Here is an 889610-nt window from a genome sequence, read left to right on the forward strand (position 1 = left end):
ATTTTTGTATTTTCAGTACAGACGGGGTTTCACCATGTTGGCCAGGCTGGTCTCAAACTCTTGACCTCATGTGATCCGCCTGCCTCGGCCTCCCAAAGTGCTGGGATTATAGGTGTGAGCCACCGCGCCTGGCCTTCTCTGTAATTCTTGAGTTGTCTTTGTTAATTAGCAGGAGAGGGAGGCAGGAACGGAGGGAGGAGAGACAGATTTTAACAGCTGTTCTGCGTGAGCCCATTTTGGCCCCCAGATTCCCTCCATCCCCTAGTCTGTTCTCCTTTATGGAGTTCACTCCCCTCTAATCCCGTTTCTACCTAGGCTAACCCACCCAGGAGAGCTTTGAAATTTCAGTGGAGTCAACCACAATTCTACAGCCTTTGAGGAAAAGGCCTAATAATGACGATAGCCTACAGATGCAAAGCTCCTCCTGGGAGCACAAGGTCTTGCACCTCTTCGTGTCCCTTGAGGTCCCATTCACAGGGACCGGCTGCAGGCCCAGGAGTGATTTGCCCGAGGGACTGGGCTGGGAGTCAAACCAACATGTGTGGACTCCAGAACTTTTGACTCTTCAGCTAGCTTTGTCTTTGGCACCTTCCATCTGTGTCCTGGGCCACATCTTCCTGGCTTCAGTTGTTTCTTTCTCTATCTGGCACTCAGGGCTCCCAAGCTGAAGGTCCTGATGCTTCAGCATGAGCCAAAGCATTCCCACCTGAGAGAGACCAGGAAGGAAGGACAAAACGAGGACCCATGGAGGACACCAGGCAGTGTGGCCCCTGCACCCACCCCACTAGCTGGACAGGCTACTCAGCATTGGTGACCCCTGCCTGCCTCCAGGTCCCTTTCCATTCTTGGTGACCCCAGGCAGAGCCCCCAAAGCCAGTATGCTCGCCAAAGCCCCATGCAGTTGGCTAGAGCCCAAGCCCTCCTTTTCTGCAGCGACTCCACCGGGCTGGGCTGGGGCTCGAGCTTGGCCACTTTCCTGGGCCGCTGCTGTATCGATTATTTTGGCTCCCTTTTTGCTGGGGATATCAATTTAGTGGGTTCCCAGGATGGCTGTGTTTTAACCTCTCACCCTGGTCTAGACTCTGTCGGCTCCCGCTGTCCCTGGGCCAGGAGGAGATGGAGGGCCCCGGGTCTCTCGGGCAAGCTCTGGAGCCGGAGGATTTCCAGGAACAGAGGCTGGGATCGCCTGGCGGCTCCACAGCCCCGCCAACCTGCCTCCCTTCAAACCGGCCGGTGAATTATTAAAGATGCAATTTCCTTTCATCTTTCCAGTAAAATCGCTCCCTGTGCCATGATCCACTGCTTTCCTGTCACTGGCCAGGCAGGGGCCTTGGCAGGACCCTCATCCACTCTATTCCCTCCCGGTGCCTGAGCCCTCCTAGGAGTCTGGACAGGACTGGCCCCTTCCTAAAAGGGTCCAGGAGTCTTAAGGTATCTGGGTGGGGCAGAGGAGACTTGGAATTGTAGAATATCGGAGCCCACCATTTCACAGCTGAAGGAAGACGAGCCCAGAGTGGGCGAACAACCAGCCCAGAGTAGCACAGCAAGCAGTTGGCAGAGCTGGACTGGAACTCAGGCCCAGTCTCCCGGGGTGGGGATACCCCTACTCCTGCACCGGAGCAACCCTGGGACTCCCAGCGCTGTCCCCTATGATGGCCCCCGAGACCCAGGCACCGGGGCGAGGACGTTGGGTCAATCTGCTGCTGGATCGATCAGTTTTCGGGGTGATTTACAGTCTTTGCCCGTTATTTACCATCTAGTCTCCATCTCTGCAGCAGCGAGTTAGCCGAATGTAAAATCACAGTGATTACTGCCCTCTTGTCAGTATTCATTGTTTCAGGTTTATCAGTTACTACTGGTGATCATCACAGAGAGGCTAGCGAGAGGGAGCCCAGTGTCATCCTGGCCAAATCGCTGGTCATGGTGCCTGAAGTTCTCCCTCTCAAAGCCTTGCTCCAAACCGGCCTTCTCCAGAAACCCCTTCCTTGAGTGGCCCCTAGAAGAGTTCAGATGCTCCACTTCCTCTTTTGCTCATCCAAGCTCCGCTGTGGCAGGGGCATTTGGAAAGCATCTGGGGTCTTCTGCAGATGTTTTGGCAGCCTTGGAGACATCGTGCCCTGTGCCCAGCCCTGGCCAGCTGCTCTGGAGGCACCACATGACCACGGTGTCTCGGTCCAGGGCTCGAGGTCTGCCCAGGGTTCCCAGCCAGAGGGAACCCAGAGGGATCCTCAGACTGCAGCTCCTTCCCAGGTTGGCTGCAGCCCCCAGGCCAGGCTGCAGGGGAAGAGCCGGCCATCAGTGCTTTTCTCCATAACAGGACAGAAAGCCGCTGCGGAGCAAAGGTGCCTCCAGGGACAGACAGGGAAAAGCTTGCGGGAGACAGCCACCCTCACTGGCCCCTCCTGTGGCGGGAACAAGCTCCACAGGCCTGCTAAGATCACCAGACCCTGACTCGAGCTGTGAGCCAGTTCATTGCCTACTGCCCACAGCTCACCGCAGCCAAGCCCAGCCTGGCCGTGACCCCTAACGCTACCCACACCAGCTTCACATCCTGACGTTTTCTGACCCCTCTCCCAAAAACCTCCTTGCTTCCCTCTGGCCTCTGAAACAGAGAACCTCCTTGCTTCTCTCTGGCCTCTGAAACAGGGTACCTCCTTGCTTCCCTCTGGCCTCTGAAACAGGAGACCTCCTTGCTTCCCTCTGGCCTCTGACACCCCCCTGTGCTTGGGTCCTTCCACCCGAGTGAGGGGCAGTACGGTATTGTGGTCAGTAGGCCAGGCTCCAAAGCCACACACCTGGCCTCCACCCCTCCCAGGCCATGTGGTGTGACTGCAGACAAGTCATTTAACCTCCCTGTGCCTCTATTTTCTCATCTGTAAAATGGGGGTGATGGCAAGAAAAGTAGTAGCCACTTCAGAGGGTCGTTGTAAATATTAAATGAGCTACTTCTGTAAACAGTTATAGAAAACGAAAACTACTCTGTAACATCAGAAAGCAGGTCAGTGGTTGCCTGAGGACAAAAGGAAGGGTCCGGATGGAGAAATTACCAAGGGTTCCGAGGAAACGTTGAGGGGCAATGGGTTTGTTCGTTATCTTATTTGTAGTGATGATTTCGTGGGTACATACATGTATCAAAACATAGCACATTGTACACTTTGGCTTTAAATATATCTCAACAGCACTGTTTATTTATTTATTTATTTTGAGATGGAGTCTTGCTCTGTTGCCTAGACTGGAGTGCAATGGCGCGATCTCTGCTCATTGCAACCTCCACCCGCTGGGTTCAAGTGATTCTCCTGCCTCAGCCTCCCGAGCAGCTGGGACTACAGGCGTCTGCCACCACGCCCAGCTAATTTTTGTATTTTTAGTAGAGACGCCATGTTGACCAGGCTGGTCTCGAACTCCTCCTGATCTCAAATGATCCACCCACCTCAGACTCCCAAAGTGCTAGGCCAACAGCACTGTTTAAATTATCGTGTGAGGTAATATGCGGAAGTCACTCAGTAGGCATCAGGCACACAGTGAGAGCTACATCAATATTAAATGCTGGTGTTACTCTCTCATGTCCCCTGCCACCAACCCCCACCCCTGCTCTCTTCATCATTAGCCCCTCAGGGTTTCAAAAGCTCATATGGGCTCAAGGCAGCCCACTCCGTGTCTTGCTAACCGTGTGTGTACATGTTATCAAAATCTGGAAACTGCCGAAATTATACCCCTGATGGCAGGAACTCAGCTAGAATCTCAACATATGTCCCCACAGCTGCTTCTTCAGGAGCAACTGCTGAATAGCCACTGTCCCATCCCTGCCCCTCTTACCCCCCAGGACCAACCTCACCACAACTGCCCACATCTAGGAACTACAGGGTTAAAGGCGGGCACAGCTTGGCAGGGGTGGCCTCTGGGGTCCTGTTCCAGCTCAGTTCTCATAGTTGGTGCTGAGTGCTAATTTTTTGTTTGTTTGTTTGTTTGTTGGAGAGGCGAGGGCTCCCTATGTTGCCCAGGCTTGTCTTGGACTCCTGGCCTCAAGCAATCCTCTCACCTCAGCCTCCCAAAGCGCTGGCATTATGGGTTTGAGCCACTGTGCCCAGACCTAAATATTTTAAATATCATCCTGTCTTAGGCCACCTTTGCCCATGACCCAGCTACATTGATGGGGCAACCATGGCAGCATCATGTCAGGACCTTCTCCAAGTCCAGACACCCGGCAATGTGGCTTTCCCTGAGCCCAGCCACAGCAGGGAATACTCAGCCCCAGAGGACATTAGAGTCTCTCAGGGACTACCCTGGCCAAGGACCTTCCAGGAACACAATCCCTCCCACTCCTGTCACCCCTACCTCCCCCCGGAGCCATGGTGGGCTCAGGGGAGGCTTCTGGTCTGGGGGTTGGAGGATGTGCACTAAGTGAGTCATGTCACAGCTGGACATAAAATTACAATTTGGTTTTCTTGACTTTTCTTAAACATTTTCTCCCTCTTAAACTCCTCTAAGTTCTGAGACAGAATTATTGAACTCAACTGGGGTTGGGTGACAAGGAGGGTCTGGCCCCTGACTCCCTGTCAAAGGCTGTGCCCAGGGCCAGGCTAGGTCAGAGGACCTGTGGGATGAAGGGGCAGGACGGTGGCTCACAGCGCAGCGGGGTGGGCGAGGCCAGCAAGGTCTGCTACACTCTGTGTAGGAAGTGACCTTGTCAGGGCTGACCAGTGGGGAACAATACTGAGAAAGGCGGAGCCAGGAAGCCACCCGGTCACCTCAGGAACCCTGAGGTGGACGCAGAGGCCAAGGTCAGACTCCAGGTCTGCAGGAGCACCCCCGAACCTGGTCATGAACGGGTGTGAGCCTGTGTGTGAGAGAAAGAGAAAACAAATGTGCACACGACAGGGAATTTGGTGTGTGAGACAAGAGAGTGCTCGTGTTTTTGAGAGTGTGCGTCTAAGAAAAAAAAAATTGTAAGGATTTTGTGTGTGGGGTAGAATATGTACACGGAGAGACCTTTCTGATTCTGAGAGGATGTTCTTGTAGGTGGACTTGCTGATTCCGAAACTAAACAAGAATCTCCTCATCCTCAGGCCGGGGGCACCCAGGGCAGCCTGAGCAGGGAGAAGTTGCCCCGGCAGCCTCCTGTCTCCTTTCGAGGGACTGGTGGCGCCTTCCTGCCCCCTCCAACATGGACTCAGGGTCTTCGCTTCAAAGTGCTGAGCCGGGGCCTGGGAATTCCCACACACCCACCCCCGCCACCCCTGCCTCACCTGGCGGTTGCCTCAGAACCAGAAGCCACACAAATATGCCGCCGAGCCGGTGGGGCGGCTTTCCTGTCAGCGGCTGCCCTGAGAGGGCCAGATCTCCATTATTCATGGTCCTTCGGTGAGTGACACCCACCCCCTAACCTTGAGGGATTTTCGAGAATGCTGGCTGGAGGGCTCTGGGTACCCTGCTCAGGCTGGAAAAGGCTTCCCCTTCACACACTGGCTGGTTTCTCCAGTCGGCCCCCAACAAGCTGTGGGTGGCTTCAGGAAGCCCCTCCCTGGCCAGGCGAGGTAATGTTGGGAGACCGACAAGGCAACCAAACCCTATGCCCAAGATTCTTGACCTTTTGGGGAGGTCCCAGACCTCTCTGAGAGTCTGAGAAATTGAATAGATCCTTTCTCTAGAAAAATTCTCTACAAATTTTTACTGTAATGTCAGAAGCTTTTGAGTCCATTCCTCAGTTCCATATGGGTCCTCAGACCTTGGTTAAGGGCAATGGAACCCCCAACACCAAAGCGCTGAAATTGCCAAAATTATAGCCCTGGCAGCAGGAAACTCCACTAGAATCTCAACACATAGAAGATACTGGGAACATTCTGGTGAATGAACGTGTTCCCCACCAGCTGTGATGTGAGTGGTGAGCAGGCAGGACTCCCTGGAGTCTGGCCTCCACCACAAACAACTTTGGGACTTGAAGCTTTATTTATTCACTCAATGCTTCTTTTTGGTTTTGATTTTGGTTGGGTTGTTTTTGTTTTTGTGTTTTGTTTTTCTGGGATGGGAATCTCACGATGTTGCCCAGGCTGGAGTGCAGTGGCTATTCACAGATGTGACCACAGCACACTACAGCCTCGAACTCCTGGGCTTCAGCCATCCTCCCGGCTTAGCCTCCTGAGTGGCTGGGATTACAGGCTGCACTACCACACCTGGCTTCAGTGGTTGTTACTGCCTACAGACTTTGTGCCAGGCATGGCCATATGATGAGGATATAAAATAGATGTATAGACACATTTTCTGCCTTCATGTTGCTTATAGTCTAGGGTGAACGAGAAAATTAATTGAACACCTAAGTACATATGTAATTCTATGAAGTGGCCAGGGATTATGACTAAACCCCTAGGGCTTCAGTTTCCTCATCTATAAAATGAAGATAACTATAGTTACTTGCTAGTCTTTCTATGAGGATGAAATGAGACCACTTATGTTAAGCACTGAGCGTGGAGCCTGCACAAGAGGGAGCTACAGAAGGCATGGCGTGTGAGTGAGGCTGGTCAGCAGACAGAAGTGAGCCTGGCCACTCTGTGATGGCAGAGCCTTGGCAAAAACCAGGCCACTACCATCTTGACCAGCCTGGATGCTGGGGCTGGAAGGGTAGCCATTTTAGAGGCAGCCTCCAGGCCATGAACATCACTAGGCAGCAGCCAAGCCCTGTATGAATGGGGAGCAAGTGGTCAGAGTAGGAGGAGGCCAAAGCTGACCCTTTGAATGGCCAAGTTGAAGCAGGGGACTGGAATGACTTCTCAGCAGGGGTGGGTTTTAAGATCTGTGCCAATTTCTACTTCTGGCTACAGTAGACTAGCTTATATATCACACCAACTTTGCCACCAACCGAAAAAAGAGATAAAATACATTTTTAAAATTTGAATCTAGAAAGATGAGCTTAACATTTGGCCCTACTTTTCCCCTAAGCAGTAGCATGAAGTTCAGAATGTGAGCAGGAAGTGGAGACTGAGGTTTTTGCAACCTCCTGGAGTTAGAGAAAGAGGAAAGGGGAGAACTCAAGCATCTCCAAGTGGAGAGATGGCTTGTTTAGAAAAAAAAAAAACTGTCAGTTAGGACCCTTGAAGCACAAATCAGAAATAGGTCAGCCCTCACAAAGGTTGAAGTGCAGCTTCAAACAAACTTAATCCCACATGGGATTAAAGTGCGCTGCCTCTACTCTATCTCCCTTCCAGAGTCAAGAGTAAATCCTCTCTGGATTATTCAGAGCCTCAAATTATCTCTACAATCCTTCCATATACCATGTCTGGAAGTCAATAACATTTACCAGGCATGACAGGAGATAAGATCATATGACTGAAACTAAGAGGTGGAAAAAAAACACAGCTAATAGGAATAAACCTGAAGGAGATCCAGATATTATTATTTAAAATAGCAGACTTTAAAATAATTGTGATTGATATGTTCAAAAAAATTGGAGAGATAAATAATTTAAGGAGAACTGGAAACTCCTAAAGGTTATCAAATGGAAGTTCTAGGCAAATACAAAATACTACAAAAAATAATCATCATCATAATTAACAAGCAATGAATGGGTTTAACAGCAGATTAGATGTCACTAATAGAAGATTAGTGAACTGGAAAACAGGTCAGTATAAAATATTGAGCAATGAAGCACAATGAGAAAATCTGATAAAAAATAAAATCAGGGGCCAGGCACGGTGGCTCACACGTGTGGTCCCAATAGTTTGGGAGGCCGAGGCGGGTGGATCACCTGAGGTCAGGAGTTCGAGACCAGCCTGGCCAACATAGTGAAACCCCATCTCTACTAAAAATACAAAAATTAGCCAGGTGTGGAGGCAGGTGCCTGTAATCCCAACTACTCAGCAGGCTGAGGCAGGAGAATCACTTGAACCTGGGAGGTGGAGGTTACAGTGAGCCAAGATCGTGCCATTGCACTCCAGCCTAGGTGACACAGCAAAATTCTGTGTTAATAAATAAATAAATTAATTAATTAATTAAATCCGGGCACAAAAAGAGAATAACATTTTTAAATCCCTTAATTTACCCCCATAAAACACGGTATAAATGGTTTTGTATGGGGTGGGTGCGATGGCTTACACCTGTAATCCCAGCATTTTGGGAGGCTGAGGCAGGCTGATCACTTGAGCCCAGGGGTTCAAGACTAGTCTGGGCTCACTTGTCTCTACAAAAAACATAAAAATTAGCCAAGCATGGTGGTGTATGCCTGTAGTCCAGCTACTTGGAAGGCTAAGGTGGAAGGATCACCTAAGCCTAGGAGGTCAAGGCTGCAGTGAGCATGACTGTGCCACTGCACTCTAGCCTGGGCAACAGAGTAAGACCCTATCCAAAAATAAAATAAAGTAAAGTAAAAGGTTTCATATGTACAATATAGTATAGTGTTTGTATGTGAGCATAATATGGGATAATGGACAGTATGTAATAAAGACTACATATGCAAATTTACTTATGGCATTATTACATTAAAAATAAGGAGCTGGAAGTTTCATGCATTAAATGTAAATTTGATGAGACTCCATGGTGTATGAGACTCAGGGAGAGAATGGGCTTTGGAGGCCACTGCCCTGATCTGAAACGTGAGTAGGAGCCTCTGAGTAGTGGATTCTTCCTCATGCTCCTTGATCCACGGCACATGGGTGATCTCCCATTCCCCGCTGTGGCTCTCACCCCACTGACTGCTATGATCAGGCCCTGGCCTTCTTTCCATTCCTTAACCTGCTAATCTCTTTCCTGCTTCAAGGCCTTTTTACACACTGTTCCATGTGCCTGGATGCACTTGTCCATGCCCTTCTCACACCTACTTCTGCTCAGCCCTCAGGTCTCAGTTTATGTATCGCACCCTGTGTTTAGTGTATCCCCCCTTCACAGCAATGACTACATTAAGCAGTAATTTTATTTGTTTGTTTCCTTATCTCTCTTCTATGAATTGCCTCTGCTACTTAAAACAGCTCCTATAGAGCCCCGAATATTATCATCACCATTAGTTTGAGACTAGAAGTGCCAACACTCAGTCATTCACTCGCAAAATGCTTGTTGAGCATGTACTCTGTGCCAGGCGAGGTGAAGACACTGGGGCTACAGGAGGAACAAAACAGACAAACATTCTACTCTCATAGATCTGGAAGAGACAGACATAAACAAACATTAGACTTGTCAGGGGGTGCTGAGTGCAGCTAGGCAACTGCAAAAAGGATGTAGAGGATGAAAAAGAAGGAGAGGCCAGGTGTGGTGGCTCACGCCTGTAATCCCAGCACTCTGGGAGGCCAAGGTGGGTGGATCACCTGAAGTCAGGAGTTCGAGACCAGCCTGGCCAACATGGTGAAACCCCATATCTACTAAAAATGCAAAAAACTAGCCAGGTGTGGTGGCGGGCGCCTATAGTCCCAGCTACTCAGGAGGCCGATACAGGAGAATCGCTTGAACCCAGGAGGCGGAGGTTGCAAGTGAGCCGAGATCATGCCACTGCACTCCAGCCTGGGTGACAGAGCAAAACTCCATCTCAAAAAAAAAAAAAAAAAAAAAGGAGAGGTGCCACTTTATATGGAAGAGCCATCAAGACCTTGCCTATAAGGGGGCATTTAAGCAAAATGTTGATGGAAAGGATAATCCTAGCCATGAGGATTTCTGAGGGAGGAGCCTTCTGGAGCTTCAGAAGGGGATTTGTTATGCTTGGAAAAGTAGGAGATTGTGTTTGTGTTGATTTGGTTTCCAAAACAAATTGTCTCTTGTGATTTAATAATATAAATCAAAAGCCTTAAAATATGTGTACTCTTTGACCTACAAGTCCACTTAGGAATTCAGCCACAGGGAAAACAATGTACACATATATTTATGTATAAGGATATTGACTAAATAGGGAAGATAAAAAATATGGAAAGAATACAGATGTCCAACATTAAGGAAGTGGTTAAGTAAATTAAGATCATCCATACAATGGAACACTGTGCAATTATTAAAAAGATTTAGAAGAATATCTGAAGATGTAGGAAAATGTTCATCACCAATTGTTAGATAGTGATCTGTATCTATCCAAGTATCATTTCGAGAAGAAAAAATATATGTGTAGGAAACTTCAAATGCATACACATCAAAAGTTGACAGCAGTTATTAACAAGTGATAGAATTATGGTTAATTTCTGCCTTTTCTTTCTTTATGCTTTTCCATTGTCAGAAGTTTTTGTATTGAGTGCATACCTTGTTAACGTTGTAATTTTAAAATATTACTTAGTAAAGCTAACTGTCCCTAATATATATTCATTTATGCACGAAGAGGTATGTATTGAGTGCCTATTTGGTGCCAGGTGCCAGGATAATAATTTTCTAGTGATAATGAACAAGTAAATAAACCCACTAAGCCACTCTCATCCTTTGATAAGTGCCAGGAATGGGCCTGGGGGAAGGGGTGAAGGTCTGCAGGCTTCCACTTGGATGGTGGAAAGACAGAGGCTCCAGGGAGTTGTGAGGGTATTCTGGAGGCCAGAGAAGGAAGCTGTGCTTCCCTTTCCTGGGTGAAGTCAGAGGCCTGGCCAACAGTGAGTGGCAGGGGGTGAGAGGTTTCAGGAAAGTGTGAAGCCTTGAGGGACAGCAGATCCCTGCCACGCACACCAGCCTTGCCAGGCAGCAAGGACCCCACTTCGAGGTTGTGATCATGCACAGAAGGGGACCCGATCAGCCCGGCCACAGGGGTTTCTCCAGCAAAGTTCAGCTCTTGGGGGAAATAGCTGAGTTCAACTAAGGTTGAGATTCCCCAAATAGACACAGGAGAAGGAGGAAAGAGGAGCCAAAAATGGTGAGGCTGGAAAACTGTCACGACTGAAAGTCAATGTCTAGAGTTAGAGACCTGGGAAGGAAGGAGGGGTGGTCAGAGAAAGAGAAGCTTGACATCAGGGTTCAGAGGTGGTGCAGTTTCTGGTGGTGATGAGGGTACGGTATGACCCTGGGACTGTGTGACAGGATGAGGTGGCCAGAAGTGAGGTCGCCAAGGGACTGAGACATGGACAGTAGTCCCCTATGTGGAAAGTCCCAAGATGCTAGTGACAGAGCCAGCCTCCCAAGAGATGGAGGAGAGTGGCCAGGAAGTTAGGAAGTAACAGCAAGGAGGGGACAGAGAGAGTGTGTGGCCTGGGGCAGGGTGGTGGGTGAGCTTCGGAAAGAGCTGGGGGTTCCAAAAAAAGAGGGAGGAGAGATGCTGGAAGTACCAGTGGGAGCAGAAATGGCACCCAACCACGTGTTGGTTCTGAGATAGATGCAGAGTAGAGAAAACCAACCTCCACTGGGAAGGTTTCAGGGAAAGCACTGTCCTCGAGGGAGCGCCTCGGGTGAACACCCAGCACCATGGAGGCGAGCCACAGGGCCTTGGGGGCCACCGAGACCAAAGAAGAACTTAAGTTCTGCAACAGACTCAGAGAGATCCGCCCCAGGGCACAGCACCCAGGCCTCCTGCCTTCCAGTAGGGGCTCTCAGCCCTGCCTCCCAGGAGGAGAAGAGGCATGGCGGAGCGGGGGGGCCTTCTGCCTGACTCCAGAGGCACTGCTGGACCCCACAGAGGCTGAGCATGGCCTCCTGACTCACTGGCCCTAGATGACAGAACATTCCCTTTCCCAAACATTCCATTGTGTTTTAATGCAGTGCTGGACTTGTTAAAAGAGTAAATTTAGCTTTTATGGGAAGAGGCAGCCGGGCTTGGTCAGGGAGGCTAAGGCGGGCCAGGGGTGCCATGGCAACCCCCAGCCTCCCAAGATGGGCCTGAGAAGACGCCTCCTGGCCCCGGCACCTCCCCACTTTCCTTACCTGCCACCACCTTCCCTTGCCACCTCTCATCGTCCCTGTGAGAGGTGAAGGCAGGATGGGGTGAGGGAGAGGGGCTGGCAGGGAGAACAGGAACCCCAGGTCCCACCAGCAGTGAGACTGCATGAGGACAGCCCACTGCTCCTCCCTGGGCCTCATCTGTGAAGCGGGTAAAATTCAGGGAAGAATACTTTGCTCAGAGGGTGTTGTGAGGCCTTCAAGAAATGCTCACCCCCTTCACATACCCTAAAGGGCAGACCAGACAAAAGCAGGGCTGAGACTCCCAACAGAGCAGGGAGAAGAGGACCCGATGAAGTCCCAGGCCCCGGGCAGCCGCGGGGGAGCGTGGGTAGGTAGGATGCTCTTTTGTCCATGGTGAGTGTCCTCCTGACTCCAGCACTCCTTGGTTTGCTCAGTCCTGATTCTAGGGCCAGTCAGGGCTCAGCATGAGGGGCCCAAGAGTCCTAGGATTCCAGAGCCTCAGAGGGAGCTCAGAGGAGTGTTACGTGTTAGCCAGGGTGCCCAGATGCCCCCACAAGATGGGATCATGCATGCAAGGATTTTGTTAGGGGAAACTAGGTAAAAGAATATGGGGAAGGAGATGGCAAAGTCTGGGTGAGCCCTTACAGCTGGGGGCACATGGGGCCTGAAAGTTAAAGACTGGGCCAGGCACGGTGGCTCACACCTGTAATCTCAGAACTTTGGGAGGCTGAGGTGGGCAGATCACTTGAGGTCAGGAGTTTGAGACCGGCCTGGCCAACATGGTGAAACCTCATCTCTACTAAAATACAAAAAATTAGCAGGTGTGGTGGCACGCGCCTGTAATCCCAGCTGCTCCAGAGGCTGAGGCAGGAGAATTGGTTGAACCCAGGAGGTGGAGGAGGCAGTGAGTCGAGACTGTGCCACTGCACTCCAGCCAGGGTAACAGAGCAAGACTCTGTCTCAAAAAAAAAAAAAGAAAGAAAGAAAGAAAGAAAGAAAGAAGAAAAGAAAGAAAGTGAAAGACCAAGGAGGAAAGGCCAGGTGAAAGTATCCTAGACCGCTGAGATCTAAGGAAGGTGGGCAAGTCCACCTAGAGTCATTGAGCCAAAGCCAGCCCCTGGGAGTCTGGTGTTTTCCAGCAACCAGCCTGCCTCAGTGTCCCTGCCAGGCTGAACAGCAGCCTGTGGGCTGGGATCAGCCTGCAGGACACACAGCCAGGGGGCCCCTCAATCAGTTCTGTTCCCGTGCTTAGTCAGAAGATGCCCATCCAACATCTCCTCCTTTTCCTGCAGGGCCACAGGCAGCAAGATCAGCCTCTCTGTGCCTCCCTTTCCTTGGCAACAAGGCACCCACCTCAGAGGGAAGGAGTGAGGAGTCTGTCACTACTAGCGGAGAGCAACTCACAGGGCCTAGTTAGTAGGTTTGCACGTGGGGGGTCCCCCTTACTCCTGAGGTTGACACACACAGGAGTTCTCAACTAGGGAAAGAAACGAGCCCCTGCATCTGCTGCTGCTGGCAGGGGGACACACAGACCTCTCCCCTTCTCCCATCTCTTCTCCTCCTTTCTTACTACCCCTCTTCACCATTTCCTATCAGAGCATCTCCCAGACTGGCAGCCACCTCCTCTGGGAAGCCTTCCTGGCCTTCAGCCACACAGCCCTCTCCCTCCTTGGAATCCCACCACCCAGGAAGGTACCTCAGTGGTTTCAATGCCTCATCCCTGCTCAGCGTTGAGCTCCTGAGAGGCCTGTCCTGCCTTCTACCTCCCTGAGCACTGGCAGAGCACACAGAAGTCCCTGGATTGATGGGCAAGTCCTCGGAATGCCAAGCCAGCCATTGGGCACAGCCTGCTGCGGTGGGGGCAGGGAGAGATTATTTATAGGCCCTGATTCTATTAATTAAGTTCATTGCCTGCCTCGTCTGCTTCCTGAGCCTGTGTAAGTGTTCCAGTCTGCCCTTTGTACGCACATGACCTCAGAGCAGGTGAGCAGGACTGGAAGGTGAACTGAGGGCCAGGCGCTTAACCCAACTAGCGGCATCTCCAGGCCGCGACATCAGGCGTAGGGACTCGACTCTCCCACCTGAGGTCATGAGGCCTGGGGAGACAGGCCCCACCTCTCTAAAACATCTGCCCTTGCCGGAATGAGATGAGGGTTAGGCTGCTGGACAGTGGGCCCTACTTTCAGGATGAGGTGAGAACCCCACCTCTCCCATCCTCTTCCTGTGGGAATAGGGCCAGGGCACACGCATGGTGCTCCTGGAGCAGAGGGCCCCAGGGGAGCCCTTCCTCCCCCACAAGGAGCCGCAGGCCTGGGCTACAGGGACAGCACCTCATGCTTTGTAGTTCCTTTTCACATCTGTCACCATGCAGGCCCTGAGACACTCCTGGGAGAAGGAGACAATACTATTGTTCCCACAGTGCAGAAAAGGAAGCCGGAGCGCAGAGAGGGGAAGTGTTTAATCCAAAGGCACAGTTACTAGGAGATTTGCACCAAGCTTGGAATCCTAGGCTCCTTCTGCTGCCCGCCACCTGCCGGGAGAGGCAGGACGGGGCTGCTCGCCGGCACCCCTTTCCCTCCCGGCAGCCCCGCACGCACGGCTTTCCTCTGGGCCTGTTTCCTCAGGTGTGAAATGCTGGTGGCAGCACCTACCTTACAGGCATGCTGTGAGGCTGGCACAGAGGGGGCTGTCATAGAGAGGGACATCCGCACCTTCCCAGTAAGAAGACCTCTCTCCGCCCCCCTTCTCCTGAGAAGCTCTGTCCTCCCCTCAGCCTGTCCAGCCCCCCAGCAAGGGGTCAAGTCCTGGGCTGCAGGGTGGAAGTAGAGCTGTTCTTCCAGCAACCCCATCACCCAGCTAGGAACCCCCAGCACACACACAGGCGTGTTTGAGCACACTAGCTGCATTCAGGGCTGCTGAACAGGTGTGGCCCACAATTGAACGTGTGCTGAGCCCTTTGTTCCATGTTCTGGGGAGAATCAGGTTCACAACTGTCTTAGCCCCTTGTGTGCTGCTGTCACAGAACACCTGGGAGTAGGGGATTTATAAGGAACAGAAACGTGTCCTCACAGTTCTGGAGACTGGGAAGTCCAAGATCAAGGTGCTGGCGGGTTAGGGCCTGGTTTCTCTGCTCCCAAGACGGTGCCTTGAACACTGCATCATCTGGAGGGGAGGAATGCCGTGTCCTCACATGGCAGAAGAGCAGAAGAGAGGGGGAGCCCACTCCCACAAGCCCTTTTTATAGCGGCATTAATAACACATGAGTTTTGGAGGCGGCAAAAACATTCAAACCATGGCAACAACCAACCCATTGACCTGCTGTGCCCTCAAGCAGGGCCTCTGCTCCACTCCCAAGGCCCCCAGCATCCCTGCCATGCCCCCTCACCTTTCCCCACAACCTGGGTTCTCTGACCTAGCCAGGTACAAATGGCTTGGTCTTTTCCCAAGGCCACAGCCGTCGGATAAATGCACCTCTATGGAAACAGAAGTATGTTTTTCAGGGAGGCCTGACCTGAAGACAAACTAAGTCTTTTCCTCCTTTCTTCTCCAGGGAGAGTCTGCCTCTCCCTGCCTGTGTGACCTTGGGCAAATCACTTCCCCTCTCTGGGCACAAGGAGTGCTGTCCACAAGCTCCCTGCCCCTGTAAAGAAAAGCTGGGGGCTTGGTTTGGGAGTCCTGGAGGGGGTTGGGAGGGCCTTTCCAGGTCTCTGAAAGCCAATTTCTTCCTTCTGTCAAGGGAGGGGGTGTGAGCCCTCTCCAAGGCCCTAGGGGCCCCTGCATTCCAAGCCATCTCAGCCCTAAGATCCGTGTGGACCAGAGGCAGTGGGAGAGGGGAGGATGGGCGGCCTGGCCTGAGAACTGCATGGCTTGCCAGCTCCCTCCTGCTTTAGCAGGGCCGGCCTCCCGGGGGAGGGGCTGCCATCTGACCCGCTGGCTCTCTCCAGCTGGCGGGAGGCGTCTCGGGCGTTGGTTCCCAGGCAAGGTCAGCAGGGCCCATCCATCACCGTGGCCTCCCTGCTCCCCATCAACCCACCTGCCGCGCACTCTGCACCCTGCTCCTGCTGCCTTCCTGGGGCCCGACCTCCCCAACTCCATCCGAGCCTCCCCACATGAGGCCCAGCCTGGGAACAGTCCCAGAGGGCCCCCCGAACTGTGACATCTACAGGTTGGGTCACCCCTCGTGCCTATTTCCTGGACCACCTGGACCACTGCCACCCACTCCACCCAGAGAATGTGGGCCTCAAACAGCCACAGTGGTTTGGCTCTCCTGGACCCTCCTTGGCTCTCCCTGTAGTAACAAAGTCCCCAAAGAGGACTTTGTTTGCCTCAAAGCATCCACCCAGCCTGGCTGGGTCCTTCTGCCATGCACTGAGCTGCTCCAGCGGCATTAACATAGAATCAATGAAGCCCAATTACGCCTGGTTTCAGCGCAGCCGCCCCTCCTGCTTGCCCCTTTTTCCTGGCCACTTCTTATTCCTGCAGGGTCTCAGGCACCCTAACTGCCGGCCTCCCCCTCTCTGCCCTGCCAGCAGCTCCAGATCCCAGAAAGCCCTGCTGGGGCCCTGCTGTGTCTCAGTTTCCCCAGTGTCTGCCACTCATTGCTTGTTGAATGAATGTGTGAGTGAGTGCATGAATAAGTAAACCAATGAAGGGGGACATTTGCATCTCAACAGTTTTGGCACAAGGCCTAGGCCCTAATAGAAAGAGACTGCAGTAAGCCTCAAGTCAAAGTAATGAAACACCAGGGAACTGAGTGGACCAGGACTGGCAGGGCACTGAGACATTTGTGGGGCGTGGGGTGGTGAACAGTGGCCTTGGGTCTGGGTGGGGGGCACGCCACAGGGTTGAGACACTTAGTTTCCAGACCCAAAACTACTTGTAGTTAGGCATCGGGTATGTGCCGCAGAAGTTCCGAGTCTGCGTAGAATGTAGCCTTGGGAACCATCGGGGCAGCGTGCCTCTCCTCACAGGGGGCTAGGAACCATGTTTTCATTTTTTCCCACCAGTAACCCTGTAAGGCAGACCTGCCTATCTCCATTTTACAAATGAAAGAATTGAGGCTCAGAAAAGTTACTCTACCCAGGAGCACTCGGTGAGAATGTGGTTGAGTCAGGATTTGAACCCCAGGTCTCACCTCACTCCAAAGCCATTCCTCTTTCTCCTGAGCCTCATTGCCTTCTGCCTCAAATACAGTCCTCCTACTTCTGGCTTCTCCCAGTGACCCTGAGGGCAGTGAGAAGTGGCTGAATGTGGCCACCGAGTCTGTGGTCACCCTCCAGAGGAGATCTGAAAGGGCCAAGCTCTCTGACCAGCCCCCTGAAGCTGTCTCTACCTTGGCCAGCCCAGGGCCCTGTGACCTTCCCAGTCAGATGCATAGAAGATCCCCAGCTGGCAGTCAGGAGGCCCAGGTCCTCATCTCAGCTTGGCTGCCTGCTAGCTCTGAGCCCTTCCAGCTCTGCTGTCTCTTGAAACCATGACAACACATTTGCAGGTACAGACAGAAGACAGACAGACAAGGCCAGGCGTAGTGGCTCATGCCTGTAATCCCAGCACTTTGGGAGGCTGAGGTGGGCTGATCACTTGAGGTCAGGAGTTCAAGGCCAGCCTGGCCAATATGGTGAAACCCTATCTCTACTAAAAATATAAAAATTAGCTGGGCGTGGCGGCAGGTGCCTGTAATCCCAGCTACTTGGGAAGCTGAGGCAGGAAAATTGCTTGAACCTAGGAGGCAGAGGTTGCAGTGAGCCGAGATCACACCACTGCACTCCAGCCTGGGGGACAAGAGCAAACTATCTCAATAAAATAAAATAAAATAAAATAAAATAAAATAAAATAAAATAAAATAAAATAAAATAAAATAAAATAAAATAAAATAAAATAAGACAGACACACACACACACACATACACACTTTCCTTCTGGGCCAGTTAGGGTTGCCATTTTCTTAGCTACCCAAACTCAGCCCAATTATGTGGCAAAAAAAAGTGGTCTCTGGGCACCAAAGGACACCTTCCCAACCCAGAAGTCTCAGCCTGGCACACCCTCAGGTAGTGACCCCAGGTCACCATGAATTCTGGAAAGCTCATGTCTCTCAAGCCAATTCTAAACTTTTGAATTTCACCTCATTCCTTCATTCATTGACCATCTCCTGAGCATCTTCTATACCCAAGACTCCAGGCAGGGAGGCAGAGGACCTAAAGCCAGGACTCTGCCTTCCCAAGCTCCCCGCATGGGAGGAGGGGGCAGGAGGCCGGCAGTCTGGAGTCAGATCGCCTGGCTTCAAACCCCGGCTCTGTGAGACCTGGGGAGTCCACCTAACCTCACTGGGCTACAGCATCCTCATTTGCAGAGCTAACACTTACATTTTACTTCATTTCAATATAAATGGTTTTAAAATTTTTAATGAGATCATGAACATAAAGTATCTTCCCCCAGACCTAGCGTGTCATGAGTGGTCAATACAGGTTGGTCATCAGCAGGTGAACACGGCAGGGGAATGGGCCCCAGGGCGGCCACCCATCAGGGCCCAGCAGAGCAGGGACAGGGCTGGAAGGACCCTGGCACTGTGTCTATGAAGGGTGCTGAAGAAGGCCCCATCGTGGAGGGCAGGCTGGGACAATGACCACTCAGAAAGGCACAGCTGGGAGTGTCCTGCACCTGGGCCCTGACTCCCTCGTGCACACTCTGACGTTCAATCCCCGCTGGATCCACTGACTGAGGCTCTGGAGCTCCCTGGGGCTCTCTGAGGGCTGCTCTCCCATCAGGAACATGCATTGACCTCACCTCCTCCAGCCAGACTCTCACGGGTAAGAGAGGCACAAAGCCATGTGCACACACACAGGGCTGGGCGCCCGTGAGGAGGTGGGCCCTGATTTGGCAGGTGTGCATGAGGCCCCCTCCACACATGCATGCTGGTGCGGGTGCCAGCACGGCCACAGTGGAGGGTAAGAACACACTTCCAGGCGGCACTGCCAGCCCTCGCCGTGTTCCAGCTTGTTGACACCGTGATGGCATAATTACAGTTTCAATCGCAGATTAATAATAAGTCATTTTTGCAAACGAGGAGGCAGGTCTGCACTGGAAAGGGCCCCAAAGGGCCTGTCGCCTCTGCTATCTGAGGCTGCTGGCCGCCGTTTGATGTTTTCTGCCGAGTAGAGACTTTTCTAAGGACTATCATAATAACAACAACCACCCAGGTAATAATATCCTTTCATATCCCTGCCTGCCCCTTTCCTATCCATGGCCTTCTGATGGATGGAGGTGATGATGGAGTTTGCTTCAGAGATGGTATCTGGCGTGTGTGTATGTGTGTGTGTGTGTAAGAGGTGCCTGTGTTAAGATCTAAGTGCAAATGCTCAGTCACGCTGATGTGTGTCTGAGATGTCTGGGTGTGAGCATTGTGTATGTTTGGAAGTATGTGTGTGTTTCCACGTGTCTTTAGCAGTGCCAGGAGGGTCCCATCCCCGACAGAGACCGAAGCCCCTCGCCTCTCCCTTCTTCACCCTTAGGGGGACTGTGCTGGAAGATGGGGGTGGGGGACAGAGGTGCTCCCAAAGAGAGCTTTGGGGTGCAGCAGGGATCCTGGCAGGGACCAGGACAGCCCGGCTCCCTCTGGGGCTCCCAGGTAGGGCTGAGAACCTGCCCTCATGGCTCTGTTCCGAGAGGGGTTGGCGAGGAGCTAATAATAACAACAGTGACAATAACAACCACGTCCGTGTGTTCTGAGCTTTCTTTTCTTCTATTCTCTTTTATCTTTGTGATCTCTTTTGATCCCCAGTACCTCCCTGAAGGGAGGGCGGGCAGGCCTCTTGACTCCCACTGGCCCCAGTGGAAACCGGGGCTCAAGAGGAGGGGACCTGCTCAAGGGGACGCACAGTGGGTGAGAGACGTCTCCTTGGTCAGATCCCAGACGCCCTGTGTGCTGGCCTGGAGTTCTAGCCCTCCTCCAGCCTCCTACAGGGCTCCACCTGACCCTTCACGCTCTCTATAGCTGCCTGGGCCCCAGGCCAAGGGGCAAGCAGGGTTCAAAAGACCAATTCATGTTTTCCAAATTCCCTTTGAAGCCGAAAGGATGCCTGCGCCCATGGGATTACAGTGTGGCTCTGCAGGCTGGACTCCGGAGAGCTGCACAACCTCGGGCCAGCCTCTCTAGGCCTGGCCCCGCACCCCTGCTTCAAGGCAGACCAGTCACGCTCATGCAGCTGGGACCTGGCTCCCTCATAGGACGGCGACTCAGTGAGCTCATTCCCCATGGCCAAGCCTGCTGCAGGTGGTTTTAACAGCCCTGTGGGTGTGGTCCCGCCCAGGCCGGCTGCCCGCCTGGCACCCTGGGCAAGAGCAAAGGGCCCCAGAGGAGGCGAGTGGCCAAGATGAAGGCCAGGAGAAGGTGCTCACACACACTTGGCCTCCTGCTGTCCAGCCCCGCCCCATCCCCGTTGAGCCCCTGGCTCTGTCTTGGGTCCCAGTTACCTTGCATCTGACAGTCAGGCCTGGTGTTTGCTTCACTAGCAAAGGGGCCGCCATGCTTTCCTCCTGTTGAGCTGCCTGACTGCCGCAGGCAGTTAAAGCAATTGGAGGCAGCGTCTAATTACGCCCAGGTGGAGGGCCCTGGGAGGCAGGTGGGAACCATCGCTGATAGAACAAATAGAACAGGCCCATTTCTCAGCTAGGGAGACTGAGGCGGAGCATCCCTCAGTGATGGAGGATGAGTCAGGACCAGTGCTTGCCCTGAGCAGCCCCTCTGCTTGGCCCCTGCCCTGGGGCTGGGAGGCGGGAGTAGGAACCCAAGCCCAAGCCCTGCTTAAAGGGCCCACCAGGCTGGGCGTGGTGGCTCACACCTGTAATCCCAGCTTTTTGGGAGACCGAGGCAGGCAAATCACCTGAGGTCAGGAGTTCAAGACCAGCCTGGCCAACATGGTAAAACTCCGTCACTACTAAAAATACAAAAATTAGCCAGGCATGGTGGCGCCCGCCTGTAATCCCAGCTACTCGGGGGGCTGAGACAGGAGATGTACTTGAACCTGGAAGACAGAGGTTGCAGTGAACCAAGATCATGCCATTGTACTCCAGCCTGGGCGACAGAGCAAGACTCCATCTCAAAAAAATAAAATAAAATAACAAATAAAGGGCCACCCCAGAGCCCCTTCCTGGGGAGGCCTGCAAGGCCTTGGCATTGTGTCTCTAAGCCAATACTCAAGGCCCTCCCCAAGCTGACCCCAATCTACCCCTCCAATCACACCACACTTCTTAGGGCCTTGGCCTGATCAGTTTCGCCTCCTCCCACCTCCTGCCAACCCCCAGCTCCCACCCTCGATGCCATTATTTCTCCTCCTCTCCATCTAGCTGAAGCTTGGCCAGCCATTAAATCACTGCTCAAATTCCGTCTTTTTATGATGCAACCAGCACTGCGTCTGGCACATAGCAGACTCTCAATGAGCAAGGCACGAATGAATGAGTGGCTGAGTGCCTGGCCAATTGGCCCTGGCTTTAGCTGGTCACTCTGTCCCCTGACCTTTTGAGAAGTAATGTAAAGTGTATAAGCTTTTCTTTGAGTCAAGATTAATACCCTGGAAGCCAGGGGTGGCTGGGTCTCCCCTTCCTTTGTGTCTTTGGGGGCCCCAGCACATCCTAGTGCACTGACTGTGAGCCCCAGTTCACATTGTGGTTAACAGACCCAATCATGGGGAGGGAGGAACTGGGCAAGCCAATGATGGAATTTTTTTTTTTTTTTTTAGACAGGGTCTAGCTCTGACACCCAGGCTGGAGTGCAGTGGCACAATCAGGGCTCACTGCTGCCTTGACCTTCTGGGGTCAAGCGACCACCCTGCCTCAGCCTCCCATGTAGCTAGGACCACAGGTGTGCACCACCATGCCCAGCTAATTTTTTTAATTTTTGTAGCGACAGGGTCTCACCATCTCTCCCAGGCTGGTCTTGAACTCTTGGACTCAAGTGATCCTCCCATCCCAGCCACCTGAATTGCTGAGATTACAGACATGAGCCACTGTGCTCACCCTCAAAAATGGAATTTTTCTTTTTTCTTTTTCTCTTTTTTTTTTGAGATGGAGTTTTGCTCTTATCGCCCAGGCTGGAGTGCAATGGCATGGTCTCGGCTCACTGCAACTTCCGCCTCCTGGGTTCGCCTGGCTAATTTTTGTATTTTTAGTAGAGACAGGGTTTCACCACATTGGCCAGGCTGGTCTCAAACTCCTGACCTCAGGTGATTTGCCCACCTCAGCCTCCCAAAGTGCCAGGATTACAGGAGTGAGCCACCGCACCTGGCCCCAGCGATGGAATTTTTAAAAACACAGTCTTTTCTCCTCTTCATCCCGGACCCTACTCTCTAGTAACCAAGAACATTAGACATGTTCTTCTGTCTTTGTCTCATGTTTTTGTTTTGTTTTTGCCTCTGTCACCTGCTTGTAACAATAACACTAAGAACTATTGAGTGTTTCCTCTGAATCAGGTACTGTTCTAAGTGCATTGAATATAGTAACTCAGTTAAGTACTACACAATCCCAGTAGTTCTCAATTCAGGCTCAATTTTGCCCCCAGGGGACACTTGGCAATGTCTGGAGACATTTTGGTTGTCACAACTGGGGACAGGGAGTTGCTACTGGGATCTAATGAGTAGAGTCCAGAGATGCTGCTTAACACTCTACAATGCATCAGACAGGCCCCATAACAAAGAATCATCAGCCCCAAATGTCAATAATGTCTAGGCTGAAAACCCCTGCGTTAAGCCTTAGAGTCTAAGGTAAGGTCATCATCCCATTTTACTGCTGAGAAAACTGAGGCCCAGGGAAGCAAAGTCACTTTCTCGAGGTCACACAGGCAGCAGGTTGTTGTAGCCCAAGAATTCTGGGCCACAGTCCATGCTCTGGCCACTCCACTCTTCAGCCTCACCTTGTAGCAGTCTTACCTCATCTTGTTGGCCAGGACCCCCCTCCTTGGGGGAGCTGTTGGCCTACCCACAGCTTCCAGGCAGAGGGAGGACTGTCTCCCTCAGGGCCTTGATGAGGATCCCTGAGTGCCTAGCTACACTGCTTGACCTCGAGGACCCAGACGTCCTGCCCCGAACCTACCACAGCCCGGCTTCCCACGCTCACCTCCCTTCTCTGACCTGGGTCACACCCCATGTGTGGTGCCGGGCCCTGTATGGAGAACAGAAAAGGGCCAGAACAAGGGCCACACCTCCTCCTGTGTCCCCACCCCTCCAGACCCAGGGTGCTGAACACACAGTTGAGCCTTAGTCAGCCCTCTGTGGTTTGGCCTATGACATGAGGGCAGTGGGCGTGGTGTTTTTGGTGTAGACAAAGATGGAGGTGGCTTGTGGACAGATGTGAGGCTTGGGGCCATCAGACTGCCCCCAGGCGCCACAGGGCCTGGGCTAGAGAGGAAGCCACTATTGAAATGAGGAACCTGTTGGGGCCTTCCAGACAGTGGGGAGGAGGAAGAGGCCCTGTGTAGAGGGAGGGAGATGCCCGGACTGGCGCTGGCCGTCTCAGACCCCAGGCCCCTGCTTGGCCAGGCCAACAGACACTCTCCCCCTTGTGGCCAGGGTAAGGGGTCCAGGCCGGAGCCAGATGCAGGAAAGAGCCAGCTGCTGTGGTGAGAAATCTCCCCACCTGCTGGCCCAGTGTTTCTAGGGGGTTGGTAGCAAGGAGGAGGCACCGCTCCCTCTCCCAACTTAATCCGATGGGCAGGGTCTTGCACAATCCAGGATCCCAAGACTTCCTGCTGCCCAGCTCCTGGGTGCTAGAGAGGCATGCGGGGAAGGAGAGAAGGATGGCAGGAGGAGATCCTCAAAGGGATGTGAAATTGAGAAGAAGCCACAGATGAAAGATGAAAGCCTGTGGAGGAGGTAGCCAAGCCTGGGCCTAGGGAGCAATGCTGCTCCCTCCAGGAACCTCTTAGCAGGAGGCACAGGGCCTCCACTAGGCCCTTCCTTCAGCTTGGCCTTCCCAGGCTTCTGAAGGATGCCCATTTCCCGGGAGCAGCTCCCTCAGCCTTCCTGCAGTCTTGTCCTCACAGTCACACAAAGCAGGCAAGTATGCTTCCCTGGTAAACAGTCAGCTCCTCCCGCTGCTTCAGGAACCATCGCCAACTGGCAAGTCTTCTCTTCCTGAAGGAAAAGAGCTCCCTCCTGCCTCTGCAGGATGCTTTCTTAGGACCTGCTTAAAGAAAAGGGGAGGCCAGGCGCGGTGGCTCACACCTGTAATCCCAGCACTTTGGGAGGCCGAGGCAGGCAGATCATGAGATCAGGAGTTTGAGACCAGCCTGGCCAACATTGTGAAACACCATCTCTACTAAAAATACAAAAATTAGCAGGGCACGGTGGCAGGCGCCTGTAATCTCAGCTATTCGGGAGGCTGAGGCAAGAGAATTGCTTGAACCTGGGAGGCAGAGGTTGCAGTGAGCTGAGATCGCACCACTGTAGTCCAGCCTGGGTGACAGAGCAAGACTCTATCTCAGAAAAAAAAAAAAAAAAAAAAAAAAAAAAAGATGAAAAGGGGAAAGACAGGAAGAACAATAATACAAAATACATTATCACCCTTTGCAGAGATTATCTCATTCATCCTCACAACATACTCATTGCGATATCCCTGGCACCTCTAACGGTGCTGAGCACAATAAGCATTTGTGGAGAATTAAATGGGATTAGAGAACAATTCCATTACAACAGCATCAAAAAGAATGAATAACTTAGAAATAAATACAACAAAAAAGGGTAAAACTGATACTCTGAAAAATAAAAAGCCTTGAAAGTAATTAAAGAAGGTCTAAATAACTGGAAAAACAGTCCTTTATTCATAGATAGGAAGACTTTACATCACCGAGATGTCAGTACTCTCCAAGTTCACCTGCCGATTCAATGCAATCCCTGTCAGAATCCCAGCTGACTTCTTTGTAGAAAATGACGAGCTGATTCTAAAATTTGGATGAAATTGCAAGGGACCCAAAATAAGCAAAACAATCCTGAAAAAGAAGAACAAAGTAGGAGGACTCACACTTCCCAATTTCAAAACTTGCCAGAAAGCAACAGTAGTAAAGGCAATGTGGTAACAGCACAAGGAGAGACATACAGATCAATGGAATAGAATTGAGAGTTCAGACATAAATCCATGCATCTACTGATTTTTAACAAGGGTGTCAAGACCATCCAATGGGGAAAGAATAGTCTTTTCAACAGATGGTGTTGGGACGACTGGATTTCTGCATACAAAAGAACAAAGTTGGATCCCCATCACGTACTATATATAAAAATTAACTTCAATCAAATACTTAAATGTAAGAGTTAAAAACTATAAACCTGTTAGAAGAAATATAGGAATAAACCTTCATGACCTTGGATTTGACAAAGGATTCTTAGATATAATGCCAAAAACATAAGCAACACAAGAAAAAAATAGAACATCAGGTTTCATGAAAATTTAAAACTTTTGTGCTTCAAATGACACAAAAAAAATGAAAAGATAACCCACAGAGTGGGAGAAAAAAATTGCAATTGTATTCATAATACATAAGAACTCTTAGGCCAGGTGCGGTGGCTCACTCCTGTAATCCCAGCACTTTGGGAAGCCTAGGCGGGTGGATCACAAGGCCAAGAGATCGAGACCAGCCTGGCCAACATGGTGAAACCCTGTCTCTACTAAAAATACAAAAATTAGCTGGGCGTGGTGGCACGCACCTGTAGTCCCAGCTACTCGGGAGGCTGAGGCAGGAGAATCGCTTGAACCTGGCGGGGCGGAGGTTGCAATGGGCGGAGGTTGCAATGAGCCGAGATCGCACCACTGCCCTCCAACCTGGTGACAGAGCAAATCTCAAAAAAAAAAAAGACCACTTACAACTCAATAATTAAAAGACAAATAGATCAATTTTTAAATGGGCAAAGGCTATGAATAGACATTTCCACAAGGAAGATATACAAATGGCCAATAGGCACATGCACGTGAAGAGAAACTTAACACCATTAGTCATCAGTAAAATGCAAATCAAAGCTACAATGAATGAGATAACCACTTTACATCCACTCGGATGGCTAAACTCAAAAAGTCAGATAATAGCAAGTGTTGACAAGGATGTGGAGAAATCAGAACTTTTATACACTGCTGGTGGGGATGTAAAATGGTGCAGCCACATTGGAAAATAGTCCGGCAGTTCTTCAAAAGATTAAACATAGAGTTACCCTATGACCCAGCAATTCCACTCCTAGTTATATGCCCAAGAGAAATGAAAACACATGGTCATATAGAAACTTGTACACAAACGTTTATATCAGCATTATTCATAATAGACAAAAGATGGAGACAACCCAAATGCCTATCAACTGATGAATAGGTAAACACAATGTTGTACATCCATATGCAATGGAATATTTACTCAACCAAAATGAGTGAACCCTAATGTAAACTATGAACTTGGATTGATAATTATGGGTCTGTGTTGGTTCATTGATTGTAATAAGTGTACCACATTGATATGGGATTGTTGGTGGCTGGAAAGGCTGAGAGGGAGAGGAAGTGGTATATGCAAACCCTTTGTACTTTCCACTCAATTTTGCTACAAACCTAAAATTGTTCTAAAAATCTTAAAACTTTTTTTAAAGTCAAAAAAAAAAAGGAATGAAGTATTTATACATTCTATAACACAAGTGAACCTTGAGAACATTATTTTCAGCCAGTAACAAAATACCACATATTGTAGGATTTCATGTATATAAAATATCCAGAACAGGGCAATCTATAGAGATGAGAAGCATATTAGTGGCTTTCTAGGGCTGGTGCAGGGGAGAGGGTGGAGAGAAGAAAGTGGGTGGTAGCTAAAGCATGCAGGATTTCTTTTTGGAGTGGTGAAAATATTCTAAAGTTGACAGTGGTGAGTGGTAATGGTTGCCCATACCTATGATTGTACTAAAAAACCCTTGAATTGTATACTTTAAGTGAGCAAATTGTATGGTATGTGAACTATATCTCAATAAAGCTAGTAAGAAAAAGACATTATTGGGACAACTGAAACTAAATGTGCATGGTGGACTAGAAAGTTGTGTTAATATTAAAGCTTTCTGATTTTGATAATTGCAAAAAACTTAATGGACGTCCCTATAAGGTACTATCATTATTCCCATTATATAGATGCAGAAAGTGAGGAAGAACAAGGTCAAGTTACTTGTCCAGGATCACACAGCAGCCTAAGAGCCCTTAGTTTTTACCTCCTCCTTGCTTCTCTTAGCACCCTGGTCTTTCCCTTCATAGCACTTATCACAATTGATAATTTTACATGTTTTGTTCTGCAAGATGATAAGTTCACTGACGATAGTGACAGGTCACCTCTGATCATCACTTCTCCATATATTTAAACAAATATTTATTGAGCCTACTGTGAGCCAGGCCTGCATGCACAAAGGTCGGTGAGAATATTCTAGTACAGGGCTTGGCTCATAAGTGGATGCTCAACAGATATTTGTAGCTAGGATGGAAGGGTAGATGAGTGTATGGATAGGTAAATGGATGAATGGATGGGCAGATGGCTGTGTGGATAGGTAGATAATTGGATGAGTGGATGGATGGATGAATGGATGGATGGATGAGTGGATAGATGGATGGATGGATGGATGGATGGATGGATGGATGGATGATGTGGGGATGGGTAGATGGATGGATAGGTGGATGTGTATGTGGATGGACAGATGAACAGATGGGTGGGTTGAATGGGTAGGTGCATAAGTGGAAAGGGAGCTTCTGGGAAAAGGCTGATTGGGCTTGCCCAGGCACAGTACCTGGTGTCATCCTCCTCACCTAGCTATCTTCCCCTTCCTACCTCAGCCTCTACCCAGGTCCCCATCTTCAGACCCATCACATCCTGAGAAACACACCCACTGTACAGACCCTCCTGTCTTCCTCCACCAAGGCTGTCTAAATCATCCTTCAAGGCCTTGCCAGGCCCCACTCCTCCAGGAAGCCTTCCTAGCTCATGTGGTCTGCTTCTCTTCTGCACTCCTAATTCACAATATTGATGGACAACCCATATCATCACATCGGTCATCCTGAATAGATGCTCCTGAGATGCAGACCTGGAGCCTGGGAAGGGCCGGGCTTCCTCCTCCTCTGCTGTCCTAGGGGCTGGTTAGTGACAGGCAGGGGGTGAAGCCACTGCATTGGCTACAAGGCAGGAGTCACAATCTCTCCCTTGATGGAGAAGGAGGACCCGGGTGAAGCCCTTGCTAGGGGCACAGGCAGGAGGAAGATCTCAGCCATGCCAGCTTCAGAGGAACTGCCAGGCCAACCCTGGGGGAGGCTGGGACCAAGCCCGACCCTCAACCAGGCTGGGGCTGGGCTGAGCTGGCAGGAGGACGCAGGCAGGCAGGAGGCTGTGCGGGTGCCTCCCTCCCCTCCTCAGCCCGGCCCGACCAGCCCCCAGGCAGGCTGGAGGCCTGTTTGCCTTGGCCCCGGGCCAGGGCCGCCCCGCCAGTGAGTAATGCGTGAGGACCGCCTGGCTCCGGTTCAAGGGAAACGGGCTGGAGACGAGACGGGGCCTTCTAGGCCTTCATGGGGCTAGGTTCCGGGGGCGGCTTCCCAGAAAGTGCCTGCCGAGGCTGCGTTGGGGCCACTGCCAGGCCAGCCGCCCTCCTTCCCCTTTCTCCATCCCCTTTTCTCCCCTTCTTCCTCTGTAGAGACCGAGGAAAGGCAGATCTTGAGCTCCCAGAAAAAGATCATTAGGCATGGCCCAGGACCCAAGGAGAAGGAGCTTGTCAGGACCCCAGCCATCTACCCCACACACCTAACAGAGCCAGCCAGTCCCTGGTCCATTAACCCACACTTTCTGAGCACCCAGTCTCTGAAAGGCAAGGACTTGCTGTCAGGGAGAGCACGCGAGTTCAGGGCATGGGGCATGGGCAGCTCAGAAGCTCTCAGTGCTGGTCCTGGAAGCTGTGGCGCCGGACAAGGCCTCCCTATTTATCTGCCCACATTCCAGGGCTCCTGATGAGGACGCTGCAGCCCAGAGAAAAGGATGGACTTGCCCACGCTGCCCAGCGAGTTAATTGCAGCAAGGTAAGAGCCCATGCCTCCTGCCCATGGGACTCTAGGCCCTGCTGCTCTGAACAGTGGCCTTCTCCTTCAGCTTGCGTGGCTGTCATGATGAAGGGCCACTGCCTAGGATGGTTCTATTTTTCAGTTGCATCCTCCTGGAGCATTTCCGGGGCTTCTGTAACTTTGCGACTCTGCCCTTGGTGAGTGGTATCTTTCTGCTTAGGACCTAAGTGACCACCTGGGTGGAGAAGACACCATGGTCATCAACACCTTTTGGAGGCACAGAGATTCCCAGCCCTCTGGGAGATTTTGCAGCCAACCATGTCCCTATGCCTCTCCAGGCCTCTATCCATGGTCAGTCTTCCTAGTTGCAAAATACAGAACATTATTCTGGCTGAGTTAAGCACAAAAGAAAAGTCATGAGGGGATCCTGGGTAGGTCACAGAATCAACAACATGCCAGAGAACTTCTCCACAGCAGGGGTGGCTGCCAAACCACACCACAGTGCTGGCCTCCTGAGACCCGCACTGGCCCTGCCACAGAGCCCCAGAAGGCTCCTCTCTTTCCACTGACATCAGCACTAGACACCAAACGCTGGACGCTGCTGTTGGCCTAGCCGTCCCTGCTGCCCCCTAGAAACAGGATGTGACCACTGTCCACCTCCGGAATGATTCTCCTACATCCCTGCTTCTCTATTCCCAGACCCTGATCCCAGGACCAGGATGAGGGCATCTGATTGGCCAATCCCAGGTCACATGACTGTACTTGGTCACTAGGGAAGCTGGGAAAGCAAGTATCTTGCTCATTATCCTCTCAATAAGACTCAAGTAAGGGCCGGGCATAGTGGCTCATGCCTGTAATCCCAGCACTGTGGGAAGCCGAGGCAGTGGACCACCTGAGGTCCAGAGTTCGAGACCAGCCAGATCAACATGGTGAAACCCTGTCTCTACTAAAACTACAAAAATTAGCTGGGCATGGTGGCGCATGCCTGAAATCCCAGTTACTCAGGAGGCAGAGGCAGGAGAATGGCTTGAAGCCAGGAGGCAGAGGTTGCAGTGAGCCCGAGATTGCACCACCGCACTCCAGCCTGGGTGACAGAGTGAGACGCAGTCTCAGATTTAAAAAATAAAAATAAAAAACAAACAAAAACAAAACAAAAAAAGACTCAAGTAAGAATTCCCCTAAACCAGATAGAGAGCCAGATGACAGTAGGCTAATCTACAAAAACAAATGTCCTCTCTGTTTCATTCCCCCACCTCCAATTCTTTGTCTATCTCATTATCTGCCCAGACTCTCAAAGTGGACATATGCAGAGAAGTTTGTTGCTGAAAGAGCTTTGGGGTTCAGCATGTAATTGCACTATGTCAGTGAAATTCTTAGCCTAGGACATGGCACTTAATAGGTATTGAACAAAGTCAAGCTCTCCTCCCTGACAAGTACGCAGATGGGCCAGCTGAGGTGGCCTGTGGCTCTGCTAGTTGGCCACAGGATCTGTCCTGGGTTACTTGACTCCTCTCTCTGCTTTCCCATGGCAGACAAGGACAGGGATTAGAAGAAAATGTCATATAAAGTGCTGCAGGATGTGATTCATTCCGACAGAAGAGACTGGAAGCCTTCTTGAAGGAGTAGATGTTTGAGCTGGACATTGAAAGAAGAGATGGGTTTCATCAGCTAGAGAGCAGGGAAATGCATTTCAGGCCAAGGGGCCTGTGTGGAGATGTGGAGATGTGGTTTTTTACAAACAAAATAACTCAATGTTGGATGTTACAACATACTCTCTGCCCTAACTAGAAGTATGGATTAGCAGGGGGCAGCATGCGAATCGAGACAGTGCCCAGGAGGCCCCTGAATTGTTCAAGCCAGAAGCCAGGAGTGCCTAAGCTGAGGCAGTGCCAGCAAAACAAAAACAACTTGACATCCAAAAATTTCCAGTCCAGGGAGAGAGGAAAAACACATGGGGAAGAGCAGAGGGGAATGGAAAGAATGCGACTGCCTTTTTAGGCAGGTGGCTTTTGAGGTGCTGGATTCAGTCCTCAGGGTCCCTTTACACAGTGGAACCAAAAGTAATCAAGAAAGCAACAGGATAGAGTATTCCCCTGCAGGGGGTTCTCCATATAGTTTGAGGCATGAATGGGCAGGGAGTGAATCCCTAACAGGCAAGCTCTGGTAACACCTGGTGGCCCCTAAAAAACCCTCACCTTGTGAACAGGGTGGGTGTAGTCATTTGCAGGGCTTTAGTTTTGCTAAGTGCAAGTCCAGGGCCAGAGTGGAATTGCTGAGACAACAGACCAGAGGCTGAAGCTGCCAGTGGGTCCTTCTTCCCTTGTCTCTTGCTGTGAAGCCCTTGGTTATGCTTAGAAGAAGAAGAAAGAGAAGGAGGAGAAAGGGAGATGGAAAGAAGGAAGGAAGGAGGGAAGGAAAGAAGGCAGCAAGGAAGGAGGGAAGGAGAGAGGGAGGAAGGGAAGGAAGGAAGGAAGGAAGGGAGGAAGGGAAGGAACGAAGGAAGGAAGGAAGGAAGGAAGGAAGGAAGGAAGGAAGGAAGGAAGGAAGGAACGAAGGAAGGAAGGAAGGAATGCAGGCAGGCAGGCAGGCAGGCTACTTAAAGACAATTGGCACCAAAATGAGGGACTAAACCAAGAAAGGTAAAGTCATGGGATGCCGGTAACGAGGGATCCCACCCAATAGAAGGTGGAGGGATGCTTCAGGGTGACTGCTGTGCATCAGGCCTATGAGGCAACCTGTCCAGACTAGGGCAGAGGGCTGGAGACTCCAGAAGGGGAAAAAATTGAACTGACAAACTATCTGGTAGGTTTAACATTGAGAAAAACTATATTGAGAAGTAATTGAAGAGTGTGGAAACCAATGGCAAAAAATACAATGGACTTGAAGCAAATGAAAAGAACCTAGACAACTCAACTTCAGAAATACCAACACATTGTGTAAAAATAATAGATGCAATCATAGTATACTATATGACTCAGGGTGTACAATACGGGCATAGTCATAATAATGTAAGTGTTGGCCACTGGAAAGGGAAGCAATGTGATGCTGCAAGAGAGCTAATCCCCAGCTAGGAGGTTATTAGATGATATCTAAAATTGATGTATCAAGAAACATAAGAATAAGAATATTATTTTGGAATATGGTGATATACAGTAGTACCCCACTACCCTTGAGGGATATGTTCCAAGACGCCCAGGAAGCCTGAAACTACAGATAGTACAGAACCCTACATATTTTTTCCTGTGCATATATACCTATGACGAAGTTGAATTTATAAATTAGATGTAGTAAAAGATTAACAACAATAATAAAATAGAATACCTAAGACAACGTGTCAGCATCACTACTCTTGGGCTTCGAGGCCATCATTAAGTAAAATAAGGGTTACTTGAACACAAGCTCTGCAATACGATGACAGTTGCTCTGCTAACAGACACTACTAAGTGACCAATGGGTGGGAAGTGCCTACAGCATGGACACACTGGACAAAGAGATGATTCACGTCCCGGATAAGACAGAGCAGAACAACACGAGATTTTTATCCGCTACTCAGAATGGCACACAATTTAAAACTTATATATAAATTGCTTCTTTCTGGAATTTTCCACTTAATATTTTCAGACCATGGCTGGGCACACTGGCTCACGCATGTAATCCCAGCACTTTGGGAGGCCAAGGTGGGCAGATGGCTTGAGCCCAGGAGTTTGCGACCAGCCTGGGCAACGTGGCAAAACCTCATCTCTAGGCTGGGCGCAGTGGCTCACGCCTGTAATCCCAGCACTGTGGGAGGCCAGGGTGGGTGGATCACTTGAGGTCAGGAGTTCAACATGGTGAAATCCAATCCCTACTAAAAATACAAAAAAATTAGCAGGAAATGGTGGCACATGCCTGTAATCCCAGCTACTTGGGAGGCTGAGGTGGGAGAATCATTTCAACCTAGGAGGCAGAGGTTGCAGTGAGCCAAGATTGCGCCACTGCACTCCAGCTTGGAAGACAGAACAAGACTCTGTCTCAAAAAACAAAAAACAAAAAACAAAAACAAAAACATCTCTACAAAAGATACAAAAATTAGTTGGGTGTGGTGGCACACACCTGTAGTTCTAGCTACTCAAGAGGCTAAGGTGGGAAGATGCATTGAGCCCAGGAGGTCGAGGCAGCAGTGAGCCAAGATCACACCACTGCGCTCCAACCTGGGTGACAGAGCAAGATGCTGTCTCGAAAAAAAAAAATACATATATATATATATCTCACACATATATCTATCATATATGATATATATCACATATATATAAAAAATGATATATATATATATCACAGGTAACTGAAACAGTGGAAAACAAAACTGCAGATAAGGAGGGACTATTGTAATCCATTCTAATGAAATTTACCCCTGAAAAGTAGCATTGGAGAAATTAAGAAGGGCTTTAACATTTTATTTAATGCATTATTGTGTCTTTTGAATATTTGATGATGAATATATACTATTTTTACATTTTTAATGAATATTTTATATATCCCTAAAAAGTTATAGTGATAAATACTGAAAGAAACAGCTTGAAAAGTTGAAAGGGTTACTTCTGGGGAATAAACCTAGGGTGGGAGAGAAACAACAGTGGACTGCAATTTTTTATTATAAGACTTTCAATACTACTCGACTTTTAAAATTTTGTGTATGAATTACTTTGAAAAAAATTTTTAAGACAAATGACCACAAAGAGTAACAAACCCAGAGAAAAAAATAGGCAGAGGACATAAACAAGAAATCCACAAAAGAAACAGAAATGTCTCCCAAACACATGGAAAAAAAAAATCATCCCTACTAATGATGAACGAAAGCATCAGAAGTAGCTGCGTGTTCATGAACCTGGAAATATGTTCTCATTACAGCATTAAGTGTGTTTGTGTCAGGGAATGAGCAGTTTAAAAAATCATACAATAGTGTCATTTTGTAACAATTTAAGCATTCATTCAGCAAATTTTCTGTGAGCACCTATTATATAGTGAGCACATAAAAATGTATTTTTTTAAAGTCTGAAATGAGTTGTGTTCAGATGTCAAGAAGTTCTCTGTAAAAAACACAAGAGGTGATTTTCACAAAATTCTTCTCCCTTTGTATTTGGTGGTTTTTGTTTTGTTTTGTTTTGTTTTTTGAGACAGAGTTTTGCTCTTGTTGCCCAGGCTGGAATGCAATGGCGCTATCTCGGCTCACCACAACCTCTGCCTCCTGGTTTCAAGCGATTCTCCTGCCTCAGCCTCCCGAGTAGCTGGGATTACAGGCATGCACCACCATGCCCTGCTAATTTTGTATTTTTTAGTAGAAATGGGGTTTCTCCATGTTGGTCAGGCTGGTCTCGAACTCCCGACCTCAGGTGATCCACCCGCCTCGGCCTCCCAAAGTGCTGGGATTACAGGCGTGAGCCACTGAGCCCAGCCCTCCCTTTGTATTTGTTAATTTAGTCTCTAATATTTAAAGAGGGAACATATCTTGCTAAGGAGATAAAAGTAAATAGCAAAAGAAATGAATCACCTATTTTGAGCACTCCCAAAATAAGAAATAAAGCACTGACAATTGGTTTGGATAAGCACCCAATTATTAACCTGCTCAGACACTATAGAGACTGTATCACATACTTTTTTTTTTTTTTTTTTTTTTGAGATGAAGTCCCACTCTGTTGCCCAGGCTGTGCAGTGGTGTGATCTTGGCTTACTGCAACCTCCGCCTCCTGGGTTCAAGTGATCCTCTTGCCTCAGCCTCCTGAGGAGCTGGGACTACAGGCACACACCACCATGCCCAGCTAAATTTTTTTGTATTTTTAGTAGAGATGGGGTTTCACCATGTTGACCAGGCTGGTCTCGAACTCCTGACCTCAGGTGATCCGTCTACCTCAGCCTGCCGAAGTGGTGGGATTACAGGTGTGAGCCACCATGCTTGGCACACATCCATTTTTATACCTCAATCCTCGACAGCATCATGCACATAATAGGTCTCCAGATAAACAACTGAATAATCAAAACAAGCAGGGGCTTGTGTGGTGTGGTGGTCAGGGGCTTACTGTATGTATGTGAGCCTCCAACATGCAAATGGGTACTGATAAAAACTACACAGTGTTAAAAGGATCCACATGAGTGATGCATATAAAGCACTCAGCTCCGTGTTTGGCAATAGGTAAGAATTCAAGAAAAGTTGGATGCTATTAATAATAGTAGTAGTTGTTGTTATTGTCATTGCTGTAATAGTAGCTAGGACCCCAGAAATTCCACCACTCATGCAAGTGCCCATGTGCAAGACAGTCCCCTCAGCAGTCCTGAGAACAGCAACCTTTCCCTCTTTCTCCTCTTCCTCTTCCTCCTCTTCTTCCTCCTCTTCTTCCTCCTTTTTTTCCTCCTCCTCCCACCCCCTCCCGCTGACATTCTCTCTACCCCATTGCTCACTGACTACCTGAGAGCAAATACGTGGGGACAGCACAGGCTCAGTCATCACCTGAGGCTGACCACCTGGTCCCAGGGATTAAAAACCACAACGTGCAACTCCCATTCCCTCCCTGGGTCACATCATACATAAGGCACTGTCCTACATGCAGCTCATTAGGTGCTGGAAGAAAAGGAAGAAGGGGACAAACTTAGGGTAAACAAGACTGAATTTTTGGAGGGGATGCCTGCCATTGACACTTCTTTAAAAATATAGACTTTGGCCAGGCGCGGTGGCTCAAGCCTGTAATCCCAGCACTTTGGGAGGCTGAGGCGGGCAGATCACAAGGTCAGGAGATCGAGACCATCCTGGCTAACACAGTGAAACCCCGTCTCTACTAAAAATACAAAAAATTAGCCGGGTATGGTGGCGGGTGCCTGTAGTCCCAGCTACTCGGGAGGCTGAGGCAGGAAAATGGCGTGAACCCGGGAGGCGGAGCTTGCAGTGAGCCGAGATCATGCCACCGCACTCCAGCCTGGGCGACAGAGCAAGACTCTGTCTCAAAAAAAAAAAAAAAAAATATATATATATATATATATATATAGACTTTAACTGATGTATAACACATGTAGAAAAGTGCACAATTTTCACAAACTGTACACCCCGTGTAACCAGCCCTAAGATCAAGAAACAGGACATCATCAGCCCCTAGAAGTTCTTCTCGTGCCCACTTCCTGACATCTAACACCACAAATTGGTTTCGCCTGATTTTGAACTTTATATAAAGGGAATCATACAGTGTAGACTTTTCTGTGTGTGCCTTCTTTGGCCCAGCGTTATAACTGTGCAGATCATCCTGCTGCCGTGTAGAGTTGGAGTTCTTTCATGCCCATTGTTGCATGATGTGCACTGTGTAAATAACCATCGACTTTTGACAGATATTTGAGTTGTTTCAGTTTAGAGCTATTATCAATAGTGCTGCTATTAATATACTTTATTTTTTTATTTTGAGACAGAGTCTCACTGTGTCACCCAGGCTGGAGTGCAGTGGTGTCATCTCACCTCACTGCAACTTTCGCCTCCCAGGTTCAAGCGATTCTCCTGCCTCAGTCTCCCAAATAGCTGGGATTGCAGGCATGTGCCAACATGCCAGACTAATGTTTGCATTTTCTTTAGTAGAGGTGGGGTTTCACCATATTGGCCAGGCTGGTCTCAAACTCCCGAACTCAAGTGATCTGCCTGCCTAGGCCCCCCAAAGTGCTGCGATTACAGGTGTGAGCCACTGTACCCGGCCTGCTGTGAGTATTCTTGTACATGTTCAAGAATATATTCACTAAAAGACACATATATTTTAGTGAATATATGTGTGCATTTCTGATGCAGGTATGATTCTCTTTAGCTTTGGTAGATACTGCCAAAAAGTTAACCAGTTTATACCCCCAGCATCATCACACAAGAGTTCCTGTTGCACCACGTCCTCACTCCCATTCAGTACTAAGTAGCATATCTTTAAATGAACACTAGCATCTTTTAAATTCTGCTCCACTACTAGACAACCATGAAAATGAATAATCTCCAAAAATGTCTGTGATGTATCATTAAGTGACATAAGCAGGGCGCAGGCTGATATGTAGAATGTGACTCCATTGGTGAGAATTGTATATGTGCATATGTAGAGGCAGAAGCCAATTCAGAAAGGGGACATATCTGAGTCTCCAGCATGCTCACCTCTGGGGAGTGAAGTTGGAGGGCATAATTTAAATGATGAGGTTAGCGCTAATTTTTACTTTTGATACCATTTTTCAATATTTTTAAAATTCAAGAAAAAGATCTGTATAAGTAAAATAAAATCACTCACCATTCCATTATCTAAGGCTGGCAGCCAGACTCTGTCATTCTTGTTATTTCCCAGCATGCGCTCCTGCTCTGGAATTACCTCGGGCAGGGCCTCTGGGACAAGTCTCCCGGGCACTGTAATTTCCCTGGCTGCAGTGTGTCATTAGAAGATTTGGTGCTGATGACACGACGCCCATACACAGTGAACATTACAGCCCCGGTTGGGACAGGACAGCTTGGCCAAGGAGCAAGCCCTTCCTGCAGAGAGACCCCCAGAGTCTCGAGCTGCCTCAGTGGGATCAGGCCTTAGCGTGTTTCTGTCTCGACCTTAAGGAACAGAAGCTGGGAAAACTACTCTTTCAAGGCTGCTGGTGTCTCTAGGCTCCCCTGGAGACCCAGGGCTCAGAGCAAGGGCTGTGGAGTTAGGCAGACCTGGGCTTCGGTTCTACCACGCTTTTGCTGTGAGTCTCTCGCTGGGCCTGCAAGTCTTCACCTGTAAAATGAGCTAATGAGAGCGCTTACCTTAAAGACAACACAACGTAGGCCAGGCGCGGTGGCTCACGCCTGTAATCCCAGCTACTCGGGAGGCTGAGGCACGAGAATTGCTTGAGTCTGGGAGGCGGAGGTTGCAGTGAGCAGAGATCATGCCATCATGCCACTGTACTTCAGCCTGGGTGACAAGAGTGAAACTGTCTCAAAAAAAAAAACAAAAAAAAAAAGTACCTTGCAGAGAGTGCCTGGCACATACTTAGCCCTAAGTAAACGCAGGTTTTTGTTATTATTATTGTGGGTGTAGTTGTCGCTATTACCACCACCCTAAGAGGTAAAGTTTTGCATTCACCTTTTGGGAGAAAAGAATATAATAATGTGCTTTTTATTTTCACTAGTGTTATAAAGTAAGTACATACCCACTTTTCTTTTCTTTTTTTTTTTTGGAGATGGAGTCTCGCTCTGTCCCCTAAGCTGGAGTGCAGTGGTGCAATCTCGCTCACTGAAGCCTCTGCCTCCCAGGTTCAAGCAATTCTCCTGCCTCAGCTTCCCGAGTATTTGGGACTACAGGTGCACACCAGCTAATTTTTAATAGAGGCTGGGTTTCACCATGTTGCCTAGGCTGGTTTCAAACTCCTGAGCTCAGGCAAGCCGCCCACCTCGGCTTCCCAAAGTGCTAGGATTACAGGCGTGAGCCACTGCACCTGGTCCCATACCCACTTTTCTTGGGGAAAAGGGAATTTGGCTGAGCACAGTGGCTCATTCCTATAATCCCAGCAAGGCAGGAGGATCACTAGAGACCAGCAGTTGGAAACCAGCCTGGGCAATGTAGCGAGTCTCCGTCTCAACAAAAAAATTAAAAAATTAGCCAGGCAGGGTGGTGCTCACCTTTAGTTCCAGCTATTTGGGAGGCTGAGGGCAGGAAGATCATTTGAGCCCAGGAGTTCAAGGCTATGATCATGCCACTGCACTACAGCCTGAGCAACAGAGACCCTGTCTCTAAAAAAAAAGAAAAAAGATAAAAAAAAGGAATTCACCTGGAACTTAAATTCATATATTTTAGTTGAAAAGTTAAATAGTCATTCAACATTGATCCATCCAATATCGGTTGAGTGCCTTCTATCCCTTCTATGTGCTGGGCATTGTTCTAGATTCTGGGGTTATGGCAGTGACCAGAGCAAAGTCCCTGCTGTCACAGAGCTCACACTCTACTAGGGGCCTCTGATAATAGTCAAGCCAACAAACAGATATATAATAAAATGTCAAACATAGGCCAGGCACGGTGGCTCACACCTGTAATCCCAGCACTTTGGGAGGCCAAGGCAGGCGGATCATGAGGTCAAGAGATCGAGACCAGCCTGGCCAACCTGGTGAAACCCCATCTCTACTAAAAATACAAAATTAGCCAGGCATGGTGGTGTGCGCCTGTAGTCCCGGCTACTCCGGAGGCTGAGACAGGAGAATCACTTGAACCTGGGAGGCGGAGGTTGCAGTAAGCTGAGATCATGCCATTGCACTCCAGCCTGGGCAACAAGAGCAAAACTCTGTCTCAAAAAAAAAAAAAAAGGCAAATGTGTATATAATACAGTAAGTATAATGTCAACCACCAATATGAAGAAAAATCAAGCAGGATAGGCAAGAGGAGCTGGGAACGTGGTCTGATGACTCTAATCAATGTGTTCACTGGAGCCGGAGCTCTGCTCTGAGCCTCTCTCTCCTTGCCCAGAGGGTACTGGCTTTGGCCAGGTTAAAGTGGCCCCTGGCCTCAACCAGATGAGGTTGAGGAGAAGGTGAAGAGCCGTTTCAAAGACTACGTAGCTGAGGAGCAGGCAAGGGCAGGGTTTCATCAGAGAGGAGCCCTGGACCAGGTGGGAGACTGTGCCCTTGGAGGACACCTGGTGGCAGTCCCTCATGGGGCACCACTGGAGAGGCACTTCATGCCAATTACAGCAGGTATTTACTCATCACCTACTACGAGCCCAGTGCTGGGCTTTGTACTGTGACTGTGAAAGGATTCAAGTAAGCATGAGGGCTGGGCTCGTGCCTGACCTCAAGGAGCTCCCAGACGCTGGAGATACAAGACCCACCTCCATAAAAGAAAGAAGCAAGCCAGATTCTGCAAGGGACTGAGTGTGGGGCACAGGTCACATAATCATCTGGATAGGCAAACCTCCAAATCTCAGCCACAAAGAAAAAGTTCCACATTCAAACAAAGTCTGCAGCGGGCCCAGGGGCTCTCCAGAGCAGCCATTCAGGATCCGAACGCTTTTCCATCTTCTGTCTCCATCATCCTAAAACATATCTTCCAGGTCCCTGTGGCAGAGAGAGAGAGAGAGAGAGAGAGAGAGCTGGGTCACCCTGCACCAATTTTTCAATGCTTTAGCTTGGAAGTGACACATGGCACTTCTCACAGCCCATTGGCCAGAACTGGTCACATGGTCCCAAACAAACTGCAAGGGAGGCTGGGAAATGAGGGAAATGCATAAGTATTCCCTGGGAATGAAATGTCTCGACCCCAGGTCACTCATTACTGCTGGGATCTGGGCAGGCAGAGTGCAAGACCTGGAGTTTGAAATGGGCATGGGACAGAGTGGTGAGCACCAGGCTTTGGACAAAAGAGCCCTGGGTTAGGCTTAAGGAAAACTGCTCGGCCACCTCTTGGCTGGGTGACTTGTGTAAGTCGCTCATCTCTTTTAGCCTCAGTTTCTTCTAAAATGGGGGTAGTCAGAGCTCCCATCCAGAATCATTAGAGGAACGTGTATCAAAGGGCAGTCTACACTGCGGAGAATGGATTCAATACAGTTGTCTATGACACATCTCTATTTTCTTTAAGGTTCAAAGCAGTCCTAATATACACACTCTATTTCTGTCCCCAGCGCTTCTGTGTCCCACTGATCTTACACTTTTCCACTAAAATGCCCACTGCAGAAGAGAAACTGCCAGGGCCTGGGGCCACCACCTAAAGCAACATCAAGGGCAACCACGTGTCCTTGAAGTGTCTTGTTTTTTCTCAACAATTCAGGTCAAGTTTGCATTCTACTACGTAAGATATAAGGGCTTATGGTAGAAACAATTGTATTCCTTCTCCCCCTAAGCTTCCACTAAAATGGCAGCTCCAGGCAGCTCCAGGCTTAGCAAGAGCTTCCCCTGGCACCTGGGCACATGTCCATGGCAGACTCTGCCTCTCAAATCCCCAGGAAGGCGGGCACAGGCTCCCTAGGAAGAGGCTCCCAGCTCTCCCAGGTCTCCGTGGCTCTCATAGCTGTTTAAATGGACCCTGCAGTGGGCCACCCCCGACCCAGGCAGCGCGTCCCTGCCCAGCCTCTCACCCCCAGCCCAGCCAGGAAATTGTCCCTGAATTAATCAAAGCACTTGCACTAGTCCCAACTCACCAGAGTCCTCCTCCAGCGGCCACTTTGTGTTGGGTAGATTAATTGCAGCTGGGGGAGGGGAGGGAATCCATTTTTAGAAAATCATTACTTTCAGAAAGAGAGCGGGGTTCTTCTGGCTGAGGGAAAACTGCTGAGCTAGCAGCTCGGGCCTCCTGCTTGAGAGCCGCCAGGAAACCAGGGACTGTGCGGGCTGCTCCTGGCTCCAAGGGTGGCAGCCTGGGCCCACGCACCCCTCCTCCTGAGGCCAGGACACCCCAACCCTGCAGCCCTGGCTGCTGGTGGTCTTTGCTTCCTGCCCTGGCCTGGACTCAGCAGTTGGATGACATTTTGAGCAGGAAGGAATCGCCTCAATATTGGCCACCCCCCTACTATCCATGGACTGGCTTTCCAACTGTCTTCTCTCACTTGCTGCAAAATCCACCACCCAGAGGGCACCACCAGCCTCTGACTGCAGCTGCGGGATGAAAAGAAGGGTGGGGACCCCTGATTACGGCTGGCTGCCTTGGATTAAGTATCTCATAAAGTATCTGAAATTGCCATTATTGTGGGTCAACATGATCAGATATTAGCAATCCCACGTGGTTCAACCTAATTAGCATATGGTCAGCTCTTCACATGAATTTTCTCCCCAGTCCCGATTTTAGCCTCATGAAAGTATAATACACACTTTGTGCTTTGGAAATTGAGGTTCAGAGAGGTTGTGACTTGCCCAAGTGAGTGCTCAAACCCAGATCTGTCTGACCCCCAAACCGGTGACTGTGAGCCACATCCTATTTCACATCAGGCCCCCACCTTGCCTGCCCCCAGCACACCCTCAGGGACAATCAGGAGTTGCTCATTGAGGGCACACCGGCTGAGCTGACAAACAGGTCCTTTGCAGGCTGCTGAGTGTTGGGAGCTTAATAGACCCAGCGAGAAGTCATCGCTTGCTATAGGTTTGGGTGCAAATCCAGCTTCCATCACAGGCTGTGCATAGGTGGTCCCGGGCAAATCACTCACCCATTGGAGGGTCAGGCCCTTCCTGAATCAGGGAAGGCCTGCCCACGTCCTCTGCGGCGTGGGGGCACAGGCAGCATGACCCTTGGTATGCACTGACAAGTACAAATGGCAGGTGTTGTTTCTGTTGCTCAGCAGTCAGATCAGCTTGGTCCTTCCAAACCAGAACTTGTTTTAGAAAAAACATATACCCAACTCCTTGAGCCAGGCCTGCCCAGAGAGATTAGATAACACAGAAGTGATGAAATCTGATGCTATCGCTTAACAGCTGGGAGACTGTGGGCAATTCTTTGAACCTATTTATCTGTAGAATGGGAGTGATGATCATGGTATCCACTCGCAGAGTGGCTGTGAGGATCATATGGGACAATCCCAGTGTAAAGTGCTTAGAACACTGCCTAGCACAGAGTCAGGACATACTCAGTGTTGCCTCTTGATGATGAAGATGATGACAATTATTCCCAGCCCAAGCTAAGCCCACAAATATGCCTCGTTCATGAGACAAGTCCTGTCTGAGTACCACACCAGGAATTGTCAGGGCAGTGAATCCTAACTGAGACTCCAGTTGAGACCCCAGGGTGCCAAGAGCTTATAGTTCAGCAGAAGAGAGAATCTTACACTATTGAACATTCTTCAGGACAAATTTTTTTTTTTTTTTGAGACAAAGTTTCACTCTTGTCGCCCAGGCTGGAGTGCAATTGCGTAATCTTGGCTCACCACAACCTCCGCCTCCCGGGTTCAAGTGATTCTCCTGCCTCAGCCTCCCAAGTAGCTGGGATTACAGACGCCGACCACCATGCCAGGCTAATTTTGTATTTTTAGTAGACACGGGGGTTTCACCGTGTTGGCCAGGATGGTCTCGAACTCCTGACCTCAGGTGATCCGCCCGCCTCAGCCACCCAAAGTGCTGGGATTACAGACGTGAGCCACCGCGCCCGCCCAGACAGAAATTTTTTAAAGGGAGGAGGCTTCTTGGAGGAAGTGTTGCCTGCATCACATCCCAAAGGATAAGGAGGAGATAGCTAATTGAAGTGGCTGCAAAGCACTTGCTGCAGAAGCGCATGAGCACGGCGGGCCTGCAGCACAGTGCATCCCCCTGCATGCCTGGAACAAAAGGTTTCTGTGCGTGGAGGGCTGGGGACTCAGGGGAGAGGTTGGCAGAGGTGGATGCTGAAGGGCTACTTTCACCAGAGGTAAGGGAGACCCAGGGAAAACTTACAGGCCCTGAAATAAGTCATGCTAGTGGGGGTAGAGAAAACAGAACTCTGAGAGAGATATTTGCATTTTATAATTATTGATCGGGTGAAACAGGATGGAGGGAATTTGTTTTTTTTCATTATGGGGGACAGGGGCAAGGATGGGGAATCCAGGTTTCTGGTTGGGACAGCTGAGGCATCTACAGGTCTGAGGGAGACAGAACCACCAGAGTGATGCTGTCATCCAGGGAGAGGGTGTAGCCTGAGCAGAGCCTGAGATCGAATTATATAAGATACCCTGAAATTTAAGGGGCAAACTGAAAGGAAGGAGTACCAAGAGGCAGGAAAACTTCCTTCCAATGGGGTACCTTCTCCCCCTACTCTGCTAATCTCAATGCCATCTGAGCTGAAAGTCCCACCTCCTCTGCAAGCACCTGTGGCCCCAAGACCAGGCCTCCTCCTGGGTCCTCGCCTTTTCTTCTGCCTGCTCTGTTGCTGATCATCTCAGGTGTGGCGTCTTGTCCCCCAGCATCACTCACAGGCACCGTCCAGGTCCACGTTACCTCCGTGCCCGCTGCGGCACATTGAAGGTGCTCAGGAGATGACTGTGGGTGACGGGCTTGCCGGCAAAAAGAGGGAAGTGTCAGAAACCAGCAAATGCCAGACTCCTCCTAAGCACTCCTCTTTCCCCACCACCCGGAATCAGCCATGCTGCCAGAACCCACACACCTCCACCCCTGTTCCAGCCTCTCCTTCCTCCAGAAGCCACAGCTTCTGCCTCCCAAATCCAGAGGCCTTGCGCAAGTGGTCAGGAGGAAACGTGGCGGACCACCCTCCCACCTTCTCTCCATTTCAGGGAGTTGTGGGACTGGAGCCACACAGGATCCTACCAAATAAACATCTCAACAGGGCGTGGACCAAGCAGGAAGAACCACTCAGCCCGGAGTCAGATCCTGATCTCCCTAACCACTTACTATCTCACTGTGTGACCTTGAGCCAGTCATTTCACCTCTCAAAGCCTCCATTTTTGCAGCGTGTCCTAATGAAGATGAAATGAGAATTCCCTCAAACGCCTGAACATTATGCCTGGCACCTAGTGAAGCATTCAGTAAATGGTAGCTACAATTATTAAAGAGCTTCCGGGCATGCCGACGCAATTTAGAGCAAACTAAAATAACTTTGACAGCCCCCAGTGAAACACCTTCCCTCCCTGCCCCTCCTCCGCCGCTACCACCCTAGAGTTAATTAGAACCCTCCTTGGGTGTTTTCTAGAGATGAGATTTTGCACTTATTCTGGGTTACAGAACTACGATGTAAGCAAGTTTCAGTTCAATGATAAAAAGCAAAAAGCGACCAGGCGTGGTGGCTCACACCTGTAATCCCAACACTTTGGGAAAGGCCGAGGCGGGTGGATCACCTAAGGTCAGGAGTTCAAGACCAGCCTGGCCAACGTGATGAAACCCCATCTCTGTTAAAAATACAAAAAATTAGCCGGGTGTGGTAGTGTGTTCCTGTAATCCCAGTTACTCAGGAGGCTGAGGCAGCAAAATTGCCTGAACCCGGGAGGCAGAGGCTGCAGTGAGCCGAGATCACTGCACTCTAGCCTGGGCGACAAAGCGAGATTCCATCTCAAAAAAAACAAAAAAAAGCAAAAGCTACTTTTAGAGGTAGTAAGCTCCCTATCACATGTAAACAAGTTGGCCAGGATGACCACTTGGCATTAATGCCCTGGAGCATAAATCAGCAATCAACATGTATTAATATTTCTTGCTAACCAATTGTACTGTCATTCCCTTTAATGAAGTGGTGGCGCCAGTAGGCTGTAGCGCTTTTGGTCATTTTTTGGCAAAATAGAAAGTTGGCTGTCCTACATTGGCCTTCCAAAAAGCTTTCATGAAATTGTACAGGCTTATGATATTCAAATCTTAACCCCCACTTCAAAAGGACCCCCTTCCTGGATATAAGGTTCAAAACCCCTTACATAGACACCTGCACAGCCGTTTGTTTGGTACCCAATTTAGACCATCTCTTGTGCAAGATTTCCCAAATCTAAAACATGGCTCAGATCACGGTTCAGCAGCGAACCAAGGCAGGCTGATGCAAAGACAGCACTGAAGAGGCATTTTGACTGCAAGTGCCACCAGAGCTAGGCTGGGGAAGGGGACTAGTGAACTGTCACTTAAGTCCCAGCAGACAAGGGACGATATTGCAGAGTGGAACTTGTACTCTGTGACTTCTGTGGCCCAGGACAGTATTTGGGAGGGCGCCAGGAGGTGGCCTAGTCCCTCTGAACACCACTGACATTCAACCCCCACCTTCATCACCCTTCCAGGGTCTCAGCCCCCAGGAAACTTCTCCTGGAATCCAGTCTAGCAGGGGTACAGTAGGCTTAGGATTTAATACCAAGTGAGGAGTTGGCAAGAACCAGATGGACCCAGGTTCTTGGGGCTAAACTTCTCCATCCATCCATCCTCTAATCCTGTCTCCTTCCCATTACCCTAGATGTAATTCCCTGTCCTCAATTCTACAAGCTTTGAATTATCACCCACAGAGCTCCTGTAGGTTGTCTCCCATTACAAATTCAAGACACAAGAAGGAGGGATGTCTGGGTGGCTGCAGGTCTTTCCAGCACTCTTGAAGACCAGGGCTGTTCTAGATGTCTCTTTTGTGGCCCACGTCTCCCATCCTCCAAGCACTGGGCTGGGAAGACGCCAACTCAACTGAATTTGGATGAATACTCACTCCTCCCCACTCCCTCCAAGCAGCAGAAGAAAAAGGAGTTGGAGGACAACATGAAATCAAGTGTACATTTTAAAAATCGTTTAATGGAACATAAACTCCTTTAGAAAAACATTCAGCTAGGTGATAACACCCATAGAAAAAAACACCAATCTTGTGTTTATCTTTTTTAATTTGGCATTTGTTATTTGCATTTATATTAAAGCAAAGTGCATCTTTTCTTTATTTTTCTTGTTTATACACATTGCACAATACATAAATAATGATGCTTATAAAACGTCTTTATATTTACAAGTAATAATATATTTATATATAACATAAAATACATTTTTTTCTTTAATAAATCTCAGGTTTTTTTTCAGGAGTCCTTTCTCTCTCAAAGCACTACAATGCTAAATTTCCAATGAGAATGCTTCTCTTGTTCATTTAAACCTTTGTAGTTAGAAAAATAGCTTATGTTAAAGTCTAAACATGCTCATTGAGCTAAGAACAGTGTCGAAGTATCATACGAGTGTATGAGTTGTAGAAGAAATGAAAGAAGAGTTAGGTGTCAGCCTAGGATGGTACCTTGGGTTATGACGGACCAAATCCTTCTTGGAGGGAAGGGGACTGCTAAGCATGTCCCTCCCAGGGACATCCCCGCTTGCTGGCCTAATAGCAGAGCTTAACACACAGGATGGGAGCAGGCAGTGCTGAGCTGGTTTTCTAAGTCCGGGAAAAACCTGATGTCACCAGGGCAGGCAGGGGAGAGGCTGAGGGGAGAGGGCACTGGGTGAGCAATACTGTGAGGGGGCTGCCCCGGCAGCCCTTGGGAAGCCCATCTCAGGGAGATCCAGGAGCAGATGGCCAAAAAAGAAAGACGCTACAATGGCAGGGGCTGGCAGGAAGGGAATAAGACAAGGATGAAAATAATTGGTTCTGGTTCGGCCACTAGCAGGCTCGCTGCTCAGAAGCCTGTGGACAGGCCCGTGTCCTTGATGAGGGAGAGGAGGGGCAGGGGCTTTCCCAGGCTGGGGACAGAGCCGTGCTCCTGGCAGCTGCTGGGACCCCAGCCGCCAGCTTGCCCAGGTACTGCCTCTGCCCCACTGAGCGTGTCCAAGGGGCAGGAGAGACACCGCTTGGGACTGCAAACCTCTCTGCTGGGGACATCCATAAGAGACACAAAACAAAGAGCACGTTGTCTCCCCATCTGCCGCTCCTGCACACGCGTGCACACACAGCCGCACACTCACACTCACACACACTCCTGACAAGTGAAATGATGACCGCCCCCCTTCATACACTGTGTTTGGTGGTGCTTGGATTTCTGCTTCCCCTCTTCCTATCAGGGTGTCCTGCCGATCATACCTGCCCCTTCTTCCAAAAAAACCCCCAACAATTCTTTTCATAAGCTATTTCTCAAAGAGCGAAACAAAACAGAACACAAACGAGGACGAGAAGAAGAAAACCAACCAACAAACAAAAAAAAAACGACCAAAGAGTTTGCATGAAAAGCAAGCACTCAGGAGGAAAATATTAGCAGCAAAGTAGTTTGAAGTGTGGCCTGCTCAGCTCACGCTCTGTCCCCTCCGCACGCGGCTACCGGCTGTTGAAGATGACCTCTAGCCAGCACGGGCAGCTGCTGATGAACTGGCGGGTGTAGCACTGGCCCCAGCCCTTCACAAAGCTGATCTGCACGGTAAAGCCCGTCCACGGCTGCTGCATAAACTCGTGGTCATTGGGCCGCTGCAGGCTGTACGCCTTCTCGTAGTCGAAAGCCTTGATGGAGAAACCGGGGAACACCTTGTGTACCAACAGCGTCCTGGAGTCCGGGTTGTCCAGTGTGGCGGACTTGATGAAGATGGGGTAACTGCTGCGGTTGTACACCCACACACCATCCACCTCCCGCGTCAGCTGGATGCCGCAGCCGATTTTGCTCCGCACCTTCTGCACCAGCTGACTCTTGTTGTCCGAATTGAGCTGTCCGAGGCAAAAGCCATTCCCCTGAGGTAGATCATAGAAGATATCCAGAGAGGGCTCCTGGACACAGTAGAGCCTCCCCACTCTCGTCTTCTCCTCCCAGTATGCCACCACGCACCAGTGTGACCGATCCCCAGGCTCCAGAAGAAGTTGGGAATCTAGAAAACACATTGGCAGAGAGGGTTAGTGGGGACAGGCATTGGTGACTCCTAGAATGAAGACACCCGCCCCCCCACTGCACCCAGTCACCAGCTCATCTCTCAGGACGAGACAGAAAGAAGGAGGCGGTGAGGCTAGTCCTGGACTTGCCCAGGCTCTTACAGCCCTTTGACCAGGACCCTGCCTTTCTTTAAGCATAGGAAGCGCTGGGTGCTGCTTCTCTCCAGGCCCCTGCCCATCAGGAGTCCAGTACACCAGCATCTGTGCCCACCTGGCCAACAAAGCCTCTTCTCTGCAGAGCACAGATGCAAAGGGACCCTTAATAGCTTGGGTAGTCTGCTTTTAGGGCCTCAAAAAGCCTCAGCAACGTCCTGGAGTTACAGATCTTTCAACTGGATGGAACCTTGAAGGCCAGCTCCTCCAGCCCCTTGTCATCCTGATGAGAAAACCAGGACCCAGAAAGCCTGCTGCTGGAGTACCAGGGGATGACACAGCCAGAGCTAGAACCCAGGTGTCTAGACTCTGGGACCACCTATGCGATGGTCTCTGGGTGCCTGTCACCCAGCTCTCAAATCAGTGCCGTGGTCATGAGGAACCTATCTGGTAAAAATAAAAATGAGGGTGGCTTGGGACAAAAACATCTATATTCCTAATAGGAAAACAGTCTCAGTGTGTCAGCAGCAGCCCTGTACACAAAGGGTGAATTCATGTCAAAATGCCAAATCACAACATGCAGACCGGTATTAACCCGGGCTACCTTAACAAAGCTTCCTCCAGCCCAGACAGAAGATTATGTGTCTCAAATAGATGCGTCCCCCTTCTCCCCTTCTCTGCCGGCACCCCCATCCCCAGGGGTGCCCCCTCTCTCCCCTCCTTCCACAGAAGCATCTGGAGCCTGCAGGGCGCCCTGCTCCGCCCTCATCCCTCCCCTGCAGGCCCCGCCCCGCTTCCCTACACAGTCTTCCCACAGGCAGCCTGGGGGCCGGGGTGATTCTGGTAAGGTAATTTTCCTCAACAGGCACTTGGAGGACTTTAAAAGGGGGGTCACACGGAGGGAAAGGGAGCCCCGGCGGCGGGCATTCTGACTCCTCCTTAAGTAGGAGCCAGCGGGCAGGCCTCAGACTTGGGACCATAAATCTCCCCAGCCCAGCCAGACTGCAGGAACGCTGTGGTTTGTGGCAGCAGGGTGGAGACCGGAAGTCTTGTATTTGTTAACAAAAATGGGGACAGCAGAGGGGGAAAAGCAGAGGGGAAGGGCCCCACGTCGGTCAGGGCCTTGCCCTCGCTCCCTGCAGCCCCAGCTCCTCCTCTTGGGGACCTGGGGGGCACAAAGCAGGGGTTGAGTGTGAGATGTGTTTTGGTGTGGCCTTTGTGTTTCTGGAGTAACTGGGTTCAGAGTCAATGATGATGGGTTGCACCCTGCAGGGGGTCCATGGCGGAAGATGGGGCCGCATCCTGCTGCCCCAGCAGGCTGGGTAACTGGGGCAGCCCAGGACACTAACTGGCTCCAACTTTTACAGGCGTGTTAGGACCTGGGAACCCACTGGCTCCACTCAGTTGTTGTTGTTGTTGTTGTTGTTTTAAGTAGCAGCCAGTGTTGGATGGAGGTGCCCGTCAGTAAGGCCATACAAATGTGCACACTGCGGCCTGCTGGGGCAGCCACAGACACACACACCCAGAGCAGCGGTTCCCTACAGACACCCCAAGCTGGCCTTCCCAAATGCCTGCCCCAAAAGCTCCACAAAAAGGGGACACTGAGGTCTCATTCCTTTCCCTCAACCCCCAACCCCCACTAAAAATCAACACCAGAAAACTGGCCGGTCACCACCCCCCATGTAGCTTGGAAGTCCAGTGCTTGTGCATGTGCGTGTGCAAGACTGTGTCCATGATGTCAGTGTGTACGAGTGTGTGTTATGTGTGTTTCTGTGTGCACATACGTACTGGAACATATGGAAAACAAGACAGGGACAGGGAGAAGGTGACTCATCAGGCATTCACTTGTTTCTGCAAAGTATCCATCAACTGCTAATAAACTTGTGAGCGCTGGCAATCTTTGAACTTTCTTGCTGAGGGAACTCAGCTCTGAAGGCTACACCAAAGACCTGAACGCCCAGGGAAGGAAGGACACATTGGCATCAAGTGTGAAGCGGGGGAGAAAGCCCTCTTCCGGGAGGCACAGCACATCCACCCTTTTGGTGTGGAGGAGGGTGTTCTGAAACACAAGAAGCTTTTGCTTATTTTCCCAATTCGGGACAACAAACCTGGCCTGGAAAGGAAGACTCGAGGAGCTGCTGGGAAGGAGGCGGGAGGGAGGGTGGGTGGGAGACCCTCAGCAGAGCCTCACAATGCTTTGTTTCATGCAGCCAGGACCCACTGAAACCTGGCACCGGCCAACAGGAGGAGGAGGAGGAGGAGCAAGGGAGTGAGTGGAGTATGGACCTGAGATCGAGGTGCCCCCATGCCAGGCCTGTCAGCCACCTAGGCAAGGGGTGGAAGCCTTGTCTGCCAAGGGTGGGGGCCTCTGGGGGCAGAGGAAGCTGGGTGGGGACTGGAGCCTGAGATCTGTAGCAGGACGGGGAAGTGTCAGGTGGGTTTCTGTTTCATCTGTGCAGCCCGCCAGCAATGTGCTGCCAGACACCCCCTGGAAAAAGCATTTTTCTGCTGAGGTTAATGGCCCAGCCCAGAAAAACTGCAATGCATGGATGTCGTGAATGCTGCTGTGTGTGAACAAGGGCCCTGAAGTCCATTTGGTGCCCTAACCCACCGCAGGGAGACTCCTGCCTGCTCCTCCCTCGCTGTCCCCTCCAGCTCCCCCACCAGCAGCCTCTGTCCTCCCGTTAGGACAGCTCCAGTCTCCTCCTGCCGGGACTATCTCTAAGCACACACAAAAAACAAGCTTTCCAGCAAAACCATTCGGCAACAGCAAAGGCCCCTCGAACACACACCCTTGTGTGGACATCACACCTTCTGGGGACCCCGCACGACATCCCCCATTGCCACTACAGAGATTCCCCTTTGCCCTGAATTCCCCGCCATTTGGGCTCATTTCTGGGAAATGCTCAGCTTCATCTTCACAGAAACACAGTTCCCTGAATCGGGCCCACAGCCCACACGAGTCTCCCCACAAAGGTCTGTGTGGACGCTTTGCTCCCAGGGACTTCCCGGGCCACGTGTCGAGGGGCTGGGAAGTTCAGTCAGTACAAGGACTAAGGAAGAGCCTTGGCCTCTCGCTGATAGTTAACCTCTGAAGGCAAAACTCACAGTCCTTTGTTAATTTCCCTCAGCTTTATAACCTTTTCCGGTATTTTCCACAAACTTCTCCCCCTCCCCAGAAAACTGTACAGGGGCTTGTTTTAAAACAGTATGTGTTCATTTTAAAGCATCCAAAAGAAAAGCTGTGTTGTAAAAAGCTCACTAATCAGATGCCTGCTCACAGTTGTATCTTTTTATTACAGTGTGGGGAATTTTTGGAGCAACACCAGAAAAATGCTGAATCTGCCTAAAATTCCTTTAAGGTGTTGCCCCCCCCCAACCTTCCCCATTTCCCTTAAAGCATAAAATCCTCCCTTTAAAGGGAAGGGGGAGGTGGGTGTTGAGAAAGGAGAGGACTTCAGCCTGTGTTTGCGCTCCAACTGGGGAAGACCACTTAGCAAGGAGCTCCCTGACTCTTACAAAGAGTTATTTAATTACCCTGCTCATGAATGAACAGACCAGACCCTTCCAGGAGACCAGAGGCTCGTGAATGAACCTCACACCCCAGGTCTCAATGGCACAGGGTGACCAGGCCTCAAGGCCACATTTTAGGTTAAGCAAGGAATTTTCCCCTTCTTAAATGTTTTTCTTTTTTTTTTTTGAGATGGAGTCTCGCTCTGTCGCCCAGGCTGGAGTGCAGTGGCACAATCTCGGCTCACTGCAAGCTCCGCCTCCCGGGTTCACGCCATTCTCCTGCCTCAGCCTCCCGAGTAGCTGGGACTACAGGCACCCGCCACCACGCCTGGCTAATTTTTTGTATTTTTAGTAGAGACAGGGTTTCACCGTGTTAGCCAGGATGGTCTCGATCTCCTGACCTCGTGATCCGCCAGCCTCAGCCTCCCAAAGTGCTGGGATTATAGGCGTGAGCCGCCGCACCCAGACCCCTTCTTAAATTTTTAATTTGAAGGCGTCAGGAGATGAGAAAGAAGAAAAATGGGAGGAGGGGGGAAAGGCCTTGCTCAGTGCCTCAACAATACCATTCTCCACCTGAAGGCAGAGGGCAGAGAGGCAGAGCAGCTCCAAGAACAGCCATGGGGTTATGAGAACACGGGCACGCGTGGAAGAGAAGCTATCTGGGCCTGACTGGGCCCAGACACACAAAGAACGTACTTGTGGGGAGGGGGTCCCCCAAGATTCCATTTAGGAACAAGGGCAAGCTTGGGGAAAAAAGCCAGTAAAGACATGAGCTCCATCAGCTGATGACCCACGGTTAAATGTGCCCAATTGCTAGGGTACCGGGAGCTGGGGTCAAAGGCGAGTGAGGACGGGTCTCCACCGGCTCTCATCTCTGTGAGGCACTTGGATAATGAAGTGATATTCCTCTGCCAAAGTCCAACAGGGCCACGGGCCTATCAGCCCCCTCCTCCATGGTCCAGCAGAGCAGAAGGCTGAGGACGGAGAAGTTGGGGAGGAAGGGCGCCTGGGCAGGCACGGCCGCCTCCTGCAGGCTCCCTGTGCCAATCAGGGGCAAATGAAGGGCAGAAATGTGGACACAGACAGCTTGCACCTGGCAACCTGGGAGCGCAAACATCACCACGCCTCGCTAACGCCAGGTCCAGGGTCCTCCCTCCTCAGGACCCAGGCGCCACCAACGGTTGCCTCATCCTGTCTCTCCCTCCACAACGGACATCTCAAAGGTTAACAGCACCCATCCCCTGCTCCCAACCCTGTCAGGAAATTGGCTGTTCTGATATCAACAAGCCCTCTTCAGGGACAAGCCTAAGATAAAAGGGGACTCCAGTGCCAATCCATCCCATCTATTCTCACGCCAAACCATCATAATTCACAAGGACCCTTGCTGGTCTCTTGTTTTCAATAGGCGAATCCCTCCCCCAAATAGAGACGCGTAAAACTTGCTGAGATATCTGGGCTAACTTTAAGGGGCTGTCTCTAATCCACCATGCTCACAGCCTCATCCAAAAGAGGAAATAGGACCCCAGAGCTCCCTCAGACTCCTCAGGAAACACAGACAATGCTGGGGTTTAGAGTGAGTTCCTCATGGAGGAAACAAACCAAAATGTTTCAGGTAAACTGCGAGTTAATCAGAAAACACTGGGGCCCAACCCATCTCCACCACCCCATGCTCTCTCCCCAAACAGATCAGACGATGAATCCTGGCTGGTGGAAGGCTGACCTGAGAACACTGGATTTTTTTTTTTTCATGCTTTGCAGCATCTCCAGTGAAGTGAGATGGCTGGACTTGGGGGTGGGCAGGGGGTGCCACAGGGTCTCCTTCAAAGGCCAGGCTGCTCTCTGGTTCCCGGGCCCAGCAGGCTTCGTTTCCACCCCTTAGCGCATTCTAGCCATGGCAGAACCCCCGCCCCTGTGCCAACCCCAGAGGTGAGCCGACCAGCTACAAAGCCAGATATGCATTTCACACCAACCTCGCATGCAGCCTCCCGGTAAGTTCAGCTCATCCCTAAAACAGGGTTCCCCCAAGGCCAGCCTCATAAGGTTGCTGTACCAATTTGATGCAAAAGTGATTGGGGCCAGCTTGTGGAGAGTGCTGCACACACGTTGGTCTCATCTCTGAGGCTCCTGGGTTCTCCAGCCGCTCAGAAAATGCCCACCAGTCTTCCTGATTGTCTCCACATCCCCACACCCCATGGTAGAACAGTTCTGGGCCAATGCCTACACTTAATAAGCATTTACTTTGCATAGGCTGTGTTCTCTAAGTGGCTCATGACAACCCTCTGAGGCTGCATACTATCACCAGCCTATCTTAAAAAAAGGGAGTAGTAGGGGTGAGGCACAAGTCACTGGCCGAAGTGCAGAGCTGCAATTCAAGCCCAGAATATTGCCTGGTGTGAGCTGTGGACACAGGCCTCTAAAGCCACCAAGCCCACTGTTCCTCTCCAAAGTGTCCTTCAGAACACACTTTGGAAATGCTGCACCAGCTTTTAGAGCTGCGCATGGGGTGCAACTCCCCTGCAGCAAGAAGTGGGGGGTGATACGGCTTTTTTGCCAGCAAGCTGCTCTGTGACCTTGGCCAAGTGGCTTGCCCTCTCAGGGTCTCAGTTTGACCTGTCCATAAATAATGTAAAGGGGACAAGGGAAGATGGCCCCATGGGCCCCCTTCTGCCTTCATGGTCTCTGGCTGGACTCTGATTCTCAGTATTAAACAACACTGGTTCCATTTATTTTTACTACCTTCCAGAGAGTAAGAAAACCACTTTGAGGAGCAGGGTACATTTTTGCATTTAATTTGCAACAATAAAACAAAATAAAATCAAAAGGGAAAGGAGGTTTGAGTCAGGTTTTGCTGTGTCCATCTCTAAACCAACTTTTTTTTTTCTTTAATTTCAGAGTCAGAAATGACTTTTTACTCTGTCTTACTATTCATCACCCTCAAGAGACGGTGAGCCCCCAAGAGAGGATCTCTTTTATCACTGTCATCCGTCCACTGTCTGCCCAGGCTTGGTTCCCTGAAGTTTCTCCTCCCATCACCGCCCTCCTTGCCACCTCTCCCAAGCCTACATATTTCGCAGATCCTGCTGGTCTAGAACACTAATTAGTGACTGTGTCCTTACAAATTATGTTAAATAATCAATTCCTAGAACTAAAATGTACTCCCTGGCTCCCCAAACTGGTCCCACACCACCTCCCAAAACCCCCCAAGCATCTGAGTCTGAAGCCCCCAACCTGGGGATGAATGCTCCTAAGAGCATTTATCTCGCCATGGAGAATGTAATTGAGGGTGGCACGGGGCAGGGGAGGAAAGCCACACAAATCAAAAGCTCTTGTCTGTCTCGCCAGTCAGGCTGACGCGGCTTCCTGTGCCCCAGCATTCAGCCATGCAAATTACAGCGTGTACCCAGCTGCCTGCAGCCACTGCTGTCTGAGGAGGCCCACTCTGCCCAGGCTCCTCTGAGAGAGGCCTCAGAGGAAGGGTGGGGACTCCCGACCCAGCCAACTCCATTCATAATATTGACAGTAAAGGGCCTCTCTGGCTGCTGTTTAGTGTGCATGCAGTCGAATCATTTCTCGAGTTCAAATTTCCAGATACTTCCCCTCCATGGTACACCAACCAGGTTCCCACTGTTACCCCCCAAGTAACTCAGAGCAGCTCTCTTCAGAAAGGGGGTTCACATATTAGCAGGCACAGAAGCCCTCAGCCCTGCATGGCATTGTCTGCTCAGCTGCCTTCCCTCTGGGCATGACCCTGGCACCCCCAGGAAGACACAAGGGCTGGGACAAGCATGGAACAGAAAGTCTGTCGTGTCCAAGAGAAACTACCAAGTCAAGTCTCTTACCTCACCCACCTACCCACCTGCCACCCTGAGAGTGTAGGAGATTCCCCAAATTCCCTATCTGGATTCCCAACTGGGCAGCTGGCACTGAATGCTGATTCATTCTCTCTCTCTCTCTCTCAATCTCTTTCTCTCTTTCTCTCTCTCTCTCTCTCTCACTCACACACACACACACACACACACACGTTAAAGCATCATGAAAATCTTAATACAAACCACTGCATCATTAAGCCAATTTTCCAAAAGGACAAAACCCCTAGAAGGACAGGACAGTTTTTCCCTGGTTTTGCAGGTGGTGGGGGGGCTCTGTGTGTGCAAGAAACCAAGCTACTTTTGCTGTGGGCCTCGTTTTAATAAAGCCCCAGGCTACCAGGACCCCTAGTCCTTGGAAGGCATCACAGGACCCAAAGGCAGACCCTTCTCCCACCCTATCCCCCACAGATCCAACTCCACTCCAGTTTCTAGAGGGTAGGAAAACTGTCCGAAGACATGGAAAAATACAGTGAGAAACAAAAGTCCTTTTCATTCCTCCCCTCCCCCGGCTCCCCTTGTTCCATAACAATTATGAAAACTGTTGGATGGGATGGCATTTTGAACATTTACTGCATTCCGGCCAATAAATTCCAATGCAGGATCCGATGGAAAAGCTCCTTCTTCTCCTGCGAGCTCCCTCCCTGGCCCCCCTCCCCGTGCACTCCCAGCCCTCATTCCATCTCTCACTTTACAACCCAATACCAGGGCCTGGCCAGGCCAGGGCCGCACTGTACTTAGAGGGAAAAACAACAGTACGACAGCCTGGAGACAGCGTGCAGACTGGAAAAGTTAATCATTACTTCTGTCTGCCTCCGTAATCTAATCTCTCCCGCTTGGACACACTCACTGTTCAGCCATCCCAGCCCTTTCACCCCTAAAGCACCCAGGACCTCCCAGACCCAAGCCCCCACTCCCTCTGGCGGGTCCTCCCACTCCTAACCTCCAGTTAGGAGGTCAAGGGAATAAAAGAAGAATGAAAGGGTCCCCCACCCAGAAGCTGCTGTCACAAGGCCCTGGAGTCCAACATACACGGCCAGCTGCTCTGTGCTGGGTGCCCCACCTTTCAGAGCCTCCAGGCCTCCCATAAACATGGGCTCCCATAAATGTGAGCTCCAATCTGGCTGGTGACTGCAGCAGCCCAGCACTGCCCCTCCCCCACCGCGCAGGGACAGACTGTCCCCTCCCCGCTTTCTCACTCCCTCTGCCCCAGGATTCGCCCTCAAGCCCACCCCGGTGGGTAGGGCTCCCCCACCGCATGCGATCGGTGTGTGCCGACACATGAGGCACAAGTCAAGGAGGCCCTACCGTTGGCGATGCCTTAAAAAATTAAACACAGAATGACAGTGTAATTTAGCAATTCCACCTCTGGGTATATACCCAGAAGAACTGAAAGCGGCGACTCCAGTGGTATTTGCACATCCATGTTCACAGCAGCATTATTCACAATAGCCAAAAGGTAGAAGCAAGCCAAGTGTCCATCAAGCAATAAATCAACCAGACATGGAATATTCATACAATAAAATATTATTCAGCCTTAAAAAAGAAGGAAATTCTGACATACGCTAGAGTATGGATGAACCCTGAGGGCATTATGTTAAGTGAAATAAGCCGATCACAAAAGGACAAACACTGTCTGATTCCACTATTCTATGAAGTACCTAGAGGAGGAGGCAAATTCATAGACAGAAAGAATGGTGGGTGCCAAGTGCTGGGGGAGGGGAGAAGGGAAGTTAGTGTTTCATGGGAACAAAGTTTCAGCTAGGGAAGATGAAAAAGTTCTGGATGTGGACGGTGGGGATAATAGCACAATATGAATGTACTTAATGCCACAGAACTATACACTTAAAAATTGTTAATATGGTATATTTTATGTATATTTTACCACAATAAAAGAAAAAGGCCTCAGCTCTCTTAAGGCTCTCCTTTGCACCCCCATAACTAGTCCTCATAAGCATAGATTTCCTGAACTGGGGATTCCACGGGTGGGACTGGGCTTCAGCAAAGATATCGGCCCCCTGCAGATGTATACAAATTGTGGTATAGCATGCATTTTTCTGAACAGAGTCCTCAGCTTTCACCCATACTTGGAAGAGTTTGCGAGCCAAGAGACAGAAAGAACTACAACCTTTTTATTTTAAAATGGAAGCAGTCTTTGGCTTCCATAGGGATATCTCATCAATAGGGGGATCATTCCCACACCCCTCAAATCCAAGAGACAAAGATCACAGATCACCGAAGGGACTTGGCAGCCAAGCCCAAGCCCTTATTTTGCAGATGAGAAAACTGAGGCCCAGAACACAGAAATGGCTCCTGCAAGGCCATGTGGCCAGCCAGGGGCTGAGACACTCGGCCTCAACCCAGGAGAGCAGGCCAGCCTCTAGTGACAGGAAAGTGGAGGATGCTGGCCCCGACATTGTAATTCTCTCCCAGCCCCCTCCTGGGACTAGGGCATCCTGGACACCCTGGGGGGAAGGTGGGGGGGCTTCTGAGTTTTTGCAGGCCCCACGATCCTGGGCTCTTCCCCAGAAAACAGCCCCCCCAGCAGGGTTTTGATTGTGCCCCCACTGAGCAGGAGATGGGGCCCATCTATTTGTAAGAACGGTATGGTGCACTCAGATCACACTGATAACTAACTTTTTAATTTTCCCTCTTGGTTACTGATTCATGAGGGGGTGGGGCAGGGCTGGCTCAGAGGCTGCAGTGAGGCTGACAAGGTCCCCAGGCCCAGCTCTTGATGATCCTCACTTAGCCTGCAGGGGAAGGAGACACTTAACAGCTTCATGAGGTGACTGGAAGGTGGGACAGGGGACAGGGACAATCATTTAACCTCCGAGTGAGCCACCCCAGAAAATGCAGACAGCTAATCTGCCAACGGCACAGTCATATCTTGGCGTCTTATTGTTTTTGTTCCTGTTGAGTGACAGTCGCAGATCAAAACGTAAGAAAGCAATACTGAAATGAGCACACAGTCGCTGGCCTGGTTATCTGAGTTGTCTTCTGGCTGAAAGAAAGTCCCGACTTTGCAAGATGAAATTGGAATTGAGACCAGATCTTCCCTTTCTGCTCTGATCAAACCCCCCAGCAAAAGCAGCTCTCCCCGCCTTTTCTTCCTGGTGGGGCTTCACGGAGGAGCGAGAAGAGTAATTCAATTAGTGAACTCCACAGAGCTTGGAAGCCATCGGTTGGCCCCGGGGGAACAGACAGAGAAGGATGAATGTGAAAAGGAAACACCCTGGTAACTGCATCTTAGATTATTTCATCCAAACCCAACCCCAGACAGGCCAGGGCCTCACACACAGGGCTGACACCTCAGAAACGGGCTTAACCCTCAGATTTAAAATTAAAAAGCAAGAATTTCCTTCATCCCCCAGATGGTCTTCGTTGCGAATCAAGTCCTCTGGAGTTACAAAGGGAAAGTCACTCCTGGGCTTTGAAAACATCCCACTTCTCCTCTGGCTGTCAAGACATTAGATACTGTCTTTCCAGATGTTTCCCCACCCCTTGGCCGTGGTCCACTGAGGAGCCTGGCGCTAGGCTGGTCACTTCCACTCTGTGCTGTGCCCCAGGTACTACCAGGGTCTGGAGGGTGGATTATAACCACAGCTCCTGTTCTTCCTGCTGTCATCTTACAATCAGCAAGAAGCGGGGTGGGGAGGCGGGCTGGAACCAAAACCCGGGAGACCTACCTCTGTTTATCCACAAGCTTTGCTTTATCTCAATTCTCAACAGACCACACAACCAAAGCAGAAGTAGAAGTGGATGACTCAAGAGCTAGGCCCATCCCAGGGGGCCCACCCTGCACCTCCCCCACCTATGGCCTGGCTTCATGGAGGGACCAGGCTCCTCTGTCCTACAGAAGCTGCCCCTGCCTGCCTCCAGGTAGAGGCAACTCCTAGTCAATCCCCCCTCCCGCCGGCTCCATCCCCATGGATTCAACATCACCTTCGGACAAGCCATTCCAACTGCCAATTCTTAATTCTAACCCAGCCCAGGAACTGGTCCTCTGCACAGCACACAGCCTGGCACATAATAGGTGTCAATACATATTTGCTCCATAAACAAACCACAGGGACACACTGGCTTCTTCCAAAGCAGCGGGCCCACCTAGCTTCACACCCGGCAGAGGGAGGCACATGTGAACCCACCTGAGAGGGGAGCACACCTTCCAAGCACGGAGTCAGCCAGAAGGACCAAGTCCCTCTCCTGGACTCCCCACGGAGGACACAAGAGGGAAGCCCTGTTCTGCGCTAGGTCACACTCAGCCGCCGCGGCATATGCCACTGAGAGGTGTTTCCAAGGCCGGCGCCGGCCCACCAACCTCTGTGGGCACACCACCTGCCCACAGCATTCTGCTTTGGCGTCCTGCTCTGTTTGGACAAGTTGCCCTCACCAAGTGTTCAACAATGCTTTTACACACCCCAGGGCCCTTGTTGTGTTATGAAAACAAAACAAAGCACGCTAAGGAAAAAGCTGGGAGGGTGGGGGTGAGCGTGAGTGGAGAGCGGGCCAGCCACACACACAGGTCTCTTTCTTTCTGGTCTCTGTCCTAAAGACGGCTCCTTGGCAGCACGGGCCGGGGCACTGTCCCATGCCCTGTGTCATTAGAACAATGACATCAACAAAGAGGGGATTTAGAAACCCAGAGACAAAAAATGGAACTGGACCTTATCTGCACCACTGTAGGGCTGTGATAAGCCCCCTCTCTGGGAGATGCTTCTAGGTGAACCATATCACTCCTTCCTCCAAAGCACAGCACCGTTACTGGACACAGCTGTACCAGGGCAGCTCCGAGACCCATTTCCCCTCCACTCCTCACTAGCACCCTAGAAATAGTCTCAGGAAAGTTACAGAACTCCTGCAGGATGAGGGGGACACGGTGGCTTGAAAACACGAAGGCAGCCCTGAGTTCCCGGCGGCTAAGTGCCAGGTGCCTCTGTTAGGGGAAGGCAGTACCGGGGGTGGGTAAAAAGGCTAAAGGCGTGAGTAAATTCTTACGTACCCCCCATCAAAAAAAAAAATACAATCTTTTTTTTGCAAGTTAAAACTGAGCTAATGACACTGGGTGGGGCTCAGTGTTGAGGACTCCCCAGCCAAACCAAAATTAGCTTCCAGCCAAGAGCTGCTTGGCCTTACCATTTGGGGAAGGAAGCTGAAAAAGTCATGAAAGATTCTTTAGTAAAATGGGAAATAAGGCGGCAGTTAACATTTCAACTGAAGGTGACCCTTCTGGTAAAATATTTTTTTAAATAATAAAAATAACATAAAGTTCTCAAACAGCCTCTTTCTTAAAGAAAATGGCCTACATGTTCTCGTGGGAGTGGAAGGGAAGAAAAAAAAAACACAAAACAGAAAACAGGCTAGCCGTTTCTCAGCCACTACCTTTCACGAACCACTTTTCTCTGGAGTTATTCTCAAAAAAAAAGATGATGCAATTTCCTGTCTTGTCCCAATATTTCCTGTTAACTTACAAGGTGAAAGTTATCACCCTGTTTTAAATAACTGTCCTCAACACCGCTGAAAGTCCCTTTTCCCAGCCAGTGCCCACCCCTATCAAAAAATGTCCCCATCTTAGAGTATAAATACGATCATTTTCTACACCTTTTAAGAGTTGGCTTCGTAAGAAGCCTGGTTCTCTCTCTAGCAGATACTGAATCCACGGGGCACCTTCCACGGGAGTGGAAGCCCACATCTCCCAGGTGAACCCACAGAGAGAAACAGAGAGGCTGGGGGGCAGCCGAGTCCCCCAAGTGAGCCAACAGGTTTAGGTAGAGTGGCCGGGATCAGGTGAGTGTTGCTTTCTTGGTGTGTTAACCACTAAATTGAGAACTGTGCCTCAGCAGTTAATAATATCTTCCCGCTGAAAATAGCCCGGAGAGGAAGCCTCTGTGTGACAGTAGGCAGGCAGCCAGGCTTGGGGCTAGCCATTCAATACCGAGCGAGAGGTGGTAGGGCCAGTGGTGACCTCCCTGTGGCTGTGCTTACAGTATCCTTTCACGAGGCTCCCGCAAAGGGAGGGTGCCCGGGCCAGTCACCTACGGCCACTGCAGCCCTAGAACTTGGGCAAGGACATCACAGGGACTGGGGTCTCCAGGGGCCCAGGAAGGGTCTGGATCACCAGCTTTTGGAGCCAACCCTGGCACCATCCTGGTTCGCAGTCACTGGGATGGGCAGGCCAGGGGGACCCCGCAGAGTGAGAACAAGCATATTCACTTCCCCCAGCAGAAAAGTCAGGCCGGGAATCAAACCAGAGGGAACTTTCCTGTCTCTCATTTCTGGAACCCACGAAGAAAAAAGGAAGGTCGAAGGATCAGCACAGATGTGTCTGCTTGCTCAGGTAACACACAGCAGAAGGCCAGGCGTGGTGGTACACGCCTATAATCCCAGCACTTTGGGAGGCTAAGTCGGGAGGATCACTTGAGGTTAGGAGTTCGAGACCAGTCTGGCCAACATGGTGAAACGCCCTTTCTACTAGAAAAAAATTAGCCAGGCATGGTGTGGCACGCCTGTAATCCCAGCTGCTAGGGATACTGACGCATGAGAATGGCTTGAACCCAGGAGGTGGAGGTTGTAGTGAGCCGAGATCACGCCACTGCCCTCCAGCCAGGGTGACAGAGTGAGACTCCATCTCAAAACACACACACACACACACACACACACACACACACACACACCACACACACACACACGAGATCCCAGGCAGGCTACCAGCCTTGCTCCCTGGTCCATCAATGTACTTCCCATGTGACCTCAGGGCTGCCACCAAAACAAGTGTCTACCATCATCAGGTCCTAGGCAACTAACAGAAGTCTCTCCAATTTTACTCTCCACAATCACTGTTCCTTATAGATTATCCAAGTATCTACATGTATTTAAAACCTACCGCTGGCCATTTTTTGGTCAAACTTGTGGTAAAATACACATAACTTAAAATGTGCCACCAATGGCATTGAATACATTCGGTGAACTGTGCAACCATCACCACTCTACAGTTCCAGAACATTTTCATCGTCCCAAAAGGAAACCCGGTCCCATGGGTCCCTTTTACAATCCCATTCATGACAGCAAAGCAAAACAGTGGACCATGTATAGTTAATAATAGTTTTCTCTCAAATGTCTCTACAAAGAAGCAAGAAAGTTATCTGGGAAGCTGAATCCCGAGGGATTTTAGTGTGCGAGCAAGTCCAGGAACCAGCACTTTACACCTTTTTTTTCTTCTGCCAGGTGAAGACAACTGCTTTGAGAGTGCTGCTCCGAGTTCAAGGCCTGGACCGAAGGAAGTAAAGACCAGCCTGGCCATCATAATTCTGCAAGGAATTATGACACAGTAACAACAATAATAAAGGAGCAAAGAGGCCGGGCGCAGTGGCTCATGCCTGGAATCCCAGCACTTTGGGAGGCCAAGGCGGGCGGATCACCTGAGGTCAGGAGTTCAAGACCAGCCTGACCAACATGGCAAAACCCTCTCTCTACAAAAAAGTACACAAATTAGCCGGGCGTGGTGGTGCACGCCTGCAATCCAACTACTCAGAGGCTGAGGCAGGAGAGTCCCTTGAATCCAGGAGGCAGAGGTTGCAGTGACTCGAGATCCTGCCATTGCACTCCAGCCTGGGCGACAGAGCAAAACTCCATCTCGAATTAAAAAAAAAAAAAATTAAAACATTAAAAAATTTTAAAAAGAAGCAAAGGAAGCCAAACTTGATCATGAATTCTTCGGCATTTCCTCCCTTTTCACTGCTCCACCGGCTCTGAGCTTGCCACGGAGGTCCCATAGGTGTACAAGTCTACGCAGCTACAGTCAGGCTTTGCTAAGTAAAGGCATGTGTGTGTGTGTGTGTGTGTGTGTGTGTGTGTGTGTGTGTGTAGGAAGTGAGGGGCAATCAGCATGCTACAGTGTCACCAAAAGTGACACCACCCAAAGCCTGGCCTTCACCTGGCCCTCTCCCTTTGCTGGCCCAGTTCAGCCTGGGGACAGGATGCGTGAGGCGGCAGCAGACCATCTTGTCTGGCCGGCAGAGCAGCCCAAATTTGCTCCAGAGATTTTAAATGCTGTCACCCTGTATTTAACCCCTGCCGGACTGCCTCATTCTTTCCAGGACAAAAGGGGTTTTATCAGTAAGCCCTTCTCCAGGGGGAAGTGCATGACCTGGGGCACTGCAGAAGAGGCGGGGTCCAGGACTGGTCTTCACCAGGGTGTGGGTGTGCACCAGGTGAGCCCGCCCCAGCCCTGACTCATCCTGTTGGCAGGTGTTTAAGGAGAGGCAGAAGGTGTCCCCTGAGTTCTAGGCCGTCATTTCTCACAGTGGCCTGCAGGGTACTAAGGGGATGGGAAGGAAGGAGCTTGCTCATGGTCACAAGCACCTGTCCACCTGAGTCCCCCAAAGTCCACGCTCATGAGCATTTGGATGAAAGGCCCACATGCCTGTGAGCTCAACCTGTGCCCCCTGCCCTCACTCCACAATGGCATTAGAGACCTCAGTGAAACCATGAGCTGTTTTGTAGCCAGGCAGGGGGAGGTGACTTAATTTAAAAGCAGAGCAACAGGCGCCCAGGCCCAGGTTCCCAGTTCATGATCACAATTCCAAGCCAGACAATGAATAATTGTTCACGTGCAGCTGATTAACTTTCCTTAAAACAGGATGGAGCAATGTTTCCTAAGCTACTTGGTTTGAGCCCAAGTCAACTGTGGACTGAGCCAGGGGTGCATTTTCAGATTATATAGGTATTTTTGAAGGCTCTCCTCTGAGACTATGACAGATGCCAGCAAGGATCAAAGAGAAGGAGACAGAAACATCCTTGGATGCTGAATGGATACTGACTCAAGGACGCTCCCATCCCCCAGACTTGGGGACTAGTAGCCACATATGAATCTCAAGCAAAGAGTTGGCCACCCTTGGGTTGGAGGCATGGTGCCGGGTCTCTCCAACAAGCATGACTTCGCACAGCCAAGAGATGGAGTTTCCCAGGACACGTGAGCACTTCTGTCTCCACTGCCTCCTACCTCCCTCCTTGAGATCCATGGGAGCACTTCTTTTGAAGTTTAAATAACTACAAGTGGTTGCTGGCTTCCAATCCCTACCCTAACTGGGCAGGTCCATATGGCTGAGGCCCAGCCAGCTCCAGACATTCATATATAAAGGAGGAGGCTAGAAGATGAGTCTGCAGCTGAATAACCTACAACTCACAAGGGAGATGCTGCTCCCTCAACCCACTCAAACCAGGACAGCAGACAGGCAAAATGAAAGCCCCCAGACAGAAACTCCAGATGGAGGCTGCAAAGATGATAGCTTCCAACACATGCTCTGCATTCCCAGTGATCCCCGGAAAGCTCTGGGAGCAAATCCTTTCCATCTCCACGACGGAGCTGAGCCTAGAGGCTTCCCAGCTACATCAGACCTCTCCCAGGTGATCTTCCTGAGCCATGACACATCCATGTCCAAGCAGCAGCAAGGACCTGTTCTGGAGTTGCATGCCTTTCAAAAGACACCCATCCCAGAGAGTCAGGCACAGACTGCCAAATCACAAAGCAGAATCAATCCACAAACTCCACCCCACAAGTCCACAACCTCTTGGAGAGGCCGCCCTGACATCAACCCACCCCAGCGACAGGGACCCACCCTATCCCAGAGCCTGCCTGTGGGCATCCGCACGCTCTCATGTGTTTGCGCACGGGATTGTCTATCTGTACGTCTGCGGCAAAACCCACCCACCCACACACCCACCCCCACAACACACACACACGCATACACACACAAGCTTGCACCCAGCAATCCATCTGTCTCAGAGAGCCAGCTGTCAAAAATGAAAGTACAATCTCCTGGAAGCAAGTCACTGCCTTCTAAAAATGTCCCATTTTCCCAGACCGAGGAAACTTGCAAGGGTGGGGTGTGTTTCACTGCAAGTCCCTAACGACCAGGCCTGTCGTCTACCCACCCCCCCACACCCCCCCAAAACAAAGCTGCAATGCTGGAATTCCAACCTGCAGCCAGCAGCCCCGCCCCCGGGCTCCTACCCGCCCACTCCCCTTCCTCCCGGGCAGTTTGCAAGGGCGCAGGAAAGGGAAGGGCCAGCCTTGGAGTCACCCCTGCATTTCAGGAGAGGACCGGCCTTTGAGCACACCCCACCCCCACCTCCGAGGCACCACATTTTCACATTCGGCTGTTTTTTCTTTCCCTTCTTCCCTTGCCAAGAGAATCAAGCCCTGGCTCCTGCTGCCGACCTTCCTCCCACCCTAAACTGAGCCCCATTCATTAAGCCCGCTCTCAGCCAGGGCAGGACAGGAAGGAAAACAGCACACAGGGCCTGTGAAAGAGGCTCAGAGAGGTTATTTCAAGGAGGAGGAGGGAGAAACTCCTCAGTTTTCACTGCTCCCCACCTTGCTGCCAGGCTCCCACCCCCCAACCTCAGTGTCTGCTATGCCCCTTCCCCCATCCAGCCCTGCCACATCCAGTCACTGGCCTCATCCACAGCAAGGCAGACACACCCAGGCCACCCCCCATGGAACGATCAACTTCTTGAAAAGGAGGAGGTTTGGGCTTTCTCCATTTACAAAACTCTCTGCCCTGGACAGGGGCCAATAAAGTTCCCTTTTGGAAGGCATTCTCGCTACAAAGAGGACAGCCCTAGGTTTTCTCCGTGCCCATCACCTCCCCTCCAGACGCCCCCAAGCCGGTGACATCAACCCCCAAAACAGTGTACCCTCCCCACCATGGCCCATTATGAATACACTGCACCAACTCTGAACGGAAAGAAGAAGGAGCTCAAACTTTGAAGCCTTTGGAATTAGTAAATCAAGAGCTGAAATTCAAAACAAATGCTCTTGCCATGTGGAAGGCCCCCTCTTCTCTCTGCAGTCTTCTGAAGCCACACTGCCCTTCAGAGAGTCACTGCTTCTTCCTGGCAGCTCCTTATTAATATCTGTGTCTACAATTACCTGGAGGGGTGAGGGGAAGGAGTTAATGATTGTTTTACCCCCAGTTTCTTTCTAGGACTGGAAGAGCTTTGGGGAAAAAAAGCCCACCCATCGGCCAGGCGCAGTGGCTCACACCTGTAATCTCAGCACTTGGGGAGGAAAGGGTGGGTGGATCATCCGAGGTCAGGAGTTCAAGACCAGCCTGGCCAACATGGCGAAACCCCATCTCTACTAAAAATACAAAAAATTAGCTGGGCACAGTGGTGGATGCCTGTAATCCCAGCTACTTGGGAGGCTGAGGCAGGAGAATTGCTTGAACCTGGGAGGTGGAGGTTGCAGTGAGCCGAAATCGGGCCACTGCACTCCAGCCTGGTGACAGAGCGAGACTCCGTCTGTGTGAGCCGAAATCGCGCCACTGCACTCCAGCCTGGGCGACAGAGCGAGACTTTGTCAAAAAAGAAAAAAAAAAAAAAGCCCACCCATCTCCTGAGGGCTTCACAGGTCACATGGCACGGGCGGGTGAGGAGGCACTCAGGCTGGTATCTCAGCCTGGTGTCGTCATTTCCTCCGGCAGGGGAGACAGACAAGATGTTATCAAGAAGACAAACCTTCCGAAAGGACCCTTTCAAAAGCTGCCACTTCCCTTGCTTATTTCATGTGGTTTGGAGGGGCCGGGGCTCCTCCCTGCACATTCAGGGTTTAAAAAATAAAACCATCTAACAACATCCTGAGCGTGTTATTCTGCTGAGACCCTTTCCTCTCATTGGCCTTCTTTCTTTCAAGAACTCTCTCAGCCTTAGAAAGCAGAAAAGATGCAGTTCACACACTGCTGCCTTTTCTCCCTCCTCAACTCCTCTGTCCACTCCCACCGTACTGCCTGAAGCCCCCTCCCTTCTCTAGGTCCCTCTTTTTCCTGCTCAATTCTCATTAGAAGCTTTGAGTAAACAATACCCTCAGTCTCAGATAACAGAGTATATATTGCATTGAAATGAAAACAAACAAGGGTCTCCCTAAAGACGTTCTCAGCAAGCTCAGTTCCTGAAGAGGAGAGCCGGGGAGGGAGCCGTCCGGGAATGAACTTTGCCTGAGCCAGCCATGGAAGACACACCACCAAGTAGTCAGAGCAGGTACCCCACAAAAAAGGGTGCCCCTCACACAAGAGGATACACCACAACAGGGCACAGCTTCTATTCGAGCTGCTACCACGTGATCCTACAGGCAAGGAAATGCCAAATGCCCAAAACTCTGCTGGAATTTCTGTTTTTAAGGTCGTTTTCCCTCTTGCTTCAGCCAGTTCTTAGAAAATCTAGTGATGACATGGTGGGGATGGAAAAACAGGTAGAAATAGGATTTCTTCAGAACAACATGAAATGCGTCCCATGTACATAACCAGTGAGTTTCTCTAAGTACTGCCCTCTTTTCGCATCCTCAGGAACAACAATGCTCTGGCTACCCCGTGCCTGTCAGCCAGCCCCGTGACCCCCCAGCACTGGCATTCCAGGCCTTCACGCATACCTGTGAGCCCTGAGGAAAACCTGCCCCGCTAGGGAACAATTACAGCTCCTACTGTTGGCAGTGCTCCCACCCTGGTGCTCCCAGCCCCAGACATGTGCTGCAAAATCCTGCAGCAGGCTGGGCTGGGAATCAGAACTTGGGAGGGAAGCCTCAGATCTACTCTGAAATCCCATCGTATGCTTGGGATCTGTCTTCAACAAGTTCCCTAAAGGTGGGTCCATTCCCTTTACATCCCCCATGCGCAAAGAGCAAAAGCAAAAAAAGAGCTCAAATGCATGAGTTAATGACACCAAAGTCACCAAGCTGAAGCCCCCCAAGCCAGGAGCTGCTTAAAAATAACCGGGCAACACTTCACACACCAAAGCAATCCCCAGCTCGCTCTTGTCTCCCCGTCCACGGAACGGATCCAGTGTCCAGAGCGTAAAGGACTGCAGGATGAGGAGCTGAAGGGCACCACAATGTCACCACCGATGCATCCAACTTAAGGCATATAAAAATGAGAATGAAGTCCAGACCAGCTGGGGTGGCAGAAGGCCACCCCCATTCCTCCAGTCTTTAGCAATTTCAAAAAAGGTTGGAATTGCCAGGAAAATAAGAGAAAGCATCTTACCTGAAAGCCCCCCAGGGGCCAGATAATTCGTTCCCCCTGTTTCAGCGGAGGAAGGCACAGCATCTGGACAGTCTGCTGTGGATTTGAAAAGGGGAGAGAAAGAAATAAATACACAAATAAAAACACCAAGATCCATCTTTAAGCACGCTCTAAACAGCATGAAAGACAAACCACACATTCCAAAAGGCTGACTCGCGGCCTTGATGCTGATTATTAATGGTCTGCTCAGGCTTCACTGCCCATCGTAAGACAGACCACAGCACCTTGTCACCCGTCTGGGCTCCGGGCAGCCAGTTAATCATTACTCGAGTCAGGCTCAATGAGACTGGCTGGAATTTCTCTTGCATTACCAGTCCCCCATTACGGATACCAGGTGGTTCCCAAGGTCAAAGGAGGTTTGGGTTGGACTTTCTCAACCCTGGTTGCTCTGTCATCCCTCATCAAGGGCAGAAGGCTCTCTCCTTGGAGCCCATGTCCTCTCTGCCTTCATCCTTTTAAAGACAGGTTTCCCAGTTCTTGAAAACATTCTCAAGATTGATGTTGGGCTGCCGGGACTTCTTTCCCCTTTTTTAATTGAGGACTAACTTAAGTAGAGCAAAGTATACAAAATCCCAAGTAGACGCAATGAATGTTACTCATGTATACATCTGTGTAACCACCACCAGATCAAGACAGAGAACATTCTCAGCAAGGCTCCGAGCCGGAGGGGAAATGTTCTACCTCTCCCAGGCTAGTCCAAACCCCTCATCTCTGGAAACCTTCCCAGGCAACCCCAGACCTGCTAAGGCTCTCTGCCCTCAGTTCCTATAAAACATTTGGCACCCAACACTCGGAGTTTCCTCACTGATTTTTACCTTTAGATTGCATCTGCCCTTAACTAGACTTCTCTTCAACTTCTGTCACCCTCAGGTACTCTGCACAGTGACCTCACCGTTAATGAGGATAATGACAATTCCAGCTGAGAAACAGTCTCCACAACCGCCCTCCAAGCAATTAAAGCAAAACCTAATGTCCATGAACCACAACTCATTAGTCCCATGAAACACAAATACACAAGACCCTGTAAGCTTGTCATGCACCACTGGCAGCGCCAAACTCCCTGAAGTCCTAGCGGAGAGCCCGGCTAAGGAAAGGTGCTGCCCAGGTCCGCAGCAAACACAACAGGTTGGATCGTGCAGACACCAGGCCTCCTACCCCAGGCCACCAGGACAATGTCCCTGTGGGTTTCCAGTTGGAACCACTTGGCCATGCTGGCAAATAGGAAAGCCAAAAAAAAAGAGCAGACGGGCAAGTAGCCCATGGGAATCCTTTAGTGGCCTACACATAGCCCCAAACCATCTCTGGGTTTCTGCTGTCTGCCCTCTTAATGCTAAGTTTCTCTCTCTAACTCAGGGTCACTCCCTCTCCCACATTCTCAAGGCTGGAAGGACAACTTTTCAAGAACTCTCCTAAGCGGGCGAGGGGCAGAAGTGGAGGCAGGCGTGGGGGTGAGGTGGCTGCGGTGGGTAGGGGGAAAGAAGACTGTGTGTGTAATCTCATTTTATCAGGGTAAAGTCTAATTCCTAACAGGAATATACAGTTTTACAGGATACACTTAATCAAACAGAAAACAATAGAGGCAGGCAGGAAATGGAGTTACTTGTTAAATGGTGTATACCCTGCACTTTCTAAACCATTTTGATGGCCTTCATCATTTTCTAGAGATAGGCTTCTCAACCCTCTCCTCCACCCACTCCTCCCAGATGGAAGACACCCCCACATTAAACATAATGACTTATCCACAGCCACTCCCCGCCACCTTTGGCTGGCAGAATCCCAGGGGCAAGGTGTGTTTCAAAGGAAAAGCCGGGCATCTCAGAGCAGAGCTGAGACCACATTCAGGGTGTCAGCCCATCTCAGATCAAAGGTAAGCCAGCTCCACACAGGCAACCACAAGCATTTTTGTGAAATGGTGCTCTGCCCTTCTGCAGTGGCTTTGATCTCAAGAGGGATTTACAAACGTTAATTAAGCCTCCCTACCACCCCTGTGAAGAAGCAAAGTATACCTGTTCCATAGGCAGCCAGGTAAACTGAGGCGTCACTGACTAGCTCAAAGGGCCACCCAGTGAGCTGGGCTATTCCCAAGAGTCCAGCCCTATCCCATGGCTCTCACTCCCCAGGCAGGCTATGGAGTCCCTACCCTCTTTCCTGGAGGTGGCCAGGCCATCCAGACTGGCCTCAAGGTTAAAGGAGCCATACCTCCATCTCTCACCCACAGAAAAGCTCCGCATAGACAGATCTCTGAAGTCAGGGTCTCACCTTAGGCCTGTGTCGCCTGTTCCCCAGAGCCCAGGCTGGCTGGCAGACAGAAGCTCTAGGCCACTCCTGACTCACGCAACACTAAGTGTTATCAAGCACTTGGTAAGCACTAGGTTCTGCGAGAGAAAAAGACTCATTCCTTTCTCCGAGCAGCTCCAACAGAGTCTTTGAAAACCCAACCCTGGGGAGCAGCCAAGGAGCGAACTATTGAGAATGAGTACAAGGTAAAGGAGCTGGGAGTCCCACGATAGTCTCAGCAACTGCGTTCTGAGCTTCCTAAGTACTGTTAAAGACAGAGGAGCCCCTACTCACCACTGTACCCCAAGGGTCCCAGCTCTGCCCCAGGTAGTTCAACCAACCCAGAACTCAAATGAACCCTGGTTATAAAAGAACACAGCACTGCCAGGTGCAGTGGCTCACGCCTGTAATCCCAGCACTTTGGGAAGCAGAGGTGGGCAGATCACACGAGGTCAGGAGATCGAGACCATCCTGGCTAACTCGGTGAAACCCCGTCTCTACTAAAAATACAAAAAATTAGCTGGGCATGGTGACGGGCACCTGTAGTCCCAGCTGCTCGGGAGGCTGAGGCAGGACAATGGTGTGAACCCAGGAGGTGGAGCTTGCAGTGAGCCGAGATCGGGCCACTGCACTCCAGCCTGGGCACAGAATGAGACTGTCTCGGAAAAAAAAAGAACACAGCACTGCATCGGAATCCTCAAATTTCTAGGTAGGCACATCATCATGCCTGTAAAATGAATGACTGAACCAATGAATGAATAAATGAATGAATGACCTAATCTCTTTCATCATGCTGATTTTAAAAGAGGCCTAGAAAAGTTAAGAGGGACCTCGGTTAAGAGAGAAACGCAGTGCCAGATCTCAGGTCAAGACACCAGACTTCCGATCTGGATTTGCAGGCTGGATCTGCCCATGGATACTGGCCACCTGGGTCCCTCAAGAGCTCACCCAGCAACCCCCCAAGGCCAGCCATTCCTCAAACCTTTCAGACCATCAGATACAATGAAACACGGGAAGCAGAGCCCACACAGCTATCCCCGAGATCCAGCTTTAAACAGCAAATTCTGACTTCTTGTGGGATGTGGAGGTGGGGGTGTCTTTCTGACTTCTGACAGCCACAAGTCACAACTGGCCTCCCCTAGGTTCAGTCATGTGAACACTCTTTCAAAGAAGGCTCTCCTGGTTGGACCACACAGTACCTAGGTGTCTAAAGTCCAGGCCTCCCAGATGCTGAGTGGAGTGGCTTAAATTATAGCAAAATGGAGTTCCTAGCTTTGAGCCCTCTGTGTCTCCAAAGGCTGCAGGGTACCAGGCCCCAGCCCCATTCCCACCACCTTTTCCTAAGATGGAGACTTCACAGGATGTATTCCTTTAGTTGTGCAACTGGTTAAGATTTTAACAGTTGTCCACTGTAAAACTTTGTGCCTGTTTCATCTAGTAACCCAAGACCAAAAATTCAACCTAAGGGACATAGAAACTGAAGAATGTAAATGGTCCATGTAGATTCCCGGGCCAAACATTCTCCCATACGCAAAATGGGGATGAAGACCTGGGTCAGCGCCCATCTGTGGTCTGACCTCAATGCCCCCGGCCACAGCAGCTGGCAAAACCAGCCCCAGACCTGTGAGGGGGGCGGGGGGGGTGTGCTCCAGCTCCAGACCTGGCTGTCCTCCAATGTGGCAGGACAATTCCCTTCGTGGGGGCTTTGTCTATTACTGATGCTAAATTCTTACACAGCAGCGCCTTTTCTCATTTCTTTTTTTGTTCTATTTTCAACAAAACGTTTTGGGTGAGTAACCAGCTGTCTTAGTTTCCGATTGGCAGGTTAATCACTTCCTATTGGCTGATCTGGAGAACTTTTCTCCCCCTTGGAAATGGCACATTCCTGTCTTTGTGGCTTCTCTGTTTACACACATTTTGCTACCTAATGTCAACACTTGCTAATGAATAAATATATCACTCCACTCACCGAAAATGAGGCCCTGGCCTGGCAGAATGACTGCTTAAATCCTGAGAACAGATTTATCCCAGTGTCTCTGCAGGAAACCCAAGGGAACATGGCCTTTCTTTTCTATGGTTTTTGGAGGTTTCTGGGAACATTTACCCCTGCTGGTCTTTATCCCTGGGGCTAAGGTCACTGTTCTCTCTCTTTTAAGGAAAACCTCCAAATTTGAAGAATATGGAAGGACAAAAAAAACAGGTCAGAGGTGGCCCCTTGGAAAATGAACTTCATAAAAGAATTCTTGATTCTTTAAGCCAAAACCCAGTCAAGTTACAGTCTTTAGGAAAACAGAGCTTGGTAATTCCAGTTAACGTTTGTTACAAATACAGAGAGCTGGGTATCTCCTTATTAATAACCATTTATCTGGTGTTTTGTAAATCGAAAGCAAAATATCACATGCTTTGCGGGCCACTTATTAGACCGGCACCAGGCAAGCAGGAACGCCTTCCCAACTTGAGGGAGCTGGTAGAGTCCCAGGAGGACTGGCTGCAGAGTATGGGCTTCGGTTACACGTTCATTAAAGTATTTAATTTATGACAACGCCCCAGCAAAACTTTTAATTAGTGGGGGGAAAGGCCCAACAGCCAAAACGCAGGAGGCGGAAGGACTTGCAGAATTCCAGGAGCTAAATGGTGCCCAACCCTTCACTTTTCCTTCTCCCAGAACCTTGGCAAAATAAAAATGTCCCAAGTATTAATGTTTTTTTCAGGCACCAGTATACAGGCACAAAAACCAAGGTTACATACAACCTGTACTTTTAGCAAACAGATCTATCTCCTACTGTAAGAGGGAGCTCCAGGAATTTGGGTTTGTCCTTGTTGTCACCCCCAAGTTCATTTTGCTGACCCTGTCCCCAGCACTGTGATGTCCAGAGGATGGACCCCTGTGCTGCTGCCGGCCAGAAGTTGAATGCAGACAACCACAACAGGGCTGGTGCCAGTCTCAAATGGGCTTCTGCCATGGCTTCATGCCAGCCAGTGACAAAGCAGCAGACAGGCAGAGCTATGCTTCAAACTTTGATAGTCCCTATGGCGAATACTGAGAAAACCCCGGGAGAGGACTGACTTGCAGGTGACTGGAGCAGGAGGAACCTACCCCCCCCCCCCTTTTACTGGCTGTTGCCTATACTTCTGAAAAGTTCTAGTGTCTACTCCAGACCAAAGTCTTCTTTGCACCTTTTTAAACCGTCTTCCCATCTATCGAATCACCCTTTCCATTATTCCCACTGATGCTCCTGGCACTCACTAAGTCTCCGAGTTATCCCCATCAACCAGTCCTATTTGGTTCCCAAGACACTTCTCTCTGGACTAAAGCTTCCACGTGTTAAAGCTGAGCCCACCGGCTACACAGCACAAATACATGAAAAAGGAACAAAATGTAAAGCATATCAAGGGAACGTCTTTGCAAAAACAGCAAAAAACCCAGCCACAACAGAAAAATTCACCAAACTTCCAACAGAGGAAACCTAGAACCAACGTGAAGCCCAGCACCTCCCCAAGCCTTTGCCTACACACAAAAAGCCACGTTCTAGAGGCTCTATTTCTAACTTAAGATAAGCAGGATATTTTAAAAATCATCTACTCACCAGTTGGTTTGAGAAAATCCATCGGGTATCTGGAGTAAGGAGGGGGGGGAGACTCTGAAATTAAAAAAGCAAGAGAAAATAAAGGCCCAGCCATGAGAAGAGAGATAGAAACTTATGATAACAGAGGCATTCTTTTAGCCCAACTGTTTGTCTTAGCTGTGGGGGTTGGAGGCAGGGCCGCGAGGCGGTGATTGCCTTGATATTTAGCTGTCAGATAAACAAAAGAGGCCGCCTGGCGCCAGCCTCGGCGCTCCGCTCCTCCACGTCTGCGGCCGCAGCCGCCGCGCTCGGCTGGCCCGGCTGGAAACCACCGGCTCGGCCGGAGCCGCGCACTTCACAGTTCACAGGGCGGGGGGCGACCATGCCCCCTCCCCGTCCTCGGACTCCAGACCCAGCTCCCAGCAACCTCGGCTCCCCGCCCCGGCCCGCCCCCCAGGCGTGCAATTCACCTCTGCCCCCGCCGGTCCGCTCGGCACTCGCGCGGGGGACACGGGGCTGCCCATTCCTAGCGCACTCGGGAGATGCATCCCAAGCGTGCTGGGGAACGTGGGGGATCTGCGGGCGCCCGGGGTGAACCCTCACATCACACTCTGTGTACAGAGACGTAGAGTAAAGGAAGGAATGGAGAAAGCTGAGAGGATAAAAGGAAAGGAGTTTCAGGGTCTCAGCCGAGAAGCCCAGGCCCCAGCGCAGTAAGAGGCGACAACGTCACTGAGGCGCCGGGGCCCCACTAATCTACAGACTTATCTGTGCGGAAGGAAGGAAAAAGTAGGGGACACCCAACTTCTCCTGCCTGTTTGTTCCTCTGCACCCTGGGGCTGGCAGAGTTGAAAGGAGACAGATACCCAGTTCGGCCTTCCATCCAACTCTCTTTGCCCCAAAACTCCAAAGGTGCGCGGCCACGACAGTATCTGGGCCACTGGTGTTCGACGTGATTCTCCGTATTTACTAAAGGAGTAAATACGGAGACCTTCCAGCCTTTATAGCACGCCTCTCCCAGCCTTCCTTGGCGGGCCTGGACCAAATCCAACTCGGCCACACACCTCAACGTCTTTCCGGGTGCGGGGAGGCGTGACCCCCCCACCTCCCTCTGCACCCCCTTGTTGATCCGGAAATGAAGGCGTCTAATTTTTAACCGCAGACTGCAGGAGCAGTGCCCGTAGACCCCTTCGGGGCAACACAGGAGAAAACCTGGAAGGGAACCCCCAGGGAATGCCCTTTGAGTTTCCCCTTGTCCCTTCTCTACTTTCAGCCCCCAGTCTCTTCCCAGGAGGGTATGCACACTCTCCCAGGAGGGTATGCACACTCTCCCAGGAGGGTATGCACACTCCCCCTGGAGGGATGGCTGCACAAACGCACTGCCCTAGGGGCTTTTCTTCCAGCACTGGCGCTCCGGAAAATGTTGGGGGTAGGGGGACAACTTCTCACCTAGTTCGCAGAGTCGGCTAAGGTGATGGGGGTTGCAGCACACCAGCTCGGGGTTGATCTTCCCGTAAGATTCACAGCAACACAGCCTCTTGACTTCCGAGGAATGCCTGAGATCCGGCCACCTGAACACTTTGCACAGCAGGAGGGGGAGCGAGTAGGACGAGGGCGGCTGCGCAGGCTGCGCGCCGGCGGGCGCCCCCGGGCCCAGCCTGCAGTCCAGGCGGCCGGGCAGCAGGAGGCACGCGGTGCGCGTCCCGCCGCGGGACTCCACGGCCTGGAGCAGCAGCTCCAGCTGCCGCTCCTTCAGTTTCTTGAGCACCGAGTGCGTGAGCGCCTTCAGATCCGCCTCGGCGCCCCCGGCCGCGCCGGCGCCCGCGGCTGGCGGGTGGGGATGGTGGTGACCTTTGGCACCTCGCACCGCCTTGCCCAGGCAGCATCCAGCCCTGCCCGGGCCGCCGCCACCGGCCCCATGCGCTCGGCTGTCCGTCGCCCCTTCTCCCCGCAGCTCGCCTCCTCCTCCACCTCCCCCTGCGCCCTCCTCCTCGTCCTCGCCGCCGGGCGCACGGCTCCTCCAGAGACGCCGGACGAGCGCAGATCGTTTGGTCCTGAACATGCGGGGCGAGGAGGCGAGGAGAAAAGTCGTTTGCCTGCTAAGGAGCGAACATGACCTCCGCACACCATGAAGAAGTCGGGCGCCGAGTTGGGGCAGCAGGCGCAGGCGACAGCAGCAGCAGCAGGGGCCCGGGCAGGAGCGGCGGCGGCCCGAGGGGCGCTCCGTGGCATGCGCCAGTCTCCCGGAGGCCGGGGCGCGCGCGGGGGCCCGGGGGCGCCCGCCGGGGATCGGGGGCCTGCGCTCCGGCTGCCCCACCCCGCGCGGCCCGCGCCCTGCGCGGCTCTCCGGCCCCGGCGCGCCCCGGAGGAACCCGGCCGCCGCTTCCCTGGGGACGGCCGAGCCTGCCCCCGTCGGCGCCTCCCCAAAAAGAGGCCCCCCCGCAGTGGCTCCCGAATGTCGGGCTCGCCAGCCTCGGCTTCCTACATGGAAGGTCCGCGGGGGCAAAAAACGAAAGGCGTTCGGCTGGGCTGTTGGAAGAAGGAAAAAGCCTCTTTCCCCCTTGCTAAGCAACTTAATTTGGGGGTGGGGAGAAGCAGGCAATTAAAAAAAAAAAAGCAAGCGATTTATTTTTTTCCTCTATATCCTTAGTAACCGGATCTCCTCGAATTCCGCGCACACGAAGACTCAGGGGAGGGGGCCGAGTGGACTTCACCCCGCATGAGACGTCTGGCAAAATAAGAAGGCTCTCGCAAAACCTAACAACCAAATATGCAAAGCCCCAAATGAAAACCACCACCTCCTCGAACCTCAGAGGTCTGGGGGCGTCCGGCTGGAACTGGGGTTTAAAAAAAGAAAATGTTTACAAAGTATAACAAGATGTTTGATGGGTGGAAAAATGTATCCACGAGTTACATCCCCCCGTTTCCTTGCAAAGCCCCGCTGGTCTTCCTCTCCTTTTCTTCTGCCAAAAAAAAAAAAAAAAATCGTGTATTTTTTTAATCCACAGAAAGCTTTGGCTAGACCGCTTCAATCCTGCGCATCTGGGTGGTTTAGGGGAGTCTCTGGTCTTTCCCCCTGCGCTCCTGGGGGCCCAGGTCCTCGGCGGGGACTTCCTCGAGGCTGGCGCGGGCGCAGGGGCAGAAGATGCTGCGGCGGCGGCTGAGCCCGGCGGGGCTGACAGCGCGGGGGAGGGTGGCGCGGCGGCGGCGGAGGGCCCCAGACGGGTCGCGCGTTCTCGCCCCCCCCGGGCACAAGCTGCTTGCTAGTGCAGGGGCCGCCGATGTCCCTTCCCCTGGCCGCGGCTGGCCGCCGAGGCTCCCCGCATGGGCTGCTCGCCTCGACCCAGCTGCGGCGGCAGGAGGCCCCGGTGTCCTCTCGGCGCCTCCTCCTCCGAGACTCTCCTCGTCGCGCCCGGGAGCCTCCTTGTCCCCGGTCCGCCCTCTCCTGGCGCTCCGGTCCTTCTGCCGCCGCCAGGGGCTCGCCGCGCCGCACTCAGGGGCTCAGGGGCCGGGCGCTCGGCGGCTCGGCGCCGACGGACTGGCTCTGTCTCGGGCAGCTCTCTCCCGCGCGGCGAGCGGACCGAGCACGGCGCCCGGCTGGCTCGGCTGGCGCGGCTCGGGGACAGGATCTTCCGTGCGCCGAGCAGCAAGCGAGTGTGCCCGGGGCTCACCGCCTCCCGCAAGGCCTCCCGCCCCCGCCCCCTTCCCTCCCCCTTCCTCCCCCTTCCCTCCCCCGCCCCCAGCCGCCGCAGCCGCGCCGCCTCCTCCCCGCCCCCCCGCACCCCCCCTCCGGCCCTCTGCTCGGCTGGTTCCACTGCGCAGTGGCGCGCCCGGCTCCGGCCTCGTCACGTGGCCGTCTAGACACCCTGTCGCTTTAAAAAAAAAAAAAAAGCGATTGTGTTTCGCAAACAACAGATCGGGTTTCTAAAAGCTATTTCTCCCCCCAACCCCCCGCCACCGCCACCCCCTCCCGGGTCTGTAGAGGGGGTACCGATGGAGGGGAGAGAGATAGGTGGGGGGCAGAGAAGCTCCCAGAATGGATTGAGCCCCGGCCGGAGCCATGGAGAAATTGGAAAAGCAGGGAGCACCGAGCGGGCTTCGCCGCGAGTTTTGGAGCTGAGCGAGCGGGTCGGTGGCCCGATTTCGACCCGGCTGGGTTTCGCGGTGGCCATCTCGCGCGCGCTCGCCCTAGCGCTTCATTCATTGGTTTTGTTTTAAAGGCCCTGGCGGTGGATCCCTTGGCCGCGCCCGAGGGCAAGGGGAGGAGAGCGCTGTCTCGGTTTAAAAGACATTTATACCGGACTGGACCGAGGCCCTGGGAAGTGTGCGCTGAGGGGAACAGCCGCCGAGGGCGGGGAGGCGGCGTGAATATGACCTCAGCGGCGGCCGCGCGCTCCCTCCCGCCCTCTCAGCTCCGGGCTCCGGTTTCTAGGACTGCCTGGAGAAGTGTGTCTTGTGCACAGCTCTGGAATGCATTTGGCCGGCTGACGAGCTGTGAGGGGCAGCATCCCGGCGGGAGAAGGGGAGCGGGGGTGGGGGCTCGCCTGCGCGCCGCGGGCAGGTTTCCTCCCGGGCCCGGAAGACCTCCGCCACCCGCCACCCTGCCTCCCGGCGCGGGAAGGTTACCCAGCGAGCAGACCTGCCTAGGGCATTCATTTGCATGCAGGCCCTGTTTCTGGGCCTCGTAGCTTTCAAGGTGCTTAGAGTCAGAGAGTTTATTCCTTGACCCCAGGTCCCGAAGAAACATATACCCAAGCTGGCGGGTTACTGCATAGAAACGGGCATGGCATTGCTAGGGCATAAACGCATTTACAGCGTGAAAGCTGATGGCTCCGAGAAACGTAATGATTTAAATACACACACATCAGTATTGATGAGGCCACTAGTTGGCATGGTGATCTAACCTCACTTCATATTCAGTGAAATACGATTTTTTTAAAAAGCCATTGAGAATTGTGAGATCAGGCCAGCAGTGAAACTCGTTGGGGGCTTTAAAGAATCTTTTTTTCTTTCTTTCTTTCTTTTTTTTTTTTTTTTTAGAGTCTCACTCTTCACCCGGGCTAGAGTCCAGTGGCTCGATTTCGGCTCACTGCAGCCTCTGCCTCCCCAGATCAAACGATTCTCCCACCTCAGCCTCCGGAGTAGCTGGGACTACAGGCGCGCGCCACCACATCTGGCTAATTTTTGTATTTTTTGGTAGTGACGCGGTTTAACCATGTTGGCCAGGCTGATGTGGAACTCCTGACCTCAAGTGATCTACCTGCCTCAGCCTCTCAAAGTACTGGGAGTACAGGCGTGAGCCACTGCACCTGGCCTTAAAATAATCTTTAGAAAAGGTGAAATGTGCCCAGGTGCGATGGCTCACGCTTGTAATCCCAGCACTTTGGGAGGCTGAGGCAGGTGGATCACCTGAGGTCAAGAGTTTGAGACCAGCCTGGCCAACATGGTGAAACCCGTCTCTACTAAAAATACAAAAATTAGCCAGGCGGGTGGCGCGCGCCAGTAATCCCAGCTGAGACAGGAGAATTGCTTGAACCCGGGAGACGGAGGTTGCAGTGAGCTGAGATCGCGCCACTGCACTCCATCCTGGGCAACAGAGTGAGACTCTGTCTCAAAAAAAGAAAAGAAAAAAAGAAAAGTAAAGATGAAATGTACATCTTGCCGGCTAAATTATATGTTCTTAAAAGGAAAAGGCAGGAATGAATCTTAGCCGCCTTTAGAGCTCAAGTCCTCTCCCCCTCTAGCAATTAAAAAGATTTCTAACATATTAGTACAATAGTAGATGCTTAATAAATATTTAGAAATCAACACTTAGGGCTTAAGGGGCATTTGGACCCTTCCTCCACCCCACCAAAAGTACCTTTGGTAATATAAATTCAAGAGGAAATCAGCAACATTGCTTACATGATCATTTCCAGGCAAGGAGATCCTAACACTTATTGACTTGGAAGATAGTAGGATGCCAAGCAGTGCAGAACCCTACTGGACGGACAGAAGCTGCCATTCTGAACATTTACTGTGTAAGGCCACATAAGCTGCAGTTGTATAACATCATAATTTTGTTGTAAATTAAAATATGGCTTGTATAAAAGGGCATTGAAACCTTGTGTGTGTATTAAAAAAACATTCTAAGAAGCAACCTGTGAAGACAGCAGCTGAGAAAGCACAGGAGAGAATGGAGAAGGAGTGTAATCCCAGCACTTTGGGAGGCCTATCATGATAGGCAAGGGAAGACGAAAGAGACAGAAGTGGGATTTTTTTTTTTTTTTTTTTTTTTGAGATGGAGCCTTGCTTTGTCACCCAGCCTAGAGGGCAGTGGCATGATCTCAGCTCACTGCAACCTCCGCCTCCTGGGTTCAAGCAATTCTCCTGCCTCAGCCTCCCTAGTAGCTGGAACTACACGTGCACTCCACACCTCGCTAATTTTTTTGTATTTTAGCAGAGACAAGGTTTCACCGTGTTGCCCAGGCTAGTCTCGAACTCCTGAGCTCAGGCGATCCACCCGCCTCAGCCTCCCAAAGTGTGGGATAACAGGCATGAGCCACAGCGCCCGGCCCAGAAATGGGATTTTTAAGGTGTCTGGGAAATGTATCATATTTTCACCTTAGAAAGGCTTAGAAAGAGTACCAGACTAGAGGTCAGAAAACCTGATTCCAGGCTGGGGCGTTGCCGCTCACTGGTTAAGCAACTAGGGCCAACAGCAATCCCCACGTTAGGCGAGCACTTGGCAGAGTTTATAAGATTTTCTGGGCAAGTTTCCGCTCTCTAGGGTCCCATTCCCTCTCTGTTCTGGATCTCCCTAAAAGATCTTCACTTATTGAGAGTGGTCAGACCAGGCTTCATAGCAACAGAAAGGACTTAAATAAGCAGAGAAAGTAGAGGTCATAATTCTAATTCAGTTTCTTGGCTAAATGGAGAATCTGAAGAATCTTTTGGAGATCTGGCCAGTAGTGCTAAGGCTCTGTAATGAGAGGCCGGAGCACACACAGGGCAGGTAGGTTTCATGGGTGTTTCAAGAGTGGAGTCTGACGTCACGGTTTGTCTGGGTGGAACATGCATGTACTTGCAGAGATATGTTCCCGTATAGTGTAATTGTAGGTGTATTAATTCAGGTGTCACCCCTCTCTACACGGCTTTCCTCTTCCATTTTGCTACCCTAGGTAGAAGCTGGGTGCGGTGCTGAGCAAGTAGCTACAATGATTGGTGCTGCTTTATAGCTCCCTGGCATCCCCTGAATCAGTTAACATCCCAGCTTTCCTGATAGCCCCACCCCATCACATTCTTATCCCTCTCCTCTCCAAGAAAGAAGCCAGAAGCCTGGCAGTAGAGGAATTCCCAGCAGGCTGGTGTGCCTAGAAAGGTAGTTTCTTTCTTTCCCTTCCACAGGCACAAAGGAGGCCAACAAACACGCAGTTTCAGACTATTCTGACCCTTAAGAAAAAAGTTTAAGAGTTCACCAAACTATTGTGAATGAGTTTGATTCTAATCATTTGCTGGCAGGGAATATGGAATAAAATAGCTCATTTGCAGTTGTTTATTTCCTGTTGTGGCTTCTATTTTCATCTTTTAGTCGCTTTGGTGATAGTAATCAAACCCTAATCATGGTGCCGCCACAAGTCACAGAGACCAAAATAACTTGCAGCAGAGTTATGACAAACAAGGATGGAATCAGCTAAAGACCTGGCTACTTAATCACCGGCCACTGCCGCCCAGAGGACTGTGGGGCTGCCTCTTGACCGGCTGCTGGCTAGGAATCTAGAGGAGAGAGGAAGTCGAGGGAAGTTGCTCCAAGGCCCATGTTTTCTGAGCAGCCAGGGAAGGCAGTAGAGTGCACAGGAAGTGACCGAAAAAGCAGGTGAATTCTCCACACCTGCCAAGGGGAGAGGCAGGCTTCTGGAGGGGCCTGACTTGAGAGAGAAAGAGGAGGGGAAAAAAATCTCCAAAACTCTTGACACCTCAAAACAATGATAAGTAAAAGCTGAAAAGTGCCTGTCTAGAGAAGACAGGATTCTGCCTTTCAGTTCTTTGCTCATTGTCAGTGGATTCCAGAAGAGAAGGGCAGAGAGAGGCCCCAAAGCATGTATGGATGTGTGTTGATGGGAGTGAGGACAGGGGTAAAGATTTTTTTCTTGCACAAGCCAAAAGAAGAAACCATTGAGGAGACCAAAAAAGTACTGGAAAACATCAACATTTCTTGCACAATCATCCCCTGAAAAATGTGTGAGTGAGCCCTAAACCATGCACAACTGGCAACAATACAAATGGAAGTGATGGCTTATGAAAAGAAGACAGTACAAGGAAGGCTGATGGGACAATCAACGCTTCTTGGCTTCTCTTGGAAGAACAGGAACATAAGTGAATGAAAATGCATCTAATTCACTATCAAACAAAAATACTATAAGCCCGGACTCCACAAATATTCTTGGATTACAGACAAGCTGTCAGCTGATCCCCAACATTTGCCAGGTGCCTATCCAGAGCATGCAACTAGGTATCAGGGATTGGAATGGGGGCAGGATGAAATGAATGTTGCTATGGAGGAGATGAGAAACATCCAGAAAAGGTAAAGAGTGAGGACAATAGAGACATTCAAATCTACAGTCACATTTAGATGCCGTTTCCTCCAAGGAGGGCCCCTGGACAGCTGAAGAACAGAACTGGGAGGGGAATTTTACTCTGTATAATTTTGTACCTTTTGAATTGTGAACCGTGTGAATGTGTTACTTATTCAAAAATAAACAGATTTAAATTGTTTTCAAATCTCTGCTTGCTTTTCTCATTTCCTGAAATTCGTTGTTCTGATGTCCTTGTAGAAAAGGACAAGTTGGCAAGGTCCCACGTGGAAATGATGCTATAGACAGCTTCTCTCTCTGTGAGGCAGTTGCTACAGGAAGAGGCTGGTAACAACAGAGGCCAATGTCTCATCCCAGACAGCAAGGGTGGAGGCTGCTTCGTCATGAGCCTGGCCAGAGTCAGCGAGGAAACATGCCCATCCTAATCAAAAGTCATTCCAGATATCAGTCAGGTGCAAGTCCTAACCTGGGATGGACAGCCTAATAAATACTGCTGTCAGGGCCGGGCGCAGTGGCTCACGCCTGTAATCCCAGGACTTTGGGAGGCCAAGGCGGGCAGATCACTTGAGGTCAGGAGTTTGAGACCAGCCTGGCCAACATGGTGAAACTCCATTTCTACTAAAAATACAAAAAAATTAGCCAGGCGTGGTGGCATGCTCCTGTAATCCCAGCTACTTGGGAGGCTGAGGCAGGAGAATCACTTGAACCCAGGAGGCCGAGGGTGCAGTGAGCTGAGATCACCACACTGCACTCTAGCCTGGGCGACAGAGTGAGACTCCATCTCAAAAAAAAAAAGATAAATACGGCTGTCAGGATGACACAGGCACAGGAAGGAGCCTGCCCAATCTGAGAAAATGAGAGCTTTGCTTTTTGGAACAGAAACGTGTTCACATGATTTTCAATTCATTTAGCCAGCACTGATTCAGAGCTGATTGGAGTCAGGATCCAGGAGAGACCTCTGAGGGTTATAAATGTGAGGATTAATCAGCCTTTGCCCTCAAGAAGTCCACAGTCTAGGAGAGCCACAAACTCTCATGAAATGGGATCAGTGTTACCCCAGCAGCAAGAATGGAGGCACTGGCTCTAAGAACAGAAAGTCAAGGGACTCATTCTGTCTGGGAGAGGCCTCAAAAGGTTTCCCAAAGGAAGAAATATTTTAGACTAGATTAGCTGAGTTGACTAGCCAGGCAAAGGTGATCAGAGTCCTAATTGTCCTATCAAAAAGAAAAAAAAAAAAGAAAGGATTACAAATATGAGCCACCACACCTGGAACAATGCCTGGTGTGATGGCTCACGCCTGTAATCCCAGCACTTTGGACAGCTGAGGTGGGAGGACTGCCTGAGCCCAGGAGTTGGAGACCAGCCTGGGCAACATAGTGGGAACTCGTCCCTACAAAAAATACAAAAATTATGGCCAAGCGTGGTGGCTCACGCCTGTAATCCCAGCACTTTGGGAGGCTGAGGCAGGTGGATCACCTGAGGTCAAGAGTTCGAGACCAGCCTGACCAACATGGTGAAACCCTGTCTCTACTAAATATACAAAAATTAGCTGGGCGTGGTGGCTGGCACCTGTAATTCCAGCTACTCAGGAGGCTGAGGCAGGAGAATCGCTTGAACCCGGGAGGCAGAGGTTGCAGTGAGCCCAGACTGCGCCACTGCACTCCAGCCTGGGTGACAGAGAGAGATTCTATCTCAATAATAATAATAATAATAATAATAATAATAATACAAAAATTAGCTGGGGGTGGTGGTGCGTGCCTGTAGTCCCAGCTACTCTGGAGGCTGAGGTGGGAGGATCACTTGAGACCCTGAGGTAGAGGCTGCAGTGAGCTAAGACTGCACCACTGCTCTCCAGCCTAAGTGACAGAAAAAAAAGGAACGAAATTTTGTTTTCTTTGAGCTAACTTTTCAATACCCAAGCCACACTTATCACTTAAGTGTATAACTTTATAAACACTCCCAAGCCATAGGAAGTCAGTGATGAAAGTGAGGTCCCTGCAGTGGGTGGTCTGGGAGGGCATCTCCCTCAGAAGGCAGTTTTCTCTGTAGAAAACATTGGAGGAAAAACACTAGATCGTCTACGGTTACAGAGAAGTTTCTCCTCAAATAACTATAGAGATCGCCACGATCTCCACCCCTCAGATCAAGAGCAGGCCTTACTTGAGTCAAACTGGTTCATGTTAGGAAGTTGTGCCAGTTTTAAGACAAGTGGAAGGGAAGTACCCTCAGCAGGGAAGTTGGCTGAGATGCCTCAGTAATGGGGGTACTTAAATAATGCTCTCAAATGCCAACAACAAAAAATTATTATTTGCCATTATCGTATAGACGGTGAGACATACAGTTGGCTGATCCCTACAGGTACTAAAAAATTGATTTTAAAGACAGCAAAGCAAGGAAATCAGTGTTGAGCCTAACCCAGATGGACCCTGATGGGTCCTGGTGTTATTTCTCACTGGCCATGTTGCAGACAAGTTCTTCATTCCAGCTTCCAGCCACTCAACTGGGCAGCTCCAAGTTCCTGGTCACATTGGGCTACCAAATTATCCTTTTCTGTTTTCTGATTTTTTTCCTATTTTTATCTTTCCCATTCCTCTGCCAAAAGTCCTTAATGGGTCACTTAAGTGCTGAATTCTGCCTAGTAAGTGCTGGTTAGGATCTGAGCTATGAGACATGCTGGTAATCGTGATTCAGAACAGAAAGCCTGCGGAGGGGTGAATGATGTTTTATCTGTAGTAGGGAATTGGGACTAGAGCAAAGGGGTCATACAGGTGACCGCACATGCTGCCCCTGGCACGTGCTGGGACCCACCGAAGGAGTGAGGGCCAAGGCATCTTGCTCATTCTCCCAACGCAGACCTAGGAGAATAGAAAGGCCCTCAGCTCGGCTTTAGGATTCAATAGACTTTTCTGCCATTGCTAGCTATAAGACCTTAGGGAAGTCTGTTTCCAGTCTGTCTACCTTCCTCATACAACAAACACTGAATTAACAATGTCTTGTGTCTTCTGTGTGCCAGACTCAGCGTGAGGCTCCAAGAACAAAGTCCTCACGGTGGGGTTGCTGGGAGGAGACGTTCACACCACAAGAGCCCCAGTGCTATGTAAACCAAGTGGTATACAGATGCTAATTATCATATTATCATGGATTCTGAGGTCCTAGCTGCCCAATAAGCACATTTTGCCTAATCTTCCGTGCCTAGGAAATGAATTTTTAGAGGAGATAATTGTCCAAGTGATAGGGTAATGAAGAAGGAAGCTACTTTTTCTAGTGGCTGGGATTTTGTTTGTGTGGGGGTTTTTTGTTTTCAGTTTTTTGAGACAGAGTCTCGCTCTGTCACGCAGGCTGGAGTGCTGTGGCAGGATCGTGACTCACCGCAACCTCCGCCTCCCAGATTCAAGCGATTCTCCTGCCTCAGCCTCCTGAGTGGCTGGGATTACAGTGTGCACCACCACACTTGGCTAATTTTTGTATTTTTAGTAGAAACGGGGTTTCACCATGCTGGTCAAGTTGGTCTCGAACCTCAAGTGACCTCAAGTGATCCGCCCGCCTCGGTCTCCCAAAGTGATGGGATTACAGCCATGAGCCACCATGCCCGGCCCCTTGTGTGGGTTTTATAAGGACCAGTTAGAACTCTGTCAAAGAGGTAAGGCTAGCGTCTGAGTTTAAAAACAAACAAATAAACCTAGGGAAATCTTTTCCCTGTTGGAATAAGAGAGGGATAAGTGAGGAAACAATGTAAGTGTTTTTAGTTCTTTTCTAGTACTACTATGAGTCATACATATTTTCCTGTGTCCTGGAGATATCTCCCCTGGTAATTATGAGATACAAGGAGGAAGTGAAGAGGGATTCATTTTCATGGAGAGGAGTTACCCAGTGGGCAGGATTCTGCTGTGCCCAATTTAGTTTTGATCCCCCTCTATCCCATAAACATTTCTTTTGAAGGCTTTCAAAGTTGGGGGAAGATGATGTTATTTAGCATTGTTAGAGTCTGGTAGACCATAAAGGAAAAATCTGGAGAAATGCAGTAAAATGAGGTTCAAGCCAGAAGGGATTATAAACGTTACATAGCCCAGAGAGTCTCCATCTTCAGTCCATCTTATTTGGTACTTTTTCTTTGCTTTTTCTATTTTATTGATTTTTGAATAGGCAATGCATGCACAATGGTACACAATTCCAAGAATACAAAAGGGGAGGAAGAAAAAGATAAGGCTTCCTTCTACCTGGGCTGCCAGCCACCCATGCCTCTCATAGGCAGCCACCATTACAGCCAAAGAGGCAGAACATGAACAGGCCTCGGCTCGGCGCGATGGCTCACGCCTGTAATCCCAGCACTTTGGGAGGCCGAGGCAGGAGCATCACAGGGTCAGGAGATCGAGACCATCCTGGCCAACATGGTGAAACGCCATCTCTACTAAAAATACAACAAATTAGCTGGGTGTGGTAGCACGTGCCTGTAGTCCCAGCTACTTGGGAGGCTGAGGCAGGAGAATCGCTTGAACCTGGGAGGCGGAGGTTGCAGTGAGCCGAGATCGCGCCACTGCACTCCAGCCTGGGTGACAGAGTGAGACTCCATCTCAAAAAAAAAAAAAAAAAATTAGGTCTCTGCTTTGCTCTCCAGTCCCACTTGCCTGGTCAATATCTCAAAGGCACCCTGAGCTCATTAGGTCCCAGATAGGCCATCTTCCTCCTGTTACAAGAAAGTGGTCCCGAGCCAGACCACAAGAGAGAGTTCTTTGGATCTCGCATAAGAAAGAATTCAGGGCAAGTCCACAGTGCAAAGTGAAAGCAAGTTTATTAAGAAAGTAAAGAAATGGCAGGGCACGATGACTCACGTCTGTTATCCCAGCACTTTGGGAGGCGGAGGCGGGCGGATCACCAGGTCAGGAGATGGAGACCATCCTAGCTAACACGGTGACACCCTGTCTCTACTAAAAAGAAAATGAAAAACTAGGCGGGCATGGTGGCACACGCCTGCAGTCCCAGCTACTCGGGAGGCTGAGGCAGGAGAATCGCTTGAACCTGGGTGGCAGAGGTTGCAGTGAGCTGAGATCGCGCCACTGCACTCCAGCCTGGGTGACAGAGCAAGACTCCATCTCAAAAAAAAAAAAAAAAAAAAGTAAGTAAAGGAATAAAAGAACAGCTACTCCATAGACAGAGCAGCCCCAAGGGCTGCTGGTTGCCCATTTTTATGGTTATTTCTTAATGACATGCTAAACAAGGCGTGGATTATTCATGTGTCCCCTTTTTTTAGACCATATAGGGTAATTTCCTGACATTACCTGGAATCTGCAAACTGTCATGGCGCTGGTGGGAGTGTAACAGTGAGGATGACCAGAGGTCACTCTTGTCGCCATCTTGGTGGATTTTGGCCAGCTTCTCTACTGCAACCTGTTTTATCAGCAAGGTATTTTTGACCTGTATCTTGTGCCGACCTCCTATCTCATCCTGTGACTTAGAATGCCTTAACCCTCTGGGAATGCAGCCAGTAGGTCTCAGCCTCATTTTACCCAGCCCCTATTCAAGATGGAGTTGCTCTGGTTCAAACTCCTCTAACACTCCCAAACAGGCTTTTCCTCCAGAGCTCCACGCTCAGAAAGCTCACTCCTCACCATCCAGTGATCACAACCAGAAACCAAGGACAACAAACCTCTCCCTTACCCCTTATCCTACCAGCCCCAAAGCCTATCCATTTTATCTCCAAAATGCCTCTCCACTTATCTGCTTTTCTCCAGTCTCACCCACCACAACCACCCAGCATCTGTCCGGGACTGGTCCACACCTTAGCCTCTGCTGTCTTCCTCAGACCCACCCAGTCCCTCTCCCCTGCCAGGTGGTCGGGCTCAGTGCTGATTTGAGTCCTCAGACCCACCCAGTCCCTCTCCCCTGCCAGGCGGTCGGGCTCAGTGCTGATTTGAGTGCACAACCACCCAGCGGGGCTTCTGCACGCCCTTGGATCAAAGACAAATTCCCTTCCTGGCCATACAAAACCCTGAGTGACCTGGAGCCCTCTCCCTCCCTCCCGCGTCCCCTCAGTACTCTTCCTTCCATCCCACTGAGCGCGTTCACTTACACAGGGTGCTTACCAGTCAGCTTCCCAGCTGTGGAATCTCTGCCGGCTGCATTTTTTGAGTAAATGGCTGTATGTACAAAAAGAGTTCACATTCATTCCTCTTTTTTTCTTGGAATGGGCAGAGCATGTTAAGTAGAATTTGATGATGGAGACGATGAAGAAATTCCTTGACGTTAATCTGAAATTGATCACTTGTTTAAAATTACACAAACACATCTTGCTTTTGAAAGAACCAAAGGGAAATACCATTCAATGCCAAAAGAGGCCTAGGAAAGCAGGGATGAGCTCATTTGAAAAAGCCCCAGGAGCCTGATCAATGTCTAGGTTCTGGCTTTCCCAGAGGAGCCTCACTTGCCTTGCTTATGCTTTCTGCATGCAATACCTCCCAGTGCAAAGAGAGGGTAGTCACAGGCTCTGGGTGGAATGGGAGATCCCCATTTGCCCCCACATCCTTCCTCCTCCTGGCACATTGGTCTACTGGGTAGCAGCCCTCAGGCTGGGGGGAGCTCCCCAAGGGTTCCCTACCCAGGCCTCTGCCTCACTCTCCACTTCCAGCTTAGTTTTCCCCTCTTCCGAGTCCCTGGATTCCAGGGGACACCAGCTCTGTGAGCATGAACACTCAGACTAGGGGAGAGGCCCCGACAGTTGGCTGTGCGTGCCCAGAACTGCCTATCCAAGTAGACTTCTGCTGTCAAGCCAGAGACACTAAGGAACACCTACTCAATGAGCAGTAAATCCCTCATGACGCTAGGAGAGGGTGGGCACACCCATTCCATCTCCCGCCCACCCCACTCCACACCCCACCAATCGCACTCACCCTTGATCTCAGCCAGCTGTCCCCTGGTGTCCTCCACTGGCCTTGGAGATGCAGGAGTACGGGAGAAGCGGAATAAATCCCACCCCAGCAAGAAAAATACAGGTCCCAGAGGCACTCAACAGACATATGTTCCCTTCCTCCTTCTCTCCTGGTGACAGTGACAGATAGGGGCCCCCTGGGGCGGGTGGATATTTTCATCTTCCAAGAGAATGCACTCCATTACTCCAGGACTTTTCTGTCCTCTCCGCCTCCACACAGCCTTCCAGCCTAACACTCAGTCTCTCAAGGAATATTCTTGACACTTTAAAGGATCTGGCCAGCACATAAGCCAATGTGGCTGCATTCTTTAATTAATATTTATTGAGTGTCCCTATTAGGTGCCTGGCAAGCTCAGAGTGTTGTATGTGGCTAAAATATCTATTCCCCTTCCTCTCCAAGAATGTGCGTTCCTGGACAACCCAGGAATGTGGACATGCCAAGTAAAGGAGCAGCACACTCTAGCAACAGCAAGAGCTGGGAGTCCACAGACAGAGGCAGGACTCAGGGCCAGAGGGCAGGGGCTTGAGCCCTGGGGTCCCAGATGGGCTGTGTGACATCTAGCAGGTAATGTCACTTCTCTGAGCCTGTGTCTACAAAAATGTGATTGGCAATATCACTCTGCCTGCCTCCTGGGGCTGGGAATGTTGTAGAAACCAAGTAAGATCACATAAGTGATGTCTCTGGAAAAGTTTAAAAAGAATACCACATATTTCCTCCTAAATAAAATCTTTGGTGTCTGTCTTGATAGGCACAAAAATTGAATCAGGTTTAAAAGAATAGGATCCTAGGAAGTCAACATCTGAAAAACGCTATTCGTGGCATGAATTTAGATTTTGAGGCTCTGATCCAAACTGCGGATGAGCGCCTTTACCCTTTGATAAATATTAAATATACTCATCTTCAATTCTGTATCTTCAATTATATATATATCCTTCCCAATGTGTATGTATGTATATATAATACATATACATATAATTGAAGATTATATAAATGTATTATATACGTATACAATTATATATGTATATAATACAATTATACATGTATGTAATCTTCATTATATGTACATGTATTACATGTACATACACACATACACATTGGGAGGAAGGACAGTCCTTTCCAGAGGTCCCTTTGCAACAATTTGATGCTGCATAGTTGCAAATGCAATAAACTCTATGCATGTGGCTATGAATTAATTAGACTGTGAGATACCGTAAGTGAACAGTTAGGTATGCAAACTTCAGAATTTTAATTTCTTTTCTTTTCTTTTCTTTTTTTTTTTTTTTGAGACCAAGTCTCGCTCTGTCACCCAGGCTGGAGTGCAGTGGCACAATCTCGGCTCACTGCAAGCTCCGCCTCCCGGGTTCATGCCATTCTCCTGCCTCAGCCTCCCAAGTAGCTGGGACTACAGGCGCCCGCCACCATGCCCATCTAATTTTTTGTATTTTTAGTAGAGACGGGGTTTCACCGCATTAGCCAGGATGGTCTCGATCTCCTGACCTCGTGATCCGCCCGCCTTGGCCTCCCAAAGTGCTGGGATTACAGGCGTGAGCCACCGCGTCCGGCCCAGAATTTTAATTTCATCCATTCTTATCGGATGTGTAAGTTGGTGTCATCTTTCTGGACAGCAGCAGACGATTTGAATCAAGAGCCTTAAAAATGTTCCTGTGGATACACAAAATGTGGTAAATTATACATATATATAGTTTCCATCTATAATAGTCCACTACACACACACACACACACACACACACACACACACACACACACATATACACATATATATGATGGAATATTATTCAACCTTAAAAAAGAAAGAAATTCTGACACATGCTTCAGTACGGATAAACCTTGAAGACATACTAAGTGAAATAAGCCAGTCACAAAAGGACAAATACTGCATAATTCTACTTATATGAGGTAGTCAAATTCAGAGTATAGAAAGTAGAATCAGCCGGGCACGGTAGCTCATGCCTGTAATCCCAGCACTTTGGGAGGCCAAGGCGGGCGGATCACGAGGTCAGGAGATCAAGACCATCCTGGCCAACATGGCAAAACCCCGTCTCTACTAAAAATACAAAAAAATTAGCCGGGCGTGGTGGCGGGCGCCTGTAGTCCTAGCTACTCGGGAGGCTGAGGCAGGAGAATGGCGTGAACCCGGGAGGCGGAGCTTGCGGTGAGCCGAGATCGCACCACTGCACTCCAGCCTGGGCAACAGGGCGAGACTCCGTCTCAAAAAAAAAAAAGTAGAATCAAGGTTACCAGGGGCCGGGCAGAGAGGACAGGGAATTATTGTTTAGTGGATATGGAGTTTCAATTATGGAAGATGAAAAAGTTCTAGAGATGGATAGTAGTGATGTTTGCACAGCAATGTGAATATACCTAATACCACTGAACTATATGCTTTAAGATGGCTAAAATGGTAAATTCTTTCTTTTTTTTTTCGAGGCAGAGTCTGGCTCTGTCACCCAGGCTGGAGTGCAATAGCGCGATATTGGCTGACTGCAACATTTGCCTCCCAGGTTCAAGCATAAAATGGTAAATTATATGCATTTTACCACAATTTTTAAAAACGTTCCAATTCTCTGACCCAGTAATCCATCTAGATATCTGCTCAAAGGACAAGAACAGAAGATTAGGTGGCTCACAACTGTAATACCAGCACTTTGGGTCACAGGTGATAAAAGTCTTTGATACTGACCACATTGGGTAGCCAGCAGATGAGGTTCCATCCACACCAAGTGTCATCACTCAACTAACCTTGTGACCTTGGACACATCACTAAACCTCACTGGGTACCACCAAAAGAGGCATCAAGAAAGGCAGTGGTTAGAAGCACAAACTCTAAACTCTAGAACTAGGCTACCCCAATTCAAACATTGGCTCTGCCCCTTACACTCATTATGACTCAATATTCACATCTGTAAAATGGGGGGATAATAATAGCACTTTCGTTGTAGGGTTGTTCTGAGAATTAAATTAATAATTGTATTAAAATACATAAAAGTTCTCAGAAAAGTACCTGACACATAGTAGTGTTCTATAAGTGTTAGCTGTAAAAATAACAACCATCAGCTGGGCGCTGTGGCTTGCACCTGTAATCCCAGCCATTTGGGAGGCCGAGGCAGGTGGATCACCTGAAGTTAGGAGTTCAAAACCAGCCTGGCCAACATGGTGAAACCCCGTCTCTACTAAAAATACAAAAATTAGGCCAGGTGTGGTGGCTCACGCCTGTCACCCCAGCACTTTGGGAGGCCAAGGTGGGCGGATCACAAGGTCAGGAGATTGAGACCATCCTGGCTAACACAGTGAAACCCTGTCTCTACTAAAAAGAAATACATAAAAAATTAGCCAGGCTTGGTGGCGGGCACCTGTAATCCCAGCTACTCGGGAGGCTGAGGCAGGAGAATGGCATGAACCCGGAAGGCAGGGCTTGCAGTGAGCCGAGATTGCACCACTGCACTCCAGCCTGGGCGACAGAGCAAGACTCCGTCTTAAAAAAAAAAAAAAAATTAGCTGGGCGTGGTGGTGGACGCCTGTAATCTCAGCTACTCGGGAGGCTGAGGCAGGAGAATCACTTGAACCCAGGAGGCGGAGGTTGCAGTAAGCCAAGATTGTGCCATTGCACTCCAGCCTGGGTGACAAGAGCAAAACTCTGTCTCAAAAAAAAATCAATATTATTATTAATAAAATTTAGCTGTACATGGAAAAAAACAACTCTTAGGCTAGAAGGTAGATGACCTCATTTAAAGATGAAATTTTAGATCCTGAAATAAGAGATTCTGTAGAGTCTCTTTTCTTGGGAATTGTGGACTCAGAGTTGGGAATAACATTAGAAATAATCGATAAGAAAGGTCATTCAACCTGTCTGAAGACTTTCAGGAACTGTGAGTTCCCTGCTTTCAAGGAAACCCATTCTTCCTTGCTGAACTTTCTAGTTAAAAGGCTGACTCCAATCTGAGTTGAAATTTACCGCTTATAACTTCCAGCTATTTTTTTTTTTCTTTGAGACAGGGTCTGGCTCTGTTGCCCAAGCTGGAGTGCAGTGATGACACTGCAGCCTCTTCCTCCAGGGCTCAAGCAATCCTACACACCTCAGCCTCCCAAGTAGCTAGGAGTACAAGTGTGCACCACCACACCTGGCTAATTTTCTAAAAATTTTTTGCAGGGACGGTGCCTCCCTATGTTGCTCAAGCTAGTTTTGAACTGGCCTCAAGTCATCCTCCTGTCTCCTGTTCCCAAAGTGCTGGGATTACAGGCATGAGCCACTGTGCCTGTCCTAATGTCTACCTATTGATCCTACTCTTACCTTCAGCAGCTGCATAACAAATGTAATCTAATTCCACCTGCCAGCCCTCCTTGAACACCTTCCTGCATCCTCCTTCACCCTCTCTCCTATCAACTGAACATTCTCTCTTCTGTCAGGTGATCATCCCAGGACAGGACGTCCAGCTCATGGTCACCCTCCTTTGGGAGCCTCAATTGGTCTACATTTCTGTTAAAAATTGCCACCCAGACTGCAGTGTTTGGGTCTGGAATGTTCTAGCTATGAATGAGGAAGGGAAGGGAAGGGAAGGGAGAGGGAAGGGAAGGAGGGAGGGAGGAAATGAGGAAGGAAGGAACGAAGGAAGGGAAGGGAAGAGGGAGGGAGGGAGGGAGGAAAAAAGGAAGGAAGGAAGGAAGGAGGGGGAAAGAAGGGACGGAGGGAGGAAGGAGTCTAATCAGCATCACAATATACAAGAACCATTCTCTCCCTTGTGTTTTTAATGACAGTCCCTTCCTTCCTTCTTTCCTACCTCAATAATTAGCTTTTCCAGGAGGAGCTTCCGGAGCTCATTGGCTTGGGGATGGGGGCATGCCTCCCCAGATCTTCTCCCTCCCTGGGGAGATAGGGCCGCAAGCCCCACTGACCAATGCCCATTCACTCTGGGAGCCTGCCAAAAAAAAAGGCAGCACAACAGAAAAGCCGAAATCAGAAAGAAGCCCTCTTATCATGCAAATAAAGAAGCTTGCCAGTGACTGACTCAAAGCATCCCATCTCTCCTGATAGATGTAGGATATCGGAATGTTCATTAGTGCTGCTTAACAGATATTTCCGTTTCCATTCCCAGGTGAAAGGTAGAACTGCATATCCCCGGCCCGGCCCCCCTTGGAGTGAGGGTAGCAATGCGTCTTGGTTTAGCCAGTGAAATGTGAGTGGCAGAGCCACACACTATTGCCCTGCTCTTCTAGCCTGCCACTGGCAATCGTGCCCACCTAGAGATGGGATGTCCCTCAGTGGAGATGACCAGAGCAGAGCCCTCCAGGCAACCCAGGGTGGACACAGAGCATGAGTGGAAAATGGACCTTTGTTGCTGGACCACTGGAAAAAAGGGTTGTCGGGGGGTATAATATGTCTATGTCTACTTGCCAACTTGACCTGACCTCAGGGATCCTGGGGAACAGAAAATGGAATCTCATATAGATGGAGCCACAGGGACCTAGAGAGAGGCCCAGACCCTGTCATTCCCAGGTGTGATCTTGAGAAAGTCACTTGGACAATGCAGGCCTTCATTTTATTTATATTTTATTTTATCTAATTTTTGAGACGGGTCTCACTCTGTCAGACAGTCTAGAGTGCAGTGGCACTATCACGGCTTACTGCAGCCTCGACTTCCCAGGCTCAAGTGACCCAACCACCTCAGCCTGTACGTGGGATTACAGGCGCACATCACCATGCCCAGCTAATTGTTGTGGTTTTTTGTAGAGACAGGGGTCTTGCTACGCTGTTCAGGGTGGTCTCCAACTCCTAGGCTCAAGCAATCCACCTGCCTTGGCCTCCCAAAGTGTTGGTATTAAAGGCATGAGCCACCACAACTCTAACAAGAGTTTTCTTAACTCTACAAGAAGAGATTCTGGTTAGGTGATCTTCCCTCAGCTCACACAAAAGACAAGACAATCTTAGTGCAAGATTAACATCTTTGGGGGAATCTAGGTGAAGGTTACACAGGATATTTCCATAGTATTTCTTACAAATGCATGTGAATTTAAAATGCTCTAAAAAAAAAACTTTTAAAAAATTGAAATAAAAAAAATACCCTTAGAGTTGAACCCAGTTCTCAAAGCACTGGTTTGTGGGTTTTATGGTAAAATTCTTCGGGACAGAAACTCCTCCAAAACCCTCAATGGGGTTTCCTGAGTGTGGGGAATTTGGCTGTGACCCTCATTCCTTCTCCCTCAGCTGGACTCAACCCCACCCATCCCCAGACCTCTGGAGAAGTTGCTGGCAACCTAGTCAACTCTCAACAATGGCAAACGAAGAGTTGCCATTTTCTTCCTTAGTTACAAAAATGAAATATTGAAAAAATGTTTATGTATACTATCACAATAGGTGTTCTTTCACAATGTAAAAACTTTCAGGGCCAGGTGCGGTGGCTCACGCCTGTAATCCCAGCACTTTGGGAGGTAGGGGCGGGCGGATCACCTGAGGTCAGGAGATTGAGACCATCCTGGCTAACACGGTGAAACTCCATCTCTACTAAAAATACAAAAAATTAGCCGGGTGTGGCGGTGTGCGCCTGTAGTCCCAGCTGCTGGGGAAGCTGAGGCAGGAGAATGGCGTGAACCCGAGAGGCAGAGCTTGCAGTGAGCCGAGATCACGCCACTGCACTCCAGCCTGGGCGTCAGAGTGAGACTCTGTCTCAAAAAAAAAAAAAAAAGAAAAAAGAAAAAGAAAGGGGTTTTACTGCTCCCTAGAGAGGCCCAGTGGGACAGCCCTTGTTTTAGACAGGGAGCAAGGACCCCAGGCTGATGGCCTCATGCCCCCAGGTAAACTGTTTGAACTCTCTAAATTTATTTGCCTGGGGGAGCGTTGGGGGAGGGAAGAGAGGAGTGTTGGTCTCTCCCAGCTCTAAAGTTTTAATGCTAGAAATCAACTTAATTAATTAATTAATTTTTATTTTTATTTTTATTTTTTATTTTTGAGACAGAGTCTCATTCTGTCGCTTAGGCTGGAGTGCAGTGGTGCGATCTCGGCTCACTGCAACCTCCGCCTCCTGGGTTCAAGCAATTATCTGCCTCAGCACCCCAAGTATCTGGGATTACAGGTGTCTACCACCACGCCCGGCAAATTTTTTTTGTATTTTTAGTAGAGACGGGGTTTTACCATCTTGGCCAGGCTGATCTTGAACTCCTGACCTAATGATCCACCCGCCTTGGCCTCCCAAAGTGCTGGGATTACAGGCGTCAGCGCCCGCGCCTGGTGAAATGAACCTATTTTATATAATTTCTTTTCTTTACCTTCTTTTTTTTTTTTGAGACAGAGTCTTGTTCTGTCACCCAGGCTGGAGTGCAGTGGGCGATCTCGGCTCACTGCAACCTTCACCTCCTGGGTTCCAGCAATTCTCCTGCCTCAGCCTTCTGGGTAGCTGGGACTACAGGCGCACGCCACCATGCCCGGCTAATTTTGTATTTTTAGTAGAGACAGGGTTTCACCATGTTGGCCAGGCTGGTCTCTAACTCCTTACCTCAGGCGATCCGCCCACCTTGGCCTCCCAAAGTGCTGGGATTACAGGCGTGATCCACCTCGCCCGGACTATTTTATATAATTTCTAAACTTTTTATTGATACAACTTATTAATACATATAGAAAAATGCATATGGATCTTAAGCATACACCTTGCTGAATTTTTCAAACTGAAAACACCTAGCTAGCCAGCTCCCAGCTCAAAAGGCAGAACATCACCAACCTAGACTCTCCTTCCCTTCACCCTCCCACTCACTCCCCAAGAGTAACTACTAGTCTGGCTCCTCACACCTGAGGTTACTTTTGCCTGCTTTGAACTGTATATGAACAAGATCACATTTTTTTTTTTTTTTGAAACGGCGTCTCGCTCTGTCACCCAGGCTGGAGTGCAGTGGCACTATCTCGGCTCACTGCAAACTGTGCCTCCCGGGTTCAAGCAATTCTCTGCCTCACCCTCCAAGTAGCTGGTATTACAGGCATCTGCCACTATGCCCTGCTCAATTTTTTTGTATTTTTAGTAGTGACAGAGTTTCGCCATCTTGGCCAAACTGGTCTTGAACTCCTGACCTCATGATCCACCCGCCTCGGCCTCCCAAAGTGCTGGGATTACAGGCGTGAACCACCCCACCCAGCCAAAGATCATATTTTTTAAAATGCACTTTTTTTTAAATTTCAGTTTACACCTAGAGGAATTCAGGATGGAGTTCTTTTTGGTTTGGACAACTGCAAGCTACTTTAAAATCACAATACATGGGCTAGGATGTGATTTAAAAACCAAATTATTTTACTCTGCCTGATCAACTCGCCAACCGGTCTCGGCAGTTTCTTTCTAAGGGTCCCCTGGGCGCCATTGCTAACCCTTCCCCTTCTTAGAATGCCTAAATCCTGTGAATCCTGTGATTCTAAGGCCCAATCTAGACCAGCTAAATTGGGTCTTTTTATTTTTTTTAACCTTTTCTTTTAGAATATTTTTAGGTTTACAGGAAGGTTGCAAAGAGAGTTCCAGTATTACCCCATATTCAATTTCCATCTTAAATTATTCTGTCAATATTCGTCACAACCCTGAAACTAGCGTTGGTATATTACTATTAACGAAATTCCATACTTTACTCCAATTCATTTTTCCCTAACGTCCTTTTTCTCTTCCAGAACCCATCCAGGATTCCACACAGGTCAAGTATTTTGTAGAATGTCCTTCAACAGGATTTGTCTGATGTTTTTCTCATCGTTAGACTGGAATTATGGGTTAGGGAAAAGAAGTCCACATCATATTGCGGTGCATGCTGTCAACATGACTTAGCACTGGTGATGCTGACCTTCAGCACTGGTCAGGTAGTGTTTGCAGGTTTCCCCACTATAAAGTTCTTCTCTCCCACAACCTCCTTCCATACTGTGTGTAGCCTTTGGAAGCAAATCACTAAGGGCAGTGCACCCTCAACGGGAGAGGGAATTAGGCTCCACTTCCTTCAGGGGAGTTTACCTACATACACAGATACGTAGTGTTTTGTCTACATGAATTATTTGAAATTATCTGCATGCGAGATTGTCTCTTCTTCTCCATGCACTTATCCAACCATGCCTTTGTATTAGCATGGGTTCATTCACAAGTATTTTATTTATTTATTTATTTATTTATTTATTTATTGAGACAGAGTTTCGCTCTTGTTGCCCAGGCCGGAGTGCAGTGGTGCAATCTTGGCTCACTGCAACCTCTGCTTTCAAGTGATTCTCCTGCCTCAGCCTCCCGAGTAGCTGGGGTTACAGGTGCCCGCCACCACGCCCAGCTAATTTTTGTATTTTTAGTAGAAATGGGGTTTCACCGTGTTGGCCAGGCTGGTCTCAAAACTCCTGACCTCAAGTGATCCGCCTGCCTCAGCCTCCCGAAGTGCTGGGATTACAGGCGTGAACCACCGCACCCGGCCCCTATTTTATATTTTATATTTGAATCTAATACTACATTATTGATTTTGTTGTTCCAGTTGTTCCAGGTTTGAGGCTGGGCCCTCTTTCAGGTTGGTCCCTGTGTCCTTCTGACATACCCACATCCCTTTCATCTTGAGCACTTTCTTACTTCCCAGAACCACAAGGTGTTCCGGACTCATCTTCAGCATTTCCAGCCCCAGTCCTAGGATCCGCCATTTTTGAACATTTTGAACAGAGCAGACTGGCCACTTTTGACCCCTTTTTCCATTAAGATGTAGGTAGTTCTCTTGCGGGAAAGAACCCAGCCTTATTATCTGGTGCAAGCCAGTCAATTGCAAGTAACTTGAAAGGGAGTTCAGTGTTTTACAGGGTGTTTGTTTCCATGGCTGGCATAGCTAGGACCTCACCTTCAGGCCCATCGCCCTTTCTCTCAAAAGGTTTTCAGTTTGCTAGAAGCCACTTTCCTCCCTCACTTTACTTAGATTGCAATGTAGACCCGCCCCAAGTGAGTCAGGCTAAGGAGTTGAGAGAATAATTTAGAGAGGCCCTCTTCTCCTCCTGCAAGTCCTTTGACCTGCCAGCCTGCAAATCTGCTATATAAAGATAGATAAGTAGCCAGCTAGCTACACACACACACAAACACACACACACACACACACACACACACACACACCCATATACCAAAACCGAGAAGGCTACGGAGAGAGGGCAGTGGAGGCATTCACTCTGAGAATTACTGTTCAAAGGGGAAAAACAGGGAGGCACTTGGGCAATCCAGAAATGCAGGTCTGAGCTGGCCTAGGGTTTTAGCAAAGGAGGAGTGAGTTCTTCAGAACAGGACCAATTAAAACCTTTTAAAGTAATTGTTCCCCTGCCTTCTTTCAAAGTTGAGCTCTAATCGTGGCCTTTCATTCTTCCCACCACTCCATCATTTTAAATTAACCTTGCGATTCCCTGCAGCTGCCTCTCACCCATCACAGACATGCTAATGCACGTGTGTGCTGCTGGGGGGCGGTGGGAGGGGACCCTGACACTAGCTTTGTGAAACAGCATCCCTGTGGGCTCTGTTCCACTCACCCCCCTACCCACCCTGGCAGAGCAGAGGGGAGGGAGGAAGGAAGCAGGCAGGTTAGCAGAGCGCAGGACCAGGCAGTAAAGTCTCCTAGCTGCGCTACCTCGCTACCTCGGGGTGTCCACATTACTCAGCCCCTCGGAGCCATGGGGGTGGGGAGGGCAGGGCCTCCTGGGACAGGACCATAAACCGTTTATGAATCCCTAAATGTCACACATCAAGTCGACATCACCTGTTCACCTTCATTCTTCTCTCCCTTTGTGAAAAGTCTCTCTTCGCATTCCCTCCGGGCCTCTCCCCTCCTGACCCTTTGGAGTAGGAGCCTTCAAAGCCCTGAAGGTTCCCGAGTGATGTGGGAAGTAAAGTTCTCAATGGAGGTCTCCTCCTAGTGAAAGGGCACTCTGTACTTAATGGAACTGGCCAGACCGTGAAGGTTACCTTGACCTTGTCTGCATGATAAATACAACTGGAGCGGGGCGGAAGGCACACCATTCAGAAAAGCAAACTGCTTGCATCTTCTTTATTTTTAATCTCACTCCATTTTGCTTCTCTGCAGGATCAAAGCAAGTTAAGGAGAGACAGCCTCTGTCTTTCAATCCTAGGGGCAGCTCGTGCAGTCGCCCCGCCGCGGCCACTCTCCTAACACGGGCAGAGGGGGCAGCGACGTGCCCCGGTCGCTCAGCCAGCTGGTGGCAGGGCTGTGACGGCAACCCAGGCCCCCAGACGCCTCTCCGCGTCTAGGCGCTTCCCATAATGGAAGGCTTCGCTCCATTAAAAGTTATTTTAGGGAATCCACAAGCCCACCGCCATCCCCCCCAAAGTGGAAATTTTATGTAAACGAGTCAAAATAAAGCAACAGTTTCTTAATAAGTATGTTTGGAGTTACACTCTGGACTAAGACGAGCCGAATCGGGCGAGGGGATGCGGACTTAAAGGTTCCAGTGTTCTTCTCCATACGGCAAGACTATTTTTAAAAATTTAAGGACGTCTTCCAGTCCACAGTCCACACCGCCTACACCCCCGCAGGTCAGACAGGCGCGAGTTCAGCCCGGTGACCCCGCCATCCTCGCGGCCCCCACCCTGGGGCCAGGGAAGAGGGCGTGGCCGACCCCAGCCCCCTCACCGAAACCGGGCCTGTCCCCTCCCCCATCGCGGTCCCGCACGGCGGCGGAGGGGCCGAGGGGTGGCGGCACCGGGATCCCGCCGCCACCCCGGCGCGCACGGAGGCAGGGTTGGGGGAAACACGATTCCTGGGGAGATTGGAGGAGGCGATGCCGCCGAGGCTGCGGGGGAGTTCTCCCGGAGAACTCGGGGGCCGGGTGGGAATGCGACCTCCAGGGCAGCTATCGCTGCTCCCCCGTAACTGCCGCAGGGACCCTCCCGGGGTGGGGGTGGGGACGCGGGGCTTCCGTCCCTTCCGGGCCGCGGAGGTGCAGGCCCGAGGGGCCCGTGCAGTCAGACGTGCAGTGTGCGCGGCCCGTGACTCAGCCGGGTGGCGACGCGAGGCCGGGGAGGCAGGGGGAAGGGGCGGGCGGGCCGGGCGCGCAACCGGGACCCCGCGGCCTCGGGAGAAGCGAGGTGCGCGCGCCCAGGAGTGGGGGGCGGGGCGGCGGGCGCGCGCGCAGCGGAGGCGCCGGGCGGCGGCGAGGGCCGGGCCGTATGCCGTCTTCCCGGCGCCGCGCTCCCAGAGCTCGCGCCGCCTCCCGGGGCGCCGCGCGGGTGGCGCAGGTAGAGGCCGGGCGGGGGTGGCAGCCACCCCGGGGCTCAGGTTCCAGCCGCCAGGCTTGGCCCTCAGCGGGCGCTGTCAGAGGGCGGGCCCGCGGGAGCGGGGCGGCGGCGGCGGCGGCAGAGGAGCGCAGGGCGGGCGGAGACCGTCGGGGTCACCTCTCCAGCCCCCCGCGGTGGCCGAGCCACCCGCAGTTGCGCTCGAGGCGCCGAGGCGGGGTGGCCGAGCGAGACCCGGGCCGGGCGCGGCTCGGGCCGCACAGCCGCGGCGGCGGCTGCAGACCTGTAAACCTTAATGACAGCAATCTTGCCCGTCTGCGCCTCTGACTCACGTGGTGACCCAGCCTCCAGTCACCCGGCGGCCGCCCTCCGGCCTCAGTTTCCCCCGCCGCCGAACAATGAAGCCACTGTGTCGCCGTTCATTTCTGAGCGCCGTTTCACACGCGGAGCGCCGCCGCCTCCCTGGGGAAGGGACCGAGGCGTCCGGCTTTTAATTATCCCCGGTGGGCGGGCGTGGGGAGGCCGCGCTCTGCTGGATAATTGAACCCTGGGACTATTCCCTCGTCAGCCCAAGCTCTTTATCTTAAGCCGTCCTTTCCTCTTCATCGTATTTAAATTTTACCCCTTCCTCTCCACGCTGGTGGGACTGCTTGAAAAACAATGAAATGGGCCGGTTAGGTGGCTCACGCCTGTAATCGCAGCACTTTGGGAGGCCCAGGCTGGGGGATCACCTGAGGTTAGGAGTTCAAGACCAGCCTGGCAAACATGGTGAAACCCTGTCTCTATTAAAAATACAAAAAAAAAAGGGGGGGGGGGAAAGAAATTGGCCGTGCATGTGGCGCATGCCTGTAATCCCAGCTACTTGAGAGGCTGAGGCACGAGAATCAGTAGAACCCGGGAGAAGGAGGTTGTAGTGAGCCGAGATGGCGCCATTGCACTCCAGCCTGGGCGACAAAGCGAGACTCCGTCTCAAAAAAAAAAAAGAAAAGAAAAGAAAAGAAAAGCAATGAAATGACTCCCCGCCTAGTTTAGGCAATTTGTGTTTTCCCGAATATCAAGGGTTCAGTCAATTTGCTCGCAACGAACTTGAGCCCTTCCTGTGGGCCAGGCCCAGTGTGCCCAGCACTGAAGCCACCGCTGCTCAGAAGCCACAGCAGGTTCTGAGGAGGCACAGCGGCGGAGAGGCCACCTCTTCCTGGTTCTGTTCTGCAGGCATAAAAGGGATCAGACTACTGACGGGCGAAGCTGAGTAAACCCCACATACATTATTATGCTGAGTGAAGAAGCCAAACACAAAAGGATACATATGGTGTGGCCCCCATTTATGGAAAACCCTAGAAGAGACAAATGTAGTCCCTAGTCCACCAAAAGTATTGGTTGTCTTGCGGTGGGGGTGGGGGCAGTGACTGGGATGAGGACAAGGGAATTCTGGGGGTGATGGAACTGTCCCATATCTTGATTCAGTCTCTGGCACCTGCGACCGCAGAGCACTCCCCACCCACCTACCGGCCTCTCTGGACCCTGAGACTTCAGGTTACTGAGGAGTCAGTAACCTTCCCCACTGGAAGGCCTTTCCCCCATGGCCCCTCACCCCCCATTCCTCCCTGGCCCTGGGTGCCCCATTTCCGGGAGCGGTTATGTGGATGGAAGTATACAGTTGTCCCAACTCATCCAACACTGAATGCAAAATGGGTGCATCATACTGTATGTAGGTGGTACCCCAAGAAAGCTGGCCGAAGCCCTAAGGGTGTGGGAAGCCAGGAGGCTAGGAGGCTTGGTGAGGGTAGCACTTTGGTCATGGAAGGGGATGGAGAGGAGAAACGTTGCTTGTTGAGGTCTCCAAAGAGAAGGCGTCACATGTTTTATGGAAATCTTACAAGCCCCAAATGTTACTATTATTATCCCCGTTTGACTACTGGGGAAACAAACTTAGGCTGAGTGAGCTGCCCAGCCTCCCTAACCCTGTCCCTGGCAGATGGTACTGAGAGGATCTGTCTTCCTCTCTCAGTGGACACGACAGATTCATCGCTGTGTGGGGGACACCGAGTGTGAGCGTCAGGGTCAGCAGCAGGGCCTTGGAGGCAGAGGGGACCCTGTGAGAATCCTGCCCTCTTTCTAGTGCTGTGACCTGGGCCATATTGGCTTCTCTCAACCCCAGGCCAAGTCCTCCCCTGTGTAAGATGGAGAAGGTCCCACCTCGGGCCTGGCGTGAGGAGATGAGGGCGCTTAGGTGGGTGCCTGGTTCGAGGCGTGCCCGTGGTGTTAGCTGTACCTCTGTGACCTTGGGCGAGTCCCTTCCCTGTAAGGGCCGCAGTGTCCTCATCTGTAAAATGAGAGGGTGGCTTTAAAGTGCCTTCCACATCCTGGTATCCTGGAGTATTTGGAGGGGCCACGGGGGAAAAGCAATGGAGGAACTTCCGGGGAGGGGCAGCAGGTGCAATTGAAGGAAGGAGGTGTCCCGGGCATCCCCATTGCTTCTGTGGAACCCAGGAGGGTGAGGGGTCTGTGGGGTCGTGTTCTGACCCATGTCCTGCACCATGAAGGGGAGATTCCTCCAACACCATGGCTGAGGGGGCCGCAGCATTGCTGGAACTCATCAAGGGCATAGGGGGTGGGGCTTTGCTCCCTTAGGAAGCGGCCTCCTCCACCGTTGGGCAGTTCCGGTTTCCAGAACATCATCCTTGTGTGGACCCAGCATCTCCCCCAGATCTCTTCTGAGCCTCCGACCAGGCACCTCAAGCTGAGGGCATCCCTTGACCAGGAATATTTTCCTCGGCTCAGTCTGTCCAGACCGTTCCCTCCCTAACTAAGGGATAGTCCAGAGTTCTGGAAGGAAGGGCCTTCCTGAGGGGAGGCCAGCTGTGCCTGCCCACTGAGGACCTTCAGCCCGTTCTCTGCCATTGCAGACCCCGTGTCGGCCCCACTCCCAGGGGCAGGCGAAGGCTTGGCCACTGAGACACCTGAGTTTCTGGCTCTAGGACGTGGCACCCTCACAGCTAGGCCTCCCAGCTCTCCCTGCACAGAGGCCACCCAGCCTGGGAGGCTTGCAAAGTGCAGCACAAATTCACACACCCCACATCACACACACCCACACACAGCACACACACATACACCACACGCATACCACACTAATTCTCCATTCTCACACCATGTACACACAACGCAACCCTCTCCAACCACACATACCTCGCTCCCTGCGTGTGTGCGTATATACCACATCCCCCACCCCCACACAACACACAACACAACCCTCTCCAACCACACATACCCCGCTCCCTGCACGTGTGCGTATATACCACATCCCGCACCCCCACACAACACAGTCACACTCTATACCCAGAGAGTCTCACATGTAGCACCCAGGTTGTGTCCTACACAAGGGTGCCCAGCTGAGGGTCTGAGGCAGCTCCCAGGGTCCTGGGGCAGGGCTGGGCACCTGGAGGGAGGAAGGGTGCCTCCTAACTGGCATGAAGGTGCCCTGTGCACTGGCTGAGACTCTGGCACCCATGACCACAGAGCACTCCCCACCCAACTCCAGTCCTCTCTGGACGGTGAGACATCAGGCCCCTGAGGACCCCCAGCCCTCCCTACTGGAAGGGCCTGCCCCATGCCCCACTCCACCATTCCTCCCTGGCCCTGGGTACCCCACTAGTGAGTACCTGGCTCCAGGCACAACTGGCTCTTCTCTCTCCAAGCCCCTCAGTCTCTTAGTACCTGGACCATTCCCTTCATCCCCCACATGCTTATGGGGCACCTGCTGGTGCCAGGCCCTGGCTCAGTGCTGGGGAGCCAGAGGGGACAAAGTCACACTCATCCTCAGCAGGCATCTGCCATCTACACACCAATGGCCATGCCCAGGGAGCAGGACTGTGGCAGAACATCCCTGGCAGCTGTGGGAGCCCCCTGACTAGGGAGCAGTCAGGGAGAGCTTCCTGAAACAGGTGGCAGTAGACAAAGGCACACGCCTTCTAACTGCTGTGACTCACTGCACGCTGATCTCTGCCCCCTCTCACCACAAAGGGAGGCCGTGGTGTGGAATAGAGACTGGGCTTTAGTCGCAACCTTGGGAAAGTGTATCAGCCTCGGCCTTAATGTCCTTGTCTGTGGGATGAGAATTTCAACACTGCCCTTGCAGGAGAATAGTTGAGGTGGCATAAGGTGGGTGCTGAAGCCAGACAGACTACCTTCAGTCTCAGCGTCGTCACTATGAGCCATGCAACCTTGGGGAAGCTAGCTTCCCTTTCTGGCGCAGTGTCTTGTCTGTAACATGGGAGTCCTAACAGGAAGTCTCTCATAGAGTTATTTTGAGTATTTAAAGCATTTTGATTTGGAAAGGGTTTAGAATAGTGTTTGGCCCACAGTGAGCACTATGTGTACAGAATATATGGACATGCTGAGCAGTCCTGTAGGTCATGGGGGCTCACCAGATACGCCATGATGAACATGACCTTGGATATGTTTCTTCCCTCTGGAATTTGAACTCTTTAACTGTCTCTGAAGGGAGAGATGGCAGGCTGGGGCAGAGACATGTTTGCTGTGCTCCATGGAGACTCACAGCCAGCCTGGGCCTTGGTTTGTGGAGGGGTGGGGCAGTGACAAGGAGGTGCCCTCGGTCCATAGGTGAGTGGCCAAGGGTGCTGACCTTGTGCCCATCTCCTCCCAGCTGGCACTGTCTCTGGGAAGATGTAATGCCACCCATGGTGATTTCATTGCGGCCCTAACCTCTCCTTTCCCTGAACATAGGCTGCCCCTTGGCTTCAAGCAGATTTCCATTATTACTCCTGTCTTCTCATTCATTTCCTTCTTTTCTTTTTTTTCTTTATTCTTTTTTTTTTTTTTTTTTTTTTTTTTGAGAGACGGTCTCCCTCTGTCGCCCAGGCTGGAGTGCAGTGGTGTGATCTCGGCTCACTGCAACCTCCTCCTCCTGGGTTCAAGCAATTCTCCTGCCTCAGCCTCCTGAGTAGCTGGAACTACAGGCACCCACCACCACACCCGGCTAATTTTTTGTATTTTTAGTAGAGACGGGGTTTCACCGTGTTAGCCAGGATGGTCTTGATCTCCTGACCTCGTGATCCACCTGCCTCGGCCTCCCAAAGTGCTGGGATTACAGATGTGAGCCACTGCACCCAGCATTTCCTTCTTTTCAAAGTAAATATGTAAATACAAAAGAGCCTGGCCGTTCCTTGCAGAGTTGAATATAGATTTCCTCTGTGACCCAACGGTTCCACTCCTCAGTGGAATGAAAACATGCACCCTCATCTGTGACATGGGAGTTATGACAGTAATGACTTACACAGGAACGCATCCGTGAATGTTCACACAGCATTGTTCATGATAGCCGAGAGGTGGAAACAACCCAAACGTCCGTCCACAGATGAGTGGATAAATAAAATGTGGTCTATCCATACCATAAAATATTATTTGGTCATAAAAAGGGGTGACAGACCGATACGTGTTCCCACATAGATGGGCCTTAACATGGATGAAGACTTCATGCTATGTGAAAGAAGCCAGATGTTGAAAGCAACATATTGTAAGACTCAATTCATTTGTTTTTGTTTTTGTTTGAGATGGAGTCTCACTCTGTTGTCCAAGCTGGAGTGCAGTGGTGCGATCTCGGCTCACTGCAATCTCCGCCACCCAGGTTCAAGCGATTCTCCTGCCTCAGCCTCCTGAGTAGCTGGGATTACAGGCACCTGCCGCTGTGCCTGGCTAATTTTTGTATTTTTAGTAGAGACAGGGTTTCACCATATTGGCCAGGCTGGTCTCAAACTCCTGACTTCAGGTGATCCGCCCTCCTCAGCCTCCCAAAGTGCTGGGATTACAGGCATGAGCACCATGCCCAGCCAACTCCGTTTATTTGTAATGTGCGGAATAGAAAAATCTATACAGACAGAAAGTAGATTCGTGGTTGCTTCAGGCTGGGGAGGAGGTGAGGGTGATGGGGGTTGGGTGGGAGGAAGATAGCTAGCAGATATGGGATTTCTTGCAGTGATGAAAATGTTCTAAAATTGACTGTGGTGATAGTGGCATGTATCTGACTGTCCTAAAAATCATTCAGTTATACACTTTGAATGAATGATTGTGTGATATATGAATTATATCTCAATAAAACTACTGAAACAAATAAATACACAAGGAAATACAAATATGGTTCTTTCCAGCCAGGAAAAGTGGTCCTCTTTTTGGGGTGGGGACAGAGTAGCAAGTCCGGGGCAGAGCTTGGTGTCTTCATGATCTCCCGCAAGCACCTCTCCAAGCCCATGGGCCACCCACAGTCTAGACTATCCTTCCCCTTCTTCTGTGACTGCGTGCACAGTACAGCTTATCTCACCTTCCTGCTTCCCTTCCTCCCCACCGCTAACTGCCCAGGAAATCCCTCTCACTCACTGTTCGGCACCCAGCTCACACATCACCCCTCCTCTGTGTGTCTGCTGGCCACCCTCCCCCAGAACCTTTTGCTCCCTAGTGGGCGTCCCTAGGATTTTGCTTGTTTGGTCGTTAAGGGGATTATGATTCTTTAGTTGTCTCTTTCCACAGGTGAGCAGAAATTCCTTGCAACTGTCTCATACCTGGTTTATTCTTGGAACAAAACTAGGTGCTAAATAAATGCTTGTACAGTTAATTTGTAAACAGGTACTTGAACTGAACCAAAGAATCACAACTTTCCAACTGAAAAGTTCAACCCTGAACTCAGATATGATGATGATGATTTTTTTTTTTACCGATTCCTTATTTGTCAATTTTCTTTAACCCAAGAAGTACCCAATGAACCAGTTTGAATTGGAACCAGATCTATGCATGTTCTAAATGTATTCCAGTTGGACTGGAATAAAATTAGAACAATATTTTCCAAGCTGAAAACATCCCAAACTAAAGCCTTAAGGGTCTAAGTGCCCTTTGTTCAAGGGACTCTTGAAGGGCTGGGTCCCTCCTGGCCTTGAGGTACCTGAGACCCTAAGGTTCTCAGCTTTCTGAAACTTGTCCTGATCTCCCCGTGATCCACTCTCATAATGAACTGTTGTGACATGGAAGCCAGAGACGATTATCTCTGTTTTACAGATAGGGATCAGCCCTGTCAAGGTCACACAGGCAGGACCTGAGGCCAGATCTGCCCCTGCAGGCCTGGTTCCTAACCACTCTGCTATTTGACTCCATGGCAGGAAAAACATCTGCCAAAGACATTCCCTTAAGATGTCACCATAAAAAGGCTTAAGGTATTAGTTCTCTCTAGGGCATTTTCAGACAGTTCTTGGGGAATAGCTGTTTGTAAAAAGAGCTCACCATTTACTGGCCTTTTTTTTTTTTTTTTTTGATCACACCTTCTAAAGTATAAGCTGTTGGTAGAAAAGCATCTGCCATTGGTTTAGTATTCCCTGTGGGAATAGATTCTCCTGTGGGAGGCTCTGATGCTGGGCCTGCCCTGGAGATTCTGGCTCAGTAGATCTAATGGGTGGGGGTGGGAAAGGGGGTTCTGCTTTTTTTTTTTTTTTTGAGACAGAGTCTCGCTCTGTCGCCAGGCTGGAGTACAGTGGCGCAATCTCGGCTCACTGCAACCTCCACTTCCCTGGTTCAAGCAATTCTCCTGCCTCAGCCTCCCGAGTAGCTGGGATTACAGGCGCATGCCATCATGCCCAGCTAGTTTTTGTGTTTTTAGTACAGCCAGGGTTTCACCATGTTGGCCAAGATGGTCTCGATCTCCTAACCTCATGATCTGCCCGCCTCAGCCTCCGAAAGTGCTAGGATTACAGGTGTGAGCCACCGCACACTGCCAGTTCTGCATTTTTTAAACAGGTCCCTGAAGTGATCCTGAGGCTCACTGCAGTTCATGCACCATTGTCATACAGCACTGAGCGCTTGGCAGGCAGCCAGGATTTGCTGATGAAAGGAAGGAAAAACAGAGAAGGAAGGGACTGAGAGCTCACTGAAGTATTTCACAAGATAATCTTTTTCTGCTTGGTACACAGTAGGTGCTTAATAACAGTTGCATGTACAATAAATGAATGCCTGTGGTCATCCAGACCAACAGGCCAGTGAGCAGCCTGGGGACCCATTGGAGCTCCTCCAGGGTCACTGTGCTCTCCAGAAGCGGTAACTGCTAGCCACATGTAGCTATTTAAATGAAAATGAAGCTGGTCACAGTGGCTCACGTCTACAATCCCAGCACTTTGTGAGGCAGAGGTGGGAGGATCACTTAAACCCAGGAGTTTGGAACCAGCCTGGGCAACACAGTGAGACCCCATCTCTACAAAAAATTTTCAAAAATTAGTTGGGTGGGTGGTGCATGCCTGTAGTCCCAGCTACTTGGAAGGCTGAGGCAGGAGGTTTGCTTGAGCCGAGAGAGGTCGAGGCTGTAGTGAGCTGTGATCATGCCACTTCACTCCAGCCTGGGCAACAGAGAAAAACCCTGTCTCAAAAAATAAATAGGCCAGGTGCAGTGGCTCACACCTGTTATCCCAGCATTCTGGGAGGCCAAGGCGGGCGAATCACCTGAGGTCAGAAGTTCAAGATCAGCCCAGCCATGGTGAAACCCCATTTCTACTAAAAATACAAAAAATCAGCCAGGTGTGGTGGTGCACACCTGTAATCCCAGCTACTTGGGAGGCTGAGGCAGGAGAATCGCTTGAACCTGAGAGGCGGAGGTTGCAGTGAGCCGAGACTGCGCCATTGCACTCCAGCCTCGGCAGCAAGAGCGAAACTCCATCTCAAAATAAATAAAATAAATAAAATAAAATAAAATAATTAAATAATTAAAACAAATGAAAGTCAAAGATGAAGTTCCTCGGTTGCCCTAGCTACATTTCAGGTGCTCCATAGCCACATGGCTCATTACTACTGTATTGGGCAGCATAAATGCAGAACATCTCCATCATTGCACAAAGTCCTACAGGATGGCAGTGGGTGGGTGGGGTGGCTGTGGGTAGAATGGAGAGGAGAAATAGGAGAGGTGGAGAGAGAATGAGAAGGCAGAATAAAGAGAAAAGAGAGAAGGGGCACAGGTGCTGAGGTTGAACAGTGAAGGTACAAGGGCTCCCGGGGCTTGATGGGTCACTAGCCTGGACTGGTCACTGATGCAGGCTTCAGGTCAGGGCCCAATTCTCTTCTCTCCTCTAACAGTGCTTCAGGAGAGCTGAGGAACTTGTTGGATATGGAGCTGGGCACAGCAAAATCTCCACCCCCAGCTCAGATGGAGGAGAAACCTGGTGCTCCAATAAAGGAGTGTTTATCCCTTTAAGAGTCACAGCCCTGTCCAATTTTGAATATAAATTTTCCTTGAATCTATCACATATTGCCCTGAGCAGAGTTGAGTGCTTTCTTGGTGACTCGCGATCCCCTCTATGAATCTTATCATTTCCTTGGGCTTTGAGAGCCCACGACTTCAGAGCACTATGGCAGCCAGCACCCCACCACCCCATCCCTATACCAAATACTCCAGACAGCCAAGTTTTGATCATTTTTTCCCATAACAGTTCTTTTCCCTCCTTGCACCTTTTTCTCCTGCATGGATTTGGATATCTGTTCACACAGGCAGTTGCAACTGTACGTAACATATGAATTCAAAGGTTTTGACTGAAGGCTCACGAATAAACAAAGAGCTTGTGTTTTAGAGCAGGGGTTTTTAATGTCTATTTGGGCTGCTCAGAAGTCTTTTCTATTTTAATTCTGGTCCTATGGGGGTTTTAGATACATGGATTTGTGACTAGTTGACATGTCACCACTCATTGTAAATAAATACAGTTTCTTTTTTTCTTTTTCTTTTTTTTTTTTTTTTGAGACAGAGTTTTGCTCTTGTTGCCCAGGCTGGAGTGCAATGGCACAATCTCGGCTCACTGCAACCTCCACCTCCCGGGTTCAAGCGATTCTCCTGCCTCAGCCTCCTGAGTAGCTGAGATTACAGGCATGTGCCACCACACCCAGCTAATTTTGTATTTTTAGTAGAGACGGGGTTTCTCCATGTTGGTCAGGCTGGTCTCGAACTCCCGACCTCAGGTGATCCGCCAGCCTCAGCCTCCCAAAGTGCTGGGATTACAGGCATGAGCCACCGTGCCCAGCCTGTAAATACGGTTTCTAAAGAGATCAAGTCCTTGCCCCAAGATGCTTCTTTTAAATTACCCATGACTATCCACCGTGTCTTCGAAAGTGGGGATCAGAGCTAAGACTGTCAGCAGCACTTTCTCGTCCTCTTCTTCCATTCTTTCTCCCTCCCCAAAAATAGAGGCTTTGGGATTCTCCTTGTGTACAAGGAACCACCAAGTCTGACTTTTTTTTTTTTTTTTTGAGATGGAGTCTCACTCTGTGGCCCAGGCTGGAGTGCAGTGGTGTGATCTCAGCTCACTGCAACCTCTGCCTCCGGGGTTCGAGCGATTCTCCAGCCTCAGCCTCCTGAGTAGCTGAGACTACAGGTGCCTGCTACCACGCCTGGCTCATTTTTGTATTTTTTAGTAGAGACGGGATTTCGCCATGTTGGCCAGGCTGGTCTCGAACTCCCGACCTCACGTGATCCACCCGCCTCAGCCTCCCTAAGTGCTGGGATTACACACGTGAGCCACCTCATCCAGCCCACCAAGGCTAACTTTTGAGGCCTTGGAGAGAGCTTTGGGGAACTGTTGGCTCTACCAGAGAGACCAACCCCCTATAAGATTTGGGCCATGATGACATTTCCATCCTCCAGTTCCCTGAGGAGGTCAGCCAGATAGACACCTGCTCAGAATCAGCCCTCTCAAGAGTGTCTTCATTTTAAAATAAGAACTTTTGGGGGAATAATGCTGAACTGAATAGCGTGGCTCTTGAGGGTGGAATGTCATGCCCAGGGACTGAGTGGGGACCACACAAGCCGAGCCTGTGGCCCTCAGCTGCCCAGTCAGGCCCTCCGAGGTGGCGGTGGCTAAAAGAGGGAGACACAGCTTCTCCAGGCTGCAGCCCTGCAGCCCTGTGCTCTGTCCGGACCTTGGAAGGCAAGAGCCAACCATTGTGTTTCCATCCTGGACATGCGGTGGGAGAAGGAAAGAAGCATTAGCTCACCCCCCGCCCTCCCACAGCCTCTGGAGGCTCCTGGACCCCCAGTGAGAGGGAGGGTCTGGACAATGAATAGGAAGGGAAAATGGGTCACATTCTTGTGGCCTACCCTTGGTGTTAGGACTTTCCACACCCCAAGATGGCTGCTCAAATGCTTTGACCTGTAACACTGTAAAAAGTGGGGGGGTTTCCAGTTCCTAGGCCCCAGTGGGGGTTCGCGTGCTCTCCTGCCATCCTCCCATTTCTGTTTGGACCACCCACCCGCTCATCCGGTGGTGCCTCACCCTTTCTTTCCTCCTGGGTTTCTAGAACCGCCCCCCCATCCCCCAGTATCAAATGCAATCCTTTCTCCTTCTGCTCCCAGATACAGATACCCGGTTTGTAAAGTCTGCTCTGCTCTGACTGGCGTGGTGGAGTGTGGCTCTCTGCTGCTTGCCTGTGACCCTGAGCGTTTTCCTCCCCTGGTTTCCTGCACATTTTTTTCCAGTCATCCCCCAGCCGGGCCTGCAGAGCTGCCACTGTCCCTGCAGCCTGCACGTTCCCCAGCCCTGGCAGCAACCACTGGGGCAGGAGGTCCTGGGCTCCTCAGCCCCTGGAAGACCCTGCGCCAGCCCCGACTCTAGACATCTGAGCTTTCGTGCTGCAGGCCTGGAGTTTAAGAAGACATGAGGTGAAAGTGTGAGAGCTAAGGGAAGGTCCTAACCCCTAAGATTATTTTCCACGAACGGGACAATCCAACAGCTCTGATTGAAAGTAAATTGGCCTTTCTGCAATTCTTTTTTTCTTCCTTCGACCAAATATGCTCTCTTCTGTTTTTCCCCCTCCACACCGGAAACTCTACTTACGATTTTTAAATGGTCCTAACTGGGGAGAGGAAGTTGATTGGCTGGGGAGAGAATTCCACCCTCGGTCCATATCCCACTGGGCCCAAAGTCAATAGAAGGGCCCTCCAGGCTCCAGGCGGCAGAAGACCGGACAAGCCACAAAGTATTTATTTTCAGCGGCTTTGCCCAGGCCCCAGCAGACAGAGATTTTATTGAATCTTGCCCCAAAACTGCTGGGATTAGGACTTGCTTGGCTACTCAGAGAGAAATAAGTTTCTTAGGGAAAAAAAAAAAAAAGTTGGCCTCTCCTGCCCTCCTCTTCTTTGCCCCTGTTCACCCTCCCCATGTGGCTTCCTTGTTTAAAAGTTTTCCAGGCCTGACGCGGTGGTTCACGCCTGTAATCCCAGCACTTTGGGAGGCCAATGCAGGCGGATCACTTGAGGTCAGGAGTTTGGGAACAGCTTGGCCAACATGGTAAAACCCCGTCTCTACTAAAAATACAAAAATTAGCTGGGCATGGTGGCAGGAGTCTATAGTCCCAGCTACTCAGGAGGCTGGGGCTGGAGAGTCACTTGAACCTGGGAGGTGGAGGTTGCAGCGCGCCAAGATTGCACCATTGCACTCCAGCTTCGGTGACAGAGCTAGATTCCGTCTCAAAAAAAAAAAAAGTTTCCCCAAATTTTCTTGTACTGAGGAAGAGGCTCATGTTTTTCTGAAAAGCCCAACACGCCTATCTCGACCCCTCTGGTCCTGTGGTGGGCATCGGTCTTGGGAGATCTCTGCTAACCCAGCCTGAGCTGGGGGAGGAGGGCCAGCTTCATACAGGGTGCACCCCCAGGAAGGTCTGGCCTCCCTGCAGCCTGCCCAGCCTTCAGGCCCGGAGATCAGGCAGCAGGGTCACTGTCAGGCCTTCAGCTCAGGAACTCAGAGCAGGCCCAAGGCTGGGGGCTCAGACGGAGTGAAGGTGGTCTCCTGGAGCCTGATAGGTGAGGGAGGCACTGGGGGCCTTCCCAGGGCACAGGTCTCGCCAAGCAAGGCCAAGGTCAAGGTCAGAATCAGGCAGAGCCGAGCTCCTCCGCTGGAGTTCTGAGTGTTCCTGTGGGACCCTAGGAAGCTGGCTACTTAGTGGCTTAGGGGGCTCCTGAGCTGACCCCAAAATCAGGTTCTCTGGCTGCACCCCACGCTCAGGCCTGACCCAGGTGGCAGTATCCGGAGGGAATGTCTCATAGCCCCTCTGGGGCTGCCCGGGGGCTGTGGGTTGGGGAGAGTCCCAGCCATAGAACACTGAGGAACATTTTGTCCTCTGTCAACCTGCAGCCAGCAGAGGATGCCAGACCCTGATCCCAGGTACCCTGGAGCCAGGGCAGGTGCCACCCTAGCTGCTGACTGTGCCCCAGCCCATTTCTCTCTGCTTTCACAAGCTTGTTGTTTGCTGTGTGATTGCTCTTATGACCCTATCTAAGCCAGATGTGGTGGCATGTGCCTGTAATCCCAGCTGTTCAGCAGAGTGAGGCAAGAGAATCATTGGAGCATAGGAATTCAAGGCTGCGATGAGCCATAATCACACCACTGCACTTCAGCCTGGGTGACAGGTGAGCCCCTGTCTCAAAAAAAAAAAGACCTCCAGCTAGGAACCTGGGCTTTTCCAAACTGGAGACAGGACGCACTCAGGGGAAGGAATTAGCCCACCACCCAACGGTGCACCTCTGACCCTGCTTTGGCAGAAAACTCAGACTGTGGGGCTATAGGGGAGGCCTTATTGGAACTGGCTGCCAGGCCTGGGTTAGCTTTCAGCTGGCAGGGAGAGGGACAGCTGAACAGAGGAGCCGAGGTGAGGTTGCATGGGCGCTTCTTCTGTACAGCAAAGAGAATCCCCTGGCAGGTCAGGCAGACCAAGATGTGAGACCTCTTTGGCCGTGCGCTGTGGCATCAACCCAGAGATTTGTTCTATGGACAAAACCCCTCCACGAAACCTGGCTGTTTGTTCTCTGTTTCTTTGTTCTGAACTGGAAGAACTATCTGCGTGGTGGGAAGAGGAGAGCCTTATCGCTGGGGTTTATTGTGGGGCTATTAATAATGAGCGCGCCCCCTGCTCCAGGGTGGGGGAGATAGGCTGGGGTGTCCAGCCCAGTCCGTGGAGCCCCTTCCTCCTGGCCCTGCCAAATTCCTCAGAGCCCAGTGGATAAGATTGGCGGTTTCTACTTCCCAAAGGTCCTGGCCTGGAATTCTTATCCAACTCCAGGCTCGTTTAACTTGGATGAGGGAGGAGGTGGCTGGCGAGGGCTGGGAGCTTAAGACCCCAGTGAGGGGCTGGGGCCAGAGAGAAGCCACATTTCTCCCAGTGACTTGATTCCTGAATTCTTGACACTGCTGTGCAGAGCCTCCTGCCCCCATCCTTCCTACCAGGCCCTGATTTCTCTCCATTTCCACAACCCTAAAGACAACTCTAAAAGCGAATGCCTGGGTGCCCTCTCATACAGCAATGGGCAGGAAGGAGGGAGGGGTAGGGAGGGAGAAAACCCAGCCTGGACACAGCCTGAGAGACCCTCCACTGTCCTGGGCCCCTCCCTGTCCCTGCTCCATCCAGCCCCACAGCTGGAGAGAGAGAGTGAGCTTCCCTCCTGCACAGTGAGGCTCGGCCTCGTGACTGGGAGCCTCCCCGCCTGTCCACATATGTGTTCAGCTGGTCTCCTACTCACCCTCCTGCACCCTCTGCCTGCCACACTGCTCACCCAGACCCTACCTGTCCCCATCCCAGGTCCAGTCTGAGCCACGAGGCTTAGCAGAGACACTGCTGCCTTGAGGCTTTTGGGGTTTTTGTGTGTGTGCGAGAAGGGGTGTCCACACCCATGCTGTGGGCTCCCTGGTAGCAAAGGGCTGCACACCCACACTCTCCCCTCAGTGAGCTTCCAAGAGGGGGCAGGGCACACAGGCCATGCTCGGTATGTGTCACCATTAGTGAGTCATGGCAGTGTTTGGAAAGTCCACAGGAGCAGGCCTCTGGAGTCCGGGATTCTAGAACTGACCAGACCACCAGGTGCTGCGCGACCCTGTGAAGGTCGCCTCACCTCTGGTCTGTGGCATCCTCAGTCCTACCCCAGGAGGAGATTAGGTCAGTCTGTCCCTGCAGAACCTGTTATGAAGGAGGCCAGGGAGAGCTCGGCATGTCACATCAGGGTCACGCCACTCCGGGAGTTCATCCCAGGAATGATGGGAGGGGTGCTGGGGCCACCCTGCCCTGAGGCTGGATGGGATTCTGACCTGGTCTCCAGACAGGACCTCTTCATTCCTAATTCCCAGAAGCAGAACTCTCGCCTGGCCTCCAAGAGCTCTCCTCCAGGAAGGAGGGACCACACTGACTCGGGCCCTCCCCCAATTCCTCCTGAGCCCCAACCCTGCCAAGCCTGGGACCCTCCCCAGCTCAGAGCAAAAGTCTGGGCTCTGAGGTCAGTGACCCTGGTGGGCTGCCCTCTCTCCATGCTCTGGGTCCAAGGACAGATGTAGGTTGAGGGGCCTCAGGCAGTCCTCCACCTCCCTGACACTGGAGAGGGGCCTCAGTTTGGGGCGTGGGCTGGCACTGGGCTGTGAGCTTCACCAATGCAGAGAGTCCGGGGATGACCACTCAGGAGCCTGCCCGGGGCAGTTTCCCAGAAACGGTGGGGTAGGGTGGCAGGGGAGGGAGGAGCTCCAGAGGATCTTGCTGGGTTAAGACGGGGGCTAAAGGTGGGGTGGGGATGACCCTTCCTGGAGGAAAACAACACCAGGGCCTCGAGGACCGGAGGGAGAAGGAAGGAGCCCCTTGGAAGGGAGGCTGACCTTGCTGTGCAGCCGGCCCTGCCCATCTGAGTTCAGCCTCTTCCTGGGTTCTGTTGCTTCAGTGCTGCTGCTTTGCTCCGATCTAAAGCGCTCACAGAGCCCTACACCTGGGTTTTCTCTCCCTAGACTGGCGGTTTTCAGCCCTGGAGGGGTTGAATCACCTGGGGAGCTTTCACAAACACTGGGGCCGAGACTCGCAGCAGAGGCTCGGATTTAATTGGTCTGGGGTGTAGGCTGCTCAGGACTCTGCCTCAGGGCCTAACCTGTCTCCAGGGAAGGCACCTTCTCCAACGCCTTTTCCCCACACTGCTAACACCCAGCTCACCCAGGAAGATGACTGTCACAGCTGGTCTGTCCTGCAGGCGAGGGCCAGCCGCCTTACCCGGGCACCTCATGCTGGCCACCCAGTGCAGACCCACAGTAAGGTGGCAGCTTCTGCTCCGGCAGGAATAGAGGCTCACCTCATACCTGCCCCACAGCCTCAAGCTCGGGTCAGACATGGAGGAGGGCATGGGTCTGGCTCCTCCCCTCTCCTTGTCCAGCACTGGCCGGATGGTGTCCCCCGCCTGGCACTATCGCGGCAACCATGTTCCTGGCAGGAGGAAGTGTGGCAATTGCTGGAAGGGCCAGTCTGCAGGCCAGGCCAGCTGGGGTGTCCCCTTCTTCACTGAACAGGCCTCTTCATGGCCTCCAGCCTCATTTGCTGTCATCCAGTGGCCGCTTTTCAGGCCCTCTCTGGGTGATGTTGATGCCATGGACCGTCCCCTCCTCTGCCTCCTGCCTCATCTTCTAGAACACTCCCCACTCCCCCAACTGTCCTCTCAGTGGACTCCTCAGTCTCCCCTGCCACTTGCCCCAAATGTGGGTCCCCTGGGGACTGGCCTCAGTACTGTCCTCGCTCCACATTCTCCAAGGAGTGACTTCACCCAAACCACGGTTTCAAATGCTATCTGTGCCCAAGGCCTCTCGAGCCCGGACCTCCTTTCTGAATTCCGGACCCCTCACCCAGCTGCGTGTAGACCCTCTCTCCAGGCACAGCCCCAGCCTGGCCACACTCAGTCTGCTCCTGCTCTGGTTTTCCCAATGCACAAATGACAGCGTCATCCGACAGATTTCCTCAACCTTGTCCTTGACTCCTTCCTGCCCCCACCCCTACTAACTTCATGGCTGATTTCAGCACTTACTTCCCCATTCTGTCTACTGCTCTCCACCTCCCTCCACCAGCCTGGGCCAGGCATTGTCATTTGTCACCAAACCACTGCAGCCATCTGTTAACTTAATGTCACACTGCCACGCTCATCCACCTTCAAGCCTTCATACCCCGCCTTGGGAAGTCTGAAACAGGGGAGCCTGGGTGTGCCACATTCCTGCCTAACTCCTCCCATCGCTTCCCACTGCTCTAGGACAGAGTCCTCTGGAAGGAGGCTGACCTTCCTTCGTCCTCGCTCCCATCTGCCCTCATCTTTTCCCTCCTCCACCCACATTCCAGCCATTATTCCCTGTCTGCTCAGAGTTTCCCAACATGTTGGGATTGATCCCTCTGAGATGTCCACCTGCTCTAGAATGCCCTGCCTCCTTCCTCCAGCAAACTCCTATTCATTCCTCAAAACATCATTCGTGTGCTACCTCCCCTGGGAAGCCTTCCAGGACTTCTCAGTCTTTGTGTGGTAGGGACTTAGAACGGGTCTTGGTGTTTCACAGTGCAGAACACAGTTTCTGCTTGAGCTTTCAAGGCAACGACTTTTTCAGTTGCCGTGACCATGGGGAATTCACAGCCCTGCGGGGGACCAGAGAATGTTCAGACAAGGGGAGAGAGATCATTGCACAGCCCTCATGTTCACAGAATAGAGTGGGCAGCTCGCACTAGGTGGGGCTTCTCCATGGGGACTGGTCAGACTTGTGAGAGGCCTTCTGTCTCCCCAGACCAGGATAACAATCATCTTCCACTCATCCATTGCTCATTGGCCTTTCTGACTCGCCTAGCACCAACCGACAGTATCACGAACTAGTTACTACGCGTTACCAAGGGCTCCTCTCGGTTTGCAGTGATCTCCCGAGCTCCACCTGTTCCCCACACTCCATCCCTCCTCCAAGGCTCAGCACAGTGACCAATGGGACAGAGCCCTGGTGAGCTGGCGGACAAGAGTGAGTCTTCAGGGCCAGGGTTTAAGCCCAGGCCCAGAACAGAAGCCATTTTTATAAATGAAGCATCCGAAATTGAAGCCTGCCAAGATGAAGGCAGAAACAACTTGGCACATTGCTTCCAGGCACGGAAGAAGGAGAAGCGTGTCTGTTTCATACCAGAAACCCTCCGGTTCTGGTTTCTCCAAGCTCGGCCTTTACCTTCTCCTTGACTTGGAAGGGTCGCCTGTGGCCCCGCTCCCCCATCTCTTCTGGAGCTGCCTTCTGTAAAGTGATCTTTCTATATTTACTTAAACTTCTATTTAAAGAGGAATTCCTCATAATTACTCAGCCGCAGAGAGCTGACACTGTTTGGCTCTGTTTATTTAGTTTCTCCTAGTGATTGGCAAAATGTCCTCAGTGGCTTTCAAGAGCAGATATAGACGAATGACCTCTTGGTCATAAAATAAAGTATGATGCTCTTTTCTGTCCTCATGGGAGACGGCATGTGGGGGGGATGTGCCTCACCATCCCACCCCATAAAAACGCTAAATCCAGTCATTTCTGAGGTTGGATTTGTGAAGCAGTTTCATAATTGGTGAAGGGTGCCGTCTCATCCGGGTGTGAGTACATGTGTGGATACAGCACGTGTCCAGCACACGCAGCCTTTCATGTGCACACACAGACGTTCACACCCACACACGGCCTCACAAATGGCAAAGAGCAGACCCGCCAACAAAAGGAGGAAGCAAGAATTAATACATCTGTTTTTTTCTTCAAAAAATTTTAATTGATACTTGGCATTTAGTCCAGTAGGGAAACTAAAATAGCTAGTTATTTGTGTAGAAATAGTTCCCAGGGTGCTTCCCTCCCTTCCTCCCCGCAACCCCTTTACTCCTCCCCCACCCCTGCCCCCGACACAACGACCCTACAGAACATCCAGGGACAACCCTGCTCTGACAAACCCAAAGGGAAAAATGCTGAACATCATTTGTTAAAATGTGGCCAGTAGCAAGACGCAGAGATGGCGGGCAATTTAAAATGTGGCCAGTAGCAGGACGCAGAGATGGTGGGCGATTTGGGGGTTTTGAGGGGAGGGCCTTTGTGCCCTCCAGTTTCGTGCCATTGAGTTTGAAGGCGTGCGGAAAGCAGAGACAACTGTCACGCCTCCCAAACAGTGACCCAACCCACCTAACCCACACCAGTCCCCTGCTTCCCAGGACCCCTTCTCTGTACCGTCCTGCCATAAGCCCTGCAAGACCTGCCTTCCCAGGAGAACTCCCATCTCCACATCCTGCTCCCCAGGTCCCAGCGCCTCTCCCACCCATCAGCCCTTGAGTGGATGCCTCGGCACGGGGGTCACACTCAGAGCTCCCCACTGCCTTCCCACTCAATGCTTTTCAGTTGGCTTTGTGGAGTGTTTGCCCTCTGCAGTCAGACTCTGTCTTTTGAGGGGTACAGGGCCTGTAACTTGAGCCCCAGCAGTGTCCTCACACCTCCAGTACACAGAGGAGGGACCCACATGGAGCAGGTGGTGGTGATAGCCTGTGCCTGTGGCTGGATTCTATGGTCTGCCCTAACAAGGCACAGCTCAGGAACCCAAGAGCTGTCTGTGATATTGACCAAGGGCCCTTCTTGGAAACCTCCTTGTGGCCAGGCCCAGAAATAGGATGGCAGGAGAAGCCGCCAGACCTCCTAGGCATGGGCTCCCTTTCAGAATCCTCCAAGCTGGTGAGGACGGCGGGAAGGCAGAGTACAGGGCAGACAGTGATGCCCGCCTGGAGCCAGGCCGGGGATCAGCCTAGGCGCAAGCCACGCATCCACATGGGTTCCTCTGCATTGAGAACTGCCGACAGGACGTCCTCGGAGTCCCAAGCAATTGTCTGGTTTGTGATGGACCCATCTTTCATTTCTTGATTATTCAGTAGCTTCGTGTCCTAGAAACCAAGAGGACCATTTCTATAAAAGAGGTTGGTTGAATAAAGACAGCGTGAGAATAGAGGAGCTCCTATTCCCGAAGTCAGCTGCCTGTTCTGCTTTCAGGCCCAGCAAACACCCCAGCCAGAGGAACTGGGGCCCTTTGCCCCTTCATGGTGTTCGCAGCCCCTCATCACCCGCTCCCCTGGAAGGCCTGCTGAAATGCAGATGTCCATAAGGTCTCCCACACACCCAGTTTCAGCAGCTCTAGCTTGGGTCTAGGATAGTCACTCAACAAACACGTATTGAGCAGCCACCATCTTCCAGGAGCCCTGCTGAAGTGGCAGCGGATAAGGCAGGTGGCTCCCTGCTTTCATAGAGCTTCTGTCTAGAGAAAGGTGCCCAAGCTGTAGGTGCCTCAGAATCGCCTGAGGTGCTTGTTAACACAGAAGGCTGGTCACAGCCCCGGAGTTCCCAACCAGCAGGTGTCTGGGGTGGGACCTGAGAATTTGCTTGTTTCAGAAGTTTCCAGACAAGGCTGAGGCTGCTGGTCTAGGAGCCACATTTTGAAAACCACTGGCCCAGCCAATCCCCACAGGAACAGGACCTAGGGCAGTGATATTTCAGGAGAAAAGACTGGTGATTCAGAAAAACACAAGGGTGGCCAGGCACGGTGGCTCACACCTGTAATCCCAGTACTTTGGGAGGCCGAGGCGGGTGGATCACCTGAGGTCAGGAGTTTGAGACCAGCCTGGCCAACATGGTGAAACCCCGTCTCTACTAAAAGTACAAAAATTAGCCGGGCGCGGTGGCAGGCGCCTGTAATCCCAGCTACTCAGGAGGCTAAGGCAAGAGAATCACTTGAACCCAGAAGGCGGAGGTTGCAGTGAGCTGAGATCACACCACTGCACTCCAGCCTGGGTGACAGAGTGAGACCCTGACTCAGAAAAAAAAAAAAACCAACAACAAAAACCCAAAAAACCCCCAAGCATGCATGAGAGGTCAGCAGCCCATGGTCCGCAGACCCCGAGCACATCAGAGCCTCAAGGCTCCACCTGAAAAGCTGCTACAATGGAATGACCTCTGCAATTCTTTCCAGGTCTCACTTCTGGAGGACGGGTGAATTGGGAGCAAAGGCAGGGAGGCTGGCAGAGGTTTCTGGAAGTCAGTGGGGCAGGGCCAGCGCTAGAGAAGAGGAGGCTTTGAGGCTTGTCTTGGCTTAGGCCTTCTCCTCCTCCTGGGCACCACCCTGAACTGACCCTACCCCCCCAGACACTGCTGCGGCCTGGCTGCCCTGGGGAGGGCAGGCCAGGGCCAGCAAGACCTGGGAGCCTCTGCGGCCCACGACACCTACAGTTTTAGAATCTGGAGAGCAGATGCCTCTGGCTTGCTAAGCAACTCATGAAACAAACAGCTTGCTTCAGGGCTTTCTTTTTTGAAGCTGACTTTGTTGTTTGGGTGGGGAGATGTGTGTATAGATAAGCTTCTCAAAGTGATGACATCACAAGAATAATAAAAATGCCACATTGCACCCTGTGTCTTTCACCTCCCAGGCACGTTTTCAAAACTAATCATAGGTCAATTCCCCTTCTTGCCAGCTCCAGGGACCTGCAGAGATGGGAGGCGCTGCTGAAAACCCTCTAAGGGGGGCAGCGCCGCCTTACCTCTCAGAGCTGCATTTCCCTCTCTTAGAAAAGGGACGAGCTAGGTGGATTTTAAAGTTCCTGCCAGTTCCCAATTATTTACCCAGAACTGATTTTAACTGAGTGTTTGACCAAAGCTTTGGTCCATGAGCCTTCCATTGCCGGGGTGTTTATTTTACATAAAATTTATCTGGATACTCACACGTAGAAGTTTTTCTTTTGGTATGGAAAGGGGTCAGAAGATTCTCCAGGTTTTGAGGGGCCCTGAAGCTTACACAATTTGCAAGAGTGTCTCCTTCAGGAAAATAATACAGAATTACTGATCATAATTCGGTGCTGGGTCCTGGTAGAGGCCCAGGCTGTAATGTGTCCAGAGGCACAAGGCTCAGCTCCACACTCTACCCTCTTTCGTTGTGATTAAAGGTCCACAGGCGTCCTGGGCAAATATCAGTTTCTTGAGTCTCAGAGACCCTTGAGACTGTCACAGGCTTGAGTTGGCACTTTGCAAACCTGAGTGTCTCCCGCGCCCATCCTGCCCTGGCCCATGTTTTGGCCGTGACACTGTGTTGCCAGGCAACCATCTATCCTATAGGAATTCACACTCATTCTTCCAGCAGACACATTTAATTTCAGGCCCAGAGTGCTTGGTGACGCGGGGTGACACCAGCCTGCGCCCTCACAGAAATAGCCTGAAGGACTGAGTCAAAAGTAGCTGGGGGAACTGATCCCCACATTTGATCTTCTTCCCCTAAAATAGCTTGGTCCTGTTTATGGGGCTGCTCTGAGAGGGGACGTGGGCGTGGGGCTGTGCTCACAGCTTCCTCCCTCCTGCTGGGTGCTTGCTTTTCTGTGGCCATCAGGAGAGACATCCGTAGTGACTCAGGGCCCTGGACATGATGTAACACCCCTGGCTCCCAGGGTGGTGGGGAATGCGTGACTGCCTTGGAATTCCAGGCGGGACCCTTGGTGCCTGCCTGCCAGTTCTTGACTAAGGTCAGGTGCGGCTGAGAGCTGCGCTCACCAGCCTTGGGGTGGAGGCTGGGAGGGTGTCCTGGCCCCGAGCCAGACCTCCCACTGACAACAGGCCCAGTCCTGAGCCCCGTGGGGACACCCTTCCATCCCATTCTCTAGAGCAGTGGTTCTCAGCCTCGGCTCCATGCTGGAACCACCTAGGGTGCTTTAAAATATCCTGATTCTGATGTAACCGTGAGATTCTAGTGTGCAGCCAAGGTTGAGAGCCAAGGGACTCCTGCCCAGCGTCCCCTCCCTGACCAGCTGCTGAGCTTTTCCCTTTTGGCAAGCGTCTCAGGGGCCCTGGGCACCCTCTGGGCTCTGACATTCCTCTCCTGGCTTGAGCAGAGCTGCCTGTCCTGCAGGAGCCAACAGTCCTCAGGCTCCAAGACCCTCGGCCAGGCATCAGGTCTTAGCCCTGTGCTCTGCCCAGGGCCCTTCCAGGGTGCTGGGGAAGACGTAAGATCTCGAGAGGCCGTGGGATGCTAGAACAGGGCTGCGGTGGGAGAAGGTGCTGGCCGATGAGAATGGAGGTGACCTGCTTGTTGGGTTTTGAAAATATAATGAAGTCAGTGTGTGTATCAGTAAAAATAGAGCTCTAAGCCCCTAAACAAGCAAACACAGGCTATCCACTAAAATAAGATTTTATAATTTGTTCATTGGTCAGTTTATATTTATTTTTGTTTTTAATTGCGGTAAAAAGCACATAATATAAAATTTACCTTCATAACCATTTTTAAGTGTTCAGTTCAGTGGTGTTAACTTTGTTCACCTTGCCATGTGACAAATCTCCAGAACTTTCTCATCTCACCAGAACTTTCTCATCTCACCAAACTGAAACTCTGTTCCCATTAAACAACTCCTCTTCCCTACCCCCCGGTCCCTGGCAACCACCATTTGACTTTCTGGTTTCATGACTTTTTTTTTTTGAGACAGAGTCTTGCTCTGTCGCCCTGGCTGGAGTGCAGTGGCTCGATCTCCGCTCACTGCAACCTCCACCTACCAGGTTCAAGCGATTCTTGTGCCTCAGCCTCCCGAGTAGTTGGGACTACAAGTATGTGCCAGCCCACCCAGCTAATTTTTGTATTTTTCGTAGAGACAGGGTTTTACCATGTTGGCCAAGCTGGTCTCGAACTCCTGACCTCAAGTGATCCACCCGTCTGGGCCTCCCAAAGTGTTGGAATTACGGGCGTGAGCCACTGCGCCCAGCCTGTTTCCATGATTTCGACTTCTCTAGATACATCGTAAAAGTGGGATCATACAGTATTTATCCTTTTGTGACTGACTTATTTTACTCAGCATAATGTCCTCAAGGTTCATCCATGTTGTAGCTCATGAAAGGATTTCCTTCTCTTTTTTAAGGCTGAATAGTATTCCATCGTGTAGATAGGCCGCATTTTTTTTACCCGTTCATTTGCGGAGGGTCATTTGGTTGCTTCCACCCCTTGGCTGTGGTGGACAGTGCAGCTGTCAACACTGGTGTGCAGAAATGTCGTCAAGACCCTGCTTTCAGTTCTTTTGAGCACATACCCACAAATGGGATTGCTGGATCATATGGTAATTCTATGTGGAGGTTTTTGAGGCACCACCGTACTATGTTCCACAGCGGCTGCACCATTTTACCTACCCCCAGCAGTGCACAGGGGTTCCAATTTCTCCGTCCTCATCAACATTTTTTATTTTCTCTATTTTAAAAAAATAGTAGCCAGCCTAATAGGTGTGAGGTGCTAGCTCATTGTCATTTTGATTTGCATTCCTTAATGATTAGTGACATCAAGCATCTCTGTTCTTTTTTTCTGAGACAGGGTATTACTCTGTTGCCCAAGCTGGAGTGCAGTGGCTCGATTTCAGCTCACTGCAGCCTCCGCCTCCTGGGTTCAAGCAATTCTACCGCCTCAGCCTCCTGAGTAGCTGAGACTACAGGCGCCCGCCACCACACCCAGCTAATTGTATTTTTAATAAAGACGGGGTTTTGCCACGTTGGCCAGGCTGGTCTCAAACTCCTGTCCTCAAGCGACCTGCCTGGCTCAGCCTCCCACAGTGCTGGGATTATAGGAGTGAGCCACCACATCCTGCCTTTTTTCTTTTCTTTTCTTTCTTTCTTTCTTTTTTTTTTTTTAAGACAAGGTCTTGCTCTGTCACCCAGGCTGGAGTACAGTGGTGTGATGATGGCTCACTGCAGCCTTGACCTCTTGGGTTCAAGCGAACCTCCCACCCCAGCCTCCCAACTAGCTGGGACTACAAGCACATACCACCATGCCCGGCTAATTTTTGTATTTTTAATAGAGACAGCGTTTTGCCATGTTGCCCAGGCTGGTCTTGAGCTCCTGGGCTCAAGCAATCTGCCATTCTCAGCCTCCCAAGGTGCTGGGATTATAGGCGTGAGCCACAGTGCCTAGCCTTAAATTTACTTTTTAGTTTTTAGAGATGAGGTCTCACTATGTTGCACAGGCTAGACTCGAACTCCTGGACTCAACTGATACTCCTGCTTCAGCCTCCCAAGTAGCTGAGACTATAGGTCTGAGCCACCGTGCCAGGCTCATTAGTCTCTTTTTGATGGAAAAGTATCCTGGAAAAATGAGGTTCTCAAGAAGCACAAGAGGCCCTGGGATGGGAGAGCAGGGAAGGTGGAGGTGGCAGGGAGGAGATGGGGGAGCAGTTTGAGCCTTTCTGTGAAATCTCGTTAAGGCCGTTGGTAGAAATAATTAGGTCTCTGTTCTCCTGAATCTGCTGGGTGAATTGGGCTGTGGGGTGGGGCGGAGGCAGCTGGGGTCTGGTGGAGCAAGGGGTGCCTTGTGGCTCCCTCCACAGCCTTCGGAGCCCCCAGATCCAGGACCCAGCCTGGAGTTTTCGCCCTCATACCCGCAGGCTCAACCCCTCTGATGAGGCCAGCTGGCATCGTGCCCTTTGCCTCAACCCGAGGCTCTAGGCAGACCTGGACTCCATGCCCTTCCTGGGCAGAGCACAGGACCTTCAGGGGAGTGGGGAGTAGAAGGAGGGAATGTGCTCAGGGCCGAGCTTGCTCAGGGCCGAGGCCCCAGGAGGAGACAGGCTCTGGGCTGCCTCTCCTCCAGGGCCTGCCACGTGTGTGTCTTCCTTGAATCTGAGCCTTCCTCCACTGAGGCCTCAGGCCTGCGCCACTACACTGGCCTCCAGAGCAGCTACTCTTGAGGGCTGGATGGCTTGAGAGGGAGGCAGGAAAGGAAGGAAGAGAAGGAAGGTGGGCAATTAGGGGAAGCTATCCCGTGTCCACACCCAGCACACTCCCGGCTTCAAATGCCCCAAAGGTCACATGTAGAAAGCATGAGACACCATTCCATCCTAGGGGCCCAGCTAATACACCTGCAGGGTGAGTGAGATCAAGGTGCTTCACCTCACTGGACCTTGGTGTTTCACCTGCAAAATGGGGCTGACAATTCCTATCTTGAGGGCTGGTGTGAGGACTGCATGAGTTAATGCTTGAAAAGGACCCCGAGCTGTGCCTGGACCTAGAAAGTGCTTGCCTGGGGCATGGTCCCCACAGGGAGTCCTAGAGGGGCCTCGAAGGGGTGACAGACAAGGGGGTGGAGGGACAACTTACAAAGGTGCGGGGCAGGTTAGGAGAGACAAGGCACCACCTGCCCAGCTTGAAGGCTTAGGAGGAAGACAGTTCCCGTTGCAGGGTGGGTGACAGAGCAGGGAGAGAGCTGCTTTTTGAGGACTGACCTGCGGGACTCGGTGGGGGAAGAACACAGCCTTGACCAAGCCTCAGCCTCGGAGGGGAGCGGGCAGGAGTTTCTCACCGCCTCATTTTGCCTCTGACCTCCTGGCTGGGAGCCTCCCTGGCCCAGCTGAGCAGGGAGGTGGGGAGTCCCAAGGGGCTGGGGGCCGGGCAGCATTCAGGCCACCAGAGTCTATGAAAATGGATTTTTGGTTCTGACAAGAAAGGGTCTTCAAGACACAGTGAGAACAAGAAGCAAATTGCAGGAGCACACGCACCATGAGACCCGCGTATATAATGGGAGAAGCCTCCCTGCTGCCTCTGTTTCTGCTGTCAGCATGGACCCTGGAGGGCACACAGCAAGCCTGGGACGGCTGTGACTCCGGAAGGTCAGGAGGGAGAAAGACGCCCACTCCACGCTGTATGTTTTGGTATCATCTAAATCATGCGCAGTTGACACAAATTCATGATTACTTATTTAATTAAAAAGTAGAAAACCCAAGAAAAACACAGGAACAGACTGCTCAAGTGTCCTCCAACTACCCAGAGGCTTTCTGCCAGGCAGCCTTGACACATGGAAAGGCCTGAAAACTTAGATTCTCATCAAAACTTCAGCACCTAACCCCTTCGGAGCCACATTGGGCTACAGGGCCCTCAGATAACAATATTTCCCCTTCTTCCCACATGCCTTTGTGAAGAATGAGAATAAAGAATTTCTGCAGAAACCCCTTGCAATGGCTAAAGTGCTTTGTACACACCAGGGTGCCCCTGAACCTGCCTCAAGGGTAGGAAGGGGCTGCCATTTCTCCATGGCCCTGACACTGCCTGGAACATAGCCTGGCCCGGAGCTGGTGCTCAGCAGATGCCCGAATGAATGCACGACTGAGTCAGTCACGAACCTGAAGGAATGACAGGAACCCAAATAACCCATGATATCGAGCCCAGCGGTGGCGTCTGAGTCGTCACCTGGCCTGATGTGTCTGATCTATCAGCAGCATTCGCAGGGATGTCCTCCCCCTTGACTCACTTTCTTCATTTCCAGGCATAACCCTCCTGCCTTTCCCTCCTCACACAGGCTCCTTCCCCTCCTCCCCCTCTTCCTCCCCTTCTACCTGTCCCCTTCCTTTTTCCCTTCCCCCTCCTCCATTTTCCCTTCCACCTCCTCCCTTCTTCCTCGTCCTCCTCCTTCCCTTCTCTCCATCCTCCTCCCTTTTCCCCTCCCCCTTCCTCCCCCCTCCTCCCCCACCTCCTCTCCCTCCTCCCCTGCCTCCTCCTAGACTCCTTCCTCTCCTCCCTGCCCTCTTGGGTTAGATGCCCGGAACTTGGTCCTTGAACTCCACCCTGCCCCTTTGGCTCCCTGTCTCCTTGATGGTCTCATCCAATCTTACCTGTTGGCTGACAACATCCACATTCACTCTCCCGCCCAGACCTCTCTCCTGAACTCAACAAAGCCGACCTCCTGAGCTTCTCCTCCCCAAACTGTTCTTCCTGAAGGATTCCCCAGTTGGGCTCATGGCAGCTTCGTATTACTCAGGCCAAAAACTTTGCAGTCACCCTTGGCCTCTCTCTTTCTCCTACCGAGTGTCCAATCCATCAGGAAATACTATTGGCTCTGCCTTCAAAATATGGCCAGAATCCACCACCTCTCCCCACCGGCGTTACCACGGCAATCTCATCTGGAAATTTCAATTCCTCACTCTCCTTCCTGTGTCCACCCTCGTTCCCCTGCAGCCTCACATCAACATGGCAACCAGAGAATCCTTTCAAAATGCAGGCCATATCACTGAGTCTCTGCTCAAAATGCTGACCCCTTCAAGGGCTGCCATTCACCCAGGGTAAAACCAAAGACCTGGCAGTGATCTTTACAGCGGTTCTCAAAGTAGGGCCCCCAGACCACCCATACCTGCACCTGGGAGCTTGTTAGAAATGCAGTCTCTCAGGCCCTGGCCTGGACCTACTGAACCAGAGACTCTGGGTGGGGCTGGGGGAGTAGCAAGCTGGGATTCCCAAATCCTCCAGGTGGTCCTGACAGTCCTGGCTCAAGTTTGAGGACTACTGGTCTGTAAGGACCTACCTGATGGGCCCCGCGCCCCTACACCCCAATCAATCACTTCATTCCAGCCACAGAGCCCTCCTTGCCGACCAGCGGACACCAAAACACGCCCTGCCCTCAGCCTGTGTCCTGGCTGTGCTCTCTGTACCTGTATCACCCACTCTCTCACCTCCTTCAAGTCTCAGCTCAGTGTCCCCTTCTCTATTTAAAATTTCAACTCTTGGCCTAGGTGCGGTGGCTCACGCCTGTAATCTCAGCACTTCGGGAGGTTGAGGTGGGCGGATCACCTGAGGTCAGGAGTTTGAGACCAGCCTGGCCAACGTGACCAAATTCCATCTGTACTAAAAATACAAAAATATTAGCCAGGTGCGGTGGCTCACGCTTGTAATCCCAGCACTTTGGGAGGCTGAGGCAGTTGGATCACTTGAGGCCAGGAGTTTGAGACCAGCCTGGCAAACATGATGAAACCCTGTCTCTACTAAAAATACAATAGTGTAGCTGGGCATGGTGGCAGGTGCCTGTAGTCCCAGCTACTCAGGAGGCTGAGGCAGGAGAATCACTTGAACCTGGGAGGTTGCAGTGAGCCAAGATAGCGCCACTGCATTCCAGCCTGGGTGACAGAGTGAGACTCTGTGTCAAAAAAAAATAAAATAAAATTTCAACTCCCTTTGTCACTATTTATTATCTTCTTCTATTTCATGTAATTTTCTTATGATGTTATTGCTTAGAGGCTAACTTCTCCCACTAGAATGTCAACTCCATTTGGACAGGAATCTTTGCCCCTTTTGTTCACTGAGGCATCCTGAGTGCCGATAAATCTGCCTGACTCTGGCTGGGGAAGCACAGAATAAGTCTTTGTTGAATGAATGAATGAAAAATCCACATAACCCCAAACAGCAATAACTACTATTTCTTTTTTTTTTAATTATACTTTAAGTTTTAGGGTACATGTGCACAACGTGCAGGTTAGTTACATATGTATACATGTGCCATGTTTGTGTGCTGCACCCATTAACTCGTCATTTAACATTAGGTATATCTCCTAATGCTGTCCCTCCCCCTCCCCCCACCCCACAACAGTCCCCGGTGTGTGATGTTCCCCTTCCCGTGTCCAAGTGTTTTCATTGTTCAATTCCCACCAACCACTAGTTCTTGAGCATGTTTTATTCTGACTTCTTTTCAAACATTAGCTCTAATTCTCTCAGAATTTCTACAAACTCAAGGCACCATCTCCATTTTTTCTCTTAAAAATAATTGCTTTTGCTTTTTATCTTTTTAATTAATGTATTTTTTACTGTTAGAGTACTTGATTTTATTTGGTGTAAGTTTGGTTATTTGACTTTTTTTGATACATGATAATTGTACGTTATTTGGGGCTGCATGTGATATCTTTTGATATATGCATACAATGTGTAATGATCAAATCAGGGCAATGAGCATATCTAGTGCCTTGAACATTTGTCATTTCTTTGTGTTGGGAACGTTTCAAATCTTCTCTTTTAGCTATTTTAAAATATACAATAAATTATTGTTAACCAAAGTCACCATACTCTGCTATCAAACACTAGAGCTTATTCCTTCTATCTAACTACATGTTTGTACCCATGAACCAACCTTTCTTTCTGTTTTTTTTTTGTTTGTTTGTTTTTTGTTTTCTTTTGAGACGGAGTCTCGCTCTGTTGTCCAGGCTGGAGTGCAGTGGTGTGATCTTGGCTCACTGCAACCTCTGCCTCCTGGGTTCAAGCGATTCTCCTGTCTCAGCCTCCGAAGTAGCTGGGATTACAGGTGTCCACCACCACGTCTGGCTAATTTTTTGTATTTTTAGTAGATACAAGGTTTCACCATGTTGGCCAGGCTGGTTTTGAATTCCTGGCCTCAAGTGATCTGCCCGCCTCGGCCTCCCAAACTGCTGGGATTACAGGCGTGAGCCACCGTGCCCGGCTGTTGTTTGTCTGTTGTTTGTTTTGAGACAGAGTCTTGCTCTGTTGCCCAGGCTGGAGTGCAGTGGCATGATCTCAGCTCACTGCAACCTCCGCCTCCCAGGTTCAAGGAATTCTCCTGCCTCAGCCTCCTGAATAGCTGGGATTACAGGTGCCTGCCACCATGCCAGGCTAATTTTTGCATTTTTATAGAGATAGGGTTTCATCATGTTGGCCAGGCTGGTCTCAAGCTCCTGACCTCGTGATCTGCTTCCCTCAGCCTCCCAAAGTGCTGGGATTACAGGCGTGAGCCACCGCGCCCGGCCCATTAACCTTTCCACACCCACCCCTCCACCCTTACCATCTCCATTTTATGGACAGAGAACTGAATTCAGAGAGGATAAGCAGTTTGTCAAAACTGGGCAAAAAGAGTTTGCCCAGATAAAGGAGCTGGTGTTTGGTGTTTCTACCAGTCCTCTCAAAAGGTCACTGAATCCCACTAGCAGGAGGTGACACACAGCCTCACGCTACTGCAGTGTGGACACAGCCACCGTTGGAGAAACATGCAGTACAAGGTAACCCGGGGCCTAGTGGCCTGGGACCAATCCATCCTGGAAAAAGGCACAAAGAAAGCTCCAGAATTTCTCATTCCCCCAGTGCTGGGCAGGGAATGCTTGGCTCCTGGGAGTCTGCTGTGGTGAGGAGGGGGCTGGGGAGCAGGGTGGGCTGATGTGGCGGCTGGGCCACCATCCAGCTTCCTCTAGATTCTCATGCACATTTAGAGAATGTGCCCCTTCACCCAGTCTCTCAGCAACCGCCTTCTGCAGCAGGCGGGAAACGATCCATTAATGATACGTTAGGAAACCCTTACTGAAAATAATTACACCCTCCTCGGAGCGAGACGTGTCAAAACACGCTGGGAGGATTCGTCAGCGCAGGCAGAGCCCAGGGGCCGCCCCCTCCTTCCACCCACTCCTCTCTCAGCCTGGCATTTCTTCCATGCACAGACCTTTTCTCTCCCCTTCATGAGGTGGGAAAAGTGGGGGGCACCCACAAAATCCACACTCCATGTTTTTTTCTAAACCACACTACTCAGCTAGCACAAGGCTCAGGGGATGAACAACACGTTTTCAGAACAAAACTCTATATGCGCTGGGGAGAAGGACTGAAGCCAGGGCTGCCCTAGGCAATCAGGGATGGCTGTCATGGGGGCTACAGGACCGAGACATGATTCCTGCAGTGGAGTTTGCAGAACCTTCCTGGGCTTGGGGCTCAGGCTGACCCGGGCTTCAACCCTATGTGACCTTGAGTCAGTCTTTTTGTTTCTCTGTGCCTCAGTTTCCTCATATGTAAAACGGCCATAACAAATTTGTAGGGTTGTGACCTTTAATCAACGGGCCTCACTCTGTAGCACGGAACCTGGCACATCCTAGGTGATTAACATAGGTGCCTAACACTCTCACAGGACAAATGTCACTTCATAGTGAAAACTGAAATACATAGCACCACTTACTAAGTAGTGACGAAGTTTGGAGGAGGAGAGAGATCCCAGCAGGCTGGGTAATTAGGAAGAGATGCGTTTTAGAGAATGGGGAGGAATTGCAACGTCAGTGGGACAGTGAAGGTCTTCCAGGCGAGGAGACAGTGACGAGGGGTCTGGAGCGACAAACACTTAGCGACATCTAAGAGTATCTCCTTGGTTTACTTGCTGTCTCCTTCACCAGAGCGCAGGCTCCACGCGGACTGAGTCTGTCTGTCTGGTTCTCTATAGCAGATGCTTAGATAATTGTTGAATGGATACAGGAATAAAATGAGATGTGCCAGGGAGGACGGGTGATGCAGGATCCCAGGCCCCAAGCTGGGGAGCTGACTTTGGAGGCAGTAGGAGAATGGGAAGCATTTTGGTTACAATGTGCATGTGTACAAGAAACGCTTCTCTATACTGCGGGAGGTCTGGAAGGATTCACTCTCAACTATTAAGAGGAGTAAGCTCTGGAGAGTGGGAGGGGAGTGGAGGTTTTTCAACATTTACTGTATATACGTCCCTACTGTTCGGATTTTTAAAATAACAAGTGTGTTTTGTAACTTTTTTTTAAGTTTAATTTTAAGAAAATTGGGAAGCGCAGGAGCAGGGGAGGGGGGTGAATTGGTCTGTGAGGAGTGTCAGCCCGTGGCTGCTTGACGGTCTTGCATTGCTCCTCCCACTTCCGCAGTAATGGGGAGACCTGGGGGGCGCTGGGGGACATCACGATCTGAGTGAGGGGTTGCTGGTGTCTCTCCTCCCAACTACCACTGCCAATTGAACAGTCCAGGTCCAGGAGGACTCGTGTGGCTCCCAAAAATGGCTGGTGGCCCTGAGGGGAGAGAATGGCTGCTGTCCCTCTCCCTGCCCCACCTGGGTCCCCTGCAGCAGGACTCTCTGCCCATTGAGGGAGAACCACCCATCCATCAACTGGTTTGGGACCCTGGTTGAGACTGCAGAGGACCCAGGAGCCTCTGAGATTACCACCCCTCAAGGCTACACAGACACACACACACATACACACACACACACACACACACACAGACACACACACACAGATACATCCCTTTCCTTTTAAGTGAGGCTGGTTTCCAGCCTTCTGAGACCATGACAAAATGGTGGGCCAAGGGCATTGTCAGAAGCAGGGCCAAGGCCAGAAGGCAGCGGGGCAGTTTCAGGGTGAGTGGGCTTTGCCTGGCAGAGAGGGAAGGGGGCAGAGCCGAGGCCTAGGCCTGGCACAGTGGTGGGTTTCAGCAGGAGGCTCAGGCCTCGTGGGGAAGGAGGGCTGGAGGGAGCCATCTCAGAGGCTTCAGCCTTAGGGCCCTGGGGTGGAAACAGGGGCGCCGGTGGTCTCTGCACTTCAGAAAGACCAACCTAGAAGGGCCACAGAGGGAGACAGGCAGTGGTTCCCACTGAGCACTGGGCGGGTGGGGTGGTTCTGAGGGAAGCTGTCCTGTCAAAGAGGCCAGAGGCAGCTGAAAAAGATGAAGGGCTCAAGGATGAGCCAATCTATGCATAACCCAGAGCACACTCCGGTCCCCACCCTCACCCCCAGACGCCAACAGTCACCTTCAGTTGAGAGCTTTTGCTGGATCTCTCAAGATCATCCCTTTTATTTTCTAACTTTTCTTTATATGTTTGCTGAAAAAATATTAAAACAACACAAAAGATCTAAAGGAGAAGTGAATGTTGGCCGGGCGCAATGGCTCGCGTCTGTAATCCCAGCACTTTGGGAGGCCAAGGCAGGAGGATTCCTTGAGCCCCAGACTTTGAGACCAGGCTGGCAACATGGCAATACCTCGTCTCTATAAAAGATTTAAAAAATTAGCCAGGCTTTGATTCCAGCTACTCAGGAGGCTGAGGTGGGGGGATGGCTTGAGCCAGGGAGACTGAGGCTACAGTGAACTGTGATCTAGCCACTGCATTCCAGCCTGGGTGATGGAACAAGACCCTTTCTCAAAAAAAAAAAAAAAAGGGGGGGAGGTGCTGCATTTCCAGCACTTAGAATAGCATTTGTTCATACTAGTTTCTCAATAAATATTCACAGAATACTTGAAAGAAAAATAAATGAATGTCTACCCCATCCCTAGCCACCTCCTTCTAGTTCCACTCTCTGCATTTGACAGTCTCTCCCTCTCTCTGTGTGTGTTTATTCTCTCTTATTATCAACATTGATTTGTTTTGTTTCCGCAAACTTGAGGTCATCTTCTACATGTTCCTCCATGACTTGCTTCTTCTCTTAAAGATACACTATCATAAAAGTTATTTCTAAGTCATGCCATGCCTGGGATTCATAGTAGAGGCGCCAGAATTTATTGGAGCAACCTGTTCTTGGTGGGCATTCAGCTGCCTCTAATATTTTGCTAATTCATTGTTCTTGGTGGGCATTCAGCTGCCTCTAATATTTTGCTAATTCATGGTTCCTGGTGGGCATTCAGCTGCCTCTAATATTTTGCTAATTCATTGTTCTTGGTGGGCATTCAGCTGCCTCTAATATTTTGCTAATTCATTGTTCTTGGTGGGCATTCAGCTGCCTCTAATATTTTGCTAATTCATTGTTCTTGGTGGGCATTCAGCTGCCTCTAATATTTTGCTAATTCATGGTTCCTGGTGGGCATTCAGCTGCCTCTAATATTTTGCTAATTCAGACAAAGGTGCATGGACATCTGTCCAAACTATTTTCATGAGCCTGTGCAGGGGCTTTTATGAGGCTGGGCGCAGTAGCTCACGCCTGTAATCCCAGCACTTTGAGAGGCCGAGGCAGGCGGGTCACGAGGTCAGAAGATCAAGACCGGCCTGGCCAACATGGTGAAACCCCATCTCTACTAAAAATACAAAAATTAGCCGGGCGTGGTGGTGGGCGCCTGTGGTCCCAGCTACTCGGGAGGCTGAGGCAGGAGAATTGCTTGAACCCCGGAGGCGGAGGTTGCAGTGAGCCAAGATTGCGCCACTGCACTCCAGCCTGGGCGACAGAGCGAGACTTTGTCTCAAAAATAAAAAAGAAAGTGCTTTTATGCAATGTTTTCTTAGACATAGAATTGCTGGGTTGAAAGCAATATGTACTTATATGTTGAACAGCTGTTGCTGAATTAACCCCAAAAAGGCTGCATCCATTTTCATTCAAACCGACAGTAAATGAGCTATTCAGCCACATCCTTCCCAGCACTGCATATTATCAATATTTTATTTTTTTCCAGTCTGGTAGAGAAAAAAAATCTCATTATTGTCTATTTGCACTGAAGCAAATAAGCCTCTTTTTATAAGTTTATGAACCATTTTATTTTCTTCTGGGAATTTCTTCTCCCCATCTTTTGCTTATTTTTCTATTGTGTTACCTTTTTCTTATGTGCGATTCAGGATACTAACACTTTATATTTTACATATATTGCAAATTATTTATTTTCTCATGGTGTGTCAGCTTTGAACTTTGTAAATGATGCCTATTCACCCCTTTCCTTTTCCAAGTAGCCAAAGGATTTCCTTTTGTTTTCTGGCTGTTCCTCACCTCCCTGAATCCCAGGGTAAACATGATGGAGACTCAGACCCTCAGACCTTGTTGGTATAAGAGCCAAGCTTGGAGGGGCTTAACCAGGAGGGGCATTATGTCAGGCAGGGACCCCGGGCCAGGTGGACCCCAGCCTCTTAGCCTCCCCCAGGGCTGCAGCCACATTCCCTGGCCCACTAGTTTGATCCAGGCCCCAAACTTCCCCAGGAAAGGAGGTGAGCGGGAGCTGCGGGTGATTTGCTCCTACCAGATGCTATCCTGCTGGCCTCCAGGGGAGAGGTGAGGGCAGACCCAGCCAGCAGGGCCTTCTCTGCAGCACCGCCTCCAAGGCACCCAGATAGGGGAGATATGCTGATAGACTTTTCCTGAAGAAGGGGTCTCTGGCTCCAGTGGGGAGACTGCCTGACTGACTGCATTACAAGTCCAGGGGAGACGCCAGCCTTATCACTCAGGCCTCTGGAGGACGCCTCTGGAAAATGCGCCAGTGGAGGGGCGGCCTCTGGAGCACAGCCTCACCACCGCCCGACCAGCCCTGCTCAGCAGCCATGAGCATAGCTGCCCTTTGTTAAGCATGTGGGTTGTTCTCTATTGTAAGAGCATTATATGCTACATACAAAAACTGCAGCCATCGCAGAAGCAAGCCCTATGTGTGCGGGCTGCCTGGACCCTGTTCCAGACCTGGGGTCTGTACTGGAGCTGATCAGACCCCTTCTTTTTTTTTTTTTTTTTTTTGAGACAGAGTCTTGCTTTGTGGCCCAGGCTGGAGTGCAGTGGCGCGATCTTGGCTCACTGCAAGCTCCGCCTCCCGCGTTCACGCCATTCTCCTGCCTCAGCCTCCCGAGTAGCTGGGACTACAGGCGCCCGCCACCACGCCCAGCTAATTTTTTTTTTGTATTTTTAGTAGAGACGGGTTTCACTGTGTTAGCCAGGATGGTGTCCACCTCCTGACCTGGTGATCCGCTCGCCTAGGCCTCCCAAAGTGCTGGGATTGCAGGCGTGAGCCACCGCGCCCAGCCAATCAGACCCCTTCTACCACTTCTCATTTTCTCCCGCGTTCCCAAAAATGCATCCATATCATCCCGACTTTCAAGGCGCAGCAATACTTTACTTTTTTTTTTTGAAACAGAGTCTTGCCCTGTCGCCCAGGCTGGAGTGCAGTGGTGTGATCTCGACTCACTGCAACCTCTGCCTCCCGGATTTGCACGATTCTTCTCCCTCAGCCTCCTGAGTAGCTGGGATTACAGGCGCACTACCACGCCCAGTTAATTTTGTATTTTTCGTAGAGATGGGGTTTCACGATGTTGGCTAGGCTGGTCTCAAACTCCTGACCTCAGGTGGTCCACCCACCTCAGCCTCCCAAAGTGCTGGGATTACAGGTGTGAACCACCGGCCTGGCCTGTATACAATACTTCCTAGAGATGTAAAAGTCTCACTCTTACCTGTGACTGTGCTCCCTTTCTTGGCCCTATTATTGTGGGGTTTTTGTTTTTTCTTCTCAAAAACTTTTCTTTTTCTTTTTTTTTTTTTTTGTGATGGAGTCTCACTCTGTTGCCCAGGCTGGAGTGAAGTGGTACAATCTTGGCTCACTGCAACCTCCACCTCCCTGGTTCAAGCAATTCCCCTGCCTCAGCCTCCCGAGTAGCTGGGATTACAGGCGCATGCCACCATGCCTGGCTAATTTTTTTTGTATTTTTAGTAGAGACGGGGTTTCACCATGTTGGCCAGACTGGTCTCAAACTCCTGACCTCGTGATCTGCCCGCCTCACCCTCCCAAAATGTTGGGATTACAGGCCTGAGCCGCCATGCCTGGCCTCGAAAACTTTTCTTATCATGAAATAGGCATCAACTAAAGTGCATTCAAGACAAATGTGCAGTGGAATAAATGATTTAAAAGGAAATGCCTGCAGCCACGCAGATCATGGGAATATTTCCAGCATCCCAGAAGCCATCCTCGTCCTGGGGGGCCCCCTCCTAGTAGTCCCAAGCTTCTCCTCCTCCTTCCCCCTAATAAGTAGCCACCGTTCTGATTTGATGACAATCACTTCTTGCTGGACTTCACATGTTTTTCCACTATGGTTTGACTTTGCCGGTGTGTCTCTCTATTTTTCACCCTGGGTCAATTTCCTGGAGTTTTCAAGGCTGGACTATTGGGTGCGTGATCCAGGCCACCCGTTCCCTCTGTGCCCCACTCCTCCTCCCAGGCGCCCAGCCCACAGCCCACAGCCCACACTTCACCCTATAGAGAGTCAGGCTGGGGAGGCCGCAGGCTGGCCGTTCACAGAGGGGAATTCCTTCTCCACCCCTCGCTGCTGCACAGCCTCGGGGAAGGTTATTCAGTGCTTTAGGCTCCAGTGTCTCCTCTATGAAGTGAGCTCTCGGGAAGGCTGAATGTTGTAATGCTTGGAGAGGGTCTGACTTTCCTTCTCGAACCTTCCCACCTCCCTGCTTGGCTATTTCTATTCCTGGCACCTGGCATGCTTTTTCCTTCCCTTTGCACAGATTCTTGGATTTCTCCATCACAGCCCAATCCAAATGCATTTATGACCCTCTGCCCGATGACTTACTCTTCCAGATTTATTTCTCATGCTGCATCCCTACATTCTAAAAGGCTAACAAAAGCCTCTGCTATTCATTGGGCCTGCAGGCTCTTTCGAAGTATTATCCACCATCAACTAGAAGTGGATTATAGCTCTGTTTTATAGATGAGCAAATTGAGGCTTGCAGAGGGTAAGTGATTTTGCCCAAGGTCACAGAGTTGGTGAAGGACAAAACTGGGAATCCAACTCTGTCTCTCCAGTTGGGGCCATGTTAGCCCATGTGACACCTTTCTTCACCCAGTTCACAGTGGCTGTGGCCATTTCCAAGGCAGCTGCCTCACGCTTCTGACCGAGGAACTACACAGAAGTGGCAAAGAGCACCAGAGCCAGAGAGCCCAGGCCTCAGCCCCAGCACAACCACTTTCTGCCCGCTACCTTCAGCTTCCTCCTCTGTAAACGTGGGATGAAAGATAGCACTTACCGCCTCTGCAAACCTGCTGGCGAAGAGACCGCTTCCCCCATCGCGTTGTTATCAGCATTAAATGAGTTTATACACGCTCATTCCTGTGCCTGCTATGCTCCACAGATGTTACTTGTTACGCACATTCCTCACTCGGGGCTCCCAGAGGCTCAGCTTTCGTGCGGGGAAACTCCAGCCTCAGCCTCAGGTCTAGCCACATGGTTGAGGCCCCTCCACAAGCCTCCCAGAAGCCACGCTGTGTGTCTCCCACTCACCCACAAACCATCTCTTTGTGGAGCCTTGAAGCTGGGGGTTGGGGGAACCTTGCCCTTACACTGATGATGAAGGATCCCGAGGGCTCTGGGAGCCTCCAGTGGGTCCCAGCTCTGTGGCAGGAGGTTGGGCCACCGGGCAACGTCCATGAGTGCACATCACCCTGGGTCCCAACCCTTCCCTAGGCCTGGGCCTGTCCCGAAGTGGGTGCATCCATCTGACCCGGGAGCACTGGGGGTGCTGGAGGTGAGAGAAGGCACATGCAGGAGCTGACCTTAGTTGGGTGCCCTGAGTATGCTGGACCACATGAGAGGTGCTTCACAAATATTCTGTATTTTTCACTACCCTGTGAGATAGGTGACGTCAATTCCCATCTTATACTTGTGAAAAAGAAGCTCAGAGAGATTAAGCAATACACTCAAGGTCACATAGTTTTGGAATTCATACCAGGTCTGTCTGGCCCCAGAATCCAGGTTTTCCTTCCACAACAAACTTACTGCCCTAAGGTGGACAGTCCTCTGGTGTTAGCTGCGGGCAGTCCTGAGGGAATGATAAAGGTGAGACCCTCAACTCTCCCAAATAAGGGCCCCATCTCTGCTTCACAGAAATAGACATTTCAGAGACTTAAGAGAGGGGGATTGTGTTGAGTCTCTAGATAGATTTGGGAAGTATTGCCATCTTAACAAGACCAATTCGTGAATATGGGATTCATGAACATGGGATTCATGAACATGGGATGTCTTTCTATTTGTTGTAATTTTTAAAAATTTCCTTCAACAAGGTTTTATAGTTTTTAGAGTATAAAAAGATCTACTTTTTTTTTTTTTTTTTTTGAGAGAGGGTCTCACTTCCATCACCTAGCCTGGAGTGCAGTGGTGAGATTATGGCTCCCAGCAGCCTTGACCTCCCAGGTTTAGGTGATCCTCCCACCTCAGCCTCCCAAGTAGCTGAGAGCATAGCCTGGCTATTTTTTATTTTTTGTAGAGATGGGGTCTTGCCACGTTGCCCAGGCTGGTCTTGAACCCCTGGGCTCAGGTGATCTGCCTGCCTCACGCTCTCAAATGCTACATTTCTTTTGTTAAAGTTATTCCTAAGTATTTTATTCTTTTTTATGCTATTATGAATAGAATTGTTCTTTAAATTTCATTTTAGGTTCCTCATTTCTAGTGTATAAAGTCAGTTTCTGTGTATTGATTTTATATCCTGAAAATTTTGCTGAACTTATTAGTTCTAATTGTCTCTTAATGGATTCTTCAGGATTTTCTATACTTAAGATCTTGTCATCTGCAAACAGAGATCGTTTTACATCTTCCTTTTTATTTTATTTATTTATTTATTTATTTTTTGAGACAGAGTTTCGCTCTTGTTGCCCAGGCTGGAGTGCAATGGCACAATCTCGGCTCACCACAACCTCTGCCTCCTGGGTTCAAGCAATTCTCCTGCCTCAGCCTCCTGAGTAGCTGGGACTATAGGCGCCAGCCACCATGCCCGGCTAATTTTTGTAGTTTTAGTAGAGACGGGGTTTCTCCATGTTGGTCAGGCTGGTCTCGAACTCCCAACCTCAGGTGATCTGCCCACCTTGGCCTCCCAAAGTGGTGGGATTACAGGCGTGAGCCACCGCGCCCAGACTTACTTATTCCTTTTTAATCTGGAGGCCTTTTACTTCTTTTCTTGCCTGATCACCCTGGCTGGAACCTCCAGCACCGCGCTGAGCAGAAGTTGTGATGGGGACACCCTGCCTTGTTCCTGCTCTTAAGGGAGAAGCATCCAGTCTTGCACCACTAAGTACCGTGTTAGTGATGTGTTTTCATAGAAATCTTTTATGGGATTGAGGAAGTTCCCGTCTGTTCATAGTTTCTTGAGTGGTTTTATCACAAAAGGTTTTAAGCTATCATCATCTCATAAGAATATTTAAGAGATGGCAGGAGGGCACACGGCCCCTCCCCTGCTCAGGCTTGTCTGATCCCTGCACGAGGCACTCAGTGCTACCCCCACACCCCTTGCCTCCTCCCCAGAGGTGACCTGTCTTGTCTTCCGATTCCCATTCAAGTCTCAGAAGGGGAGAGCTTTGTCTCCGTGAATGTATACCCTCCCACACCAAAAATAAAAATAAAAACCCATCACAGCCCTGAGGCTGTTGGGACTGGGTCAGGGCCCAGTCCCCTGGCCTGTGAGTGGACACAGCCTGGAAGGGGGCAGGGTGGGGGAAGACTGAGGAGGGCTGAGAGGGGAGTCAACAATGGAGGGAGGGAAAGCTGTCAGCTCATAGCCCTCAGATACACGGGGTCTGAGGAGGGAAAAGGGGCTGGCAGGGCCAAGCTGGGGTGGCTGTGGGTCTCCTGTCACCAGCTCAGAACGTGCTGATGGGCTGGGCCTACGCCTGCCCAGACAGGGAGCCGTGGGGGAACAGAGAAGGGACTGTCCCCCTGCTGTTGTCACTCCCAGCACTTCGGCCAGCTCTCTCACCCTGCCCACCTCTAGGCACCCCTTCCAGGCACAGCACCCCTTCTTACCTCTGCCCATTCCTTCTCCCTGTCTCCTAGTTCCTCCTCAGGAGGCACCTGCACCCGGAGAGCCCTCTCTCCCACCAGGCCACCCCTGGCCCCTCAGCACTCTTGGCAGCATTGTCACAGCTGGCTGTGGCACACAGTGGATGCTCCTCCCCTGGGTTTACAGGCAGAGGTGAGAGGTGTGTGTGTGTGTGTGTGTGTGTGTGTGTCTGTGTGTGTGTTCAGGGAGGAGAGGGATAAAAGATAAGCGAGAGGGGCTGGTGGAGCAGGAGAGACCTCAGGGTCAACGGCTGGGGGACTCGGGGGAGCCCTCTCCAGCGCTGGAAGCCCATTCTCCCACATCCAGGGTGTGTGTGTGTGGAGGGGGGCATTCTTTTAAGGTGACTCATGCACCCTGCCTGCTCAGCTCTGCACGCCTGGGCTCCCGGGCTCTAATGAAGGTAATGAGGCCAACGAGGTATTTATGGCGCGTCCTCCTGGGGGAGCCTCGTGGCCTCCCAGCCATGACCTCAGTGCTCATGGGGACGGCCCCAGGCGTCCCAGGTCGGTGTCAAACTTGCAGGAGGAGGAAACTGAGGCGCAGGAGGAGGAAACTGAGGCCCAGGAGGGAGAGGGTCCACCCACAGATGCCGCCCTGTGGGCAGAGGATCTCAAGAAGCAGGAGGCCCCCTGCTCCCTCCACCAAACCTGTGGAAATCAGGGCTGTTAGCACAAAAAGGCCCAGTTAGGCCGGCTCCTTTCTTTTTCTTTTCTTTTTTTTTTTTTTGAGACAGAGTCTCGCTCTGTCACCAGGCTGGAGTGCAGTTGCATGATCTCACTCACTGCAACCTCTGCCTCCCAGGTTCAAGCGATTCTCCTGCCTCAGGCTCCCAAGTAGCTGGGACTAGAGGTGTGTGCCACCACGCCCAGCCAATTTTTGTATTTTTAGTAGAGACGGGGTTTCAGCACGTTGGCCAGGATAGTCTCGATCTCTTGACCTCGTGATCCGCCTGCCTCGGTCTCCCAGAGTCCTGGGATTACAGGCGTGAGCCACCGCCCCTGGCCTGGCCGGCTCCTTTCTAAGGTGGATCCGGGTGCAGGGTCCACCCTGCCTCCATGGTCCCCGCCTGCACCACCCCAACTCCTACTCATGGGGGTCACGATGCTGCCCTCCCAGGGGATTCCCCTGCTGCAGACCTGCCCCACCTGGCCAGGCACTATTGGGGAAACCAAGGCAGGGGCTTTGCCCCCACTCTGGGGAGTCTGAGGAGTGGCATGAACCCAGGAAGACACAGGAGAAGGAAGGGACAGGCGGGCCTGCAGGAGCAGCCGAGCTGAGCTCCTGATGCCTAAGGGGCCTGGGTCTGGGCCTGAGTCTGCGCCTTTCCAGGAGGGGCTGGGCTTCGTGCAACCGTGAACTCCTAGGGCCCCTTCAGCAGGCCTTGGCTGGCCCAGAGGCCCTGAGGCAGTTCTGCCAGTCCTTACGAAGCAATGGCCCTGCTCAGGGTGAGGGAAGAGAGGCCCAGGCAGCCTCGCTTCATTTCCAAGGCCGCCATCTTCATTTCCAGGGCCGCCATGTCCCCAGCTCTGGGGTGGCTTTGCCCTTGGAGGCTGGTAACCCCAGGAAACCTCTGCATCTCCCTAGCTGTGGTCAGCAGGCCCCTTCTCCGGCAGACCCTGCCCCTCGCACCCTACAAGGATAAGCAGGGTTCCCTGGTGGCAAAGCCTTGGGCCAGGCCTCTATCCCTGGCCTGGGGGTGCCCTGGCCTCGCTTATTCTCATCCCCGACCTGAGCTCAGCCTGCATGGCTGAGGGACAGAGGCCACTGTACCCTGGGCCTGGGGTTAACGGTGTCATCTGCTAAGCCTCCACTACCGAGAGCGCCACCAAGTCCTCTCCACGCATGTTCACATCTAACCTCCACAGCAGCAGCCTGAGGAGGATTCTATTAAACCGCGCCGAAACAGAGTGAGGTCTAGAGAGGGCGTGTCCTCGTCCTGGGAAAGGACAGAGCAGGGACTTGAAGTGTCCCGGGAACTGATCCTCAGCCCGGGGATTGCTGTGCCCCAGGATCTGCCGGCTCCTCCGACACCTCAGACCCCCGCAGCCAGGCGTGAGCAGGGGGCCGCCAGCTGGGGCGTTCGGGGCAGGCCTTCTGCAGAGGGCTGTCTGGTTCATCTCCTCACCGCCCAGGACATGGCTGGGGAACCGCTCAGGCCACGGCAGGGGTGGGAGGGACTCCTGCCCGCCAAGGGACTGGAGTTCTGGGTGCAGGTTGGGGAACCAGTCTCTAGGGTAGGGTCCTCAGGCGGGGCCGCCCCAGAGCGCCCTTGGCATTGGGCACACACCTGCAAGGGGCCCCTCCAGGCCTGGGCTCTGGGGCACCAGTGTCCCAGGCCTGGCGGTGCCATCCTGAAGGGAAGCAGAGGCGGGAGAACAGCGGGTAAATGAGCTGGGAGCCCGGGGTTATGGGGGGCACAGCTCTGCCATCCAGCCCTGGCCCACCCGACAGGCTGAATGACCTTCCACAGTCTTTGTCCTCTCTGGCTGCAGGCCACAGCTGTGAAGTGCAACTTTCCCTCAAGGACACCCAGCCAGGGAACCCCCCTCCCACCTGGAGTCCCCCTGGTCCTATGACATAAGCCCTATCTTGGCTGCAAGTGTGTGCAAGCATGTGAGTACGAGTGAGTGAGTCAGTGTGTGTAAGCAAGTGTGTGCGTGTGAATGTGAGTGAATGTGTGTGATGTGTGGTGATGAGAGTGAATGTGACTGAGCATGTGTGATGTGTCTGGTGTGTGGTGAGTGTGAGTGAATGTGACTGAATTAGCATGTGTGATATGTGGTGAGTGTGAGTGAACGAGCATGTGTGATGTGTGTGGTGTGTGTGGTATGTGAGTGTGAGTGAATGAGAGTGTGTGATGTGGCGTGCGTGTGTGAATGAGCATGTGTGTGGTGTGTACAAGTGTGAATGTGAGTGAATGTGTGTGTGTACTGTGTGTGTGTGATGTGTGGTGTGTGTGTATGAGTGAATGAGCGTGTGTGTGGTGTGTACGAGTGTGAATGTGAATGAATGTGTGTGATGTGTGTGTGTGAATGAGTGTGTGTGTGTGAATGAGTGTGTGTGATGTGTGGTGTGTGTGTATGTGTGTGTGTGCACGTACATGCGCGGATCCCTGTGAGTCTGGGACTGAGTGAGGAAAAGTGCTCCAAGGTCCCCCAGGCCACACATCCACTGTTTCCCAGCAGCCTGGCTCCTGCTGTAACTGCTGAGCGTGAAGAGCTGGTCCCCAGGCAGCACCGGGGTGACAACCATGAATGTGCTCCACACAGGAGCGGGGTGTCAGGCAGGAGGGGATGGTCTCTCTTGCCATCAGGCTGCCCTGGCTGTAACCCTCGCTCCAGCTTCCTGCCCCGGCATCCCCCAGCAGCTCTGGGGCAGGAGGAATCGTGGCCAGCCCTAGGGACAGGGGACTTGGGTGGATATGCAGACTCCCCCACCCCCGGCCTTCTTCTCCACCCAGGGAGGCTGCCCTTTGCCCCTCACCCTGTGCCCCATGCCTCTTCCACCCTCACCCCTTCTATAGATCGTCACAGACCCCAAACCAGGCTCCCTGGTGGTGGCTTGCTGTGGTTTGGGGTGGAAGTCTGGCAACCCAGACCCTACCCCCATTCCCCCATCCTGGCACCTCTGCTCTCTGAATCCCCTGAAGGCTCAGGTGGCCTGAAGTTGTCTTTCTTGCCTCTGGGGAGCTGACATTGGAAGCCCCAGTCATGGCCTCTCCCGAGTCCAGACCTATGTCTCCGGTGGTTTCTGCATGTCCACAGGGATGTGTCATCCCCACTACAGACTCGGCATGCCTGAAAACAGCCTCCTCACCTCCCCTCGGCCCCAAAACGCACCACCCCCTCCACTGACATCCTCCCAGGCGCCCAGCCTGAGGCCATCACCTGGAATCAAATCCCACCAGCACGGACAGAGGCGGCCGCGTGGCGGGCAAGGGGAAAGAGGCGCTGGCTCTGGAGCTGGGGAAGCTGGGTCCAAGCCCCTGCAGTCCCTGTGTGAGCTGGGGCCCAGAGCTACCTCCTGAGGCCTCAGTTTCCCCTCTGTTTCGGAGCTGGTGGGAGAGTGACTGAGACTGGGTGAAGTGTGTGGAGAGTGGCAGGGGGCTCGTCCAGTGTGGGTCCCGGATCCCGCATGGGAACCCTTGCAGTCGTCAGGGCCTGGCTGCAATTGCCTGTGAGGGCCCTGCCTACCCTGGCCTCCCCTCCGCTCCCACACAGCTGTCCAGTTCCACCATGACCTTTGCCAAGCCATGCCCCGGCTCAGACCCCTCCAGGGCCGGCATGGTCACCACACTGGAGTCCAGTGCCACTGCCCCCACTGCCACAGCTGGGCCCTGGCTACCCCTCTAGCCCTTCACCAGGACATCCCATCCCCACCTCTCCAGGCAAAGCGCACAGCTAGTGTGGTCCCCCACCTCCATCTGCAGCACGCAGCCCCCAGGGGCCCTAACTCACCCCCTCTTCCCTCACAGGGCTTCCCTGCCGTCCAGTGTTGGGTGAGAAAGGTGGAGGGGACATGTAGCCCCGGATGGAGGTGCAGCACCAACGAGAGAGCTCCGGCCTGTGGGAGGGACGCTCAGGCTTAGGTCAAAGCCAGGAGCTCCGGGAAACCTGGGTTCAGCCGCCACGCCCCACGGAGGGGACACACCCTTCCCTGCCTGATGGCAGGGCCCATGGTAGACAAAACCCATGACCTCACCTCTCCTGGCTCCAGGGCTCAGCCCTGCCCACTTCTGGAGAATTCCATGACTCAGGTAACAGAGGAGGGGCCTAGCCAGTCTCAGAGCCAAGGTCACACCGCCCTACACCTTGCTGTCCCCACAGCATCTGCAGGAGGAGCATGCCAGGACCAGAGACCCAGGGAGCAGCCTCACCAGAGGGAAAAGAGCCTGTAGAGTGGTGAGCTCAGGTTTGTAGCTCCCGCAGGCAGGGCATGAGGGGCTGGGAGGCGGGGCCTGGGCCTGGCGTCAGGGAGGTTACCTAGCAGACGGTCCCACAGTCCACACTCAGGGCTGCCAGGTACAGCTGCATGGGTTGTGCACTGCTTAACTGCAGAGGGCGCCCCACACACAGACTTGACATGCTGGCTGGACCACAACGTGATGGCCCTGATTGTTACACACAGACACATACACACGCACGTGCACACACATGCAGACACACACATACATGCACACGCATGCATACTTGGGTCCACACAGCCTTTTTTTTTTTTTTTTTTTAAAAGAGGTGGGTCTTGCTCTGTCACCTAGCCTGGAGTACAATGGTATGATCATAGCCCACTGTAGCCTCGACATCCTGGGCTCAAGCAATCCTCCCGCCTCAGCCTCCTGGAAATATAGGTGTGTGCCACCACACCCAGCTAGATTTTAAAATGCTTTTTAGTGGCAAGATCTCACTATGTTGCTTAGGTTGGTCTTGAACTCCTGGGCTCAAGTGATCCTCCCGCCATGGTCTCCCAAAGTACTGGGATTACACACAGCCTCTTGGGGAGTTATTTCACACCTGTGTCCTAATGGGCTCACACGGCCTCTGCCCTGTTTAAGGATGGCAACAGTGAAGTAAAGGAGTGACTGTTGGGCAGGGGAATGGGCTTGGAATGGAAGAGCTGACCTGAAACCACTTTGCTGGGCCTGCCACATGTTCTCAAATATCAAAATCATCATCACAGCCCTAACTAGGACCCACTGGGCCAGGGCTGGGGCCACCCTCTCCACTGGCCATGGCCTCAGCTGAGTGGAGCCACTTCCCATTCTCTGAACCTGCCTTGATTTGGGGCTGACCAAGCCCTTGCTCATGGTGTCCCCAAGCTGGATCTCCCCCATATGGACTTTGAGGCACAGATGAAATGTGACGTTGCACGTGGAGGCTGCCCTGGCCCCTGGAAGGCCTGCACCACCCACCCCCGAGGCTGCAGGCTCTCCCTTCCCTGGGCTCCCGCCTCCCCTCCCACAGGCGTGCCCATGCCTTGCCTCTTAGGAGCTCCCCTCGGGATAACACTTCCAGCAACACACACCTGTGAGGCATGGACCATGGATGCATCAGGCTCTGCTCTGAGGGCGCCACCTTGCAGCACGGGCTTAATCTTCGTAACAGCTTTGCGTGAACATCAATTATTACCTCCATTTTATAGATAAGGAAATGGAGGCCCTGAGAGGTCCCACAGCCAGTACGTGCTGGAGTGTGATTGGAACCCAGGTGGTCTGTCTCCGGGGTCCATGTTCTTCAGCCCCTCTATGATGCTGCCTTCCCTCTTTTCAGGCTCTGGAGTGAATGGTGATGGAGCCTTGGCTTGGTGTGCTGGACACTTGCTTGGTGCCCTGAGCCACCACGTCCAAGTCCAGCTACTGTGAGGTCCCATGCTGGGAGGAATCCCAGGCCCTAGGCCAGGTTCCAGCTGACAGCCCCGGCTGAAGTCCCAGACCACAGCCAGCGTCGCCCCCCAAGACCTGAGGGAAGACATTCACGTCCAGGTCATTTTGGCTCCAGCTTTGGAGACCTGCCAGTGAGCCCTAGACATCATGGACGGGGCAAGCTGCCCCTTCTGCGCCCTGTCCGATCTCCTAACCACAGAATCTGGGTGCATAAGAAAACGGTTGTTTGAAGCAGCTGAGTTCTGGCGTTACTTGTCATGCAGTAACTGATAAACAAAACAGCTGCCACCTGCTTCCTGCCCACCCTGTACAAAGACTCCTGTCACCACGGAGCCTGGCACCTCTGGGTGGCTGAATTCATTGTGCTCATTTCTGCGTGACCTTTCTTCACCTCTCAGCCCCATTCCAGCCTTCTCGGTGATACCCTGGCCCTTGGCTTCTATGACCCCTTCTCCCTTCTGTTCCTTCCTCCTCCTCCATGCCTGGGCCTCAGTTCCCCCCAAGGAGCTCCCTTCTGTCCAGCACCCCTAAATGTGGGTGTACCCCAGGATCTCCACCTTAGCTTATGCTTATCTCCCATGCACAGGACCCCAAATCCATGTCCCCGGGGCAGACCACATCCTGGGTGGCCTGTGGGACGTCTCCTCGGCAGCCCAAAGCACCCTGGCCCTGGCCTGCCTCTCCTCCCGAACCTCCTGCGGCCCTTGTCCTGGTCACCTGGTCTACTGAGCCGCCTCTGGGGTGCCGCAGAGAGATGGTCCAGGGAGGGGCTGTACAAATCAGGCCAGGCTGGAGGGCTGATGGGGAACCCTGGGGCCTTCATCCCCAGGAGGAGGCAGAATCAGAGTTCACAGGGAGAGAGCTGCCTGGGAGCAGTGGACCCCACGTTTCTGCTTCAGGGATGGACAGCTCTGCTGGGTGAGAAGAAAGCTCAGGCTGGCGGGGATGGCAAAGGAGCTGCTCTCGGACCCCCAATCCTGTGTATGGGTGGGTGTATGTTGGGCAGGGAGTGTGGAGTGGGGAGGGCCCCTGACAGAAGAGGAAAGCAAAGAAACGTGGTTAAACAGGGAAGCACTGAGGGTCAGACCAAAGTAATGAGAGGCGTCTGGTGTTGTGGCTAAATTATGTCCCCCCAGTTCCTCCACTGAAGTCCTAACCCCTGGTACCTCAGAATGGGATTGTGTTGGAGATGGGTTTGTTTTGTTTTTGTTTTTTTGAGACAGGGCCTCACTCTGTCCCCCAGGCCGGAGTGCAGTGACATGATACGGCCCTCCCCAGCCTCTACCTCCTGGGCTCAAGAGATCCTCCTGCCGCGGACTTCCTGGTAGCTGGGATGAGGGGTAGGTACCACCATGCCTGGCTAATTTTTGTATTTTTTTGTAGATATGGGGTTTCACCATGTCGCCCAGGCTCGTCTCAAGCTCCTGGCCTCAGCCTCCCAAAGCAATGGGGTTACAGGCATGAGTCACTGTGCCTGGCCCAGAGATGGGGTTTTTAAAGAGAGGTAGTGAAGTTAAAGTGAGGCCATATCGGTGGGCCCTGATCCAACATGACAGATGTCCTTAAAAGAAGAGGAGATTAGGGCACAGATAAGACACAGACCAGGGGCAACCGTGCGAGGCCGCGGCAGGAAGGTGGCCGTCTGCAAGCCCCACCACTAAGGGCAGCTGCTCCAAGAGCCAGGCAAGGCCTCTCCAAGAGGCCTCAGGGGCAGCCAGCCCTGCCCATGCCCTGATTATGGACATCCAGCTTCCAGAATGGTCAGAAAATACACATCTGTTGTTTCAGCCGCCCTGTTTGTGGCACTTTGTCGTGGTGGCCTCAGCGCGTGAATACACCCGGATTCCGTGTGGAGCTGGGAGAAGGGGGTGTGTGAAGGGTGGTTTCAGACGAAACTGTGCCTTCCACCCCCACCCCCCCAGACAGGGGGTCCTCAGGGCTGCCCACACCCCCTCGCCAGCTGGCTCTGTAGCCCCTCCCCCAGTTCCTGAAGGTTCAGTCCTTTGCAACATGCAGTGAACCTAAAAGGAAATCTGGAGGTCCTTTAAGAAACACCTCCCCACCCCACCTCCCAAGATGCTGTATCAGCAACAGCCTCCGAAGGTGCCCAGACACAGATACCTGCATGAACACAGCATGACTGTCATCCATTAGCATCCCAGTGTTACAAATTTGTTCTAAAATTGTCCAAAGGACATGGAAAATAGCCCCGCTTTGAAGATGTGTGCATTTTGAGATGGCCGTCTCACCACATCTGGTTTCCTGGTCTCTACGCCCAGGAGGAGGCTGAGTTGGGGCTTCCTGCTCTCTATGGGGTGGGGAGTGGCTGGTTTGAGGATGTTTCTCTGCCCTGGACACCCCTGCTCTGCCAGCTCTGTCCTGGTGGGGCTTTAACTGGTGCAGCCAGTGGCTGGGCAGGACCGACCCTGAGCAGGACTCACCTCCCTGAGTGCCCCCTCTCCACACACCCTGGCACCAGCCTCTCCCAATGACAATAGATCCTTCAGCCCCTACATCCCTCAGCCAACAGCCCCCTGCCAAGTGGAAGCCTCCTCCTAGCCTCAGGGCGGGCCAACCTCCCCTCTGGCCTCCACGGCCTCTGAGGTCTGTAGGGAAGAATGTCATCCCCATTATGCAGACTGGTGACCTGGCACAGGAAGGGCCAGCTCCTCATCGCTGATGCTGGTGTTTTGTTTGTCCTGTGCGCTTGGCAGGTAACGGGAATGGCAGGACTGTGGTTGAGCTTTGGGAGCCCGGGAAGGAAGGATACTGGAGCTGGGCTGATCCAGGACAGCTTCCTGGAGGAGGCGGGATTTAAACTGGTCAATGAGGTGAGTCCTCCTCAGAGGTGGCTAAGACCCAGGCTCTGGCCCCAGGCAGTTTCTTCTGCTCCCTCTACACTCACCCAAAAGACAGACAGCCCCACCACAAGGCCCCCCATGCCAGGCTCTGGGCAGAGCTCTTGGGGCTTAGGTGCTGCTCCGCCCCACTGCCTGGTCTTTGCATCTCTTCAACACACACCCAGGGAAATTCCCTCCATGAGGTTGTCATCCAGGTGAATTCAGGTCGGGACCAATATTGCTGGCAGCCTGCAGTGACAGTCGCCACCACTGAGCCCCTGCCATTTCTCCATCCCCTGCTTCCTGGGCACTCTGCATCTGTCATCTTGTGCTCCACAGTCCTGCTTCTACAGGCTTGGCATTCCAGGTACAGATGGGGAAACTGAGGCTCAGAGAGTCCAGTGACAGCCCAGGCACACAGGTGCCCCTGGGTAGCCAGGCAGCTGCTGCAGGGCCAGGTTCTGTCCAGGGTAGCCAGGTGGGGAGGTGGGGAGCACCCTGGTCTCTGCCCCAGCAGTAGTGGCCAGGAGGGAGCCAAGTGTGTGGGTATCAGCTTCCGTGGTTTGGAACTCAGTGTGGCCCCAACCCTGTGCCATAGCTCCTTGGTCTCAGGAGCATCTGGTCACCTCTCCTGTCCGGATGTTCCTGGGGACCTTACAGATGCCAACATGGCGATGGGGCTCCTGTGTGAAGCGCATGGCATGACGCTGCCCCGAGGGGCTTCCTAACATCGTGGAGTCAGGGTCCCGACCGGGACACTGTGGGCCCAGGGAGGGGCATCTGACCAGCTGGGTTGGCTGCAAGGACAGCTGCTGAGTCTGGCCTTGAAGGGGGACAGTGACTGACCAGGGAGATGGGACAGAAAGGGTGGTCCGGACAGAGCAGAGGCAGGGGGACGAGTGAGGGTCTTGGGGCGGGGGGCTAAGGCTACACCCCTCCCCTGAGACATCTCTCTGCTCAGCCCTGGCCCCCAGTGGGGTGGGTAAATAAAGTCTAGCTCAGGGCTTCCTTGGGACCATCAGCCCTGAGTCGGCACTGGGGTCCAGAGCTGGGAGCCTGCAGACCTCTCCCAGGCTGGGGACTCCACTCTTATCCCTGGAAGGTTTTTGAGTCCCCCAGGCCAGGCGGGTGGGCCCCTTCAGGAGCTGGGCTGGGGCTGGATTGGGGAGGGTGAGCTATGGCAAGGACAGATGTTTCCAGTTTGAGGTCTCGGGCTGCCATCAATTGTTCCACTAAACCCTGTTTCCTATTAAGCAGACTCCGGGAGGTGGAGAAGTTGCCTTCCATCATGCAGTCTCTGTGTGTGTGTGTGTGTGTGTGTGTGTGTGTGTGTGTGTGTGTAGTGGGTGCTGAGGACTGGCTGGGGAGGCCATGAAGGGCTATGGACATGTCTGTTCTCCATGCCTCCTGGCCAACCATGGGCAGAGCTGGACTTTGTCCTGGGAACTGTCCCTTGGCTCCGGAGCAGCTTCATCTGACTGAAGGGCTGAGAGCCGGGACTTGGGAGGGCTCTGGTTGGGGATTCTCACTACACACCTGGCCATGACCTTCTCCTCTGCCCGTGGGCAAACTATGGTTGGTCACCTGCCCATCCCTGCGTTCCCTGTCCTTCTTCCTGAAAGAGTCTGTGTTAGTCTGTTTCATGTTGCTATAAAGGAATGCCTGAGGCTGGGTAATTTATAGAGGTTCGATTGGCTTATGGTTCTGCAGGCTGTACAGGAAGCATGGCACCAGCATCGGCTCAGCTTCTGGTGAGGCCAAAAGAAGCTTACTGTCATGGCTGAAGGCGAAGTGGGAGCCAGTGTATCACGTGGCGAGAGAGGGAGCAAGAGAGCCAAGGGGGAGGCCCCAGACTCTTAAATGACCAGATCTAACTGAGTAAGAACTCACTCATCCCCAAGGGAATGGCACTAAGCCACCCATGAGGGATCCGCCCCCATGATCCAATATCTGCCACCAGGCCCCACCTCCAACATTGGGGATCACATTTCAACATGAGATTTGGAGGGGACCAACATCCCAACCATATCAGAGCCTGATTAATATCCTGGGACTCACTCTCCTCTCCGCAGCTAAGTGGGCTGGCCCCCGACCCTGATTCGGTGCCATGATGGGGACTCCTGTCCTTGCCAATAATGGTTTAGGAATGGGTGTGGGAAACAGGCCTGGGCATGGAAATGTGAAGGGGCCTCTGGGAGAGGAGCCCCACTCCTGAGCTGTACTCCAGATGAGATCACGCTCTGATGTAACACCAGGAGCTGTGGCAGCCCTCTTGTGAGTATGAGGGAAGCCAGCCAGAGGGTGTCAAGTACAGAGGGACACAGCATAGGACCTTAGGATGGCACTGAGCTGCTGTCTTCGCCCTCACTGGGGCTTCCTAACCTGTGAGATGACACCAGCTCTGGTTTCCTTAGGGCTTACCATTTCTAGACACAGTGCTAAATGCTCACATTATTCAACCATTATTTCTTGTAATCAGGTAGATTACAAGGTGTGGGATGCAGATGTGCAGAAATCACACATAAATCCCTGCTCCCTGAGAAGGTACATTCTCCATTTAAAAAAATATAGTCTTGCTCTGTCATCCAGGCTGGAATACAAGGGCACAGTCATGGCTCACTGCAGCCTTGACCTCCTGGGCTCGAGGAATCCTCCCACCTCAGCCTCCTGAGTAGCTGGCACCACAAGCACACACCACCATATGTGGCTATTTTTTTTTTTTTTTTTTGTAGAGACAGGGTCTCACTATGTTGCCCAGCCTGGTCTCAAACTCCTGACTTCAAGTGACCCTTCTGTCTTGGCCTTCCAATGTGCTGGAATTACAGGTCCAGCCACATTCTCCATTCTTTGAATGCTATTTCACTTAAGCCTCAAACCATAGCCTAAGCTGAAGTGCACACATCATGGTCTGTCTTCGAGACACAATCTCCCCACATAGAGAGGGCTCTCCAGACAGTAGAGGCTGGAAAGCAAAAGGCTTCATTCTCCAGGCACTTCTGAGGCTGGGGTTCTGCATTCAGCCCAGCTTTCTCCAAGAAGGGCCACCCAGCTGGGACTTGGAAAGTGGAGTGAGCATTGGGTACGGCAAGTACGTGGGCATGCAGGCAAAGTAGTGGCCCTTGGCTTCTCCGGGGTCATTGTGGGCAGAGTCTCACGACTGGTCTCTAGCTGCATGGCAGGATGCCGAGTGTTGGGCAGGGCAGCAGCCACGTTGCCTCTCAGTCCTGGGGAGCAGTTGGGAGTTTACCCTGGCTGGGTGTCATCCAAGCTTAGGTCCCTGGCTCACCCTGGAATTGGGCAGCTATCTAATATTCAGAAATAAACGCTTTTTTCCCCAAATTAGCTCAAGTAGATTACATGTTTACTGCAAATAACATCACCTAAAATGCACTTACGGGAGATGGCTGGTGGTAGATGGTGGGAATTCACCCAGCATGGGTAGAAAGCTGGTGTCTCTTGTTATGCAGTGGAAAAAGGTTAGGTCAAACTCTTGCCTCCTGTATGTAGGAAGGAAGGCCACAGCCAGACATGAGGCCGGTGCAGTCACAACATGGAACTGTCTTCGGGCTCCTGTTCTTTGGGGAGGGTGTGTGGTGCTCTCTGCAGGGGAAGGCGGCTGTGCGTGGATGTTGGATAGGGAAAGGGAGACATCATTAAGTAACATCCTCCTTCACCTGCATTTCCCCACGGCCCTTCCGGTGCACCAGGACCCAGGAAATAGAGCCGAAGCAAAGTCACAGTCTTCCTGGGCTTGCGAGTCAGAGGGTGCAGGTTGGGGTAGCCAGTGTGGCTGGAAGAAGAGGGACAATATACTAGAGAGGAAGGAGCCCCAAATTTGCCAGTAATTCCTCTTAAGTCACTGGCTAAGCTGAGCCTGTGCAGAGCAAGACTCCAACCTAGAATTTTGAAAACATCTTCAAAAATGAAGATAAAAGAAAGGCATTTATAGATAGACAAAAGCTGAATTTGTCATCAGCATGGTGACCACCCTGTCCTGGGTACCCGTTATATCTACCAATGAGGAATAATCACATCATCATTTTTGGCAGCCACTACACACAACTGGAACTCCTAAATACTGTCCTGAGTGAAGCCACCGAGTGGGACTCGTTTTCCTAAACCCAAACCACCAGATGCAAGGGCTGAGCTCCACGATGGTTCCTGCCACATCTCATCCCTGGGACTCAGCCCATTCCTCTCTCTGGATCCTCTCTATCATGTGCTGTATTGAGTAGCCCCGTCACCTCATCATTCACAGATGTGGAGAACATTCTTTCTATATCTTCCTCCACACGCTGATAAAACTGTTGTACAGGGCTGGGCTGAGAAGCAGAGACCAGAACCATCCCTCTAGAAACCATCCTCAGATCAGTTCTCAAAGTCTCTGGGATTGGCACAACTTTGCATTCTTAAAAACTACTGAGGACTCCTAAAAACTTTTGTTTATGTGGGTTATATCTGTCCATATTTATTAAAAAATTAAACAGAAATTTAAAAATAGTAACTCACTAAAGAGTAACAATACTAAACCCATGACATGCTAACATAAATAACTTTTATGAAGAATACTATGTTTCAAAAGAAAAAAAGATTTGTGAAAAGAGTGGCATCGTTTTGCATTTTTGCAAATCTCTAGTGTCTGCCTTAATAGAAGACAGCTGGATTCTCATATCAGTTTCCACATTCAATCTGTTGCAATATCACACACATGCAGCTTCTGGAAAACTCCACCGAACATTCATGAAGGAATGAAAGAGAAAAGGCAAATAACATGATGATGATGATGATGATGATGATGATGATGATGATGATGATGATGAAAGCACCTTAGGGATCCCCAGGTCTCCTGATCCCACTTTGAGAACTGTTGCTTAGGTCACCACCTCTCCATTGGCGGGTGCCCTAACCCTCTAGTAACCCTGCCCAAAGAAGCAAATGGCCTGTTTTCGATGACTCTAACCTTGTTCCACCACACCTTGGTATAGGAAGATGTAGAAACTGAGCCCCCAAGAGACTGTGTCAGCCTGAGCTTTCACAGTTGGCACATGGAACTGAAACTCAGGCTCTGGAGTCATGGAAGATGATCACGGATGGGTGCCCACCCCCAAGCCTCCGTGATGGTTTGGCTGAATTACGTCCCTGGCTCACACGCTAATCTGTCTCATCTCCCCAAGTGCAGTGAAGGACCCTGGAGGCCAGGGAGGAGGTCTCTTCTCTGACAAGCTCTTCCTGGGCCCCCTTCAGGGACAGTGGACCCACTCTATCAGCTGCAATAGCAACATTTTCAAGGAAGCAATCCATGTCCCCATCCACATAGTGGGAGCTGGGTGCAAGGGGCTTCTCGATGTTCCAAAAAAATAAGGATTTTGAGGACAGTGGTGGGGTGTGGGAGAATGATGAGATCTGAGGTGCGGTGTGACTTCTCAGCCTCTTTCTCTGTCTTTCCTCTATCACGGGTGGGGCCGGGGCCCAGATGAGTACAGGCATGTGAGAAGATGGAAACGTGAACTGTAATGTCATGAGGATGTCACCCCCTTACACAGTGTCTCATGTAAACGTCCCGTTTCACAAGGAAGACGGTGACGTCAGGAAGTGTGGGGGACTTGCCAAGGCCACGCGGCCAGTGAATGCCAGAGTAGGGTGAAGAGTGGAGTTGCTTCCCCAAAGCCCAGGGTGGCCACGAGGGCTTTACATTTAAGTGTCTCTCCATGGCCTTGGCTCAGAGCTGGGGGCCCAAAGCCCAGACAGCAGCTGCCACACGTGTAGAGAAATTCCGTCTTGGGTTGGAGGCCCCTCCTCTGCCTCAGGAAGTGGTAAGAACACAGACCAGGAATCCCCATGCTTAGGGGGAGGGGGCCCTTCTCATGGCAGGCAGTGTTCCTGGCTGGGTGCGGAGGGTCGCCCTGCTCATGCTCAGGTGTGAGGCCCGACAGCACTGAGCGGGGGAAAGGGGCTGGGGGTAGAGACTGGGCTCATCAGGGCTTACTGACACCTACTGTGGGGTGTCAGTAAGTGTCTGTGGGGAGGGGCGATTTTGGCATTCATTTCAATGAACAGCCATTTCACTGGGCTCCATGCATCAGTCGGTAGAAATTCATTTAACAGTAATCGAATATCCAAGAGGAAAGCTTGAGAACTTAAGAAAAACAACCAACTCAACCTCCCAGAAGCCAGATCTTCTCTGTTTCATTCATTGTTTTAGGACTAGTTACAATACTGTTCCTCTAGCAAGACCCATCTAGAATTTAGTGGGTGAGGAAACATTTAAGAGAAATGACTAACTTATTCTGTGGTAAATTTCTATCAGTCTTGTTTAAAATGCAAATTAGCTTTAGATTAGCTTTAACAGTTTTAATTGTAAAATCTAATAAACATACAGAAAATACATAAGATGAAAATGAACAGTTCACTGATTTATTGCCAATGAAACACTTACATGACCACTGGCCATGAGGAAATAGAACGCTGCCAGCTTCCCGAGTCCCTCCTATGCCTCTCCCAATCACGGTCGCTTCTGTTTTCCCAAAAGTAACCCGTATCCTGGCTTTCACATTAGGCATGTACTTGTCCTTCTTCAAAGTTTTACTACTTAAGTGTACATCCCCAAACTATAGGTTTATTTTGGCCTTGTTTTCTGTATGTAAATGAGCTCATACAGTATGTATTCTTTTGTATCAGTCTTCTTTTAGATGCTATAATATTTGAGTTTCATCTGTGTAACTGAATGCAGCTGGTTATTTATTTTTCACTGCTGTATAGTATTACATTGCATAGATATATTGCTATTTATTTACACGTTCTACTGTTGATATTCCTGGTGTTTCCAGTTTTTAGGTATTATGAATAATTGCACTATCAACAGTCTTGAACCTGTTGCTAGGTCTTAGGGGATGAGTATCTTCAACTTTGGTAGATATTACTAAACAGTTTTTCAAAGTGCTATCAATTTATAGTCCTACATGGACTACATGTAGGGTATCAGATTTCCTGTTCTTCCACATCCTCACAAACACTTGATGTTGTTGACCTTTTTAACTTAGCCATTCTGGTGAGTGAGTAGGGGGTATCTCATTGTGGGTTCAATTTGAATTTTTCCTTGATTTCAGCACTTTTCTATGTTATTGGTGAACTGAAAACATTTTTGAGAAATGCCTGTCTTTTGCCAATTTTATTTTTCCTCATTGAATCCTTTATATAGTCTTTATTTGACTCCTTTGTGGTTCTATACATTACAAAGATCTGCTTTCACTCTGTAGCTTACCTTCTCACTCTCTTATTGATGTCTCTTGTTAAACAGAAGTTCCTAATTTGACCGTAATCTGATTTATCTGACCTTTTCTTTATGGTTGGTATTTTTTGTTTTCTATCTAAAGGACATGAAGATAGTCTCCTATGCTTTCTTCTAGAATATTATGGTTTAACATTTCACATTTAGCTCTATAGTCCCCTGGGAACTGATTTTGCAGACAGAGTGAAGTAGGGGTCAAGATTCATTTTCCCTTCACTGTGCCAACGCCATTTATTGGGGAAAAAAATCATTTCCCCATTACCCAGCAGTGTCCCTTTTGTCAAATCAATTGTCCTTATATATGTGGACCTTTAAGTTCTATTTCATCAATATGTTTTGTCTACCCTTATAACAATACTAAACTTAGAGTAAATTTGTAAGTCTTTGTTTTCGTTTTGAGATAGGATTTCGCTCTGTCACCTAGGTTGGAGTCCAGTGGTGCAGTCTCAGCTCACTGAAACCTCTGCCTCTGGGCTCAAGCAATCCTTCTGCCTCAGCCTCTCCAGCTGCTGGGACTACAGGTGTGCACCACCACACTTGGCTAATTTTTAAAATTTTCTGTAGAGACAGAGTTTCACCATGTTGCCCAGGCTGGTCTCAAGCAATCCTCCCACCTCAGCCTCTCAAGTGCTGGGATTATAGGTGTGAGCCACTGCACCTGGCCTATAGGTTTTAATTAGAGTACATCTGTAAGTTGTAGACATCTAGCAATGTAAGTATGGGCTTTATTCTTTTTCAAGGTTTTCTGTGCAATTCTAGGCGTTTTGCATTTCCATGTAGATTTTAGGCAAAACCAATTTGTCAAGTTTTCCCATTCCCCCAAAATACTGGGATTTGGATTGAGATTGCATTGAATCCGTAGATCAATTCTGAGATATCGAGCCTTCCAACTTATGAATCTAATGACCCTGGAGTGGTCCCTTATTTAGGGAACCCTTATTTAGATCTTTAGTTTCAATCACACTTTATTTTAGATTGATCTCTGAGTATTTGTTTTATTATTTATTTTTTTATTATACTTTAAGTTCTAGGGTACATGTGCACAACGTGCAGATTTGTTACATATGTATACATGTGACATGTTGGTGTGCTGCACCCGTTAACTCATCATTTACATTAGGTATATCTCCTAATGCTATCCCTCCCCCCTCCCCCCACCCCACGACAGGCCCCAGTGTGTGATGTTCCTGACCCTGTGACCAAGTGTTCTCATTGTTCAATTCCCACCTATGAGTGAGAACATGTGGTGTTTGGTTTTCTGTCCTTGGGATAGTTTGCTCAGAATGATGGTTTCTAGCTTCATCCATGTCCCTACAAAGGACATGAACTCATCCTTTTTTATGGCTGCATAGTATTCCATGGTGTATATGTGCCACATTTTCTTAATCCAGTCTATCATTGATGGACATTTGGGTTGGTTCCAAGTCTTTGCTATTGTGAATAGTGCCACAATAAACATACATGTTCATGTGTCTTTATAGTAGCATGATTTATAATCCTTTGGGTATATACCCAGTAATGGGATGGCTGGGTCAAATGGTATTTCTAGTTCTAGATCCTTGAGGAATCACCACACTGTCTTCCACAATGGTTGAACTAGTTTACAGTCCCACCAACAGTGTAAAAGTGTTCCTATTTCTCCACACCCTCTCCAGCACCTGTTGTTTCCTGACTTTTTAATGATCGCCATTCTAACTGGTATGAGATGGTATCTCATTGTGGTTTTGATTTGCATTTCTCTGATGGCCAGTGATGATGAGCATTTTTTCATGTGTCTTTGGCTGCATAAATGTCTTCTTTTGAGAAGTATCTGTTCATATCCTTTGCAATTTCATTGTCTAATTGTTTATTGCTAGCATCAGAAATACACGTTATTTTTGTCTGTGACCTTGTGTCCAGAAGCCTTGTTAATTTTACTAGTTTATTGGCTAATTCTTTAAATTATCTATATCCTCAATCATGTCATTTACAAATAATGATAGTTCATTTTCTTCTGACCCTACCCAATTAATTTAAAAGGAAATCTTGCCATACTAGGCCAGGAACTCAGGTGATAGTTTCCTCAACGTATAGCAAAATTGAATATTGTACAGTGTACATTTGTATACCCACCATCTGGATTCTACCATTCTAGATTTTACCAAGTTTACTATATCTGCTTTATCACATATATATCTATCCATCAAGCCATCCTTTTTTCCCTTTTCATGATGCATTTCAAAGTAATTTAAGGTACCAGTACACTCCCCACTAAATACTTAGGCATGCATAGCATCACCTAGCGACATTTTGAATAGAAGTGATAATAGACATCCTTTTTTTTGCTTCTGATCTCAGAATGAAAGCTTTTGATATTTTAAGTATGATGCGTTTGCTGTAGTTTTAAAATAATATTTATAAGATTAAGATAGCTTCCGTTTTTCCTAGTTCGCTAAACATTTCTAGCACTTGACTGCTGAATTTTATCACATTTTCCCCTGCATTTATTGAGATCATTTACTTTTCCTTCTGTATTCTTTGAATAACTCTAATTGATTTGTGAATGACAAATCCAATTTGATCATGATGTATTTTTACACATTGTTTTTGTAGATTGCTAGTTTCTGTTTGCATCTATACCATGAGGACTGGCCTATAATTTTCCTTTCTTGTATTGTTCTTGGCAAATTCTTTATATCTAAGGTTAAGCTGTTTTCATAAAACAAATTAGAAGGTTTTTCTATTTTCTGGGAGACTGTCTAAAACTGGCATTATTTCACTCTTAAATGTTTGGTTAAATTCACTACTGAAGCCATCTTGGTCTGTAAATTTCCTGTGGCAGATTGTAATTATGGACTCAATGTATGCGCTAGATATAGGATGATTCCAATGTTCAGGATCGTTTCATGTCAGTTTTGGAGAGTTTTTTTTTTTTTTTAAAGAATTTGTTCATTTTATGCAAAATCTAAAAACAACTTTAATGAGGCATACTTAATATATAAAACTGCACATATGTAATAAAGTGTACAATTTGATTAGACATATGTATACACCTATCACTGCAATAAAGATCATTTCAACTAGATTTAAAATTTATTGGTATTCATAATATTCTCTTAAATATGTATACATATTTTTGAGACACGGTCTCTCACTCCATTGCCCAGGCTGGAGTGTGGTGCCATGACCACAGCTCACTGCAGCCTCTACCTCCTGGGCTCAGGTAATCCTCCTACCTTAGCCTCTCCAGTAGCTGGGACTACAGGCACACACCACCATGCTCAGCTAATTTGTGTGTGTGTGTGTGTAGAGACAGGAGGGTTTCACCATGTTATCCAGGCTGGCTCTTAAATATTTTAAATGTCTGCATAATCTGAAGTAACTTACCTGTTTTCCTTTCTGATATTGGCTATTCCTCTCTCCTGCCCTTTCTCCTTCCTTCTTTGATCAGTCTTTTAAGGGGTTATGAATTCTTTTATTTATTTATTTTGGGACGGAGTCTCGCTCTGTTGCCCAGGCTGGAGTGCAGTGGCACAATCTCTGCCCACTGAACCCTCCACCTCCCAGGTTCAAGCAATTCTCTTGCCTCAGCCTCCTGCGTAGCTGGGACTACAGATGCCCACCACCACGCCCAGCTAATTTTTGTATTTTTAGTAGAGACGGGGTTTCATCATGTTGGCCAGGCTGGTCTTGAACTCCTGACCTCAGGTGACTCCCAAAGTGCTGGGATTACACATGTGAGCCAACATGCCCAGCCAATGAGTCCTCTTAATCCTTTTAAATAACCAACTTTTGACTTTGATTCCCTTTATTGTATATTTGTGTTCTATATCAGTAATTTGGCTTATTTTTGGGTTTCATGTGCTGTTTTTAAAATTTTTGAGGTAATTGCTTAATTGATTTTTAACCTTTCTTCTTTTCTAACATAAACATTTAAATATATATGTGTGTGTATATATATATATGAACAATAGACACTAGGGACTCCAAAACGAGGGAGGAAGGGAAGGAGAGAGGGAAGCAAGTGCTGAAAAACTTTCTATTGGGTACTATGTTCACTATCTGGGTGACAGGATCATTAGGAGCCCAAACCTCAGCATCATCAATATATTCTTGTAACAAACCTGAACAGGTACTCTTTAAATTTAAAATAAAATTAAAAGGTCTTCTAAGCATAGTTTTATTTGCATCCCACAAGTTTTTTCTCTGTTTTGATATGTAGTATTTTCATGATCAGTTCAAAATATTTCAAATTTCCATTAAGATTCTGACAGATGGGTTACCTGGAAATCTATTTCCAAAAATATGAGGATTATAAAATTATCTTTTTGTAAATAATTAGTCTTGATTCTATTATGGTCAGAGAACATATTTCATTTGAAGTATTTTCAGGTTTGTTGAGACTTTTTTTCTGAGACAGGGTCTTGCTCTGTCACCCAAGCTGGAGTGCAGTAGTGCAATTATAGCTCACTGCAGCCTCGACCTCCTGGGCACAAGTGATTCTCCTGCCTCAGCTTCCCAAGTAGCTGGGGCTATAGGCACATGCCACCATGCCCAGTTAATTTTTTTATTTTTTGTAAAGGTGGGGCCTCATTATGTTGCCCAAGCTGGTCTCAAACTCCTGGGCTCAAGTGATCTTCCTGACTTGGCCTCTCAAAGTGCTAGTATTACAGATGTGAGCCACTGTGCCTAGCCTGTTGAAACCTTTATAGCCCAGTATTTTGGAGTGTGTGCCATTTGTGTTTGAAAAGTATGTTATTGAGTTTGGTGTCCTACATACATCCGTTTGGTTTGCTCATTTCATTGCTTAAATCTTTTATAACTTGATTTTTGTATGCTAGTTTTTCTACCAATTAACAAAATAGGCATGTTAAAATATCACTCTGGTTGCATATTTGTCTAAATTTCCTATCAAATTTTCTTTTACATATTTTGAGTTTATATTTTAAGTGCATATAAATTTAGATTATCTTTCTAGTAATTGAATTGACCCTTTTATTTCTTAAAAAAATTATTGCCTTAAAGTTTACTTAAATATATCTACACCAGTTTCCTCATGGTTACTGTTTGCTGGGTATGTATTTCTCCATCTTTTTCTTCCAAAATTTCTAAATTCATGTTCTAAAAATGTCTCTTGTAAATAGCATATGGTTTAAAACAAGGCTGACAATATTTGTCAACATTTGAGCATTAGTCCATTTACATTTAGTGTAATAATGGATTTATCACAAATATCTTGCTTTCTATTTGTTCCACCTGTTCTGCTTTTTCTTCTTTCTTAGACTCTTTTGCAATTCTTAAATCTTCCACTGAATTGATTATTCGAATTCTCTCTTATTATGTGGAAAGCTATACACTTTTATTGATATCTCAAATATTATCATGCATACATGAGTTATCAAAGACTAATATTAAATGAATTTTTACTCTCTTCTTGGATGATGCCAAGTGTCTTAGAACACTTAAAATTCCCACATAAATCCTTTCATTTTCATACATTTTATTTCTCTATATATTTAAAACTCCATAAGACATAATTATTGTTTTATGTAGTCAATATTTATGTGTCATTTTCATTGCTCTTCAATCTTTCCTAGGGCTCTGTCCTTACGTTTGGGATTATTTTCCTTCTGCCTGTAAAACACCTTTTAAATTTTCCTTTAGGGTAGGCGTGCTGATTAATTCTTCTAGCTGTTTCTCTAAAAATGTCTTCATATCCTCTTCATTTTTGCAGGATATTTTCCCTGATTAGAAATTTTTAGGTTGGCAGTCATTTTCTTTCAGAACCATAAAAGGCAGTATTTCACTGTCTTCCATTGTTTCTGCTGAGAAGGAGCTGTCAGTCTAATATTATTGCTCCTTTAATGGTTATATTCCCTCTCCCACCCCAGCAGGTCTAAAATATTATTTTTCTTTGGTCTTCAACAGTTTTACTATGATGTTTCTAGGTGTGGGTTGTTTTTATTTATCCCACTTGGAGTTTGTGGGAGGGATTCTTGAATTTTTGGTGTGATATCTTTCATGAGTTTTGGAAAAGTTCTCAGCCATTTGTTTAAATATTCCTTTCTTCTACTCTTTTGAGATGCCAACTACCCTGCATGTCTGAGCAGGTCAGACATGCTCACTGTACCCTTTAAGTCTCTTACCCTCTATTCTCCATGTTCTGTTTTTTTTACTATATAATTCCTGCTCCCACCCCTCACCCTCAATTTTTCATCTTACTCATTCTCTTTTCAGTTATTTCTAATCTGCTCTTAAACCTGTTCACTGTTCTTCTCATTACAGTACTTTAGTTATAGAATTTCCAATGCGCCTTTTACAGTTTCTAACTCTCTGTTGAAATTCTTGACCATGCGTCTCATTTTTTTGAACACAGTAACCATAGCTGTTTTAAATTCTGCGACAACTTTATCTGGAGTCTGTTTGGATATTTCTATTGTCTGTGTTTTCCTCTAATGGTTTTAATTCAAGTAATTAATGTTGTCTGGTCTTCTCCCATACCTGGGTATTTCTGATTGCAACACTGCAGAAATAATTTGAGGCCTTGGGTTATGTTTACTTCCTCCACAGAATTTGCCATTTGCTTCAATTGGGCACCTGAAGGCATCAGTAATCTGGTTTCACCTCGGACCACATTCAGGTACTGAGGTGGTTTAGAAGTTGAACTGCACTACCCATGAGGGATAGTCCAATGACAGTAATGGAGGACCAACCCTCAAGCTAAGGACAACTTGGAAATCTGGTAAAAATATTTTTAAAATTTGCTTGAAGGACCCCAGAGTCAACAAGATAGTTAAGTATTACTTGTCCAGTTCTATGGGGCTGCTTTTCCTCTGGGGGATTTTGCTAATGCCAGAGGCTGTGTCTGAGTAGCTGACATTTAGACAGCCTTGTGAAGTTAGATTAGGGGTTGAGTATGACCTGGCCAAGGGTCTTGGGGCTACTGGTGAGTCTCCCTTGCTTTGAGTGGGAACTCTGAATAGCTATACGCTAATGAGATTAAATTTTATGCTTTAATTCATACAAAATAAATATGCATTATTTGCTGTGGATTGTGTGTTATAATCTACTTCTCAGTTCTTCATATGCATAGCTAGCTTAGCTCTTCATCACTGAATAGAAACTGACCTCTTTGACTCCAGGAGGTGATGTAGGACACTGGAATTGTTCTGAATTTGGAGTCAGAAGGCCTAATAATCAGTCCCTAAAATCAAGTGGCAACTACTGATATTGCAGGATAGTGCCTAGGAAAGAATTAAGAGACCCAAAGGGTTGACCTTGCAGAGACTCCAGCCTATGAAGTATCAGCAAGTGCCAAAAATTTATGGCTCTGCAAAAAAGCACAGGGTGACTCAATTATGCAGAGAGCTCTACCACCCAATGCAAAACCCTGGCTCCCGGAATCTAAAGGACGAAATGTTGCTTAAAGTATGATATATTAACAATTCCAGTGCTTAAAAGTTTCCCTCACTAAATATTTCTCTTGGATGTACCTTAGCAAGCTCTTAGGAAGTTGCTGAGTGTTCTGATGCTGGTCCTGTGTCCTTTCCACTTTCTATCGTCTACTTCCCAGCTCCTGTGCTTTCCTTCCAGAGAGAACTGTGTGTGCAGTGTACTTTCTATGCTTCACCTTCAGGGACCTTCTCTTCTTTCCTTTCTCTGTCTTTGTCCTTGAGCTGTGTTGTCTGCACTGCTGAATGGTGGCAGTCCTGCTGCAAGGTTGTTGTTCATAGATTGTATGACACCAGCCTCAACGGGTGACTGTGGGAACTAGAGTTAGAAATCTGAAGCTCTTCTGCAAAGTGCCTTGAACTCTTGATAGGGAAGATGCTATTGAAAGGGACAAATTCTTTTAAAAGTAAATATTGTGGCAGAAGTCTTTGTTGATAAAATGACACAATGCAGTAACAGCTTCAGATCTGGGGTAAAATCAGATGCCAATTTCCATCTGAACACACGATGATCCTGTGTTGCATCATTACACATTTTTACTTCGTGTAAAAATTTCTAAGCAAACTAATACTCAAAATTAATGCAAGTATAATGAAAGTTTATCATTCAGATTTATTGCCATATAATAAATCTTTCACAAAAATCAGGAAGAAGCCTCTGGTGACTTTGCAGAGCTGAGGCAGTGATGCACGTGGTGGGGCCTCCCTCCTGAGCGGGAACCAGGACTGGGAGCATCACTTGCAGGCCTCCATGGAGGCTGCTGCCCCAGCTGAGCTGTTAGCTAGTGAGTGCTTCTACTGTGTGATGAATGAGAAAAGGGAAAGAGGGGAGGGCAATCAGGGTTCTGGGGGCACCTCAGTGAGCCCAGAGGCCTGGAGGAGAGGCTGTATGATTCCCCAGTCAGGCCTTCCTTGGGAGTGTGCCCTCTGTCAAGATGACTGGGTTTTTGAAGGGCCTCATTTCCTCACACAACAAGCACTGACAGTCCTGCAGCCCAGGGACTGTCCTGTGGCACTGCCCAGCCCTCAGACTCAGAGGACAGTTCTGTGGTCCTGCCAGAAGCTCAGCTGTTCCACATGACCCTTAAACATTTAAACAATTTTTTGGTTTAAAGGAAAAGGAAGCCAATCAAAATGCTTTGGAAACAAATTAAAGTTGCAAATTATTTCCCCACATAGTAAATACATATCCTTGCTACCTGAAATGATAATCATCACTCCCCCTGCTGGCTGAGAGCGCTTCTCCTCCTTCAGACTGGCTCTGCCACAAAGCTAAGTATTAGTAGAAGTTGTTGCCAAGCCTCACCTCTAGCCTGTACATGGGCTCTGAGGTGAACACAGGAGTCAGAGTCCCCACTCCAGCAGTGACTGGAGGAGGCCTGACAGAACAAGCCCCTTGGGGACAGGAGGCAAGCTGCACTCACCTCTGGGACCCCACCCGGGATGGGCGCTCCACGAGTCCCTTGGCCTTAGGGAACCTCTGTTTCATTCCATCCAGACGAGGATAGGGAAGCTTCCTGCCCTACCTCGACAGCCTCTAAGAGCACAGCTTGGCCAGGCCTTCCCGTGTGGAGCCCACACAGTGGTGCACTGAGAGGCTGCCAGTGTTTTGACCTTTTACAGAGCTTGGGGTGACTGAGAATGGTTCCTCCGAGGCCCTCGGAAGATTTGATGGACTCAAATAACACGGGCCTGCAGCCCTGGGACACAGGACAGGAGAAGCCAGCCCTGACACAGATGAGCTGGCAGTGGATTCGAACAGTGTGCTCAGTCTCGTCTGGGCTTTTGTGCTTTCTATGTTGAAGACCAAATACTTTTTCTTTGAGAATGAAACTAGGCTCCTTATCTAGACTGTGAAGGGGCCCGTGAGGACACAGAGTGTGACTGGAAAGGAAGGTCCCAACTGGCCCTCAATGTGGCCCCAGTGGCTGTTTCCCTGCAAGAAGCTCCTTCCTCCAGCTCAGGCACCAACACACGGATCACACCGGCCCAGAAACAAAGAGCAAAACATGCTTTTCATCCCACGTGGAATACAGTATGAACAAATTACTCTCCTTTTTCTATTAGTGTGGGTGAAGGAAAAAGACTGTTTTCAAATGAAGCTTTTCTTTTTCCCAATGATTAATACAGAGTAGATTAACTTAATTTGTGCTAGACTCCAATTTAATTCCAGCAACAGTTCACAGGCCATATTCACAGAAAAGTTAATCTGGGCTTCATGAGAAGTAGCCATTTTCTTTTTCTTTTCTTTCTTTTTTTTTTTTTGCGAGACAGGGTCTCACTTTGTGGCTCAGGCTGGAGTGTACTGGCACGTTCTTAGCTCACTGCAGCCTTGAACTCCTGGGCTCAGGCAATCCTCCTACCTTAGCCTCCTGAGTAGCTAGGACTACAGGAATGTGCCATCATGCCTGGCTAATTTTTAAGTTTTTTGTAGAGATGGGATCTCACTATGTTGCCCAAGCTGGTTTCAGATTCCTGTGCTCAAGGGATTCTGCTAACTTGGCTCCCCAAAGTGCTGGGATTACAAATGTGAGCCACTGTATCTGGCCCATATTCTTTTTTAAGAAAAGATGCAGAGGTGTTAAATATTAATATCAAATTGTCCAGGCATGGTGTTTATGAAATTGTGTGCCCTCTGACAGGCAACCAAACACACACGACTTCATTTCTTTATTAATTCCTGCCTCATCATCTTTTCTCATTGATGCTCCTTAATGTCAAAGGAATCTCTCTCTCTCACACACACATAAGACCAAAACAAATATCTTGAACATGCAAAAAAATAGTCTACGCTTTTGAATAGTGTGCACTGTTGAATAGTGTGCACTGTTGGATAGTGTGCACTGTTGAAGTGTGATGTGCCTAAGGCAACAGGATCTTGGGAAAGCTCTAGATTTTTGGCTTCGAAATAAAACTGCATGTTGAATAGCAGGTTTTTACATTTATTATTGTTGTGTATTTCCTCCCCTTTTTGCAATACTATCTACGCTGAGTTATCTATTGCCAACTAGCACCAATTCTCCAAATCAAAGTGTGTGAGGAAAACACACTCGTGCAATCCTCTTTAACAGAAGATACACCAAGTAACCTGTCTGTCTACTTCTGTTACCCAGAAATAAAAGAACTTGAAGGGCTGCTTGGCTGGAGGGGTCCGGGTGGGAGAGCATCCTGCCCTCAGTCGGAATCCATGGTGAACAGCTGGATGTCCTGTGGATTCCAGTACAGGCCGACTGCTGAGTTGTAGACAAGAGACCAGACATAGGGGATAAAAAACTCCTCGGGCTGCTCCTCTTCCACATATTTGAATTTCAATTCTGGAAATTTCTGCAATGAAAATAAGATGATTTTATAATCCCACAGTTCCATGCACAAGCAAAAGTGGTGAGAGTTTGCAGGTGGTGCTGTGGTGTGCGGGGAGCCCACCCACCCCTGCCAACTGGTCACAGGGCATGAAAGCTCTGGGGCTTTAAAATATTTCAGCTATCAAATGGCTCCTGAGAAAATGTGAATTACCGATGGAGAGAGCAAGTAACACAATGGGTCCTGGTTGGCTAATGTCAGTTTGGCTGATAGTTCCCTGCTAGGGACCCCAACAGTGGTTAAGGTATGATGAGAAATATCCTAGCTGAGACATGGACCCTGCCTGGGAGGCAGACAAGGCTCAGGCTGATATTCCCCAGAGTGCAATGCTAGGGACTGGCTTTTGAGAGGCACTGTCCTCAGGGTTCCACCATTCTGGAGGTGAGGACCTTCCCCTTCACAATCCTGAGCCCTGACCTGAAGGGGTAGGCATGTGCCACCGGTGGAGGGGGGCTACTCTGGAGGAGCGGGGGTCTGGGGTGGCCAGCTTTCTTGGCCATAGCTTGGCCTCAGTCTCTTCCTCCCTGGAGGCAGGAGCAATGGCTTTGGCTTTGCGGAGAGGGAGCCCGAGGCTGCTCCTCATGGAGTCTGGGAAAAGGCCTAGGCCTGGCTCTACAAACACATCGCAGGTGCCCTGGTCTGCAAACTCCAGTCCTCTGTTATGTAAGGAGTCGTGCAGCTCAGTGGCCTAAGGCAGCACTTGCGTTTTAGCACATCACTGGGATTTGGGCTTTTGATTTTCTACTTTTATTCCTGGCCTATTTATTCCAGCCAGGGCAGAGGAAGTGATTCCACTTTCAGCAGCTTGAGGAGTGGCTAGAGTCTACCCAAGGCCCCTGGGCCTCTCCTTTGCCAAGGCGTCGCTGGCAGGAGTGGCTGCAGCTTGGTGACCCTTGTCCCAGGTTGGGTGGGGAGAGAGGGGACAGGGTCCTGGGAGGAGGAGGACGGTGGAAGGCTGAGGAAGAGGGGGCTGAAAGAGAGGAAACCACACACTTCCCCACATGCATCCACAGCCACACTTATTATACTATACTGGAAGACATGGCCCATAGGGCAGAGAGGTTTTTATCTGTTTTGTCAGGTGCTGCATCCCCAAGGATATTAGCCAGGCACTTAATAAACTGATGAGTGAATGAATCAATGAAGCAATCAACCAAGTATTGAGGGCCAACTATGTCCCAGACACACTGTAGATGCTTTGTATGTATTATCTAATTTAGTCCTTCTTATGGGAGTCCATTCATTTGTTCATTCACTCATTCTTCATTCTACTGACTATCTGCTGGCAGGTGCCAGGCAGGCACTGTGTGGGCCAGGGCCTAGAGATACGGGGGTGCGGCAGCCAAACCCAGCTCCTGTTCTCATGGAAGGTAAATCTTCATGGAGGAGAGAGACAGAAACAGCAGCAGCAGCAACAAAAAACCAATAATAACAGGGCAGCAAGGCAGGGAAGGACAAGGAGCCAGAAGGGAGGAGGTGGCAGCCAGACGAAGGGGAGGTGAGCTCCCCTGGAGGGCCCCGCACAGGAAAGGCCTGGGTGTGAGGCTGGAGGCTAAGGAGGGGGTGGGGGAAGAGCACACACCGGGGAGCAGAGGCCAGACTGGGGAGCTGCACATAAGGTCCCGGAAGCCTCTGAAGGGCCTGAAGGCTAAGGCATGAGAATGGCACTGTGCAGTGGCTGCTCCCATCACAGCGGGGAGAACTGGAGGGCACAGTGCAGCAGGCAGAGGCAGGAGCCTAGTCCAGGGAAGGGGGAAACAGGCCTGAACTAGGATGATGCTAGCTGGGTGGATTTAAAAGATATTTAGGAAAGGGGAGGAGCAGGTAGAGGAGCTGCATGCGCGCACACACACACACACACCCACACCCACATCCCCAAATACACACCACTCACATAGACACACACACAGACACACCGAGGCACGCACACACAGATAAAACACACAGACACGCACACATAGACACACACACCACAGACTCACACACATAACACAAACACAACACAAACATCCATACCCACAACATATACACAGACACAGACAACACACCCAGACATGCGCGCGCACACACACACACACACCAGACACACACAATACACACACACCCAGACATGCACATACAGACAACACAGACATGCACACACACACACACCACAGACAAAACACACAAGACACATACACACACAATACATACAAAACAGATACCCACACACTCACATGCAGACACACCCACACACACACAGACACACACACAGACATACACAGACATGCACATACAGACACACACACACCAGACACACAGACACAACACACACAGACACACACAGTAACAAGAATTTTAAAATAACATTTACAGTGATTAAGACTAAAAGCATCTGGACCAGGTATAGTAGCTCACGCCTGTAATCCCAGCACTGTGAGAGGCCAAGGCAGGAGGATCACTTGAACCCAGGAGTTAAAGACCAGCCTGAGCAACCTAGCAAGACCCTATCTTTACAAAAAATTTAAAAATTAGCCAGATGTGATGGCGCATGTCTGTAGCTACTCAAGAGGCTGAGATGGGAGGATTGCTTGAGCCCAGGAGTTCGAGGCTTCAGTGAGCTAGAATCATGCCAGTCCACTCTAGCCTGGGCCTAAGAGTGATATCCTGTCTCTAAAAATAATTAAACCAAAAAATTAAATTTGAAAAATAAATTTAAGAAAACCAACTAAAAACATCTAAGTGCTGGATCTTCAGAGTTCCAGAATGATCAGAGAGGAGCAGAGTGAAGCAGCAAAGACTTTGTGGCAAGAGTTACATCTTGAACAAGTGTGTAAGAATTCCTAAAACGGAGGGTGTTCTGGCCATTGATGTAACTTCAACACACAGCCCCCATCTGCTATGGCTTCAGTGATCAGCAGCTCCCCACTTTGTGGCTACCAGACTGTTATATAAATAGACGCCAAGCTCTAGCACTACCTAGGCCTAGATCTCCCCACACCCTGCACCCCCACACTGCAGTCCCCTTTTCAAAAACTACTAGTTCTAGTTCAATGAAACCTGTGCCTTTTCAGACCATCAGTGTTTCCTTCCAGCTCTTTGCCATCATCAGCGCAGGCTGGAAGTCTCAGTGTCTGCTGATGATGTTGCTCATGACTGCAATGGAGGGGACAACTTCTTTAGCTGGGCTCTTTGGCCCAGTCTGGCTGACAAAGTTTGATCAGCTCAGGATGTGGCACCACTTCCAGCACTTGCTGACACGAGTCAGAGTTCAATGAGGCCCCAGCTTTATTTTTCTTTCTTTATTCTTTCCCTCCTCTCAGCTGACACCTAAGGCCCCCAGCTTTCTACTCCCTCCTCGTCCACTCCTGAAGTCCCCTTGCACCCCACCTGCCCTGCACAGTGCTCTCTGGGTGTTCCCTAACTGCTGGTGGGGCGGTATCCTAGGGCCTGGAGAGTTTGGGAGCCTCCTCATACACTGTGTTGATTCCAGCCCGACATGGGGTTCTCAGGTATGTGGGTGCTTAGAGGGAAGTCTTTGTCATGGAATCAGGTGTCTAAGAGGTACCAACACGATGATGTTCTTTTCTGTGAAAAATCTGCATTTGTAGCAAGAGGGGGGCAACAAGTAGCTCCCACCGACCCGCGCTCCCCATACATCATGCCGTCTGAAGCTCCCACGGCATCCTGGTCAGTCACCAAATGTCCCGCTGAGGCCAGTGCCAACCCCATGAAGAGAAGGTAACTCGGAGCTCAGAGAGGCTAAGTGCTCGGTTGCAAGGTCATGCAGCCTGCTGGAGTGGAGTCAGGTTTAAAGCCTGGGTCTGACTGTGTGCAAAGTTAGTTTGAAAAGTGACATCAGAGTTCTGGCCACCCTAATGCTTTATCCTTAAATTTGATTCTCTTAGGCTCCACGAAACCCTTCTGGGTGTGAGGTACAGAGCTCAGCACGCTGCTGGTCCTTAAAAAAAGAACCACATGAGGGCAATAATCACGAGAGGACTGTGGTGCTATGTGAAGAAGAAATGAAACTCATCCATGATAATGGAGATGAAAATCCTAGTTCTTAGGACGGCCTCAAACTTTAGAAAACCTCACACGGACTCAGGGAGAAGAGAGGGGCTAGGTGGGTGTGCAGAGTCCCCCAGTGGCTTGTTTTCATTGGAATAATAACATCTTACATTTCGATGTGGTAATGTCGCTGTTAAAACGCACTTCTCATTGTTAGAAATAAAAATGACTCAAAGATGTGAAAGCTTTTCTCCATTCAGTGACTTACATGGGGGTTTTCCCATGAAGGCCTTAGGAGAGGCTGTGAGGCAGCTTATGCAAGGCTGCTTTCCGCATCTCTAAGGAGGGTGGAATGGGAAATAAAACCAATAAACTGTAAACTGCTCTCAGAAGAATTCCTTCCAGCTGAATTACAGAAACTTAGGCAAGGCTGCTACTAAGTTTATGGGCTAGCAGTAAGTTTTCCTGCCCTCATGGCTTTGGGGAAACTCTGATGACTATTCCGCTAGAAGGAGTAATGAGTCAAAGACTGCCCTTAAATCCTGCAAAAGAGGATCTGGAAAAAATACCTGGCACCCCCATGACTATCCTTCCCACCACCTGGTACAACCAGAAGTGAAAATGCCTCAAGTTGATGTTGAAACAATAACTCATCTCACCCTCCACAAAGGCACAGGACATCTCTCAGCAACAGAGATCTTTCCTCTAATCGGAAAGTACACTCTTTGGCTGGTAGTAACTATGGCTTTCAAATGTTGCAAACAAAATCTCAGGAACATCCAGTATATAGCATATGATAGTACACAAAAATGGTATAAAATAGTATAAACTTTATCTGTCAAGAGAAGACGTGTAGATTTTATTATGAAGTTATTCTTCAAGCTGATCATTATTTCCATAGAAGTTCTCCATAAAAATAATAAATTCTGAGATTATACCTAGCATTTATAGCTAATACAATTGATTACCTATTATATGGCAGGCATATTCAAAGAATTTACATATAGTTACTCATTTCATCTTTGAAACAACTACAAAAAGCAACTCCAAAGGCAGGCAGATAATTTGAGTTTCAGTCCCATCTTTTCCCATTCATTCACTCAGTAAATACTTACTGAGGGCCTAGTGTATAGTAAGCACAGGACTAAAAATACAGCCACTAGGACACATGGGGTCCCAGCCTTCAAGAGCTAAAAGGCCAGTCCTTATTAGCTGAGTGACCTTGGACTAGTCTCACATCCTTGCTCAGATCAGGCTCTTAAGGTTTACTATACTCTGAGGCTTGGAATGTAACCATCCTTCCTACTTCACAGAGTTGTACTGACAATCGGATGAGATAAGCCACGTGAAGGGCTTGGTATAGTACCCACCACAGAGTAAGTACTTAATGAATGTTGGCTATTATTACTGACATTAAAATGACATGCAAGTATAAGGGATGCTCTTATAATGTTCTGTAATCAAACCTAAAGACTAGACATACTATGATGTTTACTATGGCCTGGTCATAGCGAAGTCTAGTCTTTAGATGTGATTACAGAGCCCATTTCTCTTACAAGCCCATTTCTCTTATGCACCCAAATGGATACTTCTCACTTGGCAACTGACTCTTAATAATAGAAATAAGCCTCCCTGCATGAAAACCAGACACAAGTGCTGACAAATGGCTTAAAGGCACTGAGCTCATCTTCATCAACATTTTTAAAGAACAAAGCTGTTTCAGTAAGAGAAGGCAGGTGCTGAAGAACTGCCTTCTTTCTCTGTCTCAGAGTCAGGCTCAACTGGAGGGGAGAAGATTGGCCCTGGAGTGGGTTTATGGTTATGATAAGGTGGACAGAGAGGTAACTTCCTTTTTTTTTTTTTTTTTTTTTTTAAGATGGAGTTTCACTCTTGTTGCCCAGGCTGGAGTGCAATGGCGCGATCTCGGCTCACTGCAACCTCCGCCTCCCGGGTTCAAGCAATTGTCCTGCCTCGGCCTCCCTAGTAGCTGGGATTACAGGCATGTGCCACCATGCCCGGCTAGTTTTTTTTTGTATTTTTAGTAGAGACGGGGTTTCTCCATGTTGGTCAGGATGGTCTTGAACTCCCGACCTCAGGTGATCTGCCTGCCTCGGCCTCCCAAAGTGCTAGGATTACAGGCATGAGCCACCGCACCCAGTCCAGAGGGGTAACTTCTACAGTGTATGTGACATTAGGCTTTTGCAATCTAATGGGGTAACTAAGAAGGGTTTACCATCTATGAAGGGGTAACTTCTGCAATGTATGTGACCTAGGTGTTTACCATCTTCCTGTAAGATCGTGCAGCACGTTCAACAACATCCAGCATGGCAGCTAACTCCCTGAGCCACACGGGGCTGCGGGGGCTGTGGTTGACCAGGAATGAAGCCTTCTGCTTGAAGTTCACAGACAGCCCAGTAGGAAGCTCAGTGGAAATGACTCTGACTAGAGCTGCCATGTACCAGGCACTTCCTGCTTCACTAATGACCACCCTATAAAAAACAAAAGTGGCCTCTCTCGGCTCACTGGCTTATTGCCTTCACAACACTCAGTGCAATTGGTGCTTCTCTTATTTGTTGACTTGTGCACCATTTGTTTCCCCAACTAGAACAAACATCGGTTCTAAGAAGGCAGGGACCTTATGAGCATCTGGCATGTCACTGACATCTTAAGGCACGTTTGCTGAATGAGGAATTAAATAAATGAACGAATGACGTAAAATCTGCACAAAAATCCTGTGACACAGGTATTATTCACTCCATTATAGAGATTTAAAAAACCAAGACCCCAAAAGAATAAGTCACATGAAAAAGAGGCCACAGCAGTGAGTGGTAGAGCCAGAAGCTGAAAGAAGCTCAGGCCTTTCCTCTGGAGCCTCCCCAGGGTCAAAAGGGACCTGAGTGTGCCCTTAGAATGTCTGTGGCCAACGTGGACACTAGGTTTTCATGTCTTTCAAGTAATAATAATGAGCTTCAGATGTTTCTTCAATATCCTCCTAACCAACAACTCACTTAACCTTTTGTGGCCGTGTTTCCTCACTGTGAGTGATGGGGTTGATCACCAGGTGAGCCCAGGCTGGGGACAGGAGGCCTTGGCTCTGTCTTGGCTCAGCAGGTGGCAAGCTGGGCAGTTTGGGGCAAGTCATAGCATTTCTCAGGACTCAGTTTTCTAGCCTTGTGAAAAATGAAGGACCTTTGAGCTCCTTCCAATTCTGACTAGGTGTGGTTTTATGTTTAGACCAGTAAGGTCTAAAGGTGTATTCCCTGCCATGCCTCTAGGCTCTGCAGGGTTCACTTGAAGAAAGGGTTGAATGGGTTGGGCCTGGGTTCAGCTGCAACCCTGAAGTTAAGCATTTGTTGATTTCTACTTAGACAGACTTTGCATTGGAGATGGTATCTGAATGTCCTGGAGGTTGACAATAGACATTTTTAAAGGCTAAGGCTCCCAACTGCTGAAAACAAAGACAAGCTTGAAGCTGCTGTTGAGCTGCTCTGTGGCCTGGGAGCTCCCAGCTAAGTGGGCTGAGGTTCCAGGCGCTGCCCCCGTCCGTGCTGGCTAGTGAAGGCCTGGTCCCCTCCACAGACTGGGTTCCCAAACTGCTGTCTCCCAAGTGTGCACTACTGGTCATGGGGGGACTGAAAGAGCGGGTAGAGAGAGCAGCGTGAACACACAGCCGTTATTGGAAAACCTGAACATGCAGACAGCACTGCGCATTCCCCGAACCATAGCGCCAGCTCCTCTCCCACAGTGAGCAAGGGAGCAGAGAGATTGTTCCTTAGGGTTGTTTGCCTGTAACTTTTCACCAGCACCTAAAAGATTCAGAAAGGGTAATCGCACTCTGTTTGTTATTTATGCATGTTCTCCAGGACTGGCTACACAGAGTAAACACCTGGAAGCACATGGTAAGGAGCTTCCTTTTTCCTGAAGGGAGCTGTTTGTAAGGGCAGTGCCTGGGAACACTTTAAAAGGGTGAACACTAGGCATAAATCATAAAAGAATTTTGAGAATGTTATTCAGTCAACCTGGGTAGGCCCGAGCTGAATTTAATTTGACCCCCTCTCCGAATCTACCTGTCCATCTACCTCCCTATAGAGAAAGCCAGCATGGTTTGAGACTTAAATAGCAATTCTTAAAAATATGTGCTTCTCCCTCTAAGATGTCTTAGAAGTCTAAAGTACTAAGGAAAAGAAAGACAAAAGGTTTAATTTAGCACTAAGGACACTGGGGACACATTTTGTCAGGACTGAGTCCAAGAAATGTCAGTCTGAATGTCAAATCAACAACCTAGAAAAGGTCACTCTTTCCTTTATGTCCCTTTGTAGAGAACAATGATGCCATCCTGTGAGGCTAAGGGAAGTCCAACTTCTTCACTTGAGAGTGTCTTCATCTCTGCCATGGCCAACAAACCCTCTTGGTGGCCCAGGGCCCCGGCTGCTCAGGTATCGCCAGGCCCTCTTAACTCCGACATCCGTCTGGCTCTTCTCTGCCCACATCTTCCCTCCCTTGGGCTTCTAAGAACCCCTTTGGGCTCTAGCTAGTGACTCTCAGGTCAACGTGCTTTGAGGACTTAGACTAAAGCTCTGGGAAGGCAGAGGAGGTGCCTGGGAAGGATCGGGGGCTTGGATCTCATAGTCATGGCAGGAATTCAGCTAGAACTGGCTGGCACAGGGCAGGGCACTGGTTATCTCAAGCTCAGGCTACTTTGGTGAGGAGCCCCTGGCTTTCACGCTTCTCTTTCCGAGATACTTGTCCTGTGACACAGCTCAACAAAGAGAGAAAACTCATCCCTCAAGCTTGTAGCTTGGTCTCAATCCAAAGCTACTTACAGCAATCCTGTTGTTTTGATTTTTGGAGCCAGAGGTAATGCTAGACTCTCAAGTTTGGCTGGAATGTTTTTATCAGCTCCAGTGAGTCAACCTACCACAGTGGGACATCCGGACGCCCAGCTCAGAGACAAAGCAAGGGTCTGGTTTGGTGGTTGAGACTTGGGTGCAACAAGCAGACCAAAAGCCTGAAAGCCATCTCTGCTGTCAGTCATGTGATCTGGTGAAAACCCACAGGAAGTTCAGTGAACAGATGGAGGGCACAACTGCAATAATTTTATTACCACGAAAGTTGAATGGCGTTTTCCCCCTTCCACCTAAAGATGATATAAGATAGCATCAGAAACTCTAGCAAGCACCTGGCACAGGTCCAGAGTCTAATACAATTTAAAATCCAATAGCTACATAGCAGATTGAAAAAAAAAATTCAAGACCATATTAAGCCTCTGAATAGACAAGGAAATGGGAGATTGCTGGTCGCAAGGCAGACCAGTAACTGTTGGCAGATGGCGCAGGTCGGGAGTGATGGGTTAGTGACTACAGACAGCACGTGCAGGGCTTGTGGTGGGCAGTCCTGCTCAGATGAAAACTACACAGGTTTGGAGATCCTGTCGTAAAATAGCAGAGGACGCATTTACATTCTTTTTTTAATTCTGGGGGTGAAGGATAAATTTGGGGATTACGTAGCCTCACTATCATTCCTCCTCCATATCCTATTGCTGTGTAACTTTAGTTCATCAATGATAAGTCCTTAAACCAAATGTTGGTGGGCTTCAGCTAAACAGGAGGCATTTGCTTGGCTGTAGAGGAAAGAGAGGAATAACTTCTGCTCCTTGAACAGGGTGCGTCAGTTAGCGGGAGGAAACAAGAACAAGCGGGGAGCATGACCCAGGATGGGAGGTGGGTGGTGCTCCCGGACGATGCTCTCCCAGGTAGTTCTGGCGAATACTGGGGCCAGGAGGTTTTACGTGGGCTTGGACAGCAAACTCTGGGAGAAATAATGAATCATCAGTTCAGCTAAATTGTTGATCAAGACTGAAGTGCAGGCTCTTCCAAGTGTAATGGAGGGAGTGACAAATCTATGAAATATTATAATTTAACAAAAAGAAGATAAGCACTGGTCTATGAATAACATCAGCAATGAATGTGGAAAAGTTTCATTTTATGTTAATTTTACAATTAATGAAGAACTTTATTTGTTTCTTTATTGAGACGGAGTCTTGCTGTGTCACCCAAGCTGGAGTGCAGTGGTGCGATCTCGGCTCACTGCAACCTCTGCCTCCCGGGTTTAAGTGATTCTCCTGCCTCAGCCTCTCAAGTAGCTGGGATTAGAGGGGCATGCCACTACGCCCGGCTAATTTGTTGTATTTTTAGTAGAGATAGGGTTTCACCATGTTGGCCAGGCTGGTCTTGAACTCCTGACCTCAGGTGATCTGCCCGCCTTGGCCTCCCAAAGTGCAGGAATTACAGGCGTGAGCCACTGTGCTGGGCCAGAACTAAATTTAAAATATAGGAAATTATAAAGGACCACTTATTAGAAGTTACAAGTTAAGAAACACAAAGTTAAAATTAAGAAGCCCATCATGAGAGTGGCTCAAAAGACAGTTGCAACACATGGCATATCTAGGAACACCATGGCTGGCGACACAGAGGGACTTGGGCAGGGGGTCTCTGGGCACTAAGTTACCACCCAAGAGGGGCACTTACAAGGTTGGCAGACACGGATCCTGAGCTCAGGAAATGGTTTCACCACTGTGGAGTGTCCACAAGTGACACTAACAGTTTTTGTAAGTAAGGGCGAAAAGACTCTTCGGGAAAACATGGAGGATATAAAGTGGAGCCCCATGCTCGGGACAAGCTCTCCACAAACCATCGTATCATTGGCTAGAACTGGAAGCCCCCTTGAGTCTGAATCTTGAGCAAATGTCCCTGGTAGGACCTCTGTCACAGACCCAGGCTAAGGGGATTCACAGAAAGGAGAGAAACTTAATCTTCGGTTTTCAATTTCTCTCTCTTTTCTGGGGGCTGGTGGGAAGGTACAGACTCTCCTGCTGCCTTGGTGTGTGGGCAGGGTTGTGACTTGTGGAGACAGGGCTGGGGTGGGGGTTGCTGGAACTGCATGTGGAGGGACCCTCTGGAGCAGACAGAGGCTGACAGCACCCTTCTGGGGCCGATCTGCAGTGAGGTGTGGCTAGAGGTAAGTTTGGAGAGGTGGGTGGAGGCACGGAGGCAGCCTTGAGGGAAGCCTGTTCACCTGGGAAGCCTAGAGTCGAGGGGACAGATGGAGGACAGAGACTCGTGATCTAAAAGCCATCAGCTGCGGGGCACCAGGTGAAGTTGCCTACGCGTCAACTCCTCAGGAAGGCTGACTGCATTACTGAGTCAAACTGCCTGATGCAAATCAATTCCTACTTAGGAGGCTGGGAGAAGGAGAATATTTTGATTCCAAGGTAGGAGATGGGGGCAAAAGTGGAGAATTCTGCTGTCTGTCTTCAAAGATGATGATACTAATGAGAGACAGAATCTGAATACGAGGTGCCAAGAGTCCTTCCTAACCCACAGCAGTGATGCTGTCTTTGAGGTTCTCAACAGATTGGGTGGGATCCTGCCCATTAGTAGCCCCAGGCCAAGCTGCAGAGCTTCCCAAAATGCCGAGGGCCAAATGGGCAGAATGCTAAACGAAAGCACAGCAGCATGCTGTGGGTGAGTAACCTGAATTCCCTTTCTTGGACAAAGGTCTCCCCGCCTTCGTGAGAATGGGAAGGCAAAGACTACGATGAGCTGAAGCCTGGAAAGGCTGGGTGAAGAAATGTTTCCCTCCAGCGTTCCAGGAAATATCCTGGGAGGGCTCACACCAAAAGATGAACAAGCAACCAGCGGCTGACTCTAATGGAACAACGGCTTCCCGCTGCTGGCCAGTGAGGATGGAGGTGGTGACACTGCCACGGCAGCTGAGGCGACTCAGCCCAGCAGCCACGTGAGCCTGGCTAGGGGAAGTGAGTAATGAGGGGGCTGGGGGAGGTGCAGGCTGAAGGAAACTTTGGGGTTTCTCAAGTCGTTCCTGTCTCTTCAGCTGTCACCCTCTGCTCCCACTTTCCTGAAATGGAGGCAGGACTCTTCAGACAACTCAGAGACTCAAGAGCCACCAAATGGGCTCAGGCCCTGCTTTCTGCTAGCATTGCCACAGAGCCCCTAAAAGCCACTGAAGACAGGCCATTTTCATTGACACTGTCAGAGTAGAAAAGAAAGAGAATACTTGAAACTCTGTTTTCCAAAACCAAAGTAGAGAAAGCTAATAAGCAAGGGACAGGTGATGTGATCAGAAATCAAACAGGATTTGGCTCTCAGGCTACATGCCACTGAGGAGAGGAGAATCTTCACAGAGGGCTAATGAGTGTAAAAATATTCGTATTTGTAAGCTGAAACAAAGATTGAATCTCCATTAATAAAAGCCTATTCTTTTTCATTCATGATTCCTGCTTTATTTATTTTATTATTATTTTTAAAGACAGAGTCTCACTCTGTTGGCCAGGCTGGAGTGCATTGGTGTGATCTCGGCTCACTGTAGCCTCAACCTCCCAGGCTCAAGCGATCCTCCCACTTTAGACTCCCTAGTAGCAGGGACTACAGGCGCATGCCACCACAACTGGGTAATTTTTTTTTTTTTTTTGTATTTTTAGTAGAGACGGGGTTTCACCATGTTAGCCAGGATGGTCTCGATCTCCTGACCTCATGATCCGCCCACCTTGGCCTCCCAAAGTGCTGCGATTACAGGCGTGAGCCACCGCGCCCGGCCACACCTGGGTCATTTTTGTATTTTTTGTAAAGACATGTTTTTGCCACATTGTCCAGGCTGGTCTTGAATTCTGGGGCTCAAGAGATCTGTTGCCCATCTCAGCCTCCCAAAGTGCTGGGACTACAGGTATGAGCCATGGCCTGGGCCAATTCCTGCTTTTACCCTTTCCTGTACAAAAAGGCATAGGTCGTAAGTTTCATATCTCAGTGTGTTAGCAATGTAAAACCTGGCTCACCATATCCAAAATAGGGTCTTGATCTGGCCTTGGGCAGGCTAGAAATTTAACTGCACTGGTATAAATCCATGTGATCTGAACTTTTTTTTTGGTAATTTTCTTATGAAGGGAGCAGTTTCACAGTTTACAACTTTATGAACTAGCAATAACACCATGGGCAGGATAGAGGGAAAGTACATTCAGAGGTGGCAAAGCAGTGATGCTGACCAATCAGACAAAGAGACCGCAGAGAGGAAGGACTTCACCTCTGCAGACTGCTGCTCCTTGAGCCCAGGTCTCTCGTGGACACTGCTCAGGGGCTGGCTCAGGCAGGGCCACAGACGAGCATGCACAGTGTTTCCCAGGCAGGCCTGTGGCACGATGGGGCCAGAAAGAGCCAGGGCAAGGGAGCTGGGAGTCATGCTCATTCCCACTTGCCCCATATGTTAACTGGGGCGGGGGGTTTGGTAGTGGCCCAGGAGTCGCCCTGCCCCATTGTTCCTAGTCTGACAGCTGAAGCTGCACCAGGCACACCACCATGACATCTGCTGTCTTCCTCTCCTCAGCCTAGACAGGCTGGAAGGCAGAAGAGCAGTAGGCAGCTGGCATTTCATGCTCCCCATGGCAACTGTCGCACTGATCAATTACTTGAAATTTCAATAAATACCATGAAAACGAAGTGTAAACTTTTAAGACTACCATGTACCTCTCCCATTTAGGCTATGAATGGTATCATGGAGGGAAAATTCAAGACGTCTGGATTTTAGAGGTGGCTCTGACACTAATAAACTTGGACAAACCATGTCCCTCTTTGACACTTAGTTACTTCATCTATAAACCATTACGGCTGATGAGGTCTGCTCTGACTGGTGGAGACTGGAGCTGAAGACTGACTGTGATGTTGAGGTGGTGCAGGCAGGGCTGAGAGGCCCAGTGAGGGCCAGGCACAACTGCTGGCTAGACTCTGTTAGCACCTTGCTCTGACTTCTCCAAGCAGTCCCAGAGAAGGGCCTCAAAGGAGTCCATCTTCTGCCTTGGAACAAGGTTCAAAGCCAAAGGACAACTGGAAAATACAAGACCTTTCCCTTCTCTATCATGATTTTTTTCAAATCAATGCCCCAGAAGGCAAGTAAAACATCTGTAGATGAAGCATTTGGAGATCTCTAGTCATTTTCAAAACAAGGAATTAAGAGCAAGCACTCATATTTTATAACACAGGCTCCAATTTTGCTAAATTTACATTTTTTTCTTTTTCTTCTTTTTTTTTTTTTTCCTCAGAGGCAGGGTCTTGCTCTGTTGCTCAGGCTAGAGTGTAGTGATATGATCATAGTTCATTGCAGCCTCAAACTTCTGGGCTCAAGTGATCCTCCCACCTCAGCTTCCTGAGTAGCTAGGACCACAGGTCTGCACCACCATGCCTGGCAAATTTTTAAATTTTTTATAGAGATGGGGTCTCACTATGTTGCCCAGGCTGGTTTTGTGGTCAAGTGATCCTCCTGACTTGACCTCCACAAAGTGCTTGGGTTACAGGTGTGAGCCACACTGCCTGACACAAATTTACATATTTCAATAAAGAAAGACACACTGCTTATCTCTTAAGGGACCAATGATAGATAATTCAATTTGTTATACACTGTAAGCATGAAAATTAAACAACATTGAGAGTTACCTTGGAAACACCCATAAAACATTTTAAAGGATCTTTCAAAAGGAAATTCCAAATTTAAATAATCAACATACTATAATAAGACACTTATATTTGGGGTTATTTAGAGCAAGAGGATGTAGAACATACCTTTTTTTTTAAATCAAAATTTGTTATACATAAGAAAAAGTGAAAACTCTAAATTTCCCCTAGAGAGAACTAATGTATGCTCAGCACAAAAGGGGTGACAACATCTGAGTTTTGGAACTTGTACAATGAAAAAGCAGATTTAAGGAAGACAGAATGATGTGCTTATTTAAAGAGAAACTTATACTGTAAATACATCTTCTATGGTTTCTACCTCTAAGTGCATACGAAACACTTTCTGATGAAGAAAGATGTTTCAAGATAAAACTTCTGATTAAATCCCTCTTGCAAGGATTATTAGTGTCCTTATAGAAAAGACCACAGCCAGCCAGCTAGTCCCGTCCACCATGTAAGGACACAGCTAGAGGGTGCTGTCTACGAACCACAAAGTGGGCCCTCAGCAGACACCAAATCTGCTGGTGCTTTGATCTTAGACTTCTCAGCCTCCAGGACAGTGAAAAGTAAGTTCTGTTGTTTATAAGCCTCCCATTCCACAGTATTTGGTTATAGCAGCCCCAGCGAACTAAGACAAAAGGTGACCTGCTCACCCATGCATCCTTCTTTCCTTTTTATTAATATTTACATTATAACTGTAATCACTAGTGCTTTAACAAATACAATGGTGATACAAAATAATGGTCATCTTTGCCACCTGGTTGATGGGTCTGCATCACTGAGCTGTGACTGTACCAGGACCCTAACACAATGGTTGATCCTTAGCTGTTTTCCTGGCTGTTCCGGAAGTCAGGCCTGTAGCAAGGGGCTCAGCTGGCAGTTAGGGGCCCAGGTGGCTGCTACACAGTGTGGTGGTATGAGGGAGGGGGCTGTGCTGGGAGTCCTGCAAGCTGAAGGCTTACTCAGTACCACCGGAGACCCAACATCTTATTATGGAAAATTACCCATGCACACCAAAGTGGGGAAAATAATACAGTGAACACTGTGTGCCCATCAACCAGCTACAAGCCATTAACTCATGGGCACTCATTTAAGCTACCCCAACTTCCCTCCTCTGAATTAGTTTGATGTTAATTCTGGACATTATATATTTTCACTCTTAAATATTAACCTAATTAAACAGGTAAGAACATTTTACCCTGCTTTAAGAAAACCCAATATGAGAATAAAATAAATTATAGGGTGACGTTTTGTACCATAAAAGCATTTAATAAAAATATGAAATATGGTCCCTGCCCTTAAGGATCTTAACATTTACTTGGAGAGCTAAGATAAATGCAAATGAAAAAAAATCACTAAAAAGCAATCCTCTAACATAACCTAATGTTAGAAAGTACAATGCAATAATTGCCAGTTCTGATTTGTATGGACTCTGGAGTCTCCACAAACTGGGTGCCCAGGACCTCTGAGCTTCATTTGCTTCCTCTCCTTTAAGCAAACCATCAGCCTCTGCCAGGTGAGCTCCCTGGGGTCCCCTGCACACTTCAGGCAAATGCCCGCCTCCATGCCTTTTCTGACAGGTCTCTTTATAGCTAGGATGTCCTTCCCACCACACTTCCATTTCCTACAGTGCTGGTGCGGATGCTTCCCTCCCTCCAGAGTCTTAAGTGGTCCTCTCCAGTGCCCAGTATCTGCCTGCTTACAGCATTACCTGTATATTTCCTACAAAGTGCCTGGCTGGACATGGGTTTGGATAGTTTCCATTCACTACTGGACATAAATGATTTGAAGGTAGGCTCTCTGTGTGCCATGCAGCCCCAGGTCAGGCATTGCTGAGTGAGGAACAGTACCCTCTGCCACAGGGTGGCTTAGAGAAGGGAGGGGGGAGAGAGGGGGAGAGGGGGAGAGGGGGAGAGGAGGAGAGGGGAAGGGAGGGGGGAGGGGGGAGAGACGGAGGGGGAGAGAGGGAGGTGGGGGGAGAGAGGGAGAGGGAGAAGGAGGGAGAGAGAGAGAGAGAGGGGGAGAGAGGGAGAGGGAGAAGGAGGGAGAGAGAGAGAGACCGTGAAAAGTACAGTCAGGGGATGCTGGCAAGATAGTTCACCTGGGGTGGTCCTGATGGAGAGGAGAGAAGTGTAAGGCACTGCCTAGTCAGGGAAATTGTTCAGAAGCCTGGCTGAGAAAAAGATTTGAACCATCCCTTTCTGAGCAGTTCCTGGGTAGTGAGGGGGGCATGAACAAAAAAGTCCATAATAAAAACCTGATCATGTTACTCTGTGCTTAAAAAAATCTCAATGGCTTCTCAATGGAAACCACTGCCACAGAAGATACCAAAAAGTAGAGGCAGCGCCTCCGAACCATGGTGTTCATAATCTAGACATGGAGATAAAACATGTACAAAAATAACTATCAGACAAGATAGGAGGTGATAATATCATCTGAAGTGTGCAAATAAGTGTAATCTGTGGGGATCCAGGGAAGGGAGAAATTAAACTGGAAGCATCAAGAAAGGCTTCAAGGAGGAGAAGGCACCTAGGTGGTCTGTAAACAAAGGGTAGGATTTGGGCATGTGGAGGTGGGGGGAAGGGCATCCCAGGCAGAGGAATAATAGAAGCACAGACAGGGAGACAGAAAAGCACAAGGGTGCCCACGGACCAGCCGGTGTGTTTGAGAATAAGAGGGGGAATGTGAAAATAGCTTGGAAGGCAGGTTTATGGAGATCTGCTGAGACTGAGCCTAGACTTTTCTGCATACAAAGTGGGGCCACTCCACGCACCTGAGCAAAGCTGTGCCCAGGACCTCAGCGTGCTCTTGGGAGACTACTTGGGAAACAATGTGGTCCCTCTGGATGGGAGGGAAGCAGCCCTTGGAGGGGAGCAGCTGGGGGACTAGTGCAGGGTCTAGGCGATGGGGGCTGAGGGCCAGGACCCAAAGATGACAGTGGGAACAGAGGAGAGCTGGCAGTGCCACCAGGGTGAGTGGGCAGAGAGACTTGGCAGCTCTTCACAGCTGCCTCTCCCCAGAAAGGGAAGGAAATCAGGGCTGGGAAGGAAGAGATCTAGAAATGAATCCAAGAGCTTCCTCTGTAAATAGTCAAACTTCATATGTTTAGAGTCCAGTGACCTGTGTTGCTTTTGTTTTTCCCTAGAAACAAAAGAGCACACAAATAAAATTCTGTTTCCATCCTCCATCTGGCTCCATCCTAATAAGTCTTTATTTTTCTGATACGGTCTCTCTTTGAGCCAGTTTGCCTCTGGGAAAGGGTCTCTGTGCAGCTGACCTCATGGTGCCTGGATGTTCAGTTTAGCAGTAGCTGCAGAGACAAGCCTCCAGGCCTGATAGCCTCATAGCCCAGATTAAGCAAGCTGTCTGGAAGGCTTGTCAGAATTATAATTCTCCTGCCTTTATCTTCAAAGGTTAGAAAACGGGGAGAGAGAGACTGGGAGAAAGTCCCAATACACATTTCTGAAGGAAGGAGGTTTTACTTATTCTATACATTTTAATCTGATTGTCAGCCCTATAAATCTTACAAAACTAAAACAATGGCTTAGGAACAAGGGCAGACTCACTGTCACCAACGATTAACTTTCTGATCACAGTCTAGGAAGCACACTCTTATCTAGCCCAGCTCAGGACCTGCTGACTATGACCTAGTCAGTCCCCAGGCCTTGACTGTGGGATCTCCGAGGCCTGCAAATACAGCCACTGATGGACTCTTCTGGTCCTCCTGCCATAAATGTGAAGCCAGCAAGCTTCCTCCCACAGGTTTCAGGGAAAACCACGAGCCCTTAAGATTCCCGAGACAAGAGTTAAAGTGGACTAGACTCCAGGTGCTTTGCACCAACGGCACAGTGCCCAGCCCTGACTGCCATGCACAGAACACACACGGGTGGCCATGCTGTTTGCCATTTGTTCTCCTCCACCTGACTCCTGAATTATTTGGAAAGGAAATAGGAGTCTTTGGAACACACTAGGGCTAACGGTTCCAGCTTAGAAAAACTGACTTCAGTGAGGGGTCACCCTCTTTACAAAGTTTAGAAAAAGTCGCTCCCCTTCAGAAGTGTGCATTCAAATTTCACCCCAGGGATTCTTCCTCATCCTGTTTCCTTTCCACCTTTGAAAATGAGGGTGGAAATGGATGTCGTGATGGGAAGGAGATTATAATCCACCTGGAAAGCCAATGAGGCAATACCCCTTAATCTGTGGGCAGAAGGCAACCAACTCCCTGTGCAGGAGCTTTCTGTGTCTGGAATATTTTGCCATGATCGGTTTTTAGCCACCTCTCACTTCCAGTGTAGCAAAATCTACAGGAAATGGAACCCTACTAATTGGAACTTTCACTAAAGCACACCTATTTTTAGGACAAAGGAACAAATAAGAGAAAAAGCACATATTCAGCAAGTTAAAAAACAACTGCTACAGAACCCTCCACTGAGATTATTACATTCTCTGCCCAATTTCCCACACCTGACACAGGTCTGTCCAGGGAGAAACCACATGAGAAGGATGAGTGAAACCGCAAGATTAGGAATTAATCAAAAGAGAAAAGCCAGATTTCTTTTCTTTTTTTTTTTTTTTTTAAATCCATGCCTAAAGAATTTCCCTCTTACTAAAAACCTTGGGAAATAAGTTATATTTTGTAAATAGATATATGAACAGAACTAAAGAAATATATACATGAAAAACACTGTTACAGGACTAAGAAACTAAATGTGGTTTAGGACAGTCACTGTTGGGGGGACCATGTTCTCTAATGGGACAGCCACAACCATACAACAAGGTGATAATTCAAAATATGAAGTGCTCTAATAGCTGGGCTGCTAAGTGGTTGGAAAGGCTTTGCTGAGAAGGTAGTAATTTCTTTCTTTCTCTCTCTTTTTTTTTTTTTTTTTTTTTTTTTAGACAGAGTTTAGCTCTTGTCGCCCAGGATGGAGTGCAGTGGTGCCATCTTGGCTCACTGCAGCCTCCGCTTCCTGGGTTGAAGCGATTCTCCCATCTCAGCCTCCCAAGTAGCTGGGATTACAGGCACCTGCCACTATGCCTGGTTAACTTTTTTGTATTTTTTGTAGAGACACGGTTCTGCCATGTTGACCAGGCTGGTCTTGAACGCCTGGCCTCAAGTGATCCACCTGACTTGGCCTTCCAAAGTGCTGGAATTACAGGTGTGAGCCACGGTGCCTGGCTGAAGGTAATAATTTCTAAACCCTAAGAGAAAGGGGTGAGTTTGGGTAGGGAAGAAGCACTTTAGACATTGGGAAAAAATCTGAATACAGTCATGTATGCAAAAACAATGAAAATAACTTTACTTTTAGAAGGGAGACAGTAGAACCAGTCACTCCCAAAAGGACTAGCCTTCTTATTTTTAATTTATTATATACTGAGAGTTTACAATTTATAAACCTATATAGAATCCTACATGAAACTGATAGTCTAATCATGTACATTATACAAAATCTAATCAGAACAACTGCCATGCCTGGAAAAGTAGCATTTTTAGGCAGATTCGAGTTTGGAAATATAAATTTTCTGATTTCAAAATGGGATGCTTCATAAACCTATTCGTTGGTCAACAAAATTAACTTCTCAGATTTCAATTATTTTAAGCTAATCTTTTTATTCTATCCTCCTCAGAAGTCATTTGTCACTTATAATGAAAATGCCTTTGAAGTAAACGTGCAAAAATTCACATCAAACATAATTCTGAAAATAGATCCACTTCTGTGAAGCTCTCCACACCAGGGTCTATGACTTCATACTCCCTAAAGAAACTGTTAACAGTAAGAAATTTCCCATTCACTTTCTGAGGGCCGCTCTATGATCTATTTGATTAAATTCTACTTGAAAACTAAAAATAACACAAAACTAGCTAGACTGATGCAAGGGAAGTTTTAGCCTTTGCACTTATATGTGGAGAGGCTAGCAGGCATTTGAAATCTCCAGCAAGAGTGTATTAAGCTCTATTAATAAATCACTGGGATAGCATGTTCAAAATACGTATATATTTTTCCTTTTCACACTTCTAAATCTGCAACTAAAATAAATTTAGGTTTAATTTTTACCATGTTCAAAATTGTAGTTTCTCTCTTTACTTTCAAATACTGTTTTGGAATTCAACCTCTTTGTTGTTCATAATGTATCTAGTATGAATTTATAGTCACTTCATGACTAAACATTGTCTCTTAAAAACACAGATGTTCTATCCCCAAGGGTTGCTAAGCTATTAACAAATTGTTTTCTCAAAGTTTTTACTTACTTACATGATTTAAATTAGCTACACTCATTTCTGAAAGCATTGAACTGTTTAAGTTATGCTTAAAAGTTACTTGTTTAGCCACTTCATTAGTAGATCAGAGAGAGTAACTAAAAAATACAAATTGGCTGCAAGTGCTCACAGACAAATCACAAGCTTGGCTTGGGCTTCTTTGCACTGCACGTCACTAAAATACCCACAGAAGGCTTGGGTCTTGATTTTAGAGAAATCAGGGATATAAACTATTTTCCCATTCCTATTTGCTTTAAAACCAGTAACTCTGCTAACTCCAAGTCCATACATTCATGACAACAACTTCCTCTAACTCATATTGCCTAGGCCATGTTTTCCTTTTTCTAGTGAAACAGTTAATTTTTTTCTTTTTGAGACGGAATTTCGCTCTTGTTGCCCAGGCTGAAGTGCAATGGTGCGATCTTGGCTCACCGCAACCTCCGCCTCCTGTGTTCAAGCAATTCTCCTGCCTCACCCTCCCGAGTAGCTGGGATTACAGGGATGCACCACCATGCCTGGCTAATTTTGTATTTTTAGTAGAGACAGGGTTTCTCCATATTGGTCAAGCTGGTCTCAAACTCCTGACCTCAGGTGATCTGCCCACCTTGGCCTCCCAAAATGCTGGGATTACAGGCATGAGCCACTGCACCCGGCCTCAATTTTTTTTTTTAACTACATGCTTGTAGTAAAATCAAATATATTATTCACTGAAAAAAAATTAAAAACAGGGCTTATAAAATTATCACTAAAATTAGTTCCACAATCCAAACATATAACAACTATGAAATACTTTGATGTATCTCTTTCTAGTCCTTTTAGTGAGGGGCATAGATCACATCTTAGGAGAGCAAAAACGGGTGAAATCATTTGATTTTTATATGCAAATGGAAAGAGGGAGAATAATTTTCCATAGGTGATTTTTACCTTCATTGGAATCCCTTTAACATTTCTATCACTTACCATAGTTTGTTCACTTTTTAAGTAAAGGAGCCTTCATGGACCGCTCCTCCCCACTTTATAAAAACAACTTTTATTTTGTGAAATATAATATGCATACCGAAAAGTTCCCAAGTGTAAAAGTGTAACAACTAAATAGGTTGGTGCAAAAGTAATCGCGTTTTTTGCCATATAGCAAAAACCACGATTACTTTTGCACCAACCTATAGCAGAAGGTGAACACTTATGGAATTACTGCTCCAGCCTGATCAGGGAACTCTCTCCCATCTCCCTGGCCATCACCACCCTGATTTTTGTGGTAGGCGCTCCCTGCTCTTTCTTATACTTACTTTTACCACCTATACCTGCATTCCATAGCCCTCTCGGCGAGTTCTATCTGTGAATTTTATGTTAATGGAATTACACAGTGTATAACCTTCTGTATTTGGATTCTTTCACTTACCATTATGCATGTGAGATTGAAACATGTTGGGTTTGGCTGTGATTCATTCACGGTCATTGCTGTATTCTGTTGCCTGAATGTACCACAACTTATTAATTAATTCTACCACTGATGGACACTGGGTTGTTTCCAGGGTTGGACTGTTATGAACAATTGTGCTATGAACATTCTTACACATCTCCTCGTGTGCAAGGGCAGGCATTTAGGTTAGATGCTTACCTAGGAGTGGGAGAGAGTATGCATATACATCTGTTCGACTTTAGCAGATAAGCCAAACTGGTTTCCAAAGTATCTGTACAATTTGGATTCTTTTTTTTTTTAAGGTTTTCATGACCACATCATACCTTCTTTACTGCTTTTCTTATCCCTGATCTTGCCCTATATCAAACCTTCCCTGGATATTGTTACAGCTTACAAGGTGGCTATCATACTTGCATCTTGGCCAACATAGCCTCCTGTACTTTGGCCACTCATACCTCTTCATCCCATCACAATGAAGATACATGCAGTGTGTGTCTATTGTATACAGGGTCCCAGGCTGATTACTGGGGATATAAAAAGGCAGATAGCAGGTCCTTGACATCAGGTGTTACAACCGAGTTTGGAAAAAGGAAATATAGTTAAGATCTTACCAGAAGCAGCATATACTAAACAGCTAATAAATGGTGTAGATAATGAGCACTATGGAAGTTCAGTAGAGGAAGGAGTGGGGTGATGTGAGTGTTATGGAGGTTCAGTAGGGGAAGGAGTGGGGTGATGTGAGCACTATGGAGGTTCAGTAGAGGAAGGAGTGGGGTGATGTGAGCACTATGCAGGTTCAGTAGAGGAAGGAGTGGGGTGACATGTTATGGAGGTTCAGTAGGGGAAGGAATGGGGTGATGTGAGCACTATGGAGGTTCAGTAGAGGAAGGAGTGGGGTGATGTGTTATGGAGATTCAGTAGGGGAAGGAGTGGGGTGATGTGTTATGGAGGTTCAGTAGGGGAAGGAGTAGGGTGATGTGAGTGTTATGGAGGTTCAGTAGAGGAAGGAGTAGGGTGATGTGAGCACTATGGAAGTTTGGTAGGAGAAGGAGTGGGGTGATGTGAGTGTTACGGAAGTTTAGTAGGGAAGGAGTGGGGTGATGTGTGAAAATCTTGGGGAGAATCTCTGGCCTTCGCTGGCCCTCGTGGGAAACAAGCACAGGCTGAGGCTGGGAGCGTGCATGCCATGTTCAGAGAACTGGGAGGGATCAACGTTATCCTGAAACAATTGTCCATGCCACATGCAGGGGCAGAGCAGAAGAATCTGCCTCTCAAATGGCCAGTTAAAGATCAACTTGCAGTTAAATAACACACAACAAAATAAAGTATGCCAGTTAAAAATATTAAATTTAGTCACAAATGTGCATGAAAGTAGAACTCAAAAAGACAGTTCTAAAAATATTTATGGTACTAGAATACTGAGCCCCCGAGATCTAGCCTGAGGACATGGTCCCTCCAAGGCATAAACAGATCTGAGATGTTACTGCTGACAGAACACCCACCCCTCCAAAACTGGCCCTTTTGCAAAGGCGTTTCATTAGTCACAAAGAGGATAGGTCAATGAAAGAGAATTTGAGTTAACATAAATACATCATAAACATCAAGCCAAAACTCATGGCATCATCCTTCTACACAAAGAATAGCACAGGGGCAATGACTAGTAATAGTTGGACTTTCAAGCTTTTTTGAGGCTGCTTTGAGAGGGGACTGTGGACTGATATTAACAGTTACAGTGTCCCTTGAATGCAGAGAAAAGCCATGTGTAGTACAAAGGGACATGACCAGGTGCAGTCAGGAAGTCCAGGATAGGAGCCTGGATCTGCCCCCACCAGCCTGGTGACCTTGGATGAGGCAATTCTCATTTCCCCAAAATAAGGGGGTTGAAAAGAGGGTTTCTCAAGTATCTCTTCTTTCTCCATTCTAACAACTAATGCTGAGAGAAAGGATATTTTTTGGTCCACTTCCTTAGGAACAGAAGATTCATGACTGGTTCCTTCATACCTTTCTTTAAACAAAAGCATTTCCCACAAATCCTAAGGCTTACAATGGAGAAGGGGCACAGTTTGATGCTGCTCCTTAGAAATGAAAGGAGCTCCAGAGAATATTGTTTTTAAGTCATTGTAACAGCTTTTGTTAGGCTGGACTGCTGGAGGTGAGGAGTATATGACAAGCCAGAACAACTCCAAAAATGAACTGGGTACCCTGACACTTGGCTGCTTTTTTAAAAACTTAAAAAGCCACATACAGCTCTCATATGCTGAGGATGAGGAGAAATTCCTTTTTTTCCCTTTTTCTATGCCCTCTCTCAGCAGAATAAAAGAGTGGAAATCTAAAAGAAGGAAACAGCTTCTCCTATTTCCTCTCCAGAAGTGATTACATTCCAAGCCATCTTTTTTATTCTACTGGAAAGTGTCACTTATGGGATTCGGAATCAGGGTCAATTCTAAATAGTTCACATGAACACATCTGCATGGAATTGATGTTTTTTCATAAATACAAACACTGGAACCAGGAGAAAGTTTACAATGTCAAGTTTTCAGTTTTTGCTTATTGTGAGAATAGAATGTATATTGAGGAGACACAGGCAAAACAAAAGAAGTATAATAAATTGATTATGGAAGAAGGGATCTTTGGAGTTAGCCTAGTTTACCCTCATTTGACAACACATTAGTAAAATAATTACCTACATAGATGGGATGATGCGTGAGTTAAATTAGACAACTTAGTCTTGACAGAGATACTAACGTGTTCATGGAAAATAGTGAATAAACTAAATTGTTATACACCAAATCATACATTAAAGTCAGCATTTACAAGAATCTTGCTATGATCCCTCCCAAAGTAAAATAAAAAGAAAACTAACCTGCTAAAGAAAATCATTCAGCAATTTATCTATTCTGAAAGTTCAGACTGGCACCTTGAGCCTTCTTTGGGCTTAGGTCACCCACTCGCTATTCTCAAAGACAGGGCTTTGTGTTTCTCAAGGGTAGAGATGATACCAGCTCTATGTCCTGTATCATCCCAACTTTTCTTCAGGGTCATGACTGCCACAGACTCACAACTCTTTTTGGTATATTTTCATGAGTAGCATGTAAAAGTTCTTATAAGATACTGAAAAGTAAGGCTTGTGTGTTGTTTAGTTTATAAAACAACACATATACTTATAAAAGTAAGACTCATGTGTGTTGTTTTGCTCCCTTGCTAATCAGAACAAGTGGCCCTTGATTTTCATAACTGTTAGTGTACTAACCTGTAGCAGTTCTTTTAAGTTGTGGCTTCTAGTCTATTATGGACTTGGGAACCAGATGGCTAAGCTTATTAAAACTGTGTATTGGGCCAGGCATGGTGGCTCACGCCTGTAATCCCAGCACTTTGGGAGGCCAAGGCAGGTGGATCATGAGGTCAGGAGTTTGAGACCGGCCTGACCAACATGGTGAAACCCCATCTCTACTAAAAATACAAAAATTAGCTGGGTGTGGTGGCGCATGCCCGTAATCCCAGCTACTCGGGAGGCTGAGGCAGGAGAATTGCCTGAACCCGGGGGGTGCAGGTTGTGGTGAGCCAAGATCGCGCCACAGCACTCCCGCCTGGGCAACAGAGCGAGACTCTGTCTCAAAAACAGACAAATAAACAAACAAAACTTGTATCAAGCAAAGAGTATGGCTGTGAGCAAGAGGCTCCCTGATTAATAAAGTACAAGACAAGAGCTCCGAGCCATCCATTTTGATTGTTCAGAATCTACAACTCTAGTTTTTGGCTTTGTTCTGGAAAAGTGAGGTTGATAGATATGTGAGAAACTAACATTGGCTAACAGTTACTGAGAGCTTGCTTTGTGCTAGGGAGTTTACGTGCATTGTTTCTTTTGATTTCTCCAACTATTCCAGGATGTAGGTAAGGTGATGAGTTAGACCTGTCCTTGAGGTGAGAAACTGATGCACAGTGAAGGTGAAATAACTTGCCCCAGACTGCAGGACTGGGGACTCACTCTCAGCCCTCCAGCATCCCACCTGCCTCTCCACTTATGTGCTTCAGAATCTGCATTCTGTCCACGGCCATTCTTCATTTCACACTCAAGGAAACCACTGCAGCTCAAAGTCCTCTGAGTGTGAACAGTCTTCTTTTGCCTCCCAAGCCCCCTTTGCCCATTTGTGTTCTCTAATTTTCTTAAGTTCCTCACATTTGAAAAGGAAGGGAGTAGAGAAGCCGTTTCTTTGAATGCTACTTTAGAAACTGTGCCCCCCTAAACAGTAAGGTTCTTTAAGGGACAACCACTAGCAGAGTGCTGTGCAGGCAGGAGTTGCTCAATCAATACTAGTTGAACAAATAAATGAAAGACAAGAAAATCTCTATTGCAAATAGTAGCTTTGTAGGAAAAGGAATGTTAGCCGCTGGATGTTGGAGATATTTATTCAAAGACTCAGAGGCCTAAAGACTGTGAGAACACCATAAATAAATATAATGATCAAGAGTCCACATGGTTCCTTATACCCCATTGTGCCCTGATTTGAAAAACTCTCAATATTGGGTTTGGTGTTTTCTCTTCAATAGGGACTGTTAGCAATGAGAGGCTGTATGGTGGAATGTGCAGACCATTTATAAAGGACAAAAATAATCACTGATTTTTCATTTTCAGTTCCTGTAGGTTAGGGCTGGGATACAGATCACCAAAGATGAAGGCAAATCTTTTATAGTGCCTACCTGCTTTTATTTTTCATGCCTGTATCAACAGGAAAAATGTTGAATGCATGAATTTGATAAGACTGATATTTATTTAATGGCAGAGGCTGCTAGAAACAAGAACTAGGCACATGATTTGAATGCTTTCATTAGTGAAATCCCTCTGATGCATGTTTAAATGAAAGACTATGCCTTCATTTCCAAAAATACTGTCTTTTGCAGTACACATGTTAAACTGAATGGAGAAAAATAAGATAACCCCTGACAAAAAGTAACCACTTAACTTCAGTCTGTGTAACATTCTGTGATACAATTGAAACCACGGACACAATGCTCTAAAGGCAATTCAAGTTCACAAAAGCTTATCTCCCCGTGATGAACAGAGAAGACGATTCATTCATTTTCCCTTTATGGAACCAGTGTGTCTCTTTGGGGTTCAGATTATGAGCAAAACCACCAGCCAGCATAGGCTAAGAGGTGGCTTTGTGACCACAAGTACATTTTTAGCAAATCGGAGCTACAACAGTCAAGGGTAACAGGCTCACTGATAGTAAATCACTACTTACTTGGGGGCCTAAAATAATCAGGGTTAGAAGTCAAATGTGAAGCCGCTCCAAAGGGGGAAAAAAGAGTAAAAGGAATTCATTTCTTAATATCATCAAGTGTATATATTAACTACCATATATTTAATGGCAGGGAGAGAAAGGACAATAATGGTAAGACTACAAAGGATCCCATGTATAGCGTCTTGTCATAGGGACTATTGAAAATTAAATAAGGTTGTTTCTACTGCTACTGCTATCAATTAGCTAGCAACCACTTCCACAGCCATAATAACTGCCACATGCACGCTGCGCCTTACCCCTGGGCCTGCTAATTCCAAACACAGGAGGTTGCACACTGCACTCAACAGACTGGCCTACAACAGAATGCCCTGCTAGTCAGATTTTGTTTTACAAAATGAAATGATTCAGTACGTCAGAATATTTTAGATAATTTAGCCTAGTTCCATTCCTTAAACATATGAACTAGATTACATACTTTGTAATAATTTAACCTTCACTTATCCAAACATTCTCTGTGCCATACAACTACATGTTTCTCTTTATTTTTGTTCCTTCTAGTTTCACGAAGTTTAAACAATGATCTCTGGTCTAAGTTACAAAGCTATGCTGCCAATAAGGTGATTCGTGTCATGTTTAAAGGATTTCATTTTTGAAGTGGAAAAAATCACTCCTGTGAAACTGACACTGTAGTTTGAAAGACGAAAATGCCAACATAAAAAAAAAATCCCATTCAAAAGGGATGGGATTTGATATCTATGAAAGTAGCCCCCAGACTCACTCCCTGGCCACCTCCCACTCCAACCTTTCCCCTGTGGAGTTCTCAAACCCTTGTATTGACTGTGGTTCCCACAAAGACAAGAAGTAGTGAACAGCAAAATAGAGTAAATGCTTTTCCTGAACTTTGGAAGAAACCAGATTTCGTCAGTGAGGTTTGGCAACGTGAGAAACCCTGTAACCAATTTCATTTCCTGATAAATGAATGGTCCACAGGGGAAAGTCCACCAGTGAGTTTCGGAACGTTTGAGAGCTGAGACTTTATGAAAGGCTCCTTGAAGGAGTCAGCCTGTCTTTGCTTATCATTGCTGAGACAGACAGCGCCGTGCAAATAGGAGAGCTGCCAGACTCCATTTAGAGCCCTTGCTGAAGCACAACTGATAGGGCTTCACAAACATGTGATATCCCTTTAAGAAAGGACATTGCTATCGTGTGCCCCTTCCATTAGACTAGGCTCTTAAACCTGCAGGGCTGGAAACATATGCCTATTAAAATTATTTCAGAAGAGCAGGTTTAATAGTCTTCTCATTTAAATGTAACTCCCCTCGTCCAACCAAAAACAAAATATCCTTGGCATTCAGTTTTGATTTAGAGTTGGGAAAATGTAATGTATAAAAATGAACACATACGTGGATAAATAAGAGTAAAACATAGTGACTCAATCTCAGGGAAGTTATGACAAATAGAAAGTGCCTCAAAGTATTGAAACAAGTTCATCTGAAATGTGAATAGCCTCATTCGTCACAAGATCATTTACATTTTAAACTTGAAATGAGTATCTTTATGTTTAAGTAAACTAAAAGGCAATTCTCATAACTCTATATGTGCTATATTTATGCCTAAAAATTTAAAAATATCTTAACACTTTTCAAGTTAATTCAGAATTGGCCAAAGTACAAATATGTTTACTGAATTAAGGTAAACTTTTGTCAAAGGTTAACTTGACAGATTAAAAAATATGTAATTTTGGTTTGCTTAGAAAACACAAACAATACCACCTCCCCCCACCCCCATAAAATAGTCAAATGAACACTTGAAGGCAAGAGAAGTTTGGAAAAGTCTTAAATAATGGCTTCAGGCCCTCAATTAGAAAAAATTAGAAAACCCAAAAAAACAAAATCTGAAACGAGTGAGCTTTCAAGAGGCTGGCAGCCTTGGCCTGGCAGTAAGGAAGCCTGGAGTTGATTAAATTCACCCTGCAAACCCACGTCACAGCAGCAACAAGGACATGCTGGAGGTCTACAGAGAGGCTGAGGCTAATTTCACCCACCGATAATAACCACGTCTAAAACAAGGAATGGGGGAATGCCAATGAGCCCTAAGCTTCCTCTTTAACCATTTAATCCATTTTTTCTTCTTCCATGGTTTTGGAACCACAAGACACATTCTTTTTTTGACTTCAATTTTGGATTCTTGGTGACACTGAGTTGGGTTGTGTCCAGGCCCAGGATAAGTAGAGAAGTCTGTGCATTCACTATAGGGAGGCAGTGTTACACTCGCTTTATTAAGGTAAAATAATTTGGTATCAAAACGTTAAGATGGAAGGGAAAGGGAGTCTCCCAGCTTATTTTAAAACTATCCGAGTTGTGATTCTGATCAGTCATATGAATTGAAAAAGATGACCACTTTAACAGCTAGGTTCTTTTGGCCTCCACAGCTTATAAATAAAAAGCAAAACTAAATTTACACAGTTGGCTCTCTGTATCCATAGGTTTCGCATCCCTGGATTCAACCAACCATGGATTTAAAATATTCTGAGGAAAAAACAAGGATAGTTGCATCTGCACTGAACATTACAGACTGTTTTTTCTTGCCATTATCCCTAAATGATACAGTATAACAACTACTTATATGGCATTTACATTATATTAGGTATTGTAAGTAATCTAGAGATGATTTAAAGTATACAGGAGGATGTACACAGGTTATATACAAATACACTATTTTATATTATGGACTTGAGCATCTGTGGATTTTGGTATCTATGGCGGGTGTTTTGGGGGTGGGGTCCTGGAACCAATCTCCCATGGATACAGAGAGATAACTGTATTGTGCTTAGGAACCATTTCAAACTTTAATTGTCTACATATAATTGTGCATGGTACTTTTAAATTCAGAAAATAAGCCAAACTGGAAAAATCAAAACGTTTGATTCAAAACTAGGGCTCATTACCTGTGGTATGAGAATTAGTCTGCTTCATAACATGAAAGCTGAGTTATTTAGAGGATACTCATCTGTGCTTTGTAGAACAGAGCTACAAATGACTACCGAGTTTAACGGCCAAAAGCAAAGCTGAGACCTCTACTTAATCTGAAGAACCGTTACTTGTAAATATTCCGCAAAGCACATGAGTTTCTTATACAGTAAGTTCCAAGAGAACTAAAATGTTTTTCTGTTTTCTTTTGAATGTGGTTGCTTTCAGATCGTCTCAAATTCAGAAGCCAGATGTGGGTAGGAGTTGCACAGAAGACAGAGAAGGCTTAAAAGTTCACTAATGTTGAGACTACTATGGAAAAGGCTGGATGCAATGGACTCACAGAGTCCTGAGGAAGGGGCTGCTGATAAGCAATGGGGGAGACAGACAGGCTGGGTGTCTCCTCTGATGCTCATCAACCCCAGAATCAGGAGGCCAGGAAACCTAGCTTTCACCTGTGTCTCCTTGCTGAACAGAGACGAACAGCATAGATTTTACAGCTAGACAATCAGTAAGGACCCATAACCCTAAGGACCTCAAGTACTTATGATGATGAGAAGCCAGGGACATTCCCTCTTTCAGTTGCTTTCTCTTCCTTCTTGGTTTCTGTCCATCAACATGAGTCTCAATACCATCCCATTTGAGGGCCGAGTGTGCAGCCCCTGAGGAGGAGGTTGTGCTGGCTTGGTTGGGGACAGACAAAGCCTGAATGCTGAAGGTTTGTTTCCTGAATACTGCTGTGGGATACTCCCCTACTCCCATCCCATTACTCCTTATCCCTCTCTTCAGATTTTCATCCAAGGATCAGGGTCACTCAGGAATCTTTAATTAAAGTGAGCCAATATGTCCATTATGGAGCCAAGGAAATGTAGGGAAAGAAGGATTCAGTGAAGGATAAACAGGGAATCGATGGCAGAGTCAAGAGGAAAATACACATTTCTGGATCCTTGCTTGGGAAAATGGCCACTGGTACGAGGAAAACTATAGACACATAGTCCCATCTTCATTTTGATGGTGGGGGTAGTAGATAATGCCATGTCAGAATTTTTCCAACACGGAAAATTCAAAACATTTACTACTGTGAGTCTTGGAAACAAGGAATGGCAGTTTAACTTTTGAGGTGGGGAAAAAGAAGGGATCAAAAGACTGTTTACTCTGTTTTGTAGTGAAACGAGTTTTATGAAGTGCTCTTTGCAGTTGAAGACACACTTACTATTTTCTGCTGGGAAATATTCTGGCTAGTTTACAGTAAAGATCTGATGTAACATGAGAAGAGTTTAAACCCCATACACTTAAAAGCTTGATAACACATTTTTTCTTTCATTGGGGCTGTGGCAATGTTTATCCTCCATTTTGATAGGGCAATGTCAGAAATGTGTTAGCAGGGGCACCCTGTTACTGTACAGGCAGTATAACAACATTAAAGTAAATTTCAAAAAAGCAAAGCAAAACGGATCAACCAACCAACTCACCCTTAATTTTATTGCTCAAAGTAAATATTTTCATTTGGGGAATAATCTTTCTCTGTATGTATCTGTGTGTCTCTGTATGTGTATGTGTGTGTAGAGATATATGAATATAAAAATAGTAGCAATCACAGGAAAAATATTATGATGTTTTAAACTTTGAGTCTGAAAGACACATTAAGAAAAATGCCATGCCTTTCTACTTTGAGATGACACTTATTCTCCATGCTGCAGATATTATGCCAAAAGTAAACTACTGAAATATGTTTTAGTGAAACATGCTATCGTAATAGTTCAAGTAATTCACAACACCAATGTAATAACAAGCACCATTTTGTTTAGGTTTTCAGAGTAGGTACCATATAAAATCATTTTTCTGGAGCCATTTTATGTTTTATATAAAGAGTTATCATGTAAAATGTAATAACAGTATAAAGTGCTGCATGTTCACATCCTGATGACACCTGGGAAGAGGTGAATTGTACATTCTGCTTTAAAACAACCCTTGAAGGTACTGCAAAAATATGGTATCTGTTATTACCAGAATTCTCCGTGGGAACACCATAGAGAGGCTGTGGATGCCACAGAACAGACTGCTGCTGTCAGCCCTGATCACTTTTTAACAGATAATATATTTAGATGAAAAATCTTCTCATTGCACATAAAGAAGCCTGGTTTTTCAGGGTGATTCTTTCATAGCTTTTCTTCTGTTACAAGACTAGTTCTGGGCTGTGCGAGAAGGAATGTGGAGAAAGAATGCTCTTAAGTCTTCCTCAGAAGCTTAACTCGTATATAGTTCCTTTTTCCAAAAAACCTGGACTCTTTAAACGCTCTAACCATAAATTAGCTCTTGTCTCAGGTGGTGAAACATATGGTGCCCTGCACAACACGGGAGCTTCACAGGAGGACTTTTTTCCCTTTTGGCAATGTTTTTCTGGTCTCCAATTACAATTTAAAATTGAACTCTGGCATTTGTTAGATGAAAATGACCAAACTGACTGTTCCCCTATTTTTTGCTTCTTGAGATGATCACAAGATAAAATTTACTAATTTTAAGTGTTCAATTTCATAAATTTCGTCGTTTGTATACAATTGTGTGACCACACCACAATTAAGATGCAGAGTAGAAAGCCCCTTCCTGTGCCTTTGCACATGATTTTCTGTGCTGTCCCCCTGGGCCCAAGGAAGCCACAGATCTGCTTTCTCTCTCAGTTTTGCCTTTTCTAGCTTTTATTGATTTCATCAATTTAACTTTGACAATTCTAATTTTTTAAACTTATTGAGATCTGTTCTATGGCTCAAAATAGGATTTATCTTGGTAAGGGTGTTATATACATTCGAAAATAATGTGAATTTCTGCCACTGTCCAGTGAAATGTTCTGGGAATATCAATCAAGGTGAGGTAGTTGATAGTCTTTTTCAGATTTTCTATGTCTTCAGTGAATTTTTCTGGTCTAGACGTTCTACCAGTTGCTGAGGGAGGGTTAAGTCTCCAACACAGTGGAGTTGTCTGTCAGCTTTTTGTTTCATGATATTGAAGCTTTGCTATTGGCACATGCACATTTGTGCCTGTTATGTCTTCCTCTTGAATTGTCCCTGTGATCATTATGAAGTATCCTCATTCACCTTTGGTTTTGTTTTGAAATCTGTATTATGTGACATTAGTAAAGCCATGTTATGCTTACTGTTTGCATGGTACCTCTTTTTCTGATTTGCTTTCAACCTGTATTTTTATAGTTAAAGCATATCCTTTGCAGACAGTATATAGTTGGGTCTTATTTTATCCATTCTGACAATTCTTGCTTTTTAATGAGTGTTTGGTCCATTAACATTCCATGTAATTATTGATATGGTTAGGTTTGCATCTGCCAATATCATATTTTGCTTTCTACTCAAATCCTCTCTTGTTTTGTTCCTCCTTTCCTGCTTTGGGGAAAAAATTATTTGAATGTTTTTAAGAATTCTAATTTTTCTGTTGGCTTTTGAGCTATTCATTTTTTTATTACTTTTACAGTGGTTGCCCTAGAGATGACAATATACACTCTTAACTTTTCTCAGTCAACTTACAGATAATAATATATTACTTAGGGTGACCATAGTCAGTAAAAACTGAATTGCATATTTTAAAATAACTTAGAGAATAACTGGATTGTCTGTAACTCAAAGGATAAATGCTTGAGGGGATGGATACCCCATTCTCCATGATGTGCTTATTTCACGTTGCATGCCTGTATCAAAACATCTCATGTACCCCATAAATATACCTATGCACCCACAAAAATTAAAATATATATATATATATACTACTTCATGTAAACTATACAACTGTCACAACCATACAGGGCCATATCCCTCCTCTCCTCTCCTATATACTATAGTTGTTATATATACATCTACATAGATTATAAATCCTAAAAACCAATGTGATAATTTTGGTTATTCCCTTCCGGCTCTTTCCCTTCTGGGATTCTTCTACTCTCTTCAGCATTTATGCTTTCCCAGCTTCTCTCCTGTGCTTTTCTAGGTCAGAAATATCAAGAGTTTCCCATGTGAGGTGCTTGCCACCATGTCATTTAGGAATTTTAGTTTATTTAAAAATTAAAGAGAAAGAAGGGAGGAAAGGGAGGAAGGGAAGAAGGCAAAGAGAATGGAAAATATAAATATGAATGTTATATATTTACTTAGATATTTACTACTTCTTGTAAATATTTTTCCTTCCTCTCTGAAAGCCTGAGTTTCCATCCGGCATCATTTTTGCTCAGCCTGAAGAACTTCCTTTAGCACTGTTCCATTCTCTTTGAGACTCTCTGACTTCTAATGAGAAGTGCAAGGTTAATTGAGTTGTTCCCGCATAAGGGAATTTGGTACTATGTTATACTTTGTTGTTTTTCTCTTGGTTTTTGTCATTGGCTTTCAACAGCTTTGATGCTACAATGCCTTGACATGAGATTCTTTGTGTTTATTCTGTTTGGTGTCAGCATCTCATATCTGCAACTGTCTGTCTTTTTTCCATTTGGCCCTTTTTAATTGTTTCTATTTCTCGGCTGAGACATCTCCTTTCTCTGCTGGAATGTTCATGCATTAAAAACATGTTTCATGCAAAGAAAAAAAATGAGGAAAGCCATAGTAGTTACTTCAAAATCTTTGTTGGTTCTAACATCTGGTTCGTCTTGGGGTAGAAAACTTGATTGCTGTGTGCAGAAAATGTGTTCCATTTTCTTGATTCTGTGGATGTCGGGACATTTTGGGTTGTATCCTGAATAATATTAATGTTACATTGTAGAGATTCTTTTTTTTTTTTTTTATTTTTATTTTTTTTATTGATCATTCTTGGGAGTTTCTCGCAGAGGGGGATTTGGCAGGGTCATAGGACAATAGTGGAGGGAAGGTGGGCAGATAAACAAGTGAACAAAGGTCTCTGGTTTTCCTAGGCAGAGGACCCTGCGGCCTTCCGCAGTGTTTGTGTCCCTGGGTACTTGAGATTAGGGAGTGGTGATGACTCTTAACGAGCATGCTGCCTTCAAGCATCTGTTTAACAAAGCACATCTTGCACCGCCCTTAATCCATTTAACCCTGAGTGGACACAGCACATGTTTCAGAGAGCACAGGGTTGGGGGTAAGGTCACCGATCAACAGGATCCCAAGGCAGAAGAATTTATCTTAGTACAGAACAAAATGAAAAGTCTCCCATGTCTACTTCTTTCTACACAAACACGGCAACCATCCGATTTCTCAATCTTTTCCCCACCTTCCCCCCCTTTCTATTCCACAAAACCGCCATTGTCATCCCGGCCCGTTCTCAATGAGCTGTTGGGTACACCTCCCAGACGGGGTGGTGGCCGGGCAGAGGGGCTCCTCACTTCCCAGTAGGGGCGGCCGGGCAGAGGCGCCCCTCACCTCCCGGACGGGGCGGCTGGCTGGGCAGAGGGGTGCCTCACTTCCTAGTAGGGGTGGCCGGGCAGAGGCGCCCCTCACCTCCCGGACGGGGCGGCTGGCCGGGCGGGGGGCTGACCCCCCCACCTCCCTCCCGGACGGGGCGGCTGGCCGGGGGGGGGCTGACCCCCCCACCTCCCTCCCGGACGGGGCGTCTGGCCGGGTGGGGGGCTGACCCCCCAACCTCCCTCTCGGACGGGGCGGCTGGCCGGGCAGAGGGGCTCCTCACTTCCCAGTAGGGGCGGCGGGGCAGAGGCGCCCCTCACCTCCCGGACGGGGTGGCTGGCCGGGCGGGGGGCTGACCCCCCCCAACTCCCTCCCGGACGGGGTGGCTGGCCGGGCGAGGGGCTGAGCCCCCCACCTCCCTCCCGGACGGGGTGGCTGGCCCGGCAGAGGGGCTCCTCACTTCCCAGTAGGGGCGGCTGGGCAGAGGCGCCCCTCACCTCCCGGACGGGGCGGCTGGCCGGGCAGAGGGGCTCCTCACTTCCCAGTAGGGGCGGCCGGGCAGAGGCGCCCCTCACCTCCCGGACGGGGCGGCTGGCCGGGCGGGGGCTGACCCCCCCACCTCCCTCCTGGACGGGGCGGCTGGCCGGGCGGGGGGCTGACCCCCCCCACCTCCCTCCCGGACGGGGCGGCTGCCGGGCAGAGACGCTCCTCACTTCCCAGACGGGGTGGCTGCCGGGCAGAGGGGCTCCTCACTTCTCAGACGGGGCAGCTCCGGGCGGAGGGGCTCCTCACTTCTCAGACGGGGCGGATGCCGGGCGGAGGGTCTCCTCACTTCTCAGACGGGGCGGCTGGGCAGAGACGCTCCTCACCTCCCAGACGGGGTGGCGGCCGGGCAGAGGCGCTCCCCACATCTCAGACGATGGGCGGCCGAGCAGAGACGCTCCTCACTTCCCAGATGGGATGGCTGCGGGGAAGAGGTGCTCCTCACTTCCTAGATGGGATGGCGGCCGGGCAGAGACGCTCCTCACTTTCCAGACTGGGCAGCCAGGCAGAGGGGCTCCTCACGTCCCAGACGATGGGCGGCCAGGCAGAGACGCTCCTCACTTCCCAGACGGGGTGGCGGCCGGGCAGAGGCTGCAATCTCGGCACTTTGGGAGGCCAAGGCAGGCGGCTGGGAGATGGAGGTTGTAGCGAGCTGAGATCACGCCAGTGCACTCCAGCCTGGGCACCATTGAGCACTGAGTGAACCAGACTCCGTCTGCAATCCCGGCACCTCGGGAGGCCGAGGCTGGCGGATCACTCATGGTTAGGAGCTGGAGACCAGCCCGGCCAACACAGCGAAACCCCGTCTCCACCAAAAAAGTACGAAAACCAGTCAGGCGTGGTGGCGCGTGCCTGCAATCGCAGGCACTCAGCAGGCTGAGGCAGGAGAATCAGGCAGGGAGGTCGCCGTGAGCCGAGATGGCAGCAGTACAGTCCAGCTTTGGCTCGGCATCAGAGGGAGACCGTGGAAAGAGAGGGAGAGGGAGACCGAGAGGGAGAGGGGAGAGGGGAGAGGGGAGAGGGGAGAGGGGAGAGGGGAGAGGGGAGCTGTAGAGATTCTTGTCTGGGCTAGAACTGAAAACTCTGTATTTTGATCTTTTGTTTTTAGCCAGGCTGTTTAAAGTTTGTTCTGCAGATGTGTGGTTCAAGGTTTAGTCAAAGATGTGGACTGGCAGAGTTTAAGGATTCCTTTCTCTGACTCTTTCTCTTCTGGGATTCCTCCACTATTTTCAGAGTTTATGGATTCTCAACTTCTCTTTTCTGGTTTTCAGGCCAGAAAGGCTCTGCTACTTTTCCACATGTGCCCCACCTCTGCTCTGTGTGCAGTGTGATGCTGTCACTGCAGTCAGCCCAAGGCTGAAAGTGTCAGGAAGTAGGTTTGTTATTTTCCATCCTCCAAGTGAAGAATGCACCCTCTTCATGAGAGTCTCTGCATCTGCTCACTCTTCGGTATCTTCAGAGCTGGTCTTAGTTCAGAGTTTTGGTTTCTAGCTGAGCTGCTATGATTCAGAGATGTAGACAGGCAGTTTGGGAATTCCCTTCCAGCTCTTTCCCTTCTAGGATTCTTCTACTCTCTTCAGCATTCATGCTTTCCCAGTTTCTCTTCTGTGATTTCCCAGGCCAGAAATATCAAGAGTCTTCCATGTGAGGTGCTTGCCACCATGCCACGAACTACATGGACTGTACTTGGTCCCAGGCTAAAAGCCATGGAAATAGAAATGTATGTATATAGCTTCCTGTTTCCTCTCCTCTAAATGAGCATAAACAGCCTGAAATGGTTTGCTTCTATTCATTCTCCAGTATCTTCAAGTAGTTGTGTTTCATATTATATGTTCAGACTTTCTAGTTGTTTTCTGTAGGGTGTATTATCTGGTAGGGTCTTGATACCTAGAAGCAAAAACTTAATTCCCAAGCCAACTTTCAACCACACTGCATTATTTTATTCAGAAATATTTAACAAGTAGCTATTCTGTGCAAGGTAGTGTATTATGTCAATATGCTATAGGGTGACATAAACATAGAAAACACAACAATTAACTTAAAAATGAAATGAGATTAAAGTATACACATACATATTAATACACAAGGTAGCAGGAGATAAAAACAGTACAGAATGGTAAAGAAGAACTTGGAGAGAGGGTTTTGGCAATGCTTTTGGAAACATGGGTAGAATTTCAAAGAAAGACAGGAAGTGGCATGATTGGCCAAATACAGACAGTTTTACTTATTCATTTTTTAATGTGTATACATTTGATTTCTTTATCTTGTTGTATGCTCTTCTAGGGCCTCAAGCACAATGCTGAATACATGTGCTGGGAGCCGACATTCTTGCTTTGTCCCTGATCAGTGGAAAAAGAATTTAGTCTTTCATCATTATGTGTGACGTTAGCCGTAGGTTTTTTCCAAGTGCCCATTGTCAGGTGAGGAATTTACCTTATATTCCTAGTTGTGTGAGAATTTTTATCATGAACAGATGTTAGGTTTTGTCTGTGTGTATTGTGGGGGTCAGCAAACATTTTCTATAAAGGGCCCAGTAATAAACATTTTAGGCTTTGTGAGCCAATATGATCTTTGTCACAACTACTTGACTCTGCTACTGTCGTGTGAAAGGAGACACAGACAATACATAAATAAGTGGGTGTAGCTGTGTTCCAAGAAAACTGTACTTACAAACATAGGTGGCAGGCAGGATTTGGCCTGTGGGTTGTGGTTTGTTGATTCTTGGTCTATTAAAATGATCATGTGGTTTGTCCTTTAGTCTACTAATATGGCATATTATACTATTTCAGTTTTGGATATTAAACTAATTTTGTATTCCTGGGATAAATCTGACTTGGTTATGGTGTACAATCCTTTCTGTACACTGCTGGTGTCAGTTTGCTAATATTTTGTAAAGGATTTTTTTGTGTCTCTGTTCATGAGAGATACTGGTCTGTTCTTTTCCTGTGATGTCTCTGTCTGATTTTGTTATCAAGGTCATACTGGCCTCCCTGAATGAGCTGGGTAGCATTCCTTTTTCTTACTCTAGTTTCTGAAAGAGTCTGTGTAGGATTCACATTATTTCTTTGCAAAAACTATTTACCAGTGAAGACATATGAGCCTGTGTTCTTCTTTATGGGAAGATTTTAATTACTAATTCATTTAAAAAATAGTGATAGGTCTATTCAGTTTTTAATATTTCTTTTTAAGTCAGTTTTGATAATTTGTATATTTCTAAGAATTGCTCATTTCATCTACAATGTTTAATTTGTTCATTTCAATTTGTTTCTAATATTGTATTCCTTTATATTTAATTTCTACAGGGTCAATAACGGTGCTCTTTTTTCATTCTTCACTTTGGTAATCTGTGTCTCTTCTTTTTTTCTTGCTCATTCTAGGTAAAGTCTTATCCATTTTATTGATCTTTTCAAAGAATCAGCTTTTAGTTTCACTGATATTATCTATTGTTTTCTCTTCATTGATTTGTGCTCTGATCTTTATGATTTCTGCCCTTTTGCTTATTTGAGGTTTAATTTGCTTTTCTTTTTAGTTTCTTAAGGTAGAAGCTTAGATTATCTGATGTTTTCTTTTATTCTAATGTAGGATTTAAAGTTATAAATTTTCCTGTAAGCACCACTTGAGCCGCATCTCACAAATTTTGATATGCTGTATTTATATTTTCATTTAGTTCAAACTGTCTTTAAATTTTCCTTATGACCTATTAAAAGTATGCTGCTTAATTTCCAAATATTAGAAGCTTTTCCAAATACCTTTCTTTTGTTTATTTCTAATTTAATTATGTTGTGGTCAATAAACATATCTGTTTGATTTCAATCCTTTCAAATCTGAGACTTGTTTTGTGACCCAGCACATGGTCTATCCTGGAGAGTGTTCCATGTGTACTTGAAAAGAATATGTATTCTGCTGCCATTGGGTAGAATGCTCTATAGATGTTAGTTAGATCATGTTGGTTGATAGTGCTGTTTAAACCTATATTCTTGCTGTCTTTCTATCTAGTTGTTCTACTACTGGGGCATTAGTCTCCAACTATTATTTTTGAATTGTCTCTACTTCTTTTCAGTTCTGTCAAGTTTTGTTTCATTTATTTTGGGGAATTTTTTTAGTAGCTCAAAATTTGAAATAATCTAGATGTCCACCAATAGAATGGAGAAACTGTGAACTATTTATGTAATGTAATACTAATACATCAGTGGACAGGAACAAATGTTGTCTAACAACATAAATGGCTCTCATCAACAAAATGTTGACTGGAAGAAGAAAGTTGCAAAGGAAAATATAGTGCATGGTTTCATTTATGAAAAGGTCAGAATTGGAAACCACATTGTTTAGAAATATACACGCAGATGGTAAAATTATGAAGACGATGACAGTTATACCCAAAGTCAGGACAGTTTTTAGTTCCAGAGGGTATATTGGGACTTCTGGGCTGTTGGCAATGACCATTTCTTGATATGAAAAGCCATTATATGGATACTCACTTTCTAACTATTATTTTACAGTATACATCTATAGTTTATTTGTATATATGATCTCTCAATTTACACTGAAAAAGAAGAAGGGGTGTAGCTTTATTAGTAGATGAGACCTTGACTATGTTCTAGATACAATGTATGACCAAAAACAGGGATTACTCTTATGACTCAATAAACTTCCGAAATTGGGTATAAAATATGTTCCCTCCAATCTCACTGTGAGACTAGTGAGCAACAATATAATTTAATACCAAACCCATCTCAAGTTTAACTTATCTAATGCTAAAGAAAAGGTGACTTTAAGTGAACTATTTCATATTTTAAATCTAATAGGGTAATTTCTATTTGAAAGAACATGCTTTGATGTGCAAAGATCATTTCTAGACACAAATCGTCTCCAACTTACCATTTTTAATGTTAGGGTTTTTAAAAATAGTGGATATTCTTCAAGTGGGGCAAGTAGAACATGCTGGGAGTGATTTTCACAATCCAGTAACTGACATTATATTAGTCAGAGATTAGGAAGTTCCCTGAAATACTGGTCCAACATTTGGACAAATCTAACAGAAGAGTCAAAATTGAGGCAGATGAATAAGGACAACTGGTCCTTTTTTTTTTTTTTTTTTTTTGATGGAGTCTCACTCTGTCACCCAGGCTGGAGTGCAGTGGTGTGATCTCAGCTCACTGCAACCTCTGCTGCCCGGGTTCAAGTGATTCTCCTGCCTCGGCCTCCCAAGTAGCTGGGATTATAGGCACCTGCCACCGCGCCTGGCTAATTTTTGTATTTTTAGTAGAGACGGGGTTTCACCATCTTGGCCAGGCTGCTCTTGAACGTCTGACTGGTGATCCACCCGCCTTGGCCTCCCAAAGTGCTGGGATTACAGGCATGAGCCACTGCTCCTGGCAACTGGTTCTATTTTTTTAAGCACCACAGTTATCTTTTTAGGAAATTTTAGTTTGTGAATGACACATTTCTGACCAAAGAAAATTCTATCAAAACTAATAGCGGGGATTTCAAGGTAAAATCACACAGCTTAATGTTTCCTTTCCTACTGAAGAATGCCAGCCTTTTCCAGAACTGCCCTTGCATTGTGAACTTGGGTCCTGCAGTCATTGGAAATCATGTGTCCTAGTCCATTTTCTGCTGCTTATAAGAGAATACCTGAAACTGGGTAATTATTTTAAGAAAGGAATTTCTTCCAGATATGGAGGCTTAGAAGTCCCAGGTTGGGCTGCATCTGGTGAGGGTGTTCTTGCTGGTGGAGACCCTCTGCAGAGTCCCAAGGCAGTGCAGGGCATCACATGGGGAGGGGGCTAAATGTGCTAGCTCAGGCCTCTCTTTCTCCTCTTATAAAGCCACAAGTCCCCCTCCCATGATACCCATTAATCCATTAGCCGTTACTCCATGAATGGATTAATCTAGTCACAAGAGCAGAGCCCTCATGATCCAATCACACTTTAAAGGCCCCACCTCTCAATACGGCTGCACTGGGGAATTAAGTCTCAACATACGTTTGGAGGGGACATTCAAACCACAGCACCATGGTCTGGAGAACTAGGTGCCATAGATTGAATGTGTTCCCCTAAAGTTAATATGTGGAATCCTAATCTCCAGTGTGATAGTATTTGGAGGTGAGGCTTTGGGGAAATAATTAGGGCATGAAGGTGGAGCCTCATGAAGGGGATTAGTGCCCTCAAAAGAGAGACTGCAGGGCTGGGCGCGGTGGCTCTGTAATCCCAGCACTTTGGGAGGCTAAGGTGGGTGGATCACCTGAGGTCAGGAGTTCGAGATCAGCCTGGCCAACATAGGAAAACCCCATCACTACTAAAAATACAAAAATTAGCCAGGCATGGTGGTGCGTAGCTGTAATCCCAGCGACTCGGGAGACTGAGGTAGGAGAATTGCTTGAACCCAGGAGGTGGAGGTTGCAGTGAGCTGAGATCATGCCACCGCACTCTAGCCCGGGTAACAGAGTGAAGCTCATGTCAAAAAATAAAAATAAAAAAAAAATACATAAAAATAAAAGAGACTCCAGAAAGCTCCCTTACCCCTTCTGCCATGTGGAAGATAAAGCAGGAAGATGGCCATCTATAAACCAGGAAGCAGTCCCTTACCAGACACTAAATCTGCTGACATGTTGATCTTAGACTTCCCAGTCTCCAGAACTCTGAGAAACAAATTTCTGTTATTTACACACTACCCAGTTTAAAGTATTTTGTTATAGCAGCCTGAACAAACTAAAATACTGGGCAAGATTTATTTTGCTACCAAAAAAATTAGATATTTATCACTTTTCAATTAAGTGTTTTAGTTTATGACTACATTCAAGATGCAATAATAATAAAGACTAAATTTTTCTACTCTAGGATTACAAAGTAAAAACTATGCTTAATTTGCTTATCCATTGCAAAGAATAAAACTGCTTAAAAATTGCTTACACATCTACCACATATTTAATTAAACAAAAATAATGTAAGACATTATAATGAATATCATGGGCTAGCCTGTTTATCAAGAATGATTAGCCAAAAGTAAATATGACATTAAGCCATTGTATGTTTACTGCAATTTCAATATTATGTACAAGAAAGGCCTTTATAGCAGCATGATTTATAATGCTTTGGGTATATACCCAGTAATGGGATTGCTGGGTCAAATGGTATTTCTAGTTCTAGATCCTTGAGGAATCGCCACACTGACTTCCACAATGGTTGAACTAGTTTACAGTCCCACCAACAGTGTAAAAGTGTTCCTATTTCTCCACATCCTCTCCAGCACCTGTTGTTTCCTGACTTTTTAATGATTGCCATTCTAACTGGTGTGAGATGGTATCTCATTGTGGTTTTGATTTGCATTTCTCTGATGGCCAGTGATGATGAGCATTTTTTCATGTGTCTTTTGGCTGCATAAATGTCTTCTTTTGAGAAATATCTGTTCATATCCTGTGCCTGCTTTTTGATGGGGTTGTTTTTTTCTTGTAAATTTGTTTGAGTTCTTTGTAGATTCTGTATATTAGCCCTTTGTCAGATGAGTAGATTGCAAAAATTTTCTCCCATTCTGTAGGTTGCCTGTTCACTCTGATGGTAGTTTCTTTTGCTGTGCAGAAGCTCTTTAGTTTAATTAGATCCCATTTGTCAATTTTGGCTTTTGTTGCCATTGCTTTTGGTGTTTAGATGTGAAGTCCTTGCCCATGCCTATGTCCTGAATGGTATTGCCTAGGTTTTCTTCTAGGGTTTTTATGGTTTTAGGTCTAACACCTAAGTCTTTAATCCATCTTGAATTAATTTTTGTATAAGGTGTAAGGAAGGGATCCAGTTTCAGTTTTCTACATAAGGCTAGCCAGTTTTCCCAGCACCATTTATTAAATAGGGAATCCTTTCCCCATTTCACATCACACACCAGGGCCTGTTGTGGGGTAGGGGGAGGGGGAAGGGATAGCATTAGGAGATATGCCTAATGTAAATGACAAGTTAATGGGTGCAGCACACCAACATGGTGCATGTATACATATGTAACAAACCTGCACATTGTGCACATGTACCCTAGAACTTAAAAAAAAAAAAAAAAAGGCCTAACAGCCTTTTTTAAACAGTACTCCATAAAGCAGCAATGGACATAACTTTCAAACATTTCAAAGGTTACTCTACAACACTGAGTACAAATATTGTCAAACTCAAGGACTTAATTTGGTGTATTATGTATGCTTTCAGTTACACAAATTGGTCTAATAAGCAAATGGGTTAAGAGGAAGCAAAAATTTAGGATCTGAAAGAAGGAATAGCTGAAATTCATGGCTCAAAGATAAGAGGGACTAAAATAATCTTGTCTGTCACCCAGGGTGGAGTACAGTGGTAGGATCAGGGCTCACTGCAGCCTCAATTTCCAGGGCACAAGCGATCCTCCTGCCTTAGCCCCCTGAATAGTTGGGACTACAGGTGTGCACCACCACACCTGGCTAATATTTTAGGGGGGCGTTTTAGTAGAGATGAGGTCTTGTTATGTTTTCCAGGCTGGTCTCAAACTCCTGAGATCAAGTGATCCTCCTGCCTCAGCCTCTCAAACTGCTGGGATTACAGGTATGAGTCACTGCACCTGGCTCCAAAGAACTCCTTAGCCTCAGTTTCCTCACTTGCAGAATGGAAATTATGCTTACACCTCATAGAATTGCTAGGGAGACTAAATGAGATCACCTATATAAAAATACCTACCAGAGCACCTGGTATAGAGCAAGTGCTCAATTAATGTTAACTGAATAGTAAACAACAAAGAAAAAGGAAGTTGAGTCAAAAGAGGGATACTTATGTCAGACTGAAAAGCATATGCAACATTTAAAAGGCCACAGACTTTATTAATGGAATTTTACTACTCTGTCTCATTTTAAAGTAATTCTCATCTTATATTTGGGTTACATGTAAAATATTTTCTACTTTAAAGGAATCTACTTTAAGGATCACAAAGTGAAAGTTCTCTGTCTTTTGTAGGGAAGTTGGAGAAAACAGCTCCAACCTTATCAAGGCCAACTGTTAATCCTAGCCATCATCTCCTTAGTTTTTGTGAGGGCAGGGAATTGAAGAAAACTGGTCCATACAGTAGTGGTTCCCAAATCTGGCAGGTTATCAGCACTGCTCAAAGAACTGTTTAACCAGACAGATTCCTGAGTTCATCACCAGTCTACTAGGTTAGAATCTCAGGTGGGATCCGGAACCTGCATATGAAAAGAGTGCTCCAGGTGACTGTTCATTAATTAAGAGAATTCTCTTGAAATCCTCATTTTGATGGAGGGAGAATCAATGTGACCAGATTCCTTCTTAGATAACCCCAATACAGAAGAGATTCTAGTATCAACATTATGGGTGTTCTATTATGCCTTTCTACAGTCCTTGTCCTGCAAAATGACTCTGGAGGGATTCAACTGAGGGACTGGCCTTGGCTAAGATTTCCCATTTGCTTCCTTCTCAATATGTAGAACTGGTGACTTGGAAAGCTGTACCAACATCCTGCAAATGTGTGTGTGTGTGCACGTGTGCATGTCAGACCATGGAGTTCATAACATAAAATTTCTCATATGAGGACTAAATGGTTCTAAGAATCAGGTATTACATTATTCTAGCAGTTTCCGGATCCATTTATAAGCCTGTGTTTACTATTCCATGGGAGGCAGAAGTAACTTATAAGACTTGATCTTTGTCTTTATTGGACAAGAAACTCAAGGAGAGTCAGAATGGGAGGGAGAGCCACTGTGATTGTTGAATTCTGCAGAGAACATTTTGGGCCCGGTGAAATGGCAGAAATGTCATCTCTCCTTTGAGGATAGAAGCCCAGCACAGAGCTATCTCCTTTATGCTGAATGCTTCCTAGCTCTCATCCCCCAGCAAAAAGGTAACAATATTTCAGGAAAGAGAGAAAACAATTTTTTAAAAGTCTAAAGTGATAAAAATAAAAACAGGAGAAAAAAGTCAAATGACGTCATTTGTACAATTAAAGTAGCTATAAGCTAGAAGCAGATTTAGTCTGAAGAAGAGGTTTTGCTGTTGGGCTGGTGGACGGTGTCAGGCACTCGGTCTCCTCGACTTTCTGTCAGGCCCTGAACATACACATGCTCTACATGGATCAGGGAAAGTAGAGAGAATGAACCAGAAAAAGCAAACAGTGGCTCTTTATTGGACTCTCATAGAGCCTGACAGGCCCTCCATGCTCTTCACCCTCTGAGAAAGGTTCAGAAATAGGAAAAAATGAGATCACTGGAAAAATTTATCCTAATACCATAAATCAGAATATTTTACTCTGCTTGAACTATGAAATCACTGCAGGTGACAGTCAAGAAGAGAACCACTGAGAAACTATTGAAAATTTAGTTAGGCCAATTTACATAGGAATTAGCTTATTGATGAGAACTACTAAAGTGGAGGTCTTCACAGTAGGGTTTTGTAGCTATAAGAATGCATAAATGTGGAATAATGTAGACTTTTAAAAAGCAACTATTCCAACAAAGTGACCAAGACCTCCAGTCTTAACTGAGCTTCTTTATAATATTTTGGAATAAAAGCTGACCTTTTAAGAGTCTATGGAGAGCTGTTCTTCAAAGAATGTTTTCTTGAAGCAGCACTTTATGGTCAACAGGCCCATTGTTCGTTGGTATCCCTCTCTTTCTCATTTCCTCCCTCCCTCCCATTCAGCAAATATTAAAGTGCCCAGTATGTACCAGGTACACTTCAGATACCCCAGTAAACAAAATATGAAGACCCCTGGCCTCCTGGAGCTTACATTATCTAGGAGGATAATAATAAATAATTATACAGTATGCTAGATGACAATGCTGCGGAACAAGAAAACATACAGTAGGATTGGGGGGCTGGGAGTGCAGAAATGTTACCTGGAAGGTCGGGCAGGCATGATGGAGAGAGAGATTTCATTTGCTCATGAGAGTAAAGACTTGAAGGACATGCAGGAATGAGGCCAGCAGATATCTGGAGCAGGGAGAGTGAGCCAGGCAAGGCTCTACGAGTGGAGAGGGCTGGTGTGTTTGGAGCAATTACCTAGTACTGTGCTTCTCAAACTGGAGCAGGCATCAGTTCACACAGCGGCTGATGTTAAAGCGCTGACTGCCCCAGCCCCATAGATTCTAATTCCATGGGTCTGGGGTAGGGCCTGAGAACCTCCATTTCTAGCAAGTTCCTAGGGGATGCTGATGATGCTATGAGGATCACACTTTGAAAAACAGTGATTTAATATTTATTTATTTATTTATTTATTTTGAGATGGAGTCTCGCTCTGTCCCCTAGGCTGGAGTGCAGTGGCATGATCTCGGTTTCATCACATTGGTCAGGCTGGTCTCAAACTCCTGTCCTCGTGATCTGCCCGCCTCCAGCTCCCAAAGTGCTGGGATTACAGGTGTGAGCCACTGCGCCCAGCCTTGACACATTATTTTTAAAACTCTCTGAGTTACTAAATAATACTGGATCATTAAATCAATTTAATGGGTCTGACTAGCAATTTTAAAAAAAGAAAACAGAATAGGCAATATCGGAGCCCATCACATTTAATGATGGTAAGTACTGTTTTATCAAACTTTCATTTCAGTTGTATATAAATGTGTGAATTGTATCATGATGTAAAATGTATTTTTTGCTGTGGGTGGCAGTCTAAAGAGTTTGAAAACCACTAATTACTTTACTGTACCATTAAATAATACAAGCCACATTAATACAGCAGAGAGAAATAGGGGAGTCCTATTGTTCCAGTTGGACACTAAGCTGAACTTGCCTTGGGCCTTCTCTTGTACTCACACACAGATTTCCCCATCTGGATTTCTCTTTCATCCCAGCTTTATGGAAACCTTACCATCCCTTTAAGACAGAGAAGGTCAAGTCCAGGTTTCTCTTCAGTGTTCCCTGACTAGTTCTTCCCAGCAGTGTCTCCACTCCTTCTTCCAGAACTTAACTTCTACACCATTCATTTTACACGCAGCGTAAAGTGCCCTGCTCTACTCAGCTCTGCAACGCAAGGGGGTGCCTTTCTCTCCTGAAAGATGATACATTTTTCTGAGGGCAGAGGTGGTGTCTTACACACTTCTGTTTCCCCAACGTCCTAGCAATGTTGTGGTCAAAGTGGGGGTAAAATAACGAGCTGCAGTAGGAAGAAACAAACCACATTTGTAAGAGATGCTTTGCTTGTATATTATAGGTGATATCGGTGATGATGATGATGATGCAAATTAATGTAAAGGGACAGGTGGGTGCATACATCCTGAGAAGCAAATCTGGGGACAGAAGGAGAAGGGTGGTAGAAGGAGAAGGGCCAAATACAGGAAAACCAACTAGCAGGGAAAGCTTAGCGGTAAGAGACCCTTAGTCTTCCACCAGAGAGCCTGGGCTGAGAGGTCCTTGGGACAGCAAGCCATGGAGAAAAGCCTCACTCCTCACTGGGAGTCCCTCCTTTAATGTTCTGCACTAATGCTGTGCAGTGAATAAGGAGAGTTGAAGGACCAAAGGAGAAATCAAGATTTTGGCTGAGAAGAAGGAGAGAAATAGGAATCCAGAGGCAGGGTGAAGTTAATTTACCCCACGAATATGTATTGAATGAGATGGGTGTGCTGGGGGATGGTTTTGCTATAATGGAGGGACATACGTGTGCCATAGGAATGTGGAGAAAACCACCGAGTGTGCGTGGGTGAATCAGAGTGGGCTTCATAGAAAGCGGGGAGCATGATCGGCTCACCTGACAGACAAGCCATGAAACTGTGAGAACCCAGAAGCTGCATACACAAAGGCCTGGCATGCAAGGACTCTGTCCACCTGACGATCGGCCAGCGGCTGACAGCGTTGGAGCACAGGATCCGTAGGAGGAAAAAGAACACAACTTAAGTCAGGAGTTAGGCCATGAAGTGCCTTGTGTGCTGGATCAGAGCAGGGTGTAAGGGTGGCAACAGGGCTAAGAACACCTGGGGAGGAAGAAGGATGTGGAAGTGGAGACCCCAATTAGGAGTTTATAGCAATAGACTGTGGGAGAAATGTGGAGCAGCCACATGGGAGGGCGGCAACGTGGAGGGAAAGGAATGACTTGAGAAATGAGAATTTCTAGGGTTTGGGATCTAACAGTACTTTTGAGTTAGAGGGAGGATGCTGGCTATTCATATTTCCACAGGTAGAGATACACGAGGAGTGTGGATGTGTGGGGAGGCAGAAGAGAGTGACTGTGGACACATGGGGGTTGTTCCTGTGGGACCCCAAGGGGCCCTCCCAGTACAGCACTCAGGAATCTGCTCTGGGGATAGAGAACTGACAAAGAAACGAAAGATGCTTAGGGTGAGATAGGGAAGAGACCCCTGAATAGGAGCAAAGTGAAAGGTTTTAAGCAAGTTAGTTGATATGATTTTTTATATTTTTCTTTATGCAACTAAAAACAACCATGAAAGTATTCTAAAAAGTGGATATAAAATAAAGGCTTTAAAAATCATTTAGTGTGAAACTGGTAATTACTTTTAATTCCTATGACTTATCAAGTGTCTTGAGTAAATGAAGTTTGGTTAATGTCAATAACATATTATTCCACACTTTCTTATTTACACTAAAAGATAAGTTATCTTCTGGTTAATTCCCCTTGAAAAGCACTACCTAGTTTTCAAACACTAAATACAGTAAAATTCTTAATCCTCAAATGACATAGATAATTCACTAAACTGAAGAAAAGAGGGGACTTGAGAGCCCAACATAATAAAATCTGAGGTGGTAGTGGTATGAGAACACGCACGGATCTGGAAGAATTCTGACCCATCACCATGACATTCAAATTGCTCCACAGTAAGCAAAATGCGAGCCAGGAACATGCCCTGTTGTGGATACAGACAGTGAGAGCTTTGAGCTGCGGCTTCTAAGTCGGCTCCCAGAGGACATACTAACTTTATTTATTTCCTTCCAAATCCTAAAGGAGAAATAAGTGACTCAGGATTTCAGAGCCTGTTCTTTAGGTCTCTGTTTAAGCAGGAGGCTCCGGAAAAAATAATTACCTGGTATTGCCTTTCCCAGACTTCACAGAATACCAGTAAGAAGAGAATGTTTAGAATGATATTAATACTATTTACTCTGAACAGCCAAGTTGTTTAACTATATAGACAGATTTATCCAAATAGTATGCATTCCCACATAGGATATTACACAAATATTTTAGAAGGCTATGTCAAATAATATTTGATTGAAAAATATTTTATTTGGTTGGAAGTCAATTACTCTTCCATGGGCTTCCAGATCTTACTGTTTACTTGCCCAAAATTGGAAGAATACTACTTCTACAAAGTTGGCTTCAATTCTACAATGCAAGGGAAAGTTCTAAAACTTTTGGCTCATCGGCTTCAGCTGACATTAGCTGGTGAATTTTTCATGAGTAAGGGGCGCTGTGATCCTCTTAACAACCCAGAAGGTAGTAGTAAAGAATTCTGAGTTTCTAAGTGTTTAATTTATATATTTTAAGAAACAACAAATCAATTAGTATATATTATTCCACATTTTCATAGAGGGCTTATTAAGACAGCATTTCCAATTTGAAACCAACTCTTTTACATCAATATCATGTATGAAACTATTATTACACACCCGACAATTATTTTATCAGTATATATTAGTAAACTACTCCAAAGACTATAATGTGCTGTCATGTAGTATCATGTAAACATTACTCAACACAGCTTGAATTTTGAATCAACTTTAGATACCGTGGTATTCTGTGAATTAAACTCTAGAGATTTTAAGTGACTCATTTTATTATAAACACTCAATCCAAAAAGATGATTAAAATAATTGAGATAAGGCTTGATTGTAAGGATAAACAGCCTTTTATTTCTAGTAACATCTGTGGTAATAATATGCTATCATTTAAACCAACTAGGATGACTCACCATCTGTGGGTAAATGTAATTTTAGTAAATGTAATCTTTTCTAGTACTGGTGATAGTGTTTTTTTTTTTTTGTTTTGTTTTTAAACTGAATCATCCATCTTCTATCCTTTTGCAACCATGAAGTGAGTTGGCAAGCTGAGGTCAGGAGTACAACTTCTTGCTATGTTCCAGAACCAAATTAACTGGCCCTCTTAAGAAATTTACCCATGACCTTGGCCTCAATAGGATCTTGCTCTAAATCAGAGTCAACTTGCCTGGGACCCACCATAGATCAATTATTTTCTCTATTTAGCCATAATTCTGAAAAACGAAAAGAGTTACATTTTTGTTTATATGTCACTGTCTCAAATATAAATGACATTTTATTTTTGAATATAGTATAATAAATGAACAAATATTAACATTCCAGCACTTAGCCTGCACACTGTAATTCATTTTGCTTTAAGGTAAGTATTACAGTGAACTACAAGATTAACCTTCCCCAGACTCCATTGCAGTGTCCTTTTTTGGCAGCCTCGATATTTCTACTTTGTTCTTGACTGAGCTTACACACCAAGATCCATCACTTCCTGGGAGTAGCCACTTTAATCTTCATAGATTTTTTTGTACTGGTTCACATGGTATAGTTTACATAAATTTGAAATAGTTCAAAAAAATCCCACAAAAATACCCCCAAACCAACCAACAAACCAAGGTCTTACTTTATGTAAAAATGGAAACAATATGAATTCTCTATATTTAAAAAAATTATCTGGAATAGGAACACATCCAAGCTGGAGGGCCCAGTGAACTCTAACCTGTTTTTATGCTATTACCACATGGTGGTGCCACTTTGGCTGATAAACAGAACATTTGCCATCTTTGCACAGTACCGTGTGAATCTCCCTGTTGTTTATGTACAGTGGAACTTCAGTAAATGATTATGATGACTAATGTGCTGTTATTTTACAAACTCTGTTATTATAATTGAAAATATTTTTATATCCTACAACAATATCTCTCAAGCATTCATTAAGCAGTGGTTCTAGTGATAGTGCTGAAAAACATAGCCCCCAAAAACAGTAACAACACTGGAACAGACGTGAACTGTGACAAAACACTATGAAGGCCAAATATCCACTATGACCTCCTGTGTTGGTAATTTAGGTGAAAGCACTCTAAAAAATTAGAGCTAATGAAGAAAAAACTAAAAAGAACAGTAAAGTAAAAGTAAGCTGCAATGCTGTACATTCATGCATTCCCCAAAGGATCTTCTTTACATCTTTTTCTTATGGGATAATTAGTCTTGAAGTATGAGTTTTATATTGTGAGACTGCTTCAGGAATACATCTATCAAACAGATGTAAATGCCTTCTTCAAATACAGCACTTCCCCCACCTTCTCCACGAAGTGCATCTCTTTCCACTATTACATCCCAGGCACACAGTAAACAGTGCAGCAATTATGAATGTGGGCACTGGAGATAGACTTCCTGGGTTTCAATCTGCAGGCTCCATCATTTTCCAGTTGTATGGCTTTGGCTAAGTTTCTTAACCTCACTGTACATCAGTTTCCTCATCTGAAAAATTAGGATGATACCACTACCCACCGCAAAGGGCTGTGGTAGGGACTGAATGAGCTTGATATAACACATTTAGAACCTGTGTGGCACTGAGTCACACTATGGAAATATTAGCTACTCTTGTGATCATCTTCATCATCACCTTCCCATTAACTCTTGATGATACTCTTAAGGCCGAATTTGTTTCACTGGGTTAAAAAAATAAGGTGTCCTTTTATTAACAGTATATGAATTATAGTGCATGCCATGGCTACTTGTAGGATATGCAGTGGCATGAAAGTATTAATGCTTCTTTTGAAAAGCTGTCAGAAACCTTTGTCACAGTTCTGAGGAGCCCTTCTAGTCTATGTACTGGATAAGCAGCATGATTCTGGATAGGGTCTGCTAAGACACTAACATTTACATCAAGGGACACGGCAGTGTCAAGTGGACATTTCTTTAGCCTTCTTACCTTCAGTCTGTCTTTGGGCAGCGCAACGACGCCTTGCTTAATGATTTCCAGGACCCGTTCCACTGACAGCTCAGCTCCAGCTTGCAGCAACCTTGAGCTAAAGAAGGAGATCACCTGTAATGTAAAGTGTTATTTTTTAAACAAGAAGAGGTATGAAATGTATTTTTAGTAGCCGCCTTTCTCACATGGTAGTCAAACTATCATGATTCCATTCCTACAGTGACCCGGCTTTTAATTCACTAGCCCTCCTAAACGCAGTTTGCTCTCCGTTGGGTTTGATAGCCGAATCAGAGGCAACCCCTCAATATCCAGGGCTGATTATTCATTCTGTGAATTAAGTAGCCTCCTGAATTCTACTCTTTCTTGTGCTGCCTGACCTTGCATTTATATTTCGTTTATAGAGCAGTATCCAACAGAAAGTCGGGAGAGAAAGCTAAACCCTAAAGCCTATCACTTTTGAAGCTTAATATTAGCTCTCTCTCTCTCTCTCTCTCTCTCTCTCTCTCTCTCTCAAAAGGGCTTAACAGGAAAGAATTTGAAACTAATGGCTAAAATGATGTTTTGGGGATTATCTATGAATTTAGCCACATTTCCCTTATCATGATCACCAGGGATAACAAATAGCAACCTATAATTACTTTTGCTTCATGTTATAGCACAGCCCAAAGTATGCAGCAAGATATTAACACAGTAGCATTCTGGAAATACACGGTCCCTAAATATTTGTCACTAAAAAATGAAAACAAAACATCATTTTTCAGCAAATTATTTTTAAAACCACAATGTTCATAAATCAAGAAGACTGCAGATCCCTTTTAAATTCAAGAGAATAACATTTAGGTGTTTATAGTCAGACATGCAAAAATATAAAAAATTATTGTGTTTTTGTAAAGTTGAGCATTACCTTTTATGTCTTCTATTTTATAGGTAAAATATATTAAGTTACAAACAATCCTTCACAAACGTTTTTATGCATTTTCTTTCAGAATTACTCTCCTAAATGCTAATTGTTTAAGAGTACAATAACTTTTGTCTTATCCATTCTAGTGGAAAGTACACTATATTACATAAATGCCACTAAATGCATTTGTTCTGGAAGGTAAAGAGACTTAGCTGGCGCCACAGCCATTAACAAGCATGTGCCTCACAATTCTGTGGCAATGAGTGAGAACAAAGGCAGCTCATGGCTGGTGACACTGCTTGTGATTCCAGATAAACCATTTCTTTCTCAAGCAGTTTGCTGGCACCACCAGCTACTTTGCAAGCTGCTTATTTTGTCCACAAGTGGGCTTTTCGCTACGTGCCTGTGGGCCTTGTTCTTCCCCATGTCGGATTTTAAGTTCTTTTTGAGTTTCTGGGATTAATATTTTGTTCACAGAGTTTAGACACAGCAGGTCCAAAAATTGATTTTTATAATATAGTGAATAAATATCTGAAAAAAGACACAACACAGATAGCAAAACATATTGTAATAGATTAAAATCCTATTTTTAAAATATGCAACAATGAATACACAAAATAAATGCTTTCCTTTTGTGTAAATATCTTCACAGGTTGTAAACTGAGCATAGTTTTTCTGAGAAAAGAATTGGTTAACCATATGAAATGCCAATTTTGTTGGTAAAAAAATGGTTTAATGTTAGAAATTTCATATGGGTCAATCTAACACCTATGCATATTATCTTCTTTGACCAAAAAATATTTAAAAAGTAGGAGCATATCTGTTAAAAACACATTCTAAAAAATAAAAAAATGGTAATTAAAAAGTAGATAGATGTTACATATGCTTTAGGCTTACTGAATTTTTTTTTTCTTTCTAACATGCTGAAAGCTGATATTTCACTACTGGATTTTTGTTTTGTTTATAGCAGTAGATCATACAGACAAGGAGTAGTTCTCAAGCATGGCTGATCATCAGAAGTAGCTGAGAAGCCTTGTGAAATTCTGATCCCAGGGCCTAGTCAGGGACCTTCTATTATACATCAGGCTCTCCAGGTGATTTTGATGATCAGTCAGAATCCAGACCAGAGGTTTCCAAACTTTTCAAGTTGTACACATCTACAAGTAAAAAAATGAGGATGTGCTTGCAATATATGTTCTAGTTCTTTATAAATCATGCAATATACTACAGCACTGATGTTTTACATATTATAAAATGTTCATAAAATAAATTTAAAAGAATGAGATAAAGATAAAATCAATTAGATTAAAAAAACCAATGATACAAAACATGTTTTTTGTACTCATTAAAATGTCATTGAAAATAATCTGGGTAATTACAGATTACTAATCACAGCAATTTCACATGACCATCAGCAAGCACAGTATTCACCCACGGTAAGATGCATCGTTTATTACAGTGAATATTAAATCCATAGTGCCTAAAAGTCTTCCTGATAACTTTTATGGATCCATTTTCTGTGAGATTAGACTGGTTCATCACTGTTTTTCCCTTGTAATGTGGCACTTGTTCCAGGAGGAGGGGGATGCCAGCTCTGCCATTATCTTTTGTCATATGTGCTTATATTTTTCTATCACCTTCAGTGTGTGGGGAAACACGCTATTTCGTGAGGGTTTAACTAAATCTAGATACTGTAACCAGGAACACATATACTACACTAAGCTTTACGTGAATGAACAGGTGAGCGCATGTATGCCAAGCCCTACAAGTTGAGGAACTCCTATCTCCTCCCTCGGGATATCTGGAGTACTGAGGCTGACACAGACCCTGGAAGGTTGTAAAGGCCAATACTATTAGTAAAACTAAATCTCCTTATTTTTAGATGAATAAATAACAGCTCTAATATTTTCTTTCCATGCTTCTACGGATGAACTGTTAGTGCAATCTCTGGGGCATGTGGAGCCATCCGCTTTGATAATCACTAATCGAGATAACAAAAGGCACATAATCAGAGTTAAAGGGAACTCACAGTATTCACTTACTACTCAAAGACACGACAAACCAACAAAAGGGAGTGTACTTATGTGTCACACCACCAAGAACAAAGTAATGCAATGACAGTTTTGCTTTGTTGACTCTGCGGCCTATACTGGCTTTCCTCTAAGCCACAAGGAATTTCCATTTCCACTGGGAGAGCTGCAGAGGAGGCATGAAGCTGGGTTTCCAACTAAATTCCTTTTTCAAACTGGTTCTCATTTGTATGTTTTAAAGCTGACATTCTCATGTTTTTGCATTCAAACTCACATGATTTTAGAAAATGATAAAACAACCACTTGCAGAAGGGAAGTATAATTTATGTGTCAAAACCGAAGGAAACAAATCTATCCTGAATGTTTATCATGGACTGTGTGCTGTACATATACTATTTGTTTAATTCTCATGACAATCCCATGAGGCTGATAAAAATCTCTGTCCTACAGAATTGTAAAAAGGATCAGAGACAAACTAGACTGGGGTGGCCCAGGCAAGTGGGAGGAGTAGGACTCCAGCTCAGGTATTTCTTCCTACTTTATCATGTCTCCGGCAATTCCTATGTAGCAAAATGGAGCATTAGCTTAGTTTTTCAAATAGGAGATATCTAAGTGAAAGGTGTAAGTTGTTCAGCCAAACCTTTCAGATGTTGTCTGACTGCAACACCAGCAAAGAACGTGAAACAATTCATTCAAAGATAAGAGCTTCTATTTCCTACTCCCAGGTTATAATTTTGCATATAATAGTACTTTTAGTGATGATGACTACAACAGATGTGTGGCTTTTATCCATTTGTATAGCAACCATTAAAACTATTAAAATAGATGAACTTTTATTCCTCTGAAAATCTCTGCATGAGACACAGCCAATAACAGAAAACATTCAAGTAAAACCTTTAGTGAAAGTGGGGATGAATGCTTTGTCAGTGTAATTCAAAGACAACCTTTCAAAGGAAGGTACTTTTCCAAAGCGCATGTTTTACAACCCTCCTCTACCTACAATATTTGGCTGTAACTCATGAAATCCAAGTACAGCATATTACCTTCCATTATGCTATTAGCTTTGAACAGTGATTGCCCACTGTCATATACTGATTAATCAGTTGTTTACTTTGAGTAATGTCAAATCACATTTAACCACCTGTCATGAAACAAGTGAATGATTATTATTAATAGATCACAGATTAATAGAAATGAGAAGCTTTTCTGGAGTAGAGGAGAATAAAAAGGAGCTAGTATGTGCTCCTCAGGCAAAATGCTTGCTTGCTAAAAATGGCCACTCTCCTAAGAGGTAGAAGTAGACAGCTAAGTTTTATTTTATTTTATTTTTATTTTTTAAGACAACGATAAACATGTAAAATACATATATATTTCCTCATTGACTTGAGTTTCCCCTCAAGTTACTGTATTTTAATCAATACATATATTGACAATCCATTCAGCAGAGGAGCTCTCCCGAGGATTTACCAGGGAAATAAATAGATGATACCATTTTCTCTCTTGAAGAAAGACACAGTGTAATTTGTGAGATAAGACAGATCAAACCTGTATAATTAGAATAGACATCATGGTAAAGTGGATAATGAACTACTCAAAGAAGGCTTACATTTGAGTCTTGCCTCTGATACTAGCAATGTGACTTGTAAAACACTCAACATCTAGATGTAGCATGATGCAGTGGTTTAGAGAACTTACCTGGTGTCGGACTGCTTGGGTTTAAATCCCACCTCTTCTTATAATATCTTCAAAGTGACAAAGTTGCAGCATCTACTGCATAGGAACCAATAATGATAATGTGGCAACTTTGTCATTTTGTAAATGAGGGTACTGATACACACCTAATAACAGTAAGAGCTAACGCTCTGTGAGCACTTACCATGCGCAAAGCACTTTGCGCTGTGCAGACATTAACTTATTTAAGGCTGTAAATTTCTCTCTGGGCTTTTGCTGGGTCCCACAAATTTTGACATGTTACAGTTTCATTTATGTTCACCTTAAATTTGTTCTATTTCCCTTGTAAACTTCTTTTTGACACATGGGTGTATTGTTCAATTTCCAAGTATTTGGAGATTTTCCAGATATCTTATTTCTTTTTTTTAATACTTTCAGTTTTAGGGTACACGTGCACAATGTGCAGGTTAGTTACATATGTATACATGTGCCATGTTTGTGTGCTGCACCCACTAACTCGTCATTTAACATTAGGTATATCTCCAAATGCTATCCGTCCCCTCTCCCCCAACCCCACAACAGGCCCCAGTGTGTGACGTTCCCCTTCCTGTGTCCATGTGTTCTCATTGTTCAATTCCCACCTGAGTGAGAACTTGTGGTGTTTGGTTTTTTTGTCCTTGCGATAGTTTGCTGAAAATGATGGTTTCCAGCTTCATCCATGTCCCTACAAAGGACATGAACTCATCCTTTTTTATGGCTGCATAGTATTCCATGGTGTATATGTGCCACATTTTCTTAATCCAGTCTATCATTGATGGACATTTGGCTTGGTTCCAAGTCTTTGCTATTGTGAATAGTGCTGCAATAAACACACGTGTGCATGTGTCTTTATAGCAGCATCATTTATAATCCTTTGGGTATATATCCAGTAATGGGATTGCTGGGTCAAATGGTATTTCTAGTTCTAGATCCTTGAGGAATCGCCACACTGACTTCCACAATGGTTGAACTAGTTTACAGTCCCACCAACAGTGTAAGAGTGTTCCTATTTCTCCACACCCTCCCCAGCACCTGTTGTTTCCTGACTTTTTAATGATTGCCATTCTAACTGGTGTGAGATGGTATCTCATTGTGGTTTTGATTTGCATTTCTCTGATGGCCAGTGATGATGAGCATTTTTTCATGTGTCTTTTGGCTGCATAAATGTCTTCTTTTGAGAAGTGTCTGTTCATATCCTTCACTCACTTTTTGGTGGGGTTGTTTTTTTCTTGTAAATTTGTTTGAGTTCATTGTAGATTCTGGATATTAGCCCCTTGTCAGATGGGTAGATGGCAAAAATTTTCTCCCATTCTGTAGGTTGCCTGTTCACTCTGATGGTAGTTTCTTTTGCTGTGCAGAAGCTCTTTAGTTTAATTACATCCCATTTGTCAATTTTAGCTTTTGTTGCCATTGCTTTTGGTGTTTTAGACATGAAGTCCTTGCCTATGTCTATGTCCTGAATGGTATTGCCTAGGTTTTCTTCTAGGGTTTTTATGGTTTTAGGTCTAACATGTAAGTCTTTAATCCATCTTGAATTAATTTTTGTATAAGGTGTAAGGAAGGGATCCAGTTTCAGCTTTCTACATATGGCTAGCCAGTTTCCCAGCACCATTTATTAAATAGGGAATCCTTTCCCCATTTCTTGTTTTTGTCAGGTTTGTCAAAGATCAGATGGTTGTAGATATGCGGCGTTATTTCTGAGGGCTCTGTTCTGTTCCATTGGTCTATGTCTCTGTTTTGGTACCAGTACCATGCTGTTTTGGTTACTGTAGCCTTGTAGTATAGTTTGAAGTCAGGTAGCGTGATGCCTCCAGCTTTGTTCTTTTGGCTTAGGATTGACTTGGCGATGCGGGCTCTTTTTTGGTTCCATATGAACTTCAAAGTAGTTTTTTCCAATTCTGTGAAGAAGGTCATTGGTAGCTTGATGGGGATGGCATTGAATCTCTAAATTACCTTGGGCAGTATGGCCATTATCACGATATTGATTCTTCCTACCCATGAGCATGGAATGTTCTTCCATTTGTTTGTATCCTCTTTTATTTCATTAAGCAGTGGTTTGTAGTTCTCCTTGAAGAGATCCTTCACATCCCTTGTAAGTTGGATTCCTAGGTATTTTATTCTCTTTGAAGCAATTGTGAATGGGAGTTCACTCATGATTTGGCTCTCTGTTTGTCTGTTATTGGTGTATAAGAATGCTTGTGATTTTTGCACATTGATTTTGTAACCTGAGACTTTGCTGAAGTTGCCTATCAGCTTGAGGAGATTTTGGGCTGAGATGACGGGGTTTTCTAGATATACAATCATGTCATCTGCAAAAAGGGACAATTTGACTTCCTCTTTTCCTAATTGAATATCCTTTATTTCCTTCCCCTGCCTGATTGCCCTGGCCTGAACTTCCAATACTATGTTGAATAGGAGTGGTGAGAGAAGGCATCCCTGTCGTGTGCCAGTTTTCAAAGGGAATGCTTCCAGTTTTTGCCCATTCAGTATGATACTGGCTGTGGGTCTTTCATAGATAGCTCTTATTATTTTGAGATACGTCCCATCAATACTGAATTTATTGAGTTTTTAGCATGAAGTGTTGTTGAATTTTGTCAAAGGCCTTTTATGCATCTATTGAGATAATCATATGGTTTTTGTCATTGGTTCTGTTTATATGCTGGATTATGTTTATTGATTTGGTATGTTGAACCAGCCTTGCATCCTAGGGATGAAGCCCACTTGATCATGGTGGATAAGGTTTTTGATGTGCTGCTGGATTTGGTTTGCCAGTATTTTATCAGGATTTTTGCACCAATGTTCATCAGGGATATTGGTCTAAAATTCTCTTTTTTTGTTGTGTCTCCGCCAGGCTTTGGTATCAGGATGATGCTGGCCTCATAAAATGAGTTAGGGAGGATTCCCTCTTTTTCTATTGATTGGAATAGTTTCAGAAGGAATAGTACCAGCTCCTCTTTGTACCTCTGGTAGAATTCAGCTGTGAATCCATCTGGTCCTGGACTTTTTTTGGTTGGTAAGCTATTAATTATTGCCTCAATTTCAGAGCCTGTTATTGGTCTATTCAGAGATTCAACTTCTTCCTGGTTTAGTCTTGGGAGGGTGTGTGTCCAGGAATTTATCCATTTCTTCTAGATTTTCTAGTTTATTTGCGTAGAGGTGCTTATAGCATTCTCTGATGGCAGTTTGTATTTCTGTGGGATCGGTGGTAATATCTCCCTTATCATTTTTTATTGCGTCTATTTGATTCTTGTCTCTTTTCTTCTTTATTAGTCTTGCTAGCAGTCTATCAATTTTGTTGATCTTTTCAAAAAACCAGCTCCTGGATTCATTGATTTTTTGAAGGGTTTTTTGTGTCTCTATCTCCTTCAGTTCTGCTCTGCTCTTAGTTATTTCTTGCCTTCTGCTAGCTTTTGAATGTGTTTGCTCTTGCTTCTCTAGTTCTTTTAATTGTGATGTTAGGGTGTCAATTTTAGATCTGTCCTGCTTTCTCTTGTGGGCATTTAGTGCCATAAATTTCCCTCTACACACTGCTTTGAATGTGTCCCAGAGATTCTGGTATGTTGTGTCTTTGTTCTCTTTGGTTTCAAAGAATATCTTTATTTCTGCCTTCATTTCGTTATGTATCCAGTAGTTATTCAGGAGCAGGTTGTTCAGTTTCCATGTAGTTGAGCGGTTTTGAGTGAGTTTCTTAATCCTGAGTTCTAGTTTGACTGCACTGTGGTCTGAGAGACAGTTTGTTATAATTTCTGTTCTTTTACATTTGCTGAGGAGAGCTTTACTTCCAAGTAAGTGGTCAATTTTGGAATAAGTGTGGTGTGGTGCTGAGAAGAATGTATATTCTGCTGATTTGGGGTGGAGAGTTCTGTAGATGTCAATTAGGTCTGCTTGGTTAAGAGCTGAGCTCAGTTCCTGGATATCCTTGTTAACTTTCTGTCTTGTTGATCTGTCTAATGTTGACAGTGGGGTGTTAGAGTCTCCCATTATTATTGTGTGGGAGTCTAAGTCTCTTTGTAGGTCTCTAAGGACTTGCTTTATGAATCTGGGTGCTCCTGTATTGGGTGCATATATATTTAGGATAGTTAGCTCTTCTTGTTGAATTGAACCCTTTACCATTATGTAATGGCCTTCTTTCTCTCTTTTGACCTTTGTTGGTTTAAAGTCTGTTTTATCAGAGACTAGGATTGCAACCCCTGCCTTTTGTTTTCCATTTGCTTGGTAGATCTTCCTCCATCCCTTTATTCTGAGCCTATTTGTGTCTCTGCATGTGAGATGGGTTTCCTGAACACAGCACACTGATGGGTCTTGACTCTTTATCCAATTTGCCAGTCTGTGTCTTTTAATTGGAGCATTTAGCCCATTTACATTTAAGGTTAATATTGTTATGTGTGAATTTGATCCTGTCATTATGATGTTAGTTGGTTATTTTGCTTGTTAGTCGATGCAGTTTCTTCCCAGCCTCAATGGTCTTTACAATTTGGCAAGTTTTTGCAGTGGCTGGTACCGGTTGTTCCTTTCTATGTTTAGTGCTTCCTTCAGGAGCTCTTTTAGGGCAGGCCTGGTGGTGAGAAAATCTCTCAGCATTTGCTTGTCTGTAAAGGATTTTATTTCTCCTTCACTTACGAAGCTTAGTTTGGCTGGATATGAAATTCTGGGTTGAAAATTCTTTTCTTTAAGAATGTTGAATATTGGCCCCCACTCTCTTCTGGCTTGGAGAGTTTCTGCCGAGAGATCAGCTGTTAGTCTGATGGGCTTCCCTTTGTGGGTAACCCGACCTTTGTCTCTGGCTGCCCTTAACATTTTTTCCTTCATTGCAACTTTAGTGAATCTGACAATTACGTGTCTTGGAGTTGCTCTTCTCGAGGAGTATCTTTGTGGCGTTCTCTGTATTTCCTGAATTTGAATGTTGGCCTGCCTTGCTAGATTGGGGAAGTTCTCCTGGATAATATCCTGCAGAATGTTTTCCAACTTGGTTCCATTCTCCCCGTCACTTTCAGGTACACCAATCAGACGTAGATTCGGTCTTTTCACATAGTCCCATATTTCTTGGAGGCTTTGTTCATTTCTTTTTATTCTTTTTTCTCTAAACTTCTCTTCTCGCTTCATTTCATTCATTTGATCTTCCATCACTGATACTCTTTCTTCCAGTTGATCGAAGTGGCTACTGAGGCTTGTGCATTCGTCACGTAGTTCTCGTTCCTTGGTTTTCAGCTCCATTAGGTCCTTTAAGGACTTCTGTGCATTGGTTATTCTAGTTAGCCATTCGTCTAATTTTTTTTCACGATTTTTAACTTCTTTGCCATGGGTTCAAACTTCCTCCTTTAGCTAGGAGTAATTTGATCATCTGAAGCCTTCTTCTCTCAACTCTTCAAAGTCATTCTCCGTCCAGCTTTGTTCCGTTGCTGGTGAGGAGCTGCGTTCCTTTGGAGGAGGAGAGGCACTCTGATTTTTAGAGTTTCCAGGTTTTCTGCTCTGTTTTTTCCCCATCTTTGTGATTTTATCTACCTTTGGTCTTTGATGATGGTCATGTACAGATGGGGTTTTGGTGTGGATGTCCTTTCTGTTTGTTAGTTTTCCTTCTAACAGTCAGGACCCTCAGCTGCAGGTCTGTTGGAGTTTGCTGGAGGTCCACTCCAGACGCTGTTTGCCTGGGTATCAGCAGCGGAGGCTACAGAACAGCGGATATTGGTGAGCAGCAAATGTTGCTGCCTGATTGTTCCTCTAGAAGTTTTGTCTGAGACGAGTACCCGGCCGTGTGAAGTGTCAGTCTGCCCCTACTGGGGGGTGCCTCCCAGTTAGGCTACTCAGGGGTCAGGGACCCACTTGAGAAGGCAGTCTGTCCATTCTCAGATCTCCAGCTGCATGCTGGGAGAACCACTACTCTCTTCAAAGCTGTCAGACAGGGACATTTAAGTCTGCAGAGGATTCTGCTGCCTTTTGTTTGGCAATGCCCTGCCCCAAGACGTGGAGTCTACAGAGGCAGGCAGGCCTCCTTGAGCTGTGGTGGGCTCCACCCAGTTCGAGCTTCCTGGCCACTTTGTTTACCTACTCAAGCCTTGGCAATGGCGGATGCCCCTCCCCCAGCCTCACTGCCACCTTGCAGTTTGATCTCAGACTACTGTGCTAGCAATGAGCGAGGCTCCATGGGTGTAGGACCCTCCGAGCCAGGCACGGGATATAATCTCCTGGTGTGCCATTTGCTAAGACCGTTGGAAAAGCACAGTATTAGGGTGGGAGTGACCCGATTTTCCAGGTGCCGTCTGTCACCCCTTTCTTTGACTAGGAAAGGGAATTCACTGACCCCTTGTGCTTCCCGGGTGAGGCAATGCCTCGCCCTGCTTCGGCTCACGCGCAGTGCGCTGCACCTACTGTCCTACACCCACTTTCCGGCACTCCCCAATGAGATGAACCCGGTATCTCAGTTGGAAATGCAGAAATCACCCGTCTTCTGCATCGCTCACACTGGGAGCTGTAGACTGGAGCTGTTCCTATTCGGCCATCTTGGCTCTTCTTACTGATTTCTATTCAATAGTTTAATTTCACTGTGGTCAAAGAATATACTCTAGGTGATCTCATCTCATTTAAATTTGCTGAGGTTTGTTTTACGGCCCCATACATGGTCTCTCTTAGAGAATGGTTCACGTGCACTGATGTTGTTGGGTGGTATGTTCTATAAATGTGAACTCATCAAGTTGGTGGTTAGTATTGTTTGGGTCTTCTGTATCATCACAAATTTTCTGTTTATTTGCTGTATCAATTACTGAGAAAGAAGTGTTGACTTCTCCAATTATGGGTTTGTTTGTGTCTTCTTGCCATTCTATCAGTTTTTATTTCATGCATTTCGAAGCTCTGTTGTATACACATTTATGGTTGTTACGTCTCCTTGGTGAATTGACTTCTTTATCATTACATGGAGTCCCTCTTTATCCCTGGTAATGCTCCCTGTGTTGAAGTCTACTTTGTCTGCTATTAATATAGTCATCCTACCCCTTTTTTTTTTTATTAATGCTTACGTAGTAAAAGTTATTTTATCCTTTTGCTTTTAACCAATCTATTTCTTTATGTTTAAGGTGGGTTTCTTATAGACAGCACATAGTTAGGTCTTGCTTTTTATCCAATCTGAAAATTTCTGTCTTTTAATTGAGGCATCAGGATTATTTGCATTTGATTTAATTATTGGCATGTAGGATTTAAATACATGGATGGATTTTTGTTGTTGTTGTTCCACTATTTTGTTGTTGTTGTTCCACTATTATTTATTCTGCTTTTCCTGCCTGCCTTTGGACTGGGTATAATTTTATGATTTCTATTTTATCTTCATCTTTTACTTACTACTTATATTTCTATTTTAATGTTTTCTTTAGTGGTTGCCCTAGAGTTTATACTATACACCTTTAATTATCACAGTCTATCTTCAAATAATATTATACTACTTGACACTGTGAAGAACTGTGAAAAGTGATATGGTACCCTACTTGTGAGTTAACAAGTTATCCAGTCTATAGTTCATGGATCCTGGAAGAAGAGATATTTCTGGGTCAGAGACGGAGGGAAGTTTGTTAGTCACAGCAATAGCAGTGATCAGAGCATCTGCATTACCACACTGGCTCCCCAAGCCCCAGTTTGCTTAGGGTTATGTGACAAGGGTCAGACAACACCTGCACATGCAGTAAATTATGTTAAAGGACAGAACCCTGAGCTTAGGGAACCCGAATCTCTTAGAGTGGTCAGTAACCATGCCTATCTTTTACTCCAGAAGGAGATACAAATATCTTTGAAAAGATAATCTAGAGCAAAGGACAGTCAGTGCCTTTGCTCACAAGATGAAATCTGTGGAAAATTATCTCCCAACACACATGTGTCAACTTCCAATTCTTCCCTCTCATCCTTTGTGCTACTGCTGACACACATCTTACTTTTATATGTTATAAACCCCACAATACATTGTTACTATCTTTATTTTAGACAAAATGGGTTGGCAACCTATAGCCTGTGGGCCAAATCTGGCCTGTTGTCTGTTTTTGTAAATAAAGTTTTATTGGAACATAGCCATACCCACTTGTTTACACATAGTCTATGGCTGCCATTGAATTACAATTGTTGAGTAGAATAATTGTGATAGGGACTATGTGGCCTGTGAAGACTAAAATATTTACAATCTGCTCACTTACAGAAAAAGTTTGAGGACCTCTTCTTCCAACAGTCAATTATTTTATACAGTGAATCAACATAAGAAAAAGCTTTTTATGTTTACCTTTATTTTTGCTATTTTTGGAGCTCTTAATTTCTTTTTGTAGATCCAAGTTTCTATCAGATATGATAGTTCTTCTGTTTGAATAACTTCCATTAACTAGTCTATAGTACACACTAGCAGTAAGTTCTCTCAGTTTTGTTTGAAATGTCATTATTTTGTATTCAGTTTTTAAAGACATTTTTGAGGGTAAGATTTTGTTTTTTTTTCATTTTAGCCTTATAAAGATGTCACTTCATTATCTGACTTGCCTAGCTAGGTTCTGCCAAGTAAACTGCTGTTACTATCTTTGTTCCTCTGTATATAATGTTTCTTTTTTCTCTGGCTGAATTCAAGACTGTGTTTTTTCTTTTATCTTTGATTTTCAGATGTTTAAATATAATGTCTTTTAAAAAAATGGATTTATCCTGATTGGGGTTCTCTGGGCTTCCTGGATCTGTGGTTTGATGTCAGTATTTTTGGAAAATTCTCAGCTATTATCTCTTTAAATATTTCTTCTGACCTGTTCTTTCTCTCTTCTCCTTGTGAGACTCCAATTATATGTATATTGAATCATCTGATATCGTCCTATAGCTCTTGGATGATAGGTTCTCATTTTTCACATGTTTTTCTTATTGTATTTATTTGCATAATTTCTACTGACCTATCTTCAAGATCACAGATTTTTTTCACAAGCCCACTAATGAGCCAGTCATAGCAATTCTTTGTCTGTCACATGTTTTTTACTTCTAGCATTCCCATTTTATTTTTTCTTACAGTTCCCATCTCTCTCTGGAACTGTTTATATATGTTGTCACCTTTTCCCCCAGGACAAAGGTTGGTATATGTCTTCTATAAAGAACCAGGTAGTAAATATTTTAAGTTTTGTGGGTCCCAATATAGTTTCTGTAACATATTCTTCTTTTTTTTTTTTAAACAACCCTTTAAAAATGTAAAAAACATACGTATTTCACAGGCTGTACAAAGGCAAGCTGTGGGCTGCATTTGCCTGATGGGTCCCACTTAGTTGACCTTCACACCAGATCTTTGAAACTGATAAATCATAATTACAGTCCCAGCCTGACAGTTCCAACATCTGAGTCATCACTGAGTCTGGGTCTGTTGCCACCATTACATTTTTCTTGCCTTTTTATGTCTCATAATGCTTGGCTGAATGTTAGACATCATGTGTAGAACTGTAGAGACTGACAGAAATACTATTTATGATAAATTAGGGCACATCTCTTCTTAGGTCAGGCTTGGAGGTTGAGCTGATTCACTCAGAAGGTGAGCTAAATTTGAGTTTTGCTGTTGCTGTGGCTACCTTCAGTGTACCACATCCTCTAATGATGCCTTGTGCTTTGCTGGGATCTGAAGTGCCACAGGTTTTTCAACGTTCATGCTCCACGTTCTGCTTTCAGTGAGTTCTGCATACCTGGGTCCCAGAGCAGGGTGTGTATCCATGCCCTTGATCTTTCCCAGCAGCAGATGCTGCTGCTTGTTACTCAGTACTTGCTAGGCTGGTGGCAGAAGGTAGGGGATTCTCTACGTGCTGTCCTAAGACCTCAGTCTTAAATGGGGCTCTCTATGCCTGGGCCTAGGGCATAAGGCTTTCTTAGCTTTCTCTTCCCTTTCTTCCGATGGCAGCCAGACTTTGCCCTGTATCTGTGATGAGTTGTTGGTAGGATACCTCTAATGGTACTCTTATAGAACCCTGGGGCTGCGACAGTTTCCTGCCCTTTACCCAGAAGTAGAGAGTTTTTTTGTTTTATCTTTTACGTGCAATAATGGGTCTCTACCTATGCCCCGAGGGCAACAAGGTTTGGTGCCTGCCTCTGCACCCGCCTCCTCTCCGCACCCCCCTCCCCTCCGCACCCCCACCCCTGCCAGCAATCTAAGGCTTTTGCACCATATGAAAGAAAGGTCTGGCAGGGGAATGATGCTACGCATTTTTCTATTGGTACATCACCTTGGGAGGCTCTCTGGCTTCCTGCTGTGCCCCCAGTCTCAGTGGAAAACAGCCTGTGAGTGCAAATTCCTCTGGTGCTTGGGTCTCCTGGGTGTTCTGTAATGTCATGCTACTCCACACTCAACCTTTAGCAAGTTATTAAAATTGCATCTGATTTCTTTTTACCCACTTGTATGGTGGCTACCTACCCCTGTGCTCTGCCACAGGTGATCCAGTCCTGGTGTCTCACCTCAACTTGAGGGGTGGGTGGGCCGATGACCCCTCCTTGGGATCTAGACTATTTGGTTGTCCTGTGACCTCAGCTCATTGATAGGTTCAAGAAAAGTTATGATTTTGTAGTTTACCTCTTTTTCTCTTTGTTAGGGTAGAACTCTTCCTAGCTTTCTATATCCTAAGCAGAAGTCCACTGTAGGGAATTTATTTTTTAGTAGTAAATTTACTGAGGTACAATTTCATACAATAAAATAAACATACTCATTTTAATGGTACAGTTCAACCAGTTTTGACAAATATGCATACCCTGTAACCATCTGCCCCTCATTATCACAGAATGTTCACTCCACCTTCCCAGCCAGTTCCCCATAACTCCGTCCCACCCACTATTCTCTGTGCCTAGAGTGCTCTGTCCCCAGATAGCTGCATAGCTCACTCTCTACCTGCTTCAAGTTTTGGCTCAAACGCACCTGATTACATTCTTTAAATCTGCAATCTCCTACCGGTATTCTAACGAGCTCTCATTATTCTCCTTTCTTACTCTTTTTTTTTTCCTTAAGCAACTGGGTAGATATTGATGTCATATATTGGGATAAGAAAGACTATAGAAGAAAATATTTTATATTGCATTGGTTTTTGCAGAAAATCAAGAATTATGATTTAACCTTGTTTAACAATTGTGGGACTGTCAAGTCAGTAGCCTAAAGTGCTAGTTTAGAGCTTGATAAGGATGGTCAGGTCTGGAAATACACAAGATCTAATGTCCAGAGATAACAAGATTTCTTGCCTGTACCTTACTATACAATGGTTATAGTTCATTGCATCTGTCCTCTACTCATATTCAGCCATTTCTTAGGTAACCAGACAATTTATTTTATGTTCTCTCTTGTTTGGTGTTATATTCTACCTTGTCTTGCTGCTTAATTCAGCCTGATCATATCACCTTATGTTTTAGATGGGCGAGATAGGCACCAGTGTGTAATAAAAATGTAGGCACTTGAAAAACATCTATCTAATTCCTTCTGCAGACGTTAAAAGTGCTCCAAGGTTAGCCACTTCTGTCTTCTGAGATACTGAGTGCTGCTAAATGTCTTAACCAAAAATAATCAACTCTCAACTCCCTGCCCACTAAAAATAACAGTAGATTCGTCTCCTCCACCAACTTTTTTCTTCTACAGTCTTTCACAGAGTTAACTTCTGAAGGTTAACTCTATGAAAGAAGAAAGTAGCAAAAGCTTGTTTAAGCCAAAATTTCAGGGATCTTTGGGGGATAGATGGGGAAGGTAAAGTACTGAAAAAGGCACACAGTAGAGATGTTATTTATATCTTTATCACAGCATCTTTTCAAAATATGTAAAAGGAGTTTAAAATGTTTTTTAAATGAATTTCCAGTGTGCCCAGCACTATTTTGGATGATAGTATTCAACAAAAAGTTGTTGGAAAACCTGCTCATTTGGAATCTTAATTAGGTTTATCCAAGTGAATGCTGAAAACACGGGATTTAATAGAATGAGAACCTGGATTCAGGGCCTGGTTGACTGACTTGCTAGCTAAGTGATCTCAAGCCTACTATTTCCCTTCTCTAGCCCTGCTCTCCCTTCCTCCTAGGGATGGCGAAAGGGCCAATGACATAAAGCCCCCTGCAATAACATGTGATAACTATCCAAGACAATGATCCTTAGGCAGGAATGTATATTAATAGCATCTGAGAAACCTCTCAGCATCTTTATTTTCTTATCTGTAAAGTGGGATAATAATCCTAGCTCACATGGATTAAGAATGGTAAAAGAGGTCATATACATGAGGCACTCAAGCTTCATTCCCATCATTTAGAAGGTGTACTTAAAAATGTTTAGGCATTTGTTTATGTGGTTTTAAGAACTGCATAACAGCATATAGTCAAATGTTTAGCCTGAGAATGCAGTTTTCACTGCATACAGGTGAAGTGTAAATAAGTGGCCCATTATTCCGACAATGACAGAAAAGTGAGCACTGGGTATAAGTCCAACTTAACATCCTGCTTTTACTTCTATATGGTTCTATACTGTGTACTTACAGTGAGGTCCTTTCTACTTCCTCACCTCCACTCTGCTTTTCACTTCTTCCAAAGGAGAATGTGTTTCAAATGGATGTAGTTTAAATTCTTTGCATGGTTCTGTGTGTCCTGATTAAAAAAAATTAATATGGTCTTTCAGAGACTTTTTTTTTCTTTTTCTTTCGTGTGTGTGTGTGTGTGTGTTTAAGAGATGGTCTTGAATTTCTGGGCTCAAGAGATTCTCCTGACTCAGTCTCCTGAGCAGCTGGGATAACAGTGTACCACCACGCCTGGCTCTCAGAGACATTTTTAAGGATATCAATTGCCTGGTTACTAAGAACGTTCCTCATTGCACCACTGATGGAATAAAGACTGATTTGACATTATTAGAACTGATTTTGAAAGAGAAAGTAATTAGGTTTGTGGATATGATCAGATGGTTTCATAGGCAACTGTGGGAGCATTTAGTGAATGTGTATAGTGGTTAGGCAGAATTATTACAAACAAAGGCCTTATCATCAAACTCTGGGTTTAAGTTCTCGCTGTATCACTTGCTGAATGTGTGACAGTAAACAAGTTAATTAATCTTTCTAACTTGGTTTCTTTATCTGTAAATTGAGGGCTAAAATGAAATATACCTCATGGTTTATTTTTTAATGAGGATTAAGTAAGTTATTGCACGTAAGTGCTTAGCAAGTATGCAATAAAAGCTAGTGATGATTAGAAAAGAAGCAAATGGCTTTTGATGTGGTTTAAATAAAATGTTAAAGCTAAATACTCCAAATGATGTGTAATATTGCAGCTACTGCAGCTATGACCACAGGGAAAAAAAAAAATCTCTGGTTTAGTCTTTTGTCAGGAATACAAAGAAAATATTGCCTATCACAATGAAAGGTACTGGGAATTAGAGATTATTTCTCTCCCATTTACTGCAGGTGTATATTAGCAGACATACATAGTCCATAGTTCAGGTGACTATCTTTAAACATTTTTTTAAAGGAAAAAAGAAAGATAGGAAGGAATGAAAAAAGAAATTGGAATGAGGGAGGTCCAGAGAAAGGTAAAAGTTAGAACAGATGGGATAGAGGACTGCCACAAGGGCAGACTGAAATGAATGGGATGACACAGTTTAGAAACATGAAGACTGAAAATGGACATGTTGGATATTTCTAGAATGTAAAGATCTGAATAAATCTTGGAAAACCAGGAATATCTCCTGGAGCTTGAAAGAGATACATTAATAAACAAATGTAAGAAAATACTATTTTAATATTACAGTGCCCATTCTTGGGTGATATTCTTAGACGAAATATTAGACATCAAGAGTCTCAAGACTATAAAAGGCCACACTTTGCATCAGATTAATTTTAAAAAGATAGAAGGATAGGAAAAGCAGCATGCCAACAGCATAGTCTCACAGGTTTTTGTTTTCCTTGGGAATCCTTATAGCAGTTTTTGGGCTAGTCTTTGACCCTTCAAATGACAGCTCAGATGCAAGAGAATGAGACTACTGTAGGTAGATGCAATAGCCACCCTACCTTAGAAACCATGTCTCAAATAGAAACCAATATCCTTGTGACAGTCTCAGCTTCTACGTCCTTGTAAAGGACATGCCCAGTTATAAGAATTCTCTCATTCGGAGAAGCCCAAAGTGATGGCTTCTCATCAAGTATTTGTAGTTCATTCGTAGTCCTCCAAGTAATGACTCAGCTTACCAATCAAATGTCATTTTATCACATCATCATTTTATCATAGCAGTGTTGCTTGGTAACACAACTGACATTCTACCTCCATTAGATTTCTAGAGAACTGAGCTAGAAGCATCTTAACCCAAGGCCAATTTCTCATGTAAAAGGGGAAAGAGTTTTGTGAAACCTTTACCCACAAGCATAATGAGTCTTAAACTCAGTATTTTACCTCCAAAAATACTACTGGGAAGAAATAGAAATGAATTTGGACAAATTCATGAATAACATGGTTAGAAAAAGCTTTTCAGAAGTAAGTAAACAGCTAGCCTATAAAGTTGCCTTCATACAGAGAACGATTTCTACTGAATGTTATAATCCTTAAGACTGCTTGCAGGAATAACTGTTAAGAGGAATGGATAAAGGCCCTGCTTGAGTTCCAGATAGTTTCTTTGAGAGCTGAGATGACAGCAGGGATGGCATTCTCCCATGAGATACCCCTCAGCCCCCATGGACTCTTTACTTTCCTTAATAACTGGTACTTTTGCATTATCATCTTCTATCAAAGCATAAAACTAACAGGAATTCTTAGACTATAAACCACAATTTACCATGTTGTCAAAAATAATCTATCCCATAAAAGAAGACGGAGTTAACTCGTGATAGGTGTTCCTTAGGCAAAACTTTGTTTCATAATCTTATTAACACTGACACTTCTCAATTTTAAAGAGATCTTATTAACACCAATACTTCTTAATTAAAACTCAGAGTTAACAAGAAGGACATGTGGCCAGAGATGAAATAATCGAGAAGTTGCTAAGGATGCTCTCACACACATCCTAAATATCAGTGAAGCTACATGGAGTCCTGGTTCATAAAGATTTCCCTTAAAATGTCAAAGTTTGATTCTTAAAATAAACATCCTTGTGTGAAATGGTGTTTCTGCTTTATCTTGATTGCACTGATGGCAACTATACCCAAATTCCCCGATTCTGTTAATGATACCTAAATGATGTCGATATAAGTTTAGGAAAGTGACAAGAGTGTCCATGGCAAAATATTTTGCTATAGCTGCAACCGTTAGGTATATAGTTGAAGCAGCTTAACGAAAGCCAATGAAATTAAGCTGACAGAAGAGTTTTAATATTAATTTCTGTTTACCAGCAATCATGAAAAAGCCATGAAAATCAATGAATGGATTTGCAACAGTATACTCAACTGTAGGTTAAACTCACATTTAATTGTGTAGATTCCAGAGTATCCAGCAGTTAATACATCCTATGTGTTTCATATCTTTATTAGCCATTTAGAGTTCCTCTTTTGGGAGTGCCTGTTCGATTCTTGTTAGTTTTTCTATTGAGTTATTTATCTATTATTAATATATATTTTATTGTTATATTCTAGATTCTAGACTTTTCTTGGTTGTATGTTGCAAATATCCAATCTCTAACACAGCTACAAACTTTTTAACAGAACTCTAAAACTCCTCTCTAAATAGTCAAACAGATCAAGTAACATTCTCAAATCTGCTCTTTCTATGGAGACCTGCTACCTGCCACACCCACTGTGCACTGGTTCTACACACTACAGTGTATTCTTGGGAACTGCCTTCAGTGCTCTCCTTTGGTTAAGCCTGGCTCCTTTGTCTTCGTCTTTCTTTGTTTACTACTTTGTGTTGATGGAACATATATTATAGTAGCTTTAGCAGAGATGGGGTTGGTTTCACTGTGTTAGCCAGGATGGTCTCGATCTCCCGACCTCGTGATCTGCCCATCTCGGCCTCCCAAAGTGCTGGGATTACAGGCATAAGCCACTGTGCCCAGCCTTTTTTTTTTTTTTTTTTTTTTTTGTGTGTGAGACGGAGTTTTACTCTCGTTGCTCAGGCCAGAGTACAATGGTGTGATCTCGGCTCACTGCAACCTCTATTTCCTGGGTTCAAGCGATTCTCCTGCCTCAGCCTCTCAAGTAGCTGGGATTATAGGCATCAGCCACCACACCCGGCCCACAGGCATAAATTCTACAGTTTTTCTGGAAAGCAATTTGGCAACCTGTGTTGAATCTTGAAAATAAAGATATCTTTTGACAGTAAAAACTAGTAAAATTCCAGCTTTAAAACCATATCAAAAATATAATTTTAAAATTTGAGATAAGACTTATTTATAAACTTTTCATTCATTATGAATTGATATAAAATACTGGAAATAAATGAGCAAAAATGGGATAATAGTTATATATATTTTAGGACACAAACATGGGCTAGATAGAAATTAAAATGTGAGACTTTCAAAGAATTGATAATACCACAGAAAAATGCTCATGGTCTAAGTGTAAAGTAAAAAAGTCAGAATAAAAAACTGTATGAAGTATGACTTCAATTGTATTAAATATGTATGTGTGTGTATATACAACACACACACAGATTACCACAACTATTATAGTAAAATAGACTGCAAATACAGTTAATGTTGAAAGAAGAAACTCTTACTATTATAGTTCTTACCAAGGCTTATTAAACATTCTCTGCTTTAATACTTAAAAAAGAATCATAATAAATGTCTTCATTTACACTCACCAGATCAATATTTTGCATTATATCCTGAAATGAAGGATGAGTTCGAAATTGTTCAAAGAGATCGCGTTTGTAAAGCAGGGCGTATACCAAGTTTGGGTTGTGGTGAAGGGAATTTGTCAGGCAGGAGTTGATGATCTCTAACATCATTCGAATCACTTCTTCAATGACATTTAGGTCTTGTGCCTTATAGAGAAAAGAAACCCCAACACAGAGTCAGTCTTTTCCTCCTTGCAACAGAATTAATGAAAATAAGAGTAATTCCCTCAAAATTATAACAGCATTGGAAAGATCATGAAGAGAAGAAGCTCATCAAGATTATTTCTGTCAAGAATCTTAAGAATGAGGTTTATCAGTTACTAAAGGATTTGGGTTAAAATCTTTTGAACTTAGTATGGTAATAATTAGGAATTTCATATAATAAATTATAGACTTACCAATCTAGAGGGAAATTTGGAGCTTACTCAGCTCCTCATTTAATAGATCCATATTGGTATTCTCATTATCGTATTACCCTAAATCGTTAAGACTTCCATGATGTAGAGTAGTGGTAGGGTTGTACCCATTCCAAGAAAAATGCCTAATTCAGAAGATGACTTCATTTCTCTACACTGTCATTTCAGTCTTTATATTTCAGATAAACAGACTATGATTTTGTCACTGTTTCCTCATAATGAATAGTCTTTGGGAATCTGAACATAAAATAGTTGCCAAACAGTAAAGCTCAAAGTAAGCAATCAGCAAACCTCTTGGAAGAAAAGGGCAATGGAAAGAGCAAGCACATGGGTATATACAACAGACTTTCCTCTCCTCTTCAGTTTTCCATAATATATTTGACAGTTGAAGCAAAAATTATAACATTGATGTGGTTCTCAATGTATGTAAAGGAATATCTAAAACAATTATCAACAAAGGTGGTTAAGGGATTTAAAAGGACAAAGGTTTCTACAACTCACTTGAACTGGTAAAATATCAACACTACTAGACTGCGATAAGCTATGTACATATAATGTAATGTCTAGAGCAAATCTGCCTGAGGAAAAAAAAATACTATAGATATATCAAGGCTGGCTGTGGTGGCTCATGCCTGTAATCCCAGCACTTTGGGAGGCCAAGGTGGGCAGATCACTTGAGCTCAGGAGTTCGAGACCAGCCTGGGCAACATGACGAAACCCCATGTACACAAAAATTAGCCAGGCGTGGTGGCACACATCTGTAGCCTCAGCTACTTGGGAGGCTGAGGGGGGAGGATGGCTTAAGCCTGAGAGGTGGAGGTTGCAGTGAGTTGAGATTGCTCCACTGCATTCCAGCCTGAGTGACAGAGCCAGATCCTGTCTCAAAAAAAAAAAAAAAAAGAAAAAAAAGAAAAGAAAAAGAAAAAAAGAACCAGAGATATATCAAAATGGGATTCTAAAAAAATTTCCATACAGGAAGGCAGAAAAAATGCAAATGAAAAAGGGAAACCAACTAAAAACAGAAAGTAAAATGGTAGTTACACATTAATAACTACATTAATTGCAAATAGTCCACAATAGTTAAAATCTGAGGATTGGCAGAGTGGATTAAAAGCACACCACCCAACTATATGCTATCTATGAGAAACTTCTAATATAGTTAGGTTGAAAGTAAAAGGATGGAAAAAGATACCTACACAAACGTAAGTCAAAAGAAAGCAGGAGTGGCTATACAGTATACCATACCTTTAAGGGATTGGTTCCAGGACATCCCCCTGCCTCGGAAATACCAAAAATCTGCAGATGCTCAAGTCCCTTATACAAAGTGGCATACTACAGTTGCTCACTCCATCCACAGATTTTTTAAATCTGTGGATGTGGAATCTGAGGATATGAAGGGCCAACTGTATGTACTTTCAATCTGCGTTGGTTGAATCTGTGCATGTGTCACTCAAAATATGGAGGACTGACTTATATTAGTATCAGGTAAAGTAGACTTCAGAGACTATCTGGCCTACAAAATAAAAAATATTGACTATCTGGCTCTTTACAGAAAAAGTTTACTTCCCCTGCTTAAGAGATGAAAAGGTATGCCTATTTCCATACAATTTACCTCTGTCTTTCTTAATTTTTTTTTGACTCAGGGTCTCACTCTGTCACCTAGGCTGGAGTGCAGTGGTGCAACCCTAGCTCACTGCAGCCTTGAATTCCTGGATTCAAGCAATTCTCCCATCTAAGCCTCCCAAAGTGCTGGGATTTTATAGGTGAGCCACTGAACCCAGCCTCTGCCTCTGTTTTCTTAAATACAATGTCTAACATTCAACTGAAATGTATGAAACACACAAAAAAGTAAGTAAAAGAATCCATGTTGAACAAAGTCATCAGCAGAATATGACACAGAGATAAAACATTCTGAAAATATCAAAGAGGGAATATAAAAGAACTGTGATCTACAAAATTTGTTTGAATTGATTGGGAATTTCAGCAGAGTTAAAAACTATAAGAAAGAGACAAATGGTAATGCTAGAAATTTTGTAAAATGTGGTGACTGCAGTGAAGAATGCCTTAAATAGGTTTCAATAATAGACTGGACAGAGCTTGGGAATGAATTGCAAACTTGAAGGCAGGTTAACAGAAATTGCACAAACTAACCCTACAAAGAGAAAAAAAGAGTAAGAAAACAAGACAGAGAATCCAACAAGGGCTGTAAAATAATAAGAAATGCATTAATATACATCTAATTGACTCCCAGAAGGAAAAGAGAGAAAGAATGGGACAAAAGAGATATTCAAAGAGATAATGACTGAGCATTTCCTATAAATAATGAAAAAAAATCAAACAGATTCAAGCACGTCAGAAAATACCCATGGTCACTCCACCCCCAAACAAAAACCAAAAGAACCCATGTACTTAGATCCATCAAATTCAAATTATTAAAGACCAAGACAAAGAGAAAATCTTGAGGACAGCTAAAACCAAAACAAAACAAAAAAACCCACACACATTAAATACAGAGGCACAAAGATAAGAATCACAGCTGACTTAGGAGAACCGATGCAGTCCAACCTAAATGTAGTGGCATCATTAAAGCACTGAAATAACAGCCAAGTATCCTATACACAGCAAAAATATCTTTCAAATATGAAGGTCAAAAAAAGACTTTTTCAGATAAAAATAAGTTGAGATAATTTATTACCTGCACTATACAAAATATTAAAGGTATTTCTTCAGGCAGAAGAAATATGAAGCCAGACAGAAATGTAGATGTCCACAAGGGAAGCGAGATATTTTTATTTTTAATCATTCTAAAAGAGAGCTGACTTATAAAGTAAAAATAGTAGAGATGTATTATAGGTTTATAGCATATATATGTAAAACATGTAAAATATATCATAACATTCTGCTGATGGACATCCAATATATATCTAGTTTCCTTGTTTCTATGAATAAGGCTGATAAGTCTCCTGGTAGATGTGTTATATATGGGTACTTTTACGTCTCTGGGATAGATTCCAGGAGAGGGATTGCTGAAAAGGCTGTATTTGTAAAGTTAATAGATGCCATCAGATTGTTTACGGTGATGACAATACACTTAAACTAGCAATGTAGGAAGGCCTTCTACCATTTTCTCACCAACAGCAGGTATACTTGTTCTTTTTAAAACTCACTACCTGAAAGATACAGAGAAATACACTGTTACTACCTTAGTGACCATCTCCCTGAATGGGAGTGCAAACCCTCTTGTGAACTGCACGTGTGAGGGATCTGGGTTGCACACTCCTTACAGGAATCTAATGCCTGATGATCTGAGGTGGAACTGAGGAGGTGATGCTAATGCTGGGGAGCAGCTGCAAATACAGATTAACAAGCTCAGTGCTCCCCTCGTTTCTACATTATAGTGAGTTGTATAATTATTTCATTATATATTACAATGTAATAATAATAGAAACAAAGTGCACAATAAATGTTATGCACTTGAATCATCCTGAAACCACCAACCAGTCCATGGAAAAACTGTCTTCCACAAAACCGGGTCCCTGGTGCCAAAAAGGCTGGGGACCGCTGCTTTATATTCTTCAGCATCACAACCACAAGTCTAGGTATTGGCTTATTTTTATTCATCTTGCTCAGTATATTCGGAGTGCATTTTGACCTGACAACCTAGTCTCTTCCATAAAGATAACTTGGATAATCTTTTCTAATTATTATCTTCCAATTTATTAACTCTCTTTGATAGTGTCCAGTATAGATCACTGTTGCTTACTGAGCTTTGAATTTTAATGACTATATTTTTCATTTTAAGCTTTCTAGTTAACTAGTTCTCTCTCACAGTCATGTTCTTACTTATTTCTGTTTTTATTTCCTATTTATTCTTTTTTATGAATATTGTTCCTTCATTTATCTTTGAGGCTACTCAAAGTATTTTCAAAATTATTCTATTAGTTTTTAATTTTATTTGGATAAATTTACCTTAATTATGATCATGACTGCTATCTTTCTATTGTTAATTTCCGCATGTATTTTGTTATGCAAGCTTATCTAATATGGCTTAATACTTCCAAATCTATAGGTTATGTGGTGGCTTCCTAGAGTCTCAGACTGAAACCAGGTCTCATAATTGGTGCCTCGGTGCTCCTGCCCTGCAATCATACTAAAGACAGTACTGGCCGGGTTTATCACCATACCAGTATCAGTTTGTTTCAAGATCCCATGGTGAGGCTGTTTCTGTGTACTCTTGCCTCCCTAGACATATAATTTAACTGTTATTATTAGCACATTCATTCAGGCTCTTTATTTCAATAAAGCATCTATTCCAGCTCCTAATTTCTAGCAGGGAATCTGGCACTAGTGTCTGGCCTACAGTAGCTGAGCTCCCAACCACTTCTCCTCCTTCCAGCTCAGCAGGCTCACTGTTCTGACTGCTTTTTCTGCTTCTGTTCCATCAAGAAATAGCTGTCTCATTTTGGGATTTGGCTATGTGTTTAAAATGTTTTCTTTTTATGATTCATCTATTATTGTTATGTTTTTGAAGCAAAGGGGAGGAGATGAGACTTCAAATTTGGAACTAACAAGATAATCTTGACCAGAAGTCCTCTGAATTATATTTGCTTCTCATTTTGGTATTTGAATTAGTATAGAAGGAAGAGACTTCAAGCTTCAGAATTCTCTCTCACGGTCATTTAAGGGCAACCCAATGAAATGGTATGACTACTTTAGAAATATAATCAAGTCAAAATATTAGCTTTCTGTAGAATTTTATGTTCATGTATATTTTATACACTCACTTATGCTAAGTATAAGTGCTGATATATGAAACTTATACTTCAAAAATTATCTGCAGATAGCTTACAATTTCTGCTTTCAAACACATTGAGAGTTTGTTCTCAATGTTTAAATAAGTAATTTGCTGAAACAAACAGGGTGATACACCCAACTCCTAACTAGGCACCTGCTACTTTAAACCCAGGCTAAAATACTGACTATTTATTTTATTCCCAAGTCAGGGAAAGTATAAAATAGAAACTTGAGGCTGGGTACAGCAGCTCACATCTGTAATTCTAGCATTTGGGGAGACTGAGGCAGGAGGATCACTTGAGGCCAGGAGTCAAAAGCAGTTTGGGCAACTGAGCAAGACCCCATCTCTATAAAAAACTTAAAAATTAGCTAGGAGTGATGTGGTGGTGCATGCCTGTAGTCCCAGTTACTCAAGAGGCTGAGGCAGGAGGATTGCCTGAGTTCAGGGGTTTGAGGCTGCAGTGAGCTATGATCATGCCACTGCACTCCAGCCTGGGCAACAGAGTGAGACCCTGTCTCAAAAAAAAAAAAAAAAGAAACTTTATATTAATAAGCATGTTCTACATTAGTTTTTACTTTGCATGACTCTGACTAAAGGCTCTTTAAGAGTTACACTAACCCTCTTATTTTTAGAGTTATTGGGTATTTTACCAAACTTCTCTTACATTGTTTCTGTGACAAATTCTAATGTGATCTTTTATAGATTATATTCAGTTGCAGATTTATAAATTAAATGACAAGAACATATCATTTCTAGCATTACTCAAATTGGCTAACAATATACTGTGGGAGGTTACAGCAAACACATTTTACATGATATTGTATTTGGCTGGACTGCCATGCTAGAAAGAATCTTCTGTATTTTAATGTACAACTATTTTGAAAAACAAAAATGAATAACATAATTCAGAAATAAGTTTGAAGAGTGGCTAATTATAATTTTCTGTCAATATTTACTTTAATATGTAACACTCTAAATAAGTTATTAGGCCAGGCACGGTGGCTCACGCCTGTAATCCCAGCACTTTGGGAGGCTGAGGCAGGCGGATCACGAGGTCAAGAGATCGAGACCATCCTGGCTCACATGGTGAAACCTCGCCTCTACTAAATATACAAAAAAAGTAGCTGGGTGTGGTGGCACACACCTGTAATCCCAGCTACTCAGGAGGCTGAGGCAGGAGAATCACTTGAACCCAGCAGGCGGAGGTTGCAGTGAGCCGAGATTGCCTACTGCACTCCAGCCTGGGTGACAGAGTGAGACTCTGTCTCAAAGGTAAATAAATAAATAAAGTTATTAAAATTTCAATATAAAGAATCCCTATACAGAAAGAATAGTTTCCTTTCTGGTTATACCCAGGCGTGAAATTCCAAATATTTAACAACTAGTTGGCACTGCTAGTCCTAGTAGATGCAGGTTGAGCACAACCAGGGCAGCCCTACTAGCTTGCATTGGCTGGATGTCAGTGGTAGTAGTGACATAAATACTCTCTTTCAAGAAAGAAAAATAAAATGAAGTTTCCTTGAAGTCAGGTCTACGTTAATTGGTTTTATTATAGTCCAAAAACTATACCAAGAATTTCTACGTGCATTACTTTATTCAATTCAGCAATTCTTTAATTTACTACTAATTCAGTTACTATCTATCCAATTAGAAAGCTTAGAATTTGGTCAAAGAATCGTAAAATTATAAAACACCCTCAGAAGATACAAAAGACACTAAAGTGACTCCCCTTAATGCTAGAATCCCTTCTATAACATTCATCCCAAGTGGTCAACCAGCCCATCCTTGAATACAGAACACTTTTGAAAGGCTCCTCATTCTTTCTATGCAGTACAGAAAGCTGTTGCAGTTTGGCAGAAGTCTGTCGCCCTACTCCTACTCGCCAGTCTTCAGTCTATTCCACTGTTATAGCTATCATCTTCTTCTCAAGCCCATCAGCAACCTCAAGTGTCCCTCAATACAACCTGGCTTAAAGCCTTCTCATCATTTTATTTGCACTTTGCTAGATGTCTAGCATTTGGATTGTTTTGATCATAGATGTAATGCTGTGTATTCCATTATCTCCATTAAGATACATAAGTATTTATACATTTGTAATCCTTGCAACTAATTCATTTCCATTTTTAAGTGACAACAGTTCTCTGCTAACCACTACTTTAATTATCCTTTAGGGAACAGCCAGAATTCCTACCGTGTAAGTCGTTTCCTGGAAACCATGCTCTGGATCCTCCCATTGGTGTTGGAAGATCAACTACAGCTTCAAGGCACCAAGCAGATCATGAAATAATCAGGAGCCAGAGGGGTAAATTATGTACCCTGAGATTCTGATTTACTAAAAACAAAGTATCAAATTTTTGACTAATTCTAATTTCTAAGGAAAACTATCTCAACAACTATAATTTCCCAGTTACTTGAATCTTCAACTTGCTACTATGATTAGATGTCTGGTTCAGACATCCTTGGTAATAAATGAAATTCTTTATGTTTCATTTTTTAAAAGCATTATTGGGTTATAATCACCACTTGTAAAAAGAAGAAAAATCATGAATTTGGAGAGTTTCTTTAAAATTACAAAACCATCCAAATTTCAGTACTTAAACAGACCTAAAATGTTATCTAATCTCATGATTTGGGTGTCAGAATTTCAAATGGTATTTAATATTATTTGATTTTTTTTCATAAATTTTAAATGAGGCAGCATTTGTAAAGTCCTTAAAACTGTGTGTAACACATGGTAAGCACTATGTGAGTGTTATCCAAAACATCCACAAACATATTTTCGAAGTATTTTGAAGGAGAAAAATCATTTTAGCTTTAGACATTATCATAAAAAATATAAATGGCTTTCCAAAGTTGAAATTACTATAAGTGCAAAGAACTCAGAACTCATGTTTCTTAGTTTTAAATGTAAGTCCAAAATCCCACTCTTATTAATTTATAAAAGTAGTCAATGTATAGAAAAACTGACTTGCATTTATGAAATAAGATTTTATGGAAGACACGCTTTTGAAAACTAACCGTATTTCCTCAGTATTGTGTCAAAATTAGCTTTGTCAGAGGTAGAATCTGCTGGCTCCTCAATGGAGCAGCCATAATAGAATCTGCTAGCTCATCAATGGAGCAGCCATGGTATTTTCCTCTTAGTCCTTACAGCTTCTGTAACAGGAACAGATCTCATATCAGACAGGCTTTCTCCTCCAAAAAATGGGCATACTTATTTTACTGCAGACAATTTCAAACGTAAAAACAAGAAAATGATCCCATTTTCAGATGTTTCTGATACATCAAATATGTTGGGAATGAAAGCTCAACAAATTCTATGCGAAGTAGTAATTTCATATCAAATAGAGAAGTTGGCCATTGTGGGAATATTTTACCTTGTTAACAGCAGTCAGAGTTGCCTCTCATTCTATAAACTTCCTTTTCCTTTTAAGAGGGAATTTATACAGTTAAATAGTTTCAAATCTTTATTTTTAGTTTCCTTAAGAGAAGCATATGTATCTTGTTTGTATTAGTTTTGGGGGGATTCCAAGAGAGTTGTCTAAATTTCCTGCATTTTCAGCAGAAAATAAAACCTTCAACAAAATTAATGGGATTTTGCCAAAAGTGGGGAGTAGGGGGAGGAAATGCACAAGCAAAGTTCTCTTTAAAGTTAATGCGCCAATGGCCTTCAAAGGCAATCACTTGGTGACAGACTCTTGTTATCTTTACGTTGCTAATTCACTGGTGCACACACTGGAAAGCTTTGTGGCCATGTTATTTCTAGCCAGAACTGGATTTGTCCAAAATACTGAGCTTCTGATAGAAAGAACAGGTTTTATATTACACATAAAATCAGAGCTGAAGAATAAATCCTGTGACCTAAAAAGACAATGGGTAACCTTAATAAAGCAGTGGGAGGGGGAGGCGGTGAGCAGACAGCAGTCACCGCACCACTGGTCTCATGCGGGGATGTAAAACCATGTGGTCTTTTTCTACACTCCTTGGATGTGGTTTGAATGTGACCCACAAGCCTCAACCACAACACTCTGGAAAGTCGTTCTTTAACATACACTACTGCAAAGGCACTGGAGGCAGTGACAAGAGAACTGTGGCTGCTAGGGTACACTGGCTAAAGCCACGTTTTTCCACATCCGGAGAAGAGCCAGAGAACTCATACAAAGAGTGTTCTGATTGAAATCCAGCAAAGGTGCAGCCTCTGACAATCAGATTATGTTAGCAGGCCACTTGCAGTGGACAGAACTTGGGGTGCAGAATAGAGTTTCTCACCCTTCCTCAGGCCCACTGCCAGCAGAAGAGACAAGTGCGTACCAGAGCTTGGTGTTCTGTTTTTAAAAGTTCAATGTTTTACCTTAAGTATTAGTGTTCATTTTTATTCTTCTTAGACTATATTGGTGTTTTATTAGAAAAAGAAATCCCTTTCCACAGCCTACGAAAAGTAAAATCTAAGTAAAGCAATACTTTAGGAAGATGTGTCTTTTTTAAAAAAAGTCTTTGACTTTCTACTGAGTGCCTTGTCTCATCCCAAATCTGAGATCCAGGAGTCCCAGCACTGCCAATAATTAGCTGTGACCTTTGCTACATCACCTGAGTTACAGTTTTTATTTGCAAAAATAAGTACTTACATAATTTTTTAAAACCCCTTCCTAGTCTCAAGTCTCAGCTTCATAAAGTATTTAGACAATACTGAATTTGGAAAGTAAATTTTATTAATATAACCAAAAAATGTAATTAAAATAGAAACGTATTCAGGGTAACTTCAAACTTCAGGAAAATTCAGAATTTAGATTACCCTGCCACCATGAATAGAGTCATTATTGGTTTTTAGAAGAAGAAGAAAATCCAAAAACCTTTGTAAGTAAAAATGCACAAAGTTAAGTTTCAAAATAATCATTCTCCAACCCAAGGAACCTATTGATTCTTCTGTTTTCAATATATGCTATTTATCTTTGATACTCTTAATAAACAGAAGGGAAATAATCTGTAAACCTGTGTGTCATGGATTACACATTGACTTCAGAGACCTATGACGCTTGATGCCCTTTTTTCATTCTTTCTTGGGAAGAAGAGTCAGTGATGCCAAAAAAGGCAGTAAAGGGTCACAAATAGGGGTGTAATAAGCTCAAGTTAAAAAAAAAAAAAAAGAAAAACAGAGTAGCTCCAAGTCCATGGAGAGAAGCTCCAGATTGGGTTCTAGTCCCAGTTTTGCCATGGACAGGGCACGTCACTTTCACAGGCCTCATTTCCTTCAAATGTAGGATAAATAGGCTCTCTAGGTCACGTGTGTACACATTGTAAGGAACCTGGACTTCAGTTTCCGTGTAGGATGTGCAAAGTAACAAAGAACGACCCTCCTTAGTGAGGAGAAAAAAACCAGGTAACTTAATAAATCTTAAATCTTCTTAAGTTCATCAGAATATGATTTCACAAGGCAACCAGATAAATGAATTCCAAAGAGGGTCAAGTACCTCTTCTAAGGAAAGAAGGAACACAAACATTCACCTTTGGCTGAGCATGCAAGGAAGAAGTGGTGTCCACAGAAGTGGCAAAGAAGAAAGCAGCTAAAATGTTGATGAATTATTAAAGGCTAATGTGTCAGTCTTGAAACCTGAAACCCAGATGCAAGAGATTTTATGTTCACTTAAGAGTTCTTTCTCACTATCCTCTACTAGGTGCTCATGAGAAAGGCTGGTATGGAGCAGGCGACTGAAGAGGGCCCCTCTACCACTGCTCAAGCTTGCAGGAGGTGATAACTGCTGCTGGGGGCAGGCTCCAAGACTCATTTTCTTCCCTGACTCTTCTCTCATGCTAAGAAAAAGCCGTAAGCTACAGGGCAGCAAACCCTCTTGGCCTGTAGCACAGGCAAATTTTCATTGTCTCTAGGGGGATGGTAGAAACATGTCTGCCCCTGAACAAGAGGTAGGAAGCTCTCTCACCTCCAGGACATAGATAAAGATCCAATCCTGATGATAGAGGAATAAAAGCAAAAAACTTTCTAGTTCTGGGATTTGAGGCAGGAAACCAAGTTGGGTTCAGGATCCTATACGCATACCAATATCAAGCACAGGTCTGCTACCACTGGAGAAGGGACAGGAATGCAGAGAAAGGTCTACTTCTGAGATCCAGGTGCACACAGGGACTCTCCAGGATTGAGGCTGGACTAGGACAACAGAGAGGTCTCTTCTCCAGCCCTACTGCTGGGACTGCTGAAAACGGAGTAGTAAAGAAACACTGAAAAAAGCCCTCTGACACTGCAGACTCCACCCTTTAAGCATAAAATAAAGAGCTGCTAGGGGAATCTGAAGCTGGTGGTGCACTGAAGACACAAAACCCAACTCTGCTCAAGAAGGAACCAACTCCCATTAATAGTCTAAAAGCAAAGGTCTCCCCATTTACAGGCATAAATGCTTTTAACCTCGGATTCGAATGTCCTAGCACAATGTCCGGCATTCAGTAGAAAATGAGACACCTGAGTCCATAAGTCCATATTTTATCTTTGGTAAATTGTCTGTTTGTGTCTATTGTGCATTATTCTTTTGAGTTGTTTGTCAGGAAGCCCCTTTCTCCTACTTTACTAAAACAATTTTTTTTTTATATGAGAAGTGCCTATTGGCTTTTCCCTAATTCCTTTTCAAATCTATTAAGATGATCATGACTTTTTTCTCCTTTGAATATTTACTATGAGTACATCAATAGATTTCCTAGAATTATACAATGGACTGTATGACTTGGTAGGTGCTATGGCAGATGCTGGGTTGGAGTGGGGATCCAGACATGTTCCTGCCCTCACACAGGTTACCATTTAGGGGAGAGGCACCCTGTGAAAGTACAAGGCGCTATGGGAGCACTTGGAATAGGGTTGGGGGTTTTGTGGGGAGGAGGACATAGACAAATAGTAGGAACATAGGCCCTGGAGTCAGCCTTGAATCCCAGCTTTACCATATGTTAGCTGTGTGCCCTTGGGCAATTCACTGAACCTTTTTGAGCCTCAGCTTTCCCGTGAGAAAAATGAGAGAACTACTTACTTTAGAGGATGTGAGGATTAAATAACGTATTTAAAACTATTTATGGTCTTGCGTAGCAGATAAAGAGTGTTCCTTACTTGGTGGTTATTATAATACTTACCACAAACAACAGACAAAATGCTAACCCGAAACAAGAAGGAAGAAAAAAGGAGGAAAAACACAAATATCCAACTTTAAGGTGACAAAGAGAATGTGACTACAGACATGGAGGACATTTCAATCTTCCTGCCTTGCAGATGCCACCTTCTCCCTGTGTCCTCACAGGGCCTTCTGTAAGCAGCAAGCAAGCGAGCAAGTGAGCTCTGGTGTCTCTGCCTCTTCTTTGTTTTTTGAGGCACAGTCTTGCTCCACCACGCCTGACTGATTTTTTTTAATGTTTTTGTATGTTTAGTAGTGACAGGGTTTTGCCATGTTAGCCAGGCTGGTCTTGAACTCCTGAGCTCAGGCAATCCACTCGCTTTGGCCTCCCAAAGTGCTAGGATTACAGGCCTAAGCCACCACGCCCAGTCTCTGCCTCTTCTTATAAGAGCACCACCCCTACTGGATAAGGGGCACATCTTTGTGTAACCTTAATTACTTCATTAAAGGTCCTGTCTCCAAACACAGTCTTATTGGGGGTTAGGGCTTCAACATATTAATTTGGAGAAAACAGTTTAGTATATAACACTTAACCATCACTAAAGTGAGACAATCATACCTTCTCATTTGTGAACCAAATAGTACCCAGCTATGCAGTATTCTTAACAAGAAAGGAGAATCTGAATCTATTTAAGACTTTAGAGCTAACTTTAATTATAGTAAATATGAGGGACAGAGAACAAGGTAAATGACACCAAAAGGAAACAAAAGGACATACCAGAATGTGAAAGATTCTACAGGACAAATGGTTCAATTTCTGCCGTATAATTGGATGGGAGAAAAAAGAAAGACAGGATTGCTCTAGATTAAAAGAGACAGGAGACACAACAACCAAATGTGTGAATTTTATTTGGATTCTGATTTTAACACATTGCCAACAGCCATTTTTGAGACTTCCGGAGAAATGTTAATATGCTGTGCATTAGATTATACCTAGGAAATATTTCTAATTTTGTTAGATGTGATAATGATATGTGATTATGAAAGAAAATGTTATTATTTTTAGAGATGCATACCAAAATATAAAGGAGTAAAATCTCAAGATTTATTTAAAGATACTTCAGCACAAGAAAAATAAAAAGCTCAGATAAAGGATATATGACAAAATCTAATTGCAGAAACAAGGTAATGAGATATGGGGGTTCATTAAACTACTTTTGTGTATGTTTGAACTTTTTCATAATAAAATTTTTTACATTGACAACTTAAATAAAGGAAAAATTGTGTAGGAAACTATAAATTCCTCAACTTGACCTAAGATCAAATAAAAAATGTGAAGAGAATAACCATGAAAAAAGGGAAAAATCTGTCAGAGACACACTGTTAAAAAAGGAGGTTGGGTTCATATGGTTTTATGAGTAAACTCCTTTATATCTTCAAGGAATATATAATTACTATGCCATTTAAGCTTTCTAAATCAGAGAAAAAGAACGTTTCTCATTTTGTTCTTCCTTAAACAGGGGTAACATAACTATAATTTCAAAAATTGGTAAAGTTAGTTGAAAAATAAAAATAAAAACAAAAACCGTCATTAAAATACTCAAACATATGAACATTAAATTCAACATTGTGCTAAAAGGGTTACAATCCAAGTAATTTCAAGAATTCTGGAAGAGTACAATTCTAGGAAATCTATTGATGTACTCATAGTAAATATTCAAAGGAGAAAAAAGTCATGATCATCTTAATAGATTTTGAAAAGGAATTAGGGAAAAGTCAATAGGCACTTCTCATATAAAAAATTGTTTTAGTAAAGTAGGAGAAAGGGGCTTCCTGACAAACAACTCGCAAGAATAATGTACAATAGACACAAACACACAATTTACCAAAGATAAAATATTAAAATATGTTCAACTTTGCTGGTAGTTAAACAATGTCTGTTAAATTATAATGCTATACATTCTTTGCCATTTGTTTTTGTTATAAAAATAACAAATGATTATAATTCTGTGTTGTCAAGAAGAAAGGAGATGGCATTCTCAACAGAGCACTGATGAAAGTATAATCTGAAACTACTTTTCCAGGGACCCATTTATAAATACGTACTTAAGAGTCTTAAAAAATGTGAAGACTCTTTGTCCCTACAATTCTAATATTAGAAATTTATCCTAAGGAAATAAGACCATGCCCACGGATTTACTTTGTGGATGTCTATTGCACAATAACAAAAAATTTTCAAAATTTTCATCATCCCTGAATTTGTTTTCTGTTACTGTCATAACAAACTACCACAAATTTAGCCGCTTAAAACAACACAAAATTTGTCGTCTCACAGTTCTGCAGACATTCAGATAGGTTTGGTTCCTCCGCATCTAATGAGGCCAAAAGCAAGGTGTCAGCTGAGCAGGGTTCTTTTCTGGGAGCTCAGGGAGAGAATCTCTTCTGAGTTCATTCAGGTTAGAGGCATTCATTTCCTTGTAGCTGCAGAGCTATTCTCCTGCTGGTATAAGCTTGGAGTCTGTGCCTGCATTCCCCATCACATTGCCTCCTTCATCTTCAAACCAGCAATGGCAAGTCAAATGCCACTCAGCTTTGAAGCTCTCTGAGATCTCCATCTGGTACATCTCTCCTGCTTTGGCTGGACAAAAAGTTCTCTGCTTTTGAGGGCCTGTGTGTTTAGGTTAGACCCATCTGGAATAACCAGTCTAATGTCCCTCTTTTAAGGTCCATAACCTTAGTTATATCTGCAAAGTCCTTTTTGCTATGTAACTTAACATACCTACAGGTTCTGGGGATAGGATGTGGACACTTTTCAGGGGCTATTATTATACCTACCACAATTCCAAATGTCCGATAGTAGATGATTGACTAAATTATAGTACATCTGGACAAAGCAATACCATGAAGCTATTAAAATGAGATATCATGTAACTAACTTTGAAATGCATAAAACAGGATGGATTGATTGATTGATAGAAGAACAGAGAGATAAATAGAGGGTAATAAAGCAAGTCCAGTAAAGTGTTAATTTACTGAAGAATCTGGGTGGTAGGTATATGGGCATTTACTGCAACATTTTTCAACTTTTTTGTATATTTGAAAATTTTAATAATAAAATGTTGGAGAAAAAAACCAATTAGCCCCAATGATCCAACTTCACTGGGTGAAAATCTAGACATTTATGAAGATATTTCTAGCGAAGCAGCAGGAGTAAGCTTTTGCATAATGGTTTATAAGGAGATTACGTTTCAAACAGCATTAAATATCACCTCACTTTATTTTTCAAGTAATTAGCAAATTAAAATAGAAAAGCAATAGTACAGGATGCATTTTTTGAACTGTTAGTGAAAAGCCAAATAATATGCTTGAGGAATTTTTATTTTCAAAAGGAAAGTTCCCTCTAGAATAATTAATACATAAAACGAATGCTGTCTTGATTTAATTATTTCTACATGGAAATAAGTGAATCTACCTCACAGTTTAACAAAATTTGACAAAACAGATCCTCAGTTTATTGAAACAGACAAACAATAAAATGAATAGAAAATAACCACGATGATTTCACAAACATTAGCTGAGTGCCAACATCATGACATGTAGCATTGTCTTAAGCACTGAGAATAGATACCAAGGACATAAAATAAGATGTAGTCCTTGTCATTTATTTCACCTTGGAGTTATAAAATCTTGTCTAGTTTTGTACGGCAGAAATCTATCAAAAACACTTTTCTCAGCCGGGCATGGTGGCTCACGCCAGTAATTCCAGGACTTTGGGAGGCTGAGGCGGTGGATCACCTAAGGTCAGGAGTTCGAGACCAGCCTGGTCAACATGGTGAAACCCCATCTCTACTAAAAATACAACAAATTAGCTGGGCGTGGTGGCAGACACCTGTAATCCCAGCTACTCGGGAGGCTGAGGCAGGAGAATCACTTGAATCCGGGAGGCGGAGGTTGCAGTGAGCTGATATCGTGTCACTGCGATCCAGCCTGGGCAACAAGAGCAAAACTCCATCTCGGAAAAAAACAAAACATAAAAAAACCACTTCTCTCCAGATACGTAAATAAACAACATTTTAAAAAAGAGAAAAAATGACTATTTCCACTTGGAAATAATACTGCAAATACAATTGAAGAATGCTGAACTTTACTGAAGACACAAAAAACTACTGTCATAGATTCAAATCAGGAGCTACTACTCTGTGTATTAAAGACTCCCCAGTTGTATGAAAAATTGGCCAGATATACAAGAGGAAACACTGTGGCACAAGAGTTAACAGGCCAGGCTCCTTATGACTTGCCTTTGAATCCTTGTTCTACTATTTACTGCTTATATGACCGTGGGCGAGGGTCTGAACCTTGATTTCATTATCAACAAAACTATTACAGAAGAGTGGAAATGAGACAATGAACATGCAAAACACCTATCCCAATGCCTAATACAGAGGAGCAGCTCAAGAAATTGTTGCTCTTACTAGTAAAAGCAATGGTAATAACAAATGTTTCTTATTAGGTACAGATGTATTTAGGAGGTATAAGAAGGCTATCAGGCACTAAGAGAAACTAACGTTTTCTGACTTGTACTTTAATGTCTTCTTACAGAGAAGTGTTTCCAACAGGCTGAAATTTGAATTTTAGAACATTTAAGTACATTACAATGAAATGCTCTAAGCTGTGAATCTGAGATCTTTAAGAACCTAAATGCTATTGTTATACTAAACTCTGGTTAATCTCCTGAGAAAATATTATGTATATGTTTAAAAAATATTTTAAGTCTAGTGCTGAAATACAGGTAACCCTGACTGGAGACAGCCTGCTTTGAAACCTCACTGCATTATAACTATAGTTCACAATCATGACCAAAAGTTGTATTTATGGTTGTCTAATGAATGGCATCAATGCCTACATTTTGTCCAAACAACTGCTAATGCTCATGAGTCAGTCAAGGTCAACAGCAGTGAAGCTAACTCAGTCTGCTGGTACAATTAGAGCAAGGGATCACTGAGGTTGCCATGGAAACTCCCTGTGGCCCAGCCACTGCCATTCAAGAACTTTAGGAGGCAATCCTGTATTAAATTTGCAATTTATTTCCTGTGGCAGAAACTAATTTTAAAAACAGTTTGAAAGTCCTTAGAGTGTAATGAAGAATCCTTACTACAGCAAGTGTTACTATAACAAGATGTCTTCAGTCCAAATAGCACTGGACTTACATTTTCAAAGCCCCAAAGGAACCCAAAAGCATACATATATGTTATATATATATCCCAATTTTTAGCTACTTTTATGATTACATGGTTTTAAAACACAAACTTTTCATTTGTTGTAACCTATTTTTGTGTTTTTATAATGAATTTAGTCTGGGGGGATAGGACTTAATATGTATAATATTTATAAGGGTCTGACTTAAAACGGCTCCACTTGGGAATCGTATTCTAGCAATCAATTACACCATGAGTTGGGAGCTGCCTGTCATTTTGCTATATGGTGTCAATTTCTTTGGAAGAGACAAATGCTTAATTTTATTTTCCTGAGAGTCTTCTTGGGAAGAAGTGTGTAGAAACAACTCTCAATATGTAAAATATAAAACCAGAAATAAAAATACTCTTAATCAGGCATGAAGGAAATCCTCTTCTTTTGAGGCAAAGAAAAGTTGATATTAATGTAGAAATGCAGGAAAATGCTATTAAAGGGTGTTCTCAGTCAAAGTTTACTTGGCAAGAAGGAATGTGATCCCTACCCAACTCCCTCCTTTCTTCTATTGCATTTCTTTAATCCACTCATAATGGTTTGGGTATAAGGAAAAGATTTTGTTAAGAGGAAGACACAGAATGCAAGTAAAAGACATTTTATGGTAATGAATACACTATAACAAGAAAACATTGAGTACTCATACTAGTATCAATGGCAACAAAGCTAAAATTTACTTGGTAGCATTTCTTATCAAAGTATAGTGACAGTACAGAATGAAGATGCAGCTGATTCTACAATGTGTGGACCTTGTAACATTTGCATAGGACAATCCTATCACCAGAACACACTGAACTGACCACCACAGCATATCTTCTGCTATGACCAACGTGACAAGTAGACATTTCCTTCCTGCACCGACCTACTTCATCATGGTGGTGCCATGAGAACTGAATGAGTTAAATAACACACCCAGTACAGGCCTCACACTTGGCAAGTAGTAACAGAACACTTTCTCAGTCCTGTCCTGGTGACATGGAAAGAATACTGGCAGGGAGTCAAAAGACCTCAGTTCTAGACCTGACTCTGCTAAATAATCACCTCAGAGTTTGAGCAACTCATTTAATCTGAGAATTTCTTTTCTTTTGTTAAGTAGAAATATAATGCTTGCCTGCCTTTATGAGAACTAATTTGAAAATGACTTGTTAACTGTAAATGCTACAGAAATGTATAATCAACCATGTTGATTAAGACTGAATTTTTGCCTTTGACTCTAGAAACCCTGCCATCCCCTAATTTAGTAGGAATATTAAGAAAGAACAATAAGGGTAGATAATTTAGCATTGGATAAAGGGTGGCCATAATTCTCTTTGGTCAGCTGTCCTCTAAGTTTATAAATAACAGATAGTTTTTCTTTAGTTAAAAGCAAACCATACTTTCCCTAAGATCCAAAGTCAGAGATGTCATGAGACAGGCACCAGTTCCAGTGGGACAGACTGTACACACCACCTTAGCACCAATCACAGAGATAGGGAGCAACAGAAAGTGTTTTGTAGTGAACACAACTCATTTAACCTTGGGAAGCGCCTAAATGTGCACAGAAGCAACTAGAAAATCTCTGCCACATTTCATCAATAAAGCCAATGATCAGTTAAAATAGTTCTAAAAACCCCTTGGTTTTACACTGGGAGTTAGGTGAACAAGAAATCTCTATGCCCAAAGAATAGGAAAATGGTAGTATAAAACCAATGTGTGTAATCTAATTGCCTTCTTAATAAAATTGCCTCATCAAGCAAAATGTTTAGGAAGGGGTTTTTCTTTTTTTATGTATGTGATTTATATATAAGAAACATGCCGTGCCATGATCTGAACTAATTTACTGGTTATTATTCAATAGTCACTGCTAACTCTAACCCTTTGGTATGTCAACAAGACAAATAAAAGAATGATTATAACCTTCTAAATGGCTTCAGCTTTATGTCAATTAAATTTTGAGTAAATTGGATGAGGAATCAGACATGCTGAACAACAAGAATAAGAAAACTGAAAGGCAAAGACACAGAGGGAGAAATTAAAAAGGCATTAACTGCACACACAAAAAACCACAGTTGCAAATTGCCTTTTACAAAAGATCCCAGAACAGTTGCTATCGGAATATTCCCTCCACCTCCTAGGGGCCTTGATAACATGGATACTTAATACCTGCCCAGCAGTCTCTGTTTCACTGTAATTTACTGGTTTTGGTAGGTTTGGTTCAATGTAATCTAGGCAGGTGGGGAGGTTTTATTAACGTCTTCAGATTAACAGGCTAATTGATGCAATTTAATCAGTTCTCCCAATAGCTATCAGTTATACACCACAATATTCCCAGATGAAATGTGTCATTTATTTAACAAATACTAAACAGTGGCATTATGAACAGGTACTGTACTAACTGGAATTTAGAGTCCAGTAGGGGAGAACTGAAAATTGTGAAAAATGCTATGAAAGCAGAGAAAAGGGAGGATAGGTAAGTATTAATACGATTTAGACTGAGACCTGAATACAGAAGTACAGGAAGTGTCCGATTTAAGTCTTCATGTTATAATACTTTCAAGAGTTTCAGTCAAGCGTCATTAGAAATTCCAATTAAATGAGGAGTAATACCAGAAATAGGAGAAAAGGCCTAATTGTGGAATGCATAATTTATTAGCAGTTATAGCCAATCTCTCCGAGAGTTAGACTATGCTTTAGAGAGGGAGGGTGCTGATGAACCTATTAACTGTACAGACTAATACTTAGAAAATAATATATTAAGCTCAGTTTTGAAAACGATTTCAAAAATTTATTGTACATGAGGAATAGCTTTCCTGTTCTCATTTTTCTTTTTCCTAAACTTTTGTTGTAATTTTAATTTTTATCAGAGTGATAAGAGAGCAGTTGAAATTCAAGATTACTAGACTTAAAACAGAAAAAGAGCAGCCCTCTGATCCATCCTTTCCCTTCCCCAAATCCATGACCTAGAGGCAAATACTTTGAACCATTTTTTCTATTTCCTCCAACATTTGCTTTCTTATTCTGAAATAATGTGTACTATTATTTTAAATTTTATAATTTTCAATTATCTATTGACTTCTTACTCTTAAAAAACGAGGCATTCCCTCTTCTAAATTAATTTTAGAAGGAGCTTACTAAGTTTTACTGATATGCTAAACTGTGAAAATATCCATTTTTAAAACTACTGTTTGAGGGAGACAACTAAAATGTAATGGATATTCCTCTAAAATAAATGACTGAAAGAAACAAAACCAAGAATTAACTGGGAATCTGAGAATAAGATCATGCTTCAAATTTACGATACTGCTTTGAGACAATGGCAGTTAAGCAAATCCCCTTATATCTGAATGTCTATCATTAAAATGAAGAAAACAGAACAATAGTTTATCAGGCTTAGTTTTTAGAGGAAAATCTGGGTCTGTGAGTGCTGGAGCATTTTCAGAGTGCCCTGCAAATCCAATTAGGACTCTCTTAACTGCACCCCATGGTCATTCCCTTTGACTGACAAATTTGTTTTTTAACTCTCAGAACACGATGAATCCTAGGTTGTTGGTTTTTTCCTTTTCTTATTCTCTTTTGCTTCTCTTCTTTTCTTTCTTTTTAAGAGTGTGGCATTCCCAATAGGCACAGCGGTAATCCTGCTGGCTTTCTCTCTTACTCCTGTGCCATTACATTTAATTTGCGTGCTTTTATAACTCTGTACTTACGCCCACAGGCTTTTGAACAATGGGCACCCATTCAATAAATTCAAAAAATAAATGACTTGATGATTCTAAGTGCTCTGAACTCAATGGACAGAGGGCTCTACATAAGTAACATAATAGTAAAAAGGCTAGGATAAAACATTAAAAAGAAAAAAAGTCTAAAGCTTTTTCAGAAGACACACACACACATACACACACACAGTTGTCATCCTTTGCCACATAGCATTCATTTTCCTCATTTGTACTCAGTTCTCAAAACCTCTTCCTCTATAGTTTTTGATAGGAAAATGACAAACATTTGTAAAGCAGAAACACATTTATACATACTTGCAAGGAGTATTTCCTTGAAATGGGCTGATCACTGCAAGGCTTATTATATAATGTAAGAGATACTTAAATACATCCTGCAATCTCATGGAAATAATTCCAGTGTTATGATGAGGCCATGTGGAGCTTCCTATAACCTAAGATATAGTAATACACTTTGACTTTAGTATTTTTCACTTGGTTTATTAAGCATAACTTAATTTAAAATCTGATACGAATTTTAAAAAGTCAAGACATTTAGCAACTATAAGGTTTATTATGAGCTGTTATTAATTAATGTAGTGATATAAAACTTGTATTTTAAACAAGTTTATCTATTATCATTAGACTCCACAAGAACTTCATAAAGTTGGGTTGGCTAAAAAACAGGAACAGGGGTATGGACATATCCTAAGATGAGACAGGCTAAATAGGAGAATGAGAATAATAAATTTCATGCCCTTTCTTAGACTTCAACTAAAAAACCTATTCCCTAAGAGAATCCTCTCATGATTAATTAATCTAGCTACTTGTCAGTTTATACTATTCAAAATAATCCCCACTTTTCCATGCCCAGACACCACCTCTGTTTTGCCAAATCCAATGTATGTGTTTTAATCCTCATCTTACCCTCAATCTTCCATGTATAGTTGTTCACTATTTCTTCCACTTTAAGACATACCTACCTGACACCACGCTCTTGTGGTTTTTCTGATTCCTTTTGTTAGCATTTTCTCTTCCACCCAGCTTCTGAAGGTTGGAGGTCTCTCAGAGCTCTGGATTATCCCTCTTTCCTTCCCATTGTTCATTCATCAATTGCCATGACTCCGAACATTTTATTTATGCTGATGTCACCTATGTTTCCATCTGCAGCCTAGCCTTTTCCTCTTGAGTTCCAAGCCACTGTAATCTCTCAGCATGTTGACAACTGGACTCCCAGCCTCAACACTTAGCCCTTTAAGTCACTTCTCCACAGTGCTTTTTTCAAAGGTACATCAGGCCAGGTTACTCTAGTGCCCAAAATCCTTCAATGACTTTATGCTGAACTATGGCTAACCTCCAAACTCTTTACCGTAAATGGGCTCATCAGGCCTTGAACATAGCCCTACAATGACCTATTCCTTCATACTCATTTAATGCTACTCTCCCCCACTATCCACACTCCAAACTATACTGGCCTGCTAACAGTTTCTTGAATAAACAGAGCTCCGTCCTGCTTCAGGCCTTCACACATGCTGTTAAAAACACTCTATCCTCATTTTTTCTCTGGCAACTCTTATTCATCATCAGGTCTCAGTTAAATATCACTTTCTCAGAGAGCAAACCCCTGAATCCTAAGCCTCTAAATCTAAAACAGGATTCTTGCGATTCTCTTGCATTATGTCCCTGTTATTTTAGCTCCATTTTTAATTGCTAAATGATGTTTATTTTCCCTCCACTAGCTTCTTGAGGCAAGGTCCATGACTGCCTATTCATCGCTATGGACTCAATGTCTGGGACAAAATATGACATGAATAAAATCAATAAATATGTTTTCTTTTTTTTGTTGAGATGGAGTCTCACTCTGTCACTCAGGCTGGAGTGCAGTGGCGCAATCTCCGCTCACTGCAAGCTCTGCCCCCCGGGTTCATGCCATTCTCCTGCCTCAGCCTCCTGAGTAGCTGGGACTACAGGCGCCCACCACCACGCCCGGCTAATTTTTTTTTTTTTTTGTATCTTTAGTAGACAGGGGTTTCACCATGTTTGCCAGGATGGTCTCGATCTCCTGACCTTGTGATCCGCCCACCTCGGTCTCCCAAAGTGCTGGGATTACAGGTGTGAGCCACCGCGCCTGGCCAATATGTTTTAAACATATTTATGGATGATGTTTTCCTTGTATTTATTCCATATTTTGCTTCTGCATCTACTATATCTACTCTATTTAAAAGATAATTAATTATAGCAAATTAATTACAGTGTTGTGTTTATTTTCAGATGTAGAATTGAAACTCAAAAGGATTAAGTAACTTCCTCACTGTCACATGGCTATTAAGAGACAGAACTAGGATTCAAATCCAGATATTTCTAATCTAGAGTCTTTGCTCTTGGGTGGGGAAACTGAAGCTTGGACATATGAAGTGATTTACCAATGACTTAAGAAATGAGAATTTGAAGGGTTTGCTTTCATTCTGAAAAAGAGGATGCATGTTATTACATTACTCATGTATTGAGAATACAGATTTTCTACAATCAATTCTTTTTTTGTCTCTTTCCAGACAAAAAATTTCCAGAGTCTGTTTTAAAAACATTTCTGTTAGATGCAGACTTCATCTCTGTTGGACTTGAATCTCCAGTAGAGAAAGGGAAAGGCAGAGTACTTTGTCTATTTGCATCTGGTAAACAACAAGTCCTTTTTGGTATAAAATTTTCAAGTTACTTACCAAAGAATAGGTTAACCCTGGGCATCACTTACCAGTTATTTTTAATCTGCTGCAATCACCAACACAGTAGCAACTTATCATCCCCCTAATAGGAAAGATGATAAGGTGCTATTGATAAAACCCCAGTTAAATAAAGTTATAAATGTTTAAAATTGAGAAAATAGATACCATTTAATAATATATTCTAAAGCCCGTAATTAAATCAGAAAGATTGTTCTGATGTTCAGATCAATTTCGTTCAGGAAGAATATATGGAAAAGACCTTTTCTTACTTTCCATTCCTGAACAATGATAATCATATTTGAATACAATCATATGATCATACCTATCATTTACTGAAAACCTACTATGATCATGGCATTATGCCAAGAACATTACACATATAATTATTAATATTCAATCCAATTCTGGAAAGTAGATACTAGTATTCTCACTTTATACATGAGAGCACAGTAACTTCTCTAAGGTAACTACTAACCAACACAGCATAGCTAGTAAATCCTAAAATGGGGAGTGAAGTCTGTCTGACTTGCAGTGTAAGTTTATTCCTTTATGCCACAGTGCAATGAAAAGAGAATTTTAAACAGCCTTCCTCAGTAATAAGCTTTGGTTTTAGGTGATAAGAGAATAAAGGGCATATCTTCCTATCTTTCAGGTGGTAGAAGCTGTAGTGGTAGTAATTAAGGTCACTAATATTTACACAGTACTTGTTATATGCCAAATATTTTGCTAAGTACTTTCGATGCAGTATTTAATTTAATTCTCATAAAATTTGGCAAGCCGGATATTGGTCTTATTTAACTGTTGAGAAAACCAAATATCAGAGAGGTTAAGTAAGGTCAAGGTCACATAAAGGTTAAATATAGTTCTTTCTGATTCCAATACTCATATTATTTAACTTAAAAAAATTGTGGTGAAATAAACATAAAATTTACCATTGTAACCACTGTTGAGTATACAGTTCAGTGACGCCAAGCATATTCATACGCTGTATAACCTCTGTAACTTTCTTTATCGAGAAATTTCAAATATATACAAAGACAGACAGGATAGTATAATGAACCTCCATGTACCTATCACCCAGCCCATCAACTCATGGCTAATCTTGTTTCCTTATACTCATTCATTTCCTCTTCTCCAGGGTTATTCTGAAGCAAAGTCCAAACAAATCTTTCAACCATAAATATATTGGTTAAGTATCTCTAAAATATAAAGATTCTTTAAAAAATATACACAATGCAATTTTCACACATAAAAAATTAATAGTAATCCCTGAAAATTACCACATATCCAGCCAGTGCTCAACTTTCTAATTAGGTTTTAAAAAAAGTTTCTTACAGGCAGAATGAGAATTCAAATAAAATCTCTATGGTGTAATTGGTCTTCATTAATGTGTTTTTCTCTCTCTCCTTTCTTATTGCAATTTGTTAGTTGAAGAAACCAGGTTATTTGTCCTATATAGATTCTTGCATCCTGGATTTTGGTGATGTTTAATTTTTCTCTGTTCTGGGTTTCCCCAGAAAATTGGTAGCTAAATTTAGAGGCTTGGTCTGATTAGTTTTTGGGTTTTTTTTTTGCAAGACTACTTCATAGATGGTGGTGTGTTCTACATCAGGAGAAACATAATCTATGGTTCCCTCTTTACGTAAGTTTGCAGTCACTAATGCTCAATGCTCGAATCTACTAATTAGGGTTTGCAAAATAGTGATATTCTAATTCTATCATTTCTTTTTCAATTATGAATATTTCTCTAAAGTGGAACTTCTCCATATCTACTATTTTGACATCTAGTGTTACTATCTTATTTGAAAGGCAGGACAAATCCCCAGTTCCTTTTAGTAGAAATCTGGTTGTTACAGATGCTCAAAGCTGTTATTGGGTTGGTCACTGTTACAATGAGTTCAAAGGACAGAAGTAGAATGACTAGACATAACTATAAATATTAAAACAACAAAAGCATAAGTCCATGCAGGTACTTCCTATTCAAATTCAAGATCAAAGGGTTCTTAGTTAATCTCTTCTATTTTAAATCTGCATATAATGTTTCCATGTCAAAACCTAGGTTCCTGGGCCAGGCACATCAGGGCTCATTCCTGTAATCTCAGCATTTTGGGAGGCTAGAGCAGGAGGACTGCTTGAGGGCACGAGTTTCAGACCAGCCTGGGCAACACAGTGGGACCCTGCTGCATTTACAAAAAATAAAAAACTTAGTTGAGCGTGGTGATGCGTGCCTATAGTCCCAGCTACTCGAAAGGCTGAGGCGGGAGTATTGCTTGAGCTCAGGGGTTCAAGGCTGCAGTGAACTATGATCACACACTGAGCTCCAGCCTGGGCAACAGTGCAAGATCCCGTCTCAAAAAAATTCATATATATATATATATATATATATATAATTTATATATATAATATACAAATATAGGTCCCCAATGGGAAAACAAAATTAGAATATTTCACAATTACTAATGTGTTTTATTAAACTCACATTACACCCGTCTTGAAGTAACAATATAAAGGTTTCTATACAAATGTCATTAGTAAAAACTATTTTTTCAATTGTGTCTTTAAGGTATAGCCTACTAGGAATAGTCACTTAGATGTTCAGTTATGCCACCAAATGGATATATATTTAGGTTCACTGATTTCAATTTATTTAAATTTTAGACACTGCTCCTTTAAACTTTTGTTTCATAATCATGTAAAACATTTATGGAGTTCTTAAGTTACATCAAAGAACAAAAAATATTCAAAGAAGTCGAGTTTCATTCCTCTTTCACTTTTACCCAATTTCTTCACTTTCTTTATAGGTAACTGTTTAACAATTTTTTCTATAGTTTGTCCTTCCCCTATTTGTTTCCAAAATATAAACAGATACAAATGAGTATCAACCTGTCCCGAGGATGCCTATGTGGTGGCATATAGAGCTTCATATGGAGATGTTTTCATTCATTTTTATAGCTGCATGGTATAATACTTTCTTGTGTGAATGTACCAAAGCTTATTCAACAAATTCTTACTGATGGAGCTGTAGGTAGAAGATTTATCTGTTTGTTTTTAATGTCCTTATATATATGTCTATGTATTCAAGTCTTTTATGCAAGTAGTCTTTCAATATGTGGTCTATTTTACTTGTTTTCTTTTTATATTTTAGTTTTTACCTTTTTTTTTGGTATTTAGGAAGGTTTATATATTTGTTCTAATAGTTCCCTTTACATGAATAACTTTATATAACTCCCTAGTCCCCTTAGTTTAATTGTCATTTTCTATTGATTCCCTACCATATGTAATATTCAAATTAGCTAATTGCCTCCTTTTCTTCCTCCTCCTTCTCTCCCAGCATCTGACTTGAAGTAATATCCTAAATCCCTTTCTTTATATCCAGGGTAACCTCAAGGAAATGATGAAATGAGAGAATGCTGAAGCTAAAAACAACCACACACACAAAAAACCACATTAGAAAATAGAAAGCTATTTATGACAAACCCACAGCTGATATCATACTGAATGGGCAAAAACTGGAAGCATTCCCTTTGAAAACTGCCACAAGACAGGGATGCCTTCTCTCACCACTCCTATTCAACACAGTGTTGGAAGTTCTGGCCAGGGCAATTAGGCAGGAGAAGGAAATAAAGGGTATTCAATTCGGAAAAGAGGAAGTCAAATTGTCCCTGTTTGCAGATGACATGATTGTATATCTAGAAAACCCCATTGTCTCAGCACAAAATCTCCTTAAACTGATAGGCAACTTCAGCAAAGTCTCAGGTTACAAAATCAATGTGCAAAAATCACAAGCATTCTTATACACCAATAACAGACAAACAGAGAGCCAAATCATGAGTGAACTCCCATTCACAATTGCTTCAAAGAGAATAAAATATCTAGGAATCCAACTTACAAGGGACGTGAAGGACCTCTTCAAGGAGAACTGCAAACCACTGCTCAATGAAATAAAAGAGGATACAAACAAATGGAAGAACATTCTATGATCATGGGTAGGAAGAATCAATATTGTGATAATGGCCATACTGCCCAAGGTAATTTATAGATTCAATGCCATCCCCATCAAGCTACCAATGACCTTCTTCACAGAATTGGAAAAAACTACTTTAAAGTTCATATGGAACCAAAAAAGAGCCCGCATCGCCAAGTCAATCCTAAGCCAAAAGAACAAAGCTGGAGGCATCACCCTACCTGACTTCAAACTACACTACAAGGCTACAGTAACCAAAACAGCATGGTACTGGTACCAAAACAGAGACATAGACCAATGGAACAGAACAGAGCCCTCAGAAATAATGCCGCATATCTACAACTATCTGATCTTTGACAAACCTGACAAAAACAAGAAATGGGGAAAGGATTCCCTATTTAATAAATGGTGCTGGGAAAACTGGCTAGCCATATGTAGAAAGCTGAAACTGGATCTCTTCCTTACACCTTACACAAAAATTAATTCAAGATGGATTAAAGACTTAGATGTTAGACCTAAAACCATAAAAACCCTAGAAGAAAACCTAGGCAATACCATTCAGGACATAGGCATGGGCAAGGACTTCATGTCTAAAACACCAAAAGCAATGGCAACAAAAGCCAAAATTGACAAATGGGATGTAATTAAACTAAAGAGCTTCTGCACAGCAAAAGAAACTACCATCAGAGTGAACAGGCAACCTAGAGAATGGGAGAAAATTTTTGCAGTCTACTCATCTGACAAAGGGCTAATATACAGAATCTACAAAGAACTCAAACAAATTTACAAGAAAAAAACATCCCCATGAAAAAGTGGGCGAAGGATATGAACAGACACTTCTCAAAAGAAGACATTTATGCAGCCAAAAGACACATGAAAAAATGCTCATCATCACTGGCCATCAGAGAAATGCAAATCAAAACCACAATGAGATACCATCTCACACCAGTTAGAATGGCAATCATTAAAAAGTCAGGAAACAACAGGTGCTGGAGAGGATGTGGAGAAATAGGAACACTTTTACACTGTTGGTGGGACTGTAAACTAGTTCAACCATTGTGGAAGTCAGTGTGGCGATTCCTCAGGGATCTAGAACTACAAATACCATTTGACCCGGCCATCCCATTACTGGGTATATACCCAAAGGAGTATAAAACATGCTGCTATAAAGACACATGCACGTGTATGTTTATTGCGGCACTATTCACGATAGCAAAGACTTGGAACCAAGCCAAATGTCCAACAATGATAGACCGGATTAAGAAAATGTGGCACATATACACCATGGAATACTCTGCAGCCATAAAAAAGGATGAGTTCATGTCTTTTGTAGGGACATGGATGAAGCTGGAAACCATCATTCTCAGCAAACTATCGCAAGGACAAAAAACCAAACACCGCATGTTCTCACTCACAGGTGGGAATTGAACAATGAGAACACATGGACACAGGAAGGGGAACATCACACACCGGGGCCTGTTGTTGGGTGGGAGGAGAGGGGAGGGACAGCATTAGGGATATACCTAATGTTAAATGAAGAGTTAATGGGTGCAGCACACCAACATGGCACATGTATACATATGTAACAAACCTGCATGTTGTGCACATGTAGCCTAAAACTTAAAGTATAATTTTAAAAAAAGAACAAAAAAAAAAAGAAAATAGAAAATGTACTTTAAGATACATTTTAAAAATATATTTAACATTTTTTAAATTAATTAATTTTTTGTAGACACAGGGTCTCCCTATATTGCTCAGGCTGGTCTCGAACTCCCAGGCTCAAGATATTCTCCTGCCTCAGCCTCCCAAATTGCTAGATTACAGGTGCAAGCCCCGGCACCAAGCCTTTAAGATACATGTTAAATACAAGAAAATCAAGGGTCAAAATGGCAAAATAAGTTGCCCAAGCTCATAGTAAATTAAAGTTAGCTTAAAAACAGAACTCAGGTCTTCTAATTCTCAGTCTGTCACTCTATCCAAAACTTTTCTGGATCATTCCTCAATTAGCATTTGTTTAAGATGATTATAAACAAGATTCAGATAAACTCCTTTCCAGCCCCATTACCTTGTTAGGGGTCTGTGAGGCTCCTGCCTCAAAGCCTTTGCACTCCCTGCTCTATTTTATTAGAGTAGCACCAGGGACCGTTTCATGGAAGACGATTTTTCCACGGATGCAGGGTGGTGCTTTTGGGATGACTCAAGCACATTACATTTATTGTGCACTTTATTTCTATTATTATTACATTGTAATATTTAATGAAATAATTATACAACTTACCATGATGTAGAATCAGTGGGAGCCCTGAGCTTGTTATTCTGCAACTAGACAGACCTATCTGCGGGTGACGGGAGACTGTGACAGATCATCAGGTATTAGATTCTCATAAGGCATGTGTAACCTAGATCCTTTGCGTGTACAGTTCACAATAGGGTTGGCGCTCCTATGAGAATCTAATGCTGCTGCTGATCTGGCAGGTGGTGGAGCTCAGGAGGTAATGGAGTGACGGGGAGAAGCTGCCAACACAGATGAAGCTTTGCTCACTTGCCCGCCGCTCACCTCCTGCTGTGTGGCTCAGTTCCAACAGCCCATGGACCATACTGGTCCATGAGAACACACTTCCCTTAGATATCTACAAAGCTCATTCCCTCTCCTGCTTTAGGTCTTTGCTCAACTATCACCTTCTAAATGAGATATATGCTCCACTGATCACCCATATGCACTGCTACCTTCCAATTCCCAACACTCCCAATCTCTTCATCCTGCTTTATTTTCCCATGGAACTTGTTATCTTCTAACATTTTATTAATTTTTTCATTCATTCACCTATGTATGAAATTATTATATATCCCTCCTTACATTAGAACAGAGGCTTCATGAGAGCAGAGATTTTTTATTGTCACTGGGCAGAGGACAGTGCCCAGAACATAGAAGCTGCTCACTAAATATTTGTTGGATGAAAGAGTAAGAAATTTCAAGCACCATTACAAAGTGTTTTTTTTTTTTTTTTTTTTTTTGAGATGGAATCTCGCTCTGTCACCAGGCTAGAGTCCAGTGGCACAATCTCGGCTCACTGCAACCTCCACCTCCTGGGTTCAAGCGATTCTCCTGCCTCAGCCTCCCGAGTAGCTGGGACTACAGGCGCGCACCACCATGCCTAGCTAATTTTTGTATTTTTTTAGTAGAGACGGGGTTTCACCGTGTTGGCCAGGATGGTCTCGATCTCTTGACTTCGTGATCTGCCTGCCTTGGTCTCCCAAAGTGCTGGGATTACAGGCATGAGCCACCACACCCAGCCTCACAAAGTGTTTTTATACTTGCATTAGTCTTTCACAATTGCTATTTAAAACTGGTAACCTGGAGAATGTTTATAACTTATAGCGCATTCATAATGGGTATGGGAAATTTAGGACTTGGAATTGGTTAATGAGTTACTTCACATAGAGGTTTAAAGCACTACTACTAATGGAACAAAAGTTAGTCTAACTGGAATTCATTAACTAGTATGAAACTTAAGAGAGATCATATCTGATTATTAAAGGCTCAGTACTGTTTAGGCTTTGTTATGGACTGAATGTGTTCCCACTCAAATTCATATGCTGAAGGCCTAACCCCCCAGTGTAATGATATTTGGAGAGGGGGTGTTTGGGAGGAGATTAGGTGATAAGGGCAGAGCTTAGTCTGATGACATTAGTACCCTTATAGTAAAAGACACCAGAGAGCTTGCTCTTGGTCTCTCTGCTAACATAGATGCTAACAAAAGGCCATGTGAGCACACATTGAGAAGGTGGCTGTCTGGAAGCCAAGAAGAGGGGCCTCACCAGAACCCAACTGTGCTGACACTCCATCTTGGGCTTTCTGCCTCAAGGACTGTGAGGAAATAGATTTCTGTTGTTCAAACCACCCAGTCTACATTTTGTTACGGCATCTTGAGCTGACTAACACAGGCTTAAAACATGGCCCTACAGAAGATGGATCATTCATTCAGCAACCAGACTGATTAGCTAGCACTGCCTATTAAAGGACAAAGGATATGTTTCTGAGCAACAATGTTCCTCATGATGTCAAGCATGATGCAAATTTAAGATCATAGAAGAGATTAGGGGAGAGATTACAGGTGACTCAAATGTGTGAAAATAATTAAACAGGACTGCCCTGTTGATTATTAAACAAACGTGCCAAGTAATTCCATTTCTGTAATTCCAAGTATATTTAAGGATTGTTTAGTTCTGAAATGTCAACTGTCCAAGAATAACTGCTTTGTTGTAATAACAAATAAATCAAGAAAATCAACACATTCCAATCATGGAATGACCTCCAACAACCATCAAAGCACAAATCAACTGGCCTTCCTACTTCCCAAAGTATACCACTGCCCATTACCAAGATCTCCAAATTTCTATCTCAGAAACTCAAAGAATTCATGAATAAATTAAGAAACAATTTAGGACTTAACTTTATCTAGTGTTCAGTGAATTTTCTAATAATATCTTAAGTCTAGATAAAGTCTGATGCTTTTCATGTTCATTCTCTGCATTTATAAGGTAATTCTCAAATACTCCTGTTAAGGATTCTTCTCATGAATTTGTCAGAAATCCGTGAAATTTCCAGAAAAACAAGCAGAGCTGAATTCTCGAATACAATTTGTTTTCAGAAATTAAATCAACCAAGGAAAGGGTTGAATTTCCACTCATACAATGAATAAAATTACTGGTTTTGGGGGTCTTATTTAGAGAAACTCAAATAAAGTGGCATTTATAAAACATTTGTAGCTTTGACTATAATCAACTGTAATAATAAGATACCAGCTTAAAAAATTCTTTTCATTTAAGCCTCTTTTGTAATACTGCTTTTTAATAACCCTCATAATAGCCGAATTAAAGGACCCCAACAGAAATCATTCATCCCACATAAAACAAACATTGCCTTTTCTTCTTAGCTTTGTTTTACAAGCTACATTATTTCCAGATGACGCTTGAGGGGACTATGGTTTCAAGAATTAGATGCTTAAATAGACAGCTGCTTTCTATTTGCCATGTAAATCAAGGATAAATCAAAGAAAATTCCAAATAGGAGACTTCTTTTCTTCCTATTGGGAACTATGAACAGGCAGAAGGGGAGAAACAGAATGAAAAACAATCAAGATCTGAGCAAACAGAAAATTAAAGATTTCTCAAATAAGTAAAAGGAAATTTAAAATATTTCAGGAAAAGGTGTTTTTATATTAGCTCTATGCAGCAGGAAGTAAAAACTTTTTCACTAGAATGGAAAGAGGGGGAAAGAAACTGTGATCACTGGTTTTTAGAAATCTATCACACGTTACTACTGAATATGCATGGGTTATTTTTTCTGTATTCTTTAAACTTCACTTAGAAAGTTAATTAATCATTGCCAGATTTCAATGCAAACACATCCTATTTCTTTTTATAAGCCAGAGAGACGAAGGAACATAAAAGTTTTTTAATAATTTTTTTAAAAGTCCTTAAAAATAATATTCTACCATATTCCATAAGAAGGGACAGAACGATCTTCCTCTTCAGAAGTAAGAAAAGGCAATAGTGTTTCATTCGATCCTTCAGTTTAAAAATGAAGGAATGTTTTGTTTTTGTTTTAAAAAAGAGGGGAGCCCTCCAACTCAATATTGTCCTTAGAATCACTCTCAGAACATTTTTGGAACTCTCAGGTCCTAGCCAAGTTAGAACACAAGCACGAAAATTGGTTGTCTTATGTCAAAGTCAGGCCTGGCTTTTCATAAGGAAAAAAGTGGTAGGGTCAGGGGGGATGAGGAGTTTGCTTACTCGCTACAGACTTTGCTTGAATTTTAAAATCAATTGTATTGGTACAACCATTATGAAAAGCAGCAGGAGGTTCCTCAAATAATTAAAAATAGAATGACCATATGATCCAACAATTCCACTTCTGGGTATATACCCAAAGGAAATGAGGTATCTATATTTGCACTTGCATATTCATTTCAGCATTATTAACTACAGCTAAGATATGAAGACAACCTAAGTACTCGCTGACAGATACATGGAGAAAGAAAACGTGGTGCATATCCACAATGGAATATCATTTAGCCATAAATAAGGAGATCCTATCATTTGCGACAACATGGATAAACCTGGAGAACATTATGCTAAGTAAATGAGACAGAGACAAAAAGGGAAATACTGCATGATCTCACTTAGATGTGAAATCCAAAAAAGTCAAAATCATAGAATCAGAGCCGTACAGTGGTTGCCAGGGGGTGGGGGAAAGGAGATGTTGGTCACAGGGAACAAACTTTCAGTTATGTAAGATGAGTAAGTTCTGTGGACCCAGTGTATAGCATGGTGACTGTAGTTAATAATACTGTATTGTACACGTGATATTTGCTAAGAGAGTAGATCATAAGTGTTCTCATCACACAAAATGGTAACTATGTGAGGTGATGGTGATGGATGTGTTAATTGACTTAATTGTGGTAACTGTTTCACAATGAATACATATAGCAAATCATGTCATATACTCCAAAATATACAATTTTTTATTTATTATGACTCATAAACCTGGGAAAAAAATCGATTGCACTAAAGAAGAAACTCACTGGGACCTAATCAATGTGGGGCTTGGAATCTATTTAAGTTCAAAGCAGTTGTGCTAGGGATGTTCACCAATTTTATTCACAGGGTTTGGCTCTGTTTTACACAGTTTCTTCAATATGAAAGTAAATATAAAGATCTTGATCCAAATTTCATGATCCTCCTGGAGAAATGGTTGATTCCAGGGCTGGGGCAGAGAAAATACCCGATGAACTGGAGCATCTTGATGGTCTCAAAAAAAGATAAGAGTAAACTGAGAGGGCAGAGGACACAACATGAAAGAGCTCCCAATGGCCAAAGCTGGAACAATGTGAGCAACAGAATAATAACAGTATTGGTTATAACACACAGAATAAAACAAGGATCCATGTGTCCAAACTGATAGAAATAAATAATTGAATAAGTAAATACACGAGGGAGAAGTGACAACTCTTCCTTATAGAATTCTATTAATAATGGCAGAAGGAATGAGAAAAAAAGAAAATCACTAGTAAATCAGTGATATATGCTGCAGGCAAGATCCATCAGTGGATTTCAAAATTTGTGGGAAAATTTGTAAGCAGAAACAGGATATTGGCATAGTCTTAAAGTATCTCCCCAAAATATATAGTCATTACAAAGAGAAAAATAACAAATTTACAGTAAAAAACCCTGGCATACCTCACCTTAGCAAAATGGTCAAGGTAAACCTCACCAGTAATACATATCAATATCATGTATTTCCCAGTATGATGCACTGAGAAGGGCTCACCTCTTCCCAATCCTTGTCAATAATGCATGACCTCAATCTAATCATGAGAAAACACCAGCCAAATCCAAATTGGGGGATATTCCACAAAATAACTGACTAGTAGTCTTTAGAAGTGTTGAGGTCATGAAAGACAAGAAAGACTTAGGAGACATGACAAGGAAATTTAATATGGGATCCTGGGTTGGGTCCCAGAAAAGAATAGGCATTAATGTTAAAATTGTAAAATCTGAATGAGATTGTTATTAAAGTTAACAGTAATGTACCAGTATTAATTCCTTTATTTTGATAAATGTTACATGATCATGTAAGATATTAGCAAAAGGGAGAATTGGGTGAAGTATATATGAAAATTCATTTTTGTTTTTTTTGAGACAGAGTTTCGCTTTTGTCGCCCAGATTGGAGTGCAATGGCGCAATCTCAGCTCACTGCAACCTCCGCCTCCTGGGTTCAAGCAGTTCTCCGGCCTCAGTCTCCCGAATATCTGGGATTACAGTCGTGTGCCACCATGCTCAGCTAATTTTTGTATTTTTAGTAGAGACACGGTTTCACCACGTTGTTCAGGCTGATGTCCAACTCCTGACTTCAGGTGATCCACCTGCCTCTGCCTCCCAAAATGCTGGGATTACAGGTGTGAGCCAATGCGCCCAGCTGGAAATTCTTTAAAACATCTCTATAAGTCTAAAATTATCTTAATGGAGGAATGGAGGGAAAGCAAGTTGCATGTATACTTGACAGAAATTCAAGATCTACACCTACAAAGAAGAATATAAAGTAAAAAGTATGTTATTCTTTTTTCTTTGAGATCTTTCAGTCTGACTCCCCAGAAGTAACCATTATTTAATAGTTGTGCATTATTGAAAAATTTAATGCATAATTTTCAAGCATACATGTATGTATAAACTACATGCTATAAAGTATTTTTCTTACTGGTTTATATATCATGGGTATCTTTTCATATAAACCCATGTAGATTGATTTCATTTAAAAAATAGCTGTAGAATACTGCATTGGATGAATTTATACTTTATTTAATAAGTCCCTTATTGAGGGATATTTTGCTTATTTCTATTTTTTGTTCTTAAACAAGGTTGAAGAATATACACACCTTTGTGGAACTGCATATCTAGCTGACTTTCGCAGTTTCTAAAGTCAAATCACTCAAACATATTTTGCCTCCTTAAAATATTAATTATTTCAAAGTACAAGATTTATTTTCCTACATTCACCTTTGTGCCATAATGCTAGCCATGCTGATCTTTATCTACTAGTACACACACCCAACAAATAGCTCTCTTTTTCCCCCCGTGCTCAAAGCACTACTTTTTTTTCAATGGCTTCATCAAGATACAATTCATATACCATATACTTCACCAATCTAAAGTATGATTGAATGGTTTTTGGTATATTCACAGAGTTGTGCAAATATCACCACAGCCTAATTTTGAAACATTTCATCACCTCCCAAAATAAACTCTGTGCCCATTAGTAGTCACACCTCATTCTGCTTCACACTCCAGCCCTAAGGCATCTACTATCTACCTCTATAAGATTTGCCTATTCTGGACATTCCATATACATGAGATCAAACAATAAGTGGCCTTGTTACTGGCTCCTTTCACTTAGCATAATGTTTTCAAGGTTCATCCATGATTAAGAATGTATCAGCATTTAATTCCTTTTTATCGTATGATGCACTGAGAAGGGCTAGTAGTATCTCACATGGTATCTCACATGGTATGGATACACCACATTTTATTTATTCATTTGTCTTCTGATGGACACTTCAGTTGTTTCCATTTTTGGCTATTGCAAATAATGGTTCTATGAACATGTGCATTTTCAGGTAGACATATGTTTTCAATTCATTTGTATGTAAACCCAGAAATGAAATTTCTCTATCATGTGACAACTCTGTGTTTAATTACTGATGAACTAAAATGGCTGCACCATATAACATTCCCATGAGCAGTACATGAGGATTCTAATTTCTCCACATCTTCACCAACACTTGTTATTATCTGCCTTTTTATTCTGGCCATCAAAATAGATGTGTGAAGTGGTATCTCATGGTTTTGATCTGCATTTCCTTAATAGCCAATGATGTTGAGTATATTTTGATGTGCTAATTGGCCACTTTTTATATCTTCTTTGGAAAAATGTCTATTAAGATTTTTCCCATTTAAAAAATGCAGTAAAAATTTTATTGCTAACTTGCATCACAGTCCAACAAGATGCTCAGTTGGCCTTCCGTGAGAGGATCCAGGGATCCAGAAAATGTTATCCTGTGGGAACTTGGAATCTCCCACTGGGTCTCCTGCAACCAGCCAGCAAATGATGAGAAAAGAGAAGTGTGGAAGACACACTCAAACCACGCCCCCCCCTCAAAAAAAACAACAACAAAAAATGGCCAGGCGTGGTGGCTCACGCCTGTAATCCCAGCACTTCAGGGGTTTGAGGTGGGTGGATCACCTGAGGTCAGGAGTTCGAGACCAGCCTGGCCAACATGATGAGACCCTGTCTCTACTAAAAATACAAATATGAGTAGGGCGTGGTGGTGCATGCCTATAGTCCCAGCTACTTGGGAGGCTGAGGCAGGAGAATTGCTTGAACCCAGGAGGCAGAGGCTGCAGTGAGCTGACATCATGCCACTGTGCTCCAGCCTGGGCGACAGAGTGAAAACGCTGTCTCAAAAAAAAAAAAAAAAAAAAAAAGTGTGGAAGACAGCATTTCTACCTACATTCCACTGACTTAGAGCTAGTCATATGCCCCCCTCCTAGATGCAAGGGAGCTGGAAAATGTTGCTTTGCTGTGTAATCAGGGAGAGGAAATGGGTTTTGTGGAGCATCTGGCCAGTCTCTGCCTCACCTAAAGTCTTTGCCTCACCTAAAGTGGGGTGCCTGGCACATGCCTGGCATTCAGGAAAAGCAGCTGGTTGACAGGAAGCCTGCCAACATGGCCCCCATTTCTTTGTTCTTGGTGGTCACTCTGGTTTGGCTTATTTCTGGGGCTCCTGGACATGCCTGACCTTGGGAATTCCAAGGTCAGGAAGCACCCTGGGAAGAGGGAGTCCATCTTTGGGGTTCAGGTACACGCTGTGATGTCAAGTAACTACCCAGATGTTCCCAGACAGATTAGAAAATCCTCCGGATGTTGCTGCTCACCTGTAGTTAGTGACTGCTGGCTGTTGTGATCTCTACCTCTCCATCTAATATCACACCACTCCTCCTCCTGCAGAAGCTCTTTCTGCACTAAAGAGCTCAGAGACAGTTCCATCTTCTGAACTAACACCTGTGGTCCCAGACTGTCTCTCCCACACATAGGCAGCATGGCATAACTGTAATAGCTAACCTTATCAAGCACTTGCTTCATGCCAAGGATCCTACCTCATTCATTTAATCCTCAAAAGAACCCCAGGTGTTCAATTCTCATTATTATTTGTCTTTTTGGTTCTGGCCATCATAGTACAGAAAAGGTAATTGAGGCCCAGTGAGGCAAAATGACATACTTAAGGCCACACAGGTCACAAGCCACAGAACCAGTTCACAAAATATAATATTTGCCCATTTTAAAATTCCATTATCTTTTTATTATTGATCTCTTCACATATTATAGATACTAGTCCCTTATCAGATGGATTATTTGCAAATATCCTCTCCCATTCTGTAGATTGTCTTTTTGCTTTCTTAATTGCATCCTTTGAAACACAAAGTTTTAAATTTTGATGAAGTCTAATTTATCTATTTTTCTTTTGTCACTTGAGTTTTTGGCATCACCTAAGAAGTCTTTGCCTAACCCAAAGTCATGAAGGTTTAATCATATTTTATTCTAAAAGTTGTATAATGTTGGCTCTGACATTTAGGTCTATGGTCCATTTTGAGTTAATTCTTGTGTATAGAATGAGTGAGGGGTGACAAATAATTACTGAACACCTATTATACACCAGACACTGTGCTGGATACAAACAACTCAGTGACAATGACACAAGACCATTTTTCACTTTCATGCCCTCTTTGAAGAAGCATAACACCTGGAATGTTTTCCTGCCTGAATCTCTCCTTTGAAAAATATTACCCAGCTCAAATTTCAACTCCTTTCAATGAAGACTGCCACAGTACCTCCCCTTCTTCCTAAAAGTTTTTCTCTCTCACTTTCTCTTCTGACAACCCACAAGTTTGGTTCTGTAGCTTTTATAAAATTGGTTATATGTTGAATTGTATTTTAGTTGTGTATCTGTTTTAACTATCCTGTAAGTAGGTACTATGCCTTCTTCATTTTTACCTCTTATACCATGGTAAAGTAATGTAAAACAAAAGTTTTAATAATATTCTGATTGCTGTTATCATCACTAGAATAAATGCATGAAAAGTTGACCCCCAAAAGCAATTGTCAAAAGTGACAACATGTGAAAGGAGCTGTTTTAAGAGTAACAAATTTCAGCTTTTCAAACTTCTTGGATATGACAGCATACCTACTAAGATAACTGTTCCCATGTTATATAAGTGTTAAATTACCTACCCCAGCCTTTAAATCTTCCAGAAAAATCTTTAAGGGACATTTCCATCAAGAACTAATACCATTATTCTACTCTCTGTCTTCATGAGTTCAGTTGTATTAATTTTTAGCTCCCATAAATAAGTAAGAACGTGTGATGTTTGTTTGTTTGTGCCTGGCTTGTTTCACTTAACAAGAAGGATGGTTACCAGAGGCTGCGAAGGGTAGTTGGGGCAGGGAGGGGATGATTAAGGAGTAAAAAAATATAGTTGGATAGAATCAAGAAGATCTAGTATTTGATAATAGCACAACAGGGTGATTACAGCTAACAATAATTTATTGTACATTTTGAAATAACTAAAAGAGCATAATTGGATTGTTTGTAACACAAAGAAAGGATAAATGGTTACCCCATTCATCCTGATATTACTCATTGTACGTGGGTATTAAAATATCTCATGTACCCTATAAATATATACATCTACTATCTACCCATAAAAATTTAAAAAAGAATACTCTAATACCATTATATACAAACAATATGTATGTATATCTTTGTATTATTTATGTACGTGTGTGTACAAAGGGGCATTTTAACACTAGCTCAGTAAAGGCACAAACATTGTACAAAACAATTGACTGAAGATAGTTTTCAATATTATTTATCCATCAACTATTGAGTCAAATGAATTTGAGATCTAAGTTAAAGAGTAAACACCACACAGAATCTTAATAATAGAACAACCTAAAAAGGATGGGGTGGAAAATAGAAACATCTCTGAATTTAAATTTTGTCATATGAAAATCAGATCAGAATATCCTATAATACATTTCTGAAGAAACTAAATGTCTGAAAGCAGATTTAAAAGTTTGTAAACAAGGTCTAAAAGATTATTAATAAAAGCTATGAAGTCAAAAGGTCAGCCAGTGATATAGTCCAGAGTTAACGGTATCTTAGAATTCCATATAGAATGATAATAATAAGTGATCATGACTTGATGAAAATAAATTTCATATGGATGGCTTTTACTCTTTAGAAAGTTACAGTTTAGAAGCAAGCTATCTGTAGGGCACAGTGGCTCATGCCTGTAATCCTAGCACCTTGGGAAGACAAGGCAGGACAATCACTTGAGGCCAGGAGTTCAAGAGCAGCCTGGGCAATATAGTGAGACCCAATCTCTACATTTTGGAGTTAGGTGGTAGAGTCAGTCCTACAGAAAGATTCAAAGTTATTTGATGACCACAGGGCAATATAATTTGGTTCCTTATGGTTGCAACTAGAATAAAAGTTAAATTGTTAGGAACTAGGGAAACAAAGCTTATATGGTACAGTAACAATATTCCTCATTGGTTATAAATATTCATATGGTTATAGCTTAAAAAGCATTCATAACTGATTTATTATCTTTGTTTCATTTTCTATATTCAGGTTCCATATTTGGTTATATATGACCAAACTTCTCTGAAAGTTCAGTTCATTTTTATTAAAAAAAAATCTGTTGAAAGATTCTCCTTTAACAATTCTCTCCTGTCCCTGTTAGTCACTGAATTAAATTGTATGTAATCCTGATCATACAAACACCAAAGCAAAGCCAAGTCAATGGAACTTTATTTGCTTTCTTAAACTCCCTTACTGCCCCTGTAGTGGCATTCTCTCCCCCCACAGGCTTGAGTACAATTTTTGTTTTATTTCCCCTTAAACAGCCAGGGCAGTTTCCTCATTATCTGGAACTCAGTTGAAGGTTTCAGGTTTCCCTAGAGATGTTCAGACCAACATAGTTGCACTAAAGTACTAATACTAATGTTTTTGGAACTTGCGATTAGCTTTCTATGTTGTTACTCAACTGATTTGTGAATTATACAGTATAATGAGGATAAACATTTTCTTAATAAACTTAGAAATCTCTAGGTAGACTGAAAGTACTCTATGTACTACAGTGAGAAGAAAAACATGTCCTTATTTTTAAGTACTTATTCAAACTCTGCTAATACAGTACATTCAGTCTTGGTGTAGAAAGTACACGTCGTGAGACTCTGTCTCAAAAAAAAAAAAAAAAAGTACACATCTAGGAATCCACTGCTGCATTAAGACCTTCTCATTTTCCTTTTTCATCTTTTACCAACAAGTGGTTTAAAGCATTAGTCCAGGACACAGAATTTTATGTGGTTACTGGCAAAGGTACTTAAGTAAAACTTCTGTGAAAGAAAAGGAAGGAACATGTTCATTTTCCCAGTTAATGACTAATGTAAAAGAGAAAATGGTTTCAAATGTGTAAATCACTTATACAACAGTGTTTTGAGCAATGGGAATGACCAACAAAACATTGAAGTATCATGAAAGAACATACAACGGTGCTTATTTTTAAGGTTACTGCTGTTTGTTTAATCACCTTTCAGGTCTCTATCAGGAGTGATTCACAGTCATCTCTCCTACTGAATCAGTGCTAACCATTCTCTTCAATTAAATCTGAGAAAAGGCAGCAAAATTCAAGTTCATAAACCCATTTGGAAAATGTTGTGATTTACAAAGTCTCATACACATAAATGTTAAGAAAAAAAAAAAAAAGGATTGTCAATGACAGATTCCAAATGGAATTTTCCCACTATTTCTAGAAGCAGATGCTTTAAGAAATTCATTTTTACTTAGTGAAAATTTTATACAAGAAGAAAATATTCAATCAGTGACTCTAAAATCTGTAAACTTCAGTAGCAGAATTCACAGGACTGTTACAAATTCAAATTGTCCTATCATGGCATAATTACCTCCATGGTTGGCAAATACCAGTAAATATGACCTATTTCCTCAAATATTAATTTTATAGATCTCTGATTAAAGAAGAATGCTACTAAGGCAACATCAGAACTTCAGAACTATACATATTCAACACATTTTTGTGGAGTAAATGGCACAGGAATACTACATAAATCAAATAATAATTGCTTATAAATAACAAAACATTTGCAGATGACCCAAATTCAAGTTTTTGGTAAACCCAACTCCCCATTGCCACCCTGGCCCCGATAGGGTTTCTAAACAGTTACTAGATATATTTTTCTTATCACAGGTATGGCAAGTGTAGAATTAAGCGAGCTGTTATGCTAATTAAAAAATTAGAACATTCAACTTAACAGGAAAATCTTAAAAGATACATTTTGGAATTATAAACTTAATACCTTAAGGGGATGACAGATTGTGACATCACATACCCACACACACACGAGAAAAAACTAGCACCAGTCAGGCTGTGGCTGCACACAGCTATCTTTGTTTATCATTGACTGATATCTGGACTGGGTACTGTTCCCACAGTCTCATATCAGGACAACCATTTAGAAATGAAACAAACCACAGGAAAGAAGCAAGGCAACTCTACAGCTGTCTGGTATGCATCATCACTGCAAACTCAGAACTAAAGAGTTCTCTAATAAAGTTTCTAAATACCAATCCACTATGTTGTTGTCTGGAGATTTAGAGCTGTCCTTATTAGAACTTGATGAACTTCTCCTGTGGTTAATGGCAAGATAATTTTTAGCATCTTCATCAAAGCCATATTCCAAAATATAAGAAATGTCACAGGTAGTCACACTACTTTAAGAAAATTTATAACACATTCTCTTTCCTATTATTATATTATGCTCACCCCTGTGCTGTTTCTATTCTATTCCATCAGCATCCTCTAAGGTCAGGTGATGTCTTAGTGCATTTTCTGTCGGTTAGAACAGAATACCTGAAACTAGGTAATTTATAAAGAAAAAGGAATTTATACAGTTATGGAGGCTGGGAAGGCCATGGTCAAGGAGATGCAGCTGGTGAGAACCTTCTTGCTAGTGGTGACTCTCTGTGGCATCCCAAGATGATGCAGGGTATCACACAGTGCATGCTAACATGCTAGCTCAAGTCTCTCTTCCTCTTCTTATAAAGCTACTAGTTCCCCTCCTATGCTAACCTATTAATCCATTAACTCACTAATCTATTGATCCATGAATTCATTAATCCATTTATAAGGGATCCAATCACCTATTCAAGGTCCCACTTCTCAATACTGCCACACTGGGGATTAAGTTTCAACATGAGTTTTGGATGGCACATTCAACCGTAGCAGTTGGTAATAAACTCTTCGTCATTAAGGTGGATGGAACAAAGGCCACATGTTACTGCTGCTCTCTTCTGACCATGTCTGGTAAGACTGGAGTCACACCCTGATGAGAGCAGAGCCAATTAGATTCTCTTTCTCAGGAATTGAGAATGAGGACTTTAAGACTTTAAGACAGCTAAAGGCACTGCACTCACAAGGTTGGAGGGAAGAAGAGGAAGGGCTGGGGTTGCTATTTTAGGTCCAAGTAAGCAAACAGATAAACCTGGATGGTAGAAAGCAGCAGCAGAATAAAGCAGAAGCAAAAGGAAGCAGAGACCAGAAACGAAATGACCCCCAAAACAGGACCCAATGGCTTTTCAATTTTAGGTTCCAGATCTCTGGGAAATCCAGGTGTACTTGCTCCCCTTAAGTTCAATAAGGAATCTTTGCATACTTCCTATAAAATCATCCCTGCTTTTGTTTTTGTGTTATTAGCTTGAGTGGGTTTCTCAACTCAGATATAAAGATTCTTAATTATGTACAAATTATTGGTTTAAGGTTGATTTTCTTCAACCACTTGTTAACAATCATTTACAACTTGTTCCCTTGATTTGAGACATCATTCTTCTATTTGCATATTAGAGGTTTCTTGGGCAGCAAAGATTTTCAGCACAGTAAAATCTTGAGAAGAGAGGGGTAATGCTATTATAAATTTTACAATGAAATAATTTATTTATTTATTATTTTTTTGAGATGCAGAGTCTTACTGTGTCACCCAGGCTACAGTGCAGGGGCATGATCTCAGCTCACTGCAACCTCTGCCTCCCGGATTCAAGTGATTCTCCTGCCTCGGCCTCCCAAATAGCTGGGACTACAGGTGTGCACCACCACACCCGGCTAATTTTTGCATTTTTAGTAGAGATGGGGTTTCACCATGTTGGCCAGGCTGGTCTTGAACTCCCGACCAAGTGATCCATCTGCCTCGGCCTCCCAAAGTGCTGGGATTACAGGCAGGAGTTACTGTGCCTGGCTGAAAGGAAAATTTTTTATTGATGAATAAGGTAACTACTTACATAATCTGGTAGAGGAACATCATTAGAACTCAGCGAACCTCTCAAGGACTGTGTGGCTTGTTCCAGAACTTTGTTGTGTTTTTTAGACAGCAAAGAAAATAAACTGGAAAAACAAACAAAAAACCAATTATATTAAAGGAACTGTTTTCTTTTCTGTCTTCTGTGGAAATATATAGTTCCACAGCATGTCAATTATTCTAAAATATACTTGTAAATGATTCTTTCTTCATGCCTGTGTTAACAGCAAGATTAATAATAGTATTTATGTAAGAAAAAAGGAGTGGGGAGGATGTTTAAATCATAAGAATTCTAAAAAATTTTTTAATGACAGTTTAAAATTATGTTTCAAACACAGGAGCATTTTTCATAAGATTACTATAGGGAAAAGAATAGTGGCAAAAACCTGAGATGTAGACTATGACTAACTCATAGTGCAATCTACTACAAGTCACTTGAGCTTGTGTATTTTCTCATCTTCTGAAAAAGTGTGTTGGACAAGATTATTTCTCTACTGTCATACAGAGTCTATGGTTCTGTATTATAGCTTTATTTCTCAAAAATAATGATTCAAAATGTTTTATAAGATTTCTGCTTCTGGCCATGACAGATTAACTGATACTGGACTAACTCTCCTGCTATCACTAACTGAAAACTAAAAAAAAAAAATGACACAACTGTTTTCAGATGTAACACAACATGTGAAGTAAAGGATTATAATCCCTAACAAAAGGGAGATGAAGATGAGCCCCATAATGGTGAGCTTCTGTCTCGAGGAACATTGCAGACTATGGTCCAGGAAGGTGGGACCCAAAGAGTACACAGCAGTGTTGTGCTGAGCTAAGGCAGAGAGAGGAATTTAACACTGCTGTGGCAACTGCATTTTGCAAGGTGGAATACTAGAGAGGAGAGAATTTCCAGAAAGCAGGTCCAGAAATCCAAGTGTCTTCTTGAATGTTTGTATAAATGTTAAGCTGTAATGTGCAGAGCAAGACTCCACAAGGTGTGGCAGTAAACAACTACCCAGGAGCTGTAAATTAAACAGAGATTTTGGGGACCATAACAGACTGAGGGATATTGGAGCTCCAACCAGCCAGAAGATAAAAATCAATGAACATGAACATTTAGTTGAATGCTTAGAAAGGCCATGCTTTAGGAGTCAGACTATTCTATTCTAGAGTGCAAATTACTTTATTCTAAGAGGCACCCTAATAGAGCAAAACAAACAATCTTCAAAGAATACAGTTGATTTACATTAAATATAAATGCACTAAACACTCCAGTTAAATGTCAGAGATTTTCAGACTGGATAAAAAAGCGAGACCCAACCATGTGCAGTTTAAAAGAGACACATTTGTAAATTTAAAGATACAGACAAGTTAACAAAAGGATACAAAAAAGACATACTATAAAAACATTAATCATAAGGAAGTTGGAATGGCCATGTTAATTTCCGACAAAGTAGGCTTAAGAACAATATTATTATTACTAGAGATAAAGAGGGAGATTTTATAATGATGAAAGCCAGTTTACCATGAAAACATAACAATCCTAAATACTTATGTGCCTAATAAAAGAACTTCAGAGGTATGTATTATAATTATATGATCCCAATATTAAATTTATTGTATCAAATAAAGAAAGGATTCTTCTTTGGGATAGATGGCAGCTTAAAAACAAAGGCAATTCTGATTCCATGTACTTCCCATAAAAATCTGAAGTATGGCCTTTAGTATTTTTTTATGCCAAAACTTCACTGTAGTATTTAGTAATCCCCTTACAAATAAAATATTTAAATATCAATTTAGGAAAATCTGTAATTATTTCAGATGGTTTAAAAAGGATATCCATTGAAGACAGGGCCACTAAGTAGTCTTTGTAGATTAAGTTTCAACTCATATCATCAAGGAAAAAAATTCCTTAACATTTATTGGTAATGTTAGATGTTGTACAAAACAAACATAACAGAGGCAATGAATATTATTTACATTTATACTTAAATAAAGTGGGAAGAAAAATAATTACATGAAGTAATTACTGAATGAATAAGTATGAAATTTTATGATACTGGTTACATGCTGAGGATATATCTGAACGAACGATTTCTTTGAAATGAAACACTTCTGAAATGAAATACTCCAGTGAAGTTTCATGAAGGTCACCTTAGGCCCTACCCAATGTCTTGAAAAAGAAGAAAGAGTTATCTGTGCAAGAGAGAATAAAAGCCACTTCCAAATAGAAGGCAAAGCACAGAGGCAAAAGTAGGAGAGAGCAAGAAAATTGGAATGGAGGTACTATACAAGAAGTAGAAAACAGAATTCAGTACATAAGAGCACACACTTTTTTCCAATCATTTTATTTTTCTGGGTCTTCTCCATTTGAGGTTTAGTTTTGCTTTATCTTTCCTTTTTAAGGTTAACCGTAAACACCATACTTTCCACTCATCGTTATTCTCATGACCCACTGATAACTAATATTAAGTTTATTGTGTATGATTCCAGAAACCTTATATGCATTAATGCATGTAAACAAATGCATACTGTATACATATATATCCATCTTTGTTATTCCATGAAATATATACTATGCTGTACCTTTCACTTTGTCTATCTAACAATATATTCCTTCATTCATTCAACAAACACATGAGTGTTTACTGTTACTTGATATCAAAGGATATGGATATACCGTAATTTATTTAGTCCATTATTAATCACTCACTGCAATTGTTTCCAAATTTTTATATTATAAACAGCATTGAAATGAACACCCTTGTAAATAAGTTTTAGCATGCCTGAGTGAGACTATCTTTTGGATAAATTGCCTGAAGCAAAACTGCTGAGTAAGAGTAACTGAACATAATACTGAACTGCATTAGGGGGTCCATATTTTCGAGTATGTAAATTATTTTGCAGGAGATGCAAAAAAAAAAAGGTAAAAAAATTGGGATTGTTTATAAGACATGTTTACATGGAAATGCATACAGAAGGAAATCAGTAATACGCTTCTAATTAGTTGCAGTATATTTTCTGGAATAAATGGAATTTCAGAAATTTTTTGAGGCTAAAAGAACTTTGGGTAGTCAATTCTTGCACAAGGTGTGGCAAGACTCAAAAACATAAATTGGCTACCCAAACAAAAAAAGAAAAGCAATAAATATGCCTGAAAGAAGTGAGCTTCTTGGTGTTAGGAAGAAGAAATGGAACAAGTGAAGCACAGCAGCATACTTTGCTTAGTTGAAGAAAAAATAAGAACTCAGGAGGTGCTTCCTGAGTTTAGCAAACCTGGGATGTTCATTCTCACATTCCGTGTGTGTGTGTGTGTGTGTGTGTGTGTGTGTGTGTGTGTGTGTGCGCGCCTGTGTCCCCTATTAGTGCACTATCAGAGAACAATAGAGGTGATCTATAGTAACTCTCATTATCAATTTAAGAAAATTATTAAACAGTCCTAGGGACCAGAGCAAAAAACACTTGAAACTGTTTCTTTTAGAGAAGAAAGGCTAGTTTGTTTGTTTACTGATTTTAAAAGAGAGTATGAACACTCTGTTTTGCTTGCTAGTAGGACACCAAACAAGGAAGTGAGCTTCAATTCAAACATGAGATATTTTGGTTGAGCATAATGGAAAATTTTACTACTAAGGACACAAATGTTGAAATGGTATACCCCAAGAAGCTGTGGATACTGCTTCTAGCTATCTTTAAGAAATTCTCTGTAAGAATAGATCATTTGAGGTCACATTCAGCTCTCCATCGAAGAGAAACAGAGAATTCACACTTCCTTTGTTACTATCATACAATTTAACAGGCATTTTACTAAAATCTTATAGCAAGTACTTTCAAAGTTTTATTTAAACATTATAATTTTGGCTTTTATTTAACATTTTTAAGGCAAAATGTATACGAGACATGACTTGCAAACTGCTTAGTGAAAAGAGTAACTTTTGCTTAAAGCTTTGCATTCAACGTACTTACCCCCAGCTTAATGCTAATCAGAATAAGGAATAAAGATATATGATGTTTGTATGTAAATGGATAAATTTGATTTTAAAAATCAGTCTTAAAAATAAAAATGATCTTTAAGTTAGCTTAATATTCACTTAGCTGGGATCTATTTGCTAGAATACTTTTTTAAAATTTGAAAAAGACTAGTTTTTCTTTTTGCATAAGAATGTTCATTACAAATTTAAAAAATGAAAACAGCCAAAACACTAATCAAGAACAGAATGGGTAAATAAACTGTGGGATAGTTATACAAGGAAATATTATACAGCAATTTAAAATTATCTAATGCTACATGTATGAATATGAATAAATCTCAAAAACAATGTTGAGTAAAAAAATAAGCAGGAATCCTTAGAAAATATGAACAAGCTGATTTTATGTTTTTAAAATGAAAAACAATATTACACATCATTTACAGATAAAATATATTAATAACATCAAATATATATGGAAATGATAAATCCTACACTTAGGATAGCCACTGTTCTCTGAGGAAGGAGGAAAAAGGGAGTCCAGCTCTCACATGAGTACTCCCTCTCTCTCTATATATATATATATGGACACATATACAGTATATATAAAATGTTCTTAGGTAACACTGGATACATACATGAGAGAGTGGTATATTGCTCTATTTTTTGTGTATGCAGGAAGTATTATATAACGTTTTAAAAATCTGATAAAAAGAACATGCTATCTTGAAGAAAACAGAGCCCCTGCCAATGACAGCATTTCACAAAAGAAAGCAGCATGTAAACAGAATAAGTGTGGTCAGTCCAAACGGGAACACGCTGAGAAAATCACAAGCTGGTGGAAATGGCTGTAGTGTAGGGTACACAGATGGTGGCAGGAGATGACACCAGAATGAAGACAGTTTGAAGCCAGACTGTGAAGGGCCGCTTTATGGCACATCAAAAGCCCTGGACTTTTATTCTATTCGGAGTGAGAAGCTAATTCTTACAAAATAATGAAAGAGACATGGCTCCCCGCCCCCAAGGAACTCAAGTCTACTGGGATGAGAAAAAAAAAATTTTTACAATACTGAAATCAGAGAATTCCATGGGTCTGAAGAGAGCACTGTGGGAGAACAGGGGGAAGATTAGGTGCATTCCACAGAGGAAATCTATCTTGACTGTGGCCTTGAAGGTTAGAGGACTTGCTATTTGGAAAAGCAAACGGGGAGGAAGAGTAATTCAGAAGGGGGAAAGTGTTTAGAAAGGCACTGGGAGATTTCAAGGAAATACCCATAACTTATAAGGCAAGAATAGAGAAAACTCACAGGGGTGAGAAGTGGCAAGAAATGAAGCCGGTAAGACAAGAGGGGCCAAATAAGAAGGCCACATGGACCATGCTAAGAGGTCTGCATTTCATCTTGCTCAGCCATTGAGACAGACAGTGAGTCAAATATTTACCCAGCGCCTAGTATGTGCCAGGCAATGTGAAAGCAAAAGCAACACAGTTTCTGTCCTGCCTCCCCAGAGGGCGCAGTCAGGTGAAAAAGGACGTGCCTAAATAGACTGGAGGTGAACATGGAATGTTAGGGGAACACAGGTGAGGACTGCTCAACTGCACCTGAAGGGAGAAAGAGGCAATCACTTTGGGAGATGATGCCTGCACTGCTTCTTAAGAAACAATTAGGAGTCAGCTGAGCAAATCAGGCAATCACAAAGGTGAGTTGGGCAGAGAAATACGAGTCCTGTGGGTGGGGGAAACAGCACTGCACGTGCATCAAGTGTTGAGTACACAGCAGAGCACAGCAATGAGGCTGGGTAGCAGTGAGGATGGCTTATCAACTGCCTCATGTCTCTCTCAGACCTTGGACTTCATCCTGAAAGCCAGACGTGTTCTATGAAAGCAGGACTACAATATGAGAAAGTGATCAACGCAAAACTGCTGTGTTTGGTATTGAGGTGTGAGGTGGGAGGCAGGGCTCAGCAGTAAGGATGGCAGATTACTCCTTGTGCCTCTATGTCCTAAGCCTCCTCCCTATGCCCTGCCATCTATGGTGGCCACAGAGTCTCTACCATGGAACTTCAGGGCTCCTAGAACCGAAGGTTGAAAACCACTGACCTGAGCAATGTGGGCCAAGTGTATAAAATTCTACTTGTTTTAGAAAGACTCCTCTGCTCCTGGAGAAAAGGATGGACAGGAGATGACAAGTGAACAAGACTAGAAACAGAACCTTTAGGAAACGTCCATATTATCCAAATAAAGAGATGAGGATGCCTTAAAGCAAATGGGAGCTATGTGGAAGGCAGAGACAGCATGGAGCGGGAAAGAAGGGAATCAGGGCTGACTGAGGTCTCTAACTTGGGAAACACAGTGGCTAGCTGATAAGGTGACTGACATGCTAGGAATACAACAAGTTGAAAGGGAGGGAGAGCGCTCAGGAAGAAAAAGAAATTAATAACAGTAGCAGCAGTTATGAGTTATATATCAGGTGCTGTCCATCTAACAACCATGTGAGGTAGGTCCTACCATTATCCATTCTCCCTCCCCCTTTTATAAATAGATGATGGAATTGAACCAGAGAGAGTAATTTGCCCAGGCACACAGCTAAGTGGTGGAGTCAGGAGTCAATGCTAGCATTGCTGGCTCTAGAATCTGTGCTCTTAACAAATCTTCTAGGAAACCTACAGGTGCTCAGGAACAACAGGTGGAGATGGTCAGAAAGAAGCAGATGGGCAGTTTAGAAATACTAATTTGGTGCTCAGAAGAGAGGGGAGGAGAAATTTTAGGCTATTTGCATCAGCTGCAATCACAAAAGTGGAGGTGATCACCCAAGGATATTGTGTAATGTAAGAAAGAACTGTATGAGGTCGGGTGTGCTGGCTCACACCTGTAATCCCAGCGCTTTGGGAGGCTGAGGCGGGTGGATCATGAGGTCAGGAATTTCAGACCAGCCTGACCAACATGGTGAAACCCCATCTCTAATAAAAATACAAAAACTAGCTGGGCGTGGTGGCACGTGCCTGTAATCCCAGCTACTCAGGAGGCTGAGGCAGGAGAATTCTTGAACCTGGGAGGCAGAGGTTGCAGTGAGCTGAGATTCTCAAGTGCTGCACTCCAGCCTGGGCAACAAAGTGAGACTCCGTCTCAAAAAAAAAAAAAAAAAAAAAAAAAAAAGCAACTGTGGGAAACACCAAGACCGAAAGGGTGAACAGAGGCCAGAAAGGGTCACTTAAATAAGAAGTAGGAGAAGAACTAGGAAAGAAAGACATTCTGGAAGCCAAGAGAACAATTTTAAGGAGGAAATAATCATCACTGTTAAAAGCTGTCAAATAGTAAAGTAGGATTTACCAAAAACAAACGTACAAACAAAAACAAAACCCAACAACAACAAAAAAACAAAAAACGAAGTCACTGGATTTGGCACAAGGAAACAAATCAGTGGTGACTTTATCCACTGTCAGAGGGGAGGAGGAGGCGGAAGCTGGACTGCAGCGCTTGAGAAATAAGCAGGATGTGAGGAAGTACAGAAAATAGGTGTAGATTTTTAAGAAGTTGAACATTGCTGGGGAGCAGAGTGCTAGAGTAATGCTCCGAAGGTAAAGGGAACGCATCACAGAAAGGTCACTTACTGGGAGGGGGTGTGGAGGTTCTGTCTTTGAAAGTTTCAGACATTTCCTATGAGAGCCCTGCCAATCCTCACAACTCTCAGCCAACTTCTCTCTCCATGCCTCAGTCCTTCCTCTAACACACTAGTAACAGCAGTCATAGGGGAAAAGAGAAGTAACTGAACTCCACAAAAGACCTGGGAGCAGATGATTTACAGATAAAGAAACCTAGGTGTAGAGAGTTAGGTGCTTGACCCGTGATCAAATTTACATTATGTAGTGAATACAAAAGTTCTTTATAAATCCTAAAGAGCTACTAAAATGTAAAACAATAAAAAATTAAAAAAACCAAAAAACTATTAAAATTATTAGAGGTGGAGTGGGAGCTACAAACCAAATCTCACACCAAGTGTCATGCTCTCATCTGTAGACACTGATTCCCTCTACGTGTAGACACCCCTCCTTCCTCCTCTCCTACAAGTCCTTACAGCCCCCATACCACCGATTCCACACCCTCTGGGAAAGATTTCTCAAACCTGTGCTCTCCCTGCTTCTGAACCACTGGTGGTCCTTAATGACAGCCCTATGCTACTGGTTACCTTAGTTTTAATCAGCTTTATTGAGAAATAATCTTTATATAATAAAACTCACAAATTTTAAGTAGACAGTGCAATGAAAAATGTTTTTGAAAAATGTAAACATTCATGTAATCCATCACTACAATAATGATACAGACCATTTCCATTACCCCAAAAAGTTTCCTTGGGCTCTTTTACACTCAATCTCCTGCTCCAATACCCTTCCCCTCACCCTTCCAGGCAACCACTGATCTGCTTCCTGTCACTGTAGTTGCCTTTTCTAAAATTTTCTGCAAATAGAATTATACCTTAGGTACTCTTTTGTGTCTGCCATCTATCACTCAGCATAATGCTTTTCAAATGCATCCATGCTGTTTTGTATATCAGTAATTCATTCCTTTTTATTGCTGAGTAGTTTTCCATTGCACAGACGTGCCTCGATTTCTTTATTTATCAGTGTTGGTCTATTAAGAAGGCTGCTGTAAACAGTTGTACAGGTTTTTGTGTGAACATATGTTTTCATTTCTCTTGAATACATACCTATGAGTAAGATTGCTGGATTGTATGTTATTTGTTTCACTCTATAAGAAACTGCTAAACCGTTGCACATTCTTGCTAACACTTGGCATTTCAGTCTTTTTCACTTTAGCCATTTTAGTGGGTGTGAAGTAATTTTCTTTGTGGTTTTAATTTGCATTTTCCAAATGAGTTTTCTAGTGCTCATATGTTGTCTTTGGTGAAGTGTCTATTCAAATCTTTGCCCATTTAAAACAATGGGTTGTTTTTCTTCTCCCTGAGTTGTAAGAGTTCTTTATATATTCTGGATACAAGTTCTTTATCAGGTATAAGTTTTGTAAACATTTTCTCCCAGTCTATGGCCTGTGGGTGGTGGTAGTGGGGCAGTTTGTCTTTTTCATTTTCTTCAAAAAACAGTGTCTTTTGAAGAGCAAAAATTTTAAATTTGATGAAATTCATCAGTTCATCACATTTTTAAAAAATTGTTTGTTTTTTATGTCCTATCTAAGAAATCTTTGCCTAATCCAAGATCCCAAAGATTTTCTATGATTTCTTCTATAGTTTTACAGTTAAGTTTTAAGTTTTATAGTTTTAGTTCTTATATTTATGTCTATGATCCATTTTGCATTAATATGTGTATATGGCATGAAGAGTCACAATTTATTTAATTGGTTTGGGTGTTTTTTTTTTAATTTGTGCATATAGCTATTTAATTGTTCCAGTACCATTTGTTGAAAAGATTATCCTTTCCCCCTTAAATTACCTTGGCACCCTTGTTGAAATTTCATTGAGCATATATGCACTGGTCTATTTCTTGATTCTATTCAATTCCATTGGTCCATAAATCTGTCATACACTATTATCCCACTGTCTTGATTACACCAGCTTTATAGTAAATCTTGAAATCAGGTAGTGTGAGTCTTCCAACTTAGGCTTTGTCAAAATTGCTTTTGGCTATTCTAGGTCCTTTGTATAATATTGAATCAACTTGTCATTTTCTACCAAATCACCTGGTAAGGTTTTGATTAGGATTGTGTTCAACGTATAGATCAATTTCAGGATCTTAACAATACTAAGTCTCTAATCCATGAGGATAAAATCACCCTGTTTACTTAGGTCTTCCTTAATTTCTTTCAGCAATGTTTTATAGTTTTCAGTGTACCAGGTCTTGAATGTATTTTAAGTCTATTCTTAAGTTATTTCATATTTTTGATGCTGCCGTAAATGGCATTATTTTTCAATTACTGATTGTTCATAGCAAGAATGTAGAAATAAATTTGCTATATGCTGACAATAACAAATTTAACAGTAAATTCAACAATAAAATTATTATATACTGACCTTTTTGTGTCCTATGATCCTGCTAAACTCATTTAGCAATCCTAGTAGGTTTCTTGTAGATTCATTAGGACTTTTAAAACACATATTCATGTCTTGTGCAAATAGCTAAATAGTTAATAAAATTTAAAAGATAGTTCTAAATCTTCTTTTCTAATCTGGATATTAAAAATTTCTGTTTCTTGACTTATGGCACTGGCTAGGACCTATAGTACAATACTGAATAAAGGTCAGAGTACATATTCTTGCCATTTTCCTGATCTTAGGGGAAAAGTATCATTTTTCACTAAGTATGATTTTAGCTGTAAGGTTTTCATTGATGCTCTTTGTCAGGTTGAAGAAATTCCCTCTATTCCTTGTTATGTGAAAGCTGGTTTCATTTCTTTTCATAAATGGCCATTGAATTTTGTCAAATGCTTTTTCTGTACCTACTGAGATGATCATATAGTTTTCTTTTTAAGTCTAATAAAATAGTGGATGGTACTGATTGATTATGGCATGTTAAACCAGACTTACAATTCCTAGGATGGGTCCCAATGGTATCTTTTTCTATGATGATGATGTAGATAAGAATGATGGCAGCTAGCACTTACTGAGAATGTGCTCTATGCCACACATCTCTCTAACCTTTTACATTTGTTAACTAAATATACAGCTCCTTAATGAAGACAGTATTATTATTAACATCACATTATAAGTGATGACATACAGAAGTAAATTAACTTGCCAAGGACTATACTATTCATAAATGGAAGAGCTAGAATTCACAGCCTGGTAATCCGAGTCTAGACCATGGACTCATTACACTACTTCATTATCTCTTATATGGAGATTTATTAATTATGATGGCTATTTTTCTTGTCCAATATGATTCACTCTCACCCCCTACTTTCAGAAACAGAAACTACTTTCCTGAAAAAAGTGAGATTATGACACAGGCTCATTCCCTGAGTCACAAAGATTGGTCAATGAATATAAGCTCTAGTTGAGCCAGCTGGAAATATTCCCTAGGATTTTACTAACTAGAAAGGGTGAGAAAGCTGCTTTTTCTCTCTGGTTAGAAGATTGTAAAGACGTAATCCCGGAGTTGGCTATGGTCACGCTTAGCTTCACAGAGAAAACCCATGTGCAAGAAGAGAGAATGAAGTGAACTTAAGCTGAGACAGAGAGAGAGCGAGAACTGAGGGAAAAGGCTGAAGAAGAAAGGGACAGATAACGATGGTTCTAACAAATACGGAAAACATGTGAGGATTAATACACCATAACAGAAAAAAACATCAAAGCCGACGAAGACAGAACAAATTCATGTTATGAAACTTGTCTCTTTTTACTTGCAGATTATAATAGAAATAGTAACTTCCCAAGCTTTTTTTCTCTATCAAATTATGTCATCTTAATTATTTGTTTGCTTCAATATGCGGCTTCATAGTTGCTCTTAAACTGCTACACACAAGTGTAATGCATATTTGTACTGTAAACATGTATTTTTCCAAATGCCAAGTTCATTTAAGGCCTTGATTGTAGATCCTTGGACAGTGTTCTGCGCACAACATGGTCTAAAATATGCTTACTACTAATTGATGATTTATCTTCTTTTCTATCGTTCTTACTCCAATAAAAGAAACTGCAATGACGTCGGTATTCTTGCCTTACAAAATCAGAAACAAGCAGTCTTAGTTGATTTTAGTTTAAAAATCTTATCTTTAAGGACCAAAAGTTAAAATGAAGGAAAGACTAATTACGTAACAATCTTTACTAAGAACACTGACATTTATACAAAGAAGCAAGGTTAGGGCAGGGTAAACTGCCCGTTCATTCACATTTAATTGCCTTACTAACCATAAACATTATTTTAGGTTTATAATAACTAGCTTAAAATTCATTTCCATCCAGGACAAGAGCTAAAATGATGTTGATTTTATGGAATAAAAGGTGGAGAACAAAATAACAAAACTCAGCACCACCAGCTTGCTGACTGTCAAGTAATGCTTGTTAAAATGCAAATGTCTTGTGACTAGCAGTACACAGCATAATGCATGGACAACAGATGTGTCCATCAGTACACTAAGCACCACACATGTTCTAGTAGAACCTACTGCTCCATATTTCAACACTATAAAGAAAACACAATAACTCATCTTCTTCAAAAACTCTATATATAGTAAAAGCAAAAGACAAAGAAATATATGTGTGATATTTAGTGAAAGAGGTTCCCACCAAAAGGGCACACCCTGCATTGTAACTGGAGAAGCCAATCCTAGAATCCTAAAAACACATAATGTATCTTAGCAAGAACTCAAAATTATAGTACAACATTCAGTATGACCTTCATGGTATGACTGCATAATCAAAAATTATATGTAAACCCAATAATAACTAGTCATACAACATGGCAAAGTATTGGACTAAACAATGTTTCTTTAAAAAAATGCTGAAACTCAGGAATTGAATTTCCCCTAGCTAAGGTAACTAAAGTCAAAATGTGGAAGACATAGAAAGAAAACTGAAAGATGGCTAACAACTTAAAAAATGATGTTACAAAAATTATTACTGATAAAATATGTTGAAAATAATAGGTAAAATACACAATCTGTCAATATACACTCTGGTAACTATACTACCAAATTTATAAGAGACTGAAATAAGAGAATCTAACATTAGCTTAAAGACAATTATTTTCATTTTCCACAAAAACATTCATGCAAATTTCATTTGTGTTTTTAACATAAGCACATTTTTTTTCAATTTTTTTTTTAAGAAACAGGGTCTCATTCTGTTGACCAGGCTAGAGTACAGTGGTGCAATCATAGCTCATGACAGCCTCAAGCTTCTGGACCCAAGTGATTCTCCAGCTTCAGCCTCCTGAATAGCTGGGACAACAGGCACGTGTCACCAAGCCTGGCTTTTTTTTTTTTTTTTTTTTTGCAGAGATGAGGTCTTGCCTTGTTGCCCGCACTGGTCTTGAACTTCTGGCCTCAAATGATCCTCCCACTTCAGCCTCCCAAAGTGCTGGGATTATAGGTGTGAGCCACTGTGCTTGGCTTCTTTCCAATTTTGACTAGATTTGGTCAGAAATGTTATTTAGCAAAAATTACAAAATTAAAAATTGGTAATTTATCTAAAAAGCACTTTACTCCTTTTATACATATTTCATGGACAATGGATTTTAAAAATGTATATATCCTTTATAAACTAAACTACGATGAAAGTCTAATTTTTTATAATTAGTATGCAATTCTAAAGATATCGATCTTATTAGAAGTTTTATGGTATTTTCTCTATTAGAAAATTATGTTCTGTAAAGAAAGAGATTTTCTGACTTGAAAGAAGTTTGGTTGTCTTTTTCGGTGACCCTTTCTTAGTCTCTTGAGAAAATTGCACACCAAGGAAATAGCAAATCTGTCCAGTTTTTTAAAAATCCTATGGCACAGTGTCACTAATTTATGGGAATAATTGGGATCGAAATAACATTGAAAGAGAAAATTCATTTGGAAAGTGGAATGACCTCACAGTGAGTGCAAGAGGAGCCAGGATGGCAGGGTAGAAGTTATTATTATCACAGGTCATAAGGCACTTCCTAAGTGTAAAGAAATTTCCTCTCAGGGGAAACCTACCAAATAAAGCATGTTTACTATATGTCAGATTTTACAAAGATAGTCACAGGAAACATGATACTGCTAACTTTGGGGAAATGCTGCAGAGTACCTATAACTACGTTATAACACAATTGATAGCCAAAATATTTCCCAGGTGTTGGACCCTTAATTTGAGAATCTCAACTGGAACTTTGAAATTTCTTTTTTGCTTAGCCCTTAATCTTAATTTAGTGAATATAATTAGTCTTTGGGATGGCCATAGGAACAGGAAGCCTTAACTGGAATTATAGGTCTTTACTGGTAAATGCCTTTTTTCAACACCTATTAGCTTCATCACTATAAAAAAATCTTATGTCTGTAAAAACTTTATCCATTTATTTCAACTTCCTTTTGATCTTTGTGTACCTAATTATTAATTTATACTTGTCCTACACATTTTTCCCATGTCTTCCTTTATCTTTTGTTTGTAGGTTTGTCTCATTTCTTATGTGAATACAAGTTCAAGGGCACAGATGTCCATTCCTCTTTTCTTCTTTTAACACTTCCACAATGCCTCCTGTATATACCAATGGTTTCAGTGGGTTAATGATCCCTCATTTTCCTTTTAAATAAACTATCTACTGACTGGTGGATAAGATATTCTTTGAGTTAAAGTTCTAAAACTACTTTTTAGAAAAACCACAAAACCAATCATATATTTACAGTAACTTCATAAGAAACCCATCTCTACTGTGACTCATCCTGAATAAAGAAGTAGCTCCCTTTCCAACCTCTTAATACATAAACCGAAACCACAAAGAGAGAACAATTTCCATGAATGAAGTTGTTATCAATGCCTATAGGAAAGCCATGGATTTAACTCCTTAGGCCTTAAATTAGAATCTTAATTTAACACAGTTCTCAGAAAGCTCAGTTACTGGCTTCCTCAGTGAAAGCTTCTAAATAATAAAAGCAACAAAGAAGAAAGGAAAACCAGAATGGGAATATGTGGAAATGGGAAAAATCTAAGAGTAGTGTGACCAAAAAGAGAAAAATGGGCCTCAACATCAAAGAAGGAGCAAACTCAGAATTCCACTATGGTTTAGTACATCAGTACATGCTCAAATCAACAACCCTGCAGCAATGAGAAAAAGATTCAAATGTGTGTAAGGTCTTTACTTCAAACTCCTAAAAGTCTGCAATAGCAAGATCTCTATCCCAAATACTTTCTAACATTTTTAAGGTGGCGCTTTAGTGAAACATACTTTTGTTATTTGGAAAATATGTGGAACTGCACAATTCCCAAGAATGCTAGATAAATGATGTATCACTTAAAGATTCTTATGGTTTCAAATAGCCCAGTTATTTCAATATCAACAGAATATTTCCAAAATGATAAAATTATAATTCTTTCTAATAAAAATACACTAACAATAGAGAAAATAAACGATAGTAATCCTCAGAAATAACCATGGATTAAATGTACTTTTGGAATATAGTCCTTTATTATAACTACCGATAATTACAGAGGTAGAATTCTATCAGTAGTTTTAAGAATGCCACCATCTCCAGATAATATTATAGATCAAATCAAGTTGGGTATAACCTGATAGGAAATAATCTATTTTAAGAACTGTAATTAATGTTTAACCATGTAACCCCCCCACCACGCCCCCATTTTCCTAAAACCCAGACATAAATTCATGCTTCGTGCTCCCTCTGCTGGCTCAAAAGCTACAGTTAATTCCCATTACAGCACACTGAAGGGCATTGATACATTATATTTGGGATCTTCACAATGTAATCCAGCTCCCTTCTTTGAGTGTTGATGAAAAACAAGAGAGGTGACAACTAGACCACAGTCACAAAGCTTTCTGAGAGCCAGAACAACTCTGGTCTTTTGACTCCCAATCCAGTGCTCTTTCCATTCCATAATGATCTCACTGCCTTCATGTATGAGACTATTACTGAACTTTATTTTGCTATGAGTTATTTAAAATCTGAAGCTCAGTAGCTTTGGGTTACACAGACTTTTCACTGTACTGTAATTACAACTGATAAGGAGATTTGACCAATATTCAGTAAAGATCTATTAGGCTTAAAGAGTGTCTCCATTTCTAATTTGTTTGAACAGTGTCCAATTTAAGACACCTACTGTAAAGTTTCTTGATATACTGAGTACTTAAAATGTCACCTAATGTGATTCTACCATTTGCTTACAAACCATGTCACAACTTTTGACTTGGAATATATAGTTACCACACAATATATCTTCAGGTCTGTCAAAACCATAAAGTTATTTTGTTGTGATGATGATGATGATGATGACAACAACGATGAATAGGCTTATAGTTACCATCTATAGAGTATCTATTACACAACAAATACAGGATTGGGTCTTTAGAGAAATCATTGTCAACATAAGGTAGATATTACTATCCCTATTTTACAGAGAAGGGAGCTGAGGGAAAGTAAATTGCCCAAGGTCTGTTTAACACGAAGTATCTACTGCTTCCTCTGTATGTAAATGCTTTGATATTTTGTTCATTCTTAATCAGCAGAGATAGCAACAGTAAAATAATCTCTTACTACCAGCACCATCATTTCCACTTAAGGCAAAAAAAGAAAGCAAAAGATACTTTATTCAAAGCATGAATCTGTTGAACTTCTTTAAAGTTTATACTAAAGTGGAGAGGGTTAATATTTTCCTTACTTTTGGTAGAGGAAATTACATGACCTAGACTATAAATGTTAGTATTTAATTCCAGTTTACTTTTGTATAATAGATGTATTTAATTATTTGTCAAGTGATCTGTTGTATGGAAAAACCTAACTCTAGTCTGATAACAATGCTAGTTAGATAGAAACAAACAGTCCCAGATTAAAGAATCTAATCTGTTCAGTCAAAAAGTAAATATTTATTAAGCTAGAATATACAAGTCTATCTTTGTAAGGAAGACTTTTTTCTTGATAAGAGATATAAATTATTATCTAAATCATGGACAGCTTTTATTCAAAATGAAGTTTAATTTCTGTGTTCCTTTTGAAACCAGAAAACTATAGATGTCAGTGCCCATCCTCGTTCTCTGGTAGTGATTAGTTGTTATTTTCATAAATGGGAATCATATTAAATAAAGAATTTAAATAGGAAAACAATGTTAAAGTGAACACCTTTCTCAATTATTTATCAGTAACCTATATGGACAGTACAGGCAACAAATGTCAATATTCTAGAAATGAGAAAGTAGCCTATGGTAAACTCCACATTAAGGAACTTAAAGAAAATTGATAAATGATTGTAAATTTTAACCTTGCACAATTTAACATGATAAACTTGATACCTGGGGCACTACAGCTAGCATCATATAATATTTATGGATACCAATGATTTTTCAACTGAAAGATAAAATAACCTCATTTTTGATGTTATGCAGAAAGGAATATAGGCTAATTCAGACACATTTGTATTTAAACACCCACTCCTCCATTTAATAGCTCATGGGATTTCTGACACTTAATTTTTCTGAGACTCAGTTTCCTTATACTTGGTGATAATGATGGTGGCAGTTAAGAGTTGCTGTGATGGTTAAATTGAGGGAATTAATGTAAAAACCCTTAAGAGAGAACCTATGGAAAAAGTCACCATTCAGTTCCAATTGATTTCTGGCATGGAGGACTGTGGGCTCTGCATTGCCAGCTATTCCAACTTGTTATATGTTAGCAACAAATTCTAACTTCAAAAAACCAAAACCAAACAAACAAAAAAAACTGTGCAAACCAAACACAGCACCTCTCTAGCCTGAGTCCAGGCTGCAGGCCGTTAGTATGCAGTTTCTGATTTGGAGAATCACTGGAAATACCACGTCATGAAATGCAGCAAACCATCTAGAGTCAAGGTCGTGTTGGAGTTAGATGGGTATTTTAAACAAAAGAGATGTGCTCTGGTAAGAAAAAGTCAAGGATAAAAGTTAAGATGATTTATGAGAGAAACCCAAAGCAAAATGAATGTTTCCGTGGAACAGCATGATTTTGAGATCACTCAGAACTATATTTATATGCCAATGAAAAAATCTTTAATTTTTACATAAATGCATTTTAATTTAATCCTTGATCCCCCAGTAAAGAGAACATGTTATTCTGTTTTACGAGACACAAACCAGCTGGTTTATAATAGAATTGTCCAGAGTCCCCACAATACAGGTTGAATTTCCTTCATCTGAAATGCTTGGAACCAGAAGTGTTTTTAATTTTGAATTCCTGCAAATTTTGGAATATTGGCATGATACTTACCAGGTGAACATACCAAATCCAAAAATTTGAAATCCAAAATGCTCCAGTGAATGTTTCCTTTGAGTATTATGTCGGTGCTCAAAACGTTCTGAATTTTGGAGCATTTTGGATTTTTAGATTAGGGATACCTAATCTGTGTAACCATCATATGTTCAAGATACAGCCCAAAATTACTCCACATACAATCTTGGCCAAAGGTTTATCATTTTTGTTGATCTTCTCAAGGAATGAGCTTTTGGTTTTAATTTTATCTACTGCATTTGTTTTCTATATCAGTGATTCCTGCTTTTTATTATTTTTATTTTATTTTGGGCTTAATTTGTTGTTCTTTTTCTAGTTTCTTAAGGTGAAAGCTGAAGTCACTGATTTGAGATCTTTCTTTCTTTCCAATATAGGCATTTCAGGCTATACCTTCCCCTTAAAATACTGCTTTAGTGGCAGCCATCCCACAACATTTGATATGTTCCATTTTCATTTTCACTTAGTTTAAAAATCGCTTTTGGTTTCTTCTTTGATTCATGGATTATTTAGAAGTATGTTATTTAATTTCCAAATATATGGGGATTTTCCAGAAAGTTATCCATTATTGATATCTATTATAATTCCATTGTTGTCAGAAAACAAACTTTCCATGACTTGAATCTTATAACCTGAATCTTACTGAGACTTGTTTGATGGCATAGAATATGGTCTTTGTTGGCAAATGTTCCTATGCAAATGTTTTGGCTGGAGCTGTTATTGGTTGGAGTGTTCTATAAATGTCAACGAGGTGAAGTTGTTTGATAGCATTAAGTCTTCCACACTCTTACTCATTTTCTGTCTACTTTTTCTATTAGTTAATAACAAAGATATATTGAAAGCTCCAACTATAACTGTAATTTGTTTCTCCTTGCAATTTTATTAGTTTTTGCTTCAAATGTGTATGTTATAAAGTACACATTTAGGATTATAATAGTCCTCTTGATACACTGATTCCTTCATTGTTATGAAATAATTTTCTTTATTCTGGTGATGTTTCCTCTCTGAAGTCACTTTGCCTGATAAGTCCCTCCTGCTTTCTTTTGCTGGTGTTAGTGATATGGTTGCATTTATATCTATCCTTTTGCTATAGTTTTCCATTTGTCCTATTGATTCTTTTTTTCCCCTTTTTCCATTTTTCTGCCTTCTTTTGGGTTGAGTATTTTTATGATTCTATTTGTTGGCTTATTAGCTATAATTCTGAACAGTGGTCTGGGAACTCTCAATACTCACAGGGCTCCCCTCAATTGCTAACATCTCTCAGGGATTTGTTTCTTTTGTTGCCTGATGCCCAGTGTCTCCAAAGTCCCTGTTCTATATACTGTGTCTGTTTTGGTTGTTGTTTCAGGCAGAAGGGTAAATCCAGTCTCTGTTACTCTATCTTGGTTGGAAGTGAATAGTGATTTTTGAACATCTGTGTGAAGAAAACCCCACAGTTTTAGATATTTTACGTAGAAACTTAAGGAACACTGGAGAAAACCAAAGATTTTTAATGTAATGTTTTTCCTTACTTGAAGTGGTGATTGCACATTTTTTTTCCATCTCTGATAACCACAGTATTTTAAATTTCACTGTGATTTTTTAAATACAACACTACGTATTTGAGGGGAAATTTTATTCACCTAATCCCACTAATTAAGTGATTTGTATCACTGTATTTTATTTGCACAACTAGTCTCTTATTGTAGATTGTAAATGCCAGTCATTGATAGTCTTTTAAAACTTATCCTTCATTGTGAAAATCAACATATTAGGTACTTGCTACTTTTCCAGAAAACGTTGTGGCACCATCAGGAAGGACAAACACCACAAGGCAGTCCTGCACTTCTAAATTTGTGCCCATCACTCTTTACTTCACTCCACATCAGTCCGCTCATCATTCCTGCACACTCCATTCTGTTCCTCCGTTAACTGCTTGGCCTACACTCACTTCCCTCCCCTATACAAACCTGCCTGGCAATTTTCGATTCACCCTTCAAAATGTAGCTTAGAAAAATATTTACCACATTTTCAAGTTAATTATATACATTTTATTTCACTAAATATTAAGTTCTTGAGCCTGGGATAGTTCACTTCTGCCTCTTTGATGCCTAGCGTAGTGCCTGTACATTTAACAGGGTCTCAAAAAATGTTTATTTAATTGAACTGAACTCAGAAATAATTTGGGATGCACAGTGTTAGGGACTGAATGTATGTGTCTCCCCCAAATTTCCTATGTTGAAGCCCTAACCTCTAGTATCGCTGTATTTGGAATAAGGAAATAATTAAGGTTAATGAGGTCATAAGGGTGAGGCTCTGACCCAAAAGGATTAGTGTCTCCATACAAAGAGACACCACAGATCTCTCTCTCTGTGCACGTACTAAGAAGAGGCCTTGTGAACACGCAGTGAGAAGGCAGCCATCTGCAGCCCAAGGGGAGGGCCCTCACCAGACCCCACTAGACCCCACCCTACTGGCACTTTGATCTTGGACTTCCAGTTTCTACAACAGTGAGAAAATAAACTTCTGTTGTTTAAGCCACTCAGTCTATGGTATTTTGTTATGAGCCTGAGCTGACTAATATACATAGGGATGTGTTTAAGATGAGGCAGTTCCTCTCTTCCCACTAAAAAGCAAGTTAGGGCTCTTGGGTCTCCAGTAGTAAAAACTCTTCTGTTGGGAAAAACAAAAAAACAAAAAACAAAATTTTTTTTTTTTTGGCGGGGGAAGGGAAGTGGCCTTTTCTCCAGAGGGCTATGCTTGAAAGAGTATTGTCACTTCATCCTTAGCCAAGGCCACAACTCACTCCCAACTAAGATTAGACATTCCATAAGTTCTCTTACAAGCAAACTAATTATAAAAGAAAGCTCAATTCCCTAAGGACTGGGTTACTGAGGTAGTAGAGAAGTGCAAACCCTTATTCCATCACAGAGTCAGAGTTCAGAGATACTGCAGCAATACAGTATTCCCCCCTTATCCACGGGGGATACATTCTAAGACCCCCAGTGGATTCCCAAAACCATGGATAGTAGCAAACCCAATATATACTATGGTTTTTTGATCTGATAACTGAGATGGCTGCTAAGTAATGGCTGTTAAGTGACTAATGGGCAGGTCGCATATACAACAGGGATACACTACACAAAGGGATGATTCGCATTCCAGGTGGGACACGGCAAAATTTAATTACACTATGCAGCACAGTGCACAATTAAAAACTTACGAATTTTCTATTTCTGAAACTTTCCATTTAATATTTTTAGACTACATTTGATTGTGGGTAACTGAAACCCCAGAAAACAAAACGAGGATAATGGGGGACCACCGCATATATCTCAGAGGTAAGAAGAACTATTACAGGGCTTCTAAAATAACCATCATTTATGACATTATAAAATAAAGCTACAGAAGGAATGAGGAGTGCTAGAAGGAGGCTTTAGTTTTTGGAAGGGGTGGTCAGGGAAGGCTTCACTGAGGAGGTGTCATTTAAGCAAAGACCTGAAGATGCTGTGTGTGTGTGAGTTGTGCACAATCTTGAGAAAGAGTATTTCAATAAAAAGGAACAATAAATACAAGAAGGACATGTTCAAGTTGAATTACAAGTAATCTCATGAATTTCTATAAAAGACCTAAATCACATCATTTTTGTTTGCCAAGAACCATCCCCCATCCCCAAGAAAAGTTTCATCTTTCTTAAAAGAGAAAATTAAATGATTACTATTCAGCTATCATTTATAGCAACAACAGAACCTATCTGCTACAGAGCAGGAATTGGATTTGAAAAACACAATGCTGCTAAAAATTACATCTTTAAGACTTACTTGAATGTAAAATGAGAATTACTGTATTCAATAATTCTATTATATGACTGTGGAAACTTGTCTACTTATGAAAAGTAAGAACAGTCTAGACAGGTAGAAGTTGTAATGTGAGCTTCATAATATTAAAGCTGGAATGAAAAACAGTTTTTCGAATTTATTTCATCAATTACTGAAATATTGCTAGAAATAAAAGGCAGAAAGCTCACAACAACATCAGAAAGCTTAAAGTATTTATCTTTAAATTGAAAATATGCTAACTGCTAATGTATAAAAAGTAGTTGTTATTGTAGTAATAGTAGAAAAAAATAATAGCCACATGTGAGTGCTTAGCATGTGACATGTACTGTGCAAAGTATTTTGCGTGTACACATGGCCTCGTTTAATCCTGGCCTCAACCCAGAGGGGCAGGTTTCCCTGTTATTCCCAACTTGCTTGCTGAAGATTACCAGCTGGTCAGTGGCAGAACTAGAACTCAAGCCTAGGCAGCCTGACTCATAGCCTAAGCACCATATGCACAATGCTATGAAAACACCAACATTTGTCTATCAACCTCAGCAACTGTTTCTGCTTGTCCTGACCAAAATCTGACACCTTCCTGTTTAGTTTTTAAAGGATTATTACGATGTGTCACTTTCAAAACTCAGGATTTTAATTTTTCCTGTCTTTGTGATCTATTAATGAATTCCAAGTCATTATTTAATAATAATGGGATAACCACATCTTGATTTGTCCAGTCCCAGTTTACACATTTTGTCTCACTAAATAGTATCCCTTTCACTCTCTTAAAGTGACCAGGTTTGGATCATAAATTATATAATCACTCACTTAATAATCACTTTATTTTTTGCTCTGCCCACTGTCTTTTTTTATTAAACAATGAAACTTACTGAACTGCTAGCATTCTCTCTTTTAGAGGGAGTATATGTTCAAACACACTTCTAATCAGTGTTGGCTCTCAACATTTAAAGCACAACTTTTTTTCTTGTCTTTAAATGGTCCACAACTCTTTTCCAATTCTTATGTCTGATCTCATCTCCTCCCACATCCTGTCCCATTCCCTGTTGTCTTCTCCTAAATGAATCCTTTGTCTCTCTCGCCCACTATTGCCTATATCTTCTTTTATGCCACCCCCTACGCTTGGAACAAACCTATTAATCCACCAAAGGTCTGTCCTCCAAAAACTTCTTTAAAAGTCACTTTAGTCAGTAAGCCTACCTAAGATCATCCATCCACCCACCTGTCCTATTTATGGACTGAATCCATCAGGCCAACCTCTTTGAGGCTCAGATTTGAAACATTTTTTATTATTTTTACACTACTATGAGGTTCACCATCTTCACTCACACCGAAGAGAATGTGAATTCTAACAAACTTTACAATGTAAAAGTAGGGCTTTCAGGTATATCTGTATCTAGTAACCAAAAATGCACGCATAATCCAGAGGGATCTTGCTAAAAAATTATAAATCCAACCATCACTTTCAGAGGACATAGGGACAAACGCTCAGTTGTGAATATCCGATTGTCAAAAGGGAGATCATATATTCACTGCCGGTACACAATCTTCTTTTTTTTTTTTTTTTTTTTTGAGATGGAGTCTCTGTCACCCAGGCTGGAGTGCAGTGGTGCGATCTCGGCTCACTGCAAGCTCCGCTTCCTGGGTTCACGCCATTCTCCTGCCTCAGCCGTCCGAGTAGCTGGGACTATAGGCGCCTGCCACCACACCCAGCTAATTTTTTGTATGTTTAGTAGAGGCGGGGTTTCACTGTGTTAGCCAGGATAGTCTCAATCTCCTGACCTCATGATCGCCCGCCTCGGCCTCCCAAAGTGCTGGCATTACAGGTGTGAGCCACTGCGCCCGGCCGCTGCTGGTACACAGTCTAAGAAAAGTTACTCTTGCAATCTCATGGGGAAAATGGGTGAAGTGAAGATCTGGTCTTGTCCTGCTCCTAACACCTACAACTTGCCCAATTCTGAGTATCAACTCTGTGCTCATTTGTTCACATTGACAGTAAGGACAGTAATAAATAAACAAAATAGCACACATGGAAAGCTGTCACTTTTGGGCCAAACACTATACATTTAGTGAGCTAGTATAATGAGCTAAGGCATTAGAAATCCCATTAACATATTTTTCAGCAGAATTGTACATTAAACAAGACAATTAATTCTAGGTAACACTGATTTTTGAACATCACAGTTTAAGACAAATACAAGGAATTAAAATTCAAAGCTGAAATAGGACATCAGAAAGATATTTTTAATGGGATGATAATATATCTAAAAATAACAGAATGAGAATGAAACTCTCCCCAAATATTTGAGTAACAAATATTAATAGGCCAGAAAATAACTATTGTATTTATATAAATATAGACCACCAGAAGAAATGTCATTTGGTTATGTAAGAGGGAAAAATTCACTTTTCTAAATGTACAAAATCAGAGACTATCACCTACAGAACCATGTTAGGAAAAATAACATGATAATACATATGGCTTCTTTATGCTAAAAAACACAATAGGTATTGAGAAAGTGAGTTCTGTGGTTTTGATTATGGAGAGAGATATCAAACTTCCACACGTTATAAATCAATAAGGCCACCTCATCCTCTGAAAAAAACAACTTATTGATTCTTTTTCATTCTTGAAGTTAAAAAGCACTACTCAAATAAGGATATACATTCCCCAATACGTAAAAAGCAGTGATTTAAGTTGTGTGCCAACAAACTGAAATCCAAGAATACAAATATCCCAGAGCTGAGTTAACTATAAAGCAATCATTTTAAGCGTTCATTTGGCTGTTTGGGGGGTAGCATTATCACTATGGCAGAACAAAACCACCACCAGTTTGACTGTGGAGAAGGCATTTCAAATTAACACAAACTGACTTGGTTTCATTTAAAGAAAAGATTCATATGAGGTGGGAAGTAGAAGTACTTCATCCAGGGGGTCCTGGTTCTGTCCATTTTGTTTTATGAGGCCCATCACAGCTAGACAATGTAGCACAGAAGGAGCATATTCTTAATATACCTTGTCAGGGGCAGTCTGTGACACACAGACAATGGAAAAGGAAAATGGGCCTCTAAGATCTGGCTGTTCATAAATGAAAAGTTCCTCTTAAGAATATGGGTACACATGGAATACTATGCAGCCATGAAAAATGATGAGTTCATGTCCTTTGTAGGGACATGGATGAAGCTGGAAACCATCATTCTCAGCAAACTATCGCAAGGACAAAAAACCAAACATCGCGTGTCCTCACTCATAGGTGGGAATTGAACAATGAGAACACATGGACACAGGAAGGGGAACATCACACACTGGGGCCTGTTGTGGCGTGGGGGGAAGGGGGAGGGATAGCATTTGGAGATATACCTAATGTTAAATGACGAGTTACTGGGTGCAGCACACCAATGTGGCACATGTATACGTATGTAACTAACCTGCACATTGTGCACATGTACCCTAAAACTTAAAGTATAATAATAAAAAAAAGAATATGGGTACAAAGACAACTGCACTTGCATGTTTATCACAGCACTATTTATAATAGCAAAGGCATGGAATCAACCTAGACGCTCATCAATGGTGGAGTGGATGAAGAAAATGTGGTACACATACACCATGAAATACTAAGCAGCCATAAACAAGAACAAAATCATGTATTTTGCAGTGATTCCTAGGTGAATTAACACAGAAAAAAAACTAGATATCACATATTCTCATTTATAAGTGGGAGCCAAACACTGGGTACACATGGACATAAAGATGGGAATAACAGAAACTGAGGACTCCAAAAGTGGGGACAGAGGAAGGGGACAAGGGCTGAAAAACTTCCTATCAGGTACTACTATGTTCACTATATGGGTGACGGGATCAACAGAAGTCCAAACCTCAGCATCATGCAATATATCCTTGTAACAAACCTGAATGTATTCCCTGAATCGAAAATTTTTTTAAAAGGGGTTGAGGTGGGGAAAAGAATATGAGTTCAACTGCTTCTTCTTTTCCAGGGCAAAAGAACTTTGCTTTCATAGTTCTGGCCAAACTTCTAAATGGCATATGGAGCACTGGGAAGCATTAGATAATATGCTGTTATCATATTTTATCTCCAGAGTAGTTAAAAAAACAAGTAATCTACATTTACTATCTGCCAAACAATGACCCAAGCCCAGAAATGACCAAATAACAAGCATGTGGGCAAAAAAGTAACAGAAAAATAAATCCAAATAACCCAAAAGTCACAGGCATAAGTGAGTTACATTTACACTTTGTAACCAGTGCCTCTTAGTTTATACCATGATTCCAGCTCAAATGGATCATCTTTCTGTAGAACCACAAATTATTACTGTATATAGAGTCAATGCACAGGTTATTAATATCAGTAATAAAGCCACAGGGAAAAGGAGAGACTAGAAAACTAGATGGTGAGGGTGAAATAAAATTTCTCTAAACAACCATGATAACAGGAAATACCACAAACTCTTGCAATAGTCACATCAACTGTTACATAAAATTTGGCAGTCTGCATACCTCTTGCATTTGCTGCTTAGTGCCAGGCACCAAAATTAAATGACAGTGATTCTTCAAAAGGAATATTAAAAAACTAATGAAAACAAAAGCTCTTTTCCTTCCGTTAAACTAGACAATCACAACACTGTTTCAATAGCTGCCTGCTACAGTACTATAGTGTTATGCAAGACAAGAAAACAGCAAGATAATCACAGAACAGATAACTGTCCATTGTGTTTTACTGACCAGTATTTAAACCATAATGATGCTCTCTGACTTGACCATTTAGGGATAGTAAGAAAAATTCAGAGGCTATTGTACAATCAGCTAAACTGTGAAAAGTATTTCCCAAACACACTTTTCTAACTGAACACACAGAAATAAATTTTCCTGCAGCTTTTTATTCACTGATACTACATTGGTTTTTCTTTTACTTTTAACATTTTACAGAAAAGACTGAAATATCATTGTATATGGTTACATTGCTATCTTTAAAAGTGATTTTGGAGGTTTAGGACTGAAGGATATCACATGAAACTTAATGAAACCACCCTAACCAGACATACATTGCTCTCTCTGCCCAGACTCTCAATGCCACAACCATTGCATGCTAGGATGCAGAGACAATACATTGAATTCTTAAGACTTCTACTGTTATAATTAATAGGGTCTTGAACTTCCTATTGGCATATAGTATGTGCTACCTGAAAATAAATGCACATATGAAAATAATGGTATCAACATGAGATACAAGAACGAACTTAAAAGTGAACATTTTTAAGTCTCTGTATAAATGTTACCTGTATAAAAGTGTACATACAGTGCCTTGAACAACACAGGGTTGAACTGTGCAGATCCACTTATACATGCATTTTCTTCCACGTCTGCCACCCCTGAGACAGCAGACCACCTCCCCCTACTCGTCCTCCCTCCTCGGCCTATTCAGTGTGAAGACAGGGAAGACCTTTATGATGATCCATTTCTACGTAATAAATAGTGATTTTCTTAATAGCATTTTCTTTTCCCAGCTTACTTTATAGTAGAAATACAGTATATAAAACATAAAACATACAAAATATATGTTAATCAACTGTATATTTTTTAGGTAAGGCTTCTGGTCAACAGTAGGCTATTAGTAGTTAAGTTTTGGGGAAGTTCAAAGTCATATGCAAAGTTATTTGTCAAAGTTCTATTGTGATTGTGCTGGGGGGAGTGCAGGGGGGTTTGGGGGTTGGCATCTTGCCCCACATCGTTCAAGGGTCGACTATATTTTGATAGTAACTATACTTCAGAATCCCCAGAAAAGCTTCTGCTTGTTTACTTAAAGTTAGCAGAATAATAAATACAATTGTTAGTAACTAAACAGAAGAATGACAAGGAAGCTATGAGACTATTAATCACCATTGTAAATTATACTCAGTTGGTAATTACTCTTAATTTTTCCTCTTCCAGTACTAAGTAAAACCTAAAACTTAACCTTTTGGGTTACCTTGAAAATCTGCCTATAAATGCTTACTTTGTGAAATCTAGTTGAAAATACCCTATATCCACTATTACTTTGAGAAGAAAAAAAAATCAAACCTGTATAAAAAATCAAAACCGAACTTAGATATTTTGGATACAACACCATGAAATTTTTATAAGGATTAGTAGCTTTGGAAAACAAGGACATTATTATATATTTAGAGAACAGAGACCAGACTAAATGGAAAATAAAGAATTTAAATGACCAAGAAAAATGGTTTTGAGTTTCTTCTGTTTCTACAGTTTACACATCAATTTTAAATTTTAGCCAGTTTTATAAATTATCTCCTAGTGAAATTGTGAGTAGGTAAAGAACAGAAGTTCAATAATTTAGACACAAATATAATTTAGAATGTATAGACATCAAATAATATTAAATTTGTAATGGCTCTACGATGAGTCAAAATGATTTCAAGGGCAAAGCTAATGAAATCATACTATTATTAAAAGGATTATTAAGAGGCAAAGAATAAGGTCAAAAGTGTGGCTTTGGGGGCCAGAATGTTTGGATTGCAATACTGCTTTAATAGCTTTCTAAACAAGTCATTCATTCACTCATTTTGGAGACGGGGTCTCACTATGTCACCCAGGCTGGAGTGTAATAGTGCAATCATAGCTCACTGCAGCCTCAAACACCTGGGCTCAAGCGATCCTCCTGCCTCAGCCTCCTGGGACTATACATATGTGCCACCATGCCTGGCTAATTTTTTTTTTTTTTTTTTTTTTTTTTTGAGACAGAGTCTTGCCTAAGCTGGTCTTGAACTCCTGGCCTCAAGCGATCCTTCCACCCAGAGTGCTGGGATTACAGGCATGGGCCACTGCACCTAGCCTCTAGCAAGTCATTTAATCACTCTGTACATCAGTTTCCTTATCCATAAAATGGGAATAATAATATCTCATAGAGTTGTTTTGAGGATTTAAATAAAAATATTTAATAACTATAAATATCATTGTCCAGACACAATGTCATTTAGCTTTTCTCCTATGTTTTCTTCCAGTAGTTTAACAGTTTCAGGTCTTATGCTGAAGATGTTAATCCAATTTGATTTGATTTTGTAGGTGGTGTGAGGTAAGGGTTCGATTTCCCTCTTTTGCATATGGATATCCAATTTTCCAAACACCATTTATTGAAGACACTGTCCTTTCCTACTGTATATTCTTGATACATTTGTTGAAGATCAATTGACCACAGTTGCATGGGTTCTCTTCTGGGCTCTCTACCCTGTTCCACTGGTCAATGTGTCTTTTTTTATACTGTACAATGTGTTCTAATTACTATCATTTTATAGAATACAGTAGTTTGAAATCTAGTAGTGTAATGCTCCAGCTTTGTTCTTTTTTGCTTACAATTGCCTTGGCTACTTGGGTTTCTCTGTGGTTTTATATAAATTTTAGGATTATTTTTCTATATGTATGAGAAATGGCATTGGAATTTTTATGGAGATTGCATTGAAAAACGACTAAACTCATAGAAGTAGACAGTAGAATGGTGGTTACCAGCGGCCAAGGGGGTAGCGGGGAAAAGGAGATTACAGTCAAAGGGTACAAAGCCCCAGTTAGGCAGGAAGAATAAGTTTGATCCTTTTTTAGATCAATTGCACAGCATGGTGAATATAATTGTTATATACATTTCAATATCACTAACAGTAAATCTCTAATGTTCTCGTCACAAAAAATGTTAAATATCGAGGTGATGGATATGCTAACTAGCTTAACTTAATCTTTCCACATTGTATTAAAAAATCTTAACACCACTTTGCACCCCATAAATATGTAACTGTAATTTGTCAATATATAATAAAAATAAAATTAAAAAAAATTAAAATAAAGAGTTAATCACTGGAACAGTGGCTATTACAGAGTAAGAGTTCAATAAATGTTAGCTATTATCACCACTACTGGGCAAAAAAAAAAATATTTTGTATGCATGCTTTCTCTAATATGTAGTCTTTAAAAAATTCTATACATCTAAAGATCATTTAAAAACATTAAATTTTAATGAACTGCCTCTTATAGACAGCTAGTTTGTAAAACTGTTGTGCAAAACAAGTGCCCTCCTGGAACACGTGTGATGCCAGTTTAAGATCAATACAAGAATAGTCATGGAAAAATGCCAAAGTCACTCTTCGATTCCCATTTTAGCTCAAATCTGTGAACACGGTTTTAAAACATAAGAGAATAGAATTGAAATTTTAAAATCTCAGAACAAAATGTTTAAAAATAGAAGAAGCTATCTACTGAGAATAATTCACTAAGCACATGTGTGGTGAGATACATTTATCTCACTTTATAATGCTGTGACATTCAATAAGATGAAACTTTGATCAGAGAAGGGACTCCAGAGAGACTTGGATTCTACTTTCGGCTTGTTGTGTGATCACTGCCAAACCATTTAACTTCTCTGTATTCTCCTCTCCTTCTTCATCTTTTATAACATAGAAATAAATCATTCTGTTGTCAATATAACTTAGATCATATTGTAATAAATGTTATTTCCATTCTGTAGCCAAACTGAAAAGGATTTACCTTCCTCATCACCAATGTGATGATTTAGTTACTTAGTGCCAGTAGGTGAAACACTAACTTCTGATTTACATCACTGTCTATTTAAATTCTGGAAGCCAAATAAATCTAAGGGCTGGCATCATGACGTGCCAGGGCATGGAGTGGGTGGAATCACTTTTCTCCATATACGGAAACCCTGTATGTTTAAGTCTGTTAGACACTTAGTAACAAAGAATATTTCTATAATAAGCAGTTGTGCAAGTCTGCATGTCTGAATATGTACATGAAATTCCCTGCAAATGGCAGCCCAGAGGAAGAGCATCCAACTTGAGGAATTTTGTATCCAATCCAAATCCTCCATACACATAGTTTAAACTGCACGAGAAATTTTAATTTGTTATTTAGCATGTCCATATTCAGGAATTCTGGTCACACCTACACACCCACACCTACACACTCGACATCAACTGAGACTAGAGTGCCTCCTTCACCAACGCAATCTACACCTAGGAGCATCTGGTGGGAAAAAAGGATCTACTACCATTTTTTGGATCAAATATGAATTTCATATCGTTCTTTCCTAAGGTCCTATTCTTACATTGTTTCCATATGCCAAAATTCTCATGACATCCTTCTTACAGATTAAAAATCCAGTTAGTTAATAAGTATTTTTGTTATATTTTTAGTCACTGACTTAATTTCTTCCATTTTTGAATGATACTACAATTTGGTGACATTTTAGTGTAGATCACTGTGGCAGGCTAGTAATCTAAAATTTATTCTGGGTGGGGTTTTAATGTTACTGTTAGTCTTCAATAAATCTTAACAATACTCTCATAAGTAACACAAAAAAATATTTTAAAAATATTTCCAGTTATAGTACAAATTTATTTGATTTTCTGCTAAGTCATTTTGAATTAAAAAGTTAAATGGTATTTTTAATATACACAAATATGTATTTTCTTATGTTTTACCTATATTCCTGAAACTTCACTCTGTTACTACTATTGCAGTCATTAGCCTCCATAATTTACTTATGCCAAAGGAAAACTTTTTGGGGGAGTGAGTGGTGATGGTAAAGCTTGCTAGGACTACTCTATTTTCAAATTTTTCCAATTTTGTGTTTAAATGTCAAGTGGCAAAATTTAATGTAAAATAATTTTGCTTTCCCTTCTGTGCTCTTCTGCTTAGCTGAAGCTAGCAGAGTAAATGTTACTTTATGATTTTTTTCATGCTTTTATTTAATTAATGGTCATATATGTATATATTTTCCCAACACTTTATTCTTACCTAACAAGATGTAATTGTTAGTTCAGTTCACTGTCTACTCAAAGTATCGTGTTACTTTAAAATTAAGTTTTCTCCTTTTTAGTTGATGCATTATAACTGTACATATTTATGCGATTCAGAGTGATACCTCTATGTGTGTATACAACAGGTAATGATCAAATCAAAGTAATTAGGATAGCCATCACCTCAAATATTCATCATTTCCTTGTGTTGTGAACATTCAAAATTCTCTCTTCTAGTTTTTTGAGAATATACAATAAATTATAGTTAACCATATTTACCCTTCAGTACCACAGAACAACAGAACTCACTCTTTCTAGCTAGCTATAATTTTGTATTCATTAACCAGCCTCTCCCTATCCTCCCCTCCTAGCTGAGGAAATCATAACAGAATCTACACTACTGCTTCTACCCAGAATTGAAGCCAAAGCACCCTACCCACTCAACACTATAGATACAACCACAAGAAAAAGTTTTGTGTTTTTAGGAGGGATGTTTCAAAGCATGTTGATACTGCCTTGATGGTCATGGTTATCAGATAATTTCAACAAGTGGAAAATTTGTAAATTCTTTCACTGGGAGGAAAAGCAATGCAATTCCACAAATTCAAGAAGACTTAGGGAGCCTTCGTTTAGTCAGGTAGTTTTACTGTACGTGGGTAGAAACTAAAACCAGAGAACTACAACCAAATACTTCATTATCTAATTATGCTCTCTTGAATGCTACCATCTTTTTTTTTTTTTTTTTTTTTTTTTGAGACGGAGCCTCGCTCTGTTGCCCAACTTGGAGTGCAGTGGTGCGATCTCGGCTCACTGCAACCTTCACCTCCCGGGTTCAAGCGAATTCTCCTGCCTCAGCCTCCCGAGTAGCTGGGATCACAGGCACCCACCACCACACCCGGCTAATGTTTTGTATTTTTAGTAGAGATGGGGTTTCGCCATGTTGGCCAGGCTGGTCTGGAACTCCTAACCTCAGGTGATCCACCCGCCTTGGCCTTCCAAAGTGCTGGGATTACAGGTGTGAGCCACTGCACTGCACCCGGCCTTGAATGCTACTTTTAAGACACAGTAGCTTTATAACAGGATCACACTTTACTGCTTCTCTAAGTCTATTGAAAAGTGGTCATTAGTAGACTGAGCAAGTCTGCAAAAAGTTAAGTTCATTTCAGCAAAACAAAATTACCCATTCTCAGCAAATATGAAGCACCTATTGAATACCCAAGTATCATATTAAGTGCTAGGGATCAGTGGTTACACACACACACACACACACACACACACATTTTCTGCCCTTATGGAACTAATGATCTACTCTTAGAGTGAGAGTGACAGCAAAAGTGAGAGAGTGCGAGGGGTGGTGTGTGAGAGGAACCATAATATTAACATAACAATGTTTTGGATAAAGGAAAACTTGTCTGAGGAAGTGAAAAATGTAAGAAAATATGGAGAAGGAAAAAGACAGGAAAGAACATGCAAAAAGTCCTGAGATAGAAAAGGGGTGAGCAACTCCTGGAAGAGAAAGCACAATTGATATGGCTAGAGAATGTAGCATCCTAAGGGCAAAGAAAAGTCACTAAAGGGTTGAGCAAGGAAGATACATGTAACTTAGAATCTATGAAGATGCTTGCTGGATCGGGAATTAGGGGTGAGGGTGGGGTGACAGAACTTGAGGAAAAGGACTAGGTAGGAGTCCAGGTGTGTGATAAGGACTGTCTGAGCTAGGGTGACTGGCAGTGGTAACAGAGAAAAAAAAGTAGAGATTTGATTTATATTTTGGATAGAGAACTGAAATGGATGTAGTGAGGATGAATACAGCAGGTGAGGGGAAAATGCTGATGACTCTTAGATGGTGGGCAGAAGCAACTTGACGGATACAGGCACCATTCATGGAGATGAAAAGGTTTATGGAGAAAGCTTAAGAGTTCTCTTGGGAGATGGGACATGTGAGGTATGAGTGTTGATGTTAACAGTAAGGCAGCTCTCAGGACAGGACAAGGGCTCAGAGTTTCAGCTGGACTATCAATTTGGAACATATTGGCATGTGGATGTCATGTAAAGTCATAGAAATTGATGAAAATGGCTAAGGTAAGAGTTTAAGTACAGAAAAGGGCTTTAGGAACAAGCTTTTTAAAAGTTCTAATGTTTAAAACCAAAAAGCATAAAAAAAATGGCAAAAGGGGGGGAAGAAAGCCAGGAGTATGCTGTCACAGAAGCCAAAAGAGGGTGGGGCTGTACTACCTAGTTCATCTGTTGAGGTCAAGTAAAGAAGGCGGTGAAGTTTCTCAAAATGTGCCTTCTACTCTCCCCTAGAATGCATGTAAACAATTCACTCCCATGGTTCTTGAAAAAAAGAAAAACCCCAAACCAGAAACATACTAAGTTAGAAGAACAATTTTTAAAAATTTATCTATTATAGCCAAATCATGAGTGAACTCCCATTCACAATTGCTTCAAAGAGAGTAAAATACCTAGGAATCCAACTTACAAGGGACGTGAAGGACCTCTTCAAGGAGAACTACAAACCACTGCTCAATGAAATAAAAGAGGATACAAACAAATGGGAGAATATTCCATGCTCATGGGTAGGAAGAATCAATATCATGAAACTGGCCATACTGCCCAAGGTAATTTAAAGATTCAATGCCATCCCCATCAAGCTACCAATGACCTTCTTCACAGAATTGGAAAAAACTACTTTAAAGTTCATATGGAACCAAAAAAGAGCCCGCATCGCCAAGTCAATCCTAAGCCAAGAGAACAAAGCTGGAGGCATCACGCTACTTGACTTCAAACTGTACTACAAGGCTACAGTAACCAAAACAGCATGGTACTGGTACCAAAACAGAGATATAGACCAATGGAACAGAACAGAGCCCTCAGAAATAGTGCCACACATCTACAACCATCTGATCTTTGACAAACCTGACAAAAACAAGAAATGGGGAAAGGATTCCCTATTTAATAAATGGTGCTGGGAAAACTGGCTAGCCATATGGAGAAAACTGAAACTGGATCCCTTCCTTACACCTTATACAAAAATTAATTCAAGATGGATTAAAGACTTAGATGTTAGACCTAAAACCATAAAAACCCTAGAAGAAAACCTAGGCAATACCATTCAGGACATAGGCATGGGCAAGGACTTCATGTCTAAAACACCAAAAACAATGGCAACAAAAGCCAAAATTGACAAATGGGATCTAATTCAACTAAAGAGCTTCTGCACAGCAAAAGAAACTACCATCAGAGTGAACAGGCAACCTACAGAATGGGAGAAAATTTTTGCCATCTACCCATCTGACAAGGGGCTAATATCCAAAATCTACAAAGAACTCAAACAAATTTACAAGAAAAAAACAACCCCATCAAAAAGTGGGTGAAGAACATGAACAGACACTTCTCAAAAGAAGACATTTATGCAGCCAAAAGACACATGAAAAAATGCTCATCATCACTGGCCATCAGAGAAATGCAAATCAAAACCACAATGAGATACCATCTCACACCAGTTAGAATGGCAATCATTAAAAAGTCAGGAAACAACAGGTGCTGGAGAGGATGTGGAGAAATAGGAACACTTTTACACTGTTGGTGGGACTGTAAACTAGTTTAACCATTGTGGAAGTCGGTGTGGCGATTCCTCAGGGATCTAGAACTAGAAATACCATTTGACCCAGCCATCCCATTACTGGGTATATACCCAAAGGATTATAAATGATGCTGCTATAAAGACACATGCACACGTATGTTTATTGCAGCACTATTCACAATAGCAAAGACTTGGAACCAAGCCAAATGTCCAACAATGATAGACTGGATTAAGAAAATGTGGCACATATACACCATGGAATACTATGTGGCCATAAAAAAGGATGAGTTAATGTCCTTTGTAGGGACATGGATGAAGCTGGAAACCATCACTCTCAGCAAACTATCACAAGGACAAAAAACCAAACACCACATGTTCTCACTCATAGGTGGGAAATGAACAATGAGAACACTTGGACACAGGAAGGGGAACATCACACACCAGGGCCTGTTGTGGGGTGGGGGGAGAAAGGAGGGATAGCATTAGGAGATATACCTAATGTAAATGACAAGTTAATGGGTGCAGCACACCAACATGGCACATGTATACATATGTAACAAACCTGCACGTTGTGCCCATGTACCCTAAAACTTAAAGTATAATTAAATAAAAAAATTTATCTATTACATTTTCTTACCAACTTTTCTGATCTGAATTTACTTGTCCTATTTTGACTTATACTGCACTGACTAACGCTGTAAATCTTTAAGACTGAATACCACATTATGGAAAATAGAATAGGCTTGATGACAGGATCAAGTAATGAATATGTAATTCAAAAGGAAACCATAATGGTTTAAGTGGGATAATACATTTCATTTCATGCCACAGAAGTGGCACAGAAATCAATAAAGCACAGCCACAACAGAATTATTACGACAGTATCATATGCATGAAAAATTATTACTATAGCTTCAAGTATTTATTCATTACAGATTAAGTGAATAGCATATTATATGACAAGACCATTCCAGCAATTTTTAAAACTTGTTTTGAGGAAACTCATTAGAGCTTTGTCTTAGATTTAGACTGAAGATGCAATCCTTTGAAAGTAATAAAATGGCACCAGATGTGATTTTTTTTAAAGCACAGTATAAAAGACATGACAAATGGGTAAAAGTATTCCTAAATTTGAAAGTGCTACAGTTGAGATATAAAAATGATTTCATATTACACGTACTTAGAATTATAAATCCATTCAGTTAAAAAGAAAAGAAAAAAAAAGAAGAAAAAAAGCAAATCTATGAAAGTTCTAAAATAAACCATGGGAGAAATTCTCTGTGATCATACTGAGGAACTCCTATCTAATCCTGTAAACCACCGCAGTTCTTTGCCAATTAATAAAGTGGCATTGCATTATGTTAGTAGAGGGAAAAAAGGAAAGAAAATCCAAAGACATACATGTAACTTAGGGGTGGTTGGGAGGAGGGTAGAGAAAAGTGAGAGAAAAAATTTATTTAAATTTGCATAATTTTTTTAATTTGTAAAAGATAAATTTTAAATAATTTTAAAAAGAAATGTCATGTACATTTTACTATTGTTCCACAGCTATTTTTATACATTATCTGGTTTTTGGACACATACATAATTTTTATGTAGTTGTTTTAATAGCAGTATATAATTTTATATTTTTTTCATTAAACATTATATCAAATATAACTACTAAAAATAGAAAATAGCAGTATAGAAGCTTATATTCTTTTTTCATAAACATTATGTCAAATGTTTTCCATATTTCTACTTATTTTTCTTTATAATATTTTAATGGCTGTATGATATTCCATTGAGTTGATAGGATATAGTTTATTTGACCATTCTTCTATTTTGTTCCTAAATATAACCCTTTCTTTAGGTTAAGTTCTTCCCTTAAGATAAATTCCAATATATTAACATTTTAATGACTTTTGGTAAATACTTCTAGCATATTTCTTTATAGAATCCACTATCTTCATTACTAAATTTTTTAATTGACAAAAATTATATATATTTATGATGTAAATGATGTTTTGATATATGTATACATTGTGGAAATGATTAAATCAGGCAAATTAACATATTAATTGCTTCACATACTTCTTTGTGGTAAGAACACTTAAAGATCTACTCTCCTAGCAATTTTCATGTATACAATACATTGTTATTAACAATAATCACCATGTTGTGAAACAGATCTCTTGAATCGCCATTCTTTGTATTGCATTGTATGGCTGGAAAATAATCCAGAATCACGTATTATGCTATATCTTTAGTATAACAAATTTTTAAATGGTTGGACAGTTCAAAAAATCTTCACTCTTAAAAAATCATTCTTTTACCAACTGATTACACAAAGCTTTTAATATGAGTATCGGTAATAAGAATACCCCTAGCACACTCCTCTTACAGTATAAAATATAAACCACACAAATGATACATACTAAATATTTGCCATGTTGATAGGAACTAACTACATGCACAGAAGTAATAACACAGTTCCTACTAATATTTCATACTACACCATTTCAATGTTGAATTATGTTCTCTCAATATCATACTTCAATTCCTTTTTTTTTCAAAGTTCACCTCCATTAAGTCCTTCTTTTTCCATCTCTACTGCCACAATCAGGTAGTCTATGTGTTGGTCTATTACCTAAATTCAGATTCTTTCACCTCAGGTTCATTTAAATGCATGACAGTCATCAGACGCAGCATGCTTCGACCACATCAGTCAGGCTCAAAAGCACCAAGTAAAACTCAATGGGCTACCAAAATCATACACAAAAAAAGCCAGAACAAATAAAATACATGAAATGGCCTGGCCTAGCATTCAAGGCCCTCGAGAGTCTGGCCCTGGAGAATGTAACTCGTTGCAATACTGATTAATATCACAGATAAATCTGTTTTTGCCAAACATCCTATTACTGCCTTAGCATATGTCATGTGCTCTTCTATATGTGAACTTCTGGACTTGAGTTTTCCATGCCTACTCTGCTAATAGCACATTATCTATTCTTAGTTACTGCGCAGATAATCCTGTTTCAGACTACTTCAGATTCTCCTGTCAGAAGAGATCGCTTTTTATATGTTACTAATTTTATATTTAACTAACAGTACAAGGTAATGATTTTTTCCCAATGGTATTATTTTTCTGTCTTCACCATGAACCCCATTTGCTGTTTGGCACAGGACTAATCACACGGTAATCACTGAATAAGCATTTGTTAATTAGTCAGGACAGGAACTCTCTATTGTATGGCAGAGACTGTTAGTTGTCCCCATAACCATCTTCCCTTCTTACCCAACAGCAGAATACTTAGCAGGCCACAGGGTCACTTAGCCGAAAACTTTCTTTCCAGCTCACCACGCACGTTGGGTAGTCCTATGACAAACTTTTGGCCAAAGGGATGTGTGATGCCCTTAAAATGGAAATGTACATCCAACCCTAGTCCCTTTCACTCTTCTACTATCTGAAATGCAGAGCTTGTGGTGAGCCATTCGCGACCTTTTGGTCAGAGCAACACACAGGGGGTGGTGGAACACAACAGAAAAGAACTCTAGGGGAGTGCAGTGGCGTGATCTCGGCTCACTACAACCTACACCTCCCAGCCGCCTGCCTTGGCCTCCCAAAGTGCCGAGATTGCAGCCTCTGCCCGGCCGCCACCCCGTCTGGGAAGTGAGGAGTGTCTCTGCCTGGCCGCCCATCGTCTGGGATGTGAGGAGCCCCTCTGCCTGGCTGCCCAGTCTGGAAAGTGAGGAGCGTCTCCGCCCGGCCGCCATCCCATCTAGGAAGTGAGGAGCGCCTCTTCCCAGCCGCCATCACATCTAGGAAGTGAGGAGCGTCTCTGCCCGGCCGCCCATTGTCTGAGATGTGGGGAGCGCCTCTGCCCCGCCGCCCCATCTGGGATGTGAGGAGCGCCTCTGCCCGGCCGAGACCCCGTCTGGGAGGTGAGGAGCGTCTATGCCTGGCCGCCCCGTCTGAGAAGTGAGGAGACCCTCTGCCTGGCAACCACCCCGTCTGAGAAGTGAGGAGCCCCTCCGCCCGGCAGCTGCCCCGTCTGAGAAGTGAGGAGCCTCTCCGCCCGGCAGCCACCCCATCTGGGAAGTGAGGAGCGTCTCCGCCCGGCAGCCACCCCGTCCGGGAGGGAGGTTGGGGGGGGTCAGCCCCCCGCCTGGCCAGCCGCCCCATCCGGGAGGGAGGTGAGGGGTCAGCCCCCCCGCCCGGCCAGCCGTGCCATCCGGGAGGGAGGTGGGGGGGTCAGCCCCCCGCCTGGCCGGCCGTGCCGTCCGGGAGGGAGGTTGGGGGGTCAGCCCTCCGCCCGGCCAGCCGCCCCGTCCGGGAGGTGAGGGGCGCCTCTGCCCGGCTGCCCCTACTGGGATGTGAGGAGCCCCTCTGCCCGGCCAGCCGCCCCGTCCGGGAGGGAGGTTGGGGGGTCAGCCCCCCGCCCGGCCAGCCACCCCGTCTGGGAGGGAGGTGGGGGGGGTCAGCCCCCCCTGCCCGGCCAGCCGCCCCGTCCAGGAGGTGAGGGGCGCCTCTGCCCGGCCGCCCCTACTGGGAAGTGAGGAGCCCCTCTGCCCGGCCACCACCCCGTCTGGGAGGTGTGCCCAACAGCTCATTGAGAACGGGCCAGGATGACAATGGCGGCTTTGTGGAATAGAAAGGCGGGAAAGGTGGGGAAAAGATTGAGAAATCGGATGGTTGCCGTGTCTGTGTGAAAGAAGTAGACATGGGAGACTTTTCATTTTGTTCTGCACTAAGAAAAATTCCTCTGCCTTGGGATCCTGTTGATCTGTGACCTTACCCCCAACCCTGTGCTCTCTGAAACATGTGCTGTGTCCACTCAGGGTTAAATGGTTTAAGGGCGGTGCAAGATGTGCTTTGTTAAACAGATGCTTGAAGGCAGCATGCTCGTTAAGAGTCATCACCAATCCCTAATCTCAAGTAATCAGGGACACAAACACTGCGGAAGGCCGCAGGGTCCTCTGCCTAGGAAAACCAGAGACCTTTGTTCACTTGTTTATCTGCTGACCTTCCCTCCACTATTGTCCCATGACCCTGCCAAATCCCCCTCTGTGAGAAACACCCAAGAATTATCAATAAAAAAATAAATTTAAAAAAGTAAAAAAAAAAAAAAAAAAAAAAAAAAACAACTCTGGGTCTTGAAAATTCTATGGGGCAGAGCTGCCACATTAGCTCTACTTTTACTTGAGAAGTAAACTTCCATTTGCTTCTTTAAGCCACTATTATTTGGGCAGGGGAGTCTCTCTTTTACACAGCACCTATATCTAAAACTCTACCTAAATCAGGTCCATGTAAGCCTAAATCAGGTCCACTCCTACTTCTGGTTTTTGAAGAGAGGGTCTATAATTTTTAATAGATTGTAGAAGAGTTATATGAACCCCAAAAGGTCAGGAACCACTGATCCTGGCAAAGTATTAACTAGTCAAGGACTTCAGTGTTAACATGCTTTACTTTATAAAAAGAGAATATAATGTTTTTAACTCAATGTGTGTTAGAAAATAATTTTTAAACATTTCTGATGCTCTTTTCAGCTTTCTCTCATCAAGCAGCAACAATCTGAAGAGCCGAGTTAATAGTAACTCAAAATAAACTGTGCCACTGCAACAGAATTAACTCAACACTAAACTTAGCCCTTCATTTTTCCTTGCCTCAGGCCTAATTAAAACAATAGTAGCAGCTATATTTTTGACATCAGCAAAGTATGTGAAGTAAAAATAAAGACAAATAGGTACTTTCTTACTTCACAGATTTCTCACCAAACTTATTCACTACTCCACCCTGAAACCTAAGAAATTAGAACTTAAAATTGGACGTGGAACTCTAAGCAGTATTGGTCTGTTACCTAAAGTCAGATTCTTTCCTCTCAGATTCACTTAAATGCATGACAGTCATCAGAAGCAGCATGCTTTGACCATATCACAATCATTGTCAAAAGCACTAAGTAAACCTCAACTCGCTACTGAAGTGCACACACAAACTAAAAAAGCCTAGCAATGAATTGAAATTCTCAAGCGCTTACTCAAAATTCTAAATTTGATTTCTAGAGAAGTCAAATCCAAGGTTGGTAGTTTGAGAGCTGATTTCAATGCTTCTGGGGGTAAAATGGAGGAGCTAACAGGTCTGAAAGGCTTATGGCTTCATAAAATGTGACTCAGAACAAGATAAATTCAATACATTACATATATTTATTTGTTTATTTATTTCTTGAGACAGAGTCTCACTCTGTTGCTCAGGCTGGAGTGCAGTGGCGTGATCTCGGCTTACTGCAACCTCTGCCTCCTGGGTTCAAGCGATTCTCCTGCCTCAGCCTCCCAAGTAGCTGGGACTACAGGCATGTACCACTACACCCAGCTAATTTTTTGTATTTTTAGTAGAGACAGGGTTTCACCATGTTGGCCAGGCTGGTCTTGAAATCCTGTCCTCAGGTGATCCACCTGCCTCAGCCTCCCAAACTGCTAAGATTACAGGCGTGAGTCACTGTGACTGGCCTCAATACATTACATTTAAATAAGAACAAATGTAAAGCCCTGCAATCACATTCAAATAATTAAATATACAAATCTAGAGAAATGTGTTTTTGTGTGAAAAAGATCTGGTAATTCTATATGAGTCAAGGTGTGCCTGCTTTTAAAAATCACTCCAGTCTTAGGACAAATTAAGAGTATAATTTATTACAGATTGCCATAGTAGATGAGAAAAAAATACATATAACATAACTATAATTTTATAATTCATATTTTTAAATTATAAAATATACTGAAATATTATATCAAATTCTGGATATCAAATTTTATGATGGGTACTATCAATCATCCAAGAAGATAATAAAAAGACTGCATAATCTAAAAATCATCGGCTGTCAGGAATGGTTTAAGTGGCCAAGGTATTTAAGCTGAAGAGAACAAAAATTAAGGGGAGTCAATGACAGGTGTTTTCAAAAACCCAAGGGGACCTCATAGACAGCACAGTTTACACATTTATGTGTTTCTCTAAAGCACAGAGCTATAGCCAATATACAAAAATTATTGGTAGGCAGGCTTAACATATTCTAATCTTTCTAAAAATGAAACAGCAAGAGCTTTACTGCCTTCTGAGGTAAGCAGCACACAGAAGTGCTCTCTTTCAGGGTTGCTGTGAAACGAATTCTTACATTTGGAAGAAGTTTGCAGTGGAGTAAGACTTCTATCTATAGCAGTAAGTCATGTTTGACTAAGGTAGAGTTTTTTTTTTGTTTTTTTGTTTTTTGCGGAGTCTTGCTCTGTGTCACCCAGGCTGGAGTGCAGTGGCACAATCTCGGCTCACTGCAACCTCCGTCTCCCAGGCTCAAGCGATTCTCCTGCCTCAGACTCCTGAGTAGCTGGGACTACAAGCGTGTGCCACCACTCCTGGCTAATTTTTTGTATTTTTAGTAGAGACAGGGTTTCACTGTGTTAGCCAGGATGGTCTCGATCTCCTGACCTTATGATCTGCCCATCTTGGCCTCCCAAAGTGCTGGTATTACAGGCATTAGCCACCGCGCCCAGCTGGTAAAGTTCTTTTTTAAGAAATAAGCTTATATTTCTCTCTAGAAACTGAGTTACATTTTTAAATTCCGCATAACAGAAAGCTATTTGATTTTGTTAAGTAAGTCCATGATTGCTCCATTCAGATATTTGGCTTGGTTTGTCTCTCTATATAATGTAGTTCTGTTGAAGAAAATCTCTCACCTGCAGGGACTACACTCCACCTGGCCATGTGTCACTGTGTATGCAAAATGTTTGTCACCTGCAAAGGAACACGGCAAGAGAAGATGGCGAGGTAATTCCTTTTATGCAAATCTATTCAGGTCTGTCCTGAATAGAACAGTGTCCTCTGTCCTGTCCCAGACTGCAAGTGGTAAGGCAAGGAGTGAAAGTTGGTTGGGGGTATGGGGAGGAAGCCTTAACTCCAGAGCCCATGCCCCTAGCCACTACACTATATTAACACTGTATTTCTTCTCTGTTGTTCAGAAAAAAATGGGCAGGGCCTCAGGAGGGCTTGATATTGAAAAAATACCCCCTGGAGGCTTCATACTGTAAACCCCAGCTGAGAGTACTGAGAAACCCAAGTGGGTAAGGAAGGAGGGGGTTCCAGGAAAGGTGTTGAAAGAGGAAACAGAAAATGCAGAATAAATTCTACACTGACTCAGAAACTGAGTGTTGGCTGAACTCTGCTGGGCATCAGGGGAAGGAGGCTCAGGAATTGGACACTGCTTTCACCACATGGTGTCTCCATCTTTCTCCTCATTTTTAAACTTTTGTTTTTCCCTACTTTGTCTTCCTTCTCCTTTTTCTTTCATTTTCTTTTATTTTCCCAGCTGAACATGTATTTCTGTCTCCTGTCTGCTCCTGCTAGGTGAGGAGTGTGACTCCAGGAGAAAAAAGACAGGGGCCTCTGGCACACATGACGAATGCTAAAATCTGCTGCCAGCTGTATTAATGAGGGTTAACAATGCGCCAGGCATGATATGCTATACGATGTATAACAATGAACAAGATATAGTGTTTACCCCCAGAAGGCTTATAGTTTCCACAAAACCATAGGAGAGATATGACAGGATAGGATATATACAAAGAAAAACACATGGAACAGATACGTGGTAACAAAGAACACAGAAGAGAAGCATAGTGTGATGATGTTTTATGTGTAAACCTGGCTAAACTATTGTGCCCAGTTGTTGGGTCAAACACTAGTCTAGATGTTGCTGTGAAGGTATTTGCAGATGTGATTAACATTTATGGAATGTTAAGGAAAGCAGAGTACCTTTTATAACATGAATAGGACTCACCCAATCAGCTGAAGCTATTATAAAGACTGAGGTTTCCTGAGGAAGAAGGAATTCTGTCTGAAGACCACAGCATAAAAATCCTGCCTGAGTCACTTGTCTGACGGCCTGCCCTGTGCATTTAGAATTTGAGACTGCAATATCAAGGCTTACCTGAATTTCCAGGCTGCCAACCTGCCCTACAGATTTCAGACTTGCAAGCCCCTGCAATAGCCAAAGCCCAAAATAGCTCTGTCTCCATCTCTCTCTCTCTCCACTTACATATAAAATCTCCTATTGGTTTTGTGGAGAGTCCGATGATACACTAGTAAATAAGAGTAAGGTCGACCGGGTGTAGTGGCTCACACCTGTAATTCCAACACTTTGGGAGGCCGAGGAGGGCAGATCACTTGAGGTCAGGAGTTCAAGACTAGCCTGGCCAACATGGTGAAACACTGTCTCTTCTAAAAATATAAAAATTAGCCAGGCGTGGTGGTGCACACCTGTAATCCCAGCTACTCGGGAGGCTGAGGTGGGAGAACTGCTTGGGCCAGGGAGGCAGAGGTTGCAGTGAGCAGAGATTGAGTCACTGCAGCCTAGCCTGGGTGACAGAGCAAGACTCCATCTCAAAAAAAAAAAAAAAAAAAAAATTAAAAAGAAAAAGACGTCAATTATCCTGCACATTTCAGAAGTTCAATGATCAGCAGCAGTTCTCCTCATTCCTTGAAACCAGACACACTCTGTCTCCAATTCCTGAGAGTATCATGCAACTTACCTGATATTCCCTCACTTTCCATAAGCCAGTGGAAAGTCACTGGGTTTAGTCTGCTAAATTTGATAAATTCTTCTAACATTACATACGTAACAGTTAATTCTATTATTTTCACCTACTTTTCTAACCCTCAGTTTTTTATTTCTCAAAAGTATCTACAATGACTCGATGTGAGGCTGATCAACATCATCACGAGTCTATAAAATCTTTCTGCTTCCAAGAAAAGTCTCTGTCAACTTACACACCAGACTGCTTTCCTTTCCTAGCAATCAAGTATTTTCACTTAGATATTATGTATAGTCTCAAGTTTTATATGTTTCATCATCTGAAAAGGTCTATTTTAAATTCTAAATGTTTGCTAATTTCTGGTTAAGGTTGTCATGGAGTTTTCTCCTTCTTCATCTAAATCATCTGGCAGTGAAGTTATTGCCTTAAATCACCATATCTAGCTAACAGTATAGTGCTGGTATAAGTCATCTCTTACTTAGAAAAAAAAAAACGTGTTAAAAATGTTAACTGCAAAGCACAAAGTGGTAATGTCATACTGCCCCTCTATTTTGGTGCACGATAAACACAAAACAGCAGGTGTTGATTTTCTCTGATATTCGAGATTGACAGCTTGTCTCTTTCTTACTCCACTGACCCCCATTATGTTTAATCTACATTCATCCATGACACATTGCAACCTGCTGATTTTATATGATTTTATAGCCACTCTGTATGTAAATAAAATGAGTACAAAATACAAAACCCCAATAGTATAATTTCTGCCTTCCTATAAAATCAACCTGCTCAACTGAATGCACCTCTATCGGAACATAGGTGAAATCCTACAGCTAGCTCTCAGGTGTGCTTGCATGAAGGAGAACTCAAAGGTCATAGTAACTGTAGAGTCTATTTCATATAAAACATCAGAGCACTCCAACTACTATAAATCAAAAGATTCCCAAATGGAATGCGGTATAGAATAGTTCTGGCAAGTTTATATAGACAACTCTGTGGTTGAAAGCTTTCCTCTCTCCCGTGAAACATAATATAAATTACTTAAGAAGACATTTGTAAGGAAACAAAATCCAGCTATTATTTTAAAAAAATTATTTAGTACCATTTCAAATATAAATGTTCTCTTTAATAATTTAATTGACACATGTCTTATTAAAACATGCAATTGTCAGTCATATACAACATGCAGCATGCAGTAAATGGACAGCAGAGGTTAATAACCTGGAAGCATAGGATCTGAGAATGTGAGAGCAAGTTAAAGACAAGAGTTCCTCTCCATTGTCACTGAGGGTCGAGAAGCAATGCTGAAGCGTAGAACAGTGAGAGTGGGGGAAATACAGTTTGTCCAACACATAAACATATCTCCGCAAGTGGCGGCAGGTATAACTGAAAGACAAAGGTAAAAGGAGAGAAACAGAAAGAGAGGAGTTTTCCTTTGAAAAAATAAATCATTTTTTATGTCCTCAAAGCTTTCTGTGTATCTTCACTAGATGGTGCCCAAGAAAAAAAAAAACTGTCAGAATAAAAAGTTAAAAAAGAAAATGAACAATCAGAATAAAAAATGGGCAAAAGATCTAAACAGACACTTCATCAGAGAAGATATACAGATGGCAAATAAGCATATGAAGAGATGTTTAACATCATACATCACTAGGAAAATGCAAATTCAAACAATGAGACACCACCACAGACTATTTGAATGGCCCAAATCCAGAGCATGGATTACACCAAATGCAGGCGAGGATGTGGAGCAACAGGAACTCTCATTCACTGCTGGTGGAAATGCACAATGGTAAAGCTACTTTGGAATGCAGTTCGGCAGTTTCTTATAAAACTAAATATACTCTTACCATACAATCCAGAAATTGTGCTCTTTAGAATTTATCCAAAAGAGTTGAAAACTTATATCCACACAAAAATCTGCACACAGGTGTTTATGGCAGCTTTATTCATAACTGCCCAAACTTGAAAGCAACCAAGGTATTCTTTAGTAGATGAATAAATAAATAAACGGTGGTACATCTAGACGATGGATTATTATTTAGGGCTAAAAAAATGAGCTATGAAGTCATGAAAAGACATGGAGGAACCTAAATTACTAAGTGAAAGCCACCAATCTGCAAAGGCTACATATTGTGTGATTCCATTTATATGACATTCTGGAAAAGGAAAAACTATGGAGACAGCAAAAAGATTAGGGGTTGCCAGGAGTTAGAGGGGAGAGAGGGATGAATATACAAAGCATAGAGGATTTTTAGGACAGTGAAGCTACTGTATTACTACTATAATGGTGGATACATACATTTGTCAAAAACCAAAGAATATACAACACCAAGAGTGAACCCTAATGTAAACTATGTAGTTTGGATGATTATGTGTCAATGCAGTTTCATCAACTATAACAAATACGTCACTCTGGCACAGGATGTTGATAGTGGGGGAGGTTGGAGGCCAGGGGATATATGGCAACTCTATACTTTCTGATCACTTTTGCTGTGAACCTAAAACTGCTCTTTAAAAAGTCTATTTAGGGGAGAAAAGGCATACTCACTGGGAGAAAAGTCTCAAAATATGAGGCTGTCATTAGTGAACCACATAAAATACGCCTTGGTAGAACAAAGTGATACAAAATACTTTTTCTTCACGGTATTAGGAATATGTTCCTGGCAAGTAGGCAATAATACTACTACAATATGGAAGAGATTATGGTAGAGAGAACACTGAATTAGGAGTCAGAAAACTTAGAAATCCTTTGGAAAAGTGCTTGCAAAAATAAAATTTTTTAAAGAAAGACAAAACTTAGAAATCTAAATCCTGCTCACCCATTGGCAGCTTTATAATAGTGGGTGTATGATCTCTCTAAGCCTCAAACCCATAAGCGAACAACATAGTAAAAAATTTTAAACCGCTCCAAGATTTTAAAGTGATATTACAAAAAATAAAGTAATAAGAGGACCAATAAGAATTATTACTATTATTGTCAGAGTAATTTCACTGACGCCACATTTCAGGCCATTTAAAAATAGCAAGCTAGAGAGAAGAGAATGTAAAATCAATCTGACAAGGTGAATCAACACAATAGTGAACATATCTGATATGTCTTGGCTATTATTAGTCCTTGAGAATCATGTCTGAAGAACTACATCAAAACTATATCAAAGTATTAATACCAAGAGGGTGATAGGTAATTTTTAAAGTATGTTGAACTCAAAACTAGTAAGTTAGAAGATTTGAAATGGGCAAATTTCCACAAACGAACAATCCATTCATCCATTCAACCACCAGCCTATCAAACAACCAATCAGTCAAGCAGTAACTACTATCTACTGCATGTGGGAATAGTGCTGGGCATTGAAGACAGGGTGGGGAATGATGTACACACAATCTCTACCCTTAGGGAGCTTACAACCTAGAGCAGGAGACAGATTATTAGACAAAACAAAATTCCTCTGAAATAGAGAAAGTCTTAAGAAGCTGTTAATCTCCAAAACAGAGTAGTTAAAAATCTTTTAAAGTAGGCTTATATTTAAAGAGATATTTCTATTGAGTCTTGGAAAGGATTCTAGGACTCCATCTACCAAAAGAGAGCAAAAACTTAAAATACAAGAAACATATTCTTGAAAAATGTGTATCACCAGCACTTTAAACAAGGGATCACAGTTAACATTAACATCAGTAATGGAACAAGTAGATGTCATGTGGCTCCTGATATGATCACAGCATAGCCAAAATCTAATTCCCAAAAAATCAAGCAAACCAAAATTGAGGGACATTCTACAAATAAACAAAAAACTGTTCTGTATTCTCCAAATTTTAAAGGCCATAAAAGACAAAGAAAGACTGAGGGACCATTCCAGATTAAAAAAGATGAAAGAAGACAACTATATGTAACATGATTTTGGTATTAGATTCCTGACTTGGAGGAGAAAAAAGGCATTTTTTACTTAAAATAGTTTTTATCAATGTTAATTTCCTGATTTTGAAAAATATCCTTATTTTTAAGAAATACACCATGTAGTACTTAGCAATGGGACATCATGTCTGTAAACTTATTCTCAACCATTTCAAAAAAAAGAGACAAACACAATAGTAAAGCAAATGTGGTAAAATTTTAACATTTGGGAATGTGAGTTAAAGGTAAATGAAAATTATTTGCACTATTTTTGGTAAAACTAATTTTTTTTTTTTGAGACAGTCTCATTCTGTCACCCAGGCTGGAGTACAGTGCCACAATCATAGCTCACTGCAGCCTAAACTACCTAGGCAAGTGATCCTCTTACCTCAGCCTCCCAAATAGCTGGAACCACAAGTGTGTGCCACCACACTCAGCTAATTTTTAAAATTTTTACTAGAGGCAGGGTCTCACTATATTGCCCAGTCTGGTCTTAAATTCTTGGGCTCAAGTGATCCATCCACCCTGGCCTTCCAAAGTGTTGAGATTACAGAAATAAGCCACCATGTCCGGCCTAATTTATTTTTAATCTGAAAAAAAAAATAGAACTGATCTTTTTGATAAACTGAATAATATCCATTTTAAGATTATGAGATTCAAACCTAGAGCCCTAAAATGTCATTCTGACCTCTATACTTACAGCTTGGGACATCAGAAAAACAAGATCATGGGAAGGAGGCAAATGTGGTCTGGAGCTAGCCCATAAAAAACAGTCACTGTTACTTAAGAATTACTTTCACAAAAATAAAATTTCCTTAGTGCCTTCTTACAAGAAAATGTCCAAGATTGTGCAATGTATAGTTCTGAAATGTTATTTGATATGGTTATGCTTCACTAAAATAAAGTACAACAATATTCTGTCCTAGAACAACATTCAAGTCTGTAAAAGATGACAAAAACCACAAGCAAAAGAGTAATGCTTAAAAAAGATTCCAAGGTGAAGTTTTCTAATAATGTATTTTTCAGTACTTTAATAATAAAATTATAACACATTTCCATAGGAACTTTTTCTAACTTTTTTTTTTTTTTTTTGGAGATGGAGTTTTGCCCTGTTGCCTAGACTGGAGTGCAATGGCATGATCTCGGCTCACTGCAACCTCCGCCTCCCGGGTTCAAGCAATTCTACCGGGTTCAAGCAATTCTCCTGTCTCAGCCTCCTGAATAGCTGGGACTACAGGCGCATGCCACCATGCCCAGCTAACTTTTGTATTTTTAGTAGAGATGGGGTTTCCCCATATTGGTCAAGCTGGTCTTGAAATCCTGACCTCAGGCAATCCACCCACTTCAGCCTCCCAAAGTGATGGGATTACAGGCACGAGCCACAGTGCCTAGCCAATTTATTTTCTTAATTATCTATATGCTTAAAGAACTTAAAAAAATGAGATTACCAGAGGCAAGTTAACCTTTACCTAGACTGATAAAAATATTCTGTATATCCTTTTCCAATGTCCCTTCTTCTTCCCTCCTCTCCTTCCTTTGAGAAAGCTCATTAGTAGACCCATTAGTAGATTAAAAAATACCAAGAAATTAAATTAATAATACATGTTTATGGCCTATATAAAGAAAATTACCAAAATTTACTATTTGGCATAAAAGAAATCTTGAATAAATGAAGAAATACTAACTAGCATGATTTTGGAAGGGAAGACAAAATATTAAGAATGCAATTATCCTTCACAGATTCAAAATCTCAACAGTGGTATTTGATTTTGACAACATTACTCTTATAGTAGTTCCTAAATTTTTTTAGGTGGCCATTTTAAAAGCCAACAAAAGACACGGATTCCCTTACAGAAAAATGTACCAACACGAAATGCTTGGGATTCAGTGGTACAAAAAGATACATGGATTCTGCTCTCATAGAACCAGGGTTCCCATCCCCCATTCTGAAGCCTGTTAGGAACTGGGCTACATAGCAGTAGGTGAGTGGCAGTTGAATGAGCAAAGCTTCATCTGTATTCAGAGCCACTCCCCACTGCTTGCATTACCACCTGAGCTCCGCCTCCTGTCAGATCAGTGGTGGCATTAGATTCTCATAGGAAGACGAACCCTATTATGAACTGCACATGCGAGGAATTGAGGTTGTATGCTCCTCATGAGAATCTAATGCCTGATGATCTGATCTGAAGTGGAACGGTTTCATCCCAAAACCATCCCCTGTTCTGCCCCTGTCCGTGGAAAAACTGACTTCCACAAAACTGGTCCTTGGTGCAACAAAGGTTGAGGACTGCTGTCACAGAATATACATTTAAATAGAGGGAGATTCAGAATCAATGAGTAAAAAAAAAAAAAAAGATAAATTTGTTAAGCAAATAAATATGATAAAGGTGGAAGAGGGGCTGAAGGGGCTAATTGTTAATTTTGGTGGTTATGAACAATTTCACTGATGGTATGATATTTGACATGAGAAACAAATACCCAGCAGAACTACAACCTCAACTTCTCAAGCATTTGACATTATGAGCTAATTACATTAGCATAACTGAATAAAATATTTCGCATTTCCACTGAAAGGGATGATACTAATAAACTTGTAATGGGGCTTAGATGTGAATAAGATGATGATTCATTTTAGTGGATGGGTCTAGACAGTGAGGATTCCTGAAATGGGCACTGTGATCTCAGAATCACAGGGCTGGGAGAGCCCAGGAGGTCATCATGTGCAAGATCTATCCACAGAAGAATATCTAACATCCCTTGTGAGATGTTCGCACTGCTCTTACTATACATCTTTAAGGGAAAAAGAACTCTCTAGTTTGACAAATAGCCTCATTCCACAGATATGTAAATTCTAACAATTAGAAAACTTCTCCTTATAATAAGCTAAATCCATTTGTTCTGTAACTTCTACCCAGTAATGAAACATGGAATTCAGTACACAAAGTCTAACTTATTTCCTTACACTACAGTCTTTAAATAGATGAGGAAATTGTGAATTTCTTCATCTTTTCTTCTCTGATTGATATTAAAATCTGTTCATCTCTCATGGGCTATGGTTTTCAGATTCCTCGTCAGTCTTATTACTCTCCTTTGGATACTCAAACTGCTTAATAAGCTTCTTAGCAACACACTCAGTGGAGGGAGAAGTACTTTCTCACTGGTAGTATTGAGAATTGCTGGTGCATGGTGAGAATAAAAACCCAGACAAAATCTTGTTAGTTTTATTATAGTTTTGAAATTCTTTACAGACATAGACAATATATCCCCTTATTGCCATCCAGATCCAGGATAAACCACTCGTATCATCCCACCCTTGATACTGGGCTGGCCATTCCTAAAATATGGCAAAAAGAAGTAAACAGATTATTCTAGATGTGTCATGTTTTGGGCAGTGTTGAAAAGATTATACTCTATTAATGCTGCTTAAAATTATACATACTCAAAAACTAAAGTTGAACTAAAAAGAAAAACAAATTCCCTCAAACTGAAAACTAAAACAAATTTAATTGCATCTCAAGTGGTAATGAAACTACACAAAGAAGCTGGCAGCCAAGATGGCCGAATAGGAACAGCTCCGGTCTACAGCTCCCAGAGTAAGCAATGCAGAAGACGGGTGATTTCTGCATTTCCATCTGAGGTACTGGGTTCATCTCACTAGGGAGTGCCAGACAGTGGGTGCAGGACAGTGGGTGCAGCGCACCGTGCGGGAGCCGAAGCAGGGCGAGGCATTGCCTCACTCGGGAAGCGCAAGGGGTCAGGGAGTTCCCTTTCCTAGTCAAAGAAAGGGGTGACAGATGGCACCTGGAAAATCGGGTCAATCTCACCCTAATACTGCGCTTTTCCGATGGGCTTAAAAAACGGTGCACCACGAGATTATATCCCGCACCTGGCTCGGAGGGTCCTACACCCACGGAGTCTCACTGACTGCTAGCACAGCAGTCTGAGATCAAACTGCAAGGTGGCAGCGAGGCTGGGGGAGGGGCGCCCGCCATTGCCCAGGCTTTCTTAGGTAAATAAAGCAGCCGGGAAGCTCGAACTGGGTAGAGCCCACCACAACTCAAGGAGGCCTGCCTGCCTTTGTAGGCTCCACCTCTGGGGGCAAGGCACAGACAAACAAAAAGACAGCAGTAACCTCTGCAGACTTAAATGTCCCTGTTTGACAGCTTTGAAGAGAGTAGTGGTTCTCCAAGCACACAGCTGGAGATCTGAGAATGGGCAGACTGCTTCCTTAAGTGGGTCCCTGACCCCTGACCCCCGAGCAGCCTAACTGGGAGGCACCCCCCAGTAGGGGCAGACTGACATCTCACACGGCCGGGTACTCCTTTCAGACAAAACTTCCAGAGGAACGATCAGACAGCAGCATTCGTGGTTCATGAAAATCCGCAGTTCTGAAGCTACCGCTGCTGATACCCAGGCAAACAGGGTCTGGAGTGGACCTCTAGCAAACTCCAACAGACCTGCAGCTGAGGGTCCTGTCTGTTAGAAGGAAAACTAACAAACAGAAAGGACATCCACACCAAAAACCCATCTGTACATCACCATCATCAAAGACCAAAAGTAGATAAAACCACAAAGATGGGGAAAAAACAGAGCAAAAAAACTGGAAACTCTAAAAAGCAGAGTGCCTCTCCTCCTCCAAAGGAACGCAGTTCCTCACCAGCAATGGAACAAAGCTGGACGGAGAATGACTTTGACGAGTGGAGAGAAGAAGACTTCAGACAATCAAAGTACTCCGAGCTACAGGAGGAAATTCAAACCGAAGGCAAAGAAGTTAAATACTTCGAAAAAAATTTAGACGAATGTATAACTAGAATAATCAATAGAGAGAAGTGCTTAAAGGAGCTGATGGAGCTGAAAGCCAAGGATCGAGAACTACATGAAGAATGCAGAAGCCTCAGGAGCCAATGCGATCAACTGGAAGAAAGGGTATCAGTGATGCAAGATGAAATGAATGAAATGAAGTGAGAAGGGAAGTTTAGAGAAAAAAGAATAAAAAGAAACGAACAAAGCCTTCAAGAAATATGGGACTATGTGAAAAGACCAAATCTACGTCTGATTGGTGTACCTGAAAGTGACGGGGAGGATGGAACCAAGTTGGAAAACACTCTGCAGGATATTATCCAGGAGAACTTCCCCAATCTAGCAAGGCAGGCCAACGTTCAGATTCAGGAAATACAGAGAACGCCACAAAGATACTCCTCGAGAAGAGCAACTCCAAGACACATAATTGTCAGATTCACCAAAGTTGAAATGAAGGAAAAAATGTTAAGGGCAGCCAGAGAGAAAGGCCGGGTTACCCACAAAGGGAAGCCCATCAGACTAACAGCGGATCTCTCGGCAGAAACTCCACAAGCCAGAAGAGAGTGGGGGACAATAGTCAACATTCTTAAAGAAAAGAATTTTCAACCCAGAATTTCATATCCAGCCAAACTAAGCTTCATAAGTGAAGGAGAAATAAAATCCTTTACAGACAAGCAAATGCTGAGAGATTTTCTCACCACCAGGCCTGCCCTAAAAGAGCTCCTGAAGGAAGCACTAAACATGGAAAGGAACAAACCGTACCACCCACTGCAAAAACATGCCAAATTGTAAAGACCGTCGAGGCTGGGAAGAACCTGCATCAACTAACGAGCAAGATAACCAGCTAACATCATAACCACAGGATCAAATTCACACATAACAATATTAACTTTAAATGTAAATGGACTAAATGCTCCAATTAAAAGACACAGACTGGCAAATTGGATAAACGGTCAAGACCCATCAGTGTGCTGTATTCAGGAAACCCATCTCACGTGCAGAGACACAAATAGGCTCAAAATAAAAGGATGGAGGAAGATCTACCAAGCAAATGGAAAACAAAAAAAGGCAGGGGTTGCAATCCTAGTGTCTGATAAAACAGACTTTAAACCAACAAAGGTCAAAAGAGAGAAAGAAGGCCATTACATAATGGTAAAGGGATCAATTCAACAAGAAGAGCTAACTATCCTAAATATATATGCACCCAATACAGGAGCACCCAGATTCATAAAGCAAGTCCTGAGGGACCTACAAAGAGACTTAGACTCCCACACAATAATAATGGGAGACTTTAACACCCCACTGTCAACATTAGACAGATCAACGAAACAGAAAGTTAACAAGGATATCCAGGAATTGAACTCAGCTCTGCACCAAGCGGACCTAATAGACATCTACAGAACTCTGCACCCCAAATCAACAGAATATACATTTTTTTCAGCACCACACCACACCTATTCCAAAATTGACCACATAGTTGGAAGTAGAGCTCTCCTCAGCAAATGTAAAAGAACAGAAATTATAACAAACTGTCTCTCAGACCACAGTGCAATGAAACTAGAACTCAGGATTAAGAAACTCACTCAAAACCACTCAACTACATGGAAACTGAACAACCTGCTCCTGAATGACTACTGGGTATATAATGAAATGAAGGCAGAAAAAAAGATGTTCTTTGAAACCAATGAGAACAAAGACACAACATACCAGAATCTCTGGGACACATTCAAAGCAGTGTGTAGAGGGAAATTTATAGCACTAAATGCCCACAAGAGAAAGCAGGACAGATCCAAAATTGACACCCTAACATCACAATTAAAAGAACTAGAGAAGCAAGAGCAAACACATTCAAAAGCTAGCAGAAGGCAAGAAATAACTAAAATCAGAGCAGAACTGAAGGAAATAGAGACACAAAAAACCCTTCAAAAAATTAATGAATTCAGGAGCTGGTTTTTTGAAAGGATCAACAAAATTGATAGACCGCTAGCAAGACTAATAAAGACGAAAACAGAGAAGAATCAAATAGATGCAATAAAAAATGATAAAGGGAACATCACCACCGATCCCACAGAAATACAAACTACCATCAGAGAATACTACAAACACCTCTACGCAAATAAACTAGAAAATCTAGAAGAAATGGATAAATTCCTCGACACATACACCCTCCCAAGACTAAACCAGGAAGAAGCTGAATCTCTGAATAGACCAATAACAGGATCTGAAATTGTGGCAATAATCAATAGCTTACCAACCAAAAAGAGTCCAGGACCAGATGGATTCACAGCCAAATTCTACCAGAGGTACAAGGAGGAACTGGTACCATTCCTTCAGAAACTATTCCAATCAATAGAAAAAGAGGGAACCCTCCCTAACTCATTTTATGAGGCCAGCATCATCCTGATACCAAAGCCTGGCAGAGACACAACCAAAAAAGAGAATTTTAGACCAATATCCTTGATGAACATTGATGCAAAAATCCTCAATAAAATACTGGCAAACTGAATCCAGCAGCACATCAAAAAGCTTATCCACCATGATCAAGTGGGCTTCATCCCTAGGATGCAAGGCTGGTTCAATATATGCAAATCAATAAATGTAATCCAGCATATAAACAGAGCCAAAGACAAAAACCACATGATTATCTCAATAGATGCAGAAAAGGCCTTTGACAAAATTTAACAACACTTCATGCTAAAAACTCTCAATAAATTAGGTATTGATGGGACGTATCTCAAAATAATAAGAGCTATCTATGACAAACCCACAGCCAATATCATACTGAATGGGCAAAAACTGGAAGCATTTCCTTTGAAAACTGCCACAAGACAGGGATGCCCTCTCTCACCACTCCTATTCAACATAGTGTTGGAAGTTCTGGCCAGGGCAATTAGGCAGAAGGAAATAAAGGGTATTCAATTAGAAAAAGAGGAAGTCAAATTGTCCCTGTTTGCAGATGACATGATTGTATATCTAGAAAACCCCATTGTCTCAGCCCAAAATCTCCTTAAGCTGATAAGCAACTTCAGCAAAGTCCCAGGATACAAAATCAATGTACAAAAATCACAAGCTTTCTTATACACCAATAACAGACAAACAGAGAGCCAAATCATGAGTGAACTCCCATTCACAATTGCTTCAAAGAGAATAAAATATCTAGGAATCCAACTTACAAGGGACATGAAGGACCTCTTCAAGGAGAACTACAAACCACTGCTCAATGAAATAAAAGAGGATACAAACAAATGGAAGAACATTCCATGCTCATGGGTAGGAAGAATCAATATCGTGAAAATGGCCATACTGCCCAAGGTAATTTACAGATTCAATGCCATCCCCATCAAGCTACCAATGACTTTCTTCACAGAATTGGAAAAAACTACTTTAAAGTTCATATGGAACCAAAAAAGAGCCCACATTGCCAAGTCAATCCTAAGCCAAAAGAACAAAGCTGGAGGCATCACGCTACCTGACTTCAAACTATACTACAAGGCTACAGTAACCAAAACAGCATGGTACTGGTACCAAAACAGAGATATAGATCAATGGAACAGAACAGAGCCCTCAGAAATAATGCCGCATATCTACAACTATCTGATCGTTGACAAACCTGAGAAAAACAATCAATGGGGAAAGGATTCCCTATTTAATAAATGGTGCTGGGAAAACTGGCTAGCCATATGGAGAAAGCTGAAACTGGATCTCTTCCTTACATCTTATACAAAAATTAATTCAAGATGGATTAAAGACTTAAACGTTTGACCTAAAACCATAAAAACCCTAGAAGAAAACCTAGGCAATACCATTCAGGACATAGGCATGGGCAAGGACTTCATGTCTAAAACACCAAAAGCAATGGCAACAAAAGCCAAAGTTGACAAATGGGATCTAATTCAACTAAAGAGCTTCTGCACAGCAAAAGAAACTACCATCAGAGTGAACAGGCAACCTAGAGAATGGGAGAAAATTTTCGCAACCTACTCATCTGACAAAGGGCTAATATCCGGAATCTACAAAGAACTCAAACAAATTTACAAGAAAAAAACAAACAACCCCATCAAAAAGTGGGTGAAGAACATGAACAGACACTTCTCAAAAGAAGACATTTATGCAGCCAAAAAACACATGAAAAAATGCTCACCATCACTGGCCATCAGAGAAATGCAAATCAAAACCACAATGAGATACCATCTCACACCAGTTAGAATGGCAATCATTCAAAAGTCAGGAAACAACAGGTGCTGGAGAGGATGTGGAGAAATAGGAACACTTTTACACTGTTGGTGGGAGTGTAAACTAGTTCAACCATTGTGGAAGTCGGTGTGGCGATTCCTCAGGGATCTAGAACTAGAAATACCATTTGACCCAGTCATCACATTACTGGGTATATACCCAAAGGATTATAAATCATGCTGCTATAAAGACACATGCACACGTATGTTTATTGCAGCACTATTCACAATAGCAAAGACTTGGAACCAAGCCAAATGTCCAACAATGATAGACTGGATTAAGAAAATGTGGCACATATACACCATGGAATACTATGCAGCCATAAAAGATGATGAGTTCATGTCCTTTGTAGGGACACGGATGAAACTGGAAATCATCATTCTCAGTAAACTATCACAAGGACAAAAAACCAAACACCGCATGTTCTCACTCATAGGTGGGAATTGAACAATGAGAACACATGGACACAGGAAGGGGAACATCACACTCTGGGGACTGTTGTGGGGTGGGGGAAGGAGGGAGGGATAGCATTAGGAGATATACCTAATGCTAAATGACGAGTTAATGGGTGGAGCACACCAGCATGGCACATGTATACATATGTAACTAAGCTGCACATTGTGCACATGTACCCTAAAACTTAAACTGTAATAATAATAAAATTTAAAAAAAAATTGAGAATCAGGCAGCAACCTTTATTTGGTCATTTGGATAAAAGTACTGTTATTTTATAAAAAAAAAAGAAAGAAAAAAGAAACTAGACAAAGTATTATTTTGAATAACTTTAAAATGTAGAAATGACATTATATACTCAGTGGGTTATATTCTAAGGACAAATAGAAACACACACAAAAAAATCCTAAACTTCATTCACTTACTTAAAATTAGTTATAATATTGTGAAACAACTATATACACATACACGGAACAGAATAAAGAGAAAAACATTATATTTATGTTATTCAAAAAAGCAAATCAGAATTTCTGTTAAATAATCTAAAATTTGAATTAGAACTAAGAGTATAATCTTTTTTCTTTACAAGAATTTATATCTTTTCAGCTTTGTCCATTGAAGAGACCTAAAAAAAATTACAGACTCCTCAATAATGAGCATCCTATCACCTACCAACAACGTTGTGGCTTCTAGGTCCGAGACAAGAAATGTATTTAATACAAATGAGTTTGAGACATCTTGTTGGCCTAAAAGCAAGGAAGGAAGCAAGGAAACTGTCAAAGATAAATGCAGTCCTGTCAAAAAGACATAAGAGGCAACATAAGGGATCTCCCAATGGCCAAAAATGAAACAATCAGAAACCAAAAAGAATAACTGCTCTGCGACTGATCAAAAACATACAATCTATATGGACAATATGAACAGAGGTTCATAATAAAATAAATAAACAAAAAATGAAAATGTATCAATTACTACTAGAGGTACCAAAGGCATGAAACTCTAGTTTTGAAAATTAAATATTAAAAGGAAGAAGTTAAGCATTACTCCCCTCTTTCCAACTATGATTACACAGTGGATAAAGGAAAATTCTTCTTTACAGAAAAACTCTATGTCACAAATATGCACATAATATGGTAACTAGAAATTTGCCGTTTGGCAATATATAATAAAACCGTTTAGTCAAATGAAAGTCACATGAAAGAATGATGGTGACATTTAGAATGAAAGGATTAGCTATCACCATCTGAACCTACCAATCAATCTTAGTATCTCCAGGATAACTAGACATTATGTATCTCCTGATATGATAGAATATGAAATAAACAGGAACACGTATTAAGTATTTTTGCCAAAAAATTCCATCTAAATGATCTATCATCTAGAGTTAATTTTCAGTTTACAATAGAAATTGATGAGAGGGAACAAATTGAAGGACACAGGAAGATGCAAACAAACAAATCTGAAATGTGAGATATTCTGTAAGACTGCTTACCTGTTGACCAACTAGTCAAAGATGTGAGTTGAATAGTTAAAAAAGAAAAGCAAGCAAGGGGTACTGCACAACTTTTTTCTTAAACTTAGGTCGGGTAGCAAATAGTTGCAGTCTGTGTTGTCTCACTTAAAATCACTTAACTCTGCAACTGATGTGAGAAAGCAGCCATAGGATGCACACAAATGGGCATGGCTGTGTTCTAACAAAACTTCATTTACAAAAACCTGCCTCTGCTCGACTGAAAAAAACTAAGACACATGACTAATCAAATGTGGTGTGGGATCCTGTATGAATCCTGATTTGAACTAATCAAAATAAACATATTTTTTTCAAAGATAATCAGGCATAATGTGAATATGGGTTTTGAATCAGCTAATATTAAGGGAAGTGTTGTTAATATTCTTGAGTGGACAAACTAAATAATCAAATTGATGTAAATGAGTAACAAAGTACTACAGATGAAACTTGAAATAGATGAGATTTTGCCTGAATAGATAGGTAAGGGAAAGTTTCCTCATAAAAGTAACGATTCAGCCAAGATCTGCAAGATGACTAAAGATAAGCAGGAAAATAATTACAAGCAAAGGAAAAAGGCAGACATAGGACTGAGACTGGAAGGAAACATGTCTCCTATGCAAAAGTAAAGGACAATGTGTAAGGAGCTGACCTTGGGGAAGAACAGAGGTAGGTAAAATCACCAAGGAATTATGCCTTCATTCTAGGAACAATGGGAAGTATCTGAAGAGTATATAGCAGAGGAGTCACAGGATGAGATCTGCATTTTGAAATGATTGGCTGGTTGGAGACTGATGAAGCAAGAGTTGACATCAGACCTGTTAAAGAGTTACTGCAGGAGAGTAGGCACTAAGGCGATGATAAAGGAGAATGAATGGATTTGAGGGGTGGTTGCTGACAAGACTTGGTAATGAATTGAATATGGCAGGTGACAGGGAGTGTCAAAATTGACTCTCAGGTTTCTGGCATGCATAAATGGTGGTGTCATTCAATGAGGCGGCAACAGAGGAAGAGGATCAAAAGACTCTGGGAAAGGGCAAGATTTCCATTTTCGACATGCTGAGTTTGAGATGTCTCTGATAAACCCAAAAGATGACATTAGTCATCTGATTGGACATGCAGGTCTGAAGCCAGAGGATAGGGCTAGCTAAATGTATGTTTGTGAGTCATCGGTGTAAGGATGGGAGTGGCTACAATCACCTAGGAAAAGAGTAGAGAGAGAAAAGAGAAGGGGTTGCTACAGTCTGAATGTTTGTGTCCCCCACAAATGTATATGTTGAAATCCTAGCCCCCAAGGTGATGGTATTAGGAGGTGGGGTCTTCGGGAAGGCATTAGGATTAGGTGAGGTCATGAGGGTACAGCCTTCATGTATGGGATTAGTGTCCTTACAAGAGTCCGAGAGAGCTTGCTTCCACTCTCCACCATGGGAAGACAAGAGAAAAAACTGCCCTCTTTGGGTCAGTAAGCAGGTCCTCACTAGACACCAAATCAGTCGGCGCCTTGATCTAGGACTTCCCAGATTCCAGATCTGTGGGAAGTAAATGTCTGTTGTTTATAAGCTACCCAGTATATGCTATTTTGTTATAGCAACCCGAACTAAGACAGGGTGACTTTGAGAAATGCCAACATTTAAAGTATCACAAGATCACTTCAAATCTAGATAAACTTTTACAGAATTTTGAAGAGTGGCCAAAAAAACCATAAAGAAGATGAGGAAACCAAGAAGAGGTTATCTTGATGAAGGAGTGGTTACCAGTGTCAAATACAACTGAAAGGACAAACGAGACAGAAAATGTCCACTGGATTTGGCAATATGGAGGTCACTGGTGACCAACAATTCTTTTCATTAGTAACATTAAAAATACCATTGATTAAAACATAATCTGAATGTAAGACTTCCTGAGATATCGTTAATCCCATTGATTAGCTCATTCACATGCATTAAATATGCATTAAGTTTCCAGGGGAAATTTTTGCAAACTAAAAATTTATAAAATAGCATGCGTGCACACACACAATTTTACACAGTATAAAACTTACATATCCAAGAAAATAAGCAAAGGAAAATCTGGAATGAATGTCAGGAAACTATACAACAGTGGTGCAAGCACAACCCTTGAATCATTTCATTCCTTGGCAGCAGAAGCCATTTTTCCTGGAGCTGAATCTACTGCCAGCAACGAACATCCTGGGAATCTCTAGTATGAAGGATTAACAGACTGGCTGAAACACTGGAAAATATATTGAAGGGAACAATCTAGTACTAGCTCAAAGGGGATGAAATGACCTAACATCCCACTGCCAGATTTATAAAATAATAGAGACTATAATAATAATAATGAACCTCTTTACAATATAACATAACAATATTAGCATCTTTTCTGTGAGTTGTTTTATTAATTGCCGAAGAAATTCAGAATAAGAAATTCCTACATCTGTAGTAAAATACAATTTTTAATCAATTAAAATGTATACCATCACTGGTACTTGAGATTTAATCATATTCTCTGCTGATTTCAAAACCTTCCAATAAGTGCTTTCATCCTAAATTAGCCACTCATTCTGGTATATAAGTGCATCAATAAAGATCTAAAACCTGAACATTTGTAGAAACATAAATAACAGCCAAATATCTTAAATAGCAATTTTATAATATCTTTGTCAAATTACTTGCTTTCTGATTTTAAAATATTGTAAATATTATTAGGTTCAGATATAAATTTGGCAATAGCTACAGGAAAAATCATATTATCTCTTAGGGACAAATTTTATTTCCAACAATATTTTTGAGAACTTTAACTTGTCTTTGAAGACTTGATCACAGTTTACAGAATCTCATTCTCTTCCACATAGAAAACAAAGTAAATGCACAGATTATCATATACCACCAAAGCAAAGGGGACAAGGCACCTGAAAATAGTTTTTAAAGGTTTTGTAAACAGTAAGTCATATGCACCAGGTATCTAAAATTCCGAGACTGAACAGATGAAAATGTACAGGGAACTCATTAAGTATACCACTGTCCCTTGTTTTACAGATGTACCATCTATATTTACAGGTGTAGATAAACAGATCAATTTATTACCAGCATTCCTTCCTACATGGTATGTGGATGAAAAACGTCTTCTGACTTCGGACAAAGCAACTATTTAAAAAGAATGTTGTCATGGCTCTCCACTACAGACATTTGCTCTGCAAATGCCCAATATGGCCATGCAGCAATGTGAAGCTGGCTTGGTTCCCAGCAATGCACAGTTTGCTATATGGCTTGAAGTTGTATTTCAATGTGTTAATAGCATGTTGCTGTCTACTCTACTTGTGGTCTAATAAGCAAGGTCTAAAACTCCACAAATGCAGACATTCATTTGAAATTTCCTTCTGGCACTTTCTTGTGATGAATATAGAGTTAGGGTGAAGGGAACTCTAATGGAGATTTCATAAGAACAAAATTTACTTGAAAATAATTTATTGATTAGATTTGTTTACAACTTACATTTTGAAAGAAGCATTTCAATGTCATTATGTTCCTCTTTGTACCAAAGGAAATGGTGGATGGACAGAGCACACATTAAAACTATGACTCCCACAGATGCCAAATTGGTTCCAGTGGGAATGCAGTTGACTAAAGGAAAAAAAGACCTAAAGCACATGCTCATTACAAAAATAGCCATCAAAGACATATAATTCAGCCTGAAAATATTACAATTTACCTTTTAATGTCATCCAGAGAAATTAAGATACTTGTTTTAAAAAAATCTAGACTTTGGGGGACATGAATGATGACTATATGCTAAAATCAAAACTGTTCTTCAGTCCACACCCATCTGTCTGCACTGAATAATCTGAGGCATAAACACTAAGAATGTAATGGAAAAATTGAGTTCACAAATAAACAGGTATAAAATAGCACATTCAGCACATTTTATGATCATCAAAAAGCTTGCTCATTTTTAAAGTCATTATTTTGTACAAACTGCCTCTTGGCAAAACGATTTATAGCCATTATAAAATTCTTCCTAAAAAACTGAGCTCTAAGTTATGATTCTTCAACATCCATGCCACAAATATTAGATCAGTGAAGTTAGATAATCTGGAGCCATGAAATAAGGCCAATTCTGCTGAGAGTGATTAAATATTTATGTCATATCCTTTCTATAGCAGAGCAGTAAAAATACACACAAGATAAAATGCTACATAACGGTAAGAGTTTAAAGTCTATTGGAGTCATTAAAATAAGAACAAGTTTTCATATATATACACAGAAATTATGCCATTAAGTCATTATCAGAAGACCATCTCAGAGTCATTTTTCAGTTGTGGTCATGGATATACACGGAAACATCCACAGTCTCTCACCCTTGTACTCAGAAGGGTGTGGTGATACACACTAAACCCACATCTGTGAGCTGGCAGGTGAGGATTGTGGGAGCTGTCTGTCACAGGAATGTAGTCATCAGAAATTGAAGCTTGCTGAGGTGGATGGGTGGAGATGAAAAGACTGATCTTGGTCTCACCAGTCCAATGTTCTAACCACTCTAATTGAAGTATCAGCCTGACTGCCATAGTGACTGAGGCATATACCTCAGCATCTTCTCCAAGCAAAAAAGACAAGCTATGCAGTCTTTTGCCTCTGGTCTTTGCACCTGCTGCTGACTATCTGGAGATACTTCTTCAATCTCCGTATCCTCTGGAAAACTCCTACTCTTCACTAAGTGTGACTCTTCTATGAGGCCCTCCCCGATTGCTACATGCACATTTTGGTGCTCTCCCTTCTAGGTTCCCACTGTGCCTTATGCTTCCTACCAACATGCAACTTCACAAAATGAATTTGTAAATGGCTTTATTGTCTATCTCCCCTCTCAATAATCATAGAATCTTTGAGGGCAGATGTTGAGTTTTTATTTTAGTTTCTCTATACCCACTATAGTGCTTGGCATAAGAAACCACCATATTTATTAACTGGAGTAAATGGACAAAAACTAATGTTCCATATTCAATGATCCACAAGTCATCTTATGTATGGGAGTTCTATGCATCATCATTACCTTTATATTAGACTGACAAGCACAATTTAGGCTGGGCTGGGATTCAGAGTCATAACCATAAACATAAAATTACTTCCTTCCTTAGGAGTAAGCAAAGGCCTATAAATCACTGGCAACAGGAACTTACACAATAATTCCCAAGGTCTTAACTGCTCATTTCTTAAAATCTTAAGAAAACCCCACAATTTGGACATTTTGCAGACGGAAGTGAGAAAAATTCAATCATTATAATCATCCCTGGTCCCCAGCCAAAAGGAAAGCTTTCTATTTTCTTCCAGCAGAATAGAGAACTAGAATAACATGATTAATCTCACAGTTGGCCAAACTGAAATAGTTCTGAAGACTTTATAGTTATCACTTTATTCATTCTATGAATTATTTCAGATTATTTTAAATCAAAATCCGCAATACTTCTACCAACCTCTAGAACTAGGGTCCCTTATGAAGGCTACCTATCCTTTTTCAGGTAAAAGTTGTAACTGTTGGATATAGGAAATGGGTGAGGTGCAATGAAAGAGATCATGATGGGGGTTGGGAGGAAGTTTACTGTGGATAGGAAGACAAGCTAAAGTGCATTTTTGGTGGCCATTCCTAGAAGGTGAAAACTGGGTCCAAAGAAGACCTAAATTCTGATGAAAAGGACACAGGTTCTTATTTATCTCACATCTGAATAAACAGTTATTAGTTATTCAACTGTTCCCTTTATCTCTATTTTGTACATAATTTTTAAGAAAATTAACCAATGGTTACTCATCAGTTTATAATCTAGTTGAAGATGTAAAGTATACACATACTTACTAAAAGTTAAACACGAAAACAAGACATAAAATGATTCTATATTATTTATTATTTGACAAATAATAAAACTAATTTTAGATTTATTAACCTAATAATCTAATAATTCCAAATTACTTGACAAATAATAAATCTATTAGACAAAATAATAAATCTATAACAATAAGAGGTATAAGAACAGGGACAAAATAAAGTACTGTGGTCTATAAACAAGTATCAGGGGAAAAATGATAAATGGGAATTATAGATTATTTGAAATGTTGAGAAAAAACAAGCCACAGCCTGGAAGAAATAAATGTTTGCAAAACAACATACTTGCAAAGTACTTGTATCCAAAATAATATATAAAGAAAACTCAAACACTCAAAACTCAAAAACCCAAACAACCCAATATTAAAAAGGATAAAGATCTAAATAGACATTTCACCAAAGAAGATACATGGATGGCAAAAGAACACATGAAAAGATGCTCAACATTATTTGTCATTAGGGAAATGCAAATTAAAACCATGAGTGAGCACCACAGAACTATTAAAATGGCTTTTACAAAAAGCAAACACTAATTTCTGGTGAAGATGTGGAGCAACTAGAACTGTCATATATTGTTGGCAAGAATGCAAAATGGTATGGCCACTTTGGAAAATACTTTGACACCTTCTTATAAAGTTAAACATACAATTACATATGCCCAAGAAACTCTACTCCTAGGTATTTACCCAAGAGAAATGAAAATGTTAGGTTCCCACAAAATTCTCTACACAAATATTTATGGCAGCTTCATACATAATTGCCCCAAAATGAAAACATCCAAATGTCCTTCAATCAGTGAATGGATAAACTGTGGTATCCATAGAATAAAATACTTGCTCAGTAATAAAAACGAATGATACACACAAGAACATGGATAAATCTCCAGTCTCAAAAGACTAAATACCATATGATAAGATTTATGACAAAGTGGCAAAGGAAAACTAAATAACAGAAGGGGGCTTGGGTAGTAAGAATGGTTTGACTACAGAGCAGCACAGCGGAATCTTTAGGGAGATGAACATATTATCTTCACTATGGTGGTAAATACATGACTATATGTGTTTGTCAACTCAAAGAACTATTTACTAAAAGGGAAATTTTCTACATGTAATACATTTTTTAGTGTCCTAACAAATTAAAAACAACAGTCACTAAGGTGAAGCAGTAGCCTATGCTGGTCGAATATACCAACTGTATTCAAGGGAAGAAGAAAATTAGGTTATAGATTTTAAGCTCAATTCTAATGTCCTGTTCAAGCACAGACCATTTGTCTTTAAAAACCTTTGATATCAAGCCCCTTATAATCTCTCTACACTTTTCACATGTCTTTCCCATGCTAGCATCCAAAAAAATCTTACTACCTCAAAAAAGAACTACTATCAGACATCTGGGAACAAAACCAAGTGTTTCCTGCCATGACAGAGACTTGTTAATATCCTACCAAAAATGAGCTATACTGAAATGAGATAAGTTCCTGAGAAAAGCTTACCACACCCTAAATACTACAGCAATGGTTCATTCCACATCAATCTGTATATTGGCCCCAAACAAACAAAAGGCTTATTAGAGAAGAGTTATTTCTCAAGGTCTTAATGGAAGTCAGAGGAAATAGTCAATGAAGCACTAAATATTTAATTCAAAACACTCAGTATACTTGGTTTGGTAGTCTGAGACATACGCCTTATAATTAATAAAACAGATTTTCTCCTTAAGAATCCACATTCTATCTACTATCAGATAAAATTCTGCAGAGGGCAGAGAACAAAAGAGATACAGAACCATGCAGAAAAACTCAATAACCTATATGTAGAAATAAGTAAAAGGCAAAAAAGAGTATTTCTACACGATGAATATACTTTAAAATGCACATAGAGCTTAAATAATCAAATGGGTCCATTATTTATTTAAAAAATGACTTCATGAATGTCACTAAAAGAATACTATTTTTCTAATGCACAATATTCATCTTTTAGATAGATATATTAGCTTAGACTACTACACTGCCTTTTGAGAAGTTCAAAGAACCTTAAGATCAACCTCATTACTCCATCCTTTAAAAAGGGTTTTCTAATTTTCAACTTATTTATTCATATATGTATGCGCTTATGTATGCATATATTTAAAGCAATGGAACCCTTTCTTCCAATGAAAGCTGATGTGAAATGGCAACGTGTAAACAGATCAAAGCAGAGGGGAGCTGCTCTGGGAGGAGTAGAGTGGGTATCCCAGAGCAGCTGGTGGCTGCTCATGTTGACACCAGCAAAGAAAGCACGAGATCTAGAGTACGAGAACAAAACACAGAACCTGAAAATGATTGCTTTAAAGTAAAAGGTATCAGAATCACAGAATCTTGGATTTGGGGGTAGACCTCCCTTTACCCAATTTTCCATCCATCTCTCTGATGGTGCCTCCAAAGGTATGCAGCCACTGCTGAACAGCTTAAGTTCTCTTAGGTCTTTCCCAGGACTCTTTCCCAAGTGAAAATGCAGGTCACAGTTACACTGTCCTATGTGAAAGATACTGAAATACATGAACGAGTTGCCACATTCCTTTTGGTTATTAGGATCAGCATGTTTCCTTTGTCAAATAAAGTGGAGTGGATCTACTTGTATCTGGTTCCTCTGAGGTAGTGGCAGTCTAGATCCAACTCTAATGAAATAAACAGCTGTTACAATGCTTCGTAGTGTACTAGCACATCTGGAGCTAAAAAGTCACCAGAGGAATCTTAGTCAAAGATTCCTCTAAATACAAACTGTAAGTACTAACTAGCCTTGAAGAGGGTCACATCAACATGACTCTTAAAACTGCAACGTCTGTATCTGATTTTACTTCTGCAGGCAAGAAAAGGAACACAGGTTGGAGACAAGAAAACTTAGTATTCATAGATAAAAAATTTTAAAACATGTAATTCCTTTATAATAATATTCAGTTATATATACCTTCCAAAATTCTTTTTCTTGCCATCTGTTGATGTTTCTAAATTACACATGTGATTTTCATGTTCCCCTGCCTTTTACCTACTGAAATACTATTCATCCGATAAGATCTTGTTTGAAAGACAGGTACGTTATGAAGTATTCTGCTTTATCCTAGTTTGGAACTATTTGCTCCCCCCACTTTCCATATTCATATACTTTGCACAATTTATCACTTTCTGTATTAGCTGGCCATACGGAAATTCTACTTGATTGAAACAGAATTTCTTCTTTTTTGATTTTTTCTTTTTTTTTTTTCTTTTTGAGAAGGGGTCTCACTCTGTCACCCAGGCTGGAGTGCAGTGGCGCGATCTCGGCTCACTGCAAGATCCACGTGGGTTCATGCCATTCTCCTGCCTCAGCCTCCCGAGTAGCTAGGACTACAGGCACCCACCACCACACCTGGCTAATTTTTTGTATTTTTAGTAGAGATGGGGTTTCACCGTGTTAGCCAGGATGGTTTCAATCTCCTGACCTCGTGATCTGCTCGCCTCGGCCTCCAAAGTGCTGGGATTACAGGCGTGAGCCACTGTGCCCGGCCTCTTTTTTTTTTTTTTTTTTTTTTTTGGAAACAGACTTGCTCTGTCGCCCAGGATGGAGTGCAGTGGCGAGATCTCGGCTCACTGCAACCTCTGCGTCCCGGGTTCAAGCGATTCTCCTGCCTCAGCCTCTCAAGTAGCTGGGATTACAGATGCGCGCCACCACGCCTGGCTAATTTTGGCATTTTTAGTAGAGACCGGGTTTCACCACGTTGGCTAGGTTGGTCTTGAACTCCTGACCTCAGGTGATCCGCCCACCTCAGCCTCCCAAAAGTGCTGGGATTACGGGAGTGACCACCATGCCCAGCCTGAAACGGAATTTCTTATACTTAAAGTGTACTTTCACACTCCCTTTCAGTAGATAAGGTATTTAGATGTTGTAAGAATTAAAGATCCATATAATACAAAAATACATGGATTGGTTACAAACTGTGGGGGTGTCTAGCAGAGATTTAATACAATATCTAAAAATGTACCTTTCGGCCAGTGCAGTGGCTCACGCCTGTAATCCCAGCACTTTGGGAGGCCAAGGCGGGTGGATCACCTGAGGTCAGGAGTTGAGACCAGCCTGGCCAACATGGTGAAACCCCATCTCTACTAAAAATACTAAAATTAGCTGGACTTGGTGTTGCACCTGTAATCCCAGCTACCCGGGAGGCTGAGGCAGGAGAATTGCTGGAACCCAGGAGGGAGAGGCTTCAGTGAGCCGAGATCAAGCTACTGCACTCCATCCTGGGTGACAGGGCAAGATTCCATCAAAAAAAAAAAAAAGAAAAAAAACACCTTTCGCAGAACAGTCAGATGAAAAAAAAAGCATCCATTTTTTCAGTCAGATGAAATAGCTTCTAGATGCTCTTTCAGGTATAAAATCTTTGTGTTCAGATGTAGTTACATGACAGATTTCTCTTCAATCTAACCCTATGTCCCTCTAACTTGCCTATGATGGTGCTGTTGCTCCACTCCCACAATGTAGTAGTTGTGCTATCACTCCCTCCAGTTTGCTGGTTTCCAATGATTAGATAAATGCACTTGGTGGGGCAGAGGCTGTTGACTGTTCCCCAATGATCCATTTCTCCCTTTCTTCTACACTAACAGATTTTTTTTAGTAGAGCACATGGCTGCAATTAATAAAGACTATATTTCTCAGCTTCCACTGCTGTTAAGTATGATCCCATGGTGAATTCTGGATTGCTAGATTGAAGGTCTCCTGGCAGCTTCTGAGAACCTTCATTAAGAGTTAGTGCTGGCCGGGCGCGGTGGCTCACACCTGTAATCCCAGCACTTTGGGAGGCCGAGGCGGGTGGATCACGAGGTCAAGAGATCGAGACCATCCTGGCCAACATGGTGAAATCCCGTCTCTACTAAAAAAAATACAAAAAATTAGCCGGGCATGGTAGCGGGCGCCTGTAGTCCCAGCTACTCGGGAGGCTGAGGCAGGAGAATGGCATGAACCTGGGAGGCGGAGCTTGCAGTGAGCCGTGATCGCACCACTGCACTCCAGCCTGGGTAACAGAGCAAGACTCCACCTCAAAACAACAACAACAACAACAAAACTGAAGAGTTACTCAGTGCTGGCCATGCATGGTGGCTCATGCCTGTAATCTCAACACTTTGGGAGGTCGAGGTAGGAGGATTGCTTGAGTCCAGGAGTTCGAGAACAGCCTGGACAACATGGCAAAACCCTGTGTCTACAAAAAATAGAAAAAAATTAGTTGGGCATGGTGATGTATGCCTGTAGTCCTGGCTACTTGGGAAGCTGAGGTGGGAGGATTGCTTGAGCCCGGGAAGGGGAGATTGCGGTGAGCCAAGATTGTGCCACCACACTCCAGCCTGGGTAACAGAGACCCTGTCTCAAAAAAAAGAAAAGTCACCCAGTGTCTCACTTCACTTTTTATTGTTTGCCTCCTCCCCTATCCTGTGGCTTGAACTAAGATGCTTCCTGGACCTAAGAAGGAGGATGAAACCCTAGGGGATGGTTAGGGGATGGTGCATCTGAAAAGAGTGTGAGTCTCCGAGGACTGTGTGATAGGCAGAATTTCCCCTGCTCAAAGATGTCTATGCCCTAATGCCTGGAACCTGTGAACATGTTACATTACAGGTCAAAAGGTAATTTGCAGACATAATTAAGATTATTGTCCTTAAAACCGGGAGACTATCCTGGATTATCCAAATATGCACAATCTAATCATATGATCCCTTAAAAGCAGAGAACTTTATCTGTCTGGAGTCAGAGACATGTGGCAGAAGTCAGAGGGATTTCAAGCATGAGAAGCATCATTTGATGTGCCAGTTAGATGCAGGGGCCCACATGTAAGGACCAGAGAGAGGTTTCCAGGAGCTAAGCAGCCCTCAGGAAGGCAAGGGGGAACTCAGTTCTACAATCACAAGGAACTAGATTCTGCCAACAACCTTAATGAGCCTAGTGGTAGATTCTTCCCAGAGCCTCCCAATATGAACCCAGCAGGCCTACAACTTGATTTCAACCTTGTGAAACCTGGAACAGAGAAACCAGCAGAGCCAAGTCAGATTTCTGATCTACAGAATTGTGGGATAACAAATCTGTGTTGATTAAGCAGTTAAGTTTGCAGTAACTTGTTACAGCAGCAAATGGAAGCTAATACAGACTTTCTGGAGCAGAGCCTCCTTATCAGTCTCAGAAGGACTGCTCTGGACTTTACCTGGAGATAGAGGAAATTATTTCTTCTTTAAGATACTCAGATTTTAGGTTTTTCTCTTATTCACAGTTGAACCTAAATCTGACTGATACACCTGATGAAATCCTTTCAACACATAGCAATATCATGATCAAAAGCTAAAGAATAACAGAAGCTAAAGTGAAATACTATTCAAGTTGTGAAAAAAATTTAAAAATAGATGTAATGATATAAGTTAAACAGACTTTAATAAGGCCTATTTTCACTTTCTTAGTTGCAACAAAGATATGGTGTGATACTTCAAACTTAATAACATTTAGTCTGTGGCCCAATTTTAAGAAAGTCCTTTTTTAAGTGGCCTGACATTACACTGCTACCAGTCAGTGTCTAGACCAGTCAGGGTCAGTAATTACTTACGAGATAGAATAAGACCAATCAACACACACCAGCAAAACAGGTGCAAATGATATGGTAGGAAATAAAAGTAAAATTTCCAGTAAGTACCATATATCACTGTGAAAGAAAAAAAAAAACTGTGGCTTGAAAAAATGCCTAAAATCTTTCGATCATCACACAATATTCACTCAATTTTGTAAGTGCAATATAAAAACATAATACTATAAAATTTTCATATTCTTTTCCTCTTCATAAGGAATCAGAGACTTCTGCAAACAAAACTTGTTTAAACTAATTCAATTCTCATTTTAATATGAAACGTTTGATTTCTAGCTACACAAGGAGTACAAAATTTGTATAAAACACTGATAATTTTGTTTCAACTTTTTTGTTCTGGAATGTCCTATTCACATTACAGGTGTCACTTTGGATAACTTAAAAATTAAAACCTTTTTAAAAAACATATTTCAAAGGACTTCCAATTCTCCCTCTTATATGAGAATGGCCTGCGAAATGCCCATTTACAAATTTTTAAAAAATATGTAAATAGGCCAGGCACAGTGGCTCACACCTGTAATCCCAGCACCTTGAGAGGCTGAGATGGGCGGATCACCAGATCAGGAGATTGAGACCATCCTGGCTAACACGGTGAAACCCTGTCTCTATTAAAAATACAAAAAATTAGCAGGGTGTGGTGGCAGGCGCCTGTAGTCCTAGCTACTCGAGAGGCTGAGGCAGGAGAACGGTGTGAACCCAGGAGGCGGAGCTTGCAGTGAGCTGAGATCGTGCCAATGCACTCCAGCCTGGGCGACAGAGCGAGACTCTGTCTCAAAAAAAAAAATAAATAAATAAATAAATAGCCATTCTCAGTCATGTTACTGGTACTTCAGAACTATTTGAATTTGATCAAATATACCCCACTTTAGGAAAACTAATATATGGAAAGAAGAAATTGCTTTATAAATGGCAAGATTCAGGAAGGGAAATAGGCAGGGGTAAATTCCAAGAGCCAATTAACAATGGGAAATGAAAACAAAGTCTTTTAAAAATAACAACGTAAGTAAATAGGAAAATGTGAACTTGCTCCCAAAAGGCCACTCCGTAGGAGCCGGGCCTGCAGAACTCCCAGCCTCTGAGGTAGAGGATGAAAACAACATGCACGCGAGAGTCAGATTAGTCCAAACCATCTGCTCTTTGCAAATATAACTTAGCAAGGTGAACCAAGGAATCAGTGGTCCCTCATCTTGAACTTGCTCCTGCTAGACTTTCAGTCTTTTTCCTTGTTGCTTAACGAAGCTCAAGACACACATCAGATCTGGGAGCAGTTCACCTAGCCCTACCCTCTTGAAGAGAGAAACTCTCCTGCAGTTGCTTATCCAGGTATCTTCATGCTCAATTTTATTAAGCAAATTATCCATAAGGGTCTCCTGCTTGGAACCCGGGAATCAATCACTTTATGGGACAAGTACTAAAGGACTGTACACACTGAAAGGTTAGGTAACTTCCCAAGATCACACGGCTGGCAAGAAATGGAGGTGGGTCTCCCATTCCAGTGTTCACACTGTCATACACTGTCTCTGATGCATGAGTGAATATTTTCTTTCCAGAGCTGTTTGTATGTGTCTAGACATGCATTTATATAAACAACTTAAATGTCGTAATATATGGCATTAGCAATATTCACTGGATAAATTCAATGATATTTTGAGGCCATATATCTTTCAACATAGATTATATTATGGAAAATGCCTATAAAACTTTTTTTTTAAATTGCATATACGCAAGTAGAAAATCATCTAGAGTGTTATACAACAAGACATCAATTTAAGGATTACTTGGAAGCAGACATTATATTAACAGTTGGCTTCAAGTTTGTCTCTATTTTTTGTAATCAGCTTATGTTACTTTTGTTCTTTGAGTTATTTTTGAATCATTTATTCTAAAAATATTTATGTGCCATGTATTGTTATAAGGATACCATTAGTGAAAAAAATAAAGATCACTGCCCCTTTGGTGCTTACATGGTAAGAGATGAGAGGAAAAACATACACAGTGAAAAGGCTAGCTCTCCTCCCACCCCATAACCACTTTTATCAGTTTCTTGTGTGTCCTTCCAGAGTTTCTGCATGTAAACAAAGATAAATGCAAACAAATATTATTTTCCCCTGCACTAATCACATACTACATGTATTATTTCATATCTTGTATTTTTCACGTAATATATCTGAAAGAGCCTTCCATCAGTACCTTACTCTTTTTTTTTTTTTACAGCTGCACACTACTAGATCAATGTACCATATTTAAGTAGGTCTCTGTTGGTGGATATTTGAGTTGTTCCTAATCTTTTGCTATTATAAAAAATACTCCCAAAATAAACTAGTACATTGTCATTTTGCACAAATGCACGTAGGATTGCTGGGTCAAAGGGTGATGTTATTTGAAATTTGGATGGATATTACCACATTCTTCATAGGAGTTGTACCAATTTACACTTCAACCAGAAAATTTTGAGACGGTCTGTTTCCACATAACCTGGAAAATGGATTTTTCTAATCTGATAGGTAAGAAATAGCATGTCAGTGAAGTTTTAAACTGCAATTTTCTTATTAGACTTAAACTGTGCATTTTAAGCTATATTTAAGAGCTATGTGATACCCTTTTAAGTAACCTTTAAAATTGTGAAATTTGTGAATGCATCATCTTTAGGCAAATTGGTTACTGCCTCCATAGTGTCTACATGCAGCAATGGATCTGGCTTGAATTAATTAGCTATGTATTAATATTATTATTTAATATAATAGTATATAATAATATTATTTCTTCACTCTTGATGTTAAGAAAGTTAATAGCCAGGATTAGACTATAAGGATATTAACTGTTGTATTAGTTCCCCTAAGCCTAGCACAGAGCCTGGTGCACCTTAGTGTCCAATAAAATGTTTGCTTAAAAAAATGAGCAACAAAAAAGATGTTTTCTTTGGAAGTTATAGTGCAACAGCACCACCAAGGGGGAGCTTTAGCTAAAGCATCTCCCTATCAAATTTCCTCCAGCTGAATCGCTTGAACCCAGGAGGCAGAGGTTGCAGTGAGCTGAGACCATGCCATTGCACTCCAGCCTGGGTGACAGAGTAAGACTCCGTCTCAAAAAAAAAAAAAAAGAAACACTCCTCCAGCCAGATTTCCAAGCCACTGTGAATACATAATCAAATTGGAGACACTGTGAATGCTGTTTAAATGGCACTTGCAAACAACCCTCAAACTCCACCCTCCAAATGCTGCCCCTCAGCCTCTCTTGTATAGAACTTGAGCTGTTATTGTCAGAGTGAACATCCAGCCTGCCACACTGCCACAAGATAACACAGCCCTACATTTTCTCAGACTAAAGACAAGATTTGGTCAATATCAACAACTCAGTGGCCAGCAAGTGCAGCCACATGAACATGCATCTTACAGGAACTCTGTGCACTTGCTCCTCTTCCATTTTGACTATAAGTGAAGACACCTGTACTAGATAGTGGACATTTCCTGCTCATCAGAAGAAACTATGGGAAAAAGTCAGGGAGAGAATGTTAATGTCAAATGTAAATTAAAGGAAAAAAATGCAAAGAATAGCATTTGAATGGATTCAGCTTAAATTTTCTATTTTGAACAGAAGCCTGGATATTGATCTTAAGAATGAAAGTATTCATTTTCCCAGCTACAATAAGCAATAATTTATAAAACTTAATTCAACAGTCTCCTAGCAGTCTTGTGGCAGCTAGCATCCAAAGATGGCCACAAATGAACCACATCTCCCAGCACTTATGCCCTTCTGTGGTTCTTTCCTCTTGAATCTGGGCTGGTCTCGTGACCTGCTTTTGACCAATAAAATGTAACATTCAGGGATAGCTGAGCTAGGCCATAAGAAACCTTATAGTTTCTGCCACTCTTGGGATGTCCCCTCTTGGGAACCTGCCTGCGTTGCGGTGAGGAGGCCAAGCTTCATAGCAAGGTCACAAGAAGAAGAACTGAGGTGTTCCAGGCAACACCTCAACAGATCTCCCAGCTAGCATCAACTGCCAGCCTTGAGATGGGAGCACACTGGACACCCAGCCCAGCTGCTCTACGATGGCAAACAAGAGACCACAAGTAGAGAATCAGTTAGCTAAGCAATCAACCCAAAGCCCTGTGGAGGTCATTACAAATTGTTGTTTTAAGCCACTAAGTTTTGGGGTAGTTTGTTACACAGAAATAGACAACAGCAACAAATTTATTTCATAACCACACCCAGGCAAGATAAGCAATAAACTTAAAAGGCAATTTAGTACAGTAACATTGTTTTTTTATGACTTTTTAGAATAGAGACCATGAGCTCTTACAGAGAATAAACATGATTTATATATTCTGTATACCCCTTCTCTTTCAACCTCTGATAACTATGTTCTCAATAAATATTTATTAAATGGAAGCATGAATAATACAAATATAGTTAAATATTGATTATACTGATGGAAGGAAGGTATAATTCAGAAATAGTAGATATTTAAAAGTATATACACTGAACTCTGTAATACAGACATGCTCACATCCACTCTACCTATCTCATCCTGAAAGGGCATTAGAGTGCTGGTTCTTATACTTTTCTCAGGGCCCCTTTCAACTCTTAAAAATATTAATGAGAACCCCAAAGAATTTTTTCATATGTCAGTTATACTGACAGATATTAAAACTGAGAAAATATTAAATATTTACTAATTCATTTAAATTTAATAATAAACACATTACATGTTAACATTAATACAGTTAATGAAAAAGCCCCTTTAGTCATTTGAGAGATATTGGTTCACTGAATTATGCAGATCTTCCAAATGTTGACACATTTCATCAAATAATAGTTTTTAAAATCCATATTTACTAACATCATTGATGTTATAACAAAAGTCTAAATTATTAGGAAGTTGTCAAACTCATGATGCCAAATATAAGTTTTTCGAAATTTTAATTTTGACTTGAAAATTTTTTTTATTGGCAACCAACACTGGCAGTTTCCTCTCTGCCAAGACTGTCTCATGTTCTTTCGTGTAAAAATGCTATTCCATCAGAAAAGTGGCTAGTTCAGCTCACAACTCTATCACACACCTGCTTTTCCTCAAGACAATCATTGGAACCCAGTATGGAGTAGAAGTGCATTATGTGAGCTTCTAGTTTTACAACAGAAAATATCAAAAAGATGTACTCAAGGGTCAAGATTTATAACAACTAATCATTTTTACTATTTCGCCAAGGACATTTTTCAGTGAAGATGGTTTTTATTTTACCACAAATGTGTGTGTGGTTGTGGAAAATATAGTGAGTACTAGTACAGTTAGGCACCACTTGATTTATGCTAAGGTCTCAGCAGTTTTACCCCAACTTTGCTATTGTACCCTTGATGCAAATGTCAGCACAGTGGAAATGGCAAATGATGTCTTATTATAAAAGGCTTAGACTCCATGGACTCTCTGTGGCCCACAGAACACACTTCGAGAATCAATGCACAGAAGTGATCCAAGACTGCACAGAAACTTTATATAGTGGACATTCTACTCACTCACAACTGAGAATCTGAGTGCAGGTATAAGGTAGATGATGTCTGCCTATCCTTTTCAGCTTTATCAATGTCAGGTCTGCCAAAAAGAACATTTCTACGCTAGGGTCAAACTTGGATTTCAATTTCAGCTCCACACTATTAGCTACATGACCTTGGCTAAGTTTCAGTCTGAGTCTCAGTTTCCTCACCTATTAAACAGAAATTCTGTACCTTATAGATGGCTAGACTTATAATTAAATAAGACAGCATCCATATAACACTGACTAGCAATATGAGTGATAGAGTAAGCCCCGAACTCAATCAGATTCTAAATGACTAAGGACCAAAACTATGGCTAATTTCCATGTTTTGGAAGATGGTGGTAACCTGATTTTATTTTTCTCTCCACCACTTGTAGAGGGACCAAATAATAAATGGATATTCATAAAAATGTACCTCTTTACATAATGCAATTCTGATAGATGAAATGATGTCAGGAATTGCTTCCAAATAATCCAGGGTAGGGAGAAAAAGGAGGGGAAATAAATGAAATAGTTTGTCAAGAACTGATATCTGCCGAAGGTAGGGGCTGACAATCTAAAGTTTCATTATATAATTCTCTTCAAACATATTTCGAATTTTTCAAATTAAAAAGGAAAAAGCTGATCACTCATTTGAGGCTTCTATAATAATTATGCTTCGACTGTCGTTAAGTTAATAATGTACAAATTCAGTTTCTACGATAAGTCACCTTCTACGCTGCGAGTTATCAACCATTTTCCCAGCACTACAACATGCACCACACATGTTCTTCAGGCGTCTTTCTGCAAAGATGAGTCAGACAGGCTGCCTGGAGTTACACTCCACTTGCTCTCACCCCACCCCACCATTCCACTGTGGCTGAGAACTGCTGATCTAATTTAAAGTAATCTGGGCTGGGTGCAGTGGCTCACGGGTGTAATCCCAGCACTTTGGGAGGCCGAAGCAGGCAGATCACCTGAAGTCAGGAATTTGAGACCAGCCTGGCCAACATGGCGAAACCCCATCTCTACTAAAAATACAAAAAAATTAGCTGAGCATGGTGGTGTGTGCCTGTAGTCCCAGCTACTTGGGAGGCTGAGGCATGAAGATCGCTTGAAACTGGGAGGCGGAGGTTGCACTGAGTGGGAAGTGCCACTACACTCCAGCCTGTGTGACAGAGTAAGACTCCGTCTCAAAAAATAATAATAACAATAAAAATGCATAAAGTAATCTGAGTATTTCAACCATCTTATAACTGTAATATACATTGAAAAATAAAGTTTCCTGAGTAAGAAAACAAATTAAAATTGGATGAAGGTCAGCTTGACACACAGCCTCTAGATGGGTTGTATTTTAATACATGGTTTATTTTCATCACCTTGTGGGAGTCAAGTTCGATGAAGGAAGTTTTGCGTCTTCTGTAGGTCACTGAAAGGGAAGTACACCCAAAAACGTCAAGTTATAACTAGCGTTATTTTTGTTTGTTTGTTTTTGTTTTTTGAGACGGAGTCTAGCTCAGTTGCTCAGGCTGGAGTGCAGTGGCGCCATCTTGGCTCACTGCAAGCTCCGCCTCTGGGGTTCACGCCATTCTCCTGCCTCAGCCTCCCGAGTAGCTGGGACTACAGGCGCCCGCCACCACGCCCGGCTAATTTTTTTGTATTTTTAGTAGAGACGGGGTTTCACCGTATTAGCCAGGATGGTCTCGATCTCCTGACCTCGTGATCCACCCGTCTCGGCCTCCCAAAGTGCTGGGATTACAGGCGTGAGCCACCGCACCCGGCCTATACCTAGGGTTTCTAAAGGAAGCTTAGGGAACGGCCAAGAGCCAGATGGACAGAGAAAAGAGCTGCCTCCTCGCTACTTTAAAAGAGGAGACCTGCTCCTCTTCCCAGATATAACTCAAGCATCAATCATCTCACTGGTAAGGCTTCCGTGACACTCAGGTGAGCGGGCTGCCTTCTCCTGGGTCCCACTTTCATCACAGTAAAACACAGAGCCTGCTAGACAATAAGCTCTCTGAAGACAGCATGAGTCTATGGTGTGAATTGCCAATGCCTGGAGATGTCTGACACATGGTAGCCACACAGAAAATATCTGATAAATGATTATATGTCCCCTAAATACCTACTCTTGTTTAAAATACTCCACGAAGAAATCATTGTTAGGGCTGGGCGTGGTGGCTCACGCTTGTAATATGAGCACTTTGGGAGGCCAAGGATGGTGGATCACTTGAGGCCAGGAGTTCGAGACCAGCCTGGCCAACATTGTAAATCCCTGTCTCTACTAAAAATGCAAAAGTTATCAAGGTGTGGTGGTATGTGCCTGCAATCCCAGCTACTTGTGAAGCTGAGGCATGAGAACTGCTTGAACCTGGGAGGTGGAGGTTGCAGTGAGCTGAGAGATCATGCCACTGCATTCCAGTCTGGGTGACAAAGCAAGGCTCTGTCTCAAAAAAAAAAAAAAAGAAAAAAGAAAAAAAAAATCATTGCTAGAACCAGTCTCTTTAGTTTCTCAGAGAACATACTTAGAATCTCAGTGATTCATTTAATACTGAGTGATCCTAAATTGGAAGTTCATAATGCTATGAAGGTCTCTGATTGGCTTATGTACTCAGATACCATTATTATGTCGATATCAGGCAGTAAGTTATGACAGAGTTGTATATACTTCTGAATTTCCAGGACTAATGGGTCCATGAAAGTTTATTCAGTAAAGAATAGACAAATACTCTTACGCTTCAATATAATCTTCATGTTTGACTAATGAAGAAAGCAGGCACATTTTAGATTTTTTTTTAAAAAAGTCATTAACAGGAGGAGTGTCACATTGAGTTCCTATAGTAATTTTTCTTAACCAGTGGACCTCAAACCCCGAAGTCCTCACAGATCTTTTAAACCAGGATTCCTAAGAAGGCAAAAGTTTTGTCATCAACTAACTTCTCTCCTACTCATTTAGAGGGTATTTGCTACGTATGACTATCTCCTTGGGAGAACTGAGGAAATCCTCACTTAACTGGTTCTCCGCTGGACTTGATTTTCTCATGAACTCCGATTGGGAAAAGCTGCTTAGACCATCTGTCACAGGGTGTCTGGGACCCCCACTATTCACCCTCAAATCTTTTCAGTCAGTAACTACTGAAAGATAGTCAATGAGTTTTTAAAAACATGTCAACAGGGGGATCACATGTTTAGAAAGACTGGCAACAACTGCCCCTAAGTAAAGTGTTATATTAAACGACCAAGTACACAAATTACTTGTTTTTAATTTAAAACTTCACTTATAAGAAGCACTGGCAAAGGAAGGTGTTGTAGACAGAGCACAGGTGTAGGTTTAAATACCAATGTTGTCACTGTCCATAGACAAGCTACTTCTCTGACATTTAGTTTCTTCATTATAAAATATAAATAATACTCATATTATTGGATAACACAAATAACCGATTGCATAGGATCCAGTATGTGTGTGACGGATACCAGCTTCACAGAAGAAGAAGAAGAAAAAAACCCAAAAACAAGGTAGTCTATAGGCACACTGGTTCCTCCTTACCTATAGAGCCAGTAGATTTTAACCATTTGTTTTAGCTCAATTCAAGTATCAGAATTTCATCATTCATTCAAATACCTACTGCACCATCAAGAACAAGACATGGTGCTGTGAGCCCTCTAACAAGGAAGATCTTTTTCCTTTGATAATTACTGGGTAACTGTTGCGGGAAATCAGGGACCCGGAACAGAGGGACTGGCTGAAGCCATAGCAGAAGAACATAAATTGTGAAGATTTCATGGACATTTATTACTTCCCCAAATTAATACTTTTATAATTTCTTATGCCTGTCTTTACTGCAGTCTCTGAACATAAATTGTGAAGATTTCATGGACATTTATCACTTCCCCAATCAATACTTTTATAATTTCTTATGCCTGTCTTACTTTAATCTCTTAATCCTGTCATCTTCGTAAGCTGAGGATGTATGTCACTTCGGGATTCTGTGATGATTGTGTTAACTGTACAAAATGTTTGTAAAACATGTATTTGAACAGTATGAAATCAGTGCACCCTGAAAAAGAACAGAATAACAGCGATTTTCAGGGAACAAGGAAAGATAACCATAAGGTCTGACTGCCTGTGGGGTCAGGCAGAATAGAGCCATATTTTTCTTCTTGCAGAAAGCGAGTAGGAGAAATATTGCTGAATTCTTTTCCCAGCAAGGAACAACCCTGGGGAAGGAATGCATTCCTGGGGGTAGGTATATAGATGGCCACTCTGGGAATGTCTGTCTTATGCCGTTGAGATAAGGACTGAAATACGCCCTGGTTTCCTGCAGTACCCTCAGGCTTACTAGCATTGGGAAATTCCAGCCTGGTAAATTCTAATCAGACTGGTTCTCTGCTCTCGAACCCTATTTCCTGTTAAGATGTTTATCAAGACAATGTGTGCACAGTGGGACACAGACCCTCATCAGTAATTCTAATTTTGCCTTTGCCTTGTGATCTTTTATTGCCCTTTGAAGCATGTGATCTTTGTGACTTACTCCCTGTTCGTACACCCCCTCCCCTTTTAGAATCCCTAATAAAAACTTGCTGGTTTTGCAGCTCAGGTGGGTATCACAGAACCTGCCGATATGTGATGTCAACCCCGGCGGCCCAGCTGTAAAATTCTTCTCTTTGTGCTCTTTCTCTTTATTTCTCAGACCAGCCGACACTTAGGAAAAATAGAAAAGAACCTACATTGAAATATTGGGGGCTGGTTCCCCCGATAGGTGACTGCTATTCAGCAGATGCCATTCTAAGCACTTTAAATGTATTAACTCATTTAGTCTTCACAGTGGCCCTAGGACAGTAGTCCCAGTTTGTAAAGGAGGAAACTGAAGGACATTGAACAAATGAACAAATTGTAAATGCTCGGAAAACTCACAATACTTGTGATAGGGAGTTATCTACCTACCTTTTTAAAGCTAGCTTTTCCAAACTATCCTTGTCTCTCCTAAGGAAGCATTCTCTCTTCCCTTGTTTGTCCTATCTCTGCAACATCTGATTCAGTATGTATTTACATTGGACACGTGAGCCACTTTAAATCTTTTTACCTTTGTTTATTCCCATTTCTCCTGTTAACACAACACTGTTTCTTTGTCTTGGAAAAGGTACTTTTTAAAAGTCCATGAAACACATGCAATTCATCAAGAAGGAAAATGCTTTATTAAGTCACTCTATTTTTCTTATCTGGCCTTAGCATTTTATAACATATCAAATATCACAATTTTGTAAAAGACAGAGAGAAAGCGTGCCTCTTTTCTCTCTGTTCTGGGAAAAATACTAGGCTATGAACCTAGATGACTTGGTTTTTTGTCTGCTTCTGCAACAGTGTTCACTTGGACTGGTCACATAACTCGAGATTTTAATATTCCCATATGTAAAATGTGGAAATTTGCCTTAGATGATCTTTAAAGGTCCTTCTAAGTCTATAATTTTATGACTTGTAAATAAGGCTTTAGAGGTGGAGTTAATGACACTGACATCTGAGTTGGAGGTTCATTATGACACATGTACAAAGCAAAGAGGAATGAGGCCATTCCATCCTTTGCTTCTTCTAAGATATTTAAATACAATGCATTAGCAACTGAGAGATAAAACCTAGAGCAGTATCAACTGGCTACCTTACTGAAACAGTGACAGGTTTTTCCAATGGCAACAGAAATTCATAACTAGGTAAGGAGTGTTGGGAGACAATTCCCCACTCTCTCATGTTTTGCACATCTTAAAAGCAGAGGCATTAGCAGCCTTGTGCTCCGGGCTATCTCTGCGTGGATGCTTGTAGAGTGAACAGACTTGGAAGACAGAGATGGTGTCTCTCTCTAGAGCAGAGAGTAGTTTACTATCAAATACATTAAAGATGTCTCCCTTCAAAGCAAAGGTTGGGCAGGTGTGCTTGAAGGCTATCATAAAAGACTGGGGATTCCCAAGCTCTGGGTTCCGCTCCTGTATTGCAACCCACTGCACTTACAGGTGTCACCTGGCCCTTGTCATGTTGCCCTGTGGGTATGGGAACCACACAAGAAATGAATATTCTGGCTCCTACTACTGCTGCGAGTAATAATTTATGATAAAAAATATAAAAAAAGGACAATAACAAACTGTCCTTTGTCCTTGACCCAGGAGTCTTGGGTGTCCTACCAGAATCTACAAAACTGTAGCAGGTAAACTTGTTAGCTTGAAAGTAGGTAAAAATCTTACAACCTTCATAAAAATAAACAGGAATGGAGGCTTAATAATTCATGGCTAAGAGGACAAAGTTGAACCACACCAAGTTACCTCTGTAACATGATGGTGACATTCAATAAAGCTCTATGGAAGTTATTTTAAAGTTTAATTTGCTGTGTGGCAATTTTGTCCACAAAGGTCTTTACTTATAAGAAATAAACAATCTGATAAACATATGACATGTTTCTTTAAAGCTGACATTTTGAATGTGCCAGCAGTCTAAACTGAAATTAAACCAATTATGAAGTTTTCTTGTGTCCCATCAAGTCTGCCAAGACACCCTGTTGTACAATACTAGCAATTTTTTGAATAGGTAACCATTTTCTACTGGAAACTTATAAATTTTCAGAGAGGAGCTGTCTAAATGTTCTCAATGTAACTCCTTAAGAAAGGACTAAACTAAAAAAGCAAACCAAGCCAGATTTCCCTGAAAAACTTAGCTGCCTTCAAAGTACCACTGGCTGTAGGAAATACAGGAAGCCAGATTTTCAAGACAAACATTCCTCCTTCCTTTCCTGGTTACTGCTATGCCAAGATCAAACAAGGATCAGCAAAGACCAAAGGAATGAAGAAACTGGAACCTTTTTATTGCCTGGGCATTGGGCAAGAGCAAGCTAATTCTATCTTTTAAAAAATGAAATCATATACATTTAAGAGAAGTATTTATACTGCAAGCCATTGCTCAGATCTCCTACCAATCTACAATAAAACAATTATTAAAAACTTCTATCTATGTTCAGTGAGATCTTCATTTTCTTTGTTAGAAAAATATTTGGGGAATATAGGCAATTCAAAAATCCATTGGGCAGGGAATCAGAATCTTGCAATATTAGCAGAGACCAATACATTCTTTTGTAGAGATGTTATCCAGATTTATTTTTAGATTCAAAATATCTCAAAAATGTTATAATACTATAATAGAGAAAATAGAGATGCAAGACTTTACAAGCCATCATTAACTCTTACACCACTCAAATGAAGTAGGTATGATATCTCATTCAAGAGATGAAAAATAAGTTAAATAACTCAGCAAGGTTTTGGAAACAGAACTGAACCATTCATTACAATTCTTACCATCAGATAATTCCTTCCCTAAAGAAATAATTTCCTGACTACAGTGCTAACAATAATATGAGGTTGAAATAAAATCGAAGTTTAAAAAAAAAAACCAACTATAACACTTAATTTCTAGATACAACAAATGGCATTCGTCTGCAATAAAAACATATCTTAAAGAGGACTTCAGCAGTGGTAGGCATTCATAAGTATTAAATTAAAAATAAAGTTTAATATCAAGGATTAGATATAAAAAATATTATTGTCTCAGGCTAAAAGACACACAGTTCTTATCACTCTTTTCCAGGATAATTTCCACATACCATGTATTGTAATACCTGAACACATCCATACCTGTCTCAAACATGTCAGTTCTAAAAAAGTGGAAAAGACCTTCCTGTCTTTGCTACTATAACTTTAGGTACTTAGATAGATTGGGAGGCAGGTGGAATCAGGGCTAGGGGAAAGCAAACTGAATGACCACCAAGGGCACGGCTACCTTAGATTGTAGAGAACTGTCTGTTCCAGATCAATCCCAGGAGTTTGGATCCATGGTCCCATGGTGAGCGAGTCACTCTCAGAAAGAGTATTCTGCCATTCTTGGAGTGAGCCAGGCTTTTGATCTGGACAAACCTGGGATAGCCACTTACCAGCTGTGAAGAGTCAATACCCTCGACTGTCTAAACCTCCAGACTTCAACTAGCCTTAAATGTAACACAAGAGAGATAAGTGGTGAGACACTGAGGATGGCAGGTATAAATTTATCATTAAATGGACTTTTTAAAAAATAAGGCAATATTTCTAAAATTATCATAATCATATATTATGTTATTACATATTTGAATTGTGCATGTGTGTGTGTGTAATATAAATTCATCCCAACAAATAGGTCAATTTGCTTATTAATATTCCCTTTCATGTTTGAGAAAAAAACCCATGAAAACTTAATTCAGTGGGAACAGAAGTGAGGAAGCCTGTTGGGGTAAGTTACTATTAAAGAATTATTTAAATGAAGGCTGGGGGCAAATTGTCTTTCTTTCTTTAATTCCATGAGCCTGAATGGTCTAAAAGATCTTATTTGCCCAAAATAGAGGAGCTGACCACGTAGTTCAACAACCAACTTCTGTTTTGTAGTCTTCAAAAAAATGCTGGGTGATTAAAATATGTGTCATCATGAGTGCAGGGCAGGAAAAGGCAACTCATATAAAATGCCAGCTTGAGACTACTACACGGAAGTTGCACAACCATACACTTAAAATCTGAAGTGTATATACTCACTCCTGATGGCTGTGAGAAAAAGTGAAAGCATAAGTCATGGATTTGAGAATTTTAAAGTTCTTAAATTGCATGATTAAATTTTATCAGAAATAACTGTATTGCTCTCATAAAATTGTTTTAATTAAAACCTAATCTATACTTTGTATTACTTTATTCTCAAGAGGTGTGAAAACCCAGAAAGCTTTCAATAGAGTCTGGCACTGTCTAAAGCATCTTATGGACACCAGATCATCAACTTCACTAGTTTCAAGCGGCAGCAGACATCTGCAAAATATAGCCAGATGCTAATCAACTTGCATGAAGTCTCAGAATAGTGGGTGCCAGAACTAAGTTTAAATTCCAGATGCCAGCCCATCTTCTAAGAATCAGTCACTAACTATTTATTAAAAGTCTATTGTGTGCCTAGAGAGAGCAACTCTCTGTAAAGTAATGCAAAGAAATATAAAATAAGTCTTTTATCTCCAGTAATTATTACTCTGCTTAAGCAACAGGACTTGCAACTCCAGGCCAGGCCAGTATGTTGTAAGTACCTACACTGGACAGGTAAGACTTGGAAGTTCTATCTTTCCCACACCTACTTCTGAAAGAAGCCAGGTAACCATATCCAGATCTTCTAACATGTAGCTTTCTCCTTTCCTGGGTCTTTCCTTCCTGTTCTAGCCCCAGTAACTAGCCCCTAGGCCAGAAACTGACAGTGATCCATGGGCTGCTACGAAGAGATGAAGAGGGCCAAATGGGTTCTTTCTCTTTGTAATCTGAAGAATGGGGAATATGAAACAACTATGTTAGCAGCAGCTTGGTCCAAACAAAAGGCCTAGGAGCTGAACTGGGGAGACCTCAGCAAGTTGAAGAAGCCACTGCAGGTTCAAGATAAAAGACATGGAATAAAGGGGTGGGAAGCTGGTTGAAAAAGAAAAACCTACAGAAAAAAAGAGGTGACACAAAGAACTGCCTCAACTTTTTTCTAGTTCCAGACCACATTTATCTAGATTCAGCGATATAGCTGTGAAAGAGCAAGGAACTGTAATGATTCAGTAAAGCAGAAGCAGTGGGTATATGGCAAATGGCAATTGAAGACGAAGGGCAAAGGGCAGGGCCCAGACTATGTCACTTTAAGAAAGGGATCCTCAGCCTTGACACTACTGCCATTCTGCGTTGGGTAATGCTTTCTTGTGGGGTCTGTAGTGTGCATTGTAGAATGTTTAGCAACATCTCTGGCCTCTACCCACTAGATGTCAGTAGCAACCTCTTTCCCACTTCTGGCAATAACAATAAAATCTCCACGTATTGTCAAATGTCCCCTGGGGGGCAAAATCACAGTGAAGAGCACAGGTCAGATTTTTAACCTGATAGCAATAGGAAGCCATTTAATATTTTTAAGCAAAAGAAGCAATGAGATTTGCTTTTCCAGTGAATACAGCAGTGTGCAGGGGTGAGTAGGGAGGCAAAAAGACCCAGTCAGACTACTGGCATAGTGTGGGTGAAGACGACACACATGTGAACCAAGACAGCAGCCATGGAGAAAGAGAAGAGCATATACATGCAAATTACAATGGCAGTTAGGTACAACTTCAGGGTCCAGTAAGATAGAATTTGAGAGAAAGGGAGAAAAGTTACAGAACTGGCTTGGCAATTTAGGTGACTGTGGTGAGGGCCATTACCTAGGACAGGGGATTTAAAAGGAAGAGTAGGTTTGAAAACGAGTTCAGTTTTAAACATAATGAAAGTCTGAAGTAAGCATGAGATACCCAGGTGGTGAACCTAGTGGGGTTGGTGCTCAGCCAGCTAATGCTTACTCAGGGCAAATTATGTGCGAGGCCGTTACAAATGTCAACGCACTTCATCCTCACCATAATCCTTTGAGATAGCAGCTGCTGCCGCTCCCGTCTTACAGATGGGAAACTGCTGCATAGAGAAGGTAAAGAACATCATCACCAAGATTCCATAGGTAGTAAAGTTCTGGAGCTGAGATCTCAAACCCTGGCAGTCTGGCTTCAGAGGCTATGTGCTTATCCTCTACATTGTACTGTCTGCCAGTACAGTGAAGGAGAAAGATCTAGATTATGAATTTAGATTTGGGTGGTGTTATAGTCAGTTCTCACGCTGCTATAAAGAACTGCCCGAGGCTTGCACAGTGGCTCACACCTGTAATCCCAGCACTTTGGGAGGCTAAGGTGGGCAGATCACTTGAGGCCAGGAGTTCAAGACCAGCTTTGCCAACATGTTGAAACCCCATCTCTAGTAAAAATACAAAAATTAGCCAGGCATGGTGGCATGCACCTACCTGTAATCCCAGCTACTTGGGAGGCTGAGGCAGGAGAGTTGCTTGAACCTGGGAGGTGGAGGTTGCAGTAAGCTGAGATTGTGCCACTGCACTCCAGCCTGGCCAACAGAGTGAGACTTGCCTCAAAAAAAAAAAAAAAAAAAAAAAAAAGAACTGCCTGAGACTGGGTAATTTATAAAGTTAAGAGGTTTCATTGACTCACAGTCCAGCACAGCTGGGGAGGCCTCGGGAAACTTACATCATGGTGGAAGGTGAAGGAGAAGCACGGCACCTTCTTCACAAAGTGGCAGGGAGAAGAGTGGCACAGCCAAGGGAGAAGAGCCCCTTGTAAAACCATCAGGTCTTTTGAGACTCACTATCATGAATGAGAACAGCATGAGGGAAACTGCCCCCATGATTTAATTACTTCCACCTGTTCTCTCCCTTCACATGTGGGGATTATGAGGATTACAATTCAAGATGAGATTTTGGGTGGGGACACAAAGCCTAACCATTATCAGGTGATTTTCAGTATACAAATGACAGTAGATAAAGTCATAGACATATATGTGATCTCCCAGAGAAAATGTGTAAAGACAGAAGAAAACAAGACAGAATGAGATACTAGAGAAAACTACCTGTTAATCAAAGGGTGAAGGAGAAGCCAGAGGAAACAGCCAGTGGAGGGACATGAGAGACAATAAGGGACAGTCTTAAGGGCTGGAAGTAAATGGTATCTTTCTAATCTAAAGCAATGCCTTGCATATAATCTACTCTTTATAAATGTCTTGAAATTCAATAACCTCATAATCCCAAATAAAGAACGCAGCAAATATGCACACTTATGGCATATCCAAAAGACTTACAAAGTTAAGCAAAACTCAAATTAGATCTGTGATTCTCCTAGAACACCAAGAGTCTGTAGAAGGCACATGGTCATTAAGTATGAGCAACAGCCTAGGTACTGTAAGGAATCATTCCTTACATTTATGTCCAGCTAAGGAGGCTTTTCAAAGATTTATCCACATCCTTTCATAGCAATGTAACATGTTATCTGTTTTGCATTTTGTTGAAGATCATGTGAAATACTGACTCTTCTAAGTTTTGCAACTGACAAATATAAAATTGTGTAGTCTCTTTCTAAAAGAGGATTTAGGAATCATGTATATGAAAACTGCTTACTTCTCACTTGAAGTGGTTACTAGAGCATCTGGTGAATTCTGAGTTGTACTGCTGTAATAACCCTTCTGGGTATCTAAACAGTTTTTGTCATGCATCCCTTATCATACTTTACATTTCTATACCCTAAACACAAATATTTAGTAGGAAATGAGTTTCCTCAAAGTACAAAAAAGCTGGCCCCCATTTCCAGCTCAAGACAAATATTTTCTCAGGAAATACATAATGATTTCCAGGCCAAAACTCAAAAGTGTTTTCTAAACTTTAATGTGGATACAAATCATCTGGGGATCTTGTTAGAAAGAAGACTCTGATCCAGTAGGTCAAAAGCCACACCTACACTCCGCACTTCCAACAAGCTCCCTCCTGCATGACACGATGCTCTGGTCCGCACCGGCTACTCAAATGTGGTCCTTGAACAAGAAAAGTGCTGGCAGCATGTGGGAGCTGGGTAGAACTACACTTCCCTCAGTGCGACAAACAGACCATGATACTATCATCTGCTCAAACAGGTGACTCAAGAAATTTACCTTAAATTCTTTTCTTCAAAATCCACTTAAAAACTCATTCAATCACACTTTCTTTTTTGTTGTTATTAAGAAAAGACCTTCTTTTCTCTCCATTCCTTTCGATTATTCTAAACTGTGAGTCCAACCCTTAAGCCCCTCCACAGTAATAGCCCCAGCTGTTTCTTTCAGGCCTCTCACCTGTGATCCCCATAGAGGTCCACAGCATGCCAGTTCCATGAAACTGGTTATTTTCTACATATAAATCATGCTCTCTCACCATAGTCCCTCTCTTGTTTTGCTTTGGTTTGTTGTAGTTGATGATTGCTGTATCAGGCCAGTTTCTCTTATCTATCATGTCATCTTTCTGTAGCCACCCTGCTTAATCTTTCAATGAGAAGCCTTCTTGCCATTCTTGGAACCAGCCATTCACCCCCTCCATAGCAATTTTTCTTTCATTGTAATATTAAGATATAATAATATATATTTCATATAACATTCTGCTGTATAAAAGATCCTTGTATCATATATATATATATATATATATATATATATATATATATATATATACACACATAGATGGGTCCTGGTCTTATTCCTGCTACTGAAATGCAAGCTGCTTGAGGTCAGGAAACTTTATTATTTATTTTGATACTTCTTGCATTGCTTAACATAGTTCGTTATTCATATTATGCTAACTAACAATCTATTAAAATGAAGTAAAGCACTACTCATTATTGATGATAAACAATCTAAATGCTCTCAAATCACAAATCTAAACTATGTTTCTTATTTCTTCAAATATGATTGGTTTATTTTCTACTTTTGCCATCACAGATTAAAACTTGGACACAGTGTTTTTATATGCATTTTTCCCAACTAAAAAATTGTTTGCATCTCAAAAACATTTAATCGTGCTAAATGTATTTTATCAGAACTTAAATTATCAACCAGCTAATTTGGCATTTTCATATCAAACAAGCTAAATGTTCATTTATCATTTGAGAAAAGTTAATTGTGTAATGAAATCTTCATGAAACCATTATAAAACTGCACATAAACAGAAAAACAGCCTACAAAGCAGCACAGAAATCATTAACTCTGTTATGGTGAAATAAAGCATGGTGACAAAGGTTAACTCCTGGAAACTAAAGGCTCTTCAGAATACCTGAAAAACTCCAAGGTAGGAGGAGACTGCTATGTTTATTTTAAATCGTGAAGTTCACATTATTCCAATGTCAGTCAACTAGATGATCTCTCAAGTACAAACCCAAAAAACAATCTAATAGAATGTATTAAGACCAGACATAAATTAAATAGTGAGTCAATGCAAAATATCCTGTACTAAATTCTGAAGATAAACAGACAACTTAATTTTGAGTAAGTTAAAAATGAGCCCAGGTCAATCAATGGCTAACCAATGAAGAGAATGTGAGATCAGCATTTAAAAGTGATACGGAGTTGTTATCACCACCAATGACTGCTAAACAAAACTGAATGGTCAAAACCACATGCCCAGACTGAGGCAGGAGGATCCCTTGAGCCCAGGAGTTTGAGCTTTCAGTGAGCTGTGGTTGCTCCACTGCACTCCAGCCTGGTTGACAGAGTGAAACCCTGTCTTTAAAAAAACAAGAAAAGCCTGGGCGCAGTGGCTCATGCCTGTAATCCCAGCACTTTGGGAGGCAAGGTGGGCGGATCATGAGGTTAGGAGTTTGAGACCAACCTGACCAACATGGTGAAACCCTGTCTCTACTAAAAATACAAAAATTAGCCAGGCGTGGTGGCGTGTGCCTGTAATTCCAGTTACCCAGGAGGCTGAGGCAGGAGAATCACTTGAACCCAGGAGGTGGAGGTTGCAGCGAGCCAAGATCACACCACTGCACTCCAGCCTGGGTGACAGAGTGAGACTCTGTCTCAAAAAAAAAAAAAAAAGAAGAAGAGAAACCCTGCATTGCCCCAAAAGTAAGAATTAAAGGAAACAATATGACTTCACTGGGGTTCTATTTGAGACCTACTTGGACAACACTGAACATCCTACAGGAAGTCAAAAAAGTACCCCCATATGCTAAAAAGCCCTGCAATGATATTCACTTATGACTGGTTAGTTAGCTTTCCTATCCTTCAAAGTCATGTCTTTACAGGGTGAAACCCCATCTCTACTAAAAATACAAAAAAAAATTAGCCGGGTGTGGTGGCGGGCACCTGTAGTCCCAGCTACTCGGGAGGCTGAGGCAGGAGAATGACGTGAACCCAGGAGGTGGAGCTTGCAGTGAGCTGAGATCGCACCACGGCACTCCATCCTGGGTGACAGAGCGAGACTCCATCTCAAAAAAAAAAAAAAAAAAAAAGTCATGTCTTTGGCAATGGGTGGGGAAGAGACAAGGGTTTCTGGCAGACAGAATAATGGCTCCCTCAAAAATGTCCATGTCCTAATCCCCTGGACTTATGAATGTTACCTTACATGGCAAAAGCGACCTTGTGATTATGATTCTGACTTTGAGATGGAAGATAATCCTGGATCAGGAAGGGTCCAGGAAATCACAAGAGTCCTCAACATGGAAGAGGGAACCACAAGAGGAGGTCAGAGTGATGAGGTATGAGAAGGACTCAACAATCTACTGTTGCTGGCTTTGATAACAGAGGAAGGGGCCATGAGCCAAGGAATGCAGGCAGCCTCCAACACCTAGAAGAGGCATGGAAACAGATTCTCCTTTACAGCCTCCAGACAGAAATGCAGCTCTGTTTCAATTTTAGCCTAGTGAGACCCACAGTGGACTTCTAAACTAGAGAATTTTAAAATGACCAGTTTGCGCTTTCAGCCACTAATTTTTGGTAATTTGTTATGGCAACAATAGGAAACTAATACACGGGTGAACTGCTATAAAAATTCTCTAAAACGCACACAGATAAATCCTTAAAAGTGTAGTGTGATGCTCTATAAAATGCGCATCAAATACATTCATATTTAATTTGCATTACTAAGAAATATACCTGCTCCTCTAAAAAACTAACATTACACTTAAAATTACATTTTATAAAAAGATTGAATGTAAATACAATTAACTTTGATCAAAAAGTTAGGTTAGAAAACAAAATGGAACGAGCTATTTTCAACCAAACAAGAAGGTGATAAAAATTAAGTAGGAAAATTTGATAGTCCTCACAGGTAACATTTAAAAAGGAACCACCATAGTATCCATCTTAATAGCTCAGCCAGAGGCAAATCAGTATTTCTTTTAAAGTTCATATTTACCTGATGATCCTCTGGGCAGCATACTGATGGAGAGAACGAAACTGTGCCGACATATTTGCTAAAGCTGCCAAACAATTTGTGTGAAGGTACTTGTCCTGTGAGGAAACAGCGGGTGTAAAACATACAATCAAGTCTTCTCTATATTTTAACCAAGGTTAACTATTAATAGAAGCAAATGTAAACTCAGTTGTCACTGATTTTAGAAAGTTCAGATCCACTATCTCTTTTTTCTAATTCCTAAATCCATAAAGCACTGAAAATTCAAAGTTTTTTCCACAACACAAAAAATGATGATGTTCCTGACAGTCTTCATTATTCCCTCCATGGTGAATATTGAAATATTTTGCTACAGAAATATAACGTTTAATTACAGCATGCTACTTAAGGCCCTAATGGTTACACATAGTAGAGTATATAAACTATAATTATCTTTCTAAAATCCAAAAACTTCTGCTTTCTAAAACATAGCTGGCTCCTAGGGTTTCAGATAAAAAACATGAATGTGTATCTGCAATAGCCCCACGGAGGAAAATAACTGAAAATGGGCTGGGAGTAGGGGCTCACGCCTGTAATCCCAACACTTTGGGAGGCCAAAGTGGGAGGATCACTTCAGGACAAGAGTTCAAAACCAATTCAAGACCAGCCTGGGCAACATAGCGAGACTTTGGCTATTTAAAAAAAAAAAAAAATTAGTCAGGTGTAGTGGCACATGCCTGTGGTCCTAGCTGCTCAGGAGACTGAGGCAAGAGGATCACTTAAGCCCAGGGGTTGGAGGTTACAGTGAGCTATGATTGTGCCACTGCACTCCTGTGCAGCCTAGGCTGAAGGGCAGTGGCACAATCGTAGCTCAAAAAAAAAAAAATGCCATTTCTCTTAGCTATGAATTCTGTACACTGCTTCTCTTTAATAATACATTTCTATTAACCAGAACTGAAATTTGCTCCCAGGTACTGTGAAGAGAATCCAGCAGAAATTTTTCTTTTACTCTTTAAAATATTCTCTCTTCTACCTTTCTTTTTCATTTTAATTCATATTTTCTTGTGCTCATATCCTCTTGTACTTTGTTATTTGCTGCTATTAAAAAAGGCAAATCAGTGTTACTGGCCAAATAAAGACATACAATAGCTTTTATCTAAATGTTTTGCATTGCTTGTTTTCTATTTCATGTAAAATATCTCCAATCATACAAGCCATTAAATATTAAGACCTTATGTTACATTAGGATCATGTAATACAGTGACTATACAGTGACCGGTATTTTCTACCATATGTCACGAGAATTTTAGCATCCTAAAAATTGGGATTGCTTTAAACTATCGTCTTAATTGTACTGTATGCAAAAAAGATAGAATAGCAGCTGGAATACTTACTCGTGTCCTAGTCATGTTGTATTGAATGGTTCTTATTACCACCAGGATCAGGAGACTCCCCAAGGAGATTTCAGTTAAAACTCGTTCTGAATACCAAGTAATATTTTTTAGTATCTGTAATGGGGAAGAAAAGTTTAAGTAAAAAATGATTGCTTTACAGACAAAAGAATTACTCCATGTCCACAATTTTTGATAAACGATGACTTTGCTCTGAAGGTGAGTTAAGCAGCACAGACAGAGGCCACGCAAATGAGTCCAGATCTTCAAGGAGAGATGCTCCAGTGCTCTGCCATGGCTGTGGAGAGTAGGCAGCTCTGGCGCACACCTCCGGGCCTAAGTAAGCAAGAACTGTTTTCTAAGTTAAGACATTTCCACTGTAGATTTGTAACCTAGGGATCATAGACACACACACACACACACACACACACACACACACACACACAGAGACACACACACACACAGAGAGAGAGAGAGAGAGAGAGAGAGAGAGAGAGAGAGAGAGAGAGATAGGCAGGCAGGCCGGCAGACAGGTGCGAATACTGGGCAGCATAGCAGCCAAATCTGGGCTGCCCCAAAGAAAGAGGTAAAATGGGGGAAAAAACAAAAAAAAAAACAAACCAACAGGCTCAGCCGAGCACTAGAACTCCCTAATGTTCTCTTTCGTTAAGGTTACTCCTGCAACCTTTCTCCGTGACTCAAGGAGAGTCACTGTGCCACATTATTCTCTACCTATGCATGAAAAAGGAAGAGACTGCTGGGCTGATTCTTGCCCTCTCTCTTAAGAAGAGGCACACATCCACAGAGTACAGCAGACTCCCCACCACTCACAAATGCAGAGGGGGGAACCCACCACCTTGCAAAACAAGTTAGTTAGACTTGTGTTTATAACTACAGATGAATAACAAAACCACCAAGTGAAGACATTCAACCTAAGAAAGTGATAATGCTGAACCAAATCAAGACTCTCTTCTAATTACCAGTGCACATGAAATACAGAGGACAGAACACGTTAAATACCGTGATGATACATAATCAGCTAAAGACAAATTCGGGGAATCCTACTAAACAGATAACCCAGTTTCTTCAACAAATAAGGGGTAAAATAAGCTGGGATAGGGAGAGAGTGCTATAGATTTGTGAGTCTTAAGAACTAAATGCAGTAGACGTTGGAATCTGATTCAAACAAATCAACTCTAGAAGATATTTTAAAGATAACTGGAAATAATAAATTGTTAGGAAGAATTTAAACATTATTGTTGATTTTATTGAATGTACTAATGGTATGATATATTTTTTAAAGTCCATACTCACTGAAAGAACACACTAAAATGTTTACACATGAAATTATACGGAAGATTTGTTTTAAAAAATAGAAATCAAAACGTAAAAGGTGCTGAGGGTAAAGTGGGTAGATGAAATAAGAACAGCACAGTGTTAATAACGACTACATGAAGATCCATGCTACTATTTTCTCCAATTATGTTTAAGTTTCATAGTGTTCATAATAAAAACTTTATAAAGTAAATAAATAAATAATAAACTGTGAAACTGAACAGGGAGAGCAAACAGACCTCTAATTAAAGAGAGAGGATTTAGGAAGCTGGAATTTTTTAAAAAAATTCTGATTAGTATATCTAGTGAGATTTGACAGAATATTGCATCCATAAAATAAGAAGAGACTGCTATGAAAAGGGAAAATCACAGAACAAAAGCAAAGTCGCTTAAGATTATAAAAGTATCATGGCAGCTGGGCACAGTGGCTGATGTCTGTATTCCCAGCACTTTGGGAGTCCAAGGCCAGGAGTTCAAGACCAGCCTGGCCCAATGATGACTCTCTAAGAATACAAAAAATTAGCCGGGTGTAGTAGTGTACGCCTATATAGTCCCAGCTACTCTGGAGGCAGAGGCATGAGAATCGCTTGAAGCCAGGAGGCGAAGGTTGTAGTGAAACGAGATGTTGCCACTGCACTCCAGCCTGGGCGTAGCAGAGTGAGCACTATGGAAAATTAAATTTGTGATGTGAAGGACCAAACTGAGAAGTTCTCCACAGAAACTATAAGAGAAAAGTGCAGACGTCATAGCCACTTAAAAATTCCAGAAGAAATAAACTAGAAGAAAAACAGAACAATTAGTAATATGAGAAAATTTCTTTGAGAGGAAAAGAAAAACATTCAACATTCCAAGAAAAAAATCATGAAAAACAATCAAAACATTCTCGCAAGATTAATGAATTTGCAGTATATGAGAAAGTTCCATTGGCTTCCAGACAGAAGAACATGTTACCACCAACGGAAAAAGAAGCAGACTAATGTTAGAGTTCCCATCTTGAACACTACACATCTGAAGGACAGCAGAACAATGTCTCAAGATTTTTGAGGGAAGGCATTATGATTCTAGAATTCTGCATCTTGAGAAACTACCACATAAGCATGATGCAAAATAAACTCAGCATGAACCACCCATGTACCATCTCCGGGAGAAAAAAAAAAAACAAAACACCACAACACATGTAAGTATTTAGCTGCCCCTCCTCAACACAGTAACAGCAGGACAAATCCAGAAGAATTCAAGAGAAGGAGAATATGGAATACAAACAACAACAAACACAACAGTCATCCATGAAATCAGGAAAACAGAATTAAATCTAAATAATATACTAAAAGAGGATTAAAATAGATCATTCTCTAGCAAGTCTAACAACAGCAAAAAAATTCCAAACAATATTAGGAATGAGAAGGGAGTACAGAAACAGATTAAAAGAATAAAAACACAAAGGAATACCACACTCAATTTCATGTCAATATGTTTGAAAGTACAAGTATATACAGGTGGCTTCCGTACACATATTTTCACTCGTTTAACTCTCTGGCCCCACATCACCCAGCATCCCCCATTACAAATAAGCCCACCCTGACTGCATTCTCCACTCAGAGGCTGGCATATAACAAATACTCACTACATGGTGGTTAAATATTATTTAGAATTGAAAAGTAAAAAATATAAAAGTTTGGCTGGGCATGGAGGCTCACGCCTGTAATCCCAGCACTTTGGGAGGCCAAGGTGGATGGATCACCTGAGGTCAGGAGTTTGAGACCAGCCTGGCCAACATGGTGAAACCCCGTCTCTACTAAAAATTAGCCAGGCGAGGTGGCGTGCACCTGTAATCCCAGCTACTTGGGAGGCTGAGGCAGGAGAATCGCTTGAACTAGGGAGGCAGAGGTTGCAGTGACTGCACTCCAGCCTGGACGACAGAGAAGACTCTCTCAAAAATAAATTCCATAAGTTATATATGATAGAGTATTATACAGTAACATTATATAATATCAACTCTTTTAAAAAAATTAAATATGTTTGGGAAAGTACAAAAAACAATTGACATCTATATGCCCACAATTCACATTACCAACTGTTAATATTTTTTAATATATATATCTCACTTTATTCCCCCATGGAGGAACAAACACTATCTTGAGTTTAGTGTGTATACTCTAGACCATTTCAATTACTTTATCTGCATATATACATATATGTACCTACATATATATGTAAAAAACCAAAAACCAGCATTCCTTTGTGTGTTTTCTAGTACACATAAATAGTACCATACATAATGTATTAGAATGAATGGTTTCCCCCCAAATCTATGTCATTCAAAACTTGTGAATGTGACCTTACATGGATAGAGGGTCTTTGAAATATAATCAAGATGAGACTGCATTAGATTAATGTGGACTCTAGGTCAGTATGACTGCTGGTGACTGTAAGATGAGGAAGACAGACACAGAGACAGACACCTCCTGAGAGAAGGATGTGATGACAGTAGCAGAGACTGGAGTGATGTAGATAGATGGCAAGCCAAGGGACACCAAGTATTGCCTGCGACCACCAGAAGCTAGGATGACACAAGAAAGGGTCTTCCCCTAGAGCCTTCAGAGAGAGCATGGCCCCGCTGACACCTTGACTTTGGACTTTCAGGCTACAGAAGACAATAAATTTCTATTGTTAGGAGTCACCTAGCTGTGGTACTCAGACAACTCTAGAAGACACTAAGTATCTTTCATTTATATCAGCAGTACTCAGTAACTGTGGTGGTCAGTTACAGTAGCTCTAAGAAACTAACACACATCTGGTTTGTTCGCATCTTACTTTTTTCACTCAGCATGTTTCTGTAACCCTCCTATATTGATACATATAAGAAGAATATTCACCAGGTATGCCTGTCTGATAGTACTAGTTCTTTTTTTAAAATGGAATACTCAATACTAGTTAGTAAATAGCTTTTGTTGTAAGCCACTCCCCCAGGTAATATACAGCAGAGAACAAAGAACTGTGGTCCACATCCATTCTTACTGGCTGGTGTTGGTGCCATACATACTACTTAAGTCATTTGAATGTCACCTCTATATCCAAGTCTACTTCATTCCTTGTAACCACTCTAGAGTACTATATTAGCAGGCTACATTTTAAAAAAAATCCATTCCTCTATTAATGGAAATTTAGGCTATTTACAGTTGTTTTCCTATTTAAAACAATGTTACAATTCAGATCACTATCCTAAATCTCACTACATGAAAGTCAGAAAAAAAGAAAGAATTCCTGACTCTCCATATTCTTACTATCCAGACTTTTACCTCAGTTCAGGAATCACACAGATTTTGAAAACAAAAATACCTGCACATGACTTCATAAGTACATCTGCGAGAATTTACTAGGAAGCAGAATTGCCAAATCATTGAATATCTTCTTTTTTTTTTTTGAGTTGGAGCCTCACTCTTATCATCCAGGCTGGAGTGCAATGGCACGATCTCGGCTCACTGCAACCTCCGCCTCCTGGGTTCAAGTAATTCTCCTGCCTCGGCCTCCTGAGTAGCTGGGATTACAGGCACCCACCAGCACACTCGGCTAATTTTTGTATTTTTAGTAGAGATGGGGTTTCCCCATGTTCGCCAGGCTAGTCTCAAACTCCTGACCTCACGTGATCTGCCCACCTCAGCCTCCCAAAGTGCTGGGATTACAGGCGTGAGCCACCACGCCTGGCTTGAATATCTTCTTTTAAAAATAAATGTATAGGCTGGGCGTGGTGGCTCATGCCTGTAATCCCAGCACTTTGGGAGGCTGAGGTGGGTGGATCACGAGGTCAGGAGTTCAAGACCAGCCTGGCCAAGATGGTGAAACCCTGTCTCTACTAAAAATAAAAAAAACTAACCAGGCTTGGTGGCAGGCACTTGTAATCCCAGCTACTCCAGAGGCAGAGGCAGAGAATTGCTTGAACCTGGGAGGTGGAGGTTGCACCAAGCCAAGATCGTGCCACTGCACTCCAGCGTGGGCAACAGAGTGAGATTCTGTCTCAAAAAAGAAAAAAAAAGTAGTTACTATTAACTGTGTTAACACACTAAAAAGCACAGAGCAGCAGTGTCCAACACAGTGGCACTAGCCACAAGTGGATATTTAAATTAAAATTTAATAAAAGTAAAATAGATTCCTCAGCCATACTAGCTACATTTCAGGTGTGAGCATACTTACAGTGCAGTCATAGAAGACTTCTATGAGGATAGAAAGTTTGATTGATTAGCCTGGTATAGAGACCACCACTGTATCCATCACCTAGATTTATTAAATGTTAGTATTCTTGCTTCTAAAGTACCTGAAGCCTCCTCATTGTTCTACACTGATAACCTGCCTCCCCAGAGGCAGCCACTATCCTGAAATTGGATGGGCGTTGTTTTTTTTTTTTTTTTGAGTTTTATTATCAATACACGTAGCTCTACGCATTCATTCTAGCTGCTTTACAATATTTCATTTACGTAATCTGCTCTCCCATTAATGGAGCTGTATTCAATTTCTGAATACAACTAACAATGCTACAGTGAAAATTCTTTCAAATATGTTCTCATGAGAACATATTTGAAGAAGTTCTCCCTAAAACGTAAACCCTGAAATGGAACTTCTGAGAGGTGGAGTATTTATTTCTGTATACAATTTGAGGAATTTGAGAGGACAAATTCCTCTCTAAAGTGGTTCTACCAATTTATACTCCCACTACCAGCATATGAGAGTCCTTTTTCTCTATATCCTCACCAATTCTTTTTTCTTTCATCAACCCCATAGTAATAAAAACATCACCAACTCTTGATATATCAGATTTTGTCACTTTTGCTACTCTGATAGGCACAGAATATTTCAGTTGCTTTAATTGGCATGATCCTGATGAAGCATCGGGTTGAACGATGATTACTGTTCCGGGTCTCTATTCTGTTTTTCTATTACTTTGCCCATTTTTCTATCGAATACTTTGTGTTACGTATAAGCACATCTACATCTGACAAGAAGAGGGCTAGGAAAGAGAAAGAAATATCAAAAGGAATAAATGTGTCACATCTCTAGACATGGTAATAGGTAGAAATTGTGAAATCACAATTTTAAAGTTTTGCCTTAGAAGAGTAGTACATTGAACAAATAGACTAGAGCCCAAACTTAATATCCTCAAAGTCTACCATACCTCTATAATCTGGAGAACAGAATAAAAGCACATGACTTACCTGGCAAGTTAAAACTAGGAGCTATACTACAAAAGTGACTGTGTCTTAAAATTCATTTAACCGTTACCACAGGTATGAGAGGTGGTTCATGCTCATTAAATGCTTACCAAATTAGTAATACCAAATATACTAGTCTCAAGCCTATGTGGGAGTGGACAAAGTATATACAGTCCTTTAAACAATCTCACTAAACAATATATGTGCTATAAATCGCAGGCTGTCCCATGGTAACATGTGGTAAAAAAAATGCTTCTATGAGCCCAAGCCCACAGTCATAGGTGTACTGGGGTCAATGATGGATGATAAAGGAGAAAACCCGAGAGCAGGCTCAAGAAGTACATGTGTGACTGAATCCTGCCTTACCTGGCAGCAGCCCCTTGGAAAAATTGACAAAATCCTGAAAATTCTGATGAAAATCCCCAAATCTAGAGAGAGAAACAAGTTTGGTAGGTTTATTTATTTGTTTCTTCTTCTGACTAAATAGTGGAAGGAGGTGTGGGAGAGAAAATGAGAACCTTCAGACAGTTTCAAATATGAGAAGGTGAATAAAATATGCCACAGAAATATTCTGTGAAGAAGGCCAGGCACAGTGGCTCACGCCTGTAATCCCAGCACTTTGGGAGGCTGAGGCCAGTGAATCACCTGAGGTCGCGAGTTCGAGACTAGCCTGACCAACATGGAGAAACCCTGTCTCTACTTAAAATACAAAATTAGCCGGGTGTGGTGGCGGGCGCCTGTAATCCCAGCTACTCGGGAGGCTGAGGCAGGAGAATCGCTTGAACTTGGGAGGCAGAGGTTGTGGTGAGCCGAGATTGCGCCATTGCACTCCAGCCTGGGCAACAGGAGCAAAACTCCATCTCAAAAAAAAAAAAAAAAAGAAATATTCTGTGAAGAAAATACTGAAAACAAAAGCCAGATATATAGAAGATGATGAATAAAAATAACAAACTCAGGGATACAGAAACTAAACTATGGTAAAAGGGCTGATGGTAGACAACACATCCAATGAAACCAGTATTAGGCAATTTTGGCAATTTGAGTTACAAAACAGAATGGAAATGTTATAAGTTTTGAATAATCTAAAAAAAATAATTAGCCAGGTGTGGTGGTACTTGCTTGTAATCCCAGCTACTTGGGAGGCTGAGGCACGAGAATTGCGTAAAACAGAGTGAGACTCTGTCTCAAAAAAATTTTTACAAAATTAAATAATTAAACTAACAAAAAATTGGAAGAAAGAGATGAAAAGAAGTGTGGAATTAATAATGTTCTCATGCTTCTCACTAAGAAATACACTGGTTCTCTCTACAGCTGCAACATGGATTTAAAATAACTAAACAATGATTCTAACATCTTAGCTTTCCAAAATCTCTTTTCTTCACCATATAATAATATTAAAAAATATATTGCATAATGAAGGTCTGGTATGGTGGCTCACACCTGTAATCACAGCACTTTGGGAGGCTGAGATAGGCAAATCATTTGAGACCAGGAGTTTGAGACCAGCCTGGGCAACATGGCGAAACCCATCTCCACAGAACAAAAATTAGCTGGGCATGGTGGCATGCACCTGCAGTCCCAGCTACTCAGGAAGCTGAGGTAGGAGGATCACCTGAGACCAGGAAGTCAAGGCTACAGTGAGCAGCGATTGTGCCACTGCACTCCAGCATGGGTGGCAAGAGTGAGACCCTGTCTCAACTTAAATAAAAAGAAGAAAATTTTCTGAAAATGATGTTCACCTAATGTTAATAGTTCTAATTCTAGTTAATGAATGAGTATGATCATTTACACTAAAACAGTAGAATAATTTGTCTTACGTCAAGGTATTCACATCTTAGGTGGTAGTGATAAAGTTTGACTTTAATGTATTTTCAAATTCTTAAAAATAATTACTGTTAAATACATTTTTTTCTTTCTAGCATTACTCTCCTGTGCTGCCTATTGTCCAAAGTCTGAAAACCATTTTCATATATTTTGCTTACAGTGGAAAAGCAGAAGGATGTAAAATCAAAGGTCTAAGCTTCTACCTTAAGAAACGTTGGGGAAAAAAAAGGCAAATTGAGGCTCAAGTAAGCAGGAGAAAAGAAATAATAAAGAGCACAAATAATTAAAATAGAAAACAAAAAATGGAGGAAAAACAATCAATAGACTCAAAAGCTAGTTCTTTAAAGTTTTAACTTTTTTAAAAAGTTAGAAAGATAAAGAAGAGAATAGACACATTATCAGCATGAAGAATGAAGGGTAATCTCTCTATGGCTAGTACAGACATTAAAAGGTAACTTTTTAAAAAAAAAAAAGAAGAGGTAATAAGAGTATATTATGAACAATTTTATTGTAATAGATTCTTTACCTTAAAAGAAATGTACAAATTCCTCAGAAAACACAAAGTTCAAAACTCAACCATACTGTATATGAAAATACATTTAAAAACATATCATGTCCAAGTGCACTTTACCCCAGGATGCAAAGTTGATTTAATATTCAATAAATAATCACTATAATTCTCAATAACCAGTATAATTCACATTAACAAACTAGAATATAAAAAAGCAAAAGATCCAGAATAAAAAATTCTTACATCTCAATAATAAGATAAGCCAAGTTTTTAAAAGGGGGTATGGCTATTCAAGAGCAAGATGAGCGATATAATTCTGTGGTGATAGAAATATTCTATACCTTAAAAAGTATCAATGTCAGGCTGTGCATGGTGGCTCACACCTGTAATCTTGGCACTTTGGGAGGCCAAGGCGGCTGGATCACTCGAGGTCAGGAGTTCAAGACCAGCCTGGCCAACATGGTGAAACATTCCTATCTCTAATAAAAAATACAAAAATTAGCCAGGCCTGGTGGCGTGTGCCTGTAGTCCCAGCTACTCGGGAGGCTGAGGCATGAGAATCACTTGAACCCACGAGGCGGAGGTTGCAGTGAGCTGGATCCTGCCACTGCACTCTGGCCTGGGAGACAAAGCGAGACTGTGTCTCAAACAAACAAACAAACAAACAAACAAAAGTATCAAATATCTTGACTGTGATATTGAACTACAGTTTTACAACTACAGTTGCCATTGGGGAAAACTGTATTAAGGGTATATGAGGTCTCTCTTACTTTTCTTAAAACTGCATGTGAATCTACAATTATTTCAAAATAAAAAAGATAATTTAAAAAATGGCAAAAAGATATATATGCACACAAAAAGCACATTAAAAATAAATTCTCTGTATCATTGGGTATTAAGAAATGCAAATTCAAATCAAAATGAGATAACAATATATATATCATAGGCAATTAGGTTCACACTAATGATTCCATGTAGAGAAACTTGGTAAAACATTTGAATTTACTCTTTTCTACTATTACATATGGAAAGGGAAGGGACCAAAATAAATCGAGATCAACAAGAAAGTCAGATTCTAGAGAAAAAGAACAAGTGTTTCAATATTTGAATTTGAAATGTCATCTAAAATATCCTGAAATCCAATGGAACTGAACTCAATGTGAACTGAACTTTCCCTATCTTACCAACCCTGTTTTGGCAGTCAGCGAAGTTTAATTTTAATGCAAAATTCTCTGCTAACTTGAAAGTGTTTTAATTATAGAATGAGGATACAGAAAAGTATAGAAAATAGCACAATAAAAAGTATAACCACATATGAATTATGCCAAAAACTAACATTTTGTCATGTTTGCTTCAAAGTTTTTTGTGTGGTTACAGTTACTTTTTCTTGTTCTGATTATTTTGTTATTGCTGCTGCTGAAGCAAATAATTATCTGGGTGGTAATGACACAAATATAGAATGTAATTTTCATTAGTTTTCCTTTAAAATTTGTGTGTTTTATATGCATGTTATACTTCAATTTTAAGATGTTTTTAAAAATCATATTTGTTTTTAATTCCTTATTAAAAGAAAAGTCATGTTTAAAAAGTTGATTACATCAGTGAAAATATTACTTCTCATAGTATTTTACTGAAAACAAGAACCAAGAAATTTCTATGTTCACATCAAAAGGTCAAGCTACAAAAGCAAAAATAAATTAATGGGGCTATATTAAACTAAAAAGCTTCTACACACCAAAGGAAATAATCAACAAAATGAAAAAGCAGCCTCTGAATTGATATAAAATATTTTCAAACCATATATCTGATAAAGGGCTAGTATCTAAAATATATAAAGAACTCACACAACTCAATAACAGAAAAACAATCCCATTAAAAAATGGGCAAAGGACCTGAATAGACATTTCTCCAAAAGAGACATAAATATGGTCAACAAGTATATGAAAATGTGCTCAAAATCACATTTTGAGCTCAAAATTTCCCTGATAATTAATCAGGGAAATGCAAATCAAAACCATCACACCAGTGTGGATAGTCATTATGAAAAAGACAAGAGATAACAAGTACGGGAGGGGATGCAGGAAACAGAACCCTTACACACTGTTGGTGGAAATGTAGATTGGAGCCACCAAGGTGAGAAACAGTATATAGATTCTTAAAGAAATTAAAAATAGAACTAGTGTATCATCTCACAATTCCTCTTCTGGGCATAAGGAAAATGAAATCACCACCTATAAAGATAGCTGCACTCCCACATTCACTGCAGCACTATTCAGAATAGCCAAGACAGACACAGCCAGAGAGTCCGTCGACAGACAAATGGATAAAGAAAATGTAATACATACAGTCATTTGCCACATAACAATGTTTTGGTCAATGCCAGACAGCATATACAAAGAAGGTCCCAGATGATTATTACAAAATTCCTATCACCTAGATGTTGTAGCCATTGTAGCACAACACATTATTCATGTGTTTGTGGTGACTTTATAAAGTAAAAAAGTTCCAGTAAGCTAAGGGTAATTGATTATTAAAGAAAAATATTTTTATAAATTTAGTGTAGCCTAAGTGTCTAGTGTTTATAAAGTCTACGATAGCATACAGTAATGTCTTGGTCCTTCACATTTACTCACCACTCACTCATTGATTCAGTCAGTGCCACTTCCAGTCCTGCAAGTTCCATTCATGGTACCCTATACAGGTGTGCCTTTTAAAATCTTTTATACTGTATTTTTATGGTAGCTTTTCTATGTTTAGATAAACAAATACTTACCATTGTGTTACAACTGCTTACAGTATACAGTAACAACGCTGTACTGGTTTGTGGCCAGCAGCAACAGGCTATACCTCACAGCCTAGGCGTGTAGTAGGCTACACTATCTTGGCTGTGTAAGCACACTCTACGATGTTCACAGAATGATAAAATCGCCTAAGGACACATTTCTCACAATGCTTCCCAATTGTTAAGTAGTGCATGGTTGTATAAACAAAGGAATATTATTCAGCCTTAAAAAAGAAGACCCTGACATTTGGCACAACATAGGTAAACCTAGAGGAGATTATTCTAAGTGAAATAAACCAGAGAAAGAAAAATACTTCATGATCTCACATATATGTGGATTATCTTTTTAAAAAGTCAAATACACAGATAGAGGATATTACAATGGGTACCAGGGGGTGGATGTGAGAAAATGAGGAGATATAGGTCAAAGTTACAGGTATATGGCATGAAGTCTAGAGATCTAATGTATAATATGAGGACTATAGTTAATGATACTGTATTGTATTCAGGATTTTTGCCAAAGGAGAGTATCATTGCTCTTGCCACAAAAAATAAAGGAGGTAACTATGTGAGATGATGGATATGCTAATTTACCTGACTATAGTAGCCATTTCTCTATGTACATGTATTAATATATCAAAACATCAAGTTGTATAACTTAAATATACACACAAAAAATAAATTTGTATGTTTTATACTCCTTCCACAATGGTCAAGATTCCTTAAATCTTAGTTGAAATTATGGTCATACTATGTAAGAGGCAAAAACATGACTTAAGGGAACATTAGAGAGGAGTAAATATAATATAAAAGCCCTACTGAAAATGAGGAGAAAACAAAGTGTCTGTACCCTTATAAAGAGTGAAAGCCCTGCCCCCTTCTCCTATAGAACCCCTAGCAAGGAGACTGGAAGAATCAAAAACAATCCACCCAAAAAATGGCCTGCAGGGACACAGTCCCAGAGAAAGAGACTATGTACAACAAGGTACAGTAAGTAAGACCTGCCCACACACAGGACTTCCAATCGACTTCTTAGTGCTTACTCCTACAGATGAACAGATCAACCAGGGCCACCAGATGCTCCAGGAAAGACAGGAGTCCAAAAAGAAAATTCGGTAAGTTTGAATATATTTTGAGCAAATTTTCAGTTCTGTTGAAGTATTGGGGGTAGAATCAGTGTATTAGTACACAAATAAAAAACAGGGCAATGATGTGCTACAGAAATGGTAAAACATGTTCAAGAAAGGAAACGCAATTATCCTACAGTACACAGCTGAACTAAAAATAACATCAAAAATAATAATGTAAAAGCTGAGTTAACCAAAAATGGTAATAAGATGGAAAAAGGAAAAAGTCTGTGTGCCGACAAGCGTGCTGGGAACCCAGAGGGAACACTTGTGGAATGCAGGAAGAACCAATGACTATCTTCCATCTTAGGGCGATAATAGTTAATGTCTGCAACTGAAAAATCAAGAAATCACAATATAAGTATGTTACTTCGAAACATGGACAGAACTGAAAGCATTTGCCTTACAGGAGTGGGAATCAGAAATAGGGTGAACATGGGTCTGTTATTTTTCATTAAAACCTTGTACTTCTATACAAGTTTTAAAACTACATATGTGTATTACTTTGATGCAAAAAATAAAATAAAAAAATGCCAAAGAGAAACATAAGACCAGTTTGGGAATAAAACTCTCCAACAGGACCAAAATTTAAAAAGTTAAATTATGTTATGTTCTTTAAAAATATATATATAAAACAATGGATTTCTCAAACTTCTTCCATTTTGGTCCCTTTTTCTTCTCTAATTCTGTATGCATGAAGCAAACCTGTTTGACAATTTCTGCCACAATGAAAAAGTGGAAATGAAATGCTGAAGAAAAATGAACCCAGTAGCAGCAAAAGCATTTGTATCAATTACCAAAGAACCATTTTGAGAGAGTTTTTAATAGTGGTTAATAGTCATTCTGGAAAAAAAAAAAAAAAAAGCACCGCTTCATAAATCTGAAGAAAGACATAACATTTCTAATACAGGTTCTCACAGGAACATCTACCAGAAAGAAATGTAAAGACTAGTAAATCTTACGTAGGGACATGTCTGTTCTGTTAACTCTAACTCTAATCCAAGTAATGGTAACTTACCACTTCATGAATGGATCTGTTGAAGCCATCATCTTCCGTAAGGATCAACAATATTATAAGGGCCATATACACATGGTGTGAATTCCTTTCTTCAACATGATACAGAATCTCAAGAATTGGTAAAACCTAGAGAATAAAAATTATAATTGACTATTTCAATACTTCATTATAAATCCAAATGTTTTAAATCTTTACACTTTCATTTTGTGCTCTTTGCTTTAATATCAGTTATATTTTTCATTAGAGAAAAAACCATATAAACCCACTTCTGACTGAATGTATTTTCCAAATGTATAGCTAAGATGCCAGTGGAGAAAATCACCACTAACTCTGTGAAGGTCTCTTAAGGTCTAACCAACATAAAGGTTGGATCTGCAAGGACCATTTAGGCTCGTTGTTTGTTTTGAAGATTTTAAGAAGTCACATTGCCTTCTCCCAACTTAACCAAAAAGTGGGAGTAGCGGGGAGAGCACAGCTGCTCAGAAGTTAACTTTTTAATTTATGTGCTTAGCACCACCTTTTTAAAGCTAGTAAGTAAAAAATATATTTCAAGAAATATATTTTAAATAAATATGTAATTAGACTCTTGGAACCCAAGGTGCATTTTCTCAACATGTGTATTAAGATCTGCTCTTCAGTATATCTATCAAACATTTCATTTCATAATGCTGTTTACCATTGTGCTTATTTCAAATCATTGACACCTTCAATTTGTTCCTTCTTCACTAAAGTAAGGAGGTTACTGAAATTATTTATTAAAGATGGGCAGACTATCTACATAGCATGTCTTGTTGGAAACAACCATGAACACTATCCACTGAATGCTAGAAAACAGGCAAAAAAAAAAATCTATCATCTAAATCAGACAACACATGTAATGAGCAAATTGTTTACACATACAAGTCCTTAAAGCACAGGCTGGTATGCAAAGCCCACCAAAACAAGCTGGTATGCCTGGGGCATACGTGTTTTGACAGGCACACCTATTGCAGGAAGCTTTTAAAATGTGGCACTGGTATGTTTTGTTCTTTTACAAGTTGTAGCTAAAACTTCCTCTAAATTATGAAGTTCAGTGCATGAGCACTATTAACTTCCAGGAACGAAGTATACCAGTTACCAAGCAGTCATTGCTCTGTCTCTTTTCCCAGGCATTCTTGTCTTCGGAGTTCCTTCTGACATTTTGTCAAACATAATACATTGTACTCACATTCCACATTACCTAGTAAGCATAGTTACATTTTTTAGTCATTTAACTCAACATTTGTTAATTCTGATTCTGGAGTTTTCAATATGCCACATAACATTTCCATTAACAACAGACCACATATATAACAGTCTGTGGTTGTATTGTCTCATAAGATTACAACATCATATTTTTACTGTACCCTTTCTATGTTTAGATACACAAACGCCATTGTGTTACAAGTGCCTGCAGTATTTAGTACGGTAACATGATGTACAGGTTTATGGCCTAGGAGCCATAGGCTACACCATAAAGCTTAGGTGTGTAGTTAGGCTCTACGATCTAGGTTTGTGTAAGTACATGCTATGATATTTGCACAATGACAAAATCACCTAATAAAACATTTCTCAGAACGCCTCCCCACATTAAGCAACATGTGACTGTATATTTTATGCCTTTTTTTTTTTTTTTGGCTACGCCTGTAGAAAGCACATCTTACCTATAGTACATAATACCAATAGAGTACTGAAAATATTGACAAGACACACAAGCAAATGGTATATTCAAAGAAATAATAATGTAAGAGTAAGTAACGGGTCCAATGAGACTATGTCAGAATAGTACTTCATTCTTTTAAATATTTGTATTCAGATACAATTTACAGACCATACAATCCATTCAAAGTGCACAATTCAATGGTTTACCATATACTCAGAAATATGTGTAACCATCACCACAGGCAACTTGAAAAATTTCATTATCTCAAAAACAAACCCCATACCCTTTAACTATCACCTCCCCCAGACCCCTATCTACCCTGCCCAAAGGAACCACTTTCTGTCTCTATAATTTCCCTATTCTGGACTTCCGTATGAATAGAATCATACACTACGTAGATTTTTGTGACTTTCTTTCACTGAACATGTTACCAAAGTTCATCCATGCTGCAGTATGTATCAGGATCTCATTCCTTTTTATGTCAAATAATATCTCATTGCATAAACATACCACATTTCATTTATCCATTCTTCTGTTGACTAGCATTTGAACTGTTTCCACTTTTTTGCTATTATGAACAATGCTTCTATAAACATTCATTTACAAGTTTTCCTGCAGACATATACTCATTTCTCTTGGGTATATATCTAGCCTTGGAATTGCTGGATCATATGGTAACTGTTTCATTGTTTCAGGAACTACCAGACTGTTTCAAAGCCATTGCATCATATTACATTTCCACCAACAGTGTATGAGAGATTAGATTTCTCCACATCCTCACTTCTTATTATCTAACATTTTATTCTAGGCATCACAGTGGGAGTAAAGTGGTATTTCGCTGTGATTTTGATTTACACTTACCTGATGACTAATAATGTCAAGTTGTTTTTTTCATGGGTGTATTACTAGCTATTTGTATATCTTCCTTGCAGAAATGTTTACTCAGATCTTTCATCCATTTTTTAATTGGGTTGTCCTTCTACTATTGGGTTTAAAAAGTTCTTTACATACTATAGATACAGTTCCTTACCAGAAAAGTGATTTGCAAATATCTTCTCACATTTTGTGGGCTGTTTTTTCACTTTCTTGATGGTCCTTTGAAGCACAAACGTTTTTATTTTGATGCAGTTCAATTTACCTGTTTTTTCTTTCATTGCTCATGCTTTTGTTGTTATATCTAACAGTCATTTGCCAAATTCAAGGTCATGAAGATTTACCCCCATTTCTTCTAAGAGGTTTATAGTTTTAGCTCTTTTTAGGTCTTTGACCCATTTTGAATTAACTTTGTATATGGGGTGAAGCAAAAGCCCAACTTTATTCCTTTGCAAGTGACTACACAGTGGCACCAGTACCATTTGTTGAAAAAACCTATTCTTTCCACATTGGTCTTGGCACCCTGGCTAAAAATCAGTTGATGATAGGTATATGGGTTTATTTCTAGACTCTCAATTCAACTCCATTGATGTATTATGTCTATCCTTGTGCCAGTACCACACTGTATTGATTAGTGTTGCTTTATAGTAAGTTTTGAAATTAGAAAGTATGAGTCCTCCAAATTTGTTCTTTTTCAGGATTGTTTTGGCTATTCTTGGACCTTTGTAATTTTACATGAATTTTTTAATCATCTTGTCAATCTCTATAAAGAAGTCAACTAGGATTCTAATAGGTATTGTGCTCAATGTGTATGTCAGTCTGGGGAATACTGCCATCTTAACAATGTGAAGTACTGTGATCAGGGCTGGGTATGGTGGCTCATGCCTGTAATCCCAGCACTTTAGGAGGCCAATGTGGGAGGATTGCTTGAGGCCAGAAGTTTAAGACCAGCCTGGGCAACATAGCAAGACCCTATCTCTATCTCTATTTTTTTTATGTTGCAATCAATGAATATGTGTTTCCCCATTTCTTTCAATAATATTTTGTAGTTTTCACAGTGTAAGTTTTGTACTTCTTTTGTTAAATTTCTGATGCTATTATGAACAGAACTATTTTCTTAACTTCATTTTGGGATTTCTCATATATAAAAATACTATTTTTTGCATATTGACTTTTTATACTGATCCAGTATCCTGCAACTTTGCTGAACTCATCTATTAATTCTAAGAGTTTTTTAGTGGATTCCTTAGGATTATCTATATATAAGATAATGTCATCTGCAAATACAGATAATTTTACACCTTGCTTTCCAATCTAGATATGTTTAATTTCTTTCTCTTAATCAAATGCCCAGGCTAGAATCTCCAGTAAAATGTTGAATGAAATGGCAAAAGCAGACATCCTTGTTTTGTGGCTGATCTCGGGGAGAAAGAAAACAGTGTTTTACCATTAAATATGATGTGAGCTGTGGGGTTTTCATAGAAGCCCTTTACTCATCTAAGGAAGTTCCCTTCTATTCCTAGTTTGTTAAATATTTTTATTTCATAAAAAAGTGATTACTTTGTCAAATGCTTTTTTCTGTATCTATTTAAATAATCATATGATTTTTGTTTTTTGCTCTGTTGATATGATGTATCACAATAACTGACTTTCAGATGTCCAATCAAGCTTACATTTCTGGGATAAATCCCACTTGGATATGGTATATAATTACTTTTATAATAGCACTTTAATTCTGAAAGAACTATCTAAACTGAGATCTGAAAAACTACTAGGAGTTATCTGAGAAGAGGAAAAAGGAGAAAATTTCAAGGAGAAGTATTCTAGAGAGAAAAACCAAGTCTAAAGTTAGGAGATAGGTCAGATTGAGAGACATTAAATTAATTCATTATGATTAAATAAAGAATAAAAAGAACATAATGGCAAAGAGATGAGACCCAAAATGGAAGCTGTGGCAAAATTATAAAGTGTCTTGTTAGCCACGTTAAGAGTAAGAGCTTTAACCTGAGGGCACTGTGGAGACATGAAAGGGCTTTAAAAGTAGGGAAGTGACATGATCAGATTTGACTCTAATATACTCACTCTGGAAACAGGATAAAAAATATTAAAGAATAGCAAGTCAGAAAGCAGGAAAACCAGTTAAAGATGTTGCAATAATTTTAGTAAGAGATGAAGGCAGCTTAGACCAAAGGAATCGCAATGAGGAAAAAGAACACTAATACATTCCAAAGATAATAAGGAGAGAAAATAAAAAATATTTGGTTGGATATGGGGGAATGAGACAGAGGAGTCAAAGCTTTTGCCAACTCTATGGATGGCTCCCTGTGACAGAGAATACAGGAGTAAGAGAAGGAAGAGCAGGGAAAATAATGAACCCAATTTTTACATGTTTGGTTTAAGGTGTCTATGAGACGGCCACTGGGAAATGTCTGGGGCAGCTGGATACATGGATATGAGATACAGGTAATCAGGACTGCAAATACAGAACTGAACATATATGGCACATATAAATGGGAACATATACACTGGCAACATATAAATGGCAACTGAATTTGCTTAGATGTTTTAGGGAGAAGTACAGGGAAAAAACAAAAAGGACAGAATCCTGCAGCAGGACACATTTAAGGACAAGGAAAAATAACACATAAAAGAGAGAGAAAAGCAGTAGGCATAGAGGTGGAAAAACCAGCAGAGTACAATGATTGGAAAGCCAAGGTATATGTTTGTAGATATACGAACTGCACGTTTGGGCCCCCAAAATTAGTATGTTAAAACCCTAACCCACAATGGGACACTATTAAGAGGTGGGGCCCTTGGGAGGAGATTAGGTAACAGGGGTGGAGCCCTCATGACGGGATTAGTACCCTTATAAGAGATAGGAGACAGCTTGCTTCTTCTCTGCCTCTGCTCACTGCCATGTGAGAACACAGCAAGTATATGACTATTGACAAACCAGTAAGCAGGTCTGCACCAGACTCCAAGGGGGCTGACATCTCTATCTTAGAAATCCCAGCCTACAGAACTACGAGAAATAACTTTCTGTTGTTTAAGCACCAGTCTATGGTATGTTTGTTAAAGCAGTCAGGCCAGACTAAATTCTGAACTGACTAAGCCAGAACTGACTAAGACATAGGTATTTGGCGGTTTAAAGAATAAAGAGATGAACAGTGTCATGCAGCAATGCAGTCAAATAAGAAAATTATGAAACATGCCCAGAGATTTACTAATAATCAGGAGCTGCTGATGAGGAAGTTGTAGGAACAGATGTTAGATCACAACAGGTAGAAAAGTGCATAAGAAGTAAAGGCAAAGAATGTAGCTTTCAAGAAACTTAGCATGAAAACAAAAGAGCTAAAAAAAAATTTTCCTTTTTGATGTTTATATAAAAACCACATTCAGAAAATAAAGGACTATTAGTCCATCTAAAACAAGATATAAAGATCCTATGTCATTTCTTTTATAATTAATGATAAATCATAGACTGCATATCACTGTAAATATTAATCTCATTTTCTAAGTGTCTCTTCAGTGAAGTTTCAAATGAGTACGATATCAAAATGACAGGGGTTGCATATCTGCGATATTGTGCAGGCTCAAGGCTTGACCCAAAAGCAGAAGACTGCTGGAGGCCTAAGGGAAATACCAGCCGAATCTCTGTTGGACTAATACAAACAGAAATTAAAAGAGTGACTAACTCACAATGCCCTGATTAAGAAAGTTACAAGCAATATAGTGTTGAAGTGACTATATATTATTTGTCCAAGATCCCTTCCTTAAGGAACTTCCCTTTACCTTTGTGGCTATGGTGGCTTAGCATTAAGTGTGCCTCCTCCCATAGTCATTGGTCAAATAAGTGGATACACAACCCAAGAAGAGACTATTGGAGCCCTTCATGAAATATTTCTGAAGTAGCTGTGTTTCCTCCTTTTAGCTTATGATATGTTGAGAGCTGCTGGTGGCCACCTGCCTCCCCACTTGGAAAGTGTGTGCCTGAGAATAAGGCCAAAGCTATAAAAGGCAGAGGCAAAAGATGGAGAGGCCAAGCCTGGATAACATCATTCAGCCCCTAGAACCAGCTATGACTGAAGCCAAAAAAAAAGCACAAATTTTTCATTTGTACAGATATATTTCTTTTCTCTTATGCTAGGCATAAGCAATGGGTCTGTTACAACTAAAAGAATCATGACCATCTCAAATGTCTAGCTGCTTTTCTTGGTAAACATTTAATTGTGATAAAATATAAAAATTGTGTTCATGTCCCTAATGGGTTTTTCTAAAAAGTATGCCCTCTTATGCCCTGTTCTTAATATTTAGGCACTTGGATTCGCCCTAGACACTATTCAGAGACACAAAAAGAAAATGTAAGAGTCACTGTATTGTTATTCTAATAGATACCAACTAAAAATGTACTATAAGAAGTTATACCAGATTAATTAACTTGTTTTGAGTTAAAACAAGTCAAACAGTAGTGAGTCAGACCATCAATAGAAAGAATCCAAGTTAGCCAACACCTGTCGCTGAATACAGGCAGGTCTGCCTCCAGCCTTATGGGATTTACACACAATAAGGTATTTCTTAGAAACACTGTAATCTGTTAAACATTACCTTCTTAATGTCAAAGACTGCAGAATAAAAGAATTGATAACTACAACAAAATCAGATCAGCACAGTAAATTTCCTACTGATAACATATTTTCTAATCAGAGCCTCAACATATTTATTATAGAAGAAAGGTAAAAGGACAGATGGAGCATAAATTAAGAAATTATCCAACAAAACCAGAACAAATAAACAAACACCACCCTCCAAAAAAACTACAACACAAAACCTTTTAACCTTTCACCGGGTATGTCATCAAACGCAGACAGCTGCTCTCTGCACCATCTTATATACCTGCATCCTTACCATACAACTTTCTGAAACAGGTGATGTCACAGGTTTCCTGCTTATTGCCAACGTTTCCCTTAGAATACAACATACTCAGAATTGTCTCTATGCCTATCCACACCCATCAGGAAACAAGCCTTCTCTTTATAGGATTTTACTCATATAAGCAGCATACTTTCATACTCAATTTGCTATTTAAGCAGTGTTTCCCACCTAGACCTGATGTGGAGACACTTTCACCACACTTTTTGTTCTTAGTGTCAATCTGATGTAGAATACATTCAATGAATTCTAGTATTCCATGTTTCTTCACTATTTATGCAGTATTTTATATTTAACACTGAAAAAATGGTAACCAAATACTGGGAGAATCCTGCTATCAACCTGTAAAAACTGGTACAGAGGGAACATTTCATTGCTGTCAGCCAGCTACTGGCTATTTCGGGAATGTTCACATTTTTATGAATGTATTAAGGGTCCATAGTTATCTACATACTATGTATTTCAAACAACATTAACACCTTGGTGAGGTAGCTTACTTTGCCCCTTATAGAAACACTGATGTTTGCACATTAGTCATAAAGGAAATCAATTATTGCTTACAGGAGTTTTTGTCTATGAACAAAAATTTGAGAACTAATTTCACTCATGTAGTGATGGATAGTGTAATTTAAGTGATATCTGACAAAGGTACCTTAAAATGACTATGAGACTCCAGGGAGTGAGTTCAGACAGTCCTAAAGCCTAAGCCTGCCAGAGTGGGTGGGATATTTGGGCAGCTGAGTTGAAACATCATTTTCCTTTCAGCATTCTCATCAGGAATATTCTGCAACTGTGACGAGTAACATGAACTTGGTGGGCGGGTACTTAGCAGATGGCAGCGACCGAGATGATTTAAAAATCTCCTTGAGATTTTTGGAAGACCTGAACAGGCTGAATCCTGGGCAACGTGTGGCTGTTAAAGACTATAAGGACAGGGAGGGATGCTGTCAAGCCAGCCAGGGACGCTGCGGTGTCCTGCTCTGGGAGGCCACCTCCACATGAGCTGTGTCTTATGCTGGAGAAGCTCCTACCCTCCGTCTGTGTCTGGTGACATCTCCCTATCAATTCTTGACCATCACCTTTGTGGCAACCAGGCAAATAAATTTGCCCTCTTGGGAAAAGAAGTTTTTCTCCAAAATATTATAAAATACAAACACATGGAATGTTAGACCTAAAACCATAAAAACCCTAGAAGAAAACCTAGGCAATACCATTCAGGACATAGGCATAGGCAAGGACTTCATGTCTAAAACACCAAAAGCAATGGCAACAAAAGCCAAAATTGACAAATGGGATCTAATTAAACTAAAGAGCTTCTGCACAGCAAAAGAAACTACCATCGGAGTGAACAGGCAACCTACAGAATGGGAGAAAATTTTTGCAATCTACTCATCTGACAAAGGGCTAATATCCAGAATCTGCAATGAACTCCAACAAAGTTACAAGAAAAAAACAAACAACCCCATCAAAAAGTGGGAGAAGGATATGAACAGACACTTCTCAAAAGAAGACATTTATGCAGCCAAAAGACACATGAAAAAATGCTCATCATCACTGGCCATCAGAGAAATGCAAATCAAAACCTCAATGAGATACCATCTCACACCAGTTAGAGTGGTGATCATTAAACAGTCAGGAAACAACAGGTGCTGGAGAGGATGTGGAGAAATAGGAACACTTTTACACTGTTGGTGGGACTGTAAACTAGTTCAACCATTGTGGAAGTCAGTGTGGCAATTCCTCAGGGATCTAGAACTAGAAATACCATTTGACCCAGCCATCCCATTACTGGGTATAGACCCAAAGGATTATAAATCATGCTGCTATAAAGACACATGCACACGCATGTTTATGGCAGTACTATTCACAACAGCAAAGACTTGGAACCAAGCCAAATGTCCAACAATGATAGACTGGATTAAGAAAATGTGGCACATATACACCATGGAATACTATGCAGCCATAAAAAAGGATGGGTTCGTGTCCTTTGTAGGGACATGGATGAAGCTGGAAACCATCATTCTCAGCGAACTATCCCAAGGACAAAAAACCAGACACTGCATGTTCTCACTCATAGGTGGGAACTGAACAATGAGAATACATGGACACAGGAAGGGGAACATCACACACTGGGGCCTGTTGTGGAGTGGGGGCAGGGGGAAGGGATAGCATTTGGCGATATACCTAATGTTAAATGACGAGTTCCTGGGTGCAGCACACCAACATGGCACATGTATACATATGTAACTAACCTGCACGCTGTGCCATGTACCCTAAAACTTAAAGTATAATTAAAAAAAAATACAAACGCATGGAATGTTTAGTATGATACTTACAAGATTTTCCATATCTGTGCGAGCCAACATGTATGTTCTAATATTACTATTTTGATGGAGCAAGGTATACAAGAGGAGAGTTGCTTGATCAGATGTCTGCTGTTCACAAAGAGCTGTGTACAAACTATTAAAGTTGATCTGGAAGGCATGTGGAATTGATGAGGGGAAAGGACTGCTATCTGGAATACAGAAAACAGCACATCAGTAATTTCTAGCTGTGCTTTATATAAATAAAAATATTGTTAAAGTAATGTGTACAACTCAATTCCCATTAATTTTATGGAAAGTCACTACATTTCAGATTCAAAATTTTAATTTATGTAAAATTTACTTTAGGGCCAGGCATGGCGGCTCACGCCTGTAATCCCAGCACTTTGGGAGGCCGAGACAGGTGGATCATGAGGTCAGAAGTTTGAGACCAGGCTGACCAACATGGTGAAACCCCATCTCTACTAAAAATACAGAAATTAGCCAGGCATGGTGGCGTGGGCCTGTAATCCCAGCTACTCAGGAGGCTATAGCAGGAGAATCGCTTGAACCTGGGAGGTGGAGGTTGCAGTGAGCCGAGCTCACGCCACTGCACTTCAGCCTGGGCGAGAGTGAGACTCTGTCTAAAACAAAACAAAACAAAAATTTTACTTTAAAAAGAACTAAACAAAGTCATATACTTTGACTTTGTTACTATTTTCCCATTAACATAGCTGAAATAAATCAGCTATAAGAACATGAACTTAAATAAACAGAATTATGAGCTAGGCAAAAGGCCCACCAATCAATACAACTTAACCAGGACGTTGAGATAAAATACTTTGTTACCAAAACTAAATAACCATGAGTCCTAAATAAAAAATATCTACAGAAAAAGATATAATTTCTACACAAAATAGAAAATTCTCTTTTAAGATAGAATTAAAAAGAAAAAAACTGCCTTTAAATAAATTGTGGCTGAAGCATCCACTTATATCAAAATCAGTATAGACGTTCCTCAACTTAACAATGGAGTCATATTCCCATAAATTAATCATAAGTTGAAAATATTCTAAGTTGAAAATGCATTTAATACACCTAACTTACCAAACAACATAGTGTAGTCTAGCCTAGCCTAAGCTATTATATTTGTGTACAGTTCTAAATTGTATCAATCCAACTGTAACAGTAGGCCTATTTTACAACAAAGTGTTGAATATCTCATGTAATTTATCAAATACAGTACTGAATTTATATTGTTTTTGCACATCATAAAGTCAAAAAATCCTAAGTCCAGCCATTGCAGGTTGGGGGCCATCTGCGTATATTCAACATTAGGTTCTATAATCAAAAGAGCACACCAAGCTTGAGACAACTACCAGAAAACTTCTATAACTTTTTTTAAAATAAAATAAAATATAATCTCCAATGCAAACCTAATTGACTATAACTGTTAAGAAACTTTTTTTTTTTTTAAAGTACAGTCACTGGAACAATGAAAAGAACAAATCACAGCCTGTATTAGGAAAAGTTCTTGATATTCCAATCTGACACAGCCCCTTTCCAACAGTTAACTGGATTTGCTGAGAAACTGAAGCAACCAAGGTTAGGAAGCAACAAAGAAGATAAAGATAAGTTCAATGGACTCAGAGAAAGTCATCATCCAATCAAATAAAACTCTGAACATGGTAGCACAAAGAGCTAATATTTTTACGTTCTAAAAAGCACCAAATTATTTTTAAGCCTTTAAAACACAGAAGCACTACCAAAACAAAACAACTTGCTTTAACATTTCTAAAAGCTGTGCTCTTATGGAAAAAGAGATGTGTTCCAACACAATCCTTGCCTCTCAGATTCTCCTTCCTAAGCTTTACATTTGTGAGGGGAATGCACCAAAATGCCTTCAGGTTTACTATCCAGTGCCCTCACTTTTCCTTCCACATTTGAAATATAGACTATTTTTTCAATACTAACACTGTATTTTTGACACTTACAAAAATAATTCCTTTTTTTTGTGGTTGGCTTTATATTTTTGCAAGGGATGGCAAAAGGAAGTGTTGCCATGTGCTGTGAGTATGCAGATATTATGGAATCTACAGAATGTTCACTGGAGGAAGATTCTAGACACACTACACTTCTTTAAAATTGAAGGAAAGTAACAAATTCACCAACCTGTATTATACCTGACTGCAAAGGGAATATGTGGGTTGTGTATATGTATCCACAACATATATACATTACTAGCTAATAAATGCTATGAACCAGCTGTTATACTAAACACTTTGTTTGTGTTATCCCTTATTTAACCCATACATCAAACATGTCATTATTCTGATCAGCTTTACATGGAATGTAATAAATGTTTAAAGGGATTAAGTAACTTTGCCAAGATCAGCCCTGATGGATATGAATACCCTTAAGCCAACATTTTGCTTCATTGTACTACATGGTCTCCCAAACCATGACCATCCCAAGCAAAGTTCAGCCCTAAATACCAACATTTGGCCTGAGCAACAAGAGTAACATAGTAGATACCATATACTGAATACCTGCTTTGTTGCAAAATCTGGGCTAATCATTTTAAAGACTTACCTTGCTTGGTCTTTATACAAATACTATTAGGTGATATTATCTCTATTTTATAGGCCAAGCTTTTGAAGCTAATTGAGATTAAGCAAACTGTCAAAGGTCTCACACTCTGAAGCGATAGAGGTATGGTGTGAAGCCAGGTATGCTTGACTCTGAAACTTGCTTTCTTAACCATTAAGCCATACTGTCACCAAGAAGAGTAAGTAATGGGAACAGAAAAATACTAACAGATACACCAGTTTTCGTTTTTTAATTTGTAAAATTGTTATTAATTCCCTATTGTCCTGTGTTATAGTTTGCCTGTATCCTCTCCAAAATTCATGTTGAAATTTAATCTCCAATGAAATAAAGTTGAGAGGTAGGGCCTTTACAGTGTGATTAGGTCCTAAGGGCCCATCTCTCATCAATAGGATGAAGGCCTTCATAAAAGAGGGCCCACATAGCATTCAGCCCTTTTAGCCCTTGACTCCCTTCTGCCATGTGAAGACACAGCTAGAAGGATCCATCTTGGAAGCAGAGACTGAGCCCTCACCAGACACCAAACCTGCCGGTGCCTGCATCTTAGATTGACTTCCCAGCCTTCAGAACTGTGAGAAATAGATTTCTGTTCTTTATAAGTTATTGAGTCTCAGGTATTTTGTTAGAGCAGCACAAATGGACAAAGACACACTGCAAATAATACCAGAATTGGCAGAGGCGCAATTAATGGGCACATTTAGCCACGTCTATAAGAAATGTGTATCAGAATAACCCGGAAGAATCATGGCACAGCCCATCAGAAGGCTTACAAATGCTCCCATCCAATCACTGTACTTCCCACCCATCTTCATTACATTAGTGTTCAAAATGTCTTGAGCATCTGGTCATGCACTGCATAATAACGTTTCAGTCAGTGATAAACCACATATTCAAAGTGATTCCATGTGATTATAATACCACGTTTTTATTGTACCTTTTCTAGGTTTAGACTGCTTAGATACACAAATACTTACCACTGTGTTACAACTGACTACAGCATTCAGTACATCATCATGTTGAATAGGTCTGTTGGCTAGGAGCAATAGGCTACACCACATAGCCTAGTTGTGTAGTAGCTACGCCATCTAGGTTTGTCTAAGTACACTATGATATTCACACAGCGACAAAATTGCCTAATGGAACACAGCCCTGCTGTTGAGCAGCACTTGACTATACTACAGGAATCTTGCTTTTAGAATGTAACCTTTTGAGAAGAGATAATACTGGTTCAACATGAAGCCATATGCTCACCTTCTACTTTAGGAGTTATTAATACCAAGTTACACAGCTCATGGGCAGCCTGCCCCTTGTCTGGAAGTAAAGATTTACTGGAGCACAGCCATCTAACTTGTTTACATAGTACCTATGGCTGCTTTGATGGAAAAACGGCAAGGCTAACAGACTGCAGGAGAGACCATGTGACTCCACAAAGCCACTACCCTCTACAGAAAAAGGTTTTCTGATTTGTGTTCTAATCTTTTTTTTTTGTTTTTGAGACCTAATTTTTAGTTCTATAAAACTCTAGAACACAGACTTTAACTGAAAATTTAAAACAACCTAGCATTTGGGTTTTCCAGGTTAATTCCTATCCCTAACAGGTAGTACAGACTGACCCAAATTAAACACATGCTGGTTGGTTGTCCATGAAAGAAATATGGATTTAAACAGATATAAAGGATCAGATATAAAGGATGCTTGACCTTCCTGATAATATTGACAGGAAAAGCTAAAGTTTTTCTCATGTTTGACCAATATGAAAACATACAATGGACACTCATCTCCAAAACTATAAGACAATAAACAATATAGAACAAGCAATACTCTCCCCATTACAAAGAATATTAGAGAAAAAATACCACAAACCTTGTGTGTTCTTGAAGGACATAATGGCTTGTCTGTAGGGGTTTGGCGCATCTGAGGCATCTGTCAGATTGGCCAACACCAGCAGAAGCAGGAGACTCTGGTTGGCCAGAGGGGAAGAAAGCTCTGGAGAGGCAGCCGCTTTGCTGCCCACACCACCTAGTGTGAAGACAGTCCAGAGTCCTGCTGGGGAGGAAAACACCCTGTTAGGATGTGCTGCCACCAATGAGATGAATGTATTTCTGTAAAGTATTCTGTGTAATATAATACAATATGGTAATGAGCAGTTCCAAAGTGTAGAACAAGAATCATGTCTATACATTTCACAAGGCCAGAAAATCCTTGCTATAAAAACTGGACAAAGATTGACTGTATTTACAACAAAATAGAGAAATAGAGATTTTTATGATTAGGTAACCTAAATTTTGTAAAAAAGTGAATGAAATTTAGTAGAAAAATTTGCTAAAAAAAATTAATGCAAGCCGGGTGCAGTGGCACACACCTGTAATCCCAGCACTTTGAGAGGCCAAGGCAGGTGGACCAAGAGGTCAGGACTTCGAGACCAGCCTAACCAACATGGTGAAACCCCATCTCTACTAAAAATATAAAAAATAGCCAGGTGTGATGGCAGGCGCCTGTAGTCCCAGCTACTTGGCTGAGGCAAAAGAATAGCTTGAACCTGGGAAGCAGAGGTTGCAGTGAGCTGAGATCATGCCACTCCACTCCAGGCTGGGCAACAGAGTGAGACTCATCTCAAAAAATAATAATAATAATAAATGCATTATGATCAAGAGGCTTTGTTTCTAAAGTACAAGAATTGTTCACCATTTTAAAAGTATTATTTCTATTTTTTAAAATAAAAAATATGGTCATCTCGAGAGTTTCCACATTTTCATATATATATTTAAATATATATATATTTTAAACTTAAAATTAGTTTCTGATTTAAAGAAAAATTCTTACAAACTAGAAAGGGAAGGAAACCTCTAGCCAAAAATTCATAGTGGTCAAACATTGTAAGTATTCCCATTAATATCATCAACATCAGCATGGTACTACTAATGCCCAAGCAAAAACATTAAGACAAAAGAAAAAAAGACCAAAAAAATTTTAGAGAAAAAATTTCATTATTTGCAAGCAATATTCTGGTCCACTTAGAAATGCGCTGTCCAGGCCTGGCACGGTGGCTCACGCCTGTAATCCCAACACTTTGGGAGGCCTGACCAACATGGAGAAACCCTGTCTCTACTAAAAATACAAAAAAATTAGCCAGGCGTGGTGGCGGGCACCTGTAATCCCAGCTACTCGGGAGGCTGAGGCAGGAGAATTGCTTGAACCCAGGAAGCAGAGGTTGCGGTGAGCTGAGATCGCGCCACAACAAGAGCGAAACTCCGTCTCAAAAAAAAAAAAAAAAAAAAAAAATGCACTGTCCAGTACAGTGGCCACTAGCCACTTGTGGTTACTGAGCATTTAAAGTGAGTCTACTGTAGCTCAAATTACACTGTGCTATAAGTGTAAAATACACATGAAAATTTGAAGACTTAATACCAAAAAAAGAATGTAAATTATCTCACTAATATTTTATGCTAAATACATGTTGAAATAATATTTTAGATACACTAGTATTAAAATTACTTTCACCTGTTTCTTTTTACTTTTTGAACATGACCACTAGAAAATTTAAAATTACATACATGGCTTCTATTATATTTCTATTGGACAGAGTTAATTGTTCTAGAATATCAAAGAGAGCCACCTGATACTCCATTACTGACACACTATAACTAATAGAAGATTTTGGTGCAGTACTATGGCTATATGGTCAACACCACCAACAACAATAAAAATTAAAAGCTTTACATACAATCAATAAATAATTAGAAAATATATTTAATTCCAATCAAAATAGCAACAAATCCAATAAAATATTCAGGAATAAACCTAAAATAGAGATGATCTTTAGGCTGACAACCATAGAATTTGAAGACCATATGAGATCTGAATTAATGTAAAGGCATAACATGTTTCTGGACAAAAAGAGTCAATACTATAAAATGTCAAATCTAGGCTGGGTATAGGGGCTCATGCCTGTAATCCCAGCACTTTGGGAGGCTAAGGCAGATGGATCAACTGAGGTCAGGAGTTCGAGACCAGCCTGGACAACATGGTGAAACCCCGTCTCTACTAAAAATACAAAAATTAGCCAGGTGTGGTGGTACATGCCTGATACTCCCAGCTACTTGGGAGGCTGAGGCGGGAGAATCTCTTGAACCCGAGAGGCAGAGGTTGCAGTGAGCCGAGATCATGCCACTGCACTCCAGCCTGGGCGACAGAGTAAGACTCTGTCTCAAAAAAAAACAAAAAACAAAACAAAAACAAAAAAAAGTCAAATGTCTCTAAGTAAATCTAAAATTCAGTATAATAACCATCAAAATACCAACAAGACTTTATGTGATATTTTGTAATACAGTGTAAATAAAACATTTCTACATGAAAAAAATACATAAGAAAACAATTCTGAGACCGACCTAGGGAAGTATACAACCATTCACATAGTACAATTTGTATAAAGCTATAGTCATGTAAAAGTGTGATTTGGCAGCAGAGGAGACAAATAGGTCAACAGAAGAGAAATTAGGTCAGCACAGAGCTACATGTATTTGATAATTAAGATTATGATAAAGGTAGTGTGCCAGATCAGTAAGAAAAGGATAAAATTCTGTTAAGTGTTCTTGGGACAGTGAAATTTTGTTAGTATTTAATTATAGAAGCATATGTATAAACCTTGAGTCAGGGAAGCCCTTTTCTTATGTAAGAAACAACATTCAAGAATACATGAAGAATATTCATTTGACCATTTAAAAATTAAATACTTTTACATGATAAAACACATCACAAAGACAAGTAACATATGAAGAAGCAACATTCGTAACATGCATAACAAAAGGATTTTTTTAAAAATCTACAAATCAGTAAAAAAAAAAAAAAAAAAAAAAAAAAAAGTAATCCAAAATTAAAATGGGCAATAAAGGAGGCTGAGGCAGGAGGACTGCTTCAGCCCAGAAGTTGAAGACCAGCCTGGGCAACACAGTGAGACCTTGTCTCTACAAATAATAATAATTAAAAAAGAAATAGCCGGGCATGGTGGTTCATGCTTGTAGTCCCAGCTACTCATGAGGCTGAAGCAGGAGGATCACTTGAGCCCAGGAGGTTGAGGCTACAGTAAGCTGTGACTGTGCCACTGCACTCCAACCCAGGCAACAGAATAAGCCCCTATCTCAAATATATATATATGTGTATATATATATATATATATATATATATATATATATATATATATATACACATATATATATATACACACATATATATATATATACACATATATATTTATTTATATATTTTAAACGGACAACGGAAGTCTAAACAATAATTTTTAAAAATGTAATGATGATGAGATGACCCATGAGACTAGAACATTTTTAAAAGACTGATAACACTGATAAGACTCAGTAGTATCAGTAAAGGTATAGGAAATTATCAGTAGTAAGAGATCCAAGTGTTACAGGACTTTTTAAAGTACATTTGGCAGTTTTCATTGAAAATAAAATGCACATACTCATGAGCCCAGCAATTCTTTTTTTTTTTCTATACCAAGGAATACTTGAATAGGCACACAAAAGAGCATGTATAGGAATGTTTACTGTAATATTGTTTATAATGGTCCAATAATGTAAACAACATATAAATGCTCACCAGTAACAATGGTGACATAAACTATGGTTAAACTATACCATGGAATACAATATAAGGATGTAGATGTCTATGTACCAACAAGGAAATACCGTTAAGTGAAAAAAACAAGTTGCAGAAAAACTGATGTAACAATTTAAAAAATCACTTACCAAACCATATATGTATCCATATGTACATATTTAAAAAAAAAACAAGAAGGACAAAGTATACATCACACTGCAAACAGAGATTATCTCTAGAGGATGAAGTGGGATTGCATGGAATTCAAGGAATTCAAGGAAGACTTTTGTTTTACTTGTATAGTTTAATTTTTCCCCAGTAATAATATATTTATTTCTTTAAAAATAAATGTAAAAGAATAAAATTAAAATAACAGAAAAATATAGATCCCATTAGTATGTAGAATATGGGAAAATCTCATCAGAAATCACTAAGTGAAAAAGGCCATTCACAAACTACATATATATAGATATATATGTATATATATGCATGCTCCATTTGTTTTAAGAACTTGCAAATACACATATCTATGCATGTAAGTCCATCTACAGGTCCCTGGCAGGGTCCACTGTAGACAGTGGTCATTCGTCATGGAGCAGAGTGGGAGTGAAGGTGGCTTCAGGAGAGTCTCAGACTTTGTTCAGTGTAGTATTACTCTATTGCTTGACTCTTCTACAACAGAGACGTATTCAAGCATAATAAGCAATTAAAAATAATAAGGAAGGGAAGGAGGAAAATTCCTGGTCACCAACTCCCCCAAAAATGTGATGCAAATACTTTGGAACTAGGACAAAGCCCTGTAATTTTTACTTTAACAACAAAACAGAAAACCTCCTGATAATTTTGGAGGGAAAAATCATCAACATGTTAGCTCTGATTATATCGAGGACCATGGCAATAGATGTGATATTTAACTTTAATCTTTGCATATACATATTTTTTATTACTTATTATAATGGGCAGGTGTCCTTTTTACAAAAACACTTATTAAATGAATTAAGTGCTTCTGTAAATAAATTATAAGCAATGTATAACAAAACAAGCAACTGAAACGTTTTGTTTCTGCCGAACTAACACAGGCAGATACTTTTTATTTCTACTTTACATTGTAAACAGTTCAGTGTGAACATCTGTTCATTTCTAATATTTTGTACTTTTTACTGAACACACAAAATAAAGTATCTTATGAATAGCCTAAATATGTAATTTCCTACACAATTGTGAGCCTACAAATATCAAGCTTTTTAAATGATTACTGAAATGGTTTTACTACTAACTTTTAAGGAGCTGTTATGGGGGAAGGGGGGAAATAGTCCCCATCCCTAAATTTCGAGGTCCTCAAAAAAGAGTATACTGGGAACCTCAAACTGCAAATCTGGTATAAATTTTCAGTATAGGTATAAGCAAACTCGAGGATCAGCAAGAAGAGGTTTTTCTGTTTTGTTTTTTAATACAGGAAGGATTTTAAGATGACTGGGGAACACAGGAAAGTTTCTGTTAAATAATGTGCTCCCTCCATTTCATAAGGAAAATCTGAATTAAAATTGTCAATAATTGGTAATTATAGACCACAAATTTAAGTTTATTCAAAACAATCCTCATGACATAGTTGAAGAACTTGAGACATTTAATAAGAAAATCAAAATTATTAAGAAGGTACAGCCAGTAGCCAAGTATTAATTATTTGCTTTGGGATTGATTTGTGTTGTTTATTTGTATCATTTTAAAACATTTAAAGCCATTTTCTTCCACTCAGAGTATGCTCCATGACAGTCAGCTCCAATATCCATCACTGTGTGTTCCAGGATTCAGAGCAATGAGAAACACAATTACAAAGTTCAATCTGCAACAAAAATAATCACAACATGGTCCCCAAGGTCAAATAGAAGTGTTTTTTGGATCCTCTTCACAGTTGCTCATCTTTATTGCTAGTAGAAATGAGTTGACTACTACTGAATAAATTGCACAAACAAAATTCTGATTCCCTTTCAACACAGATTCACTCTCCTTTCTTCAAGATTTTCCAAGAGGGCTGAGAAGCTGCTTCTAATGTCAGATAAACTAACATTTTATTGGGAAGCTTCTCCATCTTTCCCTGAATCCACCAACACAGACAGACAGACAGACAGGCAGGCAGGCAGGCAGGCAGGCAGACAGACAGACAGACAGACACACACACACACACACACACACACACACACACACACACACACACAGAGCCCTCCTTCCTTTTTCTGGTAAACAGTACTGCAGGGAGAGATGAAGCAGCCTGTCACTGCCTACATTACAGTTTAAACTGGCCCATAATACTGGACAAAGATTCTTCCAAAAGTTCCTTTCTCTTTGCTGGTCCAAGCCTCTGATCTATGACCTAAGAATCTTAGTGGAATTGCATTTTCCTGTTGGAAAAAAAAAAAAAAAAAAAAAAAAAAAAAAAAACCCCCACAAAAACCTGTCCACCAGAAAAATAAGGAAAGTTACAAAATATTTCCTTGTGTTCCAAAAACCAAATTCAGGATGGTTCCCAAAGTTTCTTAATTGTATCCCTTGGGTCTTCCAAACTAACTCCTAAAATCCATCTAACTAAAAACTAAAAACTAAAATTAACTAAAAGAACAAATCTGGTGTTGACAAGTTTTTTGTCTTATTATTATTATACTTTAAGTTATGGGATACATGTACAGAAGGTACAGGTTTGTTACATAGGTATACACGTGCCATGGTGGTTTGCTGCACCCATCAACCTGCCATCTACATTAGGTATTTCTCCTAATGCTATCCCCTCCTCTAGCCCCTTACCCACCGACAGGCCCTAATGTGTGATGTTCCCTGCCCTGTGTCCATGTGTTCTCATTGCTCAGCTCCCACTTATTAGTGAGATCATGAAGTGTTTGGTTTTCTGTTCCTGTGTTAATTTGCTGAGAATGATGGTTTCCAGCTTCATCCATGTCCCTGCAAAGGACATGAATTCATCTTTTTTATGGCTGCATAGTATTCCATGGTATATATGTGCCACAATTTGTTTATCCAGTCTATCACTGATGGGCATTTGGGTTGGTTCCAAGTCTTTTCTATGTGAATAGTGCTGCAGTAAACATATGTGTGCATGTGTCTTTATAGTAGAATAATTTATAATCCTTTGGGTGTGTATACCCAGTAATGGGATTGCTGCGTCAAATGGTATTTCTGGTTCTAGATCCTTGAGGAATCACCACACTGTCTTCCACAATGGCTGAACTAATTTACACTCCCACCAACAGTATAAAAGCATTCCTATTTCTCCACATCCTCTCCAGCATCTGTTGTTTCCTGACTTTTTAATGATCACCATTCTAAGTGGCATGAGATGGTATCTCATTGTGGTTTTGATTTGCATTTCTCTAATGACCAGTGATGATGAGCTTTCATATGTTTGTTGGCTGCATAAATATCTTCTTTTGAGAAGTGTCTGTTCATATCCTCCCACTTTTTGATGGGGTTGTTTGCTTTTTTTCTTGTAAATTTAAGTTCTTGTAGATTCTGGATATTAGCCTTCTGTCAGTGGATAGATTGCAAAAATTTTCTCCCATTCTGTAGGTTGCCTGTTCACTTTGATGATAGTTTCTTTTGCTGTGCAGAAGCTCTTTAGTGTAATTAGATCCCATTTGTCAATTTTGGCTTTTGTTGTCATTGCTTTTGATGTTTTAGTCATGGAATCTTTGCCCATGCCTATGTCCTGAATGGTATTGCCTAGGTTTTCTTCTAGGGTTTTTATGATTTTAGGTCTTACATTTAGCTCTTTAATCCATCTTGAGTTAATTTTTGTATAAGGTGTAAGGAAGGGGTCCAGTTTCAGTTTTCTGCACATGGTTAGCCAGTTTTCCCAACACCACTGATTAAATAGGGAATCCTTTCCCTGTTGCTTGTTTGTGTCAGGTTTGTCAAAGATCAGATGGCTGTAAATGTGTGGTGTTATTTCTGAGGCCTCTGTTCTGTTCCATTGGTCCATGTATCTGTTTTGGTACCAGTACCATGCTGTTTTGGTTACTGTAGTCTTATAGTATAGTTTGAAGTCAGGTAGCATGATGCCTCCAGCTTTGTTCTTTTTGCTCAGGATTGTCTTGGCTATACAGGCTCTTTTTTGGTTCCATATGAAATTTAAAGCAGTTTTTTCTAATTCTGTGAAGAAAGTCAATGGTAGCTTGATGGGGATGGCATTGAAACTATAAATTACTTTGGGCAGTACAGCCATTTTCACAATATTGATTCTTTCTATCCATGAGCATGGAATGTTTTTCCATTTGTTCATGTCTTCTCTTATTTCCTTGATCAGTGGTTGACAATTCAAGTTTTTTAAAGAAGTACTGACTGAAGACTACTTATCCTTAACATTCAAAATGTGAAGAGGACATAAAGTATGAAACATCAATAAAAATAATAATCAAGGAAAAAATAAACCTCATTTTTAAAAAATGAACTCAAATGCTTGATAAATTTATCAAGATTGAATGAAATAGAGGTAAGTTACTGCTTTTTCATATTAAACATGCTACTTGCTAAACTATAAATGATTTCTTACATCTAACAAACATATTACAAAACACTATTCAATCAGAACTATACCAAAAAAAAAGATACTATGCACTGTCAGCCACAGTTACAAAAATCTCCTAAAAGGGGCATATCATATATTTTAAAACTGTAATACTGATACAAACCATATACCATGAAAGAATTAAGGAGAAGGCAGGTCAGATAGCAGAGATGTATAAAAATTCTGCTAGAGATGTTCAGTCAACATCTATAAAAGGCTAACGGTCAATAGACACGTAATGAGTTCCTGTTAGGGTCAGGTCCCATGCTAGGAACCAAAAATACAAAGAAGAAACACTCTTCCTTTGGGGAAAGTAATGAGGATACAAGCATTAAAACGACTGCATATAAACTGATTTTTACTTCCATCATGACCCAACAAATACATCTAAATCTTAAAACACCCATGCTTTTCCTACATAAGTATAGTAAAATAATAAGGAAAGAAAGTTTCACCAAAAAAGTTATTGAACATGCATTTCAGGACAAACACTGTGGCAGAGCTACTTGACCTCCATACCATGCTCCCTTTCTTCTTTTTGATAAAAATAAAATTTTAAAACTTTAGATTTAGCTGGGTAGGACTACATTTCCCAGTCTTTCTTGAAGCAACAAAATATGTCTGCATGACTAAATTCCAACAAATGGGATATGAACGGGAGCAGCACATGCAACTTTCAGGTCATATCCTTAAAAGGAAGCTATTTTCTCCTCACATCCTTATCCTTGCCATTGGCTAGAACCCAGGCATAGTGTTGGGAGCCAAACCATGTATGAGGACACTGCAGGAGGAATGGTAAAACAAGATTGGAGGAACTTTGGTCCCTGGATAACCTCAGAAAGCAAGCCTGCCTCTAGACTAGTTTAGACTTCCATGTGAGAGAAATATAAGCCTTCTCTCTTGTTTAAACTACTGGTGTCTGGTCTCTACTAAAAGCCAAACCGATATCCTAACTAATGCAGGTATGTATTATAAAATTCCAGAATATTATTGCTTTTTAAAAAAATTCTTGGCTCATCACAATTTTTTAAGCTTGTTATTTCAAGATAATTGTAGATTTACATGCTTTGCTAAAAAAAAAAATACACAGGTATTCCATGTGCACTTTACCCAGCTTCCTCTAATGGTAGTATCTTTTAAAACCAAAACCGTTCTTATTTATTTATTTATTTATTTATTTTGAGACAGAGTTTCACTCTGTTTCCCAGGCTGGAGTGCAGTGGCGTGATCTCGCTAACTGCAACTTCCACCTCCTGGATTCAAGCAATTCTCCTGCCTCAGCCTTCTGAGTAGCTGGGATTAGTAGTGGGTGGCAGGTGCCACCACACCCAGCTAATTTTTGTATTTTTAGTAGAGACAGGGTTTTGCCATGGTGGCCAGGATGGTCTCAAACTCCTGGCCTCAGGTGATCTGCCCACCTCAGCCTCCCAACGTGCTAGGATTACAGGCACGAGCCACCCAAAACCATACTATTTCTAGCTAGAAGCATTCATATGGAAAAAAATATTTGTCTGATGATCAGTTAATTTCTTCAAAGTTGATTTCTTTCAAGGGTCCTGACCAATCTATACTTTACCACAGAGGAAGCTTGCTGTGCCCAAATGTGTATTTGCTGCCTATGTACTTGTATACATTCATTTCATCATTTATTAAGGGCCTGCTATGGATTGAGCAAAGTACAAAAAACTGGATTAGACATGATGTACCAAAAAGACACTAATGCCCTACCCACGCAGCTTCAGTCTAAAGGAGAAACTAACATGAAACAGAGACAGATAAATAAACTGCAGTCAGTTTGTCGGGGGGAATAAGAAAAGTTACCTAAATGTCATGACTATTGGTGGGGGGAAATAGTTCAGAGATCTATCAATGACTAGAACTGACCATTGGTTGATGGACTTTTTACTAAATGTTTAGATTCAACCAAGAATGCCATTCTATTTCCTACCTTTTTAAAATTTTCTCTCATTTCTCTCTTTTTTCCTTGCTTAGAAAATTCTTCAAGGTCCAAGTCACAGTCATTTGTTCTAATACAAAGCAAAAAATAACTATTCTTTCCTCTCTTCTCTCATAGCACACTGGCTATATCTCCTATGATCATCTGCACCACTGTCTGACTTGGATTATACTTATGTGTATTATATATACACAAGTCTTCCTGTAGACTCCTTGAAGAGAAAGAGCTGTCTCTTTTTCACATTCTATAAATCTTGGAGGGCTCCAACTTATAAACTTAATTTATTCCTTCACAAAGTACTTACTGAAGGATGTTTTTAAAGTGTACAAGTAATAAGAATTTTATATTTGCTATTTAAAGGAAAAGGATGTTATCTTCAAAGTTCTAAATATAGGTGTCAATTGGCTTTAATCCTATATTTTAAGTTGTAATACTTTAACACTGATGAGGGCACTAGGAGATGGGTACTTTCAGACACTAGTGGTAGGATGAAGTATAAATATATACTGTACTTAAATTATTTAATAGAATGAAATTAGTTGTCATAAAAATGAACAAACTATGCTTCATGCAGAAATGTGGATGAATTTCACAAATAAACGAAGTAAAACACAAAAGAATACATCAATATAAAGTTCAAAACCATGCAAGACTAACCTAGCGTATTAGAAGTTGGGATAGTGATATCCTCAGTGGTTGGGAAGGCAGAGTGAAGATGAGAGTATTGGAGAGAGGGTTCTGGAGTGCTGGAATTATTTCACCTGACTGAACACATTCACTTTATAATAATTACTTGAGCCACATGCTAATTATGCACTTTTCTATATGTTACACTTAAATAAAAAGTTTACCATTAAGAAAAAGAAAAACACTGTATGTATCCCTTTTTGTAAAATGATTATGATAATAATGATAATGGGTATATATCATGCTTCAAGTGCTTATGTTTTTATGTTGGGTGATTTTTTTTCCTCATCAAAATACTTTGATTTCTAAAATGAACACACAACAAAAGAAACAATAAAATTTAATTAGAAAAAAATTAATAGAATAGCCTTAGAACAACAATGTTTCCTAAAACAAACAGTGTTGGTGTAATCAGAAAAAAAAAAGCATACTTGATGTTGCATCTTTATTAAAGGGCATAATCCTCAAGTATCACTTTTTCTATTTAATCAACATATATATTAAGAAAACACAGTCTCCAACACCTATTTTTGCCAGCCTAAAAATGCATGTAAAACAGTAACATACACAACCTTGAATGACAGCCAATCATGTTATAATGCTAGGAAAGGGGAAAAAAGGGTCACTAATAGTTTCACCTTTTTACATGTATTTACACTTAAAGCACTCTTGAAATATCTGGTGACTGCTAGTTCCTAAAACAGATTTGAGTCAAATTCAATTTTCCTAACACAAAACACGATATTACTAACCCATCCTGTCTCCCAAAAGGAATGCTTTGACCATCTCAAGAAAGAAAAAAAACACATGGGCGAACAAAGAAAAATGTTTTTTAAAACTCATAGCACAGTAAAACTTTTTATCCACCTTTGTAGTTTCAAATTTGTCAGAAGTGGCTGGGTGCGGTGGCTCATACTTGTAATCCCAGTACCTTGGGAGGCCAAGGCAGGTGGATTACCTGAGGTCAGGAGTTCAGGACCAGCCTGGCCAACATGGTGAAACCCCGTCTCTACTAAAAAATACAAAAATTAGCCAGGCCTGGTGGCGGGCACCTGTAATCCCAGCTACTCAGGAGGCTGAGACAGGAGAATTGCTTGAACCTGGGAGGCAAAGGTTGCAGTAAGCTGAGATTGCACCATTGCACTCCAGCCTGGGTGACAAGAGCGAAACTCCGTCTCAAAAAAAAAAAAAAAATTCTGTCAGAATCTCTCTGACTTATAATCTGGCATAATATATGTCATATGGAAGTTTTTTTTAAGTTTAATTCCTTGAAGAATAGAAAATAGAACTGTTTCCAAAAAGTTGAAAAAAATCCACTGAAATATTTCAGTAATTATGAAGATCGATTCCTGTTTACTTGTTTTCTAAAATGAACAACCATGAAAGGTACTAGAATTCAACTGTCTCAGTAAAACTCTTGGTTCACATATCCCTACAATAAACATTTATGAGAAACTTAGATGACGCAGGTAGTATTTTAAAATGTGAAGCATAAAAGGAAACAAAATAAATGTAAAAGCCTTGTGCCCTCAGAGATAAATCCTATCTCACCCACATATGCAAAAAGAATAAACAAATTAACTATGATCCATGAAACAGGAAAGGGTGCTGTGAGCTCAGAGGGGCAGACAACCCTTCCTTTAAACAAGTCTGAGTCCGGTTCCCAGAAACTTCATTCCATATGTCCCAATGTCATCCCCTAAAGCAGTGTTTCCCAAAATGGTACACGGATCAATGATGATGGTGTAAGCAGAGGAAAACTTTTTAAAAAAATCTTTAATAGTTATGTATATTAGACATATATAACTAGCACATCAATCTCAGAAGATCAAGGACTTTCCCACATAGTACAAGAATAAAGTAAATAATAAGCTTACAATTTTGAAAAAGTAAGTCATTCTAAAGTGAACTAAGTAAACTGGAATTCAAGTTGTACTCATATAAGACAAAATCGTGGCAGTGGCATGGATGTGGCTAAAGTTTTGGAAATATTACCCTTTAGGAAAACAGACAAGTCTTTAAGCATCTGATAGTGTATACCACCACCAGAGACTCCTTCTTCAAACAAAACAAGCCCTGTTCCTAAAACAGTTCCTTTACGATATACAGACTTTAACCTTGCAACACCCTGTCCACCCTCCACTACTAAACAACCCTGACATGCATACCCATCTTTCCTGCTAAACTGTGGGTTCCCTGAGAGAGGGCCTTCCCTCCTTCACCATGGTTTGATTCCTTTGTACTCCTAGGATCTAGCACAATCTTTTGTATTACATTAAATAGGAAAACAATGAGAATTATTTAAATTTTGCATTTTTACAGATGATTTTTTACATTTTATATAAAAATATTCATATGGTCCGGACACGGTGGCTCACGCCTGTAATCCCAGCACTTTGGGAGGCTGAGGAGGGCAGGTCATGAGGTCAGGAGATCAACACCATCCTGGCTAACACGGTGAAACCCCGTCTCTACTGAAAATACAAAAAATTAGCTGGGCGTGGTGGCAGGCACCTGTAGTCCCAGCTACTCGGGAGGCTGAAGCAGGAGAATGGCATAAACCCGGGAGATGGAGCTTGCAGTGAGCCGAGATCGTGCCACTGCACTCCAGCCTGGTGATAGAGTGAGACTCCGTCTCGAGAAAAAAAAAAAAAGCTATATATATAAATATATATATATATAAATATATATATAAATATATAAATACATAAATATATACATATTTGTATGAAATTCTTTCTCCATATAAAAATCAAGATTGAAGCCTGAATTATGTATGAGATTTTATCAGAAACAATCAACAATAATATATATTTTGACATACTCAAAAACATAAATAATAAACTTAACGTTAACAATATAGTAACCAAAAAGAATCAATTTGGAAACTACAAATAAAAGTTTTTACATAGTAGGCCGGGTGCCATGGCTCACTCCTGTAATCCTAGCACTCTGGGAGGCTGAGGTGGGCCGGTTCCCTGAGCTCAGGAGTTTGAGACCAGCCTGGGCAACATAGTGAAACCTCATCTCTACTAAAACACTAAAAATTAGCCAGGCATGGTGGCGCATGCCTGTAGTCCCAGCTACTTGAGAGGCTGACACAGGAGAACTGCTTGAACCTGGGAAGCGGAAATTAGAGTAAGTTGATGTTCGTGCCACTGCACTCAAGCCTGGACAATAGAGCAAGACTCAGTCTCCAAAAAAAAAAAGGTTTCTACATAGTAAAATCTTAGGCTAACTGCTTATATTGCAAAAACTCAAGTGAACTTGAGTTCTACTTGTGAAGCAGTAAATATAAACCGAATTACAGCAGATGTAATAAAGTACATTGTATAGATATATTCCTACCTGTGGTGAGTCATGTTTTCCATATAGGTCTCTGGCTGTTAGTTTTTCTGGGAATTAAGGATTGGTTCTGTGCAATATCATCATGGGCCAAAAGTAAAGGAATCCTTGAGTAACTACTACTCCCTAGTTGAAAGTAATATTCAAGGAAAGATAGAAAGAGTTTCTTCCCCAAACTCTTATTTTGATTTTACTGATAATACCAAGAAGAAAGCCTGAGTTATGGAGCACGGTGCCTCAAACCTTAAAGTTAGCAATAGTAAAGTCATCAACCTAAGGAGAGGAATAAGATGGGAGTTCTGGAAGCACTGGAAAACTAAAATCTTTGAAAGAAAGGGACACATGTAAGTATTTGAAAAAGAAGATTTCAAATTAATAAATCAAGGGGTCTTCATTCTAATATGGGGTCTTTATTATGGGGGTTTCCATGTATGCATGTTAAATAAATGTGTATGCCTTTACTCCTTAAAAAGAATTAAGAAGGTTCCTGGGCCGGGCGTGGTGGCTCACGCCTGTAATCCCAGCATTTTGGGAGGCCGAGGCTGGCAGATCACGAGCTCAGGAGATCGAGACCATCCTGGCCAACATGGTGAAACCCCGTCTCTACTAAAAATACAAAAAAATTAGCCAGGGATGGTGGTGGGCGCCTACAGTCCCAGCTACTCGGGAGGCTGAGACAGGAGAATGGCATGAACCCGGGAGGCGGAGCTAGCAGCAAGCTGAGATTGCACCACTGCGCTCCAGCCTGGGTGACAGAGTGAGACTCCGTCTCAGAAAAAAAAAAAAAAAAAAGGTTCCCAAGACATAAGTAATCCAGAAAAGAAAGTTACATGTAGTAAATGTGAAATATGCAAATAGGAGTGATAGGAATGATCTGAAAGTATTTATGAAATTGAAAAACTATCCCCAAAGCATTCAATTCATTTCAACAAGCAGTTAATAAGCATACACTAACACTAGTAGTCTCCAAAGCTGGTGAGGAAAGAAAATATTAGAGCTTTGTTTTTCATCTCAGAAATATGCAGCAGCTAAGCTTCAGCAGTATGCATAATCCAGCCTGATAGTGGCACCTGCACTTGGTCTATCTGTCAGGAAGTCACAGTCATGTGTGGTGCCCTAGGTATTCTGAGAGAAGAGTGCAGCCCTGCCATGCAACAGGAGTGACAGGCACCCTCTCCTTCCTTCTCTCTCACAAAATAAGACACATGGTGGTTCAGTGTGCATAATCCTACCACTTAGGTTTAACTAAACTGATTCTCATAAAATTCCATTTAAAAATAATGGAATCATAAAACTATTTTAAAACTTGCGTGCAAAGAAATTCCAGATGAAATCATTAATGATCCGAGTACAAGCCAATGACAATGATACAAAAAAAGCTCTGTTAGCCATTTTTTGTGAGCTAAGAACAAAGACAATATTAATCAGATCTCTGAAGAAAACTGCTCTTCTATCCATTACCAAGACTCTCTGAAATACAGATTTACATCCACCATTATTAACAATGAACATGGCTCTAAATAGATACTGTTCCTTGCAACATTAAACAATGATACCATTAAGCCATCATGATTAGCAAAGCATTTTATAAAACTTATTCAGATGATTATTAATATTTTTCCAATATAAAAGATTTTCTTACTGTGAAAACACAATTTTAAAATGCTTTAAAAATTTTACTTAATTTTATCCTTGGAAAAATGTCAATCTGTAGATGTCATAATTAATATAACTATGCATTATATAATTTCTAAATCAATTAACCTAAATCAGGGGTGCTGCTTTAAAAGGTTATATTGATGAGATATGTGATCCATAAAGTTTAAAGTCCATCATACTCAAGGAACTGTTGAAGGCGGAGGTGGGGGGACGAGTGAAAGAAGAGAAGTAAGGGGGAAGGAAAACAGTAGCTTCTGCTATTTAATGATGATCCACACAAATTACTACATTGAAATCTCACTAGCATTTTTATTCACCCAATTTTACCCATAAAGAATTAAAGCTCAAAGGAGTTAAGTCCCTTACTCACATAACAGAATGCTACGCAGATTTGCATCCATGCTGTTCCAACTCTAAAACTGATGCTCTCAACCACCAGGCCATGCCTCTCCTACTCCAAAACCATAAAGGGAGCCCCTCATCCTGGCTGAAAATAATACAAGTTTAGAATCTGCCATAGAACAGAACTTCAGCACCTGGGATTTAACAGGCCTAAATTCAATCTATTTGTTCTAGAGAATAGCATTTTGTGGTTTTCAGTGAGTCTAGCTCCAAATTATCTTCCCAGACTTCTCTCCCACTCCTTCATCCTCATCCACAGAACCCCATATCCAAAAGGAAACAGTTGCTAGTCCAAAAAGATGCAATTCTGTGGTTTTTGTGTTTGCTTGTTTTGATTTGTTGCCTCTTCTGCCATCTGTTCATCTTGGTATCACATCTGCATTTCCTGATTTCTCCTGAGGGACAATCTCTCTTAGGCATTTTGCCCCTTTCTTTATGGTTCATTCCTTCAACAAGCATTCACTAAACTGTCTCTTTGCAGGCCTGCTCAAATTCCTCAAAGAATAAATTGTTGTCACTACATTTAAGGTGCCCATGATTTTAAAGAAGAAAACGAGCAGGAATGTCATTCTAATACTGTATAATGAGAGGTTTACAAAGTCCTGTGGGAACACAGATGATGAAGTCTGCTAGGGAACTCCAGGAGAGCTTTCAAAAGAAGGCTGCCTATGACCTGGAGTGTGCTGGAGAGAGACAGATCTGCAAGTGGAGAGGAGGAAGGCATTTCAGTGTATGGAATGATTAAAAGCTGGTCAGGTGTGACCCTTTGGTGCACGTGGCCCTTTGGCTGGAGCTGTGCAGTGAGGTAAGGCTGAAAAGAGAGGGCAGGCTCTGAGGTACCCACATGACAGTGCTTCCCACAGGATGTTCCACTGCCCAATTCTGAAGGACCACAGACAGGCCAAAAGTTCAAGTGCTTTCCTATATTCATACAAATGAATGGCATAAAGTATGTATCTTTCATTTTCATTTTTACTACTATGATTAATACCAACTTAATATTAATTTACTAAATGAATTATGGGATATTGCATTTGGTTTTCATATACATGGGGGGAAAATTACTAGCATTTACAGGACATCCTAACTAAGTCTCCTACAAAACAGTCTGGCTGCTATGCATGCAGTGCTTGTTTGTGCTGCAGAGCTCCTCATGCACATACATGCACACACAGACACACCACAGGTGTCTGGAATTCCTGCAGTTTGGAAGAAAGATGTTCTGTTACTGATGCATTTGGCTTTATATTGGTCATAGTCTTCAACTGATGCACGCTAGCTTTTTCAATTATAAGTTTCTATTAACTTCAAAATGGTCAAAGATGGTTTTAGGTTCCCTGGTTAACCCTACACAATACAGAGATGCATGGACTGTTAAGACCATAGTCTGCCAACATCCTTCCCCTGCCAGGATATAAGGAACCAGCAGGATATAAAAGAGGCTCCCACAGCTCTCAACCCTTCAAGTAGGACACCCACTTCCCTGGCCAGGAGGCCAACAGCCTTAACCCAACAAATTGTCAACGGCTAGAATCAGAACTCATTACCTACCTTCCCCTAAAACACCAACATTATCATATTATGCTTTATATCCCTGTTCATTGCCCACAGCTCTCTTCATCCCAGCCCTTCCACTGAGCCTTCTGGAGCACACATTTTCATTAGGAAAAAACCTTCTATATTGTCAACCTCAGCCTCCTTGAATACCCTTGATCTAACAGAAACCTGGGTGTCCCCTGAGGACAGCTCTTTCTCAGAAGGCTTTTCAAATGGTGACCTCTTAGTTCTCTCTCCACAAGCCACGTACCATGGAGATGACTCTTCATTACTGCTTCCAAGTCATTTCTCCTCAAACATCCCAGCTACCTTGAAATAGCCCATCAGACTACTCCATCCATCAACGTTTCTTGCTCGAGTCATCTGCAGACATCACCATCACTCCTGCTCATTTTCTGATAATCTGAGCACCTAGCTCACTGTCTTTCCCTCCACACTACTCCCGTGCTCATTTTGTAAATTTCTACGTCCCTGCAGACAAGGCACCCAACAACACAGCCTCTAAGTCCTTGATCTGCTTGCACTTCCTCTATTCTACCTCAGCTACCCAGCCCCTTAGTCTCATCCTGCCTAGACATTCTCTCCACTGGTGACTGCACTGCCACTACAATTCTGAATTCATGCATTCCACTCCCTGACTACCACTTCCCAGCATTCAGGTCACTTCCTCTAGTCCTGACTCAAATAGTTTTTGACCCGCTCTGTTATCTCTACTACTTTTCTCATTGTCCATCGCCATCTCCATGTCCTCACTTCCCTCCTCACCCAACTAGGATTCTGAAGTTCAGTACTGAAATCACTTTCTTGCTGATGCCTTCCCAATTCCCTCACTTCTCTTTTCCTCCATATTTGCCTGGCAAAACCCTAATCTTGATTAAATCCAACTCTCCACCTACTCCATGTCCCAGGGCAGTTACATATAGCTGAAGAACAATATAACCATTCCACTTGCTCTTACTTTAAGTTCATCACCACAAATCTCAAGTGCACCCCCAGCTCTGCCCAGCAATCCTACTACATTGACCTAGTCCCTGGGGAAACCTATTGTTCTCTTTAAACTTCTAACAACAATCCCTAATCTTCATGCTTAGCTGACTCTTACCTCTTTGTAACTGAAAGACAGAATCTATCAGAAGAGAACTACCTTGTCTTTCCACCTTAAAATCTACACATTCACCTGTATCAACATGTACATTCTGCCTTCAGATGAAATATACTTCCTCCTATATTTAGGAATATCAATCTCTCTGTTTTGAATAAAATGTAAGCTCAATGAAATGTAGGCATTTAATAAATATTTGTGGAAATAAGCTGAATTATTCCTATCACAGTGTACAAATATGTAAAAATTTCCGATCAAAAACAAAAATAAAAAACCTCCCTAGAATCCATGCACCCTTCCATTTGTTGCCTTATTTTTCTGCCTATACTCTGACTTCCTTTCTCCCTTAAACCCATCCTAATTAGCTTCCTAAACACCATTCCAAATAAATGATTCATGACAAAGTAACCACCAAGCTCCATTGTACCAGCTCCATTCATTTACCAACAGTCCATTCTAAGTCCTCACCTTACTTAATCACTTACTTAGATCTGCAACAAGTTGTACAATTAAGATGTGTACTTCATTGCACACACATTATAACTCACACATTAGAAAATGTCACTGAAAGTATTTCATAGTAGATCAGATACAGCTGAAAAGAAGATTAGTGGACTGAAAGATAAATCCAAGGAAATTACCCAAAATGCAGATGGAAGAGAAATGGAAATTCTAGGAGACCAAGATACATGAAGAATAGAATAAGAAGGTCCAACAAGCCTGACAGGTCATTTTAAGAAGAAAGGTGAATAGCAGAGACATAACACAACAAATTAAAACTTCAGATCACAAAGGTTACCCAGAAGTAGAGAGTTAATTATTTTTTCCCCTTCTAAGGTCAGAAAACTAGCAGGCTTAAGTCTAGGTTTTATGTTTTTTGTAATATACCACATCACTCAGAAAAGAAAGACAGAAAAATCCAGTTGGCTCAGAAACTCCTTTAGGCACAAATCACATATTATCCCGCTTCTTGAACTGGGATGTGTGAATTCTTGGAGACAGCCCATGGTGCACTAGGAATAAGCAAAACCACAGAATGACATTTTCCTGGAACATTAATTTTCTAAAAGGAATTCAAGGAAGTTAATTAAGTAATTGAACAGGCATGTGATTACACCTTTTCAGTAATAAACATGGATATATTTACCAAAGTAGAACTTCAAATGTGCATATATTTATAAGATAAACTATGAAACCTGAGCATGTGGTAACAGGCTTCTAACTTCTCGATTCATAAGTGAGTTATGCATTTATTTTCTTCCACTCTAAAGACTAAGCTTAAAGAGCACTCTAATGGCTTTCTCAACAACCTGTGAATTACTATGATTTTCAGGATTCAAGGTCTATTTAACAAAGAAGATTCTTCGTGTAATTCACTGTGTTTTTGTTTCTTCTACTCTGGATTTAAATGTTTTATTTTGTGAAGAGTATGACGAAAATATCTGGAGACTGAGGACACAAACTGGTACCCAGAAAGGGAGAAGTATAATACATGGTTCTCTCTCACCCCACTCTCATCTGCTTGTTATGAAGTTCTGATAATCACTGGTACGCAGAAAGGGAGAAGTATAATATATGGTTCTCTCTTATCCCACTCTCTTCTGCTTGTTATGAAGTTCTGATAATCACTTCTGCAAATAATTCAATCTAGAAAGCTAGTTTATTATGTCATGGTCTTGCCTTCATCTACTATATGTTATATCGTAGTATGAGTCAGGATTAAGGAGAGTTACAACAGAACTGTATAATAATGGCTTCAACAAAAGTCCAAAAGTAAAGGCAGCAGAGCTTGCACATTGCCTCATCATGGTCAAAAGCCAGGATCCTTTTCTTTTGTTGCTTCACTGTGGATTGTCTCCATTCTTAAGGTTACCCATGGTCCAGGATGGCTAAACCAGCTCCAGCCATCACATCTTCATTCAAGTCAGCAGGAAAAAGATGAGCATATGTACTCCCTTTAAGAATTCTACCTGCAAATTTGCCCATACTATTTCTACTTACATTCCATTGGCTAAAATATGGACCATACCTGGTTACAAAGAAGAATGAGAAATATGGTCTATTCTTGGTGTGCATGTGGTCAGCTAAAATGAGGAAGGGGTACAACTAGCAGTCACTGCCACACCTCATCTGAGTAAAACCTTTGCAGTGCCCCAAGAATACTCCTTTTCACTTGATATGGCAGAAAAGATAGTTTACCTTCCATACCCTGTCCTTCATGTCCTTTCTTTAACTTAGATCAGAACAAACAACTGTGCCCAGATAAACCAGTGAGCTTCATTAACAACATGAAAACTGGCAGAAGTACCCTAACATCCTTCCTTTGAATAAAAGCAACAAGGTGCCTCAAAACATGTGCTATGAATCATGGAACCAAAAGAAGGAGGAAAATGACTTCAGCTGCTTGACAGCAAGAATTTGCCTGCTTTCTTGATGTGACCAAGTCAGGAACTGAAATTAATAAAAGTGACAGCTTGGATTCAAACTGCACCTTTCTCTAGTAGACTCCAGCTTTTCAAAAATACTGCAATATGCAATTTTGCTTTCATAATGTACCCTTAATATTCTCTAATGACAAAATAAAATGACATTACTTAACATTTTAAACAATAAATACTATAATACTTAATTTGCTGAAATATAATCTATACATATATCTAGGAACAAAAACTGAAAAAGAATGAGAAAGACCAAAAACAGCTATTTTTTTTACAGAGACAGAATTATAGCTAAACTTACTTTTTAATTTTCAGAACTCTGAATGCTCTTTATGCAACATTTTAAAATTTTATAAACAGACATTTCATACACACTTGTGTGTGTATATATATATATATATATGTATATCTTACACATTCAAGTCCTGCTGACTTGAATGAAGATGTGATGGCTGGAGCTGGTTTAGCCATCCTGGACCATGGGTAACCTTAAGAATGGAGACAATCCACAGTGAATCAACAAAAGAAAAGATAGAGACAGATGGTATCATGAAAACATCCCGGCTTTGAAGCCACACATGATTTTAAAGTCCAGTCCTACCGTCTACTAGTTGTGCACCTTCGTGAGAATTATATAATTTCTCTACAATAAAGACCACATTATCAGCTATTTCATGTCTGTTGCTTTCATTTCCACCCCTCCCATCTATGATCTGTACTGCAGGGAGCTACAAACTTGCAAGCTATATTCCCAAAACTACTTTGCCTGCTGGCTTCAGGTTAGGGTCTGACAATGGGAGACACTGGCGGGAGACGGGAAGGGGAAAAGAACAGGGGAACCATTTTTCTTTTTGCTCACTGTGGGGTCTCTGGCAGATGCAACTATGGGTCCAATGGCTTCCTGCTCAGGTAGTAAGGCTTCCTGAGGTTCTACTGCAGTGTAATGTAGAAAGATGTTCATTAAAGTGTTATCTGGAATGGCAAAATACTGAAAACCACCAAAATGACCAACCATAGGCTGAAGGCTAAATAAACTTGGGTAGATCCATATAATACACCATTAAAATTACATTCATGAAGAAATATTAATGGCATAGAAAACACACCACAACGGTACATAAACAAGATAGGATTTTAAAAGCTATATTGTCATTAGCATTACGTTAGTATTGTTATCGCAGAGCTAGACAAGAGCATAAAAAAATTCAGATTCAAATCCAGTATAATTTAAATATCTATGAAAGTTATCTCCAAGCCTGACAGACAGATATGAAAAGAACAGAAAATGCAATCCAGCAGTAAAAAGCATACTTAGAGAAAACTGGGTCAACCTAAGTAGAAGGCTGCAGATTTATGCTTACGCTATGGATTTTCTCTCAAAGGTGGCAAACTTGAAAGTTTGATTGAAAGGTTTTTTGTTTGTTTGTTTTTTTAACTAACTTTTCAGGCTGGATGCAGTGGCTCATGTCCATAATCCCAGCATTTTGAGAGGCTGAGGCAGGAGGCTGACTAGAGGCCAGGAGTTTGAGACCAGCCTGGGCAACACAGCAAGATGCAGTCTCTATAAATAAATAAATAATCAGTTGGGTGTTGTGGTGTATGTTTGTAGTTCCAGCTACTCAGCAGGCTGAAGCAAGAAGATAGCTTGAGCCCAGGAAGCTGAGGCTGCAGTGAGCCATGATCGCACCACTGTGCTCCAGCCTGGGCGACAAAGCAAGATCCTGTCTCTAAAAAAAACAAATGTTTTTAAATCTAACTTTGTAATGTATAAACCATAGATATATAAAGTACATAATCAATACATAGTATATCTGTGGTCTTAAAATTTCCTGCCATTGCAGGAGAAATGACAATTAGGAAAAAATGACCCAAAAAGGATCCTTAGGGGAATAATAATGGAAAAAAAGGTTAAGAAACACTGGCCAACATAAATCTCCCTGAAGGATAAAGTGCTAATGTAACTTGAACCCATGGGTGCACAGAAGGGTCGAAATCAACCCTATCCAGACGGCATGGACCCAGAATTCTTAGCTATCACAGGGACAACATAATGGTTCAGTGTATAGCCAGCCATCCCTGTGTTAAGGTAAAACAGCATGGACGCGTGCAGCACCAAGACATACAAAACTCAAAGCTTGTAAATAATACCAAAATATTTAAAAGAATTAGAAATTCACTATATTGGATATACTATGATTGTTTAAGAATAGGAAGTGCTTTGGGTAGACACGTCAAGTGATTAAAAAGAAAATCTAATGTATCAAATTTGTAATGGCAGTTTTATTATTTTAATGGATTTAATTAGCTAAGTTTATAAATGACATTAATTACATGGGATTCAGTCTGTTTAACCTGAGTTCAGTGAATATTAATCAAAGGTCTTTTTGAAAGCTACTGCTAAAATTTATTCAATTTAAGTTACCCTGAACTTAAAAGCTGAAGGAAAGGGTAAACTTGAAAATGTTACTTTAATAAAGTATAAAAATCTTGGTATAAAACATGAGTAACTGCCAGTATTACTTTCTGAGCACAAAAGATGCCCCCGCATGTGTAAAATTACATACCTGAAGTATGACCTCAGTTATGCATATACATGTGAAAGAGTGTATATGTATGTATATTTGCCACACATACATAGAAGATATATCAAACTATTAACCATAATTATGTGTGGCCAAAAGAATTATTAGATATTTTAAGTTTTCTTTACAGTTCTCTATATTTTCCAAATACAGAGTATATACTCATATCTGTATTTTCCAGGCCATTTCACTTTGTTGCTAAAATGTTCCTCTATATTAGTACCTTGTTAATTCAATACACTATAGAAAATGTTGCCTTTACATTAAAAAACATATATGCTTAAGAGGATTACAGTTGAGCTTGGTAAGCCAAAAAGAAGGTAAAGCATTCTAGCCAAATGTTGTTCAATTGAAACAATAAGGGCCACATTTATAATGTTAAATTTTCTAGTAGCCAACTAAAAAATTACAAAGAAATGGGTAAAAATAATTACATTAATATATTTTATTTAATCCAATATAGGCAAAATATTAGCATTTCAATGCAATCAATATAAAAATGATGAATTAAGTATTTTGCATTTTTTAAGAATCTTTGGAATTTGTTGTGTATTTTCCACTTGGAACACATAAATTCAAGCAGCTGCATTTCAATGCTCAAAAGTCACATGTGGCTAGAGGCTTCCTTAGAGACAGCACAGGTCTAAGCAGAGGGACAACAGGACCGAAGCCACAGAGGCAGAGAAGCACAAGGCACAGCTGGAGAAGGGAAGGATCATGTAAGTGGAACTGAGGATCAACAGGCAGGCAAACTGCCAGTTACGATGGTCACTGTGTGCCACTGAGGGCTTTACAATCTTATTATCAGTGAGATCCACACCAAGAGTATAAATAAGAGAGCCAACACAATAAAGTTTTAGCTGTTTTAGAAAGTTCTCTCCAAAAGAAAAGTGTGGAAAAAACTGTAACAAAAGGTAGGTCTGTAAGAATTCACATAAAAGATGTTTATTGCAGCATTATTCACAATAGCAAAGACTTGGAACCAACCTAAATGTCCATCAATGATAGGCTGAATTAAGAAAATGTGGCACATATACACTATGGAATACTATGCAGCCATAAAAAAGGATGAGTTCATGTCCTTTGTAGGGACATCGATGAAGCTGGAAACCATCATTCTGAACAAACCATCACAAGGACAGAAAACCAAACACCACATGTTCTCACTCATAGGTGGGAACTGAACAAGGAGAACACTTGGACACAGGGTGGGGAACATCACACACCAGGGCCTGTTGTGGGGTGGGGGGAGGGGGAGGTATAGCATTAGGAGATATACCTAATGTAAATGATGGGTTAACGGGTGCAGCACACCAACATGGCACATGTATACATATGTAACAAACCTTCACGTTATGCACATGTACCCTAGAACTTAAAGTATAATAATTAAAAAAAAAAAAAGAATTCACATGAGAGATGATGAAGTTTAAGGTTATGAGAGGAAGGGGCAGACAGATGATCTGGAGGTAAAATTGAGAAGTACCTACAAACTTAAGACATTTATATTTTCCTGGTAACTTTTTTTCTTTTCTCATACACTGGCCATCTTTATCTCTAGGAAAGCTACAGACACTGGTATAGCTGATAAACTTCACTATTGCTTATGTTGATGCACTGTGTGTGACTGTATAACTGAGGGTATATTGGGATTGGGGGACGTAAAGGATGAAATCAAGAACAGAGGCTGTGAGAGCAGCAGGAGGCAGCCAAATGTCTAGGCAGACAGGGGCAGGTCCCCAGTGAAACTTCACCTCTAAGCCAAAGAGAGTTTAAAGCCTGAAAGCCAAGCTGCAAGTTAAATCCTCAGACCGGATTGAGAACTTGTCTTCCTGTTTGGCGTGCTTTCCCCTGACTGGTCCCCACCCTTCACCTATTTTACATATACTGACCCTTTCCTAATTGGTTTTCTACACTGTCGTGTCCACCTTTGAGTGGTGTCTTCACTTTAACCTTTTTTGCATACTCACAAACCAATCAGCACACACTCCCCAGTCTGAGTCCATAAGAGACCCTGGACCCAGCCACACAGGGAGAACTTTCCCACCTTCAGGTAAAGGAAGCATCCCCTATGCATCCCCTCTCTGCTGAAAGCCATTTTCATAGCTCAATAAAATTCTTCTCTGCCCTCCGCACCCTTCAATGTCCTGCATATCCTCATTCTTCTTGGGCATGGTACGAGAACTTGGGAACCGCTGAACATGGGTACAAGCTATAACACAGGTGACCGGGGGCATGTCAGCATGGCCAAGCAAGACCCAGGCGGGGCATCACCACCAGGGGTCCCCAACTTGCAGAGTGACTAAGAAGAAAAATCCTGCATCAGTTGGGTTAGCTCTTGGCTTTGAGAGCTAAATGGAAGGTAGGTTTTCTGAGACAGCAAAGGTAGAATAGAAGCACAGATTTAGGTACCTCTAAGACTAACAGAGTCCTAATCACATGTGCCACAAAGTTAGAAGAGAGGTGGGTGCCAGAGATAAGGCGTTATGTACATGCACTTGTAATTAATCCTTGAAGCTATCAGAAGCATTTAAACCATAGCAACTCCATCTTGAATAGGAGCTAGGTTAAATAAGTCCGAGACCTGCTGGACTGCATTCCTAGGAGGTTAAGGCATTCTGAGTCACAGGATGAGACCGGAGGTCAACACAGGATACAGGTCATAAAGACCTTGCTGATAAAACAGGTTGCAGTAGGCCGGGCATGGTGGCTCATGCCTGTAATCCCAGCACTTTGGGAGGCCGAGGCAGGCGGATCACGAGATCAGGAGTTCAAGACCAGCCTGACCAACATGGTGAAACCCCATCTCTACTAAAAATACAAAATTAACTGGGCGTGGTGGCGCACACCTGTAATCCCAGTTACTCAGGAGGTTGAGGCAGAAGAATCACTTGAACCAGGGGGGCGGAGGTTCCAGTTAGCCAAGGTCGCACCACTGAACTCCAGTCTCGGCAACAGAGCAAGACTCTGTCACAAAAAAAAAAAAAAAAAAAAAAAAAAAAAAAAAAAGGGCTGCAGTAAAAAACCTGGCCAAAACCTGTCAAGACATCACCCTATATGGTCTAAAAAGAGGCATGAATAATCCACCCCTTGTTTAGCATATCATCAAGAAATAACCATAAAAATGGGCAACCGGCAGCCCTCAGGACTGCTCTGTCTACGGAGTCGCCATTCTTTTATTCATTTACTTTCTTAATAAACTTGCTTTCACTTTACTGTATGGATTCACCTAGAATTCTTTCTTGTGCAAAATCCAAGAACCCTCTCTTGGGATCTGGATCGGGACCCCTTTCTGGTAACATCTTTTTGGTGACCCACAGAAGAGACAATGATGAGGAAACCCCTGACCCAGGGCTAACTTTGGGTAAGTGGTGGGGTCTGGTAACAAAGCCACTGGTATAAATAAAATTACCAATAAAGATGACATTTGTCTTGCACCACTTACCTCCAAGGGCTATTGTAAACATCACATGAAAAAAACACAAGTGGCCAGGCGCGGTGGCTCACACCCGTAATCCCAGCATTTTGGGAGGCCAAGGCATGCAGATCACCTGAGGTCAGGAGTTCAAGACCAGCCAGGCCAACTAGGGATAGGTAGTTTCTTCCCTATCAAATATTATTTTACAAGTTTATGATAATCATTCCCTCCCTTTTCTTTACACACAGAACCACCTGTAAATAAAACCCTAAATGACATAGTTTAATTTTGCCAGTTTTCAAAAAATACAGTTTTGCCTATTGAACTTTCACACTATATGTGTTCTTTTTCAAGCTGCTTTTCACTCAACATTGTGCTGTAAGAGTCATCCAGGTTTATATGAGTAGCTGTAGGTCCTTCAGCTGTGTACATTGAACATAATACTTTTTATCCATGCCACTGTTGATGGTCTTCTGACTTGCTTCAAGCCTGAGACCATTACAAAGAATGCTGCTAGGAATGTTTCTATATGGGCTTCCTGGTACACACGTGCGAATTCCTATGGAGTACATCTAAGAATGGAGACAGTGTGTTAAAGAGTAGATACATATTCAGTTTTACTAAATAAAGACCAAAGCAGCTGAACCTAACTACATTCTTAACAAAGTAATATTTCCTATTGGCACACTGCCTTCTTTCATAATTTAAATGTAACATTCATTTCCAGTTTGGCAATTGTACTGTTTACAATATTTGCCTAATTTTGAAAGAGATTTAATTCATTTTCGCTTTATGCAAAATAAGAGTAAAATTACATCTCCAGTCCAATAAGCAACATCTAGCTCCACACAGAACCAGCAGGGGGAATTCAGACATTCATATCGTATGATTGGCTTCTGTACATCTCTGGAAGTTATACCAAGAATCCCAAGGTCATTAGAGCTCTTCATTCTCTTTTCTGTTTGGCTCACTCTTTTTGTGTGTTGCAATCATGTTTACTAAGATTGCTTAAAGGCCAGGCCGGTGTCTGAGGGGTGGTGGCTCAGGCCTATAATCTCAGAACTTTGGGAGGCCGAGGCAGGTGGATGGCTTGAGCTCAGGAGTTCGAGACCAGCCTGGGCAACATGGCAAAACCCAGTCTCTACAACAGATACAAAAATTAGCTGGGTATAGTGGCATATGCCTGTAGTCTCAGCTACTCAGAAGGCTGAGGTGGGAGGATCGCTTAAGCCCGAGAGGCGGAGGTTGCAGTGAACTGAGATCACATTACTGCACTCCAGCCTGGGTGACAGAGCAAGACCCTGTGTTAAAAAAAAAAAAAGAAGAAAGAAAGATTGCTTATTTCTTTAACCATTTAACATACATGTTAGGTTCCATAAATTTAAATTCCCATGCACAAAAAATTGTATGGTATTTTTATCATTCAATATCAGAACTACATCTAACCTGCCTACCGGGTATGGGAGGAAAAATAGGCATGGCAACATCCGTAGTAAGAAAATGTAATATATTTCTTAAATATTGAGTTTTATGTACTATGAAGATGTATGTGATGTTACAAACTTCAGACGCAAGAACAAAGATGTTTTTTCCAGAGAAGTCACCTCTTTCCACCTATCTTTGCCCATCATAAAAAACTATCAACATTTATGGTCTGATTACTTAAATTACGCTGCTCTGCACTGACTACATGAAAGACTAAAAGACGTGATTTTAAAAAATCTTTCAAAATAAATACATTTCAAATAATTAGCACAATTATTTTCTAATTCTGCCAGAATCTTAAATAAAACATACAAATAAAAATTTAAAACACAAAAACATAACTTAAAAGCAAATGAATCATAGTATATCATTTTGTTGTACCAAAATACTCATATAATCATTGACAATCTGAAAACATCTCAGTGATAACCATATAATTGGAACCCTGTGTCAACACTTTGTTACTGAATTAGAGAAAACCAGTCTATTGAAGAAAAATATGAAACAAGTGTTTTCTTTTAGAAATATAATGGAAGTGCCAGGACAATAAAATACCCAAGTTTGCTAAAAATATACATGTATTTTATAAAATAAAATATTCATGAATAGGCCGTGTGCAGTGGCTCACGCCTGTAATCCCAGTGCTTTGGGAGGCCAAGGTGAGCAGATTGCTTGAGGTCAGGAGTTCAAGACCAGCCTGGCCAACACAGTGAAATCCCATCTCTACTAAAAATACTAAAATTAGCCGGGCGTGGCGGCGCATGCCTGTAATCCCAGCTACTCGGGAGGCTGTGACAGGAGAATCGCTTGAACCTGGGAGGCGGAGGTTGCAGTGAGCCAAGATCGCGCCATTATACTCCAGGCTGGGTGACAGAGTGAGACGCAGTCACACACACACAAAAAAAAATCATGAATACTTTTCAAGTTAAATATAGAGAAATATTTTACAAAAATCAAAAAGAAAGGGAATGTAAGTTTTCACTGGCTTATTTTGTAAAACTGAAGGCCTCCATCAAAATGCCCCAGAACTAATATATCTGAAAAAACTTCCAAATTATAGAAGAAAAACATCACGTAAAAAGATGTTTTACTGCAATGATACTTACGCAAGCATTTATAAACCATCTAAATGCACATAAGATGCAATTTAAATAAATGATAGTAAATCCACACAGAAGAGATAATAAAAACAACGTTTACTGAAGTTTATAACAATAGGAGAAATGTGATCAAGTTTACAGCTAAACAGCAGGATATATCATCACATCATACAGAATAGTGTTGCTGCCCCAAAATGCTCTGTGCTCTACCTACTTATGTATCTTCTCCTCCCCCTGAACCCCTGGCTATCACTGATCTTTTTACTATCTCTCTTTTTTTTTTGCACTTTCCAGAATGTCATATAATTTGAATCATACAGTATAGACAGCCTCTTCAGACTGGCTTCCTTCCTTTAGCTATAGGCATTTAAGGTTCTTCCATGTCTTTTCCTGGCTTAACAGCTCTTTTCTTCTTATTGCTGAATAAAATTCCACTTTATGAATGTACCACAGTTTGACTCATCTGTAGAAGGACATCTTGGTTGCTTCCAATTTGGGGAAATTATGCATTTGTCTAAACCCTGAGTACTGTACAACACAAAGAATAAACCCTAAACTATGGACTTTAGTCCAAAATAATGTATCAATATTGGCTTGTCAACTGTCACAAATGTAGTACACTAATGGAAGATGCTAACAGCGGAAACTTGAAGAGGAAATTTGTATATGAGGACTGTATGTATTTTCCACTCATTTTTCTGTAAACCTAGAACTGCTCCAAAAAATAAAGTCTATTAATTTTTAAAGTAAAATGTAAAGAATTAAAAGGATAAAGATACAACCATAAAGAGAATGATAGTGGAGCCTTAAGTGGTTGATGGATTTTAACAATTTTTGGTAGAAAGTTAGCAGTGAATGTGGTGAGACACAGTCAAATTCTCAGAGAAGAGGATGAAAGAAATTCCTGACAGAATCTTTGGCAGGGGTGCAGAAGTAGAGAAGGCATCTGAAATGGGGCAACAGTGAGAAGTGGGCCTGGAAATGAAGGTTTGCCAAAAGTCTTTAACTAAAACAATCAACTCATATAATGGTACTGCCCTAGTCCTTAGCCATCTAGATTTCTCTCTCTCTCTCTCTCTCTCTCTCTCTCTCTCTCTCTCTCTCTCCCCCCTCCCCCCTCCCTCCCTCCCTCCCTCCCTCTCCTATCCTCTCCTCTCCTTCCTTCCTTCCTTCCTTCCTTCCTTCCTTCCTTCCTTCCTTTCTTTCTTTCTTTCAAGCAATTCTCGTGCCTCATCCTCCCAAGTAGCTGGGACTGTAGGTGCCTGCCACCATGCCCGGCTAAGCCATCCAGATTTTCAAGACTGCTCATATCATTCTAACAAAGGCTTGATGGCATTCATCCTTTTAACAAATATTTAGTATCTTCCATAACCCAGGCTCTCTGCTAATGCACTGAGGGTGCAGGTACAATAAGCAACTCCTGCTTATAACACATTCTTCATATTCTAGAGGGGATAGTAGTTAGGTAACAGAGAAGCCTAGGGCAGTTTAAGAACCAATGGCTACCCAGGAAAACAGATGATTCTACATAGACCCTACCATCTCTCCACTCTAATTCTCTACTCCATTTCACTCTGCTCCATGCCTACACCTGATACCCCACACCCTTGCCCCAAGGTCCACAAACTCATGACCACAATGTTTCTCCTGGAGCCACCATTGCTTACAGCATCATGGCAACCCAGAGATGCAAGCAGTTGTTCAGGATACACAGAAGCAAACTAAGGCAGGAAATGCAGGGGCTATTAAGCCAAGAGCAATGAAGAAGGATCCGAACAATATGGGAAACTGAGAGAAGACAAGAATAGGAGACTTGAGAACAAACCAGGTCTAGAAATTATCTTTAAGCTGGGCATGGTGGCTCACGCCTGTAATCCCAGCACTTTGGGAGGCCAAGGCAGGCAGCTCGAGAGGTCAGGAGATCAAGATAATCCTGGCCAAAATGATGAAACACCATCTCTACTAAAAAAAATTACAAAAATTAATTGGGCATGGTGGCGTGTGCCTGTAATCCCAGCTACTTGGGAGGCTGAGGCAGGAGAATCACTTGAACCAGGGAGTCAGAGGTTGTAGTGAGCCGAGATGGCGCCGCTGCACTCCAGCCTGGTGACACAGCAAGACTCTGTCCCCCCACAAAAAAGAGAGAGAGAGAGAGAAAGAAATTATCTTTAAAAATAAGGGTCCCACAATTTTTTATTTAAGAAATTATCTTGAAAAGTAAGTGATAACCCCACAATTTTTTAGTTACTCAAATAGCATCTCTCTTGATAAACATGTATATGAACAGGTAACATTATTTCTTTTTCTTTTTTTTTTTTTTTTTTTTTGAGACAGAGTCTCACTCTGTCGCCCAGGCTGGAGTGCAGTGGCACGATCTCGGCTCACTGTAACCTCCGCCCTCTGAGTTCAAGCAATTCTCCTGCCTCAGCCTCCCGAGTAGCTAGGATTACAGGCACCTGCCACCACGCCCAACTAATTTTTTTTTTTGTATTTGTAGTAGAGACGGGGTTTCACCATCTTGGCCAGGCTGGTCTTGAACTCCTGATCTTGTGATCCACCCACCTCGGCCTCCCAAAGTGCTGGGATTACAGGCGTGAGCCACGCAACCGGCCATAAATAGGTAACATTATTTCTACTTTTAGAAACATTGTTGCAAAGCTTTACACTTTCAAACAGTTACTATTGAAGACAACTGCTCTCTTAAAGCTAATATCTGCTAGTCTACACTTTCTAAAATAAACAAACTAGATCTAAAGTACAGCACAAGGACTAGAGTTAATTGTCCTGAAAAATGTTAATAGGCCTGAAAAATGATACTGATAGCTAGCAAGGCTTCCAATTTGATGAAGTTATGGTGAAGGGTGCTACTGGGGTTAATCTGCACTTATTATCCTTTTTAATAATCTAAAAAAGGGGAAATTACATTAATTTTGCAGGTAATTTTGCAAGCTGAAAGGCTAAAGGACCATGAAACAAGAAAGATAAAAACATTTAAGGTTGTTTGGAAAACTAAAGAAATTGACATAGATGAGAGGGAGAAAAAAAGATGAAGTAGGTGAATGGTAAACGAGTATTTGTTTTCAGCTCGCATTTTGTTCTGGACACTTATCACACGTTATTTAAATGTGACAAAAGCCCACAGACAAAGATACTCTAAGTTCCATTTTTAAATGAGGAAACTGGGGCTCAGCAAAGTTAAATAACTTGCTCAAGGTGACTCAACTTGCAAAAGGCAGGGCCTGGTTTCCAGCTGAGACCTTTCTGATGCCAAAAGTCGTATCCTCTTCCAATCCACCACCCTGCTAGTGAAGAGGGACAGCTGCTTCTCTCCCTCTCTTCCTTTTGTCAAGTATGGGACCCCTGTGTCCTGCAGAAGTGAGATGAAGGCTGCTAAGCACCATGATGAATGGCACTCTGCTCTCTCTCCACCACTTGTCCAATTGTGTTTGACAGGACTTTAAGGACCATGGTATCACAAAGATTATGAACAAGTACAAGAGGGGAAAAATGAAGAGCCATGTGCCATAATCCTATAAAGCATCATCATTCCGTTTTTAAAGATAGGGAAAAGCTTGGAGAAATTACATAACTTTCCCAAGTATAGAGCTTATTAGCGTGCAGTCAGGTCTGATCAGACCCCACATTCTTCATATACTGTCTTACCTAGCACTTCTGGAAGGACTAAAGATTAAGATATACATTTTTAATAGACAAACTGAAATTTACAACAGTAATTCATCCTCACAGTGATTCTATTTTCCTCCAACACTTATTATGAAAATAGTCAAACATATAGAAAAGTCAAAAAACTCTATAATGAATACCCATAAACTCAGCTCCAAGATTTTACATTAACATTTTGCTGTATTTGTGATAATATCTCTATCCATCTATCAATCCCTCTATTCATCCATAAATGTAACTTATTTTATTAATGTATGTCAAAGTTAAGTTGCAGAAACACAGTGATTCTATTTATTTATTATTATTATTTTTTAATCAAGACAGAGTCTCGCGCTGACACCCAGGCTGAAGTGCAATGTCACAATCTTGGCTCACTGCAACTTTCATCTCCCGGGTTCAAGTAATCCTCTCATCTCAGCCTACAGAATAGCTGGGATTACAGGTGCAACACCAAGTCCAGATAATTTTAGTATTTTTAGTAGAGATGGGGTTTCACCATGTTGGCCAGGCTGGTCTCGAACCCCTGACCTCAGGTGATCCGCCTGCCTGGGCCTCCTAAAGTGCTGGGATTACAGGTGTGAGCCACCGTGGCTGGCCTGATTCTATTTTAAAAGGGAAAGTTTTGAATAACTCTTACCGTTAGTCTTCGAAAAAAATATTTATGTAATTATAAATATTAAGAATTATTCATGTAAAAGGTAGTCTCAAAACTACACAAGCTATAGTTTGAGGATTTTTCCTACCATACACAAATTCTGTCAGTGAGTAACCTTGAATAAATTTAATCTTTAAATTTACTCCAAGCATCCATTCTGAAATAAACATAAATTAAAACAGCTGCTTAATAAAAGTTTACACTCACTTGACTGGGATATAATTTAACAGTTTCAAAGCAAATAAGTTTTAACCACTTCATTTTTCAAAGAATAAGATTTATAGTCTCAAAAAATAGAATTCCATAATTTCAATTTTAATATTCTCACTTTTAAATATTTTTAAATTCTACAATTTACAACTCAGTCTCAAAAATAGATTAAATCATTAGCACCAAATAAATGGCACTTGTAGCAAGTCTCAGAAACTTATCCCAGGATTTCATCTGCAATTGATTGCTTTATTCTATATTCCTCCTTGTAAATACAAACTAATTCATTCTTCAACTATTTGTAGCATGAAAGAGGCCATCAGTCTTCCCTTCAAATCTGTTAACAAGAAAATGAGAGTAGAAGGTGGGCTTAATGATTCCCAAAGCCAATCCTGGGAACTGGTTTAAAAGTGGTTGTCAGCAAATTACAAGAAAAAAAGATAACAAAGCTGTATTTTGACATTAGATTATTTCCAATGAATATCATTTTTAAAACACCTTTTAAGAAGTCTAAAATCTGAAACCATACTTTTGTCAAAGAGCAATTAAAAATAAAATAATTTTTATTACTACTCTACAACTAAATATAGTTCTTTTGCATCATAAACACTATTCCAAATCATCAATGTATCCCTGCAAGGAACCACTGCACAGAAACAGTAAACAGAAATTAACTATATTTTATAAGTCACAAAATGAGTTCAATCCTGAAAAGGGGGGGAAAAAAGTCATTCTTTCTGTGAGCACGTAAAATCTCTCAAATTATTCCAAATAGAGATGAAATGAGAATATAATTATTGTTTATTAAGCAGTTTCTTTTTTGAAAGTTAGAAGTGTTTTAATTAGAAATCTGTTATTTTCACAACTATGCCTGTTTCTGATTGCCACATACTTTTTCTCTTACTGTAGTTTTTCTCTCTCAATGAGTCACCCTAGAAAAAGCCAAAACTGAAGAGAAAAATAACAATCAAGTAAAATACATTATAATTACTGCATACCATACCCATCACAATGAATTCAACAGCTTTCTCAAAAACAGAAATTAGGAATATGAGTTTTAATCTTCAAGTTCTACTGTATGAATTTCTCTATCATAGCATTTGCCTAAAGAAATAAACACTCCTTTGGCCTTATAATTTGGCTTGGACACCCACCATTGCAAGCAAAGGAAAAAAAAAATTTTTTTGGATGGCTCATTCAAATGGAAAAACCATATATCAGAAGTTATTGTGTAAAACCTCAGTACTTGTGGTGGAAAGTGAAGTTTGGCAGAACACATTTAATTAGATTTGACTCTTCAAAATATGAAATAATTATAATGACATTACAGCTTTGTCTTATAACTTAAAACACAGAAGAAATTTCAAAGTCAACACTTCCTTGCTTCACCCCTTTTTTAGACATTGGAGAAAAATATATTAAAAGAAAAGTCCAAAGTGGTAAGGACAGAATCAAATGAAAAAAAATAAAATAAAATAAATGTTACAACTTATTTCACCTCATGGTATCAAATTTTCAACATATTTCTTTCATCATCTACCTGAATCTCTATTATATATTTATTGTATACATTATTATATGTATGTTATATTACAATATATAAACAGTGTATATACCAAACATCTGATAATTTTCATAATTTATTTACATTAAAAATCTGAATAAACTTGGAAATCATAAGGCCTTTATTTTTCAGTATTTTTAAAACAAAAGTTATATTTTAAATATTACCAGGTAATAATATCTGATACTAATAGTGACCATTTATTGTATACTTCCAAGATACCAGTCTTTTTCCTACACATTTGCTCATTTGATCTCAGCAGCCCCACAAAGGAAGGTATTATTCTCATTTTATTGTGAGGAATTTAAGTTATTGAAAGGTTAATAGCCCAAGAACACTCAGTTAATAAATAGCAGGTCTGGCATTCAATTCCAGGTCTACCTAACACAAACATCTACAGTCCAGTACGTCCCTCTTCTGTAATACCAAATTATTGTAACCCATAGCTAGATCCTCCAAAGGACAATGTAAGTGGTGGCCCTCAAAATTAGAAAAGAGAATAACGTGTTTCAATCACAGAATTGTTTTCTGAGGGGCTCCTTACACATTTTGGCCTGTTTTGTTTTGTTTTTTGTTTTTTAAAAAACAAAAACAAAACATAACAAAAAAACAAGTTAGCAGGGTTAGAATGGGTAGTGAGTGATCCACTTTGGCCACAGTCCTCACCAACACCACTAAGCAGAGCTGTGGTTTAAGATAATGACTAGAGCTGAAAGGTACCTTAGATGCCAACATGCAGAAGAGATCAGTAGCCTTCCAAATTGAGAATTTCAGTGAGGAGCATTCCAGCACAAGCTACTTAATACCTGGTATGGACTGAATTTTTGTGTCACCCTCAAAATTCCTATCTTGAAGCCACAGGTCTCAATGTGAAGGGATTAGAAGGTGGAGCTTTGGAAGGTGATTAGGCTTAGATGAGATCGTGAGAGTGGAGCCCCCATGATGGGCTTAGTGCCCTCAAAAGAAAAGACCAGAGCTTCCTTTCTCTGCCCTGTGAGGACACAGCAAGAAGGTGGACATCTGCAAGTCAGGAATAGGGTTCTACACCAAGAAGTGAATCTCCTGGCACCTGGATCTCTGACTTCCCAGCCTCCAGAACTGTGAGAAATACATTTCTGTTGTTCAAGACACCCAGCCTACGGTATTTTGTTACATTAGCCCAAGCTAAGACAATACTTTACCATCTAACATCCTGTCCCATAACATAACAAATTATGGAAGTAAGGGTCTTCAGTCATTTGCTTTATAAAACATCTTTAACGGATGGGCATGATGGCTGATGCCTGTAATTCCAGCTCCAAGGCGGGCAGATCACTTGAGGTCAGGAGTTCAAGACCAGCCTGGCCAACATGGTGAAATCATGTCTCAAGTAAAAACATAAAAAATTAGGAATGGTGGCAGGTGCCTATAATCCCAGCTACTCAGGCAGCTGAGGCACGACAATCGCTTGAGCCTGGGAGGCGGAGGTTGCAGTGAGCTTACATCATGTCACTGCACTCCAGCCTGAGTGACAGAGCCAGATAGGCTCTGTCTCAAAAAAAAAAAAAAAAAAAAAAAAAAAAAAATCTTTAACACGGCAGGGTGATGTGCTCGTAGATTAAAGAAAGAATTAACTATTAACTGCCGTACTGACTATACTTAAGGCTACCCATAATACTGATATCATTGATTAGTTTGAAACATTTGAAATATTTATTGTAATTCCAGTTGAGTCTGCATCAAATATTTTCTTTATGAAAATCTTTAATTGGCAAATTTTATAAACAAACTGTCAAGGCAAATATAATAACCTTTTAGATAAATTAGTCAATAAGAAATGGTACCATAGTGATTGTTGTCAAGGCAAGTTCACTTAGGAAGCAAGGAGAAATCTCTTGTGGGCAATATCTGTTTAACAATCAAATTTTCCTTTTTTAACTGTTATTGGCCAAATTTTGCACCACATAAAATGAAAAGCCAGTTGGAGAAAACATGGCTGGCATATTCACTTTTGTCAGTTTTTCAAAAATATTTTTAACATAAATTTCAAATTTGAGCAGACCAAAAAGATTCAAAGTTCTTAAATTTTTAAATTGTCTTATATAAATTTGTCCAGGATTTTCTGATCATTAGCTGTTGTTCTAATTAAATTTATTTTCTTTCTTTCTATTTTAACTAATAAGCACCAGCACAGCTTCAGGGCAGAAAACAAAAACAGTTATTTACATGGGAATAGATGTTGTATAATTTTCTATTTTGTATATAATATCTCACTTATTCCTCACAATAACTCTGTTCAAATGGTCTCATATTTATCAGCATTACACATAAGGTAATGAGATTTTAAATGCTGGAGAACTTGGTAAGGTCATGCTGAGCTATGACTCTATCCCAAATCTTCTGATTCTGATTATCAGGCTCTAGAACCCACCCTTAGCCACCAGGATGTCCAGGAGTGGGAGATGAGAAAAGGCATCTGAGAGGTCCCGGGATAATAATAATCCAGGGTGAGATATTGGGGGGATTTGAACCCCTAAGAGGCTCCCAGGCACCTCCCACCACCAGGTGTACTACTAGCTCCAGTTTTGCAAAGATTCCTGTGGGTAAGTCCTAAAACACAGGGGAAACTATAGGAATCCTTGTTCCTTATTAACTCTAAAGTCTGCTGCCTGGAAAACCCAGGCTACTGACCTCACAGCAAATCCTTACCAGGCTTCCAGCAAATGAAATCTATTCTATAAAAAACAGTCAAAAAATCCCTAGTTACATTCACTTTTGTTGTTATTTTACACGTGACAGCTACAGAAACACTCTGCTCTCCACACAAGAATTAAAATGTGCTACTCCTCTCTCAATATGGTACCAAGGACACAATCCTGAAGAAAAGCAAAAAGCCCCAAAATATAGGTTTAATGATCATCTGCAGCTGAAAATAAGAGCAAATCTTGGCTGTAATTATGGGCCACACACCTAACAAAATTGAATCTCACTGAGCTACACAGAGAGCCATACCTTTATATATAAAGTTTGAAAAAGGAAGATAGCACATAAAAACTACAGATCTGGAAAAGGCTTAGATGATAAAATAGGCAAAAAATTTATTAATAACTGATATTAGCACCAAAAGAGTTAGTGTGCATTTAGATTTATTTTTTTAAACGTAGAGTCCAGAATCAGGGAAGTTAGAGTTCCAATTTATTTATTCCATGTTAGAGTACTGCACTCATTGTCAGATTTATCCTGAAAACTGGACCTCATCAGCAACAGAGCACACTAAGAACAGAAACCAAGGGAATACACGAGGAGGGGTCCATTAAATCCACCATAAGCTGCCTCGAAACAACACATTTCCTCAGTAGTTAGTAGTACTGGCTCAACCACATGCCATGAAAGGCCCACAGCAGAAGAGATTCAGGAACTGGAAAGGAGGATGCATTCATCAGCGGTGCTGAAATGACTCGGATACATCAGAATCACCTAGAATAATTACTGAAGGTGCGAATTACCAGGTCCCACCTCATGTCTAATGAATCAGAAACTCCAAGTTCTAACTACAACACATATTTTTTTTTAAGTATGCCAGGTGGTTCTGGAATTCTATGATTCAGTAAAAAGTTCATTTAAAAATACCAAATTAATTAAAACTGCAACACCCTCTTCTAATTAGTAAAGTAATATATCAATTAATTCTTTTTCCATTTTGTCAGCATATTAGAAGAATAGTTAAACTAAACAGAAAGGAAACAATTTTTTCTTGTACTGGAAAATTACTAATACAGCTTTGCTTGCACCTAGCATAGATATAACACAAGATAAATATATTAATATATAATTCATTCTAACCACTTCCAGTGACTGAAGTAAACCACACTTGACACATTTGAAAAGCTTAAAAAAAAAAAACCTAAAATCTATAAGTTAATTTCTATTACACTAATTTTAAAAACTTACTAGTGGTAATTAAAAGGTATTAGTAATTCTTCCAGTTATTTATTACATTCTGATTGAATGCCAACCAAGCACTCACTGAGTACTGCAGTGCCAATAATAAACAGAAGGAAGAGAGGTGGATCCTGCCTCATGGGGCTTTTAGTGTAAGATAGATAAATTGATAGCAGAGTGGTTACAAGAATACCTAATTGTAAAAATTCAACTTAAGTGAAATACAAATAACGCTATACTCAATAAAGGAGACTTTAAAATACAGAGGAAAATATCCATTTTCTTATTTTTATTGACGTAGAAGCAAATGGCTTTTAAGGACAGTTGGATGCTAAATTTACTGAAGCTGGTAAGTATACTGTGGTAGCATAAGCGATATCCTCTTTCAGGAAATACACATTAAAGTATTTAGGAGTAAAGGGATATTACGATGCATGTAACTTATCCTCAAATGATTTTAAAAAACCGTGTGTGTGTGTGTGTGTGTGTGTGTGTGTGTGTGTGTGTGTGTGGTGGGGGGAGAGAAAGAGAAAGGGGGAGAGAGAGAGAAGAAAGTACAGAATGAGACAGAAGAGGAGAAAAAACACAACAAATGGGATAAAATGTTAACAATAAATCAATCTGGATAAAGTTACATATAGTTTTTTGTGATATTTTTATTTTGGGGACTTTTCTATATGTGTGAACTTATTTCAAAATAAAATTTTTTTTTAAGTAGGAGAATGCAGATAAATGGGAAAAAAAGATTGTTGATCATTCTTGAGCAGGGGTTGTGGGTAGATGGGAGTTCATTCTACCATTCTCTCTACTGTGTATATCTTTAGGGTTTTGTTTTGTTTTTGTTTTTTTGTTGTTGAGACAAAGTCTGTCACTCAGGCTGGAGTGCGGTGGCGTGATCACAGCACACTGCAGCCTCGACCTTCCAGGCTCAAGCGAACTACCCACTTCAGACTCCTAAGTAGCGGGGTCTGCAGGCGCGCACCACCACGTCCAGCTAATTTTTGTGTTTTTTATAGAGGTGGTGTCTCACTATGCTGCCCAGGCTGTTCTCAAACTCCTGAGCTCAAGCGATCCACCCACGTCAGCCTCCCAAAGCACTGGGATTACGGACATGAGCCACTGCACCTGGCATCTACTCTATACATCTTTGAAATTTTCTGTAATAAAATGTTAGAAAAGAAAAATAAAGAATAAATGAAATCAGGTATGTAAAGTAGCTACCACAGTGCCTGGCAAACAGAAGGCATTCAGCAAATGACAGACATCATTCTTACAACTGAGTTCACATCTATCTTGAGTATGAGCTTTTGGCATTTAATTGCACACCAGTATTCACTACAGTCCACAGATGTTGGATGGCGCTCTGCTGGATACTGCAGGGGACACCCACACAAGTCAAGGAGCTTATGCCCTCAGGACTTGGGTGATCACAAGAACAAAAGGCAGAAACAGCAAAGGCTCAGGGGTCTGATGAACTGAGCTTAAATTAACGAGCCAACATCATCTATTTCCTATGTAATCTTAGACAAAATAACATACTAACCAGGAAAATCTCTTCATCCATCATTAAAAAATTAAAACCAACTATTTCTGATAGATGAGCCTATTATGAGAATAAATGAGATGCTCAAAACGTGGCACTGTAAACTCATATTATATAAACATTAGTTCTCATTTTATTGTATGTGGAGCCAACACAGGGAGAATGATGCATGTACATAAGTTACTACAAAGCAGAGTGGTATAGTGGTAAAGCGTTAGAGGAAAAGATCGCATCTAGCCAGGAGAGCAAAGGAAGTTCTTCATGGAGAAGGTGGAACTCAAGACGGTCCTTAATGGATGAATGGGCAGAAAATAAAGAGCCAGAGAGAGAAGTAAGGAGGACTCCAAGCAACTGTTCTATCCTAGTGAAGGCATGAAAAAAGAGAGCATCTGCACAGCAAAAGAAACTACCATCAAAGTGAACAGACAACCTACAGAATGGGAGAAAATTTTTGTAGTCTACTCATCTGACAAAGGGCTAATATCCACAATCTACAAAGAACTTAAACAAATTTACAAGAAAAAAAATCAAACAACCCCATCAAAAAGTGGGCAAAGGATATGAATAGACACTTCTCAAAAGACATTTATGCAGCCAACAGACACATGAAAAAATGCTTATCATCACTGGTCAGCAGAGAAATGCAAATCAAAACCACAATGAGATACCATCTCATACCAGTTAGAATGGCAATCATTGAAAAGTCAGGAAACAACAGGTGCTGGAGAGGATGTGGAGAAATAGGAACACTTTTACACTGTTGGTGGGACTGTAAACTAGTTCAACCATTGTGGAAGACAGTGTGGCGATTCCTCAGGGTTCTAGAACTAGAAACAACATTTGACCCAGCCATCCCATTACTGGATATATACCCAAAGGATTATAAATCATGCTACTATAAAGACACACACACACATATGTTTATTGTGGCAACTATTCACAATAGCAAAGACTTGGAACTAACCCAAATGTCCATCAGTGATAGACTGGATTAAGAAAATGTGGCACATATACACCATGGAATACTCTGCAGCCATAAAAAAGGATGAGTTCATGTCCTTTGCAGGGACATGGATGAAGCTGGAAACCATCATTCTGAGCAAACTATTGCAAGGACAGAAAACCAAACACCGCATGTTCTCACTCATAGCTGGGAACTGAATAATGAGAACTCTTGGACACAGGGCAGGGAACATCACACACTGGGGCCTGTTGTGGGGTGGGGGGGAGGGGGGAGGGATAGCATTAGGAGAAATACCTAATGTAAATGACGAGTTAACAGGTGCAGCAAACCAACATGGCACATATATACATATGTAACAAACCTGCACGTTGTGCACATGTACCCTAGAAAAAGTATAATTTAAAAAAAGAAGAAAGCAAAAGGAGAGTATCAGGGTGCAACAAAGTAACAGACTCTTTCACAGAGTCTCAGAAACAAACAAAAGGATAACCAAAAACACATCTGTAAAAGTAAATGAGAAGAAACTGCAGAAGGCCTTGCCTGACTCATAGGAGGGTCCAAGCAAGTGGTTCACTACTCATCCAGCCGCAGTTCCAGTACAAGGATTCTCCTCCTGCCCTGTCAGTGACAACAAATTTCACTCCGGAACTGTAAGGTTTTCTACAACAAGGCACTCTGTTTCAAAGGAAATAATGTAAGCAACACATACAATGCACACACTGCTATGAAAAGAAATGCTTGCTATATCCAGGAAAACTTCAATCCCAACAAAAATGAATATAATCCAAATGAGTTTATAATTTACATTTGGCTTTGGAATATAATTTTTTTCAGTGAGGAACTTCCAAATCATATTTTCTCAAGCCAATAGTAAAGTAAGAGAATTCTTTAACTACCAACCAAAAGATCATCAGAAGTGATCACACAACTTAAGTCAAATCCTGGCAACTTGATTGACTTTCCTGGAATGTGGATTAACTTAAAATTACATGACTGTGATCGTTTTTACATTTCATTTTGCCCAGAGAACGTAGCTGTGCTTTTTAGGAGAATGTCCTTTTGTTGTTTTTTTATAATCCTTTGAGTCACACATATCATGAAATAATGAATCCATAATTACTCCATCTTGATTTATACTTTTACATGAATAGTTTTATAAAGATTTAGGAAGAAAGCTGTGTAAAATGTCTTGTGACTATATAGCACACTAAAAACCATAAATCTATTTTAATGCACTTAACTGAATATTAAATTTTAAAACCGTGAGAAAAAAAAGACCATAGAAAATTATGTAGTAATAATCTCAGAAATCACCATCTCAACCCACCTTCTAATTAGATAGACAAGGAAACTGAGAGCTAGGAAAATTAAGGGGCTTCCTTCCTGCTATCTAGTTAGGAAAAGATCTAAAGTTAAATTCATGTTTTTTGGCACCTGGCACACTAATGATACCACATGCAATACTGGGTTCCCTTTGATATGATACATAACTGAAAGAAAACCCAAAAACCATACACAAATCCATGTTTACTTTTTTAAAAAACTGCCAAGTATTGCCATTGTTTTGAAGAAAGCACTTACAGGCTTATACTATCTCTGCCACCCCAAAAAAACCTCTAACCATATTGGAATATTGGGAAATATTCAGCTTTTAAATACTTATACCAGTTTAATGATTTTTAAAAAAGAAAACAGTAATAGATCAATTAAGCCTTCCAATGGGACACAAAAAGCCCCTGAAATAATGAGGAAACTGGATAGGAGTAACTCAAAGAATCTATGCAGGTGTGGCACTCTTGGCAGGCTGCTCAGCACCAAAGGCAGAAGTGATCACAAGTGTGACTCAATTCATAATATTAAAAGAAATCAAAGGAAGGCAAATCTAAGAAAGTCTGGTTCACTGATTTCTGTCAATTAACAGACCAAGTCTACTGCTTTTTGAAGAGGTCTCTGAATCCAAAGAAGCTCCCAACACTAGTAAGTTATCACAGTGCTACCTTTTCATATCAAACTGATGTCCAGCTGGAGTGTAGAGCACGCCACAGCCATAATGCAGCTGTGGAAATGTGTTCCATTTGACTCTGTCCTGCGTGATTAAGGAGAGGACATGCTGCAGGTTTGGGAGGAGTAAGGAACTCCCAGGCCGACCTCACAAGTACCAAAGTGTCGCTCTAGGAAGTTTCATTTATATAACTTCACATGACCCAGGCCCTCCACCAGAACTACTCTCTTACTTCTAGTGTCTGTAGTCTGAATACTGTGAAGTGAAGCAGAAATGAGGACTTATTGTAAGGTAGGGAAGAGCTTTCTTCACTTAAGAAATCTGCACCCAATCAAACAAAACTCAAGTTTGTGCCATTTCACAGCTTATTACAAAATTCTGCAAAATATTCAGTTGTCACTGAAGAAAGCACTTAGTGTAATAGGAAAACTGCACCTAATTAGTCACATGAAATCCTAACCAAAATATACCCTAAAATAACCTAAAATAGATTTCCTCTTATAATACAAGTAGTGTTATAAGTTTTCAAATGCTTAATTTTATTTTTACTATACAGCTACAATTCATGCAATACGCATATTTATGTGTAAACATTCTTCCTGAAAAACGATGTTTTGTAGGTAATCCATTCATTATTTGCATACATTTTACATAAATCACCGCACAAAACAGAAAGATTAATATTTTAATTACTTTGTTTTCACATTGAACCAGCTGCACAAATTCAATGTAACTATTAATGGTGGCAGCCAAGCAAACAGAATTTCTTATGCCTAAATAGATAAAATTTATGTGCACCAAAGAATTGAAAAAATCTGATAAAACTTACTTGCTACTCCTGATGCAAGTCCATAAAGCAGTCCTCCCCCATCCGACTGCTGAGGGAAAACATGGGCCCCTGGAGGAGGTGGCTTTTCTTGTCTGATAAAGTTATATAATAAGGTCTTCACAAGTTTGCTGGTGTATGGAAGACTATACAAAAAGGAAAAAAAAATCAAACTCATATTTATGGGAGTCATCTAATTCTGAATAACAATACAGAAATAATTCTGCCATTAACACTATCTGTTAATACAAAAGGGCTATTGGCACAACTCACAGAAATTGAGCACTGCACACAACAGTGAAGACCATGGGCTTTGAGAGCAATTTTGAGGCTTAATCCTTGCTTTTCCTCTTATCACATCATAAGATATTGATCAAATTACTTAAATACTTTTTTTCTGCAGTGGGGAGAAACAAGGTCTGGTAGAGACAAGGTCTCACTATGTTGCCCAGGCTGGTCTCAAACTCCTAAACTCAAGCGATCCTCCCGCTTCAGCCTCCCAAAGTGCTGAGATTACAGGCGTGAGCCACCGTGCCCAGCCCACTTGAACTCTTGAACTCCAGTTACTTTATCTACATTCGGTATAACACTGTGAGCTATTATAAATTTAGTGCATAACACATTATCTGGCAATTGAAGGGAAGTAGTAATAAAGAATCAGTAGAAAAAAGCAAGAATTTAAAAATAACAATAGGACTACACTTTTTAAGTATGAAATTATTCAATTATTCAATTGGTATTAAACTAATTCCTGCAATATAGAGTAAACTTTTTAACAGATTCTTTAATGTACTATTGAGCTTTTTAAATATGGTTTCCAAGATGAACCCCAAAAATAAGTAAAGAACATATTACGGTTTAAATATGTGGCACCATAATGATACTATAAAAACCTTACTTAGAAAATAAGAACACTAACACCCTCTATGTCTATTTTTAAAAAGCAACTTGAATACTCTGGCACTATAAGGGATGAAGTTCACAATCTTGTTTCAGCAAAGATGCACACAGTCCCACGATGCCAGCACTACTTCAAACCACGGTCATTCTGAGTGTCATTCTGAGTGTCTCTGTCAGAGAGGGTTCCAATGCAAACCTCTGACTCCAAAGCCCAGATCCTTTCCCTCAGTGATTTTCAAATATGTTCAAAGAACATACATGCCACAGGAATAATCAGGGTAGCAAAAAGAATATGAAGAAGACAAAGCTCCCCACTATCTGAGAACTTTCCTCAAAGGTACTTTATTTGGATTTGTTTTACATTTTTAAAGTTTTGTGAAGATTATGTTAATAAAAGGTCAGGTATGTGCATATGTGTTGGTCATTTGCATCCACACCCTCTAGGAGATCGTAAGCTTCTGCTCAAGAGCATAGCCCCACAGTCTAACATGCCTGGCACATGGATAGCACACAGCAAATATTTGCAGGCTCAAAGAAGTAGGAATAGTCAGCGAAGAGGCTGCTGGAGAAGTCCAAAGAGAGTAAGGGGGCATAGATCACAGGTGTTTCAAAGGGACTGCTGAGAAGAGGAAGATACAAAAATAATCTGAATAACAAATATGACTTGACTGCTTAAACATAGACAGAATGAAGGAGATGGAAGAAAAAGATGATTTCAAAGTTTCAATTCTACGAAGCAACCACTGGAGAAGGTAATGAAGCTACGGGACAGGAAGAACAGGGAGGATGGGTAGATGGCACAGGAAAGTAGAATGCGGTTCCCTATGCACTGGGTTTAAAGAGACAATAGAACAACTAGAGGAAATACCTGGTTGGAGATATGGGACGATACTCAGGTAAAAGGACAAGACTAGAAATATAGATTTATACAATGAAAAAACTAGACATACTTAAAGTAGAAACATACCATGGACCTCGCATCAAATACTTGTGGCTGATGCTCTGTCGCAAAACTTCTTTGTGGAAGAGTTGGCAGGAAAGGAAAACAACCATTGTTGATATAGCTTCTACTGATATTTCATATGTAATATCTCTAAAATGGAAGAAAAACAGAGTAACAGTCACTTTGGAAGATTAAGACACTATTCTTTTCTAAATGAACTATACATTTAAAAACTCAAATCTAAATATTCAGTATTTTCAGGTTACTGAAAAATGTTAATACGTTTAATACAAAAATTAAGTCAAGCAAAAATATTAAACTCCTTCCCTGTCATTAGCTGGTGTATTTGGGTTAGTTATCCCTTTATTTCCCTATTTTCCAGTTTCCATCTCCTATTAAATGACAAGTCTATTTATGTATAATGGAAATAGTTACTAGCAGTGTTCTGTTTTGAAGATTCACTCTAGACATCTATGTTCATTTCTGTTTAGTGATAATACAGAGACAAATACTCAGATTGTAAAGCTGAAGAGAAGGTACAGTGTAGGGAAGAAAACAATGCCTTTTCATGTTGATGATCACTTTACAATCAGAACAATAATACACCCTAGATCTTGTGTCTCTAGTGCCTACCTTTCTCAAGGTCAACTTTGCATGTTCAGCAAAATATTAACAGTAAACAAGTTATTCCTGTTTTATTAAGCATATTTTGATTATGAAGGGTTACTCTGTCCTCTCAAGATCATAAACCCCTTTGGGAAACAAGTCTTAGATCAAATAAAAAGAAAAAGATTCAGCTGAACAGAAAGCACACAGAGGAATAAAGGCATCCAGAAATTTCCAGTTACTGCAAAAGTTTAAACAGGATTATAATGGGGAACATGTTAAGACCAAGGAAGTAGAAACCTCAACAACGCAGTAAAAAGAGCAATAGCACCAAAAGAATACTAAAATATTTTTATAAAAATGAAATAATTATGAAAAACAAAGAAAAATACTTAACACCTACTTAAATGAAAGCTCATTAAACAAATTAATGATGACTTGATTCTAGAACTAGAAAAATTTAAATTCTACCAGATATCTTAAGGAGTTATTACTGATAGAAATATGTTTAAAAGGCCAGGCTCAGTGGCTCACGCCTGTAATCCCAGCACTTTGGGAGGCCAAAGCGGGTGGATCACCTGAGGTCAGGAGTTTGAGACCAGCCTGGCCAACATGGTAAAACCCCATCTCTGCTAAAAATACAAAAAATTAGCTGGGCATGGTGGCGGGCACCTGTAATGCCAGCTACTAGGGAGGCTGAGGCAGGAGAATGGCTTGAACCTGGGAGGCGGAAGTTGCAGTGAGCCAAGATCGTGCCATTGCACTCCAGCCTTGGCGATAAGAGCGAAACTCCATCTCAAAAACAAAAAATAAAGAAAGAAAAAGAAATATATTTAAAAATGACATATAAAAAAAGAAAAACACAAGAGACCCACGCAATTAGCCTTATTACGTGGTTGAATAAAGCTCAGCTCTACTCAGAAATCTGACTTTTAAAGTATTGTAGAACAATCTCTTTCCTGAAATTTCCATAATCACTGTTGTAAAAATTAACCTGTAAAAAGCAATTCTTGGGCATAGTGGCACATGCCTGTAATCCCAGCTACTCAGGAGGCTGAGGCACTAGAACCCAGAAGGTGGAGGTTGCAGTGAGCTGAGATTACACCACTGCACTCCAGCCTGGGCAACAGAGTGAGACTCTTGTCTCAAAAAATAAAAATAAAAAATTTAAAAAATAAAATAAAGCAATTCTTGTATTTGTTCTTCTTTCATGAATTGAATGAAAGACAAACTTGATGTTTCATGTCATGTTATGATTTACTAATGATGATTTGATTTGGGTGCTCAGAACCCCCAAAAATTTTGTATCACAATAATCATTCATTCAAAACATAGCCCACGCCTGTCTGGAATCCATACACAATAGTCTCCTGGCTAGGCTTTTCACCTGGGTCAGAGTTTAAAGCCAAATCCTGACATAACAAATACTTGGCTGTGAGTTAGAGCCTATTTAGATAGGCAGATGGATGACTATGTCCAATACATTTGCAAACGTTTTCTGTCTTTTTTTTTTTTCTTTTTGGAGACAGGGTCTGTGTCTGTCACCTAGGCTGACACCTAGTGGCGCGATCTTGGCTCACTGCAACCTCCACCTCCCAGGCTCAAGTGATCCTCCTGCCTTAGCCTCTCAAGTAGCTGGGACTACAGGCAGACGCCATCATGCCCAGCTAATTTTTGTCTTTTTTACAAAGAGGGGGTTTTACCATGTTGCCCAGGCTGATCTGGAACTCCTGTGCTCAAGTGATCTGCCTGCCTGGGGCTCCCAAACTGCTGGGATTACAGGCATGAGCCATCGTGCCAGACTGCAAATGTATTTTGTCATTGCATCAATAATAAAGAATCAGCTGTGGTGGTTTACAATTTAACATCTTACTGTATGCCTCAGATCTAGAAACAAATTGTTTTACTAAATTGTTTTAGTTTTGCTTAAACCAAAATCTATGACTATTAATAATTACTAGGTCTAATAACCTTAGGGAAAGAATACGTATTTAGAAAAAAGTGTTCTTCTCCTTCAAAATTAATTGGGCCAAACACAATCAGAAGTGAGAGAACAAAAAAAGTGTTAACCTTGGATCATCCTCTCTTACCGTGGAATCCTATAAATGTAGAAGAATGAAGAGTAGAGGGTTTGATGCTGGGAGGTAAGGAAAGCTTCCAGCACATAAGAATACTGAAGCAATACAACATGACAATAAGAGTCACTGCAAGCTAAAAACCCATTTCCCCAAATTCCTAAACAGAACCATGTGTGTCTTCCGTAGGCCCAGAGAAACAAATTATATCAAATTGCTTATCACACAGTATTTTTGCTCATATGATGTTCAACAAATATTGATTAAAAATTTATTCTTACTATCTCTAGACAGGCATTATGCTACATATTGGGGACATATCCATCAACAAATAGACAAGGCTCCTGCCTTTATGAAGCTTACAATTTAGTGGAAAAAAGAAAAATCAAATAATAATCACTCCAAAAAGGACTATAAAGGAAAAAAACAAGTAATAACAGGAGAGGATTACAGGACACTCTGATAGTAACTATGGGATCAAAAGAAAGCGTCTCTTAAAAAGTGGCATTTAAAACCTGGAGTATGAGTGGCAATTACTTACAAATCTTTCTTACTATAATATATGAGACTCTAGCTAGAGAACCTTTCATTTTTGCTGTTGTTTATATTCTCAACTCTAGTATATAATAGGTACTCAATGGATAAATAAATGGAAAGATGGAGGGATCTTTACTGTTTTCATTTTGACTGGAAACTTATTGAATACCTTCCTTAATAGATCCATCAGCAAAGCGTACAAGGCATATATAACTTAGGATAGCAAAGAGGAAGAAGAATGCTGAGGTCAGGTAATATGTATTCATAAGCACAAATGGAATACTCATTGCAACAAAAATGTAAAGGGAATTTCATGAAAGAAGGATCCAGAATGTTGTTGACTGGCTTACAGCTGTCCTCTGTTGATTTTGCCTGACCAACATCCACCTCCTGTTCTTCTGGCAAAAGCAGCCCTTTTGTCCTCCTGAGAACCTCCCTCCCCTCCATACATGTGGATTGGATGGGGCACGACTCTGCCTTCTGGTGATCCACGTTTGGCCAATAAAAATGGTCTTTGTCAAAATCCTTCCCAGCACTTCTGGAACTATCAGAAAAGAGGCACTCTCTCCTTCTGAGATTGTGAGTGCTAAGAACTATGTATGGATAGAGCTGCTACTGGTTTTCTCTGTCGATGGATCCTGCCTGAGAACATAGCCAATCACAGCAGTGACAAGAGATTGAGAACATCACAGCAGTGACAAGAGATTGAGGGGGAAGGAGCAAAAAGGAGAGAAGAAAGAGAGGAGTCCTAGTGAAGAGTCAGCGGAATAATCAAACATAGAAAAAGAAATTACTATGAAATCCGGCAAATCCCATGAAAGAATATGAACTATCTGTATTAGGAACACAGAGATAACAGCAACCAATTCTGCCTGGGTCAGAAGGGAAATTCTTCACAAAGATGATGATATTTGAGCAGACGAAGAACAAGAAGAAGGGGAAGGGCATTAAAGTGAAGAAACCATACAAAGGCAGCCACAAAAAGGTCTGGTAGTTTTGAAGGAAAATAAGAAATTCAATATCGATCAAACAGATTAAAAGAAGGTGGGGGAAAGGGGTGGGAGCAAAGGGACTCGAACTGGGAGTTGAGAAATTAATAAAATGGAAAAAGTATGTATATATTGGAGAAGTTAGATTAAAACAGTTATTAAAAAATCAAGAAACTATTCAAATAAATTTAAAAATCCAACTAGGCCAGATACAAGATCAACTTTGAAAGATAAATAGCATTTCTCCTTAGCAGCACTAACCAACAATAGTAGGTTATCAAAAACAAAACAGCATTTTGCAAGACTGCCAGAATAACTAAAATGTTTGGAATAAAATGTTTTGGTCCTTCATAGGACATCTATGAAGAAAAACATTTAAAAAGGACACAGTGGATGATCTGAACAGAATGACAATACTATGAAGATAATAATTCTACCCAGATTAATACAGAAAGTCAACGAATCACAACCAAAATTCTCACTCGACTTTTTTGAGGAACTGCATAAATTGACTCACTTTTATGAAATAATAAACAAATAGCCAAGTCAACCTTGACAATAAAGAATGAAGAGGGGCACTTTCCCTACTGGATATCAAGCCACTCTATACAGCTGTAGTAAGAAAAACAGCATGGTATTTGTATAAAAAGTAAACAAACCAAAGGACCCCAATTGATAATTCAAAGACAGACCTGTGTATATATGGAAATAATATACAATAAAGATTACGATTACTCCACAAATCAATGAAGAAAAACACATTGTACAGAAGATGGTAATGGGAAACACCTCTTTTATTTCATAATGACAGATCCCTACACCTTACAACATACTCAAGACCTACTACAGAAGACTTAATGACTTAGATGTGAATAAAACTAAAGTTGATAGAAGGAAGAGTACAATAAGTTTGTAACATAAGCACAAGAAAGGACTTATTAAATAAAAGCCTAAGAACACAAACCACAAAGGCAAAAATTACACATTAAATTACATCAGAATTAAAGATTACTGCTCAGCAAATGAATCCCTGGACAAAGTTAACAGGCAGATAATAGACTGAAAGAAGAACACGAAACTAATATCAAGGCTATTACAAATAACTCCTGCCAACAACCAATAAAAAGGCAGGAACTCTGCTAGAAAAAAAAAATCAAAAGATATAAACAGGCAATCTGAAACAAGGTGATATGCCCCTATGCCCTAGAGAATGTAATGTGTTGCCAGGCATGTGGTGATATAAAAACCCTCATGCTCTGCTGATGGGAATACTAACCAGCATAGTCAGTTTTAGAGAACCTATGTCCATTCACACAGACACACAGACACACACGCGTGCATGCGCACGTGCCAAAGAAAAATCCACAGAGATATGTCTGAGAAATATAGTAGGCATCCTCTAAAATGACCCCAATCATGCCTGCTTCCTGCTATTCATGCCCTTGTGTAATCCCCTCCCCTCACAGAATACAACAAAAGTGAGAGTTATGTCACTTTTGAGAGATCAGCTTACAACATAACTACGATGTGTGTTGAGTAGCCCCTCTTGCTCTTCCATTTGCCGGCCAGTTGCCTTGCTGTAGGCTAACATACTGAGAGGTCTACACGGCAAAGAACTAAGGGAGGCCTCCAATCAACAGCCAGTGAGGAACTGAGGTCCTCAGTCCAACCCTTGAGGAGCTGACTCTTGCCAATAGCCAAGAGACCTAGGAAGCAAGGCGTCCCCCAGCTGAGGCTTCAAGTGAGACCAGAGCCCCAGCTTGACTACAACTTCATGTGACACCTTGAGTCAGAGTCTTAAAGCTACGGTATACTCAGATCTCTGACCCTAAAAAACTATGTAATAATATTTGTTGTTCTAAACAGCTAAGTTTTGGGTAATTTTTATGCAGCAATAGATGAACAACACGAAACATCCATTATTTGTGGGCATGCAAAGTTGGAGGCAATCCGGGTATAACCGATGAATTAAATAAGTAAAATGAGGCGGAGCCACACATGGAGCAGGTTTTGGGTTTTTTTGGGGTTTTTTGTTTGTTTGTTTGTTTGTTTGTTTTTGAGACAGAGTCTCGCTCTGTCGCCCAGGCTGGAGTGCAGTGGCGCCATCTCGGCTCACTGCAAGCTCCGCCTCCTGGATTCACGCCGTTCTCCTGCCTCAGCCTCTCGAGTAGCTGTGAACTACAGGCACCCGCCACCACGCCCAGCTAATTTTTCTGTATTTTTAGTAGAGACGGGGTTTCACTGTGTTAGCCAGGATGGTCTCGATCTCCTGATCTCGTGATCCGCCCGCCTCGGCCTACCAAAGTGCTGGGATTACAAGCGTGAGCCACTGCACCCGGCCCACGTGGAGAAGTTTTAAAAGCCACAGACTAAATGTTCACTTTGCATCACAAGTAACTCTTAAAAACAGTTTTGAGAGGAAAAAAGTAAAAAAAAACAGAATGAGTTCTATAACACAATTCTATTTACATACATTAAAAATACATGTACACATACGAATAACATTTTGTACCTGAACATACATATGTAGAAGTAAACATATTAAACACATCAGAATGGCTATCTATGGGAAAGAAAAGGAAATAGGGAATGGAGATAAAAGAGAATAAATGAATGGATGAATACTAAATGGAGGAAAGGACAGGCCTTACAGGAGCTGATGATAATAGTGCTAAAGAATGTGACACATAGCCAAATTCAACCCTATGTCTGATGAGTCTAAAACCAGGGCTTGTGGGATGAAAGGACACATAAGAGGTTGGGGAACATACTGATGTGAGAAAATGTTTAAACTAATCCAGGAAACAAAAGACATGTGCAATAAATCATTTGGGGGGACATAATGAGGACATCCACTAAAACAGTGACAACATGAATGAAAAAGCAATCAGATTTGAATAACATTTAATAAAATAAAACTACTACCACTCAGTGACAGATCAGACACTTAAAATGGGTAAGAAAAACAGATTAATCAAGAAACACTAAGCTTTCTAAATGTAGCACCCAGAGATGGTGATGCCATTAACTAAATCAAGGACACAGGAAATGGAAAATTGCCATATATACAGTCAACACTCATTATTCACAGATTCTGTATTTGTAAAATCACCTATTCACTAAAATTTATTTGTAACCCCCAAATCACTATTGCAGCACTTCTGCTAACTGAACTAATCTACATTAATTTTCTAACTTGCACCAAAAAAATCCTAGACCAAATTTCATGACAAAAAATAGAAAGTAAAAAATTCCAAATGAATTCACAGATAAATTATACTATGACAAAGATGATAAAGGCTGGATGTGGTGGCTCATGCCTGTAATCCCAGCACTTTGGGAGGCCGAGGCGGGTGGATCACGAGGTCAGGAGATCGAGACCATCCTGGCTAACACGGTGAAACCCCGTGAAACTACTAAAAATACAAAAAATTAGCCGGGCATGGTGGCAGGCACCTGTAGTCCCAGCTACTCAGGAAGCTGAGGCAGGGGAATCGCTTGAACCTGGGAGGTGGAGGTTGCAGTAAGCTGAGATCGCACCACTGCATTCTAGCCTGGGCTACAGAGTGAGACTCCATCGCAAAAAAAAAAAAAAAAAAAAAAAAAATGATAAAATGATAAAATAAAAAGCAAGGTCTGTATTTCCTTTGTGTCACTGAGGGTGGATGTGGATGGGGTATTCATGAAAGAAGAGTGGCCATGAGTTGATAGTTACTGAAGCTGAGTGACAAGCACATGGAGTTTCATTCTTCTCTCTATATTTATATGCTTGAAATTTTCCATAAATTCAAAAATATAAATTAAAAAATTGACTATTTATGAAGTGACTGTAGACCATGAGTTTGGGGAAGTCAGGAGCCTTTCTTATTCCTAGCTCCTCCCACAGTTCCCAGAAAATAGTAGGTATTTAACAAATATTAGAATGAATGAACCATTGAAAATACTGTACTTAAATCTAATTTGCTAAAGGTGTCTGCTTTGAGAAGCTGAATATGTTCTATCAGCACTGTATTAGTTTTACATTGCTGCCATTAACAAATCATCACAAATGTAGCAGCTTTAAACAGCACCATTTGTTATCATACAGTCCTGGGAGTCAGAAGTCCAGTACAGGTCTCACGAGCCTAAAATCCAGGTGTCGGCAAGCTGCATTCCATTCTGGAGGCTCTAAAGAAGAATTCATTTCCTGTTCATTTGGGTTTTTGGCAGGACTCATTTCCTCGTGGTTGTAGGACCCAGGTCCCTGTTTTCTTGCTGGGTGTAAACTGAGGGCAATTCTTGGCTTCTAGGGGTCACCACATCCCTTGGCCCATGGATCTCTTGTTCCATCTTCGAAGGAAGCAAGGACTTTGAGTGACTCCTTATATCACATCTCTCTGACCCACTCTGCTTTGCTCATTTAAGGACTCATGTGATTAGACTGGGCCCGACAGGATAATGAATGACAGTCTCTCCATTAAAAGGTCTTTAACTTTAAACACATCTACAACATCACTTTTGACATATAAGTTATGTTACTCACAGGTTCCAGGGATTAGAGCATGTACATCTTTGGGGTTTGGAATGGCATTAGTCTGCCTATCACTAGCACTCAGTAAGAATCAGATTATGTGCTAATTTCAGTAAGAACCAAAAATTTGCCTACCAGCCAGCATAAAAATATTACTCATTGTTATACTATCTGCCAGATTAGGAGGGGAGGTGAGGATAATAAAAATATAGTCATGGGTCCCATAACAGTATGTCAGTCAACAATGGACCACATATATGATAATGCTTCCATATTATAATGCCATATTTTAATGTACCCTTTCTATGTTTAGATATGTGTAGATACATACTTACACTGTGTTACAACTGCCTATAGTATTTAGTGCAGTAACATGCTATACAGGTTTGTAGCCTAGGAGCAACAGGTTATACTATTCAGGGTAGGTGTGTAGCAGGCTATAACATCTAGGTTTATGTAAGTACACTCTATGATGTTTGCACAATGATGAAATCACCCAACAATGTATTTCTCACAATATCCCCATCATTAAGCAATGCATAACTGTATACACAATGAAGCACAGCTTCAAATGGTAGCAAAGGTATAAATATTAAAAATAGCGAGAACAGAATGATTTTGTGGGGAGAAGGTGGGCAAAGATGTCAAGAACCTAATTTCCAATTTTTGTTGTCTGAGGATAGTTCTTATAACCACAAAGCAAGGGAAAATTTAAATACACAGGGCAAAAATATTCAGACAAGGATAATCACCATCCCACAGCTGCCCACCCCACTAAGAATAAAACTCGGAGTCCTTAACTCAGCCTCTAAGACCCTGTATGACTTCTGCATCCATACTAACTTATCTTCTACCACATACCCTCCCCATCCTTGCTCATTCTGCTCAGCTCTACTGGCTTGCTTAGTGTCCTTGGATATACCAAGCATGTGACCGCCTCAAGGCCTTGAAGCTGCTGTTCCCTCTGTTAGAATACTCTCCCATCAAACAGTAACAGGACTCTGTCTTTGACTTTATTATAAGGTCCACTTCACAAGAAGCCCTCCCTTATGATCTTGGCTAAAATACCATCACATTACTATTTCTTTCATTGCCCTTATCACATCCTAACATTACATATTAATGTGTTTATTGTCTGTCCTATCCCACTCGCAACTAGAATTTATATCTTATTCAGTATTGTATCCCTAGCACCTAAAACAAGGACTGACAACCAGTGAATACTCACATATTTTTGAATAGTCTCTTCAACTATGCTCACAGGCACAGTGAGAAATTAATACTATTTTACCAAAACCAAGAAAAATACATCCATTCGTGTACAAATTTTAAATGATGAAAAATATCTGAAACTCCCAGCTTCTAAACACTTTTTTATGATTTAACACTCTGCAGAAAAATTTATGCCTGGGCATACTGGTTCATGCCTGTAATCCCAGCACATTAGGAGACTGAGGCAGGAGGATCACTTGAGGCCAGGAGTTCAGGACAGGCTTGGGCAACATACAAGACCCCACCTCTACACCACATTAAAAAAAAAAAAAAAATCACTAGACTCCTGGAGCCACAGTAACAGAACTAGTAGTAACAACAAAAATAATTACTCAACATTCATTTGAAACAAGACTTACTCAAAGTAGCCCATGCCTTCATTTAATCCATTTTCTGTAATAAATGGTATTGAAGATGACTGATGTTTTTCAAAAGTCAGTTTAAAAATAAGGAACCCAAATTTGGGTTCTACATATCTGGGGAAAAAATGATGTAAACAGAAAAACCCTGGAACAGCCATTTAAGAAATACATTTTAAAGAAACATGTGGGCAAAATGCAACTATCCATCAACTACTGCTTCCTCGTTACCACGTTCCCTCACATCTCCTAAGTCTCTGTGATGGCTTCAACTTCCCCTTCTGCCTCCAAACTGCTTGGCTAACTCATATTCATAACTCAAGACTTTGGACTTTGTTATTCTTGATTGTTTACAAAATAGCCTGTAACTACAAGCCAAAGAACAAGAGATGTCACATGTCAACACACCACTTAATACGAATAAAAATACAAGATTTAGAGAAAACAAGAATTAATGCCTTAAAAAAAATCTCCTTTTGATCTGATGATGATTGAGTCTGCAGTTATCTCTCCCGTGAGAAATCTATCAGGAAGAAGAGTAGACATTTCTTATTTTTAAATCATTTTTATGTAAGTTAGTAATAGGACTTCATTAGTAACATTCTAAAAGGACATTAATACATATAGTAGGACAACTGTATAACCTTTTGGGGAAAAAAAAAAAGACCTGAATCCATACCACAGACTCTATACAAAAATAAATCCCAAATATATCAAAGGTTTAAATCTAAAAAGAAATGGAAGAATTCCTTTATAACATGCTTTAGTGAAGGTCTTTCCAATCATTCATTGGGTATCTACTATAAGACAAACTTCACAGAGCTTAAATCTAGAGGGGCAGATAAATAAATATGTTATACATTAAATTAAAAGATAAGTGCTATGAAAAAAGTAAGGGTATAAAGGTAGGACCAAGAGTGCCAGGTTAGGGTAGAAGGTTAAGTAACAGGCTAAGCTGCTGTGACAAAGAGGTCTAAAGTTCAAGTATTTAAAACAGGATCAAAGTTAATTTCTCTGCCATATCATAATCCAGAAAATAATCCAGATCAGGTAGGCTCCACTTGATAAGAATACACAAGGCCCATGCTGGGAGGGAAGCTCTACTACCCTTTGCATGTGCTTCAAAGTTTGTGCCAGTTGTTATAATTTCCCACCAAAGAGAAGGGGGAAAAAATGCACTCCAAGGCAAGTCATTTCTTTTTTTTTAATGTAAAAGCATATATCTCTTCTTCTGGTACATCCATATCTAGCTGCAGGGAATCCTGATAAATGGCATCTCTACCTGGACAGCCGTTGTCCAGCTAAACTCTAAATAAAGAAGATAAATTTGGGGGACTACTGACAACCTATCACAGGTGTGTTACAATTTTAAATAAGAAGACCTCAACAAGGACTTGACATTTAAGCAAAGACTTGAAAGAAGCAAGGTGGCAAGGGAAGTGTCTTCCAAGTAGAGGGCCCAGCACACGCAGTCCCTAAGGTAGGAATACACCTAGTACCACATGCAGTCCCTAAGGTAGGAATACACCTAGTACCTTTAAGGAACAACAAAGAGGCCAGTAGGGCTAGAATAGAATCTGCAAGAAGAAGAGTAGTAAGAGATGAGGTTTGAAAAGGTAAAACTAAATCAGCTTATAGATCCTTAAGCCTAAAAGCTATAAAAGATGGATAAATTTAAATTATTCAAAATTGTTAAAAAGTCATCATGATAAAAACAAAAATATCCTATAAGCAAGTAAGTCAACAGGCAAACTGAAAAAAATATTTACATTCTAACACAGAAAGGGTTTTAGAAAGATACAACAGAGGCGGCAATACAACCTGAGCAAAGGATATGAGCAAAAACAAATTAACAATGTCCATCAATAAGGGCATGATTAAATATATTTTGACACTGATCTACAACAGAACATTATATAGCTTTTGAAGAAGAGTGAGAAAGGCTGTGGAGAAACTGAAACCCTCTTTCATGGCTGGCAGGAAGGTAAAGTGGTGAAACTGCTGTGGAAAAGTTTGGCAGTTAACTCAAAAAGTTAAATACAGAGTTACCATATCACTTAGCAATTCCATTCCTAGATGCATAGCCAGAAGAACTGAAAACGTTTCTACACAAAATCTTGTACATTGATGCTCAAAGCAGCATTACTCATAATGGCCAAAAAGTAAAAATAAACCCAATGCATATCAACTGGTGAATAAGCAAAATGTGGTATATACAGACAATGGGATACTTTTCAGCATAAAAAAGAATGAAATACTGGTACATATTATATAACATGAATGAACTCTGAACACATTATACAAAGTAAATGCCAGATACAAAAGCCATATATTGTATGATTTCACTTGCATAAAATATCCAGAATAGGGAAATGCATAGACAGAAGGCAGATGAGTGGTTACTAGGGGCAGAAGAGAGGGATAAATGAGGCCTGAAGTAGTCAGGCCCATTAGCAAATGGGTGCACAGTTTCTCTTTGGATAATGAAAATGTTCTAGAATTAGATAGTGGTGTTGGTTTCACAACTTTGTGAACATACTGCAAACCACTGAACTGTATATTTTTAAAGGGTGAAAATTTTAGTATTTAAAATATACCTCAATGAAGTTGTTATTTAAAAAATAAAAATGAGAAAGTTCTATATAGTGTACAACAACTGCCAGGATAGAATGTTAACTAGAAAAAGAATAAAGTTCAAAACAATATGTAGAATTTCCTGCCTTTTATGTGGAAGCAAGGTGAAATAAGAATCTATATTCATAACTGAATATACAGATGCTCTTTGACTAATAATGGAGTTATGTCCCAATAAATCTACTGTAAGTTGAAAGTATCAAAAGCCAAAAATGCATTTAAATACCCTAACCTATTATATTATAACTTAGCTTAGCTTACCTTAAACATGCATGAATACTTAAATAAGCCTACAGTTGGGCAAAGTCATCTAACACAAAGCCTACTTTATAATAAAGTGTTGAATATTTCATGTAATTTATTGAACACTGTACTGAAAGTGAAAAATAAAATAGTTGTATAGGTACTTGAAGTACAGTTTCTACTGAATGCCTATCGCTTTCACATAATCGTAAATTCAAAAAATCATAAGTCAAATTATCATTAAGTTGTAGGTCATCCCTATATTTGTGAAAAATTATAAGGGCAAGTAAGAAACTAAGAATAGCAGTTAACTATGGAGGCCAATGGAAGGACTAGGGAGATGGGAGACAAGGATGAGAGGGAGATTGTTCATGCATACTTTTATGTGTTGGATTTTTGAATAATATAAATGCATCATCTATATAAAAATTAAGTTAATAACTAAAAACAGAAGACTGCCATAAATATTAAAAACTGAACTTCTATTCATTAAAATATAACATATTGAAATAAAAGCAAAGAAAAAAACGAAGTTACCCTAATCACAAGCAGTATATGCTGCAGGAGTCGCCGATTCGAAATGAAGAAAGTCAGGGCCTGCTTCTAAGCATCTATTAACTCGCTCTGTTAACCTCAACAAATAACTTCTCTGCGTCTCAGTTTTCTTATTTGTAAATAAGTACACTGTGCAAGAGGACCTCTAATGGCATTTCCTCCCGTAACTTTCTATAATGCTCTTAAAAAGGAATTCAAAAGCAATGTTACATTTCTGTGAAGACAAAATTAAAAATATATTAATTTGGCTATCTTAAGTGCCAAATAATCAGGAAAAAGAGCCAGAGAGGCCAATACTTGAAAGAAACCAAAATTCTACCATGCTGAGTGTGGTGGTTTTTAGAAGATGAAAAATGTTTTAATTCAACAGATCTTTCTTGTTTTAATGTCAGAAGATTTTCATTACACAATCACCAAAACAAAGTCAACCTTAAAAAGCCAAAATACTGCTTTGGCTGCCATATTATCCCAAGAACTTTCCACCATCTGCTCTGGAAATGTCCTAGAACAAACCACTGCTGGAGCAAGTTATTAATTTCATGTGAAGAAAAAGAGACAGGCGCCATGACCCTGCACTGCACTGCTAGGGCACAGTGGAACACTTGGATAAAGACAAAAGACTTCATGAAATGGGTGTTAGTGTTGGCTAAGAGCAGTCAACGAATACAGAGGAAAAAAACATCCTCCTTTTACTTACTATTGGATAAGAAACCTGATGGTACTGTAAATGGAACATAAGTTTAATAAAAACAACTGACAAGTTCAAAGGATTGAGACCAAAATTTAGAAATATCAATGCATGCCAACATGGAGATTCTAGGAGTCAAATATGGGGAAAGACTAAAAAATAATATGCTATAGTACAGATATTATCAACAAAAGTATGTTAGTATAATGGCCAGTTTTAAAAATTAACAAATCAAAGACATGGTAATACTCCTCATTTATAAAAGTCTTAACACTAGAAGAAACAGTGCTTGGCATTTGGGATTCAAGAAATGTGGATTTTAGTCTCAGAACTGCCACTCAGTACCGTTATCGACCACATTACCTATCAACTTCATCATATATAAACTAAAGGGATGGATCACACAAATTAAAATATCCATTACTTTTTTTATGATTTATAAAAAAAAAAAAATGGGCCGAGTGCGGTGGCTCACGCCTGTAATCCCAGCACTTTGGGAGGCCAAGGCGAGTGGATTACCTGAGGTCAAGACATAGAGGCCATCCTGGCCAACATGGTGAAACCCCGTCTCTACTAAAAATACAAAAATTAGCTGGGCATGGTGGTGCACACCTGTAATCCCAGCTACTCGGGAGGCTGAGGCAGGAGAATCACTCGAACCCGGGAGGTGGAGATTGCAGTGAGCCATGATCGCGCCATTGCACTCCAGCCGGGTAACAGAGTGAGACTCCTCACCAAAAAAAAAAAAAAACCACACCAGATGCAGTGGCTCACGCCTATAATCTCAGCACTTTGGGAGGCCGAAGTGGGCAGATGACTTGAGCACAGCAGTTCAAGACCAGGCTGGCCAACATGGTGAAAACCCGTCTCTACTAAAAATATAAAAACTAGCCGAGCATGGTGGTGGGCGCCTGTAATCCCAGCTACTGGTGAGGCTGAGGCATGAGAATCGCTTGAACCTGGGAGGCGGAGGTTGCAGTGAGCCAAGATCGTGCCAGTGCACTCCCGCCTGGGTGACAGAGTGAGACTGTCTCAAAAAACAAACAAACAAACAAAACATAAAACCATAAATATTAAAAACTGAACTTTTATTAACTTAAATACTATACTGTATATGCAAAAAATGCATCAAATATTTAAAATATAGCCATAAATTTTCTTGAAATAAATTAAAGTTCAACACAAAAAAAGTTATTAAAAATATTCTTAAAAACAAAAATTAAGATAGACTGACAGATTGAAAAGATGGACATATAATGATAAAGCAAATATTCCAAAATTGTAACAAGTATAGAATTTATGGTGGGTAAGTACATGTCCAAAGTGCAATTAGGTCAACTCAAAATGTTGCATTCATAAAACATGGAATAATCAGAGAAAAAGAACTCTCCGGAACTAAAAATAATTGTAAAATTTCATCAAATGTTAGAAATGGCTTTTAAAAATATTAAGAGATATTCAACTTCACTTACAATGAGCAAATGCACATAAGAATCACAATATAACTAGGCGCCGTGACTCAATCTGTCATCCCAAAACTTTGGGAGGCAAAGGCAGAAAGATTGCTTGAGGCCAGAAGTTTGAGACCAGCCTGGGTAACATAGCAAGACCTCATCTCTACTAAAAATTTTAAAAATTAGCTGGGCATGGTGGCACACACCTGTAGTCCCAGCTACTAGGGAAGTGGAGGAGGAAGGCTTGCTTGAGCCCAGGAATTCGAGCTTGCAGTGAGCCGTGATCGCACCACTGTACTCCAACCTGGGTGACAGAGACCCTGTCTCAAAAAAATTTAAAAAAGGATCACAGTATGACTTCAATCTTTAACTTACAAAAAATTTTATAATGTACAATGTTTGCAAGGCTCTACTAGAGGCTTTTGGTGGGACTATAATTGGTATAATCTTTTTAGGGAATAAATTTTTACCAAATTTATCACATCTTTATCAAAACTTAAAATGTGCACAATTAATGCCAACTCTAAAATACATATGATGGCTATATCTGTATATATGAAGTGAATTTATGTACATGAATATTCATTGGAGTGTTGTTTATAATAGTAAAAGACTGGAAATGAACTAAATTTTCATAAGATACTGATTAAATTATGATATATTCAGACAATCCATACATAGCTATAAAAAATCAAAGTTGATCTATAGCTACTGATTGGGAAAAATCAAGTTAAAAGTGATAAAAGCAACTTACAGAATAGTCTGTCTGGCTGGTATCATTTTTATTTAAAAACACTTTTGGCTGAGCGCAGTGGCTTACGTCTGTAATCCCAGCACTTTGGGAGGCCAAGGTGGGCGGATCACGAGGTCAGGAGTTTGAGACCAGCCTGGCCAACTTGGTGAAACCCCATCTCTACTAAAAATACAAAACTAAACTGAGCATGGTGGCGGGCGCCTGTAATTCCAGCTACCTGGGAGGCTGAGGCAGGAGAATCATTTAAACCTGGGAGGCGGAGGTTGCAGTGAGCCAAGATCTCACCATTGCACTCCACCCTGGGTGACAGGGTGAGACTCCATCTCAAGAAAAAAAGAAAAAAAAAGAAAAAAAAAAAAAAAACAAGAAACACTTTTTATGCGGTATGCTATGAATGGGAGAGGGAATAGAAGATTAGACAGTAAGGGTCCAAAGTGAGAAGATGACTTATTATATTCCCTTTCATACCGTCTGATTTTTTCCATGCACACATATTACCTATTAAAAATAAGTATTTTAGTACAGAAATTTTGATGAGGGAGGTCAAAAACTAAAAATCAAACAAATTTCCAACAAGTTAGAATTTTTTTAAAAGATGTAAAAAGTTGAGATAAGAGAGGTTAAATCTACAAAGTCCAGTATCTGACTTGAACATGAGTTTTAGAGAGACTTAAAAAGTTGAGATAAGAGAGGTTAAATCTACAAAGTCCAGTATCTGACTTGAACATGAGTTTTAGAGAGACTTAAAAAAAGAGGGAAGGGCCGGGTACGGTGGCTCTCGCCTGTAATCCTAGCACTTTGGGAGGCTGAAGAGGGCAGAACACTTGAGGTCAGGAGCTCAAGACCAGCCTGGCCAACATGGTGAAACCCTGGCTCTACTAAAAATATAAAAATTAGCCGGAAATCGCTTGAACCCGGGAGGTGGAGGTTGCAATGAGTCAAGATTGTGCCACTGCACTCCAGTCTGGGCAACAGAGCGAGACTCTGTCTCTAAATAAATAAACAAATAAAAATACATTTAAAAAGAGGGAAGAAATGCACAAAGAAATATTGAATAACACAAAAAACTGCCCATAGTTGAAGAACAAATATTTACTGACTAATAAGCAGTTCCATCAATGAAAAAATATCAGCCACACTAACACATCACCATATTTCAGAATTCTAAAGACAAACCCAAGATTCTAAAATCTTCCACCGAGGAAAAGAAAAAAAAAAACCATACAGAGCAATGATAATCAGATGGCATCAGAATTCCCTCTAACAACACTAATAATATTATTAGACAATAATGGAATATCTTCAAAACTCTAGGGAATACTGATTATCAGAAACTCATAACTAGCCTACCTATCATTCAAAGGTAGACATACAAGACAAATACATACAAATATAGACAAGTAAGGACTAATACTTTCTTCAAAAGCTACATGAGAATGTGCTACATGAAAACTGAGGAAATAAACCAAAAATGGCTTTAAAGAATATCAGGCAACTATGGAGGCCACCCAAGAAAATAGTGAAGAGGAATCCCAGATGACACAGCTATGTGATAGCCCTAGAAAGCAACCAGTCTAGATTGAAGCTAGAGGACTGATGGTGTCAATGAGGGTAGTCCCAAGACTACACGTAGAACTTTCAAAAATGAGGCTAAAATAATAAAAAAAGAATGAAGTACTGATCCATGCTATAACTAGAATGAACCTTGAAAACATACTAAGTAAAACAATGCAAACACAAAAGACCATATGTGATACGATACAATTTGTATGAAATGTCCAGAATAGCCAAATCCCATAGAAACACAAAGTAGGTCGGTTTTGCTAGGGGCTGAGAAATGAAGAGTGACTGCTAATGGGCACATGGCTTCTGCCTGGGGTGCTGAAAATGTTCCGGTATTAGATAATGGTGATGGTTGTACAATTTTGTGAATATACTAAAATCAATTAATTGTAGAAGTTAGAAAGCTGAATTTTGTAGCATATGAATGCTATCTCAATAAAGCTTTATTTTTAAAAGTGAAGCTAAAATAAAGGAAAAAACACAAAAAGCTAAGAAATGCCATTAAATTCCAAGAAAAACAAAAACTTACATGGGAAAGTAGATCACGCTGTACTTCTTGCCAAGTGGTTGCCAGGGACGAGGAGTTGGGATACAGACTGACTACAAGGGAAACTAGGGAACTTGAGAGGGATGTAATTGAATTGTTCTACATTATAATTTCAGTGTGTGTAACTGTATGCATTTGTCAAAACTCATAGAACTGAACAATAGAAAAGATGAATTTTGCTAAATGTAAATTATACATCAATAAACCTAACTTTTAAAATAAAATAAAACCTCCCGTGATACTGGAGTGGATTTTTGTAGTTGAAGCTGACTCTTAAGGAATCAACTATGGATTATTTAGCAAAGTTTGATGCCCAAATAACTGACAGTATCTAGTGATTTACTTTATTAAACTCTCCCTGTGCCTAAGTACATTACTGGGAGGGTCTGATTTTTTTTTAAAGCTTTTCAATACTCTTTATTGAAATACAATATATCTACTGCAAATTACAAGTACACATATTGCTTTCTCTGTAAATTCTGATACTCTGTCATCCTGACAGATTTTTGGGAGGGAGTAAAATAGGTCCAAAATGTAGAAACAAAAAAGTTTCCAAATTCCTCCCTAGTCAGGTCTTCATAGAGTAGTTTCATTAGCCGATTTAAAGTAAATTCTCAAAACAATAAATATACTCAAAGAAAATATACACATTTCCAAGTCACTTCTCCCATTTAGATTATCTATCCCCTAACTTAGCTCCAATCATGTTACAAGATTTACCTAGATGTCTTCTGATCTAGAAATTAGTAATATTTTAAAACAATTAAAATACATCGTAAAACTTTAAGAGACGGAGAGTTCTGTCTTCTCATTATTTTTATTGAACCCAACTAATCCCTGCTCTTTGGCTTCCTTTTGTGTACTTCCTACAAAGAATATACTTAAGTAAACTTGTCATCCTGGGGTAAAATAAGTAGATATTAAAGTACAGATAATACAAGTAAGAAGAGAAAAGAAAGAGAACTGAATGAAGGGTGTGGGAAGTAGTATCTTTAATTTACAAAGGGAAAGTCAAGTGTTACTGCCTATATTTGAAGGAATAAAGACATATATTACACAGAAAAACTAAAAATGATAATTTAAATATAATAGAATATAGCAAGGGAAAAGGTGCAAGTAGAAGGAGATAATCATCTGAGCAGACGTCAATAAATAATTTAATGAATCAAAAAAGTGGTATACATTTACATTAAGAACCAAGAAAATAAAACACTTGGATATAAATCTAACAAAATATGTATAAAAGCTGTATGAGCAAAACCATAAAACTTTGATGAAAGAAATCAAATAACTAAATAAATAGAAAGATATTCTATATTCATGGATAGAAAGACTCAATATTGTCAAGATTCCTCTTAATGTGATCTACAGATGCAACACAATTCAAATCACAACACCTGCAAGTTACTTGGTAGTAACTTGTAGTAACACAACAAACTGGTTCTAAAGTTATACAGAAAAGCAAAAGGCCTATAAATATCAACACAAAATTGAAACAGCAGAACAAACTAAAAGGACTGGAATTATCCTTCAAGACCTACTACAAGGCTACAGTAATCAAGACAGCATGACACTGGCAAAAGAATAAATAGATCAACAGAACAGAACTGAGCACTCAGAAACAGACCCACATATAGTTAATTGGTCTTTGACAAAGAAGCAAAGACAGTATAATGGGGAAAGGTAGTCTCTTCAACCAGATGCTGAAACAACTGGATATCCACATGCAAAAAAAAGACAGATCTAAATATGAAATGCAAAACTATAAAACTCTAAAACGATAAAATAGGAGAAAATCCAAATGACCTTGGGTATGGTGATGACTTTTTGGATACAACACCAAAGGCACAATCCATGAAAGAAATTATTGATAGGAAGATTAAAATTTTAAAATTTAAAGTTTCCTACTCTGTGAAAGACATGATCCATCAAAAAAATAACTGAGAGCAAGGGCCTCATTAAAATTAAAAATTTCTATTCTGTGAAAGACACTGTGAAGAGAATGAGAATAAATGCCACAGGCTGGGAGAAAACACTTGCAGAAGACATATCTGATAATGGATTGTTATCTAAAATATACAAAGAACTCTCAAAACTCAGCAAGAACACAACCCAATTAAAAAGTGGACCAAAGACTAACAGATATATCATCAAAAAAGATACACAGATGGCACAAGCATATGAAGAGATGCTCAACATCATATGTCATTAGGGAACTGCAAATTAAAACAATGAGATACCACTACACATCTATTCAAATGCCAAAATTTAAAACACTAACACCACCAAACGCTGACAAGGATGTGGAGCAATAGGAACTCTCATTCATTACTGGTGGGAATGGCAAAACTGGTACAGGCATTTTGGAAGACAGTTAAGCAGTTTCTTACAAAATTAAACATACTTTAACCATCATTCATTCATCTACTCTGTATGATATGACAATGATAGATACATTTCATCATGCATTTGTCTAATCCCATAGAATATAAATTTCTTACAAAATTAAACATATTTTAACCATCATCCTTTGATCTACTCTGTATGATATGACAATGATAGATACATTTCATCATGCATTTGTCTAATCCCATAGAATATAAATTTCTTACAAAATTAAACATACTTTAACCATCATCCTTTGATCTACTCTGTACATGACAATGATAGATACATTGATCAACACATTGATACATTGATAGATACAATTGATACACTGATCAATAAACTTATAGATACATTGATAGATGTATCTATCAATGTATAGATATCAATAGATATAGATATCAATAGATATGCATTGATATCTATCATAGATATCATAGATAGACATCAATGTATAGACAGATGTATCTATCAATAATTGATAGGTACATTGATAGATAGATGATACATAGATAGATGATACATTGATACACTGATAGATACAATTGACAGATACAATTGATACACTGATCAACACATTGACAGATACAATAGATATATTGATCAATATGATACACTGATAGATACATTTCATCATGCATTTGTCTAATCCCATAGAAGATAAACACCTACACCTACAGGGAACACTGAAGTAAACTATATTTGGGTGATAATCCAGTGCCAATGCAGGTTTATTAATTATAACAAATGTATTCCTCTGCTGAGGGACACTGACGGTGCAGAAGGCTATATGTGTGTGGGGGTGGCTTGACATTAATAACTGCAAATTTTAATTCTCCCAACAAACAACTAATTTTTTTTCTTTTTAATTCTGTACTTTCTGCTCAATTTTGTGGTGAACCTAAAATTACTCTCAAAACTAAATGTAAAAAAATAAATATAAAGACTTATTTTTTCAAAATAATGGTATATTATTTAGAAATATAAAAGGTTAAATGAAGGTAAAGGTTTATATAAACCACTAGAACAGGTGAGAATTTAGAAAGTTTGTCTCTCAGGAGGAAACATTTAAAAAGGGATGAGACAAATAACATTTGTTCTCATTATAAGCCTCTGTGCAATGTGATTTTGTCTCCAAACCATGTGCATACATATATGACCACTTAAAATTCAGCATCAATGACTACCAGAAAATATTCAAATGTAATATAATCTGGATTATGTCTGAAAAGAAATTACTCTGTAAAGAAGTAAGTTATAAGTCAGAAAAAATTAAAAAGAAAAAAATCAATTGTTTGTTGGGAGAATTAAAATTTGCAGTTATTAATGTCAAATCACTTTATTCCTATTTTGCTATACATGTATTAATAACAGTAAACAAAATTAACAGCAGCATTCAGTAACAATCTTGGTTTTTTACCAGGAAAAATTCTCTGAAGGCACCAGACATCAATTTTCAAGCTAAAAAGCTACTGTAAACTTAATACGTAATACTGTCTTGGTATCTGAAAATACTACAATCTTTGATTCTTTGATTCAATCGATGCCTTAAATGCCTAATTCATTCAGAAAGCTATACTGGATGTTTGCCTTGCAACACCTAAAACTTAAAATACTGACTTGCTGTAGTCACCCCCCAACCCTACCCTCACTCCTCCACCCACCTTACGGCTAGATTCAAAGAAGTATTTTAGCATCAACATGCAGGGCTGTAGAAAGGCATTTTCCCAATAGCTAGGCCCTTCGTTGCCAACCATGGGTCTCTCCTGTACCTTCACTCTCTTCCAACGACTTGGAGACTCCATAAAGAAACCATTTATGACTCTTTAGGTTCTTGAACCATCTACTCACTGTTACTACCAAATGTTTTCAGTACTCAAATTTCCACAGTAGAACATCTAACCCAGTACTATTAGTCTATGGATCCAATAAATGTGCATCTTATATAATGTTATTACATTTTTAAAATGCTATAAGCTGAATTTTATAAATAAGATTCTCAGTTTCACACTCAAATATTTCCAAAATGGATTTTAGAAAAATATTTCTAATAATTATATTCTTTTTTATATCTCAATAAACAGAGAACCCTAAAAATAATCAAATCTTTAGTCCTCTAACATTTGAGTCTTTGCTACATCAACATTGCTTCTTTATCCCTAATATTCCACAAACCCTCTGCTCAACCTAATGTGCTTGTGATTTTCCAAATACATTATTCATACCTAAGAAGTCCCTATCCAGTTCTTTTCTGCCTCTTTAATGATTTAGCCAGTGCTAATCTGTTCAACTCCAAATGACTGTGGCATCTACCAATGTTCTTCTCATCGGGGTATCTTTTTGTCTATCTACCTCTAAGCTCTTCAAGAGTCACACCTTTTTATGTTCAGGGTCTACTCCACTGTACACACATAGTATATTCACAATATGTTTTTGAGGATGACCTGAATTAAAAAGAAATTATTATACTAAGAATAATCTAGGGACTACTGAGATATAAAGCCCATCGTCCCTAAACTAAACGGCCCCAGAATACTCAGCATTTATAACTAATTAATCTACTAGTCCCTTAAACATTCTCAGGTGTTATTTCTCAGTGTTTCAGCTTCCAGTAGCCCCTTTCTACTACCAATGTCAGTAAGACACCCTGTTGTTACAATGTGCCAACTACAAATGAGCCATTACACTTGCAGTGGAATATGCCTTAGCACAATACTGTTTCCATATAGACTAGATGCTGAGAAACAAACAAAATGCTTTAAGCACAGTGAACAGGTTAGACCCTTACTAATTTACTCAGTAAAGAAATATTTGAGTCTACCATGTGCCAAGCTAACCTGAATATCATGGATGCAGCAGCAGTGAGCAAACCAAATGCTGCCACAAGAGCCCTTGTTTTCATGGAGGTTTCATTCTAGTTTTATTGGGAAAATATGAGCAAGAGAGGTAACAGGTAATATGAAGAGTAGTGAAAAGTGTTAAGACAAAAAACAGGCCAGGTGTGGTGGCTCTTGCCTGTAATCCCAGCACTTTAGGAGGCCAAGGCAGGAGGGTTGCTTGAGCCCAGAATTCAAGGCCAGCCTGGGCAACACAGCAAGACCTCATCTCTAAAAATAATTTTAAAAATTAGCCAGGCATGGTGGCACACACCTGTGGCCCCAGATACTCAAGAGTCTGAGATGGGAGAATTGCTTGAGCCTGGGCAGTTGAGGCTATACTGAGCCATGATTGTGCCACTGCCCTCCAGGCTGGGTGACAGAGTGGGAATCCCATCTCAAAAAAATAAATAAATAAGTAAATAAATAACACATGAAAAAAGACACAGAATGAGAGGGCAGCTATTTTCAGGTGGTCAAAGCTACTCTATAGGGTAGTCAGGGTGGCCATTTCTAAAGAAACAAAACCTGAAGCAGATGAAAGCTTGAAGGTGGTCAGAACGTGAGCCATGCAAATATCTAAAGGAAGACAAACTGTAGAAGGAAAGAAGGCAAAGGCCCTAGACACAGCATGGACTGGCATGCTCCACATTAGCAAGACCACCAGTGAGGGTTAGCAGATGACATCAGATATCCCCTGTACTCGACAAGTCACAGTACACAAATAGATACACACTCCCTGAAAAAGGCAGTGAAAGCAATTAATTATGAAACTCTCATCTTTATCAATCTATACCTTACGAAAAAAACTACAAAAAGTTTTCTTAGATTAAATTATAATTGACAAATCTGCAAATCAGGGCCAGACTAAAAATTAAACAGTCCTCAATGAGTTCACAGGTTCATAAGAAAGACCACAGAAATGGATCCCAGAGAAAGAGGCTGTATTTTGGGTCTGAGGCCAATAGAAAGAGGCCTACTCTGAGCAGACCTGCCCAGAGTGGTGGCACTAGTGAGAAGGAGTGGGGCCTGTGCTTGACACTGACATCCTCATGTACAACTAACAGCCACAGATTTGCTGAAAAATGACAGCAACAAAAACAGATACAAAGACAAGGGAAAAAAATCTAATTTGCGTCCTCAAAATAACTTCCATTTCTTAACAAAACAGCATCACAAGCAGCCCCAAAATACAAGGATGGGTCTATACGGCATCACTGCTTCTGCGGCTATGGCCACACCTGACTCCACCACTCGGTTGGTTCCCACAAGTCTCATTCAGCCCTTATAGTAACACTACAAGAACCCAGACAGTGTCACAAATTCCGAGCGCTGGGCTTTTACCTCTGGCTTACCTACCCACGTTCTTTCTGTTAGAACACTCCATATTAGTGTCTTGAGGAAAATACCTTTATCTTTATTACTTTCCTGTTTACTTCACTGAGACACAGGGAAGGTATAAAAATCAAAGGCAAGGATTTGCTTTTGGCCGATTTATTTAAATTCTAGTGGGATCGATCCAATACACACTGAAAAATGTCAAGCCCGTGCATAACTTAATCTTTATTTTAAATATATAAATGCTGAGAGCTATGGAGTTAAGGAAGGACTCCTGAAAGATGAACAATTTTAATGAAGATTAGTACCTCCGTGAATTAATATTTTATCAAGAAATCCAAAGTGTCTGAGAAACAGTAGCCACTAACTACTTAAAAGTGAATCTTCATTACAAATGAACTCCTACAAAGATCACTGTAATGAACTTCTGGGAGTTTATTTCAAGTATGCCACTGATCCTATTCTCTTTATAATAAGGTATCATTTACATTTTAGTTTACAGATCTCTAAATAAATATATAGCATACACATGTATGTGTCCGTGGTAAACCCTTTGCTCTCAATATTAACAGAATGATTTTAAAAGTCTCATAAGAAACATTTACGCTAGTTTGAATTACCCTCAGTGGCCATTAAAATTCATTTCATCTTGTTATTTACCTGCTAATGCAGCACAGGATGAATTACCAATGTGAAATGTGAAACGTTTATAGCACTTCTGATGATGTTCAGGTGTGAGAGCATTCGTGGTTTGCATATATTCCTATTTCCTCTTAAATTATACACTGATCCATAAATACTGCACTACAGTTAGAGGAAATGAAACATTTAAAGAGTAGTTTGGTTTCACATGGAAACTGTTACCAAGACAAACCTTCTTGTAGGATGGAGTTCCAAGAACATTAAATCATCAGAAATTGTTTCAGCAGCTGGTTAAAGCTGAGTGTACATAATAGGAGACAACTGGCTAGCTGTGCATTTTCAGCTAATTTAAAAGGTATAAACACATTAAAACACTGAAATGTTTGATATATTACAACACAATCGGCTTGCTCCTCAAGAGTGTTTAAATGGCTGCTCTATTCATTGTGTTTGGAGCCAATTTACTATCTAAAGGTATTTACTGTTTCCATCACCCTGAATGTCACCAAAACATTTTATCAATAAAGGCAAAAAAAAAAAAAAAGCGTGTACTCATTTAAGATATATACTAAATTCCTGGTATTGTGTTATATAAAAAAAAAAAATATTTAGGGCTGAGCGTGGTGGCTCATGCCTGTAATCCCAGAACTTTGGGAGGCCGAGGCGGGCAGATCACAGGTCAGGAGTTCAAGACCAGCCTAACCAACATGGTGAAACCCTATCTCTACTAAAAATACAAAAATTAGCCGGGTGTGGTGGCGCTCGTCTGTAATCCCAGCTACTCAGGAGGCTGAGGCAGGAGAATCGCTTCAACCCAGGAGGCGGAGGTTGCAGTGAGCTGAGATCACGCCACTGCACTCTAGCCTGGGTGACAGAGTAAGATCCATCTCAAAAAAAAAAAGAAAAAAAATTGCAGGTGGTGCTACTTTTAAAATTACATCAGGAACACATGAAGCACTCCACATACCATGACAAAGAAACAGTACACAGTATATGTGTTTCCCTTCCCTGATCTGACCACATGTAAAAGAAACCTAACCACAGTGGCCTAAGCAAGATAGGTATCTATTTTTCTCATGTAAGAGGAAACCCAAAGATATGGGATCCAGGGCCAATGTAATAGTTTCATATTGTCACCAATGTCCCATGCTCCCAGGACACTAGTCTTTGCATGCAATGCTCATTAACATAGTTTCAAGACAGCCCAAGCATTGCCTCCACATTCCAGGAAGGAAGAGAAGGCAATGAGCAAAAGGCTAGAGTGGATATGCTCTGCAAGTTCATGACTTCTGCTCACATATACTTGACCCAAACTATGTCACATGGTCACATGGAACCGCCAAAGTGTCTGAAAAACTAATCTGGGCACACAGCACCACTCTAAACAATACTGGAGTTCTGTTAGAATGGAAGGGGAGAAAGGATGTCATGCAAGTGTCTGCTGCAGGAGCTCCGGTTGAATGGGAAATTGTCCCATTTCCTTCCCTAGGCAATGACTCTTCAGCTGCCTCAGCCCTACTTTCCTGGGTGCATACCACCAGGCCATATCACGACAGGGGTTGGTGGTTCTCACTTCGAAATCTATATTAAAATTCTAGATGCTGCATTCATGTACGACAGCAGCCTGGAGCCTATTTTCTCACAAATACCTGTCTTTCCTTTTGGGGCCATAGACAAATAGCACATTTCCAATTATATCTCCATGTAGACTGAGATTCTGTGATGAGAAACATTAAAATCTACTTTTTTATTTCAAAAATAATTCCTTGTACATATGCATTTTCAACAGGAGATGTAAATTGGTTCCACAGAGGTAAGTAAAAATCTTCATAGATACAATAATAATGGTTTGCGGTCCTCCAAAGGGCTGCAGGACATAAACAGATATTCAGTGTGTCTGGGGATTCAAATTTCATTAAGTGGGAGAGGCAATTATCAAAGAAATGTCAAACAAGGCTTCTCAGGGGGACAATATATTTTTTTAATTTTTTAATTTTTTATTTTTTTTGTGACGTAGTCTCGCTCTGTAGCCCAGGCTGGAGTGCAGTGGCGTGATCTCGGCTCACTGCAACCTCTGCCTCCCGACCTTGGTCCAAACGATTCTCCTGCATCAGCCTCCTGAGTAGCTGGGATTACAGGCATGCGCCACCACGCCCAGCTAGTTTTTGTATTTTTAGTAGAAACGGGGTTTCACCATGTTGGCCAGGCTGGTCGTGAACTCCTGACCTCATGAACTGCCCACCTTGGCCTTCCAAAATGCTGAGATTACAGGCATAAGCCACTGCATCCGGCCTAATTTTTTTTTTTTTTTTTTAAGTAGAGACAGGGTCTCACTATATTGCCCAGGCTGGTCTCCAACTCCTGCATCCAAACAATACACCTGCCTCAGGCTCCCAAAGTGCTGGGATTACAGGCGTGAGACACTGCACCTGGCCAATACTTTTTTTTAAAGGTGGAGAATCACTGCTTTAAAAGTAACAAATGAGGCCAGGCACGGTGGCTCACACCTGTAATCCAGGCACTTTAGGAGGCTGAGGTGGGAGGATCACTTGAAGCTGGGAGTTCGAGACCAACCTGGCCAACATAGTGAGGCCCTGTCTCTACTTTAAATTTTTAAAAGCAACAAATGAGATGAACATTTCGAATCACAAAGGAATTGCATTGAGCTGCAGTGACAGAAGCCCAGTTACAGCAGTGTTAACAAATAAGGGTCTATTTCTGTCACATGAGAAGTCCAGGATGAAAAAAGGTGGTACTGGTAGTTGTTGGCTTTGGTTCAGCAGCTCAATGACATCAAAACAGAATTTTCTGTAAGTCTCTTGGTTCATGGTGCCAAGAAGGCTATGCAACTCAAAAGACTATCCACATTCCAGACAGCAGGAGAAAGGGCTGTTAAGATCAAAAAGATGTGCCTCCTAGCTGACTCAATCAGTTCCTTTTAGAGAGCTTTACCCAGAGGTTTCATTGGAGGACCTTCCCCTACATCTCACTGACTATGCCTAGCTTCAAAGAAGGCTGGAAACGAAAACCTGGCTTCAAAAGAGGCTGGAAATACAATCAGGAAGTCAGGAAGATAAGGAGAACTCAACTCACTGTGTCTACCACAATATGAAGTAGATTCAAACTGCTTCTCTCTTAAAATCTTGTTTCCAAAGATCTATAAGATCTCTTAATACAGAGATTAATTCTGTGCCTACCATATTCTTAATATAGTTTCACTGTTTTCCCCTTAACAACGTAACATTTTTGTTTTGACAATGAATAGTCAGTCTAAATATTAGGTAGAGAGAAAAGAACTCTGTGGATATAGAATCCTTAAAAGGCACACATATAAGTTCTATACAAGGACCCACAAACTTCTCAACATGATCAATGATTATCTGCCATATACAAAGAAGATAAAACAAATCCTGGCCTAGCCAGAACTTACAAGAGTGGAATATCAGTGATCAACTGCATCAAACAGCACAGCAATTCTTCCAAAAGATCTTCTGAGTCAGAACCTGGTAAGACACATAAAAAGATTTTTTTTTAACAAAGTACACAGTAGAATACAGTTGTTCAGAAGTTACATTTTCATTCCTAATGAGAATACAAACAGTTATCATTATATAAACTCAGATATTAATGTTGACCTCTGAATAAAATCCAAATCATGAATAGGTTAGCATCTATGATGATCTTCATCTAGCATAGGACCTTTCAACACCTGCTGTTAATAATACAGCTTTTAAAGCTTGAAGGTACTTTAGGCTCCTGTACGCCAGTAGTTGTCAGATTTCTTATACTGCACTGTGTTTCTTTCAATGAAATCTTACATTAAAGCCAAATATATGAAACAGATAAAAATCAAGCTGCTCTCACTGCTTTGTTTGAAGCAGGGGTAGAGGACTTTTATCCCTCCCTCCCCAACAAATATCTGGCCTTACCCTTGATTTCTTGATGGGAGGGCCTGAAGGTACCTTTTATGAACCTCTGGCACTCCACGGATCATAGACTGAACCCCATTAAAGAGGCCAACCTCCTCTTTACAGACAATGAGTCAAAGGTAAAAGGGCTTTCCCAAGTCACAGAATAAATAAGTGGCAACGGCAGGATGCAAATTACCATTCCAATGGAAATGTTCCCCTATCCCAAACTACTACAGGTAAGTGACCTCCAAATTCCCAAAGTCAGTCAGTATCTCATGTGACTTCTGGTCTTGGACATTACTGACACCTACTCCTTCATGAAATTCTTTCTTTTCTCAGTTCTTATAATACTTTATTTTTAACCAACTTCTTTTTCTATTTCTTCCCAGTGTCTGCTTCCTCAAAATACGTTTCAACTATTGGCATGTTCCCCAGAGTTCCACCATTGTCATGCTTTTTTGTTCATTATCTCATCACCACAGTGCAGCTAAACAAGTTTACTAAATTAAAACTCACTCCTGGGCTGGGTGTGGTGGCTCACACCTATAATCCCAGCATTTTGTGAGGCCAAGGCAGGCAGATCACCTGAGGTCAGGAGTTCGAGACCAGCCTGGCCAACATGGTGAAACCCCACCTCTAATAAAAATACAAAAATTAGTCCAGCATGGTGGCGCACGCCTGTGGTCCCAGCTACTCAGGAGGCAGAGACAGGAGAATTGCTTGAACCCGGGAGGAAGAGGTTGCAGTGAACTGAGGTCGCGCCACAGCACTCCAGCCTGGGTGACAAAACAAGACTGTGTCTCAAAAAAAAAAAAGAAAGAAAGAAAGAAAACTGACTCCTGGACTCCTTTAACCTTCATAACTAGTTAGTATTGTAGTTCCAATTTTACTCCTCTGCAATCCAAACTCCAGATTGCAATCAGACAGAGCTAACTAAACTCCATCCTTTCACTCTCCTGGCTTAGATCTTTTCAATTACTTTAAGCTGATTAATATATATCAGAAAAATTCCATGCTCCAAAGTACAGCATGCCAGACTCTTGGAGATATAGGTCCTGCATCCCTTTCTACATTTATCTTCCTCCAGTACTGCAGTGTATATTCCAGCAATGCCAAGCTATCCACTACATGCCATTTCACACCTCAGTAACATTCCCTCTGCCTGGAATAGCCTCCAACAATAAAAACCTAGTTTTTAAAAAGCCCATCTGTATCCATCTGAACCATCCTCAGTTTCATATCCTCCATGAAACCCACTCCCTTGTCTCACCCTGAATAATCTATAAAGTATCTATGCCTTGTGCATGCCTCTTGCGTTGCATATGTTGGTTACATTATGCCATCATTTTTTGTCTACAAGCAGGCAGGCCCCTACTGGACTCTATACTTCTAGAGGATGATGACTCACAAAGAGCTTGCACATAGTATGTACTCAATACAATTTGCTGAACTGAGCCCAAGCATCTCAGAAAAAATCCAGCAGTTAATTGCAAAGCATCAAAGCACTTGGAGTCTCAAAAAAAAAAAGTTTAGCAATTTCTTTTCTAGGCTACAATATCACCTAGCATTCAGAAATTATAAAGAAATTTCATCCTGCTTTGCCACAAAGAACTGGCACAGTAACCCCGTGAGAGGTAAGTACAAATCTTAAAAAGAATATTAAATCATGCTGAACACAGCAATCGATGCTAAAAAGGATACACAGCAAGACTCAAGTTCAACAACCAAATTAAATCTCACTCCAAGAAACATCGGGCTTGGCTCTATTATTAGTGAAGAAAAAAAAATAAAAGAGTAAGTCACACTTGTCTCTGGGACTGCATGATTAGTTACCAGATCTAACTAAAATCCCTCTCATTGCCAAGGCTGTCCAACATAACTCAAGTTAACAACCTACTCCAACAAGTTGATTTGTTGGTATGTAATATATACTCAATGTACGTTTGCTAAATGGTCACTCCTTAACTCATTCTACAGGATGCAATGTCCCAGGCCCAAGAAAGAACACTTAAAATCACTCAGTGATTCCCTAAGAAACATTTCAGACCAAATGCCAGTTTAATAACATCCCTGTTCAGCCAAGCAGCCAGCACAGTTTTTTAATTACGGAAGGTGAGAGACCAAGCACTCAGGAACCACAGATGGTGCCTGATTTGATTTTTTAACTTCCAGGGGTATAAAAACACCTAATTTTTACATCTTAAAATGATGACAAGGATTCTCTATTCAATTCCATGTGCCACTCAAATCACAACCTCGGCCAAATTTACAGTTGGGTCAATTAAGGAGTATACACACAGCTTTGTTACCAATCTAATAAAATAATGAAGATGATGATAAACATATTTCATAGAAGTAAAATGTAATATTTCAAGGCCAAAGCTCTAACAAAAGACAATAAGCAATTTCCAGCTGAAATATCTTAAGACTTCCATTCACTAAAAAAAAAATTCCTCAGAATTCTAAATTCTTGTTTCTCAGCTAATCTAGAAGTAAATAATTGTATTTTAAGTGAAGATTGACAAGATTTGACTGCTTACTAGGTTTGACATCAAGCAAGCCATTCATATTGCATTATTTCCCAACTAGCACTTATATCACCTTAGCTTTCTTATAAGGCCAAATATCTTCCTTAGTTCCAAAAAATAAATATAAACTCACCTACAAAAAGTATAGTAACACATTCAAGCATTTCATACAGTAAAAAGAATCTTAAAAGTTCTTGAAATTTGCAGGTCAATGACAAAATAAACTGAGGTTCTTTGAGCAAAGGTCTTTGCAAAGATTCAGTGTGTTTACTGTATTGTAAAGTTTTATAACTTAGAGTTCTCTAAGAAAGAACATTTCTCTCCTAAGAGTTCTCTCTCAATGCTTGGTGCAGTGGCACCTGCTATAGCACCAGCTACTCAGGAGGCTGAGGCAGGAGGATCTCTTGAGCCCAGGAGTTGGAGGCCAGCTTGGGCAACATACCAAGACCCTATCTCTTAAAACAAACAAACAAACAAGAGTTCTCCCTTAAAGAGTTTTAAATTACCACAATAGGTCCAGACAAATATTTTAATATTTTAAGTCTTAGTTTCTATAAGATCATATTAACAGCAAACATTTACCAAGTACTCTACCCTTTGACAGGCATTGTGATGAGCACTTTATACTCAATGTCATGTTAACGTTAATCCTGACAGTAACTCTTGATGAATAGTTAATGATTATGATCATCATTTTACAGATGAAGACATCAAGGCTCAGATAGGTTAGTTTAATTAGAGTAAGGGGCAGAAACCAGATTGGAACTCAAATCTATACTCTCAAGGAAAAAAATTAAAAGGAAAATATCCTTTAAATTATTTTTAAAGATATGTTTCTACACAAAGTTGGGGGAAAATATTCAACCAATTCATGTTTTACTGAACACTGTAAACACAAAACCCCAAGTACTATGGGCCCGGTTAGGAGGGAGACATCTGAAGTACTACATATTAGTTTATACATAAAGATGACACACTATGTATTCATCAACACATACTAGAAGTTCTTGACTCCTTCAAAATCCAATGTACAAATAATCTAAAACAATGAATAAATATAAGCTATTATCATCCGTATTGTGCAGAACAAGGTCACTAAAATCCCAGCCCTATCCCTGGAGTTTTCTCACTCTAAAGCCCCACTGCTCTAGTCCCTAAGAACTTCACCAGGGGAAGAAGTAGACAAGCGAGATGATATCTAGGGTCCCTTAAGGTTCTAATAATCTATACCCAAAATTAAGCTGCAGTCCCTGTTAGTTCATTCTATTCAGCATCCATTCAGCACCATGTGCTGAGTGAGACAGCACTGTTGTTTTGTCCTTAGGGAGAGAAGCAGAGAACAGTACAATACTGTCCTAATCAAATGCCTTCCAACACAGTAGGAGGGGAAGGGAAGACAGTAAAAAAATTATTTTTAAAAAGCACTCACTGATCATTAGAAAACAAAGCAACCAGAAAAATGAAACATATGGATTTAAATCAGAATACATACAGTCATTAAAAGAAATGTTAAAAGACAGAGTTTTTGTCTTTGTTTTCTTTGCGTTCAGAAGGTTGAACTGCCAGTTTTTTAATGCTGCCCAAAATTACACTGTGCCAAATACAAGTACTAAAAACTTAATCGAACAGGGCTGTACTCCAAAAATAGGTTAAAAGAGTACCTTAGAAGTTCAGAATAAAATTGGCTTCTTTAAAATGGAAGACACATAATTAAATTATATTTATTAAAAACTTATATTCAGAAAATAAAAGACTCACGGTAGAGTCTATGTTTTTGCCACTTTAATAGTGAAACTAACATTGAAGTTATTCTAAAATATTAGATTTAAACTTCTAATTAGCAAAACCAAAAATGTCTCTTGTAGGTTAATCATAAAGAGGAAAGGCAAAAGGACTCTTCTAAAAAGAAAAGTGATCTGCATTTCAGTGCACTACAGTATTTATAAGCTTGTGTCCTGTACCATTCCAATCAGATCAGTAATAATTCTGGTTGACTGCTATTATTTTGGTCAAACAGAAATGTTTCTAATTACCCTAAAAGATAATATACTCTACCAGGTTTGATTATAAAATGTGCCTATAGAAAAGTTTAATTGATTTTGTTCCACTGATAACATAAGGGAAAGAAAGGGAGAGAAGAGACAGAAATATGACAAAACAATCACACCTATTATATGACCAAAGAACAGTTCAGGAATTCCTAGAGGCACTTTTGTTTTTCTGCAGATACAGATTACAAGTCTTATATATTACAAGTCAATATTTTAAAGGAATAAGTCCATGCTTTCTTTTTTCTCTGGGCCACATTTTTCCATATGGGTTTGTTTTTTGCATTGCTTACCTATAACTAATAAGGTTAAATTATTAAATTTGGTATTTAAACAAATAAAGCAAAAACCACCCAACCACATACTATACAATTTTGGGTTTACCTCCTGAGCTACCTACCGCCTGCCCCAGTCTCTAGGGCCCAGTTCCAGCAGAGAAAAGAGAGCAGAGAACCTGCTGCCGTGGCAGCCGAAGCACCTGAGCCATCTGGAAAAACAAAGCTGGTTTCACAGGACTCACCGCCACCGAGTTTGGCAAAACAAACATGCCACAGGTTTTGAAGGTGATTCCAAAGAAAGAGTTTCAAAAATGTTTTAAGTCTGGGGAGAATGGAAAGGAAACTGCTTGTGTTAGACAGGGGGTAATTAACAAATTTTAAATATACTTCCACAAATTTCCTATCTTGTATCACTTTTTTGTTTCGTTTTGATCTCTCACAAGTCAGCCACTGCCTTCACTGTTTGGAATCCTTGGCTCTCCACTGACCTGCCAGCGTGAGGCCAATGCTGACTGAAAGCGCGGTGTGCACAGGCAGAGCCTGCCAAACGGCGGTTCCCACTGGAGGGTTTCGGGCTGCTTCACTAGGGGACGCTGAAATGTAAGCCTTTTCCCCGTTTTGGTTCATTTTCTCTATAAGAGTATCCACTAATCTGGCAGGAAAGGGAATAGGGTGGGTAAAATCCTGGTGCCAGCATTCTAGCAGCCTAGTCAAGATACCTTACCCTTCCATATGTGGCCTTTCCACTGAGCCCTCGTCTCAGTAGGCCACCCTCCTTCCCCATTGCCTGAGAGTTCATTCAGGAGACTCTCTGGGTTCAGCCTCTATGGATAACAGATCTCTAGTATTAAACTGGGAAGGGGGGTGGCCTCCTAACACATGGGAAGGGACAGAACCTTGGACAGAACTGCTTCTTCCAACCAAGCCTGAATGCCTTCAGAGACCCCTGGCACTTCTGATTCCTAAGACTTTCCAGGGTTCTGGAGTAAGAACTGGCTTTTTTTCTGGAGTTCTCCAACCTTGAAGCCATTTAGCTTTCAGCTTTCACAGATCAGTGAAGCTCATCATTACTCCATTTTCCAACTTTCAAAATGTTATTAACATTGTGTTCCCCTCTCTTCTTCAATCTAATAAATTCATGACTTTTTAGAAGTCCCTTTGCTGATATTTTATTGGAGTTCCAGGAGAAAGCAAACATGCATGTTTAATCTACTATGCTTGAGAATAAGTCCCACAAAATAATTTTTTAAAAATAAGTTTATATTGAAACTGTTTTGTGCCATGGAAGTGCCATTAAAGCCAGGCTTCCGCTTGGCTTTGTCGAGTCCCTGTCCCTTTTCTACTCTCCACAAAGCTGTACTCACAGGTCATACAGTGTCTTGGGCCTAGCACCTTGCTCGCCCCAGGTCTGGGCAGCTGATCTGCTGCCTCCCTCCCCTCAGTGCTCACAGAGCTGCCCACTGGGCCACAGGTGGTAATCTCTTTCAAAACAGGAATAACGCTGGGCGCAGTGGCTCACGCCTATAATCCCAGTACTTTGGGAGGCCGAGATGGGCGGACCACTTGAGGTCGGGAGTTCAAGACCAGCCTGGCCAACACGGTGAAACCCCCGTCTCTACTAAAAATACAAAAATCAGCTGGGCATGGTGGCCCACGCCTGTAATCCTAGCTACTTGGGAGGCTGAGGCAGGAGAATTGCATGAACCTGGGAGGCGGAGGTTGCAGTGAGCCAAGGTCGCACCACTGCACTTCAGCCTCGGAAACAAGAGCGAAACTCCATCTCAGAAAAAAAAAAAAAAAAAAACAAAACAGGACTAACTCCCTCTCTGGGCTCTTCATCCTAGCACCTCCTACTTCCCTGGACCTTCCTTTCAGCTTTATTTCCCACCACCCCCACTTTGTTGCTTTTATCTTCAGCCTCTCAATCTCCAAAGGCTTCTTCCCTCATTTAAAAAATAAATAAACAAAAAATAATTGTAAAGAAACTATAGGCGGGTTCAGTGGCTCACACCTGTAATCCCAGCACTTTGGAAGGCCAAGGAGGGCAGATCACTTGAGGTCAGGGTTTGGGACCAGCCTGGCCAACATGGTGAAACCCCATCTCTACTAGAAATATAAAAATCAGCTGGACATGGTGGCATGCGCCTGTGATTCCCAGCTACTCGGGAGGCTAAGGCAGGAGAACCACTTGAACCCAGGAGGTGGAGGTTGCAGTGAGCCAAAATCGTGCCACTGCACTCCAGCCTGGGAAAGAGAGCAAGACTCTGTCTCCAAAATAAAAGAAAAAGAAACTATCATTGCAGCATGGTGGAGTAGTTACTCCAATAAGCCCTCCTGTACAAAACATCTAGTTCTTGGCTAAAATAACACTTTTTAGTGCATTGATGGGCTTCCCAGAATGTAAAGCAAATTTCTAAGGACTCCAACCCTATAACCAAAAGAACAACCTACGAGCAAATAAATGGACTTGAATCCAGAGTAAAACACTGAGAAGTAAGCAAACGCTAAGATAGGTAACCCTGAGGATGAATGCCAGTTAGAATGAAGCCCACTGACTAAGCCTCAGTCAGTGGCAAGGAATGGGGCCTGAACCTGAGACTCCACATTAAGTCAAGAATTGCTGCAGGATGCTAACATGGCATCAGGTGTTACAGGCCCTGGATCCCTTTAGAAGCAAATGCAAATCTCTCCCTTATTTGGAGCCTCAAATAAGATCAAACAAGGCTAAGTGTGGTGGCTCATGCCTATAATCCCAGTGCTTTGGAAGGCCAAGGCAGGAGGATTGCTTGAGGCCAGGAATTTGAGACCAGCCTGGGCAACATAGTGAGACCCCATCTCTACCAAAAATAATCTTTAAAAATTAGCCAGGCTTAATGGTATGTGCCTGTAGCCCTAGCTATTCAGGAGGCTGAGGCTTCAGTGAGCTGTGACTGTGCCACTGCACTCTAGCCTGAGTGACAGAAACTCTGTCTCAAAATAATAATAATAATAATACAATCAATGACATCAAATACACAAGGAAACAAGCCATGAGAAGCGTTTCCAAAAACAAACAGCAGATTTAGGCCCCTAAGGATTTAAAATATTGGATTTATAAGACGCCAAATGTGAAATAAATATCAGTATTACCTTGGCAAGAATGGGGTATAATACCAAGCCAGAGGAAAGAAAAACTCACATTGAAGGCAAAAGGAAAATGGAAACAATTTTGTATTACTTCATAGTTTTGCCTAGGGCTGGCTTTGTCCCCTTTGACTGATTCTCAAACGCATGGACTAATGGAAGAGCTATCCTCATATAATAATACAAATTCTCCCTAACAATCTGCTACCACATCATACATAGCCTATGGGAAAATGTTCAAATACAAAATCCTCACAAATTTAGATTACAAACTAAGAGCTTACTGACAGTCACATTACTCTCATAAAGACTGCTTCACTGAAAATGCCAGCAATATCCATGTGATCACAGCAGTATTACAATGGATTGGAATAAAGAAAAAAATGCTGTATGTGGAATAAGCCAACATACCTAAGATGCCTCAGTTGACTTTGCTCAATTGTTTGCAGATGGCCCTCTACTTTTGTAAATTCGACCTTCAAACAACCTGTACCACTGTATATTATCGACCCCACTCTTTCATATACCTAAATCAGATATCATATATCAGCTGATAAATGGATGTCTTCAGCTACTGCATGGTGATGCTCCATTTTTCCCCCTTTCAACAGTATCTCTGTAATCATTTAATTTTATTGCTCTTTTATCAACTGTAAAAAGAAATTGGCAGAAAATATAAAAAGGGCTAAAGTAGAAATCTCAAACTAACAACATGGAAGACTAAGGTAAAAATAATTACATATGCCAAAAACAGAAAGTTTTTAGTCTTAAAAGATATTCATTGGACTTAAGCTGGTGGACCAAGAGTAGGCTCAATTATAAACACTAAAGAACATGTATAGGGCCGGGTGAGGTGGCACATGCCTGTAATCCCAGCACTTTGGGAGGCCGAGGCAGGCAGATCACCTGAGGTCAGGAGTTCGTGACCAGCCTGGCCAACATGGCAAAACTCCGTCTCTACTAAAAAAATACAAAAATTAGCCAGGCATGGTGGCAGGCACCTGTAATCCCAGCTACTCAGGAGGCTGATACAGGAGAATTGCTTGAACCTGGGAGGTGGAAGCTGCAGTGAGCCGAGATTGCACCACCGCACTCCAGCCCAGGTGACAGGGCAAGACTCTGCCTGAAAAAGAAAAAACCATGTATAAAATCCTGAACTGTCAACTCTGTATAAAGGAAGCATATATTCACAATGATAGGTTCAAATTAAAAAAAAAGAAAGAAAAGGTCTGTCAGTATGCAGACAGAATCACAGAGATTACCACAGAGATGGCTCTTTCAGTGAGATAACCATCTTGATAAAGTGGCCTATGGTTGAAAAAGTGTCATTCTCCCACTACCCTTACATTAGGTTACCTAGGATGCACAACAAAAAACCTTGCTTCTCAAGCTTGGACAAGGGTGGGGGGTGCAGGGATACTCTGAGATTTGGACCCCAAAATAAATACAGTATATCTCTAAAATGCATCAATTCACTTAATGGTATATAATGAAAAATAATTTTATATTACAATAAAAATGATATTGTTACAGGACAGAGAAATATGTTACAGGAAAGGGGTCCCAATCCAGACCCCAAGACAGGGTTCTTGGATCTCGTGCAAGAAAGAATTCAGGACTAGTCCGCAATGCAAAGTGAAAGCAAGTTTATTAAGAAAGTATAGGAATGAAAGAACGGCTACTCCAGAGACAGAGCAGTCCCCAGGGCTGCCAGTTGCCCATTTTTATGGTTATTTCTTGACTATATGCTAAACAAGGGGTAGATTATTTATGCCTCCCCTTTTTAGACCATATAGGGTAACTTCTTAAGATTGCCATGGCATTTGTAAACTGTCATGGCGCTGGTGGGAGTGTAGCAGTAAGGATGACCAGAGGTCACTCTCGTGGCCATTTTGGTTTTGGTGGGTTTTGGCTGGCTCCTTCACTGCAACTTGTTTTATCAGCAAGGTCTTCATGACTGGTATTTTGTGCCAACTTCCTATCTCATTCTGTGACTTAGAATGTCTTAACTGTCTGGGAATATAGCCTGGTAGGTTTCAACTTAATTTACCCAGCTCCTATTCAAGATGGAGTTGTTCTGGTTCCCATGCCTCTGACAATATCACGTTAAATAAAGTAAAAATATGCACATTTTGTAGGACATAATACAAAACAAAGTGCTGGGTTTGCAGGTATTGAGTGGGCTATGCTCTTGGGCCCTGTGAGGATAAACATTCACTCCATTCTTGCTGCTAGCACTTCATGGGAAGGTTTGCAACTTACCAAGCAGAACTATGTTTTTGGTACTACTGGCATCACAAACATGAAGGCCAGCATTAACAAAACTAACACACGCAAGACACAATTCTAATTAAAAGCTCTAACTTCAGACATCAGTATATATTTAAAAAATATAGAAGGCTAATGATCAAAATAGTAAATTAAACATATCCATCTCTTGAAACTCAAACTCAATGTATAAAGCACAAGCTCTGAAAATCATGCTAAATGATAAACAATAACTGTGAAAGATGATGGGGTGGTTTGGGAATAGTTAAATTAATTAGATTCTACATAATTCTCACAAATATTCTCTCCTAGAAAAAAATAAAGTATATAACATTCAAAATACCAAAATTCTGCAGTATCTCTCACACACCAACTTAGTTAACTTCCTCAAAATCCTTGATTAAGTCTATACTATAACATACAGTTATATGGTAGTCAGAGAACATAATGGTCAATCCCAAAAGAAGATCAAGACCAGCAAAAAATCTAGCTATATTCAGAAACAACTTAGAAGGTCTTATGTTCCTTTCCTACTTAGTGACTGAGAAAGAGACAGAAAATGTATTTTGCCTGTGAAAGTTTAGGGGGAAGAGGAAGCAGTACCTGTTTTTCCAGTACCACTAATCAAATGTGGAGTCAAAGGGACTTTTATTATTGAAATAAATTTTGGTGAAATGACAAATGCTCAATCTCTAAAAATATTAGGATGGTTCAGTTTGCTTCCTGTGCCTCAGCTCCCTTTTCCAAGGTAGCTTAATGAAAGGTAGCTTCAATAAAATTTGGCTGCCTAGGCCAGGCCCAGTGGCTCACACCTGTAATCCCAGCACTTTGGGAGGCCGAGGTGGGCAGATCACATGAGGTCAGGAGTTCAAGACCAGCCTGACCAACATGGTGAAACCCCTGTCTCTACTAAAAATACAAAAGTAACCGGGCATGGTGGCACATGCCTCTAATCCCAGATACTTGGGAGGCTGAGGTAGGAGAATCACCTGAACCCAGGAGGCGGAGGTTGCAGTGAGCCGAGATCGTTCCATTGCACTCCAACCAGGGCAACAAAAGTGAAACTGTCTCAAAAAAAAAAAAATTGGCTGCCTATCTTTTTTAGAGCAGAATCTCAAAAGTTCAACAGGAATTACTTCAGAGTAGAAAGCACAGAATCCAAGAAAGGAATGGCTGATCTACAGTGAAACTGGAGAGTTGTTTCCCCTGAGAAGACAAGGTAAACATTTTTATCCAAGGGAAATACTCGTGGGGCAGCCCCTAAACACCTGGGGCTCTCACAGTTACAAAGCGGGAAAGGGGAAAAGACACACACACACACACACACACACACACACACACACATCTATACCTACCTTGGGCTTTAGAAGAAAAAAATATATATATATAAACATATATACACATATATATATGTATATATACACACACACATATTCATTGTCATTTTATTCACCCTTTATAGGAAACTATTCTTAATAAATTATAACTTGGTACAGTATCTGAAATTTAACATTTTTTTAACAGCATCAAAGAGAATTTCAGTACCTATCCCCTTCCCCCTATCCCCCAAAGTTAATGAGGTAGTAATTCATACTAACTCAAAACTGGACAAAACAATAAGTGACCTTCCATGAAATGGTCTTCTGGGACAGAAGGGAAAATAAAAGATGACAGCAAATAAAACTGCTAAAATTGATATGCTTGCTTTATTCAAGAATAATAAAGTTATCCACATTTTAACTATGAAATGTAGAATAATACCTGAGATACTGTGATGGTTAATATCGAGTGTCAACTTGATCGGATTGAAAGATGCAAAGTACTGTTCCTGGATGTGTCTGTGAGGGTGTTGCCAAAGGAGATCAACGTTTGAGTCAGTGGACTGGGAGAGGCATACCCACCCTCAATCTGGGTGGGCACCATCTAATCAGCTGCCAGGACAAATAGAATAAAGCAGGCAGAAGAACATGGAAGGAACAGACTTGCTGAGTCTCCTGGCCTTCATCTTTCTCCCATGCTGGATGCTTCTTGCCCTCAAACACTGGACTCCAGATTCTTCTGTTTTTGGACCCTTGGACTTACACCAGTGGTTTGCCAGGGACTCTTGGGCCTTCAGACACAGACTGAAGGCTGCACTGTCAGCCCTACTTTTGAGGTTTTGGGACTCAAACTGGCTTCCTTGCTCCTCAGCTTGCACAGGGCCTATTGTGGCACTTCACGTTGTGATCATGTGAGTCACTACTCCTTAATAAACTCCCCTTCATATATACATCTATGCTATTTGTCCTGTCCCTCCAGAGAACCCTAATACAATAACTTTCAAAGAAAAGTAGAACATATGATTTCCCTTCCCTGCAACCAGCCAACTATGTCATCTGTTGGAAAGAAACTTTAGAACACTTACGAAACAAACTTAATTGTGATATTTTTAATTCAGTATGCTCTCAAGGATGAAACTTGAATTTAAATACACTCAACCATATTTGTCCAGTATCAGTAGAGGAAAACAAAAATGTTTCCACATAAACAGAAAACAAAAGATTGCTGATATCTTGCTCAAGCACAAACTAGAGTCTGCTCATCTATCTGCCTATTTGGGGACAGGGCATATGTAAACTGCAGCAAATTCCATTTAGTCTACAAACTTCTGACCAAAGAAAATGAAGAGCTCTTGCCTGCTAAATGTTCTGCATGCCTTGCACACAGCATTGCTATGAGGCAGTAGTTTCCTGCCCTGTGATGTTTGCCACCTTTCAGTTTTCTCAAAACCTGCAGAACTTAGTGAGATTCGGACCTTACAGAAATGAAAGGCGATAGACTCCTTGGACATGAACCTGCCAAATGGCTATCAAGGTGGCCAGTCACAGAAAAGCTGTTAAAATGTTAGAAGATGGTAAAATCGTATTTTCAAAGTGTGAGTCAAGAAGAATGTCCTTTTCTAATTTGGAAATACACTGAGGATAAGAATGAAGAAAAAGATTGCAGTAAAACAGAAATTCATATTCTATTTCTCCAAAACCGTTTCCTGATCTTGAAAGAGGCCATAAGGAGCCTAAAGAAGGATGAAATGACTGTCCTAAGTTGCTCAACAGTATGTGTAGAAAATTGCTCTACCATCAGGTAATGGGGTCTCAGAGGGAGAAGAGATAAATACACATGGTCACTCTGCTACTTGAGTTGAAAGTATTGTAAACTATTGTTTTCTTGTACCATGTCATTTCATTTGCTCAAAATGTAACATAATACCTTAATACATTTAAATGATATAACCAGAATTTCCATAAGATTTTTGCCATCTAAAAATAGTTTTAAGAAATGCTTGAATGCACAAAAGGTTAACTTTCCACAGAATCTTTTCTACTTCCCCATAATATTGTTTTTAAAAATTCTAGGCCGGGCACGGTGGCTCATGCCTGTAATCCCAGCACTTTGGAAGGCCAAGGTGGGTGGATCACTTGAGGTCAGGAGTTCAAGATCAGCCTGGCCAACATGCTGAAACCCCATCTCTACTAAAAATACAAAAATTAGCTGGGCTTGGTGGAATGCACCTGTAGTCCCAGCTACTCAGGAGGCTGAGACAGGAGAATTGCTTGAACTCAGGAGGCAGAGGCTGCAGTGAGCCAAGATCGCACCACTGCATTCCAGCCTGGGCAACAGAGCGAGACTCCATCTCAAAAAAAATAAAAATAAAAATATAAATAAAAATTCTATAATAGAATTTAAGAAATATTCCCCATAGACATGGATATACTGAAAAATCAGTACATTGTGATGTTGACCTGGATGAACAGTAACTCTTTTATACGTTTGTTTCCCTTTGTCAATATTTGACTTTGACATTTAAAAACACGTATTTAGCAACACAGTTGAAACCACAGTGAAAAATTACTCCTAGGTATATGAAAGTGTTATTATACATATGCATGAAATCCACATAGCACACAGACCTCCATTAAAAGTATACACATCTCAAAGTTCTCTCCCAATACCTGTTCCCACAAGAGATGTTAACATATGACCTTGAATCACACAGGTGACGCTGTCAGCCTGATGAGGGCAGAGATCTATTTTGAAAACAGAACTCGGAAAACTATGGGGCAACACTGCCTTGCCCTCAGAAAGGAAAGATTGTGTGAAGGGTAATCTTTCCCTGTATCTTCAGAAAAAGATGAGACACTTTGGCATCATAAAACTGTCCTTGAAAATGTTACTTCTGATAAAGTGTCGTAGTCCCAAAGACACTCAGACCCAGAAGCTATTGCTGCACGCTATGAAAGTAACCTTTACCATAAAATCTGACTAGTTGGCTCCCTTAATAATATATTGACTTGGCAATGATATTTAAAACTGACACCTCTGTTTTCTGAAAGAAATACATATTTGTGTGAGTTTTATTTTTTATATTACTTTCTTCTTCATCCACATGCATGAAAGTCAAAATAAATGAAAGCTTCAACCCCACCAGCTTTCTTATTTAAAACGAAAAACAAAAACAAAAAACGCTTGAGTCTTGACTCATTTAAATTAACACAGAAAAAGAAAAAATGACAGTATAAGTTCATTTTAAAATGAAAATTATAAGGATAACTGGAATTTTCAAAATCATACTTTTATTCCTGAAATTTTATCCTTAAATGTTACACATGATATATCCAGAACATCTTTAAAAACAATACTTACTGTAATTGCCAGGAGATTTTTCTTCATAAGTAAAATGAAGTTGTAATTCCTCCTCTGACATCTGACAGATGAACACTTTCAGCAAACAGCAAATAATAAACAAAGCATTGTGTGTCTGCCAAATGAAGATGTGGCTAGAAAGACCAAAATCATACAAGAATCAATATTTAAACATAAGCACCATAGTTTATTTCTAGTTCATGATTTCTTCCTGATTTGACAACCGTTTTGTCCATCCTATTGGTAATATTAGGATAATGTCCATATCTTTTAATGGCTCATGATTTATTTCATTGTACCAGTGATATTATGTTTTACTTCATAGTTCATTCCATGTACTTTACATAGTGAATCTACTTAATAAAAATCTTTACTGATGACTGTAGGAATGACTGTTCTTTGTTCTTAATAGGTATACCACGTACATGCGATTAAAAGAGAAGAAAGCTACCAAAAAATTTAAAAAATTGTGGTAACATAAAAAGAATATATGCAAATATGTAACCAAAATTTTCGACGAGGCATTGCCAGCAGCACGGTAAAATACTTTTTATTTGTATTAATGACCATGAACTCCCAAGAAAAACTTTATTGGATTCAATGTAATTTGTTTATAAGCAAGACAATGCAAAATATTTTAATCTTTTCAGAGACTGACATCCAAACATGGTTTTGAAAAATGCTTCAGTGCATAAAAAGTTAACCTTCCATTGATGTAAAGAATATAACGGAAATAACTGCAACAGATGTAGAATGAAATAAAACTCAGACTAAGTCATCATTTAAACTAGATAGCAGCAGCAGTGATAATGGGGGGGAGGGGAATTACCTTCTTAACGATAATTACATCATTATTCACCTTCTTAAAGAATATAATCTAAAGATTGTCTAAAAAGCTGAAATCAGATTCCCGAATCTATAATCTCACCCCAGTGACTTAGACACTAACCTAAAACCTCTCTACCTTTTTTTCTTAATAATGAGAATAATTCCTTCACAGAGATTTTCAAAAGACCACAGTCCATTTCCATCAATAAATGAAAACTAAAATTCACATTGTTAAATATAAAGCAAACATGGTTTAATTAGCCAGCTTACTTCTGACATTCTGCTGAAAGTTTTAGTTCTTTGGTTCTAGAAAGGAAGACCTTAATTAGTGCACCAAGATTTCCTGTTCGAGGATTGTTTTCAACTGCAAGAGAAGAAAAGGTTTTAAAAAGTTAAATTTAAGAACTAAAATCAAAGTGAGCTTATCATAACATTTATAAAACCAAATGTCATATTAAAATTGCTCAGTGACCAACTTTACTGTTAATTTCATACCTAATTAGAGAACTAAGCAATGAGAGAAACTGCTGCTCTTGGTCTTAATTCTGAACATCAAAAACTGATTTGCAAAATGAAAATGATAGAAACAGTACAAGTAGCCATCTTATCTCAGAATCCAAAATCATAAAGGAAAAAATAGTTAATAGACACATTCAACTTACACACTAAATCTTTCTCTAGAAAGGAGATTTTTAAAAACTCAAAAATTGATTATCTATGTCTCCAGTATATAGAATATAATAAACTATAAAAGTTTATTAAATCTAAAACACTCTTCAGATTACAAATCATTTGAATGAAAAATTAAGAAAACATATCAACAAAGCAGTGTGGCTAGAAGGGGAGCTATTTGACCAGACAAAACTTTAAAGAATTTTTTTTTAACTTTAAACGATGGGCATTTCAGCAACTGTATCAGGAATCAGAAGATTTAGTTTCTAGATCCAGGTCTATAATTAACTGAATACTGAATCTCAGACAAATCACTGTACTTCTCCAACCTCAGTTTTCTCATCTGTAAAAGAAACAACAGCTAACATATGCTGAACAACATAGAGTAGGTGCTTTACATGCATTAACTCATTTAATCCTCACACCAACCCTCCAGGAAAAGCACTAGTATCACTTGCATTTCACCGATCCTCACCTGGAGGTTGTTACTTGCTCAAGGAAACATCCTTATCAACTGGCTCAAATCTTTGACTTTAAACTGCTAGGTTGAAGCAACCTCTATAATCAAGAAATTGGACTTAAGGAAACTATAAAGCTCTATTGGGCTGCACAGCAAGTCACAGAAGCTAAGAATTCATCAGAAGGGAGAGACTATTTTGTAGAACCTTCCATTTGACTGATGAAGAGACAGGCTCAGAAAGGCTAAGCGCTGAGCTTAAAGTCAACAATATGTTAGTAGCAAACACAGTCTTTTTCCTTGACCAATGGTTTTCAAAATGTGAGATTCCAGAGTCCTGGATAATTGTTTCTCTTCTGAAGTATTTTTAACTAGTTTGAAAACTGGAAATGCAAACACTCAAACACACTGACTTAGGCTGCCAGGAAAGTTCATTCTTATGCAGATCTGGGAATTTCGCATATATTTGAACTTCTTTTTTTTTTAACATAGAAACAGGGTCTCGGTCTACCACCCAGGCTGGACAGCAGTGGTGCAATCATAGCTCTCTGCAACCTTGAGCTCCTGGGTTCAAGTGATCCTTCTGCCTCAGCCTCCCAAGTAGTTAGTGCTACAGGCATGCACCACCATGCCCAGCTAATTGTATTTTTTGTAGAGATGGTTTTGCCCTATGTTGCCCAAGCTGGTATATTTGAACTTACTGAAATGTGTCAAGATTTGAAAAAAATGAAGTTTTCCAGAATATTTTTTTAAAATTCAGGCCCATACATATATATTTTAAAATATTATACATGGGAATAAGTACAGCATTACAGCATACCTGCATTGTGCTTACTAACTGCCAAGCTCACTCCCTGCTGCATATATATTTTTGTCATGACTTAAGAGTCTATTCAAGTAACTGCCTAACTTTCTAACTGTGATAAAATGTCAAGCACTTTGCTATTCCAAGCGTGGCTCATGGACCGGCCACAACAGCATTATCTGAGAGCTTGGTGGAAGTTCAGAATCCCAGGTCCACCATACTCCTAACTGAAGCTGACAGTACTTCTCAAAGTTTAATGTGCATTTAAATCACAAGTCATTCTTATTTAAATGCAAATGGACTGCACATGTGTGAAATGTGCACTGAGATTCTGCATCTCTACCGTTCCCCAGTGACATCCACTACTGCTGCTGCTGGCTGGAGAATCCCACTGTGAGTAGCAAGGTGCAACATTTGTTGTCAATCAGCGGAGTTTTTATCCAGCCTTCACAATCAAGAATAGATATGTGATCAGATAGTAGATAATGTTAAGAGTTTCACTTTGAAACAAAAATGTCCTATTCCTCTTTAAAGCTTTAGGGTTAATGAAAGAATACCCAGAGACCTCAGGGTAAACTTTTTAAGAAAAAAAAAAAAAGAATAGTTAAGGTTTGCAAACGCATCTCTGTGGGACTTAATATTATCTAGCTATTGTAAATCCAAACAAAATGCTGAAACAAACTAAGCTGAGGGTAACATGACTACAATCACCACTCAGAATCCCAACTTTGAAATCTTTGTTCATTCAACAGCCCCCTTTATTACTGAATGGCCTTGTAATTGTTGAATGTATAAATGATTAGCTATTTAAAAAAACAAAACAAAACATCTTGTGTTTTTGGAAAGAGTAACCCGACTACTTGATTGATGTAATTAAAGCGCCGTGTACCTTCTTCACTGATTCACTCAATCAGCGTGTATTTATTGAGCTACTCATATGTGCCCACACTGTTTCAGATACTAAGGAGATACTTGTAAAGAGAACTCCCTGTCTTCATGGAGCTTACCTACCAAGACAGTTAAAAAGTTTCCATGATACTCTTTTGGATAAGATGAAGATTAGGGCAATAAGTTAATAAAATTAAATACACTCAATGATTTTAAACAATACTCCATGGTAGATTCAAGATTCCAAAATATCTCAATGGTAGAAGAAAAGAAATTTTACATGATCACAGTTAATTGGTGCAAATAAAATGCTATGTTGAAGCTGAATGAGCTTCGGGAGCCAGAGTAACAACACAGGAGGTCCGACAGGAAAGCAGAAAAGTGTAATGGGACTAGATTATAGACTCTGACGAAGTTCAAATCTCAGTTCCACCACTGACCAGCTGTAGAACACTTGGCAACTTACCTAACTGGCCCCTGCCTCAGTTTCCTCATCTGTAAAATTAAGATAACAAGAATGCTTAATAAAGAGCTAACTTACCTGATGCTAGAGCTTGAACTTGTAGCAGTCTGTTAACTAGTGATGCTTGTGTAAAGAAGGGAATGCCCCCATCCCTACAAGAATTCAAGCAAAGTTTGGGTAACATTCAGATAAGGGTATTGTAGACAGGATTTCTGTTTGAGATGAGAGATTAAATTTGCTTCTAGACCCTGAAACAAACTTTTCTAAGATCTCACCGAAAGACTCATGAGCTCTAAAATCCAACAACCAATGTAGAGAAAATACAGAGGAGAGAGGACAAGATGACCCCACGCAAGGATACAATGAACAAAATCTACGTTGTGGGAAACTCCACCACCCATTTTCTTCAATAAATACACTGAGAGAGGGAAAAGAAGAAAAAGACAGATGAAAAGGGAAACTTGCTTTGAAAAGAAATGTAAAGACATAACCAAAAATAATGTGTGAACTTATTTGGCCCCCAATTCAAACAAAATGAGACAATTACAAATTTGAACACTGAATATTTTGTGATATTAAAAGTTGTTTTTTTAATAAGATAGTGGTATTTTTTTTTAAGAATCCTTATTTAGAGATACATATTCGGCCTGGACAACACAGCAGCATACGGTGGAGGGAGAGGTAGAAAGACACTGATACAGATGTTCAATCTGGGAACTTCCAAATTCCCTCATACCCCAAAGCCAAGAAGTGAGGATAATGAAGGTCCCATTTAAACTAAGAAACTTGGACAAATAAAACCTTCTTGGGCTCTATAAATTAGGTTGGGAAACTATATCAACTTGCTCTCAAACTAAAATAACAGCAGATTCAACAAGCATCTATAGGATCTATATAAGCAACAGAGGAAATAAACACAGCCTCTCTGGGAGCAAACAATGCAGCTTCATGGGTTACACCCCATCCCCTTACTCTGCTTTATTTTTCTGAACAGCCAACATTGTATAAACCAGATATATTTATTTATTCTCTGGTTCCTCAATGAAATAGACAGCTCCATGAGGTCAGAGACCCGGGTCAGTGTTTTTTGCAGTCACAGCCCAAGCTTATAGGATAATGCCTGTAATATAGTAGGTGCTCCATAAATATGTGTTAGTTTAATGAAAAGGAGAAAATAACAACAACAGCAACCAGAGGATAAGAAATGAGTTACGCTGAAACCTCAGAAGAAAAGCTAAATCAAAATTGCCAAAAGAATTTTAATACACAGCAATCAACAGTAGACAACAGGAAAATTAATCACCTATTTTTTAAAAAAGAACAGAAATCCACTGGGGGAAATGCATGAATGAAAAGAGAGCAAGCCAGGCACAGTAGCACACGCCTGTAATCCCAGCACTTTCAGAGGCCAAGGTGAGAGAATTGCTTGTGGCCAGAAGTTCAAGATAGCCTAGGCAACATCACAAAACCCCATCTCTACACAAAATACAAAAATTAGCCAGGTGTGGTTGCGCATGCCTATGGTCCCAGCTACCCAGGAGGCCAGGCAGGAGGATTGCTTGAGCCCAGGAGGTTGAAGCTGCAGTGAGCCATGATCACACCACTGCACTCCAGCATGAGCGACAGAGTGAGACCATGTCTCCAAAAAAAAAAAAAAAAAAAAAGGCTGGGTGCAGTGAGTCACACCTGTAATCCCAGCACTTTGGGAGGCCAAGGCAGGAAGATCACTTGAGGTCAGAAGTTCAAGACCAGCCTGGCCAATATGGTGAAACCCCATCTCTACTAAAAATACAAAAATCAGCCAGGCATGGTGGCGCATGCTTGTAATCCCAACTATTTGGGAGGCTGAGGTGGGACAATGGCTTGAACCCAGGAAGTGAAGGTTGCAGTGAGCAAGATTGCGCCACTGCACTCCAGCCTGGGAGACACAGCAACACTCCATCTCAAAAAAAAAAAAAAAGAAGAGAGCAGCCTGACATTAAAAGATCTACAAACGACTAGAAATGATTAAGAAATAAACTAAAAATGCAATAACAGCTAAAACATACACTACAATAGTAAAAGAGGAGAACTGGCAGTGTAGAAAACATTGAAATCAATCATACAAAGGAAGAAATATGAGAAAAGAACAGAGACAAAAAGATAACAGAAAGTAAAGAACAGAGATCCAACCTGAACATTACAGGTGATCAAGAGGTAGGGAGAAGAAACTAAAACACAAAATCAGAGCCATAATGAAAAAAAGAAAAAAAAAAACCTTCTGAACTGAAAAAGATCTTCGTACACCAATCAAAACACCTCATCAAATTATAGGAAAAACCATAAAGAGAAAAAGCATAATGAGAAATATTTATCACCAAGGGTTAAAGGAAAAAGTCTCATGAACAAAAAGAAAAAAGAAAAAAAAAAAGGACAAATGAGGCCACAGAACTTGGAGATATCCATAGGTTAAAATGCCAAAACAAGAAGTGAGGATACCCGGCTCCTGAAAAGATTGTATTTATATGCCAAAGGGCTAAAGAGCACACTCTTTCAGGAGAGGATGGTACAGCTGCTTTTTTACCCTTTATAAAGCTGGCAAACGTTTTTCCTCATCCCTCACCTACAGGGAGTCTGACTATCATAAAAAACAACTGACCTGGCTCTCACCACATCATCCTAGTGGGTTAAGAACTAGGACAAAGAAGGACCAATGGACGTCTTATTTACTGTGAAGTATTTAATAAGAAATCTGGGCTGGGCACAGTGGCTCAAGCCTGTAATCCCAGCACTTCGAAGGCCAAGGCGGGTGGATCACCTGAGGTCAGGAGTTCTGAGACCAGTCTCACTGACATGGTGAAACTCCAACTCTACTAAAAATACAAAATTAGCTGGGTGTGGTGGTGCATGCCTGTAATCCCAGCTACTTGGGAGGCTGAGACAGGAGAATTGCTTGAACCCAGGAGGTGGAGGTTGCAGTGAGTGGAGATCACACCATTGCACTCCAGCCTGGGCAACAAGAGCAAAACTCTGTCTCAAAAAAAAAAAGAAATCTGATCCAGAAAACCTTATGTGTACATTCAGGAAAAAAGTAATAAAGCTAAACACAAAAAGCCTAACAAAAATAATGGCCAGTGCTTTGGGAGGCTGAGGTGGGAGGCATGCTTGGGGTCAGGAGTTCAAGACAAGACTGGATAAGAGTGTGAGACCCTATTCCTTAAAAAAAGAAAAAAAAAGGCAATGAATTTCCCAAAATTGTTGAAAAACATTAATCTACACATCTAAGAGATGCATGCCACCATGCCAGGTTAATTTTTATTTTTCTTCTTATTTTGTAGAGACAGGGTCTTGCTATGTTGCCCAGGCTGGCATCTAACTCTCGGCCTCAAGCAATCTTCCTGCCGTGGCCTCCCAAAGAGCTGGAATTACAGGTGTGAGTCACCATGCCTGGCCAAAAAACTCTTTTAAAAGGCAAAGAGAGCACCTTACAAGCAGCAGGAAAAAATTTCTCATGATTTTCAGGGGAACAATAATACAATTAACGTCAGATTTATCTGAAAAAAATAGAGACCAGAAGGCAGTAGAATAATATGTTCAAAGTGCTGAAAGAGAAAAAAAATGTTAACCAAGAATTCTATATCTAGAAAAACTATCCTTTGAAAATGAAGGGATCAGGAGAGAAAGAAACAACTTTACACTGAAGAAACTTGATAAATAGTACCTCAGCCAAGTGATCAACATCAACACCATCAGTGATAAGTCATATTAATAGCATGTCCCCTTGATACGGTGTGTTGAGAACAGCACTTCACCTCCATGGTCTTCCTTCCACAAACCTATAACCCCAGTCTAAGCATGAGAAAGCCATCAGACAACTCAAATTGAGGAACGTTTTGGAAAATACCCTACTAATACTCCCCAAAATCATCAAAAGGCATAAAAAATGTGGGAAATCTGAGAAACTGTTGCAGACCAGAGAAATACATGATGACTAGATGTCATGTGGCACCCTAGGTGGGATCCTGGAACAGTGAAGGCAGATTAGGAGAAAGTTAGTGAAAGTCTGAGTGAAGGGTGTAGTTTAGTCAATAAAATTAACATAAACTCATTTTACTGTGCTTTGCTTTATTGTGCTTCAAAGACATGGCATTTTTTACAAATTGAAGGTTTGTGGCAACCTTGCAGTGAGCAAGTCTATCAGCACCATTTTTCCAACAATACGTGCTCACTTCATGTCTCTGCATCACGTTTTGGTAGTTCTTGCAAAATTTCTTCGTATTTATTTACTTTTTTTTTTTTTTTTGAAACAGAGTCTCACTCTGTCACCTAGGCTGAATGTCGTAGTGTGATCACAGCTCACTGCAGCCTCAACCTCCCAGGCTCAAGAGATCTTCCCATCTCAGCCTCCTGAGTAGCTACTCAGGAGTCACCATGTCTGGCTAATTTTCTTTTAGTTTTTTGTAGAGACAGGGTCTTGCTATGTTGCTCCTGGACTCAAGAATCCTCCCGCCTTGGCCTCCCAAAGTGCTGGGATTACAGGCCACCATGCCCAGCCAATTCTTGCAATATTTCAAGCATTTTACTGTTATATCTGTTATAGTGATCTCTAATCAGTGATCTCGTTTGTTTGTTTTTTGTGACGGAGTCTCACTCTGTCGCCCAGGCTGGAGTGCAAAGTTGTGATCTCGGCTCACCGCAACCTCTGCCTTCCGGGTTCAAGTGATTCTCCCACCTCAGCCTCCCGAGTAGCTGAGATTACAGGCAACTGCCATCATGCCCAGTTAATTTTTGTATTTTTGTAGAGATAGGGTTTCACTGTGTTGGCCAGGCTGGTCTTGAACTCCTCAGGTGATACACCCACCTCAGCCTCCCAAAGTGCTGGGATTACAAGAGTGAGCCACTGTGCCTGGTCGAATCCGTGATCTTTGATGTCATGTTGTCACCAGCAAGAAGATTATGACTCATTAAAGTCTCAGATGATGTGTTAGCATTTTTTTGCAACACAGTTATAAAATTAAGATACATACATTTAACACGTTATTGCACATTTGATAGACCATAGTATAATGTAAACATAACATTTATAAGCATGGGGAAACCAAAAAATTCATGCAACTCACTTTATTGCAATACTGGCTTTATCTCAGTGGTCTGGAACTGACCCACAATATCTCTGGGGTATACCTGTACCAATGTTGATTCCTTAGTTGAAATAAATGTACCATACTAAAATAAGATAATAAAATAGGGGAAATAGCTGAAGAGTATACAAGAATGCTCTATACTAGCTTTGAAACAGTTCCATAAATCTACAGCTATTCTAAAATTAAAAGCTTGTTTTAAAAATCTCAGTAGATAGTTTTAACAGCAAATGGGACATATCAAAAGGAAAGATTAGTACCAGGCACAGTAGCTCACACTTGTAATCCCAGCACTTTGTGGGGGCCAAGGTGGGAGGATCACTTGAGCCCAGAAGTTCAACATAACATGGCAAGATCCCACCTCTACAGAAAACTTAAAAATTATCCAGGCATGGTGACATATGCCTGTAATCCCAGCTACTCAGGAGGCTGAAGTGGTAGGACCTCTTGAGCCCAGGAAGCTGAGGTTGCAGTGAGCGGTGATAGTGCCACTGCACTCTAGCTGGGAAACAGAGTGAGACCCTGTCTCAAAATAAAAATAAAAATAAAAAAAAGGAAAACATTAGAAACTAAAGATGAATTAACAGAAAATATCTCATTGAAGGTCAGAGAGAAAAAGAATGTAAACTACAAAAGAAAAAAGGCCTAACAAGTATATGGGACACAATGGAAACAAAACATTGAACAGAAGTGTAACAAGCGTCCCAGGAGGAGAGGAGAGACAGAATAGAACAAAAATTTTATATATAAACACATAATGGCTAAGAATTTTCCAATACTGATAAAAGACACCAACTCACAGATTTAAGAATCTCTACAAACCTCAGGCGACAAAAAAACAAAGAAAACCTCTCCTCAGCACATCACTCTAAGGCTACTGAAAATCAAAAGATAAAAAGAAAAACTTAAAAGCAGCCGAAGTTAAAAATTCCATTATTTTCAAAGAAGCAACAATAAGGTTGACTGCTTTCTTCACAACAAAAACAAGAAAAGCTAGAAAATAACGAAATGACACCTTTAAAGTACGGAAAATAAATTAACGTCTATCTAAAATTCTATATCCAGCAAAACATATGCTTCAAAAGCCAAGAAAAAAAATAGCACATTTTCAGACAAAAAAAAAAAAAAAGAAAAAAGAGAAGGAAAATTGTTGCCAGTAGACCAGCACTTAAAAAAATTTTTTTTTCAAAAAGGAAACTAAGTACACTCACATAGCCCTTAAAGTTGATATGCACTTATACTTATTGATGTGAAGAGGTTCCTGACATGTTGCTGCGTGTAAACAAAATATAAATAATACCATTTATATGAAATTGTCACAAAAGATTAGCAGTGATTACACATGTACTGTTTAATATGAGATGATTTTTATTTTAGCCATACCATCACATTACTGGAATTTGGGGCAATAAATGTATATCTTGTTTTGCTGTTCCCAAAAGTATTTTTAAACATGTAACACATTCCTGATACAATGTCAAGTGAAAAACACAGATTAAAATGTGTGTGTGTGTCTGTGTGTGTGTGTGTGTGGTGGATGATATATATATAAATTTATATCTATTGAATAAGTAGTAGAAGAAAAAATACAAAAATATCAACAATGCCTATGTCAGGGTTTTCAAATTATGAGCAATTACTACCTCATTTACATTTTAGTATGCTTTCCACATTATGTATAATGAGTAAATATTACTTGCTTTTTTTCGCCCCTAGATTTGGAGTCTTGCTGTATTGTCCAGACTGGAGTCCAGTGGCGCCATCATGGTTCCCTGCAGCCTCAAATTCCTGGGCTCGATCAATCCTCCTACCTCAATCTCGCAAGCAGCTGAGACTACAGGCACATGCCACCATGCCTGGTTAAGTTTTTTCAATTTTTTTGCGTGTAGATGGGTAAGATGTAGATTTTGTAAGAGATGGGGTCTTATTATGTTGCCCAAGCTGGTCTTGAACTCTGACCTCAAGCAACCCTCCTGCCTCAGCCTCCTAAAGTTACCAGTATTACAGGCATGAGCCACCACTCCCAGCTACTTTCAGTTTTCTTAATGTAATTTTTTCTTTGTTTTCTCATTGCTTTGTTATATTTTTGTTTTTTCATCTTTTAATTTTATAATTTTTTTAAAAACCCAAAGTCACCTTAAAAGCCATTATCACAGTAACTACACTAATATTGTTACATAAAACTCCTTAATTTTCAGCACTGAATTGCGACATGGCTTTTGAAAGCCAGCTCTATTTAGCAAAAAATTCCCTAAGCTATGGTTGTAAGGCAAGACAACTACTACAATAACACCTTTTCATTATCAACATAGTTTGTTTTTAAAAACAAAAATATTTGGGCCCAGGCACGGTGGCTAACACCTGTAATATCCCAACACTTTGGGGGTCCAAGGTAGGAGGAGGAAGGCTTGCGGCCAGGAGCCTGAGACTAGCCTCGGCAACACAGGAGACCCCCATCTATACAAAAATAAAATAAAATCATTAGGCAGGTGTGGTGCCATGCACCTATAGCCCCAGCTTCTGAGGAGGCTGAGGTGGAAGGATCACTGAAGCCCAGGAGATCAAGGCTGCAGTGAGCCACAATGGCACCAGTGCACTCCAGCCTGGGCAGCAAAGCAAGACTCTATCTCTTTAAAAAAAAAAATAAATCATCAAAAACTGTTTTTAGCAAAATAGTTTATATGGGAGTTATCCATACAGCTCGATTTTTTTTTTTAATGTTTTTTGAGACAGAGTCTCGCTCTGTCGCCCAGGCTGGAGTGCAGTGGCGCGATCTCGGCTCACTGCAACCTCTGCCTCCCGGGTTCAAGCAATTCTCTGCCTCAGCCTCCCAAGTAGCTGGGATTACAGGCGCCCACCACCATGCCTTGCTAATTTTTGGATTTTTAGTAGTGACGGGGTTTCACCATCTTGGCCAAGCTGGTCTTGAACTCCTGACTTCGTGATCCACTCGCATCAGCCTCTCAAAATGCTGGGATTATAGGCGTGAGCCACTGTGTCCGGCCTAGACAGCCTGATTTTAAAACAGAATATTGTTCTCACTTATTACATTCCTGTACCCTAGGTATTTCACAGACACATTGTCTTACTTTTCAAAGCACCAATGCAATCTAAGTAAAACTGCCTGCATTTTAAAAATATATACAATTTCCTTCCAATTGCTATGAACTTGAAAGTTAAGCATTTGAGAAACAAGACCTGAAAAGGGTAACATTTGCTGACATAAATGGTTTGCAATGACTACATGACACACATTGTACTGAATATTTCATATTACCTAATTTTTCCTTATAAGAATCCTGTAAATAGTTGTCCTTATCCTCAATCTATATGAGGAAATTAAGGCTCAGCTAATAGGTAGCACAGCTGAAATTAAAATCATAAAATGATTCTGGATTCCATGCTCTTTGCCATAATATCAAGTTGTTATGGAAACTTCCTAATATACATTCTTAATAGATTTTAATATTGTTCTGGTGAACATAGTCAATAACAGCACTTGGTAAATCACATTATTTTCAGTATTTCAAAATTCACAAAAAGAACAAGACGAAAGAGTGTCTATGGCTTAGCAGAGTCCATTACCACTACTGCAGATATAGCCAAGCATGTGTCATATTGCTATTGACTGAAGGGTACCTTCTAGCAGCATCTGTGAATGCCACAAATAGAAAAAATTATTACTATTGCTATCAAAGAAGAGTAATTACTTCATTAATTCAGTTCATATTATACTATCAAAATCTAAAACAAAATTTGAAAACAACACCCCACACACATTTTTCCCACTTACCTAATGACCTGCAGACTGAAATGGTTGCTTCCTCCAAGAGTTTCAACTCACTACTGGAGAGACAGAAGAATAAAGGTAATTAATGACTATAATACTAAATATGTACATGCTAATCAGTTAAAGAAATATATAAAGATAAGAAAAATAATTTAGAAGAAAAATATGGTGCACAGTAGTGAACAATAAGATCAGCAAAAAAAAAAGTTAGGCTTCAATTTTCAATATAATTAGGAAATTTACTGTATTTCTAAATATGAGACTCCTAAAGAGAAGAGCTTGGGGCACCCTGCCTTTCAGGCATTAAGGCAGCAGGGAGACTTAGAAAAATTCAAGAAAGGCACTCCAAAGTAGAGAGCTCAAGGCAAGGGCCCTGTGTGCCCAATTCTAAAGGCAGTACTAATTATAGTTTAGAAATATGCTATTATTTTTAGGAAATACATGGAGTGTCATGATTGCTACAATACTTTCAAAAAGTTCTAGAAAAAAAGGAAAAGGAAGAAATAAAGCAAGAAAAGAGAGACGATACATATATGTTTTGGTGGTTTATAAATATATAGAAAAAAGATACAAAGATACAAACATACAGAAACAGATACAGAGACAGACTCAAGATGACACAGAGAAAAGAGGCACAGATAGACAGAGACAGAAATAAAGCTTAGAAGAAAATATGTTTCTTGAGATTGCATTTGACAACAATTTCTTGGATGTGACACCAAAAAGCACAGGTATCAACAGAAAAAAACAGACATGCTGGACTTTACCAAAATTAAAAACTTCTGTGGATCAAAGGATACTATCTACAGAGTGAAAAGTCAACCCACAGAATGGAAAACAGTACTTGTAAATCACATATCTGATAAGAGATTGATATCCAGAATATACTTTTAAAACTCCTACAACTCAACAACAACAAAAACCAAACAACCCAATTTTAAAATGGACCAACGACTTAAATAGCCATTTTCCAAAGAGGATATAGAAATGGCCAATAAGTACATGAAAACATGCTCAACATCACTAGTCATTAGTGAAACACTAAAACCAGAGCGAGATACTACTCCACACCCATTGGGATGGCTTTTATTTAAAAAAAAAAAAAAAAAAAAAAAAAAAAAGAGGCCAGGCGAGGTGGGCTCACACCTGTAATCCCAGCACTTTGGGAGGCTGAGGAGGGCAGATAACTTGAGGTCAGGAGTTCAAGACCAGCCTGGCCAATATGGTGAAACCCATCTCTACTAAAAATACAAAAATTAGCCAGGCATGGTGGTACACGCCTGTGATCCCAGCTACTTGGGAGGATGCAGCAGGAGAATTGCTTGAACCCAGGAGGCAGAGGTTACAGTGAGCCAAGATCGTGCCACTGCACTCCAACCTGGGAGACAGAGTCAGACTCCATCTCAAAAAAAAAAAAAGAAGAAGAAGAAGAGGAAGAAGGAGGAGGAGGAGGAGGAGGAGGGGAGGAGGGGAGGAGGAGGAGGAGGAAAGAAGGGAGGGAGGGAAGGAAGGAAGGAAGGAAGGAAGGAAGGAAGGAAGGAAGGAAGGAAGGAAGGAAGGAAGGAAGGAAGGAAGGAAAAAAGAAAGTAACAAGTGTTAGCAAGGATGCAGAGAAATTAGGACCCTTGTGCACTGATGGTATGTAAAATGATGCAGCCACTATGGCAAAAATATGGCAGTTCCTCAAAAAATTAAACATAAAATTACCATCCGGGTAGATACCCAAAAGAAGTGAAAGCAGGGTCTTGAAGAGATAGTTGTACACTCGTGTCCATGGCAGCTCCACTAACAGTAGCCAAGAGGTAGAAGTAACCCACATGTGTACCAACAGATAGATGGATAAATGAAATGTACATACACACAATGGAATATTATTTAGTCTTAAGAAATAGGGAATTTTGACAGGCGCGGTGGCTCATGCCTGTAATCCCAGCACTTTGGGAGGCCAAGGCGGGCAGATCACCTGAAGTCGGGAGTTCAAGACCAGCCTGACCAACATGGAGAAACCCCATCTCTACTAAAAATACAAAATTAGCCGGGTGTGGTGGTGCATGCCTGTAATTTCAGCTACTCGGGAGGCTGAGGCAGGAGAATCACTTGAATGCAGGAGGCAGAGATTGCGGTGAGCTGAGATGGCACCATTGCACTCCAGCCTAAGCAACAAGAGAGAAACTTCATCTCAAAAGAAAATAATAATAAAAATAAATAAATAAAAATAAAATAGGGAATTTCAATATATGCTACAACATGAATGAACCCTGAAGACATTATGCTAAGTGAAATAAGCCAGCCACAAAAAGATAAATATTGTATGATTCCTCTTATATGAGGCTCCTAGAGGAGTTAAACTCAAAGAGAAAAAGTAAAAAGGTGATTGCCAGGGGCTGGGGATGGGAGAATAGGGAACTAGTGTTTAGTCAGTATAGAGTTTCAGTTTGCCAAGATTAAAAAGTTTTAGAGATGGATGGTGTTAATGATTGCATGATAATGTGAATATACTTAATGCCACAGAACTATATACTTTAAAATGGTTAAAATGATTATTTTACATTGTGTATATTTCACCACAATTTTTTTAAGTGCATTTCAACTCCAGTTCAACTACTTACTAGATAGTTGAGCTTGGGCTGGTTTGTTAAATCTTTATGTCTTAATTTCCTCATATATAAAACAGAAATAGTAACAGTACCTTCATAAGGTTATTATGATTAAATTAATTATATGATATCGATAAAGCACTTAGAACAGTGCCTGGCACAAAGTAAGTCCTCAACAAATGATAGATTCTGTTTCATTTGTCTGTTTTTTTTTATACCAGTACCATGCTGTTTTGGTTACTATTGCTTTGTAGTATATTTTGAAATCAGGTAACGTAATGTCTCCAGATTTGCTCTTTTTGCTCAAGATTGCTTTGGCTATTCTGGGTCTTCTGTGTTGCCATAGAAATTTTAGAATTTTTTTTCTATTTCTGTGAAAAATATCACTGGTATTTTGATAGGGATTGCATTGAATCTGTAGATCACTTGAGATAGCATAGACATTTTAACAATATTTATTCTTCCGATACGTAACAAGGGATATTCTTTGCATTTATTTATGTCTTCTTCAATTTTTTTCATCAATATCTTATAGTTTTCATTGCAGAGATCTTTACCTCCTCAGTTAAATTTATTGCTAGGTTTTTTTAATAGCTACTGTAAATGTATTACCTTATTTCTTTTCCAGATAGTTCAACAGAATAAAGAACCCAGAAATAAATCCACACATGATTTTTGACAAAGGCATCAAGAACACACAATGGGGAAAGAACAATCTCTTCAACAAATGGTACTGTGTAAACTGAATATTCACATGCAGAAAAATGAAACTAGACCCCTATCTCTAACCACTTACAAAAATCAACTTAAAATACAGACTTAAATGTACTACCTGAAACTATGAAAACTACTAGAAGACACTTAAGTAAAATGCTTCAGCACATTGGTCTGGGCAAGGACTTGTTGGATAAGACCTCAAAAGCACAGAGAACAAAAGCAAAAATAGACAAATAGGATTATATCAAACTAAAAAGCTTCTGCACAGCAAAGGAAAGAACAAAGTGAAGAGACAATCCACAGAAAAGGAGAAAATATTCACAAACTATGCATCTGACAAGGGACTCATCCAGGATACATAAGGAACTCAATGGCAAAAAAAAAAATCCAATTTAAAAATGAACAAAATACCTAAATAGACACCTCTCAAAAGAAGAAACACAAGGCCAGGCGCAGTGGCTCATGCCTATAATCCCAGCACTTTGGGAGGCTGAGGCAGGAGGATCACCTGACGTTGGGAGTTCAAGACCAGCCTGACCAACATGGAGAAACCCTATCTCTACTAAAAATACAAAATAAGCCAGGTGTGGTGGCTCATGCCTGTAATTACAGCTACTCAGGAGGCTGAGGCAGGAGAATCGCTTGAAACTGGGAGGCAGAGGTTGTGGTGAGCCAAGATTGTGCCATTACACTCCAGCCTAGGCAACAAGAGCAAAACTCTGTCTAAAAAAAAAAAAAGAAGACATACAAATGGCAATAGGTATATGAAAAATATACCTCACCACTAATCACCAGGGAAAAGCAAATCAAAACCACAATGAGATATCACATCACCCAGTTAGAATGGCTATTATTAAAAAGACAAAAAATTACAAATGTTGGCAAGGATGCAGAGAAAGGGAAACTCTCATACAATGTTAGTAGGTGCTATAATTTGGATGTTTGATCCCTACAAACCTCATATTGAAATCTGATCCCCAATGTTAGAGGTGGGGCCTAATGGGAGGTGTCTGGGTCATGGGGGCAGATCCCTTATGAACAGACTGATACCCTCCCTCAGAAGTGGGTAACTTCTCACTCTATTAGTTCCCATTAGTACTGGTTGTGAAAAAGAGCCTGGCACCTCCCCGCCCCATTGCACCCTTTCTCATCATATGTTCTCTGTACACACCAGCTCCCCTTCACCTTCTGCCATGAGTGGAAGCAGCCTGAGGCCCTCATCAGATGCAGATGCTGGTACCAGCCTGCAGAAGTGTGAGCCAAATAAACCTCTTTTCTTTATAAATTACCCAGCTTCAGGTATTTCTTTATAGCAACACAAAACAGACCAAGACGTTAGGAAAGTAAATTAGTACAGCCATTAAGGACAACAGTAGGGAGGTTTTTCAACAAATTAAAAATAGAACTACCATATAATCCAATAATCCGACTGTTGGGTATAAACATTGAGCATCCCTTACCCAAAATGCTTGAGACCAGGAGCATTTCTGATTTCAGATTTTTTTTTCCGATTTTGAAATATTTGCATTATAGCTGAGCATCCCTAATCCAAAAATCCAAAATCCAAAATAGTACAGTGAGCATTATCCTCTAAGCATCACGTCAGTGCTCAAAAAGTTTTGGATTTTAGAGCATTCTGGATTTCAGATTTTTGGATTAGGGATACTCAACCTCTATATCCAAAGAAAACAAAATCAGTATGTCAAAGAGATATCTGCACTCTCATGTTTACTGCAGCACTATTCACAATGGCCAAGATATGGAATCAACCTAAGTATCCATCAATGGATGAATTTTTTTAATGAGGTACATATACACAATGGAATACTATTCAGGCATAAAAATAAATGAAATCCCGTCATTTGCGGCACCTGGATGAACCCACAAGACATTAAGTGAAATAAGTCAAGCACAAAAGACGAATAACACATGATCTCACTCATCTGTGAAAACTTAAAAAGTTGATCCCATAGAGATAAACAGTAGAATAGTGGTACTGAAGGCTGGGTAGGACAGGCAGGGAGAGGGAGAGAGGTCAACAGGTATAAAGTTACATTAGATAAAAGGGATAAGTTCTAATGTTCTATTATACAGTAAGGTGACTAGAGTTAACAATAATGTACTTTACATTTCAAAATGGCTAAAATAATTTTGAATGTTCTCACCACAAAGAAATAACAAGTGTTTGAGGTGATGGATATGCTAATTGCCCTGATTTAATCATTACACAATGTATAATGCATCGAAACATCATATGGTACCCCATAAATATGTACAATTATGTGTCAATTAACAAAATAAAACTTTTTAAAAATGATAACTATTATTGATTCCAAAATGTAGTAATTTACCCATAGATGATAAATTAAAATAATGCTTCACATTTGTTTAACCCTTTAAATATCTTTCAAAACACTTTCAAATATATTGGTGCAATTAAATTCCATGAAAATCTCTTCTGTGGGACAGGACCATTATAAATCTTATTTTTACAGATAAGCAAACTGAGGCATCCAAGGAGTTTAAAGTAAAATTCCAGGAATCAGAAGTCTGAGAAGAACAAGAACTGGCTTTAGAGCCTGGTGACTTGGTTAAAAATTATGTTTTCTTTTTTACCAATACACATGGTGCAGTAAATCCTCCAAATGGGCAACTCTTTTGTACCAGCTTTAAAACCCATACCCCTCCAGGGTTCTTTTCTGTTGCTGGTGAAGTGCACTTTTTAAAAGAGTAATTCATACCATCAAGATTTTTGACAAGAAAATTTTAGAAAAACTGTGGAAGAAAACTGATTGCTCTTAGTTCTAGCCATGTGTAATTGCTGACCACCTGAAATGGTCCAAACTGAGATTTGCTAAAGCATAAAATACACACCATATTTCAAAGGTTTTTAAAAGAATGTAAAACATTTCATTAATTTTATATTCATATAACGATTATATCTGGGAAACTGGGGTTAAATAAAATACATTAAAATTAAATTCACCTTTTTCATTTTACTTTTTCAATGTGGCTACTAGAAAACCTTAAATTACAAATGTGGCTTATCTTGTATTTCTGCTGGACAGAGCTGCTAGAACCTCCCAGCAATTAAAGAGTGTCATGCATAAAAATCATATATACACACAAAGCTAAGACTTACTAACTATAGTGAATATCCCGTTACCTTAAGAGTCTCAAATTATATGCATATTTTAAAAGATATCGTCTTTTTAAAGTTAAATTTTTTAAGTTTCACCTAGGACTGACTTTTTTTAACAAAATAACCTAGAAGTGATCCTATGATATAGTTTAAGGGTAGTAGTTTATGGAGACTCACCATATTAGATATTTATAAGGTGTCTGCCAGCCTTACAATGTCTCTCTGCTGTCTGTCTCTCTGTCTGCTGCCTCCCTACCCCTTTTTCTATCTTCCCACCTACTTTTCGGAGGTGAGCAGAGGCAGACAGATATGTGCAGCATGTCTCCGCTCCTGGCCACAGCTGACTAGTCCAGGGATAGACATCTAACCCAAGCCTAGCCCAAGTCTTAGAGAATTTAGAATTGAGATGGAAAGACAGGCTTTCCATTTGGCTAGAACTTGGCTGCATAGTTTAGGGCTGTGGGAGGCCACCCTCTACCGACAGAGTGGCAGAGAAAGCCAGTTAGTAAGAAAGATGAGTAAAAGCTTTGCAGAAAGAAAGACATAAACAGAAAGGACCCTCAGGATTGCTGATGGCTTTCCAATTCCTGGGACCAGTTCTTCCAGAAGCCTGAGTGTGTTCCTGATCTTGGATTCTATGAGACACTCCAGTGTCTTCATCACATCTTCCCCTTTTTCTGGCATATAGTAAGTAAAACTGATTTTTGTTGACAACCAGAAGACTTCTAATTAATAAATCACTGTGGTCAGATTTAATGATACACATTAGTAGTTGGCAAGAAATGGGAACTATGAATTACTCGGTTTATTGGTTACTCAGACAAAAAGTAAAAGAGGTATAAAATGCAAAGGATTGTAAAAAGCTTTATGAAATTAATAACTAGACCACATGCATAAAATCTATTTCACTTTCTTCAGTCAATGGCACTCTCTTTTAAAGCTGACTGGAACCAAGAGTTTCAATTATACACATATGGCTGTAATCTTCGAAGCTGCTAAATTTGTTCATCAGCAAATAGTGCTTGGGTGCCTAGGACATGCTAGGCTTCGTGAAAGATGCTGCCTCTGCCTCCAGGCTACATGGAGGAATGAAAAAGCAGACAGACAGTTCAGTACAGGGGAAGTATGAATTATGAAACCAGCCCTGTGTGTGAGCTCACAGGATGTGCACTCAACGTACCATAGAAGGAATCAAAGAGGCTATCCTGGAGGAAGTAACTATTCTTCCTGAAGGGCCAAGAGACATCAGGCAGGCAGAACAAAGAGAATAGTGCATGCAGAGGCATCGCAGTCACAGAGAGCCTGGCATGCCCTGGGAAGGGGTGGTTAATCAACACAGGGGAATGGCAAACTACAAAGCTGGAAAAGTATTCTAGACGGCTGGAATACCAAGTTCAGTCTCTCCATTTTTGTTTTGGGTATAAACAAAAACCAAAACAGGGCTCTGGTTTATTTTTACAACAGTATTAGCCTGAAAAGGGGATTAATTCCAACGTATATTAGTGAGGTTGGTTTGGACATCACTCCTTCCAGGAAGCCTTCTTTGATCAGGTCTCACCTAAGACAAGGTAAGAAGTCCATTCTCCACCCCAACACCCAACAGCTCTCAATCATAAAACTGAGCACGCAGCAGTAAGATTGCCCAGTTGCTTGTCTATGGCCCCCACTAGATTGTGGGCTCCTTGTTCATCACAGTATTCCAGCCTGGTACAGAGCAGGCAGTTAGGCACTGTCAGACACCACTCAGACCTTCATTACCAGGAGACAGAATTATTTCCCCTGGCTCCTTAGGAAACACTTCCCAGTCTCCAGCCCTCAAGGCAAGGTCTGCCGCTCAAGTTTAAATTTCTGTTAAAATATTTTTTAAAAGACATTTATTTTTATTTTTCTTTTTTTTTTTTTTTTTTTTTTTTTGAGACGGAGTCTTCCTTTATCACCCAGGCTGGAGTGCAGTGAGTGATCTTGGCTCACTGCAACCTCTGCCTCCCAGGCTCAAGCAATCCTCCTGCCTCAGCCTCCCAAGTAGCTGGGATTACAAGCACTTGCCACCACGCCTGGCTAATTTTTGAATTTTTAGTAGAGACGACGTTTCACCATGTTGGCCAGACTGGTCTTGAACTCCTGACCTCAGGTGATCCACCCACCTTGGCCTCCCAAAGTGCTGAGATTACAGGTGTGAGCCATAGCACCCAGACTAAAAGACATTTCTTTCTTTCCAAATATAAAAGAGCATATCCTTTTGAAGCAGTCTGATTTGTCAGAATTATCTGGAAAGCTCCCCACTGTGGTGAGCCAGCCAGCACCTGCCATTCTGTGACTATGTCCCCCAGGCCTGGATCCCCCAACACACAGCCACAATCTGAAACAGCACCACTGCCACTGCCTCGTTCAACAATCAACACTTTAGAGCAGAAGCATCTTCAGAGCCCACATTATAAGCTCCAAGAGAACAGGAAGATCTCATTCACTTATACATCCCCCACTGTGTCTGATACAGTGGCTCAGCCAGAAAAAAACCACTTGGTAATTATTTATTAACTAAAGGAGTCATAGAGCTCTGTTTGTTGCAGGATGCCTGCAATTTCTGCACTCTGAAGTGTTAGTTATTTCTACAGAAGAAATCAGCCAGGCACACCCCTGCCAAAAGCAACACACCAATTATTTGTTACATTAGAATTCCTTTCCTTTCATCCTTCCATCCCTCAATTTTCTAAACTTCTTGGAACATTTTAAGAATAATCTGCTTTCCTATTTGCTTGATTTAGAGCTATAATGAGGTAGTAAGGAACTGGGGTGGTTGGTAACTGTTGCTGCCTGTTACAGGCATCTATGCACAATGCTGTTTTAGTTAAACAAATGAGCTCAGATGTGCTGGCAGCAGGCAACTAACAAACCATCATTTGCAGTAAATAAAAGTAAAATGGTACTGTAAAAATATGCCAGTGTTTCCAAGAATATTACAATTAGAAACCAAATGTTGTTTCTGAAGGCAGATTTGGGCAGTAAAAACACACAAAAGGGGGCAAAAAGGCAGTGTCAAATATTCATACTAATTCAGACTAAATAAGTATCACACAGTATACTTCAAGTTTAATGCATACATAAATTCCATACCTCCAGGTCAATTTGAAAACTGTCAATAGTGGGAAATTAGGGATAAATACTTAAAACTAGTAATCTCTTAGTCAAAGTAGCTAAACAAACTAAACTCTCAACAACCATACTGATCCAATGACCAGGTGTGACTCTCCCTGAAGCAATCCATATATTAGAAGCCTTCTTCTCAGAGGATGGCCACACTATCACTTTGGCAGCAACATAAACAGATGGGAGTCACAAAACTGGAATCTCAGTTTTATTTTGTTTTTTACTGATACATAATAATTGTAAATATTTGTGGGATACATGTGGTATTTTGATACATGTACACACTGTGAAAGATCAAATCAGGGTAATTGGGGCATCCTCATCTCAAACATCTGTCATTTCTTTGTGTCAGTTTTGCTGGTGACATCACAATAAACAATTACTAAGGGATTGGAGAACTATGCCCAAGAATCAATCAATCAACCTTTCTCTCTCTCTCTCTCTCACACACACGCACACACACACAAAATCTGAAACACGGTTAAGAAACTTCATTGGGCTACCCGGAAGATAATTCAGTAAGGAAGTGGTTATGAAAATTTTCACAACTAGGCTGGGTGCTGTGGCTCATGCCTGTAATACCAGCACTCTGGGAGGCTGAAGCGGGTGGATCACCTGAAATCAGGAGTTCAAGACCAGCCTGGCCAACGTGGCAAAACCCCATCTCTACTAAAAATACAAAAATTAGCTGAGTGTGGTGATGCGCACCTGTAATCCCAGCTACTTGGGAGACTGAGGCAGGAGAATCACTTGAACCCGGAAGGTGGAGGTTGCAGTGAGCCGAGATGACACCACTGCACTCCAGCCTGGGCAACAAGAGCGAAACTCTGTCTCAAAAAAAAAAAAAAAGAAAAAAGAAAATGTTCACAACTATAGAGGAAGCTCTTAAACATTACCATTGCCACTTCTGGGCCATATTCTGTTTGCTTCCTTGGATTTCATGAAGAGAATCTCCCTAGGGAGACAACTGTCATCAACCTCAACCTCACACCCTCTACATGAAGTGTAGGTTGCAGAGAAGACTGGTAAGGTAAATCAGAGCAAAAGAATGGAGTATCCTTATGTCATGCTAAGGAGTTTGGATTCCATCCTACATCTAATGGGGAGTCATTAAGCACAAAATAAAACACAAACATTAACAAAACTCTTAGAGCAGCAGCAAGATGGTCAGGGCATATAATGGTTAAATATCTGACCCTGGCTACAACCATCCTGAGATTTTTAGGGGGGAAGAAAAAGATAATGAGAACGACAGCAATAATCAGGTCTCCACTAGAGTATATGATAAAGTCTAACCATGTGCTCACAACAATCCCTATATAATTAACCACTGCTGCCAAGTGTCTGGCTAGCAGATTTTGATGAACCACTAACTGTTACTAAATCACAACACAATCAGGTACATAATCTTTAAAAATTCTTGTTTAATTCCACTAAAATTATAGACCAAATTAAAATACTAGGAAGGATTTCCAACAGCAAGAATATGGAACGTCTCTGCACCCACTGGATTCATAGGCGGATCATGTTTAAAACATATACACCAAGTGCACTCTACCTCTCAGTTTAACCACTGCCATCAATTAGCAAAACTCCTGCACACTGCTCACATAGATTTCCAATCTTGTGCTTGTTACTGAAAAGCAGATATGCCCCTGGTATAATGGAAAGCGATCGATTTTTGAAGCTGCATATTTAAGTTCCAACTTCTTCATTAACTACTGGTATGACCTAGCCAAATTACTTAATTTGAGAATCGCAGTTCTCATCTGTAAAATGGAGGTAAAAATGCCACCAACTCATAGGACAGCTATGAAGATGATATGGCAATGTGTGGAAAGTGCCCAGCACACAGCTCAATAAATATGAGTTCCCTAACTCCCCAAAACCAACAAGAAAACCCATAAGTATTGAACTGTCAAATATTTATTTATTTATCCCTTAATACACACTTAAATTACTAATTTATCAGCCTTCCCTTATCTTCCCCTGCACTGAGCAGGAGGGGAGTATAAAACATCATTTAGTAATTTTGAAGTGGTTATACGTTTTGAAATAGTACCAAAGCAGCTCTATTAAACAACTGTAAGTGATCTGCTTTGATTTTATTTACATTAATGTTTCATTACAATAGAAGTATAAACCTAGTAGATGACAAAGAAAATCAACATCCTTGTTCACACCTAGGACATCTCTCAGTATTAAGCAACTTACATTTGTATGATGTTTTATAGTTTACAAGGTGGTTTTGAATATATGATTTCATTTGATACAGCCATCTTGTGAAAAAGGAATAGCAGGTAGTATTTCTATTATAGATGAGATATTCACACTGATAAAGAAAATACTAAGTGGCAGAACAAAGACTTTTTTAAGTCTAGGTTTTTTATTTTTTTTAAATTTCAACTTTTATTTTGAATTCAGAGTGTACGTGTGCAGGTTTGTTACATGGGTATATTGCATGATGCTGAGATTTGGGATATGAATGATTCCATCACTCAGGTAATGAGCAAAGTACCCAACAGTTTTTTAACCCTTGTCCCCCTCCTTCTTCCCCCCATAGTAGTACCCAGTGTCTATTGTTCTCCTTTATATACATAAGTAATCAATGTTTAGTTTCCACCTGTATGTAAGAACATGCAGTATTTGGTTTTCTGTTCCTATGTTAATTTCCTTAGGATAACGGCCTCTAGCTGCATCCATGTTGCTTGCAAAGGATATGAATTCATTCCTTTTATGGCTGCATAATAGTCTATGGCATATATATAGCACATTTTATTTATCCAATTTACTGTTGTTTTTTCTGTTTTTTTTTTGTTTGTTTGTTTGTTTTGAGATGGAGTCTCTTTCTGTCACCCAGGCTGGAGTGCAATGGCACAATCTCGGCTCACTGCAACCTCCGCCTCCCGGATTCAAGCAATTCCCCTGCCTCAGCCTCCTGAGTAGCTGGGATTACAGGTGTATGCCACCACACCTGGCTAATTTTTGTACTTCTAGTAGAAATGGGGTTTCACCATGTTGGCCAGGCTGGTCTCGAACTCCTGACCTCAAGTGATCCTCCCGCCTAGGCCTCCCAAAGTGCTAGGATTAAAGGTGTGAGCCACCATGCCCAGCCTCCAATCCACTGTTGATGGGCACCTAGGTTGATGTGATGTCTTTGCTATTGCAAATACTGCTGTGATAAATATACAAGTGCATGTGTCTTTTTGGTAGAATTATTTATTTTCTTTTGAATATATACCCAGTAATAGGATTGCTGGGTGAAATGGTAATCCTGTTTTAAGTTCTTTGAGAAATCTCCAGACTGCTTTCCATGGTGGCTGAACTAATTTACATTCCCACCAACGATGTATAAGCACTCCCTTTTCTCTGCAGCCTCACCAGCATCTGTTATTTTTTGACCTTTTAATAACACCATTCTGACTGGTGTGAGATGGCAAATCACTGCGGTTTTGATTTGCGTTTCTCTAATGATTAATGATGTGGAGCACTTTTTCATGTTTGTTGGCTTCTTATATGTCTCCCTTTGAAAACTGTCCATTCACGGCTGGGCATGGTGGCTCACGCCTGTAATCCCAGCATTTTGGGAGGCCAAGGCAGGTGAATCACGAGGTCAGGAGTTCGAGACCAGCCTGACCAATGTGGTGAAACTTCTACTAAAAATACAAAAATTAGCCAGGCATGGTGGTGGGCACCTGTAATCCCAGCTACTCGGGAGGCTGAAGCAGGAGAACTGCTTGAACCTGGGAGGCAGAGGTTGCAGTGCGCCAAGGTTGCGCCATTGCACTCCAGCCTGGGTGACAGAGTGAGACTCCATCTCAAAAAAAAAAAAAAAAAGAAAGAAAAAGAAGGAAAAGAAAATTGTCCATTCATGCCTTTTCCTCATTTTTTAATGGGGTTATTTGGTTTTTGCTTGTTGAACTGTTTGAATTCCTTATAGATTCTGGATATTAGATGTTTGCTGAATGCAGTTTGCAAATATTTTCTCCCATTCTGTAGGTTGTCTGTTTACTCTGTTGATTTTTTATTTTGCTGTGCAGATGCTCGTTAGTTTAAATAGATTCCACTGGTCAATTTTTGTTTTTGTTACAATTGTTTTTCAGAACTTAGTCACAAATTCTTTCCCACAGCCAATGTCCAGAATGGTGTTTCCTAGGTTTTCTTGTAGGATTCCTACACTCTGTGTTCTTGCATTTAAATCTTTAATCCATCTTCAGTTAAACTTTTTATATGGTGAAAGGTAGTGGTCCAGTTTCATTATTCTGCATATGGTCAGCTATTCCAGAACCATTTATTGAATAGGAAGTCTTTTCCTTATGATTTTTGTCCGCTTTGACAAAGATCAGATAGCTGTAGGTATATGGCTTTATTTCTGGGTTCTCTATTCTGTTCCATTGGTCTGTTTTTGTGCCAATATCATGCTGGTTTTGTTACTGTAGCCTTATAGTATACTTAGAGGTCAGATAATGTGATGCCTCCAGCTTTGTTCTTTTTGCTTAGGATTGTTTTGGCTATTCAAGCTCTTTTTTTGGTTCCATATTTTTGAACAGTTTTTTCTAATTCTGTGAAAAATGACATGGTAGTTTCATAAGAATAGTATTGTATCTGTAGATTGCTTCGGACAGTATGGCCATTTTAACAATGTCAATTCTTCCCATCCATGAATATGGAATGTTTTTCCATTTGTTTGTATTGTCTATGATTTCTTTCAGCAGTGTTTTATTGTTCTCCTTATAGAGATCTTCCACCTCCTCGGGCAAATGTATTCCTAGGTATTTTCTTTTTTGTGAGGCTGTTGTTAATGGGTTTGCATTCTTGATTTGGTTGTCAGCTTGAATATTATCAATGTATAGAAATGCTACTGATTTTTGTACATTGATTTTGTATCCTTCTGAAGTCATTTATCTGCTCTAGGAATCTTCTGGAGGAGTTTTTAGGATTTTCTAGAAGCATATTGTCAGCAAAAAGAGATGGTTTGACTTCTTCTTTTCCTATTTGAGTACCTTTTATTTCTTTCTCTTGCCTGATTGCTCAGGCTAGGATGACCATTATTTTTATTTTTTAAAATAAAATGGCTATTACTTTGGATGTGCATGGTGGCTCACGCCTGTAATCCCAACACTTTGGGAGGCTGAGACAGGCAGATCACCTGAGGCAGGATTTTGAGACCAGTCTGGCCCCAAAGTGGTGAAACCCCGTCTCTACTAAAAATACAAAAATTAGCCAGGTCTGGTGGCTCACACCTGTAATCCCAGCTACTCAGGAGGTTGAGGCACAAGAATTACTTGAACCTGGGAGACAGAGGTTGCAGAGAGCCGAGATCATGCCACTGCACTCTAGCCTGAGTGATAGAGTGAGACTCTGTCTCAAAAAAGAAAAGAAAAGAAAAAAGAAAGTGGCTATTACTTTTTATTATTGTAAAAATGAACCATCCCAAAATCACCAGGAGGCAACACTAAACACCTATCAAAATTGCAAAAATAAAAAATAGTGACAACATCAAATGCCAGCGAGGAGGCAGATAAACTGGCTCTCTCACACATTGCTGATGGGAAAGTAAAGTGATAAAACCACTCTGGAAAGCCATTTGGCAATTTCCTATAAGGCTAAATATGCACTAACTATACAACACAGCAATTGTACTCTTGAACATTTATCTCAAAGAAATGAAAACTTATGTTCACTCAAAAACTTGTACATGAATTTCATAGCAACTTTATTCATTACAGCCAAAAAGTGGTAATGATCCAAATGTCCCTCAGTGAGTGACTGTCTAAACAAACTATGGCACATCTACAACACAGAACACTACTTAGCAATTAAAAAGGAATGAACAAGTGAGATCCATAACAACTTCAATGGATTTCAAGACACTATGCTGAGTGAAAGAAAAGAGCCCTTCTCAAAATGTTACGTAATGTAAAATTCCATTTACATAATATTGCTGAAATAAAACTACAGAAATAGAAAACTAATTAGTGGCTGCCAGGAATTAGGGATGGGGATGGGGAGGAGAGGATGGGTGTGGCTATAAAGGGTAAGCACTGTATCTTGATCATGGTTGGTTACATAAATCTACTCACATGATAAAACGGTATAGAGCTATACATAAACACATAAATGAATGCACGGATAAATAACTGTGTTAGTCCATTTTGCATGGCTATAAAGGAATACCGGAGCCTGAGTAATTTATAAAGAAAAGAGGTTTAATTTGTTCATGGTTCTTCAAGCTGTATAAGAAGCATGGTGTTAGCAACTGCTCAGCTTCTGGTAAGGCCTCAGGAAGCTTACAATCATTGCAGAAGGTGAAGGAGGAGCCAGCATGTTACAAGGCAAGAGAAGAAGCAAGAGAGAGAAAGGAAAGAGATGCCACACTCTTTTAAACAACTAGATCTTGTGTGAACAAACTGAGCAAGAATTCACTCATCATCAGGGGATGGCGCTAGCCATTCATGAGGGATCTGCCACCATGACCCAAACACTTCTCACCAGGCCCTACCTCCAACGTTGGAGGTCACATTTCAACATGAGATTTGGAGGGGACAAAATATCCAAACCGTATCACTGACAGCTGAAATCTCAATAAGCTCTGGGGATTGTACCAATGTCAGTTTCCTATTTTTGATACTGTACTGTAGTTATACAAGATGTTACAGTTACAAGAAACTATGGGAGCTAAAGAACCACCCTGTACATTTTTGCAACCTCTAATCCATTTAAATTATTTCCAAGTAAGTTTTAAAAACTGAACCAGCCAGGTGCAGTGGCACATGCCTGTAGTGCCAGCTACTCAAGAGGCTGAAGGGGGAGGACTGCCTGATTCCAGGAATTTAAGAACAGCCTGGGCAACATAGCAAGACCTCATCTCAAAAAAAAAAAAAAAACTGAACCATAAAAAGCTATACAAACATATTAAAAATTTAAATGAATATATCATATACATTTTAAAATATATATACAATTTTGCATGAACAATATTATGTTATACACATGGTTTTATAACTGGCTTTAACTACTTAATATGCTGTAGGTCCTTTTCCATATCTAAAAACATAGGATTGTTTTTAACGGCTATATGTTGTTCCAGTGTGCAGATGCACCATTTTTATTTATGTAGCCGATCTTACTGGTGGACATTTAAGTTGTTAGCAATTTTCTACCATAAACATTGCTATGAATGTCTTTACACATGTCTCTCCACATATATTTCTGAACTTGTCCAATTATGTCCTTAACATAAATCTGGAAGTGCAATTGCTAGGTCAATGAACACTTCTGTTCTGATGAATGTCGCAAATTATATTCCAGAAAGATTACCCACCAGTAGTGCATAATTGTGGCTTATAATCTTCCACACATTGCTAGATTTGCAAAGTTGCAAATCAAGATCTTTTGACACCAAATCCAGTTATCTTTAAACTCAAATAAGTATGTGATGATAGTAAGCAAGCATAAAGCTTTATTACAAATATGGATTGTTTTCCCTCTAAAATGGCCTACAGAGGAACCCATAAAGGGTATGATGTCTAAGTAGCAAATTATTACCGTGCCATGTAAATTTAGAAGGAACCCTATTCAACATGACCTAAATTCTTTAGCTGTCCCAGGCAATCAATTGTTGTATTAAATAACAAGAGGGACGGGGCACATAAATATTGTACAGAGTTTATAACCTCTATGGACTTAAACTCATGTGAGAATCCTCTGGCATAACAAACGGCTCTGGCCTAAACTTCAAGAATGGTCTAGTCAACAAAATACAGAAATATTCAGTTGTGACAGAAAAAGTAAAAACTCAGTAAATGTGGGCTGGGCACAGTGGTTCACACTTGCAATCCCAGCACCCTGGGAGGCCGAGGCAGGTGGATCACCTGAGGTCAGGAGTTCAGGACCAGCCTGCCAACATAGCGAAACCCCGTCTCTACTAAAAATACAAAAATTAGCCGAGCATGGTGGCTCACACTTGTAGTCCCAGCTACTCAGGAGGCTGAGGCAGGAGAATCACTTGAACCTGGGAGGTGGAGGTTGCAGTGAGCCGAGATTGCACCACTGCACTCTAGTCTGGGTGACAGAGTGAGACTCTGTCTCAAAAAAAAAAAAAAAAGAAAAAAAAGAAAAAAACTTAGCAAATATTAAATAAAAAATTCTGGATTATATTTGTTCATTATAAAGACACATGATTGACTATATTGCTGCTTAAGCAGAAAATGCTTCCAAATGTCATGAGCCACAATTCAGGAGGTGATGGAAGAGAAACAACCATGGCCTTGATGGTAGATCTGCTCTCCACCACAACTCAGGGGAGACCCCACCACAGCTCATGAATGATGGAATAAAAAGACCAGAGCTTGGTGTTAAAGCATGTATCCCTTCATTCATCAACAGAGTACCACTGTTGGATGTCAATTAGTTTTCCCATCCTGGCAAATTAATAAGGAAAAAATATTTGTTGGTAGGGAAAAAAAGCCTCTTTCATATGAAGCCTGTAGTTCAAGAATTCAAGTTTCCACAATAAAAATAAATATATAACATGGACCATCTAATAAACTAAATACCTAGTCCTGATAATTGTCACATATGAAAATATGCAAGAGGTATTTACAATATGTTGGTCAATTGGTGTAGCAGGTCAGGCAGGCTACAGTTTGCAAGTGAAATACTCACAACTGGGGTCAACAGAAGCAGCACACTTAAGCTAACTCAGCTGATGTTCTGTGACTTAGGTCGTGGAGCCTATACGTAGTACCTAAAGAAACGATTTGTGCCTCTTTAGTGGTTTCTATCATCCAACACTTTTTTCCTTTGTCATCTCAATCTGCTTTTCTACTAACTCATCTGTCTCTTTCTTCTTCATCTGAACACTTTGGATTTTGTGTGTGTGTGTTTTAGAGACAGGGTCTCGATGCATTCCCAAGGCTGGATTACAGTGTCATGATCCCAGCTCACTGCCGCTTAGAACTCCTGGGCTCAAGCAATCCTCCCACCTCAGCCTCCCGAGTAGCCAAGACTACAGGTGTGTGCCACCATGCCCAGCAAATTTTTTTTTGTAGCAATGGAGTCTCATTATGTTGCCCAGGCTAGTCTAGAACTCCTGGCCTCAAACAATCCTCCTGCCTTGACCCCCAAAGTACTGGGATTACAGGCATAAGCCACAGTACCCAGTCACTGGATTTTTAAGTATTATAAGAGGTACCAATGGACACTGCCAGGCCATGGTGTTGGTCCTCAGGGATTAAGGTTAAAAAAAAATAAGAAGTTGAATAATATATACTCTTAGAAGAAAAGCTTACCAATTGGTTGTATAATAACACCACAACCTCAAAAAAAAAAAAAGTCTTATTATATACATTTAGCAGACTTCACTGATCTGAAATTTACTAATTCAGGATTGGGGGCTGTTTGTCTAAAATTGAGTTGAAGCCTGGACAACATAGTGAGACCTTTTCTCTACCAAAAAAAAAAAAAAAATTAGCTGGGCATGGTAGAGTGCCTGTAGTCCCAGCTGCTCCTTGAGCCCTGGAGGTGGAGGCTGCAATGAGCTGCCCTCCAGCCTGGCCAATACAGCAAAACCCTGTCTCAAAAAAATTAAAATTAAAATTAAAATTAAACAAATTGAGTTGAAACTGACTTTTGTGTTATACTTTAAAGAAATCATTTTGACAAGGGAGAGGGGATTTAGAAAAAGTATTATTTAACCTTCTACAAAAGAAATGTGTTTAAAGATGTTAGCATATTATTGTCCATATGCAAATAAATTTGCTGAAATAACTTGCATTTTGTACAGGCCTATATACACTATTCAAAGTTCTTTCACCTTTATTATTTCATTTGATTTCTTTTAAAAACCCTGAGAAGTTGACCGAGGAAATGGGAGTATCCTCACTTTACAAGTGACAGAAATAGAGAAGCAGAGTAACTTGTCCAATGTCACGGTATAAGAATAAACATATTTAACTTCCAGATTAATACTCTTTCAATATGAATAATATTAAATGAGATACTCTTAAGGCAAACCCACATAATATCAACCTAGAAACACTCCAGCAACTAGTTGGAATTTCTATATATTCCTAAAAGAAGTTGTGTCACACATAAATTATTATAAAAAGTATATCTACATTATAATTCCAATCATGCAAAAATTATGTGAATTATAAAGAATTGGAAGAAAACAAAATTTTAAATCTAATAAGGAAAATGGTAAGATGATAGACGACTTTCTTGTAACTGCTATGAAATCATAAACTATAGTGTGGTCGGGAAGCTAAAATTTTAAATTAAGTATTCCCTACTTCACAGTTTTCTGTAATTTAGACTGGTTTTATTTTACTTTTAGGCACACCGTTCTCATATATGAATCTCAATAATGAAAAGTGAGAAATTAATAGCTCAAATATTTTTAAGAAAAGCAGATAGGCAAAAAAATTGTTGGGGGAGAAGTTATAACAGACCTCTGAACACAGGTTTGCTGAACAATCAAACTGTAAGTTTCATAACATAAACACTGAAAATCCTTAGTCCCTTCAGCTGAAAGTTCCGCCATAAAATTCTTTCAAAACTGACATTTTATATTAATGATGTCAATTTCAGCCAACAACATACAAATTCTGATAAATATATAATGTTAGTCAAAGATATAACCTGAAAAAATCAACAAGTAACGATTCAGGAAAGGACAGAAGCACTTCTGAAGACATTTTCCCCCTTACCTTAGCAAAGAGAATTACAGAAATCATTCACAAAACTAACAAGAATCAGCCAATTCAGTGGTTAAACTGTGGGAAGGTTAATGTTTTAAGAGGACCTATTAATAGGAAAAAGTCAAAGGACAAAAACTGCATATAAATTATAGCAATTTTTAACGCACCCATGCAGAACCAAAAAGGTGTTTACATTCATGTGATTCACAGACAATCGTATATGCTGTCATTCAACTGCCAAAATGAAAGGAAATATAACTATTAAAATGTCAAAATGTCAGCAACTACTATGCTAGATAATACGGTGTTTATTTTCCCAAGAAAGAGAAAAACATTGACTTAAAAAAAAAAAAAAAAAAATTCCAACCAACACAGTGAGAAAGAAGAGGAATCAAGGGTGCACCTGCAGTAAAACTTACATGTCCCTTTACTTTAATGCTTTAAAGGATATATTTCCCCCATTTAAGCTTTTAGTTTAAGGGACTGATTAATCCTGGGAAAACTTAAGCATCTTCTAAAATGATTTTTGCATAGAAAGGTATAAATGAAAGAATGGGAAATAAAGGTTTTGACTCAAGATGTAAAAACTGAACTTCTTGTGGTCCCTCAATTTGAAAAATATAATAAGATGCCAAGAAAAGTCTCAAATTATTTATTCCCTGAGTAAAACAGCCTAGTACATTATTTTGGTCACCAACCAAGCAAACCTACAAAGAAAAAGTTAAAACAGAATTTAGAAGATGGTTTAGCAGCGATCCCAGGCCCACCTCTACAACAGAGCAGATTTTTCAACTTGAAAAGTTCTAATAAAATTGAACATAAAGTGTGCCAAAGAGCCTAAAAATATAGAAACAGAGACAGGCATCAAAGATTCAAAGAAGAAAGTAATTTTACAATCACTTGCTTCTGTCAGTTAAAAACGTGACCTAATTAAACAAAAGTCTCTCTTCCTGTGTGTCAACTGAGGAAACAGACTAAGAAACTTTGACAAAGGATCATTCAGGCAGCTCTGCTTAAAAAGAGAGAAGATACACTCTACTCAAGGCAAGGTGAAAATACTAAACAGATTACCCATCAGCTTGTGTGATCACTGTAAATGATGGCACTCAAGATTCCTCTGATTATGATCTGCAGCTTTGAAAAATGCTTGAAAATGTGAACATATAATCTGGTGGTTCTACTCTCAAAGATTACCATACGATTTAATGCTGCAGCTCTTTAGTACTTACATGAAACTGGGTCTCAGATTAGCCTGTGCTTCCCAAGGAGACAGTGTGGCATGATGGTCAACGGAATTCCTCTCTGGACTTAGACAAATAAACCTGGTTTAAATTAAATCTGGTCCTTACTTGCTACTCACTGTGTGGCTTTAGACAACCTTCCTAGGCCTCAGTTCTCTCACACGTGGGAATAATAGACTTGAATAACAATAACAGAACTAAAAAAATGGAGGTGTCTACAGCAATGGGTCCAGCATCTGACAAACAGTGAGCTCAATAAATAACTGGTAAAGTAACAATGATGCTTACGTTAGCGAATCCTTTTAGCAGAATTATATTATCATTATATCATTTTATCATTCTATTTTATCATTTATCTCAGTAGAATTAAATTTTTTATCATGTAAGAAAAATCCCTGAAAGAAAAGTCAAAGTGACAAGTGGAAACTAACAATGCTAAAGAGAAATGGAAGCCCTTTAAAAGGATAAGAGTACAGCAAACTGAAGTTTAGAAAACATTATATGATGTGGTATATAACTACAATGGGTAATTAGTCAGACTTAAGGAAGGAAATTACATCATGGATTATGAACTTTGAAGGCATTATACTAGGCCAGGCACAGTGGCTCAAGCCTATAATCCCAGCACTTTGGGAGGCCAAGGCAGGCAGATCACTTGAGGTCAGGAGTTCAAGACTAGCCTGGCCAACATGGTGAAACCCCGTCTCCACTAAAAAATACAAAAATTAGCGGGCATGGTGGTGCACACTTGTAATCCCAACTACTTGGGAGGCTGAGGCGGGAGGACAACTTGAACCCAGGAGGCGGAGGTTACATTGAGCCAAAATCACGCCACTGCACTCCAGCCTGGACAACAGAGAGAGACTCTGTCTCAAAAAAGAAAGAAAGAAAGAAAGAAAGCATTATGCTACATGAAATAAGCCAGTCACAAAAAGACAAATATTGTATGATTCCACTTATATGACAATACCCAGAGTAGTCAAATTCATAGAGACAGAAAGTAAAAATAGAGGTGACCAGAAACTGGAGGGAGAGGATGGGAAGTTATTGTTTAATAGGTATAGCATTTCTATCTGAGGTGATGAAAATATTCTGGAAAGGGATGGTGGGGATGGTTGCACAACCCTGTGAATGTACTTTAAACTGTACAATTAAAAATGGTTGAAAAGGTTACAAGAGTCAAGAGGACCAGACGAAAAAACAATAATTTAAAAAATGGTTGAAAAGGTAAATTTTATGTTTATTTTACCACAATAAAAAAAACATGAATAAAATCTTTCCATATTATAGGATAGTTAGTAAATTATAGCAGACTAGACTCAATTCCCAAATAGTGATAATGAAACAGGCTCATCTCTGGAATACCATACAACTTATAAGATCTTTCACACAGCCAAGTCCTTATGTTATTTGTTTCGTGTTGGCTGTTCTGCTACACGGGCCTTTTGCTGCTCTTCTAACAAGCAGAACTTACTTCCACTTCAGCCTCTTTACACTCGCTGCCCCTCTACCTGGAATACTCTCCACAAAACATGCATGGCTCACTCCCTGGCATCATAATGTCTCTGCTCAAATGCTGCTTTCCCAGAGACTCTCTGGCTAAAGAAATCTCCTAAAGCTATTGCTCTCCATCACCTCACTCCGCTTCGCTTTTCTTCCTTACACTTGACACTTCCAGAAATGACTTAACATATTTATTTGTTCACTTGTTTATCGCTCATCTCCTCTAGTAACATATAAACTGCATGAGAGCAGGGACTTTGTCACTCATGTTTTTAGTCCTTAAAAACAGTCCCTAGCAACTAGAAGACATTCCATAACTATTTTTTTAGGTATATTAATCAAAAAAATACTTCCTTTTTTTTTGATGTGGAGTTTCTTTCTGTCTCCCAGGCTGGAGTACAGTGGCATGACCTCAGCTCACTGAAACCTCTGTTTCCAGGGCTCAAGCGATTCTCCTGCTTCAACCTGAAGTCAGGAGTTTGAGACCAGCCAGGCCAACATGGCAAAACCCTGTCTCTACCAAAAATACAAAAATTAGCCGAGCATGGCACACACCTGTAGTCCCAGCTACTCAGGAGCCTGAGGCAGAAGAATTGCTTGAACCCAGGAGGTGGAGGTTGCAGTAAGCTGAGATCACACCACTGCACTACAGTCTGGGAGACAGAGTGAGACTGGGTCTCTCAAAAAAAAAAAAAAAAAAAAATTAAAAAAATTTTAAAAATGAGAGAGAATTAAAACGATATACACCATAATGTTAACAAGTTACTCTTGGTTGTTATTATTTTTATCTTTTTTTTTTTTTGCCTTCCTGGTGCTTTTCTGTATTTAAAGTATTAAAAATGAACATGCATTACTTTGGTACTTAGAAAAATTAGTTTTAAGTGACTGTGCCAAGAGCTGCCCTTTTTGCCTTATATGAGCACCATCTAGTGCTCAGTACACATAATACAATTTCTGTAACACAGTAAAGTTTTCTGAAAAGTAGCCTTTATAAAAAGTAGGGTGTGGCTGGGCATGGTGGCTCATGCCTGTAATCCCAGCACTTTTGGAGGCTGATGTGGGTGGATTGCTTGAGGCCAGGAGTTCGAGACCAGCCTGACCAACATGGTGAAACCCTGTCTCTACTAAAAATATAAAACTAGCCAGGCATGGTGGCATGTGCCTGTAATCCCAGCTACTTGGGAGGGTGAGGCAGGAGAATCACTTGAACCTGGGAGGCAGAGGCTGCAGTGAGCCAAGGTCGTGCCACTGTACTCCAGCCTGGGCAACAAGAGCGAAACTCTGACTCAAAAAAAAAAAAAAAAGGTAGATTGCTTATACACAAAGATGACTATTACTATAATCACTGTCTGGCTTAATTTTTAAAACAGCAGAACAATTAGTTCAAAAGAGGCACAGGACTTTCAATCATCAAGATAAAGCGGTCATCAGAAAATTGGTTAAATTTCTGCTGCTTATTTTCATTCCTCAAATATTTTAGACTAACTCTCAAGACAGAGTCCTAGGTCTTTGTAAACTAATAGGTAATTACTCCTTGAAAGAAGAGCAAAGTCAGACACTTTACATGCATGATAGTGTTTCATCATCCCTATGAATCTACATGGTAGGGGTTATTATTTCCATTTTACAAAAGCAACAACAGGTTCAGTGAGATTAAGCAGCTTTCCTGAATTCACAAACTAGTCAGTTGTGGAGCTCAGGCAAGGTCAGTTTGGCTCCAAAATCCATGTTCCCCCTGCCATGCTACATGGTCTCCATTCTTCACACTTCACCCAAAGTCACTGCACCTTTTAGCAAAACAATTCCTCTGGAGAAGAGTATTCAGGCTGCTGCTATACTGCTCAGAGCTGCTCTCAAATCTGGAACTCTAAGCTCATTAAGTATTAACACTCAAATCAGGTGTTAATTTAAAACAAAAGAACTTTTTAAAGATATTATTCTCTATACTGCTGTTAGCTGGTTACACACACTTACTGAGATGTAGGACTTTCCATTTCCTACACAGTAATAGAAATTCAGACCTTCAGCACATCACAGGTATATTGCTGCAGATGTCTCAGATTTTGTTTTCCTGCCCTAGTTTTTCTTCCTGCACTTTCCACCTACTCACCCTACTTAAAAAAATAATGTCTCTGAAACAATGTTTTCTCCAAATCCACTCAACAAGAGCCTACAAGGGACCCTACTTCTAATCCTCAGCTTTCTAACAAGTGTGCCAAAAATAGGTAACAGGTGGACATATTTTTATTTCCCAGTTCAGCCTTTCATAGTTAGAGCCCCTACACCCTTCAGAGCCCCAGACCACTCTAGACCCAAGCAGCCTTATCAATTTACCCTGAAGCATCATGAACTATGTTGGGAAGCAATTTCTACATTCCCAACCTATTACACTTGATTCCCATTCCTCTCAACACAAACTGGAAGCATTACTAGAAGTCATCTGGCCACGTTTCCTTTATAGTACAAGAAGTCACTTCTACCCATATGTATAAGGTGGTAGCGGTGGTGTTGGTGGTGGTGTTGTTTGAGACAGGGTCTTGTTCTGTTGCCCAGGCTGGCGAAAGCATTGGCCTGACCATAGTCACTACAACCTTGAACTCCTGGGCTCAAGGAATCCTCCTGACTCAGCCTCCCAAGTAGTTGGGACTACAAGCATAAGCCACCGAGCTCAGCTAATTTTTTTATTTTTTGTAGAGATGGGGGTCTCGCCATGTTGCCCAGGCTGGTCTCAAACTCTTAGTCTCAAAAGATCCTCCTGCCTCAGCCTCTCAAAATGCTGGGAATACAGGGATGAACCACCGTTCCCAGCTTGTATAAGGCTATTCACTGCTACATTATATGTAATAACAAAACACTGGAAGCAATCCAAATGGTAAAACCCAAATGGTAAATCCAATTAATTTTGGTATATATGCCCCCCCATTAAAAAGAGTGAGGAAGTTAATATATAGAAGGCTCTTCAAGATATAACTGATGAAAAAAAGCACAAAGTGAAAAAGTGTGTATAATATACATGCTATTATTTATCAAAAAAAGAGAAGGGATATATGTGCATATTTGTTTGCATATGCATAAAATGCAATTCTTCTATAACACCCTTTATCATATTTCACCATACTTGTTTGCTGATTTACAGATAAGATTATAAGCTCTGGCTGGGCGTGTAATCTCAGCACTTTGGGAGGCCGAGGCAAGCGAATCACCTGAGGTCGAGAGTTCAAGACCAGCCTGACCAACATGGAGAAACCCCATCTCTACCAAAAATACAAAATTAACCGGGCATGGTGGCACATGCCTGTAATCCCAGCTACTGGGGAGGCTGAGGCAGGAGAATCACTTAATCCCGGGAGGCAGAGGTTGTGGTGAGCCGAGATCATGCCATTGCACTCCAGCCTGGGCAACAAGAGTGAAACTCTGTCTGAAAAAAAAAAAAAAAAAAAGATTATAAGCCTTTAAGGACAAGAGACATCATATATCCAGCTAACTATTATAGCCTGAGAAACAAATAAATGAATAACAGTTTGATACTCAGAGATAAGTCATCTGGTCCAGCAGTTCTCAATGATAAGCATGACACACGATTATGTTCACACACACCATAGCCTCAGATGCCTATGAACCAAAAAATAATAAGTACAGGTCTGTTTTTCATTTTTGTTGCTATTATGTAGTTTAGAAACATGTATAAAATCAGTCATATAAGTAGTTTAAAATATTTAGGAAAAAAACAGTGTATATTATTAACCTTTAGTCTTTAATTATTCTTCATTTTGTTTCAGATCTTTGCTGCACAACTAATTTTAACAGGGTGAAAAAATAAAAACTATTAAATAATTTAAGAAAGATTTTAGAACCACACCTGGAAACTCTTACAAAATCTGATTACTCTGATGCTAAAAACAGTTAATAGTAAGGAAGGATTAGATTCGTCCTAAAGGCCTTATTAGTATTTCTAAAAATTGCAGCAAACATCGATTTTTGGCTACAAAAATGGACTTTACTTGAAGACGGCACATATGTATCTAACGAATTCCAAGAGTGAACAATCTCAGAATTATCTAGATTCAGAGTCTCCTCTACTGAGATTCATCTTAGCCCTGAATAATTCATGAACTAGGTAATTTTGGCCCCTGACTCTGTCAACAAGGGGGCACCTGCTACCTCAAAGCCTACTCAGTCCCAAGGTCAAATATCAAATACCATCAGTGAGGAGCAGGGCAGTGCCAAAGAGAAAGTGACAGACCAAAAGTATATGCAACACCACAAATGAAACCTCTATCATGTAAACTCACTTGTGGCGGTGGGGGTGGGAAGAAACCTTTATAAATATACTCTCACAGATTTACAATGCAGTTTATTTACTTTACAGTTTTTTCACTTTCTAAGATCCCTTTATACGTTTCTCTTAAATCACCTGGGTGATTTAAGAAAAGAGAATGGTGGCCAGGCGCAGTGGCTCACGCCTGTAATACCAGCACTTTGGGAGGTCAAGGCAGGTGGATCAGGAGGTCAGGAGTTCAAGACCAGCCTGGCCAAGATGATGAAACTCCACCTCTACTAAACTACAAAAATTAGCCAGGCGTGATGGCAGGCACCTGTAATCCCAGCTACTCGGAAGCCTGAGGCAGGGAATTGCTTGAACCTGGGAGGCGGAGGTCGCAGTGAGCTGAGATTGCACCACTGCACTCCAGCCTGGGCGACAGAGCAAGACTCTGTCTCAAAAATTAAAAAAATAAAATAAAATAAAATAAAATTTGAGTAAAAATAATAATTAACAAAACAAACTATAAAGCCATAATAACTTAAACTGTGAGGCACTGGCACAGGTCGACAAAAATGGCTAACAAATTATTCCCGTCACTATTTTTTAAGAAGTTCATCTTTTTCCCCACTGAAATGCCAGCTCCACATAAATCAAGTACATACACATACATTTATTCTTATTCTTAAGTATTTTAGTTATTCTTGTTCATTATACTTTTTCATACACATTTCAGAATAAACTTATCAAGATCCCCCAATCTTCCAAAACAAGGCTTTCAGAATTTTAATTCAAATTGTCTTCAATCTATAGGTCAATTTGAAAAGAAGTGACATTTTTACAATAGTCTCCTTATTCCTTAAACATGGTACATATCTCTATTTAGTTAAGTCTACTTTAGTATATTTCAATGTAAAAACCATATACTATAATTTGGAATAGCTTTATAAATTACTTTAGAATTTACATAAGTGAAAAGAAAAATTATTTTGGACAATAAATCATGCTCTCCATTTCGCCCTCTTTTCCTCTAAGTCGTATCACTATCACATGAGCAGCAGTACTCAGTGATAATTCTGCAAGGATTAAGGAAATGATTTCAAAAGTTGTTGATGCTATAGCTCATCCCCAGTATGACCTTTCTCACCAATCCACAGCCACCTTTAATTTTCCAAGGATCTCAGAAGCAAGAATAAGTAACCACTTCAATATAAAATACATCTAATCCAAGCCATCAGATTAATTATAAACTAAGTTAAAATTCGTTTTTTTTTTTTTTTTTTTGAGATGGAGTCTTGCTCTTGTCGCCCAGGCTGGAGTGCAATGGCGCGATCTCAGCTCCCCACAAGCTCTGCCGCGCGGGTTCAAGTGACTCTCCTGCTTCAGCCTCCCGAGTAGCTGGGATTACAGGCGCCCGCCACCACGCCTGGCTAATTTTTTGTATTTTTAGTAGAGATAGGGTTTCACCACGTTGACCAGGCTGGTCTTGAACTGCTGAATTCAGGTGATCCACCTGCCTCGGTCTCCCAAGGTGTTTGGATTACAGGCAAGAGCCACCACACCTGGCTTAAACTAAGGTAAACTTCTAAGGCCCAATCCAATTGTATACAATAAAGTTAAAAATTAAAATTTGGGGGGAGGTTCCAAGATGGCTGAATAGAAACAACTCCAGTCTACAGCTCCCAGCATGAGCAACACAGAAGACGGGTGATTTCTGCATTTCCAACTGAGGTACCTGGTTCATCTCACTGGGGCTTGTCAGACAGTGGGTGCAGGACAGTGGGTGCAGCCTGTGGACCGTGAACCGAAGCAGGGCAAGGCATCACCTCACCAGGGAAGTGCAAGGAATTCCCTTTCCTAGCCAAGGGAAGCCGTGACAGACAGCACCTGGAAAATCAGGTCACTCCCACCCTAATACTGCCCTTTTCCAACAATCTTAGCAAACGGCACATCAGGAGATTATATCCCACGCCTGGCTCGGAGGGTCCCACACCCACGGAGCCTTGCTCACTGCTAGCACAGCAGTCTGAGATCAAACTACAAGGTGGCAGCGAGGCTGGGGGAGGGGCACCTGCCATTGCTGAGGCTTGAGTACCTAAACAAAGCAGCCGGGAAGCCCAAACCGCAGCTCAAGGAGAACTGCCTGCCTCTGTAGACTCCACCAATGGGGGCAGGGCACAGCTGAACAAAAGGCAGCAGAAAGTTCTGCAGACTTAAATGTCCATGTCTGACAGCTTTGAAGAGAGTAGTGGTTCTCCCAGCACGGAGTTTGAGATCTGAGAATGGACAGACTGCCTCCTCAAGTGGGTCCCTGACCCCTGAGTAGCCTAACTGGGAGGCACCTCCCAGTAGGGGCCGACTGACACCTCATACGGCCAGGTGCCCCTCTGAGACGAAGCTTCCAGAGGAACAATCAGGCAGCAACATTTGCTGTTCTGCAATATTTACGGTTCTGCAGCCTCCACTGGTGATACCCAGGCAAACAGCGTCTGGAGTGGACCTCCAGCAAACTCCAACAGACCTGCAGCTGAGGGTCCTGACTGTTAGAAGGAAAACTAACAAACAGAAAGGACATCCACACCAAACCCCATCTGTACGTCACTATCATCAAAGACCAAAGATAGATAAAACCACAAAGATGGGAAGAAACCAGAGCAGAAAAGCTGAAAATTCTAAAAATCAGAGTGCCTCTTCTCCTCCAAAGGAACGCAGCTCCTCGCCAGCAACAGAACAAAGCTGGACGGAGAATGACTTTGACGAGTGGAGAGAAGAAGGCTTCAGAAGATCGGTAATAACAAACTTCTCCGAGCTAAAGGAGGATGTTCGAAACCATCGCGAAGAAGCTAAAAACCTTGAAGAAAGATTAGATGAATGGCTAACTAGAATAAACCGCATAGAGAAGCCCTTAAATGACCTTATGGAGCTGAAAACCATGGCACAAGAACTACGGGACACATGCACAAGCTTCAGTAGCCGATTCAATCAACTGAAAGAAAGGGTATCAGTGATTGAAGATCAAATGAATGAAATGAAGCAAGAAGAGAAGTTTAGAGAAGAAAGAATAAAAAGAAATGAACAAAGCCTCCAAGAAATATGGGGCTATGTGAAAAGACCAAATCTATGTCTGATTGGTGTACCTGAAAGTGACGGGGAGAATGGAACCAAGTTGGAAAACACTCTGCAGGATATTATCCAGGAGAACTTCCCCAACCTAGTAAGGCAGGCCAACATTCAAATTCAGGAAATACAGAGAACACCACAAAGATACTCCTCAAGAAAAGCAACTCCAAGACACATAATTGTCAGATTCAACCAAGTTGAAATGAAGGAAAAAATGTTAAGGGCAGCCAGAGAGAAAGGTTGGGTTACCCACAAAGGGAAGCCCATCAGACTAACAGCGGATCTCTCGGCAGAAACTCTACAAGCCAGAAGAGAGTGGGGGACAATAGTCAACATTCTTAAAGAAAATAATTTTCAACCCAGAATTTCATATCCAGACAAACTAAGCTTCATAAGTGAAGGAGAAATAAAATACAAAAACATGCCAAATTGTAAAGACCATCGAGGCTAGGAAGAAACTGCATCAACTAAAGGGCAAAATAACCAGCTAACATCATAATGACAGGATCAAATTCACACATAACAATATTAACCTTAAATGTAAATGGGCTAAATGCTCCAATTAAAAGACACAGACTGGCAAATTGGATAAACAGTCAAGACCCATCAGTGTGCTGTATTCAGGAAACCCATCTCACGTGCAGAGACACAAATAGGCTCAAAATAAAGGGATGGAGGAAGATATAACAAGCAAACGGAAAACAAAAAACAGCAGGGGTTGCAATCCTAGTCTCTGATAAAACAGACTTTAAACTAACAAAGATCAAAAGAGACAAAGAAGGCCATTACATAATGGTAAAGGGATCAATTCAACAAGAAAAGCTAACTATCCTAAATATATATGCACCCAATACAGGAGCACCCAGATTCATAAAGCAAGTCCTTAGAGACCTACAAAGAGACTTAGACTCCCACACAATAATAATGGGAGACTTTCACACCCCACTGTCAACATTAGACAGATCAAGACAGAAAGTTAACAAGGATATCCAGGAATTGAACTCAGCTCTGCACCAAGTGGACCTAATAGACATCTACAGAACTCTCCACCCCAAATCAACAGAATATACATTCTTTTCAGCACCACATAGCACTTATTCCAAAATTGATCACATAGTTGGAAGTAAAGCACTCCTCAGCAAATGTAAAAGAACAGAAATTATAACAAACTGTCTCTCAGACCACAGTGCAACCAAACTAGAACTCAGGATTAAGAAACTCACTCAAAACCGCTCAACTACATGGAAACTGAACAACCTGCTCCTGAATGACTACTGGGTACATAACAAAAGGAAGGCAGAAATAAAGATGTTCTTTGAAACCAACGAGAACAAAGACACAACATACCAGAATCTCTGGGACACATTTAAAGCAGTGTGTAGAGGGAAATTTATAGCACTAAATGCCCACAAGAGAAAGCAGGAAAGATCTAAAATTGACAACCTAATGTCACAATTAAAAGAACTAGAGAAGCAAGAGCAAACACTTTCAAAAGCTGGCAGAAGGCAAGAAATAACTAAGATCGGAGCAGAACTGAAGGAGATAGAGACACAAAAAACCCTTCAAAAAAATCAGTGAATCCAGGAGCTGGTTTTTTTGAAAAGATCAACAAAATTGATAGACCACTAGCAAGACTAATAAAGAAGAAAAGAGAGAAGAATCAAATAGACGCAATAAAAAATGATAAAGGGGATATCACTACTGATCCCACAGAAATACAAACTACCATCAGAGAATACTATAAACACCTCTATGCAAATAAACTAGAAAATCTAGAAGAAATGGATAAATTCCTGGACACATACACCCTCCCAAGACTAAACCAGGAAGAAGTTGAATCCCTGAATATACCAATAACAGGCTCTGAAATTGAGGCAATAATTAATAGCCTATAAACCAAAAAAAGTCCAGGACCAGATGGATTCACAGCCGAATTCTACCAGAGGTACAAAGAGGAGCTGGTACCATTCCTTCTGAAACTATTCCAATCAATAGAAAAAGAGGGAATCCTCCCTAACTCATTTTATGAGGCCAGCTTCATCCTGATACCAAAGCCTGGCAGAGACACAACCAAAAACGACAATTTTAGACCAATATCCCTGATGAACATCGATGCAAAAATCCTCAATAAAATACTGGCAAACTGAATCCAGCAGCACATCAAAAAGCTTATCCACCATGATCAAGTGGGCTTCATCCCTGGGATGCAAGGCTGGTTCAACATATGCAAATCAATAACCGTAATCCATCATATACACAGAACCAAGGACAAAAACCACATAATTATCTCAATAGATGCAGAAAAGGCCTTTGACAAAATTCAACAGCCCTTCATGCTAAAAACTCTCAATAAATTCGGTGTTGATGGGACATATCTCAAAATAGTAAGAGCTATTTATGACAAACCCTCCACCAATATTGTACTGACTGGCAAAAACTGGAAGCATTCCCTTTGAAAACTGGCACAGGACAGGGATGCCTTCTCTCACCACTCCTGTTCAACATAGTGTTGGAAGTTCTGGCCAGGGCAATCAAGCAGAAGAAAGAAATAAAGGATATTCAATTAGGAAAAGAGGAAGTCAAATTATCTCTGCAGATGATGTGATTGTATATTTAGAAAACTCCATCAACTCAGTCCAAAATCTCCTTAAGCTGATAAGCAACTTCAGCAAAGTCTCAGGATACAAAATCAATGTATAAAAATCACAAGCATTCTTATACACCAATAACAGACAAACAGAGAGCCAAATCATGAGTGAACTCCCATTCACAATTGCTTCAAAGAGAATAAAATACCTAGGAATCCAACTTACAAGGGATGTGAAAGACCTCTTCAAGGAGAATTACAAACCACTGCTCAACGAAATAAAAGAGGACACAAACAAATGGAAGAACATTCCATGCTCATGGATAGGAAGAATCAATATCGTGAAAATGGCCATACTGCCCAAGGTAATTTGTAGATTCAATGCCATCCCCATCAAGCTACCGATGACTTTCTTTACAGAATTGGAAAAAACTACTTTAAAGTTCATGTAGAATCAAAAAAGAGCCCGCATTGCCAAGTCAATCCTAAGGCAAAAGAACAAAGCTGCAGGCATCACACTACCTGACTTCAAACTATACTACAAGGCTACAGTAACCAAAACAGCATGGTACTGGTACCAAAACAGAGATATAGATCAATGGAACAGAACAGAGCCCTCAGAAATAATACCACACATCTGCAACCATCTGATCTTTGACAAACCTGACAAAAACAAGCAATGGGGAAAGGATTCCCTATTTAATAAATGGTGCTGGGAAAACTGGCTAGCCATATGTAGAAAGCTGAAACTGGATCCCTTCCTCACACCTCATACAAAAATTAATTCAAGATGGATTAAAGACTGACATGTTAGACCTAAAACGATAAAAACCCTAGAAGAAAACCTAGGCAATACCATTCAGGACATAGGCATGGGCAAGGACTTCATGTCTAAAACACCAAAAGCAATGGCAACAAAAGCCAAAATTGACAAATGGGATCTAATTCAACTAAAGAGCTTCTGCACAGCAAAAGAAACTACCATCAGAGTGAACAGGCAACCTACAGAATGGGAGAAAATTTTTGCAATCTACCCATCTGACAAAGGGCTAATATCCACAATCTACAAAGAACTTAAACAAATTTACAAGAAAAAATCAAACAACCCCCATCAAAAAGTAGGCAAAGGGTATGAACAGATACTTCTCAAAAGAAGACATTTATGCAGCCAAAAGACACATGAAAAAATGCTCATCATCACTGGCCATCAGAGAAATGCAAATCAAAACCACAATGAAATACCATCTCACACCAGTTAGAATGGCGATCATTAAAAAGTCAGGAAACAACAGGTGCTGGAGAGGATGTGGAGAAATAGGAACACTTTTACACTGTTGGTGGGACTGTAAACTAGTTCAACCATTGTGGAAGTCAGTGTGGCGATTCCTCAGGGATCTAGAACTAGAAATACCATTTGACCCAGAAATCCCATTACTGGGTATATACCCACAGGACCGTAAAGCATGCTGCTATCAAGACACATGCACACATATGTTTATTGTGGCACTATTCACAATAGCAAAGACTTGGAACCAACCTAAATGTCCATCGATGATAGACTGGATTAAGAAAATGTGGCACATATACAGCAGGGAATACTATGTAGCCATAAAAGAGGATGAGTTCACGTCCTCTGTAGGAACATGGATGAAGCTGGAAACCAACATTTTGAGCAAACCATCGCAAGGACAGAAAACCAAACACCACATGCTCTCACTCATAGGTGGGAATTGAACAATGAAAACACTTGGACACAGGGTGGGGAACATCACACACTGGGGCCTGTTGTGGGGTGGGGGGAGGGGGGAGGGATAGCATTAGGAGATATACCTAATGTAAATGACGAGTTAATGGGTGCAGCACATCAACATGGCACACGTATACATATGTAACAAACCTGCATGTTGTGCACGTGTACCCTAGAACTTAAAGTATAATAAAAAATAATAATAAAAAAATTAAAATTTATTGCCAAAAGATATAAACAGTTCACGGAAAAGGAAATACCAATACCCCTTAAACATATGAAAATAAACACAACCTTAATTATTAAAGAAAGGCAAATAAAACCATAAGGACCACTATCCAAAACTTGCTGAACTGGGTATCAAAAAGAAAAACGACTGCTATTAGTCACACTGGAAAACATGTGTGTGTGTGTGTGTGTGTGTGTGTGTGTGTGTGAATTTACCCTCAAGACAGAAATAGGCCCTCTACCTCTGAGGTAAAGGGAAACGGGAAGTATAGACTTCTTTGTCATGATTACACCAACCCCTTCCTGAAAATTGGTAAAGAAAAAAACTGAAGTGCTTACCTTTAATTAGTAATAAATATAGTAAGAACTATATTTTACATAACCTAATTGATGACATAAAGTCCTCTTTACAGAAGAACTCCAGTTATTAAATGTAGAAATGACCAAATTAGAAATATTACCATTTTGTAACCTCTTATAAAACAGGTGATTCAGGCAAAAATCAATACATGCTAAAATACACTCAAAACTCTGATCAATCTTAGCATGATAACTGGTATAAAACATACTTTTTCTACATATGGAATACCTTACCAAAAATGATTAACCTAAATTTTATCAAGCTTTTAAACCTCATTTCCAATTTACGGGAAATATATGGAATAAAAGAACAAGTTACAAGGTGTGAGAAGCAATCAGATAAATACAGAAGATGGAACATTCTACAGAAAAACTGACACAATTTGTTTTAAAAATGACATGAAGGGAAAAAATAGTGGCAAGGGTGGGAAGTGGACACCTATATTCTACATTAGAAGACATTTAAGGACAAGAACCATCAAGTGCAACGTATGCACCTTATTTGGCTCCTAATTGTAATAAACTATTAAAACAACTTTAATTTAAATTTAATTAAAATTTAAATATGGAAAAATTTAAATATGAACTGGGTAGCAGAAATTATTGTTAATTTTGTGAGGTGTGATAATGGTATTATGGTTATGTAAAAAAAAAGACTTTACGATACTTAAAAAACAATAATGAACAAAATATAGAAACAACCCAGTGTCTATTAATTTCTGAATGAACAAAATGTACTATATCCATACAATGGAGTATCACTCAACAATATCCAAATGTCTATTAATTTCTGAATGGACAAACAAAATGCAGTATATCCATACAATGGAGTATCACTCAGCAATAAAAAGGAATGGAGGCTGGGTCCAGTGGCTCATGCTTATAAATCCCAACAGTTTCAGAGGCAGAGGCAGGAGGATCACTTGAGGCCAGGTGTTCGTTCAAGACCAGCCTGGGCAACATGGCAAGACCTTATGTCTACAAAAGATTTTTTAAAAAGCAGCCAGGCATGGCGGTGCATGCCTGTGGTCCCAGCTACTCAGGAAGGTGAAGTGGAAGGATCACTTGAGCCCAGGAGTTCAAGGCTATAGTGAGCTACGATCGCACCACTGCAATCCAGCCTGGGCAACAGAGTGAGACCTTGTCTCAAAAAAAAAAGAAAAAAAGGAATGCAAGTATTGGTGCATGCTACAACATGTATGAATATTACATTCAGTGAAAGAAGCCAGTCACGGCGGGGCGCAGTGGCTCACACTTGTAATCCCAGCACTTTGGGGTGCTGAGGATTTCTTGAGCCCAGGAGTTCAAGACCAGCCTGGGTAACAGAGCAAGACCCCATCTCTAAAAAGGTAGAAGAAAAAAAAAGAAAGAAGCCAGTCACAAAAGACCACCTATTGTTACAATTTCATTTACATGAAACGTCTAGAAGAGGCAAAGTTAGTAGTAGTTATTAAATTAGTGGCTGGACGCAGTGTCTCACGCCTGTAATCCCAGCACTTTGGGAGGCTGAGGAAGGTGAATCACTTGAGGTCAGGGGTTCGAGACCAGCCTGGCCAACATGGTGACATCTCATCTCCACAAAAAATACAAAAATTAGCCATGCATGAAGGCATGCAACCGTTAAGCCCAGTTACTCGGGAGGCTGAGGCCGAAGAATTGCTTGAATCCAGGAGGCAGAGTTTGCAGTGAGCAGAGATCGCGCCACTGAACTCTAGCAGACTGAGACTCCCTCTCAAAAAATAAATAAATAAATAAGTGGTTGCTAGTGCAATCTAGAGTTTGGGGGAGTGTCTGCTAATGGGCATGGGATAGGGCATGGGATGGTTCCTTTCTGGGATGATAATGTTCTAAAATTGGTGATTGTTACACAATTCTGTGAATAAAAACACTGAATAATACACTTTAAATGGGTGAATTACATGATATATGAAACATATCTCAAAAAGTGTATTATTTTTCTATTGCTACTACAAAAGTTATCAAAATTTAGTGGTGTGAACAACATAAATTTATTATCTTACAGTTCTGTAGGTCAGAAGTCTGACACTCAATGAGCTAAGATCAGGATGTCAATAAGGCTGCATCCCTTTCCAAAGGCTCTAGAGGGAAATCTGCATCCTTGCCTCTGCCAGCTTCTAGAAGCTGCTCATATTTCTTGCTCATGACCTCCCTACCATCTTCAAAGCCAGCAAGGGCAGGCTGAGTCCTCCTCACATCACATCTGACTTTCTCTTCTACCTCCCTCTTCCACTTTCAAGAAGCCTTGTGATTACTTTGGGCCTGCCCAGATAATCCAAGATAATCTCCCTGTTTTAAGGTCAGCTGATTAGTAACCTTAATGCCTTTTGCTACTTTAATTCCCCTTTGCCATGTAATGTAACATATTCAGATTCTGCAGACAAGGACATGGACATCTTTGGGGGGCTACTATTCTGCCTATCATAATAAAGCTCTTAAAAAGTAAATAAAAAATTTTTAAATCTAGTTATTGAGTGTATGGGAATTCAATATTCTATTCATTCTTCATTATTATTGTCTGACAGTTTTTGTAATAGAATTAAATATGAGATATTATTTTTCACCTCTGAAACTGGCAGAGGTCAAAGGTCTAAAATGCATCAAACTGACAAAGATATGGGGAAACACACCTCTCATGCATTGCTGGTAGGTATGCAAATTGCTACAACTTCCATGGTGCACAATTTGGCATAGCTACCAAATTGCAAATGCACATACACTTTGACCCAGCAATTCTACTTCAAGGAATTTATACTAAAGATATATTGTGTGTATGAAAAATGATGTATGCGGCAGTAACTGTTACAACAAAGACTGGAAACAATCTAAATGTTCATCAACAGAAAAACCAATTAAATATATTCTACAGATACTCCACAGCCATTAAAAAGAATAAGGAAGTTGCAAATGTGCTACATATACAAGATATATTTTACTTAACTGTGGAAAAAAAGGCAAGGGACAGAACAGTACGTGTAGTATGCTACCATTTGTATTTAAACAATTTTGTGAAACTATATGGGATATATGCTTAAGTAACCTATATTATCTCTAGAACGATTCAAAATAAACTGCTACCAGTGATAACCTCTAGAGAAGGGAGGTGGCTACTGAGTTGGGTAAAAAGAAAAGCTTATTTTCTACTTTCAAATCTTTTGGATTTTCTACTGATCTATGTATGACAGATAGACTAGATAGATAGACAGAACATTTCTAAATTTTTTTTTAATCAGCATACCACACAAGTTGATATGGCCCTCTATTCAAATTTTCAATCTCCAGGCAATCTCTTACCTGCTAGTTGGTGCAGGGAAAGAAAATGAGAGAAGCTGATTCCAGAACGGGTCATTCTCAGAGATAGATTCCGTGCCTGATAACTTTTTCAAGTACTCATTTTTAGGAAGATCGCCGATTCTGCTGCTATTCGATCCCATCTTCTAGCTTAAGCAGATAATTTGTCCTTAAACCTGCATTTCCAAAAGACAACCTATAAAAAATAAAAATAAAAACTTTAAACTTGTTCAAAAGTCATCATGCTTTGTCTACCTATAAAAAAACTATAAACTTACTAAAGAAAATCACACATTTCTGTATTTATAAATATATTAGACATCAGATACAAAGTTACAAGAAATATGGGGCTAGGCCAGGCATGGTGACTCACGCCTGTAATCCCAACACTTTGGGAGGCTGAGGCGGGCAGATCATGAGGTCAAGAGATTGAGACCATCCTGGCCAACACGGTGAAACCCCGTCTCTACTAAAAATACAAAACTTAGCTGGGCGTGGTGGCACGCACCCGTAGTCCCAGCTACTCAAGAGGCTGAGGCAAGAGAATCACATGAACCCAGGAGGCAGAAGTTGCAGTGGGCCAAGATCGCGCCACTGCACTCCAGCCTGGCGACAGAGCAAGACTCCATCTCAAAAAAAAAAAAAAAAGAAATATGGAGCTAACACCTGTCTTAGCCAATACAAACACAAAAATCCGAATCTATATTGTACTTGTACCATGTATCTTAGGATGGGCATAGCTCTACCCAAGAAAATGTCTCAAAGCAAAATCATAATAATGGTAACTTATAATTAGTCTGAAAATGAAGCTGTTTTACAACCAAAACAATGGTGACAAAGAAATACAGAAATCTGGATGGCTTGAATGTACAAGGAAGGGAACATAGCTCAAGTAATTACCATGTGCTACTTCTACTTATGGGGGTCATAGGGACAAACCTGAATTACCAACTTCAAGTGAAAGAGATCCCAATTACAAAGGAATCACATTTAATGTTTCTGTCATTCTGCTGTAGGGCACATATGCAGTTTTAGTTGATATGCCTCTTCCCCTAAACCATGCACATTTTTACGACAGGAATTATCTCATTCATCTGTCTATGCCCACTGTCTAGACTAGCATGTAAAAAATTCCCTAAACAGTATGTTGAAGGAACAAGGGAGTGAATAAATAATTAGTATCCACGAGGCTCTTCAAAAGTCAGTATTGGTTGTTCTCAGTCACTAAGGGAAGAAAACTAGTTACAAATATGAATCACTGTCTCCCTTAAATCACACTTAACATAGATTTAGATCATGTTTTATCTTGATTTGTTCAGAAAAGTTCTCCCATTGAATAATAAAATGGTGATAAGATAAATAATACATTATACTATTTTAAAATTACCATCACAATGAAAGGAAACTACATGGCCTCAGGGACCAAAGGCGGCTCAGGTCAGGTGAGAATGTGTATTAGTGACTCACTTTCTTCCTCATGTCCCTTCTCATTCCACAAAGGCACTGAAGCCACGGTCAGAATTTGGGAGCTGGATTGAGCTGCTTATTCTGAGAGCAAGATGCTTCCCCGATGATGCACATGGACAGCTGGGTCTTCTGAATCTGAGATAGAAATACTGATCTGGCTCCTCATCGCCTGCCCCTAAAGCTGAGGCTAGCCACTACTTTCATCCTTCCTGCAAGGGGACAGGGGCCCCAATAACTCAATTCAACTTCAACTGAATCATAATTCAGCTTCAATTAAGCCTCTATATTAAGACAGCTAATCATAAGGTTTAATTTCTTAAAGTAGGGCTTGTTAAGCCCAATTAGAAAATGCTATAAAAGAAATATCCTGAAGGCCGGGCGCTGTGGCTCACGCCTGTAATCCCAGCACTTTGGGAGGCCAAGGCGGGCAGATCACCTGAGGCGATCTACTCAAAATACAAAATTAGTCTGGCATGGTGGTGCATGCCTGTAATCCCAGCTACTAGGGAGGCTGAGACAGGAGAATCACTTGAACCCAGGAGGCAGAGGTTGCAGTGAGCCAAGATCACACCATTGCACTCCAGCCTGGGCGACAAGAGCAAGACTGTCTCAAAAAAAAAAAAAAAAAAAGAAAGAAAGAAATTCTCTGAAATATATAAATTCCTAACTTACAATAGTATTTTAAGCTATCAAAATTATATGGGGACATAATACACTAGTGAAAATGAATGAAACAGAGCTAAATGGATACATCTCAAAAATATAAAATGTTTAAAAAAAAAAGCAAGCTACCTAATAGATATGGTATGCTTTCATTTATAAGATTTTAAAACTGGCAAAAAATATTATGGATTTATTCATAGCTAGTACCAGCATTAAAATTTTTTTTTTTTTTTTTTTTTTAAGAAACAGGGCCTCACTCTGTTGCTGAGTACAATGCTGGAGTACAGTGGCGTGATTATAGCTCATTGTAACCTCAAACTCCTGGGCTCAAGGGAGCCTCATTGCCTCAGCCTCCTAAGTAGCTGGAACTACAGGTACATGCCACCAAAGCCCAGCTAATATTCTGTTATTTGGTAAAGATGGGGTCTCACTGTGTTGCCCAGGCTGGTCTCGAACTCTTTCTGCCTTGGCTTCAACCACAGTGCTGACATTACAAGCATGAGCTACTGAGCCTGGCCAAGAGGAATTAATTTAACTAGAAATCTATAGCTTTTCAAGCTACCAATTAAGTTTGAAAGTAGAATAAAAACATTTTCTGATTTGCCAAGATTCAAAAGACCTCCCAGGAACCTACAAGGAAGCTACAAGATGTACTCCTTCCACATGAGGGAACAAGCCAAGAAAAAGGAAGAAATTCAAGAAACAGGGGATCCAACACAGGGCAGTGGTATAGAGAATCACAGCCATGGAGCAGGCTGGGACAAGAGTCAAAACAGCTCCCGGATCAACCAGGAGAAGAAAGCATAGAACTGACGGTTCACTTGATGCGTCTAACCTTATTCTGTGGAATGTTACAATACTGTAGGAGAATTTGGAAGCAATGAATAATAGTTATATGGAGAATAAAGTAAATAATTTCGTATAGACTACAAACTTTGGGAAAAACAAGTTATTCAAGAAAGGTCATGTAATCATAGTATACGACTAAATTCAACAGTAATCAACATTTATATAATCACTATGATATAAATACTAAATATTTAACCAAAAATTGTGAGTTAACTCTACTGAGAAGATTCCAGAAGCAGCAGCAGGATTGGTGGTCTACGAGTGCTAAACCTTCATCTTCCATAATAGGTAGTGCTCAATAGAAAATATGTAAAGTTAGTAAATCAAAAAACAGTAAAAATTTATTAGTTATAAATAAGGAAGTAGGGCCAGGTGTGGTATTATCCCAACATTTTGGGAGGCCGAGGCAGGTGGATCACTTAAGGCCAGAAGTTCGAGACTAACCTGGTCAACATAGTGAAAACCCGTCTCTACTAAAAATACAAAAATTAGCTAGGCATGTTGGAGCATGCCCATAATCCCAGCTCCTCAGGAGGCTAAGGCACGAGAATCACCTGAACCTGGGAAGTGGAGATTGCAGTGAGCCGAGATTGTGCCACTGCAATCCAGCCTGGGCGACAGAGTGAAACTCTGTCTCAAATTAAATAAATAAGGAGGTAAATAGCAAAAAGCAACAGCTTATAGATTTTTAAATGGTGGCCAGGCGCGGTCGCTCACACCTGTAATTCCAGCACCCTGAGAGGCCAAGGCGGATGGGTCACCTGAGGACAGGAGTTTGAGACCAGCCTGACCAATAGGATGAAACCCTGTCTCTATTAAAAATACAAAAATTAGGCTGGGCGCGGTGGCTCACGCCTATAATCCCAACACTTTGGGAGGCCAAGACGGGCAGACCGTGAGGTCAGGAGATCGAGACCATCCTGGCCAACATGGTGAAACCCCGTCTCTACTAAAATACAAAAAAAAATTAGCCAGGTGTGGTGGCACACGCCTGTAGTCCCAGCTACTAGGGAGACTGAGGCAGGGGAATCACTTGAACCTGGGAGGTGGAGGTTGCAGTGAGCTGAGATCTTGCCACTACACTCCAGCCTGGGCAACAGAGCAAGACTCCATCTCAAAAAAAAAAAAAAAATACAAAAATTAGCTGGGCATGGTGGCAGGTACCTGTAATCCCAGCTACTTGGGAGGCTGAGACAGGAGAATCACTTGAACCTGGGAGGCGGAGGTTGCAGTGAGCCAAGACTGCACCATTGCATTCCAGCCTGGGCAATAAGAGCTAAACTCCATCTCAAAAAAACAAAACAAAAAAGAAAAAGAAAGTGGCCACCCCTGTGGAAAAGGACTCTGGAGTGGGGAGGGTGGTAGAGCAGTTTTTTATATTAAGTTTGTCATATTAGTTGACTTTTCAAAATCACATCCATATACTACTTTGATTAAAAATAAAATATTTTCTGGCCAGGCACAGTGGATCACGCCTGTAATCACAGCAACTCGGGAGGCTGAGGCAGGAGGATCACTTGAGGACAGGGGTTAGATACCAGCCTGGGCAATATAGCAATACCCTGTCTCTAAAAAAAATTTTTTAATTAGCCAGGTGTGGTGGTGCATGGAGATTTCAACAACAACAACAAAAAAAGCACAACCCATAAAAGAAAAAAATTTATAAACTGAGCTTCATCAAATTAAAAACTTTTGGGCCAGGTGTGGTAGCTCATGCCTATAATCCCAGCACTTTAGGAAGCCAAGGCAGGCGGATCACTTGAGGTCAGGAGTTCAAGACCAGGCTGGCCAACGTGGTAAAACCTCATCTCTACTAAAAATACAAAAATTAGCACAGCATGGTGGTGTGCGCCTATAATCCCAGCTTCTAGGGAGACTAAGGCACGAGAATCACTTGAACCCAGGAGGCAGAGGTTTCAGTGAGCCAAGATCATGCCACTGCACTTCAGTCTGGGGAACAGACCATGACTCCATCTCAAAAAAAAAAAAAAAAAAAAAGAAGTGAAATGAAGGACAGCAATGTATATGTGAACTGAAAATGCAACAGACAGGCAGAAAGAATTAGGAATGCTTTGTTATTATAAGGTATTGTGCAAACTGTGAAGTGGTGATGTTGTTATTGTATTATTTAAAAGCAATCTTGGATTGCTTGTAAATGTAGATTACAAACTCTAGGGTAAACACTAAAACAGTAAAAAAAAAAAAAAAAAAAGTATAATTGAAATGCTAAGAAAAGAGAAATCTAATCTCATAAAATGCTCAATTAAAACCACAAGGCCGGGCACAGTGGCTCATGCCTGTAATCCCACCACTTTGGGAGGCTGAGGTGGGTGGATCACCTGAGGTCAGGAGTTAGAGACCAGCCTGGCCAACATAGTGAAACCCCATCTCTACTAAAAATACAAAAAATTAGCCAGGTGAAGTGTCAGGCGTCTGTAATCCCAGCTACTCAGGAGATTGACGCAGGAAAATCGCTTGAACCCTGGAGGTGGAGGTTGCAGTGAACCGAGATCGTGCCATTGCACTCCAGCCTGGGCAACAAGAACAACACTCCATCTCAAAAAAAACAAAAACAAACAAACAAAAAAGAATCTACATGTCCCAGAGAGGTGCCAACAAATCAGACTAATAGGTACTTTCTTTCACAACCACTAGGATTGTTTTTACATATTGTTACTTCATCGTCCATATTAAACATGATGAGATATTAGGATCTCATATTCTAGTTACTCGGTGTCCTATTACAGAATGTTCTTTCACTTAGACTAGTTTTCCAAAATAAATTTATTTACTTATTTTAGAGATAGGGTCTCACTCTGTCACCCACACTAGAGTGCAGTGGCATGAACATAATTCACTGTAGCTTCAAACTCCTGAATTCAAGCAATCCTTCCGCCTTAGCCTTCTGAGTAGGTGGGATTACAGATACATGCCATCACACCCTGCTAACTTTTTTAAATTTTTTATAGAGATGGGCGTCTTGCTATGTTGCTGAGGCTAATCTCAATCTCCTGGCCTCAAGAGACCCTCTTGCCTAGGCTTCCCAAAGCACTGGAATTAGAGGTATGAGCCACCTCTCCCAGCTACCCAATAAATTATTTCTTTCAGATTTTATTCAAAATTGAACTTTTTCAATAAAAGCAAAATAAGTAATGTTCTTGGGTCCTCTGGGATTCTGCATTAATTTCATTAACTCTGAGGAGTATACAACAGATTTTGTCTTCCACCACCTCCTTAAGGATATTGCTAGTTCCTTTTTAGCCAAAGCTTTCAAATTATTTTTATTTGTCCAATAATCCCTGTGACCCTGAATATGCCTCAATAAACCATATGTTTAAACAAACGAGTAAAAAAGACCTTGACTACTTGTTTACAGTGTGCTATTTATCAGGGGACTCATGCTAATTAGCAGTTAGGATTGTAGGTCTAATATTAGTGTACTGAATAAGTACCTCTAACTGTATGGATGAAAGTGGGTTAGTTCAAAGAGTGTTGGTTTGCTGACAGCAATTTAAATATGGGTCCTCCTGGCTCTACCATGTACTCAATTTTCCTTCTCTGTGCTTCATTAAAATTAACAGGAAAAAAATGACACCAGATCAAAAGAAATGAAAATCATAACAATTTGTTCTCAGTTAAATAGACCAGTATCTTACTTTTTTTGTGTGGTAACTTAAAAGCAAGCAATTTTACTCTAGGAGTTTAAGTACATGAATGCTGAATTTTCAAAAGAACAAAATTTGATTTTGGAATCAACCTCCTCCTCCCACCAGGTGAAGCAACAACGAGAAACAATACTATCAAAGAGTCTACTAACAAAATTTGTCAGATGTTTCTGTTTATTTTATGTTCTTTTTGTATCAGTAATATTCATGGTACAAAATACAAAAGCTTCAAAGGATAGACAGTGAAAATCTCCTTCCCATCCCATCTTCTAACCACCTTCTCAACTCAGAGAAAACATTCACAGTTTCTTGGGCATCATTCCACAGACATTCTGTGTATATACAAACATATGTTCAACCCCTTTTTAAACAAACCATAGCATATGACATATTCCTCTCTACTCTGCTATTCCCACTCATCAATATATAGGAAGTCATTATATATCCATATATGAAGCACTTCATTCCTTTTTACAATTGTGTAACATTCCATTTTATAATTTCTCAAATACCATATTGATGGACTTTAGGTAGTCTACATCTTTTGCTATTACAAATCATTCTCCAAGTAATAAAAAATAAATGTCATTCTCCAATAAGATATATACATTACTTATATCTTATACTATCACTTACATAAGCATATAAAATATTTCACACATGTATGAGTAGACAGATATGATAAATCCAGAGAAATAGAATTGCTGGGTCAAAGGGTATATGCATCTGTAATTTTGATAGATACTGCCTGGCTGCCTTCTACAGAGGTTGTACCAACTTGGATTCTCACCAGCAACGCCTATTTCTCTACTCCACAGCCACCATTGTTTAATCAAACTTTCTGATCCTTGCCAACTTAGATTTTTTTTAAAAAGCAGTTTTTCAATACAATTTTATTTTGCATCTCTCTTGCCGTGAATAAGACCATTACCTGCTCATATCCTATGACTGTTTTCTATTGGTTTATAGGAAATAAACTTTATTTTCAAAGAGGCTAGGATAGACCACAAAATTAAGTCTTAAATCAAACACCTGTACACCTGTAATCCCAGCACTTTGGGAGACAGAGCAGGAGGATTGCTTGAGCCCAGGAGTACGAGGCCAGCCTGGGCAAGACCCCATCTATACAAAAAATTTAAAAACTAGCTGGGCGTGGTGGCACAAGCCTGTGGTCCCAGCTACTCAGAAGGATCGCTTGAGCCCAGGAGTTCGACGCTGCAGTGAGCCACGTCTACACCACTGCACTGTGCAACAGAGCAAGACTTTGTATCAAAAATAAAATTAATAAATCAAAATAACTGCTCAGTCCAAGAACACTATGAAATCTTTCTAAAACAGTATGAATAAAGCCTACAAGCATATCAGGAGAGACACTGAACAGAATGTTAACAAAAAAAATCGAGACAGCCAATTGAGTAAAGAGTACAGTGCCTCCTTCCCCGTTTTTTCTCACCAAACCCTAGAAATAATATAAATCATATTTTTTTAAATAGCCAGTGATTACACAGCCATGCTAAAAAAATAACAGGCGGCCAGAAGCTGTGAAGAATCCCCATAAAGTAGAAAACAGCTGGAGATGGGCTAAAAAGGGAAATAGCATCCCAGAGCAGGCTCAAGGGCCTTCAAGGGCACCATCCCAAAGAGTGTGAACAGGAACTCCGGCACAAAAGCAGAAAGGCCAGAAAAAGGCCCACAAGCAACTAACAGAAGCTTGGCTAGTGCACCTGAGCAGACACCCCTGCCTAAGCCCTCACTCCCACAGGAAGCAACAACAGGGTGCTACCTGCTAGGAACAGAGTGAAGGCAACACCCTGGGCACCTGGAGTATACAGGAGGAATAAGTTCAGACATAGTAAGACCAGTAGCCACTGAGGCACTCTTGCCAGAAAGATCCACCTGCTCCCCCACAAAAAGCAAAGTAGAAAACTGAGCCCCAATGGCATCTCTTCTGCAATGATTCCTGCCAAGGATTCCAAACACACACGCACAATCGTCGGCTCCCAATTTATTTGGAACTCTCAAGACCCTTATCAATGAAAACTAGAGTAAAGTAGAAAACACTATTGGATAATCTCCAAAGAGTCCTACTGCCTTTGCCCTCACTGGGCATCATTAGACTCCCTTGGCTTCCAGCTCTTCTTTCTCTAAATCTGTCAGTAACTGATCCCATCTCCTGGCTTTTCTAGTGGCTTCCATGATACTACTTTCAAATTTCTCCTTCTAGACCCAACCTCTGGCCAGGAAGCCAGTTCTGTTGATATCTCTAAAATATTTCAGACTTTTTTTAACTCAAGGGTAATATATATAATATAATCAGTAAGTTTGTTGGTAACAATGATCCTTATGTAACTCTATGCTAGAAATGAGAAGTAGGCTATTGCTGATGCTTTTAGTAGTAAACCTTTCAAAGGACCTATCTTCAATGCAATGTAGTCAAGAACTCAATCTTAACATGTGCAAAACTGATTCTATCATTCCTCCCTGTTACCCCTTAAAACTCTCCACTACTCCCCTAAAGCTGCAATTACGTAAAAGCTGCCTTGAAATGTTATTTTGCTGTAGTACATATAACATATCTCCCCAGGTAGATTATTCCTGAGAGGCATGAATCAGGCCTTACACTTCTTCCTTATCCCTAATCAATCTCCAGCATACTGCTAAAGAGAAATTACTCAAAAAATACTTGCTGAAATAGCCAAGGTCTCACAGCTAATAAATATATGAAAAGATCTTCAGACTAAATTCTGAGTACAATATGCTAATTAAAACAATAATATATCATTTTTACCCATCAAACTAGTAAACATTAAAAAATACTTGGTAACAGGCCAGGAACTGTGGCTCATGCCTGTAATTCCAGCACTTTGGGAGGCTAAGGTACAAGGATTTCCAGAAGCTGAGTTCAAGACCAGCCTTGACAACAAAGCAAAACTCTGTCTCTACAAAAAATTTACAAATTAGCCAGGCAACACAGCTAATAAGCCTGTAGTCCCAGCTACTCAGAAGGCTGAGGCAGGAGGATCACCTGAAATCCAGGATTTTGAAGTTGCAGTGAGCTATTATACAATCATGTCACTGTACTTCAGCCTGGGCAACAGAGGGAGACTCTGTCACCAATAAATAAATAAATAAATAAATAAATAAATAAATAAATAAATAAAACATGATATGCTCAATATTTTATATTTGTGAAATATTTGATAAATACATAAAGTCAATCTCCTCTTTTATGTGTACTGACTATCTCTTGATTTGATGTGCCTTAAATGGAAAGTAAACATTAGTGGATCTGAAAATCCATGATAACCAAATTCTGTTCTAACACCCTCAAAATGTGTAAATGATGCCCTAATGCCCTTTGTCCCTTCTCAGGCTGATAATCCACAAATTCTACACTCTATTCCAGAATCGCTTTCCTCCTAAATATACATATACTATTATATATGATATATAATATAGTATATGATATATAATATAGCATATTATATATGATATATAATATAGCATATTATATATGCTATATAATATATATTTAGGAGTAAAGTGACTATATATTATATATTTATATAATATATGACTATATATTATATATTTATATAATATATGACTATATATTATATATTTATATAATATATGACTATATATTATATATTTATATAATATATGACTATATATTATATATTTATATAATATATGACTATATATTATATATTTATATAATATATGACTATATATTATATATTTATATAATATATGACTATATATTATATATTTATATAATATATGACTATATATTATATATTTATATAATATATGACTATATATTATATATTTATATAATATATGACTATATATTATATATTTATATAATATATGACTATATATTATATATTTATATAATATATGACTATATATTATATATTTATATAATATATTTATATAAATACATTATATTTTATATATTTATATTATATATAATATATATTATATATATAATATATTTATATAAATATATTATATTTTATATAATATATTATATAATATATAATATATTATATAAATATATTATATTTATATAATATATTATATATAATATATAATATATTTATATATTATATATTATATATATTTATATATAATATATAAATATATAATATATTTATATATATTATATATAAATATTATATTATATATTATATATAAATATATATTAATATAAATATATTATATATTTATATAAATATATTATATAATATAATATATATTATATATTATATAATTATATATTTATATATAATATATTATATATTATATATATTATATATAATTATATTATATATAATATACATAATATTGTTATATATAATTATATAATATATATTATATAATTATATATAATATAATTATATATAATTAATATATAATTATATATAATATAATTATATATAATTAATATATAATTATATTATATATATGGATTGTGTGTACAAACACACATATATGCCCCACTTGTACCTCAGAGACTTTAAGGAGAAAGCTGAAACAGGAGATCAGAGAAATAATGGGCAATAATCACCAGCCAAAGGACAGAGTAAATGCCACAGGTGCCATGAGTCCACAAGTAATAGAACATTCTCTGAAAGGCAACTAGGCTCCAAGTGCTATATTAAGTACAGTTGGGTATTCCCCGCCCAATGAAACGAAAGCAATGGAAAGAAAGATATAAACCCACAAAGATCAGATCAAGGGAAGTGTGGAAGATGGGAAGGTGACAGAGGAGTGTACCTGAACCAGCCGACCTGAGGAAGCCCCAAAAGGAGTTCCTGCCAAGGGGGACACCAACAAGAAGGAAGGCAATTCACCCCATGGAGCCGTGGGAAGGCTAAAGAGCGAGAGACAGGGCACTGGGGAAGACGGGGCAAGGTGCAGGACTAAAGCCTGGGGGTCTCTCTCCCCAGGAAAAGACTATTATGCGTGCTTCCCAGAGAAATACAACTAGAGAGACCAATGCCAAGGTTGGGGAGGGTAATAAGGTGGAAAATGAAGAAAACAAGAGAATGAAGATAAAGTCAACTTGCTACAGCTCCACAGTGAGTTTCCCTGCCTCCAAGGCAGGAGACTGAAGGATTCCTCTCAAGAGAAACTGAATAGGAACCTAGGGAAAAGATACAGAAATTTAGGAACTGCCAGGCCAATTTAAAAAATAGATCGTCACCTCACAGCAATGCCCACCACTCAACAAAATCTACTTACACAAAGAGCTTCCAATCAGTTTTTGGGTAGTCTCAACTTTAAATAAGAATGGACAGTCAAAAATGATTAGACTTGTGAGTAAAGCCTCCAGCATGAAATATAGAAACCAAAGCAGCCCGGGCATGGTGACTGACTCCTAGAATCCCAGCGCTTTGGGAAGCCAAGACAAAAGAATCACTTGAGCCCAGGACTTGGAGATCAACCTGGGCAACACAGAGACATTTTTAATGCCTCTACAAAAAAATAAACAAATTAGCCCAGACATGGTGGTGCACGCCTATAGTTCCTGCTACTTGGGAGGCTGAGGTGAGAGGATTGCCTGAGCCTGAGAGGTCAAGGCTGCAATGAGCTGTGATCGTGCCACCACACTCCAGCCTGGGCAACAGAGGGAGATCCTGTCTCAAAAATAAAAAAAAGAAACTGAAACAAACTAAAGAAAGGAATCATAGAAAACAGATGATTCTAAGAAAAAATTAAAAACTAAAATATCTTTAGATAGATAATAATGAAAACAGTAACAATAATACCAAACATGTATTTAGCACCTACTATGTCCCCAGTCACCATCTTAACTGTTTCACATATACTAACTGATTTTACACTCACCACAAACTATGGCGTGGTACTTTTTTTTCTCATTGCCTAAATCATAAATTGGCAAATTACAGCCCAAGGGCTAAACCCTATGTGCTGCCTGAAGAATGATTCCTACTTTTTTTTTTTTTTTCAGACAGGGTCTTGCTCTGTCACCCAGGGTGGAGTGCAGTGGAGTAATCTCAGCTCACTGCAACCTTTGCCTCCCGGGTTCAAGCAATCCTCTCATCTCAGCCTCCCTAGTAGCTGGGACTACAGGCATGCACCACCATGCCTGGCTAATTTTTGTATTTTCAGGTTTCACCATGTTGGCCAGGCTGGTCTCAAACTCCTGACCTCAGGTGATCTGCCCACATTAGCCTCCCAAAATGCCGGGATTATAGGCATAAGCCACTGCGCCCAACCTGATTTTTACATTTTTAAATCGTTGAAAAAAATCAAAAGAATATTTTGTGACATGTGTAAATTATATGAAAAGAAAATTTCAGTGTCAATAAAGTCTTATTAGAATACAGCCATGCTCATTTGTTTACACATGGTCTATAGCTGTTTTCCTGATACAACAGCAGACTTGGGTAGTTGCTACAGAGATCATATTTGGTGCCCTCATCCCTTTATACTCTCAGTGCACCACAAATCTCAATGACACGGTTTACTCAACAGCATTTCAAGTGTCATGAGTATTGCCATACTATAACTATTTTACCAGTGACTATCACGTCAAAAAAACAGAAGTACTCTGATGTCACACTTGTAAGTCACAGTGGACTGTAGATTGTTTAAATCTAGTTAGATGTCAAAGTACTTTATTATGTAAAAGCATCACGAAGCTGTGCCAGCAAAATACAATATAGGAAGTATTACTAGACTAAGCACTCATCACAATATCCCGATATGCCCTGCCACACAGCATTCACTCCCAACTCATGAGAGCAATGAGCAGGAAAATGGGCAAATGTAAAACAAGATATACCTCCTCAGAGCAGAATGTCTTGCCAAAAATTAAAAATGGAAATAGGGCTGCAACCGAAGTAAATTTCCAAATGGCTCATTTGTTAAGCAAGCAAGGAAAGTATTTGCCAATGGTGAGTTAATTAAATTGTGTTTGATTACAGCAGCCAAAGAATTGTGTCCAGAGAAAATAAATATCTTTAACATCCTACTCTTTCCATGAAAACAGTGGCTCGAAGTACAGTATGTATGAAACAATTACAGCTATGAATATTTTCCAAAAAATCAAGGAAATACTAATTCAGCACAATCTGAAGTAGAATCTGCTAAGATGTGTAACAACTGATGGTGGTAAAAATATGTATGAAGCAGAAAAAGGCTTAGCTGGACAAAATTTACAAGCCTTGTGAAATGTAAGGTGTTTAAAGCTTATGGCTATTAATCATATTCTCAATCAGCAGGTACTCTGCAGAAAACATCTGAATCTATCATGTGTTATTGAACCGTAATGTCACAGGTAAATTTCATTTGTTCTCATGACATTTTTGTCAGAAATAGAAGCTAAATATCCTGACGCGTCCTGCCACGAAACAATACAATGGCTTAACAATGGCAGAGTTTTACTGAAATGTTTCAAGCTCCAGGCTGAGACAAATTTTTCTGAATGAAAAGAATGACCCTCAACTACTATTGTTGCTGCAGACTTGATATATCTGTTAATGAATTCAGCCTAAAGTTAGAAGGACAACAGGGTCTACGTGCAAAACCTATATTGAGACAGTCATTTCAAGGACAACTAACATTGCCTAAGTCACAAGTCATGTCAAGATGCTTCATGTACTTCCTATGCTGTCAAAAATTAAAATAAGAAGATCTCTACTGCCACACAAATATGCAGCAGACATATTTTCCAAAATCAAATATTTCCAGCAGTATTTTTTCATACCTCAATGCAAGTAGAAACGAACATTCCACATTTCAAAAATCATTTAACTGTGCAATGAGGAGCTTCTACCTAATCCTCAATTGGAAGTGATTAGTCTGCAGTGTAATGATTTGCTAAACGTTAAGTATCAAGAAAAGAGTCTAAAAGAATTCTGTAAATGTCGTCCAAGCAATGAATATGCTCTATTAAAACCATATGTTCACAGACTATTAGCAGTATTTGGCAGTATCTAAGAAGACATTTTCAAAGATGAAATACATGAAATCTCATTACAAATCAGCATTAATAGGTGGTTAATGCTGCATCTATAATCAATTTTGATGATAGAGAACACTAACTTTAAACTCCAATTAAGCCAAATGTTATCCCCTCTCCTCCAAAAAAACATTCATTCTTCTCATTAGCAAACCTTTATTGCAAAAATTGTTCTCAATCATTATTAGTATCGCATTTTGAGCTTTATTAATAAAAAACTTGTAGAAATGTTTTCTCTCTTGTTATGTAAGTACTTACATAATGAAATAATTAAATAATTTAAAATATCCTTCATTTTGCCTCTTGGCTGATAAAGCCTGAAATATTTATGATTTGGTCCTTTAGATGAAATGTCTACCAACTCCTAACCTACATGAATAAACTAAAGCAAAGAAAGGTTAAGTAACTTGCCCAAGATTATAGAGCTAGAAAGTGGCACATCAGGTTTTAAACCCAGGTAGGATAGGTACAGAAACCATTCTCTTTTAACCGTTTCATATTGCTTCATGAAGCAAGAGTAGGATGTCATAAAAAAGGAAATAAAGAACAAGAAAGGACACCTGAAATTTAAAACAAAAGAACGGAGAAAAGATAAAAGTTAAGGGAACTCCCATAATAAAGAACAAGAGGACAAATAAGTGAAAAACAGGAGGAGAAAAAATAGAAAATTTAAAGAACAATTTAGAAGATTTTAATATATTAATAGTAACAGTTCCAAAAAGAAAGCACAAACAAAATGGGGGATGTTACACTGTCAAGTCAGGCATGGTGGGGATCTGAGATTTTACTTTACTGACAAAGCTGAAAAAGGCATGAAACCTCTGGAACAGGGACACAAAACAACTGCAATAGCAGTAGCCAGAGTAACACCTTGCATCAATTTCTTAGGCACTAAATCCCACAGGCCGTTCAAAGTATTTGGTAAAAATTAATAATATATCCATGGAAAACTAAGCAAACTAGGGGGAGGGAAGGGGAAACATGGTGAAGTACTCACCAGCAGTGAACAATATTTATGTAGTCATAATAATATAAAAGCTAAACACTATATTAACCAAGAATTCTTATATACCTATACTGGAAGTGCTTTTAGAAATAGGGGAAGGAAAGGGAAGAATACCCCACCTACCATAACAAGAAGTTAATATGTATTATCTAAAATTGATAAATCACAAAATAGCAATTTAGGCAGATTTATAAACGCAGAGGTAAGAATCAAAAGAAAAAGCTTAAAAGAATTTTTAGGGCCAGGTGCAGTGGCTCAGGCCTGTAATCCCAGCACTTTGGGAGGCCCAGGCAGGAGGACCATTTGAGGCTAGGAGTTCAAGAACGGCCTGGGCAACACAGTGAGACCCCATCTCTACCAAAAGAAAAAGAGAGAGAGAGAGACAGAGTTCTTAAAAGTAACTGCCTCTGAAAATGAGATTAAAAAGTGGGGATGGGTAAGGATACTGCTGATTTTTTATAACCTGCCTTTATTATTATTTACCTTTTCTAACAATATACAAGTATTACTTTAAGTAGAAAAAATATCAAAATAAATAAGAGAGAATGAGCTTTACTATTTCATAATCAATGATTCATATAAACAATTCAATGTGCAAATACTAAAGAACAAGTACAGGGTTGAAAAACCAAATAAGCCATATATAAGCTACATCACATTATGGTTACATTAAGCACAAGAAGCCTATCAACAGTCAATAAATATTTCCTGAGTGCCCACTATGTGGCCAGCAGTATGCAAAGTGCCAAGGTTAAAGTTGTGAAGAAGGGAATGATATACAGAGATACGGATACATCAACAAGAAATGTTAAGATGGCAACTATTCAAGCTTCCAAGGGAAAGCTTCCAAGAGTTCATACCATAAAAGTTAAGACCAGCTGGGTGCAGTGGCTCACGCCTGTAATCCCAGCACTTCGGCAGGCCAAAGTGGGTGGATCACCTGAGGTCAGGAGTTCGAGACCAACCTGGCCAACACGGTGAAATTCCGTCTCTACTAAAAATACAAAAATTAGCTGGGTGTGGTGGCAGGCGCCTGTAATCCCAGCTACTTGGGAGGCTGAGACAGGAGAATCACTTGAAACCGGGAGGTAGAGGCTGCAGTGAGCTGAGATCACGCCACTGCACTCCAGCCTGGGCAAGACAGAGGAAGACTCCATCACAAAAAAAAAAAAAAAATGTTAAGACCTAAAGGACAAGAAGGGTTGGCCTGGGTGGATGTGGGAGTTCAGAAACTTCCAAAGCAGAGAACAGCACGTGTGAAGCCCTGTGGTTAAGAAATAACAGGTAGGGCCTGTTCAAGGACCTGAAAGAAGTTTAACATGGCTGGAACAGAAAAGGAATCAAAGCAGAAGCATAAGAGACCAGAAAGTACCTTTTTCGAACACGTCTCTTTCTCAAGGAGCTGCTCTCCTCTCTCCTTTCTTCTGTCTATTAAGCTTTCCACTCCTTAACCCACCCACATGTCCGTGTCCTAATTCTTTCTCGGCAGGCAACAACAAACCCTAGGGTATACACCCCAGATAGTGTAGCCACTTCATAATGGCAGCTTTGTCCGGGATACCAAGGTACAACATTCATAAGAACGGTAAGGGGAAGAGCGAACTCTAACTCTGTCCTTTCATTCCAAGGTTCTCGGCTTCCATTTTAGACCTTTCATGGAGGACTTAGCTGTCGTGTGGGGCTGGAAGAAGTCCTGGGGCAACTGAGGATTTCTGGCCGGCGCTACCCCCTGGTGTTATCCAAAGGCTTCTGGACCCCAGCCGCCAACCGCCCCAATGCGGTGTCGGCAACAGGATCTCCAACTTTCCTATTGTAATCTCCTCCTCTCCTGTTCGCAACCGTCATATCTCTTATCCTCTCTGTATGAAATGTGTGGGAAGTTTTATGGTTCAGGGAAGTAGTCTTGTTTGGTAAGATCAGGGAATGTCGTAGTAACAAGGCATATAGCTCAAGGGGAAGCGTCTTTGTGATTTTCTAAGAACAGGGCTCCCTGACCCCCCAACAGTGAGAATCTCTCTTTCTCTGCCCTTGGTCTGGAGAGCACATGGCATTTTCCAGGTCTCTCTCTGCCCTTGGTCTAGAGAGTATGTGGTGTTTCAAGGTCAACAGCGCCACCTAGTGAAATAGGAATCCTCTCCATGAAGCACACTGTCAGTCCAATGAAACATCCTAGCCTCCCAATTCTCTTTCCTTTTTGTGCCTCTCTACTAGAAACCAGGCTTTATGCTGGTTCTGTAAATGAGAAAACTCTGCCTTCAACAATTAGGGGTAAAATATTCCTCCAAAGCCAAAATTTAGTCTCAATACTGTCTCATCAGCAGGAAAATGGCCATTCAATCCCTAAGTTTTTTTAAGCCACCTATTCTGCCTTCAATTAGAGTAGTACTTAATTAGTAAGGGAATTTTAAGTTTGGAAGTTAACTGGAACCATTATCTAAGGGTAAATGCTTCAGCACAGGCCATAATAGCAGGATACAGAGTTCAATCTAGCACATCCCCTGCATTAAAGGGGCCTTGCCCAACTATTATGTAGTTTTTCTTGAAATCCATTTTTCAGGAAGCCAGGCAAGTCACACAAGTCTAGGAAGTTAAAGGGAAATCACAGGCAGAGGACTACAGCCACTTGGGTGAGCATGACTAGCCCCAGTGACTTAGTTCCTCTGGTTCCATGACTGGGGGTCACACTTGCAACCATGGGCAGCATGTTCAACAAGGTGCCTGGGACCCAGGAAACACAGGGGGAAAAAAGCAGGGGGGATGCCCCCACTGCTTCCTCTCCACCATGGGTCACACCAAAAGGAAGGAGACTAAAGGGCCACCTTTTTCTCTAAGTGGGTACCATCTTCATCCTGCACTCCCCTGGAGTGCATTCTGAAGCACAAGGATTTCTTTGACCCTGAAACTTTAAAAAGCAGCTCATTTTCTTTTGCACAGGGCATGGCCTTTTTACTAGACCTTTGCAAGCGTTACAGAATTAACCCAGCCCTTTTAGCAATCATATTGAGCAGGCCCAAAGAGAATAATTCCCCAAAATGAGAGAAGCAACTTCTGGGGAAATCATCTGAGGCAGCTATTGGGTGTCCCAGCCCTTCAAGTCCCCCTTATTTAGGGCCACCTCCAACCATACCACCAGTTCTTCCACCTCCACCATCTCCAAAATTTCCCACTCCCCACTTTCACTCTTACCTCTACAGGAAATGCCCAATGGAGGTGATGTCACTAGGGTTCAAGTTCCCTCCTCTTTGCAAGACCTTAGGCAAATAAAGGTGACTGAGGCCAATTTTCTGAAGACCCTGATAGGTATATAGAAGCTTTCCAAAATTTAACTCAGGTGTTTCACCTCTCATGAAGAGATTTTATGTTGCTTCTAAGCCAAACCCTAATTACAGCTGAAGAGCAGGCAGCAAAGAAATTGAAAGATAAGCAACGTTTCCTATAGTAGGCCTAAAACGAAAAGAGAAAATAGGGAAGGCAAAGAAATAAGAGAAACACAATTCCCAATAGGAAGAGAGGCGGTACCTCTTGACAACCCTAACTGGAATCCCCAGACTTTTCTATGGTGTTTTTCCTTCTTTCACAGTGTACAATGGTTCCTATCTCTTCCTGTATAATGTTCCTCCAAAGTAGGAAAAGTTAATTTCCCCAAACCTTAAAATGGTTGACTTAGAGTTGAGCTAATGGGAAGGGAACCCAGAAGCCTGACATGCTGGCAAAAGGGTAAAAGTTTTTTTACCAGTCAACATTTTGGCTTATCTCTTCCTGTGCAAACCAGTAACAAGGATAATAAGGATGATTGTTTATTCTCTGTAAAGTTTTAATTAATAAAAAAGAATTTGTGAGGTTGGTCTTAAGCTGTAACCAATCTGGTGTGCTTTGTGTGTCTTTCTGTAGCGTTCTGTCAAAAGAAAGGGTACCTTAGGTTAGGATGCAGGCCCAGGACCCCATAAGCCTGACTTTGTCTGGGTCCTAGACTCCACACCTGGTATATAATTAAAATCACTTACTAACCAGGTTTTTTACCTAAAGTAAAAGTTGCTGAGAGTTAACAGTGCAACATGTATTTGAGATCTCTAAAGTTTTATATGCAAGGCTTATAAAAACAGTGAAATGTGTTTTTTAGTAAAAGATTATAAGAAAGCATGAAAATATAAATTTTGCCCAGGGATAAGAGATTATCTTAAATTTAATAAGACAGAGCTAAAGGTTTAAGCAAGTTACAGGAAGACAAAAATTAATCTTGCAAAAATGTATAAACATTAACTAAATTCAAAAGGGTATTATATGGTCTTTTCCTAAATTGAGCATTGAAAGAAAAACACGGCAAGGCTGTCTTAAGACACTAATCTGCCGTTTAACAAAAGGGGTTGTAAAGGGTTTGTAAAGACTTCACCCCATGGTCATTGGTTAAGATTAGGTGAACTTTCCTATGAGGTTTTATCAAAAGGTTGTTTACAACTTTAATAAACTAATACAAGGGTAAAATTTGGCTTTAAACAGGATTTTCATGTAATAGTAAAGGATGATGAAAGATTTTTTCCTTTTGTGACATCATTTTGGCAAAATAAATAATGGCAATTTGGAATTCTATTTCATAACATCAAGTGTTTTAAACCTCTAACATTTAAAAGGCATCCCAAAATCAAGCTTCAAGTTTCAAAATTGTCCTTCCTGATGCCTGGCTTTCTGGATTGTTCAGAAGGCCCCTGAAACATCCAGAGAAGAGGTAAACAGGATTATCTGACATGTTTAGTCACATTAGAATTGCCAAAACGATGTCCAATCTTCTTTAAGTTATATTTTGGTGAATAATACTAATATATGTTCCAAAATTGTATGGGATTTCTAAAATTCTAATGTCTAAGTATATACTATCAATCATAATTAAGGTTAACTAAACTTTTTCCGTCATGTTTTTAACTGTAACCTGGAAATTTTGTCATGCACAGACAATTGTTGTTTTGCTTTGTTCCTTCTGAAAAGACAGTTTATAATCAAGCTATATTAAGGACTTTCAACAGGTGTCCTCAAATGCAGGTTTTTAACAGCTTTGAAGATTGTAACATTGGAAGAGAGAAAGAACGTACAGGACTCATGAACTGAAATGTTCACAAATATCAAGCAAAACAAGAATTGACTAAATGGACTACACTCAGAAAGCTAAAGCAATCTTTTTGACTTTTGCTTGGAATATTGCTGATCCTTGGTTTGTTTTTCAGAGTCAAGGAAACTTATTTTGAACTATTTACAGCCTTTAATAATTGAGTAAGGTATACTCCTGTGAACAAAACTTGAAGCATGATTGTTTCTCTCTGCCTGGTTCCTCTAATCTGTGAGAACTCTTAACTTATGGCAATATAGTTGTTTGCATCAGTGAAATAAGAATCCATTTTTCTTTTTCAACAGGACACAAATGGAAAAACTGGCTATTTTATCAAGGCTTTGACTGGAAGTGTATGCTTCCCTTTAAGGAGTCAACCTCCACTTGCAGAGCTGAAAAAGCCCCATGGGAAGAACTGGCCTCATACCTTGTCTACACAGTCCCCGCACAGGGTTCCTAACCTTTGGTCAGTAAAGAATGTCACTTTCTAACAGGTCCAGGAGCTCCAAGTTTATCTTGGGACCTTAAGAGAAAAGGATCACCCAACTCACAGGTATTTGAAGATACAAACCCATGCTGGGCTCAGCTTTAAGAAGTCTTATCTGAGATTTCTTGTGGAACAGAGTTCCATCGAAGCCAATCCAAAAGGACTATGCAGAAATAATTACTCTTGCTGAACTTTATGCAAATAACAAGGCCAAATATAAGACTAAGGTTTATTCTACAAACAACACGGTCCTATCATAATTTGTTTTTACCAAAATCAGGACTAGAGAGAGAAAATATGCTCCAAAGCTTATCATACATTTGTCATTAAATCCTAGTCACATTAATTGTTTTTAAGTTGTGTGCCTACATTTTAGACTAACACTGCTTATTCCTGTGAATCAAGTGGTGATCTCCTGAAGCTTACAAGAAACAAAAAGAGATGGGTAACACAAAAATCTGGATACCTTGGCAAATAAAATTTTAGATGGAAAGTATCTACTACACCACACTTGTGGGAATTGCTATACTCACTCTACTATTTGCAGTAGGGTTATACATGGCAGTGTGTCTGGAATTGGTGGATTCTTGGTCTCATTGACTTCAAGAATGAAGCCACAGACCCTCACAGTGAGTGTTACAGTTCTTCAAGGCGGCATGTCCAGAGTTTGTTCCTTCTGATGTTCGGATGTGTTCGGAGTTTCTTCCTTCTGGTGGGTTCGTGCTCTCGCTGGCTTAGGAGTGAAGCGGCAGACCTTCGCGGTGAGTGTTACAGCTCATAAAGGCAGTGTGGACCCAAAGAGTGAGCAGCAGCAAGATTTATTGCAAAGAGTGAAAGAACAAAGCTCCCGCAGTGTGGAAGGGGACCTGAGCGGGTTGCCATTGCTGGTTCAGGCAGCCTGCTTTTATTCCCTTATCTGGCCCCACCCACATCCTGCTGATTTGGTCCATTTTACAGAGAGCTGATTGGTCTGTTTTGACAGGGTGCTGATTGGTGCGTTTACAATCCCTGAGCTAGATATAAAGATTCTCCAAGTCCCCACCAGATTAGCTAGATACAGAGTGCTGATTGGTGCATTTACAAACCTTGAGCTAGACACAGAGTGCTGACTGGCGTATCTACAATCCCTCAGCTAGACATAAAGGTTCTCCAAGTCACTGCCGTGGGCTCCTGCGTGGCCTGAGCCTCCCTGACGAGCGCCGCTCCCTGCTCCCCAGCGCCTGGTCCCATCAACCGCCCAAGGGCTGAGGAGTGCAGGCGCACAGCGCGGGACTGGCAGGCAGCTCTGCCTGCGGCCCTGGTGCAGGATCCACCAGGTGAAGCCAGCTGGGCTCCTGAGTCTAGTGGGGACTTGGAGAACCTTTATGTCTAGCTAAGGGATTGCAGATACACCAATCAGCACTCTGTGTCTAGCTCAAGGTTTGTGAACAGACCAATCAGCACCCTGTGTCTAGGCTCAGGGTTTGAGGATGCACCAATCGGCACTCTGTATCTAGCTAATCTGGTGGGGACTTGGAGAATCTTTATGTCTAGCTAAGGGATTGTAAATACACCAATCAGCACTCTGTGTCTAGCTCAAGGTTTGTAAATGTACCAATCCACACCCTGTGTCTAGCTCAAGGTTTGTAAATGCACCAATCAGCACTCTGTATCTAGCTCAGGGTTTGTAAATATACCAATCAGTACTCTGTATCTAGCTAATCTAGGGGGGACTTGGAGAACTTTTGTGTCGAGCTCAGGGATTGTACACGCACCAATCAGCACCCTGTAAAATGGACCAATCAGCAGGATGTGGGTGGGGCCAGATAAGGGAATAAAAGCAGGCTGCCCCAACCAGCAGTGGCAACCGGCTCAGGTCCCCTTCCACACTGCGGGAGCTTTGTTCTTTCGCTCTTTGCAATAAATCTTGTTGCTGCTCACTCTTTGGGTCCACACTGCCTTTATGAGCTGTAACACTCACTGCGAAGGTCTGCAGCTTCACTCCTGAAGCCAGCGAGAGCACGAACCCACCAGAAGGAAGAAACTCCGAACACATCCGAAAATCAGAAGGAACAAACTCCACACACGCCGCCTTTAAGAACTGTAACACTCACCGTGAGGGTCCGTGGCTTCATTCTTGAAGTCAATGAGACCAAGAACCCACCAATTCTGGACACAATAGCACCTTCTAACTGAAATACTGGAAAGAGAGTTTTCATTGTTGTAGAATTTGCTTAATTATTATCCTGATAGCAGGGATAATTACCAACAAAAAGGAAGCACGAAAGTTTTACTAACACCGAGTTTGCTAGAACTTCTTATTGGGTTTGGTAATATGTCACACCCTGGCTATGCAAAGAAGGTTATAAAGGAAAGAGATTTTCTGTGGAAGTCATGAAGGGATTGATAACTGCAGGAAAGATCTAGCCAAGGTTAACACTAAAGTTACTCCAGCCACCCAAATCCAATGCCACTTATCCTAAAAGGAATGTTACTTTTATATTAACATTTCAACAACATCTGGTGGAGGCAAACCAGTGTTACAACCCATCAGAATAGCAACAGAATCAAACTCCAAATGATGCTGCAGACAGAACCACACACGGACATGCCTTTCTTCCAAGGACCCTTAGATTGACCCCAGGAGGAGCCCTAGCTGCTGATCCCCACATGATGCCCCTTTTCAGCAGGAAGTAGCCAGAAAGAGTCATCACCCAACACCCCCTAACAGCAGTTAGGGTTGCCACTCCAGAGCAGGGAATGATGATATAGGAGTTAACAAGGAATTACTTAGGCAGATAGCAAGGGCATGGGAGTCCTCAGTAAGGCTGTTCTTTTTAATGAAAAGCAGCCCCAAATCATTTTCTAACAAAGAGCAGCCTGCAAGCTGGGAGCTTGCACACGATAATGCCTGCAGAAACTAAGGACTAGACATTTTCAAAATGGCGGCTCCATCTTCCCTTCTCTGCCAGCCACATGTACTGTAAAGGAGCAGACAGGATGGTGCCAATCAACTGGAAAGCCCATTTGCATAAGATTAGGTTGAGGCAACCAGCCTTCCCCACACACTCTGTAGACGTCATGCATGATCGAACCAATCTGTGAGCCCTATGTAAATCAGACACTGCCTTCTCCATATAAAAATCTGCTGCAGGCCGGGTGCGGTGGCTCAGGCCTGTAATCCCAACACTTTGGGAGGCCGAGGCCGGTGGATCACGAGGTCAGGAGATCGAGACCATCCTGGCTAACACAGTGAAACCCCGTCTCTACTAAAAATACCAAAAAAAAAAAAAATTAGCCAGGCATTGTGGCCGGCGCCTGTAGTCCCAGCTACTCAGGAGGCTGAGGCAGGAGAATGGCGTAGACCCAGGAGGCAGAGTTTGCAGTGAGCCGAGATCGCGCCACTGCACTCCAGCCTGGGTGATAGAGCGAGACTCTGTCTCAAAAAAAAAAAAAAAAAAAAAAAATCTGCTGCGGTCCATGGCCTCCTCCTTTTTTGGACCTCTCTCTCTCTCTCTCAAGGAGCTGCTCTCCTCTCTCCTTTCTTCTATTAGACTTTCCACTCCTTAACCCACAAAAAAATAAAAATAATAAAGAAAAGGCCAGAAAGTAAGCTGAGGCTTGACGCTTTACAGAGAGACTCACTAAAGGGCATGCCTTCTTACTCCGCACATAGTAACCGTACAACTGCATACATCCTCCCTAAGACTTCCAGATTGATGAATTCTACCCCTATACACTTACAATCCAAAATATCTATGTCTAGTCAGAACTGTCTTTTGAGTGTCAGTCCCGTTTATCTAACTGCCTAACATCTATCACCATCTGATGTCCCAAGGGCACCTCAAACTCCACATGCTCAATACTGAACTGAATATACATCCTTCTCCTTGTCCATCTCTAATTCTCATCTTTTTACACCACTCATTCAGATATCCAAGTCGAGAAATCTAAAGGAAGAGAATGAAAAACAACTAATAGTTATAGTGTATATATTGCTAGGTACATAGAGGTATTTTCATTTAATTCTCTAACAAACATATAAAGTATATATTAGTCCCATTATACAGATAAGAAAACTGAAGTTCAAAAAGGTTGAGTAACATGCCAAAGCAAATAAATGATAGAACTAGGACTCAAACCTAGAGTTTCAAAAAGTATGTAGGTTAGTCTGGGTTCAGAGAAATTAATTATAAAGGAGCAGAGGCCAGGCGCAGTGGCTCCTGTCTGTAATCCCAGCACTTTGGGAGGCCGAGGTGGGTGGATCACCTGAGGTCAGGAGTTCGAGACAGCCTGGGCAAAATGGTGAAAACTCTACTAAAAACAGTACAAAAATTAGCCGGGCATGGTGGCGCATGCCTGTAATCCCAGCTATTCAGGAGGCTGAGGCAGGAGAATCACTTGAACCTGGGAGGCAGAGGTTGCAGTGAGCCGAGATCCCACCACTGCACTCCAGCCTGAGCAACAGAGTCAGACTGTCTCAAAAAAAAAAAAGCAAAAAATGCTAATTCCCTACCCAATCTCCAGTCCTCTCTTCCTTTTAGTAACAGAACTCCATTTTTTTGACCAGGCATATTCCTGTTCAACTAAGATATATTTAAGTCTCTAAGAGTGGACAGTCACTTCTTTATCCCTTCCTCCATCCTGCTGTTAGGAACATGGAAATTTTAGCTAGAACTCCAGCAGCCATCTTGGACCCAGAAATCAAGGGCCATACTTTAGGGTTAACAGTGTAAGAAACTACAAGGAGGCTGGGTTCCTGATGACAGCAGAGCTGCCAAACCAGCCTTTAATCGTCCACCTCTGGACTTCTTTTACAAAAGAAACAAACTAGTCATATGTTTAAGCTATTATTTTTCAGGTCTCTGTTATTCATAGCCAAACCTAAGCCTAACTGATACAGGTAGGGTTTTCAAAGTATTCTGGGTGGAGGGTTGCATGACATATTTTGAAGGAATAATTGTCAAGATTCAGTGACTGACTCAACCTAACAAAGAAATTTGTCATCGATCATATGATGGACAAAAGGTTTTAAATGCCCAAAAGACTGAGCAATAAAAGAAAAGATAAGCTTTTTAAAAATAATTATTCCAATGTCCTTATTGGAAAGTTTCAGCCACTTTCATTGCCTGCATTTTTAAAGAATGTGATAAAAATCAGAGAAGATACCAAAATCACTAACCAAACTTCCTTAAGAAATGAAAAAAACAAAAACTTTTACTAAATAAGACCTATATGTAAAGTTGTTCCCAGCCCCACTAGTTCATTTTGTCTAGAATTAAGTAATGTGAGGATAACTTACAAACTGTTTACAAGCAAAGTTCAAAGCATAAAGCTCTGCTAAAAACCTTACTAGAAAAAAAAATGCTTAAAGGCAAGAGCAGATATTTAATAAGTCCCATCACATTTCCTGATAAATGGTGCACCACCACCAGAAAGCCAGAACCTTCACACCTAGAGACAGTAAGGACTTTGACAGCTAAGTAGGAAAGTGAAACCCACTAGGAAACAGGATACCAAACTGGAGGACTCCCAGAAATCCTTTCAATCTTTAAGATTAGTCCTCTCTCTGTCCGAAGAAAGGAAAAGCAGCAATGGGCATCTTATCACTCTGCTCTTCTAGGCTCACAGCACTCTACCATTCCCAGCTGAGTCACAGAAGAACCTGAGAAGAGGCTGCTTCAAGTCCAAATCTCACAGTAGTTCATTCTGCCTGAAGATATTCTCTCACTTTCATTAGGAGTCTTCTTTTGCTGCTGAAATGGGGGTGCCTTTATCTCCCACTTGGACAGAGAGTCCCTGCCTTCTCATCCTGGGCATGGGAACCATCATTGCCCCCAGCGTGTCCTGTGTCAAGTATCAGGTTAGCCCTCTGATTACACATATATACTATGTTTTAAGACATGAATATGAAAAAGAGACCAAAACGAAATATAGAAAAACTTTACATGGAGCTGTATTGCTTTTATACTTAAATCATTTTTAAAGGTCTCATTTTACCAAAGCCTATACTACAAGTGTCACAGGTATTTCCCATATTTCACTAAAAGGAAAAATGAACAGTCTTCTCTAGATCTAACCATTCCCATTATCTACAATCCTAAGTAAAAGACGGCCCTCTCGTTGCATGTACAGCAGCAAAAGAAATCACCTACTTTCTTAAGTCTCGGCAAAATATTCCAAAATACACTGTGGTAGGTAGAATAATAGCCTCCAAAGATGTCCACATACTAATCCATGGAAGCTCTGATTATGTTGCTGGGAAAAGAGACTTTGCAGGCGTGATTAAATTAAGAACCTCGAGGGGGGATTTATCCTGAATTAGCTAAGTGGGCCTGATTTAATTACATGGGTCCTTAAAAGCAGAGAACCTTTCCCACTTGTGGTCAGAGACTTGAGGATGGAAGTATGATCAGAGAGATGCAACACTGGTGGCTTTGAAGACAGAGGAGGTACGCCACAAGCCAAGGAAAGTGGCAGCCTCTAGAAGCTGGAAGAGGCATAGATGCCCCCTAGAAACCTCCAGAGAAGAACACAGCCTTGTTGACAGCCAGTGAGACCCACTTTGACTTCTAACCTACAGAACTGTAAAATAATAAATGCATTGTTTTAAGCCACTAAATTTGTGGTAACATGTTACAGCAATCATAGAAAACTGATACATAACATTAAACAACTTCTAATAATATGTGAAATTATCTAGAAAAGCATAACCAAATTGCCCAAATATTTGGAGCAATATAAGAAAGAGCCATTTGTACATGTTGTAACATATTTCACTTCTATTTCTCTCCTGCCCTCCATTCATTAAAAAGCCTACCAAAGTGACAATTCTTCAAACTTTCTGTAGAAAAATGAGCCATATTAATAAAAAAAAAAGGAACAATCAGGATGGCAGGATCTAATGGAAAAATCAGGAGATAATTATGCCACATTTTTCAGAGTCAAACATAAAAGCGTTTGCACTGTTTATCCTCTTTGTATCAAATGGATTACCACACTTTTTTAAAGTACAGTAAATCTTTCTAGATATTAAAAACTATTAATTTTTATGTGTGATAATGGTATTCTGGGCCTATTAAAAAGAGCAGGCCAGGTGCAGTGGCTCACCCCTGTAATCCCAGCACTTTCAGAGGCTGAGGTGGGTGAAATGCCTGAACTCAGGAGTTCGTGACCAGCCTGAGCAACATGATGAGACCCCCGTCTCTACTAAAAATACAAAAAATTAGCCAGGCATGGTAGCACGTGCCTGTAATCCCAGCTACTCAGGAGGCTGAGGCAGGAGAATTGCTTGAACCCAGGAGGCAGACGTTGCCGTGAGCCGGGATCACGCCACTGTACTCCAGCCTGAATGACAGAGCGAGACTCTGCCTCCCACCACCACCAACAAAAAAAAGCAATTCAATCTTCTACAGATATATATTGAAATATTTACAGATGAAATTGAATGTCTATGATTTGCTTTAAAATAATTGTGAGTGGGGATAGGAATGCATAGGGACATAGATGAAATTAAATTGGCATGAGTTAACTGCTGAAGCTGGGTAATGGGTACATGGGAGTACCCTTTATTATTTCACTGTGTGAACTTTTCTATGGTTAAAAGGTGCAAAAACATAAAAACTCCTTGACCTATATGTCGTAACAACACAGACTTCTTAATAGCTGAATCTCCTTCCTATTAACATTGCCCCAACTCAGTTCTCTGCCATTTAATCCACTTGCGACTGATAGTTTCATCAATTATTCCAACTCATTTTGCCCTATGTACTCAGTTTATGAGCTTAAGGCAGACACCTAACCTCTAAAAGACTAGTTCTTCATTTACAGAATGGGAATATTCATACTTGTCCGGTCTATCTCCAAGTTGCTGAGAGGATTATCTAAAATAAAACTTCAAAGCAGGATAATCACTCCAGAAATCCATATATTCATAAATTTCATCCTCTGCAACAACCATTCACCCATTCCTATAGATTCTCTTCCCTTCCACCTCGTTCTTCTCTTGAGCCCTCAACTCATCAGCCTAAGCACCTGAGTTCCTCTGGTGGACGCTACATTCCTCTCCACGGCCTCCACCCTCCAGGTTTTCATCCTTCAGCACATCACCCTTGCTCTACACACCCCTCTCTCCAACTTCCCCTCTCCTCTTTCAAGGAACTCACTCCATCTGTGCCCCCTAATCAGTCTATCCTGGGTACCCGCTTTGCTGGCCGATTACAATCATCCCATCACTTCTCTACCCCTGTTCAGTAGAGAACAGCTTTATCCAATCAGCTTTACCACACCAATACCCTCAAACCCCACTACTGCCCCCAGTTCACAAACACCCACCCTTTCACTTTTCAGTCAAAACACAATTGCTCAGGCAAATCCACGGCGACTGAAAGTAGATCAATAGTGTAGGGGAGAGAAGGAGGAGTGACTGCTAATGGGTACGAGCTTCTTTGGGGCGGGGGGGGCGGTGATTAAAAATGCTCTGGAGTTAAGGGTGGTGATGGCTGCTCAACCCTGTGAATATACTAAAAACCACTGAGTTGTACTTTTAAAGGGTTAATTTTCTGATATGTTAGTTATACCTCGATAAACTATGAATGTAAAAAGAAGAAAGAAAAACCCAACAGCTATTGCTCACCCTGCCCATCACACGCCCATTTGTCAGACCAACACCGCCCCATCTCCGGAAGCACCGACTTGGCCTTCGGTATCCCCCAACTCCCAACAGCGGACTCGGACAGAGGTCCGTCCGCTGTCAGCACAGCCCCTCCGGGTGGCCCAGGCGCCCGCGGGCAGGGAAGGGAGGGTCCCTTCGCCGCCGCCCCGGGGCGCTGGCCGGGTTGCGGAGGGTGGCCCCTGACCCCCTCTGACAGGAGGCCGGGGACAGCCAGGCTTTCGGGCCCGGCCGCGCTGAGGGGGGCGGCGCTACAGCCCACCTGTCTCAGCCGGCTGGGGGATCTGCTCCAGCTCCACGGACCCGCGGACGGATGGGAGGGTGGCAGAGGGGTCAGGAGAAGTCGCTGTCGCCGCCGCAGCCCAGGTGGCGCACACCGGCTCAGGCCTCCATGTTTCCACGTCTCAGCGGGTACAGATCCGGCTCCGGTCCGGCCTGCAGCTCGGCCCCGGCTCGGCTCCAGCCCGGGCCGCGTCGGTGCGGAGGCCAGGAGGCGGCGAGAGAAGAGGGAAGCGACCGAGAACGCGGCTAGGGACCAGACCCCCAGGCGCGCGCGCCAGCCAGGTGGTCACGTGGCACGCGGCGCGCGCGGGCTTCTGGAAACTGTAGTCCTTTGGGTGTTATTCGTGCCTCCGCCCTCCTAGTACCTCCTGGGCTACCGCAAAGCCACGTGGCGAAATCGAGAAGCGCAAAAACAGCCGTGCGCGGTGGCTCACGCCTGTAATCCCAGCACTTTAGGAGGCCGAGGTGGACGGATCACGAGGTCAGGAGATCGAGACCATCCTGGCCAGCATGGTGAAACCCCGTCTCCACTAAAAATACAAAAAGTAGCTGTTTGAGACAGGATAATCGTTTGAACCCGAGAGGCGGAGATTGCAGTGAGTCAAAAAGTAGCTGTCTGAGGCAGGAGAATCGTTTGAACCCGAGAGGCGGAGATTGCAGTGAGTCGAGATCGGGCCACTGCACTCCAGCCTTGCGACAGAGCTCGACTCTTCTCAAAAAAAAAAAAAGAGAGAGAGAGAGAAGCGCAAAAACCTCACCTGCCGGGTGCTAGAGTCAACCTCACCTGCCAGGTGCTAGAGTCCTCGCTCATGCTACACCGCTCGTTCTGGCGGCTTAACCTTATTAAGGCCTCTGTTAATTGCAGCTGAATAACCATCCCAAAGTCAAGCAATATTGTGTGGGATTCTGGAGAATTGAGAAATAGCAAAATAATTTTTGATGGAGGCAGCTGGCAGGGCTAGCCCTGCCTGCAAAGTTGTCGGAAAGGACAGGTCCCACGGGAAAGAGTAGCAATATGAGATAGTGCCAAAACTATGGAATTTGAAGTCAAATGAGCTGAGGTTTCCACACTGACGTCTTTGAGCAATTACTTCACCTCTCTCAGCCAGTTTCCTCACCTAAAATATATGCATGATGATGATTCTGCCATTACAGGAAATGTTGACATGACTGTAGTAATAACAATTCACATTATGGATTATTTTCTATTTGCCATGCACTATTATTTCGCAAAATGACCCTATGGAACAGATAGCACCGTTATTCCCATTATATAGTCAATATGTGCCAGTGTACTCTGTAAAGTACTATACAAATATTAGGTATTCTTTTCTAGCATAGACTGCCAGTAAATTCACTGAGCTTGCAGAATTATGACAGGAAAACATATTAAAACCCAAAGTAGACTGGGCCCTGTGGCTTATGCCTGTAATCCCAATACTTTGGGAGGCTAAGGTGGGAGGATCACTTGAGCCCAGGAGTTCGGAAGGACCAGCCTGAGCAACATAGCGATACACTGTCTCAACAAAAAATACAAAAATTAGCTGGGAGTGGTTGGCACACCCTCGGTCCCGGCTACTCGGGAGGCTGATGTGGGAAAATCGCTTGAGCCCGGGAGGTTGAGGCTTCAGGGAGCCATAATCTCACCATTGCACTCTACCCTGGGCAACAGAACGAGACACTGTCTCAAAAAAAAAAAAAAACCCCAAACTACCTAACTAAAAAGCCATAGACACTACTATGCAGTCATTGTAAAGAATGCTATGGATGCATATTTATTTGAAAACATTTTCATGATACACTGAGTGGAAACATATATAGTATCAAATTTTCATAAGTGAATTATATTAGGTTGGTGCAAAACTAATTGTGGTTTTGCCACTTAATATAATATTTATATTAATATATTAAATGATATATTAATATAACATATGTAATATATGTTTACTATAATATTTATAATACCTATGTATATGTGCTGTTGGAAAAAAGACAAATAATATTAACAATATTGCAACTTTGGGTAATGAGATCCTGTGTGGTTAAAATTAGTTTTTCCCTATGTTTTCTAATTTTTCTGCAAGGAATATGAAGTACATGTACAATTTTATTTTAAAATTACAGCAAAAAGAGACTCAGGGCTGGGCGTGGTGACTCATGCCTGTGATCCCAACACTTTGGGAGGCCGAAGCAGGCAGATCACCTGAGGTCAGCAGTTTGAGACCAGCCTGCCCATCATGGCGAAACCCCGTCTCTACGAAAAATACAAAATTAGCCAGGCATGCGCCTGTAGCCCCAACTACTCAGGAGGCTGATGCAGGAGAATCACTTGAACCCAGACGGTGGAGGTTGCCACGAGCCGAGATCATACCCCTGTACTCCAGCCTGGGTGACAGAGCCAGACTCTGTCTCAAAAAAATAAAAAATAAAAAAAGAGACTCAGGCATGAAAACCTAACTCAAAATATTTTTTAATATTGCCTGGCACACAGTCTACTTTCCCCAGACTGACTCAGCAACAGTTGTGAGCATCTCCTCAAAACTGGCTTTATAGACCTAAGAAGCAAAATATTTTATTTCAAGGGGATCCTATTAGTGAAATTTTACATCGTCTCCCTTTGGTCATTTTTGGATGACTTGAAATAAACAGTCTTGCCTGTGTTCCTAGGCAAATGTTATAATGTTGCTAGGCAAATATCATAAATCGGAAGATAAGATTAGGAATATTTTTTACTACGTAGGAAGTGTTGAGTTAGAGTAGCAGTCCTTATGCACCTTTTTTGTACATGTAATGTGCAAATTATTATCCTTGGACACCAACTTTCAAAACTGCCTGCAGAAGTATGATGGCCGGGCGTGGTAGCTCAAGCCTGTAAATCCCAGCACTTTGGGAGGCCGAGGTGGGCGGATCACCTGAGTTCCGGAGTTCAAGATCAGCCTGGCCAACATGGTGAAACCCCGTCTCTACTAAAAATCCAAAAAAAAAAAAAAAAAAAATTAGCCAGTTGTGGTGGTGCAGGCCTGCAGTCCCAGCTACTCAGGAGGCTGAGGCAGGAGAATTGCTTGAACCTGGGAGGCAGAGGGTGCAGTGAGCTAAGATCGCCCCACTGCACTCCAGCCTGGGTGACAGAGTGAGACTGCATCTCAAAAAAAAAAAAAAAAAAAAAGTATTATGATAACTTTGGCTGACTTGACAACTTCAGTGTCTAGTTAGTGCAGGAACAGCAATAGAAAATGTATGAAATCCTTCCACTAAATCCAATAGGATATCCTGGACTGCATCCTGGAATTGAAAAAGGCAATAGTGGAAAGCCTGATGAAACCTAAATGAAGTTTAGAGTTTAGTTAACAGTATTGTACCAATGCTGATTATCTAGTTTTGACAAAATGATGCTGTGGTTATATAAAATGTTAACGTTAAGGAAAGCTGGGTGATGGATATACGGTAACTCTCTACACCTTGCAGCTGTTCTTATTACTAAATATTACATTATTCCACGTGGTGGACAGAATACTTTTTTTTTTTGAGACGGAGTTTCACTCTTGTTGCCAAGGCTGGAGTGCAATGGCACAATCTCAGCTCACTGCAATCTCCGCCTTCCAGGTTCAAGCAATTCTCCTGCCTCAGCCTCCTGAGTAGCTGGGAATAAAGGCGCGGGCCACCACACTAATTAAAAATTAGCCCAGCTAATTTTTATATTTTTAGTAGAGACGGAGTTTCACCATGTTGGCCAGGCTGATCTTGAACTCCTGACCTCAGGTGATCCACCTGCCTCAGCCTCCCAAATTGCTAGGATTACAGGTTACATTAAAAACAGGAGGAAAAGAAGAATGGAGATGTAAAGTGGAGCCAAATATCCTTCAAGCCCTGGTAGGCCTCTGAGGTTTCTATAACTACAAGTTTGCAAGGTCTGGACTGCAAACAGACTTCATGTGTCTTTAGAGCTGGAGGGGGACTGACTTTCTTTGTAGAAGCTAAAGGGCCAGAAAGGACCCATACGTAACAGAAGGACCCTCTGCAAGCAGGACCAAGACAGTCCCCAGATTATTGTCTTGAGGCTGTTCCAAGAACAGCACTCAGGCTTCCACTTCCCCAAGAAAGAAGAGCAGACTTTGGAGTCAGACAGATCTGGGTTGAATTCTGGTTCCACAATTTCTGAGCTAAACGATTTGGGGAAAGCTACTTAACATCTCTGAGCCTCAGTTTTCTCCTCATGAAGGTGCTGTGAGAACGAAATTAAGTAATGCATGTAGCGTGTCATTTTCAATGTTAGTTCATCTGCATAATCCAGATGGTGGACAGCTCGCATGTCTTAGTTGCCAGCACCTGGCCACTCCTCCAAGGAGGGATGAAGGTCAAACAGAACCTGTCCAGGGAAGGGCAGTCAGGATGGTGAGAGATCTGGAAATTACGTCCCATGTGGAAGGGCTGAAGGAACTGAGTATGAAGAACTAGACTAAGAGGAGACTTGTGATAAGTAGAACCATCCTCAGGGGGGCATGATTAGACTTATTTTCTGTTATGCCAATGAGCCAAATTAAGACCAAGTTTTCGAAGTTACAGAATGCAGATTTCAGCTCCATATAAGAACTTTCTGAAAACAATATCAGCAGCAATAATTGTCAATTCACATTACAGGCTGTTTTCTGTGAGCAAGGCACTGTTATCTTATTTAAGTCTCCAAATAACCCTATGAGAAAGGGTGCAGTAGAAAGTTATTTAATGACTCAGGAATCACTTCACCATAGGTGGTTCAGTGAAATTAAGCTTACTAGTAGTGAAATGGTCTATGTGGAAGAGAAATGAGATCCCAATCACTGCATGTGTTCAAGCAGAGGCTGGCTGAACAGGTAGTAAAATAAAGTTACAACAGCGTAGGGAATGTTAGTGATTTGAGTTCTAGGGACATGAGAGGATTCCGACAGAGATGCACAGCCAGTGAGCTGCACAAATGACTGAGCAAGCTCCTGAACCGGCGTCCTCTAAGGCCTCCTGTGGTGCTATGGTAATGAATTCCTTGCAAGGCCAGCTGTTAGCAGCAAGACTCAGAAAGTGCTGCAGAGAGTTTGAATGCTCCAAAAGCAGTGACTCCAGCATTCCTGGGTATTGCCTGCCTGATAAGGTAAGAAGCTACACAGTTCGTTCTCCAGTCCCTCCTGCATGCAGGAGAGCTTAGATGCACTCTACAGAGCCCCCATTCATTCTTCCTTTTCCTGAGCCCTTAGCCTAGCCTGGGGAAAGAGGTTGAGACAGCCTGATCACTATGGGTCCTGGTGGCCTTCTGGCCATCAGAAAAGATGTCAGAGGAGCAGTTCTGATGGCAGAACTTAGGGAGGGGGCACAGTGCAGCTGTCACTGTCTCCTTCCTGTCTGGGACAAATTAGGAAAAGTCACAAACTAATAATAGTTAACATGGGGGCTAGGTGCAGTGGCTCATGCCTGCAATTCCAATAGTTTTGGAGGCTGAGAAGGGAGGAATACTTGAGGTCAGGAGTTCCAGCTCAGCCTAAGCAACATAGTGAGACCCCCATCTCTACCAAAAAAATAGCTGGGCGTAATGGTGCACAGCTGTAGTCCTAGCTACTTGGGAGTCTGGAGCAGGAGGATTGCTTGAGCCCAAGAGATCGCAGCTGCAGTGAGCCATGATCATGCCACTGCACTCCAATCTGGGCAACTGAGCGAGACCCTGTCTCTAAAAAAAAAAACCAAACCAGGGCTAGGCGCGGTGGCTCACGCCCGTAATCCCAGCACTTTGGGAGGCCGAGGCAGGCAGATCACAAGGTCAAGAGACCGAGACCATCCTGGCCAACATGGTGAAACCCCGTCTCTACTAAAAATACAAAAATTAGCTGGGCGTGGTGGCGTGCGCCTGTAGTCCCAGCTACTCAGGAGGCTGAGGCAGGAGAATCGCTTGAACCCGGGAAACAGAGATTGCTGTGAGCTGAGATAGTGCCATTGCACTCCAGATTGGACAACAAGAGTGAAACTCTGTCTCAAAAAAAAAAAAAAAGAGGTGAGGTCTTTGGGGAGGTGATTGAGTGGAGTGAGGGCTCCTCCCTCCTCACAAGTGGGATCACTAGCCTTATAAGAGGGCTCGAGACCAGCCTGACCAACATGGTGAAACCCCATCTCTACTAAATACAAAAAATTAGCCAGGCTTGGTGATGCATACCCGTAATCCCAGCTACTTAGGAGGCTGAGGCAGGAGAATCACTTGAACCTGGGAGGTGGATGTTGCAGTGAGCTGAGACTGCACCATTACACTCCAGCCTGGGCAACGAGAGTGAAAACTCCATCTAAAAAAAAAAAAAAAAAAAAAGCAGGGGGCTTGAGAGAACTACCTAGGCCTTTTTTCCCCTCTGCCCTTCCTCCATGTGAGGACATAGCAAGAAGGCTCTCACCAGACACCAAATATGCTGGTGCCTTGATCTTGGACTTCCCAGCTTCCATAACTGTGTGAAATAAATTTCTGCTTTTTTTTTTTTTTTTTTTTAAGGCGGAGTTTTTTGGCCAGGCTGGTCTGGAACTCCTGTCCTCGTGAACCGCCTGCCTCGGCACCCCAAAATGCTGGGATTACAGGCATGAGCCACTGTGCCTGTCCAATTTTTGCTCTTTGTAAATTACCCAGTCTGTGGTATTTTGTTATAGCAGCTCAAAAGGACTAAGACAAGGTACTTATTTATTGTCCCCCATTGTACAGCCGCAACAAGTTAAATACAATTCCCAACATTGCAAAGCTAGCCAGTGGAGGCTCACACACCAGCAGTCTAGCTGCACAGCCCACACTGTCACTCACTGGAAAAGGCTGTCCCAGAGCTCCTTTTGCCAACACTGCCAGTGTTGGAAGACTCACACTTGGCTTCCTCAGAGTTAGCTTGTGTTTCCAGCTAACATGGACTGTAATATCTGACTGTAATACCTGGGTATATTGGTTTACTAGGGTGCCATACCAAAGTACCACAAACAGTGGACATTTATTGTCTCATAGGCCTGGAGGCCAAAAGTCCAAAATCAAGGCATTGTCAGAGTTGGTTCCTTCTGAGGGCTGCGAGGAAGAAACTGTTTCATGCTCTCCCCTACTTTCTGCTGGTCTACTGACAATTCTTGGCATTCCTTGGCTTGTAGAAGGAACACCCTTATATCCACCTTCATCTTCACATGTTCCTCTGTGTGTGTGTTTACATAGAAATTTCCTCTTTATATAAGGACGCCAGTCATATTGGGTTAGGGCCCACCCTGGTGACTTCATTATAACCTAATTCTATCTACAATGTACCTATTTCCAAATAAAGCCTGTTAAATAAAATTTATAGGCGGCCATTGGCTTGGACTGAGCTCCTGCACTAGGCCCAACCAAAATGGAGTCATTCATGCTAAGGTTCCATGTCACCAAATTGAAACTAATTTGTTTATCTGACCATCTGAGAAATGAAGAGAGTGAGGGATAATAGCCAAATCCCCAAAGAAGCCAGTTTTAGCCGGCATGATAAGGAAATCCCCTCTGCTTCAGCCTTAACAAGAAAGTAACTCTGAAACAACCAATCCACTTTTTGTTTTCTGTTTCCGCTTTCCTTAGCCTTTTTCTCTCCATTGGACCAAACTCCTCTGCTCAGCTCTTGGGAACACCCGTTTTATTTTATAGGATGAGGTGTTGCTTGATTCTAGAATTGTAAATAAAAGCAGTTAAGATATTTAAATTTGTTGTAATTTTGTTTTGTTTTTTTTTTCTCGCTCTGTTGCCCAAGCTGGAGTGCAGTGGTGCGATCTGGGCTTACTGCAACCTCCACCTCCCAGGTTCAATCAGTTCTCATGCCTCAGCCTCCTGAGTAGCTGGGATTACAGGCATGAGCTACCACACCCAATCCTAATTTTGTCTTTTGAAAGATCAAATTCTGAGGTACTGGGGGTTAGGACTTGAACAAATGAATTTTGGAGGGACACAATTCAACCCATAACATGAGGTGCAAACACTACTCTAGGCAAGATTTGAAGAAATAGAACTGACCTCGGTGGCCAAGAACAGATTTATTGGTGTCTTTGAACCCAAATAGGTAAAAATTATTTCCATTTACACTAGGTCATATCTTATAGTCTCCCAGAAGCCAGTGGCACGAGCCTGGAAGATTTACAACTCAGGCCAGGCATGTTGGCTCACACCTATAATCCCAGGACTTTGGGAGGCCAGGGTGGGGGGATCACTTGAGCCCAGGAGTTCAAGACCAGCCTGGGCAACACAGCAAGATCCCGTCTCTAAAAACAAACAAACAAATAAAAACACAATACTTGTGACCTACTCTGCACTGCCCATGGTTTTGCAGAGGATGGGGGTCAGGATGTCTAGAGGAAAGAGTATTGAACGGCAATGACTCAAACTTCCAAGCCCTCTTCTAGGTCACCATGTGACTTAGCTGTTTGACAAGATCACTGAAATTGCCCTTTCAAGAGCTACTAAAGTGTCAGGGGAAGAGATTCGAGTAATTTGTTGATTTAGCATTATGGTAATTTCTTATTGTACTGTGTTTTTTTCTGTTTAGTTCCAAAACGTTTAGCAACTGTACCCTCCAAGGCACTGTGGGAGGTGGCAAGATAAAGACAGCACTGTCTACAAGGAGCTCACCATCCTGTGAAAGACACAGCAGGTAGCCAGCTACCTGTAGGGCAAGGTCACCCGGATAAGAAGTGTTGTACAGAGCTTGCAGAAACAAGGGCAAGAGAAGGGGAGGAAGGGAAGGCTTCCTAGAGGTGTGGTACTTCAATGGGGCCAACTCATCACAGGTTATTTTGCCTCCTACAGGTGGCAATGAACCCCCAATAACACATAGCCCTCTTCTGTTAAAGACCACCAGAATACACAACTTCTTAAAAAAGAAAAGCTAAATGAGAGATTCACCAAGGATAGAGGCTTTTCCTTTCACATAATCATCAGAATGGAGCAGAGGAGGGTAAGGAAGACCTTTTACTTTTTGCAATATACAGATATTTCTGAATTATCATTTTTTGAGAGAACATTTAGTGTTCATTCCATAAATATTTAAGTATCGACTCTGAACCAGGCACTGCTATAGGTGCTGGGGATTCAGCCTGTACTATTATTATAATAAAAATTATAATAGAAACACTGAGAATAGATGACAAATGATTAGGCTTTGAAACAGATTGCTTGAGTGTGCATGACTGTCATTGATATTGATTTATTTTCCTTCAGATTGTTTAAAGTCTATCTTGAACGTCAACAATTAAAAAAAAGGCACCATTAAAAAATATCCAAATGAGGGGTCAGGAAGGATTTTTATACTATCTGTATTTTAAAAAATCTTCTACAGAGAACACATCAAGCCCAGGCAGTGGTGGAAAGGTGATGGGGTTGAAGGACACACCTAAACATGTGGAATCCCAATGCCAGGCAGCCAGGGCCAAATCCATATCCCCCCAACATCGGGTACCCTGGAGGTTCCAATCCTGCCCACCCACCACCTGTCAATCTACCCTTTCCCCCAGGCCCCTTTCCTCCTCCCTCAGGAGCTCCCCAGGGCAATCCAGCTTTCCCCCCAGGTGGACGCCCTCATCCTGTGCCACAGCCAGGGTGTCCAACCTTCGGGTCCCTACCTTCCTCCATACCCACCACCTGCCCCTGGAATGCCTCCTGTGAATCCCTTGGCCCCTGGCTTGGTTGGACCAGGAGTGATAGTGGACAAGAAGATGTAGAAGAAAATGAAGAAAGCTCATAAAAAGATGCACAAGCACCACAAGCATGGCAAGCATTCCTCCTCCTCCTCTTCCTCCTCCTCTTCCAGCAGTGACCCTGACTGAATACAGGCCCTGGACCCTTCCCTCAAGTCTCACCAGTTCTGCTCTCCCATCAAGCATCAGATGCCATGTTGTACTGGGGGAAAGTAGCCCTTGTGCTCCCCCCACCACCACCCCGCAAGCCTCACCCTGCTGTTGAGCCCTGAGTGGCGAGGGAAAATGGGAAGAGGATTGCCATGGCATGGCCATCTTCTTGCTGCTTGGATAGATCACATAGCTAATGAGTTTAGCAGGGGAGCCATTTTTTGAAGATGATGAACTAAATGTTGAAGACAAGTTAAAATAAATCTTCTACAGTACGAATATATTAATGTATTACTTGCAGAATAAAATTAAAATTTAGGAAAGATGTGTTGGTAAGTTAAGTTTTAGAGAGCTGATTATGCTGCTGTTGTTTCTTTTTTTAATTATGAAACATACCATAAATGAAAAGACATATATAACAGATGCACAATTTAAATTTTTTTTTTAAATTTCAGTAGTTTTAGGGGTTCAGGTGGTTTAGGGATACATGGATAAGTTCTTTAGTGGTGATTTCTGGGATTTTAGTGCACCCATCACCCGAATGTACACTGTGCCCAATGTATAGTCTTTTATTCCTCACCCCCTCCCAACCTTCCCCACCAAGTCCCCAAAGTCCATTATATCATTCTTATGCCTTTACATCCTCCTAGCTTAGCTCCCACTTAAAAGTGAGAACTTACAATATTTGTTTTTCCATTCCTGAGTTACTTCACTTAGAAAAACAGCCTCCACCTCCATCCACGTTGCTGCAAAAGACATTATTTCATTCCTTTTTATGGCTGAGTAGTATTCCATGGTGTATATATACCAAGTTTTCTTTATGTACTCATTGGTTGATGGGCACGTAAGTTGGTTCCATATCTTTGCAATTGTGAATTGTGCTGCTATAAACGTGGGTGTGCATGTCAGACACACAGTTTAAAGGATAATACCCTCTAACATTCTGAGGCTAAAAACAATTACCCAACTAAGAAATAAAATAGGAACAATATCCTAGAAGCCCCCTCTGTGCTGATCCTGGGATCTTCTCTCTCTCCCCAGAGATAACCACCATCTTGACTTCTCTAATAACTCTCTAGATTTTAGAAATTATTTTGCTACCTTTCTATGTATCTCTAAATAATGTATTATTTAGCTTTGTCTGTTTTTGAACTATATAAAAACAGAATCATTCAGTATGTATTATTCTATGACTTCCTTTTTTCCTCTCAAAATTCTTTTTGAGATTCACCCATGTGGATGCATGCATGCATCTAATAATTCAGTTTTTAAATTAATTTATGTTTTATTCACTTGCTTTGGTAAGCTGATGAATGTTAAGGGTATATCTAACATTTGTATGTATTTATTTGTGTAACCACCACTGACATCAAGATAGAGAACATTTTTAGCACCCTAGAAAGCTCGCTTGTTCTTCTTTCCAATTACTATCCCACAGAAGTAACCACCATTCATACCTAAGCAACAAACATTAGTTTTGAGTTCTTTCATTTTTCACTGCTGCATAGTATTCCAGTATATGCATATTTTATACATACATACATACATACATATATATGTATATATATATTTTTCTAAGCCAGAGTCTTGCTCTGTCACTCAGGCTGGAGTGCAGTGGCACAATCATGGCTCACTGTAGCCTTGAACTCCTGGGCTCAAGTGATCTCCCACCTTAGCCTTCTGAGTAGCTAGGACTCCAGGCACAAACCACCATTCCTGGCTATATTTTGTAAATTTGGTCATAAAGTGATTGCTGATTGGCTCTTGGATCTCTGGATGAGGTTAGCGAAGCAAGCTTACCTCCATTATTTGATTAACCTAAAATGACATAAGTCTACAGTTTACACAATGGTATTTTTTGAAACTCACTTAAAACATCATAACAGAGATTTATTACACCAGTTTATTTAATCCTTCCTACTTTAGAAGGACTTTTTTGGGGATGTTGTTTTTTTGGGGCTAACACAAACAGTGCTTCCAAGAATATTCTTCCACCTGTCTCCAGGTATACAGGTACATTATTTTCACTGGGATCCACACTCTAGGAAGGAATGGCTGGATCACAGTGTGTTTTTGTTTTTGTTTTTGAGACGGAGTCTCACTCTGTCATCCAGGCTGGAGTGCAGTGGCACTGTCTCAGCTCACTGCAACCTCTGCCTCCCTGGTTCAAGCGATTCTCCTGCCTCAACCTCCTGAGTAGCTGGGATTACAGGCACCTGCCACCACATCTGGCTAATTTTTGTGTTTTTTGTATTTTCAGTAGAGATGGGGTTTCAACATGTGGGCCAGGCTGGTCTCGAACTCCTGACCTCAATTGATTCACCCACTGAGCCTCCCAAAGTGCTGGAATTACAGGCATAAGCCACTGCGCCCTGCTGTGCATGTTTAACTTTACCAGATAATGCTGACAAAGCAGTTGTACCAATTTGCACTCCCACCAGCAGTACACGAGAACTGCCTCTGCTCTTCATCCTCCCAACCTTTGATATTTAATCTTAACCATTCTGGTGGTTTCTCATTAGGGTTCTAATTTGCATTTTTCTGATGAAACCTGTGTCTTCATATTTATGCACCTGTCTTCTTTCCTCTCCTATGTGAAATACACTATTTATTTAACTGTCTTCCTCATGCCCCCTCCATCTGAAATGATTTCTAGTCATCCAATTTAGGGTCAGAAAAGACTATGCTGAGTGGCTGTCTAAATGACAAGAAAATAAAATCTCCAGAGTTTAAAATCAATAAAGCCTAGGGGCATTAATAGATGGGAACTATGAGATTCCAATCCTCAGCGGGTTCCCAAGTAATTGAAGGACTGGAATAGTTTGTCAGCAAAGGGGTCAAGTTTGGTGGGCAGACTTCTAAGATAGGCCCCTAGATTCCTGGACCTTGAAGTACAGGCACTTTCTCCCAAACACCAATCAAATACTCATCTAGGCTGGGCGCAGTGGCTCATGCCTGTAATCCCAGCGCTTTGGAAGGCTGAAGCAGGTGGATCACCTGAGTTCGGGAGTTCGAGACCAGCCTGGCAAACATGGTGAAACCCCGTCTTTGCAAAAAATACAAAAATTAGCAGGGCATGGTGGGGCACGCCTGTAGTCCCAGCTACTCGGGAGGCTTAGGCAAGAGAATCTCTTGAACCGGGAGGCAGAGGTTGCAGTGAGCCGAGATCTTGCAACTGCACTCCAGCCTCGGTGACAGAGCAAGATTCTGTCTCAAATACATAATTAAATAAAATAAAAAATAAAAATACAAAAATTAGTCGGGCATGGTGGCACGTGCCTGTAGTCCCAGCTACTTGGGAGGCTGAGGCAGGAGAATCACTTGAACCTGGGAGGCGGAAGTTGCAGTGAACTGAGATTGTGCCACTGCACTCAAGCCTGGGCGATAGGCTGGACAGACTCCGTCTCAAAAAAACAAACAAAAAATGAAGAAGAAGGAGGAGGAGGAGGAGGAAGAGGAAAAGGAAGAGGAAGCAGCAGAAGCAGAAGGAAAATACTCACCTGGTTGCTGCTGTGAAGTGATTTTGCAGATACTGTATAATTAAGGTCCCAAATTAGTTGACCTTGGGAGGTTATCCAGTCATGCCTGATTTAATCACTCTGCCCTTTAAAAGCAGAGGATTTTCTGGCTGATCCCAGAAGATTAGAAGGCAGAAAAATATGCTCCAGATGAGTTGGAAGAAAGGGAACATCGATGTGGGGAGCTGACCTTGGAGGACACGTGCTAAGGAACTGCGAGCAGCTTCTGGGAGCTAAGAGCAGGGCCTGGCTGACTAGGAGGAAAACAGGACTACAAGGAAATAAATTCTGCTGACAAGCTGTGAGCTTGGAAGACCCCTGAGCCCAGATGAGAACTGCGGACCTGGCCTGCATCCTGATTTTAGCCTGGTGAAACCCTGAGCAGAGAATCCAACTAGACCATACCAGGACATCTGACCCCTAAAACTGGGAGGTAATAGATTTGGGTTGCTTTAAGCCCCTACATTTGTGGCAATTTGTTATGCAGCTATAGAAAACCAATGTACCAAGGAATTCCGGAACTACACCTGCTGAATTATCAAGTCAGGAATAAGACCCTTGTGTAAAGTATAGACCTAGGGGAATCTTTGACATTGCTGTCAATGTGTATGGTGCCTTCTGAAATTGGGCAGCGCACGCTTAGCCCCACTGTACACAGCACCCTTGCAGGAAACTTGGCTCATGCCCTGTTACAGCATCTGGGCTACCGCTTTTAACCTTTTTAGCCCTTAGTAAAAATGACAGGATTGGTTTGAACGTACCCTAAGGTCCAGACCAGCTCAACGTTTGAGCATTTGGTATATTTTGTGAATCGTCTACCACATGCCAGCCCTTCACAGTTCATCTATAGTTGTTACTTTCTCAATTTCACCCTCTCCTTTCACTTGAAAAATCTGAAATTTCTTTACATCCTCAATTTAAACTTACCGATATTCAACTCTCTGCCCAAATGCCTTCTGCTCTTTTTCTTCAAACCTTCCATGCTGTCAGTTCATAAGAACAAGTTTGCCCATTGTCTTCTGTTTTCTGTTATTAGAACTGAGTATCTGAAACTGGGTAGTTTATAAATCAAATTTATTTCTTAGAATTACGGAGGCTAAGAAGTCCCAGGTCAAGGGGCTGCATCTGGTGAGAGCCCTCTTGCTGGTAAGGACTCTGCAGAGTCCCAAGGCAGTGCAGGACATCACATGGCCAAGTGTGCTAGCTCAAATTTTTTCCTATTTTGTCACCCAGGCTGGACTAGAGTGCCATGATCACAGGTCACTGTAGCCTCAAACTTCTAGGCTCAAGTGATCCTCCCACTTTAGTCTCCTGAGTAGCTGGGTTTACAGGAGGGTCCCACTACACCTAGATTATTTATTTATTTATTTATTTATTTATTTATTTATTTATTTATTTATTTTTTGAGACGGAGTTTCGCTCTTGTTGCCCAGACTGGAGTGCAATGGCATGATCTCGGCTCACCGCAACCTCCGCCTCCCTGGTTCAAGCAATTCTCCTGCCTCAGCCTCTCTAGCAGGTGGGATTATAGGCATGCATCACCATGCCCGGCTAGTTTTGTATTTTTAGCAGAGACAGGTTTTTCCATGTTGGTCAGGCTGGTCTTGAACTCCCAACCTCAGGTGATCCGCCTGCCTTGGCCTCTCAAAGTGCTGGGATTACAGGCGTGAGCCACCGTGCCTGGCGATAATTTATTCTTAATTTTTTGTAGAGACACTTTTTTTTTTTTTTTTTTTTAATGAGAAGGAGTCTTACTCTGTCACCAGGCTGGAATGCAGTCACGTAATCTCGGCTCACTGCAACCTCCAGCTCCCCAGTTCAAGCAATTCTCCTGCCTCAGCCTCCTGAGTAGCTGGGACTATAGGCACATGCCACCCCACCCAGCTAATTTTTTTGTATTTTTAGCAGAGATGGGGTTTCACTGTGTTGGCCAGGATGGTCTCGATTTCCTGGACCTTGTGATCCGTCCGCCTCAGCCTCCCAAAGTGCTAGGATTACAGGCATGAGCCACTGCGCCCTGCTGAGACAGGGTCTTTTAATTTTTATTTATTTTATTATTCTGAGACAGGGTTTCCTTCTATTGCCCAGGCTGAAGTGCAGTGGCGTAATCATAGCTCACTGCAGCCTCAAATTCCCAGGTTCCAGTGATCCCCTTGCCTCAGCCTTCCAAGTAGCTGGGACCACAGGCATGCACCACTATGCCAGGCTAATTGTTTCATTTTTATGTTTTGCAGAGATGAGGGTCTCACTATGTTGCCCAGGCTGGTTTCAAACTCCTGGCCTCAAGCACTCCTCCTTCCTTGGCCTCCCAAAGGGCTTTAATTATAGGCGTGAACCACGGTGCCCAGCCTTTTCCTCTTTTTTTTTTTTTTTTGAGACGGTATCTCACTCTGTCACCTAGGCTGGAGTGCACTGGTGCAATCTAGGTTCACTGCAACCTCTGCCTCCCGGGTTCAAGCAATTCTCCTGCCTCCGCCTCCCGAGTAGCTGGCAGTACAGGTGCATGCCACCACACCTGGCTGATTTTTTTTTTGTATTTTAGTAGAGACGGGGTTTCACCGTGTTGCCCAGGCTGGTCTTGAACTCCTGAGCTCAGACAATCCGCCTGCCTCGGCCTCCCAAAGTGCTGAGATTACAGGCGTGAGCCACCGTGCCCGGCGCCTTTTCCTCTTCTTATAAAAGCTTCCAGTTCTACTCCTATGATAACCCGTTAAATCTATTAACCCACTAATCCATTAATCCATGAGTGAATGAATCTATTCATGAGGGCAGGGCCCTCATGACCCAATTACCTTTTAAAGGCCCTACCTCTCACTACTGCCACATTGGGGATTAAATTTCAACATGAGTTTTGGAGCGGACATTCAAACCAAAGAACCCATAGTCTTTGCTTCTTTATTAAGGAGCTGTCGCCATGTCAATAAATTTAGCTTTGAGGTTAGAACAAGCAAGTAGCTCCCTGTGGAGGAAACCATAAGAAAACTTCCATTTCCTCTTTGATTACGACTGAACTAGACTTAAGATCAGTCTCTGCGCCAGGCGCAGTGGTTCATGCCTGTAGTCCCAGCTACTCGGGAGGCTGAGACAAGAAGATCACTTCAGCCCAGGAGTTTGAGCCTGCAGTGAGCTATGATTGCGCCACTGCACTCCAGCCTGGGCAACAGAGTGAGACTCTGTCTCTAAAAAATAATAACAAATGAAAAGATCAGCGGTTGGAGTTTCTTTTTAATCCAGGCATTCTGTCAACATGCCAGTTCTGAATGGTCACTTTAAGGAAGTGCTGAGTCACCTATGTTTCCTAAGAAGGCAGCCTAGTAATGGAAAAAAAAAAAAAAAAGTGATGAAACCCAAGTTTTAGCCTCAAGTAATTACCTGAGAAAATGAGTCTAACTCATAAAATGAGACGGGAAATGCAGTTAAAATTCATAAAGCAAAAATAAGTTGTTGAAAAGTAGGTAAATTAAAAACTCAAGATACAAGGTTAGCAAAATTAACTTTATTATTATTTATTTGAAACGGGGTATTGCTCTGTTGTCCTGGCTGGAGTACAGTGGTGTGATCTTGGCTCACTGCAACTTCCGCCTCCTGGACTTAAGCGATCCTCTCACCTCAGCCTCCAGAAACTTTAAAACAAGTTCACACATACTGATTAATCTAAACTCACCCTCTCCATTTCTGCCTAATTATTCCCAATAAGGTATTACTAACAATTAAGATATTAGTAGCTGTGGCAGCCGGGCCCAGTGCTTATGCCTGTGATCCCAGCACTTTGGGAGGCCAAGGCAGGCAGATCACTGGAGGTTGGGAGTTTGAGACCAGCCTGACCAACGTGGTGAAACCCCGTCTCTACTAAAGTACAAAATTAGCCGGGTGTGGTAGCACGCACCTGTAATCCCAGCTACTTGGGAGGCTGAGGCAGAATCGCTTGAACCTGGGAGGAGGAGGTTGTGGTGAGCAGAGATTGCACCATTGCACTGCAGCCTGGGCAACAAGAGCGAAACTCCATCTTCCAAAAACAAACAAACAAACAAAAATATATATATATACACACACTATATATATATACACATATATATATATACACACACTATATATATACACACTATATATATACACTATATATATATACACTATATGTATATACACTATATATATATACACACTATATATATATATACACTATATATATATGTAGCTGTGATGGCTCCTTAGCATGAAAGTATGACCTTGAAATCTTAGACTTGTCATTTACATATTTAAACTCCATTATTCTTTTTTTCTTTTTTTAAGACAGGGTCTTGCTCTGTTGTCCAAGCTAGAGTGCAGTGGCTTGATCACAGCTCACTGTAGCCTTTAACCTCCTGGGTTCAAGCAATCCTCCCACCTCAGCCTCCAGAGTAGCTGGGACCACAGGTGCACATCACCATATGCCTAGCTAAATTTTTTAATTTTTGGTGGAGGCGAGGTCTCCCTATGTTGCCCAGGCTGGGATCCTGTTTTTCTTTTTCTTTTCTTTTGAGACAGTCTTGCTCTGTCACCTAGGCTGGAGTGCAGTGGTACAATTTCAGCTCACTGCAACCTCTGCCTCCTGGTTTCAAACGATTCTCATGCCTCAGCCTCTGGAGTAGCTGGGATTACAGGTGTGTACCACTATGCCCGACTAATTTTTGTATTTTTAGTAGAGACAGGGTTTCACCATGTTGGCCAGGCTGGTCTTGAACTCCCGGCCTCAAGTGATCCTCCCACCTCGGCCTCCCAAAGTGCTGGGATTATAGGCTTGAGTCACCGCCTCCGGTGGATCCTGTTTTCTTGACTGTATTTCAGGTTTATGCAGACCAGGTAGGTTTGTGTGTGTGAAACACCCATGAACAGTGCAGGTACAATGTGTTTAACAAAGGGTAGCTCTTACTAAAAAGGCAGCCCTGACCTTTACACAGACAGATGTTGATATTTTAGGGCAAAGAAACATTTGTGTGGTATCAAACAGTGGCTACCAACTCCAGCCCATGGATAACTGATAAAAGCTTTTAACAATTAGCCTCCAAAATAAGAAAAATATGAACAAAATAGTGAATTTTTCATAAAATTAACACTTTTCATACGCTTATTCAAACTGATGGCTATTTTTGTCCACTATTCCCATGTTCTTTTTCACTCTTCTGGTGTCAAACTGTCTTTTACGAAATACTGGTAATAAATTGTAGCTTTTTGATATACTCCTGCTTGGAAAAATCAAAAGTTGGCAATTGCATACTAGCCACCCCTATCCTGCTTTTAAAATGTTGCTAGTATGAAAACAACGACTGGGAACCAGTGTTCTAGAGAGGGAGACTTGTTAGAAATGAGAAAGGCCTTAGGAGACCCGCAGCTCTCTGGAAAACAGGCTTAAATAAATTGGAATCATCCCGGGGACACTTTCCAAAATTATCCATACTCAACCTCCTAAAAGTATTGAATTAGAAAACTGCTGTGCTACAGAAAAAATGAGGGATAAACCAAGAAGGAAGAGGATAGGAAATCCAGAAACAAGACGTCCAATACAGGAGGGTGGCAACAGAAAGTCCCGAGGACTGCAGTGTGCACCAGGTCTAGGCAACAACTAGGCAGGAGAGGTGTATGGGGAGAAGGTAAACTGGTCACTCCAGGAAGACACCACCTGTATATTAAAAGGGACGCAATCACAGTGCATTAACCTGTGCAGTGAGCAATAGTATTCTCCCAGGCAGTGTCCCAGCAAGCCAGATAGCACTCTTGAGAGGAAGCAGTAGCCCAGAGCCAGTAACAGAAATACCACCACCCCTGGGCCCAAAAGGGCAGGGTGAAGGACAGGTTAGGAAAAATAAAAGAAGTCAGGTGGAGTTGGCTGCCTGGAGTGTTCCTTGAGGCACAGTGACTTCTGGCTGAGGAACAGTTGGCCTGAGGTGACCTTGCAGAGAGAGGGCCAAGGGAATAAACACTCTGCCTTCATTCTCCTCCCTCCAGCCATCTCCTGCTATGGATCGCTATTGGCCAAACCCAGCAGAACCCAGAGACATGGGAAGTCTGTTGATGTCTATACAGCTTCCTTGGGCTGAAAGCAGGATGAGGGGAGCAGAGACTTGGGAGGGGCAAATGAAAGACACCTGGCACACTCATGCTATGAACACTGATGATGTAAGCAAAATTTACAAAAGCACTTGGGAGGATGTGTGGGAGGAGCAGAGGCAGTGTAAGATAGCGGCATCTCAACCATTATGGGAAACAATGTCTGAAGTTGATGGCTCAAAATATAACAGTATAGCCAGGCAGTGGCTCATGCCTGTAATCCCGACACTTTGGGAGGCTGAGGCAAGAGGATCACTTTGAGGCCAGGAGTTTGAGACTCGCTTGGGCAACAGAGCAAGACCCCGTCTCTACAAAAAATTAGCCAGGCGTGGTGGCACACACCTGTAGTCCTAGCAATTCAGGAGGCTGAGGTGGGAGGATCACTTGAGCCCAGGAGTTGGAGGCTGTAGTGAGCTATGATGATGCCGCTGCACTCCAGCACCTGGGTGACAGTGAGACCCTGTCTCAAAAAATAAAATGTTTATATTTTTATATTTTTATAATTTATTTATAAATATGGAGATAAATTTAAAAAGCCCACAGCTCAGTAGGTAAAACCTTTGAGGAGCAAAGAAGTAGGGACAATTAGAAACGTTGCAATATTACTTAATTTTTAAAAGATGATGTGTGGGCCAGGTGCAGTAGTAGCTCATGCCTGTAATCCCAGCACTTTGGGAAGCCAAAGTGGAGGATCGCTTGAGCCCAGGAGATCGAGATCAGCCCAGGCAACATGACGAAACCCTGTCTCTATAAAAAAAATTACAAAAAACATTAGCTGGGCATGGTGGTGTGCACCTGTAGTCCCAGCTACTTGAGAGGCTAAGGTGAGAGGATCACTTCAGGACTGCAGGTCGAGGCCATAGAGAGCCGTGATCATGCTGCTGCACTCCAGCTTGAGTGACAGAGTGAGACCCTGTCTCAAAAACATAAATAAATAAAAATGATGTGCATATTTAAGAACAAATTAATTTTCAAAAAGTTGCTAGAAGGTTACACACAAAATCAACTGGGGCGGACTCTGGATGCACTGCCTATGAATTAGCCTTGCTCCACAAGGAGCAGCACTGTTCAGGAAAAGACTACTGTCTAACAAAAACAAACCATACAACAACAACAACAAAAAAACAATTGGTTACCTCTGTGGAGCTGGAATAAGGGAATGAGAGTTGAGAAAAAACATTCGCTTTTCATTTAGGATCCTCTTGCATTGTTGTACTGTAAATATCTGTTATTTTTATAATAGTATTTATACCTTAAAAAAGTTTATTTGCTAATGAGAATTTATCTTATCCCTCAGGTGGCTTTGGACAGAAAAGCTGAGACCTGCTGATTTACATGATTTATATCAAATAAAGCCCAAGGTAAATCAGTGACTTGACCAGCCACAGAACTTAATAGAGCCTGAGTTAGGACCCAGACTTCATTAGGGACCCAAGGGCAGGAGTTCCTTTTAATCTTTCCCAGCTTCAGAGTGAATACAAAAAATATATAAGGATGCATCTCATCATCTTTGAATATTTATAGGTCCCTACACTGAATTTTCAAAGCCCAAGATAAAAATCACATAGCGGCCCAGGTCCAGACCCAGGCCCAGCCAGCCATATGAGTGAGCCCAGAACAGCAAAGAACTGCCCAGTCGAGTCACTGCTGCTGAAAACCACTAAATTTTGGAGTGTCTTGTTACGCAACAATAGTAATTGTTGTCCCACCACTACACAGATGCCATCACAACATCCAAATTCTGCCTTCTGACGTGGTGAAAAATTTCCCTTTTGAATATTTCAATAGACTTTAAAAGAAAATGAACTACCAGTTAAACTGAATGTTTAATACATTTGTAGGAACAGAAGAAATGCAGTAAGGATTAAAATTTTATAATTAGACATTAATGTAACAGATGTTTCATTTTTCAAAGAAGTTTCCCCCTTTTCCCTATCTTTTTTTAATCTTCCTTAGAGCAATAAATAGTAATTACTATATTTGTGGACAAGCTGCTCCACTGTGTTGGACAGTAATTATTAAATCTTTATGTTTCACATCATTATTACCTCCCAAAATTCTACCTTCATTTCCCTGCACAGTTTCACTGGACTGTTTCACAACAAAATTGTACTCCACTCAAATTAGAAGAGCCCAAAGAAATTAGAGCAAACAGCAAATTCATATGAATTAGAGAACCAAAGATTTTAAAGTGCTGATTTAGTAACATAATGTCTACTGGCACAAACCTTCTATTTAATCATATTATTCAAACAGCAATAACAGAAATGAAAGCTACATTAACGAAAAAGGAACTTAGGAATGAGGTCATTAAATATAACTAACTACATTTTAAATACGGATATCATATATTTCCTGATTAGTATCAGGTAAATATCTAGACTCCTATCCTGAATTCCGGTCTCAGATAAAAAGGTCAGAGACAATTACAAGGAAGATGCTTCATATTATCAGGTCCATTTTTTAAATGATGGGGTCCTTTAGGAAAATTTCTTTAGTCTTTCTTTTTATCACAGATTTCTGTTGGTCCTTTTGTTGGTAATCCATTCATGTCTGCACCCTAAAATGAAAAAACATTTTAGAAATTATCATAACAAGCCGGGTGCGGTGGCTTATGCCTGTAATCCCAGCACTTTGGGAGGCTGAGGCAGGCAGATCACGAGGTCAGAAGATCGAGACCATCCTGGCTGACATGGTGAAACCCCGTCCCTACTAAAAATACAAAAATTAGCTGGGTATGGTAGCATGTGCCTATAATCCCAGCTACTCAGGAGGCTGAGGCAGGAGAATCGTTTGAACCTGGGAGACGGAAGTTGTGGTGAGCCAAGATTATGCCACTGCACTCTAGCCTGGTGACAAAGCGAGACTTCATCACAAAAACAAAAACAAAAAAAAAAAAAGAAAGAAATTATTACAACAAAAAGATATTAAGAGACATTCTGTCTCTCTCTTTTTTTTTTTTTTTGAGATGGAGTTTCATTCTTGTCACCCAGGCTGGAGTGCAATGATGTGATCTCGGCTCACTGAAACCTCTGCCACCCAGGTTCAAGCAATTCTCCCACCTCAGCCTCCTGAGTAGCTGAGATTACAGGTGCCCACCACCGCGCCTCACTAATTTTGGTATTTTTAGTAGAAACAGGATTTCACCATGTTGGTCAGGCTGGTCTCAAACTCCTGACCTCAGGTGATCAACCCATCTTGACCTCCCCAAGTGCTGGGATTACAGGCGTGAGCTACCGCGCCCAGCTCAAGAAACATTCTCTTTAAAAACAGACAAGCTCCAGAGTGAAAACATTTTGCTTCCAGAAACGGGCCGGATGGCTAAATTAGTGCAGCTGAGTACAAAGCTGAATCTAAAAAAGCACCAATTCTAAAGACAACAGAGTTGTCCACTCATTTTTAAAAAAATTGTTTTTTTTTTAAATCTCTATGATCCTTCTAATTAAATCTCTTATCAAAGTCATCAATCAGTGAAACTGGTTTGTATCAGCATAATCTCTCCTCATCCATTAGCTATTTACCATTGCACTTACCAGTCAGAAAATATGGTTATCATTTTGGCCAAAGGACAAATGCATTAATCAGAGGCCTACTTTAAAACTTTAATTTAAGCCAAATGTTACACAAACTATTGAAGCTTCTGGTTCTAAAACTTGTCCTTCCAAAATCTAGTGTTTCACCCAAGTACCACCCCCTTTCACTGCTCTTATTCAAGGCATGTGAATGTTCTTACCTTAAAGTTTACTTTGCCTTTGTTTGTATCATTGGATTCTTGTATTGCTTTCTTAGGCCATATACGACTAACGAAGGGGGAAACCAGAGGGTATATATATGGCTCCAGGAATTTTTTGTAGATCCAGAGCAGAACTGGAATGACGATACAAGGAATGCACACCATTTTCCCAAGCTTGAGCTCCTCAACTGTTGATATATGTGAAGAAAAAAATTAGTTCATCACAGATTAGTAACTGAAAGAATTTACCAAGATTAAGATATCTGAAAGGGGATAGATGTGGTGGCTCACGCCTGTAATCCCAGCACTTTGGGAGGCAAGAGGATAGCTTGAGCCCAGGAGTTTGAAACCAACTTGCACAACAAAGTGAGACCTTGTCTCTACAAGATCAAAAAATTAGCTGGGCATGGTGGCATACTCCTGTGGTCCCAGCTACATAAGTGGCTGGGACAAGAGGATCACTAGAGCCCAGGAGGTTGAGGCTGCAGTGAGCCGTGTTCATGCCACTGCTCTCCAGCCTGGATGACACAGAGACACTTTGTCTCAAAAAAAGAAAAAAAAAAAATATATATATATATATATATACACACACACACACACACACACACACACACACACGAAAGGACTATTTCTACAGTGTAGGAAAAACTTAAAACATACTATTATATTTGCTAAAAAAAAAAGACTTTATTAAATAAAAAGCTGCTATCTACAAGGTAAAGAAATAGGCCAGGTGCAGTGGCTCATGGCTGTAATCCCAGCACTTTGGGAGGCCAAGGCGGGTGGATCATGAGGTGAGGAGTTCGAGACCAGCCTGGCCAACATGGTGAAACCCTGTCTCTACTAAAAATACAAAAATCAGCGGGGTGTTGTGGCATGCGCCTGTAATCCCAGCTACTCGGAAGGCTGAGGCAGAATTGCTTGAACCCAGGAGGCAGAGGCTGCAGTGAGCCGAGATCCCACCACTGCACTCCAGCCTAGGTGACAGAGCAAGACTCCATCTCAAAATAAAGAAATAATAGGTGGTAGGCATGAATAATAATGAGGTGCCTGCTTCCAAACTTCCAGTCACTGCTCCTTAATCATGAATTTGATTATAAAGGAAAAACAACAACATTTGGTAGGTGCTAGACAGTTTACATATAACAACTCATTTAATCCTCAATCAGTGAGGTTGGGTACCCTTGCTACTATGTCTATTTAGAGTTTAAAAAATGAGCCGGGTGTGGTGGCTCACACCTGTAATCCCAGCACTTTGGGAGGCCAAGGCGGGCAGATCACCTGAGGTCAGGAGTTCGAGACCAGCCTAACCAACATGGTGAAACCCCGTCTCTACTAAAAACACAAAATTAGCCAGCCATGGTGGAGCAGGCCTGTAATCCCAGCTACTCGGGAGGCTGAGGGGGAAGAATTGCTTGAACCCGGGAGGTAGAGGTTGCGGTGAGCCAAGATCATGCCACTGCATTCCAGCCTGGGTGACAGAGCAAAACTCCGTCTCAAAAAAAAGATTTCTTATTTTCAAAATACTGCAAATTAAGTAGCATCTGCTGGCAACTGAGTCAGCACCATCACTATGCTTAGACATTTAAAAATTATTCACAATACAGGTAAACGGTGGCATAGAGAATCAAATCTGAATGTCTTTGAAATGAATTACAAGCAAGAGCTATAAACAAAAATGTAAATTGAGGCTGGGCGCGGTGGCTCACGCCTGTAATCCAAGCACCTTGGGAGGCCGAGGGGGTGGATCATCTTAGGTAAGGAGTTCGAAACCAGCCTGGCCAACATGGCAAAACCCTGTCTCTACTAAAAATACAAAAATTAGCTGGGCGTGGTGGTGGGCACCTGTAATCCCAGCTACTGGGGAGGCTGAGGCAGGAGAATTGCTTGAACCTGGGAGGCGGAAGTCGCAGTGAGCTGAGATTGCGCCATTGCACTCCAGCCTGCGTGACAAGAGCAAAACTCCGTGTCAGAAAAAAAAAAAATAAAAATAAAATAAAATAAAATCAATTGCTGGGGCAATAGTGATTTTTTTTTTTTTGAGACAGGGTCTTGCTCTGTTGCTCAGGCTAAAGTGCAGTGGCTCAAACATACCACCTGTGTTCAGAGTTCACTGCAGCCTTGACTTCCCAGAATCAAGCTATCCCCCTTCCTCAGCCTCCTGAGTAGGTAGGACCACAGCCCTGCGCCACGATGCCCGACAGATTTTTTAATTCTTAGTAGAGATGAGGTCTCACTGTGTTGCCCATGCTGATCTTAAAGTCCTAAGCTCAAATGATCCTCCCGCCTAGGCCTCCCAAAGTGCTGGGATTACTGGAACCTGGCCTAATTTTTTTTTTTAAATAATTAGCAAGGTGTGATGGCACGCGCCTGTAGTCCCAGGTATTTGGGGAGCTGAGGAAGGAGAGAACCGCTTGCGCCCAGGAAAGCCGAAACTGCCGTGAGCTATGATGGCCCACTGGACTCCAGCCTGGGCCACAGAGGCAGACCCTGTCTCAAGATTAAAAAAAAAAAAAAATCCAAAAGTTGTAACCTGTCCAAAGTTCTCACAGAGGTAACTGGTAACTAGAGCTTCTAAGACCATTATTTCCAGTTCTGGTTTTCCTCAATGCTCTTGCCTTTTCCTCTTCCAAAAACACAATGGTCATGTTTTTACCAAACTTTTACCAAACTTTCCAAACCAACGAAACCCCTTCAAAACAACTGACAATGCTACCAGTACTAGTTTAGTGACTGACAGGCCCTCCATCATAAAGATTCATTTTTACTTCTGCAATTGTGTTTTAAGTAAGTTCGCACACAGTACGATGTACATAAACTCTCGAGGACAAATACTACTAATCACTTACGCCACAATTACGGCTTTTAAGAGACTTTTTAGCTCTCTTCGGAATGAAGCCTATTTGTATCTTATCTTTTAATCTTCATAATAATACTTCGGTAAGATATTTTACTTCACACATATGGAAACTGGGTCAGAAAAGTCTAGAAGGTGGCTACGAGATATTATTATTTTAATTATTCGCTCCAAGCCAACAAAGCGAGCAAAACGGATTAAAGCTGTTGCAGAGGAATCTTCTTTCACTCAACTTAAGTCCAGACAACAGAGTAGACAGTTAAAGTCTGAGGCTCCATCCGAAATAGGGAAGGCATAACAGGGAAAGTCACCTTCCTCCAAGTCATCCAGTTGAGCATGTCATCTTAGTGGAGACAGAGGGAGCGGGGACAGGTTGAGTCAATGACAATGATTGAAAAGAGACGAGAACAGAGGCCTAACGGTGAAGGTCATAGAAAGGATGTGAAACCGATACTTGGCCACGGAAAAGAACAAAATCAATATAAAGTATCGGAGAGGCAAATGCAAGCTCCGAGGGCGCCGGTGGTGGACAAAGAATACAGACAGAGGGGAGGGGAGGGCGGGGCGGAGGGCGGAGGAGCGCGCTCGCGGAAGGAAGGTACCCTGAGAGCGAAGGCAGGCACCGCGGAGGCCGGCGGGCCGCGACCGCCGAGGAGGGAGGAGGCAGGAGGCCGCGCACCGCCTAGGACTCTGCGAGCGCGGCCCGGGCTGGGCCTGCGGAGCAGCTACAAAGCCCAACCCAGGCCGCTAGCCCGGGCACACTCACCCGCGACCGCGGAAACGCAGCTGACAATGTCCGCACTTCCGGAGGGAGGGACGATCCGCAGCCGAGCCAATGGGCGCCTTCAACGGGGACGACAAAGGCGCGCTTGCGTCAACCCGGGGTCGCACAGCACGCAGCAGTGTTGCCCAAGGGGCGCGGCGAGGCTTCCGGCTCTGCGGCCTGCAGGTAGCGCGAAAGTCCTGCGCGTCCCAGATGCCCAACTAAAAGCTTCGCTGCGGGAAGAAAGCCTGACCTGACTACACCCAGACCCAGAACGCAGGATCTCGGTAAAGGATGATGCCTGTGCAAACGGCGCGGCACCCACACGGAAGGTGGCAGCTAGGCCGTTGAGGCAACTGTGGATAAGCTATTAGTTTTGCTGGTTTCTTAAATTCAAGGGCAGAGCAAACTAACATTAAGGCCAACTTTACAAACGTCAGTTGCTTAAAAGAAGCAGTTACATCACTTTATAAACGAAAAGTACTGACGCTCGCTAGGATGTCAGTACGTGTTGGCGAAGTTGTGTGAAAACTGGGACCCTCATAAACCGTTGGTGGAAATGTAGCGTGCAGCCTTTTTGGAAATATTTGGAAGTTCCTCAGATGTTTACTCAGGTAACCTTATGATCTAGCAATTCCACTCTAGTATATACTCAATAAATGAAAACACAAAAATCTGCACACAAACGTTCACAGTACCATCGTTCCTAATAGCAAAAACAAAACCCCTTTATCAATTGACGAAATGATACAGGTTGAGCATCAACCTAAAAAGCTTCAAAACCTGAGCCTGAGTGCTGTTATCATACTCAAAGGCAATGCTCAATGGAGCCATTTCCAACTGGGGATGATCAACTGGTATATTCACATACTGGATTGTTCTGCAAAGAAAACCACTGCAAATTCCTTTTGGGATAATGAAACTTTTTTTGAGACAGGGTCTTGTTCTGTCTTGCCCACGCTGGGGTGCAGTAGTGCTCACTGCAGCCTCCCACCTCAGCCCCCCAATTAGCTGGGACTACATGCAAGTGACACCACACTTACTTTTTTTTAACAGACAGGGTTCTGACATGTTGCCCTGGCTGGGCTTAAGCAGTCAGCCTCCACCTCCCAAAGTGCTGGGACTACAGAAATGAGCCACTGTGCCCAGCCATGAAAATGGTTTTTAATGGTGCAGGGTAAACAATCTTGTGTTTCTAGTTCTAATCCTAAAAAATCCTCATTTGATCCATCTTGTAAGGACACTTGAAATATGTTCACTAATAAAGACAACCAACATTCTTTTCCTTTTAATTACATTTATTTTAATGCTGAATTTACTCCCGTGCCATAAGTTTTTGTTTCTTCAGTTTCTTCTGGGATATCTGGGGAAAGAAAAATGTGTTAAGTTTCTTAGAGAAAACCACAGTACATCTTGGAGGACTTCAGCTTATTCTGGAGGCAGGAAACCTAGTCGTTAAGGACTAAGGGGGAAAAATACTTAAATGGTAGAAATCAACAGAACTTAAGTTCATTAGATGTAAAAAGAAGTGTACAGAATCACTCAGGTTCTTGACTTAAAAGAACTAAATGTGATCAATTACTGAAAACAAGCTTCTTAGATTTGGGGAGAGGGCCCATTTTGAAGTGGCTATGTACATCTAAGTGGGGCCATCAGCAGATAATCATACGGGCCTGAGGTACTGAATATAAAACTACCAGTTTTTTTTTTTTTGAGACAGCGTCTCGCTCTGTCACCCAGGCTGGAGTGCAGTGGCGCGATCTCGGCTCACTCCTAGTTCCTCCTCCCGGGTTCATGCCATTCTCCTGCCTCAGCCTCCTGAGTAGCTGGGACTACAGATACCCGCCACCACGCCCAGCTAATTTTTTTTTGCATTTTTAGTAGAGACGGGGTTTCACTGTGTTAGCCAGGATGGTCTCGATCTCCTGACCTTGTGATCCACCCACCTCAGCCTCCCAAAGTGCTGGGATTACAGAAAACTTACCATTTATTATTAGTCAAGAAACAAACTTACAAAAGCCAAAATAAGACAGGTGAAAGGGTTGCTCAGAATAGTTTTCTTTCATAGTTATTCCAAAGGTGTCCTAAGATAGTCATCACAGCAACCACAAATCTTTCTACTATCACAAACAAAACCGAGCAACTACTTATTTACCTTTTTCTTCTGGGCAACCTCCTCTTCTGGTTTAGGAACAATCTGTTCCTTTTCCGTAAGGATCATCTCAATGTGGCAGGGAGAGCTCATGTATGGGTTAATCCGACCATGAGCTCTGTAGGTCCGGCGGCGCATCTTAGGTGCTTTGTTCACTTGGATATGCTCAATGACCAGAGAATCTACATCTAAACCCTGGGGAAGAAAGGAAGGAGAATGAAACCAGGAACATCCTTAATTAGTAAAACACCACAAACTATCATTGCTAAATATGAATTCCCAGGCTTGCTCCAGAGTCCTGCCTCAATGAAATCATTTTTAAAAGGCAATCCTTTTATTCTGCAAATAGCATTTTTTTAACCAGTTGTCTGCCTTCACCTTTACATGTCTAAATTGCCACCAAACTCAGTGTGCTATACATTTTGTCTATGAGTGGCCTTCCCAAAGATCCTTAGACGGGTGGAGAGCTGAGGGGTAAGGAAGAACCCAATTCGAAGTCTTGATGATAAAATTTCTCAGCATGGCTTAGAAGGTTTGGAGCCATACAGACCTAAACTAATTCCAGTTCTGGCCCAGACCTTCAAATGCAAAAGGCTAATGGGTAATATACAAAATGGAGAAATTTGTGTTTTGTCAACACAAGTTTGTCATTGTTTAAACTTTTTGAAATTTTAAACAATTTCTTTCTGAAATGCAACATGACTCTCCATTATGAAGGTAGGCCACAAACCACATTAATCACTGCTAAGGCAATCATTTTGATAATTAATCATACTACCAAAGGTGTATGTCACAAAAAGGGGTAAAAGCCCCTGGTAAAGTACCTCCAGTGTAAAAAGACAGCAGAAAACTAGAAATACTAAGTGTTAGGCTTAAAGAGACCACAGAGCACGCTTCTGGATCTTCACAGAATTTTGCCATAAAGGGACTCAAAAAAAATAAAAGGAAATAGTTTCATTCTGTGGAAACTGCAGGTAGAAATTTAAAAAATCCTAAGAGTTAATTACTGAAAACAAGAAAATCAAGGACATAAATCTGAACAGCCAACATTAATTAAACAACCACCCAAGTTGCACAGGATGTTAGTGGTTTGGGTACCTTAAGTTCAGCATTACTCTCTGCGTTTTTAAGCATGTGCAGCAAAAATTCAGCACTCTTTTTGGGCCACCGACCTTGTGTCCAGCCCCATTGCTTGGCCTGAAAGAAAATGGAGATGATGAGTCATTTTCCTTGATTTAAATTAACATTACAGCCAAGATGAATTTATCTGATATCACGGTTTCTTAGGATATGGTTTATTTCACCATCAATCCAAGGTGTCCTGTCATTACAGCAACCAGAAATAGGTTCATCAGCACAGATCTTAGCCATTCTTATCCTATCCCATCACTTTTCCATTAAAATCTGTCTTTTCAAATGGCAACTAAGAATTCTCACCTGCGCACACCTGCCAACTCCACCATTGTAACGTCGGAATGGTACACACTGTTTCTGTAAAGTGACATCTTTCAGATACTTCGTGGCTTTTCGTATATGCATACCCTTGATGGCCTGAGCAGTTTCACGAGTGTTCTAAGTATGAAGAATAAAGTGTTGGTTAACTAGATCAAAGCTTTAATTTTTAAAGTAAACGTTAAATTTTCAATTTTCAGCTTTTCAAAATGTCGAGTTATTTCTATTCTTTGGGGGCAAGGCAATTAAAAAAACTTGTGACTAAAAGCCAGGTAAACTTCGTTGAAGCTAGAGAAAACTCCAAAACTCCATTTATTCACTATAAAACGTTTAAATTCCATCATCATGTAATTACAATTAAAATGCCCCATCTTGATCTGCACACTAGGTTTTCAAATGGTTTTCTGGTACTACTTCTCAATTTCACAAACGCTACATCCTTACACCCTGATCATCAATGCCTAAATATAAGGTGGCTGCTCAGAATTTATTAATTTTCACGGTAAATCCAAAGGTGTCCTAAGAAAGTCATCACTGCAGCTACCTTTTTTGAGTGGAACATGAGGAACTGTTGGATCACAACTATGAATCGCATACCTTAAAGTGAACACGAAGATTGGAACCTCTTGATTTGCATGCTAGAAAATAAAACGTTTTGGTTAATTTTTGGTATCTTATGCCAAGCCCCAAGTAGGAAATGGGTATCTACCTCCTGTCCACTTACATTTCGTGGGGTTCTCCGGGTCAAGTGAATAGCGAACCATTTTCACAGATCACCTAGAGGAAAGTACAGTGTAATTCTGTCAATACGTACTTACAGTAACTCATTCAGTATAAATATCAGATGATTCGAACAGCTGCTCAGAGAGTAGTTGTTTTCATTATTAATCCAAAGGTGTCCTAAGAAATGCCATCATCGCAGCCATACTTTCCCCCACCAAGGGCTTGCTTTCCCTTTTATCTTCCAGTAACTACAGCACTGCTTCCACAGAAGTAGCCACACGGGCCTCACCAATCCAGTCAACCCTTTGGAAGAAAATACAGCCTGTTTCAATCCAATGCTGGATCTTCCAGGCGTAAAATGACTCGACGCATCCGCAGGGCACAACTCAACCGTAACCCTCTACACCTCCTCCCTCCCGCTCTACAGAAACCCCTTTGCTGTCAGGGCTGCAGGTAGTGAGTGCCGTCTCTCTCAACACCTTCGGGCTATGACCCACTTTAAGAGCCCTCCTGTACGCAACACTCTTGTAGTAACGTGTTACGCCTCCACCCGACTTTTCTTTCCCCCAAAACTTTTTCCTCGTTGCGGCCACCACTCACCACTAGACACCGGACCTCCGGAGTCCGCACGGACCCCAGGCGGCCCGCACCCCACGGCGGGCCGGCGCCCCCACCAGTGGAGGAGCCCGGTAGTCCCCATTCCCGCCCATCACGTCCCTCTGCGGACCTCAGAGGCCGACTGACCCCGGCTCCCAAAGTCAGGCCCTCCGCCACGTCCTCCCGCATAAGAAGCCACCGCCTCCAGCGAGGATTTAGTAGCCCTAGGAGTTCTCCTCCCGGGGGCCTGGAGGCCGGCGCCCCCGAAGCCAGGATGGCGGCGATGGCAGGAGGATTGGGCCCTCGGAGCAACGCAGGAGAAACACTCACCTCAGGCTGCTTAGGGAAAGAGGAAGAGCGGTGGATTTTGGGAGAACTCATGAGAACTTGACTTCTCGCGAGATTCGTAGCCGAAGAAACGAGATCTGAGGAGGCAGGAAGGCGGAAAGCGAAGGGAGTGTAGAATATGTTTTAAGAACGTGTGAAAACGAATTGCCTACTTAGGGACTGTCTCAAAGTTCTCTTTTTTGTATACAGAAATAAAAATTCAGGGTTTTAAATGTCAGTCAATTAAAAACAGGGTTGTAGTTCTAGGACAGGCTACGTATTATTAGATATGAAAGAAACATTTTATTTATTCGTCAACATTAGTTAGGTTTGATTATGTGGCCCTGTACTCCTGAAAGTGGTTTGTAAATGGCCAATTAAAAAGATGAAAGGATGAGACGTAATTATGGTAATCAGGAAATTCTCAGGATGGGAATGTCATCCAATCAATTGTATTATAACCTGTGTGAAAAATGCGCTAACTGAAGGGTCTGGTTCAATATCCTCGTTTTCCCCGCTGCTTCTAGATCTTCATCTGGAGGAGAAAACCTTTTGGCATTTTCTTCCCTTTTTTCCTTCCCCAGGTCATCTCTCTGGTTATTCCCTCATAGTCAGTGATGCACTTAGCTTTTGTTAGGGCTTCTATTTCATGGCACCACCCTTCTAGGCAGCTCAAACTCTAGGAGAGTAGACTCCAGGCTAGGCTCACTTGCTTCCTTGACCTCAGTGTAGGAGACCTCAGCCCTAAGTCTCTCCCCTCGACTCCACTTCCATTGCTGATGCTGGATTCCATGGTGTTTCCTCGGTAATTCCCTCCCCTCACATGAGCTTTCAACTGCATGCTAACTCCCAGATTAATACCCCAGCGCCACATCTGTCTCCTGAGCTAGACCCTGATAGCAAACTACTCCCTGGACATCCTTTCTGGGAGGTCCCTGAAGACCTGAGGTTATTTGAAACCTAACATGCCCTTAAACAGAACTCTTTGTCTTCTCCTCCGGGTTCCTCTTTTATGTTGCATGGTGACAAGAGTAACAGACAATGGGCCGGGCGCGGTGGCTCACGCCTGTAATCCCAGCACTTTGGGAGGCCGAGGCGGGCGGATCACGAGGTCAGGAGATCGAGACCATCCCGGCTAAAACGGTGAAACCCCGTCTCTACTAAAAATACAAAAAATTAGCCGGGCGTAGTGGCGGGCGCCTGTAGTCCCAGCTACTCGGGAGGCTGAGGCAGGAGAATGGCGTGAACCCGGGAGGCGGAGCTTGCAGTGAGCCGAGATCCCGCCACTGCACTCCAGCCTGGGCGACAGAGCGAGACTCCGTCTCAAAAAAAAAAAAAAAAAAAAAAAAAAGAGTAACAGACAATGATTCTATAAGCTTACTAGATTCTAGGCAGTATTTTCAGTGTTTTTACATGCATTTCCTCAAGTAATCCTTAGGACAACTATTTGTAAATGATGAAGTTGATCTGGCTGCTACAATGTGAAGAAGAAAAAAAAGGAACTCCCCGGCAAATCCAAGGTCCGGCAGCTGGGAGTGGCAGCCCTGGGATCCAAGGCAGCCTTCTGTAACCAAGCTCTGCATCCCTAGGCGACCCTGCCTTTCTCCCTTCCTTGTTTGGCGACTTCCCCATACACCTAGGATCTTAAACCAGAAAGATGAGAGACTCCCCTCTTCTTGTCTTTGCACATACAATTATTTAACAAAATCTGGATTATTCTTTTAAGTGGTCTTCTTGCCCTAATTATTTCTGCACTTTAATATATCCTCCATATTCCTGACAGTCATTTTTCTTTTCTCTTCTTTTTCTTTCTTTCTTTCTTTCTTTCTTTCTTTTTTTTTTTTTTTTTTTTGAGACAAGGTCTCACTCTGTGGCCCCAGGCTGGAGTGCAGTGGTGTGATCTCAGCTCACTGCAACCTCCGCCTCCAGGTTCAAGCGATTCTCCTGCCTCAGCCTCCCAAGCAGCTGGGATTACAGGCACCCACCATGATGCCCAGCTAATTTTTGTATTTTTAATAGAGATAGGATTTTGTCATGTTGGCCAGGCTGGTCTTGAACTCCTGACCTCATGTGATCCGCCCACCTCAGCCTCCCAAAGTGCTGGGATTACAGACGTGAGCCACCACGCCTGGCCCTGACAGAGTCATTTTTCTAAAATGGCTGTCAGAATGATCATGTCATTTTTTGGGTTTTTTTTTTCCTGTGGCCCCTGTTCCAAATATTTGGGGATGATATAAGAGCCTTCCATGATCTGGCCTTTGCCTTCCTCATCTTTTATCCCTTCTTTCTCCATCCCCTATGGACTCCAACCATATTTTCTCTGATTTTAGGGAGAAATCAAGCCTATAATTAAAAACAGTCACACCACATTTGAGTCTGTCAGCCAGCATTGGGTTAGATTAGAAGACATTTAAGCCTTGTGAGATCATTTCCTTTTGAGTGAATAGTTTGTCTTTTGAACCTTCAGTGATTTTCCTATAAAACTTAAATGAACTTTTTTCTTAGATGGAATCTCTCTGTTGCCCAGGCTGGAGTGCAGTGGCTCATTCAGAGCGCACTGCGGCCTCTCTCTTTTTTTTTTTTTTTTTTTTGCTTCTTGGTGTGTTACCTTTATTATATTCCTAGACTAGTTTAAAATTATATTTCTGAGACTAGTTTAAAAAACAGCCTGCAACAAGAGTATTCTCATCACCAGCTACCTTTTCCACCTTTCTTCTTTTTCTGTTGCTGTTTCTTTTTTGTTGCTGGAGCGCCTGCAGGTTTCTGTGTCTTGGGGGTATGATGTTACTTGCAGAGGCAGATAGTGTCGCTGCACTGCCAGGTCTTGGGGAGGGGGCGGGCTGCTCACAGTTTTTCTGGCATCCAGTTCTGATGAAGCTCCTGCAGTTGCTCCCTGGATCCCTTTTCCAACCTGATCCTTTTTACCTTTCTTTCTTCCCCAGTAATAAGAATGTTCTTGCATTGGTAGCCATCTTTCTGGATCTGGGGTAACTTTTGGGTCATAATTCTCAGGCAATTTTCCCATCTTTTTCTTCTTTTTCAAATTTCCCCACCCTTGCTCCTTTTGTTGACTATCTCCAGTAACTTTGCCACCCTTCTTCCAAATGTACGTAGCACCAGGAGAATTTTCAAGAGCCTTGACATCTACTTTTAGAGACATGCTATCTGATAATGACAAGTGTTCACAAAGAGCTTTGTCTTTCTCTGGATCTACAAGTGAGTAAGCAGAAATAAGCTGTGTCAGGGTGTGAAAATCTTTTGGATTTTGTTTCCATTGTTGTTCTAGGTCACTAATTGCCTCCTTCTTCTGTCTATATTTGAGTTTGAAGTTCGCAGCTTCTCTTATCAAGGACAAATGAGCAGGAGATTTGGGCCAATGGTTTTGACACCACTGGATAGTATGTGTGAAGACCTCAATGGCACTATCAATATCTTCTTCATGGCTATACATGATCACGAATGCAGACACCATGCCTGGTTTCTGCTTTAACTCTTCTATGCTTCTCAATATTAGACATGCTTATAAATATTACCTTGAGAAATTTTCAACTGTGCCATGGTCAGCTTAATTTCAGCTGCATTTTCTGGATGTTGATCTGAAAATTCCTGAAGCAGCTCTGTTGTTTTTGTGTGCTGCTTTCCAGGCAAACCTGAGCAGCTTGGATTAACATAGGTGGGAGATGCTCGGGACTTTGGGACTATAAATTGGTGGATATTTTGCGGCATTAATTGGCCTGGTTTGTGTACGTAGCAAGTAAAGCTTTGTTAAATTCTATAGCTTGTAGTTGTTTCTTGGAAAGCTCAAACTCCACTCTTTCTGCATTGATTAATTTCACCTTCTTCTTGGAGTCAAAGACATTTTGGTCCTTGTTAATGGTAATGATGTTGTTTGCAATTACAGCTAGTAATCCCACATCTGTTGGTTTCAGTTTTATTATTTGATTGTAAAGTTGCAAAGCCTCCTCTATTCGACCCTGAAGCTGCAGAGTATAGGCCATCTGACCATGAATGATGGCCAGTCCTGCCTGTGGGTCTTTCTCAGTCCTATCACAGTCTTCTGATCATGAACAGCGGCAAAGATCTTCAGCTTTTCGTAGGATTGTCGTGACCTGGTTCAGCTGGCCTTGTCCAATCAGCGCATGTGCAGTGTTGTAGCACAGCTCATGTGCACCTTCTTGGAGGCCCAAGTTCTCTGGAACCACTTTTTCCCAATTGCTTTGAGGAGTAACAACTGCTGAAAGGTTTGTTTTCGTCTCCTTATCATAATCATCTTGGGAGTTTCAGGCGAGATCTCTGTATACTCTAAGTATTTATCATAGCGTTCCAAGCGGCGTAATGCTTGTCCATAAAACTCCTTCAGTTTGTCTGTCTGCTGGTTGGCACTTTCTATTGTCTTCAAGGCATTCTTAATTCTGTTCAGTTGTAGTTGCAATATTCCTTTTCTTTTTTTTCGAGATGGAGTCTCGCTATGTTGCCCGGCTGGAATGCAATGGCACAATCTCAGCTCACTGCAACCTCTGCCTCCTGGGTTCAAGTGAAATTCTTCTGCTTCAGCCTCCGGAGTAGCTGGGATTACAGGCGCCCACCACTACGCCCGGCTAATTTTTGTATTTTTAGTAGAGACGAGGTTTCGCCACGTTGGCAAGGCTGGTCTCAAATTCCTGACCTCGTGATCCGCCTGCCTTGGCCTCCCAAAGTGCTGGGATTACAGGTGTGAGTCACCATGCCCAGCCCGGCCTATTGTTTATTTTGTTCTTTCTTTTCTTTCCTGTAGTTTCCTGACTAGTGGCTTACCCATTATTCTCGTGTTCCTGGAATTTGTGATACAAAAACAATGTACTGCCGAGGAATAGCTTATATTTTGTTTTTTTTTTGTTGTTGTTGTTTTTGTTTGTTTGTTTGTTTTGAGACGGAGTCTCACTCTGTCGCCCAGGCTGGAGTGCAGTGGTGCGATCTCGGCTCATTGCAACTTCCACCTCCCGGATTCAAGCCATTCTTCTGCCTCAGCCTCCCGAGTAGCTGAAACTACAGGCGTGTGCCACCACGCCCAGCTAATTTTTTGTATTTTTAGTAGAGATGGGGTTGCACCGTGTTAGCTAGGTTGGTCTCGATCTCCTGACCTCGTGATCCACCCGCCTTGGCCTCCCAAAGTGCTGGGATTACAGGCATGAGCCACCGCGCCTGGTTAGCTTATGTTATTTTACTGTAAATTCTTGGTAAACAATTTAGAAACTGCCTCTTCTTTTTTTCCTTTAAAAATTCACTTGTAATTGCTGTGAACCAGAGCATACATTTAGGGCAATTTGAATTTATGCTTCCAGGTTGCAATCTTCAAACTTGGCCCAGATAAACTACTTATATTACTTTTGACTCTGTTTTTGCCTTGTGTGTACATAATGTCATCTGATTGTCTCACTTTTACTGATATTAACACTGGGCAGTTGGCCGGGCACAGTGGCTCGTGCCTATAATCCCAGCTCTTTGGGAGGCCAAGGTGGGAGGATTGCTTGAGCCTTGGAGTTTGAAGCTGCAGTGAGCCATGATCATGCCACTTCACTGTACCCTGGGTAACAGAGACACCGTTTCCAGAACCAAAAAAAAAAAAAAATGGGCAAATGAGTTCAGGAGTTGTTGCTGTGACCCCTTCCTTATGAAGTTTCTCATCAGCTTTTCATCTAATGGCTTTAGGAGCTATTAAGTTCAGAGCTTACATTCATTATGTCATCAGGTGTTGAAAAATAATGACTTTGTAATTCTGTTATTCCATAGCATTTTTAATATTGGACTTGTGTAAAAAAGAACTTTCCCTCTTTCAATAATTTGGTTATCTTTCAATATTTTTATACCACAGAGCAGAGAATAAGCAAAAAAGTTGCAATAAGTAATGCCCGTAGGTCTTGGATCCATGTGGGACATCATCCAGGGGAACCTGCCCTTGGTGTGTCCAGCCTGCACCTAGTGCAGCTGAAGGGCACTGGGAGGGCCTTTGTTCCTTGGGTATGTTAAATAAACTGGGTTGTGCACCTGCATTTTCACTGTGACCTGTCATGTGAAGTCAGGTGTGGAATTTTCCACTTGTGGTGTTATGTTGGTTCTCAAAAAGTTTTCGATTTTGGAACATTTCGGATTTCAGATTTTCGGGTTAGGGATACTCAGCCTATACCACGTGTTGTGGCCGGATGCTTCACATTTACTATTAATCATGGACCAGGCTTGGTGGCTCACGCCTGTAATCCCAGTACTTTGGAAGGCCGAGGTGGGCGGATCACCTGAGGTCAGGAGTTCCAGACCAGCCTGACCAACATGGTGAAACCGTCTCTACCAAAAAATTTAAAATTTGACAGGAGTGGTGGCACATGCCTGTAATTCCAGCTTCTTTGGAGGCTGAGGCATGACAATCACTTGAACCCAGGAGGTGGAGGTTGCAGTGAGCTGAGATCGTGCCACTGCACTCCAGCCTGAGTAAGAGTGAGACCTTGTCTCAAAAGAAAACAAAAAAAAAACCAGTAAAACAAAAAACAATAAACAAAAACAAAACAAAACAAAACAAAAAACAAGGTTAACGGAACCTCATGATTGGATGAGATGGCTGTGGGAAGCTGGGCTGCCCAGGAAGCGGACTCAGAGAGCAAACCGTGCGCCTGCCTTCCACACTGGAAGGGAGCGTCAGGAAGCCGAACTGCAGAGGGTACTGACGCAGCCCCAACACTTCTCCCCGACCTCAGGGGGGATTCAGTAGCTGGAGATTCCCGCAGCTGCCCCACGTTGGGGGTAAGGCTGGGCATTTGTTCCTCCCCTATTGTTCAGTCATTGGCTGTGGGCGGCCCCAGGAAGAAGGTGTGACCTTGGGTGGGGCAGTCTTCTTCAGCCAATCCTCAGAAAGGACTAACAGCACTCTCAGCAGAGGGAGACTGAGTCCTTCATTCCTGGGAGGTGTCTGGGAAGCACATCGCAGTGTGCACCGCAGCAGGTATTAATGTGTCATTTTACAGATAAGAAAACTGAGGTTCAGAAGGGACAGAGCCAGGATGTCAGCCTAGATCTATTAATACCTTTGAATCCTGTGCTCTTTCCCACCGTCCTTGCTGCCATTTCCGCACATTTTCATGCCTTCCCCACTTCTTACCGGGACCGCCATGTTTCTGGGTAATCTTGTACTCTCTGTTCTAGTCTTGCTCTCCTGTCCTGCCCCGGGCAGTCTGTCTCTTGGTCAGCTGTCTCTCTTCACCCCAGCTTTGGCTCTGTTCTCAGGGCTTGATCCACCACATCACATTCCGCGCTCGCTGCTGCCTGAACTCATCAAAGTGGACCCAGTGAAAGCTGTGTTGAGGAGGACTATTCTGGTGCTGAGGCTGGGTACATTCATGAGGCCAGGAACACGGGATTGAATTCCAAGCAGAGCACCAGGATACCTGTAGCAGAAATCCAGGCAAGAGCCAAGAAGATGGGAACGGAATAGCAAGCGCTGAATTAATTAATTAATTAATTAATTTTTTGAGATGGAGTCTTGCTCTGTCGCCCAGGCTGGAGTGCAGTGGTGTAATGTTGGCTCACTGCAACCTCCCCCTCCGGGGTTCAAGCGATTCTCCTGCCTCAGCCTCCCAAGTAGCTAGGATTACAGGTGCCCGCCACCATGCTCGGCTAATTTTTTGTATTTTTAGTAGAGACGAGGTTTCGCCATGTTGGCCAGGCTGGTCTGGAACTCCTGACCTCAAGTGATTGGCCGGCCTTGGGCAAGTGCTGAATTTAAACACGGCTCTCCTGAGGACTTCTATTGGGTTCTGCCTAGTGGTAACCGCCGAGGCTTCGCTTACTCTGTAGATCTCCCGGGAGCAGCAGGAAACAAGAAACCCTTAGCCTTTTCAAAGTAATAGCCATTCTCCTCACTGACCTGACAAAGACGGATGTCAAGTGGGCCCTGCAGGAGTTTGACAGTTTGTCCAAACAACTGTTTTTAGTTGAGGCTATAAATTCTTAGGAAAGGGTTTGTCAGTGTGGCACATTAAATCAGTTGGCCAGTATGCATTACTCTGACCATCTTCTTAGAAAGCAACGTCTTTGGGGATTTTCAGATGAGTGAATATTCAATGCTCTGTCTTTTAGCATTATCATCCACTTCCCCTGCCCCTCATAGAATTCTCTTTAGAGGATTGGCTCCTGGGCCTCCAGGAGAGCGGGCAGTAGGGTAGGGTGGTGGGAGGAGAGGAAAGTCTTAATCCCTTGCCAGGGATTTACTTTGTTCTTCTCAGTCGGAGCCTCCCGTACAATGCTGTTTTGAGCTTCACTTAGAAATTGGCTTTATTAGCTAGGAAAGGGGAATTCTTTTCACAACAATCGGAAAATGTAATCCCTTAGTCAGGCGGCTGGAGTCCTTTAATTCACCTCTCCGGACCTTGGGCTGCTGGCTGCTCCTCTCTGCCGCCTGGCTGTCTCTCCCTTACCTCCCAGAGTTAGGGTAATAGCTGACATTTTTCTTCACTAGGCTTTCCTAAGGGATTTCATTCCATTTGTGAGACACTTTAATTCCTGAAGCTGCAAAGTTTGCTTTTTATTACTATAGCTCTACTTATTCTGCATAATTTTATTTATTATTTGTTTATGTATTTATTTTTTGAGACAGAGTCTCGCTGTGTTGCCCAGGCTGGAGTGCAGTGGCGCCATCTCAGCTCACTGCAACCTCTGCCTCCTGGGTTCAAGCAATTCTCCTTCCTCAGTCTCCTGAGCAGCTGGGACTACAGGCACGTGCTACCACGCCCAGCTAAGTTTTGTATTTTTAGTAGAGACGAGGTTTCATCATATTGGCCAGGCTGGTCTCGAACTCCTGACCTTGTGATCCACCTGCCTCAGCCTCCCAAAGTGCTGGGATTACAGGCGTGAGCCACCACGCCTGGCTTATTCTGCATAATTTTTAAGAGTTGTGAATTGTTTTAAGATCAAATTTAAAAGTACATTTTCTTTCTTATCTTGTCATTAACTGATGTTGGGTATGTGTGTGTGCTTGTGATTTCCCTGGCTGGACCAGTGTATAACTTCAAAGAGGGCTGGTGCCTTGCCTTTAGTCTGCTGGATAGCACTCCTCCAGACCCTCCCTTTGCTGAGCAGCTCCGTGGACCTGTGCAAATCTCTACCCAGCTTTGTTGGACAACAAAATACCCTGGAGAATATCAAGCCCTTTAACATACCCAGTTTGTGCTCCCAGACGTAAGATCTCTTTGGCCATGTATGTGGGATTCCCATGAAGGAGAAGCTTCATTTCCAGCAAGAATCTGGCTTCCACCTAGACTTGGGAAACAGATACTGAAAAGCATATTGCTGATCAACTAGACAACCTACTTCCACTCTTGATTGCCCCTGTAATCCATCTAGAACAGCCAGAGCAATTTATTTATTAAAAAATTTAAAATTGGCCAGGTGCGGTGGCTCACGCTTGTATCCCCAGCACTTTGGGAGGCCGGGGTGGCAGATCACTTGAGGCCAGGAGTTAAGATCAGCCCGGCCAACATGGTGAAACCCTGTCTTTACTAAAAATAGAAAAAGTTGCCAGGCAAGATGCCTTACGCCTGTAATCCCAGCACTTTGGGAGGCCAAGGCAGGTGGATCACGAGGTCAGGAGATGGAGATTATCTTGGCTAACACGGTGAAACCCCATCTCTCTCTACTAAAAATACAAAAAATTAGCCGGGCATGGTGGCACACGCCTGTAGTCCCAGCTACTTGGGAGGCTGAGGCAGGAGCATGGCTTGAACCTGGGAGGCGGAGGTTGCAGTGAGCCGAGATCGCACCACTGCACTCCAGTCTGGGTGACAGAGCGAGTCTCTGTCTCAAAAAAAAAAAAGAAAAAGAAAAAAGAAAAGAAAAGAAAAAATTAGCCGGGCATGGTGGTGCGTGCCTGTAATCCCAGGTACTCGGGAGGCTGAGGCAGGAGAATCTCTTGAACCCGGGAGGCAGATGTTGCAGTGAGCCAAGATCGCACCATTGCACTCCAGCCTGGGTGACAGAGTGACTCCATCTCAATAAATAAATAAATAATAAGTAAAATTTTAAAATTATTCAAAAATTTAAGATTATTTATATGTGTTTTATAGAAAGTCAGATATAGCAGGTAAGCAGATTAAGAAAATAAAATCCTTATATTTCCAAAAGATTAAGCTTTAATATATCCTTCTAGTATAGTGTGAGATATATACTTCATGTGTGTATGTATATACATATATACTTACCAGGTGAAATTATACTGTACATGCTATTTCATAATCAGATTTTTTTCCAGTTAATCTCAATTTTACCATGTTGATACATTTTCATCTCTTCTAATACCTAACCTCAATTTCAGTTATCCCAGTTGTTCCCCAAATGTCCTTTCCAGTTGGTTTGTTCAAAGCAAGACCCGCCAGGCACACTGACTCACACCTGTAATCCCAGCACTTTGGGAAGCTGAGGCAGGCAGATCACTTGAGGCCAGGAGTTCGAAACCAGCTTGGCCAACATGGTGAATCCCTGTCTCTACTAAAAATAGAAAAAATTAGCAGGGTGTGGTGGCACACACCTGTAGTCCCAGCTACTCTGGAGGCTGAGGCATGTGAATTGCTTGAAGCTGGGAGACAGAGGTTGCAGTGAGTTGAGATCATGTCACTACACTCCAGCCTGGGTGACAGAGCAAGGCTCTGTCTCAAACAAACAAACAAACAAACAAACCAACCAACCAAAGCAGCCACACACACACAAAAAAACCAGAAACAAAGCAAGACCCAATCTAGGTCCCACATGACATCTGGTTGTTGTTTCTTTTTATTTTATTTTTGAGACAGAGGCTTGCTGTCACCCAAGCTAGAGTGTATTGGCGCGATCTCGGCTCACTGCAACCTCTGCCTCCGGGGTTCAAGTGATTCTCCTGCCTCAGCCTCCTGAGTAGCTGGGATTACAGTCGCCCACCATCACGCCTGGCTAATTTTTGTATTTTTAGTACAGACTGGGTTTCACTATGTTGGCCAGGTTGGTCTTGAACTCCTGACCTCAGGTGATCTGCCCGTCTCGGCTTTCCAAAGTGTTGGGATTACAGGCATGAGCCACCGTGCCTGGCCAGGTTGTTCTCTTTCATAATCAGTTTTAGAATCAGAAAATTTAACATTTACTATAATAATATTATCTAACCTAGAGACCATATTTAATTGCCGCCAATTTTCCCAACAATATCTTTTATAGAATTTTTTTTGGACGAAGAGCCAAATTCAGAATAAGGCATTGTGTTTGGTTGCCATGTCTCTTTATTTTTCTTTAATCTGAATAGCTTGGCATTCTTTGTAAAAAGAGCTTTCTCTTATTAACTGGGGTGATTTGGTTGTCCTAAAATACAGTTTCTAGAACTATGATAACTATAACCAGAAAATGTAATCTTTAAAAAATATAAACTATATAATATAACACTCCCCACTTCTCTCCAAAGCACTTCCCAGGTTAAAACCCTTGAAAGACTTCACATTTCACACCCAATAAAGTCCAAACTGCTTACTGTGCTGTGCAGGCTGATCTAGCTCCAGGCCCTCATTTCCTATACTTTTCCTCTGCACTGACTTTGCTCCAGCCACATTGGCTCCTTGCTGCTTCAGGGATACAGTCAACTCATTCCTGTCTTGATGCCTTTGCTTTTGCCCTTCCTTCCAATGATTTACAACTAGGTCTTCACGTGTTGGCTTCTTCCAGTCACTGAAGCCTTAACTCCTTCCCTGACACTCAGTCTATGGAGCTCCTCTCTGACATAATCTTGTTTTATTGTCTTCACAACATATCTCACTGAATGAAATTATCACATTTATTAGTTTTCTTCTTAAATTTCTATCTCCTTTTCAAAAAATGTAAGCTTCATGAAGACATGGTTCTTTTTTTTTTTTTTTTTTTTTTCTGAGACAGAGCCTTGCTCTGTCGCCCAGGCTGGAGTATAGTGGCGTGATCTTGGCCCACTGCAACCTCCGACTCCCGGGTTTCGATGATTCTCCTGCCTCAGGTTCCCCAGTAGCTGGGATTACCGGCGCATGCCACCACGGCTAATTTTTGTATTTTTAGTAGAGAGGGGGTTTCGCCATTTTGGCCAGGCTGGTCTCGAACTCCTGAGCTCAGGTGATCCGCCCACCTCGACCTTCCAAAGTGCTGGGATTACAGGCATGAGCAACTGTGCCTGGCAGAAGACATAGTTCTTGTCTGTTTTTTTTTCCTCTAGTGCCTAGAATAATTTTTTTGTTTATGATAAGTTCTCAACAAATATTTCTTGAATTACAACATAATACTGGAAGTCCTAGCCAGAGCAATTAGGCAAAAGAAAGAAAAAAGGACATTCAATTTGAAAAGAAGGAAGTAAAATAGTCCCTGTTTACAGATGACATGATTTTATATATAGAAAAATCAGGCCGGACGCAGTGGCTCATGCCTGTAATCCCAGCACTTTGGGTGGTAGAGGATGGTGGATCACTTGAGGTCAGGAGTTTGAGACTAGACTGGTCAACATCGCGAAACCCTGTCTCTACTAAAAATACAAAAAAATTAGCTGGGCGTGGTGGTGCATGCCTGTAATCCCAGTTACTCAGGAGGCTGAGGTAGGAAAATCACTTGAACCTGGGAGGTGGGGGTTGCAGAGAGCCGAGATCACACCACCACACTCCAGCCTGGGCAACAGAGCAAGACTCTGTCTCAAAAAACGAGAAAAATATAAAGACTCTACTCAATAAGTCTCAGAACTAATAAGTGAATTTAGTAAAGTTGCAGGATACAAAATCAGTATTCAAAAACAAGTAGCATTTCTAGACACAAACAAGAAAAGAAATCAAGATGGCACAATGGTGTACGTCTGTAATCCCAGCTACTCGGGAGGCTGAGGCAGGCAGATTGCTTGAGCCCAGTAGTTCAGACCAGCTTGGGCAACATAGCAAGACTCCCATCTCAAAAAAAAGAAAAAAAATTTAAAAGGTAATCCCATTTACCATAGTTACACCCCAACCCCCCCCAAAAAAGCCCCAAACCCTAAGAATATTTTTTTTTTTTTGAGATGGAGTTTTGCAATTGTTGCCCAGGCTGGAGTGCAATGGTGCAATCTCAGCTCACTGCAACCTCCGCCTCCTGGGTTCAAGTGATTCTCCTGCCTCAGTCTCCCAAGTAGCTGGGATTATACCTGCCACCATGCCTGGCTAATTTTTGTATTTTTACTGGAGACAGGGTTTCACCATGTTGGCCAGGATGGTCTTGATCTCTTTACCTCATGATTCGCCTGCCTTGGCCTCCCAAAATGCTGGGATATCAGGCGTGAACCGCTGCGCTCGACCTAATTTTTGTATTTATTTATTTATTTATTTTGAGATGGAGTCTTGCTCTTTGCCCAGGCTGGAGTGCTGTGGCATGATCTTGGCTCACTGCAAGCTCCGCCTCCCGGGTTCACGCCATTCTCCTGCCTCAGCCTCCCAAGTAGCTGGGACTACAGGCGCCCACATGATGCCCAGCTAATTTTTTTTTTTTTTTTTTGTATTTTTAGTAGAGACAGGGTTTCACCATGTTGGCCAGGATGGTCTTGATCTCCTGACCTCGTGATCTGCCCGCCTCGGCCTCCCAAAGTGCTGAGATTACAGGCGAGAGCCACTGCACCAGGCCAATTTTTGTATGTTTTAGTAGAGATGGAGTTTCACCATGTTGGCCAGGCTGGTCTCTAACTCCTGACCTCAGGTGATCCGCCCACCTCGGCCTCCCAAAGTGCTAGGATTACAGGTGTGAGCCACCAAGCCTGGCCCCTAAGAATAAATTTAACCAAGGAAGTAAGAAAATATCTGCAAGGCAAACTAAAGAACACCAATGAAAGAAATGGAAGAGAACATGAATTGGAAGATGCCGGGCGCGGTGGCTCACGCCTGCAATCCCAGCACTTTGGGAAGCCAAGGGGGCGTGGATCACCTGAGGTCAGGAGTTCAAGACCAGCCTGGCCAACATGGTGAAACTGTCTCTACTAAAAATACAAAAAGATTACCCGGGCATGGTTGTGCATGCCTGTTAATCCCAGCTACTCAGGAGGCTGAGGCAGGAGAATTGCTTGAATCCAGGAGGCAGACGTTGCAGTGAGCTAAGATCATGCCACTGCACTCCAGCCTGGGACGATGGAGCGAGACTCCATCTCAAAAAAGAAAATAAATAAATAAATAAATAAATAAAATATATAAATAAATAAATTGAAAGACATCCCATGCTCATGGGTCGGAATAACTAATATTGTTAAAATAACCATACTACCCAAAGCAATCTACAGATTCAACTAAAATCTCTATCAAAATACTGATGACATTCTTCACAGAAAAACAATCCTAAAATTTGTACCAAACCACAAAGGACTGTATAGCCAAAGGAATCCTGTGCAAAAAGTACAAAGCTGGAGGCATGAGCAAAAAGTACAAAGCTGGAGGCATGATGCTACAAGACTTTAAAATATACTACAAAGCTATAGTAACAGCATGGTACTGGCATAAAAACAGACACATAAACCAATGGAACAGAATAGAGAACCCAGAAGTAAATTCATGTAACTATAGCCAACTGATTTTTGACCAAGATGCCAAGAACACTCATTGAGCAAAGGGTGATCACTTCAATAAATGATTCTGGTTATTTTTATGCAGAAAAATTAAACTAGAACCCCACCTCTCACGCTATACAAAAATCAACTGAAAATGCATCAAAGACCTAAATGTAAGATTTAAAACTATAAAACTACTAGGAGACGGTCAGGTGCAGTGGCTCACGCTTGTAATCCTAGCACTTTGGGAGGCCGAGGCAGGTGGATCACACGTGAGGTCAGGAGTTCAAGACCAGCCTGGCCAACATGGTGAAACCCCATTTCTACCAAATACAAAAAATTAGCCAGGTGTGGTGGTGGGCTCCTGTAATCCCAGCTACTTGGGAGGCTGAGGCAGGAGAATCACTTGAACCTGGGGGGCGGAGGTTGCAGTGAGCCGAGATTGCACCACTTCACTCCAGCCTGGGCAAAAAAGCAAAACTGCATCTCAAAACAAACAAAAACAAAAACAGAAACAAACAAAAAACAAAACTACTAGGAGAAAACATAGGACAAACACTTGAGGACATTGGCTTGGGAAAATATTTTATGAGTAAGACCTCAAAAGCAACAAAAGCAGAAAAAGCAAAAATAAACAAATGGGATGATATCAAACTAAAAAGCTTCAGCACAGCAAAGAAAACAGTCAACACAGTGAAAAGACAACTTAAAGAATGGGAGAAAGTATTTTCAAACTATTTATCTAACAGGGAATTAATATCTAGAATACGCAAGGAACTCAAACATCTCAACAGCAAAAAATCAAACAATCTAATTAAAAAGTGGGTGAATGACCTGAACAGACATTTCTTAAAAGAAGATGTACATATGGCAAATAAATAGATGAAAAAATGCTCAACATCACTAATCATCAGGGAAATGCAAATTAAAACCACAACGAGGTATCATCTCTTCCCAGTTAGAACTGCTATTATCAAAAAGACAAAAGCTAACAAATGCTAGCAAGTATGTAGAGAAAAGAGAATTCTTATGCACTGCTGCTGGGAATGTAAACTAGTATGGCCACTATGGAGAACTGTATGGAGGATCCTTAAAAAACTACAAATAGAACTATCATATGATCCAGCAATTCCACTACTGGGCATTTACCCAAAGGAAAGGAGATCAGTATATTGAAGAAACCTCTGCATCCTCATGTTTATTGCAGCAATATTTGCACTAGCCAAGATATGGAAATGACATAGGTGTTTAACAACAGATGAATGTATAAAGAAATCGTGATATAAATACAAAATGGAATACTATTCGGCCATAAAAGTGAATGAAATTCTGTCATTTGCGGCAACATGGCTGGAACTGGAGGACATTATGTTAAGTGAAATAAGCCAGATGCCAGGCGCGGTGGCTCACGCCTGTAATCCCAGCACTTTGGGAGGCTGAGGTGGGCAGATCACCTGAGGTCAGGAGTTCAAGACCAGCCTGGCCAACATGTTGAAACCCCATCTCTACTAAAAATACAAAAAGTAGCTGGTCATGATGGCGGTCGCCTGTAATCCCAGCTACTCAGGAGGCTGAGGCAGGAGAATTGCTTGAATCCAGGAGTGAGAGGTTGCGGTGGGCTGAGATCGCACCATTGCACTCCAGCCTGGGTGACGAGCAAAACTCCATCTCCAAAAAAAAAAAAAAAACAAAAAAAAACCAACCAGAACAGCAGGTTAAATCCTGCACATTCTCATTCATGTGTGGAAGCTAAAAAGTTTATCTCATAGAAGTAAAAAGTAGAACAGAGGATACTAGAAGCTGGAAGGGTAGGGAAAGGGATAGGGAGAGATTTGCTAAAGGATACAAAATTACAGCTAGATAAGAGGAATAAGGTTTAATGTTCTCTACCACTGTAGGATGACTATAGTTAACAATAATATATAGTTTCAAATAGCTAGAGGGAGGATATTGAATGTTCCCAACACAAAGAAATGATAAATGTTTGAGATCATGGGTATGTGAATTACCTTGATCTATCCGATCACTATACATGATGTGTATCAAAACATCATTATGTACCCCATAAATATGTATAATTATTATGTGTTAATTAAAAAAATTTTTAAAATAGTCAAATTAATCACACACACAAGGGAAAATTCTACAGACAAAAATCTCCAAAGTCCAGGGCTGTCTCTTGCTTGCAATGGAGAATCTGACACTAGTTGTTTCCTCCATGATCCCTGCTCCCGATGGTGGTCTTCTTCTATGATTTCAGGTCTCACCGGGCTCTAGTAGCTCCATCTTCTCCTTTCCTCCTCTATCCAAGGGAAGGTGACCAGTCTTTGTTTGTTTGCTCCCTTAACTCTATCTATGCCTCTACTGGGAGTCCCTTCATTAGGGTTTTTTTCACTTGAGCTACACTTGGCGAATTCTGTTTCCAGCTGGGACCCTGGGTGATGGACAGAGTCAGGAGTAACCACCATGCCCTGGCAATAAATGATGGTTCAGCTGCGTGAGCATTGTCTATATGTGCAGTCAGCCGCTTCCCCGTCCTCCTCTTCACCATGTTCCATTTCTTTTCAACGTGCTAACTCCTTTGTACTAACAATTATTAAAGAGTTGATTTGCTCTACATACCCAGTGACAAATACTCTTCTAAAAACTTGAAGGGGACAATGAGACTGGGATTAACATACCTATGTAGAGTCGGCAATGCAGTTAGATACGATTCGTGCCTGGATATCTGACTTCATTTCTAAAATTCCACCAGTGACTAATTATGTTAGAGTTGCCTCCTTCCATCTTTCCTCTTGTAAAATTCATCTATTTCTGGAATGAATATTAATATTTATTGAATGCTTTTTTTTTTTTTTGAGACAGAGTCTCACTCTATCTCCCAGTCTGGAGTGCAGTGGCATGATCTCGGCTCACTGCAAACTTCGCCTCCCAGGCTCAAGAGATTCAAGTGCCTCAGCCTCCCAAGTAGCTGGAATTACAAGTGCACGCCAGCATGCCCGGCTAATTTTTGTATTTTTTTTTTTTAAGTAGAAACAGGGTTTCGCCATGTTGGCCAGACTGGTTTCGAACTCCTGACTTCAAGTGATTCGCCCTCCTTGGCCTCCCAAAGTGCTGGGATTACAGGCATGAGCCACTGCACCCGGCCTGAATGCTTATTTTATGTGAGTTACTTCGCATTTGTTAAATCAAATAATCTTTACAACGCAATTTTTGTGTTACGAGAAAGGTTAACTAACCCAGTAAATGGCAGACCTGGAGCAGGACGGAACCCCAGGCCTCCTGGCATGAATCCTTTGTGTTCCTGGGGAGAGGAATACATTCAGTCTCACGCTTCTTAGTGTCAATGAATATTTTAGGTAATGGAAAGTAATTCTGGAGCCCAGAGAGAAGATAGGATGGAACGATGATAAAGGGGAAGACACGAAAATACAGCTAATTATTTAGTGAGCATCTACTTGCATGTTGAGCACTGGGTATGGTTCCTCCCACATATTTCCCAGAATCACTTTGTAAGGAGGATTGTACGACCCACGTTTTACAGAGGATGAACTTGGGGCTCAGGGAAGTTTGGTAGTTTGCCCAAGGCCCTACAGGCAGTAAGTGGTTGGGGATGCATTATGCATAGAGCTAGGTGAGCCTGACACTGTTTGCTTTCTTTCCATTACACCTGCCTGTCATGGGAGAGAATTTCAGAAAAGGGATACCAAAATTATGGGAAAACTTGTCTTGGATATTGCCAAGGGTTAGTCCGGAAAGAAGCCCTAAATACTACTATTCACAAAAACTTCATTTCTGTGGTGGAGTGGCTGAGGGACACCATGGGCCACTAGATGGCACCAGTTCAGCGTCGGAAGAAGCTTTCCCCCATCATTTTTGTGGGCAAAGGGTGCGTGGAGCACCCTGTCCCTGCTCCCCAGGGTGGCACAAGAGAATGAGTACCAGCAGGTGAATGCCGCAGGGGCCATCTTGGAGTCTGTCTGACATACGTCTCTGAGGTGGGCAATTTTTTTTTCTTTTAAGACCCAGGTGCAAGTGATTCTTTTGCCTCGGCCTCCTAAGTAGCTGGGATTACAGGCATGTGCCACCATGCCCGGCTAATTTTTTGTATATATATATAAAAAAATTTTTTTTGAGACGGAGTCTCACTCTGTCGTGCAGGCTGGAGTGCAGTGGCATGATCTCGGCTCACTGCAACCTCTGCCTCCATGGGTTCAAGCGATTCTCCTGCCTCAATGTCCCAAGTAGTTGGGATTAAAGGAGCCCGCCACCACGCTGGTTAATTTTTGTATTTATTTATTTATGAGACGAAGTCTCGCTCAGTCACCAGGCTGGAGTGCAGCGGCATGACCTCGGCTCACTGCAACCTCTGCTTCTTGGGTTCAAGTGATTCTCCTGCCTCAGCTTCCCAAGAAGCTGGGACTATAGATGCGTGCCACCACACCCAGCTAATTTTTGTATTTTTTGTAGAGACGAGGTTTCACCATGTTGGCCAGCATGGTCTTGATCTCTTGATCTCATGATTTGCCTGCCTCAGCCTCCCAAAGTGCTGGGATTATAGGCATGAGCCACTGCGCCCGACCTAATTTTTGTATTTTTTAGTAGAGATGGGGTTTCACCATGTTGGCCAGGCTGGTCTTTAATTCCTGACCTCAAATGATCTTCCCACCTCGGCCTCCCAAAGTGCTGGGATTACAGGCCTGAGCCACTGCGCCCAGCCCAGTTTTTGTATTTTTTGGTAGAGAGGGGGTTTCTCCATGTTGGCCAGGTTGATCTTGAACTCCTAACCTCAAGTGATCTGCTTGCCCCAGCCACCCGAAGTGCTGGGATTACAGGCGTGAGCCACCACGGCTGGCCTGGAGTGGGCATTTCTATTCCCTTTACACAGGTGAGGGAAATGAAGATAAGCAATACTGAGTAACTTGCCAAGGGTACTTAGGCATAAAGTTGTAGACAAGGGATTTCAAACCAGGCCTGTCCGATTTGCAGCTTGTAATTAGTGTATTACTAGGTAGATTGGGAATGTTTGGCCTGGAACAGAAAAGACCCTGGAGTGGGATCCACGTTGACAGTCTTCTGGGACTTGGATCACAGCATGGATGAGGGTGCAGAACTAAATCCAATAGGTGGGAATTATCAGGGGTAGATTTTTCTTTTTCTTTTTTTAAACGAAGTCTCACTCTGTCTCCCAGGCTGAAGTGCAGTGGCATGATCCCAGCTCACTGCAACTTCCACCTCCTGGGTTCAAGAGATTCTCCTGCCTCAGCCTCCCGAGTAGCTGGGATTATAGGCGCCTGCCACCACGCCCAGCTAAATTTTGTATTTTTAGTAGAGACAGGGTTTCACCATGTTGGCCAGGCTGGTCTTGAACTCTTAACTGATCCACCTGCCTCAGCCTCCCAAAGCACTGGGATTACAGACGTGAGCCACTGCACCTGGCCAGGAGTAGATTTTTTTAAAAAGTTAATACATGATAAGATTTTGCTGGGCATGGTGGTTTATGCCTGTAACCCCAGCACTTTGGGAGGCTGAGGCAGGAGGATCGCTTAAGCCCAGGAGTTGGAGACTAGCCTGGGCAATGTAGCGAGATCCCATCATTACAAAAAATAATAATAATAAAAATAGCCAGGTTTGTTGGCCCGTGTTTATGGTTCCAACTGCTCTGGAGGCCGAGGTGAGAGAATCGCTGAGCCTGGAAATCAACGCTACAGTGAGCCACGATCACACCACTGCACTCCAGCCTGGGCACCAGAGCGAGACCCTGTCTCAAAAAAAAAAAGATTATATTTAACTAGTTAAGAAGAAAACTGGACAATCCAGGCCAGGTGTGGTGGCTCATGCTTGTAATACCAGCACTTTGGGAGGCCAAGGCTGGTGAAATCCTGTCTCTACTAAAAATATAAAATTAGCCAGGCATGGTGGCATGCACTTGTAATCCCAGTTACTTTGGAGGCTGAGGCAGGAGAATCACCTGAACTCGGGAAGCAGAGGTTGCAGTGAGCTGAGATCATGCCACCGCATACCAGCCGGGGTGACAGAGTGAGACTGTGTCTCAAAAAACAATAAAACAAAACAAAACAAAAACAAAGGACAATCCAGGCCAGGTGCGGTGGCTCATGCCTGTAATTCCAGCACTTTGGGAGGCCCAGGTGCGTGGATCGCCTGAGGTCAAGAGTTAGAGACCAGCCTGGCCAAGATGGTGAAACCCTGTCTCTACTAAAAATATAAAAATTAGCCAGGTGTGGTGGCGCGTGCCTGTCATCCCAGCTACTCAGGAGGCTGAGGCAGGAGAATTGCTTGAACCCAGGAGGAGGAGATTGCAGTGAGCCGAGATTGTGCCATGCACTCGAGCCTGGGTGACAGAGGGAGACTCAAAAAAAAAGGACAATCCAAAGAAGATTGGGAATATTAAAATAAAGGTGTAGTGGAGGTGAAACTTTTTTTTTCTTTTGAGACGGAGTCTGGCTCTGTAGCACAGGCTGGAGTGCAGTGGTGCAATCTTGGCTCACTGCAACCTCCACCTCCTGGGTTCAAGCAATTATCCTGCCTCAGCCTCCCTAGTAGCTGGGATTACAGGCACGTGGTCATAATCCACCATGCCTGGGTAATTTTTGTATTTTTAGTAGAGACAGGGTTTCACCATGTTGGTCAGGCTGGTGTTGAACTCCTGACCTCAGGTGATCCACCTGCCTCAACTTCCCAAAGTGGTGGGATTACAGGCGTGAGCCACCACATCCAGCCTAAAACAGGTTTTTCCTTAATGGTGGTGGTGGTGAAGTGGGAGAATTGTCACTCCACTGGATGGAGTTTGTTTGCATGTGTTTAAATGATAATTATTTTCCTTTTTTTTTTTTGTGATATGGACTCTTGCTCTGTCACTCAAGCTGGAGTGAAATGGTGTGATGTCAGCTCACTGCAACCTCTGCCTCCCAGGTTCAAGCAAGTCTCGTGCCTCAGCCTCCTGAGTAGCTGTTATTACAGGTGCCTGCCACCACACCCGGCTAATTTTTGTATTTTTAGTACAGTCGAGGTTTCACCATGTTGGCCAGGCTGGTCTTGAACTCCTGACCTCAACTGATCCATCCGCCTTGGCCTCCCGAAATGCTGGGATTACAGGTGTGAGCTACTGTGCCCAGCCTATTTTCCGTTGTTATAATTTGTCTGTAACTTATAAAATCGTAAAATAGGCTGGGTACAGTGGCTCACGCCTGTAATCTTAGCACTTTGGGAGGCCGAGGCGGGCGGATCACCTGAGGTCAGGAGTTCAAGACCAGCCTGGCCAACATGACAAAAAACCCCATCTCTACTAAAAATGCAAAAATTAGCCGGGTGTTGTAGCTGGCACCTGTAATCCCAGCTACTCGGGAGGCTGAGACAGGGAGAATTGCTTGAACCTGGGAGGCAGAAGTTGCAATGAGCTGAGATGGTGCCACTGCACTCCAGCCTGGGCAACAGAGTGAGACTTCATCTCAAAAAAAAAAAAAAAAAAAAAAAAAAAAAAAAGCAGAGGGTCTGGATTTCTAGATAATATGAAGGGAGGACATTGCAAAACCCAGCAGCAGCGGAAAGAAATATCCTGGAGGAAGTTGAACTTTACCCTGCTTGGGAATCTATCCAGGTCTGAAGCCCCTCTACCGAGGTCCCCAGAATGTTCCCCGCTTTCCCCACTGAGTCTGCTGGGGAGTAAAGTCCAAGATGACAGCTCAGTTGTTCCCACGTGGCAGTGTCCTCTGAGGGATCCAAATAAACCTGGAGTTTTATTATCCTGACTGTGCCGATAAGGAGACTGGCCGACCTAGGCAGAGAAAGTGGAGGCCACTGTCCGGTATCTCTTGGCAGGTCACACTCATTCCTTTTCTGTTCACATCAGCTGGGCTTGTAACAGCTCCCAGTGATAGCGTATCCAGGCTGGTCACCCGACGGTGGAGTCTTGTCCATTTGGAAGGCCCAGACCAATGACTGAAGTAAACTACTCACCCCACAATTTACTGCTCCTAGAACAAATTGCTTGTCTTGGTGATAATTCTCTTGTGTATGGCTGAAACTATCAGCTCTGGGATAATGTGCATAACTTTGCATGGATTGATAAAGCTCCATTTATTTATTTGGCTAAACAGAGTTATTACACTATTACTTCTTCTATGAGTTTCTGACATAAAGTCAGACAAACTCAAATGCAAGCTTATTTATTTATTTATTTATTTATTTATTTATTTATTTATTTATTTATTTTTGAGACTGAGTCTTGCTCTGTTGCCCAGGCTGGAGTACAGTGGCGCAATCTCGGCTCACTGCAAGCTCCACCTCCCAAGTTCAAGTGATTCTCCTGCCTCAGCCTCCCGCATAGCTGGGATTACAGATGGGCACCACCACGCTCGGCTAATTTTTGTATTTTTTAGTAGAGACAGGGCTTCGCCATGTTGGCCAGGCTGGTCTCGAACTCCTGACCTCAAGCGATTTGCCCAATTTGGTCTCCCAAAGTGCTGGGATTATGGGCATGAGCCACCATGCCCGGCCTCAAATGCAAGCTTTTCTATCATCATACTAATCCTGCTGAATGAATTTGGAGCTCAATTCCTATGGGGGGGCAAGAGCCTAGAGGTCAAAGCTGTCCTCTTGAATCCTGGTGTCGTTGATGCGTGCATAAGGCTTTGCTTGTTCATACTCTCTCAGGCAGAAGTGTAATTTGAGGAAAATGTAGTGTGCATGTGTGTGTGTGCACATGCACATGTGTGCATACATGTCCTATAAGAATGAGAATGGGTGCCCACTTTTCTTGGCTCCTCTCCCTTGTGCCTCTGGGCCTTTCTGCCTGAATGCACTTGCCTGGAAATCCTTGTCGATCTCTCTCATTCAATGACCAGAGCACCAACTATGGAGTTTGGAAACCTGGCTCCAGCCCTGATTCTGGCATTGACATGCTGCATAACATTGGTGAAAGCAACTGGCCTCTTTGAACATCCCTTCCTGGTGTGTGGCAGGAAACATTTGGTTTCCTTGAACTGAACCCGCCTGACAATGGGAAGATTTGCCTGAACCACCTCCCCTGCTGGGTAGCTATAGGGATTAAATGATGTAACAGAAGGTAAAGCAGGATTATTTTTTAAACTTTTATCTATTTTTAATGCCCTCCTATGTATCTTCAAGGCCAGAGCCTTCTGAGACACTCCAGCCCACGGTGACTGCTCTCCTCTTATCTGTCACTTCTTTAGCCTTATACTGCTTTGCTTATTATGATCTATTTATGTGTTGCGCTTTATCCACTTGTCTTGTCCATAAGCTCTTTTTCTGCCCTTTTGAATCTTTTCAGTGGCTAGTGTGCTGCCTTCATCATAACTGATTTCAGTATGTCTTTCCAGATTGACTACTTAATTGAATTTGGAATATGGGGAAGGAGACTTAGTGTAAAGGGACCACCCAATACAAGGTCTGAGATTATTTTATGCCATATTTCATGGTGGAATAAGGAATGAATAACACAATCTGAATGAATAATGCAGTGTATCATGAGTTGGGAAGGGAGAAAAAAAAGAGTATTTGTACATGTCATTTTTTCTTTCTTTCTTTTTTTGTTTTTTTGAGATGGAGTCTTGCTCTGTTACCCAGGCTGCAGTGTAGTGGCGTGATCTCGGCTCACTGCAACCTCTCCCTCCTGGGGTCAAGCGATTCTTCTGCCTCAGCCACGCAAGTAGCTGGGATTATAGGAGCACGCCACCGCACCTGGCTAAATTTTTGTATTTTTAGTAGAGATGGGGTTTCACCGTGGTGGCCAGGCTGGTTTCAAACTCCTGACCTCAAATGATCCGCCTGCCTCAGCCTCCCAAAGTGCTGGGAATACAGGCATGAGCCACTGCGCCCGGTATATACATGTCATTTTCAATCATTTTGACCTGAATCACCTGGTTTTATCTGGTCAATGAAAGCAGAGGACAATGGTCAAACTTACTATTTGGGTCTTTTGAGACAAAGTAACCAGCTGATCGACTGTCTTTTCTGCTCAGCAGAACTTGCTGGCCCTGGAAGCCATGAGGAGTAACTGAACTGAGGCGAATAGGCTCATAGCTGGGGAGGAAACAGCAACATAGCAACATTTTTACTTTTGCCTTATTGGTGTAACCTTGTTCACAAGGAAGACATGGAAGGGAAAGGACTTGGAGAGTGAGAGAGGAAACAGAAAAGAAAGATTGTGAGGAAGGGCCAGGAGGAAGCAAATAGAGCTTCCAGTTCATGCTTGGGGAGTACTCAAAGTGTCCATGGGAGAGCTACGGGTGGTTGCTTCATATGCAGGGAGAGGCCTGGCCAGACCCACCTTCCTCCCAGCTCTGACCCCAGAGTGAGGTCAGTGTCCAGTTTCCACGTGAACGATTTGCAGACCCCACCCTTTCCCCAGCAGGTAGCAAAGGCCACCTCACTTGTGTCTATGCACAAGCCTGGGCTCAGAGATTCTCTCAAGCCCTAGTGTCAGTGCTCTCCAGATCAAGAGGACCAACAGAGTATATATCTATAGAGAAGTTTATTTTAAGGCATTGGCTCACGTGATGATGGAGGCTGGCAAGTCCAAAATCTGCAGGGTAGGCCTGCAGCCTGGAAACCCAGTGAAGAATTGCAGTTTGAGTCCAAAGGCAGTCTGCTGGCAGAATTCCTTCTTGCCCCTGAGCAAGAAGGAATTATTTTCTATGCAGGCCTTCCACTGATTGGATGAGGCCCACCCATTCAATGGAGGGTCATCTAATTTACTCAAAGCCTATTGATTTAAATTTAATCTCATTCCAGCACTTTGGGAGGTGGAGGTGGGTGGATCACTTGAGGTCAGGAGTTCGAGACCAGCCTGGGCAACATGGTGAAGCCCTGTCTCTACTAAAAATACTAAAAAAAAAAAAAAAAAAAAAAAAAAATTAGTTGTGCGTGGTGGCACATGCCTGTTATCCCAGCTACTTGGGAGGCTGAGGCAGGAGAATTGCTTGAACATGGGAGGTGGAGGTTGCAGTGAGCCGAGATTACACCACTGCACTCCAGCCTGAGCAACAATAGTGAAATTCCATCTCAAAACAAAACAAAAAAACTCCCCAAAAATACTTTCGAAGAAACATCTGGAATAATGTTTCACCAACTATCTGGGTACCGTGGCTCACCAAGTTGGCACATGAAGTTAACCATCCCATCTGGAAAGGGAAGATGGCTCCGTGGCAGAGCTGACTTTGGAGGGAGGACAGCAACTACTGCTTTCCCCTCCTTCTCCTTTTTTAACATTATTCACTTATTTACACTTTCAAACAGGAATACAGGCACATAGTAAATAATTTAAAAAGTCTAGAAAGGTAGAAGGTGAAAAGTGAGTCTCCCTTCCACTCCTGATCTGTTTCTTGGGAATTCTTTCAGAGAGATAATACAAATCTATAAGCATTTTCCCTTTAAAAGCATAAAACATAACATATTCCACATATACGTTTCATGCTTTTCTATGCCTTGCTTTTTTCTTTACTTAGCAAAGAAAAAGTGGAGTTTTTTCTATATCGGTCCACATTGATCTACTACATTCTTTTTTTTTCTTTTTCTTATTTTTTTGAGATGGAGTCTCACTCTGTCGCCCAGGCTGGAGTGCAGTGGCCCAATCTCGGCTCACTGCAACCTCCACCTCCCAGGTTCAAATAATTCTCCCTCCCTCAGCCTCCTGAGTAGCTGGGACTACAGGAGGCTGCCACCACACCCGGCTAATTTTTGTATTTTTAGTAGAGACAGAGTTTTGCCGTATTGGCCAGGCTGGTCTCGAACTCCTGACCTCAGGTGACCCGTCCACCTTGGCCTCCCAAAGTGCTGGGATTACAGGCATGAGCCACGGCACCCGGCCTCTACCACATTCTTTTCAATGGCCACATAGTATTCCCCAGTATGTTTCAGCGGTCTCCCAGGGATGCACACGTAGGTTGCCTCCAACCTTTTGCTCCTACACACACCTCGCTGCAACAACTGTGCTTGCACATCTGTTTTCGAAGCTGCCCTTTTCTTGCTTACACCCATGACTTCCTGAATGTATTCTTCAGATGAGCTTAATAATGTTTTTCTGACTTATCCCCCATCACTTCTGGTCTCTCCTGCCTCCATTCATCCTTTTTAAGCTGAGCGACTGCCTCTGCTGCAGGCTAACGTGCTCCCTCCAGTAAGAAGTTAATCTCCCCCTGGTTTCCTGAGACTCTCCCGAACTGGACAGCGTCTGTTTATCCCACCCCAATTGTGGCTCTTTAGATTCAGCTGGAATTGCCCATTGTTGAAGAGAGCCTGTATATTTTTCTAAGCTAATTTCACAGGCAGCAGCATTCAAATTCAAATTTCCCCTGGCACTTGGCTGCAGTCAGTCAAAGTGACCAAGGAGAATAAATTGTAGCCAGACAGGTCTCACAATCCTCTTGCCTGGTGGAGGGCTTTATTGGCTGCAAATCCCACCACCAGGCAGGGAGACGTCCTCATCACTCCATGACAGGTCCTGGGGCAGGCCGTGATAGATGGTGAAGGTCAGGTCACCTCTAGGCCCTGGAAAAAGTTCTGACTCCCAAGTGCCTGGAGAGTGTAACAAAGACAGGGGCAGCAGGAGCTGGAAGAGGTTACAGAGATCATGTCACCCAACACTGCTTTTCAATAGATGAGGACCCGGACTTAGTTTGCTAAAAACCAGTTATGAGCTGCATCTATCAGACCAGTGGCCCTAACCCTTTAACAGACCTCTTAGAGAATCTGATGCAATGAGGCCCTTCTTCCCTGTAAACTGAATATGCATACCCATGCAATGTTTTGGATGCATTGTGTGTTTTGGTTGGGGTGGTGTGGGGAGAGGGTATTCTGGGTTAAGTCACGTAAGCTCATGCCTGTGGAAGATTTTCTCTCAAAGGGCTATGCAAATGCCAGGGATTGTAATTTTCTTCTCCTGAATCGCTCAGACCAAAACGTTTCTCCACTAACCTGTCTTTACCTAAACTGGCTTTAAATTCATTGCATTTCTGGAAAGTACTGATTAGAATATGACAGCTGAGCACCCCCTTTTCTGAGAAGAAATTGATTTTCTTAATCCACTGAAGTGTGGACGTGCTTAAGTTTACCACAGCTGCTGAAAAGCTTCCTTTCTCTTATACTGGGTGGCATGTCTTCAGGCTGAAACAGCAGCATAGAAAGTTCTGGCCTGGCCTTTGACTGGCTGCCCCATCTGGGACCACTGCCCACTTGAGGGTAGATCCAACAGAACTGGGACCAATGGGTGCAAAATATGAAAGGATTTATCTCCCCTTTGTGGGAGGAAAAATATTTTATCTCCCACTAATCTTTTTTTTTTCTTTCCTTTCTTTTGAGATGGAGTCTCGCCCTGTTGCCCAGGCTGGAGTACAGTGGCACAATCTCGGCTCACTGCAACCCCTGCCTCCTGGGTTCAAGCAGTTCTCCTGCCTCAGACTCCCAAGTAGCTGGGATTACAGGTGCCCACCAACACACCTGGCTAATTTTTTTTGTATTTTTAGTAGAGATGCGGTTTCACCATGTTGGCCAGGCTGGTTTTGAACTCCTAATCTCAAGTGATCCTCTCGCTTCGGTGTCCCAAAGTGCTAGGATTACAGGTGTGAGCCACCGTGACCAATCTTTTTTTTTTTTTTTTAAACAGAGTCTTTCTCTGTCATCCAGGCTGGAATGCAGTGGTGCGATCATGGCTCACTGCAGTCTTGACCTCTCAGGCTCAAGTGATCCTCCTACCTCAGCCTCCTAGTAGCAGGACTACAGGCATGCAACAACCATGCACTGCTAAATTTTTTTTTTCATGGATACAGGGTTCCTACGATGTTGCCCAGGCTGATCTCAAACTCCTAGGCTGAAGCAATCCTCCCAACTTGTTCTCCCAGAGTGCTGGGATTACAGGCATGAGCCACCACCCCTGGCTTCCCACTAATCCTAAACAATATGTAATATGATCTCTTCCCACTAATCCTGAACAATATGTAATATGATCTCTTCCCACTAATCCTAAACAATATGTAATATGATCTCTTCCCACTTTACCAAGTAAATTTGTTCATTTTAGAAAATACAGACAGGCAAAAAAGAGAAAATAAAAATTATCAGAAATTCCAGCTCTCATAGTGTTAGTATTTTGGCATATGACCTCCCAAACACATGTGCACACACTCACACACCCAGGGTCATTTTATACAATGTGATTATATATTGTGCTTCCTGCGTCAGATCTGATTATTTCTCTTAAAAAATAATACAAATCTTCCAAAAACTAAAGTGGTCCAATAATGGAATGGGCTGCCTCAAAAGCAGTGGGGCCCCAACTCTGGAAATGTTTAAGTGGAGGTTTGACAGGAGCAGCTGTGAAAGCGATTTCTGCAGTAGGGAGGCACTTAGGCCGGGAGCTTTTTAGGGATTCCATGCACTAGAGGCCTTGGCAAAGTTTCCTCTGTGAGTCGCAGGAACTCCTGGGCAGGTGGTTCCCTCCCTTCCTATCTTACCCTCTTACTAAGCCCCACAATGCCATTTGCTTGGCTCTCCCTGGTAGGGCTCTTGGGCCAGATGAAGTGAAATCAGTATCCTTCTCCGCTCTTCTGCCAGCATTGTTACCAGCCTCAGGGGAACCATCTTACGTGCAAAGGCTTTCATTAGTGGAAGGATTTTACTTCCAAGCTGTGACCTAATTGGTTTTCTTCTTAATACAAAAGAGAGAGTACTCCATTTCTATTCTATTGCCATCTTACAGCGGGCACTTGGGTTTTTAATTTAGCATTGTAGGGCTGGTTGTTTTGTTCGGGTGTGTGTCCATGTGTGCACATGCACATGTGTAGTGTGAGATTTTTAATTGCCCAAATCATCCAAATGCAAGTGTTTCCTCGTATTCGAATCTCACATTGACTAGTGTGTGTTGGTAAGTGCGCAAGGGCCTGGGCTGGCAGATTGTTATGTGGTGAGAATCCGGTTAGTCAAAGTGTATGTGGTCACAAAGGAATCCAACCTTTATTTTATCAATTTAATTTAATTTTTAGATTTCAATTATGAAATATTTCAAGAATACAAAAAAGTACAGAAAAATATAATTGACCCCCCATCTATCGTTCAGTCATTCACTTGATTGAACAAATGTGTAATATTTGCCATATTTACTTCCTACTTCCTTTTGTAGGAAATAAAATATTAAAGGCACAGCTAAAACCCAATACACTCATCCCTTTCAGATCCTTCTCCATGGGCAAACTACTAACATGAAGTTGCAGATTTTCATATTTTTACTATATATATGAATGCTGCCATAAATAATACTTTGCTTTGCTTATTTTAAAGATTTATGCAATCTGGCTGGGCATGGTGGTTCACTCCTGTAATCCCAGCACTTTGGGAGGCTGAGGCGGGTGAATCACTTGAGGTCAGGAGTTCGAGACCAGCCTGGCCAACATGGTGAAACCCTGTCTCCACTAAAAATACAAAAAATTAGCCAGGCTTGGTGCTGCACACCTGTAGTCCCAGCTACTCGGGAGACTGAGGCAGGAGAATCACTTGAACTCGAGAGGTGGAGGTTACAGTGAGCCAAGATCGCGCCACTGCACTCTAGCCTGGGCAACAGAGCAAGACTCCATCTCAAAAAAAGAGAAGGTTTACAAAATGGCATCATACTGTCAATATCATTTGCAGCCTTCATTTTTTACATAATACTGTGTTTGTGAGATTTATCTGTGATTTATCCATGTTGCTTTCATAGATTCCTTTGGAATATTATATACTCTCCCATAGTATGAAATGGTACAATTTAGCCATTTTCCTAACTGGATATTTAGGTTGTCCTTTCCCCCTACCCATACCCCTTTTCTTGCTATTGCAAATAAGACTGCAATGAAACCCACAGACTTGCTTCCGTCCCTGTATGCAAGTGTGAGAATATTCCGAAGACACAGATCTTGAAGGAGAATTGAGGATCCATAGGGTGTGGAACTTCATTTTATAGTTGAGAATAAAGGGTATTTTAGTTGTTAGTTTATTTTTTTAAATTGTGGTAAAATATATATAACAAAAATTTACCATGTTGGCCATTTTTAAGTATACAGTTCGGTGGCATTAAGTACAGTCACGTTGTTGTGCAACTGCCACCACCATCCATCTCTGGAACATTTTCCTCTTCTCCAACTGGAACTCTACACCCATTAAGCAATAAGTCCCTAGTCAACCCTCTCCCCAGCCTCTTGTTTTTGTCTTAATAGAAGAAGTCAATATCACTCCTTCATTCATCCATAAATATTTACTGAGTATCTATCATGTGTCAAATATATAAATAGGAAATTATATGAATAAAATTTAGTTTTTGCCATCAAGAAACTCCCACCCTAATTGTTGGAGCCCAGGAGTTTGAGGATGCATTGAGCTATGATCATGCCAGTTGCACCACTGCACTCCAAAGTGAGGAACAGAATAAGACCTTGCGTCTAAAATAATAATAATAACAATTTTAAAAATTGGCTAGAGGCTGGGCCTGGTGGCTCACGCTTATAATCCCAGTACTTTGGGAGGCTGAGGTGGGTGGATCACCTGAGGTCAGGAGTTTGAGACCAGCCTGGTTAACATGGTGAAACCCGCTCTCTACTAAAAATACAAAAATTAGCTGGGCGTGGTGGCGCATGCCTGTAGTCCCAGCTACTTGGGAGGCTGAGTCAGGAAAATTGCTTGAACCCGGGTGGTGGAGGTTGCAGTGAGCTGAGATCACGCTACTGCACTCCAACCTGAGAGACAGAGCAAGACTTTGTCTCAAAAATAAATAAATAAATAAATAAATAAATAAATAAATAAATAGGCTAGGAGTGGTGGTTCATGCCTGTAATCCCAGCACTTTAGGGGGCTGAGGCAGGAGGATCACTTGAACTCAGGAGTTTGAGACCAGCCTGGACAACATAGCAAGACCCCATCTCTACTAAAGAGTGCCTGTAGTTTCAGCTACTTGGGAGGCTGAGGTGGGAGCATTGTTTGAGCCCGGGAGATCGAGACTGCAGTGAGCTATGATTGTACCACTGCACTCCAGCCTGGGTAACAGAGAGAGACCCTGTCTTAAAAAAAAAACAAAGGAACTCCTACTCTAGCTGAAGACAGACATAAAAACAATTATATGGGACATGTTGGAGAAGCCAAGTACTAGGAGATCCCAGAGTTACAGCAATGAATTCATGGGTGGGAATGAGGTGAGATGAGGTGGGGAGTTGAAGATAAGAAAATCCTCAGAAAGAAAATAATTTTTAAGCTGAACTTTGAAGCATGAAATACAATTTTTCCAGGCAACAATGGAGGTAGGGTACGGATTTGTGTAAGCGCCTTCAATCAATCAAGAAATATACTGGTATCAGTCAGAGCCTAACCAGTGTAAGAGATACCACTGTAACTATGTGAAACAGAGGAGAGTCAATGCTGGGCATCAGTTACACAGGGGACGCAGGAGATAAGGAGCTGAACAGGGGCTGATGACGCCATTCAGAGAATAGCAGTAGAAAGAATACCTACCATCCTTAGGTCAGAGTCAAGGGAAGGAGGTGGTGTCACCAGAGCCAAGGGCTGGGATCACCCAAAGGAGGCTGGAATCACAGCTGGTCTGGCTGATAGCAATTGGAGCCATGCTGGAGCCATTGTCTCCCCTGGAGACAGAGAGGGAGGGGGTCAAACACCCTGGCCTTTCTTACCACCACAGTTCACTTCCCATTGTCTGAAAGAGCAAAAATAGCACACTGAACTAATCCAGAGAGAGTAAGCACAGAAAGCAGCTACCACCCCTAGGGTGGGGGGCAGAAGGAACAAGAAGAGGCTAGGGACATCGGAATTAGAACATCAGAAGAGAGGCCACATGGAGCTGGTGTCCAGACTTCTTTTTCTTTTCTTTTCTTCTTCTTTTAAATAGAGATGGAGTCTCACTATGTTGCCCAGGCTGGTCTCAAACTTCTGGGCTCAAGTGATCCTCCTGCCTTGGCCTCCCACAGTGATACCAATTGGTGTCACTAACCTGAGACACTGAAGTTGTAGCTTTTATAGGATGTGGTATGGGCTTTGAGTCAGTGACCAAAATATGACACTGATTTCCCCCAGACATGTGGGTCTGGAATTCAGGAGAGCCTCCATCAATTACTACCTTTGTTAAAACAAAATTAAAATGGAGACTGGGCCTAAAAAATTCCTGAGCAGGCCAGGTGCTGTGGCTCACACCTGTAGTCCCAGTGCTTTGGGAGACTAAGCTGGGAGGGTCACTTGAGGCCAGGAATTTGAAACCAGCCTGGGCAATATAGTTAGCTGTGTGTGGTGGCGTGCCCTTGTAGTCCTAGCCGCTAAGGAGGCTCAGGCAGGAGGATGTCTTGAGCCCAGGAGTTCGAGGTTACAGTGAGCTGTGGAGACCCCCTCTCTAAGAAAAGAAACAAAATTCCTGAGCAAATAAAACCAGCTAACCCTTAAAATAGCCTTAACCTTGCTTAGACTGTGAACATCAGTGAAACTTAACAGGGTCAAGACTGTGAATATAGGTAAAACTTAACTTGAGTCTTTTCTGGTGAATGCTTATGTTAGGCAGAAAAATTAACCTCAGCTAATCATAACCAGCCAATTTGTATGATTATGTAACTAGGGACTTTCCAACAAAAAAGGCAATTTTGTAATTGCAAAAATAATCAAATAATTTTTAAATTTTGCTTCTGCATTTACCCCCAAAATACTTGCCCCTCATGATTTGTCATTGGAATACTAAACTTGTTTTGGCCCAGTGTCCCCAATTCATGAATTACTTCTTACTCAAATAAACAGTTTGCAATTTTATTGTGCTTCAGGTTTTTCATTTGCAGTTTGCTGTCAAAAGAGGGATCCAAAGGTGATGACCACCCCTGTCCTACAGCTATAGTTTGAATGTGTCCCCAACAGTTTGTGTGTTGGGAACTTAATTCCTAAAGCAGTGGTGTTGAGAGGTGAGACCTTTGAGTGGTGATTAGGTTACAAGGGCTTGCCCTCATGTATGTGGTAATGCTATTATAGTCAGAGTGGGCTAGTTATCAAGAGAGTGGGTTCCTGAAAAAAGGATGAGTTCAGCTTAAGAAGGCCCTTGTCAGATGCAGGCCCTTTGACTTTGGACTTCCCAGCCTCCAGAACTATGAGAAATAAATCTCTGTTCTTTATAAATTATGCAGTCTGTGGAATTTTGTTTTAGCAACACAAAATGGACTAAGACACCCAGCAAGCCCCAGGAGCATCAAGGAAGCAGGCATGAGGTACCTGCTGGGCCCACCGTGCTCACTGCTTTCTCACTGCGTCTGGAGGTCCTGAGTGAGTATCTCTTGGATTTTGAGTTCCACAGTTTGTGTCCTGAGTTCTCCAAGTTTGAGTGATTTTGTTTATTATTATTATTATTATTATCTTGATATGGAGTCTTGCTCTGTTGCTCAGGGTGGAGTACAGTGGCACGATCTAGCTCACTGCAACCTCCATCCCCTGGGTTCAAGCAGTTCTCGTGTCTCAGCCTCCTGAGTAGCTGGAATTACAGGCACACGCCAGCATGCCCGGCTAATTTTTATACTTTAGTAGAGATGGGGTTTCTCCATGTTGGCCAGGTTGGTTTGGAACTCCTGACCTCAAGTGATCTGCCTGCCTCCCAAAATGCTGGGATTACAGGCATGAGCCACAGTGTCCGGCTGAGTAATTTTATTTTATTTAATTAATTAATTTATTTTTTGAGACAGGATCTCACTCTGTCACCCAGGCTGGAGTACAGGGGTGTGATCATGGCTCACTGCAGCCTTGGACAAAGCAGGGTTCAAAGCAATCCTCCCATCCAAGCCTCCAGAGTAGCTGGGACTACAGGTACATGCCACCATGCCTGGGTAATTTTTTAAAATGTATTTTTTCGTAGAGATGGGGGCCTTGCTACGTTGCCCAGACTGGCCTTGAACTCCTGAGTTCAAGTGATCCTCCTGCCTCAGCCTCTCAAAGTATTGGGATTACAGGAGTAATTTTATTTTTGACTGGACCCAGAGGTTGAAGTGGGTGTTCAGTGGGAACTGGACTGGCTTCAGCTGGAGGCTTCGGGTAGGTAAAATTTTAGAGGGACAAGGTATGATGTGTTCATCAGCATCTAAGGAGTCTGGGAGTCCTCTGTCCAGAACACAAGCCAATAATATGTTCAGAAATTATGGACCCCAAACCTGTGGTTTTCTAGAGAAATGAATGCACCTTACTAGAGACCATTTAAAGTGGCAGTGGGATGGGTTAAAAACATTTTTTTTTTAAACTAAAACTTAATTCCTAGGTTCACAACAATGAGAAGTTTTGAGCTGGATAAAACTGTTCATTTATGGAGCATATTGGAAAAGGAGGGATCACACATGTCTCAGAAACAATGGGATGCATTTCCTGTTTGGTAGAGGGAGGCTTCTAAAAGGTTGATTGGTTACAAAATTGCCTCTCTAAAAGACTCCTTTCTAAAGGCAAATAAGGAAACTGAAAAGCTTAAGAGATGAATTAAAGACGAAAATAAAAATAATTATATGGTAACTGACATAACTTTGACCATTTCCGCCCTTTATTCTCAATATATTTGTACACCCATTTTCTCAGCTTACACCTACTGATCCTTTTGCCCAGTTATGCTTATACCCTGAAGATGATGAGAGATGGGAAGTTAGGCCCTCAGAACAGCCATGTCTGGTTCCTATAACTACTTTTGCTCAAAACGGAGTAAAAAAACTGGTGAAAAATTGAACTCAGAGTCATAGCAAAAGATTTTCCAAACCTTAGAGAAAACCTCAAAAAATTTACTGAGGAATTTAGAATTCTCACAGGAGCCCGTGACTCTGGACCTCCCAATTTGTGTCAGGATAAGACATGAGATGGGACCTGGGGAGGCAAGTAACTGGATGGCCACAGCAGGATGGGATACGCCTGAGGAAGTACTGCCAGTCATGCAAGTGGTACTTCTAGGGTGGCCCAAATATGCCAGAAAAATGGCTGAAAAACTTTAGAAGCTATCCCCGTTGTCTTTCCATAAAAGATTCCCTGCTCCATTATTCAAACAGGTGTGAAAGGAAAATCAAAAACTCAGGACCCCAATTCACCATGCCAAAGGAAAAAATCAAGCTGAAAGCTGAGTCATGCAAGAAGCTGCCTTTTGTTCCTAAGCAGATAGCTACAGATAAAAGGTGAAATATCTCCACAGGGACCTTATCTTATATAACGTGTCCAGTTACTGAGTGCGAGACGAATACATAATCGACTGTCCCCCTACCTGCTTTTTTTCTCTTGCAACACCTGGATTACCATGCCCTCCCTTTTCCCCCTCCAGCTCACTTTTCCCCTTTAAATACTGAAGCCCTCAAAATCATCTTTGGACAAAGGCACAGACCACAGACTGTTTCTGTGATTCCATGTTTATTTCTTCCAGGCATTGTCCTTAACCTTGGCAAAATAAACTTCTAAGTTGATATCCATTATGTATATGTGCATATTTAAAAGGACTTTACACTTTTTTTTTCTCTCCCAGGATCTTGTTTTTTGAGAAAAAGTTTTTTTTTTTTTTTAAATTCTCAGTCAACTGAATTCTATTCTCTCCAGTTCTCTCCACTTACTTCTGCCTGTCTCTCCTTCCTTTGCCATCCTCTACTGCATGAGGAACCTAAACTAATTTCTGACAGCCTGGGATTCCTTAAAGAAAACAGAGAAGGTGCCAGACTCCTTTTTGGGGAATTTTCCTCTGTGTTTCCTTATGGAATCCCAAGAGGACGAACAGACAAGTTCTGCTCGGATCTTAAACTGCTTGCTTTTTATTGTGTTGTCTGATTTTTCTTTTGACTAAAATAGTTATGTAAACCAAAAATACAATTCTAAGTGCCCCTCAATCAACTGGTGGACCCTCCCCTTGGCCAAGGGTATTCCAAAGTTAACCTGAAAAACTAGTTCAGGTCATGATGGGAAGTGGGGGTCGGATATTATATCCTTCTCCCTGCATTAGCATTAAAGCAGAGACCTTAAGGCTGATAGAACAGACTTTTTTTTTTTTTTGAGATGAAGTCTTGCTGTTACCCAGGCTGCAGTGCACTGGGTGCTATCTTGGCTCACTGCAACCCCACCTCCTGGGTTCAAGTGATTCTCCTGCCTCAGCCTCCTGAGTAGCTGGGATTACAGGCATGCACCACCAGGCCTGGCTGATTTTTGTATTTTTAGTAAAGATGGGGTTTCGCCATGTTGGCCAGGCTGGTCTCAAACTCCTGACCTCAGGTGATCCGCCCACCTTGGCCTCCCAAAGTGCTGGGATTACACGTGTGAGCCACGGTGCCGGTCCAGAACAGACTTTTTAAGTCTGATAAGAAACACAGTCTATTTTCTCTGAAGCTTAGAGGCTTCATCTGCATAAGAAGAACCTTGGTCTCCAAAACTACCTATCTTAATGCAGACATTCCCTTCTATTGATTCTAGATCTTTAGATAAACTATTTCAACTAATTGCCAGTCAGGAAATCTTTGCCTCTACCTATGACCTGGAAGCCCAATCTTACCCCCCACCACCAGCTTCTTCAAGTTGTCCCACCAATGCACATCTTATATGTATTGATTGCTGTCTTATGTCTCCCTTAAATGTATAAAACTAAGCTGTAACCCAACTACCTTGGGCATATGTTGTCAGGACCTCCTGAGGCTGTGTCACGGGAATGTCCTTAACTTTGGCAAAATAAACTTCTAAATTGATTGAGACTTGTCTCAGATACTTGTTGGTTTATGGTTATTACAACAGGGGCTACTCTTGGGTGTTTAAGATAAGTAAGGGTGTGGTTTAGACACTTAGAGAAACGTTTCTGTAACAAAGTGCACTGTAAAAGCATTACATGGCCTAGTCCCACGACAGCTCTTTTTTTGGAGACCCAGGATTCCCTGTGAGCTCTGCTTAGAGCTCAGAGATCCAGTTAAAAGACAGAGACTGAGTTTAAAACTACTTATCTAAATAAAAATGGTCTCCTTATACAATCCTGTGGTAGATTTCTATAATTTTATGTTTGACTTGCCAGGCATTTTTAATCTTCCTGTAACGCACCAACACTCTCTCTCTCCCTACTTGGAGATATAAATATTGCTATCTGATTTTCACCTAGGAGTTGTTGCTTTAGTTTGCACATTTAGGGCTGTCTTACTGACAATTGCCTAGGGTAATGAAACAGGTTATCAAAAAATTGGAAGTCTTGGCTGGGCGTGGTGGCTCATGCCGGTAATCCCAGCTATTCAGGAGGCTGAGACAGGAGAATCACTTGAACCCAGGAGGTGGAGGTTGCAGTGAGCTGAGATCCTGCCACTGCACTTCAGCCTGTCTGAGCGAGACAATGTCTCACAAAAAAAGAAAAGAAAAGAAACAAAACCCAGGGAATTGGAAGTTTAAAGTAGGAGGAAAAAAAGGGGTCTTTGGTTGGGTGCGGTGGCTCATGCCTGCAATCCTAGTACTTTGGGAGGACGAGATGGGAGGATTGTGCTGAGACCAGCTTGGTCTGGGAGACCCTAACCCAGTGGCGCTAGAGGAATTAAGGACACACACACAGAAATATAGAGGTGTGAAGTGGGAAATCAGGGGTCTCACAGCCTTCAGAGCTGAGAGCCTCGAACAGAGATTTACCCACGTATTTACTAACAGCAAGCCAGTCATTAGCATTGTTTCTATGGATATTTGATTAACTAAAAGTGTCCCTTATGGGAAATGGGATTAACTGAAAGTATCCCTTATGGGAAACAAAGGGATGGGCCGAAATAAAGGAATAGGTTGGGCTAGTTAACTGCAGGAGGAGCATGTTCTTAAGGCACAGATCGCTCATGCTATTGTTTGTGGCTTAAGAATGCCTTTAAGTGGTTTTCCGCCCTGGGTGGGCCAGGTGTTCCTTGCCCTCATTCCAGTAAACCCACAACCTTCCAGCGTGGGCGTTATGGCCATCATGAACATATCACAGTGCTGCAGAGATTTTGTTTATGGCCAGTTTTGGGCCATTTAAGGCCAGATTTTGGGGCGCTTGTTCCCAACAGGATTGCTTGAGGCTAGGAGTTTGAGACCAGCCTGGGCAACATAAGGAGACCCCATCTTTATGAAAAATACAAAAATTAGCTGGGTATAGTGACACATGCCTGTAGTCCCAGATACGCAGGAGGCTGAGGCAGAAGGATTACTTGGGCCCAGGTGGTCAAAGCTGCAGAGAACTATGATTGTGCCACTGCACTCCAGCCTGGGTGACACAGTATGAGAACTTATCTCAAAAAAAGGGGGTCTTATGAATCTTTTTTTTTTTTTTTTTTTAGATGGAGTCTTGCTCTGTTGCCTGGGCTGCAGTGGCACGATCTTGGCTCACTGCAACCTCTGTCTCCTAGGTTCAAGTGATTCTCCTGCCTCAGCCTCCCAAGTAGCTGGGATTACAGGTGCCTGCCATTATGCCTGGCTAATTTTTGTATTTTTAGTAGAGACGGGGTTTTATCATGTTGGCCAGGCTGGTCTCAAGCTCCTGGCCTCAAGTGATTTGCTGCCTCAGCCTCCCAAAGTGCTGGGATTACAGATGTGAGCCACTGCGTCCGGCCAAAAGGGAGTCTCATGAATCTACTTCTACCTGTGTGTCTGATACATCTGTGTATCTGTGTCATGTATACATTTTGTAGCAGGACGAGCTGTAGACAAAACTCCTCAGACACCGAGTTAAAGAAGGAAGGGGTTTATTCAGCTGGGAACATTGGCAAGACTCCTGTCTCAAGAGCCAACCTCCCTGAGTGAGCAATTCCTATCCCTTTTAAGGGCTCACAACTCTAAGGGGGTCTGCGTGAGAGGCTCGTGATCGATTGAGCAAGCAGGGGGTATGTGACGGGGCTGCATGCACCAGTGGTCAGAGTGAAACAGGACAAACCAGGAAGTTTCACAATGTCTTTTCTATACAATGTCTGGAATCTATAGATAACATAACCAGTTAGGTCAGGGGTCGATCTTTAACTACCAGGCTTAGGTCAGGCGGGCCCAGGCTTGGTTTCGGGTCTGGTTCCTTGGCTTCGGGTCTGGTTCCTAGGCACCAGGCTACCTGACTTTTGTTTCACTTTTCTTTTCTTTTCTGAGTATAAAACAATGTAAAACGATATGAGAGGGTCTGTCTCTCTTCTCTCGGTTTCACTACCCAAAATATATAAGAGCTCTAATTAGCTTAAAGAAAAAAAGAGGCACTTAAATCAAATCTTTTATCAGAAAAATAGAGACTTTAAGCTCAAATGCGTTTTCAGGTTCACATGACTCACAAATCTTTAATAAATAAGCTGGTTTAAAAATGATTGGTAAAATAAAATTAGAAATGCCTTCTGAATTATCAACATACATTATTGTTTAGATTTATTGGTCAAGTGGTTTTATATTTATCTCTGCTAGATATTATAAGGTGTCAAAATTTGGCATGAGGGCTATAAAGCTATAAATGTAGCCCAAAAGAGAATTACCTTTAATGTTGTTGTTTTAATGAAAACAATGAGATTCTGAGTTATTGGCAAAAAAAGTCCATTTATTTAACCTCAAGGTTCCTACTTACGTAAACAACTGAAATTCATAGGCTGTAAAAATGGTTAACAGGGAAATAACTTTAAATGATAACTATCGCAGTTTTCATAAGTAATCTCTGCAGGTTCTAACTGCTGTTGTGGCCTTATGCTAAAATGTTTTATCTTAAAGGTCTGAAGGAAATATTTTCTTCCAATGTAACATTCTGTGCTGTTGGCCTTAAATTGTTCTATGAAATCAAAGATTTTCACTTATGACCCCAGACACAGTCTTCCTATTCTAACTAATTCAAGTACCATTTTCACGAGTTTTGACTTGCAGGTTATCTAAATGTGCTCCCTGTAGGGAAAAACAATCACACTGCAGAAGGTCTTTTCATTTGCTGTTTGGTAACTGGCCTAACAAACAGATTTTACATTTTTTGAAATAATTCCTACATCATCGTCATTAAGTTTTGATTTGCTTAGGAAAACTAAGATGAAAAAACCAAGGCTATCACATCTACATAACTTTCTACATTGCTTTTAAAGTCCTTGTGCTGTTAAGTTATAGGGCTTTGACTCTTGGGTCTAAAAAGGACTTCAAATCCTGCTAAACCTTAAACACTGACAGCAGTTAAAGCCTCATCTTCAGATCCAGAGAAGATGCCAATCAAAATAAACTGTGTTAATGAGACACTGGGCCAAAAATTAAAACTATTCAACTTCTCTAGGCCCAGAGACTATTGCAGAAGAGGTAGGCACATGAGATTGTAAGGGCTGATTTTGAGAGAGAAAATTGTTCAGAGTTTTTCTATAAATTAAACATTAATATCAAAGGCACACTGATACAATACCAGCATCTGGGTCCCTGTGTCGGATTAACAAGGTTTTCTTGGAGAATTAACCCACTTTTTTTTGAGACAGAGTCTTGCTCTGTTGCCTGGGCTGGAGTGCAGTGGCGTGATCTCGGCTCACTACAACCTCCACCACCTGGGTTCAAGCAATTCTCCCACCTCAGCCTCCCGAGTAGCTGGGATTACAGGCTCCTGCCACCATGCCCAACTAATTTTTGTATTTTTAGTAGAGAGGGGGTTTTGCCTTCTTGGCCAGGCTGGTCTCGAACTTCTGACCTCAGGTGATCCGCCTGCCACAGCCTCCCAAAGTGCTGGGATTACAGGTGTGAGCCACTGCGCCCAGCCTATTTTACAACTTTATAAATTATAGATAAATTATAACAATGGGAAATAGGCTGGGTGTGGTAGCTCATACCTCTAATCCCAGCATTTTGGGAGGCAAAAGCGGGTGGATCACTTGAGGTCAGGAGTTCGAGACCAGCTTGATCAACATGGTGAAACCCTGTCTCTACTGAAAATACAAAAAATTAGCCAGGCTTGGTGGCAGATGCCTGTAATCCCAGCTTCTCAGGAGACTGAGGCGGGAGAATCGCTCGAACCCAGGAGGCAGAGGTTTCAGTGAGCTGAGATTGTACCATTGCACTGCAGCCTGGGTGACAGAGAAAGACTCTGTCTCAAAAAAAAAAAAATTACAAACAGTTATAACAAGGCTTATGAAAATTATATCTGATGGTCAAGATGATTAAAATGTAATAGATTTGTTGATAAGATTTAAGAGAGATATAATTGGCCTCATGTTGTCTTTATTAAGGCTTATTATTTAGGAAATTAAGTCTCCTTTCTCAAAGAATAAAGATTTCTGCCTCTTTTTTTTTGGGAAATCTTTGAGTTATAATGTGGTCTAAATAAATGACTTATTTTACAATGACTTGTGATCCTATTTTGTGATATCAAATGTTTTTAAAACTTTTTATGTTTGACCAACTTTCCAAAATCAAATTCTAAGTTCGATCCTTTTGACCTCATTAATTTTTTGAATTTAGGTCCTCTGAAGTCCAAAAGAGACATTTTCAGCTTATTTGGTATAACAAAAGCATACAGAAAACATTATTAAATATGAAATGGTGTTTAACCTTCTTTGGATTATATTTATATAAATGTATTATTAGTATGCCTTCCAAATGAAGGTATATGAAATTCCTATATGAAATTCCTATAATTCTGATATGTATTAGTATACATTATGGTAGTATTATGATTATTATTTAAAATTGTTGCATGCCACATAAGTAACCAAATTTCCTTGTCATTTGTGTCTTTAACCATGGCTGTTCTAAGACTTTGTCATCCACAATTGTTGTTTACTTTGATCCTTTTATAGAGTGGCTTATAATCAACTATAGAACTCTGAGTACTCTGATAATTTTAGAGATTGTGCCATTGGAATAGAGAGAAAAACTTCCAGGACTCTCATGGAGAGCTGATGTATTCGTGAGGATTGTCAATCCAATATTGGAAGAACAGAAGTTAATTGCATGGATTAAACTAACAGAAGCCTGAAATAATCTTTCATTACTTTTTGTTTAACACATTTGCTGATTCTTTTTGTTTTGTTTTTCAGAGTGAAGAAAACTTTTTCTTCTTTTAAGTTATTTACAGTTTTTAACGTTGAGTAAAGTGTATTCTAGCAAGCAAAATTCAACATAATTTATTTCTCTCTACCTAATTTCTCTGAAATTCAGAAACTATTTGTGAGTGTTCTTAATTTATGGCAATATACTTATTTGTATAAGTTCCATAGGAACCTGCTTTCTTTTATTACAGGCCATACCTGGAGACACTGGTTATTTTCCCAAGTCTTTGACTGGAATGGCATATTTTCAGATTGCCTTGAGGAAATGAGGTTGACCTATAGAGCCAATTAAAGCCCTTCAGAAAAACTGGCCCCATACCTTGTCCTTCATAGGGTTCTGACCTGTGACAAGTAAAGAATGTTGGTTTCTGACAGGCCCAGGAATCCCAAGTTTTCTTGGGATATTGAAAAGAGGAAGTCACCCAGGCTGAGCTTGAGGTTTTTAAAAAGGTCTAATCTCAGATGCCTTGAGGAAAAGCTTCCAGCAAAGTCAATTTAAAAAAAAAATAGAGTCTACATGGCAAATGATTATTCTTGCTGCACTTTATGCAAATAATCAAGCCAAGTATAATAAGGCTAAAACTTATTTTACAAATAAACTGGTCCTACTATGATTTTGTCTTTAATAAAATTGGGAAATTGGAGAGAGAAAAATTATGTTTCAAAATAATGTATAGTACACATGTTATTAGATTCTAGCCTTGTGCAGTGTTTTCCAATTTTTATTATTTTCTACAATTTGGACTGAATCCAGAAATGTTTCCTGTCCACAAGTCTTAAAATAATGTTTTCAATTTTTTTCTTTCTTTGTTTTTCCTGCTCCCCATTTTTCCTGATTTGAAATACTGAAGCTAGACAAATTAAACTTTGGAAGAAAATGACAGCAACCTATTTATATACATAAACCATTTTCATATCTGCCTACCGATGTGTGGACTTCAGAGTAATATGGCCTGTATCAGTTTTCCGGGATTTTTCTTCCTTTTTTTTTTTTTGGTTATTGCCTCCTTTTTCCCCTCTGTTTTCTCTTTTCCTTCCCCTATTTTTTCTTCATAGGATGTGAGAGTTCACAACCTGTTCCAAATGAGCATTCCCAACAACATAGGACCTGTTTGTCTATGAATAAACTCTCTTAGCCATGAAAGATCAGGCAAAATCCAAGACCAGTGACTCATTTTCTTCTAAAATGTTTTCTCCAAAAGATTTTCAAAAGAAAACAGAGGAGGAATATAAAAGGAAAATAAAAACTTGGGACCCCAATTCACTGTGACAAAAGGAAAAAAAATCAAGCTGAAAGCTGAGTACGTAAGAAACTGCCTTTCCTTTTGTTTCTAAGTAGATAGCTACAGATAAAATGTTGAATATCTCAACAGGTAGCTCCTCTATATTCATCTTATCTCACGATTTACTGAGCAGATGAATACATAATTGACTATTCCCTTACCTGTTCCTTTTCTCTTGCAACACGTGGATTACCATACCCTCCCTCTTTCCTCTCCAGCCTGTTTTTCCCCTTTAAATATTAAAGCCCTCAAAATTATCTTTGAAGAAAGGCACAGACACCTGCCTCCTGGGTATGTCATTAACCTTGGCAAAATAAATTTTTTGCTTACATGTGTAAGCCAAAAAAAGATTAGTTGCTTCGTGATTACAGGGCTAGATTGAGAATCTCACTTGTTAAACATTCTGGTCTTAAAATGGTTGACAAAAAAGTCAAGCTCTAAAATATTTGAAGAGATTTATTCTGAGCTAAATATGAATGATCAATGGCCAGTGACACAGCCCTTAGGAGATCCCGAGAACATGTGACCAAGGTGGTTGGGGCACAGCCTAGTTTTATACATTTTAGGGAGACATGAGACATCAATCAAATACATGTAAGATATACATTGATTCAATCCGGAAATGCGGGACAACTCGAAGTAGGGGCTTCCAGATCACAGGTAGATTTAAACATTTTCTTATTGGCAATTTGTTGTAAGAATTGTTATTAATAGAAAGGAATATGTGGGTTATGATAAGGGGTTGTGGAGACCAGAGTTTTGTTATGCAGATGAAGCCTCCAGGTAGCAGGCTTCAGAGAGAGTAGTGTTTCTTATCAGACTTAAGGTCTGTTGATATTAAATGCTGGTCAGTTTTTCCCAAATTCCAAAAGAGAAGAGGGTATAATGAGACTCCTATATGCTAGTGAAATCCTTAATTTAGGGCCACTTGTACATGAAGTGACCCCTCATAAAAGGACACCCACCCCCATCTCCCAAACCCAATCATATAAAAGAGTTTTGCCTTCATTCCTTTGTAAGAGTACTTTCTCCTCAGCTGGGAATCTCTGAATTGGAAAAATGACTTATTAATATTTCAGCAACTCCTGAAAAAAGCTTTGCTGATATTTTGGATTCTCTCTAAGCAGTGCAATCTGAGATGAATTATTTGGCCTCAGTAGTACTCCAAACTAGAAGAGTTCTGAACACTTCGATTGCTCAACAAGGAGGAGCTTGTGACCTAATTGGTGAAAAGTGTTGTTTTGATGTTAATAAGTCAGGCGTTGTTGACCAAAATTTAAAAGGTCTTTAAGAATAACAGGAGTTTTCCGTCAGATGAGCACTGCCTCCTGCATTGACTCAGCTGGTTAAATCTTGCTTCCCAGGAATCTTTGCTCAGAGGAATCTTTCAATCCACGGCCACCATTCTCCTTACAGTTATTGTATTTACCTCCCTGGTGTGTCATATGCTTCCTGAGGGTATTCAATGCTTTCCAGCAGCCACTCATACATCAAATAATTGCCACCAGGCTCAGACAACTTGAGTAAACTAATAAACACTGACTCTGTAATTCCTAGCAGCAGCTATACGTCTCCAAAGCCCAGCGTATCTACTGATGATAACAGCATCTACCTAATTTTTCTTCTATCTATGTCAGTAGTGACAGCCAAGAGTAACACTGTGCTATTTGGTCACGTTCTCAGCTTGCTGTTTGGATGAACAAAAGCGGGGAATTGTTAAAGCAAAATTAAAATGGAGATCGAGCCTAAAAAATTCCTGAGCAAACAAAACCAGCTAGGCCTTAAAATAGTCTTAACCTTGCTTAAACTGCAAACACAGGCAAAATTTGACTTGGGTCATAACTATGAATGTAAGCGAAACTTAACTTTTGTCATTTTTGGTGAATGCTTATGTTAGAAAACTTAAGCTCAGCCAATCATAAGCAGCCAATTAATGTGACTAGGGACTTTCCAATAAAAAATGCAATTTGATTACTGGCAACCAAATAATTTTTAAATTTTTCTTCCACATTTACCCCCAAAATACTTGCCCCTGATGATTTGTCATTGGAATACTAAACCTCTTTTGGCCTGGTGTTCCCCAATTTGTAAATTGCTTCTTACTCAAAGTCTTTAAAATTTTATTGTATCTTAGATGTTTCTTTTTACACACTTAACCCATTCACAGAATTTTTGCCTGCTATTCCTGCAACTTTGGGCTCTGTTGGTTTGGAGGTCTTGGGAATTCTTCCACTAGGAGACACCGTGATGCTTCCATTGATTTGGAGATAAGATGGCCACTTGGCCGTGAACTACTGGCTGGAGTGATTGATTCCAATTACCAGGGGGAATTTGGTGGCTGTCACACAATAGAGGCAAGGAGGGCCATGTCTGGAACCCAGAGCAGTCTCTGGAACACCTCTTAGTACTACCATACCCAATAAGAGAATTTAAATGTAAAAATATAGCAAGTAAAAAATGTAGGCCTACCAAGGATTCAGCCCCTTTGGGAGTGAAGGTTTGAGTCACCCCCCAAGCACAGAACTTGAGCAGCTGAGGTACTGGCTGAGGAAATGGAACATGGAATGACTAGTGGAAGAAGAAAGGCTTATCAACTGCAGCCTTGTGACTAGCATAGAAATGAGGATAGTAGGCCGGTCACGCTGGCTTACACCTGTAATCCCAGCACTTTAGGAGGCTGAGGCACGTGTGGATCACCTGAGGTCAGGAGTTCGAAACCAGCCTGACCAACATGGAAAAACCCCATCTCTACTAAAAAATACAAAATTAGCTGGGCCTGGTGGCGCATGCCTGCAATCCCAGCTACTTGGGAGGCTGAAGCAGGAGAATCACTTGATCCTGGAACGTGGAGATTGGAGTGAGCCAAGATCGCGCCTGGGCAACAAGAGCAAAACTCCATCTCAAAAAAGAAAAGAAAAAAAAGAAAAGAAATGAAGATAGTAGCAGCTATGCATATTTTCCCTTTATCCACTCATGGTTTTGACTCACATGTATATGCTATGTGTCTATATTCAGTACTCTCTTATTTTCTCCCTCTCCTTCTCCCATTATTATTATTATCATCATTAAGACAGGAACTCTCTCTGTCACCCAGGCTGGAGTGCACTGGTGCAATCTCGGCTCACTGCATCCTCCATTTCCTAGGCTCAAGTGATCCTCCTACCTCAGCCTCCTGAGTAGCTGGGACTACAGGTGCACATCACCACTCCTGGCTAATTTTTGTATTTTTTGTAGAAATGGGGTTTTGCCATGTTGCCCATGCTGGTCTTGAATTCCTAGGCTCAAGCAATCCACTCACTGCAGCCTCCTAAGGTGCTGGGATTACTGGTGCGAGCCACTGCACCCCGCCCCTCTCTCCCTTTATCTCATTATCGTACCATCCCTGTAGAACTTAACATTTGTGTTATAGTGATCTGATATGTGTCTGCCTCCCTGGTAGGCAGGATCCTTGAGGGAAGAGACCTTTTATATACACACCGAACATAGGCCCAGTCCACTGGGCATGCCACCTGGCATTCTTCTGTTGCTTCTGCCCAGGGATCATCTGCTAACCACCTGCAATTCCCTGCACAGAAACAATGGGTTTAATTCAACTTAGGATTACTAATAATTATCACTTGGCTCAGCAGGCTTGTCCTGCTGGGCAAACTCACCAGATAGCAGTTAGACATTTAAGAAACTGCTATGGTTTATGTAAAATAATAAGCATTCTCTCCTCCCTCTTCTATGTATAGACTGCTTAATAATAATAGTTATTAATAGCTAGTATTAATTGAGTACCCAGTGCTGGAGATACAGAGAAGACATAGTCCCACTCTAGTGAGAGGTGCACTAATAAATCCTTGCTGACAGGACAGGGTGATAGTGTTATGCTAGAAGTTGCAGGGGGTTGGGGGTGGGTGCAGTATATGGTAAACTCACCTGATAGCATAACTTAAGCATACCCTGAGAAGGACCTTCCATGGCGGACGCCCCTGCATGCGGTTGGGAGTTCTGAGCTAAGGAATCCAGGCATGGCTTACCCGGAGATTCATTCCTTGTCTATGAAGAACCTCTGAGCCCCCGACCCTATCCCCATCCCATGGAATTTAGGCTGTACGGGGGACCCAGGCCCTCTGTTTGGGGTTAAATGAAGGTTGCCAGGTGGAGGTCGTCAGAGGGAGGATACTATGTGAAAATGCCATTGAAACTGTGTGCCTTTTGCAAGTGGTTGCAGTTCTCCTGCTCGGTCCCCTGCCCTGGACATTCTCCCCCATATGTAAGTACCCAGTAAAAACCTCATGTCTCATTGGCTGGCTTTGGGTCTCTTCTTTGGCCTCTTGAACCTGATGCCATCCCCATTGGTGTTGATAGGGGTTCCGCACAACAAGGATGGCTGCAGGAGCACGGAGGAGTGTTGTCTAACTTAAACTGGGATAGATCTTCAGGGAAGGCTTCTTGGAGGAGGTGACTCAGAGTAAGAATAGGAGTTAGCTTGACTAGCAGGGCATGGCTGTGTTAGGCTCTTTTGGTGAAGGAAACGAGATCTTATGCTAGAGAGCTTTTGCTAGCTTTAGCAGTGGCATTTGTTGTAAAGACACACAGCCAGGGATCCACGCATAGGGGTCCTGTTACAGCTGGCCCTTGTGGAGACTGGGTATAAGATAGTGGATTGCAAACTAAAGTGCACCAGAATCACCTGGAGGGCTGGCGAAAGCCCAGATTTCAGGGCCTCTCACCTCCAGGGTTTTTGATTCAGTAGGACCGAAATGAGGCCAGAGAATGTGCATTTCTAATAAGCTTGCAGGTGATACTGATGCTGCTGGTCCAGGCCCCACACTTTGAGACCTCCTCATGTCTAAAGCAGGCCTGGCAATCTCAGTCACAGACGCCCATGGATCTTGGCCCGAGCCATGTGGAGTCATGTTGGTTGTGTAGCTACCTCCTCTATTTTCTCTATTTTTTTCTTTTTTGAGATGGAGTTTCACTCTTGTTGCTCAGGCTGGAGGGCAGTGGTGTGATCTCGGCTCACTGCAACCTCTGCCTCCTGGGTTCAAGCGATTCTCCTCTCTCAGCCACCCAAGTAGCTGGTTACAGGCGCCTGCCACCAAGTCTGGCTAATTTTTGTATTTTTAGTAGAGACAGGGTTTCACCATGCTGGTCAGGCTGGTCTCAAACTCCTGACCTCAGATGATCCACCTTCCTTGGCCTCCCAAAGTGCTGCAGTTACAGGCGTGAGCCACTGTGCCCGGCCTATTTTCTCTATTTTTGGTGCTTTTATTCTCTCAGGATTGTTCACACCTCCTGCTCCCTGTGTCTTTACATCTCCGCTTGCTTTACTCACTGGTGGTTTTGACCCTGCATGGCCTAACAGGGTCCCTCAATCCAACTGCCTCTCTCTCTCTTTTTTCTTTTTTTTGAGATGGAATTGGAGTGCAATGGCGCGATCTTGGCTCACTGCAAACTCTGCCTCCCAGGTTCAAGTGATTCTCCTGCCTCAGCCTCCCGAGTAGCTGGGATTACAAGCTGTGCCTCCACAGTTGGCTAATTTTGTATTTTTAGTAGAGACAGGGTTTCTCCATGTTGGTCAGGCTGGTCTCAAACTTCTGACCTCAGGTGATCTGACCGCCTTGGCCTCCCAAAGTGCTGGGATTACAGGCATGAGCCACCGCGCCCAGCCATCCAACTGCCCATCTCTGTGCATCTCTTTGGCTTCACTCTTAGCTCTTCCTTGATGCTTTACATATTCCCCAGTTTAAAGGCTGAATAGAGAGAAACTTGATTAGCCAAGTTTGTTCCTGAAAGGGCGGAGTTTAGAGTGCTTGTTACCTCACAGGCTGCTGGCCAGCCCAGGAAGTAGCTGTGTTTGGCTCAGGTGTCCACCTGTGAAGATGGGGCCAGGGACACAGAGAGGAAACCTCCCTTGCTCTCCCAGACATCTTGGAAGAGTCACCTGAGTGTATCCTCTCACTTCCTCTCCTCCTGTTCCCCACACACTCTGCCCCAGGAGGAGCTCTATTTCTCTTTTTTCTTTACGTTTTTTAAAAAATTATTTATTATTTTTTGAGACAAGGTCTTTTTCTGTTTCCCAGGCTGGAGTGCAGTAGCATGATCATGGCTTACTGCAGCCTCGAACTCCTGGACTCAAGTGATCCTCCCACCTTAGCCTCCCAAGTAGCTGGGACCACAGGCATGCACACCACCATGCCTGGCTAATTTTTGTATTTTTTGTAGAGACGGGGTTTTGCATCATTGAACTGGCTGGTCTCAAACTCTTGGGCTCAAGCAATCCACCTGCCTCGGCCTCCCAGAATTCAGGGATTACAGGTGTGAGCCACTGTACCTGGCCAAAATGCTCTATTTCTATAACTCTGTTGAAACTTTCCTGAGGACCATCCATGGCTCCTGTTCTCCAAGCCCAAAGGTCTCTCTTCAGTCCTCAACATTTATTCTATTTTGCTTTCTTCAATCACTTTAGTTTTGACGAAAGTACTCGTGGTTCAAAACTTAAAAGGTACAAAAAGCTCTATAATGAAAAGAAATTCTCTTTTCAGCTCTTCCCCCAGCCATCCAAAATGCCCTCCCAAGAGGCAACAAATGTTCCTAGTTTCCTCTAAACATTCCTAGAAATATGAATATAAACATGTATACAGTTGATCCTTAAACAATATAGGTTTGAGGCCGGGCATGGTGGCTCACGCCTGTAATCCCCGCACTTTGGGAGGCTGAGGAGGGTGGATCACGAGGTCAAGAGATCAAGACCATCCTGGCCAACATGGTGAAACCCCATCTCTACTAAAAATACAAAAATTAGCTGGGCATGGTGTCACGCCTGTAGTCCCAGCTACTCGGGATGCTGAGGCAGGAGAGTTGCTTGAACCTGGGATATGGAGGTTGCAATGAGGAGAGATTGCACCACTGCACTCCAGCCTGGTGACAGAGCGAGACTCTGTCTCAAAAACAAACAAAAAAATAATATGGGTTTGAACTGGAGGGCCCACTTATACATAAATATTTTTTCAACCAGATGCAAATGGAAAATACAGTACTCACAGGATAGGAAACCTCTGTATACAGAGGGCTGCTTTTCATATTTATGGGTTCTGCAGGGCTGACTGTGGGACTTGAGTATGTGTGGATTTTGGTATACACAGGGGGTCTGGACCCAATTTCTCACATATGCTGAGGGACGACTATATATATTCTCCTAATTCTTTTTTTTTTTTTTTTTTGAGAGACAGAGTCTCACTCCATCACCCAGGCTAGTGTATGGTGGCTCGGTCTTGGCTTACTGCAACCTCTGCCTCCTGGGTTCAAGCAATTCTCATGCCTCAGCCTCCCAAGTAGCTGGTTCTACAGGTGTGAATCACCGCGCTCAACTAATTTTTTGTATTTTTAGTAGAGATGGGGTTTCACCATGTTGGCCAGGCTGGTCTCAAACTCCTGACCTCGGGTAATCCGCCCCACTCGGCCCCCCAAAGTGGGGGGATTACAGGTGTGAACCACTGCGCCCGGCCTTCTCCTCATTTTTAAAACTAGCTACTTCTATTTGTCAAAGCTTCTCATTAAAAAAAAAAGGTAGCATATTACACTCCTCTATACCTTGCTTTTTCACTTTAATTTTTTATTTTTATTTATTTATTTTTTTTTGGAGATGGGGTCTTGCTATGTTGCTCAGGCTGGTCTCCAATTCCTGGCCTCAAGTTATCCTCCCTCCTCAGTCTTCCTAGTTGCTAGGATTACAGGTGTGAGCCACTGTGTCCAGCCACTTTACACATTGAAGTCTGTGTCATGTCATGACATAAGGTGCTTTCTCATTCTTTTTTGCAGCTGGATATTATTCTGTTGTGTGATGTGCCATGATTTATGGCTCCCTGCTGATGGACAACGTTTACAATGTTTTGCTGTTGCAAACATGCTATAATAAATTTTCCTGCACATATGTGGCTTTGCACAGTGCAGGGTATTGGTAGTTGTAATAGTCTTAAGGTGGATTCTCCAGAAAATGAATTTTTTTTTTTTTTTTGAGTTGAAGTCTCACTCTGCCCAGGCTGGAGTGCAGTGGCATGATCTCAGCTCACTAACCTTTGCCTCCTGGGTTCAAGCAATCCTCCTACCTCAGCCTCCCGAGTAGCTGGTGAGCGCCACCACATCCAGCTAATTTTTGTATTTTCAGTAGAGACGGAATTTTGCCATGTTGGCCAGGCTGGTCTCGAGCTCCTGACCTCAGGTGATTCACCTGCCTTGGCCTCCCAAAGTGCTGGGATTACAGGCATGAGTCACTGCGCCTGGCCCTGAAAATGGATTTTGATGAAGAGATTTATGTGTAGGTGGTTTGTTCCCTCAAGCCAAGAGTAACTCCTAGGGAGGGATTCAGCTCTGAATCCTCAGCTGCCAACACTCTATCAACTGAGAAAATGAGTGCATTGGACTTGAGAGGGGCATTTGAATCATGCACTGCTATGCCCACTGCAGTATAACCTTGAGCCAGGCAGCTCCACCAGATTTATAATATAAATTTACTTCGCCTGGGAACAGCGTCTCCAGAATTCCAGTTGGTCTTTTCTTGGCAGGAGGACTTCATAGAGGAGGTGATTTCTGACTTAGGTTTTTAAGAATAAATAGGACATTGCCAAAAGGACATGACAAAGGGATTGGAAAAAGACTTTAAAGAGCACCTCCCCCTGCGGTTCTTACCAAGGGTGTGGGTTCAAATCACTTGAGGAGCTTTTGCAACACACAAATGTGTGGGCTTCTTGGTAAAGAACCCATTTGTTCTTATCCCTTCATTTTGCAAATGAGGAAACTAAGATGTTGCATTGATTGAGTTAGCAGCAGAGCCAGGCTGGGGTCTCAGGTCTCTTCTGAGCCCCAGACCTTGTTTTCCAAACTGTACTCCCTCTGGCACATTTCAAGCAGGAATAAAACATTCTTAACTACAATGGAATGACTGCCTTTTCCCAATTTGCAAAAAAACTTAATGTAATGTAAGTATGATTTTCAACTGCAAGTTTTCTCCCATAATGTTCTTAATTTTTAATTTTGAACTAATTTTTGCCTTACAAAAAAGTTGCAAAAATTGTATAATGAGCCCTGTATATCCCTCACAAGCTTCCCCTAATGTTAACATTTTACATAATCACTGCAAAATGAGCAGAACTAGGAGCTCAATATTTGCACAATACTACTAACTAAACTACGGAACTTACTTGAATCTTATCCTTTTATTTTAATTAATTAATTAATTTTTTAGAAAAGGTCTCGCTCTGTCACCCAGGATGGAGTGCAGTGGCATGATCTCGGCTCACTGCAACCTCTGCTTCCTGGGTTCAAGCGATTCTCCTGCCTCAGCCTCCTGAATAGCTGAGATTACAGGCACTCACTACCACACCGGGCTAATTTTTGTATTTTTAGTAGAGGCGGGGTTTCACCACGTTGGCCAGGCTTGTCTCGAACTCCTGACCTCAAGTGATCTGCCCACTTTGGCCTCCCAAATTGCTGGGATTACAGGCATAAGCCACCATGCCTGGCCAATGTTATCATGTTAAAAAACTTATTCTGAACTTACTTTAGGCTTACGTAAAATTATTTTGATTTTCTATGTTTTTAGGCAGAGTCTCGCTCTGTTGCCCATGCTGGAGTACAGCGGTGTGGCCATAGCTTTCTATTAATTCTAGGAGTTCACTGTAGCCTTGAACTCCCACGCCTGGCTAACTTAAAATTTTTTTTTGTAGAAATGGGGCCTCGCTTTATTGTCCAGGCTAGTCTTGAGCTCCTGGCTGCAAGTGATCCTCCCACCACGGCCTCCAAATATGCTGGATTACAGGGCATGAGCCGCTTTGCCTGGCCAGGGTTGTGGAAAATTAAACCTTACTTTTTAGAAAAGCTTTTGTACTTTCTACAACTTTCATGCTTCAAAAGATAAAAGAACACATAAACAAGTAACAGAGGAGTTGTAATGAAAAGACTCAAGAGTTGCCAATAACGCTTAGACAGCTGGTTTTTCTTCTGTATTTTAAAATCATGTTTTCCATTATCTTTGAAAGCATGCAAATTTAATTAAGCTGACATTTTAAAGCAAGGCACATTAGCTAAATGAATGGTGTTTGTGAGATCATTTTTATGTGATAAAATGAAGTATTTCACATTTAATGCACTTCAGCAGAAAGTATCATGACCTGTAGGTGCTCTCCCATCTGAATGGGTCTAAGCACTGCTGTACTCCTGGCCATCCATCTATTTAGAGGTGCAAGATACCATGAGGTGCAAGCCTTTGGCTTTCTGGACCAGGCTTTTCAACTAGTTACTGCTGAGATAGACTTCAGACCTCTGTTACCATTATATACCGGCATAAATATTATGTGTCTTTTATTGGAATCACCCCTCCATCCCTGATATTGATCTCCTCCTTAGAGTACTAATTTCATTTATTTATGTTTTTATATTTTAGTTATTCATTTTTTATGTATGCACATGGTGAAATTCAAGCTGTACAGAAAAGTATATTAGGCCTTTTTTGTGTTGCTTTAAAGGAATACCCGAGACTGGGTAATTTATTAAGAAAAGAGGTTTAATTGGCTCATGGTTCTGCAGGCTGTACAAGAAGTGTGGTGCCACATCAGCTTCTGGGGAGGACTCAGGAAGCTTTCACTCATGGTGGAAGGCGAATAGGGATTAGGCCAGAGTAGGAGCAAGAGAGAGGGGGAGGTGCCACACACTTTTAAACAACCAGATCTCCAGAGAACTCATTCATTTTGGCGAGGACAGCACCCAGCCATTCATGAGGGATCTGCCCCCATCATCCAATACCTCCCACCAGGCACCACCTCCAACATTGGGGATTACATTTCAACATGAGATTTGGAGGGGATAAACATCCAAACCACATCAAAAAGCATAAAATTAAGAGTTAAAATACCCGCCTCCCCTGCCGACTTCTAGACCTCTGATTCTCAAAGGGGGGATGCCATCTCCTGGGGACACTTTGGAAAGGTTGGGGAGCATTTTTGATTGTTTTAATGATTGCAGGTATTACGGAATTGGGGGAGTGGTAAAGAATGTTTATCATCCTAAAAAAAAAAAAAAAAAGAATTTACCTGCATCCAACACAATGTTTTAATCCTGGTGGATGTTCATATAAGTGAAAAATCCTGTTTACTATGCTCTAAATTTAGAATATACATGTTAACAGTTGTTCAGTTCTGTCCAACCTAGGAGATGCTATTCACATCATAGAAATCATAGATTTTAATATTTATTATGCCATTTTTCTGGCAGATGCCAGTGAAGTGTCTTGCTTTAATAAAATTAGCACATTGTGATAGTTTTTCCAAAAAGTGGAGGTAAAGTATGATGAGGAAGGGGGTCCTTTTTCTAATTTGCATCAAAGTGACATACGGGATTTTTGTCTTTTAAAAAAATAGTGTGAAAATTTTTTGAAAACTAAGAAAACAAGTTCTTATATGTTGCAAATATTTTGTGACTTAGTTTTAAATTATCTTTGACTTTGTTTAACTCATTTTCATCAGAGTTAAAAACAAATTTGGCCAACATGGTGAAACCCTGTCTCTACTAAAAATAGAACAATTAGCTGGGGGTGGGGTGGGGTGGGTTGGGGCGGGTGGCACATGACTCAGACTGAGGCATGAGAATTGCTTGAACCTGGGAGGTGGAGGTTGCAGTGAGCTGAGGTTGCACCACTGCACTCTAGCCTGGGTGACAGAACAAGACTGTTTCAAAAAAAAAAATGTGTATAGCCAAGTTTATTATGTTTCCCTTTTATTTTCTGTGTTTATATCTTGCTTAGAGAGCCCTTCTTTATGAGATTGAAAAAGTAAATTCTTACCACTGAGTTAAAAAAGTAGAGACATTTGTATATTAAGTATATAATCACCCTTGTTATTAAAGTATTTCATTTCTAATGTTTTTCAAATGCCTATTGAAAAAATTTTTGATCCACCTTTGATGTGTAAATGTGGTAAACTATGTGTGTAGATTTCCTTGTACTGAGCCCTGCTCAGTACAATTGAAAAAGTTTAAATAGCTTCAGAATTTATCATGCATTTATTCAACAAGTATTTATTAAGTACTGGCACTGGAAATACAGCAATGATCAAAATAGACAAGAATGCCTTTCATCTTAGCAGGGGAAGGCAGACTGTAAACAAAGAAATAGTTAAGATATATAATATGTCAGGTGGTGGTAAGTGTTCTAGAGAAAATAAAGCAGAGGAAGGAGACAGAGGTGCTAGGAGGCAGGGCAGGGGTTGCCATTTTAAATGGGGAGGCCAGACATGGTGACTCATGCCTGTAATCCCAGCACTTTGGGAGGCCAAGGCAGGCAGATCATTTACGGTCAGGAGTTTGAAACCAGCCTGGCCAGCATGGTGAAACCCCATCTCTACTAAAAATTAGCCAAGCATGGTGGTGGGTACCTGTAATCCCAGCTACTCAGGAAGCTAAAGCAGGAGAACTGCTCGAGCCCAGGAGGCGGAGGTTGCAGTGAGCAGAGATTGCACCATTGTACTCCATCCTGGGCAACAGAGCAAGACTCGGTCTCACAAAAAAAAAAAAAAAAAAAAAAAAAAAAAAAAGGGGAGGCCAGGGAAGCCTCACAGAGACAGTGACATTTGGGCAAAGACCTGAAGGAGGTGAGGGAATGAGCTGTGTATGTACTGAGAGATCAATAGAGGGAATGGCAGTCCTAAAGCCCTGAGATGGGAACTGCCCGGGGTGTTCAAAGAACAATAAAAAGATCAGAATGAGGAGGGCTAAGCCAGGGGGAAAGAAGTGTGAATTCACATCAGAGGTAGAGGGGACCCTGAGAGTAAAGAGTCATCTTTACAATGAATGGAGGAGTCACTGGAGAGTATTTCTGGTGGCTTATTTCAGGTGACAGCTCAGGGTGGTTGGACCAGTGTGGGAGCAATGGAGGTGTTCAGAGGTGGTCAGACTCCCATCGAATCTTGAAGGTGGATCCACTGGGATTTGTTGGCTATTGGATGTAGGATAAGACAAAATGGGAGAAGTCAAATTTGACTCCAGTTTTTGGCTGGAGTGACTGGAAGGATTTGTTTGCCATTTATTGAGATTGGGAAGACAGAGGCAGGGGTAGATTTCTGGGGATGATCAGTGATTCAGTTTCGGACATGATGCATTTGAGATGCTTTTCATGTATGTAAGGGAATAGGCAAGTGTGGGGTTCAGGGAGGAGGTTCAGGCTGGAAATAAGATTTGAGAACGACATAAAGATGGCTTTGAAAGCATGAGAGTAGGTGAGATTATCAAAGGAGTGGTTTTAGTAAACAAAAATGAAGAGGTCCATGGACTGAACCCCAGGCTCTTCAGCAACAAGGAGTCTGTGAACACAGGAGACTGAGATGAGGGACCAGGGAGAGAGGAGGGAAACCAGAAGGGGCTTCATGGAGGAGGGAGTGGTTCATGAGAGGGGGGTGAGAGCAGAGGATTGTGGCTCAGTGGAGGCCACAGGGGACCTTGATGAGAGTGGTTGGGGTTGGGGGAGAAGCTGGCTGGAGCCTAATAGGAGGTAATAGGGAAGAATTGGAACCAGGGAGCACAGAGGACTCTTTAAAGGAATTTTACTGTAAAGGGAAGCAGAAAAGTCTAGAGAGGGAAGTTAATTGCATTTTTTTAAAGAGGGAGAAATTATAACTGACTTGCATGCTGATGGGAATGATCCAGTAGACAGCAAAAAATAGTTGGAGTGGTGGCCTTGTGTAAGTGAGAAGGGATGGAATCTGGTGTGTAAATGGAGGGGGTGTGAGTTTAGATAGAAGTACAGACAGTGTGAACAGGAAGGGAGGCTCAGGACATGGTACAGATACAAATAGTTGGATGGGTGTGATAGAGGAGGGGGCTCATGGATGTTCTCTTCTGGTTGTTTTATTTTTCTAGTACAATATGAACTCAGGTCATCAGCTGAGGGTGAGGATGGGAGAGATGATGGAGGTTCGAGGAGAAAGAAGATGTGAGAGGGTTGTCTAGAAGGAGGAGTAGATGGGGTACATGGTCCAGGGAAATAGAATTTTATTGCTAGGCAGAATTAAAAGACCTGTTGAGGTTAGTGGTCATTAATTGAATTTAGCAGTGCTTTTTTCTAGTTTGTTCTGCTCTGGTGGTATAGGTACCAGAATAGGTGAAAAATTGGATTTAATCAAGAGTTTGGTGGTTTAAAAAAGTGTACCTGAGGAACCATATGCCCTTGACATTTTGGGGTGGGAGGTTGGATAGGATAGTCATTTTTATTAATTTTTTTTCTTGTGTTTATTGGTCCATTTAGATATTCTATATCTTCTAGCATCAGTTCTTTATCACATATTTTGCTAGAAAATGGACCATTTTGGATCAGGTTTTTTTTCTTTTGTTTGTTTTGTTTTTTTCCCCCACAGAACTTTGGAGATGCCCAGAGCAATTAAAATTGAACTTCACTTGGTGATCTAGGCCTCCAGTCTGCCATTTGCCTTGCTCCCTTCCAGTCTGTGGAAGTGATGGGAGAGAGAAGCATGCCAGCAGGTGGGCTGCATGGTTTGTTCAGCCGTGTTTCATCAGTACAGTGCTGGCTACAGTCCTGTCCCTGGGAGTGAGGCAGGATAGGTGGTCAAGGAAGCGACCATGTTCTTGGGAGGCAGCAACCGCAATGACCATACAGCCAATACAATAATCCTCAGCATTTGCATTGTAACTGAGGTCATTCAAGCAAAGCTATCTTCAGTAGGGACTTTCCCCTCTAGAAAGCATGTCCATTTTGATTTTACCTGTCCTCAGACTGACCCTTTGCTCATTATAATAGTAAAAGACACACCCCTGGGTGGAGATTTAAGATGCTAATGAGACATGAGACGTATGAACAAATATGTATGGCTACTGCACATGTGCACCCAGAAGACCTCCTAGGACATGCTTACTAGCAACACCTTTTCCCACCTTATGAATAATCATGTAAGACTTCCAGAAAGGGAGTCCCCTAGTGCCAGTTTTTGCTGTCTCATCCTTACGTGCAGCCTCCCCTGAACTCTCTCAGGGTGCACTGTTGTATTAGTCCATTCTTACGCTGCTAGGAAGAAATACCCAAGACTGGGTAATTAATAAAGAGAAGAGATTTAATTGACTCACAGTTCCACATGGCTGGGGAGGCCTCAGAAAACTTATAATCATGGCGGAAGGCACCTCTTCACAGGGTGGCAGGAGAGAGAATGACAGCCAGCAGAGGAAATGCCAGATGCTTATAAAACCATCAGATTTCATGAGAACACACTCACTATCATGAGAACAGTGTGGGGGAAACTGCCCCCATGATTCAATTGCCTCCACCTGGTCCTGCCCTTGACACATGGGGATTATGGGGATTATGGAGATTGTAATTCAAGGTGAGATTTGGGTGGGGACACAGGGCCAAACCATATCAACTGTCTATTCTGCACCTAACTTTCAAAATACTATTTTTCTTTTGCAACAGATTACTCTATGTTACACCTCCTTTGCTGTGTGTCCCCTGTTTAAATTATTTTAAGCCAAGAAGACAAGAACCAAGGTATCACATCAACTGTCAACAGGAGCTGCTGATCTCTAGGCTTGCTCAGAGTTGTGAAGTTCTTGGCTGATCTCATAGGTGGTCATTTAGCTTTTGTGTATAGGACAAGTAGGAGAAGAATATTAATCCAGTAAATTAAAATAACAATCTGGACTGGGCACAGTGGCTCATGCCTGTAATGCCAGCACTTTGGGCGGATCACCTGAGGTCAGGAGTTCAAGACTAGCCTGATCAACATGGCAAAACCCTGTCTCTACAATACAAAAATTAGCCAGGTGTGGTGGCACATGCTTGTAATCCCAGCTACATGGGAGGCTGAGGTGGGAGAATTGCTTGAACCCAGGAGGCAGAGGTTGCAGTGAGCCAAGATCGCACCACTGTACTCCAGCATGGGTGACAGAGTGAGACTCTGTCTCAAAAAACAACGACAACAACAAAAAACACTCTGAGCTGAACCACTCTGGTATATTTTGTTTTTTATAGGAGTGGGGAGGGTGGGGTGAGTGGAACCCGATAACTGTTCCCTGAGCCTCTCATAATGTGGCCAATTACCATGCACAACCTCTCCCAAAAGAAATATGCCAGGCCTGGCTGGTCTCTCAAGTAAATCCCTTTGAACTCCCCCAAATGCTGGTTAAAGCTAATTTTTCACCTGCTTCTTGCCTATATAAATGCAGGAGAAAAACACAACCATGCATGAGTAGCATGCATGAAGTTGTATGAAAATAAATTATTCAGTTTCCCCTAGATGTCTTCTGAATGGAAGGCTTCAAGAAATTGGAGCTCATGATTTGCAAATGAGGGGAAGCATAAAAATTAAAGAAACCAGGCAAGGCATGGTGGCTCACACCAGTAATTCCAACACTTTGGGGGGTCGAGGTGAGCGAATCCCTTGAGCTCAGGAGTTCGAGATCAGCCTGGGCAACATGGTGAAACCACATCTCTAAAAAAAAAAAAAAAAGATAGAAATAAACCGAAATACAGCTATCAGAAGCTACCTTCAGCATTCAGGAGAGCTGAGGTCGTACTGCAAATAGAGATTTCAATTTAGGCTCAGTCACCTTGCTCTGTAGTCTGTCACCCGGTGCTTCCCAGACTGTGTTCCTGGAGAATTCTGATCCCTCATGTTAAAAGAAAAACTTCAGCTGAATTAAATTTAAAGGAGTTTAATTGAGCAATCATGATTCGCGAAATCAGGCAGCCCTCAGAATCACAGCAGATTCAGAGAGGCTCTAGGGATGCCTCATGGTCAGAACAAATTTACAGGCAAAAAAAGGAAAGTGACGTACAGAAATCAGAAGGGAGGTACAGAAACAACTGGATTAGTTACAGGTTGGTGTTTGCCTTATTTGAACAGTTTGAACACTCAGCAGCCTATGAGTGGTTGAAGTGTGGCTGCTGGGATTGGCCAAGACTCAGCTATTGTTATAGGCACATACTCCTAAATTAGGTTTTCAAATATTGTGGGAGCCTGCTCCCGATAGTCACGTAGGTTCTTTTTTATTTTCCCTAAGTGTCAGCCGGTCTGAGAAATAAAGGGAAAGAGTACAAAAGAGAAAAATGTTAAAGCTGGGTGTCTGGGGGAGACATCAGATGTTGGCAGGTTCCATGATGCCCCCTGAGCCATAAAACCAGTGAGTTTTTATTAGCGATTTTCAAAAGGGGAGGGAGTGTACGAATAGGGTGTAGGTCACAGAGATCACATGCTTCACAAGGTAATAAGATATCACAAGGTAAATGGAGGCAGGGCGAGATCACAGGACCACAGGACCAGGGCAAAATTAAAATTGCTAATGAAGTTTCGGGCAGGCATTGTCATTGATAACATCTTATCAGGAGACAGGGTTTGAGAGCAGAGAACCGGTCTGACCAAAATTTTATTAGGTGGGAATTTCCTTGTCCTAATAAGCCTGGGAGCGCTAAGGGAGACTGGGGCTTATTTCATCCCTACAGCTGCAACCGTAAAAGAAGCCACCCCTAAAGCAGCCATTTCAGAGACCGACCCTCAGGGACGCATTCTCTTTCTCAGGGATGTTCCTTGCTGAGGAAAAGAATTAAGCGATATTTCTCCCATTTGCTTTTGAAAGAAGAGAAATATGGCTCTGTTCCACCCAGCTCACCGGCAGTCAGGGTTGAAGGTTATCTCTCTTGTTCCCTGAACACTGCTGTTATCCTGTTCTTTTTTCAAGGTGCCCAGATTTCATATTGTTCAAACACACATGCTCTACAAACAATTTGTGCAGTTAATGCAATCATCACAGGGTCCTGAGGTGACATACATCCTCCTCAGCTTACGAAGATTACAGGATTAAGAGATTAAAATAAAGACAGGCATAGGAAATCACAAGGGTATTGATTGGGGAAGTGCTAAGTGTACATGAAATCTTCACAATTTATGTTCAGAGATTGCAGTAAAGACAGGCATAAGAAATTATAAAAGTATTAATTTGGGGAAGTAATAAATGTCCATGAAATCTTCACAATTTATGTTCTTCTGCCGTGGCTTCAGCTGGTCCCTCTGTTCAGGGTTCCTGACTTCCCACAACATTCGATCTTGTCTACCTACTAAGTTAGGTTATGGTTTGTCCACAAGGACTGAAATATAGAAGTAAGAAATATAGAAAGTAGGGGTCCTGGCTGGGTGTGGTGGCTCATGCCTGTAATCCCGGCACTTTGGGAGGTCAAGGTGAGCAGATCACGAGGTCAGGAGTTCGAGATTAGCCTGACCAACATGGTAAAACCCTGTCTCTACTAAAAATACAAAAATTAGCTGGGCATGGCGGTGCACACCTGTAATCCCAGCTACTTGAGAGGCTGAGGCAGGAGAATCACTTGAACTTGGGAGATGGAGGTTGCAGTGAACCAAGATCGCGTCATTGCACTCCAGCCTGGGCAACAGAGTGAGATTCCATCTAAAACAAACAAAAAAAGAAGTAGAGATCCTTCTCAGGCCATGTTTAGTTTGCTGTAACACTCACTAAACTCTTTGTGGGGCAAGGGTTCTGTGGTCGGATCAATTTAGTAAAAGCTGAAAATTCTGTCCCTTTCTTGAAGATTCACAACACACTTCATTTATGTAATCATGTAATAAGCTCTTTCTATCTGCCAGGCTTTATTCTGGGCTCTGGGAGAATGGTAATAAAGGAAAGCAAATGCAATTGCTGCTTTCATGGATCTTTTACCCTAATAGGGAGATGGACAGTAATCAAATAGCCAGACAAATAATGTATAATTACGAACTAAGGTAAGTTCTACAAAAGAAGGGAATATGCTTATAGGAAACCTAGGCAAGGGGTGAGGGAAAGTCGCTTTGAGGAAAGGATGCAAACAGCTATCTGAAGCTTGCAGAATTAGCATTAACGAGGCCAACGGCCAGATCTTGAGGCTTTAGGACGTCCAATAAAAATATACTGTGATTGGCCAGGCACGGTGGCTCACGCCTGTAATCCCAGCAGTTTGGGAGGCTGAGGTGGGAGGATCACCTGAGGTCAGGAGTTCAAGACCAGTCTGACCAATATGATGAAACCCCATCTCTACTAAAAATATAAAAATTATCTGGGCATGGTGGCATGCGCCTATAATCCCAGCTATTAGGGAGGCTGAGAAAGGAGAATCACTTGAACCCGGGAGGCGGAGGTTGCAGTGAGCTGAGATCATGCCATTGCACTCCAGCCTGGGCAACAAGAGCGAGACTCCGTCTCAAAAAAAAAAAAATTAGAAAAAATTTATATATAAATATACTGTGATCCACATATGTAATTACAATTTCTCCAGCAACCACGTTATAAAAAGCAAAAAAAAGTGAAAATTATTTTAATAATATATTTTACCTAACTCAGTCTGTCCAAAGTATTATTTCAATATGCATTCAACATAAAAATTATTAATGTAAGAATTTACATATTTTTTGTCTTAAGTCTTCAAAATCTGGTGGGTATTTTCTGCTTACAGCACATCTCAATGTAGACTAGCCATGTCTCAAGTGCTCAGTAGCCACAGGGGGCCCGTGGATGCTGCATTCAATGACATGGATCTAGAGAAACTGGTGGCAGGGCCAGTGTGGCAGGAAGGCAGAGGGACGAGAGTGTGAGGTGCTGCCACTCACCTGGGCCAGTCCATGGAAGGCGGTGTAAGCATGTTAAGGATGTTGACCTTGAAGCTGAGCCACTGATGGCATAAAACATATTAAAAGTCCTGAGAAGTTCTGCAGTGAAAGAGCCCGTTCTTGCTTGTTTAACTCAGCGTTCCCATTTTTATTCCATGTAATACCTAACAAGGTCCTAGGGCCACACATTGGGAAATGCTGCTCTACTTGACTACACTTAAAGGAAGTCTTGCTGCTAATATAAACTTAAGCAAGAGCCAGTTACGGTGGCTTATGCTTGTAGTCTCAGATACTGGGGAGGCTGAGGCAGGAGGATGGCTTGAGGCCAGGAGTTCAAGACCAGACTGGACAACATAGTGAGACTCTGTCTCTATAAAAAACCAAAAAGAAAAATTAGCTGGGTGTGGCAGCATACACCTATGGTTCCAGCTACTTGGGAAGCTGAGGTGGGAGGAATGTTTGAGCTCAGAAGTTCAAGGCTGCAGTGAGCTATGGTCAAACCACTGCACTCCAGCCTGGGAGACAGAACGAGATGCTGTCTCAAAAAAAAAAAAAAACAAACACCCAGAAAACCCCCTGAAAAACCCTTAAGCAGTTGGAGGTTTCAGGCCTCTCAACTTATTGAGGGGATAGCCAAGGCTACATGTTATCCATGAGACCAGGGAAGCATAGAGATGCCGCCTGGTGGAAGCTTGGCATTCCCTTTCTAAACTTTGTAGGCAGCAAATAACTCAGGAGGATCCAAGTGCTAGCCAAGAGCCAAAAAGTAAGAGCTTTTCTTCCTTTAAGGTCTTCCCAAGTCTTACCTGCCTCTAATGGTCTGTCCTATCAATTTGCTTCACTTAATACTTTTTCTCTTCTCTGCACTTGGAATTCAGAGTTGAGTAAACTGTGCATTCATTTATATTTGTCATTTCTTTTTGAGTTTTCTACAGCACCTAGAACAATGCCAGAAATGTGGTAGGTATTCAGTGAGTATTTGAAGGGGTCATGTTTGTATTAGTTTTTTCAGGCAATGGTATGTTTTTTTTTTCAGGTCTTCTACTAAGTCTGGTCCTCTCAGTCCTTCATCATCTTTTCTGTATTTGAATGGGGAGAGGCCATGGGAAAAGCACCGATCTTGGAATTAGAGGCTGGGTGCCATGGCTTACACCTGTAATCTCAGTGCTTTGGGAGGCCCAGTCAGGAGGATCGTTTGCCCAGGAGTTTGAGACCAGCCTGAGCAACATAGCGAGACCCTGTCTCTACAAAAACATAAAAGAAAATAAGGTCAGGCATGGTGGCTCACGCCTGTAATTCCAACTCTTTGAGAGGCCGAGGCAGGTGGATCACCTGAGGTCAGGAGTTCAACACTAGTCTGGCTAACACAGTGAAACCCCACCTCTACTAAAAATACAAAAATTAGCTTGGTGTGGTGGTGCGTACCTGTAATCCCAGCTACTTGGGAGGCTGAGGCAGGAGACTTGCTTGAACCCTGGAGGTGGAGGTTGCAGTGAGCTGAGATCACACCACTGTACTCTAGCCTGGGGGACAGAGCAAGACTTCATCTCAATAAATAAATAAATAAATAAATAAATAAATAAATAGCTGGGCATGGTGGCAGGCACTTGTAGTCTAGTAGCTTGGGAGGCTGAGGTGGGAAGATCACTTGAGCTCAGGAATTTGAGGCTGCAGTGAGCCATAATTTTGTCTCTGCACTCCAGTCTGAGTGACAGAGTGAGACGCTGTCTCAAAAAAAAAAAAAAAAAGAAAGAAATGGAATTAGTAACCCAACATTGTGTTCCATCCCTGACTTTTTACCAACTGTGTGACCTTGAGCAAGTCAGTGAATGTGGCTGGGTCTTGGGATCATTATCTGTAAAGTGAGATGGTTGTACTAAATGATCTCTAAGGTTTATTTTAGTTTTAACATTGTAGATCTATGCTGTCCAATATGGTAGCAACCAGCTACATGTGGCTATTGAGCCCTTGAATATGGCTAGTCCGAACTGACATGTGCTGTAAGTGTAAAATACACACTGGATTTCAAAACAAAAATGTAAAATATCTCAATAATTTTTTTATATTGGCAACATGTTGAAATAATATTTTGGACATGTTGGGTTAAGTAAAATATATTATTAATATTAATTTCTTTTTAAAAATGTTTTTACTTATTTATTTGGGTAGAGATGAGGTCTCCTTATGTTGCCCTGGCTGGTCTCAAATGCCTAGCCTCAAGCCATCCTTCCACTTTGGCCTCCCAAAGTGCCAGGATTACAGGCGTGAGCCACCACACCCAGCCACTTAATTTTAATTTCATGTGTTTCTTTTTACCTTTATAATAGGACCACTAGGAAACATAAAATTATACATGTGCCGCTATGGACTGAATTGGGACCCCCTCAAATTCCTATGTTGAAGCCCTAACTCCCTATGATGTATTTGGAGATGGGGCCTGTGGGAGATCATTTGGTTTAGATGAGGTTATGAGGTGAGGCACCATGATGGGATTAGAGTTGTTATTGGAAGAGACATCAGCGTGTTCTTTCTCTCTCTCTCTCTCTCTCTCTCTCTCTCTCCTCTCTCTCTCTCTGCCATGTGAGGACACAGTGAGAAGGCAGCCATCTATAAGCCAGAAAGAGGGCCCTCACCAGAAACCGACTATGCTGGTACCCTGATCTTGGACTTCTAGTCTCCAGAACTATGAGAAAATAAATTTCTGTTTAAAGCCACTAAGTCTATGGTATACTGTTCTGGCAGCCCAAACTGACCAAGACATGCGGTTTGTATTATATATTTCTGTTGGACAGCATTGGTCCAGATATCTGGGAACTCCTACATACCAGCCAGCCTTCTGGCACTTGTAACTTTCTGTATTGTGTCTGTGAGAGCACAGGCATGGTCTCCAGGCCAGTGTTTCCTCCCTAGCAGCTGCTCAATAAGCTTCTGGCAATTAAGTCATTTTCTTGGTTGTAAGAATATAAACAGTCTCTGGATAATGTATGTAAAAGAGGACCTCATTAAGAGAATATTGGGTAACAACTGGAATCTGCAGGGCAGAAGAACCAGGCTTGGAGGATATACTCAGGCAGACAGCAATGTCCCAAATCCCACTGCAGACTAGTCTGGGGGTGACTCCACTGCTGCCCCAGAGAACCAGAGCTGGCTGTCCATTGGCAGAGTGGCGTGGGTATGTGCTTCCAGCCTCATTAGTTTCCAGTTCAGAGTTCAGTTGACTGAGTTTGAATCGGGGACTCTAGCTGCAAGAGAGGCTGGGGCTGGGAAGGTGAGCAATTGCTTTTGAGCTTTTTTTTAGTGGAGAGTTGGGTCTTATCATAAGCAGAAGATTTATTCCTTTAACATTGGAAGGGTCTTTAGATGCTGGGCTGCCACATAAGGATGGAACCCTTTCCTTGTGTTGTCTGAGACCTTGAAATTTTGACTGCAACACAGCAGAAGTTCCATCAAGACTCCTCAGCTGGAACTCCTCCAGGCGAGAGGCTCTTCAGATCTCCTTGTTCTTGGGAAGGATGAAGCAGAACAGTTGACATCATACATTCTAATGCTACAATTATAATTTCATGATGTCCTTTGAAAATTCTCGCATGTTATTTTAATGTGGAGACACAGGAGGGCACTCTAACCAACTAGCAATAAAACCTAAATGGTTTCATAGCCTTGGCAGTTAAAAAATAGATGTTGATTTGTTGAACCTGTAAAACACAGGTTTTTCATTTACTTATTTATTTATTTGCAAAGGAGTTTCACTCTTGTTGCCCAGGCTGGAGTGCAATGGTGCGATCTTGGCTCACCACAACCTCCGCCTCCCAGGCTCACGCGATTCTCCTGCCTCAGCCTCCCGAGTAGCTGGGATCATAGGGATGCGCCACCACGCCCAGCTAATTTTTTGTGTATTTTTAGTAGAGATGGAGTTTCTCCATGTTGGTCAGGCTGGTCTCGAACTTCTGACCTCAGGTGATCCGCCCGCCTCGGCCTCCCAAAGTGTTGGGATTACAGGTGTGAGCCACTGCGCCCGGCCGGGTTTTTCTTTTTTTCTAGGCAGGATAACTAACTTTGCAGGACTACCTTCCAACAATACCCTGCAAAATACCCTAGCTTCCGTGGGGGTATCTCACCTATAACAAAGGCTCTCAAGACACACTCTCCACATTATCCAGTTAATGTTCTAGGGACCATGGCTATGAGCAACTCAGAACAGGGAAGGAGTTTTTTTCTTCTGATGTCCAGGCTGGAGTGTAGTGGTGTGATCATGGTACATTGCAGCCCTGAACTCCTGGGCTCAAGGACTCCTTCCGCCTCAGCCTCCCAAGTATTAATAGCTTGCACTACAGGTGTACCACCTTGCCTGGCTAATTTAAAAATTTTTTTTGGTAGAGATGAGTGTCTATGTTGCCAGGGTTAGGGAAGAGGACTTTTGACTACAGCTTACCCCCTGCCTCAGCCACTAGACCAGGTTGCCAAGAGCTCACATTTAAAGGTCAATTGGCCAAATTGAACCTAGAGCAGAGAAGAGAGACCTGGTTGTCTTGAGACTTTCTTCAAATCTGCAGCCTGTCCCCATGACTCAGTTTTCCCATCTGTAAAATGGAGATAACATTAGACCTATGTCTGTATAGTTTCCTCATGAAGAGAGAGACAGAGTGGGAACAACATATCCGGGGGTGATATTTACCATCGCACACAGACCATTGAGTTCTATACTAAAAAACTAAAGCCCGCCTGAGTCTTGTTAATGAATGATAGCACACGGGAGGGACAAAGCGTGCTCTGCTGGCAGCTGGAGTAACAAAAGTAATGAGGCGAGGTCGGAACAGGATCTGCTGGCTCCGGCTCGGTTTCCTCGCACAGGTCTCTCCAGCTGGATCCTCGACGCTAGGGAGGAAGGGGCGCGGGACTGCTGTGGGGGTTTTCCCTCCCCAGGCAGGGGCAGGACCTGTTCCGGGCGACTGCAGGGTTAAGGGTATCGTCTTAAAGAGCCGGATCCTCCCGGCTGGAGCGAGGCTGGATGGCGGGACGCAGCCTCTCAGCCTCTCGTACCCGCCCTGCGTCCGCAGTGGTTGTTGGCGCAGCCGCCCCGTCGGTGTTCCGGGCTCAGTCCCCGCTCCCCAGCGCCAGACGCAGACTCCGGGCCAAGTTCTCCCTCCGCTCGCTGCTTTCTGCCGCAGGACCCGGATCAATAAAGGGAAGGAGAGCCGGGAGGAAATGATGGAGAACAGAGAGAAAGGAGATGCTTGATTTCACTCGCCAAGGAGTGAGTGCTCATCGGCAGACACTGGGCTCTGGCCACGCGTCTTAGACTCCAAATCTCGGCTCACTGGTCCCTTTGAGGAGGTCGCCTGGTGTTCCCGTAGCCCTCCACCCCACCGTAGGAGAGCGCCTGCCACGAGCTCCGCGCCTCGCTAAGTGCTTTGCTACGTGAACTCTTAGTTTTCCCAACATCCCTAAGCCGCCGATACATTATCACCCACGTATTGCGGACGAGAGAACCGCCTCGGAGAAGCTGGCTGGCTCGCTTGGAGTTTTGCAGCTAGTGGCGGAGCGAGCATTCCGAGCAGGTACTGTGCGATCCTCCAGCGCCGGCCGCAGCTCACAGCCCCTTAGCTCCGCCGGGTTATTGTGCGGCCGCGCCTTCTGCACCTGTTGCGGCCCTCGCTAGGCGGGAAGGGAGGGAGAAGAGGAGGACAAAGGGGATGACCAGGTGGCTCTCCCCCGACGGACTCCCGGCCCAGGGAGCGGATAGACCACTCCCAGAGAGAGTGTGGCTTTGAGCCTTGGAGAGGATGCTCTCCTTCTCCAGGGATCGCCTCCCCAGCGGACGCAGAGTTTCAGGGAAATGTCCGCCTCCGCCACTTGGGATGGCAGTGGGGAGAGGAGGATCTGGGTGTCCGGAGGAGGGCAGTGGGAGAAAGCTGGAGCTGCTGGAGTCGCAGCTGCCTGCGGAGCGGGCCCGGGAGGAAGCGGGGCCGAGCGTGCGGCGTCCACGCGGTGAGTGTGCAGCGCTTTCATTCAAACTTTCTCCAGTCTCGGTTCCGGCGTCAGCAAGGTGTGACCAATCAGAGCCCAGAGACGGGAATAAATTATGCAAATCACCATCTGGCGATGGGTCAGATGACTCCCATACTTTTAAAAACTACCTCTATAGGAGCGTGACAGCAGCGAGTCCTTGCCTCCCGGCGGCTCAGGACGAGGGCAGATCTCGTTCTGGGGCAAGCCGTTGACACTCGCTCCCTGCCACCGCCCGGGCTCCGTGCCGCCAAGTTTTCATTTTCCACCTTCTCTGCCTCCAGTCCCCCAGCCCCTGGCCGAGAGAAGGGTCTTACCGGCCGGGATTGCTGGAAACACCAAGAGGTGGTTTTTGTTTTTTAAAACTTCTGTTTCTTGGGAGGGGGTGTGGCGGGGCAGGATGAGCAACTCCGTTCCTCTGCTCTGTTTCTGGAGCCTCTGCTATTGCTTTGCTGCGGGGAGCCCCGTACCTTTTGGTCCAGAGGGACGGCTGGAAGGTAACGTGAATTTGTTTTTATTCCCCCCAGCCACTTCTCTGTGCTGGGTCCCCTCTGTCTTGCTGATTCTTCAAACCCTCCTTGTTCCTATGAAATTCTTCCTTTCCCACTGCGCTGCCCATTCTCTCCTCCAATCCACCTTGGAGTCCACCTGTCTCTCTGCTGGTCTGATGGGGGCATTCCCGGCAAGTCATGCAAAAGGCAAAGGCTGGCAGGGTGCGCTGGCTCTTGCCAGCCCTCCCACCCCCACCTCCTTCCCTTATACGGCTCCCTAAGCCAGTGCTGGTGCTGTCCAGCCAGCCGAGCGGCCTGGCAGCAGCTCTGAAACCTTGTCCTCATGCCTGAACCTGGAGGTTTGAGAGGCAAGAAGGCTGTCAGAGCTGTGTCTCCTGGAGCTGCCTTTTAATCTTGGTGTAGGTGTCTTGAAAGTTCAGGTGGCAGGGTAGCTGGCTTTGGTTTGATTCGTGCTTGCAGGGAGCGTCTGGTGGGTCGCTTGTGCTTAGAAGCTGCCGGGCCTATTCCCCCAGGTTGCCAGCCTTTTCCTCTTCAACACTCTTGTGCTCCCCCGACTCTTCCTCTTCCCACTCCTCCTCCCTTTCCTCCTCCTGGCTTTTAGCTTCTCTTCCTCTTGGGTTCTGTATGGCAGCCTTTGCCAGTGGAGGCAGCTTGCCCTGGGGGAGCCAGAGTCAGTCAGCTCTGGGGGAGTCAGAATCAGAGTGAGAACTAAGTCAGCTGATAAGCAGTGGAGGGCTGGGGAGCCTCTAAACTGAACCCCATCATCTCATCTTCTAGTCTGCTGAGGTTGTGCCAAATGGTCTGTGTGGGCTTGTGTATGTGTGGGAGGGTTACTGTGAATGAATGGAAAGCCTTGCTTTACTCAACATGTTTCCAACTCTGGTGCTAACTAGAAGCATTGCCTAGGGCAGGTCTCATCTCTGGCTCCTCACCTGTAAAATGCTAAAGTTCCTTCTAACTTCTGTGTTCTGGGCCTCTGAGTATGTGTGAGTCATTTCCTTCATTGCAAAAAGTATTTACTGCATACCTACTTAGTGTCAGACACTATTCTGGGAGCAGGGGAGAGAGCAGTGGACAAAATAGATGGCAATCTGTGCCCTTGTGACACTTACATTTCAGTGGTGGGAAGACAGACAGTGCACTGATTAAAGTATCAGTGGTGCTCAGTATTATGGAGAAAAATCAAGCAGAGGAGGAAGGTGGGGCATGTTGGTGGGGGAAGGTGGTGCGATTTTATGATGTGGTCAGGGAAGGCCTTTCTGGAGAAGTTGACCATTGAGCAAAGAGCTGAAGGGGGTGAGAGAAGGAGCCATGAGGACATCTGGGTGAGGAACAATCAGAAAGTCCCAGAGGCTGAAGTGACCCAGGCCAAAAGTAGTAGGAATGTACCTAGAGAACTTTGGGGTCAGAGCAGGTCAGACTCTAAGAGGAAGAGTCTTTGTCCATATGTGGGTTTATCCGCAGATCTGTCTCAGGAATCCAGGAGACTTCTTTTCTCCTAGGTTTCCCCATCTGGCCTCTGCATGAGTGGCTATCTGGGTAGAAGGTGGGGAGTTGTCGAACTCATTATGTCCGTGGTTCAAATTTCTGCTGGTTGGGGCTTTTGTTCATTACTTTCATGACGGTTAACCTGACTTCCGCTCATGTGCATTCAGCAGCATTTTCTGGAACCTTATCCCTCTTACATCTGCTGCATTCTTCCCCCTCTCTCCCTCCTTTCCCCTCCGCCCTCTCCACCACTATATCTCTTTCCTTTTGGTATCTTCTTCCTTTTGCTTCTTAACTCTGAGATAAATTAACTCCAAGATGGTCATTTGGCATCTTTCCCTGCTGGGTGATAGGAGAGTTTGATACTCTCACTTTCTAGCCAGTTATCCAGTGATGCATCCCAGGATGGCTGAAAGAGTGCTGGGTGGGGTCCATTTATGACTTTCTGAAACGGTGTCATGATGACAGCACCTACTTAGTGTTAAGCCACAGTGGCCATCAGTGACATGAGCTGCACTTTGGGAGCAGGGCCGTCTCCTAGGTGGCACTGTGCATGAGCAGTGAAGCTGGAAGGGGGGATTTTTGTTGCTTTTAGGAGTTTCTCCATGGCTTTAGTCATTTACTTAACAAACCAGATGAATGCCTGGCACATGCCATCACTAGAAAGGGCACTGAGGATGCCTGAGTTTCCCTAGATGGGAACACTAGGGGAAGCCTATTTTCCAGCAGGTCAACAGCCTCTTGCCTCCAATTCCAAAATCCACAAACTCTCAAAATTGGAAAATGTGTTTGGTAACTTGTTTGGCAGCAAGACCTGGCCTTACCTGATCTGAACTTATTTGGCAGCAAAAACCTGGCCTGAGATAACAGGAGGCTATTGGTTATCTTTATATTTGCCCTCAAATGTGAGTGGTTATGTATTCTCTGCAGAAATATTAGGATGTTTGATCCAGGGGGAATAGCCCAGGCCCCACTGGCAGCATTATATAATATATGGTGTATGCTCCATGATGCCTTTCTAAAATCTGAAAACTTCTAAATTCTGAAACTCACCTGGTCCCAAGCATTTCAGAAAAAGAACTGAGAACCTGTACTCTAAAAGTAGGAAGGAAGTAGAACTCCTTTTGATAGGAAAGAAGAGGGAAATGCAAGAGAGAGATCTATTTATTTCAGAGTGACAGTAATTAATACTAGTGACTAATTAATACTCTTTAAGTATAAATGAGATGTCCTTTTTTATAAAATGTTCACAGTTTTTCTGGGAGGTGAAAAGGGAACATTCAGCAGATGTAAAAACCGAAACCCAGATGGCTTAAGCAAATTGCTCACGATTGAACTAGAATCAGACCCCAGGTCTCTCACTCCGCAAGTCTGCTAGATGCACCCACGCTCTGTTCTGTCTCCCCAGATAAGCTCCACAAACCCAAAGCTACACAGACTGAGGTCAAACCATCTGTGAGGTTTAACCTCCGCACCTCCAAGGACCCAGAGCATGAAGGATGCTACCTCTCCGTCGGCCACAGCCAGCCCTTAGAAGACTGCAGTTTCAACATGACAGCTAAAACCTTTTTCATCATTCACGGATGGACGGTGAGCCCGGGGAGGGAGCTCTGCGGCTTTATATAAGATTTGATTCCCTTTGTTTTGGTCAATTAGAAAGAATTCTGGTGTTTCCAGATTCCAAACCCTCTTCCCCCCTTTCCTTGTGGGCTGCTTGTATTTCAGACAGCTGTGAAGAATGTAACGGGCATTCACTAAGGGGCAATCTGGACTCCAGCAGGGTGGTATTAATGATGGCATACAACGGGCTTTCAGAAAGTGGCTCTCCTGAGGGCAGCAGCCCAGCTCCACTGGCTCTTAAGGACCCCTCTAATTACACTTAATTACGCTGGTCAACCACTGCCTGGAGGGGGCTGTCCTGCCGTGAGAGCTGAGCTTAACTAAAGCAACTTGACTGGCTCTGAGAACCTATGAGTAGCCAGCTGGCCTGGATTGCTGACTGCCCTTGGCATAGTGCCCTCCTGTTTGCATAGAGATAGCCCCGTTTAAAGGCACTGGGGCTCTTTATGTGCCCTAGCTGAGCAATTCACATTGAAAAGCCCATGACAAACTTCAACAAAAAAGGGCTTTAGTGCTCAGCTTCAGAAGCTTTTGACCAGCCAGGAATTTATTCATTCATATAATGACAGTCTGTAGGGAAATGGCACTATTAAGTGAGCAGATTTCTGCCTGGGCTAATTGGAAGGGGACAGTCCTCCTCTTAATGATGAGAAATTCATATCTGTTACATGCTTTTGGGGTCTTTAAATCTGTCATCCATGGTTGAGGTCAGGGGCAGGAGAGGGTAGGTGCCTGCCTACCTAGTTGAATGAAGAGATGATTAAGAGCCTGTCTAACCCTGCTCATCACACAACCTACAATCAGAATCATATGTGTGAATCTTTTTAAGGCCCCCTGTCAAAATGCAAATACAAGCTGCCTGCGACTTACAAGTAGGTTGCATTCCAGAAAGTTCTTTTGTAATCTGTTTGGAACTTGGAACAGCAGTTTCCCACAGAAGCAAGATTGTAAATGGTGTTTGGGTTCCCAGGCTAGGCACAGAAAATCTATCTATTTGATAATGTGCTTGTGGATAGGTTTACAACTGGACCTAGTCACCATTTATAACTTTGTTTCTGTGGAAAAATACATTCTGAGTTGTAATTTGGGATTCCGGGGACAGATTTTCCCTACTCTGGGGTCAAGAGGGATGGCAGAGATGGGTTGTGGGAAGGGGTCATTTGTTAACTCTGCATTCACCTAGGAGACAGCATCTCCCTGCGTCTCTAAGAGAGAAGCAATTTTCCAGGGCAACCCTCCCTAGCTGCCTTTGAAGGATGGACCAGGCCACTTGCCTGCCTGTAACAGGGACTCAGACCAGCCTCATGCCAGTATCACCCTTAACACGTATCTCATAGTGGCCCTAACAGACAGTGGGGCAACAGTATAGGACATTAGCTAGGAAAGTTTTGATGGGAAATACTGGGGATGTAAGGAGCAATGGAAGACAAATACCTGCGTAGTGATTCTGCCTGTGCTGGTCCTGCTCATGTGCAAATGTTTGGTCCCTGAGCAGCCAATGTGCAGATTCTAAAATTGTCTGGGGGCACTGGGCATGGTGGCTCACGCCTATAATCCCAGCACTCTGGAAGGCCTAGGTGGGAAGATCGCTTGAGCCCAGGAGTTCAAGACCAGCCTGGGCAACATAGTGAGACCCTGTTGCTGCAAAAAGTTTAAAAATTACCCAGGCATGGTGGCATATGCCTGTAACCCAGTCACTCTGGAGGCTGAGGTGGGAGGATCACCTCAGCTCAGGAGTTGGAGGCTATCATGAGCTGAGATTGTTGTCAGTGCACTCCAGCCTGGGCAACAGAGTGAGACCCTGAGTCAAAAAAAAAAAATTAATTGGGAAGAGGGTCATATAGAAAGGAATTCCATATTTTTTAGGATTTCTGAAACCAAGAATAAAAAACAACTTCCACTTTTCTCTGCAGATGAGCGGTATCTTTGAAAACTGGCTGCACAAACTCGTGTCAGCCCTGCACACAAGAGAGAAAGACGCCAATGTAGTTGTGGTTGACTGGCTCCCCCTGGCCCACCAGCTTTACACGGATGCGGTCAATAATACCAGGGTGGTGGGACACAGCATTGCCAGGATGCTCGACTGGCTGCAGGTACTGGGGGATGAGAGGGAGTCTCCTGTCACCAGCAGGATCTCAAACCCAATCTTCTTAAGAAATGCAGGTCATGCATCTGTTGCCATGAACTTCTGGAGTCTGATAAAAATCTTTGAGATTAAAAGTTTTATTGAATTAAGTATTGTTTGGAATACTTGAAAGCTGGGACTTTTTGAGAGCCTTTTAATTATTGATAGATCTCTGGATTTTTCCTGTTACTTAATTTGCTGAAAATTGGCCTTATGGGTTGTTTCTTCCTGATCTTAGAAACAGATGCCCTTAGGTTGGTTGGGGATGGCCAGGAACCAGGCCAGGCTTGTGATCTGAAATTCCTACAAAGACTGCTCTTGTCTCTGAAGCATGGCTGTGCTGAGGGTGGGGAGGGGGTTATTTCAAAAATGCAGCCTAATATCTCTTTTCTTTGAGATGGAGTCTTGTTTTGTTGCCCAGGCTGGAGTACAGTGGTGTGATCTTGGTTCACTGCAACCTCCACCTCCCAGGTTCAAGCGATTCTCCTGCCTCAGCCTCCCGAGTAACTGAAACTACAGGCCTGTGTCACCATGCCCAGCTAATTTTTTTGTATTTTTAGTAGAGATGGGATTTCGCTGTGTTAGCCAGGATGGTCTTGATCTCCTGACCTCATGATCTGCCTGCCTAGGCCTCCCAAAGTACTGGGATTACAGGCATGAGCCACCGTGCCCAGCCTGCCTGATACCTCTTTTATAATATGAAGTGTGGAAAACAGATCTTGAAGTCTTATATTTACTTTTTTTTTTGAGACAGAGTCTCGCTGTCACCCAGGCTGGAGTGCAGTGCCATGATCTTGGCTCACTGCAACCTCTACCTCCTGGGTTCAAGCAATTCTCCTGCCTTAGACTCCCAAGTAGCTGGTTTTACAGGTGTGAGCCACCATGCCCAATTAATTTTTGTATTTTTAGTAGAGATGGGGTTTCACCATGTTGGCCAGACTAGTTTCTAACTCCTGACCTCAGGTGATCTGCCTGCCTCGGCCTCCCAAAGTGCTGGGATTAGAGACGTGAGCCACCGCACCCAGCCTATTTACTTTTAATAGGTTAATAATCTGCCTGAGATCAGTGGATTTAGCTGGGAGAAGGCAGGGCAGGGTACACTGTCAAAGCGGCACCATTATCTGGGCAATTCCGGCCTGGCCTTCCTTGTTCCCATGGAATGGGATGAATTCTGGCAGAATTCTGGTCAGGATTCTCGAGCAGTCCCTCTGTCCTCTACCTAAGCTCTTCTATAGAGTTTGGTTTCCGAGCCATGGGGTTACCTCCTTACCCCCCAGATGAGTGCTCTGACAGGGGACAATGCGTCAAGTCTGGGGTCCCACATGGGCTTGTGAGGAGGAGGTTGGCAGCTCCTGGGGCTGGGTGGAGGTCAGGCCTTAGAGGGCAGGCAGAGGGCATTCTGCTGAGGGCTGTGGTTGGCACTGCAGTCTCCAGTGAGTACGGCAGCTTTGACCTCCTCACCATCACCCTCCCCTCTCTTAGATACTGCCAGAAAGAACAGGAAATGTGTAGGGAACAGCCACATATGCAGCCTCCAGTCATACCCTCCACCCTGTCCCCACACTTGGCATTTGCAGTGCCACCAAGTCCTTTTGGCCTCCCCTAAGCTGGCTGTGACCCACACATGTAGCATCACCAGCAAAGCCAGTGGGGCCCTGGGGAGTCTCTGTGCCCACGGCCCCTGCATCTCCTCCTGCTCCGTGACTGAGTTGTTGAACTGCTGGTGATTCTGGGGGCTCTGGACCCTGCTCTTCTGCTCACATACTTTGGTGACTTTCTATAGGAGAAGGACGATTTTTCTCTCGGGAATGTCCACTTGATCGGCTACAGCCTCGGAGCGCACGTGGCCGGGTATGCAGGCAACTTCGTGAAAGGAACGGTGGGCCGAATCACAGGTGAGCTCCACTTCCATCACTAAAGGGCTCCCTCAGCTGCGCTAAGCCGGAATGCTCCCAAATGAGGCAGCAGAGTGAGTCATAGAAAGTTAGCTTTGGAAGGAACCTGGAAAGCATCTAATTCAAAACTTCCCAAGCGTTTTTAGTCACAAGAAACTTTTTTTTTTTTTTCCAAATTGAACTCGCATAGGCCCGCAGTATATGAGACACAGAAAGGGGGGTGCTGTGGGTGAAGTGGGGTGGGTATATGGCGGCTTGTGTTAGCCTTGCCAGTGTGGGCGTTCCCCTTCCCTATAGGCATCTCAGAGTCTCAGAGCACCAGGGAACACAGTTTGAAAACCATAGGCCTGGTCCAATAGGTGAGGAAACAAACACGGAGAGGTGAGACAACTTGCCCAGGGGCAAACAGCTAATAACTCAAGAGCGGAAGCTGGATAGAGCCCTGGCCCCAAAGCTTTTGGGTGTTCCCTTCAGGTCTCCACCCAAGGACTCAGGGGAAAAGAATGAATAGTAGATTTTAGTTTGAATTCTGCCTCTGATTTCTATCTTGTCTCCCAATAGCCTCTTTCCCATGTTAAGGTAGCATATTTATGAATGAGAGCTACCAATTTGGAAAGGGTGGTTCAACTTTGTAATAAAAGGAACCTTTCTGATATTGGTCCCCAGGGGGTCAACAGAAAATTGAATTTTCCATGTTGAAAACTGCATCTTAGTGAGCTTTTAACATGAGAGTTTGGATTAAATCATTTAATGATTGTGAAAAGTGTAAAAGGTTTTCTTTCTCATTTTTGGGCCCCTCAAGTATATACACAGAGATTCCTCTATGCTACAATTAATGGTAAATTTGTTGCCCTGAACTTCTATCCTTCTTCCAGCATTATTTTATTTAAAATTACCCCTAGCTTCCCCCTTACTCCCAAGATTCTAAGGGTGATCACCTAGAAGGATAGATCTGAACAATTCCTTTCCCTGCAGTGTTTTCATTTTAAAACAAAACTCAGGCTGGGTGTGGTGGCTCACACCTATAATCCCAGCACTTTGGGAGGCCGAGGTGGGTGGATCACGAGGTCAGGAGTTCAAGACCAGCCTGGCCAACATGATGAAACACTGTCTCTACTAAAAATACAAAAATTAGCCAGCTGTGGTGGCGGGTGCCTGTAATCCCAGCTACTTGGGAGGCTGAGGCAGGAGAATCGCTTGAACCAAGGAGGTAGAGGTTGCAGTGAGCCGAGATTGTGCCACTGCACTCCAGCCTGGGTGACAGAGCAAGACTCCGTCTCAAAAAACAAAACAAAACTCAGGTAGAAGAGAGTCCTTAGCTAAATAACGATTTGGTAAAGGTAGAATTTCAGATTTCAGTGACAAGCTGATATGGTAGAATTTTAAAAAGAATATTTGTGAAGTTTTCCTGGCTCTCCTGAATCCTGTCCCTGGGCTTGAGTCTAGTATGTGCGTGCACACACATGAGCATGCATGCACACACATGCCTGTTGATCCAATGACTTGATTCATCCCAGCTTGAGAGCTTTATTTTTGATTTCCAAGACTGTGGGGCTTGAGCTGCCCAAAGCGGGCTATGATTGTGTGGCCACCCATGACTGCTCATTAACCCCTTGCTGGTGCAAAGCAGTTTGACTGGAAGCCACTCGGGTTCCATTGTCTGAGCGCCTCTTCCTAGCCCCTGAATGAGAGGTGTGATGTTTCAGATCCAGGCACCTGAGTTCAAATTGTAGCACACACCACAGTCCAGGCCCAGAATGTCAGTAACGATGACAAACTGCACATCTTGCCTTTCTCTATTTCTAAATCTGAAATGAGATGGGGCTAGGGAGGGAACTTTCCAGTTCTTTCCCCCTGCCTGTTTGAGTGGCATCTGCTGGGGTGAGGGCTTTTCTCCTGAGGGTGGCAGGAGAGCCAGGCAGAATGCTAATTAGTGCTCTGGGATGTTTGCATGGAGCATGATGCCCACATGCCCTGAGCATGGTCCCTTCCCTCTGGCCTTTCTCTGTAGAGAAGGGGCCTGGCCTCTGTCCAGTTGCCAAGCAGCACCCCTGACACACGCTGTTGTGTATGTCTGATGGGGGAGGCTGCGTCCTCTCCTTTCCCCTTGGTAGACTTCTCATGGACCTGTGGACAAGGTGATCGCAACTGGTAAGAGGACAGATTGAGACTTGCATGGGGTCCTGCGTCCAGTGATGCCACTATGCTAAGGCCACCAGGCAGTCCTTAGCCTGGGCCTTGCAAGGGTATATCTGAACCCCAATCTTGCTTGGACCAGAGGGTGTGGATGGGGGTTTGCTAGAGTTTTACTTTCTTAGGCTTCTGAGAGAAGCCTGTGATACTAGGAAAGAGGTCATATATTTATAGTTGAACCTGTGCCTTGTTTGCTATAATCAGGTAAGCAAGCAGATGAATTTATTCAAGAAATGTGTCCATATGTGCAGGCTAGATGCTAGCTAATGTCAAATACCTCATGTGTGGCCGGGCGTGGCCGGGCGCAGTGGCTCACGCCTGTAACCCCAGCACTTTGGGAGGCCGAGGTGGGTGGATCACCTGAGGTCAGGAGTTCAAGACCAGCCTGGCCAACATGATGAAACCCCATGTCTACTAAAAGTACAAAAATTAGCCGGGCATGGTGGTGGGTGCCTGTAATCCCAGCTACTCAGGAGGCTGAAGCAGGAGAATCTCTTGAACCCAGGATGCGGAGGTTGCAGTGGGCTGAGATTGCGCCACTGCACTCCAGGCTGGGTGACAAGAGTGAGACTCTGTCTCAAAAATAAAAAATAAAAAATAAAAAACAAACAAACAAAAAACACCTCATATATGACAGCTACTCTATGCTATCTCTGAACCACATAGCAACCCTGAACATTCTACGGAGGGGGAAACTAGGACTCAGTGATTAAGTAAAGGGCCCAATATCCTGGGCCCTATAAGTAGCAGAGCTGGGACTCAAACCCATGCTGTCAGATTCCAGATCCCATGCACCTCACTGCTGTGCCATGCTGCCTCTCTTCTGTGGACAGAGATAAAGTAGCCAGGCATGGTAGTGCATGCCTGTAATCCTAGCTACTCGGGATGCTGAGGTGGGAGAATCACCTGAGCCCAGGAGGTGGAGGTTGCAGAGAGCCGAGACTGGGCCACTGCACTCCAGCCTGGGCAACAGAGTGAGACCCTGTCTTAAAAAAAAAAAAAAAAAAAAAAGTAGCCGTTGAACTACAGCAGGCCCTGCCCTGCCGGGCCAGAATGCACAGCCCTGGAAGTTTTACATGTGTGCATGTGTGTGTGCTCCATTTGCTGGACAAAGCAACTTTGGAGGAGTCTATGACTGAATGGAAGAAGCGGCGGAGGTTCTCTATCTCCTCTTTATTTAAGGAGGCAGTTCTCCCTGTCATTCATCCCTAGTTAAAAAAGTTAAATGTGCCACTGTACCCCTGAATCTGTGGGCCACAGATATGTGTCAGGGACAGTCAGAGCAGGGCAGGCAGGCTCTGGCTGGGTAGGTGAAGGCCCAGCCTTGCCTGCCAGCCAGCCTGTGAAACCCCATCAGCTGCCTGCATTCCTCCAGCACAGCCTGGTTTCCATGGCACTGACCGTCTGGTGGGGACCTTTGTTCACACCAAGTAAAGAGCCTCTCTCTTGTATTGATTGCAAAGCAGAATGTTGCTCTCTTTCTCTTTCCTCCAGGGGACATGGTGAGAGGCAGGGAGAGGCCGCTGTGTCAGTACTGCGGTCCTTGCGGCCTCTGAAATGGGTTGTCGTGGGCTGTTCTGGGAGCACACTGCTTTTGTGCCATCTTTCTTTTGGGTCCTGGGCTAGGGATAAACTCTCAAGCAGCCTGGGCTCCCTTTCTGTCTTGGTTGCACATAAAGTTATCTAAATTTGGCTGGGTGCAGTGGCTTATGCCTGTAATCCCAGCTACTCAGGAGGCTGAGGCAGGAGAATCGCTTGAACCCAGGAGGCGGAGGCTGCAGTGAGCCGAGATCGTGCCACTGCACTCCAGCCTGGGTGACAGAGCAAGATTCCAACTCAAAAAAAAAAAAAGAAAAAAAAGTTATCTAAATTTTTGGAAACTATTTAGCGTTTCAGCCTCTACCAGTTCTCATATGAGTAATGAGTTCTGCAAGTTGACCGTCCACTCTAGACGGTAGCTCTGCCTCTTGTTTATCCTGAAACTACCATCTCAAGTCTCCTGATAGGCTCCCTGGTTCTAATGTGCTGTGGTCTGGTGAACACGGTCGTTAACCATGTCCTCCTTTCAGGACTCTTGTTGGTCACATCTCCTCCCAGCCTTGGTGTTTCGAGGCCAGGTTTTCTCAGCCTAGGCAATATTGACATTTGGGGCCAGGTAAGGTTTTGGTGTGGGGTGTGTGTGTGTTGGGATTGACTTGTGCACTGTAGAATGTTTAGCTGTATTCCTGGCCTGGCCCTGCTAGATGCTAGCAACTCTCTCCATCAGAATGGGGGCAATAAAAAGGTCTCCAGGAATTTCCAGATGTCCCCTGGGGGGCAAAGCCACTTGTAGTGGTGAACCACTGTTCCAGCGGCCCTTCCTTCCTGGCACATTTCATCCCTTAACTTTCTCCAGGTCCTTCCTGTGTGTCTGTGGGGCAAAGAGCTGTTCTGGTTGGGATAAATCTGGTTCCCATAATCACTTGGGCTTGGTAATAGTAGCTAATACTGACAGGCACTCAGTCTCTTAAGATCTCACGTGGACTTTGAATTAAGGTATAAATTCAGGTTCCATTTTATAAATGATAATGAAACACAGGGAAGTTTTTCAATATTTGGCCCACAGAATACCTACTTTTAGGATCATCCGGGGAATAAATATCTATTTCTATGTGCCATAATTCATATCTACCCACTAGGAGTTCAGGCACTTGGGAATCTGCATTTTATACTTTGCAAGTTCTCTTTTGGAATGGTTTTACATTAATGCAGTTTTCAAATCAAAAGATGGTGAAAGTCTCTCTTACTGCTCTGCTACCTGTCCGTTTCCCTTACCCACTCTCTCCCCCAACGCACACGCATACAGGTAACTAGTTGCTTGTGTGTCCTTCCAGATTTTTTTGTAGCTGTATGGTGGAATTTAAATTTAACAAGCTCCCAATTTCAAATATGAGAACCAGTGCTCTCAACAGTGCTGCTTGCCTGCTCAACACAAAATGTTTGGAGGCGGAAAGGTTTTCTCACGGTGGCTGCAAAATAGAGGAATTCTGGAGGCCTGATGTATGGATTCTCAGTGTATTGGGTGTCCTCTTCTCTCTCACCATTCCACCCCTGGGCCTGATTAAAGGAAGAAGAATAAATTCAGATACAAATAGCTCCGTTTGGGGAGACTGGATTCTCCTTCCAGAAGGATGTAGGCAGCTTAGTTATTCTGTAAAAATTCTGCTACAATTAAGGACATGAAAGATGCTCAGTGGCAGAATGAATGGGACAAATGGCTTAGTTTCAGGCAGTCTGAGTTCTTTCTAGAACTGCTTCAGTTTTAACAGGAGCAGTTCCTTGGAGCTGTGTGGCAGCGAAACTTGTGGCTAGTTGACGGGGTTTGGCTGAGGTGACGGGATACATGAAGGCTTCAGAAGAAAGTATAAATTCCATAACAGTAGGATTTAATTTCTGCAATGATGTCTTGGGGTCAACTGCATATGGAAATGGGTTTCTTATTTTCTTCCATGCTTTCCATGTCTTGATTCTCCCAGCTGGTCTCAGAAGTCATCTTCATTCTGCACACTCAGACTTAACTTGTAATCAGGACTCACTGACCAGGTGCACCTGACACCACAGCTGTTTTGGGGCCTCCTTCTGCTGCAGGTTTGGATCCTGCCGGGCCCATGTTTGAAGGGGCCGACATCCACAAGAGGCTCTCTCCGGACGATGCAGATTTTGTGGATGTCCTCCACACCTACACGCGTTCCTTCGGCTTGAGCATTGGTATTCAGATGCCTGTGGGCCACATTGACATCTACCCCAATGGGGGTGACTTCCAGCCAGGCTGTGGACTCAACGATGTCTTGGGATCAATTGCATATGGAAGTGAGTTCCCTCTTTTCTGCTTTGTGTTTGACTCAGTTTATTCCATCTCCTTCTAAATCAGCCAGAGCCTTTAGCACTGCAGGCACTATTTATTCATTATTCTCACCTCCCACCACAGAGGCCTCCAATGCTGTATTTAATATTTCTCATTGTTCCCCAAGACTAACCAACCCAGTGGTTCCTGCTTTGCTTTCTCACGCTTTAAGGTCACAGTTGTTATTGATTAATTTCTTTTCTTTTCTTTTTCTTTCTTTTTTTTTTTTTTGAGAGGGAGTTTTGCTCTTGTTGCCCAGGTTAGAGTGCAATGGTGCAATCTCGGCTCACTGCAACCTCCACCTCCCTGGTTCAAGCGATTCTCCTGACTCAGCCTCCTGAGTAGCTGGGACTACAGGCACGTGCCACCATGCCTGGCTAATTTTGTATCTTTAGTAGAGATGGGTTTTCACCATGTTGGCCAGGCTGGTTTTAAACTCTTGACCTCAAGTAATCCACCTGCCTCGGCCTCCCAAAGTGCTGAGATTACAGGTGTGAGCCACCGCACCCGGCTGATTAATTTCTTTTTATGACAAAAGGAATACACACATTTGTTGAACAAGAAATCAAGCATTATAGACTTGAATAAAGCAAAAGTGCGCTCCCACTCCCACCCCTACTTCCACTCTTCAGATGTAGCCAGTATGAATGCTTTTGTGTGTATCCTTCTAGTCTTTTTTCTTTGCAAATTATTTGCATGCATATTTTTCCCCCAAATCACATTGTTCTGCAACTTTATTTTTATTTTAATTTTTTTCAACTTTCTTTTTTTTCCTGTAATAATATATTATGGATATTCTTTTTCTTTTCTTTTTTTAAAAGACAGAATCTTGCTTTTTTTTTTTTTTTTTTTTTTTTTTTGAGACGGAGTTTTGCTGTTGTTGCCCAGGCTGGAGTTCAGTAGTGCGATCTCAGCTCACTACAACTTCTGCCTCCCAGATTCAAGCAATTCTCCTGTCTCAGCCCCAGTAGCTGGGATTACAGGCCCCCACCACCATGCCATCCCCGGCTAATTTTTTGTATTTTTAGTAGAGATGGGGTTTCACCATGTTAGCCAGGCTGGTCTCAAACTCCTGACCTCAGGTGATCCATCTGCCTCGGCCTCCCAAAGTGCTGGGATTACAGGTGTGAGCCACTGCACCCAGCCAGAAGCTTGCTATGTTGCCCAAGCTGGAGTGCAGTGGCTATTCACAGCTTACTACAGCCTTGAACTCCTGGGCTCAAGCTATCCCCCTGCCTCAGCCTCCCAAATAGCTGAGACTACAGACATGTGCCACTGCATCTTGCTGTTATGGATATTCTTAAATATCAGAGCACACAGATTTACTAACATTATTTTTACAGGCTGTGTAATATTCCATAGCATGGATACACTCTATTTTATTTTATTTTTTATTTATTTATTTTTTTTTTATTGATAATTCTTGGGTGTTTCTCACAGAGGGGGATTTGGCAGGGTCATGGGACAATAGTGGAGGGAAGGTCAGCAGATAAACAAGTGAACAAAGGTCTCTGGTTTTCCTAGGCAGAGGACCCTGTGGCCTTCCGCAGTGTTTGTGTCCCTGATTACTTGAGATTAGGGATTGGTGATGACTCTTAACGAGCATGCTGCCTTCAAGCATCTGTTTAACAAAGCACATCTTGCACCGCCCTTAATCCATTTAACCCTGAGTGGACACAGCACATGTTTCAGAGAGCACAGGGTTGGGGGTAAGGTCACAGATCAACAGGATCCCAAGGCAGAAGAATCTTTCTTAGTGCAGAACAAAATGAAAAGTCTCCCATGTCTACTTCTTTCTACACAGACACGGCAACCATCCGATTTCTCAATCTTTTCCCCACCTTTCCCGCCTTTCTATTCCACAAAGCCGCCATTGTCATCCTGGCCCGTTCTCAATGAGCTGCTGGGCACACCTCCCAGACGGGGTGGTGGCCGGGCAGAGGGGCTCCTCACTTCCCAGTAGGGGCGGCCGGGCAGAGGCACCCCTCACCTCCCGGACGGGGCGGCTGGCCGGGCAGGGGGCTGACCCCCCCACCTCCCTCCCGGACGGCACGGCTGGCCAGGCGGGGGGCTGACCCCCCAACCTCCCTCCCGGATGGCACGGCTGGCCGGGCGGGGGGGCTGACCCCCCCACCTCCCTCCCGGATGGGGCGGCTGGCCAGGCGGGGGGCTGACCCCCCCACCTCCCTCCCGGACGGGGCGGCTGGCCGGGTGGGGGGGCTGACCCCCCCATCTCCCTCCCAGACGGGGTGGCTGGCCGGGCTGAGGGGCTCCTCACTTCCCAGTAGGGGTGGGCGGGCAGAGGCGCCCCTCACCTCCTGGACGGGGCGGCTGGCCGGGCAGGGGGCTGACCCCCCCACCTCCCTCCCGGACGGCACGGCTGGCCAGGCGGGGGGCTGACCCCCCCACCTCCCTCCCGGATGGCACGGCTGGCCGGGCGGGGGGGCTGGCCCCCCACCTCCCTCCCGGATGGGGCGGCTGGCCGGGCGGGGGGCTGACCCCCCCCCACCTCCCTCCCGGACGGGGTGGCTGCTGGGCGGAGACGCTCCTCACCTCCCAGATGGGGTGGCTGCCGGGCGGAGAGGCTCCTCACTTCTCAGACGGGGCGGCTGCCGGGCGGAGGGGCTCCTCACTTCTCAGACGGGGTGGTTGCCAGGCAGAGGGTCTCCTCACTTCTCAGACGGGGCAGCCGGGCAGAGACGCTCCTCACCTCCCAGACGGGGTCTCGGCCGGGCAGAGGCGCTCCTCACATCCCAGATGGGGCGGCGGGGCAGAGGCGCTCCCCACATCTCAGACGATGGGCGGCCGGGCAGAGACGCTCCTCACTTCCTAGATGTGATGGCGGCTGGGAAGAGGCGCTCCTCACTTCCTAGATGGGATGGCGGCCGGGCGGAGACGCTCCTCACTTTCCAGACTGGGCAGCCAGGCAGAGGGGCTCCTCACATCCCAGACGATGGGCGGCCAGGCGGAGACACTCCTCACTTCCCAGATGGGGTGGCGGCCGGGCAGAGGCTGCAATCTCGGCACTTTGGGAGGCCAAGGCAGGCGGCTGGGAGGTGTAGGTTGTAGTGAGCCGAGATCACGCCACTGCACTCCAGCCTGGGCACCATTGAGCACTGAGTGAAGGAGACTCCGTCTGCAATCCCGGCACCTCGGGAGGCCAAGGCTGGCGGATCACTCGCGGTTAGGGGCTGGAGACCGGCCCGGCCAACACAGCGAAACCCCGTCTCCACCAAAACCAGTCAGGCGTGGTGGCGCGTGCCTGCAATCGCAGGCACTCGGCAGGCTGAGGCAGGAGAATCAGGCAGGGAGGTTGCAGTGAGCCGAGATGGCAGCAGTACAGTCCAGCTTCGGCTCCACATGAGAGGGAGACCGTGGGGAGAGGGAGAGGGAGAGGGAGAGGGAGAGGGAGAGGGAGAGGGAGAGGGAGAGGGAGAGGGAGAGGGAGAGGGAGAGGGAGAGGGAGAGGGAGAGGGAGAGGGAGAGGGAGAGGGAGAGGGAGAGGGAGAGGGAGAGGGAGAGGGAGAGGGAGAGGGAGAGGGAGAGGGAGAGGGAGAGGGAGAGGGAGAGGGAGAGGGAGAGGGAGAGGGAGAGGGAGAGGGAGAGGGAGAGGGCTCACCGGATACACTCTATTTTAATTTTTGGTAACATTTTAAAGAAGCAAAACCATTTCACTTAAGTTTTTTCCATTCACTTAACATTTTTCTTCTTCTTCTCCTTCTTCCTCACTATGTTTCCCAGGTTGGAAACAAATGATCCTCCTGCCTCAGCCTGAGATTACAGGCGCAAACCACCATACCTGGCTCCAAAATTTATCTTCTGAATGCTTGAGCTTATTCTCAGCAGATTTGGGCTGAACTGAATTTGCTGCTAAAACTGAGGTGTAGGGCAGTGACCAATTTTGGGGGGGTTTCTTATCCTTTTACTGCCTTGGCTGCTGACAGCATTTCCTGTCTTGACCCCAGGCAGCTCTCTCCACTCTGATGCTGTGCCCTCCACATGTCCTGCCCTGATGCTCAGTCTTTCCCTCTCCCGGTTTAATCCAAGTAGCTCTGCAGGGTTTGGAGGTCCATGCAAGGGGATTTTACTCCCTCCTCAGAATATAGGATGATGGCCTTTCTTTCCTTTCCTTTCCTTTCCTTTCTTTTCTTTTCTTTTCTTTTCTTTTCTTTTCTTTTCTTTTCTTTTCTTTTCTTTACTTTACTTTTGATGGAGTTTCACTCTTGTTCCCCAGGCTGGAGTGCAATGGTGTGATCTCTGCTCACCGCAACCTCCACTTCCAGGTTCAAGTGATTCTCCTGCTTCAGCCTCCCAAGTAGCAGGGACTACAGGTGCTTACCACCATGTACAGTTAATTTTTTGTATTTTTAGTAGAGGTGGAGTTTCTCCATTTTGGCCAGGCTGGTCTCAAACTCCTGTCCTCAGGTGATCCACCCACCTTGGCCTCCCAAAGTGCTGGGATTACAGGTGTGAGCCACTGCCCGGCTGGATGATAGCATTTCTTAAGGCTGCTGGTGCCAATGAGGCAGGGTTGGGGTTGGTTATGCCAAATTTTTTGTAAGATCCCAGAAATTATTTGGGCCAGAAAATCCAAATTGTATGCCTAACTTTGTAACCAACTGTCTCTATGACCCTGAGCAGATTACCTCACCCCTATGGACCTTTGGGTCATAATCTTTAATTGAAGGGATTAGACTAGAATGAGGTTGTCAAACATCTTCTTAAAGCATCAGCTAGTAAATGTTTTAGGTTTTGTGGGCCGTATTGCCTCTGTTCCAACTCTGCTGATGTAGCATGAAAGTAGCCATGACAATATATAAACAAATGAGGGTGACTGTTCCAATAAAACTTTATTTACAAAAACAGGTGGCCAGCAGGCATGGTGTGGTGCACCTGTAGTCCCACCTATTTGGGAGGCTGAGGCAGGAGGACTGCTTGGGCCCAGGTGAGGATCACTTGAGCCCAGGAGTTTGAGGCCAGCCCAGGCAACATAATGAGACACTGTCTATAAAACAAAAACAAAACAAAGCAAAGAAAAAAAAAAGAGGTAGCAAACCTGCAAGCCATATTTTGCTGAGCCCTGCGTGAGATGATGTTTAGGATCTGATCCATTTGCAGCATTCTGTGGCTGTATAGCCCTATTAGGAGGTAGTGACTCCTGCTGCACAGCTGGTCTGCATCACCCTACTTAGCACTTATTATATGGGCGTTCTTGCTCTTTATTGCTTTGTGTGTATTCGTGCTGTCTTCCCATCAAGAGAGTGAACAGTTAGGCAGCATGAATGGCCTTAAATTCCTCTACATCTTAATGGGAACCTAGCACCTTGCTGGACATTAATGAAGCATTACACAGGTCGGGTGCAGCGGCTCACATCTGTAATCCCAGCACTTTAGGAGGCGAAGGTGGGAAGATTGCTTGAACCCAGGAGTTCAAGACCAGCCTGGGCAATGTGGTGAAACCCTGTATCTACAAAAACTACAAAAATTAGCCAGGTGTGGTGGTCATGTGCCTGTCGTCCCAGATACTGGGGAGGCTGAGGTGAGAGGATCACCTGAATCTCGGAAGTTGAGGCTGCTGTGAGCGGGGGGTCGTGATTGTCCCACTGCACTCTAACCTGGGCAAGAGTGAGACCTTGTCTCAACACAAATAAACAAGCAAAAGAATTACATGAAAATACTAACAGCAACAATAAACAGCTATCACTGTTGAGGAGTACAGTATTTATTATTTGAGTGTCTAATCATCAAGAAGGGCTCATCCTGCATGCTTTTTATCTCTCCCACCCCCAGCAATCACAGAGGTGGTAAAATGTGAGCATGAGCGAGCCGTCCACCTCTTTGTTGACTCTCTGGTGAATCAGGACAAGCCGAGTTTTGCCTTCCAGTGCACTGACTCCAATCGCTTCAAAAAGGGGATCTGTCTGAGCTGCCGCAAGAACCGTTGTAATAGCATTGGCTACAATGCCAAGAAAATGAGGAACAAGAGGAACAGCAAAATGTACCTAAAAACCCGGGCAGGCATGCCTTTCAGAGGTAACCTTCAGTCCCTGGAGTGTCCCTGAGGAAGGCCCTTAATACCTCCTTCTTAATACCATGCTGCAGAGCAGGGCACATCCTAGCCCAGGAGAAGTGGCCAGCACAATCCAATCAAATCGTTGCAAATCAGATTACACTGTGCATGTCCTAGGAAAGGGAATCTTTACAAAATAAACAGTGTGGACCCCTTTTGTGATGTGGCTATCAGTCCATGATCACAATATCAATATCTTAAATTTCTATCTTGCATTTAACTTTCAAAGCTGTTTCATATTTGTTTTCTCATTTGATCATCACAAGAAACCTGAGGCAGATGAACAGGGGACCAAAATGACATGTTACATTTTTATAATGTGCTGTAAAATCACAAGGTTTTCTGGGTACTGTGGGTATTATTTTACATATGAGGAAGTTGAGGCTCAGAGAGGTTAATACCTTGGTCCTTAATCCAGGGGCACGTAGTTAGAAAGTAGCTAAGTGAAAATCCTCAAAAGATCTAACTCCCAAGTGCAGGGCTCCTTCCATACTGCAGTGGCCTCTTATGGCATTGGACAGAACAAGAGCAGATGGGGGCTGCAGGCTGGGCTCAACCAAAAGAACACCAGCCCTAAAATCTCTGTGCTGGTGACTCAGTTTGGGTCAGGGGTCTCCTGTGATGACAAGCAAGGGTTACAAGCATCTTTGTTCTGCTGTCACTGCAGTTTACCATTATCAGATGAAAATCCATGTCTTCAGTTACAAGAACATGGGAGAAATTGAGCCCACCTTTTACGTCACCCTTTATGGCACTAATGCAGATTCCCAGACTCTGCCACTGGAAATGTAAGTCATCCGTTTCCCTTGCTGGGTTCGGGACAGAGAACAGGTTGGTTTGAGAATGAGAGAGCACAAGGGAGCGTGTGAACGAGTACAGCACGCAGGAGAGTGCAGTCCGACTGCTCAGGGAGGAGCCAGGTGGTCTAGCTGGCCTCTGCAGTCCTCTCTCCCACTGCACCTTCTCTACCAAGCCCTGACTCAGCGTTTCGGGGAGAAAAGTTCCTGGGATGAATCGGCATCATGAGAAGCTGCTGGGTCAGCAGCTGGATCAGCTGGGCAGAAACTGCTGTTTCATTTCAGGCAATGCCTGACGATGCTTCAGGCAATCTGTAACTTCGTAAACGTCATCCCTGGACCTCTCCTAATGATGTGGCTATGGGAGGGGTGCATAGCGATCTGTATATGTTTGTTGAGTATCCACCAGGGACAAAGCATCATGCCAAGTAATGTTGGGATTGTGATGAAACATCATCAAAGTAGCTCACTTCTCAGGGCTCACAGTCTAGCTGGGAGACCAGGTTTGTACACGCACGTGCACACTTACACACAGGTAGGGCAAGGCAGATGAGGCCAAGCCAAATGAGAGGGACAGACAGGAAGAGGCTAGGAGTTTGGGGGAGACAGATGCCTGTCTGTGGGATGGATGAGGTCTGTGGGGGGAGCTGGTTTTCCCCAGCATCTGATTTTCAGAGCATCATTAACTCTTTCCTTCAGAGGTTCTAAGGCTGAGCGGAACAGCGCACTTGAGTGGGGATGTGACTTCTTTGTGTTTTCTTATTGTGTTCTTTCTTGGTTCTGTCTTTTCAGGAAGTAGCATAAGTGGGGTGGAGGGGGTGCCCAGGAATCGTTTTGATAAGAAGCTGGGGTGCTGAGGGCAAAGTTAGTTTGGCCCATATGGAGTACACCTGAGCTTCCATCTTGGTCCTGTTGATAGGAAGTAGAGGGATAGAGGTGGGGAAAGCACTCACACTGTCTCTCTCCTGTCTGTGTGGGGTTGTTACTGCCACTGTGTCACCCCACACAGTGTGGCAGTTTTCCAGCTGTTAGGGGAGTGAGATCAGCTTCTCTCCCACTTGTAGAGTGGAGCGGATCGAGCAGAATGCCACCAACACCTTCCTGGTCTACACCGAGGAGGACTTGGGAGACCTCTTGAAGATCCAGCTCACCTGGGAGGGGGCCTCTCAGTCTTGGTACAACCTGTGGAAGGAGTTTCGCAGCTACCTGTCTCAACCCCGCAACCCCGGACGGGAGCTGAATATCAGGCGCATCCGGGTGAAGTCTGGGGAAACCCAGCGGAAGTAAGTGCCTCCTGCTCCTTCTTCTGCCTGGTGTAGGTGGGGAACAGAAGGCTGTGCCTGTGACATTTCCTTTCCTTTGCTGCATCTACCCTCAATCCTTCCCTCCAGCATGCAGGTAAAACTTCAAACACCTTTGCAAGGACAAGTGACTTCCAGATCAAGGCTTCTATCAAAACTGTTACGCATCTCATGCCCTGAACATGGGCCCTCAGGGAGACGGGTGGGCCAGTGGAGGCAGTAATTCAGCCCTGGCTCTGTTTGCCAGGCCTTGTGTCAGCCTGGAGGAGGGGGACTTCTCCTGGACTGGGCTTTTTAGGAGTGCTGCCTTGTCGATGTGTTTACTGTGGGGTCCATGCAGACAAAAGGCTTTGCTTGCTTCTGAGCAAAGCAGACTGGAGTATCACTTCCAGAGAGCCCCCATGGATGAGGTCTGTGGGAGGAACTGGTTTTCCCCAGCATCTGATTTTCAGAGCATTATTCTCTCTCCTTCAGAGGTTCTAAGTCAAGGATGTGGGGCTGTGGTCCTAACTGCAAGTAACAGAGAATCCTCTGTGCCACACTAGCTGGCAGTTTCCCATTTCTTTTAACCCCAAGCCTAGCATAAAAGATCCAGATCTTTCTATCAGCTCCTAACACCGTGCCTGGACTCCCTGAGCAGGCTTTTTTCTAAACAGAAGCCAGGGAAGCCTGCGAGACCTTTGTCAAGAAGGGAGAGTTTCCTTAACCAAGTCCTTCAGCTGACCTCTACAGAGGTCACTGCCAGCCTTGGCATGGGAGGAGGCAGCTGCCTCCCTCTTTGTCCCTCCTCTGGCATTTTCTCCATTATAATTCCTGCCATGTCTGGTTTACATTCGTCATCTATGACACAGCTTGGCAGCAGAGGGAAGTGAAGTGGAGGCTTGGAGCCCTCAGCTGAATGATTCTAGTCTAGAAACCTGTGAACTGGGGGTGCTGGCCTGTGGTCTAGACTGTGTATGTTTTTACTTCTCTGGGCCCTTGCAGGTACAAACTATACCTATGGATGTGAGAGCAGAAAGATGATCATTTATAAATAAAATATTTCAAAGAAAATAAACACCTATTAAATCACCATTGAGACTCACAAATGTAAATAGTTTTCCATTTGGGTTTAGATATCAGATTTTTAAAAAGTAAAACATTATAGATACAGTTGAAGCCCCTGTGTCCTTCTCTGCTCTACCCTTCTTCTTTCAAACCAAATATAACTAATATTTCAATGTTAACAAATGTTAGTGTGTTTCCTTCCATCATGTTTTTATACACTTTGTACTTACTGTTTTTTTTGAGACTGAGTCTCTCTCTTTCATCCAGGCTGGAGTGCAGTGGCACAATCTTGGCTCACTGCAAACTCCGCCTCCCGGATTCAAGTGATTCTCCTGACTCAGCCTTCTGAGTAACTGGGATTACAGGTGTGTTGCCACCATGCCCAGCTAATTTTTGTATTTTTATTACAGACGGGGTTTCGCCATGTTGGCCAGGCTGGTTTCAGACTCCTGATCTCAGGTGATCTGCCTGCCTCAGCCTCCCAAAGTGCTGAGATTACAGGTGTGAGCCACCATGCCCAGCCGCCTTAGTACTTCTGTCTGTGTACATAAACAATGTATAGAATTTTGGATGCTTCTGAATTTTACATGAGTGGACATAATATTTTACAATTTGATTTTTTCATTCTAATATTGTTTGTGAAATTTATCCAAAACATAAAGATCTAATCTATTCTTGTTTAACTCCTGTATGTAAATCACCATTGCACAAATAGTTTTGCCATTGTTCTGCTGAATAGTTGAGTTGTTGCTTTTTTGTAGTTACAAATGGTGCTGAGATGAACATCCTCTGCATTTTCCTTGTGCACATGTGTGTAAGGGCTGTTTCTCAGCATGTGTTCTAAAAAGTGGAATTGCTGGGTTGTAGTATATGCATTCTCCAGCTTGAACAGATATTGTTAAATCTGTCTCCAAAGTGGTTGAACTAATTTTCCATCTTAACTATGGATGAAGAGTTCCCTTTTCCCTCCTTTTCACCCAGGTCTGGTGGGACATTCTTGTCATTTTGTTAGGTGTGAATGGGCCCCCTGCTGTTGTTTGAATTTGCATTTCCTGATTGTGCGTGAGATAGGTCATGTTTTTATATGTGTATAAACATATAGGTCCTAAGGTCCTTAGGGCTTCCTGGGAAAGGTTCTTAAGCTCTTCTGAATGGGGCTTTTGTCCTGCCTCAGCTCCAGGGTCAGGTGCCCCACACCCTTAAGGATTACGTGGTCACGCTAATCACACGCCCCTGAGGCTGCGTGGGGCAGCCATAAGTTACATGGAAATGGTTATTAGGCCCTGATTCTTTCTTGTGGTCTTGGCTGTCCATTTGCTGAATCTTTGGTTTTGACTTGCAGCTGAGTTGCAGTTGCTCTTGTCAATGGATATTTACAGAGCACTGGACTAGAGGTACTTTGAATCACTCCGTTCAAGTTTACGGAGAAGTCAACCACAGAAATCAGCAAGCAGTTTCACATAGGGCATAATGTTTTAAAATAAAACATTTTTTAAAACTCCATGTTGCAAGAAGTAGCAACACTAACAAAAGCAATATTTATATAAGGACATACTTTGTAACCAGTTTAAAGGCCAAGGGAGGGTTAGGTTAATGAGGGCTCAGGCAGTCAGGAAGGCTTCTGAGAGGCTATGGCCTTGAGAGGCAGGTGGCCTTTTGGATAGACAGAAGGAAGCAGGTGGCAGAGGTCTGGCAGAGGCTGCATGAGGCCGAATCATGGAAGCCTCAAAGTGAGACACAGGTTAGAGTCCCTGCAGTAGTGATGGGGAATTCTGAAGGCTTTTGAGTCGGGGCATGGCATGAAAATTTCACCCCTGCCTCCTCACCCATCTGCCTTGAATCTAGAAAGCACAGCTGGATTCCCCCTAAAGTTCTGCCTACATCAGTGGTTTCTTTTCCCTCCTAGACTGACATTTTGTACAGAAGACCCTGAGAACACCAGCATATCCCCAGGCCGGGAGCTCTGGTTTCGCAAGTGTCGGGATGGCTGGAGGATGAAAAACGAAACCAGGTAACCAGGACTTTCTCACACGTTCCACCCAGGACACGTTGACATGATGATCTCCTAGCATGTGCTGGGGATGGATCTGGGTGCCAGGGACATAGCATGAACAAAACAGATAAAAATCTCTTCCTTTAAGAAGTTGGGCCGGGCGTGGTGGCTCAAGCCTGTAATCCCAGCACTTTGGGAGGCCAAGGCAGGCAGATCACCTGAGGTCAGGAGTTTGAGACCAGCCTGGCTAACATAGTGAAACCCCATCTCTACTAAAAAAAAAAAAAAAAAGAATGCCGGGCATGGTGGTGTGTGCCTGTAATCCCAGCTACTTGGGAGGTTGAGGCAGGAAAATCACTTGAACCTGAGAGGTGGAGGCTGCAGTGAGCTGAGACCGCAATGTTGCACTCCAGCCTAGGTGACAAGAATGAAGCTCTGTCTCAAAAAGAAAGAAAGGGCCAGGCATGGAGGCTCACGCCTGTAATCCCAGCACTTTGGGAGGCTGAGGCAGGCGGATCACGAGGTCAGGAGATCGACACAATCCTGGCTAACACAGTGAAACCTCATCTCTCTAAAAATATAAAAAATTAGACGGGCATGGTGACGGGTGCCTGTAGTCCCAGCTACTCGGGAGGCTGAGGCAGGAGAATGGTATGAACCTGGGAGGAAGAGCTTGCAGTGAGCTGAGATTGCACCACTGCACTCCAGCCTGGGTGACAGAGTGAGACTCCGTCTCAAAAAAAAAAAAAAAAAAAAAAAAAAGAAGCTGACCTTCTGCTAGGAGATAAAGAAGCAAGTGAAATACTGTAGATAGGATGTTGGAAGTGTTAATGTCTCTTCTGCTCTTTGTCCTGCCTCAACCTGTAGGGGTTCATTGTACATGACCCTACTGGCATGAGATCTTCTCTGTAACTAAGTCCCCAGGTTGGTGCCCATTCCTGCCATCTTTGAAGTATCTTTTTTTTTTTCCTTTGAGACATGGTCTTACTCTGTTACCCAGGCTGGAGCGCAGTGGCATGATCCTGGCTCACTGCAGCCTCGACCTCCCCAGGCTTGGGTGATCCTTCCGCCTTTGCCTCCTGTATAGCTGGGACCACAGGCACTTGCCACCACGCTGAGCTAATTTGTGTATTTTTTTGCAGAGACGGGGTTTCACCATGTTGCCCAGTCTGGTCTTGAACTCCATGGCTCAAGTGATCCGCCTGCCTTGGCCTCCCAGAGTGCTGGGATTACAGGTGTGAGCCACTGTGCCTGGCCCCTGCCATCTTTGATTGACATCTTCTCTGTAATAACTAGAGCTGTGGGAACGTGCCTAAGGGCTCCTAGCTTCCTTCTGGCCACCAGGTCAGGTTTGGGAATGGGGTGGGAGATAAAGAGAAGCACAAAGCATGTTCTCCTTTCTTAGGTTTTCTAGAATGCAGGTAAGTGTGGGCCTAATTCTCCCACACACTTTTTTTTTTTTTTTTTTGAGACAAAGTCTCACTCTATCGCTCAGGCTGGAGTGCAGTGGAGTGATCTTGGCTTACTACAACCTCCGCCTCCCGGGTCCAAGTGATTCTCCTTCCTCAACCTTCCGAGTAGCTGGGATTACAAGTGCCTGCTACCACGCCTGGCTAATTTTTGTATTTTTAGTTGAGATGGGTTTTCGCCATGTTGGCCAAGTTACCATGTTGGCCAAGTTGGTCTCAAACTCTTGATCTCAAGTGATCTGCCCACCTTGGCCTCCAAAAGTGCTGGCATTACAGGTTTGAGCCACGGTGCCCAACCCCAATCCTTCCCCTTTTTGGGAAACAGAAATGCCCATGTATGTGGAGCTAAGTGAGACAGAGGGGTTGTCATGCTTCACTATCCCCTTGTCCCATGCTGCAATCCGTTATTTCAGACGTGAGGAAGGCCCATCTTGTGGTGTGAGGCAGTGGGCTCATCCTGGGGAACAGCCACACGCCCTCTAAGCCAAAACACCTGCTAAGGAGGAAGGAGACTGTCTCCTCACACCATGCCTGTCGCCACCCTTTGCTCTAACAAGGGTACTAGATAATAATACTGCTGTGGTACACCTAGCACTTAGCTTGGGCCCAGCCTGCACCCAGGGACTTACATAATGATGTTTGTCATCAACCCACTAGGCAGGGGTTGTTAGCCCTGTGTACAGATGAGGAACCGAGGCTCAGGGAGATGAAGTTTCTCTCCCAAGGCCCCCAGCAATGGCAGAGGGAGTTGAAGCAGGTCGGTCTACCCCAAAGCCTGTGTTGTTGAGCACCGAGGCTCCAAGTGCTCAGATGAATCACCTCGCGTCTGTCTGGGTATCAATTATCAGGCAGCTGTGCCCGTGCTCCGGGGTCCCCTGTGATTAACCATTTGCCACCCCCAAGGCTGCGCTGCATCCCAGCTGCTCTGTCTCCTGGTTAGGAGCTCAACACAACCACAAGCACCATCATCACAGGACTCGTGCCATCTAATTAAGGGACTCAGTCTAGCGTAGGCTCGTATGATTTTCTACTACTATAACGATTGTAAATCTTTATGTATTTAAATGTGTACATTTCAAAGTGTTTCCACATATATTAACTTCATTGATCCTCCAGACAACCATGTAGATTGGACACACCCAGGAAAGATGACTAAGGAAGGCTATTCTTTTTTTATTGAGACAGGGTCTTGCTCTGTCACCCAGGCTGGAGTACAGTGGCATGATCACAGCTCATTGCAGCCTCGACCTCCCTGGGCTCAGATGATCTTCCTACCTCAGCCTCCTGAGTAGCTTGGATTACAGGAATGTGCCACTATGCCTGGCTAATTTTTGTAGAGATGAGGTTTCACCATGTTGCCCAGGCTGGTCTCTATCTCCTGAGCTCAAGTGATCTGCCTGCCTCGGCCTCCCAGTGCTGGGTTTGCAGGCATGAGCCACTGTGCCCAGTCAGGATGGCTATTCTTATGATAAAGGCTAAGATATTTATTCTTCTTTCCCGCTTTGGAATTCATATACCTGAGAACTCTATGATTCACCCTCTCACTACTAATTTTAGAAAACAAGCTGTCCTTTTCCATTCCCTCAAAAACAATAGGAGTCCAAGTAATAAATGAACACTAGGAAGTCATAGCATCATATGTAACATGTTTAGCATCCTCCCTCCTGACATGGATGCTGTTCACATGTTCACTGATAAGGAGCCTGAGATTCAGAGAGGTTCAGTGGTGTGTTCACATAGCTGAGACTAGAATCCAGGTCTCCTAACTCTCAGTCTTGCCCCCTTTCTGCCAATACAGTGTCTCTCTTGTATTTCTAGATCAAGGCAAAGAGGACACTTTGATAGTTCTCCCCACACTTGTGTGTCCATGATTGTGTGTGTGTGTGTGTGTGTGTGTGTGTGTGTGTATGTTGTGGGTGGATAATATGTAAATGCAAGAACTGTGATGTACTCAACTCAGGGTCCAGAGGGTGCTGCAGTGTGGTGTTTCTCAAAGTGCATCTATGGCTTGTCAGGTTAGGGAGAGAAGGCAGCACTCGGGACCTTGTCCATTTATTCTGAAAGGAATACATGTAAAATAGTCCCATAGGGGTGTCAGAAAGCTTGGCCTTAAGGTCAAAAGAGCACACCCTGAATACAGGTTTGCGCGTTTGCTGGTGTGTGAGCTAACAAATGCCACTCTCACACGGTTTCTTTCAGTCCCACTGTGGAGCTTCCCTGAGGGTGCCCGGGCAAGTCTTGCCAGCAAGGCAGCAAGACTTCCTGCTATCCAAGCCCATGGAGGAAAGTTACTGCTGAGGACCCACCCAATGGAAGGATTCTTCTCAGCCTTGACCCTGGAGCACTGGGAACAACTGGTCTCCTGTGATGGCTGGGACTCCTCGCGGGAGGGGACTGCGCTGCTATAGCTCTTGCTGCCTCTCTTGAATAGCTCTAACTCCAAACCTCTGTCCACACCTCCAGAGCACCAAGTCCAGATTTGTGTGTAAGCAGCTGGGTGCCTGGGGCCTCTCGTGCACACTGGATTGGTTTCTCAGTTGCTGGGCGAGCCTGTACTCTGCCTGACGAGGAACGCTGGCTCCGAAGAGGCCCTGTGTAGAAGGCTGTCAGCTGCTCAGCCTGCTTTGAGCCTCAGTGAGAAGTCCTTCCGACAGGAGCTGACTCATGTCAGGATGGCAGGCCTGGTATCTTGCTCGGGCCCTAGCTGTTGGGGTTCTCATGGGTTGCACTGACCATACTGCTTACGTCTTAGCCATTCCGTCCTGCTCCCCAGCTCACTCTCTGAAGCACACATCATTGGCTTTCCTATTTTTCTGTTCATTTTTTAATTGAGCAAATGTCTATTGAACACTTAAAATTAATTAGAATGTGGTAATGGACATATTACTGAGCCTCTCCATTTGGAACCCAGTGGAGTTGGGATTTCTAGACCCTCTTTCTGTTTGGATGGTGTATGTGTATATGCATGGGGAAAGGCACCTGGGGCCTGGGGGAGGCTATAGGATATAAGCATTAGGGACCCTGAGGCTTTAAGTGGTTTCTATTTCTTCTTAGTTATTATGTGCCACCTTCTTAGTTATTATGTGCCACCTCCCCTATGAGTGACGTGTTTGATCACTAGCAGAATAGCAAGCAGAGTATCATTCATGCTGGGGCCAGAATGATGGCCGGTTGCCAGATATAACTGCTTTGGAGCAAATCTCTTCTGTTTAGAGAGATAGAAGTTATGACATATGTAATACACATCTGTGTACACAGAAACCGGCACCTGCCAGACAGAGCTGGTTCTAAGATTTAATACAGTGCTTTTTTTCCTCTTTGAAATATTTTACTTTAATACCAGTGCCTTTTCTTGTTGAACTTCTTGGAAAAGCCACCAATTCTAGATCTTGATTTGAATTAATACACACAATATCTGAGACACTTACACTTTTCAAAAGATTTGTGTATGCATTGCCTAATTAGAGTAGGGGGAGAAGGGCAACTATTATTATCCCTATTTTACAAAACTGAGGCTTAGTGAGGTTCAGCCACATGCCTAGACTTATATACTAGTTAGTGGTGCAGCCAGGGAGAGGACTCAGATTTCCTGGAGGCAAAGTCTATCTCTGAAACTCCATGAAGACTTTTGCAGCCAGTTCCCACCAATATGCCCCAGACGTGAGACAAACAAGGACTTTTTTTTTTATATAGAGCCATCCATAAAATCCTAAGCCCTTTTATTAATGTATAACCAGGAGAACATCTGTGCCAACGGTTGGACTTTTTATGGCTGAGATTCGGGAGGAAGTGTGACACCAAGCAGGAGAGGAAGAATGATTTTCTTTGTACTTAGGTTTTCTAAGGACATTGTTTTAATCTGTATCGTGCCAAAGTTGTATCACTGTTAAACTTCTGAAGACATAACCAGTTGAGTCTTATTTCAAGATATGTTCTCAAGCCAATTGTGTGCTTCTCTTGTTTCTGTGATTGCTTTCTAGCCAAAGCGAAGCTTGTACAGGTTGAGTATCCCTTATCCAAAATGCTTGGAACCAGAAGTGTTTCAAATTTTAGATTATTTTCAGATTTTGGAATGTTTGCATATACATAATGAGATATTTTGGGAATAGGACCCGAGCCTAAACACAAAATTCATTGATGTGTCAGTTACACCTTATCCACATAGCCTGAGGGTAATTTTATACGATATTTTAAATAGTTGTGTACATGAAGCATGGTTTGTGGTAACTTATGTGAGGGGTTTTCCCATTTTTTGTCTTGTTGGTGCTCAAAAAGTTTTGGATTTTGGAGCATTTCGGATTTTGGATTTTTGGATTAGGGTTGCTCAACCCATATTATTGGCTGTACATCCTGGTCACTTCTGACTTCTGTTTTTACTAATGGAAGCTTTGCAAATTGAATTCTCAGTGAGTTGTATATTTATACACCTGGCTTGAAGCCTTAATTGTATATAATGATGCTTTTTAAAAAATGCTATTTGGAAGACTATTTATTTCTCGTGTATATAATGTATATAAAAAAATATGGTTAGTGTTTACCTAAGGTTAACCAATTTCAAGATTAAAATTTTTAAATAGTAAAATAATAAAAAATTATAAAGTTCTTAATGGTCTGACAACTCAATTTTTTTTTTTTTTTTTTTTTTTTTTGAGACAGAGCCTCTCTCTGTCACCCAGGCTGGAGTGCAGTGGCAATCTTGGCTCACTACAACCTCTGCCTCCTGGGCTCAGGTGGTCCTCCCACCTCAGCCTTCTGAGTAGCTGGGATTACAGAGATGCGTCACCATGTCTGGCTAATTTTTGTATTTTTAGTAGAGATGGGGTTTCGCCATGTTGGCCAGGCTGGTCAGGCTGGGTTCGAACTCCTGGCCTCAAGTGATCCGCCTGCCTCAGCCTCTGAAAGTTCTGAGATTATAGGTGTGAGCCACCGTGCCTGGCCAATTCTTAAAGTTTGAAAGAATATAGCTGCCCCAACCTAGAGTCTGACAAAAAGTTACTCTAATATAAGGCATATTCTTTATTTGACACTCATCGTTAGCAGAAGTGGACAGCAATTCACTAAAGAACCAGAACAAGAACATCATTTCACTGAAGACGAGAAGAAAAATTATTTCAATTGTAGCAGCTTGAAGGCCTGAAGGTGGATGTTAGGAAGAACAGGGAGCATGGCTGGACACTGGGGAGCATTAGTGAGATTATTAGGTTTGGTTGAATTGGAACTAGATATCAGTGACTTAGACCAGAGGGAAGCTGATTTCTCTATTGGTTAAAGTCCCAGCTGGTAGTAAGGTTCTATTCTACAGGCCAAGAGGGCTGCAGGTTCTTAGTTTTTCACTGTGCCATTCATGGGGTATTCCTCGCATCCCCACAGCCCAGGGGTCCCCTACCAGCCAATGGAAAGCCAGAAAAGGGAAGGGATGAACAGTCTCCTCTTAAAGACATGACTGAGAAGTTGCTTACATTCTATTGGCCAGAAATAAATCCATGGTCACATGACAGGCTGGGAAATACAGTCTTTATTTAGGGTGCCCATGGGCCCTGCTGAAGATCCAATTACTATTTATTTAAAATTGACATATAATAATTGTACATATTTGTGGGGAAAATAGTGATGTTTCGATACATACAAGGTATAGTGATCATGTTGGAATAATTAGCATACCCATCCTTTCAAACATGTATCATTTCTTTGTGTTGGGAACATTCAATATCCTCCTTCTAGTTACTTGAAACCATATTTTATTAACTCTAGTTTTACCCTTCAGTGGTATAGGACACTAGAATTTATTCCTCCTGTCTAGCTGTAATCTTGTTTGTTTCGTTTGGTGTTTTTTGTTTTTTTGTTTTTTTTTGAGATGGAGTCTTGCTCTGTAGCCCAGGCTGGAGTGCAGGGGCATGATCTTGGCCCACTGCAACCTCCGCCTCCTGGGTTCAAGTGATTCTCCTGCCTCAGCCTCCCAAGTAGCTGGGATTACAGGCATGCACCACCACACCCAGCTAATTTTTGTATTTTTAGTAGAGACAAGGTTTCACCATGTTGGCCAGGCTGGTCTTGAACTCCTGACCTCAAGTGATCCACCTACCTCAGCCTTCCAAACTGTCGGGATTACCGGTGTGAGCCACCGGGCCCAGCCACTAGCTGTAATTTTGTATCTTTTAACAATTCCGTCCCTATTTCCCCTTTCCCCCTACCAATTACTATTTATTAAAAGGGAAATTGGATCTTGCCATCCGTTTATCAGGAATTAGTTTTTTCTCTGCTAAAGCCAGCGAGATAGACCAGAGTACCCTTTAAATGATTAAATCCTGTAGTCAATTTTTAGTAATCTTAAATTGATCTATGACTATGAAGTATAATGCATTACATCAGTTTGACTTTATTTCTGGTCTTAAGTGTGAAAACATTTCTAAATGACAAGGAAGCTCTTTATAAAGGGCTTTAGTGATGGTGGAAACTCCACTGTCCATCTCTACCAGGACATTCTGAAACCAGGCTTGATAATGGCTGTAGGGAGTTGGGTTAGACAATAAGAGATAAGTTCTTAACTTGGTTCAGATGTCAGAGGAAAGCAGAAAATGGTGTCTCTGGCATAGTAAAGAAAATTGTTGAAATTTCCCAAAGGAAGAGTCATAGCCTGGATGACTGCAAGTGCCTTCTTTGGCTTGGGGGTTCAGTTACTAGTTAGAGTCAGGGGAACTTCCACAGGACTTCCTTTGACTCTCCAAACAAGCTGAAGCCCCAGACCCCTTGGAAGGATGGATACAAAGTAGGTACTAGAACAGTCTTTGTCATCAAATATGGTATTTCTCAGGTGTCACCTCTGTGTTCAGAGCTACCCTGAGCCCTCTGCCATGTAAGCTCTCTGATGGCACAGATTTTTATCTGGCTTGTTTTCTGCCGTTATCTTAGAAGCTAGAATAGTGTCTGGAACATCATGGGTATTCAATGAATATTTAAATAAATAGATGAAATTAGATATAAGAAACTAGGTGCTTAAACAGGCAGGAGGTAATCTGGGAAAAGAGCAGTTAGTTTGGAATCAGAATTCTTGGTGTGTCATCCAGCATTATGTGAGTTTTAGGCTAAATACAGCCTTTCTGAGTCTCTATCTGCTCATTTAAGAAACAGAGACAATACTGCTCAGGGTTGTTGTGAATGTTAAAGGTACATGGTAAAAAAGAAAGTATTTGTGTTTTGTAAACATTTGAATTGATAAGAGGACAGTGTGAGACAAAAATAAAATCCTGGGTGGGCACGGTGGCTCACCCCTGTAATCTCAGCACTTTGGGAGGCTGAGATGGGAGGATCACGAGGTCAGGAGTGCGAGACCAGCCTGGCCAATATGGTGAAACCACGTCTCTGCTAAAAATACAAAAATTAGCTGGGCGTGGTGGCACGTGCCTGTAGTCCCAGCTACGCCGGAGGCTGAGGCAGAAGAATCGCTCGAACCTGGGAGATGGAGTTTGCAGTGAGCTGAGATCACGCCACTGCACTCCAGCCTAGGCAACTGAGTGAGACTCCATCTCAAAATAAAATAAAATAGAATAGAATAAAATAAAATCCTTTCCACATATATGCGGAAATTTTATGTATGATAAAAGGGGCCTATTAGTCTTTGGGAAAGGAATGGATGGATGATGAGAAAGTAGGCTCATTTGACAAAGAGAAACAAAATTAGATTCCTATTTTAACACGCAACAAAGATGAATTCCAAAATACCTATTGGGTACTATGCTTATTACCTGAGTGACGAAATAATCTGTACAGCAAACTCCTGTGACACACCATTTAACTACATAACAAACCTGCATACGTACCCCTGAAACTAAAGTAGAAGTTAAAACCATCAACCCCCCCAAAACAAAAATGAATTCCATCTGAATAAAAGGTATAAATGTGAAAGTCATCATGCTAATAGATATTATGAAATATAAATTCAAAACCTGTATAAAAACTGAAAAAATGTAAAACGTCACAATTAGAATAAGAAAATTTAAATAGAACAATGAATATTAAATAAACTAAAATGCTAATAAAATGTACTCCTTAGGGCCAGGTGCGGTGGCTCACACCTGTAATCCCAGCACTTTGGGAGGCCGAGGTGGGTGGATCACCTGAGGTCAGGAGTTTGAGACCAGCCTGGCCAATGTGGTGAAACCCTGTCTCTACTAAAAATACAAAAAGTTAGCCAGGTGTGATGGTGGGCACCTGTAATCCCAGCTACTTGGGAGGCTGAGGTAGGAAAATCACTTGAACCCAGAAGGCAGAAGTTGCAGTGAGCCTAGATCACGGCACTACACTCCAGCCTGGGCAACAAGAGCAAATCTCTATCTCAAAAAAAAAAAAAAAAAAAAAAAGGCCACAGAAATGTCCATCCAGCAGGTGGACAATTACCCTTTTGTCAGCCGTTCCTCTGTTGCTGACCATTAGATCCACATTTCTTTTCTGTCCGCCCTGGTCCCCTGGTGCCCCCTTTCCTGGCCCCTGTGACATATTGTCATGTAGCTCCAAGTATTTCCCCCCCTCATATCCCTCAAGTGCTCCATTTTCCAAATGCATTTGACTTCCTACTCTCTTAGCCCCAGCTCTCTGGTATTCTGTGTAGCTGACTTCCACAAGGGATCTGTTGGGAGCTTGTAACTGAACTGAAGTCATGCACATTGTCAATGGCTAGTAGACCTTTACCTGGTCCAGAGTTGTCTGCATTGTTTAAAGAAGACGTTTGTTAATCCAAATTAATCTTTGATTTGCATGGAGGCAGTAGGTCAAATCAAAAGGAAATTTTCCTCTCCCTAGCAAGCAAACTCAGAAACAAACAAACAAACGAAAACCAAGAAACAAAAGGAAAGGTTCCTGTTGGGATAGAGAAACAGTGGAGCAGGGCAGCCACCTTACACATAGGCTAGATCTGCTTGGGAATCTTTCTTCTAATCGAGGCCCCTAAAATATTCCTGATTTTCACAGTTGATTTCATTTCTTCCCTCCTGAACTTACAGAGCCTTTCAGTAAACACCAGTATTTGTCCCTCCCCGTGTATGCCCAGTGGTTTCCATGGCAGCAACGGTTGCCATAGAGAGGTGAAGAGAGGTGTCGGTGCCCTCTTTTGTAACTGTGGGTTATCTATAGATTGGGGGTGGCCTCTCCTAAAAAAGACTAATATGTAAATAAAAGGAATAAGAATCAAACAAATATAAATCAGGGCTCAAGTCATTTGTTTTCCTAAACCTTTGTGGTTATCCATACCATTTAACCTTGACTTTCCTTAAATCATACCGGTGCGTGTGTGTGTGCAGAGGGAAAGGGCTGCAAGAAGACTCTGGAAGCTAGGACAGGTCTCAGCAGGTGAGGGCTCAGGCCCAGAGGCCAGCTGGGGCAGCAGGGAGCAGAGTTATCTGGGCCATTTGCTAATTATCTCAGCCCAGACGAGTCTGCACGCTATGTGGTTTAATACCTTCACCAGAGGCAAATGGTTTTGGACTCACAAGAATTGCTCATGGCCAGAGGCAATGGACAGATGCCATATGAGAAAGGGCTGAGGCCAGGAACAGAGGCAGGGTTATCTCACTGGAATGGAGAAGCTAAAATGACATTATCTTTACTTCTGCCCTGGTTATTATCCCAAGGCAACTTCAGTGGGCTTGTTTTGAAGTCAAAGCCTCAACTATTTATTGTGAGGGAGATAATTCATTTTCATTTTCCTGCCAGAGATGTCAGTCTTACTATTCATCCTGTATCCTCTATTAGATACACAGAGCTTCTTCCTTCTGCTTAGGCTGCCCCAAATTCCATATAGGATTCTTTTTGAAGAATATATATCATCCAAAAAGAGGTCCTAGGAAATGTGGCTTCACAACCCTGGGGTTTGTTTCCCTGGCTGCTGTCTCTCTCTCTCTCTTTTTTAATTTTTTTTGGAGACACGGTATCACTGTGTGGCCCAGGCTGGAGTGTGGTGGCGCCATCACTGCTCACTGCAGCCTCGACCTCCTGGGCTCAAGCAGTCCTCCCACTTCAGCCTCCCAAATAGCTGGGACTACAGGTGTACTCCACTATGCCTGGCTACATTTTGAATTTTTTGTAGAGATGGGGTTTTGCCATGTTGCTCAGGTTGGTCTCAAACTCCTGGGCTCAAGCAATCCACCCAACTTGGCCTCCCAAAGTGCTGGGATTAGAGGCATGAGCCATCAGGCCTGGCCATGCTGCCTCTCTCTCCTTCAAGGTAGACTTCCTCTTTCCTTCCCCTTCTCCCTGCTTCTTTCTCCTTCTCCTCTCCTTCTCCTCTTCTCCTTCTTCTTCTCACAGCTTTTTATTGACTTATAACAGGCACACAATAAACTGCACACAGGTAAATCATATAATTTGACATTTTGGTACAGGAAATCATCATGAAACTGAAAGCATTACCACATCGAGATTGTGAACATACCACCACCAGAAGTTTTCTTGTGCCCCTTTGTAATTCTTCCCACTGCCCTCTCCCCAGGTTGTCCCTGATCTGCTTTTTGTCCTTGTAGATTAGTTGCATTTTCTAGAATTTTGTATAAGTGGAGTGTATCTACAGTATGTTCTCTTTTGTGTCTGCCTTCTTGTACTCAGCATAATTATTTTGAGATTCATCCACGTCTTTGCATGGATCAGTCATCTGTTCCATTTTATTGCTAAGCAGTATTCCACTGTATAGATAAATAACATTTTGTTTATCCGTTTACTTGTTGATGAACTTTAAGTTGTTTCCAGTTTTGAGTTATTAGAGTAATGCTACTATGAACATTTGCATATGAATCCTTGTATGGACATGAACTTTCATTTCTTTTGGGAGTAGGATAGCTGGATCATATGGAATGTATATGTTTAACTTTTAAATAAACTGCCAAACTGTTTTCCAAAGTGGTTGTACCATATTACATTGCCACCAACAATGTATGAGAATTCCAGTTGTCCTATATTCTCTCCAACATTTGATATCGTCGGTCTTTTCAATTTTAGTCATGCTAACAGATATATCATGGTACCTCATTGTGTTTTAACTTGCATTTACCTAATGACTAATGATGCTGAGCATATTTTAATGTATTTATTTGCCATTGACATATTTTCTTTGGTGAAGTATCAGTTCAAATCTTTTGTCCATTTTGAGGGAGGTTGTTTGCTTTCTTATTGAGTGTTGGACATTCTTTATGTAATGGATATAAGTTCTGGACTTAAGTTCTTTATCAGACATATGCTTTGGAAATGCTTTCTCCCCGTTCGTTATTTGTCATTTCATTCTCACATTAGTGTCTTTTAAAGAGTGGAAGTTTTACATTTTGATGAAATATAATTTATCCATTTGTCCTTTTAGAGATTTTGCTTTTAGTATCATCTGTAAGAAGTTCACAAAGACAAACACCTGGTTGGTGGGGAGGGGCTAGGGGAGGTGGGTCACACTAACCAGGTGTTTGTCCTGAGAACTCACCCCAATAAACTTCTGCATGCAATCTCCATCTCAGACAGTGTTCCTGGGGAATCCAACCTGACAGATGATTATTTCCTAATCAGTTTGCAAATAATGCAAGGACTTAAAAGATTGTAACTATCAATCTTCAGGCAGCCCGGGAGGCTCAGGTATGAGAGATGGGAAAAACAGAGAAGCAGTTTGTCAGTGGCCCCAGATGGTGTAGAGTCCAAGTCACTTGCCTTAGTCCAAGGGGCTTTCCCTCTCACACCTCACATCACTGAGGGAATCCAGCTGACAGTGGGAGGGGGAGAAAGTACCTGGCAGGCTTCCGCCTTCTCAGTGTGGCAGGGACCTGGATGACACAATGAGGAGAGAGCGGGAAAGAAGGAGACTTTTTGTATAGGGCCAAGGGAAGCTGAACAGAGGCTCACCCACTGGGAATAGGGGATCACAGCATTGGAGGGGAGCCCTGATGAGGAAGGTAGACAAGACGACTTTGTAGCTTTTCTTAATTCCTGTTCAATGGGGGCAGAGGTGGGAGATGAGAAGTCAGAGGAAATTGTACCAGAGGTACGATCAAATTGAACGTTATGGTATTCAAACATTTTTATTCACCTGTGGATGTTGATGAAACCAAGTGAACAGAACCAAGGGGTGGGCGAACAAGATCTAACAGATGTGTTTCCTAATTACTCCTTTGCCACAGACATTAACCAACATTGCGTCTTCCATCTTGACATAAATCTTGTCCTATTCTGTCCCAAGGGTATGTGCCCCCCCCTTTTTAAGTTAGAATAGTGCCTTCAAAAAAGACTTGGGCTGGCCAAGCGTGGTGGCTCATGACTACCCTCCCAGCTACTTGGGAGGCTGAGGCAGAAGGATAGCATGAGCCCAGCAGTTCAAGACCAGCCTGAGCAACATAGCAAGACCCTGTCTCTAAAAAAGTTTTAAAACAAGCAGTCTTGGGCTTCCTCATGTCAGTGAGCTTCACTTTATAGAGCAGAGATACTTATATATATTTTTTGTAAATTTAATTGTAAAATAATGATGAATACATTAATTGTATTATAAAGTCCTTTCACCTATGTTCCCTCATTTCACCTTTACAATAATCTATGTGGTAGGTATTTGTCCTTGGCAGAGGAGAATGCTGAGTTCAAGGAGGTAAGTGGCAGGTACTAGGCATCTTAGTGAAAAAACTTGGATTAAAACTTGGGTTCATGGATACTAAAGCCTGAGCTGTATCCTTCCCTTACAAGCACTGCAAGAATTTGCCTTTCTGATGACTCCTCTAGTGAGTCTCTCTCTCCTCTCAGGTAGAAATATGATTAGACAAGGTAGGTCAGATGAGTCCTTTATGGCCAGCTCTTACACAGACAGGCATGGGGAGATTCGAGTAGTATATGATATCTTTAGGTTTCATGCCTGGCTTTGGGGGAAAGGGGTTCTGGTTTCTATGACCTGCCTTGGGGAAGAAATTTGGATATTCATCTGTTATGAGGTGGGGACCGCCTGCTTTCTTTGGGAAAGCATCCATTTCAACACTTTCTCATAAGAAAATGGACAGTGAAGAAATAATCTCTCTCATGCATCAGGCTGGTGGGAGATTGGTAGTTGCCAAGATTTCCAAACTTGCCCAACTGGCTCTCTAGGGACAACCAGTATCACACACATTCATGAAGAATGGCCTGGAGATGTTTTACCAGCAGAATTTCCTCCTGTGATGGGAAGGGACGCCACCTGGAAAGAGGAGCAGCTACGGGAACAGGAGGTGCAAGGAGAAGGAATCTATGAACTGAGTCCTGGACACGCTCCAGCTATCAGGTAAGCTCAGAAGGTTCTGGAAGTCATGGAGTGTCCAGCATGAAGCCAGGCCCTTTTCAGTCCTATCACATTTAATCCTCAGTGTACTGGTGTGAGGCCAGTTTTTCTTTCCTTTATTTCAAATGGGAAACGGAGTCTTGGAGAGGCTGAAACGCCAAGGCTTAGCAAATGTAAGTGGTGGTTAGGATTTGAGTCCAGGTCCTCTGACTCCAAAACTGTTGTTTTTAATCACTGTGTTGTACTGAATATAGAGTGAGGCAGGATAATGAATTGTATTGCATTCAGACCCATATTTAAAATACTTCTTCAACATTTGCTTACTGAGAGGGGAGAGGCTGGGGGTGGGGGAAGGGGCAGGACAGCATCTGGCATGCACTCTTCACTTAGCAGAGTCCGCTAGGTCATGTAATGCTCCTCCTGCCTTGTAAGACAGACCAGAGCTGCTCTGTGCTTACCTGAGCTTATTATCGGGAGACATCATCTTTCCTACCTCAACCCGCCCATCAGAGAATCCCTTACAAGCACAAATAGTTTGGACCCTGAGAGGTGGCCTTGTAAACGGCGTTGCCAGAAGGGTGGTATGCTGAGTTCTGGTTCTCCAGGCACTGCCACTGTTTCCCATATGGTCAGGCCACAAGCCACATCCGAGGGGCCCAGAAAACAAGACCCCAAAATGAAGGTCTCAGAATCAGCTCTGTCTGCCCTCCTGCCCTCCTGTCTCTGGCCTCTCATTCTCCCCCTGAGGCTAGCCATGGAAACTAGACTCCCTCTTCCCTAAGGTGGGTCATAGAAACCAGAACCCCTTTCCCCCAAAGCCAGGCATGAAACCTAAAGATATCATATACTACTTGAATTTCCCCTTTGCCTGTCTGTGTAAGAACTGGCCATAAAGGAATCAACTGACCTACCTTGTCCAATCATATTTCTACATGGCTGTTCATACTTGGCTGAATCTAAGCATAAAAATGAACAGTTTCTGCTGCATCTTTGGGTCATAACACCCCCATTCCAGAGAGGGTCCTGCTCAACCCAGAAGGAAGACATGCTGCACAGAGATGCCAAGAAGAATCCAGACAGGCCTTGCTGGGTTTCCCCATTCATTCCTTTTTTATTTTTAATTATTATTATTATTTTTGAGACGAGTCTCGCTCTGTCACCCAGGCTGGAGTGCAATGGTGCCATCTTGGCTCACTGCAACCTCCACCTCCTGGGTTCAAGTGATTCTCCTGTCTTGGCCTCCCAAGTAGCTGGGATTACAGGTGCCTGCCACCGCACCTGGCTAATTTTTGTATTTTTAGTAGAGACGGGGTTTTGCCATGTTGGCCAGGCTAGTCTCGAACTCCTGACCTCAGGTGATCCACCTGCCTTGGCCTCCCAAAGTGCTGGGATTACAGGCATGAGCTCCCCATTCATTCTATTATCATTATTCCTACCCTTTTTGTCCAATCATATTTCTACAAGGCTGTCTGTACTTTATTGAATCTAAGTATAGAAATGAACAGTTTCCCCTGTATCTTTGGGTCTTTATTCTGAAGGCTCCTGCATCACGTAAAACTGTGATCCAGTAAATTTGTATGCCTTTTCTTATATCAATCTGCCTTTTGTCAGTGATTTCCAGCTAACTTTCAGAGGGTGATAGGGAAGTTTTCCCTTGGTCCCTGTGTAAACAATTGCCAAGAGGTTTGTTGGAGAGCTCCTGTTCTGCCTCCTGGCCTTACTCACTGTAGCTGCTACTATGCTCTGCCCAGAGCTGGGCTCCTGATGGGGAATGCTGGCCCCATTGGCTAAACGGCTGCACCCTGCCCATCCGCCCTCTGGCCACACTCCCCTGTTGTGCAGTGGGGACCTGGCTCTTGTTTCCAGTCATTGCTACCTGCTGTGGGTGGCTTCCTCCCAGACTACACCTCCTGCTTCCCCTCAGAATTCAAACAGTCCAGGAAATCAGATGACATCCCTATCTATATGCTTTACTCTGGAGAAAGTTTGGATTACATGAAGACCATCTTCAAGGAAGTGCACTCCGGCTTTGCACATCATGATAAATAAGCGAGGACCTCTCCACTCCATTCTCTTCTCTGTCTGTCATCATTAGTGTACTTCATTAAGGCTGAAGTCCACAGCATTTTGGCTGAATTTAAGTCCAACTGAATATTTTTAAAACCGTAATTTTATATAGTAATTCAGACACTTTTCCATCAAGGAGTTAGTAGTCTACCAAGAATTCAGTCCATGGTATGGTACAAATCTTTACCGTACTCAAACCAGTTTTAACAGTGAGAAAAGATAAGCTAAAAGCTCGTGCACAGATAAATATGGGTGTGTGAGAATGAAAGAGAGGTACAGAAATGGACAAAGATGACTGGAGGTGACTGGCAAGGAAGACCAAGCAAGAGCCTGCACCTGCTGGAATGCGCTTATCAGAATCCTAATTACCATTAGAGGAAAAGAAAGACGAAAGATCAATGTAATGTTCCCTGAGCCAGGACTAAACCAGCCTAGAGGCACTAAGGAGTCACTGGTCCTAATCTGTGCAAAATCAGGAAGTGTTATTATGGTATTAACTGGTATAACAAGATTCACCTGAGCTCTAAAGATGTGCAAGTTATTCCATAAATAAAAGACTCTGCAAGAATACTCAGCTGGTGCTTGGAGAATGAGCTTGAACTTTCTGCAGGATGTTACAGACCTTGGATCATCCTAGCCTGAAGATGTGTACATAATTTCTCAGTAACTCCTGGTGGCTTTGCCCAAACTCCATGAAGGCAGAATTGGCTGACACTGCTGAGGAGTGACACTTCATGGTACATAAAGGCCAGGGGAAGACGCTGGCACATCGTGTCTGGTCACTACAGGGAAGGTGGGACAGTTGTGAACATCTGACTGTGGATGTAATATCTGAATGATAATGTGTTATCCATGTGATGGTAATTTTCTTTTATTTTGTTCTGGAATTTTGGCTCTCATGTATATATAACAGGTAAATGCTCTAATAATGATTTAATAAATGGTCTTCAAATTCCCTTAGGAAAGGTAAGGAGTAATTAATTAAAACAACAAAAGTGAAGTGTAGTAAATGTAAATGGTCCAAGAGAATGAACCTTGCTGACTTCTCTCCTTGCACTAATTTATTTCTATTCCAAGTCTTAGGGTCATCAACAGGATTCCTGTTTTACCTGGTTCTTTTGGGAAACAAAAAGCATTTTATTTTTAGAGCTCAAGTGATATGGTAGGCATTGTTCAGATCAGATTCTAGCAACAGGCAAAACCACAGAAGTCACTCAAACCTGTGTCGGGAGGAAACAACACAGTGCATAGAATGAGGAGGATGGGAATATTTTATAGTTTAAAATGAGTAAGGTTCATCAGCAAAAGTGGAAGAGTAGGTAGCTCCAAGGGCCTGTGCCTCCAGAAACATGGAAAACTGCAGCAAAAACTGTCAGTATTAATTTTGTCAAAACTCTGAAAACGGTCACTGATTTACAGCAACCAAACAATGAATAAATAAATTAAAAAAAAAAAACTTAAAAATGGTAGAAGAGCTTTGCCATATTCTTACTTACCCTTGTCTCACCGCCCTCCTCAGCAAGGCAGCAGTCCTGAAGACTGCAGCCTGCATTCCAAGTGTGGATCTTGGTCCCTGGTTCTGGAAGGAGAAGAGCAAGTCTTATTCTCAAAGAATTGTGTTTGTCTGTTCTAACCTGTCTGTGGGCTACCTGAAGGACTAATGCAAAGCTCTTGTCTTTGTTTCACCTAATTCAGAACTTATTCATTGTGAAGGAGCATCTATATGCAGGGAATTCCTGGAAAACATTGCTAGAAAAATGAACAATCCTCTACTGCCTGGGCCAAAAGATTACAATTAAGGTAAACAACTGATCACCAAAAGCTGGGAGGAAAAGTTGGGAGAGAGTTTTATTGGGAAATGAGGGCATTGAACTGTGTCCACTGTGAATTTAGAAAGCCACCTGCATGTCCAGGACAGGATAAATGCTCACAAAAGATCTGAGAAGACCTTATCTTTCAGCTCTGACTGGTCTTTAGACTTGGAACCAGCAGGAAGTGAAGGCTAAGGCAGTGTTGTAAATGACATGGCTAAGTATTGAAGGAGGATCCCAATGCAGAGCCCCATTGCAACGACTAGGAGAGTTTTTTTCCCCCACTTTTCTTTTCTATTTTTGGCTTCTGGTGTTCAAGGGAATCTCTGTCAAGACACTAGTTGATTACAAGCTAAAGGAACAGAGACCTCAGAGATCACATATGACAAAGAATATAGGCTTTACAAAGATAGTTTAGAAAAGTCACTAAGCAAGTGAATAGATACAACCCATAGCAAGCAATGAAAATAAATCCTGAGTAGGGGGAAGAATCTGATTTCCAGAGTTAAAGATGCTGTTTTAAACAAAAAGGTACGAAGCACGTAAAGAAACAAGGAAGTATGGTTCATTTACAGAAGAAATTAACACAAACTTTTGCTGAGGAAGCACAGACATTGAACTTACTAGACAAAGACTATAAATCAAAAGTCTTAAATATGCGCAAAGAGCTAAAGCAAACCAAAAGAATGATGTGTGAACAAATAGAAAATATCAAGGAAGAGATAGAAATCATCATAGGAACCAAGCAGAAATTCTGGAACTGAAAAATGTATTGACATTGTTAAGATGGCAATAATCCCCTAACTCTTCTACAGATTCAATGCAATTTCTATCAAAACCTCAGCTGGCTTATTTGTGAAAATTGACAAGCGGATTCTAACATTTATATGGAATTACAAGGGGTCCTGAGTAGCCAAAACAATCTTGAAAAGGAAGAATAAAATTGAAGGACTAACACTTACTGATTTTAAAACTTACTACAAAGTTTTAAAATAGTGATCAAAATAGTGTGGTACTGTCAGAAGTATAGACATATAGATCAGTGGAATATAGACTTCAGAAATAAACACATACATTTCTGGTCAGTTGGTGTGCAACAAGGGTGCTAAGACCATTCAGTGTGGGAAATAATAATCTCTTCAACAATGGTGCTGGGACAACTGAATATTTACATGCAAATGAATAAAGTTGGATCTTATCTGATACTACACAAAAATTAATTAAAAATGGATCAATGACCTAAATATAAGCAGTAAAACTATAAAATTCTTAGAAAAAAACATAGGAATGACTATTAATGACCTTGGATTTAGCAATGGATGCTTAGATATAACAACAAAAGCAAAAGTAATGAAAGAAAAATAGATAAATTATACTTTATCAAAATTAAAATTTTTGTGCATCAAAAGACATATCAAGAAAGTGAAAAGACAACCTAGAGAATGGGAGAAAATATTTGCAAATCATATATTTGATAAAAGGCTTATATCCCAAATAAAGAACAACTCAAAAAACCCCCCAACTAATCCAATTATAAATGAGCAAAGGACATGAATACACATTTCTCCAAAGAAAATATACAAATGGCCAATAAGCCCATGTAAATACACACAAAATTATTAGTTATCAGGAAAATGCAAGTTAAAACCACTTTGTACTCACTAGGATGAGCATAATAAGATGTACAGATAATAACAAGTGTGGACAAGGATGTGAAGAAGTTGGAATGCGCATACACTGCTGGTGGGAATGTAAATTGATGCAGTCCTTTTGGATAACACTTTGGCAGTTCCTTTAAAAGTTAAATAGTTATCATATGACCCAACAATTCTACTCCTAAGTAAATACCCGAAGTAACTGAAAATATATGTCTACACAAAAACTTGTACATGAATGTTCATAGTGGCATTATTCATAATAGCCAAACAGTGGAAACAACCCAAATGTCCATCAACTGAAGAAAGGTTAAGCAAAATATGGCCTATGAATACAATGGAGTAACATCGGAATTATGTTCTGATGTAGATGAACCTCGAAAATATAATTCTACATGTATGTTCATTGCAGCAGTATTCACAATAGCAAATAAATGGAATCAACCTAAATGTCCACCATCATGCATTTAGGTAGGTGAGATAATTCTTTTTTTTTTTTTTTTTTTTTTTTTGAGACAGAGTCTCACTCCTGTTGACCAGGCTGCCGTGCAGTGGCGCCATCTCGGCTCACTGCAAGCTCCGCCTCCTGGGTTCACACCATTCTCCCGCCTCAGCCTCCCGAGTAGCTGGGACTACAGGCACCCACCACCACGCCTGGCTAATTTTTTGTATTTTTAGTAGAAATGGGGTTTCACCATGTTAGCCAAGATGGTCTTGATCTCCTGACCTCGTGATCCACCCACCTCGGCCTCCCAAAGTGCTGGGATTACAGGCATGAGCCACGGCGCCCGGCTGAGATAATTCTTTATGAGCAGTTTTTACACAGACAGGCAGGGAGAAAGTTAGAGTAATATGATATCTTCAGGTTTTATGGCTGGCTTTGGGGAAAGGGGTTCTGGTTTCTATGACCCTCCTTGGGGAAGAGGGAGTCTAGTTTCTATGGCTAGCCTAGGGGAGAGAATGAGAGGCCAGAGACAGGAGGGCAGGATAAGGTCAGTGAAAACTGTTGCATCTGAGGCCTTCATTTTTGGATATTGTTTTCTGAGCCCCAACAACAGAAACGTCCAGAATAGGCAAATCTATAGAGACAGAAAGTCAATTAGTGGTTTCCTTTGGTTGAGGGACTGGGGCTAGGGCTGGGTGAGGGACATAAGGGAGTGACGGCTAAATGGTACAGGGTTTCTTTTTGGTGTGATAAAAATGTTCTGAAATGGATTGTACTGATGGTTGTACAACTCTGTGAACATACTAACTACTGCTGACTTGTACTCTTAAATGGGCAAATTGTATGGTATGTTAATGCTATCTCAATAAAGTGGTTAAAAATGAGTAAGGAGAGCCCATGTGTAAGATTCTGAGTGTTGAAGGAGGGAAGCTGCAGCTGAGTTTGTACCTCCTGGAGTGCTCCTAGGACCACAGCTGAGGGCTGTGTAGGGAGATAAGGAGGGGGCCTGGCCTGGACACTGCAGAGGCTGAAGCGAGTAGGCACTTGATACTTGAATGGACAAATTCTGAAGTTCCTGGCTCTTTGTTAATGCCCAGTCAGTGAGGGGGAAGAGAAGAAAAGAGTTAGGCTTAAGTCTTAGGATTTGGAGCTCAGAAGGGCTTTTGGCAGTGGCCCAAAGGGATTTTGAATTAAGGCTTTAATAGAACCAGCCATACTGTATATTCACACATCTCTTCACCCCTCACTGAGCATTACACCTGAGGTCTCATTTGGGGTCTTAGTCTGTGAGACTGAGGGGCTGAGAGCAGGAGGATCTCATTTGGCATTTCAGCATGGAAATCTGGCACAAGGAAATCAGTTGCCCCTAAGAATTCTCATCTCCCATTGTGGCATATGGCATTTAAGTTAAATGAAAAGATTTCTCCAGCAGCAAAGCTCACAAAACACTGGGCTGAATCACCTCTGGGAAGACGTGGGACCTTTTATGTAGGAAGATACTTGGGAATTAGATGTAACCCAATATGAGACTGGGGCGTGGATCATTCAACCTTGGAAAGCCCCACAGTCAGGGGATAGGTTGTGATTTAGCCTGTTGAAGGATCAAGATCAGGTATGATCTAATGTGTTGAATAGAGTCAAATGGGTCATTTCACCCAAATTTTAAACTGGCTATTGCCGGCCAGTAATTTATTGTGTGATGCTGGGCAAGACACTTGCCTCTACAAATCGGCTATAAAATTGTAAAGTAAGGACTGGCTTTGAAGGAAATCACTGAGCTGTTTTCTGCTTTCTCTGTTGCTGCTATACTTCAATTTCAACTGTGCTTGTGTCCCAAGTGCCAATATTGCCTCAATCTGGTTCCAACTCCTGTTCCTTAGTAACTTGGCTGGCAGAGAAGCTTCAGAAAGAGAATGGCATAGGTGAAACCATTCTGGTAAATTCCTGCTAAGATATATATGACTAAGAGTTATTTAATATGTGGGATACAGAGAGGAAGTCAGTTACCTTATGGAACAATTTAATGAGCTCATTGCAGTAGCTTTTATTTTGTTTTAGGTGGGCAGATGTTCTGGATGCTTCTTAATTGACATCACTTGAGGTCAGTGCATTTCAAACTTTAATGTACACATGAGTCACCTGGGGACCTAGTTAAACTTGATTCTGATTCAGTAAGTCTGGGGTGGGGCCTGGGACTCTACATTTCTAACAAGCTCCCATGGGTGCTAACTCTGTCTGCTGCTAGGGGACTGTCCTTAGAGCAGAGGCCCGGGTGACCATCAACCCACCTTCAGTGATACTGATGCACTCAGGAAGGAATGAGTTGCTTTTCTCTTTCTTGAAGCCCTTTGACACTCTGCACATGTATCCATTGGAGCACTTTGTGTTGTAATGATTTGTGCGGGGCCCATCTTCTCTATGAGGCTGAAGGCTCTTATACACAGTAGCTGCATCTTATTTATCTCCATTTGCTCTTGACTTCCACCTCTCCTCACTTTAACACTGTGGTTGGCACAAAAAAGGCACTTAATGTATGATGAGGAACAGGCCCAGACAGGCCTGATGGTGATCGGGTGAGCTCATAAATGATGTGGGCTGTTACGTGGCATCTCTGTTCCTGCGTGGCCAGATGGCATAAACCAGTGATTTCCAACCCTGACTACAGATCAGGGGAATTTAAAAAAATACTGATCCCAGGCCCACTCCAGTGTTCTGATTTAATTGAACTGTTTTGAAGCCCAAGTATGAATGACTTTAATAGCCCTCCAGGCTCTTACAGCTCAAAAATAAAAAGACAACCCAATTAAAAATAGGCAAAATATTTGAATGGATATTTTCCCAAGGAAGATTTACAAGTGGCCCATAAGTACAGAAAAAGATATTAAATATCATTAAGGAAATGCAAATCAAAGCTGAGAGATACACTTCACACCTAATAGGACGGTGTGGGAGAATTTCAAACTTTCCCTCTGAAGATTTGAGTCTAAGGCTGTTGAAGTGAATTGACAGTAGATGGATTAACAGGAAAAAAGGCATACAAATTTGCTTGATGTGCCTAAGCATGGGGGAATCGCAGGAGAATAATTACCCAAAAACCCACTGAGGTCCAGATGCTTTCATACTCTTTTACATAGGGTAAGGGGAGACAGGGGGCGTAGGGGTAAATGATTTAGGAGAGATGAATGGACCTTGGAGACAGAAATTAGCTTGGGAAGGATTCTGTTTGTAAATTGAAGGTACTGGAGAACAAACAATAGTTTAGAGCAAAGTTGGTCTGGACTGTAGGTGTGGTGTTTAATTATCAGTCTCTTCCTCTGTGACATGAATTTTAATCTTCTCCGGTTAATGTAATTTTAGTGAAAGGATCAAAGGCAATTGTGTTTCTCTTTAGCAGGCCCAGTTTCTAGGTAGTTCAGGAAATTTCAGAGAATAGCCTCATCCTGTGCTTTGGGAAAGACAGGAGAGGTGGGGGAAGGTCAGAGAGACATTAAGCCAGCTTCTTAATTTGTATGTCAAAGTGCCACATTTTGTAGTATATTTTGTGCCCCCACAATGGATATATTAAAAAAAAGAAAAGAAAAGAAGTGTTGGTGAGGACGTGGAGAACTCAGAACCCTCATACACTGTTGATGGGGATGTAAAATGGTGCAGATGCTTTGGAAAACAGGTTGGCATTTCCAAAAATGTTAAATGTGGAGTTTTTATATGACCCAGCAATTTCATTCCTAGGTATACACCCAAGATAACTGAATTTCATCTTAAAAAATAAAACGTAAAATGCTTCCCAGGGGAATCTGATTTGCAGCCAAATTTGAGAAGCTCTGATGTAAAGTAACCTGGGGTAAATGTTCAAACACTTGCTGTCAAGAGGATGCTGCTGCTGACCAGAAGTTCTCGACTTCAAATGCACATTGGAATGAACTGAGGGACTTCTAAAAAATGCCATTGCCTGGGTGTCCCCAAAATGAGCCTGATTTAATTGTTCTGGGGTACAGCCTGGACAAGCACTGCAGGAGATTCTAATGAGCAGCCAAAATGGACACAGTGCTGATGGTGGTAGTCGTAAGGATTATTGGAGGGCTGTTAAAATGCACTTTCTTGACCTCTGTCTGCAGAAGTTCCGAGTCAGGGGACCTGGGGTGGGGCTGGGCATCTTCATTACTTTTATTTTTATCTCAAAATTTTTTTTTGAGACAGAGTCTCACTCTGTCACCCAGGCTGGAGTACAGTGGCATGATCTCAGCTCACTGCAACCTCCACCTCGTGGGTTCAAGCAATTTTCCTGCCTCAGCCTCCCAAGTAGCTGGGATTATAGGTGCCTGCCACCACGCCCAGGTAATTTTTGTATTTTTAGTAGAGACGGGGTTTCACCATGTTGGCCAGGCTGGTCTCCAACTCCTGACGTCAAGTGGTCCACCTGCCTTGGCCTCCCAAAGTGCTGGGATTACAGGCGTGAGCCACCGTGCCCGGCTGCATCTTCATTATCAACAAGCTCCTTGATGATTGTGATGCAGGCGGCCTGGACCACACTTTGAGAAGCACTACTTTAGGGAAGGCCTCTCGGAATGGAATGTGCATGCAAATCACCTGGGGACCTTGCTAAACGGGAGCTTCTGATTCTGCATTTCTAACCAGCTCCCAGATGATGCCAGGGATGCTGGTCTGCAGACTGCAGCTTGTGTAGCAAGGCTACATAGCCGTGGTTCTCAAAGTGTGAGTCCTCAACGGGCATCAGTATCACTTGGGAACTTGTTAGAAATGCAGATTATCAGGCCGCATCTCAGACTTACTGAATCAGGAACTCTGGGGGTGGAGCTCAACAATGTTTTTTTAAAAAGCATGATTGTATACATTCATGATACATAACATGTATATATACATTGTGAAATGACCACAATCAAGCTATTTAATATGTTCATCATCTCGCATAGTTATCTTTTGTATGTGAAAAGAACACTTAAAATCTACTCTTAGCAACTTTCAAGTATACGATACATGATTATTAAGATTATTAACTGTAGTCACCGTGCTGTGCAATAGACATCCAGAAATTAGTCATCCTGTCTAACTGAAACTCTGTACTCTTTGACCAACGTCACCCATTGCCTCCGCCTCCCCAAGCAGTCTGTTTTAGCAGGCTCTCCAGGTGATGCCGATGCACACTGGAACTTGAGAACCACTGTGGAGGGCTATCAAGTGCTTCTAGTCCCTCCCAGATGCTTCCCAACCCTGGAGCAGCACCTCAGTAGAGCAGCGGAAGACCGCCTGTGGCCTCTGGGAATTGCTGATACCGAGCAGAGACAGTCCCTGACCAGAGACGTTTAGGAATGTGATGGTGGGTGCTGCTAAGGATGAGAGAGTTATTCAGCCCGGGTGGCACAGGGAAGGGCCAGCTTAGCAATGGGCCACTGGGCATTAACGGGAGTGGGGGGCACATTTGTGGCAGGAGTGGATTTGTGAGCCAGGGCCTCCAGTCTTCCTGCATTCCCTCTACAGCTCAGGGCACCTGCCATCCTGGCTGCCCTCAGGTCCCTTGGAAAAGCTGCCCAGGAACCTTGGTAAGTGTTAGGAACGTCATGTGTTACTTCTTTCAGGGTCATTTGCATTTAAAAAGCGGCATTCTGGAGAAAGCACTGTTTCTAAAGTGGAATTTTAAGCTTTGAGGCTCCTCGGTAGGAAGCTGCCTGGTCTTCAAATCCCACCTCCCATATGGATGCAGCTCTGCCTACAGCTTTTCCTGGTGATGGAGGGCAGGCCCCCCTCTGGGTGCAGGCGGCTGGAGGAGCAGGGGAAGCAGGAGCTAAGGAATTCCCCATCGCTTGGCTGCCTCTTGGAATCTCTCACAGCCCCATCCCCTGTGGGAGAGAGGCAGCAATTAGCATAACTGGAACAGACTCTCTTTGTCTACATCCCAGACTGTGGGATTCAGGCCTCCCCCAGAGACATGCTAATTATGTGGAAGGGACCCTGGGTGCCTGTTGGCACCGATGCTGGCTCCTAATGCTGCTACTTTCCGATCAGAAACCAGGTGTAGGTGGAGCCCTGGCCCAGGCTTGTGCATTGATGAATGCTCTCCTCATCCAGGAAACCTGCTGCATGGGCCGCTCGAGCTCTTTCAAATATCTTTCTCCTGCAAATTTCTACAGCTCCTTGTGGTCAGAACAACTTGCTAGCTCTTGGCATTATCTTTTATTGTCTCATCCGGGATTGGTTTTGCTTCCCCTCTAAATTGCAGTTCCTTTACAGGGGACCTTGTTTTATATTTAATAAATCAATCAACCAACCAATGAATATCTATTAAAGAAACTATTTGCCAGGCACAGTGCCAAGCCTGGAGATACAAAGATTAATAAGGCCCCACCTGGAATGAGGCGTGTGCAGCCCAGCGGGGGTGCAGAGGTTACAGCTGAGTGAGCTGCTGTGTATTCCAGTGAATAGAGGGAGGTACTGAATGCTCTGGGGTTTCTGAGAAGAGAGCACTGTAATGTGCCCGGGAAGGGCAGGCAGGTGGGGAGGAGCTGAGGAAGGCTTCCTGGAGGAGGTGACATCTGAACATTATTAAGGATGAGTAGGGGTTTATCACACAGCTGTTTCAGACAGGGAAAGGCATGTACAAAATCACATGAGCGGGAAGGGTTTGAGGCTTTCTTGGAACGACAGGTAGCTAAGGTCATTCAGCTATGGCTAGACGATGGAGCATAGCTGGGCCATGGAGAGGCAGAGAGGCAAAGTGGAGACCCCGAGGTTGGGTGGGTCCTAAAAGGCTCTGTCTTCCAAGCTAAAGAGTTTAGGAGCTGACTTGAGGGCACTGGGCAACCAGTGAGGAATTTTAATGAGAGGGTCATGTGGTTAGAATTATGTTTTAGAAAGAGAATGTGCGTTAGGCTGTTCTTGAGTTGCTATAAAGAAATACCCGACTGGGCCAGGTGCGGTGGCTCATGCCTGTAATCCTAGCACTCTGGGAGGCCAAGGTGGGTGGATCACCTGAAGTCAGGAGTTCAAGATCACGCTGGCCAACATGGTGAAACCTCATCTCTACTAAAAATACAAAAAAAAGAAAAAGAAAAATTAGCTGGGCATGGTGGCAGGTGCCTGTAATCTCAGCTACTGAGGAGGCTGAGGCAGGAGAATTGCTTGAACCTGGGAGGCGGAGGTTGCAGTGAGCCAAGATCGCCTCACTGCACTCCAGCCTGGGCAACAAGAGCGAAACTCCATCTCAAATAATAATAATAATAATAATAATAATAATAATAATAATAAAACTTCACTAAAAAAGAAATAACCGATTAGGTAATTTATAAGAAAAGAGATTTAATTGGCTCACAGTTCTGCAGGCTATATAGGAAACATGGTGGCCTCTGCTTCTGGAGAGGCCTCCGGGAGCTTTTACTCATGGCTGAAGGCAAAGTGGGAGCAGGCCCTTCCCATGGCGGGGAGCTTGGGGAAAGGTGCCACACTGTACAGCAACTGGATCTCAAGAGAACTCACTATTGCTAGGTGAGCACCAAGCCAGGAGAGATCTGCCCTCTTGACCCAAACTCCTCTCACCAGGCCCATCCCCAGCACTGGGGATTACGATTCAACATGAGATTTGGGCAGGGACACATATCCAAACTATATCAGAGTGGCTGCAGTGTGGAGAACAGACTATTGGGGTGTCTGGAAATGCGGAGACTAGGAAGGTATCAGAACTGCTGAGGAGTGAGACCAAGGCAGGGACAGTGGGGAGAGAAAGGAAGCTGTGAGGAAGAGGGGGTTTGGGGATGATTCCAGCTCAATACCTGGGGTTGGAGCCAGGGTACATGGTGGTGCCATGGGAATGGAGACCGAGGAGACATAGAAAGCACAGTCATGGTGGAGGAAGGGAAGCTCTCTTCCTGACAGGTTTTCCCCTGGGAAAGATATCCACAGAGTGGCAGCCACCCCTCTGCTTTCTGTGTCTGTGGATTGGCTTGGTGGAGCTAACTCCTGGGAAGTTAGCTCCCAGGAGTTAGTCCAGACATATGGGTCTGGACTGAAGGAGAGACCTTGATGTTGGAGGTGGTGAAACCTGGTGCCTTAGAGAAGATGTTTTGGAGACCGAGCTGAATTTGAATCCTGGCTTTGCCTCTTCCTAATTATACACATTCGAAGAAGACATAACATACGCTCTGTCTGTGTGTTGTTTGCCTTGTTTGTTAAAAAGGAGTCTAAGTACTATCTTGTAAGATTATGGGAAGACTAAACAAGATAACGTACATGAAGTGTTTAGCACAATGCCTGGGACATTATAGGCACTCAGGAAACTGTTTTAATCAATGGGGGTTGGGGGGGGTGGGTGGTAGTTGAAGCTGGATGCGAATACAATGACCCTGGGGAAATAGAGTAGCATGAAAAAAGAAGAGAACCAAAAAGAGAACCACCAAGGAGTTAGCAGCCAGGGAGGCAGGCGGGGTAGGGAGAGGGAGGCCAAGAAAGGAGGAGAGAGTAACCAAGAGACCCAGATACATTAGGGGGCTTCTAAGATGCAGGTGAGCTGTCTGGATCATCAATGATGAGGTGACTGGTGATTATAGAACAATTTCAATGGAGTGGGGAATGAGTGTGGATAATACTTTCAAAAAACCCTGCTATGAAGGATAGGAGATAATAAAATGAAGAAAAAAGGGACAGGTGTAGGGAAGGCTTCTGTTTTAAGGCAGATTTTGTACATGTCTCTGTCCTTTCACTTTCCACATTTTACTGAAATTGGCTGTAGGTGGATGTCTGCCCTGCAGCTACCCCTCAGCACCCCTGCTCACTGCTCCCCAGCCTCCCCTTGGCACCCCTGCTCACCTCAGTCTGGGCTGCACACTGTTGTCTTAGCCCCGCAGTCCTCTGAAGAGCTTTAGCAAAGCACCCACATGGTTAGCTGGGGTTGCTGGTTGTGTATGCATCTTCCCCCACGAGACTGTGGGGAGCATAGGGACTAGGCCTTCTGTGACTTCAGCCGCCTGCACCTATCCCAGGGCCTGGCACAAAATACGTGCTCAATAGATGTCTCTTGAACCAGCTTGTGTGAGCAAGGTGTTGGATAAAGGCTCCTGCTGCCAGTCACTGCCTACCTGGGGTGAACTGTGAGTGTCCTGGGGTTGGAGGTGAAGGACATATGGTGACTCTGGTGTAACCGAGAAAAATGGTGCAAGAGCAAAGGGATCTGAGGTTGCTCTGATCATTGACCTAAGGCCAATGTCTTGTGAATAGATGCTTAAGTGCGAGCTCAAGCACATTCCCCTCAGGTACATAGACCCAGAATAGCTTACTTATTTGTTCCCATAACTGGTGTTGTGGGTGGCAAGGGTGTGCTGAGTCTTGTCCTTACCGGGCCATGAAGAATCTTAAAAGGGAAGCAGAAGTTACCAGTGTTGATTTCACAAATAGGTGCTAACCACTCACAAATAATATTTCCCTCCTCACTGATGCCTAGAATTTTCCTGGTCTCTGTAAGTGTGAGTTGCAGGGGCGGGGACACATCTTAAGTGCTGTAATAATCTCAGTCTCCTCATCTGGAAAATCAAGGTGTCATTCCAGCTTTCGGTGGCTCTGATTCTGCTTTCAGGTCCGTTCTTGAGAGTGGGTTTTCATCAGAAGGGCCTGGAAGAATGTTAAGCAACTGAGAGGGAAGGAGGGATTCTTTGGAGGGCAAAGGGCTCTGCCTCCCTCCCTGCCCCCAGGCCACTTGCCATCCCATTGAGGAGTGAGGATGACCACAGCAAGTCTTAGGTGATTAGAGGTTTAGGTAGAGCCATGTATATGTGCTCCAATGAGAAGTGGTTGTTTGGACTAGACCAGTTCAGACCTGCCCTGAAAGTAGCCCATAGGCCAATGAGGTGGGCTGAGAACTCTCTGGTTCTACCCTGTGCTGTAACCAACCTTTCAAGGTAATCTAGCACCAGAGCAGACCCAAAACTGCAGGGAGAAAAGGCAGCCTCCTGGGTGCCCTTCCTGGTGCATCCTTCTCTCTGTTCTACAGCAAAGCATTGAAGGAGCTTCTGCCTGCAATTGGCACCGTGAAGAGCTTAACCCACGAAGGCCTGGTTTTGAGTCTTGGTGGGTGGAGCAGAGATTCTGATAAAACTCTGTTCTCTCTTTTCTTTAGCCTTGAAGTTTCAGGCAGGAAAGAAGAGAAGATGATGCATCGCTGGGCTCTGCAAAGGGCCTGTTTTCTAAAGGCATTTGCCTCTCTGTCTGTGCCTAGCCTTGGGCTGGGCAAAGAGGGGTTGCCCCTAACATACTTGGTGATTGGCTGGATAAATTGTAAGCTGAAAAAACAAAGTGGTTTTCACGTTTCCTAAATTATTTATATTGAAATTTGCCATTTCAATCTGACTCTGAAGGAAGCTCAGATTGGTTGTTTGAACAGGGAGCTCTGTGCTCTGGGTCCTTTTACTTTTGCAGTGGGATGTATTCCCAGACCACCTCCATCAGGCCGGCTGGAGAGCCTGGGGATCCCAGGGCAATGTTTTTCCCCACCTGGCTCAGATCAGGCAGGGAGAGCATGTTTTGTGACTTGCTCAGAGCTTGTTCCAGGAAGTGTTCTTATATCCTGAAATGGAAGAGACCTTTTCTGATACACTGTTGCCAAATGGGCTTGGAGAGCATGAAAGAATTACAGCATCTTCAGAGTCTGTTTATAACTTCAGATGCAAAAACTACACTCTGTAAAGGGGAGGCCGTGCACTTTTTAGGAAAAAGCTGTGAATTAAGGAGTCAGGGGCTGGGTGCGGTGGCTCAAGCCTGTAATCCCAGCACTTTGGGAGGCCAAGACAGGTGGATCACAAGGTCAAGAGTTCAAGACCAGCCTGGCCAAGATGGTGAAACCCCATCTCTACTAAAAATACAAAAATTAGCCAGGCGTGGTGGTGGGTGCCTATAACCCCAGCTACTCGGGAGGCTGAGGCAGAGAATTGCTTGAAACTGGGAGGCAGAAGTTGCAGTGAGCCAAGATCGTGCCACTGCACTCCAGCCTGGGCAACAGAGTGAGACTCCATCTCAAAAAAAAAAAAAAAAAAAAAAAAAAAAGAGTCAGAAGACCTGAGTGGTTCTGCTACTTGAGATCCATGCATGCTTCAGCTACCCCGGTCTCAGTTTTCTCATCTATGAAATGGGAACGATAATACTTTTCCTAGCTTGTTTTGAGGATCAAATGAAATAAAAATGTGGAAGGGCCTGAGGAGCTGGCACATGCTGTTCTGATGTAAGAGTTGACTCTTTTGATTACAGACCAGCTGGACTCTTCCTACCTGATATCTGCTAAAGCAGACCACACTGGCTTGCAAGGGGTGTGGGGTGTTTGTGGGTGTAGGGTGCTTTCTGCTCAATTTGGGGGCCCTCCAGCTTGGCAGCACCATCTGTTGCCTTGTGTCTCTTGCCCATTCTTCCCTGAGCTAGAGCCAGTTGGGGCTTCAAAGCTGGCAATGTGGGGCTGGGTGCAGTGGTTCATGCCTGTAATTCTAGTGCTTTGGGAGGCCAAGACAGGAAGATTGCCTGAGCCCAGGAATTCGAAGCTGCAGTGAACTATGACTGTGCCACTGCACTCCAGCCCGAGTGAGAGCGGGACCTTGTCTCAAAGAAAAAAAAAAAAGAAATTGCTGGCAATGTTTTTCTAATTTCTGCTGAGTGAGCAAACCAAGTGTTCCTGGGACTGCACTCCCAGTCCCTCCAGAAGGCCATTGTTGGGGAATGATCAGGAACTGGCCTTTATCTCTGCGACAGTTTATAGCCAGTCAGGCATTTTATTGTTTCCCCAGTTACGACGTGATTGGAATGTGGCCATCTCTTCGGAGCACTCCTGGAGGTTGAATTAATAAAGGGGATAGGCCAGGGAGTCCTGTGCTGGACAATGGAAGCTGCAGACTTGGGATCGCACAAACTCCCAGAAGTTCTTTTTTGGAAGGGAGGCAGCTGAGCTGGAAAGGGTTGAAAATCTGGAGTTCTCCTTTCGTATCTGGCTGCTGGGAGTGGGGTAGGTTGGGTTAGAAATCCCTAGCCATCATCTTGTTAAAACACTCCTGTGAAGCAGGCCAGTGCCAGGGCAGGGGGTGGTGGCTTCCTGGGGCCATCTCTGAGTGGTGGCTGAGCCAAAATGTTGGAACGAGGATGGTAGAATTCAGCCAAAATACAATCCGTTTCACACAGAGAGCAATTTTGAACAAAGATACAAAAATCAAAACCATCAGGTTTTTGCTCTTAAGGAACTTACGGTAAAGAACAATGAACAGAGCCACTTGGATGGCTGTGATCTGTGGTGGAATGCGATAGCTAGTACTAGGGAGGTACCAACGCGTGTGACAGGGGTTTAGGGTATTGTTGGGAGAGTCCCAGAAATCTGTTGTGGGTGCCTGCACCAGCCGAGGGCATCTGCAGAGCCACACCAAGCCAGTTGTGCATTTCCATGGAGATCCATGTTTTTGCCTCCATGAGCTGGTAGCCTGAAGGCATGAATTCATCAGTCTGAGCTGTGAGAAGAATGCATCCTCCTAGAGCTCGAGCAGTCCCTCTGGAGAGAAGCTGCTATGTCATGGGCCAGATCCGATGCTTCCTGGGGCTGGCTACATGCCTTGGAAGGCAGTTGCCCAAGGGACTGCAAGTCTGTCACCCCTGTGATGCCTTAGACATTCTCCTTGATTTGAAATAGGCCTTCGCCAAAGAGAAAGACCCTTCCCTGCTAACTGTGCCCTGGATTCCACAACCTGCTCATCCCACCAAACGTTGTCTCCCATATATCTTTAACACCTCCCCTCTGGGCTAGCTTTTTCTATCTGCATTTAACATTTTCAAACCTCATTCATTTAAAAAAATGAATAAATAAACTTCCTTCCCGCTGCCTTGCCTTCACAGCCCTATGTTGCTACCTTTCTGTTTCTCATACCTTCTGGAAGGTGTTTTCTAAACTTGCCCTTTCCACACTACCTTACCTCTCATTCCTGCCTTAACTCACAGCTGTCTGGCTTGTCCTTCTCCTCAGGACCAACACTGCTCTCAGTGAGGTGCCAAGATGCCTGTGGGTAGGGCCAATGTTCATCCTTCTAGATAGATTCTTGACAGAGGTCAAGACAATTCTCTTGACCTCTTTTTTGTACATGTGAAGGTTTGTTGTATTGGTGAACTCTTGTCCCAGGGGTTTGTTGTACAGATGATTTTATCACCCAGGTATGAAGCCCAGTACCCAATCGTTATTTTCTCTGCTCCTCTCCCTCCTCCCTCTCCCTCCTCCCACTTCCTCCCACTCTCCACGCTCAAGTAGACCCCAGTGTCTTTTGTTTCCTTCGTGTTCATGGGGTCTCATCATTTAGCTCCCGCTTATAAGTGAGAACATGTGGTAATTTGGTTTTCTGTTCCTGCTTTAGTTTGCTAAGGATGACATCTTCCAGCTCCATCCATGTTCCCACAAAAGACATGATTTCATTTTTTATGGCTGCATAGTATAATATTCCATGGTGTACATGTACCACATTTTCTCTCTTTTTTTTTTTTTTTTTTGAAAAAAAATTTTTACCTTACCCCCCAGGTTTCGCCTTTTCTTTATCCAGTCTATCATTGATGGGCATTTGGGTTGACTTCATGTCTTTGCCGTTGCGAATAGTGCTGCAATGAACATTCGTGTGCATGTATCTTTATAATAGTTTATATTCCTCTGAGTATATGCCCAGTAATGGGATTGCTGGGTCAAATGGTAGTTCAGCTTTTAGATTTTCAAGGAATTGTCACACTGCTTTCCACAATGGGTGACCTCTTGTTTCTCAGAAAAAAAAAATCCCATTCTTACGGTCTGTGATCCACACCTGTTCGTGGTTTCCTGGGTCTCCAACTTCCTCTCCTCAGTCTCCTTTACCAGGCTCTGTTCTTGCATCCTAAACACTCTCTTCTCTCTCTCTTTTTCCTACATTCACTCTCAGCTGTTTCTCCAACATAATATACAAACCACCACCAATCCCTCATTCCTAACTGGACATCTTTCCTGAGCTCAACCCAGCTGTCTCCAGACACCTAAACTGAGTGGGTGAGACTTAGTGTGCCCCCCTCTCCCTTTCCTGTGCCTCAATGAGCAGCTCAAGCCAGAAGGAGTCTGTGACTGAAGTGTGTGCTTGTCTCTGTGTGGTGACTGATGAGTACAGGACGCTCCTTGGAACCCATGATTTCTTCCCCATCCTCTGAGAGCAGGTTTGGAAAGGAGAGAGAGAGAGAGATTGAGAGAGAGAAATGGGGGAGGGAGGAGAGAGGCATGAGACGGAGCAGGTTTTCTCTTTTAGAAATGAACATGTTTTATTCATGTTTGCGACTTTGTAATAATGAACGGTTGTCAAGGCAGGATGCTGGCAGATTCCTCTCCAAGAATGCCCTTGGGGCTGAACCCAAACAGGAAAATCATCTTGACCTTTTCCTGAGATTAGATCTGGGTCGGGCACCTCATCAGAGAGTTGATTTAACAGCTGAAGTCCCCTGACAAGAAGTGGTGACTGAGGGGAGGGCTGGGCAAGGAGGGAGGGTTTTTAAGGAAGGGCTGGGTGTGTGAATGTTGCCACCGCCGGGCGGGGCTCTGTAGCCCTCATGAGGGTGGACGCCATGCTCCCCATCTCCTAGCACAAAGCTTCAGGGAAACAGACCCTAGAGGACCTGGCAGGCTGGGGAGAAAGGAGGCGAGAGGCTGTAGCAGTGACATAGGCTAAACTGACCTCACCCCCAGCCGGGAGCTTGGAAGCTGCAGTGCCACGTGGGCCTTCAGGCTGCTCTGGTGGCTGTGACCACAGGCTGCGGAATGGCTTCTTGGCTTCTCTATGGCTCCTTGCTGTTCCTGGTTTTGAACAGTTGGGATGACTCCTTGGAAGGTTGGCTTGTGGCCTCTACCTTTCTATTTATTTTTTATGTTTGTATTCTTTTTTAGCCCTTACATCATTTGTAAGGCCTCTCCTTTACTAATGCGTTCTTGCTCCTTCCACCTTTCCCCCCATGTTCTTCTCTGATCCCAGTTACCTTTTCCTAGTGGAACTTGGTAATGCATCCCCTCTGGCTCTAACCTGGATCGCGTCTCCTAATTGATGTCTCCAGTTAGAGACCTCTGTCCCAAGGCTTGGCTTTTAGGAGGTTTCCTTCGCATCTTTTTCTTCTGCACAATGTTCCTTCACACAGTTATAAGACCTCTTCATGCCACGCCTCAGGCCAAATGTGTTTAGAAGCTCCCTGCAAACGTGATGGACCCATTCTGAACAACTCACTCAGGGACCTGGTGCTCTCCCAGGCCCTTCCCTATTTTAAACTTGTCTGCAGCCACAGCACCCCTGCTCTGGCCCCTGACCTTCCCCCAACTTCAGTGTGTGTGACACACACGTATGCACACTCACTCTCACAACCTTCTTGCCTGGAATGCACTCCTTGGCATCTAGTCCTGACTTCTGCATTGTCAGGTTATGCTGGGACTCCATCCTCTCTCAGAACCTCAGTTCCCCCGGAGAAAACAGAAGCTTGGACCAGATGAGCTTTACTGGGATCCCCTTCAGCACTGAGATTCTTTAACTTTGTGACTATAGCCGTCCCCCCTTATCCTCAGGGGGATCCACATTCCAAGACTTTCGGTAGATGCCTGAAACTGTGGTTAGTACCACACCCTATATATGATTTTTTTCCTATACATGCATTCCTTTTTTTTTTTTTTTTTTTTCCAGACAGAGTCTTGCTCCGTCGCTCAGGCTGGAGTGCAGTGGCATGATCTCACAATCTCACTGCAACCTCCACCTCCCGGGTTCAAGGGATTCTTGTGCCTCAGCCTCCCAAGTAGCTGGAATTACAGGTGCCTGCCACCATGCCTGGCTAACTTTGTATTTTTAATGGAGAAGGGGTTTCACCATATTGGCCAGGCTGGGCTCAAACTCCTGACCTCAAGTGATCCTCCCACCTTTGCCTCCCAAAGTGATAAGATTATAGGTGTTAGCCACCGTGCCCAGCCCTATACATGCATTCCTATGGTAAAGTTTACTTTATAAATTAGACACAGCAAGAGATTAATAACAATAAATAATAAAATAGAACAATTAATATGCCAGCATCATTACTCTTGCACTTTCCGGCCATTATTAAGTAAAAAGAAGGGTTACTTGAACACAAGCACTGATACTTCATACTGACACAGTGATATGATAAGATCTGACTGCTACCCAGACAATCTGAGCCTGATGCTAAGTGACTAAAACAGGGGGCAGCCTATGCCGGACAAGAGATGATTCATGTTCCAGGTGGGATGAAGCAGGATGGTGTGAGATTTCATCACACTACTCAGAGGGCGAGAAATTTAAAACTTTTGGATTATTTCTGAAATTTTCCACTTAATATTTTTAGACCACGGTGGACCTCAGGTACTCAATGGGAGGATCTTAGAAACCATGGAAAGCGGAATCGTGGATAACAAGGAAAGCTAACAGAGGCTGGGCACGGTGGCTCATGCCTGTAATCCCAGCACTTTGGGAGGCTGAAGTGGGCAGATCATGAGGTCAAGAGATTGAGAACACCCTGGTCAACATGGTGGAATCCTGCCTCTACTAAAAATACAAAAATTAGCTGGGCGTGGTGGCATGCGCCTGTAGTCCCAGCTACTTGGGAGGCTGAGGCGGGAGAATCGCTTGAACCCGGGAGGCAGAGGTTGCAGTGAGCCGAGATCACGCCACTGCACTCCAACCTGGTGACAGTGTGAGACTCCATCTCAAAAAAAAAAAAAAAAAAAAGCTAACGGAGAATACGGACTTGGCCTCAGATACATCTGTGTTCCTGACAGCAGCAACACAGAAACTGCTGGACAGGCCGTGTAGGGTTTGTTACTCTGTCCCACTGTGAGAGCAAAAGGTCTCGATGGTGTGGGTGTCTCTGAGTACAAAGTATGCCCCAGATGAATGGAAAGAAGGCGTGTTCCAGGGGTGTACATGGAGGCCATTTCTGGGCATTGGATGACAGCAGAAGTCAGAGTCTGAGCAGAGCTCTTCACTTTAGATGATGCCAGTGACCTTGGGATCTGCAATCTCACGCCATAAGCCTCTGCTCTCTTGTCTTAGCTTCTTATTCTGTAAAAATGGGGAGAATCTGTGAGGTTAACTATGGTAGTGTGGTGTGAGTGCCTGTCATATAAAGGGCACTCAGTAGGTATCAGTTTTCTGACCTCCTTCTGCCCATCCTTCCTTCCCTACACATTCTCAGGGAAGACAGTTTCCCCTTGACTCAGCACCAAGTTTGAGACAAGTAATCTTCTCACTTTGTGGGACAGATATTTTCTTGTTCCACCTTTCCGCTCGGGTTTAGCCCTTTAGAGACCCAGCATAAAGTTTCCTGTCTGACTACCCACTTTGGGATGGCCCCAACCTTCGTTTCCATGTTCTCCAGCTTCACAACCTCTCTCACCGATTTCCATCATCGACCAGTCCTGACCTTGTGGGTGAGAGGGAGTGCTTCCCTCTCAGGGAGGCATGGCCTCCCTGGCCAAAATGTAAACTTGTTCATTTCAGGAATTATTTTTTCTCCTCTTAAAGGCCCTGCCACGTGTGACTCAGACCCAGGGTTGTTCCTGAGCGAGACCTCAGTGGTAAATCACAAGGACTGGGCTCCAGCCCACACAGATGCTATCCTCTTTCTTCTGTGACTGTGTCTTAGCTTAAGTAGAAAAAAACAGAGAAACAAAGGCACTGTCTCATTCTGCGCAGCTGTTGTGCCCAGGGGTACTGGTCTAAGCCTCACTCTTCAAATCCCTTTGCAGCAGAAGGTAGAAGAATTTAGGCAAATAGAAGCTCCAAAGAAAATAAGGTCATGGTTTAATGACCCCAGGCTTGTCTTGAATGAGCCAGTGGGTGACGGATTTCCACATTACCTCTGGCAGGTGAGGTTCATGGGCAAACACATTAAACAGGAATGAGAATAGCATTCAGATTTCCATCATTAAATATCCATAATATTTGATCTTGTGAAAATAAACAACAAAGTGCTAGAAGAGAGGTCCTATGGAATAGCGAAAGTTGATTCATCTGGGCCAAAGGTGACCAGCTAGTGTGGCCAAGAGCGTGACAGCAGGAATTCAGGCTGCACGATGCTTCTCTGGGAGTGAATCTAGTTTGCCCAGTCTGTGTTCTGGGCCCAGAGTGTGTCCTTAGAGGGCGGCCCGTGGCCTGAACAAGAGCATTGCGGATTTGCCTGCAACCTCACCTAAATCCAGCAATTCTGAACTCGGAATAGGGAAACACGGCATCCGATTCCCAGGGGAGCTTGTGAAACACACACACACACACACACACACACACACACACACACACACACACATTTCCCTACCCATGTGGTTGTGTCTTGGTAGGACTGTAGTGTGGCCTGAGAATCTGCATGTTTACTGAACTCACCAGGTGATTCTGCCACATAGCCAGGTACAGGAACCACAGCTCTAACCCAGCATGAAGTGATCGGCGGTGGATACATCAACTTCCAAATTGGCCCCCATTCTGTTCCCTCTCTGTGCTTCTCCACTGCTTCTCAGCTGCCACGCTACGCTCTGTGTGTGTGCCCGTACGTGTGTGCATGCTCAAGAGTGTACAGTTCTCAGATCCACCCTCCCTACAATGAATGAAACTCTCCCACAGCCCTTCCCTGCCAGTTTTGAGAATCACTGCTTTCCTCATTTCCACGTCTCAGGCTGCATAGGAGAGGAAGTTCATCTGTGTGTGCACCGGGCTTTGGGATGCTGTTCCTTTGTTGGAGGGAGCAGAGCCCTTCCATGGCCTTGGGGGACATTTGGAAATGAAAGGAAAAGGTGCACCCCAGAGGTGGGGCTGTCTCTGGCCTGGACACGTGCTCTGTGGACCAACAGTTTTGCCATTGATAGGTGGTCTTACAGGGGGTTGTATAAAATTCCTCCGGAAATGCTGGGCATGGTGGCTCACGCCTGTAATCCCAGCACTTTGGGAGGCTGAGGCAGTTGGATCACAAGGTCAGGAGATCGAGATCAGCTTGACCAATATGGTGAAATCGTATCTCTACTAAAAATACAAAAATTAGCCAGGCATGGTATCGCATTCCTGTAATCCCAGCTACTTGGAAGGCTGAAGCAGGAGAATCGTTTGAACCTGGGAGGCGGAGGTTGCAGTGAGCCAAGATTATGCCATTGCACTCCTGCCTGGGTGACAGAGCAAGACTCTGTCCCCCCCCCCAAAAAAAAATCCTCTGGAAAGAAAGGTGCCGCGTTAGCTGTGAGGTGTGCCCACAGTGCCAGCCCACAGGGGCTGCTTTCTGCTTCGGGTCCTTGCCCCTTCCTGGGAATGCATGGGTAATAAAAGGAGCAGAACTGGCACTCAGCTCAGTCACTGATGACAGATGACGCTGCTTACACAGTGGGAAGGGCTCTGAGCCAGGGTGGAAGGGCCCACACCGTGCCTTGGGGGATTTACTGTTGAGGAAAAACTCGGGGGCCTTTTGTCCCTAGGGGTGCCCCAGAAAGCCTCCTCAACCCTGTTTCTCCAGGCCCACAGGCACGCCTTGCCCACTCCACATGCTTGCCTCTAGGCCAGTCCCTGCCCACTCCTCTTCCCTTGATGTTCTGTGCTCCAAGTCCCCTCTCCTTTGCCTCAGAAGACAAGCATGGGCCTCTTGTCACCTGAAGGGCTTCCTGCCCTTGCCACAGGGAGGACAGAGGTGTGTAATGGCACAAAGGGGGCATTGCAGAGCATGCGCCTTGCCTGGGTTGCCCCCAGCGTGGCCCCTGGCTCCTGACTTCCTTCCGAGATTGAAGAAGGAAGTCATGTGCACAGAGGTCAGTAACAGCCCTACCAGCCCCGGCTCCCTGTGTCAAAAATGCAACAGCTCACACCTCACTTGTCTTTCCACATCTTCTTTCCTGCCTGTCTATTCTTCTATCCTGCTGACTTTTATTTTTATTTTTTATAAAGTCCAATTAATCAATTTTAAAAAATAGATTGTACTTTTGGTGTTGTAACTCTTTCTCGTGCACTCACTCTCTCACTTTCTCGCTCGCTCTCTCTTTGAGACAAGGTCTTGCTCTGTTGCCAGGTTGAAGTGCAATGGCATGGTCATGGCTCACTGCAACCTCGACTTCCTAGGCTCAAGTGATCTTCCCACCTCAGCCTCCCGAGTAGCTAGAACGACAGGTGTGTGCCACCATACCTGACTAATTTTGATTTTTGTGGAGATGGAGTTTCACTATGTTGCCCAGGCTGGTCTTTAACTCATGGCCTCAAGTGATTCTTCCACCTCAGCCCTCCAAAGTGCTGGGATTATGCATGAGCCACTGCACCCATCCTCGGTTGGCTTTTTGAGCCTCTTTCTCTTTGTTTCCCCTTTTGGATCAATAGTGAACACGTGGGGGCTACCCTGCATTCTGATGTGGCCAATCCCTGGTCCTGGCCCCCTAGATTAATGCCCTGAGTCAATCAGCCATCCTCCAGACCATCCTCAATCTTATCCCTGGTCCTGGCCCTATCCTTTGAATCTTGCTGACCTGAGTGGAGGAAGTAGACAGGGAAGGAATCTAGCTGGGGAGGAGGAAGGAGAGGGCTTCTTCCTTGCCTCCACTCAACAGCTCTCTTTGCTATGTCCTTCGAGTGCTCTCTGATTAAGACGGCCTGGCTCAGGCCCCTCTTATACCCTGTTGCTCTCAGCATTTACATATCATGGCCATGACTTTGCAGGTTGACAGGAAACCAAAGCTTCATGTGAGCACATTCTATCATCCCAGTTAGATCAAAGAGGGCAGGAGATGCACCCTGCACTCACTAGTGCCCTGCACACTGGCAGAAGTCCAGCTGCTTGGCTAACTGGTTACTCCTGGTGAGACATTTCCTGGCTTCCTGGGAGGCACTGAAGGCAGTTTCCACCAGAGGCTTGGTCTCCAGGAAAGCCAACGCAAAGAAGAGCTAGCTCTCTTGGTGGGAAGAATTCCTGGGCTTATAAAGGAAGCATTTCAATGACCAAAGCACTCTGTTTACTCATTCATTTATTCTTTCATTCATTAATTCCTAGTAGGCCTACTCAGTGCCAATCTAGGTAATACACAGTCCCTGGGAGCTTACCATCTTGTTGGGAAGATGAGACTTGAAACAATGGGACAAGGCAAATAAGATTAAATGCCCCAGATACTTGATTTGAATCATGGATTGAGGAGGTAAGAGAAGAATGGTGGGGCTATAGGAGAGGGTAGGTGCTCTCTAGGAAGCAAGCGGTTTCCCAGCCCTGGAAGAAAGGGTAGGATTTAGACATGTAGATGAGAACATGGAAGACCTTCCAGACACAAGAAATGAGCAAAACCTCGGTGTTTTGCAGTGAGAGCAGAGGGCATTCTGGGGCAGTGGAGGGAGCTTGAAGAAATCAGTGTGGGTTCTGTGCTGCTGCCCTGGATGCAGCAGGCCGGTGGGCCATGCTGGCCATTCCAAGCCTTGTCTGGGAATTGCTCTGGTAACCAAGAATGCACTGAGAGTGACGGACGTGCTGAGGCTGCACTCCCCTCTTCCCATGCCCTATGAGCAGGCCCAGGCGGGGCCGAGGCCCCATCCAAACCACTCTTGTCTTGGTTCCGGCCCAGAAGTAGCAAGAGAAGCTGGAAAGGCAAAGCTTCTTGATTTCCACTGCTTTCTGAGCTGGCCAGGTGGAAGGCAGCCAGGGAGGAGCAGCTGGCGACAGCCCGCCTGACTGCCTCGGATGGCAGGCAGCTACTCAAGGGAACAATTGGGCAGAAGCAGGGGGCAGGGGGGTCAGGGAACATGGACCAGTGGAATTCTGAACAAGGTCAAAGTCCAATTTGGTACAGTGCTTGATTACCAATTTAAATCTCATCTTTCCTTCCAGAGTGGCTGCCCCCTGCAGGAGAGGCCAGGGCTGCCACAGGGGAAATTTGCATTTTAGGATTCCAAGTGCAGGGTGCCCTGGCAGGGCTGTACTCAGCCGGCGGTCCAACGGGTGCTCGCCCTTGCACCTGGCAGTCGCATGTTGAATATGCTCCTATTTTCCCTACTTCTGGCTGCCTGTATGCTTGGGAAACAAACACAAAACGAAAAACTCTTCTTACCTCTTGCAGTCAGGGGAGGATCCCAAAGCATGCAGGGTGGGAGGTGGTGGGGTCTAGACAGTGGGTAGTGATCGTAGGTTTTTCACACCTGAGGCTGGAAGAAAGTGCTAAGGGATTGGCAGTCAAATGGGCAGCAGGGCACTTAAGGGGGTGATGTGGAATGGAGCCCATAGAAAGAGGCAGGAATCTGGGGTGCAGTGGTGGCTCAAGGGTGGGTTCTACAGAAATGGTTGATCGATTGATTCCAGGCATGTAATTCGGTTTGAAAACAAGCTCCTCTTTGAGACTCTTCCCTTGGGGCAGTTGGTTCTCAGTCTTTGACTTCACCTGGGATGCTTTTGAAAATATTAATGCCTAATTGTTAATGGCCTGGAAATTCTTTCCTACTTTATTTTATTCATCCATTCATTCTCATCAAGAAAGCAAACCTATGCTTTTTAAAATTTTTAATTTTTGCTCCTAAAAAAGCAAACCCAAACCTGCAAATTCTGATTTAGCAAATCCACAACTTCTGTCTCTTCCCATCAACACCAGTACCTCTACCACCATTACCACCATCCCAAGGTAAGGTGTGGAAAGCTCCTCTGCCCTGGCATGTCCTACAGAACTCCCTGGGGTGGGTCTTTTTGTTACCCCTTTACCATTAAATCAACACACATTTATTGGGTACCTAAGTGTTGGTGAGAATGGCTGCACAGCCTAAAGTCTAGGCTGCTTTTGGTGTTTGGTTTCTTTCAGCTGTATAGGACTTTCTGTGAGAAGAGGGAGTATGTGGTGCAATTTGTTCATGACATCAGAGTTCATGGGGACAATGACCTGCTTGCAGAGAGTTTGCTTGCTGGCATATCCAAAGGCAATGCCTGTTGCAATCTTTTAGCTGCTGTGGGGCTGGGCATCAGGACTGGATTACCCAACACCCTGTGACCAGGAGCCTTGTGGGTACACACACACACACACACACACACACCCCCACACCCTTCCTTACCTGAGGCACCTGAAGATACATTTTGTGCATCCTGCAGTTAAGTTGATGGTCAACCAGGCCTAGCTGGCCCAGACTCCATCTGAGTAATCCTGGGACTCATGGAGTGCACTTAGATTTATTGTGGGCCCCAGGGGTTCATCACTCTCCCCTTTTCAGGTGACAATGGGGACAGAAGCTGCCGTGATGGGGACCCTCTGTTATCTTTTCTTGTCTGACTGGAAGGAGAAAGGAATGCCTGAAATCAGCCTATTGCAGAGGACAGTGGGCTCCCTCAGGACTCAGAGTCCTCAGGCTCTCACTGGTGTCCATGGCTGGCAGGATGTCTGGGAGGCTACTCAGAGATGGCCACTAGATAACCAGGCTACATATGATATTTGCTGGGACACGTTCCCCACGTGGAAACTCCAGCCCCACCCAGTCCCATTTGCCACTCACCTTGGAAGTGTTAGGAGCTTTTGTGGGGGCACATTTAGGCCCCACTGCAGATCAGAAATCCTCAGTAGCTCCAGGGGCCCACAGCGTAAAGCCCAGAGGCCTTCGGGTGCCATCCAGGACATTTTGTCATCTCCTCCCAACTGTCCTCTCCAGCCCCTTCTGCCTTTCCTCTCCCTTGGATCTTCTGCTCAGACTGGCCCCCTCTCTGCCCACCTCACCCCTGACTCACCTAGGATGTTCCCCAGGCCTTTGACCCCATGTGCCGTTAGTACCGAAGGTGGGGGAGCACTCGCTTTCTCCCTGGATGCCCACCAAATCCCGCCACACATTCTAGGACCAGTTCTAGGAAACCTGCCTCCACTGGGAGTGATTTCTGGGCGTTTCTCCAGGGTGGTGCCTTGTATTAATCACCTCTGCATCTGCAGTGGTTGGTATGGTGTGAAGAAGACTCTCAAGAAGCCCTGGCTGGATCAACACTCGCACACGAATGATCTCTGTCCTTCCTGCAGCACTCTGCCTTAGGTGTGCTTGTTTGCATGTGCGTGTATCATCTTAACCACCTCATGAGCTCACGGAAGGCACAGCCATGCATTTCACTCCTCTACGACCTCACAGGCAGCCGGACCTCTTGTGCATGCAAGTGTTCTGTGATAGATGTGTTCTGATGATAAGGAAGACAGACATTGAAAGTAGCTTTCTTTCTGCTCCCTGATTTGGACCCTGGGCTCCAGCCAAGCCTGTTTCTTCACTGTCCCTGTCACATGCTCCCTGCTCCCCTGGGCGATCACATTTGCTCATTCTGTACTCTAGTCCCTACTTTTGTCCCCAGTCCTGGTTATTGTCCCCAAGGTCAGACTGAACCCCACCTCATCCATAATCCCCACCTCCAGATCTCTTGGGACCGGAAGACTGCAAAGATGCTCAGTTCACCAACTGGAGTACCCAAGCAATACCATAGTTCTTCCTTTTCTGTAAAATGGCTCAATGCTGACTTCACATCCCCATCATACTGGGCTGTCCAGAAATTCAACCCAGGTCTTTCTTTGGTCACCCTCTGGTCCCCCACTGGGTTGGCTAAAGGCTCCCAGCCCCTCTTGCCATGGGTCCTTACTGGTCACAGTGGAGGATGCCCCTGCCTGGCAGGTGTGGCCTCTGTGGATCTACTGTGCTGTGTCTTGCTGGTCACCTTTGAGTTACGGGCTTCTGTGGTGAGCCCAGTGCCCAAGGTCCAGCCTCCCTGCTGTGCCATAAAAGCCATTCCTTCTGAGAGCCTCTCAGTGTGAGGTGCTTTCGGGGAGCAGGTTGTAAGTTTCTATTGATTTGGGGACCCACAGGCCACTCCCTAATTACTGATTTTAGTCTAGGAACATCCCACTCCTCAAGTCCCGTTCTCCTCAACTTTGGAAAGTTCAGACACCCCGCTGCAAAATTCTCCCAGGCAAGGAAATTGAAGCCACCACCTGTGAGAGCTGGGGAAGGCAAGGGCAAAGACAAAAGAGGGGCATGGGCACTAGTTCAAAAATTCCTGTGCCTGGCCCCTCTCTTCTGAGCTCCATTTGTATTAATAAACACTCTTTGAGTGCTCTTTACTTTTTAAATGCAATACTCTTGTCCCGCGAATGAAAGTGTAAATCCTGTGAGATCCATTCCCTGGTGGATGAGACCTATTTTCTCATATTTCCTCCTTAGCAACTCGTGCAGAGCTAAGTGCACGGTAAGGGAGTGTCAGGGCTTGTTGGCTGACTCTTGTGTCCAGAGCTCATCAGAGAATGACTCCGGCTCTGCTCCAGCTTCTTTGAAAGCGAGGCTTTTGCCTCGGCAGCCCTCACTGCTTCCTGTCCTCAAGAAGACATCAGCTCTACTCATAGCTGCCTCTCCTCCCCAAACTCTTCCTGCCTGTGGTCCTCTCCCACCAGCCCCACGATGTTCGCCTTGTCCTGGAGTGGGGGAAGACAGCCCACAGCAAAGAGACACGCTTCCTTCTACATCCTGGCTGGGATGCAGAACTGAGTGATGCCAGTCCCAGCCCCTTGTGCGGTAGGAAGGCTGCAGGTCCTTGGGAGAAGTTTTGAAATCCCTTTCTCTTCCTCTCCTGGTGGGACTGAGATATTGATAAAAAGTCTCAGCAATAAGGGGAGAGAACACAGCGAAGGAGAGGTCTGTAGTCACAGCTAATCTCAGGCTAGTTCTAGGCATTCTTCCTTCCTTCATCCTTTGAGCCTGACCTCCCTCCATTCCCTCCCGCCTTTCTTTCAAACTCACCTTGACTCTCTATTCCCAGCTCCCCAACTCAAGTCATCAATGTTAACAGACTAGTGCCCATCCCACTACACCTTTCTTCATACATGTGCACACAATCATACAAACTCATCTATAGGTTAACTCATGGTGGTGTATTTTTTTTTAAATAACATCATTCTATATAGACTTTCTGTATCTTGCTATTCTTGCATAACAATGTCATATTAAAATCCCTCCAGGTTAACTGGCATAAATAGTATGCCTTTTTAAATGGCTAAATACTATTCCTTGAAATGGCTACACCACCATTTATTAAACAGGTTTCTATTGATAGGCCATCAGACTGGTTTCTGTTTTATGCAATATAAACAATGCTTCTGTGTTGATTTTTTTTTTTTTTTTTTTTTTTTTTGAGATGGAGTTTCGCTCTTGTTGCCCAGGCTGGAGTGTAATGGAGCAATCTCGGCTCACTGCAATATCTGCCTCCTGGGTTCAAGCAATTCTCCTGCCTCAGCCTCCCGAGTAGCTGGGATTATGGCGCCCACCACCACACCCAGCTAATTTTTGTATTTTTAGTAGAGAAGGGGTTTCACCATGTTGGCCAGGCTGGTCTCAAACTCCTGACCTCAAGTGATCCACCAGCCTCGGCCTCCCAAAGTGCTGGGATTACAGGCGTGAGCCACCATGCCCAGGCAATTGGTGCTTTTTAATGCTATGGAATAGATTCCCATACATGATTTCTGATTAAAGGGAATGCATGAAGGTACGATTTAGGTACAGTAAAATTAACCCATGTTCATGTAGATTTCTGCAAGTTTGCACAGACACATACAGATCATAACCAACACCATAATCAAGATACAGAACAGGTCCATAACCTCAGAAAGTTACTTTTTTTTTTTTTTGTAGTCAATTTCTTCTCCATCTCCCACCCTTGAAACCACTGATCTGTTTCTATAGTTTTGCCTTTTCTAGATTGTCATAGAAATGGAATCACAGAGTAGACTTTTGAGTCTGGCTTCTTTCACTTAGCATGATAAGATCCATCCACAACAAGACTCATTCATTCATAACAAAATTCATCCATATCATTCATTTATAAAACGATTCACATTGTTGCAAATATCAGTGATTTGTTTCCTTTTATTCTGACTAGTATTTTACTCTATGGATGTACTAATGGATTATTTATCCATTCCTCAGTTGAGAGACACTTGTGTTGTTTCCATTTTTTGACACTTAAAATAAAACTGCTATAAACATTCATGTAAAGTTTATTTATGTGGATGTATGGTTTCATTTCTCTTGGTTAAATTTCTAGAAATAGGATTGCGGGGTTGTATGCTAAGTATATATTTAATTTTACAAGGAACTGCCACCTGTTTTCTATGGCTGTACCACTTTGAATTCCCACCAGCAGTACATGTTGTTCTGTGTCCTTGATAGCACGTGGTGTTGTTATTTTGATTTTAGCCATCCTAGTGTTTACTGGTATCTCATTGTGGATTTAATTTGAATTTCCCTAATGACAAGTGTCATCAAACATCTTTTCCTGTGCTTAATTGCCATCTATGTTTCTTCTCTTTCTCAAAGATTCTTTTCAAACCTTTTACCTTTTTTCTTTATTCAACTGCTTGTTTTCTTATTTGAGAATTCTTTATGTAACCTGGATACAAGTTATTTATGTGTTTGCAAATATTATTTTCCAGTGTGTAGCCTGTTTTTTTTTTCATCCTCTTAAGTGTGCTTTTAAAAAGTTTTTAGTAAAGTCTAACAACAATTTTTGTCTTCTCTGGATCATAGTTTTGATACAGCACCTGAGAAATATTTGCCTAACACAAAGTCATGGAGATTTTCTTGTATGTTTTCCTCTGTGTTTTATAATTTTAGGTTTATAGTTTTTGATTTTATACTTTGGCATATGATTCATTTTTAAAGTGAATTTTTGAATAAGGTAGGCTGCATGGGTTGAGGTTAATTCATTTGCATATGGACATCCAATTGTTTGACAACATTGGCTAAAAGGATCATCTTTTCTCATTGAGATGACTTCATACCTTTGTAAAAAATCAACTGACCATATTTGTTTGGGTCTATTTCTGGACTTTCTAATTTTTTCCATTAATATATATGTCTATGCTTTCTCTAATACCAGATATTTTTTAGTGTATTTTTTTTTTTTTTTTTTGAGACGGAGTCTCGCTCTGTCGCCCAGGCTGCAGTGTAGTGGCGCGATCTTGAGTTACTGTAAGCTCCGCCTCCTGGGTTCACATCATTTTCCTGCCTCAGCCTCCTGAGTAGCTGGGACTACAGGCGCCCGCCACCACGCCCAGCTAATTTTTTGTATTTTTAGTGGAGACAGGGTTTCACCATGTTAGCCAGGATGGTCTCAATCTCCTGACCTTGTGATCCACCCGCCTCGGCCTCCCAAAGTGCTGGGATTACAGATGTGAGACACCGTGCCTGGCCTTAGTGTACTTATTTTTAATTTTAATAAATATATTTTTATAAAGTATTGTTCAATTGCTTTCCAAATAGGCTGACCGATTCTTCTTTTCAATAGAATATATGAAAGTGTCCTATTCCTACATATTTTTGAGCAAAGGGTATCATCACACATTATTTTTTGCCAGTATCCTGGGTTAGAAGTATCTCAGCATTACTTCAATTCTGAATATTTTCTTTTAATTAGTCCTCTATATTACACTGGGGTAGAGAGAGGCAGAAGGAAAGAGCAGAGGTGAAGTTAAGCTTACAACATAAGCCTACTGTGACCCACAGTTTGTGCTAGGTCTTTTTTTCTATGTTAGATTTTATTTTTAATTTGAACACTTTTTTGATTTAATTTTTTTGTGTTAAAATATATATAACATAAAATTTACCCTTTTAACCATTTTTAAGTGTACAATTCAGTGGCATTAAATACCACACTCACATTGTTGTGCAACTGTCACCACTATCCATTTCTAGAACTTCTTTTTCATGATCCCAAACAGAAACTCTAGAACTTTTTCATGATCCCAAACAGAAACTCTAGGACTTTTTCATGATCCCAAACAGAAACTCTCGAACTTTTTCACGATCCCAACAGAAACTCTAGAACTTTTTATGATCCCAAACAGAAACTCTGGAACTTTTTCATTATCCTAAACAGAAGTTATTAAACAATAGCTCCCATTTCCTTCTCACTCCAGTCCCTGGTAACCTGTACTCTACTTTCTGTAGACAGTGTAGGTGTAACAATAGGGTTTTTTTTTTCTCTACACATTCAGAGAAATTTCTCTAGTAACGAACCTAGAAATAATCCTGAAATTATAGTATTGACAACAGGATTTTGGCAGGTTGAGAAATGTGCTCTCAACAATCAGCCACAAAATATGGAGTGCTGGGAATGTCTGTTTTTGCTTAGAACCTCTCCAAGTCTAGCTTTCCTCACCTGAAAGGTCCTGCCTAAATCACATTTATAGTGAGAACACAACCATACAGACATAGAGAGCTATATGCACATTATGAACCTTTGTTTTATACCAAAAAATTTGTGACTAGATTGACGCTATATAAATAAAATTTTATTTTGTTTTATTTAAAAATTCTTTTTGAGACAGTGTCTCCCTCTGTTGCCCAGGCTGGAGTGCAGTGGCGCGAGCTCACTGCAACCTCCACTTCCTGGGCTCAAGCGATTCTCCCACCTCAGTCTCCCAAGTAGCTGGGACTTCAGAAGTGAGCCACCACAGCTTGCCTTTTTTTTTTTTTTTTTTTTTTTTTGAGATGGAGTTTCACTCTTGTTGCCCAGGCTGGAGTGCAATGGTGTGATCTCGGCTCACTGCAACCTCTGCCTGCCAGGTTCAAGCGATTCTCCTGCCTCAGCCTCCTGAGTAGCTGGGATTATGGCACCTGCCACCATGCCTGGCTAATTTTTTGTATTTTTAGTTGAGACAGGGTTTCACCATGTTGGCCAGGCTGGTCTCAAACTCCTGACCTCAAGTGATCCACCTGCCTTGGCCTCCAAAGTGCTGGGATTACAGGCATGAGCCACTGCGCCTGGCCTCCGCTAATTTTTTTGTATTTTTTGTAGAGACGGGATTTTGCCATGTTGCTCAGGCTGTAAAATTCTGTTTTAGATGGGCTAAGGGAGTTATCTCTTTGGAGAAGTCCTGTAATTAATTCTTTTGTTAAATGGAGGATTGCTCACCATTGTGTCTGCTTTGAATATTCAACTATTAATACATTTTGATATGGTTTGGATGTTTTTGGATGTGTGTTCCCTCCAAACCTCATGTTGAAATGTGATTCCCAATGTTGGAGGTGGGGCCTGGTGGGAGGTACTGGATCATGGGGACGGATCCCTCATGAGTGGCTTAGCACCATCCCCGTGGTGATGAGTGAGTTCTCATCAGTTAGTTCATGCCAGATCTGGTTGTTGGAAAGAGTCTAGGACCCCTCCTCTCTCTTGCTCCTGCTCTCACCATGTGATGTGCTGATCCCACTTTACCTTCTGCCATGAGTGTAAGCTCCCTGAGGCCCCACCAAAAGTCAGGAAGATGCTGGCACCATGCTTCCTGTACAGCCGTCAGAACCTTACATCAATTAAACCTCTTCTCTTTATAAATTACCCAGCCTCAGGTATTTCTTTATAGCAATACAAGAATGGCCTAACACATTTGTTTTTTTCTAAGGACCAACTAAACAGAACACTCACTGGCTGACTTTCATGAAAGCAGATGGGGGATTGAGACCAGAGTCTAACAGGATCAGACAGTGATTGGCCCATGGCAGACTCTGGGCCATATTAGGGGTGCCACCATGTACCCCCATGCTCAGACAGTGCTTGGCCCATGGCAGATCTCCTGCAGAGGCATTTGTGAAGGACTGGATGCTGGCTTACCTGTCAGGCATTATTCCTTGTGGGTATTACTTCAAGTAATTCTTACAAGAGTGTTGTAAGTTTTATATTGTTATTATTTATTTTCTACAGAAGAATTGGAAAGCAGTGCTCAGGGCCTCTAGGAGTTGACCTGAGGCTGTTAAGTGAGATCTATTTACAGGACTTGTGGCTAATAGGAGTTTAGAAACTTCTTTTGGGCTCTACACAGCCTGACTGTCAAAGGTGTATTTTTCACTGTCCAAAGTCTGAAAGTCAGGCTCTGTTGAAGGACATGCTTGTGACATCAAGTGGGAAACAATGGTGGTCATTCTTGGGGGCAGAGTGGTGTTGAGAAAGGAGCTCCGAATTGGAAGTCCAAAATCTGAGAAACAAGTGTGGGACAGCCCTTAGCATCTGTTCCACACTCTGCTCCTGATGGCTGTCGGGAGCCTTATCTCAGTCCAGGCTTCCCTACCAGAGGGATTTGTGACCTGGGCAAGTCCTTTTATCTTTTAGGCAATTGTCCAGCACTTCCTCCCTGCCTCTAGACCAATGGAAACTGAATTTCTAGGAGGAGTCCACGTCTATGTTTTTAAAAGTCCCCAGGAGATTCTAGTGCTCACAGGGTTGAGAACCAATGGAAAGGGGAGGAATCTGGAGGCCTCGAGTGCTGAGATGGGAAGGGAACCCCCAAGGAAATCTCAGGGAAGACAGGGGAAGGCTTCAGGGGATACAGGCTGACTGCACCCAGTTGTAATTATGCCCTGGGTAGGGACTGGGTTGGGGATGGGGATACCACACTTTGTAGCAGGAAAGAACATTCCCAGAGACTTGTCATGGACCTCTGCGACCTGGCACGCCTCCCAAGCCTACCTTCTTTGCCCTGCTCCCCAGCTGCACCCAGTTCTCAGCTGGGCCCCCCAGTGGGAGGCCTGGGCAGGCCTCACCATCTGCTAGAAGCCTCCCTGCGTGTAGGCCCTGCTGGTCTTCCTGGAGGCTGACCTCCCCTGCAGGCGTTGGGACCATTTAGTGTGACACCTTATCCTTGGTATTACCCACATTCTAATTGTCCTATCCACCTGTATCTGTCTCTTGTGTGTTTTTTTTGTCCTTGAGATCTGGGACAGAGTCCTGCAGTGCAAACAGCATGGGCCTTGGAGGCCCCCACACCTGCACGTGCATTGTCACTTATTAGCAGTGTCACTTTCAGCAAATGATTAACCAAAGCCTCCTGCCCTCATCCTTAAAATGGGAACAATGCTGTCTTCCTTTGAGGTTGTTGTGAAGATAACACGAAGCAATGTACATAATGTCCTTGGCACACAGTAGGTGATCGATACATACATGTTGATTAACCAAGCATTTGGATAATCATTGCCGTAATTATAACCAACATTGGGGAACATTTTGCCTGTCTTTTCACAGAATAAACCTGTGAGTTTTTATTAGTCTTGTTTTGTACACATGGGAAACGGGGTTCAGATAAATTAGAAGGACTCAAGGCACACTACGCAGGAGATGCAGGACTGGGGGTGCACCCAGTTCTTATCCCCTCAGATCCTCTGCCTTCTCTACCCTATTGCTCCCTGGGTGGACATGATAGGTGTAGGGTCAGCTGTCGCTGCTTTGGCTCTGTGAGAGCACCACCTGTGGTTCCCAGCTCCCCACCTGGTCCTTCCAGCAGAACTCAAGCTTGGGAAGCTTGGCCAGTGCGCACAGCTGCAGGGGGCATGGGGAAGGGCCCTGTCATGTTTGCCGCAGCCTCTGGTCATGTTCTGATGTTTTCTGCTGTGTTATGGATGCACGCCACTCCTGTTCACGTCGCTGAGCAGGGATGGGGCACTGTAAGCCCTTTCCTTCTCGGTGCTATCCAAGCCTCACATCTGAGCTGCCAGCGTGGTTTGAATCATCACGTTTTTAGTGACGGTGCTGTTCTCTTAAAGGCAAGGGTGGAGATGAGGAGGGTGAGGGAGGCTGGAAGAGGGAGGAGGAGGAGAATGATGGTGTTGGGGCCTTTCTGGAAAGGAACTGAGGAAACAGGAACCTCCTGTTCTTCTGCTCCGGCTGGCCCAAGGCCACCGTGATGAGAGGCTGATGAGATCCAACTCTGAGTCAGCAGAACCCAGAAAGGTCCCTGTGGGTCCCCTGCTGACTCACCATGCCCCTTCCTCACAGGCTCTGACCAGCAGTGCATGGAGTGGCCAAGCTGCAGTGTCCAGGCCGGGTCCTGACTTCCTGGGCCATGGGGAGGAAGCTGAGGAATTGAAGGACACTCAGGATTCACTGAAGGGGCTTCCCAGATTTTGGTCATAGCCGCAGCAATGATCTCATGGGATTTTTTCCTCTTTACATTTTATCCAGAACAGAAAAGATTGCTCCACCCTTACAATCCTGCCTCCATTGCCAACCTTTTTCCTCCCCCTGCCCTGGCTGTGCCACCTGGTACAGCAGCGTCTGTTGCAAAGAGGGTGCCCTCACATTGGGGTAGGTGGCTCTCAGCAGCTCAGCTCACAAAGATCTCAGGCCTCACCCAGGGAAGCAGAGGGAAGCTCCCCAGTGCTCCCAGACCCCTTTCTATGCCACTAGCCCCTTTGTTCTCAAGACAGGCTGTAGCCCAAAGAGCTGCCCCTGGAAGCATGCTGGCGGGAAGCTGTGCATCATGGGAGCTGAGAAAGGGGAAAACAGCCTGGCCTGGGCTTGAAGGAGGGGTGAGAGGAGCCAGCAGGTGAATGGAGCTAAGGATCATGAAATATCCCCGAGGGCACCCCAGCACCAGGCTTGTCTTCCTCTTCCTCCAGGAGGGGCAAGTTATAGGGGGGTCCATTGAGAGACAGACAGTTCTCTTCCTCTCCTATCCTCTGCTTGGTCAGTGGGGCCGGCATTCCTGGGGAGGTGGGTGTGGCTGGGGCTCCTCCGGGTCTCCTCGTGCTGCGGCAGCAGAGTGTGATTTGAGGGCAGGGCCAGAGTGAAGCTGGTTTTGCCTGGACCTCCACTCAGTGGGAACTGAAGGCCCCCAGCTTCAGGGGGCTTCTTTGAATAGGAAAGGGGAATGCCAAGGGGCAGAAGAAGAGGAAAGAAAAGAGGGCAGTTTGATCTGGTGATGTGATTTGTATCTTGGGGACAGCTGTACAGAAATACACAGGAAATGGGACCCTGCCTCGAACCTTTCTGTGTTCAGAAAGGTCAGTAGTGACCTACATGTAGGCAGGTGACCAGGTAGCTGCCCACACCAGCAGCTATGTTTGAAGTGAGAGGAAAGCTAGTTATTAGTTGGAGTAAATAAATGTTAAATTTTTTGATTGGAGGGAAAAATGGAGGAGTGTGTGTGTTTTGGGGTGGTCTTGGGGAAGAACCTCAGTGGGCTCAGCCAGTGTCAAAGAGGACAAGTGTCACTACATATGTTGTGGGGCGGGAGTATTAAGCTCATAGAATGTGGCAGGAGAGGGCACCTTCCTATGCCCAGGTCTAGCAGCCAGTTTAACAGAGAAGGCAAATGAAGGACCAGCCAGCCCAGGGGTGCCTGGCGTTCTGTAGATGGAGAGAGGAAGCAGAAGTCTCTATCCAGAAGCCTGTATTCTACAATGATCTCTATAATGCTTCATGGTTCTTGAAACACATTCTCCTTCATTTTATTATGTCATCTGCTGTAGACTGTAGCTTCTTCTACAGTAAGAGCAGGGGCTGCTCTTACGCACATGGGAGGTGCTTACATGCCCAGCATTAAGCATTGGCCCAGAACTGCATAAATGATCAGCTCCTGGTTTGATGAACTTTGGTGTGTGAAGCCAGGGAACCTGGAGTTTTGAAATGAGTCTTTAAAGCCTTAGAATCAGAACATATTATTTTAAAAGGGAATTATTTATTTTTTAATTGACAAAAATCGTATATATTTGTGGTGCATAACATGATGTTTTGCAATATGCATACATTGGCCAGGCGCGGTGGCTCACGCCTGTAATCCTAGGACTTTGGGAGGCCGAGGCGGGCGGATCACTTGAGGTCAGGAGTTCGAGACCAGCCTGGCTAACATGGTGAAACCTCGTCTCCACTAAACATACAGAAATTAGCTGGGCATAGTGGCATGCACCTGTAATCTCAGCTACTCGGAAGGCTGAGGCAGGAGAATCACTTGAACCTGGGAGGCGGAGGTTGCAGTGAGCCAAGGTCGTGCCACTGCACTCCAGCCTGGGCAACAGAGAGAGACTCCATCTCAAAAAAAAAAAAAACATATACTGTGGAATGATTAAATCAAGCTAATTAGCATATATATTACTTCACATGTTTATTTGTGGTGAGAACACTTAAATTCTTCTCTCTCAGCAATCTTCAAGTATGTAATATATTGTTATTAACTGTAGTCACCATGTGGTACAATAGTGTACCACATGGTACACTTGAACTCCTGTGTAATGGAAATTTTATGCCCTTTGTCTAACAGTACCTTCCTCAAACCTCCTACCATAGTCTCTGGTAACCATCATTCTACTTCCTGCTTCTATGAGTTTAACTTTTTTAGATTCCACATATAAGAGAGGTCATGCGGTATTTGTCTCTCTGTGCCTGGCTTATTTTACTTAATGTAATATCCTCCAGGATCATCCATGTTGTCACATATGACAGGATTTCCTTCTTTCTTAAAGCTGGATGGTACTCCATTGTGTATATATAACAACATCTTTTTTTTATAAATTCATTCATCCATTGATGTACACTTAGGTTGATTCCATATCTTGACCATTGTGAATGGTGCTGCAATAAACATGGGCATGCAGATCTCTCTGACGTATCAATCAGCTCCTGGTTTGGTGAACTCTAGTGTGCAAAGCCAGGGAACATGGAGTTTTGAAACGAGTCTTTAAAGCGTTAGAACCAGACCATATCCTTTTTTTAAGAAAATTATTTTTTAAATTGGCAAATAAAAATGGTCAAATAAATTGACACTAAAATGTCCTTTGCCTATATGCCTAGTCGTGGGATTGCTGGATCATATGGTAGTCCTATCTTTAACTTTTTGAAGTACCTGTTTTCCATAATGGACGTACTCATTTCCATTCCCACCAACAGTGTGCACATGTTCCCTTTTCCCCGCATCCTCTCCAACATGTCCTATCTTCATCTTTTTGATCATAGCCATCCTAACCGGTGTGAGGTGATAGCTAATTGTGATTTTAACTTGCATTTCCCTGATGATTAGTGGACCACATTGTTAATTATAAATTTTATTTGCACTGAGCTTTGAATGAAAGCACCTTCCTCTCTATCATGTTTTCTCAATTGTCCTCTTATCATCTCATTCCATTCATTTTCCCAAAGCTGTCTTAGCTGCTCTATATTTTTTTGAAGATTTTAAATTTAATTTTTATTATAGTAAAATATGCATAATGTAAAACTTACCAAATGAACAATGTTTTTTTTTTTTTTTTGAGACGGAGTCTCGCTCTGTTGCCCAGGCTGGAGTGCAGTGGCTCGATCTCGGCTCACTGCAAGCCCCGCCTCCTGGGTTCATGCCATTCTCCTGCCTCAGCGTCCCGAGTAGCTGGGACTACAGGCGCATGCCACCAAGCCCAGCTAACTTTTTGTATTTTTTTTTTTTTAGTAGAGATGGGGTTTCACTGTGTTTGCCAGGATGGTCTTGATCTCCCGACCTCGTGATCCACCTCGGCCTCCCAAAGTGCTGGGATTACAGGCGTGACCACGCCCAGCCCCATATGAACAATTTAAGTGTACAGTTAGGAAGCATTAAGTGCAATCACATTGCTGTGCAACCATCACCACCATCCATCTGCAGAACTTTTTCATCTTCCCAAACTGAAACTCTGCCTCCATGAAACAACAGCTCCCCATTTTCCCTCCCCCAGCTCTGGCAATGACCATTCTGCTTTCTCTCCTTATGAATTTGATTATTCTAGGTATCTCATATAAGTGGAGTCATATAGTATTTGTCCTTTGGAGTCTTGCCTGTCTTATGGTTGGTTTTAATTTCATTGAGACAGTCTTGGTCTCATCCAACAAATTAGTCTATTAAGCACCTCCTGAAATAACCACAGCTAATGTTCACTGGGCACCTACCTTGTGCTGGCCTGGGCGCCATGTAAGCACTGCACAGGTATTATCCTCTACTCCTTATGGGCACTTTGGGCAGCGAGTGTTTGAGGAATGTGAGGCACAACTAGGATAACAGGGCTGCAGGGGGAACCCAGGCCGTCTGACTCCCGAGTCCAGCATTTCCCACTCTCTGGCCAAGTCCTGGGTTCTGGGATGTCTGCTTCATGGCCCCCTCACCAAGCCATGGGGCCCCCAGTTAATCACATCCCTGAGTGACCTCATTTTCTTCTGCACAACTGCTCTGCCTTTCGCATATCCAGGGAGACAGAACACCCAGTCTCTTCCGCCACTTGCCCAAATCAGGAAAAAGAGAGATCCCTGACCCCTGCTTCAACTAGCATCTAGTTCCTAGGATGTTATCTCAACTACCTGCAAATTGGTCCCACTAAGACTCATTTCTTTCCTTTGGTCTGAATTATTATGGTGGCATCCGAACTGACTTTGTTGCCCTGGGCTGACCCCCTTCCAGTCTACCCTGATGAAGAAGCTGGGAGCAGCCAGGCCTGGAGTCTCAGAGGGGGCCCTGCATGCATGGGCTTCAGGCCAATGTGGTCTCTCATCTGGGAAGTGGCAGGGCCTTGGCTGCAATAGAAGAGTCTTCAGCCAGGCGCAGTGGCTCATGCCTGTAATCCCAGCACCTGGGAGGCCGAGGTGGGCAGATCATGAGGTCAAGAGATGGAGACCATCTGGCCAACATGGTGAAACCCCATCTCTACTAAAAATACAAAAATTAGCTGGGCATGGTGGCGCGCGCCTGTAGTCCCAGCTACTTGGGAGGCTGAGGCAGGAGAACTGCTTGAACCCAGGAGGTGGAGGTTGCAGTGAGCCGAGATTGCACCACTGCATTCCAGCCTGGCAACAGAGTGAGACTCCATCTCAAAAAAAAAAAAAAAAAAAAAAAAAGAAGAGTCTTCACCCAGCAGTCCAAAAAGCAACTCTGATCACTTTCTTTCTTTCCTACTATGGTCCTGTGGCTCCTCAGAACAAAAGAGCCCAATCCTTAGTGCTGCCTGCCTTTCCAACATCATGTGGTGCTCCCCACCTCATGCCTGCCTGCTAGTAAACCTCAGCTCTCTGCAGTTCCGAAAGGCCACTCTTACTTCTTACAGGTCGGTCACCCCTGCTGGTCTGTAAGCCCCATTGAGCAGACCTATGGCTTACCTTGGTAGCCCTGGCCTATAACTCACCTGAGCTCTGCCAGTGTTTGTTGAGTGAACGAGTATGGAAAAAGCCCTTTGGATGAGGACCTGAGCAAGGAAGAAAAATTTGCCTCCATGATGCTAGCATGAAGCATCTTTACCCAATGTGACACCATTTCTCATCTGAAATACATTGTATCTGGCCTGAAATGCTAATGATGTCAAAATTAAACATACCTATGAGAATAGAAATTTTTTTCTATATATTTATGGAAGACAATGCCTAAAAAATTTTAAACCTTTATTCTATGAGATAAAGGATGGAGTTGACTTTAAGGTAGAATAGGATCCTCATTTATTAATTTACTAATTATTTTCCTTGCGATAGACTTGCCTAACAAATTAGGTCTGTAGCAAACTTTTCCCCCACCACCTTTCCCCCACCATGTGATGCCTATCTTCTATCTTCTTGTTCCATGCCACGGGAAGTAGGTCACAAGGAGGGGAATTAGGTCAGAAACAGCGGGCGTGAGGAGGCGGAGGATGGAGAAGGGCATGCTTTCCACAGGAATCTTCGAGATCCAGGCCACTCCTCTCTCTCCACTGAGGGGGCGTGAGACAGATTCTGAGCCAGGCTATGGCAGAATCCAATCTGAGCAATGTCCCTTTGTCCCTGGGGAGAGCTGCAATAGGAAGAGCGGGGGAGGATCCCGAAGGTTTGGGTGTTCTCCATGTGTGTCCCAGGGCACTTTCATTTTGGATGAAGCATCAGCCTGCGTGGGGCTGGGGAGGAGCGGCAGCCAGGACTCGCTTCCTTAGGGAGGAATATGCTTGCTCTAGGATGACAGGCCTCCTTGGCAATGGCAGGCAGAGTCAGTTCCATGGGACTTTTGAAGAACATAAACAATCCCCTTTTTATGTAAACACTCAAGCAAACCAAAGCTGGCTGTTAATTGTCTCCCTGGCCTGGACCCAAGGCAGAAATTTGGAGTTGCCCCCTTCTTGGATTAATCTGGAATGACTCCCCTTATATCCCCTCTTACCCTAACCCCCCATACTCTGGGATCTAGAGACGAGACACTACTGACACTTGGAGTTGCATAGTTCTTTGTTGTGGGGAGTTGTTCTGTGTGTTGCAGGATATTTGGCAGCATCCATGGCCTCTACCCACCAGATGCCAATAGCAACACCCTGCTGGAGGCCGCACACATGTTTCTTATGATTAGGCATAATTGAAGCCTGTCAGGAACAATATGAACCTGTGATCAGTTAAGCAGCTGATCAATCATTACCTCCTCCTCCTTGCTCTTGTTACCCAATAAATACAAAGGGCCGTAGAAGCTCAGGAACTGCCTTTGCTCACTAGAAGCAGGGAGCTCTCTTCTTCCCCATGTTGCCTTTCCTTAAAATAGTTATTTTGTTTTTTTGTTATCATTTCTATGTTTGTCCCTTCATTCAGTCTTGTAATGAAGGTTGCAAGCAGTAACAGTAGTGACTGCTGTAATGACGGTCTCAAGTAGTAGTAGTGGCAGTCAGCCACAGCACCCTGCAAACTGAATTGTGACAACCAAAAATGTTTTTAGACATTGCCAAATGTCCCCTGGGGAGTAAAATTGTCTCCAGTTGAGAACAACTGCTCTACCATATACATGCTAAAAGCCTTTAATACCACGTGTCAAAGTTTCAAAGTTTAAACCAGTCACCTGATTTTGACTGAGGATCAAATTCTGAACAAGGAAATGGCAATGGGCTCTACAGACGGTGCAGGTGCATTGAGTGGCGCATGAGGCCAGTTCTGCTGGAAGCTGGTTCTGTGACCTTGGGCCATTATCCTTCTTGAACCTTACACTTGCTAACTAAAACTACAGCAAAATAGCAGCCTTCTCTGTGGTGTGTAGGTGTCCTCTGATGATAAGGGTGATAAAACATCAGTCAGAGCTGGGAGTTCTTTGGAGGAAATTTGTGCTGTGGTGAGGCCAGTTTATGTTTTTACTATTCTTTTACTCGAAGCTTCATTAAATCAAGTTGTTGGCCTAGCAACTTATGGAGACTTCACAGTCAAGATCTCCTCAGCAAAACCTGATTTCAAATATTCTGTCCTATTGTCCCCATATACCTTTGAAATATCCCGGGTATCCTGAAATGGCATTTTTCAGCTTGTCTCTCACCTCCAGGGGTCATGCAAACAGCCTTTAGTGGCACCTGCATATTGCTTTTGGCATATTTACTGGTGAGGCACAGTCATCAGTGGGTCTGGCTATAACCCTGCTGGCGCCCTGGGGGCCGGGGCCATGTGCAGGAATCTGACATGGGCAAGAGGCACATCCAAAGACCCAGAGCAGCCCATGCTCATTGTAGACATTCCTCACAATGTAGACATTTTTGCTTAAATGAGCCATGAGTAAAGGGAAAAAGCACTTTACTGTGGGTAATTTCTTCATAAATTACCCAGCTTCAGGTGTTCATTTATAGCAACACAAATGGACTAAGATAGTTTTTGATCACGTTCATGATCGGTGAACAGCTTTCAGACAGTTTTTTGTGGGCATGAGGAAAGCAACAGAGGCAGATGGTGTCCTCCATGACTCACAATCTGAGTATGTGAATGATTAATGATTTGGGGCCAGGCTCCAGGGGTCCAAATCCCTATGAACTGCGTGATCTTTCTAAAGTTACCTAAACACTCTGTTTCCTTCCTCATTTGTAAAGTGAACATAAACGCAGTATGTGGTCATAACACAGGCGATGTTCTTAGATCAATGCCTCGTCCATAATAAATTCTCAATCCATGTTAGCTATTAATTGTGTTACAATTCAATCTGTTCAACACTATAGTAAAGCTGTAAGCAAAATGCTAGGAAGTCTCTAAGTGATGAATGTTTCCCAAAGCAATCCAGGAAGACTTGGCCATTGCAAGCCTATGGCCCTGACAAGGGAAAAGACTCAGGAACCGGGAGCGTAGCAGTAAATCCAGTTACCCAGCAGTGCATATGCTTCACCCAAGTCAAGCTGTCTTGCAGAAGTGGGGCAGCCTGACTTTCCACTGTGTTCTCCCCAGTGAATATGGCCTAGGCCCAGTGTCTGCTGAGGTCACTCCACACTCATGGAGCTGGGAACAGCTGCTTTCAGGGAAAGGTCAGCTGTTGCTGAAATGATGGACTGTCCTAGCATTTAAATTGTTTACGCAGGGCCAGGCAACGTGGCTCACGCCTGTAATCCCAGCACTTTGTGAGGCCAAGGTGGGAAGATCACTTGAGGCCAAGACTTCAAGACCAGCCTGGCCAACATGGTGAAACCTCATCTCTACAAAAAATATAAAAATTCGCCAGGCATGGTGACACACGCCTGTAATCCCAGCTATTCAGAAGGCCGAGGCACAAGAATTGCTTGAACCCTGGAGGCAGAGATTGCAGTGAGCCAAGATTGTGCCATTGTATCCCAGCCTGGCCAAAAGAGTGAGATTCTGTTTCTAAATAAATAAATAAAATAGTTTGTGAGGAGCAAATGGCCAGTGATTCAGAGAAATACCTACTACTGGTGCCGAAAAGACCTGTACAATTCCGGTACTAGCTTTGTGAGTACAGCTATTAAAGCATAACTAACTTTTACACCCAGGTACAGCTTAAAAAAAAAAGAGAACTGGCAGAGCTGCCCCTAGTGGCAATGCTCAGGGGTGGTGGAGGTGCCCAATGGACATGTCTGTCCCAGAAAAGAAGCACTGACACCCTGGGAATGGTTATTAATGAATCCTAAATTTCCTTTGGCTTTTGGCTTTCTTTTGCATCCTCTGGCAGTCGCATTGAATATAAATATCAAGTGCCAAGACAAGTCAATAGGGAAATTGTCTTGTCTTTTCAACAAAGGGTGCCAGGACAACTGGATGTCACTGTGAAAGAATGAAGATGGATCCTACTTCACACCATCTATAAAAACTAACTCAAAAGGAATCAAAAGACATTTTGGAAGAGCTAAAAACTACAAGACTATTGGAAGAAAATGTAGGGGTAAATCTTGAGACCTTGGAGTAAGCAATGGTTTCTTAGATGTGACACCAAAAGCACAAGTGATGAAAGAAAAAGTAAGTTGGGCATCATCTAAATTAAAAACTTTCATGTTTCAAAGGACACTATTATAAGAAAGTGAAAAGACAAAACACTGAATGGGAGAAAATATTTGCACAGAGAAACCTGTACACAAATATGCACAGCAGCGTTATTCATCATGGCCCACTACAGGGCCAGGCACAGTGGCTCACTTTGGGAGGCCGAGGCAGGCGAATCACGAGGCCAGGAGCTTGAGACCAGCCTGGCCAACATGGTGAAACCCCATCTCTACTAAAAATACAAAAAAAAAAAATTAGCAGGGCATGGTGGCGTGTGCCTATAATCCCAGCTACTTGGGAGGCTGAGGCAGGAGAATTGCTTGAATCCAGGGGGTGGAGGTTGCAGTGAGCCGGGATCGCACCACTGCACTCCAGCCCGGGCAACAGAGCGAGACTCCATCTCGATAAAAAAAAAAAACCCAAAGTAGAAAAAAACCAATTGTCCATCAGTGATGAATGGATGAACAAAAGGTGTGCTATCCATACAGTGGGATGCTGTTCAGCCATCAGAAAGGAAAGAAGTACTGCTACATGCTCCAACATGGATGAGCCTGGAAAATGTTACACTGAGCCCAGTAAGCCAGACACAAAGGCCACATTTTGCGTGACTACATTTATACAAGATGTGCAGAATAGACAGTCAAATCCACAGAGACAGAAGGTGGATCAGTGGCTGCCAGGACTAGGGGAAGAGGGAAGGGGAAGGACTGCTAATGGTATGGGGTTTCTTTGGGGGCTGATGAAAATTTTCTGCAACTAGATAAAGGCAATAGTTGTACAGTCACAGGAATACACTAAAAATTGCTGAATTGTGCACTAATGGTATGGGGAATGTATTGCCCCCTCCAAAAAAAGTAGGAGGTGCTGGACCAGGTGACAAAAGTGTGGCCATGCCCCAGACTTTTTCACTAGGGACCCTGCATGAGCCAGCAGGTGCCCAGAGAGAGCCCCCGCCCTGCCCTCAAGGCTTGGCTGAGGGCTTCCTGGAGGAGGAGTTTGGCTCAATGCTGAGCTGAACCAACTGCAGTTTTTGGAGTCTGCACGCATCATTCACAATCCCGTGGAGTATTGTATAAGAGCCACATCGTAACTTTGTGACTCGCTGCTGCCAGGGCCCCAAGGAAGTGCTCTTCCTGGGCACGAACCCAGGACCTTTTAGCATGGCCCAGACATGAGTGCCCTTTGAGGAAGTGAACATGGTCTGGGACTGGCTGGGCATTGGAGGGCCTGTGCTAACCCCTCCCCAAGAGCACTGTCTTAGCTGGGACTGGGGTGCTGGGACTGGCGTGCTCAGTGAGAGGTGAGTGGTGCCCGATTCTGGGGCTTTTCCAGAACCTCTGTGGAAAGCCTGAGGTCTTCTCCTTTCACTGCTTTGTCCACAATCTGTGTTCTCTGCTATTCCTGGCTCCCAGAGAACACAACCTCACTCCTGCTGAGCTTCCTGCCAAGCAGCAAGAACAGCTTCTTGGGATCTTAGTGTCCCCTCTGCCGGCAGGTGCGGCGGCTGGGGGTTCGGCTGGGGGTGGGAGTGGCCCGGCTGGGGCAGTAGTGGGCGCGAATGGCTTTGGCAGGCCTGATGCCAGAGGTCCAGGTGGAGGGGCTCCTGCATCTCTCTCCCCGTAACCCACAGGAAAACAGGGCTAATAGGCAGTGACCAAGTGAGTTGACCAAGTGAGTTGGGGCTGCTGCCGCGGCTATGGAAATGAGTGCCCCTGGGGCCTGGCATGGGACACATTCAAGGCCTCCAAGTCACTCTTGGGCAAGCAGATAACAACACACCCTGGACTGAAGCCAGAGGTCCTCCTGGGCTCCCTGCTTGCCGGGAAACATACCCTTCGATCTGTTGAACTGTCTTCCAACCTGCTGTGGCAGTTTTGCCCCACTCCTGTTTGCCGTGCTGAGTCCTGCTTTCCTCACCTTCCCTGAGCATTGCCCTTTCTGTGGGAGGGAATCAGCAGAAGGTGCACTGTTGCACTTCAGATGCTTCTACCTCGTCGTTTCCTCGGAAGTCTCTATTCAATGGGGAGCTCCCTAGACTGGCTGCTAAGGTCGCATTTGCTTTTTCAGAGGAAATACCTTGTCAGGAACCCTACCCATCCTTATAGAACAGCTGCCTTCAGCTAACCCCTTTCCTCATAGGGGCCAGGACAAAGCATGGGACAAGAAATTCAGAGTGACCTTCTCATGAGAGGCTGAGGCTGGCTCAAAGAATTCGGTGCGGCAGAGTGAAAGTCAGAAGACCTGGATTTTCATCCCAGCTTTGCGACTTGTGAGCTTTATGATGGTCAAATTGATGAAGACTAGGCTTCAGGCTGCTCCTCTGTAAACGGGGGCTGTCTCCCTCCTGGGGTTTGTGTGAAGGCAACGGAGACAACACTTGAAAGTGTCTTGGCCGGGCGCGGTGGCTCATGCCTGTAATCCCAGCACTTTGGGAGGCCGAGGCAGGTGAATCATGAGGTCAGGAGATGGAGACCATCGTGGCCAACATGGTGAAACCCCATCTCTACTAAAATACACACACAAAAAATTAGCCAGGTGTGGTGGCGTGTGCCTGTAGTCCCAGCTACTTGGGTGGCTGAGGCAGGGAAATTGCTTGAACCTGGGAGGCAGAGGTTGCAGTGAGCTGAGATCGCACCACTGCACTCCAGGCTGGCAACAGAGCGAGACTCTCAAAAAAAAAAAAAATTGTCTTGCATAGGCCTGGCTCATGGCTTTGCTTTCTTGCTTTCTTACCTCGGGGCTGGGGAGTCACCGCACTGTGCTATGAGGAAAGCCCCTCTCCATTCAGGAGACCCTGCTAGGGAGGAGTCTGGGCTCCCACCTGTGGCCAAAGTGAGGGGCGAATTCTTTCCCTGTCAGAGATGGACCAATGACTTTATGACAAACCCAGCCTGTGATTTTTCTAGTCTAAGCATTAAAAGCTCCTAAACCCAGCCAGATCTGGTGGCTCACGCCCATAATCCCAGCACTTTAGGAGGCTGAGGTGGGTGGGTCACTTGAGGTCAGGAGTTTGAGACCAGCCTGGACAACGTGGTGAAACCTCATCTCCACTAAAAATAGGAAAATTAGCTGGGTGTGGTGGCGGGTGCCTGTAATCCCAGCTGCTCAGGAGGTTGAGGCAGGAGAATCGCTTGAACCCGGGAAGCGGAGGTTGCAGTGAGCCGAGATCACACCACTGTACTCCAGCCTGGGCATCAGAGTGAGACTCCATCTCAAAAATAAATAAATAAATAAATAAAAATAAAAACCCTTAAACTCTTTTAAAAAATAGCTACAAAGCGCCTCCCCTGTCTCCGTGCCAACTGGGGTGAGGTGGGAGCTTAATGGATCCTGTAGATCATATACATTTGAATCTCAGGCCTAGATGAAGGCAGAGCCCTCATGAATGATCAGGGGAGATATGTTTTCTATCTAGAGCCCTGGACAAGCTAGATAAGCTATTTCATTATCTCTCATTGCAAGTGAGGAGATTGTTTTTTCTGTCACTTTTTTCCGTAGAGTGGAAGCCTTGGAAGGTCTTGGCTGTATGCAGGATTCACAGCTTTGACGCATGCGTGCCCTAGGCCCAGGCCTCAGCTCCTGTCCCTGTTGGTGGCCATTACATCCAAAGCTTCTTAGGTATCAAGATTGGCAGCTCTCCCCTTCCACCTCCCCTGCATCCAGTGCAGCTGCCCCCACGATCTCCTGCTTCTTTGGTTTCAGTTTGCTTTGCTTTCCTTTTGGCTGCAGGATTTCCCTTTCTTTAGCAAAGCTCAGTTAGTGCATTTGAAAGCCTGTTCATTACCTTTTCTCTACCACTTCTAGGTGTTTTTAGAGCAGAAAGCTTTCTATGTTTCCTAGTCTGCCACACTATCAGAAATGTAAGTCTCTGTGATACAATTTCTCTCTATTAAACTAGCAAAAATGTAGCAGGGGCATGTGCAAGGGTGAGGGAAGTGCTCACATTCTCCTGATGGGAATCTGAATTGCTACTCAATTCCTGACAGTATTTTGCAATAAAAAATATGAAAAAATGATGCATGTCTTTTGTCCCAGCAATTTCCATTTCTAGGAAGTTACTCTATTAAATAAACATGGATGTGTGCAAAGTTTCAGGTTCAGGATGTTTGTCATAGTTGTATCCAGCCTCGGCATTTCCAAAAAGTATACACTGTTTAAATATTCCAGTTGGGGAAACAAAAAGGAAAAAACAAGAAGGAAGGGGAAGCACTTAGGAAAAGAAAAACTTTCTGAGAAATCTTCAGCAAATGAATGCTTACGACTCTAGGGTCAGATACATCTCTTGGCCTTCCGTAGCTATGAGGGAAACTTGGAAAATCAGAATTTTTATTTGGGTACAACTGAGGTTTTGTTAGTAAGGACGAAGGGAGGAATGGATACCATAGTGTGTATGTATGTATGCAAGTATATGGGTGTGTTTATTAGGGTTGTCTAGAGGGACAAAACTAATAGGATAGATGACTATATGAAGGGGAGTGTATTAAGGAGTATTGACTCACACGATCACAAGGTGAGGTCCCACAATAGGCCATCTGCAAGGCAAGGAGCAAGGAAGCCTGTCTGAATCCTAAAGCTGAAAAACCTGGAGTCCGATTTTCAAGGACAGGAAGCATCCAGCATGGGAGGAAGATGGAGGCCAGAAGACTAAACCAGTCTAGCTTTTCCATGTTCCTCTGCCTGCTTTTCTTCTGGCCACGCTGGCAGCTGATTAGATGGTACCCACCTAGATTGAGGATGTGTCTGCGTCTCCCAGTCCCCTAACTCAAATGTTAATCTCCTTTGGCAACACTCTCACAGACACACCCAGGAACAAAACTTTGCATCCTTCAATCCAATCAAGTTGACACCCTTTATTAACCATCACAGTATGTATGTGTGTATACATGTAAATATGTATGTATGTATGTATCTATGCATCTATCTATTGATTGAGATGCTTCTAGAAGGGTAGATATCAAGTTCTTTTGATGTTTATTCCTAGTTGGAAGAATTTTAAAGGTAATTTTTACAATCTTGTTTTTGCATATTTGATATAATACAGCTGCATTATATTTATTTTTAAAATAAATATTTTAAAATTTCAAATATTTAAAAAATACATTAAGATAATAAAATATAATAAGATAATATAAAACAGCTGTATTATATTTATTTTTAAAAAGTCACTCAAGAGCCTGGGTGCGGTGGCTCACACCTATAATCTTAGCACTCTGGGAGGTCAAGGTGGGTGAATTGCTTGAGTCCAGGAGTTCGAGACCAGCCTGGGCAACATGGTGAAACCCTGTCTCTCCAAAAAATACAGAAAAATTAGCTGGGTGTGGTGGTGCACACTTGTGGTCCTAGCTACTTAGGAGACTGAGGTGGGAGGATTGCTTGAGCCCAGGAAGCAGAGGTTTCAGTGAACCAAGATTGCACCACTGCACTCTAGCCTGAGTGACAGGGTGAGACTCTGTCTCAAAGAAAAAAAATGTCAAGAAAGGTTATAGTTGTTAAGGATGGGGTGGCACATGATGGGGGTAGGACCACAGCCAGATGTGGTGCCAGAGAGCGATGAGAAGCAGAGAACCACAATATCTCAGGAGTGTGGGATGAGGATACAGCAACTGCCAGGGTGGGGCACTCTGAGTGTTCTCAATGGATTGTTATGTCCTTGGTTTTTAATTTGGGGAGGGGTCAAAATGTTGCCTGTTGTCTTGTATGTGCTGCCTACAACCCATTTGGAATATAGAGGGCAGAAGGGGGGACTCTGCAGCCCCTCCAGACATCCCTGCTACGAAGGTGGAATATCTTGATTGTGCGTGGATTTCGTTATCACCCAGGTAGCTGCTTGCCATTGTAACTGACTTCTCCTTTCAGCTCTTTAATTGGTTAAAATGTTCTAAGACCTCCTTCATGTTGCGTCCAGCCTCAGAAAACAGATCAGAGTTGTCCTCCCCAAGAGGAGTAGGCCACAGAGTTATTACCATGAGAGCAGCTGCTGGGTCTTGAGGATCCCGCCACAAAAGGACAAACACAATGTGTTGGGAATGTCGGAGAACCACAGTTTTCCCCCTTTACCAGGAATCATGCCGATGATGGTGGCTGCCATTTATTGAATGTTTACAGTGAGTATTTTCTCATTTAGTCCTTCAAAGCACTTCACAAGATAGATTCTCATTTTATAACTAAGAAAACAAAGGCTTGGACAGGTTAAGTAACTTGTCTAAGATCACACAGCCAGGACAGTGGGAAAGGGGTGACTGCGCGATGTCTGATTTTGAGTCTATGTTTGTGACTATTAGTTATTCTACTCAGGGTGACCGGCAATCCTGCTTTACTTTGGACTGTCCTGGTTCCAGCACTTGAAGTCCCATATTCTGAGACACTCCTCAGTTCCAGGCAAACCTGGACAGCTGGATTTACTTCCTTGGCAGTGACAGTCCTCTTTCCACTGAGCGCTCAGGGGTCCGTGTGTTCTTCACACCTGGATGGTCACCTGGGTGCGGTTGAGGCTGGGTATTTTCCATAGTGGCCCCCGGGCAACAGTAGGCACATAATTGGTACCAAAGGAAAAAAAATCCTAGTGGAGTTAATGAGTGAATAAATGACTAACGTCACCTACAGCAACTACTTTCAGATTATGTATTGTGAGTCAGGCACTGTTAGGTGCTGTGGGAAATAAATAAGTGAGTTTCAGCTAAATAACTGAGTAATGTGAGTAACTGAATTGCACTCTAGTGTAGAGACTTGCACTGTTGGCGGTGTCAACAAAGATTCATGAAGGGATATTGCACCGCAGGCTTGATGGCTTTAATAACCCACAGCAGTAACGCCACTCTGTTTCGGTAGATCCTGAAGTTGATAAGCCTAATCCCTCACACGGTCTAATTCTTCTGCCTCCCAGCAGATGTGTGAGATATTCAACGCCGCTTCACAGGCAGGGAGAGTGAGTCAGAAAGGAACACAAGCTCATGATCTAAAGCTGTGATTGCATAGTGGCGGCCCTCAGGCCACCTCCAGGCCACTGTTGTGTTTTGTGGTCTATATAATTTTTTTAAACAAAATTGAATTGGTGACTCACACCTGTAACCCCAGTACTTTGGGAGGCTGAGCCCAGGAGTTCAAGACTAGCCTGGGCAACATGGCAAGACTTGGTCTCTACAAATAATAAAAAAAAAGTAGCCGGGTGTGATGATGCCCACCTGTGGTCCTAGCTACTTGGGAGGCCGAGGTGGAAGAATCACTTGAGCTGGGGCAGTTGAGGCTGCAGTGAGCCATGATTATGCCACTGCACTATTGCATGACAGTATTTGAAGACTGGAAGATTTTGCATAAAAATCTGAATTTCTAGTCCCTCTCGATGAAATGGAAGATATGACAGCCCTGTGTTCTCAATCATGGCTGTCACTTGTGATGAGGCATTGACCCTTCAGTTTTCTCATTTCCAGGGCAGTCCTGGCCTGTGTTACCTGAGGCATCAAAACGAAGAGACCACAAGGTAAAGAAAGTATCTCCAGTGGAAGAAGACATGTGACTATAGCAGCCTCAGGGACCCCAATGGTTGTCCCATGTTCCAAAGGATCAAGAACACAGTTGTGAGGAAAAGCCACCTCTGCCAAGGCCAGAAGCAGACCCCTTTCTCCTTCAGGAATCTAGATGCTGTCCCTGACTTCTCCTTTTGCATCATCTTTGTTCTCCTCCTGTTTAGTCAAGTCATAAAACAAACTTTTGGTTTTTTCCAATTAACCATTTCCTTCAGTAAGCGGCAACGCCACTCTTACAGGTGTTCAGGCCAAACACTTTGGAGTCCTTCTTGACTCTCTTATACCCCACCTCACTGCCTGTTTCTGCCATCCTGGTGCAGACCACCATCAGCTCTTGCTTGGGACACCGTGGAAGCATCCTGATTGCTCCTCCTGCTTCCATCCTCACCCTGCTGCTGCCTATTCCCAGCGCTGCTGGGGAGGGATCCTGTCAAACCATAAATGGGATAGCCAGGCACAGCGGCTCACACCTGTAATCCCAGGGCTTTGGGACAGTGAGGAGGGAGGATCGCTTGAGCCCAGCAGTTCAAGACTGCAGTGCCCCATAATCGTGCCTGTGAATAGTTACTGTACTCTGGCCAGGACAGCATAGCAAGACCCTGTCTATACAATTAAAAAAAAAATTAGCTGGTGCACACCTGTAGGCTGAGGTGGGAGGATCACTTGAGCCCAGGAGCTCGAGGTTATAGTGAGCTGTGATTGCACCACTGCATTCCAGTCTGGGCAACAGAGCAAGACCCTGTCTCTAAATACACACACACACACACACACACACGCACACACGGCCTGATGCAGTGGCTCATGCCTGTAATCCCAGCATGAGCTCAGTATATATTTAAATACACACACACACATATATGGCCTGGTGCAGTGGCTCATGCCTGTAATCCCAGCATGAGCCCAGTATATATTTAAATACACACACACACACACACACATATATATAATTTATATTATATATATTATATATTTGTATATATATTTATATATATATATATATATAGAGAGAGAGAGAATGAGAGCAAGAGCGAGCGAGACTGGTGCGGTAAGTAGCTCATGCCTGTAATCCTGGCACTTTGGGAGACCAAGGTGGGAAGATCACTTGAGACCAGGAGTTCAAGAACAGCCTGGGCAACATAGTGGGACCTCATTTCTACAAAAAGTAAAATAAAAATTAGCTGAGTGTGGTGGCACACATCTGTAGTCTCAGCTGTTCTGGGGGATGAGGCAGGAGAATTGCTTGAAACTGGGAGGTTGAGGCTACAGTGAGCCTCAATTGCACCACCACACTTTAGCCTGGGCAACAGAGTGAGACTCTCTCAAATAAATAAGTGGTATCTATCTGTATTATATATAGATATATAATATATATCTGTCTATCTATCTGACCATGCTCCTCCGATCAGCTCAAACCCTCTGCAGTTTGAGTCACTCCCTTATCCTCACTGTGGCCCCTTCCATTCTGTACCCTCATTGGGCTCCAGTCACACTGGCCCCTAGCCCTGCTCCATGGATCTCTGAATACCACAAGCATACTACTGCCTAGGGTCTTTGTAACTGCTGGAGGTTTCTGTTATCTAAGGCTGCATAACAGATCATCCCAAAACTTAGTGGCTTTAAACAGTAAGAATCATCTATGATCTCTCATGGTTTCTGTGGGATGGGAATTCAGGATCAGCTAGGCAGGGTGGTCCTGGCTTATGGCCTTTCATGAGGTTGCAGACAGATGTTGGCAGTAGCCAAGTCATCTGAGGCTTGGCTAGTAGGGGGCTTTACTTCTGAGGGGACCCCCTCATGTGGCTGGCAAGTTAGTGCTGGCTGTTGGCCAGAGCCCCAGTTCCTAGGCACGTGGAGCTCTCCATGGGTTTGCATTAGGATGTCTTGAGGGCATGAAGGTTGGATTTCCTCAGAGCAAAAGTGTCCAGGAAGCCAGGTGAAAGCTGTAATGCCTTTTATGACTTAGCCTCCAAGGTCACACACCATCACTCCTGATCCATTTGGTCGGTCACACAAAGCCACCCTGATTCATAGTTGGAGGTGCCACACGAGGGTGCAAATAATGGGAGGTGGGGATTGCTGGGGGCATCCTGGAGGTTGCAATCATGCAGGTTTCTGCCTGTGATGTCCTTCCCTCAGCAACTGCAAGGCTGACCCGTGAATCCTTAAGATTCCTGCTCTAATGTTCCTTATCAGAGAGGCCTCACAGCCTACCCCTTTTAAATAACTTCCCTACCCTCCTGACATTCCTATCCTGCTTTTCTTTTCTTCACAACACTTATACCTGCAGTGCTATTTCCTTGTTTCTTGTCTGTCTCCCTCCAGTAGATGAATCCTCAGCATTTAGACCGGTGCCTGGTACAAAGGCTGCCAATGTTTTTCACACGAATGAATAGCTTATATGCATTAAATGTTATGAATGAATGAAATCTTACCTCTTTGAACAGGCTTCATCACATGCTATCAAGGGCACATACTAACGACACAATTTATCACTGTTGATGTTAACCTTGATCACCTGGCGGAGGTGGAATTTGTCAGGTTTCTCCACTGTAAAGTTACTGGGTTTTTCCACTTTTCCATTCTGTATTGTTTGGAAGGAAGTCACTATGTGTAGCTCACACTTAAGGAGTGGGAATTATGAGGACTGGGAAATCTACATAATTTATTTGGAATTCTTCTGCACAGGAAATTTATCTCTTCTCCCTCATTTATTAACTTGGCAATCATTTATTTATATTAGCATGGATTCCTGGATATTTATTTTATACTTTGCATTATAATCCAATCCTACTTTATTTTGTTGTTCAAATTGTTCCAGCTTTGGTCATTGGAAGCTCTTTCAGTTGGCTTCCATGCTCCTTGGCCGTATTCCCATCAGTGTGTGTGTGTGTGTGTGTGTGTGTGTGTGTGTGTGTGTGTGTGTGTATTTGTAGCACTTCCTTTATGGCACTACAAGATGCACCAGACTCATTTTGGTGCATATTTCCTTCATTTCCTGCCCCAGGAGGCAGGAATGCCCCTAATGTTTCTAAGGAGCCTTGGTTCCTTTTATTGAGAATGGTGTTAGAAACCAAGTTATGCAAATATGCTTCCAATTATTCTATGTCTCACCATTTCCTCAGGCACTGCCCTAGTCTAGGCCGTCACCTCTCTTTGTGGCAACCTTCCAACCATCCACAAAACATACTGCCCCTACGTTTCCTCTACTTCTTTCTCCCCATCCTTTCTTCTTTTAGGCAGAGGCATCATTCTTAGTGATAAATCGGCTCATGTCAGCCTTTCAGTGGACATCATTGTTCTCAGGATGAAGTTCTCCCGTGTATGGTGTAAAACATTCTTCTTGACCTGGGCCTGCCTACCCCTCCAGCCTTACCTGTCCCATAAACCCAGCCTGGAGGCTGAGCTCCAGCTGCACTGAACTACTTTCCTTTATTTCTGTGTCTTTACAAATGTCCATACAGAACTTTCCACTGCTGAGAAACAAGCTCTGAGCCTAATGACTGTTACCATGTTAAAATATCTTCTCGCCAGGCTTGGTAGCTCACGCCTGTAATCCCAGAACTTTGGGAGGTTGAGGGGGGCAGATCACGAGGTCAGGAGTTGGAGACCAGCCTGAACAATATGGTGAAACCCCACCTCTACTAAAAATACAAAAATTAGCCAGGTGTGGTGGTGTGCACCTGTAATTCCAGCTACTCAGGAGGCTGAGGCAGGAGAGTCGCTTGAACCCGGGAGGTGGAGGTTGCAGTGAGCCAAGATCATGCAACTGCACTCCAGCCTGGGTGACAAAACGAAATTCCATCTCAAAAAATAAAACGTCTTCTCTCCTTTCTTGTGTGGGGTTGAACAAGAGGCAATCATTTATTTAAAAGCCCCCCTGTGATATGAAAATAAAATATTGGTCTCCCCCACCACCCAGTTCCTGGCACACAGCTCCTAAATCCCTTGGAATTTCTTGGGTGATAGGATGTCTTTTGTTCTAATGAGGCCACTCCTGATAGCTAGAGAGTTCAAGAAGGGCAGTTGACAGAGGACCAAGGCATGATTAAAGGGTGGAACTTTCAGCCCCACCCCCCGACCTCCAGGGAGGGGAGAGAAGCTGGAGATAAACTTAATCACCAAAGACCAAATGATTTCGCCATCATGTCTGCAGAAAGAAACTTCCATAAACCCCCTAAAGGATGGGGTTCAGAGAGCTTTCAGGTTGGTGAATACATGGAGCTGCTGGGAGGGCCGTGTACCTGGAGAGGGCATGGAAGCCCCATGGCGCTTCCCCCATACCTTGCCCTGTGCATCTCTTCCATTTGGCTGTTGTTGAGTTGTTTCCTTTATAATAAATAGTAAATGTAATGAGGTGTTTTAATGAGTTCTGTGAACTGTTCTAGCAAGTTCTCAGACCTGAGGAGGGGGTCATGGGTACCCCTGATTTATAGCCAGTGGGTCCAAAGAACATGCGGCAACCTGAGACTTTCAAGAGTCCCCATGTGAAGTGGGGAGTTTATAGGACTGAGCCTTTACCATGGAAGGTCTATGCTAACTCTAGTAGTTAGTGGCAGAATTGAATTGAGTTCTAGGATACCCATTTGGTGTCAGAGAGTTGGAGAATTGGCTGAGATGGGAAAAAGCTCCCATATATTTGGTATTGGAAGTGTTGAGAGAAAAAACAATTCACTGCTGCCCTGCCACCCCATCCATCTAGCTTGCTGTGGGCCAAACTCCATGCTCTGCTCTAGAAATGCATGTCTGTCTGTGTGCCTGCATGTCCCTGTGCACGTGTGTGTGCTGGGAGTGGGCCCGGCTGGTCTTGCCTTTTACTGCCCTGTGGTTGCATTTGCCTGCCTCCCGCCATGCAGCAAGTGTCTCATGAAGGCAGCAGACACTGCCGGTACATCTGAATAGTCCCAACACCTGGGAATGTGCTTGCAGATACTCAAGTATTTGCAGCTTAAATTATCATCCAATTGAATAACTAAACTAAAAGATGAATAAATACGATAAGGGGTAAATGAATGGATGAATGAAGTGGTTGTATCTTTCTCCTTTGCCCTTAGGGTCAGAAGTGGTTTCCAAATGTTGAAATTTTGACCATTGAATTGAGCTGACTTGGATTCTCAATGTTGGTCGACAGTCTGGTGGCAACAGGAGTGGCCTCCCTGCACTGGTGAGCACTCACTCCCCTTTATGCAAGCATGACAGTAAGGAGGAAGGAAAGCGTGCGCAGGCACGTGGGAGGCTGCCGTAAGCTCCCAAGGGGAGGGCTTCTAGCAAAAGTGAGGTTTTCTTTGCCCTTGATGTTCTGAGAGCACCTGAAGAAGCCACACAGCCAGTCAAGCCCAGGTGCTTGTTTCTGGTCCAGTTCAAATACGTAAGGCCTGGAGGTGCTCTGGGGAGGTGTGACTGCAAACGCTGTTGGGATTTGAATAGGCAGAAAAGAAGGTGAGAGAGGCTGGGGAGGGGATGTGGGACAACCTGTGTAGGGGCCAGGAAGGGCATGGCCTGAGGAGGGGAGAGGGCAGGAGATGGGGAACGTGACACATTGTGAAGGGTCTTGCATGCCAAGGTAAAGAGCTGAAATTGTTCCTGTAGGCCGTAGAGAACTCTTTTAAAATGGATAATCAACAAATAACTACACCTTTACTTTTTTCTACAAGGTAATACATGCTAATTATAGAAATGTTGGAAAATATAGAAAAGAATAAATCCAAAAGGAATCATGAGTCAGCGTATCACCTAGAGAATGCAATGCCTTTGATGTATTTCCCTCCAGTAACTTTTGGTCACAGTCGTCGTAGTCATATGTTACACGTGCCTTATAACTTGTTTTAAAAATATCATTAATATGTTATGAGCATTTGTTCATGAAGCCATCTTTTGAAACCTGATTTTTAATGGACGCACAGTAATTCATCTTTATAGCCAGCCCTTCATGTCTGTGGGTTCTGCATCTGAGAATTAAACTAAACTTGGATCAAAAGTATTTGAAAAAGTAAAAATAACAATACAACAATAAAAATAATATAAATTTAAAAATATAGTATAGCAATTATTTTCATAGCATTTACATTGTATTAGATATTATAAGCAATCTAGAGATGGTTTAGAGTCTAGGGGAGGATGTTTGTAGGTTATATGCAAATACTATGCCATTTTATATTAGGGACTTGAGCATCCCAGATTTTGGTATCCTCAGGGATCCTGGAACAAATCTCTCTGTGAATACTGAGGGAAGACTGTAATGTACTTAATCAATTCTTTATTAATGGTTATCTGATTATTTTAAATTTTTCAGGGTATGTGAAGGCTCGATGGCATTCTTGTATATACATAGTTACATGTACCTCGGATTATTTCTTAATAAATTTATAGAAGCAGAATTACTAGGTCAAAGGTTCTGCAGATTTCAAAGGCCTTTAGTGCCCTAGGTCCTAGGGAATGACTGGAAGTTTCTGAGAAAGGTGATGTGGGAAGTGTCTTCTTTTCTTCTCGTTTTTGCTGATTACTTTTAACTTTTTTATGGAGGACAACCCCTGAGGCTTCTGCCTGGTCTGCCCTCCTCCCCTGAGAATGATCAGTGTCCATCCATAATCCCTGAGGAAGAGGGCCTCTCCCTTCATATTCCTACCACTTGTCTTCCTCTTTAGCCTTCTCTATCCCTGGCCACCACCTCTAGGGCCTGGGTGTGGGTCTGCACTTGGTGCTGGGGCTCAGGTCACAGAGCACTGAGGCTGGGGTGGCGACTGCCATCCTACTGAACAGAGGTCCCCAGCCCTGTGACCAGAACACCTCTCCTCCCATCCTGGGGTGTCCAATGTCTTCCCACAATTCCTGCTCATCCCTGGAGTTTATGTGTCCTTCAGGCATCTCTGGTTCCAATTTCCTGCTTCTCCAGAGCTCTCCAAATCTTCCTTCCCTCTGTCCCTTCCGTGTGATCCCTCAGCACCCACCCTACCTCCTCAGACAAGCTGCGTGTCTTGTCCCGGACAGTTTAACTGGTGAGTCAGGGATTTATATGAGGAGAGTTGTATTGCAGTATCATGCAGTGGATAAATTAAAATGAAATATTTCTGCCTTTAAAGTGCCCCCGCCCCACTGCTTCCTCCCATTTCCTACTTCCAGCCACTCACAGTGCTGCTCAGCTCAGCTCAGCTCCGCCCCTTGCCCCGGATGCAGTGTGGGCTCCCTGCTGCCCCTTTCTCATTCCACCTGCTCTACTTCTACTCCAACCAGCATTTTACACAGCCCTGGAGACAGCCTGGGGACTCCATCCAAGGGGCCCAGGCCTCAGTCAGGGGAGAAGGGAGCAGAAGCATTCAGGCCTGGCAGAAGCAGCCAGCTCCCCACAACACCTGCCCCTGTCCTGGAAGTTCTTCCACCGAAACTGCCTCCCTGCCCAGAACCTCAGGGCTCCCGGGAGCCGGCACAGAGGGCCCCTCAGCTGCAGCACTTTAAGGGCTGGCTCAGTGTGGCAGAAGGGAACTGCCTATCCTTTCTACCTGGCAGGGCAACCGAGGGGTCAAACAACATAATGGGTAAGGAAGTGCCTCATAAAACGCCATGCAAACATAAGGCATTGTTATACAATTGTTTTCATTGGGAAATGTAATTTAGTTCCAAACAACCACTTTCAGAGGAACTCTTGGAACATAATTATAGTGGACATCTGTTGTTTTTGGCCTGTCCAATGGCCCTTTCCCTTTCTTCTGGCAATAATACCGCCCACCCCCCTTCCTCTGGGGAAGTGCAACTCTTTAACTCCAGACTTGTGACCTTGCTGGGGCTGCCATGACGTGACTCCACTGCAGGGTCCCAGGGATGGACGTGTGACCCGGGCTTGGCCAATCACAGTAGCCCCACCCCCCACCTACACGATGATTGGTCCCTGCAACCCATGACCAGGGTTTGGTCAGCTGTCATTCTACCTTGAGATTTTGACATAGGGAGGCAATGAGAACGACCCTTTCCTTCTGGTGGAGGTTGCTGAGCAGGGGTGATATGAGCGTCTCAGTCTGTTCAGGCTGCTATAACAAAATGCCTGAGACTGGGAGGCTTAAAAACAACAGACGTTATTTCTCCCAGTTCTGCAGACTGGGAAGTTCAAGATCAAGGTGGCAGCAGATTTGGTATCTGGTGACCACCTGCTTTCTGGCTCACAGCTTGCTACAGTTTGGATGTCCCCTCCAAAACTCATGTTGAAACTTAATCCCTAATGTGGTAGTATTGAGAGGCAGGGCTTTTAAGAGGTAAGTGAAGGGCTCTGCTCTCATGAATGGGTTAAACCATTTATGCATGAATGGATTAATCCATTTGTGGATGAATGGATTAATGGGTTAGCATAGGAGGGGAACTGGTGGCTTTATGAGAATAGGAAGAGAGACCTGAGGAAGTGGGTTTGCACGCTTGGTCCCCTTGCCATGTGATAGCCCATACTGCCTTGAGATTCTTCAGAGTTCCCACCAGCAAGAAGATGCTCACCAGATGTGCCCCCTCCTCCTTGGACTTCTCAGACTCCATAACTGTAAGAAATACATTCTTTTTCTTTATAAATTGCCCAGTTCAGAAAACAGACTAAGACATAGGTGGTGACTTTTTGCTATGTCCTCACATGGTGGAAGGGGCAAGAGGGTCTCTCCTGGGCCTCATTTATGAGGACACTAATGCCATTCATGAAGGCTCCACTGCCAGGTCCTAATTACCTCCCTAAGTCCCCACTTCCTGATACCCTTACCTTGGGGATTAGGATTTTTACATAGGAATTTTGGGGGGACATAACATTCAGTCCATTGCATGGTCTTCAACAGTCTTGTCTTGTCTTGCCCTTGACCTGCCTTCCACTGCCATTTAGAGGAATCCTCTGCAGCAGGAAGAATAATGCAAACCTGGGGGCTGGCACTGGGAAGCAGAATCCAGAGGAGAGTGAGTCTCTCTCGGTCTATCTTGGGAGCCCCCCGTCCTAGCTGTCCCTGAGACAGGCACTGTCCTTGTGCTTCCCTGACTCCTTTCCTTCAGCCGCAGTGGACTTTTTGTCCCTTATATATGACAGAATCCTGACCTGTATGAATTAACCCACTCATGGGTTAGAGGTGCCTATTTATGAATATCCAAGTGCTTCATGTGTGAATATCTTACTTCTCCAAAATGATTTGAAATGTCTCTTGGGAATGACTCATCTTGATTTAGAATAGTCAGCTGACATAAGCCCAGGAGTTTGAGGCTGCAGTGAGCTACTACACTCCAGCCTGAGAGGAAAAAAAAATAACAGACAGTAAAGATATAGTTATATGATTAAACCAAACAGAATTAGTTATCTTTGCAAATAACCCCTTCATCTGCCTTAAATCAGAGCATGTTGAGGCATGGGAGTAATATGTAATAGATGCTATGTGTATATGAGATAGAAGATAAGCCAACGCATACATTTGTAATTAGATTAAGGAAAACTGAGAGTCCATTCACTTTTATCTTTACCTAGAGGCAATTCTGTTTGCTGTAAAGAATCAAGAGGCAAAGCCTGTAAGACTCAAGGGAAAAGACAAGGAAAATTGGAACTTCTTTTTCTGTTCTGGGATCTTGTTCTGAATGTTGCTTAAAACGACTGAGTCTTATTCAGACACTGGCAACCATTTCTTGCAGAAGAGATTTCTGCCAAGACAAGATGCAAATTGTAGATTGGACCCGTTGGTTTGGGAGTCTAGGGATATGCAGAGGCTTCACAGTGGGGTGCTGCTCAGCTCAGCACCCCTGGTTTTCTGGATGGAGTCGGGGCACCAGTTGGCAGGCAGCCCAGCACAGCTCATTTTTTGAAAAACCAAAATGAAACAGCAACACCACCAACAACATAGCATCATCTTGAACAGAAAAATATAGCAAGGAGCTGGAAGGGAGACAGATTAAGCAATTCAGGAGCTAGGATGACACGTGGGAATTTTAGATTGTTTCATCTCATTAGCAAAGATAAAATGCACACATTTCACGTAAAGTCATCCATTGTTAACACAAATGTATGCTTCTACTGAAGGTCAATAAAATGCTTAATACAATATTCATGTGATTAGGAACTCCCATGTTGCAGAGGCTAGAAGGACACTTCCACTCTCAGGCTGAGGGTCTGGGCTTCCCAGCTCATTCCAAGACTGAGGCAGAGCCACCTGGACTGGTGGCAGTGGTCAGAGGAAGGACACAAAAGCTTTGGAACATGCGTCCCTCGGAGGCTGCCGGTGCTGGCTCTGGACATTTCATTTCCCAGTGACCTTGTTCTTCCTTCTCCTCATCTGCGAAGTGTCCTGTTTGCTTTATAGGCTTGTTTAGACACTCAGATGAAATAGTGGATGATATTTTGAAAACTGTAAGTGACAACAGAAATGTAAGATGCACTTAGGAATGGGAGAAATAGATCCTCAGAAGAAGGAAAACTGCCAAGCCTAAAACACTAAGAAGCTAAAGCTGGGGTCTGCATGAGAAAAAAGGCTTTAGAGGACTAAGATTGCAAAGCCAGGAGGACGCTGTGTTTGTGCTGGCCCTTTTGGAATCTGGGTGGCAACTAGAATCCCGGCAGAGCCCTGTAAGTGTTGCTGGCCAGACGGACTCTTGAGCGGGCCTGCCTGGTTTCACACTCTGCCTCGCCACTGTGACCATGTGACCTTGGGTGGGAGACTTTGCTTCTCTTTGCCTCAACCTTCTTATCTGTGAAATGGGGATAACCACATTCATCTCAGAGGATAGTTGTGAGAATTAAGAGAATCCATTCATGTGAAGTACTTGGAATAGTGTCTGGAAAATGATAAGTTCTCAATAAATAAGCAATCATCATTTCCTATCAAGACTGGGAGTCCTGGTCTTGCGAATAACCACACCTGTGATCTGGGTCAGATTATTGAGATTTCTGTGCTTTGATGATGTGTCGGGAGAGAAGCAGGGTTCTTAACGTCTGTACTGTTGATATTTGGGGTCAATAACTGTGCTCTGGGGGCCTGTCCTGTGCATGATAAAATGATTAGTGGCACCTGTGGCCTCTACACACTAGATGCTTGTCATGTCCCCTCTTTCTCTGTTGAGACAACCAAAAATGTCTTCAGACACTGCCAAATGTCCCCCTTGGATGGGAGATGGGGAGAGGCAAAATTGCCCTCAGTTGAGAACTCCTAGACTGGAAGCAGAGTTCTTAAGCTAGGGAGCTGTAGATCTTGGGGATCCCAAAGAGGAGCTTTGAGACGTCTATGAAAGCCCCGAATTCATTCATGAACATGTGCGTGCGTGATATGCATGTGAGTGAGCTCACAGGCACTTTTCTCAGGAGAGCTCCCCAGCTTTATACCAGACTCTCCAGGCAGTCTAGGACAGAAGAATTCTGAGTTCTGCATCCCTTCTTGCCTTGACATGGGCTGGTCCCTGCTCTGAGAGGAAAGGCATTTTAGGTGAGCACCAAGTTCCTCCTGGTCACTGTGTGAAGCTCTCTGGTCTTTTTCGTTGAGCTTTTTTGGATAACCCTTTTGTTTCTAACCCTTTTCCTCTTTTTTTCTTTCTCTTTTCCTTTTTTTTTTTTTCTTGAGACAGGGTCTCACTATGTTGCCCAGCCTGGTCTCAAACTCCTGAGCTCAAGCAACTCTCCTGCCTCGGCCTCCCAAAGTTCTGAACCACAACACCCGGCCATCCTCTCTCCCTTTTTTTTTTAAAACAAAAAACAAAAAAACCCAACAAACTCCCTTTCCCCTCCACAAAGCCTGTTCCTTCTCTCCCATGCTGGAAACTTCAGGGACTTTTGCTCTTTCCCTGGGAGTCTGAGTAACTCTCCAGACAGGCAGCTGTTCCATCCCACTCTCCCTCTAGGCTTCGTGAGCTATGTGCAAGTGGCAGGGGTGGGTGGGTGGAGGGAGGAGGGGGAAGGTCACCAGGCACATTCCAGGTGAGGGGCAGGTGGTAGGACCCCTCTTTCTGGGTAGCCTTGGTCCCATGCTGGCTTTGTTCATCTCCCTTCCCTGCTGGGGTTCTGGTCCTTGTTATCTTGGGCAGAGCCAGGGAAGCCAGCCGCCTCTCGTCCAAGGTTACTGTGCTGGGGAGCTAGTATTTACACAACTGCCGGGATGTGGGATGAACCTATTGTGCTCTGCAGCCAAAGCTGTGCTCAGCCTCAGGATCCTCAGGAGACGTGAACAGACTGAATTCTCAGAGTCTCTCATTAAGAATTTGGCTCTTCACCAAGGAAATCTGTTCCTCTTCCAAACAGAATCTGAAGCTTCATTTAGACTGAATTAGCAGTGGTGAGAAGGGAAGGGAGGCCAATGCATCCCAACGTTTTCTGACCATTTTTTGGTTTAAACAAAAGAATGGGGAGGAAAATAAGAAGAGTAACTCCATTCAAACACTGTCAGCCAGGGCAGGTCAGGAGGTCGTGGAAACAAAGGACCCACCATTGTCAGATCCCTTTCCCTTCCTTCTTTCTTTCCACGTCTGCCTTAAGGAATGGGTCGGAAAGACTGATCCCTCTCCAGTGTGAGTCCAAATCTAACCTAAAGTATTTGTTAGTTGTCAAGCCTGAATAAAGACAGGTGTAGACTAGAAAAGTGGTGTGAGTATGTATCTAAGTCACCTGACATTGTGATTCACGGCACCGCTTTTGCTTCAACAACCCAGGCATTTCTCTTCATGATGCTAATGGACTGTGCACTTGGGTCATGTGGGCATGGAACAATCTGGATTTTAAAAATAGATGAATAAGGCGATAATTATGCACCTCACAATTTTAATCTTTACTAGTAAGAAATGAGTCACTGCAAGGTTTTTAAAGGTAAATTCCCTAGGCAAACATTTAAAAGGATTTGATTTTCATCTAACTTTTTCAATGCACCATTCTTCATAATTTGAAGAGTCAGACAGGTCATCTTACGATCTCCACTGCCTCACTGTCATCAGCCAGTATTTATCAAATAACCAAGGGATTTGGAGTCCGGCTTTTCTTCCAGTCTTCTAGAACTCAAAGCATTCTTTTTTTTTTTTTGGGACGGAGTCTTGCTCTTGCCCAGGTTGGAGTGGAATGGCATGATCTTGGCTCACTGCAACCTCCACCTCCCAGGTTCAAGCAATTCTCCTGCCTGAGCCTCCCGAGTAGCTGGGATTACAGGCTCCTGCTATCACATCTGGCTAATTTTTTGTATTTTTAGTAGAGATGGGGTTTCACCATGTTGGCCAGGCTGGTCTCGAACTCCTGACCTCAGGTGATCTGCCCACCTTGGCCTCCAAAAGTGCTGGGATTACAGGCGTGAGCCACCGCACCTGGCCAGCGATCTTCTTGAGCAATCTGGAGAAGTCTCTTAAGCTTCATAAGCCTCAGTCTCCTCGTTTGTACACTAGAGGTAACAGCGCCTCCCTCACAGTGTTGTCATGGTGATTAAATGACACAGGTAAGCAGTGGTGTTCTGTATATGATGAAGCATCTTCTAACATCAAATGTTATTAATAAGAATAGAAATGATGGCCTCTGTTCTATGAGAAGACGTCTCTCCTTAGAACAGACTACTCAATCAATGACCTGAGCATTAACCAATTTCTGTGGCTTCCTTCTCAAAACTTCATGTCCTTCTAGTCTAGTAGCAAGTATTAATGAATTTTTTAAAAACTTCCTAAAATAGAGAATTCCAAATGTTAACGTAATTTTGAGACACACTGTTTTAGAAAATATTACCTCAAAGGAAAGTGAAGAGCTCTAAGATATGTTAACACTTTTGTTTTATTAAACTAAACCTATGAATTGCATTTGGCAAAATTAGACAATTTTGGCTTACTAAGGAGCTTTATGAAGATGTGATAGCTGTAGAGTGAGTTAAAGTCATCAGCAATGTGGACATGCCATAGGAGAAAGTCCTGTGTAACTAGGCTGTACCAGTTTCACAGGAGTAGTGGTCACTGGAGGCCAGAACTGAATAAAGTCTTGCTATAGACTGAACGTTGTTGTCCCCTCAAAATTCATATATTGAACCCTAGCCCCCAGTGGCAGGGTATTTTAAAGTGGGACCCTTGGGAAGTGATTAGTCAAGAGGGTGGGGCCTCACAGGTGGGATTAGCGCCCTTGTGAAACAGGCCCCAGAGAGTTCATTTGCCCCTTCCACCTATCTATGTAAGGATGCAGCAAAAAGATGGTGTTTGTGAACGAGGAAGTGGACCCTCCCCAGACACTGAGTCTGCCGGTGCCTTGATCTTGGACTTCCCACCCTCAGAAGTGTGAGAAATAAATTTCAGTTGTTCATAAGCCACCCGGTCTATGGAATTTTTGATAGTGCAGCCCCAATAGACTAAGACAGACCTAGAGATCATTTGGCCAAACTTACAGTGGTATAAGTGGAGCAGTCCTCCCTTGAAGGGAAGGAAAGTGACTTGCCCAAGGTCACACACCCAGCGAGTGAGGGAAGAAGGAGTAGATCCCACTGGACTTCTTGCCCAGTGCTCTTTCTACCTTGTTCTGAAATATTACTTCTGATGCAAAGTCATTTTTTTTCCTGGGGCCAAGGAAGTGTCAACCAAGGAATCTAACTGACTGATAGCAAACCATCAGGGCATCAAAAGAGGTGCATATTTCAGAAAAAGTGCGTTTGTATAAAGGTGGAGTGATATTTCTGGAACATTTGTTCTTTACTGGGCAGGATTTCTGTTGAGATGCTGTGGCAGAAGCCTCCTGTATTAACTACATCTTTTCTTTATTTTGATGCTTTGGCATCTGGGGACTTGCTCCTCCCAGGAATAGCTGATTGGATAAATAAGACAGATTGTGGTAATAAACTGAAATATATGCTGAAATCAGAATTAGGGAAGCGGACATTGGCATTGCTTGATGCTCAAGGCCGGAAACCAAAGCTTATGTTCTCATGCTTATCCTACTCCAGAGATGCCATACCCTTGAATATATCAGCTGCATCTTGTAATCTAGAATCAGAATGATACCATCTACCTCCTTGGGGCGGGGGCGGGGGTGGGCATGGGAACACGGTATAGTTGGGAACCCAAAGGCTTGAAGATCCAAGGGGAAATTTGTAGAATACTTGTTCCCTTTTGCACTTTTTACAATTAACCTAGGTTTGACTTGAGATCCAAGAATGAAGGAGATTCTACTTTTTGTAATTATCAGAGGCCTGAAGAGTACAGAAAAAGTATATGAAATACTAGGATTTGGGGTGAGTGAAACTTCATGTGGAACAAGAGCAGTGCTTTTGAATTAAAGCCATGAATCAGAGGCCTCTGAGCAAAACATGAGTCTTTGGGGGTTTATGAGTTTAGCTGATATTTTAGGAAATCCACCAGACCAATACTCTGGTAAGCCCTCCATGAAAACAAGAGTTAACTATGCATTAATCAGAGTTGTATATCTATGTATTTATGTATAGAGACAGACAGACAGACAGACACACACACACACACACAGAAAAAAGAGAAGAGAGAGAGAGAAGAAAGATTTATTTTGAGAAATTGGCTCACACAAATGAGGAGGTTTGGTGAGCCCAAAATCTGATGGGGCAGGCAAAAGGCAGTCTGCTGGCAGAATTTCTTCTTACTCAGGGAAGGTCAGTGTTTCTTCTCTCAAGGCCTTCAGCTGAGTGGATGAGGCCCATGCACATGATGGAGGGTCATCTGCTTTACTCAAAGTCCACCAGTGTAAATATTAATCTCAAATAACCCCTTCAGGAAAATATCCAGAATAACATTTGACAAAATATCTGGGGACTGTGGCTCAGCCAAACTGCCACATAAAATTAACCATCACAAACTACAAGTGAGAAGCTGAGACCCCTGGTTCATGGAAGGACTCTGTGGCTGTGGAAGGCTTGGAGAGGGGACAGGAGAGTAGCCTCTGATGGGATTCCAGGTGACCTCATGGTCAGCATCTCTTACTGTGTGGGAGCTCCTGGGGAAGACTTGAGTTTCTTATCTCTTGCATGTTCAAGTTCATGTTCTTTCCTCTTGACTGAAGATGGAAAAAAAAAACCAAAACCCTGTAGTTACTCAGTAAGTTGTCTGTAAAATTTCTGTCCCTTTTGAGAGCTCGAAAGGTACAGTTCTAATGAGGTAACTTGGCCACTTGACTTCAAGGTATTTGGAGTAGGTTTTCTCTGCCAATGCAACACTTGGCAACCATTGTACAATAATTTTGTGCTTATGTCCAGCCCAACTGTGAACAATGTAATCAGTGTTATGAATTCATGAATAGAATGCCCTGGCACTATAACTGTCCAGCTTCCAGGCATGGGAAAAGGAGCCCTTCTCTGGGGCAGACATAAGGGAACAGTCCTAGCAATTCTGCTCACAGGGGTGAGGGTGGAAATGTTGTCGACAGATGGCAACACCATACCGGCTCCTCACAAGGTTCTCATGACCTTTTAACTTCTGATAATGGCTTGGCCCCCAGTGTTGCCTGAGAACCTTGGAGAGCAAGGGGGCAATTTCCGAGTGGGTACATTCCTAGCTAATCAAAATTACCTCTGAAGAGTGAAAGCTGCATGTGAGAGGCACAGAAGTCATGCGCATCCAATCACTTCAAAAGCCAGTCATGTAGCTAGGGGAGCAGATTCAAGCCGATGTTTCTACCAACTGGTCATTTCAGTGAGCAGAGACTCAGCTGTGAGCTGGGTCCTTAAGTCTTCAGTTTGCCAGGTAATGAGAGGAATACCTGTTTTCCACCAACCTCCTCCACCAAAGCACACCAAACAGGCTTGGTCTGACCACTGGCAAACCCTTCTGCTCTCAAAGCTGGTGTAGGTTGCAGGTCTACTTTCTGCATTGATGGGCAACCCATTAGGTCAGGCATATATAGGGAGGGATTGTACTTCAAAAATCACAGGGTGACCAGAGGACCAGGGGCGTGTTGTAGCAACACACTGTGTGGAGTCCCAGGGAGTGCTGTACACCCCTCATGCTCATCTCCCGTTGCTTCCCTCCTGAAACCAGCATTTGCAATCCTGTACCATTGCACTCTGAAGGTTTTTTCACATCAAGCACTAGGGAAGCAATTCTGCTTCCTACGTCTCCTAGGACAAGGGTCTCCTACATGATTTTTCAATATTAGCACAATCTGCAATTAGCGAATCCCTTGATTATGAACATTGGTCAGACAAATTGGCTAATGGAATCTGCAGAATAAAAGAAAAAGATTAGATACAACTCATCAATAAGAACAGACCTGGCATTTGGTCCAGAAAAGGTCACAGTGTTTAAGGGAGGTGTGCTTAATTATAGGAAAATTATGTATCAGTCATGAAATAAAATTGCCCTTTTGTTCCTGGGAAATAGCATGGTTTAAAGAAGGTATCCAGTACTACCTAGATTTGTTCTGGTGTGCATAGATTTGATCCTCTGATGCTGTTCAGTTCAATGAATTGAATTGTTGAATACCCGCTATTTGCAGGGATCAGAGAGAAAGAAAAGAGAATGTCCTCTTTCCTGAAGGAGTTAATAGAATTATAAGAGGGAGAACAAGGGAGGGAGGGAGGGAGGGAAGGAGAGGGAAGGCGAGGCAGGCAGAAGGAAAGAAGGGAGGGAGAGAAAGAAAGAGGGAAGAATGGAAGGAAAGAGGGAAGGAGGGAAGAAAAAAAAGAACTATAAGAAGTAGCTGAGTGAAACAACCAGTCAGCAACATAACTGCCAGGTTGGGTACTGTAGTCAGTTGGTATTGTGGAAGTTGTTTGTTTGTTTTGTTTTAAGAGAGACAGAGAGAGAAGCTTTGAGAATGCTTCATTGAAGAGGTGCATCTTGAGCTGGTCATTGAAAAACAAGCAGGACTTGGATGGAGGACAGGCATGTGCAAGACACTCTAGGCTTAGCAAGCAGTGTAAGAAGTGTGGAGAGGAGTGGGGGTGCTGGGTGGGCAACAAGGAGGACAGGACCTGACCCAGGCCAGTGCAGCTAAAGCGGCAACAAAGGCTCTCTGGAGAGAAAGCACAACCAACTGTTATAATAGAAGTGGCATCTATACACGACTCCACATTGATCTAAATAGGTGATCAAATACATGAATTCACACAGGAGAGGAGACAATTCTTCCTTATAGAAGAATTCCAAATAATGTGTGATACTTCCATCTCCCAGAGGGAGACTTTAATCTACTTGTGTCTCTACCGGGTAAGTGGGTTAGACCTAGTGACTTGCTTCCAAAGGACAGAGTACGGACAAGGAAAACTAGGAGCTTCACATGGTAGAGAAACCTGGCAAACAGCACCTTAGCCAAATGGTTGAGGTTGACACCACTAGTAATGTGGATTTATGTACCCCAGATAAAAAATGACAAGAAGGCATTTCACCTTTACGGTATTTTTTCTAAAAAACCTGTAACCCCAGTCTAATCAAGAAAAAATATTAATCCCAAACTGAGGGACATTCCACAAAACACCTTACTAAGCCTCCTTAAAACTGTCAAGGTCATGAAAAACAAGGAAAGGGTAAGAAAAGTCACAGACCAGGGGAGACTAAGAAGACATGTGACTAAGTGCAATGTGGAACCTGGACTGGGTCCTGGAGCATAGAAAACAGAACATTCATGGGAAAACAGGTGAATTGCAAGCAAAATCTGGAGTTTAGTTAATAGTAATGTACCACTGTTGGTTTCTTAGTTTTCACAAATTTATCAATGGAAGATGATAACATTGGGAAAAGCTAAAACTGAATGAGTATGCAGAAACTCTCTGTAAATCAAATAAAATTCCAAAATAAAAAGTTTAAGAAAAAATGTGGGCCGGGTGCGGTGGCTCATGCCTGTAATCACAGCACTTTACGAGGCCGAGGGAGGCGGATCACTTGAGGTCAGGAGTTCAAGACCAGCCTGGCCAACATGGTGAAGATGAAACCTTGTCTCTACTAAAAATACAAAAATCAGCTGGGCATGGTGGTGCATGCCTGTAATCCCAGCTACTCAGGAGACTGAGGCAGGAGAATCGCTTGAAACTGGGAGGTGGAGGTTGCTGTGAGCCGAGAACATACCGTTGCACTCCAGCCTAGGCAACAGAGCGAGACTCCATCTCAAAAAAAAAAGTGGCATTTACCACACAGCTAAGGTTTTGGAACTGTCTTGGTTTGCAGGCCTCTCCCCATCCATGTGATGTTGGGATCGTTGTGTTCGTGGTATCTACTGGCTGAGGAAATGTGGACCAGCAAAGAGCTACTTGTGTAGTGCAGTGGTTCAGAGCCCATGCACTGTGGTCAAATCCTGTGTTTCCCACTTAATAGCTGTATGGCCTCAGGCAAGTTGCTTAGCTTCTCTGTGTCTCAGTTTCGTGATCAGTAAAATAGGGACAATAATAATTATACCCCTCTCCCAAGCTATTGTGAAGATCAAATGAGTTAATACATGTACAGTGCTTAGGATAGAGCCTAACTAGCCTAACTTTTCTAGGAAAGAGTAAACACCATATAAATATTAGTTATCACCAAAAAGTCACTAATGCTTTTAAATGAATTTGACTTTTGAGCATAACCTCTACAAACGTTTGAATTACATGTGTGCTATGCTGTACCACGGATGGCTCTTGAGGACATCACTATGCTAAGGCAAGACAAACACTGTATCATTCCACTTATATGAGGTCCCTAGATAAGTAAGATTCATAGAGTTAAGAAGGAGAAAGGTGGTTTCCAGGGGCTGGGAGGAAAGGGAAATGGAAGTTAGTGTTTAATGGGGACAGTTTCAAGTTTGCAAAATGAAAGAGTTCTGGAGATTGGTGTTGGTGATGGTTGTGCAACAATGTGAATATGCTTAATGCCACTGAACTATAAAATTCAGAAGGGTTAAGATGGTAAATTTCATGTTTTGTGTATTTTACCACAATTAAAGAATAACATTTTTTAAAAAACCCTAAAAATAAAATATATGTGTGAACACACTATTTATTCAATCTGTAGGCGATGTAGTTCAAGGATTTGTACATTCATAGTAGAACTGGGTCTACCTATGAATTTCTAGGTCCTTTACAGTAAATTTTTGCTTCACCTCACTCTCACCCCAGGGGTTGTCCCCACAGCAACATGGTGACATGGTGAGGCTAGGAGACACCTGACCCAGGCAAGGGATGCTGACATCCTGGGTCAGGGGTCAGGTATGCTAGGACTTCAGAGAGCATGGGTCTCAGGGGAGAGGGCATGACGTTGCCTGTAGTGGCTTCCAAAGCACCAACTCCATGCTAGACAAATGAAACTCTAACTAAAGTCCCAGTGAATTATACAGACAGGGAAAGGACATCCAGGGCCATGGGATGAAGATATTTTTTTTTAACCAGAGGGAGGACAAGGTCATGTGAGTCATATGGTTTCATCCCACCATGAAGTGAGCCAAGACCCACCACGAACCTCTTTAAAAAAAGACTCAGAGCCATGTGTGGTGGCTCAAGTCTGTAATCCAAACACTTTGAGGCAGGAAGATCGCTTGAACTCAGGAATTTGGGACCAGCCTGGGCAACACAGTGAGATCTCATCTCTACTCAAAAAAAAAAAAAAAAATTATCTGGGCATCGTGGCACACACTTGTAGTCCCAGCTACTCAGGAGGCTGGGTCTACATCAAAGACCTAAACACCTTTCCCTCTTGCTAGGACCTGGTCAAGGAGAACACGAGCTCTGTAAATGAAGGCCCGGGTGCAATTCTTGGCTCCACCACATCCTGTGTGCCCTTGGGCAACTTACCCAGCCTCTCTGTGCTTCCATTTCCTTCTTTAGAAATTATGGCTCATAATAGTGCCTCTCTCATAGAGTTTTTTAAAATGATGAATTGCGATAAAAAGTGTAAAGACCTTAGAAGGCTGCCTGGCATCATAAGCACAGGATAAAGGTTAGCTGGTATGATTGTGATCAAGAGTGTTCTGTATGGCACAGAATTCAAGGAAAAGGAAGAATGAGATGTGGACATGCGATTTGGTCCTATTAAAGTTCAATTGAGGAAATAGTTTGGTGGGCTGGTAATGGGATGGGGATAAAAAGCCACGTTGAGAGAGACGAGAGTGAATGAACACACCTCTTTCCTTCCTGCTTCTGTTTTCATTCATATTGTTTGACGCTTGAGTAATTAATTAATTAATGTCTCAATCTTCCTTTGAAGTTGAACGAGGGCTACGTTAGTGCCTCAGGGCGCATGCACACATCATGTTTCGGTTTTCTTATTGATACTGTGAGATCTTTGGTTTAGCACATGTCAGGCCTTCATAGTTAGTTCCCCACCAGGGGCAACAGCAGACACAAGTGAGGGAGGAACCCTGAGGACCAGAAACCATCTGGCCTCCCTTCCGCCTCACTGGCTGTCCCCAGGGCAACTGACAGTGGCCTCTGGCTCAGCCACAAGAGCAATAAGGAAGATGTCTATCTTTTCTCTTAGTTCAGTTCGGTTTGGAACTTGGAGCCTGTCAAAGAAGATAAAAGGAGGTGGCAGAGGGCAAAAGGCATCTCAATACTGAAAGAAAAAGGAAAATTGAAGACACAGGCCACTTCAGTTCCCCCTAACAAAGCACAAGCCATTTCCAGCCCTTGGTAACCTCCAGGGACTGATGTAGCCCCTGCTAGAATATGGCTGGGCAGGCCCTTGATGACAAAGGTTTTCAGTGCCCTTTAAAAATAAAAGAGGTCATTTTTGAAAACCAGTTCATGTGGAGAACAGAGTGGACAGGTGATCCTGTAGCTTTAGGCAACTGGGTGGAACACCTGGGTCAAGGACCAAATGCCCACTGCAGCCTGACCTTAGCTCCAGGAAGAGCGACCTGAGAGGACAAGGCTAGGGTGGACGGCCTGGGCCCTAGACACCCAGGAGATGGGTCCTGACTCCACCAGCTGTTGACCTAAGCTTCAAAAGACAGCAGGACAAGCAGCAACTCGCAAGAGGAGGGACATTGCCTTGAAGGCAGAGTGGCTTAGGACAGCATGCTGGAAGATTCGACTCTTCTGGCAACCACAGGCATATTAAGCCACCTCCTCTGCTGTAAACCCTTCAGTCATCTTAGAAACGTGGGAGAGGAAGGGGAGGGGTCTGAGATACGATCATTTTCTTTTTCCTGGAGAGGTAAACATTTTCTGGAGAGCCTGTTGAAATTATTTTGTTGGACTGGGTGTTTTAGTCAGGGTTTTCCAAAGAAACAGAACCAATAAAAGACTTACACAGACAGTCCCTGATTTACAATGGTTGGATTTATGATTTTTCAACTTCATTATGGATTTATTGGAATGTAACCCTATCCTAAGTTGAGGAGCATCTGTGTGTGTGTGTGTGTGTGTGTGTGTGTGTGTGTGTGTGTGTACTATCTAGATCTAGAAATATTTATTAGATTTAAATATCGTGAAGAACTAGCTCACACAACTGTAGAGGCTAAGAAGTCCCACAATGGACATGCCATCTGCAAGCTGGAGACCCAGAAAAGCCAGAGGTGTAATTCAGGATGAGTCTGAAGCCCCTAGAACCAGGGGAGTTGATGTAAATCCCAGACTGAGGGCAGGAGAGGATGAGATGATGCCCTGGCCCAACCAGTGAGGCTGGAATAAAAGGGGAAAATTCCCCCTTATACCATTTGTTCTATTCAGACCTCAGTGGCTTGAATGATATACTCAACCGCATTGGGAGGATAATCTATCTACTTTACTGCGTCCACTGATTCAATGCTAACCTCACCTGGAATCACTCTCACTGGCCCACCCAGAATAATGCTTAATCTGGGCACCCCGTGGCCCATCCAAGTCAACACGTAAAATTAACCATTACACTGGCTATACCTTGTATCTCCCTGCCCCTCCCCACCACATGCTATTCAGCAAGTGGGAGTCCAGAAAGAGGACCAGATCAGTTACATAGTGTTATGTATTTAATTGTGTCCTCCCAAAATTCATATGTGGAAGTCCCAACCCTTGGTACCTCAAAATGTGACTGTGTTTGGAGATCATTGAAGACATAAGTCATTATGTTATGATGAGGTCGTATTGCAGTAGGGTGGACCTTTCATCCAATATGACTCGTGGCCTTATAAAAAGGGGAAATTTAAACACAGACCCGTATATGGGGAGAAGGCATGTGAAGATGAAAGCAGAGATGGGGGTGATCCTTCTACAAGCCAGGGAACACCAAAAATTGCCAGACCACCAGAAGCCAGGAGAGAGGCCCAGAACAGATTCTCTCTCACAGTTGCAGAAGGAAACAACCCTGCCAACACCTTGGTTTTGAACTTCTGGCATCCAGAACTGTGAGACAATCAATTTCTGCTGTTTAAGTCCCACATTTTGTGGTTCTCTGTTATTGAAACCCTAGCAAACTAGTCCATATGAAAACAAAGAGACTATATGTTCACATGTTCTATGAATCCATACCTGACCTAATCTGCAGGACTAAAGTATCCCAAGCCAGTCTTGCTGTGAGACGGTCACAATGAAGCCACCAGCAACATGGGCTGCAATGCTGAGAGGGGCCAGAGAGACATGGAGTAGGCAAGAGAGCATTGAGGAAATCTTCTGTCTGGTCTCAGAATCCTTTGCTCATTTGCTCTCTGGGGTCAGCTTTGCCCTTAACAATGAGCCTCAATTCCCCTTGGTCTGTTAGTGTTTGCAAAAACTCAAAAGGATGAAGATAGGTGTTATGGAAGAAATGAAATTTGGATTTGTAGGTATACTCCCCCTTCTGTTCTTTGCATGAATTAGTGAAGTATTGGCAACATCATCTGCGAGTCATTTTGCATTTTTCCTGGAGAAGCGGGACCAGCTTTGTTAGGCCAAACACTCTAGCAATGTCTGTGGAAACCTACTTTGATTCTCCCTGCTCCAAGAATTCCCCCTCAATGACCCCCTACAAATGCCAATCGGTTCTTTCCTCTTGGTCTCTCAGGTATTCAGTCACATGAACTGTTTGTGTCAAAGCCTTCCAGAAAAAAGCCAACCAAACCAGCAAACAACCCCTCGCCTCCCCAGGTACTAGAAGGAGATGCTATTGAAGCAGACTGACCCAGTCTGGGATGGGGTTGCTCAGCAGATAGAAGCCCAGGGCACTGGGGTCTTGGGTTGTGTTGACGAGATCTACCAAAGGCCAGTCTTCTCTTACAAAATCCATGGGGCAAAGGAGAAGCTGCAGGACCTGGAAAAGAAGAGAGTGGGGCAGGGGTGGGGCACCGAGGGGTGAGAGCAGCTGTGGTCATCTTCAGAAGCAGCAGTTAGGCAGCTGCTCATATGGCAAACAGCAAACAGTCCCAAGGCCAAGTAGGGGATACTTGGTGAAAATGGAACAGAAAATATAATGATTCCACAGATTCAGAGCGAAGGGGGATAAACGGTTACCCATGCTGTCCCTCACCTGGGAAAGGGGAGAGCTAGTGTTTGATGCATAAGTGCAGTTGCTATGAAACATCAGAATCACCCAGGGATGTTTTAGGGGGACAGATCCTTGGGTGGCACCCCAACCCACGGACCCACTGCATCTCTGGGGGTGGGTGGGGTGGGGGTCAGGGCATTCCTGCTATTACCCAGGACAGTATTCATATGTCTTTTGCAGCTGTAATTAAAGGACACTGTGGTGGCTGATGCTTGGCCTTGAATTACTAGGAAAAGATTGTTTTCTGTGTTGATCCGGTCCAGAGAACAATAGGATGACAATATGTACATAGTACTTTACAGTGTTTGAGGAGCTTCTCTACACATTGCCTCATTTCCTTCTCTTCACAACCTATGAGGTTCAGATCATCCAATTGCTGGTTTGCAGAGGCAGAGATGCACGAGGTCACAGAGATAACAGGAGTTGTATTTCCTCGTGCAAGATCCCACATCTTTCTATAAAATCCTATCTGCAGAGAAATATCACTGTACTTTAGGACAACGTGCATTAAAATTTGTTAAATTATGAGCTTCAAGTCAGTGACAGGTAAAACATTTAAAAATAAATTTTAAAAATTATTAAATTAAAATCATATTTTAAAAAGGGTTTATTCAGTTAACCGGAATGCAAGCCCTGTCTGTTGAAATGAAGCCTCAGTTATTCAGAATGCAATTCCTCTTTCAGTTCTCAGCTGCTGCAGTTGCTGCCTATTTATTGATAAATGCTCACTAAGAAATGAGTGGAAGAGGGCTGGATGCAGTGGCTCATGCCTGTAATCCCAGCACTTTGGGAGGCCATATTGGTCAGGCTAGTCTCGAACTCCTGACTTCAGGCGATCCACCCACCTCAGCCTCCCAAAGTGCTGGGATTACAGGTGTGAGCCACCACACCCAGTCTCCAACTGTCCATTTCTGAAGTGAGTACCTTTGTGCAGAGGCTCACCAACCACATCCGAGGTGGAGGTGACCTCCACGAACCAGCTGGGCAAATTCTTGGGCTACTGACTGGCTCGAGACTCTCCAGATGTGTGTGGCTGTCATTTGGAATTGTCCCACAGAACAGACAGGCTGCAAAGCAGGGAGCCTGAGGCTGACTCAGATGGCCTGCCAGAGTCCACAGCAGCTGGGCTGCGTGATCAAGACTGATCACTTTCTGGACCATGTGTTTTTCTCTGGAAACTCAGGTTTATGATGCTTATCATAGGGGCTATCGGTGGGAGTGAGGAACTGATGGAGAAATGCTTTGAAAAGAGTAAGTGTCAGCAAACTGGGTGGGCTGGCAGCCTCTGCTCATTTTGCTGTTTTGCTTTCATGAGGTGACTTAGCCACAGGCAGAGATAAGGCCTGTCACCTCCGGCCAAGAGCCATCCTGTAAGTCAAAGGTTTGTTGTCAAACTTAACAACGTGGACCAGGGCTGTCCCATTGGAATTGAAATCCCTGGGCACTGGGGGAAGTAGGTTAAAAGTTCTGATCAGGGCCAATTGGCCTACAGGGCAGGACACTGGGACACGGTTTATCTCAGGTCCTGGCTGGTATGGCTCCTGCTGGGAGACTGATGACTGCAGAGAAGGATGTGGGTTGGGTGGGAGTGATTTCAGGGACATAGGGAAAAATATACCCCCCAGTATGGGTGTCCTGTGAGCCTTGATACGCTTTGGAAATGTTCACTTACAAATGCAATTCTTAACTCCATTAAAGCTTAAATCCCTTTGGAAGTTGTGACCCCGAATGCTAGTGTGAGTCACATACATTTCAACATTAGTGAGTATATTAGTTCATTTTCATACTGCTATAAAGAACTGCCCAAGACTGGGTAATTTATAAAGGAAAGAGGTTTAATTGACTCACAGTTCAGCATGGCTGGGGAGGCCTCAGGAAACTTACAGTCATGGCGGAAGGCAAGGGGGAAACAAGTACCTTCCTCACAAGGTGGCAGGAAGGAGAAGGGGGAACAGCCCCTTATAAAACCATCAGATCTCATGAGAACTCACTCACTATCATGAGAACAGAATGGGGGAAACCACCCCCATGATTCAATTACCTCTACCTGTTCTCTCCCTTGACATGTGGGGATTATGGGGATTACAATTCAAGATGAGATTTGGGTGGGGGCACAAAGCCTAACCATATTAGTGAGTCTGTCAGATCCTTCTGGATCAAGAGTTTGATTCAGAAGTGAGGACTGGGGAGGAAGGAAGAACAGGAAAGGGACAGTGGGGAGAAGTGGGATGCAATTCACAACAAAGATTTGATTGTGCATTACAAAAGGTTGATAAGTTTCTGGCATAAAATAAAGTTTGGAGATTGCCTATGACTTGAAAATGGCCGAGCTCTCCTGTTTCCTTTGGATCTAAGAGTTTTGAGCTGATTGAGTTTGTTATTTTTCTATGTATCAACTAACAAGATAATATCTAAGATATATTTTTATCCATTTTGAGAAAACATCAAGTTCCTTTCTTTCTACTAAATGATCTGTTTTCTTGGTGCATGTGTGGTATTTTAGGAGGTGTGGTAGCATATTGCTTCATATTATCACCCATTCTGAAATAATCCTTAAATGCTTTTTCTCCTTGACATCCTTGTCAGGTGTTTGTTGTGTCTCTTGTTCTGTTGCATGAAAGGGTGCTTTATAAATAATACACGCTCTATAATTTTTTAAGGTGACAATGGTGGTAACAATCATGATGATGACCATGCTTTAATTAGCCAACTTCTTACTTCATTTTCCTTGAACACATTTTAGATCTCAGTCTTCTTGACCTGTTTTGACAGTTAACATGCAGCAGGGAAAGACGTGGGAATCTGGATCTCTGGGCACTGGGGGATCTGGATTGTCTGCCCTTGGCTAACAGCCTGAACCCATCCAAATGACTTCTTCTCTCTGGGTCTTGATTCCAGTGCCTTGCAAGAATAATGACCCAATTCTACCAAGACTTCTCTCTCTCTCTCTCTCTCTCTGTCTTTTTATTCCCAAGAAAATTCAGAAATCCAGATTTTAGAAAAATCATCTAATTTTAAATGTTGCCAACTAATTCAGATTTAAAAAAAGTTGCAGGCCAAGCAAGCTCAAACTGAGAGTTGACACCTTATCATCTCTGAATGGGAGAATCTAGAAAGCTCCTCTCAGTAAACAGGCTGTGGTTCTTCAGATAATGAGTAAGAAGGGAGATTTTGATTCCCGTCCTAGTCACAAAGTAAAAGGTCCAGAAGTTGCAGGGCCAGGGGACAGGGCTGAGAGCTGCTCCAGCCTTGACCAATCATCAGAATTACCATAGGAGTTGGAAAAATGGTCAGATTACAGATTCCCACTTCAGACACACTAAGCAGGAATCATGCATCTATTTATCCATCCGTCCATCCAACCATCCATCTATCCATCCTTCCATCCTTCCATCTTTTCATCTGTCCTTGCATCCATTCTTCCATCCATTTGTTGGCCTATCATTAATGTATCTATCCATCCATCCTTCCATCTTTTCTTTTTTCCTTTTTTTTTTTTTTGAGACGGAGTCTTGCTCTGTCACCCAGGCTGGAGTGCAGTGGTGCGATCTCAGCTCACCACAACCTCCACCTCCCAGGTTCAAGTGACTCTCCTGTCTCAGCCTCCCGAATAGCTGGGATTACAGGCGCATGCCACCATGCCTGGTTAATTTTTCTATTTTTAGTAGAGACGGGGTTTCACTATTGGTCAGGCTTGTCTCGAAATCCTGACCTCGTGATCTGCCTGCCTTGTCCTCCCAAAGTTCTGGGATTACAGGTATGAGCCACCGCACCTGGCCCATTCTTCCATCTTTTCATCCATCTTTCCATCCATTCTTCCAACCATTTGTTGGCCTATCATTAATGTAAACATCCATCCATCCATCCATCCATCCATCCATCCATCCATCCATCCTTCCATCCATCTGCTCTCCAGCAGATATTTGTTTAAGCACTACTGTGTGTGCTGGACACAGCTATAGCCACGGTGGAGGCAGTGGCCAGGAGAAAATTTATGCCTGGCTGTTCCCAAGTGGCTGATGGGCTCTCCCGATTGCCCATTTACCAGCAGGCTGTGGACTCTGGTTCCTGTAAACTTTGATACCAAGAAAGCTGACTCTGTATAAAATTTAAAAATTGTGAAACAAGGGAGGTTCTGAATGTTTACATTCTGGCCTTTTGGCTCAACTCCAGGAAGAGATACATGTGCAGGGTGCAAGATATAATCAATTCACCAGTTCCCACCAGGAAGTCTTGCTCATGTTAGGGACAAAGAAAGCTGTCTCCACACCAAGACTGACTGCCTGGAACTGGAGCAACAGGGACTAAAACTTTAGAAAGGCAAATAGGAAATACCTTTTTGTTTCTAAAGATTACCCATGGGATAAGATTCAGGGTCAGACACAGAAACTTCCTATTGTTTTATCAATTAGTCATGAGCACCTATCATGCCCACAATCTCTACTGAGTAGAGGACACAAGGAGAGAAATAGGAATTTACATCCCCGCTTTTGAGACAATGAAGGTCTCGTTGAGGTACCTCATTTTTATTGAGAAAGCAATGTGAGACAGGATATAGTCACGTATGCAATTTGCGTGCAGACAGCAAGTGCTGGGGAGGGACTAGACATCTTTGTAAACCTCCTTCTGAGCAGAGGAAACTGTGCTCCTAGTCAGTTATGATTGCTGTTTCTTCTCTTTCCTGTGAGTATGGAGTGATTTCTGGCTGCATTCTCCCTACTCTGCCTGCAGGCTCAGTCAGTCTTTCCCAGGTGGTTAGATAGTTCTTAGCATTAATTTTGAAATCAAATGACTGTGTGAGCTTGGGGAAGTTAGTTAATATCTCTGATCTTCAGCGTCATGTGTAAAATGTGGGCGATCATACCAGCTGTATAGCATTATAATGAAGATTAAATGAGATCGTGTATATTAAAACAACTATGGTGCCTTGGTATTCAATAAATATAATTTCATTTTTCCTTGGAGAAATAGGAATACTGATTCTCCTAAACCTGTGCTCCCCAACACAGTAGCCACCAGCCACGTGTAGCTATTGAGCACTTGAAGTGTGCAGTCTAAATGGAGATCTGCTGTATGTTTTACACACACAGCAGATTTTGAAGATTTTGTGTGAAAAAAATGTAAAATTTGATTACATGTTGAAGTGATAATATTACAAATGGATTAGGTTAAATAAAATATATTGTTAAATTAATTTAACCCACTTTCTTTTAATGTTCTCAAAGTGACAATTTAAAAACTTTAAATTACAAATATGGCTCATGTTGCATTTTTATTGGACAGTACCATAAAACTTTGCCAAGGTAGATGGTCTGGAGTTCCCAGAGATTTTACCTAGTGGGCCATCTCCTATGGATTTGCCTAAGAAGAAAAACTGGGGTGCGGTTTTGTGATGGGGTACAAAGACAATCTTGATTGATTTAAAATGACTGGGACTATCACCGTCCAAAACTCAAGTCAGACATGTAGCTGCTTTTCCCTCATTTGGGATGAAATGAGGTGGGTGTTTGCTGGGATGCTCTGTGAAGACAGAGAAGGAAATTACAATTGTTCAATAAATATTAGCTATATTTATTTTATTCCTCCAGCTCTGGGTCACATAATCATAACCCCTGCAAAAACACCAAAGGTACATTTTTAAAGATCAGGACTATTTCCACTATGATTCAATATTATGCTAGTGTCCTAATAAAAGTAAATGAGAGAAATCACTTGGAACAGCAGTCCCCAACTTTTTTTGCACCAGGGACTGGTTTTGTGGAAGACAATTTTTCCCCTGGGTGAAGGGGGTGGGGAATGGTCTCACTGGCCATTAGATTCTTATTAGGAGAATACAACCCAGATCCCTTGCATGCACAGTTTACAATAGGGTTCGCGCTCCTATGAGAATCTAATGCCGCTGCTGATCTGACAGGAGGCAGAGCTCATGCACTAATGCTCACTCACCTGCTGCTCACCTCTTGATGTGCAGCCCGATTCCTAACAGGCCACAGGCTCACCTCTTGATGTGCAGCCCAGTTTCTAACAGGCCACAGACCGGTACTGCTCCATGGCCCGGGGATTGGGGACCCCTGACTCAGAAGCATAAAAATGGGTTTTTTAAAAAAGCTATCCCAATTTGCAGACAATATGTTAGTGTATTTGTTTGCTAGGGTTGCCATAACAGAATACCACAGACTGGGTGGCTTAAATGATAGAAATTTATTTTCTTGAAGTTCTGAAGGCTGGAAGTCCAAGATGAAGGTGTCAGCAGGGTTGGTTACTCCTGAGACCTCTCTCCTTGGCTTGCAGATGGCTCTCTTCTTGCTCACATGGTCTTTCCTCTGTGCAGGACCATCCTTGTTCTCTATTTTGTGTGTTCAAATTTCCTCTAATTATAAGGACACACATCAGATTGGATTAGGGCCCACTCTAAAGGCCTCACCTTAACTTTACTTCTCTAAGGCTCTATCTCCAAATACAGTCTCATTCTGAGGTACTGAGGCTTGGGGCTTCAACACGTGAAATTTGGGGAAGCACAAGTCAGTCCATGACAGCTACTGTCCTTGGAAAGCCTTAGAAATCAATGATAAAACTATCTCAAACAACAAAAAATTCAGTAAAGTAACAGGGTATAAAATTAACATATGGTTGAGGGGGGAAAGAAGGGTTGATTAATGGGTACAAAAATACAATTAGATAGTAAGAATAAGATCTAGTATTTGGTAGTACAATAGCGTAACTATTTTTTATATATTTCAAAATAACTGGAGAAGTAGATTTGGAATTTTCTTAACACAAAGGATAAATGTTTGAGGTGATAGATACCCAATTGCCCTGACTTAATCATTACATATTATATGCTTGTATCAAAATAATACATGTACCTCATAAATATGTACAACTATTATGTGCCCATAAATACTAAAAATAAAAATAAAATTAACATATAAAACCCAATATCTATCATATACACAAATAATAACCAGTTAAAGGACATAATGTTAGAGAAAATTTCATTTATAACAGCAATAAGAAATATTAAATACTTTGGTATAAACTTTGTTAAGCTTATTCTGGTTAGAAACATCCAAATTTTACAAAAAGGACTTTAAAAACATTCTTGCAAGACACAAAAGTAGGCTTTAAGAAGTGGGAAAGATAGCTCCAATTGTTGAACAAGATGACTCAATGTCATAAAGATATCAGTTCTCTGTAGGTTATGGGAGAAACATGGTGCACTATCAATAAAAATTCCAACAAGTCTTTTCTTGGGGTGTTCAGGTAAGTTGATACTAAAGTTCATGTAGAGAAACAGGCCTGCAAGAGTGGATGGAAAACACTGAAAAATAAAAAGTATGGAGGTCACTGGCTCCACTGGACATTAAAACATAACATAAATTGCTTTAAATTAAAAGCATGATATTGGTGCATGAATATAAATATAGACTAGTAGAAAATAATAGAAAGTCCATCAATAGACCTAAGTTCACATGGAAATTTAGCATATGATAGAAGCAGCATCTCAAATTCCAGAGCAAAGATGGGTTTTTTAATAAATGATGCTGGTACAACTGGATCTCCACTTGGAAAAGGATACAGTTAGAACCATACATTGCATCACATGTAAGAATGAACTTGAAATGGATTAGAGATCTAAATGTAAAATATGAAACCATTAAAGTTCTAGAGAAAAACGTGGGCGAATTTCTGTTAACCTCAGGTAAGAGGTTAACTCAGTTACCTCTGCCTGTAATCCTAGCACTTAGGGAGGCTGAGGCAGGAGGATTGTTTGAGCGCAGGAGTTTGAGGCCAGCCTAGATAATATAAGGAGACCCCCATCTCCACAGAAGAAATTTTAAATTATCCAGGTGTGGTGGTATGCTCCTGCGGTCCAAGCTACTCAGAAGGCTGAAATGGAAGGATGTTTTGAGCCTGGGAGGTTGAGGTTTCAGTGAGCCATGATCACACAACTGCACTCCACCCTGGACAACAGAGTGAGGCCCTGTCTTAAAACACAAGTCTTCATGACAAAAATATCACCCTAAACAAATTCAAATGATAACTGATATCATTGGAGAAGTTAATTGCAACATATACCACTAACCATGAGCTAATATTCCTACAATATAAAGAACTCTCAAAAACTGAAGGGCAAAAACATCAAAAACCTGATAGAAAAATGAGGGAAAGTCATGAACAGGCATTTCACACACACAAAAAAGATGTTAAAATGACCCTTAAACACTAAAAAAGTTCAAATTTACTATTTTCACTGGCTACTATAAGGCTAAGGGCAAAAAGAATTGTATGCAAATATTGTGTTCTAGTTCGTAAATTTGTTTCTCATAGGGAATTTTTCTTCAGTTCTGAAGTTATTTTATGTCTACACTAGAATTGAACAAATTAATAAACATAATGTGGATACAGATAGATGAATACAGAAATTAATAGAGGCATAAATGTGTATGTGTGTGTGTGTGTGTGTGTGTGTGTGTGTGTGTGTATTTTCTGTGTCTGTCTGCTGAGGAGGCTTAGAAGGAATGACATTCCATTAGCAATGAGTATGCCTACTGCTCAGATCTTGTTTCCTAAATACCATTCTCCAATAAAAGGAAGCAGCATTCATTGGTGAAATGGTTGATTCCAGGGTTAGGGCAGGGAAAATAAGACATAAGCTGGGAATATCTTATGCCAGAAAGTAAGGAAGTGCTCAAAAAGAGATGGGGCATGGCAAGGGACACAGGGCCCAGCCTGGAAGAGCTCCCAATGCCAAAGGTGGGAGAACTCAAGTAATACTATAAAAAATGAGAAGATTAAACTAAATAAATATAGATTACTAGGTAGAATAAAATAAACATTCATTCATACTGTTATAAGTAAATAATTTAAAAAATATTGGTAGAGAAGGGACAGCTTCTTCTTACAGAATTCCAATTATTAAATATAGAAGGAATGAGAAAAATAGAAAATCAACATTTGGCAAATATCACACTAATTAGCAAGAACCAGAGAGGGATGCTAAAATGAGTAGGCAAAAGCACGATGAGAAACATGGTATCTGCATAGTTTCAAAGTATCTCCCCACAATATATTCATTACTTACAAAGCAAAAAATTGTAACTTTATAGTGGAGAAACCACCTTAACCATGTGGTCAAGGCTAACAAGTAACAAGACCTACTGACATCATGTATACCAATATGACACACACAGAAATATACAGCGTCCCTGCTGTTGTTCTTGCCAAGATTGAGTAATCGCAATGTAATCATAAGAAAACATCAGACAAACCTCAAAACTGAGACACTTTCACAGACCAGAGGAGACCAAGCAGACATGATGACTAAATGCCGTGTAGGATTCTGCATTGGATCCCAGACAGAAAAAAAAGGACATTAGTGGGGAAGCTGCTGAAATTCAACTAAGATCTATAGTTTAGTTAACAGTATTGCATCAGTGTTAATTTTCTGCTTTTGGAAACAGGAGCGTTTGTATCATGTAAAATGTTAACATTAAGGAAAGCTGGGTGAAGGATATATGGAAAACCTATGTTATCTTTATAATTTTCCATAGTCTAAAATTACTTTTTTAAAAAAAGGTATTAAAATTGACTCCTATGTATTTGCTGGGTCAGAGATCCAGAGTCAAATATGAGCAGATGCCCATGGCTCCCCTTCAGCTTCCTCCCATCTCAGCCTCACTGTGGTGAATTCACAATGATAGAATGATGCACTTCATTCATTGTCTCATTATATGTCCAGTATTGTACCTCTATTCACCCAATCCTAGAAGACAGAAATTAAAACATAATCATATTTTTAAAGTTTTTATCCACCAGCAATGAATAAAACTCTAATGGAAGCTAGAATAAAAAATTTGAAGCAAAACTGAAAGTGACAACTATTTCAACCTCTTTAAAGATCAGAATAGAAAGAGAAATTGCTTGTGCATTCCAGGGCCACAGTGCCTTAGAAAACCAAAAGAACTGGAGTGAGAAGAAATGAGTCCCATCTGAGTCATTTGAATCTACTTGGTTTCCCAAAACTTTCTGCATAGCTGATCCATGATTCCTGATATTCTAGCTATATAAGTACTCCTCCCCACCCGCTCCCCAGTGATTGCCATCTACAACAAACAGGAAGTAGCTTTGTCAGAATTAGTTGGCCATTAGCTGGGTGGGAGTAAGGTGAGGGAAAAACCAGGCGAGAGGAAGAGTGTGTGGGGGCAGAGAACTGGAAGAACCTTGGCTGGGAGGTAGTGGTGTCTGCTGACCCATGCACAGTAACTGGCAGGGTCCCAAACCCCTGCTGCAGAAGTTCCATGTGGCTTTTGGAGGGTTGGCTGGAGGGGTGTGGGATGGAGAGCTGCTACAAGCTGATCAAGCGGCTCTTTGAGGGATGCAAAAGTTTAGAGAACTAACAAGTCTGTTCTTATGACACGTGGTCAGTAGTACATATACCTTTGCTAGTGGCGCCATAGGCAGACAAACAGAAGATATCAATGTCCTTTCTGGGAAGAGCCCTTATGGGAAACTGACCAGGAGCCCCCCTGGGCCAAGTCACCACTAGCTGGACCATTAAATGAGTTCCAGCCTGAGGGGAGCCTCTGTTATGTACTTGGAGGCAAGGCAGGGCAGCCCAGCCCCAAGACCATCTCCTATGATGGGTTAGGTTAACCAGCCTTGTGCATAGACACTCTAGGTCACCATGTACCTGGTTCTCTTGCCATTGGAAGGCCTGAAGCTTTGTTCCATTGCATCAGTAGTGCATGGATGTATGGCAGGTGCACCACCCCTTAGGGTGATTAGGTGCCTGAGTTACCTTTCCTCCTAACATGTCGATTTCAGTGGGGGAAGGGACAAGGAGGTCTCACAGTCCTAGAGCACAGGAATTGGTGGGCATCCTGGCTGGGCCCTGAAGGGCATGCTGGGGAGCCTGCAGCCAAGAGGCCTTCAAGAAATAACTGGACATCCCTGGACAGAGAGGGAGATGTTGGCAAGGACAAACTTGGCCTGGGGCTGTGGCAGGTGAGGCTTTTGCCTGTCAGCAGCCTCTTCCAGCTGTGAGGCCTCCGTGGGGACTATGGAGTGGCACGGCAGACCCAGAGTACTGGCTTGGGCAAAGGAAGGAGAAACTGCCATTCCCCTGTAGAAGAGTCCTCAAGGTGATACGTGGCAGAGATACATGGCAGGGGCCTGCTAACTACAGCCTGTGGGCCTATTCTGGCCTCTTTTTTGCAAATAAAGTTTTATTGGAACACAGCCACACTCATTGTGCTTTCATGCTGCAATGGCAGGGTTGAGTAGTTGTAATGAAACCATACGGCCCACAAAACCTACAATATTTATTATCTGGCCTTTAATGGAAAAAGTTACCTGACCCCTGGTCTAGGGCATATTGGGTTCTATCTGTGCTTTCTAAAAAGATAAACTCCCTCTCAAAAAACTAAATTCTATTATGATGTTCCCCAAATCCTACCTCAACTGTTCTACCAAAAATTCCAGCGTCCAAGCCTCCACATCCCCCTCCAGCACCTAAGGAAGTCACAGCACTTCTGCAAGCACTGCTCCCTTCATCTATCATAGCAAGACCAGAAACAGCCACCTCTTAGGCCACTCTGGGGATGAGGCCCAAGAAATGAGTGAGTAGCCAGGAATAAAAGGAATGAGCTTGAATGGTGAGAATTCTGTGAAACCGCCAGTATGTGTATACATTTTAAATCATGAAATAGATGCGTTTTCTCTGCTAGATGACACACTTGGTTAACAACAACAACACATTGCAGACGGGTTTTCAGTGCAAGTTAAGCTGTTTATTTCTGGGGGTCCCCAGGGTCCCAGGCAGGAAGCAGAGGATTAACAAAAAAAGGTGTGAATTAGGGTGGAGGAGAGCAGACTCGTGAAGAGTTTCTGACAGCGCTGAGCTGTGTCCAAAATGAATTAGGCTTCCAGACATTGCACACTCGTTCTAAATTTAGACCTGGAGTCTGTGATTGACAAAGATGAATCCAACCTATGGCAGTCGCTGGGGATTTAGGATATAGACACGAAGTTTCTACAACTTTTACAAAGCCAACATGTAAGATACACTCACTAGATTTTGGTCCTAGACTATGCCATTGTGAAAACCAAGTATTACAAAGCCAGATATTAAGCAGATACCAAAAAGTTCTAAGACACCACTTTCTCCCTCAAGGGCCATATAATCCAGCTAAGAAAACAGATATATGCACGTAAAAAGATAGCACTGCTCTGTGTATATAATTGGGATTAAGTTCAGTTGTGACTAAAACCCTCAAGACAAGCCAAAAAGTCCAGGGCTGATGGGGCCTCTCTCTCCCACGGAGCCCTCTGGGACTTGGGCTCCTTCCTCTAAGCCCTCCACCATCTCTAGGGAGTGTCCCCATCCTCTTGGTTAATGGCACAGCTGCATTCCAGGCAGCAGGGAGAGGCAGGAACTAAGAAGGGACCAAATAAAGTCGTTCAATTCAAAGTTTATTTGGGAGTCAAGTAAAGTTTACAGTGGGAGTACAAAACTAGAGATTTGTTTCAGGTCACACACTTTGCTTGTACAACCTCTAGATTGCGTAAGTTATGCCTTCATTTATATCTTTAACACCCTAAGCATATTGATCGAAGTCTTTGTCAGACGGTTCTATAAAATTAATTTCATCTGGAGTAAATTAGTATTTTGAATATTAAATCTGTGAACTGTCTTTGTAAGCACTGGGCTTCTCCATGTGTTTTGGAATTCTGATGTACAGGCTTATTTTGAGGCTTGGAGTACTTGCTTTTTCATTTATTCTGTCTTTTTTCTCTGTACACATTCTCCCTTAACAAGCAGTTTTGTAACGGTCACCACTCAACCGTCTGGGTCCCCAGTACAGAACTGGATCCTTGAATGGCAGTTGAGAGTGTCCTGCCCTGTGGGGATTTGAGGGTTCTGTGGATCTGGATGCAGAGGCAAAGGGTAGCTGGTCTCAGCTTCTGGTCGCAAAGCAATGTCTTGTTCTCCAGTCTCTTACATCTACAGCTTTTAGAAATTCCTGGCTCTTGGCAGAGGTTGGTCAGCCTAATTTCATGGGTAAGAAGGGAGCCCTACTCCGCTGCCTGCCTTCAGGTACTGAGGGTGTCTCTGGTCCCTTCTACTATCTTGAATAGAGCTCCTTTTGTCCTCCTTTCCCCAGCTTCCACCGCCTGTCTCCAGACCTGAAGCCCAGCAGGCTGCAGCTTCAGCTCTGTTCACCCCTCTGTGCTCCTATTGCTTGTCCACAAAGATGTTAATCTCATTTATGAGTCTGGAGAAGTCTTTGGTTATCTTTTAAAAATATTGTGTCTGTCAACACTTAGTGATCAAAGAGTGAATGCATGGCACCCTTTTGTCAGGAAGTTCCCACAGTCCTTAAGATCCAAAGGAGTGGTCCTGCTCAAAGGGGAAAGAGGGGGAAGAGATTCCCAAGGCCAAACTATCAGGATTTATGGAGGGGAAATGACCTGACTTGGACAAATAGGATTAGGATGGGTGGAAAGAAGCAGAGAAGGCCATCCAGGCCAGAGACACATGGGACATGGTGGGGGATGTTTGTGTTAGATCATCCTGGCTAGAGCCAGTTCCCTGCTACATATTCTCATGCTGAGCTGGTCTTCTCCTTCACAGGACTTATCACCATAGTTATTGATTATGTGTTTGTGTGTTTGTGTGATTATTTGATTAATGTGCATCTCGTCCTGTACTGTCAGGTCCATGAGGGCAGAGATCATATGCGTGCCCAGTTGGATCCCAAGCACCAATTTTGGTAGTTAGTCCAGGCTTGGTGAAAAAGAAATGAATGAATAAAGCTGCAGAGATGGGTGTGGGGTGGCCCGCGATCTGGCTGTTAGGAGTTTGAAATCTTTTGGAAGATATTAATTTAAACAATTACTGTATGGATTCCAGTGGAGGGGCACATGCTTGCTTTGGGCTTCTCCTAGGCTGCCAGGTTACTGTAAGGACTGTCTGAGGAAAGTAAGCTCTGGGGAAGAAGGCATGGGACCCTGCCATGCCAGGCCAACCCATCAGCAGACCCCAAAGAAAAGTGGACAAAGAAACACAAGAGTTTTTAAGGAGATATTTGATATAGACAGCAGAAGTTGGCTTTTATTATTTAAAATTTCTGATTTAGTTTTAATGAGAATTTTTTTTAAGACAGGGTCTCACTCTGTCACCCAGGCTGGAGTGCAGTGGTCTGAAAGCAGCTCACTGCAGCCTTGACCTCTGGGACACAGCGATCCCTCTGTCTCAGTCTCCCAAGTAGCTGGGACCACAGGTGCGTGCCACTGTGCCCAGCTAACTTTTTTATTTTTGTAGAGATGGAGGTCTCACTTTGTTATCCAGGCTGGTCTTGAACTTCTGGACTCAAGCAACCTTCCAGCCTTGGCCTCCCAAAGTGCTGGGATTATAGGGGTGAGCAGAGTAAGCATTTTTAGAAAGAATTTTATTTTACCATTAATTATTTTGTTTCCATTACTTTGCTTTTTTCTTTCTTTCTTTCTTTTCTTTTCTTTTTGGAGACAGGGCCTTGCTCTGTTGTCCAGGTTGGAGTACAGTGGTGTAATCATGGCTCACTGCAGCCTCAAACTCCTGGCCTCAATTGATTCTCCTGCCTCAGCTTCCCAAACTCTTGGGATTACAGGCGTGAGCCACCACGCCTAACCTACATTTCTTTATGCAAATTCAAGTTTTATTTCCGTATCACGTTCCTGTACCTGAATAACTTCTTTTAAAATTTCTTGTGTTGTGAGGTCTGCTGACAATGAATTCTCTGTTTTTGTCTGAGAAAGTCTTTATCTTTCCTTTATTTTGGAAGTGATTTTCACTGGGTATAGATTACTGGGTTGACAGTTTGTTTCTTTTTTCTTTCAGTGTTTTAAAGCTGTCACTCTATCATCTTCTGACTTGCATGGCTCCTGACAAGAGATCTGCTATAATTCTTTGTTCCTCTGTATATAATGTGTTTTTTCATTCTACATTTTTTTTTATTTTCAAGATATTCTCTTTTTTATTTTCAGCAGTCATAATATGGTATGCCTAGATGTGTATATGTATGTGTATTTTCTGGTGTTATTTAACCTGGTATTCACTGAGCTTTACGGATCTGTGGCTTAGTGTCTGTCATGATTATTGGAAAATTCTCAGCCATCATTTCTTCAAATATTTCTCCTATCTTATTCTCTTTTTTCATGTATTTCTTGGACTGTAATTACATGTATATTAGGATCTTTAATATTGTCCTGAAGCTTTCGGATGTTCTGTTCTCTGTTTTTCCCTCAGTCTTTTCTTTGTGTTTCAGTTTGGGTAATTTCTATAGCACTATCTTTAACTGATTCTTTCCTCAGCTGTGTCAATTCTATTAATGAGCTCATTGCAGACATTATTTCTGTTACTGTGTTTTCATTTCCAGCATTTCCATAGATTCTTTCATATAGTTTCTATATTTTTGCTGAAAGGACCTTTCTAATCTTGCATATTGTCCTTCTTTTCCATCAGAGCCTTTAATATATTCATCATGATTGTTTTAAGTTCCCTGTCAGGTAGTTTCAGTGTCTGTGTTGTATCTGGTTCTGTAGAAGCTCTTCTGTTCTGTTGATGGCTGTGGTGTGGAGCTAGTGTGTAGTTCTGGGCCTGGAACATATTCCTGCTCCTCCCCCAGGGTACAGGTTCTTTCTCATCCCTTACTCCAGGTCTAAAGGGTTTCCACTGGTGCCTTCATGGCAATGGTGTTGCCCTTTCCTCTAGAGATCAAAGCTTTTATCCATAGGGGAGTTGGGAGAGAGACATCTGGGTGGGGTTTTGTGTCCCTCCTGCTGTGGCTGCTGTCCCAGTCCCTCAGGCCTGTATCATGAGGGATGCATTCTCGTACCCTCCCCCACCCGCCTGGGGTCATGGGGGAAAGCCTGGAAAAGGGTGCAAACTCTTGCTTCAGACTTCCCACTTTCTTGCCCACCCACACTCCATCCCTACCAGTTCATTAAGTATTCCAGCTGAATCCCACACTCCATCCCTACCAGTTCATTAAGTATTCCAGCTGAATCCCACACTCTATCCCTACCAGTTCATTAAGTATTCCAGTTGAATCCTTACTGCTGTGCATCTGCGGGGCCCCAGGTGCACCAGTGTTCACGTCCCATCTCTTCTTGTGGGCACCTGTCTCTTCTTAGATTTCAGGATAGTTGATTGAACCTGAGCTCTCTGATGGCTTCAATGAGAGCTCTAAACTTGCAGGTTTTCCAGCTTTTTTGTTGTTGTAAAGGTGTGGGCAATGTTCTTTCCAGATTGCTGCATCTAGAGCAGAAACTGGGAGTCAGAATTGAGTTAACTTAAAGGAAAAGATAGGGAAAAATCAGTGTTTGTGGACTAAATTGGTAACCACTTCTCTTGTAGGATATTGCCATTAGGTCCTTCTAATCCTGTGAGGTAAGTAATCACCATTCCCATTTACAGATGAGGTTCTGAGAGGATGAGAAAGGATCTGGGGTTCCTCTCTGGTCCTGCCTGATTGCATGGGAACAGCTGCCCTCTGCTGCCTTCTGAGGCTGTGAAGTGCGAGTGTGAGATTAGAAAGGAACCTGTGGAAGGGGGCGGCGTGGCCCTCTGTCCTCAGCCTGCAGTAAAGCCAGCTTGCATGGACTGGGCTTGGTGAGTTTAGGGAAATGAGGGAGGAACTGGCATGGCTTGGGTGGGCTGAGATTCTGGCTGGGACTCACACAGGGACTCAGCAGGAAGTAGATTGTAGGGAAAAATAGCACTAATGGCTGGAGAGACCTGGATGGCTTTCCAGCGAGTCCCTTGCTGCCCATGTGAGAGACATCAGAGTCCTCACAGCCTTGGAATGTGGCTCAGTCCCAGGGCCGGGATGGAGTGTTTGCCAGTGTCAGGGAATCCAGACTTGGCCTTGTGTGTGGAGATTGGCGGTGGGGAACTGTGTATGGGAAAAGCACAAATGGAGATGGAGCTGCTGGGGAATGACCCCGAAGCTTCTGCTCAGTCAGAGCCTGCTCTCCCTCCCTCTGAAGCATTCCCAGGCCCACATGCCAAGACAAAGGATAGGACTGTACCTCCTTCCTTACTCACAGACACACACACACACACACACACACATAATCCTTTTGTGACTTCCCTTTGAGGTTTTCAATTATGTATTTATTCATTCATTTATATATTCCTTTATTCATTCAATAAATATTCATTACTGCCAAGTTCTGCACCCTGGGTAACCTGATCTTCCTGAGTGAAGGGGGTAGGGATGTGGAAAGCTTGCAGCTTAGTGGCCCTTGGTGCTCTGCTCCCCTCAGAGATGACCCGAGGAAGGGCCTGAGTGTGGGAAGGAGCAAGGATCAGTTTTCCCGAACCCCTTCAAGTAAGTAATGCACAGGTGTTACCTGGGTGGCTTGCCAGGTGCCAGAACCCTGCTGGGGGCATGCACAAGCTTCAGCTTCAAGCACACCTCTCCCTACACAAAAAACCACAGATCCTCAGCATGCTATTAGCACTGTGCAGTCCTGTCCTAACCTCCTCCTCCTCCTCCTCCTCTTCCTCCTCCTCCTCTCTCCCCACCCCCAGCAGACCAGTCTGCTGGACCGCTTGTTTGCAAGGCTGGTCTTCCACTTCAGGCCTCTAAGCTTGCCTTCTTCCCCTCTGTGCATCCAAACCGCCATGCCCTTCAAGGCTCAGCTTCAATGCCACCCTCTCCAGGAAGCCTTCTCTGAATCCTCCAATGAGAATTAATCAGGCTAACATTTTTTTCTTTTTCTTTTTTTTTTGAAATGGAGTCTGGCTCTGTCACCTAGGATGGAGTGCAGTGGCGTGATCTCAGCTCACTGCAACCTCCACATCCTGGGTTCAAATGATTCTCCTGCCTCAGCCTCCCAAATAGCTGGGATTACAGGCATGCGCCAGCATGCCCAGCTAATTTTTGTATTTTTAGTAGAGACAGGGTTTTGCCATGTTGTCCAGGCTGGTCTCGAACTCCTGACCTCAGGTGATCCACCCACCTCAGCCTCCCAAAGTGCTGGGATTATGGGTGTGAGCCACTGCACCCGGCCCAGGCTAACATCTTGACTGTCACATCAGATGGCTTGTACCTCTCTCACACATGTGCCTCATTTGGTCCTGTCTTGCTAGAGCCTGACTCCCGGGTTGTACTCAGCAACAGAACTGTGGCCAGGCCATCTCCGGTATAAGCCTTTCCGGGTCTTCCTATTGCTCTCAAGATCAAGTTCGAACCTGCATATCTCGTGTGACCTCACCTCTCTCTTCTGCCTCATCTGTAACCTCTTGAGAGCAGGGACTAGGGCATAACATGTTTTATTCCTGAGAGTTTCTAATACATTTCCTGGCACATAGTAAATATATGTACTCAATAAATATATGTCAAAATGAAATGAAATTCTAGTTGAATAATTGATTTCTACAAGCCAAGGATAAGCCTGCTTCCACATAGGGAAAAAACAGACTGGCCTGATGCTCCCCCTTCCTCACTCCATATTTCTTTAGTGTCATTCAGGAAATAAGTTTTGAGTTATAATTATTTGGCAAAATATTCAGATGAGCATCAGTCATGAGTTCTATAACCAGCAAATTCTCGACATCGGCAATGGAACCGCTGCTGGTTGTTTCCCGTCTTTTTTGGAATAACAACAAAATTTTCTGCCAGCCTTTGTCATGGACAGTCTGTTAAGAAAGCAAGTAAAAAGTCCCTTTGTTGTTTTTCAGGTGTCTTGGGAAGAAGGGTCCTTGGAGCCGAAGATGATTTTGGGGAGTGAAAGAGACCGCCTTTTCCTGGTAATAGCAGAGCCAAAACTCCAGCCTTCAACCCACAGACCGGGGCCTGTCCCCAGGCATCGCCACCCACCCCATGGCCTCATCGTCATCTGTGACTTTTGCCTCCCTGCATCTCAGTTTCCATGCCTGTCAAGTGGAGATATAATACCTCATTCTGGGGAGATACAATGAAGCACTGCTGGTAAAAAGTACACGTGCTATACAAAATTAGGAAATCCTTGTCACCAGACTTAGAGAAAAATACAAAGTGGAGTTGACTCCCAGGTTGGAGACACAGCTTCCCAGGTAAGGACATGGCTCAGTTTTCACCACGCTGAGCTGCTGCCTGAACCCAGGGTGTTGGAACCCGGGGCTGGCCTCTCAGCCCTGGCCACACGTGCTGGGTTTCAGGTCACGCATGCAGCCAGTTCACCACACCTCCGCTCACCCAGCGAGCTGACTGAAGCTCTGCCCTGACAGACTTCTGTCTGCTCGAGCCATTTTGTCTTTCTCGTTCTCTCATGAAAATGCCAATGCTGGCCAAAGACAGAAGCAACCAGGGTCCCCTAACTCTTAAAGGCATCAGGATCACCTGGGGATCTTATTAAAAAGGCAGGCTCTGGGGTCCCTAACTCAGAGGTTCATGGTGGGTCAGCTGTTGAGGTGGGACCAAGGGATGTGTGTAGTTAGCAGCTGCTCAATTTGCTAGGGAGCCAGAGAGCAGGCCGCTGTGGAGGAGCCTTATGTCTGGATCAAGAAAGGGGCCCTCGGAGGGGAAATGGAGCTCCAGCAAAGAGATGCGCAGCCAGGATTAGGGGTACGAAGCCGGGATGGATGGAGTGACTTCCGCAAAGACAAGTCAGGGCTTCCTCCTGGGCTTAGGCCGGAGGAGTTAGGGGAGTGACAGCGTGGACCCAGGAAAGGGGAGCTCAGAGGGGCCAAACCTGGAGGCCACCATGCTGCAACTCACCTCAAACAGCTGGGTAAACTGAGGCAAACTAGCTCATCCCCTGTCCTCAGGATGTAGTGCCTAGGAGCCTGCCAGGCTGGAGGGCCTGGAGGAAGAGCCTTTCATTTTCCTTGTAGGAGCAGTGAGATGAGGCTGGGCCCTGAGAATCCTTCACTCTCTCCCTCTCCTGGAGGGCAAAAGACAGGCCTGATTACCTGTCCCCTCCAGCACTGTTTGGCTCAGATGTATGCTAGCGGAGCGGGGAGTGGGTCCACTGGGACTCCTGGAAGACCACTTTGCAGCTCTGGAACGTCCCCTGGCAGTGCCTTCCTGACCCCTTGGCCTCAATTGTCTGCTCTGTCCGGCTTCATGGGCTTCTAAAGGAAATGTCTACATATTTGAGACATGATTCTATCTGATGCCAGCCTGATACTTCCAGCAGCTTCTTCACTCCCCAGAAGCTGAAAATGATGACTTGAAGAGGCCATGGTCACGGGCCTGAACCCAGGCCTGGGAAGTGCAGGCTTAGCATCTAGTCCACTAACCTTGGCCATGGGCTATGGCAACCTTGGTTTTCATCATCTATAAAATGATGGGGCTGGGGAGAGTAAGAAGGAGAATTCGACTTTCAAACTTTTCTTTTCTTGACTGTGGAAACCTTTCTTCAAGAAAAGCTGACAGAGGAAGCAAATATCTGAGGATCCTCTTGGAGCTGCTGCTGTGTTTGAAATGGGAACTGGAACATCAGGCTCCACGCTCCTTCCTCAGTCTAGGCAGAAAGCCCAGGGCTCTTTTGGGCCTGTTGTGTTTTGTATGAGACAGGGTCTTGCTGTTTCGCCCAGGCTAGAGGGGTGCAGGGGCACAATCATAGCTCACTGAAGCCTCAAACTCCTGGGCTCAAGGGATCCTTCTGCCTCAGCCTCTCAAATAGCTAGGACTACAGGTGCATACCACCACACCCTGTTTATTTTTATTTATTTTTATTTTTTGTAGAGACATATGTTGGCCAGGCTGGTCTTGAACTCCTGGCCTCAAGTGGTCCTCCTGTCTTGGCCTCCCAAAGTTTTGAGATTACAGGCATGAGCCACCATGCCTAGCCCAGGGCCTATTTAAAAACCCGTGAACGTGGCCCAGCCATCCTACTCCTACGTGTTTACCCAAGAGAAATTAAAACATATGTCCACACAAACACTTGTACACAAATGTTCGTTGCAGCCATTTTGGTAATAGCTCCAAACTGGAAGCAACCCGAATGTCCATCACAGATAAATGGATAGACAAATTGTGGTATGTTTGTACAATGGAATGAAAAAGAACCAATGAAATGAAAGGGGATGGATGAACTATGGATGTGTGCAGCAACATGGATGAACCTCAGAATCATGATGCTGAAGTGAAACAAGTCAGACCAGGCCAGGCGTGGTGGCTCACGCCTGTAATCCCAGCGCTTTGGGAGGCCAAGACAGGAGTTAAGACCAGGAGTTCAAGACCAGCCTGAGCAACATACATCTCTACAAAAAATAAGAAATAAAAATTAGCTGGGTGTGGTGGCTCATGCCTATAATCCCAGCACTTTGGGAGGCCAAGGTGGGCAGATTGCTTGAGGTCAGGAGTTCAAGATCAGCTTGGCCAACATGTTGAAACCTCATCTTTACTAAAAATACAAAAATTAGCTTGGCGTGGTGGCACACGCCTGTAATCCCAGCTACTCGGGAGGCTGAGGCAAGAAAATTGCTTAAACGTGGGAGGCAGAGGTTGCAGTGAGCTGAGATCACACCACTGCACTCTAGCCTGGGCGACAGAATAAGACTCTATCAAAAAAAAAGGCAAAACATTTTTTATTTTATTTATATAAAATTCTAGAAAATTCCAACTAACCTACAGCGACAAAAACCAGACCATTGATTGCCTAGGGATGGGGTGGGGAGGAAGGGAAAAATTACAAAGGGGTATTAAGAAATTTTAGGAGTGATGGAAACTGTTTTACACCTTGATTAAGATGTGGTTTCATGGGTGCATACAAATATCAAAACATATCAAATTGTATTTTTAAATATGTGCAGTTTATTGTAAGTTAATTATACCTCAGTAAAGTTGTAAAAGAAAGAAAATGCCAACAGATTTTTTCATCTTAGAGAACTAGCTTAAAAAGCACAAAAATTCTCACCAGGCTGGGCACAGTGGCTCACTCTTTCAGTCCCAGCACTTTTTTTTTTTTTTTTTGAGAGGGAGTCTCACTCTGTCGCCCAGGCTGGAGTGCAATGGCGCGATCTCTGCTCACTGCAACCTCCACCTCTAGCGTTCAAGCGATTCTCCTGCCTCAGCCTCCCGAGTGGCTGGGATTACAAGTGCCCACTACCGCTCCTGGCTAATTTTTGTATTTTTAGTAGAGACAGGGTTTCACCATATTGGTCAGGCTGGTCTTGAACTCCTGACCTCAAGTGATCTGCCCACCTTGGCCTACCAAAATGCTGGGATTACAGGCGTGAGCCACTGTGCCTGGCCCAGTCCCAGCAATTTGTGGGGCCGAGGAGGGTGGATCGCTTGAGCCCAGGAGTCTGAGACCAGCCTAGGTAACATGGTGAAACCCCGTCTCTACAAAAAATACAAAAATCAGTCAGGCATGGTGACACTTGTCTGTAGTCCCAGCTACTCTGGAAGCTGAGGTGGGAGGATTGCTTGAGCCCAGGAGGTCAAGTCTGCAGTGAACCATGATGGTGCCATTACACTCCAGCCTGGGTAACAGAGTGAGACCCTGTCTCAAAAAAAAAAAAAAAAAAAAATTCTCACCAAATCTAGTCCTGTGAGGGTCTCTCCAGAGACCTGTGACCAATATTGAGCCCAATTCCTGTCTTGCTAGTGTTCAGTCACCCAGCTGGGGAGAGGCACTGGAGGTTTCTGGAAAGGTACAGGTGAAAACCCCTTTACCCTTTTGCTGTCAAATAGCATGAGAACTCCGTCTTCTATTTTCCAGTGGCTGCAAAGCAAGAGTTCCTTAGTTTCACGTTTGCTATATCCTCACCCAGCAGGGCTGGTTGTGCTCCAATTAATGAGCCTTCACAAAGCCCAACACTCTCCTCTCCACTCCCAGTTTTGTTCTTTAATCTTCAGATTGTCTTTTTGCGGGGCTGGCTCCCACCTGGGGCTCGCTGAAGACAAGCACCCTGAGGACCTGTCCCCTGGGAGCTGCTTCTCCGGGAAAGGGGCCACAGTAGTATGGGCAGCAGACTGGGTAGGGGCGCTAGGTTGCAGATTTTCCAAACATTTGACTGAAATGAAAAAAAAAACAGACTTGTGCTGCCAGGTATAAAAGAGAGAAGCCAGGCAGGCATCCGTCTCTGCCAGGAGCCTTTAAGTGCTTGGCAGAGACTCAGAGATTTACCAGGAAAGCACTAATCAAGTGCTTTGGTTTGATTGCTTTGTTTTAAAAAGTCCTTTCCTAGTACCTGTATGTGCTGAGTGCTGTGCTGGGTGCTGGGAACTGTGCAGTAAGCTCATGATTGAGTGGGCATGGTCCAATGAGAGATAAGCCCGGGGGCTGTGGGGCATCATGTGGGTGAAGGCGGTCATGTGCTACTTTGAGGCCACGCCAGACACTTTCTAAATTCCTGCATTCTTCCAAAATGTTAGGAATTAAAGCAAGGGGAGGTTCTCTTGGCCCAGAATCATCAGGCAGGGAGGACGTGGGAAACCACGAAGGAGAGGAAGAAATGGTCAGCCCAGAGGGAAAGCCAGAAATCAATCTAGTATGAGAAATAGAGTTTAATCTGATTGGCCACAGTGCTCAATATGACAACAATTATGTAAAAGTTGAATACAAAACAGAAATATGTGAATTCCGCACAGATATATCCACTATTGGAAATGCATATGAGCTATCTATGGGGTATGCCTCAAACTGAAGATAATGGTTACGTTGAGGGCATGGCGTAATCAAGAAGGACTTTTGCTTTATCTATATTGTTTGAATATTTTATAATTAACTTTCCAAGATATCTGTGAATTTTTCTTTTATGTACTTTTTCAATTTTTTTTTTGCTTCTGAATGACAAATACGCCATATTTTTCAGTTTTCTTGTATTTTTTTAAAAAATCTTTGTAATTTTTTATTTTTGGTGGAGATGGAGTTTCACCATGTTGGCCAGGCTGGTCTCAAACTCCTGGCCTTAAGTGATCCACCTGCCTCAGCCCTGCAAAGTGCTGGGATTACAGGCATGAGCCACCACATCTGGCCAATTATAGTAAAACATATATAACATAAAAATTTACCATCTGAACCATTTCTTTTCTTTTTTTTTTTTTTTTCTGAAACGGAGTCTGACTCTGCCACCCAGGCTGGAGTGCAGTGGCACGATATTGGCTCGCTGCAACCTCCATCTCCCAGGTTCAAGTGATTCTCCTGCCTCAGCCTCCCAAGTAGCTGGGATTATAGGTGCCCGCCACCACGCCTGGCTAATTTTTGTATTTTTAGTAGAGAGGGGGTTTCACCATGTTGGCTAGGCTGGTCTCGAACTCCTGACCTCAGATGATCTGCCCACCTCAGCCTCCCAAAGTGGGATCACAGGCATGAACCACCGCGCCCAGCCCATCTGAACCATTTCTAAGTGAACAGTTCAGTGGCATTAAGTACATTCACAATGTTGTGCTATTATCACCACTACCCATCTCTAGAGCATTTTCATCTTCCCAAACTGAAGTTCTGTATCCATTAAACACTAACTCCTCATTCCCCTTTCTCCCACCAGCCCCCTGGCAACCACCGTTCTGTTTTCTGCCTCTAGGAATGTGACTGCTCTAGGTATCTCATGTAAGTGGAATCATAGTATTTGTCCTTTTGTGTCTCGCTTACTTCACTTAATAAAGTGTTTTCAAGGTTCATCCATGTCGTAGCATGTGCCAGAATTTCCTTCTTTTTGAAGGCTGAATAATATTCCACTGTGTGGATATTCCACACTTTGTTTATACCCACCTCTATTGATGGGCATTTGGGTTGTTTCCACCTTTGGCTATTGTGAATAATGCTGCTATGAACCACGGTGTGCAAATAGCTGTTTGAGTCCCGTTTCCGATTTTTTGGAGGAACATACCCAGAAGTGGGATTGCTGATCATATGGTAATCTATGTTAAATTTTTTTGAGGAGCCAGAATACTAGCTCCCACAGTAGCTGCTCCATTTTGCATACCCACCAGCAATACACTAGGGCCCCAATTTTCCCACATCTTCGTCAACACTTGTTATTTTCTGTTTCTTTGGTTACAGCCATCCTAATGGATGTGAGGTGGTACCTTATTGTGGCTTCGATTTGCATTTCCCTAGCAATTAATGATGGTGAGCATATTTCATGTGGATCCGTAAATTTTTAGTAATATTTAAAAGATTTCAGCAGGCCAGGCACGGTGGCTCACGCCTGTAATTCCAGCACTTTGGGAGGCCGAGGCAGGTGGATCACGAGGTCAGGAGATCGATACCATCCTGGCTAACACGATGAAACCCCATCTCTACTAAAAATACAAAAAATAATTTAGCCAGGTGTGGTGGTGTGCACTTGTAGTCCCAGCTACTTGGGAGGCTGAGGCAGGAGAATTGCTTGAACCCGGGAGGTAAAGGTTGCAGTGAGCCGAGATCGTGCCGCTGCACTCCAGTCTGGGTGACAGAGCGAGGCTTCATTTCAAAAAAAAAAAAAAAAAAGATTTCAGCAATAGAGAAAAATGTAATGGAATATCTGGAAAACCTTTATACATCCATCTTACCTCTTGAAATGTTTCTGGTTTTCAACAAACATGATGTTTTGTGCCTTCCACTGTGTGGAGTGGCTCTAGATGGTGGTGTCATCAATAGCCACCCGCTCATCTCAGACTGCTTGACCTTGAAGCAGTTTCTGGAAATGCCCCTGAACAGCTGTTGATGAATCCACATGGTTTAAAGAGACTTGCTAAAGGTGGGTGGGTGGTCTGGCTGTCTTTACTTTATTGGGTTCCTTGTTTACAGAGTGAGCCCATAGTTTTTTCTCAATGCCCACTCGTCCCCATCTCTAGTCAGCTCTAGTAGCTGCTTTCTGATCCAGAGAGGAGACATTTGTAAGATGCAGCCCAATTCAGAGTGAACATTGAGACTTCTCAGCTAAAATTTGCAATCTCTCAGACTAAAAAGCTCAAGCCATTTTGGTGCTATGACTCATTCTTGAAATAACACATTTTTACATATTTTGATCAAACTGGAATTCAAGCTGAATATTGCTCACCTGTAACACCCTTTCCTATTTTACTGTTTTCAAAGCCTAGCTCAGCCTCCTGGGGTAAAGTGGTGTTTATTAAAGATAAACATTTAAGTTCCCCTTTGGGTTCCCAGAAGGCACAGATCATTATGGTGGGGGGTTCCTGGCTGGGGAAAGTGCCCTCAGAGAGCAACTTACTCACAATCTTACTATGGTTGTAATTCAATTAAAGAAGCTTCCAGGGCCCACCTTTGTGGGCTTTTACCCTGCTATTTCTTCTGTCATCTTTTTTTTTTCTGGCAACTCCCAACATTTATTTGGTGTAATAATGAAAATGATACAAAAAAAAAATCAGGGATTGTTTGACACTTTTTTCCTAAATGGAAACCTTCACCGAAAGAGGATAAAAGATTTACAGGTAAGTTCTTTCTCCAAAATTAGTAAATGACCTCAGTTTTAATTCTTACTGAGGTTACTAAGTAGCTATCAGTATATTATTTTCAACTTGTGTCTAGGAGGGAAATTTTTATGTAGCGGGAGGTAAGGCATTAGCAGAGAAATCAAGTTGTCAGTTGGGAGCCAGCCAGCTTCTGCCCTGCAGTTACTGCTAGAGCTTCACTGAGCTGCATATACACAGGCCTGTTTCACAGTGGGATTGAGGAGAGGCTGAATGAATGGCCCTTTGCTAAGCTGGTGGGCACTGCAAGCTCTAGCGTTTACTACCCACCAGAAAGGCAAAAGGTGAGGTCTTTATGGGAAAATCTGATGCCCCCAGCTCCTATGATGTCTGTAGCCCAGAATCAAGTCACCCAGCACTTGGTATAATGTTGAGGTAAGTGGCCTAGTGAACTGCCATCTTTTCTGTCTGGCAAGTGGTCACCCAGGCTGGAGTGCAGTGGCGCGAGCTCGGCTCACCACAGCCTCCGCCTCCCCGGTTCAAGCGATTCTCCTCCTTCAGCCTCCCCAGTAGCTGGGATTACAGGTGTGCACCACCACACCTGGCTAATTATTGTATTTTTAGTAGAGATAGGGTTCTACCATAGGTCAGGAGAGTCTCGAACTCCTAACCTCAAGTGATCTGCCTGCCTTGGGCTCCCAAAGTGCTGGGATTAAAGACATGAGCCATTGCACGTGGCCCCTGGCTAATGTTTTATCTGCTCTTCAAGACCCTGCTGAGGCCCTGTCTCCTTGTACAGTCTTTCTTGGCTCCCCTGGGCAGCTAGAAACTCCCTCCTCTGGGCCTCTTCAGCACCTCGAGAGCACTTAGTCCATCCAAGTGGGGTCCAGTGTTGATATTTTCTCTCTCCCATTAACCTAGAACCCTGCAAAGTGTCTGGCACATCACAGGCCTTCATCAGTCTGTGAATGCTTCTCACTTCTTGCTGTGGTTTCTGACGAGGGGGAACCAGGCTCCCCTAGTTTGCACCCTGGTTTTCTTTGGAGGATATGAGGCTGGAGAGAGGATACCATTAGTGCCACTGAGGGGGATGCATGCTATTCCTGTTCCCGTCTTCATAGGAAGATGCTCCCAAGGACAGCTCCTTTTGCTGGAGTTTGGAGTTGAAGGGGGAAGTATGGGTTTCATACCGAGAAAAGCCACACACCTATAATTGCAGGCACTTTCCCAGAAACTTGAGCCTGACCCCAGGACTGCACCCTGCCGAGCTCTGCTGGGTCACAGCCAGCCTCTGCATTTCCAGGAGGGCTTCCTGACTCTGGGGAAACATGGGCTTCCTGATGCGAGGGCAAAAAATGGGTTAGGGACTGCCAAGGGGACAGCTAAGGAGCTGAGGAGCCACTGATGTGCCAATTCCTTCTCTGTGCAGGTTTTATAGGGGAATGAAAGTCAAGAAAACAGCCATTTACAAATGCATGTGTATGTTCACTGGAGCACTATTCACAATAGCAAAGACATGGAATCAAACCAGGTGCCCATCAGTGGTGGACTGGATAAAAGAAAATGTGGTACATGCACCGTGGAATACTATGCAGCCACGAAAAGGATGAAATCATGTCCTTTGCAGCAACATGGGTGCAGCTGGAGGCCATTATCCTAAGCAAATTAATGCAGGAATAGAAAACCTAATGTGGCAGGCCAGGTCTCACTAACACAGTCCTCCATAACAACTGTTTCAGCACTGACTGAGTGGTTAAGTTAAATATTAAAAGCTGAAAGAGCCAGTGTCTTTCTACAAAGGCTGGAATGTAACAAAAGCTCACCAAGAGTTTTGCCTAGGCCTTTCCTGGACCTTGAAGCATAACAAGATAAAGAAGGAATCTTTAACAGGACCCATTTAGGATTAAACACGTTTTTATTGAGGGTCTGAAGAAACTCCCCAGACCTCCACAAACAAGTTTATTAGGGGTCTGAAGGAACTCCCCAAACCTCCACGGTTTAGCAGGAGACAAGATAAGGGTAATTACCCCTGGCACCTGCACCCATCTAGATTAAGTAAATTTACTGAGGCTCCAGAGGAAGGTCTTCAAGACTCAGACCTTAGTTATAGATTAAAAGAAGTTAATCACTTAGGTCTTTAGATGAATGCACACTTACACATGGACATGTAACTTAGAAGATATATAAACTTTGTAACTTTGAGTTGGTCTGGCGATAATTTCCAGGCCTTCTCCCTGTAATTGGTTACAGAAATAAAAACCTCTCTTCTTTCCCAGTTCATCTACATCTCATTATTGGCACACGAGAATAAGCAGCCCAACCCTTGGTTTGGTCAAGGAACAATAATGCTACATGTTCTCACGTATAAGTAGGAGCTAAACATTGAGTACACAAAAACATAAAGATGGGAATAACAGATACTGGGGACTGCTAGAGCAGGGTTGGGGGAAAGGGGCATGGGCTGAAAAACTCCCCACTGGGTACTTTGCTCACTTACCTTGGGACAGGATCATTCATGCTCCAAACCTGAACACCATCCAATATACCCATGTAACAAACCTGTACATGTACCCCTAGAATCCAAAAGAAAAGTCAAGAGTTAAGAAAGCCACCATTTGTGGAATGTCTGCTGGGCACCTGCCCAGAGCTCTAGCCCAGTTTTCTGTGCCTTTGCCTACCAAGAGCCACTGGCAAGGCTGAGCCATGAAGATGTGGCAGCCTTGAGCCTTTTTCAGGTTTCTTCTAATAGATGTGCTTTAATTTAAAGAACAAAATCTCTCTCACTCCCTCCTCTCTCTGCATTTGGAACACAGATTCATCAAAAACCTTTTAACATAATCCAGTGGTGGCTTTAAGTTATTGGTGTTAATGATTATTCTTTTTAAATTTTTTTAAATTATACTTTAAGTTCAGGGGTACATGAGCAGAACGTGTAGGTTTGTTACATAGGTGTGCACATGCCATGGTGGTTTGCTACACCCATCAACCTGTAACCTACATTAGGTATTTCTCTTAATGCTATCCCTCCCCTAGCCTCCAACCCCCTACAGGCACCGGTATGTGATGTTCCCTTCCCTGTGTCCATGTGTTCTCATTGTTCAACTCCCACTTATGAGTGAGAACATGTGGTGTTTGGTTTTCCATTCTTGTGTCAGTTTGCTGAGAATGATGCTTCATCCATGTCCCTGCAAAGGACATAAACTCATTCTTTTTTATGGCTGCATATTGTTCCATGGTATATATGTGCCATGTTTTCTTTATCCAATCTATCATTGATGGACATTTGGGTTGGTTCCAAGTCTTTCCTATTGTGAATAGGGCCGCCATAAACATGCGTGTGCATGTGTCTTTATAGCAGAATGACTTATAATCCTTTGGGTATATACCCAGTAATGGGATTGCTGGGTCAAATGGTATTTCTAGTTCTAGATCTAGATCCTGCCACACTGTCTTCAACAATAGTTGAACTAATTTATACTCCTAGCAACAGTGTAAAAGCATTCTTATTTCTCCACATCCTCTCCAGCATCTGTTGTTTCCTGACTTTTTAAATGATTGCCATTCTAACTGGCATGAGATGGTATCTCATTGTGGTTTTGATTTGCATTTCTCTAATGACCAGTGATGATGAGCATTTTTTCATATGTTTGTTGGCTGCATAAATGTCTTCTTTTGAGAAGTGTCTGTTCATATACTTCGCCCACTTTTTGATGGGGTTGTTTTTTCTTGTAAATTTGTTTAAGTTCTTTGTAGATCTGGATATTAGCCCTTTGTCAGATGGATAGATTGCAAAAAATTTCTCCCATTCTGCAGGTTGCCCGTTTACTCTGATGAGAGTTTCTTTTGCTGTGCAGAAGCTTCTTTAGTTTAATTAGATCCCATTTGTCAATTTTGGCTTTTGTTGCCATTGCTTTTGGTGTTTTAGTCACGAAGTCTTTGCCCATGCATATGTCCTGAATGGTATTGTCTAGGTTTTCTTCTAGGATTTTTATGGTGTTAGGTCTTAACATTTAAGGCTTTAATCCATCTTGAGTTAATTTTTGTATAACGCAAAAGGAAGGGGTCCAGTTTCAGTTTTCTGCATATGGCTAGCCAGTTTTCCCAACACCATTTATTAAATAGGGAATCCTTTCCCCATTGCTCGTTTTTGTCAGGTTTGTCAAAGATCAGATGGTTGTAGATGTGTGGTGTTATTTCTGAGGCCTCTATTCTGTTCCATTGGTCTATATATCTGTTTTGGTACCAATACCATGCTGTTTTGGTTACTGTACCTTGTAGTACGTTGAAGTCAGGTAGTGTGTTGCCTCCAGCTTTGTTCTTTTTGCTTAGGATTGTCTTGGCTATGCGGTGGTCTCTTTTTTGGTTCCATATGAAGTTTAATGTAGTTTTTTCCAATTCTGTGAAGAAAGTCAGTGGTAGCTTGATGGGGATAGCATTGAATGTATAAATTACTTTGGGCAGGATAGCCATTTTCCAATATTGATTCTTCCTATCCATGAGCATGGAATGTTTTTCCATTTGTTTGTGTCCTCTCTTATTTCCTTGAGCAGTGGTTTGTAGTTCTCCTTGAAGAGGTCCTTCACATCCCTTGTAAATTATATTCCTAGGTATTTTATTCTCTTAGTAGCAATTGTGAATGAGAGTTCACTCATGATTTGGCTCTCTGTTTGTCTGTTATTTGTGTATAGGAATGCTTGTGATTTTTGCAGATTGATTTTGTATCCTGAGACTTTGCTGAAGTTGCTTCTCAGCTTAAGGAGATTTAGGGCTGAGATGATGGGGTTTTCTAAATATACGATCATGTCATCTGCAAACAGAGACAATTTGACTTCCTCTTTTCCTATTTGAACACCTTTTATTTCTTTCTCTTTCCTGATTGCCCTGGCCAGAACTTCCAATACTATGTTGAATAGGAGTGATGAGAGAGGGCATCCTTGTCTTGTGCCGGTTTTCAGAGGGATTGCTTCCAGTTTTTGCCCATTCAGTATGATATTGGCTGTGGGTTTGTCATAAATAGCTGTTATTATTTTGAGATATATTCCATTGATATCCAGTTTATTTAGAGTTTTTAGCATGATGGGATGTTGAATTTTGTTGAAGGCCTTTTCTGCATCTATTGAGATAATCATGTGGTTTTTGTCATTGGTTCTGTTTATATGATGGATTACATTTATTGATTTGCATATGTTGAACCAGCCTTGCATCTCAGGGATGAAGCTGACTTGATCATGGTGGATAAGCTTTTTGATGTGCTGGTGGATTCGGTTTGCCAGTATTTTATTGAGGATTTTCGCATCGATGTTCATCAGGGATATTGGCCTGAAATTTTCTTTTTTTGTTGTGTCTCTGCCAGGTTTTGTTATCAGGATGATGCTGGCCTCATAAAATGAGTTAGGGAGGATTCTTTCTTTTTCTATTGATTGGAATCGTTTTAGAAGGAATGGTACCAGCTCCTCTTTATACCTCTGGTAGAATTCGGCTGTAAATCTGTCTGGTCCTGGACATTTTTTGGTTGGTAGGTTATTAATTACTGCCTCAATTTCAGAACTTCTTGTTGGTCTATTCAGGGATTCAACTTCTTCCTGGTTTAGACTTGGGAAGGTGTATGTGTCCAGGAATTTATCCATTTCTTCTAGATTTTCTAGTTTATTTGCATAGAGGTGTTTATATTATTCTCTGATGGTAGTTTGTATTTTTGTGGGATCAGTAGTGATATCCCCTTCATCATTGTTTATTGCATGTATTTTGTTCTTCTGTCTTTTCTTCTTTGTTAGTCTGGCTAGTGGTCTATCAATTTTGTGGATTTTTTTCAAAAAACCTGCTCCTGGATTCATTGATTTTTTGAAAGATTTTTCGTGTCTCTATCTCCTTCTGTTCTGCTCTGATCTTAGTTATTTCTTGTCTTCTGCTAGCTTTTGAATTTGTTTGCTCTTGCTTCTCTATTTCTTTTAATTGTGATGTTAGGGTGTTGATTTTAGATCTTTCCTGTTTTCTCTTGTGGGCATTTAGTGCTATATATTTCCCTCTATATACTGCTTTAAATGTGTCCCAGAGATTGATATGTTGTGTCTTTGTTCTCATTGATTTCAAAGAACATCTTTATTACTGCCTTCATTTCATTATTTACTGAATAGTCATTCAGAAGCAGGTTGTTCAGTTTCCATGTAGTTGTGCGGTTCTGAGTGAGTTTCTTAATCCTGAGTTCTAACTTGATTGCCCTGTGGTCTCAGAGACTGTTTGCTATGATTTCTGTTCTTTTGCATTTGCTAAGGAGTGTTTTACTTCTAATTATGTGGTCAATTTTAGAATAAGTGCAATGAGGTCCTGAGAAGAATGTATATTCTGTTGATTTGGGGTGGAGAGTTCTGTAGATTTCTACTAGGTCCGCTTGGTCCAGAGCTGAGTTCAAGTCCTGAATATCCTTGTTAATTTTCTGTCTGGTTGATCTGTCTAATATTGACAGTGGGGTGTTAAAGTCTCCCACTATTATTGTATGGGAGTCTAAGTGTCTTTGTAGGTCTCTAAGAACTTGCTTTATGAATCTGGGTGCTCCTATATTGGGTGAATATATACTTAGGATAGTTAGCTCTTCTTGTTGCATTGATCCCTTTAACATTACGTAATGGCCTTCTTTGTCTTTTTTGATCTTTGTTGGTTAAAAGTCTTTTGTATCAGATATTATGATTGCAATTCCTGCTTTTTTTTTGCTTTCCATTTGCTTGGTAAATATTCCTCCATCCCTTTATTTTCAGCCTCTGTGTGTCTTTGCATGTAAGATGGGTCTCCTGAATACAGCACACTGATGGGTCTTGACTCTTTATCCAATTTGCCAGTCTGTGTCTTTTAATTGGGGCATTTAGCCCATTTCCATTTAAGGTTAATATTGTTATGTGTCAATTCGATCTGTCATTATGATGCTAGCTGGTTATTTTGCCCGTTAGTTGATGCAGTTTCTTCATAGTGTCAATGGTCTTTACAATTTGGTATGTTTTTGCAGTGGCTGGTATCAGTTTTTCCTCTCCATGTTTAGTGCTTCCTTCAGGAGCTCTTGAAAGGCAGGCCTGGTGGTGACAAAATCTCTCAGCATTTGTTTGTCTGTAAAGGATTTTATTTCTCATTCACTTATGAAGCTTAGTTTGGCTGGATATGAAATTCTGGGTTGAAAATTCTTTTCTTTAAGATGGTTGAATATTGGCCCCCACTCTTTTCTGGCTTCTAGAGTTTCTGCAGAAAGATCTGCTGTTAGTCTGATGGGCTTCCCTTTGTGGGTAACCTGACCTTTCTCTCTGGCTGCCCTTAACGTTTTTCCCTTCATTTCAACCTTGGTGAATCTGACTATTATGTGTCTTGGGTTTGCTCTTCTCAAGGAGTATCTTTGTGGTGTTATCTGTATTTCCTGAATTTGAATATTGGCCTGTCTTGCTAGGTTGGGGAAGTTCTCCTGGGTAATATCCTGAAGAGTGTTTTCCAACTTGGTTCCATTCTCCCCATCACTTTCAGGTACACTAGTCAAACGTAGATTTGGTCTTTTCACATAGTCCCATATTTCTTGGAGGCTTTGTTTGTTCCTTTTTATTCTTTTTTCTCTAATCTTGTCTTCTCGCTTTATTTCATTAAGTGGATCTTCAATCTCTGATATCCTTTCTTCCACTAGATTGATTCAGCTATTGATACTTTTGTATGCTACACATAGTTTTCGCGCCATGGTTTTCAGCTCCATCAGGTCATTTATGTTCTTCTCTAAACTGGTTATTCTAGTTAGCAATTCAACCTTTTTTCAAGGTTCTTAGCTTCCTTGCGTTGGGTTAGAATATGTTCCTTTAGCTCAGAGGAGTTTATTATTACTCAACTTCTGAAGCCTACTTTTGTCAGTTCGTCAAACTCATTCTCCATCCAGTTTTGATCCCTTGCTGGCAAGGAGTTGTTATCCTTTGGAGGAAAAGAGGCATTCTGGTTTTTGGAATTTTCAGCTTTTTGCACTGGTTTCTCCTCATCTTTGTGGATTTATCTACCTTTGGTCTTTGATATTGGTGACCTTTGGATGGGGTCTCCGAGTGGATGTGCTCTTCCTTTCTGTTGTTAGTTTTCCTTCTAACAGTCAGGCCTCTTTGCTGCAGGTCTGCTGGAGTTTGCTGGAGGTCCACTCCAGACCCTGTTTGCCTGGTTATCACCAGTGGAGGCTGCAGAACAGCAAAGACTGCTGACTGTTCTTTCCTCTGGAAGCTTCATCCCAGAGGGGCACCTGCTAGATGCCAGCCAGAGCTCTCCTGTGTGAGGTGTCTGTTGGCCCCCACTGGGAGGTGTCTCCCAGTCAGGATACACGGGGGTCAGGGACTGACTTGAGGAGGTAGTCTGACCCTTAGCAGAGCTCGAACACTGTGCTAGGAGGTCCACTGCTCTCTTCAGAGCCATCAGGCAGGGACATTTAAATCTGCTGAAGCTGAGCCTGCAGCCGCCCCTTCCCCCAGGTGCTCTGTCCCAGTGAGTTGGGAGTTTTATCTATAAGTCCCTGACTGGGGCTGCTGCCTTTTTTTCAGAGATGTGCTTCCCAGAAAGGAGAAATCTGGCAGTCTGGCCACAGCGGCCTTGGTGAGCTGCTGTGGGCTCTGCCCAGTTCGAACTTCCTGGTGGCTTTGTTTACACTGTGAGGATAAAACCACCTACTCAAGCCTCAGCAATGGCGGACACCCCTCCCCACACCAAGCTCAAGTGTTCCAGGTCGATCTCAGACCACTGCTGTGCTGCCAGTGTGAATTTCAAGCCAGTGGATCTTAGTTTGCTCGGCTCTGTGGGGGTAGGACCCACTGAGACAGACTACCTGGCTTTAGCCCCTTTTCCAGGGGAGTGAACTGTTCTGTCTCACTGGCGTTCCAGGCACCACTGAGGTATGGAAAAAAACTCCTGCAGCTAGTTTGGTGTCTGCCCAAATGGCTGCCCAGTTTTGTGCTTGAAACCCAGGGCCCTGGTGGAGTAGGCACCAGGGAGAATCTCCTGGTCTGCGGGTTGCGAAGACCATGGGTAAAGCATATTATTTGGGCCGGAGTTATCGGTTCCTCAGGCTCAGTCCCTCACAGCTTCCCTTGGGAAGGGGAGAAAATTCCCTGACCCCTTGCACTTCCCCGGTGAGGCGATAATCCACCCTGCTTTGGCTCACCCTCTGTGGGCTGCACCAACTGTCCAACCAGTCCCAGTAAGATGAGCCGGTTACCTCAGTTGGAAATGCAGAAACCACCCACCTTCTGCGCCAATCTTGCTGGGAGCTGCAGACGGGAGCTGTTCCTATTCAACCATCTTGCCAGCAATCGAATAATTATTATTCTTTAAATCTGTCTCTTTTTTCTTTTTCTGCGATGGAATTTCACTCTTGTTGCCCAGGCTGGAGTGCAATGGCACAATCTTGGCTCACAGCAACCTCCACCTCCTGGGTTCAAGTGATTCTCCTGCCTCAGCCTCCTGAGTAGCTGGGATTACAGGCATGTGCCACCACACCTGGCTAATTTTGTATTTTTAGTAGAGATGGGGTTTCTCCATGTTTGTCAGGCTGGTCTCGAACTCCCGACCTCAGGTGATCCGCCCGCCTTGGCCTTCTAAAGTGCTGGGATTACAGGCATGAGCCACTGCACCTGGCCTTAAATCTGTCTCATTTCTTTGTATATCTTTCCTACATTTATAATTTTTAAAAATTATCAAAACAGCATAACCATATCACAGAAAGTTAGAAAACTGAGAAAAGAAAAAGAAAACATTCACTCATAATGTCATGATTATAACATCCATTTTGGTGCATTCTCTCCTAGTTTAGTGTCTCTCCTTAGCTAAAGTTGGAGTGAGTGTGAAATATGGGTTCCATTTTTTGTTTTGCTTTTTCTCTTTAACATTGTGTCATGAACATTTTTTCCCATGAAATTCTGTGGTACCCATGGATCATTATAGTGTCTGTTGAATATTGAAGAATGGAATTTCTTTAGAACTGTCCTTTTATGTTTTTGTGTGTATGTATGTGTTTTTTTTTTTTACTTTAAACTTTACTTTTAGCAGAGCTATTCCTTTAAAAAATAATGTTTGCCTTTCTCTCCCCACTCTCAACTTCATATCTCCCATGTAGCTGTTTTTGTCCTGGATTTTGGTACGTAGGTCCCTGGAGAGTCCCCACTTCTTCAGGGCTCTCCTGTAGCTGCCCCACGTGGAAGGCACAACAGTTGCTTCCTAGGCACATGTAACTTATGGGGATTCATATCCAACTTCTGGGATCAGGCCTTTTGCATCATCATGGTAGACAGCACCGGAGGCAGCAAGGCCTGGATCAGTGCAAGCAAGATCTGTGGAATGAACATATGGGTCATTTAAAATGGGTCCTGACAAAGATCTAAAATTGACACCCTAACATCACAATTAAAAGAACTAGAAAAGCAAGAGCAAACACATTCAAAAGCCAGCAGAAGGCAAGAAATAACTAAGATCAGAGCAGAACTGAAGGAAATAGAGACACGAAAAAACCCTTCAAAAAATCAATGAATCCAGGAGCTGGTTTCTTGAAAAGATCAACAAAATTGATAGACCACTAGCAAGACTAATAAAGAAGAAAAGAGAGAAGCATCAAATAGACGCAATAAAAAATGATAAAGGGGATATCACCACCAATCCCACAGAAATACAAACTATCATCAAAGAATACTATAAACACCTCTACGCAAATAAACTAGAAAATCTAGAAGAAATGGATAAATTCCTCGATACATACATCCTCCCAAGACTAAACCAGGAAGAAGCTGAATCTCTTGATAGACCAATAACAGGCTCTGAAATTGAGGCAATAATCAATAGCTTACCAACCAAAAAAAGTCCAGGACCAGATGGATTCACAGCCGAATTCTACCAGAGGTACAAAGAGGAGCTGGTACCATTTCTTCTGAAACTATTCCAATCAATAGAAAAAGAGGGAATCCTCCCTAACTCATTTTATGAGGCCAGCATCATCCTGATACCAAAGCCTGGCAGAGACACAACCAAAAAAGAGAATTTTAGACCAATATCCTTGACGAACATCGATGCAAAAATCCTCAATAAAATACTAGCAAACCGAATCCAGCTGCGCATCAAAAAGCTTATCCACCATGATTAAGTGGGCTTCATCCCTGGGATGCAAGGCTGGTTCAACACATGCAAATCAATAAATGTAATCCAGCATATAAACAGAACCAAAGACAAAAACCACATGATTATCTCGATAGATGCAGAAAAGGCCTTTGACAAAATTCAACAACACTTCATGCTAAAAACTCTCAATAAAATAGGTATTGATGGGACATATCTCAAAATAATAAGAGCTATCTATGACAAACCCACAGCCAATATCATACTGAATGGGCAAAAACTGGAAGCATTCCCTTTGAAAACTGGCACAAGACAGGGATGCCCCCTCTCACCACTCCTATTCAACATAGTGTTGGAAGTTCTGGCCAGGGCAATCAGGCAGGAGAAGGAAAGAAAGGGTATTCAATTAGGAAAAGAGGAAGTCAAATTGTCCCTGTTTGCAGATGAAATGATTGTATATCTAGAAAACCCCATCGTCTCAGCCCAAAATCTCCTCAAGCTGATAGGCAACTTCAGCAAAGTCTTAGGATACAAAATCAATGTACAAAAATCACAAGCATTCTTATACACCAATAACAGACAAACAGAGAGCCAAATCATGAGTGAACTCCCATTCACAATTGCTTCAAAGAGAATAAATTACCTAGGAATCCAACTTACAAGGGATGTGAAGGACCTCTTCAAGGAGAACTGCAAACCACTGCTCAATGAAATAAAAGAGGATACAAACAAATGGAAGAACATTCCATGCTCATGGGTAGGAATAATCAATATCGTGAAAATGGCCATACTGCCCAAGGTAATTTAGAGATTCAATGCCATCCCCATCAAGCTACCAATGACTTTCTTCACAAAATTGGAAAAAACTACTTTAAAGTTCATATGGAACCGAAAAAGAGCCTGCATCGCCAAGTCAATCCTAAGCCAAAAGAACGAAGCTGGAGGCATTACACTACCTGACTTCAAACTATACTACAAGGCTACAGTAACCAAAACAGCATGGTACTGGTACCAAAACAGAGATATAGACCAATGGAACAGAACAGAGCCCTCAGAAATAATGCTGCATATCTACAACCATCTGATCTTTGACAAACCTGACAAAAACAAGCAATGGGGAAAGGATTTCCTATTTAATAAATGGTGCTGGGAAAACTGGCTAGCCATATGTAGAAAGCTGAAACTGGATCCCTTCCTTACACCTTATACAAAAATTCATTCAAGATGGATTAAAGACTTACATGTTAGACCTAAAACCATAAAAACCCTAGAAGAAAACCTAGGCAATACCATTCAGGACATAGGCATGGGCAAGGACTTCATGTCTAAAACACCAAAAGCAATGGCAACAAAAGCAAAAATGGGATCTAATTGACAAATGGGGTCTAATTAAACTAAAGAGCTTCTGTATAGCAAAAACAAAAACTACCATCAGAGTGAACAGGCAACCTACAGAATGGGAGAAAATTTTTGCAATCTACTCATCTGACAAAGGGCTAATATCCAGAATCTACAATGAACTCAAACAAATTTACAAGAAAAAAACAAACAACCCCATCAACAAGTGGGTGCAGGATATGAACAGACACTTCTCAAAAGAAGACATTTATGCAGCCAAAAAACACATGAAAAAATGCTCATCATCACTGGCCATCAGAGAAATGCAAATCAAAACCACAATGAGATACCATCTCACACCAGTTAGAATGGCAATCATTAAAAAGTCAGGAAACAACAGGTGCTGGAGAGGATGTGGAGAAATAGGAACACTTTTACACTGTTGGTGGGACTGTAAACTAGTTCAACCATTGTGGAAGTCAGTGTGGCGATTCCTCAGGGATCTAGAACTAGAAATACCATTTGACCCAGCCATCCCATTACTGGGTATATACCCAAAGGATTATAAATCATGCTGCTATAAAGACACATGCACACATATGTTTATAGCGGCACTATTCACAATAGCAAAGACCTGGAACCAACCTAAATGTCCAACAACGATAGACTGGATGAAGAAAATGTGGCACATATACACCATGGGATACTATGCAGCCATAAAAAATGATGAGTTCATGTCCTTTGTAGGGACATGGATGAAACTGGAAACCATCATTCTCAGCAAACTATCGCAAGGACAAAAAAACCAAACACCGCATGTTCTCACTCATAGGTGGGAATTGAACAATGAGAACACATGGACACAGGAAGGGGAACATCACACACCAGGAACTGTTGTGGGGTGGGAGGCGGGGGGAGGGATAGCATTAGGAGATATACCTAATGCTAAATGACGAGTTAATGGGTGCAGCACACCAACATGGCACATGTATACATATGTAACAAACCTGCACATTGTGCACATGTACCCTAAAACTTAAAGTATAATAATAAAATTTAAAAAAATAAAAAAATAAAATAAAAATCACCCACCACCAAAAAAATAAAATAAAATAAATAAATAAAATAAAATGGGTCCTGACCCATGGCAGAGAGAGTACAGCTCATCTGCAAGTGGCCAGGCAGGTGAGTGATGGTTTTTCATTTCTCGAAGAAGAAATGAAAGAACTGAATTAAGGGTTGTAGAGAAGTCTTAACTAACAATTACAGGAACTAATCCAAAGCTGCATATACAAAACCATGTGTGGTATACTTTTTGGGAAATTTAAGGGATTTTCAAGGGTGATTTTTATTAGTTTGATTTTCTATTTCCATTCTGACTTCAGGACAAGATGCAACTCCATCATTTTCGGGAGTGACCTAAGCCAATCAGGTTGGTCTTTCAGCATTTGCTATGAGCTCTCAGAAGCTTCCAGAAGTGGGAAGTAATAAAGGCACTTTGTCCCCTTCCCCCAATTTCTCCCTGAAGTGGCATGTTACAACAAAAGCAAGTGATGGGGTTTAGGATATGTTACCCCAAAATATAGCCACTTGACATTTGGGAATGCTACAGGAGCAGAACGGTCACTCTCACCTTCTCTTACCCTTTTCCCTTGAAGCAGATCTAAGATCCTCATTCAAGAGGTACCCTCTCTATAAAAGAGCCAAAGACAGAGACACCCAGAAGAATCTGAACAGATAGGCCCTGCTAAGTTCCCCCAGTTTATTACCATTAGATCATACCCTTTTGCCCGCTAATGATACTGCCCCACGACTATCCACTCTTTATCTAACCTAAGCATAAATATACACGTCTACCTGTGTCTTTCAGTTCTCCTTTCTGAAAGCTCCTATGTCACATAAAACATTTATTTAGAAAATCTGTATGCTTTTCTTTTGTTAATCTGTGTTTTGTTATAGGGTCTTTGGTCATGAACCTAGCAATGGGTGAGAAAAAAAGTTATTATTTTCATTCCCTACACAAGTATTAGACCAAATTCTACATGAAAGCAATCAAGTGACCTGTTCTTCCAAAGTCAGGGATGTTCCCACTCACAAACATGCATCAAGTCCCTTGCATCAGATGTACACTCAGAGGGGGTGGAATAATATCATGATGGTGAGTCAGGGGCAGACCGCCCCTGCCCCACCGCCATGAAGTGGCAGACCCAAACCAGATGGATTTCACACTCTAGGCTGCACTCCAGAGGGGCTGGGTTGCTGGGCTGGCTAGCTTCTTAGACCTTGTTTTCATGGGTGGTGGGTATTGTAACATCTTTCTAGCTAACCACGTTGATCAGCATTCATTTCACCAGTGAAAATTTAGAAATTACTTCTATCATCTTGTATGATAATTCTGGAGCCCTGTGACTTAAATTTTGAAATCAAGTGGTTAGTGCTTTAAATGCTAACTAGCCACTCTCGGGATGTTGATTTAAGTCATCTTACAACTAGAAACAACCAAAATGCCCACCTTCGTGAGACTCCATAAGGAAAATTTGGTGCAATCACACAATGGAACAGTGTGCTACTGAAGTAAGCAAATAAGGAAGCTTTCCAGGAACTGGTGGAGAAACACCTGCCCCCACCCCAAGATATAGGGTTCAGGGAAAGATCAAGGTGCAGACATCTGAGGAAATAATTTGCATTCTATGGAGCTGGAGGGAAATAAGGGTTTGCATTTGTATTTGCATTTGTATTTGCTGGACAGATACGCAGGAAACTAGTAAGTTACCTCTGGGGATCAGGGTAGGAAAGAGGATTCGAAATAGGGCCAATAGGGGTAGGAGTAGAAACAAGACTTTTCACTGTAATACAGTTCATATTGTTTTGATGGTTTTACCATGTGAATGTATCACCTATTCTGAGCAAGTAAATGTATAAGCTAATTTCACACAGGTACATCATACTGTTTATACCAAAGCATTTTAAAGTAAATTGCAGCAAAGACAATAAGGCCATGGTGCTCAGCCCTGGCCTTTCTTTAAGGTAGCACTTGCCAAACCATGGGGCCGGAACTGGACATCACAGGATAAACTTACCTTGCTGGGAGACCTGGAAGGGAAACAGGCATAGATATATTCTGAGTAAAATATAGCTTTGCAGGAAAGCCTTCCTGGCTCCCTGTACACAACCAGCCGCTGACCTTCAGTTCTGTGGTGTGGGATGAGCTGTCATCAGGTGTTCTCGGATCCCAATGTTAGGTAAAGGTGGGTCCAATGGGGTTTTTAGACTTTCTACGGCAAATTTCATTTGGTGTCCAAACACCTCTGGGAAATAGGATTATCCCTTTTTGAGACAAGAAGGATCTCAAAGGGCACATAATTTGACGAAAGCAATTTGACTGAAGAACTCCCAGGTCCTCATTTTTATTCTGACACACCATCAGTGGCTAGGCTATGGGAAGAACTTGTTTATTTCTGCATTTAGTTATTTGAGACAAGAGCTATCATTGTTCTACTCTTGACTTTTTGTTTTTGTTTTTTATGTACTGCCAGTTTTCCTAAAGGATTTAAGGGAAGCTTTCACACATTAAAAAAGAAGGTCTGGGAAACACAACAGAGGAGCGAGAACTTGAAATGTGGCTCTACCCTCTCTCACAGCCGTGGCTCAAAGGCAGCCCCCGGGGGTTGCCCCGTCTTGCGGTCACTCTAGGCTTCGTGAGGGCACAGCACAGTGTGGGATGCAGGAGAAGGGCGGGCTGGCAGTGACCACATTTTTGTTTATAAGGAGAGATGGGAAAATTGCCCAGAAGTGGAGAGGTTCTTCCTTTTCCTTAGTAATTTGCAAAGAGAAACTCTGAGCCTTTTCGAGAGTGAGATGTTATCAGAAGGGAGGCGTCAGCGGACAATTGAGCATTGTTCTTTATCGGTGATTTCTCCGTCTGACTCACCTCCTCCCACATTCTCAGTCAACAGTAGTTGTCACCCTGTCAAAGTTGTGGCACCCCAGGACCACCTCTCAGTGCCATTTGCACTCTGATCTCAGTGGCTTCTATTTGTATTGACCTGATGCTCATCTAGGAACCATGATGTGGCATTTTCTTGTTTGATTCTCATCTTAACGGGAGGGAACATCAGAAAGGTGAAAGTGATGATGAGACCTAGCTCCGAGATGGAACCCTTGATTTACCCAGGATTCTGCAATTCTATTTTAAAAGAATACCAAAAGTTGCCTCACCTATATGAAATGTCATGTGTCAGGAAAGAGTGTTTCACAAAAGTTAGGCTACATGCGAAAATTCCAGCATTTTCTGTGCTTAGAACCCAGGTCAGGAAACACTGGTCAGGAGCTCTTCCTGCCCGGCCAGTGTCAGGAAGAGTCTCGGGGTTTGGTTCCATTTCCAGCTCCTTGCTGGCAGGGCCAGGTCTGATTTGCTGCTGTCCCCAATGCCAGGTACAGGCAGGTGTCTTCACAAGCATGCGACCTGTGCCGTGGTGGGCCGCACAAGCAGAAAACCCTGTGCTTGGTTTAATGCTCTGCTGTCACCAGCTTGGAATCCTGAATAATTTTATCTGTAAAATTTTTTTTTACTGTGGTAAAATGTATATAACATAAAATTTACCATTTTAATCATGTTTAAGTGTACAGTTCAGTGGCACCGAGGGACATTCACAATGTTCCACAGCCATCACTGCCATGCATCTCCAGAACTTTTTCATCACCCCAAACAGAAATGCTGTACTTATCAACCAAAAACTCCCCCATCCCCCCTTTCCCCGACCCCTGGTAACTTCTATTTTACCTCTATCTCTGCAACTTTGACTACTCTAGGAGCCTCATATAAGCAGAATCGTACAGTATTAGCCTTTGTGTCTGGCTCATTTCACTTAGCATAATGTCCTTAAGGTTCATCCATGGTGGTGCATGAATCAGAATTTATCATTCTTTTTTGTTTTTTGTTTGTTTGTTTTTTTGAGACGGAGTCTCGCTCTGTAGCCCAAGCTGGAGTGCAGTGGCACGACCTCAGCTCACTGCAAGCTCCGCCTCCCAGGTTCATGCCATTCTCCTGCCTCAGCCTCCTGAGTAGCTGGAACTACAGGCACCCACCACCAAGCCCGGCTAATTTTTTGTGTTTTTAGTAAAGACAGGGTTTCGGGTTTCGCTGTGCTAGCCAGGATGGTCTCAATCTCCTGACCTCGTGGTCCTCCCGCCTCGGCCTCCCAAAGTGCTGGGATTACAGGCGTGAGCCACCGCACCCAGCCTTATTCTTTTTTAATGCTGAATAGCATTCCATCATATGGATAGACTACAGTTAATCTATCCATTCATCTGTCAATAGACATTCAGGTTCCTTCCACCTTGTGGCTATTGTGAATAATGCTGCTATAAACATTGGTGTACAAGTTGCTATTTTTAATTATTTAAAAAAGATTATTTTAAAAATTAGTAGATAAAAACCATTAAAACCCAAGGCTGATGGGAAGAAAATGGCAAAAAAAAAAAAAAAAAAAAAAAAAAAAGGATATTGAATGGTAACATACAGGGAATATCTGTTTCTTCCTTATTCATTTATGTCAACCTTTTCATCCATAACCAGTTATCAGATACCTCATAGATTTAATAATAGCTTTAGGGGTGGAAGGAGAGGAATAAACACCCACTGAATATACCTAGTAAGAACATTTAAAAATAATTAAAGAACATTTAAAAATAATTTGAAAATATTTAAAAAGTATATCTTGGAGCAGGGGTAAGAGGGTTCATTCTACCTTCTCACTTAGCCCACCTTTCCTGGCTCAGTCTCCATCCCCAGGGGTTGGGAATTTGTGACCTGGTACAAGTTCCTGGGGGCCTGACGGGCTGAGTGCCCCCAGGAAGTTTCCAAGGGCCCTGGAAGGTTTATAGGCAAGACACCTTGGGGTCATTTCCTCCCCTCTACCATCTGGCCCCATTTGCTGTACTGAAGTGAATTCCAGTAAGATTAACACCCTTGATAAGGGAAGAGAGATGAAGAGGGAAGAGCTCTTTGACTTGGTCCTGGGAAATACACTTCTGTCTCTTGCCACCCTGGAGGGCCAGCAATAGCTGAGCTGCCAGGGAGTGGGGGTCGGGCTGTAAAGTGAGACTTCCTTCAGTCCCCCACCTCCACTTCCTTATATTAGGAATTTTAACAAAAGGAGGAACATGAAACCAGATAGTAATAATCTATCAGCCTTTCATGTTGTCCTGGGAAATCTGCTTGAGAAGCCACACACAGAGGGTGAGTCACAGGGGTCCAGCCTTGCATTGGCTGGGAGGATCTCCTGATCCCTTGGAAGAAAGCTAGTCCTGCTCCTATTGGAGGGGAGCAGACCCAAAGGCCGCAGCGATTGCCTGGCTCGGTGACGCTGGAACGCATTTCTACCACCGGGGCCTCCCAGCTTCTGCTCAGCTCCTGGCAGGCAGTGTGTGTGGCTTCTCGAAACTGTCTGTGAAGTTTGGAAGAAAGTCCTGACTAGGTTAGGAAAATAAGAAAGACAGTCCATGGCACAGCCAACAAAATCTGTGTATGAGTGTCTGCCCCGTAAAGACAGGCCACGAAGTCTGCACCTGGTTCAAATTATCCGACGCATCCCTCCCAGGGGTGGCAATTCTGATGTGACTGAAAAAGTGTGAAGGCTTCTTAATCCTGCAGAAAAATCACACTTTCCATAGTAACAGCTCATTCCTGGTTTGGATCTTAAGACTTGGGCCTGGCAGGCAGGTCAGTGCTCTGAAATCCTAGAAGGGAAGATTTACCAACTCTCCCATGGTAACTGTCTGGAAACTGACTGGCCACAGTGAGCATGGGCTCCTATCTTCTGGGTCAGGCCTCAGCCAACTCTTTTGCTCCCCTCCATCTCTGTGGGCCACCTCTCTCTGTTTCCCATGGACACGTCTTTTCCATTTTCTGGAAGCATATTTGAGAAAAAGAATCAAGAAATTATCGCTTTTTTTTTTTTTTGAGATGGAGTCTCACTCTTTTTGCCCAGGCTGGAGTGCAGTGGCGCAATCTCAGCTCACTGCAACCTCTGCCTCCGAGGTTCAAGCAATTCTCCTGCCTCAGCCTCCCGAGTAGCTAGGATTATAAGCAAGTACTACCATGCCCGGCTATTTTTTTGTATTTTTTAGTAGAGACAGGGTTTCACCATGTTGGCCAGCAGGCTGGTCTCAAACTCCTGACTTCAAGTGATCCTCCTGCCTGGGCCTCCCAAAGTGCTGGGATTACAGGTGTGAGCCACCAAGCCCAGCCGAGAAGTTTTCTCTAGCTCTGCGTGCAATGCATTCTGGGCAATATAGATCTGTTATAAGGACTTGGTGAAAGGGGGTCGGGTAGGGAGACACAATGTCCTAAAATGTAGGAGCTGGAACAATAAGAGCTGGCATTTAAAAAAAAAAAGTTTTCATAAACACCAGCCTTGGTGCCTCATTTCATTTACTCCTTACCACAAATGACTGGAGGTAGTTTCCTGATTTTATAGGTGAAGGCCGGTTAAGTAACTTGTCCCTGTCCACTTGTGTTGTAAGTGGCAGCACTGACATTCGACTCAACCCCATCTCAGCCCAGGGCCCATGTTCTATCACTAAGCTACCCACAAAAGGACTTTGGAGAGCACCTTGCTTAGAGCTCTCATTTATCCAATGCAGTGGAGGCTCCGGGGTCCCAAGGGACTCCCTCAAAGTCATGTAATTAGCTAATGAAAAAGTTGGGATGAGAAGCCAGATGCCCTGTCTCCTGCGCCAGGGTAACATGGTTGAAAGAGCTTGTGACTGTGCCCTTAGAGTCGGGGTGACCTCAGGCAAGCTGATGATCACTGAGCTGCCAAGTCGCCATCCGTAGAACCAGCATGGAAGAGACCTACCTCGTAGTTTGCAGTGAGGGTTAGATGCAAGAGTCGACGCAAAGCTCCCAGTGTTGAACCTGGTGCTTGTTGGAGATTTAACACAGTTACTATTATTTACTCTGGCAATGGTACCATCCTATTTCACTCACACAGTTTCTCCTTGTTTGCTAAGATAATAACTAAGTCTGTTTCCTCGGCTGGACAGGGGCGGAACTGGGCACAGGGCAGGCCCCTGCCGACCCTTACAGATCAGCAGAAAGAACCTCTTACTTGGCCCATGGTTTGGAGTAATAATCAAAATCCGTGCTTGGGATCCAAGAACTGGGCTGAGCCCTGGGCTGGAGCCGACCTACCATGAGGGAGATGACAATACAGTGACCAATGTCCCAGTTTACACAGGACTGAGGGGTTTCCCGGGACGTGGGCCTTTCGGTCCTCAAACCAGAACATTTCTGGAAATGGCTGGCCACATGACAGCAGCAAGTCGGGGCCAGGGTGAATACCCTTGGGCCTCGGTAGTGCGAGGAGTGGCTTCCAGAAGAGAGTTTGGGGCATCCCAGTGGCAGTGTCTGGGGCCACCCTGGAGAGTTATTTCCTGGTAAAGGTGAAGGGCTTTGGAGCAATGAAGGAATTCCTGGGAAAAGAAGCCCATGGGCCTTAAACTCCTGTGGGGCAGGGAAGCCAGGCCGCTCTTGGGCCCCTAGAGCACTGAGTTCTGATATTGAGGGTCCCAGGATTGGGGTGCTGCAGAGACTTGGGTGAACAATGTCATGAAGAGGGGGAGGCCAAATGGCCTCCACTGGGCCTTTGGTGGCAACATTCTCCTCTCAGCATAGATTCTGGGAAAGGTGAGGCTTTCTGGCGCCCCCTAGGGCCCAAAGGCTGGAGCAAGCCCGATGGGGAAAAGGCACTGCAGTTGCTCTGGGCCTTGGATGAGACTTCCTCTCATGGGCCTCCATTCCCCTATCTGTGAGACGCCTAAATTACTCAGGGACACATCTAGCTGAGACAGTGGGTGAGGCAAAGCAAAGACATTGATACTACTTTCTCTCTTTTTTTCTTTTTCTTCTTTTTTTTTTGAGATGGAGTCTTGCTTTGTCACCCAGGCTGGAGTGCAGTGGCTTGATCTCGGCTCACTGCAACCTCTGCCTCCTGGGTTGAAGCAATTCTCCTGCCTTAGCCTCCAGAGTAGCTGGGACTACAGGTGTGTGCCACCACACCTGGCTAATTTTTAGATGAGGTTTCACCGTGTTAGCCAGGATGGTCTCTATCTCCTGAGCTTGTGATCCACCTGCCTTGGCCTCCCAAAGTGCTGGGATTATAGGCATGAACCAACACACCCAGCTCACTTTCTCTTTAAACTCCGTAAGAACTGCCCCATTTCATTAAAAAAAAAAAAAAAAAAAAAAAAAAAGCCAGGTACAGTGGCTCATTCCCATAATCCTAGCTCCTAGCACTTTGGGAGGCCAGGGTGGGCAGATCACCTGAGGTCGGGAGTTCAAGACCATCCTGGCCAACATGGCGAAGCCCCGTCTCTACTAAAAATACAAAACTTAGCCAGGCATGGTGGTGCGTGTCTGTAATCCCAGCTACTTGGGAGGCTGAGGCAGGAGAATGGCTTGAATCTGGGAGGCAGAGATTGCAGTGAGCTGAGATCGTGCCACGGCCCTCCAGCCTGGATGACAGAGTGAAACTCCATCTCAAGAAAAAAAAGGGAGCAAATGGCTCATGATCATGGCCCAAGATCATGAAATCTTTGTCAGTCTGTGCAATTCAGGAACGCAGGGCAGAAAATAGTCTTGATCTGTCCTCTCTCGCCCTCAATGAGCACAATTTCCAGCTGCTTCCCTAGTGGTTTGGCAAAATAGAGCAGTCAGAAGTTTAGGAGTCCAGCTTTCAGTCTTGGCTGTGCCTGTTCCTGTTCCCAAGTGTCCTTTTCACATGTCTGAGCCTATGTCCCCATCTGTGAAGGGTGGGGGCGTGGGGCATTCCTATTTTGATTCTGTCAGAGGGTGTTGCAAGAAGCAAATATGAAAGGGCTTTGAAAAAGATAAAGTTCCACTCATACTTAAAGGATTATTGTTTACTTAATTCCTTGAAAGAAAATCACAGTGGGAACTTCCTCAGGCCCTGGAGGGTTGAGTTTTCTGGGGATAATTTCAATTTATCTGATGGGGGTTCTACACATGCCTGGCTGGTGGGGGACCCACATCTGGGAGACATACTCGCTCAGCTGCATCTCACTGTTATGTGAACGGGCCAAGTGTGGCCTCAGTGGCTTGGCCTAACATGTTCCTGTCTTGTTCATTTATTCACAGCAGGCTAGGACCATTAGCCCAAAGCCAGCCAGTGCTAAACTCAAATTCTTACATATCCAATTGCTTGGAATATCATCCAAATAAACATACAGATGGTCCCTGACTTACAATGGTTCAGTTAAAAATGTTTCAGCTCTACAATGGTGTAAAAGCACTGTGCATTCGGTACGCTCTCTGACCTTCCATGGGGTTAGACATTTTCAGCTTATGATGGGCTTGTCAGGAGGCAGCCCCATCGTAAGTTGGGGAGCATCTGTATTTCTGGCCATTTAGAGCCTACCTATTTTGCATATTCCAACATCTGCTGACCATGGATAAGACAAACCCTGTGGCTGTGAAGGACTCCACATCGCTGCTGCCCTTCAGAGCTCTTGGACCCAGGGACTCCCCACCTTGTGGAGGGACATCACCCGGACAACTCCCCTTTCTTCCCCAGGAGCTCCCCAACCCTAGCCCTACTCCCCTTCTGGGTGGTGGTCTTGCCTGCCAGCTGCAGAAGGCCCCTTGCCGGGAGGGACACACCGTCTCCTTCCACACTGTCCAAGTGCCACCGAATATAGCTTGTTGCATGTTGCTGCCTCCCATGGTCTGGTGTCTTCCTGGATCAAACCTGACATTCTCAAACTTATTGCACTCCCTCTGTCTGCTCCTTAGTCAAAAAAATCTCAGACAATTTTCCAGTGGCTCAGTGTAGGTGCTGTGTAAATAAAGCCTCCTTCACCTGGAAATTCTCCTGCGTGAGGCTGTGCTCCTCAGGGCCCGAGGCCTTTGGGATGGGCAGTGACTCCTGGAATCCAGAGGGACAGAAACCCAAATGCAAATGCCCAGGCTCCAGGCTCAGGTGACATCTGTGGTCAGACACCTGCGGCTGGAGGTGGGAATGGCCAGAGGAGCTGCTGGGGCAAAGGTAGGAACTAGGGCAGACAGGCCTTCAGGGTGCTGTTGCTGGAAGGGTGGAGCTTGGCAAGTAATCTTTCCAAGAGAGATCACTGGAGAGGGTCCCACAGAGATAAGGAGATCGAAGTCTGGGAAGCTGTGTGAAGTGACTTGCCCTGTTCACATGCTAATTACGGGCAGAGCTGGGGTGCCTGATAATGACTCTTGAACCACAGTCCCCTGCTTAAACTTGCAGGGGGCCCATTTGTACCAGAGAGTGAGTCACATGATTTGCCATGAGCACAGTACTTGCAGACTGGCCATCATCTTTATCTTACAGCTGTAAAATCAGAATATCCCATTCCCCTGGCTGCTGTGATTGGTTCCGGGTGGAAAGTATTTCAGCAGAGCTGGTGATAATCAATGCCACTTTTCCTGTACTTACTGAGAGTAAGGCACATGGTCTTTCTAGCTATGCACAAACCTGGACAGTGAGGGCCTGGACCTGCCATGCAACTCTTGCCCCACATAGAGACAGAGAATAAAGACAGCCCAGAGAATAAACACAGGAGACACAGACTGAATCCTGGTAATATTGTTTGAGCTCACAGATCAAGCTTCACCTGAAGTTCTCCCGGGACTTTTTAGTCATGAGAAATTCTTTTCATATAACGAATTTGAGTCAGATTTTCTCTCTTTGTAGCTTTGGCACTGGGGTGCCAAATCGGCCATCCCCCGGTAGTTATTTTCCACTCCTATTCTTCAGCCATGGTTCTTTTGATCGTCATGGTCATCTAATGCATCTCTTGCCAGATCCCAAAGTTCAGCCTAGTTGAATAAATATTTATTGAATTTCTACTGTATACCAAGCCCTGTGTTATGTTGTGCGAGAGAAAGATTATTAGGACATAGTTCCTGCTTTCAAGGAATTTACAGACTCAGAACATGTTATTAAGTGAACCATAAGACACAGTGATATGTGTACTTATGCAAGTCCATGCAAGGCCCAGAAACATACCTAGGAAGAAGGAATTCAGTCTGGGGAGGTGAGGGAGCTATGAAGGGGAGGGGACACTGGAGCAGGCTTCTGAATGATGAGAGTGAGGCTGGAGGCAAGACACTACTGAGCAATGACTGCTTTCCCCCAGCCTTTGTTGACCTTGCTTAGGTGACTGGCTGTTTGGCTTCCTTCGCCACAGGCTAGTTCTTGCCTGTGCACAGTGGCTCCTGTAGAGAAGCTTGAATCAGTTCCTCAGGGGATGAGCTCAGGGCCATTTGGCCATATAGGCCACCCTGGGTTTTTTAACTTGGAGAAGAGCTGAGTATTCTAAAATGCATATTTTTGGGCTTTGGCATTTGTGTTTATATACCTAAGGATTTCTATATGGAGAATAAGAAAGTATTACGTCTACTTTGTCGGGCTCAGAAAACTGAGATAGGACCAGATATGGGGAGACTTCATTAGACCCTTGATATGACCCTGGCTGAGCTGCTCAGCCTCCCTCCTGCATTCCTGCCCACCCAGCCCTGCAGCCCCTGATGCCTGGGCATTACTAAACTGTTTGCTATTCTTGGAACACATTAACCCTCTCCTCCTCCATGTCTCTGCAATGCTGCTCTCTCTCCCAGGAAGGCCTCCATTTTTTCTTTTTCCTTTTTTTTTTTTAAACAGGATCTTGCTCTGTTGCCTAGGTTGGAGTGCAGTAGTGTTATGATGGCTCACCACAGCCTCGACCTCCCAGGCTCAGGTGATCCTCCTCCCACCTCAGCCTCCCAAGTATCTGGGACTACAGGTGCACACCACCATGCCCAGCTAATTTTTTGTATGTTTTTGTAGAGATGGGGTTTCACCATGTTGCTCAGGCTGGTCTCAAACACCTGAGCTCAAGCGATCCACCCACCTCAGCCTCCCAAAGTGCTGGCATCACAGGCATGAGCCACCACACCCTGCCAGGCCTCCTCCTTGTCACCGTCACCGTGACTTCTTGTTCTCACACTTCACATAGAGGGCTACTTCTTCTGGAACCTTTTGCTCCTTCCTGGGAGACCTATGTATTCCTCCTCTTATGTTCTCACAATCCTTCATACAGTCTGTGGAGGAAAGGGGGAAGAGGGGACCTAATGACAAGAAAGTGTAAAATTGAGAAAATAGGAGGCTCTGCAGGGCCAAGCCCAGGGACACTCTGTCAGACCGAATAGTCCATTCCCCTCCCATCAGTCAACAGTGCTCAGCACTTTGCCCATTGAGGGTTCTGTTTAGAATGACATCATTTGTCCCTAGAGATGCTATCAAGGCCCTTCTGGAAGGGCCTAGCCCAAGTGGACAACCCCTGCTCAACCACCCAAACCACTCATAAGCTACCTGCTACCCCAACATCACAGTCATTATTTGATTGTGTTGTTATTGGCGGCACAGATGTCTCCTCTCTGAATTGTAAGTTCCTTGGGGCTAACTTATAGCTTATAGAGTTATTCAGCAGGCATTCAATAAATAGATGTTGAATGAGTCAGTGAGTTAGTGTGGAGAAGGAATACATTAACCCTTCCCATGGATGGAGAATGGTGATCAAAGAAGAAATTAATAATAACCAAAAACCTGGGCTCTTATCAATGTAACTATGGGCAGGTGCTCTGACCTTTGGAAGCCTTTTCTTTCTGAGGATGAGGATGGTGGGCCCTTGAGCTCAGGCTGCAAAATGTTGACCCTAAGAGCACCGACCTTTCTTACAATGGCAGGTTTTTCCAAGTGCAATCTGCTGCCTCCAGAAATGCTCTCTTAGACTGGTAACTTCCTGTTGGAACCCTGCATGGGGTGGAGAACCAGGTTCCCCTCCCCGCATCCCCTTTGTAACGCAAAGGTTTTTCTTGTCGACTTGCCCACAGTCTCACCACTGGTTAAGATGGAGTTGAACATCCCAACAAGTTCTCTTTCTACAAGACCATGTTGCCCCATCACAATACCTGAAAATCTGCAACCATTTGAAATATGCCAAGAGTACTCCACAGACTCCACTTTGCAGTCACCAGCCAAAATGCCAAGCATAGCTAGAGGAGATAAAGGGATGTCAATCAATCTTGTTGAAGATGTAAAACCAGGAAAGGGACTGGAGGCACTTCATGACACCCATTTTGGGTCAGAAGAAGAAGTGAGAGAGAAACTGGGAAATGGAAATAAAGGAAAGGGAGAGTTTGAAAGAGCTTATTATTAGAAACCAGACGGGTGAACTCTGGGGTCAGTTTCCTTCCCAGTAGCTTTTCTTGAGCCCTTCCCAGTGACAAGGTGTGGTTTTTGGCGAGGAGGCTTTCTTGGCTGTGGCACGAAAAGAAGGGATGCTGGGCTAGCAGTTTTCTGGGTCTTGGGGTTTCAAAGTCGAGAGGGCAGAAGGTTATCCTTTTGAGCTTGTGGTCGTGCACAGCTGACATCTGATGAATTGAAGCATCCAAGAGGCTTACCCTTCACCCCATGGTTGAGCCCAGAGCTATTCTCAAGAATGAGAGGAACCAGAGAAGACTTCAGTGTCAGCTGTCCAGGCCAAAGAGTTAGGAGTTTAGTTTTCTTGGTTCTGTCACTCCAAGACATTCTGGCTACAGCAACATTGTTGAAGGTGTGTCTCTGAGGTTACATATTAGAGCATCATGTGGAAAATTTAAACATATTTCTTTAAGATTTCATGAAGCAGACACTGATAATTGGCTACCCCTAAAGGCTCTCTCAACCCCAATCTCCCTTGCCATTTCTCACCATCAATGCAAGAATTGTTAAATATTTACTCCCATAGTCTTCCTCGCAGATAGGAACATGAGTCTTCCATGCAGATAGCCACATGATCCTGTTCTAACCATGAGATAGAAGCAGAAGTTGAAAGTTTTTAGAAACCTTATGCTTTCATGATGAATGAAACTGAGAGGACCAACTTGGGATTTTTCCTTCCTCCTCCCGTGTGCTATAAATACAAACATGATGGCCAGAACAGAGGCAGCCCTCGTGGTAACTATGAGGGAAAGCCAAGAAAATCACAGTGACATCTGTCCGAACATGACTGACCCATTGAATCCAGGCCAGCAACTTTCTCTCTCAGAGCTTCTTGTCTTTTTTAAAAAACTCAACATTTGAAGGTATTATCATTAAGTTTTCTGGCTTTTTTTTTTTTTTTTTGCTGCTGAGCGCAATCATAATTGATACCCAGAAAGTCTCAGTACCTTTAATATGCTAATGTGTATTTTGAATCTCCAAGAGGTGAAGAGAACATGCACCAATTCCAAACTTGTATGACTCAGATACCATTTTAAAAAAAATAATTGTTATGGGATTAGTGTTTCAGGTACACCCCTTGGGAAACTCTGCGTTAGGGGATCACAAGCCTGGTGTGATGGATGGACACTATTGGGGGGCGCCCATGTTCATGCCCTGGATAATCCCTTCCTTTGGAGTGTAAGACCTGTCACTTGCTTCTAACCATTAGAATATGGCAAAGTAGATGGGATGCCACCCCCACGATTATGTCACAAGATACAGAGAGGGAAAGAGAACAAGATATACATACGTAATACATATAGGTAGTTCCATCTTGCTAGCATGTGCTAGACAGAATCTCCTACTGGTCTTGAAGCAGTAAATTGCACCGCTGTAAACTGCCTATGGAGAGGGCCACACAGCCAGAAACTGTGTGCCCTTTAGGAGCTGAGGGCTTCAGTCATACAGCTGCAAGAACTGAATTCTACCAACAACCACAGGAGCTTCGAAGGGACCACAACTTCAGGTGAAACCACCACAGCACCGACCAACAGGGCAATTGAATTGCAGCCCCATGAGATCCTGAGCAGAATTAAGCTGTACTCAGAGTTCTGATCCATGGAAGCTAGGAGATAATCAATGTGTGTGTTGTTTTAAACACTAAGTTTGTGGTCATTGTTACACAGCAATAGAAAACTAGTATACCCAGGAAAGGGCCGGCTCTCAATGCAATGCTGTGGCTTGTAGGTCAGCTGTTATACGGGGTTTGGGACTGATGAAGTTCAGCCTTTCTCCTATAGTTCATCTGCTTTCCTTCTAGCACATTGTCCTCAAACACAGCTGCCCTAACCTAGCAAACTCTTTCACATCGAAAACCCTCAATAAATGAAACAGCTCCAAATACAGGCCATTCTGCCATGAGTTTTGTCACCTCCTGTTGGTCTTTGAGTCTTTAGAAATACGAAGTTGCCTTGTACAGAGGGTTCATTCCATGTTCCAGCTACTTGGAGAGAAATTGTCTTCCCTGGGGGGCTTGGACATTATTCTTGGAGACTATTTTGCCCCTCAGATTAGAGAAGCTGGTTTCCTGGTATTTTGGTTATTTATCATTCTTTCCTGTTCTCATTTGAGATTCAAAATATATGCCTTCCTGCGAAACTTCCAGAAGAGGAATTGATGGGTGAGAGTAGCAAAGAGGCTTTGTGGGGTCCTTTTCACAGGGGTATTTCCAAACTTTTTCTAGTAAAAAAATAAAAAGAGTCCATTTACCTGAGTTTTTAATATTTTGTCTTTTGCTCCAAATATTAAAGTCTGTGGCTTCAGACATCTATTTAGCAGATGCGTGTTTGCTACTTACTCGGTTATTCCTTTCATTAACTTTTTCTAGACTCCCGTTTCACCTGAGGCACAGAAGCTTTCCTTTGTTCACCGTTGCCAGCAGTTATTGGACTGTGGCTGGGATTACCTGTCAGAATTCACAGGTGAGCTCCACTCTGCACAGGGCCATGAGACCCTCCTGCCCAATCCACCCCGGATCCCCTCCATCTGTTCACACTCATCTGTCTTCTTTTCTATCAAGTCACAGACGGAAGATTTGTCTACAAAGAAATTTAAAACTGCAGCATAGTGTTTTTTTTAAAAACAAACAAAACAAGACTATCATTAAAATCAGAGTGGAGAGACCAGCCACAAAGATTTTGCAAAATTCTACAAAAAGAAAAAAAAAAGACAAAGGGTTAATATTCCTGTTATAAAATGTGCACTTACTTTTCAGTAAGAACTAAATGGTCACATTGAAAAATGGGGAGGACATGACTGTGTAAATCTGAGAGAAGAAATATAATTGCCCAAGAACTATGAAAAGATAATGATATTCCAACTTACATTAATCAGCGAAATGCACATTTTATTTAAATTTAAATTTTACATTGTATTGGAACAGTTTTAGATTGGCAAAGAATAAACAGAGTGATAAAACCAAGTGTAGGAAAGGTTTAGAAAATATGAGCGATTTCACATCCTGCTGTTAGGACTGTAAATGGATACAACACATTAGGAAGCCGTGAAATTGTACCTGTGTTCAGTACCGCCGCTGATGCAGATCTTGGTGTTTTTTGTTTGTTTGTTTGCTTTTTGTTTTTTGAGACAGAGTCTCACTCTGTTGCCCAGGCTGGAGTGCAATGGCACGATCTTGGCTCACTGCAACCTCTGCTTCCCAGGTTCAAGCAATTCTCCTGCCTCAGCCTCATGAGTACCTGGGACTATAGGTGCGCACCACTGCACCAGGCTAATTTTTGTATTTTTAGTAGAGACGGGGTTTCACCATGTTGGCCAGGCTGGTCTCGAACTCCTGACCTCAGGTGATCCTCCCACCTCAGCATCCCAAAGTGCTGGGATTACAGACATGCGTTAGCACCACCGGCCCCACTGATGCAGATCTTTTATTTCTTCAGATTGAGATGTATCCACCACATATTGCTGAACAGAAAACATCCTAAACAACAAGATTCTAGTTATCTAAAACTCACACCATATGCATATAAAGTTGCATACTATGTATGGTTAAATCTCTAAAACATACAAAGAGAAGTGTTCATGAGGATGGTCTCAGTAGCTCTTTCTGGCTCGTGGGATTTGGGGGTGTCTGGTTCTCACCTCCCAAGTTTGAGAGACCGGCCTGTTCCCATCCATCTCTAGTTCAGTGACAATAGCCCACAGCCTTTCCACTTCCACTTCTGGTGTCCAGCTGACCTGCATTCTCTGGGCACGTTCACTATGGGAAAAAAAGATTGGGTAGTGAGGCCATTCACAAGAAGCAAAGAAAACTTGGGTCTATTGAGAGAAGAGAAAAAAACATTCATTTTATTTTAAAATTTGTATATATTTTAAAGACATCTTAAAAAATAACATCTAGGCTGTTGCCCAGGCTGGAGTGCTGTGGTGCAATTTTGGCTCATTGCAGCCTCTGTCTCCTGGGTTCAAGTGACTCTCCTGCCTCAGCCTCCCAAGTAGCTGGGACTACAGGCATGCACCACCACACCTGGCTAATTTTTGTATTTTTGGTGAAGAGGGGGTTTCACCATGTTGGCCAGGCTGGTCTTGAACTCCTGACCTCAAGTGATCCACCCACCTTGGTCTCCCAAAGTGCTGGGATTACAGGAGTGAGCCACTGTGCCTGGCCGCTAATTTTGTTTTTTTATTTTTTTGTAGAGATGGCATCTCTCTATATTGCCCAGGCTGGTCTCAAGCTCCTGGCCTCAAGTGATCCTCCCACCTTGACTTCCCAAAATGCTGAGATTACAGGCATGAGCCACTGCACCTGGCCTCATTTATTTTAAGATCAAAGAAAAACCTTCAAAAGCAGGAGAAGCTTCCTGGACTAGACTGCCCTAAGAAGATGAAGGATTGTTGCCTATGTGGATTTTTAATCTTTTTTTTTTTTTTTTCTGGAACATTTGTCTCTATATCCCATATCCTTATATTGAGCAAGAATCTTTTAAAATTTATTTGAGAATGAAAGCTTCACCTATACAACTCAGCCAAACCGCAGTAAGTTCTCTACCAGATGGTGCCCTCCCGCGCCCGCCCCCCTAACACAACCAGGATCCAGATGGGCAGTGGTCTGGGGCACAGAGCAAGCACTGGAGCCCTGGGAACTGGGGGTGGGGGGTGGGGTTTCCTCAGCTTTCCCTTCTGTTTTCTTGGAAACAACTGGGCTTATTTAAACTGCCTGGATGGAAATTTTTATGAAGAACAAAAATGAGAATTTAGAGAATCAGTTTGAGGTTTTGTTCTCTTGGACTCCATATTCACTATAAGGGGAAACCCAAAAAGAAAAAAAAGCCTTGAGTTTTCTCTGGAGAGGGTGACAACTGATACTCTAAGTTCCTTTCTTCTGCTTAGGGGCTGAAAACCCCACAGTCCAGGCAGACCAGAGTGAAGTTGGTGGTAGGAACTCCGGTGACCTGAAGGAGCGACCTTGATCCAGGCAGACCCAGGAGTGCCACCTCAAACTCTGGTTTTTAAAAGAAAATAGAGGTGGAATTTTTTATGTCAAATCTTCTGATATGTAAACATGGGTGACTAATTGAAATATGTAAAAGATGCTGTTCGAATGAACTGGAGCCAGGAGAAACCCTAGATCATCTTGCTGAGTCTGTCATTTTGGAGCTAGGAGTCTGAGGTCCAGAGGAAGAACGACTTGCCAAGATGATGCCAGAAGTGAGACCAGAGCCTACACCTGCTGACTCATGGTGGGGTTCTATTAATTGGCATCAACTGATGGCTTTTTCAAACAACTAAAAAATATTTAGGTTAGTTCTCTCTCTCTCTCCCTCTTTCCCTCTTTTCTTTCAATTATTTATGCATTCAAGTATATCTCTTTTTTATTCTTTTCTAGACAATTTTAATTTTGAATTCCTCTCATGTAGAAGTTACTTAGGAGATTGTTTCTTAATTCTAAGTAGTGAAGACTTTTTAAGTATGCTTTTGTGATAAATTTTAATTGTATAGGCTGAGGCTCAGGACATTTAGCTTGTGTATCTCCACTTTTATATTTTATAGATTTTCTTTAGAGCCAAATATGAGATCAATTTTTACAAAGATTCTGAGGACAAAATAAAATGATGTTTATTTTTCATTGGTAAGACACTGAATTCTACGTATGTACGAAATCAAGCTCGTTAATTGTAATATTGAGATTCTCTATGTCGTTTATTTTTGTTTTACTAGATCTCCGAAATTCAGAAGTAATTAAGCCCAGGAGGGCGAGACTGCAGTGAGCTGTGATTGAGCCGCTGCACTCCAGCCTGGGTGACAGAGCAAGACCCTGTCTCAGAAAATAAATAAATAAATAAAATTCAAAAGTAGGCATATCTAAAGTATTTTACTACAGTATATGTGTGGGGGTATGTGTGTGCGTGCGTATACTTTAAGTTCTTCTTATATTGCAGTAGTTTTTGTTTTATGTATAACTATGCTATTTGGAATATCAAAATTTATAGCTGTTATATTTTTTCCAATATGTACATTTTACCATACCATAATGTCTCTCATAACTCCAATGAATGCTTCTGACTTTAAATTCTACTTCGCCTGATGTTAGTAGATCTGTCTATTCCTGCTTTCCTTCTAAGCATATCTGTTTGGTATCTCTTTGTCCATCGCTTTATTTTCTTTAAGTGTGTGATTATTTTAATATAACTAATATGATATATTTTATGTGTAAAATATATTATATTTTATATATTATATTTATATAATACATATATAAAATATTTATATATTTACGTATGTGTAATATAATTTAATATAATACACATACTAATTATAAAGAAATTAAGAAATACAGAAAAGTGTGAAGAAGAAAGCAACGAATTACCAAAAATTATACAACCTAAAAATAATTGGTTATAACATTTGACTGACATCTTTCCAGACGTCTCTCTATGCATAGAAAGAAAGAAGGATCTAGAGAAAGACAGAGATGGAGGCAGAGAGAGAGAGAGACAGAGTAGACGCTGAAACAGATGAAAACAATTGTATCATGATGGTATTAACTATATGTGATGTATTTTTGAAAATAAGTACCACACTTAATTTTAAAAGAATTTAACAGGAACAAAAGCTTCGGTCAAACTGTAATTCAGATCATTGTTCTTTCCTATAAAGGAAATAAATTCCTAGAAGGTGGTACTAAATTTGAGGGAATGTACGAAGTTGGACTCACTGTGGGTTCTTTATTTTTTTATTTATTAACTTTTATTTTAGGTTGAGGGGTACATGTACAGGTTTGTTATATAGGTAAATTGTGTGTCATTGGGGTTTTGTATACAGATTATTTCATCACCTAGGTAATAAGCATGGTACCCGATAGGTAGTTTCTCATTCCTTACCCTCCTGCCACGCTTCACCCTCAAGTAGGCCCTGGTGTCTGTCATTCCTTTCTTTGTGTCATATGTACTCAGCGTTTAGCTTCTACTTATAAGTGAGAAATGTGGCATTTGGTTTTCTGTTCCTGTGTAAATTTGCTTAGGGTGATGGCGTCCAGCTCCATCCATGTTGCTGCAAAGGGCATGATTTCATTCTTTTTTATAGCTGCATAGTATTCCATGGTGTAAGTGTATCACATTTTCTTCATCCAGTCTACCACTGGGCATTTAGGTTGATTCCATATCTTTGCTATTGTGAGTGCTGTTGTGATGAACATTCACATGCATATGTCTTTATGGTAGAATGATTTATATTCATTTGGGTGTATATCCAATAATGGGGTTGCTGAGTTGAATGGTAATTCTGTTTTAAGTTCTTTGAGGAATTGCCACACTACTTTCCACAATGGCTGAACTAATTTACATTCCCACTAGGAGTGTATAAGCGTTCCCTTTTCTCCACAACTTCACCAGCATCTGTTATTTTTTTGCATTGTGGGTTTTTTAAAATGTGAGTTTTCGGCCAGGCACAATGGCTTACGCCTGTAATCCCAGCACTTTGGGAGGCCAAGGTGGGCAGATCACCTGAGGTCAGGAGTTCGAGATCAGCCTGGCCGACATGGCAAAACCCCATCTCTACTAAAAACACAAAAAGAATTAGCTGGGTGTCGTGGCACATGCCTGTAATCCCAGCTACTAGGGAGGCTGAGGCAGGAGAATCACTTGAACCCAGGAAGCGGAGGTTGCGGTGAGCTGAGATCACACCACTGCACTCCAGCCTGGGCGACAGAGTGCTATGTCTAAAAAAAAAAAAAAAAAAAAGTGAGTTTCCGTAGAGATGAGATTGATACACGCTGGGAAAGATAAGAGATTAACATTTAGATACACGTCTATCCTGCCCTCTTCTTCTTTCTGGTTTCGATGCTTAAATTATTTCAACTTTTCAGAGTTTGCAACATTTCATTCTGCATCTGAAACCATCTCTCTCCTGGGTGTTAATAGCATTCCTGCATCCACCTGGATTCCATGCTCCCTACCAATCCCACTTCTACAGCTTCAGAATGGCAGGACTCTCTTTTGATGCAACCTTTAGTTAACAAGATCTCACCATCAAGTAGATTTTTCACAAGGGCTAACAGATGTTGTATTTTCTGAGTCCCTTCATGTCTGAAAATGTGAGCTCTTGCCTTTATACCTAAGCTCCAGCTTGGCTGGGTAGAATCCACTTGGGTCATATTCTGTTTTTCTTCTGGACATTTCTCCTTTGCTCTGGCACTGATTGCTGCTGGAAAGACATCTGAAACCCACCTGATTTTTCTCCTTGTAAGTGAATTATTTTTGTCCTGAATGTGAAAAAAAAATTTTAGTTTAATGGTTTAACCAGAATGTGTCTGAAGGTTTACTGTTAGAGATTTTTCCTAATAAGTGGTATGTGCTTTCAGTCTTGCAGTTTCAGTCTTTATTCTAATTCCTATGAGTTCACTGTTGTTAAAGTAAATTAAAATGACGAGAGACCAGCCTGAAGAATCTCTGACTAGACAAAAGCAGTCAGGCCTCATAAGTCATCTTAACTTTGCTTAATTTGCAAACTTTAGCAAAACTTAACTTTAGCCATTTCTGGTAAATGCTTATGTTAGAAAGAAAACCTCAGCCAATTATTGGCAGACAAAAAGTTTCTAATTATATAACTAGGGACTTTCGAATGGGATGAATCAAATAAGATAATTTTGCAACTGTCACCAATCAAATAATTTCTTTATCTTTTTTCCGTATTCAACCTAAAAATATTTGCCTCTGACGCTATGTCATTAGAACATTGAACATTTTTTTGGTCTGGCATACCCCAATTCATGAATTGCTTTTTCCTCAAATAAACTCTTTAAAATGTAATTGTGTCTCCAATTTTTCTTTTACACTATTCAAACACAGATCTCTCATCCTTTTGGAATGTATTCTGGTGTAGGGTCTAAGGGATGGGTCCAGTGTCTTTTTCCTGATGATATCCAGATGTTTTCTGGGCAGTTTGAGTTTGAGGTGCTGATGAAGCATGCAGGTGAGGCTGCGTTCAGGGCCACTGCGAATTCAGGGCTGGAGATGGGTCAGGGACCAACAGACAGATCTGAGGGCCATAGTAGGGACATCTAAACAAGGAGACAGACGGGATTGCGAAAGAAGGACAAGTCAGGACCAACATGCGTGGGGCCAAGTCCAAAACCTTGGGAGGCCTGTACATTTAGGAATACAAAAGAGGGAAAGAGATTGAAGAGGATGAAGGCTAAGAAAAGACCACTGGGTTGGGTCTTCAGAGATTGGCCTCCAAGGGAGATAAGCATCAGAGCCTGGCAGTGAAGGGCAAGGGAAGGAGCAGATGATGACACCAGTGAGGCAGCTCTTCCCGGAGTGGGATGACAGGAGAGGGGAAGGTGCAGCTGTGCAGACTTCACAGGAGAAAGGGGTGTTTCTATTAGGCAGAGTGAGGCTTTAGCAATTTAGTGGACCTGTGAAAGGGGTCAGGGTGGGGAGAGGTGGAAGATAAAGAGAAGGAAAACCACAACAATGATGGAAAGGTGGGCAGGTAGGAGATAGGGTCACAAGGCAGGATGCAAGTAACAGAGCTTCTATCTGAACCGTCTTAGGAAAAAGAGATCATTCACTGACTGGGCACGGTGGCTCACACCTCCGAGCACTTTGGGAGGCCAAAGCAGAATTGCTTGAGCCCAGGAGTTCAAGACCAGCCTGGGCAATATGGTGATACCCCTGTCTTTATAAAAAAAATTTTTTTTTAATTAGCCAGGTGTGGTGGTAGGCACCTGTGGTCCTAGCCACTTGGGATGCTGAGGTGGGAGACTCACTTAAGCCCAGGAGTTCGAGGCTGCAGTGAGCCATGTTCATGCCATTGTACTCTAGCCTCGGTAACAGAGCGATACCCTGTCTCAAATTATAGTAGTAATAATAATAATTTTAAAAAGAGATCATGGTAAAACCCTGTCTCTACTAAAGATACAAAAAATTAGCCAGGCGTGGTGGCACGTGCCTCTAATCCCAGCTACTTGGGAGGCTGAGGCAGGAGAATCGCTGGAACCCAGGAGGCGGAGGTTGCAGTGAGCCGAGATCACACCATTGCACTCCAGCCTGGGCGACAGGGTGAGACTCTGTCTCAAAAAAAAAAAAAAAAAAGATTATTTATTGCCTCATGTAACCAAACCAAGAGATGGGAAAGGAGAAAAAGGATGCAGAACTAAGGACTCAAATGTTGCCAAGTTCTGATTTCCATCGCTCATATCTGCTTCTCTGCAGATTGGCTTGGATGCGGCTTTCCCACACAGCAGGGAGCATGGCTGCCAGCCTCTGCACGCCTTGGGTTGGCAGTTCCCCCGGGAAAGAGGCAGTGTGTGAGGTACTGAGAGTGATGTTTCTGGAGATAGACTGCCTGGGTTTGAATTCTGGCTCTGCCATTTACTCGGGCAAATTCCTTTACCTTTCTGACCTTAGATTCCTTATCTGTAAAATGAGGTAATCACAGAATCTACTTCATGACTGCTATAGAAATTAAAGAGGATGATGCAACAGTGCTGACACTTAGTGGGTGCTCACTGTTCATAATTGCTAAGTGTTACAGCTGCTTTTAACATCATCTTCAACATTATTATGGAGCTGAGTCTCTTCTGATGTTAACGTGAACACCTTCAGGGAAGAACCTCGATTGGCCCATCTTGGGTCAAGTGCTCACTCCCATGGTCAGGGGGATGGGAAACCATGATGGGTGGTCCCCACTGGAGCCACATGGGTGGCTGGGGATGGGGTGTAAGTACCTGAATGAAGGAAAGTCTTCCTCCAAGAGAAGGAAGGGTGGTCAGGACTAACAGGAGCTGTCCACATCAGGGAGTGCAGTTAGCCCAGGACAGAGGAAGGGACTGTTCTTCCACGGCCTTCACTGTCTGACCCTCCCATTTTGCCAGCTGCTTATGGGAACTGCACCACACACCCAGCTTAAGTGACTCAGATATGAGGTTTCCTGAAGGTAGGGATCTGGTGTCTGCAGCATATGCTTCAAGTTCTACCAGATGCCCCAGCTGCTGTGTGGAGGGAAGGCAGGACCAAAGGGTGGCCAGCTGTAGGGGGCTGGGCCAAGATCAGAGGCAGTGCCACAGGGCAGGTTGGGCCCAGTTCCATTGTCACCCACTTCTTGGGCAGTTTCTCCATACACCAGCATACTAGTGCCACTCTGTTTCCCAGGGCCCATGGAAAAGACGTCATCACCAGAAGTCCATGGTCCTCAAGGAAAGGTCAGCTGTGCAGGCGGTGAACTTGAACCTGCCTCACCTGTGAAAGTGACACAGTGAAGAGGCCGATTTCATGTCAGCACAGGTCTGATGGGAACATTCTAGCCTATTCTAAAAATGATTGCACCTCCTCTCCTGGGGTAAGGCCCATCTCATGGGTGCTTCCTGACCCAGAGCACATTCCCTTTCCATCAGTCTCAGTCCAGCTGTGTGTGATTCTGCATCTCTGCAGACACTCACACTTGCATGGTCCACCTTCGGGCAAAGGTCCGGTGACCATGCTGAGAGCAAACACTGTTCTGGCGCTCATGCCCGGCACCTGCTGCAGGAGGCAAAGCACCGAGAGCGTTGACAAGTGTAAGCCTCGCTTTTCTCATTTGGATGGATGATCAGAGACCCAAAGAGGGGAGACTCCCTAATACACAGAACACCAGGAGCTGAAGGGGAGTAGCTTCTAAGATGAAGTTGCTCACAGTGCAGTAGGGAAGACCGGCCCATGAACAGATCATTAGAGGTGCTGTGATTGATACTGCAAGGAGGATAGGAGTCAACCTGTGGCTGAGCAGGACAGGGGTCATTTGTTTTGTCCCAGGAAATGGCCATTTGGAAAGGTGAGATAGGCTGGAACATGCAGGCAGGGTGGGGAAGGCCTTGAAGTTTGAGAAGGATTTTGCCGTGTTATGGATTCAACTGTGTCCTCTCCAATTCCGTATGTTGAAGTCGTAACCTCCATTACCACAGAATGTGACTGTATTTGAAGACAGGGTGTGATATTGTGATATAAGAAGAAATATATATTCTGGTCTTCACTCCTGGCCAAAGCTCCTAAAATGCTTGTCAGTTCCTAAGTGGTAAAGGTAAAAGGAGCATCTATTGTTATTACATTTGGTCTTTGTCCCTGGTTCCTGAAATAGCACCAGAGTGATACAGGTGAAAGGAGTGTCTTTTAAAATTCCTAAAAGCCCCTTCCACCACACCTGAGTTTATGTTAATAAGGTGACTTTCAGCAAGCCCCCAGCTAGCTGCCAGATGGGAGCTGGTTAGCTGATGATTAGAGGGTTGAAATTTTCAGCCCTACCTCCTCCACCTGTGGGGAGGTGCGGTGGCTTGACTCACCCAAACCACATCTCATCTCAAATTGTAATCCCCATAATTTTGTCCCCACCCAAATCTCTTCTTAAACTGTAGTCCCCATAATTTCCACGTTGGGGATGGGACTTGGTGGGAGGTGATTGGATCATTGGGGCAGTTTCCCTCTTGCTGTTCTCATGATAATGAGTTCTCACGAGATCTGATGGTTTTGTAAGTGTCTGACATTTCCTCCCACCCACATTCATTCTGTTTTCTCTCGCCGCCTTGTGAAGAAGGTGCCTGCTTCCCCTTCTGCCATGATTGTAAGTTACCTGAGGCCTCCCCAGCCATGCAGAACTGTGAGTCAATTAAACCTCTTTTCTTTATTCAGGCAGTTTTTTATAGCAGTGTGAAAATGGACTAATACAGGAGGGGAGAGGAGACTGGAGGTTGAGTTAATCGCAAATGGCCAATTATTTGATCAGTTACGCCTAGTAAGGAAGCCTCTATAGAAATCCAGAAGGACAGGGTCTGGAGGGCATCCTGGTTGCCAAACACATGGATGTGTCTGGAGGGCAGCAAGTCCACAGAGGGCAGGGAAGCTCCCCACCCTTCCCACATTCCTTGCCCCATGCATCTCTTCCATCTGGCTGTTCATCTGTATCCTTTGTAATATCCCATTTAATAAACTGGTAAACATTAAGTATTTCCTTGAGTTCAGTGAGCCATCCTAGTAAATTAATCTAATGCAAGGAAGGGGTAGTGGGAACCCTGATTTATAACTGATTGGTTAGAAGTATAGGTGACAACCTACTACTTGTGACTGGCATCTGAACTGACAATCCCATTGGGGGGCAGTCTTGTGGGACTAAGTCCTAACGTGTGGGATCTGATGGTATCTCCAGGCAGACAGTGTCAGAATTAAGTTAAACTATAGTACAGTTACTTGGTGTTTGCCAGGGCATTGGTTGCTGATGGAGAGATATCCCCACACATTTTGGGGTGAAGTGTTGAGTGTTGACCGTGTGAGAGGAGAAATAGTGTTTATTTTTCTGATACACTTGTTTTGAAACTTTGTATCTTGATAAGTTTATTCTGAATCTTGTGAAAGGATAAATATACAGTAATAGCCAAGTCCATTTAAAGAAAGAACAGTGAGCTACAAAGATATGTTAGAAACTATTAGAAAAAAATATATTAGAAATACATCATTTTCTCAGCACAGGAATAAACAATTGGATTAATGTGTTGACCTGAAAGGAAGAGGCTGAGGCATCTTTAGTTGAGCCAAAGTGAGGACAGCTGCCTGGGACACACTTCCACGTTGCCCTGGGGCGTGCTCCCATAGCCTTTGCTGCAAGCAGATTTTTAAAGGGAACAGGAGTGGGCTGGACGAAGTTGTTTGATAGGAATTCTCATTGGTTGACAGAAATAACATGATTTGTGATTGGCTATACACTGTTGAACTACAGGGTAGGAGTTAAGGCGTCCAACGTGTGGCATCTTATAGCTACTCAATGTCAGTCCAGAGCCCCTTAACAAGTGGCTTCAAGAGGTAATTATTTAGCTCAAGGGGGATGGATGTGGCTGCTGATTCATTCCAGTGCCTCTCTGAGCCTGATGGTTTAAAGGGACTTACATTCCTTGGGTTAAGTTTATTTTCTTCTTCCTTTTGTTTCTTCCACAAATGGAACAAAACAGGAAGTCGAAAAACAAATTCACATATGCATAGGAATTTAGTATTTTATAAGAAATGTCACTTCCAGTCAGTAGGAAAGGAAATATGATTCAGTGTTGGGAAAGTTGGTTATCTATTAGGAGGAAAAAATAAGTTGCAACCTTACCTCATACCACTTACAAAGATAAATGGGGGATAGATTAAGGAATGCTATAAATACATTAGAAGAAAATATAAAATATATTGATGACCTTGGGGAAAAGAAGGCCTTCTACACAAACACACACACACAGACACACAGAGTGGAAAGGAAAAGTTTGAAGTCTTTTTTTTTTTTTTTTTTTTGAGACGGAGTCTTGTTCTGTTGCCCAGGCCGGAGTGCAGTGGTGCAGTCTCAGCTCACTGCAACCTCCACCTCCCGGGTTCAGGTGATTCTCCTGCCTTAGCATCCCCAGTAGCTGGGATTACAGCAAATACTTTGCTAACTTTTGTATTTTTAGTAGAGAGGGGATTTCACCATGTTGGCCAGGCTGGTCTCAAACTCCTGACCTCAGGTGATCCACTTGCCTCGGCCTCCCAGAGTTCTTTACAGGTGTGAGCCAATGCACCAGGCCTGAAGTCTCATAATTTGATTACCACATAATCAAACACTCCCGAGTGACAATGCCCCAAGTGCTCAACCTCATTAAATATTGAAACCAAGAGATGCTATGCTTTACCTGTCAGATGGACAAACTCTCCTTTTAATTAAACTTTTCATTTTGAGATAATTATAGATTCATATGCAGTTGGAAGAAATAATACAGAGAGACCCCTGTACCCTTTACCTGAGTTTCCCCAAAGGTAACATCATACAAAACTGTAGTACAATCTCACAACCAGAATATCAACACTGACACAGCTGAGATACAAAGCACTTCCATCACCGCAAAGATCACGCGGCCCTTTACCAGGCACGCCCACTTCCCTCGCACCCCGGCACTCCTTAATCCCTCTCAATGGCTAATCTGTTATTCATTTCCATAACTTTATCATGTCTAGAAGGTTATTTAAATGAAATCATGTAACGTAATTTATCGGGATTAGCTTTTTTTCACTCAGCCTAATTCCGTGGCAATTCACCCAGGTTGCTTATCAATAGTTTTTTTCTTTTTTATTGCTGTTCCGTGGCATGGATGAACCGCAGCATGTTCAATCACATACCCAGGGACGAATACCTTCCAGTTTGGGTCTATTTTAAGTCAAGCTATGATAAACATTCATTTATGGTTTTTTGTGTGAACTTGAGTATTCATTTCTCTGAGATAAATGCCCCAAAGTGCGATCACTAGGTAGTATTATCGTTGCATGTTTAGTGTTTCTAACTGCCAAACCGTTTTCCAGAGTGGCTGTAACATTTGACGTACCCACCGGCAACATATGAGCGATCTGTTTCTCCACATCCTCATCATCATTTGGTGTTGCCACTGTTTTTATGTCAGCCATTCTGATAGGCATGTAGTGACATATCACTGTAGTTTTCACTCACGTTTCCCCAGTAGCTAGTGATGTTGGACATCTTGTGCTTGTTTGCCATCTGTACACCTCTCCAGTGAAATGTCTCTTTGTGGGTTTTGCCCATTTCCTTGTTCGATTGATTGGTCTTATTTTACTGCTGTGAGTTCTTTATATAGTCTAGTAACTAGTGCTTTGTCAGATATGCAGCTTGCAAATATTTTCTCCCAGTCTAAAGTTCTAAATGTTGATGAAGCCCAATTTATCAATGTTTTCTTTGTGGATTATGCTTTTTGTATTGAGTCTAAGAACATTTTGCCTAGCTCTATACCCTGAAGATTTCCTATTTTTTTCTAAAAGTTGTATAGTTTTATGCTTTATGTTCAAGTTTGTGACCCATTTTGAGTCAATTTTTGTATAAGATGTGCGATTGAGGTTGGGGTTCATTTTTTTCGGACAGGTGTCCAATTGCTCCATTGGACATCCATTGGGTGAAAGGTTATCTTTCCTCCATTGACAGGCTTTTGCACCTTTGTAAAAAATTGGGTGGAGGCCAGGCGCAGTGGCTCATGCCTCTAATCCCAGCACTTTGGGAGACTGAAGCGGGCGGATCACCTGAGGTCAGGAGTTCGAGACCAGCCTGGCCAACATGGTGAAATCCCCTCTCCACTAAAAATACAAAAGTTAGCCAGGTGTAGTGGCAGGTGCCTGTAATCCCAGCTACTTGGGAGGCTGAGGCAGGAGAATCTCTTGAACCCGGGAGGTGGAGGTTGCAGTGAGCCGAGATGGTACCACTGCACCCCAGCCTGGGTGACAAGAGTGAAACTCTGTCTCAAAAAAAAAAAAAAAAGCTACAAAACAATACTTTGTATTTTCTATTAATATCTGAGTACAAATATAAATGAAACAAGTCTGGAAGGAAATGTACCATACTGGCAGCGTTGGTTATATGTGGGAAGGACATTGAGCTCAGGGCAGTTAAAGAAAGTTTTAGCTTCAGAATATTTATTTATTTAGACAGAGTCTTGCTCTGCTGCCCAGACTGGGTTACAGTGGCATCATCATAGCTCACTGTAACTTCAAACTCCTGGGCTTAAACAATCCTCCTGCCTTAGTCTCCTGAGTAGCTGGGACTACAAGTTCATGCTACCACACCTGGCTAATTTTAAAAATATACATATTTTGTAGAGACAGGGTTTTGCTGTGTTACCCAGGTTGATCTTGAACCTGGCCTCAAGCGATCCTCCTGCTTCAACCTTCCAAAGTGCTGGGATTACAGGTGTGAGCCACTGTGCCCGACACTTATTTTATTGTTTTTACAAGGAACATGTTCATATATTTTTATGAATTTAAGAATAATTTAGAAAATAACTTGGAGGCAGTATTCAGGGCATAACTTGGGTGGTTTACTTTGGGTGAACATCAGTGCAGGAGGCAGATAATTTGTCTATCTTTGCTTTCTACTAAGAGGCATTTGGCAAGTGGAGAGAGCTCGACTGACTTTACTAAGAGTCAGAAGTCCTAGGCTGGAGCCCCAGCTCTCCCATGTCTCATCTCTTTGAACCCTGAACTCCTCAGCTGCCCAGAGAGATCATGTCCCTGTCTTGCCTCCTCAGGGAGTTTCTGTGCAAATGAAATGGGGTTGTGAGTTTGGAAGCCGTCTCTGAGCTGCTCGCCCTGGGCACAGATCAGGAAGCATTTGGGCTTCCCCTTTGGATGGCCAGTGAGCCAGGCAGGGGAGGGTCCCCTGCCAGTGACCCCGGTAGGGCTCAGCAGCCCCACTGTGTTCCAGGGCTGCAGACAGAGCCATCAACCTCCTCCCCACTGCTGCCACCCCAAATCTCCCTGTGGGGACAGCCAGGATAGGGTGGGTGGCTCCAGCACCCCATCCTCACTCCGGGAAAACTGGCTCATGGTCATCATCACTTTAAAGGAGAGACCACATGATGGTGAAATGCAGGGCGATTCTGTGGCTGATGCATATTTGGGAGTACATCCCTCTTCCAGCACTTTCCGCCTATGTCACCTTGGACGAGGTGCTTAATCTTCCTGAGTGGCAATTTTCTGGTGTAAGATGGGACGGAGAGTAGCAAGGGTTGTTGTGAGGGTTTAGCAATGAAATGTAACCAAAGCCTGGGTGTAGCAGGTTCTCAGGAAGTGGTAGCTTTGTATGTGTGTGTGTATGTGTGTGCACATGTGTGTGCTTGTGTGTGACAGCAAATAACAAGCAATAAGTGACAGTGGAGAGAACAGGTTGATGACAGGTTTTGTTCTGGACAATAGGAAAGAAGTGAATATTATCTGGCTCTGCCCAGCCCTGCTAAACAAGTCTCCACAGGTGATGGCAATTTGGAGTGTCAACTTTGAGCAGTCATGCATCCAGCAGCACTTTCTCCAGGGCTAGCCTTTCCATAGATGGATCCCTAGGGCATGGTTCCCAGAGGCCCGCAGAGCCCTCCTGTCCACCCTGCCTCCAAAGAATTCTCCTACCCATTAGCGGATGCCCCAATCCTCTTTGGAAAGCTACATTCTTAAGTTCAAGGCTTTGATTCCCGGCAATGCTCTCCCACAGTGGGAGACTGCTTTACACTTCAGAAGGTGCTTTTCCATCCCCTGTTGCATTCTTCCCCTGATAACTGTGATGTAGAGATACAGCTGGAGAAACGGGGAGGTTAAGTGACTTGCCCAGGGCCATTCAAGGGTCCCTGGAAGAACTGGGGAAAGTGGTAACCAGAATCTTGGGTACCTTATTGGATGCTTGATCTCCAGATACCTGGGAACCAAAGCCCCAAAGCTGAGCTTGACTGAGAGCTCTGCCTTGGACTGTTTCTGGTCATCACTTGCCTTAGAAGAGGCGATGCCAACTTGGTCTGAAACCCTGGCCTTTTCAGGAACCATTCAATGGAGTTGGGTGTTCAGGGAGGAACACAATCACTTCTAAGACATACCCCAATCAGAGACAGGCTCCCAGCCATGCCTAAGAACAGAATGGATAGCGCAGCCAGAGGGGACTGCTCACTTCTCCAAGTCCAGGAAACTATAATGCCTGCACTGCTTTTTGGCTCATCAATCTGGCATTCCCAGCAAAGGTCGTGCCTTAAATAGCAGTGGTATCTGCTATTTAACTTGCCCATTTTCATGTTAACCTCATGTTTCTGCACTCTGTCTAACTAGAAAGTAAGCATGTGCCTTCCCTGGTGTGAGCTGAGCAAACACTTGTCCAGTTCCACTTACCTGCAGGCCGGAGGTCTCCAGGCTGGAGATGGCTTTGGTTGAAGCTGGTGCTTCTGCCTCTGGAAGGACTCTGGCCAAAGTTGTTGTTTTACAGCCCAGGAAGGTCTTCTGCATGTTTTCCCACAAGAAAAGGAAGAGGGTCCCCCCTCATGGGCAGGGGCATATTTAAACTGCCTCTGAGGTTAACCCTGGAAACTTTCCATGCTACCTAAGTGATCCCTGGCAAGAGACTTGATTATGTGGCAATGAGGTAGAGGTTTGGCTTATCCCTGCCCATGCTGATGCTGATGTCTGATATTCCAGTTTCAGAGTCAATAAGCCGGGGGTTGCATCTTGCCTAACTTAACAACTGAGTCATGGCAAGGGCCCTGTCTTTCTTGTAATCCCAGCATCCCTGAGTTAGATGGACGATAACTGTTGGTTGATATCAGGTGTCAATATCTAGGCTCAGTGAAGATTTTTGAATGATTATAAAATACTTAAGATGTAGAAAAAGTATAAGAAAGAATGTAATACACCCCCATGAACCCATCACCCAGCTTATAAAGTAAAGTGTTACAAATACAATTAAAACTCTGGCATATTCTTCCTCTCATCAACAACCTTGGCCAGAGTCCTTCCAGAAGCAGAAGCACTGAACCTCCCTTACTTCCTATCTTCCCAACATGGGTAACCACTCTAATTAATTTGTTATTTATCATTCCCATGCATCTCTTTATTTTTTTGCTACATGTGTAGGTGTTTCTAAATTTTATTTACACACACACACACACACACACACACAATGTGTTGATACATGTAGTTGTAGTTTATTCATGTTCACTGCTGTATAGTATTCCATTATGTGAAAATACCACAATGTATCCATCTGGTTGACAGGCATCTAGGCTGTTTCCCAGGTCTTTTGTCTTTGCTTTTGTTATAAATCATGCTGCAGTGACTATCCTTGTACATATTTCCTTTTGAAGACCTGAGGGATAGGATAAGTGTCTAAGAGCGATGGTGCTGGATTGTAGAATATGTGCACTTTTGATATTTCTTTCCACTTTTATTAGCAGTGTGTATGTGTTAGCATTTCTCAACATACTTGACATTAAGTTTAATTGGATTTAAAACTGTCAGTGATATGAAATGTACAGTAACTTCAAAAATTAATTTAGGCAGAACTGACATCTTTGTAACATTGAATCATTGTATTCACAAGCTTGGCATATCTATTTAACTTCTTCAATATTAAGTTTCGTACTTTTTTCCATTGATGTTTTATACATCTTCAGTTAGATTTATTTATTCGTTCTTTATATTTTTGTTGCTTTTGTAAGAAGTATTCTTTTCTCCAGCAGTCTTTTTTATTGAGGTATAATCACATACAATAACACACACTTAGGTGTACATATGCATATAGTTCTGACATATGTATCAAAACTCTCTTTTTGACAATTGTATATACCTGTGGAATAACCACCACCCCTCACAAACTGTAGACATGTGCATTTCCTGGGAGAGGTTCCCTTATATTCTTTTCCAGTCAATGTCCGCCTGCCCCAGAGGCAATCACTGTTTCGATTTCTATCACAAGATACCCTTTAAAATTGATGTTTAACTTTTTGTGGTTATTCAATATATATTTTTCTATGAAGTCCTTAATCTTATGCTCTCATTTCTGTGAAGGCCCACATTTCCCAAGTACACATGTTCATATGTATTATTGCTATTTCCCATAAGTTTCAGCCCCTCCCCTGAGAATATCTTCAGAAGGGAGATGGGGAAGGGAAGGGCTCTGCATATCCACAGTGGAGAACTAAACTCATTTTTAGGCAAAAGCCCATGAAGGTTTTCTCTAGCTTTCTAATACTTAGAAAATGAGCGACTTACAACTATCAGTAAACTCACTTTGCTACCTTTCAGTTAATTATCTCAGAGGAAGATAGAAATCACATCCTCACATCAAGCTTGTCTGGATGTAATCACTGACTCAGACATTTGGATTGGAAGAGTGTTCTGGGCAAATGAACATTCTTCTGGGTAGATACATCTAGTCACAAACATGTTTGACTCAGCAGCCTTTGTTTTCTGTGCTGCAAGAATGGAAGGCAACCCGTGGGCACCTGAGCTCAAGCTCCAGTTTCATCATCTGTAACGTAAATGGAGCTAATTTCCATTTCGATTTGGTTGGTGTTGTGTCCTCCTTTCCCAGTGTGTCTCCTTCAATCCTCAAATTACTTCTTTGGGGGTCGGTATTCTCCCATTTTACGGATGATGAAACTAAGGCCAGTGGAGGTTAAGCAACTACTGAGAGGTGGCATCATAATAATATCCAATCATTTACCCTCCAAGGCTGCTCTAAAGATCCAGTGAGATAATAGATGAGAAAGGGCCCTGAGAGCTGTGCTGGTTAGTTTATCACACCTGCCAACCCCTGCCAGCTCCCAGCAAACCATGTAACTGAGAGGAAAATATTTACTAAGCAGATATGCTGGTTGTCATCATCGTTATCATCGTTGTCATCCTTGCTACTCCTACTGATTATTATGTGCCAGGCATTGTGCTGGGGGTTGATCCTACGTTAGTTTCACTGGGAGATTGAAGCCTTTGACCTTGGCCTACAAGGCAGATACTCTGGCCATTGGTCACCACCTCGCTGACTCCAGCGTCCTTCTATCCTCTCAAGCCTCAGAGCCTCCCCCTGTTTTGAGAATGTCCATTTGCTGTTCCTCCTGCCTGAGACTGTCCTTCCCCAGGGAGTTTCTGTGTCCTGCACCCTCATTTCACTCCAGTCTTTGCTCAAAGAGGCTTTCCTGATCCTTCCCTGAAATAGCACACACTCCACACCCCAACCTCAGTTACTTCCCACGTCCTCACCTGGTACTTTTCTTTACTGAACCTACTGACCCTAAGTACATATCCATTTATGAACTGTCAGTTTCCTCCATTTGAATGTAAGCTCAGTGAGGACAGGGACCTCTCTCCATTTGTCCACTGCTGCTCCCAGTGCCTAGCACAGGGCCCAGCACACAGCAGGGCCCTGATCAGGATGTGCTGTTGGTGAATAGCGGCAGAACCCACCACTGTCACTGAGCACAGGGGAATGCCTGCAGTCTCCACAACCACTCAGTCACTGACCCCTGATTCTTATTCCTGTCTACTCATCACTGGGGGCTCTTGGGCCTACAGAACTGGAAGGAGACTCTCTAATGCAGGGTGACCAGGGGACCCAGTGAATGAATTTTTCAGAGAGAACCATGACTGGCCCCTCGCAAAGGCTCCACTCTGGAGTCCAGCCGGGCTTGCTGGCTGCTCCATGCTGGACAGGCACCTCTGTGGCTGGACTCAGAAAATTCCAACGCTTCTGTCAGGGCAGATCATGGGGCAGCCAAGTGCAGACAGGCGAACTAAGGAAACACAGTGGAATAAAACCAAACAAACTGGTGGAAAAGCAAGGGAGACAGCCCACGAGTGAGTCCTGGGGCTGCGTTGAGAGAAACCAGAGAGCCTTTGCAAGGAGAAAGTATCAGCTAAATAATGGCATTAATTCACCTTCTCTGCCCAGTGCCCTCTAGGCCACAAGATAGCGTTTAGGGAGCATTTTCCAAGACAGTCCACTGACTTCATGGGGAATGAATGGCTCCCATCAACTGCATTTAGCTCCTGGGTCTGCAGGAGCTCAGAACACTCAGAAGGTTTCATGGCCTGGAATGTACCTTCCTGACAAATACTAGGTAACTGCAGCTGGGGGTGAGACACGGGGAACAAGGCAGTGGCAGGTGTGCATCTGTGCACGCTCACCACCTCCTCAGAGCCCTCCCGGTCTTTATGGTCTGCCCAATCCTCACCAATGTGGTGGAGAGGGAAGGTACCCAAGGCCACTGTGACTGTGTCTAGAGTCACCCTTGCCAGGCCCTGTCCACTTTACCAGGAGTCATGGGTGGCTTGATTTAGAATTCACATCTTCCTGCCTCTCCCCCTACTACGAGTTTTTTCTTGAATTTGCAAGGATGGATTAATTCTCTAGGAGCATCTTGGGCCTCCTTGCCTGCATTATATTTTATGATGTTTAATCTAGTGAAATGGGATTAAAATAGTGTGACCCTACACCCCGACTTGCCTGAGACGGGCCTACCTTATGCCTGTTGTCCTGGCTTAATTATTAATAGTTCCCCTTTGACTCTCAAAAGTATCCAGCTTGAGCAATAACCGATAGGGTCACCCTGGCTCAAAGAATTATCAAAAACTGCCTAAAAGAGGAACAAAGTCAGCTTGGGTGTTCTGGGTGGAGGGAGCTTTGTCCTAAACTGGGCCTTGGTCTGGCGGATGGGCCAGGCTGAGGTCTCTGGGCCTCCTGTCCTTCGTGGCAAGAGCTGGGCCCTCTTCTGGATCCTGACCTTGCCACCTCCCAGAGCCCCTGCTGCCCACCTGGTCTCTTGTCACAGAGCAGCTCTGACCCTCTGTCCCCTCTGACTTTGAATGCACTGCAGTCTGTGTGAGGGCACAGGCCGGAAAGACCCCACCCACTCCTAGAAACAATGTCTTCCTTTCTGAGCCCTTCGCCTCTTCGGCATCTCCTGGGATCATTTTCTCCTCCATCTTGTCTCCCTTCTGTCCTGAATTGCGGAAAGGATGAGATCAAGAATTTGGCGACCAAACCGAGCCAGTGTGCGACAGCCAATGTGTGGCTCTGGATGAGCAGGACGGAGGGAAGGGAAGATAAACGTGAGAGCCAGGGCAGACTTGGAGACCCTCTTGGGCCCCATTGCAGATGAGGGGGTGAGGTCAAGAGGTCACTGACCATTCACCGTCCCACTGTCCAGCATCCACTGCGGGCCGGGTGCTTTTCTCAGTGTGGAGGTAGAGTGGTGATAAAGACGCTTGCCTCTGCCCTCAGAGCAAAACCAAGTGGAAGCAAACTGAGAGGAAAGACGGCATTCAGAATAAAGGCCATAGAGACCGTGATGCCATAGAGCGGTTGGTGGCGGGCCAGTGAGTCAAGGGCGAGTCTCTCTGTGAAGATGACATTTGGGCAGAGACATGAATGAGGAGACAGAGTTGGGGAGGATGCCAGGCAGGGCAGAAGCCTGGCAGGGGCCGGGGGTAAGAGCTGGGGTTTGCTGAGCAGCTGAGGGCAGCAGGTGGGGCGGGGCCGGCAGGGATGGGTGGGGCTTTCTCAAGTGGGCGGGGATGTGGGTGGGGCACCTCGGGATGGGCGGGGAGGTGGGAGGGGCTGGAGCAGGCAGAGCAGATGAAGCCAGAAGGACTGGGAATGTTTCTCCAAATGCAATGGAAAGCCACTGTAGAATTTTAAGCAGGGGGTTGACTTGAGGTGGCCGTTGTGTTAAGAACAGGCTCCAGGGTGGCAGGAGTGGAAGTCAGAAGACCACTGGGAGGCTGTGGCAGTGCCCAGGTGGCCTGGACTAGGGCGTCAGTGTCAGGGAGTGAAGGAGTCGGCCTGGGATGTGTTGTGGGGATGCTGCCAACAGGAATTGCAGGGTGATGGGCTGGGGCAAAAAGAGTAAGAGGAATCCAGCCAGGGTCCTGTGTCCGCCTGGCAAATTTACTCCATTGAGCAAAGCCAGACACACAATCACACCCAGCCATATTTTCGTTAGTGCTATTTGCTTTTTGTTTTTGTTTTGTTTGTTTGTTTTTTGAGATGGAGTCTCGCTCTGTAGCCCAGGCTGGAGGGCAGTGGCACGATCTCGGCTCACTGCAAGCTCTGCCTCCCAGGTTCATGCCATTCTCCTGCCTCAGCCTCCCGAGTAGCTGGGACTACAGGCATCCTCCACCAAGCCCGGCTAAGTTTTTTGTATTTTTAGTAGAGACGGGGTTTTACCATGTTAACCAGGATGGTCTCGATCTCTTGACCTTGTGATCCACCCGCCTCGGCCTCCCAAAGTGCTGGGATTACAGGCGTGAGCCACCGCGCCCGGCCAGTGGTATTTGTTTTTAATCACCACACAGAGCTATTGTGAGGACCAAATAAAGAAATGGATGTGAAGGCGTGCTGCGAACTGCGCCATGTGGGGTGTTTTCTCATTGTTCAGGTAGCATTCAGCGTGAGGCCGGTGTTTTCACAGCCTCTCCTCCTCCCCCACCCCCAGTGCCATTAACATCAACTTGGAGTTTCCCGAGGGATGATTTAGCTTCCTGATGGTCCAGAAGCTGCCCTGACTCTTTCTCCTGCTGGCTGATGGGGGTGGGTTTCCACAATGCAAAGTGCCTACAAGCTGTCAACAAGTTCAAGCTGATCAACTCCAGGGGAGAAGGTGGTAGGCATTGGGGATAAGAGGCTATGACATCTCAGGAGGGTTTATTCATCCTTGGGGCACGTCCTTCCAATACTATTCACAAACTTACAGTGATTTAGAGACCCTCTGTTGGGCGGGACTAATGATGTTGGTACCGGTGCTCTGGTCAGGGTTTCTCAAAGTGGCCTCCCTTGAGATACTCAGTGATAAAGGGTCTGTTCCCTGGTCACCTCCCTTTGGGGAGCTGCCGCACCTGTGCACTGCATCTTCCTCTTTCAGCTGACCAGTGAGTGTTTAGCCTTTTGAAAGCTCTGAGAAGCCCTGCAGTGAAGAAACCTATAGAACCCTGAGTATGTCCCAAACTGACTTCACCACGAACCCCCAAGCCCTTATTTCACCCCTAAGAGCTGCTGGGGGGACTGGGAGGGATGTGTTGAGAGAGTGGGGGTCACGCCCAACATCCAGCTTATTCAGGATCAGCCTTGTGCTGGGAAATCCAGGCCTTCTCGGAGCATGTGAGCGTCCCCCCTCCCCCTAACCTGTTGTAAGGAGCTTACAGTCTGGCCAGGGACACAGTACCGGGGGCTGGGGGCGGGGCCCATCAACTGCGTGGGGCCACTCTGGCTGCAGGAAGAGTGTGTGTGTGTGTGTGTGTGTGTGTGTGTGTGTGTGTGTGTGTGTGTGTGTAGGGGGTGGGGGGCTGGTTAAAGGAAGGCTTAAAGGGCTCCGAGGATAGTCTGTCCAGATGGAGGCAGAGAGTGAAGGGTGAGGTGGGGTTCCTGTGCAAGGTCAGGGGGCAGGGGACGTGTTGGGGTCGGTCTGGCTGCCTGTTCAAAGCCTACCTCCACCATGCAGGAGCTCCCTGAGGCTGGGCTATTCTCCCGCCCTGCGGGTTTCGGGTTCCTTATCTGAACAGGAGGTGCTGATAATTAGCACCTGGGGAGCTTGGATGAAGGCCTGCCAGAGGAAGCTCTCAGTGAATATCTACAGTTTTCCTGTAAGTTAAAGCCACTTCCTCCTCAGGTGCCTCCCTGGGATATGGGAGTCCCTCTGCGGGGGCGGCGGAAGAGGCCTCAGAACTCCGCAGTGGCTCACCTTAGAAATTAGGGCACCGGGCTGGGCATGGTGGCTCATGCCTATAATCCCAACACTTTGGGAGACCGAGGCAGGTGGATCACCTGAGGTCAGGAATTCAAGAGCAGCCTGGCCAAGATGGTGCAACCCTGTCTCTACTAAAAATACAAAAATTAGCTGGGCGTGGTAGTAGGCGCCTGTAATCCCAGCTACTCGGGAGGCTGAGGCAGAGAATTGCTTGAACCCGGGAGGCGAAGGTTGCGGTGAGCCGAGATTGAGACACTGGACTCCAGCCTGGGCAACAGAGCGAGACTCCTTCTCAAAAAAAAAAAAAAAAAAAAAAAAGAGGGCACCAGGGTCGCAGGCGCAGTGGCTCACGCCTGTAATCCCAGCACTTTGGGAGGCCGAGAAGAGCGGATCACGAGGTCAGGAGTTCAAGACCAGCCAGTTCGAGACCAGCCTGGCCAACATGGTAAAACCCCGTCTCCACTAAAAATACAAAAATTAGCTGGGTGTGGTGGCGGGTGCCTGTAATCCCAGCTGCTCGGGAGGCTGAGGCAGGAGAATTGCTTGAACCCAGGAGGTGGAGGTTATAGTGAGCTGAGAGCGCCACTGCACTCCAGCCTGGGTGACGGAGAAAGACTCTGTCTTGGGAAAAAAAAAAAAAAACGAGGGGACCATGTGGTCGGGAAATGCGCAGGGCCAGGGCTTGCCCAGCTCATCCCAAACTGTGCCTGCTGCCCTCGCCAGACCTCCAGCTGGTCTCATTCAGGGCGTCTGCGTCGTTCTGAGGTGCTGCCTAGGGGCAGGGGCAGGTGGGGATGAGGGCGCAGTCCCCCTCCATGAAATGGCAGAGCCTAAGCCCCGGCCATTGCCGGTCTTCAGCAAACGGCAAACTTGCCAGACAGGCTCCCCACACACTCACACACACCTACACTCATACCCCTACACAGACCCCACACACTCACACACACACACACACACACCCCCACACACCCCATACCCCCCACACACATTTCCCTCCACACACCCCACACACCCCATACCCCCCCCCACACCCCATACCCCCCAAACACACCCCACACACACGCACCCCACACATGCATGCACCCCCCTACATGCACACTCACACCCACAGCCCCCACCCCCACACTCTCACACATGCACATTCACAGACACGTACCCCACATACACATGCACTCACACCTTCCACACACCTCACACACCCCATCCCCCCACATGCACCCCCAAACACATCCCACACACACTCCCATACACACCCCACACACTCACACCCCCCACCCCCCACACACGCACCCACATACACACCCTCCCCACATACCCCCCACACACCCACACTCACATCCCCCACTCCCCCCCACACACCCCACATCCCCACACACACACCTCCACACATCCCCATGCACACACTCACACCCCCACCCCCCACACACATACCCCCACACACTCACACCCTCCCCACATACCCCCCACACACCCCACATCCCCCCACACATCCCCCCCACACATCCACATGCGCACACACACGCACACGCACACACGCACAGGCACACACATGCACAGACACACATGCACACACACTCACTCCGCACACACACTCACTCCTCGGGGCCCTTCGCTGTCCTGTGGCCCAGTGGCCCACGGAGAAGGATGCCAGGAGAGAAACGGGTGGGCTGGTCTTGTGGAATCTGGCAGCCAGGGCAGCCCCCATCTGAAGGCAGGAGGATCTGGAGGGGCGCAGAGGCTGTGTTGACCAGAACATTCTCCACTCAGTGCCCAGAATTCTATGGTTAGAATCTTTGAATGGAGGCTGTTGGGCCTCCAACAGGCCCTCAATGTGCACACCAGACACAGGGCAGGACAGAGGGGCTGGGCAGGATTGCTGCCGCGTAGGGGCCTGGACTCGCAGGGCGCTGGGCGGATAACTGCTGATGAATGGTGCACAGAGGCAGCCATGCAGAGGCCCAGGAGGACAGAGCTGAATGGATGAGCCCGGCGGGGCCAGGTACCTGGAGACCCGGAAGGGACCACTGCCGGCGGGGTGGCATCAAAGCCCTCCCTGAGCCACCCTTCAAGCCAGGTTTGGGTTAGGAGGACCACACCGGAGTTCTGGCAGTGCCAGTGTATCAGGCGGAAGCTTGGCCCGGGGGTGGAAGATGGAGCGAGCCCCTCATGGGTAAGACGAAGTGGTAGTGCAGACTGTGGCCGAGGCCGCATGCTCCAGACATCAGGGAGCGCTCGCCTCAGCCAACTCCCAGTTTTTCCAGTTCTTTGGTGACCCCAGTGCCCTGTTCAATGTAGCATCAAAGAACCCCGAGGGTGGCAGACAGAAGCCCCAGTCAAAGGCCCAGCAGCCTCGGGTGGGCTCTGGGAGAGGGGCTAGACCCTGGCTGCCACCCAGTGCGCCGCCCCACCGGGCCTCCCGGGCTGACCTCCAGCTCAGGTTTCCCGGATGAGTGGTGGCCCAAGACTGCACTGCTCCCTGCCTGCGCCTTCAGGGCCTGCACTCACCCCGTCTGAGGGGCCTGACCCCAGAGCCCTGAATACCGTGAGAAAGGCAGGAGACACAAGACAGGGAGTGGCCTTCATCCCTCAGCCTCACCCCACACTGGATGGGTGAGGTCTCTGCAGGCCACCCCTGGGGCTCTGAGTCCAGGCGTCTGCTGCTTTCGGGAACCGCAGAGATGGCCAAGTGAGGACACGGGTTGCCATTGCCCGCCCCACCTCCGAGGGAAGCTGAAGGCTAGGGGTCCTGCCTGGGAGCCCCGTTTTTGCAAGCCATTTTCTACCTTCCTGGCTCCCTCCCCTCTGGTCCTCTTCCCTAACTTCCCCCTCTTCCCCCTCTCCTCCTCTCCTCCTCTCCTCCTCCTCTCTTCACCCCTTCTGTGCGCCCCTTTCCTCCTCATCTCTGCTTCCTCCCCCTCTCCAGCAAGGAAACATATGCCCTTTCTTTCCTTTCCTTGTTCTGTCCTCATAATTTTCTGCATCCCTCCCTAACTCTCCCTCAGTCCCCCAAGAGGATGTCCTTGTAATAATGGCAAACATCCTCTTCTGTCTGGGGGACACTGTAGTGAGTGGAGGCTGCTGTTGAGAGGTTTGTTCAGAATACCCCAAGCTGCGAAGGTGATACGCCCTGAGTTAGCAACTACAAAGAAAAGAGAAGTCCACGTAAGCCTACGTTTTCCTAGGCCTGACACG

At 43.1% G+C, this 889610-nt stretch overlaps 6 protein-coding genes, 7 long non-coding RNA genes, 5 other non-coding genes and 3 pseudogenes across 83 annotated transcripts, besides 74 other annotated features; 9 read left to right on the top strand and 12 right to left on the bottom strand.

Annotated features, from left to right (window-relative positions):
* Positions 3800–4030: a silencer, noted in NCBI's record as "fragment chr18:46404101-46404331 (GRCh37/hg19 assembly coordinates)". NCBI's record gives its function as "represses an EF-1alpha promoter that drives an FKBP-Casp9 reporter gene in an ReSE screen in HepG2 liver carcinoma cells {active_cell/tissue: HepG2}" and the evidence as "EXISTENCE:reporter gene assay evidence [ECO:0000049][PMID:32094911]".
* Positions 19222–19731: an enhancer, noted in NCBI's record as "H3K4me1 hESC enhancer chr18:46419523-46420032 (GRCh37/hg19 assembly coordinates)". NCBI's record gives its function as "activates a minimal SCP1, AML or CMV promoter by ChIP-STARR-seq in primed H9 embryonic stem cells {active_cell/tissue: H9 hESC(primed)}" and the evidence as "EXISTENCE:reporter gene assay evidence [ECO:0000049][PMID:30033119]".
* Positions 20240–20747: an enhancer, noted in NCBI's record as "H3K27ac-H3K4me1 hESC enhancer chr18:46420541-46421048 (GRCh37/hg19 assembly coordinates)". NCBI's record gives its function as "activates a minimal SCP1, AML or CMV promoter by ChIP-STARR-seq in naive H9 embryonic stem cells {active_cell/tissue: H9 hESC(naive)}" and the evidence as "EXISTENCE:reporter gene assay evidence [ECO:0000049][PMID:30033119]".
* Positions 23169–23398: an enhancer, noted in NCBI's record as "active region_13302". NCBI's record gives its function as "activates an Ori minimal core promoter by ATAC-STARR-seq in GM12878 lymphoblastoid cells {active_cell/tissue: GM12878}" and the evidence as "EXISTENCE:reporter gene assay evidence [ECO:0000049][PMID:35858748]".
* Positions 23169–23642: a biological region, named in NCBI's record as "Sharpr-MPRA regulatory region 7610".
* Positions 23348–23642: a silencer, noted in NCBI's record as "tiled region #7610; K562 Repressive non-DNase unmatched - State 5:Enh". NCBI's record gives its function as "represses a minimal TATA promoter and a strong SV40 promoter by Sharpr-MPRA in K562 cells {active_cell/tissue: K562}" and the evidence as "EXISTENCE:reporter gene assay evidence [ECO:0000049][PMID:27701403]".
* Positions 23449–23498: an enhancer, noted in NCBI's record as "active region_13303". NCBI's record gives its function as "activates an Ori minimal core promoter by ATAC-STARR-seq in GM12878 lymphoblastoid cells {active_cell/tissue: GM12878}" and the evidence as "EXISTENCE:reporter gene assay evidence [ECO:0000049][PMID:35858748]".
* Positions 24560–40728, bottom strand: LOC124904355 (uncharacterized). Its single transcript, XR_007066464.1, has 3 exons — positions 39627–40728; positions 37573–37720; positions 24560–24750 (listed from the first exon to the last, which is right to left on the bottom strand). It is a non-coding gene; the product is annotated as an uncharacterized LOC124904355 (long non-coding RNA).
* On the bottom strand, positions 45922–77034 carry SMAD7 (SMAD family member 7). 5 transcript variants are annotated; one of them, NM_001190821.2, is made up of 4 exons: positions 75881–77034; positions 74453–74506; positions 68550–68621; positions 45922–47979 (listed from the first exon to the last, which is right to left on the bottom strand). In NM_001190821.2, exons 1-4 carry the CDS (start codon positions 76491–76493, stop codon positions 47441–47443), a joined length of 1278 nt encoding a protein of 425 aa, NP_001177750.1. In that variant the 5' UTR covers positions 76494–77034; the 3' UTR covers positions 45922–47440. The 5 variants fall into 5 exon arrangements, with proteins under 5 accessions (NP_001177750.1, NP_005895.1, XP_047293465.1 ...); NM_005904.4 differs by having other exon boundaries at positions 68550–68624; XM_047437509.1 differs by lacking the exon at positions 75881–77034 and adding an exon at positions 75298–75402.
* Positions 49108–50039: an enhancer, noted in NCBI's record as "H3K4me1 hESC enhancer chr18:46449409-46450340 (GRCh37/hg19 assembly coordinates)". NCBI's record gives its function as "activates a minimal SCP1, AML or CMV promoter by ChIP-STARR-seq in naive H9 embryonic stem cells {active_cell/tissue: H9 hESC(naive)}" and the evidence as "EXISTENCE:reporter gene assay evidence [ECO:0000049][PMID:30033119]".
* Positions 52104–53065: an enhancer, noted in NCBI's record as "H3K4me1 hESC enhancer chr18:46452405-46453366 (GRCh37/hg19 assembly coordinates)". NCBI's record gives its function as "activates a minimal SCP1, AML or CMV promoter by ChIP-STARR-seq in naive H9 embryonic stem cells {active_cell/tissue: H9 hESC(naive)}" and the evidence as "EXISTENCE:reporter gene assay evidence [ECO:0000049][PMID:30033119]".
* Positions 55305–55474: an enhancer, noted in NCBI's record as "active region_13304". NCBI's record gives its function as "activates an Ori minimal core promoter by ATAC-STARR-seq in GM12878 lymphoblastoid cells {active_cell/tissue: GM12878}" and the evidence as "EXISTENCE:reporter gene assay evidence [ECO:0000049][PMID:35858748]".
* Positions 58512–58661: an enhancer, noted in NCBI's record as "active region_13305". NCBI's record gives its function as "activates an Ori minimal core promoter by ATAC-STARR-seq in GM12878 lymphoblastoid cells {active_cell/tissue: GM12878}" and the evidence as "EXISTENCE:reporter gene assay evidence [ECO:0000049][PMID:35858748]".
* Positions 58920–59805: an enhancer, noted in NCBI's record as "H3K27ac-H3K4me1 hESC enhancer chr18:46459221-46460106 (GRCh37/hg19 assembly coordinates)". NCBI's record gives its function as "activates a minimal SCP1, AML or CMV promoter by ChIP-STARR-seq in primed H9 embryonic stem cells {active_cell/tissue: H9 hESC(primed)}" and the evidence as "EXISTENCE:reporter gene assay evidence [ECO:0000049][PMID:30033119]".
* Positions 61247–61316: an enhancer, noted in NCBI's record as "active region_13306". NCBI's record gives its function as "activates an Ori minimal core promoter by ATAC-STARR-seq in GM12878 lymphoblastoid cells {active_cell/tissue: GM12878}" and the evidence as "EXISTENCE:reporter gene assay evidence [ECO:0000049][PMID:35858748]".
* Positions 67520–68477: an enhancer, noted in NCBI's record as "H3K4me1 hESC enhancer chr18:46467821-46468778 (GRCh37/hg19 assembly coordinates)". NCBI's record gives its function as "activates a minimal SCP1, AML or CMV promoter by ChIP-STARR-seq in naive H9 embryonic stem cells {active_cell/tissue: H9 hESC(naive)}" and the evidence as "EXISTENCE:reporter gene assay evidence [ECO:0000049][PMID:30033119]".
* Positions 67520–69161: a biological region, named in NCBI's record as "P300/CBP strongly-dependent group 1 enhancer GRCh37_chr18:46468263-46469462".
* Positions 67962–69161: an enhancer, noted in NCBI's record as "P300/CBP strongly-dependent group 1 enhancer chr18:46468263-46469462 (GRCh37/hg19 assembly coordinates)". NCBI's record gives its function as "activates an origin of replication core promoter dependent on BRD2, BRD4, P300/CBP, MED14 and CDK7 cofactors, with strong dependence on P300/CBP, by STARR-seq in HCT116 cells {active_cell/tissue: HCT116}" and the evidence as "EXISTENCE:reporter gene assay evidence [ECO:0000049][PMID:35650434]".
* Positions 74364–74865: an enhancer, noted in NCBI's record as "NANOG hESC enhancer chr18:46474665-46475166 (GRCh37/hg19 assembly coordinates)". NCBI's record gives its function as "activates a minimal SCP1, AML or CMV promoter by ChIP-STARR-seq in naive and primed H9 embryonic stem cells {active_cell/tissue: H9 hESC(naive and primed)}" and the evidence as "EXISTENCE:reporter gene assay evidence [ECO:0000049][PMID:30033119]".
* Positions 74364–74931: a biological region, named in NCBI's record as "NANOG hESC enhancer GRCh37_chr18:46474665-46475166".
* Positions 74732–74931: a silencer, noted in NCBI's record as "silent region_9438". NCBI's record gives its function as "represses an Ori minimal core promoter by ATAC-STARR-seq in GM12878 lymphoblastoid cells {active_cell/tissue: GM12878}" and the evidence as "EXISTENCE:reporter gene assay evidence [ECO:0000049][PMID:35858748]".
* Positions 75972–76291: a silencer, noted in NCBI's record as "silent region_9439". NCBI's record gives its function as "represses an Ori minimal core promoter by ATAC-STARR-seq in GM12878 lymphoblastoid cells {active_cell/tissue: GM12878}" and the evidence as "EXISTENCE:reporter gene assay evidence [ECO:0000049][PMID:35858748]".
* Positions 77508–78207: a silencer, noted in NCBI's record as "silent region_9440". NCBI's record gives its function as "represses an Ori minimal core promoter by ATAC-STARR-seq in GM12878 lymphoblastoid cells {active_cell/tissue: GM12878}" and the evidence as "EXISTENCE:reporter gene assay evidence [ECO:0000049][PMID:35858748]".
* Positions 78778–79117: a silencer, noted in NCBI's record as "silent region_9441". NCBI's record gives its function as "represses an Ori minimal core promoter by ATAC-STARR-seq in GM12878 lymphoblastoid cells {active_cell/tissue: GM12878}" and the evidence as "EXISTENCE:reporter gene assay evidence [ECO:0000049][PMID:35858748]".
* Positions 84694–85487: an enhancer, noted in NCBI's record as "NANOG-H3K27ac hESC enhancer chr18:46484995-46485788 (GRCh37/hg19 assembly coordinates)". NCBI's record gives its function as "activates a minimal SCP1, AML or CMV promoter by ChIP-STARR-seq in naive H9 embryonic stem cells {active_cell/tissue: H9 hESC(naive)}" and the evidence as "EXISTENCE:reporter gene assay evidence [ECO:0000049][PMID:30033119]".
* Positions 85488–86281: an enhancer, noted in NCBI's record as "OCT4-NANOG-H3K27ac-H3K4me1 hESC enhancer chr18:46485789-46486582 (GRCh37/hg19 assembly coordinates)". NCBI's record gives its function as "activates a minimal SCP1, AML or CMV promoter by ChIP-STARR-seq in naive and primed H9 embryonic stem cells {active_cell/tissue: H9 hESC(naive and primed)}" and the evidence as "EXISTENCE:reporter gene assay evidence [ECO:0000049][PMID:30033119]".
* Positions 86282–87075: an enhancer, noted in NCBI's record as "OCT4-NANOG-H3K27ac-H3K4me1 hESC enhancer chr18:46486583-46487376 (GRCh37/hg19 assembly coordinates)". NCBI's record gives its function as "activates a minimal SCP1, AML or CMV promoter by ChIP-STARR-seq in naive H9 embryonic stem cells {active_cell/tissue: H9 hESC(naive)}" and the evidence as "EXISTENCE:reporter gene assay evidence [ECO:0000049][PMID:30033119]".
* Positions 88134–91202, bottom strand: LOC105372108 (uncharacterized). The gene is made up of 3 exons (XR_935456.2): positions 89889–91202; positions 89085–89249; positions 88134–88389 (listed from the first exon to the last, which is right to left on the bottom strand). It is a non-coding gene; the product is annotated as an uncharacterized LOC105372108 (long non-coding RNA).
* Positions 88664–89457: an enhancer, noted in NCBI's record as "H3K27ac-H3K4me1 hESC enhancer chr18:46488965-46489758 (GRCh37/hg19 assembly coordinates)". NCBI's record gives its function as "activates a minimal SCP1, AML or CMV promoter by ChIP-STARR-seq in primed H9 embryonic stem cells {active_cell/tissue: H9 hESC(primed)}" and the evidence as "EXISTENCE:reporter gene assay evidence [ECO:0000049][PMID:30033119]".
* Positions 101804–101923: a silencer, noted in NCBI's record as "silent region_9442". NCBI's record gives its function as "represses an Ori minimal core promoter by ATAC-STARR-seq in GM12878 lymphoblastoid cells {active_cell/tissue: GM12878}" and the evidence as "EXISTENCE:reporter gene assay evidence [ECO:0000049][PMID:35858748]".
* Positions 102024–102323: a silencer, noted in NCBI's record as "silent region_9443". NCBI's record gives its function as "represses an Ori minimal core promoter by ATAC-STARR-seq in GM12878 lymphoblastoid cells {active_cell/tissue: GM12878}" and the evidence as "EXISTENCE:reporter gene assay evidence [ECO:0000049][PMID:35858748]".
* Positions 102354–102473: a silencer, noted in NCBI's record as "silent region_9444". NCBI's record gives its function as "represses an Ori minimal core promoter by ATAC-STARR-seq in GM12878 lymphoblastoid cells {active_cell/tissue: GM12878}" and the evidence as "EXISTENCE:reporter gene assay evidence [ECO:0000049][PMID:35858748]".
* Positions 109917–110418: an enhancer, noted in NCBI's record as "NANOG hESC enhancer chr18:46510218-46510719 (GRCh37/hg19 assembly coordinates)". NCBI's record gives its function as "activates a minimal SCP1, AML or CMV promoter by ChIP-STARR-seq in primed H9 embryonic stem cells {active_cell/tissue: H9 hESC(primed)}" and the evidence as "EXISTENCE:reporter gene assay evidence [ECO:0000049][PMID:30033119]".
* Positions 116998–117627: an enhancer, noted in NCBI's record as "H3K4me1 hESC enhancer chr18:46517299-46517928 (GRCh37/hg19 assembly coordinates)". NCBI's record gives its function as "activates a minimal SCP1, AML or CMV promoter by ChIP-STARR-seq in naive H9 embryonic stem cells {active_cell/tissue: H9 hESC(naive)}" and the evidence as "EXISTENCE:reporter gene assay evidence [ECO:0000049][PMID:30033119]".
* Positions 117143–117291: a silencer, noted in NCBI's record as "fragment chr18:46517444-46517592 (GRCh37/hg19 assembly coordinates)". NCBI's record gives its function as "represses an EF-1alpha promoter that drives an FKBP-Casp9 reporter gene in an ReSE screen in K562 erythroleukemia cells {active_cell/tissue: K562}" and the evidence as "EXISTENCE:reporter gene assay evidence [ECO:0000049][PMID:32094911]".
* Positions 120690–121459: an enhancer, noted in NCBI's record as "H3K4me1 hESC enhancer chr18:46520991-46521760 (GRCh37/hg19 assembly coordinates)". NCBI's record gives its function as "activates a minimal SCP1, AML or CMV promoter by ChIP-STARR-seq in primed H9 embryonic stem cells {active_cell/tissue: H9 hESC(primed)}" and the evidence as "EXISTENCE:reporter gene assay evidence [ECO:0000049][PMID:30033119]".
* Positions 121460–122227: an enhancer, noted in NCBI's record as "H3K4me1 hESC enhancer chr18:46521761-46522528 (GRCh37/hg19 assembly coordinates)". NCBI's record gives its function as "activates a minimal SCP1, AML or CMV promoter by ChIP-STARR-seq in primed H9 embryonic stem cells {active_cell/tissue: H9 hESC(primed)}" and the evidence as "EXISTENCE:reporter gene assay evidence [ECO:0000049][PMID:30033119]".
* Positions 122585–123283: an enhancer, noted in NCBI's record as "H3K27ac-H3K4me1 hESC enhancer chr18:46522886-46523584 (GRCh37/hg19 assembly coordinates)". NCBI's record gives its function as "activates a minimal SCP1, AML or CMV promoter by ChIP-STARR-seq in naive H9 embryonic stem cells {active_cell/tissue: H9 hESC(naive)}" and the evidence as "EXISTENCE:reporter gene assay evidence [ECO:0000049][PMID:30033119]".
* Positions 126189–126378: a silencer, noted in NCBI's record as "fragment chr18:46526490-46526679 (GRCh37/hg19 assembly coordinates)". NCBI's record gives its function as "represses an EF-1alpha promoter that drives an FKBP-Casp9 reporter gene in an ReSE screen in HepG2 liver carcinoma cells {active_cell/tissue: HepG2}" and the evidence as "EXISTENCE:reporter gene assay evidence [ECO:0000049][PMID:32094911]".
* Positions 126971–127881: an enhancer, noted in NCBI's record as "H3K4me1 hESC enhancer chr18:46527272-46528182 (GRCh37/hg19 assembly coordinates)". NCBI's record gives its function as "activates a minimal SCP1, AML or CMV promoter by ChIP-STARR-seq in primed H9 embryonic stem cells {active_cell/tissue: H9 hESC(primed)}" and the evidence as "EXISTENCE:reporter gene assay evidence [ECO:0000049][PMID:30033119]".
* Positions 134273–134773: an enhancer, noted in NCBI's record as "H3K4me1 hESC enhancer chr18:46534574-46535074 (GRCh37/hg19 assembly coordinates)". NCBI's record gives its function as "activates a minimal SCP1, AML or CMV promoter by ChIP-STARR-seq in primed H9 embryonic stem cells {active_cell/tissue: H9 hESC(primed)}" and the evidence as "EXISTENCE:reporter gene assay evidence [ECO:0000049][PMID:30033119]".
* Positions 143314–143363: a silencer, noted in NCBI's record as "silent region_9445". NCBI's record gives its function as "represses an Ori minimal core promoter by ATAC-STARR-seq in GM12878 lymphoblastoid cells {active_cell/tissue: GM12878}" and the evidence as "EXISTENCE:reporter gene assay evidence [ECO:0000049][PMID:35858748]".
* Positions 149772–174543, top strand: DYM-AS1 (DYM antisense RNA 1). Its single transcript, NR_148999.1, has 5 exons — positions 149772–149808; positions 150291–150378; positions 152106–152222; positions 166069–166138; positions 174197–174543. It is a non-coding gene; the product is annotated as a DYM antisense RNA 1 (long non-coding RNA).
* Positions 151436–152337: an enhancer, noted in NCBI's record as "H3K4me1 hESC enhancer chr18:46551737-46552638 (GRCh37/hg19 assembly coordinates)". NCBI's record gives its function as "activates a minimal SCP1, AML or CMV promoter by ChIP-STARR-seq in naive H9 embryonic stem cells {active_cell/tissue: H9 hESC(naive)}" and the evidence as "EXISTENCE:reporter gene assay evidence [ECO:0000049][PMID:30033119]".
* Positions 155850–155998: a silencer, noted in NCBI's record as "fragment chr18:46556151-46556299 (GRCh37/hg19 assembly coordinates)". NCBI's record gives its function as "represses an EF-1alpha promoter that drives an FKBP-Casp9 reporter gene in an ReSE screen in K562 erythroleukemia cells {active_cell/tissue: K562}" and the evidence as "EXISTENCE:reporter gene assay evidence [ECO:0000049][PMID:32094911]".
* On the bottom strand, positions 162456–586714 carry DYM (dymeclin). Of its 41 annotated transcripts, none has more exons than NM_001374430.1 (19): positions 586467–586714; positions 556324–556516; positions 517662–517714; positions 505734–505827; positions 504636–504769; positions 489230–489302; positions 459797–459922; positions 457933–458075; positions 412503–412685; positions 408066–408244; positions 398247–398372; positions 384449–384562; positions 383079–383173; positions 335620–335784; positions 289754–289856; positions 244813–244995; positions 223471–223584; positions 219286–219380; positions 162456–170273 (listed from the first exon to the last, which is right to left on the bottom strand). In NM_001374430.1, the coding sequence occupies exons 2-19, from the start codon at positions 556461–556463 to the stop codon at positions 170258–170260; spliced, it is 2136 nt and encodes a 711-aa protein (NP_001361359.1). In that variant the 5' UTR covers positions 556464–556516; positions 586467–586714; the 3' UTR covers positions 162456–170257. The 41 variants fall into 41 exon arrangements, with proteins under 41 accessions (NP_001361359.1, NP_001361357.1, XP_016881284.1 ...); NM_001374428.1 differs by lacking the exon at positions 219286–219380 and adding an exon at positions 575156–575413; XM_047437560.1 differs by lacking the exon at positions 162456–170273 and adding an exon at positions 218171–218694.
* Positions 170460–171425: an enhancer, noted in NCBI's record as "H3K4me1 hESC enhancer chr18:46570761-46571726 (GRCh37/hg19 assembly coordinates)". NCBI's record gives its function as "activates a minimal SCP1, AML or CMV promoter by ChIP-STARR-seq in primed H9 embryonic stem cells {active_cell/tissue: H9 hESC(primed)}" and the evidence as "EXISTENCE:reporter gene assay evidence [ECO:0000049][PMID:30033119]".
* Positions 171426–172390: an enhancer, noted in NCBI's record as "H3K4me1 hESC enhancer chr18:46571727-46572691 (GRCh37/hg19 assembly coordinates)". NCBI's record gives its function as "activates a minimal SCP1, AML or CMV promoter by ChIP-STARR-seq in naive H9 embryonic stem cells {active_cell/tissue: H9 hESC(naive)}" and the evidence as "EXISTENCE:reporter gene assay evidence [ECO:0000049][PMID:30033119]".
* On the bottom strand, positions 175756–175837 carry MIR4744 (microRNA 4744). The gene has a single exon (NR_039898.1). It is a non-coding gene; the product is annotated as a microRNA 4744 (primary transcript).
* On the top strand, positions 242465–243174 carry LOC124904298 (uncharacterized). The gene is made up of 2 exons (XR_007066361.1): positions 242465–242553; positions 243009–243174. It is a non-coding gene; the product is annotated as an uncharacterized LOC124904298 (long non-coding RNA).
* Positions 287917–287976: a silencer, noted in NCBI's record as "silent region_9446". NCBI's record gives its function as "represses an Ori minimal core promoter by ATAC-STARR-seq in GM12878 lymphoblastoid cells {active_cell/tissue: GM12878}" and the evidence as "EXISTENCE:reporter gene assay evidence [ECO:0000049][PMID:35858748]".
* Positions 295253–295312: an enhancer, noted in NCBI's record as "active region_13307". NCBI's record gives its function as "activates an Ori minimal core promoter by ATAC-STARR-seq in GM12878 lymphoblastoid cells {active_cell/tissue: GM12878}" and the evidence as "EXISTENCE:reporter gene assay evidence [ECO:0000049][PMID:35858748]".
* Positions 312726–313227: an enhancer, noted in NCBI's record as "H3K4me1 hESC enhancer chr18:46713027-46713528 (GRCh37/hg19 assembly coordinates)". NCBI's record gives its function as "activates a minimal SCP1, AML or CMV promoter by ChIP-STARR-seq in primed H9 embryonic stem cells {active_cell/tissue: H9 hESC(primed)}" and the evidence as "EXISTENCE:reporter gene assay evidence [ECO:0000049][PMID:30033119]".
* Positions 313228–313727: an enhancer, noted in NCBI's record as "H3K4me1 hESC enhancer chr18:46713529-46714028 (GRCh37/hg19 assembly coordinates)". NCBI's record gives its function as "activates a minimal SCP1, AML or CMV promoter by ChIP-STARR-seq in primed H9 embryonic stem cells {active_cell/tissue: H9 hESC(primed)}" and the evidence as "EXISTENCE:reporter gene assay evidence [ECO:0000049][PMID:30033119]".
* Positions 329070–329947: an enhancer, noted in NCBI's record as "NANOG-H3K27ac hESC enhancer chr18:46729371-46730248 (GRCh37/hg19 assembly coordinates)". NCBI's record gives its function as "activates a minimal SCP1, AML or CMV promoter by ChIP-STARR-seq in naive H9 embryonic stem cells {active_cell/tissue: H9 hESC(naive)}" and the evidence as "EXISTENCE:reporter gene assay evidence [ECO:0000049][PMID:30033119]".
* Positions 377018–377197: an enhancer, noted in NCBI's record as "active region_13308". NCBI's record gives its function as "activates an Ori minimal core promoter by ATAC-STARR-seq in GM12878 lymphoblastoid cells {active_cell/tissue: GM12878}" and the evidence as "EXISTENCE:reporter gene assay evidence [ECO:0000049][PMID:35858748]".
* Positions 445623–446198: an enhancer, noted in NCBI's record as "NANOG hESC enhancer chr18:46845924-46846499 (GRCh37/hg19 assembly coordinates)". NCBI's record gives its function as "activates a minimal SCP1, AML or CMV promoter by ChIP-STARR-seq in primed H9 embryonic stem cells {active_cell/tissue: H9 hESC(primed)}" and the evidence as "EXISTENCE:reporter gene assay evidence [ECO:0000049][PMID:30033119]".
* Positions 527698–527747: a silencer, noted in NCBI's record as "silent region_9447". NCBI's record gives its function as "represses an Ori minimal core promoter by ATAC-STARR-seq in GM12878 lymphoblastoid cells {active_cell/tissue: GM12878}" and the evidence as "EXISTENCE:reporter gene assay evidence [ECO:0000049][PMID:35858748]".
* Positions 586113–586692: a silencer, noted in NCBI's record as "silent region_9448". NCBI's record gives its function as "represses an Ori minimal core promoter by ATAC-STARR-seq in GM12878 lymphoblastoid cells {active_cell/tissue: GM12878}" and the evidence as "EXISTENCE:reporter gene assay evidence [ECO:0000049][PMID:35858748]".
* Positions 591201–591975: an enhancer, noted in NCBI's record as "OCT4-NANOG-H3K27ac-H3K4me1 hESC enhancer chr18:46991502-46992276 (GRCh37/hg19 assembly coordinates)". NCBI's record gives its function as "activates a minimal SCP1, AML or CMV promoter by ChIP-STARR-seq in naive and primed H9 embryonic stem cells {active_cell/tissue: H9 hESC(naive and primed)}" and the evidence as "EXISTENCE:reporter gene assay evidence [ECO:0000049][PMID:30033119]".
* On the top strand, positions 595809–596485 carry PRR13P4 (proline rich 13 pseudogene 4; annotated as a pseudogene).
* Positions 603312–613303, bottom strand: C18orf32 (chromosome 18 open reading frame 32). 2 transcript variants are annotated; one of them, NM_001199346.2, is made up of 3 exons: positions 613276–613303; positions 609653–609840; positions 603312–608479 (listed from the first exon to the last, which is right to left on the bottom strand). In NM_001199346.2, exons 2-3 carry the CDS (start codon positions 609815–609817, stop codon positions 608414–608416), a joined length of 231 nt encoding a protein of 76 aa, NP_001186275.1. In that variant the 5' UTR covers positions 609818–609840; positions 613276–613303; the 3' UTR covers positions 603312–608413. The 2 variants fall into 2 exon arrangements, with proteins under 2 accessions (NP_001186275.1, NP_001030177.1); NM_001035005.4 differs by having other exon boundaries at positions 613112–613303.
* On the bottom strand, positions 607247–618534 carry RPL17-C18orf32 (RPL17-C18orf32 readthrough). Of its 2 annotated transcripts, none has more exons than NM_001199356.2 (7): positions 618527–618534; positions 617601–617653; positions 616862–616996; positions 616523–616621; positions 615428–615619; positions 609653–609840; positions 607247–608479 (listed from the first exon to the last, which is right to left on the bottom strand). In NM_001199356.2, exons 3-6 carry the CDS (start codon positions 616961–616963, stop codon positions 609661–609663), a joined length of 573 nt encoding a protein of 190 aa, NP_001186285.1. In that variant the 5' UTR covers positions 616964–616996; positions 617601–617653; positions 618527–618534; the 3' UTR covers positions 607247–608479; positions 609653–609660. The 2 variants fall into 2 exon arrangements, with proteins under 2 accessions (NP_001186285.1, NP_001186284.1); NM_001199355.1 differs by lacking the exon at positions 618527–618534 and adding an exon at positions 617474–617514.
* Positions 613032–613161: a silencer, noted in NCBI's record as "silent region_9449". NCBI's record gives its function as "represses an Ori minimal core promoter by ATAC-STARR-seq in GM12878 lymphoblastoid cells {active_cell/tissue: GM12878}" and the evidence as "EXISTENCE:reporter gene assay evidence [ECO:0000049][PMID:35858748]".
* Positions 613202–613361: an enhancer, noted in NCBI's record as "active region_13309". NCBI's record gives its function as "activates an Ori minimal core promoter by ATAC-STARR-seq in GM12878 lymphoblastoid cells {active_cell/tissue: GM12878}" and the evidence as "EXISTENCE:reporter gene assay evidence [ECO:0000049][PMID:35858748]".
* On the top strand, positions 613442–613491 carry MIR1539 (microRNA 1539). The gene has a single exon (NR_031720.1). It is a non-coding gene; the product is annotated as a microRNA 1539 (primary transcript).
* RPL17 (ribosomal protein L17) lies at positions 614550–618534 on the bottom strand. 16 transcript variants are annotated; one of them, NM_001369558.1, is made up of 8 exons: positions 618527–618534; positions 617889–617902; positions 617601–617653; positions 617474–617514; positions 616862–616996; positions 616523–616621; positions 615428–615619; positions 614550–614635 (listed from the first exon to the last, which is right to left on the bottom strand). In NM_001369558.1, exons 3-8 carry the CDS (start codon positions 617638–617640, stop codon positions 614588–614590), a joined length of 555 nt encoding a protein of 184 aa, NP_001356487.1. In that variant the 5' UTR covers positions 617641–617653; positions 617889–617902; positions 618527–618534; the 3' UTR covers positions 614550–614587. The 16 variants fall into 16 exon arrangements, with proteins under 16 accessions (NP_001356487.1, NP_001356485.1, NP_001186269.1 ...); NM_001369556.1 differs by having other exon boundaries at positions 617815–617902; NM_001199340.2 differs by having other exon boundaries at positions 617805–617902.
* Positions 615304–615393, bottom strand: SNORD58C (small nucleolar RNA, C/D box 58C). Its single transcript, NR_003701.1, has one exon. It is a non-coding gene; the product is annotated as a small nucleolar RNA, C/D box 58C (small nucleolar RNA).
* Positions 617352–617416, bottom strand: SNORD58A (small nucleolar RNA, C/D box 58A). The gene has a single exon (NR_002571.1). It is a non-coding gene; the product is annotated as a small nucleolar RNA, C/D box 58A (small nucleolar RNA).
* Positions 617733–617798, bottom strand: SNORD58B (small nucleolar RNA, C/D box 58B). Its single transcript, NR_002572.1, has one exon. It is a non-coding gene; the product is annotated as a small nucleolar RNA, C/D box 58B (small nucleolar RNA).
* Positions 617928–618548: an enhancer, noted in NCBI's record as "NANOG-H3K27ac-H3K4me1 hESC enhancer chr18:47018229-47018849 (GRCh37/hg19 assembly coordinates)". NCBI's record gives its function as "activates a minimal SCP1, AML or CMV promoter by ChIP-STARR-seq in naive H9 embryonic stem cells {active_cell/tissue: H9 hESC(naive)}" and the evidence as "EXISTENCE:reporter gene assay evidence [ECO:0000049][PMID:30033119]".
* Positions 618440–618489: an enhancer, noted in NCBI's record as "active region_13310". NCBI's record gives its function as "activates an Ori minimal core promoter by ATAC-STARR-seq in GM12878 lymphoblastoid cells {active_cell/tissue: GM12878}" and the evidence as "EXISTENCE:reporter gene assay evidence [ECO:0000049][PMID:35858748]".
* On the bottom strand, positions 621109–622966 carry SRP72P1 (signal recognition particle 72 pseudogene 1; annotated as a pseudogene).
* Positions 625446–653595, top strand: LINC02837 (long intergenic non-protein coding RNA 2837). 2 transcript variants are annotated; one of them, NR_183517.1, is made up of 4 exons: positions 625446–625493; positions 625775–625952; positions 652252–652367; positions 653347–653595. It is a non-coding gene; the product is annotated as a long intergenic non-protein coding RNA 2837 (long non-coding RNA). The 2 variants fall into 2 exon arrangements; NR_183516.1 differs by lacking the exons at positions 652252–652367; positions 653347–653595 and having other exon boundaries at positions 625775–627929.
* Positions 625994–626889: an enhancer, noted in NCBI's record as "NANOG-H3K27ac hESC enhancer chr18:47026295-47027190 (GRCh37/hg19 assembly coordinates)". NCBI's record gives its function as "activates a minimal SCP1, AML or CMV promoter by ChIP-STARR-seq in naive and primed H9 embryonic stem cells {active_cell/tissue: H9 hESC(naive and primed)}" and the evidence as "EXISTENCE:reporter gene assay evidence [ECO:0000049][PMID:30033119]".
* Positions 641743–642357: an enhancer, noted in NCBI's record as "OCT4-NANOG hESC enhancer chr18:47042044-47042658 (GRCh37/hg19 assembly coordinates)". NCBI's record gives its function as "activates a minimal SCP1, AML or CMV promoter by ChIP-STARR-seq in primed H9 embryonic stem cells {active_cell/tissue: H9 hESC(primed)}" and the evidence as "EXISTENCE:reporter gene assay evidence [ECO:0000049][PMID:30033119]".
* Positions 657304–657475: a silencer, noted in NCBI's record as "fragment chr18:47057605-47057776 (GRCh37/hg19 assembly coordinates)". NCBI's record gives its function as "represses an EF-1alpha promoter that drives an FKBP-Casp9 reporter gene in an ReSE screen in K562 erythroleukemia cells {active_cell/tissue: K562}" and the evidence as "EXISTENCE:reporter gene assay evidence [ECO:0000049][PMID:32094911]".
* Positions 676670–677869: an enhancer, noted in NCBI's record as "CDK7 strongly-dependent group 2 enhancer chr18:47076971-47078170 (GRCh37/hg19 assembly coordinates)". NCBI's record gives its function as "activates an origin of replication core promoter dependent on BRD2, BRD4, P300/CBP, MED14 and CDK7 cofactors, with strong dependence on CDK7, by STARR-seq in HCT116 cells {active_cell/tissue: HCT116}" and the evidence as "EXISTENCE:reporter gene assay evidence [ECO:0000049][PMID:35650434]".
* On the top strand, positions 687548–725254 carry LIPG (lipase G, endothelial type). Of its 3 annotated transcripts, NM_006033.4 has the most exons (10): positions 688126–688474; positions 691386–691567; positions 693511–693690; positions 695506–695617; positions 701438–701659; positions 707484–707726; positions 708431–708551; positions 709625–709843; positions 712815–712919; positions 716570–725254. In NM_006033.4, the coding sequence occupies exons 1-10, from the start codon at positions 688378–688380 to the stop codon at positions 716589–716591; spliced, it is 1503 nt and encodes a 500-aa protein (NP_006024.1). In that variant the 5' UTR covers positions 688126–688377; the 3' UTR covers positions 716592–725254. The 3 variants fall into 3 exon arrangements, with proteins under 3 accessions (XP_047293900.1, NP_006024.1, NP_001294935.1); NM_001308006.2 differs by lacking the exon at positions 701438–701659; XM_047437944.1 differs by lacking the exons at positions 688126–688474; positions 701438–701659; positions 707484–707726; ... (2 more) ...; positions 712815–712919; positions 716570–725254 and adding exons at positions 687548–687959; positions 701326–701431.
* Positions 688333–688833: an enhancer, noted in NCBI's record as "H3K4me1 hESC enhancer chr18:47088634-47089134 (GRCh37/hg19 assembly coordinates)". NCBI's record gives its function as "activates a minimal SCP1, AML or CMV promoter by ChIP-STARR-seq in primed H9 embryonic stem cells {active_cell/tissue: H9 hESC(primed)}" and the evidence as "EXISTENCE:reporter gene assay evidence [ECO:0000049][PMID:30033119]".
* Positions 735124–736323: an enhancer, noted in NCBI's record as "P300/CBP strongly-dependent group 1 enhancer chr18:47135425-47136624 (GRCh37/hg19 assembly coordinates)". NCBI's record gives its function as "activates an origin of replication core promoter dependent on BRD2, BRD4, P300/CBP, MED14 and CDK7 cofactors, with strong dependence on P300/CBP, by STARR-seq in HCT116 cells {active_cell/tissue: HCT116}" and the evidence as "EXISTENCE:reporter gene assay evidence [ECO:0000049][PMID:35650434]".
* Positions 738670–739546: an enhancer, noted in NCBI's record as "OCT4-NANOG-H3K27ac-H3K4me1 hESC enhancer chr18:47138971-47139847 (GRCh37/hg19 assembly coordinates)". NCBI's record gives its function as "activates a minimal SCP1, AML or CMV promoter by ChIP-STARR-seq in naive H9 embryonic stem cells {active_cell/tissue: H9 hESC(naive)}" and the evidence as "EXISTENCE:reporter gene assay evidence [ECO:0000049][PMID:30033119]".
* On the top strand, positions 738761–866552 carry LOC105372112 (uncharacterized). Of its 2 annotated transcripts, none has more exons than XR_007066363.1 (5): positions 738761–738938; positions 788103–788212; positions 826073–826426; positions 862773–862866; positions 864596–866552. It is a non-coding gene; the product is annotated as an uncharacterized LOC105372112 (long non-coding RNA). The 2 variants fall into 2 exon arrangements; XR_007066364.1 differs by lacking the exon at positions 738761–738938 and adding an exon at positions 786832–787254.
* Positions 739547–740422: an enhancer, noted in NCBI's record as "OCT4-NANOG-H3K27ac-H3K4me1 hESC enhancer chr18:47139848-47140723 (GRCh37/hg19 assembly coordinates)". NCBI's record gives its function as "activates a minimal SCP1, AML or CMV promoter by ChIP-STARR-seq in naive and primed H9 embryonic stem cells {active_cell/tissue: H9 hESC(naive and primed)}" and the evidence as "EXISTENCE:reporter gene assay evidence [ECO:0000049][PMID:30033119]".
* Positions 764585–764785: a silencer, noted in NCBI's record as "peak3145 fragment used in MPRA reporter construct". NCBI's record gives its function as "represses an SCP1 promoter by STARR-seq MPRAs in K562 erythroleukemia cells {active_cell/tissue: K562}" and the evidence as "EXISTENCE:reporter gene assay evidence [ECO:0000049][PMID:32103011]".
* On the top strand, positions 776419–777231 carry SMUG1P1 (single-strand-selective monofunctional uracil-DNA glycosylase 1 pseudogene 1; annotated as a pseudogene).
* LOC112268210 (uncharacterized) lies at positions 776583–779544 on the top strand. The gene is made up of 2 exons (XR_002958207.2): positions 776583–776828; positions 777668–779544. It is a non-coding gene; the product is annotated as an uncharacterized LOC112268210 (long non-coding RNA).
* Positions 785006–785615: an enhancer, noted in NCBI's record as "NANOG-H3K27ac hESC enhancer chr18:47185307-47185916 (GRCh37/hg19 assembly coordinates)". NCBI's record gives its function as "activates a minimal SCP1, AML or CMV promoter by ChIP-STARR-seq in naive H9 embryonic stem cells {active_cell/tissue: H9 hESC(naive)}" and the evidence as "EXISTENCE:reporter gene assay evidence [ECO:0000049][PMID:30033119]".
* Positions 789360–790207: an enhancer, noted in NCBI's record as "H3K27ac-H3K4me1 hESC enhancer chr18:47189661-47190508 (GRCh37/hg19 assembly coordinates)". NCBI's record gives its function as "activates a minimal SCP1, AML or CMV promoter by ChIP-STARR-seq in primed H9 embryonic stem cells {active_cell/tissue: H9 hESC(primed)}" and the evidence as "EXISTENCE:reporter gene assay evidence [ECO:0000049][PMID:30033119]".
* Positions 790208–791053: an enhancer, noted in NCBI's record as "H3K27ac-H3K4me1 hESC enhancer chr18:47190509-47191354 (GRCh37/hg19 assembly coordinates)". NCBI's record gives its function as "activates a minimal SCP1, AML or CMV promoter by ChIP-STARR-seq in primed H9 embryonic stem cells {active_cell/tissue: H9 hESC(primed)}" and the evidence as "EXISTENCE:reporter gene assay evidence [ECO:0000049][PMID:30033119]".
* Positions 849399–850598: an enhancer, noted in NCBI's record as "CDK7 strongly-dependent group 2 enhancer chr18:47249700-47250899 (GRCh37/hg19 assembly coordinates)". NCBI's record gives its function as "activates an origin of replication core promoter dependent on BRD2, BRD4, P300/CBP, MED14 and CDK7 cofactors, with strong dependence on CDK7, by STARR-seq in HCT116 cells {active_cell/tissue: HCT116}" and the evidence as "EXISTENCE:reporter gene assay evidence [ECO:0000049][PMID:35650434]".
* Positions 851854–852599: an enhancer, noted in NCBI's record as "H3K27ac-H3K4me1 hESC enhancer chr18:47252155-47252900 (GRCh37/hg19 assembly coordinates)". NCBI's record gives its function as "activates a minimal SCP1, AML or CMV promoter by ChIP-STARR-seq in naive and primed H9 embryonic stem cells {active_cell/tissue: H9 hESC(naive and primed)}" and the evidence as "EXISTENCE:reporter gene assay evidence [ECO:0000049][PMID:30033119]".
* Positions 852600–853343: an enhancer, noted in NCBI's record as "H3K27ac-H3K4me1 hESC enhancer chr18:47252901-47253644 (GRCh37/hg19 assembly coordinates)". NCBI's record gives its function as "activates a minimal SCP1, AML or CMV promoter by ChIP-STARR-seq in primed H9 embryonic stem cells {active_cell/tissue: H9 hESC(primed)}" and the evidence as "EXISTENCE:reporter gene assay evidence [ECO:0000049][PMID:30033119]".
* Positions 883353–884302: an enhancer, noted in NCBI's record as "H3K4me1 hESC enhancer chr18:47283654-47284603 (GRCh37/hg19 assembly coordinates)". NCBI's record gives its function as "activates a minimal SCP1, AML or CMV promoter by ChIP-STARR-seq in naive H9 embryonic stem cells {active_cell/tissue: H9 hESC(naive)}" and the evidence as "EXISTENCE:reporter gene assay evidence [ECO:0000049][PMID:30033119]".
* Positions 885499–886101: an enhancer, noted in NCBI's record as "H3K4me1 hESC enhancer chr18:47285800-47286402 (GRCh37/hg19 assembly coordinates)". NCBI's record gives its function as "activates a minimal SCP1, AML or CMV promoter by ChIP-STARR-seq in primed H9 embryonic stem cells {active_cell/tissue: H9 hESC(primed)}" and the evidence as "EXISTENCE:reporter gene assay evidence [ECO:0000049][PMID:30033119]".

This window comes from Homo sapiens, chromosome 18 (assembly GCF_000001405.40).
Source record: "Homo sapiens chromosome 18, GRCh38.p14 Primary Assembly".
Classification (NCBI taxonomy): domain Eukaryota; kingdom Metazoa; phylum Chordata; class Mammalia; order Primates; family Hominidae; genus Homo; species Homo sapiens.

Bases quoted from the DNA above. Each gene is read 5' to 3' on its own strand.
- SMAD7 (NM_005904.4), bottom strand. From the start codon at position 76,493: ATGTTCAGGACCAAACGATCTGCGCTCGTCCGGCGTCTCTGGAGGAGC. The intron at 74,507-75,880 runs GTGAGAAGTTGT...TTTTAATTTCAG, and splicing joins TAGCCGACTCTGCGAACTAG to AGTCTCCCCCCCCTCCTTAC. The intron at 68,625-74,452 runs GTGAGTAGATGA...TCAAATCCACAG, and splicing joins GGATTTTCTCAAACCAACTG to CAGACTGTCCAGATGCTGTG.
- DYM (XM_047437560.1), bottom strand. From the start codon at position 556,463: ATGGGATCGAATAGCAGCAGAATCGGCGATCTTCCTAAAAATGAGTAC. The intron at 489,303-504,635 runs GTAAGTATTGTT...GTGTCTTACCAG, and splicing joins AAAATCTCCTGGCAATTACA to GTTCTGACTCAGAAGATCTT. The intron at 383,174-384,448 runs GTAAGTATTCCA...GTTTCCTCACAG, and splicing joins ACAACATGACTAGGACACGA to GACAAGTACCTTCACACAAA.
- C18orf32 (NM_001199346.2), bottom strand. From the start codon at position 609,817: ATGGTGTGCATTCCTTGTATCGTCATTCCAGTTCTGCTCTGGATCTAC. The intron at 608,480-609,652 runs GTAAGAACATTC...TTTTCATTTTAG, and splicing joins AAGGCAAAGTAAACTTTAAG to GGTGCAGACATGAATGGATT.
- RPL17 (NM_001369555.1), bottom strand. From the start codon at position 617,640: ATGGTTCGCTATTCACTTGACCCGGAGAACCCCACGAAATGTAAGTGG. The intron at 617,515-617,585 runs GTAGATACCCAT...TTTATTTTCTAG, and splicing joins GAAATGTAAGTGGACAGGAG to CATGCAAATCAAGAGGTTCC. The intron at 615,620-616,522 runs GTACCCAAACCA...TTTCTTCCCCAG, and splicing joins AGAGTAATGCTGAACTTAAG to GGTTTAGATGTAGATTCTCT.
- RPL17-C18orf32 (NM_001199355.1), bottom strand. From the start codon at position 617,640: ATGGTTCGCTATTCACTTGACCCGGAGAACCCCACGAAAT. The intron at 617,515-617,600 runs GTAAGTGGACAG...TTTATTTTCTAG, and splicing joins CCCGGAGAACCCCACGAAAT to CATGCAAATCAAGAGGTTCC. The intron at 609,841-615,427 runs GTAAATAAGTAG...ATATATCAACAG, and splicing joins AGGTTGCCCAGAAGAAAAAG to TTGAGGAGCTCAAGCTTGGG.
- LIPG (NM_006033.4), top strand. From the start codon at position 688,378: ATGAGCAACTCCGTTCCTCTGCTCTGTTTCTGGAGCCTCTGCTATTGC. The intron at 688,475-691,385 runs GTAACGTGAATT...CTGTCTCCCCAG, and splicing joins TCCAGAGGGACGGCTGGAAG to ATAAGCTCCACAAACCCAAA. The intron at 709,844-712,814 runs GTAAGTGCCTCC...TTTCCCTCCTAG, and splicing joins TCTGGGGAAACCCAGCGGAA to ACTGACATTTTGTACAGAAG.